This window comes from Myiozetetes cayanensis, unplaced genomic scaffold (genome assembly GCF_022539395.1).
Source record: "Myiozetetes cayanensis isolate MyiCay16 unplaced genomic scaffold, myiCay2020 scf2-11, whole genome shotgun sequence".
Taxonomy (NCBI): Eukaryota; Metazoa; Chordata; class Aves; order Passeriformes; family Tyrannidae; genus Myiozetetes; species Myiozetetes cayanensis.
In genome coordinates this window covers 3,334,477-4,373,233 of record NW_026087411.1, presented here as the reverse complement: position 1 = coordinate 4,373,233, position 1,038,757 = coordinate 3,334,477, and the positions used below count along the sequence as shown (strand labels likewise).

The 1,038,757-nt window shown below is 46.7% G+C and overlaps 42 protein-coding genes and 1 long non-coding RNA gene across 98 annotated transcripts; 27 read left to right on the top strand and 16 right to left on the bottom strand.

Annotated features, from left to right (window-relative positions):
* The first annotated feature begins 852 nt into the window (after nucleotides 1–852).
* On the top strand, nucleotides 853–3,969 carry GINS1 (GINS complex subunit 1). The gene is made up of 7 exons (XM_050315952.1): nucleotides 853–974; nucleotides 1,055–1,119; nucleotides 1,206–1,301; nucleotides 1,627–1,717; nucleotides 2,213–2,329; nucleotides 3,177–3,251; nucleotides 3,490–3,969. The coding sequence occupies exons 1-7, from the start codon at nucleotides 900–902 to the stop codon at nucleotides 3,556–3,558; spliced, it is 588 nt and encodes a 195-aa protein (XP_050171909.1). The 5' UTR covers nucleotides 853–899; the 3' UTR covers nucleotides 3,559–3,969.
* A 59-nt stretch (nucleotides 3,970–4,028) lies between these two features.
* Nucleotides 4,029–17,815, bottom strand: LOC126640300 (ninein-like protein). Of its 9 annotated transcripts, none has more exons than XM_050315943.1 (13): nucleotides 17,739–17,815; nucleotides 14,959–15,205; nucleotides 14,636–14,772; nucleotides 14,415–14,552; nucleotides 14,010–14,148; nucleotides 12,786–12,896; nucleotides 12,084–12,173; nucleotides 9,921–10,017; nucleotides 9,317–9,459; nucleotides 7,878–8,123; nucleotides 7,108–7,320; nucleotides 6,188–6,304; nucleotides 4,029–6,095 (listed from the first exon to the last, which is right to left on the bottom strand). In XM_050315943.1, exons 3-13 carry the CDS (start codon nucleotides 14,755–14,757, stop codon nucleotides 5,907–5,909), a joined length of 1,605 nt encoding a protein of 534 aa, XP_050171900.1. In that variant the 5' UTR covers nucleotides 14,758–14,772; nucleotides 14,959–15,205; nucleotides 17,739–17,815; the 3' UTR covers nucleotides 4,029–5,906. The 9 variants fall into 9 exon arrangements, 8 of the variants coding, with proteins under 8 accessions (XP_050171900.1, XP_050171905.1, XP_050171902.1 ...); XM_050315948.1 differs by having other exon boundaries at nucleotides 7,108–7,266; XM_050315945.1 differs by having other exon boundaries at nucleotides 12,786–12,893.
* A 92-nt stretch (nucleotides 17,816–17,907) lies between these two features.
* EIF4A3 (eukaryotic translation initiation factor 4A3) lies at nucleotides 17,908–24,905 on the top strand. The gene is made up of 12 exons (XM_050316712.1): nucleotides 17,908–18,120; nucleotides 18,335–18,407; nucleotides 19,194–19,260; nucleotides 20,237–20,299; nucleotides 20,763–20,895; nucleotides 21,626–21,706; nucleotides 22,006–22,147; nucleotides 22,949–23,087; nucleotides 23,548–23,663; nucleotides 24,176–24,283; nucleotides 24,369–24,496; nucleotides 24,714–24,905. Exons 1-12 carry the CDS (start codon nucleotides 17,958–17,960, stop codon nucleotides 24,728–24,730), a joined length of 1,230 nt encoding a protein of 409 aa, XP_050172669.1. The 5' UTR covers nucleotides 17,908–17,957; the 3' UTR covers nucleotides 24,731–24,905.
* Nucleotides 24,906–26,958: 2,053 nt separating this feature from the next.
* On the bottom strand, nucleotides 26,959–65,757 carry ATL2 (atlastin GTPase 2). Of its 5 annotated transcripts, XM_050316707.1 has the most exons (15): nucleotides 65,638–65,757; nucleotides 49,025–49,302; nucleotides 44,262–44,396; nucleotides 42,511–42,615; nucleotides 41,337–41,387; nucleotides 39,215–39,271; nucleotides 38,727–38,819; nucleotides 38,340–38,478; nucleotides 37,387–37,514; nucleotides 35,198–35,254; nucleotides 33,916–33,987; nucleotides 30,991–31,422; nucleotides 29,532–29,546; nucleotides 29,322–29,432; nucleotides 28,686–28,912 (listed from the first exon to the last, which is right to left on the bottom strand). In XM_050316707.1, the coding sequence occupies exons 1-14, from the start codon at nucleotides 65,696–65,698 to the stop codon at nucleotides 29,325–29,327; spliced, it is 1,731 nt and encodes a 576-aa protein (XP_050172664.1). In that variant the 5' UTR covers nucleotides 65,699–65,757; the 3' UTR covers nucleotides 28,686–28,912; nucleotides 29,322–29,324. The 5 variants fall into 5 exon arrangements, with proteins under 5 accessions (XP_050172663.1, XP_050172666.1, XP_050172665.1 ...); XM_050316706.1 differs by having other exon boundaries at nucleotides 26,959–29,432; XM_050316710.1 differs by lacking the exon at nucleotides 29,532–29,546.
* A 19,885-nt stretch (nucleotides 65,758–85,642) lies between these two features.
* Nucleotides 85,643–113,386, bottom strand: HNRNPLL (heterogeneous nuclear ribonucleoprotein L like). The gene is made up of 13 exons (XM_050316711.1): nucleotides 113,098–113,386; nucleotides 105,152–105,270; nucleotides 104,796–105,033; nucleotides 101,449–101,534; nucleotides 99,132–99,228; nucleotides 98,971–99,043; nucleotides 95,005–95,076; nucleotides 93,130–93,347; nucleotides 92,853–92,974; nucleotides 92,015–92,216; nucleotides 91,042–91,099; nucleotides 90,826–90,924; nucleotides 85,643–88,881 (listed from the first exon to the last, which is right to left on the bottom strand). Exons 1-13 carry the CDS (start codon nucleotides 113,296–113,298, stop codon nucleotides 88,826–88,828), a joined length of 1,641 nt encoding a protein of 546 aa, XP_050172668.1. The 5' UTR covers nucleotides 113,299–113,386; the 3' UTR covers nucleotides 85,643–88,825.
* A 394-nt stretch (nucleotides 113,387–113,780) lies between these two features.
* On the top strand, nucleotides 113,781–139,335 carry GALM (galactose mutarotase). 3 transcript variants are annotated; one of them, XM_050315817.1, is made up of 11 exons: nucleotides 113,781–113,988; nucleotides 118,046–118,220; nucleotides 118,478–118,673; nucleotides 119,271–119,345; nucleotides 127,700–127,854; nucleotides 130,665–130,871; nucleotides 132,960–133,041; nucleotides 134,642–134,783; nucleotides 134,879–135,053; nucleotides 135,549–135,660; nucleotides 138,877–139,335. In XM_050315817.1, exons 3-10 carry the CDS (start codon nucleotides 118,607–118,609, stop codon nucleotides 135,624–135,626), a joined length of 981 nt encoding a protein of 326 aa, XP_050171774.1. In that variant the 5' UTR covers nucleotides 113,781–113,988; nucleotides 118,046–118,220; nucleotides 118,478–118,606; the 3' UTR covers nucleotides 135,627–135,660; nucleotides 138,877–139,335. The 3 variants fall into 3 exon arrangements, with proteins under 3 accessions (XP_050171774.1, XP_050171775.1, XP_050171773.1); XM_050315818.1 differs by lacking the exon at nucleotides 118,478–118,673 and having other exon boundaries at nucleotides 113,791–113,988; XM_050315816.1 differs by lacking the exons at nucleotides 113,781–113,988; nucleotides 118,046–118,220; nucleotides 118,478–118,673; nucleotides 119,271–119,345 and adding an exon at nucleotides 126,801–127,242.
* SRSF7 (serine and arginine rich splicing factor 7) lies at nucleotides 138,601–144,848 on the bottom strand. The gene is made up of 9 exons (XM_050315819.1): nucleotides 144,767–144,848; nucleotides 144,273–144,453; nucleotides 143,970–144,146; nucleotides 143,008–143,082; nucleotides 142,816–142,917; nucleotides 142,423–142,476; nucleotides 140,479–140,523; nucleotides 139,839–139,874; nucleotides 138,601–138,914 (listed from the first exon to the last, which is right to left on the bottom strand). The coding sequence occupies exons 1-9, from the start codon at nucleotides 144,792–144,794 to the stop codon at nucleotides 138,860–138,862; spliced, it is 753 nt and encodes a 250-aa protein (XP_050171776.1). The 5' UTR covers nucleotides 144,795–144,848; the 3' UTR covers nucleotides 138,601–138,859.
* A 100-nt stretch (nucleotides 144,849–144,948) lies between these two features.
* On the top strand, nucleotides 144,949–149,272 carry GEMIN6 (gem nuclear organelle associated protein 6). Of its 6 annotated transcripts, XM_050315826.1 has the most exons (4): nucleotides 144,949–146,025; nucleotides 146,115–146,165; nucleotides 146,277–146,422; nucleotides 148,560–149,272. In XM_050315826.1, exons 3-4 carry the CDS (start codon nucleotides 146,295–146,297, stop codon nucleotides 148,933–148,935), a joined length of 504 nt encoding a protein of 167 aa, XP_050171783.1. In that variant the 5' UTR covers nucleotides 144,949–146,025; nucleotides 146,115–146,165; nucleotides 146,277–146,294; the 3' UTR covers nucleotides 148,936–149,272. The 6 variants fall into 6 exon arrangements, with proteins under 6 accessions (XP_050171783.1, XP_050171785.1, XP_050171784.1 ...); XM_050315828.1 differs by lacking the exon at nucleotides 146,115–146,165 and having other exon boundaries at nucleotides 144,949–145,383; XM_050315827.1 differs by lacking the exon at nucleotides 146,115–146,165 and having other exon boundaries at nucleotides 144,949–145,463.
* A 1,229-nt stretch (nucleotides 149,273–150,501) lies between these two features.
* On the top strand, nucleotides 150,502–156,810 carry LOC126640216 (serine/arginine-rich splicing factor 7-like). 2 transcript variants are annotated; one of them, XM_050315820.1, is made up of 9 exons: nucleotides 150,502–150,643; nucleotides 150,979–151,159; nucleotides 151,297–151,473; nucleotides 152,433–152,507; nucleotides 152,628–152,729; nucleotides 153,256–153,309; nucleotides 154,645–154,689; nucleotides 155,346–155,381; nucleotides 156,043–156,810. In XM_050315820.1, the coding sequence occupies exons 1-9, from the start codon at nucleotides 150,622–150,624 to the stop codon at nucleotides 156,065–156,067; spliced, it is 717 nt and encodes a 238-aa protein (XP_050171777.1). In that variant the 5' UTR covers nucleotides 150,502–150,621; the 3' UTR covers nucleotides 156,068–156,810. The 2 variants fall into 2 exon arrangements, with proteins under 2 accessions (XP_050171777.1, XP_050171778.1); XM_050315821.1 differs by lacking the exon at nucleotides 154,645–154,689.
* DHX57 (DExH-box helicase 57) lies at nucleotides 154,744–178,628 on the bottom strand. Its single transcript, XM_050315801.1, has 24 exons — nucleotides 178,577–178,628; nucleotides 177,141–177,376; nucleotides 176,271–176,423; nucleotides 175,828–175,992; nucleotides 174,317–175,125; nucleotides 172,736–172,941; nucleotides 172,480–172,601; nucleotides 172,027–172,222; nucleotides 171,159–171,283; nucleotides 169,921–170,054; nucleotides 168,640–168,694; nucleotides 167,688–167,890; nucleotides 166,535–166,651; nucleotides 166,062–166,158; nucleotides 164,636–164,809; nucleotides 163,865–164,065; nucleotides 162,805–163,081; nucleotides 162,149–162,244; nucleotides 161,965–162,048; nucleotides 161,714–161,851; nucleotides 161,190–161,264; nucleotides 160,646–160,780; nucleotides 159,572–159,772; nucleotides 154,744–159,472 (listed from the first exon to the last, which is right to left on the bottom strand). The coding sequence occupies exons 2-24, from the start codon at nucleotides 177,365–177,367 to the stop codon at nucleotides 159,329–159,331; spliced, it is 4,134 nt and encodes a 1,377-aa protein (XP_050171758.1). The 5' UTR covers nucleotides 177,368–177,376; nucleotides 178,577–178,628; the 3' UTR covers nucleotides 154,744–159,328.
* Nucleotides 178,629–184,227: 5,599 nt separating this feature from the next.
* Nucleotides 184,228–214,659, top strand: ARHGEF33 (Rho guanine nucleotide exchange factor 33). 6 transcript variants are annotated; one of them, XM_050315813.1, is made up of 16 exons: nucleotides 184,228–184,518; nucleotides 193,355–193,404; nucleotides 197,791–197,895; nucleotides 198,797–198,961; nucleotides 200,505–200,626; nucleotides 201,502–201,644; nucleotides 202,068–202,127; nucleotides 203,217–203,432; nucleotides 204,055–204,184; nucleotides 204,893–205,025; nucleotides 205,609–205,692; nucleotides 206,100–206,183; nucleotides 206,958–207,106; nucleotides 207,950–208,135; nucleotides 209,378–210,131; nucleotides 211,850–214,659. In XM_050315813.1, exons 3-16 carry the CDS (start codon nucleotides 197,869–197,871, stop codon nucleotides 211,985–211,987), a joined length of 2,391 nt encoding a protein of 796 aa, XP_050171770.1. In that variant the 5' UTR covers nucleotides 184,228–184,518; nucleotides 193,355–193,404; nucleotides 197,791–197,868; the 3' UTR covers nucleotides 211,988–214,659. The 6 variants fall into 6 exon arrangements, with proteins under 6 accessions (XP_050171770.1, XP_050171767.1, XP_050171772.1 ...); XM_050315810.1 differs by lacking the exon at nucleotides 197,791–197,895 and adding an exon at nucleotides 189,847–190,001; XM_050315811.1 differs by lacking the exon at nucleotides 197,791–197,895 and adding an exon at nucleotides 189,847–190,001 and having other exon boundaries at nucleotides 184,230–184,518; nucleotides 207,977–208,135.
* Nucleotides 214,660–219,749: 5,090 nt separating this feature from the next.
* Nucleotides 219,750–267,105, bottom strand: SOS1 (SOS Ras/Rac guanine nucleotide exchange factor 1). 3 transcript variants are annotated; one of them, XM_050315802.1, is made up of 22 exons: nucleotides 266,983–267,105; nucleotides 258,530–258,655; nucleotides 256,277–256,408; nucleotides 255,582–255,746; nucleotides 252,349–252,558; nucleotides 251,738–251,881; nucleotides 248,789–248,899; nucleotides 248,581–248,679; nucleotides 237,044–237,171; nucleotides 235,418–236,073; nucleotides 230,495–230,576; nucleotides 229,973–230,095; nucleotides 229,699–229,802; nucleotides 228,409–228,631; nucleotides 227,620–227,739; nucleotides 227,140–227,302; nucleotides 226,678–226,795; nucleotides 225,243–225,415; nucleotides 224,182–224,298; nucleotides 223,746–224,010; nucleotides 222,552–222,670; nucleotides 219,750–221,333 (listed from the first exon to the last, which is right to left on the bottom strand). In XM_050315802.1, the coding sequence occupies exons 1-22, from the start codon at nucleotides 267,067–267,069 to the stop codon at nucleotides 220,830–220,832; spliced, it is 3,969 nt and encodes a 1,322-aa protein (XP_050171759.1). In that variant the 5' UTR covers nucleotides 267,070–267,105; the 3' UTR covers nucleotides 219,750–220,829. The 3 variants fall into 3 exon arrangements, with proteins under 3 accessions (XP_050171759.1, XP_050171761.1, XP_050171760.1); XM_050315804.1 differs by lacking the exon at nucleotides 266,983–267,105 and adding an exon at nucleotides 263,866–263,886; XM_050315803.1 differs by lacking the exon at nucleotides 266,983–267,105 and adding an exon at nucleotides 263,110–263,142.
* Nucleotides 267,106–273,541: 6,436 nt separating this feature from the next.
* On the bottom strand, nucleotides 273,542–346,246 carry MAP4K3 (mitogen-activated protein kinase kinase kinase kinase 3). Of its 4 annotated transcripts, none has more exons than XM_050315805.1 (34): nucleotides 346,076–346,246; nucleotides 338,100–338,157; nucleotides 335,156–335,246; nucleotides 332,265–332,329; nucleotides 330,011–330,066; nucleotides 326,703–326,750; nucleotides 324,540–324,582; nucleotides 323,824–323,896; nucleotides 321,614–321,745; nucleotides 321,260–321,322; nucleotides 321,097–321,178; nucleotides 320,878–320,988; nucleotides 315,859–315,934; nucleotides 314,794–314,852; nucleotides 311,475–311,537; nucleotides 303,196–303,254; nucleotides 301,969–302,007; nucleotides 301,609–301,662; nucleotides 297,970–298,012; nucleotides 297,589–297,751; nucleotides 296,488–296,591; nucleotides 294,627–294,668; nucleotides 293,825–293,909; nucleotides 292,727–292,806; nucleotides 290,101–290,161; nucleotides 289,898–290,015; nucleotides 286,862–286,920; nucleotides 284,659–284,762; nucleotides 283,714–283,885; nucleotides 281,032–281,100; nucleotides 280,825–280,917; nucleotides 279,080–279,150; nucleotides 277,103–277,158; nucleotides 273,542–275,043 (listed from the first exon to the last, which is right to left on the bottom strand). In XM_050315805.1, the coding sequence occupies exons 1-34, from the start codon at nucleotides 346,187–346,189 to the stop codon at nucleotides 274,956–274,958; spliced, it is 2,694 nt and encodes an 897-aa protein (XP_050171762.1). In that variant the 5' UTR covers nucleotides 346,190–346,246; the 3' UTR covers nucleotides 273,542–274,955. The 4 variants fall into 4 exon arrangements, with proteins under 4 accessions (XP_050171762.1, XP_050171763.1, XP_050171764.1 ...); XM_050315806.1 differs by having other exon boundaries at nucleotides 289,898–290,009; XM_050315807.1 differs by lacking the exon at nucleotides 311,475–311,537 and having other exon boundaries at nucleotides 346,076–346,245.
* LOC126639560 (translation initiation factor IF-2-like) lies at nucleotides 346,188–361,587 on the top strand. Its single transcript, XM_050314463.1, has 3 exons — nucleotides 346,188–346,618; nucleotides 358,653–359,103; nucleotides 359,361–361,587. Exons 1-3 carry the CDS (start codon nucleotides 346,188–346,190, stop codon nucleotides 359,886–359,888), a joined length of 1,410 nt encoding a protein of 469 aa, XP_050170420.1. The 3' UTR covers nucleotides 359,889–361,587.
* A 2,532-nt stretch (nucleotides 361,588–364,119) lies between these two features.
* On the bottom strand, nucleotides 364,120–404,143 carry LOC126640087 (acetyl-coenzyme A synthetase 2-like, mitochondrial). 2 transcript variants are annotated; one of them, XM_050315597.1, is made up of 14 exons: nucleotides 402,912–404,143; nucleotides 394,994–395,090; nucleotides 386,898–387,097; nucleotides 385,294–385,469; nucleotides 382,651–382,803; nucleotides 380,853–381,000; nucleotides 380,416–380,553; nucleotides 379,709–379,801; nucleotides 375,824–375,936; nucleotides 374,756–374,882; nucleotides 372,950–373,077; nucleotides 371,399–371,462; nucleotides 370,716–370,834; nucleotides 364,120–368,954 (listed from the first exon to the last, which is right to left on the bottom strand). In XM_050315597.1, the coding sequence occupies exons 1-14, from the start codon at nucleotides 402,931–402,933 to the stop codon at nucleotides 368,781–368,783; spliced, it is 1,752 nt and encodes a 583-aa protein (XP_050171554.1). In that variant the 5' UTR covers nucleotides 402,934–404,143; the 3' UTR covers nucleotides 364,120–368,780. The 2 variants fall into 2 exon arrangements, with proteins under 2 accessions (XP_050171554.1, XP_050171553.1); XM_050315596.1 differs by lacking the exon at nucleotides 402,912–404,143 and adding an exon at nucleotides 398,247–398,541.
* A 917-nt stretch (nucleotides 404,144–405,060) lies between these two features.
* On the top strand, nucleotides 405,061–509,527 carry TTBK1 (tau tubulin kinase 1). Its single transcript, XM_050315218.1, has 15 exons — nucleotides 405,061–405,240; nucleotides 420,230–420,388; nucleotides 427,911–428,058; nucleotides 440,092–440,165; nucleotides 442,773–442,913; nucleotides 444,163–444,267; nucleotides 457,724–457,789; nucleotides 459,401–459,493; nucleotides 460,214–460,339; nucleotides 464,840–464,994; nucleotides 465,898–466,117; nucleotides 470,356–470,531; nucleotides 473,111–473,669; nucleotides 500,675–502,266; nucleotides 503,021–509,527. The coding sequence occupies exons 2-15, from the start codon at nucleotides 420,281–420,283 to the stop codon at nucleotides 503,445–503,447; spliced, it is 3,990 nt and encodes a 1,329-aa protein (XP_050171175.1). The 5' UTR covers nucleotides 405,061–405,240; nucleotides 420,230–420,280; the 3' UTR covers nucleotides 503,448–509,527.
* A 4,861-nt stretch (nucleotides 509,528–514,388) lies between these two features.
* Nucleotides 514,389–530,164, top strand: SLC22A7 (solute carrier family 22 member 7). Its single transcript, XM_050315225.1, has 10 exons — nucleotides 514,389–514,845; nucleotides 517,260–517,363; nucleotides 521,495–521,649; nucleotides 523,054–523,222; nucleotides 525,156–525,273; nucleotides 527,238–527,347; nucleotides 527,435–527,649; nucleotides 528,125–528,233; nucleotides 529,617–529,823; nucleotides 530,011–530,164. Exons 1-10 carry the CDS (start codon nucleotides 514,465–514,467, stop codon nucleotides 530,072–530,074), a joined length of 1,632 nt encoding a protein of 543 aa, XP_050171182.1. The 5' UTR covers nucleotides 514,389–514,464; the 3' UTR covers nucleotides 530,075–530,164.
* Nucleotides 530,165–530,829: 665 nt separating this feature from the next.
* Nucleotides 530,830–546,827, top strand: TTL (tubulin tyrosine ligase). Of its 2 annotated transcripts, none has more exons than XM_050315232.1 (7): nucleotides 530,830–531,212; nucleotides 535,303–535,381; nucleotides 537,083–537,315; nucleotides 539,617–539,752; nucleotides 539,841–540,110; nucleotides 541,065–541,208; nucleotides 542,942–546,827. In XM_050315232.1, exons 1-7 carry the CDS (start codon nucleotides 531,056–531,058, stop codon nucleotides 543,057–543,059), a joined length of 1,137 nt encoding a protein of 378 aa, XP_050171189.1. In that variant the 5' UTR covers nucleotides 530,830–531,055; the 3' UTR covers nucleotides 543,060–546,827. The 2 variants fall into 2 exon arrangements, 1 of the variants encoding a protein (XP_050171189.1); XR_007628903.1 differs by lacking the exon at nucleotides 542,942–546,827 and adding an exon at nucleotides 540,797–540,922 and having other exon boundaries at nucleotides 530,905–531,212; nucleotides 541,065–541,204.
* A 538-nt stretch (nucleotides 546,828–547,365) lies between these two features.
* POLR1B (RNA polymerase I subunit B) lies at nucleotides 547,366–563,668 on the top strand. The gene is made up of 15 exons (XM_050315219.1): nucleotides 547,366–547,506; nucleotides 547,584–547,751; nucleotides 548,546–548,692; nucleotides 549,539–549,671; nucleotides 550,718–550,854; nucleotides 551,607–551,830; nucleotides 553,422–553,593; nucleotides 555,167–555,338; nucleotides 556,131–556,412; nucleotides 556,967–557,100; nucleotides 557,528–557,698; nucleotides 558,321–558,477; nucleotides 559,812–560,008; nucleotides 560,410–560,663; nucleotides 562,789–563,668. Exons 1-15 carry the CDS (start codon nucleotides 547,375–547,377, stop codon nucleotides 563,666–563,668), a joined length of 3,360 nt encoding a protein of 1,119 aa, XP_050171176.1. The 5' UTR covers nucleotides 547,366–547,374.
* A 1,276-nt stretch (nucleotides 563,669–564,944) lies between these two features.
* PTCRA (pre T cell antigen receptor alpha) lies at nucleotides 564,945–567,150 on the top strand. Of its 2 annotated transcripts, XM_050315238.1 has the most exons (5): nucleotides 564,945–565,037; nucleotides 565,191–565,502; nucleotides 565,743–565,784; nucleotides 566,103–566,239; nucleotides 567,014–567,150. In XM_050315238.1, exons 1-4 carry the CDS (start codon nucleotides 564,986–564,988, stop codon nucleotides 566,210–566,212), a joined length of 516 nt encoding a protein of 171 aa, XP_050171195.1. In that variant the 5' UTR covers nucleotides 564,945–564,985; the 3' UTR covers nucleotides 566,213–566,239; nucleotides 567,014–567,150. The 2 variants fall into 2 exon arrangements, with proteins under 2 accessions (XP_050171195.1, XP_050171196.1); XM_050315239.1 differs by lacking the exon at nucleotides 565,743–565,784.
* On the top strand, nucleotides 566,665–570,291 carry CNPY3 (canopy FGF signaling regulator 3). 2 transcript variants are annotated; one of them, XM_050315235.1, is made up of 6 exons: nucleotides 566,665–566,801; nucleotides 568,484–568,607; nucleotides 568,729–568,825; nucleotides 569,262–569,384; nucleotides 569,564–569,681; nucleotides 569,801–570,291. In XM_050315235.1, exons 1-6 carry the CDS (start codon nucleotides 566,699–566,701, stop codon nucleotides 570,007–570,009), a joined length of 774 nt encoding a protein of 257 aa, XP_050171192.1. In that variant the 5' UTR covers nucleotides 566,665–566,698; the 3' UTR covers nucleotides 570,010–570,291. The 2 variants fall into 2 exon arrangements, with proteins under 2 accessions (XP_050171192.1, XP_050171193.1); XM_050315236.1 differs by lacking the exon at nucleotides 566,665–566,801 and adding an exon at nucleotides 567,182–567,356.
* A 238-nt stretch (nucleotides 570,292–570,529) lies between these two features.
* On the top strand, nucleotides 570,530–572,849 carry GNMT (glycine N-methyltransferase). The gene is made up of 6 exons (XM_050315234.1): nucleotides 570,530–570,813; nucleotides 570,975–571,102; nucleotides 571,443–571,556; nucleotides 572,064–572,206; nucleotides 572,331–572,452; nucleotides 572,545–572,849. The coding sequence occupies exons 1-6, from the start codon at nucleotides 570,608–570,610 to the stop codon at nucleotides 572,714–572,716; spliced, it is 885 nt and encodes a 294-aa protein (XP_050171191.1). The 5' UTR covers nucleotides 570,530–570,607; the 3' UTR covers nucleotides 572,717–572,849.
* Nucleotides 572,850–574,183: 1,334 nt separating this feature from the next.
* On the bottom strand, nucleotides 574,184–591,624 carry PEX6 (peroxisomal biogenesis factor 6). The gene is made up of 17 exons (XM_050315220.1): nucleotides 590,764–591,624; nucleotides 590,527–590,687; nucleotides 589,733–589,816; nucleotides 588,595–588,697; nucleotides 588,263–588,399; nucleotides 588,067–588,178; nucleotides 583,393–583,601; nucleotides 582,613–582,805; nucleotides 582,159–582,235; nucleotides 581,920–582,052; nucleotides 579,390–579,595; nucleotides 579,236–579,297; nucleotides 578,689–578,797; nucleotides 577,460–577,576; nucleotides 576,772–576,849; nucleotides 575,144–575,283; nucleotides 574,184–574,823 (listed from the first exon to the last, which is right to left on the bottom strand). Exons 1-17 carry the CDS (start codon nucleotides 591,622–591,624, stop codon nucleotides 574,687–574,689), a joined length of 2,919 nt encoding a protein of 972 aa, XP_050171177.1. The 3' UTR covers nucleotides 574,184–574,686.
* Nucleotides 591,625–594,820: 3,196 nt separating this feature from the next.
* On the bottom strand, nucleotides 594,821–598,901 carry VSX1 (visual system homeobox 1). The gene is made up of 5 exons (XM_050315233.1): nucleotides 598,532–598,901; nucleotides 598,101–598,179; nucleotides 597,741–597,864; nucleotides 596,642–596,822; nucleotides 594,821–596,029 (listed from the first exon to the last, which is right to left on the bottom strand). Exons 1-5 carry the CDS (start codon nucleotides 598,899–598,901, stop codon nucleotides 595,764–595,766), a joined length of 1,020 nt encoding a protein of 339 aa, XP_050171190.1. The 3' UTR covers nucleotides 594,821–595,763.
* A 27,903-nt stretch (nucleotides 598,902–626,804) lies between these two features.
* Nucleotides 626,805–640,377, top strand: ENTPD6 (ectonucleoside triphosphate diphosphohydrolase 6). 3 transcript variants are annotated; one of them, XM_050315227.1, is made up of 14 exons: nucleotides 626,805–626,860; nucleotides 628,114–628,430; nucleotides 629,791–629,867; nucleotides 630,286–630,429; nucleotides 631,103–631,178; nucleotides 632,446–632,481; nucleotides 633,650–633,738; nucleotides 635,075–635,154; nucleotides 636,050–636,114; nucleotides 636,412–636,534; nucleotides 637,021–637,161; nucleotides 638,023–638,079; nucleotides 639,084–639,199; nucleotides 639,451–640,377. In XM_050315227.1, exons 2-14 carry the CDS (start codon nucleotides 628,172–628,174, stop codon nucleotides 639,538–639,540), a joined length of 1,353 nt encoding a protein of 450 aa, XP_050171184.1. In that variant the 5' UTR covers nucleotides 626,805–626,860; nucleotides 628,114–628,171; the 3' UTR covers nucleotides 639,541–640,377. The 3 variants fall into 3 exon arrangements, with proteins under 3 accessions (XP_050171184.1, XP_050171183.1, XP_050171185.1); XM_050315226.1 differs by lacking the exon at nucleotides 626,805–626,860 and adding an exon at nucleotides 627,024–627,169; XM_050315228.1 differs by lacking the exon at nucleotides 626,805–626,860 and adding an exon at nucleotides 627,025–627,169 and having other exon boundaries at nucleotides 636,436–636,534.
* Nucleotides 640,378–641,005: 628 nt separating this feature from the next.
* Nucleotides 641,006–658,756, top strand: LOC126639893 (glycogen phosphorylase, brain form). The gene is made up of 20 exons (XM_050315221.1): nucleotides 641,006–641,351; nucleotides 643,507–643,608; nucleotides 645,131–645,209; nucleotides 646,045–646,148; nucleotides 647,431–647,562; nucleotides 649,937–650,048; nucleotides 651,104–651,186; nucleotides 652,059–652,202; nucleotides 652,523–652,615; nucleotides 652,726–652,872; nucleotides 652,995–653,158; nucleotides 653,457–653,571; nucleotides 654,281–654,382; nucleotides 654,518–654,665; nucleotides 655,263–655,321; nucleotides 656,027–656,168; nucleotides 656,472–656,679; nucleotides 657,061–657,195; nucleotides 657,361–657,427; nucleotides 657,682–658,756. Exons 1-20 carry the CDS (start codon nucleotides 641,109–641,111, stop codon nucleotides 657,832–657,834), a joined length of 2,532 nt encoding a protein of 843 aa, XP_050171178.1. The 5' UTR covers nucleotides 641,006–641,108; the 3' UTR covers nucleotides 657,835–658,756.
* Nucleotides 658,757–659,379: 623 nt separating this feature from the next.
* Nucleotides 659,380–697,668, bottom strand: ABHD12 (abhydrolase domain containing 12, lysophospholipase). 3 transcript variants are annotated; one of them, XM_050315229.1, is made up of 13 exons: nucleotides 697,452–697,668; nucleotides 677,306–677,430; nucleotides 674,275–674,380; nucleotides 672,014–672,133; nucleotides 669,357–669,387; nucleotides 667,115–667,160; nucleotides 665,690–665,819; nucleotides 664,146–664,183; nucleotides 663,880–663,959; nucleotides 662,988–663,070; nucleotides 662,199–662,277; nucleotides 661,798–661,925; nucleotides 659,380–661,317 (listed from the first exon to the last, which is right to left on the bottom strand). In XM_050315229.1, the coding sequence occupies exons 1-13, from the start codon at nucleotides 697,613–697,615 to the stop codon at nucleotides 661,278–661,280; spliced, it is 1,170 nt and encodes a 389-aa protein (XP_050171186.1). In that variant the 5' UTR covers nucleotides 697,616–697,668; the 3' UTR covers nucleotides 659,380–661,277. The 3 variants fall into 3 exon arrangements, with proteins under 3 accessions (XP_050171186.1, XP_050171188.1, XP_050171187.1); XM_050315231.1 differs by lacking the exon at nucleotides 697,452–697,668 and adding an exon at nucleotides 695,348–695,385; XM_050315230.1 differs by lacking the exon at nucleotides 697,452–697,668 and adding an exon at nucleotides 680,543–680,595.
* A 6,002-nt stretch (nucleotides 697,669–703,670) lies between these two features.
* PPP2R5D (protein phosphatase 2 regulatory subunit B'delta) lies at nucleotides 703,671–731,441 on the top strand. 2 transcript variants are annotated; one of them, XM_050315222.1, is made up of 16 exons: nucleotides 703,671–703,774; nucleotides 704,561–704,647; nucleotides 711,161–711,368; nucleotides 712,520–712,719; nucleotides 713,122–713,232; nucleotides 714,985–715,077; nucleotides 715,574–715,704; nucleotides 715,816–715,875; nucleotides 716,507–716,615; nucleotides 717,490–717,543; nucleotides 720,328–720,498; nucleotides 722,539–722,666; nucleotides 724,511–724,612; nucleotides 726,802–726,874; nucleotides 728,115–728,231; nucleotides 728,583–731,441. In XM_050315222.1, the coding sequence occupies exons 1-16, from the start codon at nucleotides 703,748–703,750 to the stop codon at nucleotides 728,718–728,720; spliced, it is 1,809 nt and encodes a 602-aa protein (XP_050171179.1). In that variant the 5' UTR covers nucleotides 703,671–703,747; the 3' UTR covers nucleotides 728,721–731,441. The 2 variants fall into 2 exon arrangements, with proteins under 2 accessions (XP_050171179.1, XP_050171180.1); XM_050315223.1 differs by lacking the exon at nucleotides 703,671–703,774 and adding an exon at nucleotides 704,108–704,126.
* Nucleotides 731,320–732,495, bottom strand: MEA1 (male-enhanced antigen 1). The gene is made up of 3 exons (XM_050315240.1): nucleotides 732,262–732,495; nucleotides 732,076–732,181; nucleotides 731,320–732,009 (listed from the first exon to the last, which is right to left on the bottom strand). Exons 1-3 carry the CDS (start codon nucleotides 732,478–732,480, stop codon nucleotides 731,846–731,848), a joined length of 489 nt encoding a protein of 162 aa, XP_050171197.1. The 5' UTR covers nucleotides 732,481–732,495; the 3' UTR covers nucleotides 731,320–731,845.
* A 153-nt stretch (nucleotides 732,496–732,648) lies between these two features.
* On the top strand, nucleotides 732,649–754,911 carry KLHDC3 (kelch domain containing 3). Of its 2 annotated transcripts, none has more exons than XM_050314715.1 (11): nucleotides 732,649–732,829; nucleotides 740,804–741,039; nucleotides 743,317–743,493; nucleotides 745,680–745,795; nucleotides 747,165–747,236; nucleotides 747,461–747,674; nucleotides 747,955–748,041; nucleotides 749,323–749,431; nucleotides 753,553–753,626; nucleotides 753,995–754,073; nucleotides 754,287–754,911. In XM_050314715.1, the coding sequence occupies exons 2-11, from the start codon at nucleotides 740,886–740,888 to the stop codon at nucleotides 754,351–754,353; spliced, it is 1,149 nt and encodes a 382-aa protein (XP_050170672.1). In that variant the 5' UTR covers nucleotides 732,649–732,829; nucleotides 740,804–740,885; the 3' UTR covers nucleotides 754,354–754,911. The 2 variants fall into 2 exon arrangements, with proteins under 2 accessions (XP_050170672.1, XP_050170671.1); XM_050314714.1 differs by lacking the exon at nucleotides 732,649–732,829 and adding an exon at nucleotides 733,049–733,212.
* Nucleotides 754,912–755,027: 116 nt separating this feature from the next.
* Nucleotides 755,028–760,183, top strand: NPAS4 (neuronal PAS domain protein 4). Its single transcript, XM_050314713.1, has 8 exons — nucleotides 755,028–756,943; nucleotides 757,492–757,658; nucleotides 757,756–757,892; nucleotides 758,067–758,172; nucleotides 758,318–758,564; nucleotides 758,838–758,947; nucleotides 759,328–759,469; nucleotides 759,540–760,183. The coding sequence occupies exons 1-8, from the start codon at nucleotides 756,843–756,845 to the stop codon at nucleotides 759,883–759,885; spliced, it is 1,356 nt and encodes a 451-aa protein (XP_050170670.1). The 5' UTR covers nucleotides 755,028–756,842; the 3' UTR covers nucleotides 759,886–760,183.
* A 54-nt stretch (nucleotides 760,184–760,237) lies between these two features.
* On the top strand, nucleotides 760,238–770,676 carry RRP36 (ribosomal RNA processing 36). The gene is made up of 7 exons (XM_050314424.1): nucleotides 760,238–760,466; nucleotides 764,438–764,576; nucleotides 767,567–767,633; nucleotides 768,437–768,541; nucleotides 768,674–768,748; nucleotides 768,845–768,962; nucleotides 769,201–770,676. The coding sequence occupies exons 1-7, from the start codon at nucleotides 760,238–760,240 to the stop codon at nucleotides 769,338–769,340; spliced, it is 873 nt and encodes a 290-aa protein (XP_050170381.1). The 3' UTR covers nucleotides 769,341–770,676.
* Nucleotides 770,677–771,488: 812 nt separating this feature from the next.
* Nucleotides 771,489–780,320, bottom strand: LOC126639664 (transmembrane protein 121-like). Of its 4 annotated transcripts, XM_050314716.1 has the most exons (3): nucleotides 780,072–780,320; nucleotides 777,964–778,117; nucleotides 771,489–773,020 (listed from the first exon to the last, which is right to left on the bottom strand). In XM_050314716.1, exons 1-3 carry the CDS (start codon nucleotides 780,106–780,108, stop codon nucleotides 772,087–772,089), a joined length of 1,125 nt encoding a protein of 374 aa, XP_050170673.1. In that variant the 5' UTR covers nucleotides 780,109–780,320; the 3' UTR covers nucleotides 771,489–772,086. The 4 variants fall into 4 exon arrangements, 3 of the variants coding, with proteins under 3 accessions (XP_050170673.1, XP_050170674.1, XP_050170675.1); XM_050314717.1 differs by lacking the exons at nucleotides 777,964–778,117; nucleotides 780,072–780,320 and adding an exon at nucleotides 774,702–774,799; XM_050314718.1 differs by lacking the exons at nucleotides 777,964–778,117; nucleotides 780,072–780,320 and adding an exon at nucleotides 774,702–774,761 and having other exon boundaries at nucleotides 771,489–773,371.
* A 497-nt stretch (nucleotides 780,321–780,817) lies between these two features.
* Nucleotides 780,818–838,314, top strand: LOC126639607 (phosphofurin acidic cluster sorting protein 1-like). 2 transcript variants are annotated; one of them, XM_050314594.1, is made up of 25 exons: nucleotides 780,818–781,011; nucleotides 818,318–818,405; nucleotides 823,412–823,501; nucleotides 823,850–823,975; nucleotides 824,167–824,329; nucleotides 824,481–824,572; nucleotides 826,652–826,732; nucleotides 827,535–827,594; nucleotides 828,241–828,392; nucleotides 831,855–831,948; nucleotides 832,266–832,337; nucleotides 832,630–832,751; nucleotides 832,875–833,007; nucleotides 833,132–833,236; nucleotides 834,569–834,675; nucleotides 834,983–835,137; nucleotides 835,231–835,341; nucleotides 835,428–835,530; nucleotides 835,893–835,925; nucleotides 836,286–836,328; nucleotides 836,431–836,473; nucleotides 836,574–836,715; nucleotides 836,867–837,090; nucleotides 837,281–837,394; nucleotides 837,492–838,314. In XM_050314594.1, the coding sequence occupies exons 1-25, from the start codon at nucleotides 780,818–780,820 to the stop codon at nucleotides 837,605–837,607; spliced, it is 2,763 nt and encodes a 920-aa protein (XP_050170551.1). In that variant the 3' UTR covers nucleotides 837,608–838,314. The 2 variants fall into 2 exon arrangements, with proteins under 2 accessions (XP_050170551.1, XP_050170552.1); XM_050314595.1 differs by lacking the exon at nucleotides 835,893–835,925 and having other exon boundaries at nucleotides 780,869–781,011.
* A 199-nt stretch (nucleotides 838,315–838,513) lies between these two features.
* LOC126639606 (cullin-9-like) lies at nucleotides 838,514–854,043 on the bottom strand. Of its 3 annotated transcripts, XM_050314593.1 has the most exons (30): nucleotides 854,009–854,043; nucleotides 852,591–853,199; nucleotides 850,160–850,314; nucleotides 849,275–849,793; nucleotides 848,999–849,134; nucleotides 848,619–848,809; nucleotides 847,761–848,136; nucleotides 847,360–847,561; nucleotides 846,844–847,051; nucleotides 846,548–846,741; nucleotides 846,193–846,410; nucleotides 845,816–846,047; nucleotides 845,430–845,535; nucleotides 844,891–845,118; nucleotides 844,636–844,726; nucleotides 844,382–844,553; nucleotides 844,088–844,193; nucleotides 843,633–843,728; nucleotides 843,370–843,545; nucleotides 842,726–842,859; nucleotides 842,470–842,646; nucleotides 842,113–842,228; nucleotides 841,461–841,643; nucleotides 840,946–841,106; nucleotides 840,463–840,673; nucleotides 840,203–840,368; nucleotides 839,906–840,051; nucleotides 839,606–839,723; nucleotides 838,968–839,164; nucleotides 838,514–838,887 (listed from the first exon to the last, which is right to left on the bottom strand). In XM_050314593.1, exons 2-30 carry the CDS (start codon nucleotides 853,183–853,185, stop codon nucleotides 838,603–838,605), a joined length of 5,895 nt encoding a protein of 1,964 aa, XP_050170550.1. In that variant the 5' UTR covers nucleotides 853,186–853,199; nucleotides 854,009–854,043; the 3' UTR covers nucleotides 838,514–838,602. The 3 variants fall into 3 exon arrangements, 2 of the variants coding, with proteins under 2 accessions (XP_050170550.1, XP_050170549.1); XM_050314592.1 differs by lacking the exon at nucleotides 854,009–854,043 and having other exon boundaries at nucleotides 852,591–853,651; XR_007628848.1 differs by lacking the exons at nucleotides 838,514–838,887; nucleotides 854,009–854,043 and having other exon boundaries at nucleotides 839,018–839,164; nucleotides 839,606–839,761; nucleotides 852,591–853,657.
* A 509-nt stretch (nucleotides 854,044–854,552) lies between these two features.
* Nucleotides 854,553–856,153, bottom strand: MRPL2 (mitochondrial ribosomal protein L2). The gene is made up of 6 exons (XM_050315456.1): nucleotides 855,901–856,153; nucleotides 855,674–855,815; nucleotides 855,476–855,591; nucleotides 855,276–855,386; nucleotides 854,887–854,960; nucleotides 854,553–854,797 (listed from the first exon to the last, which is right to left on the bottom strand). Exons 1-6 carry the CDS (start codon nucleotides 856,151–856,153, stop codon nucleotides 854,585–854,587), a joined length of 909 nt encoding a protein of 302 aa, XP_050171413.1. The 3' UTR covers nucleotides 854,553–854,584.
* Nucleotides 856,154–856,243: 90 nt separating this feature from the next.
* KLC4 (kinesin light chain 4) lies at nucleotides 856,244–881,600 on the top strand. Of its 6 annotated transcripts, none has more exons than XM_050314726.1 (16): nucleotides 856,244–856,367; nucleotides 866,337–866,603; nucleotides 866,798–867,028; nucleotides 867,401–867,479; nucleotides 867,568–867,793; nucleotides 868,087–868,174; nucleotides 868,483–868,584; nucleotides 868,887–869,060; nucleotides 869,220–869,319; nucleotides 869,846–869,898; nucleotides 872,522–872,589; nucleotides 872,672–872,780; nucleotides 873,562–873,711; nucleotides 880,380–880,504; nucleotides 880,619–880,676; nucleotides 881,115–881,600. In XM_050314726.1, the coding sequence occupies exons 2-16, from the start codon at nucleotides 866,355–866,357 to the stop codon at nucleotides 881,202–881,204; spliced, it is 1,902 nt and encodes a 633-aa protein (XP_050170683.1). In that variant the 5' UTR covers nucleotides 856,244–856,367; nucleotides 866,337–866,354; the 3' UTR covers nucleotides 881,205–881,600. The 6 variants fall into 6 exon arrangements, with proteins under 6 accessions (XP_050170683.1, XP_050170684.1, XP_050170682.1 ...); XM_050314727.1 differs by lacking the exon at nucleotides 856,244–856,367 and adding an exon at nucleotides 857,831–857,990; XM_050314725.1 differs by lacking the exon at nucleotides 856,244–856,367 and adding an exon at nucleotides 859,730–859,753 and having other exon boundaries at nucleotides 873,562–873,684.
* A 140-nt stretch (nucleotides 881,601–881,740) lies between these two features.
* LOC126639659 (heme-binding protein 1-like) lies at nucleotides 881,741–886,313 on the top strand. Its single transcript, XM_050314705.1, has 5 exons — nucleotides 881,741–881,909; nucleotides 882,026–882,111; nucleotides 884,671–884,812; nucleotides 884,946–885,129; nucleotides 885,294–886,313. The coding sequence occupies exons 1-5, from the start codon at nucleotides 881,762–881,764 to the stop codon at nucleotides 885,466–885,468; spliced, it is 735 nt and encodes a 244-aa protein (XP_050170662.1). The 5' UTR covers nucleotides 881,741–881,761; the 3' UTR covers nucleotides 885,469–886,313.
* A 2,160-nt stretch (nucleotides 886,314–888,473) lies between these two features.
* PTK7 (protein tyrosine kinase 7 (inactive)) lies at nucleotides 888,474–925,650 on the top strand. Its single transcript, XM_050314704.1, has 20 exons — nucleotides 888,474–888,555; nucleotides 912,037–912,330; nucleotides 912,874–912,976; nucleotides 913,507–913,697; nucleotides 914,360–914,507; nucleotides 915,482–915,612; nucleotides 915,877–916,143; nucleotides 916,362–916,495; nucleotides 916,892–917,027; nucleotides 917,153–917,272; nucleotides 917,433–917,582; nucleotides 917,860–918,010; nucleotides 918,363–918,490; nucleotides 918,788–918,991; nucleotides 922,876–923,031; nucleotides 923,214–923,446; nucleotides 924,007–924,087; nucleotides 924,168–924,319; nucleotides 924,397–924,575; nucleotides 924,796–925,650. Exons 1-20 carry the CDS (start codon nucleotides 888,510–888,512, stop codon nucleotides 924,954–924,956), a joined length of 3,165 nt encoding a protein of 1,054 aa, XP_050170661.1. The 5' UTR covers nucleotides 888,474–888,509; the 3' UTR covers nucleotides 924,957–925,650.
* A 5,511-nt stretch (nucleotides 925,651–931,161) lies between these two features.
* On the top strand, nucleotides 931,162–944,962 carry SRF (serum response factor). 2 transcript variants are annotated; one of them, XM_050315995.1, is made up of 8 exons: nucleotides 931,162–931,614; nucleotides 932,919–933,185; nucleotides 937,909–938,167; nucleotides 938,506–938,685; nucleotides 940,257–940,376; nucleotides 941,083–941,274; nucleotides 941,802–941,878; nucleotides 942,146–944,962. In XM_050315995.1, exons 1-8 carry the CDS (start codon nucleotides 931,177–931,179, stop codon nucleotides 942,239–942,241), a joined length of 1,629 nt encoding a protein of 542 aa, XP_050171952.1. In that variant the 5' UTR covers nucleotides 931,162–931,176; the 3' UTR covers nucleotides 942,242–944,962. The 2 variants fall into 2 exon arrangements, with proteins under 2 accessions (XP_050171952.1, XP_050171953.1); XM_050315996.1 differs by lacking the exon at nucleotides 938,506–938,685.
* A 3,209-nt stretch (nucleotides 944,963–948,171) lies between these two features.
* Nucleotides 948,172–974,725, top strand: LOC126639960 (cullin-9-like). 4 transcript variants are annotated; one of them, XM_050315333.1, is made up of 42 exons: nucleotides 948,178–948,575; nucleotides 948,959–949,017; nucleotides 949,337–949,945; nucleotides 950,751–950,905; nucleotides 951,272–951,805; nucleotides 955,032–955,170; nucleotides 956,174–956,364; nucleotides 956,847–957,222; nucleotides 957,421–957,622; nucleotides 957,931–958,138; nucleotides 958,241–958,434; nucleotides 958,573–958,790; nucleotides 958,936–959,167; nucleotides 959,457–959,562; nucleotides 959,874–960,101; nucleotides 960,267–960,357; nucleotides 960,440–960,611; nucleotides 960,800–960,905; nucleotides 961,256–961,351; nucleotides 961,439–961,614; nucleotides 962,125–962,258; nucleotides 962,338–962,514; nucleotides 962,748–962,863; nucleotides 963,333–963,515; nucleotides 963,870–964,030; nucleotides 964,325–964,535; nucleotides 964,630–964,795; nucleotides 964,947–965,092; nucleotides 965,275–965,392; nucleotides 965,823–966,019; nucleotides 966,100–966,359; nucleotides 966,438–966,801; nucleotides 967,096–967,236; nucleotides 969,525–969,689; nucleotides 969,777–969,940; nucleotides 970,756–970,849; nucleotides 971,053–971,127; nucleotides 971,607–971,717; nucleotides 972,636–972,753; nucleotides 973,091–973,224; nucleotides 973,439–973,530; nucleotides 973,798–974,725. In XM_050315333.1, the coding sequence occupies exons 1-42, from the start codon at nucleotides 948,508–948,510 to the stop codon at nucleotides 973,991–973,993; spliced, it is 7,683 nt and encodes a 2,560-aa protein (XP_050171290.1). In that variant the 5' UTR covers nucleotides 948,178–948,507; the 3' UTR covers nucleotides 973,994–974,725. The 4 variants fall into 4 exon arrangements, with proteins under 4 accessions (XP_050171292.1, XP_050171290.1, XP_050171289.1 ...); XM_050315332.1 differs by having other exon boundaries at nucleotides 959,871–960,101; XM_050315334.1 differs by lacking the exon at nucleotides 961,256–961,351 and having other exon boundaries at nucleotides 959,871–960,101.
* Nucleotides 974,726–977,970: 3,245 nt separating this feature from the next.
* APMAP (adipocyte plasma membrane associated protein) lies at nucleotides 977,971–992,107 on the top strand. The gene is made up of 9 exons (XM_050315102.1): nucleotides 977,971–978,128; nucleotides 981,844–981,960; nucleotides 983,360–983,475; nucleotides 985,341–985,433; nucleotides 987,338–987,454; nucleotides 988,773–988,947; nucleotides 989,395–989,529; nucleotides 989,912–990,104; nucleotides 991,274–992,107. The coding sequence occupies exons 1-9, from the start codon at nucleotides 978,037–978,039 to the stop codon at nucleotides 991,481–991,483; spliced, it is 1,248 nt and encodes a 415-aa protein (XP_050171059.1). The 5' UTR covers nucleotides 977,971–978,036; the 3' UTR covers nucleotides 991,484–992,107.
* A 9,262-nt stretch (nucleotides 992,108–1,001,369) lies between these two features.
* LOC126639848 (uncharacterized) lies at nucleotides 1,001,370–1,007,645 on the bottom strand. The gene is made up of 3 exons (XR_007628895.1): nucleotides 1,007,393–1,007,645; nucleotides 1,006,535–1,006,613; nucleotides 1,001,370–1,001,458 (listed from the first exon to the last, which is right to left on the bottom strand). It is a non-coding gene; the product is annotated as an uncharacterized LOC126639848 (long non-coding RNA).
* Nucleotides 1,007,646–1,038,757: the final 31,112 nt, after the last annotated feature.

Sequence of the window (1,038,757 nt, the reverse complement as noted above, 5' to 3'; positions counted from 1 at the left end):
GGCACAAGGACAAGGTGACCCAATACCCCCTGCAGCAGGGGTCACTAGTTCTGCTGTGTCACCCCCTCCTGTCCCCCACCAGACAGACAAAACTGGCTACAGCACAGCCAGGAAACAGGTCTGTTTGGGAAACAAACCCCCAGAAGTCCATCTCCAGCTTGCAGGTGACTGGAGCATTTCTGGACATTTTAACCCCATGCCTAAAATCCCAACTGAAACAGTTGTTGAGATCGTTAAAACACTCTTGCCAGAGGCAGAACACAGTCCCTGCTCAGTTGTGCAGGTGCCACATCATCCTAAACACAAGTAGCATAAATGTCTCAGACACACAAAGCACGCCAGGGTGTCTCAGTCCTTCTGTGAAGGCCCCACCGTCCTCTCCCCACTCGTCCAATTTTGACTGTAGTGGCACACCTGTGCTGCACAAAACACTGCTCAGTTTTTATGTCTGGTAACCATAAGAAACACATGGTTGGAGAAATAAATTACTGGAGCAGGATACGCCATGGCGCTGGATTAGTGAATCCCTTCAAGGGTTTTGAGTGTTAAAAAATTTCCTGTCCCATCCAGAAACGCACCCAATTTTTTTAAAATTTATTTATTTATTTTTTTTTTTACTTCTGGTATGTTTCAGGTTGAAGGACATTGCTGTCATAAGCACTGGGAAGGGCTGGGGTGGTGCGGGGAGGAGGTTGCCAGAGGCGGTCAGGCAGTGCCTTACCCACTCAGGGTCTCTCAGCGTGTCCCCGAGGGTTCCCGACAGCCGCACCGCTGTCGCCCAGGGGCGCCGAGACCGGCACAACTCAGCGCAGGCAACGCCGGTGGGCGGGAGCCGCCAAAGGCCACGCCCCCCAAGGCGGCCCCCATTGGGTGCGGTTCCCGCGGGTTTGCGGCGCGGGATGGCGGCGGAGCGGGTGATGGAGCTGGTGCGGGAGCTGCACCGCGCCGCCGGCGGGCACCTCCCGCCCTTCCGGGTGAGCAGGGACGGGCCGACCGGGAACGCCGGGAGCGGCAGGGGCCCCGCTCTCGCTGACTGTTGTGTCCCGTGTTGCAGACGGAGGGGCTGCGGCAGGCGCTGGAGGAGATGCGGGCGCTGTACGAGCGGAACCAGGCGGATGTGTGAGTGTTGGCGCGTCCCGCAGAGCTCGGGAGTTGCCCCGCGCTCCGACCTTATTCTCCTCATCTTCCTCTTCCTCGTCCTTCAGGTCCGAAGCAAAGTCGGGACGGACAGACCTAATTTTCCTCATCCGGTTCCGGCACTGCTGCTTGCTCCGGAACCAGCGCTGCCTCCTGGCCTACCTGTGAGTGCGGGGGGCGGCCGTCGGTGCCGCGGGGAATTGGTTCACCCCCACCGGCACAGGGCCCCCAGCGGCAGGGTGTTGGAACTCGGCCCGCGAGGTGTGGGGCTGGTTTTCCTTGTCTTCATTGGTGGTACCACCACATAGAGAAGGCCCTGCTTCCCTCTGCCCTTTAAGAGTTTTCATTATGAATAGGCCAAATATCACAGGTGGAATGACCCAAGTGTTTGCTCTCTGCTCTGAGGGCAGACTGGGCCATCACTGTTGCCCGGGGGTGTTGCCAGAACTCACCTCAGGGATGCTGGGTTTGCCGCGCTTCTTCCCCCAGGTACGACCGGCTGCTGCGGATCCGAGCGCTGAGGTGGGAGTACGGCAGCGTCCTGCCAAACACCATCCAGTTCCACATGTCAGCTGAGGAAGTGAGTCGGCCTTGTTTTAAACTCTTCCCCTTTTCCTACTTACTCCTCCTCTCCCCCCCACTATAAACACGATACATAACGTGCCTTTCTGTAAATACGTATTTGTTTATTCACTCTCTATGGGTACAACCACAAATGGACACTGAGCGTACGTTTTAATGCACTTTTAAGGATCAGGTGAGCTCCACTGGATCAGACTCACAGAGAGACCAAGAGAACTAGGTCCGTATGTGCTGCTCTCAAATGCCGTCTCTAGACCAATGTACAGAGCTGCTGACATTAGCAGCATCTGTCCTACACTGAATCCAGAGCGCACTGCCTCAGAGGTGGTTTTTCCTTTTAGAAGAGCTTGTATTCGTTCACCTTTGGCTGTCAGGAGCATGCTTGGGAACAGTGGTCTGGCAGCACAAATAAACTAGATCTCATTCATCAGGGACCTGTCTTTCAGCATTAGCTGTTTGGCTTTGACTGAGGGATCACCGTTACTGCCCACAGGTGGAGTGGTTCAATCGGTACAAAAAGTCTCTGGCTACGTACATGAGGTCAGTAGGAGGAGAGGAGGGGCTGGACCTTACACAGGACATAAAACCTCCTAAAAGCCTGTACATTGAAGTAAGTGCAAGATCTGTGTCTTCTGTCTGTGAACAAACATTTACCTGACCGTCTTTTTTAGAGAATTTTATCCCCATCCCAAGTCAGTTCACTGAGCAAAGCCTGTGAGAGCACCAAAGCTTCCACAGGCTTCTAGATTTTACTCTGCCACCGTTTTACTCCTACTGATGACACAATGTATGGTCAAAGATGGTATTTCTAGTCTGTAGGACATTTGTGATGGGTGAGTTATCCAGTGAGGTTTCTGCAGCTTTTGGAGAAACTTAACCAGCTCTCAGATCAACCAGAAACCATATTCCCATGTTAAGGACTGTTACCTAGGGGGTTTTCTTGAGGTTTTTTTTTTTTTTTAATGGAGTCTTATAGATGAGACTATAAATTGCTTTATACAATTCATACAACAAAGCAAGAGCATGTGAGAAATCACGTGCTGTCAGTAGCTGAAGTGCTTTGTTCTGATATCCTCTTCAAAAAAACACGTAGTGACAACAAACCTGCTCCTTAAGCAGTTTTATTGTTAAAACAGATTGGCGTTTTCTGGTACGTTTGTGGGGAGGGTCAGGTCACCAGACCCTATCTCTGTGCTTCTCTTCCTCAAGTCTCTGGAGAGACTGGGCTCTTGCTCCAGGCAGAGGCAGAAAGAGAACATCAGGTGGAGCCCACAGACCATGGGAACTGATCCATGGGATCAGTTCAGTTCTGCATTTCTAGGTCTGCTCTGTACTGAGACTCCCTCAGGCAGGAAGGAATGTGTCACAGTCCTGGGGCACGTGTTGCAAGCCAGCAGTGATGTCTGGTGTTTCTATGGGAGACGGGGTGATCTGAGAGTTGTGTTTCTGCTTCGCAGGTGCGGTGTTTAAAAGACCATGGAGAATTTGAGATTGATGACGGGACTACCATCCTCTTGAAGAAGAACAGCCAGGTACCCATGACAAGGGCATGGTCCATTCTCTTCCTTCCCTTTCACTCCCATGACATCCCCCTGCTTATCCCAGCTTTGCAGTATGTCACAATTCCTGCACATGACCCAGACTGCAGCTCTGCCTAGTCTGGTACCATGATGCAGTGGATATATAGCCCAACAAACAGAGCTGGCTGTGTGCAGCTGCTGCTGTGTGCAGCAACAAATTCAAGGAAAGTTTTCCTGTGTTTCTGTGCAGCACTTTTTACCCCGCTGGAAATGCGAGCAGTTAATCAGACAAGGAGTCCTGGAGCACATTCTGTCCTAAGTGTGGAGGACAGGAGGGACAGCTCTTGCTTGGTGGCCTGCCCACAGTGGGGACTGAACTGTAGTGTGTGCAGCACTTCAGACACCTTAGCATTTCTGCAGTGGCACCCTGCCACTCCTCCCAACAGCCTTTGGTGCCCTACCTGAAGATCAGCCCTGTATTATGCAAACGACATTGGCCACCTCTTTGGGAGGAAATGGTGCATTCTGGTAATGTAGTGATCCTGGGAATGGGGGGGTAGGAAGGGGGGAGCGGGACATTATCCAAGCCCCAGAGCTACAGCTAGCATTTGTGAATGCATTTTTGTTTAGAATAGTTCATTGTTCACATGGGAGTAAGACACCAGCTGGCTGGGCTCTGGAAGTCAGGAAAGCTCTGTGGTTGCAAAATAAAGAACTGCTTCAGCCTTCACTGTAGTGGTTTATAAGAGTTAATGTTGTGTTCATTAAGCACTCTGATCTGGCTCTCTAGTCAAACCTGTCCTGACCCTGCAGCATGATGGTTATTTAAGTGTCTCAGTGAAACTTCCTCCAAGTGTCAGAAAAGGCTGTGCAAGCTTCTTTCCAGGATTAGACACGAAGCCCTGTCTCCCATCAGAGACCTATATATGTTGTTTCTTGAGGTGCTGTGTGAATGAGCAGTGTGGGTTTCTCCCAAGCACTGGGCTTCCCCAAGCACTGGTCTGGCAAGGCCTAGGGGACTGTTTGGTGTAGGGGTGGGAAAGGGAGCTGAGGGTTTAAAGGATTTCAGTTAGCACAAAACCAGAACGAGGCTGAAGACTTGCTTTCCCTGTCTGGTTTTCCTAATGGAGCTGCTCACTCAGGAGAAGTGGCTGAGAGAACAGTTGCAAAAACATTAGCCCTGGCTAAGACTAGAGGTTTGCTTAGCCCCCATCTCTGACTGGAGCTGAAAAAGCAAGCAGTTGGGGAAGAATGCAGGAACAGGATAAATGCTTGGGGTGCTACTGCGTTGCTCTCCCACCCTCAGCCAAGCAATATCCCTGAGCCCCTCTGTGGGGCTGCCCTCCTTATAACAGCCCAGCTTCACCTTGTGGCCCCAAGGCAAAGAGGAGTGTCAGCTGTTGATGCATCAGGGCAAAAAAAGTACAGCTAAACCAAGGAGGCTCCTCAGTCACAGCCTCCAGTCATCTCCAAGCCCTGCCCCAGGGCCAGAAGTTCTGCTCTAGCAGGCTGAGGGGCAGCCTTAAACACAGTACCTGAGTTTCAGCTCACAGCCAATTTATCCCCTTTTGTTCCTGAACCAACAACAGCGTGAGCTATTTTTAAGCCCTCTTCTTTGTACTGACTTTGTCCAGCCTCTGCACTGGTGCCCTGAAATAGTCAGGCTTGTCTGGTCTCTCCTACACTTGTCTCCATAGCCCCCAAAATCCCAGGAGTCTTTTCACAGCGAGTGGCAACCACAGCCCCTATGTATATGTCCTCTGCTCTCGCCATTGCACCGGGGCAATGATGCACCTTCCATGCAGAGGGCAGAGCAATAAATTTGGTATTTGCTGATGTGAATACTTGGCCTTTTAGACAACTTACTTTGGCAGTAGTACTACCTGTCAGTTTGTAAAGGCCACCAAGGAAGGCAAGAGGACACAGTTCACTTACCATGTCTCCTGTCTCCTCCGAAGTGTGCTGAGTAGGGGTCATCAACACTCATCAAGCCCCAAGCCTTGGAGGCTCAAACTGAAAGAAGGCTCTACGCTCTGTCCCACTCACTGCAGAGGCAACAGTCTGGTTGGTTTTGGATCCTAGGCTCAGGCTTTGGGTGGACCAGTCTGCTAGAGCCCAAGAGGAGCTGTAGGGAATGAAAGTTCAGCAACAGCTGAGGAAGGTTACTGAAATACAGAGCAGACTGGAGATGGCAGGAAGTGCTGTAATATTACAAACATTTTAATGCCACCACAAAGCTTTCCTGATCACAGTGAGCCAGACACAGGAACATGCAAGCCCTTCTGCCCTGGCTTTCCAGCCATAACAGTGTGGCCTGAACATCAACCCTCCACAGAAAGGGAGCATCTGCATCACCACCAAACACTGCTGGAGTTTAAGAAAATCCTGTGGGATGGCTGCCCCGAGACAGATCTGACTTATAACAGCACACTCTACCACTGAGAAATGCGGCAAAGCTGGAGCTTTCAGTTGGAAAATTCAGCTATCCACAGGACAAACTTCTTTAAAGATCTGGGCTCTCTATTATCTTATTTTCTATGCAAGAACACCTTGACAAGACCAGAGAGGACAAGGCTGATTTCCCAACCCAGCCAAACCTCCCCTTCTGCACCTGACCAACCCCAGCCAGCCAGGACCAAGGGCAGGACTGCCACTGAAGGTGTCCCATCACCCACTCAGAGATGCTGGGGTGATTTTTCCGATAAGCTGCTTCAGAGCTGAGGCTTGCTCCTCCAACAGCTGGTTCTTCTCCTTCATGCTCTTCTGCTGCAGTTCAGCAGCCTGCAGGGCCACTGCAAACCCCCTGTTCTCCCCACGGAGGTCTTCGATCAACAGTTTGTTCCTGGAGAGTTGGGCCTACAGAAGAGACAGGAGGCTTCAGGTTCAGCATGCCACGCAGGGGTACCAGGCAGGTAGGAACACCCAGGACTAACCCCTCTTGCACTCACCTGGGCGTCTCTGAGCCGAGCTGCCCTCTCTGCCAGCACAGCCTCAGCGCTCCTCAGGCTGTGTTCCAGCCCCTCTGCCTGCTCCACAGCTGCCTGCAGCAGGTGCTCGTGTTCCACCTGCAGTGGGCAAGAAAGCCTGTGGTTGGGTTGTCCTAGCACTCCCCTGGCCTCTGGCAACCGTGGACTGTACATTTCCCCAGGGCCCTGTTCATAGACCTTCACACTCTCTGAAGGAGAGCAGGGTGGGATCAGGTGAGGTGCAGGATACAAAGAGCAGTGGGAAAGGTGTCTAGAGCAGTACAACCTTCCTCTAGGTCTGCACCTGACGAATTTTAAGATTTCCCAGCAGTGTTTTCTATAAAAACAAGCCAGTGGCCTCCCCTTTGCCAGGCATGTCCAGAAAAGCCCAGGGAGAGACAGAGTTTCCTTCAACGTAGTCTTTGTGTGTGCTCATTTTAATTCCTTAGGTTATAATTTGCTCTATCTTTGCCCTGTTTGTCACAAGACAAGCTCACACAAACCCAACACCTTGTTGCCCAGTGCCCCAGAGATAAACCCCCCACACACTCCGTGAATTCCACACAGAGGGCTCAAACTTTTTTTTCCCCCAGTCTGAGCCAAAAGAGTCTCTCCCTGGATAACTCCTGCTCCTCTAGGCACAAGGTAGATGCCTGGTCTGGGGTATGTGGATTTGAGTGGGGAGGGCTCATGTTTGAGTGCAGGGCAGTGACCGGTTTCATGAGGAATTAAAAGCTGCAGCTGAATTTGAAGGTAAGTGTATTTTCCATGTGGGTTCTTTACATATAGCATCTTCTACTCAAACCTCTGGTACCTTCAACCACAGCTGCCTTCCAGGCTGCCAGGACAGCAGTGTTCCCTTCACAGTACCCTTGACTGAGCTCCCATAATTACCTGCTTACCTGGGTCCTGACCAGCTGCCTGCGTGTTTGCTCAGCCTGCTGGTGGAGGCTTTCCTGGAGCTGCTGAGTCTTGCACTGTTCCTCTCTCAAGGTGGTTTGCAGCTGCTCAAACTGCTGCTTTGACACCATGTTGTTTATCTGGGCCTTGGCCTGCTGCAACTGCAGAGCGTGCTGGGTCTGGGCCAGGCTCAGGCTTGCTTTGGCTTCTAAAAGCTTTAACACAGACAGGTGGATAGCTGGTTACAGCTCTGAGCCAACAGTGGGACAGGCCCAGGGTGTGCTGCAGGTGATGGAGAGGTTAGGTAGCACCCTCAGCACCCTGCAGGACCATGGGAGTGGTGCTTAATGGGCAGCCTGCAAAGCAAGGCACTGAGAGCACCAAGAGCTGCAGGAGGATAAACGGAGACCCTTTTCTGAGCAGCAAGGAGCAGTAGTTGCTGGAGGACTCCTCTGGGAGGAAATCCCAGCACAAAGGGCCACAGTGGCAAGAGAAAGAGGGGGCTGCTCACCTGGGTTCTTGGATATATCCCAGGCAAGCTGGGATGTACCACATGTTCTGTACTACATGTCCTCTGCTTCCTGCCACCAGCAAAGAACAAACCTGGTACTGGGAAGCAGGTCTGGTCCCACTTTGCACTAGGGCTACCTAGGGGTGGCTGACATGGGTAAGCTGTACCTTGGAAAGCCAGTCCCTGAGCCTGTCCACAGGGTAGAATCACAGCAATCACAGGGACCACTCAGCAGCCTGCCATCAACTGAAAGACACCCACCTTCTCCTGCGAGGCCTTGAGCTGCTGTTGGAGCAGCTCCATCTCCATCCAACATGCTGCATGCTTCTGGTGGTGTTCCAGCCTTGCAGCCTCCTCTGTTCCTCGTGTCCACTCGGCTTCTGCAAGCCTCTGGCTCTGCAGTTGGACACTGCCAGGGCCACCACTGTGACCAGCCTTGTGCCCAGTGAGTTCACAGCCATGCACCTCGACATTTGGGTGGGAGATCTCCTCTTTGCTCTTCTTGCTCTGGAAAAGGTTGGAAAAAAAAAAAAAAAAAGAAATCATGCACACAGGCTTGGGGTGGGAACAGAGGCTGCTGGAGACACTTAATCTGTCCCACACTGCCCCCGCTGGGTTCCCACCCAGGGACACTGCTCCAGGGCCTTGTGGGCACTCAGGACAAGTGTCCTCATGTCCCAGCACATGTTCCTGAGAGCTCCCCTCTCCTCCACTAGCTCTAATTCAAGTTGATCTATTGGTCCCTCTCAAGAGGGGACACTCTTCAGGCAGTTCTGGTCCCTGCTGAACTTAAGGCAACAGTCTCAAACAGCAGCCTCTAACAGGCAAGGTACCTGTGGGTCCCATTTCTTTCCAGTAAACAGCACGGTTCTCCCCTTTCTCCTTGTTTACAAGGAACTCCAGAGAGCAGACGGGAGAGGCCAGGGCATCATCTGCCACTGCTCCTCACATCCTTCCTCCACTGCAGAGTGGTCCCTTGCTAAGATGTGGTGGTGGGTGGCTGCTGCTCCCCACAGCTGCCCTGTAAACACTAGGAACTCCAGGATTTGATGAGCACAAAGGCAGGACTGTGAAGCAGGCAGAGCATCTGTAAGCAGCTTTGTGCTCCTTGAACTGTTCTGTCACCTATGTGGCAGTTTAGAATTTACTCTTGCAGTGCTGCAACAGAAACCCTGCAAGCATCACTGACCTCTCAGTTCAGCAGCAAAAAGGGGAGTAAATGTGGAACCTGAGGCCTTTTACATGAGCACTCTAAAGCTGTCCAAAGAGGGCTGGGCTCACACTGCCATCTTAGGGCAAGTGGGTTAAAATGTGCTGCAAGCCCAGGGCAACAGGGCTCTGATACACCCCCTGCCCTCAGGAGGCACCTGGCTGCTTCTCCTCTTGGTCCTCTTGCTGGTTTTATTGTGATAGCAACATCGGGTAATCTCTGGTTCCCTACAGGACCCACACAAACATTTTGCAAGGTGACAGTGATTTCCACAAAGCCTTTGCCAGCCAATGAGGGCTCCCGATGCTCCTACCAGCTAAGACAGGCTGGAGAAGCACATGGAATAATCCCAGCCAAGTGCTGAGGTACCACATTGCTTCCCAGCCTTAACTCTCTCTCCAGCAACCCTCCTGGAGCAGATGCTTAATCAGTCATGGTGTACCAGTTGTGCTTACCAAGAAGTCAGGACAACTCCCTCCACCCCACTCACCTTGGTTTCCAGCTGCACCTTCAGGTCCTGCAGCTGCTCTTGGAGCTGCTCCACTGGGAGTGACATCTCTGTATGTGCAGAAGCAGGAACAAGAAGACTTGGAGAGGGGCTTTCTGGCAGAAAGGAGCCCTGTAAGGACAGGCCTACAAGACAGGACTGATAAGAACGGCTGCAGCTTCATCCAGTCAAGCCCATATAACCCCAAAAGATGGAGATTCCCCATCTATCTCACGGGTCCCAGGGCTGCATCACTCCAGAAGGTCTTATCTAATGCTCAACTTGTATCTCCCAAGCCACAGTTTGGTTGGCTACTCCTCTTTATTATACTGTGTTTCCCTAACATCCTCAACAGTGAAAATCTGCCTGTTCTCTCCTAGCTGCCTAGTCCACAGGTTACCATCACCAGCTCTTGAGTTGGGAAAGCCTCCTTCCCTCCTCCCCACCATCCAATTTCCCCTTCTCCCTTCCCATGGCTGCCCAGTACCAGAACCTGCAGCAGTACTTCAGGCACAAGCCACCCCACGCTCCCACGGAGAAGTCAATCCAGAGGGAACTTTGTTCCTGCTGAGAAGACAGAGAGGCACTGAACCCTGGGGCACGTTACCTCTTGCTGGCAGCCCTGTCTCAGCCCTGCTCTCCTGGAGCTGGAGACGCAGCCTTTGCAGCTCCCTCCGCAGCGCCCTGTTCTGGTCATACAGCACCTGAAAAGACCAAAGACTGGCCATGCTGTGGCTACAAAGCCCCCCAGGGTGTTGGAGCTGCCATCTGTACTCAGAGCCTCCTGCTCTCCGGCCCAGCACAAAGAGCAGAGGCCTCCCCCAGCCCCAGCACAGGGGGATTTTTCTTCCTTCCCAAGCAAAGGCAGACATGAGAGAATTTGGAAGCACCACAGAAGAAATGCAAGCCCAGATTACCATGACCACCACCAGAAGACACTGTAAAGCACAAAGCAACTGGCCCTGCATGCAAAAAGCACATGATTACCAGGGTTTTTTGCAGACACCTCAAAGGGCTGGGCCTCCTGAGGCCCTCCTGACCTAAACCACCATTGCTAACGTCCAACACGTAAGAAACACAGTGATCTCAGTACGGGCCCAGAGGTTTGTGTTTACATCTTCAAGATACCTCTGTGGGTAATCCAGGCTAGCCAACAAGCACTACTGTATGCACACAAAGCAACAGGAAAGCAAGTCCCACAGGCCTCTGGGAGGGAACATTTCCGGGATGCAGAAGGAATAAAGAGAAGTGAGGAGGTGCTGATCCCATGGGAAGCACAGCACGAGGCAGGTCCTGCTGGTCCCCTGGTGCCAGAGACACCCTGAGGCCAGCACATGAGTTTATCCCACCTCAGTGCCAACAGCAGCCTGCAGCAAGGAGCCCCATAGCTGAACACTGAGTTATGAACCGCCACACCAGTGCAATCAGTCAAGTCCATGTGGGTGTCTGGAGCTGGAAAACTGCTTGTTTCACCTCACACCCTCCATCCCATACTGGAAGCAACAGCAGCAGACCACTTTGAGTAGACATCAAATTACCTCCCACATGCTGCCACTCAGGAAGATGATGTGTTACAAGGGACTATGAACTACGACACTTCCAATTAAGAAATATTACTGAGAAGATGTAGACAAATGCAAACTCAGTTTGTTTCATCTCCATTCTAAATAGGAAGGGCAGGCGGCTGACAGCACTCAACAAGAGTGAAGGATAAACCCAAGTGGGTGCCTTCACAGGGGCAGATGAAGCCTGAAGGTCAAACCTTTCCATCCATCAGCATTCTTATGGACAACTCCAGGGCTGCTCAACAGGAAGAAAAATTGCGGCACCGAGCATATTCAACCCTCTGGTGCCACCTGGAGCAATGCTGGACTGCATCAGTGCTCCAGCGTGTTTGTCTTTAATTACAGATTCAAGAGGGGCTGTCTGAACTGCTGGAAGTGCACATTTCAGCCCTTGCTGGAGGGATGTGATAAGTCGCTGTCCCTACTCAGTGGTGTTCCCCAGCCACACACACCACTTGGGAACAAACAGGCAATGTAACAAGCACAGGATTTGGGAGCCAAAGCACAGAGCACTCAGCAACTCTCAACATGCAAGATACACAAGTCACTTAAAAATAAGAGAAGGGAAACAGAGGTTGTGCTCATCCCAGACAGCCCAAAGCTCTTGGAAGGAGCACATTACCCTGCAGGAAGTACAACATACAGAGCACCAATTCCTGGACCATACACACACATACCAGATACCTGGACTGGCTCACCTTGACTCTCTAGCAGAGTCCAGCAGCAAGTTTTTTAGAGGTTTGTAAAGTGGGGGCAAGGAGAAGGAAGGGAAAAACAAAAGGATAGAAGAATTTTGCTGTTAACATGCTTTCCAAATATGGAGAACAGCTTTCTCCTTGTGCTCAAGAAGAAATGCCAACAGAGCCCAGGGTGGTCTCTCCTTATCGACAGAGGTCCAGGGTTCCCAAACAAAATAGTCCATGGCTACAGTGGCAGACAGAGAGGAATTTACCATCCACCCCTACTCTCCCCTGCCAAAATCCCAGCAAGGGAAACAACCCATGGAGGGCTGCAGGAGTGAGGAGACAGGCTGCTTTACTGAGGGTACAGCTGTCTCTGGCCTCCTCTGAGCAAGACAAGAGGGATTCTCCTCTGCACCATGAACAGGGCTGCCTGCTTCCACTCCCCCAGGCCAAAGTGCCCAACAGATGTGCTGAGGAGAGCAGGACTTTCACAACAACTGCTGGAGAACTGCCCACACGTACCTGGCACTGCCGCTCGTACTCCAGGACAATCTCGGCGAAGCGTTCACTCTGGCTCAGGAACTCTGGGCTGTGGGGCTCCACCTGGCCCAGCTGCACAAGCACAGGGAAACACCTCTCATCAAGAAAGTTATCACCTCTCCAAATAAGAGAGCCGAAAGCTCTACTAAATCACTGAAGTCATGGTGCTACACCCACAGATTCAACAGAAGGGTTCGTACTGACACCTGTGGGATGAGCCAGATGCAGAAAGAGAAGGAAAAACATTTTTCTCCACATGCGAGAGACAACAACTACAGGCAGGCAACCTTTCCTGGCTAACAAGACCATAGACTCATTTCCTTCCCCGGTTTCATTTTACCAGGTGAGTTGTAGGAGTGGAAGATACCAAAACTAACCCTTTACTTCAATACTTGAGAAAAATTAAGCTTTTCTTTTTTTCTGGAAACCAAACTTCAAAGTTTTCACTTGAACACTGCAGATTTGTAAAATTTTCTAAAACTGCAAACTTTCTTCACCCTTTTTTTCCCCCAAGCTTCAAAAGGCCTAACTTAAAAGCCAACATTTCTTTTCTTTCCAGGTTGCCATCAATGTGCAGCAGAGATCACAGAGGAGAGACCATAACACCTGAGCCAAAATATGCAAGATCAATTTTTTGATGAGTTCTTGAAAAGCTTCTATTTAACTACAACAGAGAAAGGTTACCTTTTCCTTCACAATGTGGTTAAGTTCTTTCTGCAGCTCCAACACCAGTTCCTCAGAGGCTGACAGTTTCTCAGTCATCTCTCTGACCTTGTTTTGCAGCTCTGTGTTCTGCTGACAAAACAGAGATTTTGATGCAGTGGGTCCTGACATGGCAGGATGGGTTCATCAGACACAGGCCTTCATCAGGAAGCTGTGAAACAACCGGCAGCACGGCAAACACAGCAGAGCTTCCAGAAGACCCGGATTTGACAGCTCCTCGGTCCCGACAGGACAGGAGTCATTTTTCTCAGCAGCCAGAAGCGTGCCCAGATGTTATTCTACACCATCTCATGCCATTGCCAGGGGCAGCAGGAAGCTCTCATGGAGAAACGCCTTTCTTCCAGTGAGAAAACAAGAAAAGGAAAAATGGCTGCGGGTTGGGCTGGGCTCTTCGGTGAGCATTTTGCATATAAATCACACTCTCTCTGTACATTTTTGTTATTAGTATTGTTGCTGTTAGTGGTTTTTTTCTTATCTCATAGCTGTTTCCAGTAAATTGTTCTTATCTCAACCCACGATCTCTGCCTTTTGTGCCTCCAATTCTCCTCTAAAGCCACCCGAGGGACAGAAGATGGGGGAGAGGGAGTGAGCAGCAGTGTGGTTTGCAGAGTCTTGTGGGAGAACTAAATTGGGCAGTACCATTCCTAAACCACAACAGGACAGCACACTGCTGATACCACATGAGCTGGGGTTAGGCTCATCTCTCCAAAAGACAAGCATAGGAGTGGGTTTTGCAGACTAAGAGCTAGACAGCCCCACAGGCTCATCTCTACCTCTGCTTTACAAAACTATGGTTTCCATCACAGACAACAAAGACAGCAATTCCTGTGCTATCTCCAGCTGTACTTCTACACTGAACAGAACTGGGATGATCCCAGGCATGCAGACACCATCATCTCTGCTTTTGGCATGGTCCCTGGCACAATTATAGCCTTGGCCATTGAGTATCCAGGTGTTACCAAGGGCCAAACCACTCCCAACAAACAACATGGGGGTTTAATAATGTCACGGCAAGGGAACAAGCTCTGTATTTAATACAATAGTATGGATGTCACCGATGATTCTTCTGCATAAAATTCCTGTCCTTCCCAGCAAAAGCAATGCAAGCCATCCATATTTGTCACCACCTCTGCTTTGCCTCCTCTGAAGAAGTGAAGATGTTTCGCCCAGGCCAGTTTTACTTACCTTCATCACGTGGTTCAGTCTCCCTCGCAGACTGGCCTCTTTGCCCTGGAGGAACTGTGTATCAGCCTCCAGCTTTGCCTGGTGACTGACTGCTTGCTGCAAAAGCAGCTCTTTTGCTTCTATTTCTGCCTGAAAATCCCTGGGGGAAGAAAGCAACATGGTTGGGGCACCTGGAACTTGTTCTCAGATGGTCACGAGGTGCAGACACCCTCCCTCACCACGCACAAAGCAGGAGATGAGAACTCGGTTGGAAGGATGCTGAAACCATAGTGGGGGAAGGTCTTCAGGGATTTTTCTGCCACTAGCATGTTGACAAAACAAGTGGGAGATTTAACAGGGAGACTGGGATGGGAGGGAGAGGCTGTAGGCACATCTTCCCAGCCCCACCAAAAAGACCCTTCCTACTTGAGCTTGCTCTGGGTGTGCTTGAGAGCGACGTACTGCTCGTCCAGCTCCCTGCCAAGATGCAGGCAGCGTCTCTCCGCCTTCTCCAAGTCCAGCCTCGCCTTGTCCCTCTCCCTGGCAATCTTCCTCACCTGGGTCCTGCAGACAGGGAGAGCAGAGCATTAGGAGACACCTCACACACCCTAGAGAAGAGCCCTTCTCCCGGGGAGCAACACCCTCACCAGAGGCACCGCAGTTTGTATCCATAGGAGGTGCCAGCTGCATGCTGGAGCCCACTCCTGGGGACCATGAGCGTGCTGTCCAATGCTGCAGGCAGCTCTGCCAGGCTCACCTGCTCCTCCATGCTGCTACTCCACCTCTGCAAGCACAGCACAGACTGAAATCACTTCCTCTCCTAGGAGTTCCAGCAGGACTTCCGTCGTCACACCATCTGACCACCCTCCGGTCATTCAGAGATGCCCTCCCATCTCACAGATAAGCCTAGATCATATCCACCCCAAATTTTCCCCAGCCCCTCCCCAAGCCCTGCCAACCCGTCACGAACCTTGACTGCAAGCACTTCTTCCTTGGCTGCTTGCTGAAAGGCCTTGCCGCTCACTTCACCCACCACCAGCGATCAAGGCAGCACCAGAGACCTTGAGGATCTCCCCTTAGTTCTTCCAGGGCTCAGGTGACAGTGACAAGCTGAGGCTTGGCAAACCTGGTGCCTTTGCTGATGATGGAGGAGTGACGTGAGCCCACACAGCTTGGCCAGGAGGACACACCAATTCCCTGCACATCACCCTCTGACGCTGAGGAAAAAACAGCAGAGATAAGTCAGTGGGGAAAAACTTTGCAGAGAAACGCTGAAGCTTTCCACACCGAAAGGAAACTTCATAGGTCAAATCAGCATTGAAGAAACATTTTAGAAGCAAGCCCAAGCTGCCAGGAGGGAGATGTTCTGAGCTGCCCTTAAGGCAACTAAAATGAGAAGGTTTTGGTGAACGCTCAGAAGCCACAGAAAGACCAACATCGAAAGCTACAGAGTTTACAGTGACAACTGCAAGATGGGGACTTCCAGCCAACATTTTGTTTGACCCAGAAGCTAAAATTGCCTTGAGTTCAGCTTCAAAGGTAAATGAGATTCAGCCAAGCTGACCCAAAAAGTAGAAAGCTGACACAAAACTGATAACATCTCCAAAAGCACCAATTTTGTACCAGGTTTGAAAGAAGCCTTAAGTCAAAATCTTAAGTCAAAAGAACCTGAAACAACTCTTCTTTCTGTTTTGGAGCTGTTTTGCTCAAGATCCTGGATGGAGCTGTCCTGGCTGTCAGGGTAATCAGAGATTCACTTCCACCTTAGTGCATTAAAGCTGAATTACTTCGAAAGCATTTGCAAATGCCTTGCCAGTCCTTGGAATTGAAAGCACTAAGGAGAAAGAAATATTTTACATCAAACAAAAATGTGAATGAAGCTTTTTCCATGGACTAAAAGAGGACAATCTGTGTCACATGTGAGCTGCAGTGACATCAGCACTTCTGAAGTCAGTATTAGAACTGGGGTCATCTTTCCCCTCTGCTAGAATGTGCATCCCTCTCCCTCCCATAAAAAGATGAGGCTCAATAGCCCTCTGCTGTTCTGTGTAACCATCCCACACCACCTAAGCAGGGTTTGCTCCTACTCAGGCAGTTCCCAAGGGAGCCTTTCAGTCACCATGCAGTGGCTGAAGTCCACACTACACCTAAAAACTGACTGACAAGTGGAAAACTCTCCCCAAATCTCCACCTTCAGACGCCCAACTAATGCCTGTGAAATCACCCCCTTGTGAAAAGAAACACCTTGGCCTGAATTGTTCTCAGTAAAACCTATTCTTTAGCCTTTTATTTTTTGGGGGAAAATGGACAGAGAAGCCTTTCTAAGTGTGACGTCTGGACTTGTGTCTGGATTCCCTGCAGGACATTGTAAAACATCAAACACAAATTAACTGTCCTGTGTAGGGATGTGGCAATGACTTATTGTTCCCTATCCAAAGCCAATGGAAATCACCTCATGGAGCTGCTAATCAACCAGGATTCTTTTCACAAACTCACCCCATGGAGTGCTGAGTTTTGGCTACTTAAGAAACATTGATGTGCCACGGGAAATGTGGTTGTGTGGCTGAACAAGCCACACTGCAACTCCTCAAAGCTCTTCCACCTCCATACTTTTCCAGTTTAGTCAATAAATCTGTGAGTTCCCAAGAAACGAGCCCGAGAGAAACTCACCAGCTGCAGGAATCTGAAGCACCCAAACTGCTTCTTAAATCCCATCTCTTCTACAGTGCAAATGGAACACAGTTTAAAAACTCTCTTTGAGAAGGATAGTGCAGTATGCCCATATCCAAACCCTCTGCCCCTCGAAAGAACCCAGAGATCGGCTCTGTGAAAACTGGATCCCAGCTACTTGAGTAACATGGACAGAGCAGTGGAGAAGGCACTGGCTGAGGAAAGGCAGTGAGAAGCTCGGATCCTTCTCTGGCCTCTGTTGAGAACCTCTACATCTCATTCCATTGTCTTGTCCCACCTCAGGCTGTAAAATCAACCCTCTCTTGACACCCCTGGGCTGGCAGAGGCAGCGACACGAGGCTGCCAGCCAGCACATTTCTCCTTGCTCCAAGCAAACTGCCTGGGGTGTTCCTGGGGCTGGGCACTTGGCTTCCACACGGGCACGGCATGCTGGATATCCCAAGCACGGAGCTTCAGGGTGAGACACACACCACATGGGGAAACCAAATAGGGGTGACAACCCCTATTCCATCCCGCATTCCAAGGTGAAGAACACAAACAGCCTGTGCCCACCTTCCCGTCCAGTCCCCTGGATGCTTTTCCTGGGGCATATCAGGAAGAGAGCGGCCAGCAGGTCGAGGGAGGTGATCCCGCTCCTCTACTCGGCCCTGGTGAGGATCACCTGGAGAGCTGTGTCCAGTTCTGGGCTCCTCAGAACAAGAGACACTTTGCTCCTGGAGTGGGTCTAGCAGAGGGCAACAAAGAGGATTAGGGGACTGGAGAACCTCAGTTCTGAGGAAAGGCTGAGGGACCTGGGCCTGCCTAATCCAGAGAAGACTGAGAGGGGACCTCGTCAATGCACGGAAATATCTAGATGGCAGGCGTCAAGAGGATGGTACCAGAGTCCTTTCAGTGGTGCCCTGCAATGGGACGAGGAGCAATGGCCATAAACTAAAACACAAGAAGTTCCACCTGAACACAAGGAACAATTTGTTTACACTCGTGGCGGCGGAGCACTGAAACAGGCAGCCCAGGGAGGCCTGGGGAGTTTCCCCCTCTCTGGAGACATTCCAAACCCACCTGGAGGCGTTCCCGGGTCGTCCGCTCCAGAGCTCCCTTCCTTCCTTCCAGCCCTGGCGATCCCGTCCCTCCCTCAGGGCGCCCTCCCGCCCCGCGCACGCGCACGCGCACGGGCACGGGCCGCTCCCTCCCCTCTGCCCGCCCCCGCGCAGGCGCGCGGCGGCGGTGCGTGTGCGCGCGGCGGCGGTGCGTGTTGCGCGCGCGGGGCTCGGGGCGGCCATGGCGGGCTCGGCGGGCTCGGCGGGCTCGGCCAGGAAGCGCCTCATGAAGGAGGAGGACATGACCAAGGTGGAGTTCGAGACCAGCGAGGAGGTGGACGTGACGCCCACCTTCGACACCATGGGCCTGCGCGAGGACCTGCTGCGCGGCATCTACGCCTACGGTCAGGGCTGGCGGGGAGGGGAGAAGGGAGGAGGGGGAGGAGGGCGAGAAGAGGGAAGGGGGAAGGGAAAAGAGGGAATGGGGAATGGGGACCGGGAATGGCGGGGCCGCGGGCCGGGCGCGCCCGGATGTGGGCCGCGCGCCTGCGCCCTGCAGGGCCCGGGCCGTGCCGGTGTCCCGGGGACCCGGCCCTGACGGGCGCGCTTCCCCCGCAGGGTTCGAGAAGCCGTCGGCCATCCAGCAGCGAGCCATCAAGCAGATCATCAAGGGCAGGGACGTGATCGCCCAGTAAGTGGGGGGCCCCGGGGCGGCGGGAGCGGGTGCCCCGTGGGGGTTGTGGGCCCAGGGTCTGGGGAGTGAGCTGGTGGTGCTGGGGGCGCTGGAACGGATTGCCCAGAGAAGCTGTGAGTGCCTCATCCCTGGGAACGTGGAAGGCCAGGCTGGATGGGGCCCACAGAAACCTGGTCTGGTGTGTGGCGCCACGGCAGGGTTTGGAACGACGTGATTTTTAAGATCCCTTCCAACGCAAGCCATTGTGTGGTTTTGTGATGTGACGGGCAGTACGGGGTGAAACTGGCCATCGTGCACGTGGACTGTGATCCAACAGTTATTGATTTCAAAGCTGGTTAGGTTTAGTCACTGGAAAAAAAACAAAAGTGTGTTTTAGAGACAAAAAAGGATATGCATGCCACTCCAAAAAATCCTTTCTAGGTCACTAGTGAGAGTCTATTAGCCTTCAAAATTGTATTGACTTATCTGCTGTTTACTTGGAAAGAAAAAAAAAGTATATGTATGAGAGACTGCGGAAAGTCAAAATGCTGGTCTGATAAGGAGTGGGCATCCCAGAGCTGGGGACCCTGCAATGGAGTGTTCTGTCCCTGGTATTGCAGATCTCAAAGCTGCTCGACAGCAGGTCATGCTGTGATCACAACAAGCCTTTGTCAAATACAGTGTTGCCACTGTCGAGTTGTTTGCAGTGGAGGAGTGGCAAAGAGCCGAGGGATGGAATATGTCTAAGTTGCCTGTGTTGTCTGTCCAGATATCCAGAGTGTTCATCAAACATCTGTTTCTCAGGTCACAGTCAGGAACAGGGAAGACAGCAACATTCTCCATTTCTGTTCTGCAGTGCCTGGACATACAGGTAATTTTACAGTACATGCTAAAAATTATTTTTTCATAAATCAATAGTCTTTATCATAAAAACCTTTTTTTTTTTTTTTTTTGAGTAAATAAATGAAGCCTTACATTGAAATCTTCTAATTATGGGCAGTTAATCTCAGACAAAATTCTGATTCTACTCTGTAACAGTTTAACTGTTAAAACCAGTCTGGCAAAATAAATTCAGAGAAAGTCTTGTAATTACGAAGTTGGGTTTAACAGATTATTTCACCTATTAGAGGGCTAACTTAATCTCTCCCTAAGCAGAATTGTCTTCACACAGTCCTGTAGCATAATCAATCTGTCTGAACAGTTGCCACACGTTGCACAGAATCAAACCCAGATTTTTGACTGAGAAATGTGTGCTTTTGTTCTGGTTAGAGGTATCATGTCCGTGCAACAGTCTTTAAGTATTAACTTGAATGTGCAGACGCTATTGAATAAAACGATGGTTATCTGTGGGCTGGTTAAAGCTTGGATTGTAATTCATCTGTCACTGCCTGGGGACGTAAAAATGAAGGTTGCATGTTCTGAATGCAAAGATCAGCTTTTGCCTCGTTTCTGTAAAGTGCTCATAATATTTTTGAAAGTTGACACTTTAAAACGTTGTCTTGGAATCCTTGTGCAATGGAAGGTGTTTATCTGAACCAAATGTACAAAACTGAAGCGGTTTAAATTTGTTTCTATTTTGCAAGGAAAGTACACGCTTTTTTGGTGAGAAATGGGGTTGGAATGAAAAATTAGTTCTTAAAGAACTGCTTAAGTTCTTTCTTGTCAAAAGTAACTTAAAAGAGGCTAATGCTGCTAATTTCAAATAATGCTCTATTTGAAAGCTGCCCTCTGGGCATACTGGCCCTTAATTCAGCTGTGACATTTCAGAGTGCTGGGGGACCCATAATCTTTTGCGCTTGGCTCTGTGGCCTGTGATTAACTTCCGTGTCATCATTTGTTTTAATCAGGTTCGTGAGACCCAGGCACTGATCTTGGCACCCACTCGAGAGCTAGCTGTGCAGATTCAGAAGGTAAGAGCATTTAAATCCCTGTCTGTAAAGCACTGACAAGGCCTGGGGCCAGAGCTCTGGTGTTCCCCCAGCAGAGCTCAGAGCACAGCTTCCACTGTTTCTTTCTGTTCCTGAAAGATATAAGAAATTTTGATCTGAGCTGTTTTGCTCATCTGCATTATATCCATTACTGCTTGCATGACCATGTTGGTTGGCAGTTGTACACAGTCCTAACTGAATTTTTAAGGACAGCACTTCTAAAGCAGCTGTGATCCCTGGGGAACTGGGTTCCCAGTGTTTGAAGACCTGCTGTTGTTGAGGTTTGGGTAACAGACACACAGAAAATCCCTCCGACTCCTTGTGCTTACTTCTCTTTAAAAAACCCACATGGCTGTGGTTTGGCTGTGCAGACCTGCACCTCTTTACAAATGCAAACTTAAAAAGAGCTCAGGTAATTAAACCATTGCTTTGTATCATAACACAGGGGCTTCTTGCTCTGGGGGACTACATGAATGTCCAGTGTCACGCCTGCATTGGAGGGACCAACGTGGGGGAAGACATCCGAAAACTGGATTATGGGCAGCACGTTGTTGCTGGCACTCCAGGCCGTGTGTTTGGTGAGGAAATGTGGGAGGCTACATCACCTCCAGCTTCAGAGCTGAGCTGAGCCATAGGAACTTCCTTAGCTCACATGTGCTTTGATTTTAAATAGCGTGGAAATTACATTTATCGTGACATTGTTAATGTAGTATTATCATGAAACTGGAACAAGGTAACAGCTTGCTGTAGTAACACTTGGAAAAGGCTAGAGAGAAATCAGTGGGGAGGATGGTATCTTCATTTTCTCTTTTTATGTTTTGTTTTTCATTGTTGAAGTGTTTCTTTATATGGCGGCATAGGAAAAAAGAATATTTTTTAAGGAGACAATACTACAATCCCAGAAAATACTTCAGTATCTTCAAGGGGATAGGAGCCGGGTCTACTTGAATGCCAAAGTTAGTCCACATATTCTGTGTACTGGTGGTTGCTCCCTCTTTGTTAAGTCAGGTACGCTTGCAGCTGGTTTCATTGCATAAAGATTTTAAAATTTACTGTTCGTGGCAGTTACCACAGTGGCAGTGTTGGCCTTCAAGCTCACATCTCCCGGGTCTCTGAGAAGCAGACAGCCCTGGCTTACACAGGCACCTGTCACTGGGAGAACACAGAGCTAGTCCCCACAGGGGAAAAAAAAAAAAGGCAGGGGAAGAGCCTGTCTCTGCTGCACTAAAATGCCCTGACAGTGGCTGAGAGCAGTGTAGGCTCACCTGCTTTCAGAGCCTTTTCCCCTTACAAAGTGAAATCTTACAGATATGATTCGTCGTCGAAGTTTAAGAACTCGTGCCATCAAAATGCTGGTTTTGGATGAAGCAGATGAAATGCTTAATAAAGGTAAAACATTTGTCTTCCTTTTACTTGCCTTCTCTTCACCTCTTTGAGATTCCAGGGGGTCCCAGCTGACAGGCCCACTTATAAAAATTGCTTTTTCCAAAGTTAGATGATTATAGTTAATTGTAGGTTGTAATGAGTTAAACTACATAATGTGCCTTGTCTGATGATACTGATTAATGCATCAATGTTCATCTCATAGCATAGCCCCAGTACTGAATCCCAGATCAAATTGTGAAAGAGGAGAATATTTGGGAAGAAGATGTGCTAAACTATTCTGTGTGACTTGACTTGCACTGCAGGCTTTAAGGAGCAGATTTATGATGTGTACAGATACCTGCCTCCAGCTACACAGGTGGTTCTGATCAGTGCCACTTTGCCTCATGAAATTCTGGAAATGACCAACAAATTCATGACAGACCCCATTCGCATCTTGGTGAAACGGTGAGTTTCCTTGGAAAGAACAGGAATTCTTTGAGTTGGTGCAGCCCTGGGCATTTCACAGTATTGACTGATTTTAATATAGAGAGTCTCTCACCATTGCCTGAGTGTTTGCAGACATGCTCATGTCTTGTTTTCCAGCAGAGGTTGGCTTATCACTCTGATTTTATCCTTGTCCAGTTTTGTGTGCTGCTGCTCAGCCTGGCTTGCCCCTTTATCCTCCCCATGGATAGCAGTCTCTTCTTGTGGAAATCCATCTTTCACACTTACCCAATTCCTGTGCTCCCCCAGAGGATTTTTGTAGGCCCCCTTCATCAGTTTCCTGTTTTATAGCAGGCCACAAAAACGTTTAGCTGACTGATCCCAGATGTTCTTGGCATGGTTTACATCTGGTGGTGTCACAGGTCCAGCACTGGAACTCAGGAGGACTCAGAGGAGTAAGTGTAGGCAGCCTGACAGGAGGAGTCTCCCTGTTGCCTGACGTCTTCTACTGCCCCACTTAGTACATTCAAGCTTCTTGAGACTTCCTTCAGTCTCTGTTGTCAAGCACCTTGAATGTAGAACAATGAGAACAGGAATTCAAGCTGTATGTCTAGAGCAGAGCAGTTCTAGCTCTCTTGAATGGGTCACATTTAAGGTCCTTCTTAGAGCAGAGTTCTGCAAGGACTTCCTAGAACAACTCAGACCTGTGCATGGACCCAGGTACCCACAGCACACAGGGCAGAGGTGTGATCTGCGACGGAGCACATCCTTCTACCTGCTTTGCATGTATTCACCTACTTGTGGTGGTGTTCTTCCCTACAGTGATGAGTTGACCCTTGAAGGAATCAAGCAGTTTTTCGTGGCTGTGGAGAGGGAAGAATGGAAGTTTGACACCTTGTGTGACCTCTACGACACACTGACAATCACCCAGGCTGTCATCTTCTGTAACACCAAGAGAAAGGTACAGCAGCCATCAGAGGGGGACCGTGTTACATTCTGAGGGTGACTCAGACAATGCCGGATTAGTTAAGAGGTCTGGTTGTCTCCTCATTTGGAAATAATTCAGTGAGAGCACAGATTTGTCTTTGGGATGTGCCTAAATTAAACAACAGGGTTAGAGCTGATACAGCTGGCAGGAATTGCCTTTTTAGAGTAGGTAAGAACGTGCTTATTCTGATAGCTTGTAATTCCGGAAGCAAAACCACAGTTTCTGAATAAATGCTCTTCCTTTCAGGGTTTGTGGAGCCCTGTATCATACAGCGAGCTCTTTCTAAGGATTATTCATTTATGTTAGTTTAAGAATGCCTGTTGAAGTGTCTCTCAGTCCCTACCAGCAACATCTCTGCAAATATTCTCTGAGCACAACTTACGTGTTTGGCTGTCCTGAGCAGAGAGTTCACCTGGCTTGTTTGTGTTCACAGGTCGACTGGCTCACAGAGAAGATGAGAGAAGCCAACTTCACAGTTTCATCCATGCATGGGGACATGCCACAGAAGGAGAGAGAGTCCATCATGAAAGAGTTTAGATCTGGTGCAAGGTGAGTGCTTTAAACAGTATTGCTTTACAGCATTGCTACCTCAGGCCAGGGTTTCTTTAGTGTGTGAAGGGGAGACCCATACTACCTCTCCTCTCAGAAGGATTTGTTCAGCTCAGATTAGGAAGAGCTCTGATTTCCATTTATCCCCCTGTGGTGTTGTAGGGTGGGAGATTGCCACTGCAGGGATGCTCGTACTTCTAGGTGTAGAATTAGTCTGTTCTGTTTTGCTGAAGACATTGGGAGTCGCTGCATTTAAAATAAGGAAAAAATACTTGTGCTCTCTCCTGTATTTTAAGTTGTTGGGAGCATTATTCCTTCTGTGTTGGCACTGCCTTCACTGAAGTTTGGTGATAGGCCATGAGACATTTTTCCATGCAGCAAAAGCGTAGACACTGCTGGTGTGCTGTAAGCAGGGAGGAGCACAGAATAGCTTGCTGCTGGAGACAGGGTTCTCAGCTCTCACCCCCTTCTCAGTTGGGTGGAACAGTCTTAATTGTCCCTTTTCTTTGCAGCCGAGTCCTCATTTCAACAGATGTTTGGGCCAGAGGCCTGGATGTGCCCCAGGTGTCCCTGATCATTAACTACGACTTGCCCAACAACAGAGAACTCTACATACACAGGTACGTTCAGCCTTTGCAGGGGGAGCGTTTCTGGGTGACTCTTACCCAAGGTGGCTCCATTCCCTCTCTTCCTCTGCCTCTGCAGAATTGGCCGGTCAGGCAGGTATGGCCGGAAAGGTGTCGCCATCAACTTTGTGAAGAACGACGACATTCGCATCCTGCGGGACATCGAGCAGTACTACTCCACCCAGATAGACGAGATGCCCATGAATGGTGAGTGCAGCCAGCCCCCTGGCCAGGCTGTTACCCTGCTGCCTCTCAAAAGAAAGGCCAGATGCTTTGTTTTGCCATATGCTCTTTCCCGAGCCCACCCCATCTTGGCTTCCCCTGGGAAGAACCTGGGAGCAGCAGTAGGTGTGCTGTACTGCTGGGCTGTGGCTCTCAGCACACCCGGTGCATACTTTAATTCTTCCATTTTCTCTCGTTTCAGTTGCTGATCTTATCTGAAGGTCAACAGGAAGCTGTAGCATTTGGCACCCTCCATAATTCTGTTTTGGACCCACGTCCTTTTACCATATTCCTGGTCATATGTTCTTGAGTTGAGCTGCACTTGGGAACCTGTGTAAATATTGTCTTTACTCCCACCCATGATTTTCAATTAAAAAATGAAGTTTTACCATAACCTGTGCTTAATTACTTTAACCCAGAACAGTAATGGGCAGGGAGTTTTCAGATACTGCCATACTTGGCTGGCACAACCAGAAAACACATTGGACACTCCGCATATCAAGGTTCATAAAATACAGGGCTTCCTGTGTTCCACCCTTTCATTATTGTTGTGCCAGGCTACCTGACGTACTTTTTAGTTTCCGTAACTTTTAGGGATCAGCCATCTACGTGAAAAATCTGTGGTCTGGCCTGAGCCTGCTCTAGGAGAACTGAGCTACAAGATAACAACAGGAAATTTCTGGCTTTCTGGAGCCAGAAATCACTGCATTGATTGGTCCAGATGAGGGTTTCCCCTCCCAAGGTACTTGGGCAGATACTTCCTGAAGTGAGAGAACACATATTCCAGTGTTGTTGCCTCCTTGACCTCTTTTGGCTGCTGTAGCTTTTTACATCTTCCCAGTCATCTCATCTGTCTCTATGGCATTATGCTGTGCTTTGCTAGCTGTAGTATCTTCCATGTAGCTTTCCTTCCTGGCTGTGCTGTATCCCTTTTTTGAGGCAGGAGTTGGCCAGAGCTATACTGCAGCTGTGGGCTAAGTTACCATTTGCTGCTCTGTGCTTTTGCTGTTAAATTGGTCTTTTTGCTTGCTCAGGGAGGACAGAGGCAGCAAGGCTGAATACACCACAGAATTGGAACAGCTCTCAAAATTCCTTTCCTGAGTAGTAGCAGAATAGCCTGGGATAGAGAAAACAAGCATCTGTCACCTCCTTTATGCCCCCATGTATTCTGCTAGTGACGTTTCTTAGTTCCCTTGTACCCACTCTGGGCACGATCCTGATGCTTCTAACAGTACATAGGCAAAAGTTCAGAAATACTAATCTTATTTTACTAAGAACACCAATTGTAAGGGGTTGCCCAATGGAGGTGAGGCCACTACAGCTTCATGCCCCCGTGTGCAACCAGCAGCCGGGCTGAGCCAGCATTCCCACTGGGCACACCCAGCATGTGCTCCTGCCATTCATACCAGTCAAGGTTCAGCACTGGCACAACAGCACCAACACTGACATCCTGTCCCTCTCCAGCTGATCAGAATGAAGGTGTGGCAGTGGGAAATACATACACAGGCTCTGGATCCCTCCAGTTACTGGGCAAAGAGGCTCAGCTCGTCCAGTACCCAGCCTCTGGATCACTCCTCTGCTCCTGTGATTGGCACATGGAGATGGCCCAAAGCTGTGTTCCAGTTGCTGGCTCAGCCCACCCTTGCGCACAGCCCCTGTGAGCACCCTTCAGCAGCTGGTCTCCAGACACAAGTCTATCCGATAATTGGCCCTTGGAGCCTCTTGCCTCCCACCGAGGGAGGCTCACAAATACAAATGGATCCCAGTTAAACCCCAGACCCTCTAAGTTAGCCCAGACCTCCTCATCCCTCCAGGTGCCTCAGGAAAATAATATGTATCCAGCCTAGATTTAGAACTGCTTCAATACCTGACTCCCAGGCCCCTTGCTCTACTTGGTGGCTAAATCCAGCTCGCCATTCACAGAGCAACACACCACTGCACTCTTCTGTCGCTGGAACTCAGACCTCTGTGCACATGTGCGCATAGAACAGAGTCCCTTCTTCCAGGAGAGGATAAGAAATGGAGTTAACAGACAAGAACACGCCCCAGCAACCTGTTGCCACATGACCAGCCCGTTATCCCCTAAATCATCAATTTCCCACACTTGCTCAAAAGTCATCTTGACCCCTTCCTTTTCCCATCTTTGGTCCCTCCCACAAAAATTGGGGGCGGGGGGTTTGAATTCATCGTGCAACTTGTTAGCACAGGATTCATGAACTCTCCCCACACATATCCTCTGTTTCAGTTCTCTACTAGAAGGAAAAAGTGCAGATAAAGCCTTCCTGTTTATTGTCCATATTCTGTAAAGTTCTTTTGCAGGGCAGAGCAGTCTCAGATCAGAACAGCACCTTCCTGGAGAACACAAGCAGCAAGAGCAAGCACTGCCTTTCCAAGCCCCCTGTGTGACTCAATCATTTGACCAAGACAGTAATCACCAAAGCATTGGCTTGTTTGAATAACAGTATTTAATCTGTACAGTTTGAAAGAATCATAAAATGCAACATTCCTACCTCATCTTCAGCATCTTTCACCTGGAGCTGAGCCCTCATCTCCAGAGGGCAGGTAACCACCACTCCCCAGCAGTTCCTTGCAGTGCAAAAGTCACAGTGCAATTGCTTAAGTCCTAGACAGATGATTTCCCTCACTCGAGAGAGAGGAGACTGATGAAGCTCAAATGTTGATGAAAATTGTTACCATTCAGGAATGCAAAAAATCCCAACTATTGCACACAGCCATTTCCAGCTGAAACTACAGCAGTTACTTATTTAGCTGCCTTTACGCTCCACACAGTTGGTACTGATTTAGCCAAGAATGAAAATAAAGCCAGTAACAAGATTTCAGAGTGATACAGTTGTTGGAGGGCAGAATCTGACAAGCAACTCCTTAAGTCAAGCGTGCTTTAGAATAGCAGGAGGTTTTCCTGTGCAGGGAGGGGACATGATCTAGACAGGTGTCATCTTCCAGAGACAAGCATGAGAGAAACATCAGCTTCAATAGAAAGCTATGACGTACAATAGACAATTTGCTCATATAATTGTCAGGATAAGTATTTGACATAGTTTATGTTGTAGAATACATACTTGAACATCTTTTAAAAATAAGCACAGATTTCATTTCATATATACACAACTGATTTTAATCATGTACTGAAAATAAATTACAGGAAATAACTTTAAAATGCAACAGAAGACAAGAGTTTCACAACAAACATTCCCACTGATTTTCCCAAGGGGGTGAGAGATTGCAGTGCTCAAGGCAGGTAAATATCACAAATATATCAAAAAACTTCAAATTGTTGATGCATTCACACATTTACATGAGCCACAAACATTCCTTTACAGGAACTGCACTTAGCTACCACAGAACCAGGTTTTGCCATAAACTACAAAACTTTGATACAAAATTGTATTTATATATTTATATTTCATATACATGCCCTATCTGTGATTTCTTAAAAAATAAAAACTAAACACACTGTACAGACAATCCTAACTCATTGCTTGGTAGCTGTAGGCAACATTTTTGGATGGAATTTCTCCCCCAGTAGAATTAATGGCAATATTATATACATGAAGGCTAAACTGCAGAAAAAGACAGCTCAAGTTCCAATATGCACCTCCCTTGGGACCAGGTCTGCGAGTTCAAGGCAACACATGCTCTGCTCTGACCCACTGCCTCCCTTACACTCCAATCCTGCCATCAGCAGCGTGAGGAACCAACACATGCATCTGTGTAACACTGGTATAAAAGGCAATAAAGCAAGATATGTATTGTAATGTAGTGGGTGCTCTAAAGGCTCCACCGACTGGATACACAGAAACACTTGTAGAGGTGGCGAGGGGATGGTGCAGAGCTGGGTACATTTGGTGAGAGCACACCTTGTGTGGGTCTGATCATTACACTTCCCTGAAATCAGCTCCTGCAGAGGACAGACTCCCCCTGTAAGCCAGAGACTGCGAAGACTCAAAACACTGGGGGAAGATCCCCTCTTCCTCACCCCCAAACACACACATACACAGTTCACCGGGCCTATACGTAAAACTGACACCCTCCCTCCCACCCCCGGCGGCCTCCACGGCACCAGTTTGTCTGAGAAGCTGAGCACTGACAAACTTACTCTTCCCTGGTGATGGCAGCAATCTGTGAAGCCAATCACACTAAACTACTTCTACAGTTGATTGTAAACTTTGGTTTATTTTTATTTATTTTTTATTACTGAGTTCTCATGGTACAGCAAGCATGTCTAGGATGAGAGGGTAGAGTTGAAGAGGAGACGAACTGTCAGTCTGTCTTTAGTCTGGCATGGTGAGCCACCTGCTCGGTCAGGCCTGCTTTGATAGAGTTTTTTACAGACTGCCTCATATGATCCTCCATCAAATTATCACTCATGGGCTTCAACACCTGTGGAATGAGAAATGTGCAAAAGAAACAAGAAAATGAGGTAACCAAGGAAAAGAAAATACAAAACCATATAAAGAGATGAGACTTGAAATTATGAAAAAACTTAGAATGATGAAGTCTGACCCAAAGTGGCATGAACTGAAAGAGAAATGAGTTTTGCTGCTAGAGTAATGAGGTTAAAGCAGTCACATGCTAATGACACAAGTGATACCCCTCCTACATAGCAGTATTTCACTGAATTCAAACCACTTTACAGTTCCTAGAAGATGGATGTGCAATTCCATACCCCATATGCAGCATCAGTCTGGTATGGTTACAGCATTTATGCAGACCGGCCCAGACGGTCCAGCTTATTGTCCTATATGTGTAAGTGTGAACACTTCAGATACAGAAAGAAAGTTAAAAATACTGGCTAGTTTTTCTTCTTGTTATTGTTGGATGAGAGTCGCTGTCGCGGCACTGATGTAAGAGCACGACGAATCGTTCGGCGTCTAAGGACTTCAAAGAGTTTGGAAAACACCTAAAACACGAATTCAGCTGTTAGGAAAAACGGCTCTTAAAACACAGCAGAAAGTCAATCAAGTTCAGAAAAAAAACCTGATTGCCAGTAACTGCTCACCTTCCTGGGATTCCTCTGAAGCAAGGAGGGAAAGGAAAAGCAGAGATTCAGAAAAATCAACAGCAAGAACATGGTATCTAATCAGAGTGATTTAGACAGGACCTGCAGTACTTGGCATATTATTGGTGATGTGCACCTGTAACAGCAACACCAGCAAGCTCTTTTGGAGAACCCCCTTCCTCCAGACCACAAATAGCAAGCTCCTGCCAGCATAAGCCAAGTTTTCCCCCTTCCAGGGAAGGTAACAGTCAAATCAAGCCTTATGTGCTCTGGGTAACCTGCAGCAGCAGCTGCACTCAGCAAGTATTAGACGTAAAACTGACACCTTCCACTTTTCTTGAAGTGCTCTTCAGCCCCAAGCTCCAAAGCAAAGAGCTGAGTAGTACTGGAGAGCCTCAGTTTTAATCACTACTTACGGGTGTCACTCAAGGTTTAGTACCCTGATGCTCAGTTCCCTCCCACTACTGAAGATACACTTTTTCTGCTGCAGTGTAACTCACAGCCTTACAGGGAACCCACCAGGGTTGCTCAGATAGGTCTAGTGTACCACTAGACCAAGGATGAACCTTGAAAACAGGAATTTTACAACTGTAGAAGCATCTGTAGAGAGGGCTCTAGTTAGTTATTTGCTCATGCCTCATAGGACACACTCAAATGTCATCCCAGATAAGCTCAGTGAGGCCTTTATTTCTAGTAACAGCACCAAGGTGTTTCCCTTCTACTGGCACTGGACACAGCTAGTCGGAATGCTTCAAAAACTACTTGCAAGAGCTGGTCAGGAATTCTCTACATTGGCCTTAGTGGCCCAGCTGTGTCAACTGAATTCATGCAGCAAAATTTCAGTGCAGAACATTTTCTGCTCCAGCTTTGGTGCTCTTAGACTCACGCCTTTTCTTTCAGGAATTTGTCTGTGGAGCATTGCTTGCAATCAGCAGTTGCACCCACTGAAGTTGTCACAGACAACACAAATCTTCTTGAAGGAAGAAACCTGCTGTAGCCCCCTTGTAGCAGCTGCTGCAAGTCATCACCCAGCCACTTCTCTCCAAGGACTAGTCAGCCCTTCAGCATCACACCAGGTGAGGAGGGCAGTGTTTCGCCTTTCCCGTTTCTTGCACCATCTGAGATATTTCATCCACCACATCTATCGTTTACCTATACTTTTAAAAACAGAATTCCTTGCTCTGAAAAAGTAACAAGGAGGAGTCCCTCCACTCTACTGTCCAAGCACCTACTAAGGACTTTAAGTAACACTTCTTTTATAAGACCCTAACCTTGTTTAACGTTGTGTGTGGCATCTCCTCCTGAAGAGAGCAGTCACACTTCTGAGCAGAATTCCCTTTTGGCAGCACTACTATTCTCCATTAGGTCTAGACCAGCTTTTTACTCACAGCACTGAACAGAAACTGTTTGGTATGTCTGCTGAAGAAAGGAAGATTTTGCAATAAAAACAGATACCAACCTGTTCCCATATAGCTTCAGCAATCTGATCGATGGCTGTTCCAACTTCTCTGAATTCCCCAGAGTACTTAACGTACGCCCACGTACAAAACGATATAAGAGCCATCCCCAGCACGAGATTACACAGGGTAGCTATGGAGTTCATACCGAGGAACCCAGTCAGTCCTGAGACTATATACATGGCAAACATGACTGCAAATAGAGTGGCAGGGGTACGAGCAGCATAAAAGATGTTTTTGCCATCGTTGTGCTTCACAAAGTTTGCATAGATCTCATCGATTTCCACTTCGAGTTGTTCCTGGTAGCGCCGACAGAACTCCTCCCCTCCCATCTTCTTCACGGAGCGGAACTGCCTGATAGCAGTCTCTCTGAAATCCTGGTGCTTCCGCTCGAGGTCCGATGGGGCAATGTAAGGCTTATCTCCCCCACAGATCTGTTAGAGTAATCAGAGAATCACACCCTGAGTATCTTCTGCTGTACAGAAAGCAAACCTACCCCTCTCTCTGCTCTTCTCCCAAGTCAGCACCAGACTGCCCCCTGCAGCTCTCTTGGCTCTGTAAGCTCATGGCCTGTCTACTGAAGCAGCTAAAGGTACTTTGCACCTTGGCACAGCAGGAGCCTTACCTGTCCAACCACACAGAGCCATAGCACATGACTGAACTCATACTTTCCCTGTTCCAAGCCCAGAAGGATAGGACAACGGCCACATGCACATTCCTGCTATGAAAAAGTGAAATAAAGGAACACCAAGGGGCAGAGAAAACTTGAGGAAGGTTTAGGACTACTCTGAAGGCCACAAGCCATCTTTTTACTCCTGGTCACCCATCTCAGTGAGACGGTCAGTGCAGAACTTGGACAAACAGGTAGATTCTGGCCACTCAACAAGTGTGTTCCTGTTTATTGCTGCCACTTGCAGGCTCCACGGACTTAGCAGGGGATACAAATTAGCAAGAACTAGCTGCTGCCATCACTAGCCTATTCTTCCCTAGATTGTCCTCTCTGCTTGATTCTGATCAACTTGTGAGACTACATCTCTGCTGAGGGGACAAGACCAGGGACTCAAATGGATACCACGATGTGGACACCACCATCTTCTTTCCCTGAATCAGCATGGGTATGAAAATGGTTAGACTCCAAGGACTTCTACTCTGTTTACCCAGGCCATCAGACACACACATGGCAGATCAGCTCCAGCTCCTTCACACCCTCACAGTCAGACTGTGACTTTATATGGAAAGAATTACCAGTTCTTAGACAAACAACAGCCTTTCCTTTCCTGCCTCAAAGTACTGCTTGCCATCTCGTGTCCTGAGTGCAGCAACAACTTTAAGTTTCTCCTGCTGCTATCCTTTCAGCAGGATACACAAGATCACTTTCTCAGAGTACAGCATCCACTTTCTACCTCATAAGACAGATGCATGGCTTCACTGACAACCTCTTCCAAGGTGAACATCACTGCTGAGACCCTGACACCTCCACTCTGCCCTCTGCTCAAGTTTAACAACCACCTCTCTGATTTTTCCCATACTGAAGCCCACCACATCAAGGAAAATTCCCTGGAAAATGGCCACTAGTCTCATTCTTCAGAAGAGTCTTTTCACATTGCCCAGAGTGTGTTAAACACCATGAGCTGCTGAGGGATCAAGAGGGCACCACACAAATAACTGTCACTGTTTCCTTACACCGTGTGACTGCACCTGTTGTTCCTTACATTTCAGGCCATGAGGGGGATAGTATTTTCGTTATGCACACTCAGCAAAGGAGGGCTTTGCTTCATGAGGACAACTCAGAAGCTACAATAAGAACTACCTTTACATAATCAAGTCTTAAATCCAAAGAGTTCCCACTTCTGTTCTTAAAAATAGAAGTTTCGGAGTTGTGTCACATTAGGAACATCATATGAGACATCTGGATGAAAAATGATTCCAGACATTTGTGCATATCTCTATGGTGGTATAAAAATATACAGTACTGGGGAACATTACTATGGAAACAAAGTCTGTTTAAAAGAACATCTGTTCCTGTTTGTTCCCTGCTCCAAGTAAGAACCCTTACAACTACAGTTATCTCAACAACCATTGAGATTCAAGGCAGGAAGGCAGACTTGACATTTATTATAAACAACACAATTAGTATTTCAAGACACTTTCCAAAATGGAAACAAAAGGAGTCTCTCTAAACCAGAAGAACATTCTCAAAACTGCCTGCTAACAACTGGAATTGGCTTGTCTGCCACTAGCATTAGGTCTTACTCTAATTTCAAAATGGAAATCTACTTCGGCAATTAAGACCAAAATTAACCTAGTTAATGGGGAGCTATGTTTGTAGCATGTTATCACACCTACTGTTTTTTTTCTGGTTGTAGTTTCACAATAAGCATAGTCCTGTTAACCTTCATGAGACATGTAACTGTTTTCAGAACTTCCTATGATAAAACCTTGCATAACGCTACACTGAAGTATGAAATTCATCCAGTCATTCAGCTTAGAATGGTATAGTCACCATCTTCTGGAGAAGAAACAAGTAGGAAGTTACATTTACATGTTTTTCAAACTAATTCTTGTATTTCAAAGGGTTTTTTAAAACTTCAGAATCCTATTAATCCTTGCGTTTTACAGCTAATGAATGACCACAATTCAGAAGCGTGAGACTACAAAAGTACAATTCTACCATTGCGTAGCCCTGGCCCAACAAATATCTCCTCACCTGCTTGTCCACTTCATGTTACAGGATTTTAAGATGCCTGTCAAGAGCTGTAGAGGCAACTAAGAGGTGGTATTTCGCAAACACGCCCGTTCCCACACCTCCCCAGCACGAGAGATCTCACTCAGAGCAGAGTGCAGAAAACACACAAGCCCCAAGCTTCTCTCCCCAGTTAATGTGCTCACAACCAGAGTACAACACGAAAACCGTTGTGCCACCATACCTGTTCCATGCCTTTACTGTACAAGTCTTTCGCTCCTGCCACAGCAGCGAGATTGTTCGCCTCAGCCGTTGCCTGGAAAACATCGAGCACTGTGTCATCGCAGCATTACCAGGTATTTACAACACCTCCACAGCTTCTGATGGCCAGGAAAAGGCCACACTAAAATAAGTGAAGTTCAGCAACATACATCAAAACATATTACTGCCTAGGAGGATGTTTTCTTCAGCTTTCTAGCAGACCCGCAAAACCGACCCCAATTTGCTCGTACGGGTTTTTCATCATGAACAATCTCTTCTGAATGCTCTATTGTTAGTAAGGGTCACTAAACTGTTACATGTTAACCCTGATACATCACTGCCTGTGAGGAAAGATGGAAGGTGGTATTATTTCTGCATTATATAGGTACAGGTCTGGTGTCAACTGTAAATGTCGATTTTGTTAGAATTTTAGGTTTATTTTCAACCTGTGTCACGTCAGAGACAATTACTGCAGTTAATGTTGCAAGATGTTATCCTCTGTATGTCCCAGACCCATTTATGGCATGATAACTACAGAAAATAATAGCAGCCTTTGTTTCATTGTGATGAGTTTTCTGACCTCCCCAGAAAGTCTAAAGACTGTCTGTCTTTACCCAGAACAGTCAGGTCTCAGTGAAGTGACACAGGAAGCTTAAAAAAACCCAACAACCCAAGTCTTAGAAACACAAAATAGTTAAAACTGACCATAAAGACCATTCTTTGGTGAAGGCTCTTCATCCCAAACAATTCAAGGGTTCAAAACAGAGCCTTATACAATAATTTTGTTTTCAGATTGCTTTAAAGATGATTACATCTTCTTTGGACCAACTCAGAAAGGAAGCCTCAATGCAGTTATCCAATCTAACAAACCCTACACAGAGTGGTCCAACACTGTGAGACAGTGGCCATAGCTACGTTACTATAAAGCCTTCTCCACTTCATCAGCTGCATCTGATGCTAAATGCCCTCTGAATACAGCGTGAGAGATACCAACAAAACAGCAAGTTACAGGAATCTTGGGCTTAGAAACTAAAGCAACTAAAAACCCCAGCCAACCAGACAGACCCTGCTCCATTTGGCTGATGAAACAGAGGGAAAACACAAATGTGTACCCAAGCATTACAGTTCAGATGGCTTTCAAAGAACTTCAAGAACTACACCTGTGTGTGGGAGCTTCGGACCTGCAGCAGTCATGAACTTCGATTGCAAAGAACTTACAAAGTACAGATCATCTAATCAAATTATTTGAAAGAAAAATAAAATACCTGTAGCATAGATTTTGGATGAGGTAGCTCCTCTCCTTGATAGATTTTAATGTAAGCCTGACAGGGACAAAAAAAAAAAATATTTCTTTTTCTAAACATTTATTGTTAAGGAGAATGAGAAATAAGGGACGATATAGGAACAGAGCTCAGGTTATTTCTTTGTAATAATGCTAAATATTAAATTATGTAAAGTTCTTAGTAAGCGTAGCATTTTTTTCCCTTTTACTTTCCTGTGCACGAGACTGGGGCCCAGCAGGGTAGGAGAGCACTGTGAGGAGACATAACCACTGTCTCAAGAAGTGACAGGTTTGACAGCAGCTTTCTGCTCCCTCAAATACATAAGAAGCTCTTTGCTATGCAGGGAATCTTCATCCATAACAAAAGAGTGGAGACGACTATCTCACACAGCCTTTCTGGCAAGAGCTCTGCCCATCACTGGGAGGACCAATACTTACGCTCTACTGAAGTGTGGGAGGCAAAAAAGCAGATCAAAGCACTTAATTGCAGACAGAGCTGAGCTACCAAAATACTTCTGGAAGCTAAGCAGGCAGCCTAACCCTGTGCCCCACCCTACCCATCCTCAGATGTTCTTTCTTTTCCCAGGGTTTCAGAGGGCTGGAATGTCTACTCCAGTCCACAAGCTGGCCCACGGCACAGAGCTCTTGGGGAAAGGTAAGTGGGGCACAGCAGGCAGCAGTGTCCATTTCAGTGCTCAGGGCAAGCTGTAGAAGTTACACCAACAAGGCCACTTAGCCCCTCAGAGGCTGGGCCATTACTCTTCTTCATGCTACTATTGTTTTCCCCTTGGTTTGTCTAACAGCCTCTGGCCTGAGGATTTTTTGCTGTAAAGGAGGAGAGAACAAGGTTATCAGGGTCCCTGTGTACTCAGTGCTCGAGGTTGTAGAACAACCTACAAAAACATATAGAGTTATACAGGACTCCGTTCCCTTGACACCCTCCTTGCTTCTGTAGCTATTTCCTCCAAGTAAAAGCCCTACAGTTTCCAACTCACACTTCACAATCTCAGATTCAGATCCACAGTCCCGAGGGAGCAGCCCTCTTTAGTTACATAAGCATGGCATTTCTGCAGCACACCACAGGACTGCTCCCAGACTGGATACAGGATGTGAATCAGGTAGCTTTTCAACAGAGGTTTTACACTCAGTTTTTAGGATGCATCCTTTCTAAACTGCTGCTGAACGCACACTCCCTGCACTGCAATGATCAGGCCCTACTAAAGAGAAGAAATTGGAGCAAAAAGCAGCAAGAAGCCACGTAAATAGACAAATACTGAATTCCAGTGCTGATTTTACGCTTGTCAGAACAGCCACCATTTCTACATCCAATATCATGCCTTTCCTTTAAAAGAGTTGCTTCATTTAACACGTGAAGTTAAAAGAGTTCTGGCCTCAGATTCCTTCCTTGCATAGCTCGTTTCTTAGCATCAGCCTAACTGTTTTCCCTTGAACACGCATGCTCAAAAGTAGCAATGCAAAAGTCATGTCTTCGGGAGACAGTGGCACTCAATTCTTACCAAGCCAACTGTCTAAGTTACTCCAATTCAAAAAAGGCCACACACATCAGACCAATTCCTGGTGATGTACGGATTACATTATCACATTTCTGCTAGTGTCACCATGATACAAAAAAAGCTCAAGACTAACAGCTGTAAGTATCACACACAAGTATTTCAGAGCAGTGGTGCTGCACATGAAAGTGTCTATAAAGCACCCTCTTTGCATGTTAAAAATCCAGAGGGGAGTTATCTGAAATTATCACTGCATACCTAGCAGTTTAGGAGTTGGTTTTCTATCAGTAAAGCTACGTTGAGACCTACTTTATTATATATTAAAAAAAAAAAAGGCAAGCAAACAACATATCCAAACTACGATTTCAAAGTAGTAAAAAATATCTAATAAAGCTTGAAGTACTTCAGCCTATTTACAAAAAAAAAAAAAAAAAAAAAAGAAAAACAACCACAATTCTGCCAGTAGTAGCTTCCTAAAAGCTATTCTGTTGGAAAGGAGTGTGCCAGTTCTGGAAATTCAGAATAACGAAATGAAAATAAAAGTGAGTTGATCAGCAAGTGTCAGCCTAGATATCATATCTTCTCTGGGAACAACGTGGTCTAAAATTAGAATACTGTCTTTTAAGCTATTAACAGAAATAATTAGTATGAGTTTGCTTACCTTGAAGTATTCTACAAGATCTCTACAGGTCACCTTGGATCCACTAATCTCTTTTTCTACCAAGTTTTCAGGGGCAAGCAGTAATGGTACCAAATTCCGGAGTTCATTCTTAAATTCCTCATCTATATCTAGTAAAATTCAATCAATTTCAAGAAAAAAGTGGTTAGTTTTCAATCTTGTATTTCGTAAAGGAACATGATAACTCATGATCCTTCAAAATCCATAGTGTCACAACTCTCAGCTGCATTTTTAAGGTATTTAAAGGCTTAAATACGTGGTATAGCTTTAGTATGTTCACTTGCTCTTAATCTACCAATCTTAACTTCAGACAGAGAGCAAGCTTCCATTGTCCTTGTAATATTTAAAGGGCATTTCCCCAATTATGCCAACATCTTGTACAATAACGCCTCAGTACAGCAGTGGTTGGCACCCCACCATCACAACTCCTCTTATAGCCTTTACCGTTCTGATACGTTCCCTCTGTTGGGGGGACAAGCATCAGTTGGAGGAATCCTGACTGCCTCTCCTACTGTAGTAGCAGAATCCTACAGCTTTTATTTTAGCCATTCTAGAGCCCACCTATGGTTTAGCAAGTTCTTAGAGAAAGGCCTTTCAGGAAAGTAAAACCTTTAATTTTGCAAATTCTCCCCCCTGGAACCCTTAGTTATCTTTGGAATCTTTAATGACCTTGAAGTATGTCTCAAATTATCAGATTACAATCAACAGCTAGACACAAAGATATCCATTCCTTCTGCCTGCTTAACTGCTTGATCTTTAAACCTCTAAAAGGAACACACAGTGCATATTTCTAGGTTCTGTAGTTTCATCTTTTAGCCTTTAATACTTCCAAGCAGGTATTTCAATAGCCAACCATTGCAGTGTTTAACTTCCATCAGAAAAGAAAACAAACACAGTGATCTGAATCAAGAAACACAAAATGAAAAGCTTCCTACCATTCAATCTCCCATCAAAATTTGGATTTGTTGCAACTTTAAGACCAGGGTGGGGCAACAGGAAACACCCAAGATTACTGAAACAGGAGTGAATATGCTTCCTTACATTCTGTAGCTCTTCATGCTGGTTTTGCTTTACCTGAAGGGAAAAAAAAAGGCAGTAAGAACTGCTAGCAGATTTACAGTACTGCAATTAAGATTCAGTATCATCTTAAAAGCAGTTAAGAGCATAGAAGTGTAAGTTTTTATTCTCTGAACCTAATAACGTCAACTTTGCACACAAATGGAAACATCACAAATGCCTTTTATTAGCACAATGAGCCAGCTCTCATCATGCATCATTACCTTGACAGCAGGTTCAGACTAGACCTACTGGAGGCAACTCACCTGTAATCTTTTCTCTAGGAATTTTTTTCCTCCTTCCAAGCCATATGCATGTTCATAAGGATAACTCCAATCTCTAATTAAGAACATTAATGTCTGTAACAGGAAGAACAAGAACAGTGAATGGTTTGCATAATTTCTGAGGTCAAAAACTCTATCACACATGTAATTATTCTGTGTATTTGGCTGCTCTAAACATATTGTACATTACATATGTTACACAAATAAGGGATTTTGTATATTTGACTGCTCTAAATGAAGTAGCCTTGTAGTTCTGTGGTGCAAACTTGTTAAAAGCTATGTTCATGCAAAATCTGATCCTCTTCAGCATTTTTCCATTGTGTTTTTGCCAAACAACGTGGCAACAGTGAAGGAAAATCAGTCTTGCAAAGAACAGGCTAGCTTCAGCCCAACTAATTTATCTCCAGAAATTCTCCTGAGCTCATTTTCCACACATCCAACTGCTTAAGATCCATTTAACATAGAGTTACCTGAAACGGCTTTTGGTAAATTTCTTCCATAGCTAGTCTTCCATATTCTGTAAACAACTGAAAGAAAGAAGAGTGTCACATACAAAACACATTTTTCTATTGTAAAATATTATGTCACTAGAAAATAAAGCATTCACTCTTAAACCCTATTATAGATTGGGAATGGCAAATAAACCTCAATAATGAGTATATCAATCCTCAGTAAAATTCAGGTAGGAGACATGATTTCCACTGGCTTCACAGTGCCATTCCATAACTGCCAACACACTGCAGCTCTAAGTGGGTGGCTTGTGGGCTATTTTCAGAGGCAAGCTGGCTGCATCTTTCAGCAAGCCAGCTTCCAACACTTGTTTCCTAGGCTAGGGAGGTAAGCCTGTCTAACATTTGCCCCTTACTTCCCACAAAACATTTATTCCTGGAAATCCAAAGGAACTTGGCTAGAGCCAGTGTATCAGACATTCAAATACAAGCCACGTTCAGCAGCTTCTCAGATCTCTGCTTCAGCCCACAACCACAGCTGATAATTGTTCCTTCCCTCCAGTATAAAGGCAAGTGTCAGCTGTCTTCCTCTCACTGCTTTCACCATCTTTAATACCAGCAGCATTCTTCACTGGACTGAGCAGGCCAAACAACCCACAAGGACATGAATTATGGACTGTGCTGGCTGTTTCAGCAGAGCTGATCCATGCCAGCCTCCTTGGAGGTCCAGATGAAGGAAGCATACCAGAATTCTCTAGTACCAGGCAGCTGTTGTTCTGCTTTAAAACAAACTCCTGGAATATCTCAGATAAATTTCATGGCTCAAGGGATGGTTCCCCCCTGTGTTGATCACAAAAGCATCTGAGAACTTACAAGGCTAATTTAACACAAATCAACTTTCAAGCCCTTGTCCACCCTGAGCAAAAGCAGCTGTAAAGTGGTCAAGCACCCACATGAGACTCGCTTCTTTGACTCCAACTCCTTACCTCATTCACTTCCCTGCTACATGAAAAAGGCAGTCGGAGACTAACAGTAATTAGGATTATATAAATTGTTGTTACAACAGAAATTCAGAATTTCCTTCCCTCAGACCATGATTCCTAGCACAACTTCAAATGCATGGGTGTCCCCTACCCACTGCTTGTATTTATCAATCCTTCTTTTCTCTTCCTTCCCTCACATCTCACCCTCCTGTAAAGGGACTGCTCTATTCAGATTGCACTGAGGCTGTTAAAGGACCAAAGTCATGAGGAAAGCCCGACTTTCAAATAATTACCTATGGATTCTTTTGTTTGCAGTGCTTGGTTGGGTTTTTTAGGGCTGGGGGGGGGGTGTTGGCCCAGCGATACAACCTTGTTAACTGAGAACAGCACCACAAGATTATGTTTAGTTAGTGCTCTTCTACTTCCAGCACTGGCAGCCAGTTTTTTGTAGCACTGAAGACATACAGAAGAGTTTTAAACTGTGACAAGGTCACGGTCTTGGCATTTGTTAATACACAGGCTAGTCTTTAAAGCTACAGGTTTTAAGTTAAGGAGATAAGATTCTTGTACCACTCACATGAAGCCAGAGTTCAGTGGCCTTTGACCACAATGTTCCACAAGAGGATAAAAAGCATATGTAATGAGAGCAGCTCCTTCCTGCTTTTATTTCTTAGCAGAAATAAAACTCTGCAGAAATTTCACAGTTGAAAAACAAGAGATGACTTCTGGGTAGAAGACACTCCTTCTGCCCTGACCCAAGTTTCCACATTTCTTTAGAAACTGGTTACAAAATACCATCAGTTTTCCTATTTTAGGGAAAAGGGGAAGCATTGGAATTTTGTCATGAAGTACTTCCATAAATCATTTTCCTTTCTCATTCTTTTGGGAATTTCAAAACTTGGCAGTATAGGGAACGAACTTTGAAGAATTAGCCAGATTAGAAGCCTGTACTATTTTACCTCTGCATTGGCCCCACAGAAGCATCAAAGCATCAAAAAGTTGATGCAAACACTGTTTTTACAGACAGTACTACTTTTGGCTTCAGTGTTTTACATGAAGCAGCAAGAGCTCCCAAGTCAGTTACATGAGTAGTAACTCCTAGAACAATGCCAAGACTCTCAGTTCAGAAGCAGCTTAACGTAAGCTCAGCATATTCTTACCTGCAAATGTTGAAGGTCATCTTCCTGAATATTCTGAGACAAGTTATAAACCTGCAAGAGACAGTCAGAGAATTACAGTGTAACATGAAACCATTATTTAACATTCATACAGTTTCTTTTACGTGTCTTGAGTATTTTTGTCCCCCTCCAGGTACACAGAAAAGTCTAACTACCCCAAAGTCAGCAAGTAGAAAGGTGTCATAGAACACATCTCAAAAAAAGTCACCTCCTTATTCAAAGCACTAGCAACAAAACCACTGATGACCACCCTAATCCTTCTAGAACCATTTCTTTCCAAGGAAGTAAACCATAAAGGAAGCAAGCAAGAAGCTTCAATCAATCACCACACAGGTGTGAGACAAGAGAATTAAGAAGGCCTGTTAGCCATCCTCAAGTCCAAGTGCTCCAGGATTCAATGATCCAGCAGCTGTATCTCTGACACAGAAATAACCAGACAGTCGATTCACTAGGCTTTTTTGCTTTCAAATCTTCCCAGAGAAATTTGGTTTCATCCAGGGAGCTTCACGATTGTTTCAATAGCACAAATAATGAACAGCAATAAAGAAAAAGATGCATCAACAACCCAAAACTTATCCTAACCACAGGAACAAACCAACCAACCAAAAAATCCACAGGACAGAAGTAGTGTTCTACATACTCCTGTTCCTTTTATGTTAAGAGCATCTCTGAAGAAGGTCACCCCTCAAAAACCTGCTCGCTCTTGGCACATTTAAGGCATGAGCTCAAAAGTAGCTTTGAGCGTAACACAAGAGAATTGTCAGATTTTTAACTGATACTTTAACAGTAGAAGCTATTGTAAGTTTAGCTGATCACAGTGTAATGTCACCCCAAACTGTATCTAAAGTCTTAAAAAAGATTCTGTAACACATCTGTACAGAAGCAGTTGCTACTCTGACATCTTTTGAGGGGGAAGGGATTTCCCAGTTCTGTCAGCAATTTAACTCAGCTTGGCCTTGGATAACCTTGATTCCACTGAGAAACTTACGTAGTTTATGTACCACACTGAAAATAAGACAAAGAATGAAATTTTAAATCACAGTTGGAGGAAGATATGCAGGTGAACTTTCTAAGTGTGGCTTGAGAGACATCCTTTGCCTATTCAGGACAGACGATTCCTGTCGCTGCCATTATTTTCCAGCACAGATATTCTCACCTGGACAGAACTTGTCATGGTGCTCAGAGCAAAAACCGTTGCACAGTCTTTGATAGTGGATTGGCTATCAAAGGCACCTTGGGTATCCATGAGTAGTACAGCAACCTAGAGAGTTTTAAAGAACAGCAATAGTTAACCAAACCATTAACATTTTCACACTCCAGGCCACTGTGATAAATTCTATTTCAAGTAGAGCAAGCCTCTGCCCCTGCACCTACTTACTAAACCTCAGTCAGCTCCCTGCACACATGACACACATGCCTACAGCTGAGTAAGCAGCAGCCAGAGGGCCACGTCCTCAGTCTTAAGTCCCTGGCCTTGCCTAGTTACCTTCTCCTACCGAAATAGCCTCCCTTTGGCCCAGCGGGGCACAGTGCAGAGGAACTGACAGCTCTTATTCACTGGAACAACTTCACTCTCAGCTGCAAATCTATTATAGCTCATCAGAGCTAAGAGCGACATGTTTACTTTAAAAAAATACATAATCTTAAAATAATTATTTTCAGAAGAAAATAAGACAATTGATACTGACTGTCTGCTGGAAAGAAGTGAGTGGGAAAAAAAAGTAATCAGTCCAACTCCCATCTTTGGGATCTATTACAATTCCCTTCTTTCAGACAGAGATGACTGATAAGCATGAACAAGTGAGTGATTTGTTGCCAGAGCACAAGCAGATCCTCACAACATAACTGGTTTTTAGCCAGAGAAATGTTTGGTTAGCTGTGAAATTTGTTAAAACTCCCTGCACACCACTAAGCCACCGTTTTTAAGATCCATGTCCCATATTAATTGTGCATCAGATGTTTCCCCTGCAAATGCAAAGGGTAAGAAATTTAAATAACCTAGAACTGATAGTTGAGAACATGAACAGCTCCAAATCACCACCAGTACTATGAAGTATATAACATCAACATTTTGTTTCTGCATTAACATCTCCAACCAAACTCTGTAGTTAAATCGACTTAGGAGTTAAAAAAGACACATCAGCTTTGACTAGAATTGGGTTAGTGCCCATTTTCCCCACTGTTAGACTTAGTCCTTTTTTATAGACTACTTGTTAAAACTATATAGAAGGACCAGCCTCCAGACACTGAGGCTGTTTCCAGTGCTTACAGCATGTATAACATTTCAGTACAACACAGCTACGAGCTATAATGTATTTTCACCCCTCAAAAAACAGTGTTTGTTACAGAGCTGTCTTCATAACAGCATTTGTCTGTATGTGATATTTATAACCATTAAAGTTTTACAACATTCACAGGATAACCCACCCATGAGCCTGGATGGAGTAACTTTGCCAAAACAAAGTACACTCAGAATGACCCTATTGTTGAATTTTTCTCCTGGATTGTAATAATCAGTCTCCATCCTTTCACTGATCCTTACATTGATTCCAAATATGTTATGCAGCTACTCAATGCAAACGAAAGCAAACATCTTTGCACTGCCACCATGAAACCTATTACATAAATCTACTTAAATCACAGAATCATAAAGATGGTTTATGTTGGAAGGGACCTTTAAGATCATCTAGTTCCAGCCCCCTTGTCAGGGCAGGGACACCTTCTACTAGACCAGGTTGCTCAGAGCCCTGCTGAACTTGGCCAGAGACACTTCCCGGGATGGGCCATCCACAGTCTCTGTTTTGTTTTAAAAGAACCAAAAAAACCCCACATAACTAAATGAAAACAAAAACCCCACAACACCTTCGAGGAAGACCATGAGTAAATCAAGGTAAGTCAAGCACCTACCTTTGTTCCATTAGGTTTATCGATTACAAACACTTCACTCCAAATCTGAATGCCAGTGGTTTCCCGTTCACATCCACCTCTCCATGTAAATCCAGTCAATGGCTCAGTGTTTCCACCTATCCAGCAAGGAGAAGTCTACAAAACAAAAGGAAAAGCTTATGTAAAACCAAGGAGGAGATTTTTATTTATTTTTTTAACATGCTACATTTTAGCAGACTTCCACATTGTCCTTCCATTTTCCTCAGAGCCACTACAGTAGACAACACTACACAAAATATTAAAACACAAAGCTATTTTGCCGTGTTTCAAGGATCATCCACAAAGTGAGATTACTACATTTCAGTGGTTGCACAGCTTTTCAGTCACTGAAGAGTATATGTGCACAGTTTGAGTCTCAAGCACTCAGAGCTATGGAGAACAGCTCAGTTTCGTCCATCAATTCCACCTGGCACTCATGCTCTTCTCTCACAGTTGAGAAGAATCAACTCAAACACAGAAGAACGTATTTTAACTACAGGAAAACCTCTGCAAGGGACAGAACACCTGATCTTGACTTAATCCTATCCCTTCACCCTCACAAACAGCTGGCTAAGCATTTGAGTCCCTGAACTAACAAAAGCCAGTACAAGACTCCCAGTGTCATCCTACAGAAGTCACAGAGAACAGGCAAGGATCAGAAGATCTACAACCTACATTTGTCACAGTTACAAAATACTCTCCCCTAAGTGATTAGGATTCAAGAGAAAAGGTCAGATTAAGAGTTGGATACATGTCAATCAACCCATCCATACTAAAATTTTATTTGGACATTGCCCAATTTGTGAAATAGTCGAGTACAGTTGGCAGCTAACATTCCTGGCTGATGGAATTGTAATGAGGTTTTCAAGGACAGGCAACACGGAGCAGTGGCTCACACAGAAAAATCCAGCCATTATATGAGCAAGTTTAACCCAAAAAATGTAGTTAATGCACTGGGAGCACGAGCAGCACCCTGAGGAAGTTTCACTGTGATAGGTTTATATACACTGAAATCCTACACGAAAGAAGTGGCAGGCACACAACAGTTTAACTGATGAGGGAAGTTACAGAAAAACCTTTCTTTCAGAGGCTGGAACACAGCAAGCTGGCAGAACAGAAAGAAACATTTAATGAATTTGCCTCAAAGCGTCCAGAGTAGATTACTAGCCAGGAAAGTGTCCACTGAGAAGGTCAGGGTGGAAACTTCTCAATTCACTGGGCTATGGGCTCTCCCTAGCTGACTCTGCACTGGCAGTTTTCAGAAAACAGTTCAAGATATTTCTTCACATTTCAGAAAACAGCAGGAGTACCCAGGGGGTGTAAGGAATAAAAATACTTTAAACTAAGTGAAAGAGCCTATTTCTAAAAGGGGATGGAAAAACACCTGCACACTTTCCTCACGTCTAACAGTACGCACTCTCCCAAATGCTAATGGTGCACCACACAACTCTGCTATTTGGATCAAATGTGAGACAAGCAGATAAAAATTCAGAAAATGAACACAGGTATCCAAGTAAAGAGATACACAGGTCTTTATAGGTATGTTGTTTGGGGTTGAGGTTGGTTGGTTTTGTGATTTTTTTCCTTTTGTTTATTTTGACAAGACACTTCTACCAGAGAGAATAAGCAAAACCTGAACAGCTTTCCCCTGGAGTTCTTTTTTATCCCAGAAGATGCTCATGCTTCCATAGACCACTCTAGAAATCAAAGCTCCAGGCCTGTTTGTGCTTCAGTAGCCTCCAGGGCATGGTTTTGCAATGCTGAATCATATTTCACATGCACATGTCAGTGGACTGTGGTTTTTTACTTTTTCAAAAGAATCTGTTACGTTATTCAGCAATATGTTCCATTTTTCTTTTATATAAAGAGTAGTTCATCCCATTTTGGTCCAGACATTATCCTTGTTTGTAACAATTTAGACCAAAACTACACATATGGTTTGACAAGTCCCTCAATGAGCACTAGATATGACCTCATTTGATTTCATATGTGATCTGGACCACAGGAGACTTTGGTGTTTTAGCTGGCACAACTTCACCTGAAGTTGCTTCACCTTATGTATGATGTTCTTCAGCCTGCCTCTGACTGACCTTTGCATCAGTTTGAAGCACTCCTAGCTTGTTACCCCCATCTTTCCTTAGCAGAAACTCAGTACTCTAAGTCTCCATCCATCAAGTTGGCTTGAAAGACATTCAAGAGATGGGAAGAGGAATAAAAGGCCCCTAAAAGATAATTTCTCTAAATCTATTCCACACTAAGGAAAGGTTCAGTGCAGCTTTATTTGCATAGTGCATTGGTACACAGTGCACCTTGAAGATTAATTCAAGACAAGGTGACACTTTGTTAAAAAAACAAAAAAAAAAACACAAAAAACTTTAAAATCTAAACTTACAAGTGTTACTGCACCCAACTCTTAATAAGGCTTAAGATCACAGGATGCTTGCAGCAGCTTGCTGAACACACAACTGCTGCTGCTCCTTCCAAATGAGCAATCGTTACCCTAAGTACCAGTGCTTGAAATGAGATGTCCACCTCCCTGAAGTTAGTGAGCAACCTCAGCCATGCCCAAACCCTACCTCTGGCTTCAGCTGGCCCTAGAAGGATTTTTGGAATGGCAGCTTTTCACAAGACCTCCTGCCCTTGGTTTAAGGCAAGAAAACAAGACTCTGAAGTTTCTTGGCAAGTTTTTCATCATGCATGTTAATACCCACAGGGCAGGACACCCCAAAATTCCTTGATTAGCCTATGAACTGAATGCAACTGCTTTAGTATTCTGTGCAGGATCCAATATTTAGTTCACAGAAAATACAGACTTGTAATTGAGCCTAACTGAAGATGGAGGGATCAGACTAAGTAATATAAAACTATACCTCTCCTCCTGTGCTAAATTTTAATAAGCAGAGGATATCATTCGACTTCACACAACTCAAGAGTGCTCAAAAGAGGTGCTGCACTTATCCTCTCTCATCCCCAACTTCCATCAATCCGTTTGCAGTTCTGATGCTAGTCAAACTCTTTCCCTAACCCAGTTTATGTCATGGAGCTGGCAGGAAAACAGTTTGTCAAAGTGCAGTATCTTCTGATGCATCACTGAGTTGGACCAGCTCTGCTAAGGGCCTGCAAGCATTACAGCTTCAGAATGTAAATGCCTGGCCAGAAGCAGCACATGGAGAGCAAGACCTCTCTGCTTTTGTAAGAGAGAGTTGTTACAGTAGATGGCCAAGCTTGCCTTTACCTTCAGTTTAAGAGAAACAAATGGTATTTTGAAGGGCACCTACAGAAAACTGAGAAAAGTGACTGACAATAAAGGAAACTGAAGCACAATACACGAGGTTGAAACAGCATTTCAATCTGCTTTGGTTTATCAACTTTTGTTTTATTTCATAATCTGAAAGTTAAAGAGTATTTGCTTAAAGCCCAGCTCTCCTGTTTTTGAAAGGAATTAGCACTACCTCTACCCAGCCCAATATCTTGCTCAGACTGCTATAGCTAGGATTTTGGATTTTTCTTTTTTTGTAGGGGTTATTGGGTTTTGGGGTGTTTTTGGTTGGTGGTTTTCTTTTTGGGGGGGAGGGGTGTTGTGTTTTGTTTTTTTGTTCAGTTGGTTTTGTTTGGAACACAGATAGGACACAAGAAGGCTTATACACACACACACAAAAGGCCACCCCCTGAACAGCTGTATCAACTGAAACATTTTTCCTCCCTAGGTTAAAAGAGTACTAAGAAGTTGGGAGCACCAGCTTGCTACTCTGTATTCCTCCTACCATATCCTCAGGGTCTTTCTCAAACAGCTCTTGGTAAATCAGTGAGAGGAATTCAATAGCAGGCACTACTGGCACTGAGGGAAGGAAGTCTTCATCTGCCAACTATCAGCAGCTTCTTTGCAGTACTCCCATATTTCCTGTAACTGCAGGGTTCATCTTGTTTTCTCCTCAAGCCAGCTAGCACGAACTCCAAAGAACAGTGACCAAAAAAGGAATCAGTTCTGGGTTTTTTTAAGAGCTTCAAAGAGCAACAAAACACTGACTTGTCAATATTTACTCTGCAGACTAAAAGAAACACCACAACCTGTGACAGGCAGAAGTGTATGTTCACAGAAGACCCCACCCCACCTTCTCCATAGAAGCCAATGGTTCCAAGTATAGGAGTCAAAACACCATCCAAAAGCTACAGATTAAAAGAAAAAATTAAATTTTGGATCAGATATTCATTAATCAATAACTTAAAAGGATTTTAAAAGTTCCTGGATTGTGTTCAGAGACACGTTCCAAGCAGCAAACAGGAAACTTCCTCCTTTTTGCCATACATCAGATTTAAGCAGATTTAGTCCTCCAATAGCTCTCTGGTAAGACTTTTATTTTTGCAGTAATGGGTAAAGTGAGTGGTACGGTACGATTTCAGGAGATCAAGTCAAAGCAAGACTTCTCCAGGCCACCACATGGATGAGTCCTTCCCCAAAGATCAACTAGAAGGCCTCACATTCCCTCATTCAAGTTTTTCTCATGACTACTTACATCAGGATGCCCATTAAGTTCCCCTGACAACCATAAGAAAATGTATATTGAAAAACTGTCACTTAAATACACTTCTTGACAGTGCAGAAAGAGTAATAGGCTTCCCCACCCCCCCAAAATGAGTAAGAAAAATTTGACCTGCTATATTTGTGCCCAAGTTAACAAATACAAAGGTGAATGACTAAAATACCAAACTGCTTTTCTCCTGCAGGAAAATTCCAAATTACTCACCCTGTTATACATGTATCTAAGCATGAAGTCCAGTAGAAAAGATTTTCCTTTGCGGAAAGCTCCTGCTACAGACACAACTACTATGTTAAGATCTTTAATGTGTTCCTGAAGCAAGATTTTTTCCAATGCTGCTTCATCTAATTCAAAGTTATGGTCATCTTCGTGAGCAAGGACAATCTGTATGGGGCGCGGCTTATCCAATTCCACCTCGTCATCTGAGTCTGGCAGGGCATCTGAGTCAGGTAGAGCATCCTCCTCTTCTTCCTCATAATGCTTACCTGCAAATTGACACGTGAGAACACATTAGAAAGTCAGAGCTTAGGGCACTAAACATGGTATTTTTGTGGTTCTGGGAAGGTTTTGTTTGTTGGTTGGGTTTTGTTTGTTTATTTTTTTAAGTGAAGCCTTGAGCTGGGCTTTCTTTTCCAGTAGCTAAAGGGATGTTCCTGGGATTGCATGTGCACAGACAAAGAGATCCACAGTAGTTCCATGTCCATTTTCATCACCTTTGTGTATAGTCTACATTTCAGATCTTCGGCATTCTCTATGTTTTAAAAAATAACAAAAAACCCCTTGATTTTCAGCTTCAAAACTCCTTTTAAAGGCTTCTTAAGTATAATTTCTATTAAAAACCAACGGTCTTTTTATCTGAGAAAAAAATGAATAGTTTAAAATAAGCTCCCAAGAGGACCAAAAAAGGCCATTTTGATATCACCACCTTCTTATACTATTGTAAGGGAGCAGAGGGTGGGGGGAAATTAATGTTTTCTGTCAGTTTTGCTTGTCAATATGTCAGTTTTGCTTGCAAGACCACTGATCTAGTATGGAACTCCAGGATAACACACACCAGATGCCCACTCTCCTCTCTAATTCCAACACACGATACCTGTTTCAAGTCTCAATACAGGACAGACTTCAGAGTACCTATTCACTGTTTGCAAGAAGATAAACTCTTGAGCGTGTTCAAGGCCTAACACTCCTGGGATAAGAAAACCTAAAAACACTCGAAGTAGTTTCTGGCTTCATACTTTTCCTATGATACACTATTAAGCAAGACTGAGTAACTTTTTCAAACTCTTTCAAAAATAGTTGAGACTACTTTATACACAATTTCATAATGAGTATCCTTTCAGAATCAAATAGTAGCTGAAAGAACTGCAACTCAGATTAGATTTAAGTTACTAATGAATTACAAGGTTACACGGCCCTTCAGAGATACACTACAATAGTACCAATATCCTATTTTCCTGACTTCTACAATTCAGAAATTATTGAGTTAGAGGCTTAAAAGAAAACCAAACTGACCTATCCAAGATGAAACCTCCTCTCTTGTTCAAGCACCACAACATCGAAGTCTGCCCCACAGCAGAAATGAACTCTACCATTCCCGATTCCACTTTTCCTAAGAAGCATCTGAAAGTGGTTTTGTGCTTACAGAACTGCCTCCCACTCCAGACTTGCATTTTGCCACATTCTATTGGAACCCCACTGATCAGGGTAGTTACTTATCTGGAGTTATCACACAGGAATTTAAGTCCCCTGTCCCAGCCATGCTTGCATTTCCAAGCACTGCTCTAACAAAGACAAAGCAGCTGCCACCTCTCCAGTTACTCGATGCACTGAGTGCAGGTACAGCACATGGCCCGGGTGCTTCCTGAGGAAGAGCAGCCCGCAAGAAGTGTTCTCTTGCAGGATGTGTCCATGAGGCACCATGGAACATACCAGTTTCATTCACTTCTGAACCTGCCAGTACGCACAGGATCTGCCAAGTCACTCTTGCCAGACTTTGCATCCCAGATACTTGGATTGTAATTGATTATAATGATTATAACTGATTATACTAGCAGGCCTGACAACTAGAAGCAGTAACTTTTAAAAGAGAAGTTGTCAGCAGGATACCAAACTATACAAACTACATTGACACAACACTGGTTACCACTGTAGAGGAAAAATCTCTCACCTTTGGCCTAAAGCTTTTGTATTCCCAGATATTAAACAAGCCCTCTTTTTTGAAAGAGTTTAGAAAACAGGCTTTGCCCCATATAGGTAGGATCCTTTGTAGGCCAGAAAACTTGGGAGGATAGCCCAGGTATGAAGATAAGAAGATTTTGACAGTCAGAAAGAAAGCCTTCAGTGTCACAGCCTAGAAACATAAAGGGAATAATTCTATTGATAAAAGCATTAAAGTTAGATAGTTCCAAGAAGAGATGCCTGTGTTTTAGCAAACATATTCACACAATGTTTTGAAGCCTCTGCTTCTAACACACATCCCTGGCAACAAGTTTAACTTGTTTACTTAAAACAGCCTTGTATTCTTTTATTTAAATGCAGTGAGGTATTGGTTTTGTAAACTACGGCAGACTGCAAAATAGTTTGAAGCTACATCTGCAGCTTCTCTTCATTCACTTGGATCCTGACATTAACCATCTTGTCCTACCTGGAAGTCATCAAAACCCTGGCAAACCTCAAAGACCTCAAGCTGCAGCAGCATCCTTCTGCCACTGCAGAGCACAGCCACCCAATGCCCCTTCAGGCCAAGCAGCTTTCTGAACAAACAACTAGAATGGCCCTTTATCATTAGTTATTTATAAACAAGCAAATCCTCCCTATCACAAGTAGACAGCACTATCAAGAGCTTACACACAATATGCCCATTAAAAGCTCACAACATTTTCTTAACAGCTTTCTGTACCACTGAAGCTCATTAGCTCAGAAGGGACAGGAGAAAGGATTCATCTTAGACCGTATTCAACTCCTCTTAGATTTCACTTACCAGCAGAAATCGGAAAGTCAAGTCCAGACCATCAAGTTTGTTTGTTTGGGGTCAGGTTGGTTTGTTGTTTTTTTCTTTTACTAGCCCGCCTAATATATTTGGAAGTTCCCAACCTACCTAGAGAAAAGACCATCACTGCCATCAATCAAGCACTTCAGAGGGTGGAGAACTACAGTGTTGACAGCTGTGAAGGAAACTTGATCCATCCAGAAGAGCTGGTTTGGTAACTCTGGCAGAGAACACCCTTCCTTCCAAAATTTTGAACTAGTTAGCAATTACCAGGACAGATACTGCACAAGTTAAGCATGTGAACTATAGAACAAGTGCTACTGCCCATCCAGCAGCATAATCAGCATATGCTAACCTGTCAGGTGTTCCTGGCAGACCTCACAGCCTTTTGTGGTCCTTTATGCTGCCTTCTGGCTGCTCACCCTCTTATTCTGGCTAGTCACTGTCTCAGGTAGCACTGGAGTACTTAGAAAGCCTTTCTAGAAGGCTTCAGCATCCTGAGCAGAGAGATCATCTTCCAACTCCAAGAATTACTTTCAGTGCAGCCTCTGGAAACAATGGTCAGGACAAGAAGCCACACTTCACTGTCCAGTTTTCTGCAAAAGTATTGTAGTAAGTTGTCAAAGTAGTTCATAAAATAAAACATGCTGATAGCACTGCCAAGTCAGGCCAGGAGATAATGAAATTCAGAACACGAAGCCCTGTTCCTCAGTTCTGTCCCCTTCCTCGCCTGCCTCAGCACCAGGAACCAGTCAGACCATACTACTTAGAATTTAAGTTGATTTGTCCTAAAGCCCAGTTTAAGAATCAGAGACTACCCTAGGTTCTTGCAACAGTCCAGTCCCAGCAAATCAAGTATAAAACAGGTGAAGACTAACTGTAGAAGAGGTGCCATTCACAGAATGATCACTTCTAAACCAAAGCATTCATAGCCAAATGGACAGTAATTTGGACTTGCAAAGTCAGTGACAGCCTCCCTTTTATAGGTCTCCATGACAATACATTTCAGTACTGCTACAGAGGCAACCAAAAAACCAGACTTGTGTTCAGCTGGGGGTTTTGTTTGGTTTTTCTAGTACATATTAACACTTTGATAAGTCCAGTTCCACCCCAGTAACAGAGTTACCAACCCAGCACATCCACCCCAATACATTCACACTCAGAATGGTTGTTTCAGAGATGTGTTTCATGTTCACAACAGTCAGGCAATGATGCCTCCTGCCACAGTCCTAAAGACAGGCTGGTAGATTCACCCAGCTCAGTCACAGGGTTGGTCTCTATGCTGCTGGAGAAGTGCACAGAAGACCTGGACCTCAGGCTTTTAATACACACAGAAGAGTTTTCACCTGTCAAAGCATAGGGCACTAGAACCTGCAGCACTGTTGCAGGCATTTTTCTTTTTTCAAGATGTTCATCTGACCTTCTATACTACTGAACTGACAGACTCCAGACTATGGTCCTGCCTATCACTCTGTCTGGAGATGATGCAAAAACATCACCAACTGTACCTGCCCCTGGAGTCTGTCATCCTTTCAGGTCTATTACTATGCCTGTTCACTAATCATTCCCTACTTCATTTTGGCTTCTCCCAACCTGAATTATTCAAATGGAACCTGTGGGCTAACGCACAGTTCTGACTGGCACAATCACTTCCTAACCTAGGTCAAACAGGATAGGAGACACAAGCGAAGCAACACTGTACAGCAAGACACTGTAGCAGACAGATTTGAATGGAGGCAAATATTGCCAAGATACTACCATTCAGTTTCCCTATAAACTCCTCACTCCACTCAGCAACAACTACAGCAGGATACTGTTCACACAGATACCAGCTAAGTATCCAGAACAAGTACCATTTGTTGAAATACTAAGCCAGATTTTGAGAACAGTAACCTCTTGTGTAAGCAGACAGTATTTCAACTGAACAAACTCGACTAAATAACCCATTTCTTAAAGTATGAGGTAAAATGAAAAGCTAATTCCTGCTTCCTCTAAGTACACAGCCAGCAGCTGATGACCTACTTGTTCTGCAGTGTAAGAACACAAGAGTGAAAGCACTCAGCTACACCTGTGTGCTATGAAAATAAGAGACAGCCTGCTCTAAATGCAAATTCCTCCCTTTAAGCACATTAATTGAAATAAAGTACTAACATAGTTACCTTTGTGTTAATTTAACACAAATACAGCTTGAGCTCTTTAAACACATCATTCACATTCTTTCGTAAAGGAAAAAAAAGCACACACTAATTGCTAAACTCGGGTTTAGATACAGAATAGAATAGGGTTTTGATCAACAAGCACTGAATGACAACTAGTAACTGCTTCTCTGAGCAGTGGGTTGAACGCAAATGCAAAACAACATTAAAATAAATTTAAATCCCATTTGCTTTTTAGTGGCATAAGACTTGGATTATGAACAAAGTCTAAATAAGTCACTTTCATCAGTGTAGCTGTCTCTCATCAGTACTTCCTCTGCTCTACTACAAGGCCCTATTACAAGGAGTTTAGAGACTTCAAGTTGTACATCTTCTAGCTGGTAGCCTTAATGTATTGTTTGGACATAAACCTGCACTTTGCTACAGGTCCAACTTTAAATCAAGACTTCCAGTACTCCTGGATACTTCAGCTTTCAAAATCCCTGAACTCTTTTTCTTGGTGCTCTACAGAGAGAAAGGAGAGGAAGTGCTCAAATGTTTCTTGTTTTGGTGTAGTGAAAGAAGGAAAGCGTAGGCATGTGTGAACCGAGTTCCAGAGGACAGAAAAACAGCCAAACCTTCAAACCTTATTTGGACACATCTTCTGGGGGAAAAAAAATTAAAAAGAAGTCACTAGATTTAAGCCACAAAATTGTGCTCCCCTTTTTCCAGCAGTCCCACTCCATGCAATAAACTCACATGAAAGCTATGGGGCTGCCGCAGACCTTAATGCATCACCGCTTTCCTACTGCTGACTAGCAAATACTGCCAAGTAGCTCATTTTAAGGCCAGAAATAATTAAATGTTTTGAATATTTCAGCTATAAATAGCCCTGATGAGCTAAGTTCCGAAGACTTGTTTGGATATCCAATAAGACTGACAGAGGAGTAGGGGTGAAGGGGGGAAGACACATTTAACTCTCTCTGTTCCTTCAGGGCAAAGGGATGTTGAAGGGACAGATCGAGAACTGTTACATAAACCGTGAGCTGAAGCAAGAAGTACCTGGAGCTACAATTCTGCCAGGCAAGGGGAAAAAGAAGATACTCTGATGACCTAGATACCTACGAAGCACCATAACTAATCAAACAATAGGCCTGTCTACTCCTAAGTGCCTTAAACTGGTTCTCTGTTGAATGGTCTGCATGCATGCAGGAGCTCTCCCATATACAAAATACTGATAAGATGGCATTCTGCATTCTCCATTTATGGAGACACAAACACCAGAGAGAGACTGGTGTAGCAAAAAAAGTCAACCCTCAAATTCAGCTATTCTCAGCAAACAGCTACAAGAACGCCAATAAACAAAGAATAAGACACAAGCAGCACAATCTCTAACACAACCCAGTAAGTAAAATATATATATATATATAAAGGACGGCTTTTCAGAAAGCACATCATGAACTTGGTAAGAAAGATACTTCTCCATAGCTACAAGGAAAATCGTGAAAGGCAGGGATAGTGGCAAAGCATGCTTCTCATCCTTCTTCCACTCTGCCCAAAACCCAGAGCTATTAATAGCACACTCACTGAAGGACCTAACAGGATCTCTGTCCACAGTAAGGTTTACCAGTACTTTTCCAGCCCCCTCAGAGAATGCTGTATTAGAATACCACGGACAGATGAAAGCACTAAAAGGCCTCTTCCTCACCTTTTCTCCCCGTCTTATCCATTCCGAAGGTTCTTGAGGATGGGAATGAAAATACACGGGATCTGACAATGTCCTAGTTCAGCACTAACTCTGGAACTTGCACATGAAAGCTCCTTGTGAACACTGCAAGAGAATTAGATCCTTGCAGGCCACACACATTTAAACCAGCAAACTTCAGCTTGTATTTCAGAGTGATTTTGCTTAAGGTTGTTGCTCACCCAAGAAGTCCGTATTTTCTAATCAGTTTAGGTCATAACTACATTTTATGTACCTTGTATACATTCCTCATGTCAGCAGCCAATAATGTGAACGATGATCAGCTAACCTAAACCAACATTTTGAGTGAGAACAACAGGGAGAAAAGAATAAGGCGAGAGACGCCAACTGCAATTACCCCATGTTTGATCTTTAGATTGGCAGTCAGAACAGGTTTAGCCACCCAGATGTACCATTGCCACAGAGGAGCTGAGCAGAAAGCAAGGTGAGTTCTCCCTTTGGCTGTACAGGAAGGTATGCCAAAGGGCCAGGTTTCATCCTAATTTCCAGGATAAACAAGCTGTCAGTCAGGAACACCAACACATTTAAGGAAACATAGTAAGACAAAGAGTCTTCAACTTTTTTTTGATCAAACTATGCTTTCAACAAGCTGATATTAGCAATTGCGTGGCCAGCAGGGCCAGGGCAGTGATTGTCCACCTGTACTTAGCACTAGTGAGGCCATGTCTCAAATACTGAGTTCAGCTTTGAGCCACTCACTACAAGACACTGAGGTGCTGCAGTTGTCCAGAGAAGGACAAAGAAGCTGGTGAAGAATGTGGAGTACAACTCCAACCAGGAGCAGCTCAGGCAGCTGGGGGAGTTTAGCCTGGGGAAAAGGAGGCTCAGGGGAGACCTTACTGCTCTATACAACTTACTGCTCTATACAACTACCTGAAAGGATACTGTAGCCAGGCAGGGGTCAGCTTCTTCTCCCAGGTAAAAAGTGACAGGAGGAAAGAAAGGGCCCCAAATTGTATCAGTGAAGGTTTAGATTGGATATTAGGAAACATTTCTTCATGGAAAGGGTGGTCAAGCAGTGGAACAGGCTGGTTCAGGAAGTGGTATTCAAAAAACAAGTGGATGTGGCACTTAGGGACATGGTTGTAATGAACATGGCAGTGTTGTGCCAACAGTTGGACTCCATGATCTTAGAAGTCTTTTCCAACCTTAACGATTCTATGAAGTTTCTAACCAAAAAAGACCTTTTAGCCCAGCCTCCAGTCTACATTCAGCTTCCCACTTCCCTTTAAGTTCCTGCAGCTAAGAGAACCTTCCAGCCAGTTTTTCCAGTACTGAACTCCAGGATTCTGTTTTATTAGAAAGTTCTGCATTTCATTTCAAAGAATAAAGAGCAGTACAAGGAGAGTATAGGTTTATCTTATAAAACTGCCTTATCTAGATCACAGAGTTTACAAAACTGATATAATAACTACCTTCAGACACCTTCATGGAGAATTTCAATTTCTTCTCCTTCTCCCTTCTTAACTGTTCTTAACCTGGTAACATCACCAACACCCACCAGATGAAAGGGAAGTGTGACAGAGGAAACACAACCTGTGTCAACACAACTAACACCCAGATCAACAACGTGAATCAAAACAGGAAAAAAAGTTCCACACAAGGCACAATTCAAGAGAATTGAAACCAAAAAAAAACAAATCACATTTTGCATGTGTTCATTTTATCTCCACTGGAGGAAGAGATTTTTCTCACATAGCTACAACAAAAATAGTTTTTATCAGAGTTCCTGATGCTGAGCACGTAGAGGAGGAAGGCTGGATTTTCGTATCACTCTCCTGCAATTAACCCATAATAACTGATACAGTACCTAACTAATTCCATATCCTTCAGTGCCCTGCACCTACTACCACAACTCCTGAGACTGCCCGGCATCACTGCTGCTGCTACACGTAAATCCCTTGCTAAGGCAACAGCTCAAAGTACATTAATTCTGCCAACAGGGCAGTGCCAGTAACTGCGTCTTCTCCCTGTTGCCTCTTCAAGCCTGTTTCAACAGCACAGATGAGTCTTAACCACCCACTCACAAGGACTCTCCCACTCTTTCCCATTTCCAGCACCATGCTGCCTTTCCTGCTAATTTTGCCACATATCTAATGCTGCTTAGAGTCAAGTCAGCTAAACAAACCAAACCAGCAGAAAAAGCAATCCAATACAAACAGCTTCCTACAAACGGTATCACCTCTTAGATAAGAATCCAATGAGCACTGGAACTGAAGGCAAACAAAATGCAGAGCTATGCAGCTTCCTCTGCAGGGCACAGGGTCGATTCAGCTGGACTCTTGGAACAGTACAGGGCTGCTGCCCTCCCTGCTGGCACCACTGTCCCAGGTCCAGGCACCAACTTATCTTGAACACAAACTGATGTGCCGTGCACTCTACACCCTCTGAAAAAGCTGCACCAGCAGAATTGAGGGGGAGGCACAAACTGCTTGACTGGGCACTGGTGCCAAAAGAAAAGTTCAGCTCTGTGACTACAACCTAATTCAGATGGAAAGTTTCTCCAGACTCTCAAAACTCACAAGTACAGTTAAGAAGTGTGTTCATGTGGAAACTGACTTAGTGATATGTGATAACACTGCAAACATGGGTAGACAACTGGGCTGTAACTGGATCTGACCGTGTGTTGCCAAAGATTTGCCTCGATCTGAAAGTTCAGATTTAGGCTGGGCTAGCCAATACATTTGTTAACCTTCAATTAAGAACACAGTTTCCTTCCTTTCAAAATTGAGGTTAACACTAGTTTCAGTTTTGTCAGTATCCCAGGCTAGGACGTGTAACTGGTGGGAAGACCTTGAGCTCAGCATAGTCCTTTCTGGCAATAGAAGAGCATCCCCTTGATCGTATCTACCGAATACACTGTGCCTGCTATGAGCTGTGTCTACTAAAGAATAGATTAATTTTGATTTCAAAATCACCAGTTAAGTTCTCACAAGGACACTATAAAACCCCTACGCTTAGTAGCTCAGTTCCACGCAATAAGCACCTTTGCATGTTCAAAGCGCTCAAGATTTACCCACTTACTTAAGCATCTTTAACATCATTCATGACACTTGATACCAGGGAAACATCAGCCACTGCTAGCAAAACAAGCATTTTTGTATTTTAAACCACATTTTCCTGGGACAGGAAATGCCACTGTCATGTGTGCACTGGCCAGTCAAGCCTAGTGGTATAGAAGTGAGAGAAAAGGAGAGAGCAATCTCAGAGGTAAGACAAGCCACACTTAAAAAGAGTAAACACAGAAGGTAGCTGGTTACTGCTTCTCTTTACATCAAGTTCTCAAACTCGTCTAAATACATCTAGCCAATCTAACTGCTTTTCTACAAGCCAACACACCACACCATATGCTGAAACCACAAAGGGTTTAATATACATCTTTCACTTGGGTGGAGAAAGAAGATGGAAATACAACTCTACAAAGTATGTTTTAACACTCCACCCTAACCAACACTTCAGTCTCTGTAGATCATATTCAATGTCCTCATTCTGCACATCCGTGAAATCTTCCCTTACAACGTGTAGAGTAAACACTGAGGAGAAAAGTCCAGGATTAGAAGATGAACTGAAACAGAGATAGACAGCAGTGTGCTCCTCTTCGAAGCTCATAAAAGCTTAATCTAGTCCTAATGCACTACAGAAACAAGTCAACAACAGATTACACTAAAGAACAGCTTAGTTTGATATTTGATTAATGAAACAGTGATATGTCTGCAACTCAAAGTACTTAGATCAAGACTCTAAGAATAATATTCAGTCTTTCACAAGCCAACATCCAACCTCTTCAAAAGCACCAAATTTCAAGAGTCTTCTCAAACAAGCACGATTCGTCATAGCATCTGAAGGTTCCACAAATATTTAATCACACTGGATATCTAAATGTTGCAAGTATATTTTTTCTATTGAAAAAAAAAGCTTGAAAGCAGAACTTGCATTTCTTAATGATCCTACATTTTATTTTGAAAGTGGTTTTTTCCTTTTAAATCTCAGTCTAACACATGAAAAGTTTTCAGTACCTATTTATTTCTACAGTACTATTAGCTCAAGAAAATACTCCAGTTCTGTGTCCCAACCCTCAAAAGCATTACTTACTGCATTACTTACTGCCCTTTTCTAAACAATTTCTGTATTAACAAATCTGACACACCAGCACTTTGAAAGATTTCTTTTAAGAATTTTGTACTGCATTCCCTCCCTATCCTCATGACAAGCTTAAGACTTTGCTGTTTGAAAGATAAGTGATAACTGCCCTTGAGGGCAGTTTTAAGGCCATGTTTGGAATTACACTGCTGTCGTGATCAGAAATAGTTCTTCAGTATTAGATCAGGATTACAAAGTATTTAAGAAATTTAATTCTCTCAAAAGCAGGATGACTTCTTGTTTTAAGAAAGTGATTTGATTATATCAAGAACCTTAACTTAATTTTCTACAGCAGTCATTTTCTCTACTATTCTATGTTTAAGTAATACATTAAAGGGGGCAAAGCTTCTGTCTCCATGCCCAGCACTTCACATACTTGGAGCGACTGTTCCTGCCCTGAAATCAGTACTGTTATGATTTCCATATTAGGCAAAGGATTGACAAATTGTACCTTTTATTTCCCAGTTGTTTACAGTTCCCCGAGTAGATCACACCACACAGCCCAAGGTAAATAAAAAGGCACAAGTAAAAGCCAAAAGACCCTTTCTTTCATGCAGAAGAGGTGGAGCAGGAACTAAAACAGCACTGCAAGTTTGCAGGCAGTAGAATCACAGGATAGGGCTCTTAAAGAGACAGTTAAAATAACTGCACTTATTCTTCCACTCAGCAGTAACACCCCGTTTGAGAAGATAAGAGGTGAGAACAACTTTTCGAAGTGTGCCCAACATACAAAAAGCAGTCCTAACATGTCAGTACAAGCAGCTGACAGATGTTCTCCAACTAGTTTCTGTAATTTTCAATCCAAGTAAAAAAAAGCCACCTTGTTATCCTTAAAGCATTATAAAACATATTGCTCAAAAGACACTCCATATATTTTACTGAAACCAATAAGAACTTGTAAATTCATCATGTTTATCTCTAAGGTGACAGTGGGAAAACAAACATTATAATTTGACACTAACTACAGACTGGAACATGGTTCTGATCTAACTGGAGCAACAACTGCATAAAAGCAAATTAAGTTCTACTCTCAAACATCAATTCAGTAAAAATTACATTCTGCACTCCATGTCTATAATGTGTACGGCATCTTATTAGTTCACATCTTCAACATTTTGGCTTCTACTCCAGCCTTTTAAGAGAAACCTACCAGGACTTGCAGTAGCACACAAACCCCACCCTGCCATGCAAAAACTACCCATATATAGGGCTGAAATTGCAACCATCATTTGCTCATCATCTGCACTGAAAATAAAGCTGGAAATACATTTATCACAAGAAAGAAGAAAAACTATATGAGACACCTCCCCTCATAGTAAAGCATATAAGAATGACCCTCATACTATACACAGAGACAGCAACTAAACTGTAAACAAATTCCTTTCCCAAAGGGAGCTTTTTGTGCAGTCTGACAGTTTTGACAGTTCTCCTGCCTATTCCTCCACCACAGAGAAGAGCAGGGCCATTCTTCTAAAGGAAGCTGGTCTTTCATAAATCATTTCTTCAGAGGCCAAAATGGACTCTTTCACCTTAAATTTGATTTCCTACTAGTCCTGCTCATGAGTTCATCAAGAGAGCATCAAACAGGATGCCCAATATCCAGCTTACCTGCGTTCACTCAGGTAACTTTTGCTGGATTGCCTTGGATGTTACATGGTTCAGTAATGCCATCTTTGGTGGCAAATATTCTGCTTTAAGTTTTTCCAACCCTAAAGATAAGCCATCCACTGACCATTATAAAATAAGCATAGCTTTTTTTTTTCCTGTTTTTAATTACTGGAAGAAGACACTGATTTAGCTTCACAGATCACACTCAGCACAAAAACATACTATTCTCACACTAGAATGAGATATAAACTAGTATTGTTACTTGAAGGAGTAACATCCCCATGGAGTAGCTGCAACAGGTTCCAGACAAACTACGTAGATAACTTTGGGAGGTTCTTTACATGCTTACACATGCTATGGAGACAATTCACTAAGTGACTTTACCAGCTATGGCACTACAATGGGCATGTACACTCCATTCCAAATACAAAGGGGGCCAGCAAGGTCCTTGCTTTGCTGCAGAGCGAGAACTCCAGTTAAACACCAACTTGCCAAGCATTACCTTGTACTTCAGAACATCTCCTAGTAACTCATTTGAACACCTACAAAAACCAACGGGTGTTACCTTCAAGTCTTACAAGATACATTTAGTCAAATCAGAATTAGCAGTGGAGGAGGAAAGGCAGATACTTGAACTCCTCAGATTTCATTCCATGTTTCTTAAGAGGGCAGCAGTTCAAATTCTGAGTTTAAATATCTTCAACCTTTGGAGATGGAGGAAGGAACTTCAAAAATTCTTCCAACTTTTATAAACAAGTGTTTCAAAAAGCTTGGCAAGCACATAAAATCTTGGTTTCCTGGAAACAAACACTACATAAAATATATATTCAGAAGTAAACAGAAGTTAAAGGTCAGGCAAGTTAAGTGATCAATGCTCTCAGAACATCAGTTCCTATTGGGTATTAACTTGCTGCTGGAAATGCCTTGATTATAATCCTTGTCCTAACAGATGTCATTTATTTCTTATCAGTCATTTCTTTGCACCTAACTGAAACAGCAGACATCAATCTGAGTGATGTTTTCACATATTCAAACTTGTTTATTTGCTTGTTCTGGTTTTTCAGACACAAATCCCAAGCCCACAAACGTAGTTCATGTAAATCAACTCCCTACACAGCACTGTGACCTCAAAATCAGCTACAAGATGAGATAATATTCTTCATTATCAAGAGCAAGCTTCCAAGAACAAGCAAAGCTACTTCTGTCTTTCCTCCAGGATATCTTAAAAAGTCCACACTGCTGAAAATGCTTTAAAAAAGAAACCCAGACATTCTCTAGCAAGAGTAGTCTTAAGAACCATCATGTAATGGTTATACAATATATAAGTATTTCTGAAAATTTTCAGTTGTTTACAAATGACAAATATATCTTGACTATGCAGAAACTGAAAAAATATTTTTTGTGCCTTGCTCACCTTACATAGTTGAGGTTAAAGACAAAACCAAAACTACTAATAACTGGTGCAGTAAGTTTAAGAAGTTAATGCAGCATTTAGCAAAAAGTTGGAAAACTGCACTCCAAGCTGGCAGCTCACAGATCACATTGTGGGCACAGCATGCAGCAACAGTTTAAAAAAAAAACAAAAAACAAGGCACAATTCAGCCTGATTTTAAAGTTTAAAACTTCCCATTCAAAGACTGCCATGAATATCAAAAATCATCCCAGGGATGGGGCCTGTTCCTAACAGTACTGCAAGAACAAAAGTAACTTCAAACTAACTTATGTAAGGTGACGTGTAAGTGAAATTTGGCAGTTTTCCTTATGAATGTCCTTGCAAAGGAAACTTCCACGGACTGCGATAAGATGTACAACAGTCTACTGACAACAGGCACAAAGTTAAAACTAGGGTGGAGACCAACGCCACTGCAGTTCAGTACCAAAACAAAGACACAGAACTTAATTTACCTGCATTTCCATCTGCTTATTACACCTGGTTTTGAAGTTTAGGAAAAACTCAGAGTTGGACAGGATGTGACACTACCATCAGGAGATAAGTGCTCTTCTATTACACTGGAGGAAAATCCCCAGCCCTTCTCCCCTCCAACAGACTGCTTTATCCAGGCTACCAGCATGAGGTCTGTCCCTGTTATTATTAGGACAAGAAGAGAAAATAATCCCTCATCCATCACAGTAACTTGCTTCAGCCAGTGGAACTTTATTAGTGCAATCAGTAAGCAAACACTGATCACCGATATTTAACCAAACCACAGGGACTGCAGCTGGCAGAAGGTACCTAAGAAGTGTCAGGACTCCTTCAAGACCTGGCTCAAGCATTCCTGTCCATTCAACATTAACAAGAGTTGCCTGGCCTCCTAAACCAGGAGAGACTGTCACATTTAAAGGGATGCTTTTACAATAGTTCAAGTAAAACAGTTCTGTGCCCAAACTATTTCAGAAACATTTTTAAGTTGCAGGCAAGTGAACATGAAAAGGAAAGAACACAGCCTTCCTCAACCCCACTCACTGCTTTCAAAATCATTTCAGCTGAAAAAACAAAGAGCTATTGCTATTATTTGAGGAGGTGCTGTGACACCATTAGTGACTTCAGGGTAAGCTAGAACATAACAGCTGTTAAGCAACACTCAGTAATGGTACAGGAGGAGTTACAGGACTCTCCTGTTACATTTCTCTTCTTGTAACTATTCCAATCTACCACTCTGCTTTATTTCACCGTACAGAAGGCTGTTCTGCAGGCAAGCACAGATCATCCACAGCTGTACATGCACATCCGATCACCAAAGTTATTCCATGACTAAAGTACACAAGCAAAGTGTGCATGTTTCCACCGCTAATGATGACATAGCTAATTAAAGGCCATTTATTGCAGGTGTGCTGGCGCTCTTATGACCCTGAGAAAGTTATGCAATAACCTAATGTTTTAAGATTATTAAATAATCATAGTGGCAAAAACACAGAGAACCACCAAAGGAAACCAAGCAGTGCTGGGAGGGAGAGAAACCAGTACTTGAGCAGTAAAGCAGTATCATATCCTCAATTTCGATCTCTCGACTCTTTAAATTATTAAAATTGCAATGCTGCCAAACACAATCAAACTTCTCCACGTGCTCTGAAGCACTGCCTTTTCCTCCCTGTAAATCAAGCCAGGTAAGTTGTCACTCTGCATCTCCTAGTTTATAGTGTGGTTAGATTTCCCACTCTCTAGCTGGCTTGCAAATCAAGCAATTGAAATAGCAATAGTGGCATATGGCAACTGCTGGCTTTTGTTTAAACTGTGCCCAGTCCAACCGTTCTGCTTCCAAATTAAGTGAGAGTTACACAACAAATATGTTAAAATAGTTCGGCGTTCCAGTGCAGCGCTAAAAACCTCACATGATCCAACTCAGCGTTCAGAGCCAGTACAACCCTCACAAGTCCCAGGTGCCCCCTCTCACACAGCGTACGGCAGGGATACCGCTACCAACTCTCAGCTTTTAAACAGTTCAAGAGGAACAACGATACTTTTAAAAATAAAACACACTGCGCAGGCTCCAGCACGCCCGGGGCTAAAACACGGTGCCGAAGCCAGGTCCCATCGCTAGCAGAGGATAGATTACCAGCGAGAGCAGCGCTGACAGCGGAGCGCACCGGGTCCATGTGGGGGCCGGGCCGGCGCGGGTCAGTCTCCTCCTTCCCGGAGCTGCTCCCTCCTTCAGCGGACGCGGCTCCGGGAGAGCCGGGCTGCCTGGCTCTGCTCCCGACACTGTGCTAGGCAAGCACCCCACAGCCCGGCGGCCCCTCCGGGCCTCCCCCCCAACCCCGGCGCCTCACGGGGCCGAGGTGCACCCGGGCGGGCGGCCCGGCCACGCCGCGGCAGGGAATAAAGTCACCCACGGCGGACCCCGGGCCGCCCCCGCTTCTCCCGGCTTGGGCCGCCCTCCGCAGCGCGGGAGGCCCCGGCCGCAGCGCGGGGAGAGCGGGGTGACCCCGCCGGGGAGCGGCCGCGGGCCGGGCCGAGGGGCCGTCGCCGCGGCTCCCCCGCCTCGTACCCCTCGGGGGCAGGCGGCCGGCCCCGCCATTTTGAGGAGGGGGGAGGCACGGGGGGCCTCCCCCGGCGCCGCGCGGTGCCGCTGCCGCGCCCGCCCAGTCCCAGCGTCGGGCCGCGCCCCGGCCGCGCCGGGCCCCCGCCGGCACAGCCCCGCCACGGCCCGGCAGAGCCGCCGCCACAGCCCCGGGGCCGCGTTACCTGCCGGGTCGGGCCGGTGGCGGGCCGGGCCCGCGCGCCGCGCCGCGTCCCTCGCCGCCATCTTGTCCGGGTTTAAAATTAACTCCCCGTGACGTCAGAGCTCCGCCGCGAGACCTTTATCGCCCCGCCGGAGGCGCGCGCGGGGCGGGGCCTCGCGCCATCGGCCCGGGGGGTGGGGCCGGGCCGGAGCCCCCCGAGAGCTGAGGGGGAAACGCTGAGGGGGCGGCTGGGGCTGGGAGTGGGGCAGACAGACACACACACACACACACACAGAGGTTGAGCCCGGCCCGGCCCTCGGGTGGGTGCCTCCCCCACGGCGCCGCGCCGCGATGACTCGGAGCGGCGGGGCTGCGGAGCGTGTGGGGCACGGGGCGAGGAACCCCCACGAAACGTCTCCTCAGGGTGCGCGTCCCGCGGGCATCCCGCGCTCCGTCGGCCGCTGGCCCGGCACGGCTCGCTCCGAGCAGCCAGACCGTCACCGGTCTGTCCACCTGCGCTGCACCCTCACCCTGCCGGGTCCTCGCTTCCCTTTTGCCCCTCTGTTGGGCCATGGGGGCAGCCAGCAAGGGGGCCTTCACTCCTCCGGAGTTCTCGCTCACTGTGCCATTGCTGCTGCCCTGGGGCTGGCGACAAGCGGGAGGACGGCTCTGTATCAGAACAAGTCACACAAGTTCCCAAGGGACCAAATATTTCTGGGTTTTGCAAGAGTCTTGTTCCTCTAAACCCGAGCTGACCTTGCTGCGTCCTTTTAAGAGGCCAACTGTTAAAGCTTGCTGCCTTCACCGCACAAAGGTTTTCCAAGTCTGTGAAGGTTCCTGTTGCTAAAGGTCGTGTAAACCTTCATAAGCAAATTGATCGGTTTGATCTTGACACTTGTTACAACACCCTCTCCACTAAGTCATCGTTTGAAGCTTTGCAAAAACTCACCTCACCATGCTAATGCTGTCTGTAGAAACGACTTTTCTCAAAATCTTGAGCTATGCTAACTTACTTCATCCTGGAGGTGCAGCTTTTGAGTGACTGCAATCTAAAAAAGCAGAGTTTGGTTCTGCCTAAACAGCGGCAGAGGGAAAGCTCAAAAGAGATCTTCAGAGTAAAACTTAATTATCACAGCACCTGCAAGTGAGTTCCAAAACTTGCTTTCCACCCTTTACTACTGAAGTAGCACATAAGAAGTTTCCTAACATTGGGATCCACTACACTTGCTGCTGTGCTTACACTGGGCAGTCCTTGTGTCAGAAAGTTTAACACCTAAACACATTAAAAAGACATTAAAATGCCTAGAAGATGCTATAATCACACTACGTGAGAACTGCAGAAGGATACGATGATCAAACTATTATTATATATTCAGTTCTACCTCTGACACTTGGATTAATAAAATACGCGATTCTGTAAAATAATTTTATTATTCTAGATTTACATCAGCATAAATGGAAGCAGGATTCAAGCCCTTTTTGCAAAAGTGTTAGAATGAATACTACCAAAAAAAATGCCATTGTTCTTTTGCAGTTTGATAACCTCTACTTATTTGGTGAAAATGACTGTGCCCTTGCCTGTCCTTCTAACCTCATCCCAAATCAAGGAAAACCTTTCTTTCCATCAGAAAGAAGACGGAGCACACACGCTGCATGCAGAGATATACAGGCAATCAGGCAAAGTAAAATACATTGAAGTAAAACACACTGAAAGTTAGAAACATTGTTAGCTGACAGATTTAAGCTTCAGCAGCTCAATATAAAAACTAAAAAAACTGGGGGGGGGGGGGATAAAACCCACAATACTAAAGAAGTTTCCTAGTTCTGTTGTTGGTAAACAGACTTGTTTCTGATGGAGTCTGGAACAGTTTGCACAGAGAAGAGTTTGAAATAGTGCATATTCAGACAGATAGATTTCTGTTTCATGCAACAGGATTTGCTGCTCCCGTAATGTGAGAGCAGAAGTCAAGAACTTGGAGGTCAGAAAGCTCAACTTTAATTCAGTCCTCTTATGTTTGCAGGAAGGAAGGAGACATTTTCTGAGCTGAGGATTTTGCTATTAACGTGTCATCTTCCAATTGCAAACATCCCCATCTCCACCACACTCCCAGCTACGTGACACTTTCCTCTGAGCCAGGCTATGCAAGAGTTAGGACTGAAACTGCTTCAGTTAGCTGTGGATTTTGCCTGAAAGGAGCTTGGGAACAACTGTGCAAACCAGAGGCAGGCTGTGGTGGGAAGGGACCGCCAGAGCAGAAGGACATGTTTAACCCACAAGTGCAGGTTGGGCCAGTAGTCCACTCTGCCAGCAAAGGCACAGTTTTGTTCTACAGACAGCATCTTCTCCTGGATTTGGCCATACTGTTTTAAAAAGCTCTGCTGTCCCAAGCTTGTCCCAAACCCACTTTAGGCCAGTCAACACAACCAGTGCCATCTATACCCAAGGCAGAGGCTACTCAGCCACTCTGCTTGGAGAACTGTCTCCTCCTGTGGCTGAAGGGGAAACAGAGCCACCACAATGTTTCCTGGCCTTCAGACATCACAGCATGGCAGGGAACTGGCCAGTTCCTGACCCATGCAGGCAGAGGCACCCACTGGACACTGGACGAGGCCAGATCAGACTCAAGTTCTTTATGCCTTTCCATATAAAATGCTTCTCTATCCCTGTCAGCTAACCTGTGCAATGCAGTTGGATTTGTTTAAGGTGACTTGTATGATGACAAATTCTTAAGCCAAACACCCACCTGAAGCATGCTGAGCACCACTCCTGGGCTTGGGAACAGAGCCATGTTCCATCTTAAGGGGCTGAGGGTCCTGGGATGGGCTGGAGACATCTCCATGGGTGGTTCTGCACTTACCAGCCTCTTTCCTCATCTGCTTCAGGCTGTGGAGTCCAAACAAGGTGATTCTCAATCTTCCTTCTAGACTGCACAGGGCTGCAGGCAGTCAGGAGCTGAGGACAGACAGCTGTGAGATAAAGGTGGTTCTTCTGGCAGCCCCCACTACTCGCAGCAATAAGGCACCTCCAACCCTTTGGCTGCAGTCACCACCCAGGGCTTCCCAAGGAATAAGACTGGGAAGGCAAGGAGAAGTCAGCTCTGCAGTGATGGACCTGCCCAGCAGACACCACCGAAGGAACTGTGCCACTCAGACAAGTCTGAGATGTCCTAACAGTCTCCCACTGGGAAATGCATCTGGATCTCAGACTTGCTCCCAGAGGCAAACATGTGCCTCCCCCAGAGTTCTGAAAAGCCCTGTAAGGCACCTTGTCTTGCTTTTGACTGAAAAACCCTCAGGCTGCTACACCACAGCCCTACTACTCACGGACTTCGTCTACTCACAGCTTCCCACCTCTCCCAGCTGGAGAGCTCCTCCCCTGGGCACGGTGCCAGCAGGTGTCAGAAAACGTGCTGCTTTCCAAGCCCCTGCCCGGCGCCCTCTTCCCATCACCCATCCCTGTGCCCTGCCCACATGCAGAAACACAGTGCTCGGTCCTGCCCGGGCTGGTTGGTGTTTGTCTCACCTCATCTGCAAAGATCTCAGCCCCGTAAAGAGGCATTCTTGGTTGCCTCTGCGTTTTTTTTTTTGTTTGCCATTTCCCAAGGGCATCTCTCTCAGATTCAGGGGTGCCTTCATTTGTCATACAGGTGATCTAAAAGTTGCTGCGTGTCACTAGAGAGTGCTCAGCACGGCCCAAAGCTTGTATTTACCTGTGTGTGTTTGCACAACCTGGGGCTCACCCAAGCAAAGCCAAGGTGAGACACAGCATGGATTCAAGCCTGGTTCTTCTGCAGAGAGCTCCAAGAAAGCAGAGAGGCATTTGGGAGCAGAAAACAAGTTGGGAAGGAAGGGGGGAAAAAGCAATTTACTAAATCTCCTGAACGTGAAGCTGTCCCACATGCTCAGAGGAGATGCCTTTTCAGATGGCTGCAGGACACATGCTCAAGAGGGAGAACAGCCCCTCCCATATCACTAATTCATAGCAAGTCGAGTGGGAAACACTTCTCATTCTTCCCTGATGATGACTCAGGAGCTGCTCCTCTGGGGAGGAAGGCTGAACTGACATTGAATTTTAGCTGTGAGAGCAGCTCAGAGCAAGTTGCTAGGCACCAGCTGCAAGAATTGCCCGCAGGTGCTATCGCGGGAGGGGCTGGGCCGGTTCATTGGTCTCTCCCGGTGCAGCCGGAGTGCCAAATACCTTTGAAACGGGCATAATCCGTTCTCAGCCTGAAGGAGCTATTGCACAATCTTTGCAGGATTAAGGGTTTAAATCGAGGGACTGTGTCACAGCGGGCAGGCTCAGGAGCCACGCTTGCCTGCGTGGTACCTGTTAGGGGGGCTCTTTGGGGTGGTGGTACACAGCCTGCCCATGGAGGTTGCATTCTTGCAGATGCAAATGGGAGCTGTCTCCCCCACCCTGCCCTGTCTTCATCTTAACAGGGTGATTGAAGTCTTCAAATGTTTAAATGGCTAAGTGGTTTTCTTCGGCTCCTGGAAATGGAGTTCTGTAGCCAGCTGAGGCTTTCATGTGCAAGCGTTTGCTCAGGCAGACTCCTGTCACTTCAGTCTGTATAAACGCAGTGTGATTTCCATCTCAGTGTTATGCAAGAACACAAGATGAGGCTGCCTTTAAAGACTGGGCTTGATACTGACTCCTGTGAAATCTGCAGCACTGCTTAGAGTGCCAGTCCACCTGCAAGCCCCAGGGCTGCCCCACTGCAGAGGCAGCTCTGCCTACAGCCTCATTGCTTCCAGCCTCACCTGGAGGACAGGTCTGCTTAGCTACCTCCTGCCTGCTCTGCCCCTCTAAAAATGAGAAGCACCTCTTGGCTTTGGGTCCCCTGGGTGGCATTTCCCAATGACCCCATAGGCCACCAAGGCCACCACAGCAAAAGTGCTTTTCCACACCCCCAGACTTCAAGCTTCTTTGTCCTAGAAAAAGAGGAATTGCTTCAGCTGTCACTGTGACGCCCATCAAATATCTTGCAAAGATAATCACACCAGCCCCTGAAGTCGTGCAGCCTCCCTCCAAGGCACAGAGCTGTGTGTGTTTCTCTGTTACAAACAGCAAGGCTCAAGGAAGGAGAAGTCCCCAGTGGTGCCCATCTGATTAGTGACAGAGCTTCAGCCTGTACTACTAGTGCTTTTTCTGCATGGTGCAGCCTGCAGAAATCAGGTTACCAGAGACAATTTGGGATGAAAATTACTCCACCATCAGAGAGACCTCCGTGACAGCTCAGCTTTCTCGCTAGGAAAAATGCTGTGTAGAGATTTCATTCTTTATTGTAATAAAATAAGACTGATTCAGCTGTGCTGCAGGTATTTACTAAGAAACACTCCTATCAGCACTAGCTGTAGGTTTTAGAAGAGGATATCTGTCTTTGCAGCATAACTGATCTTTCATATCCCAGGCCACGTCCTCCCACATGAGGCAAAACCTCACCATGTGATACCGATTTGAGGGAAGTAGTGCAGCTTTAACACCCAGGGAGGGTATTTGGCATTGAGCCCTGTGCAGGCAGACCTGACTCCCGGTTGCATGTGGTGTTGAGTATGATTGCCCTGGCATACAAAGGGTGTTAATTACACAGCAGTGTTTATTTGCATCCTTTGCAGCTACATGACAGGCTTGCTGGGTGAGATTTACAGGTCCTTACAAGGAAGTAGGTGGTTTATTCCCAGAGTTTCACATGCTTTCTTCCTGTGCAAGTCCAGACTGGCTGCACAGAGATGAGTTGTGCTTAAAAGAGGGATTCTGCTGTGGGAATCTGACTTGCAACTCTCATTGTCCTTTTCTGGAAGACAAACCCCTCCACCACAGGGTCCTGTACATGCCATTGGATGAGGTTGCGTTAGCCCATCACTCTGTCAGGATAGGATGGGTTTGGAGGGAATTTGGCCACAACTCTCTGTGCCCAGTTCAGGAGGAGTTTTGGACTAGTACAGGCTGTCTCACCAACCGCTTGGGCACCTCAAAGACATGGTAGCTACCAACAGGTGCTGGTGTGAGCTCCAGTGACAGCAGCACCCAGAAAACAGGAAACCCAAGTGAGCTTCTCCCACCAGCACTGTGGGCTTATGAGAGGGTACCTGGGTCAGCACACCCTGAATTCAGGGCTGGGATTACTACTGTGCTCCAAACCAGGCCTGGATCTGGGTTATGATCCTTAACACACAGATGAAACTGTCTGGATCCAATCCTGCATATTGAAGCAAAGTCTGGATCTGAGTCTAGACATGAAGTGCCAGACCAGTTCTGCGGTCTCTGAGGTTCAGTCTGGCCTCTGGGCCAAGCTAAGGACACAAAGTAGAATGTGCCATTTTATGTGGCTGGAATAATGTATGAATTTAATTAGATTTAATCTACTCTCAGTAAAATCTAGAACATGTTGTCAGAAACTTGTATTTAATCTAATACATTCTCCAAGCCTTTTTGTTTGCGACTGAGCACGGAACTTGCAGCAAAGCTGTGGGCAAGTGCAATGAAATGAGAAGGCAAGCTGTAGCAGCACCCAAAGGATGGGGCTGAGGTCAGCATCTGGTCATCTTTGGACTTGTGTCAGTCCGATTCAAAGGCTCTCTTGCCCCACAACCTCTCTGTGTGACAGGGAAGAGAATTCCTTTGGGAAAGGCGTGTGAGGAATGTGAGGAAGGCATGGTCATGGGGACCGACTCAGTACCTGCTGGCCCCAGCCCTGCTCCCAGGCTTGCTCAAGAGGTAGCAGGGCTTGTGTTGATGGGCCCTCAGGAACTGCAGAGGGCTGTGCTGCTCAGCTGGCTCCAGGGAAGTTCAGCAACTGCAGATGATCCCCTTGCTGAGCTGAGAAATGCACTCCCATGGGCCAGGCAAGTACATCGGGATAAAGGCAGCCACTCCAGTGTCACCAAGGCGAAGTGTGTTGGAAAAAGCACAGTGCCAGGTTGCTGCTGTTGGGGGACTGCTAATGCAGAACATGTCTGGGTCCTGCAGGAAGACTGTGCAATGGATTCAGGTGCTGTCCTGTACATTCACTCCATGTCAGCTTGCTCTGTGCACCCGGTCAGCCACAAAAAGCACAGTACTGCACTTGCTGTGATCACATTTAGGTCATTTGACAAGGGACAGCTCCAGGGGCTAATCACAAGGAAAAACACAAAATTGTTTGGAAATATTAATCAGGGTGATATCATCTGTTTTGTTCATCTCAATTAATGTTAACTTGCAAGAAGGAGAGAAATAATGAGAGAAGGAGAGGGAGATGGCAGGCCTGGCTGTAGCAGAGGGCTGGAAGGTTAGCTCTCCAAACCAGAGGCAAATTCATTTGAGACCCAGGGATTAAGATACAATCATTTGATCTCAGATTAAACAGTGGATGACCACAACAAGGCTAGCTTAAAACATTTGGAAAGGTGTTAAGGAAAAACAAGAGCGATTAAATAACAAAATAGCTGCATTAAGCTAGAATGCCTCCCTGGATCACAGGGAGTGCTGAAGGGGCACCAAAAAGCCTGCTGGCAGGGACAGACAAGCATGTTCTGTGCCATGGCTCTGCAGTGTCTGGGGGCTAAGTGACAGACTGTATGGGTAGTACAGAAGGACAGCTTGTTGTCTGGGGCAGTTGAGATGTGCGTGTGTGCAAGTGATTAGACAGAGCCAGTCTCCTACCACAGGCCCACCAGTCCCATTCAGAGCTCTCTGGGGTCCCAGTTGTCCCAGAGCAGCCTCAGGGATGTCATAGGTAGAGCAGAAGGCGCTTTTCGAGCAGCATTTAGGAAGGAGAGGAGCACCAGGGCTGCCATGGGCTGTCACGCCAGATGAGAAATATTTGGGAGGTGCACAAGACACCTCACATCATTGCAGCTCCCCAGTAATCTCCCACTGGTGCTGGCCTCTGGCTGCTGGGCAATTATTGGCACAGCCCTGCTGCTTGTGGTACCCTGACCTCTGTGTGGGGAGATGCAGAGCAAAACTGAGAAGCCCAAAGCATCTTTTCTCCATCGCCACCATGCTGATGCCCTGCTCTGGCAGCATAGCATTCAGGGGGGCAAAACATGACTGAGGGGTAACTCAGGCTTCCTTAGTGCCATCCAGTCATCCCCCAGCATTTCTATTTCGCACTCACCCTTGGAGCTGAAAACAAAAGGAACTCTCCCTGCCCCACACTGGTTTGTTGCTCTTATTGAGCTGCTCTCCTCACCCTCAGAGGAGAACAGCTGCCTGCCAAAACCCCTTATTAGGAAGAAATTATCCAGCAGAAGTAGGCTAGCTAGCTGTGAAAGCATGCTCAAGGACAGGAACCCCAGGGCAGCAAGGCTCAGGCTCAGAGTGTTGTGTGGCTGCTTCCCAGCTTTGCTTTATGAGCTTTCCCTGCCAAGGTGGTTTCTTTTCCTGGACTTGGCCTGTATTTCCTAGGACAAATCATCCAGCTCCCTCGAGTGACTGCTTACTTGCAGCCAACGCACATCATCACTAGCCATTCCCTCACGCTCCCTGATGTCCTGCAGGTTCCCATTTTGGCTACTTTGTTTTGCCACACCGTTGAAATCATTAATACAGTGCTGTTAACTGGGTGTCAGTCCCAGATGGGCAGCGCAGCCTGAAATCAGTGCCCAGGGACTGTGGGACTGGCCCAATCCCTACATGCTGGTAGGCACTGCATGGGGGTCCACAGTTGTGCCCCAGCACTTGCTCCAGTGCAGGTTTATGAAATGCAGAGAGCAGTCAAGGGCTGGGGAACACAGGGCTATGTCGGGTGGATGCTGGATCTCCACCTTGCCCAGACCTGGTGGAGAACCAGCAACTCTGTGACAGAAACAGTACCCTGGCCACGCACTTCCAGTCACGACATCCCGCAGATAAACACCAGCCTTTCCTCATAGTGGCCAAAGCCACCTCCACGCTGCGACCATCAGGTTGTGCCCTTGCGAGACTAATGCCTCTGTCACTGAAAAGTACCTTGCAGTGAGGAACTCCAAGGCTGGGAAGGGTCTGAGCATGGGACTGCCCAAAAGCGTATTGCTGCTTTCCCTTCTTCTTCTTGTCCGGTGGGCAGTGATCCCACAAAGCACAGCCTGTTTTCCATGCAGCCCCACCACCAGCTGCAGTGGCCTGGCAGGCGCAGTGACCCTGAGTGATTATTTAACAGCAGATTGTATAACAGAGCTGGGCAGACATTACATTTCTGTCTCTGACCTCAGCCCTGGGAAATCTCCCACCCATAAAACTTCCAGTCTAACCTTTCAGACCTCAGAGAAGCAGCCTTGGGCATCTGACACGATCCTTCAGAGAGGAGTGACCAGTGGGGACCAAGTAGCTCTGAGCAGGAATGGGCTGCTCAGCACATCTCAGTCCCACAGAAGGGAGAAGAGGAGGGAGCCTAATGCCCCACAAGGAATCAGGTTTGGAGCCCAGACTCTGCTGAAATGCCCAGGACCTGCAAAGTCCCCCTGCTCCCTGGTATCCATCTAAATGAAGCACAACACTCCCCTCTTCCTGTCAGTGAGCTGTGCCAGCAAGATGAAGATGGATGAGCTGGCCTTGGGCAGGGCAAGCTAGCTCCAACAGCTCCCCTGGGTTCCAGCCACACTGCCTCTCGAATCTGGGAGCAGCTGAGCCCCCTGACCTACCCCAGAAGGGGTGGGCAGTGCCCAGGAGGCAGTGGAGAAGTGCCTGCTGCTCTGGAGAGCCCCACATAATCCAGGACTCAGGACACAGAAGCCTTGTGCTGGTGATGTCCCTAAACTGTGTTGCTCCCAGGAAGATGCTCCTTCATGTGGCTGAGGAGATGGTTCAGGGCAGCGGCCTGCAGCCCTCAGTGGTCAGAAGAATGTTGCAGTATTGCCAGGAGACAGGCATGGGCAGGCCTTGCTTATCACTGCTGGGCACTTGCCAGCTGGCTCAGACCCATCTCATTCAGAAATCCACCAAAACCAGGTTCTCCTGAAGGCTCATTTGAGCAGACACAACGAGCTTGTTTCTGAGTTTGACTTCAGCATGTCCTGCTTCCAAGCATTCCCTTTCAGCCCCTCCGGGATGAGCCTGGATCTGCTGGAAGCTGGACAGGACCAGCAGAGCCACCAGGCTGGTTGAAGTCAGGGAACGTTGCCCACAGGGAGAAGTGGAGACGGCTGGCTTGGTTAGCTGTGAAGGAGAGGAGACTGGGGCAGTTTAGCAGAAGTCTACAGTGACTTGGAGGGAAGCTACAGAGAGGATGGAGGCAGAGTCTTTCCAGTAGGTAAGACAATCTAACAGCCTGGCCAGCTAAGATGGAGTGTTGGGAAAAACTCCTTCCCAGGAAAGGTGGAGCAGCCCTGGGACATGTACCCAGAGAGGAGGGGTTTCCATCCTGTCAAGTTTTTCAGACTTAGGTGCTCTGATCCAGCTTTGGTAACAGTCCTGCTTTGAAGATTGGCTGAATCTGAGACCTCTCCAGGCCCCTCCTCACTGGGACTTTCACTGGGTGGCAAATCTATACCAAACTGAGCTGAAGTCAGTCTACTGCACTGAGCCACACATGCCAGCTTACATCAAACACTGCTCTTGCACAACTTACAAAGATGGACCTGCTTGGGGATGCAGCAGCCCACACATGATTTCACAGCAGCCTTAGGAGCACACCGTTTACCAACAGCCACAGCAAAAACAAGTCCAAAGGGCAAGATCAGAAAATCCAATATTTAAAATCTGTGACTCTTTCCACAGCTGGGCTGGGAAGCCAGCTGCTGCAATTTAAGTCTAACCATTAACCAGGGGGCTAAAGAGGTGTGATGCTCTCTGAAGAACAGGGCACAACATTACTGAGCCTGAGGTCTGTGTGTGCAGCACAGGGATGCTCCTGCAGTGCCCAGCAAGCAGTGCAGAGGGGTGCTGAGTCCGTAAGCTGCCACGACATCTGACCCCTCTGCACCCTGCAGCAGCAACCAGCTATCAGAGCTCACCCAAAACCCTGTCTTACCAATTTCTTTGGCAGGGAAGAAAAGAATAAAAAGTTGTGTGAATGTATTTTTAATAGGTTACATAAACAGTTAACTTCAAAGCTGCCTTATAAACATGTCAGTGCTTTCACTGAGAGGTGAGCCGGGCCTTTAATGCAGAAAGATTTTGGCTGTTTCAAAGGCAAACTGCCCTCCCCTTGGATGAGACCCATCTCATCTGGAAGCAGCAGCTTCTGCTTGCTAGGAGTATTTTGATTTTGCAAAGCTAGTCTACTTCATTTACAGGCAATGGAGAATTGGATTGGAGCTGTTCCTCGGACATGAAAAGCCTCCGGTGCATGCCTGGTGCTTTGCAGCACAAAGAAGGCTTGGACTGTACCCTGGTGTGCTGCTGGGGGCTGCTCAGCCTTCCTGGGGTGCAAGCTTGGGCTTTGATCAGCTTCTCAAAGAGCCACGCTAAGCAAGGACACAGTTTGAGTACAGTAACGCTACAGGAATGCACTTGCCGTGGCTGAAGCTGCCATGGCTATGCCTGGGTTCTCCTGCCAATGCCACAGCACCCAGTCGTGCCACTGGGGGCTGAAGTGCTGCTGCTGGCAGGGACAGCCCAGCCTGACCCCCCTCCCGAGTGATGCAAGAGGTGCCTTTGCACTTTGCCTCAGCAGCAAACCCGAGCTGGCAGCAAACGTGCCAGGTTGGCAGCTCAGGGTCAGGCTGCAGCGCAGGAGTGCGGGGAAAGGGGCTCACCGTATGGCAGGGTAGTTAACAGCTCTGGGCAAAGGGTCTGCCTGAGGAACCTGTGCAGGCAAGTGCTCCCTTATCACACATTCACGTGGGCTGTGTTTACCAGGCTGCTCCTCCAGCTGTCTGTGAGCTGGAATTTCTACCCTGCTCAAAGGGCAGGAGCTCACAGTTGCATTTTTCCATCTGATCACACTGATCCAGCAGCGCTTTAGCCCCAAAGGACAACTTGTCACACCGCATGGGAGGGGTGTTCACCAGGTCACAGGTATTTCAGGTGTCCTGGCGTGGAACAGGTTGAGACCCTGGGCCTCACCCAGGCCAGCAGGACATGGTGTTTGCTGGCTGACACAGCTGTGGGAATGGGAATGCTGGAAGCTGCCCCATGCTTTCAGTTTACTCCTGTCCCCAGCAGGGACAGCACAGCAAAGGGCCCAGAGCACTCAGGCAGCTTGTGCAAAACACAGCCAGGGGCTCTCGCAGATGAGAGACAGAGGGCTGCAAGAAATGCCAAACTGAGGTTGGTTCTTTTCCCCTCAAGAGTTACAAAATCGGTGGCTAAGTTTAAACACTAAAGAGACTGCGACCTCTGGCTCTAGGCTGACCCTTAGAAAACACGTACCCCAGCCTGAAAGAAGGGAGCTCAAACATAAGGAAAACCCAAAAAGAACAAATCCAGAAGGAAAGCAGAGCAGGAACAAGCCCAGCTGAGGCCAAGAAGAGAGGGCAAAGAACAGCTTTCCAACAGGCACTACACAGCTGCTGTACAACTGTGGCATCATTCCTGTTCTGAAACTCTGTTTAAAGCCAATTTTTGTTACATGTAGTGAGGATGGGAAACAAAAAGAAGGTGGAAAACTTTCAAAATTACCATCGTGGTTAATGTGGTTTCAAAACAACTCCTGTGCTTTGGGTATAAGTGATCTGTCTCCAAGTTTGAAGCTGGCCTCATTCTCTCCAGGAGTAAAGATAACACCAGGAAGTCCAGAGAACAGCCAGAGCTTGACAGCACATGGCTGGCAGGATCAAGCCTTTGCCAGGCTCCTGCTTTGGCCCAAGGTAGTCTCCACCACTGTTAATGCTTCTCCTTCACCTGTCTTCCTTCTGCAGCCCATCATTATGGGAAATGTGCCTACGGCCCTCCATTCCATTCCAGTCTCCCTTTTGAATCTCCCACTTCTGCCAATGTGTCAGTGGCAAAATGTCTCTCAAGATCGCCCTTTCCCCCGCTCCAGTCTCTGTATCTTTCCAACCAAGCTCTCATCTCCTGCTTTGGGCATGGTGCAAGAGGTGCCTGCCCTTCGTGACTATCTGAAAACAGGCTCCTCCTTGAAAAAAGCCACCAGACCTCATCAGGCAGGCAGAGCTCGCTACTCCCTGTGTGGGGGTGAGCTCCAGACAGAGCCCACAGGGCACGGCTCAGGAGCGGCACCATCCAACAGCCAGGCAGGAGCCGGGGAAGCAGGCATAGCTCCACCTCTGCCATTATTTCCCCGGTGCCCCCACCCCGTGAGAATTGGGACGAGCAGAGCCCGGAGAAAAACCAGGAGGAGGCAGAATGGGACCCAGTCCCACCTCCTCCAGGTAAACGTGCAGGTTTCCTCTATCCCTTTTGTGAGCCCTTTGAGGCAGGCAGATGTCTTGCCCCACGGGGGACCCTCATCTCTTCTGAGCTCCACCTGTGCCGCTGTGGCAGTCAGTTTCTCATGCCTCTCACTGCCTCACTGCATTTATTTAACTAATACTCCTCAGGGCTCCCCGGGCCATTTTAGTGGAAGCAATTACACTTGACTTGCAAGATCTGTTCTTCCTAAGCCAGGCTGCCATTTATCCATTATTATTGAAGTATCAAAGACATTTGCACATGTTTAGAAGCACATCAGGTCCCTCAAGGAAGAGGGATGAAATATCACCTCTTGCCTGGTAGATTAAATTGCTTACACAAGTGGAATTAAATCCAGGTTTCGGAGTTTTCCAGTGGGACTCTTTTGCAACGCTGCTCTTAGGAAAAGGGTTGCAGAGATGTCTTAGCTTGCTCCCCAGAGCTGGCAAGACTGCAGGAGAGATTCAGACATCAAGTTTTCCAGCTTGGATTCTTCTGGGTAACACAGAGAGGATTCCCAAGGCAAAGATGAGCTTCTGCACAAACAACTTTACACGCTGCCCTCTCCAAAACATAGTTGTGTTCAGCAATATATGTGCTTGCTGCCCTTTGCTCTGCCCCACACAGTCTCTCTCTTCACTCACACACATCTCAGCAAATTCTCCTGTACGAGCTGGAGCAGCCATTCTGGTAAATAAAAGAGTCCAAACTCAAGCACCTGAGAGCCCTGCATGTCTGGCTTTGCAGGTCCTTGCTGGTGATACAGTGCAGACGTTGCAAGACAGCACCCCATGACCTCAAACAGCCCACGAGCAGAAACCAAAAGCAGTGTCAAATCTACTTAAGAGAGTTTGAGTAAGATTTCACTGTCCCCAGTTCAGCAGCCCAACACACTCAGTCACTGGTGCTGAACTTAGATCCAAGGGCCTCAATTTCTTGCTGCCACCTGCTGTTCCCTGCCAGCAGGGCAGCCCTGCTCCCTGCCCTGCTCCCTGCCAGCACTGCCCCAAAGCCCCCAGCCTGGATCCAGGGAAGGAAACAGCAGGACACATTGTCCCCACTCCCCAGCCCCTGGCCCCTGTTAAGTACCAGACAGACCCAAAGCCTGGGTGCTAACAGAGAAACAAAAGTAGTGGCTTCTGTGTCCTACTTCTCCTGGTTACAAGCTCTTAAAGTACAGCTGCACCTATTTCCTACCTGGAAGGAGGAAGCCACTGATACCCAGCTGCCGCAAGCCAGGGCCGTTGGCTCCCACTGGCAAACCCACAGGTTGTTTTGTGGTTCTTCCATCTGCAGCCCAAGAGGGGCTCGAGTAGAAGCCGAGAAACATCCCAGGGGGACAAGCTAGGATGCAACTGGTGCAGTAAATAGCTCCAAGGACAAGTGGGAAAGGCCATGTCAGTCCCAGTGCACTGCAGCGTGAGCCAGGGTGAGACTGGCACAGAAGTGGCAGGAGCCAAAAGAGGCATTTCATTTGCAATTCCCTGAGCAGCAGAGGCCGAGGAGATGCAGCATGTGCACTGTTGGGAAGAAATGAGGAGCAGATAACACAGAAGGATCCATGTGGCCACAAGAGCAACTTGTGTTGCAATGCAGTCAGCAACTTTATTACTGGGCTAAACTTCCCCTTCTGATTTCCACAGGCACTAAGATGGCACTTGCTCATATTTGCTCTGTAGCTTTGTCTAGGAGAAAACTTTTTTTTTTACTTAGTTTTTTTACATCAGCAGTAGGATATTTTGTGACACTCAAAGAAGTTTAACTCAATTTGGTGTTTTAAGGGGATTTGCCAATGAGCACAGCACCCCACTCACATACAAGGCTCAACTGGCCTGTATTTGACTTCACTTGCTTCAGTCTGGAATTGTGCCCATGAGGAGGTTTAATGCAGTTTCACCAGTCCACTTTATAGCAGTGCTTTAATGTAATTCAGATTAACTCCATGCTACACCCTGTGCAGAAGAGGTCCTTATTTTACCCTAGTCTGATCTGTGGCTAAGCCAGCCTTGGCCAGGTGCAGGGCACTGGAGGATCACGCTGCAGGCAGACAGAGGCCTCCAATTCATTTGCCAGGCCTCAGAGGACGTTGGAGATGGGAAGTCATTCAGAGACAGAATCCAGATACACACGCAGGTGGACACTTACCAAGCACTGATCCTTGCAGGCTGACGTCATTGTTTAAGATTTGCCTGACAATCTCCAGGTCAAGCTGTCTTCATTTCACGTGAATTCCATCCAGTCACTGCCAAAGCTCAATCCCATGCCAAGCACTTGTGGATGCAAGGCTCTCCTTGCTCTAGCAGTATCCTTGCATATCCCTCCATGTGAACAAGACAACAGTGTCAGCCACTCACCTTGCAGCAAGTGACAGCCTTGGGGAACAGTGGCCCACCTTTGGGCCAGGACAGGCCCACAGGCCTCCTCCCTGCTAACTCAGCCCATCACAGGGACAGGGAAGGCAAGAGCTGCAGGCACAGAAGAAATAATAATTAAAAAAAAAAAAAAAATCTATGCCTGCTACTTTGAGACAGTAAGTTTCCTGCTTCAACTGACAGAAAAGTAAGTTGAGTGGGGGCATTTCAGATGATCAGGTGTCTGGTCCAGAGATGCAAATCAGGTAAAATCCTGCAGAAGCCAGACAACAGCAGAGCTACAGGTGCTTGGTCCTGAAGAGGACCCCACTCAAAGCCCCTGCCCATTCCTCCATGGCAGCCTTCTGTATTTCAGACAAACAGGACCAAGCCCAAAGCTATCTAAATGAAATCCATTTTACAACAATCAATCTACCAGACAGCTGTCTGTAAAATCTTGAAAGCCTGGCTCTGAAAGCTGCTCTGCTTTACAGACCAGCAGCTTTACAGACATTTGTGACTGTTCTGTGCTGGTTCCACAACCAGGAGCCAAAGGTGTGCTCATGTTTCCTTTGCTCCTTTGGTCAGCTCCCCATTAGCAGAGAAGATAAGAACAGTATCTCCCAGGTGAACACAGCGTCAGCCTCTCCACCCCCCACTCCTTTTATCAGATCTCATCAGTGAAACTCGGTCTGTACTTGGAAAGGACACAAAGCAAAAGGCAGTGGTTATCAGCTTGGCTTCTGTGTTGCACAGCCCTAGGTACAAAGCTGATTCAGGGTTACTGGCAGGGTGTTTTGCAAAAGGTAAACAGACTCCTGGCCAAGCTGCAGGACAGGTGTGGACAAGTTTCTGAGCTACCACTGAAAGTAGGAGCACTGGGCTGACTCCCACCCTCCCTGGCTCAGGAGTTAACCTCATGGCTGGCAGGCCTAAGCTCAAACCACCTACACGACTCAAACCAGGCACTTAAGTGGATGACACTGTTAGGAACACTGATCTTCGTGGTCTTCAATAGTAACCAGGCCAATGCGAGGTCCAGGCAGTCACACAGTGACTGGGGAAATAGGGAATATCAGCACTTCAGGAGGACTAAATTACAGAAGCAGCTTAAGTGCTTGCAAAATGGCTTAAGAGCAGCTTCACATGGAAAGTGACTGCAGCTTAAGCAATTTAAAGACTAGCCCCTCTCAAACATTGGTCAGCTATGAGCAGCTTAGCGGAGGTGGGTCTCTGCCAAGGGTGTCAGGATGGCAGCACGCCACGAGAAAGAAAACAAGCGTCCCCTTGGAACTGAAATCCTCACCCCACACACACAGCGCAGATGAGCACATGCCATCACGGTCTCTGAATTGCTCCGTCCTCCCCATGAAAGGAGGTTTATCCTTGGCCGGATGTTCTCAGGAAGGGTCTACAAAGCAGAGTTCCTGGAAAGCTGACTCTGCTTTCAGCACTAAGAAATGGAGGTTGCGCTGGCAGTCTCAGGGCAGGAGCTGCAGCTCTTTCCTTCCTGCCAGTCTCAAAGAGGAAGCTTTGCTTCTGTTGTCCCTGCATCCCTGAATATCCCTGCTTTATTTCTTAGGAAGTTTCAAAACGTGGAGAAGACAGACAGATGAATGAGCTTCATTTGGACGCTTGCTTTGGGAGATAAAAAGGAAAAAGCTCCCTTTCTTTTTTTGCAATGCCAGGGTCATCAAGGGTGTGGACACTGGAGGTAATGGTAGGGGCACACTGAAGCAGCGCTCAAGCACAGATGATGTGTTACTGCCTGTGATGAAGAACCAAGAAGAGCAGGGTTGCACCTGGCTGTGAACTTGGGGTCCGTATCCTTAGAGACACAGGGAAGTATTTCTCTTCATGGAGAGAAACGTGTCCTTTAGACTGCTTAGGGTAGGGTTGTTTTTATCACTATTAGATAAAAGCTGTAGCTGAAAAAAGGAAGACTAGAGAGCATTTTAGTCTTGAAATGCTTTGAAATGAGTCAGTAGCTCAGTCCTGGTCTGAAATCCTGTAGAGTTAGTTCTCATTGCTTCACGTTAAAAGGATACAAAAAGGAAGAGTTAGAGGCATATAAAGGATCCTTAAAAAGGCATATACAAGTCTTTGCCTATAGGGCAACAAAAAGATGAAAAATCTCCACAGAAGTCTTGGGTAAGAGGAACATATTTAAGTTTAACTAAAATATTCCAGTTTGAGCTCTACCTTCAGAACACAGGAGTTTGTTTTGGATTTAAAGTGCCACCTCAAGAAAAAAGGTCAGTAAAGTGGGATTCCCACCTTAATGTACTGAAGTTTTAGGTTACCATGGTTCAGACAGTAATCTTCAAAAAAAGATTACCCAGGTCACTGACTGACCAGACTATTTCTTAGACACTTCTAGAGCCTTTTGACAGGATGCTTATCTAAAGACCACTGACTGAATCTGATTTAGCAGTTACAGTGCTGTGGTTAACCGAAAATAGAAGCATAATCTATATTACATGCAAATCCCTGCATCCACACCATTAAGTTTAAAATGGCCAGAAGTTCACACTCAGATGATAGAGAAAGCATCAACTAATACAAATTGTGCTTCCCAAAACATCCAAAGTCTGTTGTATTAACAGCCCAAAAGGCAAACAAATATAGGAGAGAGTTTCAGAGCACAAACCAATTAATTTTATTAGTTGTTGGAAGAAAGATGTGACCACAAATGGAAAGAAAAGGTGGCAAGAGGAAAATAAACAGATAATCGCCTATATGAAATTGAGTAATTACATCCTGTGTTCTGCTGCAACTGCCAACCTCAGGCACCCCCCATGCTACAAGCCCATTTCAGTGTTTCCTTCTGAATACTGCTATACTGCCCCTGCCAGGACTAATTTGTTTTCCTGGATCCCAGATGCTTTGGAAAAGAGTGTTAATTATCTTGCCATAGCTGCTGGCTCCCTGGCACATTCCTGCAGGACTCGTTCCCTTGCATGAAGACCCACTCGGTCTGCAGCTGCTCCATGAACACCTGAAAAGTTAAATAAATCATGCCAGAAATTAAGACCATGCATCAGCAGCTGCAGCAGTCACAAGAGCACGGAATTAATGCATGGCTCTAGCCCAGGGAGCTGGCTGGGAAAGGCCAAGATAGGAAGGCTTGGCATAAGATAGATAACAAAGCCTTCTCAACATAAGAAAAGGAACTAAGGTTACTTCCTTTAGAGGGCCATGGTCAAAAGCACAGCACAAGTAATCTGGCTGCATTAGGTTCCTCCACATCCTGTGGGAATTACAATTCCTGGAGAAAGAAATCTTCTATTTTTAACAGGGAAAGAGTATTATGTATTAGGAGACTTAACAGCACACAAATATTTTGCTCTTTTAACTTGATAATACAGCTGGAAATGGAAGCTCTTCACCCTTTATCAAATCAGATACATTAGCAGTAGAACTTGGGGGGGGGCCTCATCATCCCAAACCCTGAACAGCTACTTGTTTCAGGTCATTTTTATCTCAGACTATGGTTTTAAGGAACCCAAATGGCATGCTAGAAACATCACATTATCACGGGAGCCCATCTGATCACCCCTCTCCACAAGTGTCAGTATTAATGGTGCAACGGGGAAGATACTGCCTTGCTACTCACTCAGCATCCATAAAGTTCAACAGGCAAGGAAAACAAATGGAAACCCCTTGTTTTATAGGTGAAGAATGACAGCACGTATTTCCCAACTCAAGAGTGCCCTGGTGAACACTATTAACATTTCTCACATCTCAGTCCACTGTCAGACCATTCTGTAGAGAAGCAAAGGTAGGCTGGGAAGAGCCGAGATAACCTTGAAACACATGGTCTTAACAATTAGGAACAAAAATGGCATCAAGACAGAAATGAAAGAAGTATAAAACACCTCAGGTGAGATCCTGTGTATCAGATCACATCATATGGCTACAGTTTAACACGCACCTCTCACCCCTGTCAGCCCCATAGTTTGGGAGAGAGAAATACAGGTCTCATGAACTGTGTGCTCACTCCTTGTTCCTCAGTGACTTCCTTCCAGCACCACTTGTTCCTTGCTTAGATAGAATTCTCCACTCACCCTTGAATTTCGCAACGAATCAGTCACACAGTGTACTTCTCTCTGCTGTCATCCTAACCAACGCACTGGTTAGACATAAAAATAGACATAAAATACACATGAAACCCTGGAATGGCTAAAAAACCCACCAGTAGCTACAGACGTGAGAATGCAAGGTATTTTTAAAGAAGGGCCCAAAAAAAAAAGCTGCTTAAACGCATCTTTGAAGTGAAAAAATAATTACTGAGCAAGCATGTTTCATGTTCCCAGACTTCCATGTATTATTTCACAGAAGATACTGAATGTCTCCTGCTAAGCCACCATCATATTCAAATGAGTTCAAGCACTGTTCACAAGAAAACACACAGCAGGAAAAGGAGCAAGTTGCATTTAATTACAACAAAAGGGGTTCAGCCAGTAACAAGCCAGCTCACCCCAAAGATTATCCCTTACTGAAAGACAGACACCACATTAAGTTGTATCATTCCTTTCATAAAGCAGGACACCCAAACACCTTCTTCATTGTTTCTTTTAAATCTTCTCTTGTATCACCTGGCAATACACTCTATCTTACTGTGGTGGTATAGAAAGTCAAAAAACAACTCTTCCCACTTTTTGCATATACGGAAAAATAAATATGAACAAGGATTAGAGCATCATGAGAGAAGAGGAGCAGATCTCCACCTCAGTATATCATTTACCTCCAATGAAAGGTGACTCATTAGAAAAACAAACAAAACTTCACAAACAAAGGAAACTCAAGAAACAAACAGTGGGACAGACATGAAGATGCTACAGTGTGAATGCCAGCTGCTTACAAGCAGGGAACGTGCATAGCAATGTTCACTGTTTTGCTTGTATGGCTTAAGCAAAAGAGACAGGAAAAAACTGCATTAAGAGACCTTAAAAGTTTAATTTTAATCTAACAAGTACAGTAATGTTGCTGCCAAATGAGACAAATTTCAATTCCCCTGGAGCAACTAACTCGCCAGCTGCCCCACTGTTTTGTCTCTACTCTAAAGAGCAAGATTAAACGTGAACACAGACGTTGCGTATGGAAGGAGACCACCCTCATTCCCTCCTGAGGACAAGCATCCATCCTTGCAGGCCCAAGAGAAGACAGTATTTCCTTTAAAGGCAAAACACCAACAAGGAATCTTTCCCGTTCTCATGAACACATGAATAAGATGATTCTTTTGTGGAGAAAGTAGCTTGCACAACTTTTCAGTCTCCTCTCTTTTCTGCCCCACATGGCACAGGCTACTCATTTTGCATATGGGACTTCCAGTTGCTATCAAGTCCTCTAAGACATACCTGGAACCATGCTTCATTTCATCTGGGAAGCCACAGGAAAGATGCCTTTCACCTGAACATTTTAGGCACTGAATGCTGTGATCCACTGAGGACACCAAAACATTAAAGTGCATTTCTCTTTTTTTTCCTTTTTTTTTTTTTTTTTATTAAACCTGAATGTTTTAAGGGTCACATCCCACATTGCAAACTGGACCAACAGAAAACATGCTGTTTTTAATGCTCAACTACAAACAACTTGACTTCTGAAACTCCATTAATACAAATAGCAATGCAAGTTAGGACAGAAGAAACACGTTTCCACAGAACATTCAAGTTATGGAAGAGCAATGAAAGCTTGGGAGAGACCTTTTACAGTTAAAACACTAAGCAGCACAGAGCATTTCAATGGTATCCAGCACTTCTGGGGCAAGTAGCAACATGTGGCACACAGGTGGAGGTGTCTGGAAGCAATTTCTGGGGGAAGAGCACTGAGGCTGAAAGAGTCTTAGCAGTGCCCCTAAAATGCAAGTCAGTTTACCACCTCCCAGACAGGAGGCTAAGTGTCCAAACTCTGTGCTAAAAGAGCTGCCAAAGAGCAGCTGTCCTTCAGTTCCCAGGTTGGACCTATTAGAAGCCTGATGTGAATACCTGAAATACTCATTACCTAAAGCATGACCAAAATGCAGAACAAAAATGAATCACTGTTGATGAGAAAACCTGAAGGGCATCTGACACGTTTTCCCTTGTACGATAAAGAGTATTTGCCTTGAAATTAAGAATGGGGAAAATCCAGTCTGTATTGAAAGATGTGCAATGCCCATAGCCTATAAACATGCTGCAACATAACCTGTCAAGGACAAGCACACTGCACAAACCATCTTGCCTAAAAGATGGATATAGATAAAACGTGTAAAGATAGAACAAAGAACTTGTATGATAAAGTATAAAATAGCTGGAAAAGTAACTTCCCTCTGACAACTAAGAGCAGAACTGAAATAGCCCTAAACACTTTTGCTACAAAGTCAGAAAAGGGAACAAACACAGAGCCTAGGACAACAGCTCCCAGGCTTCCCTGCTTGGATTCCCATTTCTGGGGGTTTAGCCCAAATAAGATACAACTCCAGTTCCAAAAGAGATGTTTCAAAGTACTGGGACAAAACAAATAATCTTCCCCAAAGTGAAAGATTTCTCACCTTGTTAATTTTACATCATGTTATTGTTGTCTGAATCCCACTGAGGTTACCTCAGTTTAAGACACAGCCTAGCCAATACTATTCACCCTATGAATTCTTCCAATGGCCATAACAGATATTTAAGATAAATCAGACAAAGGAAAACCTTGAATTAACTATCCAGGTATGAGAGAGTATGGTGGGGCTTGCTTTTTGTTTTAACTATTTCTGCCACCTTGGTTTCTTGCCACATACCCAACTTTTACCATTTATTATGTCATAAACACTGCTTTAAAAAAAGAGTCCAAAGGATATGTTAAACATCAAAGATTCAAGTTTAAATTATGGAAAATGAGGATGAACACATTGATACAGGCTTGTAACTTTAATTTTTAAAAGGCCCCTACGGTGGAACTAGCTATAGATGGCATCATGCTAATGCAAATGGAAAATAGTTTTAAAAAAAACCCAAAAAACCAAAGCGACTTTAAATAAGTATGAATCATACCATACACGTGTACACACTTGATAATTTTCTATGTTAGCTTTGTTTGAAATATAAACCAAGTCTATACTACTAAAAGTTCAGTATGTGCAACATTAACCCGATCAAAGCATTTTATAAATACAAGCGTTTTAGTATTGCAACATACTTCACTACTTAACATACTGAAAAACAAGTCCTACATTTAAAATTCTGATGTAATAGTTCTATCTGCCAATTAAGACTAAAAATGGAAAAATACTTGCTAAATCTTTAACATTTTGAAAATGCAAATATATTTCGATTTTGAAAAGAAACAGTCTTGGTTATACTACTGGTGCTTTTTAAGACATTTGAAGATACCACACTAACAAAATACAAACTTTGTAGTAAGCTTACAACATGTACTTCTCAGAGGCAAAAAGAAAAAAATCTGGTTGGTATTTATGAAGGAACATCCATTTATTATAAAACAAGATAAAAGATATTAGAATTAAGTTGAAACAAGGCAACATTAGAACAACCACTTTAGAGCTTTGTGAACGAAGTGTAGTTTTAAACTTGCAAATCGAGGTGAAGGTAGCTCTTAACATGCTGTCCTCTTCTCTATAAATGGGATGAAGTAGAGAAGCAAAGCTTCAAGGTATACGGGTTGGAGCCATCTGTGAGGAGACAACACAGAACAGACTGTGGGCATCTTGCGGAGCCCGGCTCTCCTGCTGATCAACATCACCTTCCAGAACCTGACAAGTTCACCAACCCTGTACATTTAAGACTCACACCTCCATGCCTACCCCCACCAGTGTCTCACAGACACCAGGTGACCTGTTAGTAGGTGTTACTGATACTCCACCAGCATTTTTAGACATAAAAACGAAGTGATGGATCTGGTTGCAAGGTAATGTAGATCGAACTCCTAATGCTGTACTATACACAAGAAAGAATTTATCATTATCACTGCCCCTCTTCCTGGCTGAACTATTTATAAAAGTAGTATTCAATGGGCAAAAGAGTTCAAAGACAAAAGACACAGATATTTAAGGAAGTCAAGACTTAAAATGAGGCAGTTCTATCAGAGCCAGAGTGGCACTGGACAGTATTTACATGTGTACGACTGCAAAAAGAACAGCAGGATGTCCAGCACACCCTTCAGGCCTCTCAATAAAGCAAAGCATAAAACAACCCCTCTCTATTTGAAAAAGCTGTCAAGATCCACAGATGGCAGCACACATCTGCCTCCAAGGTAGTGGAAGCTAAGCCCTTCTGGTTCAGCCATCTTACTACAGCAAGTCTAGACCAGCAGTTCTTGGTTTAAAACACTGCTTTTCCCTGTGATAGCTGTATCCTGGATTATGCATTAAAGTTTCCCTTTTTCATGTTGAAAGAGAAAGCTCTTTTGCTGTTACCACCTCTCCAAACTGAGGTAAAACCGAAATTGTGAACAGTATGTTTTCAATAATATCTTCAAAAATATTCTGCCCCAAAGTAATCTCAGTCCATTATTAAGATGGTGGACCAAAGATGTGGGAGAATAGGAAAGATTTAAACTGTAAATACTTCACAAGGAGACAAATTCATAATACTTTGGAGAAGGTAGTTTAAATGGCTGGATTCGAAGTTTTGTCTGTGAACATCTGGCAAAATTCCATTTAATCCAGTAAACGATCTTTAATTGTCCAGTGCAGACCTGGCCTACTGTGTACTTGTTCAGCTCTATTCTTACTAGTTGGAAGCTAAATTCAACTGGGCCTCACAATTTCTCGTTTCAAAGAGAACCCAGTACAGAAGCAGTAAATTCAGAGTAATAAGTGGAGTAATTTAAAGAATCTTCTGCCCAAGACATCAAAGATTTTTCTGTATTTACTGTGAAAGAATAATAGAATCATATAATGGTTTGGGTTGGAAGGGTCCTTAAAGATCATCTAGTTCCAGCCCTTGCCATGGGCAGGATGCCACACACTAGATTATGTTGCTCAGAGCCCCATCCAAGCTGGCCTTGAACACTGCCAGGGACAGAGCAACCACAACTTCTTTGGGCAACATGTTCAGTGCTTCACCACCCTCACAGTCAAGAGTATCTTCCTAACATCTAAACTCTAAATCTCTCCTCTTTTAGTTTAAAACCATTACCCCTTGTCCTATCACTGTTTGCCCATGTCAAAAGTCACTCTTTCTTTTTTTGTAGGCCCCCCCTTTAAGGTACTGAAAGGCCACAATAGGGGCACTCCGGAGCCTCCTCTTCCCCAGGCTGAACAATCCTAATTGTCTCAGTCCTTCCTCACAGGAGAGGTCATCCAGCCATCTAATCATCTTTGTGTCCCTCCTCTGGATTTGCTCCAACAGGAACTTTCTTATACTGAAGACTCCACAGCTGGGTGCAGCACTCCAGGTGGGGTCTCACCAGAGCAGAGCAGAGCAGAGGGGCAGAATCATCTCCCCTCAACCTGCTGGACATGCTGCTTTTGATGCAGCCCAGGGTGCCATCGGCTTTCTGGGCTGTGAGTGCTACATTGCTGGGTCATGTCTGGCTTTCCATCCACCAGAACCCCCAAGTCCTTCTCCACAGAAAAAACCTTCTAGCAGTAAGAACAGGAAAATTTACTTACTTGGGACTCTTATCTGGTAGTGATTAAGTACAGTGAGAGCTTCCACTGCATCTGTCTTACATTCCCATTCCAACAGACCAGACAATGTTTTGGCAGAAGCTGTCCAAATGAGAAATAAAAAAGGGAAATAGGGGATCAGTAACGTTTCCTGGCAGCATATGCTCTGATCAAAATTGGAATTCATAGAATTCCCCAAACAGGTCAAATTTTACTTACGTTTTGGATCAAACACTTTGTATTTAATAAAGCTGAGAACTTCATGATCCTCACATAACTGTCACAAAAATAAAATAATACATAAAAGTCCATTAAAAATGCACATTAGCAAAAATTTCAAGTTCCTAGAAGAGACACACAAAACCAAAAACACTCTTTAAAAGAGTTTACAAGAATTTATGGCAAATTATTATTTTAAAAATATTTAGATTATTCTTATTTAAATTATTCTTTAGAATACCATTCTTTAGTACACAAAACAAGGCTCCTATATCTGTGACATCACTACTACCTCAAAGAACATATTTAAATAGTAAGTTCCACTTTTTGACAGTCCTACTTCAATACAGTAGCTCAGAAGTTGTACACACAAGGACACCACTTGTGACCCAGAGTCAACTTTCACACAGAGTCGGGAAAAAAAATATTTTCATTGAACTGAAAAAGAACTCACTGAACTGTCAGCAATTTTACCACTGCCTCCAGCTAAGAGGCCCAGTATTGCATGTTTTAAGCATCCAGACTTCATTTAGGACTCAACTGTGCAAAGTGTTCCAGGTGCATGCTTCTCTCCATTCCAAAACATCCTAGGAGTCATTACAGCAACCATCTCAGGGAATCAGTAAATCTTTTGTGAACTGTAGTCCTAACTTTCATGTATTCGGCTTTGTGTGTCTCTTCCCTTTCCTCCACAAAAAAACCCCACATTAGCTCCTCAACTTTATTTCCAGGACTTTGTTTCTCACATTAAAAAAAAATAAATTAAATAAATAAATAAAATTGAAAGAGTTACTCCAGCATTGTGAAAATATCGCATCTTCTATAGAGAGGGACTACAGACGTATTTTAAAGAACAGATTCTCCTCCAGTGGCTATGCTATAACCACCCCAGTTATTTCTTTTTAAAAGCAGCACCATGTAAAGCTGGGACAGAGCCCAAAAGCACTGTATGCCAATCATTCCAACTGCCTACCTTTACAAATGTTTCTTCGGTCACACACAGGGGAACATTATAATAATGCAGAACACAGGAGGGTGGTTGGATGATGTTCTTAGATGCTTGGCCAGCACTGGTGAAACGATTGTTCTTACTCATTGCAAAATCCTTGTAACTGCTCGTGCCATCCTCCAGTTCAAATATCTGGCTTGGAACTACTGAATGCTGCTTGGAAACGCTGAAATTTAAGGATAGATAGAAATAGGTAAAGTTTTTTGAATAATTAAGACTACCATAATTGCAGATTATTGATCTAACCAGAACAGAGTTGACATTTCCTTGTAACAATCTGAAATACAGTAAGAACAAGATGGGTTGGATGTGACACCTTCCTTTAAAAAATGCAGAAAAGATGGATAAGACACATTAGAGAACACAGATTACTAATGGCCAATCCATGTAATACCAATATGCGTTATTAATGTAAATAAATAAAATTATAAATCGTAATAAATCAACCTCAGAATGGCTGAGGTTGGAAGACAATCTAGTTCCAACCCCCGTGCCATAGGCAGGGACACCTTCCACTAGACCAGGTTGCTCAAAGCCCCATCCAACCTGGCCTCGAACACTTCTAGGGATGGGGCATCCACAGCTGCTCCAGGCAACATTTGCCAGTGCCTCACGACTCCCACAGTAAAGAATTTCTTCCTAATATCTAATCTAAACCCACCCTCCTTCAGCTGAAAGCCTAAACAAACAGCTGCAAATTGGAAATCATAACTCCAACAATGACAAAAGATAATGAGATATTGTCTGAAATCTCATTCCATCTGCCCACTAGCAGACTATTAATCCAATAAAACATATTTACCAGACATTAAGTCTCTTTCCAAATAACTTGACGTTATTGAGATGTGTGACTGCTCTTTCTACAGCATACTCATCACCCATTTCCACCAGTGCTGTGCCTGGAATAGTCTTCATAAATTTCACCTGAGATAAATAAGGTAAAAAAAAATGACATCGCAACAAACAGCCCAACCAATAGTTTTATAAATTAGTAGGTAACATTTTTTACCATCTCAGACAGGCTTTTCCAAAGCATTTAAAAGTAGCAGTTTCCAAGTTTCTAATAAATGATGCCTTACCTTCTCAATGTTTCCATACAAGCAGAACAGGTTGAATACCCTTGAACAGTTCATCTTGAGCTGATGCAACCCACTAACCATGACAACCGACCCAGAAGGGTTTCCACCGTGCATGTAAGAAGAGGATGCCTGGGGCAATGGATAAGCAACAAGTTCTGGAGTGTCCCGAGATCCCATTCGGTACCGGCTTGGCAAGGGCAACAAAGGACCGTGTGATCCTAAGGAGATGAAAGTCCATGTTTTCATATTGTTTGAAATAAGTTTCACTACTTAATAGGGCATTAAAGCCCACACACATAATGCATATTTAAAGGAGAGGTAGAAGGTTACAGTAGTTGCCATTAATGCTTTTTCCCTTTTAAAGAAAACAAAACAAAGCGAAAACGATAACAATAACAAGAAAATCCCAAACCACCACACAAAGAAACCCTCTTCTATTCCATTCAGTGTTCCAAGTCTCTTCTTACACTACCAGGTAAGATATATGCAAGTGAAAACAGGTATTTCAGTAATTATAAAAATAGTATCTTTCCTGCGCTATACAAAATATTTGAACATAAACATATTGGAAGAAATATTTAAAATCAACCATCAGAAATATTCCCATGTCTACTTATAGAGCTACATGACACCAAGAAAGAATACTACAAAGCAGGGAAAACTAGCCAGAAGGAGTGAACTTTTAGCCAAAGATCAGGAGAGATGACACAGCTCTTTTTTCCAGAGACATGAGATTAAGTCAGAAGACTGCCTTCCTACAAAATGCTCATTTGGAAGAAACATGAATACTTAAACCCTCTACATTAAACCCCCTACACTGCAAAAGGAAGCAGTCTAATTTTTCACTACAGGTAAAGTGACAAGTTTCACTGAAGCAGGCAATTTCTTTTTTTTTTTTTTTTTAAATGATAAGACACTACTAGTAAGCAATACCTCTATTTGTAGAAAACATCAGAATTACAGACCAAGAGGAGTTTTTCTGAGACAAAAATAATGTGAAATTCACATAAGCTAAGTATAAAGGAACCTTTTATCCTTTTTTCCCCTAGCAAAAAGCAGTAATGACAGGGAGACGGTGGTATAGGAGGAGACAGACACATTACTTAAGGCAGAAGAATATATTAGAAGAATAAAAAAGAACATCAGTGAATCAAGGTGGAACTTGGAAAATCTGGAGATTTGAAGAACCTTTTAGAAAGAGTACATAGGATGTCAACCTACATTGTAAAATATCATAAATACCTTTGCAAAGAAAGAGGCAAGACATATCACATTGCATCTGACAGCTGAGAGAGAAAATAACTAGAAAAGTTTTTTCTAGGTGGGGACATTTGTTTCTCAGCCCTGAGGTCTTGGTCTAGCACGTGACAGACCTTCATCTACAAAGAGCACTGGTAACAACTGCAGCAGTAATTCCAGACCATCACTCCTGCACAGTAACACAGCTATACCTTTTGAGAATCAGGTGAATTAGAAGAAATGCAGCACCAACAATTCACAGCTTTGCATGCAAGAACGTCAAGAGCTGTGTTGCATCAAACCATCGATCAAGCTATGTTGCTGTTTTCTACAAGAAAACTGCTCTCCCAACACAGATGTCATTTTCTATCCACTGCTAGGCTGACAGTAACTGTAAGGAAACATTCTTCCAAGCAATAAATACGTAGAGCTGGATGCTCTCCATGAAAGGAAGAGGGAAGGCAATGAATGCACATGGATTTCAGTGAACCAACAGGTTTTCAGGACACAGGACCGACAGCACTGCAGGTGAACTGCTCATGCTGAAGGGATCCACATTCAAGCATTGACTGAATATTTAGAATTCCGCACAGCATGTAAAGAAATCATAACCACCTTTCATCTTCTGTTACTTACCATAACCATCATGTCTAAAGGATGATGGGTGCTCTCCCAAAATAGCTTGCCTCTGCCGGCCCTTCCCTCTGTCTAACATGTGGGAAGGGAAAGAAAACAGTTTAGTAATCACAAGTATGCACTTGACTTCTCCAGTTAAGACACAAAGCTTCCAGTTAAGAAGCAAAAAGGTAATCTGAGTCCTTGTTAATTTTATAAATGATTTCTCATTCACTGTATGTCTAAAAACACAAGCTGTAGCCCTGGGACACCAAAATTAAAAGACTGCCATCTGTATAACAAAATTGCACTTAAGTTGATTGGGGGCAGTGGCCAATGAGGAGATGCAGACATTTAAAGTTTATGGAAATACCCAATAGTTTTCCTAAACAGACACCACACATTAGTATAGCAAACACCATACAGCAGGATTTACCTATGTGTCTCTTAAAACAAATTTGAAATGCAGTACTTTTGAAAGACAGTACCTGAATCATAATATTAGCTTCAACAGCAACACATTTTCAAAGTGGGCTTCTTTCAAGAAGTTTCAGCATAAGCCAACAACAACCTGTATTACATGGTTTCATAATCAGTAAACAGAGAGCATTACATATGTGTACATATATATTTACAGAACACCTACTGATTTATGGGCGTACTGAAAGGATTGTACATTATGGCATTATCAGCGGCACATAACAGTTCAATTGAAGAAAAATATCACTGAATAATGCACTTAAACAGTCAATCCTTTAAGAAAACCCAGTTCTCTAGGACATAAAGTTAAGCAAGGGATCTACATTAATGGAGGAAAGCAATGCATCACAGCCAAAGCTGTATTTTCTAATCAGATCCATGCTGCACAACAAAGAAAATCTGAACTTCCAGACTTCTTTGTGGTAAGCAGCAATTGTTTTCATACAATTAAAAAAGCCGCGTTTAAAAGATGGGGCAAGACATTTATCAGTTTACAACAGTTCCCAGGAAATTTAAGTATGACTGCTGAAAATAGTAAATCCAGCCCAGTGCAGTTGGAGTTATTTCCCCCGAAAAACAGGAACTATTTGCATTATACAACAGTGGGAGATGAAAACATATGTGCCCTTTCTGCTCAGGATTTTGAGGAGGGGTTCCAAGTCAGATATTTACTTTGACAAAAAAGACTGAAGAGAGAACAGTGCTGAACACCTTCAAGTATACAGGAGAGAGATTACTGTTGTCAAGTTTTGCTTTTCCATTCCCTTTTCAGGGTAACACCTCTAGATCGTGGCTCTAGAAAGCAAATGGGCATCATATCAAGTATTTTGAGCATTTAAACTGTATTCAGTAATCATCTTCCAGAAAAATCAGTTTTGTAATTCCAGTTTGGGGAGCTAAATCCTTTGAAACTGCCCCCAGTAAAATCCCAGTAAAGGATCACGTTTTTCAAATAAAGAATTCCAAGAGAACAGTTTGACAAATATTTCCTCCTCTTAGTGTTGTAGTCCACTGCTCTCTCCTTGCCCTACACTTGTTCCTTCCTTGAACAAAGTCCCTTGATTGTGCCAGTACAAACAGTTGTGCAAACAAGCACAGAAACATAAGAACTGATTCTGTGTTAAAAACAATTCTGAAAGGAAAGGTTCTTTATAATCTTAAGTTTGGTTTTGTTGATTTTTGGGCTTGTTTTTAAATCAGGTTCTTGAGTCACCGACTGTGCTGGTATTACCACCAAAAGAAATGCTCCAACTTAGAGTTGAAACATTCTGGCTGAAGACAAGTAGAATACTAAGTCAGGTGTGGTTTTGGTTTAATCTAATGCAATGGGGGTTCATATCAGCAGGCACTTGTAAGGAATTTTACTTCAGTGGAGAAATATTATGTGCAAGTCTGTAATTTGTTATCATAAAGCACTAAGCCCAGTTATTAAAAAAAAAAAAAGTAATTAGCAAAATGCATTTCCTTTCTAACATTTGAGGAGGAGAAATGAAAATCTGAAAGGATTTATCAGCATGTTCTGTCCTCGGAATAAAATTCCTTTGGGTTAAGATCTTCCTGCAGTGAGAGCCCTACACATGAAGTTCAAAACTCAAACAATGATGTTGCAAGAGTAAGTTGAAGCACAGATACAAAAACACTCTCTGTCTCTCTCAATGAAAACTCCAACTCCTGAATTACTTTATGGGCAAAATTGCTCCAGATGCCTGCTTTCCCAAGTACATTTCAGTGTTTATTCAACAATTTGATAAGTGGATGTGAACCACAGTAAATGGAAAATCGTGCTATATACAATATATAATGATATATATAAGGCTGATTTTTTTCCTCTTATGTGTAGCAGGGTGATATATAGAGAATAGAGACAGTAACAAAAGGAAAACAAAAGACTAGAGTGAGAGTTCTTGAGAAAGAGCAAGCCATTCCTATCCTAAGTTTTTCATTTTCCACTGTTTGCTCTAGTTGAGGGAACCTTTAGTTCATACAGCCATACTTATCTGCAGCCCAATTACATAATGTCATTAGATGGACAGTCTTACAAGTCAGCCTCCAAACACTGCAATAACCGAAAGATATGAGGGTCAAATTAATCTTTCAAATTTTTCAGATTTTTTTCTTGCCCTTGAGTTTTGAGTTTCTTCAGAATCCCTTTATTTTTAACTCAAAAATTTGAGAAAGAAAACTTGAGTCCCAATACAAATAGTCATAATCTACAAGCTGCAGCCAATACTGTAGCTCCCTTGTTAACTTTTTACAAGAACTTCATTTTGAAAATCCAGGCCCTAAGTTTTTAGTTGTACAACAGTTTTACAAGCCCAGCGTCTCTGCAAAGTTACTCTGAAAGTGCATATCTCTTGAGACAGCAAAGCCCTGGTTCTCATAAAGCCTTTGGTAAGTAGATACTCTATCTTGGTCACATTATCTTCACTTTTCTAACTTTACATTGAACACATTATTGTACATAGATAACTGAACACTGCACTCAACAGTCACAGATTTTTGTTTTCTTTTTTAATAAACACTTTACAGGAGTCAGGCTACACAGCAGTTTGACTGTACATATATAATCATAGATTCCACTGACATGAGTTAAGCTCTGGTAATTTTTACAGCTGAGTACTTAAGAGACAGTCTGCCTGTACCAATTATGAATCTCCCTGCTTTATTACTTATGTATAGCTGAGGGGGGCTACTGATATTGCACTGCTCAATTCCAACTATCTACATATAAGAATTAAATCTCCCTACTACTAGACAATATTTACACTGTTAAGTTTGAATGCAACTCTCACATACAGCAAGTAATAAAAAGATTACATTGTCAGAGTGATAGCAACAAGAGTTTCTTAATTTTGGATGTTCTCAATTATTCAGTGGTAATAAGGGAAATAAGACCAGCATACATACAAGCTTGAACAGAATGGGTACAGTCTATCATGTTATTCATCCCATACAAATCTGAAGTACTGAAAATGTCCTCCTTTAAAAACTTGTGGTGGTGGTGCATGCAGTATGCAGACAAGGTGAACTGCAAGTCTGAGTTTTTTTCAGAGGGTTTGTTTGTTTGGGGTTTTTTTTTGCTGATGCCGATGTGGTGCATGATGAAGTGTAGAGTCAGCCTGCTGAAGTCCTCTATCCTTCTTAATGCCTTGTCCAACATAGGGGAAAAGAGTCCTTTCGAAGGAGAAGCAGTGTGCAAGTTTGTAGTTTATAAGGAATAGTCTGTGCCAGGTTTCCTCTCCTCCAAAGAGAGAGAGCTGCTTGGAGAAATGCAAGTCCTTGAGAACTGCGAAGGTGCTTGCAGGTGTGGGCTCCTTGTTGAACTAAGTGGCTCAAGCACACGGCAGTAGGGGGCACTAGGGCTCAGGGTTAATTCCCTGGCTGGTGACACAGCCTTCAGCAGCACTGCCCTGCTTTGGAATGACTATTGCCATACAGCCTGACCACGTGTGAAGGATTGTCATTAGTACAGTCAAACATCTACAGGGATAACGTATGAGAACCTACCTCGTCGGCCCAGATATGGCTTAGTGTAGTCCCAACTATCGTTGTCGTTTCTAATGACATTAAGTCGAGTTGGCTGTTCAAATAAAGTAAAAGCAAAAAAGGTTAAGTCTTGGCTATATGTATTTTTCTAGTAAAATTAAAAGAAAAGGTCCAAGCATTACCCTTGCATATTCAATTTTTAGTGTGCAGCATCCTGCATAGATATCTGCTCCATTGAGTGCAGCCTTCGCCTTCTGGGCACAAAACACTGATTCAAACATACACACCATGTTAAGGATTTTTTTTCCCTCAGGTGTCTCAATCACATCCCTTTTATCTGATATGGCTTTATTTTTGTAGCCTGCAGATATTTCACTTTTGTATACACTACAAGAATTCCACAGAGACTTATAAAAAATGACCAACAAGTACATTTGGGTTCAACTTATGTGAAGAGATGTGCTCAGCACACGATGAGACCATTCATAAAGTAGTAAATTCCTCAGTGGATTGTACGGATGCAAGCTTTGTTTATGCTCTGATCTTATGCCATTTAGAAGGGGATTCTGGTGCAGTTAGTAATTTTCATCAGAAGACAGGGAGAGTTACCAGCAAGTCTAGAGAATATTTGAAGGGAAAGTTCAAGCTGCATCATTTGGGAAGGAGTCAAGAGTTGTGGTGTGAGAAGGTGTGATTTAAGACAACGCTTCCCTTCTCACAGCATTGGTTAGAGACTTGTGGGCAGGGAGAACACGAACTCAGAGGAGTTACTTTACAGCAAAAAGAACTAAGGAAGTGCACATCCTTTTAGCTTGTTGGCCAAATAAAACCACCTAACTAAGAGAACTTTGAATGAACAAATCATCATTTTGCACCAAAAGAAATACAACAGGTAGATGCATGTACCAGGCTCCAACATATAAGTTATTTCATATGCTCTAAGTACTCCAAGATTAGTTCTGTGATTAGCAGAAAAATGTACCTGTGATGTGTGCATCACAAGCCCATGATCTCACACACTCTCAATAACATATGGTGTCAGAAAGCCTGAAATTTGCAGCAGAAGAGACCTTTTGCACCATGCTTTGATATCACTTAGTGATATTTTGGAAGTAGTCTGTAACAATAGCATATGCCTTGAGTTTTACTACATTCCTGCAGCCCAACTTCTTTCAAGGTGATGCAGGTTCACTGTGGAATTTAAAAGTGAGAAAAGTTAAGCTTCCCAGACCTACAAGAAAGTGACACTGGCAAGAACTGTGGGAGCACATTTGCAGAAGTACTGGGTACTGCAATTAGCATTTAACTCTTAGTAAATTTTTGAACTTTTCAGATAAGGCTTGTCTTGAAGCTCACTTTCCTCCTCCCCCCAACTGTTTACTTTTGTAATGCTCCTGCATTACTCACTTCATTTGTGAGTTTTCTTTCAACTGCTAGTTGCTTTTTATTTTTAATAAAAGGCATGTTACAGAATTTAATTCAAAGGATGTAAGTATGGCAGTTTCCAAGTGCGTGCAGGATCTTCCCCACAACTTCCCTAATCTTTCAAAAGACACAATAACCCCCGACTGTACAAGTCATCCAATCCAGACAACACCGCTTACCACAAACTTAACAAATTCAGTAAGTCAAATTACTATCTATTAGGATAAGTTTGTTTAAGTCTCCTACACAAATAGCAGTTAGTTTGCTTTTATGGAAGTCAGGGTAGCTTTGTCTGGGAAATCACCAATGCAGCCACTGTTTAAGTCCTGTTTTACATAAGGGACCCACTAATAATTGCCCAATTAGTAGCACCTGAAATCACAAAGGAATGCCTGAGATTCTGGTAAATTTTGTCCAGATAACAGCTCAAAAATGGTGAGTAATCAGCCTTTAGAAAGATGGCTGAGTTTTATAAGTGAAGGCACATAAAGTCATATCATACTCTAGACTTTGCGAAGCCAGTGACACACAACCCTGAACATTCAACTCAACCCATGTACAACTTAATGCCACAGAGTAAAGAGCAGCATAACAGAGCAGTGAACTTCTTCAACACATGATGAACAGGTAAAGGAGGCCTAAGTTGGTCTTGTGCTCTACTGAAGTCAGAACAGTAAGACAAGCAGTACACACTGGAACTAATTTAGAAGAGTTTGAAGTCAAACTGCATCTCTGCAATCCCTTACCCATTTGTTCAGTATCAACACAGGCAGAAGCCATGAAACTTTCATGTACAAGGGGTTGTCAAATCTATGACATATTTCGTGTCTGCAATTATTAGTCTTAGGGGCTATAAACATGGCTATTGACATTGCCAATTTCCCATAAAGATGACATGTGCGAGTGCTACTTTGTCTCACAGACATACAGAAATTAGAAATTACCACATCTTAAGACAGGAATTAAAAAATAATTTGGTCTCAAAATTACATGGTGTTTTTCTGACATTCTCACGTTAAACCCATCTGGAGTCAAGAACCTACAGGAAAAAAAGATTGCGCTCAAAAAGGATATTCAACCATGGCTTGTATTCCATTTCTCTTGAATATAACAATGCGCTGAACCTTTCCAACAGGGTTGCACACTGTGTACAAAACATCCTAAGGCAGAAGAAGAAAATATTTTAGTCAAATGTGAAATTCTAAACACTTTTGGTCCACAGAACAATGGCATTTAAATGCCAAAGAATAAAGAAAAGGCTTGTTAATTTTTCACTTCTTATTTTCCTCTATACAATTTTTACGTTCACGATTAGCATTTTTTATGGATTAACACAATACAGGCAATCAAATCTGAAAACCAAGAAAAAACTTCTATATGAAGTATTCATGCAAATATTAGTTTAAACAAGTATCTCCAACTGCATTAAGACCCAGTAATTGCATCCATGTCTCAAGCTCTGCTACCTTTGAAGCGTGCACTGCAGCAGGTCTACCAAAGCAAAGAGAAACAAAGTGACACTAGTTACAGCACATTTCATTTCATGAGACTCCAGGAGCTGAGCTCACGTTCATTTTCAGAGTAACCAGGGATAGTCCAAGATGTGAACTTAGGTAGCTTATCAAAAAGAGAATTTCAGTCGGTTTCACCTGAATCAAAGGCAGTTCAAGTGTCCAGGTGCTATGCTTCTTCACTTAAGGCAGAGAAAACTTCTGACAGGAAAGTGGATTCATGACTGGATTCACGCAAACCCATTGCTAACCCTCTGCTTTCAGCAGTATTTGTCTGTGTTACAAGGAACCAATAAAATTCAAGACCATCCTCAGTGCTGCAGGGGAACCAAACAGTAAGGGGTAAAGCTCGCCTTACTGCACATCAGGCCAGCCCAGGACGTGGTGCTGGGAGTAACTCAAACTACAGTCGATTACACATAACAAATCAGACATCATGGTACCAGAAACCAGTCTCCAGCATGAATCTGGCCAACAAAAATAAGTTTATTTTAGAGTGGTTATACACCCATACTCAGAATTCCCAGGACTCAGGCTTGAGAACCCAAACAAACAGGAACTGTGATTTCTGAAAACAATTCACCCATCAGACCATATTCAAACAGCTGAAAGCACATAAGCTTTACTGGACAGCCAGTTGCATAACTACATCTAGTAGGCAAAGACACTACACCTTGGTGAAGCGCTCTACCTGCAATCCATTTTTTCCTTCCTTTCTTTATATCTAAACCAAATACCTCTGAAATGCTCATTCCAGGATCTTGGTGTATATCCTCAGGTTTATTTGGCTGACATGAGGGAGAAGGGGGAAAGCAAGTAGGTCTAGTATTTATTATTATTATTATGTTTTGCAGAATAGAGGAGCAATTGGGAGGCACAGGGGCAGGGGGCGTGCTGGATTTCTTACAACCAAAACAAACACGGCCCACATAACCCACACAAACACAAGAAGAAACTAGAAAAAGAGTATGTATCACTGCTGACTGCAGCTGCAGTGGTGTAACTTCTGGCTCATATAAAGTACAAGCTTTAATATGTTATCTCTAAATGAAAACAAACCACCTCCAACACACACAACAAACCAAAAACATTGGCCATCTCAGGGGCCTTGCTCTAGACACTCTGCTGAGTATTTTGCATAGCTAAATGAAGCAAACAGAGGAGACTGTCAACCTCAAGATTTTTAGAAGATGGATAGACATTTTTTGGAAAGGATTCAAGCAGCCTGAACCCATAAACAATAGGATCTATGAGATCATTTATAGGTATATTTTCTATGCATGCTCTACAGCACAAACAGCTGCCCTCCATTTCCTCTTGTTTGGGAGAAAAGATTCCTAGAAACTTTCTAGCTCCAGGTGACATTAATCTTCAGGCATACGACTTTCTTTCACAATTTTGGCCCACTGGCCAAGTCCAAAATTTGTGTTTTTTCTTGTCACATTCTTAAGCTGTTACAGGTAGAGCTGCTCTTTCCCAGCTGCTGTGACTCTACTAGACTACACTGTCCTCAATGAGCTCTGATGCTTGCCCGTAATTCTGGAAATCTGCCTGTTTCTAGCACTCATTGGTATATGTTAAGCAAACAGCTGGTTGCAGTGGGAAGGAAGAGGTTGGGAGGCAGTGTTTGTTTTTAAAAAGGAGCTACTCTGCTCGAGGCTTCATCCTCAGAATGAATTTTCATGAAGTCTCCTAGCCCAGAACCACATTCCTGCTACCAGTGCCTTCAAGCATCTAAGTTCAACTCAGCTGCTTACACAAGCCAAATTTAAATCGCATGAATGAAACAGAGTTTCCAAAACTTGATCACAGTCACATGCAAAGAATACTTTAACTCAGTGGATTTGTTGACACAGCTCAGAGCAGGTTCGTTTTTAAACACTGAAAAACAACTCATACCTTGACATGCTTTTCTATAAAGAAAACGGGCAGAAGAAAATTCATCATCCACTAACGAATCAACAGGCAAAAACCTATTGATATTCACAAAACACTGAAGCACAAAGCACCATATGTAACTGACTACTTGAGGTAATTTCAAGAATACTAAGTTGCAATCAACAGCATAATATACAGCACATTAAACAAAACTTAATACTTGCATTAAGTTACATGGTTCCACACAACCCAAACACTTTGATTGATCCATACCACCCTATATACTTCCCTAAGTAATTCATGCTTGTATCATAGAACACAATTTTTAATTTTTTCCTGAAACATTTCTGTGCCATTCAACATGTACTATAAAATCTCTATGAAAAATATAAGCATTCAATGCATGATACAACATACATTCTTAAATATTAGCAAAAAAAAAAAATCTGTATCTTAAAAAATCCATGTATGTGTGCCATAAATAAGTGGCAATAAATTAGGATGCAACTGTATATATGGTATGACTTGAAATACTGAAAAGGAAAATGTATTGGCCCAAATAAAAATAGGAAGCTTCCATCAAACTAGAGTTGATCATCAATAGGTGAAGGTTTCAAGTTTCCACAAAGGAAACACTTAAGAAAGACTGCAATAAAATAACCCTTCCTACTGGAAAAATTACTTGCTCTTTAAACACACACTACTCAGAGCCTGAAGGCTAAAGAACAATCTTGACGTTGTGGCAACACATTTGGAAGTATTTCAGAAGTATGCAGCAACTTAAAACATTTCAAAATCCTGACCTCTGAAGTCTTCAAATGTATTGTGAAATATCTGTACAAGACCGAATCATCTCAAAAAACCTTCCCTTTAAAACATTCACGTTTACCTATGTGAAGATGGTATAAAGCTTTGGTGAAGTTAATTTCTGACTCAAATTAACAGATAATACACAATGAAAATAATATAACAGAGATTGTTGCTCTCTGCTTTGTATTATTTTATTAACATAAAATAAAAGAAGAAACATACCACTGTAATTGGGTAGAGAGGATTCTGAATTGACAACAAGAGAACTTTATTTCCTCCAGATGGGTCATCAGTGTTCCCTGGCCGAGTAATCCTCTTACTTGTGGAGTAGTTGAAGAAGGCCTGCTGCCCAGCAATATACACAGGTTCATCTGCTGCAAATGTTACACACTTCTTTGCACTTTCTACGTTTTCAAACTCCACCAGAGCCTGGCGTTTAAATGGCATCATCATGACATAGCTGGTGAGAGAAACGTCACAGTAAGTTTCCCCTCTGTGCTTACTCAAAACAACTCCCAAGCCCCGCGATGGTCACATATGACATGTTTTTTTCTAAACAAATCCTCACAAAGACATACCATATGGTTCCAAACTTTTCAAGAGCTTCCACGAGATCTGCTTCCACAACTGATTCACACAGCCCTCGGACATGGACGACGGGAGAAACAGAGACTTTGTGATGACTTCCCCCAGCATCCTAGCAATGAAATGACATTTTAAAATTCAACAAAGAACAAGAAATACGGTTATCATTAACTAAAATTAAATTTGGTAAACACCACACTAGGTCCAGAAGCAGCCATCTAAAAGCACAGTCTAAGCATGTGCTAAATAATTTAACTTTTCTTTCCAAACAGATTGCCAAGTTCCGTTGCTGAAGTCTACTTAAAATAAAAAGCTTTTCAGATTTAATTAATCTGTTAGCACACACAAGATTTTCCTAATATAAAAAAAAAGTAGCCTATTTAACACTGGTTGAATTGCAGAAGGTCTTACACCCTATTCATTAAGAGCACCCAAAAAAATTAGGACATGCCCAATAGCTAAAATATTTCGACACTCTTCCTGTCTGTTGCTGCCAGCATTTGTTTTAGATAGGTTGGGGGAATAAAAAAGCAAGAACAAACAAGGGCCATCAGTAAACTGAATGAAAATGGACTATTCTTCTAATGTATGTAGAACTGTGCTCCACAATGCAAGAAAATGCCATTTCTGGACTATACCTGAAAGAATTCTGAACACTCTTCTAATTCTGCACACTGTTCATACGTGTTTTTAAAGACTCACAATGCTCTCTCTTTTCACCCCAAGGTTGAATACCATTAACAGATCCAGACATTTTACATTAGCACACAGAATTCCCACCACGAACATTTTTCAGAGCTAGTGTGACTAGAGAATTTGGGCTGGAATCAGCTCATCTTTTCATGCAAAGCCTGAAGTAAAGGCTGGAATTTATCCTACATATTTTAAGACACAGAAGGTAAAAAAAAAAAAAAAAAAGAAAAGAAAAATTATGTACGCTAATAATGAGAGATAATAAAAAAAGATCAAAGATAATAAAGGGCACATTAAAATATACTGCAAATACCCAGCACTCAAATTTTGTATGCGTAACAGCAGTGTAAAGTTGATGTATTCAAATTAGCAACTACATCAGTGTGTTCAATCTAGCAGATCAAGTCTTGTTGATTTTTCACTTTCTCATAAACAGTAGTATAGCAGAGAGATTCTCATCTGTAGCACAAAGGAGCATTAAGCTCCAGTAATTAAGTAACCACAATGATTGCTACTACTGCAAGACATTCCTCTCTTCCCTGTCCATTTGAACAACAGATTCAAGGAAAGAAACACATTCCAGATAATTACAAACTGAGTAGTGTGTTTAACTCCTGTGTTCCATATGCAGTTCTCACTAACAAATTACACATTTGTTTCTCTCAGTCAAGGATTTGACCATTCTGTTTGAGCCAAGAGCCAGCACTTCAAACTTCCTCAGATGTCAGAACAATCTGCTGATAACTTTTTAAGCTTAGCTTACATTTTATTTGTTTGCAGTGTGAAAGCATTTTAAGTGGCAACACATTTCTTTGAATAAGAACTCTGACAATGCTGGTAAAACACCGCCAGTGATATCTGCATAAAATACTTTATATCCTGAATCAATCAGCTCAGGTCTACAGCAACAGCAGTGATCAAAGTAGTCATAAAAGGTTAATACTTTGAACTGCAAATGCTTAGACAACTGCATAAGGAACAGAACTACAGAGAGGTTTTATTTTCAGTTTATATATTCCTAACCCACATTCACACTTTTCAAAGCTGAAAGAAGCACCTAAGGAAAACCTTTAAAAGAAAATTAACAATTACCACTTTTTCCTGCAAAGCCTATTGCTCTAAGGTGTTAAGATAGCAGGTACCTTTATTTACAGTCTACAGAAAAATCCAAAGTTATTAAACTGATTATTCATTGCCCTGCATAACTGCTACTATATTAAGATCCCAGTCAGTGCTAGGGCTATGCATTTTCTGTTCGTTTTTTTTTAATAAATTCAAGAAAACTCACCCAATAATATTTCTATCTAATTAGATGATAAATATAAGCAATGATTTGCTCACTGAAGCAAAGACTCGCTAGAAAGAGGTACGAGCAGCTTAGTACTTGCTACTCAATACCTTACTGAAGGTTTTGTAAGGGATTTAGCAGGAATTAAAAGCTGCTGCTACTACAGTCACCTGCTCAGAAGCTCAAGAAGCATGGAATAGAAACAAACAAACAAAAAACTCCCAAACAACAACAATTCCCCCCCCCCCCAAAAAAAAAACCACAAACAAACACAAAACAGTGAAATCTTGCTATGAACTTAAGGACTTACCTATATAGCATTTCAGAACCTCATTTATACAGATAAAACCACTGAGGTGGCCAAATCAGAGCGTCTCTGCTTTACTTAAAATAGTTTCTAGCCAGCAGCAGCAAACAGCAGCACAAGAACTGAGCATAAGTCAGTCCTGGGCCAGGAAGCCTCAAACTAACATTCACAGAGCACACTGGCTGCTGAAAGACAGAAACACCTGCCACAAGGCATATGTTTGAGTGCAAAAAAGTCTCCACAAAGAGCAGACATACACGTTATTGCCAAACAGGTTTTGCAGCTACAGAGCGGCAGTATCAAGCAAATCTAAAATGATCCTTGATTTCCTCTAGAAGGAGAAATAAAACCACTAGACCACATGAAAAAATCAAACATGTCTGCAAAGTGTAAAGTGCATCTACAGCTGAGGTCAGAATGTACACAGCTCATCCAACTGCTGCTGTAATTGCTTCCCAGAGATGAAAAATACAGGATTTTGACCAAGATCTCACAGTCACTGTACCCTGAAAACTACACAAGCTGGCACACAGGCAAAGGTCACATCAAAGCATCTGCTCCCGTATAGACTAAAACGCCACCAGTATTTCTCTGCCTACAAAGGAGTCTTTCAGTCACTGAACTCCCACAGTGGCACAAAAGCCCCATGCAAAACTCGCCCATGACCCTTGCACTCCCCCAAATCCAGAAGAACAGAGTAGCTGATGTTGTTGCTGCACCATTTATATATATATATATATATATATACGTAGCTTAGAGGGCTTTGAATGCTCAATAACGATTTCTTGAAGATCATCAGCTGGACAGAAAATGGAATTATTTAAATAGATAACGGAAACAGACTTCCTTTCTGTGTGCTCAAGGCCAGCAACAAGGACAGAAAAGGTCTCCCTCAAGAAGGAAGCTAAGAGCATAAAAGTGCTTAACGTTGAAACAGAGCTGAGGCACGAAGGGAAGCACTGACATAACCAGGCAGATGAAGTACAGACAAGTGACTTCACAACGGTAAGACTGTAACTGAAGTAGCTTCAAAGAACGGTGGTGACATTTTAACATCCATTTTTTTGTGACCTACATATCTCTAGACAACATTTGAAATACATCAATGGTTTCTTGATAACTAATTATGATCTGCCATTCCAAAAAAGAAGAAAGTCATTGTGGGCTCTAGGATGATGTCTCTCTTGCTCACCAATTCTAGATTGGAATTTTTTCACCAACTGTTTGCACAAAAATGTGTCCTTTGTCCTTTCTCCAGACTCTTTCCAGTTAGTATACTCACGTAAGTCCTACTAATTTGTAGTATGTTTTCTTGAGCACCACCTCTTTACCTTTCCACTGCTTACCTCCTCCAGCTCTCTTTTTTTCCTTACTGCACAAGGATGGCACTCCTCTCTCATATTCTCTCCCCCAGGCACCTAAATATACTGTTATTTAATTTCTCACCATTCAGATTATCTTATTCACTCTCAACTCTTTTCCTCTCTCTGCATCCCTCTTAATTGCTCTGAAATTTCTTTTATAAATATGACAGAACTGGAGGCCTAGGGGGGAAGCCCTAAAAGGTTGCTCAGTAAGTATGTAAGTGCTCAAAACTTCATTAATGCCTAATTATGGACTGATCTGCATCCAACTACCTCGCAGAATGACACGGGTAGCTAAAATTATTGCACTGAAAAGGCAAAGAGGAGGTACACAACACAATTCCCGATAATCAGCACTGCCCACGGGGGGTGGTCTGATGACCCCATACTCTGGAAGGCTACCTGACAGTTTAGTTTCATTTTGGATGAGGAGTCTGGGTATCATTTCTCTTGTTTAATGCATACCTCTTCCTAACATTCTACCCTTTCAATGATTTCAACTGCTACAGAACAGAAGACCAGCTCTCTGCCAATTCTGAATTTGCCCTGAAGTGGTCAGGGATTCGGACTAGATGACTGATGCAAGTCCCTTCCAAATGAAATAGTCTATTATATTTTCTTCTCCGCTCAGCACAATCTGAACATCCTTAAAAACAAAAACAAACAAACAAAAACCCACCAAAACCAACCAAACAAAACCAAACAAAAACCAAACAACAACAACAACAAAAAAAAACAGAAACAAAAGCCAAGCAAACACCATCCTAAAACAAAACCCCACACAACACAGCGTCATCAGGAGATTCAACCTGAGATACTGGAAGAAGAACTAGCCTGAAAGCAATGCTTACTTTTTTTGAGAGAGATGACTACGGAGGGAAGATGATTTACACTTCCTCCAAAACCAGTTTCTAGGATGTACTTCATTTAAGAAATGGATACTTGAACAAGTCACCGGAAAATAGGTCAAGATCTGAATTCATTGCATCCAGCTGCTGTTACCACACTGCCTGTGACAGGCACCAAGCGACTGAGTTGCAAAGAGAGCTGCCTTCCACTTACCACCAAGAAAGAACACTGCCCAGGAAGTTTCAACAGAGCGGATGAGAAGCTGCACGTTTACGTCCCTATCTTACCTTGCGGTAGCTCATAATTATGTTTGTGCATTTAGACACCACATTTCACTTCCCCAGCTGTAGAAACAGGGATAATAGGTCTTCCCTACTTCACAGAAACGTTTAAGAACAGGTATGTCAGAGACGGCGACGGAGTGGATGCTACAGGTTGTATAAATAAAACATTCATCAATAAAACTGAAATTTCAGGGAAGGAGAGGGGATGGAGCTAAAAGGCCCCCTCAACTCCCTTAAATACAGCTCTCAGCCCACATTTTCCCAGTGTCCTGATGCTCTGCTACACTGCAATTCTGATTCCTCTGCCAAAGCCTCACTATCATTCAACACTGCCTCTATAAAGTAAGTCCTTCTTCCAAATCATATTCTCCCCCACCGAATATTCCTGCTCTTTCCCTGGTCAACATTCTGGTCTGTTCCTGGCTCTCCATGCTACTCAGCCTGGAGATGAGCCACGAAGAAGAGGGTACACATCTGGGTTATGAGAAGTGTCCACATGAAAGTCTTATTCAGCCAAAGGAAACAACCCCAGAACAGGAAACTGCCAAACAATACATATAGCCCAGGAAGGAGACCCCACCAACCCGCTTAGCAGGGTCCTACCACAAAAGAGCTTTTATACAACAGGTGCATATAATCCATATGAGTGTACAGTTCACTGATATTCCAGGGCATATGTCAGGGGAAAATTAAAAAAAAATAATCAAACAGTGAGGCTACCAGACTCCTACCACTCTTTTTACCCTGGTCATCCATTTTTCCATTTCTCCTCCTAGTTCCCCATTCTCTATAGTTCCTCCTACTTATTCTTTTTCTGCTCTCTTCTGAGCAATCCAGGATCCTTCCACTTCTTCCTTCCTCTCAGCCTACCTTCATCTTGTATATCTGAACCAGATACAACTTTTACAAGCTGAGAACATTTCCCTGCAGAAAAATTAATAACATACATCACAGAATAACTAAGTTTCCTGCACAGTTTTGTATCTATTAGAGAAAAAAAAAAAAAAAAGAAAATTCGTATTAACCTACTCTACTTAATAGATGCTGGCATTTTGCTATTAAATCCTTCACAAAAAAATTATGAACAAAAGCACTCAACCATTCATTTTTCACATATCCACTTGATGTTATAGCTTATTTTTAAAAAACCAGTTTGATCTCTACTATCAAGACAACTTCTGCCTCTCCAATAGTGAATCTGGGAACACAGCTTTGCTAATAAATCCTCAATGAGCATGTAACCTCCTTGAGGTACACTACAACTGACATAACGAGCTGCCTAAAAACTCTCACATTCCTGACCTGCTACACATTTGCTTCAGTTTCTTCCCTCACAAGACTCAGCACACACCATTCTTGAGAGCCTAAATGTAAAGTTACATACTCCATACTCTCATCACCTAAAGGGGCAGGGCAGCATTACTGCACTTTAACTCAGATAAACTGAGATACTGATACATCATGAAGACACTCCGAGCCAGAACCCAGAAAGAAGGAAAAAGAGAAAGGTAAGAACTACTTGATTTCATAAAGTAACGCAGAAAAGAGGAAAGGCAAGAGCAGAATCTTGTTGCTACTTGAAACACTCACTGCAGGATGTCCAGCTCTCCTACACAACAAAATTTCAAGATAGCTTAAGCAAGTACATGGATTTCATTCAGAACTGGCCTTTAAGACAGAGCACATTGCTAAGTCTTGACTGCAACAGAGATGATGCTGTGTCACAAGAAACTGGAGAATCAAAATAGTTCTTTCCAGAGATGTATTTTGTTGCAGTTTATCAGGGAACTTTTGTAATAATGTGCTAGTTTTGGCTGGGGCAAAGTTAATTTTCTCCACAGTAGTATGAGCTATATTTTGGATTTGTGCTGGAAACAGCGTCAATTAAATACAGACATGTTTTCCTTACAGCTGAGCAGTGCGCACTCCACAGAATCAAGGCTTTCTCTGCTTCTCCTACGGCTCCACCAGTGAGCACAGCCGAGAGAGGTGACCTCAGCTGACCTAAGGGATATCCCAGACTGTATGATATCATGCTCAGCATATAAAGTGAGGGAAGAAGAAGGAAGAGGGGACATTCTGAGTTTTCTCACTTGTACCTTTCTGATTCCATCCCCCATCAGACCAGGGGGGAGGGAGTAGAAGGCTGTGTGGTGCTTGGTTGTAGGCGAGGGTTAAACCACAACGACAAATTGAGCAGGTACCCTCTTCATCAAAAGATTTAACTGATGGAGAAATGGTAACAGCAAATGCTCTCTCTAACTTATCCCAGTGCTAAGCAAGTACACTTTAACAAACCATAAAACGAGTATTCTAAATGTCAAGGTTTGCTGTTAAACTGATGTTTTCTTGATCTAGTTTGTTCAAGTAAGAAACAGAAAGAGTCATCAAGAAGAAAAATGGTCACAATCAGATGGACAGTTAGTTCAGGAATCAAACAGCAGACACAGAAGTGTTGTTGCTCAAATTTATGGGTCGCGGACTATCTTGATACTTCAACGCATATTCATGAAGAAGAAAAGGTACGTCGCAAAAAACAACATACAGTGAACCAGCATGCTTATAGCAGCGCTCGTGGGGGAGGAAGAAAGTAGAAATACAAATTAATTTAAAACGGAGGCAATCGTTTATGATCAGCCTTATCACCGTAAGCTGACAGACACAAAGGTAAAGCGGAAAGATGAAAGGTACCCTCCGCCTCGGGTTTCAACACACCCCCCGGTGTTTCTATAGTTACGCTCAGCAACAGGGCAGGCACAAAATTTGCAAAGGCAGCCCAGCTGCCCACGGGAACACCGGCAATCCCTCAGCCTCAAACCCCAAATCCTTCACATCCATCCATCCATGCATCCATCCATCCATCCATCCACGCTCAGCCCCTTCACGCGGGCAGCTCCAGAGAGGAACAAGCGCACGTCTGCGGAGCCCCCCGCCATTCCCGGCCCGGAGCCCCTCCATATCCTGCTCGGCCGCGACCCCAGGAAGGCCTCGCGAAGCCCCCCGGCCCCCCTCGCGGGCAGGGCCCCCCCGCCGGGGCAGCAGCACCGGGGGCGGGCGCGGCCTCGCCCGCGGGAGGGGCGGGACGGGCCCCCTCCCCCCGCCCGCATCCTGAGGGGAGACGCCCCCCGCCCGCCGGCTCCGCGTCCCTCCTCACCCCGCCCGAGAAGCCGCCGCCGCCGCGCGGCGCGGGGGGCTTGTCCCGCCGGCCCTCGCTCTCCTCCGCGCCGCTGTACTCGATCTCGCCCTCCTCGGCGGCGGCGCTAGGCTTCAGCCGCTTGGCCTGGCTCTCGTAGGCGCCGTCCTCCTCCTCCTCCTCTTCCTCCTCGTACCGCTCCCCGGACGACGGAGACGACATGGCCGCGGGAGGGGAGGGAAGAAGGGAAGGGGCGGCGGGCGGTGAGGGAGACGCGGGAGCAGGGACAGAGCCGGCAGCAGCGCCGACCCCGAGCGATGCTCTGCGCCCCGGCCCCGCACACGGCCCGCCCCGCGCTGGGCCCCACCCCCCGCCCGCCACCGGTGCCGCGATTGGCTCCCAGCCGGGGAGGGAGCGAGCGCGCCGCGGCGATAGGCCAGCCGCGGTGTCCATCAGGAGTCAGCGCCGTGGCGATTGGTCAGGGAGCGCGCCCGTCAGCGCGGTGAGGCGGCCCCGGCCCCGCCTCCCGCGGAGCCTCAGGGTCGGGCGGGGGAAGGCGGCGGCAGCGGGGACGGGCTGAGGGGCTCCGAGCGCCTGCACAGCGCCCCCGGACCGGCGGCCCTTTCCTTTGCCCACCGCCGCCTCTTGCAGGCCCCGCCGCCTTCGTCTGCTTTCCGGAGCCGCCGAGCTGATTTGGCGGCGGGGGACGCGGGCCCCCGGCGCGGCCGGTGCGTCCCGGCTGCGAGGGGCACGGCAGCCGCGAGTTGGCAAGGTCACGGAGGCTTCGGGGAGCCGTGTGGCCGCTCCTGAGCACCCACAGCTGGCCCTCGGCCCCTGGCATGAAGTTCAGAGTGGGCCGATGGGGTCCGGTGTCCATCGGTGAGAAACAGCAGCGCACTTTGTGCGATCCCGGTGAGCATTAGACCTGCCCGCAGGGCTGTGTGCTGGCGAATGGTGGGTCTGCTCAGGTGCCTTCTTCAGGGCGATGTTGCCGGAGGAGCCTGGGAGCCCGTTCTCTGCCTGTGTGCCATCCAACCGTCCAGCAGCCCAGGCTGGAAGGGACCTGGTCCAACTTTTGTGGGAGGGAGCCTAGATGAGGTTATCTAGCACCCTGTCCAGTAACGGCGTGGAAACATCCTATGACAGGGACTCTACCGTCACATCCCTGGGTTCCAGTCACTGGTTGGTCTCGTTGTAAAAAAAATTCATTTTGTTCCTTGTCTTCTCCATGTGGTTCTTTGTGAAGAGAGATTGAGATATATTGAGGTATAGTGAGATTAGCCCCCTGCCTCCAAGCCTTCTCTCCTCCAGGAAGATGAGACCTAACTCCTTCAGTCTTTCCTCATAGGGCAGGTTGTCCTCACCACCCAGTTTAGTGCCATCAGTAAACTTGATGAAGGTGCTTTCAACCCCCGTCGTCCAAATCATTGTGAAGATGGACAGGATGGAGCCCAGTGTTAGTCCTGGGGGGAAGGGGCACTTGTGACAGGCTGCCAAACCGGGTTAAAAACATTAATCACCGTCCTCTGAGTGCAGCCTGTTAGCCAATTTTCTAATCGTCTTGCAGACCACCTATCCAATCTGCGTCTTGCCAGTTTGTTCAGCAGAAGACTTCCTTGTGAATGGAGGCATGGCGAGAAGACTCCCAGTGTTAAAATGGCTTACAGGACTTTCTAGCTGAATTAGTTTCTGCAGCTGTGGCTGCCAAACCAAGATGGATGTGGAGTGGAGCCTTGCTGGAAGTAGATCACTGGAGAATGGATATATGATTGCTTTTTCAGTTGAGCAGCCAAATAGGAGGGAGGGAAATGATTCAGAAGACAGCCAAAGTAAATGCTATTATTTTCTTCTTCTTTTGGGGTGTGTGTGGGGAAAATCCCAGAACCCCACACTTATCAAATAAAACGTTGTTCAATCTGAAATGGTACTTGTAGGCTTTGAAAGCTAGAAAAGAAAGCAGATAGTGTGTTGTTTACACATTTTCTGTTATCCTGAAATCCAGTAGTAAAGGCACTCCTCCAAGAAGTAGGAGGAGGTTCAGTTTCCCATTCTGCCTAGCATGATGTGAATCTCCATCTCTCAGTTAGCTCATCTAATCATCTTATCTGCAAGCACGTACACTTGATTTAACTGAACTTGCTGTGTTTCTCACCTTCTCATTTTGTCTTTGGTCTTTGTTTCCTAGTTTATGTTTTTCTTTCAGTATTTCTTATACTTGTACCTATTTTTTAACAAAGAACATTGCAACTTTGAGAGCATACAGTCCACAGGGCTGAAGCTGTGCTTACATCTGTTGTAAGTAGGTTGAAACAGTCAATGAGGAACATGCCATCTATGAACATAAAGCACTTCTTTCCAAATACACTACTGATACTTCTACTTACTTGCAAGATGAAGTTTCTAGTGAATTAGTTTTATGTGGTAGAGCTCTGGGATTTTAGCAGACATTTACAGACATAACATTGCAAAAAGTAACAGCCTGAGAAATCACAGGATGTACCAGAGTCAGAAAATGGCATTGAAATGCTGCAATAATTAGATTTTCTTTAGTAATTTCCTCCATGTACTTAGAAGTACTTTTCTGAAAATGGGGAAATGACACCAGACCCTGCCGTGTTCTCCATAAAGGTTTGGAACGAGATGGTGTTTAAGGTCTCTTCCAATCCAAAACCATCCTGTGTGATCCTGTGACATACTGTTTAACCAAATTCTTATTTACTGAGTGTTCCAAGAAACAGCAGAGTTTCAGGATGCTTCTGTGCAGCATATGGGTTCCAGTGCCACTGGGGAGCAGACCCTGCTTCGCTGACTTAGTACAGTGTTTAATTATTTCACTGTGGAGATGTTAAGATATTTTACATATTTAACTTGTGACACTGAGGCTTCCTCACTCACTACTGTGAGCATCCTTGGAGCAGTCCTTCCTTCTGCCTGTGCCTCGAGCATAGGAAAGGAGGGAGGGAATATGGAAATACGCCCCAATTATGTAAGTCTGTAACTGAGCACCTGACTCAGCAGACAGATTTCACTGTCAGACCTGCTGCTTTTCTATAAGCAAGAGAGAGAGAGAGAGAGAGAGAAGAAAGATGCTAATGCTACCTGAAAGAGTTCTTTTCATACAATTTTTATTACCTGGAGGTGATAAACAGAAGTCATGGTTTCAGTCCGCTACCCTCCAATAAGAACAGCAATTAGTGTTATTTGCTTACCACTGTGCAGTCGAGTATAACCACATAATTACAGAAAGAGCAGAACAATGACATGAGGAAAAATCCCCAAACCCTGCAGAAATTTAAATCGCATAATTACGCTCATAGTTTGGAATTACATGTTGTTACCAGTACAATTTTCACTCCTCTTCCTTTTGTGCCCTGCCTTTCTTACATCCTTTACTGTAATTTATATTACATGAGGCTATTAGCTCACTGTAGCGAGGAATGTGTCTTACAATGCTAAAGCATTACACTTGCAGGGTTTTTGTTCCTTCTTGGGAATTTAGTCTCAGCAGTTTAAGAAATGAGTGCTCTGACCACCGTCCTGTTGGAAGTTGCCTCTACCTCAGTTGCAGAGGGATGGTGAAAACTCCAATATACCTGGACAAAACAAACTGAGAATTTCTTCTCCGGTTTAATTATTTTATTATTTTCTTTCTAATTTATCCATGCTCTCCTCTGGGCTGGACAGCTCGTGCTTCTCCCTGCTGCTCTTTTCAATCCACCAGCAGCCTAGAGACCCCTGTGTCTGGGTACTCATTGTAAGGCTTCTGAAGCCAAAACTTGGTAGTACTAAGCATGTGATACACTAGTTGTTGTCAGCAGAAACCGTGACTGCTCAGCATATTTGACACTGGCCTGAATACCTAAATTGGTGTGTGCTTGTGTCGATAAACAGCTGTGGTAGAGGTCAGATCCACTGACCAGTAAGGACTTACATTGCCTTACATGGCAGAATCACCAAGCCTTGCACTATTGCCAGCACTTCCGAAAGGATCACAAATACCAGGATATTTATTGTTTCTTAAGGCATCAGACTCCAAATAACTCCAAGTTTTAATTCTCTAAGTAAACTTAGAGAAGTTTATCTCTGTCTATTGAGTACTTTTGAAAAAAAAAAAAAATTAATTCCTTTGATTGCACCTGAAGAGCATGATTTTTAAATGCTTCCATTCCAGGGGCAACCCAACTGTAGTCAATTCAAGTACACAATCCATAAAATCACAAAAGCAGATCTCGCGTTTTCTTTTGGATCACCTGACACAACGTTTTCAAATGGTTTTGTTCATTACCACCATGTTTCTGTCTATATACAGAGTCAGTGTGCATACAGATGCACACATACACAAGGAGCATAAAAGTGATGACACTGCTTTATTTCTCATCAGACAATGTAATATAGGCAAGTTACTTAAACCAGTTGCTTACCATCTGGTTTTAGCTCGTTTTCTTACTTGTGAGCTGGCAACCTCAGAACTGGTTTTTGGAACCGAGTGCAAGATAAAATTGCATTATCATTGAAATCAGGCCTTAAGTATTCCAAATGATCCCTTGAAAAGTGTATGGCCAGAACACACCTGGCCAAAATCTGTCTACATATCAGTCTTCTACCCCTGCAGCAGACTGCAGCAGCTGCTCACTCACATGGCAGTGATGCACTTTCCTGCAGCAGTGAAAAATACTCAGAAGAAAACAAGTCAGCTTTACCAGCGGAAGAGCTGAGGAGCTCTGGGCTCCCTGTCTGAGTGAGAGGAAAGCAAAAACTGAGCTACCTGGGCACAGCCTGCTCAGCACACCAAGTGAGGCTGAGGCCCCATGAGCAAATGAATCAATGGCTGTAAAATAAAAGTACTTATCACTAAAAGTTAGGCATGAGGGGACAAAATCAGCTTGCATTTGAAACTTTCATCTTGGCATTTTCCATTATGTATGTTTTTTACTTTGTGTGCTTTCTTCTTCTTCTTTGTTATATACAGAATGTGTGATTACCCCCTGTTAAAAGGATAAAAAGGCAGCCTGACAGGTCACCCTGTGGGATTTTTCAGACTTGAATACAGCAGAGATACACCAGCAGACAAGAGCCACTACACTTGTTTGCACCGGTTCAGCCTCAGCAAAGATAAAAGTCCCAATGTCACAGCTCTTCCCCAGGTATGGGGCCCCTATGTGGGTGATGGGGTTTTACCTATATGGTTTGTTTGGTTACCAGCATCGGGTGGACATTGTAACATATCTGTCTAGCCAGTACTTCCTCTCTGATTCAGATCACTTTTTTCTGCATAAATAGTAGACACCACTTGTTACGACACTGTAATAGCATTTTCACATCCCCATCCAGGGATGGCTTTGCTTCTTTGTGGCTGTAGCATTAAATCTGCAGTTCCAAAATTTCTTCCTTTTGCTGGCAGGTTGCTTGTTGGCATGTCCAGGAGACATGCTACACACATTGGCTGTGCCCTGTGCATAGTCAAGTGCTCTGAAAGAAACCCAGGCAACTTCCTTGTCCTGCCTGGCTCAGGAAATGTGGACACAGAATCATGAGGAGCGAGCAGGACATTGGGGTGTGTGGAGAGAAAAGAGGGCTGACCAACATGGCCTGCAAAGGTAAGAGACCCTGGCTTACCTGTCAGTGTAATGCTCCAATCCTGGGGCAGCCTGTCCTGCTGAGGAGGTCAAAAGCTTTCCTGTTCTGTGGACACAAATCATGCTCTTAGCCAGGTCTGACCTTTGCTTACAATCTGAACTGCCATCTGTGGGGAAAGTTGTATCCAGATATCAGGACTGTCCTCACTGTCTTAAAATAGCTGCTCCATTTTAAAAGCAGAGATCTTGGATGCATTTTCTTGTTCCTGAGTGTTGTATCCCCAAAGAAGGAATGGCTCACAATTCTGGATTTATATTAGGCAACAGTTCCTAGAAATGATCAGTGCTCAATCTGTGAAGCAGGGGCTGCTTCTCACAATCACCACTTGGTAAGCACCTATGAAGAAGAGCTACCAGAGCTACCAGAAAGGATATGATTTGCTAATATAGTAGTTTAATTGAAGTTCTATGGTTTGCATTTTGCTCTTTGATGGTGAAAACTTAACTGGAGCATAAGGTTCAGTATCTAAGTGAGAGAATATCTGAGAGCCAAGTGCTTTCCTATGAGTTATTATATTCTATTTCTAACCTTGATCTCCTTTGTCTCTTTCCATTCAGGATGGTGCAGCACCACTGGACTGCTTTGCTTGCTGTGGCAGGAACACAAACTGGTGATGGATTTTGATCTGACTGGTAAGAAAAAATGTCTACAGGGTGAGACTGGGTGCAGAACAGATGTTTCCCCCTCCTCGTGCGGGCAGAGGATGCTACAACCCCAGAGCAGAAACCAACCTCTTATGTATGTCTATGTCTTTGCTTGGGCTCCCAGAGTGGTTTAATGCACATTATACAGCACAAATACTTTGTAAGAACAAAGCAATTCTGCTTAGTAATGTCCTTGTGCTGTATGGGGTACATCAGGATTAGTTCTATTGATTATCATTAAAATGTTGCCTACTCTTATTTTCACCTATTCCAAGGAAGGTTCTGCTGGTTAAAGCCATAAAAACCATTTTGTACCATTTCACCTAGTTACCTGCAATGACCTTGATGTAAATCCCTTGTAATTTCCCTACAGCATTGCTTTTGCCACCTTCCTGGACTCCCCAAGCGTGACACTAGCACAGGGATTTTGACTACGACAAAGAGGGTGAGTTCACCAAGTGTTACTTCACAAGAAGGACAAACAAAATAAAACTAAATTAAATAATTCCCACTTCACTTTGCCCTATCCGACAGCATCTAAACCTGTGACAATGACATGGCTGCTGCTGGCAGCATAGATGACAACACCGTGTGGGGGTGGAGGAATCAGGCTCAGTCCATGCGTGGTAGGTATCTGTGTGCAGTCAGCCATCTCTTATGCAACTGCAATACTTATCACCACCTGAGCTACTCCATGACTATTCATTTGTCTGGCACAACCTCCCTGCCTGAGGAAATGCTGTTTATACAGATAAGGTCTATGGAGCATTTTTGCTACCCCTTTAGAGCTCCAGTGACTTGACTAGGAAGTTGCACTTGATGAAGCATGTCCTTAGGGTGCCACTGACACTCTTTATTCGGTGACACACTTCAGCCTTTCACACTCCACAGGAGTATTCATGCATTGTCCAGCTGTTGCCACACTTTTTGACAGTCTACCTATCATACAGTGATGTGAGATAAATCATTTTAATGACATGTGAGAGCAAACTTTGGAGATTTTTTCCTCTTATGATGTCTTTCTGGGAGAAGAGTTGCTGCTGAGAAGAAATCATTATTATGCCAGCAAGAATACTTAACTAACACAAACTATTTCTCCAGTAGAGAAAGGTTTTTGCAGCCTCCCCAAATTTTTAACATAGCTGCAGTTTTTGCTTTTAATATAACAAGGCTTCCTAAAGTGCAGGTTCTGAGTCATTGCAAATGTCAGATATAAAATAATGAATAACAAAATTGACTCCCAAATTAACACAAAGAAAAATCCATTGGTCCAGAAATACTCTCATTAATCATTCTTTAGACCAGTACTGCCAGTCTTAGAAATCAAAAGTCATGAATTACCCCTGCTCCCCACCTAAACCATGGCTTAAAATCCAAAGTCATATTTTTGTGGTTAAATCCATCCAAACTATTTTGTTCACCTTGTGGTAACTTGAGACTGTATCTCATCCTTGGATCATGTTTTTAATTATGATTTAAAGTCCCCATAACAACTGCAGATTTCCTGTTTAAGGAAAGCCAAGATTCTCCTACGTCCGACTCCACTGTGGTTAAAGAAACAAATTTTGTTACTCTGCTAAAACTGCAGGTGTTGGCCACCATGAATACAGCTGTTTCAAAGATAGATGATATTCTATGGAATCAAGTAATACATGGGACTGATTGTGAAATTTTATCTTCATATACCTTTGATTTACTTTTTTGGTTCTCAGAGTATCTTGACACATGAATACTTTTTTTTCCCCTTCTGCATTTAGGATTTTGTGTCTTAAATATTGTTTCTACTGCTGTGCTTCAGGGACAATTTTAGGTTTTTGGTATGCCACAATCCACCAGGACTAAAAATGCAGCCAAATTTTCTGATACAAAACCAGAAAACTTAGCCCAAGGGCTATGGCCTTAGGAAATTCCCAGATTAAAAAAAAAAAAAAACAACAACACAAAAAGAAACATCACAACAAGTTTAATACAGAACAGACACTTGACTGTCCCCATAGTTGAAGCCTGCACAGTGGGACAGTTGTGAGTTAAAGGTTTGGCTCTGTAATCATAAAAAGAAATTTAAAAATACAATGGAGAGCCATGAGTCCTTGAAATGAAGCACTTCCAGATTTCCTGTATCTTTTTTTTCAGGGATTTCCTTGACAAAGTCTATCATCCTGTCTTATCTGGGATTTCCATGATCTTTAAGGAATATCCTTAGAGATGCTACCGAAGTAATCTTGGCTACATCCACACTGTGAGAGGAAGAGGGCTTGGGAACACCAAAACCACGTCCTCTTGAATTCCAACCAGCCTGGTGTCACCTGAAGGCAGGGTACAACAAGCCTGTCTCAGGCTGGAGGGACAGGCAGGCAAGGCAGGCTGAGCCCCCCATGCCCAGCATCCATAGACTCTCTCTGCCTCTACGGGCTCTGTAGCATCAGAGCAGTCCTGGACTGCCACTTACTGCAACAACAGCATCACCCTTGGCTTTCCAGGGCTATCCCTCCATTAAAAAAGTCACCTAGCTGTAGTTGTACCAGTGTTGTTGTTGTTGCCTTGTATAGAAACGTGGGCAGGCCAAAGGGTGCTTTATCCAGCACTGCCTGGGGAGAATGGGGATGCTCATACAACTCCCTACTGCTTTAGCTCTGTTGGTAAAGCACTGTACTTCAGCAGCAAAGCTGTGTGGACACAAAACGTGTGTCTATGCTACCATGTAAATTGGGGAGTGGGGGAATGGATCTGCACATCTACATGTGTGAAGTAAGTTCTTATCACCTGCTGCCTGCAAGCCAAGCACATCCCCCTCACACACGAGGGCCTAGTTTTGCCCTGTGGTTTCCACAAACACCCTCCTTCTCTTCAACTCAGTTTGTTGTTGTTGCTCAAACAGGAACTGCTGTGCATTCACAGCCTTTAGAAGGTGATGCTCTAATCTCCCTTTGGCATCTCCCTGCCAGCTGCCAGTGCAGCCATGTATAAATCTGAGAGCAAATTTTCTAGGACAGCACCATGAGGCAAAATGCTTTCCCTATTTGTTTTCTCTGTCCTTTCATCCTATCTCCTCCCCTGCCCCAAACCCTTTTTTAATATCCTCCTCCCCTTTTGGTGTCCTCTGAGTGCAAAACCAAATTGATACTTGTTCTTGGTGCTGGGACCCTTATGTAGGTCAACCCCTGTGAGTCATGAGTGTGGTCTGCAGTCAACCTACAGCTGCTTCGTGATGCAGAAGGATAATCGGGCTTATAAGTTCTTGTGCCACTTGCCCTCGCCTTTCTTCTTCTACTTCCTTGGCAGATCCAGAAATGCCATGCCATGCCAGCCCGTCTGGCTGTGAGCTGCAGTTTTGTCAGTCCAGTAGCCCAAAGCAACTGACAGGCCTTCCTGTTTGGTGCCTCCTCCACGACAATGCAGAGCCCTCTCCAGAGATGTAGGTCCTTACAGTAGTTGCTTCACCAGTGAAAAAAAATATTGATTTAAGCAGAGCTGTCCTGCTTGTCGTGTTCCTGCTTGACTTGCTTAGGCATTTTTGAAACTCCTCTGAGCCCCGCACCCACTGTTCTGTAGGGTCCTCAGCACTGCAGATCAGTCTCAGCATGAGCCTCAGTCCCTCTCCTACCAGCTTTCAGTAACAGAAATGGAAAGCAAATCCGTGTCTTCGCCCCATCAGAAACCGCAGCTGCAAAGCTGTCCTACTGTTTCATAAGCTGCTTTTATTTTTGAACCTTTAGACCTGTAGCACATCCTCTACAAAGGTTAAATTCAAAATTAGCTGCACAAGCATAGAAAGGAAAGAGGAAAGTCTGTCTCTTGGCATACATTATAGTCCCCAGCCCCCTCCAAAACAAAATGGAACTGTCTCTGGTTCAAGGCAGCCTACACAACAGCGAGCTGCAGGAGCTGTAAGCTATTATTTTAGTTCCCAAGGAAAGTAATTACTATAGCAACCAACACATCTGAATGGCTCTTTGGCTGCTACCGAGATACAAACAACTTGCACACAAAGGCACATCAGAAACGTGCTATGTAAAACGTTCTCAGGGAGCTCTGCTTTTTGTAGAGCCTTATAAAACGTGCATAACAGGCTCATGAGAAATGACTGCCAGGATAACAGCAAGCAATTGTACCATGCCATGATCCCAAAATAACCTAATCAATGGCTCAGTATATTTACCCCTGAAGAGATGAAGCAAAAAAAAGTGCAGGCTCCATTTTAAGCCTGTGTGCCGGGAAGTACCCAGCTGAGCTAAAGATACATTCAATAAGCAGACAATAAAATGGTGGGGAAACATCTTCCCTTTTGTTCTGTGTACTGATGCAAACTCCCAGCAGGCTTCAAGTGCCAGCTCATCCCTTGGGCTTATACAGACTTTGTCAGAAAAAGGGATTTAATTACAGCCTTGTAATGCTGGAGGGTGTAAGAAGTGATGTCTGCGTTCTTTTCTGTGTCTGTGCAGCAATCAACCCCCACAGACCCCATCTCCAGCTGCCGTGCTGGGTACATCACTGTTGCTATTACTGAATAAGGAAGCTTCTTGAGCAACAGCAAATTGTAATCATTGGCCATTGCCTAAGTATTACAGCGTTTGGAGTGTCTCTGTCACCTTCAAATCAAAATTCCACTGGTGTAATAACAACTTGATAGTTTCTGGTACCTGCCTGCAAAGCAGCACCACTTCATGGTGCTGAGACAAACAGCTCAGATCACCTAAACAAGACATCTGGTCCAAGCAGCCTGGCCCAGGAGTACTGTCCGAAGTTTCCCCACAGGACATATACACACATGTCTCTTGTCTCAAGGATGGTGAGTAGCATTAACACCACACTCCTGCTCCACTGCACAAGGCAGCTCTGATGAAAATGGAGGTTATGGATCTGGGTAACTCAGAATGGAGTTAGATACTATAAGGGAACACAGTATGTCCCTTCCCAAATCTGAACTGCCTTTTAAAATTATCATTTAATCAGTGTCCTAAAGTCTTGCTCTGGGCCCAGAATAAACTGAAAATTACAGCTGGATTTAACATAAATACAAAATTAAGGAAGGAAATATAGTGATGTAATTTATTACAGAAGTGCCTTACAACCAAACAGAAAAAGGATCTTGGCATAGCAGGTTGTGCACAACCAAGTTTTGGTTGGCTGTAGCCTTTTAAACAAAGTCACTTTATTTTGGATTAAAGAAAAACATCTGAAAAAAGCACAGAAATAAAGTATTCCTACAAAAATAGCACAAACATATATAAAATCCAAGGACTTGTTTCTGTCTTGCAAAATGGTAGCTGCCCTGTAAGCACTAGGAATTTCCAAATTTCAGATCGCAGGAAAATAAATTCTCCGCTGTAATTTTTCTCATAAGTTTATTTTCTCATAGTAGTTGATGGTGCATTAAATAGCTCCCTCTCAAAAAAAAAAAACCCAAACCCAACAAAACAGTTCTTTATCACAGTGTGCCTTCTTACAAGCTCTTTGGTTGGGGAAAGACAGGACCACTCACTCACAGGGTGATTCCCCAGTTCACCTTTGCTACTAAACAGGAATACCTTGCCTGGTTTAGAGGAGCTGGGACCAGTGGGACCAGGCTTCTGGGCAGCACGTAACCTGCCTTCATGCCACACCTCTGCTATTCCTGCAGAGTCACTGGCTGCAATAGAGCAGATAAATCCTTGTTCCTCACAAACATTTTGTGGTTTGGGTCAGAAAAGGCTGCTGCAGTGCCTTTTCAGTGAGAGCAAGGGAAGATACAGAGTAGAGAGCTACTGCACTGCCCGGCTGCTCATGCCGAGCTGCATGGCAGAGAAGTGAAACCAAAGTCTCAGAGACGAACAGCAAGCTCTTCTGAACACTCACCAGCTGTGGAAGTGCCCTGTTGCCAATGCCAGGTGCGTCCAGGCCCAATGCTTCGGTTTTCTTCTGCAAAGAAAGAAGGGAAAAATGCAAGGAGCTTGCATTTGACCATCACTATAAGCAAATCTCAGTGCCACAGTGAATAAGGCCCAAAACAAACTCTTCCTTAAAAATAGAAATCCTCAAGATCATGAAACAGGACTCTTGAAATACCTTGCTCAGATTCTGAAGCTGGCATTGCTTTTTACTGTTTCGTGCAAGATTCAGGCTTGTGCAAGCTGGTTTCTTTTCTAGTTTATCTGCTAGCTTGAAAATTGAGTGGCTAGTTCATGAACAGATTTGTCTGTGGTATTGCTTTTGCACTTGAACAGCCTTAGATGTCACTGGGGCTTGAGTGGTCTTGCATCTGTGAAGGTAGGTGAGAAAATCAGGGTGTTCATGACTATTACATCAGACAAAGAGTTTGATCTAGACCTCTGCTGCAAATCAGAGAAGTAAATCAAAATGGCAACTCCTGTCATGTTAAAAAAACCCACAGGTTAATGAAATCCAGTCTTTGCAAAGCAGAAATGCTTCCTATGGCTGGAGAAGCATGTTAAGAGAGAGGTGTTGAGGGAGTCAAGGTGCTAAGGAGTGAGCTTCTGGGAACACTCTGCATGTGAAAACATGTATGGAAACACATGAATTAGTTATAAATGAGAAGTCATATAAATCCATCAGGAGCCTTCCTCACTCCAAGGTTTGTGCTGCTCCCTGTCATGTCTCAAATGGGAGGTGGTATAGGTGAGCAGTAAAAAGCATGTTTACTTGCAATGTTGTTTTTGGATGGAGAGCACAGGTTGTGAAGGTGCAGAAGGAAACACAGGAACAGGCATTTATGTTACACAGCAACTATGAGGCCATCACTAACAAAGAAGTGCAGGTTTCCAAACCATCTCTGCTCAGTCTCGGGTCGGAGGTTTTGTTTCTGTGTTGGCTTGGAATTTGTAGCTTGTCTTATCAAAAGATGATGGCTGTGTTGGAAATTAATATTTAGCAACCATTGGTTAATTGACTGAGGCTTTTTGGTGGCAGTTCTAGGAACTGTTGGTACTTTCAACAAGTTCTGAAAATGGGCCCTCATAGAAATACAACCATATCAAATTGTAGTGAGGTTGCAGTTGAGCCTTGCCAAGAGAGGTCAAAAATATGCACATGCATTAATTACGTGTTGCCTGGGTTTTCCCTGCAGACTGAAATTGCCTGCGAAGGCTGGAGACAGGCAGAGGTCAGTATTTCAACAGATGATGATTTTCAATGGAGTCTGTGTCAGAGCCACAACTTGGAGAATAACAACACCCTGGCCGGCGAGCCTGATTTACAGCTCCCTCAGCAGGCACTGCCTTGTGCCTCTTGCGGAGAGGCTACGTGGGGGGGAAGGACAAAGAGAGAAAACAGCATTTTGTGGAGTCACGCTTTTGCAAGGGCCATGAAAGTCGTGTCGGTGTGATGCCAGTGGGGGACAGGAGAGGGTAGCGGCGATGCTCTGTCCCCCGGACTTGCGAGCTGGCGGCTGCAGTGCCTGGCTTGGGAGCGCTCCCTGCTTTCCGCATCCTTCCCGCTCCCCTCGGCCACCTCCCTCCGCCCGGACCCGGCGCCTGCTGCCCTTCGGAGCCAGCCCAGGGTGCCCGGCTCTCCCTCCACCGGGCGCGGCGCGGCTCCTCCCCGCACCGGCAGGCGGCCGGGCCGGTGTGCTGGCCGCCCTTTGGAGCCTTGTGTGCGTCCGTCCCGGCCGCCATTGTTTCTTCCTCCTCACGGGCGTCCTTCCCGGGCAGGCTGCGGCTCCCTGGAAGGGTCGGTGCCGGCGCTTGGGGAGCGATGACCGCGGTGCGGAGAGAGGCGTTCGGGCGGATGCCCGCGGAGCAGGGAGGCGGAGAGGTGGAGAAGTTCGTCTTAGAGTCGGACAGCGTGAAAGTGGAGATCCTGTCCTTAGGGTGCATCATCACCGCTCTGGAGACTAAAGACAGGGATGGGAAGTTTTCAGATGTTGTCCTAGGATTTGACACTTTGGAAGGTGGGTCTAAAGCCGTTTCTTTAAAAAAAAGAACCCCCCCACAATCAGGCAATTTAACAATTTAACCAGCGTTTACAGCGTGATCTTCTTCTAAGGGTCCCCTCCAAATCACGGGCTGAACACATACACTTCCTGCTGCCTTTCGTGGCGGGATGTGGTGGATGTGGAACTGGGACACTGGTGGCTCCATCTTGCAATGTGCCCTTCTGTTGAGGCAGCTCTGAGTCACACCTTGACTGCAAGAGCCCTTTTCTGCAAATCTGCAAAGAATACAAGATCCCATCAAGCTATTTTAATCAGTGGTGAGCTGTGTGTCCTGTGAAACACTGGAACTGCAGTCATGTATTTAGTCCTGGAGGGAAACAGAGAGAGAGACCTCTGAGTCCATCAGCACACCTGGAGACCACCCGTCTTGTCCCAGTCCTTCTGTTTAACCGTGTGCTGTTTTTCTGGACAGGTTACACAAAGAAGCACCCCTTCTTCGGTGCTGTCGTTGGGAGAGTTGCCAACAGAATTGCCAAGGGGAGGTTCACCTTGGATGGGAAGGAGTATCAGCTGTTCCTCAACAATGGGCCCAACAGCCTGCACGGAGGAGCCAAGGGATTTGACAAGGTGAAAATCAGGCTGGCAGTCCTAGTGTCCTCCCAGCACACAGCCTGTGGGGTTGTGGCAAGAGGGTATGATGTCTTCCCTTCCAACCCTGTAATATTTTCTAGTGGTTATTGAGTTGAATCAGCTCAGAAAGTGCTGTGAGTGCAGGAATGGAGGGAAGTGAGACAGATCTTGTGAGTTGCTGGGTTGGCTTGTCTTTGCCTGAGTTTGCAGGGCTCGCTTGTATCTTCCTTGATGCTGTGCTGAGGGGTGCTGTGCTTCCTCTGTGTGACTGCAGCCTGAGGTCTCATGAGCCCAGTTCTGACAGGGTTGTCCTGGGCAAGGTGATGCTCCTGTGGAGCCTGGCTTGGGACACAAAGGTAAGGATCAACCTCAAGTGCAATGGAGGCTCCCCAGGTGCCAGCTGTACCACCCTGGAGTGTGTACTGTAGTTGTGCCAGTGCCCAGAGAGAGTGTCCTGGGGAACAGGGATCCACACAGGCTGATTTCCACTTGCAGTTTAAAGTCTGGTACCTGCCCATAGCTCCTCCCAGAGTCAGAAGGACCTGAGTTTGCAGAAACTGTCATTGCTGCTTGCTTGTAACAGCACTTCCAAGTAAGGGGAGAGCAGGGTGGTGCTGCAGGTTCAGTGCAGTCATTGCATGCACCCTTCCATGCCCCCTGGCTCTCACTCTGACTCAGCAGTGGGGAACTAGATCAGGCCTGAAATCCCAGGATCTAGGACCACTGTATCTCCTTCCCAGCCCTCCCCTGTGAACTCGTGAGTTAAAATAACCTTTCCCTGGCCCCAGGGCACTCAGCCTTTTTCATCTTCTCCCAAGAGCTGTTGCTGAAGTCAGATACTGTCCCTGCAGTACGGATGGTAAGAGCAACAGAGCATTACCTCTCTTGAAAGCCTTGCTGATAACCCAGCTTCACTGCAGAGCAGGCTCAGAAGTCTCTGCTTTCCTGGGCTTTGTCAGATCAAATGTATTTGTGACGAGCAGGTAGCGGATCCACCATTTCCCCAGAGGAACACATGTGAATGTGCTGGTGCAGCTGCTTTCCTGGGTTAATGTTTTATTTCATGAAAGGACATCCAGGCTGATGGGACAAAAGTCAGAGTGTCTATAAAAAAAAATCACTTCTAGGCAGTACAGTATGAGCTGGCATCAGCTTGGGATGAAGTGCTCCTCGGCAACCTCAGGAAAAAGGGAGTACCGGGGTGCCTTGGCTGTTGTACCCCAAAGAGGACAATTTGGTTTAAGGTTTCTTTATACACCCTGACTCCTGTGATCTGAAGCTGAAAATATGCACTCCTTTGCACCTGAGGCTTCCGAGCTGTCTTCTGCAGGTGGGGGATGTGGTGTCTTCCCCTTGGTTGCTGAAGGCACACCAGCTTGTTGGGGACAAGGCAGTGACATCCCCCAGCCAGAGCTGTGTGTCCTCTGGCCCACAGGGCACACGTGGGCACCTGCTCAAGACCTCCTCCAGCTAGGAAGTGATCACTGTTCAGAGATAATCCTAACACAAACAAGACACACCGGCATTTGACTGTGACTGTCTTGATCGTCTTGTCAGTGTTTCCTGATCTTGCAGATCTGAGTGCTGCAGTCAGCGCGTGGTCTGATGAGTGTCTTGCAGCTGTGCTTGCATGGCAGCAGTACGTGACCACACTGCTGGGAGACTTTAGAAAATAACCCTCTTAGCTTAAAAAAAATAATGATACCTGTATGCTTCCTGAACTTTAATAGCTTTTTCTTCGAAGAACTTAAATAGAAACTCATATTTGAAATCATAGCATCTGTAGAGCAGTGGGAGCTGCAGTTGACCTGCACTCTGTGCAGGAGGACCTGCTGTGCATGCTGGTATATTTGACATCCTCAGTTCCTATGTTTGGTGAAAATGCTGGCTTTTGACAGTGCCCCATGTTTGTGATTTCTGGGTAGGACATGAGAAAGGTCATCTCAAAAGCGTTATCTGGCCCCCATTCCTAAATCTGTCCTCTTTGATTAGACAGTAACTATTCCTTAGGTAGATGCAAAACTTCAGAGCCCAGACACCTCACCTCTTATCGCACATCGTGCTTAGCATGAGGCCAGGGTCAAACAGCCTGTGTGGGCATCTGTGTATGGTGAGCTGCCTTGGTTCACTTGCTGGCATGTTTGGCTTCAAGCAGAGCCCTGGTCTGTGGCAGGGGCAAGAATGGGAGAGGTGCCAGCTCTCTGGAGAGAGACCTGTGGATGTGTCTGGCAATACATCTGGTACTATTTAACCCAAGCCCAGCCCCTGAGCAGGAGCTCCCAGTGTGTACTTACATTGTCCTAGAAACCAGAGCGTAGTGAGCAGAGGGAAGGGTGGCAGCTCATTGAAGTGATGTTGTACATCAGCAGATCCATGGAAAGGGGAATAAGTCCAGCTGCAGGGCAAAAATCAAATGTGTGGACTGTCTTAGGCATGGAGTAATGCAGGCTGGAACAGACTACCATCAGACTGCCAAACTGCCTTGTTTATTTGGCTGCTCACTGGAAAACTTGTTCCCTGCTGCTGGTCCTGGCTGACCAAGAGCAGGCTGGTACTTGTGTTTTCTTCCTTTTTTCTTTTTTTTTTTCTTTAATGAGAAAAAAAAGTCCTTCATAGGGAGAAAAAGATTGATTGATTTTTTTTCCCCCCCTTCTAGGAGTAAGGGCAGGAAAGGTGAATGAAAAAGCCTTTGTTTCAGTGCAGCATCCCTTGAGTGCCTTCTGTCCCTGGGTTTAGCCCAGGCTGCGGCAGGAGAGAAGGATACCATGTTTCCCATCACTGTCCCACCAACATCATGCTCCTTGCAGGTTCTCTGGAGCCCCCAGGTACTCCCGGATGGCGTCCGCTTCTTCCGGCTCAGCCCCGACGGTGAGGAAGGGTATCCTGGAGACCTGAAAGTCTGGGTGACCTATACCCTTAGTGGCAGGCAGCTGGCCATCAACTATCGAGCCCAGACCAGCAAGACAACACCCATCAGCCTGACAAACCACGCATACTTCAACCTCGCAGGGCAGGTAAACGTGGGGAGATGAACTCTGTAGAGAGACACTGTGCAAGGGAAGAAAGCCTGGGAACCCATGGGATGATCCATGAGCTTCCCATGGGATCACTGGGACCAACATGCTGGCCTGGGGACACAGCATGTTTTTGGGGACACAGCAGTGGGGGTTGTCTCTATGCATTGTGGGCTGCATGCAAGGACAGGACAGAATTACACAGACCTCAGATGAGGACATGTTGTCTCAGCGGTTCTTGAATATTAGCTCTCCTTTTGTGTGTAACTGGGGAGCTTCAGTCTCTCCTTGTCCCTTGGGAAGATTACAGAAGAGGTACCCTGCTGTGCCCTAGTGCTGGGCTGACATTTCTTAGCTGTATTCTGTTGGCACTTCTGAGATGATGTGCTGAACCCTTGCATGGGTGTGTTCCAATCCGCTTAGATGCAGAGGGGAGCCAGGTTCTAAAACATTCTCATAAGTAAGATTAAGACACAAATGAGGCCAGATGATGGATCTCAAAACAACAATTCAACTTTATTTTGTAACACAAGAGAGCAGAGAGAAAGAAAGAAGATAAAAAAGTAGGAAGAGATAAGGGTAGCTGTTAAAAGCATAGGACAGGAGTTACCACCACCACCACGGAAGTCCTGCTGGCTTGCAAGCTAGTCAATCTCTGCTGGGTTTCTTCCCTGGTCACCTTGTATCCTCCGAGGAACCAGCAGGGTAACAGAGTGGCAACAGCAGCCCTCAAACAGACCCCCCAGCAGTCTCCAGGCACGGCCTTAAATACCCTCGCCGTGGTAGCCCCGGTTCGCCCATTGGTCACTTCACCAGTATCTGAGCGAAGGTCACCTGCTACCAAGATGGGCCCAGAGTGCCTGTTGGCTGGTTCCCCACTCTCAAGCAGCATCTGCCTGACCTGCCGTATTTGGGAGAGTAAGTCCTTCCCGCGTTTTTTGATTGTAACAACTTTTTATCTTTTTTTGCTCATCTGCCTGCCTCTGCTGGCTTGCTAGGTGCATCCTGGAGCTTTTGCAAGTAGCTCAGCTCCTGCAGCAGCCTGGGCTGTGGCATCAAGGCATTTTAACTCCATGCTCGAGACAATGGCGAAGCAGACTCCATCTTGTAATCAGACTCCATCTTGTAATCAGTCCACTACAGGGTGGTGCAATTGAGTTTGGAGCCTCTAGTGCCAGCACTGAAATACCCACGTCAAAATGGGGAGGAGAAACATCATGAAAAGAGGATGTGAGATAGCCAAGTTGCAGAGTAGCAAGGTTGCAGTAGCCTCGTGCAGAGGGCTCTCACGCCCTGTTCTGGGTCCTGTCAACCGAACAGGCAGTTAACTGCAGCAGTGTTTTAGTCTCACCCTGTTTTATAACTGAGGAGGAAAAGGATCTGAGAAATAAAATGTTGCTGGGCAGAGTAATAGGATAGTATAGTGCAGTCACGCTTGGATGTGAGACAAAGACACTTAAAAGTGTTAGTGAGAGACAAGCCAGCTCCTCTGTGCAGGAGCTCTGCTCAGGCTGCTGCTGATAATGACTGTGCAGTTGTTAGTGTACTCTCTGCTTGTACTGCCAGAGGTACAGTAATACCAACACCTCCAGTGTGCAGTTCAGGCATGTTCCAGAGGAACAAAAGACCTTTAGGCATGAAATTGCTCCTCAGATTAGATAGTGACCTGAAGGCTCAGCTTTGATCCTGCTTCCCTTCCAGCCCAGCAGGTTCCCTGCCAGCATTCTGGAGGCTGTGGAAGAGGAGGAGGAGCTCACCCCTGCTGCAATGCAGGAGATGAGCCAGGAGGGTTTCATTCCTCCCTGCGTGCTTCCTTCCCCCTTTGCTGGATAGTCAGTCTTCAGTGTGGTACTGCTTGGTGAGGTACAAGCCCTGTGGGATTTACAGTTCTTAGGGCCCATGAAGGCTTTAGCCTGTGCCAGTACCTTTGTCCTGTGCCCAGGGTAGGATGATGGCCAGGAAGTCCCACAGGCACTACCAGATCAGCTGTAGCACCACTGTGGATAGTAAGTTCCCATGTGAGCTTAGGGCTGCTTGAGCAGTGGAAGGGCTGCAGCAGGAATCCCAGCATTTCCCATCCTCCTGCAGGGCTCCCCGGATGTCTATGACCACGAGATCTCCATTGAAGCAGATTCCTACCTGCCTGTGGATGACACCAAGATCCCTACCGGTGGGTGGTGCGGCACGTGTGGCACATGGGGAGAGCGGTTTGTCGGAGGAGTATTTTGGTGTTGGGAGCAGCACTGCCCAGCAAGGGGGACACACCAGCACCAAGGGGATCCCAGGGGCCCTCATCCATGAGCACAGTCCCACTGCTCCTGAGTAGAGTGGGCAGAGCCAGGCCCTGATTACATCAACAGCCCCAGACCTGGAGGCCAGGTCTGCCTCAAGGGGTGCAGGCAGGAGGAGCAGGAAATGGGGCCAGAGGCATGTGTGATGTGAGACTGCAACATGGGTCCATACAGAAGACAAGCTACCTGGGACACCTGGAGGAGTAGATTCCCTGGTTCATGTGGCTTTTGCTCAGCTTGGCATGTCACGCCTGTGCACAAGCAGGGGAAAAGCTTAAGGCCATACCAAAACCACTGCCCTGTTTCTCCCTGCTTCTTTGGCCATAGAGATGTTTCACATCATAGTTGTAGCCAGCTTGCTACCCCTGCTTTTTGCAGTTCCCTCTTCTGTGTGTAGTCTTAGTCCTGCGGTGAAGACAAGGTTTATGCAAGTGTTAAAGACAGAGCCCTGGCAATGGCTGCTGTATTTTATGTAACTGAATCAGAATGGTTTCATTTTTTCCCAAGGTGTTTTTCCACCTCATGGCTGAATTGAGTAACTGTGTTCCTTTTAGACAGGATCAGGAGCCTCAGAAATGTGCTGCTGTCAAGTGCAGACTGATGCTTCCCTAGGTTTGCAGGGTACACTTGGTGCAGAGCCACAGCCAAGCTGGATGTGTGGCTGCAGTGAGCAGAGCACAGCTCATGGGGCCTGCAACAGGGCCATCCCCAATGCTGGCACCTGCCTGCTGACCTTTGGAAACTTCTCTCTTTAGAGAGGCGTAGAAAAAATGTGACTTTAGGAAAACATCCCTTCCCTTTGTCTTCCCCTTTCCTATGCCAAACCCATTGCCTTTGGGTTGGTGTGACTGTGTTTTGCACTGTGTTTAGTATGTCTTAGGGCTGTTCTTGCTTCACAGGACTTAATTCCCACAGCAGGCCTTAAAAAAGACAAGAGCAAATGCTGGGTTTGTGGTCTTTAACCATTTTCCTGAAACAATGCCCTGAGGCAGAAGGGGACCGGTCCCACTGGTCCCATATTCATCATCCCATAGGTGGACCACCTTCGTGGCCACCTCAGAGGTGTTTATTCAGAGATCTGGAAGGAATAATTACTTTGTACAGAGATAGTGTCTGTAGGTAAATATTATGCATACAAAACCATTAATATACAAGAAGTTTAGGGTTTATATTAGCTTGTACAGTTACAAATACAAACCTCCCATGTGTTTTCTTGCTCCTTATCTGTGCTTTATCCCTGCTAAGAACAGCAGCACCCCAGGGGCTGCCAGCTGTGCTGGGGGACAAGGTGAGTGATATCCCAGCCCAAGTCACAGTGGCCACGAGGGGAGCTTGCTTGAAGCAGGACACTGCACTGAGACAAGGATCAAACTCCTCAGCTAATCAAACCAATGGATCTCAATCCTGCCCAGGAACCAGCCCCACAGGGGTTTGCTGGTGTGTGGAGGAGTGGCTGACGCTGTTGTTCTCCTTGCTTAGGGGAGGTGGCCACCGTGCAGGGCACTGGATTTGATCTCCGGCAGCCTGTGGAGCTGGGAAAGCACTTGCAGAAGTTTCACCTGGATGGCTTTGACCACAACTTTTGTCTGCGGGAGGTGCAGTCTCCACACCTTGTAGCCAGGTAGGCTGGGACCTTGGCAAGGGGTCCTCAACCCCTGGAGCTGTGGGGTGCCTGTTCAGCCAGTCCCTTGGCATCTTCCACTGGCATTTCCCCAGGGTTCGCCACCCACCCACCGGCAGGACCATGGAGGTTCACACCACCCAGCCTGGCATCCAGTTTTACACCGGGAACAACCTTGATGGCTCCCTGAAGGGCAAAGGTGGCATCACATACCCCAAGCACTCGGCTTTCTGCCTGGAAACCCAGAACTGGCCCGACGCCGTCAACAAGGTGAACTGTCTGTTCCCCTCACAGGGGCTGCTTGGGTCCTGTGGCAGGGGACCATACCCTCACCACCCTCCATGTCTCTGGAGCATTAAATATATAAACAGAGTCTTGGAGAGGCTTTGTAGACACCAGAACAGAGGCAGGCACAGGTCACAGCGTACTGTGGCCTTAGAGAGGGATCAGTCAGCGCAGCAGGGACTAGCCCTGTGCAGCCCAGCTTCCCAAAGCATGGAGTCTAGAGCAGAAGACCCTACTGGGGCCTTGCCATGTCCTCATAAATCTGAATTATTCCTTATGGCCTGAATTCAACCAGTGGGAGGACTCGCCCACTCAGCCAGATGGCAAGTGACGGGGGGTTACACACTGCTGCTGGAAATGGCTGGGGGGAGCTGTAGGATGATGCCCTGGGAAGGCCAAAGGGATGCAGCCATGCTTTCATAACCCTTTGTGGTTCCACGGAATTCATTCAGTCACTGATGCGCTGCTGTCTCTCCCCAGCCCCACTTCCCCAATGTCCTGCTCCATCCAGGTGAGGAATACAACTCCACCACTTGGCTCGTGTTCAACACTGCTTGAGGAGAAGGACTGCTGACTCCTACCAGTGAGGGGGGTAAGTTCCTCCAGCAGCTTAGCCAGAAACCCTGCCAGGTGCTGAACAGAGCTCTCTCCAACTACCCTGGATGATGATCCCACTTGGGAGCATTTTATTTCCTCTTGTGGTTTTCACCTGTGGTTTCTACTGGCTTTGACTCCTGTCACCACCTCTGCTTCTATCTGTTCTGTGCAAAGCTCTCACACTCTGTCTAGTGTCACCCTGGGCACTAGGTTTTGTTTTGCAGTAAAAAATACACCTTGTTTAGGGATATGGCACGTCCCAGCTCCAACTACAGCAGGTATATTCTGTGATATTCATGTGGAGTATGTGGGAAGGCTGATGCAGTTGTGGTTGTTCATTACAACATCTGCTATTTCCAGCAAAGTGCTCTGGGCTGTGCTGGCTGCTGCTGTCTTTGCACAGCGCACAGTGCTTACGCAGAATAGCTTTGTGGCAGACGGTGTGCTGGGATTATCCCACCTGGCTGCCCTGGATCCTCTGGTTCAACTCCTATTTCAAAGCCAGCAAGAGCTGCACAAGAGCATAGTATGGAAGATGCCCTGGCTGCTGAAGTGAAGCAGGCACATCCATTTAGTCCTGAATATACAACTGCAGGAGGAAAACCATCATCTTAATGTTGTGTTTCCACATGAAATATGTAATCTCAAAACCCCTTCAACAGGGGCCTGTCTGATGAAAACCTCCACGTTTCTGAGGTTTCCTAAAAAATTAGCATAAGCCAGGGGATGGCTGTACCGTCATATTACGTAGCTGACAGCCCTCTTCCCAGGGAAACAGACAGTTCTTGGCCAGGCACCCACTTGGAGAGCAAAGCCCAGTAGCAGGGAATGCCAGATTGCAAACCAGGGGAAGCCCATTATGAGAGTGGAGTTTGCCCATCGCACCAGAGACCTTGGATACATGTCCCCTTGCCCCTGACCCAGGCTGTGTGGGGTGTGCACACCCTGCCCAGAGGCGCAGGGCCCAGGGTCACAGCAGTAGCCGTCACACAACACACCTCTCGGGGAATCTTCCAATTACTCACACTGTATGGAATTTATGGTGAAATCCTCCTAAACTCAGGTGAGAGCTGGAGCTGGATGATGATGAGCTAAGGGAGGCAGCATGACCACCCTCAATTTTGGACACTACAGCTGCACGGAAGCACAAGATGTCAGCTTTGTCACTGTTCCCTCTCTGCACCTTGAAGTGCTTGCTGTCCTTCGCAGTGGCCGTCCCTGCCAGCACAGCCCTGCCTCCTTGCTTGTTTTGCCGCTACACCTGGGTTTAGAGGAACCCCAACCCCCTACAGAAACCCTGGGCTCCTCGGCTCAGTCTTCCACGGTGTCTCTGGGTACTGAAAAACAGGTACCAGCATAGCTGTCGTGTCAGGCTGCAGGTTTATTGTGGAGCAGGTTTGCCGTAGGAGTACAGAAAAGAAAAGGTGATCAAATTCCAGAGTAGTGGCATATGTGTGCCTCTGAACAGGCACACCATAAACCAGGCAGGCAATGCACAACCAGTAAATATTCCAAACACGTACCACAGGCTTTGAGCATTTGGGCTGAATCACTGCAGGGTAATATTGGTGCCACCCCCTGCTCTCCCACTGCGACAACAACGGAATTTAACGGGTATTGTGAGAACGCTGATCAGGAACGCTGATCATCGCAACCGGCATAGGGAACACCAACGCCCATCGTGGGCAGCAGGGAGGATCCAGGCACAGGAAACACCATAGCAGCGAGGACCAGGCCACAAGGGCCAGATGATGCTGCAGCAGGTCAGTACACTCAGAATTTGGACTGTTGACTCACACTGGAAAAGCTCCAAGTTAACAGTAAACCTGGTTCTTGAAAACCACGGGTTACCCAAGGTGTGGCCCATCTTGTAACTTCGTTTCCATGTGAGCTGCTCTGCTGTCGTTTACACATTGGAATCAAACTGCCATAACAGATTTCATTAGAAGCCCAAACAGGCCTTGCTTTTCATTTCAGTGCTTATTTACTGCTGAAACTGGCCTTTATTTCTGCTAGATATCCCACCCTAGCAAGAAAAAAGTTTGCTTTTCTCCCCTCTGCCTACCAGTTTGTTTGTTCACAGTCTAACATTGTTTCCAGCCTTTTGCTGTGATCTGTGTCAACAAAGTGCCTTATCATACAATTCTTTTATACAGAATGAGGACAGAGTTTGACACACCTATACACAAATAATTAGTCCTGCAGGCTGTACATCTGCTGTAAGAAATTAGCATAATTCAACAAAACCATCTCCAGGATACGGAGGCTGCTTTAAAAACATACCAGTTTCTGTGAAGCAGATTAGAACTCCTGAGGTCAGTTGTGAGAATCTTAAAGGAGAAGAGTTCGAGTGAGCTGCAGAAAGACTGGTAACAGCTTTCTTTCACCTCTCAAACACATTTTCATAAGGTCCTTCAGAAAGTAGGTCAGAAGACCTTATGTCTTCCATCAAAAAAGGAAAAGCCGCCTTGAGATATTTTAAGAATTTTTCTTTATATTAATAGCCTAAGAAATAACTAATAAGTTATTAATGATTTCTATTGCCTTTAGAGGTTTCTGCAGATGTTATCTGCAGTTTATCCTTAAATTTTCAAGCATCTGGTATCACCAAACACCAGGGAATAAGCTTTGCAGAGTGAGCAAATCAGGGAAAAAAAGGAATGCCCACTAAATAATCATCAAGGAATGAAAAGGTCATATGCCAATTTTTATCCATCTGCGCAAACAGACGTGGATTTTAAATTCCATTTCAAAGAAGGCAGGAACCGATCCTTTCACCGAAGACCAGTCAACAACAGATGTGAAAGTGGCTGCCTTGAGAAGACACTGACCAGTGTTAGTCATTCCCATTTTAGACATTTTTCATCCACATTACATGGCACACAGCTAAAATTACCCACATGTTAACAGAAGCAGCAGGGTTACTACAGAGAGGTTTTAGTTAAAAATACACATTTTATTTCAATGTGCCAATAAAAAAGTCCCACATTTTCATATCACAGGAAGTTATTTCATACAATAAAAAGAGACCTGTGCTAGTCTATTGGTGTGACTAACTCAGAAGACCCAGATCATGCCAAATTTTAGTTGATATACTCTTCTATCTACATTCTTACATTTACAAAGACACCACAAAATCCCTTATAATAATGTAAGCAAAATAACTTTCTTCCTAAAAGATTAACTTCATAACTTTAATCCATTCTTTCAGGACTTGCACTTCTTTGCGGGCTTCCTGATGGTGAGTGGCTGAAAGGAAAAGAATCCACAATTAACATTTCAGCAGTCCTTTGGGATTCAAATACAGGAAAAAGCAACAGGAGGACACCTAGACTCTGGCACACTTTAAGCACTGTTTTTTAATAAGATAACCAATCAGTATGGACAACGGTAATAGGCTGATGATTTAGACTTAATACTTTTCTTTCGAATTTTTGCATTTCTTTCCTGTTATTTTTATAATACAATTTAAATGTGATTACTGTAAGGCTATCTAATTACTAATAGTGACCTTCAGAAAAGTAAGATACCTCTTCACTGTTCTGAAACAGCAGCTTGTCAAAAACTATTGTGATCATTCAGCATTTGTGAGCACATAGGCATGCCCTTGTAATTGTTTGACACTGAAGTTGTAAAAATGAACTATTAAAGAATTCAAATTAGGGAAAAAATGCTGCTGGTTTTGTCACTACACATAATGCATACACACAAGGAGAAAACTATTTACTGACATATTGGGATAGAACAAATAATCAGCAGTAAAAGTCACAGGCTTGGTCTTCCATTCCTGACTGCTCTGCCGGGTTACTCCACCTTCCCCAACCTCCATGTAGCTTTTAATGAGACTGAAAGCTGATTTCCACATTTATTCTGTGTTTTAAGCTTATCAGTCTTTATGCAATCACACTGTTAGTGAACTGAAAGGAACGGGGGAGCAAACAAAGACGAGATGTAACACTGCTACATAACCAGTACCCTAAGGAATTACTACCATGTGTACATATTACAATATAGAAAGCCACAACCACAACATTATTTCTGTCAAAGAGATCTCAGGAAAATACGTTTCCAGTATTTTCCTACAAGCAGCAGTTAAACTCCTCAGCAGAAATCAGTGCAGGTATTAAAATGCCAGCTCTAGAGTCTATGTTATTAATAGGGAGATCAACATACCTTCTCTTTGGAGATGGTGATCGGGACTTTGACCGACTGTCAAAACAGAACATCAGCAATGCAGCTTAAAGATCAAATACTTTTATATTCAAAACTTTTATATTTTAAAAAAGTGCGCATATCAGAAAGCAATGGAATTATTATGGGATCTAGTCAAAAGGTCTTTCCAACGGCAAAGTTTTCAAATCAACTTTTACTTTGACAGGGACTCTCTACTCATTTACCGTGGAGATTAATTTTAAGCAACAGTCTTCAGCAGAGAGAACAGAAAAACAAGGGGTAGGTAGTACTGAGGTGAGGCTTTGAGTAGAGAAACAGCATCACAGATTCCTGATATTTTATCAACAGCATTTACAAAGCTCAAACCCTTTTTCTTATGGATAGAAAAATGTAACAACTGAGCACAAACCCACAAAAAATTAGTAGTATGTTGGAAACTACAAAGAGTTAATGAAAACAAAGGGACAGCTCTGGGAAGCTGTCCCAGAGTTACAGAGGAAATTTTATAATCTGTCATATCACAGATTAGCTGGGGGCTCATGTTGGGAGATTTTTTTTCTAAAGGACCAGGCTCTGTTAATCATGCAAACCTAGCACTGAATTTGAGACACTACTGCAGGCTCTATCTGTGCATGCTCACCTCTTAGCCGGAGAGCCAGACTTTGATCTGCCATGAGACCTAGACCTACAACAAGAAGAAACAGTCAGCAGGGAAGCAGAGAGCACACATGTTCCCATGTTTGAGACACCAGGAGTCACACTCAGTGTATGAGAACTATCATGGTGAACACAAAGAATCCTGCAAGTTTCCAGGGCTTTGCCTGCTAAGTTTCAGAAGAAAGCTTTAAACATGGATGCTGCACATGTTGCTCTGTACTTTGGTGTCTGCCTGATGACCAGTGTTTGCTGATGCAGGTGGAAGGAATACATGGAACAACCCAAATCCTGACCAATACATAAATAAAAAAGCCATGTTCTAAACTTGCAAGTTTTATTAGGCTTGACCACTACAGTTAAAGTGGCTGCAGGTAGAACATTCCTCAAGAATCTTTCTCCTCTGTGAAGTTCAACTTATACGTGCACTTGCTTCAAATATTTTTGAAATGTCTGAACTTAATCCTTGTGAAAAAACTGTCCTAAATGTCAGTCTTTGAGATAAGACTGCTGCACCAGAAGAAACACTAATACTGCCTGAAAGCCTAACTGAAATTTTTAGATCCCCAAAGGAAGTGTTCTATATTCCACATCCAAGGCTTTCCACAACAACTTCCAGATGTATGTTGTGATGCTGTCAAACCAGCAAACATCATGTACTTGTTCAGTCTGTCCTCCTCAAGAATCCAGAGCCTTTCTCCGGGTGTGACACATTCCTTGGACTCTTCTGTAAAGAAACCATCTTTCAATTGCCTCATGTGAAGTGTGGCAGTGACTTCACTGGAGTTAAGCACCATTATTTTGCCACTTCTATATACTTTTATATCTGTAACTTCCTCTGCCTCAGTCACCTAATTTCTACTTACAATGAAAAGTGTCACACAATAGTCTAGAAATGTCACTAAAGGTATCTTTTACCCTGCAGAAAACCACCCTGGTAATGAGAAAGAGAAAACAATGGTGGTAAAATCAAGGTGGTTTTTTTCTTTGAGAATCTGCTGACTGTAGCTGTTTTCTGCTCATCACCAACAGGGAACACTGATGAGCCATGATTAAGTCATATTGAAACAACTGGTATTAAGATTCAACAGGTAGAAAAGTGTACTTCTCCCTTCAGCTAAAAGCTTCCCTTTATTTTTCTCTGTTTCTTCCCGGTTGACCATTATGTTACTTGTTTCAAAGAGTAGCCACCAAACCAGGACAGCAGGCACGGGGATGGGCTGGGGGCATAAGCAGCACCATCTCCAGAGCAGAACTTCCATTTACTCTTGTTCTCCTGACAGTCCATCCAGCACATCCAGGGTGTCAACCAGCGTGCTCCATGGAGCACCAGCTGCCTTTACTTACTATGAACTAGAATTTAAGAGAACAGATGACATCTTGTGTTCCTCTAAAATTCGATCATTACTCTTATGACGCATTTATTGGTACAGAGTAATTCTGATTGGTGTTTATCTCAAATTAAAGTGAGCTCCTGCAGACAGACACTTTGTTATTCAACAGAGCTGGAATTACATCTGCAGCACTCAGGGCACTACTAAGCCCTTCAGGACTTGCCTGGCTGCATACATTAATGCATTAATACACTACCAGAAGGGCACCCTGATTTCTCGCAAAAATAATAGGAAGAATCTACAGTCTTGTGTGTGCTACACAAAAAAAATAAACTTTTAAGATAAATGTTTGCTCTGTTAGCTGTTAATGCAACCTGATCAAACCAATACTTGTGATGACTACAGGGAACTGGATGTCAGTGCCATGCAAAACAATAAAAAGAGAAAGAACAATCTTCTGCATTGCTTAAAACTACAAACATCTAAGTTAGTGCAGAGAAAATGCAACTTTTTCTGAAAATGTTAACAGTTAGAGAGCCTAAACAGACTTCTAAGCAACTCTTACCAAGTATCAGCAGTCACAGAAGAGATCTTACCTGCTTCGGGGCCATGTAACAGATCTTGACCTAGACCTGGATCTTGATCTAGACCTGAAATAAAAAAATTAAGAAGAAAAATGAGTCAACTCAACCAGAAGTGACGACAATTACAGTACTACATAAATTAACGTCAGATCTTGAACTTAAAAGCTACACGATCATTACACATTTTGCACATAGAAATTCATTATGGGACATGCTGTTGTGTAAAGTCCCAAAACTCACTCGAATTACCACGCCAGTGAATTTAGCTAGGATTATCAGAAACTTTTTAAGAAGCTGACTTCTAGAGCTCAACACCTTTTGAAGTCTGCTATCCAAAACCTAATTAAATCAGAAAATTCCAACAAAAGTAAAGCAAACAGTATTTTAAAAATGTCTACTAATTACCTTGATCTCTTCAAAGAACCTGATCGGGACCGGCGGGGAGACACGGACCTAGACCTACGAGGAGAAACAGACCGGGATCTACGATAGGAAGCTGACCTGGACCTGCCAAAAAAATCAATTAAAGAGTTGTAGAAGTGCAGCTTTTTCTAACCGGAACGAGAAAACAGGAATAGAAGACAAACTGAAGCACACCTCCTACCACGGCTCCGACTGCGTGACCGAGAATACCTCCTTCCTCGGGACCTCGAGCGCGATCTAGACCGGGACCTGGGTTTAGGTTAGAGAAAACAGGTATCACCAAACAGCTGCAGCAACCAGTGCATGTGAGGCCCTGCTGAAGTCAAAACTCATTTCAGACAACTAAGGAACTAGCATCTGTCATTTGGAAAAGCTCTCTGGGCCTACTCGTCTTGAGCATTTTTACTACCTAGAAAAATGTTAAAAGCTGAATTACATTTGCAGAATTACATTAGAATAGAAAACACTGTAATGCGTATTTAAAATAAACCTTGCAAGTTTGCAGGTCGACCCTCTTTGGCCCAAGGTCTAGCAGATCTAGACGATCTAGAAGTATCTATAGCCGATCGCTGCATCTAGGTGTTCTCTTCAATCTAACGACGATCAAACTGACAGCCCAATGAGCCAGGGTGAGGCTTGATTGACGCAAGAAGATTTTTCTAGGTGGGAATGTGGTCAATCTGGTGTTCCTCTTTCTAAACCGGAGGGGGGCCCCAATTGAAAGCCAAATTTACTGTTACGGCGGTCACCGTCTCAAATTTTCTGCCCTTAAAGAATAAGGTGAAGCTACGTGTAGATGGCTCGAGGGGATCTGGCCTCTTATGCTGATCACCTCAAGGTCTAGGAGGATCTTAAGTGTCGGATTTGCAAGGCGCCTCAGCATGAAATCTTAAGGCTCGTGACATTCTGAATCAAGGCGACTGACTCAAACGAAGAAACCTGAAAGGTTTTGACCAGGTTGATTATTAAAATATTAACATTTGATAGAAATAGCAACAAATTGTAATATACACCTATACATTTATTCTAGCGTTAAAGTTTAAAGAAAACCGGTGTAACATTCTGTTCTTTGCTAACAAGAACTACACAAAAGCGAAACTGGCGAAGCAACGCGGCCGCCCCGGCCCCGCACGTACCTGCTCCTCCTGCGGCGGCTGTAGCGGTGACAGTCATAGGCATAGTGGCCTTTCTCACCACACTCGTAGCATCTGTCGTTGGGGTCAAAGGGGCGCCGGGCAGGGGGCCTGTCGTAACGGGAGCGCCGCGGCATTCCCGTGGACACTTCCACTCTCACCCTCGAGCCACATATCACCCTGCAACAAAGTCCGCGACGGCTCTAAGTTAAACGCTATAGTTTACCACACGACTACAAAAGCAGAAGAACCGGAGAAACTCTCTCTGGTCTTAAAAACCGGCAGGCGTCCGAAATGCACACGTACTTCCCGTCAAGTCCACGCACGGCATCTTCAGCGTCCCGGGGGTCCTCGAACTCCACAAAGGCGAACCCCGGCGGGTTCCTCGCGATCCACACGGTTCTCAGCGGGCCGTAGTAGCTGAAGGCTCTCTCCAGCTCGCCTTTGCCCGCGCCCGTGCCCAGGTTGCCCACGTACACCTTGGTCTCTGCGGGAGCGAAGCGATGTCAGCGCCCAAACCGGGCCCAGGCCCCGCCCCCCCGCCGCCATCTTGTCCGCGCGACCCGTTCCCGCCTTCGCCGCGAGCGCGGCGCGCGCGGCCGCGCCCCCTCCCCCCCCACGGCCGCTGACGCAAAATGGCGGCGGCGACAACGGCAGGAGCGGCCGCCTCGCCTTCCTCCCTTCCCCGCCAGCGCCCGCAGGCCGCTCCGCTCCCCGCGGTAATCGCCCCTTCCTCAGGCCCTCCTCTCCCTGCCCCCCGCGGATATCCCGGCCGCCCGCGGCGCCCCGGTCGCTCTCACCGCCTCCATAGCGGCCGTAACGCGACATCCCGACGGCTCCGCCGCCCGCGCGCACGCGCTACCGCATGCGCCTGCCTCCTGCCCCGCGCTCCCGCCCCCGCCCGGCGGCGACGACGCGCATGCGCGAGGGGCGGGGCGTGGGGGTAGAAGCTCCTGAGGGGGAATTGGAGCCCTGCGGGGAATTGCACCTTTCCTCGAGAAAGGAAGCACCGCAGCCTCCTGGTGCTGCTGCGCAGGATCGTCTGCCCAAGGGAAGTAAGGCTAGCAGACCTTTCGGTCCTGGCATCTCTTGTGTGGGAGCAGTCCTTGGATATATTCGGTATTGGAGGCGGTATCCAAATCAGGAGGCAGTGGCACCCGGGAACCGCGGCCTCTCCGAGCTGCTGCTGACCTTTCCGAACGGTCAGGGCAGCTTGGGAGCGCAGCGCAGCGCAGCAATCCCTGCAGAGCTGTTCCCACAGGAAAAGCGGGCTTTGTTCCGCAAATGGACTGTTTATGGCTCGATCCGCGCCGGGAGCTTCCAGTGGCAAGAGTCACTTGAGTTGGGACAGCCTCACCTCTCTGTGACCGTGATTGTCACGTCTGGCAACTGCTAAATTCCGGATGGGAGAGCTCTGGTAACTACACTGACAGTAGTGGAGAAAAAATGATCGGTAGGGATTAAACCTGAAGACTTTTGGAGTATTTTGCTCAAAAGGTATTTTGAACAAAACACTCTCCAGTCTCTGACCCAGAAGGGATCAGTTGAACAACTACAATGCATATATATATAGATAAAAACAAATTATGTTTCTTCTTCCCATTGTTTCTGTTTTAAAGGGGAGCTGCTTTCCCATTGTGTTGCTTGGTCTTAGAATGAAAACAGATTTGCTATCCCTGCTTTTCAGTAAACTATAACTGAAAGAAAGCAGTAGCTGAATACGGTGACACAAGCCATTCATAAATAATCCCTGTAGTACTGCAGAAGTTGAATTGAGACTTAAAAAAAAAAAAAGGAAATTATCTCAAGTCTGCAAAAATATGACTGTCTCATTTCATAGTACTGAAAACCCCCGGAGCGTGGCGGAGAGCGCTCGGCAGCGGCAGGGAGCGGGTCCCGCCCGGGTGCAGTTGCCAGGAGGCCTCGGCGGGGAGTGGGACGGGAACGCTTATCCATAGGCAGCAGAAGGGCTTGGACACAAGTGCTGTCCCAGTACACGAAGCAAAGGCGGTAAAATTTTACCCTCAAGGGACGGCGATCCCAAAGGTTTTGTAAGAGGGTAAGAGCAATAAATGGAATCTTTAAAGCGTCGTGTGAGGCTTTGCTGGTGTGCCTTTAAAAACAGGTGAACTGTGTGTGAAATTACAGAACTTCAGCTGTATGCAAAACACTTGTGTGAACGTCTGCTTTTAAAAAAAGGTACATTTTATTTAACACGAATCTTTATCCTGGAGGCAAACACAGTTCTGATGTGAAAAGCAAAGCAAAAGGCACTCACTGCGTCTTCTAATCGCTCTGTTTGTTTTCTAGGTTCTGGATGTAGGAAATATGAATGACTGGCAGAAGAAGAGCCCTCTAGACTGGGAAACGTATGTGAACAAATTGGTGAAAGTTGTTGCAATTGAGAAACATGAGTATGAAGGATGGGTTTTAACAGTTGATCCAGTTTCTGCCAGGTGAGTACCAAAGCTTTTATTTCTATAAAACTAATGGAAAACAAGGGGTTTTTTTGAAGGAGAAAAGATCCCAAAACTGAAGTAAACTCATTTGGAGCAAAAACTGCACACTAGGGCTGTGTGTCCTGGTTTTTTTAACTGGCAAGGCCTAAGAGAAAGCAACATTGTAGTTTATAAAAATAAATAATTTAATACAGTGGTACAGCAGGAGGGGTCAGCATGAGCTGGGTGCCTCTGGAGAGGGATCCAGAACAAAGAAGTCCTTGGGCTTTTATACCCTTACAGCCCGTGTGCCCATTGCTCACATGCTCCTCGTGCACTTTGCATGTGCTTCTTGATCCAGTGGTGGTTTCTGGTCTGGGGTCTTCAGATACCAGATTGGATTCTTTCTCTGTGTCCCTGCGGACAGGCCATTAACTATTCTTGTCGAGTTGCAGCTTCTGCTGATGGCTGCGGCCTCCTTATCGTCTGGTTTGTACTTCCTGTGCACCTCCTCACTGGTTGAGCATGGAAAACTAAAAAGCCCTTGATTCAGAGTGAGCTCTGCTTAGCAACAACCAAAACATCAGCGTGCTATCGACATTATTCTCATGCTAAATTCAAAACTCAGCACTGTACTGGCTTCTAGGAAAATTGCTAAAGAAATTAACTCTACACTGGCCAAATGCACACCTGCAAGTTGAAAGTTCACAGCTTGCAGCCTAAGGCCTCAGCAAATCCAGCTGCTTATGTTAAGCAAGTAAAGCTAAGGGAACAGCATACTAAATCACACAGTATTATAACTCTGACTAACTCTTATTTAAAGCTTACCTACGAAACTAAACAACTATAACCTCTCAACAATCCACATCTTTAGGACTGCTTTTAGTAATATACCCAGCCCTGCTTTACAAAGAGAGCAGGAATGCAGGAATGTTTTTAATACTTTAGGTGTTGAAATCCTTATCCTCCGTCCAGAGTTCTCACATCAGTGCCCTGTTTTCCCCATGGAGGTGTAGTGGCTTTGGTGTAGTGGCTTCTTTGGAGAGGAAGCAAGGAAAATCAACAGGGCATTGGACAGAAAGTGGTACCACAGGTCTCTGGTATCTCAGAAACAGGGTTTGAAAGGCAGAATGCACCAGGGATGGGCAATCTCTTTGCTGCCAGAGCTCTTTCATACCTTTTTAGTTGTGAGCTTGTCCCAGATGAGCATAAGATGAAGGCTAGAAACGAAAACATTCAGCTTCTGATGTATATCAGAAGAATTGGTTGTTGCTTCAACTCTGGAGTAGCTCTGATAGTCTTCTCTTGGAATTTCTTATCATTTTGGTAGGAAAGGTACATGCAGCAATGAGTGATTCTGGTGATGGTCCAGGCTGAAATCGAGGCATATTTCACTGTACACAGCCCAAAAAGTAATTACTTCCACGAAAGGTGATAACAACAGATTAGTGAAGTGCTGGAATCATCAAATTCTGGAATTTTGGTTCTCAAAAGAGGAAGACAGTTGTTTCATATATGAGGAATTGATCCTAGAAATCAACAAGCTGCCTTCCTACCTGCATTTTAGGACTTCTGGAGTGCAAGTGCCCTTGGGAAAAGATGAAGCTTCTACAACATGAGCCTGAACCTGCTGTAATGTGTCCTCTTGTAACACTCAAGCTATTATTTTCATTTAAGAAACTAGCAACAGTTATTAAAAAATATTCTGTAATGATCAATAAATATTAATAAGTTTTCATTAAAAGGTTCTAGTGGTGTTAGCTGTCACCATTGCCTTCAGTATTCAAAATGCTGAATGTATTGAAGGTATCACTGTTTTTGAAGACTTCAGGTTCTTCAGCAAGGTTGGGAAAGCTGCACAAAATTATTTAGATTCCGAGCCCTGATTTTAATGTATACTTTGCTTTTTAATATTCTGCTTGATAGTGTCTAGAGTAGCTTCAAATTCAAGACCACCAGTTGCCTGCAAAGCCCACATTTTTAGTACTTTAAGGGTACAGCAGCATTCTTTTCAAAGAAAAGTGCTGGGTACTGTCTATTGCCTAAGTACCTGGGTTAGGCTGATGCCAGTGAGCATCATTTCCAAGAATCTTCGCCTGTGTTTCTCAGTCCTCAGTTAAGAACAGGGACTTATACATCCTTCTTTCCTTGACAGCATTGTCCTTGCAGCATTCCTGGAGAGTGAAAAGGTGTCCATTTCAGTTGTCATGGGCCATGCTGTCCAAGAGGTTGAAATACTGAAAGAAGGGGACGGTGAAATGCAGCAACGCCTTTCTCGCATATTCGCGCCTAAGGAAAGCAAAGCCTACAGCCCAGAGGAACTGGAGAAGAGGAAGAATGACTTGAAGACTTGGCTGGAAACAAACCACATCCCCGTGGCGGAGCAAGGGGAGTCGGGCAGGACACTCTGTGTGGCGGGGGTGTTAACGATTGACCCCCCGTACGGCCCCGAGCAGTGCAGCAGCTCCAACGAGATCATCCTGTCCCGGGTTCAAGGGTTGGTACAGGGTTATCTGGAGAAACAACAGTGATGTCTGCTGTTTAAAGCAGGATTTGTCTTTAGGAATGGGTCTACCTGCTGTGTTTTAGGAACTGTGCTGGGTATCAGTATTCACTGTTTGCAAAAGTGCTGGTTTTAGATACTTTTGTCTGATTTTTTGGGTATGTAAATAAAGGGATAAAACAAACAGTATAAACCAAAAGCACAAGCATTTTTCGTGCACTATTTTTTACTAAAAGCGAACCGTTAGATAATGATGCTGTATTAAGCTGATTTATCACTTAATATATCAATTTTGTATTTTTGTAGCAGTATTGTGAAAGGTGATACACAATAAATTTTAAACTGTGTTTTCCTCTGCCTTTAAATTTGATTAATTATCTAGTGGTGTAGGCATGTTTATTTGAACTGCTTACCAGATTATTTTTTTCTTTTTTAGAAAGAGAATTGAGACACTCAGACTTCCAAACCAGATTTTAAAAAGTTAGTTCAGAAAGCTGTTTTGTTTTGTTTCGTTGTTGTAGTTGGTCAGTTGTTGCTTGTTTTCCTCACAACTGTTCTTGTTGTTAGAACATGAATTATAATGTTGTCCAAATTTGTAAAATTATTAGGGAAGGTTAGCAGGCAAATTGCAAGTTTTAAAACCATTTAAAAGCATTCCCTATCTATATTTGTTATATATCTATATATATCTATATTTATTATTCTACAGCAGCAGTGATTGGAAGACCAGTGTTCTGTAAAACGAGAATTTCTTGCAATTCAGTAAGTTCGTTTCTTAATGCTTTTTTTCTAGTTTATGGCAACACACAATGCAGGAATCGTTGTGTGATTCCTCCTGAGATTATTAATCCAGTGAGGAGCCTTTAGAGCCCTCATTTATCTCAGTGTATTTGTTTTGCCTTATTAGGAGCCAGCACCAAAACACATTGCTGTGCTCACATGCAGCTGAAAAGACCTTCATTAATAAAAGGCTCTCCTCATTCCTGCTAGGATTTATCTTAAAATTACTTTGAATCTGTCAGGTTTGTGTCAATTTCTTTAAAAATGTCTACTGCGCGTGCACTCTTGCGTGTGTCTCCCTGGAAAGCTGACACCCGAAAGCTGCCTGAGGGGATAAGCCTGAACTCTGCAGCACCCAAGGTGTGGTTGGGATGGATCTGATGTGTGAGCCAGTGTCGGGTCGAACTCCGCACAACAGGTTTGGAACAGTGTGGGAATGCCACGTTATTTGGGAATGCCTTGTTGCGAGGAAGGAAATGCCCCTGGCTCTGCGCCGAGGAATAAGGACTGTGGTCTCAGCACCTTTGCCCACAGCCTCAGCAGGGCCAGAAGCCCACCATGAGTCACGCACGAGGGGTGCGAGGTGGGAAAGGGGCTCCGGTCCCTCTGCTCCCTCTTGGCACGGCCAAGGCGGGAGCGCTCGCTGGGGTGTGGTGGGGGGCGAGCAGCCCGGGGCCGTGAGGGGCGGGCGTGAGGGGCGGCCATGGCTGAGGGAGTGACCGCGCCCACCCCTCCCGCGCGGGGGCGGCGGCGGCGCCTCCCTGCGGGACTCAACGCGCATGCGCGCGCCCAAACCTCTCCGCTGTCGCGAGACGAGGCGCGTGCCTGCACCTCCCCGCCCCTCCCCCCGGGCGGTGCGCAGGCGCAGCGGCCGCTCCCCTATATAAAAGGTCGCGCCCGAAGGAGCCGCGGCTGCGGTCGGGAAGCCGGGAGGATGTCGCGATACGGGCGTTACGGTACGGGCGGCAGGGAGGGTTAAGGGAGAGGGAGCGGGGGTTGGAAATCATGTGCGGGCTGCTACTGTTGCTGGGGGGGGGTACAAGAGCGGGGGATGGATCGGCGGCGTTCGCGCCGCGCTGAGGGGGGAATAAAGCACTGTAGTCGCCTCAGGCTGCCCCTGAGAGAGGCGGCGAGGAGGGGGACGCGGGGGCATCCGAGGGCCCTGTGGGGTCTGTCGGCGCGGGAGCGCTCTAAGATGGACGCGCAGTCAAAGATGGCGGCGGGGGAGGGGCGGCCGCGTGCCCGGCGCGGGCCTGACATGGCGCCCGTCCCTCTCTCCGCCCGCCCGCAGAGACCAAGGTGTACGTGGGCAACCTGGGCACGGGCGCGGGCAAAGGCGAGCTGGAGAGAGCCTTCAGCTACTACGGCCCGCTGAGAACCGTGTGGATCGCGAGGAACCCGCCGGGGTTCGCCTTTGTGGAGTTCGAGGACCCCCGGGACGCTGAAGATGCCGTGCTCGGCCTCGATGGGAAGTACGTACACGCCTAGAAGCGCCCGGACTGCCATGGCCGCAGTCTGTGATCCCCCTACCGCCCACCAGCCGCTGATTTCTCGTGCTCGTTTTACGAGCACGGTTATTCCTGTGGGTAACGCGCACTGTGTCTTGCAGGATAATATGTGGCTCGAGGGTGAGAGTGGAAGTGTCCACGGGAATGCCGCGGCGCTCCCGTTACGACAGGCCCCCTGCCCGGCGCCCCTTTGACCCCAACGACAGATGCTACGAGTGTGGTGAGAAAGGCCACTATGCCTATGACTGTCACCGCTACAGCCGCCGCAGGAGGAGCAGGTACGTGCGGGGCCGGGGCGGCCGCGTTGCTTCGCCAGTTTCGCTTTTGTGTAGTTCTTGTTAGCAAAGAACAGAATGTTACACCGGTTTTAACTCTTTAATGTTGTAAGTCAACAGGTGTATATCACGGTTTTATTTTTTTGCTAATACATATAAAATGTTAATATTTTAATAATCAACCTGGTCAAAACCTTTCAGGTTTCTTCGTTTGAGTCAGTCGCCTTGATTCAGAATGTCACGAGCCTTAAGATTTCATGCTGAGGCGCCTTGCAAATCCGACACTTAAGATCCTCCTAGACCTTGAGGTGATCAGCATAAGAGGCCAGATCCCCTCGAGCCATCTACACGTAGCTTCACCTTATTCTTTAAGGGCAGAAAATTTGAGACGGTGACCGCCGTAACAGTAAATTTGGCTTTCAATTGGGGCCCCCCTCCGGTTTAGAAAGAGGAACACCAGATTGACCACATTCCCACCTAGAAAAATCTTCTTGCGTCAATCAAGCCTCACCCTGGCTCATTGGGCTGTCAGTTTGATCGTCGTTAGATTGAAGAGAACACCTAGATGCAGCGATCGGCTATAGATACTTCTAGATCGTCTAGATCTGCTAGACCTTGGGCCAAAGAGGGTCGACCTGCAAACTTGCAAGGTTTATTTTAAATACGCATTACAGTGTTTTCTATTCTAATGTAATTCTGCAAATGTAATTCAGCTTTTAACATTTTTCTAGGTAGTAAAAATGCTCAAGACGAGTAGGCCCAGAGAGTTTTTCCAAATGACAGATGCTAGTGGTGTGTTTTTGTTGTTTTGTTTTGTTTCATTTGTTTTTTTGGTTTTGGTTTTTTTTTTTTATTGCTCTCTTTTTTAGTTGTCTGAAATGAGTTTTGACTTCAGCAGGGCCTCACATGCACTGGTTGCTGCAGCTGTTTGGTGATACCTGTTTTCTCTAACCTAAACCCAGGTCCCGGTCTAGATCGCGCTCGAGGTCCCGAGGAAGGAGGTATTCTCGGTCACGCAGTCGGAGCCGTGGTAGGAGGTAGGGTTCTAGCTGTTGTGTTTTCATTCTTTTTCTTACTCCTGCCTTTGCTCCTTCTTTCCCTTCTCTTTTGAAAAGTTCCTTGCAGTGATTTGGTTGGTTTTTCGCTTCGTTTTGTAGATCAAGGTCAGCTTCCTACCGTAGGTCCAGGTCAATCTCTCCTCGTAGATATAGATCATTTTCACCTCGCAGATCCCGGTCTGGCTCTCTAAGAAGATCAAGGTATGTGTTTTTTGTGCGTGGGTTTTTTTCCTTTTTTTTTAAAGGACGACATTGTCAAAGGGAGTGTAACTTGAAGTTGGAACGTTAAATCTTTGTGTATAATATGTATTTAATATAAACATTAAGTTTCTATTTTGCAATCCATGGTTTTTTAGGAACATTTATGGTGTTATATTTCTCAGAACTAGTCTGAATGCTTGCTTTATGTTAAAAGTCTAACCATATGATTTTGGAACTGCTGTTTCCAAGCTTTTTTTTGTTAATATTGTACCAAAGTTACAGCTTTGATCTACGGTGAAGGTTTCTTTGTTCAGCTTCAAGGATACAGGGTGTCATTGCTTAGTCACCTAGGACAGCGGGATTGGGTGGCAGTACTGACCTGATGTACTACGGCTTTGTAATAGTAAACGTTTCTTCTGCAAAGCCAACAGTCCCGCAAAATATTGTGTGACTTTTACAGTAACTGATCTCTATCCCAGCTGTATGAATCCTGCAGGATTAGAGCTTCCACTGCTTTTTTTCCTAGATCTCGGTCCAGGTCACGCTCACGGTCCCGATCTGTTGTGTGGCCTCGAAGCAGGTGAGATACTTGTTTTAGTTCACACTCACAGTAGTTCTGGTGTGTTGTTTGATTGTGGTTGTGTTTCGTTGCTTGTTTTTCTTCCTGAGGGAATTTGGCTGGCAGGAGTTAGAAGGCTGTGTAGCATAGCAATACTTAATTTGTGCCTTTTCACAGACTGAAGTAGTGATCAGTTTTCTTTTAATAAACAAGTTTGTTTTGGTTTGTGGCTGCTATATATAATCTGTGCGTACAGGGCCGTAAGAAAGCATATGTATGATTTGAGGTCTGTGGAGTGAATTTTTGAACAGTAGTTAATGTGGTAAAATGATGATGGTGGTGTGTTTTGCCTTGCTGTTACTTAGCAACGGAAGTCATGCTTGTGTTACAAAGTACCAGTTCTGGGTGGTTGTGTGTAACCCCATTCTCTTAATTGTGATCCAGTGAAAAAGTTACTGGTTATAATGGTGGGAACTGGGAAGGATGGTGGCTCAGCACAGTGACCAGGAAGGTTTCAAAGCAGCGGCACGTAACGTTTTGTTTACCTTAAACCAACAGTGCCCATACAGTATTTCTGTTAAGTTAATAGAACAGGTAAAGGTGAATCTTGATTACCCTTTAAAAACAGTTCTTAGCAGAAATAGAATAAAAATTGGTCAGGTCTGTTGAACTGAGTGTTTTTGATGTTGAGTGATAGCACGTGCCTGAATTCTGACACTCTAGGAAGACAAATATTTTTTCTAAGTAACAGCAAATATTTGAGTTAAGTAACGTGAGGAAAGTCTCACTGTTTGAGTAGATTTTAATTCACAAGATGAACTGGGAATAGTTGACACATCAGTAACCAGATACTGAAGAGAAACCTGAAATGTTTTCATTGGCAAAACTGATGAAAAATCTGTATTATAATAATTCAAATAAAATGGGCATTGGAACTTGACCTGAAGAATGCATCAGTTCTTCAGCACACTTTTACTTGTGGCTGATTTCACACTCTTAATGCGCTGCTACATTTTCTAAGATGAAACTTGAAATTATTATTCCCTTTATAGAAGGGATACTTACAGGTAGGAAGAAAGTCTGTGAGTCTGGTCTTCTGTTTCGTGGAAGTGGTAGCTGAAGCTTTGCTGGGGAGCTTCATGTGCTTGCACTCCTGTCTTCTGATAAGTGGGGTCTCTGCAATAAGAGCTAAAGGGTTCTCCTGAGCAGTCACAAGGAAAGCCTGGAGCACCAGAGCCTTCCTCCTCTCTGGTTCGTGATGCTATGTAATAAGAATTTGCTGTTGCTGTAGCTAACTTTCATTGTATATGCATGCCACTGGCTGCTTTGCTGAGCTTTATTTTTCTCCTGTTGTAGGTCTGAGTCTCATGGTAGATCTAAATCTGGCTTACCTGCTAAAAGGTGAGCGTTTAAATACAAGTAGCACTCAGTTGGTTTTTGCTTTGGTTGGTGGTTTGTGTTTTTTTGTTTTGTGTTTTTTTTCCTCATGGTTCAAAATCTGTTTGGAGCAATATTTCAGTTGCATGCGGAAGAGGGTTTTCTGTTGTGTTGTGGTTTTTTGTTGTTCTTTTAATAGCTGATTTCAAAAACGTTTTTCATATATTATTATAATGTATTTTTTAAATAGATGATTTTGTGGGACAGTAGGCAATTCAGAATGAGTGTGCTTACAGGTTTTTGTTTCACTCAACATTGTGACAAACATTGTATTTGTGACAGGATTTGGAGCATATCTTTTCCTACCTTTGTTCTCAACTGACTATTGTTCTCCCTCTTCCTAACTCGTCAATTCATTGTTCCTGCTTTGCAGGGTTACCGTGATGACTTTGTAGCTGGTTTGAAGCTCTTTTCCCAAGGGCTCCAGTTTTCAGCATTTTTCCTTTTCGCCTGCAGCTTCTTGCTTAAAGTAATTGGGTACACTTGCTGTTGGCAGTGTGAATGATGTCTTAATGCATTTAAAAAACACCAAACTGTTCTGGGTTTAAATGGTCAGAAGTGGTTACAGAGACTGTCTGAGTGTACAGTGGTAATTGTTTTGTCTGTTTGTTTTTTAACAGTCGCTCAAAGTCCAGATCTCCATCTCCAAAGAGAAGGTAGGAATATCTTGAAAACTTGAGTGCCAGATGGTTAAATAGCACTAAAGTTGGAGTGGTTCCTATGGAAGTTAACTTGGGCAAGGATAAAAGCTTAGTTTTTTTTACTTTTCTAAACGTGTGAACTATGCAAAATGAATTGTTACGGGCACTTCCTGCTGCTGGTAGTCAGGATGTCATGATAATAATTTTAAGGGAATCTACTTCAATGCAATGTTAAAGGACAACAGAAAGTGTGGGCAAATGAGAATCAAGTATCCCTAAGTTCTTGAGGAATTTAGAATCTGGGGAAGAAGTGAGTAATGCAAGGTGTGGAGCAAACCATGAAACACGTTGTAGGATTAAATTCCTGCTGGTGACTCCTGCTGGCTCAACTGCACAGCTGCCAAGTTGTGCAATGCACCACGAAGTAAGTTTTTCTGTGTAACCAGAGAAGTATGTGCTGGAGTTGAGATTTCTGAGCAGTCTCACCTGCAGCTGATCTCATAAGCTTAAAGCAGTTTTTTATACAAAAAATGCAAAATACAACACTTCCCTCGTTATTTGTGAACTGTAAATGAAAACAGAGCTGGGACAGAGCAGCAGAAGCCTGAGGTAGCATGGAAGGTTCTTGTTGGTTTTGCTGTAGGAGTGGTTTTTAATCTTTTTCGTTCTCTTTCAGTCACTCACCATCAGGAAGCCCTTGAAGGAATGAAAGTCCTGACAGAATGGATTCAAATTTCAGAAGTTTAAGAAAAAATTTATTTTGTTTACATTGTAAGGGATTTTGTGATGTAAGGGCTTAGTCCTAGAAGGCTGTTTCTGTTGACTAACAATTGGCATGAAAAATATATCTTTTAAAAAATCTTACTAGCAGACTAATACAAAACTCCTGTTATGTTCATGTTATGTGATCTGGAAATGTTGGGCTGGTTTTTTTTTTGGTTTTTTTTTTGGTTTTTTTTATTGTTGCATTGAAATAAACTGTGCATTTCTAACTAAGAAATAGACTGTGGTAACCCTGCTGTTTCTGTTCGTATGTGGCTGGGGAAGCGGGTCGGGGTGCCCGTGAGGTGAAAAGTAGAAGGCAGGAAGTGACAGTCACTTGTGAGTGGGGTGTGGTGCAGTGGCCGTGCTGCAGGTGTGTGCCTTCATCCCTGCCTGGCACCAGTTTAGAGTTACCAGTACGAGCTGTCATTCCTGCTGGTTGATCTGGATCCTTGTGGTATTTCTTGTACCACCTCAGAGCTCGGTGAAGCAGAAAACCTGTGTGGGGGTGTTAACATGCTGAGTAATTTGACTTACAGAAATGTCTGTGAAGAACATTAACAGATTGGAAAAACCAAGGAACGTGTGAATGCTGGTTGGTCTGTCCTGATGGTTGTCACCTGAAGGTATTTGAAATAGTTCTGGAATGTAAACTGTTGAAATAAATATTTTTAGAAATCTTTTTTTTATGTCCTGGTTATTCAAATAGTGCTGCTTCTTTGTGATACCTAAAGTGGCAGTTCTGATGCAGAAGGTAATGCATTTAGATCCTGTTTTTAGGGAATTTAAGGTTTTTCTTACAGTTGACATGTCATAAGCAGAACATGCAGGCCATGTTTAAGTAGCAGTATATTTGGGGAATCAAGAACTTGTGCTACACCTTTCTGACCTGCTCTGCCTGGTTACATTTTTGGCAGTGAAGGGGTATTCTGTCCTGATCAGGGGTTGCTTTAGGAAACCAGACTGTAGCTGCCTGAATATGGATAGTCCCCATCTGGCCAAGGATAGGTTACTGAGAGATTTAACAGAAGTATGCTAAACAAAGGCAGGATATTTTCTAATGTGATTTATCTTTGCATCTGATAATGGCTATTATCAGAGTAGTGAGGAAATCTGAGTGCCAGATAACTTTGCCTTGAAAGTCTTTTACTATGTTCTGCCCTATTGCTGTGTCTTGCCAGCGTGGGAGGAACAGTCAATCTTTGTGGCTTCTGTTTGGGCAGCAGTGCGTGGATACCCTGCTGTGCAGTGGAGCCCTGTGCATGGACACCCAGCCCCAGGGCTTTGGATGAACTTTAATCATTGTTGCTTTGTAAGCTGTCCACCAATTAGAAGAATGATAATGGGCCTCTATACATATGACTTAATAAATACTCTTCCTCTCTCTTACCCCTCCTCTCCCCCATGTCTGTACATTTCAGTGCACTGGGGCTTTGGGGGGAGGGTGACTTCCCTGCCCGATGATGCTACACTTACTACTTTGCTGCGGCCACAGTCATTATGCTGCAGTGTGCAGCATCAGTGGTGAAACTGCCCCATGCAATGGCGCTCTCAAAGGAGGTAGTAGCTTTTTTTTTCTCTATTTTTCCTCTCTGGACTGCTGAAGCAAAGCTGACTCCACCCCAAGCCTGTAGACTAAAACTCCTCTAATGGGAGGGGACACAGCTGGGACCGCTGACCCCAACTGCCCAATGGGATATTCCAGACCATATGGAATGTTCACCATATACAGCTGGGGGAAGGAGATGGCCAGAGTGACAGTGCTTGTCTTCCCAAGTCACTGTTGGGCGTGATCCTGCTGTGCTCCTGGAGCTGGTGGAACACCTGCCTGCCCGTAGGAGGTAGCGAATGCATTCCTTGTTTTGCTTTGCTTTTGTGTGCAGCTTTAGCTTTACCTCTTAAACTGTATCTCAGCCCATGAATTTTCTCGTATCTGCTTCACTCCCCTCTCCCACTGCCAGGTCATGGAGATGGGATGTGGAGGAGGGAGTGGCCCATTAGAATGCTTAGCTGGCTGAGGCTGAAGTGCAGCAGCAGCAGTTCAGCTGCAGAGGCCACTCTGCTGCACAGGGATGTTGGTCTTGGCATTGCTGTCATCTTCCTCCTGGGACGGGAGTGTCGGTGTGAAACTGCTTCTACAAACACTCAAGTCTGTTTTTTCAAAACATCAAACTATTCCCCAAACAATGTGCCTCCCTCAGCTCCTTCCTCGTCCCGAGGGTTACTGCTGGGTAGGGCTGGTGGTAGAGACTGCTCACTCTGGTTTTACTATTAGAGATGACAGCCCAGTCCTGGCACTTAAGGCACTTGCTATTATTTGCAGTTGCTAGAAGAACATTGAGCAGCTTGGCTGCAGCAATGCTAAGGGGAAGAAATAACAGTGCGTTATTACTGCAGCATTTTGCCACACTAGCAGTGTGAGTTTGGATAAAAGTTTCCAAAAGTGTGATGTTTTTCCAGCTGTGGAGGGTGGCAGGAGGACCACCACATACCAGAGCAGGTCAACAATTAGCAGTGTCATCCATCCAGTCCCTTCACAGTTGTTTTAGTTCTTCCCTGTGGAGGAGAGGCTGGAACAGCCTTTCAGGGAAAATGTCCACAGTCTCCTGCATTTTACCGTCACCAGAACAGCTTGCACTGATCCAACACTGCACTCCAACTGATCCACTGCAGTCTCTCATCAGAAGACACTGTCTAAATTTCAGAACTTCCTGATGTGAATCAAAAGGTGCTCATTTGTATGATGGCTTTGGGTTGAACCATAAGCAAATGAACCCTGGTCAGCCCAAACTGACTGCCTCAGTAAAGTCGTGGTCAAAATGTAGAAGTGAGTTTAAACCAATTTGGGAGTAGCTTATTATGTCATGTGTTGCCTCCAGACATTAAAAGAAACATAAAAAGCTGGATAGCAGGTATTTTTGTGACCAGAAAACACTACTGGGTACAGCGCCAGGAAAAGCCACTTTCTTACTTGGAGGTTTCTCCTCCTCCTGGGAGATTTGCTGTTTTCCCATTTCCCAGAGTGTACTGTAAGCCACCTTCCAACAAGCGAGCAAACAAAGAGGAAAATAAAAGAAAAAACCGTCAACAGTACAGTTGCCAACCTGTTCTTTCAGAGATTAAAGCCATGTTTTGGACCAACAAATAAGACACGGATGTTACTTGGCCTGTAACAGGCTTCAGAGAAGGCTGTTCTGATGTCACTGTGTGGTCACAAGCTTTACAATCATCCCGATGATCCGAGATCCACGGGGGCACATGCACAGATCCATGCTGGGATTCTTGATTTTATCCTGCAGCAGCTGGTCTAGTTCACAGCGCAGCTCTTTCACCAGCTCAGCCACCTGACACGGTAAAACACCGAGGGAAGTGCAAGGCTCAGGACATTCCAAACACCAGCGCAGCTCCGCAGCACTCCCAGGATTACCCTTTCTTTTCCTTACCTGGTGAGAAGCAGCCACGAACCGTATCCACCCGTCATCGAGGGAAATGACAAACTCCCCCTTCTGCAGCTGCATGTGCACCTGCCCGCCCCCGAGCAGCACCAGCGGGTACACGGACACCATGCTGCAGTCCCGGATGAACACGCGGCTCGTCTTGATCTTCTCGTGGTACACCAGGTAGGGGCTCTCAAAGTGCCTGGTCTGGAACACACACCACACCACAGCCCCGTTAAAGGGATGCATTTCTTCCTGCCTGCTCAGGTCCTGCCTCTCCTACAGCTGCAAAGAGCAACAAATGTGCCTATAATAATGCACCTGCACGACTAACAGGCTCTCTCTGACCCACAAGAGCTGCCAATAACTTCACCAGTTACCCCACGCTACTTGCAGCGAGCACATGAGAAATCAGCTAATTCACCAGTGTTTCCTCAAGGCCCCAAGTCCTCCACTTCATGCTAAGAACACTCGCGTGTGCATCTTTTATGCTCTTTCACAGCAAAAGTGACGAACAGTTCAAAGCCTTGACTGAAAACCCACTTTTTTTTGAACAAGTAACTTACATCCTGGAAAAGCAATGAATCAAACATGGAGACAGACTTCATGAGACAAATATTACCACATCATGGTAAAGAGAGAAGAGCTTTTATCTAAGTATTACTTATTAAGCTGAAAATTAAATTAACTTCAGAACTTGAGGACACAAAGAAACAAAACAGAGTATGTCCCTGAATTATTTAACAACAGATAATTAATACTGAGGAGAAGCCAGGGGAGCATTGCAGCTGAAACCTTTTTGTATTCAGCTTTGCAGATGCAGCTTTAGAAAACATGAACAGGGGTTTGCTGCATCCCTAGTTCCACTCCAGAGGCTGGAGTTTAACTGTGTGCCCAAGAAGACACTCTTAACTTAGGAACACACCATTATTTGCAATCCTAACACAGAACTGTTCAATCATTAAGATCTTTTATTTTAAACATCAATAGGGATCCTCACTGTAATCTTAAATACTCAAGCAAAGATGATTTCTTTTCTTAAGAAAAAGAGTATGCTTTCAAGAAAAAAAGAATCCTGACCTGATAATTCACAGATGAAGGATGAATGTGAACATAACCATCATTTTTGGTAACAAACTTCAGCTCTTCTGCTTTTGGTTGCATTTTGACTGCTCCTGTACTGGTCTTCTGGTATTTACCCTCTGGCTTTTTCACCTGTATGGTAAGAAAAAAAGTTATAAAAATCTGCTGCATCAGAAAGCCTTTTAACCCTATGTTTTAAATTTTTCAAAACCAGAAATTCTGTAGTAGTAACATGCCAAGTCACTACGCTCCAGGTGCTGTCCAACCCTGTTTGTTTGTGACCTCAGCCTTCTAAAAAGCTGTAATTTAAAGTAGCTTCTTAACATTTGCTGCTGTCTTCTGTGAGACACTACAGTCAGCCTGTAGGAACAGCAGGGGTCCCAAACAATCCAAACTGGGGCTCTGCTGCCTGCCTCTAACACTACAGGCAGCAAGCTTTGGCAACCAAAGCCAGGCTCAAGAATTACCACAATGAGCCCAGACTGAAAGCAGGCCATGTGGATATGAGAGCAGAAGGAAAAATGAAAAAGCATTCTCTTACCTGCACAACGTTGGGATACAGAGCAGCACACAACATAGCTGAGATCAGCTTGATGTTCTCTGCATTCGAATTTGCCTGTGAAATCAATGCATGCGTTAGGTATTCTGCAGTTCAGTGTATAAAGGTAAAACCCTGCTCCAGGAATGATTGAATTCCTGAAACTGGTTGACTTTTATAGCTGCACTGCTGTGCTCTATAGAGGAGCACAAGTAGTGACTTGTGACCTCAGCTCCTGAGGTCTCAGGCTAGACCTGGGCATTGTTCCCCCCACTATCAGTGGACCAAGCTGGCCACCACTAACCCGATGCAGTCAGTGCCATCTGGCTACAAACCAGCTTGCAGCCGAGAGAAAGCAAGCACAGCTTGTCCCAATGCACAGTAAGATTCTACAGCTACCAAACCTGTGTCACCCTCATCACCGTGTACCCCCAGGACATCTCTGGCCCCAGAGGTAGCGCTTTCTGACGACTGTCTACCTGAAAAAGTGCAGCATCCTTTTGGAGCACTGAAATGCTGTGCATTACCTCTTCTCCTGTGGCATCCAACACACCATCGCCTCCTTGGGACCACTTCTTCTCAATGTCCCTGGCTCTTAACCCCTCCTTCACAAACCCAATGTCAGAAAGCAGCTCTGCAAACTGCCGCTTCAGACTGGCAATTTCCTGCGAAGAGACAAAGGGTTGATATGTGGTGGCTGCCACACTGAGCAGGGAGTCACAAGAACTCTGCCAGTGTCTCAGCCGGTCCCTGTGAAAGGCCACGAACACTGGCTTACCTGAAGAACTCTTCCCGACAAGAAGTTCTCCCTGCAGTAGTTGTAGCTGGCTTGAGAGCCCTCTTTGATGCTTAAACGCCATCCCTAATTGAGACGATGAGAGGAAACCTTTAATAAAATATTTCCACTTGAATTTCAAACGTATCAGAAATCCCCAAGAGAGGCCCACTGAATTTTATCTCACCTTGTAGGCCTGGAGAAGAGCCAGGTAGTCGCTGTTTCCTACTGCAAACTCCAACTTCTTTTTGTTTGCTTCTTCCCTTTTATCCCATGGTGACACCTAGACAGGCAGTAACAGATTGTGTGTGTTCTTCCCCTCATCACTTAGACAAGCCACTCTAGCGCTACACGGCACATTATCTTTGCATTCTGACCCCTGAGCTGCTGTGAAAATACCAATTTTTCTCCATGGATAACAGGAAATATGAGGCATTCAAAAAGCCAAAGTGATAGTTAGCACACAAATTGAGATCCAGACTGAACTCTGCATTCACAGCTCAGACATGTCAGCTCCATCATTAATTATCATCATTTCCTAACTTATATTACCACTAATTTCCAATTTTAACACCAAATTTAGACAAAATTTCTGCACTTCCTAGTTAGAAATGAAAACTAATATTCAGTCTATTTCTACCGTACACTCACAATATAAATACCATTCCTGTTGACGCCTCATGGTTTTGAACTTCTGCTGGACTGTCTTAACAAGCACTGTATTAACACACAGACAACGCAGGCTAAAAAGAAGGGCTAAAATACTCACCTGTAATATGCTGCAAGTTACAACAGCATTTTGCTGCTGCACAGAAACACAGCACTTTGGTTAAGAATACTTACAAAAGGGGACTTAAAGGCCAGGCTGGCTGCGATCGTTAGCGCAGGATCCAGGCAGCGGAAGATGGTGCCAAACAGCATCAGCTTCCCAATCCTGACATCGACAGGCAGTGAAGCTAAGTGATATCCCAGAGGGGTGAGCTTTTCATCAGGAGTTAATGCTCCCAAGGCTTGCAGCCGCACCTTTGAGGCTTGCAGAGACTCGGTTCTAGGGGGCTCGATTAGTCGTGACAAGACAGAGTGAAGACTCTGTGCAGAAAACATCTCCAGGATCTTAATTCTTAGGGAGGGAGGGGGAAGTTGAAAAGAAAAAACAAAGAAAGAAAAAAAAGCAGCTTAGTTCCATACACAGGATAAAGAAGCAAGCTTTTGTAAGAACAAACCAAAAAAAAACCAAAAGAAAACATGCTTCTAAGCACATGCTCCCTAGAAGAGGGCCCATAACACATATTTGAAGTCAGGGAGCAATGTGGAATATGAGTCTGTAAGAACAGATTTCTATTTAGCATACTGAGGATTAAAATTAAGTTTTTACTGTTAAAATACCATCTGTGCTGTTTTGTTTCCTTTTAGTACTAAGGGGTGCACAGTGGGGATAGGGAGGCCTCTTCATTTAACATCTGCATGACGAAGGTGCTTGATGTAGATCGCAGCTTTACTGCACTGTGCTGCACAGAAACACTGCAAGAGTTTACAGCAGGAAGGCACAAACATCTCTGGTAGGTCTGGGGTACAGGAATGCAATTGTCTTCTCTTTGATGACAGATCTGAGATCTTATTTTTTCCTAGGATGAGGTGAGAGATAGGGAACTTGGAGAACAGGGAGAATTGGTGGAGGGTGCAATTAGAGTGGGGCTCTGGATGCAGAGGCAGTGTGACAGTAGGATCAAAGCAACCACTCAACAGAGGCTCAGGCCTCCAGAGCATGTTTCTGGGTTTCATGATGTCAGAAAACACTGAGGAACCAAAACACCTCGAAAATGACATGCCAAGTGCTCTCTGCAGTGAAGGAAGGACATTCTTCACACTGGCTTTTTCAAGAAATACAGGGACAACAGCTCACCTCAGACAGAGCTGCTCCAAGGGCACTCTTTGTATTTCTGGTAACTGTTGTTTTACAAGCTGATGGTTGTAGTGGTGGCTGCTGAAAAGATGAAAGCAGACGCCCGAGGCTACACGGCCTGCTCGCCCTTTCCTCTGCAGGGCATTGGCCTTAGACACAAATGTATCTTCCAGACTTTCCATTCCTTTGCCTGGGTCATATCTGCAGGAGAGCAAGAAACAGACTTTTAAATTCATAGAACCATAGAATGGTTTGGGTTGGAAGGGACCTTAAAGATTATCCAATTCCAGCCCCACCTACCCTGTGCAGGGACGCTTTCCACTAGATCAGGTTGCTCAGAGCCCTGTCCACCCTGGCCTTGAACACTTCCAGGAATGGGGCAGCCACAACATCTCTGGGAAACTTGTTCCTGTGCCTCTCTACAGAAAAGAATTTCTTCCTAATATCCAATCTAAACCTGCCCTCTTTCAATCTGAAGTCATTACTCCTTGTCCTAATACAACCTGCCCTTGTAAAAAGTGAGTATTTATGAGTGCAGAGTGAACAGGTTGGAGGTTAAGCAGGCAGATGCTGCCAACTTCTGTATGGATACAATTCCCACCCCTGCACTTGGATCTGAGTTTAGACTGGCTTTCTCCACCTTGTAGCAGCTTTCTGCAGACCAAGTTTCCTTCAAGTTTTTCCTAGCTCTTTGGAAAACTAAAGTATAGAGTTCAAGGCATGTAACAGTTTCCCAGCTCACAAAGCACCGAGGAATTTGGATTCCAGTACCTTTTCTCTTTCATTTTTCCAGAATCAATCACATAGACCACATCATCAATGGTGACAGATGTTTCTGCAATGTTTGTAGAGATGATGATTTTGGTAACCCCTGCAGGAGGCCTGAGGAACACAGATTGCTGTTCTTCACTAGACAGTGAAGAGTGAAGTGGATAAACAACACACCTGGAAGGACAATATGACAACATGGTCAGTGCCTCTGTCTCCAGCCTCTTCCCTCTTGGGAACAATCTGCCTGCACACACTATTGCCTCACTAGACACTGCCCACAACCATTCAAAGCAACATAAAACCACAAAACTTTCTGCCATAACACCTTTAAGATACAGAATCATAGAATAATTGAGGTTGGAAAAGACTCTTAAAATCACCCAATCATTAACCAACGCTGCCAAGTCCACCACTAAACCACGTCCCTCAGTGCCACATCTACACGGTTTTTAAATATATCTAGGGATGGTGAATGCCTGGATTGTTTGTTCCAATGTCTGACCACCCTTTCCATGAACAAATGTTCCAATCTAAACCTTCTCTGGTACAACTTGAAGCCATTTCCTCTGGTCCTGTCACTTGTCACCTGAGAGAAGAGGCCAACCCCCACCTGGCTACAACCTCCTTTCTGGAGAAATGGAGAGTGATTAAGGTCTCCCTTGAGCCTCCTTTTCTCCGGGCTCAGCACCCCCTCAGCTGCTCCTCATCAGAGTTATGCTCCAAACCCTTCACCAGTTCCATTGCTGTTCTCTGGACATGCTCCAGGACCTCAACGTCTTTCTTGTAGTGAGGGGCCCAAAACTGAAGCCAGGATTTGAGGTGAGGCCTCACTAGTGCTGATCACTGCACTGGTCCTGCTGGCCACGCTACTGAGGACACGTTTTCTATGGGAACGTGGAGTTTATTCTGAGACCTGTCACTTCTGTAGAGTTGAGCAAATATTCTGTCTCTTTTCAGGAGTCCAAAATCTGCCATTTTTAAGGCCAGACTGGAAGAAGTCAGTGCAGCTAACCTGGCCGTGGACATCTGTGTAGAAACTGTTTAGTCAAGGATATACAATTACTTCTCCATGTAACAAATTCTGAGGCCAAATAAAACCACAATTGAATGTATCTAAATAAACATTGTGAAACAGAACAAAGGCTGAGATGAAGTTTCAACAGCCCACTGGATCATAGAGAGCACAAAATGGAAAACACTCATCACTAGGCTCTCCAAGAACTTCAACAACTAACCTTCCTGAGCTGAGGAGGAAAAACAAAAGGAGCAAGCCAATAAGGTAGTAGAAAAGTAACTACCCTGACTGGAGTCAACTCACACACATTTAATAACCTTTATTTATCCCTGGATAAAGGCAGGCTTTGTGCAGGAAACGACTCTTTATTTACAGGTAAAAATTGATAGTTTTGGAGCTTTTCTGCCTTACCTCTTGCTGTGTCTGTTATTAAAGAGAGCATTAGACTGAAGCTGCTCATAAAGCATCTTGATTTCTGCTAGACCAGGCAAAAATATCAAAACAGCACCTATAAATGTAGATTAAAAAAAAAAAATAATCACTAAACAGAAAGGACAGTATGATATCTTATTAATGTGCAGAAGGTCCAAGTCAAAACTCCAGCTCTGTTTCAAAATTATTGTACAAAAAGAAGCACAAATTATTGTACAAAAAAAAGGTCTTAAAAGCCCCTCACAAAGGACTTTCCAAAGCAGACAATTCTCTCAGTTTCCCCATCTCAGCTATAGCAGGACCTTTGTTACTCAACTAGAAGTTTATTCTTTTTTCAACAATAGTCAGTAGTTACAGAAACTCTGCATACAAATCATTAGCTTTGGGCTGTCTGTAAGTGCACAGCTTCCAAGAATCTCCTTTTGTTTGTCTCCCAAGGACAGGGAAGTTACCTGGTGGGTATGAATGTCTGCCGGCAACTATCCATTCCAGCAAGGCTTCAATTAATTCCAGATTAACTTTGTCCAAGTCCATGAGAGACATTGTTTTCAACACTGCCTTGTTAACCCCTGGGGAAAAGGAAATAAAACAGCCAGTAAATCTCTCTCTTGTAGAAAACAAGATGCACTGAAGCAGTTTGGCTGCACAGCCAGGCACAGCTTAGTTTAAACAGCACCTGGCTTAGACCAGACAGAGGTAGCTCCATAGTGACTCAATGTGTCACGCTGTCCTTTCCATGCTTCCCTCTGTTTCAGCCCTTCATTTCCTTCCTCACACTTACTGGGGCTCAGACCTGTCCTGGGCACAGCCTAGACCAGGATTCATCTACTACCAGAATGACACAGACACATACCAGGGGTAAGAGGAGCCAAAGCACTCCATATGTCCACTTACAGGTAAGATACCTCCAGGACTACCTTCTCCAGCTCCCTCTTCTCCCTTCCAATGTTTCTTACCACCAAGTCAAAACAACACCCAAATTCCCTTACTCTCCTGAGACGGTAACCGTCTAGCAGGAATTTGAAGGTTTTAAGCAATGGCTCTCCCTCAGTACCCTTGTGGAGCTCAAGGTAAGGGTGTGCAGGGATAAACTCTTCAGGACTAAGCATGAGGAGGATTTTGATGATGGTAGAGTACACAGTTCATGGAAAGATCTGCCTCTCTAATTAAGTCATTCACAGGGTGACTGAATTTCTCAAAGAAGGCTTGGTGTGATGAAGTGACCTTGAAGTGGGCAGATGCACGCTGTGCTCTTAGTAAAGCTGCTTCAGCAAGAACAGATACAGAGGAGAAAGTGGAATTAACAAGGCATCTGAAAAGGGATGGAAAGAGACAGCGGCCGAAAATTGTCCATTTTCAGATGCTAAGAACTGGTTTCAACCAAGATGTTTGCTCTCATTTCAGAGAAATTTTAGTTTTTTAAAGTGGGAGGAAGTTTCTCATCTAAAACTTCACAAGTACCCAACTCTGAATTATATATATATATATAATATATACTAACATTATATATATATATATATTATATATATATATATATACACTAACATACCATGTTGTCTGGCAAATGTTATTGTGCCAATTTATTGAGTATAAGAAGGAGCTCACCTTTATATCGTGTAAGGAGCTGCTTCAGAGTTAATTTTTGGTCTGGGTCTGAATCTCTGACAACGGTGTCTGTGCCTTCCAGAAGGCCAGCACGTCTCAGGTCCTCCTCTACTTCTTCAAATGCAGTTCTTTTGTGTCTCGCATTCTGTTTGTTTTCTTGCTTTGCCTTCCGCCTGTAGGGACTACAGTCCTCTAAAACATATCTGGACAGCAGGAGAACATTTGGTGGTGTGGAAAGAAGCCTAACAGTCTCCTTCAAATAATTAACTACAGAGATAGGGTATCAAAAATATTTATTTATTAAGTCTGAGAGGAACTTTGTATAAGCAGGTTGCAAAATCATAGATAATATGAAGGTCAAGGTGTCCTTTTACATAGGGATGTTAGTCTACTAAAAGCTGTGATGTGAAAGATTAGGACTGCAAACTTAATTGTGACAGCTAGGTGGGCTTAGTTTTGTTTTTGATCAACAAAACAGCTGATCAATTTATCTGGAATATCTGAACTGCTGTGATTCTCCAGTAACTATAAAGGGTAAGAGGCATCTGCAACTCAAGTTGCAAGGTAGGGCTTACGAAAAGTAATTGTTTGGTATCCTACATTTTTCACCTTCAGTGCTTAAATCTACACTCAAATTTCTTTTGCTTGTCAACATCTAATCACCACTGAAACAAGTAGAGCACAAGCACCAACAAAGTACTCTTAGCAAAGCTCACCTTTCCTTGAGTACTAATGTGATATCTAATGCAGAAAGGCTTGTTTTTGCATGAGATCCTAGACCCCACTGCAGTACAAAAGGTATGGCTAAAAGCCAGAACTCTAAGACTGCAGGTGATGGGGGAGATTTGAGAGGATTTGCTTTTTAAATATCTGCACAGAACTACTCAGTCTCAAGATCAATAGCGTAACCTCAGAGGCCAAACACAGCTTGGAGAATGTATGAATTTCATACCTTGTCATTGCAATCACATCCTCCAGAAAAAATTGGTCCACAGGAAATGTTCGACCTGAAAGCAAACACAGGAATAAACCTATCTACATGCCACCCAATGTACAGAAAAGAGGAAAAAGACCAAAGATAATTATAATTTTATACAGGTTATTATGACATGCACTGGCTTCACAGCTCTCATCTACACTGCACCCCTTCAACACAATTTCTGATCAGGACAAACAGTAGGTGTCTTCCAAGCACGGTCTGGAGTTCTTATGGACATCAAAAGCAGCATGGCCAGCAGGACAAGGGAGGTGATTCTATCCCTCTGCTCTGCCCTCGTGAGACCCCACCTGGAGTGCTGCACCCAGCTCTGGGGTTCTCATCACAGGAACAACACTGCCCTGTTGGAGAGGGTCCAGAGGAGGCCATGAAGGGGACTAGAGGGATGCAACACCTCTTCTGTGAGGAAAGGCTGAGAGAATATGGATTGTTCATCCTGGAGAAAAGAAGCCTCCGAGGTGGCCTTTCAGTACCCAAAGGGAGCCCATAAGAGAGCTGGAGAGGGACTTTTGACAAGCTGTAATGGCTTTAAACTGTAAGAAAGTAGCTTTAGATTGGATATTAGGATGAAACTCTTGGTGAGATACTGGCAGAGGTTGCCCAGAGTAGCTCTGAGTGTCCCATCCCTGGAACTGTTCAAGGCCAGGTTGGATGGGGCTTGGAGCAACCTGGTCTAGTGAAAGGGTGTCCCTGCCCGTGGCAAGGGGATGAAGCCTTCCAAGTCTCTTCCCTTCCAAACAGCTCTAGGTTTCTGTGGTAACACACACAATGCACTTACACAGACAGAAGGGCTGATACACTTATGGGAATACATCCATGAGGCTACACATTCCTGTCTTGGTCCATGTAATAACTTAGCAATTTAAAAGGCACATTTAGCTAAATGTATACACATCCAGCTGGATCCTCTCACTGATCCTATTTTCACAAGGAGGCAGAAGAGTCTTCAGCTGTGGTGAAACTAGCCCAGGGACATGGTTCTTGTCTTTTGGGGAGGGAAATTCTGCTGGTATAAAGACAACACAAAAACATCTCAATTTCCAAGTCCTTTCTCTCCTAAATATCATCAGTCTTTCCTCCTAAGCCTTTGGAATCATATTTCTTGTGTACATCCTCATCTTGCCACTTTGCAAATTAGCCCCTTGTGCTTGAGCTGAGAAACATTTTGCAAGAAGAAATACTGAAAACAAATTTCTAAAACAATGAATGTGATAATAAAAGTCAATGGTTTTTCACCTGGTATGTTAATAATTGGACAGGAGTGAAAGTATTGAGAAAAAAGCTCTGCATTCAGGGTGGCACTCATGAGTATAATGCGCAGGTCTGGCCTCTGAACCATTATATCCTTCAAAACCAGCAGCAAGAAGTCACTGCAGAAAACAAGCAAAAAGACATATAAATTTCTTCAGTGTTAACTTGCAGATTGCCTGTTTTTCTCCCCATTCTGTCCACTTTCCTGGTGTTCTCAATAGCACAGCAATACAATCACAGAAGCATGAGCTTCTCAGAAGGGAAGGCAATCTCAATCTGATTCTCTTTGGTTGTCCCTCACTAGAGTGTCAGGATTACTTGGCAAACTCATTTAAGCAACAAAAAAACCTTATAAATTACTTACATTAATGGCAGTGCAACATTAGATAAGAACAGATGAGTCCTTTTTGCCCCTCTTTTTCACTGAAAGAGTTATTCAAACTTACCCACTCTTCTCTTACCCACTCACTGTATTCTTCCCCATATATTTATAGCTTTTGTGGCATTCCTGTAAGACTGGCTTAAAGTGACTTTAGATGACAAGGAAGAAGAATTCTTGAGAGACACAAGCTACAATATCATCTGATCTGCAGAATAACAGGTCACAGACAGAGCCTCCTGGAAGCCCACTGCACTGTAATGTTTCTCAAGCAAAATGTCAAAGAAAGGGTTCCTTGCCACTTAATCTACAGAGATACTGACAGACATTATCTTTTGCCTCTCACCAGCAGGTAAGTGGGGGAAATTGCAGGAGCCTAGAGCAGGATAGGACAAGACTATCTAGAACCAGTAAAATCCATAGACTGGAATAAAATGTGAGCACTTGTCACTGGCAGGTGCTCTGTTGAAGCCTACTTCAGGAGAAAAAAATTCCCCAAAGGGCATGGGAAGAATTATGGTATTTGATAAAAGCTGAAACAAGGGAAGTATAAGAAACAGACAGCTCTGGTTAAAGGGTCACTTAACCCTCTAGGCCCATCCAAAACGTCTTTTCAACACCATTGCAATGTAATAGCACACTGAAGGCATTTTGAGAGAAGCAATATGAGAGAGATGTGCTTTCTTGCAAGCTGTGCAACATAATTTCCTACTGCCCAAGCACAAGAACCTAAAACCAGACTCCTTCCACCATCCCACATTACAGCCACAGGATCAGTTACTTGCATTTAGTCACCTTTATGCTTCCTCTCTTTGTTTTGCTTATAGGATAAGAGATTATTTACCTTTCTTCTGTTCTTTCGTGAACTTCATCAACAATAACATGTGTGATTCCCTGCAAAGTCAGATCTCCTTCCAGCCTTCTCAACAGCACACCAGTAGTGCAGTACAAGAGTCTGGTAGCTGAGGACTTGAAGGGTAAGACAAAGCATTCAGTTGAATCTGGGCAAATCAACATAGTGCAAAAAGAATGTGAGTTGCTGTAAAGCATTTGGTTTCAGCTGAGTGCCAGGTTTGACAGAAAGGGAACAAGCAGCCCCTGCTGGAGATGAGCTGATGGATTTTAAGTTCTTGGCTGAAACTGAGAACACCTGCTTCTTACCAAGGGGCATTGCTAACTGTCAAAAAAATCTGAACCATTCTTCCTGTGGATATTGTTTTCTGATAAGCAATCAGATCTCTGGTCCTAGAAAGATCCAGTGAATCTCTTTTTTAGCATACTCCTTGGAAAAAGCAATCAGCTGCAATGCAGATAAAATTTCTTCCAAGACAGAAATTTAAATTCAACCACTCCTTCTGGGTGACTGTAGCTGTACCCTTGGGAGACAAGTGGAAATGACAACAGGCAGAAAAGAAGCCAGTAGCCTTCCTAAGGACAGCAGTATTGCTCGTGCTCTCAAACCCCATCACCTCTCTCAACAGAAAGCACAACCACAAGACATAGGACTGCACTCTCATTCTGCAAAGTGAACTGTGCAACTTGAGACAAAATAAAATACAGAATATGGTTGATGATATAGTGTAAAATACAAGTGATACAAACTTGCTTATCTCATTACATGGCAGGTATAGGGCAGAGATTCTGGACACTAGAGAAGCACAAAGCACATTTTAATAGAACTAAATGAAAAGTGGCAAGCAAAGCAGACATACCTTTACACTTTCTAGACGGATCTGATATCCAACAGTGAGTCCAATCCTTTCTGTTCTTTCTTTGGCTACACGTTCAGCCACAGAAATGGCAGAGATCCTGCGAGGCTGAGTGCAGATGATGTTTGCAACTCCGCCTGGAGATCCTTGCAACGAAGCATCCAAAATGAACTGAGGGATCTGAGTGGTTTTGCCACATCTGCACAACAGAATCAAGGATTAATTAAAAACCTCACAAATCGAACACCTTTATCCACGTATATTAAGATGACTGCATTCCACTTGACATTTGCTTTGCTTCACTAGTGTGATCCTTCACATGAAGTTCACCTAGGACTGCTGCCAGTGGTCACAGATGGGCCACCACCCTGCCCTTTCCAGGACATGGATATGTATTTCACATTCTTCTGGGTATGCTTTGATACATAAAGTCTCTGTGTGCAATCACACTCTTACCCTGTCATGCCACTCACAACAAGAACTTGGTGGCTCTTCAGCAAATCCAGAATGTTTTCTCTCTCTTGCCATGCAGGGAGCTTCTGTCTTTCATACAGCATGGACTGGAAGTGCCTAGAAGACTGATGCACAAAAACAGACAATAAGAACACCAATGGAGTGGAATAGAACCATTTAAAACAGCAGCTTATGCCTTAAATATTCATTTCTCTAAAGTCAGCAAGAAAAAAAAGACATTATGTTCTTCACATCGTACCTTTCTCTGCCGAAACCGCGCGCAGAGTTTGACATTTTCGTTATACAGAGACTTCGCCTGCACATCATACTTTTTGGAAAGCTTTTTCTTGAGGTTCACGTAACTCTCGTTCTCCACAACAACTTGTTCAGGCTCTTCCTCCTCCTCCTCCTCCTCCTCCTCTTCTGCCACTGCCTCCTCTTCTTGAGGCTCTGACACTGTTGAGGCTTGAGACAGAGAGTGTGCAGTTAAGTATTCTTATAACTAAGGAACAAGACCTCATCAGTAATGCAGAGAAGAGACACATATTCCATCAGCATTCTCAACAAAGAACCTCGGTACACTGGACCTGAGGGCCCGCAGGACTGTTTTTGACAAGGAGTTAGTTCAACACTACCAGCAAACCTCCCCTCACCTCATCAAACCACAACTTCTCCAGCCCCATCCCACCTGTCACTACCTCTGCATAAGCTGTGCAGTCAACACCATGGTCTGGATGGCCACACAGTGAACCAGAACGGTGCCTTCCTGAACGTTTTTCATGTGTCTCAGCTCACCTCTTCAATTCACCCCACAACCACTTCTATGGAGCACAAGACTTTGATGGCAGCACCAGCATAAAAGTCACTTCTAAAGTGACTTTTAAAGCAAGTACTTTTAAACCAAAGCTAAAACTGAACTAGGCACTTTGGTGCCCAGTGCCTATGAACCGAAGTGGGATTTGCTCAGACCATCAGCCAGCCCTAAAAATTTTAAGGTCGCATTTATCTAAACAAGTCATTTTATAGCACAAGGAAGATTTTATAACTAAAAAAATTATTTGGAATCTCTGATTTCAATTTCTGGAAGATAGCTGTCTTTCTGCAGAGCTGTTAAAGAAATGGAATAATTTGTTTTACTGTAACAAGAACATAAGCTGTCACTATTTAAGCGCTCTAAAATGTGACACAGTTGTTCTAGAAAACTCTGTTGAAGAAAGCTTGGCTTAGGTAAAACAGTTTTGGAATTGAGAGCTTGGAAATCACCTATGCCACAGAGTTGCTGTCACCCTGCCATAAGTGACAGCCTCAGCTCTCCCTCTGTGAAATCAACACAGTTGCTCTTGCACACATAAAAAGGGTCAATGCCTTGTGCGACGTTCTAGAACCACCTTCAACATTCACTTAGCCTTAAATCCACCTTTATAAAGTTAATTTTGAGGAGGCAATTTTAAGTAATTAAAAAAAAAGGTTTCTGAATTGATGACTAGCAGACGCACCAAAGTTCTGCAAACAACCTTCCCCCTTCCCTGTCAAGCCTCTGGTCCATTTTGGTGAGCTCACACCCTATCTCTCCATGCCCTTTCATGGACTGTGTGGGAATGGGCATCACACACTCTGCCAAAACAAACTCATTAGCTCTGTGCTCCTTTAACTCAGTTCTGGCCACCACAAAACCCCTCTGTTGTGGCTTGATTATGGAGGAGGCACAGACAGATCAAGGATCTGGCTCACTACGTGACATTAATGCTCTGCCTTGTCCTCTCTCTTTATTTTTTTTTTTCCTTTTAAAATCTTTCTGACTGTTCCTAGCCCAGAAACCACAGAAGGAGATTTGGTGTACCTTCAGAGAGCTGATTTGAACCAGGTGTACTCTCTGTCTGTAGCTTTACAGGAGGTGTTGCCAGCAGGGACACAGGAGGAACACTGTACTTGTGCTGAGTATTGCCAAGTAACTCACTTATTTCATGTTCATCTTCTAAGCAAGTCACTAAGGTATATACAACTGGTTCATGAGACTCTGCAGCTACCAAGGCCTTTCCAAAGAGGAATTCAGCAATGTGTAAACGACAAGCAAGAGGCAGATTCTCATCAGTGGAATAAAATGCCACAAGAGGTGCTTGAAGTGGATATTTGTTGTCTTCAGGAAATCTTACTTCAAGTTCATATATGGGACCATCATTATGCCTGAGATGAGCATCGTCTACAGAGTTCTTGGATGGTTTTAGTGGATGGTTTGGAGGGAATTCATGTGCAAATCTGCATTTTGAACCAAACCTGCAGCCTCCTTGGAGATAAAATTTACATATTTCCTTTGAAGTCTGTTTTGCTGTGTCCCTAGTACAACCACCCTTTTGCTTAGATTTGCTGAGTCTGTTTGCTAGGTACTCCAATTCCAAACTAAAAGTCCAAACGTGATTTTTAATTCTTTCGACAAATTTCTCTCCATAGATTGACCGGAGGGCAAAAGCTTCTTCTTGTCTCTGTTCTAAACATTCTTCTTGACTGGCTTCAGCAGCTGCTGCAGAAACCTGCATCTTCTCTCCATATCTTTCGGTAAAGCACTGCAATAGCAAATACTCCAACGATGCCCCAATATTACCATTGCAGGATCTCAGCACTGTCCTACAACGCTCACAGTCAAAACCATACCTGCACCAAAACAGAGACAACGTGGCAACGAGTGAGAAACTCTCATGAAGCAAAATAACCACACATCTGCTTGATTAGGCTTAAAGTAAGGAAGTATGTATGGCATGAGATACTATTACTACCATTAGGGGAAAAAACACACCAAAATATTCATGTTCTTTTAAATGACAGTGGCAGGCAGCAATTTGGTGTCTGTGAATGCCAGTCTGTGGTTTGTAAGATGGTAAATTAGTTTATGTAGCAACTGTCAGAATGTAGCACACAATAGCTACAGGACTAGATTTCCCCACTGAACTATATAAATTAAACCCTTCAGAAAAAGCTGCCACATACAAATACCCTCAAACAAAGCAAAAATACTCATGTCTGAGCAAAATGGATGAAGAACACTTACAAGGTTTCCCCCCTACCTGGGAAAAACATACATACAAAAGCAATGCTCCCTGAGCTTTCCTAGTATTTGTCTCGTTGCCTTGGAGAAAGAATTGAAAACGTCACTGAAAAAGGCTGGAATGATTATTTTCATAAAATCATTATGTTAAATTCACCCAGTTGAGGATTAAACTCGTAGGAGATACAAACTCACAGTTCTGCACATAGACCTCCTCAGAGTCAAGGGGAAGTCCAAGCCCTGAGGGTTTACAGTATTGAGACTAGTGATTTACCTCTTTGGGATACAAATTACTCACTAAAAAGCATCACCTGGAGAGTTTGTGCACAGCAAATGGAGACACTTCATTTTCTACAATTCTGTGCTCAGCTGGCTCAGCAGACAACCTTGGTATCACTTCAGAAAGTTCCTGTTCTGTTGACCAGCACTGTTCATCATCGAGGTAATCAGGTTCGTCATCATCTTCACCAGCTACACTGATAAAAAGAGTTATCAAATTAAAATGAAACAATATTATACTGTTGAGCAGACACAAAACTCTGTCTCTGCAGTTTTAAATCCTTCATTTAAATGGAAGATCTGGCTACCCCTTTCCCAGAGTTAATATTGTAGAAAAACAAAGAGGACTCAAAACCGTAGGATTTGAGATAAAATGAAAAGTTAAGGTAAAAAATACTGTTTTCATTTGTAACAGTACGCCTGTTAAAGATGCTCCTTTACAAGGGCTGGAATTAGTGCTTCCATTTAAACTAACTCTGATTCAGGAGCCAGCTCCTGCCCTTGAAGCTCTTGAAGAAGTTCTTTCACTCTTCTCTGATTCTCTGATGTCATGTGTATGGTCTGCAGAGGCATTCTTGCTTCGGGTCTCTGTTTTATTTGCCCTCCTCTTCTGGCAGGGGCACTTGATCTAAAAATTAAAATAGGACACAACCATGAGTTATTTGCCTGGCCCAAATGATTCTGACTGAACTGGGATGTGTTAGGGCCCAACCCTGTACTTCAAAACAGGAAAACCAAAATAAGACAAGTCCACCACCTAAGGATTATTCACCCAGGTTCACTCTTACATGATCAGGATTTGTGTGTCTGTATCTGCACACACACACACATACATTTTGTAACCTATGTCAAATCCAAAGTGATTTACTAAATACTTTGCTAGGTAAAGCTGTTCTCAGACTACAGTACAACATATTTCTGACATGTTTCTAAGACAGATTGGTCAGAACACATACAGGATACCAAACTAATTCCAAACTGCTTATTTTCTATGGCACAGCTTCTGCTTTATATACATGACAATGAACATCCTGTGTTTATTAGTGTTTTCTGACCAAAAGTGTTCTGAAATTATGACTGAAGAAGAAAATCAGAGGTTCTAATCTTTAAAAAGTAAATCACTTTCCTAGCTACAAAATTTATAAGGTGCTAATCAAAAAAAGACATGTAAAAAGTGCTTCATACTGAAACAACTTCATCACCCTTTCCCTCTTCTCTATATTCAAAGATGTCCAAAACCACCCCCAAATGTCTGTGTATCCCAACATCCAAAAAAAGTATCCCAAACAATCCTGAAGTACCCCAGACATCTATTTGCCAATCCTCCCCAAATTATAAGAAATACCTGGATTCTAGCCTTGGTTCCTCAAAGAGACAAAAATCATCTCCATCGTCCCAAATTTTGGCTGAACATTTCCTATTCCCACCGAGCTGAGGCTTGTTTGAACGGCCACTGCTGCCTCCTCCTCTTCCGCTGCCTCCTCCTCTTCCACTGCCTCCTCTTCCTCCTCCTCCTCTCCCTCTTCCTCCTCCTCTGTTGGGCTTTCCTCTTTTCCTTCCTGCCGAACTCATGTTCTCTTGCTGAAGAAGGTGAAAAAATAGCTCTTATTTATGAGGTTTATGAATCACATTGCATATGTCTAAGCACTCATTATTTGTTACATGTCTATGTGATAAGAGAAGGCACTCTCCCAAACCACAGTGAATGATTTGTATGTGGGTGTCTGTATGCATCTGGAGCAAGCAACACTATTCTAGAACATTGTTTAGTAAGTTCTGTGGCTTCAGAAAAAAAAAAAAGTAATATTCCTTACGGCTATTCAGCCAAAACCTGCAGGTTTGACAAAACTGGCTTCACACTCTCTGGATGAGCCTACCAGCAGTGCTGCCTAGCCTGGGGGCTCCAGTTTGGCCACTCTGATGGAGTTTTCTTGGACACTGAAGCCCACAGGAAAAACCTTCAGGGGAATTTTCACGGAAGAAAGCAGCCTCTGCGCTGTCAGTTTTCAACTCAGGAGTTTGCGGGGTTGAGAGTAAAAGGTGGGAAGGGGGGCTAACGCCAAAGATACAATGTTTTTTATGTTAACTCACATCAAACTCCTGACCTATCTGCTTCTGCAGAGAGCTGCCCAGACTGCTGAGCGCTCAGTGAAGGGAAGTGACTGGGGGACTTGTCTTGGATGGCAGAACACCTCCTCTTCTCACAGCAGGATCTTCCCCAGCGCTCACACAAGCCCATTAGCACTGAGCAGCTGTCAGGGACAGAGTGGCCCATCATTATGCTCCAACTGCTAATGGAAAGCTATTGCAGGGCAGGTGAGCAGCCGTGGGCAGCCTGTCAGGAGCTCATCACCGGGATCTTTCCACTGGCACCTCCACAGTCAGGACAAGACCGGCCAGGCACGGCCCAAACGAGGGCTTGGAGGAGCGGCAGCGGTCTCGGGCTTAGAAAGCAGCCAGCTCCCCCTTTTGTGGCCGCTCTCCTCACTGGAGCTCAGCCGGGGCCGGGCAGGAGTTTACAGAGCCGAGCCCGCCCGGAGCAGCCCGCGGTGAATGAGGGAGGCGAGGAGGGTGAGCACGGCAGGCGCCCCCGGGGCCGCTGTCACACGGGGTCTGTGTCCCTCTCCCTCTCTCTCCCCAAGACCCATCCCCTGCCCACTCACCCACTCACCCACCCACACGCCTCCTCTCAGCCTCTCTCGCAGACCCGCCGCACACCCCCTTCCTCTCCACCCCCGCTCCCCGCGGCTCCCTCCGGGGGCTCCCCCGCCCCGTTCTCACCTCCCCGCCCGGCACCGGCACCGGCACCGGCCCCGCAGCGATCCCTGACCCGGATCCGCCGCCTTTCCCTTCCGGGCCGCGGCCGCCCCCGCCGCGCTCCTCCCCGTGGGCAGGGCCGAGGGCTGCCCGGGAAAGAAGGAGCGCTCCAGCTCAGCAGTGGGAATTTCGTGCGCTTTGTTGCCTTAGGAGAGCGCGGAGAAAAAAAAAAAACCCTCCAGGCCAATTTAGTATATAAGACAAAAGAGAGGAGGTCCTTTAATCTCAGGCCTGAGGCCCAGGGAGTACACACGACGTGCGCCCACCCACGACGGCGGTTCTGTGGTTTTGTAGTAAGGTCCGCCCAGTCCCAGATTTATCCACCTCCGGTTCTGCCCCGTTCTGCCCCTCCGGGAATTGGGTCTGGGGTTGTGTGGGACCCCTTCTTCCTCATCTTCATCTTCTCCACAGCACACACAGTCCTTGGAGTTCCTCCAAAGGTCTGGGCTTGAGGGTCGCTTGTGTCTGTGTAATATCTTCTGATCCAGGCTTTTCTACAATTCTGCCTTGAAGGCTATAAATGCACTAACGGAATTTAGAGGGATTGATATGAAATGGGGTAACAGGGTTGGATATGTGTAAACATTATGCTACAGGGTAAGGGATATAATACAGCTACATTAAAATCTACAGTTATTACTTAGAAAATCTACAAAAGTTAAAAAATCCGAAAAGCTCTGAGGCATCAGTTTGAATATATATATGTATATATATGTGTGTGTATATATATATATGTATGCTTGAATTTTGGCCAGCAGCTGTATCAGTGACACTGGCTGTTTGTTTCTCAACAGACTGTAGTGGTTTTTTAAAGTATCTTTCGTATTCCCAAAAAAGACAAATATGGCAGTTGAAAATCTTGGCAGGCGCTCGCTGCACCAACCCACAAGTCCTATCAGGAGTGGCTGAGGGAGCTGCGGGTGTTCAGCCTGGAGAAAAGGAGGCTCAGGGGAGACCTCATCACTCTCTAAGGCTCCCTTGAAAGGAGGTTGTAGCCAGCTGGGGCTTGGTCTATTTTCCCTGGTAACAAGTGACAGGACAAGAGAAAAGGGCCTTAAGCTGAGGTTGGGAGGCCCCTCTGCAGATTCCCGACACACACAGGGTCACCCATGATAGCTGCTCTGCGGCACATCCCGTCGGGTCTTGAGTAATAACTCCATGGAAGGAGACTCCACAACTCCTCCAGGCAACCTCTACCAAGCTGGAGTTAAAAGCAAAAATCCTACTAGAAAAAAAAAAATAAAAATTCCACACTGGTTTAGTTGTATAAGAACCACCACACCCCGCAACCCAGACACACAGCAGCTGCCATGAGGTTGTTTCCTCAGGTGCTTGTTCCATGGGTCCATCTCTGGGAGCCTGTCCACAGGAGATGGAGAGTCACGTCTGAGAGAAACAGCTCTGTGCAACACAAGAAATGCATTGCATGATCTGCTGGGGTTTTGCCTCTCGGATGCTGTCTGTCTTGAAGTGAAAAATACTTGTCTTCCACCATTCTCATTTTCTACTCATTTTTGCAGGGGAACTGCGAAAGAACAACTGAGTGTGTGCTCAACGCCTCACAACGGGGCCAATGCATCTATGTATGTTAGCTGCTGGAAAAACGACAAGGCAGTTTTACGTATTCCTTCATTTTAAGCTTCCTCTGTATTTGGAATATCACCATATCCACCCTTAAAAAGGCACAGAAAGGAAAGTCATAACCCAAAAAAGATCAGATGAATGCTGCAGGCTCTTTTTCCACCTGGGCATCTTGTCACAGCCCGGTCTGAAGACTTGACATATCTGTAGTCTTCAGGTGTCCTCCAGCCTCCCGAGGCTCCTGCAAACACACCAATAAATGCTGGGAGGCAGGTCCCAGTGAAACACCTGTGCATTGTGGTGTTGGTGGTGCCCAACACATACACTCACTGTGAAAGCCCTGCCTGAATGTGCTGTGCACACAGAGTGGGCTCTCCTGCATGTGTACATCCACCACACACATATCCCACAAGGAAGTGGGAGCTCTGGTCATTGACAGGTACACTGTTGTGTGGCTGCCCTTGGTTGCTGAGTTCCCCAGGAATTAATGAGGAAGAATAGGAAAATTGTCTATTTTGTTGACACTGTAGAGGAAACAGCCCTTGAAACGATACAAATAGTGGTCTGTGACTTTATGGGATCTAGTCTGGCTTTTTTTTTCAGTCTCTGCAACAGTGAGAATTAAGATTATGGCACAGAAGTGCTTCATAGCACAGATTCAAATCCCCAGGCATTGCTTAGTGGCCTAGGCTGTCAAATGAAAGGCTTGCTCTGCCTTGATCCACAGAAAGAAATTCTGAAAAATTTAATTAACCCCTCAGGCTGTCAGGGTAAAGGAGTTATATCCAGTTCCATGCTGCATAGATTGTTAGGATGCCATGAGACTACCAGCAGAGGAGGGGTTTATTGGACACCATGGCCAGCCCAAAACTTCTAAGCTCTTACCTAAATTCCTTGTAAAAGCAGGAACGGATATATCTGCCATAATCACTTTCTCCTACTTTATCATATCTGAGTGTGATAGCAGACTCCAAGGCAGCAGTGGGAAAGGAAATTGTAATAAAAGGAAATAATAATGTAAGCATAATTATTAACCATTGTCTTCATCTCTCAAATGCAGATTAATGGTGCTGGAAGGCTAGAACATCCTTCTGGAGTAGTTTATGAAGGGGAATTCAGACATGTTTCACGGGGCTGGAACCTGCAAATTTCCACATGGAGCAAAGTACCTTGGACTGTTCAATGAAAACGTTTGAAATGGAAGAGTTGTGTAAACTTTTCTATTAGTTTTGATTTTATAAGCTGTATTGTCCAAATAAAATTCACCCCACACGGGAGCAGTTTTCTTTTGCTACCAGTGAAACTTGCAGTGGGTACCTGAGATTGCTTATCCCAGTTGTGTCCATTTCGTGAGTCCAAAGTATGTATTTCATTCCCAGTCACAAGTTTTCAAGTTGGCTATTTCACCCACCCCCTTTTCATTACCAGGTCTCTGGGCTCAGGCAGAGTTCAAAGAAATAGAATAGTTCAGACCTCTTTCAGAGCCGTAGTTTCAAGCTATTTGCATTGTCTGCTTGTTAAATTTGCTAGGTTTAAGTTTAATTTTTCTTTAAGTACTTCCCCCAATCCAGTACCTGAAATAAATCTAAAATGTGTATTTGTTAATATTTGGCCTTTCCTCAATTAAAAAAAACCAACAAAGCTCTGTCTTACCCTACTGACAAAAAATAATAGTCACAATAGTTTGATGGTTTGATGACTAATTCTATTTTTAAGTTGTCAAACTCTAAATGAAATATGTGTTATAGAATGTACCTGGATACAAAACAGAAACTTGTATGGCAAACTCTAATGTTTGGGGGAAAAAATTATTTCAATACTTTAGAACATACTGAGTTAATTTATAGCTCTATTAAAATGGCATAGATTTTTACAGATCATACAATAACTGGCTGCATACATCAGCCATACATCAAAGTCAGGACAAACTTAATAGGACTTAATATAAACTTAATCCCTGTTAACTTCAAATCATGACTGTTTTTTTCCTTCAGAGGATGCATGCTGAGAGGATGTTAGTATACATCCAGTTTTGCAAAGAAGGGAATATGTTCCTTGGATGAATAACCAGCATGCTTTGTAGGTCAAAACTTTTACAGGCTACAATGTTGGAGAAAGTTAAGTCAGGTACTTACACTACACTGGGAAGCTTCTGATTCCTGGCCACATCAGCTACCAGAGCTGATTGCATTCTCAACGGGCTGGACTTCTGTCAATACAGTATGGAAGGTGAAGGAGAATTTTAAGATGAAAATGGAGTGGAGTGGCACATTTCATGGCTCGGCAGCAGTGGGACTGAAGCAGAAGCTGAAAATGCAGCTGTTTGGTACAAACAGTAACATGGGTTAAAGGCAACTCTCTGGGCTCAACAGCTGTGACCAGTTTTCAACAGGCATTGATTTGTTCATGTTTTAATTAAAACTGAACTCTGAGCATGCATGCTAATAGCAGATAAAATTATTTTCTTTTCAGACCGATCAACTGAAGTCTCTTAAGTCTTTAAAGAAATGAAGTTGGGTAGGGTGAATTCATAAGTGCAGCAGTTGGTGACTAGAATTTCCCCCTGGAAAGTCTTAAGCAATCTAAATAGAAAAATCAATTTGTGTTTTTGTTTGCATTTGGTCATCAAAGTCTCTACACTATGAATTTAAACACTTTGCTTTATAAAAGAGAAAAAGCCGCTTTCTAGTTAAAAAAACCAAAACAAAACACAACATACCAGTGCTGTCAGGAAAAAATGCGTTGAGTCTTTGCTTGCCAGACTTTTAATGGAATTTTAGTAAATACCACTCACCTCCATTTGAAGACACAATGTACAAATGCTGTTCCTTCAGATGTGCCTTTAAATACTCAGCTAATTTTGCTAGGATTCAGAAACATCTTGGGCCCTGTGGTTTATTAGCAAAATGAAAAACCAGCACATTATCAGCAAACAGACGTACTGGGCCATATGAAACAGAGCAACTCATGGATCACTTGGCAATATAATGCCTTACAGCCCTTCTTCTTAAACTGCCTGCAAGAAAATCCGTATTTGAAATGTTTTGTTCATAGATTCAGCTAAATGTTCTTATTTATTAAAAAACAAACCCTTCCTAGCTTGAACTGTTTGTTGGATTCATGGGTATTCGTGACCCAACAAAAATGCACTTTCCAGCAAATTCCTTCAGAATGATAATTTTATTTTGTTCAATTTTGTTGTGTTTTGCTTCTGAAATAGCCAGCTCCCAAAAAAGAAATACTGTGTCCTCTGTCCCTAGTCCTTGACTTCAGAGGTAGCAGCATCTTCCACAGAGCTTCTGTTAATTTAGGAGCTTGTCCTTTCAGCTCATTTGCTAGGGCTCCACATTTTTATCTGTGCTGCACAGCAATTATACTGATTTAGTCTGTGCAGTTTTTTACATTTCAGGTTTTCTGCCTGAAGGGTATCTTTGAAGTAGATCTTCGTCTTTCAGGGAGAAATTACTTTGCCCTTTGTTACTGTGCCTCCTCCTGTAAGCCTCCATGTTCTTACCCTTCAGAGCAGCTCACTGGACTGGCTCAAACATTTCCTTGACACGTTTCCCTGACACTTGGCCTTGGATTACTCGTATTCTCCACGTGCTTTCTTGATGCCCTTTGGAGCAAAAAGCCCTCCAGTAAAGGGCTGATCCTCCTAAGTGAAGAAATGGAGCAGGTGTGTGGAGGGCTGTTGCTCCCCACCCTCCAAGACCTTATTTATTTTTACTCAAAGAAAATTTGTCATGATTTAACAAGAAGCAGAAAATACTCAAGTGCTGGTGATTGCTGCTCCCCTGGCCTCGCTATTTTGGCAGACTTGCTCTTGGCCCCTGAGCCCTCTTGGCCCTGCCATTCCTGGTAAGAGACAGGGTGTCAGAGAAAATAGGGAGGAGCTGGTCCCGTTTCCCTGTCCCTGTCAACTGGAAGTTGTCTTGTTTGGGTGCCACAGGAGGTACTTAAGATCCCCTGAGCTTGGCAAAGTAGCACAGACCACATCAGCACCGGGCTCTCACCACACGGCCCCCTCTGCCGTCACTTCACAGGGCTTCTCACCCTCCCTCCGCAGCAGTGTGCAATTCTAATTAAAAAGGAAGAAAATCTGTATCATCTTCCTCCGAGTGCACAGTCCTGATTTTTGCATGGGCATGCGAGGATGTGACCTGAAGATTATATAATTAGAAGGCTTTTGTTATGCTTGCGTTTCAAATCAGTGATTAGCATGTGACAGTCCCATCCTGGGAGCCACCATTGCTCTCCTGTCTTTCACAGTGCTAATTCCCAACTCTAGCAACTGCCGGTGCTGCAGGATCTTCAGCTAGCCTGGGGTAAGTTTAAAATGTACTTGGAATGGGATGAAGAGTGGGATTAATTATACCATTTTTCATATTACTGGAAAAAGCTAGAGTTGTAACTATTTGATATCGTGTGAGCAGCACATAAAGTACTTAAAGTATTTAAAGTACTTTGCATCTTCAATGCCCACAGTTATTTTCAGCTGATTTCTTCTAAAACTCTGTAGGGAGATGGAGCTCCTTAGCGTGCAGGAACAGTTCTGTTAGGCTGCATTTATAGTGAAGTCCCTAAAATGTCAGTTAAAAAGACCTTTTTTTGCTCTCAGCCATCTAAGAGCTAAATTGAAGTATCGTGCTGAATTGAAGTATTTGAATGACAACTGCATTAGAGTTAGTTGGAGACAAAATGCAAGAGTGATGAGAGGAAATAACAGATTTTTTTGTTCTCTTTAGAGGACGGGGGGGTTGCTCTCCAAGTGGGATATTTAAAACAGCAGCAATTTCAGCCAGCAGGACTTAAGACAGTTACCAGGAAGATCCCAAACATTTATTTAGGAAAACCACGGATTCTTAACAACTGCAGTAGCAAAAGTGCACACGGATTCCTCTGCACTGTTGCCCATGTCATGATTTCATGAGAAGCAGAATGACACAAAAAGCCAAATAGTAGCTGTTGTCCACCAAGGCTAGGCTTTACTGAACTTTGCCTGTTTGCATGCTGATGCTTGGTGTTGTCTCTCTGTCTTTTTAATACGTGATCCTCCACACAGCTGATTGTTTCCATGCCGGGGGGAGCACTGGAAGGGTGAGCATAAACGCAGTGCGGGCTGCAGGACCTGCCTCCCCTCTCTCCACCACACACAGCTTTGTGCAAAAAACCCACCCCTGTGTTGCCTCAGCAGCACCTCGCTCCAGCCTTGTCACTCCAGCCTTCACCCCCCTCCATGCCTGGGGGATAGCTAAAGAAGGCAACTCACTGGGACCCCCCCATCCCTCCATCCACACCTTCTCCCCTGGGGGCAGTGGGTGCTGGCTCAGGCTCTGTTAGTGCTCACTGGTTGCCTGCTCTGCTTAGCAGGAGGGGCTGCAGCACCAGCTGCCTGTGCAAGGCACCAGGGCAGGATTCTTTGCTGGTCACCAGTGGCCCAGCATGGCAGCCACCAACAGCAGAGGTGGCACTCAGCTTTGGTTCTTAGGCTCAGCAGATTTGGCTGCTGGAGGGAAGATAAAAACAAAAGGGGAAAAATACATTCTTTTGCCACGGTGGAGGAACGTGGTGGCTTTAACATCTTGAAACTGTTCTCTGGGCTTTGTTCCAAAGATGTTATTCTGGCTCGATAGAAGCTGCAAGAATGTAAATGAGTTTTAATGCTCAACTCTAAAAAAACAAGCACATCTTTGCCACTTCTTGTCCCTAAAGCAGGGGGCCATGGGCTTGAATTGCAGGCCAAAACAGTCTGCTGATGGCTCCATGTGACTGGGTATTGAGCCTGTCCAGTGGGGAGCTTGCAGAGGAACAATAACATCTCCTTGTTGATGAGGGAACCACCCTTGTGGTGGGCTGGCATACCAGGCAAACTTTGGATTTGCCATGGGTGGAGGTCTGGTAGTGGTTTAGGAAAGCAGCTTCATTGGAGGGCTTGTACTTGCTGCTGATGTGCACATGCATTCATGTATGTACACATAGGAAGGGATTAATGGTGTGGGGCTTGCTTAGTACTGAGACAAAAAGATGGAGGGGGAAATCCTCTCCAGCTTTTAACTGCCTCAAGGGGGCTGTAAAGCAGATGGAGTCCAGACTCCTCCCAGAGGTGCACAGTGAAAGGCAATGGGCACAAGCTACAGCTAAGGGAAACCCAAACTAGATGTAAAGAAAAGTAGTATTCCTCGGAGTACTGGAAGGCCTAGAGCGACTGTGAAGACTCTAGCTGAAGAAATATCCAGCTGGATAGAGTTCTGAGGAACCTGATGCAGTTTGACATTAGTCTTGATTCGAGTAGGAAGTTGAACTAGAGCCACACAAGGCTCACCTGGACTCTGCTGTGAGCCTAAGACTTGTCCAGTGCCAGCAGAGGCAGGATTTGACCAAGCAGCCCACATCCAGGATCTTAGGACCAACAGTCAACCCTATTTTCCAAGCCCTTTTTGCACCCTTTAGGCAAAAGCCAGACACTGTTCAGCCAGCTTAGGCTGACTGAAACCCTGGTCAGTGGTGAGGACAGTGTTAATAGCTTCCCCACCCAGCAGTTTGGGGGAACAGAGGACAAGCATTCACTTCAGAACGTGGAGAGGTTCACATCCTGTTTGTGTTAGAGATGAGGAAGGACTGATTAGTTTTGCTTTTTACATTAAGCAATTCAGAACAACCAGGCAGAAAGAGGCAATATATACATATTCACAGAGTCCAGCAGTGAGCCCTGAATGCTGGAAAATAGACAATGTAATGCCATTACTTAATGTAATAAAGAACTAAGGGGTGATTCTGGAAATTGCAGGCTGCAGGTAGAGGACACACAAAGACAGTTACTCTGGTAAAACAGGTAAGATTTTCTGGACCCACTTAACCAAGGTCAACCTACTTTGCAGTGCAGTCATATAGCAGAGCTCCTGGTATGCCTGGAGCAGGAGGGGATGGCGGCATCCCCGGTGTCCCAGTTTCAAAGCCTCACTCCTGAGCTCCACAGAGGACACAGACTGTGCTTAAACATTGTCCTTGTCTGTAAAAGTGTAATGTGGGAACTCCTGAGCTAAGCCTTCATGCTGTACAGGTGTTGTTTTGAGTTCCCTCTATAAGGAAAAACTTACTTCTGATACCAGGAACCCCCAGAGTTTTAACAACCAAAGGGCTACACCAGCCCTGTGTGTAGCCCTGAGTTGAAAGTGTATGAGAACAGAACATAAGGAATTGGGCAATGACACAAACTCATATGAAGATTCTTCTACAAGTATTACTTCTCTCTTATTTAAAATCATAAAATCCTTACGACAGGCTGTGCAGTTAGTGTATTTCACGGTATATTAATACAACTAATTTCATACTAATAGATGTTTGCTTATTATTTTTGTTATTATTAATTATGAATAGTTATCAATTATATACTTATATTGCTATAACTGGCATGGTAAAATATTAATAGCAGAATGGGTAAAAAGTGCTAAAAAAAAAATAAAATTAATGAATTTCCAGCAAAAAGCTGTTTTCATTATTTTCAGTGAAACCAGAGGAAGTTCATGTGTCTTTCATATCTGTTTTGTCTTTCCTATTTGTTCCTTTTCTCCCAACATTGCAAAAACAATTCTGAATTTTGAAACCAGTTCTCTGTTAAACACACTAGTCCCAGTCCAACAGCTCAATAACAAGAGCCTCAGCCTCATGGCACTGACTAGTTTAAATTGGGAGCAAAGTTTTAACAACTTTGCTACTCAACAAGCTGCTACCGAAGTTGAATTTAAAAGTAAGTTTCACTTGGAGACACAAACTTAACAAAACTACTGGAGAGGAGGTTTAACTACTTCAAAAATGACTCAATTTTTATGTGTTTTGGAAGCAAACAACATTCTTGCCATTCTCTGCAATACCTATCAGAAAAAGAAATAATTTTTTTTTTCTGCTGGAGAAGGCTGGAGCACAGGAGCATAGAGAGGCTGAGCGAGTTGTGTTTGTCCAGCTTGGGGAAGGGAAGGCTGAGGGAGTTCTACAGCCACCTGCAGCTACTTAAGAGGGGTTGTAGTCCAGACAGTCAGGCTCTTCTCACTGACACCATGAAGGATAAATGGCCAGAGGCACAAGCTCCAACCAAAGAAAGCTTGATTGGCCGTAAGAAAAAATAGTCTTCCTCATGGGAGCAGTGCAGCCCTGGGAAAGGCCCAGAAAGGCTGAGAATCCTCTAGCCTGGGACATACTCAGATCTTGACTAGACGTGGCCCTGAGCAATCTGGTCTAGCTTTGGCATTAGCCCACATCAAAGGTCCCTCCACCTTTGCTCGGTTTTTCCACCTGCCTCACCAAAAGATCCTCTGTCCTAAGATGTCAGCAAGTGATCTCATAAGCAGCTCTCTTAAAAATAAATTTATCCTTTCACTAACCCTCAATCTTAAGAAGATGCTCAACCCCAAATCCCTCCAGCCACTGGACTGGAAGCCTTTCAGTCCACATCATACCCTCAGCAAGAGGCCGGATGGGCGCCTGTCACCACGCTCCTCCCCTGGGAATTCCACACTCAAAAGCTCTCAGGTTGAAAGTGTGGGACCTCCAAGGTGCACTGCTGACTGCTCCAGAAGCAGCTACTTCTGCCCTGATTTCCTATAGCCACCTAGGGTTCTTGCATATTTTGCATGTCTCCCATCTATTGAATGCTATGTGCCTTTCTCTGCGCCTACTTCCCTGAAAACATCACCCCAGACTTCTCTGAATCACCACAGTCCTCTTGGCAGAGCTGAGTCAGCAGAGCTCTGTGCCAAAATTACACTGGCCACTCCAGTCGCATTAGCAAAGCTAATGATGACTCACATCAGCCTCCGGCATATCTGTGTCCAACAGGAATGGAGGTAGGAGGTTATTCTAGACTCCTAAATCTAGTTTTCTAGTAAGGCTGGACAGAAGTAGACTTGAATTAAATCCTGGGGAGGGGAAGTGTGGATGTGGGGTAGGGCCCATGCTGATAAGAGCTGGTGCAATCCATTTTTCTGTGTCTCTGCCCGTGCCATTAATCAGGCATCATCTTAAGACTGTTCTCAACGTCCTAACCCCAATACCAGCCTGATGAGGTGCTTTGCCAAGGGACTGGCTTAGGCACAGCAACATGCTCTGTTGTCCCTGGTTTCTGGAGAGGCTGCATGTCTCCACTTTGTGCTGCCTTGCAGCACTCCTGTGTCTCCAAGTCAGAGAAGACAACGAACAGAGAGAGCAGGCATGGCAGTACAAGTGCTGGCAGAATTGTGTAGAAGCATTCTGAAGGCAATATCTGTGACCCAAACACAGGTCTGAAGGACATTTTGGGTGATTAGTTGCATAGGAAAACGTTGGTTCTTTGATGCAGAGCACTCATGCAAGTTGTTCATGTGCTGTTCAAACTACATCATATTTTGATTCAGTGTTCGTACAAGAAGTATCTTGCTGGGCAAATAGTCTCTGTGGGATTACATAGTACCTCTTAGTCACCTGTTCATGTAAGCACAAGTGGCCCTGGGCTGGGAGGGAAGTGTTTGTACCAGTGCCCACTCTGTCTTTGTGGAGGCACTGTGAACGCAAACAGTCCTTTAGGATGCTTCATTCCCTTTCAAATCCCTCCTCCTTCCTCTGTTTTCTGAACTTCGAGCATCTTTGCTCAATAAACCCTTTTTGCATCTTTCTGCACTCAGGGTTCAGATCAGCTGACCCCCCGCAGGGCTCATATGTGGGCAGCTCTAAGCCATGGGATGTTCCCAGTGACCAGCCAGAGCCCTCCAGAGTGAGGACAGGAGTCCCTGCGAGGACGCACACCCTAGAGCAGCCATGGACTCAAACAAACACGAAGGTAAACCACCCTCTTATTTCACTTATGATAGTATGAAAGACAGTGAGGAAGAAATGTGCTTTCATATGACCTGTCTGCTGGCCCCCACCCAGCCCCCTGAGAGCACCTCTTAACTATGGCAGCTGTGCACAAATGTTCACTACTTTTAGTTCCATAGAAATACCTAGGGGTTTAAGTTTTTATCTCTTATTTTAGAACTACCTCTCTCCCCCCTCTGGAAAATAATCCTGTGGCATATGTAACGTCCAAAGTGGGAAGTCATTCCTTTTCTTGCCTCGGACCCCAGCTCTGCCTTAGGATGTACAAAGCTGTGTCATACACGAGGGCACTGTGATGAGGATCTGCTTCTCTTCCCCACGTGCTTTGTAGCAAGGTGTTCTTGTTTGTGTTAGTGCCATAACCCAGACATCTGCACCAGTCCCAGTCTTGCAAGCACCAAGATGTATCCAGGCCACGTTGCTTGCATGCAACCAGTCCTTGCTACAGTCAGCAGCACTTCTAGAAAGCCTGCAAAGCTCAGGGGTTTCAAATCCAGGGTTTTAGTGGTTATCAACTTCTTTCAGAGGAATGTGGGGCTGGAGGTATTTGCTTGCCACCCCGAACCCTTTGCACTGTGCTCTGCCTTGCCACCTCAGAAGTACTGTGTCCATATGCTGAGGGACTCTTGAAACTATGAGCAGTGGGAGCAGCTTTAGGAGTACCCACAAGTGTCAGCTCAGGAGAGAGGCTGGACCATCTCTTTCCCTCTTCAAAGATGTTGGTGGTGCCAATATTCATGGCATGGGTAACAGAAAAGTTAATTTCTCTATTATTATTGTTCTAATTGGATTAAATTAGGTCTGTGTACCTAGGCCCCTACACTACAACAGGCTGAAAAGGAAATTAACTCAGGGATTTTTCCCAATTAATTGGTATGCCCAACATCATGCAGATGTTTACTGCAGAAATTGGGAGATAACCCCAAAGCCCCTTGCTTCCCACAGTGCAACTGTGAGGAGCCTCCTCTGCTCCAGCTCTTAGCTGTGACTTTATAGAAATGATCTGGGTTTTGACTGGGTACATGCAGAGAGTGCTCATGGCAAAGGTGGGAGGTAAAGTCACAGCTAGGAGTGACCTTCTCCCCATTTCTGGTCTTGCTCAGGAGCAGTTCCTCGCTTTGAGTATATCCAAGAACATTACAGACTCATCCATAACCAAATGAAAAATCCCTATAGACTTCTGCAGGGGTCTGGCCCTCTGTGTTCTACATCAGATTGAAAGATGCCCAAGGAAAATGTGAGGAGAGACCAAGGCTCTTCCTTGCTGTGATACGCCTCTACCTGACGCCTCTAGCCCTTCACAAAGCTCAGCGTTCAATACACCCACCATTGTGTAAAAGCAGCATCTCCCTGTCCTCCCAGCATCTGGTTTGTAATGTACTATTAATTCAGAGACATGTCCTCTTGCTCTTTTTGAGTCAGTCCTCATCATCCCACAGTAAGAGTCCAGCGGTAACATATACATAAGAACAGGCAAGGGCCTCAGTTTTCATGCTTGAGGAGAATCACAGTACACACCACTGCCTTCTCAATCCTCAGCTCCAGCCATCATGAGAAAGCTTCAGGCCAAAAGTTGGTTTCTAGTTCTCGGGGTTAGCAGAGAAAATCGGGGAAAAAAAAGACCCAGAAGGGCCAAAGCTGAAAACGAAAACAACCTGTCATTTAAAACCTGAAATGTGGGACTTGGTGTAGGCTGGTTGATGAGTTCTGACCCCAAACAGTTGGCAGTTTGGAGTCATAGTTATTTCTGCCAGTCAGCCCCCTGTCCCTTGTTTTCCCCAGGAGGAAACATGGGAGAATATTGCCCAGAGGGTCAGTGTCTGACCCAGCTACCCAACCCCACAGCAAGAGAGCTCCTCGCACAGGCAGGAAGTGGCACATGGACAGAGAAGAGCCTGTGGCCTCTCTTCCTCTCCCTTCTGCAAGTCACTGAGGAATTTGCTCAAGTTCCTCCGAATCAGGACAAATTCTAGAGACCAGAACAGGGCCAATTCATAGGTGCCCTTGGTGGTAACCCATATTCCACCTCAGGGGTAAAGAAATCAGAATGTAGCTATGCCTTGTATAGCTCTGACTTCCAGGCTCCAGCTTTCCCCTGGCTGGCTGTGTAGAGTCCTCCCTGCACACTTTTCCAGCCTCTGCAGGACTGAATTTCTGTGGTCTTAAAGGCCCAGGTGGGTGAGACACCGAGCACCTGCAGCCAGCATAGAAAGCGAGAGCTTGGCTCCCCATGGGCATGGGGTTAATGGTCATGTCTGTGACTGACAGCTGAGACAGGTGAAGCAAATTCTTGGAAGCAAGAGAAAACCACCTCATGAAGTGGCATTGCCAAGGAGAGGTGATCTAGACCAGGAACTGAGTGGCGTTGTGTTTTCTGGGAGTGAGGGCCAGCCTGGGACCCTGATGTAGGGAATAACATGGGAACTAATGGCCACTGGACTGCAATTCCCTCAAAGTGCAGTGGCAGCACAACCAGCAGTAAATTGGATAACCAAAGGTTTCTGCACAGAAGAGACAATATTAGAAGAGGTAACAAGAAACAGACATTTTGGTTTCAACCAAGATGGTTGGACTGGATGACCTTTAAAAGGACCCTTTCGACTCAAACAATTCTATGGTGCTATGTTTAATGCCTAGAGATAATGTCTCTGCAGTCTCCAAAATACTTCAGCAAAATAGATATAATCTCCTCCATGAGTTAAGTCTGTTTCAGAAATGTTAAGTCTGTCTCCATTGTACAAGATCAGGTGAGATTACAATGTCACAAAACCCCGGGAATGAGGAAAAGGTGTATTTTTTTGATGTTAGAAGAGGCATGATTACTGCTTGGAATGCATTGTGACAAAATATAACTTAGGGCTTAAAAGATACAGATCAGGTCAGCCTTTTGTGGAGAGAATGGAAATATGTACAAATATAGTAGAGGATAAAATTTGCTATTTCAGAAGAGAAACATATCAGTAATGCTTTAGGACAAAAAACCTGTTACTTAAGGCTGGTACACAGAACTAAACTTCACAGGGAGCACTTTAGTCCTAATTGCACATACAGACTTTCTCCCTTCTCTGCACGGATCAGCTTTGGCCAGACAGGACAGCAAGTAAGGTGAATTTAATGTCTGATTTAGGTGAGTTATTCCTGTTTTATAATTGCAGCTTATTTTACAAACGATATGGTGTTCAGATCTCCTAAAGTGAGACTTGAGTCCTTTAAAACTGATTTGTTCCTCAAGAGGGACTTCAAACCCTCTGTTCCAGTTATTTATAGCAACCATTATAAGTCATTTTAATTGACTAAAGTTCTTTATTCCCACAGGAGGGACTGAAAGTGTGCCTGTGAGTACTCCTGCAACACAGATTTCCCAGGTAAAGATGAGCAAAATGCCCTAAATAATTCCATGAGTTTAAAGAGTTACTAATATATAAACAGTAGTTAAAAAGCTAAATTAAGTGGAAGGAAAAAATATAGGCACTTACGAGGAACATGGCAACCCAAATGTGCGCGCTGCATGAGTAGATATCACACATGTCACATCTTGGGCCACACCTTAAAAGACCCTTCAGTAAAATTTCTCTGCTCACAACCCGTTGTTTTATACAGGTGATTTGTGAGCTCAGCTAATTAACCAGCTGGCATCATTAGCACCAATTAGAGAATGTCAATTCACTGTACTGGAGGGAGATTTCATGGCTGAGCTTTGATGAGCTTTCAGCAAACCTGACGAAGTGTCCTAGGAGCAAGGATCTATTGATTGACATGGGGCAGGGATGTCTTCTGCAGAAGGGGACCAAGTCTTCTGTGGGGCTTTGGGTTATCCTGGCAGCCTCACAGTGCCAGCCAGAGTGTTGAGTCTTTCTGCATGTCTTTGTCTGGCTTCCCAGCCAGGAGATTGGAAACCCTGTCTTGGAGTCCACATTGGCTCAGGGTGATCAGGTCCTCCAGAGTTTTTGGGTTGGCATTCTTGCTGCAATGAGACACTATTATGATGCAATATAATGAGATATATATATATATGATATATATGATGATGCAATACTGTTGTCTGCACCACAGCCCAGGGAGTGTCCTTCCTGTAAGATGCAGTTTCTGTGTTTCCACATGAAATGTTTCCTATGCATTTCCAGTCTGCAGGAAATGCAACAGAGTTTTAAGCAGCACTTTGATCCCTGGTCTGGTTCGATATGGAACTGAAATATGAAAGAGGAAACACATCCCTGAACTGAAAATCCAGGCTGTTTGAGACCTCCCTTGTCACCACTGCAACACTAATGCCTGTAACTGCTTGTAAGTGCACTATGGCAAGTGGAGAAGACACTGCTTTCCATGAACCAGTGCTTCTCTCATCTCATCCTCTTTTCCCATGCAGGCAGCTCCAAGCAGGAGCTGTGACTGGGTTGCTGAAGGGCCCAGCACAGTGGATCCAGCATGCATGTGGAATGGTGTGCTGGAAACATCATGCATACATGTTGATTTCCAGCTGACATATGGGAATCATGATCAGAATTCATGATGAATCCTGAAATGAAAGTTACCAGCTAATTCTTCCCTTCTGCTTTAGCAAAGGCCCTGTGGACAATGGGCAGATGTGGAACAAGAGCTGATAAGTGCTTGCAGTCACCTTCAAGCACCTCCATCTTTCTGTTCTGTCCTTACTGCTTACTGTCCTTCTGCTGCTCTGCCTATATTCCCACCATCCTTGCCTAGGAACATAAATACTGGATATGCTCCTAGGGCTGGTTCATTACCACTGTAAACCACTGCAGCTCTGCTGCTTTCCTGCTATGAGACGTTGCAAGCCTTCCTAATGCTTGGCTAGAGAAGTGCTGCCCTTAAACACAGGAGTCAGCAGCTGTTCTAGGAATTGGTTGTTCCCTGGTAAAAGCATGCATCATACAAGTCAGAAAAATCACATCCAGGGTTTATGGGAAACGTTGGATTTTGTGCCAGATTTGTTTCAAGGAGTGTCCTCAGGCAGCCCTCTTGAGTGACACAATGTGTATTTACTTCTTCAGATCAGCCCAAGAAGATGTGCGAAGGGATGGACAGTAGATAAGCTGGGGGAAATAACAGAGAGTACTCCTTCATGACCACAGAAGGGTTTGCCCTTTTCAAGGATATATTTATAATAGCAGAATTATCCCTGTACAGCATTTCTTTATCATGAGTCTGTTTTCTACTGGTTTTGAGAGGCTTCAGCTCAAGGTCCCTGACAGCAGGCCCTTTTTCTAGTGTAAGGACTTCAGGCAGCTGCCAAGGTTGGCAGATGCAAATAGCCATCCCTTTGGAGACAGAGTCCTGGACAGCCTGGTTAGCACTGGGGGAGATCTGTGGGGACACAGCTACTCATGAAGGCAAGGGTTCCCTCTCATCCTCTCAGTGGCAGCCAGGGCAGTGAACCAGAGCAGAACTCACCGAGGCTCTGCTGCCTTCTTTCCATGCCAGTCCTTCCTTCCATAAGCCATCCCCATCTCCTGGGCTGCCTCAAAGTCTGAGCACAGTTTTAGGTTGCAAGGACGGTCAACTACCTTTTGCAAGTGTCTCAAATTGCTGGCACTCACCAAGAGAGAAGGGAGGAGGCTCTGCATCCCTGCTGCCTTTGGTCCTGGAAGCAGCATCAGTCCTGTCCACCCTTTGTGAACAGTACAGCACGTGAGACAAAGGCAGAGGCTCAGCAAAGGAGATTTCACAGCCACTTTATATATATAAATTTTATAACATCTCACTGCATTGCTTTGTGAGGTTTGAGGGTTGCACTCCAAAGGCAGACAGGAGCTGAAATGTGTATCTGGTACTACATTATTTAGATGCCTAAAGCCTTTTTTTGAGAAGTTCTTGGGTGGTTTCTAAGGAGTTCCTATGCAGATTCATTTATCCTCTAGGCATTAGTTAATTCAACATAAGTTGTTAAGGTGTGTTCCATAAATTTCACAACTTAAGTGTTAAGGTGGGTATTTATTGCCATGAATAGGTGAGCCAGGGAAACAGTTAAACTGTTGCTGTATTACAAAATCTGTCTTTTTTGCTATGTGTTGCACTTAAAAACTTTAGAAACACAGAATTGTTTTGACTTTCCAGAGAGTCACAAACCTGTGAAATATCTTCCTGGTCCTGTAGGCATAATCACTTGGGCAAGACATAAGCGTGAGCTGATACTTCAGTGGCTGCCATCTGTTGTAACAGCTTCTGGGATTTTAAGGATGGCTTTCTACAGCTTGTTTTCAGAAATGAACTCAAAACTAAAATCCACAGCTACAGTGAGCTTGGCAAGAGTTCAAAGATAACATGCTGTTCATACACCACTCCATTTTGGATCAACCCTGCATCCAACGCCACAAGACTGTTTGTGTTTCCCGTCTGTGCTCTGAGCAGGGAGTTCTCAGGGTTTCAGCACTTCATGTTCAGTCATACAAGGCCTGGGGCTGATTGGTGTTGTTGGCTGCATTCACTCATCAAGTGGCAACAAAAGGAATGCATTTCAGTGTCTGAAAGAGCCACTGCAAGCTGCATAGGGCTGAGAAAGGATATATTGGGCAGGACAGACCCAGGCTGGGGTCTGGAGCACTGAGAAGGATGCACAAAGAAACTAAACTAGCGTTGTGACTGCAAAAAGCAGAGATTGGCCAACAGTGAATCCCAAACTAACAGCTGTCTTAGGAGCAGAGGATATTTTGTCCAGCCTCTAGTCCAAATCTTTCATCTTGTTGGCTGAACTCTGATTTCACAGAGCGTTTTGGTGCACATGGACACCAAAGTCTCTGCAGTGGTCTAGTTTTGCTGACTTTTGCTGATGCCTTGCAGTTTTTTACTCTGAAACCTCTAGATCAGCAGTGAATGCCATCCCTATACCCTTCTGAAAGGAAATTTACCTCCTTTCTGGAAGTATCTGAGGAAGAGATGGCAAGGCTTGTCAGCAGAAACATTTTCTTTGGAGCTTATTCTCCCCAGATATTGTTATCTCCAGGGCCAGCTCCAGGAGTGGTCCATTGGATAGCAAGACTTGAGGCTGTGACATCTCCATCCTGAAGGAGATCTCCAAAATGGATAGCATAGGATAGAATGGAATAGCATATTTCAGCTGGAAGGGGCAGATCTGACAAATCAGCCCTTTTCAGTTGGAGGACAACTGAAGGCAAGGCAGATAGATGTGCCTTGGCCATGTCAGCTCAGGGTGGAAGTGCATCGAGCACCTGTGAGCAGGGGATGGGAATATTAACATTTTGCACAGTTGCAGTACTTTATAACCATCCCCCTCCCTGCTTTTCCAGTCATGTATGTTATTAGGATGTCTGATGATGCCATGACCATCTGTACTGAGACATTAGGAGCTGTATGGTCACTGCCTGCCCTAGTAGCCATGGCCCCAAGCAGCCCCTCTAATGCTTCAGGCTACAGTCACAGGTCATAGGGTGTCAGTGTGGCCAGGAGGGGTGGGGGAAGGGGTTGAACCAAGCGGTCTGGAGCTCCAGCTGCCTTGGGGAGTCAGGGTTGTCAGCCTGAGGAGGGAAGATTTCCTCAGCCTCCTTCTCCCCTCTGCCCTGTTCTGGCTCCTCTCAGTCCTGTTCCTTCTACCCAGGCAGCTCTGGAAACATGTGTCCAGCCAGATCAGACTGGGAACTGTGGGGTAAGCGATGGGGTAGAAATGGGGATGTCAGGTAGACATCCTCTGTAAAGACACTGCCAGTCTTGATCAGAGGAGGATGGTGCATGCCATTGCCCCGAGGTATCGGAAGCCATCTCTGCTCCATTTACAGGACTCAAGCGCCTGAGTTCCCCGGGGTGGCTGTCCGCTTACCACCAGTGCTCCAGTTTTGGACTCAGTTTATAACCAGATGTTAGGCCGAATTTCTGTTGTAAAGGTAAAAACTACTGGCACCGAAGCGCCTTGGGCCGCGACCTCGCTGTGGGCTTTGTGCAGGCAGAGCGAGCGCCTCTCTCACAGCAGTGGGGGCAGAGTTCAGGGTCATCAGCCCGAGCTGCTCCCATGGAGGGTGTCCCCGCTTAGCCCTCTGCAACCTGCCTTCCTCCCCTCACTGCCCACCTCCACACCTGCCTTGTGTGCTTGCTACGCCAGCCTGGCTTGCCCTGCTCCATCTCCTGCTTCACCCAGCTATCAACTGGCTGTCTCCAGCTTAGGTGGTGAGCTCTTTCAGCAGTGCTAGGACCTGTAGGGACAGAAAACAGGGAGAGCGGGCACAGCATCACTGTGTGCCAGGGGAAAACCTCCCATTCCCTCCCCGGCACGAGTTAAAGCTGCTTCCTTCCATGGAAAGGGCCTGCTGACAACGGACAGAGCTTCTCCACAGCCCATGGAGAGCAAGGGGTTAGACCTGTCTGGGGAAAGGTACCAGCCCCACAAGCATGTGGGGGAGGAGGACTTGCTCAAAAACAGCCACATTCTTGATTTCTCAGCTGCTTTGGAGACTAATAATCTGGCTCCTGTTATTGCAAACCTTCTTGGCATGTTTCAGGCTCTCCTTCTATAGCATGACAGGCTGCAAACCACCAGGAAGCCTGAAAAAAACTCTTAAAGCCTAAAACAGGCACATTCATTGCCCAATACAAACACCTCTTCCTCTGTACTGAGGCTGCAGCAGGGCCCAAACCTCCCCCCATGTTTCCCAGCCATGACAGGAGGAGGAGAAAGAGGACAGCACCTTACAGGATGGGTTACACTCTGAGCCACAGGTGACCCTTGGGGACACAACCACCTGCATGTGGGAGGAGGGACTGAACCCACGGTGTTTGTGGTTGCTCTAGTTGCAGGCATTAGCCTCTGAGCTGAAGGCGGGTTTCACAGAAGCAATGCAGGAGCTGTCACGAATCCAGCATGGCGAGTACGCCCTGGAAGAGAAGGTCAAGAGCTGCCGCTGTGCCATGGAAGAGAAAGTGGCTGAGATGAAGAATTCCCTCAACACGTTCAAGGTAGGAGTGTGACCTGTGGGCAGGCCGCACGTGAGTCACGTTAGCTTGTGTGGCACAGGGAAGCATTCCCCTGCCTCCATCGACACTTCCTGCTTGCAAAGAAAATGAGCAGGCAATTGTCCCCTGACAGCTCCAACCTAAAAGTAGCCTGTTTAGCCTTCTTCATTGACTGTGAGGCAGTGCTGTGAGTTACCTGGGCATGAGCAACCCTTGCTCCGGGCTGCACATGCAGTGGCCATATGGCCTGCCCACAGGCTGCCCTGCACCTCTCCCTGGGGCAGGTCTGCATTTCCTGCAGGAACCAATGCCATGGGGAGCAGTGAATCAACACAAAACCCTAAAGCCTTTTGAAGCTGCATTCCCCACATGGCTGGGAGGAAGTGCTGCCTAGTTTGATCTGGCCCAAGAGGATAAAGACAAAGGACTGGAGAGAGAGCCTAGCAAGAAGGCTTGATGTACACTTTAAACCAGCCAGCGTCTCCATGCAGAGACTGGATGATTGCGTGTGAGGAGGCAGGCAGAGGAACTCTTATTGTTTTTACTGCAAATTTTCCCCATGGGGTTCTGCTGAGTCAGTCAATACCTTGTGAAGTTAAAGAGGGCTGCTTACTGGAAAAGTCCATTACTGACCCTGTGACAGGGAGACAGAAGGCACCAGGCAAAAGGAGCCCTTGGTGCCAGGTGAGAAAGGGAGATAACAAGAAGCGTAAGGACTCATGGGAGAGGTCTCAGAGCAACCAAAGGCAGAGCTATCCAGGACATAGGGGAAAAGGGCATTTAAGATCCAGATACAAGGAATTATGCAAGAAACAGGAGGGGCAAAGGCTGCTCTCCCTCTGCCTCATGCCCATGTTGACTTTTCAAATGCTGAGCTCCCAGTGAAGCCACCTTCGCGCTTGGGGAAAATACTTTGGTTTGCAAGAAGCTCTTGAGTCTCTCTCCTTCATCCTACTGCTCACATTCATGAAACCTGCAGGAACTTCACACATCAGAGCTCTACATCTAAGTAAAGGTTGGTTGAAACTGCTTGAGGGAGGACGTGCTGACAGGGAGGTTACAAAGGGCCTCATTTCCTTAGGAAACCAGGTTAAAAATGCAGATCCAAGGCCTGACTGGCAAAAGCTTATATATATGAGTGCTCACACTGGGATCTGAACCAAGTGCAACATGTGAATAGCCATGCTGGCAAACTGCAGAGGGAAGTGTCCTTCCTAAGGTCCACCTCCAAATGCCAGTAAAAGGCAGGAGTCCTCCCCGTGCTTTCAGCTGGTGGTGGATGAAGCCCTAAGTGTCCATCTCCCACCAGTGCCTTAACCATGTGACATCACACTGGCCTGGGTGAGCTGCCTGTAGAATTAAGGATTGCCATGCTGTGCATGGCATGTGTGACACACACTGGACTTCCAAAGGAAGAGTGTCTAATCACACAGCCACTCTCCCAGCACCCTGAAGCATCCTTAGTGCACACCAGCCAGCAATCAAAGCTGTGCTACGTAAGACTGATGGGCACCCTGGGAATGCTGTGTTTTCGCCTGTTTCTCAGGAGGAACTCAGCGATGCCAAGTCAATGATTGAAGAAATCAGTGCCAAGCAGGAGGAAATGCAACAGAAAATTGAGCAGCTGCAGCAAGAAAAGCGGCGGGAATCACGGAAAATGAAAGCTAAGTAAGAGCCCAAAGTCCATTCTGAACATGCTAATTACCATTTTGTTAATTTCTGTATAGCTTAATTTCTTAATATTTTCCTGGCTGAACATGTGTATCAACCCTGATTATGAACAGAAATGCTAGCCTTCAGTTCACCCCAGGCTTTAGACACCTACCCCACGGAGCAAACACAGCAGAAAAATGCTAACACCTCACTGGGATTCCAACAACACAATAGCCCTGTCAGGGAAAGCAGGGCCCTGTGAAACACACAGACATGCTAAAGGCATGTTTGGGCAGGAATACTGTTGAAAGTCAGAAACCTCCAGCATCAGGAGGTATTACTAAGTCACCCCCACCCAGACAATAGCACTGCAGTTTCCCCTTCCGAGCTTGCAGGATTCAGTGGGCTCTTGATGGTTGCACTCGTGATCTGCTTTTCTGTCACCGGCGTTTTCTCCTCTGAGCAGTCACGCAGAAGCATGTTTGCACACCGCTGGGCCACACTGCTGCTGTGATAGAGCAGATAAGTTGTCCAGCTTGGCCCTAATTAGCCTCCTGAAAACAGAGTTTTGATCATGAGTCCATACAGCTGCCTTGATGCAAACGCTTTGCAAATCTAGGCTAGCCCCTTAGCTAATTAAGCTATTTAATTAGATGAAATATGCTCTGCAGAAGAACAGATTTGAAATAACCTTCTCCTATAGCCCGTGGAAGTTATTTCCGGAATATTGTTCATGAACTGCCAATTCCATCAAAGCCAACTCCTTTCCTGGTCTCTGCTAGAGCTGTCCTACTTCTAACTCTGTGCTTGTACTTACACTAATGTTTGCCACAACTGTAGCATAGCACCTGTAGCATTCATACTTCCTGTCTTGTTCTTTATTTGTACAGAAGAGCACAGAAGGATGATCATGGGTCGCAGACAGTACCAACACCTCTCCAGGGCAGCCCATTTCGATCCATTAACCTCCCAGAACCTGTGCTGATTAATGAAGATTTTACAAGTCTTTTACACAATGTGACTTATGAAAAAGGTAAGAAATAGAACAGGCAAATGCAGTGCCTTTCTCAGGAAAAAAAAAAATTCAGAAAAAGATCACTAAGAATTCCTCAGGTGCCAGCAGCACGAAAAGAGAGGTGCTCCCCTCAGCAGCACTGCTCTTGGATCTGTGCACACACCTCAGCCCAGTGTCTCAGGATAGCAGTCTTGGTGCTGGCCTGGATTCAGGAGATGTTGCTTTGTGAACACTCTCAAAAGCTTTTGCTTGCCTCCTCCAAGGAAAGGGATATGCAGACTGGATCTTTGTTCCTATAGTGCATGTGGCACAGAAACAGAATCAAATAGTTTCTGTAGCAAAACTGTGAAAGAGTGGAGGATTTAGCCATACTGACAGGGCTTAGCAGGAGGAAGCCTGCTCTACAGCTGTCTTATTAAATTTACCTTTGTTCTTCAACAGTGTCTGACACCAGGATCATGCCAATGGGAGAAGGAGGTGTGAAAGTCATAGCAGGTCCAGGTACGAAAATATTAAACTGTCAAAAAAGAGCAGGACAGTGATTCAATTAGAGTGCTTGCTTTACTGCACTGAAGAAAGGCTTTCAGGGAACACATTTCACAGGGATGCCACATACCTCCATTTTCATACTTGCAGCTGAGATTTGAGGACAAACCTGTGTCCCTGAAGTGTCCAACACCTCACGGTCAATGCCAAGGATTGGTACTTGTCAGGGAAAGCCTCTCTGCTGTTCGTTTCTCAGATTCTAAGTGCCTTTGCAGAAAGCAAGAATTGAGGCTTACTGATGTAAGAAAGAATAATGGGAGCACCATTTTGCCACTTGGCAAGAGACGGTCTTGCAGTGACTACACCTCGGTAGAACTGAATAGAGGAGTTCTCCTGAAAAAATAAAAATTGGTCAGAAGTTAAGAGAAGGGTATATAGTAAGTGGACACTATGGATCCTGGCCAGCCAAAGGACACATGAGAACAACCATTAGATGTTTGCACTGTACAGTAGCAGCACTCACTGTTCTGGATGGCTCTTTTGCTTAAATCCACTTTATAAAGAAGAGATAACAAAAGCTACAGAAAATGGTTCATTGCAACCCAAATTCAAAATATTTGCATTAGAGCAATTCCAACTCAATGGTTCAAATGCACCTGCACTCTTCCCTCCCTTCTCTGTGATTCAGTAACCTCAGACTATCAGTCCTACTGCTGTTGTGTAGCTACACCACACTAACAAAAATGTTAAGAGCTATGACAGTTTACACACATTGAGAATGGGATTTAAATCCAAATTATAACAATACGTTCTACAATACCTGCCAATGAGGGTTATATTATCAAGTCCTGAAGTATACCAATATATGTCTAATTTTGGACCTTATTTGTCCTGAAAATAAATGCTGGAAGAGCACGAACCTTATTCTGCCAAAGTGCCACCAACTGCACTTCCTTTGTAAATTAACACTACAAGGCCACAGCCCCTGTGAAGCACAAAGAATGCTTCAAACTCTCCTTCTAGTACTTCCACAGGTTAGCTGCCGGCTGTAGCACGATCTGTCTACTGACATGCCAAGGTCCATCCCCCTGTTTGTCATTGCAGGAGCAGCCCTAGAGACAGATGACAGCCTCAAGCCTTCCTTGGCAACAGAGGGGCAGTCAAAAATGCATCTGCCATCAACAGTATGGAAGCAGCCCAAGGACACCAAGGACTGGGGAGATGAATATATTTCCAAAGAGCAACCAGAGAGAGGGAAAGACATGGGCCAAAGCAGATACAGCTCAGCAGACAACATAATATGTGAACCCTCTTTGGCTGGTAAGGAGTAGAAAACTGGCTAGAGGGGCTCAAAGCTGTATCCATGTCTGATGTGAGCTGGCTGGTAACCAGCATCTATGGAGGGAGATACATAGGTCAGTTTATCCTTCTAAGGAGGAATGTCTCAGGGCCTCACACTCCAAGACCTCTGGCCTTTGAATTTGTTGATCTGTGTGACTGAGAGAATCACTCTGTACCCAGGACAGCCATTCTCCTTTCCAAGATCTAGAGTACTGATGGTATTGTGGCAGCGTAGTTGTTTAAGTGGGTGAAAAAAACAACTTCTCATTCTACGGGAAATTGGAGGGGAAACCCTGATATGAGTTGTTTTGCCTTTGATTGCTTGTTTTGTTATTCTTAGAAAAATTTGGTATTCATAGGGGGAAACACATTTGATTTGGAGCTTTCTTAGCATGACTCGTGGCTCTAGTCGTTTCTGGGGCATGCTGGAGCATCAGGCTGGAATTTTACATTTTGGGGAAAGAAGACACACAAAGACAAGGCATTGATATCACTTTTAAAGAGTTTCTCCTCTCATGATTCAACATCACCAGTCTAACATGAAGCTGTCCCTGAGGTCTGTATTTCCTTATTTATAAACTTAACCATTATCTTCTGGAAGCCAAAAGGCAGAACATCGCTTTGGAGCTGCTGGAATCAGAAAGGAAGTATGTCATCAACCTTTCCCTAATCCTGAAGATCAAGGCCACATTGCAAGGGCCAGATGTGAAAAGAAGCACCAAAGAGAGAAGGTATTTGATTTAGCGTGCTCTCTGTCTTTTGGGGAGTTTTGTTCAGTCATATATTCAGTCAAATATTCTTTCTGCATCATCCTCTCACACATTTTTCTTTCATCCACACAGATATCTTTGAACCCTTAGTTTATTTCTAGTTGAAAATTGGAGACATTGGAAGGTTTTTGCAGTGACTAAAGACTTTCCTACCTTGCATTTTGTCCACCATCTTCATTCTGATTCTGGATGAAAGCAACATGAAATGGCAGAAATGCAGTAGCACATTTTTACCAACTCTGCATCAATGGATTGTCTTGTTAAAGGGCCTGACAAATGAGACAACACAACACAGCTGGGGAAGTCTCAGTGGGATGGCTCAGGTCCTGCTTCATTAGCCACAGCAGCACTGCCTTGGGCTTTTTAGTTCTGGTCAACTACTGAATGCACTGGAAAGTCAGTTTAGGAAGCCTTCAAAACACTGTGTTAATAACCAGCTGGAAAGGGTACTTGCATGTACATAGCAGCCAAAACAGGACCTCCTGATGCAGCCAGGACTCCAACAAAAGTAGTTAATAATACCTGTGCTATAGTAGCAATGATATGTGTAGTTAATAATACATGTGCAAGACTGTGCTGACCAAGCGTGAATGGTTCACTTCAGCAGTACAGGTTTGTTAGGGCTGAGTTTTTGCTCTGTGTAACCAGTCTGAAATCCTCTCCCTTCAGTTTTTTTCCCAACTCTCTGCGGTTCCTGGTCCAGCAGCACGTGGATTTACTTCACGCTCTGCAGGAGCGAGTCCTGAGCTGGCCACGACAAGGGATCCTAGGAGACATCTTCCTGAAGTTAACAAATGATGAGGTATGTTAAAGACCTCTCTGTTAAAGACAGCTCTATAATCAGTGCATGAGACCTAGGCTCGGTTGCAGGAGCCACACATGAGCCTTGACAGCTTGAATGTCTGTATTCCCACTAAGAGTGTGAAAAGGGAGTATTTCTGATACTCCCCTTCCCCAATACACTTTGCTCAGAGTTACTACAAGCAGGTGGGCAGGCCTCTTACGCTGCATGGTTTGTTGTACCTGCTCTCAGGGTGAAGGTCTGCCCTGGTGAGCAGTGGGGCCTCTCCACTAAGGATGTGTAAAAACTTATCTGATGTTTTATACATTTTTAAGAGTCTTAAATAAGAAAAGCTTCCTGCTGCCCAGCCTCTCCACCTGCTGTAAAGCTTTACATACTGTGCTCAGCAGCTGAACTCATTTTTTAAAATGGCCTTTTGTGAGAAGTTCTGAGCCCTGAAAGAGTCACACAATTAGCAGCTCTGCTGCACTGATGACCTTCCAGGAGTGACGGTGGGGAATCAACAGTTTCTCGTTGTGGCTGGCTCTATGACCAGAAATCTCTCTGAAGTTTTTTTTATTCTTTCCTCTTTGTCTTCTGTAAGAATAATTTTCTGGACTACTACGTTGCTTACCTGAGGGACCTGCCAGAATGCATCTCTCTGATCCACGTGGTGATCCTGAAGGAGGTAAACTTCCTGCCTACTTCAAAGACATGTAATGGCAACATGCAAGCCTGGATCTCTTATGCTGTTCAGTTCATTTGGGCCTCAGCTAAGAACTTCATTCTGAACAACAGTGTGTACCTGGGGATTCACTGAAACTTAGCTAATGCCCTTTAAACATACACCCCTGCTTAATTATGCTGAGAGTCCCTCATAGATAATCTCCAACCTAAACAATGTCATCCTAGTATTTCTGGTGGAAGGAGTTGCAGCTGTCCCTTCCATAAGCAAGATGAAGATGTGTCTGTCACACACAACTGCCGCTTGACTCGTGTGCTCCTGTGAACTCTTAAACTACTTACAGCACAACTACTCACTAAACCACAGAACCATGGGTGGGAAAGACTCTTAAGTTACTTTCTCTCTTTCAGGTAGAAGAAGAAATCAAGTCTGACCTCTACATTCTGTTCTTCCATATAGTCCAGCGAATCCCTGAATACCTTATTCATCTACAGGTAGGGCCCCAGGATGGCAACTGTCTTGAACTCTTATCACAGCAGGTGACTTTTAATTCAGAGCTGGTATTTGAGCCAGTACAGGTACAGGGCTTCTGGCAAACCCAGTGGGCCCTTTGGAAAAAAAAAAAAAAAAAAAAAGTTGAAAGGGAAAGGCAGCTAGAAATAGCTTAATTTTCATAATTTTCATCTGAAGCTTGCTTATTTTTGCCAGTTTCTCCATTTGACCAGACAGAACAAGCCTTTGTCCCCTGCGAAGGCAAAAAGTCTGCTGCCTGCTGCTCTGGGAGAATGGGAGGACAGAGATGGGACACATCTCCTGTGAGGTCCAACCTAACAGCTATGGTCTTTGCTGAGTGCTCCACATGCCCGTTAGCTGAGAGACTGAGAGGGCTCCTAGAGCCCAACAATCTTTCCTACAGAGGGATGGCTGATAAAAAGAGTTCTGGTTCACAGAATTGTACTGAAACATTTCAGGCAAGGCCAATGACACAGAAAGCAAGCCCCATAAAGCCCAGACACTGGTTTATTTATCCAAAGCTAAGCTCAACCAGTGCATCACCCACACATTCCATTTGGTTACTTGTGCATTTGCACTGGAGTAGTCGGAGGCAGGCCCCCTCCAAGTCCCTCAGAAACTGATGCTGCCTAGAAAAGCTCCCAAAGAGCGGTGCCATGTGCACTCCAGAGCACTAATCCATGGTTCCAGTAGCACCCTCTACCCAGAAAAGGTTAGGACACCCTCCAAACAGCCTGCTCTCCTCTGTGCCTCAGAATGTCCTGAAGTTCACGGAGCAAGAGCATCCTGACTATTACCTGCTGCTGGTGTGCGTGCAGCGCCTCCGGGTTTTCATCTCACACTACAGTCTCCTCTTCCAATGCAATGAAGACCTGCTGATACAGAAGAGGAAAAAGCTGAAGAAGTAAGCACAACATCAGCTTATACTCCCTATCACCAGGGAAGGGAGGTGCAGGGGAATCCAGGCAGCAGGGGGTTTAGGCCCAGGCAAGATCAACAGGCACATTGCTCTGTTGAAATAAAACAAATCCTTTGTGTAGGAGTGCTGGAGAAGGACTGCTGTTGGCCTTTGGCCTCCAAACTGATTTGGGGTGGGCCCTTTTGTCTAACTCTGAGAGAGAAAGGAAAACCACTTTTAAATCCTTCTAAACATAGCAGCCATGTGTGTCATGGGATCAGCTGATTCCTTAAGCTGATGTCAAAGTCACTCTCCAGCGGAAAAACACACAGATATTTAGCTGCTTTGGCAGTTTGAGGTCCTGGTGAAGGTGAATGTTTTCCTCATGGGCTAAGGCTCCAAAAGAATAGGGTTATCTTATTTTACTGGGGGAAGAGGTAGGAGAAACAAAAGCCTCCCATAACCTGTTTGAGATGAACTATGATGTATGATCTATGAATGTAGATTCTCAAGTTGCAGTTTAGAACAATTCTTTGTAATCAAGACTTTTTACTCAAAGTCTTTGCTCCTTGTGATGATTTACCTGGGGGTAGGACAAGATCAAACTTCAAGGGAAGCTTCCAAATATGAAGGGTGGTAAAGGGCTGGAGCAGACTGCTGGGGAGGGACTGCTATCAGAAGAGGCATTAAGAACAGGACAGAAAGCAGGAGGCCCTGCTGACTGGAACAGACTAGGTGGAACAAGTTTTCCTTGGGGTGGGAAGAGGTGAACAGGAATATTAAGGTCCCTCCCAGTCCTGTTTTCTGTGATTCTACACGCTCGTGCTCATTCCCTGCCTTATTTCTTAGCCTGACGATGGATTTCTCCTCCCTCAGGTCATCCCTGGTGAAGCTGTACAAAGGTCTCACCTCCCAGTGTACGAGCCAGGAGGTTTCTCCAACACCCAGTGCAGCATCAATGCGGGACAGTGGGATCCACACTGAAGAGACAATACAGTCATTCCCACCAGCACCTTCCTCTGGCACAACAACCCCGTAAGCCTGTTGTTCTAGTAGGTGACTTTCAAAGTAGGCTGAAAAAACTCTCCTCACCCATACCATGCAGTGACACCAGGCAGTTACAGGCTGCTGTTTTCAAAACAACTCCCTGTACATAGACAGAGGGATGAAAGGCTGGCTCCTTCCTGCTATCCCCTACCATGTGGCTTACAAGCAGGAAATATTTCAGAGCTCTACACTTTTCCTAGCTGCCTTAAGAGCTACCTGCCAAACAGGGAGGATATGAATTTGTGTAGGCCTGAGAGTGGTGTGCCTAGTAACACTGTGCACTATTCACTGTCAGCATTACAAGAGCTAGGAAACATGCTGAAGGTCTCAGAGTAAGGGAAAAAAAACTTTTCCACACAACACATAATTGAATGATGGGACTCACTATCACAAGATACAAGTATAATAGGGGTTTAAAAAGACATCAGACTAATTCAAGACAGACACAGCTACTGGTAGGACCTGGCAATCTTCACAGAACCACAAAATATTCTGAGTTGGAAGGGACCCACACAGATCCTCGAGTCCAACTCCTGGCCCTGCACTGGACAGCCCCAAGAGTCACACCATGTGCCTGAGAGCATTGTTCAAATGCTTCTTGCACTCAGACAGGCTTGGTGCTGTGACCACCTCCCTGGGTACAGTGCCCAACCACACTCCAGGTGAAAAACCTTTTCCCAATATCCAACCTAAACCTCCCTAATACCTCATCCAACAGAGCACTCTGCTGATGTACCTGGAACACAAGGAGGATAGCAGACCTCCAAGCACTCCTGACACACTTCTGGGTACAGAGTCACCCTACCCAGGAGAGAAATCCTGTCCACCTGAAAAGACCACCAGACCACAGGAAAGTAAGGCACAGCCCCTACATTACAGAAAGAGCAGGAAAATAAAATCCAAAATGCAGATGAACAGGAGAGAGATGGAGCAGTTGGCTTCTCATCTCAGTTTCTATTCATTTCATGCTGTAGAGTACAAAAGTCAGCCAAAGCTACTGGATAAACAGTTCTGTCTCCGCAAGTTTGCTCCTCCTAACCAGCCAGGCAATTTCTGTAAGTGACAGCTCTGTTACTGTTCTCCAAGATAGGAAAATACCTTTGGGCCATAAATCAACACAACAGGGCTGGGGGAGTGTAGTGGGGGCGGAGAGGGCTTGTTGTGCTGTCTTTGTCATCCTTTAGTATTCCACTTCCGTCTGTTTTTTTGTTTTGTTTCTTAATTTTTAAGGCATTTGATGCCCCAGATGAAGAAACCCCAGCCAACTGTGATTGAGAACATCCAGGCTGTAAAGCCCCCTGACTGGGAGATAGAAAGTAGAAAACATGAGAGGCCAGAGAACATCCTTGCATCCTCTCAGCTGACAGAGCAGGAACTCAAGGCTTTGACAGCCCCCTTACAATCCATCCCTGAAATGGAGTATGAAGCACCGCCGGCTGATGCGGTGGGAAACACTGAGAGAGCCATCAGGACCTCTGTGGAGCTGCTGCAGGATGCGAGGAACTTTGCACCAAGCTACGAAGAGTTTGACTACCCTGGGGAGGTTTTCACCATGCCAGGCCCCTATGAAGAAGACACCTTTCAAAACCTCGCTCTCTTTGAGAATTGCTCTCCAGCCTCTTCCGAGTCCAGCTTAGATATTTGCTTCCTTAGGCCCGTTAACTTCACCTCAGAACCAGAGAGGACAGACCATGCCTTACAGCCATTGCCTAAGAGCTGCACTCCCGTGAGCAGCAGTACTTACAAGCGTGAGATGTTCCACAGCAAAGGCAAGCAGCTGAGCAGGTCTCTGAAGGAGCTGCCGAGGAGCGCTGAGGGTGTGAGCACCAGACTCTACAGCACACGGAGCAGCAGTGGAAGCCGTCTGCAGCAGAAGCAGGAGAGGAATGTTCAGCCTCACATGATCTCAGCTTCATCTCGAAGCTCCCAAAGGAGCTACTTCCCCCCACAGAGAGGAGCGGGTGAAAAGCCGAGCTTTTTGGAAGTAAGGAGGCTAAAATAGGAGGAGGAAAAAAAAAATGGCACATGGTGGTGCAGCAGCAGCAGCAGCAGCAGGAGAAAGATCTGAGATACAGTTAGACTAGAACACGCCAAAATAGCTTTCAAGTCCACACATTCAAAGTCCTCACCTGCATGTACATGCCCAAGGGAGGGACAAGACAGCTCCTTTTCAAACAAGTCTTCCCCGGGGACAAGCAGGGGTTAAAGGTGCACAGCTGGCTGAGTGACAGCTACAACACCCTTGAGACCAGGTAGCCTCTTGTGTGTCTCCACCTGTCAGTGAGCTTCGCCCCCCACAAGTGAATGTTCTGATCAGGTCACGAAGTATGCACAAAACTTTTTGAGATCAGTGCTATGGGTGGCACCCAGTTAAACAGGTGCCTTTCCACCTGCTGTGAGGAGTGCTGGGTAAGTGCTGGGTAAGTCATGCCGGTGTAAACCAGCATGGTTTACCAGCATGACTTGGCCAAACTCAACCCATTTAACACCAGCAAGGATCTGGTCCACAGGTTTTGTTTCACCTGCATTTGTTGCATGGATTGTAGAGCCATGCCAAAGTCTGTGTGAGAACAGTCAGAACGCAGCAACCGTGTCCTTCAGAGAGAACATGGCAAGCAGCACTCTAACCATTCAGGAACACCAGGTCTTGCAGGAACAACGTTTCTGCAGTCTGCAGTGACAGTCCAAAGTCAGCTTTGAGCTGTTACACTCAAGGAAGTAGATGCCTTTCGCTTCCTGGGGAAGAGGCCAAGGGTGCACAGCTAGTTCTGTCACTGTCGTGTGGAGAAACACCCTCCTGTTAAAATTAGGCAAGATACAGATGAGGTTGTAGATGCAGATAATGATGGGAGGTAGGTTTCAACAGCCTGACTGAAAAGGCAGCAAGGAAACATCAAAATAAAAGGAAAAACTCCCAAATTACTTAATGAGTAAAGGAGGTGAACAGAGGACACAAGGCAGATGCAATAAGCCAAGGGGACACAGGCCCCACAGAAACACGAGCCTGTGAACTCTTTGGCACTCACCTGCACAGAGCTTTAGCCCACCGAAGGGTGCAGATGTGGAGCTTGTCCAGAACTGCAGGACATGTTCTCCCTCACAGAGTAAAGGAGGTCACCATGGCAGTGGTGGGCAGAATTGGAGAAAAGGGTCTTGTCTAGAGTCTTGCTGAGAGGAGCTTGGCACTCTCCTGAAAGAGGGAGAGATCTTTTAGAAGCACATTTACCAGAAGCTTTGTGTGCTAATGAAGCTCTCTGCCCCACAGATATAAAACCATGCAGCAGCACAGCCAACAGAAGTCTTTTACACCATATCACAGCTTAAGAAGCCTGAAGCCTCCCTGCCCTAGGGGAGAAAGGAGAGGGTGGGAAGTTCTTCCAACTGCCCAGGCTGGCTTCCTCCTTCACTGGCTAAAGGAGATACTAAGCTCTCCCTAAACAAAAAGCTTAGAAAGAAAGGCTCCAGTTCCCTCGAACAGAGCTTAATCTTCTACTCCTCTGGCACTGCCTCAGCCTCAGAGCCAGCAACAAGCTCTCTGCAGAGGTACTAGCATTCCTGAGGCCCAAGTGACCTGTTGTTTCCCAGCCTTGCCAGCACCTCCTCACTCACCAGGTCCCTCCTAGCACAGAGAGAGAGAGAAAGAGAGAAGGGAACAAGAATGTGAGGTTGCAAATGCTGGTTAAATTGTCTTTTCCCTTTTAGGAGCTCCATGCAGAAGACAACACCAGGTTCTGCCAGAAGGATGACAATGAGCAAACATCCTTCAGCGACCACAACCCACGGCACGAGCCCAAAGGGGGTTTCCGGAGCTCCTTCCGCAAGCTCTTCAAAAAGAAATAAGCAGCCCCGAGAAAGGCAGGCCACAGCCTAAGCACAGCAGTGCTTCCCCAGGTCCCCGAGGGTGGAGACAGACAGCAAGGCCCCAAGATTCCCCTGACTAACACAGAGGGTGGAGGGGTGGGGGAGAGGAGACTGTCACTACTGCCTTACAAACGCATCCTGCTCTTCCTAGCACAGGGCAGGGCCAGGCTTTGGGTTGCAGTGGAGCTCAACCAGCATGTCCAAACAGCACAGGAACTTGCTAGCTTTCATCCCTGCCTGACTTAACTTCCCTCAGTTTTGGAAAGCTTTGGCTGAATCCCACTATCTTCTCTCCTCCCCCTCATCCCCCAAAACTGCTTGATTTGCCATACATCTTTGCTCTTCCAAACTCACGTCAGGTCTTATTTGGGCTTACCCACAACAGAAGGGTTACCTTTGTAGCCCTGGCATCCTGGCCAGAAGTCTAAAATTCCCTTCTTTCCTCTACTTTCCCCAAAAAATGCACCATCAAAGATGTCTTCCAGGAGGCCAGCTCGCATTACCTGGGTGGTTTGAGAAGGTCTAAGAAGCATCAGCTAAAGCACTTGAGTATTGTACAGCTTAATCAGCAACATCCTTTCTTTTGGACTTGAATCATTCCCCAAAATCCTCCGTCACCTTTTATGTGGCACCGTGTTTACTGAATTGCCTCCTGCTGTATGAATCTCTGCTCCTGCTGTCAGAATTGCCCGTGTCTCCAGGCAGGTGATGCAAGCTGAGTCCAGGGACTGCCACAAGAGACAAAGACACCTCCACCTTTTTCCCACTGTGGATCAATGCAGACACTGAGAGTCAACCAGTGTCCTGGCTCCTGGTCTGTAACACACCTGAAATACACTTTGCTACTAATTATTTGGCCTGACACCGCCTTACAAGCCCAATCACGTGCAGCTTTGGAATGGTTCTTCCAGGTAAAAATTGAGGCACTAGGGCAGAAAAACCAATGGTGCACCACGTTCGAAGTCACAGGCTCTTCTTGTGCAAGGACAGAACAATAAGCATGCCACACACATGCCACCCTCCTCGCATTTGGACATGAAAAACCCTCCATAACTTTGATCTCTGCAGAAGACTGTAGCTTTTGTATGGGAACACAGCCCTCTGATGCAACACCCATGTCACACCACAGCAGCAAAGGCAGCACTGGTGCAGTGGTGTTACCAGTGGAGTACCACTGGTGAACTGTGGTGTTACCTGAAGCTGGGGCATTCTGAGGGCACTTTCAAGAGGAAACGTGGTTTTATCTCGTTTTGACAACCTTGGGACACTGGTTTTGTCTTATTAAAGGACAGCTTCACCTTAAGAGGTTGTGAACTGTCTCTGTGAGGCCAACAGCAAAGTCTTGGGGGAAATACGCAAGGCTGTGAGATTAGGGGCTTGAGACTCCTGGCATCAGCACAAGGGTGACTGAATTTGGTGCCAAGAGAAGAGCACCCATCATGCTGCATGGCTCTCCTGGCAGTGGCAACAGCACAGGCTCGGATGCAGTGGCTAATACGCAGCGCAGACGCAGGGTCTAGACGCAGGTCCCACAGTGTCAACTGACCTGCATTTACCATCTGCTTTTCCTCTTCTGGTGGAAGCAAAGAGGTGTGTTTGAAAAGGGCTATTCACCTAAGACAGACAAAATCCATCCTTTACTGCAATCATAGTTTTCCCAACATTTCAAGAATGTGACCAAGAAAAACCCTGCAGATTAAAATGTTTTAGCTGGTGCCTGTCTCATAAATTTTAATGAAACCAAAATTCAGTTCTCCTCCACATGAAGAGGAAAGAAGCATCATACTTTCCTTCCCTAGCTTTAGGAAACTACTCTGGGAAGACCATTTTTTAATTTAAGGCTTCTAAGGGCAAAACCCCTCACCCTTCCACTCTTTCCCTCTCCCTCACATCCTCACTAAATTACAATTCCCTAGCCCTTCCCAGTCAGGACTGCTCCATGCTGACCAGCCACTGAATCACAAAGACAATTCCTAGGACCTGACAGCTTTCAGTCAGACTGTGCAGGTCCAGGATATAAATACGTAAAAAGAGCCAGATACTTCTAACTGAGCATCAGCAAAGCCTGTTTGCTCTGCGAAAGAATCAGCCATAGACAGAACTATTTGTTTGTCCACGGAACCAGAGTTGTACAATTATGGACAAGTGTCCACTCTACTGCACTGATGCTGTCAAGGGCTCTGATCCTTGGTTTCTTTGGTCTCATATATGTAATGACACTTCTGTCCTTCACAGAACAAACCTGGTTTTCACACTTGCCAGGCAGATGCCAGGACAGAAACAGGACAAAGGAAAAAACCTACCTGCTACCATCTCCCGGGTGAGGAAATCCTTCCAAAGTGGCAGACCCTTGCTTGTAAAATGCATGTGGATTTTAGCTTCTGTTTTAGTGATTTAAGGCACAGTCAAAATGGATGGTTTTTTCTTTCTGATTCTGTATGAGTGCTTACTTCCAGGCCTATATTTATCATTTGTGATGTCCTTGTACCTGCTCAGAATCTGCAAATGTAAATAATATGAATGAATGATGCTCACAACCACACACAAACACACCACCTCTTGCAGGATCTATTCCAAATTCACCTTTAGTGGTACATGTGTGCTCTGGATTATTTTTCTTCCTGTGCCAAATAAATGTTGCTTTTAATTAACACTGTTGTTTCTTGCCCTGAATCAGCCAGAAGGCTGCATCCATTAAAAGAAACACTTGTTTCTCAAGTCCCTTTCTGAGGTAACATTACTTACAAAATCCTGTACTCCTACACACGTAATCATACAAGAAGACTGTTTCCTACACGTGGTTCTAAGACTCTTCTCCAGAACTCAGCTGAGTCACTCTCTAGGCTTCTGGTCAAGATCCTGTTGTTGGTGGAGCTGACTGTGACATTTCTTCATCTCCTTACTCCATCTCCTTTACTCCCTCCTGCTGCTTCTGTTGCAGACACATGAATTTTCACAAAAACATCCTGTAAGTCTCCTCCAGTGCCACACACACCAACCTAACTATCCAACTCTTTAAGAGATCTTAGTATCTTCCTGTATATTGCAAACATCTGTCACAGACCAAGTTTTTTTAAAAAAAAAAATTAATTCCAGTTCTGACTATTAATACTATCTTACTTTTGTCACATTCTCAGCAGGGCCAAAACAATGACACCACAAACAGGGACAACTCAGCCCAAATGCTTACACCTCCCCGTGCCACACAGCACCTGCAGCATTCCTCCTGCTGCTCTGTAGCTCTCTGGAGTGTTTTGTCCTCCAGCAGAGGTTTGACTGTACAGTCAAAAGCAGTTTTACCCCTGTGAAAAATCTCTTGGGGTCTTTGCTCCTCTCATATCAGCAGGCTGCTGGGGAACTGCCAGTGCCTTGGACAGTCCTGACAGGTTTCACCTCAGTACAAGTCATGTGCATGTACAAGTACAAATATTCCTTGGTAAGGGCTACAACCACAACAGATTCCAAGGAATCCGGATGTTTTTTCCAAATTCCACATGAAGCTGTCAGGGCTCAGGTCTAAACAGAGGAGAAGCTGGAGCATGCATTGTACTGTCTTTGGCCACTGTTTGGTTTTGTGGGGTGGATTAGATGGAGGAAGTTTCTGTTCTACTTGTGAATGATTTTCATTTATTCACTCTGTTCTTTGAAAGTAGATGTTTCACATGTGGCCAGATACAAGATATTAAACATGATGTCCCTTTATTTGCTGTGACCTGATTCAACAAGGAGATGAGATGTAGGCTCTTACAGGAAATCACCTCCCTAAAAAATTCATACAGTAAAAGTCAAGAGACAGTATTTACCCATAGGGTGCAAATCCTCTGACACAGGTAAAGTTGTTAACAGAAAGCCACTGAGCTGGAGGAACACCTACAATGAATAACCCTGGGGTAGAGAACAACACAGAAGATGCTATTTTATGTCTCCTGCTGTATGTACACATTCCTTACTTGTCTTCGACTTCATATGGCCCCTCTGCTTACAAACTGCCACATTTTTTTAGCATTTTACCATCCTGAGCAAAACCTACCCCTGTAGCAGACTCACAACTGTCTTTACTGGGTACTTAAAGCACCCAGTATTTAAGCCTAAGGAAGCCAGTCTCAGACTACAAGGACTGTCGGTGTGTTTTACATAATCTTAAGTGTACACTTCTGGGATACACAGATCATCAGATACACCAGATTATCACTTCTTTTTCTCTCTTTTTTTCTTTTATTTATTCGGGCTTTTTCTTTTTTTTTTTTTTTTTTTTTAATAACTGGCTGACAAAACTTTTAACATTTACTCATTTTGGTAAGTAACCGCGGCATCAGATGAAGGCAAATGGAACAAACTTATTGAAACCTAAGACTTGTTCTTCTCAGAAACAAAAAAAGGCTCTTTACTTTGTTCCCCTTATAATGCACTATTTTCCACTGAATGCAAAAGGCAAATTTGCTCAGAGCTGACAGAAAAATGCATTTAAGGGTGGTTTGGTTTTTTTAATGGAAAACAAGGAATGGAATTTACAAAGTTAAAATCACTTTTCATACCTCTGTTGGGCCACAGGTTTCTCTCCTGAAGAAAGGCTTCACCTATGCCTCATCCAGGTTTAGAAATGACAATTCAACAATTTTTTTCCATGAAGCACAATAATCTACTACTTTCAACAGTGGTACCTCCAGTGATATTAACAAGCTTGAATCAGGCCAATTAAACAGAAAATCTAATTTAAAATACACCCAAGAGAAAAATCATTAAATATCCCACAATGTACATCTAAAAGTTGAAGGATCTAAATCCAGTGTATTAGCACGCTCTTACTGAGACAGACCTCTCTCTCCCAGATTTAAGAGAGGCATATGAGAGAAACAGGTCCACACTGGAAATGGCTTCTTGAAGACAGAGCACTCAAATGCTTCCATGGCATCAACCCTGAAGCAGGATAATGTTCTCCATTAGCAGACAGTTATAGACAAATTCAGTGCTGAATGCCATGACTACAGCATGTACCTTGGGGTCAACAAGGCAGCACAACAGCTGACCTTCCATTAGAGCACACTGAACAGAAGCAAATGCATGGCACTTGCAAAATCACCACAGAATCACAACAGGTTGGGTTGGAAGGGACCTTTAAAGGCCATCTAGTCCAAACCCCTTGCCATGAGCAGGGACACCTTCAGCTAGAGCTGGCTGCTCAGAGCCCTGTCCATTCTGACCTTGAATGTTGCCTGAGATGGGGCATCCACCACCTCTCTGGGCAGCCTGTGCCAGTGGTTCACCACACTCATTGTAAAAACCTCCTTCCTTATATTTTGTCTGAATCTACCTTCTTTTAGTTTAAAACCATTACTCTCTGCCCTACTGCAAGAGGCCCTATTAAAAAGTTTGTCCCCATCTTTCTTAAAAGCCCCCTTTAAATACTGAAAGATCACAATAAGGTCTCCCCAGTGCCTTCTCCAGACTGAACAACCTCAGCTCTCTCAGCCTTTCCTCACAGGAGAGGTGTTCCAGCCCTCTCATCAATTTAGTGTCCCTCCTCTGGACCTGCTACAGGGGTCGATATCCTTCCTGTGCTGAGGACCCCAGAGATGGATGCAGTGCTCCAGGTGGGGTATCATCAGAGCGGAGCAGAGGGGTAGAATCATCTCCTCAACCTGCTGCCCACGCTGCTTTGGATACAGCCAGGATACCTTTGGCTTTCTGGGCTGTGACTGCACATTGCCAGGTCATGCTGAGCATCTTGACAACCAACACTCCCAAGTCCTTCTCCCCAGGGCTGATTTCAATCTCTTCCATCTCCCACTGTACTGAAACCAGTGGTTACCCCAGTCCAGGTGAAGGACTTGCACCTGGAATCCTAGAACTTCCAAATTCCTATAGGGCTTTTCTAAGCTAAGACACAACCATAACACTCTGAAAGGCAATGAACAAACCCCAGGTTATGCTCCACTGTTGCACTAGACTACATATAACATAGAAACCTGGAGGTCAAACAGCACAAATTTTTAAGTTCCATACCTATAAAGTTCTGCTGACCATTATAACCCTGGCTACAGAGTTTGCAATTGTTGAGGCTGAGTTTTGGCCATGTATCAGCCCTCTAGGGTAATACAGCAACGCTCCTAGCCTCCACACAAGCATGTTTCATTGTCCAGGCCATACGAGATCATTCCAGGCCACACCAGATCATCCAGGGTCATTTTACCAAGGAGACAAGATAGCATCATTAAATGATTTAATTTTCTATGTGAAAAGTGTTGTCACTAATGCAACTACAGTCCGAATAAGAAGTCATTCCAGACTAGAGATTATTAACACAAAGCTGTCATTACATAAACCAGTGGCTTAGCAGTTGTACTCAAAACTCCTGTTCTAAATGCAACAGGTTTGATTCCCACCCTGCACCCTGTTTTTCCTGTTTGCAGCTGAATCAAACACCATGGTTTGTGCACTGTAGGACTGACCCACTCTGCCGAGATCCAACCAATGCTTACGTTAGGCTCTTGCCATTATCACCTCTTGTCCGAGAATCTCACCAGTAAAAGTCCTTTTATCCTCAACCACAAATATGAAACAGCATTCCCCATTTCACAAAGGAAAACAGAGATCTACTGGCATTTAAGAAATCTGATTAGCAGGACCCACGTGAGGTCTAACTGAGCAACCTAACCAATGGGTCATTCCTTCAGCCTGGTCTGCCTTGGCTGCACAAGAGCAGCCAAGAATGCGCCAAAGAAAAAATACAGATCAGAAAGTCTAAATTTAAGGAGTTTTCCTGATAATCTACTGATGAGCTAATAATTTAGATAATGTTGACAACAGTACGTTTATCATGGTGTTTATATCCAAAGAACTGATAACCTAAACTACACCTCCCGTGGCTGGAGAGTTTGACTAAGCTCCCATATAATGTTCTCCTCTGAAGCTAAGGTTTTGAGATTTTTGCTTTTTCTTCTTTTGCCAGAGAAAAAGTTTCAAAACAACATTGGTGGAGACACCAAAGAAAGAATACAACTGACAGTTTTGAGATTTGATTACGGTAAAAACTGTCATTCTTGTCGAAATCAGAGTGCTTTCTGAAATGTTATGACCACACTAAAGGATCAAAGAGCCCTCATCAATGGCACTGCTGAAAACATTAAAAAAGGTGATTTCCATCATCATTCAATTAATACCACCTTTAACTGACACAGCTTTCCAGGACAATGAAATTTGTTTTTCTTCCAAATAGGAAATGTGAGAGAATTTTACTTTGTCCCATGAGTCATATTAACTGAAGAGGAGATACTTTATGCTTCACATACTTACTGTAGAGGAGATTATGGAGCTTCTTTTCTTCAATAACTGTCATCCATTACTGTTCCAGTACTGTCTGGAGTTGAAGAGCAGCACATATGTTTATGGATAATCCATGCCAGAATGCTTAAAACATACATGTTCTGTCATGTGTATATTGGACAGAGAAAGCTACTGCAAAGATTATTATAAGTTTGATTTTTTTCTAATATGTGTCATACAGGAGGTGTGTGAGACATTTCATAAGGTATAATAATTCTGTTTGGGAGTAACCCAGTTTCTCAAACATTACTTAATTATTATTTAGTAACATGCCAAAACCAACCTCTCTTTGGACTTATTACTAAAATACACACATTGAACTAGAAAAAATATGTACCACAACAAGGGCTTTTATCTGCTTCAGTGCTTAACTGAAAAACTAAGTTGAGCATTTGTCCATGTAATAATTTAACGTATGTCAGCCAAACATATCTTTATTTCAATTAAATTAAAAACAATCTGCAAGTATATTTATGCAACATTCACTATATACACACGATTTATGCAACTGCAAGGCAATTCTATGTATGCTGATTAATCTATTGTTAGTAAAACATGACAACAGCTATGGAAGTTGACAAGTGACTGTTTTCATGGCATGACTGAAAAAGAATAGCTACTAGCCATGAAATGGATTATCAGTAAACCTTAAAAAGAACATGACATAAGCTAGCAGAGATTAACAGTCTTCTAAATGTAGTAGTATATTTGCTTCAGATGATAGTGCTGCTTTTAAAAAAAAGTTTGCTGCCACCTTAATGATGTAAGACTTTCATCTGCTCTATCTAAAGAAAGCAATAATTAGACATTATGCTTCCTGGCAAAAATTTATTTTTGAACTGGCACCACAGTATTTCAGAAAATAATAATAAAGTACCTCTTTGGTGAAGCCTAGGTACCCCCTACTACTCGTTGTAACAACTTGTAAACAGAACCGCAATACAGTGCTTTGCCTTAATTCTAGCTCGGTTAGGTACCACAGATCTTCCTCACAGTCCTTCTCACAACTTTAGGAAGGTATTTTAAAGCAGGGAGTAAGTAAAGCAAAGGAAAATTAAGAAGGATATAAAGTTCCCTGTTTGAGATTTAAAAAAAGTGCATAATGTTTTCATTCCAAAAACTGTGCCACTGTATGGTACTGATGGATACAAGACTGTTTTCCTTCCTGTACTGGACATTATTGATCATTACACAAACACAGTCTCTGCTCATTGGCCAAAGAAGTCTCTCAAGCCTGTTTTCTGGTACAATCAGTTGTCCAATTACTTTTAGAACAATGTCCTGCATACTTAAACAAGAACAGCAAGTTAACCAGGTTTTCCACTAGAAAGTCTGATTTTGCAATTCCATTCCTGTACACCACATTTCCAACGTATTGGAGAGTTTTTAGTGTTTGGCATACACATCCCAACTCCTTGACACCACCAGGTTCAGTGCATCCATTGCCAGCAACAGACATTAGCACCAGGAAAACGCAACTCCCAGCGCGAGGGATAGTTCAGGAGGAGTGGGCATTCTCCAGCAATGGTGGTCCATCCCGATGCATTGATGGGTGTGTGTGCTCCCTTTTGTAAGTTTTTGGAGGAAGCTTTGGGATATGTTGAGAAGTGCTTTGTCGTGGAGGAACAGGTGGTCCAGCAACAGAAGGGAGGTCCACGTCCTGTGGTATCAAAGGTGGTGATGGAAGATGCCTCCGTGCTACATGTGGAGAAGGTGTCTGAGGGGGAGGGGAAGTAAACGGAGACGGACTGTTTGGGAAAAAGGTGTTACCGAGTTCGCTTTTTCTCCCCAGTGGTGGAGGCTGGAGGTGTAGTGGTGAGCTAGAGAAAACATCTGGAGTTCGCACAGGTTCTCGTGGCGGTAACTCAGGAGGGTTTACAGTGGTAACACAAGAGTCAGAGATGCAGGTCCGATCAGGCACTGAGTACCTTGGTGAATACACTTTAGAGGTTGGTTGCCTAGGAGGGATTGCTGGTGGGTTGTCCAGGTTTGCAGAAGTAATCTGAGATACACAAACATTTCATTCAATAAAATTCCAGAGTGGCAGCAAAGAACAGGACCCTGCTGTGACACAGAAGCAGAGCTCCCACACTGTGGATTGCTCTTAGCAAGGGCGCATCAATACATGAGTTAACAGCCAAGGATGGAAGGAATGAAGATGCACAGAGAGGGACAAAAGCAAGGCAAAGAATGGTCAAAGCAACAATTTCCATGCTAATTCCATGTCTGCTTGCTGGGGAGGTGTGGGTATCTTCCATCACCTCTCCAGCAACACGCACTTGGGGCTGGTAAACACACCAGATATTTCTTCAAGAAAATGAGGAAAGGGGAGAAGCTGATAATGCTGAAGAGGGAAAGAATAAACTATGCTAAGAAGATGGAATTAAGTAGTCAGAATTATGGAAGTAAACAGTTCCCAAGCTGCAGACCACAGAGATAGAGTAACTGGTCCTCAACAACCCTACCAACTTTGAGAGGAACATGATGTGTTAAATTCTGCTGACTGACTGCACAGTCACCTGTTGCCTGAAAACTTGCTGAAGAGCTACATACAAGCCCTCTTCAAAGACATACGTGTTCTGAAATAATTTTGAGTGAGATTTTCAAATCTGTAGTCACGAACTAGCTCACACTGAAATCAGGAGAAATTTGACACTGCAACAAAGTCTGGATCAGATCCCAACTGCCAGACAAATGCAAAAGCAAAATGTAGCAATGGCTTAAGGAGGCAGGCAGCCAGGATGGGTAAATAAGAAGGGAGAGCAAGGCACTTGAGCACCACAGCATCAGGGTCAAATATTCTGAAGAAACTTTTCAGAGGACTGAGTTGTGTACAACACTTTCCATTATTACTGTTTTTATCGGTTCTTTACCCCAATTCATACATCCTAAAATGATACTCTGGAACAATTATCGCAGATGGAAACAGATGGAAACATCTGCCTGAAGCCTTAAGTTCTCACAGGCAATGTAAGGGCCTGAGAATAGCACATCAGCAGATGAGACATTTCTAACCCTAAATTTAGGTCCCATCTGTTTTCATCTGTTTGGGATCAAGAAATAATGAGGCAGAGCTGTGAAGGCTTGAAATACATGGCTGCTTATTCTTTCACATACAGTTCTTCAAAAACAAATGTAAAAACAACCTTTAAGAGTTACTTCCTATCACACCCTGCCCTCTGCTCCCAGAACACAAATAACCTTTTTTCTCCGTACTTACTTTTGATGGGGAGGATTCAGCTGGGGCAGATTCTGGTCTTCTTCGTGGAGGAACTGGAGGAGGGACAGGAGCATCATCCGAATTTTTGGTAAAGTTTATGGACGACACAGAAGCAGATCCTAGTGGACATTAAAAAAAATGTTGACAGTGATGAACTTTTGTTTGACTCAATATATTTTCTTTATTACTGCCAATAAAGGTGTCATAAATAATAGAGCATTTGCTCATAGAAAGCATCACCAATCAAGGTGGTGTTAAATAGACAACGAAACAAGCCTTTAACTTGCAGCTTCCAGGCAAACTGCTTTTGTGAGCTGCAAACATCTCTGTGGCCATCAGTTCCTGAACGTTCTTAAGTAATCCTCGAGACCAAAACCACACCACACAAACTTGTTCTTATACCACAACAGCACTAAAACAACATCCTGAACCTGCAGTCAATGAGCCAACCCAACAACAAAGAAACTCTTCTAAAGAGGTATTCCAGAGAGCCGGCTTGGAACTCAACAATGCCATTGCTCCGCTAAGCAACTTCTGCTTTTAGCAAGTCATTTCACCTCCTTGTGGCAACCAGCTGACCTTTGAAAGTCCTCATACATGAAAGGAGGCTATGTCCGTTATTAATTACTGGGAGTACACCACAACATATGAGCTTCCTTGTATGTCGGTGGAGACAGAAGAAAAACAGGTGTGGATAGGTCCTGATGGATTTAAAGCAAGGAAATAACTTATTTTTAAGTTCTGCAAGAAAACCACCCATGTACACTGAAACCAATTTGGAATGGCAGACAGCAGACTAAGGCACCCACAAAACATTCATTTTTTACTCTCACTGATCACCATCAGATACTCACCAAATATATCCAACCCATATATATTTGGTAGCAAATCCCACAAGTTTGTTTGAGACATATTATAGGCACTAGAGATATACCTCTGCCTTCTGTTTTGATAGTTCCTCCAAAGCCTTGTAATAGTCTCTATCTAACACACCTAATTCTCTTCAGTTTCTCTCTTAATAATAAAAACTTACTAAAGAAAAAAGGGATAAAAACCACTGACAGTTCTTGCTGCTGCAAGGAGACAAAAGCAACTACTTCTACAATCGCTTTAGAAGACTAAACATGGTTTCACCTGTCTAAGGTCACAAAATCTAACAGGTACATTCTTGGTGGACTGTCTATTAGCACCTACTTGTATGAAAGGGACTCGAAGGATCGGAGTCAAACACACTGCAGGCGTCTGTGGTGCTTGAAGTGGCAGAAGCAGGGGGAGGGGTCAGAGGTGTTCGGGGAGAGTTTGGTGCAGATGCTGTAGCTTCAGTCTCGCTCTCTGGGATGCGGCTGTAACTAATTTTCCTTGGCTCCTGTTGCAGGGGTGTAGGATGTCTCATGGTACCTGGCCTTGGATTAGAAGGACGAACACCTGGGGACTTGAGAGGATAGCTGTATTTTTTGGGCTGAAACGATAAAAAAAAAAAGATAGCATCAAACAAAATCAAAAGGCCGCGAGATCACCTAAATGTAGCTTTGTATTTATGAAGTCATAGATCTAAAATGACTTCTGTTACCTATGAAAGACAATTGTAAGCACTTTTTGAAAAAAAATTTTACAAAAATCGAATACTAACAAATCTTGGAGGAGGCTTGACATTTCTTGGCTCTATCTCTAGTGACTTGTTGAACAGATAATCTGTAAATTCCGTCTCCATGCTGCTTCCCATTGGATTCAGGTTTTCGAAAAATCTCTGAAATACAAGAAGGTAGAAAACCTGTCAGCTAAACTGCTTCTTAGTACTGCTTGTTTCTACTAATCCCAGCTGCTCAGGAGAAGAGAGAAAATGCTGGAGTCAGAAGGAACAGCAGACTTACAAGTTATTAAATCTATTTGTTGCCAGCCCTTTGCTGGGCATTGCGACTGCTGTCCTTGGCCTGAAAACCAGCTGTGCAACTACCCTAAATACTTTCTGCAGTGCAAAATCAGACCAAGTTAGCTCAAACACCTTCAGAAGAAGCTGCATGTAGCCTGTCATCACACTGATGCAGGGAAGACTGCTCTCATGATGCAGTCAAAGCCTGAGGAGAACAAATAACAGAAGGAAATCTTGCAGAATCTCTTAAGATAGCCTGTCCTATGACTCTCTGAAAAGTATGTAGCTCAAAAGATAGTTAAAAAAAAAAAAAAAGGAAGAAAGGAAAGCAAACAGAGAGGATGAGGCCTAGAGGAAACCTCAGACCAAGGAGAACAAGCACCAGGAGAAATAAAAATGTGAGTATCACCACCATCAATGCATGATGCAAATACAGTGCTATCAGGTAAATCTGGAAACATAAAGGCAGTGTAACACAGGAGGAAAAGACAACTGGGATCACTGGCTAAATAATTTTAACTGAGTAAAGGACAGTGAGAATCCATTAGTTTCAGTTCCTGTTTAACACTGATCAATAAGATCTACCAATGTCCCAGTAGCTGAGAAAAAAATGAAACAAATCCCACCAAACTGCAAGCACTGAGCTTTCTGCCCTTTCTTACGGTGAGACCCAAGAGAAGTTTTATGATAGGCCTTCTGCTCATCTCTGATTCAGTCAGCTTGAATCTCTGTGAATTCAGTCTATCCCTAGGGTCTGACAGGTGACAGAATCATCACAAAAGTAGCTCAGTGCATGGACTCAAGGAAATCGTGCTACTTACCCTGATGTCAAATTCCACTCTTAAACAATATGGCTGGTTCTGGTACTGCTGTATCTCTCCTGTTATTTCAGCTACCTTTCTTCTCTTGCTGAAGTTTATAAGTTCTTTCCCGTGTCGCTTCAGAAATTCAGGATTGCCTTCTTCTGTTTTCAAAATGTTAGTTAAGTAAATCCCTAAAGAGCACACAGAAGAGGTTCTCAATAAGTACAAAACAAGGAGAAAGTCACGACTGGAATACAAAGAATTCTTATAGAATTTAAATAGTGCACTCTAATTATTTCAAAAACTTTGTTGTTAGTGTCAATAAGAGAATCCCACCTCATTTTCAAATAAGGGCAACAATTTAAATATTTTAACGTGCCTTTTCCAAAAAGTTGCTTTTTTTTCATTAAAGTCCCAAAGTCTATGCATCTTTCTATTGTTAAAGAAGCTGACACAACTGAACACTACTAGCACTTTGCACTAAAAGGGTACACTGAACACAAGTGCTCTCGATGGCTCTACTCCACTAGACACCCCAACTAAACTCCAAAAAAGTATTTTCAGGTTTTATCCTGGCTTCACAATTGTACCAAATCATTTGAAGATTTGAAAGAAAAAAGTGCTCTCAACTCCACAGATAATGTATCTGGAACTGTAATTATGATTCTTCCAAGTATAACCTGACAGAACTAACTGAAGGTATTCACATCTGATCCTGCTAACCTCTGAGGCAGGGCAGAAGGTTTCTCAGTTGATCTTATCTTTCTCTGTAGAGCTCTGGAGTATATCTTTCCCCAATTGGTAAAAGGCCACAAAAGCCATCAACACTTTTTTTCTTTCAGGTTTTGGCCTGAAGCTTATGTTGGACAAGTGCAATGTCCAGACTTGGAACTGACCTGCAGCAAATATTTAAGTAACTTGATCAAGAACACAAATGCCATGTGCTTAACATCACAATTTGCTAAATGTCAGCAATCTACTTCAAAGAGGAACTGCTATATCTGATGATAAAGAGGAGGCTTTCTTCCAAAACTATGCTTTTACAGACATAAGACTTTTTAGTAGAAACGAGACTCTAGTTTTATTTCCTGAAGCTCTGGATGGCGGTCCTTCTTTCTCTACTAGTTAATGGCAATAATATTTCTAATGCAACTGCCATCTATTTAAGGCATTTCTGGTCGTTTCAAACCGAATTCAAAGTAAGGATGAGTAAATATGTAAATAAGATATTGCAGACATAGTTATTTTTACTGCAGATAACATCTGCAACTAATAGTCACTTCAATTTTTCTTTCCAATATATGCAATTAATGTCTGGGCACCTGAAATTCCAACCCACCTGTCCTGTTAAAACTGACTTCTCACTATTGTTCATACTCTGTTTAGTACATTAGCTCAATACTTTCCAAATGTTTATGCATGATAATAGCTCATTCAAACCAAACATACTTACCAAAAAAAGGCACACAAGGAGGATTAATGGACCTGAGTTTTGCCAAGTATTTCTTATAATGATCCTCACTCAGCTCATAAGCTTCTTCTAAAATCTTCTTCTGGCGACTTGGAATTTGCTTAAACAAGAGATTAAAAACAGGTTGTTTGGAAAGGCAGGGTAGAGGTGTAGCCCAGCAACAACACCGAGACTAATGGTCTCCCACAGATACTTAAATCAGAGACCATGAGGCCAGCGCCCCACCATCCTGAGAAGCCTCTCTTAAGCAAGGATGGATTTCTTGCTTCTGAAACCAAGAAAAAAACCCCCCTCTGTTACACCCTGACTGATTAATTTCTTGGGGGATTTACTTTCCTTGCTCCTTCTTTGAAGTATGTGCTAACTGAAAAGACAGGCCTTCAGTGTAGCTAAGGTACCCTGCATTACACTTCCATACCAAAAATGGAAAACATTTCACTGTACCTCGAATGTGTGATCCAACCTATACACTGCTGCAGAGTTCATGGCACTGACAATCTCCAGGACACCATTGAAGTTGTTCAGCTCTTGAAAAACTTGCAGGATCTCAATTATCCGGCTCACTACAATCACTCTTTCCTCTAGGTTTTCTGTTTCTACAATGCATCTAAATAGACAAGAACATTTGATTTTGTACTAAAGCATTGATGGGTTTTCCAAAATCAAGTATTAAGTCATAACACAAACAAATATGAGTTTATCAAATTAATAGAGACAGTTCTGAACATGTTCAGAGGTTTGAAAATATTCTAAGAATAAAAAGCTGAGACCATTATGTTAAAATTCTCGCAGGGACCAGTTTTAGCATCAAAACACAGCATCAAAACAGGAATTCTCCCCAAACAGGATTTTTCAAAGTATCCTTGTGAATGGACTGTAAATGTCCAGATATGAAGTAGGTGTAGATTCAGGAAAGTCACTTACTTTTCAAACCACAAAGTGAGGTTAGTTGTATGCCTTATCATTTTGAGAAGGTTGGGAGAATTAATTTCTTTATCTTCCTTTGTCCACACACTTCCAACAAGTTCTGATGGTTGCACAGCTCTAGAAAAGGAGACGCATTATCAAAAAATGTAAAATTAAAATAATTAAAAGCAGGAAAGAAGACATTATTTTCCCAAGCCTTCCTTATTTTCACTGAATTAGGAATTCACATTTAGAAATAAATTTTAAAGGTATCACTTCTCTTTTATAATGTTAGGCTCCCCTCATGACTAAATGACTGATATTTCTACACTTCTTTTTCAGACTATATTTCTTAATCTATGTGACTCCCAACCACCTCTGTACATCTAAATGAAGAATGAGCCTCTATCTCATTCACCATAATAAAATGTGAGCTTCCAGTGCCTAAACAACCTCCCACAGACAGCTGATGAGATATGACATAGTCCATAATCTGCTTCAGAAACTAAGATATGAAAAACCCTGATATAATAATTGTTCAGTACTTCTCAAAGGTTGATCTACTCAAAAAATATGAAGAGAAAGCTGGAGCACAATACAATTAACATAGTCACATGTACTGCATGTTCACTTGGGGAGGATAAAATAAACACTCTATTTCAGAGGGTTTTTTTCTGCAAATATAGTAATTAATACACAGCACTGGTAGAGTCCCTTGACCTACCGTGGGGCTTCACCCCCAGAAACAATTTCCCGTCGAAGAACATTTTGATTCGTGTCGTGTGTTTTTCAGTGGAGGAAAGTTACCTGTAAAAATCTGACTCAAGTAAAGTGAGCTGCCGAGCAATTTCTATGGGATGCAGAGTGAGCAAGTCAAAAGTCTCGGTGTGTCCTGGTTTGCTTATGTGCCATTCAATTGCTGGGGGTGGGCTCTCAAAAGTGATGTTGTGGCTCGGCCCGATGGCTTGCGCCTGCTTTTTCCGGTTGATTATCTTTGTGATCGATTCAACCCATTTCTTCATGGCTTTGCCTGGCACACAGAGAAAATTACTATTTAGCTACTCTCAATACTGTTTTTCCTAAGAGTCAGTAAAATTCAGAGATCTTTGGATTTAAACCCAAGACTGCTAAATTAAAGCAACCGTATATTCTTTAGAAGTCGAGTTCTCACACAAGTCTGAAAGTATTCAAAGATTTAAAAAATTCCTCAACAGCCAATGCTGAACACGAGTTTGCCAAGCACAAATCAGAACACCCAAACTAGGCTCCTGCTCTGATTTAGATGCTTTCCTTTCTTTTCTGAGATTACAGGAACTAACCTTGTTTCACCCAAAATGCACTTCTGCAAACACCCTGAACTTTACACTTCAGGCAAGAGTGCAGGTCCAAAACCACAGAAAATCAAAACAACAAACAGGGAGAAGCTTAGCCCTGTACTGTATTTACCGTCAAAGTTCAGAATAAAATCAAAAAGCCAAATCTTTTTAACTCTACACTGTAAGAATTTCATGTACAAGTCCATTGAAAATTTATCAGTAGCCCCCACTAAACTAGCTGGCTCATTCTCCCCTCTTTTTAACTGCTTAATAACCATTAAATACTTCTCTGACTGCTGCTGTATCTGTCTTGGTTTTACCTAAAATGAAACAAGAAAAATCTGTACAATCACAACTGCAAAGTGTCCTATAGTTCTTATATGCATTGTGAAATAGCTGGAAACCCTTGTTTCAAAGAAATAAGTCATTTCCACCATCAAACTTTTATAAATATTACCCCTGTGTAAAGTTTAAGATGACAATCAAACCAATCAATTCTGTCCTGATCATTACTCAGTTCTTATTACTTTGCATTATTTCAGTCCCTTTACAACAAAACCAGTGTTTATTTACATAAATAACAATCATTATTCTGAACAGGGGCCAGATTTTGAATAATAGTGGAGGGGAGAATGATGAAAGTTTATTTTATGCTGTTTCTGAAGTATTTAATAAGCAGTTCTGTTTTTATCTGCTCAGTGAAAGGAAACATTACTCCATTCCATACTTTTAGAAAGGGATGCTTTACGATAAATGCCAGCATTTAAGAAACTGTAAGTACCTCTTACTGTTCCAATGAATTCCTCCAAACGTTTCAGAAGATCAGCATCTCGTTCAAAGTCATAGAAGTGGTGTTCTACCCAGTGTCGACACACATTTAACACCCTGCAAAAGTAAAGAGTAAGTAAACACTCTACAATCCAGCCTGCCTTCCCCATCAAAGCATTTACGAGAAAGGCTGCTGGTACGACCGCGACCCAGTGCATCCAAAAGACGGTACTCCAGCAGACTTAAAGGAATTCGGTTTGGCTCCCAAGGATGAGATCAACGCTCACCGTAGCTGCACAGGTTGAATGTACTCCTTCCTAAATCTTTTCAGCTCTGCACTGAGAGGCTGGTCTCCGTTCTCCATCGCAATGCGGTCGGCTTCTGTTGGCTCAGGCTCTGGGATTTCAAACCTAGCACAGAAGATGGGTGTGAGCACTCGGCTCCTATGACACTGATCTCGGTCACAGCATGCAGGAATTAAAGGCAGCTTGAAATTCAGATGATTTCCACACGTCAGAATCTTTTGTCTTTGTAAGTACGTAGGAAAATTTGCTAAATTCAATACCAGTACACATTTCAAAGACAAACCCGTGGGATGCTGAAGTTACTGGAGCTACCTGAACAATAATATAAACTGGATATAAACTTGCACATTTTACTGGCAATCCTTGAATTTGACAATTTTTTAAAAAGCGTTGGAAGTGAATCAAAACCAACTGGAATGCCAGAATCTTACAAACTCCAAGTAAAAAAATATAAAAGTAATAATTTTTCACTTCATAAGAACAGTATTTTTAACAGTGTCATACCTTTCTATTAGCAAACTCAGCAACTCTTGAGGTCTACAGAAGGATCTATATGTTGTGAGAAAAGTCCGAACAAAGTTGGGATCTAAGACAAAGAATAATTTTACACTCATGTCAGCAATTACCTGATTTTTTTCCTTTAAAATAACTGTAACTATCCTTTAAAATTAAGGATGCCGCCCTATCAATTTACAGAGAAGATGATGTAAACTTAAATGGCTTTGGTAACAATTCAGAACCTCTTAAAATAGCAGTTTTAAGCAGAATTTAAACCCATGGTTTTCCCTGTTGAAAATTCAGAACAGTGACTTTCCCCCCCCCTTCAATTTTTAAAAGACAGGATTCTTTTCCAATTACTTCAAAAATAATAAAGAGACGATTTTATTTATGAGCCATCTAGTCAACAACTTCAATTTTGACAATGATTTGGACAAGATATCTGAAACAACACAGCAAGTAACTCTGCATTGGGTAGAAATGGCCTCTTCTAGAGGAGAATGTTTTCCCTGAACTGGCACAGCTGGTCATGGTTAAGGCAGACCAGACATTTTTTCAGCTAACTTGAGAGCAATACTTTGAGCTTATATTTCACTTCAAGAAAATGACCCACTTTCATCTAAATTGACTAATTACTTATCAGTTCATTTAAAATATGAAAATGTTTTTTTAAAAACAAGCAATTATTCAAAACAGAAAACCAAAGTGTCTCCCACAATTACAAGAGCAAAATCATTTGTTTTCAAGTATGAGGGAATGCAGTGACAGCACACTGGCACTGCACAGTGCTAACTCGAAACAAGGTTAACACCTATCACTGAACAAAATTAATGAGCGGATTGCAGTGGCTTTGCATATTAAATCCATAATCAGGTTTTAAAACCTAACTCCAACTGGTAATTGTTCTAACACAGAGTGGCTGAAGAGGAGCACACAGGACTTGAAGCAGGAGTTTCAATAGGCTTTAACATAGGAAAAAAAGCTGGCTTTATTCGACCTAATGCTGTATTAGATTTGTTTCTTGGAATATGGGTTTTAAGAGCTGTTTTAAAATACTCCTTAACTTTTTACCAGCATCTTGTCAATCTGAATGAACATTCTACTCTTACCAGGTCCTACTAAGTTCTTCATTTAACCAACAGTTTACTGTGATGTGTTGTACAGGTTAACTGTGTATCGTGTAACACAGCATCTCCTTGCATATTTGTTATATGATAATTCCCATTTTGTAAACAATTGGCTATTCTTTACCCATCTCCTTCATTACTCCATTTTCCAAATCATAACCCCTTCTCCCATCACTCTTAGAAACTGTACCGTCCAAAATTATTTTCAAAGGTAAAACCTCAATACTTTTTGCACAGAAAATGTCATCTGTGTCCCCATCATCCTCACTGCGAAAATACACCATTTTTGTTGTATTAATGAAGTAGAGCAACTCATGCTGTTGCAGCTTGCATTCTGTACATAGCATCTACCCTAAAAAGATTTTGTCTACATGAAAAAGAAAGCCTCCACAGCAATTAACATTTTCAGATCACTGCAAGCTCTGAGTCATAGCTATTGTTATTTACAGGTAGGGTCAGCAAACAAATCCACAATACGTATTGAATTTTAAACGAAGTAGATCAGAAAATCAAACCTAACCTTGTTATCTCACTAGCAAAGACTGTAACTCAAAATAGTGTACAATATACGAGCAAGTGTTAAAAAAAAGTACAGACAACACTAGTTAGCCAGGATGTCTGTTCATGTGATAATTCTCTCTTCAATGCAGCCAATTTGAAAGCTAAAAAAGAACAATAACTTGTTCTACAAGGATTTATAAATAATCTCCCTTGAATTCCTTAAGAAAGGAAACGGACACTATGATGACGCACAAGCACTCTTAACATATCAAAGGTTTAAAAATAGACGAGCACTGCCCTATAGGTAAAAAAAAAATTGCCATGACTTTAAAATCCTGGTACCACCTAACCCAGCTGCTCTTAAACAAAAATCAGGCAAGAGGAGATAACGAATGCAGAAATATATTAAAACAAGTAAACCCCACCACAATATGCAAATAAGAGTCAGAACCTGAATTTCTAATTGAAAGGCAGTTTCTCTCCTATAAAAATATATGGAAAGTTGCTTTTGCAGAGGAGATTTCTCCCTGTTTTGCTGCTCCACCACAGGATAGTTTGGATAGTCTGCTGCACCTTGTGGCCAGGTGGCCATCAGGGCTGTCTCCCCATCTGAGCTCTTGCAGAGGGTTGGATCCTTCCCAGCCCCAGCAGCGTTGTTCCCTTAGAGCTGCCCCTGTTCCACAGCCTAACAGAGAAATATTCTGGCTGATAACGTGGTTTGTGCATTTCCAGGGGGGGCGAGGGAAGAGAAATAAAAGCTCCAACACCCATATCTACAAATGAGATGCATCGTGTGGATCTTCACAGATGGCAAAAAAGTTGAGACCTGATTTGGCTGCTGGTTGAACACAGTCCATGTACCTTCTCAACAATCAACGCACTAAACTGCTCTTCAGCTACCTGCAACAAATTCATACCACCTCTGCAACTACATCTATAATTAGTCCTTAGACCACTTGACCTATAAAGAAAAACGTAAAGAAAAGTCACAGCTATGGTAAATACTGTCTTGAAACTGTCAGATCAAGGGCTGACACAACCAGTCACGCAGTATTTGAAAAAAGTTGCCTCAGAAAGGTAAAGGCTTGCTATTCTGGCATAAGAATACAGAGTCAATAAAATCTTTTAAGATTACCATCACACAAACACAATCCTACATGGGGCAAGAAAAGCATTTCTCCAGTCTGTAGCTGTTTGGTTACATATCACCAGAGCATTCATCTTCCCACGTCTCCAAGCAAACAAGAAGACTTGAGCTCGGCTGATACATGTATGAAAGAGCTAAAGTGTTACTATGGAAAGTTGTTGTCCTACTCCCTGCATCTCAAAAGATGCAACAAAACACTGAATGATTTATACTGAAAATGGACCTTGCTTCCTGTCCAACAGAGCATTTTTGGCTGAGTCATTATATCTCTTATTTATTTGTACCCATTTATTTGTTTTTCCTCACAGATAACTAACTATAAAGCAGAAGGTATAGAGGATAAGAGTGTTGAGAAATGATGTGCAATCCAGCATCATGTCCATGTAAGCTGCACTAAGATCTTTAAGGCTACAAAGACAGGCTAAATACATTACAAGACAACCACTTTTATCCTTTTGGTCAAAGTCTTTCAGCCTATCTCACAATACTCATGTTCTCAGTGTTCTCATGCAATAGTTTGGTCAATGCCACCCATACCTACAACACTAGGCTTCAAGCAACCCTACTTAAAGCTCTGTTAAATAGAGATTGTCACAAGCAGGGATTTAAATGACACTGGACAAAATGGATCTAATCAACGGATCTGAATTCTTGATGTTCTATGTGCTTAGAAAGGCCAGAGAAAAAGATGCAGGTGCAAAAAACCCCATACAAGAGACATATTTCAACAAGCTACACACATCACAAAAAGAGGCCTTCCTGTTTTATGGAACTGAAGGATGTAGCCTGTGGCTCCCTGGACAGATACAGTGCCTGAAGAGCCCTGTCAGCTACAGCACTGAAGTCCCAGCACGTCTGAAAAAGGCAATTTTCAATGGTGCACAAGTTAACCAAAGCAAAGCAAATGTTCATAAGGGCACTAATGAAGGACTGTTTTTGCTAATTCTTTGGCAAAGACAATGCTAGCTTTAAAAAAAGAAAAAAAACCTGTTTCCTTTCTCTAAGACTGAATTGTTTGATTTTAACTTCCAAAACCATAAAATTATGTAATAAATCATGCCTATAAAATCTGAAGCCAAAGAGCTGGAAGTTTATAAAGTTAAGAAAATGAAGACAGGCACAAGACTGCTCTGATAAAAACTGCCAGCACAATATTGCATTTGGCTTTCTAGTAAATGTAAGAAAAATTCAAGGAACTGAGAAGAAGAGCAATAAAAGCAGTGGAGTAAAGAGAAGCAATTACAAGTATTTAAAAAAGTAAATGAGTACTAAACTACACAAATTATATCCTGTTTATAATTATATGGTTTTATATAATATATGTATTATATTCTTTCAAACAAATATTCCTGGTTTATGAAGGGTACCTAGGACTGAGCTGCAGAAGAACACTCTATGATAATCAGAGTGTAAAGAGCAAAAAGAAAGAAAAAAAAGAAACCGTTGAATATGAAAAGCACTAAAAACAAGATGTGTGAAGTTTTAGAATAACTGACATACAGATAGAATCAAAAAAATAACAAAAAAAAAACCCAAATCCCAAATGCAAGCCCATGCTTAGCAGCACAGCTTATGAAAATCCTGGGATGTTATCAAGAAAACCTCCACACACTGAGGTTAGCCTGGATGATCACATAAATGTCTTTAATGTGTCTTCAACACAAACAGGAACCCTAAGCCTAAAGTCCTTACATCAAATCCTCACTGAAGTTCTGATTAAGACAAAATCCTGAAGGCAAATTATGCAAGCGGCTGCTTTCTATCAAGCTGATATTGGTCTTTCCATTACACGCCAGCATGGACATAGGTAACAGATGACAGAGGACAACCCTTAACTGAAAACACTGGGCCCATAATTTCTCCTGCAATGCTGGCACTTCATGTGCCACCAAGCTTTGGAAGTCTCCAGGGAAGGCAATTCTTGTAGCCTTGCATATCCCGCTACTTTCAGCCAAACAGGATTCCCATTCCTAATAACTACAGCAGGGAATACTTAAGAGGTCAAAACCCCAAGAGCACACTAGAGTATGTGCACTGCAAAGCACACTCACTTTCCACTCACTCTCTCTATTTTGTTGCGTGTATTTAACACAGGAAGGGAAGCATAAACGAGTCACCACCTTGAGTTCTGGCTACGTAAACCACGTGCCTCACCTGCATACATGTGGTAAGTCAGCCTCTCGATGAGCTTCACAACAGTTCCTGCCTTGATGATGGGGATTCCAGATTTGGGCTGCATGTTTTCTTCAAACACAATATTCTCTTCAGAGTCAGGTTCTGCAAATCTATAAAGCTCAGGATTTGGAAATCTCATCTGCTCCTCTTTTTCTTCCTGCAACATTGTTACATCCAACATCCTTTCCAGCGTGCTTCTATATTGCAAAGATATCAATGCTGCCATCCAGTTGTTTTTCTCTTCAGCTGATTTAGCAGCAAAAATAACACTGTTCTCATCTTTTAAGATGATTTCAAAAGCATGTCTGTACTCATTAGTGTCATCTTTATCATTGATTTGTACCTTTCGCATGAAGAACTTTTCCTTTAGTCGATATTCTGCATTGCTAGCACCAGGAAGTCTTGGCTGGCCGTGATTTGACTTACAGCAAATCATCAAGCCATCAAATAGAAATATGTGTCTCTCGTGCTTTGCTCCTACACGTGTGAGTGTTCCTTCCATGATGAACTCGTTACAGCATTGTCCAATGTCTTTACCCTCCCAACCATCAATATTTTTCTGGATTTCATTCATTTTCTTAATTGCTAGCTGTTTCCCCTTCATCTGCTGAGTATAGAACCGGCATGCAGATTCACTTCAGTGAAGGATGGGAGAAAGGCAGCCTATTAGTATACATGTATTTGAAAACAACCACCCCTAACAGCAAAAACACCAAATCATCATTCTGAGTAGTGTGAATTCTACTGAGAATTCAATTTCAGCACTCAATATTGGCATTACTGTAAGCCTCGACTAATGTTACTGTTAAGTATCTCATCTGATAAATTCTCTACTTATCTTCAGCAATAAATATTTTACCTTAACACAGGCAACCAGATGCAGGCAAGCTGTCAGTGCTTCTTAGCCTAACAAACCACTCACTTTCACAACCGACAAAACAATTTTAGATTGCATTAATTTGAAATTATGCTCATTCGGAAAAAATAAGCTGTTAAATGCATTCATGTCCAAGCCTAAAGATTACCCTTTGCAGCACAAAACTCGTCTGGCAAAGAAAATATTGAAACAATTTTAAGAGCAAAAGCAAAGTTTAACATGTTTAAATAATTACACAAACATTAGCATTAAAAGCAACAGCAGGTAGCATAATCCAAGAATTTGCTACAACAGTGTAACTAAGTACTAGCTCGCTATGCATCTATTTCTATAATCCAGTGATAATTGTAACTAACATTGCACAAAAAACTCTGCAGATTAAGCAGTTTCAAATTCAAGAACATTGCCTTCTAATGACACAGAAAGGTACTTCTACAATGTTTTTAGGTGGATATTTATTATCTGAGCATAATTAACCCACAAATGCCATAACTTTCTACTTACCAGTGAATTCTCAGAACGTCTCAACTACCAGTTTGCAAGGACACATAGAAATTAGAACTGTTTTCAAACAATAACAAATTATCTTGGCTTTGATGTCACTTCCTCTGAAAAAGCAGGCTTGTCACAAACTATTTTGTTCATTGTTTACTAAAAGAGGAAACTGGGAGCCCTGGACTTATAGCAAAGCATTAAGAGCAGAAAGCAGGAAAACCGGAAACGTTTACCTAAGCCTTCGTTTTGCAAGGCTTTTGGAGCATATCCGTTCCATACTGCTTTGAAGATTGAGTAGGGCAGTTATTGCTTGCTTTAAGCACTCTTTATCCTCTTCATCCTCACTTTTTTCTTCCAATTGCTGTGAACATTGAAAGTAAAAGACAGAGAGTGTTACAAGCATTTTGGAATGTGCAAATCCGGAAGTTTGACCCAGGAAGAAGAAATCTAACCATCTGCTGATTTTGCATGTTCCTGCTTGTTATTAAAGTTAATGAAATAACCAAGTGCTTTACTGACACAGGTGAGAGACTGCTAAGAACTTAATGTCAGTAAAAGGAGAGCAGCAGTCACTAAGGTCCCCCAGACACAAGACACACAAACAGGCATTATTTATCTCAAAGTAGTTTGATTTACCTTACATCTCCTTAAAGGAACCCATTAGAGATGTTAGATCTTAAGAGTAGTAAGTGATGAAGGAGATTGCCCTATGCACCATCTATAGCACAAATCAGTGGGATGTCTGTATGTTTTTAACACATATAAACCCTTCTGCAACAGACAACCTGGACCCAAAGCTGAGCAAAACTCCTTCATCACATTTATAAACAGAAGGTTACAAGGGCTCTCATCTCACTAGTAACAGTCTAATCAATAATTCAGGTTGAAGGGGACCTTGGAGATTACCTTATCCAACCTTCAGCTCAACTGCAGAGCCAAGACACATCAGATTGCCCAGAGCCATAGCCAGTTTTGAATTCTCCTGACATAGCCTTGTGTGTAGTGAACAGGTAGGTGCTATTGTTTCCCTCAGCTTGATGGCTACACACTCGCTGATCAGCAATACAGGCCTTTTTTTGCTGGAAGAGTGTTCATGTGGCTTCTGCACAGCTTATTCACCAGGAATAAGATTTTTTTCATGCAAAAAAGTAAAGGGGAAAAACAACCACCAGAGGGAGGGTGGGGAGAAGTAACCTTTCCTCCTCCATGGAGGGGCTGCTCGGCTGTTCATGGCCAGCTTGTAAAATCAGGGTGCCTAAGTCCCTACTGAGTACAAGCTACATTAATGCCTTCATATATTAACAACATACCTTAAAGGGCAAAAAATATAATAAAATTCTAAACTTAAATGGTAGGAGAGCAGTTAATACTAATATTTCATCCGTAACTATTGTTATGACGAGTAAGTTTTATAAAACAAGATCTGCCATGTTTAAGATTGATTAAGATTTTCATCTTAAATCTTCATTTAAGCATTAAAATGTTTCACATTATCGTTAGTGAAAGAATTGGTGACTGCAGCTCTGGCTTAGACATAAAAATGAAATAACATTTACAGGATTATTAAGAGACAAGCATTTTAGACTATTACACATCAAGATCTGGCTCTACTGAAAAGATTTTTGACAGAGGTGGTAGAAATGAAGCAACACAGCCAGCATAGACCAGAATAAGACACTCTTAGAAACAGTACAATCATGATGTTTGCTTTCAGTGTGAAATAGAAGTATTGTCCTCCAAAATCCAACTGAATATAACATATTCATGTGTTTGACATTTGAATGGGTCAGAGAACAGCATTACATTTTTCCCCAGCCAGAATTAATCATTCAATGCAACAGCTGTCAATGCCAAAGACTACTTTGTGTTTTCAGCCATAAGGATCACCACAAAGTTTACTCTAGGCAGCTTTATTTCCTGTAGTGCAATCTGTCACACTCTCAACCTAAGCAGCATTAGGTATGATTGCCTACTCCTGTAACAGTAGCTCACTATTTCAGCTCACTGAAATAGAGCTGACAGTGCATTACAAGAAGCATTACTTCCCAAAAGGTCTCAGAGAGAATACATCACTCTAAGAAGGAACAGACTGCCCTCGCCATATTCCTCTACCCTCTAGATTTAGAAGAGGTATTATCTTTCCTTTGCTTCAGTTTTGCAGATCACCTAGGTTTCGAGAGGATTTCAGACAAATGAGGCAGGTGCAGCACCGCTGGCAGAAGTTCTGAAAGCAAGCTGAGAAAAACCTGTAACTGTCTCTAAGATTCTGCATCTTTCCTACACAAGAGTTCCAAGAAAGCTCTTTGCCTTGTGCGCTGCCTTTCACAAACTTCCATCAAAAGAGTCTGGCTGGATTTCCTATAATTTCTGGGTTGCTACCCTTCAGCAATGGATGAGATTGTTTTAGCCTAGCCTCCTTGAAAGCAAGCCTTATTAGGTCCTACGGTATTCTGTACATTCTCTTCAGAAACAAACCGGTACAGATTAACACTCATCACTGCAAAGCATTCTGCTCCTCTATGTTGCTTATAAAATGCTTTTTACAGTCATCTCCCTCCAGTTGCAGAAGTGTTGGTATTCATCACAGAATCGTCTGTGTCCTAAAACAAAACACATATTTGTATACAACGAGGGAGAGAAAGCAGTTAACATTTCCCCATTGGGATCCATTGGGAGTAATGATAAATGGCATTTACCATTTCCAAGGGTGACCAGAGACTAAATCAGAGTCCAGTGAGTGCAATTATGCTCCAGGTTTAACACTTACAGAGCAGTGTGTAGAGGGATGTGTCTTCTCATATGTAAGACCAACATAAATGGCAAACCAGACAGTGCTGTGAACTCCTACAAAGACACTTCTCTGGACACAGAAGTTTGGAAGTTTATGTGCCAGTGTGGTACTGTATCATTACCAATAACAGACTCAGTCAGAACTGAGCTTAAATTACAGCAACGTTTTCATCTTACGCTGCCCCCAGACAGTTCGAAAGAGGTGGTTACGGAATGTGAAGTGGCATCACTGCAAAGCATCTGCAAATCCCACTGATCCTTCCACAGCTATGCAGTGCCCCCTAATGAACGAACCACGGGAATGCTAAGTAAGTGGGGGTGGTTGCTTTTGGGGTGGTTTTTTGTGCGTGTTTTTTTACATAAAGTGCACTGTGAAGAATACTGTAATATATTACGTGAAGGAAGTGCAGATTTCTGATTATCAGTAGTATTACAGATATTGTGCGTCTTAATAACCTTATGAGAAAATATTGGCTTATAGCTCATGTGATTCACAATACTACAGGTACAGTATCCTGATCATTCAAGGAAAACAAACTTGGAATACAGACTGCTAGGGAAGTCTCTAATAAAAAAAAAAAACACAAAACAAAAAACAAACTACATCCTAGGCTACACGTTTTGAAGAAATATCAAGAACTGGAAGACAAGATATTTTGTTGTACCTGTTGCATAACACAAGGATTAGACATTTATAAACCCTGGAAATTTCAAACAGATAGAAAAGAAATCCTTCTCATGCAGTGCTAAATTAGACTTTGGTAGTCATTCTTTAGTATCATCAGGGAAGCATCTATCTAGAAATACAATGATAGAAAACACATATGAGAACATGCAATTATAACCACACTAGCAGGCATCACGATGGATGTAAATTCTTGTACTTTATGGCTTTTATCACATTCTAGACTTCTGTCTTCCTAGAAGATTATTCTAAATCTAACCACTAACATTTGTGAACTGCAAGATCCCCAATTCACCTCGAGGTAAAATCAAAAATCAGCTTCACTACACAGAAGAAAGAGTTGAATACGGGAGGCAGGGAAATCACAGCTGTGTCTGCTTAAGGTTAACTCAAGATTATCTGGTTGTAGATACTGTCCCTCACAACATTAACTCAAGAAGTTTAGTGCACAGTGGCCCAACGTTACAAGAGGAAGCTCCACACTCAGTACTCAGAACAATGAGCTCAAATTAGTGCTGCTTCAGAGGAAACTCTTCAAAACCCACTATGTAACTTCTCCAGAGATCCTGAAGCCCACAGCCCACAAAACACCTGCACAGCTGGCAAATCGAGCCTGGCCTGCAGCATGGCCTATCTGCTCCCTAGGGAAATGCCACATAGGTAAACCATATATTTACGTGGGAACCCGAAGTGCAATGACACCAGCTACTCCAGCTTTTGTTCCAACGCCTCACCATTTTCTGCAACATGTTTCTGAAAATGGGGTACCTACCAAAAGGCAATCCTGAAACAGGCTATTTTACAATTGAGAATAAAAACAAACAGGGTTTCTCCTCTGACAGAAGCAGGCAGGTCTGCTGGCACTTTGCCACAAAACAATCCTGGATTGTTTTCTCTGTAGCACTGAGATACCCAAGAGCACTCTCTGACTTTTTGTAATTTCTACAAGTAATAAAAAACTCAACCCAAAGCAGCAGTATATTGAGGGAAAAAAAGTGTTCTCTTATCTAGAAACTTTAATTTTCAGAAAGCATCAGCAAATCATCTGGAACAGCAAATGGGGACATCTGCAGGTACCACTATAAACTTCTGGAAAATGCTAGCAATCTAAAAGGCACCTCACACTTGAACCTTGAAGGAAACTTCATGTGCCCTATTTCTGAACATGCATAAACAGCTTTAATGCATTGAAATTTGAAAAGTCATTTTGTTTGCATGTAAAACTGAGACAATCTTGACCACAGTGCAGCAAAAATATTCATACAGTTATCTAACTGTTTATTTAGATTTATATTACAGTAGGAGTGTTAGTTGCATTGAGTGGAACGGAACTTAACATATTATTGAAGTAATGATAAAAGCTTTTTCTCCACTCAAAGTTTAACTATGCCTTCTCAGTTTAATTTTAAAAAGTTACATAAAATTGCATCATCTTACATACACATGTCAAATATCAAAACCCAGATATCAAATAATTAGTTACAAAAAGCCTTCAGCACTCTCTTGGAAGTACATCTTAAAGGACACAGGAGCTAAAAATGCCCTCATCTTTTATTTCACATTAAGTTTTAACTCACAATATAAAATACGATCAGCCCATTGGGAAGCATATTGGAGAAGTAAAGCATTAAACCAGAGAAAAATAAGAAGCATTTTAACTTTAAGTACAAGATTACACGGTTCTTTTACATCTTTACTATGTGACTTACAATAGATCTTAAATATATGTTGAAAATTTAACTACGTCAAATGTCATCTGAGTCCAAAAAAGTAAAAAAATTTGGGTTAAGGAAACACGAATTTAAGGAACTGCTATTTTGATTACTCAATGTGAACATTATTTGGGGAGGGGTGTGTGTATGAAATTAAAATACATCTGTTTCAGAATTAAATTACACTACTCTGAAGACTAAGTGCCATTTTTCAAATCAGGATGGAAAACTGAGGAAAAGTCAGGAAGACCCATTCAGAAATACATACTACACAAGTCTGTCAGCTGATGTTTCACCAATTCAACAGTTCAAAGTTTACTTTAACAGGTTTCCTTTGTGGCCAATTTCCCCCTAGCATTCCTATAAATGGGTATAGCCTGTCAGGAGACCATACTCCAGATGAGGTTTGCTCAAGAGCTACTGCACCCTGCAGTATTTCATCTGGTGTCTGCTCAGCAAGAGGAAGTGCAATTTTGCTCTCAGCTTCTGCAACTGGGAAGGGATTTATGTTTGTGACCAGTGTTAGCTCACACAATGAACATCTCCTTCATCAAGGAAGGGAGAGAAGAAAAACAAAGCCTTTTTTTCAAATACATTCTTTGACGTATGGAAAACCCATGTGCTCTGCATTCTTCAGAAATATGGGGATTTTTTTTTTTTTTGCATATGCTGATGTCTCTTCCATGGCAGAATCATTACCTTTCTGCAACAAATGTACAAGTTCACACAGATCCTTCCAGAGCCTTCATGCTCTGAAACTCTTCTTTCTTACTGTCACTTTGGTTTGTCTCATCATTATTAGCAGACCTGCAGAATATATTAGAAATTTAAAACTCATAATTAAATTCGTAACATTTAGTTAGATCAGTATTTGAAATATCACAAAATATTTACCTATGTGCTTCCACACTTGTAATTGAGGTCTTCCATTTTCTTTCCCAAAATTTTCCATAGTAAAGACAATGTAATTTGAAAACATCTTCCCTTTCTCTTTTGTAACTTCAAAGTGGATTAAAATCCACCTTTTCTGCTTCGACACAATTCAAGTCTGATCTTTGCCAGACAAGGTTGCAAGTGAAACTGGATGACACCTCTATGTTTGGATAGAAATACATGATTTTTTGAACAGAACTGTATGAATTTTTGAATACTACATAAGGTGAATTCACAATTTCAAAGATCATTCTGGGAAGCAATAGCAGGACCCTGTTGATTTTAAGAGGAACTCTGGTGATTAATTAAAAAACAGCAAGTGAAACGAAGGAAGACAAGCAGAAACCCATCTGTAGACTTGGTCTACAGAAAGCACAAAGGGAACTTGTTGCTTTACTCGTGTTTGTTATTTCGTACACATTTCCATCAGTTTCCACTGAGAGAAAACATAAATCTCCACTGCTATAAGAGCAAACAGAGAAAGCATGCTGGCAGTGAGATTAAATCCACAGCTCCACATCCAGAAGTATTTCCACTGAAGAAATCAAACATACAAAAGTCTCAACCATAGCACTACCTCTCTCCAAGGATCTGTCTTTTGTATAGAATGTGGCAGGAGAAGAGGACAGGGAAATCCACTGCTGTTACTGAAAGATTATACAGCAATACAAGTGTATCAGGGACTGTATCACGACTGCCACAGTCACAAAAACTAGGAGTTGAAAATCCCAGCTTCTTAACATTCAATCCTTGATGGATTGTGTCAGAACTTTTAATTCGTGGGGAAAAAAAAAGAATAAAATTTGTCCAAGTTCCTGTAATGCCCATCTATTTTCATGACAGCTTGGCCTTGGGTGTTCAACATAAACTGCTGCCATGTAAGCAAGCTAAAGAGCTATCTACCATCAACAGCAGTCACTGAAAACTGGGAACAGATCACCAGCCCCAGCAAACACTCAGTTACAACACAGCTCTTCTAACTCCCACTGTACCATGGACACTTTGCCATGCAGGTATTTCTAGAAAACTGACTGGAAAACGGGACTTTGGAACCCTAGAGTTAAACACATGAGTGAAGCTGTAAGTTGGAATTCAGTCAGTGCTTCATTTGACTTACCACAGACAGCACCATCCAGATTAAGAAGTCTGGCCCTGTGATACCCTACTCCCTGCTTCAAGGGACCAAAGTACAGATTTTGTTGGTCTGGCAGCAGATTGACAGTAACACACCCCAAGTGTCACTGAGGACTGTAAGCAAAGTCAGGAGGAATTTTTTTACCTTCTATTAGATTTTATCCAGCTTTTGCAGAAAGGCAACTTTAGAGGAATAATTGGAAAAAATTTTCCCTGAAGTAGTTTTTCTCATTAGAAAATTTCCTAGCAAGAGACATCTGCATCTCAAAAACCCAAATACATCCTTGTATAAGTAAAAGGAGCTATAAAGTAAAACATACAGCCCCATTACAACTCCATAACAAATGACATAAATCCCTGACAATGAGGTGATACACATGTGCATACATTTATCTGACACAAACACACAGGAAATACATCAACAACTGCCAGAGTTAGAAAGAAAATTAAAGAGCTACATCAGAGAGACCAATTAGTTAGACTAACATTAACCACGTTTCTGGGAAAAGTGTGCACATGTGCCCCCCCACGTGACAAAGTTTTATTTTCCCCTATCAACTTCCCCTGTGGCTTACAAACACAGAACTGACTTAAAAGAAGAAACCCACTAGAATTTAAAGCAGAAAAGAAATACAAATATTGTCAATGAACGCTGACCTCATCTCCCTGGCTGTACCACCTCCAACTTCTACCATAAGACACAACTTCTGAACCTTTACTACATTGCCATTGTAATAAAAGTCTTCTTAGTTTAACCATATGAAGAAGTTTCTTAAATTTTTCACCTACTGTCATACTCCAGGAAATCTCTTCTTAAGACTTCAGACCAAATTTTACACCACACCAGCTTCTTCTCCCAGGAAACACCCAAATACTCCTTGTAGTCCTTATCACACGCTAGCAACAGTCTGGTCAAGCTACACTTCATCCAACAGACAGTCCTCCATCTGTCACAGAGACCTAGAACTGCACGTTACCTCCACTGGATATGATACATCATCCACATCTGCAGTTACACATATAAATTATGTAAAAAACCAGTAATACTTCTGATTTTTATTTACTTTCAAACCTGTACTGTGCATACAAGTTACTGTGTTTGGAAATAAGCACTGAATCCAAAGTGACTTCAGAAAGTAAAATCTTTTGCTGACACTAAGTGAAGACTTGTCTTAAATAATTCACAGCTAGTTCAAATCTGTGATTTTTTGGTTTTAATAGTAATTGAAGGATTCTTTAAGAATTGTTTAAAGCAAGAGAACCATTAATCTCAGTCCCTGTACTAAAGGCAAGCAATTCAGACAGCATTTTGGGACAATGATCTATAATTGCAGATATTGTAAAAGCTTTGCAGACTGCCAAAGTTCAACTAATGACGACTGGGTGATTCTCCACCCTGGGCTGGGTTACACCACTTACAGACGTGACTGCAAACCAAATTCATTACATTTGTTACACCCTGGAACATGACACTGGCTCAGACAAGGCTGAGAATGAAAGTGAAGTCAAAACCCAAAATAGTTTGGGATGTGTTGCCCAACACCACCACACACAGCAAGAAAATTAAGGAATCCAACTAAAGATACCCTAGTTCTAAACTACTAACGTTTTACCACCTTGGGCCTTCTTCAGCAACATGCAACAATTTTAATACCATCAGTAGAAAGACTGGCAAGTTATTTTTCATCTAAGAACACAGTTTGGAAAAAAATCCATACCCACACTAGATTCTGGTGTGAAATGAAAGCATCCCAAGATTTTTAGATCAACATAGGTAGAATTCCAACTAAAGAATAGTATCAAAGAGACAATAGGTTACCAATTCATGAGGCATGGGAGTCAAGGTTGCATTTGGTTTAAAAAACCTCAACTTTTGAAGCTCTCCTGTTTCTAAGAACATACTGTTTTATCTAAGCAAAGTTTATATATGTTTTGCAGCATTCCTACTTGGAAAACAAAGAATTTTAAAGTAATCTTCTATTTATCCAATGAAATGAAAGAATATCATACATACATACATACAAATTTACAGCATTCAAAACAGTGCCAAATTCAATTTAAAGGTACTGTAAACTTCTTTCTTCAATTACTCAAGGTCATAAATAACTGCACTGTTTGTACCACCCTACCTTTCACTTAAGAGTCCACACTTCTATTCGCAGAATTCTATGATTTTATGATTCTGAAAAGTCCATTCATATTATCTGAAAATTTAGAGAAAAGTGCAGCCTCAAATGAAACTGCTAGTTTTTTCATTTTCACATAGTTAGTTTACTATATAAAACTCTGAGGACTTTTCATGTTGGTTGAAGGAAAATACAGCCCTTAGTCCTATGCTAACTTTCCAACAAGGCAGCTTTAGCTAAAACCAGAATATTTATTTGTGCATTCCTGGTGCACTGCCCAACTTCAGGAGGGCTTCAGTGACAGCCATTTAGATAACCATTAGTGAAAAGAAGTTTACTTTTTTTTTTAAATTTGCATAGTTAGAAGGTAACTGAAATGCATTTTAGATACTTTGAAGCATGTAACATTCCACAACACAACTCAAAGAAAAATGCTAACCTCTTTAAGTATATCTATATTCAAGAGAAATAAAATGGTTTTTTTCTACACACTACTTTGTCAACATTTCGTGTCTTCATACCAAGAGATTCATTTTCATAGCATTTTAACTTGATTATTCATAGATATGGCTACAGTCACTAAATCAGGTATCTTGCCATACCAGAGAATTCAACACAACCTTGCATCAGTGAAACTGTCTTGATGATATGGCTACATAATTGCACCAATACCCTTCTGTAGCAGGTAACCTTCTCTTCCATCAGGTGATTTTTAAGTATAATCAAGCTGGAATCTGCTTAAAGGTTCCAAATACACGGAAGAAAACGTTATTGCTAGCAGAGACTACTTGAGGGGGGGGATTCATATGCTGAATGCTTATTGACAGCTGAAGATAATGTCATGAGAGGTAATATCTTTCTCTCCGTGTGCGTCCATTATCCATCACTGCCTCTGACGCGTGTCGGTCGCTCACAGACCACAGCGACAGATGTCTCACTAAAATGTGAGATGAGCAACATGGTGGGAAGAGAACCTGGAAAGTCATCACATACAGAATAAAATCCAGCCCAACAATATCAGACTGACACAGAGTGGAGGGGGTGAATGCGAAAAGACAAGGATTTTACATAAGGCACAGGTCACGGGTCGCAAAGACTGATCACCTTCTGGAGGTGGCCTTAGCTGAGACTCCAGTTTGCCCTAACAAAGGCGAACACAAGCTGCTCCCCGTTACATAAGCACGCATGCTCTCTTTCCCCTCTTAAAACTGGCAATGGAAGAAGCAACACAGGATACCTGTGTGTCAGATGACATTGATCCTTCATGTTTTATCTACAAATTGCAGACAAGCTGTATCATACCTCCCTTCCAACGGATTAAGGAAAATGCTTTATGTTCTAAAGATGTCTGAAAAGTCAGACCAAACCCATGAACTAAACACACAGATCAGGCATACATCCCAAATTTTTTCAAAAAGCATGCTATACAAGATGAGCTATGTGCCAAAGCTGTATATGTAGATCTAAATCAGTAAAAATGGTGTTAAAACTATAGACACTTAGACTCAAAGAGGACCTAAGTACTGGGTTGTTCAAAGACAACCAAACAAACATTCAAGGAAACAGATACAGATTTCTTCAGAACAGGTAGAGATTTCTTTTTTTTTTTTTTTTTTTTTTTTAACTTCTGATCCAAATTTCCCTATGTATTTGTTCAGAACACTGTGTGCCTTATGAGTTTCCATCAAGTTCAAATGAAGATTCTGCTTGAAAGTTTTCCTCAGAATGCTCTACACTCCTTAAAGTTCATCATTCAACATTGACAAATGCCCCAGAAAAACAATCTGTAGCTACTTGCTTTACAAATATATGCTCCTGTTGCCTTATCGATGGGAGTCTCATTACAAAAACCCCAAGTAGTACATATATCAAACCAAGCCTTCCCTTTGAAGAAAAGATATCAGCTTTACAAGCCCGTGGGATGTCACTGCAAGAACACTGAAGCTTTTATTAAAACAAAAGGAAGTCTGAAGGGAACTCTTTGCTGTGATCTTAACTTTACAAAGTAACAGCTTGAGAAAGCCTTGGACATCTTCTATAATACAGCCATTTGCCATTCTCTCTTAACACTGTTGCAACTATCATTCCAAGAATATGAGTATCTAGATCTCTATTGCTTTGTAAATTAATAGTAGCTCTTGATTCCTTGACAGAAATCACTAGCTGCTGTAAAATTCCATGGAATTACAAGCTGATATTCAGTTCATTATAGCACGCACCTGCAGAGCACATAACCTGCTTTTCTTTCAACACAGCGGTTTTATTACTGACATTCTAGCAAAAGATTTTACCCCTAACTGAGCATGCAAAGCTCTGGTACCTAACACTGAGAATTATCAAAAAAACCAAAACACAAAACCAAACACATCAGATTGACACAACATTCTTACTTTTAGCAGTTCAAAATAATGGAGACAGTGGTAAACAGGGGCAAGGAGCAGCCGGGGTAGAACATACTGGACAGCTTCTTTAAAGCCTTCACCTATTGACTAGAAACAAAATAAGTTTCAGTCTTAAAATAATAAATGTATTGAAGCAACAATGCAACGTAATTAAAATAGTAATATCAATAATACGTCTTACTTAAAGGCAAGTTACCTGTAAATAAAATGCTGCTCCTGGCTTTGATAGTTGACTTAGAAAATGATCATGAAACCCAGGTCGCAAAATATCTTGTGCATACGATTCATATGGATCAAATGCTAGTTCCTAAGAAGAAATACAGAATAATTTTACAATCGTGGAATCAGAAAATGGTTTGGGTTGGAAGGGACGTTAAAGATCATGTAGTTCCAACCCCCCGCCATTGGCAGGAAAACCATCAGTTTACAAAACTGATGTAAAAGCTAAACTCCCATATTTCTTAAAGAAGATACATATGCTACAGAGACTTTTCCAAAACACCCATAGAGAAGAACAAACTTTTACATGCACAGACTCACGGAGTAAATCAGTCTAAAAGAGATCTCTGGAAGTCAACTGGTCCAATTCCCGGTTCAAAGCAGGGCCTACCTCAGGGCCAAAGATAAATCCACCATCAAAGCTAGCTGAGGATTCTCAGGGTCTCATTCACTAGAGTTCTGATCAACTCCAAGTAGAGAGGCATCAAAACCTCTCTGGGCAGCCTACTCCAATGTTTAATTGTGCGAGTTGCAGATTTCTTCCCCTCCAGTATCTCATCAGGATTCATCTTTTTACCATTTGTGTGCTCTCTCACTCATCTCACAGCTCTCAACTGTGAAGCCTCAGTAAGAGTCTGCCTCTATTGTCCTCACACCTTCCCTTCGCCTAACTGAAAACAATAGTAAGATCTCCTTCAGACTTCTCAAGAATAAATAAACCCAGCAATCTCAACTCTTTTTGGGCATCACGGGCTTCAGCTCCTTAACCATCATGGCAACCTTCATGTATAAGCACATCTTGTACCAGAGAGCCCAAAAGTGGACACACTATTCCAGATGTGGTCTCAAGTCCTACACAGAAATGTTCCCTCAACATGCCAGCTACACATTCCCTATAGAACTCAGTAGGTAAGGAGCCTTCACAGACAATTCCTGAGGATATCCCAGCCCTATCACACAGTACTGCTCCTCAGCCAGGCAGCTGAAAACAACACACGGGGTTGTTTGGTCCCAAGTGCACAATTTCATTTTGTCTTCACTCAGCTCTATGAGGTCCCCATAGGTCCATTTCTCCAGCCTGTCAGGTCCCCTAAGAAGTACCCCTGTCCTCCTGCGTGTCTCCCCACAATTTGGCATCACCTATCAACTAGACGAGGCAAACCTCCTCCCACAACAAGAATCAGACATTAAACAGTATCAAACCTTGAGGAATGCCACTAACCATGGGCCTCCAGGTGGCCTCTTGTACCGCTGGTAACAGTCCTTCAAAAGCCTGACAGTTCAGCCAACTTCCCACACGCTCTATAATTGAACTAGGTAGGCTGCATCTCGCCCTGCTGACTATAAGGATACTATGACAGACTGTGCTGAAGGCCTTGTTTAAGTTCAGATAGGAGATATTAACTGCTCTTCCTCCATCCATGGAGACAGCCATCTCTTTGAAAGTAGTCAAAGTGGTCAGGTACACTTTGTCCTTTGGAAATCTGTGCTGGCTGCTGCCAGCCATCTTCTAGTCCTTCGCATGGCTGGGTGCGAGTTCCAAAAAGATTTGCTAATCCTCCGAGGGACTGAAGAAAGACTGACCAGCCTCTAGTTTACAGGAACCTCCTCAACAGTGTTTTTGAGATTGGGCATAACACTATCTCCAAAACTCACTTGAGGCCATTTCCTCTTCTCCTATCACTTGCTACCTGGGAGAGGAGACCAACACCCACTTTTTCACAACCTCCTTTCAGGTATCTGTAAAGAGTGATAAGGTCCCCCCAGCCTCCTTCTATCCGGGTTAAACAACCCCAGCTCCCTCAGCTGCTCCGCACAGGACACATTCTCTGGACACTCCACCAGCTTTGTTCCTCTTCTTTGGACACACTCCAGCACCTCCGGATCTTTCTTGTAGTGAGGAGCCCAAGTTCCACTAAACAAGGAACTGTGCATGTCCTTGCCTCCTACCAGACCAACCCTCTTTTCTCAGAGACTGCGAATGCATATTCCATGTGTTCTGAACACACTGCCTCTCTCCCAAGAAAGCTAGAGCCTGTGATAAAGAGATGACTCCTACTTGTTCAGAAAAGGGTTGTGCCACTTGTCAATTGGGCAGACTTTGCAGGAGAAGCTTGACCACACCGTGTCCTTTGGTAGCATTCTCTGATTCTGATCCTTAAGCATTCATCCAGCTCATTTATTCCATACCAGAGCTCCACATACTTGAGCTGATATTTTGTTAGGCCTGCTGGCCTCATCCCCTCCCATCCCTGTCCTTCCTGAGCACCCATTTTCATTCATTCATGCCCTCCATCACAGCAGTCCTTCCTGCCATGTCACTCATTACAGTCACACCACAGCTCTGCAATTGTGCACAGACTTCCAGATCCTCTTGTCTGCGCATGAGCACGAGCACCCTGGGGAAACAGACACTTCAGAGGAGCCTTTGGCCATCCCACCTCCTCAGGAGGAAGGTGCAAGAACCTTTGTTGCCATGCTTTCTGTTAAGCTCGTCCTCTTCTCAACTCTTCAATCTGCAAGCTTTGGTCTCCATCCACTAATGAGCCCAGTTCAAAAACCTTCCTCACCAGCTTAGTAAGCCTGTTGGCAAAGCAGCCCTTTGTCTTTCCACAGCAATCTTGATCTACAGATGATTTACAGGACACTTCCATTTCTGTCAAAGTCTAGTCACAGGTTTTCTGTTCAATTTTTTCCACCTGTGCTCTTGAAAGTTTAAACAGTCACTCTAAAAGCTGAGGTTTAGAGACTAAAGAGGTAAGAGCACTCAAAATGGCCAGTTCCTTCATTATCGTGGGGCTGGAAGAAGAGACCTCAAACTCAACAAAGGCAGCTAGAACAGACATGCACTTTACATCTAATTGCAAGTATTAAAATACATATGAATAGCAAAAAAACCCCAAACCAAGTAAGTGCTTTTTCTTACCTCTGCCATGTCTTCAAAACAGCTGCCTACTAGTGGGTGAGGACTACCTTCATCTGTCATTTCAACAGTGTCTTCTATATGACCCAGTAACTTCACACTAAGTTCATGAATGTCTGATATACGACTAAATATATTTTCCACATCCTGCAAAAAGCAACAGAACAAGACAAAAATCAAATGTGCAAGGCTACTCTGTTATAATGTGGAAGTCGAAGAACTTTCCTAAACAGAACAAGATTCTACAATTACTTTTATAACATACCTTTTCTACAATTTATATAAGACGATTAAATGTATTTTTAAAATAATGAATATCTATAAATATGTAAAAATTTACAGTTCTTCAAATGTGGCAAAGAACAGTGAAAAATCTTAAAATTACAAGCCTGTAAGTGAATATAGCAAATTGAGAGGTTTCTTCCACAGTCCTACAAAACCCATACTTCCCCACAAGCGCTCTTTTATTATTTCCATTTCAGAACTCAAGACAAATGCTTTCTCTACTACCGATATGTTAAACTGGACAACAGTTGAATTTCAGAAGTATTCATCTACATTTATAGATATTATAGTAGGTGCTTTTTTTTGTTTGTGGTTTGCACAGTACTTACATGAGATGAAAATAGTTTGGAGTTGGAGGCATATGGCTCTCTAAAAACTCTGATAATGAGGTTTAGTTCCCTTATGTATTGTCGAACTTCTGCCATAAATGACTTCACTAGGTCATAATAGGTTTGCTCCCCTGAGGTGGAGGGTTCTTCATCAGATAAAGTTAGTGCACTTAAATCTTCTACATCTTGATGGAACATATCCATTAATACCTAGGTAGCAAAGAGAGGGAAATCCACGAAGTCAGAACCTCTTTTCAAGATTGACCAGTACATTACCAATGAAGAAAACCTATTATTCCCGTGAAATCAGACTGATCAGCAGTAAGACTTATGTATTATCACTCTGCAATCAGTTGAGCACTACAGAAGCAATATCCATTGCCGTGAATTTGCAAGTCATTATGTGCAGTGGTAATCTCTGAAGATTCCCAGTTATTTAGACCAATCCAGGCATCTCTCCAAGAACGTGGTCCTAAAATCAATTACAATTTTGAAAGGTCTGTGAAGTACACAAAGACAATTAGCATTCAGCTGTATTGTATTACTCTGAATCGGCCATGCACAATCTAAGTTTCTGAAGATGCTATACTATCTGAAGTCAAAAGGTGTGTACATTTTGGCTTTGCAGTTTTAGCTTTAACAGGAAGTCACACGTGATCATGCTCAGAATCCTGTGATCTCCCCACAAAGAACACTGGCCTGTTCACAGACTGTACATGGCCCAGTTTCTGTCCTTATCTGCTGAGTTCTCTTGTTATAATGAACCCTTGAGGAAGGGCACCCACTTCACAAAGCAGTCACATTGCAGAACTACATAGACAAAAGGACCTCTAAAAACTCTGACTACCAGAGGTCCCAATTCATAACAAGTAAGGCTTACCAAACACAAGCAAATAATAATTTAAACTTCTCAACAAAAGTGGATCACTGAACACTTCTTCCAAATGTGGTGTCTCAGTCAGGAGTCATTACAATGACACAGCAAGTGGCAAGCAGATATCACACTCTGGGTTGTTTTCATTACACTCATTGTAATCTTAGAATATCTTAAGGATAAAATAAGTAAGTTGACTGCAAATTAGTAAAAGGCATCCTTATTTGAAGTATCTTTAGCAGAGAGAAAACCTAAAGAGGGTCCACAAGCAACCCACAATGATGTAGCAAATAACAAGAAGCCAGCCTAAGATACAGTTCAGCATAAAAGATGACTTCATCCTGGGATAGACAGATGGGACAGTATTTATGAACAAATCTGCTGCCCAGCGCTACACTCTTTCCAAGAAGTCATGAAATTTATCAATGTATGTGAACTTTAAAATAAATGAGAACTTCATTTACTGCTTGCCAGTCTCCATTCCAAACAGATGGAGGTGAAGCCATGGCAACCTGTGCCTTTACTGACACGACTGATGTCAGTCACTGAAAAACTGAGGAAAAGAGTCAAGGATCAAAGCTGTAAATACTCCTCGGGAGAGCCACAGGAGGGAATGCTAACACATTAAACATGAACTAGAGCTTTTAAAGTGGAAGAAAACAGAATGGAAAAGTGTTTTTTCAAAATAATTGTAAAACTGGAGATCAAGAATTAAAGTTCTGAATGAGCCACAATGACATTTAGCCTGGTATTTACAGTAAAAGTCATCTTCCTTAAGAAATGTTATTTAACTAATTAGTACTATCAACAATTTTTTTAACATCAAGCATGTTACAGGCACTTCTCCAGAGGACGTCAGTTAACCAAGCTGTTGATCACCAGTCTCAGACCAATGAACTATTGTGCAAGAGAATACCTGGGGATCTGTAAGTTCAAGAGATGGTCTGGCAGGTTCATCAAACTTGAATACTGGAAGAAACACGTACCTAGGAGAAGTCATTCTTCACTCGTGTCTTGTACTAACACTCCTCAAAAATATACAGGTCTAGCGAGGAGGGAAATGGACACACAGCAAGGTTCTTTCTCCTAGTGAGTCAAAGTCCCTGATACACACCCTGGTCTTAAGCTTCTCTGAAAGCAGAACAATGGACATTTTGCACTGAGACTGACTTCTGAAGCTCTAAGAACAGAAGGTGGCTCATATTTCAAAGTCAGTTAATGTACATGGAACTCAGGTTAAAAAGAGACTCCTAATTCTGGAGAATGGGACATCACAGCATTACTACTGTAGGAAATTACATGGAACAATGCAGGTATTCAAGGAGGCCCTAACATTTCCAGATTTATTCCACGGATGCAGTTCTAGCACACAGCTGGGAGATTCCAAGCTGTATTCACAAGATGATGTCTGACTATTATGAAATCCATAGAAACAATTTAAAGTAACTACATCCCAGATATTAAACTCTGAGCAATCAGAAGCCCAAGCATACAGCAGAAGAAAACTGGCTTGCATTTTAACAGAGTTTGGATTTTTTGCATTCAAGACATAATTTTCCAGATGGATGGATGGCATAAAAGCAAGTGTAAAAGTGCTTGAGGAAAAGATGGCAAACAGGGCCAAGAAACTGTTCCAGTTGTTTTCTTTCAAAAGATAAAATCAAGCAAAAGACATCACTGGTATGACCATAATATACTATAAAGTTTCTCAATGCAACTCAAGGAAAACACCTTAACAGCACCTTTCACTGGGTTATTCTGCTCAGGCACTAAACCAACAGGCAGGCTTTGGAGCCTTTCAAAAGTTTATTCTGAGTACATATCAAAGTTCCTACAGTGTAATATAACTGAAGTTCCTAAATCATATTTGTTACAGCTCCTCTGCTCACCACCTTTCCTGTGATACCAAGAAGCATGCAGAGACAGCACTTGATCCTGTCAGCATTCTGTGACCAATATGCAAACATGTACCTTCAAACACTGCCCCCAGCAGACCTGCCCCAGAGCAAGAGTGACCAAGATTACTGATTGAGAAGCATTTGACTCTTTAACACCTCACCAGGTATCCTAAGAGAAAGTAAAGAAAGGTGAAGTAGGAAGAAGAAGAAGAAAAAAAAAAAAGGCATTCATTGAAGCAGAGATAATCTCAACCAAAGACATTAACACAGACCAACACAAAACCACTGAAAAGAGGTGATAAATTGGAAAATCCCCTGACTTCAGCAAGAACCATATTTTATGGCACTAATTTCTTCTTCCAAAGGTACAACATTTCACCTACTCACTAAGGAACAGACATTGTCCTGTCAAAATTCAACTACAACTTTCTGTTAACATGACAAATGAGGGTTAGGCTTACCTTATCAGCACACATTGCTACTTTAATATCTTGTTTTGTAATCTCATAATGTCTTATATTCCGCACGTAATTCCCAACCAACTTTAAGATGTCTGCAGAAATGTATTCTAATACTGCTACTATGTAAACAGACACTTGATGGTCAATTTTGTAGCCTAGAACTTCCTGAAAGAGGAGAAAAAAAAAAAAAAAAGCATTCCACTGTTACACCATTTGATGAAACAGACACCACAGGTTACAACTAAAACCTACTCACTAAAGATACACCACACATCCACAGCCTATTTTAAGAATAGAAACACAGTAGTCTGTAGGCCTAGAGAAGAAACAGTGTCATTGTAGATGCTGCTCTACTAGTTGTGGAAGTGTCAACAGCCAACTGACTGTCACAAAAATGTCATTTAAACATTAGGGCTATTTCCACAAGTTTCTTGAGTGTTTTCTTAGTCATGCGAAATGAACAATCAAACTTATAGCAAATGAGTTCTTGGCTTTGTCCAAAAGAGAATTAACTGGGTTTTAACTGAGAAATAAATATTTTCCATTAACATCACTGGAACAACTTAAAACCATGTAAAAACCACAAATATTTTTAATCCTTTTCGTCTACGTTTCAGGCAGCATACAGACATTACACGAAACAAAGGTGTCAACTTCTAATTGCATCCTAAAAACAAGGTTATATCACTGCTTACCTTTAACAAGGGATGGATTTTTTCTACTGGAAGAGATAATGGGTTTCTTCGTTTCCTCTTCTCAATAGCAGACTGGGCATCAGCTATTGCCCACTTATCAATAGGATGGGGAAAACTTTTTTGAACACGATCCTTAAAAAAAAAAAACCAACAGCATGACTAAATGGTAAATGCACTATCTGAATGAGCTCAGCAATATTACTACATTCTCAAATCACTTTCCATTACTTAAAGGAATGGTTGCTAATGTTTGCATTTTAACTATAAAAGCTTACAAAACATGTGTAAATTTTATCATTTTGGAAAAGGTTTCTCGCTACATTCATAAGGCTGCATCAGAATATCATTATCAGAGGATTATCTAGCGCTCAAAATTTAAGAAATGCCAGAATTAAGCTGCCACTGAAGGCACAGTTTGCTCCCCTTGTGCACGTTTCTGTTTTGCCTTTACTGATCAGTACATGGTCCATCCTGTATACATGCAAACTGCTCTGATGGTGACAATGAACATAACAGGAAAACAAAATATACAACAGCACCCACTTATTCTAAAACAGTTTCAGTCTACAGGTGGACCATACATGCCCCATTCTTTTACCCCTTCCTGTCCTCAGTCAGTGCCTGAGGACACCCACATTCTCCCATGCATTGAACAACTCTCCTGCTGGAACTCACACACAGGTCTCTGAGGGCTCAAAAGCTTCACTGTTTTTGGTGGCCCTGGTATTCAGATGCCAGATATTTATTTTCTCAGACAACGTCACATTTTATTTTTCAGACCACAGTTCCCACTGACTGTTTCAGTTGCAAGTGCTCACTTACGTAAATATGGCTCCTGTTTGAGCAACCATGAAATGAGGAAGATGAAGTTAATGACCACTTACAAAGAGCTTGGTACAGGACAAAGTACACAAACAAGACTTTCTGACAAAAAATGTGACAGAATAAAATTCTATAAAGGTGACACCCAACTTTCCAAAGTGCAGGGGTTTTCTTTTTCTCCCCTCATAACACTTTGGCAAAAGGAAAGTATAGGTCCTCCCCCTACCAAAAAAAAAAAAAAAAAGTCTCATTTACTAAGTGAATACCAATTCACACCCCTAACACAGTCCAGCCTGCTGACTGAACAATGAAGGTGTTCCAGGGGAAACAAAGCATGTGTTTGACCATATAATTAAAGACAGCATTGCTGTGCATAAACACAAACGGGGTAAACAGTGGTTGCTTGATCACGTCTAATCCTTGCACTTCTCCTATCTTCACAGCCCTAAGATTCATAATAGAACACTTTGCATCAAGTTTTTTGTTAGCGTTGTTTAAAACAGCATTAAACAATCTTCCACAGACCTCTTGTCTTGTCTCTTTGCTGCCAGAACAGAATGATGTAGCAAAACAGGTCAGCCACAATAGGGGACACTGGAACACCATTAGAGGTGTCAGTGTTCAAAGGACAAGAGGAAGGACGAAATTTGTGACTCTTGAGGACAGTTACACCTTTAAGGATTTTTTGTTTGCAAGGGGTTTTTTTGCCATCAGTCCATTTTCTTCAGAACATGAGGAAGTCACTTGGCACAGGCCCTGGAAGCAATTACTGGAAACCAACAGACACACAGCACGCAGAGCTGTAGCCTGGCACCAAAGTCTTCAAATCATGGTTAAGCAGAAAGAGCTACCAAGATATCCTGGTCTTAGAAGCTTCAGTGATTTGTTCCCCAGACAGAAAAACTCAGAAGAAGCTCTCCTCTTTTCTGAGCAACAGAGGCTGTAGATCTTTGAAAATGCAATTGTAAGAGAACAGGTCTCTATGCAGAGGAAAGAAGTGTTCTTAAACTCATTCTGAAAAAGTATCTGAGCTATTTTTCTTCAAATTTCTAGGGCAGCAGGGGGTATATCAGCCCAAATTGCCATGCTGAGAAAGCAGCACAGAGTCTCAGAGTAAGCAGCTGTAGTTTGCATAGAGTATCAGTGGGGAAAAAAGGTCTTTTGAAAGGAACCAGTCAGCTTTATATACAAAATTTACACTTATTTATTAAACACTAATACAGCTCAGAGATAGTTTTACTGTGCATTGAATAACAAATTCAATTAATAGGAAAATCAGCTATTAGGGAACTCAGCAGGCTTTATGCAGAAGGTTCTGCTACATCAAGATGCATACTTATTGCTTTCCTTTTGCATTGTGAAATGATTAATATAGTACCTTTCACGTAACAGTTCAAATTATTACAGATTTGTAATAAGTGTTCTCTGTACCTCTACATCCAGAAAACTTCTTGGTTGAGCTTGACACAACATATTTAACAACTGAAGAATTAACTCCTCCACATACTGCAACGCATCTTCAGTAGAGGAAAGTTTAGGATGGACTTGCACCTGAACCTATAGGAAATAGAAGAATTCAAGCTTTGAGTTTTGCTCTTGCCCCAAACCACATGCTTTACTTGCAAAAAAAAGATGACAAAACCCGAGCCAAACAACTCAGAACAATCCAACCCAAAATGCAGCTCTATTAAGTCCCACCAGACAAACACGAGTGAAACATTCTCCGGCCCCCGACAGAAATACAAATCTCAAATGTTGTATGTACTCGAATCACTGTAAAAGATGTTTAATGTCAAGGAAACAGCTAACTAATACCCATGCTTACCAGTGCAACTAGGAAAACTTTTAAAGCCCTTCCATATATTTATCCCTCTCCACTAGCTCTTAAACAGCCGTTTTTACAAGACACTCTAGAGGTGGCGTTTCTCTCTTTAAAAGTCATTTTTGTCACACAATTTAACTTCTGAAACAAGCCTCCAGTATACTTTTCCCTTGCACTTCTGTAGTTCACAAAATAGCACAGTTTTAACGAGACTGAATTTCAGGTACATGAAGCTCAGTGCTTCAGAGCTTAAACAGAACAGGCAGTTTAATCTCAACCCTACACCGATGGCAAATATTATGCCAGAGCAAGCTGACTGCGAACTTTCGCAATGCATCTTTCAAACCCCAATTTCATCATTTTACTGTTCCACTGCACACAATTCAAAATGCCTCCAGTTCTCTCAATCACTAACAAAAGAGCCTGAATCACTCTGAACCAAAACCCAATAATCTGTCTCATACAAATGTTAAGCCCATGTCTATATTCAAATAATGGTGCCATAATGATTTAATTTCACACCTGAGTTTTAATTCCTGCTTGCAGTTGTAGCAAGAACTAAATGTTCTGAAGTTCAAACACACAACAGCCTCAAATAGAAATCCACCTGCCTGCTAAGGCACTCATTAGTCTGAAAACTTCATGTCTGGGCATAGCCCTGGTGCTCACTTAACTGCTGTTGAGATTCAAAATACGCTAGATCACGCATTTGGCTTCTTGCAGATTGCATGCTCTTATTCAGCAGGTCTTAAAAAACATCTCCAGAAGTTACTGCTTTTTTAACTTAAAAGCACTCTGGCAAAAATAGAACAGAAGAACTTCTCTCCATTTGACTAGCTAACACAACTATTTTGATTATGCCAACAGTTTCACTTTTCCTAAGAACTTCACCATGCAGCTCCAGAGTGTGTTTGTGGAGGTACATGAATAACAGCATGCTGAGCAGTCCCAAACATTATTTACAATTCAAACACTGACATCTGAAATGCTGTACCAGCTTGGAACATCTCAACACCAGAAATTACAGACTTGCAAAAGCAATCTCTTAAAAAGCAGAGCTGATCTGAGCTGTCTGGAAGATTCTGCCTTTAATGTGTTTTTTTTTTTTCTCTAAAGCAGAACTGAAGAAATTTGTATTAGTCTCCCTACATTAGACTCTAGCACTTTGTATTTCAAGAAGTGTTAAATTACCAAGTCAATTCACCAGTAAGAACACAGAGCATGATAAACTGGAGTGATGAAGAGCAGGTCTATTTTCTCATTTGCTCAGAAAACCGATCATACATTTAAATAGCCTCATCACAAGTCTTTCAGTCTGTAACACAGAGTCTATAGGAATAAGAACAAACAAATAAAAATACCACATGAGGCCATAACCTGAAACGTTATGCACAGTCAGCCAAAACAGAGGCAACGATAACCTACTCCTAGTTCGGGAAATAAACATTTCAAACATTTTCCCTAAGCATTTATGTTTGGGGGCAGCTACATGACTCTTCTCAAAGGCCACTGTCTTCTGGCACTAACAAGCCCTACTTTAATAAAACATCCACCTCAGCAGAAGAAAACATTACAAGTTGTCACTGGCCTGCCAGCATAGCTTATCTATGGTAGGTAGATAGTAAATAAACTTCAATGCTATGTGACATTTAGTATCACTTAGGGTTCAAAGTCATACAAGTGCACAAAGAAACCAACTAGACTAACATGGAAAATTACAGGATAGTTTGGTGCACAATTATCACAGAAACGTGTAATTTCAGTATCTGCACTACTGTAGTACCCAAAGGCTCAGACTGAGAATGAAACAAGTGTTATTTGAGGGTACTCAGTGTAAGTCCCAAGAAGTCCATTAACTAAGAGATGATGCAAGACCGGGTAAGATGCAAGATTTAGTAAGAGGAGACAAGAAATGGGAACATCTGTTAGCATACACCATCACGTGACTAGTTAAAAAAAAAAAAAAAAAAGATCAAATTACCAGGGGCTTTCCATCTTTCTCATAAAGTCATCTCAGATTTTAAATTAAAAACTCTGGGCCACCCTGCCTTATCACCCTTGAAAAGGGGGAGCATGGCTTGAATCCCACCAGATCCTTCAGTCCTATGTTAGGAATACACACGATAAAAACAGACTAACAACTTCTGAAGTGTGATGTTTAGATCAGATTCTTATCCAAACATTTAACCTCTCCCTTAAATAATGACAGAACCCATCCCTTCCCTCCTACACACACACCAAAATGTCTATCTTATGATAATGGAAATTACTAAAAAAAACACTTTAAGAACTTTTAAAAACAGCTTCAATTCTTCAGAATACGCTGACAAATTCTAATGGGCAAATACAATCTACACCAGGTACAAATCCCTGCCACCATGGCTGTTTTCACTCAACTCAGTGCGCTCACTTTTTCGAATGCCACCTTTCTCAATCTTTCCTAATTCTCAAAAGAGAGATGACCAGGATTCTCTTTATTTAAAGTTAAACAGAGCCAGAATTTCTTGAACAGTTTTCCAGAATCTGTTCAAGAATATAAGCAAAGAAGAACAGTTTAATGAAAATCCTGAAGGAAAATCCTATTATATGACCACTTGGCTTTTTTTTCCCCTGCTTTTTTTTTTTGTCCTCTTCCTCTAAAATCAACGAAAGCAAAGAATTTCTATCAGGAATGGCAAGAGCTTAAAAATTAAGCAACCATAGATCTAAACTGGCAGAAAAAGTCAAACCAGTGAAAAAGCCTCATGGGAGGCAGGAGGAACCTAGACCAAACTGAGTAAAGGACTGCAGATCAAACAGCTTCAGGTTATACAGAGGTTGGGTCTCCCACAGGTCCAACACAGCTCCAAGGCTGGTCACAAGAAGAGTCAAATCCCAGTCTAGACTGACACTCAGCAGCTCGTTCTGCATTAGAAAGAGGTGGCTGATAACAGATAAGAAAGGTAGACACAGAGAATTTAACAGTCCAATTGATAATAAACCACACGCCCTTAGCAACCGTTTTCAGTCATCTCTTCCTCAGTGGCCGTGAGAAAAAGCCTAACTTAGGTTGCTTGTAAACTGAAAAATTTCAATTCGGGATGAAAAAGACTCTCCAAAGACTTCTTAAAGCAACTTCACACGTTACACAAACACCAGCTCAATGCTCCTAAATCATCATTACCAATCAACACAATCAGTTCTCAGTTGTTGTGCTAAACACCAGACAAATCCTATGTGTGAAAGGCTGTGGAGAGAACAACACCGAACTGAGTCCCATCGGGAGCAGCAGAAGCTTCAGCACCTTCGGGAAAGGGCAAGGAGAAATAATTCTAAAGCCAAGTAACAAACTGAAATAAAAATTAAGTATCTACCGATGGCTAGAGGTCATTTTTTCATAACTGGGCAAGACTACCCATCTACTGGCAAGAAATCACAGTATAAACCAAGAAACAACTCCTGCTAAAGAGCAGCTGTGCTTCACTGCTGAGCACACTGCCAGGCTGCCCTGGTGGCAGCTGAAGTGCTTGTAGAAAAAGTGTCTAAAAGGAAAAAAGCATCAGATTTACCATATCGTATTGACAGTAAAATGGAAGAAGCTGTACATGAGATGACAAGCCAAGCCATCTTCCAAAGCATTATCAGAGAGGATAAAAGTTTACTGATTTTAAGTATTTTTCTAAGCTGTTCAATTAATGGGTTATTAGTAGAAAAGACCTGGCAACAGAGGAAGTTATTCTGGTGAGGAGGGAAGAATTTTCATCAATTCAGTACCTTCAAAAGTCTTCACTAGTGCTGCAACACTTATTTTTACTTGACATATCTTTTGTTTATTCTCCCTCAATGACTAAAATACTACTGACAAGCAACTGCTTATCGCTAAAACACTTCAGGAGGAAGTATTTTACGTACCCTTTGCCTGGATGAGTGCTCTTGTAGCGAAGCACTCCTTAAAAAGGTTTTTTCTTCTATTCTTATGCATCTCTTCTGATATTTGGTAACCCTGAGTATGTTTTGCTACCTTGATCAACTAAAAATCCAGTAAATTAAATCAAATACAAACATCTTGGATGCAGACTTCAGCAACAACTCAGAGGATGCAAGAATTGAATTTCTACTAACATTTCTGAAGGCAGCAGTATTACACTGCACCACTGAACATGTGCAAAAAAACATACAGTAAAGACTTGAACTGTAGCAAGGTCTTAACTTTATCCTCCACAGCCATCAGAAGAGATCAGAAATTACGAATGCTCTACATCTTCCAAGAAGCAACGCTTAGAATAAGAAGTGTCATCTTGAGTGGCAAGTGACAACTGGTTTGGCATCAATTTGAAGGGCTAGATAATTACATGTCAGGTAGAAATATCTTTGTCAGCGAGAGCTTCCTGAGAGCTCCGTAGTCACTGAAGCAGCTTTTCTCATGTCTTTTGCTCCGTGAAAGGCACAGACAACTGACTAGATGATACATGGAGTACCTGGGAGAATGCTGGTCTGGAACAGTTCCCTTAACTGAGGAAGCACATCCCCTTCAGTTGTCAAGCCACATCAGTCCATTTTGACCACAACAAATTCCAACAGGACCCCTTGTTAATTGCTCAACTGATTCAAAACAACTTGAGGTACGTAAACAGCAGAACATCCAAACGGTGACGGCGTTCTTTTGTTTTTCTCCATCATCACATGGCTAATGGTATCAGCAAAGATGACGTGCTTTCTACTGCAGAAATCAACGTGTGAGGGAAGAAGCACATCAGACACGTGCAGAGAAATTCTGACTCCATAAACAAGTTACACAAACAAGATGAAGCCATGAGGAATGGTGTACAGGAAAAACTATCCAAAAGGTCCTGCCAGAATGAAGTGTATAAATTCACTAGCAAAGGAACGCCAGTGTTGGAAGAGGCATCACTTTGCAGGTGTCCCTTCTGAGTCTGTTTTCCGAAGCGTATTAAAAGCTGTGTACCTCCATCTCCAGGCACCTGAGAGCTTTGGTCTTTCACATGTCTTGAATCCTTCATCTTCAGCCCAGCATCAGACCTTCTATCCATCTTTGCAACTACAGTTTCAGACACCTGTTGTTCTTCTTTCTTCCTTTTCTTGTACCTCATCTCATCATCATCATGATTACCATCTTCCACCAGCAAACAAAGATCTCTACAACACTCCTCTTCTGCAGCTTCAAAATAACAGTGACCAGGCAGAGAAGCATCTCAGTTGACATCATTTTCTTCCTAATTGAGTGCACTGGAGTCTATCTTGACAGCATCTGAAGAAGAATCAGAAGAAAAGGAATTACATTACGATCGCAATGGTACAAGAGCTGCTTTTTGCAAGTGCAGCTGTTCAGTGCAAAGACAGCTCTATTGTTAAGGCTCATGTCTAATGAAACACAAGGCATGGTCTCCTAAGAATTGTTTGATGTGAGAAAAGATTTATTCTTACTATATATTCTTGGGTTTGTTCCTTGATAAAAAAATAGAATCAAAATAACTAACTGGGAAAAAGAAAGCTATTTGGAATGATTCAACAAGACCTGTTTTTTTAAGAAAGTGATCCTGAGGCTGTATTTTGAGCTCTGCATTAGGAGCCAGCTCACAGTACAAAAGGGCAACGGCATTTTAATGATTCAGTCCATGTGTGGCAGCTTTCCCCAAGAAATGCAAACACTCCATCCTGTATATATAGTTTTACAACATTAACTTAAATGCCATTCTCCTCATTGCAGCTAATAATTCAATGTAGGTCTTCCCAAACCATTAACTCTAATTTTCAGCTATGCAGGAAATCATCACGACCCTGCCTGTACATCGGCCTGGTTTCAGGTGGAGTTCAGAAAGCAGCTTGCTGTCACTACCCGAGAAGGAGTGTCAGCATCTGGTCAGCTGAGGGGAGAAGCAAAGGACAGGTTCTCCTCTGGTAACAAATGGATGTACGTGAGCTCCAGATAACCTGACTCCTACCGGGACAGCAGGCTCTGGCAATTCAGCAGTCAAAGTCACAAGGCACCAGTTTCCCTGCAGGACAGTTGTGCCCTTTGACCTCCCTGGCATCCACTGCCACCCCCTCTACTTTACTAGTCCCACACAGCGACCTGCAGGCAGAGCTCAGGGCTTTGGTGAACAACACAAGGGGTCAGTGACTGCAACACTGCAGTGCTGCACCTGTCTCATGAACGACCAGAGATGACTGTCAAAGCACCGTGACGTTCACGGCTTTACCTGCCACAGGTTCACTACTTTATGGGGTCTTTATCAGTGCAAAACGCCCTAGCTAGAACTATTCGTACCTATATAAGTTAGGAAAATACATAATTTGGTTTCTGCGTTAATGAAGAAGCCACTAAGACAATAATCTAACATTTTTCATTTCCCATTTAGTTTTTTTGTGACTCAAGTATTTGTCTCTTCAGTAAGGCTGGTGACAGTGTGGGCAGATTCTTTACTTCTACCTTTACAGAAACAGCAGTAGTAAGCAGCAGAAGACTGTGTTTCTGGAGCACAGAGTTCAACAGCCCAAGAGGAGATAAGAAACAGGTGGTGATCTCATTGAGAGCTGAGGTCAAAAGAGTTAACACCCGCCAGACAGTTACAAGTTTCAGCATGAAGCTTTCAGAACTCTCTCTGACTGACTGACTGACTGATTCCTGCCACCCCTCTACCCACAATAAGAAACAGAGCAGAGGACAACAAAACCAAGACAACTATACCTTGCAGGGCCAGTATGTTGTCCTTAGTGTCTTGTCATCGCTGGTCTTCTCCACTGAGCTCAGATTCCAGAATTCCTTTTCCCAGTGCGGAATTTATCAAACTCCTTCTAAGAAGCATCTTTAATGCAGGGTGACTTCATGAGCGGCTTGTCCATTGGGAAGAAATCCCGCTCTTCAGATGTCACAAGCAATTCCAAAGTCCCGACGCCTGCTCGCTTCGAACGCTCACTCCGTGTCCTCCAGCAGTGAGCACTGAGCCTCATTCCAAATCTGACAGACATCTGCTACACCATGGAATGAACCATCCTCCGAAGGGAAGAGCTCGCTCTCTCGGGTAGCTCCGGTTTCCAAGCAGCCTTCAGCTGGATGGCTGTCCAGGTGCTTACAAGCACCACAGGCAGCAGTGAGCTGCATGGTTACTGCAGAAGTTTCGAGGGAGCGACTATCCATCAGGGGTAAGGCATTAACAGTACATGCTACAGATGAGACAAGCAAAAAGGACTTCCAAGAACTGGACAAAAACCACACAGTGCTGAAGACCTCAAAGAGCACGCCCAGAAAAGGGAGGCAATGCATCGCAAGAGGAAATTAGGAAGAAATACTGAATGTGTATGACTGCAACACTTGAGACTTCTCAACTAGCCCAAGGAGCGAGTCTTTTACGCAAAAGTTGCAGTTAATCACTGTAACTAGACAGACTCAGAAAGCGTTGCTGTGCACAACTGAGCCATGTCAGGTTCTGCAATCTGAAGCCAGTTCAAGCAACAGTGTCAAAAAACTTCTGTTTCTTAAGTCTTCTACTTTCTAGACTCAGGCTGCAAAAGTGGAAGAGGAGCCCTCACCATTTTTTCCTCTCTTCCCAATAAATTCTTTCCACACCACAGGCAAAAGCTTCGCCATCCTGAGGGAGCAAGACTTGCTAGTTTGTCCTAATGAAGCCTTCTCAGCAAAAAGGTATTTAAACTAAGAGAAGCCTAACTAAAAGCCATTAGACACGAACGCTAATTAACTAAAATTCTCTCCGGAGTAGCTCATAACAACCCCCCCCACACACGCTCCAGCCGTGTCACTAAGGGAGACCAGCACAAACCCGCAGCAGCAGTGCTCGCTTCCCTCTGGGCGCAGGGGGCCCGGGTTCGGGTGTCCTTCGGCCAGCTTTTATCTACACGGCCCCGTGTGTCAGAGCATCGCCCCGGCGCGGCCGCCGGGCCCCTGGGCGGCGGGGCACCCACCGAGCACCGCCTGCCCCGCGGGACGGCCCCGACCCACCCCGGCAGCCCCGGGGACGCTTCGGGAGCGCGGGGAGCCCAGGGCGGCCCCGCGCCGAGCCCGCGGCCGGGCCCCGGGGAGGGGGAGCCCCCGGCCGGCCCTCACCTTCTTGAGGGCGGGCACCAGCAGCCCCCGCCACTTGGGCGCGTTCTCCTCGCTGAAGAAGTCGTAGAGCAGCGGCTGCGCCTGCATGGTGCCGCGGGGCGCGGGCCGGGCGGGCGGCGGGCGGGCCGGGGCGCTCAGCGCGGCCCCTCCGCCGGCGGGGGCGGCGGGCCCGCAGCGAGGGGGGCGGCGCGTGCCGCATTCCCCGCCCGGGGCGCGCGAGGGCGCGGGGGCGCGCGGCGGGGCGGAGGGCGCGCGCGGCCGCGAGGGCGGGGTCGGAGCGCGAGCGCCGCCGCCTCCCCCGGTCCCGTCCTCGCCCGCTCTGGCGGCCGCCGCGGGCGCATGCGCGGAGCGGTGACTCCCTGCCGCCCCCCCCCCCCCCCGGCCCTGCGCCTGCGCGTCCGCCACGCGCGGCCGCGGCCTTCCTCGCGGAAGTGGCGGCCGGGGGGGCGGCCCCTGGCGGCGGGAGGGCGGCACGACAGCCCGGCATCCCGGGGACCCGGCGGGACAGCCTGCGGGACAGCCCGGCATCCCGGGGATCCTGCGGGACACCTGCATCCCGGGGATCCTGCGGGACACCTGCGGGACAGCCCGGCATCCCGGGGATCCTGCGGGACAGCCCGGCATCCCGGGGACCCGGCGGGACACTCGGGGGACAGCCCGGCATCCCGGGACCCTGCGGGACAGCCCGGCATCCTGGGACCCTGCGGGACACCCGGGGGACAGCCCGGCATCCCGGGGATCCTGCGGGACACCCGGGGGACAGCCCGGCATCCCGGGGACCCTGCGGGACAGCCCGGCATCCCGGGGACCCGGCGGGACAGCCCGGCATCCCGGGGATCCTGCGGGACAGCCCGGCATCCCGGGGATCCTGCGGGACAGCCCGGGGGACAGCCCGGCATCCCGGGGATCCTGCGGGACACCCGGGGGACAGCCCGGCATCCCGGGGATCCTGCGGGACACCCGGCGGGACACGGGGACCGGGACACGGGGAGAGGCGCTGCCCGGGACAGCCGTCTGGCTGCCCGGAGCCGGAGGCAGCGGGGCGGTGTCGCTGCTCCCTGGAGAACTCTTGTCACTTCCCTGCTTACAAACACGGTCGTCTGGCACGGGGGCCATGCGGGATCAGAGATAAGGAAAGGCCCCATTGGATCGAGCAGCACGAGGTCGGCCTGGAGGCCTACAGGTGAGCTTGGTTCACAGAGACACAGAACGTGCCAAGTTGGAAGGGACCCACGAGTATCATCAGGTGCAGCCCTTAGCCCTGCACGGGACATCCCCGGGACACGCGGTGTTCCTTGGGAACGTTGTGCAAACACTTCCTGAACTCTGCCGGCCTCGGTGTCTGGCCACTTCCCTGGGGAGCCTGTTCCAGTGCCCAGCCGCTCTCTGTGTGAAGAACGTTTTCCTAAAATACCCAACCTAAACCTCCCCTGACACAACTTCGAGCCAGTTGGTTCTTGGGTCCTGTCACTGGTTCTTGAAAAAGAAGCCAGAAGAAGCAAGGCTGGAATACAAATGAAGCCCAGTGGTTTAAACAGGACAAAGGCTCGTGGCGGGTCTGGGAGGGCACTGGGAGGAGGAAGATGCTGGAAATGAAAAGTAGGGTCGTTTTGCTCTGCTTTGCAAGGCATCAGGGAGAGCTCGGGGACTGGAGGAGGAAAGAGTGAGCTGCTGGTAGGGAGCATGGAGGGGGAGATGGATGTATGGAAACCTTCGCTAGGAACTGGAAGGAAGGTTTGCGACCAGTTTCCCAGGTAGGAGGGCAGGAAAGTACCAGCACAGATTGCAGAGGCAGAGACTGCTGAGTCTCCCTTCGTCTCCAGGGCTGGTCACAAAGATTCCTGTCAGGAATGGCATGCATGTTGTGAGGCTCACTTAGAATTGGTGTTTGAGAAGTGCTCTGAGGACCGCAGATGTTCTTGAGACCCAGCAGCACATCAGCAGGTCGTGGGTGGAGCCTCTGAGAAGGAACTCTCTGCACTGTGCAGCTCCACCCTGGGTGCGTTTCCTCCAAACAGATACTGCTGTCTGGAGCAGTCAAACTTCTGCTTTGGAACAAGGATGAGAGACTGGAATTTTCACGTCTCAGAGCTATTTGCTTGGTCTAGCAGCCTGCCTGCACATTTAGGGACACCATCACAGCATCTTACAGACTGTCCACTCACTGCCTCGTGATGGAAAATCAGCCCGTTGAAGTTAAAATCTTCATCTGCTCCCGAGTATGTGCAACACCGAGTGTAAAACTGCACCAACGCTCTGCTCTCCAGCTCCTCCCTTTGGAGACGAAGGTGCCAGGGCTCCTGAACACCAGTGAATGTTGTACAGCATCTCTGTCCTTCAAACAGAGCAGCATTGGGTGACACGGGATTGCAGGCGCCGTGTTCTGTTTGTTCAGTCATCTGATGAGGCCACAGCACAGTCCAGGGAGGGACTGCCAGGAGCTGAGGGTGCACTCCTGTATTCAGCCTAGGGGACACTGCAAGGAGTAGCTGCCTGTCAGAGAAACACAAGGGGGACTTGAATTTGAAAGTGTTGGATTTAAATTAGCTCCAAAGGGCAAATGAAGGAAGCACGGGGAATAAACAAGAGGAATTAGAGATGTGCACACGCCTGCAGGGCTGTGATCTCATGGGCATCCTGGAGATGTGGTGGGATGGCTCCTATGACTGCAGTGTTGAAAGGACACAGGATCTTGAGGAAGGACAGGCAGGGGGCATCGGGGAGGGCGTTGCCCTCTGTGTCAGTGACCAGCAGGAGTGCCTGGAGCTCTGCCTGCGGATGAATGAGGAGCTGACCGTGGGGTTAAGGGTCAGGATTAAAGAGAGAGCAGGGACAGGTGATGTTAAAGTGGGGATCTGCTACAGACCACCCAACCAGGAACACTGAAAGGATGAAACTGCCCACAGGCAGGAGGGGCCACACGTTCACAGTTCCTGGTCCTCAAGGGGGATTTCAATCACCCTGACATGTGTTGGAGGGACAACACAGCAGGGCAAAAGCAATCCAGGAGGTTCCTGAAATGCATTGACAGTAACTTCCTTCTCCAAGTGATAGAGGAGCCCAGGAGGAGAAGTGCTGTGCTGGACCTTGTGCTCACCACCAAGGAGGGGCTGGTGGGGAATGTGAAGCTCAAAGGGAGCCTTGGCTGCAGGGACCATGAAGTGTTGGAGTTCAAGATCCTTAAGGCAGTGAGGAGGGCACACAGTACATTGCTGCCCTGGCCTTCAGGAGGACAGACTTTGGCCCCTTCTGGGATCTGGTTGGTAGAGTACAGTGGGATAAAACTCTGAAGGGAAGAAGGGCCCAAGAAAGCTGGTTGATATTCGAGGATCACCTGCTCCAAGCTCAGGAGTGATGCATCCCAACAGAGAGGAAGTTGGCCAAAAATGGCAGGAGGCCTGTATGGATGAACAAGGAGCTCCTGGACAAGCTCAAACACTAAAAGGAAAGCTACAGAAGGTGGAAGCAGGGGCAGGAAGCTTGGGAAGAATACAGAGAGGTTGTCCAAGCAGCCAAGGATCAAGTTAAAGGACCTAAAGCCCTGGCAGAATTAAATGTGGCCAGGGACATCAAGGACAACAAGAAAAGCTGCTGTAGGTACGTTGGTGATAAAAGGAAGACAAGGAAAAATAAGGACCCTCTCCGGAGGGAAAGGGAGACCTGGTCACCCGAGACATGGAGATGGCTGAGGTACTCGATGACTTTTTTGCCTCTGTCTTCACCAGCAAGTGCTGCAGCCACACTACCTGAGTTGCAGAAGGCAAAGGCAGGGATTGGGAGAATGAAGAATCACCCACTGTAGGAGAGGGTCAGGTTCAAGGCCATCTAAGGCAGCTGAAGGTGCACAGTCCGTGGGACCTGATGAGATGCATCCATGGGTCCTGGGGGAACTGGTGGATGAAGTGGCAAAACCACCAGCTATCATTTGAGAAATTGTAGCATTCTGGTGAAATGTCCTGAACCCGAAAAGGGGAAACATAACCCCATTTTTAAAAAGGAAGAAAAGAAAGATCCAGGGAAATACAGGCCGGTCAGTCTCACCTCTGTTCTTGGCAAGATCATGGAGCAAGTCCTTCTGGAAACTCTGCTAAGGCACAAGAGAAATGAGGTGATTGGTGACAGCCAACATGGCTTCACTAAGGGCAAATCTTGCCTGACAGATTTGGTTGGAGAATGGATTGAGAGCAGCCCTGAGGAGGACTAAGGAGTCCTGGTGGATGAGAAGCTCAACATGGCCCAGCAATGTGCACCTGCAGCCCAGAGGGCCAACCACACCCTGGGCTGCATCAAAGGCAGTGTGGCCAGCAGGTCTAGGGAGGGGATTCTGCCACTCTGCTCTGCCCTGGTAAGACCTGACCTGCAGTGCTGCATCGAGCTATGGGGCTCCCAACATAAGAAGGACATGGACCTGTTGGAGCGAGTCCAGAGGAGGGCCATAAAGATGATGAAAGGGCTGGAGCACCTCTACATAGTACAAAGATGGGGGTTGCTCAGCCTGGAAAAGAGAAGTCTTTGGGGAGACCTTCTATCAGCATTCCAGTACTTGCAGGGGGCCTGCAAAAGAGTTGGAGATGGGCTTTTGACAAGGGTACGTAGTGATAGGACGAGGGGAATGGCTTTAAACAGAGAGAGGAGAGATTTAGGTTAGGTATTATGAAGAAATACTTTACTGTGAAGATAGTGAGGCACTGGAGCAGGATGCCCAGAGAAATTGTGGATGCCTCATCCCTGGAAGTATTTAAGGCCAGGTTGGATGGGATTTTGAGCAACGTGGTCTAGCAGAAGATGTCCCTGCACATGGTAGGAGGGTTGGAACTGGATGGTCTTTAAGGTTCCTTCCAACCCAAACCATTCAGTGATTCTATGAAAATCTGCACCCAAGGAGGGAAGAAGACCTCTAGCAACAGGAATGCAGCTGTAGGAGATGATGCTGAGCAGACAGCACACCCAGCATTGCTGTCCACAGTGAGGACTTGAGAGTGCACCAGGGGTCTAGTGTCTCCCTCTCCAGACACATTTCCACAGCTTCTACACCCCTCAATAGATAACACAGGCCTGAAACATTATTCCCTATAACCAGTATTTTAGGTCAAGCTGGAATGTTTCCTTGAAGGGAAACAAGAGGTTTTGGCCCGTTCCTGTTTTTACCAGCTGTTTTCCCTACCTTTCCACATGCAATCCTTCAAAAACCAGCAGGGCTATTGCTAAAGCTGAACCCTGTGAGGTGCAAGAAATCACAGGATCAACTAGGTTGCTTTGTTCCCTGTAAGAATGCTTAGTGTGGATGGAGGCCCAAGCTCAGCCCCTGCCCTAATCAGACTTTGCTGCCAGGCTGGCAAGTGCCCTATCACACTGTCTCATTTACCACAAGACACCCTGCCTGCTCCCAGGCAGCACAGAGGGGGTGGGAGGAGAGAAAGGGAAGTCACACGGGCTGTTAGAGGAGCTGTGTGAACCACCTGTAGGCAAAGGCCTTGCTCTAATCTCATGGAGCTTGTGATGGGATTTGCTGGCACCGGCTGTGCTCCCATCCATCAGCCACACACCCATCCCAGCTCCAGGCCAGGGTGGGGGTGGTGTGAGCTCCCACCAAGCACAGCTCAAGAAAAGTTCCAGTTCAAGGTAACTGCAGGTCTAGCAAAGGAGACCTTTTGATTTACCAGATGCCCAGGCTCCTGGGCTCAGCTGAGGGCAGCTGTCAGCAGAGCAGTCAAGCATCTTGAGAGGGGGAAAGGCAGTTTTGTGGCACAAACCCCAAATCCTGCAACAGGACAATTCCTCAAAAAAGCAGGAACCCTTCACTTCTTATCTCTAAGGCTGGAGAGCAGCATGGGAACAGCAAAGCTGTCCTGAGTACATCAACAGATTGGGAACACGCCTGTCCTAGCACAATGCTCTCCTTCTTCCCCCATGTCACCACCCTCTTCTCTTTATTTTTAGCTCTTCCAGTTGCATCCCAGCATGCATGCTTGTACCAAAAGTGCTCAACTGGAATAAAAACCAATAGCCCTTAGCTTCTGGTGCCTATAATTCAGCAATGGCCTGAGAAACTTGGTCCCAGCTGCTGCAGAACCCTCACAGGAGGAAGCACGTTTACAGCACCATTAGCTATACTGTGCTTTGTGAGTGAGGAACAACCCACAGGAGGCAGGATGGAAATCCCCCCCAGGGGTTTCACAAGGGTGCTGTGAAACGCACACAACTTCTTGCCTTTTCTGAGAATTCGGCTTCTCAGCAGTGGGACTGGCGCTGCCTCCTCTCCCGCAGGCTGAGCTGTGTCTCAGTACAAGGAACAGCTGAGATGGGGCCAGCAGAGGCAGCGACCTTGAGGCCCACGGGCAGAAAAAAACCCTGCTGGAAGAAAAAAAGTAAAACCAGTTTTGCAATCAATGGAGGTGAAACAGCAGGCAATGGAGGGAAGAAACCAAGCAAACTGGAATTTGGAAAGACCTAACTCAAATACATACATCCACTGCCTAAAGGGCTGACCCTTCAGTGCCAGCCAAAATTGAGTAGAAATCCAGCAATCTGACTGTTCATACATTCAGAAATGCCCAGCTTTGGTGTTTGGCACAACCATTTAATAGCAGAATTCAAAACTCAATGTTCCATTTTAGTCTTACGTGGAAAATCAGTGCAGGTGATAATCTAATTGTACAACAACATGTTAAAAAAATTTATTTTACATTATATACATTAGGGAACATATTTCAAAGCATTACCAATCACAACGATAACGCAGGCCATAAATCACTTTTAATTTAGTTTGGTTTTAGTGTATATTATCACAATAAAATATAAAGAACATATACAAAAAAAAGGACTCAAATGTGTGCATTTTGCTTAAAACTTGGCATTTACACACTCCACTGGAAAATAGCAATCAAAAATACTTCTGATCAAAACTAAGTTCCCGTGATGCGTAGTAACCATTGTATTGTTTGAATGAGGTAGTAACTAAATTATTTTGGCCATGTGTTAACATCCTAAAATCAAGAAAAGTGTGAAAATGGTTATAAGGCCAAAAAAAAGTCAAAATGGCAACATCTTTGAGCCATTTCCACAATGTGGAATGTTGCTCCTTTTCATCGTGATATGAAACTATTTAGCAAGACGAACAATAATACTAATTTTTATCATTGTATACACTAATAATTCAAACACCTATTGCAGAATTACAGCCAGGTACCACTAGTCTGGGACTGACACCCATCCATACGGTATTGTTTTCAAGCATAGAGAAGTAATCATAAGGAAAGTTTTAATTAAATATAAAAATACAGGTGTTTAACTGGTTTGTTTCACAAAGAAAACTACCCGAGTAAACGAAAAAAAGGAACTTTGAAGCCCGAGTCATATCCACAAAGTCACAGCTTACCTTTGTGACTAAATACATCACATCTTAATATATTGTGCAAACATGAACACCAGTGTGTTGTATCGAAATTAAAACAAGATTGTAATCTGATTACAGCCTTGGTTACAATTTCTAAAAGTTAATATTTATTTGTATTAGTAAATTACATATAATAAAATACAATAGTGTTGCTAAATGTACTATACTTGTTGCTAGCATCCCACTTTATAATAAACACATGAGACGTCCTTATAATAGTACCCCGATTTAATTTTTGCATCCTCAGTGACTTTTACATCTGTACAGGTAAGACACTTGTACTAAACAGGAGGACCTCTATCTACAGAAAGTCAGTGTAGGGCTTCAGCAAGAAGTTTCACTGAAAAATACTGCATATGTACAAAGATTACATAACAGTAAATTAAGCACTTCTGTGGTATTATAATGCTTCTGTGTCCATACCACAAACAATTCTCGTCTTCCTCTCATGCCACAATAAATTATAAAGTAACTGAAGTGGGGTTACTGCAGCTTTTGTGCAATTCCAGCCAGTCACGAGTGCTGCTGCAGCAGGAGTGTTCTCTTGTCACAGTGAGCTGCCTGCCACGTGCTGTTCTCAGTAACTGTTCTCATGCCCTGCCAGGATGTACAAATTGCTGTTGGCTGTGGGGTTGTCCGTCGGTCTGCTCTCCAGCACCACGACCCTAAAACGACAATTAAAAAGCCATAATGTCAAGTAAGCCTTCGTTTAAAAACAACCCTGGATGTAACTGTAAACATTCTTTACCAAGATCCAGCTGACTGGTTGTCATTTCCCTTTCCCTGGATGCCTCTGGTCCAAAAGCCACTCAAACCAAGCTCACGGTCGTGTATAGAGCAAGGTCTTCAAAAATCTCCCACAGCCTCTCTGGGCTCCTGCTGCACTGCTGAACCACCACAATGTTTTCCCCTCTTTTATCCAGCTGGAATTTCCCTTGCTGGAACATATCCCTGTGGCCTCTCATCTTTTCAGTGAGGGCTTCTGAAGAGGGTCCATCACTCCCCTACTTCCCAGGTTTGTGCTTTCCTGGAGCTTTGCAAAGCGAATCCATTAATCAGGCTCCAGTTCTGAAGGTTGTTAGTCTGCCCTTTGCCACTGGAATGGCAGATGACTGAGGATGACACTTCTGAGAGCATTTCTAGTCTTTTCCTGAGTCTATGAAACTTCCTCCAGCTCTGAAAGTCCCAGAGACAAAAATTTGCAGGCCTTGAGAAGCCTCAAGGAAAAGATCTCTCTTATTCTTTTTCTTGGCACCCACTTTCGGCCATCACTGTAGGCAGGAGACTGGGTTAGCTGGACCTACACTACAACTGCGAAGACCATAAGGGATGTCCTAGATCAGACCTTTCTCTTCAAAGAAGAGAAAGTAGCAGTCACAATTTTGCTTCACAAACTGCTAGAGATTTTTTTCATCAGGCATGAACTGCTAAAATTGCTAAATGGACCATAAAGTTCATCATTGCATTCTCCTCCACAAACACCCTGAAATGAAGGAAGAGTGGGGGAAACTCAGATCCATCTACTGTGCACTCACACAGGAAAGTTTGCTTGCTTCAAAACTATAGTTCAGAAAATCTCCCCTCTGCTCAATGTGCATGAGGCAATTCCCTGTTCACCAGAAGAAAGCAACATGCAAGCTTTTGTTAGACTGACATCAGGTTTTTGGCTTCTCAGAACCCCAGTTCCTACGAACTGCCTAGGAAATGACATGTTACTGGAAAAAGGTTTCACAGCTCAAGCACAAAACAGAAGAGAGCTGTAAGGGAAAGGGTATATGAAGAAATTGGAATTAATGTCTATTGCAGTGCAAACTCTTTAAACATTGTCTCAGACTTGACAGACTATTAGAGCAAGCCAGAAATAGATGGGACCATATTTGGGGAAGAGGACATTATTTTCACAAAGCAATTTTTTGCAACGTCACTCTAAGATGACACTTGAGTTTACTGTGAGCAGCGTTAAGACAGAGACAATTCTCAAAAGAAAAATTAAAGCCTATCTTTTCACTTGTGAATTCATTACTGGTGAAACTGTCACATCAGCATGCACTCCCCAGAAGACAAAACAGCTGCTGTTTCCGTGGCTGTTACAGAAGTACAAAGTTCGAAAACAGGACAGAGAAAGTTGAGGAAGTCGGTGACACTCCTAAAACAGCAGTTACTGACTCAGCAAGCTGCTATCTGATGGGTCACACAGACATGGTGTTAGTGTCCTGCAAGGCAGACACCAAAGAACAGCTACACTAGGAGTTACCAAGAGCTCTTACAAAACCTCAGCTGTCATGCTGGGAGAAAACCAGGTAGATTTCCTTTCTGGAGGTGAAAGTGAGATATTTAAATTTTTAAGTATTTTTTTGCATTTTTGTCTCCAGAAGCAGATCTTGATGAGCAACTGCAGCAGAACATCTGAAAATAAAGATTTCACCAAATTAAACAGAAGAATTACAGTGCAAAAAGGAAGCTCCTGGAGATTGCGACTGCAGCCAAGTAAGAGCTTCTTGCATGGCTGAGTACTTCTGGAAGCCCACAGACACTTTTAGAAGACTTTTTTTTACTTATTGAAGAACGAGCAGTAAGCTCAAAGGACTGGAAGGTAGACACGTACACAAAGGAATGTCTAAGATGGCTAAAAAAGAATTTGCAAGAAGCAAGGAAAAAGAACTTTTACAAGGTAGGAGAACACATTCTTTTATTTTAGTATGCCATGTTTACTTATTTTCTTACCTGTCCGATCCCAGAAGCCTGAATATCCTCGTATTATCAGAAATTTCTTGTGTGATCTAGACAATAAAAATAAGTATTTACATGTTAAGTGCATAAGTGGTTTTGTTTTGTTTTAAAATCAGCCTACAGGAAAATACTGACTGTGACTTATTTTACCAACTGACTGCTGATTTAAATCCGATAGAGAATTTAATGCAACTGTCATTATTAAATGAAATACAAGTTTTCTGTAATTCCTCCCACAACAGCAGGGCTCAGCACAGTACTTGAACTACCAGTGCAATTCTCTTAACAGCCATGACTGAAATAGGTACCTGTAGGGTGCAATTTGTCTCACTCTAGAGCGGATATCAAAAAATGGGTCGGGTAAATCACGCATAAAACATATTCTTCTGAAATTTTGAATTACAGTAATAATGCACTATTCTGAAACATATTCTGAAAATCTTAGCAGAGAAATGTAAACAATTTGTGGTACTTAAGCCCATTGTGACATTTCAGACTAGAGCCACAGAGCTTTGTTTTCTGTGGGTGAATTGTACTTGTGTAATACATCTTTATGATCACATGAATATCAAAGCACCCAAAAAACCATAATGCTATTCAATAAAGTCAACCAAAGCCCACTGCATGCTCCAAAGGATATCAAGTCACATTGTGAACAGGCAGTGCTGTTTACAAAGCTCCTTTTCTACACAGCCAAATTTCACATTCTTGAGGAAAGCAGAGATTCTTCTCTCCTTCCCGGATCCTAGTAATGTTAGCCGACCTAGTGAATGCACTTTCAGCACAGAGAACTTGCAAGAGCATTTTAATTCACAACAATGAAGTTCTGCACTTTGCTAAGAAAACTACTTCCTGCTTTCTGTGGGGCTGAGCCTGCGCAATCTTTGCCCAAATTTTGAGTGTCTTGTCTCAGAATTCACACAGCTCTCCTGTTTCATTCTTCCCACTCAATGAAACCATTGTGTAAGGAAATAACTTTGCGAGCAGCTCAAATTGTCCCCAATTAGACCAACTGTATTATATTAGGGAATCTGAACTAACGGTGTCTTCAAAGAAAAAAAAATGCTGCAAAGTTAGGCCAGTCAGGTTTTTGTCCTGTGTAACCTCTTCCTACATACTACATAGTATAAAATTCCCCAAAAGTAACAAATACGGTCACGACCTGAGCCTGGCAGTGAAGGCTTTTCATATCACAGATGAAAACTGGTTTATTTTTTTCAATGGCTGTGGCTAGTAGGACAGGATAGATAAGGAATTCAAAAAATTCAAACAACCAAATTAAAAGACTTAACTAAAATCCTACAAAACACAGCATTTTCACTAACAGATACACAAGGTTTGCATCAAGGAAAACAAAAAGATTTGGGAAGGTACTTATAATGGTTTAACTCTGTATAAAAATCACATTAAATTGGCTAAAAAAGGGACTATTTTAGAAGAAAAATAATCCATGCTTAGGTCAATCTGAGAGTCTTCTCTTAAAAACGGAAAAATACTTCTTGTGAAACCTGGCCACTAAAATCTTCGAAGTATTTGTAAGGCAAGAGAACATGGAAGAGACTAAAATACATCAGGCAACTCCTGTGATGCTGTGACAAAAAGCTAAAGCTTAGCAGTGGAACTACTGGCAAAGCCCAAATTTTGGTATCCATATGTGAGAGGCCAAGGGACTGACAGTGGTCTTCAAAGCAATTTAAGGTGAAGATCAATGGTCCCAAGAATTAGGTTTGGGTATTTTCTATGGCATCCTGACCTGGTTTTTGTTTCCGCTTTGCATGTTAGATGTGATGTGGCTCTTGCACAGCTCCACTAATACTAATGAAAAAAGCTTAGAATGAGACTCCAGCTTCTAGGTCTAACCTAGGAAGTTACTGAGATGTTTTTACTCTTTTTCAGACTACAGCATTATGCATTTATCCTCTGCTTGGTTTACGTAAGAGGCCAGAATTTGAAGGAAGATGCAGCACTCACCTCATTCGATCTAAAACTCCTTCCTTGCATGCCGTGTTTCCAGAATGCCAATACACTGTCTTGTAGACAGACTGGTAACAAAGAACACTGGAATCAGTTTTGAGGCATAACGTCAACTCGTGCTTTTAAGGCCAAAAGCATGACTGCAATTTTGAAATCTGTAAATTTATGTTTTATTGCATCACATTCATACACACAGACTGCAGAACATCTCACAGGAATCACTGAACCTGCTTCAAAAGTAGCTGCATTTATAAACTATTTGTTTAGTGAGGAGGGTTTCAAAGTATTTCTACCTAACCAGAAAATGTTCTAGATGTGAAATCCTAAATGTGTCTTTTCCTCTTCTCTGTGGGACATTATGTTTGAAGGGCCTGAAACTTTAAAGCTTCTCCTCAGAAATAAAGTCCCTCCAACTCCTTACTATTTTAGCTCCCATTGTTCCTTCTCTCCTGGTGCTACCCTCCATCTGTGCACACATCCCCCCTCAACTCTTTCAAAAGCATGTGATGCAATCTAGGTATGTAACCACTGGAGAATTGCCAAAATAACTTATTCTTTCTGTTTCACAAATTTAATCCATTCAGATTCTTTCCAAGGAAACAAAATTTATGTAACCTATGACATATAATTTAGTCTTTGAGCTACTTTATAAAAATGGACTGCACAAACACACGTGCAAAATGAGTTAGGCATGAGTGATTCACAGAGTTTATGCAGGTTGTATTAAGGTATTCCTTTAGAGGCTGAAGGTCTCCATCATACTCTCAAGATATTTAGCTTAATCAGGATTATTACTCCATTCAAAGTGCTCCTAGGAAAACACATTAATAGCATGCTGAACCTTTCACTGGGCCTTCTCACACAAAGTGAACTGAGATAGTGTTTCAAATGCCAAAGGCTAGACGGTTAGCATACCTAATTATTTACTGTAACATTAAGCAAATTAATCACAGAACATCTTGAGTTGGAAGGGACCCATAATGATCACTGGGTCCAACTCCCTGCTCCTCACAGAACTACCTAAAACTAAACCATACGACTAAGAGTATTGTCCAGATGCTCCTTGAACTCTGACAAGCTTAGTGTTGCGATCACTTCTCTGGGAAGCCCATTCTAATGACTGATCACCCTCTGAGTGAAATGCCTTTTCCTAATATCCAATCTGAACTCCCCCATGTGCAGTTTCATGTAATTTCCATGTGTCTTATTGCTGGTCACCAGAGAGGCGAGACCAGCACCTCCCCCTCCACTGCCCCCCCCGAGGAAGCTGCGATGTGATCACCCCTCAGCTGTCTCTCTAGGCTGAACAAACCAAGTGACCTCAGGCTCTCCTCTTGTCTTCAAAACCTGTCACCATCTGGGTCACCCTCCTTTGGACACACTCTAATAGTATGACATCATTTTTATATTGCGGACTTGAGGCGAGGCTGCACCAGCACAGAGCAGAGCGGGACAATCACCTCCCTTGACCAGATAGTGATGCTGAGCCTGATGCACCCCAGGACATGGCTGGCCCTTGGCTGACTCATCTTCAGATCGCCATCAATCCAAACCCTCAGATCTCTTTCCACAGGGCTGGCTGCTCTCCAGCCTCTCATCTGCCAATTTTTACACACAACCAGGATTACCTCATCCCAGGTGTGGAATCTACCGCTTACTCTTGTTAAATTTCACACAGTTGGTGATTGCCCAGCTCTATAGTCTACATGGATATCCAAAACTAATAATGAATTCCGACTTACCTATTGATTCAATCTGAAAGTCAAAGGTGAGTTCTGATGACAGTTTGCGGCTGGATTTTAACCTGCCTTGCAGATTCACTATTTTTATGCAGCCTAGACAATAAATAAGGATATGTTAACCAAGAATTATCTGCAATATATGACCTAATTTAAAGACAGTATGCATGTACATGCATATTTATATATTTAGCTGATACTAAAACTTACAATCCAAACACACCAAAATGGTATCTCTCTCCAGCTGTGTTACATGTACAACACTCGTCTCTGTAGTGTCTATAAAAAAATGACAGTGTTAGTTCATAACATAAATTAGCATGAAATTTGAAATGCAAGTTCTAGAGATTGAGACGATTAGATGGGTTGGTGTTTTTATCTACTTAAAATCTTCATCTTACCAGTGACATTTCTCTTCTCTTAGGCATGTCCACTTATCTAACATGTTGACTGTGACAGGAAAACTGAAGCTAAAATATGGAACTAAGTATGGATTTAATCAAGCCTTTTCTGAGCCATGTCACACAAGCAAATTCACATGTACATTGTTCTCCATTCTCTGTTGGTGTAATTTAATACTGCTGTTACAAGAAAGGGCAGATATATATGATAGTGTGACTACACAGTGCTGTTTCATTGCACTTTTCTTCTGTTTATTTCTAAATCCTGCTACACTTACATATTACTACTTAATTCTTGCTGCTATTTGCAGACTTTCCATGCCCAGATCTTCCAAAAATAGTGGATTATTTTCTTATCAAAACTCTTAAAGTAAGGGTTATTTTCTTCTTTTCTGGGTTACAGCTGCAGCAGTCTCCATCACAGCCAACAGGGATTTGATCCACAAGTGGATATTTTAACTCAAAAGAGAAGTGTGGTTTTGGTCCATTTGTTTGTTAACATTAAAATTACACATAAAGCAGCTCTTATTAATTCAACATTACTGCCAGTGATTCTGTAGGCATCTTTCACATAGAAAAGAGAAACTCAGTAAATCCATTAGAGGCAAGAAATTACAGTATGTTACCCAAAATACAAAAGCAGCTCTCAGTTAAATTATAAAATACATGGTTCTGCTGAGAAGCAAAAAGCTCCTCAACAATGGCAGAAATGTGCTCATGAGATGGTCCCTCCACCTCTTTTTTCCTGTTTTTCTTGGAAGGTATACCAAAGGCAGATGCAGCCACAATGAAAGCGTGCAACAGAAAGACTGGAGGATAAATCTTTGCAACCACAAGTGCACTATGGAAACATGCACTGCACTGGCTGAAGGATGTCAGGGAGAAACCCCCCAGCAAGTCTCTGCCAGCTAATTCTTTTAAAATATCTTGATCAGACATTTACAAAATAATGTCAAATGATAAAAACTACTGTTCGATGGAAACTATTTGAGACCATGTAACAGGTTGCACAGAGGTGTGGATGCCCCATCCCTGGTATTGCTCGAGGCCAGGTTGAATGGATCTCTGAGCAACCTGGTCTAGTGGAAGGTGTCTCTGCCCACAGCAGGGGGGGTTGGAAGTAGATGATCTTTAAGGTCCCTTCCAACCCAAATGTTTCTGTGATTCTGTGCAGTACACACTTTACTCATTCAGAAAAAAAAAAGAAATCTGTTTGATTGCATTATCACTCTTCTGCCAGCAGGGGACAGAAATAAACCAACTCAACAAAAGGATTTAAACTGGAGTCACAGAAATAGGAGTAAACAAGAACAAACAACGTGAGAATACACAAGTGATTCAAGGAGATTAATAAAGAGGGTTTGGAAGGCACAATGCAATGCTAAATTTTCCACATTAAAAAAAAATGGGAAGGGATTAGTATTCCTCTATTTATGCACTGATGCAGACAATATTGAGAGAGAAATGACAACAGGACATTTCTCTTCAACATGTTACTTTTATGGACTCTAGTATAAAGTCACACAGCTACACGAGTGACTGAAAATAAAATGCACTGTCTGAAGTCGTTAAGTGCCTTAACTGGCCATCCACTGCTCGCTTTGGTTTTCCGTAACTATGCCTTAAACTGTGTCAAAAGCTGATGCTCTTTTCAGCAGCAGGAAAGTCAGTGAGTATCTTCCTGGTAAAAACTGCTGTTCTTACCAAATTCTGCAGTACACACTCAGCTGGACTCATACCTGTGTATGCCAGCACAGGGCCGTGTATAAATTCCTCATGAATAGACAGGGGATCTATGCCTGGTAAAAACAAAGCTTCTAAACCTGCAGGCTATGACTAGGGCTGGTTCACTACTGCATCGAGGTTTAAGGGACAACCTTGCAACTCTACAAAGGTAATTCTTAGCATACTTCTTTAAGAGAATTTCTGCTGTTGCTCAGACAGTGGCCTCCTCACTCATGGTGCCCAGACTGGTGACGGGGCAGACAGTTGGTTTCCTGCTACCAGTTGTCATAATCCCTTTTGTTTTCCATAAACACCAGAAGAATGCTCTATCTCAGCAGGAGGCTGATAACACTGCTCCTAACCACAGTGGCATACTATAAGACAGCCAAACTACACCTTACAGAGATACTGAAAGAAATTGCTCCGAACGCAATTCTGCTAAAATCTATTAAATGAAGTCATGGTGCCAGGGTAAAGCACAGAACAGCACAGTGGGTAATAAAGTACAGTGTAATTTATGGAAATGCAAGAAACCATAACTCTATCCTCTGCTATATCAAAAATCTCAAGAAATCCAATCAGTTTAACAAGTAGAAACGTCAAAAAAGTGCATGTACAAGCAGGTACAACCAGATACTCCTTCAAACAGAGAACTTACAATGATCACTTAACCTTAATAATTTAACCATTTGCTTCCTCAGAGTGATTCAGTTATAACAAGAAGAGCAAAGAACATTTCTGAATGCAATTACAACAGCACACAAACCTGTTTCTGTAAACCACGAAGAGGTAGAATTTGGGTTGACAGTCTCAAACTTCACCACCTGGTTGAAGTCTCTTCCTCTACTGACACCAACACAAACTAAAGGGAATTCCTGCTCGGGGACTACCAGCATTTCAAACAATCTCAGTGGACAAGGTACAGGAAAATCTATGTGCTAGATTTAGAAACAAAAAAATAGATATTAGAAGGAAAACAAATGTTGTCTGAGTTGCTACTAGATATTTAAATTGCATAGTAGATTTTATGCCATACATTTTGTAACATTTATGTTTACTTTTTCAGATAACAGGAGTTGATAAATATAAAAAGCCTGAGTTAAGAAGTTTAGAGCATCTCATGGCAATTCAGTTAAAATAAGACAGCATGTCTTTCATCATGAATGCCCTATGCAGCTACCCACAGATGAAAACAGTGCTCATCACTGTTCTCCCTGGCTATTAAACCTCTAAGCCTTCTTTTCCAGGCTGATCAAGTTATAGCAACTGCCCTTCCACAAACATGAGTCCACCCTGGCTCCGTCTCTTCAGGTGGTGTCAGATGGGGAGATAACAAGCACTTCTGGGCACCTCCAGTGTCACAAAACATAGAATAAGTGGCCAACTTCTCTCTGGTACGGGAGCAAGACCACTGTTAAGCAGTTTTATCACTTCACTGCCATGACTCAGTCTGTCACCCAGAGGTTTCTATTGTGAAACTAAAGGGCAGTGTTCATGGAGAGAAGGGCTCGGTTCTCTAACTGAATTACACCATAAAAACATGAACATTCTTGTAAGTATTTTGAGTTAGTTAATACAACACATTTAAATAGCTATTTAAAATATAATTTAATAGAAAATAATAAATCAAGAAATGGCTAATACTTGTGTTCTTAACAAGTCACCTTAACAAGATAAAAAGAACTGAACACGAGAGTAACTGTACTTTTACCTTGATTAACATAAATTTTTGCATTGGTTCGACCCACTCTAACAAAACAATGCTAGACTGTAGTGCTCCACAAAGGTACTTGTGGCCTGTATAGGGATTCCTCACTGTCAAAAAAGGATACAGAATATTAGTGTATTAAGCACATACAAGTTATAAACAATTTCCAACCATGTTACAAAAAAATAGTTGACTGTATATACGTTTGAAGTGTCTTGGCTCTACTATGCTGGTTTGCCCAAACTATCTCAAAATCATCATGAGCAGCTGTTAAAGAATGGTTTTTTTTCCTGACACAGACAGTTATTCAGCAGGCAGTGAACAACCACTGTCACTTGAGAACAGCTGAGCTGCTGTTCAAGCACCATCACAGCAAGTACTGAAAACCCAGGAGCTCTACATTTCTGATGAACACTTCTAGATCATCAGGAAATTCAGCTGAAACTGAAGAACAACAGAAAAGCAGAAGTGTTGCTCTTCAATTGTTTATCAGAACTCAAAAACGGGTAGAGAACAAAGTTGCAAAATCAGGCACTGTGAAATTTGAAGTTTCTCAACTTCAATTCTACAATCTTGACAAAATTTCACTCCTTAAGCACTACCAATATATCCTTTAGGACAAACAAGTGTTATTTTGCACTTCGTACAAACACATCTAAAGACCAAATTTTACTGTGCAGCAAACTGTAGGTCATCAGGCACTTAGCAACACAGTTTAGATAACATGTCAAATATGCTCATGCTACCTTACTGACACAGAAACTCATCAGCAATCCCTCGGCACCTTAAACATCAGCGCTTAATTTCATTAATCCAATTTCTCACTCAACGTTAAGTCAGACTAACTGCAAACTGCATCAAATAATGCTTGGTGTGACTCTTAGTAAGGCTGAACTCAGCACCAGAAACCACTAGACATGCAATTACCAACACTTATAAGGTGCAGAAAGAAGACCAGACGTGCTTGTCTTTATCTGCCTCCTGTGACGTTCCTGCTTCCCCAAGGCCCAAAGCAGACTTATGCTGCCAGCAGGAATGGAGGCTCAGGTTGCACCAAGTAAGCTGTGCGGAGGGGAATCTGTTGTTTCTCCCTTTGGACATGCCTTTTGCAGCCACCCTTGTTGCCTTCACAAATTATCACTTGTACCTCCTCGTGCAAGAAGGGCTCCAGGCTTATCAGGTTAATCCATCTCTGAATGTCAAGACTCCCCTCATACTGTCAAGTACTACAGCACCCTTGTTAAACTCTGTGCCTGACAGGACAGAAGTCACAGGATCACAGAGCAGCACACCACTAGGTTTCTCATTTTATAAACAGAAACGTGGAAACATATGGACTTCCAAATTAATTTTTATGTCAGAAAGTAAGCATTCACACGTACTCTGATCCCTGTCAATCCACCCCTTTGGGTGTTCCCTTCAGCATCCAATAACACTCACAGCTTGACTTTGATACTTCAATTAGAGCTCGGGTTGGACATACACCCAAACATATCACTATGTACATATCACTAACACCCCACCATACCCTAGAGATAAGAAGAGATATTATCAGGATAAATTACATGCTCGCTTTCCACTAAGTCTCTGAAAACATCCTGGACTCCTCACACCAAACATTTGATTACGGAATACCAGGTAGAACATTTCCGGGACACAAGAGCTCATCTACAGTTACCTTTCCTGGGGTTTTTTCTTTGTTTGTTTGTTTTTTAAATCTATCTTCCCCCTTAACACAGTGCAGCTTTGAAACTTCAGTAGCTGGCACATTACCGAACACATTATAAATGCTTCAGAGACAACACTGTCCTCAAAGAATTGAAAATACTCCTCGCTTTTTATCATCCAATATTGGTTAACTGGAACTTGTGCTAGGAAGTCACACAGCTTAATCCTGATGACAACTTCTTTAAGTTGCTCCATCCATGGAGATTAGGTTCTTCCTGAGGACTGGTTTAAGTTTTGATGCCATTCTGCTTCTCTGCATTTCTTGCAAATTGTTTTTAAATATTAAGAGTGAAATGGGAAAGTTTTAATTGCTTAAACACAAGGACTAACCTGAATGAGCTCACTGTCTGCAAATGCATAGTTTCATAACAATGACAAAAGTCTCTTCTCCCTTCACATCCTAAACCTGACACAGTCATCTTAATACTGCCACCATTTGTATTGCTTCTTCATACTTATTCTCCAGACCTTTACTTACCAACACAACACTTTTGACACCATTTAGTGTCAGGAATTTTTGTAGATACTGCAAACTTCCTACAAGAGATAAACACAAAATTACTGATCAACTAAAACAATCGAGTGAATTTGCTTTTTAAACAGTTGCTGATGGAAAAATATTTGCCTCACTAAAAACCCGAAAATATATGTTTATATATTTCTTCTCAGAGTAATATGCCTGGAACATACATGGTGATCCCTCTGTCAGTATGATGTGCAGTTATGCAGCACTAGGAATGCAGTTAAATGGATTATGTGTAATGCATTATGAATGCAGAGGAATGGAGAGGAATACGGACCTCGCTGCCATCAAGTGCCATTTACCACTATCTCTTGCTATTTAATTACATGTATTTATACACCTGCCTGGATAGTCTGTTGGTTCTGCCATGATGATTATTCTTTGTAATGCTGTAACTTATTGTAATCTTGTGCTGGATACTCCACAAAGTCCACCCTTGTCTTGTCTTTGAACTACAGTGTCTTAGGACATGTGGACTGTGGGGTGTGGGAAATTATGCTGTACTGGATAGTTTGCTGGGACACAATCCTTGCAAACCAATATTTAAATATTTAAATTTTTAATTTAAATATTTAAATTTCAAAGGCAGCACAGCATTGCATTTTGAGAGGAGGTACGAAAGGGGGACTAGAAGGCAGTTCTGCAAGATCTTTTCTGATGTGCAGGGGACACTCTCTGAGAAATCATGAAAACATTTGGAAATTTATCAGATAAGCCAGGAAAGTTTTTATTTGTTGGTAGTGGGAATCAGAGTTTCTACACAGTCTGTATTGAGACTGGTCATAGTAGTCTTGACAATAAAAATAACTAATTTGATGCTGTGGAAAAGATGGGAATAAGTGGATTGATAAACAGAGGTTGCACTCAAAGTTATGAATTGGGAAAATAGTTGTGTAGCATTTCAAATGGAGCTGTCCAGAAGTGACTGATAACGCAGCAGGTCTCAGCAGCATGAAAACTGAGTACTAGTCACAAATTTTGCTGGGAACAAGTCATGAAGGATTTGAAAGGAACTGCTCAAGAACACTCCAGGGAAAGAAGTTGGAATGGAGACTTAGCACGGGCATATTTTCTGCTACTGAATGTTTGCCTACCAATTATGTAAGTTGAGCTTAGACCATTTTGCAAATGAACATACAAGCCTCACAAATTACTTCAAGTTCTATTTTGTCTTGCAATTTCTCTACCGAAAACTTTGCTTTTAACATATGTACATTTTTCATGCAGCACTCATCATCACAGTATCCAGGAACTTGTTTAAGAATACACTTTATTGGGGGTCTGGTAGGAAAAAAAAAAAAGTTTTTCAGACCTACTTCAGATGTAGGTCTTCTGCCTGGTTAAATGTTACTACACCTCACAAGAATTAAAACAGCAAAACAAATTATCTAAGTTAATATCTCCTGCCTTTGAATGACTGGCTTGGCACTTGCACATTCAGGTTGTGTTGCATTTTTCTTGGGAAGTAACATGACTGGACAAGAAGTGTTCTGAACCCTCTGCAACTCAGGTGAGGTGTCATTCCAGGCTGAATGTAGGATGAAAGTTTTCCTAGCATGATCCTTATGACAATTACAGTTATTAGTCCACTGCTGATTCAGTTCTCAAACCACAGTCACCCAGCCAAAAGTCAAATTTAGAAGAGAGAGGTGCAGAACAGTGGTGCAGGTACATAGAAGACAACAACTCAAAGCACAAATAATCTCTTAGTTATTTTTAATTTACCCTCTAGGAGGAACACAATTTTCAGACAGGCATTGCACCATTACATCTGCAGATAACAAGAAGCCTTCCATGAATCCAAGAATTAAGTGTTAATAGGTTGTTAACAGAACCAAAGGCAGCAGTGAATCAAGTTTTCTATAATACAATTTCATAACAAAAATCCTATTACATTAGAAAAAACAGTGTCTCACTATGCACTTTAAGAACCAAAGATTTTTCTGCAATCTAGATTAGTGCTACCAACTCCTCCTCTTGGGATCTGAATGGACTACCAAGGCTTGCTTGGCAGTGTCCTGGTTCCAGCCAGGACAGGTTCAGTTTTGGCAGTAGCCAGGAGGGGCATGCCTAGGACACAGAGGTTATTCTATACCACCTCAGTTCATTACTGGGGGCAGGGGAAAGGGAGTCTCTTCCAGGGAAAAAAAGATGCCTTCTGGGTATTGTTTCCGTGTTGCTCTTTCTTGTACCCTCTGTCATTAATATTGTTGCTGTTCTTATCTCACTGTCATTTCCAGTAAATTGTTCTTGTCTCAATCCATGATCTTTACCTTCTGTACCTCCAATTCTCCTCTCTATCCCACTGCAGGGGAGGAGGAGGGAGCACTAAATTGGAGAATACCACTCCTAAACTGACAGGCAGTCAGCACGGTACCCAGTTTCTGGAATTTTGCATGCACTTGTTAGTAAATAAAGTTGGAGAGGATGGGACTGCATGCACAACATACTGTAGGTACCTAGAGGCAAAGGTATCTTCTACACTGACCCGTGAAAAACGACCAGCCAATGATGGATGTTAAATCTGTGCTCCAGTTCTACTCTTCCCAGCTTTCAAAATAACCCGTGAGCCCATTCCCTCTGCATTACACATCCTCACACTTTTTAAAATGGAATCAAAAGATATTGCCTAGAGTACCTAATGTAAGACCATCATTTCTACATGACTGAAATATCACAGGTTAATATCACAATATTGACCACAGATTTTGTTTAGCACCAAGAGCAAGCAGGATTTACCATACTAGACTATACCTGAAAAGAGCTATGCCCAGAAACAAGAGGCTACGTGACAAGAAGGTAAGATGTACCAAAAGCCTAATAAAAGTATATTCACATCTTGTTTTCTGTAAACGTAGGGGTTAACCCTCTGATTAACGAGTGCAACTTGTAAAACAGAGCTCTACATTATTTGATATTCCCAGAGTTTCACTAGCATATCCTGAACTCTCACAATTAAGGTATTCTGATATATCCTGTGAGGGTACTTACCTGGGAAGTATTCGGTCAGGGAGTTTGTGTGCTGGAATAGCAACAGGTAACTTTTGCATTTGCCTTGCATAATCAAAGAGTCCTGGTAGATTATGGGAATAAAGCTGAGAAGCTTTACCTGGAAATTAGAAAACAAACCACACTTCAAATACAAAACCAAATGTTTACCAGCACTACCGTTCAGAGGTAGCACAGTAACTTACCAGATATTGATAACAAACAGTTGTTCATGACATATAACCACGTACACCTTCGAGGAAATAGCTGATGAAAGGAAGGAAAAACAAAGAAGTAGTATACAATTTGATATATACAAGATATTCATCAATTCATCTGCATAGATGACAGGACAAAACTAATACTGACTTGCTTTTTGCAGCAGAAATTAGCTTAAGCCGAGTAATGTTTACCTGGATTCCAGAGTTAATTCAGAGTAAATCTTAGGCACACATGCAATATTTAACATATGCATTAACATTTAGACAATTACCACATTTTATACTCATGTCTTCAAGTACACTATAGTTACTCCACAAGATGTCAATATAAAGATCAATCAATCCTTTTTCAAAAACTTTAAAAACCACATTTTCTCCTTCAAAGAAGAAAAGTTTAACAACATAAACTTCAGTAAGTAAAGCATGGTCAACAAACCACGGCCATTCTAAAGCCTGTGACAGTCCAAACCTCTTGAAACAATTAAAACCGGCACTTTGCAGGGACTACTCTCCACCTGCATGATTACACATTTCACTGCAGTGATCAACAGATGCAACAAGCGGTCAAGGCAGAACTGTTACTTGTTAATTCCCACAATGACTAAAAAGATGAGGATGAAAGTAACAAGGCATCCCTTAAAAAAACTTAAACAAAACCAAACCACAACTACTTTCTTTCCCCTCTCACCTAACTTCTGGAATTTATTGGCACAAGATGTCATGGAGGTAGAAAGTATTAACAGCCTAAACAAGGTATTAGACATGCTTATGTTCAGCAGGTCCAAAAATGGACACAAAAAGCAAACAGGCAGGGATCTTCCAACATCTCTGATTCAATGACTGTAGTAGAGTCTGAGGAGAACAGACAGCAGACAGTGACCAAATTCATGGGCATTTCCACTGCCACTTTAGAAAATAGACTATTGGGCTAGACAGACCACTCAGGAGGACAATTCTTTTGCTCTTAAAAAAACCCCAAAACACTGAAGAAAACAAGAAACCAACTCCCCCTCAATAAAAATTCATACCTTGAAGGTATTCTAACTCCAGGAAACATATATATATTGTATATATATAAAATATTATTTGTCCACTGGTGAAGTTTAATGTTGTGAAAAATAATCAAGGATACTACTTTTACTTTTATACTGAGTTGTATCAGACTCAGAGTAAACAATGACATAAAACACAAAATTTGGAAATGCTATTAAGGCCCTATTGACTGTTATCATAAATAATGATGTGATAAATGGTTAGCACAGAGGGTGCACTTTTATTCCTGAAGTCTTCTCATAATCTGAACACACTGTAGGAACCACCTGCAGTAATAATCTAGCAGCCTGCTTGTATCAAAATTTAATGTGCAAGTTTGATTGACCTTCTGTAGGTGCACAGAATATTGTGATTTAGTAGGTCTGGATCTGAGGATTAAAGAACAGCAGTTCTTCAAATTAGCAGGTTAATTGACTGTTCACTCCATTCCTCTTGTTCCACACGAGTGGCTGTTTTAGCAAGCATCTCTTCTTGTCTCTAAGTGCTCATTCAAACACTTCCCTGAAAGCTCACTAGACCACACACTACATGGTTTTCATTACACCTGTTCTCCTTCCTTGCCAGTTAAAAACCAAACCAAAACCAAACCCCAAAAAGAGCAATGACAAAAACCAAACAAATCTTCCCTTGGTTTATACCTAGCCTACAAGTACTATTGCATTAGTGATATTTCTCAGGGTGGGTTTTACAACTGTAGTGCAGCAGCAGAGACGTTCCTGAGCTAAGTTTAAATTAGGTAACTCAAGCACCAGTATGAATATGGGTTACATGGAGCTCAGTTCAAGCTAGCTAGGCCTCCCTCTCGACAAACAGACATATCTACAACGTCTGGACCCTGGAAGATGAACAAACACCAGTGCCTCCAGCTTACAGTATGAAGGCTGTCCTTGCAAAATCCTCCATCTTGATAGCAGATGCATAGCTCCCTAAGTTAGGGAGAAGGTAGGAAAGAAAACAAGTCTCTTAGAGAGTAACAAAAGAGCTGGAGAAGACACCATACAGAAAAGCCTGCAATTGGCATTTTCCCCCTCCCCAGTATCCCTTCAAAAAAATTACTTTTTATAAGACTCTGCAGAGACAGAGCTTTAGGTGGAATTCAGTAAGCTGAGTCTCACCAGAAAAGCTGCTTTTAAGACCAAAAGAATGGAATCTAGTGTATAAAGGAGCTCCTTGCTTCCCTGTAGCTGAAACACAATGTTTGTTGCAAAAATTCTATACTGTACCAAAGCTTTAAGGAAAATAGAAACTTTCAACCAAAATATATCAGGGATATTTCTTACTATTTACCTAATCATTTAACTGCAGATCAATGCACTATGGTGAAGTTCAAAACACTGACAGGTGAAGATCTCCTACTTGAACATGGTTCAGCCTACAAAACACTTAAACATGACTGAAAAGTATCCTCAATAGCAAACATTTAAGATAGTTCTCAGTGTAACTAGTGCCTAGATAAAAGTAGTAAAAACTATTTTTACAAGGATTATACAACGTTAATCTGAGTGGTTTGGAAAAAGGGATGTATTTTTTTTTCAACAATATCAAACCAGAAATATACCTGCTCCATTGATGTTTCATGAAGTTCATTGAGGTTCAGAGTGTAAATACCTTCTTCTGCACCAAATATCAAGTACTGATCTGCAAACACAAACAAAAAAAAGCTAGAAATCCTGATGTCAGGGAGGTGTATATGCAGCTCTTTATCAAAAAAGGACTTAATTACACACATTGAAACGAATCAAACTATAATAGTTATAGTATTTGAAAACATGGAAAATTAATCCTGTTAAGGAAGCTGGGGTTGTTGTTGAGATATAAGGGAATATCGTCTTTTTTCTTTATGACTAACAATTGAAATGAAAAAAAGCTATTCAACCACAAGCAAGAATTCATGTGGATAATTTCCACATATCCTACTTAGACATTTCCATATATTATGTGAAATATTCATTGCCTTCTTTTGGAGTACTTCTACAGCAGTATCGACTGGAACATTTTCTCAGTACTTTGTGGGTGCCTCACTTGAACATAATCCAAGCTCTGGATTGCATTAGGCACGCAACAGGACAGACATCTCATCCTGAGATGATGTCAACTGCAAAAGACTGACTTCCATAATTTCAGTTTCCAAAAAAGCCTACATGTTTTCTTGCTGACTAGCTCAGTCAGCATGTCTGTACAGCTTATATGCAGAAGGTGTAACTGTAGACAAAGCAAGTACAATGTTACCAATTATCTCTTTCATCAGGCTAGATAATAAAGCACTAGACTGTATGCAAAAATAAACAGTGGCAGAATCCTGTAGGACCAGAAAAATCTAGAGAAAAAAACCCTCCAAAGTGAACAATAAAAGAAATAAATCTCAACTAGGACCTCCAAAAGTCAGATTTTTTAAAAAATAAATTAGGATTGGCATCCTTTGGACTAAAATGTTAAGAAGAGACTTTAACTTTGATATTTAATTTATTCTTTTTAATCACAGCAAAGATCTGCACCAAATATACCTTCATTAAAAGAACATCATAGCTTCAGACAGTGTAATTAAAGAACACTTGTTTATATGAATATCTATTTTAAAAGCAATAGTCTTGCTCATCTAGGCACTCTTGAAATCCAAGGAGAGGACAAAAAGGCTAAAATACTTATCATATAATACCTCTTGTATCTGGATTTATCCATGAAGTTGCACAATGAATTTTTAATGGACAGCCATTGAAAACCTTTGAAAAGCAAGCACCCATCTGTAGAAGTGAAAACAATTAAATATCGAAAAATTAAAACATTACAGTTCCAGTAGGATTATTTTTACTTCAAGTAGTAACAACAGGTTAAGAGTTGCCATGTGGGAAATAACCTCATCCATAAAACAGAGCACAACTACATAAATACACTGCCCAGTACACATGGAGGAGAGTGGTGAAGGCAGAAACAAATGGTCAAGGAAGGGAAAGACTGGCTCTTCTGATCACAGTGCTGGTTAAAAGCACAGTGACAAGCTTACACAGATATTACAATAAAATTCTAGTTTGCTTTATTCTTCAAAGGTGCACATGGGTATCTGCAACACTTACTTCCAGCCCTAAGGCATCTATGAATCCTATCTTCAGAAGTTTTGAATCCTAAGAGCTGCATAGCATAAACTTGGAGCTATCTGCAGTTCCTGGGAGAGATCAGCTCCTCACATCACTACGTACCTAAGTACTAGTGTGACATTAGTCATATAACTATCACTCACTTTTTTAAAGAAGCAAGTAAACAAAAAACCTTCCAAATTCACTGCAATGGCACAAAATTAAGGGAGATTTCTAAAATACCATACAGTGGCTTAGCATTTCTAAATGATATTGGATTTTGTAATTAAAAAAACTACAAACATTCAAAAAATGTAGTCTGCCAGTTTAGTAAGAAAACACATCCTGCTTCCCACATGCATTGAGATATGACTCAGCAATACTCACGTGTACTTTAGGCGTGGGAGGAAGGCCATTACTAATTGGTTTCTAGAAAATAAAATTTAAAAGTATGTTTACACTCACATGCACACTAAGCGTGAACATGTATATTCTCTCCCCATGTGACAGCATAACAAACACAGAAGTAAAAAATTTTTTTAGAATGCTGTCAAAAAGTACTGGATAAATAATTAAGCATAATTACATTTATAAAAATGTAAATATAACTACATTTATATAAATAAAAAGCCGATACTTACAGCTACATAAGAAATAGATACAAACGCTCCTTGCAGATTTTTAAGACAACAGAGTTGTGTTATGTATTTCTACACTACACTAATGGAACACACTGAGCACCTACTGAGAAATTCCACTGTGCCCGATGCCATAGGTACTAGACCTGAAAACCTTGGCTGAGCTTTGGCTACAGTCCCATTTGTAAGCACAAGGTCAGACTACAGACCCCCCTTCCAACTGACACTTCCGTAATTCTGTACGAGTTTGCCGACCATGTGTCTCTAATAACCACACACCACAAACTACCAGTATCGTTTTCTTTCATTAAAATCTTCACTATGATTCCCTAATATCTCCTCATGGAATGTCTGCATAACCTTATGCAGTATTTTCACATTGTGATGGTACCTGTAGGAATACCACATCCAGTACTAAATATTGCAGCAATTGCTCAATTGTTCAATATTACAGCATTAAATTTTACCAATCAGCACTATATGCATTTTCCTGTATCAGTATCAATTTCTCCTAGCAAAAACATGCTTCTCAAGAAATGTATTTTACAGGTAACATGGCAAACCTCAAACACACAATTTCAAATGCTGAGTTCAAAGCCGTTCAGGTAATCCTACGTTCTAAAGTACTGCCAGTATTACTGGCATTTCCTTAAAACAAAACAAAACAAAACAAAGACCTAGACAACATTTCTGGTCTACTTCCTCTTCATTTCTCACAAGAAAAGTGACATTTCCAGCCTCACCTTTAGAAGAAGCCCCCAAAGAGGGCAGTTTCATGTTACATTTAATCTATTCTAACTACGGATGTCCCACTCTCTCATCTCACATTCCCACTTTTGCTTTTGCACCATGGAGTGACCACTTTGGAAGCCATTTTTTGACTTGATGGAAAATCTCACTTGAAAAAGGAGAAAGGCATGCAGGAAAGGGACCCTTTCCTCAGCTCACAGCTGGTTCAGGTTACCCATGGTGTAAGACTGCATTCTCTCCATGAGCACAACTTCATATGAGTACACGTAGTTCAAGTCTGATCCTAAACTCAAGCTGCTAAACCCTGAAACCTGGAGCTGCAGAGGCCAGCAGGCAAATGGCTTGCCTATCCAGACTTCAATCTACATTTTCATCACCTTTTTCCCCTTAAATACCAAAAAGCCTTCATGCCTACACCTAGGATAAGATGAGGGCTCATTGGGGAACAACCCTAATTCAGCTCCTTTCCCCAGGGCCAGCCAAATCTCCCAGCACGTTGTCAGGAGCAGCATATTCCACACCCTCACTTCCTTGTTTGCTTTAATAGTCACTGCTCAGTACAATGCATCACAGCTCTCTCACAGGGTCTCGCTCTTATTACACTTCTGAGGTCTGCAAAGGAGCAAGTAAATCGTATATATCTGTGATAATGTTAGTTTCTAAGGAAATTTAAACACCAACCCAAAATTCAGCTGAAGACTTTATCACAACTAGACAATCTAAGGAACTGTGCTTTGATTCCAAGTAAACAAGATGCCATCCAGCATAATTTTAATACTAAAGAGCATGGTTGCTCCTTTTTCTTGTACATGTAAAACAGTCAGTCAAGGCAACTTTAAAAGAACACCTTAAATACCTACCAGTATTTCCTTCTTTTCTTTCCTTAAAAAATTAGTGTCTCTAGCTTCATTCGGTGGCGATTCCTCTCTTTCACCGTTTAATTGTACAGAAGTGACTCCATTACCTAGAAGAATTAATTTTTAAAAATGTGCTCTTCTACCTTCACCTCAAAGAGCAATCTAGCCTAAGAACAATTTTAAAAGGCCAACATTTCCATTTAAGTCAGAACATGTACTACATACAGTACAGTACAAAACACCCTAATTTATTTCTGAAGCATGCGTGTTTTTCCATGTGCACATATAACCGTCTATCGAGCCACATTCAACCTCAGTCCATGACTTCTGGTAATTAATACAACTCCAGTGGGGGCATAGAAAGTGATGCAGTCACAGTTATGAGGAAAAATGTATTGAACATACCCAAAGAAAAACTTGCCAATAGCTAACACTTCAATTACTGATTCCTTACAAACAGCCCTGAAGCATTTCTGAGCACTAGATGTTTAAGCACTAGAGTCAAATCTTTAACACGACAACTGCAGTACTGAGTATGAAGCAAGGAAAAGCTGGCAAGGTATCAATTAGAAGTCAGACATTAAGCTTGCTTAAGAGAAGCCAATTCAAGACAATTCTCAAAGCACTGGACTAACAAAAGCATAAAATGAACAGCCTGAGCAGACAGTAAACAAACACAATTACCTCCTATACTACCCAACCCAGTTCATTACATATAAAAGCAAACTTTGAAGGCAGAATTCTGTTCTTGACATGTCAAATGACAACAGTTGACACACTGAACCTGAAACCTACACACATACTTTATTTAACAACCCTGATACTCTACATTATAGCCTGTTGCTTAGGAAAGCAATCGTGTCACCAATGGCATCAGCAGGAATCACGTCAGTGACTTTGGTAGAAGGTACATTTGCCCTTCTTAAGAGGTAAAACATGCTTTCTTCATGCATTTTGGCTTTCATGCGCTTTCTGTTACTTGCCCACCATAGAAAAATTACCTCAGTATGTTCTAATGTGTGCACAGGGTGAGAATGCAGAAATAAAAATCACGTTAGATTATTTAAGAAATACTTGTATACTTCTTGGGGTCATTCTTATTACCTAAAGGATTAGATTTCTGGGGAGGTAGTCGAGGAGGTGGTGGTCTGGGTGGAACGTGAGATGTAGATTTTGCTGGACTCTCCGATGTTGGGCATCTCTTGATTGTCCCTTGATTTTCGTTTTCAGAAGAATAAGTTTCTTGGGGGATAAAGATGGATTTAGGCTGAAAGAGACATTTATTATTACTACTAATAAAAACACGAAGAAAGATTCAAAAGCATCCATGCTACTTCTCAAGGAGTAAAAAACCCCATATGCAATATTTGGATCCTGAAACTTTCACAAGTGAAGAGTTATCAATATAGTAATCTAAATATTCAGCATTTATTTATTTATTTAAAGTGTCCTTTTCTTTTGGGCAATAAAATCCCCCTCACTTACCTTTGGTGGTAAAGGAGGTGGCACTTTAGGTTTCATAGTAGCACTATAAAGAGAAGAAACAAAACAGATTGCTACCCTCCTTGAACCTTGTCTTGCAGTCTGCAGGACGATACAGGGTTTTATAAATGCTATACAAATAAGCCCCATTAACTTGTCAACAGCACCATTATACCCAAATAATGCATCACAAATACTTCCAAACATTTTGTTATACCACAGATACTATATGAAAACAAGTGTCACAGATGCCCCCTAGAGAGCAGAGTGTCACGAACTGATTTGCTGAAGACGCACATATTGTATAGACCAAAGTAGGGAGATAAACAGCAGGCCTGGTATTTACTCTGTTGAGAGGAAAAAGATTTAGGGTATCAGTGAGCTTTTCTAAAGGGTCACCTGTAGGTATGCATGGCAAAGGGGACTTACAACAAAACTGATGAATACCACCCCCTGAAAAATTTATACTGATGACTTAAAACAGTCTGAAAGTAAAATTCCTCTGCAGTGGACAGCTACCCTAGTGGCTAGGTTCTTTGTTTTTGTTTTTTCCATGAGCTTCTTTTTTCACAGAAGTCTTGGGAAAGGCAACTTTTTAACACAAGAACAATTCAACGGGTTGGCTCAAGAGTACAAGATATCAGCAGAAAACAAGAAAGTTGAAGCATGAGGATCCTTCTTCCTCTCCCGGTTCTGTAGCTTAAAAAATATGTTGCATTAAAAAAACAAAATAATCAACTATGTCCCTAAACTTTGTATGTTTTTAAAAGCTCTTATACTGTCTTATTTCCTAATATTTTTGGAACTGAAAATTATTTCCCTTAAATAAAGTAGGAGTACAGCTGTGAAAACTTGACATTCTTGCACAATATTTTCCTTATTTTTAAATAATGTTTCAAAGTTTTGGAAAAATACCCAAGTAGTAAGATATCTGTTTGTATGTTTACAGGTCAACAACTTGTCTGCTTTGCTTCGTTCTTTTCAGGAGTTTCTGTCCTGGTATCTTATCTGTTGCTTATATTTCAGAGAAGCTTGAAGGGGACTTCTGACTTCAGCTGCTGTGGTGGTAGAAATTATCTCCACCATGAGACCAAGTTTAAGTCCTAAGTCACGTGTGTCCAAGTTCCATTTATATTTTCTTTCATATTCTTCCTCTGCATTTCAGACAGCCATTACAATGTTACTGGGCAGCCAAGCAAACAGAAAAGCCAACAATTTGGCATAAAAGTGAGAGATGTTTGCACAAAGGACCAGGTGTCCTTGTTTCAACAATAAGGTTTAGGTGCAGTTTGTCACTGCTGATCATGGAGGGCAGCGTCCCAATAATTTCTGCTTTCCCAGTTTCCATAACCAGGAAATTCAAGCATCAGCAGCCTTGCTGTGCATGAGAGAAAAAGAAAGACCAAAAGAAACAAAATTATTAAATGAAGAGAGATAACTTTATATTGTTCTGTGAAGCATGTGGATTCCCTGTTGCTGCAAATCGCCCAGTTTCATTCAGCGGAATCTGTTTGGATTGGAAGGTCTACAGTGGCCTCATTGTTTTTGTTCTGGATCTGAATGGAGAAGTGACTGATGTCACATGTGCTCTTCAAGCACAACACCATCTCACAGAATACAGATCAAACAAAAGCCTTGAATCTTCAGTGGGTTCCACAGGAAGGTATCTGTGATCAAGTTGATAAACCAACAATTGCTGCAGAGCTTTGGGCTCAAGCAGAAACCAAGATAAGGGCACAGATGCAGAATCTGTCTGATCCAAGGCTGATGCATTCAAGCTTTTACTCCTGTGCTTACCCATGGTCAGGCCCTCTCTGTAGGGTAAGAGTAGCTGGGAAGAAATATGTGAAGAAACAAAAAACACTAGGACTTTTTTTGGAAGACTACTGGTGACTACCCTTAGGGTCAGATGAATTGGAACCTCTCCAGAAGCTATCAGGTTCTTCATTGCTTAATGTAAAAAAAAAAAAAAAATAAAAAAAAATCCACAGAAAGATGACAGAGACATAAGCACCTAAAGTCAATGCTGTTTGAAAGTTCTGATGGAGCTCAGGTAATAAACAAGAGTTTTGAAGCACTGGACAGTGCTAGCATTTCAAGACAGAAAGGATCAAAAAGGTCCAAGCCCTGGAACATTACTGAGGCCGATGATGCTGACTGCAAACCAAGTAATAAGTGAAGGGGGAAAAACGTGCTAAACAAAAACGAACAGACACAAAGCTGTGCACAAAAAACCCACCCAGATATTAGTATGGATGGAGTAACCAAGCTGAGCTGACTCACAGCAGCATGGCTATCCAGAGCACCTTCACTTGAAGCCATCAGACTGACGCTGGCAGGATGGAGCTACAGGGGACTGTTACAGCCTGCACTGAAGGAAGCCTGAGTTGCCATGGGCAAGGTCTATCCAGTTATGAGCAAAGCAGGTTCTCAGCTTCACTCAAATGCTGCAGAGCAAATCATGAGTAGCATCATCAACTTCTTCCTCTCAAAGACAAGACACAAGAGCTTCCTATTACTGATGAATTATGTAATCAACCAGGCCTTTAAAAAACTGCCTAATGATGAAATATGAAGAATTTCTTCAGGAACCAGCATGGGAATAAAGCCTACTAAAAACCAACTAATTTTTTTTCTGTATAAATATTACTTGTGTCAAACAGCAAATATACTTGTGTTTTGAAAAACTGATTATCAAACAATGCAAATTTAATGTACTCATCACCGGACATCAGACACTATCAGTACCTTTACCCATATTGAAGGGGGCTGTCCCACATGCTCAGTATGTGATAAAAAACACTGTTTTTGTTATAAAAGAAGAGTAGTAAAATAACTCAAGGTAAAAAAAAAAGAGACTGTAATTTGGTTCTCTGTAAGAGAGAGATGCCAGCGATAGATAACACATGTTTTAAAGGTTCCTGGTATGAAGCAACAGCTTTCAAAATTATCCATTAACAGAAAGCAAACAAATTCCATCTCTATGCCACCTTTATTTTTGGTCTTTAGATCAGATTCATTTAGGAATGTAAATCTACACACACTGGTTGTGCTTTTTAAATTGTTTCAGCTCTCATCTATAAATCAAATAGAGCCCAAGAATAGTTATACCACTGGAATTTAATATGAGCGTAATTAATTTAACACATGCCCTTTGCAGTCCCATCTGACTCGCTCACCACAAACAGAGCGAGGTTTTCTATTCCAAAAATCAAGCACCCATACAAGCACCCTCCTAGCTGAGAACACGGACAGAACAAACTCAAACTAGAGAAGACTTATGGAAACATTTTACATACTTTTCATGAGCCTTACACAGTTATTGGTTCTAAAGAAAACACCAGGACTCAGGTTGAATTACTGGCTCAACATAATGATGCCAAGATTTTGTTCAATAATAGAAGGTAAAAGGACAACTTGTATCAAACAAGACTCCCCACTCCCCCAGTTTATAGGAAGTTTATCAACAGAATAAGAAAACTTCTGGTGATGTAATCTAGGAACAACATTAAATGCTTATCTTTAAAAATGTCACAGAATAAAGAATCCTGAGTTATTATAGAACATGATTCAACTTATTTTTTTTCAAATGCTCCCTTATTCGAGGATCTAATTCTATTTATTTTTAAAAGAAGGACTTACTGTTTAGAATCATCATCTGCATCATCATCATCTTCTAAATGTGCCACATGCCCCCTAAGAAGATGAGAATAAAGTATTACAGTTGCATGAGTTGTATTAAAATTACCTTGACTGCTGTGAAAATTTCTGAGTTCAAAGGCTACTACCTCTTGTACAGAATTTTACTGTCTTTTTTTAATTATTATTATTATTCTTTAGAGCAATGCTGCAATCCAGACAACTAAGCCTCTCTCATAACCTCTCAGCAAGTACAGGGACAAACAAGAACTAGTTGTGACAGACAAAGAAAAAAAATCAATGCACAAATTACTTTTGAAACACACAAGAGAGGAAAACAAACAAACAAAAGAATAGAATTACCGCTGATGCAGTTCTTCTTCAACTGATTTTAAGAGACTCCTTCAGCATTAAATAAGAATAAGAACATAGTTTTAATTGTGGTACACAAACACAATTATCAGAAGCCAGAACAAAAGCTCTTATGAGTCTATCAATAAATAATCCAAAGCATGTTATTTCAGTGGCTTTCAGAACATCCATCAAGCATCCATGTACAAATGAACACAGCTGCAATTTTTGTTTCATTTATTTTTACACAACATGCTTTCACACGTGTCTATTAATGTATTGCTATTAAGTGCAGTGGTCTTTTTTCCTTGTACTGTAAACCACTCTCCTTGCACTGCAACACTTAGCTTGATCCAATTGAAAACAAATCCCCACTCTCCAAGAAAATTGTAATCTTAAAAAAAAAATAAATTAATCAGACTCCCAAGGATTAAACTACTATTGGAATAAACTCATTCTTCCCCAGTTAAATTTGGTAACATTCTGAACTTCATTTTTCTGTCTTTGAAAAGATAAACAGGGAAGAATCACAGGCAGAACACAGCAATAAGAAACAACAGGATTTTGGAAGATACCAGTATTCATATTTTCCTCAATTAAAGACTGTGCAAAAATATCATTTTCTATATTTAGATATTCTGCATTTTTAACATGATTTAATTTGAAAATCAAAGCTAGGCATCCTGATTCTGACATGCATAAATGAAATTAAGAAATTGGGTGGAAAGGAAAAATTACACTGAAAATTATTTAATATGATTAATATATCACGATTATCAAATGTACAAACGTAAAGCTGAAGGACTTGCTAAGAAAGGTAAGTTTTATTTTTTAAAGCATTTATAACTGCATGTTCCCAGTGCCCTACAAGATGAAGAAGGCATAAAAGCAATGTCAAAGAAGAGCACTGGTAGTTCCCAGGTGGGGTAAAATTGTGGTCTGTGGGACCTATCACGCAGAACATTTTGTTAACAAGCTGACCAAGAGAACAGCTCTTAAAAGGAATCTTAACCACCACAGAGACAACACAGCCTCAAATACTGAAACATGCTGCAATTCTATATCATTAGAGTTACTACTATTGTAGAAATAAATGGTGATTTTGGAGTTGTAATTGATAGAAACAAGCTTGACTTTATTTTACTGTGTTTCAGCTAATGTGTTAAACACATATTTGTGATTTTTATATTAAAATAGTCTTGAATTAATTAAAGACAGAAAATGCTGTTGCTTACTCACTTATTTGCACCCAAGAAGTAGCCGCACTGAGGACCATGACCATATTCTAGCTGTAGATCCTAAAAATGTAAGAGAACGAATCTTTAAGATGAACGGGTGAGCATCAAGCACACACCCTGAGTCATGCTGCTGTTATCCCCTCTGCCACACCTGAGGTACCAAATGAGCTTATTTCTCTGGCTTTCCTGACCCCTAACACCACTCTCAGGCCCACTGCACTCAAAAATCTCCTCTCTGCAAGGTTGCTGCATCTCCAACTCCTTTTAAAACTCTGAACTTAGCCTCTTCCTTGCAGACACAGAGATCCTTTGCTAACATAAAGTCAGTTGCAGAAAAGTAAATAAAATAACAACAAAAATAACACAAAAATGGAAAAGAAACATCAAAAAAAGTACTAAGGACTTTGTGATCTACCAGACCCTGTAGAGAACCCTGCTACCCCTCACTGGCACACTGCAGTAGTAATTTCAGATGGGGAGTAGTTCTGGTAGGGAGCCTAAAATTCCTTTAGCACACAGGGACATCAAAAAAATAAGCAAAAAGGACAAGAAATGTTCTTATAGCTCTGGTTATAACAATATGTGTATGCTTTAAGAACACCTTTTGTATTTAAAAGAAAAATACAGTATTAATGAAGTCAAACACTCCAGCAATCATGGAGTATAGGCTACAAAGAAAAAGATGTGGCAATAGGCTTCCAACACTGTCATTAAGTAAACACTATAATGGCATACAAATTTAATGCATTGAGGGAATACAGGGATTCCACTGAAACATGATCAAACCTGCACCTGCCAGGAGGATACTGCTGTAATTACAGGGTGTTTTTTCTCTTCAGGTGGATCACAACAGGAAAAACCTGAGCATAAATTTGCTCCCAAGATACTGAGTGTATTCACCGGGAGAAACAAATTACTGCTCACCTAAATTAGTGATAAATACAGCTACACTGTTCCTTCCCAGAAAACATTTTAAAGCTCTCCCAACATCTTCTGTTGAACTGCAACTCATATCAAAATACGCCATCCCTCATCACGATGCCCACATATTCAAGCTTTAAGAGCAGTAAATTCAGATTAGATGGGGCTGATCTCTCAAAAGGGCATTTTTAAAAATCAGAGGAAAAGTCTCACACTAGATTTTCCAGTGTTCCAAGCTGATGAAGCAGAAACCACCACAGCCCTCAGTTCCAGGCTGAAGGGCAACCACTTTAATACAAAGCTATGGACATTGTTTTCTGCTTGGCAAGGAGTTTCAGCTTGTTTACTGCACTCTCAATACTGCTCTGTAAAGCTAAGTAGCAGTTTCCACATGGATGTGTCTACCACAGCTGTCAGTAGCATTTGACTGCTGCAGTAACTTTACATATTTTCCCCAAACAAGTGAGATATTGTGGGGAAAACACTATGTAAATGATGTAAAAGAATGTACAGATCAGAAGGTTGAATAAAAATTGCAAAGGCACGCCTGATGCTGGCATTTCCTGAACCATGGAGAGACTGACTTTTCAATCTCCTTATCAATTTTATTACACTTCTTTGTTCTAGAATTAAATGATCTCCCAAACCCATCAAACTCCCTCCACTTCTATGGATCTGACTCAGAAGGGTCACCCAACTTTCCCTCTAGACATCTGTCAGGGGATCTAGGAAGACAGGCCTCACAAGTGGCCATGCCAACGGGGAGGAGGGTGTCAGGCCTCAGTCATGGGTATCTTTGATCCCTTCTGCTATCTTTATCTTCCTTCTCCACAGTTTGATCATCCTCCTATGCCTCGATTTTGATTCCTCCCGCTCCTTGCTCCAAACAAGTTCAGCAAGTCTCCTTCCCTCAACAAAGGCCATCCTAGACCCTCCACAGTTTCAGTCTCTTCATCATGCCCAATCTCTGTCTCCTGATACCCAGGTAATTCCCTTTTGCTGCTCTTCACCACCAGCTGACGGACTACAATCCACCACAAAGAAACAGATTTAACTTCCTTTACTTGGAGTATTTCTACTATTTCTTTGCAATCTCAAACCCTTCCCTCTGTAAATGCAGGTATTTTGAGGATTTGGGCTTTAGAGCAGGAAATAACAAGACTGGAAACATAAGACATCCCCAGACTCACAAGCAAGGAGGTTAAACAGGTTGTGTGAGCCTGTGTGAGAGGATGGCAGAACAAAGACTGGGAAGCTGTTGAGAAAAATAACCCCAGATCAGTATAATGAAATCTGAGATTTTTCACTTTGAAGAGACAAGCCTTCAATGTTGCAAAGTCGCATTATTCGAAGCGAGAAACAAACATGTTATGCTGGACAGAGCCAAAATATCTGTCCACTTTAATTTACACACTGTGCGAGGTATGGCTATGAATACCCTGTACAGCAATGACAGGAAAATTAATAAAAGAAAATAAATAAACCCACCTAAAACATAAGGAGCCTTCCTCTGTCACCAGACTTCTTAAGCATAACCAGAATTTTCTTTATCAAAAATGACATCTGCCAGAATTACTTATGTTTCAATGCTTTTAAAGGGCAAAAGCTTTGTTTTGATTCAGTTCACTGTTGTGTAAGATTTATTTGACTATGATTTTAATTGGATATGTAGAATTTTCCAGAGACCTTTAAATATTGCTGGCTTTCACTCCAACTTTGGGGTGAAATACACCATTGCTAGGGAAACTCCTTCTTTGCACTCTTGACAGATAAATACTGAGAGCTAGAAAGCTTTTAAAAAGTTAAATAAATTTTTCTTCTACTTTCCATTTCAAATATATCCATTAAGTTACAATTTTATAAACTTTCTAGCTACATATTTGATATGAAAACATTGATAAATGCTGCATGTATCCTGCAAAGCCTCCAGTGAGCTGTTACACTTAATCACCCAATATAACTGGAGTTTTTTAAAGCCACACATAAAGATATGAAATCTTATCAGTTGTGGATTCCCACTGGGAAAAACAGATTGGAATTAATTCCTAAATCACCAAGTCCAACTCTTCAGTGAATGGCCCTATGAGGATCAAACCCAAAGCCTTTGTGTTATCAGCACCAGGCTCTAACCAGCTGAGCTAATCTCAGGGTCTCATCTGTGTGCAAGACTAATTGTGCTATTCACTGGCAGTAATTGCTTTGGAAAAAAAGGTAACACAGGGAATTATTACTAGTTCTTCTCAATAGCTTAAGTAACACTAAAGGAAGCTGTCAGGTAGAAACACAAATCAGGTAAATTACATGTGCAAAGTAATCAATGACTAAAAACAGCATACGGATTTCCTCAAAGCAAAGATAAAGCAAAGGGCATTCTATGAAACAAATTCCCCAGGAGTGCTCAAATCTGCAAAATCTTAAATTTTAAAAACTTGCTATATTTTCTGCAGAATTTCATGGTAAGTTTGTTAATGCACCTTTAACAGTTATGTTCCTACTTTGTTCTGTAGGGCTGAGCTGTACTGGAAATCTATTTTTAGGTGTTCAGGCCTTCATAAACAAAACTGAATGTATACAGCCATCCAGCAATTCACAGTTACTTCCTACATTTGCTATTCTTGAAATCCAGTGAGAAACAAGACCATTTGAAGTGACAAAATTAAGACTTTAAATCTACAAAATGCTGGGGAAGTGACTCCGAATTTCAAAGAATACAAATCACCTTCTGACTACTAACATATCAAATGAGAAAGCACATACACATCCCTTTCTCAGTAAAATGATTAAGAAATTCCTATCACGTTGCTTCATCAAAGAGGAAGTTAATTTTTAAAAGAGCCTAACATTACCTAATGCATATGCTGTATTTTTAATGCCTTTATTTCAATAAAAAGTGCATTTCTTTGGGTTTCTTAACACCTCAGAAACAGCAGGTCGTATGTATATTTTTTTAAACATACTAAATATAATTCTTTCCTGGTTACTGACGGAGGTTTTACTGGGCATTACTGCTACACAATCCCTGTTCCCCTCTTCCCTCATATTTCAGTTCTCTATGCATCTGTGTCTGTGAATGTCCCCTTGACACAAACAACACTGTTTCATACCCATGGAATGGACCATCATTATCTTAACTCGCTGTGGTAACTCCTTCATGCAACAGGCACTTGCACACAGCATTTTTAAGCTGCCTCCTAGCAAAAAAATTGAGCATCTCATTTTCTCAATTACTTTTGCCAAGGCAGAAAATACCCAACACATACAGGGAAGGAAAAGAAAGAGCAAGAACCACTGGTACTTTTCTCCCCATTTCCACTTATTTTCTTCTGATCCTAAGGACCACATGCCATTTCATTACCTAAAGCCAAACAAAATATGAAGAGTCTCTTTAAAATTCCACACTGATAGCTGCAATATGTTTTTACAGCTACATTAGCTAACTAGGATAGGAGTTTTCATGGCTTGTAGTAAAGAAAAAACAAATGTATGCATGTGTGAGGAGAAAAATTACTTAAATTGAAGAAAAATTCTTCTGGGCAATGTTCTCTATTATCTATGTCAATCTCTTTAACTCAATTTTTTCCTACTAATGTTTTAGTTTTTCTGCCACAAGTAACTAAAAAACAGAGAATAGTTATGCTGAAACATTGCATTCCTAAAAGTGTTATCAAAAACTATCACAAATTATTAAACCTAGAGTATATTTAAAAGCCAAAAGAAAACAAAACCTAACCACGACCTAGTTATTTAAATAGGACCAAAAGTATTAATGTGTCCAGCAAGTACAGCAATTCAGACTGTATGGGAGCTGCAAACCTCTTACTGAATTCATTGCTAAAGAAGTGCAGAATGAATGTTATGTTTGTAACAACTGAAAACAACTGTAGGTTGGAACCTGAGACATCAAATTCAAGTTTTGTTCAGCTCCTGTGTCACTTTCTAAAACAGTAGAACTCAGCTGCGTGTTTTGGTAGTAGAATTTTCACTGTGTGTTGTATACTCCAAGCTAAATTAAATATTTAATTTTTCCTATAATAGAAAGAAAAATATAAGTCACTGTCTACAGTGTTACAAATCTGTTAGGATGATGATGCAGACTAGGGCCAGGTGCTGAGGTAGTTGCCCAACGTTATTAAGAAACCACTCTCCAAAATAAAAAAGAGTGGGCTGCTCATTAGAGTAACTTCAACAAGCTGGAGGAGGAGGCAACAAAACATCTGGTGTTTAACACAGGCAACTGAAAAGGAATTAGAACAGATCCACCACAGACACAAGAAGAGGCTGAGGATAAGCTGGCTAGCAGCAGGAAGGGCAACTCTGGACTGAAAAGCATTTGGTAGTTCCAGCAGCCAAGGAGAGAACTACACATCAGCAGCACACACTTGTGGTGTATGTGGCCAACCACAGCAAAGCCAGAGAGCCCAAAGTAATCTCTGAATGGAGCTTGGAAGCTGCCCCTATTTTAAGCAGGAGTAAGCTAGAGATCACCAGGGGTTCCTTCCCTCCTCATCCTTTTTTTGGGATTCTCTGATGGTTTTTCTAAATTAACAAGATATGCAGCTCAGTCTACTGCATATGAACCAGAATTATTTTTCAGCTCACTACGAGTAGGAAGAAAAAGATTTTGCCACAGTATTTCACTGCAGACCAGGATAACCCAAATGAAAATATTTTCATTTGGTCAACGTGACCTCATTTGCTTCTCAGAAATGGGCTTTTGGGACCAGAGGCCAAATTCCCCTCGACAGACTCCAACAATGGTAAGGACAACGTGTCACCTCCAAGAAGTAAAGGCAATTGCCTGTACAGCAACAGATCTGCAGAAGCTGGGTTTAAAAGTCCTTACTCCCAGCTTCTCTCTACCCCCTGCACCTCCCTCCAGCATACTGACCCAGCCACCAGCAATGCCACCCAGGGAATCCAATGGGCAACTCATCTCGTGAAAAAAATAACCGGAAAGAAGTTGCATTTTTCCTCAGGATGGCAACTTCTAAAAATCTGCATAATTATAGCAAAAAAACATTTCAAATCACAGAAATGCGGTCCTACTACGCCAACTCATGTAGATTCCTGAGACTGCCACTGTGGTGGCTGCTGCAGGACAAGACAAACAACAGCCATACATTTAGTTAGCCACTGGATTTTCTGATACTTTTCCCAGGATCAATAGCATAAAAAACTTAAAAAAATGCCCTAGAATAAAGGAGTACATATTTTTAGAGATGACTGAATTTAAACCATTTCCTGAGCTCACTGCAAATGCAATGCTCAGCTCTCCTACTTAATTTAAGCCTGTATCCAAACAACTGCTTTTAAAACATCCAGAAAACAGTGAAAAGGTCTACCTTATGCAAAGTCTAATGTGCACATAAGGCAAAGATGACAAAACAGGAACATGAAGAACTCTGAATGACAGGAAGCAGCATGTGCAAGAATATCTCAAATGATGGAAGGTACCCAAGTAACTTCTAGAAACTTGTTATCTAGTTGCAGAAAAATGAAAAAATACCTATCCTGAAAGACAAAAGAGCCTTGTACCTAGAGCAAAATAGTCTGTTATACAGTTAACTATGAATCAAAAGGGTATATTTGTAGTAAGTCAAAGAGAAGTACTATCTTGTCCTTTCTGATTGCAATTTGCATTAAGGGATCCTGGGGTTTGGACATGGAATTTTCCCTGCAAACAAGACCTTTACTGAATTTCTCCATTCTTCTGGCAAGATCCATGTTATTATTTCAGAACTGCACGGGGGAAGAAGGGAAAGAAGAAAAAGAGGGGAATGATTTTTAAGGGTAACCACATCATAGGCACCAAATGTGGGGGAAGTAGAGAGATAGAAAGAGAATGTCTGATTAGTGTGCCCTGGTCCACAACAGAAGAATGAACCAACTGGTACTTATTTCTTCTAAGGATTAGGTCTCACTGGAAGAATCTCACAAATAGGAGATGCATTTACCACCAACTCAGAATTCTCCTCTTTGATTCACAATGAACACAGGAGGTGTGACAAAAGCAGTGAAACATAAAGTGCTGTAGAATTACTTTAAACACCCTCTCGTGATTGTGACAACAACAGTACTTTGTAAGTTTCATCATGGTTGTAATTTTTAAGAGTATTCTGAACAGCATGGGGTAAAAAGAGGGTGGGAAACGACAGTGCAGCTAGGAGAGACGTTCTCATTCAGCTCTTAGACCCCCAGATACCAGATTAGCAAGATATGCAACAACACCAAGTGACCTTAAACAAATTTTAAAAAGTGTTAAACCAGAAAGAGGAAACCAGAAGCAAACCAAACCGAAAAACCAAAACCACACTTCCAAAACCAGAGGAACTGCACAGGATGGAGGTGTTCCCACCAGGTAGAGAAATCTAAGCTACTGATCTCAAAACAGTTTGTGAAACATTCTTACAATGAAGCAACACAGACATTTCCTTTTAAGAAAGGGGCAGACAGTCTAAGCTTTCAGTAACTACATTTTTGGCAGATTTAAGTTCCACCAAGCCAACTGATGTCAAAACAAACAAACAAAAAAATGCAAGGATAAAAACAACACATAAAAAAGACATTCCTAAACACCCCAGTTTTCCATCTTCCTCTCAGTGCACTTATCTTAAACATTCACATATCTCAGAAAGTTAGCAGAGTAATGCTCTTCATTTAACACAGAATGTTTCTTTCTTTTTTTCAACAGACTATGAAGACATTCGAGACTTAAATGCATTACTCATCTAACTACACAAAGAGTAGAGAAGTAAGAAAACTCACTTCCTAGAGTAATTACTGCAATGCCAACAACCAAATATTTTAGCAGTGCAGTAGGAGAAAATTCAGAAAATGTATCAGACTATAAATCAATGCCAAATGCCATTGAAAACAGCTATGATCACACTTTCTGTTATTTCTATTAAGTGTACATTCATTCTTGTAACATAATTACCATCTGGAGAATTCAGAGACTTAAACTTATATAACTTTAGTCTTTTATGAGACCATTTAAAGGAACTACCAGACCAAAATACAAAGAGTATGTTTCTTCTGTTTTCAATCACCTTCCAAAAAATTAACCAGTTTGCATAGTATGGTAGTTAAAGAAACTAGAATGAATGTAAAATACTGAGTCCCTTCTATAAAAGTGATTCAACTAAACACGAATACATAGAAAAACAAACACTGTGAATGCTGCACATACTAAGTTAAGAATTTCTTTCTACATTATACACATATAGACTAATTCTTATATTGAATGGTTTTTAAACAGATGAAAACACCAGTACAACAACAGGACAAAACATGAGTTTTGAAAGAGGAAAATAAGGACAAAACTAACACTGACAAAGAAAGGCATAAGATGAAAAATACCAGGTTAGATCTTGCAGTGTAGTATACTTCTTCTGAATTGTCCAAAAAATCGCTACTGTCAGGCTGTTCATTAGATAGAGAGCAAGAAACTCAAATTATTTATATTGTGACTGAAAACCAGGTATACATAAATGTAAATTTTCTTGCTAAAAAAAAAAAAAAAAAAAAAGAAAAAGAGATATTGTTAGTTGAAATTCAAACCATGTTAAGACAGTTCTTGGGATGGGGGTAAAACATAGCTAAGGATACGGTCACATTACCAAACACTACTGAATCACACCAAAACGATGAATTATTTATTGTTCAGCACCTGAGCTGTGGTAATGTGTGACAAACTGTCCCAGAAAGAGGCAAGTATGGCCAGTTCAGAATCTCAGTGCACCACTGACAATAACTCCTCATGCTGCAGTGGTCCAGTCCTTTGTGCACTCGTACCCACAAGTAACTGAGTGTTTAAGTGAGACAGAAGCTTTAGTGAGACAGAAGCAAAAGCATCAGAAGTGCTTTAATGAAAATGGATCCACACCGTTATTGCTGGAGGAAGAGACAGGCATCTCTTGCTCCCACTTCCATTTCAAAGACTTTCACTCCCAAAGTGTGTAGATTGTTACAAACTTCTCCCACAGACTGGTTCGTGCTGAGGCTCTTTGCTAAAGCATCCATTTTTTGGACAGGCCTCTCGTTTGCAATTGATATGCCAATTTAAATTGTCCACTAGTTCTATAGCTAATCTATACTTGTATGCTTATTTTTTGGTCTCTGGACCCAAAATCATTATTTTTAAAATGATAGTTCTGTTTTATCTGGAAAGAACATATCAGGTCTGCATGTTTCATATTCTGATATAAGCCATGGAAGAGTTAATTTTCCTCTTCAGAAAGATCCAAACAGTTATAGATAGGGAGATGAGACAAGTTCTTTGGACAGGTTTCAAATATGCAATGTCTGACCAGAACAGACAATATTAAGATACTTTCTTATCAACAGAATTAATTTGGATTGTTCATGCTCCTCCTCTGAGAAGCAAGAGCTTCTGAGATTCCAAAGTGCAAAGGTCCTGATTGCTAACACACAATGTAGGAAAAGGCTCAATTCCTCCCTTTCAACAACAGCCAAAAAAGTGCTCTGAAGAACTGCTTTAATCCCTGCAGAAAATCTCCCTCCACAGTTTAGCAACTCAGGTTCCTAAGGTGCAATAAAAACACCACTGCCCCATGGAGTTGTCCACCAACTGTTTTATAGTCAGTGACCGATAAAAAGAAAGAAATGGGAAAAGTATTTTCAAAACTTCAGCTGCTCCACTAACATATTTTTGCAATTGATTCTATGTATGTATAGGTGTGCTGTTAACAAGCAAAAGCATTATAATTTGAACTATATGTTGCTACCAATTGTATTTTCTTTACAATCCAGACCATGCAACAGGGAAGCAAAGACAGGATAACTTGGAATTAGTTCAAAAATAATTTTGAGTTAACTGGTAAGTTTATGGTAGAAACACTGACTGCATTATATTTAATAAAATATAATAAAAAAATATAAAAAAATAATAAAAAGCCTTACATAACCAGGGCTCCTAAATGATGCTGTTATGCAGTTATGTCAAGGTCTAAGTAACACATCTGAAATACTTGTTTAAATCCTGCATGTGATTTGGTAAGCTACTCTCCTCCGTTTCGAACAGGCACCAGAAACTGCAGGCTCCCTGTCCAGCCATTTCTGAGGATGAGTGTGGTGGTTTTAATCTAGGCCTTCCTTGGTTACCAGTTCGTAACCAAGGAAGAGGCAGTGTTCTCAGTATTCCATACGATTTTTACGTAAATCAGGGTATAAACAAGAAGGGAGGAGAGGTCTTCACTCTCTTCTCTTCTGGTGAGGTTTGGGAACAGTGGGTCCCTGCGTTGGTCTCGCTTATCTAAGGCTGAGGCCTGCAGTGACTGCTGGCCTGCCATGTGGGGGTTTGGAGAGTGCTGGCTGTGTCTGCCAATCCTACTTTTCTAAGGGACGTGGTGAGATTTGTTTTACTAGTTATTTTACTAGTTCTCGGGTTTGATTGCGTATATCTGCTCGGCGTCCCTTTTTTTGTCTCCTTTTGTCCCTTTTCCCCTTTCCCTATCCCTTCAGGGGGTGTTTGGATTCCTTTTTGCTGCGTACAGAGCATCTTAACTGTAATATACATCAAATATATATTTTCTATATAACTAGCTTGATTTTTGGCTTCTTCAATGTGCATAGTTTTTTTCCTTTGCCCTGGGGGAAGAAGGAAGGGGGAAGGGGCGGGGGCTGCTACTGGGGGTTTGGGCATTTGGCAGGGAGCCAAGTCCAAAACCATCACAACGAGCAAGATTATATACACAACCTCAGACACCCAGAGCCAGCTGACCCACTACCAAAGGGCAAAGCACTGGGGAGGAGATTTTAGTACAACTACAGAGCACCACAAGGAAATCTGCGTCAGAAATCTGACTCACATGTGGTTTGTAGACCACAGAAGTACATTCCTAGCTACACACCATTCCCAAAACCAACTCAGGGAAAACCAGTGTCCCTCCCACTTAGGTACTAAGGCAACTTTTTCACCTTAACATCTGCTTTAGAAAAACGAAGAGAACACAAAATCCTGCAGTGAGGAAGCAGGCTTTTTATCTTTTTATCCAGGAACATGCAGAAGCTGCCCAAAGTGCACAAAATGTGAAAAGCAACAGTCTCCACAGAAGAATCTTCTGTAATCGTGTGTGTGAGACAGCACAGACACCTTTTCCCTCACAGCCTGAGATGTCACACCCCTTGTATCGATGGGTCCATATGAAGACACTGGTAATCCACCTTTACAGAATACCTCCACTGCCAGACTCAGCATGGCTCAGGTGTGATGCAGGGCCACAGAAGGATTGTTCACATGGGAAATTCTTTTAAAATGCACCATATCTCTGCCCTAATTCTACTCCATTCTACTACTTCCACAGTCAATACAAGAACAACGGAGAGCAAAAGTTGAGTATGCACAGTAATTCTACAATTAAAAAAAAAAATCCATAAATAAATGGAATTATATCCTCAGCAATGAGGTATAAAGGATAGAGGAAACCTACAAGACACAAAGTGCTGCTGCTTAGCACATACATCACATCCAGCAGAGCCTACAAGCAAGGAGTTTTGCTGCATATAGTGTAATAGCATCAAAGAAACATTATGTTACGATTTGTCAGTAAAATCACTAACAAGTTTAGTAGTGTTAAGGAAGCACCATACACATCTCCTGCACAGATATTTGCAGGGGATAATGTGCAGAGCATAGCACATGCTGCTTGTTACTCACAAATTCATGATGTGGCTCTGTCTCTTTCCTCAAAGGTGGATCAAACTTTACTTGACCAACTAAAGAGGAAAACAGGAAAACAAGAATTTAAGTTCGACTGTGGTTACACAAAATTTAGCTCCCAAGGCTAACAAAAAAAGAAAAATTGTTTAATGAGTGTATCATATCTCCACTGATGGAAACTTCTGACACATGGACATACCCAATTTGTGCCTGCTAGAAACTAATGGGCACAGAAAGTACTCTTATCACAAAGGCAGCACAATCACCATTTGCGTCACCTACTCATTAAGGGGAACAGGAAAACCATTTAGCAAAGAGGGCAGCGAAGGATCTTCCTTAGAGGCGCCATACAGCTGTAATTTATAGAAAAAGCATATCCATGGTGTGAATTCACTACTGAATCTGTTCTACTGGGAGACTCACTAGCACTAAAGAGTGTTGAATGAAGTTTGGAGCAAACTAATCACATTTCCTAGGACACCAGTTTGGCAGAACCTCTTTAACACTTCTCCCATTACCTTCAGCTTAAGAAAAGACAGCTAAAGCTCTAAGTATTGCTCTGATTTAATTCAAACAAAGAATTACTGCAATCTGGGGGATGAAGTCTGTTTTTAAAAGCCAGTGATCAACCTCCTCCCTTCCTGATCTCTATGTGACTGTTTCAATTCAAAAGCGAAAGTAAGATAATTAAGGAAAGAAAAATATTCCTTTGCCATTCTGTTACTCAGCTGAATCTGGCATTGCCCTGAATATCCTTGCTGGAGTGGCATACAAAGCTATATCAATCAGCTCTCAGAAGAGCTCAGGTTGTGTCCTGTTCAATTAAGATGAAGCAACAGTGAGCCTTGCAGAAGTGCTGACGAAGGGTGTAGCCAAATATTTTACACCATTTCTTTTGCATAGTCATCTAGAATCTATACATTTAAGTGAAAAAGCATGTTTTTATTTTCCTATACATCATTAAAAAAGTTTCTGTGTATATCAGATACCCAAAATACCAGCTGAAATAGTATCAATGATTATTTTAAGAGTACTTCATATTGTCATATCACACGTGCTTACAGTTTATTTCAGAGCGCGTCTTTTCTTCTCTTCCATTTCTACTTGTTGAATGAATTCTGTGAGGCACTAGAAGAGGCTAGAAGTGAAAAATAAAATATTTCAGTACCAAAATATGCTCATTTGAAAGCCAGTATTGTGTGACAGTTTTTAGCAGGTTTCTTTAGCCTAATATCAAAAAGGGAAAGAAAGAAATAAAGTGAAAGCTAAATATAAAGACTGCATGCAATTTTTTATACTTAAGGTTAGAATTATTTAGAGACATTTCAACTGCTGACTGTCTTCAAGATAAAGGTTTTTAGAACATCAGATTTGAGCAAATATAACGTTGGCCAGTATTTGTTCATACAGCATTTCCTTTTTTCACAATTCAGCTTAAGGTAGTGGTAGTTTTCAAAAGAAGCAGCAAGACTAAATCTGACTCACTGGCAGAATTTCATTCCGTTAGATACTCCAATCATTATCCTAAACTAAACTGATTCCTAAAAAGTCATCAATTAGGTTGTTTAAGTAATGAGAAATTTGTCTGAGATTTTCAAAGCTGAGTAGAAAGGTATTTCTGGTACTCTCGTGCTGTGTGCTAAGAGTGATAGCGTAATTTCTACGTACTCACCTTCATATTTATATTCCATTTCTATTTTTTCCCCTGAATTTTCATTTACTTCTCTAGAGGATGAAGTATTCTGAACTTTTAAGACTTGGCTTTTTTTTTTTTGCCCCTTAGATTTTCTCTCTGCTTTCTACAAGCACAACTGTAGGTTCTCTTGGAAACTATAATTTAAGGTTTCTTAACAAGAGTACAAGATCAGTTGACAACTGTATTGTCCTGGTTTTTGGCCAGGACCCAGGCGTTATTCTACACCACCTCATGTCATTTCCAAGGGTAGAGGGAAAGAGCTCTCTGGTTTCCAGTCGAAAGACACGGCAGCACTGTCTGCTATTGTTCATTGTTTGGGGGTCCACAGAGAACATTCTTGTATGTGAATCACCCTCTCTTTCTACACTTCTGTTATTAATATTGTTGCTGCTGCTGTTTGTTTTCTTATCTCATTGCTGTTTCCAGTAAATTTTTCTTATCTCAACTCGTAATCTTCAACTTTTGTGCCTCTAATTCTCAACTCCATCCCAAGGGAGCAGCAAGGGGGAGCAAGTAAGTGGCATGTGGTTTGGGAGAGTGCCAGTGGGGGGCAGTGAATTGGGAAGTACCGTTCCTAAACCACAACATGTATACAAATCAGGCCCAAAATTAGCAACACAAATCCTAACATTACGCTTTCATACGTCCTTTGAAATGAAATCTTACTTTTTAGAAAAAAGTTATTTTTCCATGATGTTAGCCCAAGCAATCTCTGAAAAGCACATGTTCGCTCTGTTTCTGTGTTGAGTATGTGGCAGCAAAACACTTTTTTAATTAAAGCAGTCTGCTGCTATGATGTTCTGGTATGTTAGCTTTGATTTTATATACAATAATTATATTCTTCACAGGGCAACTTCTGACTACAAGGTGCTGACAGTTACAAAACTTCAACTGCTGTACCATCACAGAGAGTCATGAACAGCTCAGCAACTCTGTTTACCCCTCAAATACTACCACAAAACTTCATCCAATTCCATCACACACTACTACTTTCCTTCCCATTAGGATCCAATACATATGTACATGGTGTTTCACCTCCCATTTATGTTCACTATGCCCTTCTTTGAAACAGGAAAGACTTGCAGATTGTGGGTATGTATTTTCTCCCACATTTCATCAGTAGTTTTTTGTTTCTCACAACTTATGTCAACCTTCTCCTTCTAAAGTTCCATTTTGTTTATTGTGCGTTGCTTGGGGCTTAAAAATTGGTTTGCTATAGGTCAGAGTGCATTTCGAGGTTTCATCTAAGTGCTGAAAGGTTGCTTATTTATAATCTTTTATTAAGAGGCACCACTCAGTTGTCTATGTGTGTGCGTCTGTAATGCCAGCAGAAACTGTAGGGGAGCTGGGAGGTATTTTTGCCTTTGCAGCGATATTTTGAGCCTTGCATCCTGACACAGGTGTCTGTGTTGCACAACAGACCCTGCCCTCATGCCACCTTCTCCAGACCAGAGAATTACGTGAAGGAGTCAAATCTTCATCTCTCAGTCACGAGGACTAAGTCCTCAAGTCACCTTGAAATACATACACTGACAACAAGCTGATACGAACACCTGACATCTGAGCTGTGCAAGAGGACAAGGGAACGTAGGTTAACTTCCTGACACAAATGCCTTTTGGGCACCATTTCCATTGTGGTACAGATCTCAAAAGCAATCTTATCCCCAAAACTTAGACTGTACTAAGCATAAGGCACGAGCGAGCACTTTCCTCTTTGCAATCTTTTTGGCTAATATCATATCCATCATGAGAATCACTGTCACAGAAATGTCATGAACAGGCAGTTGTCAACATCTCCAAAGGTTTATTCTTAAGGGAGAGAAAGCAGAGTCACAACTGGAAATCATGTCTACGACTAAAAGGGAAACTAACTGAAGACCTCCCAGGGGTAGGGAATATCAGTTTCAGGTATTGTTGCCAAATAAATAACAACTGTATGAACAAAAGAACCTTTCTGATTAAACCAAATGATGGCATGGTTTTTGTTTTGTTTTTACATATTAAATATTTCACCTCTGAGTTTAGAATGATTTAAAGATGTAGTATGGCACTCCTCAGAGGTGGCAAATTCACATCTTAATTTCTACTTCACCAACACAACTCTGCAGACTATCCAAGCAGCAACAGATCGTATCCCCATAAAAGCAGCAAAGGCCAACTGAAGAGCTCTCAGTACAGGGTGCAGCAGACTTGACTTCAAAGACCACCATCAGACAGAAGAGCTCTCGAGTCTCCAAAAATGAAAAACAATTCACACCCCCCAAAAAAAATCAGGACACTAACACCACCACCCCAAAAAATGCAGAACTCTACAACTGGGGAGTAGGTCTAAGGCTCAAGATTCTCACCAGTGTTTTCGTACTGTGTTACATTTCACCTTGTTTTGTCACTTCTTTTTATTTTTGACGGATGCATTCAGGGGATTGCCACAAGTACAAGACTGGTCAATCCCTAAATTCATAGGAACATCTCCAGCTGCCTCTGTGATCAGGTAAGTTTTGGAGCAAGTTCAATTTTGTATAAAAGGAGAACATACACTTCTTATTCCATTCATTTTATTACAGGAAAGACCACAGTGCCAAAAACTGCCTTTGCCTGCGGCAAGGTTCTTTATCTGAAACACAAAACTTGCTCAAGGGGCGTTAGATAATTCATTACCACCTGCTTTATTCACAGAGGTGGGTCCCAGACTTACTTAATACAAAGTAAAATGTTTTCCTAAGTGTCATATCAATCTCACTTTGCAAGTGCCTTAAATGCCTTCGTGAAAAATTATGCATCAACAAGGCAGGGGAGAAATGCCTCTTACATCTAAGTAGTCCATTCAATGAAAATGGTCCAGCAGCACAGGTAACAATGCCTGAAGCTCACAGGAGGGCTCAAGGCCACGTGATGAACAATGACGGAGAAGTATCAGTATGCATAGCACAAAGCCCACAAATGCAGCAGGAAACCATCAGCAGTGTAAGATAAACAACAAATGAACTTGTATCTGAAAAATGCATCGCTAAAGACACACCAGTGGCATGCTCGCCCTCCGTACTGTCAGCCAGTCCAGCTTCTTTTAAGTGATGAAATTAGGTATTTTCTCTGATCATTGCTGGGAGGTTGTTTTCTCTTTGTTTTCTCCCAGACGAGGCATAGCTTTTGCTCCTGATACCACACTCCATTATGGGATAATTGATAAGTAATATACTAGACAACAGAAGAACCTTCTTACAGCTAAGTCACAAGGCACATAAAAGTGTGAACACTATTTGTAACCTACAAGTAACTATCAATAAAATGTGCACTGAAGGGACTCATTACAGGAAGAGTAATGCTACTATGTGTATTTGCTTTTAAAAGTATTAACCATTATTCAATCATCATGCTTTCCTCTCCTCCCCTCTCATTTAGAAAATATGCATTGCACTCAACAACGCAAAAAATTATCTATTTCACTTTGGCTTCTTTCCACATTTTTTTATTTCAGTTTCTAAGATAGACTAAGTGCATGTCAACTTGTCTTTGCTGTTCCAGAAAGTAAAAGTTACTTAACTTGTAAAATCTGAAAATTAATCTATTAAAGTAGTTGCTTCTTTCAAGCTTCTTTTCCTTTGAAGGCATTTTTAGACTAGTTTACCAATTAAAAAACCAAAAGTATGCAATTACTGAATCAATGGCATTTGTGTCGAAAGGATTACATTTTTTCTTCCAAAAAAAGGTCACCAGTTAGGGAACAGTAAACATTTGGAAAGTATTCACTAACATCCAGCGAAGTACAAGACAAGATGAAGTAAGAGAATATCTGTTTTCTCTTACTTAATAAACACTTCAGTCCTGCACTGTTTATCATCTTACATAAGCAGGCTACTTTTTTCCAGCTGTTAAAGCAGAAAATCAGAAACTTTGCCTTTGACAAAACCACAAGTGAAATCAAATTTCAGAGCATTCTAAGATCAAAAAATACCATCTGCAAAAAACACACATCAAACCACTTGACAAAAACAAGTACAGGATCATACTTTCCCCTACGCAGGTATAAAATTATTTTTATTAAAATGCTTTCTTTGCAGATGAATGGAAAGATAACTTCACAAAGAAACAGTAGAACACAGGACAAAGCTCAGGACTGGAGAAGCAGACCACATTTACTGTTGCAGAATTGTCGAAGAGCAACAATAAACAAAATTTTAAAGTAGTTACACCTCTTCAAGCCCCTCTTCCCCAAGTATAATGACTTGTGGTAAGTGCCTGTACATGTGACACAGCAACACAACCAAAAGCAATCTTTGAGACTATCCCCAGATAACTATACATTCTGGGGTTCAATAAATCATAATAATTAGTTTTGTTGGCAAACAAAAACTTAATCTGGTTGTATGATTAAAACATATTCCTACCTCAGGATCATCATCGTCAAAATCATGGTAAGTGGAATGATCTGGATTATTCATTTTATCCAAAAGTTCAATGGCAAGACTTCGATTTAATGGCTGGGTAACAAAGGGATGCTGAAAGACAGAAGGAAGTATACAGATTAAAATTCCAGCCACTCATATTAAGCATATTTTAATTTTATAACTTAAAAAAAAAAAAAAATCCCATACATAAATTTATACCTGTAACAACTTTTCAGCTGTGGGTCTTTTTTTAGGATTTTTCGTAAGTGCCATTTTCACAAAATGATGGAAACTATTGGACCTGTAAAATGAAGTGCTAAACATTAAAATCAGTTGCTCAGGAAAGTACATAAATTATCTACCAAAACAGAAAAGCAATTACCATTTCATTTTGTCCTTTAATTTAGGAGGCTGGAAGTTGCTTTTTGTCATTAGAAAAAGCGCTCTGAAAAAGAAAACAACAGTATTTCTGTGGTTACATTGCAATACATATATGAGATGAATTATTAAATACGTTATTTAGTTGGCAGTAAGAAGTCCCATCAGTTTAAGAGATGCAATCAGGACAACATTACTCATTTATGCACCAAAAACAGTTGTTAGAATTTCTATCCTGTTCATTTAGAACACTTATAGCCCAAGACCCTTGCAGCACACCCTAACACCACAAACCCCCTCATCAAATGGATTATTTAATAAGCTGTCTTTACTCACCAAAATATAACCCCTTACTAACCTCATTGGATGCAGGTCAAACATTGGAGGCTGAAGTTCAGCAAGCTCTATAGCAGTTATTCCAACTGCCCACAGGTCACAGAGCTGGTTATAGCCACCTTTTCTTTCTACTGCAGCAACTTCTGGTGCCATCCTAAAGGACAGAAGATTTTTAGGTAAACTTCTCACCACAAATCAAACATTCCTCTGTACAGAGAAGTTTAGTACTCTCTTCCCTAAAGCTCTCAATCTCTAAGTTCACTGCATATACATGAGTGCACATATACAGATACACCTAAGTGTGTGTGTGTGAAAACGTAATGCATACCTAAAGTTTTCCTCAATCATCTTCAAGTAACTAATGGGCAGTTTCTAAAATGGTCATTTAGGAGTAAGTGGATGAAATCAATCTGTCTCAGACTTTTTGCAGGCACACAACAAAACACTACTCAACAATCAAAGAGGTTGAAGTATAATTATTCAACTACAATAATATCAAAATAATATCCAAATTCACACATGGCCCCAGGAAGTGATCAACTGGCTTTGAAGAGAAGAATTCCAACAACAGAAAAAGTAATAAAGTGTCAGCTTTCTTGTATCCTGAATGCACTTGCTGTCACCTCTGTACATAGCACTCCCCAGTTTGTAAAGTCTGTCTCAGGTCAGGTGACCTCATTTAAGTTAAAGTGGTTTCACATTCTGAGGTGGCAAAAATCAACAAACGTAACCAGCACATAAATAGGAATACCTAAAGGAAATGATTCACTAGGCATTGTCACACCTCTTGAAGAGCCAATGTGAATTACGAATCTGATTGTCCTCCATAGTTCTATCAGGTGGCTAACACGTTAGCATTTTTTTTACCTTTGAACTTTATCAGTCCAGATCACCCGAAAAGTAGCAGTAAATCTGGAGACATAACTCAATACATGTATGACAGATGACTGTCAACTCAGCAAATGCTCCAGTAAATCAGCAAGCAGCATCTCAAATGATGCATTATTCAATTACAGGCATCCTGTGGTCACAGCACCAAGCCTGAGAGTTCAAGAAGTGTTTGGACAATGCTCTCAGGCACACGGTGTGACTCTTGAGAATGCCCTGTGCAGACATAAGTGCTGGACTCAATGATCCTTGTGGGTCCCTTCCCACTCAGTATATTCTGCATTTCTGTGGATCCTTTATCTGTAGATCTGAAAACATCAGCAGGTATGGTGGCAGGACTTATTTCAAGTTTGTATAGCTAAACTGTATTTAGATAAATTTCATCCAAAGTCCATTAAAGATATCAATCACTCTACATCAAAAAGTAGGGAGTTACCAAGGTAGAGAGGGAACATGGGTTAAACATGGCAAACAGGAGAGTTACTAACACTAAAGACTGCACAGCAGCTTATCTGTCCTGACACCTCTAATGATCACTAAAACTTTTATTCTGTTTGCAGCTGAATTTTCTTCTCCACAACCTCAAAAATTTTGCTTCACTTGTGCTCTCAAATCTCATTATGTACATTTTTTGTCTTGTACCTACTATGCTGTCGGACTACAGAATTTTTAATGTCTGTCTGGGAAATGCACAAAAGTGCTGTTTTACAGTGAAGAATGTGTCTCATTTACTTCAATGTGAAAGGGAACAACCACTTCCAGCGTGAAGAAGATAAAATGAAAGGCTGAACTTCAGGTAAGATAAATTATATACACTAGTTTAATGTGGGAAGACTAAAGATGCAGTACAGATAAACAGAAATGTGCCAAAGAATTCGATCAGTTTAAGCAAATAAGGGGGAAAAATGGCTTGGAGGAATAGTTCAAAAGTGGTAAAAGAATCTGTGGATCTGTGCTGACAACCAAATGAAACTCATTATCAACTGAAAAGCTGCAGAAAAGCTGTATCTAGGTTGGAGGGAAAGAAACATAAAACAACAGAATGGAAAATCAGGGAAAAAATATTGAAGATCAAAGTTTAAAAACAGAAACCGTGGATAGTGTTTTAAGTTTTACTAAATTAAGATAAATTAGTCAGTGATGAGGGCAGTACACAGCCTTTCAATTTTTCAGAGCATGAAAGCATTTTCTCTGATACTCAGCTAATTCAGGATTTAGCATTAGTAACACAGAAAGTCTGACACAGCCTTTAGTGATAAGTCTACCCAGGAAGTGTCAGAGCATGCTTTTTTCAACACTACTATATATGTTACTGTTATATTAATGGCCAAGTAAAACAGTTACCAATACGGGGTGCCAATGAATGATTTCCTTTTGGCAATTGTAGCTGTTATCTGTGCAGATACTCCAAAATCAGCTATTAAAAAAAGGTAAAAACAAAGTGACAATTAGCAACTGATTTGATATAATTAATTGACAGTGAACACAAGTTCGGCTTCCCCCCAAGAGGTTATTAAGTATACTGGAAATATTTAACAAAAAATAAATAACAAAAGCAAATAATGGAAACTTGGTGTACCTCAGATACCATCAGTCATCTCCCCTCAGTCACTTGCCAAACATGCACATGAACATGTCCCTCACCCACACAAGGAAGAACAGGCTAACACAAAAGACCTAACAGTTACATGAAGTGTTTTAACATGATAAAATACATATTTTGTGTTATTCAAGAGGTTCTTTCAGATAACCTTTCAAGGTACACTTCACATTTAAGTACTCTTAAATGGGACGTTTTATTTAAACGTTATAAACCCCTGTGATTTGAATTTTACCTCCCCCTTACAGTATCAGAAGTTCTTTTGCATCACTGTTCCAAAACAACTCACATTAACCCTCAGATGCTGACTGCATGGTATAGTTAGATATTACCAGCAAGATAAAAAAATTCTGATATTCGCTAATTCCTTACACGAACCATCACTTCATTAAACAAAATAGAGCATACTGCTTCCTAAAGCACATAAAAATATTAATAGCACTAATTTGTATTTACTCACCTAATTTTACATGTCCATTATCCGTCAAAAGAATGTTTGCTCCCTTCAAAAAGAAGTAAGTATACTTGAATTAAAACATGCAGGTTCCTCCAATACCGTATTACAAAAATTTATGTGAGATCTTATGGCAAACTAGGGCCAAAGACAAAGCAAGGACTGTGTTCAATGACTCTGCAGTATTACAAGGAAGTGTTTGTGAAATTAGCAAGTTACCATTCTGTTATATAAAAAAGACCCCTTGGATATACAAGGCTTTTCACTACTTTTCCATTTAGCCTATGGTACTACAGAGTTGTGTATCGTGCACAAAACCTCTCTCAAAAGACAAGAGTATGATGATTTGCCTGTCCTGATTAATTCTTACTTTTTTTGCTATTTACAGTGACTGAAAGGAAATGGGAACTCTAAAGGTCAAAGCGGAAACAATTTTATTTTCTTTTCATAAGTAGGAGCTGGTTTTGTCTTGTTAGAGAGCCATGCTTATTATAATTATAGCCTTAAGGACCTGCCTCAATATTCAAGTGCTTGGCAATCCTTAAGTGCTTTCCATCCTTGTGCAACAGAGATTCTGTTTAGTGCTAGATTTGGAGAGTTCATTTTTGTGGAGTGTCTGTACCGCTCACTTCAGTTCAATAACCAAAATTATCCCAAAGTGGAGGTTTGTATCACAAAATCACAAGACAGAAGGACTAAGAACAAACCAAATCTGAAGACTGAAACAGGTACAAGTTGAGTTGAGTGAAGGCTAGAGCTGGCTAAACACAGCTCCAAATGTCAGCACTGCCCATCAACTAGATGGAAAGGCAGCAGAGTCGAGCCTCCAAAACATGTTTTTACAGATTATGGTTTTTTACAGTGAAGGAAAAGTCAGGCCTGCAGTGAAACGCAACTAACTTGGCACATGTTGCACAAGTACAGTTAATGAGCCTTATAGATGGAGCTTGGTAAACAGTGTGACAGCCCAGTTTACATGCTCTTGACCTTGTTAACCTTTCAAGACCAACAGAACAGGTACTCTAAATATGTAACTTAGTTACTGAGGGAAGCAAACACAATTCAACAGTCAGGCAATCTGCAGAGGAAGATAGTACTTTTCCATGCTCACGAGAACAGCCTTTCAGAAAGAAAAGCTCTCTAACCATTTGTTATCAGCACAGTTCTGCTTAGAAAAGTATCTGTGCACTGTATACTTACAAGTATAATTTTTCATTCTATAAAGTATAATGGAAAATATTTAATTTTGGTGTTCAAAGTAATCTTTCATTCAGAAATTATTTTTAATGATTGCTCAAACCCCAAATACTCTCTTCTGCAGCCAAAGAGAACAGTGGAATCAAGCTGCATGACAGCAATCTCAGCTGAAGCTGCAATGTACATTGCATTCCTCGTCTGGAAAAAAACCAACCAAACCCAACAAAACCAACAGTGTGCAACAACACAAAGGAACATGATAATTTAATGTCAGATTTCCAGGAGGAAGCTTGCCAGGTTTAAGTTGCAGTCTGAGCAAGGAAGGGTTTGGAAAGACTAGGCAGTAAAACTCCTGGAACAAAAAGTCAACAGGCAGCACCAGAAGGAAACTATAAAAGAGTGTAAAAGTCTGAACAAGCTGCTTTTGATAGAGCTTTGCTGAGGTGAAGATTTAAATAAGTCAGTGCTAATAGCCTGATTTGCAGCACCTTCTCTATTTTTAGCATGCGAGGGAGGGGACAGAAGCAGCCTCCAAGAACCACGCGTAACAGCAGCCACTGCCCTGCAATCTGCTCACCAAGAAAAGAAGCAAGAAGCCAAAGCAACAGCTCTGCTCACTGGATGGTTCAAAAACAAGGGTATGCTGAGCTTCTTGGAAAAGCTATGGGAAAGAGCAAACCCTTCTTTTGCACAGAGCACACTCTTACAGCCACCTAAACATACTGCTCTGGACACCAGCTGATGTCTAAAGTTTACAGCACTGGTCTAAACAAGCAGTAAGTGTGGCTCCAATGAAAAGAACAAACTGTTTCCATGCATGTATTTTAAAGAAAGGTTTTTTCCCTCCCTCCCTTGGGAAAAAACCCCTACATATTCAAAAGTATATACAAAATTGATACATAACAGTAAAGACCACTGGAGGTGATGAAGCCTATTTTAAAAGCACAAAAATTCCTTTCAGGTTTTACTTACCTTTATATCTCTGTGCATTTTTCCTTTACTGTGAAGGTAATACAGTCCCTGCATAAAATATTTAGATAATAATTTAGTCCAACATTTTTCATTTTATACACATTTCTCACTTTATTACCAGATATATTTAGGATCCAATTCAATCTTCTAGATGACTCACTGACTGAAGAACATTTTTATATTTCAGTCTATCCTGCTGTAAATCTGCAAATTCAAAATATGTAGTAGCATATCTAAATATTTTAACTATATAGATATTAGTTATTTACCTAGCATCTAAAATACAGCATAGTTGGAAATAATACCAGTCACCACATCTGCTGGAAGAAGAGTATTCCCCAACCAAGTTTTCCTCTGGATGTGGTAACTGTCACCTTTTCAGACCAAGCCAATTACTGTTAAATTGCCTAACAGTCTTCTATTGAGCAGTCAGATCACAAGATAACTGAGGAAGTTCTCTCCTATCCCATTACACACTTCAATCAAACCTGGAAACATGCCAGCAGGCAGTGCTTTGGGTTTAATACTGGAGTTCAACTCTTATCTCATGGATTTCTGCAGAAGCATTAGGCTGTCTTTCTGGGTCTCAGTGACAGTACCAAAACATTTTAAGACTCAACACAAGTTAGAAACTAAGTTTAAATTCTGGAAAAATTCTACAAAACTGAATCCCCGCATGACAAATCATAGACCATGTCACTTTTGACACTCCCGGCTTATCTCTAAAATTCTCTTCCAGGGGTAAATCGACACAAACATCTTCCTTGCTCTGTGACCTCCATAAGGCTCTGAGTTCACAAGAGATCTCGATATAGAGATAGAAATTTTTTTGCCAGATCATGCAAGACACCATGGAGTTGATTGCAAAAATAAATTAGGACTTTTCAATTATTAGCTTTTTTATAGGCGGTATGAGGAAACACATGACTTGTTCCTGGAGATTTCAAGTGAACAGCATTGAACAGATAGATAGACAAGAGTACCCCTGAAGACACAGTTTTTGGGGAAATTTTTGACAGTTCATGAAAAGTTCTGTGCGATGTAGCTGATGTGCTAATCAGTTATGAAATTCAATTCCTTAAACTAAAGAAGCAAAAAGCTCCACTCGCAGATGCTTTAACCTGTTTCTCTGGGGGACATGACTAGCAGTACCCAGTTGGTCCAATAGTTTTTTAGAGTTCTCACTGCAGGCATGCATGCAGACCCAAAAACTACACTTGATTTGCTTTTTGCACAAAGTGTAACTAATCAAATCATCTACCAGACCATTGCAACAATTAGCATTAGCTAGGAAAGTCCCATGTACACTCCTTAAATCTCTGGAGGCTACTGGAAGTCCATCAACTTTTACTACTGCCTCGAAAGAATTTGCGGTCACTGTTTTCAAAACTGAATGCCTGGAAACAGGTACTTTAAAGGTCATATTTAAAAATACTTGTATTTTCAAAACCAATCTCACTGATTCCAACCAAAACTGATAGTGAGTGTTTTTTGAAAATGGATGATTCAAAGGGCTTCTAAATGCGAAGACTGCACAGTAATTTTAGGCATCCAAGTGAAACTCTGGATTCATAGAAACTGGTGGCAAAATTAATGTTGGACAAATTACTTTTATTTTATAGGAAAAGTGATGTTGCATTGTAAGCTACAACAGGATATCAGAAACTATATACATTATATCTGGTCAAAGTACTAGAAGCATGTACTTACAGGTAAATTAAAATACAAAAAAATTAGTCCAGAAATAACACTTTAAAAAATAGAGACTTGCTATTTTGTGTGTTTCTCACACACAATTTATACCTATTAATCAAGATATCTTCCCACACAGTAAATGATTCCTTAAATTCCATTCTAGACTACTGAAACACTCCTCCATATGCTGAGAAGACTACAGGTTTGATTGATGGACTATCTGGTGGATAAGGAATTGGCTAGATGATTGTATCCGGAGAGTCAACAGCATAATGTCAAGATGCAGATGAGTGACAAGTGGTGTCCCTTGGGAGTCGTTACTAGACTGTTGAATATTCTCCCCCTTTACTCTGATCTGGTAAGACCCCACCTGGAATGCTGCATCCAGCTCTGGAGTCCTCACCATGGGAAAGACACGGACCTGTGAGAGAGTCCAGAGGAGGGCCATGAAAATGATCAGAGGTCTGGAGCACCTGTCCTGTGAGGAAAGGCTGAAAGACTCAGGGTTGATGAGTCTGGAAAAGGTTCCAGAGAGACCTTATATTGTGGTCTTTCATTTCCTTAGAAGAAAGATGGGGATAAACTTTTTATTAGGGCCTCCTGGAATAAGACAGAGAGTAATGCTTTCGAACTAAAAAACAGTAGAATCAGAGGAAGAATTCTTTTATAATGAGGGTGGTGAACCACTGAAACAGATTGTACAGAGAGGGAGTAGATGCCCCATCCCTGGAAACATTCAAGATAAGGTTGGATGGGGCTCTGAGCAACCTGATCTAGTTGAAGATGTCCCTGCTCATTGCAGAGGGGTCTTTAAAGGTCCCTTCCAAACCAAATCATTCTACAACTCTATAAGAACAAAAGGGTTTAAAGGTTCAAAAACCTTCACACTCCCAGATGCCTTCACTGTAAGGAGAAAAAAGACACATCCTGTAAGTCAGCAATCTCTAGTACAGGATAGGGAGATGGTAAATGGCAACCAAGGGAGATGGCCCAGGAACAGAACTATCTTGAAAGAGTATTTGAGAGAGGCAGCAGCTCTCAGCTGATGGCATTCAACAGGTTTGCATTCACTAGAAGTCAAGAACTACTCTCTCATGTGGAAGCAAGACATCCACCAAAAAAGCACTTCCTGATTAAGTTTTACAGGTGTACTGAACCTGTAATTTAGGAAAGAAAAATGAAAGCTAGCATACCCACGGGGAGAGGCTGGTGACTTTAACTTGAACATCTCAAGTACGTAGGTAATTTTTTTCTTATTAGCACAGATTAACTATTAGATATGCAAACTGAGTGCTTAAATTTTCCTTCAAACTTACAATAACTAATTTATATTGCAAATATGGATTAAGAAAATATGCTGCTTCCCCCCTTTTTAAAACAAACATAAAATTAACAGCAGAAGGATGACAAGAATTTTATTCAATTGATCCAGGCAACTTGAGATTATGCAATTATACAAGTTTCTAGGCTATAATATGGGACCTCCTCAAAAGTCTGAGCAAAATGCTATGTCATCCAATTACCCTGTTTCCGTGGCATGGCACGTTACCTGAAGCTTTCACTTTTCGCCGTTAATACTTTTACAATAAAAGTCAAAAACAAGAACACGCTACCTGTAGTGTTTCTCTGCTAACATAGGCAATTTGCTGTTCTGACAGTGGTCCAGTCACTGAAATGAAAGGGAAAAAGAAAAAAAAACCTCAAAATTAGGTAAGATACTGCCCATTCCAAATTCATACCTCAATTACTTCCATTCACAGTGATAGGATCTTACACTGCAAATCTCTAAGTAAATGTCATTAGTTTTTACTGCAGACCAACCATCCCAAAGACCACCAAACACCTTTTAAACTCAAAAACGTCCACTCTCATTGGAACAGGAAGTACTAATTCCTTCCATATATAAATCTCATCATAATTAAGAGGAAAAAGAAACAGAAGGAATGATTTAAGCACAACTCTTTCCCCTGCAGAAACCCATTGTGTGCTTCTGAGAAAGGCTGGACTTCCAACTCAGTGACTCAGATCTGCAGCAAACTTTGTTCAGTTCCCTTTGAGCCCTGAGTAGTTCTTTGTACCGTTTGTGACCTGTTCTCTCCTTCTGTCCTTCCCACTGCCACACTTCCTGCTCCCTCCAGCTTCTCAACCCTTTTCTGAAATGAGCTATCAGCACTGCTGCTCCTGGGCCTGCCACACCAAGCACCTTCTCAAACTCTCCCTGTGAGCAGGTTCAGCAGTTTCCCAAGGGAAGGAGGAGTCATCCTCTCCCTCCAGGGTCCGACTTCACTCAAGTTTCTTAAAGGAAAACAAATTCTCAAGAAATACGCAAACCAAACGGTGAACAGCAAGATAATAATGGTCTGTTTGCCCCTAGTCACTGGACTTTGATCCTGAAAGTAAAGGGGTTTAAGATCAGGAAACGGTCCCCACTGTAAGCTTCTCACATTTTGCAGAGAAAACAAACAGAGAAGTTGGATGGAGTCTCTCAAAGGCCACTGAAGTAATAAGGAGTTAAGAATGAATCTGGATTAAAGAATCTAACCTCTAAGTTTCTACAAAACCATAACATTAGTATCGTGCAACATATATCTTCAAAACAAGTCTTAATCCAACTTCCCTTTTCTGAATGAGAAGCTCCAAATCCACACAAAACTATATATATTGGCACCCAGAGCATGTATATCTAGGCATCTGTGTTATTTTGAGAAATTAAATTCTGGTTACCTTAAATGACATAAGATTACAGAGGCCTACAGTTCATTTGGAATAAGTCCTTAGAACACAATAAAGATCAGAAAAGAGCCTTCCATTCTAACTACCAGCAGAGAAGCCAGAAATCAGCTGCAAGGGAAACCACTCCTGTATGACATCTGTTCAGGCACTTATGTGGCATGAGCTCATTTCCTACTCTACAGGTGTTCCACATAACAAAGCCTATTAAACACGACACTTTTCCCAAAATTAGCAAAGATGTAAAGGCTCAACAAGGCCACATTCAAATGATTATGCCATGAGCATGGTGTGAACTTGTGAAATTGTGCTTGTTTTAGTTGTACCCAAGTTATACGTAAAAAGCTCTTAGAGCACAAGAGAAGATTCTCAAGTTAAATCTTCACAATTCCCCTCTGAAAAACATCACCTGGGAACCACAAAGCCACTACTCACAGCATACTCCTTTCCTATGTAAATCTTAATTCCCTCAAAACTGATTGTCTCTTGAAAACTGGCAATCAATTTACTAATCCTCCCATTATCAAACAGATTCACACACAGCCCTTGTTTCTTTAACCATTCACTGCAGCCAAGCCTAAAGCAAATATACAGGCCATCTTTGCTTTTCACATGTCACAAAGCCAGCATAAAATAAATGGTAATAAAAAAAACCTTAGTGGAACTACTGCTGTACAAACATACAGATGATCACTGTTTACAAAGGACATGAGCATCCATGGTAATCAGTCCACTTACCTAGGTTTCTGTAGGCAGTGGTATAGATTATACTAAAACAAAGTTCAAAAGCTCAGAAACAAAATGGTTATGAAGACAGCACATCAAGACATCAATTTTATTTTTACAGTGTACTATTGTCTAATTTTACAGTCTTTAAAAAGTAGTGATGGGTATATGAGCTACTGAAGGACAGAAATACTGTCAGAAATGATGCTACAAAAAACCCCACCATAGCTGTAATTTTGTTTATGAAAACCAAGCCTAACCAATTAAGTAAAAACATAACCTAAAACTGACCTTCAAGGACTTATTATGGATACTATTCTTAGGATTCCTCCTCTTTAATTCCAAAACACTGTAATCATTTAAATTTTGGAAAATAAGATTTACTTATTTAAGGAATTAGTCTTGACATACCATGGTAAATATCCTGCAGAGAGCCACCTCCACAAAACTCCATGCAAATCCATAGCTTGTCTCGTCTAAAAAGTGAATAAAACCATTCATTAGTCAGATCTGAGAACAACACCTGTAAAGGAAAAGTCAGAGGACTATAACATTGTAAAGCACAACATAACAAGCTCCGTATTACAAAAAGCACAAGTCAAACGAGTATGATTTGATCTTTATGTTATACTTCACTGTCCAAACAGCAACTAATAAAATATCCAAAAATATTCTACTTTAATGAAGTAACAAAAACAGTATTAGTGAAACATTCACACTAATTTTTTGTTGAAATACTCTTTTCTGAGAGTAGAAAGGAAAACAGATAGGGGTTCTTATTTCTTCCTCATTTTCACTTCTCCACTTTTTTCAGAGCATAGGAGTTAACAAGAAACAAATGCAAAGCAAAACGCCCTAGGGGTATCTTTCAACTTCATCCACAACAAATTAAGTGAAAATAATGCTTTAGTCAGTGCTAGGCAGAGTGGAGTCCATGCTGTGGGTAAGTGCCTGCTCAGATGAAGTCTTTTCCTTCAAAAATACCTTTGGGTCAGAGGGAAGTTATTTAGTTGTTCTTCCCTTACTAAGGGTATCAATTCAGTTTGAGTCACTATACCTGCACAAAAGGTGCTTTCCAAGAACAGACAATGAACTGAAGGATTCAAAGGTCTCTTCTATTGTGACCAGTAGTTCTATTTTCACTTAGTAATTTTCACTGGTAACACGTGTGGTCACAAAACGGCATTTTGGAAAGCAGAAAATCTGGGACTCGGCTAGTCATTCCTGGCCATCAAAATACTCAGAGGGGAAAAAAAATCACATAAAACCACCTTAGAGTAGTTTGTAACACAGGACAACCAAAGGAATGGCTGATGGTTGTTCTGCAGCTTCCTTAAGAACCCTGGTCTTGAGTTTCTTGCATTCATAAGGCTCTGCTAGAACAGCTGAGACATTTGTGGAAGTGTTTTGCAAAGTAATGATGTAAAGTGCTGGGCTTATCTCCTGCAAATTGCAAGAATTTCTCACCAGCAGATAACAGCTAGAATAGCTGCTGTTCCAAGGAAGAACTGTCTTGGACGTCCACAGTTTACATGGCCCTCAAAGTTACACCCCAACTGCTTCCTCTGGGAGTGAGAAAGGTACTGTTCAAACATTACAGAAGATTTAAGCAACAGAATTCCCTTGGCTGTTAAGTCCATACATTTCTAGGGATTAATTAAAGCATTGCCTGAAATCATATTAAGTCTTTCCACTGAAATAACTGATGAAAGTCAGACACAAAAGCGATGTGACTACCTGTGAAAGAAAGCAGAATTAGCGGGGAACATGAGTGAGGAAGAAGCACTGAAGAAACAGACACCTCCAAGTCCCTCATTTGTTTCCCACAATGATGCAGGAACTCAAACAGGGATCCTTTTGGGGGCACTGAGTTCATGAAAGCCACTCTTTCCCATGTGGCTGCATCCTGTTTGATGCCAACAGCAGCAGCAGTGTGGAAGTGGGAAGAAGCCAGAACAATCTCAGCAGCCTTGGGACAGCAGCAGAGCACCCACAAAATAAGAGACATGAAGCAGATAAGTGCAGTAAATTCACACTTTTGCTTACTGGGCATTAACCTCCCAGTGTGCAAAAGCCCTACAGAAAAGAAAAAAAAAGAATATAAGAGGATCAGAAGAGACGACTTCATCTCTAATTCACTATCTAGCCTTTTATTACTGTGCCTAAGCACTCTGGGACAGGTGAGGATCCATGTAACATCCAACACTAACACTGTACACAGTTGTCTGTTTCTGCAGAGCATATGGCAAGAGCAGCAAACAAAACAGACAGGACCAACAGTACTGCTCAGCGTCTGCAACTTAACACCCAGGCTAACAAGAACACAGAAATCCGACTGCCTGAGAAATCCTGACGTAAACAGAAGAAATCCATGGGGAACGATAGGCTGGCAAGTGGCAAGTAAAGGATGAAGGTACTTTTCTATTGTTCTTAGCATTGAAATATGCTTGGAAAAAAACAAAAGGTCAGACACAAAAAGGTCTCTAAGACAGTGATGCAATTGCCCAGACAAAAGAGAAGCACTCTACCAATGAAAGAGGAGGGAACCAAGCAGGAGAATAAGAGAGTGACAAAACACACAGTGTAGTTACCAAAATTTAATTCTGGGTCTACAAATGTGTATTTTGGTATTCTGAGACAAGAGGGAAACTTTTTTGGTTTTTTCCTTAGGAAAAAACACCCTCCCCCCGAATACAGCACCAGGAGAAGAGGCACCATTTCAGTACAAAAATTGTAAAGAAAGTTGAATGCAATCATAACATTTTTTCACAACCTATTTTCACATGACATTTTAGAAACCCATCAGAAACAGTTTTTCGTTAGTTATACTAAGCAATCCATTCCTACTGTAACTAGTTAAAAGAAGCAGTTGCAAGAGAACTGGATATATTTGTCAATGTTTCTACAATGCAAATAATTTCACCTCCCGAAACAAACATAAATAAACCATCACATTCTGGTCAGAAGTTCATGTGTTAGACAAACAAGACATTCTACTGAAAAAGACTTAAAAGATACTATATACACTTCATACTTGTCATACTTATTAATTTTCCACTTACATATTATAGGTGTCAACTAATTTGCAAGAAAACATGACTACGTGTTCACTGAATGATTTTGCTAAGAGAAAAATTATTTATAGACACTGTAATAAACAGATTTTAAGGTAAATGAAAAAAAATATAAAATTGGATAACACTTATTTGGCAAATTGTGTTTTGCCTAAGTCACCTTTTAGACCTGTCCTTTACAAGGGGAGAGGCACACATTTTTAAGTGAGCAAAAGAAACAAACTGTACCTGAGATAGCTGCCAAAATAAGCAACAATGTTCGGATGTTTACAGTCTTTCATCATAATGATTTCCTGCTGCACAACAGCAAAATCCTCTCCTGAAAAGCAGAAGGACGAGTATTTTCATTGGCCTCGGTTATACTTACATCTTAACTCAATTTTCAGCACATGTTTATAAAACAAACATTCTGAGTAATTAAGACCAATTATCTGCAAGTTTCACAGATCTATAAATTAGCTGTAAATCAGTATTTACTAGTAAGGGCTTAGCAATAAGTAACGATATTCTCCTGGGACAGATGGACCTCATGTCTGCTGACACCTGTTATAATATTGGTCATAGCTCTTTCTAAAGTCCTTATTCTCCCTGAGACCCCTCTGTGTGCATCTGCATATGCCCTGCCAATAGCCCGGGTTCTTAAAAACACAACAAGACTTTGCTATTTTTGGCCACATGCCCAATACCCATTAGCTCATCTTCCTGAGCAAAAAAAAAACCCAGTCCCTAGTTAGACTGCTGCTGCAACTTTTCAGCAGACTCAGCAAGAATGTAAATTTACGGCCTGTGCGTAACTTCAGCTTAACGTCCAGATAAAACACTGACATAGGTGTGGCATTTACCTGAGTCTCACTGTTCGGTACCATGGTTCTCCTGGTCTTTCTATAAAAGGTTCTTACTGGATGTGTACACTGAGAAAATCATGTATGAAACTGAAAACACAACTGAGATGTTTTTATTTTGGTAGTGTTATTTCATATGTAAGTTAAAGAAGGCAGAAAACCCCATAAAAAGTAAGAGAATGATAGTAACAGAATATTTGAAAGCCTTCTTAACTTTTTATTGTTTTAAATAAATACGCCTCATGTGCTCTTTGTAGTTCAGTCTCTTACACTGGGACTCCTCTGAAATTTCTTTAGCCATAAGGGTAAACTAGAGCTAGTCTGGTATGTTATTTTGAAATAAGTTCTTCTCAAGTTTCTTTAGTTAGACAAACATAGTACACAAAAACCAATTAATTTTTATGAGCCTCAAGGCCTTTACTGGTGAAACAAGCCTGAAGGCCTAAAATAACCATTTAACTCCATGAAGAACTTGAGACGCTTAAGTTGAAAAAACAGGAACATTCAAAGTCTGTCACAATTCTCTTTTTAGCACTCTGCTGTAGTGCCCCTGAGCATAACTTAAACTGGAAACCAAAGTGATTGCCTAAAAACCTGAACAGACACTAAGCTCCTATGTGTCACAGTCCAAAAATCAATTCTCAAATATGACTGTTAATAAATTTCAAAAGAAAAACAATAAATTCCAACAGAACTGGCCAGGCTTTACCTAAGAAAATATGTTTTAAGCTCCTCCCAGTAAATTAACATACTGATGGACCTATCAACTGGGTTATTTATAACCAGAAAGGTGATGTTCCTTTGTATTTTATTTAACTGATAGCACATTGCAAATCACAAGCTGAAAGTTAACATCTATCTGTGTGTATTGCTGGTGGCTTGCTGTATCCTAGCTAGACTTTTAAAGACACAGACACTACAGAACACAGAAATTATTCTCCCGTACAGACAGGTATCCCTGTGAAAGGACACGATTCCCCCAGTATTTGATCAGTGTTCACAATGCATTCAAAATGAAAGTAGCATAAAGCCTTCACACTCTCTCCCAGTCTGCAAAACTTCCAAAGAAAGCCAGTGCCACGGTCCTAGAATGTGGTCACTGCCTGCCTGAATTCTCACCCAAGGCTCCATCACAACTGGAAGTGACAACTACAGAGAGAAACCAAGCTTAGTGAGCAAAGAGAGGGCAGCTAAAGCACATTCTCTGCACACCACCCAGGTGTCTAAAGGCTGCCAAAAATATTTAACTGCAAGGTTCCAGTTGTTCACCCCCTCACCACAGCACGACGGAAAGTTACCCCTGCTGCAGCACATCCCTGGGCTCTGCCCACAGCTCAGGGAACGCACACAGCATGATTCTCGTGCTCGGCTTAGCTGGATTGATAACCCATGTCATGCAAAGCCAAGGACTCCAGCAACTGGGAACTGACATAAAAAAAACCAAAAAGAACTAGACAAGAGCATCTGAGAGCACACTTTCAGTTTGAGTAAAAGAAGTGTGATGAATATACACTTTTTGAACCATCTAGTAACAAACAAACTGTCCGTATTGAATTTTTAAATGTGCAAGCACTGCAAAAACAACATTTCTAATCAATTCCAGAATTTTAAGAAAAAGGAAAAAACCTGTACCTTCTTTCCCTTCTTGCCTACATACACCTTAAGGATCAAAACAGGTAATTAAAATATCACACACAATATTAAATCTGAAAATGGAACACCAAAAGTTAGAAGCTGAACAAAAAGTCTGGATTACTGTCCTCCTGTTCAGCAAGCCTGTTATTAATAGAACAGCACTTCCAGGCTGAGACTGATCAGTAGGGCACACGTACTTTGTGAAATCACAACAGAGGCAGAGTGCAAGCACAAATCTAGCAGACAGTGAAGTCTTAATCATAGTCTGTCTCCAAATTTCAGGAAATGTACTCAACTCCCAGATACTCATGTTCAGCTATTATTTCACCCTTCTTTTTATTTTTCTTCCTCTACTCTTTTTCCTGGCGAGTCCTTTTCTGCCTTGCTGTCTTCCTCATTTCTTTTGTTCTAGAGGTTTTTGTATCACATGGATTAAAAGCTTATTACTGAAGACAAAAAACCCACAACTCTCACTGAAATTTCAATCAGTTCTCATTTCACTGTTCTTCAATTACATTTTTCCTCTCACATCTTGCTTGTCACGACTGCTATTTTTTAGAACAATGTATTCCTACAGCAAAAGGCAACAATTATCCCTTCTTTCAGTAAGTGGACTAGATTGATTTTGTATGATTGTTATCTTAAGTACAAAAATATTTAGATTTTGTGGTGTATTTCAATTAAGAAACACTTACCTGGTTCTAGTTTTATTACTTTAATTGCTGCTAGCTCCCCCGTGTTGACATTTCGAGCCTATAAAAACAACAAAAAAAAAGGGAATATTTAGAGCACAGAACACAGCAACCAGCTCTGCATTCTCAACTTGATGTTCTCTGACAACATGTAGTCAAAGAGCAGCTGAGAAACACAAGGGTTGAACAAAGAAACCACTTGTTGGGGAACACTAGACAATTAATTTGTACTGAGAGCTGAAGCTTTAGTCTGCTCAGGAAACTACAGAGCCACACAACACTCCTAAATTATGCAAGTCCTTGACCATGCTGTGCTTCCATATTAAAATCCACAAACAAACCAGCCGCTGAGAGACTGACTGGAAAGCAGGTCTGACACTCACAGGTCTCACAGAGGACAACTGAGGCTCAGGGGACATCAAGGGCTGTGCCCTGCAGTGTGTGACCTCTTCCAAGACTCCCACGAGAGCAGTGAAACACTTCCTGAGGATTTCACTACATGCCCCTTGGTCCTTACTCTCTGCCAGCAACAGTATCTTCCCCTTGCTGCAAGGCTGCAAAAAGGCAAGCCAGCAACTAAGGAGTTAGGAAGCATTCCCTGGATACAAAGCAGCTCTGAGGCCAACTGCAGTAGCAATGACTCAGGAGCTTCACTGCATTTTGTACGGGGCTCTGTCCTGCTAAGGCCTCCCTTCAACCGAGCAACCAAGGAAGTTATATTTTTAAAAAGCCATTAAGAAGCAACATAAATTATCTGCAGGCTGAGGGTCAGTGATAGATTCTGAGACCAGTGAAAATACTGCAAAAGTCAAAGAGTAGTCCCAACCTGATTGACTGTGAAAAAACAGTTAAAAAATAAATTTTGTCTGGTAGCCTTCCCTGTAAGTCGTTATTTGCCCACCCCACCGATGGCAGCAATGTCTCCATTCATCATTGGTGGAAAAAAGATATTAAGAAAAGGAGTTCCTTTTATCTGTACCAGAAAATCAAGACAACACATGAGGAAGTGGCACCACTAAAGCATGAGCTAGAATTTTTACTCCTCATTTCTTTTCCGAACACATAGCATGAAACAAACACACGGGCAAAATGTTCAGTATTTTTTAACCTCCAAGATAAACAATAAAATTACAGAAACTTTAACAAAGACCTGTGATCATCAGAGTGCCTGTTAATACACACTCACTTCAGGGCAACTTGTACTATTAAGATAATCAATGAGATACGACTGTAGTGGGTACAAGTGGAGAGATCCTGAAGTTCCACATCCTGCACACAGCTGTAACCTGCAAGTCAGGATGGAAAAATTTCACAGGCCTCAGAGACACTGCTAGTAAATTTTTAACAATACTGTGTCCAACTGTCAGGAATTTGTTTCTGTGACTATGGTTCCATAGGCCACTATGTTCTGTGGCAACAAAAGCAAGGTAGAAGGTGAGTATGAGCTAGCGACAATTTCAATTTAAGTTTGATTAAAGCATATAAGATACTCATCACAAGTTGTTGTGGTGGTGCCCAAAAGAAACTATCGCTACTAGACAGGCAAATCTATAGATACATAAGAAGCAGGACATGTAGAATGCCAGCCAAAGAAACAGTCCAAGCAGCTGGCAGCCTTGCCAAACCTGCACTCCCCAACACCTCAGGGCTGATTCAGTCCCCTCCCATTGCAAAGGGAGTTCATCTTCAATGTCATGTTTTCAAAAACTGTTCAAACTGTTGTCAGGGAAGAACAATTGTTGTGTCTTTTCACCTTTAGATTAGGCATTTCTTCCTTTCTTCAGCATCAGCAGCAATGGGACTCTCTGGCCAGCTGGCGATTGGTTGGACTAGTATCTGCCTGAGCTTATGAAAGCCAAAAAGGAGGAACAAAACCCGATTTAATGCAGGTCACCAATACCAGGCTACCCACTGCTTAAGGGCGTAGATTAAGAAGACAGGACTCCAAGTCAAGAATCTGATTAAGTTATAATTTTGCGTCCTGTTCCATTTGGGTTATCAGCACTGAAGGTGTTGTCAAGAGTAGGAATATGAATTACCTTTGTTAATCTGAGTATATAAAAATATTATGCTAATTGTAGTCACAAAAGGGTTCCTTGCAAAGACTAAGAATGAGAACGAGGTGCCCCTGACAGGTTTTACTAGATCTCAAATACCTTTGAAATCATCAGTTGTGAAACAATTACTCATCTGAGCTCACACTAATGAGTGACTGAGAATGACTGGAGTACGTACGGTTTCTAACACCTGTTGGAGCTGGCTCCAACTCTGAATTTGGGGGTGCTTGCATACATATCACGCAGCACCTCAGGGTGTGGAAGACACTGCCTTGGGTTTTTATGTAAGAAAAATCACACCAATCGTTTACGGGGTTTGAGACTGGAGAATCAGTAAGTACTAGGCAGGTGAAGAACAATTTCAAACAAGTACTTTTGAGCCTACAAAATGCAACTAAAATTTTGAAGAGGCTCACGTAAGAAAACCCATATTCATTTTTTGTTTCCACTTGCATTGTAAGTCCTCTAACTCCCAGCCTTTGTGATATTGAGGTTTACAGCATCCATCCCTGTTTCCAGAAGCAGGATCCTTCAACCACTTCCTTCAAATACAGATTTCACTATCTCAATGGGAATGCATTAGGTTTTCTAGAGGCAAAGATTAGCCCACAATGCCTGCATCTACATGCAGGTACTTTATTAAATGTGTAGTGCATTTATATACAATGTATGCTCTAGAAAATGATAGAGGAATCCTAATTTTATCAACAGCAAAAAAGAATGATACTCTTCCAGAGATCTAGATTGCCATCTGGGGAGAAGTTTCAAAAATTCCACCAACTGCTAAGTCAACTGAAGAGGCACTGCATAATTAAACAGGAAACAATTACAAGCGTCTCTGTAACAACAGCAGGATGACAGATAAAAATGTTATGTAAAAAAACTACCACCAACTAGAAATAAAACCTAAAAAAAGTGCCAGGTTTTATTGTTACTCTACTTGCAAAAATTAATTAACAAAAATGCTTCAGAATTGTAAAGACCTTACTACTCTGCAATAGAGAACTGAAGAGCAATGGAGTGAGGCAGTACTGATGTGCTCTAGTTGGGAAACACCAGTCAAGCAAAAGATGTGCAAATGGTGTGTGCCTGAGAAGGACAGGATTTAGCACTGCCCCTAATATAGTCCAGTTCATAAGAAGAAGAGATCTGTGCAGCTGAACCAGTAGAGATGTAAAATCCGAGGAGATAAATCTCTTGACAAGTTTATATTTGTCCTTCAAAGGGAAACTAATAATACAAAGCATATAATGCTGCAACAAAAACTAAGCCAAAAAGCAAAGACAGCAACAACAAGGGCTTTTGGTTTTGACCACTTCCTGTGTGAACTGTTGAACAAAATGATTTCTAAACAAGTTACTACTTCATGGGATAACTGGTTCCAGGGTACAAACAGGCTTCCTGAGCCTGATTAGCTCTGCTCTTCAGGAAAACACACCCAAGCAACTCCCCAGCCCTCTTGCTTCCAGCCCTACAGTCCTTCTCTTCAGCCTCTCTCAAACCCTCAGAACTCCCCTACCTAAAAACAGTTCGCTTCCAACATTCTGGTAGAAAGTGCGATACCACAACCCAATAGAGTGATAATTTTAGAAAGCAATGCTTTGATAAATTTGATGTTAAACAAAAGGATCTGAAACTAGGAAAAACAAAAATCTCTGTGCAAGGCACAGACTACTGGTTAAGGAAACCCCAGTCCCACAAACTAGGCCTTGTAGTACTTAATCAGTGCAGTAAAAATGGGACGGCAGAACACCCACCTCCCTCTCTACCTAACAAGTTTCAAAAGCCAATTAACGCTGAATAGACAGAGCCTTCCAAACAGATATTTATTCCTAACAAAATCATAAAAAGCTTCAAAAGTTGTAATGTCAAATCAGGAAGAAAGGAAGACTAAAATGCCTATCAAAAAGAAGACAACTGAAAGGCACGGTTTCAATATTTCAGAAGCAGCAAACTGCAGAAGAATCGCCCTTGGATCACTCCAGGAAAGAGGACCACAGGTATACACGTGGAGAGAAGAGATTTGTGTGCAGGACACTGCAAAATGGAAGTTCATCAGGTTTCAGGTTCATCTGACCTGAACATGTTCTCTTCCAGCAACACACAGAAGCTCTGTCAGCAACCAGACACTCCAAAACACGGATGGCAGCAGAAAGCAGTAACAGTCACCAGGTGTTCCCCACGACATACCCACAGAATCCTAAATTTTCATTGTGAAGCAGTTGAGCTGGTGAATACATGACTTCCCTCACCAAAACAAACTTCCCTGCCAAAGGGCTGGGAAACAGAAAAATCAGGCTTTTCTTTTTTTAAAAAATAAGACCTCAAGCAAAGTGCACCCCACCAAGTTCTGTGTCTTCATTTGTTACCTGGCTGAAGCCAGGTAACATTAATGTTAACATTAAAATTAATGCCAAAAAGAACTGAAATAAGTCATAACCCTTGCAGGAACAACAATCTCACTAATTATCACAGCTGTTTGAATTTCAATAAAGGGGAAAGTAAAAGAAAGGTCTTTTTAGTAGGGTGCTGAAAATCATTGGAAGGGTCCACCTACACAAGATGAATGATCTCTGAGATGGCAAATAAAGTTCAACCTTTATTAAACCAAAGCAGTATCTTTTTTTTCAAGATATGCTGTGATATAAATTTACCACACGAACAAAAGCAATGGACCTACAGTCACCTCAGAATATACTTCCAAACTATGTGCAATTGTTACCAAAACCAAAGGTATTGGAATGGGGACAAACAGGAAACATCATAATATGGTGTCTGTCACAAAACCCTGTGCAGTCCTTGTAACCCAAACTTTAAAAGAATGTCATACCTTACAGAGAGCTATGGAGAGCCTGAAACTAAGGATGGTTAGAATGGCAATTTTAATTTAAGAGACATAAAAGTCTTCTTAAATTAGAGAAGGATAAATGCAGAACAAACAAAATTAAGCAGCTACTTCAATCAAGTCTAGGAATATTTCCTGCAACTGAGCAGGACTGGACAGTATCCCTGTTTTACAACCAATAAATCACAACTATTCTTTCACACTTTGGTGACCACCTTTAACAATAAAATTCTTTGCAACAGTGAAATACAGAAGCACAAAAGACAGAAATGACCTGCACAACAACATAATTAAAGGGATACATGAAGAACTAAGCAATTCAGATAAAACTTCACCTCCCATGACAAATTTGCACCGGTGCTAGTTAGAAGACATACATACTGTTGACTATGAATATAGCTAGTGATGAATCCATTATCATTTGCTCCAAAGCTCTCTGAAAGCTGAACTTCGGTGGAAGTGCAGATAATTGCAAAAATATTGGCTTGAGCCAAAAATCCCACACTGGCCTGTGAGTGTAAGAGCAGGACTCATGGCAGCAAGACTGTATCCATCTGACCCGTCTCCTCCTTCCCTTCCAATCTCTGTAGCTCAGTCCACACCACCAGCTCTTATGTCAAATTCAATAAGCTTCAGAATAGAGGCTCTGCTTCCCTTCTTTTTAATAATTTATTTTTTTTAAACAAAACAAACATTGAAACCATGTCCTGTTACAGCTCAGTTTGACTAAACCGGAGTAAGGGAAGCAGATGCCAGCCTGGTCTGCATTCAGTTCCTCAGTGCTTTGCCGGGAAAGCAGGTTACAGAAGAGGCAGCATTTAGCAAGACTGTCAGCTTATTAAGGCAATAATCCCTACCTGCTAACAGCAGAAACATTTCCCTCTCCCTGCTAAGGGGGGAAAACCACAAATTACAGCCTGAAGATACCCGAGCACGTGAAGTGCTTGGAACCACTGCCGAATTCCCACCACTGATGAGCTCCATCATCTCAGGGCTGATTTCAACTTCACGCAATTATTTCATCAACCACAAAGTTCACCTACAGGTGACAGGATGAGGGCAAATGAAAGAGGCTTTACAAAACACGAAATGTAAGATAAAGCCTAAGTAAGTTCACATGTGGATGACAGTTCAGACTATATTACTACTTCTTTGCCACATTAAAAGTAGCCAGCTTTCATTGTTATTTTTGGGTACTTTCATGCCCCACCTTGAAGACACCTTGAGCAAGACCTCGCCTCAAAATGAAACAGGCAATAATCCACACAGGAAAAAAGCAACTCTCATTTTCCCTACACTGCCCACAACCTAATCAGAAAGCACTTACCTCCCATCTAGAAGAAATAATTATAATAGCAACCCAGTGTATCCTAGTCCTGTTATATCACCAATCTCAGCTGTCACAGGCAGACTGCAAACATTAACAAATCCACTCTGAGGGGAGGAGAGAACTTCTGTGCCTCAAAGGAAAAAGAGTCACAAGCAGTGCCAAACACTGGCCACTCACAGAGCACCAAATTGAAGGATACTGCAGTGTAAGTATGGTAACCATCGAGAAAACGTCACAAATCCAATTTAACCTAACAGGTTTCAGATACACATCCAGACACATATTTCATATGTAAGTGTATTCCAGACTATGGTTAGAGGTAACGTCCTTAAAATTAAACCATAAAGACTGGGTTAATTCATATCCATCAAAATCACATACAGAGCACTGAAAAAATCTGATTGATAAAGTATCACAGAGTCAATGTCCCAGTTAAAAACTGCACAGTAAGAGACACACACACACAGAGGCACAAAACAAAAACCCCGAGCACAAGGCAAGTAGGCTTGGACAAGTAAAACATCAGCACAGCACACAAACAAACACACACACCAAGAAAGCTGGCAAGGTGGGGCATGCAACACAAACCCCCTTTCAATTAAACAATTAATAAAGCAGAGTGTTAGCTGACTAACAGCACAGTAACAAGAGGATTTAGGTCTGAAACTTCCACAACATTTAAGCGAGATGAGATTAAACAAAATCACCCCAACCCAAGCAAGGCTTCATTCTAGGCACGTTCACTTGGAGTGAAAGGCAGCACCAGCACCAGTTCTGTGGACCTCAAATTGTGGAATGGCTCTACATGTTTCCCTACAGTCCTGCCTACCAGCACAAGTTCCCTTAGACACATTTGCACACCCAGTGATGACAAAAACAGGCCAGAAGATGCTTGGAAAGCACACGGTTCAAGCAATGCTTCCACCAGGCTGCACACGACAAACTTCAGTTCTTCCCTCTGCTCCAAGACCAATCAGGAGCAGATAACAACCACGGTCATCCTACCCCAGGGAGAGACTGTCACATCCCAACAGGCAAGGGTTCAACTCGATCCACAAATAAGAACCTACACTACAAAGCAGGGAAAAACGTCAAAGGATATTATAAAGACCCCCAAAACCCAAATTTGTGTTCAGCTGCTTTTGCCTTAGCTCTGATTTTCCTACATTTGCTCAAGTTACAACAGAACCCTGAAAGACTGACCCTGACCACACCAGTCTGCCCTCACGTTTCGCACCAACACAAGCACAACAAGCCGGTATCCCACCCAAGACAGCGGCGGGAGCAGCAGCCGGGGCAGAGAGAGCCCTGTTCGCCTTCAGGCACACGACTTCAAGGGGCATTTGGGGCTGGAACCGAGCGAGCAAGCTTCCCACTCCCCTACAGCCCCCGGCCCGCTCTGGAAGGGACCAGACCCCCAAGCTCCGCCCGAGCCCGCAGCAGCAGCAGCGGCCGGGGCCGGCACACGGGAGCAGTGGCCAGGGCGGCTGCGGGGCGGCTCCAGGAACAGCGCCAGTCCCGCACACAGCCGCATCTGCCCGGCTGGGACGGGCCGGGGGGCAGACCCCGCCGGAGGGGGGCGGCCTCCATGCCCTGGGGAGGGCCCGGGCGGGGAGGGCCAGGCCCCCCTCCCCCGCCCAGATTTTAGAGGAGGCCGGCCAGGCTGCGTGACAGCGGAACCCGCCGCAGCGGGGACAGAGTGGGACAGAGGCGAAGCCCCCGCCGGGCCGCGGCGCTGCGCCCGCACCTTGTAGACGTCGCCGTAGGTGCCGCTGCCGATGCGCTGGATGAGCTCGAAGTCCTCCTGAGGGTTGCGCCGGGACAGGTCGCACACCCTCCCGCCGCCGCCGCCGCCGCTCATGGTGCCGGCGGACGCCCCGCTGTCCGCGCCCCGGCGGGTCGGGGTCGGGGTCGGGGTCGGGGTCGGGGCCGGGGCCGGGGCCGGGGCCGGGAGGAGGCGCGGAGCGAACGCGGCGGCACCGAGCGCTCAGCGCCCCCCCGCCCGCCACGGCAACATGGCGCCCGCCGCCCTCCGCGCACGCGCGGCACAGCGCCCGCCCCCTCCCCACCCTCTGTCCCGGAGACGCCTGCGCGCCGCGAGCGGGGCCGGGGCAGCAGGGTCGCGGGTTCGGGACCCGCCGGCGCTGAGCCCGTCCCGAGGAGCCGGCTCCCCCCCAGCCGCGGCCCGTGTGCCGAGCCCGCCGGCTCCCCGTGCACCACGGACCGACCCTGGCCCCCTGGCCCTGCGGTCCGTCCCCCGGCTCTCCAAGCGTGGGGAGCCGCTTGGGAAGTAAGATACGACACGCAGGTGTTCCCCCGAAATGCCAGGCGCTGTGAGAGTCGCAGAAAAATTGGTTTCCAAAGTCGAGAACACCGGACTTTAAAAGAACATTAATCCTTTCCAAGCGCTGTGCCTGAGGGAAGATGCGCCCCCTGTTCTTCCCAGGGCATGTATAGAGTGTGCCTCCTCTCTCCTCTTACACTAATGCTGCCAGGGTAAAGACTTTCCATCCCATCTTGCATGCAGGTTTCCAGCACGGGGGAGGCCTGTGGGTTCCTGCTCCCTCCCTGTCTGTGCTCCCCACCCCACTCTGTGCAGGGAACAAGCACCAGGCAGCTGTTGGAACCCTTCTCCCCAGATGTGCAGCCCCTGAAGTTGTGTGGTGAGCGGGTCCTGGAGCACTTCTTGGGCTCTGTGCCAGTGAACCAGGCAGAGCTTTTCCCACCACACTTCTTCTGCCAGTTACTTATGGGTGAAACAAACAGAGTGGGGTGAGGGAGGAGCTTTGGACACAAAAATGCACTATCTGCTTGCTGCCCCTTCCTGCCTTGCCAAAGATGTTGGTGTGGCATCTTTCCTCTCTGCTGAGAAGGTGCACTGGGAGAGGGGGCTGGGCATGGCCCCATTTCGATGCGTGATTACCAGAGCAGAAAAGGAGTTGAGGAGCTTGAGCTCTGGCAGGGGGATGCCTGTGAAATTGCATCTTGTCGGTCAGTGTGTTTGTCCCTCCAGCCGCCCTGGGCCGTGCATTCCTGTCCTTGGCTTTGTTTTTATGACCTTTGCTCTCACAAGCAAAATGGTCTCAAACCTGCCAGATTGAGATTGAGATTCAGGTGTCAGTAATTTTTCCTGTCACGTGATTGGGGCTTTTGGGGCACACTGCGCTGCTTTCTGCTGCAGAAGCACCAGGACAAGCAACAGGCATAGATTAGCTGGACAGAGCTGCTACAGATGCTCCAAGAGCCAATCCAGGGGGACTGGGCTCTGTGACAAGTTTAGGAGTAGCAGCAGCTCTGAGGGAGTTGCAGAAGGAAATGCCAGAGAATTAGAGCTGTCCGGAAAGGCTAACAGACATCCTGCTGGGGAGGGCCGATAACCTTGTCACCCTCCTGCTCTTGCCTCTTCGTTTCTCTCTCATTAGAGGGGAACTGGGTTATAGTTTTTCCCATATTATGTTCTTGCCAAGTTCTGCTTTGGTAGAAATGGTTATGAATGAAGCAAGCAGGATTATTTTATCCCTTAGATCTTGCTTTCTATCCATGGCAGCTGCCCACTCTTCCTCTGCTCTTCTAAAAACACCCTGGGAACGTCTGTGTCCCTTCTCTTTGGTAAGGAGAAACAGATGGAGCTGAGAGATGTGCCTTCCACTACCTTCAGAAACAGGTCAGATCAAATTAGTGTCAAGCATAATTTGCTTTCCCAAAGCCTTGGGAAGACTTCTCTTGCTTTCTTTTTTTCCTCCTATTCCTTAGCTGTGGCTATGGTAGGACGGTCAAGCCATATGCTGCAGAGGGGCAGACTGGGCTCCTCTTCAACACTGCTCAGGAAGGTCAAATTAATTCAATAAAACTGCATTTGGGTGTTAAACAGTATTGTGATAGTTCAGTCAATGCCAATTACTTTAAGAGTTCTGGATCATGAGCCCCAGCTGCGGTCAGTGGCACCCCACAGGCACAAAAAAGTATCCTGCTGAGGCTGGATGCCTTGTTTCCAGCTGTGCTCATGACATCCTGTTGCTGGGGCTCCTGCTGCTGCTACTTAGATCCAAAATGCTGCTTTGTTCTCTACAACCCTAAATCCTGGCCACTGCTTGAAGTGGGAGGTCTGGCTCTTCAGCCACCATGTGTTGGCAGACTGCACCTGGCTCCAGGTGACACCAATGCAATTTGTCACAGTTGGAGACCTCTTCCAATGTCTCTGTCATCTTTCCGTGCCAGACTAAAGGGCAAGGTGCTCCATGTGCCAGTGCTGTGGAGAGAAGGTGGCCTGTCCATTTCACTTACGGCCCTGGAGCTGCTGTGAGAGGGAAGGTGTCCTTACAGGGGCCTCTTTGAGCCATGTGGGATCACACATGGAGGCAGGCAAGTTCTTTCTGGAATGCTGAAGGCTGCCTTGGTCAAGGTAAGGGCTGCAATTTTGCCAGTCCCAGGGCAGGTTGGTTATGCCCCAAAAGAAGTGTATGAAGGAAAGTATAAATTTAGAGGGCCCAGTTGGCTCCAGATGTGGGAGGTTCACATACACAAGCCCCATACTGGTATACTCCTGTTGCAATCACTCCTGATATCCAGAGGGAAGAGCTAAGCCTCACACTTTCAGGGGTGACTCTAGGACTGTAATAAAGCAACAGTACAGCTGGACATTTTTCCCCTCCCCTCAAACACGAGGCTTTTAGGTAGTACTTCACAGAAAAAAAGAAAATGAAACTTTCTAGCGTGATGTCAACAGTCTGAAGACTTGGCTTCTTCTATGCTCTCTTTCTCTTTTAACAGTTCCCCAGAGCAGCTGTCTGTTCTCCAGCCCCTCCTGACCTCAGACAGCACCTCCTGGGTACCACTTCCTTGCAGCATCTCATGTCTGCTCCCGTCCGCTCTGGAACACCATTTGTTGTTTGCTTCCCATTCAGCTGAGCAAGCTCAGCTCCACCTTCCAAAACACCCAATACCCTTGCTCAAGGAGGGACAACCGTGCAGGATGAGACCCTTTGCACTGTATGCCTGGTTTATTTGTAAGCAGCTGCACAGCCTTTTAAAAGCCTTTTCGAGGAGCCACCTCTGTGGTGTCACACTGAAGAGCAAGGTGCCAGCAGTGACAGCCCATGCTGGCATTTGCTCTGCAGAGAACACGGAAGGCAAAAATGGCTTTTTTTAGCTAACTGGTGCCCCAGGGCAGCAATGGCTGCAGGGGCAAGGGAGGGCACATCTCCGTGGCATTTGCCAGATGGTGGCCCTTTGGGGATGCCAGTTGGCGGTCCAGCATGTGGCAACTGGAATCCAGCCAGATCCCTGCACCACTTCTTCCTTTCATTGTTAACCCCACCCCCCTCTTGCAAAAATAAAGCCTGTGTGCGGCCCAGCCTGACTCCTGCATCCTTCCCTCTCTGCTGCAAGTTCCAGGTTTCAGCCAGCACTGCCACTGACCAGCACAGGCTGCATGAGGGAAGTTAGCAATAGCCAGTTCCCAGCAGATGGAATTCCTGCCCATGATTTTGCATTAGACAGAGTATTGTTTCTCCTGCTTCAGCACAGGCCTTTTCTAGGAAGGATTTTCTTCCAGGAGAAGCATGAGTATAGCATGAGAGGAAACACACAGATGGTCTTTGCCCAGCAGCCCAGCAGCAAGCATTTCCCTGTTTCTACATCTCTGTGGAAATACTCATGTGTCTTTCAGAGGGAAGCAGTATCCTTTTGGAAGGGGCAAAGGGGAAGAAATCAGGTTCCCGTGTAATAGAGAATGTTTTATGAGTGTTGCTGGCCATTGATGCATTCTTCCAGTTCTCATGTCCTGGGCAGATGGTAGAAGGATGGGGACCATGGGGGCAGGTGACAGGGACTATCTGCAGGGGGTAATTCCTAGCACTGGGAGGGAAGACTGGTGCTGGGTTTGGTTACATGGTGTGGGAGCACCTCTTCCTCTCCTTCTGGTGTTGCTCAGAGATGCACTGCTGTAAAGTACCAGTTTTCCCAGGCAGTACACTTGCACAACCATCCCTTCAACCTGATGAAGATGATGATCCACCAGGATGAATGGTGTCTGCTTCTGTCTCAGTTTAATGAGACTGAAATGTTCGCTAAGGGGAATGAGTTATGAGGAAGACCAAGCTCCTCCCTTTAATAAAGGGGTGTTACCTTTTTCTTTCTCCGTACTTCCTCAGTTGGAGCCTCTTAATTTTGGATTTACACTTGCTTAGAGGGGGGAACTTGGTCTTCCTCATAACTCATCCTCCTTAGCAAAACACTTCAGTTTCATTAAACTGAGACAGTCAGATACAGAGCATTGTGAGCATAAGACTGAGAAGAGAAGGGAAATGTGAGAGGAAGGTTGGTTGAAGGACAAAGGTATGCGAGAAGAAAGAGGGGGAGGTGGGAGTCAAGGGCAGTGGAACACAAGAGTATTGCCTTAAAGCAATAACCATCAATTAAAAGACAGCAGGAAAAATCAGTGCTAAATTAGGCTAAGAAGCACAACCATACCAAGCAGACTAAAACCCAGAAAGATCAATTAATTGATCTGGGAACAATCAAGATGGCAGGAAGTAATGGTAGGAGAAACCAGAATCAGCACTAAGCACAGCTTTGTGGCCAGCCTTCCCCATGCTTCTGTGCTTCATTTTGCCACTGAGCACAGAGCAGTGTTTTTCAGCAAACAGTAAGTCCTGCTGGAGTTTATGTGCTTGTCCTGCCATACATAGACCAACACAGAAGTACTCCCTCCAGATAGTTCATACATCTAATACAACACCAAGAGTTTTACCTTGTTCTACCTTGGGTGGTGACACTAAACTGGGAGGGGGGCTACCCTAAGGAATGGCAGAGCTTCTGTAGTTAGGGGCCTCTGAGGAAAGGGAGCTGGGTTTGGGTAGTCTGGTGAAAAGGAGGCAGAGGGGGCATCTACCAGGAGCCTGTGACTGCGGGGAAAGCAGTGACAGACATGATTAAAAAACTCCTGCAGCACCAGGCAATGCAGTGAGGGACGACACAACCACAGATTGCAGCTTGAGGGGCTCACATATGAGGAAAGTTTCTCCCCCAGGAAGGTGATGTCCCCTGGGACACGTACCCAGAGAAGCAAGGATCTCCATCCTTGATGGTTTCTTGCACAGTGCTCCTAATTCCCGGCAACAGAGATCTTCTGTGTTTGTATATGAGAGCCCCAGTGGACGTGATGTAGCATTGGCAATAGGTCTGCTCCAACAGGGAGGCTGGGGGTCACCACAAGCCCCTTCCCACAGGCATGACAGCTACATTGGAAAGAGACCGCACTATTGTATAATGTTATGGAAGGTTCACCATTAGTTCTCAACAATTTCATGTTTTGGTCTCTTGAAATACAATTAGCCTTAAGATTAAAGTCTCTTCCCTTACCCAATCAAAGCACCTTGCCAGAATCAAGCAAATAAAAAAAAAAAAAAAAGCCAAACAAAAGAAAGAAACAAAACCCCCAAACAGCCCAAACCCTGAACACACTACTAACTGTATTTCCATACTAATCACAGCAGAGGAACACAATGCACGAGTCCATCTGAGCTTGCCAAGTTGCAGATGCTTGTCCAAAATAGCATCTGAAAGAAATCTGCAGTCATTTTCTATAAAAATACTTCACTGTCAACAGCAATGGGAAAGCCTTGAATTAGACTACCCTACCTCTTAGCCCACAAATACTTTTTGTATAGACTAAAAGAACTGCTAAGAGCTCTCTCTTTTTGGTAGAATTTTTCCATGTGTTTCTTTGCAGGTAGACATGATCCAAAACTGTTCATCCACTGGGCAAGTTTTTCTGTCTTCCAGTTGTGCCCTTGGAGTAACATTACCAAGTGAGGAAATAACATTATTTTCGCTAGAAATAAGTCTCTTCGCCTGAAAAAGCTAAAACACATGCAAATGCTGCAAAGAATTAACACAGAAAATAGTTTATTTTTCACCCCAGGAGATCTCATTAATGACATTTCAGACTCTTCAGAAATAAGCTTTAAAGTAATGCTGCGAGGCACATGGAAAAAAATACATCCAGATCTCAGAAAGAGATGGAAACTTCTTCAGACAAAATATGCTTCTAAAAATATTGCTGAAGGTGAAAATCCATTCACATTGAATACTACCACATTTGTTTTTGCAGTTAGAAACATAGAATCATTTAGGTTGGAAGGGAGCTATAAGATCATCCAGCCCAGCCATTAACCTAACACTGCCAAGTCCACACTGAAATACATCTATACATCTTTTAAAAACCTCCAGGCATGGTGACTCAATGACTTCCCTGGGCTGCTTGTTTCAGTGCTTGACAAGCCTTTTGATGAAGTCTTTGTCTCCCAAAGAAACTCCTCTCAATACCAACAGGCTTTGACTAAACAAGGATTTGAGAACTTTTGTCTCAACTCGTGTCTTGCCATTACAATATTTGACAATAAAAAGATCTGAAACACCAATAGGCATCTTCCACCTCTCCTAAAAAATAGGGAGAGAAAAGCAGTACCTTATGACATCCAAAGAAAATGAGGTGAGCTAACAAATGGTACAGGATTTGTTCTGATCAGCAGGGTTCCACTGGATCACTGCCATACTGCTTTTCAAGTGTATCAGGATTTAAGTTCGCTTCAGCACAGTGCAAGAAAGCCACCAATTCCCAGCAGAGATCTTCCTACATTTATATATGAAAGCATCCATCTTTTCACAGATGCCATCTGGCACCAGAGGCTCAAAATGTGTCTGTCTGCCTCTGAGAGACGATTCTTCAATGCCATTCTCCAAGGAGGAAGAATTCCCCCCAACATTCAGGGCTTTTGCAGTGGAAGTTTCACCTGTGCCATCAGAAATGGCATTAGGAGAGTGATTTTCAGCACACTTGGTAATGCCATCTGTGCACTGAGGGAGACCTTGGCTCAGCAACAATACAGTAGTCCCTCCAACACGAATAGTCTGGCAACTGCACAAAAAAAATAAAGGTAAGGTGTTCATCCTGCTTGGCATTCATTTTTCTGTGCAGAACTCAACACCGCTGACACTTCAGATGCCAGTTGCAATTAATAAAGCACCTAAACATTTCAAGCATCATGGCTCAACTCAGTAACCTGTATCTCCAAATGTAATTTAAATTCTCTAACTTCATAACTTCCTAAATGGGATAACTGGGCCCTAACCTAATTCCCAAACATTTCTAACCTTCAGGAGTTCTTTTCAACGGGTTAGCAAAGAATATGGATCCAGTTTTTTCTCTCTTGGTGTTCTTCCAAGTATCAAAGGCAGTATCACCTTCAAACTCCATTTTTGGTTTGCATGAACCTCCCACCAGTCTGCAAAGAAACAGATTCCTAGGGCAGAAAGAACTTCTCAGGTTGAAAAGGCAATTTTGAAGCTAGCTAGTTTCCTTCAGAAACTTTAAAAGGTCTGTCCTTTCCCTGTTTCACTGATCTTTAACGGCTTTCAAACTCAGGAAAGAGAGGAAAATTAACCATTGTTTGTAATCCATTTTTTTCCAGGAAAGAGAGGAAAATTAACCACTGTTTGCAATCCATTTTTCTTGGTATATGCCTGTTCAAGGACAGACGTGTTGGTCACATAATCCGTCCAGTGGATGTTTAGGATTGTACGGAGGCAGCACTGATGGAAGCGTTCTAAGAGACGCAAGTGGTGCCGGTAAGTGACCCATGATTCGGATCCATATAAAAGAGTAGATAGTACAATGGCTCTGTAAATGCTGATCTTTGTACTTTAAGGAAACATCTAAAAAACATCTAAAAGCAGACCAACATATGCTAACAGAAAGGAAAATCCATACCACCATTTTCTGCTCTGAGATCCTTCCCACCAAGGGAGGCTGGTGAAAGCTTGGTGGTGAATCTGAAAGGAAGGTCTATGATTTTAGACAAGTAGACCTTAACCGGGAAAGTTTATTGCTTTATTTGCCTGGCCATGCTTTAAGCTTCTCTAGGTCTTCCTCTCCTCTCCTCTTTCTCCTTTCTGTCACTACCATGCCTTGTAAAGAACATTTTGACTGTGGCCCACACAACAAGCTCATTCTTTGTCAGCTTGTGCTATCATCAGCACTTCCACAGCTTACAAGACAAGCCAAAACAACCTCTAAGGGACAAGTAAAGGACTCAAACTTCTGATCACTGACAGAGACACCAACTATTTGTCTCATATTAGAAAAGCTTGACATCAAAGCAACTTCCATTATCCTAGAAGCCAAGGCCAATCACACCTTTCAAGTAAGAAATAAAGCTACTATATTGTTATTAATAAGAAATATATTTCTTACCATTCCTGTAAAAAATAAATATTGCAAGGTAACAAAAAACTATGTATACTTCATCTTCCATATACAGGGGAAAACACCCAGCTTTTGTCTGTCATGAATTTCCTGTAGGACTAATTTTGACTCAGGCTTTGAGTTCCAGAATAAGGTCATAAAATTATTAACTTCTGCCCAGAGTAGCTCATGAACTAAGGCAAACAGATTCCCTCTCCCAGGAAAAATGCACTGTCATTTAAAATACTCCTACTCCAACATAGCAACAATTCAACACTGAGCTTTATGAGCTCATTGGGCACATTTGAGTTATAAGCAACATTTTATCTGGATTTCCCTTGGCTTTGTTCTCATTAGACAGGAAAAAACCTCTCACGTGCCATGTACTCTTTGTGATGTTCACAAGTTTGCCATTAAGGCCTAAGATGAACTGAAAGCCTCCCTCAAGACAGTCTTAGATTAATTAAACCCCAAGAAAGATAAGACACAAACTGGGATTCCATACCCCACTATGCCTAGCCCTAAATCTAACCACTTCACCAAAGTATCTCACTGAGAACTACAAGTACGAACTCTTAAAACTGTAAGTTTGGGTGCCCCAAACTCACAGGGAGGAGCCTATTCTCAAATTCCTAACCCCTAATCCACCCAACCATCCCTCACCAAGACAGACTCTACACTGCCATCACCAGCTCACTCTTCTTAGACCATAATGGTGAAAATAAGAGCCTCCACTTAGTACAGACAGTAGAAAAACCTTTGCCACAGAAGAGTTTTGTGTCATTAGGGAGAGGTGAAACAGTAAGGAAAACCCCAAGCAATAAAGAGCAAAGATAAAACACCTGTACCTCTTGCATCATGATTAACAACAAAGTAAAATGACTTTAATCTTGCATCTCGAAACCTCAAAGAGCTATTTACAAGCAGCTATCCCTGAGTGAACTCATCTCTATCGCAAAAGAATGGAATGAGCAGGTGAAAAGCAGATCAGTCTGGGTGATAGATGGTCAGTCACCTGTGAAATAAATCTAAGTTCTCCCTTAATTTTCCTCCACAGACATTCAATCTAGCCCCCATGTAACTCAAGTTACACACACCTGTAACTCCCTGTCAGGCCAGCAGCCGGGAGATAGGAATGTGCTCAGGAAGTTTTTGAAAACAAATGTTGAACTGCATGCACATCTCTAAGAAGAAAAGGCAAACACCAGTGTGTGAAGAGCTGTTTTTTCCCCCCTCACCCTGCCCTGGTTAGCATTAGACACAGGATTCCTATCTGCACTGTTTTTCAGCTGGTGTTTTAAAATGTACTGGAGGAGAATGGGACAGTTTAATTCCTCAGCCTGTATACTAGGAGATGCTACTGCTGTCCCAGTTTAATCTGTTGCCTCACAAGGTTGTTAAAATATTATTCGGAGCCCTTGTCTTTCAGCAATTAATAACTTCAGCTTATTTACATGCTGAGTTATATGTGAATTTGATTTTGAAGTAACTGGTTTTAAGGCAAACAAGCCTATGAACTAAAAGAAAGGTTTTGCTTAAAATTAAGCAGTGCTTTTATTTTTTTCCAATTTATGGTGGTGTCTGATAAAAAAAATAACTGATTTATTAAGTACAGGTGCAAGTTTGCTGAAGTTTCTTTTGTATCGGTCGTTGTGGGTGGAGTGTTACAAGCTCATGTATGGTGCTTCTATTAACTTGCCTGGGAATTTCAAGGAAAAGAGGTCTCTCCATTTCTTCCTTCTCTTCTGCTTCTCTTTATGCAAAAGTTGACAGATCCACCCTCAGCCTGAGACATGTTTGTTCTTTGCTCTACAGCTCCTTTGCTCTTATGTCCAGCGAGATGGGCAAGACTAATGCATTACTTCTTTTTTGTGCCTGCATTCTGGGACTGGATGATTTTAACTGTAAAAATACAGAATTAACACTTCATTTGCCTATATTTTATAGCATTTCCCCCCAAAGCTTCTATTAGAAGTCACTACCTAACACAAATTTAGTGTAATCATGGGATACAACCAATGGGGTACTGCACAGGAAATAAATGTTGTGTTAATTTGACCTAATGTGAACAAGACTCTAGTGGAAATGGGATACATGATTAAGTAACAGTAGCGATAATTTTGCTTACGGAAAGTTATTTACCACGGATAATAAAAATGTTTCCTTAAAGTACATTTGCCATAGCTCACAAAAACCTTTTCAGAAGCACACTCTTTGCCTCTTGTGGAGTGAAAGCTGTTTGGGGTGTAAAACCTCTCCAGTGTGTGGACAGAGAACATACTGCACTGTCTGTACATAACTCTTTTCTGCTGGGGAAGCTCCCTAATATTAGAAGGAAATACTTTGAGAGTGCTTTTACGTTTCTAATATTTCAGAAAAATCTTAACCAGTGTTTTTTTAGGTCTGAAAAGCTTTTTAAAAAAGCTTCTGTTATTTTGTATACAAAAATGTAAGCAATAACAATTATGAGAAAAATATGTCATGCCCCATCATGGGAATGGGAATACCTTTTGAAGGAAAAATGGAAGTTGCCAAACTGGATTGGTCCTCCAGCTGCCTTTTTTTTTTTGGGACGATATGAGTAGTTGTCATATTCCCATTATGTCACCATACCATCCATCTTTCTCATCAGGACACCATCCACTGATGTAGCCAAATGTTTCAGGTAATTTTCCTTTTGTACCTTGAGGGAGTTTGTTCCTCTGCATCTGCATAGGGAAAGACACAGCCCCTTTGTGGTCACAGGCAGAGTGTCCTTTCCACTTTTGCATATCAAATTGCAGATGCTCGGTGGAGCAGGTTCTTTACAGGCTGATGGTTACTGCATACTGTTGGCTCTACGTGCTCACAAGGAACAGCTCACCTCGCTGTTGGAAAAGCACATTTTTCCACTGCAACCATTTCTTGCTTTGCTTGCCCTCTCCATAAAGGATTGCAAGAGGGCAATGGTTCAGGGAGCCCATGTACTCTTCAGTTCCTTCCTCGCCCTCAGCTGAAGAAAGGAAACCCATGCAGCTTTAAAAAGGCACTGAAAGAGAGTAGGTTTACATTAGGTATTAGGGAAAAAGTTCTTTACAGTGACAAGTGGTGAGGCACTGGAAAAGGCTGCCCAGAGAACTTGTGGATGCCTCGTCCCTGGAAGTGTTCAAGGCCGAGGTGAATAGAGCTCTGAGCAACTTGGTTTAGTGAAAGGTGTCCCTGCCTGTGGCAGGGGGATTGGAACTAGATAATCTTTAAGGTCCCTTCCAACCCAAACCATTCCGTGATTCCACGATTCCATAACGGCAGTTGCTCACTGTGGAAGGCATGGGGCGCTGCTGGGCCGTGGGACCGCTGAGAAGGGAAAGGAGGAGGGACTTGAGCGCAATCACTACGAGGAGAGGCTGAGGGAGCTGGGGTTGTTTAGTCCGGAGAAGAGGAGGCTCAGGGGTGACCTCATCACTCCCTACAACTCCCTGAGAGGAGGTTGTAACCAGGTGGGGGTCGGTCTCTTCTCCCAGGCAATCAGCAGTAGGACAAGAGGGCACGGGCTTAAGTTCTGCCAGGGGAGGTTTAGGTTGGATATTAGGAAGAAATTCTTTACAGAGAGGGTAATCAGTCATTAGAATGGGCTGCCCAGGGAAGTGGTGGATTCTCCGTCCCTGGAGGTTTTTTAAGATGAGATTGGATGTGGCACTTAGTGCTATAGTCTAGTAACCGCGGCGGTAGTGGATCAAAGGTTGGACTTGATCTCAGAGGTCCATTCTAACCCGGCTGATTCTATTATTCTGTGAACGGCCGCGCGCTCCGGCGGCTACGCAGCAGCAGCAGCAGCGACTCTCCCGATCGGTTTTCCACTCGTGCTCGATCTTCCACTCGCTTTCCCTCTCGTTCTCGCACTCTCTCCCATCCCATCCTCTCCTTTCCTCTTCTCTTCAATCCCCTCCGCTCCCCTCCCTCTCTCCGCCTTTCCCTCCCTCTCCTGGCCCGGCTCATCCCGCCGCCCGTACCCGGCCCGCCGCGCTCTCGCCTCCGCCGGGTTCTCGCCCTCCCGGCTGTGGCGCTGCTGGGCGGGCCGCTCCGCCCGGGGCTGGTGCAGCACCACCGTCTTTTGGCTCCGCCTGGCCTGGGTCCTGGCCCGGCCCCGGCTGCGGCTCCTCCCAGAGTCCTCCCGCGGCCCCGCCCCGGTCGGTCCGGCCAGCCCCGCTGCGGCCGCCTCCTTTGCTCGGCAGCTCGGCCGCCGGCCCCGAACCGCCTGTGCGCAGTGCAGCAGATCGGGAAGCAGAGTCCGGGGAGGTTGGGGGCCCCGGGAGAGCCCGGTGTCGCCCGCACGGCCGGAGAAGCATCCCTGGAGCAGCTTTACGGGAGGGGCCGCTGCAGGGAGCGGCGGCTGCGGCAGCGTTTACTCGGGGACGCCTCGCTGTCGGCGCCCCGGCAAGAGGCGGGACGGGTCGGAGGAGGGCAGCGGGCGGCGAGCTCAGCCTGGCGCTCCTTGGCTTGCAGGTGCCCATCAAACGCGTGTCTCGGGATCGCATCTGGGAGTGGGTCAGGTTGGTGAGTGAGCGGGGCCAGAGGGAGAAGCCAGGGCGTGCCAGGCAGGGATGCAGCGAGGCCCGGGAGGGTGGAGGCCGAGACGCTGCTGGGGGAGCGGGCGGGGGATCATCTGGAGCCGCGCAGTAGTCCGAGCCGGGGAATGTCCAGCAGCGGTGGAGCCGGGCAGGAGGCCAGGGGGGCATTGTCTGGGCGGGGGATAGCGGACCCCGGCGAGGTATTAGCCTTGCTGACTGTATTGTGGTCCCCTCCGCAGCCCGAGGGCGCCTCTGTGCCCCTGGAGCTGGTGATGCTCTTCAGGATGTCCTCCGGTGGCTTCCGCGGCATCGTGCAGCTCCTGGACTGGTTCGAGCTCCCCGACAGCTTCGCGCTGGTGATGGAGCGCCCGGAGCGCTCTCAGGACCTCTGGGAATTCGGGGACGAGCAGGAGTTCCTGACGGAGGAGGTGGTGCGGGGACTGTTCCCCCAGGTGCTGGCGGCTGTGCGGCACTGCACCAGCCGCGGCGTCCTGCACCGCAACATCAAGGGCAAGAACATCATCCCAGACGTGGCCACCGGCGAGGCGAAGCTGATCGACTTCGGTTGCGCCACGTTCCTAAAGGACATGATCTACACTGGGTGGGCAGGCGAGGCCAATGCAGGGGCAGCAGATAAAGGCACTCACATGTGGGTGTTTTCCATGCATGTATATTGTGGTCAGGCCTTCCTGGGGCCCCCACTGCCCTCTTCCAGCACTGGGGGCCTTCTCTTAAAACCCAAAGTTTGGAAAGAAGTTGGGTGCTGACAAGAAGGCAGCAGGTCACATTAGTGCAAGCCCTGCATTCCCAGGGATGTCTGGGTGAGGGTCTGGGAGTGGGCAGCATCCACCTGATGAGCACCTGATGTCCCGTAGGAACATGAGAGTACAGCCCAACAGAATGGATCCTCTTGCACTGCTGTCGTGGCCATTCAGCAACAATCTGGTCCCTGGGCATCCTGCTCCATGAGGTGGTCTGTGGGGACCTTCCTTTCTATGATGATGAGGACATTGTCCGGGGCCAGCTTTTCTTCCCATCCACGTGTCTCATGGCATTAAGAAGCCAAGAAAAGCAGTCTGTTTCCCTGAGACCGTAGCAGAGTAAGGAGCACAGCTGATGAGATGCTTCCGTTGGTGCTGGGGGAAATTGAGGAAGTGGCTGAACGCTCTCCATCGTATTTGAGAAGTCTTGGCAGTCTGGTGAAGTTCCCACAGACTGGAAAAGGGGAAACATCCTGCCTGCACCTTAATGGCATTGTGGTCCTCCTACAAACTGGGGCACAACTGTGGTGTCCTGGAACATGATACCAAGCTGGAGAACAACACCCTGGGATATGGGCACTGGTGGGGCAAAGCTGATTGCCTTTGGTTGCAGCGCCTTCCTTGAGGACATAACTCTGAACCCAGATGAAAAAAGATGAGTCCACACCCGGTGGGGGCTGAGGGGATGCTCCCGGTCTGAGGCATTGAGGGCTCAGCCTGGCTGGGCACCAGAGGTTCCCTGCTTTGCTGGGGTTGAAGAGGGTGGGATAAATTTTTCAGCTGGCTGGCAAGTAGCTTTTTGGTGGGGGAGAGGGTGGATGTTATGAAATGGGAACCAAGCCGGCTCCTGGCCTTGCTGACAGCCTGCGCCAGCCACCCTGGCCCGGGCTGGGGAAACCAGCCCGACAAAAACATGGCAGGGGGTCAGAGGACAGAGTTCTGCACCCATGTGGTGGTCGTTTTTGTTTGCAGGCCCTTTATGAAGGGCTGGGGCTGGGAAAGTTGGGGGCGTTTCCCTGCCTGTGGGGAGGTTTATTCCTTGCGTGGAAGTAGTCAAACCTTCCCCAGGCCTGTGATACAATGATAAGATTTTACGTTAGTCTCGTTTCCAGGTTTTGGTTTTAATTTACTTTCATGCAATTGTTATTTGTCTTTTTAAAGAAAAATCTACCATGTGCCTGGACCAGACTGGGAAGTGCTGGGACTGCGACGTGGATTCACTGCCAGTGCTACCCTGGCCGTGACCCTTCAAGACAGACAAGGACATCATCTGGGATCAGCTTTTCTTTCAGCAATGGGTCTTTTGAGGTGGGTACCCAGCTTTATGGCATGGGTGGCAGAACGGGTTTTGGAAGATGGCAGCAGGCACACAAGCATTCTTCTCTTGCAGAATCAGCTGAGGAGGTTGATCTCCCCTGGTAAGCTGGAGAAGGTAGGTGGCACATGTCCTGCCATCCTGCTCTCCTCCAAAACAGAGAAGGGACTGGGAGGCTTGGGCTCTGAGCACACCCAGTGGCATGGCCTGGGACTGTGGATGGTGGGACAGGGTGGACAGGAGCCTTCTCCCACTGTCTGTGGGGTTCTGGTTTCTCTCCACAGTGGCCCAGCACCTCATCACATTGAAACAGCATCATCGGCCTGCAAATTTTGGGGGGCAGGGGATGTTTATTTGATGTCAAAAATAAATATTTTTTTTTGGTACTCAGAGTGTTTCATCCTTTTCCAAGCTTTTGGTCCCCTGGGTAATCTTTTTGCATCCTTATTCACCTGCTTTCTTGCCGTTGGGAGGGGTTTAAGCAACCCGAAAAATTAAACAACAGCTCCTGTTTGAAACTGCAGCAGCCACTTGAGTGACCGGGAACTGCCATCCAGGCACTTGTGCATTTAAGAGGCGAGTGGCTTGGAGGGATGGAGTTCTTGCCCCACTGCTAAAGCTGCGAGGAAATCAGAAGCAGCAAAATGCCATTTCAGCTCAAGCCTTGCCCAAATTGTTTCATCTTCCCCCCCCCCCCCAAAGAATGGGCAGGCAGAGCTGGGCTCCTGCAAGGTTTGAGTACTTTGTGCTCCCTGGCTCCCTGTGCTTCCTGATTGGAATATGGCTAGTGAAGGAGGGAAGGGAATCTTGGAAGATAGGAGAGTCTCTTCTCCCCTCCCCTTTCTCTCCTCAAGAGCCCCTCTGAAAGGTACCTGCCAACACTGGGTTTACATCTGACCCCTTCCCACTCATGCCTTCAGTGGTGGGGATGGATTTTGTGGAACAGGATCTGGCTGGGCCTGGTGCTGGGGGAGCCAGCTCAACGAAAACAAACACCTGTGCAGGGTAGCAGAGAGGGAGATTGGTGCCAATTCCTCAAGCTTTCCTTCAAAACTACTTTTTACTATTTTTACTATTTCAGCACTTTCTGTGGGTCCCTTTGGGTGAGTAACTGTCACAAACCCTCTTCCTCAAAGCCTTCAGGTGCTACCAAAGCAGAACTTTTTCATGTTCTTTTCTCCTTGTGATTTTATAATCCTGTCAAGACTCTGAAAGCAAACTGATGCTGCAGGCAAAAGGTGGACACTGGAGTCATACAGCAATTTCAGTACGTGTTTGTACCTGCTGATCGCAGCCTTCGGGTGAGCACAGCGAGGCCAAGCCCTGGCGCCCTCGAGATGGCGCCAGGAAACCGCCAGGGCGGGAAAGGGAGTGATGGGAGGGAAAGGGTGGATTTCCCTGGAGCTGCGGGAAAAAATGGTCTCCGGGGCGACGTGAGGGCAGAGAGCCACTGGGGGTCTCTGGGATGCGAGTGGCAAATCCCTTGCTGGCTCCCGGAGCTGGTTTCAGGGCAGTGAGCTGGCAGAGGTGCTGGGCTCTGCTGTGGGAGCTCGTCCTCTGCTCCTGTGAGCCCATTGTACGAAATTAACCCAGATGCGAGTGTGACACCCATGCCCCTATCTCTGTCAGCCTTCAGGCTCTCAGAACATTACCTTTATTCCTCTCTTGGCCTTCTGGGTAACAACGTGCTGAGATATTTTTTTTTGTCTTCTTTGGCTTGCCCCAGAGCAGCAGTGTTACAGAAAGGACCCTGGCTGTCAATGCCGAGATCAGATCCACAGCTTTGTTAACTCTGCAAAAAACACTGTTAGCAAGAGCAGCTCAACAGACAAGGGCTGGCTGGAAGAAGGGACTGCCCCTGCTGTGCACTGCCAAGGAACGGGAAAGGCTATTTGGCATCTCGCCTAGTAACAAAATATGTGGGTGTTCCATGGAGAGGGTCTGTGGCCAGCAAAGGGAGGCATGGCCTTTTCTCTCTGGTTAGGTTGAATTCAGGCAAAAGGCCCAGCAGCTGCAAGAGAGCTTAGCAGCACAGTTCCCTTAAGACATCTGCTTTCCTGAACAACTAGCTTACCCCAGAACCTTCTTACTACTATTCCACCTCTTCCAACTCTGCCATGGGGCCACTCTCATTCCTGGGAGTGTAGAAGTCTGAGGCACAGAAAAGTAAAATGACATCCCCAAAGTCCTATAGGTAGGAAAAGAAATTTAATTGAGTCTTCTGCATGCCAGGTGCAGTATAAGCAGTAAAAAGCATTGGGTCTCTACTTTCCCAGCCTCAAGATAGCGAAAAGCCAAAGTAAGCTTTGTCACTGGAAACATAGGGAGTCCAACAGCTATAGAGAAATAGAAGCAAGATTAAGAATGATCTGCCACAGCAGATTTTATTACCAATGTTTGTAGGCTACTAATTTTTTCACAGCTGTGACTATTTCCACCACAAAAAGGTGGTTATGTCCCCAAATTCTTCTATCCAGGACAAAACAGGGCTGGGCTCATTGCCATGAAAAATATGCTTCACCTCTAGACTCAGCCAGAAGACAATTCTCTGTCCAGAATTGTTTGTTTTCAATGTGAAAAAGGGTCATCTCTTCCTGCTTAGAAACAGAAACTTGTTGCTGAAATAAATTTCTGTGGCTTTAACTGGCTAAAGAGACAGCCCTTGTATATAATTGTGTTAGGCCGGAAATGGCTTGTTTTTACCAGTAAATTCTCAGTAAATAAATCAGGGTAGCTGCAGTATCGAGACACAAAGTGAGGAGATGGATACCTTGCTTTTCTGTCTAGACCTTTCTGTGACTTGCCAGAGGGTTGCAAGAGCTAAGAGTGGCATTGGAACCTTTGCAGAAGCAGCTGCTGGAGGTAGCAGGAGAAGTGGGTAATGCAGTGTCTGTCCCTGCATTACAGCTGAAGTGTTATCTATGTGGTATGCACAGAGTGAAACACAGTCTTCCTCACTTCTTAGCGGACCAGACACCCTGCAGAGGATGTGTTCCTGGCACTTACAAATGATACGTGCCACCTGGAAAGAAATTTTTTCTCATGTGCTGTACTCTGGAACAGCTGTGCACTTTCCACACAAAGCTGTTTCTCATGTTCCCCACATGCATCCTGTTTTTACTCCTTTTCACTTGTGCAAGGTGTGCACAAAGCAAGGAGATTAGTAGTTGAACTATCCATATCAGCTAATGTTAATTTATTGTTCCCAATAATTGTTCTCTGTTTGGATCACACAGGAAAAAGTGTAGAGCAGTAGGACCTCAGAATTTACATGAAACATGCAGCTTACTGACACTGAAATGCTAGTTCTTCAACTTTGACTTGTTTTGCAGGGGCAGTTTTCTGGTATTAACTCATTTCCTGTGAGCAACTGTTTAGAGAAAAGGAGCAAAGCAAATCAGCAATTTGGATCACAAGATGATTCACCCTGATCATCAAACTCCTTTGCCTTTCTCTGAAAGTTCAGAGAACTGAGAAAGTCACAGACTCCTTAGGTAATGGAGGGCCCAACACCTATGATGCAAAGCCAATCCATCACATGTATTTCCTTCAATGAAAATACGAATCCAGAGATCACTGAAGAAACTAGTTTTGGTCAAGGACAACAAATATATTTCAAGCATGATTACAAGTAAACAAAATCCAATTACAGACTTAACATTAGACTGGGGAAACAAAAGCAAGCCCATTTGCCCTTTGCAACAAACTACAGCTGGTAAAGTTGACTCTGGATCACTTTTGATCAAGCTGCAAAGGCAATCTGACAAATAACCCATACATCACTCATGGCCACATAAAGGTTTCAGCAAGAATTCAACAACTCTGCTTTTCTAAATGAAGCAATTGCCCCCCAGTTTGTCCCACAATCCCACAGATATCCGTCTCCTTCACTGATTGGTGAAGATCAGCTCTTAAGACTTGTAGGCCTGGGGTCCTTCACTAGCTGTCTCCTTCCGAGCATTTCAAGCACTGAGGAAACCAGTGCTAGTTCTGTGGGCTGAATCCCTCCCTGAATCACAAGCCTGAGAAGGGGGCGTGAGACTGTGGCATGCAAAGTAGAAAGCACTGTCAGCACACAGTGTGCTGTTGTTTGTGAAAGTGCAAAGCTCAACTCAGGCATGCAGTGAAAAGGAAACTGCCACATTTAGCAGAGGTCATGAGTAAAAAGAAGAAATGGGAACTCCTCTGGATGGAAAATTTAATCTCTGGAAAGAAAATTTAAAATTTAAATTTTAATTTAAGCTTTCTGTGAGTAGCCTACTCAGTGAAGCCCAGTATCCTCCTTTTCATAAGTGCTAGTTCCAAGCCCTCCCTAGTTCTGTTTCTACCAGGCTCAGGGTGCTCTTATATGAGCTGAGCATGGGCTGTTAGCTCCGAGAGCCAACACTGGTTCACTTGCAGAAGTGCAGTTTTACCAGACTGAGGCTGCCCAGCACAAGCTGTGTCCACTGCAGAACACCATACTGGGCAGCACAACTGCACCATGCGCTCTCTTTGAATACCCTGAGGGGGCCTCTGAGCAGATGGACATCCCAAGCACCACATCTGAGCTGTGGAAATGAGGCTTGGATGGAAAGGAACTCAAAGATCATCTAGTTACAATCTCCCTGCCATTGACCAAAACACCTTTCACTAGACCAGACTGCTTCAAGACCCATCCAGCTTGCCCTTCAACACTTTAAAGGATGGGGCATCTACAGCTCCCCACTGGCACCATAGCTACGTATTTATCTGGGTTCTGCAGCTGCCTGGTCAGACTGTAACCTCCCTGGCAGACATGGTCCCCAAGTCCTGGCAAGGTGGATGCAGGTGAGGGAGTGTGCCTATCTCGTTTTCCCTCAGCAGAGGAATTGGATGACAAATGTCTCAATGCACCAAAGCACAGTGCTCCTCACACACCTAGTGCTTGTAAAACAGTTCAGGTGAATTAAAACATGTGTCTCTCACCACTGGGTCACACTTTAGCATGGAAATTGCAGGTCAACAAGGCAAGAAAATTCTATGTCCATAATATATGGAACGCTTTCTTGACTAAGTGTAATCTTGTTCAAAAGTATTTTTTCTTCCTTCACACTGTATTTCAGACTGCATGGAGACAACTTGTTTAAACAAGGGAGTCTACCTTTTCTGTCAAAAACATTAACTTTTGTCTGCTTCCTACTTGAAAATCCCACTTAATGAAGTGGGTTGTGTTTTTTGTTTTCATTTGCAATGGCAATAAAGTAGTGTCTGTCTCCTATCCTGTCAACTCTATTCAAACCGTCTGATCTTCCACTTCCCAGAAAGTCCACAGGGTGTCTACTTACCTTACATAAAATCATTGCAGTCAGAAGGATGGGATATTTAACAAAGCATAGTATTCCCTACTGTACTACCCAGTCCCTAGAGACATTTAAAATATGTATATTTTTTACAGCAAATTCAGCTAGTGTCCTTGAAGGAACTCTGGGATCTAAGACAACACACCCATGTCTGCTGGCCAAAAAACCTGACCACTCCTTTCCCAGTCCCACCTGCCTTTCCTGCTTCCAGTTAGGAGCACAAATTGTCTTTCCAGTACGGACTCCCACTGGAAGCAGCAGTGTTGCTCATATTAAATTCAGGAATAAGTCACCCTTGTAAAACTAGGGCAAAAATTGGCAATTCTGCCAGTGCTCAGGGGGTTGGCAGGCTAAAACAAAGAGCTCTGTGAAACTAAGCAGACTGTCATCTGAGAAAGACAGGCAGAACTGCAAGGTTTGATGGAGTGGCCACAGCCACAGCACTGAAATGGTGGTTAGCAGCCTCTTGGCTTAGGGAGATTAAGATGGAGAAGTTCTGCCGGAGCCCTTGTGGCGCACACTCCCAGGATCAGCACTGTGCATGCTATGCTGGTGTACACCTTGAGCTTTTGCATCAGGGAGAGGGAAGGGAGCCTCTGCCATGCCTCTCTGATACACTCTTGGTCCCTCCAATCACCATGAACCCATCAGCCCGTTTAAGCCTAATTTAGGAGTGGCAGAAATACCAAACACATTCGGCACCTACAGGTTTTTCCATGACCTTCAGTGGCGTAGTAGAGGACTGAAGATCTACCAGCAAGTTCTTCTGAACAGCCCAAAGATGGAGTGCTTCAACTGAAATGTGTTCATGATAAAACAAGTCCAGAAATAAAACACTGACTTTATTAGCTGCAATTCTGAAAGCATATGAAAGACAAAGGCTTTCCTTCCATGCTATTCTGAGGCTGCCAGTCTGGAATGCTAGTATTGCTTTCCAAAAGGCATCTAGGAGGCACTTTTATTTTGTGGACTGTGCAGTTTGTGGGTACCCACATGGCACTTAACTCTTTGGAAAATCAGCATGGCAGTATGTAGAAGAGGCAGACATGGTAGGGCCCACTTGAAACAGTAAGAATTGTCATAACTTCCGACAGGAGAATGAACCTACCTCAGCCTGTCTTAGTTGGAGCAAAGAAGATTACAAGCCGTTTTGGAGTGGGCTAAAATAACTATTTCTTGATCAGAAATCACAAAGCCTGGCAAACCACAATGAACTCTCCAGCACAACTCCTTCAGCTTCAAACTTCTCCTGAGCGCTTCGGGATTTCATTTCCCAATGCTTCTCTCACATATAGAAAACAAACAGCACCCCTTTTCATAGCAACTTCAAGAAACAAAGACATTTGCACAAATCACAGACTGGAAACAAAGATCTACCATTTGCAGACCACCACTCCTAATATGCAGAAGTGAACCACAATGGACAACACTGAGACATCATTACCGAGGAGGAAGAGGACACTTATTTTATAAGCTTGGTTGGCGATCTCGATTTCTCAAGGTAGAATAAAAACATGTGGGACCAAGTCTCTCCCACGTAACTGGCATTAAGGACATGTCAGAAGTCCAGTAGTAGGCTTTGCAAGGGCAAGTGCTCGTGCTGGGTTTACCTAGGTGCAACATGAAGGGCCACAGGCTCACCATCTCTGGCAAATCCCAGGAAACATGGTGGTAGGAACAAATCCATATGAGGAAAGGCAAAGGAGGTATTAGAATAACTGGGTAAAGTCAAGGAAGAATTACCAGACTAGCCACATCCTTCTCATTTCCCTAATAATGCATATGAAACATCTTCTAGAATATGCTGCACCTCTGAAAAGCTACTGCAGTTGCAGTGAAATACAGCTGCCTGGACTCAGATATCCAAGCTGAAGGAAAAATTGAAGAACTGTACTCCAGGTCTTCTTTTAAAACAGCAAGAAGTACTGTATAAAAAAACATTTCCCTGTACAGTAACATTAAAATGAGAAACATTAACATCTGCATCTTTCTTCAGCTAGTATTAAATTTCATCATAGCTAATTGAAACCACCAGTGGCTGCTCTACAACAGCCCTAAAAGCAATGAAAAGGAGCTCACTGACTGTGTGAAAGTGCAGATTGGTCCTAGCCCTGTGCACCTCAAAGTATGTTGTGGAGTGGAAAATCTTGTTCCCTTAGAAGGAAACAGGTTTTAAAAAAACACAAAGAGAGAACTATGTCATTTGCCTGGTTGTTTGAGACCTTTCACATTTTTGAAGGAGACAGATTCCAGGGATGCCTGTTATGAGGAACTTTTCTCCTTGTATTTCTGGTAAGCATCCAATATCTCCTTAACAACACTTGGATCATCAAGTGTGGTGACATCTCCCATGTTGTTTGATTGTTCAGTGACTACTTTCCTCAGCAGCCTTCTCATGATCTTCCCTGATCGGGTTTTAGGGAGACGTTTCACCATCTGCAAAGAAGGAACACACACTTGTAATAGAACCTAAGTCCTGTTGGAAACCACAAGGAAATCTGGCTGAACTGTCCTAAGCATGGCACACTATTTCATGGCCACAGCTCCTCTGAGGCTCCTGGGAAAGAGACCACTGATCGCACTAGTTTATGTCCAAGGAAAGGAGTGTAACTAGCATCAATTCCTCATGCTATAAATTTATTTTAAGTGGACTTTGTTCCCCATTGCCAGGTATGTCCAGGCTGGATGCTGCAGGACACACAGCTCTTTTGGGAATCAGGTCCTGAATAAGCTGTTAACTACTGAAATCTAATTGCACGTGAAAACTCAGGCACTAATGGTGACACAGATCCCAATGCCTTACCAGAGCACACAGACATATGTATTCCCCTTTACAGGGCAGGAATATAAAGTACACAATTCTGCACACCAGCTACTCAGCGGATAACTCCTGTCTGCTGATGTTTTTCTCTGCCTGGTTATATCTGTCAGCCTACCCACCTTCCTTCATAATCAGAACAATGTTAAATGCCTTGGCTGTGCCTCGTGCAAAGGACTTAATAGCAGATTCAAAGGCTTTAGCATAAACCTTAATAAGAGCATAAACTCTTCTGGTGAAGAGTTTTCAGACACTGAACAGAGACACTAGCAGGTCTCACATTTTACTACATGATCAGACCAGTAGGCCACAAAACTCTAAAGCAAGGTAAGAGTTACAGGACTTCTCTGCAGGACTACTCCTAGACACAGGGAAACAGAGGTGTTTCCTTGCAAACCTGCAAGTTCTGGAAGCTTCTTCAATCCAGTGAGGGTACCTTGGGCTGTACCCAATGAGCCACCCTTGCCTGCTCCTGTTGTTTTCTTTCCTGTGCCTTGGTGTCCACCTTACAAGCAAGTGGCTAAAGCAGAACCCCTCAAAGAAGTGGTGTCACTGCCTCCAAGCAGAATGAAAAGGATGCAGGCAGGCCTTGGGAGACAACTAAGGGGCAGCTTTCTGAACTCTCTGCTACTACACAAAGGGAGCTGCTGAAAGATGAGGAGGTTTGAAAAGGAGCCTGGAGCTTATCAGTGCTTCCACTGCCAGGCTGAACAGCTTCCTGTTATCCAACAGAAAACAGCCAGTGCTTTGAGACCTGAGGTTGATGCTAATTATCAGTGCAAACTAGCTGGGCAGTGGGAAGTGTCACTGCCTCTCAGTGACACTGAAGGCTGTGGCGTTTGATTCAGTTTTGTCTGATCCATTGCACAGGGCCACAGAGAGCAGTGCTGCATTGCTTCAGCTGAGGGAAAGAGCTGTACAGAGCAGCAACACTGCTGCACCTTAACAGGGACATCAAGCACATACTGAGACACATGGCAGCCCTGGAGTTTCCCTCTGCAAGAGCTCCTGCCAAGCACAGTGCTCTCAACACTCTCTGTGCATACCATTTAAGGGGTTGTTCAGCACTCAAGGAGCAGCCTCAGGGAAGCTCTAACACACACTCTGTGACAGCCCCACTGAGAAGCTGCTCTCAGGCTGGAGCAGCTGTAAAATCCCAGCCACCTCTGGGTCACTGCCAATACTCGGGCATGGAGAAAGGAGCACACAGGCAGACCACTGCATCTGCCCTCCCCTTCCTAGGATCCCTCCAGCTAGTTCTGTTTTCCTGCTTCTTTGTCCTACCAGAGAATGACAACAGTGGCACTGCAGGCAGGAAGGTGAGGCTTGCTCAGTGTGACCATTCCCGTTCCTGGTACCAGTTTCAGTCTCCCACTCACCAGAATGTGGTCAGGCACAGCATATTTTGCTATCTTGGAAGCCACCATGGTTTTGAGCTCTTCTTTGACACGGTCTGCGTGAGCTGCCTGCTCCTTTAGCACTACAAAAGCAAAGGCACCTGGAAGACAAATAAGCAGAAGTCACAAACCTCACATTAGATACTGGCTGACAAGACCAGAGATACTCACTTGAATGCCAAGGCAGGTTTCAAATCATTCCTATGCACAATGTAGGGACTGACAAGAAAACCACAGATCCTGTTTACAAAAGCGAGTCAGAACCCAGCCCTCAAATGATGGCCCAGCCTTTTCTTGGCATCTGTGGATCAGACTGATCTTAGTGACAACAAGAAGTCAACAAAAGTATCATTGTGATCAAGAGCTGGCCAACACAAATCAGCTATTTCCCATTCTGTTCAAAGGACATCTCTAAGCACAATCTAAAAGGAAGCTCTACCATATACATAAACACTATGTGCTCAAACAGTTTACAGAATAACATCTGCACCCAGTTTAGGAAATGTAGCTATTTTCGAGGCTGTCTTTGCCCCTTGGGGCTGAAATACGAGTCAGGCTAAGGATGACTGCCCTCCCAGTCCCCAAGCATCTCCTAACATACACTTAGGTTAGAATTTAAGGGAAGTGTATGTAGATGTCATGTCAGGACACAGCTTTTCACATACCTTCTCCTTTGATCTTATGTGGATACCCAATCACAGCTGTCTCAGGGACCTCAGGGTGATCAGCCTTCACAAAAAGTGAAAAAAAAAAAATACACAGATCATAAAGTCCTACAGAGTTTGCTCCAGTAGCTGTAAGAATAAAACATCTTGCCATATCTTGCTCTCTCCTTGACAGATCCTGCTGAAAGCACAACAGGAAAACTGGATGCTGACTCACTATTGCATAGTCGGCTAGTGGCTATGGCCACGTATCAGGGAGTAGCCCTGTACTAGCCCAGCTTTTATACACACAATTAAGTACTCTTACATTCACTGCTAAGGCCACTGCACATCAAACTGCATTTGCAACAGCTGGAAATCTGCTTTCTCCTTCTTTGGGCATGACTATGGTCCCAGGTGGTGACTGGCCACAGCTGAATCACCAAGCAAAACCAGTTCCTGCAACGCTCAGTCCTACAGGAAACTGTGACCAGCAGAGCAAAATTGAAGCTGCCAGCATCACAGTCCACATTTTACTGGTGTTTATAAGTCCATCAGAAGGCAGAAATCAGACGTCTTCATCTTCTCAGAAGAGAGAAGGTTGCTTTGCAATTGCATTTTTATTATTATGCTACACTACAATGATTTCGTCTGTTGCACTTCAGAGTTTAAGTTTACATTCTTCTACAGTAAGATGACAATTTGGGTGCACAGACCAGAAGAAATCACATATCTGAATCTCACATCAAAGAAGGGATTATCTTAAATTAAAGTATGAAAGAAAACATCATACAACAATCTAAGCATATAAATATATTTGCATATACACAAGCATACACATCCATGGATTGTGAGAGGAACTGGATCCTATAGCTGTGATCAGAAACCCACACAGACAAAAGAATTACTTTTGGAGTAGGAGAAAGTAGAATCCTGTGTTCCATGCAAACACAGCTCAGGTTTATCAGATGTTACATTTAGGTGACATTTGCAGGCAACGCACATAATACAGAAATAAATATTCAGGTCAAGTTTTAAAGATAAATGCTCCGAGGACTTTTTGTTTTCCATTCTCTAAGCTAATATTATTTTCTCTCAAAATGACAGGTAAGTTTTGCAGCTGATATAAATCAAGGTTGCTTTATGTTTAACACTTCCGAATTCTCAGGCATATTCAGCTAATTTGGATGAGCAAGAACCACAGGTTTGGGAAGGAGAGGTCAGATGTTAGCAGAGGAGAAGGAACAAATGGGAGAGAGATTTATGGAGGGTCCACCAGCATCCAAAACAACAACTGCAACAGTACAAGATCACTGAGAGGAAACACAGCCCTGACAGTTCAACTGCAGGGACTGCTCACAGTGTGACTCCTCTCTCACTTGCTCATTTGTTGTCCCCTAAATAAAAGGGAGCTGTTTCCTCTTGCACATTTGCTATACATTGTGCATCAGGCTGTGGGTATGCAGGGGCAGGGGTTTGAAGGCAAGAGACCCTTCACAAAGCTGCTTTGAAAGGGTCACTGTACCCCACAGATACGCCCTGCCGAGGGACCTCTACCTGCTCGGAACTTACCATTGCATCTTCTATCTCTGCTGTCCCCAGCCTGTGCCCACTGATGTTAATGACATCATCCATGCGCCCTGTTATCTGGTAATAGCCTTGCTTGGTCCTGTAAGCACCATCCCCTGTGAAGTAGTAACCTACAGCAAAGACACAAATGTGGTCAGCAGCAGGAAGTGTGCCAGCCTATTGTTTTGGGCTCTGGTGCAGAACAGACTTTGCCAGGATGGCAAGTAGGGCAGATTGGACTGGGCAGCTCACAGGCCCTGCTAAGTTTACAGCTGCGTGACCTGCCTCACAGCATTTCCCACTTCCCTCTGCCATCCCTGACCTTTGTCTGCTCTACCTGGGCTGTGCTGGCTCCTATAAGCACCTGAACAGCACCAAGACAGTGGAGCTCAGATCTCTGCCAAGATGGACAAAATCACTGTAGGCAATCAGCAGCAACAAGTGGCTGATAGTAAAACCAAGTCCAGCAACACAACACAGTGATGCACAGTTGGATTTACAAACCAAGGGAGGCTCTCTGATCTCCCTGGGATTTATATGCCTACAGCTGCACAGCAACTGTGTGCTCAGGCCTGGTGCATATAGCACTAAGTTAAAATCACTTCTAATGCCATTTGCCATCGTGCCACGAGTTATTTGTCAAACTCAGGTCTGCTGCTAGCTGTACTTCAGGACTCATAGAAAACTACAGCTGCTCAGCTGAAAGGGAGCAGTTCTATTAGGTTTTGTACATGGAAACACTGCCAGTTTTTTTAATCACTTACACTGGGATGGATGAAAAGCCATTTTCCCTCCCGGCTAACAAAGATTCAGATTCCAGATAACAGTCCCTCTCCAGCATATAAACGCAGAATAAACACTGTTATCAGATTAGCTAAAAATAAACACCAAACCCATGCCACAATAAACATGGTGTTCAGAGAGGCCAAAACATTTGATGGAAACTGAAAAAGACCCAGCATTTCCTGGAAACTCCAGTGTCACTGAGGACACATCTGGATTGTGTCGGCTTTTCATCAAAGCTGTGTCTGCATCTGAATTGTTCCAGTGACACATCTGAGCAGCAGCAAGTTAGCTAGTGCTGTGAAATCTGAAGGTGATTCTTGCCAGGACATGTTATTGGCCAATTCGTGGATTTTCAGTCATGTCATCTGCCCTTCTAGATCAATTAAACAACTAAACAATTAAACATCTAAATATCAACAAGACATCAGATGCAAATATGAGATGCAAATATGTACTGAGCAATAAGGGACTATGGGATCCTTCAATTTCTTGTACCAAGTTCCCATTCTTATTATCCAACCCATTTTGTACAATTTTCAGGATTGCCTCTCTAGTTATTGCCTACCCCATAGCTTTCAAATCCCTTTCAGTTGTTCTCCTGAGTGAAGACAATGGTCTTTCTTGTTCAATCTCCTAAAAAAAGGATTCCCTGCCACTTCTAGTTACTTCAGATTCAACTTGACCACATTTCAAAAATGCAGCCTGTGACAGCAGGTGTGAGATTGTGATGCAAGAGGTACTTTCCCGTTAAATATGCTGATTTCCAAGTGGGACACAAAGCTCCAAAGAAAAGTCCTTGGGCTTTAAAGCTTGGGCATTAAAGTTTTCTAAAAAATACATGCCCTTTTGACAGCTAGAAAGGTCAACACTACCTAAAACCATCAGTGCATGCTTGCAATATGTGACACATATCCCAACCCACCATGATCTGGATAGTACAGAAATATGAGAAAGTACTGCTGAAAATATTCACAGTGCTTACACTGCAGTGCAAACTGCCTTCTCCCTTGGCACTTTCCTTACCTGGGTAGGCTCTGAAATAGACTTCAACAAATCGCTGGTGATCTCCATAGATTGTTCTTGCCATGCCAGGCCACGGCTGGGCAATGCAGAGCGCACCGGACACATCATTGCCCTCTATAACCTTTCCCTGCAGGTTCAAGCACAGGAGGGATGATCAGGTGAACAAAATAGGAACAGCAAGGGCTTCTGTGTCATTGATCTGGCAAGAGTCACCCTGTTGCTCACTGCAGACTGCCAGTGGAAGGCCAGAGATGGAGAAAATGAATCCACTCATGGAGCTATTATGCATTGCACTGTCTGTATCATGCCTTCCTCACCCCTTGAGGCCAGCAGCACAACAGAGAAGACTAAAAGAAAAGTCAGTCTTGTGATTCTCCACAGGGCAACTCCAGCAAAGATGTGCCAAGCAGCCAGAGGATGCCTGGGATGAGGCTAGCAGAGAAATACCTGGACCTCTGCCTTCCACTTTCACTTTTCGTAATTGCCACGTTCCCTTACCAAACTCTCTGGAAGAAAATACATGCTTTACTGTTTAACAGAGTGCTGGAGTACAGATGGGGATCATCCACACAGCTTCACAGACTAGCACCAGTTTTCTCACAGACATGCCTAGTTGCAGGGCCTCATGCCTTGCATTTCCTTTGGAAAACTCCACTGGTCCTGCTGGCTGTTCCAGTCTTGCCATGTCACTGGATGTTGCATGCACTGCTCCAACTGTTCAGCTCTGTGGTTCCCAGGAGCTGTGAGTCTTCTGACTTCTCTCATAAATGGAGGCAGCAGCTCTTAACTGGAAGTAGTGCAAGACCATAATAGTGGTGCTGAAAACGTAAAGAACTCTTCTAGACATCTGCTGATATCTTGCAATGCCCAGCTGCCAAAGCTGTATGAACAAATCTGTATGGGCAAATCTGTATGATCATACGTACATATAAATTGCTCATCTATTCTACCATTTTAATGGAGAAACAAGCATCCTTCTGGATCCTGTTCCTTTGCCATCTGAGAGGTGATTAAGGCAGAAACACATACCAGCTTCTTTTTTGGGCACCCAGCACAGCTTCAACTCACATTCTCATCCATCAGCACAGGCACAATCCCAAAGAAAGGTCTCATAGCCATAGCTGGAACAATCTCAGCTTTCTCCTCTGAAGGTCGTGGGGCAATGCAGATGCCACCAGTTTCTGGAAGACCAATGATATACAAATGAACCAAATACAGATAGTCCATCCAATGCTGGATGAAAGCAAACTCTAGCTCTTCTTAGGTCAAGATGGAAGCCACTTTGAAAGAAAAAGCCACCTGGAAGGAATTATGCAACACCAAGAAGCACAGCAATCTGAAAGCAGCACAATCCTGGAGTGGGCTGTAACTCACCCAGCCCCATTTCCTGCACCAGAATTGATTTTACAAGAAAAACATAAGCATGGCAGGGGATTTATCTCCCACTGGTATTTCTGCCGCTGTGTAAGGTTAGCATGAAATGCATTTCAGGAATCTGAATTACTATTATTACAGAGTAGGAGATTAACCCATCCCTTACACGCAAGTTGAGCTTATCTTCTAGTCAAAATTGAACCTTTCAATCATCCTCTTTTATTCCTGCTGGGATGAACATTAAATCAGATTCCAACTTTAATGAGATCTTTTCTATTCTAAAACTAATTCAGAAACACAAGAGAGAAACAAAACCACAGAAGGTTTTTAAAAACACAACTCAATAAATAAAGGTCTGTTCTGCCACATGCCTAGTGCATTCCTCTACCAGCTTTGCTGAGGTTGTGAAAATTGAAACTAGGGGTTGGAAAGGCTGAATTTGACCCCAAACTTGGATCCAGCTGCCCTGATGTAGCTATGAGGAAGGTTCTCTGAGGGTCTCTAAACTTTAGACATGCAGCAAATAGTTTCACACATGGCTTACACATAGAATTATTCCCCATTTCACTGATAGGCATGCATCCACTTCATGTTTCTGTTTATTTTGAAAAGAGGCACTTGAATTTTTTCAGGAAAAAGCACGGCAGACACCTACTGTTCTCTGTTTGCACAGATAAAATCTGCATCAGAACAGGGACCCTGATTAAACTGAAGGTTGCTCTTCCTAAGCCAGTACTGATCTCGACTACAACACTGCGAGCTATGCTTCAGCATGGGGTTTGCCATATCCTACACATCCTGCAGCCAGCTGCACGTGAGGCAGTAAAGTCACGTTCCAAAGGGAGCTGTAAGGTAGCAAGGGTGCTTTAAAAATTATTTGCAAGGTGAAGACTTATTTTAAATTGCTGCAAAAGTACCAGTTTTAGCCACTGACATATGACAGCTCTCAAGACTTCTAGGCTCTACCCTGCTCTTATGAAGCCTGTCCTTCAGAGGCAGAGCTGGTAGAGAAATGCCGTGTGTCCACATTACCTGTGCCCACGCTGTGAACATAGTGCCAATCCACCTGGACTTTAGGCAAGGCCAGCAGAGTCTGAGCAGGGGATGGGGTGCATTCAAACAGACCATTGATAAATCCCACCTGGCAGCAGAGTGGAGCATGTGCTATCTGCCACCACAGATAGACTGAACTGACTACTCTGGGGTTTCAGAACCACCAACCCAGTCTAAATTGCTGTAAGATCATGCCAACAACAAAAGCTTTGAGGGCCTCTTCAGAGATGTCTTTCAAAACCAGCTTTTGTTCATGGCTGTACTTTTTTGTAAAACCAGTGACAAAACTGACAATACCTACTGTCTCTTCTGCACTGTAAAGAACTACACCTAAAACTCAAACACAGCTCTGATTCTGTTTTATTACTGTCAATCACAACACAGCACTAACATCTTAACAATAAGAGCCATAGAAATTATTCATCTGTCTCATCTGCACACACCACAATATTTAAATTGCTTCTCATAACTGCTATCTCACTCATTTGCTCATTCAAAGACTTTCAAGTGGATTCTTAAATCACCATTTGCTGATCTGTAGGCCTTCCAGGCTTTATTGGCTGGCAACAGGTTGCTGCTTCAGAGAACAGCATAGAGTAGAAGACACTGCATAGAGCAGCACAATTAACACGATACATCAACGTTGTATCTGATAGGTGACACTGTGGGACCACAACCAGAACCCATCAAACTGTTCCTATGATCTCTTTCCACACTCCTTTTAACTTCAAATGGCATATATAATCTTTCCAAGATTAATTTGGCTTCCTTTTTATTAAAAGTATCAACTGTGGAGAACGATTGATTCTACTTTCCAACAAAATCGATTTCATGAATATTCATCATTATATTATGCTTCCAGGAGCTGGTAAATGCTTACCTGAAAAACTATGCCTGGTTCAAGGTAAGAACAAGCACTCTGCACTAAGAGACTGTCCAGTGAATATTTTTTAACCTCTCATCTGATAGTTGTTGCTCCAAAACCCCAGGAGAAACAGAGTTTATTCCAAGATCTACTACATGCTCCACTTAACAAACTAACCAAAGAATGTTATGGTAAAAATGGATTCTTCTCAACTACATCAATGTACAGTAATCAACTGCTTCTCTGTGGTGTTTTCTTTCAGAGCAGTGATGAGGAAAGCACATGATGAGGAAAGACCTAGCCAATCATCTTTCCTTCTGCTGAGCATCTAGGGACCCAGTTGATTTAAGAGATCATCAATTGAAGTATACAGTAGTTAACACTGCGGCTCTGAATTCTGAGGTGGTTTTATTTCAAAACTGAAAATAAAAAAGAGGCTGCAAGTTTGTCTGGATTAAATGGAAGTTGGTTATGTGCCAGAAGAAAATTCACCACACTGAGACAGGGAGCCTGCTAGCAGGAATAAAGATGAAATCAGGAGCAGCTTGACTGGAAAGGGAATGAATATTCTGCTCAATGGCAGATTCAGAGTAGGGATGACTATTTTGCAGCAGAGGCAGAATGCCAGCAGCTGTGCTGCTGTCTCCATGGCAAACTGGATCTCACAATTTGAGAAGGACATATTGCAAGACACCTTTAGCAATGCCTGAATGCTGGTGCCCAGAAAAGACTGGGTACTGAGGAAGGAGCTGGGAAGGAGCAGCAGGACTCTGGCAAGTGGAGGGCCCCACCAGGCAACACAAACCAAGCTGGAGTACAGCACATGGCCTCTCTCCTCAGCTGGCCAGGGAGACCAGGAGGCAGAGACCAGCTCTGCTCCAACTGGGCTGGGATCTGTGACAGCCAGTCACTCTGTCCAGCAGGCTGTAAACAGAAAACAAGCCTTAACTGATGCACACAGCTGGGTCAAGCATGTTACCAAAACAGAAGCATATCCTTTTTGAGGCATCAAAGGTTCAGGGCCAAAACAACTACACCATACCAATTCACTACCTGGAGAGGGTGCTCCCCAGCAGCCCTGCTGGGTGACAGCCACCATGCTCTAGCCACCTGATGGGCAGCCAGCAAACATCCACTCCTTTCAATCTGCCTGAGTAGTTCCATAAGGCTCCTTTGACTACACAGCTCAGTTTTCTATCCTTGTCTGACCATTCCCAGGAAGGAAAACAAAGCACACCTAAGTGCAGATATGGTGTTTTAAATGCCTTTGCATGACAAGACCATAACAAGCTCAGTACAGTCGGATAAATAATTGAAAATGAGTTTTGCAATTCAAGCTGACTACTGCCAACTTTCCCCAGAAATTCAATCTCTGCCTCATGTCTCTAGCACCAATTGATATTTTCCAGCATTCAAAATATCAAGGAACATTTAGAGGGGAAAGAAAACCACAGCCTCAACATTGCTATTGCTTTTCTAAGTTGTTACATTGCTCTTATGTGCTGAAACTCCCCAACGACTATCAAAAGCTGATCAAAATGCCGGAAGGGGTTTTTTTTTTTGACAGACTTGTTGGATCACATTGAAATGTATTAATCCTTCTCTAACCACCAGCAACCTGTCAGTGATGAGGGTGCCCGCTCCCCAAGGATGCCTTTTACCTGTCTGCCACCACGTGTCCACGAGGGTGCAGCGCCCTTCTCCCACCACCTGGTAGAACCACTGCCAAGCCTCCTTGTTGATGGGCTCTCCCACTAGACCAAAACAAGAAAGTGGCCTGAGACTCAGGAAGTTGCAGGCAGTTAATTTTCCCTCTTGGTGCACAACGAGCTGAATGCATGATCTCCAAGCAGAATGCTTACACCATTTTTGCTGGGATGCATAAAGGACTGCAATGCACTCATGTAACTGAGAACTTTTTCCAGGAAGACCAAGAGGCAAGCAATGAATATCACTTAAAGTAACTAATCAATGTAGGTCATGTTTAGGAACCTCTCGAATCGTAAAAGAAATAATGCAGGAAAATGCTGCTGGGGCCAGCTATGTCAGTAAAATTCAAAGGGATTTACCATTGGATACATCATTTACCATTGGATACATCCAATTTACCATTGGATACATCATTTTAGTGAAGAATGTGATCCTGCAAAATAAGCTAGGAAACAGGCAATCACAGAGATTCAATGGTCCCAAATTTAGTTTGCTGCTTCTTCTGCTGAGAAAATATTTGAAAAGCCAGACACAGAGCCTGCTTTATCATCTTTTTTTTAACCATATCCCATGTGATCAGCTGAACTTCTCTGGCCCCTTTACTTCACCAGCTAGAACCTCTTGTCTTTTTCAGATGAAGATTCCTGATGTCCCCTACCTGAACCCAAAGTCTTCAAGGAAGATCTGTCATACTTCTTCACCCACTCTTCTCCATAATTCAGCAGTAAGCGTATAGCCGTAGGTGCTGCATAAAACTGATTAATTTTCAACCTTTGTACCACTTCCCAGTAACGACCTGCAAAATCACAAACAGGCTTTTTATCCATCTAGCACTGATATACAGCTATAAATGCTCAGCTGAAAGGATAACAGGCAAACATGAAGCTGTGACTACTGTGAGTACAGAGCAAAAGCAATAACAACCTCCCCTCCCCCGCCCTGCCAGATGCACAGATGTTCCTGAGTGTTGTAGACACGTGTTCCAAAGAAATGGAGCTTACCTCTCCTGAGAGGGCAGGTCACACTGGATAGGTTTCTAAACTTCTTTTGTCACATGGCCACGTCTAGCCAAACCTTTTCCCACCACTTCCTCACCTGGGTCAGGGTACAGTGGAGTGCTTTCAAAGAGGACAGAGGTGGCTCCATTGCAGAGTGGTCCATACACAACATAGCTATGTCCTGTGATCCAGCCAATGTCAGCCACACAGCCAAAAACATCGCCTTGCTGGTAGTCAAATACATACTGCAAAGAGAAATGTAAGGCCAGCTGACTTCCTGTCGGTAAGTGCAAAGGGCTTAAAGGTAAGGAAGGTGCTGGACTGGACATCCAAATGGGAGAATGGGAGTGCACAGGGCAAGTGGAGCCAAGCCTGCAGGACACTGCAGCACAAAGACCAATCCACAGCGAGGAAGCAAGGCAGAGGGACCAGTACCAGGACTTATTGGCTCCTGTCTACTTTTGCAAAAATACAGGGAACATGGCTGTACCAACTGGATCAGCTGGAACAACAAAGTTATAACCAAAGCCCAGAGCCCTGGATACTTAAGCTTGCCTAATCCAGGCAGTGCCCATTGGAGAGCTGACTCTGAGTCTCAGGGAAATGCAGACCTCAGGGTCTCAGACTCCTCACCAATATCAACAGATTTCCATGAGAGCTGGAGGAATTGACAGGTGCCCATAAAACATCTTCTGAGAAATACTCTTAGCTTCTCAGCTTCTCTATATCAGAGCATTGCTTTCCAGATGCTACCCTCTCCCAGCTCATCAAACTCAAGATAAATATCTTGAAGATCTCATTATCTCGTCTTGGTTATGGAAAACGCTTCCCACTGTAAATCTAACTAACACCTGTACCATAAGGTGAAGAGATCCTGACTCATATGGCAAAGTCAGCTTTATGGATTAGAAATAAAAGAAAAACCCATGAGTGTGTGACAAGAGTGTCACATGTGAGTGTGCAAAGGGATCACACAGGTCAGCTGATCCCTCTACCTAGGATAGCCAATTCTCAACTTACTTTTTAAGTGCCTTTTCCTCTCAGGCACTCTGCGGGTGGAGAAAATGCACCAGGGTGCAGGATCTGTCTTCTGGACTAAGAAAGAGATGCCTTGGAGAATACGCTGTCACTTAGAAAGCTGATGTAACAAATGCCCTTCATATGCAGAGAAGTCTGACACTTGAACATTTAAATCTTCTAAAAATTCAACTGTGTCAGCCCAAAGAAAGAAAAACCTCCACCTGAACTGCTGTGATTACAAACAGGGCGATACCACTAAAGCCAGTTGAAGATTTTTCACTAGAGTCTTCTCTTTTCCTCATTTCACTGTTACCCTTTCATATGCAGAGCTCAGACCAGAAGCTTCAAGAAGTGCCTTGACTCTTTTCTTTTTCAGGAGAAAGGAGGTTAAAACATTTTGCCTAGATCACCCAGTAAAGCAGTGCAGAGGTGCAATCACTGGAGTAGACATGCAATTTTTGTTCTTCAGACAAATGCTATGCAAAGAGGTTGTTTTAGGAAATAAAAAAGGCTAGCACCCCACTGCAATATACTACAGTAATATCCACATTACCAATGCCAGTAAGATACTCTCCAGGATCTCCTCAGCTGCAATTTCTGGGAAGCCAAAGCTGGCACATTTTAAATGCAAAAGCAGCACTGCCATTTCCTTCCTTTCATAACTACTCTAAGGTTCAGGTTTGCATAATATCCTATTCCCCAGGAACAAATCCTGAAGATTAATCACACAGTTTCAGATATTTTTCAGCTTGTTTACACCCAATAAGCCAACTGGGCAGCAAACAGAGAATACAGCACTCCTCACCAATCCAAGTCTCTCTCGTTGGCACAGTTGGAAGGTAAGGAAGTTTTTCCAGAGGATGCATCTGAGTTACCTTGTGCGTGAGAGTGGCGTACAGCAGGTATCCAGCCTGGGTGTGAACGATTCCTTTGGGTTTCCCAGTGCTGCCTGAGGTATACAGCATGAAAAGCATGTCTTCACTGTCCATGCTCTCTGGTGTGCATACGGAAGCTGCCTTGGTCATCTCCTGAGGTAGTAATGACAGAAAGATTTAGCTCTATGGAGCCAACCATTACTCCCTCTGTAAGAATGTTTCCACCAGTACCTCTGCTAGGTACAGAAGTCAAGAAGAACTTGGCCAGATAAAATAGTGCTTCAGGAAAAAAATAGTGTGTCATAGCTGCTTACATTCCAAACCTTTGCAAGCTGCTGGTAGAAAACCAAAGTGTGACTGGACACATGAATCACACTTGACAGCAGCAGCAAGGCTGACTGGGTACCATCTAGGACCTTTCTTTTCCTTTGAAAACTGCAGTGCTACAGTTAAACTGTGCATGCATTTCCCTTCCCTGGCCCCAGCAGTGGATGACTGTCCTGTCCCATTTGATCCTCAAATTCTAATTTCTTCTACTCAGGAGGAGAGTGCTTTACTCTCCTGCCTCTGTCACTCTCTTCATACCCCCTATCTGGCCAGGCTGGCTGAGATCCTCTCCTTACCCCTACAGTCAGAATCACAGGAGGGAAGGATGCAATGTCCTACTAGGTCAGAGCAAACTTTTGGTCCAGCTTGTGTGCTCAGTTCAGCAGAGAAAGGGGAATTAATGTGCTTTGAAAGAGGTGCTTGTGGTCACCAGATGTTTTAGCAGCAGAAGGCTTGTCTACCCAGGCTGTAGATTTTTCAGGATGAGATTGAACATTTTTCTTATCCATGTACAAACTTGCAATAATCAGCGTGTGTTACAAATGCTCAACATATGGCTGTAAAAAAACCACAGCTGGCTTGTGTCTCTTGAGCCCTGTACTGTACTAGATGAATGATTCCTGCAAGGGTTATTAGGTGGCTCCTTGCAGAAATTTCTAGGTACTGCCTTTTTATGAGTATCCACTGTAAACATACTGTATTTACAAGTGGATACTACTATCAGCAGGTCCAGTCTGACAAACAAAGCTTAATAAAATATAGCTGACAGTCTGGTGTTACTCTTAGCCTGCCTCTGAGTTACCCAGTCTGACAAAACAAGTTTAATAAAATGTAGCTCGTAGTCTGGTGTAATTCTTAGCCTCCGAGTTACAGCACTGCTGCTCATCTCAGGTGTTTATTGTGACATTTCAGCACTGCCAATTCGGGCTGACTTGCCAGTTTTTGAAACAAAGATGGAGTCCTCATATGCTCCATTATAACATGAGCTTAAATTTTGCAGTAGGGCATTGCACAAGAGCTGGAAAGAACAAGTGCTGTAAAGATCAGTAACGACAGAGTTAACAGCATTAACTGTTTCATTCTTGCTTTGTTTCAGACCCTGACAATGTACTGAGCTCAGCTCCTGGATCATTAAAGCACCTCAGGCTGTTGGCAGACTAAGGAAAATCAAAAGGCCCTTTGTGGAGTAGGTAGTAAGACAATTTCTGAATAAAACCTGCCTTCTCTGTTTAACTTACAGAAGTAGTTACTCCTATCTCATGTGACCAGCACAGACCCTCAAGCAATTATCTTGCCTGCAGATGGATGATTTCCAGGCATTATTAGAATGAATAGTTTGCGTTAACTGCTGCTGGAAAACTGGTAAAACTACTTCTGCTAAAAACATAAAAGTAACAGCTGCTTTCTTTGCCAGGAAGCACAGGTTCTAAATACTCCCAAGCCACCACTGTCCTCCCATTGTGGAGCAACACTGTTCACAGGCTGTATTTAGCCTCTCTAGGAACTTGATTATTTCTGTACTGCCTTTCAACAGTGCACATGCAAACCATAAGAGAGTGTCTGAACACAGTATAATAACAACAGCAACAATGGTCTCAGTGCCCTCTGAGCCTCAGGAAACATTCATTCCTTAAATCTCAGCACTGTCTGCAAGACTACTAAAATGGAGCAGCATAACCCCTGCCCGTGTTGAGATAAACCAGATGTGGACTGAGCTGCTTTGACTCACAATCCTAACAGACTGTAAATACAGGCAATCCATTTGAGAATGAAGATCCAGATGATAAAAGGAGCAGAACTCCAGTCCAAAAGGCACAGATGGAGAGAAAGATTATCCTAGCCAACATTTAGACCTAAAAGAAGTTATTCGGAGCACCAGTGAGCGTCTGTGGCAGCACAGGAAGAGCACCACACACTGAAAACCTGCTCCAGAGGCAGCATAAAGGCCAGACATCACTGTCAGGCCTGGTACAGCTACACTGGAGTGCCAAGCTGCTTCATAGGCTTTCAAGCTCAGCACACACAGCTCAAGGAAACTGTCATGCAGACTGCCTCGTCTTTCCTGGCTGCCAATTCCTAGTGTAGCCTACAGCAGATCAAAGACCAGAGCCAAACACCACAGTGTGCATGATCCACACCTTCAGGAAGTCTCTTACATGTGTTCTGAACAGCCTTGCATCAGGTTTCTCAGAGATGCCTGAGGTAGCTGGTCCCTACATTTATTAGTTCACCATATTTCTCTTCCCAGGCATAGTAAACATCATGTACTTCAAGAAACATCAGGAATACAGGCAAGGTTTACCAACAACAACATACCTCTTCAAGGGGAATATCACAGTCACCCATCTGGACTTTGTTATCTGTTCTCTGAGCCACAAAGACATGTTTGATGCTTGGACAGTTCTTCACAGCTTCATCCACGGTCATCTTCAGCTCTATGATTCGGCCTCCCCTGACTCCCTGGTTGTAGGTGATAACTGCTTTGCATCCAGCTTAGAAGAAAAAGAATTAGCAGACATACCAGCCTGCCTTCCAGGCTAGTGTGCACACCCTACTTTCATTACTTTGGGGGATGATGTATAGGACAGCATGTGTGTCAAATACTTAGAACCACTATCAATCAAAACCGGTCAGTGTCACTGACGAAAAAACTTTAAAACATGAGACACACAGAGATTAGGGGTAGCTGGAACCTCCAGAGGTTATCTAGTCCATCTCCCCCACCCCAAGGCAAGGTCCACTCCAGCTAAACCACTTCTGACAACTATCTGTTCAGTCTTCCTAAAATGCTCCAATGGCATCTATTCTACCCTCTCCCCACCAGTCTACTCCAGTGCCTATCATGAATACGAGAAGGTCTTTCCCAACATCTACCCTAAGTATCACTCAATGTAATTTAAATCCTCAGTTCCTGCCTAGCAAAGCTGACATGCAGAACAGCTTCCTCCCAGTTACCTGTGTTACAGTGAATGATACTGCTTTAGGCTGACAGCTCTCACACTGAAACCAGGGCAACACTTCCTATGATCTGTGTGAACAAGCACCTTTGCCCCTGTCTCTGAGGCTCCATGTAAGCATCCATTACAAACTGACATGGACACCACAAAGTTCAGCAGCCTCTTGAAGGTGTCACCCTGCTCTGAGATACCTGCAGCCTTCTGAAACTTTTCTGTACTACCTGGAAGCCACAGCACACAGCAGCAATCTGGCAGAACACTTCAAACTGCACCACTCAACATTATTACAGAGCTGTGGTGGCAGAGAAATGGCTGTTTAGTCCATCATCTCCACACAAGTGGCCAAAAATGAGGGATAACTAAAACATGTATTTGCTTTCTATAGATTAACTCCACTAAAAGGAGGAAAAAACCATGAAAATTTCTGTAAGACTTTTTCCCTCACACTAGCCATAAAGTAAGTGATGTGACTGCTACGGGACATGAGCCACTTACTATTTAGCTCTTCTGTCAGTACTTTTAGCATTACTTTTTAACTAATCACACAAGTGCTGTGGGCTGAGAACAGCTCTGTCTGCTGGTACAAGGGCTCACAGAGCAGACGCAGGCTGCCAACACTTCCAGTACCATACATAAATCACAGGATTACCACTGAGAATGCACAATTAGTACTGTGCAAGAGTATCAAAGAAATCACTGCAATTACACTGCAAAAGAACAAATCAGGCCCCATCCCTAAGCTCTGGTTTTCCTTCCAGCTTCATTGCTGGCTGGCAGTAACCCAGTGCACACTGAACGTTAAGCAATTTATAAAGTTTTTTAAGGCCAGAGGATATTGCATCTCTCCCTAAGGAAAAGGCTGTTCAATGCACTCTGCAGAGGAGAGTATACTCAACAGAGAACTGGAGTATGTCTTGGACCACTGTCCCAGAGGAGTTTGTTCCCCAGTCTGCATCTACTTACAGTCCATGATTCTCCCAGCTAAGGACTCTGCGCTGAATCCGGCGAAAACCACATTGTGAACGGCACCAATTCTGGCACAAGCCAGCATGGATGCCACTGACAAGGGAGACACGGGCATATAGATGGCCACCCTGTCCCCTTTCTGTATCCCGTATTTCTTCAGGGTGTTGGCAAGGCGGCAAGTCAGATCCAGAAGTTCCCTGCAGGCACAGAAGCAACACTGTCATATGATCACACAACCTGTTTTACACGGGGGGAACAAAGAAAAGATGAACTTTTCTTTGTGCATGAGCGAGGTATCACATCACCTCTGGACCTCATCTCGGCAGTACTGGGCACATTAGCTTTTGCATTTTAAAGAACAGTAGCCTGGGGCATGGTGAGAGTCAGACTGCTCCTGCCATTTCGGAGAGGAGAAAAAAGGGGAGGGAGCGGTGCTGGCTGCAGAAGGATGAGTGAGACAGAGCCGCAGGCGCTGCCTGGAGCTGCCAGGCTGTGATGTGGGTAGAGCAGCCAGCAAGGGGCTGTCCTGCTGCCTCCGGAAGTCAGTGTCCATTTCGGTCATCCTTGATACATGAGGCTCAGTCAGAAGCTACTGGGAACAAATGTGGGATAAACACAAGGTGAAATGCAAGTGTTGTCTAAAGCCTCCCAGAACTTTTTGAGTTGGACAACTAATGGAAGTGCTCCGCAACTAGAAGATTCTCTTTAAATTGCAAGGGTAAACTTTTGCATGCATAAGGAAGAAAAGGAGAAGTCCCCAAAACACCAGTGTGAAGGGCAGCTTTTACATGATTTTCATCAAAGCTGGATCATCTGCAGCCCAACTTCCTCTGTTGTCACTTCACCCTGCCATGCTGCAGAGCACAACAGCCTCGCAGAATAGCAGTACTGCTCCGAACAAAATTGCAGCCACTCTTGCACAGAGAAACTTGGGAACACTGAGAACAGGAACAAAGGCTCTTTTCATGCGGCTCGCCATTGCAACAAGCTGTCTTAATAGCAAAAACATTCCTCTAAGGAATGAAAAGGCAGTGGGCAAAGGCTTGCACATACACTTATTCTGCACAGGGGATAAGACGACTGCAGGTACACCTGGGTCCAAGATGCTGTCGTACTGAACAGCTGTGTATGCCTCCAGTGGAAAGGCTTCGGGAACAAGAGCTACTGTACCAGGTGAGGAGTGGTCTCATGCCAAAGGAGGTGACCCTAGGAGGGGTGGCAGGACGCTCCTTCTGTGCCAACCATCAGCTCAGAGGAGGAGACTGGCAGAGTCTGCCTGAAATGAAAATTGTCCTCTGTGTTCACAAACTCCCTAAGCCCAGAGGAGAGAGATATCTTCTACTCCCTAGGAAACTCATCTTCAACCTATCACCTGTGAACCCTCAGAGGTTGTAAGCTATGCCACCAGGGACTCCCATAACTGTTAACAAAGACATTAATTTTGGTGGTTTGCATTCCATAATAAGCTGTAAAGCATAAATCCTTATCTTATGTGCCCTCTTCTCACAGAACTGACCATAGCTGTGAAAAAACAAAGAAACAAAATCAATATTCAGCTGGTGGCTAAGCTGCAAATAAAATGAAAAGCTGTTTCTTGTTCATCAAAAATTGTTTTGTTTCTTTTTTTAAACCACTGCAAGTTGGAAATAGGGAAAGCTCTGCTTTGGAAATGTCATATCAAAACTTGGCATCTTACTTCAGTAGGATAAAACTCCATTTTCACTGAGAGGGCACAAAGAAACACAGTCACTGAGAAAGCATGAAGACAGATCCAGTGATGGCTGGAGGGACACCACTTCCCTCCCATCTTTCAGAAGACAAGGAAAATGAGCCTCAAATCCAAGGCACAGCACCTCATATTATTTATTTTAATACTATTCCTGTAGGATCAAGTAAACAGTCCATTTCTGGACAGGCACTCAGAGAAGTGGCCAGACATGCTCAAGTGCCTGTTCTCTGGCAGTAGCTGGCAACAGCTGCCACTGCTGCCAGACCACAATCCCGCAGAAAGCAGGCATGGAGTGGCTGCACCCCAGACTGAATTTCCCCCTAATCCCTTACAGTTAGAGATCAGCCTAAACTCTAAAGCGCAACATTCAATCACCACTTTCCAATGCCCTCATGACCATGCATGTTCCTACTGTCTACATAACTGCACAGTCTGTTAGATTTATTATTTTGCTTACTTTTACTGAGTTCATGAACTGAGCAACTCTGTGCAATAATGATTTCCCACCCCATGTTTGGTTTGGTGCCTCGTCCTGAAAGGTCACATTTTCTGGTCTGGAATTTATCTGATGCTGCATTAGAGAAAAATGTCTATGTGGATAAATAATAAAGAGCCCAAACAAAACTAAGCTGCTCAACTGCAGAGCGCAGGAAGTGAAACAAGCTCCAGACATGCAATTGTGAGAAAGTAAAATAAAAACTACTTATCTGCACTGGAAAAGGCTCGAGTGCTTTCAGAGCTGCAGCCTCTTTCTCCTGAGCAGAAATGCCAGAGTATCTCTGGTTACGATGTGTTTTCTGAGCAACTCCATGACTCACTTGCTTATTGAAGACTCAGTGACCATGATGGCAAAAGCTCTCATTGTTTTTTATGATTAACTCCAATTTAAGATCGGCATAATGAGAGTGCATGAGCAAGTTAATAAACAATACAGAGCAGTCTTTACCCACGGATCTATTCACTTTGCCTTTTTTGTACTCTGAAATGCCAAGATAGAAAGGCCTTGAAGGTCCCTTGGCGGTGCAGCACATGGGGGAAGAGGCACAAAGGCAAAGGGGTGATGCCAAGAACTCCAACAAAAAAATCCACTAGTCCCTGAGCATCAGGTGTGTCTTCTGGCTCCTGCAGCAGCAACTCAGGCTTCCTCTCCAGTTCAGGAAAGAGAGTTAGCAGAAATGCTGTGTCAGGAATCCTTCCCTTGACTCCTTCATTCCTACAAACTCACTTTGCTATCTAAAGGCAGGCAATTAGTATAGGTCATCATACTAACACGTTGCCAGTTCTTAACCCAGACATGTCTTGGGAAGGAACGAGCACCCTGCAGAGTTGCTGCCCCACAGAACAGTGTAGCATCTGAGACAACTGCCCACCCTTCCTGCTGACATCCTGAACCCAAGGCAAGGGAAACCCCTTGCAACCTTTTTCAGGTGAGAAAGTGAAAAATCCATGAACTGCCTTGAACAGGCAAAGCTGAAAGCCTGGGCAAGATTTACTTGCAACTTATGAAACCAATACTGGAAAGACAGAAAAGAGTTTGCTGTCAATAGTTACATAACAACATGGCTTCCAACTGCAGTATTCACTGTGATCTCTAATACAAGTGCAACTATTTCAGCTCAGGCTGAGGAATCCATTGGCTTTTTAAAGGCATTGCTGTCGTGTGGCTCATGAAGATGTCCAACTGTTTCTGTCCTGCCTACCTAAGACCCTAATTTCTGGCCCTTCAGTTTTCCTTTCCCTACTTTTATTTTGCATTTTGAACATTCCCTTTGGTCACAATATTTACTGCACCAGAGTGAACTCCTTTTTAAATTAAAGCTCTTCTGTTGAGACCCACCTTGCAACCCTTTTGAAAAATACGTTAGCTAATGCATACTGCTGTCCACACAGCTCTCATTGACAACACAGAGTCACAGAATTAAATGGGTTTGAAGAGACCTCTGAGATCATCAAGTCCAACCCTCGATCCAACCCCACTGTGATTACCAGATCATGGCACTCAGTGCCACATCCAGCCTCATCTTAAAAACTTCCAGGGATGGTGAATCCACCACCTCTCTGGGCAGGCCATTCCAATGCCTGATCACTCTCTCTGTAAAGAACTTCTTTCTAATATCCAACCTAAACCTCCCCTGGCAGAGCTTCAGCCCGTGCCCTCTTGTCCTACTGCTGATTGCCTGGGAGAAGAGACTGACCCCCATCTGGCTACAACCTCCTTTCAGGGAGTTGTAGAGAGTGATGAGGTCTCCCCTGAGCCTCCTCTTCTCCAGACTAAACAACCCCAACTCCCTCAGCCTCTCCTTACAGGACTTGTGCTGAAGTCCCTTCACCAGCCTTGTTGTTCTTCTCTGGACCTGCTCCAGCACCTCAATGTCTTTCCTGAACTGAGGGGCCCAGAACTGGACACAGCACTCCAGGTGTGGCCTCACCAGTGCTGAGTTCAGAGGAAGGATCACTTCCCTGCTCCTGCTGGCCACACTGTTCCTGATCCAGGCCAGGATGCCATTGGCCTTCTTGGCCACCTGGGCACACTGCTGGCTCATGTTCAGCCTCCTGTCAATCAGCACCCCAGATCCCTTTCCACCTGGCTGCTCTCCAGCCACTCTGTGCCCAGCCTGTAGCGCTGCAGGGGTTGTTGTGGCCAAAGTGCAGGACCCTGCACTTGGCCTTGTTGAACCTCATCCCGTTGGAGTCAGCCCAACTCTCCAGCCTATCCAGGTCCCTCTGTAGAGCCCTCCTGCCCTCCAGCACGTCGACACTCCCTCCCAGCTTGGTGTCATCTGCAAATTTGCTAATGGTGGACTCAATCCCCCCATCTAAATCATCAATAAAGATGTTAAACAGAACTGGGCCCAGCACTGATCCCTGGGGGACACCACTGGTGACCGGCCACCAGCTGGATGCAGCCCCAGCACTCACCAGCACTCTCTGGGCCCGGCCCTCCAGCCAGTTCTTAACCTGGCACAGAGTGCCCCTGTCCAAGCCGTGGGATTTTGCAATGCTAACATACAATGGCTCACAGGTGCATAAACTGTAGAGACCTAGGTAAATCAGGGAACACCACAGAGAATAAATAACCTCATGTCAGACAGGTCTGTCACAACTTTAGCTTCTGTCTTTAATATTCCCACTTGTTGAACCGTAGGAGGCTGAATGCAACAGCTCCAGCCACCAACTCTGCCTGCTTATAGAAGGCACAGCGCTCTTTAAAACCCAGGCTCAGCAACACGCTGGGGAATTCCTCTGCAAGGTTTCAAAGCCCCTGGGCCCTGACAATATCCACTTTATAAAAATGAAACCCAGAAGGAGGAAAAAGCAAGAGGGGCCAGGGAATTTTTTTTTCCCTGAAAGGCTGAGTTGCATCAGCTAGAGAGACAGGACAAAACTCTGCAGTGAAAAAGACCATCACAACTGAGCTTGTAAGGGCACCACTCATCTATTCATGCTAAAATGAAATGTTTCACCTACGGCTTTGTGTACTTTTGCCAATCAGGAGATGTTTGGATTCTTCTCCCAGCACAAAGTACTTGAACTCTGCTGCACAAGTACAACCCACCTTGCTGACAAGTGTGCACAGGGATGTAGGCTGGTTCATGGCATAGCCCAGCAGCTCTTTGCCCACTGCAAATGAGGCAGTTAGTGGGGCAGCAGAGGCAAATGGAGACTCTTATTTCTTCCAAAGATGAACAAGCTGGGACAGCACTTTCCAGTGCAGCTGTGTTTCTTGCCAATGCACAGAGGAGATCCCACTGATGGGGGGTTTCCCCTTCCTCAGGGAGGAGAGAGCCTGTTTCAGTCCTTTTCCTGTATAGCCACCTTCTTCCTTGGCAGGCTGTGATGGGAACAGGGCCAGCACTCAGACGTTTTCTTGCCCCTGACAACTCCCCAGAAAATGGAGAGCACCCACTGAAGCAGCTGCATCTTTCCTTGTTCACACAGGGCTTATCTATAAGGAGAAGCAGCTCAAAGCAGGAGGCTTTGCAAAGTAGATAATGTAAAAAAAATGGTGCCTTGCACTCCTCTGCACGTAAGCCCTGGACAGCACTCTCCCAACTGAGGTTCCATGACCTTACTTAAAGCTGGTCCATAAGCAGTGCCCAAATTAAAGGCTTTAGCTTCCTAGAGTGCTACTGTAACACTGCTATCCCATTAAAAGCACATTCAGATCCTAAGGAAAAGAGTCTACCTCCTCTGCCACAAACAGATGTCCAGCATCCCTCTCATTCCCTCTTTACACTGAGGCCGGTGTGCAGAGACCACCCTGCTACAGAAGCCTCACAGAGGGACTACTCCACCAGCATCTCAGCTTCTGGGCCATCTCTTTCTCTCATATGCTTTCCCTTACAAAATGCTCAAATAAAGCACAACTGCAAAAAGTTTCCAACTAAGCTCAGCATCAAAAGGAGGTAAGTCGCAGCTGCACCATTTAAAACCTGCAACAATGCAGCTCAACAGTCACAGAAAATGCAAAAATTTTTTATTCTTTTCTTGTGTACATACCCATACAGTATCACTGTTCTCAACAATGCTATTCCTGGCTTAATGAGATAAGCAGAGAACCAAGTGACCTGTTTTATCACGTGGTAGGACCAAAGTCTCTTGAGAAACCCGAATGCAGTCACATCTCACCCAGAGTATCAGGCAGAAACAGGAACATGGCTCTCAAATACAGGAAGAAGTTTGAAAACAGAGGTTGTCAACTTGTCTTTCACTTGGATGTTCTTCTCTCTGGTACTAGTTACTGCACCTTTGTAAGATGCACAAGGAGGGGTTTAGACATGGGTTACTTGTCTTCATGTTTTCAGGCTGAAAATATACTTTCTTCCAAATGCATTTTATCATGGCCATGACAAAATCCAGTTCTGTTGCTGTTAAGAAAGGGCTTTCTATATCTCCAGAGATCCCAAGAAGATGGTTTGAGTGTCTGGAGCAGCTCAGCCCATTTCAAGTAGCACAGCCCAAGGGAAAGGCTAGAGTTGAATTGAAGGAGACTGTGCTATCTGTTGAGCTGGCCTCCTTATCTGAGCACAGTTTTCACCTCTGAACTACTCCCAGTTTTCATGCCTGAAGCCTAAGGAGAAAGGTAAAAGTACACACACCTAGGAGAAAAGCGTATCATACATAAACAATTAAAGGGAAAAACCTTTGGTCCTTTTTTAACCATCAGAATGGCAAAAGCAAGACTCAAAACATTTAGCAGTGCAGCTTTTTATCAGGTAGTGTTTATTTCTGTTGCATGGAGCATTAACCTGTCATAATTATTTGTACAGCCACTCCTTCCTGCTGACTAGCTTCTTCACTCCAATGAATTATGCTTTCAGGTGCTTTAATAAATTCTGGAGGTGAACCAAACCATCAGAACCTTTTCAGACTCAAGGACCCCTAGGAGTCCCAACAAGCTCCAGAAAACATTCTTTAAAAGTCTGATTCCAGGACTTTCTACATCTCCTTTGCTTTCTGAACCAGCACATCAAACATCTGGCTCCCTGAGATTCAACAGATCAAACATTTGGCTCCTTAAAACATGCACTGACAAACATACATTCTGGGAAATCTTTAATTCTCAGTAGAGAGACAGATGATGTAAAAGGCATCTTTGCAGGCAGGACTGTCTCCTAAATGAGGGTACATAGCAAGGAGAAGAGAAATATGCTTGAAAACTGCCATATTCTAACAAACCCTACAATCCATAGCAGCAATTACAAGTCAGTGTCATGCAGAGCAGCCTCAAGGCTGCTCTAAACTGCACTACAGATGGAGAAGAGAAATGTAGGGAGCTTAAAATCCCCTCGAGCCAGGGCTCAGTATCATGCTCTTGACCATCAACACAAGATGTCTGCACCAAGACATCTGCTGCTGTGCTGAAACCAAAGGCTGCTCACAGAAATTTTCCCATGAACACCTCTAACAAGCAAAAAGAAAACTGGCCTTTTTTTTTAAGCAAGAATTAAAAAAAAACCCAAGCCTTTCTCTTCTAAAAGCCCCCACACAGAGAAAGAGGGAATCTACAGGATGGCCTGATCAGCATCATAACCAGATGATGCCAGATCTCAATCTGAAATTTTCAGTAGCTGCCACTAACTTACATCCACTGGTACCTCTGACCCCATACTATGTACAGGTGTCTAAAATCAGGGAACCCTCCCCACGAAGAACCCAAAGGAAGAATATAATTTCTCAGTAGCAACACAGCTTCGTTTTTCAGGAGCTATTTCATCACGATACAACAACTTAGCCACAACACTACGGTCCCATATCCTGTGTGCTGGGAGTACCTTGGAAGAAAGCAGAGTTTCACAGAGGTCCCATTTCCCGCTCCCCCACGCTACCAGGCGTTATAAAGCATCTTGAGAAGGTGTCATACCTGTAAGTGACGTGCACTGCAGTGCCAGGCTCATCTCTCTCCCAAATCAAAGCCACTCTGTTTGGAGACTTTTCAACGTGTTGATCCAAGCAATTTACTGTAAAAAAACCCAAAGGTTTAAACAAAGCCTAATCACGTGCAAGGTGCTCTGTATTAATTTGGTCAAGAGTAACAGCAAGTTAGTGCAAGAAGAAACGTCAGTTGTTATGTCAGCGGGCACACAGTCATGTAAAACAGATAGCATTTGCAGCTCTAGTAAAGCTGTACAACAAGTACCACACTTACTTGGCACAGCTGCCTTAGAGATGGCATCCCCATGAGAGGCCATCACTGATTCAGCTCAGCTTAGCTCCACTGGCTACGCTTAAGCCAGCCCAAATGTTTCCCCTGCTCACAACAGCACAAAGCCAAGACACACTTTTGATGTTTGTGCCCCCAGAGCAGTATTTCACTACACAAATATGACAGACTGTCTTCCCCAGCTTGCACGTTTAGCACTGCACCATTTGGATTTTCTAACAAACCTCGCGTGAAACATTTTTTCCAGGGTATAAGAGAAGAGCTGAATCGCAACTAAATGAAAATATCTAAAACTGGAGGATCTAGGCCAAACTCAGAGTACATGCATCTACAAATTACCAGACACTTGGGAAAGATTAACGCGTCTCAAGCCACGTACTACATCTACTAAAACCTGAAGATATAAAATTACCTTTTAAAGGCACATCTCTCCCCCTCAACAGCTTGAGGTAGGGGACTTAGGGAGAGCACTCAACCTGAAGAAATTTAGAGAATCCACACAAGAAATCCGCCTGCATGTCCAGTAGCAAGTTGCCTGATGGTTAGAGAGCATCCTTGTAAAGTATTAATTCCAAGCCTATACGACACTTGCTAATTGCATTGTAATCTTTCAAAGGCAAGTTACTTTATTTCAATAGACAACTACTAAATAGAAGTCAGGGACACTGCCACATAACTCGGAGAAAACCCTTTTAAAAATTGCTCAGTTTCAGACCATATTTCCTGGAAATATTAATACTGGTCGGAAAGGATTTCATTTTTCCAGATAAATTAAGTGCCACTAAAGCTGTGTACTGCAGCAAGGGAGTCAGCTTCAGCTTTTCTGCGATCACACCACCACGTGGAGGGTAGGAATGAGCCCATAAAGGTGCACAGAGAAAGAAATCTCTCAGAATTCAACACATTTCATTACAAGTTCAAGTGTCAATCTCAAAAATTTGCAAAAGCATTCTTCTGACATCTAAAATCTTTTATTTTTAATGTAAAATCCTGCAGCAATACAATAAAAAGGAAATAAAGCCATTTCTTAAACCACCCTAAGACAAGAGGACAAAAGCTCTAACGGGGAATGCTTTAAGCAGTTACACACTGGTTTCCTCTACTCCCCATCCGTAGCTAATTGGATCTGCTGTGGCTTAGTCCACAACACACTGCAACTTCTCCCTCCAAGCTCCTTGCAGCAACACCCTCACATATTGCACCATGCTACGGTAAATCACGTTAAGGGGTATTCATTGCCCAAGCAGCATTTCTTACTCATGAGCAGCCACACAGGCCTTCAGAGGGAATTTCTGCTGCAGAAATTCCCAGCTGAGCCAAGTGAGAGCTTTAGCTCTGTGCTCAGTAAGAACCAGCAGGTGAACCAGAGCCAAATGCTATTATTTCCTTCCTGATCTTAGGCTTACAAGAGCCTTTGCTCATTTTACAAAATAGAATTTAGTGGCCTTCCCCTTGCTACTATATCCTAGTGGTTTCTCCGTATGTTGCTTCCTTGGCAACACTCAGAAACAATTCCTTTCAGTAAGACGTGCTTCCAAGAATGTGTTCTGGCTGGAAACGCAGTAGTTTGCCAGATTATTCTCCTGCCCAGGAGTTACAGTGCAATAAATCCAGAAGCACTGAAGCTCACAGGTCCCCCAAATCCTATCGCAAGGTCCCTCGAGAAAAGTATCAGAGGACTGTGCTGGGAGGTGGGCACACAAGATATTCTAGGGACCTGAACTATTGCCATGTTCCTGTACCCAGTGTTCAAACTGAGATGAAGGGAGCCTCCTAACAGAAAAACAGTCACTTGGCTGTGCCCGAGTACCATCTTCATCATGCTTGAAAAGAAAACCAGGAATAGCAAACCTGCTTAAGTCTGTGCATCTGTTTTGAAGGTCTATGATTTCTTTCTACGTATGCAAAGAAAACTACATGGCATTTAGTTCTTCATCTCTACTGAAGAACCAGACCCAAGGCATGATCTATAATCTGCACTTCAGAGATCTGACATGGGATCCAGGAGAGGGTGTTGATCTCACTCCACAGAGGAAAGAAAAAGATCCCTGAAAGTCTGTGCTCAGATAGGATCTTTCTTTCAAGATGAATTAATGAAAACAAAAGCCTGCCTAAAATCCTCTGACTGCTGGGTGCCAGCAGTAGGGCTATACACACATCTCCATAAACTTGGGATCCACTGCTGGGAATCATCTCCTGGGAGCAGATGCTCCCATATGTTTTCTGGAAGACCTGAGGAGGGTTTCATCTTTTACTGTGAACAAAAGGTGGCCAGAGACGTCTCACAGTTACTGCACTACTGAACCGGTAGTGCTGATTCAGGCACTCTCACAGGAACGGGAAATGAAGGTCAGAAGCGAAGATCCCTGTTAAAAAGATTTCACCACTGAGTTGTACCCTAGATGGGACTGGGGCTCATTCCCACTGGGCATGGCCACGTCACAGAAGAGACTTCAAGGCAGATATAGCCAGGATGAAACTCGAGGGCAGTGAGGTCAGCCATGGAGAATTTTACTCGTGCTTCACGCTAAGTGGTGAACTTGGAGGAAAAGAACAAGGTACTCGTTCAAAAGAGAAAAAACCTTGCTGCTTCCTCCTCAAAAGACTGGGATTCGCACCGTTCGCCACCTGTGGATCATCTTAAGCCACCACGGGAAGCCGAAGGCGGCACAGCCGAAGCTGGGGCATCTCTGCCGGCACGGCAACGGGGGTGCGGCCGGATCTCCGCAGACCGGAGAGCAAGAGGCTTAGCCGGGTTTAATCCCGGCTTCGGATTTTCTCCCCGCTTCCAACATTTTGCAACTCCCTGCTGGTTTCCTCCCAGTGCCGCCCAACCGAATTCCTCGTTTCCCCCAACAGAGCGGCGCTGGCGAAACCCGGCCCTCGGGACGGCTCCCGGGCAGCCCGACGGCGGCAGCGGGCGGTGCCGCGGGGCGCGGGGGGGACGCCTTACCCGAGACGTTGAGGCGGCCCCCGAGGAACCAGCGGGCTGTGCCGGCGGGCGGGCCGGGCTGGCAGGCCGTGTGGAAAGGGCTGTCCCAGCGCAGCCACCCCCGCGCCACGTCCCCCCAAAACCCGGCGGGGTCGCGGGCTGCCTGCTCCTGCCAGGCCCGGTACCCTCCGGGTGGCAGCGCACCGGGGGCTCCCGCCTCGCTGCAGCGGCGCCGGGCCGACACCGGGACCCGTCCCAGAGGGTGCGGGGGGCTGAGGGCACGCAGCGCCCGCGCTCGGGCGGCCGCCAGCGCCATGGGCTCAGCCCTGCGCCGTCGTCGGGGCCGCGCCGCGCCCGGCCCGGAACAGCCCCGGCCCGCCGGGAGGGGCGCGAGACCGCCTGAGGGGAGGGGCTGCCCCGGCCGGGCGGCCCCGGGAGCGCCGCACTCGGGACACCCCGCACAGCCCGGAGCACCGCACAGCCCGGAGCACCTCACCCCCGGGAGCACCTCACCCCCGGGGACACCCCGCACTCGGGACACCCCACACTGCCGGGAGCACCGCACCCCCGGGGACACCCCGCACTCGGGACACCCCGCACAGCCCGGAGCACCGCACCCCCGGGAGTACCTCACCCCCGGGGACACCCCCCACCCGGGGATACCCCGCACAGCCTGGAGCACCGCACCCCCGGGAGTACCTCACCCCCGGGGACACCCCGCGCTCGGGACACCCCGCACAGCCCGGAGCACCTCACCCCCGGGGACACCCCCCACCCGGGGATACCCCGCACCCGGGACACCCCGCACAGCCCGGAGCACCGCACCCCCGGGGACACCCCCCACCCGGGGATACCCCGCACAGCCCGGAGCACCGCACAGCCCGGAGCACCGCACCCCCGGGGATACCCCGCACTCGGGGATACCCCGCACAGCCCGGAGCACCGCACCCCCGGGGACACCCCGCACTCGGGACACCCCGCACAGCCCGGAGCACCGCACCCCCGGGGACACCCCGCACCCGGGGATACCCCGCACTGCCGGGAGCACCTCGGACACCCCGCACCCGGGGACACCCTGTAGGCATATGGGCCCTCATACACCACCAAACCCTCTAAGGGGTGTCAAACCCTCTAAGTGGGTACACGTTCACTTTTTGCTTGGTAGCCCTGCGAGCACCGTCGTTACCACAACGTGGAGCTCATAGTTTTGGTTATCGCTCCTTCCTCCATATTAGCCTAAGGACCAGGTTTAACCCGTACTTCGTGATATAAACCCTCAACAATGAGTAGCGAGGTCTTAGAGCAGGTAACACAAAGCTTGTTCTCTCTGCATAGCAGAAACATGCCCTTTGCTGGCATGAAGAAGCTAATTCTCTTAGGCAGTTTTGGTCCAGCCTCCCAGCACGGAGTTTGAAAACTCCTATTAGAGGGGCAAGGTGTGGGCATCCTTTAGAAGTGCCAAACCTCCTGAGCACCAACTCTACTCACTCCCAGAGTCTGGGTAGACAAAACACGTCATCTTCAAGATTAAAAACCTGAAATTACTCTTTATGCCATGAAGCTTTTTCTGGCAGTGGTAGCGACAAATAGTGTTTTCTATGACTTTTTTTCTCTCCCTGTTCTAGAAATATCACCAGATACTTTATCAGTTAAATAATACAGATTTTACCAGGATTTGGTTTTCTGGCACTTCTACACTTTCCATCTGTGTTTTATACGTAACAAACAAGAATAAATACACTCTTCCTGGTAAAGCTGGCATTAGTGCATTGCTGCTGTAGTTCGATATACCTTCCTTGTGTTTTGAATACCAGTTTGGCTTCGCACAAGTCTTAAGTTCCAAGCAGCAGCACGTGTGCCACCTGGTGCCAGACAGGAGCGTGGAGAGCACTTCAGCTTTCACTTGGTTTGCCTAAGGATTACTCAAAAGTTTTCTGTCAAAAACAACCTACCGGCAAATTCCACTCCTTTCAGGATTTCAGAGGAAAGCTTTACACAAAACAAGCAAACGAGTTGTCGAAAAAATAAAGCATGAATTTAAATTCTTTGGCCTTAAACTCAATCTGCTTCATTTGCAGACCTTGAAATTCTCTGAGAATGGTGCCCTTCTCTGGTTTTCTTCCACATAAGGCTGATTTTCCTTTTCCACTACCAAGTTTTATTTTACTCATGATTCATTGTAAATCCCCCACCCTCAAATTTTGACTTTTTCCTCAAAGAAGGCCATGGCCAGCAGCAACACAAATCCAGCCTGGAGGCCACCTGATCACTCTGTTCAACTGGGTTGCTGAGCAGAACAAGCACAACCCCAAAACTCCTTTCTTGCCTCCAAAAGAGCTGAGGAGAAGGGAAAAGTCCTTGAGATTTTGCAGTGCCTACTTATCCTAGCTATGGCATTCCGGCAGTGAAGGCTGGTATCAGGCTGTTGACTTGTTGAGAACAAAGGAGTGTTACAGCAGTTCTCATTCTTAAGTTTGTAACTTGAGCATGCCAGGAAAGGCTGGTGCTGGATAAAACACAGGCTATAGAATTGCTTCCTGCATTCATTGTGTCTACATTCTTAGGGTCCTCCTGGCATTACGGAGTCCAAACAGCAACAGTGGTGGTACCAGCTCTGGAGAAGTCCAGTTACTGTTATCTGAAAATGCCACCTCTCTGTAGCAGCTCCCAAAGGCTTATGGCTGCCAAGGCAGAAGTCATTCCCTGCTGCAGCCAAGTCCCCTGGCACAATCTCCGAGACCAGCCAGGCAACCCCACTGCCTTGTAAAACATTTTAGCAGGAAACAGGGTCCATGACTGCTACTTGGTAATCACTGTTATGGTCCTAACTGTTCTTTCCAATGGTCTTCCCACATGGTGTGCACACAGTTGATACCTGACTCCACAAAGAAAGTCAGGGTCAGGCAAAAACACCACTATAGAGCTAGGTATACAGAGGTTTGTGTTAGAAATTCTCCCAAGTCACAATTAACCAAGATTTCAATAAAATCTTTTGATCATTTTTTTAGCTACATTTGTGCCTGCAGATGAAATAAGACATGTTGCCAGGTGGCTGTTCCAGCAGGTTTCTGAACCCATTCAGCTCTATCTGCATAAGAGCAGATTGAGAGGGAGGAAAACCAGGGATGAAATAAAGCTAAAATGCAGTTGTTTCACTTTAACTCGGTGGCACAGATCAGCATCGACCTTGGGTCCAAAACAACAGGAACTACAGCAGGTTTGAAGGAGCAGAGTACTTGAGCTAGTCTGGGGTCTTTGCCAGATCTGCTCACATCTGTTTCTAACATTATTGCATCATCTAGAAAACATCTAACTCATGAGATTGAGCACTGTTTCCCTCACACTGGCTTCAAGGCTTGCATTTGCTGTACACAGTATAAACAACATTTAAAAGTGTAAAAAAAGTAATTAACAAAAATGCCTTTCTTCCCCAAGAATGTTTCAAGATGCATGATATAAATTCATGATGGGGCTGGTGGAGACCCAGTGCCCAGCTGAGCACAGAGGCAGATGCAGCACGTGGTGCCTCCCAGGACCAAGGTGCAGAACCAGCCCTGCACCAAGAAGCAGGAGAGTGCAAGTACCTGCTGTGCAAGGTCTGTCTGCAGTGCATGGCACAGGGTATGGCTGCCACAAACAGTGGTGCTGCATGGTGCAGGAGCACCCACAGTGTTGGTCATAGAGGTGTCTGGTGCCACTCCAGGCTGTCTGTCCAGAGTCCACAGACATCATTTCATGTTTGACAACAAAGAATTGATGCCTCAGTGGCACTTCTTAGAGTCCAATACCTAGAGCAGTGTTGGCTTCCCTTTCCTCTGGAGACTCCTTGCCACCACTGGGACGATATGGTGGTCAGTAGCAAGAGATCACTGCTTTTCCTGGGTATGCTTCCCTGCTAATGCTCATAGTCTCCATTGTACCTGTCATTTGTCTGGTCAGGCCATCAGCTGTCCCATCTGCAGAGTCTTCTGCTCAAGTCTGGATTTCAAACCAAGAGGATTCAGTTGCTTATACTGAACTTCCTCAACCCTGATCTTCCCTCCCCATTGGCTCCTGAACCAGAAGTCTGCACTGGTTTTGCTATTTGCTTTGTTCCAAAAAGTCCTTGTTGATGAATCTCCACATTACATTGACTTCCTCTTGGACAGTACTTGGGGCTGCCCAACCTGAGGGTGGACTGAAGGCTCCAGCATCAAACCCTTCCATCCCTTCTAGCTTGGTACTGATGTTCTGAGCTCAGTGCTTACATACATCAGAGACCCTCTCATGGGCTGTTGCCTAGTGGAAATAACTAAAGAGGTTAGGAAACCTCCAGTTATCACTTGACCTCCACTTCAGCTCATAAACTGGCATTGCCTTCTCCTTTCAATTAAGATCAGAGACACAGGTTGCAACATAAATGTGATTGAAAGAAAAACCACTTTCCAAGGAGAGGAGTGGAGGGACACAGGTAGTGTAGAGTGAAGTCTCTTCAACCCTCTTCCAAAACAGGCCTGGACAAGTCCCTGTCCTAATTATGTAGTTAGCTCTGCCACCAAGGCAAGGCTTTCCCCAGCTGGGCTGCAGTGGTGGCAGAAAGGTTCAACCAAAAGCTCAAGTCACAGGCAAGTTTGTGGTGATGAGAAAGATGTGAAATCAAGCCAAGTAGTCAATTAGTGGATCGGGTAGCCTGGCTCAGACACTTACCAGTGATTCCTAGACAGGCCATAATGACAAGACAGTTTCAAGGTCAATCCAGGACGTCTATCCACAGGTCCAGATCCATGGGCAGGTACAGCTATGGCTGAGCTGGAGATCAGTACAGCATTTCTCAAGCAGGGACTGAAGACTAAAGAGAAATGGAGCTCATGGGTAGGGTGTGGGCAGAGCTCTTAGTGAGGCTGGTAAGGGCCATTAAGGGCTATTAGTGCACTCGGGACCATGATAGTCTCTTTCAATCCAACTCTGCTGCTGGGTCTGTTCTTGGTGCTCCACCACCACAGAGATCTGAAGGGCAACCAAGAGGCATGTTAAGATGGCCTTTTGGGGGAGGACAGCTCCTGTGCCTTCTTTTGTTTTGCCTGCTTCCCTTGCTTCTCAGCCCCAGGAACATATGCCAGTGCTTGGGAATACAAGTGATGGGGTCTTGACTTGCAGCACAGAGAGCTCACATAGCAACTGCCAATCATCTCTCAATCACACACCTGGAATGACAAGCACCTGGACATGAGGGTGCAGCTGCCTGTGAAGGGTTGTGTTACACCCTGGGACCTGCTGGATGAGCTGCTACAGGGCTGGAGATTCCCTGGTCTCTGCAGAATGCTTCCACTAAGCAAGCCCTCAATCCAAGAGGCCCAGGGCCACCTCCAGCCAGTGCAGGAACATCGCGGGGGCCTGGAAGCCCCGTTCTCCCTGGTCTGAGTGGCTGGGGTTGGCCACGGTTGTGGTGGATCTGCCTTTACACAAGCACGCCCACGGCTATGTCAATCTTCACAACATATCCCCTCGGTTACCACCCTGGCCACAAGGGACTGCTTTGGTGGGGGGAAGAGTCCTGGTTAGGAGATAGGTCCCACAAGGTATCAGGGAGCACTGCAGCCCTGTGGAAGCTGGTGTGACATCTCACGCGTGAGATCAGATGGGAACTTCCATCTGCGGATCAACATCAGGTTGGGTCACTCTGGTAGGGACAGGGAAAAGAACACTAGTGTGTTGCAAGTCTTCAGGGAGAGTCTAGGAGCAGTATCCCTTGCTGTCTGTTTTGTGCACGGGCCGTGCACATCCACAGTTTGGGGCATAGGTATGATGGACCTCATACTGGGAATGCAGGTGATTTGCCACACACATAAGGCTTGAAATGGAACAGGAAAGCACAGCCACGCGCACGGCACAGCATATGCTTCAAGTACACCATGAGTGGCAGCGAGCTGGAGCATGGAGAATGGCACATCTCCCGAGCAGGGGGCACCTCTGGAGCTGTGCATCTCAAGGTGGGGGAACAGAGACAGGCACACTGCTCGGCTGCATGCAGGGAGAGGCTCACTTGTGTGAGCCGTTCCTCTGTGTGGTGAAGTTTTGTAGCGCTGCTGCTGTACCCAGCTGTGAGCTGTTGGACCTGTTCCCAGACCTGGTAGGACAAGGTCTGGCCCAGTGCAGATGGAGAACAGTGCTGATCCTGATGGTGCAGTGTCCGGGCCAATGCTGGTAGTGCTGGTCCTGATCCCAGTACTGTGTCCAGCCCAGACCATGGTGGTGTTGCTATTTGTGGTGCACTGTAGTGCAACCAGTCCCTTGCTGGCCCTGGCCCCAGAGCACTGGGGTAAAAAGCTGCAGACCAGCAATGCTATGGCTGACCCCACCAGTCTCAGTGCAATGCAGCCCAGCTCCAGGGAGATATGCTGACTCTGGCCTTGGTCCCAAAAGTGCAGTCAACCGGCTCTGTGCAGATAGTGCCAGTGCTGATCCCAGTCCCCAGGCAATGCAGTGTCCAGGGGCACGCTGGTGATGCCAGTGCTGATCCCAGCAGTGCAGAGACGAGCACCAGTCTTCGCCCTGGCAGGGCCCGTGACCTCGCCGGCGGTGCCGGTGCAGTTCCTGATTCTAGGGCGGGGCAGCGCCGAGCAGGTCCCGTTCCCGGTCCCAGGGCTGGGCACGGCCCCGTACCACACCGGTGCGCTGCCCAGCACCCGGTGTCCCGGCGCGCTGCAATGCCCAGCCCCTTGTGCTGCCAGCGCGGTGCCCGACGCCGGCTGCCGGAGGTGGCGGGGCGGGCCCGGGGCGGGCCCGGCCGGGCGGGGGCGGCCCGCGGGTGATGTCAGGCTGATGCTGTCGGTGCGGCGCGCGGTGCATTGTGGGCGAATCCCGCCGCCCGCCGCGGCTCCGAGGGGGAGGATGCGCCCGGGGCCGGCCCGTCCCACAGCCGCAGCCGCAGCGCACCGGGCCGGCGGCACCGCGCCCGACGAGCCGCACTGAGGGGCGCGGGGCATGGGCTGCCTGCGCAGGCCGCAGCGGAAGGCGCCGGCGGCGGCGGGGCCAGGTGAGCCGGGCCGAGCCGGGCCGCAGCAGGCACGGGCGGGGGGAGGAGGGAGGGAGGGCCCGTCCCGCCGGCGGCCGGAGCAGCGGGGCCGAGACCGCACCGGGCCGGGCAGCGCCGCGGCTGCGCGCGGGGCACTGTGTGAGATGTAGTTCATCGCCCCACCCGGCGTCTCTGGCGAAGGGAGAGGGTCCGGCATGCGGGACTCGCGTTCCCAGCGTGCCCGCGGGGCGGGGCGGGCCAGAAGCGGAGTGACGGGCTGGTGCCGCCAATGAGAAGGCGGGCAGGGCGGGGCGAACCATCTGTCGAGAGGGGCGGTGTGCCGGCAGCTGCAGTGCAGGGGCGGACGCGGCCACTTCCTCGGCGGGGGGAGGCGGGATGGCCCGAGGTGAGGGCAGGGCGGGGTCCGGGGCGGTGGCCGCCCCTCACCGCTGTCTCTCAGCGCCGCCACTCACCGCTGCCCTTCACCGCTGCCCTTCACCTCTGCCCCTCACCGCCTCCCCTCACCGCCGCCCGCTGCCCGGCCCGGGGGTCCCGCGCTACCCGGGGGTCCCGCGGTGCGGGCGGGCCGTGCCCTCGCTGCGCCGTGCGGGGCCGGAGCGGGGGCACCTGAGAGGCTCTGCCGGGGGGAGCGGCCCCGCCGGGTGGTGCCGGGCGGGGGCCGAGTAGCGAGGGCACCCGCGGCCTTGTGCCGGGCCGGGCTCCGGGGAAACCCACGGGGGGTGTCAGCCACCTCGGGGGGGCAGGTGCCGCCCGAGGCTTTGCACGGCGTCCTTCCCGGGGCCACAGCGTGCCCGCTCAGCTGCATGTGGAAAGCCAGACCGTTCCGTAGAGGTCTCTGGGGAGGGAGCGTTTCCATCGCGTTACGCTGGGATAACTCCCTGGTGCTCGGGGTTGAGGCAGGAAGGATGAGTTTCTCCTCTGTCGCGGGGTGGGACGTGATGCTCTTCTGTGTGGTCTCCGTGTCTGCTGCAGCCTTGGGGCTCGAAGGCTCCTGCCATTGTGTCCTCGCTGCTCGTGGCACCCAAGCTGGCATCGCTGAATGTGTCCTGAGGCATTCTGCTTTCCCTGCATTCTGGCAGAGAAGGTATCCGGTAACCTGGGTCGGACCCACTGAGAACTCTCAAGATGAACACCATGACCTTGAAGTGCATCTTGTATTTAACAGGAAACCAGAATGCTGTATGAAGTGATGGAGTGACATTGCTGCTCCGACAGTGCTGCTGAGCTATTTGCATGCCAAGTTCAAAGCCCACTGTGATTCCTGGGGGGTAGCAACTTCAAAACCTGTTGGTATCATGTTTCTGAACATTCCAAACCAGCTCTGTATTAATACCTTTTTTCTATATTTTTGAATTTCCTTAGGCTTGCAAGGAGGGAGTACAGATGATTTGATTGATAGAAGGAAAAGCTTTCTAATTTTACCATTTCATGTGGATTTCTTTACATTCCTTTTACTGTCACTGAAAATGCTGCCTTTCAGGAACAAACTTCTCACTGAGTCACAACAGAGATTTTGAGCCCGAGGCCTTTTTATGAGTGAAATTTAACCTCATGTTGTGTGTGCAGCAGGATGTGCTAATGCTCCCACAGCATTAATGCTTGTAGGTGCTGTGCCTGTAGAGGTGCTCTGACTACAGAGTGTCAGGACTGTCTCACTGCAAGTTACTCACCACATTTCAGTGTGTCCCCTTCCTTTGAGACCCTCTCTCGGTATAAGAGAGGTAGAACACGAACGATGTGTTAATGTTTTGGCTTTTTTTCCTTTGTGTGCCAGTGATCATTCAGCTCATAAGAACCATCCTCATGCTGACGTGTGTGGGATAAGAAACTTTGGAGATGCAGTGCTTATGAATGGTGTACGTGTTTCCACTGCTGTTACTTTTGGGTTCTGTGTGCTTTTGTATGCTTTATGATAATCTCATTCCTTAAGGAATAGGCAAAATTCCTCTTCTCTGACTGGCAAAGAAAACCACTGAAATTCCCTTGTAGGACACTTTTATCAGGTATCAGTCTTGAGGACACCTGCCTAGCCTTTTTTTCTTGGAATAGTCGTCAAGAGGAAAGTCAGATCCCCATCAATACTCTCGGTCCTCCAGAAAGAAGTGTCTGTGGTGTTAAGAAATCTATTTCATCTGCCCCCAGGGTTGATGCTATAAAGTGGTGCTAGTGGCCCATGTGTGGATTTCCTTCCTCTTCCCTCTCCACCCCAACCCTAATGTTAATTAGTGAAGGCAGCACAGAGCTCTTCTCCAACGGAAGCAATTGTTACATGTGCAGGGTCCAGAAAAACACTTTGGGAATGGCTCTTTGTCCTGGGGAGCTCCTAGATGGGATTTGTTTTCCTGAGCTCCACAGCGACCTCTCGGTAACATCGATTCACTCTGAAAACAGAGCAGGGCACAGAAGTAGGGCCGAATAGGGCAATAAGGGCTTATAAAGTCCTCAAGGGCTTTCTAAACAGTTCCCTTGTTTTTAAGGGTGTATTGGCTTTCTTGGTATCTTCTACTTTGAATGCTGGAAGGCACAGCCCCATATTTTCTGGAGGGATTGTCGAAGCATTTGCTAAAAGGCTGGTTTAGCTCTGCTAGTTTACTGAACAAGATACAGAATGGACATGACTCCTGTCAAAAATAACCAAAAAAGTGGGTATTCCTCTGAAACTTTATGAAATCCCCTTACATGTCATTGTGGGACACTGTTCAATTGGAATAAATGTTAAGATTGCTTTGGGAGGGAGGGATAAGGAAGGCCAGCTATGAGGCCTCTCTCCCTAGGGCAGAAAAAGAATGGGACAATCTGTTGGATATTTGTTGAAGCACTAAGGAGGAGAGGTGGGAGGTGAGGGAAATGATGTGATTTTTACACCGTGTGTCTGAACCCAAATTGAGATTCCCTTGCCTGTAGCAGTCTCCTCAGCCACAAACTGGATAGTGTTGTTCAGGCCAACTCTTGGTCTTCTCTGCAACAGTGCCGACATACAGGCTGTGTATCACATTGTTGAGACCCATGACAGTTATCCCAGAAAATATGGAAAATAATATATCAATAATAATGTGACTTGGAACTCAATGTGTCAATTGTTTTTTTCACATAAACTTTTCTGGTTTTTTGGAGACCAGCAGATACAGCAATAGAGTTGATGGGGAAAAATAAAACTGCTACAGTAGCTTTTTTCATCAGATTTACAATCCCTTAATCCCTTTTGGTCTTACCCAGTTCTGCGCTGTTTTCCATTAGGCCTTCTCCACTACTCGAGCTGCATACACAGGAAAGGATCTTTTCTGTAGCTGAGAAGGAAGATGTTGACAGCGTGATGGACTGTAGATCTAATCAAATAAGATGTGTTTGGAAACCCTTTCCTTTTGGTGTCAGGCTGTGTCATCTTTTATTGGGTGAACAATATGAAAGGAACAAACTGTGGATCATGGGCTGACTCAAGCCGGATGGGTACAACGGGGAGCAGAGAGAATGCCTGTGGGTGCAGCTTTCCTCTTTGAAGAACTGGGGCATCCCAGCCTTATGAAAGAGATCTTATGACAGATGGAAGTGGACTCCTCAGTGTCTGTGCAACAGTGGATGTTCTGAGGCTCACGGTCAGCCCAGAGGCTCTCTGTGTTGAAAGGTTTGGTGGCCTACCAGTTGAGTCTGAAAAGACTGCAGAAGGATAAGGAGACTTTGATGTCTAGTGAAAAGGTTTTGATTATAGGATCATAAATTCAACTGCTGAGGCCAAACTCTGGATTGCTCCAGTCCTTTCCCTACCAGTGACCAAGAGATGATGCTTAAGGAAAGACATGTACAACATGTTTGCCCTACTTACGCCCTTCTTGGTGTTGCAGTCTGCAGTTTTTCAGCCTTTTTGTTTGCTGGCCTGAATAATTTTCTATATACACAAGCTGTGTCATTTCACTGGTAACAGCACTCTCTTGGGAAACCTAGCTCTGCATTCTTATGTGTTTTCCTCTCTTTTAGCTAGTTACTAGTTCTAGAGAAACTTTATTTTAATCACGGGACATCTTAATTTTCAAGGCCTTTGGTCTCATACCACACCTGTCCAGAAACATTGTTATTAGTGAGATGGATGTATCTGTGTGCTCACTGAGTCTTCCTGAAAGCACCCAGCCTATTCTAACAGGTTTGTAAATCAGGACTTCTCCCCTCTGCCAGCCACTTAGTTTACTTTTTAATTTTCAGTTTTCTAAACGTATCTGTTGTGGAAGAGTCTGATTTTCCAGATCCTCTGCAGAGCTCTTTAAACTAAACAGCAAGCAAAAATCCTTGGCATCTTCTTTCTTATCTTTCCTCTAATCAATCTTTCTTATCTGTTCATTGCAGACAGGATTTTAAGATTGCCTAACCAGGAACCTGAAGTTGTGGATCCAGGATCAGTGTCTGTTTTTAAGATTTATGGGGGAAGGAATGTAGGTGATGTGGTGTAACAGTGCTATCATTGATTCTCCACCTTCATTCATTAGCATCTAAAATGCGACTTTCGGTGTTGCTGTTGCTGTTTTTCTGCTTTTAGTAAAATTTGCAGTACCTAAAGCATGCCTTCTTAAAGGTGCCCCACCTTGGTCTGAAAAGAGCAAGAGATCTGGAATTCATCATCTCCCTTATTCTAGGTCCTGTCCTTAAAGAAAACACTCATGAAAAGCTAATTTGCAGTTGTCAGGCTGCAGCTTCTGGCAGAAGATGAGCTAGAATGGCAGAGCCCTTCTGTATCTTAAATTTTCATCATAGGGAGATACTTCTACACTACATTCCCTGGCTTTTCGGTGTTTCTTTTGGCTAAGATACGTTCATTTTAAAGAGTTACGTTTTCAGGTGGCTGGAAGGCACCTTTCAACCTTTTCTGTGTTCCAGAATTTTTAGTGACCATGAGACATGGATGCTGGCCCTTTATCGGACTACTGTCTCTCAGTAGTAGGCAAGGACAAAATTGCCTCCCTTTTTTTTGTTTTTCTCTCTGCAGCAATGCCCTGCTCTGTATGCATGACCTGTATGACTTATTCATAGATGTCTGAACATGAGTTTGGTTGTATTAAGAAGCTTTTTGTTGAAGATGCACTTTTTCTTTCTGCTGTTTTCCATGTCCATAAAGAATCAGGAGTGGTTGCTTCTCAAGCAGAGATGAGGTTTATTAAGCTAACAGGACAAAAAAAGAAAATGTAAAAGGTGGAAATGCAAAGGGCAGGTAGTCAAGTGGTTTCTCACTCTTGTGACAATTGATCTGAGGGAAATGACAAGACATTTGGGTTTTAGGGCTCAGGGCTAAGTGACATGTGTAGGTCCTGCAGCATATTTTCAAATCTGGTGGCAGCTCAGAAGCTGGTATTTCCAGTGTGCTTGTTGCTTCTTTTGCAGAACAGATTGTCTTTAGCCTTGCTGCCTATTTTTCTGTTTGGGATTAAATTATATACGTTTTTGCCCCCTCCAAACATCCCAGGCTGGACTTGAACCAGTAATTGTTCTGTCTGTGGAGTATTTATTATTAGAAGCATCCAGCAGTAGCCAACTTACTCTGGCAAGCTGAGGACAGAAGGCGTAATCACTCATTGCAGGTTGAGCTAGGTTTGAAAAATTATTATGACCATTGGCCAACTCATGTACAAAATTTAGTTTTCCATTACTTTATTACAGCTATGAGTAGAAAATTATTTTCACATTGAAATATGGCATCAGGTTTATTATGTTTTTTCAAAGAAACAAATTTTGAGCCTATGTGCGTATGTAAAAACCTGGCATAACACCATCAAATTAAGTATCAAAGTACAAATATGGTTTATTACAATGGATCTGTCCTGAAGAACATATTTTAAAGGTTGGTTGTTTGTTTTGGTGGCTTTTGTTTGTTTGTTTTTGTTGGGGGTTTTGGGAGGTTTTTAGGGTGGTTTTTGTTTGCTTATTTGCTTTGTGGGGTTTTGTTGCTTTTTAGGGTTTTTTTCCCATGACACAACAAGCTGGCGTAAAATCTAACTGGAATGAGAGAACATATACCTAGGTCATAGAACTGCTTAACTCAACAGATAAGAAAACTCATGGAGGGAAAGTGATTATTTGCATCTTCTGGGAGAGTGTAAGCAGATACTGACTGTTGTGAACTGGGTGGCATCATTGACACACATGGAAATGGCCTATATAGAGGCAGTCCAGACCAGCCTGTAAAACTCTCCCATAATCTTAGTAACGACCCTTCTCCTTGGAAACTGAATCACACAGTGGTGAAGAAAGAAATTGCATATACAAGAGTTTTTCTAGGATGTTCTGGCATAGAGAGAAGCAGGTGCAGGCCATTATCTGTCTTGATATTATTGTTCTTTTTCTCAATATTGTCTTTCAATATTAACTATAAAGGAAACAGCAGATTGTCAAATAACAATGAAATTTGAACTTGCCATCGAAAACCAAGTTTTATGCCTCTGGGGACTTTTGTCTTTGAGAGAAAAAAGCTCAGGAAATCATTGTGTGTGGTTGAGAATGCACTGGGATTTCCCGAGGGTAGAAGAAAAAACGAACCAGCTGTGATGGTATCACCTTTGGGCAAGTCATCAGTGTTGAGGAACACACCTAGTGCAGGCATTTTGTTACGTAGCTGCAGTGTGAGCTGCAGGTTGTACCTGGGGAGAGGGGAAATGATGGGAGCCCCCGGCAAGGGGCCATGGATTGGCACCAACCCTCTGCCTGACAAAGGGCACGGGGACTTTGCTGTGCTGGCCAGGGGGTGGCTGCTCACCCAGAGACTGACTCTGCAGGAGCCAGTGAACAGCAAGAGACTAAATATCACCACTGAAACAGATGCACAGACTGTGACGGTACAATATCCCAGGGATTCCTTTGTTGGAGGTCCTTCCTCAGAGGCACCAGCTTGAGCTGTTGTGGCATCATTTTCAAAGGAAAATAAGTTAACATCTGTATGGACTCTTGGTATGCCTTTGGACTACCAAAAGCAAGAGTCTTATGGAAAGAAGGGGATTTTTTACATCAGCAGGGGAAGAGAGTATGTAATGGAGAGCAAATATGCAATTTGCTAGAATTGCAGTTACCTACAGAAATTGCTGTAATGCAATGCCCAGCCCACACCAGAGGCACTACAGGAGTCAGTAGAAATTGCCCTCGCTGGTGCAGCTGCAAAGGCTGCAACCAGGCAGCCTCTGGGACAATGTGCTGTTGTGGCTCTGGGAGCGACCAGAGGGAATGGACAAATTTGACAGACTGCAGGACTGTGTGTGAGCAGGACTGCTAAACTGAAAAAAAGAGACAATGGGAAAAATTGGAAGCAGCCCAAAATGATGATGGAATAGGGACAATTGGGTGAAAATGATTCTGCCAAAAAAATATTTAATAACTGTAGCTAGGGGGTTTCATGATAAAGCCCATGGAGGGACAGAGGCAATAGCTAACCAAATACAAAGGGTGTGGGTGGCTCCAGGAAAATATGCAGCATCATAAAAAGAGTCACAAACTCTCTTTGAAAGGCATTAGCTGTGCCAGGAACTTACATCTCAGTGAAGTCCAGCTTACTGGAGAGATGTGAACGCTTGACACAATATGTTTTATATATGCAGAAAGGGTTCGAACAGCAGAGTAAGTATGGTCGGTGGCATCAAACCACACCACCTGAAACACAGGTACATGATATACAGCCTGAAGGTGAAGTGTTAATTAAGGCATTCTCTTAGAATTAGAACCTAAATGGGAAGAGCCATGTACTGTTTTACTGTGTTCCTAGTCTGCTCTTAAAGATGTAGGTAAGGAAAATTGAGTACACCATTTTCACATCAAATGAGTAGTCACGATCAACCAGTCGATAAATGACTGATATCTGAGAATCCTTCATGATTTTCTATTGGGAATAATTTAAGTATTTGTGCATGGGAATCTATAACCTTGTACTCTGCCCTTAGGCAATTTTGTCAGTTTTAATTCTGTTAAGTTTGTTACTTGTAATAACAAGTAGAAAGGCAGTGGTTAAATGCCTCAAAAGTTTTTTCTTTTTCCTTTTACTGTATTAGTAGATATGCTTAAAAGAAAGGGAGGACTGTTGAGGAACACAACAAAGCAAGTAGCTGGTGTGCAGCTTCAGTGTGAGATCAGATTGTGCCCAGGATGGGGGTAAATGCCTGGAACCCCAGGCAAGAGGCCACAAATTGGTGTCGACCCTTTGCCAAACAAAGGGCATGGGGACCTGCAGCGCTGGGTGGCTGGTTCGTCTAGAAACTCTAGAACCCAGATAAGACATGACAAGACCCCAGACCAAAGATCACCGTTGACCAAGAGGGCATGAAGAACACAAGAGAAACACAGCCTGTAAGGGTACAAAAGCTCAGTGGTGCAAGTGGCCAGAGTGGCTCCTGAGTGCTCAGACAGGAAAGTTTCCTTAGCCAGCTGTCTGCAAACTAAAAAAGGGTGAGACTGAAGACCAGAGAATGAAACTGTAGAAATGCAAGCGGCAGAGGAAGGTTGAACCTGCTCCCCTGACCATGCTCCAACCAGGGGGAAGAGTTCCTTACAAAAATGGGAAAATGGTTACAGAAGGGCTGTAGAGGGATGTTTTAAGTGACTAACAGTTGGCATGATTTGTCATGTTTTTGTCAATCCCAGGAAATCTCTTCTGTGTAATAACAAACAGTCTCTGCTGTGATCAGCACTGGGCTTGAAAACTGAAAAAATTTTGTCCCATTTAGTCTTATTTAGTCTGATATGACATATCAGTGCAGCAAGTGGCAGTTGCCCCACTTGTGCTAGTTTTTATTATTGAAGTGCTTGGTAATATGAAGTCTATATGGCAAATCTATAACATGAATTTTCCCAGCAAAAAACCCTGTCTTCCAGAATTTGAATCAAATTACCAATCTCTAATCAGAAACTTACTGTTATGTCTCTAAACTCTGAATAGCTTTTGGACAAGTTTATTTAGTCCTTTTTAATTATGGTGACTGCATCTATCATAAAATGTTTTGAATGGGTACAATAAACACCGTTTTCTTTAGAATGGAGGTTTAAAATGATTGATTTCAGGCTGTGGGCTTTTTGATAACCTAATATAAAAAGTTATAATGAGACCATTGAGCAACAGGTGTTATCAGTTTGCTGTGTGCCTGAGTTTTTTCAAGAAAAATACTGTTCTCCAAGAAAGGTTGCTGTTGACCTCAGCTATGAAAAGTGATTTGAAATGGCCATTTTCTTGATGAAAGATGAGTGACAGGCTCCTCACGAAAGCACCCTTTAGAGAGAAGGGAGCGGATTAACCTCTGTTTAGTTTTTACTTTTATTCAGATACATTTGTTTTGGCTACCAGCAGACTAATCAAGCTTTGCAAGTAGTGATCTATATAGATTTTGCAGGTACATATACTTAAGCTGCAGTTAAATGTTTATTGTAAGCAAACCATAATATTTGCCTGTTAAATTAGTGGAAGTTAAATTGATTATGATATTGAAGGATTTCCTCATGTTGCATTTAAAGTTCTGCTTGTTTCAAGACTTGGAGCAACTCCGTGAAAGATATTGGTGAAAGGTAATAGCCTTTCCTCTCAAATTTTCCTTCCTCCCATTGTTTTACCTTTACTGCTGAGATGTATTTGGAGACGATTAGGATCGCTTAAACTGCTGGTAGTGTAGGCGTGCTTATCTGGTGTGCATTCCTAATGATTTGTTGTCATAATTAGCTGTGCTGTTTCTCCCTGTAGATAGGTGGGTTTGGCACAGAAATTACTGGTGTGTCTGACTGCTCTGTAATGTGTGTAAATACAGTCTCTGGCAGTATGTTATTGTGTGTTTGGGGGGTTGTTTTCCTCAGGTCCTGTGCTGTTACTTTCACTGTGCAGGCAATAATACATTCAGCTGGCTGTGCAACTGGCTAGTCATAATAATGCTGTCAAGGCACATCTGTTATCATATTTAATATACTTTATGTATCTTCTGTTCAGTGCAGCCTCATGTTAGCACAGAATCTGGACCTGTCTGTCTTGATTGCAGCTTTTTTTGGTTTTTTTTTTTTGTTTGTTTGGTTTTCCTACATCACTCCTTAATGGTCATAAACCTTTCAAAGATGAAAAACAGTCCCAGCATCTTGCAACAAAACACCTTCAGGTGTTTTGTTTTTTACAGAAATGAAATGCTGTTAATAGCAAGCCCAGAATTTCTAAGTCTGATTGCCCTTGCATACCTATGAGAAGAGTATGTCCCAGAGGAGACTTTAAGGTGCAGCTGCCAGGAGTTGAACCTGCTCTCTGAGCAGGGTCTGCTACAGCAGGGGCAGGCAATGAAGGAAGATATGTGTCTTCAAGAAACAATTCAGAATCTTATAAGTTTTTCTTGTCAGACCTACCCTGACAGCGTATGAGTTGTTTTTCATTGCTGTTTCAAGTTCAGCAGGAGATATGGTGTATTCCAGGGCTGAGGGGCTGTTAGTCCAGTGCACCTAATTTTTTTTAATCAACTTCTTTCCTGTACTGTCATATGCATTCCTACCCTAATGGCAGAATGCTAGTGCATGGTACAGCTTATTTATACAAAGATTTAAGGGGTTTTGTTGTTTGCTTCAATGTGAGTGATTTCATATTTACAGTTGGTATTGTGTGTTGGAGCAGATGACGTTGGAAAAACAGTGAGGGACCCTGAGTGCGTGCAGTTAATGCTGCCATCAACTAAGCCCCAGTGCTGCTGAGCAGTGGCTCTTGGAAACTCCAGTGGTTTTTTTTTCCTTACTTCCAAGCACTCTCAATCCTACTTGTTATGTTCTCATCTTATTCACCACCCCATCTGTTTTGCTTTGGCTTAATGCCAGTAAAGTTCACGTTGGGAACAGCTAAATTATGCTTAAATTCTATTTACAACTATTTTTCATTTGTTTCTTCCATGCAGGTATCGGACAGGGAGATTGATCTGATTTCTAGGCTGCAGTTACTGGGGTTACTTCTTTTGCTTTTGCAGTTATCCAGTTTGTCTCACCCAAAAAAGCTGTAGTTTTCATCAACTTCCTTTAACACCATTGGGATCTGCTCTTAACGTGGATCATGCTCCTGAGGTGGTTACAGTGGGTCATGGGTTACAGAAGTCTTAATAAACTTGTTCTGATTGTTCACATTTGTAGATTTCTGGAGGTAAGGATGTGTCCTGAAATAAAGTGACATATTGTAATTCCTCCACAGTGAGATTAATTCGCTCAAGATTATCCGGGATCCTTAGTAAGATGGTGAGAGACAGACTTGCATAGCTTTGTTCTGCTGTTTAATAACCACCTCACATCTGATGAGTTTTCAACTTGATGTTTGTGTGAGTTTGGCTGTATTTTGAGCACTCCTGCCACAGTATACTGAGACTGAAGTAAGCTAACATAGGAAAGATCTCGTGTATTCATTAGGAATTTCCACAGGGCATGCTTGTTATTTCTAAGTTTAGTTTTAAGAGTGCTGTAATTCTGTGAAGTTAGGAAATATTTTTTGCAATAAAGCTGTTTAAAATTTTACTTGCATGAAAGAAAAGCTTGCGAGATAGGCAATCTGGTTATGTATATTTACTTTTTGGTCTCTGACCTCCTGGAAGGGATGAAGGAGACATATGTGTTATATATACACTCCTGCTGAAAGTACCTCATCAAAAGACAAGTGTGGCCCTTCTGAGTCATACCACGGGTCCATCTAAGGCTGGTATCCTGACCTAAGTTGGTCAAGAATGGATATCTAAGAGGATAAGAGCAGGGAAAGCATATAAAGTGACTACTCAGAATGCTCTTACAACCTTCAGTGAATTGGTGAACATGGTTTCTCGGATTTCTTTATTGTAAAGGCCAAGACTAAGTTTATAAAACTATGAAGATTCTCCCTTGTTGGCTCAAAGAGAGAGCAGTATGCAAGAGCTGATTTCACACTTCTTCATGCTGAGGTTGGCCAAGAGACAGGATTTGGTCCTGCTGTTGTCACTGTTTCTTTCTCACAGCTGCTTTCATTTCTGCTTCACTTGCTGTTTCTAGGAAGGCAGTTTTACAGTGTCTTAAGGTTGCTCAACTCTCTCACATGTCTTCCTGGGACAGAAATGCAAAAATTTCATGACATCCTGTACTTTTGCTATGGGAAAAGGCAATCTGAAAGTACTTGTTTTCACAGTCACTATATTTTAAATTACGTCTCTTTACATTCAATGGTTGACACATTTTAAAGGCAAGAAGAGTGGTGCAGATATGTCAAAGTTCATATGCTTGGTCACCATTTGAATCAGGAAGAGCTTTGCTGAATTTGGAGAGATATCCTTCCATCTCTCCTCTAGTTCCCTGTAACACCACTTAATATTTAACATGTAAAAATGGTGCTCTCTGCCACATATTGGGGAAGACAGGTAGTGCCTTATCATTCCCCCACTGACCATCCCTTGCCACTTCTCTTCTGTTAGCAAATTTATCTCTAGCATAGAGCTGACTACAGGCTTTGATGCCAGTCAAACAATATTTACACTATACTTTATTGATTTGAAAGGCATTACAATAATGCGTAAATTAAAAGCATAATTTAAATATGCTGATGGTTTCTGCACAAGGCTGACTTCATCCCTTCTTTTGCCCTTTCTTTGTAATGCTTCTGGTTAATGTGTTATACCTTGCTATGGATGTAGGTTAATGCTTCAGTGGTGCTCTAGTAAACCCTTTGCCTGTAGGTCCGGGCGTGTTTCTGCAGTGTTAGTACTGCCTCAGGAATAAGTTTTGATTCATGCTGCTTTGTGCTGCTACTGTGATGTAAAACAGCTTGAAATTCGTCTTGGGCTGTAATTAAATTAGCATTTTGTTTGGCTGTATCGCTCTGGCTGTACCGGAGCACATCTGCAAACTTAGTTCTGTAATTCCACATTGCCAAATGGCTGCTGTTCATGGTACTGCCTGGGAGAATTTTGTTCTGTTTCAAACCCAGTGAAGATACATGTTATTCCTTGAAATAACAAACATGTTATCTTTGTTCACATACATTAAAACATTGATAAAGGAAAGTGGAATAGTGCACCAGGGAAAGCAGTTGTACCTTGCCTAGCTTTGAGTGCTCATGGACTTTCATGCTCTGTCTCTCCTCTAAAATTATTCCTCGGGATTGCTTTCCACCACAAGTCACTAGACTGAAATTTGATTATGCACATACATCCCTAAAGTGATCTGAAGAGACCTTCAAGATTAGGGAGGGGATACTTTCCTCTGTACCTTTGTGTTAATGTTGGGAGTTTTTATGTTTTTGCAATGTTGAAAGTTTGGGGCAGTCTATAATTAAATGACTTTTCTTTAAATACCGGAAGAAAAGCCAGCCTTAGAAGAGATTTCTGCAGGGGTTCTTTCTTCTGTGTATCCTGCAGTGATGTGTAGGAAGGTTGGGCGCACAGTGTATACAGAGTACACTGGGAGCTTAGGGAAGACCGGTTCAGATGTTCTGGTGAACATAAAGGAGCCTGGGAATGGCATTTGACTTGGTCATTAGGAAGAAGCACAAATGTCATGCTACCAAGCACAGCGTGTATTTTCTCTTTCCAGTTTCTTATTTCAGTACCTGGTGACTGAAAGGGCAGCTGCCCCACACAGACGCAGGGACTCTTTCACTGAGAATTGGGAACATTTTGCAGTACCTTTCTTCTGAATCTCTTTAATATTCAGATTTTTCTTATGTCTCTTCTAGAATTTTGATTATCCTTCAGCAGATGTTGGATTTCGTGAATGTTTCTCAGCAGCCTTCTTACTGAGTTAGTCTGCTGCTATTTTTTTCCATGTAGCTATCTTCTGTATCTAGAATGAAATCTTCTTTTGTGAAGATTTGTATAAGATCTCTTTGAGATCTTTTGTTCATGTTTTGTTTGATCGTTTTTTATGTCTTGCACTTTTGACATACTTCTGTCTGTGCTTCCTTTTGCATACTACATGCTGGTCACTTTCTAGCTTTCCCTCTGAGCCTTTCTGTTGTAGGGAATGAGTTCTTTTCTCTACTTGAGCTCATAATTAACTGGTGACTTTTTCCTTTTTTTTTGTGCCCAAAGAAGTATAATGGTTGAATGGCCAGCTCTAGTATTTTTTTTTAAATTTGGTATTTATGTTGTTAATCTAATTTAAGTCTGCAACCAAAGTGCTATGGTAACACTCATTTTTAGGAAGGAAGATATTTCCTGTTTTGAGGGAAGGACAACAGAATTGCCAAGATCCATGCTTAGTAAAAGATCCCACCTATTTCTAAAGCCAGTAAAATATCTTAGGAAGATCTTTTATTAGTCCTTTTTAAATTAATTTTCTTCCAGGAAAGCAGAGTTAATGTGTTTCAGAAAGTCATTTTTGTAGAAAATACATAACATAAAAACTTAAAATTAATTTCAGCATAGGCTTTCTGGAGCTCTGTATAAAAGCAGGAAAAAAGGGCACGAGGCAGAAGAGAAACACCGTAGGCACAAGTTATTTCTCTGTATTTTAATTTGATCATCTGATATAATATGGCTTCAGCCTTTTCTGACACTCCCCATCTTCTATGCTTGGCTGTTCATTACAGTGATGTGTCTGTACTCCTGGTTCTGTAAAGGCCTTCTACCCTATTCAGATGCTTTTAGGCTTATTGAATGCAATACCTGGCAAACCTCTCTGATTTGTGTTGGATGTCATCCACTGAAAATACAAACTGCGTAGGTAGCAGCTGCTCTGCTAAAGCAAGACCTTTTTGCCTGGTAACTATAACAGCCCTTGCAGCATTTGGTTCTCTATGTGCTGTTGACTGTCGGGCCCAGGAGCACTGTCCTGCTGCAGGGTGTAGCTGATAACTGTCACCCTTTTTGTTTGTGCTGCTGACTTGAAAGCATGGTTGTGTCTGTCAGGTTGGGCATGGAGTGAGCTCAGGTGTTTGCAAGGTGAGTTTGTTTTCTTTCCTAAGAGACTGGTTCTCTTTTAGTCACACGCAAAACCTGTGGAAATATAGCATGTACTTATATTGTGACCTCTAATCGTTTTGTCATTTTTTCCCCCTGCCCCTTTTTTTCCCCAGATAAATGGCTCATTTAAATTGGGAGCTACTGAAATACTCTCTGGCTGGCAAATGCAGTGCCTAGCAGCAGTCATCAAGGACGAACCAAACATGAGTGGTGGAGGGGAACAGGTCGACATTCTTCCGGCCAACTACGTGGTCAAAGATCGTTGGAAAGTGGTGAGTAGCTCCAGTTTTGTGCTTCCTTAACGGCTCAAACAGACCTCCTCCTCCTGTAGTAGTGCAATAACTTGTCTATTTAATCCTGGCCTCTGGCAAGCAACGGTGGAGTGGTATGGTTTGACATGTTAGCAAGATACTGCAAGAAGGTTGATTATCACTCTAGTGGTTTTTAGAGTGTCTGGTATTTTCAGAAGACTAAACCTGCCGAGGATTTTTAGGTAGGATTGAAGTGTTGAAGCAGGCTGAATAATTTTTTAGCGAGAAACTTAGATTTTGAGTTACTGTGCCAAAGAATACTGCAGACAAGTTTATAAATAAATCGCATTACAATAAAATAATGTAAATCCAAATGTGTAGGGTTGGAATGTCAGCTACTTCAATAGTCAGAAATTCCATAGTTAACTAGCTGGTACAACATCTGTGTAAATTTATTAAGATACTTTTTAAAATTATATAATTGTTATGAGTTTTATTTCTTCATGGGACAACCATCTCATCTGTTGTGCGAGCTGGATGGGCTTGGCTTTTAAGATGGTGAAAAAAAATTTAAATCCCATGTGTGCCATTGTCTCCATTTTTAACTTGGAATACCAGCACTGTCTGAATCCCTAATCTCATAGCAGAAGCCTTGCTAGTTTGAAGTACAAGTGATTTGTAGTAGTAGCACTAAGTTGTTCTCTGTGCTGACTCGCTGTGGTACAGTGGCCCTGCGAGTTTTGCAGTGGAATGTGAAGCACAGAGAACTAAAAAAATTCTGGACCCTGAATTCACTTCAGTTCCAGGCTGTGGATAAAATATTTTCACCAGCCTACATCAGACAATACATTATCCTTTCATTAGACTTGACCTGGACAGTTCAGCCTTGCTCTGTTCTTGTTGCTCTCTCATTTCCTGCCTCTCTTCACTTTGCTTCCTGCTTTCTCCACAGCCTTTGCTTTTTTGTCTGGCCTATCCCTTAACAGCCTATTTATATTCAAGCAATTCAAACTGCTCTTCATTGTCCTTGCTTCTTGAGAGGGAATGGAGAATCTCAGTTTTCTCTGTCATTAGACACCAAAACGGAGACAACCTCCATTCGCACCCCAAAGCTTTCTGGCACAGCTGAAGGAAAGTCTTGCTGTACTCTTGAAGCTCTGGTCTGGAGCACATATACTTGTTTTAGAAGAATGATAAATGTGCAGGTGAACTGACATACAGAACTTGAAACATGCTCTGTGCTTACCAACATCTCAGACAATACAGGTTGCAGCTTTTGTCTGTCCCTCCCTGCACAAATGGAAATTTCCCCAGAGACTACAATTTGGTCAGATTGGTTCACGCTCTTTGCAAAGCTGAATTTAGACACTCTCCTGATGCCTTTGCTTTAAGTGCATGCTGGCAAACACACATTCTTCCTCAACATGAGGAAGAACTTCTTTACACTGAGGAGGGCAGAGCACTGAACAGGCTGCCCAGGGAGGTTGGGGAGTCTCCCTCTGTAGACACCTTCCAAACCCACCTGGACACCTTCCTGTGTAACCTGCTTTAAGTGACACTGCCGTGGCAGGGGGGTTGGACTAGGTGATCTCCAGAGGTCTCTTCCAACCCTAATGATTCTGTGATTCTGTGTTTTCCTTTACTCTAGCTAGCTTTGGTTTGTGCCATTCCCTATTCATCAAACTTCGAGTTTCTCCTTCATAGACAGGAGTGCTAAAACTTCTGTAAATGACGGGAGTGTTTTCGTAGCACGGTCTAAACAAAGTAACTTTGTTTTTGGAAACAGCAGAACTCTTAAAGGCACCAAAAGCTACAAGTAAAGTCTAAAATATGCTGTTATTCTCACAGGGGAATATTTAAAACTAATTTTAAAGTTGGTAGAGGCCCTAAATGTGGGGTTCAGTGGTTCACTGTTGCATGAATCTGTGACTGGGGACATCTAGAAGGTCTACCCACTAATTCTGCCTTAGAAAATACAAAAATGTGCAACTGTATTGTCAACAACAACTACCTCAAACTAGAGGAATAGCCTTTTATATTTGATAATGTTGGCTCACAGTAGCCTTCAATACTGCAGTGAGGTCATTGCCCCACTTCAAGGCTCTGAGAAATGGCATGCCTTGCTAAAGGCTGTAAATAGCGATGAGAAATTCTTATTCCCGCCTCTGAGTAGAAGTGGGAATTTGGCCTTGTGCTAGCTGAGTTGAGCACTGTCAGCCTTCATTGAACAGTCATTCCTCCCCACCAAAGAAGTGCAAGATGCACAGTCTTTCCTTTTAGGCAGGCCTTCTGTGCTGTCCCCTTGCTGTGCTTGATGTTGGTCAGAACCACAAGCTGTGTGGGGCTCGGAGTAATCTGGAAAAACTATGAAAATACCTCTTTTGGCCCAAGGATAGGGACAGCATGGGATCAAGTGACAGAGGAAAAACGGACTGCACCTTAAAGTGAGCATCCCACATTACAGCTGTAACATTGCATCACAGACCTTTCTGAGTCTAACCCATAGTGTGCAAGCTGCATGGTCCAAACTTTGCTGTGGGCGATGGATCCTGCTCAAGCAGGTGTGTGGCATATTTATGTGGTGCTGGGGTGCAGCTGCCAGAAGGTCTTTTGTATAATTTGTCCTCCCATTGTCATTGTCTCTGACTGGGCATCTGCTTGAACCTCGTAGCTCTCAGTGCTGATATACCTCCAGTATTGAGCCAATTTCTAATTTTAGATTGGTGTAATGTATTCGTTGAATTCCTTTCCTTCTCTCTTTTTATATGCTGGTTGACAAAGCTTTGACAAATGAAGATGTTAATTCTCTGCAGTTGGCCTCTTGGTTGTTCATTTTCCTGTCACTTGAAGTCAGTAAAATTTGGCTGTCTGACAGCAGTAATATTTTTGTTCTTATTTATGAGAAAAGACATGGACAGGCAGGGCTTATGGTTTTTATCAAAACTTTTGGACTTAGAAGGGGTGTTCTTTTGAGTCATCATTCATTACTTGCAGGTATTTTTGATGCTTTCACTGGATGAAATTTAGAGAGTACTGGGACCACATGACTTTTACTGAGTCCCCAGAGGGTGACTTGATCCACATGTGCTCTGAATGATGTAAACAGCTTTGTTGAGGGGAGGGGAACAAAGACCAACATAACTTGTGCTTGCTTTGAACTAGGGATAAATGTGGATGCCTTAAAGCTGAATTGATGTCTCTCTTTGTTTCACCTAAATGCTTTTTATTGGGGATTCACAAATGAGAGTTATTAGTGAGACAGAGTTGGCAGCTCCTGCACTGAGCTTTGAATGTAAGTGTTGACTCATGTACATGTTCTTTTGCTAGGTGCAATCCATGCTTTGTTTTCTTTCAGGTTTCTGAGGTTCTTGAACTGAAGCTCTTCTGTCTAGCTTGGAAACCTTGCTGGAAGGCCCACACTACTGTAAACTCTTTACCTTGTCTGTCTCACAAGGGCCATTTATGATTCCAAGACTGAACCTGGGACAAGGAAGGTTCTTTTTCAGTCTTGGGGCCTGTTTTGGTCTTACTCTGAATTGCTTTAAGTGGGCTTTGAGAGGTTTTCAGGTGATTTAGAATGTGGCTGATTGGCTTCTTGGTTGCCTACTCAGTTCATGGTGCAATTGCATGCTTGTTATACATGAGTTCGTTTCCCTTGAGATCAGATCCAGTCCTTTTGAGCAAGCTGAGTGGACTCATGAGAGTCTGATGAATGTAGGTCAACTCAACTCGTCCTCACCTGTTAAGTCAGATGAGGCCTTCTAGCCATTTTCGAATCAAGGAGCCCATTGAGTTGGGCTACAGGAGTTGTAGGCTTGACTATGCAAGCACTCCTAAAAGGCAGTCACTGTTTGACCTTGTCAAACATTTGAAGCCTGTGGATGACAACCTTGACCCTGGCTGAGTTCACTGTAGATTGCTGGCATTTTGTTTGATCCTTTGCTTTGAATTCAGAGCACAGAGTCTTGTTCCTTGACCCTGCCACCGATCCTGAGACTGAACCACTGCTGCCTTGGTTATCCTGGGAAGGTCTGGTCTTTATATAATATCTTTGGAAGGCAGACTTTGTTTAGAGCAGTAGTGTCATATATGCTTCTGGAATAAAAGATTAAATTTGTAATTCAAAGCTATTTTTTGTTGGGGTTGTGTGTTGCCTTGGTTTTTTGAACTGTCTCTCTGAGAATACTGATTTCTGCTTAGTGAGAAGGCTGTCTGTTGTTTTTGTTGTTGGATTTTTATAGGCTCTGGAGGATTGTGCTACTAGAGGCTTTTTCAGGATAAATCCAAAATAATTCACAATATTTAAAGGAGACTTCAAAGACAGCCATCTGTGTCCTGCGTAACTACTGGTAGTCTGTGTGCAAGTCCAAACCTGTGTTTGATCAGATGAACTGTTCACTTGACCCCACAGCCTGTAATGGAAACCTGGCCACTCGACTCATGCACAGGGGCTTGTGCATTTAGGTAGAATGAATCCTGCTGGTTTTGTCAGCCTGTATCCCAGTCTTAACAGTAAATGGGCTGGTGGAAGGTAGGAAACAGGATGAGAATAGAATATTTCTGGGGCTTAGCATAGATTGATGACTCATGTTTACAACTCAGGTCATTCTAGGTAGATGTTTCATTCTCTTTCTTGACTGTGTGTTTGCAGTTTCATTATTGGTTTTGGGTTTTTTGAGTGGTATATGCCCATCTCTTCTCTGTGTCCAGCAGAAGGCTGTGCTGTGTTCACCTTAGGCAGTGAACTCCCACAGAATACCCAAGCAAGGAGGAAATGCATGTGTCATAAGCCCCTGCCCTCAGCCAAGACCGTGAGTTGCAATAGCTTCCTCTGCAACAAAGAAAAGGAAATGGCTGCTGATGGCCTCTGGGTGTTGCTGAAAAATCAAGGAGGATGGCAATGCTGGTAATGTTGAATAGAACCATCTAGTGTGCTGGGAAAAGTATGCCGGAGAATAATTTCCATGAGAGGGTAAGAAAGGATGCGAGGAAGCAAAGGCAGCTTTGACAGCATTCCATTGGCTGGAACGTGTGTATAAAATCAGTTTTCTGATTCAGCAGAAGCTCCGATCTTGATCTCGTGTCATATTGCATTTGTTTCTCTATAGACTTTTCTGTTTCTTCCAATTTGGCTGTTTTCCCAGGTGTGCAGTCTCAATACTGTACTTTTCTTCTTGAACCTGCTTCTATGATGCACGCGTTCTTTTGCTTTTTCTAAGGTAGTAGTCCTAGTCTGTCCTTAGTTTTTCCAGGCTCCTGATCATTCTTTTACTCCTGAAATCAATGACTTCTAACTCAGTGAGAGCCTCTAGCAGCAAGGTGTTCAATATTTTCATTTTATGTGACTAGACCTTCCTACAGATCCTAATAGTGTCACTGTCGTAGTCATATTACTGTGTTGTTCCATTTATTCTAATACTTTTACATTTTGACAACTGTGTTGGACATCAGAACTGTTCCTTTTAGGGCCAATGAATGGAAAAGGATCATTATGTTTGTCTGTGCTGACTCAGCAGTTTTTCTTCCCAGATCCATTTCTTGGGTTAAGTACCCACTGAGGTGCTTAGGTAGCCTTTATTTCTTCTCCATCCCAGCTATGCTGGGCTATATTTATTACTGTTGACTTTTGCTTGTTATGTTACCCATGTTCCAACAGAGAGTTTTTTAGTCTTCCTCAAAGTCCTTCCAGATCCCAACTAAACTTTTTGCCTTCTGTACCTTTTCACTGTCCCTTTCGCTTTCTCTTTTGTGTCATTAATACATCAGGCAACAGAAGATCTTGTATACTGAATCCTGAGGTATTAGCTGGCATGTTGTTGCTGTGCCAAATGTAGCATTGTTTTGATAGAAAGATTTTTAATAGCCAGCTTACTTAGTGTGAATTTCCAAGTAGAAGTAGGGCTGCACTGTAATTATTTATGAATAATATGTGGTGACCTAGTTATTGGGCTGTTTACTGTATGAATGTGCCTGTTTAGCCCAGTGGAAGGTTGTGAGGAAAAATGTCAAAAAGAAGAATGTCTCTGGATAGCAGCTTTTGTAGGGTTTTCAAGAAATAGCCTCAGAGACAATAGTCAGGCTCTTAATATGGAAAATACTTCCTTCTTCATGTGGAACTGTTTTTCTTGACCTGCGAGCCAGAAAAGCAAATGATTTTGGGTCACCTTAGAAGGAAAAAAAAATCCTGCCCTTGGTAGGCAGGGCCCTTTGTCCAGCAAACTGCAGATGCACAGGACAGGCCTTCTGTGGTGCAGAAGACACTAATATATCATCTAAACCTCATTAAACACTGCGTAAGATCCATGTTTGACTGTGTGACTGAAACGTCTTTTTCTCTTGGAGTGTTATTGCTGCTGTTGGAAAGAAGCAGCGCTCAGGGCTTCCAGAGCAGTTGCTAACCCAGAGGGAACACAAAATGCTGAAGGGAAGGGCTGCAGCTAGGTTCAGTGAACAAGGGCTAAGCAGATCAAGGGATCCCTGATCTATCTTTGCTGTAACCTTGAATTTCTTCCTGGACAGCACAGTGTGCTTTAAATATATCCAAGAGAAACAAATATAAAATAATTTTCCTGGCATAGACATTGACACTTGCAACACATTAGGAGTCTGTCTTATACATGCTCATATATAAATATATGCACATATGCTGTCAAGTCTCAGCAGAAGGAGGATCAAGGAATCACCTTCCAGGAAAGGCAGAGGATCCCGACTTGCTCTCTTGAGTGGGAGGCTACTCTAGAACAGGCAGATGATCTGTCTCTAGTAGGTACATATCAAATATGCTGAAACTTAGACTTCTTTAGCTTTGAGTTTATGTCAGCTGAAGTAGTGAAATCCTGTTGTGAAACAGTCTTTAATTTTGCTCAGAGATACAAAAAACATGATTTTGTTGGGCTTCAAACTAAAAAAAAAAAAAAAATTGAGCAAGAGAATGAGAAACAATGAAGCTGCATGGGTGGCTTGTGTGCAACTGTTTTGAAATAATGCAGTTTACAGTTCTCTGAAATGTGACAATGAAGCAACTTCACTAGCAGAGCAGGTCAAGCATCTTGTAAAATATTTCTGTGGATGTTTTGTTCTGTGTTTAAAATCCTTTGAATGAGATGTAAACTTAACTTATTTCTTAGTTCCAACTACTGTGGTTATATTTTACTGCAGAAATGTATTTGTTGTGAAGGAATGACAGTTTTTATCTACCATGGTCTGAATAGTGGTTCTGCTACCTCCTTGAAGTGTCTTTCCTTGAATTTTGGCAGGAACATTACAGAGATAATAGGCATTACCATTTGCTTTTAAATGTATCACATGTCATTACTTGCTAGGCTTGTTCTTTGTTGTTATAGCAAAGAATTTATACATAGCACAGTCAAGTGGGTAGCTGGACTTTTGCCTAGCTATGCAGTTAAGGGATTCAGCCACAGCACAGATTGGGAACTGAGCTTGTTCTCTCTACACAGTTAAGAAGCTGGTGCCTGGCTTTGTGGGAGCCAATTTTATGTTCTCTGTCATGTACATTGTACTGAACATCTTTGTACTTTTCTAGTTGAAGAAGATTGGTGGTGGTGGCTTTGGGGAGATCTATGAGGCGATGGATTTGCTGACCCGTGAGAATGTGGCCTTGAAGGTTGAATCAGCCCAGCAGCCCAAGCAAGTTCTCAAGATGGAAGTGGCTGTCCTGAAAAAGCTGCAAGGTAAGGCAGAAAGGCCTTTGGAAGCGCTAAGTCACTGTGCATGTTAACAGCTGGAATCCAAAGTTGCAAATGGTTTTTATAATTTTCTCTTCAGCTTTCATCTATATGTAGTGCTATGTTAAGTCATTCGGCTCAGAATGTTATTACATTCTGCAGCTCCAGTAAGTTCCAACAACAGGGACTACTTTTGTCTGCCAGGCTGTGAGAACAATTAGTAGACTTAAAGTGAGTTAGCGGTACACTGGTCTCTGCAATCTAGTGATACTGATTAGAAAATAAGAAATAGAGGAAGCAGCATCTGACTAAGAAATGAGGTTAGCTGATTGCCTCACAGAGGACCAGGAACACTGTAAGCATGATGGAGTCTCCAAGTAAAACGGTTGACTATTAGATGAGTGCAAAAACTGGATAACACAAAGTATAGGGAAACTGACAATTAGCTAATTTTTCATTACCTTGCTGTTCTGAAGGCAAAGTGTAAAGTGATGTGTCTGTTCTTAATTTTCCCTAACACAGCTTTATATTGGTTTGGATGTGGAAGTCAGCCTTGGGATCATCAATTTCTATGGCTGAACCTGGCAAAGCTTTTAAGCAGATTTCAAACTGACTGGGAAGCAGCAAAATGGGAGCCTTCCTTGGCTCATATCCAGCCCTGCTGCCATTGAAGATACTACACTGAAGAGGGACTTGCTTTATATCAGGGTGCTGTTTTCTGTTTGGTGATATGAAACTATAATAAATAGGGCTAGAAGTTCAAAGTTGCTTTGCTGATCTTTGAAGTCTAGGGTGAAAGAAAGCAGACAGTATCCCAAAGGCTTTTGCAATCGTGATGAGATACATTTTAACACCAAAGGGTGCAAGGGAGTTGTCTTGCTGCAGTTGTTCCTGGCTGAAGGAACAGTAAAGGAAGGGGTCTTCTATGAAAAGCTGAACATCTATGGGAGGATGTAAACAAGGAATTTCCAAATCTGCCTTTGAGGGACTGAGAGCTGCTGTTTGCTGAAGTGCATTGTGCATGGCTTTGCTTGTTAAGGCAAGGCCAGCTACTGACAGGAAGAGTTCCTGTGTTCTGGTATAATATGCTTTTGAAGGGATGTTGCTTTTTGCAGGATTCCTGCTTGGGCTGAGGAATCCCCTTCTGTTGAAGCAGTGAGTAGGACCCTTATCATTAAGGCTCGTGCTTCAGAGCTAGTGTTGTGGCCTTATGTTTGTGTCTCTACCTCTTCTCTTGTACAAAACCTCCAGAGATATGATTGAATTAGAGGGTGAGACTGTTGTGGGTCTTGTGAGACGGGTTACTCAATATTTTTGACAGATTGCCTCTAGGTAAAAGTCACTGAATTATTTTTGAAGGTCAAATAGTTTTCCACGTTTCAGGTCTTCTAAGAAGAGAACTGATAGGCCTCTTTTGAATATACTGTGTTGTGATAGATGCAGCTGAGCTGTGTAAAGGAGAAATCAACCCAGGTCGTTAGAGGAATCTTGCTATTGAGATGTGAAAGGCCTGGATACACAAGTTCCCAGAGAACAGCAAAGCAGGTGTTTGAGATCTGAAAACAGTGGGCTGAGGGCAAGCCAAGGCAGTGATTGAGATTTTTTAATTTGGTTATGCACTTGGAATTTTCTGAATTGACTTCAGGGTATGACTGTGTAGAATGTTGGATATTACAGTGCCAAGAGACAATGCTATCACGCTGGCTAGTGCCAATATGTGTTATATCCAGGGCAGAGAATGCTTGAAATGTGTGACCTGAGATCACCATGTCAGGACTAGCATCAGAAAATGTGCAAGGCATTGACTAATACATGTGTACTGCCATCAGTGTTTATTTCTGGGAAATAGTTGAGAATACCAAATGCTTGAAAAAACGCCCACATTTGTACACACCATGATGCTGTAATTGGGAAGAGGGAGTGGTGGTGTGTAGAATTAGGACAAGTCCCCTGGCAACGCAGTTAGTAAATATTAAGGGACAGAAAAGACCAAAGAAGCAGATTTGGCTATGCATCAGCTATCCTGCATTTAAGAATGACACATTACTTCAACCATAGTTTTACAAATCAAGCTGTTCTGTGAAGAATTTAGCTTTTTTTGGGTTCAAGGTTAATCCCCAAATGCTTTACAGAAATAAATGATAAAGTTAAAATAAGAAATTGGGTTGAGAGCATTGGGAATCGTCTATTGTGTATGTTTTCACAGTGAGTGTTGCAAAGAGGTGACTAACATTTCAGAAAGGGAAATGCTGCCTTTATCCTAAAATTGGTGGATGGAGGAAGTTGGTGGTGTTACCATAGGTGATACAGTCAATTCATGGGTTTCTAGTTGAAAAGCAAGGGAACAGTGTTGTCTAAAATTCCTCTGTATTTTTCTGGTAGAACTCAACATTGCAGTCCCTCTTAAATAGTACCCCGTTGTTTTCTCTTTAGGTGTCACAGCAACCTTAAAAGACTAATGAGCTGCTGCTCTTTTCAGAGCTTGTAATCAGAGTCTAGCAAGTTGCTAGAGCTTGGCAGAGCTTGGGATAGAGAAGACTGGCCATTAGCCCATACTGCAGACGTACCTCAGGACCTGGTTTGGGTACAGCCTGACCTCTTAGTGCAGTGTTCCTGATCAGTGTGGACTGCAGGCTGTTGTCAACAGTTAGGCTTTCTGGGGCACTTTGTGGAATAGCCACATAAGGAACACAGCTGCAGGTAGGCCCCTGCACTAGCAGTCCACACAGAACAGCTGGGGAACTAAGCAGATAATGACTCCTCGAGAGAACCTCTATTCCTTCGAACAAACACTGTGTGTGGTTTTCTGCTCTGAGGGTGGTCAAATGCCAGCACAGGTTACCTAGAAGGATGGTTGTGTCTCTGTCCTTGGAGATATTGAAAACTCAGCTGCATGTGGCCCTGGACAACATACTCTAGCTATCTCTGCTGGGACAAGGGGGTGGGCTAGACCATCTCAAGAGGTGACTTCCAAAACAAATGATTCTGAGATACTTGTGCTTGGCCATGTGAGATCACACGTGGTCATGTCAGTATCTCTTAACTGCTCTGTAGCGTCATTCTGTTCTGCTCATACTTGATTTGATTTTTCTAGCTGTATATTGCTTTTTCTTTCTGTGTTTAGATATTATATGTTTCCCAAAGGCAAAATTCCTTCTGACTTGCATTGTTAATTGCAAGGATCACAGATCATCTTCTGGCCAAAATTCCGAATCTATTTACTGTCTTGAGTGTGGGATACATCAACAATAGTGCCCTTTTACACTTAGGGTAAAACACGATTGAGAAGTCAGCTTAGAAAGTTTCTTGCTCAAGCAGCTGATGAGCTGAAGCCCTCGCTTGTCCTGTTGTGCCTTTACCCAAGAAGCTTTTAGCCAAATTTTTGTCTTTTTCATGCATTCCATCGACTGCGTTAGTCAAAATCAAAACTTTTTGGTCCCACACAGTTGCTATAGAATATTTCCTTGTTCAGGCTGGACTTGCAGGGCTCAGGGCATTCCGTCTGGTGCTACTCTATCTGGCCTTTTTATTTTCATCCTTGTCAAGCACTGTTTGGCTTACTGATGTCCTCACTACAACACAAGCAGGTGGGATCACCCATGATGCCAGGCCCCTTCCATGAAAACAAGTCTTTCTTTCCAAATCCTCGCCACGTGGTGGCATTAAAGCAACTACAGCTTATGAACTTGGACCTCTCTTTTGCTTGAGATCGCACCATGTGTTTACCCACTGCCTGCTGTAGGTGAAGTCCTCTGCTGTTTATCAACACCAGCCTGAGCAACCCTTTTGGCCTAACTACAGGAGTTGCTTGTCACTGCTGTCAGGCATGATTATCTTTGGCTTATCTGTCCCTTCCATGGATGGAATATGCAGGACTAAGTTTGCCTGGAGGATCAGAAAATTTTCCTTCCTTGAAGAAGGCTGCTCTGCAGCTCCTAGCTACCTGGTGTCATGAAGAGTCCAAGGAACCACCTTAGAGAATAGACTTTTGCAGTCATAGGTTCTTATATACATGCAAGTATGGAAATTATAGGAAAAACAAATGGTGGACAGCACTAAGGAATGTGTACATGTAGTTGGTAAGTATAGGGATAATAAAGTAAAAACAGGAAAAAGGATAACAATGAAAGATATGGGGGATTTTACACTATAAACTTCATGTATTTGGGGAATTTTGCTTTGGGTTAGTTTTAATCTGCCCCCCTGTCTGAGGCACCATTTGTTGGTTTGCTTTAGGATTTGGGGACTATTTGGTGTGCACCTGAAATGGAACTTCTGGGCCTGTTTGCTCAGAAAACCTTACATGACCCAAAGCCACTCTTCGAACACTGACACACGGTGGTTGTGATGATTGAAGGCAGTATGGGGATTTGCTGTAAAACCTCATTGCTTTTATAAACTAGGACTTTGAGGTTCCTGTTCTTTGGAATCATGAGGAGAAAGAATGGGATGATTTCCTATGATTGAACACATGGAAGGAAGAGTACTGTGACTTCTAGATGAGCAGATGTTTTTCCATCCCTTCAATGCTTTGCTGACCCTTTGAAATACTGATTTATTCTATTTCCTTTGAAATAGAAGTGGACAGAAACCTGCCTGCTCTCTCTGTGACTTTTCCCCACCCTGGGTTTGCTGTGGAGCAATATTCAGCTGGCCAAGGAGCGTTCGTGGAGTACCATCTGGACTCAGTTTCCCATCTAGGACATCTATGAGGTTAATCAAAATGCCACATCTCTGTTAGAACAGCCCTGGCATAGTTTGGAGGTGCTTGGCTTGGGCTGTCTCAGTCTGCTTTTCTAACAGCAGCCTTAACTGCAAAAATTGTAAACCAGTATCCCTGATTAAATCCAGTGGGCTGCTGCAGAGAGGGGCATGAGGAAACTATCTTACATGCCAAACCAGGTATTGTGTCCTCTCTAGGTGCTCACCTCAGGCTGTGTGAGGCTCAGAAGCAGATGCTTTGAATTCAAAAATATTTTCCCTGTCCTTACCTACTTCTTGATAGGTCTCTCTGGCAGCACTCTGGGGGCTTGTAAGACCAGGACAGTGCAGCACTCTGTATGCCTTCTGGTCCACAGGCTCTCCCAAATATGGATGTAGGCACAGCACTTGGTTTCCTATGCTATGATTCTCTCTGAAGAAGCCTGGCAGATTGTAATTTAAAATGGCCCAATTATTCTGGTGCTGGACACTGTTTTCAGTTCATCTGCAGTGGCATTGTTGCCCTGGTGTGAGGCTACAAGGCCCCATAAACTTGCTTTTGACCTCGCTCAGCAGCCAGATATTGCTGAGCTCTCTTCAGTGTGTTGTTTTCTTTGTAAATGCCTTCTTTTCAGTATAACCAATCTCACTGCGTAGGGCTCTGATTATTTTTATCCTGCAGTGCAGAGATCTTCTGCATATTGAGTAGCTGTGCAAGATGCAGCCTGGTCACAGGCATTGTAGCTTTTGAGTACCTGATTTTATTACAGCAGATAGTGAAACAAGTCTGTGTTGCTTGTTCCCTCTTTATTGCCAGGGGTTGGACAGGGAAGAGTTTCCTAGCAAAATAATGGAAGAAAAAGGATCTTGCTTGTTTTTTCTTATTTGCCGGTCCTAGGTTTTTTTCTTTCTTTTTGCATATGTGAGAGTTTTGTGTTAAAGTGGTGCCTTTAACCCTCTGATATTCAGTTTCTATTACTTTTGCAGATATGGTTTATGTGTTTCTACAGTATTTTGCTATATTGATGTATCCAAGATATCTGTAAAGACTACAGAGCAGAATAAATTATCCCTAGCAGGCTTTTAGGCTATCACGGGGTGGCAGATTCAGAGACTTGATGTAGCTTGAGCCTCTTTACCCAGCACTCCATTTTTCCATGAGGAAAGAGTGTTTGAATAACTTGTGGCATTTGGGCCACGTGTTATTCCACATCAACCATGGTATCGTGGGATGGGGGAAGGTCATGGGATGGATGAAAAAGGATTTAAAACACACCTTTTTGGGGGTTGTGTTGAATTCTTGCTCCTGCACTGTTGTCCCTTTACCTTGTGGAATCTATTATCAGTTACTCTTCTTAAGTTGTTAGTGACCTTGGGAAACAACTGGAGGAAATTATGCCATGCAAAGTCAGACAGTTTTACCTTTTACTGTTTGATTGGAAGATGATGACCAGCCTTTTAGGTTTTGTGTCCATTAGTTAATTCACCTATTACAGAAGCGCTAGCAAAGTTAACCCAATTGATGAAATCCTAGCTGATTACTATTGAATAATGTAGTTATTTAAGCCTCACTTCCAGCATAGAATTTGTTTTCTTTCATGTTAAAAACTCCTTTGTCCAGCTGAGTTGACAATTCCCTGAAGTCAGCTAGTTTGTCTGGCCAGAGATGAAACTTGCTAACCCCAAAGGAGAAGAACTGCATGACAAGCTACAGACACCATTTCCAAGTAAAGTTAGAAGATTACGAAAGTAACTCACATTTCATTTTCTAGTCCTGCTGGATCCTTTTCTTTACAGTATTTGTACAGAAGTGGATTCAATATCCCCACAATATCTGTGATAAGCTGGCACTGACGTTGACAGGCAAATAAAGAGAATAGCTGTCAAATGTATCTTATAATGTAGAGAACTGAGAAACAACTGCAGCTTTCCAAATGCCAGTGAGAGCAATTGTATAGCTACAAGTCCACAGCTATATAATAGTGACCCCAGCAGTGCCAACTGCTCGAGCGAGTTATGTCACTAAGCACTTGGGCTTTTTCTAGGCAGTCATCTGTGGGCTTGAGCTGCTGGATTGCTGTGCCATGGTGGTTATTTTTTGCCAAAAATTTTTACATTGGTTTTTATACTTCATGCGTTACCTGAGTAAAACAAAACTTGACTGATGATTCTGGAATTAAGCTGCATTTATGATTAGAGAGGTCAGAGGTTGCTGTGGATGTGAGAGGCGGGCCTTAAAGAAAAGTGAGTGTGACACAAATAGATCCAGAGGAAAATTTAGGCTTGCAGGAGGACCTCTGGTCTTTGGTACAACCTCCTGCTCCAAGCAGAAAAGAAATAGATCTGGTTGCTCTGGGCTTTTTCTGGTGAAGTTTTGGATAATCTCCAAAGATGGAGATCCTACAGGCTCTCTGGGTCCCTATTCCAGGGTTTGACCATCCTCATGGGGGAAAAAGAAATCATACCTAGTGGGAACTTCCATGTTGGAGTTCGTGTCCAGTGCTGCTCTGTGTGCCTCTGTCCTGGGTTAACCTCACCTGGAACTAAGTACCCCAGGGATGTTTGCTCACCACTCCCCTGCTCCAGTGGGATGGGGAGGAGAAGTGGAAAAACGTAAAACCCATGGGGTGACATGGGAGCAGTTTACTAATTGAAATAATAGCAATAATAGTAGTAGTGGAAAGGGAGATAACAAAAAGAAAAAGAGGAATAAACCCCAAGAAAAACAAGTGCCTTCCTAAAGGCTGAAAAAAACCCAATGCTCTTGATACTTTACGTTAATGTTACATTCTCCTTTCCCTGCCACTGTCCTGGTGGGCACTGCTGAATTCCTGCTGTTATGTCAGTGTTGGTCTTGTGCAGGAGAAAATGCAAGAATTGGTAAGGTAACAGTAGTAAGAGTAACAATTGTACTGAGATTTGTGATAATCCCTACCAGTAGAAGTTACTTTAGTGTTTTGGGTGGACTGTTAGGAATGAGGCAGCTAATCAATGGAGAAGAATTGCAAAATTTTAGCATAAAATAAAAAGATTAAATTTTTTAACTCCTTTGTGGAGAAGAGCAGTTACTGGTTTGCTGCAGGTGAAAACACAGGAAGTATGGAGTCTGTAACAAAAAAAAAAATTCAAATTGCAGATAATATCACATATTTCTTTCCCAGTATTTATTTTATTAGTTTCATTTCTATATTGAAAATACATGAAGAATATTTAAGAACTTAAAAGAGTAGAAGATTGGAATGAATATTGGTGTCCAGCAGTTTAAAATTGACCCATGTGAAAAAATAGACTCAAAAAAGGATCATAATTTAGTTTTCTTAAGTTCTGTTTAATGAAAATTTTTCATGTAATGAAAATTTTAAAGTATTAAAATGGGGCTTTTAATCATATCTCTACAAGGTGATGACTATCTGTCCTACGGTGGAAGGGATTTCCAAATACTTGAAGTTATTTTTATACATGAGAACATAATTACTGACTGTAATTTTTAAGTTTCATCAGAACAAGGATGGTGAAGACCATTGAACTATTTGTAATTCTTAGCCAATATTATGTGAGAGATTATTATGTTCATTGTAGTTAAAAGACAGCTGTAGAAAGAATATTTTCCTATGGCTGAACATTAAAATTTTGCCTTAACTAAATGCTTGTGAAACAAAACGCTCTGAAACTTTTCTCAGGTGAGCATCAGGCTGACTTATTCCTCCAGTGTTAGTTAACAGGACAAAGCTCTTTATGATCTATTGCTCTGTCCTTTACTTTGTTGGAAGATATTTGTATGGTTTAAGAAATAAACAAATACAGATATAGGACATATTTTCTATGGTATAACTTCTGATCCTCTGTAATATCAGGGTGACTGTTGAGCAGAACAGTCTAGCAAAGGAGCGAGTGTCACGTAGCAGTTAGTGCAGTAAAATAGTTGTGAGGCTTCCCATACTAAGCATACCTTGAGAAAACTTTTTTTTTCCCCTTTTCTTACTTTTCTGGGTTAAAATGTGCTTTGATGCTCTCTGTGCTATTATCTCCATGCTTGAGGAGGGCATGCATGAGAAGAGGGAGCTATTTCCTGCTGCCTTAAAGGGAATTATGACAGTTCCATCATCCTGGCTGCACAGGGGGTTATTAACACGATTGTTCTTGTGTGCTTCAGTGTTCTGATCAGCCTCAGGACTGATCTGCAGGAATCCTTAAGTCACACCTGACTGTCAGCCTCCATCTGCTACTTCAACATGGCAGGAACTGTTCCAAGAGAGCAAACAGTTGTAATCTGCTGCCTCCTTTAGATGAAAGATGGGTAAAAGCTTCCAGAACTCAAAGGGTTTGATGCTGCAAGCATTTATCCCATCTATATGACCAGCTGGCTGTGTATGCACTACTTCTAAATATGGCCTGCTTTCTCTACACTTGGTTATACTCTTTTTACTTCATGCAGAAATTGGCACAGTTTTCCCTCACCCCCTTTCTTCTTTTTTTCCTGGTGTTGCTTGTGTTTCAGAATAGTGCATGGGAGAGCTGTTCCAGAGAGAGTCTAAATTCCCAAGACCAACAAGTCAGGTCTGAGTCCATTTTAGGCTGGAAAGGAGGATTCAGTATAAAATCAAGTCAGTTTGGCATGCAGGTCATCCAGAACTGTCAGTCATCATTTTCAAAAATTATAGAAAGTGGAAACATATTGCCATCCTAAACATGCAAGCAATTCTCAAAGATAATAAACTAAAAACTTAAATATTTTTCTTTTGGTAAAATTGCTTGAGCCAGAAAACAATAGTGTGATGGAGGAAACTGATTAAAAAACCACAAAACAAAACCACAAAAAACCAAAACCAAAAGGTCTCAGAAATACACTTGAAATCACAAGAGGAAGTATCAAATTAGCAAGGATGTGTTTTGAGTCATATCATTGGACACTATCATTCCTGTTTTGCTGAAATTAGTGATTTACATGGCCGGGTTCTACCTGTCAGAGGGTTGGTTTTTAATGTTGTCTGTAGTTTTACAGCAATAAAAAGCACAAAGTGTCCTGCCTATCAGTGCTCTGCAATCGTCTAAAACAATAAATAGTAAAAAATTACTATTTTACAGTTTTTTACCACAGAATACCTTGCACTGTAACTAGAAACAGTCATTGTTTTGGCTGTTGCCTCAGTATCATCTCCTGGTGCTCTGAAAGGCAAACAAAGCCAAGCGGGACTCACAGTGTCTGTAAGTAAGCCAGGCTGGTCTCTTGCAAAGCTGAGAATCATGTCTGGGTTGAGCGTGGGCTTGCACTGACCTGCCCATCTTGTCTGAAACCTGTGTAGATGGCCAGTTTGCTGAAGCACAGAACTCACATGAGCTCCTAAAGAAACATAACTGGTTCTTTCTGAGGTTATTCAGATATGTTGACTTTGTAGCCACAAATCTGGCTTTGAGGGTCCCTTCACGTCAGCAAGCAGCGTATTGGGACCCATGGCAGGAAGATGTGTGGGATAGTTGAGTCTTGGTAATGCCCAGGGCAGGACGTGCTGTTTCCACACAGTGTCTCAAGGAGTTCCCTCAGAAAACCAAAAACCTGTTTGTCAAAATGAACACTGAATTCACAGTGAAGTTGCCAACAACAGGAAACCAGTGGCACCCAGTAGCCACAGGCACACACAGGGCATGGGCTCGTTATGTGAGAAACGAGGATCAGGGAAGAGCATGCAGACTGCCCTGACAGGTACTGAAGAGGGTACTCTCCTAATCTGTGAATATCTTTTCCTGAAATATGGTGGTTTGTGACATTCCTTGGTGGTTTCAGCATGGTCATGCACATTCAGTCCTGAAACTGGATAATGTCCATGCCAGAGACATGAAGGCTCTGCAAACACCTAACCTTCCTGTTCATCTAACCAGACGTTGGTGGATATTAGGATTGGTTGATTTGTTTGTTTTAAACCCGTTCTTCTGAAAGGATTAAGGAGTAGTTGAGATCTCTGTCCCTCCAATTCTGGTTGCTGGCAGCTCTGTTATCTCCTTGTGGTAGGAGAGAGAGTGAGTATTCCGTTGTGGGATGCTGGTGGGCCCCGGGGGGGCAGGATCTTGATGCTCTTACTAGGAGTCCTGGGATGAAGCTCCACATTCCCCAGCTGTATCTATTGGTCTGGTCAAAGCTCTGATCCTCCAGTGAGAAAGCTGCTTCTTTGTCTTCTGCTGCCCTCCACATCCCTATTCTGTCATATCTTGCTGTCCCCAGCGGTTCCCGATGCCCCAGACCTATGGTGCAATGACAGCAATAGCAGGACCCTGAGGGTGTTTACAGGCAGTGCAGTTACTGATTACTGTATGTGTTCACGTTTTTCCTTTTTTTATTTAAAATTGCAAAGTATCAAACCATAAGCTTTGGTTTAAAAATCACCGTTGCTCAAGTGCTACAGAGACATATAGGGCAAAGCTATTGAGTGATTCTCATCCCCTTCCCTGCTTAGAAACCCCCCCAGGAACCAAGCATTCACCAAAGATGTGCATCAACCTTTGCTCTGTTATCAGTAGTCTGTTTCTAGGGGAACACATGCCTCATACTTCCCCTTCTGATAATCCAGAGAGCAAACCATCACAAATCCATTCCAGGTCAGGGTCTAAAACCACAGCCTCTGCTCCCCCACTGAGGACTAGCTTAGTATTGCTGGGTAGCTGATTTAGTTTGATTTTGCCTGAATAGGTGTAGTGTGCACTTCTAACACCGTGCCAGAACTTGACACAGAATTGCTTATATTATTTCCTTCTGTTGTTATGGAATTGCTTGAATGTTTCAGTGGAATTTTTCCATAGGTATCTTTCTTTTCCAAATGTCTCTGACTATTAAAATCAGGGTTTGTCCACGTTGAAGTGACATTAGATTAGCTGTTTCAGGGTGAGTGGTGCTAACAGGCAGGTGTAGTGGTGGTACAAGTCAGCATTTACTGAGTAAAGCTGAGCTGTGCTGCCAGTGAACCTGTGAGGCCATGTGGTCATGTGTGTTACCCACGCTTCAGTTCAGGGATAGTGGCAGCTGTGGTGTTGTTGCTTACATGTGCTGGTGGTACAAACTGCAGTTTGTCACACTCTCACTTGTGGCCTTTGTCAGTTTGAGGATTTGAGGAACCCTGACACTGATTTCCACTCATGGCCATGTCACAGGCAGCTTTCTTGTTGAATGTCAGTATTCTACTTAGCTATGAGAGTGGGAAGGAGAAACATAATCACTGTGTTCTGCAAGACTCCTTATGTGATACCACTTTATGGTTACCAGACCTGGGTCAGAAACCATTTTTCTAAAAATCATGGTCACAGGGTTGTTGTCTTAGTTCCATTCTGTATGTTTCTGTTTCTTTTCAGGGAAGGATCATGTTTGCAGATTTATTGGCTGTGGAAGAAATGAAAAATTCAATTATGTGGTCATGCAGCTTCAGGTGAGTTCTGCTCTTCACCTCTCCCTTCTGTCCCATAGAGATGGCATCACAGCGAAGGATTTGCAGTGAGAGAATAAGGCCAGACACCGATCTAAAGACTTTGTTGTACACAGAAAAAGGGTGGGGGACAAGGAGAAGGGGTGGTGTTGCTGTCACATCTGTTGGGATGGCTCCAGTTGTCAAGATGCACTAAAATATTTCATAGCTCTGCTATTCTATTTGAGATGGCTTTCTGTCAGCTTTCTGGGAAAAGCACTCCATTCAGAATGCTTCCAGGAGCAATCCAGAGTATTGTGCAGCAGTGACAGCTGTTTGAAATATTTCCTGCTGAGCACTGTGAGGCAGCATTCAAAACCCGTGTCTTGTATCAGAGCGCGGAGTGCAGTGAGAGCCAGTGGTGTCACACGAGCAGCAGTTTCTCTATGAAAGGCTGTGATCTCTGTTTCCCCTGTCTCTCCCAAGATCAGCAGTAGCTTGGCTTTTGCTGTGGAAGTGTTTACTCCTGCTTGAACACTGCTGATATTAAGTCAGTATGGGTGAATACTTGGGTAGCTACCACATGGTGACTCTACTGCTAGACAGTAGAGGAAGTAAAATGGATACCAGCAGACCCAGTACTTCTTTAAAATAAACTTCTAAATTTTTTTGAAGTATAGTTCAAAATATAGTTTTATAGCAAGGCATATAAAACATATAAAACCAGTAAATTCCTGGTGCTTGGGTTTTTCTTTTATGCACCATTGGCATCCCAACTGCTGTTATTGTTAAACAATCCTGGCTATTATTACTGCTGCAGTGTGAGTGTGAATATGCTTCTTGAAAGGGCTAATCTGGAGCTCATGGAAGAACAAGGTTTCTAAGCCCCCACTCCTGTCCTTAACAAGCACGATAAAACAAGCACGATACCTTTGCAAAAAACTTCTCTTCATGGATTCTTTTACTTCCTAACCCATTCTTTTGGTATGTAACTGAGCAAGTAGAGTAGGCAGACCTAAAAATAATTTCATTATTTGCAAATGAAGACGTTGATACATAAAGCATTAGCTAGTTTTGCACTATCACCCTTCAGGCTAAAATTCTTCTTCAGCTTCAAGGCCTGCTGAGACCTGGTTTGTTGTGTGTCCCTCTGACTGCTGTGTACTGCAGTTCTCCCTTTCTTTTCAGTCACTGTGACTGAGGCTCCCACTCTAAACTTTGCAATTCTCTGGACTGCTCTGTTTCTTAGCCAGCCTGATGGTGTTTATTTGGAAAATAATGCTCATCTTCTGTGTTTTCCTGGTAGTTGTTTTGGATATTCACATGCCTTGGGTTGTTTCTAGAGAGGAGATGTCTAAGACCATCTCGCAAAACCAGCTGGGGAAAATTTTAATGTGCAGCTCTGAAAAAATCTGCCTTGCTTTCCATGTTACCATTGATTAAGAGAGCTGGTGTCCAAGGAACAGCTTTACAGTGGACAGAAGGATCTGCTGTCAATTCAATAACCTGAATGTTTCAGGATAGCAATGACAAAACTCTGCTGGCTCTAGTAAACTGTCACAGAAATTTAAGAAGTTAAGCACTAGAGAAGTGACTTACTCTTATTTTGTTCATGTTAAGGATCGAACCTGGGCCAGCTGCTGGGCCTTGGTTGTACCTATTAGCTGATCTGTGTCAGGTGTGGTTGTTCAAGGGTCCAGAGCCCATGGATTAAACCACTTTGAGAGACTAGAGCTTCAAGAGCCAATTGCAGTTGGCACCTTAATGTCTCTAAATAACTTGAAAACTGGAAATGGATGGATGAATAGATGGTGTTTCACTGCTTTGAAGAGCAATGTATGTTTTCTCATCAAATGTTTGGAATATTTTATATATTTTCTGTTGGGAATTTTGTTTGAATTCATCTGTTATCACTAGAACACTGGGATTTTTCTTGCATTTACTCTGTCCTTTTTTCCTTTTTTTTTCTCTTTTGCTGAATTGTCTTCATTTCCATGCATAGCTGGTAGCCTCTTTGTTTTTCCCTAGAAATTTATTTAAGTGGAGGTAAATGAACAATTTCTTTTAATAAGTATAAAGCCACTGGAAAAATCCTCCTCTCCTGATTTTGGGTATGACTTTCTTGATAAGACAACTTTCCCCATTGTGGTGTTGCCACAACAATGCTGGCTTGAGCTTGCACCAGACAGTGCGTGCTAGGGAGTTTCTGATGAAACTGCTTCTGCAAGCTGTAATAGACAGTGGCTTCATGCCTTGCTTATTGAATTTGTACTGCTTTAATCTTTAGAAGGAAGGCTGTTCCTAAATCAGCTTCTGCATAGTCTGAGTTTAACAGTAAGGAAATGCTGGTCTCATACAGTCTGAGGCACTGCTGGTCCATGCCAAGCCTATTTCACAAATAATACTTCAGATGACTTCTCAAGATAACAGTCTGGTATCTACTTATCAGCAAATACATCAATTAAAAGATAAAATGAAGTACTGGAAGATCTTATACAAGAAATAAAGCAGATGTAAGGTGAGCACCTGACTGAGTAGCATGTCTGCTTTTTGGGGTTGCATGTTAGCACTTGAAGCTGTGAAATCCTGTGCTTTCATGGAATGGTTTAAGTGTTTTATTGATTATTTCAGGGCCGAAATCTTGCAGATCTCAGAAGGAGTCAGCCTCGAGGGACTTTCACGCTGAGCACAACGCTGCGATTAGGCAAACAGATTCTAGAATCAATAGAAGCCATTCACTCTGTGGGATTCCTGCATCGTGACATCAAGCCTGTATGTAGTTTTGGAAATTTTCCCTTTGGTTGTATGTCTATCTGTTCTGCTTGAGTCAATAAAGACAGTCCGAACATGGGCAGATCTCAGCAGATACATTTAGGTCTCCTTGCACACTGCCACTGACACATTTGCTGTTTTCTATAAGTACAAAATAGTAATACAGTATTGTGCTTCCTTTAAGTGCATAGCAAACTAGCTTGTATCGGCAGAGACTGCTCCATGGTGGTTGTCAGTCATACTTGTACCAGTCACTATCCCATGATGAAGCAGTTTAGTTCTGAACACTCATTTGGACCAATTATTACTGTTAAAGGAGTTCAGAAAGGAAGATTTGCTCTGTGACCCATCACTTGAATAAGTGCTGTTTCATGCATTTGACATAGCTAAATCATCCTCTTAATCCTTTCTGAGCAGTTGCCAAAAAGTTGGAGCACAGTTTCTGGTGTCAGAGAACACACTCACAGTGTCGGTCATCTGCCTAAGTGAAGGACAGTAATTCCAAGTCTCTTTGTAGAAGCCAATCTTTTCCCTACAGCTCTTCACTACTTGACCTCAACAGTTGTTGCTACACCAAACCCAAGACTGCCTTCCTTCCAGCAGACTCATTTGCTCCTTTTAAAATCAGCTGCTTTTAAATAAATGATCAAATTCAGCTGAAAGTCAGTCACTGATGTGATTGGCCACAAATCCTTTAACAGCCATCCGTTATGGCAGAGAATAGAACTTTAAGATCGAGGTCAAAACCAGGAGCTGCTCCATATGCTTGTTATTGGTTTATTTACTAAGAAGCAAATCCAGTGGTTTTTAGATGCCCGAATGTTCAGATAGATTCAGGCAATGCAATACAGTGGATGGGGATTCTGGGAGTTAGGGCAGAATAATGCATGCTAGCAGCTGAACCTTGAACAGAAGCATTTGTCTACAGTAACTCCATCCTGTTATGCAAGTGATGGAGCTCTCACTGCAGAGCTAGTGGTGTTAAGTGTAGCTCTTTCTCAGAACAGCTGAAATTTAGCAAAGCTAATGTGAATTTTAGTTATTTTGAGACTCCACAGACTCTTATCTGCAAAGTGAACTTCTTGATTCTCTAATCCATGATTTTGAAGATGCATCTTAAAATGAATCTCTTTGACTTGTTTTCATCAGGGGCATGTGGAGCTGTATGACAAAGTTTTGTTAACCAATTGCCAATCTTACCCAAGTTGCTGGCATTAATTTGATTTTTTTTCTTTCCTTCTTTGTCTAGTCCAATTTTGCCATGGGCCGCTTACCTTCAACGTACAGGAAGTGCTACATGTTAGACTTTGGTCTGGCCCGTCAGTATACCAACACCACTGGGGAAGTCCGGCCAGTAAGTAAATTTCAAGGAATTTTTTTCCATTTCTGCAACTGATTAGGCATGGAAAGGTTTTGTGGTTCTATTTGTTTTGTGGTTGTCATGTTTGGTCATTATAGTGGACTGCATTTTCTACAAGGTGAGAAGCAGCAGGTGACTTAGCTGAGTTGAGGGTATAAGTAGGGATGCCTGCTTTTGTCTCAAGAGGGATATGGCTTTTATTTGTTTTCTTTTATTTCCTTTAGGATGATCAGGTTTTCCACAGGTTGCAATACTTACTGAGTAAAATATGAACTGACAAAGGGAGTGAGCCCAGTGCTGGCCATGTAACTTATGTAGCCCCAGGGGACTGGTCTAGTCCAGTTCTCTGTGGTCTGGGGAAACAGGTTGGTGTATTCTTAAATCTTTTTATAAAATAAGTGCTAGAAATTAAAGGCTGACCTGATCTCTGAGGCTGAGCTTACTGTAAGTTGCAACCTGTGTGCTGTCCTCACCCTTGCCTGGTTTTGGTTTGGTATATATTGCCCCTGTCCAGATTTCCTACCAGGAGTATTTCAGTGTGCCTGCTTGGAGTGGAGGTAAGGGCAGGGAGCATAATTTGCACCACGTAACATGGGTGTTATCTTTAGTCCTTTTACCAGCACTGTGTCATCTGATGTCACTCATAAGAATATGTAAAGCTTCAAGACGGTCTAGGTATCTGTCAGAGAATTCCTGGGTTTCAGAACACAGTGCAGGCAGAGAGAGCTCATACAATCTCTCTGTTTATCATCCTAGGCTTATACCTTTTGGTCTGCACACCTTTTCCATCTGCAAGATAATTGTTGTTCTGGGAAATGTTGACAATATGCGAGCTAAATACAGAGGCTCTGTAGTGCAGGGGATGATTGGGAGTGGAAAGAAAGCAAAGGAGCATATTTAGTGTCTTTAGTAGATGAACATATCTGAGGGATTTTTTTTCTATTTTTTTATATGTCTTTTCAGTTGGACCTTGCAAGTGTTTACGTTTTACCTGTAGATGGGAGCAGCTCTAAGGGTTGTGCCTGCATCTTATCCTTAAAAAGACACACATTATGTACTACTGGTCTTCCATGTCAGTGCTGTTTAGTTTGGGGATAACCCTTCTTCATATTGCCCTTTACAAGATGTAGCCCCACTCCTTTCATTTTTCTGCAGTCAGGATTCAAGCCCATTATGTATTAAAACTGGTATTTGGTTTTCTGCAAAATTTCGTAATTGCTTAAGTGAAGCAGCTATGGTTTATGTCTGTATTTCAAGTCCATTGTTGGAACACTGTTCTTTCTTTGCAATTAAAGAAACTAATTTTTCCAGATGTATCTTCTTTTGAATCCTCTATTTTTTTTTCCTCTCTCTCTCTAATTTAAAATTACTTCACTTTTATTTTCCTCCCAGGTCCTGTTTTTGGAAACAGCTCTACATCCAGCTTTGGCATTTTCCAGGGCAAAAGATTCTTTAGCTGTGTCTTGCAACCTGTGTCCTGCTTGGGTTGATGTGGGTGAGGGGGACTTTGCCAGAATGCAGGACTTGGAGAAGGTTGTTTGTAATTCTGGTCAGTTTGGTGGTTGTTGCTTGCTGGCCACAGATGGGTCTCATAGAAGGATGAATGACATATAATCTTTTCCTAAAAAAATACATGCAATCTCCAGAGTGTTGGGGGTGTGCTCTGCTGAAAGGGGTAAAATGTCTCAGTTTGTTTGGGATATAGGAGGATCTTATGGGGTAAAGTCTCATATATCTAATGTGCGTATTCGCCTATGCCACACTTCAGGAGGGGAGGCTTTTTGACAGAAATGATACAATAAAACCCACATAAATACTCACTTCAATGCCATTTAACATTATCAAATAGTCACCAGGCTGTTCAGTCCTTTTGTGTCCCTGCTGCCTGATACCACTGTTAGTCCCACTTATCAGACCAAGACATTTGTCTGCAGAAGCATATTGTGATTGCTGCCCAAGTAATGCAGTGAGGACTAGGAAGGAGATGGAGGTGATTAGGAGGGTATGAAGGCAAGTGAAATGAGAATTTTTGGTGGGGTTTTTGTGTTTGTTTGTTTGGATTTTTTTAATAAGAACTTTATAAATTATATCACCAAAGAGATTATTTTGATCCAGTGAGGCAGATTCTTCTTTCTCTGTTCTCTTTCTGTTCCTTTATCCATGAAAAATACAATTTCCAGAGTTATAACATGATCATTTATAACACGAGCCCAGTTTTTTGGGAATTTAGTCCTGAAATAGGTGAGGGAAGGGGCTCACTTTCTTATTTTCTAGAAGCATGTCTCAACTTTGCTTTCAGTCGTATTCAATTATTAACAAGACATTTTCTACTCAAGTAGGTTCTATGCAGTTTCTTACAGTTTCAGAAGCATTGTCATACTTTATGAATAGTACCATAAAAAGTATTAGCTGTTTTCATAGCCTCAATCTTACTTATCACCTTTTCAGAAAGACACTGAATGACTTTCTAGTAATGCAGATAATGAGCCAGGCCTTTAGAGTGCTGTGCATTTCTTGTTTGAGTTTAGGGATTTTTTTAACTTACGTCTTGCCTTACAATTTTTAGTCACTTTTCTATTTTGAAAATGCCTTTGATTTTGAAAAAGGAAAAAGACAGTGATTCTGTGGAGCAAAAACCTCTAGAAATCTGTGCTGGCACTGGTTTCCTATATTCATTTTAGGTGCAATTATCTGATGCCAGACAGCATTAATTCTTTTTTTTTAAATGTAAAGGCAAAAGGCTGTTTAATAGTCAGATAGCATAGTCTGTCCCTAAAAAAGTCTCATTCTGATTTTCTAGAGATTGATTAAAACTTTCTACTCTGCATGATCTTCATTGAGCATTAGTTTCTCTATGCTCAGCTGTTACCACTCTGGCTTCCCAGGCCTTCTTTTAAGAGCTATCAAAGTAGCTTTTACGTGGACAGCTGTTATTCTACTGATCTTCTGACAAGTTCTGTTGTCCTATTGCATCGTGCACTACAATGGTATGGATTTGTGCGTTTGTACTTATTATTATTATTATTACATAGGACAGCTACTTGACAGCTCAGCGCTTGTGAAGTTATGGGCCACTTGGTGAAATTAAATCCAAGTTTATTCTGAATCTGAATTTATCCTGTGCTTCTAGGGAAACAAAACTGATCTACCTTATGTGGGATGCTAATATTAGCACAAATGCTGCTCCTTGGAGAAAAGCTATTGTCGCACAGATTTGCTTTCATGGGAACGGCCTCAGCCTCTACCACTTGCCCATTGCCAGATGTTGCAAAGTCTCCTGGATAAGTCTGTAGAAACTTACATTTCTCTATAAAGACAGAAGATGGTTGGGGCCAGAAGGTATGTAAGGAAGCATCAGCAACATTTTTCCCCTCTGTTAGCAATCAGGGAAGCTCAGCTGTTCTCAACAGTCTCCTTAGTTGATGTTTTGCTGTGGGTTGTAGAAGTCAGGCTTTGATAGTTCCTCCTTTGGACACACAGAGCAGATGTGCATCACTCATGTGGCCATTTGGTGCCCACTGTGTTCTGGGAGCTGCTTGGGGTCTGGCTGAAGGCTGTTACTTTGGCTGCCATCAGCTTTTCTGGCATTTGGATCAGAGTCAACATGCCGGCTAGCAAAGGGGACTCTGGCTATTATGAAAAATGGGACAGATTGCTAATGCAAAAAAAACCACCCTTAATCTTTCCAGTGGGTTCTGTTTTCAAACACTTGCAAGGACAGATAAATGAAGGAGAAGACAGGCAGCTTGCCAAAACTGCTAGAGGAGACGCTGATTTCTTTACTGTTCCTCCTTTGCCCTCCAAGCCCCATTCTATCCTGTTTAGAAGGTGGCAAATTCTGATTAAGATCTATCATTTGTATTCAGCAGGGTCTGTTTGACCTGAAATTTTCCATTTTTTAAGGGAGCACTGTCAGTGATAAATTCACACAATATTCCTGGTCCATTAAACTTAGTAACATCTTTTGGTGTTCAAGACTTGTATATTTTCTGACAAAAGACAGTAGAAAAATTACTTAGTCACAATAAACAGGGCCATGTCCAGGGCTGTGAGTCTCCTGACGTCGCTTTTCTAGGGAATATGTATTAATTTTGAGCACAACTGTAATGCTTCAATGAGAGGGATTCCAATATGCCTGCTCCCATTCTGCCTGTGGCTTAAATACATGGTGTTTGTGGTATTCTGCTGTCAAATAAGAATGCAGGAACTCCTGTAGGAGAGGAAGTTTTTGAACCTGAGACTTCCAAACTTTGGGTGAGTGATCTAATGCTGGAGAGAGGAATCGCACACAGATTCACAGAACAGATAAAGTTGGAAGAAACCACAGTGGGTCATCTGCTTAGACAGGGTCATCCTAGAGCACATAACATAGGATTGCATCCAGATGGTTCTTGAATATCTCCAATGAGGAAGACTCCACAACCTCTCTGGACAATCTGTTCCAGCATTTGGTCCACCTGCACAGTAAGGAAGCTCTTCCTCACATTCAGCTGGAATTTCAGGTGCACCAGTTTCTTCCCTTTGCCTCTTGTCCTTGCTTGGCATCACCAAGAAGAGCCTGGCTCCATCCTTTTGGCACCCTCCCTTCAGATACTGATACCTTTTAAAAATTAGTATTGCACAAGCACATTGCACAAAGCATCTGCCCAACCACATGTATCCTACCTGTAGGATATCCAGAATTGTTCTTCTTTAGGACTGGAGGCAGGTTACCAGAGATGAATAGAGCCAGGGATGCAATTGTTACAGTCCATATGGAATAGGATGATGAAAACTACACAACCTTTTTTAATGCCTTTATACAAATCTATTGATGATGTGTAAGATACCACCCATCCAGTTTCAAAGGAGATACTGCAAGATCTAATCAGTATTTAGAAGACAGTAATGACAAACTCTTGTGAAGAGAGATTGAAAAGATTGTGTTTATATCATGCACAAGAAGATGAATGAAAGGAATTTTATAAAAGTCTGTAAAATACTAGTTAATAACTTAATACTAGTTAATAGCTTATGGATGCAGGGGATACTCTTCTGAGAAACAAGTCTCATTTTCTCTTCCTGATTTCTTCCCATTCCCTTACTCCTCTCTGCCCATAAAGTCCATTTTGTGGAGAATCCCAAGACCTTCCGTAACAAATTTGATACCACAGGATGCAGAGATCTCTTTCTAGGGTTTTAACTATTACTTCCCCTGGATGCAACCTTCTGCCATGATTCAGGTAGAGACATGAGCAATCTTACTCATTCTGATGTGCTGGTTGTATGACCCACCTTTGCCATGAAAGCAGTGTAAGCAGTCAGTGTCGATGCACATCTTAGGACAACAGAACGAAGCAACTGGGGAGTGAATTGAAAAACTGTGGGTTTTTTTAGATTTTCAGAAGTGTCTTCTATAGAAAGCACACAAGTTAAATTTTTCATCTTGCATTAATTTTTATAGCAGAGAGCTGGACTAGCAGAATGTCTTTGATATGGAGAGCTAAGGCTGAGAAGAAAGTTTGAACTCGAAGGGGGAAATAAACATAAACCTTGTTATGCAAATGATGAACAACATATGCTTATATAATGGAGATGTTCTGAGTCATGAAGGTCTTCTGGGCTAATGTAGGTCAGGTTTTGGACAATTCCTTGATCATTACTAGTCTTTGCTTGGGTCTTCTAGTTTTGTCACTAACATGCAGTACAGAAAGTATTACACCTTTACTCTGACTGTAACCTGCCTTCAGAAATGTATTCCCTGTGGCTCCACATATATTAATTGAAAAGGTTCAAGGCTTTAGCAGCTTGGTGTTAATTATTTGATAACAGAGGAGAGGCTATTTTTTTCCATGAAGTCTCTCTCCCGTTGCAGGATACGGCACTGGAATGTTCTGCTCAGCAAGCACTTTATTTTAGCTTAGTCAGCTGCAGCTGATTAGATCTCCATCTCCTCGTGGCTCAGACTGCACTGCAGTAGTTTTCAGTGCCTAGCTGAAGAGGCTGTACATGTGCGAGGGCGGCTCCGTGAGTCAGTGGGCAGAGAGAAGATGTTGTAGGCAGGACAGTGTTCTAAACAGCCTGTTCAGAAGAGCATGAGGGAGGCTGCAGAAATGTGTCGGCTAATTGACAAAAAGGGTATTTATTTTCCAAATGTCTGTGCATAGTGTTTAAAATAAACTTCACTGCAGGGAGCAAGGTATTAAAAGAGGAGATTATGGTATGTTTTTCTACTAGGTGGTTTTCCCCCCACTGGAAAATTAGCTATAAAATAAGACAAAGGATAGTAACTTCTACATCCTGATACCCCAAATAATTAAACATAGAAGCCCAGTAGTTTTATACTTACTTTGTACTTGAAATATATGTAAATCAGTAGTATTATGTAGGAGATGAACATTTTGCAGTAGAATAACAGATTTATGGAGCTGTAGTACTATATTATCTTAGGAGGGGATATAATTTTTGTCTCAAATTTTGTGTTATAAAAAGGTAGTGACAGGAAAGGCTGAAAGTACAGCGTAGTCACATTTGTTCACACAGAGATGAAAAGGAAGAAGAATGGACCTCAGTCTTAAAAAATATTGCACATTTAACATATTATAAAATTGCAGTTTCTGTGGGAATGGGTTAGTTATAAAAAGATCAACATGAAAGTTTTGTTAAGGTTCTCGTTATTTTCATTGTTGGACTAGCAAATTTGAACTTGAGAAGGGAGATCATGTTCTGGTTTAAAACATCACAGCTACAGAAAGCAAATGCAGTTGAAATTAGATGTATGAAAAGCAGACTAGCTGATGGATTTGAATATCATTTAGCATGCAGGGATTCCTGTATCTCATTACAACTAGCTACTTCTCTGCTTTCCTCTCCTGGAAGCCCTGGTTCAGCAAGGGTGACCTCAGATCATCTACCTGAGGTTGTTGTTGTTTTTATTTTACATAGTGATCTCTAGTTAGAGCTCTTGTGCTAAAGAGGTGAGGAAAAAGGAAGGACAACTTGGACTCAAATCCTATATATGCCTACTGGGGACTGAGATCCCATTTTCCATTTCTGAGTGCCTTTACTGCCAAGCTTTGGGGGGGATACATTTCGTCTGAATGTGTCATTCCTTCTGGCTGATGCTATTCCACATGAAATTCTGATTATTCTTCCCAATGGAGAACAGAGAGAGGAACTTAAAACTATTACTGTGGCTGGTGGTGGGAAAACAGGGGCTTTGCTCACTGGCCAAGGGAATGTTGAGTTGGATTGCAGGTCAAGTCTCCTCTCCATCAGATAAATGCATTTACTGCCAGGTCATACACTTGCTCTCTCTTGGTAATAATTATTCAGTTATTCTGGGCAAAAGATATCCTTTCTAACCTGTATGTTCTTAAACTTGCACCTCAAAGCACCCTGTGGCTTGGGGATGAGGGTGTACTTTGGAAGGAGGGAGGTGTGATTTTTGTGTCTGTTGAAGGGATGGGGAGATTTGAAATTTCAGTCTGCTGCATGTCAGTGATTGCCACAACTGTCTTTTGTCTTCTTCATTTTGATAGAAAAGGAATGTCATCTCCATCTGACTCCAGGAAAGCATTACAAGCTGTAAATCCCAAATGAGATGTGACTAACACTCTACAATGGTCTCCAAAAATATTTCCATTTCAGCAGTTCCCCTGTTCTGTTACAGCACATGAAAAACTTATCTTTCTTACTTAGCTGAGCACTCCCTGTGCTTTCTGTGGAGATATTCTGTGCTACTTCTTCCCCTATGGGACCTTGCGTGTAAGAAAGAAGTGCAGTTCTGAGGCCACAATTCTCTTGTTAAAAATCATGATAACTGAATAATAGGATTACAACTGAAATAAGCTTTTGATTGGGGAAAAAAAAAAAAGAAAAAAGAAAAAAAGCTCATTCTTAGCCCTGTTTCTAATGTGATAAAGGCATTCTTATCTTCAGCACAAATTCAGGTGCAGGAATTGCATGATGAGTGATTGGTGCTTGCTATTTAGAAAGACAAAATTATCTTTGTCTTTAGTGATGTTAAAATCCATTGGAAATTTTTAACTCTACTAAAGCAAAGTAGGAACTATGGCATTTTAACTCATCTCTTTAGGGTCTTTTGCTTTGGAAAGAATAGTAGGAGAGTTAAATAGCTTTCTCAAAACTAAATTTCATGCAAAACTTATGGAATTGTTAGAGTTTGCACATTTTTAGGAAAGAGGAATAGTAAGACTCAAATAGGAAAGTCCATTGTGTGGATTGCTTTTGATTAGTTGATTTTTGTTGGAATACGTATCTCTCAGCTGAGGTCTTTCCTCAGTTCACTGAATTGAGTTTTAAGGTTATATAATATATTATAATATTAGCTCTTGCCTCTGATCAGGATGGCCCTCAGATTTCCATACTGTGCCATTCTCAGATAGAGCTACGGCTCACGTGACCTGAAAGCAGCACTGACTTTCATCCTGCTCTCTCTCAAACCCCCATTCTGCATCCCCCCACAGACAGCGGAGACCCTGCTGTTTCTAGGTGGAGCACTGCAGAAGTCATCAGGGAAGGGGAACATGCCTGAACGTGGCAGCTGTGAAGCCTGTAAAGTTGACAAACCAGTGATTGATTGATGGATATTGATGGTGAGAAAGCAAGGTGGCGGTTGCAGCAAAAAAACCAATACCTTGAGTGAGAACCCATGACAATTCAAATGGGGAACGGGACATTGCTGGTCATTTTTAGAAACCCATGCACTAAGGGTAGAACGTGCTCTGGATGAAAAGGGCAAGAGATGAGAAAGAGCAAATCCCCTTGCTGGTTTTTAGATCCATTTGTCTGGGGGAGGAAGGGAGGTGTGTACATCACATAATTTTAGAAAGGAAAATGACGGTAGAGCCGTACAGCTGACATGATAAGGCCATGTGCATTTCTGCTCTCACCTTTGTTTTGACGCTATTAGGTGTGATATTTGAGCAGGGGGAAGGTAGTCTCTAGAGGGACCCCTCTCACCACTTACAGAGCACTCACAAACCACACAGGCTCAGCCAATGCTTCGTGTCTAAATTCAGCTAAATACAGTGTGGGCCAACAGCCCGGGGAAGGGTGCTGGGAGATGGCAGGAGCTAAACAAGACACAGGTTTCTGTTGGGGTACGATATTGAATTGGTTTTTAATTCATTTCTGTTTAATTTTTTTCCCTCATTTTGTTGTTTTTTATCATGTTTTTCTTTGGGTTTCTCTCTGTTTTACAGTTCTTTTGGGCTCTTCTTTTGAGGCTGTGTTTGATGCGTTGGCTTCCCATCCGCTGCTCGTAACCATCTCTGCTATGAGTTGTGAGTGAGCCATCACCATGCTTCTGGGTTTTCATTTTGTTTTATGCTTTTGTTATATATGGAAGTCCAAATTACACCTGGTTTTCTTTTTTTCCTCATGATATGTTTGTTTTTCAGCAGGATCGTGACAGCTACCTAAATGTGATGCAAAGGCCTAGAACAATTGGGATTCTCTCTGAGGGGCTGACAGATATTTGGGTGGTGCCAGAGACTGTGATTTTGTCACTTCTGTGATTTCAGAGGCAAGGGAAGGGGAATTCTCTCATCTTACATTTCTGAGTCCAGCTTCCTCTATTAATTTCTGACTCCCCATTGGCATAAAATATGTTTGCTATTATTAATGATTCTATGAAGTGATGCTGTTTAGATCAGCAAATCAAAAACACATATAAGAAGTGCAGATTATGTTCCCAACAGAAGAGGTGGAGATGCGTGTCCCTGAATTTCCCCCATGAACCTAACTGAAGAAGCAGATTCCTAGAAGTCACAGAGATTCTTCCTTTTCATTCAGTTAAAGCTTTCTTTTCCTGCTTATCACAACCTTTCCAACAAGTCATTTCAATCCAAGTTATATCTCCAAATGCTTTCCATGATCTGCGCCATTTCCTCTCTCCCCTTACCACCTTCTTGTCGATCTGTGCTAACTTTCTTTTCATATTCTTACTGCTGAAAATCCTTTTCCTGGTTCCAGGAGAGATGAGTCGATCCTAGATGACAGCAGGCCTGCCAGGGGCAAAGATGGTGGATCTCATGAGTTGTTTGCACAGGCTTCCAGAAAGTAGGGGAAGAACCAGTGGTCATGTTCCGTGAGAGTACCGCAGTCTTAAGAAACAGTAGACTGGCATACAAATACAAGATTTTGGGAAGGAAGCTGGAAATGGACACTCAAAATGTCAGACCAGTGAAGCAAAAGAAAAAATCTAATCTCTATGAATGAACACAGTATAAGGAGCCAGGATTCAGATTAATGAGGACATACAAGTACTCCTCAAATAAAGGGAGTGTACTGGAAAGACAGACTTCATGTGAGTCACAAGGGAGACACTGTTGGCACTCGAAATACAAACGATCATGAGTATTTGACCTGGAGAATGATGAAAAGCTGATGGGTGGAAAATGGCACAGCTTGTAACAGTGGAACACTTCATATAGGATTTTGTTACCTAGTTCTGTCTTTGTCTGTGAGGTAATCTACATTGCTAAGGCAGCGAAAGGAACACAGAGTATAGTTTTTGCTCTGTGGTAGTGATCCAACATATTCTCCCAAGCTAAAACTCATTTTAAATCAAGCTTCTAATGTAATATACTTCATATCTGTGACATCTCTCCAACAGCGCTGTGTAATAAAGTATTTCAGCTTTGTGGTAGACACAGTATGAATGTGAGAAGAGATACACTTTATAACATTTTTGATAGTAATACTGATGTGCAAAAAATAAATAAGTCATGCATAGTTGAAAATTGTATTTCAACTTGCTAGCTTATTATATATTCATCATTTTTGGGATTCAAATCCGTTGGGTTTTATAGGATGCCGTGGTCTGAACCTCCTAACTAACAATTTCCATTCTGTGTCAAATGTGGATTGGTCTGGACAACAAGGATGTTTTATCCAGGCTCTTTTCCACCGCTGGACAATGCAGTGGTGGGATGAAATTTATTAACTGGAAGAAATGAAGTGTAGAAAGAAATCATCTGGAAAATTAATGTTGGTGAATTCAGAACAAAAGTCAATGACAATTGGGTATACAGCATGTGCTAAAAGAAATGCTCAGGCAGGAGCTGTTTGTTTGGATGAAAAACAAGGTATCTCCACAGCCTGGGAAATATTTGATTTAAGTGATTAGAGACACGGTCAAAAGGCATGGCTAATTGCCTTATGACTGGCAGAGCAGTCAAATATGGTTAAAAGAGGTGCAGCCTTTATGAGAAAAAGATGCTGTTACACGGTTAGCATCTACCTGTTTTGTTCAAAGGACTCTAAATTGTCAAAGCAATTGCAAAGTCTTGCTTAGTTGCAGTACCCTTTCCTGAGGTACCGCATGAAAGAGGACTAGAGAGAGAGCCCTTGGGGTTCAGCAGCAGGACTGGCTGGGGGAGCAGCCTGTCATGTTGGCTGTGGGACAGGTGCACAGTTGAAAGATGGCTGGGCTTTTGCTTTGCTTCTGAAAGAGGAGGGAAATAACATTTGGAAACTGCCTAGCATTGGTTTCAGAACAGATCTAATTAAAGACTACAAAGATAGCCCGTCTGCCAGAAATAAAAAGTATTGATCTAAAGTGATTTTCAGAGACATTGCCAACCATACTGAAACCAGCACACGTGCTGTTTGGTTCAGTGCATGCACAGTTGATAACTGAAGACATTGAAGTCAGGAAAGAACATGAAAGACAAACTTCCATGGACTGCAAACATTGAATAATATTTTTTGTGAAAACATTATGGATTACGTGTTAGAATTGTTCCCAATACACTCTTATGTCTCATGAAAAGTATCAAAGCACCCTATCTTCCAGTCATAGTAGAAAATAGGAATGTCCTCTTGCTTTTGAGTATGTGGAGAAAATTTATGGTGACAGCTGGTTCAACAAATGTATTCCAGTGGCCAGTATTCTGCTTTTCGGGAACTCACATCAGTGAATTCACTGGAATTCTGAAAATATTTTGCAGTTATTTGTCAGTGGAAATCCTAAATTGCATGCTCTGAGAGAAATGAGGAACACCAATATAATATCTGCTGCTAAGTAAGTATGTTATAGCTCAGGCTGGAGTACTGCAAGATTAAATGCTGCCTTAAGTGCATGGAATGTGCATGGAGGTTCTCCTTGTGGAGTATTTGATTAGCATAAAGGAGCTGTAAGATAGACTTGCAGCTTTTTTGCTTGGAGTCACTGTAACTTAAGAGCTGCATTGTACACCATACAGGTGTACATGTTCATGGCACGGTGTCGATGAACTTGCTTAACAAAAGTTTGAAGTTTTACTCTTTCTGAGAATGTTGAAATTCAGAGCAACTTCCCTGTACCCAAAAGGAAGCAATTGAATTGTATGTATTTAAAGTGGCAGAAGGGTGCCCTGGAACAAAAGTACAGAGTTTTAGATGTAGTTTTGAAAACATGGGCACAGCTTAAAGAACAAACCTGAATCAACTGACCTAGGTGGGACAAGTTACTTAATTAGACTAGTTATTAATGTGCTCAATTTTCTGCTAGAATGGGATCTTCATTATGAGTATGTTTAGTTTTTTGCCCAAGCTTAGCCTTAAGATGGAAGAAATGTGGACCTGAACCTGGTTTTGCCACAAGAATTTTGAGAGCACTCTGTTAACTCTCATTAGCTCTGGTGCTTCTAGTTCAACTGAAAGGATTTGGTGGGTGTCATTGTTTAAATGCAAGTTTTTCAGACAGTAGCATCTTCATTAAGTGAGCTCACATGGATAATGTTCTTGTGGAGGCAGCAGTGGAAAGAGTTGGAAGAGTTGCTCAGCCCCCAAAAGAGAGAAAGCCTCCAGGTTGGAGGAACAGTCACTGGAGTGCCATTCCACAGCCACTGTATTGAGCCTTCACTTTCCAAATACAGGAAAAGGAGAATCAGAGAAAGAGAAAATAAATATTCATGATCTAAAATACACTGTCAAGAATCTGAAAAAAAGTAAGAACTCTGGAAGTCAGAGGTTCTTAATTTGAAGTCTTACAGAAGATGTTGACAAGCCTTGTCAGCAAATGTGTATGGTCATCTGCCTTGTAGTAGGTGATCCCTGTTCTCATCCTGACCAGGCTGTTTTCAGGCTTTGCTTAGCTCATGTTATTCATGACTCAGTAGTTTTGTACTTGCTTTTCTTTGCTAGCTTTTTCCTTGACCTGGAGTTAAAAAAGGAAAATATGATCCTGGATAATGTTCTTATCTCTATGCCTAGACTATTCCTGTTCTAACATATCACTGTAACCACCTTGCCTTCTCTGTAAAATAATCTTTTCTAGAAACACAGAATTGGAGTCTGCTGTCTGTTTAGCTGGCTGCTAGAGCACAAGAAGGCAGTAAGAGCTTTGTATCTCTTGGGTACATATGAAATAACAGTATAGACAAGAAGTTCCCAGGAGTTAGCTGCGCAGGGGATTTAGTCATCTGCTCTGTCTCTGAGATTTTCTCTTGTCTCCCTTCAGCCCCGCAACGTTGCTGGTTTTCGAGGAACGGTCCGCTATGCCTCTGTGAATGCACACAAAAACAGAGTGAGTATTCTTGGGTTATAAGGAGTTGAGAGTAAGATTATTTCCCCTCAGAAACCTGTTTTCACGAGCAGGGGAGTAAGAGGCATGAGTTTTGGTTTGTTATCTACAGAAGTTAGTATATCAGATGATTTCTGTTAGATGGTAAAGGTTATAAAATCAAAATTATGATTCAGTTATTGGATCCTCTCTGGTTGGCAGCCTTAATAATTGTAATTATTGCATTATCAGGCACTTCTCAAGGGCAACCTTCCCCCCCTCAAAAACATACTTAAGGGGAGATCTGGGTAAGTGCCAGGCTGCTTGATGCTAGTTTCTAGCAGAATTTGGCTGGGAATTACCAAGTGCCAAGTCCCCAAATCCATTCTTCACCTGTAATTTTTAATATTAACGTTGTGCTGTCTGGTGAAGAGCCACCCAGTGAGGGCTAGGTTATTTTTCCTTGAAAAGAACCATTATTTACATAGTGTCTGGCCTGTTTCATTCTAAACACTTCTGGAAGTCTCATTCTTCTTAAAACACTCCTACGTCCTATTTCAGTAATGTTCCTTTGCAGACTGTAAACATTAAGTTTGGACAATGCTCTCAGGTCCGTGGTGTGATTCTTGGGGTGTCCTGTGCAAGGCCAGGTCTCTTCCAACTCACCATATTATATCATTCTATGATTCGAAGTTATGCTAAGTGCTCGCCAGATGGAAACTATCAACCCCTCCTGCATTACCTCCAGGTTTCTGGCTTTCCTTGTGATGAGTCTGTAGAATGACCTGTGACATGTAAGGAAGTGTCAGGTTCTTTTAGGGAAAGAAGTTATTGTCTGCAAAAGGTGGGAAGTGTGATGTGGGGAGGGCAGTTGAATGCCATCATGAATTCTCTGCTTCCCAGGAGGCACTGAGAAACCTGAGGTGTAATTTTTGGAAGAGCTGAATAGTGCCAGCTATAGCTGATATCAGCTGAATGTATATTTAGACACAAAAATTGCTGTATAATGCAGGCTATTCTGAGAAATCATGTTCTAGACATTGGATGTTGAGCACCAAAAATGAATTCGTATGCTTTAGCAATTTCAGCCTTAACCTCCACGTTCCAATTTCCCATTCACTAGCCCAGGAGGAGAGTGGTATGTGGAAGTGTTACAAATCTGTAAATTGTGGTGCATGATTGAGTGTTCTGCAAAAGCCCTTGAGCAAACATTATCTTGTGAAAAGAGTGTGAGTTATATTAAGGGTTAGAAACAATAATAAAAATATGTCTGACACAAATTTTTGGATTTTTTTCTTAATCTAGGTTATTCCACATCCCATTAATAAATATTTCACTCCTGTGGAATACTCAGTGAGGGACAGTCCTATGGAAAACTTGTACTTTCTCCCTTTGCTAATATATTCACAGAAATGGAAACAAATGAGGTTATTCAGGTGACTGTACTGGCGTTGCCAAGTTGAATAAAAGCTTAGGTTTGTGTCTTTAGTCTTTAATTTGTCTTCTTTAGTCATTGAATGGGAAGTATGACTTCTCTTCCTGCCTTTTAAATGAGGTGGCTCATCTGGAAAGCACACCTGGACTACTGAGCAGCATGGAACTTTGCTCCTCAGTCTTAGTCTCTCTTTTCTCCAGGAGATGGGTAGACACGATGACCTGTGGTCCCTCTTTTACATGTTGGTGGAGTTTGCGGTTGGTCAGCTTCCATGGCGAAAGATCAAAGATAAGGTAGGAAACCTACTGTCTGTGCTTAAGAGAGCGGGCTGCATAATAATTTTAATTATTATGACTCTCTATTATACCTCCTGTAACTCTGTGCAGCTTTTTTCTAAAGTAAAGCCAGAATCTTCTTTTCATCAGATCTTGCTGCAAGATGCTAACCTGCTTTTCTGATGCACAGGGTGGTCTTATCTTATTGGGAGTAATTAGACTTTATTTTAATGCACATTGTTAATCATATTTGATCAAGTGATTCTTACTTTGTTCTTGCAAAGCAAAAAATAAAATGAAAAGACTGAGCTGTCCTTCTGACAAATGAAAAGAGCCTTTAGAAAGGCAGGAGGATAATGCTTTGCTGTGTCAAACAAACCAAATGGGATTTGAAATCAAAAAGCTAGAAAGAATAAAGCTAGCTGTTCATGATGTCTTGGAAATACTTTTTGCTAGGGAATAAAATCCCTGGAAAGAAGTAGATTGCCTGTGCAGAAGGCTCTGCTAAAGGGACCCTGGGGAGTGTTTCTATATTGGGATTCCCCTTTGACTTCTGCCTGCAGCAATCAACCTTCTTGTGCTTGGGACTGCAAACAGGAGAAGTGTGTAGACACTGTGCTGGAAGAGGCTGTGTTCCAGGAATAAGACTAGGTGATATTCCAGGAGAGATAAGTCTGTATAAATGTGATGCAATAGAAGAGATTCTTGGCTCTGAGATTTATTTTTTTTTTTCCCCAGGAGCAAGTTGGCATGATAAAAGAAAAGTATGAGCACCGAATGCTGCTAAAACACATGCCTTCAGAGTTCCACCTTTTTCTGGATCACATTGCAAGCCTAGACTACTTCACCAAGCCAGACTATCAGGTGGGAACCTTTCTTTGCTACCAGGATGATGCATGGCACTGTGGACTGGCATTTGGATTTTTTAAAGATTTCCATGCATGTGTTTATATCTGGCTGAGGAATACCTTTCCTAGGACCAGGAAAAAAAGGCTGGACTGTGCAGTTCTCCAAAATCTCTAAAGTTTTTTCATCTCCTTCCACCTCCCTGTCCTCCACACCAAAAAACTCTTCCCAAACAACACAGTACTTCTGGCTTTAATTAAAACACAAATATTTTGAGGTACTCCAAATGTGACAGAATTCTAGCACAGCTTGCCAAGATCTGCAAAGAGCCTATACCAGCAGCTCAACTGTGCCCACCAACCCCTTTGTTTTCCTGCAGACTCGTATGGGCCTTAGCCATTATTATCTCTTTCTTTAATATTCATCTAACATATGGATTTTCCTCCCATTCAGTGTTTGTTATCAGCATGTATATGATCAGTTTTGGTACTCAACTAACACAAAATAACTGGAGCAACTTGATTCTGTGTCACTTTTTTTTATCACTGTGGTTTTCTCTGTACATTAAGATAGAGTGATGGAAACAACATTTTATTAGCAAATATGTGCCTGCTCCTGTTGATAGTGCATCAAATGAGTGAGAAAGTGGTAGGAGGGTGTTCCAGCAAACTCTCTCCAGCAGTGCCTTTATGTTTTAGCCATGTACGTATTGTAGCATAGCAACACGCATTTTTAAGAAATTAAAAAGAAAAAAAGGAAAATACTTTCCAGATAGTGCAGCGGAAAAATAACATTTGCCACTAGGATGAAGAGCTGTAGAGGGATGGAGGTGGACTGAGAAGATGCAGAGGGAGATGGATTTGTTTGACCTGGAAAAGAAAAGTCAAAGAGGGGATCTGATTGCTGTCTTTTGCTGCCTCAAGGACAGTTGTGGGGAGAATAGAGGCAGCAAGGGAAGTTGTGACTAAGTTTAGGAGGGAAAAAATCAGAATGTGGGTTCTTAAATATGAAACAGGTACTTATAGAAGCTGTGGAATTTTCATTCTTGGGGATTTCCAAAGATTGACTGCATGAGGAATCTGATCTGCATTTTCAGTAGCTCTGGTTTGAGCAGGTGGTTGGATTAGAGGTTTCAGCATCTCCTTTTGAACGTACATCCTCCTATACTCTATTCCAGTTTAAAATAATTGTGTTGTAATGGTACTGAAAAACCATCCTTGAGATGGAAATGGAGGGAGATGTTTCCGGACAGTTTTAGGGCAGTACAAATCACAAACAGCTCTTTCACAGTAGGGGATTTGACTGAAGCTGTGAATTGCCTCTTTGCCTTCAGTTTCCTGCAGTTGCAACTTGGGCAAGAAGCTTCCAAAAGGGAACTCTCCACAAAAGTCTGACATCTGCAGCTTGCCACCTAAAGTGATTCTTCTGGCTTGACTTGGAGACCTATTCCAGACAGCAAATTCTCCAAAGAGCTCAGTTCCAGAGATGTCTCTATGTTGATTTATCTAGATGTATTACTGTGAAAGACTTTTTAATCTTTCACAAGGAGGCAATTCACAGCTTCAGTCAAATACCCTAAAGGGGGCCTGTAAGAAAGATGGGGACAGATGTTTTAGCAGGACCTGTTTCAATAAGACAAGGGATAATGGTTTTAAACTGAAAAGGGGTAGATATAAACTAGATCTGAAGAAGAAATTCTTCACTATGAGGATAATGAAACACTGGGACAGGTAGAGGTTGTAGATGACCCATCTCTGGAAACATTTGAAGACAGGCTGGATGGGGCTCTGAGCAGCCTGGTCTAGTTGAAGATGTCCCAGTCTGTGGTAGGGGGCTTGGACTAGATGACCTTTAAAGGTCCCTCCCAACCCAGACCATTCTATGATTCTAACTTATCCACTCTCTGTCTGTATTCATGTAAACCTTTAAGCATCCACCATGTGACAGGGAGGCACCACAGCTTAAGTTCTTGCTATGAGAAAAACTGCTTTCTTCTCTCTGTTCTACACTTGCCACCTGCAAGTCTGATTTGATGCCCCTTACATCTTGGTCATGACTGTGAACTGATGCCTAGCTTCTTTCTCACTCTCAGCCACAGAATCCTGAGGACTGGGACTGTTATGTGCAGTTGTAAAGTTTTGACCTTTCATCAGAAGTATAAAGGTTTCAAAGAAAGCTGAGAGGACTCAGTAAGTCCATGGAGTAAGTTGAGAATAATGGCAGATTAGACACTAGTATCCTTCAGCCTGGGAAAAAAGACCCTACAGAGAATACAGTAGAAGGCTGTAAAATCCCTAATGGCCTGCGAAGTCAAATGCAAGCGTTACAGAATAAGTTATAGAAGAAAGTACCAAAAGTTGTTTTAAATGAGTGGGTCCTTGATGGCATGGAGGAACGCTAAAAATAAGACAGCTGAACTTCTAATTTTAGCATGTGGTTTCTTACTTCAGACTGCTTCAGTATCAAAGGAATGGAAGGTGGCAGAAGCAGTACCAATTTTTAAATAGCTTCAGAAGATCCCAGTCCCTGACACTGATGTGTCCATCACAGAGAATCAGAAGCTGTGATAAGACTGGGATTAGTGGACATATGATCTGATGATCTAGTGAGGATGATCTAATGAACAGAAGCCTAGTGAACAGTAGGGCTTTTATAAGGGCATCTGTCTACAGATGTGTGGAGTTCTTGCAAGGCATCTTTGAGGATTTGGGGATATTAATTTTGAAAAGACATTTGAAAGTAGCAGTCAAAGCATTGCCAAACTAGCAGTCGGAAAAAATCCTAAGAATAATTAGAGTAGCATTAGAGGGTAAACAGAAAATATCCTTGTGTTACTATGTAGATTTGTGTGAAGCATACTCTTAAATACTCTCTGCAGTTCCATTCCTGCATATCAAAAAGGATATCTTCAAATCAGAGAAGTTGTAGGAACGAGGAACAAGGAGGCTCAAGATAGCTTCAGATATGGAAGGACTGATAAGATAGGACAGTACACTTTGAAAAAAAAAAATACTGACATGTACATAACATTTTTAAAATCAAAGGCAGAATGGCAAGAAGTGAATGGAAAATTATTGTATTCTACTTCTTCTGATATGAAAATAAGAAACTGTCAAATGAAATCATCAGGACGCGGGTTGGAATGAGTAAGGAAGGTGGTTCACATAATTGATGTGTTCTTTGCCAGAAGGTAGGTATAGTCTGAAAGCTTATGCATTCAATAAGTAATTAGGCAAATTAATGCCCATTTCCATCTGAGTGAGAGGGGAAATTGTTGTGACAGGAGGCTAACAAGCAGAAACACAATCCTATCATATTTATCTGTCTCACCAGTAAAATCCCTTTCAAGACAAAGACGCTGGTACCACTACCATGTCATGTTCACACTGGAGAGGCGGTACATGTGCCTTGGTCTGACCAACAGTCTGCTGTGGAAATTCTTTTGATCAAATGTTGTGTCACTACAGGAGTGGAGCACCTGGTTCTAGGGTTCTAGGTCACAAAAAGGAGGAAAAAGATGGCTCATCTGAAAACTGCAAATAGACATTTTACTGCAGTTTGGTGGAAGGTAGTAGGAAGTGGCAGGCTGTCTTGTCCTTCTGATCATGCTGATAAACAGAACTGGAATATAAATACAAATAAGGATGTTTGTTCGTGGTACTTTGTATTCATAACTTAGTGCTCATTCTATATCATAAACCAAATGTATTTGCCACCACACTCTCTCTCCCTATAGACTTTAGGCTGAATCCTAAGTCAGTTCTGCATTATTTAGCTGAATAATTTTATTAGAAATATAGGACCTCACATACAGCTCTGTTGGCCTATAGCATCCACTTTTCCTTTGACAGCAGAACATCAGATTTCTCTGGGTAATGCACTGGTGCATGGAACACTATTGATAGTAGTTTCATTCTCTCTTAAAGAATATCAGTTCTTAGACAGCAACAAGCATAAAGAAAATCAGCATGAGCATATATACCTGCCACCTTATAAAGAAGATTGTGTCATCTCTTTTACAGTTTTATTTTCTTACGCAGCCAAATGTGTCAGGCCACTTTGTGCATAAGCATAACATAGGGCTCCTGACCAAGCATTTGAGCCAGGCACTGCACCGAATCTGCATCCTAGGACTGCATTTTCCTGTTGTGTTTATTTCTTCTGGCAGTCCTTGAACTACGTGTCGAATGTACTATTCTGCACGTCTCATCTACAGGAAGGTTGAGCTGAAGTTACGGATTTAGATTTGGAGTAACAAGGCAACTGCAAGATTTCATCAAATCAGTGCCAAAATGTTGCGTTTCTTTTATAGTTTTGAAGAAATTTCACTTACTGAGCCAAAACCAGTCTAAGAAACAATCACTGCTATTTTATAACATTAGCTTTCATTTCTTAGTATCCTTTTTAGGCAAATTGAAGATTATAAACTGCACTTGGTCTTTGTGTGCATACTTCAGATTTTTGATGAGAGCCACCCTCAGCTACTTAACATAAATTGTTCTTGTAAATCTATTCCAGCTAATCATGTCCGTTTTTGAGAACAGCATGAAAGAAAGAGGCATCACTGAAAATGAAGCCTTTGACTGGGAGAAGGCTGGTACAGATGTTTTGTTGTCCACTAGCACCTCAACTCCACCACAGCAAAATACCAGGCAAACAGCAGCCATGTTTGGGTGAGTGTTGCAGTTGTGTCACTCAGACTACAGTGAACAAGCTCAGTGATAAGTTTGTTTTGAAAGATTTCAAGATGTTACGATCCTGGGAAGCTGGGGCCTCATGACAGCCACCACTTGATTTGACTTATATATATATATTAACATACGTCTGAGGTGGTGGGAACCCAGTTTCGGATCCTCGTTGTCTTGAAAACGCATTTTCTACTGGGGATGAGTGTGTGGGTTGGAGTCACATTAAGGGATGTCTGGAGATCTCTGAGCAGGATAAATGGAGCTTGTATATTGTGCATATTATATGGTGTACATGCCTGGAGCTTCTGGGAGAGCACCTGCTTTGAGGCCACTGGTGCCTTGCTGTGGGGTGTGTTTGTGATTGACAGTGAGCTGAGTACGGCTGAGTGCATGCACTGCTCACACCTCTGATGCAGCTCCTCAGCATTTACAGCGTGTTTCATCTGCTGGTGCAAAGGTACAGAGATTGCAAACTAAAAATGATAAGGCTTGGTTCACTGGTCTGTCTTGGTGCTTTTGAGGGGGCTGACATTGGGGAATAACAATAATCCCTAGTAGTATTACAGAAGATAAAAGCTATGAGGCCTATTAAGCCTCATTTGCTTGTGCAAAGGGGGAAGTTTCTTCTAAGCCCAATACTGTGTGATGGGCACTTTGAAGAAGCTTTCAGCCTGTGTATCAAGGGTCCCAAGATGCTTGCCACTGATACAACCCACTATCTTTGTGACTTTACGTTAGATGTCCTGATTCAGGCTGTCATATCTGGGATAAAGCTGGACTGCCTGTTTTTCAACCTGATCATTAAAAGCTGTGGAATTCCTGTGGGGCAGTGTGATAGGCCTCCTTCTTTATATACCGATAATTTGTGTTATCTTGTCTCTTCCATAGGGTGGTTAATGTCACTCCAGTACCTGGGGACTTGCTTCGTGAGAACACTGAGGATGTCCTACAGGGTGAACATCTGAGTGATCAAGAGAATGCTCCTCCCATCCTGTCAGGCCGGCCAGTGGAAGGTCTTGGTCAGGCTCCAAACACCGCTTTCAATGAGGGTGAAGTTTGGGAAGAGACAGATGTGAATCGCAACAAACTCAGGATCAGCATCAGCAAAGTAAAGAACATTCCCTGATCTCCTGTGGCTGTTGGATTTAGGGCAATGGTCAGAGCCACTGATATAACATGCTATGTTACAGTGCAGACCAAAAAACATCGAGGAGTTTCCTTGTGGAAAGAGAAAATTACAGACAATTTTTTCACAGAGTAAAAGCCATTGGGATTAATTTGGATCTTTATGCATGTGACATTTTGGGGGCCACTAATGCTAAAGTGAATCTTTCTTACAATCACATCATTATCTAGGATTTTGATACTTCAAGCAAGGAAATTCTAGTCCTTGCATAGCTGATACAATATCTGAAATGCCTCAAACTTGGAAATTATAAGCCAAAATTTTATTGTTTCCCAACCTCTTGTGTAAATACATTTAATCAGAGATGTCTTCGTAAACTGTATTTTTCTGTATCTTGAATCATCACTAATTTATGTCTTTCTTTTTTTTAACTTTCCTTTCTAAGGGTAGGACAATCTATAAGGAGCATCTAATGATGGTTTCACCCCTGTGAAGAGTGAGAGAAACCATCACTTAATATTCTCATATTTCTGCATTCTAAAATCATATTACGCTTTTTAGCTTGCATGAAGTGTATACTTCAGTTGATTTTCCTCATAATCTCTAAGATGTTTCTCAGTCCTTTCATGTAAACCTTACTTAATTTCTTGGAGGCATCCCCGCTGAATGATGATACTATAGTAAATGTTAAGTATAAGAATCTACCTGTTAGTTTATTTATTAGATCAGGTTACATATTGTGAATAAGTTAGTATTTGTGGCAGGACATCAGATACATGTATAATCTGTTAGCAGAGAAATGTTCATCAGTCTTAAAATGTTGTCAGGGCATATTGGATTCATGTCACAAACCTGTCTTTAGTGGACATTTGTGGACTAGCATGTTAAATTTATCAGTCTTCTGGGTCTGACCAGAATTCACTTCAGTCTCTGCTAGTAAAAATATTCCTTATTTTAGCCATGTAGATATCTTCACTATCCTTAGTCTTATTAGAAAAAACGTGCATGGACAAGAAATAATCTTATCTAACTTGCTTAAAATTCTCCAGTGCAAATAATTCAGATCAACGTGTTTTACGTATGGAATAGTAGCAGCAGCATCTCCCAACACTGGGAATTATGAACCAACTTCAAATCACTTCTTCATCTCTCACTGGTAACGGTGTGTGCCTTCCCAGAAGTTTTTATTTGAAGGCACATGAAATAAGAAAAACCTGGTAGAGAGGAACAGTTCTGTTCACACAACATACAGAAAAATCATGGTAACTTCTGTGTGCTTTTCTGTTCCTTTTAACCACCAGGTGCCTTGATGCTTTCAGTCAGACTGAGATATGCACGGAGGAGTCCTAAATGTCCTTTCTGTGTGCTAGTTCTATGTCATGTCTTAGGTACCCGGTGCTGTCATTCACAAGCCTTGTCATAACAGCAGCTAGAGGCAGGAGAGGTTTCTGTAAGATCCACAGCGTAACCAGGTGACTCTCCCACCAGGGAATATGCTATTTGTTGTCAGGTTACTGGCAAAGGAGCTTCCAGACTTAGTCAGCGTGGCAATGAGCACTTCAGTTCTGACAAGTCTGTACTACGCTGCAGTCTATGCGGTAGACCTCAGGGCATCATGCTCTCCAGAGCTGAAGTCCTTTCTCCCCGTGGGGGTTGTTATCTTTAATGTGACTTTTGCCTGTCCTTTTGCTTTGCCAGACCTATTATCTTTACTCTGAGTGTTCTCTGAGAGAGAATAATATTTTATTTAAGTAACAGTCACCATATGAAGCAAAAAAGGATGCTGCAGATTTGATACCTAAGGGCACAGCTTCACCTCTGCTTGTAATCTGAGGCATGCCTTGTGTCTTTCAGAACCACAAGGGCAGCTGGTGTATTAAACACCCTTCTGCTATTCACAGTGTCCCCATCCTTCATCTTTCAGTCTTGTAGCACTAAAAGTAATTGGCTCTCCTTGTCTTGCTCTTTGCATTTAGGTGATGAGTGGATCTTGCCACGTTTTTTCTTCCTAATAATTCTCTAAGGTCATCCTTATTTCTTTGTTCACACAATTCTGATCTCCTTCTGTCCCACTTCTCCCATTTCTGTGCTAAGGACAGGGCTTACTGTCAGTGTTCTCCACACCATCCCCCAGTTCTCTGCTCTTGGATCTTACCAAGTTGCCTTCTACCCGACAGTTACATCAGCACTTTTCTCGTTTCACAAATGCATTTGACCTTCCTTTGTCACTAACCTTCTCCTGCCCATGAATGAATTACAGATTAAATCATTATCATCTGTTCTGCTTTTCCTCTTATGCCTGAAAGTTCTCCTCCACTATTCCTAGCTGCAAAGGCTCTTTAGTTATGCATTCCAAACCCAGCCTGAGTGGTTTAGGTCTGTTAATTTATGGACACTGAATTGCATGCACAAAGGCAAGTATCTTAATCAGCAGCATTTAACTGAGAAGCTGCTTATATTCAGAGTCTCTAGCATTAATAAGTGAATGTAGGGCATGCAGCAGAGAAGCTCCCTTTTCTGCTGCTAAATTAAAGAAAAAAAAATCAAATTCACTAAGGCCATATGAAAAAGAAATATATACCGATATGAGGAAATATGTACATGTCCATGAGCATGTTCAGGTCTGTGCATGACCTTGGGTCTGTGGAAAGCTCTTATAGATGTTGTGGTTGAATGTATGTCCTGGAGGACTTTGTTTAGAGTACCATGATTTAAACAAACAAACAAAGAAACAAAACACAAAAAAAAACCTCCAAACTACCCTGGTAATCAGGAGATGGCTTAGTCATATCAAGTTCATCAGATGTAAAAGTTTGTATGTTGCAGTTTTATGACCTGATAGATGCAGATTAACCAAGATGGCCACAACTCACAGCTCAAGTATGAAGGATAGATTTATTCCATCATTGCAGAGACATACATACACTGCTAAGTCCAAACTTAGCAGGGTCAAAAGCACCAGCCCATTCTGGGCTTTGCCTTGCGTATTAAAGGCCTTTTCTTTCATCAGACAGAAAACAACCCAAAGAAACACAATATGTGAAAATTCTCACACTGAAAAAATATTCTTAGCATTACAGAATCATCTAGGTTGGATAAGAAATCACTGAGTCCAACCTATGACCTAACACCACCTTGTCAACTAGACCATGGGACTGGGCACCACATCCAGGCTTTTCTTAAGCATTTCCAGGAATGGTGACTCCATTACCTCCCTGGGCAGCCCATTCCACTGCCCAGTCACTCCTTCTGTGAAGAACTTCTTCTAATATCCAACCTAAGCCTCCCCTGGTGCAGCTTAAGACTGTGTCCTATTGTCCTATTGCTGGTTGCCTGGGGGAAGAGACCGACGCCCACCTGGCTACAACCTCCTTTCAGACAGTTGTAGAGAGTGATGAGATCTCCCTTGAGCCTCCTCCTCTCCAGACTAAACAACTCCAGCTCCCTTAGCTACTTCTCATAGGACTTGTTCTCCAGACCCTTCACCACCCTCACCATGGACGCCACCTGTCCATGCCCTTCTTTGGACATGCTCCTGCACTTCAATGTCCTTCCTGAATTGAGGGGTTCAGAACTGGATACAGCACTAGAGGTCTGGCCTCACCAGTGCCAAGTACAGGGGAAGAATCCCTTCACTAGTCCTGTTTGCCACACTGTTCCTAATATAGGTCAGGATGCCATTGACTTTCTTGGGCACCTGGGCACACTGCTGGCTGTTCAGTGAGTACCCCCATGTTCCTTTCTGCCTTCCTAGCTGCAGAGTTATCTTGAGCAGAAACAACTAAAAATAGTGCTATTTCCTAGCCAAATCTTCCATTTTCAACCCCTTCCTCCCTACACAGTATAATGTGTGGACTCTGCATAGATGAACATTGACAAACAAGGGCTCTTAGACATCTTGGATAAGCAGTTAGAGTTTGTGTATGCAGTAGGTTAACCAATGGCAATTCCTTTGGATCAACTATTCAGGGTAATTGAAATGCAAAGGCTACCTTGTAAAGATGTTCAAATATTTGAATTGATTTAAAATCTGTACCTTATTTTAATACTAGATAATTCCCAGGGCATAGGGACCTTTGCATTCGGTCAGAAATTGCTTGTGTAGATTGTGGAAAGGCAGCTGAAACTGTGTCCTGGAAGAAAGCACTGAGCAACAGTGACGGACGGGAAGTCAGTGTTCTTGGCCAGATTTTGAAGTTCTTTGTGTTTACCCACTGCAGACTCAGTGCATGGTGGAAGAGGAGCAGAGAAACGGTGTCTACCCCAGTTCCCCTGTCCGAGTGCCTCCGGAGTCCCCCACCGCACAAGTACGCTCCCTCAGATACCGCCGTGTGAACAGCCCGGAGTCAGAACGCCTCTCCACTGCTGATGGCAAAGGGGAGCCACATGAAAGAAGGTTTGTTCACCCTCTGTAACCTCCTACTGTTTCTGGCAGCGTCTTGATTACTGACCATTGAGGCCAACCTAATCATTAGATCAGCAAGGGCTGGAAGTTCATTTCTGGGTGGAGGAATTCATGGGCCTTATAATCTTTCTGATGAGATGTAAATTCATGTCTCTTAATAAGGAGAGTTAGTGGGAGTGATTCCCATCCTGTCCCTGGATGGGAAGAACTCCACGGATGGAAGGAGGGATGTTTTTCAAAGGAAAGGCAAAGCATCAGATCAGAGATAAAGTAACAGTCAGAAAACTTTTGGCAGGCCTGAGGTGGGAGGGAAGGATGAATCTTCTAATTAGGATACTTACACGTAGGGGTGCATGTATTCTGGGAGCTGGCTAGCAGATCCTTATCTGGTGGGCTTCATTATTTTATTGGTTTTCCTTATTTTTCATCATTAGAAATAGTAGTATTCACGTTTCAGCATACAGCATTGTGCTTGTTTGCATGTGAAAAGTACACTTTGCATCTTGATTTTCAGGGTATTAGGAATACCTTCTCTCAGATCCACAGCAAAGCAACAAATAAAAAAATGCAAGAATAATAAAAAATAATGAAAAGAAACTTTTTAAACTATTGTGTGCTGGAGAGAACACATTACAAAACATAAGCCCTTGGTGCTGGTAATGCCCTTCACATCTGTTTTCTGCTTCTAATTGAAATTCAGGGCATGAGCTGTGGTTGCAGGATGTAGTGGTGAAATGGCCCCTCTAAATGAGGTAGAGGAGAGACAGGCCTTCTTCTCAGAGAAAATCTGACAGACTTCAGCCGAGAAGAACAGTCACAAGGAGACAGTAGCTGGACATGAAATAGGATGTAAAAGAACTAGAGAGAGGAAGTGTATTAGGTAGTGTTTTATTCTGAGTGGCTGCGGTAATCTAGTGCTTTTCTGTAGTTTAGAAAAGACTGTTTGTGTTGCTATTAATAATTTAAGGTTTGAATAACTTGCTACCTGTTTGTTTTCTTCTTACTCAGAAGAAAGACTCTTTAAAATAGGAAGGGAAACAGGGCATTATAAACAGTCAGCAACACTAGTCCTGTATATTCACTGAATGCTTCTAACTCCTTCCTTTCTTTCTTCCATTATTCCTTGTCTACTCAGCATCATGCTAAATGCATCCCTTTCTTTTGTCTTCTTTCTTCAGCTTCTGGTTTTAAAATCAGTATCTTTTTTCATCTTCCAAGTAACCTGCACCAAGCATGGTGCAAATACAATCCCATTCTGCCCCATGATGTCTCTTTATTCTGTTTTCATCCTTTCGCAACACAGATTTGATTCCCAGCACTGGCAAATTCTTTTGGCTTTCTGGAGTAAATTATTCTTCTCAAGTTGTCTCTCCTCTGCTGAGGAATGGATGAAGACACTGGCTAAATTCGGAGTTTTGTTTTATTTTTTCAGCAACAGCTCTTTAAAATTCAGTTCTTCACATACACAGTATAGGCCATTTTTCATTCTTAGTTTGCATACTTAAGTGGTCCTTCTCCACAACAATATATTTTTAAGACTACAACAAGTACAGCCTTGCTTCTTTCAGATCCATCACATGGCTTTTGCTGAGATCTTTGTTTTTGCTCACAACTTCTATCTACATCAACCTTTGGTTCACCTACTTCTCTACTTCCCTTTCCTTCATCAAAAATTGGAAGGCTTTCCCCAGTCTGCAAGGCTCTGCAAGAATCTGCAAGGCTCCTGGGTGATCCTTGTTGAAATCAGTTTGTAAAACACACTGCAGATGTCCAAAAATCTGGGCAGCAGACACTTTGGCTTTGTGCAGCAAGCTGCTTGCCTCTGAGATAGGTGGAAAAGCAAAGAAAGAGGCAGATGCAGGTCAAATGAGAAACGTGGATCATAACACTGTGGAGCAGAAAGACAGAAGTGCCACTGACTTCTCCAGCTGAGATGCTGTCAGAACTATTGAAACACAAGGAGCTTCCAAAGCCTTTCTGAAAGGTATTTCTGCATGGCTGCAGAAGCTGGTGCTATTTAGACTGTGAGCCACCGAATATTATACTACCCTTTGTAAACGGATACTTGCCATATTTACTTTGTGCTTCTTCAGAATATTTTGGGGTTATCTGTGTGTGATGGGATGAAAGATTCTTGCTGTCTTCAAAGAACTTGTGTGGCCACCTTAGAGGCCTCAGTGGCCACCACACAGAGAGCACAGTGAAGCTGGTTATAGGACCCCAGAAGAGACACTAGTTAGTCAGACAGTAGATTTAGGGGTGTTTTGGTTTGATTTTTTTTCACAAGCCAGTAAAACTTAGCGAAGGGGAAAGATGTTTGTGGGGAAAAATGGCTTTGATTCTGTCTAGGAGGAAAAGAGATGCTGAATTGGTTGTTATACTGAAGCACTTTATGGGAACATCTTTATGCCATTGTAGGTTCTAAAGAAATATTTTTGCTTAAGGCTGTCTTTCTGAAGCGTACCAAGAAATGAGCGAGAAGGACTACACAGGTTTTCTCTTATCTGTCTTATTTCTGTCTTTGACCACAAACCTGATGTATTTTTAATGGCTTCATGCTCTGTCTTTAGATCTCGAATGGATATACCTGGCTCTCCATCACGGCTTGTGTGCTCCTCCCAGCCAGCCCAGATGCTGTCCATCGATACTGGCCAGGCTGACCGGCAGGCAAGTGGTAGGATGGATGTGTCTGCTTCGGTGGAACACGAAGCCCTCAGCAACGCTTTCCGCTCAGTGCCGCTTGCAGAAGAGGAGGACTTTGATAGCAAGGAGTGGGTTATCATTGATAAGGAGACAGAACTGAAGGACTTTCACCCAGGTGCTGAGCCAAGCACCTCTGGTACCACGGATGAGGAGCCTGAGGAACTAAGGCCTATTGAGGATGGTGAAGAGAGAAGGCGCTTGGGGGCAGATGCTGCAGTCAGGCCGAAGACGCATGATGGGCGAAGTCGGGGTATGCAACCTGTGACTGAGGAGGACAGTTCCCACAGACATGAAGGACCTTCTCAAACAGTATCTGACAGTAGACATGAACAGCAGACAGGAAGTCCAGCCCACTCCCCCTTACATTCAGCACCAGCTCTCCGACAAAGGAGACGAGAATCTGAACCTACTGGTCCTCAGAGACAGGTAAGGTCCCTGGGTCTGTACCTTGTTGCCTAGCATAGCATCATCTTAGGAAATCTCAGCTGTGCTGGAGAAGTCTTTGATTCTAAGCATGACTGCTCTTGTGAAACTCTTCTGACAGTGCTTGCAAATGTTGTGAACACCTTAGAAGTGCTCCCTATAGCTAGTGACATAGTCCCCTTCTAAGGACACACTGTTATTGAGATCTTTCAGCCACTTCGGCACAGGAACAAGAGGAGAGCGCAGTTGTGATTGTGGGTGTCTTTAGTCAGTTCTCTTATGCTTTCCCACAGTGTTTTGTTAATAACTAGTTAGTTGTATGGAAATGTTGCTAGCAAATCTTCTCCACATAGTTTCTCAGTGGCAACAGCAGTGTATGGCAAGAAAATGCCTTCTAATCTAATTACATATCAGCACTGCACAGGCCTGCAGCAATGCAAATCATAAAATAGCTCCCTGGAATTAAACTTTATTTTAAATACCTACTATAAAGCTCAGAGTAACCAGCACACTTATCAGCCTTACTTCAGTGAGAGGCATTGTTGTCACCATGTATTTAGTCACAGAAATGTTCTTTACCTACTGTGTTTTTTACAGATAGTTGAAGAGGGTTTTTTTTCTTTCAGTTTTGCTTTTTTCCTGTGGCCTTCTAATGCTATAAAGAAGTTCAGTTTTTGGTGGGAGGTAATTTATTAGGTTACCTGGAAAAATATGATACACTCTTAGGCTCAGAGTTCCTCTGTCATATCTAATCTTCCTTTCTCAGAAGAAGGCTGTCCCAGAGCACTCAGTGCAAGAGACAATCAAATTGTTCTCCTCAGAGCTTTTGGTATTTGTATGTTAATGAGGATCTCTCATGCACGTGGGATCCATATGCACAGCAAAGAGCAGGCGAGTTTTGGGTAATGTACACAGTTATACCCTGTTATGACAGGCATTTGTGCAGTCTGCTTGTTCCTCTCTGGAAGATGGTAACTCCATTTCCCTTTCCCTCTTGAGCTTTTTCTACAAGGGAGTGTTCACTGGACTGAAGCATGTTAAAAGAACATCCTTTCGTTCAGGTGTTTCCCATTTTCTTCTCCTCTTTAGATCCTTGAGAGGTATAAGGAGAAAAGGACTGTTAGTTTTGGCAGCAGAATGTGAATGATACAAGAATCTACGTAAAAGGAATCAAAGCAAATCCTTGCCTGCCAGGCAAGGTGTTGCTTGCTAAGGTGTATCAGGCTGCAGCACCTACAGGAAGGTTAGAAATGCTGACAGCAGACACCAGGGGGACTGTCCTGCTGAGCATGGAATAGAAGCAGAACATGCTTCTCTTGGAGACTGCATCCAGTTGCAAGGTTCCTAGGTGGAGATGTTTGCTGTATAAAACCAATGTGTTGAATGCCCCAGATATCTGGAGGTTACATGAGGCAAGATCGGCAGAGTTGGAAGGGTCTGTGTCTCAGTTTTCTCTGTGTGTACACTTACTGGGTTGGTCAGTGCAGGATCTGCAAAAATCCTGCAATGAACATAGTAAGAGCCAGCTGATAAGAATCAGCTGTAAAAAACATCAGGGACGCTTCAGTGACATATTTATTGTGACAAAGAAGGCCAGAGATGCCTTCTTGGCCATAGCATGTACACCCCTGTGTGAAATGACTGGGGGAGTTGGGTATGATGTGCTGCTTATCACTGCACAGTGATACTTAACAAGCAGGCAAGAAAGGTAAATCAGTGGGCCTGTGGGTGATTACTGCTAATATATTAGACAGGCTTTGTTCTCTTTGTTCTCCAGCTGACTGGATTTTTCTGTTCCTATGCTCTGAAATACCCTCTATTTACTCCTTGGCCTAGCTTTGTGCATACAGACCAACACTGGACTTCTTTGGCTGACTGGGATTTAGTTTTCTTCCTTTGATGTCTGGATCCTTCAGTTGCCTCTATGCACACAGCTTTGAAGTGTTATTCATATTTTTTCCATTTGATGTCACAAAACCAACTACAAACTCTCAAAGGAAAAATGACTTGGTGCCTAAAGGAAATCAGAAGCCTGTTCTCCTTAGGTATAGCGAATAAGGAGGGACACTAACAAGAAGTTGACCAAGGATTTAACTAGTGAAGATACTGATGGCCTTGTTAGCAATGACACATTTCCTGTAGCTCAGGCTTGGGTTTCCCTGGATTTGATTGAAATTAGGCTCTGTTTGTGTATGTGTGTGTGCATGTTAGTAAATCTTCCTTATCTTTGAACATGAAGTGAGCTTTTAGGATAGGTAAAAATTTCACTAAATGCAGAACTACTGTGATTGAAGTCATAGGCTTTGTTGTACCAATTTGTGACCTCTATTTTGGTGTCCCAAAAACTGTTGATCATCCACTGGTGTCAATACTGAGTCAACTAACTGAGAGCAACTGGGTTATCCCTGTTCTAATATTTTTTCTGTTTCTCCATTACCTGGCTCCAATATATGAGCCATTACTGGCAGAAAGTCAGTGACTTCTGGATTGTCATAGAATCACAACACGCCTGAGATTGGAAGGGACCTCTAGAGATCACCTAGTCCCACCCTGTGCTCCAAGATGGATCACCTAGAGCAGATTGCTCAGGGCAGTGTCCAGTCAGAATATCTCTGAGGATGGAAACTCCACAACATCTCTGGGCAACCTGTTCCAGTGTTCAGTCACTGTTACGATAAAAAACTTTTTCTTCTGTTTAAGTGAAATTTCCTGTATTTCAATTTATGTCCATTTCTTCTTGTTCTTTCACTGGACACCATTAAGAAGAGTGTGGATCTATCTTCTTTTTCCCATCAGGTATTTATAAATGTTGATGAGAACACCCTGAGCCTTCTCTTCTCCAGAATAAAAACTCCCAGGTCTCACAGCCTTTCCTCAGGTGAAAGGTCTCACAGTCCCTTTGTCATCTTTGTGACTCTTCTCTGGACTATCTCCAGTATGTCCATGTTTCTCTTACACTGGGCACCTCAGAACTGGAATACAGCACTCCAGGTGTGAGTAGAGGGGAAGGACCATGTCACCCAGCCTGCTGGCATCATTCCTAATGCATCCTGGGAGGCTTTGGGGCCTTTCTGCCACAAAGGCACCTTGCTGGCTTGTGTCCAGCTTAGAGGCCACCAGGACCTCCAGGTACGTCTCTGTCAAACTCCTTTCCAAACAGGTGGCTCTCAGTACATTCTGTTCCTCCTCACATGCAGGACTTTGCAATTCCCTTTGTTGAACTTTGTGATTTTGCCCATTTCACCAGCCTATCCAGGCACCTCTGAGTGTCAGCACAACCCTCAGATGTGTCAGCCCCTCCTCCCAGTATTGTATCACCTGTGAATCTGTACCTGTTGAAGGTACACTCTGTCCCATCATCCAGGTCATTAATGAAGTTGTTTAACAGTGATGGCTGCCTTATCAGCCCGTGGTTACACCACTAGTGACTGGCCTCCAGCTGGACTTTTTTTTCTCTAAACACTTTGAGACCAGGAGCTCAGCTAGTTTTCAGTCCAAGTCACTCTCTACTTATCTAGCCTATATTTCATCATTTTGTCTGTGTGAGAGGTGGTGCTGTCCTCGTGAAACTCTGTGGGAGTAAGAGGGAGCACAATATGATGAGATGCTGCTGCGACGAAAGTCAAGTACAGAGGAGGCTCAGAATAGCCTGGGGGAATTTCTGACCCAAATATTCTCACGTCTTAGATACCTCCCAGTTTCAGATAACAAGAAGATGGCTGCAGTGGAGCATAGATCTCATGGAAAGTCCTGGTACAGAGGAAGACTCATTGCTCCTTGCTTATTTTAATTCCTATTGAGCTGCGTTTGGTGCTTGTTGCAGATGATGTGATTCTTTGACATTCAACTCCTCCAGCTTCCCTTCAGGAGAAGAGGAGCTTGTCAGCTGATGGAGAAGGATGAATGTAGAGTTGGCTTCTTAGACTCTTTAGATTCAGGGTCCCTGTCCATCCGTGTGTTAGGAATAAAGGATCAGCAAAAGGGTGATAGTAGAAGTAATGTTCACCTCTACCCTTTATCTATCTGTCTAATCTATCTATCTATCTATCTGTCTGTCTATCTATCTATCTACAGATAATAGCAATCAAAACCTTAAGCTCAGCAGAAATTCCTAATTACATTTTATATCTGTAAAATATATTGAGCTCTATCAACATCACATTTTTCTGGGATTACACATGTGAGGTGTCATCCTGCTCCTGTCCAAACAGAGCAGAATAGGCCTGTTGAAAGGTGATCCAGCCTGATTACTGCAAGGGCACAGAAGGGAGCAGCACTTTCAGCACTGACTGTGTAGCTTCAGCATTAGAGCATCAATGAGAAAAAGTGGCATGTCTGTAACCTCAGCTTCAGCCCAGAGGCAACAAAACCCAAGTGCACCTGCTCCTTCATGGCCTGGGCAAGGTCCTTGGTCCTGTGCTGTAAAGGAAGTCTATCTGGGTAGCTGGTAGCTTTTGACCTGAGAAATCTTTACCATGTTGGCATGATGTCTACCCTGGAAATCATACAGTATGATGAACCCAAACATGGAGCAAAAACTAAGAATAAAAATTCCAGGATGCTTAGTTGTGCAGCTTGCAAACAGTACACCCAGGGCTAAATTTCTACGCCATCTATGCAAAAAGAGATAGTTGTCTTTATGTGAAATTAATGCTGCTGTCTATATTTTGTCTATCTCAAGTACCCTGTATGACAACGTTCCGTTATTATTATCTGAGACTGATCTATGCAGTGACATGAAGTACATTTAGGACTGGGAATAATTGCTTTTCACATTTAATGCCCACCATGAACTGAGTGGCTCTCAGGTGCTTATGAAAATATCTGTCTCAAAGCACTGCAAAGATACTGGAAGGTGACAGGAAAGAGATGAGGCTGGATGACATTCAGCTCTTTTCCTAGTGCAAGGTCAGCATCTCCAGTAAGGTACAGAGAGCAGTTTTGTCTTTAAGAAAATACAATATTGCATTTTCACATTTCCCAATTAGATTTTGAAACCTGTGGAGACTTCCTAAAAAGAAATGCAGCACAAGGAAGGGAATGGATTTGAAAGGAAAAATGGGATTCTGAAAAAATGGTCAGGTTTTGGAAACTGAGGTTGCTGACCCCTGTGAAAGTGCTAGTTTCATAACAGAGGTAGAGAGAAGAGGAAGGGCTTAGCATTCTCAAGGTGAAGAAGCTGAACTCGTTCCCATAATGCCTCTCTCTTCCACTCAGTGTGTAAAAGGAAGATAGGGACTGCAATCTCAACCTGACACAAGTTTTCTGTCCTCTGTGCGTGTACTTCCTCCCTCTCCTGGCTATCCTGGGATCGCAGAAGCAGAAAAGGGACCTAAGAGTGCATCTTCTCATGTCCTCCCATGGCTCTATGTTTGAAATTTCTCACTGAAAGGAGAACTATACTTTTCCTGCCTTTCCAGCTGCTGTCTGTGCTCTGCTTACCAGAACTGGAAGCATTAACACTCCCCCTGCAGGTACTTAATAAAATCAGGAGGTCAGCAGTGTTAAGTGTGAGAAAAGTGTACTAACAGCCCTCAAAGTTGCATTTGCAAATCCCTGGAGCGAGTTTTAATGAGACTCATTGAGAGAGCCCCTGAGAGTCCCTCACTTTTAAATACACATAATCATTTTAGCACCAGGTGTTTCACCTTTTCTCGTACACATGGTTTCCAAACGTGTTCAGAGTTTGAGTGTTGCAGCTATGCAAAGTGTATGAATAGCCTAGTGACATGCCAAGATGAACAGAGGGGTGAGGCATGTGGCCCGAAGAGCCAGAGGAGGGGACTGACGTAGCAGAGCCTGACACTGCTGGTGTCGCTCATGTCCGTGTGTGGCTGGGGAGAGCATGGCAGGCCCCCTGTAATGGCAGGCTTCTATGGTGCCCATAGCATCCCTGGGAGTTGATAGACACAGAGCAGTAAGTCAGGCCCTGTGTAGAGCAAAAGCATTTTTCATCCACCGGCGAAGATGTCCGCAGCATGCGCATCACAAACCAGGGGCGAGTCAAGTCTTTGCCTGACACCTTTTCCTCCACTCTTCTTGGTCTTTTTCAGTTGGAGGAGGACAGGCCTTCTCAGCACTCCCTCCCGAGGTACAGCCCCCTGAGAAGACTGGCGTCCTCCGTTTTCTCCTCCTCAACCCTGGAGACAGAACACTACCCTCACGTTGGTGGCACTTTCATACAGCGCAGCCGTTCGGCGGAGAGCAGCCCCGTGCGCATGCCCCACCGCAGGCACATGCCCCTCACGGCAGGAAACCACAGACTCATGCCTTCCGTCCTCCGCATTTCCAGGTCCCAGCTCCAGCAGGTGTGGGCCCGCTTCACACACAAAACATAGCCTGTTCAGGGAAGCAGCAGCCTCCATAATGCAATAATAGATCCCACCTGCCCACAATGTGTCACCACTTAATGCAATATTGAATCCCAGACAACACTGGCCTAAGGTACTGTAACTTCCAAAGCCCCTGCAACCAGACCCCACAGAGACTGAAAAACATCTGCCTTTCTAAACCTCCCAGCAGCCTGGGCGAGGGGCGGCAGCGAGGCCGAAGATGAGAACGCAGATGGTGAACGTGTGATGTGTGAAAGAGGTGAATGCCAGGGCTCATCTGAAACACTCGCTCACGGGTCCTGCAGCCTCGGGGTAGAAAGTGCAGGGCTGCCTCACTGAACACATGCAATCAAGCAACAAACATTGTCGAATTATGACTGAACTGGAGAGACCGTTACCTTCCTTGGCAAATCGGTTCAAGCATCTTTGTTGGTATCTTACACTGGGCTCAATCTGTAAGCAGTTTTACTCCATCTAGATATAGGTAGACTCCTACTGAAAGCTCGCCTGAGGCAGGACCTCAGGTTTGTCCCTCTTGTGGAGTTACGATCATGTATCTCTTTGTTGTTTTGGCTTTGGAAATCCCCTTGTTTTTGTTTACATTTGGTTTACATAAGGTCACCACACGCTTCTGTCTCTCTGGCTTTGCCTCTGTTACACAGCAGTGGAACTGTGTGTCTGCTCTCCACTCCTAAGCTGCTCTAAATTTTCCTGCCTTCCCCCAGAGGCGTTGACTGTCAAGAGTTGGTTAGCAAGGATTTTCTTACTGAACCAGCTGTATATTACGCTGTTTCTAAATTCCAGAAATTTTAGGCGCCTGCGGCTTTTCAGTGGCAGAGCAGTCCTGCTTCTTGGCCTTCCTTGGAAATGCCCGTGGTAACAGATCTCACTTGAGAAATAAAGTGGCCTCAGCTCTTGGTATACTGAGCCCCTGGAGTCCTTGCCTAAAACTGACTTGAATCTCAGAGGAAAAGGGAGATCAAAGTTAATTTAAATTGTCATAAATATCCTTATTTCCTGTACTTGTAGGAATATATTGCCCTTCTTAGTGGAGCTGCAGTGTAAAACGCCAGATTGTATGAAGACCTTCTGTAATGAAGTGATTGTAGTAACTGTCTTCTATTGGCACAAGCCTTTGGTCCAATCTTCTGGGAAAAGAGGCAGTATGGATGTTAGGGCTGAAGAAGAAGGGGTCACTGATAGTGCTCAGGGCTTTAGGAAAGTGCAAGTTAACACACCCTGTTTGAGAAGATTCAGCACAGTTATGACCAGTCTCTTCCCACAGTCATTCTTGATTCAGTGACATCAGTTTCTTTTGATTTGCCCCAAGACCACGTGTGAACAGGACAATTTGCTGCTCAACCAAAGTTCTTATCTGCATTTTGTTCATCAGTTTTATTTTTAAAAAAGGGACTGGGCATTGCCAGAAATACTTCAGCTGAATTAACCAGTAGCCTAATCCTATTTGACAGTTCTCTTGTCGAGCATAGATACCAGAAAGAGCAAGGCTTTGCTCTTCTCAAAGTAAGATGAAAAAGGATGATTTCCTTAAGCAGATTCTTCTCTGATGTTATTTTTTTCCATTTCCAGTACAGAGTTGAATAGAACAACAGATTCCAGAGGAAATGGAATTTGTGAAAGAAGTAAACTCAGTAACTCTTAATAATTTTTGTTCATAGCCTCAAAAACACACATGTTCAGTTTTCAAGGTCAATTTTAGGAATGTAAATTACTCTTGTTCTATTTTTAAAGAAAAACCAAAAAATTTTTAGTATTACCAGTGAGAGAAGGGAACAAACAGGAAAACTGAGTGTTTATAAAATCTAACCCTTTTGTTCAGACAACAACAATGACTAGCTCCATCCGTAAAATTCAAAGGTCAGTAATCTACCTAATGCTACTCATGGTTATATAAAGAACTGCTCTTCTAAGTTCAAAAGTCTGATTGATAAAAATGGTTTATTTATATAGACTTCAAATAAGACTTTCTTCCAGTTAAAATTATTAATAAATTGAAAGCCAACTAACCAAACAAAATATGTTTATATGTTGCTATCTCTTACAAGAGGGGCTGTTCTCCTGCCCTTAGCTCAGCACTATTCCACACCTTTAGTGGCTGTCAAGAAGAAAAGAGAAATCACTGAGGAGAAGGTTTGTAGTGACAGAAGGTGGGTGGTTTGATAAAATACTACTGACAGGCTGGCTCTGCAGAAGGATCTGGATTGCTTGATAAATTGCTTGCATTCAAAGTAATGATTGCATTCACCTAGGGGCAAGGTCATGTTTTGAGTACAAAGAGAGAAACCGCCCTGGGAGGTGCTGTCTCCCAGAATGAGGTGGAAGTTAGGTGCAGTAATTGGCTGCATCTAAGTTCTCATTATGCTGCTACAACAAAAAAGAATAAATACATTTTTCTTTTATGTATCAGCAGGAAAATGAAGATGTGAGCAGAGGGAGATCTTTTGTAGTGATGGGATCACTACTAGACATCATATTCAAGTCTTCTGTGTAAATTTTTGTAAACGAAAAACCTAAAAGAGGAGAAGTGATACAAGAATATTTGGTTCTGTAAAACCTGCCTTGTAGAATGAGCTGGAAGAAATGCAGTCTGTCATTAAAGACAAAACAAAAAAGTGACATGATTGCTGTTAGGTCTACCTCTGCCTGAAGAGAGCAAGACAGGTTTTAATCTGCCAGGCAAAGATATTGGTCTAAGTGCTGGAAGGTAAAGTAGCAAAGGTAAAACTAGAAGCTCATTTTAAAGACATAGGTGTGTAGTAACCATTGAAATACATTATTAAAAGACACTGAATTCTTTGCTATTCAGACTCTGTAAAGTGGGATATTGGTTTCTAAACCAGTCCTGTTAAACTGTCAGATTTGGGCTCTATACCACAGTAACTGGACATGTTGCTGTTGCCTGTTTTTTATGGGAAGTATTATTTCATGATCAGTATGTCTTTTCCAATTTAATTCTGAACCAACTAATTGATGATAATGGCTGGAATCCTGATGTTAAAGTAGTATACTAAGAGTATTAAAAATAGCAAGTTTGCAAATTTTTTTAACATCTTCATTCTAGTGCTGTAATAATTACTATGGAGTCCACACATTGCTGAGGAACAGTTGGCAAATTAATGTGAAAATATCTCTTTTTTATATATATGGAAATGTAATAAATTAATATTGAAACTAGTTGCAGTGCAATTCTAAAAACACTTTTGTAGATTACATTTATATTGCATTTATTTACTGCGTTTCATTTACAATGACTGCAATTATAAATGTAAATATGTCCAAAATCGGTTGGCAAAAAACCCACATCTAGAAAGCTCAAAGGAAATGTCAAGCAGTCATTTTGCATTGGGGGCTGCACTTTCATGGTCAAGTTAGGGGAACAGAACTGTCAGTTCTCCGAGAGATCCCCCCCCTACCCTTTCAGCCCTTTCTGTTGTGCCAGTGCCAGTGTTTGTGTGGCTGCATAGACCTGCATAGGGAAAAGGACAGTTGTTTTCAGGTTTTGTTCCTCTCCTGCTTTAGTTCCCTGTCCATTTGCACAACAGCAAGCCAAGGTCAGCAGGGAGGAAAAAAACCCCAATTGATAGAAGACTGTTGGCATGAAAAGTGATCATGGGGTAAAGGCTGAAAAATTAGTTGCCCTAGTTGTTTGTCCTCTTATGTTTGATAGGGGTTTTTTTAAAATTCTTCAGCTGGGATAAGCCAGTGTAAATCAATACTAGTAAAATAAAATTCCCTTTCAGCGTCAGATTCTTAGAGAAATTGCATTCATCAGAAGGGTCCAAGAACAGTATTTGCATCGTGAGAGATATTCTTCTTTTTACTTCCCATTGTACGTAGCACTTGTTCTCCTCAGAATCCAAATTCGAAATGAGCATTTGCCACTCCATCCAGAGATCATGAGCATCAGGACAGGTAGCTGTGGCTAGGATCTCATGATCTGCTTAAGCAAGCAAATGTTCATCACTTGCAGGTACATACAAAAGCCATGTTTTTATATCTTGACCTCTTGGCTCCTTTCACTTTCTTTCTATGCAGAATGGGAGATGTTTCCAATTTATTACCCTCTCCCCAGCCCTCTGCTGTCAAATGCTTGGGTTAAGCAGCATGAATTGGGTAAATCACTTTCAGTGGAGGTTTTAGTGGGAGGGGGTTGACTGAAAATGAGTTACACTGACACAGGTAGACCCACGTTGACAAAGTCCCTGGTGTGAGCCTGACTTTGCCATTCCCATACCTTTCTACTAGTGCTGAGGGGCAGGCATGTGAGTTATGGTGCATCATCTCTACCACTGTTTAAAGTATCTTCTGCTACAGTTATGACAGAAGTAAGATAGAAATGCCCCGTAAAACAGCCATATGGGTGATATAATCCCATCCTTACGCTACCTCTTCATGATGAAGTTGCTCTTGTTCTTCCACTCTTTGTATTGTGTATCTGAACCTGGACATTGTGGTGGTCAAGGCTGCTGCAGGACTGTTGTTCTGAAAGGGACAAACTTATTCAAAAGTTGTATTTGTTGAGCTAAGTATCTTTGTGGCTCCTAGAGAGGTCCAACCTGGATGATGCTTTCCTTGCTTCATGACAGATGTTGACTCCAAGACTTTTCTTTCAGCTCTTTTCCTGTAAATTATGTGGTGATTCTTCAAGGAATCATATCAGCCCAGAAACATATCAGCCCACCTCTCTGATCTGGTGTCCAAACGAATTTTGAGGAGCGTAAAGGAAGCTGCTCTATCTGCCTTTCAGTTACTAAGTACTCAGCTGGGTGCACCTTCTCCTTTCTGGTGCTGGGAGGCAGCAGGCACCACCTGAGCTATGAGGGATGTTGGCAGCTGACACCTCCCCTGCCCAGGATGACGAAACTTTACTTGCACAGTTGGCCTCTGGGTTGGACTGGGATAAGGCAGCCTATCTCCTCTAGGATCTCATGCATTGCTCTGTAACCAGAGAAACTGCTGGGCAGCTGCCACCCAGCCTATGTTTAATCTGAATCTGAATGCAAGAACAACAGCAGTCAGCTGTAGCCCCAAGCTTCTGGTGGACTTCACATACAACACAATGATGAGGCAGAACCCCCTCATCTTCACCTTTCTGCTGAAAAGCTCTGTTGGATCTAGTTGCCTCTTTGTTCCCCTTTGCCCATCTCAACTCTTCCCCATATGACAGTCCTTTTACTCCACCCTGGTTGCCTGTGTCCCACTCCACACATTCACCCGACCCATGGTTTACCTCCATTGTCACTAATGGAATTTCATACCTCACCTTCTCATGGCATCCTTGGGTACCTGCGCTACCTCCTGCCTTTGCCATTCCCAAGAATCTGCAAAGCATTGCTCCTGCACCAGTTTCCTATGCATTCCGTAGCTCACAGTGCACCATACAGTCCCTATATCACTTTGATCAGCCAAGAGGCCTTCCCTCCCCCTGATTTCCTTGGAGGAAATTGGGAAAAAAAAAAAAAGGGCACATTTTGGCACTTGGAGAAGTCTCAGCTCTACATGGAATCTGTGTGAGGATTGCTTTGTTTAAAGGCAGCTTGATTTCAAAGATGCTAATGGAAGATACCTTCCATTTTCAGGACAGCTTCACAAGTTTCAAATCCTGGAATCCTTAGTACCTAGGAAACTCCCCCCAATTATTGTCTGCATCAGCAGCTAAATTTAGACAGCTGGCAATGCTCTTTCCCTTAAGACACAAGTACCGTCTCTATTTGCAAACCATGTAAATAGTTGGTTAAACACCATTTCTATCATTGTGAGCATGTCTCTAAGTTCCATTTAAATCGGTGCCTGATCTCTGTGAGTGAGAAAATGTCTTGACTCCCAAGTTCTTCCAAATGGATGTTTTCTAAGCTGGCAAAATTGACTGTCCCCATTTTCCAGCCTGGGAGTTGGGGGAGTGCGGAGAATCCAAATAGAAATAGAGTATTTAAAAACAGCCAGGACAGGGCAATTATAAGTGCAACAGAGCTGACACTTTTTTCATTAACTGTAAATTTCAACACACTGGTGTTTTCTCATGTTGCCTATCTTAATCTGGAGGTATCACGGAACAGTGGATTGTTTTCTTGAGGATTGGTGTTCTTCACTTTGCCACTTATAATGACTGTTCTTCCCTTTTCAAACGTGTGCCACTGCCATTAGGCCACCAAAGTATCCTGTTGTTTTAAACAAGCTCCTTGTTCCTTCTACAATTCCATTTGGCACCTAGCTCTCCCCAGCTGCTTCTGTGGCAGTCAGACCCAAGTGTTATACAAGAAGGCGGTGTGCCTTTAAAAACCAGTCAACAATCTTTTTTCCTTTGTGATACGTTTTTTTAGATAGAGGACCTCTGGAAAGAGGCCTATCATTTCAAACTAATCAGCCATAATAAGCGAAGGTGCTTCCCTAGCCTGCTCACAGGGCAAAGAGGTTGACTGGCACTTTAATAGTTGGGCTGTTTCTTTTCCAAAGGGTGCTCTAAAGCCAGTGAACTTTCTCTTCTAACTCACCTAGGCTGTGAGCACTTTGAGATGAGAAATAAAACAAGTGTCATTCACGACATTTCTCTGCTCCGTGCTTCAAACATTTCTTCCAAAGATTTCGCTTTGGAGTGTTTAACTACCTCATCTGTCTTTTGTTTCAGTAGCATCGCCAAGCTTTGGTACCATCTTTATCACTGGCTACACTGCCCCAAAGTGTGCAACCTCTTCTGAGAGTCTCAGTGATTTGTTTTGTACTTCTACAGTCAGATGGGAAACCAGAGCAAACACCTCAATTTAGCCTTTCCAGAGTTTGTTCAGAAACAACACAGTCGTGGTATTCCTACCTTCCTATGGCCTCTTAACCCAAAAGATCACCAAGTGCTTTATTTTTCCCGTGAGTCACTTCTCTGCTGTTTGACATGCAGGATTTCTGGAAGAAGCCAGAAGCAAATAAAGCCTTTTCAGAACATGTCAGGATGAAGCCAGACATGAGAGTTTGATTGCACAGAGGGAATTTCAGGAGGTAGAATATTTTTTCATGATCTGTAAGTTGTCAGAACGGTGGGTGGGACCTATATACCAAATACAACGAATATCATTGAGATGTTTCTTTGACTGCAAATCACCAGGAACTTCACTTGCTCTCTTGTGTAAAAATGCACTATTTGAATCTGGTGCTGTGATCCTTTGTAAATAAATTTAGGCAAGAAAAGATAACCATTGCTAGTTTAGTCCTCTGTTGTAAAATAGCTTAACAATAGGATGCACTATGAGACTGAAGATTGGAAAGCATGGAAAGATATGTTCAGTCCTTTTCCTGTTTTCTAACATGCTTCCTTCTCACACCTCCATCAATCCTCCATGATGTGTATATGTGGAACTTTTAAGTGCTTGACAGTGGCACTCAAGATTATTCTTGAAAATCTGAGATTTTCTACTGCTTCTCTGGAGGGATTGGTGACAGATACCAACCATGTTTGTCCAGTGGATGTAGCATCTCTTCCTTAGGCTACATGGAGTCCCTGTGGTATCCAGTCACATTTGTATTGCAGCCACATAATACTGCGACAATGACCTAATTTATTTTTATTGTGATCTGCTGGGTTAGATGAATGACACATCTCATTAATGCTTGTCATTAGAGATTTATTCATGACTATCAGAACTTTACCTGGAGCTGAGACCGTTTTACCACTTTCACGTTGAATAAGGGCTCTTTTATCCCAATCTATTCAAAAGAGAAGCTTTTATTTTTGTTTTTCCTTTTATTGTTTCTCTTTGGTGACAAATGGAAAAGAACAATTTAGAGACAGCTCTCGTATATTTGTCTAGCTCTGCTTCGCAGTAACAGGTGGGCTGCAAGAGGCTAGCTGGAAAAAAATAAAATTGCGTTTCCTAGCAGACAAGGTCTGAAACTTTTAAAATTATGGATTATTTGCAAATCCCTAACATCCTATTAGTGTTTATTGTGAATAAAGTACCCCAGATATTTCTCACCTGGAGAACATGGGGTACCCTTCTCCTTGAGCTGCTTCCCCTGTAGTTGCCAGCCCTCCCCACAGTGACTGGAGGAGGTGACAATTTCTGGAGAGGCTGACCAAAGTAAGCCAGATGTGCTTCCTGATTTCACTATTGTCCCCAGGATGGTGTTGTGTTGCTTTTTGCTGGATCTTCCATTTCTGACTGTGTGTATGTTTATATGTGTGCATGACCTGCACGTGGAGGGTGAATGGCCACGTGTGGTCCTGCCTTACAGAAGTGTTTCTGTGCCAGTAAATGGGCCACTTTGCACACACCCAAATGCTCAAAAGGCAGTTGCAAAGAACAAATCTCAACCAGTTACAGAAAGTATCCTTATGATGTCTGGTTCAGGTGGCACACCTGGCCTCCTTTGCATGTTTCAGGTCTGATTTCAGCAACCTGGATGTTCTATTAATTCAGTGTGTTGTGACACATACACATCTCTCTTTTTGCTGTCAACTGGTGGCAGAGTATTCTGGCAATAAGAACAGTGCTACCACTTGGGACATAATTTATAGTATGCAAACACCTATTTTGGGTAATATCAAAACATTAAATAAAATATGTAAAGGCTGATCATTGCAGTACCACCTTCCTTTTCGTTGCATTTTTATACCACATGTTCTGTGTTTGGGTCGCTATAACACACAAACCCGCATTGGCAGTTCCATGGGACAGCGCAAAGATTAATTTCTGGGAAATGTTTCTAAGTATTATTTGCTATATTGCAACTTCTTTGTATCACACCTGCCGTTGAAAAAATGATGCTATGATGAATGTACATTTTGAACAAGCTGCTAACTGTGTAACCTGGGGATTGGAAGCAATCCTCATTTTACATTCACTTGCATGTCTTATAGTGTTTGAAAGGAAAATGGCTTTATGTTTGGAGGTTTTATTTTTTCATATGCAAAGTGTTTCAAGTGAGTTACCTCATCTAGTGCACTTGCCTCGTAAGAATCCCCAGGGCTTCCTCCGACAACTCCAACAAAATTCTCAGTTTAATTATGAGTGCAATGAATTATTTGGCAACATGGCAAATTTCCTCTGAAAAAGTCAGATGAGGATTTCCGTGGGACTCTTGCCCCTTCAGCTTGGTCCTTCCTAAAAAAACCCTGCCAGATCAGGTTCTTATTCAGAAACTGCTAATTTCTGGTTATTTTTATGACTAAGGAAGATGTTTATCTTTCAGAATATTCTTCTTCTTTCTTGCTGCTATTAAGTTGCCTTTTCAATTAGGGACTAGAACAATTTTTGGATTATCGTTTCCTTCCACTTTGCTCACCTTTTCCCGTGTCTCTTATGAGTGGTAAAAATCAGGTGGCCCCTGTGTCTGCTCAGACAGGGAGTTCTGTGTTGGCACTTGCTGGAGACACTGGTGGGTGCAGAGGGGGGAAGCTGAGTGGCAGGCATACCACTTTTACAGTGCTTTTGCTTCCATCCAAGACGCTAGGAAAACTGGCACAAACCTAACATACGAAAGCACAAACAGGGAGGAGAACACTTATCCAGCACAGGAATGGACTGTCCTGTTCACCTTGGTAAAAAGAATGAAGAAAAAGGCCGTGGAGCATTTGATGGTAAGATGCTGGAAAGAAGAACATCTTTGACGTTTATGGTGCTGATTCTTGGAACACGGAGATCCTGCAAGCAAGCATGGCAGCTCTAAGACTCCTGCTACTTTTACCTGATCTGATGCTGGTTTGAAGAAAGAGCTGCTTCAGAAACTCAGATTCTAGGTTTTTTCCACTCACTGTTGTCAATCCTGCCAGATGTCCCAGTCCCAATCAAGCTTAGTCTGTGTTGGCAGAGGATAATGTCACTTCCAGGATATGCTAAGGTCCTGATAGTATCCAAATAAAACTGTTACAGGGAAGACCGGACTACAGCTCTTGCTGTCTGCGTGCCATCTGCATCTCTCAGGACTAAGGCCTCTTCCCATTCCCAATGGAACAATTAACATTGCGTTGGGAACTTGATTTCTGCTTCTCAGACTTTCCAGCTCCCATGAAGAATCTCAGGGACCAGCATATCCTTCTTTTGCATTACCTTGTGTCACATGTTAGACTTCTGTTGCTGCTAAGCAGGAGAATCCAAACCATGTTTAACCAACTGCTACTCAAGTAGGAGGTGAATGTGGGTTTCTGTGGTTTTTGCTACTGAGAGGAGGCAAAAGTCGTAGGTAACCTGTTGTGCTTCCTGGTTTGCTTGAGAAACTTCATCTGCCGAGGCTTGAGTTAGCTTGAAGCAGCGGATCTCAGTACGGTCCCCTTCAACTGTGTCTCCAGCATTAAGAGGCACAGCAGAAGGGATTTGTCAAGTTGCCAGAAGTCCTCACAGTTTGCTAGGGACAGAAGGTTTGCAGAAGCCGTGGAAGTTTGTCTCAGGGGGAAGGCAGCAGGGAGGTGGAGGGGACGCAGCCTGCTGTAGCTTTAAAGCGGTACTGCGTAGGGATCCACTTAGAAGGATGCAGTTGACTAAAGGGATCCGACGCTTGTTTTGCTTGAGTCTTTTTATTCTTCCGGTATCTAATCCCTTTAGAGCCTAAGGTCAACCCCTTTTTGTACTGCAATAACACTGTAATATATGCTTGCACTAATTCTTCTGGTACACCAAGCATGCAAGGCAAATTTAAAGCTTTTTTTCAGAAGAAAAAGACTGTATTATTGTGTATATAGAAATACTGAGAGAGAATTTGAATTCTGTCTCCTGTATAAAAGCATGCATTGATTACCTGTATGTAGATCATGCTGTAAATGCTGCAGAGTACTGTAAAATCCTACACTTGAAATCACAATGAACAGGCAATGTCATCAAAAACAAACGAAACAGAAGCTGTGCAATGGTTTTCGTGCCTTTTTTAAATCCATGTATGTTAATCCAGACAATCGGAAAAAAAAGAAAAAAAAACAAACAAAAAAACAAACAAACAAAAAAAAGCTTGTATACTACTAAAACCTTATTAAAGAATCAAAGGCAGCACCTTGTTGATGGCTGTTTCTTTGTTTACTTGTTGACTTTCTTTGGTGATGGCTGCATTTTTTTGTTTCCTTTCTTGCTTTGTTTTTCTATTCCCTTTCCTTCCCAGCTCTGGGAAGGTGTCCCCTGCTTGTCCTTGGGTACACTGGAGCACTAGGCAGGGAGATGAAGGAGATCTGGTAGAACTGTGAGAGTTTTGTTATTTTTAATGAATGTGATCACTAAAAACATGCTTTTAAGTTTAAACTTAAAACTGCTGTTAAGACAGATCTGGGAATTGAAACAGAATTCCGTGACTGTTAGGGATGTGTTTCATGTACTTTGAGAAGGCCACAGTATGAGTTCAATTGACATAAATTTAGGCTAGTACCAATTTCTCTGACTTGAATCCATATCACAGCCACAGATTACAACTAGCCCCAACTTATGTAAGTTTTTAGAGCTCTAGCTTGACGGTTACCACCATCCAACTGGGTAAACTTAAGCTAGTACCATGCAATGCCTACAAACACAGCAGAGCCTGTTTATCATGTTTCTCTTGGTTTCTTACACTGGACATCTTCTCCTGGCAGGCAGCATGGTGTGCACGGGGTGGGTGGATAGCTGTCACCCATCAGACATTTGACAAACTGTTTCAGAACATCTGAACTTACAGCCCCTCCACTCCCCAAAACCCCAGGGAGATGGATGCAAAATTGTGGCTGACCTGCAAGTAACGTGCTCCTGCCTGGGCTGCTCAGTGCATCCAGCCACGCTTACCTTTCATCATGACTTCTATTTGAAAGCTGCCTCTCCTGTAGAGCGGCATATGGTTCAACCTCATTTGCTTTTGACCTGTCAGGGATCAGGCTAGAAGAGGAAATACAGCAACAGACCCTGTCTGCTTTGGTGTGAAAGGCATAGTTGCTAAATCAAGTGTTTTTGTGAACCTGGCTGGAGAGGGAGGCTGAAGGCAATAGGTGCATGCAAAGGCTCTGGTACCTGTGGAAAGGGTGGTGGAAACTTTCCCCATGCAGAAGAATCACAAGACCCCAGCTCCTCAAAGGCAGAGAGAAGTTTGTGCAGGCAGGTGATGGTCTGGGAGGAAGAGATAGGATTAGGTTGTGGTCTCTGACTTGGGTTCTACAGTGTGCGAGTCCCTTTCTCCTCCTGGGAATTGTATGGAGGGTCAGACAGGATTCTTCTGAGTTTGGTTCAGCAAGGTCCAAAGCCTGTCTTCTCCATGCTTCAAAATGTGTTTTGGTTTTCCCCTGTGAGGCTGCTGGTATGTGGCAGATGTGTGCATCTGTCAAGAGGAAGGGTGCAGTGATGCCGTGTCTGAGACATGGTTTAGAGCATGGTCTGAAACAGTAGATAGAAGTGCAGCATTCCCTGGATTTATGTTAGGTATATATTGTGATGTTTTTTCCTGTACCTGGTTAATTTTTGCTTACAAGAGATGGGACAGAAAAAAATCCCAAATTCTATAGTATAATATATGCACTGTTGCCTTTGCCCCAAATCAGTGCAGAGCTACTCGGGAGAGCAGGCTTTTCTGGAGGACATTGAGCCCACTCTGTACCGTGTGTGTTGCATTAAGCATATAGAAATTTGACAAAAAAGTAAACCCCCTTTGTGTTCCAGCTGGTCCTCAGAGATCAGAGTGGCTGGGTGTGGCTGGGCTTCATTTCTGACTGTTACCAATTCAGCACCATGACTCAACAAGAACTTCCACGAGCACAGATTCACAAATAGTGTGGTGTTGACACAGTAGGTCTGATAGTGTTCAGTAAGAACTTGATCACAAGTTCACAGATAACCACAGATTCACACGAAACCCAGTTTACCAACACTGTATGTCTGGCCAAGTTCAATAAGAACTTTCATAAGAACTTCAGATTCCTGTAGTGTAGTTCATTGCAGCAACAGGAAAGCACGTTCAATATTGCAGGTTATAGGTGCGTTTACTACAGAGCGTGAATATGTGTCATGACTGAAGTTATAGTGACAGAGATGTGAGAGTGATATATAAATGTATTTTACTGGGTCTTCTCCAACACAGTTGGAGGCACAAAGCTCACCTAAATGCATCCCTTCACGGGAGGAGGAGAGACACAGTCTGTCAACCAAGCAAGCAGAGGTGCTTTCCCTGCTCTTCTTTTTCCTTCTTTTGCTTTTCTTTGCCCTGAAACCCCTCTTCTTCTATACAATAATTTTGGCCCTTCCCAAAGGAGTGGAACAATCACACATCATAGGTGGGATTTTTGGCAACTGTCATCAAACGTGTAAGGCATGTCCTCCTCCACCCGTTGAAGCGGCAGTAAGGGCTGCCTGACCTTTGCCAGAGCATCTTTGAACACATCCTACACTCCTCAAGGGACCAGATTTGTAACACAACTTGTTATGGACAGTGGAGAGGGAGTGAGGCTGATGGCTGGTGTAGAGGTGCAAATGCTTTCCTGTCCCTCACTGGAACAACGTTGGGCCATGAGGCCACCATTTCATCACAGAAAACATGCAGTTGCTTGGCCTTGCTCGAGTCAGGTGCAAGGTCAGCTGGCTCACATTTTGTCAGCCAGCATCATCAATTTGTCACTGACTTAAACCGACACTGACCATTTATCCCATCATTGCATCACTGTGGTCATAGTCGTGCAAACAATACCTATAATATTATCTCACACTGAGGCACATCCTGGGCTGTGTATTTCTCTTTCTTGATCAGAGATCAAGATCATCATAAGTTCATCACAGATCATCAGAAGTTCATTTAACTTCATATAATTTACTTTTGGGCTATCTCTCCAGGGCGATTCCTTGTCCTCCTCTTCCACACTTTTCGTTTCCATCCACACAGATTATATGCATACCTAGCAGATAACCCGGGTTATTGTTGATCACTTATATGATAATAATACACAAAATACAATAAGTGCAACAAAGAATGATAACAAAGATTGTGATAAGCTTTGTAGCCAGTCAGTAAACAAAAATCCTAACCCACCAAGAAGCCTGTGTAACCATTTGTTTTCCATACTACTTCTAAGATCTCTACTTGCTTTTGCATACTTCATATGATCTAGTTGGTCATACAGATCTTTAGTTACATTTGGTATGTGAATGCAGCAGGTGTCATTAGATAGACTCAAATATCCACACACTCCATTTTCAGGAAATAGTAAAAGTCTGACATTAGTCTGTTTTGCACAGCAATTTTTGATGTTGCCTGTAATTGTATCTTTACTTCCTTCAGTCCTACACGAGTTGCATTAGTCAGTGCTTTGACTTGTCCAGTAAGATTATATAACATCATTCAATCTTGGAATGCCATCAGCTGGAGCGTGAAAACAGATTCCAGAACCCACCCCACCACAAGTCCAGTTGCTGCATGTTGCCATTGGTCTCCTGATTCCCTTTTGATGCATCCCCGCAGCTGTTGAAAGAGGCTGCTTCCTCTAAAGGGAACAATGTGTTAATAGTCTCAGCACATGCTGGCATCCCCTTCCCTCTATTAGTAAGTCAGCTGACCATGTTCCATCATTGCTAACCCACATGGTATGCCCCATGGAGGGCATGCTTGGTCCTGAACAAATTATGTCAGACCTGGTATCACTGTTAGTCAAAAAAGATCAAGTATCGCTGAGAGGGGTGGTACAGTTCCAACAAACACAACCTAATCTGAGAGCTCAGGCTACGAGGCCCAATCTCTGAATTTCAGTTTTGTTGGAGTTTCAGTTATAAACTTTCCAATTATGATATTTGAGGCTGTTCAAGTGAGGAAGATTAAAATTTGTGTACCTTTATCAACCTGTATGGGAACATCTGGTAATCCAATTGTTCCTTCCCAATTAATGCATCAGTTGGTAGGTCACATATAATACCAGACAGCACAGTGTGGCACTGCCCACACCCTTGGAATATGCTTTCCTCATGGTGTATTAGTACACGTGTCCTGGGGAGGAGGATAAATCATATAAATTGTTTTACTATTAGTCCCACTATTAGCTTAGTGATGTTGCAATTTCTTATAGTTATATTATTGTTGGTCCACTTTAAAATATATTTTCCTTCCTCAGTTCCTCAAGTTAGATTTCTGTGTTTTTTCCACACAATCTCCCAAGTTTTGGTCAAATCCATAGTTAATATTTCCCAAGGTACTGGTGAGTTGGCAGACTGAGGATGCATGCAGTGATTTGACTAACATTGTGTGTTTATCCAAAAGCTTGGATTAACTGCAGCATAAGATTGGAAGCAAAGCCTGAACTTCCATCTAAGTAAGAATAACAGTATTTTATCTACATTATAGTTGGAATTTTTGTTTCCAAATTTATCATGAAATCAAGAAGTATATGTGCTATGACCAAAAACTTGTAGGCACTCTGACTGTATATATGACAGTTCTTCACTCTACATGCAGTTCATCCAGATACAATTCCCCTATTAAGACAAAAAGTGGACAAATGCTCAGTCTTGTTGCAGGCCAGAAAGGTTAGGTTAAATTCAGGGTATAATCCACCTGGTAATAATCCCATATGTTTTTTCTGAACTATCTCTTGCTTCCCAGGCATAAGGATTTTTCAGGGTTGTTCATACCACTGATGCTGTCCCAGTTTGAGGCTGATACAGGCTGGTCAGCATAGAAGCCAGTAGGTTGTTCCCCCAGCTTTCTTTCTGCATCAAAGCAGAGCCACAGGAGGCCTTAATTTTCAGACAACCATTTCCACTCCATGTATTATATAACTGATAGTCATTAGACAGTCACAGATGCCATCCAGGCTCACGGGTTTTAAAAAATCACTTAACTAACCCATTGGAGCATTCAGCAAGACCATTAGCCTGGGGATATTATGGAATGCAAAATACCCACTGGGTTCCTTCCTCTTTGGACCAATCTTGAAATACCATGGCTGTGAAATGTAAGCCTTTGCCACTCTGAATTTCCCCTGGTAGGGGAACTGTGCTGAACCATGCTTTCATAATTCCATTGATACCCCCCAGAGAGGTAAACCACTGTAGGTTTCTGAGCAGTGCCTGCAGGTGACCCTGTACCCTTATGAACTACATCTAGGAGGTGGGAAGGTCCCCTCATAATCACACTCCATCCTCTTTTTATCTGTTCCACCTTTTTCACCACTTGCACCAGGGACAGCAAACCCTTTTCAAGATCAGAGTGCCTCATTTTAGTACCATTGAAAGAGTGGGAGCCTAACTCCAGTGGTGTCTCCAGCTCTTCTGGCCCCTTTTGCCTCAGATTTCCTGGAGAGCCATGCTCACTGAATCCCCATTCTGTGTGAATAAGGTCGGTTGGATGTAGGGGACTGAGCTGTTGGAACAACCTCAGTTCTTTTATTAACAATTCTAATGCATTCTCGTGCTGTTCACAGAATCACAGAATATGCCAAGTTCGAAGGAAAACAAGGATCATTGTGTCCAATCCTTAGCCCTGCACAGTACCATCCCCAAGAGTGTGCCTGAGAGTATCTTCTTGTACTCTGTTGGGCTTGGTACTGTGACCACTTCCCTGGGGAGCCTCTTCCAGCACCCAACCACCCTCTGGGTGAAGAAGCTTTTTCTAATATCCAACCTAAACCTCTCCTGACACAACTTCAGCCCATTTCCTCGGGTCCTGTCATTGGTCACCACAGAGAAGAGATCAATGCCTGCCCCTCCTCTTCTTCTGACAAGGAAGTTGTAACTGCAATGAGGTCTCCCCTCAGTCTCCTTTTCTCCAGGCTAACAGAACAAGTGACCTCAGGTGCTCCTCCTATGGTTTCCACTCAAGGCCCTTCACCATCTTCATTGCCCTCCTTTGGGCACTCTCTCATAGCTTAATATCTTTCTTATATTGCAGTGGCCAAAACTGCACACCATATTCCAAGTGAGGCCCCAGTGCAGAGCAGAGTGGGACAATCACCTCCCTTGGCCAGCTGGTGATGCTTTGCCTGATGCCCCCCCGGACATGGTTGGCCCTCCTGGCTGCCAGGACACTGCTGACTCATGTCCAACTTGCTGTCAACCAGGACCCCCAGGTCCCTTTCCACAGCCTCTCGTTCCACAGTCTGTATGTACATCTGGGGTTGCCCCATCCCAAGTGAAAAATCTGGCACTTGCTGTAGTTGAACTTCATATGGTTGGTAATTACACATTTGCCCAGGTCTCTCTGCAGGGCCTCCCTGCCTTCAAGGGAGTCAACAGCTCCTCCCAGTTTTGTGTCATCTGCAGACTTGCATAGTGCTCCTTCCAGTCCTGCATCCAAGTAATTTATGAAGATGTTGAGGAGCACAGGGCCCAAGAGGGATCCCTGTGGAACCCCACTAGTGACAGATCACCAGTCTGATGTCACCCCAGTCACTATTACTCTCTGTGCTCGGCCCATGAGCCAATTGCTCACCCACCACATGATGTGTTTATCCAGCTGTGGGCTGGACATTTTGTCCAGAAGGATCCTGTGAGAGACAGGATCAAAAGCTTTACTGAAATCCGAAAAGATTCTGTCCGCTGGCTTCAACTAGGTGGGTTACCTTGTCATGGAAGGAAATCAGGTTTGATAAGCAGAACTTTCCTCTCATGAGGCTGTGCTGGCTGTGACCAGTGACTGCATTGTCTTTCAGGTGTTTTTTCTTCTCCATAACTTTACGAGGCACTGAAGTGAGACTGACAGGTCTGTAGTTTCCTTCTCGTCCTTCTTGAAAATTAGTACAATGTCTGCCAGCTTCCAGTCATCAGAGACCTCCAGAGATTCCTTATACATTTTTTATTCTACAATTTTAAGATACAGACTAAGCCTCTCCACTCCCGCTCTTCTGACATCTTCCCTCAGTTCTCCCCATCAGAAGAGCATAGCAGAAAAGTTCTTCTCTGGCCTTTAGGGAATAGTCCTAGAGCAGTTGAGTGTGCTTTACTGCAAAAGACACATAATAACTCTGAAGACAGGGACCAAGTGTCTCTAGTGAGGTGTTCAAACTGAGAACACCTTGTTCAGCAGAGTGACCGCTTGCAGCAGGCTGCTGATCACGTTAACTTAACAGTGAAGACAGTGTCAGACTTTGATGCCATAGGACAGTCTCCCTTCTTAACAGCTTCAAGTGATGATAGTAGTGAAGATAAGAAAGTGTGTGTTACAATAATACTTGACCCAAGAGCTGGTTCAACAAAGTTTCTTTTAGTTGGATATTTATGCTCTTTGGACTTTCTCCATGGTGCATTTAGAGTGGCAAAGCAGTCACTGTCTCAGGCTCCCTTAAGGAATTCCTTCTGGCAATTTTGGGGTACTGCATGCAACAGGTGAAGCAGTCCAAGTCTCCCAAAGGTAGGTAGAAGCCAAGCAGTCACTATTGTGCTTAGGGTGCAGTGTCCATGCAGGGAAAATAGAAAATACAAGGAGAAATTGAAATGACAGATAGAAAGGCAGTCCATTTGCTAAATACTGCAAGGAATTTGTAGAAGTGGAAGTACATGGAGGTTAGAAAGGTATCTACAGCAAAGTAATAGCAAAGGGACGCCAGAGAACAAGAAATAAAGAGCCATTATTTTTTCTTACAGCAACATCCTGCTGTCCAGCTCCATGTCATATTTTATTGCTTAATGCAATCTCATCTCAGAAAAGCTTCTAATGTCTTGCAAGGGAAAGAGCTACTGAGGAAAGAAGGGCTGCTGGAGACAGAGCTGGTGGTGGGACAAGACTGCAGGGCACAGAAACCATATCTCTGGCCAATATAGGATGTGCATTGCAGGACTGCATTCCGTTCACCTTGACCACAAAGCAGATGAGATGACACAAGCTAAGGGCTGGGAGGAGATTTGCAAGTCTAGGTAGGAGCATATTTCAATATGAAGAGAGAAAGCAGCAATCATCCATCTGCCTCATCAAAACAGCATCTAGAAAATGGGATGACAAAGAGCAGCAGAGGAAGTGTTGTTGGGGTTGTGAAACTCATTCCAGTGGGAGGCTTAGCACAAGGCAAGGTCAGGTCAGGTCCCAGTCCCACTGGGGGAGTATGTCTGTTTGTTCAGGATCTATTTCTTGGGAAAATCACACCCAGCCAATAGACAGAATCCAATCTTAGGCTATTTAATGGGCTAATTTCCAAGAAATGGCTGAGGGAAGAAGCCAAGTGGGTAATTTCCTTTGCAAAGGGTGGTAAGTGCCTCTTACCAGTCCAAGTTCCACATCTGTCACCCTGGTACAAAAGGTAGAGTAGTCAGTGAAAGGCCAAATTAGGCTAATTAGGCTTCAGCTTTAATGAAAGAAGAGAAGCAGTTTTGGACTCCAGAGATATTGCCAAAATCAGCCTGTACTTTAATTTATAAGATATAAAAAGAAATATTAACTGGATAACAACTTAACACTGTGCAGAACATCTATTTGAAATGTTCCTGTTGCGCATGAGCATAAAAATGTCACATTTTTCAGGCATAATAGTAGGGAGTTTCTCAGCACAGAATAACATGCAGATTTTCAGCACAATTTAAATGTGCCATTGGACTGAAAAGCCACAGGGGGCATTGTCTTCCCCCTGGAGACAAAAAGATCTGTTCCCATAGCCAGGTGAACGTGGGAGCTGTTGGCAGCTCTGAAGTTCACATAGTTAAGTGGGTCCTTGTTTAGGCTTCTGTATCCTAAATATCCTCTGACGCTGTCAAATGCCACTTGAAAACACAGATGTTTGGAGTCCTTCTGTTCGTGATTAAATCTTTTCAAGGGTAACATGTAATGCATTATTGACTAGTCGAGTTTATGGAGAGCTTACAGTTTTCCAGCCCTAATAGAAGCATAATGTAAATTATTTTTTTAAATCCATTCTGCGGAGTGGTGCCGATGTGATTTTCATTTACAACCAATTGTTAATTAGGCCAAGCTTCAGTAAGCATTTCCTATTTATTTTGTCCTTTGGTTCTGTTTAGTCAAGCGTGTGCATGTGTGTGTGAGCTGCTGTTTTTCTGTAGTATCATTTGCAGTCACTTCACAGCCTGTTCCTGGCACCTTACAGGCAGTCTCTCTGCCATGGACTGGACAAACACTGCCCCCACCACCTGTCCTGTCCACCCTTCGCTTCTCATGGCTGGACACGCCAGAGTCTGATAATGACACTTTATGTGCCAGCTTTCTTGACTCGCTGATGATTTTAGTGAGCACAGAAGCCTGTAGAAGACAGAAGGAAGAGTTGCTGGAAGGATGTAGGAGCAGAAGGGGGGATGGATAGTGCAGTGGAACACAAGGGTTACTGCCCCAGGGACGATGGTGGATGGCAGTGGAAAGCGATAAGGAAATTTTTCTAGCCCAGAGGTGCCTCTTGAGTTCACTATGGCCTTGGGCATAAAAGAGAGTTGCTGAGTGTTCCAGTGAAGAAGAATATGTAAATATGTAAATACTGAAATAAATGTAGAAATATCGAAGAAGATTGGGAAATGTAAAAAAATCCTGAGAATTGCTTGAAAACAGTTCTTTTGGGTCCAGGTTAAAGACCACTAACAAATGGCCTTCTCTGGCACATTTTTTTGCCCTCATTGGTAAGTATCTGTGAATCTCTGCTTTTTAAGGTTTGTAGGAATGAAATGATGGAGTGACCACTGCTCAGGCATGTATTTTGGAAGAATGATGGACTGGATACTTTCCACAGATTCTTCCCATTGCTGTTTATCCTGATGTCTTCTGTGTCAATGCTGTGTCTGAATACTAACTAACTCTTTTGTCACCTCTGTCTTCTTGCAGGCATATATGCTGAAGTCGTTTGAAATGAATGGCCTGCCCAAGGTGGTCCCTTTAAGTTTGCCTTATCAAGACTTCAGAAAAGATATGTCAGACTACTGGGAAAAGCCTAAGGTATCCCAGCGGATAAAGAAAGTTGATTTTTCAAATATTGTCTTGACTGCTCCTTGCAAACCTCTGGAACCTTACCTGGAAATAAATGGAAAAGAGGAGGAGGAAGAAGATGAGGAAGACTACGAGGAGGAGGAGGAGGAGGAAGATGAAGGGGAGGAGGGAAGCAATGAGATTGACATGCACAGTGGTTCCAGCAGTGACCTGAGTCAGAAAAGCACAGAGCACAGCCAGGAGTGTGCACCATCCACACTCCTGGCTGATGACCAGAAGGGATCGAAGGGTCGAGCATCCACTGCTGATGGGGACGTGGAGCTGGAGGAAGGCTCAAAAACACTAGTGCTGTTTTCACCAGGTGATCTGAAAAAGTCTCCTGTGGCCACAGACTTAGCTCCAGAGGTTGATCTGGGCACTCTTGCTGCACTGACGCCTCAGAGCGAGCGGCCTCAGCCTATGGGTAGCCAACTGGATGTGTCTGAGCCAGGGACCCTGTCCTCAGTCCTTAAATCTGAACCAAAGCCTCCCGTGGCAGTGGCTACAGCTTCCTCCCCCTTTACCAAAGTTGAGCGCACATTCGTTCACATTGCTGAAAAGACCCACCTAAACGTCATGTCTTCCAGCAGCCAGCTGATGCGGCACGAGGAGTACTGCCCGCCGGGACAGTTTGAGGAAGTAATTATTGAAGAAGAGCTGGAGGACAACCTGGTGCTGGTAGAGAACGGAAGCATACATTCGGGGCTGGAAGGGGCAGAGACTGAGAGCTGCGCACTTTCAGCTAATCCCATCGAAACCACCTCAGAGACTGTGGGGGAGCAGCTGGCCCTTCCCAATGGCATAGCAAAGCCTCCTGAGGACAAGCAGAAGCTCTCCAGCAAAGCGGTGCTCTCACTGGATTTGGAAGAGCCTGGCAAGGTGGTTACAAGGGAGACTGGCCTTGAGAAGTCAGCATCAGCGGCAGGACACCTCAAGCGAGAAGAGACCCTCCGTGACACACCACAGCAGGGCCCCAGGAGACTGCTGGGCTCCAGGTATAGAAGTCGGATACCCGTTTTGTTCTCCGAGGAGGACACCGGCTCAGATCTTTCGACTTCACTCTCAGCCAAAGAAAGGCTTTATAAGAGGGCAAAGCAACCTGACTTGGCCCGCCTGGTGATGGAGAAGAGACAGAACCGCCTCATCCGGCTGGCCTCTGGGGCCTCCTCCTCAGCCTCCTCCAGCGACGAGAGGCGGAGAGCCTCAGAAACCCTGTCAGCCACGGGGTCTGAGGAGGACACCCATGACTCTGATGATTCCATCCCAAGGAAGGGAGGGAAGAAGTCTGCGCTCCTGGGGAAAGAAGAGAGATCCATAAGCACAAAGAGCAGAATTCCTCGTCCCATCACGCCAGTGAAGACACCACTGGAGGCAGCAAGGTCGGAGATCTCCGTGGCTGTGGCAATTGCAGGGCTGTGCAACTCCCCACAGGATGCAGCCGCTGTCTGCAGGTAAGACCAAAACGGTGAGAAATGCAAAGTGTTGGGCTTTTTGAGGAGACACAGCCGTGGTTCCGCTCACCTCCCATGACTTCACCCTTCACTCAGCTTGAATACATGGTCCATCCTTGTTTCCTAATGTCATTTTAGCTCAGCAGTGTGTGAAATTTTCACCTGTCCTTTTTTCTTTGAAGCCTCTTGTCACTTGCCCTGGCTTTCCTTCCACAAGCTCTTTCACTTGACCTGATCCTGCTAATAGCAGATGCCTCCAGTGTTGAGCTCTAACTTCTGCAGCATGCTAAGCCATGAATCTGCAAGGATCTGGCCTGGCTATTGCTATTAGAGGTGGCAAGGGTGACAAGGCTGCCAGTTGTGATTACCTCAGTTGGTTTATCTTACATCACAGTTACCGTCAGAAGCCAACTGGTGCAATCCGTTGCCCACAATCCCAGGTTGTATCTCCTGACTTGGAAGAGGTTGCTGCATCCAGCAGAAGAGTCCCAGATACATACTGTCAGTCAAGCCATGCCTGTGTGTTGATCCAGAGGGTGCTGGAGGATCAGGGCAAACACTTACAAGTTAACTGCATCGAGAGTTACAGGATGGTGTTCAAATCAGGGCTCCATCTGGTACGTGGCTAGTTCCTGTCGTCCTAGTGCTGGAGACTCCTTGTACTTGCCCAGCAAGATTCAATGTCAATCCTACTAGGACCCCAGTGCCCCTTGCCGAAACTCCCCTTCATCTTCCCTCTTTTCTTCCCATGCAGGCTTCAGACACAGAGACCAGCTGGAAGCGTCCCAAGCGAGTGCCGAACAACGCAGGTACAAAGCCGGATTCCTTCTTCACCAAGTTCTACTTCTCTTCCTCCACGGAGCAGCTCACGGAGGTCCAGCGGTGCATCCCCTCGGAGCCCTGTCCTTCCTTCAAGGAACCCCAGTACTTCCCCCAGAAGCCAGCTGCCATCCCGGAGGGAAAGTCCTTCTCCCTGCCGACAGCATAAGCCAGGGACTGCTCCTCAGCGAGTTCCTCCTTCCCCCCGACCTCAGCCCTCAGCTCAGGCTCAGGGGCCAACAGGAGATTCCCTGCCATCTCCTGGCACGGCCAAAAAACGACAAAGAGGAAAAACCCAGACTCAGAGTCCAGCAACCAAAGGAAAGCAGGTGTCCCTGGAAAGTAAGGCAGCTGCCAGATAATGATCTTCTTCTGCGAGCCCAACACGCTGGGTAACTTCTGCATATAGTATACACTTGAGATGCTGCAGCACAGCCTTCCATGCTGGACCCACGAGTGTATAGCGGTAGCTGTACTTCAATGCTTCACTCACACTCTCACCCCACACCGCAATCAGCTCCCACGGGCCTGACAGCCTCTGAGCCACGGAGCCTTCTTCGAGGGAGACATCCAGCCCGCAGCTCACGCTTGCTAGTGCACAGCACCAAACAGTGACCCCAGGCAGCCTGCCCAGTGCCTGGCCCTCCTCCCTCCCCAGGGATTCCCCTCTCTCTGTTAGCAATACCAGTCTCCAACACCGCCCCCAGCTGTGGAAAGAGGAGCAGAGGAGATGAGAGCAAGGCCTGCTAAAGAGGAAGGCTCCTGTCCTTCAGGCAGCTCCCTCCTTTCTCCCTGCTGGGAAAACACCAGCCTTGGCTGCTGCCATCTGCCTGAATGTTGGCTCACCTCCTGCCACCTCTGTTAGCAGGGGATTGCCACCAGCTTAGCCAAGAGGGAGGGATGTGTCCTTGTGTGCTGAGAGAAGCAGCAAGGTGGAGGGGGCTCTTCTTTCCAGAGATCCCTCTACAGGTGGGCATTGGGAGACAGGCAGTTCTTGCTGGATGCTCCTGCCTGCTCCAGTATGTCCCATAGGATGCCGTCTGGCACTGCTGCTCAGCTGACACTGCTGCTGTTTCAGCAGACACCTGTGTGGTGGGCACTCAGGTGCAAGTAGGAGTGTATTGGCAGTTTGCTGGGAAATCAAGAGGTCTTGCTAATTAATGTAGAAGGGAGCACACTGCAGCCACTTCTGTCTCAAATACCAAACCGTGATCTGTGGACACCACATCTCCCAACAAGGGTGGTCCCTCTGGCCCTGAGTGTGGTTGGTGCCACAGACCTGTAGTGCACCAAACACAGCTCCAAAGTGAGGATGCGAATAGTCACTGGATGCCTTTAGCTTTGGTGCCCCTTGCACCTAAATTTCTTGTGTTTTATTGTCACGCTCTTGGTGTTTGTAAATTTTGGCACCGTAGTTGAAAGTTCCCTTACGTGGCAGGGTGGGAAATTATTGTCCTGTAGTATACCCAAAAGATGCTGCTTTGCGAGGAGAGGTTTGCTGGCACGCTGTGGATACCCTGTGCATTTCTATCTAAGAGTATGGTGGGTTGAGTGGCAGAGGTCAGGTTTCTGTCTTTTTCTTGGTGCTCAACTCTGCCACATGTTGCGTCAGAACTAACAGTGTGAACATAAAAGCAAGGACTGTGCTCTTCAGTTAGTATTTTCAGAGCAGAAGCTTAGTGCTCAGCTAGAACTAAATCATCCAACTTTTTGACCCCCAGACTAATTAGGAAGGCCTGAAAATAAAAGTGAGGAGGACCTGGCCGCATTCGAAGAGATCTTGAAGTAGACTAAATTTTCCCCACACCTCACAGGATAAAATAGTCCAAATCCAAATACTTTGGGCTTCACACCATTGTCGTGCCTAAAAGAGGCTTTGCATGAGGCAGAAGAGAAACACAACTGCTCTGTACACCTGTTCTTGCAGCTGTAACTACCTGCAAATATTTACTATTTGCAGACAACAAAGCTTGACGAAAGGAATCTGGACAGTAATAACCTTGATTCATTTGAACATGAATGCAAGCAGTCACACTAATGGCTATTGAGTCTAAGAAGTCCTGAAGTTGTTCATGTCTACAGGATATTCCAGGAACTGTCCTGGAAAGGAGCATAAGAGCTGTGATAGGGTATCTAGGAGAAAAGGGTGCTCCTTGGATGCCCAGGCAGGGAAATGTCTAGAAACAGGAGGCAGAAATTGCCTCTTTATATGGCAGTCTCAGTGTTGCCAATGCTAAGAATTTATTTCACCAAGTTCAAAGTGTTTTCCAATTATGTGGTTCACCCTAGTCAGGTAAACAGCCAAGTTTCCACTCTAAAAATATGCCCTCATCTTTGCAGAGCAGCACTGGGGACTCAGAGGGGCTCAGTTCATCAGTCAGGTTCACCATTTGGTCACAGAACAAGAGAAGGAGAGGACAGAGAGTGTGACCACTTCCAGTGGCACCATAATATCATGTGAGTTTCAAGTGTGGGTCAGAATAGAACCTAAATACATCCTGCAGGTTTAGAAACTAGAAAACAGAATAAACACAAACACAGATTCTTCCCAGAAACATAAATCATAGTGGGACTCCTATTAATTTATCGGAGGGCTATTAATTTTAATGTGTTCAGATGGTAAGACTTTGTCATGAAGCCTTTACCAGATCTCCATCCAGGTCTTAGATGCACATGCCAAAAATGACACCGTAAGAGCTTGGAAAGAGGACTGCAGGACTATTAACAGGGTTAGCAAACCTGCCTCATCATGGGAAGCCAATAAAGCACAATCAAAGTATTTGTTCAAGGGAAAGTTTAAAGGAGAGTTTTTGGTGGCCCACCTATACCAGTCAGGAAGAAAGCTCCAGGGCAGAGATAAGGCCAGGTTGGACAGGGACCTGAGTAGCCTGCTCTTGTGGAAGGTGCCTCTGCCTATGAGAGTGAGGTTGGAAGCAGTGATTTTACGGTCTTTTCCAACCCAAACCATTCTAGGGTTCTATGATCTTCCATCTGGCACATGAAAGAGGGAATAGCTGAGAACAGCAGAGGAAGAAATCAGGCAAGCTTTTAGTTGTGAAGCAATCCTCCAGTGACATCTTTTACAGGAATGTGGGGACTTTTTCTTACTAAAAGGTTTCTAAGAAACTGAGCTTTATTCTAAGAGGTCGTTCTACCATGACCCAGCCACAAGCAGCAGGCAAGACGCTGGTGACACCAAGGTAGCATCTCTTTGTGGTGCAGTAGACTCCTGGTCCTGGGCAAACTCTGTCAAGCCTCGAGGACACATGGGGCTTCTCAAATACTGCTGTTGGTGTGTGGCTGTGTTCTTGCTGCACTGCAGAGGAGAGAAGATTGAAAAGAAGACAGAGCTGACCAGAGCAGAGGAAATGTCTAGGAAGAATAAAACAAACATGTGTGGGGTCAGGGAAAGAGAAGCAGGTTTCCCAGAACTTTCCCCTATTTGTGGGGATTTGTAGGAACAGCCTCACAGTCCATGGTTCCCCGTCAGTGTGTTTGCCTCAGGGCTTGTCCTGGCCAGCTGCAGGTAATTGTGCCTGTGTGTTTTGAGGGAACTCCTGGGACAAGCCACCACTGTGCCTACATCTGTGTATGCGTTGGCATGGGCAGCAGGAACAGACAGGTCTGGTTCAGAGGAGCTTTATGGGGTCCTGTGTGTGTTGGGAGTGTAAGTGTCTTTGGGACTGCCTGGTGTCATGCTGAGTCCTCACTTTGCGGGAGTTTTATCTGCCAGCCGAGAGAAGGTGGCACGCTGGCTGGTAAAAAGAGTCAGTGGCTGCTGTCTGGTCAGGAGCTGATTGCAAAGAAACAGGGATACTGGGGGGATGTGCCAAGTGGCAAATCTGAGTTCTCAGCGCTAAGCCAGTGTGACAACCGATTATGTGAGCAGAAGAAGAAAAAGGACCAATGCCACCACTCAGACTAATACTGTGGAGAGGCTCAAGCACACGGATGGATGGAGCTGCTTAACTGATTTGTCTGGTTGGCAACATAAAAACGCTTCTGCTTGCCTTCGGGCAAAAGGGGTTTTGGTAACAGATGTCTCAGTTGTGCTTGGAATCTGTGAGAGGCAGGAGACTTTCTAAATAAAGAATATTATAATATATATGTTATTATAACAATATAATATAACTAGTGACCATTTATATATAGCGGCTAAAGGTTAAAAAGGATCCTGCTATTTTCAAAGAAGTCTTCTGGTACTGTGACTTCCAACGTGTGCGGGACTGACTGCTGAGTGCAGTGAATGTGGGTGGAGGAACAGGGTACCACCCTACCAAAGTGGGGGTGAGGCTCCACTTGCCTGAGCACGAACTAGGGCCAAAACCCCCCAGCTTGGGCGGTTGGCAGCTGTCATACGTGCCATGTGACCTGTACCAGCTCCCGGACTGACATACATCTCTGCGGGGCATGGATCAGGATCTGGAGTGTCACTGCTGCCCTTGACTAACACAAGCATTGAGAGTTGGATGGTGAAATGTTTCAACTGAATGCAAGCTGTATTGGTGCAAAAGAATCTTTCACGTTTCTCCTTTCCAACACAGAGGTGTTTTCTCAGTGTAGATCCTGCTCCAGCAGCAGCTCAAATGGTCCCTTAGTGCACCTCTTTCTTCTCTGTATAGTTTACTGACCCATGGCATGATCCCACCACTATTCTACATGTGTAGACACCGATACTCACCTAAGGCCTTGCCCTACACATCAATCACCTGCAGTTAAATTAATCTTGTGAACACGGTGAAAGTCCCATTGTGGACGTGAGGAGTCTGGTATCAAATGAGTTTCTTCTGGCTTAACTGAAACATGGCGGTGCTCCAGCAGTGCTGGGCTGGTTTGACAAAGCACCCAGGGAACCACCTGGGAGTTAGAACCTTTGGTTCTACTTGTTTTCCAGCTGCTCCTACAGCTCCACAAGAGGGAGAGAGCTTGGGCTCCTGTTCAGGCCCTTTCCTCTTTGGGTGCCTGCTTGTAACTGGGTTCGCTCTGTGCTGGCTCCCGAGGTCCTCTGCAGAACCCCGAATGGTTGTTGTGCTCTTTGTTAGCCTGTTGCTGCACTCCAAGGGGCTGGGACTGCACTGACAGCGACAGCAGAGCCAACTAACCTTAAGACTTCCCTGTGAGCTTTGGCGCTGGTATCTTTGCGAGGCCAGAGAATATCTATTGTTGCCAGCCTGAGGTGAGCTGTGATCTCGAGTACAGCCAAAATCCCACAAAATGACACCATCACTCTCCTGTCCCTTCATTCCTCTAGCAAATTTTGTCTTCAAAGTCATTGTATACTCCCTGAAGGTCAACCCTCTCTGCTTGGGGGATTGAAGCCCTCTTGGATTCTGCAGAGCTTGAGGCAGACTTGGCCACCAACCCATGCAGCATGCCCTGCACCATGCAGGCCAGTGCTCTTGGTCATAAGGAGGAACATCCCTTTCATTTCTGGAGCTGCAAATGTCTGGAAAGCAGGTTTAAATCCCTCTGTGCTGGAAGGAGGAAGGGGGCTACCAAAGCAAATGCAGAACTGGGTTCCTAGCAGGGACCGAGATAATAACTCCTCCTGCTCTTAGCTCCTAAACCAGAGAGGCCTGCAGGTGTGAGACCTCTGCTTTGGTGAGGGGACTGCTGGGCTGGTATCAGCGTGGGGCTTGTCAGTTGCTGCTCTGCCTCTGGCCTTGCTCATATTGCCCCTGCCCGGAGCACAAGAAGGTCTGACACGGGGTCACTGGAGGAGGCAGGGGCTAATATTTACTCAGCACGTGGGTAAATGAGGCCAAGCTGCACGGCGTGGGCTCTGGGACTATTGCCTGCAGAGGCAGGGGGTGGGGGGATGAGCTCTGCAGGACATGGAGGTTTAGTGGACGAGTCCAGGCTCAACGGTGCGTGTGAAAAACCGGTGTCAGCGACACTACCGTGCTCTGGGACCTGGGCTGCTTCTTCTCCAGACAGGAATTGGAGTTGCAAACACAGATAATTTTATATATCTCCTTTTAACACGATAGCATGTGATTCTACACTAGACATTGTATCTGGCGCACCGATGTTTTCCTTCGCCTCTGGCACACTCTGGAGACAGGACTTCTGCTCCTTGGTACTGCCTGCCTGGAAATGTGACTGGGTCCCAAGGCTAAATCTCTCTACATATCTTCATTGCATTCTTTAGGAAAGCAGCTGGAGAATGTTTACACTCTGCAAACAGAATGTAGGACTCCGACTGAGGAACCACAATCCGGTTCAACTGCATGGCAAATTTCTTGGCCATAAAATCTGGCATGCATCACAGAGGCCCTGTCTGTGTACAGATCCACCTGGCATTTGTCATAATTTCAGATCACATCTTAAAGAAAAATAAATGATGATGCCATTTCTTGTTCATACCAGACACAGTTGTCATTAGATTTGTTATTAAAAGGGGATTCTCGATCATGCCATTAAAAGCCTGTCTACCTTTTCATTGGTGTCTTCTCCCATTTATTGGTGTTGCCACATGTGAAGCAGAAATACCACCTGAATTGCTGCCAGGGGACCTTGTCTATAGTTGTGCTTGGCTTTCATTCCAGCTGTGTGGCAGCTCTGCCCCCTGTTCCTTCTCTGAAACCTCCTGCAGAGTTGTGCCCAGGTTGTCATAAAATCTCCTCACAAGGTATGTTCTTCTTTTCCTGTATCATGTCATCTCCACTGGCTGTGAGTAACCCCAAAACATGGGCTGGCAAGGACCAGAGCATTCCACTCTTTCTCTGTGGTCACTGATGCAGCTCCTACCTCATGCATGTAAACAGACCTGCAAGAGCTCTGAACGGTGTGATTTTCTAGCAGCCTTTCCCCGTGTCACAGTGGGAATAGTGGCTCTCTCTTCTCTTGGGGCTTGTGATTCATGCAAGCAGGCAAGGTCAGAGGAACAGCTTGGAGGAATGCACCAGAGGGGCCTGTTGCTATTCGTGCAAGACATGTTCCTGCAGCGTGAATCTTGTTCACAACCACGCGTCAGGCAGCAGGCTCAGCCATCCAGTTCCAAAACAGCACCTGTCAGAGAGCAAAGCCTGCTTTTTTAACAAAATCAAACTGAAATAAAAATTTAAAAAGTGGAATTTGTGGAGATGTTTGCAGGACCCACATCTAGCTGGTCCATGCAGTCCAACTGGGATCTGCCTGGGGGATCTGCACTGAATTCCAGAACTGGCCAGGGACAGTGTTTCACATGACTAGTCTCTTGCTCTTCCATTTTGTATGGTTTTCCCAGTTTGAGCACCACTGGGATCGTAACAATATCTCCCTGACCCTGTCTGTGCTGAGACCAACCAGCTGGGGCTGCAGTTGAAACTGCACATTAATATGCAGGAAGCGGAGCAGAAGCAAACCAGTAACTTGGCATGGTTTGACTTTTAATACTCTCTGACAATCTGACATGTCAGCTGAGGACAACAGCTCTTACAACAGTCCTTGAACTGTGTGCAATTTGCCTCATGTCTATTGTGTGCAGACCACACATGTAGTACAGTTTCTTACCTAGTTTTGGGAAGGGGTAGTTGAAGAGGGAACACAGAAGCTATGAAGGATTTGTTTTCATAAATTTTTAAGTTCAGACCCTTTCACCACTCAGGCACCTTTGTTTGGCGCAGTGCAGGCAGGGTGAGATACAGCTTACAAGCAGGCAGCTCTCCTTTGGGGCCTGGCACAGGCAGGACAGGGCTCAAACCCACTACTTGGCTAAAGATTCATAAACTCACAGCCACCTCGCAGGCACACAGCAGGTACACGATCTGCTGGCAGGTGGGTATCAGTGTCCATGGTTCCCTGAAACAGGCTCATTCTCTTGTTGCTCAGTTTCCATCTCATTTTCTCTGCTTCTTTTTTTTTTTTTTCTCCTGAGGATTTTGTCTGTGAATCTTCGTGCTCCTCAGTGTCATCATCTCAACAATGTTACCTTTGCCTGTGCAAAAAAAATTTCAGTTGTGAGTGAAATACCTATCTTAAACATTTGAGTTTATGGTTAAATACCTTAACTACCATCATGGTCTAACACACAATGTAAGTGCTTTTCCTGAGATTTCAGATTATAAAAAACCTGGAGGGTAAGAATATATATAATCTGTCCCAGTCAATGTGATTTTTTGGAAGTTGGCTTTGTTCGGTAAGTATGGTACCTTATTTTTTTTTTTTTTACATTGACCATAGCTAATCATTCACAACAATTGACTAAGCATCCAAAAAAACACTGATCCACAGTCATGCACTGAGCTGCAGAGTTCACAGGTGAGATCTGTCAAAATGGAAGTGGCTGATACCCTTTCACACTAAGGTAAGATCAGCACTCACATTTATGATGGACAAGAAAACGAGCTTTGGCCAGGACCAGTTTACTTGCAAAATAATTTTCATTTGTTTGTGCAGTCAAGTAAAATGCCTGCACACCAGGCTGCTGCAAGTGATGGAAAGCAGAGGAATCTGCTAATGGAGCACCAAGTCAGAATGGCATGAAGTCACTTTCTTCTAACCCAAAACAAAGATCTTCAGGAACCCCAGGACCTCTCTGTTGGCTGCACCTTTGCTTTCTCCAACTGAGCTACAGAATCTGGTGCACACACATCCTGCCAGGCTCATTTGGACACTGCTGCAGCACAGTGCACCTTAGACTGACACTGCAGGCATCCTCTGCTGACTTTGCCAGCTTTGTAGGATCTTCCTGTCTAAACTGCCTTGGTAAATAACAGAAAAAATAGAGACTCCCCGTGTGTGTCACATCATCTTCCTGCAGGGCCTGCACTCAGCTGCAGTTAGAAGGGGTCATTTCTGCCCTCTGACAGCAAATCTAGCTCAGTGGCTCTGATGGCCACATATGTTCATGGCATAACTTGGAGGGAAGGGAGGACTTTGGGATCTGCATCTTTCCTATAGGAGAAAATTATCATTTAAGGACCAATCTGCAAGAACTGATCAGATCTGCAGGTACTCTGCAGCAGTTGATACAGCTGTGGAGTGGCTCCAAATGCTTAAGGAGCAAATCAGCTCCTTCTCTCACCATCAAGGCTATTACAGCTCCATAGAAGGCGTTAGGAAATTACTGCTGAAAACAGAAAAGCTAAATTAGTCACCTAATAATTTAATAATCTACCCTCTCAATAAGTAGTTGGCATCCTGAAAAGGAGAAGAAAGAACTATTGCAAATGAATACAGACGTGAAGCAAAAAGTAAATTTCTTTTTCCAGCAATATACTCCAAAGCAGCAGCAGAAGAGTCTGCCCACTCTCTCTGCTGCCACGCACGTTCAAGCTGTTTGAGTCAGGTCCTGCATCTACTTAGCCAAGTGGCATAGTCAGTCACAGCATTTGCACACAGGTTGGTGATTAACTCAAGCTGGTGACTGGTTACATGAGCACATTTTGATTAGAGAAATAAAGGAATGTACATTTTTAAGCAGTTGCATTATGAACAGAAGAGCCCCAGGAGCTGCAGAGCAATGATCCATATCCTCGTTTCTGATGGAGAGGCCAGAGCTGCTTTGCAGTTTAAATACACAGCAGGATATCAATGAGAGCTTCTGTTCCTTGCTCTTAAAAGACCAGTGGTGAAGAAAAATAATTTTTCCTTTAGTTCAACTTCAGGTTAAATTGTAACCCTGGAGTCACTGTCAGGTGTCCCTGTTTCACTCCTGTGGTCTCCCTTCATGCTTGTCCCAGGGTGAGCATGAAAATGGTTCATAGCAGAGACTGGGGCAGGACATTATTTAAGCATGGGTGACCAGGAATGCTCCTGAGAAGAGGAAAGATCACCTAAGGCCACAGCATGGTGGCCTTTCCCTTGTGAGCATGACCATCCACAGCAGGAGCCCTAAGAAAAGCTTTTCTAGATCTCTTCATCTCTACTTACTGCTCTCCAGCCGCTTCTTCCCAGCCCTTTGCTGCAGGGCAGGGGCAGTGCAGACTGGCCCCTCTCGGCAGTGCCTGGCAGCCAGCACCACTTGCACTTTCCCTGTGCCAGTCTCTTGATGTGCCTGCATCCCAACACAAATGTCCCTGCTTTCCAGGTGGATGGCCAAACTGGAGCTGCTTTAAAGCAGAGCATGTCCCGGGGCTTGGAGAAAGGGTTAGCGGATGAGGGACAGTGCAGACTATGAGGAGAGAGGTACAGAGTGTGGAACTGCAGTGGGAGATAACCTATAGCAAGCTCTCAACAACACCACTGTTGCTGCTTCTTCACCTGCACCCTGCAAAGGGGTTGTAGCCTTTAGAGGGTTCTGCCCCTGCTTGCTGTATGATGCACTGCACCCTTAACCACCGTCTGGGATGGGTTATCCCCAGCAGCTGGCCCATGGGTCCACTGGGTGGGGTGAGGATGTTAAGGGACTTATTGGAAAGGGTCCTGCAGAGACCCCCAGGAGAGTAAGGGTAGAGCCCCTTCTCTCACTGCTGCTTTGCATTTAACTGCCCTAATCTCACCGCCAGGCCCATGCAGTGGGGACAGCAGTGCCTGTGGCCCCGTCAGGGGCCGCACGTTCACTCCTTTGGCTGTCACATGGATCCTCAGAGCACACTGGCACAGAGCTGGACCCTGCAGGAGGATGTCACAGCCCCCAACATGGCAAGTGCAGCCTCTCTGCATACTCATCGATTCCTTGCCTGTGTCCTGGGGAAACACCTCTCCAGGTGGAGAAAAGGACTTCGTAGGGAAACATTTTAATTTTTTCCATTCTTTGGAGGACACTGCTGAGCAGGTAGCCTTCACCTACAGCTCTCCCTTTTACCATAAAGGGCTCACACCCCTGTTCGCATCCATCCAGAGACTCATCTCTCTGCCAGGTGCCTTCTCAAGCCTCTCCACACTCCCTGCTCCAGATGTCATGACCTGGCACAAACCTTGACTCGCGCTAAAGCACACTTAGCTGATGCTCAGCAACCAGGCTCGGTGCCCCTGGGTGTCCCAGCACAGTGAGTCACCCCTGATCTTCTGAAGGCCTCTTTTATGGTCCAGTGGGTCTGGCTGGTTATCAGCTCACAGTAGGCAGCGTTTGTTGCAGTGCCTGGGATGCTGCATGGTACATTCACACAGAAATGAGAGCACTCTCACAGCACTCTTCCCACAGCCTCCCTTCCTCACGTAAATGTCCCTCTCAAAAACCACGGCAGGAAGAAAGGACTTCAAAAAGAGAAGGGTCTTGTGCTGAATTAGTTTGAAATGGACCTGTTGTGTGCACACAGGATAATTTCTTTGGCTATACCCCAAATGGGGAGTTTCACTGTGACTTTTGACACCTTCCAGCAAGGTCTCAAAGTCCGATGAAGTGGTGGCATGAAAAGCCGTGGAAAGTTGAGCTCCAAGAACAAAGGCTGCCTTTCAAGCCCTCGTTGCTTCTCCTTGGTACACAGCTGCTTTGAGTAAGAAAACTCCACAGGAATGATGAAATTCGAGGATCTCTTGCGTGAAACTGGGGGCTTTGGCAGATTCCAGATTTTGATTTTGGTTGTCCTTTGCCTCCCAAGAATCAACCTGCCCATGCATTTTCTGCTGCACAATTTTATTGCTGCTACCCCCTCTCATCACTGTGCAATTCCACACCAGGAGGCATTTGTGAATCTCACCACGGAGGAAGTTCTACTCATCAGTATCCCCCGGGAGTCTGACGGCACCTTCAGCTCTTGTGAGATGTTCTCACAGCCTCAGTTTCACCTGCTGCTCAACTCTTCTCTGCAATCAGAAAACAAATCCATCATCCAGCGCTGCCAGCATGGATGGGTCTATGACCACTCGCAGTTGACCTCCACCATCTCCACCCAGGTAATGCCTGGCCTGTGATGCACCCAAAACTGAAATTAGATCAGGGCTTTGAGGAGCAAATGGACGGGTGTTTGCTGGGTGCACAATATCGTCAGGGAATCTGTGCATTGTAACCAGTGGGTGTGAACTGTTTGGAGAATATGTCCTGGGAGGAGGAAGCTCTCTGAAGATCAGAGAAGACAACATTTATTATTATTATTAGTTTGTGAACATCTCATCTTGCTTAGGTTAGTGCCAGTGCTTCTTGTTATCCTAATTTCTCCAGGCAATTGAGAGATTCAGGAGTGGCACAGGGGGAAGACACAGATATAGGATTTTCTCTGTGTGGACCTCATGGCATTGCACAGGATTGTACTCTGTCAGGGTTTCATAAGAGCCCATTACTTCCTTTCTTGGTTTTCCAAACACTTTTTAACTTCTATTCCTCTGGTAACCCCTCCTCACTGATCTTCACCTTCCTCCTCCACAAGGCTGTGCTGCCTGTTTTCTCTTACCACCAATACCTCTTGCTGACAAATCAGATGTGCTCTCCAAGGGTCTCCCAGTGAAATGCAGCATGCTGGCCAGCCATAACCTTGAGCTTGCCCAAGGTCCCTGCCCATCAAATAGTCACCACTCACCTTCTGAAACACTTTTCCAGGTCTAACAATGATACCTCTGAGTGTTAATGCTATACTTTCCTTGAAAAATGGCCCAAATCACAGTGGTCTTAGGGAGGGGAACAATCTGGTCAGGCAAAAGAGGCACGGTTGTGTTGGAACAACACAAGATAGTGCTGAGCATCTCAGTGAGAGCAGGGAAAAGCGTAAGCCTAGGGCTGGTGCCTCCTCCCCACTACCCAACCACTCCTGCTCTCATCAGGCACGCAGGTGAGGGTCAGATGTGCACCAGGTCTGTACCGCATTTCTGCAGTGCTTCAGGGAGAGAGACGTAAAGCAGTCATGGGGGAAAGGCAGAAGGAGGTGCTCTGCAGCACTGAGCCTTGTGATGCTGCTCCCATTGTGCAGTGGGCTCAGGACCTGTTCAAGGGGCCAGGGCTTTCTCTGGACTCTGTGCTTCTGTAGCAGGAAAGGTTGCTCAACATCTCGCTGGCCTTGTCAGAGAGGCTTCGAGTCCGGGTTGATGATTAAATTAAGTTTTGCACATACAGGAAACTAACTCTGCATCTTGGCCATAGCATTCTGTAATGATTAGTGACATATGAAACTCCAAGAAAGTAAAATTATGTTCATTAATTTAATTAGGATGAATGTCTAAACGCCCTTCTCAGTGAGAAATCAACAAGCTAACGTTAAGAGCAATTATTTGTTCTCACTTCCCCTCTGCCCTCCTTCTCCCTGCACAGAAAACTTCAAAGGAAACTGGTCAGATCAACAGAAAGTGGGTTATCAACACAACATTCCCTAACGCGGGCTGAGGCATGTGTTACAGCACCCTGCACTGGGGGCACCCTGCAAATACCCATCTCACCAGGGCAGTCTCAAGGACATGATGGAGGGATCTGGGGGAGACATGGACCTGGGCAAGTATTGCAGGGATCAGGAAAAGAAAAAAGGGAAACTCTCCATGCATGGTACCCAGGAAAGTTTTCTGATACCAGCTCTCTCCTGGCATACATTAAGCACAGCATCACCAGCTGGTCAAAAGACATGATTTTCCTGCTCCATTCTGCACTGGTGCAGCCTCACCCTTAGTCCTGTGTGCAGCTTTGGGCACCACAACATAAAAAAAATATTAAGCTACTAGAGAGCATCCAAAGGAGGGCCAAGATAATAGTGAAGCGTCTGGAGGAGAGGGAGAAAGCCATTTATGAGGAGCAGATGATATCACTTGGTTTGTTCAGCCCACAGAAGAGGAGGCTTATGGGACACCTTAATTGTGGTCTTCAACATCCTCACGAGGCGAAGCGAAGGGGCAGGTACTGATCTCTGCACTTTTGCTGTCAGTGATAGGGCTCAAGGAAATGGCACGAAACTGAGTCAGGGGAGGTTTAGGTTGGGTATCAGGAAAAAGTTTTCACCCAGAGGATTGTTGGGCACTGGAACAAGCTCCTCAGGGAAGTTCTCACTGCACCGAGACTGTCTGAGTTCAAGAAGTGTTTAGAAATGCTCTCAGACCCATGGTTTGATTCTTGGAGTGTCCTGTGGAGGGCCAGGAACTGTGATTCTATGAAGTGTTCACAGGGAGGCTGTCATAGTGAGCACAGATAACTGTGACTTTTGTAAGATTCAGCTTTACATTTTTCAGGACTCCAGCTCTGTCCTGTGTGCGGTTTAGTGCAGGATTCTACCCCTCAATCAGATTTGGCGGATATAAATTGCAAGACATGATGGCTGACCACTGCAGTGAAGGGGTGTGAAAAGGCAACAGAGACCGAACTGGGCACTCAGTGTCATTTTCACCTTGTGTTTCAGTGGGACCTCGTGTGTGAGCACCGTGGACTGAACCAGGCAACAGCAACCTTCTTCTTCATCGGTGTTACGATGGGGGCCGTGGTATTTGGATACCTTTCCGACAGGTTTGACCCCTTTCAGGCTGTTCCTCCAGGGCCTCAGTTTCATGACAAGAATTTCACAGACCTGTGACCTGCAGCTGGCAATCAGAGGGGCAGAGAATGGAGAAAAGAGAATTGTAAAGGAGAATCCAGCCTCTCACTTGAAAATGGGATTCAAGTCGCACTACGAAGCAATGCAGGGGTAAATAATTAATGGATCAGTGAGTTAGCAGTCCACCAGAGAAGCAGCTCTGGCCCTGGTTAGGACTCCCTTGCACTGCTGACTGCAGTCAGCTTTGCTGCAGAAACAGTAAAAAAAAAACAAACAAACAAAAAATCTAGTATGCAAGACCATATTCAGGAAAAATTCCTCTCTTAAAAGAGGAAAGATGGTTGAAACAAAGCTCAACAAAAAGGGTTAACTCTTGCAAGTTATAGGCAAATTGGCTAATGACAGCCAAGTGAGGGGATGAGAACAAATGCATGCCATAGCTCAAAAGAAGAGTCTCCAGCAAGGAAGAGCTGATTCTCTCATTACTAAAGAATCAGGAGAAAGGAGATTCTTATAAACAAAGAGGTATTCCTCAAGGAAGAGCTGAAGCAATGAGGAAAACAGGAACAAATCTGCTCTCTCTGGTTAAATGTTGGAATGTGACAATGTAAACCTGAAAGAAAATCTGAGTAATAAGCTAGAAAAAGCATCAATTAAGAAATTCAATATTTTTGCAAACAGCAGAACGAGAAAACCCACCTGAGGATACGTAGACCAGGCACACAGTTGGGTTATGCTATTCACCGTACGCTAGTCATGATTTAATAACTGGGTTTCCTGTGCAGGAAACTCCTTCCCTCTTTCCTTCTTCTGGAAGCAAGCACGCATTAGCGTGCAGCAAGTTACAAAACTACTGCAGAGGGGAACCAGCTCCACAGTATGAAGGGCCCTGAGGCTTTAGTGCTCAAGAGGGAATTTTAAAGCCCATATCTTTGCACATGAGTATATGTGTATCCTGCTACAAGGATCCAAACCACTTAGTTGATCTAGACTGAGTGTCTTGGCTTTATATCTACAATAATTTTATAGCACAGTTGGAGGAAGAGAAATTCAGAATCAAGAAAAGGAGCAGGACAAAATAATGCAGAAGAAAAGGCCTCAGCACAAAATGAAAAATAATTTCTTTTACAAATGGATTGTGAGGGGAAAGAGCCAGTAGAAGACAAGGGCATAAAAGGAGCATCTGGAAATAAAAAGACTGTAGTGTGAGCGATAAATGAGTCTGTGCTCACAGTGGGAGAACGTGCAGGGGCAGGTGTTGGAGTTGGAGCTTTGAAATAGACTGACAGGAGAAGACGGAGATAAATTATGGGAGCAAGGAGTGGTTACCCTGGAGCCTTACAGCACCTTTGGGATGGAAAAACTAGGAGAGCTGGCATTGTGTGGCCTCCACAGCAGAGGGCTGGGATGGTATCACATTTCAAATCTGTTTTAAACTGGTCTCCAAATAATATTTCAGGAACTACATGCCAAGCAGCCTGACATCTGCCTGTACCAGGCAAATTGGCAGAAACTGCTCTGAAAGATTGAGCTGGTGCCCCATGGGACACACTAGTGAAGAATCAGTTGGGTTTTTTGAAAACATCCATGCCTTACAAATGTATTGGATTTCTTTGCTTGCACTGACAGGCATATCAGCAGAGAAGACACCACCTACATGGATGGTATCAAGAATTCTCCTTACCAAAGGCTTCTTAGAAAATTGAGCTACCCTAGGATAAGAAGGAACGTCTCTGCATGACTAAATAATTGATTAAAAGTCAGGAAGGAGAAAGGAGATGTAAGTGACAAGGGAGGGACCTGTTCTTGGATTTGTGTGCTTTTCAGCACATTTTTAAATAATCTGGAAAGAGAGCAAGTGGGGAGGTGATGCTGAGCGGTAGAGACGAGATCTGAGCGGGGAGAATTGCAGAAGGAGCTAAAGGACTCTGTGACTGGATAGGAGACTCAGAAAACAAAATTTCAGGGCAGATCAACCTAAAATAGAGAAAAAAAATTAACTTCTCATTTAAAGTGGAAGCTCTGAGCTGACCCTAGCTACTCAGTAGGAAGACTTTGGTGTTATGACAAACACCTGAGCTGCATTGCAAGGCTTACAACACCTGTCATGTAGTCAATGTAATTGCAGTGTGGGGGCAGCACACCCAGTGAATTTGGCAGATCTGTCAAATGGCAGAAGACATGCCCCACATCTTCCCTATTAGCTCTTTTAAGTTGACTCCCCATTAGCAACCTTTCTTTTCTGCCATAGCGATGAGATCTTACTCCTTTGTGCTAACAGTGAGGCAGAGATTTCATCTGTTGTTCCCCAGGGTGAAAACCGTCTGTCCTGGCATTTTGCTACAGTTCAGGTTTGTTTTTTTCCTAAGCCTTGACAGATATTTGAATTTGAGAACAACTCTACTGACAAATGTTGCCCTGGTAAACCCTTCAACAACCTTCACTGTGAACATATAGATGCAAAACCACGTGTTGTTTCTGTTATCATCTGCTCTTTTCTGAAGACTCCTTTGGTACCTTGTCCTTGTATTGAATTGGCTCTGTGATGCCTTGACAGAATTCCATATTGTTGGTTTTTTTATGAAAATGGCTTTTTTATTAATTTTATGCTTGTGCAGTCTGCTCCTTTTATTGTATTTTCTACAAGAGGTTGTGCTCTCCTGCCACTCTCTTTGAAGACAATTTTAACAGCATTATTTCTAGTAGCCTCCCTGTATCCTGCAGCTCAATCCTGCCAGCTCTCCTCTGGTTTTCCTAGCAGGTGGTGTGCATTTTTTGAGAGAGTCTAGTAATGTGTCATTAAACAGCTGTCTTGAGTCTTGTGGGAAATCTCATGGTTTTACATTGTTCTTGCTATATTTTCAAGAAAAATAATTCGAAAAATGTGTCTTCCTTAGGCAGTTATCTCTTGGAAACTGGATCCAGCTCTGGTGTGTTTCTGGGGGTATCCTCTTCTGACCCAGGGGTATTGCGATGTCTTTTGCAAACTGTCTGTGCTTAAATTTCAAAGCACATCCAGTAAACTTCCCGTGCCCAAGACAGAAGTTGTTTTTTTAGCAGTAGGTTAATTACTCATCTGCTGAACTAAGTAATTTATGATTGTTTTTAGGAATGTGACTGTGGCATTATGTCCCAGTACACCACTTTTTCCCCAGAAGCCATTGTTCCTGCCACCATCCGTCTCAGGTGGCCACTAAGAGAGCCCTAATGCCAGGATCAGAGCAGGATTTCAATCCTTATAAACTGAACATTCCTTATTGACAGGCTTAATCTACTATTCTGGCTTGAACCTAAGCTTTCTTAACATGCTGTGCTGATGTATCTCAAAAGACTGACATGTGCTCCATTTTGATTAGTTTGTGTAGAAATACATGCAGAAATATTTCTCTATGTGTGTGTCTGTGCATACACACGTGCATTTGTGTGTATTTGATATTCTGTATTCCTCCACACTCTCCATACAGGACTCTGGATGTGGTGTAAGATACTAGGACTTCCAAAATCCTCAGGGGGACAACCTCCTCACAGACCCCCTAGGATATCAGGGCTATTTGCACACGTGGGCTGACAATTGGATTCCTTTGTTTTCCTTCCGAGAAGCAGGTCCAAAATGTCATGACTCTCTCTCCTCCTTGAGAGTGGTGGCAGAGGCTGGTCCTGAGTGAGCCATGGGAGAAGGAGATGCTGAGCCAGTCATGGAGATAGTAATTGGAGTGAGCAGGGTGTGCCAGCAGCAGGGGATTTTGAGCTGACATCGCTGCTTTTGATGATGTTGTTGACCAGGGGAGCCTGATTTGTTGTTCTGAGCAGTGTTGCTCTTTCCACTGGAGAGGCCCATGCCCGATGCTCATGGGGCAGTCTGGCCCTCTGAATGGGAGGACAGCACTCTTGCATGGGCTATATCCAGAGCCATTTCCTCTTCTCCAGGATGTTGCCTCTTGCACTCTTCACAGAGCAGGCAACATTTTAACTTTCTCCTAAATTTTAACTTTCTCCTAAAACACCTGGTTTAACTTTCTCCTAAAATGCCTGGTTTATCCGCTTCAAACCACACTCCTGTGACAGGTTTCCAGCCATTGTAAGCAACTCTGTGCTTGTGGCAGGTTCGGACGGAAAACCATGCTCCTGCTGTCGCTCGTGTGCTCCGTTGTCTTTGGGATGCTGAGCGCCGCCTCGGTGTCCTACAGCATGCTGGCCATCACACGGACCCTCACCGGGGTGGCCCTGAGTGGCGTCTCCCTGATTGTCCTGCCTTTGGGTAAGCAGTGGGGGGGTTTTGTGGGTGTCTGGCTGTACAGGGGGACTCCTGACAGGCGGTGGGTAGGAAGGGACTTGTCTACCAGACAGGACAGAGTTAGAAGGAACAGAAGTCTGGAAACTGCGTGTGCAATTTTATTACAGGCAGCCAAAAGAACATCATTCTCGGAAGAATCCAGGAATTACAATTTTTTTGTTTGTCTAATTAATACTTTAACAGTCTAGTCAAAATAGAACCGCTCCTGTTGCACAAACACTTGCAACCCGTGCTACCCAATTCCTGTTAAGCATCATCAGTAGTACAATAAAAGTTGTAGACCCAAGTATCTGCCCTTTTCCTTTGATACAGTTCTCACCCTTCAAGTGCACACTGTTAAGACAATTCAGCAGCATTGCCCTGTCCTCAGCATGAGAAGGATGGTGTGTCATTTAGAGGGTGTTTCTACTTCTCTAGTCTTGAGTTTCCGAACAGCTTTCCTAAGTTCCCAATCTTTGTATTTTACAAAGAGAAGAACCACACAAACACACACACACAAAATCATACAGAGCTAGGCAAAACTGAAGCTGAAGAATTTAGACCATTATGTAATAAAAACAAGCTCCAAACTTCAGGGTACCCAACAGACCACTGGATGATTTTATAGATACAGTTGGGACATATTGGGCAAGAGTCTAAGTACCCAAGAGCAAATTATAGATGCAGCAAAAATTTCCAAGATTTTTGCAGATTCAGAAAAAATCAAGCTAAAATGGCTTCAATACTAGAAAAGTCCACATAAGACCTGACAAGGATTGCTATATCTTTTATTATTATAAAAGTTGATGCCTGCAAGACAAAGTAGACCTTAGGAGAGACATTTCTGATTGTTAAGGGTTGTAGCAAGATGTCCAGATCTCTGGAGGGAAAATGGTTTTTTTAGTTCACACACACAAATGAAGAGATCACCATCTGGCTTTACATGTGCATTAGTATTCACACTGGGTAGATTCCACGTGAGTGACAATTCATCTCAATATATTTCTTCAATCTGAAATAATGAGTGGGCAGAGAAATGGGAAACAATGCAAGCAAGACAGTTAGGAGGGAAAAAAAATCTTTTTGACAAAGAAGACCATTTGAATGCTATTGAATGGGATTTTTAAAAAGTGGTTTTAACACTGTTTCTAAATATATAACCAGTGTTTCTTTTTTAAAAAAGTTTTATTTTAGTTGCTTACAGCTTTACAAGAGGTTATAGAATTGTAGATGAATATTTTAAATGTTCCAAATATTGGCCAAACAGTGAAACCTTGTCAAGGAGAAGACGTGGGATGTTGCAAGGCTTTGCACTTGTTACAAAGCCCTGCAGACCTCTTCCTGGAGAACTCCTGCATGTTCCATCTGAACGCTGCCTCTCTCTTGCAGCGATGGAGTGGGTGGACATAGAGCACCGCACCTTCACCGGGATCCTGACTAGCATCTTCTGGAGCGTTGGGAACATGCTGCTGGCCATGGTAGCCTACTTGGTGCGGGAATGGCACTGGCTGTTAGTGGCCGTAACAGGACCTTGTCTTCTGAGCATCGTCTGCCTGTGGTGAGTGAAGTGACAGGGTGGCTGGTGGGGATGGGAGCAGGCTGTGATTTGCCTCCTCTGCTCTGTGAGCGTGGCAAACATCAGAACGCTGATCCTGGGATTCACTCCAGCAACTTCAAGAGGAGCAGGACTCATCTGTGTCCTGCACTCGGATTGCCCACACGTGGCAGCTTTTGACAACAGCAGAGCCTGAGTTTCATCTCTCCAGCAAGGCCAGGACCAAAGGTCACATCACAGCGTTGGGGACAAGGAGGAGGCAGGACTGGGGCTGAGGCTGGGCATTTGGATGACAGGCTGCAGCACAAGGGAGCAGGATTTGGTGCTGCAAGCTCTGTCATACGTGTTAGAGTAAAGAAAAGATATCTCAATAAAGGGAGGCAGGACCAGATCCCTGGCTTTAATCCTTAGTAAACTCAAGATAACTAGTTTATCCATCCTCTGTCCCCACCTCACTGGGAAGGATACATTTGGCACCAATGTTTCCATGATATCCAATGACACCTTCAGGCCAGGTCAGGTTCATTTACCTCTGTACTTCCCATGGCTTTTCGCAGCTGTGTAACCATTCTGATGGGCCAAATATACTTACTTTCTGTGGCCTGTTTCCCTCCTGTAGCATTATTTAAGAAATATATGACATGTCCTAAGGCTTAAAATGGGAGATGGTTCATTTAATAGAAGAAATTTTGATTTTTTTTTTCATGTAGTAACACAAATTAGAATACAGAGTTCATTCACTGACAGTGTGATTGTCACGTGAAGTGAATTGGATCAACTTAGCTGACAATCCGAAACAAACCTTTGAATAAGCAGCTCCATTTCCTGATTGGAAAAAAAGGTTTGTGCTCAAATAAGCAAGCAGGTATTCCCACAACTGCCCTACTGAAAGCATTCAGCAACGGGGGACGTGTCTCCTTCAACTTAGGGTGGTTGTTTGGTTCCTTCTGGACAATGGCCCAGTGCTAGATCATACTGCAGAAATCACAGATGTGTCCCTCAGGGGGATGGGGAGCTCTAGCTGGAAACCATGCAGAATAAGTTCTGATTGTTAGACTCATGGATCCAAAAATTATGTGCATAATCATCGAACAAAAAGAGCGATATCCAAATCCTAAAGTACCTTTCAGCTGCTATCAAGGATGCTTCTGAAGACTATGGTTTGCTAGCTTACTGTGTCTGTCCACCAGCATGAAGCAGTAGATTAAACAGTTGCACAGATCTAGTACAAAAATCTCAAATAATCCTTACTAGAAATGGAATATAAACTGGTGCTGTTTTTATTCAATGGCTAAAGAAAGATGTACTGTTTCACCGGCTTTCTGGCAAAGAGTAACATCTGATCTTTCACTGATCAAGTCCAACACAACTAAAATATGTGTTCTGCCGTCTTTTTGAGTTCGAGTTGTTTTGCCTGCTTTCTAGACAACCAGCCAAAAAAACCTGAGTCCTTGGAAGTGCTGAAATCCACAGATACATTTGGACCCACCCTTTCCATAACAGCTGTTTGGTTCTTTTCTCTTACTGTATCTTTTATGGAGATTAGTTCTCCAACAAACTATACTGTAGTCTGATCAAAATTCAAGCACCCAAAAGGCCAGTGATTAGCAGATAATTAAAACTCCCTGAAGTATGGGATTAAAATCTAATTTAGCACTCTGTAGATACTATTGGCAGAATGTCAGAACTCAGTGGAGACATTAGACAACCAAAATACGTAATATTACACCCCAGGGACAGTAGGGATCAGCACAAAATGCCATCTTTCCTTCTTTATATTTCCCAAGGTGCACTGTGCTCCTCTAGGGGTAGAAGAGCATATAGGTGCAAAAAGGGTGTCCTGTTACTCTTATTCTCATGCACCATAGTTGCTATTTTTGGCTGAGGTTGAAGCCTCGTAAACATGAAGGAACTCTGTCTTCTCTCCTTGCATCAGGTGGGTCCCAGAGTCTGCCCGGTGGCTCATAGCCAAAGGCAAAATGAAGCAAGCTCACAGGCATCTGCTTAGATGTGCAAGAATGAACAGAAGGAAAGATTTTGCTGTCTCACCAGAGGTAAGAAACTGAAGATCCAGACACATGCTCTTCCTTTCTCACGTCTTTTTACTTCCATTTGATACCTGAAGCAATGTTCAGTCTGCAGTGTTCTGTGGGGCACTGTGGTGCACAGGATGCCATGCTCCTTTTTACTCTAGAAAGCACCTACATTCACTCCTAAAGATAAGCAGCAGCCCAGCTCCCATAAGACCAGAAATCCCCTTCATTAGGTGGAGTGTCTTTCCACTCATTATTGCCACGACGAGAAGCCTCAGTGGACTGGACACTGGACTAAATACACAGTAAGAGAAAAGTGCAGCCTGAGAAAATAAGGCAGAGGTATCACTCCCATAACAGACAGGAGACTGTGCAGTTGCACAAGGAACTCATCCAACTTAGTGTTTGCTTTCTTGGTCACTGTAGTATTTGCCAAGTGTTGGTACAGTGCTGGAAGAAAGCAAACACATTAATAACACGTGGGTAGCATATTTTCTCTCATATTGCACTTGAGATACTCCATGTAGTATGATTCAAAAATGCAAAAGCTAGTCCACCTTAGGCCGTATTTAGTGTATGTATGAAACTGGAAACTGTCAGCAACAGTGCCCCAGTGATGAGTGTGGGTGTAAAGAACATTCAGCATAATCAAATTTTTCCCCTGGCTAAAACTTTGCTTTCAAGTCAGTCATGGTTCTGCCAGCACTCTTAAAGGGATGTGGCAAGGGTGAGGCACTGGGCTAAGTACACATGCATCCACTGGTTTGAATCCATTTTTGCCTGGCCCCAGAGGTGTAAAGAATGAAGTTTCTCAGCTAGATGTCTGAACAAATGAAGAGGAAGGGGAACACTAACAAATGGACAGCATTTAATTTTTAAAAAGCAGTTTCTTAATATCTTTCAAAGAGGTGACTAGCCCTTTTGATTTATGACAGAAAAATGGTGTGGCCTATGCAGCTCTGCAGCTGGGATTAAGTATTTAAGCAAAAGCTTTGGCTGAGGCTTTGCTTTCTCTGAAGAAGATATTGATTTGGGAGTACATATAACTACTTAGCAGACTCTCTTCTCAAGGTTTCCTAAGTTTCATAACCTAATCAATTTTAACTGTCCTACCCTGCATTTGCCGATGATTTTTGGACATGGTGAAGTGAGGCTGAGAGGAATTCTCTCCCGGTAGTTGGTATCCACATCATTACTGTCTGAAGCCTCCTTTAAACTGCAATCTAATGACCAGCCGGCAGGGGCTGACCAAATGCGAATGCGGTTGCTTCCTCTGGAGTAAAACGACTTCATCATTCCCGCTGGAGATCTCCATTAAATACACAGTGAAACCAGGGCAACTAGCTTGGGTATAGCTGCGTTGCAGACCTGTGGTTTGTGTGAATCTCAACCAGTGAGCAGAACTTACTAACTCTGCTGGTACTTACCCCTCAATCAATTGCCAAAAGCCTTTGTGAATAAGCACTCTCTTCTTCCTCATGGGCAGGGTTCGCTCCTCTCTGCTTGACTTTTTTTATGTATGTATTTACATAAACAGATGTATAAATAATTACGCTTTATTTAAAGTGTTATAAATGCACTCCGAAAACACAGCATGCAGCTCACTGTTAGCTGCTGCCTGAGACCTCATAAAACAGCAGGCAGCCACATGGTGAATAGTGTGGGACTGACCAACACTGACCTTGCTAACACCATGATCTGCCATTTCTCTGCAACCCTTTCTGCCACGTGGGGTATGTGTGTAAGAGGGAAGAAGGGGCCATGAGAAGAAAAACAGGTCTAAAACAGTGGGCAATCTGTGAAGTTGTAGGAAGACATGCCTCTGACAACGTATGCTCACAGAATTGTTCTGCTATGGGAATGCATGGTAAATCCAAGGCGGAGCTGAAGCTGGGAAGGGTAAAGTTCCCAGCCTGTCTAGGGTTTCATGTCTGGATCCTAAAAATACAGCAGCTGAACTATTTCCTTCATTCCATCTCTCTCAGGCCCTGACAAGGATGGTAACAGACAAAAATCCAGGAGGGAGTTACTTCTACATCAGCTTGTTCAGGACACCAGTCCTGCGGAAGATCTCTCTGTGTTCTGGGGTTGTGTGGTAAGCAGTACCACTTCACATGGGGGATTCATCCTGCATTTCCCCAGAGGGATTTCCCTAAGTCCCATCTCTATACACTCCTTGCAGGTTTGGTGTTTCCTTCTCTTATTATGGCATGAGCCTGAACCTGACCGGCTTTGGGCTCAACATCTACCTCTCCCAGTTTGTGTTTGGTGTCATCGAGATTCCAGCCAAGATGATCATGTACGTGCTGGTGAACCGAGTTGGACGGCGGCAGAGTCAGGCATGGACACTCATCCTGACCGGACTATGCATAGGAGCCAACGTTGTCATTCCCAAATGTGAGATGCTCTTCTGCTATTCGCAGTACTCGCTAAAGGGGAGGTTTCCACTCTGTGTAGTGCTAGAGAAGGAAAACTACAGATCATGTTCACAGGCAATTCTGTATAGTAAAGTCCTCCACCTAAGGGGTGTCTATGAGACAAGGTCACTAATATGGGCTAGCCCTAATATCTGGTGGCAACGGATGGTTCCCATCTGTGAAGGGCCCAGCAAGGTGAAACGCCTATCTTAATTATAGATGTTGTACAATGGGAAATGTCAGGACCTACCCTTTCATCATTTCAGCTACCATTTGGGCCAACAACAAACTGACAGATCCAACCTTTGGAGACAGCAGCTCCAGGGCTATGAAACTCCCTGTTTTGTCTGTGGGAGCATTGAACCTTCTCCCTGGTTATACATGAGGCCACAGGAAGCTTCTTCCGAGAGGCAGCCCTTTGACCGCTGTGACGTATGCCTTTTCTTTCCCCCTAGCCTTCACCTCCTTGCGTTCTGTAGTAGCCATTATGGGCAAAGGCTTCTCAGAAGCTGCGTTCACAACTGTCTTCTTGTACACCTCTGAGCTCTACCCTACCATACTGAGGTAAGAGATGCCACTCCCCTGAATGCACACCCAGAGCCCCAGGTGGGGCGTTCAACATCAGCACAGCAGGATGTGCTGTTGGCCAGACTGGTCCCTTGCCTCTGGAAATAGCAGGTTCTAGGGATTACACATACTCACAAAAAAGGGGCAGAAAGCCACCCTTTCTTGTTATGTGGGTTATGTGTGGTTGGGTTATGTCTGGTCAGTTTATATTGACAGGGAGACGAATGGAGAGGTGAGGAGCTTTCTGTGTGGTGAAGATTTTTGAACTCTATAAGGCATCTGTGCTCAGTAAAGTCTTACTTCCCTGTGATAATCTGTCAGCAACTCTTAAAAGACCTTGAAAATAACTTGAAAAATCAAGTTTTATAATGGACACATACTACCCCATGTTTGAGAGTCTTTTGGACATCAGATGATATTAAAGCATGGATTAACTAGCCTTCCAGGAGGAAAAAAAGAATTTACTTGAAATACCTGGGTAACTAACAAAAAACCCAGATTTACTGTCTGCATAGTTTGGGATATAGCTGGACTAGTGGAAGGAACCACCTCACTGCTTTGTGAAAGTCTGAAAAAACCCTCATGAATCACAGCAGGCCTTGTAACTTATCTCACCTCTGTCCCTTCATGCCCAGAGTACCTTCTATGCCATTTGGTCCTTTAGCTTTCAGTAGTCTGTTGCATGTGGCAATTGATGCATATTTAAAGCAAACTTGTAACACTGATCTGCTACTTTTCATCTCAGATTGGTTTGTAGTTTTCATGCTCAAAGACCTTGACAGAGACAAAATTGTTGGTTCCTTCTGCAGTACTTGTTCTGTATATGCACAAACAGACCCTGGGATCCTTGTTATCAGTGTGAAACGCCACCCATCCCCTCAAAATTAAGTCTTATTTTTGGTCTCTGCACCAAGTTCTCCTGGGCTCATCACTACAACAGGACCAAATGTGCTCACAGTTACCTCTAGTGTATGCCACCTGCCTAAAAGTACCCGGGAAAAGCTGGAACTTGGGTTTGCTCTCAGCAGGTCAGAGGACTTACTATTAGAAAATGCTCTCAGGGTTTTAGACATTTAAAGTGGAAATAACTTTAGAGCAGATATTTTTAGTGGGGAACCGCAGCTTCATTCTCATAATAGATATAAATATTTCTCACAGCAGCTACAGTTGTTCTCTGGGAAATACTATGATTGTAGGAAGATATGAAGAAAGAAGGAAAAAACCCTAGGAAAAAACTGGCAGAGGAAAAACCTGGGGCAAAAAAAAGCCTCAGTACTTAAAGAAAAATGTAGGGGAAGAGGCAGAATTCTGCACTTTTTCCCAAGATCTGATGTGATAGAAGTACCCCCCTCTTTCTCGTGGTGGTCTGCACCTTTCCAGGCAGAATGGGATGGGGTACACCTCCTTCGTGGCACGCCTCGGCGGGGCTTTGGCCCCACTGGTGTTCCTGCTGGACCAAGTGTGGAGGTCTCTGCCAGAGGTGACGTACTGCAGTGTAGCGGTGTGCAGCGGCGCAGTGGCCTTTCTGCTCCCGGAGACGCTCAACGTGTGCCTGCCTGAGGGTATTGAGGACGTCGAGAAGGCACAGTGAGTCAGCTCCCTCCTGCCCCGCACATGGAGTTCGCTGAGACACAGGGGACGTAACCCCCTCTGTTGCCTGCAATTCCCTTTGTCTTTGAGTGGCAGCAGATGAAGGGACAGCCCGGTGGTGACTGGGTTGTCAGGCTTCCTGCTTTTCTGTCCATCAGCCCAAACATGCGTTTTTCTCTTCCAGAGTTAAAGTGCCGCCAGAAATCAGTGCTCCCGAGGGCATGCCGCTACAGTCTCCGCTGAAGTGAGGGACTCCATGGGACAGCCACCGTGTAGGACTGCACAACTGGCCCTTTCTTCACTTGCTATCTCTTCAGCAGCAGTTTATCACTCTGGTTTATCAAGACCCTTCTCGAATTGGACACAGTACGAGATGCAGTCTGATGAACCCTGAGCGAACAGCCCCTTCCCTCCACTTCCCAGCTGTGCCCGTTTGCAGGGCTCAGGGCTGTGCCTGCCAGACCTTGCAGAGCCCTCTCCAGCTCCAGCCTCTGTCATTCCTGATTTTCCCCTTCACCCCGAATTTCATGGGCACGCTGTCGCCTCCCGCCTGTCTGGGTGCTGCTGGAGGGCTGCCTGTTCTCTGCGTGCTGGCTGATCCCCGGCTCGCAGAGGAGGTCCATACCCGTGGGGTGGTCACGGCAGCCCGTGTGTGCGGTCAGGGCCAGCCCAGACCCGGCAGTGACTCCGGCTGCTGAGACCAAGGCTGGAGTCGCACCAGCCTTGCAAGGCTGTGGTGTCACAGGGCAACCACCACCCGCCAGTGCCCGCGCCTGCAGCACCGCCTGGAGCTGGGCTGCAGCCCCGGCACACCACAGCTGGGAGTCCGAGCCCAGTGGCAGGGACCCACTAGTGGGGGAGCAGCCGCGACGGGCCCTGAGCACCAGCGGGCAGCACTGCTGGCAGGGGGCGACAGGAGCGATCGAGGCACAGCGGGAAGCGGCGAGGCCGGGCAAGGTGCCCGAGGCCCCAGCACCGCCCCCACCGGCATCACGGGGCAGGGAGGAGCCGGGGCCGGAGCAGGGGGCGGTTCTGGTTCCGGGTCAGTCCCCGCCCAGGCAGGCTCCTCGGGCGGTGCTCGGGGGTGGCGGTCCCGGCCATGCGGAGCCGGGCCGGGCGGCGGCGGCCGCGCAGGGCCCTGCCTGGGCTGCGGCGGGGCCCCGTGAGCCGCCGGGGGTAGGGCGGGGTGCTCCCCTTCCCTCTCCCCCCCCACCCCCCCGCCCGTCGCCATGTACACCTTCGTGGTGCGGGACGAGGGCAGCAGCGTGTACGCCGAGGTGAGCCGGCTGCTGCTGGCCAGCGGGCAGTGGCGGCGCCTCCGCAGGGACAACCCCCGCTTCAACCTGATGCTGGGCGAGAGGAACCGGCTCCCCTTCGGCAGGCTGGGTAAGGGTACCCCCCCCCACGGCGGCCGCCCCCGCCGGCAGCAGGGCCCGGCCTCCCCCTGTCCCCCTGCAGCCCGGGGGCTGCCGCTGTCCCCTCCCCTTCCCGGTGATCCAGCGCCGCAGGGCGGGGTCCTCGCCGCAGCCTCCGCTGCGGGCACGGGCAGGGCGCTCCCCGGCAGAGCCCCGCGGTTCGGGAGGTGGTGCCCCCGGCCCCTGTCACCATCCTGTCGCCTTGACCGCGTACGGGGCTCCCTGTCACCGGGGCTGTCTGTCACCGGGGCTCCCTGTCACCGGGGCTCCCTGTCACAGGGGCTCCTGTCACCGGGGCTCCTGTCACCGGGGCTCCTGTCACCGGGGCTCCTGTCACCGGGGCTCGGCCGCCGCCCTGGCCTCCGTCGCCCAAACAAAGGGCGGGCACCGAAGGGTCTCCGTGCAGCCACCTCCCGACCCCCGGCAGGGCTCTCTGTGGGCTCTGCTGGCGCCAGCCAGGACTCGAAGGATCCCCCTCCCAAACTCCCCGGGAATGGTTTCACCGGTGCCCCCCAGAACACTCCCTGCCCAGCTTGAAGGCTGTGCTGTGGCGAAGCGGGGTTGTGGGGGGGGGTGTTCAGGGAGATCACCCGGGGCCCCCCCATCTGGCATTTGACAGATATTAGGGTCCCAGCCCCCCCGGGTGGAGCCCTGCTTCCCAGACTGCCCTCCTTGTCCTGCAGCAACGTCCTTGGCAGCGTTTGCACCATTGTAGGGGGCTTCAGGCACACAGCGTGGGTTTGTGGGGGCTGCGGTGGTGCCAGTGGCATTCCCCTGCCTGGTGCTGGGCAGGAAGATTGCAGTGCTGAGCTTACGTGTTATGGGGTGTTTCTGGTGTTTGGGACAGGTGGGGAAACAGGTCTAAACCAGGCACACTCAAACCCTCACCCCAGAGTCGAGGCTGGTGGGGATGTGCCTCTGCAGGGCTTGGTGGGAGTGACAGCACTAGTCCCTGGATGCCTGGAGCAGCATGTGGGTAATTCCAGAGGCTCTTTGCATTGTAGAGCCCCACCCCCCTCTGGCCCACCACCTTTTCCCCTGCTACTTGACCCCCACTGTCACACTTGCCAACATGCTGGGCCCTGGGAGCTGCCCTATGCAAGTTTGTCCCATGGCAGACAGGGCTGTCAGCACAGCCACCCTGGCCCTTCGCTCCACTGGATGGTGTGGAGCCCAGAGGCAGGGAGGGGAAGTGCTATGGACTGCCCACAAGCAGGGATAGCCAAGCCAGGCACTGGCAGTGTTGCAGGGTGTGGTGGGAAGCAGGGATGCACTGTCATCTTGGCCCTGTTTTTTTTCTTCCTGGGGTGATTTTGCAGCACTGCTTCTGGCTGCAGTAATGTCAAAACAGGAGGAACCCCCTCACTCCAGCAGCTCTGGGGCAGGACAGCTTTGCAGCCCCTTTTCTTGCAGTAGAGACCCAGCTCTGATTGGTCTCCCAGATTTGCAAGTCACCAGCTCCAGCACCTCTTCCCTTGTCTCCTCATGCATTTGTGAGTGGAAAGTCCCCATCACACAGCAATGCCATCTGGTCACCTTCCAGCATTGGGGTGTCTGCAGCAGTCAGGGAAACACTGAGAGGCTTAAGCAGTGAGGCTGCTCACACGTGCTGACAGCAGGCACAGCGAGCAGACCTGTGCTTTAAACGTGCCCAGCACGGAGAGCCTGCGAGCATCAGGCCTCACTGCAGAACGAGTACCATTCTGTGATGTGAGTGGGCACGCACAGCACATCAAACCATGGTGGGCTTGTGGCCATCTCTTACGAACCCTTTCCATCCTCCAGAAGTTTCCTGGGTGATGGAAGGACCTCAGCGAGCCCCTCAGCTTGTGTTGCCATAGGATACCCAAAAACTCAAACCATTTCTCAGAACTAAGACACATCTATAACCTGTGGAGAGGCACCGTGCTTTGGCACTGGCTTCTTTAAACCATCCTGCTATAGCAGGAACTGGTTGCCTGAAATCAATACATTCAGAGCAAAAATAACATGGTTATTTTGGTACATCTTACAGAAAACTGTATCTTCTCTGGTTCATCGTCCTAAAGCTGTCTTCCTGAGCAACTCTTGCATCAAAGCTGGTTTGGTTTTCCTAAGGGCTCTACTCATTGGAAGCAGAGTTAATTCAGGGAACTGTAGGGATTTACATTACTCAGGGGCTAAGCTGGGTCACTGGGAGAGGGGTAGAAGGGGGGACTCTCATCATGCACCACTGCTGCTATCCAGCTGCAGGGTCCTCTGTTGCTCTCACTGATGACTTAATTCTTGGGGGATTGTGCTCTTAATCTGTGAGTGTCTGCATCAAGCAAAAAAGCAGTTTGTGCTAAGTGGAGGGAAAGGAGGAAGAGGCTGCAGAGGCCTCATGTAGCAGAGGATGCTGGACTGTGCCCTGCTGGCCATGGGGGGATCACCAGTTTGATCAGTGCCTTGGCAGCTTTTTATTCCTGCTAAATGCATGGTGCAGACCTCGCAACACGCCCAAGAACATTTCCCCTCCTGCCTCATGGTCTCTCTTTGTGGCCACCCAGACGCTACATTGCAGCCCACTGTTCCATGGCGATGCTCAGGAAGGCAGTGAGGATGTCTGTCCCCAGGATAAACTGGAAACAAAAGAAACTATGGGGATTTTTTACTATTTTCTTTCAGTAAATTAGTACCTGACCGTACTGGTACTTCAGACACGTTGAAGTGTCTGAAGTTACGGATCTTTTCTGCAGGATGATTCTCAGCTGTCTTGTATTTAAAGATTTGTGAATAAAAAAGTGACCAAGGTCAGGGACGTGACTTTGGGGTTGAAAATAGATATTCACGCTCTGTGATCTTGCAGCTGCCTGGTTGTGTTTACTCCAGGCCTTTTTTCCCAGGCGAACACCAAGGAGAATAACTAAAACTCTGAATCCTTTTTCAAGGTTACAATCCACTCCCACATGCCTTTTTTTTTGGGAAAGAGGGTGCTGGTGGAAGTAACTCTGATGCTTGGGGGATCCCCCTGGTCCAAGGTCATTTCAAACCAGAGCAGTTTTCCATTGTGTTTTTCCCTATTGATGCACTTGTCGCTGTCGCTGGTGACCCGGGTATTGCCCTAGGCATCACTCGCCTCTTGCACATCATCTGTGTTCATTTGCACTGGTTGTGTGGGAGAGGCTGTGTAGTGTTACCCGTCAGATACTCGCTGCCATCGTGTCCTTCCCAGAGAGCTTCCAGCTGAGCACAAGTGTTTGTGTAGTGTGAGCAGGTGAAAGAAGGCAGGCTGTGGTGAGGAGTCCAGTATTGGTAAGGAAGTGCCCATCTGTTTGGCACTCTGTGGTATCTGTGTGGTATTGGTGAGGCAAAAGCTGGATACAGGGACCAGTTTGGGACTTTTCAGTGCAAGAAAGGCTTAAGACACCCTGGAGTGACTCTAGCAGGGGCCACTGGGATAGTTAAGGGGACACAGGATGGCAGCCAAGCACTGGGACAAGGATTTACAGAAGCAGTATGATCTTCTTCCTTAGAGATACTCAAACTTTGACTGAACAAGAAGTTAGAGCAGAGACTCCCAGAAGTTTCTTCCCACCTCAGCTATCCAACAGGTCTTGCTGCTAGAGGGAAGGAAGATTCCAAATCTTTAAATGTTTCCCAGTGTTTTGTGATACCAGGTCCAAGAGGGACAAAGAGGCCTTTGGCTAAGATGTGATCTTTGTATCGTGATGTGCTTCCCTGCATCCTCCATCTGCATTTAACAGTAACTGAAATCTTAGTTTTCAAAAGCTGCCACCAGCAAATGGAGAACATTTTTGGGTGGTGCTGCCAGTTCGCAATGTGGATTAGGAAATAATTATTTTCCTTTGCAAAATGGATGTGTCAGATTAAAACAAATGGGTAAATGCACGGGGTTTTGCAACTAAAAGAAGGAAACCACAGGAGCCAGTACCAGCTTACAACCTGTTTCTATAATGCAGGGCAAGGAAACAACCTCGTTCCCCCACCTCCATAGTGCACAGGTTCTTTTGCACCAAGCAGTTGTTTTCCCTTTATTAACTGAGAAGTTTGTCTGACCTCTTTTTTTTTCCATTTCTTAGGCCATGAACCTGGACTTGTGCAGCTGGTGAATTACTACAGGGGAGCAGACAAGCTGTGCCGCAAAGCATCTCTGGTGAAGTAAGAAATTCACTGACATGTTACATGGACTTGACAGTTTTTCTTCTAACCCTTGTTGAGTGTTGGACCTGTTTGGGGGGTATTTCACAGAACAGCTGCCCTGGGAGTGTTCTGCCATGTGCTGTCTTCATACTCCTGTGCTGGTCTTTAGAGCTATCTGTGTACACAAAGGCGTCTTTGTAACTTCAGGGGAAATGCCATTTCCACTGTGTTGTATCTGCTTGAAACCATAGACTGTATTGAATCAGATTAGAGCCAAATCAAAAGAAAAAGAAGCCCAAACATATCTGCTCTTTTTCCTTGTAGACATTTAATTAAAACCTACTGCTTTTATTCTCTGTTTCATGCAGAGATGAGACAGTAATATGCTTTTAGCTAATCAGATTTGTTGGTCAAACAAGTGCTCGGAGACATTTCCAGGAAGAGCTCTGGGAGTTATTTCTGCATGACCTGCCATGCCAGGGTCTCCTGGGGAAACATGGATGAGCTTTCATTGTAGATAACCCTCGTCCCTATGCAAACTCTGCAGCCGTTAGGGCATCTTCATGTCAGAGCTCTTGGTCTCCTTCAGGGTTTGATTCCACATGAGAGTTTGTGCTGCCTCTCACTGCTGCAGTCCTGCAGACTGCGTGCTGATCCAAGGCCTCTCCTTCCCCTGAAAAGAACCTGTTTCCAATTGCTTCTTTGGCAGTGGTAATGGCGTTTGTCAGAAACTGGAAGAGTATTTTTAAACAAGCACCCAGGGCGCTTATGAGCTGGATTTCTCTTTGGCCTACTGTCTAGAGGCAGTGCTGAAAGCAGCTGCACACCTGTTTGTATCACCTGGAGCTTGGCTGAGCTTTCTAACTTCACAAATCAATGATGCATCAAGGTACTTATGAATCCAAAGACAAATGACATTCCTCAGGCTCCCAGGGTGTCACTGACTGACTACCATTTCAACAGGAAAGCACAAATGCACAAAGACAGTCAGCATGTCATGAGCTCTGCTTTTGGCCTCAAGCAAAGCACAAAACGTTCCAAAAGGCAGGCAGCTCCCTTGACAGTGAAAGAAAACAGGCCTGGGCTCTGCTAACAGGAGTTCACTGGCATCTCCAGCCATTACTGGTAGGAGGGGTGTGCCAGAGAGATTGGAGACTGTGTGGTGCAAGGGGGATCCCAGATACCTGGGGATGTGAAACATGCAGCCATGTCCTTGCTTTCAGTGGTCTTCATCCACAGCTGGGACACCTGGTGAGATGTCAGTATGAATGAGACCAAGGACTAAGCACCAGCACAGAGAACATTACTGCTCTGGCCTCCCTTTTGCCAGTTGTGATCACTGCGTCCTTCCTGCCCTGATCCGTGTTAGCAAACACACCTCCTCAATTCCCTTGTGCAGAGATGATGCAGGGAATGCACCACAAGCCCTATTTACATGGAAACTTCTCAGCTGTTAGTTTTGTGGGTATCAAAATGTTTCATGAAAGCCTGCAGGTTCTGAATCAAAGAGTTAGTGCTTGGCTGTGAGTTGGGGTTGCTATAGTATCTTTAGGAAAACCATAATTTCAAGGGTCTAAGGAAAATACGATAATTTAGGACAGACTATCTGTAAACTGCTATTCCTCATCGAGCAAAAAACCCAGTTGATGGTTTTGTTCTTATTAAATCACCCCATGCGGGTGGGAACACTCTGGAGATTAACAGTCTTTCTTCACCCAGGCTAATCAAGACAAGCCCTGAGCTATCAGAGTCCTGCACATGGTTCCCTGAGTCATATGTGATTTACCCAACAAACTTGAAGACTCCCGTGGCTCCGGCACAGAATGGAATTCACCATCTCATAAACAACACAAGGACAGATGAGCGGGAAGTCTTCTTGGCAGCTTACAACAGGCGGCAGGAAGGCAAAGAAGGCAACGTGTGGATTGCCAAGTCCTCAGCTGGTGCCAAAGGTTCATTCTGCAGCATCACGAGTTATTTCTTGTTATTCCTTACTCTTTACATGATCCATAGAGTCCCGGGGTTTGGCTGAGCCAAGCTGATATCCAGTCTGTCTATGATGGGCTTCACTTACTAACCCTATGCCAGTCAAACCAGCACAGGGCTCTCCTTTATCTACTTGGTGGCATGGGGCTCCTGTCAAGCATTGTAATGTGCACATGCTACCCAGAACATGCATGGCAGTGAAAGGGTCTCCATATTTCTACACATGCGCCTCAAAGGATGGGAAAGTGCTGCAAGGAGAAGGCAGTAGGTGAGGAAAATGGGGAGAGCAGGAGGTAAGGGGGAGCAGAACAGGGTATGGAGAGGAGATCAGCGGGCAGGACAGCAGCCATCAAGGGCCAGGAGTGCAGCTCCCTGTTCTGCAGCTACGCCTGGCTTCACCTGGGTGGAAATCTTGCTTGTCTTTCAACCAGACTCAGATGTCTGGTGTCAGTGGCCTACCCATGGTCACACTGAGAGACTGAGCAGCCATGAGCTCAGTACACTGAAATTGCACCCAAGCCTCAGGGGAAGGTACCAGAGCAAAGACAAGCAATGCAGTGTCTGTATGTCCCTTTAGTTTGAATAGGGCAGTAGATACCCAAGTGATCATGTGTCCTTCCTTGTTCCAGGGTCATTACGTCACTCGCTCTACAGAAATAATGAGCTATGAGGTAGCTGGACACAGCTGTAGATGCAATGCTTTGAAAACTATGTGCTGTCTGTTACTTATAGTGTTATCATGGGCACGTTATTAGAATGGCTTCATTGAAAAACTTACCTTGCCATGTGTGCAGCAGAGCCCAGTCTGGCCTTTTCAAAGGGAACAAGCTCAGGTGTATTACTCATACTTGCAGAGTCATTTTTGATCCAGTCTCGCAAAAAGAGAATGTGAAAGCCAGAGGTGGCCTCCTTTGCTGGTCTGCTCTCTTGGCTGTTACCAAGAAGTATCAGAAGAGTATGCTTATTTTCATCAGGAACGAAGGGGAGATAAGTCCTTTTGTTATGCCAGTGATGGAAAATGTTTCTGCGTGGTAAACTGTCTGACAAAAAATCAATCTGGGTAATTGAAAAGGCCATTGCTGTGGTCTGCTGCAGGGGAAGTTTATATTCTCCACATACTTGATGTTCAAGTGTGATCCCATCTTTTCTGCACTAAAGCAGAGTAGCTTTTTGTATTCATCAGTGTGCTGCTGCAAATTAAAGTGGAAGGCAGACCCTCATGTTAATCTTTTAGAGGAAAGTTTTAAGTGTCTGGGGATTAGTTCTGATGAAGAAGAAAGCTTGTTGACATTGATTATCAAGACAGATAGAGCTCAGGCACAGCCCCTGGCTTGGGACAGGTCTAGTGGAAGCTTCATCATTTATCAGTAACCGGAAAATTAAAGGTTTTGGATGCCCTGACTTAAAAGTTGAGATGTTTCAAGTGTGGCTAGAGGTTTAGGTCTTTTCTTTGAGAGAAGGAACAGCTGCCCCACATAAGCTGCTTTGCTGCCTCACTGGATTGCTGACTAGGTGCACAGTTAAGCTAACCCCTCCTTGATTTGCCATCTGTCCAGTGCAGAATGGATGCCTGATGATCTTCCCACTGCAGGGGCTTTACTGGCTTACAGGGATGTTGTTTCCCTTCTTCCTCCAGTGCACAATTGAAGTTGTGCCAGTAGGAGTTTCTGCCTGACTCTGCTGTGATCAGGGGACTAAAAAATCTTGCCCTCTGCATAAAGCATGGGTGAGAAAGATACTTTGGTGACAGGACTTCCTTTCAGTGGAGGATGCTGGGGTGAATGGGAGGTCAGTAGGGCTGAGAAGCTGTGACTCAGGTATGCAGAGCATGGAGCATTGAGAGTACTTGCAGGGCTGTGTTGACAGTGACCTTCAGAAGTTATAGCTAGGAGCATTTTCCCATTGGACTGTCCTGTCAGTCCCTGCCTGTGCTCCAAACCTTTATTATACCTTCAGTGCCCCCTTGAAGTGTGGGAGTTTTTGCACAGTATTTCCTCCAAAACACTCAGCACAAAATTAAGACTAAGTCATTTGGTTTAGTCCAAAAAGTCCAAACTAAACATCTGAAGAATGGGCATAGTGCCAGAGAAGTATTAGATAACTTTAGCTGAGCTGACTTCTCCCTCATGCCACCGCGCCATCTATAGGTTCTTGCATGTTGCATGGCTTTTTGGGCAAATGAGCCATGGTCCACTTGGGGCCTGAGAAAGCTCCAGCAAAGGTAGAATGGTCCTCTACCTAATTTTGTCTTCATCTTTCTGTGCCAGGAGAAGGGATCCTGATTTCTTCAGAGGCTACAGAGCTTCTGGACTTCATCGATGAGCAGGGACAAGTGCATGTGATTCAGAAATACCTGGAGAATCCTCTCCTTTTAGAGCCAGGGCATCGCAAGTTTGACATCAGGTAACTTCTGCTTTTGTAATACCAGCGTTCTTTTCATGCTGTTTCTTTTTGAGACACTGAGACTGGGGTTTGTTCTCTTGTCCCTCAGGAGCTGGGTTCTCGTGGATCATCAATATAATATCTACCTCTACAGAGAGGGTGTCCTGCGGACCTCTTCCGAACCATATAACAGTGCTAATTTCCAGGACAAAACCTGCCACTTGACCAATCACTGCATTCAGAAGGAATATTCCAAAAACTATGGGCGATATGAGGAAGGGAATGAAATGTTCTTTGAGGAGTTCAACCAGTATCTGATGGATGCCCTGAACACAACGCTTGAGGATGGCATCTTACTGCAAATCAAACACATAATAAGGTAGTCAACTGCCTGCTGCATAGGAAAACGTAACCCTTCAGTGACAGGGAATGTGTACAGACAGCTGGGAGAGCAGACAGACCAAGAAAGGAAGAGTTTCAATTGCTTAAATTTAAGATAAGGCCATAAATACCCCAATGTCATTGCTCAATGAAAAGGCACCTCAGTAGGTGCTGTTTCCTTAGCGGTAAGTGTCAGTATGTCTGCATTTTGCCAACTGTGGCTGGAGAAGGATGGGAAGGGAAGGGAAGGGAAGGGAAGACAGCAGGTCAAAAGACAGGGCTAGGAGAGGTTGAGATTATAAAAGGTATGAGGGGCAAGAGAGGAAATGAAGCTGGAGTCGAGTCTGTGGGGTTTTGATGCTTCCCCCACCACCAGCAAGCAGCAGCACATGGCATTGGCCTTGGTCATCATACTCAGTCCACAGAGCCAGCTCCCTACTAGGCACAGAAAGTGCCTACAGAGATATCAGAGATCACAGTGCTTTAGAGAATCCAGGTCTTGACAAAGCAATCCTTAATGAAGGAATTTACTTTGCAAGTACCCCATTGCTGTTGATTGCACCGAAAGGACATGACAGAATCTTTGAGGGACTTGGAGGCAAATGAGTGTCCAGTGGCAGTTCCTTAGGGACCTGCTGCAGCCCTTTGTGGCTCCAGGCTCTAATTGCACACCATGTTTTTCAGTTTGCGTGATGCAGTACTGAGGGAGGATGCTGCTCTCCAGCTCTTTAGGAGTTAATTCAGGGGTGTTCCCATGTGTATTTTCATGGTTGGAGGACCTCACTTGCAGGGACCTGGTAACCATGGCAGGTATGGTATATAGCTTGTAACTTGGGGCACTTTCAGGGCAAACCCTTTCACCTGACTGTGTTATGCATATGCCCTCGGAAGCTGCAGTGCAACAGGTGTCCACAGGGCTCTTAATGCTGAGTTTCTGTTTTTCCCTTCACAGAAGCTGCCTTATGTGTATAGAGCCTGCAATCAGCACGAAGCATCTTCACTACCAGAGCTTCCAGCTCTTTGGTTTTGACTTCATGGTGGATGAGGAGCTGAAGGTCTGGCTAATAGAAGTCAATGGGGCCCCAGCGTGTGCTCAGTGAGTAATCAGTTCCTATAATACTCTTGTGATGCCACCATTCACATGAGTCACCCAAAACTTGGCTATGTCCCAATTCTAGGTGAAAAAGGTGGAAGAAAGAGAATTAAAAGGGAGTTTTTCAGGCTAACCCACATTGGATACTGCTCTAAGTGCTGTCAGTTTGGGTTCATTGCTCCTGTCTCTGTGTTTGGTATCCTCCGGCTTCTTTCCTGTTTGAGATGGGGCACTAATCTCAGTTTTTGAACAAATGGGTTTGAATATAACTTGGGTCATTTTTATTACTATTGGGCTGAAGTTATGTTGCAGATTTAATGCTTTGGGGGTCAGATTGTTTCTCAGTCTCCCTTGTGGAGCCACTGAACACGTAATAAATGTGTAGCATCAAGGATGGCGGCTGGAAGTGAGTGACTAAATTTGCAGGCACAGGACCCCAGAGCACACAGTGGATGCTGCAGACATTGGGTCAAAGCTTCCACTAGCTACAGGGAGGCTGGGACAGCCAAATAGCCCTGGCCATGAGCATCTTTGCATAAGCACAGTGGGAAGTGCTCTATTATGTGATTGAGACAACTGCAGGAGACTAGAAATCTTTGCTAAATGAGCACCTGTATCATATAAAACCCTGGCAAAACAGAACAGGCTGTACATCAGTACACTAGAATTTGATCAGATTAGATGTAGATTAGAATAAATTAGATTAGATCACCACTAACAGTAAACAAAAAGTACTGGTCAAATTTACCAGGCAGCCTGTTCAGCAGCCTTTTCAGGGATAGGGCTTGGGAAGCCTTCTTTGTCCAGAATGCCCTGTGCACCTTGGTGCAATACTGCCTTGCACCTCCTTGTGTTGCTGTATGGGTAGAATTTGGCTGTTGCTGGGTGGATTTGGATTGCAGCAGTGCCCTGTTTGTTTTTTGCCTCTCTGGGCACTTGGAAGATACTGAAAGCAGCTGAGGTAGGTTTTGGCTGAAAAAACATCTTGCTGTCATGTAGCCCCAAAGGCATGGAGTAAAGGAAAGACAGCCTTGGTACTAAATATGTTCCATATGCCAGCATGCTGAGGGAGGTTACACACGTATTGCCTTCAGCAGAAAATTAATCTGTTGTTAACTCATCTCAAACACCTTGTCTCTCTTCTCCCTAATCCTGCTCTGGATAAGCTGTGCTGTGGTAAAACACATCCCACGCTTCTGGGGGTCCTGTGAAGCTTCTGTACCTGGTCACAAGTTGATGTGAACAACTTCACCCTGGCACGGCATTTCATCAAACCATGAATGCATCAGAGCAGTCTCTCTGGGGCACATCCCCATGTGAATGGGGTCTGGTGTAGTAAATCAGGACTCCCTGAGTTGGAAGGCTGGTACAGGGGGTACTGAGATGTCTGCTCCCAAACATCTTGTGGTGGCTCAAGTCTGGGGTCTGAGGATGTGGAGACTCTGCTCGGTAGCCTGTCCTGACAGTAAACATAGATAACGGGATTTGTGGTCCTATCTGGCAGGGAACAATATTAGGAATAGGATCACCATTGAAAAAGAAGATGGTTGCTGGTGTAAGCAGGAAGGAGATGGAAGAGATGCTGCCCTCCTCCTGTTTGCCACCCTGCTACTCCTTGTAATGGGAGCAGGATCTTGTAGATCCTGCCAGGAAAATGCATGTCTGTATACAAATTGCTTGGGGGTCTGCTGGTTTGTCCTGCCTGGGTATCTGATTTTGTCTCTCTCATCTCTTAGGAAGCTGTATGCAGAGCTCTGCCAAGGAATTGTGGACGTAGCCATCTCTAGTGTTTTCCCCCTCAATGACACTGGGCAGAAGATGAGCCAGTCATCATCGATCTTCATCAAGCTGTGATGACATCAGGACTGCCACTGATGTGAACAGGGAGAGACTGCGTCCCTGGGGTCAGCACATTTCGGTGGCCTATCTCAGTAATATGCCAAAAAGTGATAGAGACAGGCTTCTTATTTTCTTGGAAACCACAGGGAAAAACAACAAACAGGCATCCACTCAAAGCTGTGATTAGCCAGAGCTGCTCAGATAACTCTGCCTGCATTCACCAAAATCCACTTTAGAAACAGCTTCTGTAACTTTGATATCTGAAACAAATCTCTCTGGGAGAACAACAAAATAACCTTAAAATGAAACTCCGACAGGGATACTGTATATGCTCTATTAGTTCCTCCTTTTCTATAGAGATATCATTGGGTTTTTTAAGGGAACTGAGCAAAGAGAACGATGAAGTTGTCCTCCTGCTGTGTTTGTTCCTTCCTCACCTATTGCATCATTAGTGCCTTAGCTCCACTCCAAATAGGTGACTCCTTTCCTTTGTTCCTGCTCTGTTACATAGAAAGGAGCAAGCTCTCTTGCATTGCAGGGTGCCTAAAACCAGGAACAACAAGAATTCTGTTTCCTTAGGTCATTTTCCAAGCTGGTTGGCTGAACACCTAGGCAATGGCTGGCAAAAGGGCGCTGAACTGCAGGCAGTGAATTAACGCAAGGAAGGAAGGCAATTTTGTTTATTTATAGCTATCCCTTTTCCTACTGAGATTTGAATCAGTGTCTGTCCCAGTCTGATGCAGTTGAATTCTGTTTAAAAAAGGTAGAGAGACCCCCTGAGAACTCACTTGCAGCCTGTAGGATTTCTAACATCACTTTTGTGCTGAGTTTTCAAATACCAGAAACCTGATCTCAGTTTCTTCTGAGACATTGTGGTGAATTTAAGTTCTTCTCTCAGCTTTCACCTTCATGATTTACTTGAGGCTTGAACCTGAAACCTTTCAACCCAAGTGATTTTTATCCTGTTTGATCCAGCCAATTTTATTCTCCTCCATTTGACAAATATTGTGATCTTCTGCCATGAACACAGTCCACAACTTGGTCTCAGCTAGGGGGAAAGTGGGTGAGGTTTTGTAGACCAGGAGAAAGATTCCTGTTTGCCACACAACTGGGAAAGCAAGTGTTCTGGGGGGAAGGGGAGTTTAAATTCCTTGAGGTCTCTAAATTTCAGAGCTAACGTCTGCTTTGAGTATAACCTAAATCCCTGGCATATTGCCCACCCTGTGAAATGTATCTGAATTTTCAGTGTGAGCCCACCAGATCCCTCTTAAGACAGAGCTCTTTGCAGAGCACGGTGGCACTTGTAGCAGCAGCAAGCCTTGGTGGGGTTGTTGGGAGCTGTGTTTTGCTGCCTCTGGCAGGGAGAGATGGTTGGCACTGAAATCACCTGGTTCCTGCTGCCCAAAACACACAAACAAGAAGAGACTGTGGAGGTTACAAGCTGCCTGTATATAATGGGAAGTGAATTGAGCAATGGGATTTCTTGCCTTCCTCAGAAGATCCTAGTGTTTTGGTGTACTCATCTCGTGCCTGCAGACGATCCTGGCACCTTTCTGTAGGCAGGACTGAAGCATCCGGGCCTCCCTGGAGAGATGCGTTTTGATCGTGCTGTCACAGGATGACCATTCATTGCAACACACCCTGAATCTACAAGTGGCACTGTTTGACACAGGGCCACTCAAATCCAGGAGGGAACGGAGTGCTCAGCAAAACCCTGTGGAAGCATCGCAGAGAGGGCACATCCCGAAGGACCGCACAAGCACCTCTGAAGTTGTCAGCACCCTGAAGCTACACGGATCTGCATCTGCGGAGTGTGTGGTGGATGCAGAGTGCACTGGTGCACGCAGGGAAGTGACAGGGAGCAGGACCTGTGTGAAAAGGGGGCTGCAGCGTGGTTCCCTTGCACTGCAGGTGCTGGCAGGTGGCTTCACTTCTAGTGAGGTGCTGAATGCCAGGTCTGGTCTTTGGATGTGGGCCTCGTGGATGTTCAGAAGGTGGACCATGAATGAATGCACTGGTTCATGAGATGGGAAGTGCTGGGTGATAAAGTGGGGAGAGGGGTATGGGGGAAGGAGTGGTTGAGGTTTTTAACCTTATGATAGCACATAGGTGTAAAAATTTCACCGCAGTCCAGGTAAAACATAGCGGTAACATGCCAAGGTAAAATGTAGTCTGTTAAGGGTTGTTAATCAACTTGCAAAGTTCACCATGTCTCCATTGACATTTTCATGTTAGCTTATGTGAACTTAAGAATTACACCTTCTTGCCCAGCAAAGGGAAGATCTCACAGCAATTGCTCTCATCGAGGATGTGCCTGAGGTGACAGCGGGGCTCTAGGGCAGATGAGCAGAGTGTGAAGTTTGAACAGAAAATTCTCCCCATCACAATGAACCAGAAATGCTTGTTTTCTGGGGTGCTAGACCCATCCTTTTCCCCTAAAAAGGGAAGGGGAGCTTAAGTAATGATGATGAATCACTCCCTTACTGCACAGTAACATGAGGTTCTCGGCTATGTAGCAGGATAAGAGAGAGAAAGCTGTGGCCCCCACTGGAGCAGCTGCTACCACCAGCAGGAGCAATGACTAGGGATCTTCTGCCTAATTCCAAGGCCTTTCTTTCCCCCTTTTTCATCCCGGATTGATGGTGGCAGATTAACAGCTGGCCATTTTTGCTGTTCATTTGAAAGTGGGGCTTCAGCTTGGCAGTAGAGTCATGACTACAGGCAGTGCAGTTATTCATACCCTGCCTTTTAAGCTGGGCATGGGGGAGGTAGTGATTCAGGAGACTTCAATCCTCTGCTGAATTTTTCAGCAATAAGCAACAGCCTCTCGAGGAAAATGTGTGTATTTTCCACCTTTCTCTCAGTGCTCCCCAAAGTAAAGCACAGAATGTAAATTATAAAGGATAGAGAGCACAACGCCTAAGGTTTTGCCCAAAATACTAGCTACAAGGTGGAGTAGAGGATGTGTGTGTGGCTGAGGCCTGAACATTGCAGCCAAGGGTGCACCTTGCAAGTGATACTCACAAGCCCCTGTGAGACTTTTGTTTGTTTCTTTTTTTAGGAATATACAACAATAAATGTTTTCTAGCTTATTTCAGCTAAAAGGTCAATAGAAAAGGTCTTACTCTCTTTCCTGAGCTTTCACCCAGGATGGTGCTGGGTTCCTAGAAGACATTTACCATATTGCAGAATGTCTCTAGTCCTAGTTGTATCCCTTCATGTCATCCATGAAGGATTTCTGGCTGTGTTTTCCAGCAGGGTCTGGGTCTCTCTGGACTCTGGGTTTCAGATAACTCTGATGTGGCTTGTTGCATATAAGTTAGTCATGGTTATCATGCAACAGCTGTTGTGTTTCTGCTGAAATCTGATGGCTGGCCATAGTCCACAGAGAACGCTGGACAAGTCTAAGAAAGGCTAAAAAGCTGCTTTCATCTAGGTGGCTGTGGCCGGTGCCCTTCAGGACTGCTTGTATGTCCCTGCTCCCAGCATTTGTTGTTCTCCACGCGCAGCTCTCCCTCAGGAGAGCAATGCTGTGCCATGTGTAGGTCCATAATCATATCCATTGACAGTGTCTGCTGTGGCAGCCCTGGGGAAACCCTGTTGTTGAGAGGATGGTGGGGTACATTGGGCGCTGCCAAGCTGGCCGCCTGCCAGGCTCTGGATCCTGTCCCCAGCTGCTCTCACGTCAGCATGTGCGTGTGAGGCTGGCAAGTGCCTGAGTTAGTAGATCTCCAGTGACTATCCACATCTCTCCTAAACCATCATTAAAACATGCAAACCCCACAGGCTGCCGTGTTTCCTTGGGGGCAGCGGGTCCCTGGAGAGTCATGCCCTGTGGGTGCATGTGGTTGTTTCCCGGGAGATGGCCCACCCCTCATCTCGGGGTGACAAAAGGTGAGACAGCAGTGCGGCATGACAGAGCTGGCCTCACCTGCAGGTCTGTCCCAGCACGGGTGGGAGCTGCGGGGGTGGTTGGGGTGTGCGGAGGGGGCAGACAGCCATGGGGGTGACGGGGTGTCAGAGCTTTCGTGCCCCGGGGCGCGCGCGTCTGGGCGGCGGGGGGACACGAATGCAGGTGGCTGGCGAGCGGGTACCGGGAGCGCCTGCTGGGGCGGGGAGCGTGGCTGCTGGAGAGCCAGGTGGGGTGGCTGAGGGCGGGCTCGGGCACAGGGACATTCCCGGGATAGCGCCGCTGGATCGGACGCGCGCCGCCCGGGAAGCGGAGCTGGCGGGGCGGGGCCCGCGCGCCTGTGCGCACGCGCGCTGCGGGCAGGGGGCGGCGCGATCCCCGCACGAGGCGGCTCGAGGCGGGGGGTCCCGTGAGGCGGCGATGGCGGGACCCGCGCAGGACCCGCACCGGCTGCGGCCGCGGGGGCGCGGCAGGGCTCGGCGCGACCTCACCGCGGCCCACATCGAGTCCTTCAACTACGCCGTCAGCGAGGGCGTGTACCGCGCCGTGCAGGTTCGTGGGGCGGCGGGGGGGGCGGCTGGTCCGCGCCCTCCCCTGCCCCCCGCCGCGCTGACCCGGTGCCGTTGCAGGACGTGCCCCCGGTGGAGTTCGCGCTGAAGGACAGCCGGGTGTCGCTGACGCTGGTCGGGGTGTCCATCGCACCCCCCGCCGTGCCGGCCGGGACGGTCTGCCTGGAGAGGAGGGTGTACCCCGCCGAGTGCCGCGGGCTCCGCAGCACCTACCGCGGCAGGATCACCGTGAGTGCCCGCGCCCCACCGCCCGCTCGCCCCGCACACGCGGGTCCTGGTCCCAGCCCCGCCCCGCCCTGCACACCCGTGTCCCGGTCCCGCCCGCGCGTCCGGCACACGCGGGGAGCGCAGCCGGCCGAGCACGCGTGTCCCCGTCCGGCGGGGCGGCCTCACGCCCCTGAAGGCGGAGCTGGCCGAGCCTTGCGCTGTAGTTCAAGGCCCCTTCCCTGTTCACTGGTCTCAGGGGGGTTTCAGAGAGCGCTGCCCCCCGCGTGGGGTCCGGGGTGTTGATGCTATGTGGGGGTGTTGTTGTGCGGGCTCACCACACAAACTTGCACGCGCGCAAAGCTTGTCGGGGTCCTGGCCCCACTGCCCTTAGCCCACGTCACTTTAGCCAAGTTCTCCACGATGTTGTCAAATTTACCTTGCAAGCAGCCTGTCAGTTCGGAAGTCCTTGGATGGAGACCCGTGTCATCCCAGAATGATCGTCCATGATGCTGTGTTGAAGGGTCTGAAAGGCAAAGTAGACAATACCAACTTTGTTCACTCACCTAGCAGCTTCTTTACCTATCTCTAGACTTGTATGATTTTCTTCTGTAAACCCATGATGACTGTTTTCCAGAGTGTAATCTTTATACATGTATCTACTAGTTCTGCTTTTTATTATTACTACCATTTTACAGTGATAGAAGTCTGTTCAACTGTGGTAGAAACCTGTGGTTATATGAAATATACAGTTAATATAGCAGAAAATATTAAAAGGGCAACCTTATTTGCTTACTGTTCACGTTGTGTCGTTTTAGGCTGACATCAGCTGGTCAGTAAACGGCATGCCACAAGGGACTATCAAACAGCCCTTAGGGTATATTCCAATCATGGTGAAGTCCAAATTGTGCAACCTCTACAGTCTTTCTCCACAAGAGCTCATGCAGCACCATGAGGAGGAAGAGGTAATGGGGATTTTGTGGATCAGGAGAATCTGTATTTCATCTGAGCAGTTTGTCAGGCCAACTTCTCTTTACAGGGCTTTAGCATTTATATTTTGTTTCAGGTTTGACTTGGTGTTTTCTCTGTAGGAACCTTGATTATGGTGGTTCCATGAGGCAGCTTGTAAAATCTGCAGTCATGACTGTCGTTGAATACAGGGATCTGTGCTATGCTGATACCTCTCAACTGCTACCCAGCAACTGAGGGTGCTGTGATGGGGCCTCTGTGAGGAAGGCCCTCTCCAACAAGATTTGGAGAACAGGCATTGAAAGAGGCATTTGCATTCCCAGTTGTCTTCTGCAGCTTTTTCCTCGTCTCCCCAGTAGCATGTCAGCTGTCCGTAATTATTAGTGCTCCATTTTGCACTCACAAAAGGAGTGATCAAAGTACCAAAAAAAAAAATCAGAAAAATAAGCTTGTAGGAGACCAGGTAGAGATGTTTTCCTCTGAAAATCCCTCTGGTTTATAAACTCAACATGAGAACTTCAGAACGTTTGTTTTAAAAAGTTAATGTTAGCCCTTCAGAGATGTTCAGTTGACCACAAAGGTTTTTGCGATGTTTTTCTTCCTCTAAATTGTGTAACATGCATCCCTTTCCTTGCACTCTGTGCTACATTTAGACTCCATAAGTCACTAGTAAGGAGTGCAGCCTTTCCAGAAGCAGTGCTGAGACATGTCTTGCTATGTGTTTCCTAGTTAAAACATGAAATGTTTGTTTTTACGGTATAATACAGGCATTTTTTTCTTTTACTTAAAATACCAGTTCTGAGTTTCTAAGGACATTAAAATATTTTTTCCTCTCCTGCCAGGAAATGGGAGGCTACTTTATAATAAATGGCTTAGAAAAAGTTATTAGGATGCTGATTATGCCCAGGCGAAATTTCCCTCTTGCAATGACAAGACACAAATGGAAAAACAGAGGCCCTGGTTTCACAGAATATGGTAAGCTGAACAGTTTCCTGCAGCATCCTGGTAATAAGTACTTGAGGACAAACAAGAGTCACCATCTGTAGCTGAATTTTGGTAGTTTGTTTTGTTGTAGCTCTTATATAATGTTTATATTTTTACTACACATAAAAGTAAGGGGCAAACAGTACAAGCACGAGGCAGGTGCTTGCCCTGTGGGAGCTGTTTGAGCTGCCTGTGCAGAGTGAGGAGATTATGTTCCAGGGCTTGCAGTGTGTGTCACCTTTTGTTACATGGAAGGTGCAGCTAAAACCCTGTCTTCAGTACAAGTCAGTGTAAACCACTGAACTTGTTTCATTGATTTTGTCTATCCGTATTTTGGGATGGCACATTTAATTTACATGAAGCAGAGTAAGTAGGTTCTTGGCTGTCGCCTACCTTTGGTATGTATACTCAGCAAAACCAATTTAAAATTAAGTTTAGAATTAAGGCAGAAAATTTTAGATATGATTTTAAACTTGGGTGTTACCAGCTGCTGATTTGACTGGACCATGGTGTTTGAACATACATTGTAGTTCCACGCTTGTTTGTTTCAAGGCAGTGCTAGATTAAATGGTCCTTTTTGGTTTATTTTTCTTTGTCCTGCAGTGAGTGGCATGGGACAGGACCAGGAAACGCTGCTTCAGCACTGCCACCCAAGCACAGAGATGTGAAAACTTGACCCAGAGTGCGATAAGGAAGAGTACTTGTGTGTTGCTTTATATTACAGCCAAAGGTTACAGACAGAATAGTTGAGGCTTGGGTCTTTCTTTTCTTTAAAAACTTCGTGCATCTTCCAAGCCTCTGAGCAAGTGTGCTGACTGTTCTGAAACATCTCCCTGCTCTGCTGAGAACTGAATTGAGCTGGTGTGTTTATTTGAAATGTCACACTGATGCTGGAGTGATCTACCTTGTGTAGATCTACTTTGTCTCAGCCATCAAGTACCAAAGTTTCCCTCATGAATTGTCTCACACCTGCTCAGACACGTTACAGTGATGCAGCCAGTTTTGTGCAGCTCACGTTGGCCTTGTTATTTTTGCAGGAGTAGTGATGCACTGTGTTAAGGATGAGCACACTGCAATAAATATGAACCTTCACTACTTGGAAAACGGCTGTGTCATGATGAATTTCATTTTTCAGAAAGAGTTGTTCTTCCTCCCCTTGGGATTTGCTCTGAAGGTAAGCACTGAATGCTTGTGCTTTCTATATTGAATAAATACAGAAGTTCTGCAAAGCATTTTTATTTTAAGTAATGAGAAGAAGCTAATTCCATTTTAAGTATTTTCAGTCCTCCTTCATGTTCTGATTGGAGAACAGCAGTCCAGACTGAGTCTATGTCTGTAATGTAACAGTACTTAAAGATGAGGCACATTTGTCAGTAAATACAGAAGTCGTTGGTGAAACAGCTTATTTACTTAACCCTAATATCTAAGAACAAGTAGGAAACCATTATAAAAACAAGAATGTTGGATTTAAATGTGAGCTTTAGTATGTGAATGAGGTCCTGAAACTTAAGTGGATTTGTTCTAACAGCCTTCATTAAAAGGCTAAATTGCCTTTTGGTTTGCATGAGAATAAATAGTGGCTTTAGGCAAAGGTGAGTTAAAGTCATGTTTCTAAGTGAGCTTATTCTGTAAAGATATTACCTAAACAAGAGAGGACCTTTAATTTGGAGTGTGCAAGTTTGGAGGTTTTACTTTTTTTCCTTAAATAACCACTCCTTGTATTGGGAGTACTTGTGATCATTATCAGGGTATGAATATCCCCTGCATTACGCTCTAAGCACCTCAGCTCCACAGCATTTTTCAGTTTGCATTGTGGAAGGGCATTTCCAGAGGACTGAAACCCTAAATTATGGGGTGCCTTAGTTCTTCATCTATATTCTATAGACAGATGCTGTGACCTTATTTTTCTGATCTTCTGTCTTTCAGGCATTAGTTAATTTTCCAGACTACCAGATTTTTGAAGAGCTGGTCAAAGGAAAGGAAGGTGACACTTTTTACGTGAACTGCGTTACTGAGATGATGAGAGCGGTGATGGATGCGGGATGTTTGACACAGCAAAATGTCCTTGAGTACCTGGGAAAGAGCTTCAGAATAAAACTCAACCTTCCTGAGTGGTACAGCAATGAACAGGCTGCAGATTTCATTTTGAGGTGTGTATGTATGCATGTAGGAGTGTGTGAGGCAGTGTCATTGTATTGAATTTATAGGCAGACGTAAGAGTGCTCTGCCATGTTACATCACCCTTTATTTTGGTTTTTCACATGCATTTATAACAATAACCAGTGGCCAGTTTTTGATGGGATTCCAAGATATTAGGATGGATCTGTATTTGTTGTGTTCAGAATTATGTATTTTAGTGGACTGGCATAAGTATTCCCAAAATGGTTTTAGGAGAGGGTGTTGTTATTTAGGCGTAAGTGATGAAAAACATAAAGATTGAGGAAGAGAAGGTAAAAACTAGGTCTGTGACTGCTTGAGGCTCCGTATATTGAACAGAAATACTGCAGATTGTTACCAGTTTCGCCCAATCACTCTCAAATATGAATAATTTTTATCTTTTAAAATGGTATAAAATAGATGCTTTAAAATCTTGCTTCTTCCATGAGATAAGTTAGAAAGCAATGGAAGAATTGTCTTTGAGACTCTCACTGTGACAAGTGTTCAACTAAGTATTTTTCTGGTAAAGTAGATGTTTGCTCTTTGTGAGTGTTTTTAGCACACGAAAAGGATCATTTGGGATGCCCAAGTCCTTGAGTACTTCTAAAAAAGTAAATATTCTAGTGGGTGATTTGTTTGGGTTTTGGTTTTTTCCTGTGAGAGGTTTTTTTTTCTCTGATATGGTCTGTACATCTTATTTGCCTCAGCTGAGGAGATGGAAGAGGAGGAATAGTGAAACCATTAATTGGGTTGTACCCTATGTGTAATAAGACAGAACTGTAACTCACCTGGGTAGAACCTGCCTTCAGAGTTTTGTCTTGCTTTGCAGTGAAGTTGTGAAGGCTTTGCTCAAGGGCAATTTCAATCAGAAGTGAAAAGCCAAAAAAAGAATCTTAACAAGTGCTGATGGAAGGCTGTTGCACTTGTGTTTTGGAGAGCAAGTGATCTCAAGTGTCTTGGAAAGCATTTGACCTGCTTTATTGGGAATTAGGTGTGGATCTCCTTTTTTTATTTGTGCTAGAGTGTTACTCAGCCCCCACGTGTGGGGTTGATAGCAGTGGAGATTTGGACTTTCTGTGGCAGGACACTGATAGTGTTAACAGAAATAATTAGTAGTTTACTACTAGTTTCCAGCTCAGGTTTGGGGTGGGGTGCATGATGTGGATGTTCGTGTGTGTATGATTGGTGTCATAGCTACTGTAAAACAACACAAACCTCATCTGTTGGATGGCCCCACATCAAAGAGCTCTTAACATAAAGTGGGTGCTTATAAGGATATCTAACATGAGAGCTTGTAAAATCAATCCTTCACAAGGTTCAGCTTCTTTTAAGGTATATCCTTGACAAAATTAGACCCTTAAAAGGACAAGTTGATAATTTTTCTGCTCAGTTTCTGGGTTATTATTATTATTATTATTATTATCATTAATTGGAATTTTCATTTCACAAAGGGCAAATGCAGAAGCTTGTGCCTTGTTGGCTTTTTATCCAAAAAACTTAGTTTGTGATTATTTAGGAGAAACTTGAAGAACAGCTAGCACGAAGAGATGGTGTTAGTTGTCCTCCTTCTTTCTCTTCCTTCAGCAAGTGTATCTGCATCCACCTGACAAACAGAACTGAAAAGTTCTACCTGCTCTGTATGATGACCCGGAAGCTGTATGCTTTTGCCAAAGGGGAATGCATGGAGGATAATCCAGACAGTCTCATGAATCAAGAGGTGCTTACCCCAGGACAGCTTTTCCTTATGTTCTTAAAGGTAAGGTCTTAAGGCATTTAAGCCTGTGAATGTAGTGGCCATCCAGTCCAGACCCCACAGTGATCATGGGGTCAGGAGAAGTGCAGGAGCCAGGCTGAAGAGCAGGGAGACTGGATATGGTGTGAAGGATGAGACAGTTCTGGATGTATTGTTATCAGGCAGCGTAGATGAGGAAGGCTTGGCTGTCTCAGTATAGGGTACTAAATATGCTGAAGAAAATCCTGTACAAAACCTGTAGTAAAGAGCTTCATAGCATTCCAGGGCAAATGAAAGTGCCCTATACAGGGTCTGAGGAAGGAGGAATAGCAATCCTTCTGGTGTTTCAAGAGTGTTTTGAAACAGCATTCTTATGTTGTATCTGTTGATGCGGGAGTGGTTAAGATCTACCCTGTAGCATTGCTGCTTTTCCACACGGCAAATTTGCAAGAAAATAACCAGCCACTGCCTCTCCCACCTTTCAAAGTGGTGATTCGTGATGTTATCATTGCTCTCACATCTTTAAATTCTTTTATGGATCAGAAAGTTGATAGCATGCTTCTGACTTACACCATTAACTTATTCCTATACAATTACTATACATACTTATTCCAATTCAATATGAATTCAGAGTATTTCTAGGGATACTTCACTTCAGGATGCAGTGAGGAAATTAGTCCTATTCAGAAGCTTGATAATCCCATAAAGTTCATTGTGTAATACTAGTTCTCATCCCCAACTAAAGATACTTCAGTGAGTTATTAGATATCTGTACTAATCTTTCTTCTCCCCTTTAGCCCAAATTTTCTGTAGCATTGTTTTGTTGAAAGACTGTTAAAACCTCTCTACTACTTGAGCGGTTTGAAAGTGAGTTTGGGGAAGCATTTTAGTGCTATATGGAACAACCACCAGGAACTAGAAAAAGTTGCTTTCTTGCCTGGCCCCATCAGATCAGCAGGAGAGTGAGTTAACAGCCCCTTTTTTGAATTCAGAGATCCTAAGTAGTCCAAGTTATACCATGTACAGTGTATACAGTGGCTTTCACTAAGAATTCAAAGCACTGATGGGTGTCTCATGTATTTTTCCCGATTTCTTTGCTATCTACAATCACAGCAGTGATTAAATTACGGATAAAATAGAAATACAGTCCACTATCTCTCATTGTCTCAGCAACATTTAAATATCCTATTCCCATGGCTTTTGAGTTTGAGTATCTAAAGATTATTTTGCTTTGTCACTGTATTTAGCAAAGTTATTATTGTGGTCAGATTACATGTACAGTTTCTGCTTCAGATTTTTTTTGTGCTTTATGGAGTTGTGTTATTGTGCTGCATTTGCCAGACTCATCACCAGTCTGGATGGAAGTGATTACTAAGCTGTTGGGTGGGTGTTTTCCTTGCAGTTCTGTGTTGACATGATACCATCAGCGTTTTAATGAAGTCAGTGTGGGAAATAAGGCTGGAAAACTGTCGGTTCCTTAAAAGTTGTCCATTCTGATTTCAGAGGACTTCTGTAGCATGTGCAGTTGAGGATCAAGTTCTAATATGAGCCTTTATTTTCCTGTTTTAAATTTAAATCTCTCCCTTTTAAACTACAGGAGAGGCTTGAAACCTGGTTGCAATCTGTTAAGTTTGTTTTGGAGAAAAGAGCGGAAAAGGCAGATATCAGCCTAAACACAGACAGCTTGGTGAAGGCATTCAGCCTGGCACCAGACTTCGCCAAGCCATTTGAATATCTTCTTGCAACTGGCAATCTGCGATCTAAAACCGGTAACATGCAGGCTTGGGAAGCCTTTTTTCTTTTTTCCTATTTGACAGAATGAGGAACAACATAAAACTGAGCTCTTAACTGCTTGTAGGCAGACACTGCATCTGAATTAGTGGAAGGGGTTTGAGGAAAGATACAGTTGAGGAAAAAGTAGGATTTCTCCACAGGCATAGGCATTGTGCATGGTATAAAAAGAGGTTAGTTATTAAAGCAAAGACTCTATCCGGATAAATAGTTGAAACTAAATTTAGCATTGTCCAATACAGGAACTGTATTTTGATTTGTTTTCCCAAAGGTTATGTCTTCTAACTTAGAAGGTGCAATGTAAGACAAAGAAGGGACGTTTGTTAACCAGAACTGCCCTATTAGTCATGTGAGTTTAAATGGAAAGAAACTGCTTCATTAGTATATTTCAAATTTATCTGATGCTTCCCTAAAGTGTCTAGTATGACAAGGTTGTACTGTTGTAATAGAGTGCCACTAGAAAATGGTATTAGATTAAAAGGCTGCAGAATTTTGGTAAAATGTACCAAATGCAAATTCCTGGTCGCTTCACTGGGAATTACTTTATGTGTTTGTGAAAGGAACTGGATTTTAAGCAATAGCGTGGAATTTAAAGTCTTTAGGTCTCTTATGGGTCACTGAGTTGCACGTGCACGTGTGCCTCTTGGTAGGATCCACAGTGAGCATCTTTAGGGCTTGTCAGTGAAAAATAAGAAACTGCCTTATAATATCATATTGCATTTGTTAAAGCTGGATGACATCCTGACATGTATCTCAACTTTGTTCCCAAGGCCTGGGCATGTTACAGGACAGTGGTCTCTGTGTGGTGGGGGACAAGCTGAATTTCATCCGCTACCTTTCCCACTTCCGCTGCATACACAGAGGGGCAGCGTTTGCCCAGATGAGAACTACAACTGTGCGCAAGCTGCTGCCCGAATCCTGGGGGTTCCTGTGCCCTGTGGACACCCCAGATGGAGAACCCTGTGGTCTGATGAACCACATGACAGCTGTGTGTGAAATAGTGACAGAGATGGTGCCCGTGGCAGACATTCCACGTTTGTTATGTTCCTTAGGTATGTTGTACTGGCTTGATCGTTTAAAGAAGCAGTCTTACTTTTTATCTCACTGCCCTGCAAACCTGTATCTGGGAAAGGTTCTCCACATAGCATCACAGTACACTGTTAAGAAGGTGAAATCAAACTGAACCTGTACTTACCATGCTTCTGCTTAGTGGTAGCCCTGTCAGCCTTTTGGAGAGTGTAAAGTTCAACATAAATGTCTCTAAACTGTGCTGTAGAGCGAAGATCTTCATTGAAGCACAAGGAATTGCACACTACAAGGTCTAAGAAACTGGACTAAGCAGTAGCTTTGTAATGCTGCTGGTGACTTGAATTGAACTGCAGCACACTTGTGATTGCCACAATAGTGGGAATCCTTATTTCAGTCAGAAAAATGGAGAGGGGAATGGCATTCTTAGCTGTGAATGTTTTGTATTTTCCAATAAATACTCTTTGTCCTGAATTTTTTCTCAGCTTTTTTGGCACGGATTGAGACTTGGTGCTGAAATAACTTCTGTGTTTTGTTTGCTCTTTTGGCTGTTCCTTCTATCAACCTCCCCTTCTCACAGGTGTCACCCCCATTGATGAAACTCCAAGCAAGCCTTATGCAGAGTGCTACAGAGTTGTGTTGGATGGCTCTGTGGTGGGCTGGGTAGAGGGGGACTTGGCTCCTGAGATTGCAGAAACCCTCCGCCGTTTCAAGGTTGTTCTTGCTTTAAATGTTTCTTAGATAAACATCCTCGATATGCAGTGATCAAAAATAGATCCATTTGGAACTTTTTAGTCTTGCATGTATTTATTTGTTTTTATTAACCTGACACAATAAGTTATATTTGGCTGTATATTAATATTGGGACGGGCTATTCTATTTTCCTTTTCTATATCCATATGTTTCATCTGTTGGTTTATGAAGTCATAATTTTTAAAACAAAGCATTTTTCTTGGAAAAAAAAGATAGACATATTCTGTCCTTTTCTTGGTAGAGATTTTTTTTGAAGTATTTTTAATATTTTTTTCTTGTTTTTTATTAGTGGCTACACCTGTGATTGACATTTTATTGTGTAACGTGTTGAATGCAGTTTAACTAAGTCAGTGTTGGTTTGTTTCCAAATTGGTATTTCTTTGCACAGATAACACAAGAGAAAAGATTTCCTGGACGGGCAGAAGTGGTCCTTATCCCAGTGACAGGAAAACCCAGTCTGTATCCTGGATTGTTCATTTTTACTACCCCTTGCCGGATGGTGCGGCCTGTCAGAAACCTGTTCTATGGAAAGAACGAATGGATTGGTACTCTGGAACAGGTCAGGTTTGCATATTTCCATGTTACAGAGCTTTCTGGCATCAAAAATGGGTTTGGAAAATATTTGCAAAAGGAGCTGAGGATGGGGCATAAGGAGCTTGTGTTGAAGGGCTGGAATAGGTGGCAAAAGGGTTTTTCTCACCTCCTGCTAATTGGTTTTTGTTAAATGTCTTAGATGGACTGTAGAGATCTTTTTGAGATCTTGCAATCTGCTATCAGTATTGACTTTGTGAAGCTTTAGAGGTGAAGGGTTGCTGTCTTGTGTGTACTGTGTCACCTTGTGTTACATTGCATTCTCCAAATTGCCATGGACAGCCACACAGGGGATTGCTGGGAAGCTTGCCCATTTGGAACAACTAGTATGGGAGACAGAAAGGAGGACAAGTTACTGCAGTTTTGTATTTCCAGTCTTTCTTTCCTTGCATCTGGTTGTGTGATTGGTGATCAGCAGTTTAATAGCTGTCTCATTTTTCTTGCCTGCTAATACACTAAGGTGCAGATGACAACCTAAAAATGACAGCTAAAAATGAAATGGATAAAAAGCCACTGGAGATAGCTTTGTTTTGCTTCCTTCCCTTTAAAAGAAGGAAGTGAACAAGCATTGTCCAATTCAATGGTTGCAGATCTTCATGAATGTGGCCTCGCAGGAGTCAGAGGTGGTGCCTGGAGTGACCACTCATCAGGAACTCTTCCCTCACAGCATTTTGAGCGTGGTGGCCAACCTCATTCCCTTCTCCGATCACAACCAAAGTCCACGAAACATGTACCAGTGCCAGATGGGTAAGTGCTGTTGTACGCATTGCCACAAGTCCCTGGGCAAGGAAGAGGGTGGAAAAAACCCTCTCACATGTCTATTTCAGTGTGCCTTCCCACGTACCTAAATAACAGCTCTTCCCAGACATTTTTTCAGCATTAAGGTTGATGAACAGCCATTTTTTTCATAGCAAAGCAAATGAAGGTCGTCATCTTAGTTGCCTTCCAGTCTGTAGTCCTAAGTTGTTGCACTCATATTGCCTTCCTTAAGCCTTTAGTAAGTTTTGTGTCGTTTTTCTTAAACTATTAGTTGAGTTTGTTCTTAGACTATTTTTCTTAAACGTTTTCTTTGATGTTGTTGATTGTGTGGAGAAGCGAAGAGCGCTGCAGCAGCTGTTTGGTGATGTGTCTGACAGCTGTGCTGCCAACAGTCCTCCCGTCCCCACAGCTGATGGGTGACCTGCTTCTGACTGGTACCTGCAGTAGGTGCTCTGCAGTACTTAGGGTGAGGTTTCCTTGTTGTGACACCACAGCTGTTGAGAGGACATTTGCTGGGCATCTGTTGCAAGGGAGTAACACAGCACTGTGGCAACAGAGTGAGGTTTTTCTGAAAACTACTTGACAAAGACTTAAATGAATTTAATTGGTTGTCTGAAGGAAGTTGGGGTAGGGTATGTAGTGGAGTTTCAATCAGCTGATTTGCAAGAGGCTTATTAAAAAATAAGGCTAAGAGGAAGTGTGTTGGTAGGGAGTTGAGGAGAGCAGGTCTCATTTACCTCATTAACACTTCTAGTATATTGAATTTCTAACAGTATTATCAGAAAGATGTCCTTAAAACAGGACCACTTTCTCATACTTTCCTGAAAGTACCAATGTGTGACTACGTTTAAAACTCTTTCCTCACTGGTATATTTATACTGCAGGAGCAAATGCTTTTTGGCCTGGAAATATGTAACATGTGCCTCACTATGGGAAACCCCGGGGAGAAGATACAGACACACCCCTCAAAAAAACAAACCAAAACAAACACAAACAAAAAAATATCCCCAGCTAAGCAAACCCAAAACCACCACACCAACCATAATGGGGATTTGAAACTGCAAAAAAGAAAACAAAATTAAAAATAGGCCTTATAAAATGATATGAAAGGAAGTGGGTATTGTGGTTCATAGAAAATTTATAGCTGGGCTTTGGGCAGTTACTAAATTCCAAGGGGTTGAAGATTGATAATCCCTCTGAAGTTTAAGTATTTCCACCTTTTTTCCTAACAAGATACATGGAGGATGAAACGTACATTAATTTTGAATTGATCTTGAATAAATACAAGTTTCTTTCCTCCTTCTTTCCTCCCTTCCTTCTAGGAAAGCAAACCATGGGGTTTCCAGTTTATAACTACAAGGATCGCTCGGATAACAAGCTGTACCACCTTCACACCCCCCAGAGCCCTCTGGTGCGGCCCAGCATGTATGACTATTACGGTATGGACAGCTACCCAGTCGGCACCAACTCAATCGTAGCTGTCATCTCCTACAGCGGCTATGACATGGAAGATGCAATGGTAAGCTACCAAAAGGAAAAATCCTGCTGTTCTGTGAAAGAATTTGATGGGGGGGAACTGGGAAGAAGGATGGTAATCTAGCTGAGAAGACCTTGCTTTCTGTTTTTGGTAGCCCTCACACTTTTTGGGCAGATTCAGGAGCACACTGGTTAAGTGTTGTTACAGCAGGTAATGCTGGAGGTACTGGGATTAGAGCAGAGCTCCCTTGTGCAAGGCAGTGGGCTTCCAGCATTGAAAAATACTGGGGTTACTGGAGGCTTAAGCCTTTTAGAGCGGTGACTTGCTGGGAGGCTTTGTTTAGGAATTCAGTGTTCCGTAATGATCTGATGCTTACCTTATAAATGCTTTCTTTTTTGAAGTTACTAGCAAGTCTTTAACAAGCCTTTGTTTCTTCTCTTTAGATTGTGAATAAATCTTCCTGGCAGAGAGGGTTTGCTTTTGGAAGTGTTATCAAGATGGAGAGCATTGACCTTTCCCTTAAAGCCAGCAGGGCAGGCGATAATTTAGTATTTGGCATCAGGCCTGGTGATCCAAACGTTATGGAGAAGCTGGATGCTGATGGACTGCCTTTTGTTGGGTCTATTCTACAGCCTGGAGACCCATTCTACAGCTTCATGAACCTCAACACAGGGGAGACCTTTACAGTGTACTATCCGTAAGTACGGCTCGTCTGTCCTGGCTCTGCTCACCAGATGATGAGAGCAGTTGCCCCTTTTCTTCCAGGTGTTCCCTTTTCTCCTGGTGTCCATGTCTTGACAGAGACCATGAAGTTTGTGCTGTAGGCACCTCCTACGCACGTATCACATCTGTTCTCTAAGCCAATATGCGCTGCAGAGCTGACTTGTCCCGAGAGGAGTATCTGAGGCGGGTAAAAGGAAAGCGCTTGCAGAAGTGTTTTGCTGTCTCCCAAGGATCGCTCCTCTGCCCACGCCACCTACTTGCTTTTCGTCAATTGTATAAGATGTTCTGTCTAGAAAAACCCAAAGGAACACCAAACAAAAAAAAACAAAATGAAGTGCCTAATCCCAGAGGCTTGCTAGAAAACCTTGCAAGAAAGTTGTTATAGGATTAGGAGTACAAAGAGCATTTTTATTAACATTGCAGATTCTGCAGAATATTAAAATATGTCAACTACACTCCTCCCTCCCCCTGGAATATTTTGGGGATAAATTTTGTAAGGTTTTTGAACTTCAGTTGAAAGAAAGAAACATCCTGGGGCTTTCATTAAGATCCTTTTAATTCTTTCCAGAAAGGAAAGCAAAAACACTGACAAAACCTAATGTTTTTAAATGCATCCTGCACTCTCAATTGTCTGTACAACTTCAGGCCGTCCATGTGTCCCTCTATAGCACTGACAGAGTGGGGATAGTGCTGTGTAATTACTCACATTGTGAAGGCAAATTAGTTTGAGAAGCACTTGGGTAACAGAGTAACTGGCATTACTGGGAAGGCCATTGTTTATTACTCTGTAACAGATGCTGCCCTGGCTGCGCTGGGGAGTCTGCTGTGGACTCACAGAATTAGTCAATCTGGTCGTAGAGCAGGACTAGGAGACTCGGCACATTATCATGTGGAGGTGTGTAAGCTCAGCCTTGTCCTGTTCTCCTACCCCACGGTGCAGCTCCCCAGCACTCTCATGCTAGCCTGGCCTTAGTTCAGATTCCTTATCCAGAGAGCTCTGAAACATTCAGCTTTTGTTCATTCTCAGTCCCGATGAGGTAATTATTCAGGTTTCTACAGAGAGATGAGGTTCCCAGCTTTCAGTCTTGGCTCCTGCTCCCAATTTGCCCCAATGGCTTAGAGCCCTTAAGGGGGAGTTCCCTTTACTGTCCTAAGTGCCTCTTATGCTGCTAGACCATAGGAGTGGGCTTGGGAGGACAGAACCTTTGACTTCAAAAGTTTGAACAAGCTTGGAAGAGGCTAATTGTGCTGATTTTGGCTGGGGTAGAGTTAATTTTCTTCACAGTGGCTAGTATGGGGCTGTGTTTTGGAAACTTGCAGCACAGTTTTCTTTTCTTTTTTTTTTTTTTTTGGTGATATCCTGTCCTGGTTGCATGTGGACACAACAAAATAATATCTTTGAAACAGGAACTAAACTTGGGTACAGGCCTTCCACAAACACATTAGGACTTCAGAGGAGAAAATTAGTCTTGTCTTATATTGGGACAAAATATATTCTTTAGCTGTTGTCTCCAAAATAAGTGGAGAGTTCGGGCTGAAAGCTCTATAACAACAATTAAGCCTGCAGCAGACACCTAGCACGTGGAATATGAGGTTGAGGGTTCATCTGGAGAAGGAACACACCCCTGAACAAGGCACTTATTGGCAAAGCTCACACTTTGCCTTCCCTTTCTGATCTGAACTTTTGTCTCTGCTAAAGAACTGAACCCAGTTCTTTATTTTGGTCTCCCGTCAATATGGTGTCGGTTTATTGGGAGTAGGGAGAGGGACTGGTGCCTTAACACAAAGGAAATGACACTGGTTTCTCAGATACAAAGTGTGATACAGATGAACCAGATTTAAATGATCTTTATTTCAAATCATGGGTGGCATGCTGACCTGAAAGTTGTAGCTGAATGGGATTTGTCCAAATTCTTACACGGTCTGATTACCTTTGCCACTGAATAGTACTTTGAAGAATGGTCGTGTTTCCCAGCTATCCCAAGGCATTTTATAAGAACTATAAAGTGGTTTAGGTTTTTTGCTTAATTTTCCTTTCCTAGCTAAAAATCATTGACATGCCTGACACTTTCGCTGTGATTGTTTTTCCACCTACACAGGAATAAGGAAGTTGGCATTGTAGACAACGTCAGATTATGCAGTAATGACCGTGGCACTGGGAAATTCAAGAAGGCTTGCATCACTGTGAGGGTTCCCCGAAATCCAACTGTTGGAGACAAATTTGCCAGCCGCCACGGACAGAAAGGCATCCTGAGCCAGCTCTGGCCAGTTGAGGATATGCCATTCACAGAGAATGGGATGGTTCCAGACATCCTCTTCAACCCTCATGGCTTTCCCTCCCGTATGACCATTGGAATGTTGATTGAGAGCATGGCGGGGAAGTCGGCAGCACTGCATGGTGTCTCCTATGATGCCACTCCCTTCACCTTCACAGAGAAGAAGTCTGCCTTGAAATACTTCGGTGAGACTTTAGTGAGCGCAGGTTATAACTTCTTTGGGACAGAAAAGATGTACAGCGGCATCAGCGGCCTGGAGCTGGAGGCAGAGATCTTTGTGGGAGTGGTGTACTATCAGCGCCTGCGCCACATGGTCTCGGACAAGTTCCAGGTGAGAACGACAGGGCCCCGAGATGCTGTCACCAACCAGCCCGTCAAGGGGAGGAACGTGGAAGGTGGGATTCGCTTTGGTGAGATGGAGCGGGATGCTCTGCTGGCTCATGGCACATCGTTCCTGCTGCAAGACCGCCTGTTCAACTGCTCCGATGGCTCCATAGCCTACGTGTGCACAAGCTGTGGCAGCATGACATCTCCTGTGCTGGAGAAACTGCCCAACTCCTCTGTGGCAAGCAGCAGGAGGTACTCCTGCTCAGTCTGCAGTGAGGTGGACTCCATTGAGGTTGTCCCTGTGCCCCATGTCTTCCGTTACTTTGTGGCGGAGCTGGCAGCCATGAACATAAAAACAAAGCTCAAGGTGGAATAGCTTTGTCCCCAGCACAGCAGTGCTGCTGCTTGGAGGAGGTATGTGTCATCCTGCCCTTGCCCCTGAGAGTTTCAAGTGTTTAGTCAATTCTCAGGTTCTTCAAAGTTTTGCAAGTTTAATTTGATGATTGTATTGAGATGGGGTGGTCGCCAAGCTGTATGCAGAGGAAACATGGCTCTGTTGAAGTTAATTTGCATTTCCTAAAGGCTCACTAGCTACCAAAAAGTGGTATATGGAAATCAAGCGATATTGCTGCTCCCACTAGGCTCCTGGGTTGAGAGTGGCGGGGTATCTTTGTTCTTGAGTGCTGGCTGAAGCTGCAGAGAGGAAGAGGTCATAAAACAGCATGAAGTGGATGCTGAAAATGACAAAAAAAAAGATATATTTTTGTTTTTTGAAGAAAAATCTTTCAAAAACCTATGCCTTAACAATGTCTATGTGTTAAAGTGATTGGACATGTTTTGTTTTGCTTTATTGTCATACATGTGCCTTAACCCATGGGGAAGAAGGCACTAAGTTCTGCTGCATGAAGCCACAGCCTTGACCACAAGTAACCATGGTTGCCCTGTCAGTCTTCTCCTGGGAGTGTTTGGTGTGGCCAAGCCCAGCATCTATCTTGGTGTAGCACCACCGTGCTGGGGTTGGGTGTTTTTTTTTTGTTTGTTTGATTGCTTGTCTCTGGCTAAAGAAGAAGAAAGCAGAGGCCTTTCCAACCTGGCTCCAACCCTGACTTGCGCTCCTGCAGCGTGGGCACCGTGGTGTGGGAGCTCATCGTGCCCCCCTCAGTGCACTGCCCGGCTCCAGCCAGCCCTGTCCCACGCACCCTTCACTCTCCTCCGCCCCCCCGGCCGCCGCGGGGCAGAGCTGTTGAGTTCTTTGGTACATTTCTACATCACCTGCCGTCAGCGCCGCGCTGGGGTCGGGGGAGTGCTCAGGGCCCGGCGGGGCCAGGGCGGCGCTCCCAGGGCTTGGCGGGCGGCGGCAGGCGGGAGGCGGTGGGGGTGTCCCCCGTGGGCGAGGCACGGGGGCGCCGCACGCCCGGCGGCTCCCTCCCGCTCCGCACCATCCGCAGCACCTCGGCCAAGGAGGCGGCGGGCGGCGGCTCCGGGGCCGGGGCCGGGACCGGGACCCGCTCCATGGCGTGGTCGGGAAGGAGCGGCGGGGCGGGGCGGGCCGTACCACCGGCGGGTGGGGGGGGAAGGGCGGTACTACAGCGGCGGGGGAGCCAGCCCCGATCCCGCAGCCCTGGCGGGGGGAGGCGCAGCGGGTGCCGCCACTGGGGGCTGAGCCCTCGGCAGCCCCACGGCCCGAGCCGCCATGGAGGTGCCCCGGGTGCTGCTGGCTGCCGCTCTGCTCCCGCTGCTGCCCCGTGAGTACCCAGCAAGTAGCCCCAGCACAGCCCCGGGGCTGACAGGCCGGATGCCATCCAGCCTGTGTGTGAAGAATGAGCACCACGGGGTTGGCGGCCGTGCTGGGTGGGATGTGTGAGGGGTGCAGTGCTCCTAAACCCTGTCTCCCCCAGTTGGCAGGGCAGCTGTGCCGCTGCCCACCCTGGCCCCACCGCTGAGCATGGTGGTGGCCGGGCAGCGCCGGCAGCTGGTGGTCTGTGTGGTGAGCGACCTGGCCCCCAGCTCCGGCCATGCTGTCTGGATCTCCAGCGGGAATGGCAGTGTCCTGCCGTCCTTTGCCTACGGGGCCTCTCAGGAGGATGGTGGCACCGTCTGCTCTGTCTCCCTCCTTTCCAACGACCCCTTGGCCGAGGGAGAGCTCGCCTGCCACGTCGGGGCCAACAGGACCTCCCCATCCCACAGCTCCAGCCCCATCCGCATCACGGGTATGACCCTGCTGCCAACCCTCCTGCCTGCCTTGCCCATTGCTGCCCAACCTGGTGGGTGCCCTGGTGGCCCCCAAGGAGAGGGTGGCAGGGTCTCTGGGAGCAGGGAGCAGGTGTGAGGCCCTGTGGGCCAACGTTGCTGCCTTGATTGGCAGGCACAGGAAGGGGTTTGTGGCCAGCCCTGCCGCACACCTGGTGTTGGGCTGCCAGCGTTTCCCCAGCTGCTCTTTCATCCCACAGGCAACGAGGAGGTGGCAGAGCTGTGTCCTTGCAGCACAGCCGGTGAGTCTCCAGCCCTCCTGTGGTGGGAATGTCAGTTACCAGGGAGAAAACCCTGCTGAGCTCCTGCCAGGGGCTTGACTGCGACTGGGGGCTGGTTTGGGATGGCTTTTCTCAGAGTGTCAAGGGATTTGGTGGTAAGAATGGGGAAGGTGGGTCAGAGCCAGCCTGCCCTCAGGGACAGCATGAGTGTGACATGAGGTGACTCTGGGACATATAAAGCTCCCAAATCCCCCAGAACCTGGACCTATGGCAGGACTAGAGAGGATGTGGGGGCAGCGGGGTTTCTGTGGCAGGCGTCACCCCACCCTTCCATTGCAGTGCTCCCGGACCATGCCTTGGCAGCTCTGCTCACGGCTGTTCGGGTGGTGCTGCTGAAGGTCGTGCTCTCAGATGCCCTCCTCACCTCCATCCTCCTCGCCCAGAGCTGAGGGCTTGGCAGATGCCCACCCTGAGGGGTAAGTCCCCTAGTTTCGGCCTAGGGGTGTGAAAGGCACCCAAAATACTCTGGAGACTGGAGACGGAACCCCCAAATGCAGGAGGGAGGGAGAGACCCAGTGTCGTTTGGGGGGGGTGCAGGGTGGGAATCCTTTACTGGGGAGACAAGAGAGAGGGGCTGCCATGTTCCTGTGGGTGGCAGGGCCCCGGAATTATCCGGAGGACGGGAAGGGACCCCAGGGTGCCCCGGTGGGAAGGTTCCCAGAATTCCCGGGCAGGGAGGGGCCGGGGGGGGGCGGCCGTTCGCACCGGGGCCACGTGGGCGCTCGGCGGGACCGCCCGGCGGGGCGCGCGCCGCCGGGATTGGCGGGCAGGGATTGGTCGCGAGGGCCACGCGCGCCGCCGGGATTGGCCGGCGCGGCTCGGTCGCCATGGTTACCGGGCGGGGCGCGGCGGGAGCGCGCCCCGGAAGCGGAGCCATGGCGGCGGCGGCGGGGGCAGCGCTGCTGGTGATGCTGATGGCGGCGGCGCTGGCGAGGGGCGACGACTCGGACTGGGTGCGGCTGCCCAGCAAGTGCGAGGGTAAGCGGGGCCGCGGGGAGCCGGGGGGATCGGCCGTCGCCCGCTGTCTGCTCGGGCCGGGGGTGCGGGGCTGCGCCACTGAGGGCTGCCCCTCTGCCCGCCTCCTGCCCGCGGGCACCGGTGTCCCCGGTTCGTAGCTGGGTCTGCTCGTCTCTGCTGCTTACAGTTCGTCCCCGCGATGCTTCCTTCCTTAGCAGTTCCTTGGTTCACAGGCAATCCGGGGCAGGTTTTGACGGACATTTGCTGTTTGCTGCGGCTTCCTCTGCCTTTGCTGTGCAGGGACATGTGGAGCTGGACAGCAAAGAGAAAATAAAGAAATATGGACCTCTTTACAAAGCTTTCTCCGGGGAAGCAGCTCTGGAGACACTGATGTCTGAGCTCTGCCGTGACATCTGCATCCTCAGAGAAGCATCAGAGCGAGCACTGACCACACTCTGCTCCTCTTCCTGCCCAGGCTTGGAACCTGTGTCAGCGTGCAGCAATAGCTGCGGGCAGCACCTGGATAACTGGACCCAGCAGTGAGCATGCCTGGCATGTGTGGGCACAGTGCAGCAGGTATGCTGTGGAAAGGGACATCTTCAAGGCCTGAGTCCAGAGGGGCTGCAGGAAGGAACGCTCATCTCCCCTGAGAAATGGCTGCAGATACCTCCAGCCCCTGGTGCCAGCAGAGAAAAGATTGTGCAGGAGGTGCACACAGGGCTTCTCAATACATGCATGGGAGCTCTGGAGAAGCCACCTTGTTCTCCTCCTGCCTGTGGCACGACCCTCTGCTCACATCATTGCCCAGGACAAAACACAATGTCTCACTGCTGCCACCAGACTGCTCCTGCTGGGGCTTGGCCCTTCTCCTAAAGTGGGGCTTGAAGAAGAGGTGCTCCTGACGAACAGGAGCCCACAGCAGAGGATAAAACTTTATCCAGCCTCCTGCAACCCTAGTTTTGGGGAAGCAAGGGCCACACCATGCCTGGCTTCCATCCGTCTGACAGAGTGCCTGCTTTTGACCCCTCCACATTTCCAGTTGTAAACGCCTGAGATATTTCTCCTGCTCCTTTTTTCTATAGCTCTGTTGAACTCTTTTTACAGAAGAAATAAAGCTCATTTTTTAGTTTTATAAACAAAACCCTGCACTGTGTCCTAAAGCTGTTGGTGCTGTGCTCTCTCTGCAGCAGTGTTGCTGGAGCTCATGGCCTCTGTGGCAGTGGCACAGTCCATAGCTACACCTTGTCCACTGGGCCCTGCCAGCTGCTTGGTCCCCAGCACAGTCCCCAGAGCACTGAGGGGACCATTACCAGGTGGGATGTTCTGTGGTCACGAGGAGAAACTGTGACCCATGCTGGGACATGTGTTGCAAAAGATCCTGTCCTCTTCCAAGAGGAAGAGAGCAGCTTGTGTCGCGGAGGTAGAAGCTTCAGGGGGAAACCTGCAGGCAGAACTGGTCCTGCCTGACTTCCCAGCTGTGCTGTAGCGGCTTACACTGAAGCTTTGCTTTGGGTGTTCCTGCTTCAGGAGTTGTCCAGTGGAAGCAGTCAAGCCATTCCTGGTTATTTCTTTGAACGGCCAAGGTGCGTTTGGCGTGCCTGGCTCCTGGCGCTAGTTCCTGCTGCTGTCCCAGCTGCTCTGTCCCACTGCCCACGTTCAGAACAGTGACACCCCCTAACTTGCCTGTGCTCTCCTCCCTGCAGTGTGCAAGTACGTGGCTGTGGAGCTGAAATCCGCTTTTGAGGAGACTGGCAAGACCAAGGAGGTGATTGACACCAAGTACGGCTTCCTGGACGGGAAGGGCTCTGCCGTCAAGTACACGCAGTCGTAAGTGGGAGTGGGACGGGGGTCTCCTGCTGCTGTCGCTGCCTGTGGTCTGCAGAGCTGGGGGCTTTGGGAGGCCGTTCCTGGGGGGCCATGCTAAGCCTGAGCCCTTATCTTCATGCAGGGACATACGGTTAATCGAGGTGACGGAGAACATCTGCAAGCGGCTGTTGGATTACAACCTGCACAAAGAGAGGAGCGGCAGTAACAGATTCGCGAAGGTGAGGGTTGTCCTCCGGTTCCCTGCTCCCAAATGTCCCTTGTCCATCCCACACTGCCAAGGTGACAAACCACGTTCATTCTTCCCATCCTCTGGATCCCCTGCCAGTGCCCGGCATGAGAGGCCCTGCTGCCCTCCAAGTCAGGTATGGGGTGCTGTCCTTGGTGGCGGTGGGCAGGCTTCTGCCCTCGCCTGTGGGGATGGAACCAGAGGCTGTCTTCCTGTTGGTTTTGGAACCATGTTTGCAGAACTATGTTTGTTTGGACTTGTTGCCACTTGAACTCCCTCCTGGTAATGCTGATGCCCCAGGGGCCTGACTTTCTCTGGCTTGCACATTCCTGCATTGCTGGGCAGGGTTGTATGGCCTGATACTGGGAGGGGAGAGCGGGAGCCTGGCAGGAGGAGCACCACCTGACCAGGCAGCGCTGCTCCTTCAGGGCATGTCGGAGACGTTCGAGACCCTGCACAACCTGGTGCACAAGGGCGTCAAGGTGGTGATGGACATCCCCTACGAGCTGTGGAACGAGACCTCCGCTGAGGTGGCTGACCTCAAAAAGCAGGTACCCAGACCAATGGGATTGGCCCTCAGTAGATTCTGTGACCTGGTGGGCCAGAGTAGAAGGGGAGAGAGAGTCTGGGGGTGTGCTGCTGGAAGCGGGGTGTTGGCAGGACCTGCTGCCCTGGCCCTGGTCCTGCTGCACCAGCACGTGTCTGGAGCTGGGCTCTCCTCTCTGCCTAGTGCGACGTGCTGGTGGAGGAGTATGAAGATGTGATCGAGGACTGGTACAGGCATCACCAGATGGAGGATCTCTCCCAGTTTCTCTGCGCCAACCATGTGCTAAAAGGAAAGGACACAAGTAAGTCCTGGCTGCTGCCAGGGGCTGTGCAGGAGTGCTAGGAAGGGCAGGGGAGCCTTGTCAGGGCACAGGGAACCCTGCCTCTCCCTCAGAGCCCACTCTGCCCCTCTCTTCCTCAGGCTGCCTGGCAGAGAAGTGGACTGGCAAGAAGGGTGACTTGGCAAGCGTGGGAGAGAAGCAGAGCAAAAAAAAGAGTGGGAAGAAGAAGAAAAAGGACCAGAAGGATGAGAGCGTGGGAGCTGCCAGCCTCCTGGACACAGGGGAGGCCTTGGAGGAGGGCGTCCAGGAGAAGGCTCCGCTCACCCACAGCCCAGCTGATGAGTTGTAGACACTCAGCCCCAGCCGCCGGGGCCGCCCACTCCGGGGTTTCAACCTGCTGTGCCTGTGGGTACCAAAGGAAGAGAGGGACTTGTAACCCGGGGGAGACCAGTGCACCCGGCTCTGCCTTGTCGGCCTGGGTGCCATCCTGATATTAGGTGTCACGGAGCCGCGGACTCAGCCCTGTTGTGCCTCCCTGCCGGGGGCTCCAGCTCCGGGAGGCCGCGAGTGCTGCCCCGGCGCCGGCTCTTCGCACCCAGCCGAGACTGTAAATAAAGACGTTTTCCCCGGAGCCGCCGCTGCCGGCCCTGCTTGGCCCGCGGTGCCGGGGCGGGCGCGGCGGGGCCCGCGGGGCGAAGGTCGGGGCCGCGGCGGGCGCGAGGCGGGCGGTGATTGGCAGGGCCGGGGGCGGGGATTGGCGGGCGAGGCGCGGATTGGCGGGGCTGCGGTGTAAGGGGCGTGGCTCGGGAGAGGCGCGGTCGGAGCGGCCATTGGCGGGCGGGCGGGGGCGGACACGCCGGCGATTGGCGGGCGGGCCGGGGCTGGGTCTCGCGGGGCCGTGAGGGCCGTGTCGGCGGCTGTGTCGGTGTCGGTGTGGGCTCGGCGGGATGGTGGACAGCGTGTACCGGACCCGGTCGCTGGGGGTGGCGGCGGAGGGGCTGCCAGACCAGTACGCGGACGGGCAGGCGGCCCGCGTGTGGCAGCTGTACATCGGGGACACGCGGAGCCGCACGGCCGAATACCGCAGCTGGCTCCTGGCGCTGCTCCGCCAGCACCGCTGCCGCTCCGTCCTCGACGTGGCCTGCGGCACCGGGTGAGGCACCGAGCCCCGCGCACGCCTGCTCTGCCAGGTGTCCCTTCCTGCTGCCCGGGGTTGCCCGGGGCCTCGCTGCCCTCGGCCATCCCCAGTGTCCCCCTCCCTTGAAGCCCCCCACTGCCCCCTCAGCTCGGTCCCGCTGACAGCCGTGTCCCCAGGGTGGACTCCATCATGCTGCTCGAGGAGGGCTTCCAGGTGACCAGCGTCGACGCCAGCGACAAGATGCTCAAGTACGCGCTGAAGGAGCGCTGGGAGCGGCGCAAAGAGGAACCCTTCGACCGATGGGGTGCGGGGGCTGTGGGGACTGGGAGGGGCGTGGGGACGCTGACACACCCACCCCGGTGCAGGGGACTCTGCCCTATGCCCCTCTCGTGTACTGTCTCTGGCCCCTCGCAGTGCTGAGGCCCCTCATCTAGGGTGGCCTTGTTGCAGGGACAGGCAGGGACCTGCTGGTGCCAGCTGCTCGGGAAACCCAAGCCATGGTTCTTGCCTGCCTGGCTGCTAGCCACAGGCTAGATCCAGCACCTGCAGGGACCAGGGAAGGGCTAGGTGGTGCTGGGATGGGGTCTTGCAGGTGGGGGAGGCTGTTGGGTGTCCCTGCCCTCATACATTTCCCTGTGCTGCAGTCATTGAGGAGGCCAACTGGCTCACACTGGAGAGGGACCTGGAGAAGCCTGGAGATGGATTTGATGCAGTCATCTGCCTTGGCAACTCCTTTGCACACTTGCCTGACTTCAAAGGTGAGTTGGAGGCAGGGGAGGGGAGGGGGAGTACCTATGTACGTGCGCACACCGTCTCCTGTAGGCTGAGAATGTGCCCTAACTCCTTCCGTTAGCGGGACAGGGGATTACATGCAGTGGAGCTGCTGTGTCATGGTGCATCTCCAGGGAAGCTGAAAATGTGCCCCAGTTTGTGACATGAGTGGGCCCGTTGGGTTCCATGGTGGCAGTGGAGGAGGTGTGTGCATTTATGCCTCAGCTCTGGTAAGGCTGGAGGCACAACCAGACTCGTGCCACAAGTGGGGTGGTGGGTTCCCCATCTGGTGTGCTCTACCCCTGCGTGGCTGAGAATGTGCCTGAGCTGATGCCATGGGTGGAGCTGTGGGTTCTCCAACCTGAGACTGGGGTGGGGGGGTGGAAATGGTAGGGGAAGGGGTATATGTGTGTGTCTACATGGGTAAAATGGGGCCTTATGGGCTGTGCCATGGGGTACAGCCAGTGACTGAGACACCACTATTTCCTCCCCAGGGGACCAGAGTGACCACAAGCTGGCCCTGAGGAACATTGCCAGCATGGTGCGGCCCGGGGGTGTCCTGGTCATTGACCACCGCAACTATGATCACATCCTGGCCACGGGCTGTGCACCGCCTGGCAAAAACATCTACTACAAGGTGGGTGGCTGGCAGACCCTGCCCCATCCCAATCCCCTCTGCCCCAGCCCCACGGCCCCAGGTGGGGCAGGCAGCAGGGCTGTGCCCAGGCTGGGGGCTACTGAGCCCTCCTGTGGTCTCCCAGAGTGACTTGACCAAGGACATCACCACCTCAGTGCTGCTGGTAAACAACAAGGCACACATGGTGACCCTGGACTACACGGTGCAGGTCCCCCCCACTGAGGTGGGGGCAGACCCGGAGCTGAGGTGAGAGGGGCTGCAGAGGTGGCTACCGGCAGGGGGGTGGCTGGCCCTGTGCCCCACTGTCCCTAGGCCTCACCAGCATTGCCTCCTTGCAGCAAGTTTCGGCTCTCATACTACCCACACCGGCTGGAGGCCTTCACAGCTCTGCTGAAAGGTGCCTTCCAGGGGAAGTGCCAGCACAGTGTCTTGGGCGACTTCCAGCCCTACACGCCGGGACAGGCCCATGTGCCCTGCTACTTCATCCACGTCGTGAAGAAGACAGGCTGAGGGGGCCATGGAGATGGGACTGGTGGCTGAGAGCTGCGAGCAGCTCTGGGGACGAGCAGGGGGTGGGGACGTTGCTGAGAGATGCCTGGGAGATGCCTCTCTTTAATCAAGAACACTTGTGAGAGCTACTGGAGATCATGGTCCGTGTGTCCCTGTATGGGCAGGGTATGGGGCAAGGGGGACAGCCACAGCCTGTGGGGAAGGAGGTGCTCAGCCTGGGGGAAGCATGGGGTGGGTGCAGGTACAGTTTCACCTCCAAGCCCCTAGCTGCAGGTGCTAGACATGCCTGTGGTATGGGCTTTGGAGACAAGGGTGAGCTGGCTCCCAGGTGGTTACACATCCCTGCTGAGCCCACTGTAGCACTGCTCACAGGAGTGTGCTGCAGCAACCTGTTTTCTCCCCTGCACCTCTCAGCCAGGTGCTGACTCCTTGACAGCCCTCAGCCCCATCCTAGGGATACCCACGCCCCCCCCCAGGGTTCCCACATTGGAGCCTCCATCAGTGCTTTTGCTGTGGCTGCAGCTCCCTCCTTTTCACCCTGGGGAAGATGTGGTGCTCAGATCCAGTAGCACAGTGCAGTGTGGTCAGGGAGAGCTCTGCCCAAACATGCTAAGCTGCCAGAGCTGGAGCAACCGGGCTCCAGGCACGCACCATCTGCAGCTTCACATGTGGAACGCCAGAAGCTGCTAGGGGGCCAGTCCTTCCCGGAGGAGCTCAGTGGGGAGCAGGCCCTCACAGCCACACCCCCTAGCCCAGGGATCCAGCTGCCAGCAGGCTCAGTGCCGACAGCAGCGGGGCAAAGCTCGGCCCCAGCAACCCCTCGAGCTGGGGCACACGTGGGCCCTTGGCTGGGCGTGGGGCTGCCCCGGGGCTGCAGAGACTGAGCAGTGGCAGCTGCTGGCCAGCTGGGGGCCAGAGCTCAAAGGCCATTTGTTTGGCACCCTTGGTAAAGGCTGGGAAACCGGGCACACACGTTGCTGCCAGCAGCTGCTGTGAGGCTGCAGATGGAGGTGAGATAGGACTTGCAGGGGGGTCTGGGCCAACTGGTGCTCAGCACAAGTTAGTGCAGACAAGGCAGCTCCAGGCTGCTCCAGCCAAGGTTTGAGTATTTCCAAGGCTGAAGACCTCACTCTGTGACAAGTTTTCCTCTTATCCACTGGGAATTTCATTGCTGCCACTTGACCCCCTTGCCTCATGTCCTGTCACCCAGCACCTCCAGGAAGCACTGGGCTCCCTCTGCAAAGGGAGCTCAGCTTCCAGCAAAGCAGGCCCCATTCCCTCAGGCTCTCCTCATCCACCATGAGCTCCAGCCATTCTAGTGGGATGACAGTGGTCCCAGCCTGGCTCGCAGATGTGCTCCCCAATCTACCTGCAGGACAATGATTTCCCTGCAACACTCAGCCCACCCCGGGGCTTGCAGGGACCTTCCTGAGCCTTCAGCCAACATCAGCAAGCAACAACTTGAGGTCAGGCAGTGAATACCTAGTGCTGTACTTTATTGAGACTACATTAAGTTCAGGCCAGCTGGAGCAGCAGCATCCTGCTGCTCTCCACCCAGCAGCCCTCACTGGGGAGGGGCTGACACCCCAACAAGCAGCTGCCTCCAGTCCTGCGCTTTGCTGTCAAACTGGATGCAGTTTGAGGCTTGCTCACCTACCAGTGCCCTGTCACCCATGGAGACACTCCTACGTTGCCCACAACCATGGGATACAGCTTCCTCCCCAGGAGGAAGTCATCCATGCTCCCAGCAGCTACCATGTGCTGCGCCAGATGAGAGGGACCTTACAGAACCTGCCACCCTCCTGGCTGAGTAGCGCAGCATTTCCATCAGGCTTTGGCTCAGGAAACTGCACAGCCACTATTTCCACCCAAGCTCGAAAGAAGGGGGCCCAGGAGACATCAGAGAAGAGCATGTGGGTGCCTTTTTGGGCCCGTTCTCATCACTCCTCTAGTCCCAGCTTTGCTGAGCATTAGCAGGCTGCAAACTTCTGCTGGATGAGTCTGTACCTGAGCAGCTCCTGCTCAGAGACTGATGGCTGCAACCTCACAGCAGCCTGCAGAAAGTCTTCCATGGTCAGGATCAGAGCAGAGCTCTCAGTATCCAGCCCTGCACGAGAGAAAGAACAGGAAAGGGCTGAGAGGCAAATGCAGGGGCGTCTGGCAAGATCCAACAGCCCCACTCTCCAGCCACCAGAGACTGCAACGAAAACCTGTCTCACTCCTTCCCCCTGAGGCCAACCACTGGAGATGAAGATGACCACATCTGTCGAAACTGCCTGCCAGCCAGAAACCCAGAGCCCAGCACTGTAGTTCCAAAGCTGACGAGAGTCTTCTCACACAGCCCAGTTACCAGCAGTGGTAACTCTCCTCTCTGCCCCTTAGCTGGGCTGCTCCAACACGTGCAGCAAGTAAGGGCAGGGCTCCTACCTTCCTCAATCCATTCCACCTTGCGTTTGACAGCGCACATCATGGCGTCGGAGCACAGCGCATAGATGTCTGCTCCTGTCAGCTGAGCTGGGCATTTTTCTAGGATGGTGGTGAGATTCACAGAAGGATCCAGTTTAAACCTGTCAAGAGAGAAAAATGCAGGTGTAAAAGCCACATTAAAAGCAGACCAGGAAAGCTGTGACAGCCAGTGTGACTGGGCATGAAGAATCAGAGTACTCATGTTCAGCTGCTTCCGGACTGTGCTTTGCATGCTCAAAAAAAAAAATATTTAAAAAAATCAAAGTTTATTGCTTTTTTTCAACACAGTCACCTCTTTTGAAACTTTCCTGCAGAAAGGTCCTCTCTCCAGAACCAAAGGCAACTTTGAATCACAGCATCACACTACAGCATGGTCTGTCTGAGTTGGAAGGGACCTTAAAGATCATCTGGTTCCAAAACCCCTGTCATGGGCAGAGACACCTTCCACTACATGATGTTGCTCCAAGCCCCATCCACCCTGTCTTTGAGCACTTCCAAAGATGAGGCATCCACAATTTGTCTGGGCCTCTCTGGTTGCGGGTACCTGTTAGGAAGCACAAAGGATGTACGGAGCAGTCCTGGAGCCATGGTGCAGGATGAACTCTCTACAACACCATCTGTTTATGCACTTAGTGCTTGACTTCTCACTTAGATAAATTAAGTGCTCTGCATGCCTGGGAACAGCCTACAGCCAGGGCTGCGTAAGAACATGTTTAATTACAGACAGCACAAACCACTGTAACCCCAAACCACCCCATCAGAGCCGTGCTGCAGACAGCGAGCCTCCTTCAGCATGACCAGCACACTGATGGGTGGCATGGCTGCCAAGACACACGGTGTGACAAGCTGCTCACCGCCAGCCCACGCTCTTGCCTCTCCCACTAACTTATTGTCACAGGCAGCAGCAGTCACAGCTACCCATGACAGCCACCCATGAGAGAGTCCCTGCAGAGGCAGAGTCACAGCCACTCACCAAGCTGTGGTGGGTGATACCTCTGTACTTGAATGCAGGCCTTACCTCTTCTCCCTTAAGAGATGCTCTCAAGAGCTCAGAGCAGCTGGGGAAGCAGCCAAACCCTGCTGCTCAACAAGATCCCACACAACCAGAGACTGGAAAGACACACAGAGCACATGCTGAACACCCCTGAGCATCACAGGAAGAGAGGCAGTGTGATGAATGGAGCTGCCTTCACCCTTGGATCTGCAAACAGCAGGGGAATTCCTGGATACAGGATACAAACAGGAGCTTCCTGCCATGCAGTTGCACTGCATTCTCATGGCACTGTTCGGATTTGGCTGAGCTCCTCAAGAAGAGCATATGGGAACAGTGGCTGGAAAACTCTACTAACCACTCCACTTGGACAGCCAGGCTGAGCTGCTCCCATCTTCTCGGAAAACCAGTCCTAATTCTGCTTCTGGAAGTTGCTCTATTCTCTTCCCCTACCTGCTGGTTGTGGGTCAGTGACTGCAAGTGCTGCCCAGGGCTCTGACATGAAGCCAAGCTGAAGCACACTAAGCATCAACTCCAGGAAGGCTGTGACCCATTGGAGGGTTGTGGAAGATTGCTGGGAGAGCCCAGGGTCACTCACTTCCTGGTGATGGCACTCAGCACCTGCAGCTGAGACTCATGGTCTTCGTTTATGCCCACATAGACCAGCTTGTCAAACCTGTCAGACAAGAGAGGACAGTCAAGAACAGGCCGAGGCAAACCTGCCACTTATGCTCAGCCCTGTGCACCAGGAACTGAAGGGTGGCCCTGAGACAGCTCTTTTTGCTGCCAAGTTCATGAATAAGCCTGGAGAGCAGCAGTCAATGTGCTGGAGGGCAGGGCTTCTCTCCAGAAGGATGGGGGCAGGCTGGAGAAATGGGCTGACAGGAACCACATAGGGTTCAACAACAGCTGATACAAAGTTTGCCCCAGGATGGGCAAGACAAAGGCTTGAAGACCACGTGGGGGGCAATTCTGCAGAACAGGCCAAGGGGGCCAATTCCTCCACCAGTTTGGTGCCACAGCAGGTCCCTTATTGTCTTGCTGTGCTGTTAGGACAGTAAAACAGAGTCGTGGGGAGAACAAGCTGTGGTATCTTGTGCTGCTGCTACAGCCACAGGCACTGGCCTCCTCTTGGCTTCCTATCTCCCTTGTAAGCCAGGGCCAGGGACCTTTAGGAACGATCTGTGGGGAAGCAGCATGGTGGGGACACAGTCCATCCAGCTCATCACTGCCTGAAGAGCTCTGGGGAACTACCCTGGAGCAAGGCTGGGTAGAACGTGACATACCTGCCTGGCCGGAGCAGAGCTGGGTCCAGGAGGTCAGGCCTGTTTGTGGCTCCAATGACAAACACGTCTCTGGTGGAGTGAAGGCCATCAAGCTCTGCCAGGAGCTGTGAGACAACTCTGCAGGGAGCAAGACAGGATGCTCACAACTAGGACTTGGCAAGTCACTCACTGTCTCCCTCAGCCACCAAGGCAAAGAGGAAGAAGCAAGGCCACTGGCAGGTCCATTTCTTGGACTTCATCTACTATTTCTCTTCCCTAAAAAGCCCTGACAAAGCCATCCAGAATTCTCTGATAGCACATCCAGCCAGTGCGTGGGTTCATTGCATACTGAGTCCAAACCCTGGTACCCACACAGTCTTTCAGGTCTGTGCTCAGCTCTGAACCCTTTCAGGGTGGCCACATGAGCTTATACTTGCTATCTAACGTTGGCAACACAGACCAAACACAGGCAGGCATGTATGGTTGTGGCTGAAGTTTCCCACTCATATGTGCTGGCCAGTTCTAGCTCTCCTTGCAATGTGGTACTGCCCAGCAAGTCCAGCTGCCCAGCAGTCCATGCCAGGGACACGTTGGCAGGCCAGCCATGCAAACACAGCATTCCAGTGCTGCACAGGCCTCCTGGCAGTGGGATATCTCCACCAGGTTCTGGGATCAATGAGCACTATACCCAGTCCATTCCAGAGCCAGTCGGATGTGTGTGTGAAGCTGGATGCCAGGAGCATATGATGTCACTGGAAAATTCTGCAGAACCCCTCATGGACAAAGAGAAAGACCAGATGGGGACTACCAGCTCACCAGAAGTGGTTTGGGGGAAATAACCCTGTTTCTGGGTATCTCTAAGCTGTATATACTTTGCTTCTACCAGAAGCAGCTGAAAGGTTTTCCACCACATGGAAACAGGAGTTAATAGGAGGAGAGCACAGCGGGGTGTGAAGGATGACTGTGGAGAGACCAAAGGGAGCACCTGGCAGCCACAGAAGCAGATGGAGGAGACTGTCTTAACCAAATGTTTGCACAACAAGATTGGGCAACTGGGAACCTAAGGCAATGCAAACAGCAGTACTAATGTTCAGAGAGAGGAGAAAGGCCGTGCTCCCTTAAGGGAGCTGGGAGAGGAAAAAGCAGAGAAAGAGATATGGGATGGACTCTGCCTCGCAGGGCAATCTTAGGCATCCCCTGCAGCTGAGGCAGGTATGCTGCTCTCCCAAGGACACATGATGCTCACTTACCTGTCCATGACACCCCCTGAATCTCCACTTCGCCCACGACTGGGGGCCAGGGAATCCAGTTCATCAAAGAAGATAATGCAGGGAGCAGCTGCCCTGGCTCTGGCAAACACTGGAAGGAGACAGCACAAAAGGTGAAAAAGACGTGGAGGAGCAGTCAACAGCAATAAGACCTGCTACCCTCCCAGCAGGGAAGAGTTGTGGGTGGAAACCTGATGCCCACTCTATCACCACCAACAACTGCTTCTGCCTGAGTGGCTCAGGGGGACAGGCAGCACCCAGCAGGATGGGCCCTGAGGCTCAGCTGTGTCTCTGAGGGGTTTCTGTCCCATTGGGAACACCAGGGACAAGAGCAACAGGAGCAGAGAGCAGGAGGGCAAACAGCAGCGAGGCAGGGAATGGACTGGGTGTAGGAGACAGCTGGGTAGATGCCCTTGCTGAGAGCTGTGGGTGGGAGCCGAGAAAAGGGGTTTAAGCACTACCTCCTTCCCTCCAGCAGTACAGAAAAGCCCAGCCTTCCCACATGCAGAAGCAGGATGCAGATCCTTACCATTGCGCACATTCTCTTCGCTTTGCCCAACATACATGTTGATGAGCTCTGGCCCTTTCACGCTGCGGGGCAGAGAAGAGGGAGCCACTTAGAGGATGCCCATCCCCTACCAGGAAAAGTCAGCCCCATTGTGTGACCCACTCCCGCTCTTCACCTAAGGAACGTCATGGCACACGTTGTTGCCACAGCTTTTGCCAGCAAGGTCTTCCCTGTCCCTGGAGGCCCATACAGCAGCAGACCAGAGCGGCACAGACCCAGTGACAGCAGCTCTGGGTGCTCCAGGGGCAACTGGATAGTGTCCAGTATCTCCTTCTTCACCTCTTGCAGCCCACCAACATCCTGCCAGGACACCGAGGGGATCTGCCAAGAGAGGGAGAATCTCTGTTAGCACCTCTTCCTCAGCCCCAAGCATGCCTGGGCAGCTCTTGCTCCAGCATCCAGCATCCACATTTCCCCCCTTCCGAGCTTTGCAATAGGGAAAACAAACTGGCACACATGCCCAGCCATGCTGCACTCGCAGCGTGCGCCTCATCTCCAATCCTCCATCACACCTCATATCATCCGTCAGCAAAAATACCCTAGGGAAAGTATCTGGCAGGGTTGCCTGCAGCTTTGTGGAGGACAGTCCTGCTGCAGACAGCCCTTGGGATGCATGAGGGAAGGTAAAAATTAAGAAAGAACAAAAAATTTAAAAAAAAAAAAAGAAACCTGGATCTAGCAATTATGAGCTACTTATGTTCAGGGCATCTTGACTGCCAAGGCAACGAGACTGTGCAAGGGTTTCACACCTTCCAGAGCAGCAGAATCTGGGCTGCCAGGACCTCTGTGATGTAAATGAGGATGTGAGAGACAGACATCCTGGAGGACAGTGTACAAAACACTCGCTGCTTTGGAAAGGGGGGATGCAAGAGCAAAGTCCGTGTATGCTTACCAGAAATAGATGGGGATGGGGTCAGCTGCAGACACGCAAGGGTCATGGCAAATAGAAGAAAGACAGCAAACCTGAGACGGGTGAGTCATGCCACTTTGGTTATTTTGTGCTGAGCAAAACAATCCTGGAGGATACTGCTGCTCTGCTCATGGCTTTAGAAATGGCTGGAATGCCCCAGTCTGCATGACATCATCCTGAGAGTCAGAGCTGCTCTCCTGGGAACACGCAGAGAAAGCAAAGCCCCAGAACACCTCCCACCAGCTGCTGGCTGGGTGGGGAACAGGTGCCAGCACAAATGGGGAGTTTAAAAATAAGCTAGGGCAAAATTCTGTCCCCCTCAGCCAATTTTGAATTCCTTCCTTTGCCACTTGAGATTATGTTGTCTCATGCTATTTCTCTAGCTATCTAGGAAATCCACCAGAAAAATTAGGTCAAACAAAACAAAGATTTCCAGAAAAAAAAAACCTTTTAAAGCAAAAGGTCACAGGCACTCCTTCTGCAGTGCCAATGAATGAAGAGCTGTCCTGTCCTCTGCATTCTTGCTTATACTGCCTCGCTAGAAAGAGCTCTAAAGACATCAGCACAGGAGCTGGAAAACTGCAGCAAGGTTGTTTTCAAGGGAGCACATTTTAAGTCTAGGACACATTGTAGACACTGCTAGCACCTGGAGGTTTAGATCAGTGTCCTCTAGAAGGCTCAAGCTTTAACTGCAAACAAATGTGTGAATAACCAGGAAATGCAAGCAGGGAACTGAAGGCAATGTATGTTGAGAGTATCCAGGTCTGCTAATGGGCTTTCTGAACTGCAACCAATTATGAAGAAATCAATAAAGGATTGTAAAATACAAACAAAATTAGCTCTCATTCACACAGCTCACTGCTGTGTGAATGATGTTTATTTGTCTTACAGTGAACTTGGCAAACACCTCAAACCAGAGCTCACTTCAGTTTCTAGTAAATTTATACATTAATTAAGTGCTGGAGTAGCTCCTGAATGATGACATCAGCAAGGTGTTTTCTTGTTAGGGCAGACTGCAAGTGGGCAGTTGAGGAAGGTGTCAGAATAACTGCTCCAAGGCCAAGGTTTCCTTGTCCTGTGCAGAGCTCAGTTTGCTGCACCCATGGGTGTGGAAAAGAGGTTCTGATCACTCTGCTTGGTCCTAATACCACATTACCCAGCAAAAACAGTCACCCCAAATGCTGTTTCCCTGGGTGCCAAGCTGCCAGAATTGGATCACATCCCTCCTGAGAAGCTGACTCAGCTGGTTTTCTCAGACTCTTCATGTTGCTTTACCTGAAAAACCCCCAAACTCTTCAAACTGCTTGGCTGTCAGAAAAGCCCATTCCAGCCAAAGCAACATCCAAGGCCAGGGATCAAATTTAAGGCTTTTCACACATGTGGAGAAACTCCCTCACCAGCCTCTGTTCCCAGAAGCCAGGTGGCTGGGGAGGCCTCAGCGAGGCAGCCAGCCTGCAGCTGACTTTGCCTCTTGAAAGGCTGAGCTGCACAGCTAGAACTCCTACGGCACCAGCCAACTGAGTGGGCTGCAATCAGTATGGCAAGGGCTTCCCTGCCAAATTCAAAGCCAAGAGCCAAAAGCACTAGTGTGGGAAAGCCCACAGGGGACTGTTTCCCATTCAAAGCTGGGGAAATACATGGAAGGACAGAGCAGCAAGCAATATGCCAGCACACAGCCATCCTGAGCCAACAGCTTCTGCAGAACCAACCCATTTCCTGTGCCCCAGCATCCTACCTTCGGGGCTCCCACTGCCTGTGAATGAGTGTCATGCAGCTGGTCCAGCGCAACACTAAAATCCTCCTCAAGCACCGGGAACCCAGCAGTGCAAAAATCTCTCTCCACTTCTTCACTCAGTCCACCTGGAAAACTGAGAAGAGAAAAGGGAAGGACTCGGGCTCTGCCCCACTCCTGGCATTATTTGGCTGGTTGCAGCCCCTGCCCTCCCCCACCTCCTGCCCTCTTGTCTGTGCTACCTCAAGGCTTGGATGCGGGTACAAGCAGCTCGGCTGCTGTGGGACAACAGGGCACAGAAATCTCCCAGCACAAAGCCCTGTGAATGTGGAAACAAAGAGCATCAGTTCAGCCCCTGACCACAGCTCCATCTAGGCCATAAAAGGTGTATGGGGAAAAATTCCTTGCAGAGATGTTCTCTGAACCTCTGTGCCCTGGTTAAAGTCTCTAGCTTCTTTTCTTCCTATTAGCTCTGTCTTGTAGTAGAGCTGAACATCAGACAGCACCTTTGCAAATGGAGTGGAGTCCTTAGGCTCTAGAAATCTGCACTTAAAGCTGATGTCTGAGGACCAGGGTTAACCACTGAAAAAGCTGACTGGGCTGTGGGAATTAGCCCCTTTCTCCAAGGCCAGTGGGGAAGATTGGCTCAGCACACCCAGCCTGCCCATCTCCACATGCTGCTGTGGTTTTACTCACGGCAGTCCTGCGGGCCAGCTTGGATAGGCTCACTTCTTTGCCCAGAGACAGACTAGCAGTCAGCATGCTCAGCATCAACCTCCTCTGCTCTTCTGAAGGGGCTTCAATTTTCACCTCGTGAAGGAAAGCAGTCTGCAAGTCTGTAGGAACATCCTGGGGCTTGCAGGTTGTGCCAATCACCAGGACAGGATGGCTGTTGAGAAAAGGGGGACAGTGTATGGTCTCAGCTCTGTGGGAGCTTCCCTCTTACATTGCTATTGCATATGCCAACTCACTCTCCAATGGCTAGGCCTTTTTCCAAGAAATACACACAGACTGGCTGAAGTGTCTTGCAGCCACTCTCCTCCAGCTTGCCCTCAAACTGCTTTGTGAGCTTTGTCTCCAAGTCAAGGCCCTTCAAGTGACATCTTGTTTCTTCACCTGATGTCTGCCACCCTGCTACTTGTCATCAGCCTCGACACTCTCCTGGAATCCAGCTCCCTGCTGGGGTCCCTGAGACCCTTGGCACGTCTCACAGCAAACATACACGGTTTGCTCATCTGAACAACTCAGGAACCAGCTTCAGACAACAAAGCTTCCTGACTGCCTCTGCCATTAAGCTGGAAAAACAAGGGACCTCTGAAGTAAACAAAACAAGTCTGGGAGAGACTCCACTGGATTAAAAATAAAACAGGACGCGTTAGCAATCAGTTACCTTGATGTAACAGTGACTGCTGCCCTAGGAATGGCAGAAGCAAACAACTACCTCAGATGCCCACAGCAAACATGCAGGCTCCGTACCTCAGTGCTGGGTCTCTGTCCAGGAGCAGCTGCCTCAGAGTAGCAATGACCCTGGCATCCTCTCTCAGCCCGTCTCGGTCTCTGCCAAGCACCTCGATGTCTTTCAGCAGGAGCACACACGGACGGTACTGCTGGGCCTGGGTGAAGGCCATCTGTACTTTCTCTTCTGTGGCTGCACTGGTATCACTGCACAAACTAACGCAATCCACCTGTGAGACAGACCACACAACACAGCATGCACAAGTTGCAACATGGACAGCTGGAGGACCAAGGACAATGTTCAGTGCCACAAAGCCTTCCATGGGCAATTCACAGGTCAAAGGAGATGTAAGTGGATATTTCCCAGAGGGACATTCAGGTCATGTTGAAAATAGACATATTTAGGAGACTGCAAGAGGTGGGGTGGACAGAAGGGTCTTATCTGAAAAAGGTGAGGCAAAGGGACCAGAGAAATCAATACAGTGGATGTCACGGCTCAGCAACCTAAGCTGGAAGGTATGGGAGAGCTGTGGAAGACACGGAGAACAAGGTGTCTTGGAGGAACAGTGCAAAGAGCAGAGAAGGAGACTCAGGAAACTGTTCAATACGTGCTGCACAGGCTCAAAGTGCAAGAGGAAGGTAGTAGGTGAGGGTGTGTGTCAGGGGGAAATTATAGGTGGCTAGAAGCCCAGACGCTGTTTACAAAGCAAACACTTGGTGAAGTCATGCAAGGGGAGGGGTGACTGGTGAGCCTTGAACAGCAGCCTGAACACTGCTGGAAACAGGCAGTGCTGCCTCCTGGTGCTCCAAGGTTGTGCAGGGAGAGCCAAACCATCTCTGGGATTCCCTGAGCCTCATCCTCAGAATGCTCAGGATGCTTGGAGCAGGGAGAACAGCTCAAGAGCAGACATAAAGGGTAAGGACAGGGACACAGAGCAGAGGAACTCCTGTGCTCCACATACTATAGAAAAAACCCAGGAGTTAGGGTTGTGGCAGGCCTCATGGCAGCAGTATCTGTATGCAAGTACAGAAAGGCAGAGAGAAAGGACAAAAAACTGTTATCAACAAGTGGTAGAGATTAGAGTGGGGAAGAATTACTGTGTCCTGGTAGGACAGCAGACAGAACAGTCAGAGAAAGGGAAGAGCAGACAGAATGGTAGCATAAGCATTGCAGTCAGTGAGAAAGGGAGGGGAGAGCATAAAAGCTGGGATAGGAGAATAAAATGGACAGCAAATACCTCTAGCTTCAATAGTGTGTTAGTCTTTTAAAGCAGCACACATGCCAAAACCAGAGTTGTTGCCTTGCACACATATCCCACTAGAAACTGAGGCCATTCTGACAGGACAGGGCAGTGACAAAGTGCTCCCAAACACATCCTAAACATGGATCTGAAGGTACTATGAGATCTCTGCAATCTTGTACTGGATTCCCAGAGCTATGGCACATCTACAGAAAAGTCAGAGCTCAGCACCAATAAGAATCATGTCCAGATGAGCAGCATAGCAGCAGGCCAAGGCTGTATCCACCTCTTCCATGGACCAACTGTTACAGCTTTACTTGGATAGAAAAGAACAGGAAAAGAGTAATGTCAACTTAACAGGACCTAACTTCTATATAGAAGAAAACTCAAAAATTCAAAGTGCTTAGCTTGTTTTCTATGAGTTTACTCTAAAAATACCCACCAAGGAAAGGAGCAAGCCTACAATTTCCTTCCACAAAAAAATGAATCTTCCAACTCCATTCTTTCCACCTTTCCTCCTCTTCCATATCATTTCAGAAATCTCCTAGAAAAGTCACCATGGGACTTCCAATCCTCTTACTTTTGCAAAAGTAACTCTACAGATTCAAGGAAATTAAAGCACTTGTGAGTCTGGGAATACCCAGACTGTCAGAGTGAACAAAAGAGGCGTGCAGAAGGAAAATAGCATTTTTTAACACATCTTGGTTCCCAGAACTTCCAGTGCTGGACAGATACAGGTGCTAGACTTCATTTTGGTCATGGAGCTTTCCCAGTACAGCCACAGATGTAAGGATATGGGAAGGGCTGTACTGGTTCAGACCAAGAGTCCACTGAGCCCACTATTTTGTCTCCAAGCATCACCACATGGGTCTGCTTAAGAACAAGATCACATATAATCCTCTCCCCTAAGTACTCTTCCAGGCACCTACCATTCCCACCAAAAGGGATTTTTCCAGCCAGATGTGGTTTTGTAACAGTAGATTTCTCCTCCAATTACTCTTACCTACACAAAGAACTATCTCCTTCAGCTTAACTGTTCCCACTAACTTCATCTGACAGCCCCAGGCCTCAGGCTAGCACAGAGAAAAGTGAACACTTTCCACTCTCCGCTGACTACTCAAGATCTTGTAAAAAACCTCTTTCAAAAAGATCTTGTAAAAACCTCTATCTCCCTAAATTCTTTATTTTTCAAGCTGAAGGTTTATTCAGCTTTTCACCACACAGAAATTGGTGTAGATCCCTGATCTTGTGCAGTGTCTTTCTCTGAATTTTTCCAGTTCAGTTTTATGCTTTTGTGAGTGGGGACATCAGAACTGTGCACAATACTCAAGCTGTGGCAAGACGCAGATCTGCACAGCAACAGCACCTACTCTTGAGTTTGTTTCCCAAAATGTGGTATGATTTTTGACATATATGGAGAGAAGAGCACAAGTTTTCATTAAGCCATTGACACAAACCCAAATTCTTGATATTGAGAGTCAGCTTGAAATATATAATTTTCCATATAAAACCAACTACAGGGAATTTTACCTGCCACTTCACTGCTCACTCACTTTGTCTCTTCAAAGTTCTCGTCTAATCCAAGGACATTCTATCTCCCTTTTCTCTTAGCTTTAATAACTTGTTAATAACTTAGTTATCAACAAACCATCACATCACTGTTCACCTCCTTTCCCGGGTTATTTCTGACCTCTCAGTGCAGATGCCTGCAGAGCTCTGCTTCCGATTGTGAACACTCACCAAATACTCCCATCCCACTCCCAACCTTTAACAGCACTTTATCCACGTCAGGACCTTCACTCAGATCCCCCCACTCCTCAATTTCCCAAAGAGCATTTTCAAAACCTAGATAGACTGTGTTAGTCAAGTTACCTTCCCCACATGCTTGGTAGTACCTTCAACTTTCTGAAGGTTTACAGGACAGGACTTCTTGTTGCAAAAACTATATATATTCTTCACAAGTAGTGAAGTCATCTCAGAGTATGCTAATGTGATCCTTTAATCTAACCAGCTGCAGGTTTGTGCCCCTTGAAGAACGCCTTGTTTTCAGCAACTGCCCTTTCCCTGCTGTTCATGTTTTGTCTTCCATTCATTTTTCTCAGGGCCATCTCAATACAATCTATGCAGTGGCCCTGTGCTGTGGCACAGTGTCCCTCATGTACCTCCACAGCAGACACAACATTCATGGAATCATAGAATTAACTGGGTTGGAAGAGACCTCCAAGATCATCAACTCCAACCCTCGATCCAACCCCACTGTGATTACCAGATCATGGCACTCAGTGCCACATCCAGCCTCGTCTTAAAAACTTCCAGGGACAGTGAATCCACCACCTCTCTGGGCAGGCCATTCCAATGCCTGATCACTCTCTCTGTAAAGAACTTCTTTCTAATATCCAACCTAAACCTCCCCTGGCAGAGCTTCAGCCCGTGCCCTCTTGTCCTACTGCTGATTGCCGGGGAGAAGAGACTGACTCCCACCTGGCTACAACCTCCTTTCAAGGAGTTGTAGAGAGTGATGAGGTCACCCCTGAGCCTCCTCTTCTCCGGACTAAACAACCCCAGCTCCCTCAGCCTCTCCTCATAGGACTTGTGCTCAAGTCCCTTCATCAGCCTCGTTGTTCTTCCCTTGTCTCATTCTTTCTTTCTAAAGAATCCCCATTTTGATGCCATTCCCCTTTCAGAAGCCAAGCATTACTATGGAAAATTTGGGGTCTTTTTTGGTCTTGGCAGAGGTGGGGGGAGAGTGGTCAGTGTGAACACAGTTACAGGGCAGCTCTTGTACAGGCTGAGAGATTTTGAACCAGGTCTGGCACACGTGCTGACAGGAAACCAAGGGCTGCTTTTACCAATGGCTGCTTTTCTTTTCTAGCTTTCCCACCCAGATAAAAAAGATCGCAGCATCATCTGTGCCTGACTTTCTAACATGCATTTTGCCCAATCTATGCAGGAACAATTGAAAACAAACACCCAATGCCACTGCAATTCCTGCTCTCATCACACCTCTAATTCAATTCCAATTCTCCAATCTCAGTATATTTTAGTTCCTGCCACTCGTTAGGGTACAATTTCAACTCAATGCCCTGTCAAATGACAGGACATCAGTCCACTGAAACACAACTGCGTGTGGCAGTACTTGTAAAGTACATCAGCCTGACAGCAATAATAGCAACAGTCAGTGAAGAAAGGCACAAATGCATGCCCTGGACAAAGAAATCTCTACTGATTCCAGAGCACTGCAGGGTACGCTCCAGAGGAAACATCTCTTCGTGCTTCTGCTTGAGCTGCTAAGCTCAGCATACTCAGACTCCTTTTGTCTGCGTGTATGCATGAAAGCAGCTCCTGGGTAGGCTCGTGTCACGGCTGCAGCGTGTTGGCATGTCTGACTTAAAGAACATTTCCATAATTCTTTGTATGTTGTAAATCCACCCATCAGCAGGCCACAAAGATGTACCTTGAAGATGTGGAGGTTGAGGCAGCTACATGCAGCTCTGACAGCCATCAGTTTCCCGCTGCCGCTTGGCCCCGAGAGGAGAACGCTGGTGACGCTGCTCAGAGCACTGACCCTGTAACAGACAGGGAGTTTTCCCAGTGACCAGGGAGCAGAGTCCCACCTCTTCTGGGGCTCATTAGAAGGAATTCTAACTCACCGACTGTTTAGGTGAGGACGAAGAGCATCACAGAGCTGCTTCACAACATCAGAAAGTCCAGCAGGAGACAAACTGCTCCAAAACTCGTGGCTGTTATAGGCTGGGGCAGATGGGACAGCGCTGTTTGTTGAGCCCACCTGTGAGAAAGGAAAAATAGCACTCTGTGGAACATCACCCAAGTAAAGACAGGTTACCAATTGACAAAGTCTGTCCTGAAATGCCATTTTTCAATGGCTGGAGACACAAGCCTCCACAGGTACATTCATCATCCATAGTGCAGTGTCAGCCTCATATCTCCTGTACACCCTCTCTGCTCTCTATTGATGTCTTACCAGATAAAGAGAAGTGTTCTGGGTGTCCACCAGGTAACCCTCAGACTGCTCACCTTCCACCATACCTAAAATCTTCTTCACTTTGAAATAAAGCTCTGGCCACCTAAGGGAAAAAACAAGCAGTCTAAATTGCTGAGTGAAGATCTTGAAGGCAGGAACAGCACAGTTGTTAAGAAGCAGACAGCTGAAAAGAACAGGTAAGCAGAGATACTCTGCCCTTCTCACAGAACCTTACGGATCCTGCTGGGATACGGCCAGACAGACCAACAGTACTGTCAACAATTACAGCTTCTGCTAGTGGCTTCAGTGCACAAGTACAGCTGTACTAACCTCATTTCATCTACCTAAGAGCTCGAGATATTCACTTTTCTGCCATGATTTTCTTCATCACAACTCCAGATTCATCTGCAGCTTATAAAACCCTACAGCTTATGAAAGTCTTCTCTGCAGGCCGCAGTCTAGGACTCACCCAAATGCCACGAGAGGCTTACAAGCATCCTGCCCTGGACTGGAGTAGCACTGCAAACTGTCTCTGGTGCATCCTGCTCGAATGGTCCAAGGCAATTCCTTGCACTGCACGCCTCAGTTACCTGTGCTAGTTCCCTCAGGGACACAGCTGAAGCACTTACATTAACATTGGCCAAATGTCACTTTGAGCACCTCTACTCTGATACAAAGACAACCTTCTCCCATTTAGCACAGAACCATTTCAAAGCCACATGAGCAAAACCAATAAAGGCAGAATTGGTGACAGACAGTTATTCCAACATGAACTCTAAGGACTTATATTCACATTTTGATGTTTGCCCAGCTTCCACTTTGCTTTCTTTATGTGGCACTGACTGTCCTCAGGCCACCCCTTCCTCTTCATCCTTTATCCCATCAGTTTCTCTACCTCTTTTTCTCCTTTCTTCCCTTCATGACTATTAGAGTGAGCTAACAGAGGCTTCCCTCTTAGCTGCAGCCCTCCATAGTCCAACAAACCACTTCCCTCTTCCCTGTAAACTAAGGCACAGATAAACACTAAACTCCAGGGACAGATCAGAATGGAATAAACTATCTCAAGAGAGTCAGTAGTGGAAAAGTATCTTTGCTCTTCTGGTACCATGTAGTAGAGCCACAGTTTGTTGACACCTACCTTAGGAACTTGTCTGCATTTGCTTCTATAAATTCAGCATTTCCAAATGTTGGAACACACAGGATGTCTCCCTCCTGGGCCAGCCTACAAAAAAAAACACTGTTTCACTGGTGAAAGAGAGTAAATCCTTCTGGTTGTGTGTCTTTCCTGCCCTGTATCACATATGTTTTTACAGAAAAGAATGCACCAGTTCATACCTACTTATTCCTTGCCTGTAAATAAAGCTACGAATAGCCACTGAAAGATTTGGCATGCACCAGGTGAGAGCAGGCATACCCAGATTACTAAGGGGAGCCTTCTGGGAATGCTATAGATGAACATCCGTAGAGTGTCTCATCCAGACAAAACATCCTCCTTATGCATGGAACAGCTGGGTATAATTCCAACAGAGAGCCTTGACAGGCAAACGAAAGATGCTCATGTGCAGAAGAGAATACGGCAACATATCCAGTTTCCTGACTACTCAACTTCATTCAAAGCTGAGAACCGAGATTACAAACGTGGCCCAGAATGGAGGTTTGTGGGCAGCACTTGCAAGCCCTTGGCACTGGACAGCAGATCATGAGAAGGATACTTGAAGATGACTTCCTAAGGACAGGACAAGAGGTGTTGCATGCAAGTGGAACACACTCTTGAGAAGGTAATTCAAGGTGATATTCTAAAACTACACAGCACCTGCACTGAGGATGCTGATGATGCACATCATCAGTGTGTGTCAGATCTGAGTGTCACAAACAAACAGCAAGAGTGTATCTCATGAGTACAGACACGTGTGTCTGCCCCACACAGCTCACCGGGGCGTTTCGAAGTGCCTGTAGAGCACGCGGTTATAGCCTCCCTGGGTGCAGTAGGCCGGCGAGCAGATGATCTCTAGGTGCAGCTCTTTGGCGAAAGGGGGCACGGAAAGCACAGACCGGCTGCCCTTCCCATCTGCCGCGCCGCTCCTTTCATACCTCTGCAGAGGGGATGGGGCGCAGCATAAGCCCCCGCTGCCGCCGGCCCGCTGCCCGGGGTGCCCGGCCCCGGCTCACCTGCAGGCGGAGGTGGGCGGCAGCAGCGGGGTCGCAGCCCAGGTTGAAGGCCAGGGCGGGGTGCAGCAGCGCGGCACCGTCGGCCAGGCAGCGGCGGGCGGCCCGCGGGTACTCCCAGGGCGGCGGCCGGGCCAGCAGCGCCGCCAGATGCTCACGGGCCGCCCCCTCGGCGCCCACCCGCACCCACTCGCCCTGGAACAGCCCCAGCGCCAGCAGCCCGCGCCGGCTCACCCACACCTCGGCCCCGCCGCCGCCGCCCGCCCCGCCGGGCACGGCCCGCAGCCTCGGGCCGGCGGCGGCGGCGGTGACGAAGCGGGACACGAGGGGCGGCGCGGCGGGGGCCCGGCCGCGGGCGGTGCCCGGCGGGGCGGGCGGCGGCGGCGGGGGAGCGAGGGCGGTGCGCGTCCCGCTGCCCAGCAACCCCTGGAGCGCCGGGCGCGCCTCCACCACCAGCGGGCCCGGCCCCGGGCCCGGCCCCGGCAGCGCCTCGCCCCGCCGCGCCAGCACCGCGCCGCCCGCCGGCCGCCCCGCCCGCCCCGTCGCCCCCAGCAGCACCCAGGCGAGCGCCGGCGGCGCCGCACGGGCCACGGCCACCCGCCGGCCCGGCGCCAGCCCCAGCCGCCGCAGCAGCGCCCCGCGCAGCCACAGCTCCGCGCCGCGCCGCCCGCCCGCCTCCAGCGCCACGGCGCTCAGCAGCACGGGCTGCGCCCCGCCGCGCCCCGCCGGCCGCACCGCCAGCACCAGCGAACCGCCCCGCCCGCGCAGCGCCGCGCACAGCGCCGGCGGCGCCAGCAGCAGCGCCGTGGCCGGGGCCAGCTCGGCCGGCGGCGCGTCCAGCGGCCGCAGCACCGCCACCGCCATCGCGCCGCGGGCACGGAGCCGGGGACGGGCCGGGGAGGAGCTCCGGGACCGCCCGCCCCGCCGAGGCCACAGAGCGGCGGCGCAGAGCGGCCCCGGCGGCTGGGGCAGTGCAGCGCGCCCGAGCGGCTGCGCTCCTGCACCTTCTCCGAGCCGCGCCGGCGGCAGCGACACCCCGTGACGCCGGCCCCGTCCTCCCCAGGCTCCAGCAGGTCTGCAGCCACAGGCTGCGAGAGGTGGGAAAAAGCGGGAATGGGGGCCAAAAAGGCGGGCGAGGCTTTTGCTGCTCCGCCACTCCCCGCTCCCGTGAGTCTCATAGCAACAGAGTGTGGAGTCGGAGGGAATTGGCACTCAGGGCAGAGCAGGGTGCCTCGCCAGTGCGAACCTCGTGAGATGTTGTGGGCTGAATACGTGCCTTTGGCTTAGAAGAATGCACTTGTATTGGTGCTAGTGCTGAACTAATCTTGGAAATCACAGACATAGAATATCCTGAGTTGGAAGGGATGCATCAAGATCATCAAAGTCCAACTTCTTCCCGTGCACAGGACAACCCCAGTAATTGCAGAGAACGCCTGAGAGCATTGTCCAAACACTTGAACTCTCTCAGGCTTGGTACTGTGACCACTTCCCTGGGAAACCTGTTTCAGCACCCAGTTACCCTCTGGGTGAGAAACCTTTTCCTAATATCCAACCTAAACCTCCCCTGACACGCTTCACAACCATTCCCTCGGGTCCTGTCACTGGTCACCACAGAGAAAAGATCAGTGCCTGCCCCCTACTTTCCCTTGTTAGGAAACTGTAGACTGCTGTGAGGTCTCTCCTCACTCTCCTCATCTTCAGGCTGAACAGACCAAGTGACCTTAGCCTTCCTCTTATGGCTTCCTCTCTAGAACTTTCAACAACTTCGTGGCCCTCCTTTGGGTGCTCTCCAAGAGTTTTAATATCTTTCCTGTGTTGTGGTGACCAAAACTGATTACAGCCCTCGAGGTGAGGCCGCACCAGTGCAGAGTAGAACAGGACAATCACCTCCTTTGACCAGCTGGTGATGCTGTGCCTGATACACCGCAGAACACAGCTGGCCTGTATCTGGAGAAAGTCAGAGCCTCTGATCAGTGCCTGTGCCCTCAGCCAGAACCCAGCTTGCTCTGGGTAAGACGCTGCTCGTTATACAATGTGTCTGCTGGTGATACAAAACGTGAGTATAGAAACACAAACCCTGTAGGATTCTTTAATTGTGCATCCAGACACCCCATGTGTGCCGCCTCGCAGCTAGACAGGGGCCTGTGGGAATAAGGGGAAGAAGTGAGGCTTTCAGTTGCCTCTAGGGCTCCAGCCCGCCTTTCCCCGTTCCATCGCCCCTCTCCACACGAGGGAGCGCTTACAAAACGATCGTGCTCGCTCCCTAAACTCCCTGAAAATCCAGCCAGCGACTTGAGAGGATCGGCAAAAACAAAATGCCAGTTAGAAATGAATGCTTCTAGGAAATGGCACCGTGAAGATGCTTCCACAAAGGTAGCCCTGCAGCCTTCTCTCTTCTGGACCCATCAAGGAGACACCTTCTTGCAACCCCTAGACGTGCGTGCCTGACAGTCAGCTTCCGAGCCAAGAGATGCCAAATAGTAGCATTTTATTTCTTTTACCCTTTCTTCGTCCCTTCTTCCGTGATTGGTTTGGCAGATCCTGTAAGTCCCTGGCTAGTTTGTGTACTGAAAAAATCTGCATGTGCCAGGGCAGGTGGCAGGCCAGATGAACTGAGGTGAAGCTGTAGCAGCTCTGGCTTCTGGCTTTGAATTTACTGATTCCTCTTGCCTGAGCCACATGGAAAGGATCTCCCACCTGAACAAGCCCAGCACTTGTGGCTGAGGGATGCCCAGGGCCCCTCACAGCGGGATGCTCGTGGCAGCCAGGCCCTGATGTGGTCACCAAGACAGCTCCTGGGTCTCATATAGGCAACTCCACTGCAGCAGTGGAGATGTGTGCAAGTGGCAGCCACTGCCTTAAATCAGGGTTTCTTCTGTTGCACTGTCATGACTGGGCCAGGCCTGAACCAGCACTGACAAGAGCCGTGGCTGGGTTTGGCTGCCACTAACCCCAGGATGGATCAAATCTGAAGTAACAACAAGAATGTGCTGCCCTACTCCTGTTGCAACTCCAACCACAATGACATATGGAGCACTTCCCTGCTAGGTTTAGCACAGGCAGCTAAGAGGCAAACGACTACCTACTCCAAGGATTGTCCCGAGGATTGCCTTGCCACCAGGAACTGAGCTTGGGCAGTCACTGTCATCTATCCACCAGCATGTGCACTCCCCCCAAGTTACTTCCCAGCACATGAAAAAGTGCCTTGGGCCAGTAGCTCTCCCCTTGGCTCCTCCTTCATAGCATGTGGTGTGGTGAGAGCTGGGAGCCTACGAGGCACTACCAGGAGAGTTGTCTGCCCCCCGCACAGGGCTGGAACTGTAGTGTCTCCCCTTGTAGCAGTTGTGGCGGTGACATGCTTGCTCTCACAGCACTGCACTGGACCCAGCACAAGGCAAAGAGCCAGGCCATCTGCATGCAGGCAGAGGAAAAAAAAGAAAAAAAAAAAAAGAGATTGCAAGCATCCAGTGCCAGCATGGCACAGCCCAAATAAAAGGTTTGCAGATGCTGCTAAGGCAGGATTAGGCCTCCAATGTGTTAAGTCTCGGCTCTCGGTGAGCCTAATTGCTGCTGCAATAAGCCCTGGCTGGTCCTTTCCTGAACTCTGCTCCCCACAGCCCCCCCAGCAAACATTTTTTTTCACTGCAAAGCAAAAGCCTGTGTTTGCCGTGAATACGTTACCCCTGGTAAAGTCTGGATAAGCAGCGGAGGTGAAAGGTGGGAGATCTGCACATGCCACTTCTTGCTTGGCTCTTCCCAGCAATTGTCCCTCCACTCTCCCTCTGTGCAGCACAGTTTGTGTGCGGGGAGCCAGGCCCAGCAGCAGAGGCAGGAACAGGTGACAGCATCATTACATGGCCACACACCCTGAGCTGTATTAGGAAACTTTCCAAATTGGAATTACTCAGATTTTAATAAAACCTTTTGATAATTTTCCGTTATGTTTTGGCTGGCAGATGAAACTGGAGGTGTTCCAGGAGAGCTGTCACGGAGTGTGCACGGGCCAGTTGAGCAACTGCCACAAGACGTGTCAAAGGAAGGTATAAATTGCAATGCAGAGTATGAAAACCAAAGATACACCACAATTTTATTTATGGATGTGTAATAAATAAATGGTAGACAACACAGGAAGAGCCACATTCAAAAATCCAGATCACTAAAGTGCTTTTAGACACAATATAGGGCGACCAAGAAACAGCTCTGACATTAACATTTTTTACAGACAATTACAAAATATCTTCTTCTGACAATTCACACAATTGTTTAATTGCTCTGGGGTACCATGGCTTGTTTTCAAAAAGGTTTGTTCTATTATGCATAGTGTTGCAGGTAACATTCAAGAGTGTACAAAATCATTGCATAAACAAAAATGTCTTTACCCCCTTCTCCCAAATATGAGTTAAGGAAGCTACACAGTGTAAATCCAGTGATAAGGCTGCATTGGCAGGCCAGATCCTCAGCAAATATAAACCTGAGTGTTTATACATCCTCAGGTTACACTGGCTTGAGGATGAACCCTACAGTGTTTAAAAACCCTGCTTATCCTCGAGGTGGAAGAATTGCATGTTCAACGTGGAAGGGCTTGCACATGGGCGCTGTGCTTGGAGAAGACACCTGTAAACTCCTGCACCATCTTTGCACCTGCGTGTTGGAGGAGGGAGCGACTCCCATTGCGTTGCTCCTCTTTGTGCTCCTGGCTAGCTGGGGAAGTGGTCACAGCCCAGAAGGAAAGGGTTGCTCTTCCCCAGCAGCAGTCATGCTGACCACAGTGTGGTCCCATTTTTGCACTGCCGGGACACTTCTCCCACCCTCCACCCTGGCTCTGCTGAGAAGCGAACAGCTTGAAAGTGAGGGGACAGGGGGATGTGTGTGCTCAGTTTTAAAATGCCCTGAATTCAGATAGAAGTTCCATTATTTAAGAAAAAATATATATATCAATAAATGAATAAATATTATCTCACTAGGACCCTGTGAAGTCTGGCCTCCTCCAGGGCAGCCCAAGCTCAGTGGTCCCTGTCGTTCTGCTCTGGGGGGGGTGTCCCGTTGATGCACTGCCTCAGTACACCCCTCTTCTCATGCTTGGCTGTCCTGGAGAGGTCGATGGCTGTGTCCTCTGAGTCTTTTGCAGGGCCAAGCTTGTCGGAGCCCCTCTGGGAACTGGCCTGCTTCTCTTTGAGTTCCTCCTCCTCCTGCTCCGTTCGCCAGCCATCTGCCAGCTTCTCTTGGCTCTCTGCCTTCCTGCTTACCTCCATGGATTTTTTGTGCATGCCTTGCAGAGGGGAGAGAGCAAAGCAAGGGTGCTGGTTGCTTATTTCTGCCTGGGACTGCTCATCATCACCTCCTGCACTCCTGCTGCTTCCTTCAGTTCTCACTTGCATTCTAAGGAAAACTCTCTCTAGCTACTAGCCTTTCCTGACCCAGAGCCCTGCCACCTGCTCTCTGCAGACCGAGAGAACAGCTTGTGGCAAAATTAGTCCGTACCTCCCTCTGCAGTACAAGGAAAGGGGTGGTGTAATGGCTCATCCCTGTTCTTGACTGTGTATGAGCAGAAGGTAGCTCTAAGGTAGCATTAACGTTATCTTCAGCTTGGGGGGGGAAGGATGACTTCTTAGACACCTTGCAACTCCCACACTGCCTGCTAGCACTACGAAGTGATGCCCAGCCACGTGCAGGTACTTGTCTGACACAGCACTAAAAGGTTTTCCTAGCTGCTCTTTGCACGGAGGTAGTGGAAAACCCAGGACACTTGGCAGCCTGCGTACAGCTTAGGATCAAGACCCTATTCTTTTCTGGGAAAAGGCAAGGACAGCCATATGAAAGAAGAAGGGCTGTTCACTCTGCAGCTGCACCCTGACCCCCTCAGCCCCAAGGTCCCACTCACCCAGCAGCCACGGGGCGCAGGATCCCACCAGCCCGCTCTTGGCAGAGTTGATGATGGACTCAGGCAGAGGGATGGAATGCCTCACCATGGCCCCGTAGAGGCCGTACTCGGCCATCACGCTGCTCCGGCCCCAGCACTTCTCCCGCTTCCGCCACTTGGCTCTTCGGTTCTGAAACCAAACCTTCAGGGGTAATAGCCAGGAGAGCACGGAGGGGTGGGATTGGGGAGGAGACAGTTCCCGTGGCAGGGTGTCCAGGGCCCATTGGGCACGGGGGATTGTGCACCCAGGGCAAAAGGGCAGCCGTGGAGGTGCATGGAGGGGGTTGGGTGTGACCGCAGGGTGCGGACACGCAGGCGGCACCGGCAGGGCAGCCAGGGTGGTGTATGGGGAGGGATGGGTGTGAGGGAGGGCACACACGTGGGTGTCAGAGAGGGGAGGAAGGGGGGAGAGGGAGCACATGTTAACATGAAGCTGATCGTGGCACAGGAGGGTGATTCCAGCCAAAGTCACCCTACACTACTCCTACCCGCAGGGGCTCTCTGCCTCATCCACAGAACACCAACCTCGTCAGGAAAAGGACTCCATAATGTAGTGACCAGTGATGACAGAGGGTGCTCAGATCCCTCTCCATACCCCTTTCCTGTGTTTGAAGGCTTGAGGGGTGCAGATATAACTGAACTGCTGCCCAGACTACCATCCTGTTCTTAAGCCAACGAGCTGCTCCAGAGTGGAGCAGGATCAGGCCCTAAAATGCCATATGTCCCTCAAAGGGACAAGCTAGTGAGCAAGTTAGTGGGACACAGCTTGGCCCAGCAGCTCCTGAATTGCTCTCAGCTCCTGCCTGAGTGGAAGAACAGAGCCAAGTTGCCAGCAGTGAGCAGCTGCTGGGGCCAGCTCAGTCTCCTGGTTCTGTATGTCCATTTGGAGGCTGTTCAATGCCAGGGGGCGGAAGCTGAGCTGCCCCCCCAGGCGCCCTGCAGCATTTCATTGCCACCGCATTCCTACCACCTGCACTCACTGCCACGGAGCAGAAGAGACAGCCAGGCACTGACAGCCCGCAGACTCCACGGGACAGAGAGGACCATCGCTGCCACCTACCTGTATCCTGTCCTCCGGCAACTCTGTCTTCATGGCCAGCATCTCCCGGGCATAGACGTCAGGGTAGTGCGCTTCATTGAAAGCCTTTTCCAGCTCCTCCAGCTGGTGAGCTGTGAACACCGTCCTGCCGAGGGGAGAGAGCATCCTGTGACACAGTCCAGACGCAAGCAGCGGGGTTGCCAGCCCCCCCCCAACGCTACGGTTTTCCTCCAGAAAATCCTCCCCGCACCTCTGCTGCAGCCCTCCTTTTTCCTCCCTTGGGGATACCCACCGCCCCAGCATGAGGATCAGAGGAACAGCGGGAGGATGGCAGCAGCGAGGAGGAGGTGAGAACAGGACAGCCGAGCTCCCGGGCTCTACCTGTGCCGGCGTTTCTTCCTCTTGATCTGGGAGGTGGACATCTTCATGTCGCTGGCGTCCCCAGACAGGCTGTCCTCATCTGGCAGCAGCATGCGGGAGGGGAAGAGTCACGTTCCCGTCGAGAGCGGAGGGACCAAACCCAGCTCCCCAAACACGGTTCCAGACGCCCGCAGGGAGCGGGCCCGGGGCAGGGAGGAGTCCCCTCCCACAGCCGAGACCGGGGCGCCACACCGGTGATGCCATCCCGGGGCAGGGGGTGGGAGCCCATCCTTGCCAGAGGGCCGGGACGAGGAGCACGGGAGCCGATCGCGGACCCGCGGGAGGATGCTGGCTGCGGCCGCAGTGCAAGGCAGCCCCGGCAGCGGCTCCGGACGGGGGTCCCCTTGCGCGCCTGAGCGGCCACCCCCGACCCCGACCCTGCTCCCGCTCACCGGAGATGTTCTCCTTGTGGCGGCGGGCGGCAGGAGGCGGCCCGGGGGGCGGGCGGGGGCCGCGGGCGGGCAGAAGCGGCAGAGGGGCGGGCAGCAGGCACGGGGCGCCCGGCCCCCCCAGGCCACACAGCAGCCCCAGCCCCAGCCCCAGCGCCCCGCCGCCCTCGTAGCCACCGGCGGTGGCAGCGGGAGTGGGCCCGGGGGGCGGCTGCAGCTCGGCTTCCAGCCCCAGCAGGTCGGTGATGGCGAAGCCCTTGGACCGCAGCCCTGCTCCTCCCGGCCGCGCCGCCGCCCCGGGTGTCACCGGTACGGGCACCGCCACCGGCCCCGCCGCCGCGCGTCCCCCCGACGGCTCCGCTCGGCCCGGCATCGCCGCCGCCGCCGCCGCCCCCTAGCCCGGTCCGGAGCGGGCACGGCTGCCCGTCGCCCTTTTTATCGTCCCGCCGCCGGCCCCGGCTCCAATCACACCACGGGCCGGCGGGGGGGCGCTCCCAATCCCCGGATTAGCGGCCGCTGCCCCTCCCCGCCCGCACGGGCCCCGCGCCCCTCCCTCGACCCCCCGTATTCCCCTCCTGCCGTCCACTCCCTCCGCTCCCCTCGGCCCCCGCCCCTTGGTCCTCACCATCCCCTTGCCGAGTCCCCTGCGGTCCCGTTCAGTCCCTCCCCGGGACGCCCCTCAGGGCCTGTCGAGCGTCGTCCTGGTCACCCATAAATCCCCTTCACATTCCCATGGGTTCCTTCCCCCGGTCTTCTTCCAGGGACCCCCTCTTATGTCCCTATGTCCCCATATCCCATCTTCCACGGCTCAGCACTGCTGTCCTCAGTACCCCCACCCCACGCCATGACCCACTTCCCAGATGGGACATTCCACCGGGCTCAACACCCCAAAGACGGGAATGAGAAGAGCCAGGGGTTATGGGGCAGGACCCTCCACGACCCCAGGTGCCTTGTCACCAGGGCCAGGGCCACCTCGAGGTGCCTGGCCTCTGTGCTCCCTTTTGCTCCCAGATTCTTGCACCTGGGCTGCAATTTTTTTTTCCCCCTTCCCTTCATCTGTTGATGGAAATGATTTACAACCGGCTTACACGGGCTGCCTGATCCAGGCCTTCGTTGGATGGTCAGATTAACCGAGGGTCCTTCTGATAAAGATAATTACGAGGGGACTCCGCATTAACTTTGCATTATTAAAGAAAGACCCAAATCTCCCCTCGCAAGCTGTTCCTGGGATTAGTAGAACAATAACTTTCATTTAGGATAATTGCCATGGCCGGTGCTGGGGGCTGGCGGGGGGGACCCTCTGGACCATCATGCTTGGCACCAAAGAAAGGCAAATGTGTACGGGGAATGGGAGGTGTGGGGTGGTCACACTTCCAAACTCACCAGTTGGGGGTCCCCATGTGCTCAGGATGCTCGGGGCAGCGCCACCCAGGGCTGCCCCCTGCCCAGGCACAGAGCACCCTGGGGTCCCCTTGGGCACCTTCACTTCTCCAGAGTGGTTTTGCTTTAGTTTTGCTGGAATAGGAGACTTTCACTGCTAGGCAGGGAGGATCTGCCGCAGTAATTAGAAGCCATAATCCGGCCACCACCCACAACAAATTTCCTGTTCGAGCAGATATTAGTGGTTAAAACCCTAATTTTTCATGTTGTCCCAGAATCAGCTTGATTTCAGCAGTTTACATTGAGGCTGAGCTGTTGGGAGAGATGATGAAGCCTTAAATATGCATATGGCCTAGGCATTTGGAAAGTTTGGGGATAAAGCACGTATAATTGCTCCTAATCAGTTTATGAAACATAAAAGCTCAAACCCAAGAGAAAGCCGATAGATGCTGAGATGGAAATAGCGATTAAATCTCCCCGCGCTGGCGAGGTGGCCTGGATATGGCGCTGCTGCCTGGGGCGGAGGGTGACCAGGGCTGTGCCCCGGGGGATGGTGATGCACCAGCTCCTGGGACAGGGCTGTGGGATGGGGTGGGGGGACACGCCTGCTGCCATTACTGGCTCCCCCAGCCACGGTGAAGAGGGGCATCTCCACCGGTCCTTTGGACAATAAATCAGTTAAACGATATCTTGATATATGCTCATCAGATAGGATTAGCTGGGATTAGACTAATCAGTAAATGTTTCTCTGCTCATTATTTTCCAGGGAAGATTTTCAGCTGATTCTCCGACGCCGAAAGATTATTAATCGCTTAAAGAGCAGAACATCAAACATCGTCCCTTGCTCTAATTTCCCTGGGGTTTGCCTGTGGGCAGGGTGCCTGTGCCAGCCGGCCTGACAGCCCGAGGGCTCTCCAGCACCCAGAATCTCCACGGGCCTCTACCAGAGCAGCCCAAGGCCACAGCACCCACCCCTGATGCAGTCTCATGTCCCAGGGGTGTGTGGTACCTGCAGCTGATGCTGCACCCCCATCCCCTGCTCTCTGATCCCTGCTGCACCCTGCAGTACCAGGCACACAGAGAGGAGAGACAGTCCCTGAACAATCCCCTCCTCCCTGTGGCCACTCCACCACCACGTCAGACACCTGCTATGACCTGTATCACCTTAGGGGATGGGTGTCACAAATGATGGGACAGGTGCCTGAATCTGCCCCCCTCAGAAGGAGGAACAAGCCTTGCAAGTCCTTGCAACATTCTGGCAGACCCTCCTCAGCTGAGGATGGCTCCTGAGCCAGCGGCTGGTGGGTTTTTATGAGTCCCTGTCTTTGCAGGGATATGAAGCTCAGGGAAAGCCCCAGAAGGATGTGGCGCTGCAACCACCTGCTGTAGCGATGAGGAGGGGGTAGCAAGGAAAAGGTATTGAAGGGCCTGGTTTAGGGGATTAGTAATGGGATAAGACAGCTTTCACCTCCCTGGTTTAGATATGAATCAGGTCAATAATAAAGGACCATCTGACAGTTTCAGGCAGCTTGGGGTGGAAGAGGCTCCCATGCTCCAGGCTGGATGGAGAACCCATCTTCAAAAGCCCAGCTCTTGCTGCACACTTGTCCATTGGACCTGCACCAGTAGTCACAGCCTGGTGCTTCCTGTCAGCTCCATACCACACACCTGCATCAGCTCCTGGCAGACCAGCACGGGAGCAGGTTGGAGCCTAACCCCCAGGGATGATGTTGGAGCCACTGCCCTTGGGTGCCCGCTGTGCAGGGCAAGCTCAGCCAGCCTGCTGGTGGCCATGACGGACCTTGCAGGGGTGTAGGGTGGCCCAGAAGTGGAGCACAGCAGGCTAAGAAGCCAGCTAATGGCAACAGAGGCAATTTGGCAGGGGTGGGAGCCTTGATAAGTGTGAACAGAAGGGAAAGGCTTTTATTCCACCTCCTGTGTGTCCTGCTGGGTACGTTGGGATGATGTGAAAGTGTTGCCTCTGACACATGGGTGAAAAGGAACTGAGAAACACTGAGAAACAGCCCATAGTTAGGGGAGAAGGCAGCAAAGATAGCAGCAAAGATAGGTGTCTTGCAGCCAGTCATGTCTGTAACCTCTGAGTTACAGGTGAGCTTCCTCCTTGAAATGCGGGCAACGAGACTTTCCTCAGGGTGCTGCCAGGGCTGAGTGGTGGACTGTGTGTGCACTTCTGGCCAGTTAGGAGCAGACACACGGAATTGCCAATTATCCTCCATTCTGGAGTGATGCAGATTTGCAGGGCAGGCAGCACAAACAGGCTAAATGAATGAGGAAACCTGTGCTCGCTGCACTGCTGGGCTGTGAGAACTGCTTCATTTCTAGCTCGATTTAATGTGGGTGAAGCAAAAGGTTTGCAGGGTGAGCGCAGCCACAGCTGGCCATTCACACCACCTGCTTAGTTCTGTAGCATCGCCAGCCAAGCTTACTGCAAGTGTGTTTTCAGCCCTAATTTGGCACGGGGGATCCCTTTCCATGTCCCACTCTGCATGCCCCAGAGACAACCCTACTAATTCCTCCGCACAGATTTCTGTCTTAAGGCATTTGCCTTTGATTAAAACCAGAAGAGCAGTCACAGTTTAAGTGGAGTTTAAGAGCAAACCCTGTGCCAATGCACAGGGCGCTCACATCTGGAGTGTTGCAGATTTAATCAAACTGCTGGGAAGTGCCGCACGCAGACAGCTGTCACAGCAGCCTGGAGCCCATCTCCTAATTAATTCCTGACCAGCATGGGGCAAACAAGTGGCCATCAAGGTGCTACAACCTCGACTGAAGGTATGACAGGTGGTTGGTGAGCAAGGACAGCTCACCCCATGTATCTCCAGGAGCTACAGGTAATGTAGCCCACGGAAAGCCTTGTTCCTGCTCCTAGGGAGGAGACTACCACTTGTCCCAGAGGCATAAACCCTTCTGTATGTATGGGAACAGGAGTGACAGAGTGTTCAGGAAGAAACCAGGACAGAGCAGGCACAACAGCTGTAGCTCTGATTTCTGGCTGGTCCTTCAGCTGGTACTTTTTGCTTTCACTCCTCTTGCTTCCTCCACACTTGTTGCTTTCTAGTACCATTTACCTGCCCATCTCACAGCCCCGTGGGCAACCCCCTCTTGCCCTATACAGGATGTGTGAGCTGGGACACAGCCCTCCCTGGAGATGCTCTTCCTGGTGGTACCAAGGGCCGTGCACCTGCCATGGGTCTTGGGCAAACTCTGTTTGCTTCCACAACCTTACACAAAATCTGGGCAGTGGCAAAACAGGTCAGGTCCAGACTCGGTTCTCCTTGGTGCTCATTCACAGCTCATTAAAGCTAATTGAAATGACTACCAAAGCTGAGTCTATATGGGTGCTTGGAATCTCTGGGCACAAGGCACAGCTAGGCTGGGAATATCCAACTGTGAGGAGCCCCAAACTAGCTGATGGACTGTCCACTCCAATTAGCCCCACAAAGGAGCTATTATTCCTCTGCACTATGCTTGTCTGATTACTTTATCTTATTATTTTTTGATCATTCCTCCAAAATGTGCTAATTAAACAGAAATCATCAAGTCAATTACTGAAACACTCATTAAAGCAGAAAAGAAAAGAAAATATCAGCAGAAGAAAAACGTCCGGGAGGCTCCCAAGCACACACAATAGCTGCCACATTCATTAAATCAGCATCTCCCAAAAGAGGCGTAGACATTGTCCCACTCTGCTCCGTGCCCTGGAAATGAAACTTCCCAAATGATGGAGTCAGATTTCCTTTCCTTTCCTTTCCTTTCCTTTCCTTTCCTTTCCTTTCCTTTCCTTTCCTTTCCTTTCCTTTCCTTTCCTTTCCTTTCCTTTCCTTTCCTTTCCTTTCCTTTCCTTTCCTTTCCTTTCCTTTCCTTTCCTTTCCTTTCCTTTCCTTTCCTTTCCTTTCCTTTCCTTTCCTTCCCTTCCCTTCCCTTCCCTTCCCTTCCCTTCCCTTCCCTTCCCTTCCCTTCCCTTCCTTCCCTTCCTTCCTTCCCTTCCCTTCCTTCCCTTCCCTTCCCTTCCCTTCCCTTCCCTTCCCTTCCCTTCCCTTCCCTTCCCTTCCCTTCCCTGTGCTTTAGCCTGGAGGGCGTCAGCAGTGATGGGTGTCTGCCCTGTGCACTCTGTGGAATGGGCAGAGGGAAAGGAAGGGACTTGCCCATGTCCAGGCAACAGGACAGGGACAGAGCAGGGAGACAAATCTTGCTGGATCTTAGTGTAGGTAACTTATCAAGGTGCCATAAGCATTGCTGCTTGTCTGCACTCACTCTGGATGTAACATCGGTAAAATATGCCAGTCTCTGGCGGATACACCTTTTGCTTCCATAGGAAAGCCGGTCTCCTGATATGGGTGGTCCTCAGATACCCAGTGATGTGGTGGGGAATAGAAGCCTCCCAGAACAAATGATTCCCTTCCCACCTCCTTGCCCTGGCCTGCAGCAAGCTGGAAGCAAGACACAGGAAAATACAGGAAAATGCATAAAACAGTGATTTCAATGTTTTTAATATACCTCCATTGAGAATAAAGAAAGAGGGTTTACAGTTAACTCTGACCCCAGAGTGGCAGAGTGTCCAGCTCAGCTCTGAGTGAAGGTGTTGCCCAGCCTTTGTGTTTCCAAACCAGTTCAGCCATGCCTAATCGTCGGCACTATGCTATGAGACCTAACAGAAGTACTTCTTCTTTAATTAATTTCCAGGTTTGCTCTCTGAGTGCTGTGCCATATGGTATTGATTTTTCAGCTTGGTATGACAGCACTTGCCATGAAAGAAACTAACCTAATTAAAGTGAAGGACACCACACACAAAGGCGGCTACTCTCACTCTTCCCTTTAATACCGCTTTCTAGATCAGCTCTCCTGAAGCGCTGAAATGTGGCCCCTCTGCTTGCAGGTGAATTCAAAGATTTGGGCTGTGCAAAGAGGTCCAGCACTGGCCTGATACCCTGGGCATTCCCAGATATCTCCACTCTGCAGCTGAGCAGAGAGATTTTGAAGCATGGCTTCCCAACGTGAAGCAACGTCTCCATTTCTTTTCAGACAGAGCAGATAATTCATTAGTGAATTTCAGTCTCCTCTTTCTCCCCCATTAATGACTGGACTCCTAGGAGACATAAATTAGGGTCTTCTAGCTGAAGACTGACATTGGGCTATGTCACAGATCCCTTCCGACATCATACAAGCAAATGACCCTTTACTAAAGCTATCTTGTCCCAAACAGATGACCTAAAGGACCTCCCCTCCCTTCTTCTCCTCTCCCCTTGCCTCCCCTCTCCTCCTTCATTGGAAGCACCTAGTTGTAAAACTTGTAAGATTTTCGTGTGGGACTAATTTTTCCTGTAATAAAGGACAGATTTTAGCACAAAGGACTTTCCGGCTTTTCTACCAGCTCTTGGGCTTTGCTCTGACATGATTCTTCCAAGGAATAGTCAAGGTGGGCCCTGATGGCAAAAGGGAATATATTGTCCAAAATTAACAGATTGAATGTTGCTCACAATGAACAGTTGTTTAAGCACCTCAGATATGATTTATATTATTGGTACTGTCACACTCTGGGAAAAAAAAGATAAGGAAAAATATTAAGAGGAAGAAATAAACTTCTCTTTTGTGGGATTATTGTCTGCAGTCTTCCCTTCTGTGTTGAGTTTTTGCTGGATTTTGAAGGTGGAATAAGGTATTTTCTTCCTATTTGGAAATGGCAGTGAAGGGCCTTATTTCCTGTTGCTCAGTACCTAGAAAGGTTCCAGTTTTTCTAGGGAAAAGAGTCCCGGTCATCAGTTTCGTTCAGCATTCCCTCTGCTCACATTCCTGTGCAGCTCCTGCAGTGCTCTGCCAGTCAAAAGCCCTCCAAGGACTCCTGAGAGGTGATCATGTGGCAGTGGCAGCAGAAACCCTGGGGAATACTCTTTCTGCTGCTGTCATCCTGCCCAGCCCAGGGCGGGAAACCTCTGTTCCAGCCCCATTTTGGGGGCCATCCCAGCACCACAATTGTCTGGAGCACACACAAGCAGGTTACCTGCATCTCCACTCCTAGCTGGGAGTCCACGATCCGTCCTTCCCTCTCCTTTTAAGTGACCCCCACCTTGTTCATTTAGCTCACAAGGGGAGGTGTAACAAAGAGCCCCATGGCCCCGCACGGTGGCTGAGTGTTCATTTGTTCGGCAAACAGACGGCCCGGCTGGGGGAAGCCCTGTGAATACCAGTGAGCTGTGTGGCAGGCTGCGGGGCAGCCATCCCCAGGGGCAACCTGAGAAAAGAGGCAATTAGCCCGCCCCTCACCAGCACAGCAGGAGCGGTTCAAGGGGAAAGAAAAGCTGAGCCCTGGCGGTAATGATATTTTTCCACATGGCTAAATGCATTGATCTGTGACAAACAATACCAGGCTGTGCCACTGGCCATGGTGCAGAGGAGGAGGGACAGGAGAGCTTCCCCACACAAGATGTTCGAGGCAGAAGTTTCCCAGATTCTCTGCAAGAAGCTGAACATGTGTAGAGGATGAGTCCCCAGGGATGTGTCTCCAGCCCCTTCTGAAACCACAGGCCAGTCTTGCCCAAGGACAGGCTTCCCAGCGGGTGCCAGGAGCTTCTCCTTAAAGGCAAGTGCAATGCAGGTGAGCCTCATCCACGATCCTATCCTGCATCTTCAGAATGTCCCGCAGAACAGACAGGTAGGGTACAGAGCACTCAAGCAAAGCTTCATAACAGAGCTACCCCGGGGAAACTACCTATTCATGAAGGACAAACCAGTGACAATTAAATCTACTCCCGTCCCTGCTGACCTAACTCATCATGTTAGTTGCCTTTACCCATTCCCTGCTGGGCTATGACGGTGGATTGATCCATGCTTATAGAGCACCTGAGGCAAGACAGCGTTTGTGTAACACTCTAAATAATGCCTGAGTTGGGGCATGTCTCCCAGGGCAATTCCACTAGGAAAAGCCCAAGCCATAAAACATAAACCCTGGCAGACTTGGACCTCTGCTTTGCTTGGAGCAGTTCCTCCCTACTTCCCTGCTTCTGAAAACAGCTGGGTGACCACGTATAAATACCACTACTCAGAGAGAAGCGGTGGGATGTCCCAGGCACATGATATACCCTTATGGACTGGGCATCGTGAGTGTTTGAGAAGAAACACAGGAGTGTATTATTAGTGTCTTGTCATCAAGTGGACAAAGTGGTTTAGGAGAGCACAGGGCAAGGCACACATCCTGTCCGAAGAGCTTAACTTCTAAGCTTTAATCAGAAGAATTAGGGCTTTGCTTTGCCTCAAATTTAATCAGAAAGAATAGTGGAGATGGTCGCGTCATTTCGTAGGAGGGTGCTATCTGCCTGGGGCATTCCCTCCTGCCTCACTCCGGCCAGGCAGCACCGCCGGCTCACCAGGATCTGGCTGCTGGTGACAGGCACTGTCCCAGGGGCCACAGCTACCCTCTGAGTGCCTCAGGCAGGATGAAAGCCTTGGCTCTAGGGGTGCTGACCAGGCTAGTCTTGCCCTCCTGTTGGAGGTACAGCTCTAGGTGGGCCCTCGTGGGGCTGGCCGAGGTCTCAGTTACCTGAATACATGTGAATGCATCTGATGGCAGCTCCAGCAGGACTCCTACATCTCTGCTCGCTCAGCACTCTCCTCTGGGCTGGAGCCACCAGGGAACAGCCCTCAATGGTTGTTGCATTGCCAGCTGGACTGTAGCCTGGGACCTGGTTTAGCCCAGCTTCCACCAGCGCGTGCAGTAGCCTGGCTGTGCCGTGGGTGTAGCACAATCGAATCTCCCAGCAGCGACAGTGAGTATAAAGGAAGGAGACTGGTTCCATTTCTGGTGGACCTCCCCACTCGTGACACAGTGGTTGCAAATCCCTTGGCAGGCCAGGACCTATGCGTACACAGGGAAAGGTCCTAGGGCTAAATCCAGGACAGCATCGCTCTATTCCCCCAACTCAGCACCTGCCTCACTCACCACATCATCATGGGATCACTTTTCCATCCTTTTTAACTGCAAGATAGCACTTTTGATTGACATTTCACCTGGCAAGCTCAAAAAGACCCAGATCAGCACCAAACTACAACTGGTTAAAGTAAACTACACTGTCCTTCTGATGAGAGCTATAATGGTCAGAAGGCTTTGGTCACTCAGCTTTTTCCACCCTCTTTTTTTGACACTCTCTTCTGTTCTCTTTTGCTGAGAAGCAAACACATCCGTCATTGCAAAGCCGGACTCCAGCTGCCCTGGGCACTGTGCCACCCCTCCACTCTCCTTTCTGGCCAGAGCAAATTCCTGACCACAGCAGCAGGCAAATATCAGGCACACATAATAGATGTAACCCTCATCCTAGCTCCTCTCATTCCTTGCTGCATTTCCAGCTCACAGAAGTGGCTTGGATCTTCCTGAGCAAAATCTAATCAGGTCTTTGTAAAAAAAAGAAAGAAAAAAAAAAAAAAGAGAGGGAAAGAAAAGCCCTGTCTATATTTTTAAATAATACCAAAAATCTGTAAGTATGTGGTTGGCCTGTTTGTTCTTACTGCCTGGGATCAGCCTGATTATTCAGGGATTCATTTTTATTTCTGAGTTTTATTTTTTTCTCATTCAACAGCTGCACATTAATAAAAACTCCATTTATTGAAGGATTTGGCTGGGATTGCTATAATAAAATAGAAGGATTTGTGCTGGGCACTAAAAGAACTCTCTGCAAAAAGTAGTGTTTTTCCAGTGATTAGGAGCACCAGAACATATTGTTTTGCTGTGTAGCACCGTCACTGCCAAGGGTGGTGACAGATGTCTTGTGTTAATGTTGAATGATTAAATGCCATTTCTGAAGCCACTCCCTATCTGTGTAGCACAGGGCTACTTCACCCACACAATCTGCCTTCAATCTGTTCCCTTGCCGAGAGCATCCCGCCTTGCTGACTGTCAAGAAGCCCCCCACCACAACCCAGGTCTCACACTGTGCCGCAGGGCTGGCCTACGTCCAGCCAGTGTCCAGACATCAGCCTTTCACTCACCCTGTCAGGAACACAGACCATCACTGCAGCTCAGAGATGGAGAATGCAGCCAGTGGAAACAGAGACGAGGTCCTGGGCTTCTCATCCTGCCATGGTGTTCCTCATCCACACTGATAGTGAGGGTGGGTTTGGTGGGAAACATGAGGCCAGCCCAAGTTGTCACTACTTCTAGCTCTAGCCACTGCTCTGCTGAAAGAGGCGATATGTTCCTTCACATTTGCCTCTTCTCTATCTACAGGCCACTGCTTGTGTCAGCAGAGACCTCCTTAATTTCATTTTTGACCACTGCCTCTGAGCAAGGCAAAGAGCATCCCACCTGTGGGTGACTATGTCCAGCTACACCAGAACCTCCACATATCCTCTAGCACTGGCTTACTTGCTTTCCAGTGTCCTCAATCATGTCCTCAACACATCTTCTTTTATTGCTTTACTCTCACAAACCACTACAGCCCACAAACTGCACCCCACTCTGCCCAAAATCAGGTAGGTAAGTCAACTCTGGGAAAAAAAGGAGCCTCTGCCCAGGAGGAGACAATGGGCAGACCGGCAGTGAGGTGGAAACGGTGGCCCATTGCCGTCCACATGAAATTTAACAAATAGCAATGTTCCTCTTCTAAAAGCCTACTCTGGCCTCAGCAAACACACAGAGATACCCTGAGAGAAGCAAGCACACACACACACACACACACACACACACAGAGATCCTTGATCAGAACATCTGTATCCTCAGGAAGTATATTGTCTTCGCAAAACCATTATCTGTTTGGCATCTGTTGCAATGACCTACTCAAGAAACAAGTCATGCACACCACTTCCAACCCATGTGCACACATGCAGCATCTGAGTCCCAATACTCAGCTCAAAGGACAAATAAGGTTGTTTCCCCAAATAGAGCTGATGTGGCAGGGGGAAGGGGGGAGCCAGCTGAGGAAAATCTGAGTGCTCACATGCATTCACACATGTTGCTACAAGTCCTGTCGAGAAGCAAACATGGTAGGGGGCACTTTGGCAAGCTGAGAGGTGAATAAAGATGTTACAGAGGGGGATGACCCTGTAGGAAGACAAGGCAAGCCATGGTGATGTTGTTGTACATGCTCATGCTACCCACAAACAGCGCTCTTTTGCCCTCCTCTGTTACCTCTGTTCACCTGTCTCCATGCATCATGTGGATTTGGGGGTGATGTTCCCCTGCTTTTCCCAGGACCAAGTGACATCATCCCCCAGGCTGCAGTGACCTGGCTGCACACGGCAGCTTTTCTGCAAAGCGTGAGGAAGCAGGAGGGCAAGGTGGTGCCAAACTGCAAAAGGCCTAAATTGACTTATTTCTACCACCTCTCCTTTAAAAAAATATGAAACCCTGCTGTCACTCGCTAATCCATCAGCCTGACAGGTCAAGTAAAAGCAGGTTGCCCACTCGCTTTCACTTCTCCCCAACTTAATCTCTGTGCTAAATTACAAGTTGATAATGGGTTCCCATTAATTATTGATTTTCCAGATAATACTTGTTAAAGTAGAATTAACGCTATTGTTTCTGAACAAATACTGCCCAAATACTGTGTTTAGCGGGCTTGTAATCAGCTTTACCCACTTCTCCTCTAATCTGATTGAAACAGATTTCCTACCAAATCTTTTTTATCATTTCGTTGATATTAAAAGGTCCCATATTTATGCCTGCCCAAAAGTTTAATTTAAGTTACTGCAATTGATCATCATTATGTGTTCATGCTGAAATAGCAGAGTACTTTAATTTACACTGGGAACGAAGAAGCAGAGAGAAACACCAAGGAAGTACTTTCTGTGGCATTCAGTGAGTGATGTTAGGCATTGTACATTTTAGCTTATTTTTCCAAGCCCTATATTATGATTCTGTTCACCATAATGCCTTTTGACCTGCTGCATTTACTCCATCATAATTATCCTTTAATACTCTTATAAATGAACTTTTAGCTTATCTTCTGTTAATTCTCAGAACAAGCAAAGCACACACGTAACAAACAAAGCCATCTAAATAAAGTGTTTAACCCTTGTGGTGGCTTTCCCTGATAATTCAAATGTGGGCTGTGCATTTAAGAGGTAGGTGGCTTAATTACACTTCCTTTCATGAGGTACAGAATGTGTGATGGCATTTCAGCCCCTCTTCAAGCCAAGCATTGTTGAATAATTTTCTGAAAAGAAAAAGCAATGATTTTAAAGCAAATCAAAACTAGCTGTAAAGAGTACCGCAGATCAGTCTGGGATTTCTCCAGTGCTGGGCAGCCATCCAAGCTGAATGGCACACAGGACCTGAGATGAGCTAGTTAGAAAGGGAAGGTGGAGGCAACTTGTATCAACATAAACAATCCACAGTACTAAACACTATAACATCTTCCACCTTGCTCCTTCTCCGCAGCCATGCTCAAGCCACAACGGGAAATGGGTATGCACCACCTTGTTCCATTTATTCTGTTACAGAGTTTGGCACCTAATCACATCTCAGCAATGGTCTCAGTGAGGGTTTTTATAAATACAAACATTTCAGCAATACAATATCAGGGGAGCACAAGACCAACACTAGTTTGCAGCTGTAGCTGAGTTCAGGTGAGACCCTGCAGACTGGACTGGAGACATCATCTACCAGCAGAGTCCTCCTTGTCTTTCATAAACCAGGAGAGATGAGAGCCTCCGAAACTCCCAGCACTCTGGACACCTTCCACTGACTAGGCATGTCAGACTCTGTCAGACTCTCACACACTCCTCTGCAGATGGCAAAACTGCAATCAGTCTCTGCTGTGACCTGATTTCCCTGATCCACCTTGCGACGAGTGCAAGAGCGATGGTGCTGGTCAGCACCTGCCTCTGGAGGTGGAGAACAGGTGCCTGGACACCCACCACCCACAGAGCCGGGCTGGCCACGCACTTCTGCATGTCCCAGATGGGGACAATACCAGTAAGGCATCTGTGGTACAATGAGGGGTCACCTTGACAGGAGATGTCTGTTGTTGCTAGCAATGCAATCACAGCTCCTCTTGCTGTGGTTACTCTCGTCTCCGTGCTGCAGTTGTTTATTATTAGCACGACAAGCAAAGCAAGAGAAGGTCTCTTTCCTGGAGAGTTTGCTAAACCTGGGCATATAAGGGCAGAGAAATGAAGCATTACTTTCCCCAAAGGAGCTGAGACACAGAGGTGAAAGACCAGATCCAATACAGGCTTTAGCAGCTTGAGGCTCAGACTTTAGGTGTCCACATGTAACCCAGCAAACCTTAAATATCTTTTAAGCAGCTGGTCAGTGGTCAGCTCATGCTGTACATTTTCCTAGAACACATGGCAATGAGGTCCTGAAGGCAGAGGAAGGAACGGAGATGTGTGGATCCTTCAACCACCATAGTCCTAAAATGACTCCACATGCAGCAGGGATTTCTGCTTCAGCATTTCCTTCCCCACGCACATCCTGCATCTGCCTGTTCTGAAGATAAACTGCTTTAGTTTTCCACAGTTCATCAGAGAGTATCTCACCTGACTAATTCAGAGGACAAATCATTAGAAAATTCTTAAGATCCTTTTTCATAGACTTGGTAAACTCTTCAGCTTGCCGAGGAACTCAGATTTTCACGGAAATTTGGTGATATTCAGTGAAAAGCTACTAGCATGCATAATGAGAAAATACCTAATTCTTCCAAAGAGGGTTTTATGCCCATAAGTGCATCTACAATAACCTGCAAGGGTTAGATTATAGCTAGTAATGTCACGCAGACCTCTAGAGGAGATTAACTCAGGAGTTTTGTTATTAAAGGTGTACTATTCATGAGCCTAGCTCCACTGCAGTGATAGACAGTAAACAGTACTAAAACACATTAACAGCTCTCAGTGGCTCTAAGAGACAACTTCTCCCCACTGGTGCATATTCCAATAAAAAAAATCTTGATAAATGACAAATTAAACAGCCATCCTGTTTGGTCCCCGTCCCATCTTATTTGCTCTCTAATATTATTTGCCCTCACAAAATCCTGTTACAGTCTTTTCCCCGGTTTTAACAGCAAGATGATAATTCTTTCCAAGTCACGGGGCTGGATCCTCAGCTGCTGTGGACTGACCCAGCTTTGTCAGCTAATGGGACTACATTGACTTACATCAGCTGAGAACCTATTTGCTCCCCTGCTTCATGTGGAATGGACTCAAAAAGATTATCATTTAGCTTTAAGACTATCATGTTTTTATTGTAAAGAAATCACTCTAAAAGCATTTTTCCCCATCCAGTTTTTAAGAATCCAATCCTCTGCTATAGCTTAAGGACAAACAATTTCACTACTACCACCAGCAGAGCCAAGGCCAACTTGAGAAAATTTTATTTATTTCCTGATAACATACTCCATATTCCACTGAATCGCTTATGAAATGTACTCCTGTTTAATACCAAAGTGTTAATGGTACAGAGTAAAACCGCAAGCTGGTTTGAAATGCAGAGATTTTGAAGGAAAAGATATGAAATCACATAATGCAGCTCCATAATCATTTGACAATAAATGATCCTTTTATCCGATTATTATTTCAGTTGCACGTCTTTAATAAAATGTAGCAGTTACCCATTCCCCAAAGCATTTGGACCACAGTTGTGATCAAAGAGCAGTGGTCTGTAGCAGGAAAGCTGTGTCCTGGTCCTTTTCTACCCCATACACAGCCTGGGCTCCTCAAATCTTAGGACTAACAATGGGATGAGATCTACGATCACACGCGTAACTGCTTTAAACTGTAGTAGCTCAAGGAAATCATCACACCAGTGGCTACCAACTAGCAGGCAGGAATGGGCAAGGACTGATACTGAAATATAAAGACAGCACTGAAATGGACTGTGACTAACAGAGTCAAAGTAAGAAGGAAGTCCCTGCATTTACCAAGAGCAGGTATCTCCTGTTCATTAGCTGGCTTTCCTACAACATGCTGATGGTTAAGCTGAGTTCAGTATAATTTTATTTTAGCCAATAAAATTCTGCAGTTTCAAACACGGAGAGAAGCCGTGGTCACATCTTTTGGTGAAAGCTGCAGGTTACTAACCAGCTCCTTACCTTTCCAAGGAGGAAAAGTAGATGACTCAGTGTGTAAAGAATTTGAGAGAGCTAACACAGCATCAGAGAAGTCCTGCTTTTTATGGTTTCAGAAAAGACAAATGATCCCTCTCCATTAGATTGTAAGTTGGCTCAAAGAATGCTGATAAAATAATACTACAATTACATTACAGCTAAAACAATACTGCAGCTACTAATACTACAGGAATTTTATTCCATTCTGGTTTAAATAGAAATGAGTGTTATACAACATTGGCTGTGCCCATATTGACCAGTTTTCAATCTATTTGACTGCTAAATCCTCCAATCAACACCAGCCTTTTCTCAGCCCAGTGGAATTTAATCACCGAGCTGCAAAGAAACATTAAACTCAGTAACTGAGTTTTCCTCACATTTGCAAATGATTAATACATGAACACTAAATAGCATAGGGTCAGGTCAGATGTGTAAGCAAATTGAAGCACCTGTAGAAATACATTATTGCTTTCAAAAATGCTACAGACTTTTGTCTGCATCTTTGTGGAAAAGATGATGACTGATTCTTTGGGAAGATACCTAAAATAGCTGAAGAAAAGGTTGAATAAAATGCCATGGCTGGAACACATTCTTTCTCAGAAGCAAGATGAATTTGGATAAAAAAGAAGGGACGTATTTTTAACCACAGATTCCCTAAAGTTATTTACAGCAGCCAAAAAAATGGACTGTTCTTAACTGTGCCAACTATGAACCTGGCTGTTCGTACATGGTGTCATGTGTACATGAGGCATGGTGATGTTATTTACCCTCAGAAAAGACATTATCAGAAACTAGGGCATAAAGATATGAGGCAGAGAGAGATTTTTTCTCTTTTTTTTTTTTCCTGTTGTATGTGGCCACTGGCAACTAACTGACAGAGAGAGGTAGAACGGGATTTGCCATAGGTAACTCACCTAATAAGTGTGCAAGAAAATACATGCTGAATTTCTGGAGGAGAAGGTTAGGAAAGACACAACTTTTGCCCTCACAATTTCTGTAACTGGAGAAGTCCTTGCATTTTGCCCTCTAAATAGTCTAGTGGGAAAAAAAAAATAGTTCTGCAAAAGCAGCACAGGAGTCATACTGCCTTGGTCATCTCTTGCTGGCCTCACTCAGCAAGATACTGTCTGTTTGGGAAAACACCAAGTAACCTGGAATGCCTTGCTGCTGACTACAGACTAGTTACATCGACCCATGACATGACTTCACACGTGTCCCACTCCACCCAATTGCCACTGAAAGCTGCAAACACAGCAGGCTCGCAGAACCTGAGAAAATCAGATACCACATATCTGCACAGGAATGCCTGTGGGTTGCTTATGTCTTTTTCTTGTAATAAACAGGCAATGATGAGTGCAGCAATGTTAACTGAGCAGAGTGATGTGTCAGAGAACAAGCCACCAGAGCCAGGCTGGACAGGAACAAAGTGGCTGACACAGCGCAAATGCACAAACATTAATGAAAGTCATCTGCTATGTAAAATAATTCAAGAGGAAATTCTTGTTAAAAAGTATTTTTCAAAGTCTTTATAGTTGTTGAAGATATTTGCAGAGCGTTACGTTTTCTTTCTTCATCCTGATCAACTACTTGAAGTTAAAGAAATAGGTGCAATAGAGCATCTACCACAGCAGCCTCTGAGATTTCCCAGAAGAAAAGCAGTTGTCCATGTAAAACATTCACATCACCTGACCATAACTTGCTTTTCTATATTCAAGGTGAGGCCCCAGTGCAGAGCAGAGTGGGACAATCACCTCCCTTGACCAGCTGGTGATGCTTTGCTTGATGCCTCCTGGGACATGGTTGGCCCTCCTGGCTGCCAGGGCACTGCTGACTCATGTCCAACTTGCTGTCAACCAGGACCCCCAGGTCCCTTTCCAAGGCACTGCTTTCCAGCCTCTCATTCCCCAGTCTGTACCTACATCCCGGGTTGCCCCATGCCAGGTGCAGAATCCAACACTTCCCCTTGCTGAACTTCATATGGTTGGTGATTGCCCAGTCCTCTAATTTGCCCAGGTCTCTCTGCAGGGCCTCCCTGCCCTCAAGGGAGTCAACAGCTCCTCCCAGTTTTGTGTCATCTGCAGACTTGCATAGTGCTCCTTCCAGTCCTGCATCCAAATAATTTATGAAGATGTTGAGGAGCACAGGACCCAAGAGGGATCCTTGTGGAACCCCAGTAGTGACAGATCACCAGTCTGATGTCACCCCAGTCACTATTACTCTCTGTGCTCAACCCATGAGCCAATTGCTCACCCACCACATGATGTGTTTATCCAGCTGTGGGCTGGACATTTTGTCCAGAAGGATCCTGTGAGAGACAGGATCAAAAGCTTTACTGAAATCCGAAAAGATTCTGTCCGCTGGCTTCAACTAGGTGGGTTACCTTGTCATGGAAGGAAATCAGGTCTGATAAGCAGAACTTTCCTCTCGTGAGGCTGTGCTGGCTGTGACCAGTGACTGCATTGTCTTTCAGGTGTTTTTTCTTCTCCATAACTTTACGAGGCACTGAAGTGAGACTGACAGGCCTGTAGTTTCCGGGGTCCTCCTTTTCACCCTTCTTGAAAATCAGGACAATGTCTGCCAGCTTCCAGTCAGCTGGGACCTCTCTGGATTTTCAAGGCCACTCAAAAATCAGATCCCACACAATTTCATGGTTGACTGGGAGTTGATCATTCTTGCAGTCATGGTCTGCCAGCTCAGGGCACTGAGACCCCTTTAGTCTGTCATCCTTACTGAAGACAGAGGTAAAGAAAGCGTTAAACACCTCTGCCTTATCTCTGTTCCTGTTTGTGAGGTGACCATCCCCACCCTGTAACAGGCTGATGATATTTCTATACTGCCTATTGCCCTCAATATATTTGCAAAAAAACTTTTGTTGTTCCCTACATTTCTGGCCAGCTTCAACTCCAGCTGAGCTTTGGCTGCATGAATTTTCTCCCTACAGTGACAAACAGCATCTCTGTCTTCTTCCCATGTCACTTGACCTTGCTTCCATCTGGTATACACCTTCCTTTTTTTGCCTTATTTCCAAGAGAAGATCCCTGCTCAAGCCAAGCTGGCCTTCTGCCTCGCCTGCTTGACTTCAGACATTTGGGAATTGCCTGTTCCTGTGCCTTTAGGAGGTCATGTTCAAAAAGTGACCAGCACTGAGGGACCATAGCTTCTGCAGAAACATTTTTCCAGGGGACCTTACTTACTAGTTCCCTGAGGAGCCTGAATTCTGTTCTCCTCATGTCTGGAGTTGAGGCTTTGCTGGCACTTTCCCAGCTGTTGACAGAGATTTTAAACTTGATCACTTTTTGGTCAATGTGGCCAAGGCAGCTGCCAATCTCCACTTTGCTCAAGAGATCTGTTGATCAAGGAGGGCACCTTTCCAAGTTGGCTCCCTCAGGACCTGTTCCACGAAGTTGTCATCCAGGTTCTTTAGGAATCTTCTGGCCCAGGTTGTACCAGCTGTGTGGTGCTCCCAGTTCATTTCTGTCAAATTCAAGTCCCTCATAAGGACAAGGGCAGTTGACTAAATGTCTCTTAGTTCCTCAGAGAATAATTTGTTGGCATCATTGTCCTGGCTGGGAGGTCTGTAGCAGACTCCCATGATGACATTTGTTTGCCCCTTGGTTCTCACCCAGAGCCTCTCAACTGTGCCACTGCCAGCTGTGAGCTCCACACATTGTAACCCTTCTATTACATACAGAGACACCCCTCTTGTGCCCTGCCTGTCCCTTCTGAAGAGCCTGTAACAGGGCACTCCAGTCACAGGACTCATCCCACCAGCTTTCACTTATGTCAGTGATGTCAAATCTCTGGGACTGGACCAAGGCTTGGAGCTCCTCTTGTTTGTTCCTCATGCTGCGGGAATTAATGTAGAACCATTTCAGGTGTGGTACATTGTAGCCAAAACCCCTTGAGGCAGACTGAGGGATCCCATTAGTGCTGGTTTTCTCAAGTTTTGGCACGCCATCCCATCCTCATCACTGGCGAGCCTGGTTTTGTCCCTTCCCCCCTTCCAAGCTAGTTTAAAGCTCTGTCAACGAGCCCTGCTAGCTCATGTTCTAGAACTCTTTTCCCCTCTGAGATAGGTGCATCCTGTCAGGTGTCAGTAGGCCAGGTGTTGAGTAGATCATCCCATGGTTAAAATAAAAACAACCAATAGTGGGTAGTAGTCCAAGGGTTTTACTAGACAGGAGATTTTCCAGTAATAATGTCCCTTATCTGAGCCCCTGGGAGACAGCAGACTTCCCTGTGAGTTGGGTCCAGTCTGCATGTTGGGCCTCCATTCCACTTTGAAGGGAATCTTCTATTACAACTATCCTTCTTTTCCCCTTAACAGAGGAGATGTTGCTATGGGGCACAAGTGGTGTTGTTTTAGGAGGCCCCACTATCGGAGAAGTACCTCTACCCACTTCATCACTTGTCTGGCCTTCTAGTTCCAGAGCCTCATACCTGTTGTAGAAGGTACCAGTCGTAGCTGCCAGATTTTGAGAAGAAGGAGGAACCTTCCTCCTGGTACGTGCAGTGACCCACTTCCAGCCTTCATTTTTAACAGACCTTGAGCAACAGTCCTTTGACCACAGGGTTCTGAATCCACCTGCTTCTCCACTACCAGAGGTTTGAGACTCTCAAAAGTCTTGAGACTGTAGCATCTCTGAAAATAATCAGTCCCTCTCTCGCTCATTCTCCCCAGACACTATGAAACCTATTCACTTCTTCCTGTAGCTTCTTCACTTGGCAGCGACACAGATCCTCAACCATGGCACACCTTATCTATATTCTCCTTCTGCTGGCTAGGTAGCAGTGATCTGCACTTTGGGTTCTTGAACTGGAGAACTAAAGGTGGTGTGAATGCTGAGGACTGTCCATTCAGTTAGCTTCTTCCCTTCCAACATGACCCTCCACCAGCTTCAGCAAATTCAGATCAGAATAAAACTAACGTCATTAAATCAGTCAGGCTCCAGTATTTCTTTGGCTGCTAAAATCCCAACATAAGATTTCTCCAGAAATGAAAGAGCAGTTCAGTTACAGGATTGGGGTCACATCTCCAAGCACAGAGCATGTGCACCAGGAATGGCCGCACAAGACGACAGCTGTCATATATTTTCTTTCACAGCTCATGCCACCATTACACTAGCATCAACCCAGAGAATTAGAAACACATGGAGGCAACATCCCTGGGAATAATCTTTTCCTCCATCCCCTGTCCTCTTCGAGGAAGGGGCTCAAACTTCCTGCTTTTGGGGAGAAAGGTGTTTGCCCAAATTACCTTTTTTATTCATGGGCCTTCCTTAACAGTAATTATAAGAAAAACAGATCCTGTGGGAGCAATGTAACTAATTCACGCGTGGATGTGCAAATGGGCAATTTGCAAACTAATTGCCCCCGCACAATATACTGTGCAGACAGGTTGTCCAAACACTGGCTCTGCCTACTTTTTGTAGTGGCGGCTGCCTGGTAAGAGGCGGTTGAAATGCTTTCTGGACAGACAATGGGCTTGCTCAAGTGTGCAACTATTTTGGAGGGAAGCTATCCCGCCCACCCTGGGTGGTGAAGGTTTGTTCTGCCTGCGTCCAGCTGCCGTGTTGTGCCAGCAAAATACAGGGGCCATGTGCGGGACAAAACAGTTTTGCCTTATTGCCTCTGCCGGCTCAGGAGGACGCAGAGACTGTCAGCAGCATATGGGCCTCAGGGGATTTCAGCCATTTAACAAACATTATATGCTCCATAACAAAACAACAATATTTCAGTACTTAGATCAACCAAATAACTAAATTAAATTCCCTAGACGGTGAGGACTGGTATGCTAATTGGCTTGCCTTGTGGATTTTTCTATGCAGCTCCCCAAGAAACAGATTGGCCCATTTTTCAGGCAACTGATTGTTAATTGGAGAAATGAATAGCAGGCTGGAGGGGCCGATCACTTCACTTGGTAAATTCAAACCCCCGTTATTCATGAGGACAAGCCAGAGGTGACGTGGTTTTCATGGGAGGTGGGTAAACGGCTGGTGCCAGGTCACCTCCTTTCTTTCTCTTTACTCCAGGAACACAAGGGAAAATACAGCACCTGATTCCCCCATCCCTCTGGGATGCTGTGCTCTTCAAACAGCTGAATTGCCCTCAAGTAGGGCTTCCCCCCGCTGACTGCAGAAGGTATGTTTATTGAGCAGACTTCTGCCAATCTCCTGCTCTGGCTCCATGGTCCCTAACACAACCAACCTCTACTGGCTCTGGGAAAGTCCTCAGTTTTGCTATGCTTTGCTCCTCTGGTAGCTCTGATAGGCCAGACAGAAGGACTTGAAAAATTTCAGAAATAGGTCCCTTTAGGGCATTTCAGCTACTATTCTACAACTGACAAAATTTTCAGTTTGTTAGTTGAAACAAAAAATAGCTTTTGTAAATTCACAGAGATACGCAACCAAAATATTTTACCTTGTTAAAACATCGCCCTTCCAGACAACCACGGTTATACATTCTACTAAAAAGCAGTAATTGTTTGGGTTACTTATCTCCAAAAAATGAACAGTTTCTGTTTCTTGTTGAGCATGAAGGTGGCTCAAACAAACACACAGGTGCCTAACGTCAAAAGTCTTCCTCTGAAAACCTCACAGCATTATTTTTCTGCATCACAATATCAAAGCAGCTGAGCTCATCAGAGAGACTAAGATTACATTTTGCTAGAGGAGAGTTATTTTCATAAATTATGTTAGACAGATAGGTGACCATATTTATTGAGAAAAAAAAATGTGGCACAATAGACTGCACTTTATATTCAAAAGCAATTAATGGTTTTTGGTGTCTGCATTTCTGGGTGCCCAGGGTGGGTGCTTTAAAAGGCCCAGTCTTCAAAGAGCAGGGAGACTGGTGTTGGAAAAAAGTCTTCAACTGCCACAGGTTGAAGCACAGAGATTTTTAACGTTTGCTTCTCTGAGCTGATCATAAGTATTCATCCATGCATTTCTGCATTCACCCTGGCACATGAGTGCTTTATAAGTAACAGTGAGTTTAGCACTGGAGCACTAGAAAATACATTCATTTATAAGAACTAAACCGCTGAAAATTAGTTTGCTTCTTCAAGGAGGCTTAGAAATACTGGAAAACAGTCATGAAGGTCCTGAAGCATAAATGAATGAAGGCTAACAACAGGCTACCACTAATATTTATTTGCCAGTAGTTGGTTCAAGGCGTGAAAAAACTGAGAATACTTCTTTTCTTTCCACCATGCATGCACGATGATTATTTCAATCAAAAAACTTTAGGTACCTCCTAACGAATGAGAAGTACATAGCTTTTTAGAGCAGGTTTGGTTTTGGTATGTTCCTCTGCAGCTTCTGAGATAAATACAAGAATGGCACCTGTTATTTACATTCCCCTCTGTAAACGAAAATGTCATAGACTGAAACCCACAGAGCTTTGCCTCAGACCACTGTGGCTTCAGCTCCTGTTGCTCAGTGTAAGAAGGCTGTACTGCCTCAGACAGCACTGTCACATTGAAAAGGGGCTTGAAGTAGTTTTTGCTCTTTAATCAGACCCAGTCACATTTTTGTACAATGAAGAAACAGGTGCTAGTAACTCTAGAAGCTGTATTTAATTTTATAATTGGACATCTTGGGTTACACACATAGCGGGGAGTTGGCAGCCAGCTGTATTTCCCTATTCCCATTTCTGCAGGTATCAAGCAAAAGAATATTATCAATATTAAGAAAAGACAGACACCGCAAGTTTTCTGTTCTTCGTAATAACTTTAAATTGCTTCTGACATCCTTTATATGATAGTCACTGTAAATATCATAAGACTCACACAGAAAATCCATTATGAAACTAAACAGTGTGAAAACAAGTAATCATGTGAAGAGGCAAATCATTGCCCAAATCGCACAACTACTTTCTGCAGTCATAGTCTAACTAGCAGCTGAATATTAAGAGCATTTTTCAGGGGTCAGTACTACCTAGGTCTTCCTTAATGACCCGAAAGACAGGATGCAATGTACTCTGGCCCAAGCTGGAGGGCAGTGCTGCTTTCCAGAGGGACCTGCACAGTCTGGAGAGGTGGGCTGACAGGGGCCTCATGGGCCCAGCAAAGGCACATGCTAAGTCCTGCCCCAGGACAGCTCCATGGAAAAGCCCCTGGGGGCCAAACTGACCAGGATCAGCAGCATCCTCTTGCAGTAAAGAAGGCCAACCATGCCCTGGGCTGTGTTAGTGAAAGGAAAGCCAGCAGGAGAGGGAAGAGTCCCTACCTCTCCATTCAACACTTGTTTGTTCAACCTGGAGACAGGGAGGCAAGGAGGAGAACTTGTTGCTATCTGCGTCTACCTGAAGAAGAGAAGATGGAGACTGGCTTTTTCCAGAGATTCCACTGACAGCACAAGAAGTGGTGGACACAGACTGGAACACAGCAACTTCCTACTAGGTATCGTGTAACACATTTCACCTTCAGTCCTGGGACAGGGCCCCAGGAGTCTCCATCCTCAGAGATGCTAAACACTCAGCTGGACAACACTTTGAGAGATTCAATTAAACTTCAAATTTGGCCCTGGTTTGAGCATGGGAACCTCAAGAGGTCAGTTTGAAGCTAAATTGTCCTAGGTTTCGAATATCATGCTCAAAAAGGTTTTTTACATCAGAGCACTTTTACCAAAAGCTGGTTTTTTGAACCTTAATGCCATACATCAGACAGTAATAGCTTTTAAAAGCTCTATAGAAGAGGTTGGGATTGATCTTCTGCAGAGGAAGCAGAATGATAATATTAGAAATTACTTTCTTCTCCCTCAGAATATTCACACTTGACTCCACAATTATGACAAAAGCCTGTTAAAGGCATGGGCAGTCTATTCCACCAGGCAAATCTCTGCCACTTGACAACTACTTTACCAAACAAATAATATACATATTTGAACAAACACTGCCCACAAACGTCCTGGTAAAATACGTAATTCTGACTGCCTTGAAATGCATCCCTAACATGAAACACAAGGAACAATTTCTGAAACTGCAAACAGTTAAAAATGGTAGCAATTTGTTTCCACTTTACTCATCCTCCCCACCTGTTTTTTTCTCCAAAACAAGCTTCTTGGAAGAATTACGGATAATATTCAACACAGTGCTACGTGGCAGCTCACAGATGGATACATTTCTAATGAATTTGGAGAAGTTAACAACACAATGATAGCAGACATGAAAAAAAAAATCTGACGAATTCTCCTTAATTAGATTACACTCTGCACATCCTTCTATACGAATGAGGACATAGCAGTGGAAACCGCCCGACAGCATTGCTAATACAACTGAGAGGGTCTGTAGCACGGGACATCTGTTCTAAAGTCTTGATCCAAATCTGCCCCTAGAGGCAAATCAGCCAGGCTTTGGACATCAGTCGAAAACATTAAAAGCAAAATTCATACTTGCTGGAAGCGGGTGCAGCTCCATTAAACTCATCACATTTCAGCGGCACCCGGGATTTCAAATTTCCAACAGTCTGCAAGTGTGGCACAAGTGCAAGGAGAAATAAAACCTTTCATTATAGAATGCTCAAACATCAGCAAGGTGTACTGATGCTGTTTGCCAGCCAGAAAGGTCTCAATAACGTGATTAAAGTGCAAAGCACACTCAGCCCCTACTCGCTGCCCTACAAACCAAGGGCTTGCAAATTTTGCTGTGTTTTCTCCCTCATTCTTAATTTTCTTGCATACAGACATGCTGGAGGATACATCCCCTTGAAGAAGAGTAATAAAACCAATTTTACTTTTTTTCCTGAAAGCAGAATCAATTCATGTTTTATTCCAATAATCCATGGTACATGCCAAATATGGAGAAGGCAGAGGGGGACAGTCGGGCAATGATCCTCCCATACATCATTTCAGACAACAGGCACACACCTCAGTATAGATAAATAACTGCTAAGCCATCCCCATTCATGCTTCTAATTAGTGCAATCTATTTAACAAACAGACACATAATATAGGTCAATTATGTAGGTCATGATAAATTTGTGAAGAAGTTCAGCCTGTAGGGCACCAAAAAGACCACGTTGAGGCAGCATTTCCAAAGTTACAGTTCATTTCTGCACAAGGCTTGTGAGCAGCAGTGAGGAACCAGCACAGACCTGCTCAGTTTTTCTGGTTTGTCCTACTACAGCCACTAACAAAACCACCAGTGACATCCTCTGGGAGACATCCTCTATGATGATACAAGGACAGAACTGCCCCTCCAAAGTTATTGAACCTGTTACTACTGACCAAAATCGCCAGAAACATAAATGTCTCAAAGGTGTTTAATTTCTATGAGTTTGTCAAAAACTGGTGAGGGGAGACGGAGAAATATTTTATTTATGCGTCCTCCATAGGAAAGGAAATGGCAGCTCAGTATCTCTCTAGTATGCTTGACTGTGGCCCTAGGCACAGATGCAGCTCCAGAGAAGCCACAGTACATGCCAAGTCGTGCCTTGCTAGAAATTTTGGGAAGGAATGACCAAGAACCAAAGTGGAGGGCATCAGAGAGCAGCAGGTGCCATGTGGGGTTTCAGAAAAGTGACAGGACTGGAAGACATACCTATCCTGCTGAGGGATATAGGGAGGATCTGGTGATAGATCACCACAGCAAACACTACAGGGGCGTGATTTGCAACAAGGAAACAAAGTTAATGTTCAGGGTCCAATGACCATCACACTTTTCTACTAAAGGTCAGCACAAATATAATTTGGTCTTTGACATGAAGGGAGCAAATGGATCTTGGATGGAAATCTAAGCTATAGGTTTAGTTGCTGTTACTTTTCCTTAGTATTTCCAAATATTTTTCTTCTTCGGGCAATCCCAACTCAGTTTGCTGTTGGACAGGACTACTGGCTTCCTATTCTGCTGTTAGCAAAGGAACTCCAAAATCGTCCAGTGAAACATCTCAGGGAGTTACCTGAGGTATTCTTCGTACCTTAAACATGTGATATTATTAACAGCATTACTAGTTAAGTGGCTGGGGAGCGTCTAGGACCCAGGACACAGCTGGGAACCGAGATGCAGAGCAACAGCAGTTGGAAGGCTGGTGTGTGAGCACCCGTGTGCCAGCTTCAGTGGCACCAGCCACAAGCTGGGAACAGATTCCTCACCCCTTTGAATTTCACAGACCTGCACTGCTGCCTGGAAGAACCAGTCCCCAGACAGGCCAGGGCTGGGAGCACCAAGGCATATGTTTATGAACATATATGCAAGATATTTCAACTAAGAGAAATAAATACTGTACTATTTTGTCCTGTCCCTGGGGAAATGGTGTTCCTGGCAAAATACTGCTCTCTGCTGGCCTGACCTGCTTTTCCACAAGGGCCTCACTTCCTGACATCACCTGTCTTCCCTAGTGAAAAGGGCAAAGACCACCTTGTTTTGCTGACTTAGCAACTGGTGACAGAAGCATCTTTAATTTAGTATTGAAAAACATTACATTGCTAAGGAAAACAATACTGATCACCTAAATCTTTTGCCTTGAAGAGACCTTTTCCAATGCGTTATCACTCCTTCAGTGAAGATACTTTTCCTAATCCAAGCTGAACCTCACCTAGTACAACTTGAGGCCATTTCCCCTTGTCCTATCACCTGTTGCCTGGGATAAGAGGCTGAACCACACCTCACCACAATCTCCTTTCATGTAGTTGTAGGGTCTCACTCACAAACTGCCTCTACACACTCTTCCAGATGGGCTGGAGCAGAAAGCTGCTGCTGCAGGGATAAGTTGAACTGGTGGAAGACAAAATGATTTAGACGGCAAAAGAGCCATTAAGGAAGCTACTCAAGCAGGAAAACCATTAAAGGAACATGATGTATGGGGAAAGGCATGGAGCAGCTACCTGAGGGCCTCCTTTGCTCACATCTACCCACATTTCCCACATCAGAGCTGGCCCAAACTTGCAGGCCAAGAGCTCCTGGCAGGCTTTCACCAGGGCACAGAGGATGCCTGGCAGCCGTGCCAGCCATCTCCTGGTGGCATTATCCCTGGACCATGGGGACTCTCCCGCTGCTCACACAGGTCCTGCTCTGCCCCACCTCCCCTCAGCCTGGGGACTGCTCCTCTTGTCCACAAAAAATGGATTCCTTACCCAGTGTGCAACAAGGCAATGATGAGACACTCGAGAGAGACACTGGTTATTTATGTCATAGTTGTGCACGTTGGGATGCTCGGTGGTATTCCACAAATCAAGGACACCCTTCCACAGTTTACATGCCATTCTTTATTCACAGAAATTCAGTGTGAGCAGCCTCCCAAGTACAGCTCCTCTATTAGGATTAGTAATTATCATACAATATATGTAATCCCACCTAACTTCTACACATACTCAGGGGAAGGGTCTTTGCCAGGGCAGGACCTTTTTCACCTGTAGGCATGATTTTTAGTACTATAATGAAGATAGTTGAGCTACAGGATACGTGGACCCAGAGTCTTTTGCCGAGTTGACAATATATACATCAACATCTTCATTCACTTTGCCCTTAGTTTATTAGCTCCAGGGTGTCCTTGACTGAGGGATGCTAACTACAGCATATATACAGCAGTTTCTTGATTTGCATCATGCTTTAGAGCTCGCGTCTGGATGCGCATCATCCTTAAGAGCTTGTTAATTGCTGTCTGTTACACTGATTAAGTCTCCTTTCTTGCTAACGAGGCTTGAAAACACACAAAGATCAAACATCAAATAACACCCCGGCTTAAGGTAATTTTTGACACGTTCCACATTTTTCCAACACTGCTCCCGTTCCGCTCCTCCTTTAAGCACATTTATCAGGGAACGCCCAAGCCCCGGGGGTCTCCTCGCTGCCGAACCGGCCTCCCCTCACGGAGCGGGGCCCACCCCGCGCCTGCGCGCTGGGAGCGGGGCGGCCCGGAGGCCGGGCAGCGGCGGCGCCATGGCGGGGGCGGCCTGAGCGGGGGGTGAGTGAGGGAGGGAGGGACGGACGGAGGGAAGGAGGGAGGGCGGCGGGCCGTCCGTGTGAGCGGGGGTCTCCCGCGGGCCGTGCCCGGATCCCGGCGCCTCCAGGCCTCCCCCTCGTCGCTGCAGTCTCCCCTTCCTGCGGTGGGGCTCGTATCTCTTCCAAGACACGGGACCCCTGCGGCTTTTGCTCCTTCCTGTGGCGTTTAGCTCTCGTCTAGCTGCGGTTGAGGCCTCTCTGGCACCAGAAGGGTTGGAGCGATCATCCCGTAGACCTGCAGCGATTGCCACCTGCATGTCCCTGCCTGCTGGTAGAACCCAGAAAGATTTTTTTTTTTTTTTTTTTTTTTTGCAATGCCGTCTTCCTGATTTCAGTGTCATGACAGCCTTTCCCTTACCCTGATCTATTCTTCACGTGTGTTTGTGCCTGTGGTTCAGATTTTCTCCATTTTTATGAAGTTTTGTCTTACCTGCTTTTGGCAGTATGCTTGTAATCACCTTGATTTTAAATTCCTCCCCTTCACACCTTCTGTAGGCCTCCTGAATTCGTATCACCGACAGATGACATGTGTGTCAAAACCTTGTTTAACTCAGCTTGGTCGATTGGTTTGTTGTCTCTTCATTACTCTTTAAAAAAAAAGGAAAAATAATATGTAATTTTGCTTCCCATAAATCATCACTGACTGTTTTTTAATCATCTGGATGGTGTCATGTGAGTGCTTTTAGATTTTTTGCATTGTGCTTTGCTGTGTTTTCTTTCCTGGTATTGGAGATGGGGGGAGAGGGAACTCAAATTTCCTCTTGCATTTTAAAAAATTGTCCTTGTCCAATCTTCTGGGACTCTTTCACCATCCAGGAACTTACAAAGATAAGTGCCAGAGAAGCTGAGGGATCTTTGTCCTCGGACTTCTTCAAGATGAGTTGGATAACATGGAGGGGCCCCATAGCTGCCCATGCTGTGAGCAGGAGATTGGATTGGAGACCTCTTGAGGTCCCTTCCTACATCACTTACTGTATTTAGCTTCTCTGAACTCTCCTTACTCTGTGCCTCTAAGGCCTTTGTGGCAATGGGGGAAAAGAAGGTTTATGCTGCTCCGTGCCTCGAAGTTAGCTGTAGATCTCAATGACATGCTGAAGGAGGATGTGTTCCTTTGGATCATCTGGGAGCGTTCAGTGTTGTAGGCATCACACTCTTAGATCCATTCCTCAGGTTTAGAGAATAAAACAGACTTTTTCTCTCTTCTGTTGGATGTAGAATGATGTGGGAACCACCTGTTCTGTGTGATAAAGGGAAGACACAAAACACCTGATAGATGGAAGCCATGAAGATGTCAAAGCGGTTCTTTGCTTTTGGGATTTTGGCATGCATAGCTATTTATGTTGCATACATAAAATGGCGCTTGGATTCCAAACCACTCCTGGGAGCAACAGAAGGGATTGCTGAAAGCAGGGGAGATAAACTGAACCACCGGGCAGTGACCGCAGATCTCTCAGTCTTTTATGGAATTATGTTTGACGCAGGAAGCACAGGAACTCGCATCCATATATTTAAATTTACACAGCAGCCAAGAGGTATGTCCTGCTCATTGCATGATGGATTAAATCTTCCATAATGTTATGGAGCACATTATTGATGATTCTTTTCTAGGAATTACTTGAACAAACATGCTTCAGCTCTTTCTAGAGAGTCAATGGGAAGTATATTGTGATTCAGGCACATATATTTGGATGAAATTATGAAACATTCAACAAGAAGAAAATGCTGTAATGTCAGAATGTGAACTAAATAGCAGCTGTACTTTTAGAGTCATGGCTTGAAGAAGGGCAGTTTTTCATCACAGTGGTGAAAGAGAAGATTATAAATTCAAACTGCCTTATTTCCCCAAATTTTCACCATGAGGTTGTTGGCTGTCTCCAGTTCCTGGTAGTCAGCTACTTCTCTCTGCAGTGTCTGATTTAGTGCATCCTTGGCTTCAGTGTTGGATTTAAACTGTAAAACAAAACAAAAATTGCAAATTGTTTGATTAAAATTGTGTATTGCATCTGGACAGAAACTACTGAGAAACGAGACAGAAGTGTACAAAAAATCCCCAGTTTTCCTCTGGAGCACTAGGCTTCATTTGTTTACCTGTTGTCAGCTGCTATTTATAAAAGTCTTAAAGATTAGAGAACTTGTGTGGATGCTGTTAGTAGGTGACCTGAAGATTTTCAGGGTTAGCAGCGTGTATGGTGTGGTTGACCTCTGGGGAGCACAGTAGGTTTGCACAGTGGGCTGTTGTAAGGCTTAGCTAACAAAGGTGTTAAACAATAGTCCAGTGATTTCCTTCTTTTAATGTATTCCCAAGTCTTCACTGCTTCCTTGCCTGCTTTTCTTCTATGTTTCAGAATATATTGCAGCAAACTTTATAGAGTGTAGTTGGGTACAGGAGGACGATGTGTTGGGCTGGTGTTGTCTGGATTGCAGGTGAATATAGTGCTGCAGGTTTGCAACCTGTTTAAATCTGGCTCCCTCTGCTGTTACTGAAAATAGTGGAAAAGCTTCCACTAGGGTTTGCTGGAACCACGTTTAGTCAGAACAGAGCATGCTGAAATTTGGAGTCCTTGTTACAGGTGCAGTTTGAAAAGCTGCACATGGCAGGTGTGAGGCCTCAAAGACAAGTTGCACCCGTTGTCTGATACGTGTGAAGAACATGAGCATCGCGGACACCAGCACCTGAAAACCAGTCATGACTTTAAAAATGGTTTTCTCATAATCTAATTCCATAGCAAGGGCTGTATTTAAAGGTCAGGTGGCTATTGAAAGTTCATTAGACAGAGGCTTCAACCGACTTCTATTAGCACGTAGTAATGTAATTTGTTAAATGATTTTTTTTGTGTGTGTATGCAAAATTATTTGTACTGTTACTTATTTTGGAATACTGCTTTTGAACAGAAACTCCCAAATTAACCCATGAGACGTTTAAAGCACTGAAACCAGGTCTATCTGCATATGCTGATGATGTCGAAAAGGTAATTTAAGTGACTTCTCTTTGTCTCCCTTACCTTCAAGATCACAGGAATTTAGGCACTCCCTGAGCCAGATTTACACCCAGCTCATAGTGTTTTATTGGCTCCAAAAGCCTTTGTTTTCCAAAAATTTGTCATACTGCCTTTTGAGCCCTTTGTAGCTAAAACATTGAGTGGCAGAAAGTTCTATGTCACTGTTTGAAAAAGAGACTCTTTCAGGTTTTGACCTGTAGCTCGATAATCTGTTATATCCACTGGGACTTATGCTGTAGGAGATAGTGAGTCCTACACCTTCTCCTGGCCCCTTGTGCTTTTAATTTGTCTCTGTTTGACATTTACAGTGAACTGAGCCTCTGATCACCCTTTTTCCCTTTCAAAAGAGTTTTTAAGACGCCTTTTCTTGTTCTTTCTCTGCTCACAGAGTGCCCAGGGAATAGAAGAGCTCCTGGAGCTGGCAAAGAAGGAAGTTCCTATGGAGCTATGGAAGTTTACTCCTCTGGTCCTGAAAGCCACAGCTGGCCTACGGTTGCTGCCAGGAGAGAAAGCTCAAAAGTTGCTGGACAAGGTACTATTTCTTGTCTTTCCATTTGCTTGCCAGAAATTTTATAGCAAACTGTGATCCTTTCTGTGTAATGTGCGTATTTTTTGTGTATATTAATCAATTCCAATTGTTTAGCCCGAAAAACAGTAAAAGCCACCTGATCTCAAATGCACTTGGGGGAAAAGCTGTGTGAATGCAAGCAAGAGGAATGATGGCAGCTCCAAGTAAACTGGGAGATGACAGATAACATAACAAAGGCAGTGAGATCCTACTAACAGTAACTACAGGCCTGTTCTTACTGATCGTGTTTGGTGGTGGGCTTGACCAGGATGGTACTATTATTTTGAGAAAAGCTCTCTGCTGTTTGGTTGGCCACATTGTCATCCTGCTGCTGCTGCGAGGTCACTCCTTTATATTGATTGAAAATAATGTAAATTGTATTTATAGGCATGTAAAATGCATTTAATATTTTAAAATATTACAAAAATAAAACATGTTCTAGACCTTTGAGCTGCAGGAAAAGTTTATTAAGTATGCACTGAGTGTACTCTTTCTCTAAGCAATAATTGGAAGGAAGAAGTGGGGGGTGGTTGAAACCAAAGTCTCTGCTGCCTGTAGTGTAGAACTGGAGTTTTAGAAAACTTGATTTCCAGCTGAAAAAATATTTCTGTGACTGTAGCTTTTATTTGAACTGCAGGTGAAGGAGATATTTCAGGCCTCCCCCTTCTTTGTGAGGGACGACTGTGTGTCAATAATGAATGGAACTGATGAAGGTAGGCTATCTTGTGGAGACTCCTCCTGCAATCCTGGAGGTTCCTGCTGCACTGTGACAAGTCCTCTACTCACTGTAGTGGGAACCCAGAAGCAGTGGGCTTGACAGAGTTTTTATGCTGCCACAGGCAGTGCCTGCCAAAGAGGTCTTGTGCTACATTTTCCCATTTGAAGTCCTGAGCTCTATCCTGATCTTGAAAGCTCTGAGTGTTGGGCAGTTCCTGTAGGATCACCAGGAAACCACTGTGCAGTCAGCACTTCCAGAAAAGTTTCTGAATATCTGCTTGTTGAGATGGTCTTCAACAACTAGGTTTGTGCACTCTGCTTGTGACAATGCTTAGCGGAGCTTTCTGGGAGTATTTGGTCATAATGTTAATTAAAGCTGATCTAATGAGGGGGATTGTGAGTTCGATCTGAAAAAAATATTATATAGAGAAAAAAATATTTGCTGAAGTAAGTTGATGTTCATCAAAAAGTGCTGAGGACAGAACATCTAAATTCTATGTAACTGAGTGCTGAAATGTGTTTTAAATCTGCTTAGAAACCAAACTTTAAAATAGGTGAAGCTGTTTATGAATTTCTTTTTTTGCTACATAATGGTAAGAAAGACATTGTAATTCTTCTTGTTTTGTCTTAAAATCATTAGTAATAGTGACAGCCTTGGTTCAGCCAAGGGTTGAAATGGGCCATTCTCCCTAGAATGCTTTGAGTTTTAACCACATGAACAAATATATGAATTTGTTAACATAAGGCCCACTAATTCACCTAATTTATGGAGAAACAGTTTATAAAAAAAAAGAGGACAGAAATGGCATAGCTCGTAAAATTGCTTATAGGAAAACCGGAAAAATTAGACCACTGAAAGATAAAAATTCTTAGTATTCAAAAGGAAAGTTGAGTGCATGATATCAAACAAAATCCTACAAGTAGAAAAAACTACAAGTGTTCTTCTAGAAGATAAACAATGTGAGTCTCAGTCGTCTTACTGTCTTTTAACTGGGAACTGAAGCCTTTGTAGCTCATTGCCTAACTTTTTGACCTGTGAAATACAGAGTTCTCCAGGCATTTCATACATGGGCCTTCTCTCACAAATATCACAAGAGCTCTGATAGAGAAGGTAATTCTCTTTGTTCAAGGCGTCTTACCTTGGTATTGGGCAGCCACTGACAGTTCTGGAAATGTAATGTACTTGTTACTGCTGTGAGATAAAATGAAATAAATGAAATGGTATGATTTAACAGTGCATCTTCTGAACCTTTTCCTCATTAGGTATTTCAGCCTGGATCACAATAAACTTTTTAACAGGTATGTGTACGTGAGCATGTGCATAAAGATACGATGAATGCTGTGAAATTCATGCTGTTTTCTGCCCCTCTGTGGGATTTGCTCATTCATTGGGGTGGAATGGGGGAAAGAAGATTCTGTGAATAAGTCAGCAGTTATTTTGGCCTGGCCTATTTAAGTCATTAGGATTTTGGCCTTTTACTTGACAGAGTGAGGAGTTTAATCTTTTTCTGTAGATGTTTAATGTAGCTTTTCTTTCAACTCCCTGTAGGGTACCAGAGCATTTTATTCCTTTTTGAGCCTGCTGTGACTCTGGCTAAATATTTTAGGTGAATGCTCTAGATGTGCTTGGCAGCTGCATGGAGTAAAAGAAAATGCTATGCTACTTCCTTACAGATTTATAATGTAGAAATGCCACAAGTGTTTACGCTGCTGAGTGAGAAAAGGGCAGCTGAAGAGTAGAGAAAAAACTCAGCTGAAGACCTCTCTGACAATGTGTAATGCAGTCTGCCATCCAAGTGCTCTGTTCAGCACACACAGTGTGTGGAGCAGTGTGCTCTGAAGCTTTTTATGCCCACAGGAAATATCAGGAAGATTAGTGATCTTCAAACATCAGCTATCATGAGGTATACTGAGGTACTTGGCACAAACTGTCCTTGTCGAGAAGGTGCATTTGAGGGATCTAACTGAGAAGAACTAGATTTAGGTGAGAGGAGAGGTTTTGGCTGGCAGCAGGAAGAATTCCAAGAGAGCTGAGTCTGTTAGGACAGCTCTTTTCAGTATGTCATCCCTTTGGCCATAGGAAACTGCAAAATGCTGCTAAGGGATCAGGGAGAGGTGGCCAAGAAAACCACATTCCTCTGTGTTACAAAGTGGTTACCAGAGTAGGGTTTGTAAAAGGTCCTTGCATCCACTGAGAAATGTTTAGGAATGCAGTAACCAAAGCTGCTGTAATTAGGACATGAACAACCACCAGAGAAATAAGAGAAACTCTGTCACTTTTAAGATTTTCAGGTCTGATAAAGCCAAAATCAGTGCCCAGTAGGTAACAGTATAATTTAGTTCTGTCTGGAAGCTGACAGATGGAGTTAGATTATTCTCTTTCTTTACCACTGTACTTTTGGTTTTGTTCCTAGCCAGTTTCTCACAGTGCCCACCTTGGATTTCTCTGTTCTGCCACACATTTCAGGTAGACTAGATGATCCGCAGAAGAGAAGTGTAGGGATGCTGGATTTGGGTGGTGGATCAACACAGATCACCTTCCTTCCGCGCAATGAGGTAACGTGAGCATGCGCACGGTTGGGAAATGCTGGTGCAGAAATCAGTAACTGCTCAGATTTCTTTCCCTTGGAAACAGAGCAAGAGTTTGTCAGTGTGACATGAAGGCGCACTTGTGACAGAAAACCTCAGGTCACTTGGTCACATCTGCCTTCTTATAGTCAGAGAGGCGTCACAGCTCTTTGTCCATCCTCGTAGTCCAGCTCCGTGGGTTGGTGGTGCATGTGCTGAGTGCCAGGGCTGCTTTATCTTGTGGAAAATACCTTGTTCACCTGAGTGTCCTAATCCTTGACTCTCAGTTTGTGCAGCTTACAACTAAGAACTCAAAAAGCAATGCTGTTAATGAATTCAAGTCCAAGATTTGGCCTACAATGGGTTTTAGGAACGCAGTAGGATGTCTTCTCGACCCTGGTTTTTAATTTTCCTGGGTTCACTCAGCTGCAAATTAATGCTTTCTAAGGAGCAACTGCTGTTATGCAGTAAAAAATATACTCTGATGTCATTTCAGCTTCCTGGTGTGGCATTTTTATAGGTGTTCTGTGAGCTGGAAGCCCTGTGGGTGTGGAATTGTAAGGCCGTGGCCTGAGCAGAGATAGCGTTCTTAGTAAAGCTGCACAAAAGCAGAGGGATGGGATGCTGTGTCCAGCTTGGGATGATCAAGATGTGCTTTGTTACAGTAGAATGACAAGGGATGTGAAGGGTCCGGGATGTGGAAATTCTGGACATAGAGATTGTGTTAAGATATGAGCAGCATGAACAGCATTGTGGCCTGAGCTTTGCTCCCCACAAACGTGCTAGTGCCAGTGCACTTGGGGAATATGTTGCAAAGTGTGTTAGATAATTATCCTTTCGTTTCTTCAGACTACAGGCTGGTCCTCACTCTGTTCCTTGGCAAGCACAGTAAAGTGCTTTTCCTCCGGCTTGTGCAAGTTCACAGATTAATTCCACTCAAGTAGGAGGTTAATGTATGCCTCGCTTTTGTATTAGTTTGCTCACAGTTTTCTGTGGTAGGGATCACGTGAAGAGGCAGTTGCTGTAACCTCTTGACAAAAGCAGTTAAGAGCTGGAATAAGGATTCCTTTTAATGAAAGTAATTCTTTTACACAGCATTTTGGTGTAACCAGTGTAGAGACGGTCATGTGAAGACACTACTAGCTCCAGGTTTTGTGGTTGTCTTGCATATCAGCAGTCAGTTTGAAATACTTGCAAATTTGTAATTTCTCTCTAAATCATGCTAGGATCGTTTCACGTTTTTCCTGACTTTTGAAGGATTACTTTGTTGATGTTTGCTGCTGGATGGCAGAAATCTGTCAGTGACATCTTTTTGTCCCTCCAGGGATCTCTCCAGACATCACCAGCTGGCCACACAACTTCATTTCACATGTTTAACCACACCTACAAGCTGTATTCATACAGGTTAGTTGTGGGAAGGAGAGCACACTGTACCAGTCAAAGCTTTCTGTGAAGCCAGTGAGACCTAGGTGTTTTTCTGAACTGGGATCCTTGCCAGCGAGTACTGGGAAGAAGTGGAGACACTTGAGCCATGTGATTGTGGTAGATTAACCTTGGCTGCCCACCATGTGCCCACCAAGCCACTCTATCGCTCCCATTCCGTTAATAGGACAAGGGGAAGAAAATAGGACCAAAAACTCATGGGTGAAAATACGTACAGGGAGGCCACTTACCGGTTGCTGTCGTGGGCAAAAGAGACTTGACTTCGAGAATTTAATTTAATTTATTGCCAATTAAACAGTAAGATAATGAGAAATAAGATTAAAATCAAAAACAATTTTCCTCCACCTCTCCCTCCTTCCCAGGCTCAGCTTCACTCCCAACTCTTTTACCTCTTCACCACTGAGTGGCACAGGAGAATGAAAAATGGGGATTGGAGTCAGTTCATAGCACTTTGTATCTGTCATTCCTTCCTCCTTGTTGTCTTCCCTTGCTCCCTGTATTTTGGGCAGAGACAAGCAATGTCTTCCCACCTGTGTTTGCTGTGGGGTATGTTTGGCCTCAGAAAGAGTCAGTTCTGTATGCTAGTGGCTGGGGTGCCTTTGGGATACAATTGCCAGTTCTTCAAGAGCCAGATTACAGCTGCCAGCTATTGCCTGAGCTTTTCAGAGAGCAATTATCATTCTGGGTGAGAGTAATCTGAGAGCAGGTTGTCACACTGTTCCTCTTATGTGCATGAGCTGCTCACTCGAGCCACTTTGCTATGACTGTTTGGAGGAGACCGGCATGTCCCAGCCAGGTTGTCAGTGGAGTATCAGAGGAATGATGTTTGTTCACAGAGGCTTTTATCCCTTTGCAGTTACCTGGGACTTGGGCTGATGTCAGCAAGGCTTGCCATTTTGGGCGGAGTGGAGGGAAAACCCTGTAAGTTATGGGCAGTCCTCAAGTCTTGGCTCTGAGCACAGGGTGGTGGTGGGGGAGGATTTGTATGACCCCTTCCCTCGGGGCTCAAGGTTCCCAAGTGGCATGTGGACTGCTGTCACTATGGCTGGGAGCATTTGAGACAAATACAGGAGGTGACATTGCTAGATCCCAGGAGACTTGGATTCTTGCCAGCCCTGGGTGGGAGGTGGGCGTGGGACATCTGAGCCGTGACTGGACCGTGGAGGTGCCTTGCTGGGGGTGAGGGTTCTGAATTTAACTCTTCGTCTTTTTGTTTAGTGTGGCTTTGTTTTACTTCTGCAGCAGAAGAGGAGGAGTTGATCAGCCCTTGTTTACCACCTGGCTTCAAATCTGAATGGCAACATACTGAGATAGTGTACAAAATTAAAGGACAGAAGGCAGGTATAGTGATTTATCACTCTTCCTATCTAGGCCAGATGCGATTAGCAGAGTAAATCAAACTCTTCAGCCTCTTGCAAAGACACCAGACTCTGTTTACTCTTCTCTCTGGCTCCTCTTGCCGTGCTGTTAAAGAGATCATGCAGCTCTTTCCTGTTGTGCCGTGAGGTGTCTGCCCAGTCAGTAAAGCTGCTAGTAGTGATGCAGATGGACTTCAGCAGTCCTTGAACAGGTCTTTCAAAATCCTTCTTTCTCTAATGATGTTGTCCATCTCTTATCTATCACATACTTAGTCCCAGCCTGAGGATGGTAGGTGTTTGCCTCTGGAAGGAGAAGCATAATAAGCACAAGAAGATCTTATGGAGTGCTATTTTGCAAAAAGGAGCCTGTTTCTTGGCAGATACTAAGTAAATTTTATGTATATATAACTCTCTGTATATATATATATATATATAAAAAAATACTGGAAGGTTTTTTGCCTTCTTTTAGGTGAGCCTCTCTATGAGTCTTGTTCTAATAAAGTGGCAAAGATGCTCTACAAAAAAGTGCATAAAGCTGAGGAAGTGAAGGACTTGGATTTTTACACTTTCTCCTACTACTATGACCGTGCAGCAGAGGCTGGTCTCATAGGTATGTCTGCTCCTGGTTTTGTTTCATTTTAAATGACAAGTTATGGAATAAATGGTAACACTTGCAGACATCATGATGCTTTGCTGAGCTGTCATGGAACTTAGTCTATTGTTACACTGCTGTGCAGCATTGATTTTGACTGGATATTAATTTCTGTAGAAAGGGACTGGGGCTGTGAAATAGGATCTGCAATGTTTGGCGATAGTTTTTAAACAAACCGTTTGCATTTCAGAAGAGGTTTTGTTGTCTTATTACAATCCAAAATAGAAAAAACTTCATAATGGTAAACAAAATTCTCAGTCAGTAAAGCAGTAAAAATAAATTTCAGCTGTGTGTTTTGCTCCACTGACCTTTTTAGATGGAATGAAGATTTTCAGATATTGAAAATGCATCACATCACATTTATTGAAAATGCATCACATCTCTTTTCCAGTGGTATGCTGGTGTACAGAAGGCTGTCACGTTCTGTGGTAGAAAGCAGATTATGACACCTCAAGTTAGTTTGGACAAACATACCCCCCTCCTTGGCCAGTTTCTTTTTACAAATAATTTCAGATTTAATGTGTTGCAGAGCACCCTGCCCTGTCCAATAACTGTGTTCAGGGCAGCATAGACATGGGGATCAAGTGAGAGTCTGTAAACTTTGTTTCTTTAGGAAACGAGGCTAAAGGTTCTTCATAAGCAAAGGCTTTTCAGTCTGTAGTCAGAATCTTTTAAAGGTTCTTTTACCTTTAAAACCAGTCTGAATTTTGACGTTGGTTTCAGTGGCTCAAGATTTGATTTTGAAACAACTTTTATGACTTGAATCTATAGTTGCCTTTATATGAAGACTGTAAAAGAACAGGGTTTTTTTCCTTTTAGATAAAGAGAAAGGAGGAAGCTTAACTGTCAGTGACTTTGAAATTGCAGCTAAATATGGTGAGTAAAATGTAATCAAACACTTACTAGTTATTGTGTGTAAATTCATTCCCAGGTGGCAAATGTGTGACATTCTAAGAAGCCCCATGTTTTTAAGGAAATATTGAGTACCTCTACATAGCATCTCACGAACACTTCTGCTTTTTTCTGAAAATCTCAACCATTTTTATATTAACTTTTGCTTTTGCAGCCGATATGACACATATTATAATACATATATTTCAAAACTCTTTCAAGAATTACAAGTAAATAATTACTTGACAATTAGCAATTGTTCTGAAATCATGCTTTCAAGATAGTTGTGGCTTTAATCATCTTGTTAGCATAACCTGTTCTAATCCGGTTTAATTTTCTTTTTGTTCATTTGCTTGATTGTTGGTCAGAAAAGGAGGAAAACCGGTTCATAGCTTTTCACTTCATCAGCTGCAGAGAGAACTGCCTACACAGATTTACTAATGTAAACATTCTTTTCTTAATACCACAAACTCAGGCTTTAATCAAACTGTCATGGGGTTTTGTGGTAAACTTTATGTATGACTGAACAAGTGCTGTTCTGACTTTTGGAATACCATTTGTGTAATTCATCCTGAGAAAGGTTTTATTTTGGTTTTGTCATTTCTTTTTCTTTTATTTTGTTTTGGATTTTTTTAATTTGGTTTTGTCAACATTTGTTGAGTGCTGGTGCTCAAGGAAGGTAACACACCTGAGGTTGCTTATATATTTGAAGCCTTGAATTAGAAGAAGTTGGAGGCTCTTTTCCTGGAGAGATACAAGAAATTCTGCTATCTTAGGGGATTGGCAGAATGCCTGGATCTTCCTTCCAAAGCTTATGTGCTTCTGCTGATGTGTGTATGTCGTTTCAACCCCATTGTGACAGGTTCCATCACTGCACAGCTCAACTGACAAGAGGTGCTTTATGGATTCCTTTGAGATTTTTCAAAGTTGGGCTGTTGGTACACCTGAGCCCGCAGTGTGCATTCAGACACCGTGTTTTTTCTCCTTAGTTTGTAAGACCATGGAAATCAGCCCTGGAAGCAGCAGCCCTTTTCTCTGCATGGACCTCACGTACATCACCTTCCTCCTGCAAGAGCTGGGCTTCCCGAAGAGCCAAACCTTTAAGGTGATGCACAAAATGGATTGCTGGGAGAAGTGGGCAGGAGGGTGCCAAGGCAGGAGTCATCATGCTGGTAGCTCAGTTCTTGATTTGCCTTCTTGCTACAGCATGTGCTCTGTGGTTGTGGGTGGAGCGGCACTCTCCCCGCAATGGTATCACCATCTGGTTGTCATAACCTTCAGCACTGTGTTCACCTTGCATGCTTCAGATTTTCCCAAAGAATTGTGTTTTAACTTTCTTGCTTATTTTTTTTCCAGCTTGCCCGGAAAATTGACGATGTTGAAACAAGCTGGGCATTGGGAGCCACTTTCCATTACATCGACTCACTCAATAGACTGCAGTACTAAAGCTCCTAGAAGGTGACTTTTGGGAATCTCCATTTTTTGGAAACCCAACATGGGAGAACCTGTTGAAGAACATGCTTTTGGCTTCTGCAGTCATTTGGAAGGTCACCATGAAACAGGTTCCTTTCCTCCAACCACCTGCCAAGTCCTCTCCTTCACTAGCTCTTTTTTACAGTGCAGAGTGTAGTGTGTAAGAAATAAGCCTTCATTTGACAGCATCTTGCGTAAGCTTGATGTAAAACTTGATCGTTATGGAAGGAAAACCAGGGCTCTGCAGGACATCTATGATCTCTATGAGAAAAACACACCTTTTTGGAATATGCCTGTACTGTGAGCTTGCAGTATGCTGAAGTTGCTGTAGGAAACGGTCACTCCACAAGGAACGCTTTACAGTCCTGATTTCAGGGTGATTTTTCATGTTTGTCAGCAGTTTTCAGTGATGATTTTTATGTTACTGCTCGTGTTTGAAGGTGAACTTACATGTATGTGCAAAAATGGTGCATTTACACAGATGTTGACAGGCAGCAACTTTGAAATGCAGCGTGGAAGCTGCAGCTCTTGTTTTCCACGTGGTGAAAGGGGAAAGCTTGGGAGCACTCTAGAAACTGGATATGGACTTGGAGGCATGAGCCTGTGAGCCCTGTAGCGTTAAAATGTTGATTCCCTGCCTTTGGGAGGTGGGTGGTGGAAGACAACATCAGATTTGCTGGATCTAGATGAGCAAGGCCTGGGAACTGGGTACAGGGGTAATGATGGATTTGACAGTTCTGGAGTCAGTCGGAGTAACATCAATGAACAAGGCGCAGTCACAAAAATAAACCCTGAGCACGGTTTGTTGGACATTGCAGACTTTTGTGCCTTGGCAGGGTTGATGCAGGGCCTGGGGTGAGTGCATTTGTGTGATGTTTCAGGTGCCACTTCTTCTGTGATAAATGAATGTGTTGTGGTTGCACTGAGCCGCGGCAGGGTAGCTGCAGTGCAGTGCTCCCAGTGCGCGGGCAGGGGCAGCAGGAGCTGGAGGGGACGTGCTGCGCTGTTTGTAACCTAATTGTGGAATTGTGATGTATTTGTATGAGTGTATAGAGAAGACTCGAGTGGTCTTTTGGTGGTGCAAAAGAGCTCAGCTTCCCCGAGAGCCAACAGTGCCTGCCCGGACTCGTGGGCTCACGGCAGCAGTACGTGGTGTCCTGGAGGCACGCTGCGTGCATGGCTGCGGGCTCTGCAGCTGAGCGTACCGGGGACCCCTGAACCCCGCCGTTCCGACAGTAAACTCACAAAATGAAAACGTGGAATGGTGGTGGTGGGTGGCTTTGCCAGAGCCCACCCAGTCCCCCTATGCCATCCCTGTCCCCACGCACCATCCCAGCCCCCTACGCCACCCCAGTCCCAACTCGCCATCCCAGTCCCCATCAGCCCGCCCCCGGGTCGCAGCCCGCCCCGGCAGCGGCCCCGCCTCGTCGCGGGCGGTGGAGGCGCAGGCGCGGCTGCCCCGGAGCTGCCCCGGCCCCGGCTGCGGCAGAGGCAGCGGCAGAGGCAGCGGCAGGAGCAGCTGCGGCGGCGGAGCCGGCGGGATGGCGGCGCCGCTGAGCGACGGGGACCGTCGGAAGCAGATCAGCGTGCGGGGCATCGCGGGGCTGGGGGACGTGGCGGAGGTGCGCAAGAGCTTCAACCGCCACCTCCACTTCACCCTCGTCAAGGACCGCAACGTCGCCACCCCCCGCGACTACTACTTCGCGCTGGCCCACACGGTGCGCGACCACCTGGTGGGTCGCTGGATCCGCACCCAGCAGCACTACTACGAGCGGGACCCCAAGGTGAGCCCCGGGGGGACGAGGGACTGGGGCGCGGCGGCTGTGCCTTCTTCGAGGGTGTCTCTGTGCCCCCTGACGGGTGTCACTGCAGGCATGACCCATGGGCGTTCCCACAACCTTGTCCCTTGTGTGCACCTGGCTGTGGCCCCTTGTGCATCACCGTGACCGTGGCCCCTTGCATTGGCCGTGCCCCTCGTGCATCCTGCCACGGCTTCTTCCCCGTGGGCATCGTCACACCTGTATCACTCGCACTTTGCTGTGGCTGTGTCCCCATGGGCATTGCCGTGGCCATGTCCCTTGAATGCACTTCACAGTGGCTGTGTCCCCGTGAGCCTCTCCTCAGCCGTGTCCCTCTCACACATCTTGCCATGGATGTCACCGTGGCCACGTCCCTCATGCAGTTTGCCATAACTGTGTCCCCACAAACTCTTTTGCAGCCCTGTCTCAATGAACCTCGTTGCAGCATTGTTCCCCCTCAAAAACCCCCAGAACTGTGACCTCTGCACCTTGTCACAGCCATGTCCCCTGTGATCCCACTCTGGGCATGTCCTTCCATGGACCTTGTTGGTGCTAAGTCTTGTGCACACTTCATCGCAGCCACGTCCTGCACTGGCACTGCCACGGTGGTGTCCCCTATGGGCATCATCACCTCCATGTCTCAGCACATGCCTCAGCACAGCCTTGTCCTGACTTCACTCCTGCAGAATACGCAGGCAGCTTGGCTTTGAGACTGGAGAGGAGTTTCTTGCCTTGTGAAAGCCAGACAAGCTCTCCCAGGTAACCGAACCCTGGGGTTTCTCCCCACTTGTCAAGTCAGGACAGCAATGCTAGAGGAGCTGGGGATTGCAGGACATTTAAATTGAGACCCAACCCAGCATTTGACTGGAGAGCCACAGAGAGCAGGTACTAGGAAAGGCACATACAGTGTGCAGGCAGCCACCTCCCTGAGTCAGCTCATTTCCCAAGATTATGAATATTGCCTTGACACAAGAAGCAAAGTGCACTTTCACAACGGAATTGCTGCACATATACTGGGAGTTACACTGGTGCATGGGGCTCTCCCTTTTATCCTTACACAAATGCACCCTGATCTGTATGGTTGCACCAACAGAAGGGCTTGTACAGATCCCATAAAGGCTCGGAGGACCTTGGAGCAAGTTTTCTTACTGTCTCCCACACTTAGATTTTCACTAGGAATGTGTTTCTGTGGCAGACTGAAAGAGGCAGAGCATTTGTGCAATTATGCAATGTTTTTGGTTTTTATGATGAGCCCCAGGGAATAGACAGACCCTTTCAGACTCCCAGCAGAGGTGGCAGAGTGGGTAATCCTGCTGTTTAGCGGGGAAAGATCCAAGCTACAGTGAAAGAGATTCAAGTGAAAGCACGATTTAAAGTCAGGTTATTGCTCTATTAAAAATTCCTGTTTATTTATAAAAATATCCACAGCAATAAATCTGAGTGAGGGCAAAAGGTTGCACAGCCTGTTTCTCATCCCACAAACAGGCTTTCGTTAGCATTCGTGGCACAGACACGGCTCCTCTCAAACTTGGAAGGTCACAGCGGAGCAGCCTGTCGTGCACGGTTGTGCCAGGAACCCTGCCACCCCTGGGACAGTTTATTTGTTCAACAGAGTGAAATGTGTGAAAATCAGCGTGGGGAGAACAGGAAGACCCATGCGATGGGAGTGCTGGAAAATTGCTAGCAGGAAGGTGCTGGTCCTGGGCCCAGCCGGCCTGCTCTGGGCAGGGGTCTCACTCTGGCTTTTGGGAGGCTCTGGATCAGCTACAGCCTAGCCTGGGAAAACTTTAAAAGCCCAGCGTAAACATCACCTCAGCTGAGCTGACAGTGTATAAATACACTATTCAGCATCCTAGATAATTCTTACCCTGAGTTAATTAGGGAAACACTTAACAGGCAGCAAGATTTTTCTATAGAAGGCTGTTGGCAGGGAGATGCGTGGCGGAGGCTTGGCCGGCATCCCGTGCGAGATTCTTCTGACAAACAACTGTGGTGCGTGGTGTTCAGGAGCAGGCGCCAAGAGCCAGTCTGGGAAGACATCCCTACTCTGGAAAATATTTGGGTCTGCTCTTGGTTTTAAGCAACTTTGGTGAAAGCAAAGCGCTGTGCTGTGTATTAATGACTTGCTTTGCCTCTCTAGCGCATTTACTACCTGTCCCTGGAGTTCTATATGGGTCGCACTCTGCAGAACACCATGGTGAATTTGGGCCTGCAGAATGCTTGTGATGAAGCCATTTACCAGGTAAAGTCTCGGGGGTACCAGGGTCCCCCTGAGGTACTGGCTAACTTTTTCCACAGAGTATCTTTATTTCTCAGGACTTTACCCTAAAGTTGTGTTCTTTTGACTGTACAAAACAAGGCTTGGCTCTCTCTTAGTGTTTTTTGTTCCCTGGAGGAGACAGTGGGGAGACCCTTGGTTGCCTTGGAGTTAGAGTAGGATTTTTTCAAACCACTGTTTTCCTGTAGTGAATGGGAAAATCCAGAAGTGTATACAGAAAACAACACCTAGTATCCAAAATGATTAGGGAGTCACAGGCTGAAAAGAGCTTTCCATTAGCATGAGACATGATGGCTTACTACAGGAGATGTAGACTAATAGGAGAAACTGAGCCAGAAGAGGAAACTGGAGCACTGAAACACCAAATTACATTTCATGCATACATGTACACAAGGCACAGCAGCAGCATTACCAGAGAGAAGTTAATCATTGGGAAGGGAGAAAGGGGGGAAATTGTTTACTTGAAGTAAAATGTGATCAGATGACTTCCAATTGATAAAAAATGCAGCTGGGTATCACCAAGGCAATCACAAATGTGAGGCCATCGTTACTTACATCTTTACTTGCAGCCATCTCTCAGCAACTCGGTGATGTTTTTTGGCAGAATGTGAGTTTTTTGGTTTTCTCACCCCAAGGCTTTATTTCTCCCTGCCTCTTCCTCCTGGCCCCAGGTGTGTTGGGAGGTGTCCAGCATGACTCTGTCACTGAGAGAATTTGCCTCATTTTTTGTGTCCCCATCACCAGGTTCATGAGGCTTTCCCATCTTGTGGTTGCAGACCACTGAAGTCTGGGAAAACAGTTTGGGGAGCAGCCATGGTGTTGGCTTAAACAGCTGGCTGTCCCCCCTGGCACCAAGGCGAGATAGTGCTGCCCCCCAGGAGGCAGCATCTCTTGACTCCTTCAGAGTCCTTGCTGCTGGCACATTTAGCTCCATCCGGCAGTGGCCCCCAGGCCAGAGAACAGACAGTGGATGCAGGCAACCACTTCCAGCACCCAAGGAGCTCGACTGTAGGCTGGCCAGGATATGGGAAGCATGGAGAGTAACTGCTGCCAGCCTGGTCATGCCCTTTCTCAAGGACTTGATGGGTGCAAGCAGAGGGATGACCTGCCCTGCTGGACGTGGTCCCTTGCACACCAACTTGACCATTCACCATCCTGTCTCCGGTGGCGAGTTTGGTTGAAGGGCCTCCTGGCACGGGGGGCTGTCAGGAGATGAGTGTTTTGTTTGAAGTCTCTAAGGAAACCTAGTTCGTAGGAATGGGGTGTTTGATGATGGGCTAAACTGTTTTCCAATTAACTGGTCTGCCCAAGGACCAGGGGCCTTTGATCTGCTTTGTGGGGAGTGGTAGGGATGGAGGGAAAACCCTGTGGGTTTTAATTTCCCACAGTGTAGTTGGGTTTGGGATCTGTGTTTGGCCTCCTTGGAGAGCAGCTCGGGACATGGGGTTTGGGTGGTGACATGTTCTGCTGTGGTTCTTTCCAATAGCTGGGTTTGGACTTGGAGGAGCTGGAAGAAATTGAAGAAGATGCTGGGCTGGGAAATGGAGGCCTGGGCCGCCTGGCAGGTAATACAGGGAGAGGGGAATTCCCTTCTTTTGCAGAGTGCACGGGGACCAAGGGTGGTGTGGCTGGAAGCTGTCACACCCTTGTCACTGCCTTCTGCCCCACAGGCCTTCAGCAGTATTGTACCTTCATGCCTGCTCCTGGCTGGCCAGAAACAAGCCCTCTCCACAGTGAGAGCATCCAGGAGATGTAGGTGTGTGTTCTGCAGTGCAGAAGGCAGGGCTGTGGCTGAAAGAGGCTGTTGGAGCCTTTCTCCTCACCTCCATGTGAAATCTCTCACTTCTCAGAGGCACTCAGCAGCTATCACAGAGACAGATTGTTGGCTGCTATTTTAGTCTGCCTGTCCCACGGGACGGCTGGAGATGAGAGCTCCCCAATGTAGAATAAATGATGGGGCTGATCTTTACCAGAGCTGCCAGGACTGAGGGCTGGAAGGGTTTCCTTTGAAAGCAAGGATAGTTAAGTAGCTGGTGATGCAGCAGGTTGGGATCAGAAGCCCTGCTTTACTGGGCAGGCAGTCTTACAGCAAGGCATTAGCACCTCAGGCAAGTTTAGAAGAGCTCTCACTGCAGTGAGGTTGGATTTAGTGTTTTGGTGACCTCTCCTTGTCACCAACAGTTTGGGGGGGTTCATGGTGGCTTGGCAGGATATACATAGGGACCTGCTGCAGTCATTCTCCTTCTGTCCCTTCTGCACATAGATTTCCTCTGACTAATAAACATTTCCAGCAGCACTGGTTGTGGCAGCCCCTCACCTTCATGCACAGCATGCTGTAGCAAGTGCAACAAGAGAGGAATGAGGTTTTCCTTGCAGCATGACCCTGCTCTGCTCTTCCAGCCTGTTTCCTGGACTCCATGGCCACGCTGGGCCTGGCAGCGTACGGATACGGCATCCGCTACGAGTTCGGTATCTTCAATCAGAAGATTGTCGACGGTTGGCAGGTACATTGGCAAACTCAGGTCAGCTCTTCTCCCTCTGTTTCATGCTGCCGTGGCCACCTCTGCCCATGGACAAGGCCTGGCCACACAAAATGCCCTGCAGTGCCTTGAGCTGCTCCTAAACTGGGCATATGAGTCTGTCACCGGGCAAGATCGTGTGGAAGTTGAGCCGTGGGGCATGGCTGAGACCAGAGGTCTCCCTGCCTGGGGCTCCATGACACAGCTACAACAATCCCAGAGCCCCATCCAGCCTGGCAGTGAGTGGGCAAGGAGTCAGACTAAGGATGGAGATGTGCCTAAATACCTGATGCAGGTGTTTGGTGAAGGATGGATTTGAACATGATGGAACATGGGCAAGTGCCTGTGCTGCTGCTCCTGTCCTGTGGGTTCCCTGGGTCACTGGCAGCAGGGTCTCAAATAGGGACTTTCCTGTAGCATTAGTGATCATAGTATTTTCAAGTGAAAATAGCTAAAAAAGTGCCCCAGCTGGCAGTTTTCCTTAGTGTATGTCTGGAATTGGTTTCCATGAGGAGACATGCCTTGCCTTTGAGCATAAAGTACCTTTCTCCCTCTAAAATACTAAGAGGCTTGAAGGTTGTTTCTTCCTCCTTCTCCACAAAAAAGCTGCAGTGCTAGGCCCTATAAATGGTGAAAGCGGGGAAAAAAGCTTCCGCTGTATTTGACTTCATGTTACTTAAAAAAGAACAGGGGTGGTGGCATGTTGGATTGTGGCTCAGAGCTGCCCTTCCCTCCCTCCCTCCTCCCCTTCCTGGCAGAGAAATGCCTGGAGGCACAAAGCATCCCTCCAAGTGCCTCAGCCCCTCTGGTTCCTGGATAACATCAACCTTGGTGGCTCTGATGGGTTCCCTTTGACTACATTGCCACTGTTATGAGCTGAGAGGAAAAACCCTCCCTGTTACAAGACCTAGATTACAGAGGGTGACTTGTGGTCAGGAACAGCACCAGTGGGTGCCACATCCCAAGTGCAACAGTCAAACTGGATGTAAAGGCATGGAGACAGACTGAGTGCAGTGCTCTGTGCAGTTTGGATAGCTTAAACCTGAACAGTGCTGCAAAGCCCATAGAGGCTGATTTATTTATACCAGCTGGGATGCAGCCATCTAAGTTTTGGAAAGCCCAGCTGTCCTCTAGAGGCCTCTGCATATCCATTTTTAAAGTAAGCTTACTCAAGCTTTGTTTTTAAACTGGTCTGCCTTTGGAGAGCCTTATTTAGCCTTCACTTGTAGACACAAGCCATCCATTGAACCCCATTTGCCTCTTGTAGGTGGAGGAGGCGGATGACTGGCTACGCTATGGCAATCCCTGGGAGAAAGCTCGCCCAGAGTACATGCTCCCTGTGCACTTCTACGGCCGTGTGGATCACACTCCTGAGGGTGTGAAGTGGATCGACACCCAGGTACCGCCATCATCTGTGTCAGTGCTGGGCTGGAGGAGACCAGGCAAGGGTAGGGAGGAGGGGGAGCATCTAACCCCAGGCTGCCTGAGGGGTTCAGGCTTTGCTTCTCTCCCAGATTGGCAAAACTCTCTCTGCTACCCTTGCAATTATGAAAGAGATGCTGTAGCCTACAGAATTTGAGGGGAGAAAAAATTGTTGATTTGTTGCAGCAGGAATTGAGAAAGAGGGATGATACTCAACAACTTCACATCAGCTGGGGTCTCCTTCTGTACAGATCTCCAGGGTGAAATCCCACAGTCTTGAATGGATTTATGTTGGAGGACAAGTAGGAGAAGCCTGGCAGCTCTGCTAGGTTCCTTCTGCACTGCTCCTGGCCACTGCTCACTCACACTCAGTGGCTTTGCAGGTGGTTCTAGTGCTGCTGCTGTGGGTGGGCAATACCGTGGGTGTTGAACTCCTGTGATCAGAGCGAGTTCCTCTTTCCCAGACAAGCCCAGCTCCCCGGAGGCCTTGTTTTGTGGCACTGTGGAGCACAAATGCTCTCTTTCTGCCTCCCACAGTTGAGGAAGTAGTACTGTACTTCAGGAGCACATGCTTGCTGCCAGCACATGCATTCCCATCTTGCAGCTGAGGAAAGCAAGCTATGAAGAGGCACAGGTCTATTAGGAGGATCAAAGATGCTTCAGCCTCTCCTGTGTAAGCACTGCCCAGGACGGCGGAAGGAAGGCTGATTAATTTCTCTGGTATTCAGGGATATGACCTAGCCTTGTTCCCATGATGTTCAGCAGTCTCTCAGCCTGATGAGCCAGCTTGGTTCATCTGAGGAGCTCACAGTCACAGAGCCCAGCCGTTCTCTTCAGTGCCAAGAGCTAAAGCTCAGTTTCAGAGCCACCTGGGCCTGCTCAGAGGAGAAATAAACCAGGTCTTTTTCCAGGGCTCTGGTTGTCCAAGGCTGTGCAGGCCACTCCCAGGACAAACAGTGCACGGGTTCAACACCACAACCCTGTGAGTATCTTGGAGGCACTGTGCCAGAGCTCTCTGGTCCCCAAGTCCAGCAGGCATCCACTAGGGGACCGAGTGCCATTGCATTTCAACATGCCTCTCTTCTGATCCTAAGGGTTGTCCAGGGTTTCAGGGTTCCCAAACACTGCTTCCTACAAGGAGGTGAATTGTCAGATAGTGCTGTTAAGGGAACAAGCTGTAAAGGCTCGAAAAACCCAGAGACGCAGTCTCCAAATATAGCATTGCTGAGTTCATGTGATGTGTGCCCCAGTCTCTGGGCAGGCTCTCTGCCTACTTCTGTGTTCAGAGCTGGTAATAGCAGCTTGAGCTCTTGCTGATTCTCCCCAGAGGAGAGGTGTTGCTGATGCCAGCACAAAGAGGCTGTTCAGGACCAACATACTGAGTTTTCCCTGCTCTCTGAAGGCATCTTCTCCAGTTCTCTGCTGCTTCTCACATCTTTGCTTGGGGACAGCCTCTCCCTGCCTTGCCACTGTGCCAATATAGACCGATTTGTTTAGGAGGATGCTGGCTCTCTTTGCCAGTGTCAGAGAGGAGGCCCAGGCTTCGTGCTGCAGGGTCAGGGCCTTGCTCTGCAAGTACCACTCAGTTCTGCTGGCATAAGCCCTTGGCCTCTTTGTTCCAGGCTGAGTTCAGGGTGCCTCGCCTTGTTGGCAGCAGGTCTGGATGCACACAGGCGTTGGCACATCAGTGTGCTTGTAGACACACCCATGCCTTGCTTAGTTAGTGTAATCTGAGCTGGAAGGCCCAGTGTTACTCCCTGTAGCCACGTGTACAGGATCTTGAGGCTTAAGCATCATCTGTAAACTGCACAAATAGTTTCACACTCAGGTTCAGTTCAGGTGCTGGAGATCTCAGTGGATTTATCCAGGCATGTTCAACAAGCCCTGAATATTGGGTGAATCACTCTGGGAATGATGCTGCAGTGGAAGGGTTTAGTCTTGGCAGGTTGCAGAAAGCTAATGGGCAGGATTCAGGCTGTGGAATTTATCCCATGTGGAAACACAAAAGTCCCAACTGCCCTGGCTCTACCCCAGCACAGACAGAATCACAGTGGGCAGCTGAGGATTCTTGCTCTGATCAATAACTAAAATATACCCCAGTTGGTGTAGGAAGGTCAGCAGGTTGCTTGAAACTCTTGCATTTCATTGATGGGTTTATAACTCCAGTTGGTACCCATAATAGCAGGGAAGTCTGTGAAGCTCAGCAGGAATGTTTTAGTGAGGTGAGGTTCTTACCACAGCCAGTCTGTGTCTGTGTCCTCTGGATTCTTCGTGCAGAGGTTTCAGCCACTTTCCTGCCTGCTCTGAGGCCACTGTGCTGCTAACCAGAGGGGTATACCGTCCTTTTGCAGGTTGTCCTTGCTATGCCTTATGACACACCGGTGCCAGGATACAAGAACAACACTGTGAACACCATGAGGCTGTGGTCTGCGAAGGCACCCAATGACTTCAACCTCCAGGAGTGTAAGTACTGTCCCTCCACGGCCTCTCTTCTGGCCAGGCTGGGACACAGTTGTTTCTGTGTGCATGGCTCCTACCCATCTGGCCTGCTTTATCCATATCTCCTAGCTGCCTCCAAAACAGAGCACTGTGTGCACATCCATGGATCACACTGTCCCCAACTACTTCCAGAGCCCTCGTGTACCAGGACACCCATCCTTTCTCCTTTCTCCTCTCATCTCCATCACACCTACCATGCTCTCACAACCTGCCCTATGCCTTCCCCCAGTGACAGTCCATCGGCCACTGTATTCCCTGCATCACCAAATGAGCTGCAAACTTTCTCTGGAGGATTGTTTTCTGTGCAGTATCATCCTTTAGTGCTGATGAAAAAGAGCAGCACAGACCACCTTACTTTTGGTTTGCTTTAGGTGCATTTTCCAGGCTTTAATTGCCTGGAAAATCTGCTGCAGAGCAGATACAGGGCAACTAACACACCCAATGTCAGTGCTAGTCTGTTACAGCAGGGGAAGGTTTTAGATTAGACTGATTTGATTTATTCTTCCATACTGGCAAGTGCAGAGATGTGTGTATCCAAGCAGCTTTGCCAGGAGGACTTGTGTGGAGAATGTGGGGTAACAGCTCCTGAGTCTCCTCAGTTCTTGAGTGGCAGTTGTGAGCTGGGTTTTGATGAGCCTTTTGTACCCTTTAGGAGCTGAGTGTATTGTGGTGTTTATGCTTCTTTGCCCACCCCCATTTCTTCTTAGTTCTTAAGCAAGATGGCTGTGACCATCAGTTCCTTGTTTTGTCTTCTCTGGCTGCTGTCTGTCCTCAGTTTCTGTCTGTCCTTCCTGATCTCTGTGTCTTGAGAAGCACATGGAGATGTGCCTTTCTCTTGTCCCATCACTCTGGTGCCCTTCACACATGTGCATTCCCATCATATTCCATTAATCCCAGCCCGAATAGTCATGTTACAAAATCTCTCTATGAGAGAAGAAGGAAAAGCGTGGTGTCAGGGACCTACCTGCCTGAATCTCTACAGCTGCTGGAGTGCTGTGTGTATTTCTCTCTTGCTGCAGTCAATATGGGTGACTACATCGAGGCAGTATTGGACAGAAACCTGGCAGAAAACATATCCAGAGTCCTGTACCCAAATGATAATGTGAGTGACTCTCTTGCCTCTCTTCCCTGTTGCTCAGAATCGTCTTTCCTGCAGGTTCCTTGCATCTCCTTGTTTGCAAGCACTGGAAGGTCATGGCCAGCTGGTGTTTATTGTTTTGGTTTAATACAATACAGGTTGCCCCTGTAATTCCCAGTGAACACACAGTGCTCTGCAGGCTCCAGAGGGTCTCTGCTGACTGATGGCAGCTAAGAGTCTGGCCCAGATTGTGTAGCTGCTCTGTTCCCTGCTGCAAGGGGAAGACATATTACTCCTTCAACTTGAAGGCCTATGCCAATTTACATAGGGGAGACTCGTTCCATCCCCAGTTCAAGGGATTTCTCACTGTAGGGGCTGTCCCAGGCCAAGCACTCACTGGACACTAGGTCCAAAAGGGAAAAACCCTCACTATCTAGTCATGGATTAGCATCTGTGCTGGAACGGTGCTGCACTTTACCCTGCACTCTTTCATTTGTGCTGGTGCTTTAAAATAGACCAGCATAGTGCGTGTGAGAGGCAGCTGGTGTGTCCAGAGACATACTCCTAGTTCCTGGCTATTGCAGGGAGCCCAAAATCCTTTATCCAAAAGCCCTGCAAAGGATCTTTCAGCAAGGGAGGGAGCTGCGCTGGCTCTGTGGGAGTAGCATGGATGTGGCAGGCTTGGATGCTCTCTCTGGAGGCAACTGTTCGAAATGCCTGCAGCTGCTGTGCCCAGCAGAGACATATGAGGAACATCCACATTTGCCCTGATGATGTGCTGAACTTGTGAGGCCTGTTGGGCAGCCCACTGGGGCGGGAGGGAGCACCTCCAGGGGTTTGGCAGCCAAGTAGCAGCTGCAGCACTAATGGCTGTGGTTTCCCTCCCCCCTTCGCAGTTCTTTGAAGGCAAGGAGCTGCGGCTGAAGCAGGAGTACTTTGTGGTGGCTGCCACCCTCCAGGACATCATCCGACGCTTTAAGTCCTCCAAGTTTGGGTGTCGAGACCCTGTGAGAACATGCTTTGAAACCTTCCCAGACAAGGTGAGTCTGTGCTCAGAGGGTCGGGGGACATTTCAGCTAGACCTATCATGAGGGAGAGCAGGACACTCAGGACCAAGTGTATACAAACACCCTGGCAATTGGGTTGTAAAACAGATGAACTCCGGGCCTGTTTTCCCGGGGGAAATGTGCAATTTGGAGCAAAACTTGAGAAGTTGGAGTAGCTCCCTTACTGAGAGCTCTGTCTGTTTCTGGGATGTGTGTGTCACAAGAAGAGACTTGGGGCTGACCCTCACCCCAGCTCTATGCACTGTCCCAGTCCTGTCACTGCCAGAACTGAGACCAGCAAGTCTGTGTTGCAGGTGGCTATTCAGCTAAATGACACCCACCCTGCCTTGTCCATACCAGAGCTCATGCGGATCCTGGTGGATGTGGAGAAAGTGGACTGGGACAAGGTAAGCAGAGCTGAGAGGTCTGTGGCGAACCTTTCAGGGGGAAGAGGAGGGGATTTGCTTTCCCCTCCTGACCCGGACATGTGCATGTTAACCTGCTGTTTGTAACACAGGCCTGGGAAATCACCAAACGGACCTGTGCCTACACCAACCACACCGTGCTGCCTGAAGCCCTGGAGCGCTGGCCGGTCTCCATGTTTGAAAAGCTGCTGCCACGTCACCTGGAGATCATTTATGCCCTCAACCAAATGCATCTCGATGTAAGGGACGTGGCTGGTCACAGCCTGTGGGAACTCAGGGGGTCTTGGTCTGTCCGTCTTTAGGTCGGGAATGCTCCTAGGTCCTGTGGCTGTGTCGCTAACGTCCCTTTTCCTGCCCGCAGCGTGTGGCAGCTCTTTACCCGGGGGACATTGACCGTCTCCGGAGGATGTCGGTGATCGAGGAAGGAGACTGCAAACGGATTAACATGGCGCACCTCTGTGTGATTGGCTCCCATGCAGTCAATGGCGTGGCCCGCATCCACTCTGACATCGTGAAGAACTCGGTGTGAGTTGGGGGACACGCAAGGCATGCACCCTCTCCACTCTCGGGGTTTTGCCTGTAAGCTGTGGAGGGCTAGGTCTGCTTTGGCTGCCTTGCTGGATGTGGCAGGCTGGGGAGACTCTCCCTTTGGAGCTGGTGAAACTCTTGGCAGTACAGCTGAGGAAGAGGGTGAGAGGCAGCAGAGTTCACACCTGTAACAGGGAGATTGACAGAGTCTGCCCTGAGTCAGGAGCACACACAGTGGGGGCCCAGCTGAAGCTTTGGGTGGTGGTGGGTGTTTCAGAGCTCCCTGATGTTCCAGATTCAAGGATTTCTATGAGCTGGAGCCAGAGAAGTTTCAGAACAAGACTAATGGGATCACACCGAGGCGCTGGCTGCTGTTGTGCAACCCAGGACTGGCTGACATTATTGCTGAGGTGAGTCGTGAGTATGTGAAGTGAGAGGCTGAGCCTGATCCATTGATCACCTCTTCTTGTGGTCTGATCAGACCCAAGGCTGACACGTGGCAGGTGTGCGTGGGGACAGCCTGGGAGGTGCACACCTGCGGTACGTGTAGGTGTGAGGTTGGCTGGGCTTTAAAATTGATGGTGAAGAGTTGGCCAAAAAAAGCTGCAGAAATTTGGATCTGGTCCCTGCCCTTGCAGTGACTACGCACCATCAGGGTGTCAGCTGAAGTGTGCAGCTTCATAGGCGCAAAGGAGCTCCCTTGGAGCTCCAGCCCCAGTTCTGTTCTCTCTGTTTCCAGGCCCTTTAGCACAGGTTTTTGCTTCACCCTGCGACACGCATGGCTGAACATCATCCTGTAATTAAATGTATGTTTGTGTCCTGCCCATAAGTTTCTCCAGCTTCCAGGAGGCCCTGTTACATGTGCATTAATCCTCACTCCTCCCACTAAAGCTCCTTGAGAGAGGGAGGCTTGTTTGAGTTTTTGCAAGTGCCCTGTTTCCATTGGGCTCCCTGAGACACAGAGAAGTAACCTCACCATAAAACTTTGCCCCTTTTCCTGGCCACACTGCGTCTTCCAGTTCCCAGTGGGACTGTGTCATCTCTGTTGGGGAAGTGCAGTTGTGGACTGGGTGAATTGCTTCATGGGTAGGACATTCCTCCCTTGGTTTGTTCTTTTAGAAAATCGGGGAAGGCTTTATCACAGATCTGAGCCAGCTGAAGAAGCTACTGGATTTCATCAATAATGAGGCTTTTATCAGGGATGTGGCGAAAGTCAAACAGGTAATGTGCACTGGAGGTGAGGTGGGCGCCAAGAAGGCTAAAGGCACCACGCTCCCAGGAACATCCCAGCAGCAAATACTCACTTCTGATGCAAGCCCTGAGAACCCATGCCTATTCGTCATATTTTTTTGCCAGGAGAACAAGCTGAAGTTTGCAGCCTACTTGGAGGAGCAGTACAAGGTGAAGATCAACCCTTCGTCCATGTTTGATGTTCAGGTCAAGCGAATCCATGAGTACAAGCGGCAACTCCTGAACTGCCTGCACGCTATCACCCTCTACAACCGTAAGTCCTGCCTGGGCTGGTACATAAGGAGCATTCCCCAACCTCTCACTGCCAGGGTCCCCATGTAAAACTATGGCAGCTGGTGGCCACGGACTCCTGCACCTAGCTCTGCCCTCCTGTCATGAAGGGCTTCTCTCCAGGAGGGAATACAAAATGTCTGAAAGGTCATACAGAGCTCTGAGGAAAAGTTCACAGCCCGTGTTTCCAGCCCAGCGGGTGCCCAGGTAACCTCCACACCTGTTCTGCAGGTGTTGAGACTGACCTGATGCAAGTTAAAGCCCCACTTCCCAGTGTACACTTTGGGACCCTGCCCATTCCCTAAGGGAGGCAAGTCATTTGAGCTCTGCATTGTGCTGGTTTGAGTAGTTCTTCAAAGACTCTGCAGCCAATTTTCACCCACCACAACCCCAGCAGACGTCTGGTTGGCTTCAGGGTCCTGCAAGTTTGATGGGTCCTCGTGACATGGGCTGAGATCCCAGCCCACCTCTGATGCATACAGTAAACTTTAGTTGTGAGGATTTTTTAATTTCTTTTTTTAAGATCAAAATTGAGCTTTCAAATTTGAAAAATTTTGAAGAAAGGTCCCTGCTCTTTCAGGCATCAGAAGTAATCCATCCAAATCCTGTGTGCCCAGGACTATTATGATTGGAGGAAAGGTAAATGCGTTCCAGACTCGGTGCATGCATGGCTCAGTGAGGGTGTGGGGAAGGTACTGTCCCCTTTCTGTGGCTTGGCTGGGCCTGCTGTAGGGCTCATCAGGGAACACCTCCACGAGCTAACTGGATTGAGCAAGGGCCCCATCACTGTTCCCCTGTGCCTCAGGAATTCCCCTCCTATGAAGGTGTTTTTGCTAAATCATGGCTGGGAGAATTAGGATTTTTCAGTTTGGAGAAGGCTCTGGGGAGACCTTATTGCAGTGCTTCAGTACTTGAAGGGGGCCTTTTAAGAAAGAGGGAGACAAACGTTTTAGCAGGGCCTGTTGCAGTAGGATGAGGGATAGTGGTTTTAAACTGAAGAGGGGTCAGTTTACATGAGATCTAAGGCGTATATTTTTTACAATGAATGTGGTGAAGCACTAGAGCAGGTTGCCCAGAGGTGGCAGATGCTCCATCCCTGGAAACATTCAAGGTCAGGTTGGAGGAGGCTCTCAGCAACCTGGTCTAGTTGAAGATGTCCCTGCTTATTGCAGGGGGGGTTGGACTAGATGGCCTTTAAAAGTCCCTTCCAGCCCAAACCATTCTATGGTTCTCTGTGAACGGCAGAGGTCAGGCCCAGACTCTCCCTGCAGTGAGGACCCATGCTGGTTATCTCTCATGCTCCCCTTTATAAGCCTTCACCATTTCTGGGCTGCTCTTCTTCAGGCAGCTCCTGGCTACCATATGGCCAAGATGATCATCAAACTCATCACATCCATTGGCGATGTCATCAACAACGATCCTTATGTGGGGGACAAGCTCAAGGTCATCTTCTTGGAGAATTACCGGGTATCCTTGGCTGAGAAGGGTAAGTCTGGTCTTGTGTAAGCATACGTCAGGAGATGGGCATGTCCCAGCTAAGCTGTTGTGGCAGGACAGGAGGCTGCCCCTCGGGAAGGGCCTGAGACTTCCACAAAAAACAGGAAGCCAGCTTCATGGAGGAGTGACAGCAACTGCATTGGGCTGTGGTAAAGCTGAGCCTGGCCCCAGAGTCATGCTGTTTGGGCTGAGGTTGAGGTCAGAAGGGCCACTAGCAGATGCCCAGGCTTGTCCTGGTTGTGGGGAGCCACATGTACCAAGGATTAACCCCTGCCTCTCTTGCACCCGGCAGTGATCCCAGCAGCGGATCTCTCCCAGCAGATCTCCACAGCCGGCACAGAGGCCTCAGGTACTGGCAACATGAAATTCATGGTGAACGGGGCCCTCACCATTGGGACTATGGACGGGGCCAACGTGGAGATGGCTGAGGAGGCAGGCGAAGAAAACCTCTTCATATTTGGCATGCGGGTGGAGGATGTGGAGGCCCTGGATCGTAAAGGGTTGGTACATGCCAGGGCTTTTCAGATACAGGTCCCAACTCGGGCAGAGAGAGCCATGTTCTCTGGGAGGGACACCTTCCTCCCTGGGCAGCTCTGGAGCAGGAAAATACAGGGGCTGGAGGCAGCCTCTGCCTTGGGCTGGGCCATGGATGGTCCATCAGGGATACAGCTTGCCCAGAGCACCGTGGCTGTGAATGGGACATAAGTCTGAGCAAAAAGTGTTTCAGGCACTGCTACTGGTCTAGGAGCCACTAGCAGGGTGCTCTGATGGACATACCCAGGAACAAGTCCCCTCACTTAGGAGCCAAGTCAGGCCCTGCTCTGTGAGTGCTGGGCCCCATGAAGAGCATTAGTCCCTAGAGCCTGTCTCTGCTGGCACAGGTACAACGCCCGGGAGTACTATGAGCGCCTGCCAGAGCTGCGACAGGCCATCGACCAGATCAGCAGCGGCTTCTTCTCCCCTCGAGACCCTGGTTGCTTCAGGGATGTCGTGAACATGCTCATGCACCACGACAGGTGAGTGCTGGGAAGCATTACTTTGGTGGGCTGCACTCAGCCTGCTTTGGCCTCCTTCCCACCAGCCTGGGTCCTCCTGCACGGGGGCTGAGCCCTGCCTGCCCACAGGAAGATGTCTGTCCTTCCCAAAGGCAAAGCCCAGCCCTACTCTGCTTTGGGTTTCAGGTTTAAGGTGTTTGCAGACTATGAGGCCTACATTAAATGCCAAGGCCAAGTGGACCAGCTGTTCATGGTAAGACATGCCGGCTACTGAGTGGGAGGGATGGGGTCTTTGGCCAGGGCAGTAGAGTGGGGAGACTGGGGGGAGCCCTTCTCCCAGGCACCACAGTGTGTGGGCATGGGGCAGGGCAAGGTAGGTTTTGCTGCTCTGGTAGCCCCACACCATGGCGTTGAAACCAGTCAGGTGTGCGTAGCCAGCGCCCTGCGACGCTGCGAGCAGGGATAGAGCTGGGTGAGGGACTGACTGCCGACCTCGCCTCTCCTCAGGATCCCCGCGAGTGGACTAAGAAAGTCATCAGGAACATTGCGTGTTCGGGCAAGTTCTCCAGTGACAGGACCATCACGGAGTACGCCCGTGAAATCTGGGGTGTGGAGCCATCTGCCACAAAAATCCCCCCCCCCAACCTCCCCCGAGATTGATGCAAGCACCGAGGGAAGGAAGGAGGAATAGGCTCCCAGCCCAGGAGGCCTCACCTGCATTTCACCCCCAGTCAGATGGGCTCAGCTCTGCAGAACCAAGGCCTTTCCCTCAGGGGGCAGATGGGTGCTCTGAGGAGGAGCCCTGACTGAGGAACAACAGCTGGGGGACAAGAGAAAGGACCTTGTGTTTGCACCCCTGTATCCAGCCTGCATGTGCTGCATAGTGCTTCTAGTGAGATGACCACGGATAAGACTTCCAAGCTGTGCTCCATGCTTAACAAGGGCTTTCTAACTAAACCCTCCCCTTGGCCCCTGCATACGAGGGCCTGGCCTCCTTGACCCTGCCCCACAAGCAGGATTAGCCAACACAGAGCCTGTCTTGCATCCTCCTCTGGGGGTCTGCCAGGCCCAAAACTAGGGGAGGGAGAGGCCACTCTTGCCTCCCTGGCCAACCCCTTCCCCAGTAACATCTACAGAAGATGGGGCTGGCTGTTAAAGCAGTTGGGCCCAGGGCAGTCACCAATGTCAAACACTGTGCTGCAAGGAGAGCCTGGGATCAGCAACTTCCTTGCCACAGAGCTTACCGTAGTTTCCTACCACACCTCTTTGTTAACTAAAGGCCCAGCAACCAAGCCACTCCAAGGATTTCTAGCCTCTGTGTCTGCTTAGAGGGCTGCCAGAGTCACCACTGCCAGGTGGGTGGCTGAGCTTTCTGGTTCTTTTGCTCTCCAGGTACAGCTGTGGGCTGGGTGCTACCCATGGGGTGAACATGGATCACATCTCTGTCATTCCTGCACAGCAGAGTCATGCTGTTCCACGTGCCCCTCCCACTGCTGGGGTCAGAGTTTAACACCCATAGTGCAGCATAGTGCACCAGTACTCCCCTGTGTGACACCAGATCATTAAAACAACCTGAACACCTGCTGGTTTGACTTTGGACTGACTTGTGACTACTCCCCACCTCCACGTTCAGGTTGCACTAAGTTCAAGCCATGACTCCTGAACTGATGCTGTCCTTCCCCAACTGTGGCTTCATGGGATGTGGTCCTGTGCAGCTGACGGCGTGCTGGGGTGCTGGCACCATCGTGGGGGCAACGTGCCTGTGGTCAGTCTTGGCAGTGCTCAGGGTGTGCAGGAGGAAGTTGATGTGAGTGGCTGCACTAGGCTAACTCCAGCCAAAGCTATCTACTGGTACCATGGGCATGCGGACTATGTGCACCGGGATGGGGGTTGCTGTGTCGGGTTTACCCTGCAAATGGCACACAGGGCTCCTGTAATAGAAATCTCACAGGCAGCTCCCATTTCCCCCATTTCCTGTGGAGAAGCAGAGCCTCAGCTGCAGACAGACTACAAGCACAGACCCTCTGGGGTCCAGGAGAGCCATTCCCCCCAGTGCTGGCAACAGCCACAAAGATTTGCCCAGTCCCGGCTGCAAGCTCACTTCCCACACACAACCCTACTGCAGCCTTGCCACACCCCTGACAACGCTGACCTGTTCAACCAGGGAAGAAGTACCCAAAAACTGCCAGATAAAACTGCTAAAGCTGAAGTGATCAGCAGTCAATGCCTTTATTAAAACTACACCACTTTTAGATAAACATTTCAGTTTAAATTTCCAAGCATATCACTGGCCTACTAACAGGAATGACACTGTTGGAATCACCCATGCCAGCAGTTCTCGTGCTGGACTCCCAGCTCTGTCCCACAGGGGGAAGGCGGCCAGCCAGGCCCCAGCTCAGGCTGCGCTTTGCCCCAAGCCAGCTGCCAGCAGCAGCACTAACTGGAATGTGTGTGTTACTCTCCAGAGCCAGGTAATTGTTTCTCTTCTGTCAGGGCAATAAATTATGTTTGATGCACTTGTAGTTAAGTGGCACAGCTAGCTTATGAGTATCACGGGTCAGAAACCTCTGGGACAACCACGCTAATGGCAGAATAATCTTGGTACAAGAACGAGCTAGTGTCTCTTGCAACTAGTATGAGCCTGCAGATATAACTGGGATGCATGCTGAGCAGTTTATACTATGCTGTACACCCCTGAAGAGACCCTTGAGGCAGCACAATTCACTCTGAGCACTAATGACTAAACCTACAGCACCTGGTACTGTCTGTATAGAGTGATGGGGGGCAGGGCCAGATCCCAGTGAGTCAGTGTATGACCCTCTCCTATCTCAGTGCAGAGCTCTTCAGTGGCATAAACCAGCCCCTGTTCTCACCCCAAGCAGGGCAAGGACATCCCCAAAACCTCTCCCTGTGAGAAAGGCTCATTTCCACTTCTGTCTCCTGGATAATGTGCTTTGGCCGTGGCTGTCAAAGGGGCTGAGACGTGCTACTGGGAGTGCACAGAAGGGAGGGGGAGGGAGCGATGGGGAGCAACACCCCAGATTTGTTTTTGCATCAAGAACTACATACCACTGCCTGCTTTTAACTACAGTGGGACAGCATTGTAACCAGGAACCAGAAAACTTGACCTGAGGAATTAAAAAGTAGTTGAGCAGGAAAAAAAAACACCCTTGCCCTTCCCACCAGAAAAGGAAGTACGTGGCTGTCTGGGTGTGTACGGGGGAAATGGAAGATATCCATTCCCACAGCCTGGGCACACACTGTTCATGGAATCTCACGCTTTCTGGCTTAAACACCCAAGTTTGCAATTTATATACATATGTCATTTCAATCCTAACAGGAAGTGCATGTGAAGAAGGGGAGGAGGCCCACAGAGCATAGCGGGGATGGGAGTAGAAATGACATTCAGAAGGAAAAGGGTATAGGAAAGATAAAAGGGCACTAACCTTTCCGATTAAATAGATGTTTCAAATGGAAGAACAAAAAAAAAGCCTTTCATTTTATTTTCAAATGTGTTCAATTACCCCAACACTTGCAGCACATTGTGACTGAAGAGCTAAATAAAAATACCTTTCACTACCTGGATCTTCCACATATTTGTAATTATAGTCACTTACCAAAAAGGAAAGGCAAAACATTTTCTAGAAAGAGAACACCTCAAACCCAAGCAGGACAACTGTGGTATGGAGACATGGCAAAAGCCATTCACCTACAAATGAATCTCTACATGATCCAAAACCAGCAGCAATGTTTAAAAGTGAAACATCCTTGGTCATGACAGTGTCCTAGGAACATCTGTCCTCAGTGGTACCACATTGGAATGGCCAGACTTTGCTGTGTTGACGTTTTTCATGATTTGGTACTGGCTCCTGGGTTGTTATCACCCCTCCATCCATGTCAAGAAAAGAAGCCAACAACGTCTTCTGCCATCACAGGTGCTGGAGTTGCCAAGGGTACACATCAGGACCAGAGTGGAAATCCCTGACCTTCTCTAATGCCAGGGATGGAAGAATGGCAGACTGACCCACAGGGAGCAGGGAAAAAAAGGAGAGAGAGAAAGGAAGAAAGAAAGGAAAATCTCTGTGCTGACAAGCAGCCATTCTTCAGTGATGATGCTCATGTTCAGATTTTCCCAGGAATTCCCTAGGAAAGAAAACGACACAGCAGTGACACTCGGCTCTCCTACACTGCTGCATGTTACACCCTCCTGCAGGTCTTCCCATTCCCCTGGCAAATACTGTGGCTCAAGCATTTGCAGCTTGAGCTGCACAGGGGACAGCACTGAGCTTTGCTCTCATGCCCATCAGTGGTTCCCACTAAAAGAGCCAACCTGAAGGAACTGCTCTGCAAACAGCTTTTCCAGAGCATCCAACTTTCAGCAGAGATGTGCCACGGAGAAGTGTTCTCAGATTCCTGTGGCTCCCCTTCCCAAAATCTGCTTTGCAAGGAGGTGGAGAGCGCTGACTCTGTCCTAAGCCAGCCCAAATATCTCACCCACTCTGGAGGCCAAAGGGTCTCCAGCTGCCCAGTATACAGCTCTCTTACTCATGGGTGCACGTCACGGTAAGCCCCAAGCCCCAGCCCCCCTGAGGCAGAGGTGACCCCGGCGAGCCGGGCCGTTACCGCAGTATTCGAGGTAGCTCTGGACTCCTGTAGATGTACTTGTGCCGGTAGCCAAGGTCTGTGTGGAACGGAACAAACTGCACCTTGTAGTCTCGGAAACTCCGTGATGTTGCAGCAATGTTGTAAAGCTGAATGCAAGGGGAGGCAGGTGAGGGACGTGTGTGACTCCAAACCCGCATCCCTCTCAGGGTTGGGTTACGGGCCCTGGCTTGAGCGGCTTTGATAGCTCTGGCTTCATTTCACTATTGGTTTGCCACCTCCAACAGCACAGAATCTGCACTCCCTTTGGGCTATGTGTTTCTACATACACCTTTCTATTGCTAACTTTTTGCCTGGTTGGGATGTCATTCTATCCATACCCGTTCCTCCCACCAGATCAGTTTGCAGAGCTACACGTGTACCTTTTTTCCCAGATGAAATGGTACCACTGGATCATCCTCAGCGTGAAGGATAAGCAGCGAACAGGAAATGTATTTCACACTGTAAAACAGACAACAATGTCACAAAGGCTTAGAGCAATCCCATCGTTCTCTAACAGTAACGTGCATTTTTAAGAAAACTGTCGTGACAAACATGTCCTGTGGGTTATTAAGTGCAATTCAAAACACTTATCTGGGCACCATTCATTTGATCTGTAGAAAATTTACTAATGAAAGGCAACCTCATAAAAACTATTTGCTGCTTATACCAGAGAAAAGTGGCTCACCACACTGTAAAGTATAATCCCCACCAAGGTCTTTTTTCGTTTCACTACTGGAAATTCACAAATGCTCAGACTCTTCAATCAAAGACTCAGTGAAAAGAGATAATGTGATTACAGGCAAGGTGGTTATGCAAATGGACAGTGAAGAAATCTTCCCAAACCTTTCAGGTTCCAATGCTACTGTTTAATGTGTAACATACACTTGAAAAGTATAAAACACATGAACCAAATCTGCATATTCCCGAGTAATCTCTGTGGCCTCTACTGCATCTGTCCTTATTAAGAACAATTAAAAAAGAAAGAACTCCACAGTGCAAAATTGTGCTGCTCTCAGGGCTGTGAGAGTAACTGAAATCACTTCAGCAAGTGTAATGCTGCAACACTTCAGAAAAAAAAAAAAAAAAAGCCAGTCTGATGTCTGTCCTACTTGATGCTTCCCATGGCTTATTGCAGCTACAGCTGACACCCCAGAAAAGAGGGAACTCACTTCTCATCGTTTGCAAATTTAATTCCACTTGTCGTGATGGGGTCAAGGAAGAACCAGTCAAACCCAGGGAAGTATCTGTATATCTGAGAGGAAAAATGTGCATTAGTGGCAGGCCCCAGCAGGACAGTTATACAAACAGCAGTAACAGGCAGTAACAGGGCAGAACATTGCCATCCTGGTAACATCCCTTGGCTGCTGACTGCACTCTCTGCAGTGAGATGGCCTATGTTTCCACCAGCATTATTTTTCCTCCACTGTTTCAGGCTCATCTTACCAGCCTGCTCAGGAGCAGGCACTTCAGGTGTTTGCATGGTCAAGGTCTCTAGGAATCATGCAGGACTGTTGGCAACACTCTTCCTGGAAGAGCTTTAGCCCAGGGCACCTCAGCCAGCCTGGTTGCATCTCACACCTGGAGTGGGTGTCTGCTCAGTTCACTCCCACGCTGGATGGAAGACGTGGCCACATTAGAGTGAACTCAACAGAGAAACCGCACAAGTGCAAAGGGTCCACATGGTAGAGGCCAAGAGAAGCCCACCCCTGTCACTGCTTTGCTCACACCCACAGAACAGCCTCCTGCAACAGAGAAGCTACAACACAAAAAGAATGGGCTGACCACTGCTAAGAGCAGAGTCTGTCTTAACCCGCCCTACATTTACTGCCCTTTCTGATCCGTTTGTTTTCTTTCAGCAGGCTCCACACGTGGCCCTGGTACTGCTTAACGTACTAGTGTTCCCAGGAGTTGTCTTAAGTGTCACTCTTTACCCCGATGTTTATAGGTATCACTATTGTCCCACAAGCCATGCAGTTAGCTCAGCTACAGCACTTCTGACGGTTAATTTCTAAGCATACAATTAATTACATGCCACTAGTGTGAAAGTCACTGTGTACTTGCCACAGAAAAGGGGTGACTTCGTGCCTCCTCCCGTATGTTGGTGAATGGAGATTCCAGTATCAGGGCGTCCGGGGGCGTTTCTGAAAAGCCGAAGGCAATGTGCTGAAATGTAGGGGTGCAGATAGCCAACAAGGTCAGGGTCTGCCTTATGAGAGCAGCTGCCACACCACAGTGCACCAAGGACAGCTTTGTCACAACCCCAAACGTATCTGGGACGCCAGCAGCGCCTGTGCCGGGTGGGAGGAGCATCCAGGCACCACACTTACCTCTCTCGCAAAGGCGCCTCACTAGGTTTGTTGCGACCCTGGAAAGGAGAACGAGCATTTAATTGGTACAGGCCCTCTGAAAGCATCAGTGCCAAAGGTAAAAGTCAACTGTCATAACATCGACCCTTAACACTATCCAAGGTCTGGTCAGCCAGCCCACAGTGGCTTGGGTTCCCACCAGCCTCCCATACCCAACTGTCCCAAATGACATCAGGTGCCTGCCATTTCAGTAAGTGAACGAGTCCAAGGAAGCAGCACATCACGCAGCCACACTTGGACGGACCTCCTTTCAGGTGGCTCTCAGGCTTCCAGCATATCCATGGCTATGTGACACAGCCTCTTACTCCCAGACCACAATTGCTGAGCAAAAAAAAGAGGGGAATGCAGGGATATGGGCAGAGGGGTGTTGTGTTTCAGGCAGCTGGAGTGCAGGGGCCTAGGGCTACACTGCAAGGAGAGTTTCCATAGCTAGGTCTCCCCTATGCATCACCCTAGATGGGACAGGGATATTTCTAAAGTTGCTGAATCCTCCAAGCACAGCACATTTCACAAACCTTAAACTCCAGACTGGCTGTGGTCACCAGGGAACTCAGCTGGGAACCACAGTCCCAGGATGCTCTGATTGCAGTGCATTGGGAAATGCCACAAGCATGCTCTGACCCAGAAAGGGATCCTGGACTGGGCAAAAATATTTAGAGGAAGAGCCAGAGGAAAAGCCTTTGCCTTCCCTCGAACAAAGCAGGATATTTAGTGTCACAGCAATGAAGACGCGCTATCCTGAATTACCTCCCTGTCCCACCAACGCATTTGTTGCACAGCAAGGCAAGCTGTTGTGGGCTTACAGTTATATCGACACAGAGCTCAACTCAGAGGTAACTCTCGTGTTTGCCCTCTGCTCCTCTGCAAATCAATGAAGTAAGAGCATGTGCTGCTGGCTGAACACAACTCACCTCCAGACAGCAAGGGAAAGGGAGGAAGCAGGAAAGGGAAGTTAAAAACATGACGGCAAAGGTACTTGACACTCTGAACTTCCGTGTGCCAGGCACGACCACAAAAATGTGACAGGTGGCCAGCAGTGTAGTCGCGCAGGCATCTGCACAAGTATTGATTACATACAGCATGTTTACCAGGACAGGAAGAAAACCTTTTGTAAGGACAAGTCACATGCATATGTGGCTGACCTGAGACACTCTTTCAGAGTACCAGAGAAGTCTGATGTTCTGCTCTGAAGGACATACAGACACAGGTCCACTACAGGAGGAGATCAGCACAGTCCTACTTTATCTCTTTCTGCATTCTATTATTCTAAGTGTCTTTTCCAGTGTGACCCTCTGGGCAACGAAGGTTCAAGATCAATTGCTGCACAGTCATCCACTGCAGCCCTTCTCACTCTGTAGAGTGCAAAGGGGAAGCTACCCTGCAGAAATTATGCCACAGATGCCAAGCCAAGCCATCCTGGGGATTGCAGCAAACAGCACCTCACCCAAGGTCAGTGTTTAATGTTTTTCAGAAGCTGCTCAGTTCCACTGAGATTAGATGCTTACCCTGTGCCCAGGGAGTGTCCCCATATATAGACAGGGTTGTCTCCACTTCGTGCTTTTATCCAGTCAAAGACATGAAGGGCGTCGTAGGTCATTCCCCTCTCTGACGGGCTGCCTATTGAATCACCCCAGCCTGAAACATAAATAGTCCTTTTAAGAATCACAAACTGGTCAGCAAAGCTCTTTCCCTGCAGCCCATCTGAGACTGCAAAGGGACTTGGGGCATGGGCAGTTTCTGTTCATTTCACTGTGCACCTCTACAGTTTGAAGCTGAAAGCCCTAATTGATCTGTAGTCATTTAATCAAGGTGACTGCTGGCTGCCAAGCAGTTTTTGTGGATTTAATCAACAACAAAACCAGGGAGGACTGGATCCCAAACATTGCTACAACTGTGTGTTGCACATACCCATCTGCAACAGTCGGGCTCACTAACCTCCCCTGCTTTTGTATGCATGTAACCAATTTGTAAGTGGAGTCTGTAACAGCATAGGAATTGGATGCCTAGGGCCAAAGACTAAGCACGTCTCACAAAGCTGTTGCGACATCAGTTTGTCTGTGCTGTTCGGTCAGGTCAGTGCCTTCGAGCAATTTTCCACCCTCCTGACTGTTTTGGCTCTATCGCTATTGCAGCACATCCACACACTGTAGGCTGAGCAGCCAGCATCCCTCATCCCTTCTGATACCCAACAAGCAGCCAGAGAAGCAGCTGCCAGCAGGACTGAAAAACAGGGCAAGCTCCTACAAATAAACCTCTCCCAGATGTCTTCTTGATAAAAATGCAGTGGATTAATTTCTTTCCTCTATCTCCAGTGGCATTACACTGCAGCCATTACACTAAGAAGGTAAAAAAAGAGCAGCAGATGCCTGACTGCTGGTGGCAGAGTTGCAAAACAGTCATGGCTTTTGCTGAGTATGTTACCAATTGTTAGCAAATCATTTCCTCTCTTATCTCACCCATTAGCTTTTAAAAGGAAGTCAGTGCAAGTTCAGTTCCCTGTGTGACTTTATGACAGTCAACTAGATCGTATCCAATGGAATACACCTAGGCAAGCATATTTTTATATTCCACATGTGCACCTGGAGGGTGACTTTAACTGGATGCCGTAACAGCCTATGTGCCTGGCTCACCCTCTTTTCCTTAGCTCCCTAATCAACAAGCCCTGTGCATGAGGACAGACAGGAGCCAGAGTCCACTGAACTGGACATTGGAAAGCAGTGCTACACAAAAAGGCACTGGAAAGAAATTTTGGGAAATTCTTTGGATACCCATGAGGGGAAAAAAAGAAGCAATAACCACATCTAACTAGCTGGCAGCCAGTTTTACAAAAGAACAGTTTCCCTGGGAAAAAAAAAAAAAAAGACTGAACTCTGTTGATTGTACAGAAAGAAACATCTAAAGCTCTTTCATAATAAAAGAAGTCCACGTACCTCGGTAGTCAAACGTCACCACATGGTACCCGAGGGAGCTGAGAACCTGGAGGGCAGAGAAACACGCAGAAACTCGTCACAGAGACTTTCACACCAGCCATGCTCTTGCGTCAGGCCAACATTATTGACATGTCAACTTACAGCTTTTCAGTGTAGCAGGCACAAAGCTTTCCAAACACTAATCATCTCAGCCCACTGGTTTTACTCCGTGTGTTTCCTGGACCTCATATCAGGCTTCCTAAGATGTTGATTCTCCCTTAAACAGCTTTGCCCTTAAGATCTGCAAATATCCTACTGTTTCCCCTACAAAGACTGTTGTGTTTTCCAGTGAAACAGTACAACTGCTTCAATTATATTACTCAAATTGGTATAAATGTACGTATATGGAAGCCTATTTCAGAAGGTTTAAATATATAGATCCAAAACTTGCAATTGCTCTCTTATGAATAGGTAATCCTAACAAAATCTGTTAAAAGCAAGTAAAAGTACTCAATGTTAGATCAACTTACTTGGATAAAGTGCCTTGGAAAAAACAATGTTAGCATTCCAAGCTACCATTGCTTGATATGAACCTAACAGCTCTGTGGCAGATTAAAAAAAAAAAAATCAACAAAAAGTCACAAAAGGATTTAAATGCTGTTGGCTCTTGTGGTCTGTGTATGATACATGATTTAAAAAAGCAATCTTAGTATTATGCTATACTCTAAAGAGGAAATAAGTAAATATAAACCCAACATTTTATTTCTGATGTAACTGAAATTTTAACAGCCTGAACGATTACTGTTACAAGTTCAGGTCTCATTAGTACAGGGGGAAAAAGGAGGAAGATAAGACAATGTAGAAAAGAGGGGTGTTCAGAGAAGTTGGTAGCTCAATTCCCTTGCTGAGAGGACTAAGATGGTGATGGTTTCTCCCTCTTCCCTGATGTATCCATCCAGGGCTAATTCTCATATATTTTGGACATGCACTGGATGTTTCTCTCTCGTCAATATTAGAAGCACCAACAAAAATGACAGCATCCCTGTTTCATTCTGCTGGAACAAACACAAATTTGGAGTTTCTGGAGTTCCAGTAAGCCCATGTGTGTGTTCACATGTGAGTAACTGACTGAAAAAGACAAACTAAGCAACTTCTCTGGATGTTTTCAGAAGCAAAGAAACCAGACTCAGGAACAGAAACCTTGTGTTTTGGTAAACTGTGTTCTCCATATGTGTACACACAGAAACACACTGAGTATTATGAACACGCTGCTACTCCTGTCCCTCAAAATCAGAAACAATTCCTCTGCCTATCTTGGCCAGCACAAAATGCACCACAGCATAGGCTGGCTCCCTGAAAAATGACCAAATACATCACTCTATGTGGCACTCCCCTCAACCAATTTTCTGCAAATCAGCTCATCCTTTTTTCTTAAAGGAAGTATCACCTGCCTCCTTGGGCTTGCCAAACAGTATTTTCTAACCAATCTGAATGTAAAAAAAACTTCGCAGCAGGGGATCCTGTATTGCATTGCAATAAAACTTCATGAGTGCCACCACTGACACAAATTATAAAGAGAAGAAAATGGTAGCTAAATCCCCAGGAAAAACATAGACTTAGACCCCTCTGAAATGAGTTAGCAAAAAGAATTATGGCTCTCTTAGAAACACAATATGAGGCCAAGAAATTGTGAGAATTTCAGCCAAAAGAGACTTTAATAAAATACATTACCCCAAAAGTCACTAGACAAAACACTTAAAGCAACTGGGGCTGTTGTTCTCACATAACAGATCATAGTGCTACATATGGGAAATTCATTAGATTTTGTACAAAACCTTCTGCACTTAAGATGGCACCACTCATACAAATGAACTGTGCCATAAGGAAGTGGGAAAACCAGACTGAATACTCTTAAATGGTATCTTAAATTAGTGCATTAATCAATCAAACTGTGGCTGTAATTAAACAAAACTTTTGATTTTTCCAATAAACTATGTTGGGAAAGTATTCCTGGCAAAGAACCCGGTTAGCTCAGTTGGAACTGGCCGTTAACATCAGCAAATAGAAGACTTTTCAAGTATCTTTGAACATGGGGAAGCGTGCTCACAGTTTACCTTTTCCCATACAGCCTTCCTATTTAAAGGAGACTAAGAGCCCCAAGGTCTGTGCCTGTTGGTAGTGGGCTGTTATGAGCAGTCTTCTCAATTATGTCCACATCTGATGTGTTAATGCAACTGTTTGGACAGCACACGCAGCCACTTACCTTGTAAAGCTCCACACGGTGATCCCCTCCTCTGGCAAGAGTGATTCATAAAGAGGAGGAAAAAAAAAAAAGAGAAAAACAAAACAAACAACTGCATGTGAGCATTTAAGTTTCCAGAAAGGTATTTTCCCACTTGCCTCAGGCAATTTAAGACAAATATGCCAAAAACAAGAAATGCCATAACTGCTTTGTCACAGGTTTCAAGGAGACAGCAAGGCCTTGCTGAGCTACGCAGGACATAATTGTGAAGTCAACTTCTCCCTGTAAATCCTGCCTCACAGCAGGTAAAGATGAACTTTTCCACCCAGTCTCCTATCCACCTTTTCCAAAGACTGTAATACATCCAAAAGAGCCTGTCCCTGTTGGCTTTGCAGACCCTGAGCTCTTTCCACCAGTGCTGCCACAGCCAGTAGCCCCTGGTCTCCAAGGTGTGATGCTGGCAGCAAGACCTCATGACATTAACCCAAGCAGCTGGTCCTTGGATTTTCTCACCTGGTTCCAACCACAGGGAAAGAAGGCACATGTGCAGAAGACTGATCAGAGAAAAACAGAGCTGAATATTGTAAATAAGTCCAGGAAAAGAATCTGCTTAATGTTTGGGGGGTTTAGATATACAAATTGAAATCTAGACAGTCAAACAGAAAGGAGTGTGAATGTGCCATTACAAACTTTAAAATATATGCACAAAATGACATGGCTATTCCACATTCAAACTTCAGTCTAGTATTGATGTAAATTTACTCTTGCACTCATATGAAAGCTATAAAACGTTCACATTACGACTGTTTTGGTCAGTGCAGCCTCTAAATCAAAAAGCCAAATCTCCAGACCTCCCTCTATGAACACATTCACTTTCCAGCCAAAAAACTGTCAGCTCCAACTGTACTACAAAATACCTAAGGCAGTCAAAACACTCAGGGCAAAATGCAAGGGGTTGCTTGTAAGTCATTTTGAATAATACAAGCCTGAAGAAGATGACCCACTTGCTTGAAAAGTCACTTTTGACATGCACACACTGGTGCCTTTTCATGCTTTCCTCAAAGTGTAACAGAGGAATTTTTTCTAAGGGGATCAAGTAAACACAACATTTTTGCCACAGTCCCAGATCACTCAGGTGAACTAGAAAGCCAAGGTAGTGCCTTTTACTTATGGTTAATGCAGCCTGCACCAGTCAAGCAGCCCTTGGACAAGCGACAGCATGTGCAGCACAGAAACATACAGCAATATATATTAAATCTGAAATAGCAGCACCAATGCACCTCCAGCTTCCCCAGTACACAGAATAAAGCGAAGCATGAAATAAGTTACTGATTCACAGCTCAGTACTTTATCTCAGCAGCACTTGGGGGAGCCAAGAAGTAAATCTAATCAATACACTCATAACAGAGATACTGGTCCCAAATTGCCACCATTAAGCTGCAGAATAGCTTCCATTTAGTATCATTTGCTACACCCAATAAAGGCAAAAAACCAAGTTCAGCAGTATTTGAAAAATAATGCTACAATTTGATTAAACCTTGCAATGCATGGCTAAAACAGAGTTTCTTTACATCATGGAACTTGTTTTTTCTGAACGTTTCTGCTCTTGCAGAATGTTTCAAAAAAACAGGCACTGGCACTCAAAACTCAGAAGGTGGTTGATACTTTTTTGTAAAATGCGTATTTGTAAGGAAAAAGACGATGCTCTAATAAACAAACAAAAGCTCTGTAACACATGGAGATGTGCCAGCAAGAACACAATTCTGAGAAATATCCAAGAAGCTTCACACTGCACTTACATTTTCTAGCATCCAACAACAAAGTATAGAAAACTATCTTACTACGTTAGCTGATACACAGTCAACTATAAAATTACAAATTTTAGAAATGTTCCTGCTCCAGACAAATGTCCTGTACGTATGCAATAATGAAACAAGATCACCACATGACCATCCTCTTTCCTTCTGATTTTCCTTCCTCAGAATATGTTCACTACTAAAATAAACTCAAAAAAGGAAGTGGAATGTTTATGTAATGTTTGTAAGTAACATATACAGAAGCACTAATACTATCCCATGTCTCAATTCAGAAACTACTATACCGAAAAGTACTTCTCACTACCTGATCTATAAAGTGTCACAACCTCCTGGCTTCTAGCAGAGGGTACAAGGTAAATTACAATATCAGATATTTCTGATAACTGCAATAAATCTGTTCCCATATTCAATAAATGTTCTGTGAAATGATCCCTCCCCATAAGTACCTTCTTTTAAAAGGAGAAACACCAAACTGATTTTAGATTTTATTTTGGTTTTCATCACAGAATAGTTTGGGCTGGAAGGGGCCTTTAACCCAAACCTCCTGCAACAAGCAGGGACATCTTCAACTAGATCAGTTTGCTCAGAGCCCCATCCAGCCCGACTTTAAAAGTTTCCAGGGATGGGACATCTTCCACCTCTCTGGGCAACCTGTTCCAGTGTTTCACCACTCTCATTGTAAATATTGTTCCTTATATCTAATCTACATTGACCGTCTTTTAGTTTAAACCCACTACCCCTTGTCCTATGGCTACAGGCCCTAAGAAGGTTTTCTCCATCTTTCTCCATGTGCTGAAGCTGTGGCAAACCAGGAAAAAAAAACACATCATGAAACAAAGCCGTCACTGTTTGGTGCCTCACCTTGTTCCCGCATTGCCGTGCAAGTAGAGGATTACAGGATGGTTGGAGCCCAAAGCCTCTTCAAACCACAACTGGTCCTTCCCTCGAGCATTCTTCCATAAGGCTGCAGGGACTGTGTGCCTGTGTAGAGAAGGAAAGTTTACATTGTCTGCTGCTACTCAACATTCAAGTGTCTGCCCCTTGAATTTTGAGTTTTTCTGATTAACTCATTAACTCAGGATTACACACCTCATACACACTTTTCATAAAATTGTCATGATTAGCTGACAAATGGCCAAATTTAAAAGGCAGTGGCTATGGTTTATTTCTATATTTTCACCTCTATCACCACTGCCTTCAAAACTCGGGTCTGTGCAAGGCATCAAACTTCACAGGCAACCCTAAAGCACAATTACTGAACTTCCTGCTGCTCTGGAGAAATCTCAATTCCTTGGCTTTTATGGCATTTAATTACTTCATTTAACATACTTATACACCATAAACAAGATTCACTGCTAGGTCAGCAGATGTTCAGAATAATCAAAGTCATCTGGGTTTGGAAAGAGTAAGAGGCATATCTGACTCCATAGCCAATCTGAGGAAAAGGAAGAGCTCACGGTCTGATGAGAAGATCACGTGTTTTGTTTTCAGACACAAGGTTCTTGAAGGTATAACATTTTACCTGCAAAAGCTACAATGTAGAAGAGCCAGGAATTTTTAACTCACAGCAGTTGTTCTTTAGATAATGTATGTAGCTGGGTAGCCTGCTAGAAAGGATTCAACACTGGTGGAATGAAAGAGGAATGATGGACTAAACAGAAGGTAGGCATTTAAATGAGATAATTACTCTAGAATACAAACATTAAAAGCAAGTACATGCCCCAAACCATCTCAGTTGTTGAGAAGGGGGCTAGCTTACAGCAATCAGAAGTAACTTAAGTACTCACATGCCTTTCTCCTTGAAAGACAGAGAAGCTTCCACCTATCACATAATCCTTCCAGATAAAAAGCTCAGAGACAAACTAACACAGGGGGAAAACAATGTAAAAAGTCTACTTGCATGCATGCAGTCAGCAGACATTGAGCCTCAATAACTGTGGGACTCACAAATTCTCCAATTGTTCTGCCCCAAGACTCTTGCAAGCTTATGAACAAATCAGGCTAAGGACTTTGTTTCAGAAGTATACCAAACACAAGACCTACACTGGCATTAAAAAGCAAGGTTCCAAACTCTTCTGAAAACCTCTCCTAAACATCAAGACAAATGACAAACTCTGAATTGCCACCTCAAGCTGGAAGTTCTGTTTCAGTAAAGATAAACAGTATGCTTGTAAGAGAAAAAACCTGCTAATCTCAAGACTGCAATACAAACTTATTTAACAGCTTAACAGGTGGGATTTTAATTGTCCAGGTGAAGAATGAAACCACTATTTATCAGCCTACCCTGGAAAGACTGAAGTATTCAAGTTCCTAACTATGCCTTTCATCAAAATTTACTTTTAGGAAAGGAACTGTCTTGATGTAGTAGGATATCAGTATCCCATTCAAAAGGTCACACCCTGTGAAGAGAAAATCTCTACTGCATGAGAGGACACAGTTACACACATGACTGAAAACTCCAAATCCTACAGTCTTACAGATTACACATCGATCTGTATTAAAGAACATCACCTTTCCTCCATAACTGAGATGATCCTGGGTAGTAAGGAGCTAAAATGAATTGTCCTTGCCTGGGACCAGAAAATCATCTGTGAGACAGGAATGACAAGTGAACTCCAACACTGCCACTTGTTTTGTCAAGAGAGTAAACTGTGTGTTCTGCTCTCACCCACTCTACAAATTTTACATATGTTTTATACACAGAATATTCTTCCTCCTACTCTGAACACTTTGATCCTCTTTTTCTATCTTCCCCCACATCTATTTTGCAAAACAAAATATGAACAGCAGTTGAATGACAAAACGTCTAACTCCTTGTGTCTTGCCTCATATGGAGGCACAATATTTGTAGTGATGCAGACCTGTAACCTTTATGATTCCAAATTATGAAGTTTCTCTGAATGCACAAGTTGTCTGACTGTAATTCATGCATTACTGATCCGAGTTCACATGAGCTCCAGACATGTGCATACTTTTCAACATGAACTCAGTCACTTGGCAGATGAAAGTACAAACATCCACAAAGGAGAGCATGCACAGCAAAAAGACTGGATAGGCAACACTGAGAACAAAAAGAAGGATAAAGATGCAAGGCACATACTTCACAGAACAGGCTTCCTTACCAGACTCCGATGGTTACATCCTCCTCTGGCTGCAGGTAATAATTACATGTATGGTTTAAACCTTGATCCTGTGGTCTCTTCAAGTCAATGAAATATGGGACCCTCACTGAAATGATTAAAAAAAAAAAAAAAGGATATTAAACCTTTTAATTTTGATTTTTACCTTTATTTTCTTAACCAAGACACTGGAGAGTTTTACAAACTGGTCCTCGGTGCTGGGAAGAGCTTATTCTTTTTGTGTAAAAGGATTCACTGGCTACAGCTGTGATTAAGACATAAATAGCAAAGAAAGCAAGGTAAGAAGACACAAGCAACCATCAAAAAAACAAGGAGCAGGCTAAAATTAAGAGAAGGTGGGACAGACAGACAAAGCTTCCTCTGATACATATTTAATCATCCCTGTCCAATCTGCTTTATAAGCCTCCACTGCATGAATGGGGTGGGTTAGCTCATTTGGCAAACTTATGATTCATTTTTTCCCCATACAATTAAGTTACACTGCAGCAGTAGCAGGAAGTCTGTCTCCTTGAAACTTACAAAAGCTTTTATGCTTTTGACACAAAAAGCAGCACTGATAATGGTGACAGTCAAATCTCACTTCACTAACCATCTAAAAAAAATCATTTAACTTTACACAAACATGAAAACCGAAGCAGAAGACAGCTGATGACAAATCTGGACCCTCAGACTGCGAATCTATACCTATGCAAGTCTGTTTGCTCTTATGCAAAAGCAAGGGGAAGAGTCCCAGACAAACAATGCATGCCACCAGAGACCTGTTGGGTGACTGTGCTGTCATCACAGAACTCAATGACACTCTCACAAGGGCAGTGGATGCTCCAAGGAGGATGGTTAAGTTCTGTGGTTGAAGTCTGGACAGGCACACAAGTCACTTCTAGCAGTGCTCTGGGAAAATTATTCAACTACTCTGTGCCTGGATTTTCCCATTTGCTAAATCTCTCATGACTTTCTTGCCAGATTTTGTATGACGAAGACATGAACAGGAACATACCAATATTAGTCATGGGAGCCAGGGAAGTATCTACCTCAAAGTAAGAGAAAAATATAGAGGGACAGGCAATTTTTATGTATGGCACTTATCAATGGCATAGTCCATCTATTCTACACACAAACAGATCAGAGTCCTATGTCCCATGAAGATTTAGCACATCAAGGATGTTTTTAGTTGCAGAGGTATTTGGCATCAGTCACAACATATCAAATTACAAAAATCACACGATTTATTAATCATACTGATACACTAAATCTGATCTAGTCTGTATTTACGCTTGTAGAAATCTCAGTTTTTGGAAGACCTCTAGGAGACAGCTTGAGATCTCTACCCACATAGCCACGTATCTCACAACCTAGTGTTGAGGAAACTTTCCCTGTCTGACCATTCGGGACCACTCTGGTAATCACATTTCCACCACCCCAAACTTTCACTATTGGGACCAAAGCCCACAGTGGGCAGCTCCAGTGAACCCACAGGCGCCCTGTTTGACTCTCACCTCACTGCCAGATGAATCTCCCTCACCACCTCAGCCCCAGGTTTCTTGTAGCAGAACCATATCTGGTTCCTCAAAGTAATTTAACTGTGGTGCAGTGACACCGTAACAGCTTGAGCTGGTGCATTCAGCAGTGACACTCAAAAAAGGAATCCTCAGGATACTGTACCTTCACAGTCTGTACACCTGCTCCAGTGGTGGTATTTGGTCTGGGGTCTTCTCATGCATTGGCTCCTGCAGAGTCTCTTGGTGACCAGCTGGCATCACAGGTCCCTGTGCCCTTTGTCAGGCAAAGGGTCAACACCAGGTCATGGCCACTTGCTGGGGACTCCTGACATTTTTCCCCCCACTAAGGGCACAACCAGCTACCTGACTAGGTGTGTTCCTCCACAATGGAACAAATCCAGACATTGGTTTGTTGCTAACAGTGGGGGCACAGCTATCAATTCATCTTTAGTACCTCAACAAACAAATGGAAGCACTTTTTGCTGAAGCCCTTTACTACTGTTTCAGAAGCAAATCCCAAACTACATAGAAGGAAGAGAAAAAAAAGATGGTTGAAGAGTAGTGATTTTATACTCAAAAGATTAAAATATGACAGGCCAAACCCTACACCACTCCTCTGAAGGAGAAACATCACTCTACAATGCAGAAGAATTATGCCATGTATGTCAATGTATTTCTAATGCATGTGTTAGAATGCACTTCCTATTAAGGCAAATAGTTTTTCACGGGAGTATTGATACAACTAAAAGCAACAGGACCAACACTGCACTAGTACTTGCACTAATACCACTGCTGGAAAGAGTTACAGGACAATTATTTCAGTCACTTGGGAATGAATAGAGGCTCTGCAAGAACAAATTAAAATCATCACTGAAACCTGCATTATTCAGGTTACCTAGCTGTCAGTTCTGATCATCAAGGCACAAGAGCTGGCCCACACAGGTGCACACTTCACAGCAACCATGATCTAAGGGGTTAGAATGTACAAAGCATGCAATCAAAATGACACAAATTATACAAAAACAATGTATCTACAGTTAGTCCTTCTAGCTATTACAGTCAAAGGAAGATATTTTTCAAAACTCTGTTACAAAACATAACTCAGGCTTAAAGATAGATTTAGGTTGCTAGGTAGTATCTCTCATACAACAACGTTCCATCACTTTCCACCTTGTGGATGCTCAGGCCTCTTGGGGGTGACCTGGGAACTGAGCCAGCTCACCAGACCCACTATACCACTAATTTAACCAAATACAAAGGCTAAACAGACATAAGGAAAACACTCCATCTGACTGCATCAACAGGCCTCTTCTGTTTCAACCAGAATATTCTCCTAAAATGCTTCCAGGTGAAGACTCACTGCCCGGAAAACAATTCACTGGATTTAATTCCATTTGCTTGCTGTCTATTCGTGCAACTTTGTTGAACGCTTCAGAAACACTGAAGGCAGACAAACGGAAGACAAAGACACTTCTCCCCTTCTCTTCTCACCCACCCCAGCAGACTGAGTCACTTACCAAAGTTTAGGAAGACCAGCTTTGCCTGAATAGCAGGGCAAAGTTTTACTAGAAATGGGATGGCTATGTACACTCCCAGCAACCAGATTATTAACTTCCGCAATCGAAACCATAATCCGTATCGCCTGCATAAAAGAAAAAAAAAAAAAAGAGAGAGAGAGAGAAAGACAGGCCTGAATACAGTAGGAATTTTACAGAGTAATTTTGACAATTATCTGTGTGCTTGGTGTATTTGAAAATCTGGTCATTTACTCTTTAAATGAAACCTAATTTTAAACCGTTTATGTAGCCTCATTTGTTTGAGAAAAGCAGAAGTAACCAAACTACCAGCTGATATCAGCTTAGAAAAAGGGAATAGAAACTCAGTACTGGTTATATTTTAAAGGACTCTGTAACAAGAGCTTTTTTTTTCCCTGCTCTTTTAACAGATTTCAGGATCTCTAGAAAATGCATAACACATGACTGTCTCCAAAAAGTAGCCTGATTGTGCTTCCCATTTAAATCACTATCAGCAAGATTTTGTTCAGTTCAGTTGTCACAGATTTTAAGGAACTATGTGCAATGAGACTGATAAAACTACACATGATTTCATCTATGGACTAGAGTAGACATTCTGCCTTGTTTAGCTAAAAGGGTTTGTACCTCTCAAAGCCCTGAAAAGCAAACCTTTCTAAGTTATAGAACATAATAAATTTCATAATCCACAGCATTATTATCTATGAGTCCAGAAATAAATTCAGAACAATTGCCCAAAACTTTATTTAACCTTGAGTAGTCTAACTGGGAAAAATAAGCTACAAAAAAACCCAAAACCTCAAACAAACAAACAAACACAAATCCAAAAAGCAACATCAAAAAAGAAAAACAATCAAACAAAAAACCAAACAAATTAAGTATCACACAGCAGCTAGTCAAGCAATGTATCTCCAAATGCACTTTATTGCCTCAGAATAACTACCAAATACAGACTCAAACATCTATAAATGCACATATATCTACATAAAGGTATACTTGTAATGATCTAGTTGACTGGCATTTCATGTGCAGAAACAGAGAGGCTCTCAACTACCCCTGCGATGAAGAACTAAAATTGATGTAAAGCCTTCAGGCAACATAATTGCTTTTGCTTTTCAGCAGACAGTCTTGAGCAAGAACGATATCCTATGCAGTGAGCAACCAGTTCTCAGTATTGGGAACTGCTGGCAGACAAACTTGCTCCACGCTAGTGCTAAGAGGGTTTGGATGCTGTTAGCTTGGTGAAACTGCCAAACAGAGAGCCTAAAGACCTCATTTTTAAACATTTTTACAGGAACTGTGAGCCTACAGACAGAACTGGAATGGAAATAGTTTAACACACCACCATTTTCAAAATCTCAATAGCTTTTGTAGTCCTAGGCTAAAGCCAAGACTCTCAGGAACAGTTTTCCAGCACAGCAAAAAAGAAGACATTCCAATCTCCCCCACGCAGATAAGTTTTTGGCATGATTGCTAGGGTACTCACAGGGAATAGGCTATCCTCTTATTCATCCAAAATCTGCCTCCATCACACTATCTGCCTACAAACAGGGGCTTTAGAAGAAAGTTAGTGAGTGCCAAACCCTCAGACTGGCCTACCTCTGCCCTGTGGAGAGCAGCAAATAGAGGAGGCAATGGCAGAGGTCCCAAGTACAGAGCAGTGAGTAACAAGCAACATAACAAGTCTGCCTACGGCTGTGGTCTTTAGAAGGGGCCCAGCAGACGTAGTCGAGCCAGGGTCTGCAGAGCAATCCACCATGGAATGAGGTAAGGTCAGCTAAACACAAATGTGAACCTCAAAACTTTGGGGAAAAAAGACACAGCATTTTGTTTGGGCTAACCACAGCTGACCATAGCTCTCTGCTCTCAGATTTCCACAACCACCCCAACATTAGCCCCTACCACTCATTCCCATAGCTGGAACAGGTTTGTGGAAGAGCTAGGGTGGAGACATCACCAAAGGGTAGCTGACATTTAGCTGCTGAGCAGCTGGAAGCCAACTTAGCTATCTTCAACAAGAAAAGTGTGTCTTTTTGTTAAAACTTTTTTTCTCATTCGGCTAGTCGGTCAGAATCAGCACAACCTTGCCATTTCCCTTCAGCTCACACCTGAGGTAGCTGTCATCACCACCTTCCCACTAAGAACATAATACAGGTAAGCAGCCAGGCAGGAATGGGGCTTTCCAGCAAGTTTTCCTGCCTGGGGCCTAGATCCTGCTGCAGCCAAACAGCTCTCCTGGGGGACTTTTCCATATGCCAGGATTTCAGTTCTACAGAATAAAAACTCCACGTGCTTAGAAAGATACCAGAGCCAGGTCTAAACTCCTCCAGGCACAACCAGAGCACATCAAAACAGAGGCTCTTCAGACATCTGGGTTGCAAAGTACTTCACATGATCCAGCCACAAGTCAGAACCAGGAACAGAAAACACTAAAGACGGCATTGTGAAAGTAATGTGTCAGAGTCCAGGAATGAGTCCAGTTTCTCTTTTTTGGAGACTGAACCTAGACATCTCTTTCTTTGCTCTCATGCTCCATGCCAAATGCTAATCGGTAACGTGATATTTGCACCTCATCTCCAGGGAGATTTCTACTTAAAATGTAACCAGGGCAAAGCTTCTATCCATCAGACAGGTTCTTTTCTCCTGATAAATCCAAGACAATGTGCTGAAAGTACAGACATTATAAAATTATCAGGTAAGTCTTCAGTGAGTAATTTAGATAAATTAAATTGCTCTTGCTTGGTAGGAAAGCTATTTGAGGAAACAAATGTCCTGCAAAAGAAGCTTTTGGTGTGCTCAGGTAAAAGCAGCAGCAACATACCAGGAAACCAAGCCAGCCTTAGTTGGGAAATACAAGTAAGTTAGAAAATAAGCAGCTGCAAACTGAAGATATTTTATAATATCAGAAATGGATATAAAAATATCTAAATAAAACCAAAGCAACAAAAAACTTCACACAACACAGAACACCCAATCCCAAGTCACCCCAAAATAAAACAAAATCCCCTGACATCACATTTTCCTCCTTTCATTTACCAAAGGCTTTTGCCCAACTTCTGGGTTCTGTCCAAACACAGGCAAAATCTGAAGTAGTTTTTGCTTCACACAGATTTCTGAAGTGGACATGAAAAAACACATTCTCTCTCTAGACATACTTAAATCTGATGGAAGTCCTTGCTCCAAGTGTGACGTCAGAAACAGAAAATTTTTCTGTTAACTTACACCTGGATGAAAGTCCTACATTCTCCCAGAGAAAGCATATTTTGCACTTGGGCCCAGTAGGAGTATCTGGCTGGCAATGAGGAGCTGGGAGTCCTTTCATGGTCATTTCCCCTGAGTGTGTTATCTTTGCTCTATCGGCACTAAGGGAACCGCAGGTACAAACATCCTTTGCCTCACCATGGGAAACAACCCACAAACGAACATTCGAGTACTGCACCACAGGGATTTCTATCGTCCAGAATCACAGTCCATCTGCAAAAAGCAACAGAGTCAAGCAAATTTACTATGGGCATCTTTCGAACCACAATGCTGGTGTTCCCCCCTCCTCTCCAGCAAACTCTGGAGGTTTCATGAAAAGTGTCCAACCACCACACTGCTGTGGTACACTCTGCATCCAGATTCAGATTAAAATAATTTCCCCTGCAGAACATCTAAATCATTTCCACATAAGAAGTACACGAGAAGACTTTCCATCAGCATCTCCTTATCAGCTGTACTACAAGGGTGAAAGGGCAGGCCAAGGGTGAAACAAGAGCTGCAGTTGAGCGAGAACAAAATTTATGAGAAACATAAAATTTATGAGAAACATAAAAAAAACCAGATACATTGCACTTGCAGTCCCAAAAGGATCTATAGACAAATGCACATAAGCGCTCATGTGATCCACATGGGGCAATAGTAAAACAAAATGCCCACAGACACCAGCGTATGAAATTATGTTAGTTCAGCAAATGCTGTCACTCCAGCTTGCTCTGGTGACCCCATCAGCTGTTCAAACTGCAAACTGGCAATGCTCTCCTGGCAGGAATTCAGAGCACGGGATGTGGAAAGCCAAGACCATTTTCATTCTCGGTCAAGCAAGGTGCCTCCTGATTATCAGGTGACAAAAGTCACTTTTAAAGCAGGAGAGGAAAAAGTAAAATGGTATGAACAATGGCATAACAAGAACACATCCCACCACTTATCTAACAGAATACATTAGGAAAAAACCAAATAAAATCAATACATTTGTACCCTCAGACAAAGATCAAGAGCGTAACAATCAGGAGGCAGATAAAGACACAAACAAAACGAGGGTCAAAGGAAATTTAAAGGGCTGGGACGATTTTTTTTAGGGGTAAACAGAGTTGAACCCAAAACAACCTATTCTACAACCTGGAAACTGCAACTGAGCCCCAAGGCACACAGGGGCATGCAGAAACAGTACAGCAGCCATGCAAAGGGCAGGACAGCCCACACATCGAGTCCCTGGCAAGCCCTTCAGCCTTCTTTGCTAGCTTTGTTTTTAAACAAGAGATGGTTTCTAGCCCAGGTAGGATCTTGAAGAGCACTCATCTTCCCTTCCTGTAGAAAGCCTGTACAATAGTGTTGCACAGGGCTCCTGCTTCTTGCAGGTCCTGAAGGGTGAAAGGATCCCCCAGTCTTTCTTTTTTTCTCCACACAGGCTACCTGAGCCACCCAATCCAATTAATCTTTTATTTTATTTCACTTGTTCCCTGGACAAAGGATAAAAACCTATCAGCCTTCCAACTGTGTGAATGCACAGAGGCAGCCTCTGAGCTACTGAATGGGAGTTCATAGGCAGTGTGTCTCCTTCCCATTCAGAACTGTTACCAGCAGCTTTTGGACAGTTTGTGCAGTGCCACCCAACAATGTACTTTTCCACTACAAGATTAATATGGGTTCTTTACTCTTCTGGTTTGCTGTAAAACCTGCTTTATGTACAGTTAAATGCAAATTGAAAAGATGGTAATGTCCAAGGCTTTGCCCCCTCCTGGTTTCTGTGCACAGTGAACAAAGCTGCATGGGCAAACAGGCAATCGCCTGATTCATTTTGGGCTATTTCAGGCACTTCTATACAGAATTCTCCTCAATGAAAAAATCGGCAGCCAAGCCTTAATTCTGCTTCACTGGAAGTACTGCATAGAGAAGGAAGGTTGAATTACAGAAAATGCATCCAATCCTGAAAACAGATCTTGATCCATGAAAACCAGCAGGAACAATAGTATCTGCCAGAACTCTCAGCACCTGAGCAGTTGATCCCTCCCTTTGGCACTAAGATCCCTTTAATAGGATGAGTTCACTACAAAAAAAACGCAAAGAAAAAAACCAAAGCCCCCAAACTCATCTTGCTATTCTAAAAAAAAAAAAAAAAAGTCATAAATCACAATCCTTGGAAACAAGACACAAATGTAAAGGCATTGCTCTTTTTATTTTCCTAAATTTGTTTCATAAAACTACTAAAACATCATGTACAAAAACTGCATGGTAATCTGCATCCTCAGAGACGTTTTGTTTCACACTTCCTAAAACCTTTCGCTCTTGGAAAGATCTGGAAAATAAGAAAATTAGCTCTACCAGATTCCTTTGCCATCTCTTACACAAAGCTCTTTAAAATATTGAATCTTTGCTCTTTCTGCAGAAATATTCTAGTCTCTCTCTCAAAAGCTAAACTGCAGTATAGTATTGTGCTGGGCTTGGCTGGGGTAGAGTTCATTTTTTCCATAATAGCTAGTATGGGGCTATATTCTGGATTTTTGCTGGAAACAGTGTTGACAGGGATGCTTCAGTAACTGCTGAGCTTGCACTGCCTCAAGGCCTTTTCTACCCAACCAGAAAGGAGGCCAGGGATGCACAAGAAGCTGGGAGGGGACACAGATGGAACAGCTGACCCCAACTGACTAAAGGGATATTCCATACCAGATATTCCAGACCAAAAAATGAAGATACTACATATCACAGAGCCATGCAGAACATACTTTTAGAAGGATAGAGGACTTCACGATTTTTTTCAGGCACACAGCAGCAGAATAAATTGTTACTGACACACTCCACGTCTGTGAAAGACACAATTTGCTTTTTGTTGTTTCAAAAGGCAATCTGATCTTTCAGCTATTGGGATGAGGCAGGAAAGTTTGGGTATCTTATTTGTTCTTTGACAGTTTCTAAAATTCAAGTAGAAATCCATCTGCACATAAACCCAAGCATTAACAGTTGTTAGATCTGTTATCAGGAAGTATCAGTCAAATAATATAAATTTCTATTCTATGCCATCAAATGTACAAAAGACACAATAGCCAAATTCACACCTGATCCTACAGCATTCATCAGTGTAGCATCCAAAACATCACTCAATTTAAAAGAAGGATTTGAAATCAGGGACTATTTTAATCATGTCATAGATACATGAACAGTAAAGAGGCTACAAGAGACCCCCCAAGAAGTCACCCAGTCCATTATCCTCATCCTAAAAATGACACACTGCCTTAAACAGATGTCTGCCCAATTCCTCCCACAAACACCTGGCAAACTGCAACAGCCCATGCTTCATAAACATCCCTCTGGTGTTGCAGAGCTGAATTAGACGGGTTAAAGTTCACCAGGTTCATGCAACAAATCAGACTAGCTGACTTCTCACTGAAAAGCGATTTTTTTCCAGAAAAAAATAAAGAAGGCTACCAGAATATTTCAAAAGCTGAATAACAATTTGCCTACTAGGCACAAACAGAAAAAGCTACCCAAATCTCAAAATCTGGCTAAGCTACTAAATGTTCCTATTTACATTCCAGCAAGAAAGTGGGAGAGAAAGGTGAATAAAACACTAAGCACACCTTCTTAAATATTGGTCTTAAAAAACTAAGATGAAGGAAGACATTCAAGCCTCCACCAGCAGAGACTCAATCCAGGAAAAGCTACTCCCCTTCATAACGCTCAGCATCCTACTTACTGTACCTACTTTGACTACATCCAGAAGCAAAGAGTTGGGACGTTCTACTTTTTTAAATAAAAGACAAATTAATAGGAATAATGGGCTTAATAAGGCAGGGGAAAGGCAACAAATTTGAAGTCTATGGGTTTTCATTTAAAAAAGAAGACAGAAAGGAAAGGCAAGCTAAGTTTTTTGATAATGTTTTCAAATATGCAAGCTCTACCTTCAGGTTTCTCAGAATACATGACAGCTTATTTTTTAAACAGACACAACACTAACTGATGGAAGTGAAAGTGTCCCAACAGAGGCAAAAGCTCAAAACCCAGAAAGGACAGTATGTCAATACACCCAGGAAACCTTTTGAATTTCCTGCCAAACAGTTCTAACCACAGAAAAACAGTGCCAGCTACTGAAATGTATTCTTCTTTGCTAGTATTATAGTACGTATACAGTATTCTCTGATTAGGATGCTGTATTTCTAAAGCACTGCAGAAAGCTATCATAAGTACTAGGTTATTTTTCTGTTCATAGCGGTATCCACAGGAAGACCATGAAAGATTCATACACAGCTCCAGAGAAGTGCTGAATGTCAGCAAGCAGAACCACAACATTTTGTCTATAGGCTAATCAGCTTTTTCAGCATCTCATCCCTTATTTTCTGTTGAAAATGTCCTATGTAATATCAATCAAACCCCTACTGATGCTGCCTTCAGTTAGGTTTACTGGACTTCTATCATCTTTTAAAAATCCCCCCCATGTCACTTGCGGTCAGAGAAACAATCACCTCAGTTCACTTGACAAGCTCTACATGGGCAAACTATGCAGTTTATCCCACTTTCCATTCACTTTCACGTCTATGCAGCCTGAAGCTGGCAACCAGTGAATGTGGCCACAAAAGGATGGCCACATCCTAGAAAAGACACGATCCTGTATCTGCATCGTAACAGATACACGCAAATACACGGTAGAATTAGGTTTCAAACAGCTCAGTTTGTGGAGATGGCTTAGCAGCTGTGGTAGAAAAGCCTGTCCAAAGAAGGAGCCTCCAGGACCTTTTCTTCTGGCTGTGGCGTCGGCTTATAGAGATTGTACAACCACTGCCTTAGACACATTCCTCTTCAGCAATGTCCTTTCCCTCCCTTTTTGCAAACTGTCTATTCCCAACATCCTTCCTGAGGCTTCATTTTAGCCCCAAAACACACTGTTGCCTACAAAACATCTCCTTTTGGCTGGGGTAAGAGCTGCAGGCAGTATTGTTCCAACTGTCTGAATATAGATGAGGTTTGAAACTTTAAGCTTCCAAATTCCCCCACAATCTACCACTTCATTACCTAGTTGCTCTCTTACAGCCCAGACTCTCAGAGACTGCTTCTCTGCCTCCTTCTGATTAATATCAAGGGATTAACCATTAACTTAAAACAATAAACAGCAAGAAGGAAGCCATCTAGCCAGTCATTTGCAAGAACTCAGATCTGACTCCAAGAGATGCAACTGCAAAGTAAAGGAAGGCAACTCAATTAATCGAGTTTTTCAGGAGACGCCATCAAGCTCCAGCTTTTGAGATCTTCATAACCACATTTCAGATTGCAGAAGAGGATAAGATCTTGGGTAGGACCTGCAAGAATCAAGACTGTGGGGCATCAAGTGGGGGAAATGTGGCATCAGCATTCAGGGTAAGTGGAAGGCACTGCAGATCAGTCAGTCAATAGCAATGAAATGCCAGTGAAGTTCATGCCAAGGCTCGGAGAACAGCAGGGGAGGGGGGGAGAAATTAAGCCCATAAAGTGAGGGAAAGGCAAGTCAGTGTACAGCATTAATGAGTAGAAATAATGGAGCAGCCTGCAGGTAATATATGGGCCCTTGTCAGCAAAATGCTGCAAAAAGCAGAGCAAAATGAAACAAGGTAGGGAAAGCCTCACACAAGCATTTACACATCCCACATGACAGGGACATGGGACATCTTTATCCCCCATCAAGCACCCCATACCTTCCTAAGGCTTGGGCTCTCCTTTACAGAACCATCAACTAAGCTGACTACCTACTAAAGGGCAGTGATAAAGTCATTTGTCTGATTAAGTAACTGTAAGCATTGGCAATTCCTTTGAAAGACAGGAGCTTAGACACCAGTCTTGATAATTTACGTTCCAATTGCATGAAATCTACATATGTGTCATAGACCAGGAGATAAGAACAGGCTGAACATTTGGCAACACAGCATGGATTTATTTAAAATGTACACTTGCAGCATGGTCAAAGTAGCAATTATAGCTACTTCTCAATGCTTGGGTAAAATGGTATTAGCATTAGTGTGAATTGTGTGTGGCAAGATTAACCTGAAAGCTACATTTTAAAAAGAAAGGAGCAGATGCTACCGTTATTTTAAGTAAGTAGCAAACAATGACTAATTAAACCCTAGGCAATTGAACAATTGACTTTTGGGACAGAAGGGCAGGCTTGGGGATTAGGGTTTTAAGGTTAACTTTTCTTGAATGCATCTTCTGCAGACAGCCGCTTAGTTTGTGCCAGAACCCTTCCAGTATGAACTGCTTGTTTAAATTCTATGAAAATACTTTCTCCAGCAATACTGCTGACACTAATCAAATCTGAAGTCACCCACACTAGATTTTAGTCGAGCTTGGCACTGAGATACTACTGTGGTGCAAGTACACTCCCTCCACAGCGTTTACCAAATTTTTAAGTTTTCCACTCATTTCACAGCTGACAGCTGGTTTATATTAGAGGCACAGCCCTCTCACTACTCCATGAGCCAGGGAATGCAAAGCTGTCTGCAAACGAAAGAGATAAAACCACAACATAAACACCAAAAGACTGAAACAGCACCAGACGTGCAAAACAAAGGCTTCAGACCAGACAAGTCTGATTTTTATCCAAGCGATACAGCTCATTTCTTTCTACTACACTTGCCTTCATGAGGAAGAGTATGAAGCTGCACAAGCAAAGGTTCAAGAGCAGAACTAGTCCAGACATGTAATACTCCACCACAGTTCCTAACTCACATTTAAAGTCAAGTCACTTGCCTGATGAATGCATACCATAATTGAGGCATCACACAATATGGCAGAGCCAGTTCCCTTACCACCACTCACAACTTAAGTGTGTTAACCCTGCAGCAACAACGAGAATCCAGAGTCAGCCTTTGTTCTCATGGATACACGTGTACGAACAGGTCTGTGTTTCCAAGCTGCACAACTTTGTGAACACAAGATCTTTTCACACCAACAGATTTTTGTGAGACAGCCACCACCCACACAGCTTCAGAATTATCAATACTAGCAGGCTCTGTGGCTCTGGCTTTCATCTAAACCATCTGACTCATTTGTGTATTGTGGACCTTTTTCCTTTTAAACGTATGAAAATGTCCATACTATACTTTCCAGCTGAGAAAGCTCTACTTTTGCTGGCAGAGATCAGAAGCCATTCCTTCTCGGAAGCCCGAAGAAAAAGAACGCTCTTGTGTTAGCAGCGATACTGCCACCTTTTAGATTCAGAACACATCGTTAGCAATACATTTGGATTACAATAGACCAACAGTTCCCTGTTAGAAGCATACAAGCAAACAAGAACATTAAACAATGCCAAAACATTACATATGCTGACTGTCAGCTCAGCACAGTTACAGTGCCCCCTGTAATTATGACCCGTTTAAAAAGGGAGGCTTAACAAACAGAGCATGGCCATAAAGCAACAGCCGTGGTTAAAGAACAGATGTCTGAAGGGATACAAAACCGCTGTCAGCCTCTGACATACCTTGAGCACGGGTTATTTCACATACAGTCAGGCAGATTAATCTGTTTCTGCTTTCATCTGTGATTTATTCAGGGATTCCAGCTTTACCTATGCTCAGGACCTTTATTTTGCTCAGGAAAGAATTCCAAAATAACAAAGGCTTAAAAAATTAATTACAATTAGAACCAAAGCCTTTGCTAATACTACAAAACCTTGAAGCGCCAAGCCTGAAAAACACATACTCCAAAAAGGTGAAAAGCAGGTGTTGGAGTTTTTAGTTAATTGCAGGGAAACAAAACATTTTGCAGGACTGTACATCAGACTATCACAAAGTCTGACATAAAATGAAGTCCCTACTCTGTCAGTCAAAAGGGGAAGATAATCCTTTACAAGGGACAGCACAAAGCTATCGGACACTGAAAGAAAAGGTTGGTCATTGCATTTCTGCTGGATTTGCAAGAACAAGAGAATGGGCTATTTCCAATGATTGTGTCCAATTCAGAGTTTTCATATTCAGCAATATAAAACCGGCATTGTCAGCTTTATTCTTGCTTCCTCAAGCTGCTCTGAAACAAATCAAAACTTTACACAAAGTGAGATGGGACTGCTTTAAGGGAGAAAACAGTGACAGGCCTCCCTCCCTGAGGATGCCAAGAAAGTCTTAAAATCTACTCAATTCTTAAGCACCTTAAACATACTTTCCTCCAGGAGCAAGAATGCTGCAACCTGGAGGCCCTGATTCCAAAGCTCCAGTTACATCATCCCCATTTGTGTAGGCTCCTCTGTCTCAGAAAAGTCACCCCAGGGGAAGCTTTACTGCCAGGGGAAGGGAAACCAGGCTCTAGATAGGGGTAAATGCATTTTCTGTTCTCTGAACTTGCACAATCCCACTGAAGAGTACCCTTCCAAGAGGGTATTTTTTCAGTAATGCTGAAAGGACTTCACCTGAAGTCCTTTGTTCTGCACACCTTTAGTAGCAAGGGAGATGAGTTTCCACAAAATCTCATTTCCCTTATTATTCAGCACTAATCTCTTCTGCAAGAGGAATTAACAACCATTTTAAGTGGGTACATATTTGATTTCAGCATAACTATTTGTGTTCAGAAGAACACCACTCTCTCTTCCCAAGCATGATATGAGGCAAAAATTCCAGACATAAGAGACGTCAAAAGAACAATTCTATATTCTGTTATCTCTGTTTAAGGCCATGCAGCATCCATCCAGACATGGGAGTTATTAAAAAAAAAATAATAATTTGAACTGGTCAGTCAACTGGTAGGGAAGATTTTTCTTATTATTTTTAAAATAAAATCCAGAAGGATTGAACTACTTACACTAGTCAATCCAACATGCCCTCCGCTAGCTATTTTCCAGATTCAGAAGAAACTTTGATGCCGAGGTTTTCCTCTTTTGATACCCAAAATTCTCTTTCCTGTGTTTTGATAGATTCTTTTGAACAAAGAGAGGGCAGCTATGGGACTTACCTCAAATATTTTCAAGTGTTTGTGTTTCAGAAGTGAATTTTCTAATCTAACAATCTTTTCTATAGATCTACTACTCAGTAAGAGTTACAATGTTGAAATAAATCTGGGTTAAATAAACACTTTGATTTCGAAAGTAAACAGTCATGATTCCTGTTAGCTCAGTGAATGATCAAGGCACTTTAATAGAGTCTAAAATTAGGAGATTTTGCTCGCAAGTTCAAACTGCCTTCAATAAGAACGAGGTTGATTTCCGAAGCTAAGTGTTGCACTGTTTCACCAATACTTAACTGCTTTGAGGGAGAGAGATGCATACCAGAAAAACAAAAGTGCACAGCCTAGATGGCAGCCTTACTGCTTGGATAGGGGACACTCCTTGACACATGACAGCTTGCAGAGGTGACTTACCTAGAACAGCTTCAACCTTTGCCACCATTTCTGTCCCACAGTTACAAACCCCCAACCTCTCCTCTGCCATCCTGCCTCATGTCCAGCTACATTTAACCTGTGTCCTGGCGACCTTTTCACTATTTGACCAGCTGCCTCAGACTGATGGCTGCCCTATTCATCAGCCCTCATCAACCCTCTCCTCCTCCCAGTTTTACCAACAGTAACTGTCTCATCCTTGGGATGGTTAATATACAAAACTATACACCTTTGAAACCAAGCATCAATCCCATGATAACTCCCCAGTTGTTTCTCTCTCCATTGAGCCAATTTTCAAAAGCGATAGCATGCTCTCCATTAGCAACACAAGCCCTTTCAACAGAATAAACTACAGTATAAAGTCAAGTGCTTTGGAGAAACAATTTTACCAGTGATACTTTCATCAACTAGGATGTAATCTTGACAAACCTGTCACGTTTTACACTGTCCTTCCACAGGACAGATCTACTTTCATTAGTGTATAAATTTAGCTGCTAAATCTTCTTCCACTGAATTTCAAATTAATACATACAATTTAAATTGCACAGACTCCACCTCAGGCTAATGGCTTTAAAGTCTCCTAGGTTTCCTGTTACCCTTTTAATACAGTAGAAGTACTTTCTTTTAATCTCCTTCTGGTACTGATTCAGTCACAGCTACATTAACATACGGCTCTCATATTACAGCCTTAGTGAATCTTCCTTGCTTGCAGTCAACTCACTCCTGATGTCAGAAGCTGGTCACTACTGTAACACCAACAACATGACACAGTGAGTTTCCAAAATGAAGATTTTTGTAGGGGAATTGCTGTAGAAGCCTATTTGCTAATTTCACATCCTGGCACGATTACCAAAATAATCTGACCTGCCCTTTAGGTCTGGGAAGATTAAGTAACTTAGCTGTAGCCTCCTAAGCAGGTTCCTTTCAAAGGAATCGAGACTCAGCAGGCAGTACTCTTCATCTACAAGGTAAGTCCTGCTTGGGTATATCAGGCCTCTTGCACATACTGCAAAAGTGGATTCTGGAGAGAACATGATGCCACTATCATTAGTTTTAATGAAAACACCACAACGTTGTTTTCACCAGAAAGAAACACATACACATTCCATCCTGGAGAAAACCCACACACTCACTGTGATGACGCGTGACTGCATTTGCAGAGAACTAGATTCCTGGCTCAGCAACAGCACGTCATTTACAGCATAAAAGGAGGTGGCCATTTAAGCAGGAAGGACAGAAAAGAATGTGGCAACACTGAGAAGACCCTCATCTCCACAGACATCTTCACTCCAGATGTTACCAGGAAGTCCCATTGGTCTCAGGAGTTACCCAGAACCACTTGCATGTTGGGAAGTTTAGGTATACTCAAACAAGCAGAAACAAGCAGAGGTCTGCAACTCATACAGCTTCTAAGTAGAAAAGGAGTTTATAGAATTACAAAGTAGTAGCAGTCAGTAACACCACACAGTTATTATTAATTCAGGCATACGCCATCAAAGCAGAGAAACTGAACCCAGGGGCAAGCACGATGTCAGAAATACGGCACCACAACGAAATCAGGAGTTCAAGGAGACCAACTCAAAACTAGAGGGTAAACTCTCTTCAGCCTCATCAAGCCTGCTTGAGCAGAGTTCTCCATGAGAAATATAAGGACTTGGGAAAACTACTCAGAGACTAGAAGACATATCGTAGATAGATGCAGCAGAAAAAATGCTGTGCCCTATTACAGAAAATCTGGAGAGGCTCATGGAAACATTGGATCTAAGGAAAGAAATTTTAGATCATACAAACAGGCCTGCAGGAGGATGCTAGGAGTTTCAAGAGATGCTTAAGAGAATAAACCATGCCTGTTTAACACAAACCCTAACCCCCAAAGTCAGTGATGAAAATGTTAAAAAAAGAGATAGGTTTTAACAGTAACTCACTGAGGCACAGAACTGCTACATGTCAACATGGTGGCTTCACAAATCTGTAAATCCTAAAAAAAATAATCCAAAATAAAGAAAAACTAATAATACTCCACATTGCAGGGAGTATTACTATTTTTGCTGAATGAATTATATGCCTTTAAGAAAGAGTGGGGAGAAGATGGGCATAAGGAAAGAGAATTAGAGAATTATAATGTCTGCAAAAGCTGAACAAACTTGGAAGTTGATGCAGAGAATGAACACCTAATGCCCCAAACTGATAACTTGGGAGCAACTCAGAGGCACTTGCTTACCCATAAGCTGCCAAAATGACTGACAACACACAAGACAAACCAGGATGCACAGCTACTGAAATACCATTTGAATAAATAAGAAAAAAAAAAAAAGGTAGATCGATACATGTGGAAGTAATTACACAACCCCATTTTGGCATATATGAGCAAAATATTATTGTGCATCTTCTTCAAGAGAACTGTAACAAAAAAACCCACAAAACAAAAATCAAACCAAACCAAAACCTCACCACTCTATACACTAAAGAAAAAAATCCCCACACAGAGCAAGCTGCTTTTACATATATTACACACAGGAGATGTGATTCAACCTGTACTTACTATGAAAGAAAGCACAGTCAAAGTTGACTGGAACCCATTTCACAGCTCCTTTGTGAACTCTGCTCAAGAACAACTATCCAGAATCACTGAAATAGCTGCAGTTACCCAGCAGGAATGTGGAACTGGTGAAAAAGCTGATGACTTATTAAATGCCTCTATACAAGTAGCACCTTCCTCCTTGGAGAGCACTAACAAGTAACTGGTTCAACCAGAAGACAGCAATCAAAAGAGACAATAGCACAAAACTCACCAAAAAAAAAAAAAAAAATCTTAAGAAATATATTGATGAAAATTTGCAGGAGATCAATTAAAATATTTGTCATCTCTGCTACAATGACCAGACTGGAATAATCATAAAAGACCATGCAAATGCTTCTAAACAAAGTAACATCAGGAAAAAGGAGGCTAGGCCTGGACATATAAGGCAGGGAGACACAAGGACACATAACAGATGGTTGAGTTCTCTGTCAAAGAAAAGATACCGCTGGTTAAAGCCTAAGAGACATGGGAAATCACGAAGCACTTTGGTTGTTGGGGCAGGATGGCACCAAGGGTCACCACACATTGCCCTTGACATGCCTGGGCACAACTCAGTATTCCAGTAAAATTCAGCTGTATCAGAGGGAAAGACACAAGCATGCTGCTGCAGCTTCTTGTCTTCAGCACCTCCCTGTATTTTCATAAAATACCCAGAAAACAGTAAAAGCAACCTTCTGCCTTTCAAGAGAGAGCACACAACAAACAAGAACAAGGGTGACGGTGGTGTAACTGAAACTGCACCAAATTGTAATGTCAGTCAAAAATTATCTAGCTTGTGGGATACACTGGCTGGACAGCCAGCAGAAGGGTCCCAGAAACACATCTTGCAGGGGCCTGGGCCAGTAACATGAGGTCTCCAAAAGCAAAGGTAGCAGGGATAACTGAAGACAGCATGAGGGACAACAGGCTTCTCCAGCAAGGTAGAAGACAGAAATATCAAGGACCATAGCTCACACACGTGAGATTTGCAGCACTCTAGTTCTTCACAGCACGGAGAAATAAGTTTTAACACCTGTAGCAAGCATATATAGGAGAATAGGGAATGGCAAAATTCATACTTCAGATCTATAGTTTGACTATTGACTGGGATTAATGAGGACCAGATAAGGACTAGGTCACAGAAATGAAGGGTAACATGCATGTGACCATTTATCACCAGGATCAGGGTTCAGCAGAAATGAGACAGAAGAATTTGCTTTGGTATCAATGCCAATACTAAGCTCAGTTATTTCCATTATTCTCTGTGCTTCCACATAAAAGTTCCCTTTATCTACAGCTGCTCAAACACATTTCCCCAGATCATTACAGCCACCAACCACAAAAATGAGTCACAGCAAGTACCCAAAACACAATGCTACCTTAATAACCATCCAGCACTTAAACACTGTCACCTGGAAAATGCCTCATAACAAAGATATTAGAGGAATGCCATCCACATAAAACACACACAGCAGGAACAGTGGGCACTGCCTAGTGCTTCTTTAGTACTGCATTGTTGCATTTAAAAATTTCACATACAACACCTCCTTTAAAAAAAAAAAATATCATTCACAGACTTTTAAAGGAGCTAGTGGTAAAGCGCTCAGGTAACCCTCATATTAGATTTTACTGCTATCTATGGAAGAAAAATGGAAATACCTATATTTTTTCCTTTTGCTTTTGTAAACCACTTTAAAAAAGCCACACTGGCTACAGTATGCACTAGCCAAAGCCACATAAATGTTATTTATCAGATACCCATCTCTGTTACACTTAGAAGCGCAGGCGCACAGACTTTCTGTTACAGAGTCGTTGCCAGTCACAACGCACAGCCACCTCTTCAGAATGAGTTTCAGCTCCTGGATGAATGAGCACATTGTGATGGTACGGCTGAACTGAAACTGAGGGGCAAACACAGCGCTGGTAAAATTCAAAAATACTGCTGCAAGAACGAGCTGCTGCTGCTGCTGCTGGTAAACCAACGGTGTATTCTATAAACATCAGTTATGTTTACAGTTAACGGTGCTATTCGGCCTTTGTTGAGGAGCTGGATGTGAACGGGAAGAGCCATACTGGGAAAGTGCAGACGCTAGCTCTGCTGCTGCTCCACAGCCCTGGTCACTGCTGCAGTTACAGACACAGTTGCCTCTGCAGCCCCCTGTGCTCCCAACTCAGGGGATCTGCCACATGACCAGCCCTTGGCTGCAGAACTACACAGCCACTCCACGCTACTGTGGGGTTGGTTTGCTTTTCTAACCAATGGCTTGTATCACTTACAAATAAAAGATGGAAACACACATGCTGAAGCCAAACATACATGCTGTTTCCCCAAGTCTGGAGAGACTAAAGAACAGCAGTATGAAATGCAGACAGCCCCAATTCCCCTTTAACACAGAATTCACAGCCACCAGAAGTGTTGATTTTAACTATTTCACCAAGGAGAATGCTGCTAAGAATAGTCTGCTGTTGTACAAATCCCAGTTTCAGATATTATGCCACCTCCACCATCCTCACAGCAGTTTTCACCTCCTTACAGCTCCTGCAAGCTGGGGAGTAAAACTGATGTAACACATTGAAAGCAACAACAATCAAACACTACTTTTATATCCAGCGGTATAAGGAACGCTGCAATAACAGCATGACTTTGCATATTAAAATACAAGGAGCCAGATGGTCATACAGCAACTTGTTGGCCACATAAGTGACCACAGCCAGGGCAGCCCTCAAGGGAGGTCCCACTGTATTCATACTCTCCTCATGTTCTTCCTTAAACACTCACTGCATGCAGTCTGCTGCCAAAGGTGGGATACAGAGCTAGAAAGCTGTCTGACCTGACTCAGGGTGGTTGTTCTGGACAAGAACCTTCTCTCTGGGCATCATACCTTCTTCTGCCTGGACCTCCCATTCCTACATGGTCAGATTCACAGTCCAGCAGCGCATTTATCACCCTGTAGAAAACATAACTGGAAGGTATGGGCAGACATAGACACCTTGTCTGCAAAACACTGTCTGAAGGCTCACAAGGTGAGGAAGTCAAAGAAGGCCACTGAAAGTCAGAAAGAAAGGCAGACAACACAGGCCAGCATGAAAAAAAAATGTGGAAAAGCCAAAGGAGAAGCAAGTTTCAAACAAATAAGGTTTTCCTACAATGTCACAAGTTTGAGAAACACTTCTGTGTGGAATACAGTACCTGACCCAGAAAGAATTAAAAAAAAAAGGCCAAACCCCATGAAAACCCATGTAAGGACTTCAGGAATTTCTGAAACAGGCATCAAAGGCTGAGTGTGGAATAAAATGAGGACAACTTGCCTGTCGACCACTTCCAAACGTCTAAATGGAGAAGTAAATACAAGCCACTTTTTCACAGACAGCATGCGCTTTCCCTGCTTTAAGCTTGGCCTTCACAATTCAGCTGTGCTGTGTCTGGTGCCCACAAAGCACCTGCCCGTTAGACCAAGCTGACAGCCTGCACTATGTTCTCTTAGGGCTTGCTCAACGCTCATTACTGACAGAGCATTTCCACTTGAGCAAAAAGTATTTGAATGCCATTCTGAAGAAGTTAGCAAGCCATCACTTGATTGCCACTGGTCTAGAAATCACCCATTTGGACAGATGGAATAGATATGCTGAAATTTTAAATGTTATAAAAGCAGAGCGCTGACAGTCTGATCCACTGCACAGTCATGAAAACTGAGATCAACCCAGCACCATTTTCAATTACCAAAAGCTTGTCTTAACATGAGCAGAGCACTGACAGCATCCCAAAGGCTTACCTCCAGGGCATAAAATTGAATAGCTATCACCCAATAAAACGAAATCACATTTTAAAGCTTCTGACTTTGAACACAACAAATATCCATGTCACAAACAGAAAAGAGTTCTTTTCAAGTGTTAATTTTGTCTGTGAGAACAGAAAATTTCTCAGAAAATTTAACAGAAAAATATCCACAATGCCTTCTTTTCTAGAAATCCAGCCCTAAGTGCCTTTATTTTTTTAAATCAGGCTGCTGTATTGCTGAAGCACAGCAATTTGGCTCCAGCTACCCAAACCACACAGTTATTTTGATCATTATATTCTTCACACTTTCGAAATACAAAGAACAGCACTATACTTGTCTTCAGCACCTCCCTGTATTTTCTACATTCACATACAATTATATTGCAGGTGAAAGTAAAAGGTTGTGTCTTTTCTTCACGAGCCCTCTGCAACTGTGAGTCCATCTTCATGGTGTACTGCAATCCCCCAAAATCTTTCACGATGAAGGCTCCAGGTGATAAGCACCTTCTACTGATACAAAATTTTTAGAGAGGTGCACAAACATTTTCCCAGTATAAATATGTACAAAACGTTTAAAACGTTAACACAGCTATCAAAAAGCCACTCTTTTCAACGGAGTCACCCATGTAAGCTTTTCCTACTGACCTCTAAATCCGATACGTTCCTAGGAAAGAGATCACTTTGACAGCCACCACCTTCTTCCAAAAACACGGACATCCTACCTGCAGGGCCCTGCTGTTCCACATACGTTCTCTGATGGAGAGGATTTCAGCGCTAGCCATTTTTTCACGAAAAACGCCTGCCTGTACCGAAGGGGGCCCGATGAAGCAGCGCTCAGGTATGAACACCCAAACCCTTTTCATTCTTTGCTGGCCAGGGCTGGGTCCGCAGGTCCCGCTGCCGCCCCACTCTCTGATCAGTTCTTAGCACCGAGAACTGGAAGGCATCGGGGGCCGACACCTGCTCACCTGGCACACGACAGCCAGGGAGGGCGGACCGAGGCGGGGGACACCCTGATCGCCCATGTACCTGTCCGCCGGGTAGGGCTCCTCGGCCGGGGGGGGTGGAGGGCAGTCGCCCTTCCCCTCTCTTCGTAAAACACGCCCCCGCTCCCCGGCAGGTTGCCGGTGCGCCCGCGGGCAGCGGGCAGACGGTGACGCGGGGATAACAAAGCCCGGCGGAGGGACCGCAGAGGCGGCGGCGCTCACCTGCCCAGCGGTCGCTTCATGCCCTCGGCGGCGGCGGCGGCGGCAGGCAGGCGCAGGCTGTGCCTTAGGCTGCAGCCCTTGTCGAGGGGCCCGGGCACAGCAGCAGCGGCGGCGGCGGCAGCGCGCTCATGCTCTACCGTGACCGACTCGTTGCGTTTCCTCATGCCGGGGCGGGGGCGAAGCCGGCGCGGCGAACACGGCGGCAGCGGAGCGGGGCCGCGCACTCCGCCGCGCGCCCAGCCTGGCCCTGCGGCCACGCCCCGCGCCCCGCCCCGCCGGCGGCCCCGCCAATCCCCGCCTCCGGCCGCGCCCCGAGCCACGCCCCGCGGGCGGCCCCGCCAATCCCCGCCTCCGGCGCGGGCTCGCCCGCCCGCACCGCGGAGCGACCGTGGCGCCATCTCTACTGAGGGCAAAAGCGCCGGCCGCCATTTCGCTGTCGGCCGGGGCGGGGCCCCGCGGCCCCTGAGGCCACTCGGGGCGGGGCGGCACCGCCTGTACCGGGAGCTTGAGTCCGCCGGTGAAAGGTGCCCCCACGGGCCTGGAGGGACTGTGAGACCCTGCCCGGGGCTCGGGGTCAAGCGGCAGTACACACCTGGACACGGAGAAACGGCACGGCTTGACTCAAGGATGCCCGGAGAGGCAGAGGGAGCCGTAGCGCCCGTTGTTAAGAGTCGGCAGTGGGAACAGGAACGAAGCTCCGTGATGGCACAGATAATCATAGCCTTGGTCCCTGAACTGTCAGAGATCATCGCCTTACGCTGTTTTGCCTTCCCAAACTTTCGGTGAAGCGGAAGGCAGCAGTGTCAAACTTGCAGGTGTGATTTCCAACTCCCATTTGCTCTGTAGCTTCCGGAGTGGAAAGGAGGGCTATCATAACACTTTGGAAGGCATGTCCTTGTCTGCCTGCAGAGACAAACAGGCAAGGCAAGGAATTTACAGAGCTTCTCTAGCAGTGTGGGTGTTGCAAATTGTGGGATACGTAAAAATTTCGTTAAGAAAGGATGTTCTTTGATGTTTGATATTTGTATACTTTCAAGCCTAATCAGCAAGAAAGGAGATTTAATCCATGAAACACATAGGCAGCTAACAAGTATGCTCCAGGGTGTTAGAAAAACAAATTAACTGCCTTATTAAAGTTTAGGGCTTGACATGCTTCAACAACCTCAGACCTAAAGGGGGTTAACAAAGCTTTGGGAAAAGGATGCCCACTGATAATGGACACAGAATTTATAAGCCATCAAGACACCTGCTAGAACTCCCAAGATAAGGAAGAAACTAATAAAGCCAACTCAGCAATTGCGCTGGAATCAACTCCAACTGGGTAAAAGGTAATTCCGTCGGGGGAGAGCATGACCACTGACTTGGAGACCACTGAGACCACTGACCAAGAAACCCACCGACCTAAAAGAAGAGAAAGACTGAGCATGCAGACTAGTCAGCATGAGAAGCAAGAGAATCATTAACCAATAGAAGATTGAATACTAATTAATAAGAGAACTATGTAACTTGTAGCCAATGAACACTTCCTTTGTTTGCCCAAACGTGTAATAGTTGGTGTGCTTGATTTGTGGAATACCACCAAGTACCCAGGCTTGCACAATTCTGAAATAAATAATCAATGTCTCTCTCGAGTGCATAATTATTGGCTTGTTGCACACCAGGTAACAAATCCAATTTTCATGGACAACATGGGGATCCTGCACTTGTAGAATCATGGAATGGCTTGGGGTTGCAAGAGACCTTAAAGATCATTCAGTTCCAACCCTGCTGCCATGGGCAGGGTCACCTTCCACAAGACCGGGTTACTCAAATCACCATCCAGTCTGGCCTTGAACACTTCCAGGGATGGGGCATCCACAGCTGCCCTGGGCAACCTGTGGCAGTGCCTTGCCACCCTCATAGTAAAGAATTGCTTCCTAACATCCTAAACCTGCCCTCTTTCAGTTTAAAGCCATTCACCCTTGTCTTAGCAGTATTCGCCCTTGTAAAAATTCACTCAAAATCAGTCGTGGAAAATAAAAATAAAACATCCCTCTCAGTATCAGCACTAGCTGGTGGCTGAGTTATCTCTGCCTTTGGGGTTAGAGATGGGACAGCAGTGCTCTGCAGAAAGGAACCATGCTCATGTGTTCTGTCTCCCACTGCCACTGCTGCTGCTGAGTTGGCCCCTTGTTTGGGGGATACCTTCTGTGTTCCTGTGAACTGAAATAGTGAAGTAGTTTCTGGAAAATGGCTCTTTGGACAAGTGATCTCAGCTGTCTTGCACCCATTTCCCCTGACTTGTTGCTGAATGATCCCGTACCTGACGAAACACTGAGATTCCAGAGAAATACATGAATTAATTAATCCCAAGAGCAAAAACAAGGCACTAGACCAAAAGAGAGGAGGCAATTGTTAAAATATCAGCCTCAACTATCTCAACAGTTATGGATAGCTAGCAGAAAGTACTGTGTAATGAGCTGATGTGTGCTTTGTCCTGTTTCTAGAAGCTTTTTCTAACATTTGGGTTATTTTAGAGATTTTCTCTTGACCAGATCACAGTTGCTAAAATTTTCAGCCAGGCTTTTGGAAGAACTGTTTGTACTGTTGCGTGCTTTGAACAGCAAAGGAGAGTGTCCTTGTCCCTCTGATTTTCTTTCATTTTCTACATCTCATTGGGATGACTGAATTCTGTAGCTGGGGATTTGTTAGGAGCTTTGCCTGGTAACAACACGTCATGAGTGGTGGTCACTCCAAAAGCAGGCTCTGCAAAGGCTATATGGGGCTGCTTGGGAGTGTCAGTGTAGTCCTGTGAGGAACCTCCAGATTCCTGGGGCCTGGCAGCTCCTGCAGTCACAGAGAGGTTTTGAATGGAGAGATATCCCCAGATGGGAAGGCTGCTTTGTGGGTTGGAGGGTGATGCCACCATGGATTTGGGGAGGTCTCTCGCAGGGGCTTTCTGTGGGAGTGTCGCCAGGGCAACAGGAGCTGAGAGAAGGTTCAAGGGTTTTATTAGCAGCCCCCTGAAGTTGAGAGGGCCTCAAAACTGCACATGGGTGCTTGGCAGCCTAGATGCCCAAGGGCAAGTGCTCTGGGAGCAGGAACCAAGAGACCCAGTGGATCTGGAGCAGCTCAGCAGCTGAGAGGTGCTGGTGGGAGAGGACACAGAGAGCAAGGTGGGGCCTGGGGAAAACCCACCATCTGGGACACCCCTACACACCCTCCCCCCGCTGCCCCTGGTGCCCCAGCTGACCTCAAAACCCCCTAGTTTCTCTAATGCCCCCATAACCCCTGCAGTGCCCTCCAGTTCTTCCCTGACAATCTCCCAATGCCCTCTGACACCCTTCCCATGGCCCTCAAAGCTCTCTATGTCCCTAGCTCTCCCTCAGTGCTTCCTAAGTGCCCCCCAAAAGCCCATTCCCCTGACCTCCATCATTTGCTCTCCTCCTCCCAATGCCCTCAGTGCTCCCCAATGCCTCTCCGATGCCTCCTGCCCTGGCTGCTCCCAGCCCCCTTACCCCTTGCCCCAGTGTGGGGTAAGGGCTACCTTTGAGGGAAGACAGGAGACCCTGCACCTGGGTCTGGTGCAGGAAGTGCCGCCAGTTGGTGGCATCACAACATATGTAGTGCTGGAGCAGGGCGCAGAGGATGACTTTAGCACTCCATGTGTTTTCCAGGAAGAGGTCACGGGGCTTCTCCTGCAGCACCTCAGGACAGGCATAAGCATAGGATTGGCAGAAGGTCTGGCTCAGCACTGCCTTGGTGGGCAGCTTTGGATGTGTAGAGGTCCCAAGGGATTCTCCCCGGACATCCCGCAGGACCACCCTTCTGAAAAATCTGGAGACCTTCATGTCACCCTCACTGTCCAGGAGAATGTTTTTCAGGTTTAAGTCCCTGCAGAGGAGAGGCAGCATGTGCTGTGGGCAGGCAGGGGCACATGGCAGGTGTGCAGCAGGGAAGGTCAGGGGCTGAGGAAGGAGCTGTTGGGAAGGTGAGGGGCCAGGGGCTCCCCTAGGAAGAGGAGAGCTCGGACTGGGAGATGTGGAGCAAGCAGAGGTGTGGAGGGAGAGTAAGTAAGGATGCAGTGCAACAGTCAGAGATGTAGAGACGAAGAGAGGTTTCTAGGAAGCCCTTCAGTACCTGGGCTGGGGAACACGATCCGCTAAGCACCCTCTCCGGGATGTGCCCGGAAGGGGCCGGCTCCATGCTTTAGTTCAGCGCGATGAGGCACTTGTGGCACAAGCCCCTCGGGACCCGTGGACGCAGGGGCTTGGCATGGGACAGTCCTGCCCCCCACTGGCTTCCCTTTGCCTTGCACCCCCTGCCCCTTTTTCCATCACTGTTTCCCTAATCCCTGGCAACTCCCCACAGAGTGGGGCTGCCATCCACCTGGAGCTTCCAATAGCTCTCTGCCGCTCTGAATCCCTGCCCACTGCCTCCCAACCATTAGAACTCAAAAAAGCCCCTGACCCACTGAGCCATCTAGTAGCACTGCTGCCCATGATGCTCCCCAAAGGGTGTTTCCACTTCCCCCCTTAGCCCCAGGGGCTTAACCCCTGAAGCCCCAGGGTCCATCCAATGCCCCCCTTGCTCTTAGGCAAGCTTGGAAAACTACAGTTTTCCAGGGATCAGGAGATTAGGCTCAAACACCAGCCACTTGACACTGGAACAAAGTCAGTGGCCAAATACCAGTTTGGTGAAGCTGAGCTCCTCCAGGACCAAGGAATGCCAATCCAGAATTCCATGTGACAGCTGATGAGAGGGAATGGTCATAGCCATGAACTCTTCAAGCAAGTGGCTTTTACCTGCTCACACTGGTACACCTTCCTGCTCACAAACAGATACTTGTGCTGGTGCTCTGGCCAGGGTCATTTGAGCATGACACAGGAGGGGAACAACAACAACAAAGACCTTGCTCTGTTCCTGGGGGAACCCGTTGAGTGCCAATGGCTGTCAAGTCAATGAAGATGATAAGCATGCTAATAATAAAGTGATGGACTCATACTTTCACAACAGTCTTAGGGAATTTTTTTCCCCACCTGCCATGCCAAGTTTGTTCACCTGATGACTGAAAAGACTGTGCTCCTGCTGAAGCACCACTGACATTGCCCAGTCCCCCACTTCTCTCCCCACCGATGTGCCACATTCCATGAGATACTGACCACTTGCTTGCCTAAAGCGAATGGGAGCTCTTGCACCACTTGCAACAGGCCAGCAGCCACTTTAAGGACAATAAGGACTGACCTTAGACCCTCTAGACATCATTACCCCTAATTAGGTGGCCCTTTTCAAGCAGGTCCTGTTCCGTTCATGTCCATGAACTCAAGGACAGCTTGTTACCAGCTGGTTGCTTTTCCCCAAGTTGAACATCACCTTGAGGGACAACTGTGCAGGCTGCTGGAGGCCATCCTCCTACTGTAAGGATGCAGGACCACCTGCCAATGAGGTGTTCAAGCTGCCCCATGTGAGTAGGGAAGTGACCTGGGACCCATGTCCCAGGAACAGCCTTCTCCATTATCAGCAGGGGCAAAGCTCTGGATGTGCTGGGCCTGGCAGTGCTTACACACACACATTTCCACCCATCCTTGGATCCACCCATCCATCCACCAGCTTCACTGACCCGATTATATCCCCCGGCAGCCTCCCCAAAGCTGTGCCTCGGAGTGCCAACAAGCACGCAGAGGTGGGGTGCAGCCCTGGAGCCAGCACAGGACGTTGGGCTTCCTCCTCCCCGAGCGATGGAGAGCTGAGCAGGACGCCGCAGGAGGAGGAGCCCTGGTCCCTTTCCCCCGCTCTGCGGGGACCACCTGCACGCAGTGGGGATCTGGGAGCCCCGGGCGGCAGCCCGACGTCTCCCCGCCGTGGCCGAGCGCCGACAACATCCCGTGGGGATCTGCTGCTGTAGTCGCTCCCGCAGGGCTTGGACCTCTCTGTGTCCCCCGGCGAGCCGAGCCGAGCCGAGCCGAGCCGAGCCGAGCCGAGCCGAGCCGAGCCGAGCCGAGCCGAGCCGAGCCGAGCCGAGCCCGGCCCAGCCCAAACCGCGTCCTGGCGCGGCGGGCGGGGCTGCCCCGGAAGAGCCGTTCGCGCGCGGCCCCGCCCCGACCCGCTCCGCCTGAGGGGCGTGCCCGGCGCCCACACGCCGTGTGGCCAATGAGAAAATTCGGCCGCCCTGCGTCATCGGCTCGCGGCGGCGGCGGAGGCTGTTGCTAGGCAGGCCGGCGCGGCTGGCCCAATGGGAGCGGGGCGCTGCGGCCGGGCCCGGGCGCAGGCGGCGGCGGCGGCGGCGGGCGCGGAGCGGCCGGGGCGCAGCGCTCACCATGCCCTACAAGCTGAAGAAGGAGAAGGTGCGGCCTCGGGGCGGCGACGGCGCCGGGGGAGCCCCCGCGCGCGGCGCGGCGACCGGCCACTCGCTCCCGCCGCCCTCCCGCCGCGGCCTTCCCTCAGCGCGGCCCTCGGGCGGGGGCGCGCGCGGGGCTGCGGCCGGCAGGGGGCGGGGGCGCGCGCCCGCGGCGGGCGGGGCGGGTGGCGCAGGAGGGCGGCGGGGCGCGCGCCGGGCCGGGAGAGCGAGAACGGCAGGGAAGACGGGAGGGGCGGCCGCCGGTGCCGCCGCCCGTGCCCCCACCACGAGCCCGCCCCGCCCCGCCCCGCCCCGCCCCGCGCGCTCCAGGGGCCGCGGGGATGCTCCCGGTCGGGGAGGTACGACCGCACCCGCGTCCCGGCCCCGCCGGCGGGGTGAGGGCCCGTGATCCGCCTCTCCCGCTCTGGGTGCCCTGACACCTTGTGTCTTCGATGGGGCCGAGCCCCGGTGAAGGGCTGGCCCTGTCTGGGTGGGCGCGGGGCCCTGTCACCCGCAGGTGCCCGGCCGGGGTCAGCCTGCGGTGACCGGGACGGGGCGTGCCAGCAGCGCTCCTGGGCTTGGGTCCGTGGCCTCCGCTCCCGGTCCGCTTCCAGAGGAGCCCTTCAGGGTTCCTTTCCCAGCGGAAGAGGGCTGGGAGTGAATGCCTGAAACGAGGCGTACTGCGGGGGTGGAGGTGGGGTGGTCTGTGACAGTGCACGCTTGAACTCTGCAGAGAGATGCTAAAACTCTGAACAAGGTGAAATTTTCTCTGAATGTGTTCTCATCCTTTCAGGAGTCTCCAAAGTCTACCAAAAGCACCACAAAGCCTGGCAGCAGCAGCAGTAGCGGGAAGGATGGTGGGGCAGAGAATTCAGAAGAGGTAAGGCTTTCACCTTCAGTACAGCAGTGTGCATGTACAACTCATCTTTGGGGAGGAATACATCTTTCATTCTATCTACTTCAAGCTGTTCTTCCAGATAACACGTCACCAGGATCTTAAGAAATCAGAGAAGATGGTAGTTAGTTCCCCTTGAAAGTTGACCCAAAGGGAACAATGACTATGGAAGAGACAGGATGAGTCTCATACCCTAAAGACCTGGAAAAAGAGATTTGGCATGAAGCTGATGGCGAGCGCTGCTCGCAGAGCTGGGCAGGGCATGGCAAAGTTGGCTGCAGAAACAGACAAGCCACGGTTATCAAGGAGGAGGAAGCCTGGCAGATGGGAGCAGCTGCTGTGCTCCTGTCAGAGCAAAGCGCAGTAAACTGTTGTCACTTCATGTCGGAGTGGGAGAGTACTGAGAAGCAATAGAAAAGGAGCTGTTCTTCTGAGGCATTTTCTGGAGGAGTGAGATTAGGAAGTTATGGATAGGAACACTTGAAAGGATAAGTTGCTACAGATTAAATGATTCTCCTTTGGTATAACAGCCATGTTGCTGAGCACAGCGTTCCTCACAAGAAGGCAGTCTGTATTCCTAGATGTGCAGAGTCTCTTTCATTCTCAGTTTTGATGTTGCCAAGCTAGATGTGTTAGAATGGCCTCAGCAGAATATGATGTTATGATAAGCTGTGCTTAGAATCAGTAGAAATTTGTGTATACTGGAACTTTTCTGGTAGCCTTGAGTTTGTCTGGCACTCAGTGCAGTTGTGGAATTTGAGGACTGGCTCAGGAAAGTATTGTACGCATTTCTAAGGAAGCATGTGTATATGTGTGGTTTGGTTTTTTTTGTAATACTGCAGTTTGGCAAACAAGCTGTGCCACTTCTGTATCTGTAGAAACCTGTGTGCTCGAGTCTTCTCTGGAACACGGTGTGTTTGTAATTTAGAGGACTGGGAATAGGAGACATGTAAGGCTAATGAAGACTAGAAAAAAAATGTGTAGTTCAGTGGCATGGTTGTCGTCAAAATAATGTGATTTTAGAGTCCCCTTCAAAGCATAGATCTGTGTTACAGAGTCTCACTGTTAGCCACTCAGTTTCAGGGTCTAAGCTGTGCTCATGCCTGACCTACTGTGTGGCCAGCAAGGAATCAGAATGTGACTTTGTTTGCCTTGGAGCAGGTAGCGCAGTTTTGTAGATCCTTTCCTCTGCCCATTTTATTTGTGTATACAGCTGAAAACAGCTTGCTGGGAGAGATGCCTGAAGACTCCAAAGAATTGAAAGAACTCCTGCGTTGGCATCATGGGGTCAAACTTACCTTTTATTTTTTTGGCACTCTCTGTTGTGTTCACAACTCTAGAAAGAGGAAGGAAAACCTGGGTCTTTGCAATGCAAAGGTAATGGATAGCCATGAAAGCAGAGCACTCTGATGTGCCCATCCAAATCAGTGGTGGACTGTGGCACTGCTCTCCTGGTTACAAATGTTGCAGTAAGAAGAGAAGAATGTCACAGGCTACAAGCTTCCTTCTGTGACCTGAAATGGCATGTAATGTCTGCCTGGCTGCAGAAGAAACTTAGAAGTGATGCGTCTAACCTCCCCTCCCACAAAACATACCCAGCCACTTCCTCATACTCCAGACATAATCCAACCCTTCTTTAAGATGGAAAGCTGGGTTTCCTTTGATCATAAGAACAGAGAGCAGAGCAGAAAGGAGACACCTCTGCAGTGTGCAGGACCACAGGTCTCTTCTCCCTTTCCCTGTTGGTTCTGCAATGAAGTTTGTTCTCTCTTGGTGCTTTCCTCTCTGTCTCTGGACTGCTTTGCTGCAGAATGGAAGAGTGCTCTTTGCTTGATATGAAGAAATGTATACCACTTTGAATGCGATTTTCTTGCTCTTCAGGAAGCACAGAAAGGTATTTTGACTTTCACGCTGGGGGACTGTGAGGAATTAGGTAACCTGCTGGGAGCAAGACTCCTTCCTTGTGTCAGAAGCAGGAGGTGGTTTGACTTGTGAAATGCTGAGAGTGATATTGTCTAGTGGGGTTGATGGCCTGAGCCCAGCCTGGATACCTCTGCTGCCACTGGGAGAGTTTCATGCCCTGTGAATTCATCCATAGAGTTATGGTTGATTGGTTGCCTTTTCTAGGATGAAAATTGTGTGCAGCAAAGAGATTTTTCCTTTTTCTTTGTACCTCAATAGGTGCTTAATGGGTTTGCGGTGGGGGAGCAGCATTTGGGCAGCTCTCTTCCTGTACGTGCTTTCCTTTCTCACACCATGGAGCAGGGGAGGACTCAATCTTAATTTATCCCGGTACCAGAAAGTTGTGACTTGTTTTGGAGGCAAGTTGTCTGGCTGGTGGAATGAGTAAAGCTTGTTGAAGAGCAGCTCTGATTTGGCAGATATGAGCAAATACAGTGGATGAGGAGCTCCTATGGGGATCTCTATGGAGGGGGATGAAGAGGGTAGGAGTCAGTCCGTAAACCCCTAAGCACAGTGCTTTGTTCTCTGCTGCGAAGGAGCTTTTAGTGGAGCTGATCTGGAAGGGCAGAAATGTTCAAAAGCAGAGGCATCCCCACAAGGGAAGGCAAGCGTTTTAGTTCCCTTTTAAGTACAGGGTTAGATGCTCATCTTGGGTTGAAGCTATCTGATGTGAAGAGCAAGCAGAGCTTTGCCAGTCCCCGGCTTTGGTGGGGGCAATTTGCTTGGGGAGAGACAAGGAGTAAAACACAAGAGCAAGGAGTGGGAAATGAAAGGTTTGTTTAGTTCATTCCCTCTGGAACATGATGTATATTTGAATGCAGAGAATTTTTGCATAGCTGTTTAAAGAGGAAAAAATAATGTCAGAGACCAAGGCAGTATTGGATGAGAGGATGAGAAAGAGTTACTCCTGCTGGCCAGAAAGACTGGGAGAGGCAGCTGGGTGGGGAAGAGAGTTAATGACCTGGAAGTGGGAGCAAGGGATTTAGCAGCAGTAAAGAGAGGGCAGCTTAGAGTCTCACTGATGAGATTTGCAGCTCTGGGAGAGGTACTCCTTTTCACTGATCTGCTGTATTTTCATGTTTTGCAGATATCTCCATGTTACTTGTTACTGCAGTACCTGGAGTTTGTTATTCAGAGACAGGCATTACGGTGTGTTGATGTTATTTCTGAGGCAGAGAGCCTGATTTTAATAGGAAAGCTGTGTAACAGCAGACGAAGAGAGCAGGTACTGACTTGAAGGATGGGAAGGAAAGAGTCATCACAGGAGGAGGAGCTGAGAGCAGATCTGGGCTGAGAAGCTTAGCGAGCAGGGGATGCTCAAGGGACCAGTGAGGCAGAAGGGCTTTCCGAGTGGCTATGCACCCAGCTGCAGTAGGAGTGCCTGCAGAGGTGAGGTCATGCATGGGTGGGGGAGCAGAGGAAAAGCTGCACAGCTCAGGGTGGCTGGGGGAAGAGGATGTCTGTCCCTGGGAGCCTGGGGTGAAGAGCAAGCTCAGCGCCTGGGGCTCATTGGCTTGTGCAGACAAGTTCCTAGCAAGAAGGAGAGATGGCGAGAATCAGTGGGGAGGAAGTGCTATGGAGCCAGGGAGCCTGTACTTGGGGGAGTTGGGGCTGGCCTGTCGTGTTGGTACAAGTAGCTGCTCCACCACAGTGGGAAAGGTGGGGCTGCCACACCACACTTGGGTGAACAACTTTATGCTGTTCTCTGGTCACTTCAGCATATGCAGTGTAACAGCTGCTGTGAAACAGTGTTCTCCCAGGCTGTTGGCTTTGCTGTGGTGGTGTGAGCCCTGCCTGTCAGGAGGGGTTGAGCCTGACAGGTACTTGTGTGCCTGCAACCACATAGCAGTTAGCTGCTGTTGGTGTGGGGGAAATAGTCTGTGAGGTTGATACCTGTGCATGAAGAGAAAAGCTTTCAGGTTCAGCAGCCTGCTGTGTTTTCGGGGATGGAAACTTCAAAGATGAAAGTGTTAGGAAAATGAAAATAAGCTGCTTATGATTCATGTGACCAAGGTAGGAGGTGTTGAAGGCAGCAGGACAGCAAGCCTGCCACAGGAAGCACCTCCTGAAAGCAGGTATTCAACTTGATATCAGCAAGTTCCTATAGAAGCAATCCATCCTAAACCCTCTGAGCATTGCAGCGTAGGAGTATATTTGACCTTCCCAATCATTAGGTTTTCTCTATCAATCTTGTGCACATGAATGACACACCTGAAGCTGTGTTTTGTCTCTCTTCATACAAGCTGCTGAAGACTGTAGACTACTGAATACTAGTGACAAGGGCTTTTCTAGCCCCCTGATCCAGCCTGTTCACATGCAGTGCACGTGCCATGCTCAGAACATTTGCCTGTGGCGTTTCTGGGTGGGTGAGGAGTGTAGAGGCATGTCTTGTCAGCTAGGAGGGCCCATGTGTCTTCCTTCCTTCAGTGTTACCTGTGAGGCCACCATTGCATCTTCTATTTCTCTCTGTATGATCTTTTCTCTGTGATGGCTCAGCATTTGGGTTTTGCCCTTCTTCCCTGTGGAAGGAGAGTGATGTAGAGTAGAGGTCTAGCCTTCCCAAAGGCATCTGGACAACATCTGAGTGGCTCACCAAATATTCAGAGTGAGGAATAAACTTTTAAGTCTGGGAAGGTTGCCAGCAAGGATTTGTGCTGATGTAATTGAGGCGAGAACACTGTTTAGGATAAGTTACCTCCAGTTCGTAGTCTGGGCCTGCTTTGTTTGGCAGACACTGCTGTTTTCATCAGAAAGCAAGAGCTCATCTTGCTCCCTCCTCTCGTTATTGGGCAGTGCTGCTCCATGAAAGGAATCAGATCGAATGTAAACTGAAGAGAGTTCAAATCTTGTTGTCCCCTCCACTTTGGCTTGGAGCTGATCTTGAAACAGAACCACTCAAGATTTCCTTCAAACAAAGCCAGACCGGAACCAAAATATTTCTGATTTCTCTTTAAAAAGTGATGGGTTGACAAAACAATTGGTGTTTTGTGTTGGGCACTGTTTTCCACAGGGAGTCTTTGCACTTGCTCTTCAGATCCAGATCTGTAGAGCAGCGTCTCCTTGTAGACAGCTTTCCCTCTTCTTACCTTGCTGCCTTCCCACATGCTGCAGGTGCAGTAGCTCTTGCTCTTGCACTGTAATGCTGTGCTGCACCACTTTGGAAACCAGATCAGGAAAAGGACTGTGCAGAGTAAGCTGCAGCTCAGCTGCTCCTCACAGGAAAAGACTGGCCATACCTCATCTGGAGAGTGGTGAGTTCAGGTTAGCTTCTGCACTGCTGACGCACTCCCTCAGAGTAGTGCTGGTCAGTGTTCTGGGGAGGTGTGCGTATGCACTGCTGTGCTCCATGTGGCTGCTGGGAGTTTATGGAGGAAGAAGGGGGTGATGCCCAAGGATTTCACCCACCTCTGCTCCCCATCCATTATGCTATCCCTGTTGTATCCTAAACAGGTTCATCCTGCAGATCCTTGGCTCCATGTACCAGCAGTGCAGTAGGCTGGGTGCTGTCTCCAGCTGAACCCTCTGCTATAGGCCTGCTGACAAGATGTTGCCCTCTCCTCTCTTAAGTTTTCCACAGGTTGGGTTAGTGTGAAATTAAAGGGTCAGTTATTGAGTCATTACGACCCAAGTGGGACTTGAACCAGCAGAGCTTCAGCAAGGTTAGAATAGAGCTGAACTGAGCAAACACTGGCTTCAGTTTCTGGTCATATGCTAAAAATGAGAAAGTACCTCTGTAAGTGCAGTTTAGCAAGCATGAAGTGGGAGAGGAAAGTGCAGGCAAAGAGTTAGTGTGGCTAAAAGGGGTGATGTGATAAAAACACAAGTTCAGACAGCAGTGAGGTGGAGACAGCTTGAGAGGATGGAGCAGCCAGGGTGGGTTGGGAGAGCCCACAGCCTGGGACGTAAGGTTGTGTATGCATGTACAGTCCACGCAGTTTGTAGACTTGGTGCTCCTGGTCTATGGATGCAGCAATAATTTTAGTGGTCTTCACCATTGCTTTTCCAGGGCCATTGTGTCTGCTCTGTACTACACACTGCTTTGCTTTTTCCCAGTTTTTTTCTTTTTGCTTTTTCCCTGCACAAGGACAAAGAAGCAAATTGCTAGTTTTCTAAACTTGCTTGCTGTGTATTGTACAGAGTGATGTAACTGGAGATAGCAGCACCCTGAGATTTCTGTTTGAACCACAGGAAGTTTTTATTTCTGCTTTTTTCTTCTGTCAACAAACTTCCGTAACTTGTTGAAAGATGTGACTTTGCTTTCCGCATCCATAGCACTTGCTGTGCCAAGAGGCTACAGTGTCTTTGTGCTACCTCGCAGATATGAGTAAAACTGATGTTTACTTTGCAGGTATGCTGCAGATGCAACCAAAAGGTCTAGAGCTGGCAGGAACGGGTGAGATGCACTTAACTGCAAGCACAACAGTGAAAAACCTGCCCAGTTTCTTCAGTCTAAGAAGATGCTGATGGTGTCTAATTGCTTTTGAGGTCTGTAGGTTAAAGGCTTCTGAGTTGTTTTACTCTTTTGTCTCTCATTAGGCCCAGCAGCCTCAGCAGCAGCCGCAGCAACCACAGCAGCAGCCAACATCAAATAAGCGGCCCAGTAACAGCACTCCCCCACCAACCCAGCTGAATAAAATCAAGTACTCAGGGGGACCCCAGATTGTGAAAAAGGAGCGCCGGCACAGCTCTTCCCGCTTCAATCTGAGCAAAAACCGGGAACTGCAAAAACTGCCGGCCCTTAAAGGTAAAGAAGCTGTGGGGTGGGAGTGACCTGCATGACAAGCTGTGCCTTCTTCAGGCAGAGTGTGATGGTGTAAGGGCTCTTCCTGAAGCAACCCTGACGGTGTCTGGCTAGTCTAGTGGGCAGTGCAGCAGAGATATTCTGGGAAAGGTGCTTGGCTTGTCAGCAGGTAGAGAACTGATGTATGGCCTAAAAAAATCACAGGATTCTCAATGCAAACTTCAGTACTTACCTTTCCATTTGAACTGTTTAAACCCTCGTGATTGTATGTACTGAGGGCTGCTTCAGATTCTTCAGCAGGTTATGCAGGAAGGGGTGAAGTGCAGAGACCTTGGTGCAGACTACCCTTGGTTCCTACAGCCACCTGTTCCTGGAGGAGGACTAGGCCTCCTCCTCATTCTGTTTCCCATGCAAATTGTAGTAGTGCTATTGAAGCTCTCCACATTAGGGCAATTACTAGGTATTAACACTTAGTCTACATAATGTTGCAATGAAACATGATTTAAGTGTGGACAAGAAGAAAGTGTTTTCAGCAGTTGCTCAGCCAGACCCATTGCTGATGTGGCTCACAAACACAGGCAGCCCTTTTAGGAAGGGCAGCTTCCTTGCAGCTCAGTAGCATTCTGCAAGCAAGAGGTAAGTTTGTGTCATTGGCCAAGGCAGTGCATAGTTTCCAGTTGTATGGAATGAAAAAAGAGAATCTGTTAATATTGAACCCCTGCCACTCTGGCCTCTCTCTTCTGCACTGCACTCTGGGTGGAAGGTTAGGCTACAGTGTGCACTGTCCAGCTCCCCTTGTGTCTGTGTGGTTCAGGGCACGGGTGTCACTGGTCTGTGATGGGAACTAGTTGAGTTTCTTTTCCAGAGTACCCTGTACAGGGAAGAGATCAATGCTTATCAGATTAGAAACTGCTACTGTGTTTGAAATCCCCTCATGGGATAGTTGCTTCAGAGGCCTTGCAATCCCTCTGCCTCCACTGTTCCATGTCCTTAGCAAGGGCAACACTGCCTCTTCATCTTCCCCACCAACAAGTTCAAAGAGGATGTGACAGGGGAGGGGGAAACCACAGGGAGCAAACCACGTTGATATCTGGGGAAACCAGGAAGATGTTCTACGTATCTTCAAGGACAGATGTCCCTGCTTTCTCTGACAGATGCTCCTCCACACGAACGAGAAGAGCTTTTCATCCAGAAGCTGCGGCAGTGCTGTGTGCTTTTTGACTTCATCTCTGACCCCCTCAGTGACTTGAAATTCAAGGAGGTGAAGAGAGCAGGCCTCAATGAGATGGTGGAGTACATCACACACAACCGTGATGTCGTCACTGAGGCTATCTATCCTGAAGCTGTTATCATGGTAGGGCATGAGGCCGGTATGTGCTTGTGTGCCAGAGAAATAGGGACTGTTCAGATGTGTGGGGAGGAGGAGGGGATAGGGATTTATCAGAATGTGACACCAGTCCTACCTATTTGTTACTATCTGCCTGCCTCCAGAAAGAGAAGGGGGAGCATGGGGGATGTCCTGGTGACAGTGCCTGCTGTAGGGAGACATGGAAGCTCTTGTCTTAGGCACAGACTGCACTTGTGGAGTTCCTATGCAGACTGTAACCCTACAACCTGCAGGAAGGGATTGGTTTGTGGGTACAGGATTGTGTTTGTGGTAAACCACAATATGTTGCTCTGCAGTGAAAGATTTGCTATGTGGAGGACCATCATGAGGTGTGGGGATGTCATTCACGCACCTTTTCACTCACCTTAGTTTTCAGTGAACCTCTTCCGGACACTCCCACCATCGTCCAATCCCACAGGAGCAGAGTTTGACCCTGAGGAAGATGAGCCTACATTAGAGGCTGCCTGGCCACACCTTCAGGTGAGGAGGAGGGGGAAATACAGATCTGGTGAATTTATCTCCAGGAAGTCAAGAGTCCATGTAGAGCTGGAGCCTGCTAGTCCTGCCACTGGCTGCTTCACCAGCCTGCAAGGGTTCCTGGGGAAGGACCAGGCCTGCCACCCAGGGGTCAGAGGTGGCTCTGAGGCAGTACAGACAGCAAGGGTGTCTTGGGAACTGGCGGAAGGCTGTGTGCAACATTCACCTGCAGATGCCGGTAGTCCCTCATGGCCCTGAGATAGGCTGGGAGTGAACACTTTGCTAGGAGTGAGGGAGTTGTGGTGTATTGCCTATGTAAGAAGCAGTTCTCAGCAGTGTTAATGTCCCTTACAAAGACCTGAGAGTCCACATCCTTTGGGCTTCAGCAGCATTGGAAACAGCACTCCTGTCTGCTTCAGTTCTCCTCACCTTGCCCAGCTACCTGGGAGGTACATGGAAGAAAAGGGCTGTTTGGTGCCAAAGCAAAGCCTGTGCTGCTACCTGCTAATGTGCCTCCTGTAGGCTGGATGTAATTCAGCTGCATTTACTGTGAGCAAATGTTTGACAAGAAAAGATAGGGAGCTGGACGGTGAGGAAGAGGGGAAGGGAGCCAAGGACCTTTTCATTAGGCTGTGTTCCCTGGGAAACAGACTTTAAGGCAAACTAGGTTATGAAAGTGACAGTGAGTGTGGTTTAGCAAAGCTCAGCAGTGGAAGTCAGAAGGTAAGCCCAGGCACTTGCACAGGGATGTGTTGACAAGCGAAGGCAGAACATGAGCCAGGTACTGCAGAATGAAGCAGAAAATACAGAGAAGAAATAAGATGCAGATCTGCAGCAGCGGTTAATCACTTCTTACTGCTGCAGTTGACACTAGGGATGGGAATGTTAATAGAAATAGCATGTCCTCATCATGTGCAATGGATGCTAGGAAGCATTTGTTTCTCAAAATTGAGCCAGCAGCAGCTGGCATGGATTTGTGGCAACTGAGTGCTGAGCTTGTTGATCATCACCTCTGTTTTTTCTGTGCTGCTGTCCTTCGCCTGCTGTGCATGCATGGCCCTATAATTCCTTCAACTCCAGAGTCAGACCTTTGGAATGCATCACTGTTGTTTGGCCTAGTGGCCCCTCAGAAGCACTAGGCAGGGTCAGCCCTGGAATGGACTCATCCCTCTAAGAGGACAGAGAGGCCAGAATTTCAGCACTGACCACCTCCTTAAAGCAAGCTGCTCTTTGTTGTCCAAGTGGGACACAGCATGCAGCTCACATGGCTTAGTGGGGCCAAGCCAACCTGGAGTCAGTCCCCAGGAGGCAGAGGACATGGCATGTTTTCCTGGAGTCTGTTTCATTTCTCTGCTTTTCTGTTCTTCCTTGGCATGTCTCAAGGACTTCCAATGAAGCCTCAGCCTTTACCATCTCTGAAGGTTTCTGTTCTCTGTAGAGATGTGTGCTGAAGATGTGAGAAGAGTTTCCTAGGCCTAGTGTCTTAATCTGAGTAGGTGGATGTTGTCTATGGGTGGACCTGAAGTGATGAGATCTCATGACTGGGCAGTTATGTGTCACCAGACCCCTGCCCATTAGAGCAAGGGCAACCGAGTTGATCCCACTGAGTGGGGAAACACTGGGTTTTGTGCTCCTGTTCAGGCTTTCCAGCCTTTCCCTGAATCCTTAAGGAGAAGGAAAACATTTAAAATCTGAAGTAAACACTGGTGAGAGGACAGAGGGATTTTTAACTGATCTCTCCTTCTCCCTCCATAGCTGGTGTATGAGTTCTTCCTCCGGTTCCTGGAATCACCTGACTTCCAACCAAATGTAGCCAAGAAATACATTGACCAGAAGTTTGTACTGTCTGTAAGTAATCATTTCCCCTGCCACTGTGCACCACCTTTATGAAGGACATGCAGCAGATTTGGGTCAAGGTTTTACATAAACAGTCTAGCTTTGACAGCAGGTGCTTGATGATGTGACTTTTCTTTATTCCCTCATCTTGAATGAGCAGACAGAGTTTTCTGCACAGGGCAAAACTGTGTGCGAGCTGTAGTCACTCATAACTTGTTGTGCAGGTGGAGAGGAGTGCGGGAGCCTTACAGGGGAAATCTGGAGACAAGCAGCTTTGTAGAAAGTGTGGGCCATCACTGTGTTCCTGAAGATGAAAGAAGTGATGATGGTTCCAGCTTGTGATTAGGAGGCTGCATGTTTCAGGGAAATGACCACTGTGCTCAAGGTGCTGGGGGCATCAACCATCTGAAAGTACCACTTTTGCTGAGTGTGAGCAGTGCCCAGCATTGCTGGTAGCTTTGCCCAGACAGGCAGTATGCAGATACTGACTGAATTTCTCTCCCCACAGCTTCTGGATCTCTTTGACAGTGAAGACCCCAGAGAACGAGACTTCCTAAAGACTATTCTGCACAGGATCTATGGGAAGTTCCTGGGTCTGCGAGCATACGTGAGGAGGCAGATCAATAATATATTTTACAGGTGAGGTGTTTCTTAGTACCACTTAGAGTCCCTGTCTCCAGCATTTTTCCTTCCTTTTGTTTATCAAACTATATCCAGCATTTGGCAATGACCTCTCATCCTCCTCTTTAGGTTCATCTATGAAACAGAGCACCACAATGGGATTGCAGAGCTACTGGAGATCCTAGGAAGGTAAGGCCACTTTTCGAAATCCCAGAGGGCCCATAGTGAGCTGGCAGTGCCTTCCTTCAGCAGTCCTTGCAGGAGGCTCCTCTTCCAGACAATCTCAGTCTGATGGAGCACACAGTGAAAGTACTCTCCAGCCTGCTGCTAAGTGCAGTGATAGCCTTCTCCTCCCCAGATTTTTTTCCTGTTCATCTGAGTTTGAGGCTTCAGCAGGCAGTAAAAGAGAACAGTTCCTCTGAGAAGCCTTAGCAGTGGGCAGCCTTCACCATGGCTTAACTGCCCTTCTGTTTGCAGCCCTCTTGTGCTGCCATCCTGTTCTGTAAAGCGCAAGGCTCAGGTGCTGATCTGCCTCTGTGCTGGCCTTCCCCAGAGGTTCTGCCTAACTGTGTGTGGGCTCAGCCTGGCACAGGAAGGAGCAGAGCCCCAGCCCCATCAGAGGTGTTTCCCTGTGGTGCCGGCCAAGGACACACTCTTGCTGAGCACGGTGTGCAGGCTGGGCTACAGTGACCACACTTTTTGTGGGTGCTTCTCAAGGGACTAATGAGAGCTAGGGTAAGTCTTTGAAATGAGAGATACTGTATTTCTGCTGGGTTATAACGTATTATATTATGTTAACAAGACTCTTGTTTCTTCTCAGCATAATCAATGGGTTTGCTTTACCTCTGAAGGAAGAGCACAAGATGTTCCTCATCAGAGTCTTGTTACCACTGCACAAAGTAAAGTCTCTCAGTGTCTACCATCCACAGGTGAGAAGTGCTTCAAGCTCCCAGGGCAGATTGGCATTATTGCAAAAGCTTAGAGTTATTATAAGATATCTATATATATAGATATATAGATATTAGCTTATAAGCTCATTTTTTATAGCTATTCACCAGGCCACATTACTGCATTGTACCAAGTTCTTGCTGTGAGATGTTTTGGGCTCTGCGCTAGTCCCTTACTGCAGTGATTGTCCCATCCTTGTGGTGCCTGGGCCTGTGCCATTGGCTGATAGGCATTGGCATTTCCTGCTGACTTAATGCTGTGGCCTGCTTTGTCTTTCTGTGCTGGAAGCTTGTGAAATACTTGGGCCCTGCTGGAACCAGAGAGGTAGAATCCCCAGCTGTGCATGTGGTGTGTCAGCTGTTAGTCACTGCTGAGATATGTGGAGAAATTGGTGTGTTGGTCTGCTAGACTGGTAAAATGAATAATTTCTTCAAACTTTGAGAACATAATAGAAGAATATAGAAGATCAGAACTTGGGCTAGGAAGTCAAGAAGTATGAGTACTAAATACTCATACTAAGTAGTGATGTCTGTTCTCCCAGCCCTGTTTTTATGGGGCAGGGCTTTGTGACAGTCAGGTTTGTTCTTCCCTATGTGTCCAGCTGTGCTTGCATCTGAATCTATTGGCTGTGGCTGCTCTAGGTGGCTCAAGTTTTATCCTTTATGTTGCATGAATATCTGGAGCTTGGGCCCTGCCTGCTTGAGCTTAAAGCCTTTGCTTGCCATCAGAAAACTGGATTTGTTTAGAGCTGCAACGGAATGGCCATGGTGTTATTTCCAGCCTAGGGGGGATGGTGGCACTTTATTCTCAGGCGCACTTGAGGAGGCTCTAATCTTGCCATGTTTTTTCCTACAGTTGGCATACTGTGTTGTACAGTTCTTGGAGAAAGACAGCAGTTTGACAGAACCAGTGAGTAACCTTGTTTAACTTCTGTGTGACAGTCAAGCCCCCAAAAGCTTCACAGCTTCCTTAGAGTACCCTTTTTTTAGCCCTTGCTGTAAAGAGGCTGGGGGTCAGTGAGTGGTATTGTTTACTGTGTTTGCCTGGTTCCCTGTGGGCAGGGGATGCAATACTCATGTGCAAGTCTTTAGTATTCTCTCCTGAAAGCTTCATGAAGGTGGGCTATAGTCTTTGATGCTTATCGTGCTTCAGATCTTGGTGTAGCAGAAGGAACACTATACCAAGCTGTTCTTTCAGTGTAGAGCTTTCAGCTAGTGACAGATGCTGCAGAGACAAAACACATGACCATCTGATGACACCAGTGGGAGCTTATGGGGGCCATGAAATAGTAGAGACCCGTCCAGACTGTTGGAGTTGGTTGCAAAACTGTGGAGGTGAGGTTAGGAACCTGGGACACAAAGATCTACTTAGGCAAGTCACTGTTCCTTCATGAAAGTATTCTCCTTCCAGCTTTAGCGTGAGTTTGCTACCTTCATAGTGTTAAGTCACATTGTAGACACATTTGCCTTCAGGATGTAGTGCTGGGAAACAGCAGGTTCTAAAATGTGTGAGCAGTGGAGACCTCCCATATTCTAGTTACTGGCTGCACAGACCTACAGTGCTAACCAGGCTATATGCCAGCTTGGCAGAGGGTGCAAGAAGAAGACAAGTGTTCCTCCACCCACTTCAGGCCAGGAAATGTCTTCTACAGAGCTGAGCTTCACAGATTCAAAACAGCAGATGGGCAAAGAACACGTACTTGTGTCACTGTAGCAGGGAGCACCAGAAGTGTGAGCGTTTTAATGAGTAGTGCTGGCTGAGGTCGTTCTGTTCTCTGGCTTAAATGTGTGCGTTCATGGTGAGCCTGACTGCTTGATAGAAGTTGGTCAGCTGTTGTCAGCTTTCTGGCTCCACAGCTCTGACATCAACAGTGCTGAAGCAGACCTCCTAGCTTTTCCTTTAATCGTGGGTCCTCCATTTCCTGTGTTCCCAAAAACGTGCTCTAAAACAAACTGTGTAAAGTAGCTTCCTGACCATGATGAGTACTTCCTGTGGCTGACATCCAGTCCAACAGTCTCCTGCCAATGCACCTCTTAGGATGAGGGAGAAGAGAGAAATAGAAATCTGTCAATATTTCCAGGATTCATTTTGCAGCTTATTCAAATAGTAAAGCTCCATAGCTCATCACTGGTTCCTGAGTAGCGGGTTAGTGGCCCTTGGCTCACTTGGCTTACAGGTCTGGTTTGGTGCTTATGGAAAGCAGTGGGATGACCCAATTTCATTACCTTCTGTGAGCATTGCATTGTGTCTCAACCAGATGTACCAAGGCCAAGTTGCCGTAGGTTGTGTCCTGTTAAAGCATCTTGCTTGTGAAGGTTTTGAATAGACCCCTGAGATGACTGGGGTTATTGAAGTCTGGAAGAATTACAGGGCTTGTGCATCAGCAAGAGTCTGAATGCACTAGGAGATGTTACCAGCAGTGCTGAAAGGAGGCCAGATTACTCACTGGGTCCACGCTCACCTCAAGTGGGCCTCCCAGAAGCTTGCTCAGCAAGGCTTGACATGGCAGCTCTTGTGTTAACAGCAGTCTGAAAGACTGCCAGGTGAGCAAGGCCTTAGATGTGCTCAGTAATAGCAAAGACGAAATCAACACATCTCGCACCGCCTTAGCTGTAGGAGAAATTACTTCTGAGTCACTGAAGCTAACTCTTGCCTGAATGGCAGACATGAGTAATGACAAACACTGAGTGTAACAAACTGCTGGCTTCTCAAGCCTTGTGTTGGCAGAAACATAATGCTTAGATGTCTCCAATCTTGCTGTTGCATTGCCCACTACTCTTCCTCTGCTGCTGTGAACTTCTCAAGTGCTGGCTTCAGGATCAGGTAGCTGATGTACACAGGTTTGAAAGAGAACTAACTCCTACTGCCAGCTGTGTGTGACTCTAGTGTCCACAGAGTTAGCATTTTTTCTTCCTACACGGTGAGAGTCTGCAGGATTTTGAATCCTGCCTGTGACAGTGTCTAGAAGCAGATGGGTAGGACAGGAAGCAGTATTAAAAATAAATAAGTAAAATCTAGTAAGATATAGCCCTGGTCTAGTATATTCTTCTCATGTCTTGTAAGCAATAGTTTACTTAGCCAGAAGTATTGTCATATTGCATTGTCGTATTTCATTATAACCATTAGTTATAAACTCCATAAAGTTGTCTGCTACATTCTCAAGTCTTTTTGGACTTTGAGTCTCCACAAAGTTTTGCAAGAATGAGTTCCAGAATCCGGTTACTTTTGTGGGAATTAGTACTTCCTTTCCTTGTCCCAAACCTGTCCATTGCATTATTTATTCGTTGCTCATCAGTATTCAAAGTCTGTGGTGTTTTGAATAATGACTCTTCAGAGACCTTCTCTGTAGCATTTGCCATGTTATTAGTTGGTCTTCCGTGGTTACTCTGCACTGTCTGCCAGCTGCTGCCTAATCCAGATTCAGCCTTCTGTGTTAAGCTGTTTTTGGGGAAAAAAAGTGGTTCTAAGTTTTGTGCTTGTAGTACAGAATTGTAGCAGCCTAGGCAGAGCTGCTGTCATGAATGTAACTGGTCAGAGTTTGGGCTTTTGTGTTCTTTCTTCCCCAGTAACCCACCCTGACTTCTTGAAAAAGTCTGTTGTGTTACTTCTTCCCCTCTGCTGTTGTGACCAGATCCTTAAAAATTTATGTTAACTTTCATCTTCTAACACTATCTCTGTACCCTCCCCACTCAGGTGATTGTGGGCTTGCTGAAGTTCTGGCCGAAAACTCACAGTCCCAAGGAAGTGATGTTTTTAAATGAGCTGGAGGAGATCCTGGACGTGATTGAGCCGTCAGAGTTTGTGAAAGTTATGGAGCCCTTGTTCAGGCAGTTGGCCAAGTGTGTCTCCAGCCCACACTTCCAGGTGGGTTGCAGCTCAGGGAGGGGATAGAACACTGACTTTTAAGCCACTTGGCATGTGAGGGTGACACCACATCTTTTGGTCTTGTGTTTGTGGATCAGTGGCACATGGAGGTGTGACCTGGGTGCGTATTGGAGTGATGTGGTGGGAAGCAGTGAGAATCTTCACCACAACCACAGAGCAAGCTCATCCAAAGAGAAAACAAAGCCTATCAGTGGAGCCCCTCCTGTTGCTCTGTGCTGTTCAGCACTGTGTATTGCAGCAGGCTGGAGCTGGAGCACAGGTGCTCTGCCACCTCCTATTTTGGCTAGTGAAGACAGGAGATCCATCCAGTGTCCCCCTGTTGCAGTAAAACCAAGCATCCTGCAGCATTGGAGGGAGGCCAGCCAAAGAGACTGTACAGAGAAGGTACTTTGTTTTATTGTGGCATAGGTGGTAAAGCTTGAGGTATACTAAAAAAGTGCTGGAGTCTGCTTTTTCCTTGTTCTCACTGAAGGGGAACTGGCTACAGTGTCTGGCTGAAACAATCTCTGTGGATAGTAGTCCTAAGGTTTAAAATGTACAGGGTGGTAGGACCTGATAGTAGCTCCTAGCAGGTGTTTTTGGCTCAGTATTTTAGATTGCCATGAAGAGTGCCCAGGAAAAAGATAACTTGCTGGTTGACCCAGGTATAGATGGGGTGTTAAAGAAATAGTGACATAGGCATCTCCCAAATGAACGTGACTGTATAGTGAGGCAGACTGGCTTCAATCTGTTTTTTGGTATAGAGAGGTACAAAGTCATGTGTTTACAAGCCAAAAATAAAATCAGTCTAAGTCACATGTGTATGTAAAAGATAATTTCCTGTAAAGGACTAGGGGAGCATGATGGAAACCAGCTGGGCATGGATTACTGGTGTGGTGATGGGAACCGAAGGACTAATGTGACCTTTGGGCACGGAGGGAGCTACCAAAGGGAACTAAGGAAATTGAGTAAAGTCGGATAAAGGCTGGAGGAGAGACATCTGTACTTGATAGCAGCCACCATCTGCTGCCAAACTCTTTGAAAAACAAGACTGAAAAACCTGGAGAAGGTGCAAACACTTTACAGCCTAAGAAAATTTACCCCAAAGGTGTCCCATACAGTCAGGCTGAACAGTCTCTGTGTCTGCAGCTTGTCTGAGAGCAAAATTAGGAACTGACTTTTTGGTGAGTCTGAATACTTCGGTGGAGTAAGTTTTCTCTGAGTGGGTTGTCTGTTAATCTAGCAGACAAAAGCTTAACGAGATCTGGAAAACCAAACGCCAGGTAAGTGAACACGAGGTGAGTTCCCCTTAGTTTACTCTTGTAGAACGGTATGTTAAAGGGCACATAGTGAGTTCTCCATCTGAAATACAGAACTGAGTCTGGATGTCTCTCTTCCTAGGTTTTTTAAGCCATTCTGAAGTTAGCTCTAAATGCAAAAATTAGTTTGCATTGCCCAGATTTGTGGCAAATATGAAGAATTGTGGTTGAGTCTGTCGCTGGGTGGAAAGTTGTTAGACTTGTTTGTCTTGTTAGAGCAGGATGGCTGCCCCAAGATTTTCCGTATTTTCACCCTTACTAAATCAGGGGGTTGAACTGTGGGACTGGTGACTTAAACATGCTTCAAAGCCCTGAGAGGCTCTGTTGTGGGAAAAGCCAGGAAAGAGTGGAACTTTACAGAAGACACTTTGAGGAAATGAAGGAGGTTTGGTGCTAGTCTGAACTGGGACCTGGAGCAGATGACACTACTGTTCTCAAGTGTTGTATAAATGGTGTTGGGATCATCAGTATATCGACAGTAGGCTTGTCTATTCAAGAACATTATGTTTTTCCCAGGAAAGTGAGAAGTGTCTGACAGAGGCTCAGGCAAAGAGGGCTGGGAAGCAGGGACGAGTGGCCTTGTAGAAGTTTATGAAGGTCAGCCCTGCTGCCTGTACTGTGGGGAAGCATGTGGGCTCCTCAGCTGGGTGGTGGCTTTACTGTGTACCACAGGTGTTACTGGAAGGAGCCTTTCCAAGGATGGCTTTCTCTCCCCCTGCAGGTGGCAGAGCGAGCACTGTACTATTGGAACAACGAATATATCATGAGCCTGATCAGCGATAACGCAGCCAAAATTCTCCCAATCATGTTTCCAGCACTCTACAAGAACTCCAAGAGTCACTGGAACAAGTAGGTCTTCCCACATGCCCTGGCACTTACTGTGCGTGCCGGATTGCTTGGCTCACTGGCAGCCTTGGGGCATGCTGCTGCAGTACAACACTGCATGGCGCTCAGTGGCACCGGGTGCTGAGCAGGGGGGTTGTTAGTAATATCAGCATGGGAAAGGGCCACAGCAGACCACTGAGGCCTGCTTCTCCAAGGGTTGAGGCACCTGCAATTACCAGCCTTGGAGGCCATCGAGTCATAGTTTTTGATACCTGCTTGTCAGTAATGTTGCCACTCTTTCCCGAGGTGTGCTATAGGTTTTCCGCTAACTTCTGCCTGCTTTTTAGCTAATACCCCTCCCATATGTTCTCTGTGAGCTCCTTGGCTGATGCAGTGCTTGACTCCTGGAGTACAGGAAGAACAGAGGAAGCAAAACTAACTGGGCAGCTGTCTATGTCAAATATTGCCCCCTGTGTTTAATTCCTAGACACTACTCTGTTTAATGTTCTTTTATTGACTTCTTTTCTACTGACTTCTCCTTCATTAGATTCCTTACCTGGTTAATTCAAGTTTAGCTAATTTAATCTAACACACTTCCTTTTAATGAATCAGCTAAAAATTCTTGGTCCACAGCTGAGATCCTAAAGTCTTTCAGCAAAAACCACAAGAAGACTGAAAACAAATACCATCTTCTTCTATTCTAGAGGGTGGAAAAAACCAAAATAATTAATTTTAGGGAGGCTGGGCAAGTCCAGAGCTCAGCAGCATACTGTGGTTGGCAAAGTTGTGAGGTAGAGCTTGTTTGCAGAGAGCTCCCCACTAATCTGCTCTCCATTCTATCAGGAACCATGGACTGGAACCACCAGTCAAGGTGCTCTAAAGCCTGGAACAGGCACAGATGTGCAGACACGACCACACACAAACAACCAGAGACTCCAACAGGCACACCCATGTGCTGATAGGCACACACATGCACACGTACATGTGATGTGAGTGCACATGTGCATGCAGACAGATAGACACTCTCTCATTCAGTCTTACTGCCCCTCCTGATCAAAGTTCAGAAAAGGACTTTATGTTCTTGTCTGAAACCCTTCACCAGTTCTGTGTCCTTGCAGCAGTCAAGATTCATGATTCTGCTCTTCCTGTCTTTTCTTCTTGTCTGCTTCTCAGTGGTATGGCAGAAGAAGTCCTGAAAGTGTTTTCCTCTTACTTCTCCTTGTCTTTGTTTTAGCACTAGCTAAAACAGGGCAGGTTGAGTACCTCAGGTGCCCGTCTTCCTTCCCATAGTTCATTTACTTGGTCCAGCATGGTTGCATCTCCCTTATTCCGTTTGTAGAGCTGGTGGAGGCACAGAGCTCAATCTTCTGAGTCTCATCTTTTACCTCTGGGTCAGGCCTTTCAGAGACAGCTTCAACACTTGTTTTTATTCCCCAGGAGAGTCTTTGTCCTGTAGGGAGCTCACACCGAGTGCAACCTATCCATAAATCGCTGGCACAAAGTCGACTTTTCTTCTGTGGTATTCTTTGTGCTAGTTCCCATCTCTGCAGGGCTGCTGCCTGTGTTTTGGGCAGCTCAGTGACAAAGCTCATGACCAAATACTGGGCAGCCCAAAAAAGAAATTTTGTATATGTGAGGTGAACTGCGTGAGGCACTAAAGCCCCTTGAGAACAGCCCTGAACAGGCTCCTTCCTTTCCCACTTTTTACTACAAGAAATGACCACAGGAATGCATATTTTTGCACTCATTATTCTGATCATGGTAGAGCAGACCTACCCCTGTTAACCTCTTGTCTGTACTGCTGGTGCTAACTCAGGGCTCAGAACCTGCCCACTATGGCTTGTTCTCCTTTCCTCATTTCTTTGCAGAACAATCCACGGGCTGATCTACAATGCACTGAAGCTCTTCATGGAGATGAACCAAAAGCTTTTTGATGACTGCACGCAGCAATATAAGGCAGAGAAGCAGAAGTGAGTAACAGGTTTTTGCCAAGTTACTTGAGCTCATCCTGAAGTTTCTTTGGGGTACAGTAACAGATGGTAGATGCCAGTTGGCAGAGGGGAATGGAAAGGTGGTACAAGTAATTTTGTAAAAAAAGTAGGATTCCTCAGCAGTAACTATGAGTAGGGATGAGAAGAGATAAAATGTGTGCCCTGATAGAAATTCTTTCAGTCCTGCTGAACCAGGTAGCTTAGAAAAGAGTGACAGAGTCATAAGGAAATACATTGCAATGCAGAGGATACTCAGCTTTGCAGAGATGATTATGCTCTGCATATTATATGAGCTGGAAATATTTACCAGCTCATAAATGTTGTAGTGATACCAGTGGAATCCTACTGCTTTAAAAAACTCTAAAGAATTTTGCTGCAGTGGGCATAATGCATCTTTCATACCACGCGATGCTTTCAATTTTCCAGTGATAAAGATGGAATAATTCCTGCAATTTCAAAGAGCAGATGGTGGAGATAAAATCTGAGCTCAGCAATTACCTGTGCCATTGTGATGTAAAGAGGAAAGACCTCCATGTTTTCTGCTTCCTTGTGCTGGTTTTGGTGCCTGTGTGGCTTGCCTTGGTGAGCTGAGTCAGTCCAGTAAGCTAGAAGGAAACTTCATTGTTTTTTTTTCTCAAGGGTCTTTTTCTGACTCAGTGACAGAAAATACTGCTTCTCATTCCTGAATGAGCCAAGGCTGGTGCTGGGCTAATCCTTGCTGGGAGTGGGTAGTTCTGGGGTACATTCCATTGTTTTGTGGAATAGTAGTAAATAATGAAGTTAATTTTTGAATCAGAGCTTTGGATGGGTAACCTGCTTATGGAGAAACATTTTAGTTAACATCTAAAATGGGAGCAAGTGAGATTTCTTTTTTCCCATTTGAGGGCGTTGTGAAGCCCACAAATATCTGCATATATATTTTCAGTCAGTGACAGCACATTTCCTACAAGACCTACTAGGTGTTTCCATTAGGAGCTTTTTCTCCCTGTTTGGCTTCTACCCATGCTGACCTGCTGAGAGTGACTGTTCTCTGTCCTGGTGTGTGGCTGATGGAGGATTGTTCTGGAAAAGCTCAACAAAGCAGTTCAGAGCTGGTCCAATAAATGGATGGGTAGAGCTGCACTGTTTTCTGCTCATGTTAAGATGATTTTTTTTGTTTGTTTGTTTGTCTAGTGTGCCCCTGTGCCTAATTAAGCTTCAGAAAACCTTGTGTTGGGTTTTTATCAAGGATATACTTTTGCAGTTCTGGATAACCAAAACTGGTAAAACGTCAATTGAAAACTTGGTGTGCAGGATGTGAAAATGTCTTTCAGCAGCAAAATTCGAGATTTTACTGCATGATACAATTCCTCAGCTAAGTTGGATTTCCCTGGCACAGGGACCCAGCTAAGGAGGCCTTACTGGGTGAGAACAAGAAGGCTCAACTCTGTGTTGATGTGATGTTATTGAAGAGTAAAAGAACTTCCTTAGCATGGATAGACAGGGCACTAGAGAGACCTGTAGCTGGGATGAAAACTGGATAGTTAAAATTGGAAATAAAGCTGTGATTTTAGTGCAGATGTTTAAAATGTAGAAGAGAATAAGAGGTGGTGGATGCTCACCTCTGTTTGCTGGGAACATTCACTGCCCTGGGATTTATAAGTGGCCCTGCTGAACAGTCCCTTAAAATGTGTGCCCAGGTCTGTACCAAGATCACAGGCTGTGCCTGGGCGGTTGGGGCAACTCTGTGGTGTGTTATGGCTAGAGAAAGAGGTAACAGTGGACAGTGGAACTCCAGCTCTATTGGAAATGTCATTTTGTCCCTCTTCATCTGTGGGGCGCCAGGAAAATGTGTCTTAGGAATCCAGACTAGTGTCATTGCTTTACCCCAGAAACCAGACACTCTGGTCCACTCCTGCAGCACAAAGCCAGGGAAAAAGTACCTGTGCAGCCCACTGTTGCCACCATGTGCTCTGAGGTGAGTGAGGAGTGTGCTTGCCTACCTTCTGCTAGTTGCAGTGTGTCCCCTCTTCTTGCCTCATGTCACCTGTAGGGTCTCTGAAGGACAGGGCAGCTCTTCCCCTCTCCCCCCCACCTCTTGCTTTTGTCATCCAGTGAGTGAAAGCTGCACTTTCTCCAGGAGTTCACACCTGATGCCTCTCTCTCTCTCTCTCTCTCTCTCTCTGCAGGGGAAGGTTCAGGATGAAGGAACGAGAAGAAATGTGGCAGAAAATAGAGGAGCTGGCCCGGCTGAACCCTCAGGTGGGTGACAGCTGGGCAATCACCAACCATATAAAGTTCAAGGAAAAGTGCCGGATTCTGCACCTGGGATGGGGCAACCTGAGGTGTAGGTAAAGACTGGGGAATGAGAGGCTGGAAAGAAGTGCCACTGAAAGGGACCTGGGGGTCCTGGTTGACAGCAAGTTGGACATGAGTCAGCAGTGTCCTGGCAGCCAGGAGGGCCAACCATGTCTTGGGCGGCATCAAGCAAAGCATCACCAGCTGGCCAAGGGAGGTGATTGTCCCACTCTGCTCTGCACTGGGGCCTCACTTGGAATATGGTGTGCAGTTTTGGTCACTGCAATATAAGAAAGATATTAAGCTATGAGAGAGTGTCCAAAGGAGGGCAATGAAGATGGTGAAGGGCCTTGATTGGAAGCCATAGGAGGAGCACCTGAGGTCACTTGTTCTGTTCAGCCTGGAGAAAAGGAGACTGAGGGGAGACCTCATTGCAGTTACAACTTCCTCATAAGGGGAAGAGGAGGGGTAGACAGTGATCTCTCCTCTGTGGTGACCAGTGACAGAACCTAAAGGAATGGCCTGAAGCTGTGTCAGTGGAGGTTTAGGTTGGATATTAGGAAAAGGTGTTTCACCCAGAGGGTGGTTGGGTAGCTGGAAGAGGCTCCCCAGGGAAGTGGTCACAGCACTAAGCCTGGCAGAGTTCAAGAAGCATTTGGACAGTGCTCTCAGGCACATGGTGTGACTCTTCAGGATGGTCCTGTGCAGGGCAAAGGATTGGACTCGATGATCCTTGCGGTTCCCTTCCAACTCAGCATATTCTGTGACAACAGGACCTAGGATGAATGAGACAAGAATGTGCTGGGGGTCTTAACCTGCTTCTTCAGCCCATGAGAGCAGGCTTTAGCACCCAATCCCAGTCCTGTGCACACTGCTGCAGCAGTGGTCTGTCCTCCCAAAACTCAGTGTCTTGGTAATGTTGACAGTCAGCCTGGACTTATGTAGCACTGACCTCTAAGTAATGCACATACATGTTATGGGCTGTGCTCTCAGCTGCAGCTGTGCATGCAGTGTGCCGTGACTCAGAGGGCACCAGTAGGAATGGGTAGGAGAGGATGCTCCTTTCCTATCTGTGTACCTACTACTACTTTTGTGGGGGCCAGAGAGGGCAGCTAGAAGTGTGCTATTCTGTGTTAGGATGCTGGGGGAGAAAGCCTGGTGTTGTATGGAGTGGTGACTCTCCAGTTATCTGTGTTGTCTGCAGTACCCCATGTATTATGCACCTCTACCCTTGCCTTCTGTGTGCTGTATGGAAACAGAGACCCCGACTGCAGAGGATATACAGCTACTGAAGAAAACAGTGGAGACGGAGGCTGTGCAGGTGCGTAAGTGACTAGAGTCCTTCCACAACTGCTCTCAGTCCAGGGTCCAGCAGCCAGAACTGGCTCTTTCCGAGTGTTCTGAGGGTAAATGACCCTGCTCTCATCCCTGATCATTAAAAGATCAGCCTGTAGTCTGAAGAGTAGAGTTTACCTAATCTTCCCTCTAACCTTCCCACTCTGGAAAAAGTGCGAGTGGGACTTTTCTCTGTCCTTTTAGTCTGGGTTTGGCTCTCAGCCTGTTCCGCAGCAGGCTGCAGTGTCACCCAGCATATTCTAGAGTGGTTGGAGTCAGAGGCTGAAGGGGTGAAGGGCTTTGCTACTGATCCCTGACTCCTTCGGTTTGTCTGTAGATGCTGAAAGACATTAAGAAGGACAAAGTTTTGCTGCGCCGGAAATCTGAGCTTCCCCAGGACGTCTACACTATAAAGGCCCTGGAGGCCCACAAGAGAGCAGAAGAGTTTCTCACCTCAAGCCAGGAGGCTCTCTGACGGGCTCAGGGGCTGGCCCGGGAAGCTCTGCCCCATCCCTTTCCTCCAGGGGTCATGGAAATGCACTCGGTTCTCATGTATAAGTAAGGAATGAACATGGTGAGCTGTGCCTGTCCTCCACTCCATCTGCATACCTCCAGGCTAGATCTGGTTTTACGTTATAACTTGTATCTTACCACTGTCATGTCCTCCTGCTTTTTCACCTTGGCTGTGCATGCATGAAGGGAGCCTGCCTGACCTCTGATCGTATCAGTCCAGGCAGGACTCACTTCATTGCGAGCTGCCACCTGTTCTTACTCTCTCTGGAAAGCAGAGCCTTGCTCAGGCTCTACGTTGGCCAGAGAAAACCACACGTGGCTCAGCATGCTGCTCCAAGCCCCAAGTACCCATCTGTGCCGTGCCTGCCCCCATGCTGCCTGTGCCGCTGAGCCCTGTGGTGCTCAGAGGTCAGGCTGAGCTCGAGGCAGGAGCAGAGCTTGTGGAGGCTTTGCTGCCTTGGGGTGCAGCTCCACAGCTGAAGGGTCTTACTTGCAGCAGAGAAGATGTTTGCTTCCACCTTTCTTTTTTTCCAAGCCTCTTGTTTTGTTCCTCTGTCAGTGGAGTGGGGGGTTCAGTGCTTTGTCACCCCCAGTAAAGCTGGGTGCAAGCACTACGTACTTTTGCCCTCCCTTTCGAGCATCCTTAGAAGCTCTCTTGTGGGAAAGTGATTCCTTCAGCTATTTGTGTTGGTCTGTGCTGACTCATCTACATCCCGGTGTCTCGGGTTAATTGTGGGCCCAGAATTAACTTCCTGCTTTGTAACAGGTGTCAGCCACTGAATTCTGCTTTCTTCTTCTACCTGCTCAATTAAAATACTCCTGAAGCTCTCCCTTTGTCTCTGTATCCCACCTTTAGCTCTGCAGTGGCCAGGGTTTCTAGAAAGCTTGTGCTGCTACAGTCCTTTCTGCAAGCTAGGGGAAGCAATGGATACACCTTATGGGGCGTGGCTGAGTCTGGGTGCTTAGTCTCCTGGTTGTGACCAATGGCCAAGTGTTACTGCTGAATTGCTTCCGTGGGTGCTCTGACCAAAGTTCACCTTGCCCTGTTACTTTGGCACCCACTGAGGCCCTTGAGCTGAGGCCCTTGTTAGTTATTACTGGTGCATCAGGGACTCTGCTAAATTAGCATTTAGAGCACACTTGCTGATAGCCCAGGGGCTTGCACAGCACTTGGGTGCTACTGTGATCCAGCTTCCACTCCTGTGTTTTGTGGTGCAGATTCAGTGCCAGGCCAAAGTGCCACCTCAGAGGCTGGCTTGTGATAGAAAAGGGAGTCCTCCTTGCTTCCTACATGCTGCACCTGCTTTCTTGACACATAAGCTTAAGTGGATTTGCAGTAGTGCAGGGAGCTTACGGCATTGGTGCTAGCCTGACACTGCTTTGCAGCATCGTGGAATGTTGTAGAAGGTTCTGGTGTATCTGCTTGTCCTCATTAGTAAACCATTCCCAGGTCAGAGGTTCATCCTCTCTAATCTTTCTGCTGGTGTGCAGCACATCTTTTCCCCCAACCCCAACCAGGCTGTTTTTACCTCTGTATCCTGCATCCCTGCCCTGTGTAGGTCTCTCTTGGCTCAGCCCTCACGAGGAACGCCACCATCTCTTCGGAGCAGTCAGTGAGCGCGTGTGTGAGATCCCCCCCAGTCACGCAGGACCCCACCTCCCCTCCACAACAGGCCAGTTCATCAGGAGACTTTAGAAACACCTCAGGGAGGTTATTGCTTACACTGAACATTACTCCAAGCTTATGATCAGCTGCCAATCGATTACCTCACACCTGGCACAGCGTGTAGACATGCACCAGGTGATGCCGGATGGTGCACTGGAGTGGCACAGTGGAGATGAGGACTGCTGGGCTCAGGCTGGGCGGGATGCTTCTTCCTTTCAGTGCAGGCTTTCCAACTGGCTCTTAGCATTGTACTATAAGCCAACACCTCATTTTTAGATTGCTAAGGCGTGGTGTGCCCTCACTCAAGCCTGCTTGCTGCTGGGCAGCCTTTCCCTGCTGCAGGCTGCTCTGTCTGTGGAAGGAACAGAGACTTGTGGTGTGCAGAGGCTGATGCTGTCCTACAGATGATCTGTCTCTGTTGGCATCCCCTGAGCCTGGCCAGAGGAATGCTGCTGGAGTTGTGCCACGTGCAGGGGCAGGACTCTAACACATCATGTCTACGTGCTGTACAGCTTTGATGTTCCCATAGCTTTGTGTGTCTTGTTCTGGGTCAGGGAACTTAGGCTTAGTACTTTCACCCTTTGTTTGCTGCCTATTCATTCCAGTGTCCTGGACACCTCAGAAGGGGACCATGTGAGAAAGGGAGGAGTGTGCTCACCCTCTCACCACATGAATTGCTCATGGGCAGATCTGCATCTGCCAAACTACAGCTGCCCCTTGCTCAATACTTGGTTTCTAGCATTAGTGCTGCTCATTTCTGCCTACGCCTTCCCCATGTCAGCCAAATGGACAGAACTGGAGCTGCCTCTTCCACTTCACCTGGCTCCCTCCTCCCAAGGGAACAAGCAAAACTACTGCATTCACCCCCTGGACACAAGTATTAAGCTGCTTACAGTTCATATGTACATATGGTGTACTTTATTTTCAGTAGAGCATTACATAGTATGAAAGTGTTGGATTTTGTACAGATGTCCCTGTATGTACAGAACTAAATAAAACCAATCTCTTGGAATGACACAGCCGGCTCTGCCTCTGATATTCCAACACAGCCCTTGTCCTGGGAGGAGGGGCCCAAGCCTGGAGAGGGACTTCTCAGGTAGTCAGGACAGGGACAAGTCCAGTGTTTGTCCTGAGGGAATCTGGGGAAAGCCAGCTAAGTCCCCTCGCCCCACATGCACACAAGTATAGAAACCAGTCGGGCTCCTCAGAGGCTGAGGAAGCCAACCCAAGGACATCACATTGACTTATGCACCAGCCAGAACCAGGAAAGAGGAGTGGGGAGGTAAATCAGACAATGTCAGTGGGAGAAACAGGAAGGTCGATAACTGGCAAGTCCTGTCAGCACCTGGCCTGGAGGCACCGGGTGCCTGCAGGGTGGAGGAAGGGCTGGGGTTTGCAGCCTCCGTGCTGCAGCTCAGCTCTCACTTCCACTCGGGCCGGGGACCGCCGAGGCTCTGCCGGGCCTGCAGTGTACGCTGCACCACGTCCTTCCACTGCTCCTCCGAGATCTGGCTGGCCCAGGCGGGGACGCCCAGGGTAGGCAGCTTCACGCTGGCCATCGTCCTCTTCACCAGCTCCACATGCTCTGGGAACAGAGAGGGAGTGAGACCGCGGCGGAACGCCGAGAGGGCCCTGCCGGAGACGCCGTTACCTGCATCCATGGGGATGGAGCTGCGGCTGCTCTGAGCCGCGGCGCCTTCCGCCTCCTCCTCCTCCTCGCTGTCCGTCGGTGGGTCGGGCAGGTGCAGCCTCAGCATCTGCGGAGAAAAGCGGGCAGCGGGGGTCGGGACCACGGGTGCCCCCCAACCCCGTCGCGGCGGGAGGCGCTGGGCGATACCTGCAGCCGCTCCTGCAGGCCGGGCCCCGTCTCGCCGGGGCCCTGCTCCGGTTCCTGGCTCAGCGGCTGGTACAAGTACCCGCCGCCTTCCTCCTCCTCCTCCTCCTCCTCCTCCTCCTCCTCGTCGCCGCTCCAGCCCGCCGCGCCGTCCGGGCCCTCGGGCAGCCCGGGCTCCCGGGGACACACGCGCTCCGGGCCCATGCTCAGCGCCACGGCCATGCACAGGGCGCGCCACCGCCCGGAACCGCCGCGGCCGCCGCCGCGGGGCACTGTGGGAGCTGTAGTCCCGGCGCTTGCCCCGGGCGGGGCGGGCCGTGCCGCGGGCTCGCGCCGCCGGTGCCTTCGGGCGCCGCAATCTCGGCCCGGGACGGGGCTGGAGCAGCGCGAGGGAGCCGCCCCCGAGCGGGGCAGGGGGCCGGTACTCTCGGGAGGGCCTCTCGGGGCCGCGCCGCCCCGGCGGGGGAGGGCGCCCGCTGTCCCGGGCGGGGCCGCGCCGCACTACAAGTCCCAGGGACCGGCGGGCGTGGCCGTCGGAGCGGGGCTACCGCGGCGCCTTGTACGGGTACAGGTACGGGGCTGGGGCTGAGCGGCACCGGCGGCGGGGGGAGCCGGTGGGGCCGTGCGGGAGTTGGGGGCGGGTGAGGCCGGGAGGCGCCGCCAAGCCCCTCTGTGAGGGCCGAGGGCGCGGGGCCGCCGCCCTGCCCGGGTCCCCTCGGCCGGGCCCGCGGGCGGTGCGTGGGGGCGCGGGGCGGCCCCGAGGGGCTCGGGCGGGCGGGGACGGCCAACGGTGCTGGAGCGTATCCAGGGAAGGGCAGCGGAGCTGCTGAGCCGGCTAGAGAGTGAGTCTTGCGAGGAGCGGCTGAGGGAGCTTGGGGCGTTCAGCCTGGAGAAAAGGAGGCTCGGGGAGACCTTCTCAACCCGTACAACTCCCCGAAAGGAGGCTGTAACCAGGTGAGGGACGATCTCTTCTCCCAGGTAACAAGTGACGGGTCAAGAGGAAATGGCTCCAAGCTGCACCAAAGAAGGCTTAGATTGGATATTAAAAAAAAAAAAAATCTTAATTAGAAGGTGGTCAAGCATTGGAATAGGCTACCCGGGGACGTCGTTGAATCACCGTCTCTCGGCTTGTTCAAAAACCATGTAGATGTGGCACTTTCAGGACATGGCTTACTGGTGGGCTTGGCAAGTGTTGGCTTAATGGCTGTACTCAGTGATCTTGGCGGTTTTGTCCAACCTTAAAGGATTCTGTGACTCTATCCGTCCCTCTGCTCCCCTGGCATGTCAGGGAGGCTGCCCTTCTGCTTCCTGCCCTGGCGTGACCTCCTGCCATGCCTTCTCTCTCCATCCCTATGGGCTCATGTGGTTTCAGCCTGTTTACGCTCTCACTCGGTCTCGGCCGTGTTGGCAGGTGTGTGCCTGGTCCTCCCCGGCCCCATGCACCAGGCAAAGGGAAGGCTGGCACCTGTGAGCCCGCCACGTGTGTGTCCAAGCCCAGCAGAACACTGCCTGGGCATCTGTGGGCGGAACAGCAGGTGCAGAGGAGGAAACGAGTGCAGCCCTGCATAAGGCAAAAAAACACCGCGCTACCTGTTAGCTCAGCTTTCCTCAGCCTGCTCCTTCCCGAGGGCTGCGCTCGGCGTGGCAGAAACAGCTTGACAGGCTGAGACAAATTCCTGGGGGAGAGGGGTTCAAGCAATATCTCTGGTGTTTAGGCACGCTCCATAGAGAAGCAATGGTGGGTTTTGGGAGGCAAGGTGGAGAAGAGAAGTCAGCTCAGTAGGTGCAGCCTACCTGAGCTTTGGCCAAAAGTAAGTCAGCAGTGGGCAAAATATTTGGTCAGAAATAAGGAGGTGGTGAGGCTATTTGCAGGGAGGGACACTGGAATAAATTTCTGCCTGAGCAGCATGATCTGGGATTCCCGTGGCTAACATGAGCCTCCAGATCAGACTCGGTTAACGAGCTCAGGGGCTGTTCTAGCACCGTCTAGTTTACTGGTGCTGGAATTGCACTGTGACTGTCCAAGCTGCTGAATGTGCAAGCTTGCAGTTTCACACTGCCTTAGCATAAATAGTCAAAGCATCAGATAAATGTCAAGCACGAGTGAAGAAAGCGGGTTGTTCCCGTGCTATCTCTAACAGTATGTTGGATGTGCTTGAAATAGAACTGTCTATATGGACTGCTGTGAGCTGGCTGGGCTATTTTAAGTGTTACTAAACCTTGTGGCTGGTGGTGTCTTTTGGGAGACGGGACTGAGGCAGCCACACGGTAGGATTTGCTCTCTGGAGTGGCTTTGCAGGGTCAGTATGCTGCTCTGCTTGGGGTGCTGCTGTAATTCTGGGGGTACAGGATGAGTCCTTGAAAATCCACACCACCTTCTGCTGGGTTTCTCCCCCTTGCTATGGGAATTGACAGCAGCAAGGCTAATCTGAGTAGCTTTTAGAAATGGCTCTAGGTTTCTTTCTGTGTGCAAAGAAGTAGATCCATGCATATATGGTTTTGTTCTAAAATTATCACCTGGCTACTGTCTGTGGAGATGCTCAGTAGCTTTTTATCTTGAATGAAGTGTTTTCGTAGCAGATTGTAGGGATTGAAAATACAAAGTCTAAAGCCAATAGAATAAACAGGTGAGAAATCTGACTAAAAACTGGATTTTTTTTTTTTTTTTTTTTTTTTTTGTTAGATATTGTTTGTTTGTTTGGGGTTTTTTCCTATCTATGCCACTGTGCTCAAGTCACCACAACAGTTTTGAAGATAGTGAGAAATTACTGAGTGATTTTTCTGGTGATCTCAGGTTCTGGTGTGCCGTTCTGGTAGGCTCTTGTGAGGTGTAAGCTGGAGCAGTTGGGATGAAGGTTGTTTCAGTCATTAAGTGTATCTTCAGATACCAGCAAAGCCAGAGATTTAGGAATGTTGTCTATAGGTACTGTATTCAAAGGATGCAGGGCTGCCTTAAATCTGATTTTTCTCTTGCTTAGCAGTGAAGTGCTCCAGGTGAATTGCTGTGCTCCCTGTGCGGGAAGTCAGCACTGACAAGGAACAAGTGAGATGCCAAAGGACATCCATAGCCATTTTTTTGCTAAGAACTTCTGAGCTTCTACTTGTGCTCAGGTGCCAGCCTGACTGCAGCAACAGAGCTAATCTGAGGTTACCCCATGGCTGTTGTTGCACCACTTACTCTGGAAGTGTGTACGTGGGCTTGTGGTGCTGTGCACAGTCAGTCAAGGGCTCCAGGCATTTCTGTGGGACCAAAGCAGGTTATTTAGAGCGCTTTTTAATTTTAGCCTCCATGTGCTTTGTGGCAGAAGAACAACTCGTTGCTGGGCTCACTTAATTTCCATCATCAGGTACTTCAACAGTAGGTGAAGTGTATCCTGATTTTTTAGAAATGCTCTTCTTCCTGGCAGTTAATGACAGGACCTACCAGGGTTTCAAAATTTCTCTGCATTCTCTGTGCTTGACTCTATCTCTGGATAGGTTACAGCAGACCAGGGAAATGAGGAGCTGTGGAAATTGCATGATTGTTGCATGTATGACTGCAAAATCAAAGTAAGAGTTTTTAGAGAGGTGAAGTGAGGAGCTGATGTGCATCAGTGGAAGCAAGCAGTGGCTTGAACAGAAGCACCTGTGCCCTTCTGCAAAGGAGACCCTGAGTGTCTGTGTACGTTGCTTTTTCCAGTTGAGACTTGGGGAGCAGAGGCAATTGGAGCTGTCTCACCTAAGGTGAGCAAGTGTGTGTTGAGCTAGCAGAGCCTGTGGGAGTGCACTTTCCTGGGTTTTGTTTCACCTAGAAAATGAAAATTCTCTCACTGTATAAGAAACATGTGCTTGTTTTGATGGATCTTTTTGGTCTCTGTTTATGGTCATAGTTCCTGGGGGTGTTAGGGTGTGATTCCACCTGGTCGTGCTGAATCAGTCAAAGGAGATGCCTCATGCCTTCAACCAGCTTCTACTATGGGCAAAGATGAAGTGTGGTGGCTGCCCTAAAAGAGGTGCAGCTCTGAGGAGGAAAGAAGTGGCTCAGCAGGACTGAGAAAAGGGACATACGCTTAGCTCAGCGTCTGCACAAATCCATGTAGAAGGCAATCCTCCTCTTTCAATGCTGAATTCTGTGATTTAAATGATTCAGGCTTAATTCTTCTGTGGTGAGAAAGCCCTTCCTCTGATCCATGATGCATGTTAGTGTCGCTAACTGTGCCTTTGCTTTGTGGTGCAGTTTGAAAAAGCACTTGGTTTGCCTGAGGTGGGCCCGAACAAGCTCAAGAAGCGGGCCCTGGGGAACCTCATGAGGTTCAACAAGGCCAAGGGCAAGATGCTAAACCAGGGCAACCCCTGGTACTAGTACAGGCTGTGGGGTGAAGGAATTGAAAGCAGCTCTGAGAAGGACTTAGCAGAACTGTTGGATGGAAAGCCGGACATGACCCAGCAATGTGCACTCACAGCCCAGAAAGCCGATGGCACCCTGGGCTGCATCAAAAGCAGCATGTCCAGCAGGTTGAGGGGAGATGATTCTGCCCCTCTGCTCTGCTCTGGTGAGACCCCACCTGGAGTGCTGCACCCAGCTGTGGAGTCTTCAGTATAAGAAAGTACCTGTTGGAGCAGGTCCAGAGGAGGGCTGGGAAAATGATGAGAGGGCTGGAGCACCTCTCCCGTGAGGAAACACTGAGAGAGCTGGGGTTGTTCATCCTGGAGGAGAGAAGGCTCAAAGGTGACCTTTATGGTGGCCTTTCAGTAACTAAAAGGGGCTTATAGGAAAGCTGGAGAGGGACTTTTCACAAGGGCATGTAGTGATAGAAAAAGGAGGAATGGCTTTAAACTGAAAGAGGGCTTTAGATTAGATGTTAGGAAGAAATTCTGTACTGTGAGGGTGGTGAGGCACTGGAACAGGTTGCCCAAACAAGTTGTGAATGCCCTGACCCTGGAAGTGTTCAAGGCCAGGTTGGATAGGGCTCTGAGCAATCTGGTCTAGTGGAAGATATCCCTGCCCGTGGCAGTGGGGTTGGAACTGGATGATCTTTAGGGTCTCTTCCAACGCAAACCATTCTGTGATTCTGTGTGCTGCCTCCTGCAACCGGTGCTCTCCCAATTCTCTAATAAAATTTGCCACTGTCTTACCAATATTTCTGTGTTTTGCAGCCTACATCCCTGTTATTGGTGTCCTAGATGAGAAATCACCGGATGTACTTTGCATAATCTAATGTTATACAAATGGGGGAAGTCAGTTTTGCTGTTTTCCTCTTTCCCTGGCTGTGTCCTATGTGATCTTTAAAGAAATCTAATGCACAGCTTAATGTCAAGTGTATTAGTACCTCCTATTAAGAAGTCTTCATAGGAATGAGGTTGAAAAGTGGTGTGTTTATGTCATCACTTATATCCTATAAATTATCATTGGAAATCAAAACTTGAAATGGAACTTAACAGTGTGCATGGCTGTAGGACAGAAAACTTTTTCTCAAAATATGTGTTTAACTCATATTTGCAGACAGTGCTCAGAGGGGACTAGCAGGAGGAAAACTGGCTTTGGGACAGAAGACTGGTCTAACGAAACAATTCCAAAAAAGGCAGGATAGGAGAGTCTGGAGCTGGGTGCAGAAAGCAAGGGTAGGAGTGTGGGAGGGCATCCTCAGAAGACAGGGCTGTGCAGAGAGGAGGTGGGGGGAGGACCTGTGCGTGGTTGGAAAGGGGTGAACAACAGTTTCAGGGTAGTGTGGCTCGTGGCAGAAGAGGAAGATGGGAGTCTGGATTGATATTTTTATTACAGTGTAGAGGAGAGCAGTTGGGTTTGGAAAAACCGTGGCAGCTTGTTAAATCCTGTGTTTTCCCATGCCTTTTAATACATCGCTGTAAAGATCGCTTCGCACTTGTGGTCATTCTCTTTTCATGAAGTGTTCAAGTGAGTGTTTGCATGCTGTGGCTCTGAGGAGGTGCTGCAGGAGGCTGTGCTGGCAGAGCTCTGTGTTTGCTCTGAAGGGTATCCCCAGCCTAAGCCAAGGCAAAGCACAACCGACTTCAACCCCATTGCCCTTGCCACCCCCTGGACCTGCCTGTCACCTGGGAAGGGCTTATCTTGGGAAAAACGTTCTCAGTAGTTGTAGGAAACAATGTTTCAACATTATTGCTATAACCTCAGCATCTTTCCTGCAGTGCCACAGGCCGGGCCTGGAGCTGTTTCTCAGTGGCCCATCTTGGGATGTGCTGCCTTCTGATCTGAGTGACGAAACTATTGGGGCAGGGTAGCTGGCTCCTGTGGCAGTGACAGGACCAGCATCCTGCTCTGGCAGCAGTGAGCTCCTTTCACCTGGCTTGAGTGAATTCCCAAGGGCGAGGAAGAGTTTTCTCAGCCCTTCTGACAAAAAAGGCAGGGGGCTTGGTATGATGTGTGCCTGCCATGCCAGGCAGCTGTGCTTCTCCACACAAGGAACCAAGCAGAGAACTTAGAAGTAAGATTCATCTTCTTGGTCCTCCTGGATCAGGCTCAGTCTGAAGGGCGTTGAAAACACTGATGCTGGTGATAAAGTCCACTTAAGCTCCTTTACAGAATCACTTAACCAAGAAGAGATTTTGAGGAAAACATTGGTTAGATTTTTCAGGAATAACTTTTGATTGAGGCAGAAAACAGATTTAGAAATGCGAGGCCTTCAAAAAAAGCTTGAAAGGTTACTTTGGTGGGCTCCATGGAAACTTGTCTATTCTGTAGCTTTGCAGAGGGCTTGTACAAGTGTGCTGCCTGGCTTAAAAAAAGGTAGTAACTTGAGAAATAAAACCCAAACCTGCTAGATCTGAAATCGAAGCATGGCTTGTAGGAGACAAGGGCTGTTCTGGGCCCTTCTGGAGCACCTCTGCTGGAGAAAAGCTTGATGTGACTTCCTAGGTTATTAACTGCAATTTAGGTTAGGGTAGGTGCTGCAGGAGGAAGTGGGTTTGCAGGAGGGACTCCGGGGTCTGCACTCATCTGTTACAGGAAGGCTTCAGGATGCTCTCTGTTGGGCTTTGCACATGTCCTTTTGTTGTAAAATTTTCAGGTACAGAACATGCTCTGGTTGCCAGTCTCTATTTTGAAAACAATTTGACAAAGAAATAACTTTAAAAAGAAGCTACTCAATTTTTTATGAGATCTGGGAGTTCTGGAATGAGGTGACTGATTACTGGATGATTTTGAACTGTCTGTAGAATGAGTGGATGAAGCTGGAAGCCTGAGCTCTGTCTGCCCCATGCCAGGAGCTCCCTGTTGATGGCATCTCTGACTCTTTATATGGGTGTGGATAAAATGGGAGCGTGTGGGTGGGCCAGGCACTGTGGTGGTCAGGCTATTGATGGGCCTGGTTGTGAGCAGCGGTTACACTTGACTGAAGGGCTGGGGGCATTGCCCCCTCTTCTTGCCCTCCAGTTACTTCAGAAACTTGAAAGAGGAGGAAAGTTCTCCTTGTGAAAACTCACTACTTTCCAAAAAGAAAAGGGACAGAGTGTAGCAATTTTATGTATGTGTAGGAATTTAGTCCTTGTTCAGAAGCATCCCCAGATTTCTTTGGATTCTACAAATGCAAAAACTGGGTGTGGGGTGAGAGTGTGCTGACTGCATCTTTCAATAACCTAGAACCAAGAAATAAAAAAAAGACAATTTTTTTAATGCTGTTTGAAACACTGACATATCTTCTATTGGCTGTTTTTCAGTTGGGAGAAAACTGTTAAAAATCAAACTGCCCTGCTTTTTCAGAAGCACCCAGGTGGAACTCTGCTCTAGATTCCAAGATCTAAAGGAGAATCTCTGCAAGAATGAACTGTGGTGACTTCTCTAAGATATGATCTAAGCCATCTGTTTGAGGAATGAAGCATATCAGTTGTTTAACAGAGATATGATGTTAGAGAATTTTCATAGTTATGCCTCGACTTGCTGTGGGAGAAAAAGGCCTTTTCTGAGCATTAACAAAGAGCTTTCCACCTAGATTAGGGGGCTTCTGCTCTCTCGTGTCTAATTAGATTGGACCGTAGGACTCAAGTCAGCGAGGCCAAATGTTGGTGTTGTTGCCCACCCCCATAATGGGAAGTTGGTTGCTTTATGTGGGGGTGATTCTTTGAAGGTTTTTTGTTGGATGTTTTGTTTTAATATTTTCCCCTGTTGTTTCTCACAGCTGATCCAAAGAGCATGCTCTCTTCTCTCTGGCTTTGTTCCTTTCACCTTCACAGCTGGCTCTTGCTGTGTGTTTTCATTCATGCAGACAAATGGTTCTGATGTGTACGTGATGTGTGCGTGACCAGGGCGCGGCCAGGCGCGCCGCACTTGGCTGCCTTCGCCAAAGGTGTTTGGCTTGGGTTGCCTCTACAGCCGCCCTGAGGGTTTTTTGTATGTGAGGGCATCTCTGCCTGCTCTTCTGAGCCTTGCTCAGTTATGATACCTGCCCTGTATCCTGTTCCCAAGGTGAGAGTAAAACTATCTCCAGTTGGGATGCAGGTGAATGAGGATACAGCAATGTAACCTTTGTACTGGATTCAAGAAAGACAGGAAGACTTGCGAGACGGATCACGTTATTTTAGCATTCTCTCTCAGAGCCAGGTGACATCGTGGTGGCCCAGGAAGCATGTGGCTGTGGCACTGGGGGCCCTGAAGACCATTTGGCTTGCAGGGAGGAATGCTACGGTGGGCAGTGCACTTGGAAGGTGGGCCACGGAGGGTGAACCACGCAGCCGTGGCTGTCGGACACAAGGTCTATTCCTTTGGCGGATATTGTTCTGGAGAAGACTATGAGACCCTGCGGCAGATTGACGTCCACGTTTTTAATGCAGGTAAATGCGTCCTTGTGGTGTGCAAAGGAGTTAGCTTGCTGGGCTTATTATTAGTTTTTCTTGCCTGGCGCTGCCTAACTGTAATATGCTGTCTGACTGTAACTTCCAAAAAAATTATCAGAGTAGATGGGAGCCTCTTTCCTTGTGCAGCCTTGTATTTTCAACTTCAGGGGCAGGGCACAGATGTGTTGTAGTTCAGCAGACTGCTGGGGTAAGGACGCATTAGAAGTAGCCACATAGCCACTTTTTGTCATTGTGCTCTGTGAATGCTATCTTAGCCAGGTGCAAAGAGGTGATATGTAGCTGGTACAGGTTCCCCCTCCAGGTCCATGCTCAGCTGCCCGTAGTGTGGAAGGAGTAGAGTGGGAGCCAGTGCACTCAGTTAAGATTCCAGGTTTAGGCTCCTGAGCTGTTTCCCTGTGAGGGCACGTGACAACTGCTGCCAACATGATGGAGTCCATAGGGGCGTGTGGCTGGGATGGAGACCTTCCCGTTTTGGAAGCAGCTATCATGCAGATTCACAACATAGCTTAGAAAAGCATCTGGAACTAGAGCTGTTTGTGTAGGGTAGCCAGTACCTGTCATGAGGCTGAGTTGGAGTCATGGCTGTGCTGGCAGAGGCTGTATTTGTTGATTCAGTGCTTTTTGAACTGAAAAGGTTACCAAGTTGGTCCATGAAATCTTTCCCTGTAATTAGGCAGGTGGTTAAAAAACTGCAGGGGTTCTTGGATGGATCTGGCTAAACAGAGCCAAGAACAGAGAACCAATGACCAGTTTTGCAGACTGAACAGGATGCTGAATGCTCTGCTAACACCCATGTGGCATGTAGATAAAGGTAGTTTACCTGTAAGATGCAATGAATTCACTTCTTTAAGACTGTGTACAGCAGGGATAAAGGCATTGGTTACACAGAGCTGCCAAGGTGACCTGCTCACAGTGTAGAGGGAAGTGTAGCTCAGGATCCTGTAAACAAAAACATTCTTCTCTGTCCAGAGAGACTGCTCTCTCACACTCAACACAGCTGAATGTTGCATCTTGTAGAACGTGCCAGTAGAGCACCATTCTTATGGGGAAGCATAATTACTGTGCCCAAAGGAATGCTCTTGCATTGGCTTCCCTTCTTACCACTCCCAAATATTAAAGTGTCCTGATGCTGCAGCCACCACGTGGGAGGTGGCAGTGGCTCCCAAGCCCTTGCTCAGTTAGCATTGACAGGTTTCAGTGCTAAAGCCAAAATACCAGATCTTGAATAATCTCTTTCAGTCTTCCGAAGATGAAGACTATGTTGTAGATAGGGAGCATCCGGTCTAGCTTGACTTTAGCATTGGCTGTGCTTCCTCTGTGCCCTTTCTGCCTGTGTGGTAAATGCTTACCTTTTAAGAGGGCTGACCTTTTCCCTTTCCCTGTATTAGTATTTCAGATGAACTGTAGTTTTCTGCTATATTTTATGTTAGCTCCACATAGAAAACAAACCTAGAGGCTGTTACATGAGATAGAATGTTTGGTGCTCTTATGTAATGGCCATGTAACACTTGCTGTTATTCCTGCACTGTCATTAAGCCCTGTAAATACCTGTTCAGCAGTAGCCAGAGCAGTCAACACGACACACAGGCTGCCAGGAAGGAGAACCTGTAATCACAAGGAACTCCTATTTAATAACACAAGGTTACTAGGGAGAACTTGGGTATAGATAGGCAAGAAGGTAGAATATAGTATGATAGGAGACAGACAGCCATCTCATCTATAGCTTGAGAAACAAAACAAAAGCAAACAAACCCTGTTCCTGCAAAGCTGCTGTTTTGCTTTACTTAAACTGAGCTTCTGCAAGTCCAAGTGGTGCCTTCAGGTAAGTTCCCTTGCATGTTACTACAGTGAATTATTCCTGTGCTGCTCATTCTTCCAGCTTTGAGTCTCCTCAACAACGTCACTAGCTTGGAGCATTGTCTGCATTCATTGTCATCTCTGCACTTTTTCCTTTCCCTATTTTTCTGTGTGTGCTGTGTATCTTCACTCACAGTCTAGGATGAGCCAGAGCCTTTTCAGTGAATTGCTGCAGAACAGAGCCCATCTCTATACAGACTCCTCTGCTCCTCCAGAGGACCTCCTTCTGTATTTCCTAATTAGCTACTACTTAGGGTCAGACACAGCTTTCTCTTGTTTACTTGACTGCTTCTGCACCTTGTCATGGGGGAAAAAAGCTCCATGCAGGATGGGTTGTGACCTGTGAGCAATGTAGCAGGCTTAGCATTTGACATGGGCTCAAACTTGTGTTTTCAGTGTCTCTACGCTGGATCAAGTTGCCTCCAGTGTGGACAAACAGCCGAGACCACGTGAGGGAGGTGCCCTACATGAGGTATGGGCACTCAGCAGTGCTCATCGATGACACCGTCTACATATGGGGTGGTCGCAACGACACAGAAGGAGCCTGCAATGTGCTCTATGCTTTTGATGTCAGTAAGTTTCAGCTTCTCACTCTTCATTGTCTTAACTGTTCTTGATCAGACCTTCTCTCTGCCACACCACACTGCTCCTCAGCTTGTTTTCCTGTCCCTCAGTGACAGTTTGGGGGAAATGGTGTCACAGGCTGTTTCAGCAGATTTAGAAGGGGAGCAGCGTGGCCATTGTGTCTGCATACTTGAATCTTTGTAAAAGCCTTTGAACAGAGGTTACTGATCTTGTCTAATAGTCAAAATGGTTTTAATTTTCCTATCACCTTTGTGTGCACTTCTGAGAGTAACTACGACTGAAACGTTCTCTCTGTGTGATTTATTATTCCTTAACTGTGGCAAAGGTTACAGCAAGAAGCAGCTAGAGCTCTTGAGGATTGCAGTTCCTCTCCAGTGTGGTCCTTCTTTGTGAAAGCATGAAGGAGAGTAAGGAATAAAGCACAGGAGTAGTTGAGGGACAGAATAGCAAAATAAGGGAAGGCATGACTCAAGTTAGAGAAACCTGAAAAATAAACTCCTTGAACCTTCTGGTTGGCTTCTCCGTAGTGTTGCTGGAGCATCTTTGAAGAAAAGGCACCATCAGAAACTGGGTGAACACAAGTATCAGGAAAGGAAGAGAGTATATCTGGATTCTGGAGGCAAGTCCATCTAAACAGTGACCAGTAACTGTCTTCCTGGACTTGGAAGGAAACCGCTTGCTCTGGTGCTTGGTCATGGGCTCTCTTCTTTACTAGGAAATATCTTAGAGCTTGGGGCACAGGGTTTCCTTCTTCTCCTGACTCATGCAGCTCAGAAGCCATCAGCAAACCTCTGCCTACACAGAGGCATTGTAGTGGGAGCTGCCTGGTCTCCCTGCCAACTCCTGCACTTTAGCATTATGTGAAAATTAACAGGCCAGACTTCAGTCCTAGTCCAAACCCTCTGCAGCTGTCTGTACACACTGAGCCCTGCCGTTCCTGGAAAGCAAGACTGGCAGTCACAGTGCCATGTCTGCAGTGTAAGTTCCACTGAAAAGTTGTATCAGGCTGGATAAAGTCCTGTTTGAGTGCAGTTTTGTCCCTCAGGTGCTCAGCACAAGTTGAGGTCTTTTCCATCTCTAATTTGACATATTGCACTTGGATGAGCTGTTGCTGTTATCGTATAACTGGGCTTGGAAGCGGCTCCATGAAGGAAAGGAACTTGATAGCCACTGGACCTTTCTCAGTAGAGGCTGCCCAGGGGTTCTGTTGACCTTGCAAGACCGTATGTGTAGTTCCAAATGGAGTATAGGTGGATAGCTGTGTCTGCAGGCCAAGTTCAGAGAAGTTATCCTCATGAAGAATGTTGCTTTGGATTCAGTGTTATGACTTCCTGAAATAAGCACTGCTTTTGACAGCTCACAGCAGTTAGGGAGGGTGGGAGGAATGTCTCCTGCTGCCTTGAGGCTTATCTGTGTCTCTCAGGGCTCTTGGAGCAGGTGCCTGTTTGCGCTTGGCAGTGAGTCGCTGGCTTAGCTCCAAATTGCCCTGGCATGGAGAACAGCTCCGGGTGGATTTAAAGTCATGCCCTAAATCGAGCCAACCCTTGGAGTATGCAGGCTAAAGGACTGAATCTGGTCGGTGTAGGCTGACAAGGAGCACTGTGAAGGGTGGAAAGTGAGGAAGTCTCCCCTTGAAGAGGGGATGAGAATGTAACAAGTGGAGCAGACAAGATAGGGAGAGCTGCACTGCAGAGGTAGGGATGTGCACGGCAATTTGTGGCTAACTGCCTGCATTTGAGAGCTATTTTTCTTGAGTCAGTTAGTCAGCATCTCCATGCCATGAGGGCAGTTGAGCCACTTAGCATTATTGCTTCATTGTAATTGAAACTGTAAATGCAGAGCTGGTAAGTGACTCACAAGTATGCTTTGCGAGAGATTCAGTAGAAATAATGGTGCTCAAGTATGCTGTACTACTCACACTTAAAATGCGAGCTCTTTACCAGCTCTGGCAGTCAGTGGCCATGCCCAGAGGCTGAGGCCTCTGTCACTGTGCCCCTCTGTGGAGACTCAGGCAGGTAGCCTTGCCTGAAGAAGCTTGCAGCCTCTCTAGCAGAGCAGGTGCTTTGTGAGAAAGAGAGAAGGATCTCTGTCTTAGAAATTAAGAGCAGTAGTAAAGAACTATCCCATCCCAACACCTGCTGTGTGTTTTTTCTCAGCCTCTTGTTTTGTTTCAGACACGCACAAGTGGTTTACGCCAAAGGTGTCTGGAATGGTCCCAGGAGCAAGAGATGGGCACTCAGCTTGTGTCCTGGCAAAGAGCATGTTTATCTTTGGAGGCTATGAACAGCTGGTGAGTAGTCTCTGTAACTGTTAATTGGTGAGCCCTTGGGAAAAGAGGGTGTTGATACCCAGGACACTGGTAGAGGCAGGATATGGGGGCGTATTTGTATTCATAGTCGCTTTCATCTTGTAACTTAGCAAAGTCATGGCATTAATACCCAGGTTATGCTCATTGTTTTGTGGAGAAGATGGTTAGAAAAGCAAGCCTAAAAAAAAGGTGATTCTTTTTTCCCCCATAACACGTATTTACCATAAAGAGGTAACAATATAAATATTTTTTTATATCGTTTTTTCTGGCTCATTTCTCAGATAAATTTTGATAGATAAATACACATAATTTTTAATAAATATATACTGATGTACATTTATTTCAATTTTTCTGGCTGAAAAATGAGACAGAAAAATAACTTTCCAGTGTCTGGGGTGTTGCTGTGAGGTTTTGTCCTAGTCTGCTGCATGTTCCCTGTAGTCCGTACCTGCTCTGACATCTTGTTGATCTCCTCCAGCAAACACCTGGTTGCCCTCCCATTAAACATACCCTGAGTCAGTCATCCTGCAGTAGCTGTTAGTGTGTCTAATGATCTTTTGAGCAAATCCTTATCTTCTGATCTTAAGAAATGGGAAAATATCATTTCAGCCTATCACCAGGCTCCAGAGAAGCTGTGCAAAGTCACATCTGCTTATCTGGAAGTAAGCTGGGGCTCTGTTACAGCAGTCTCTGGGTTATTCACCCTTTACTGAGGACAATGGCATACCAAATCCATGATCTTGATTACAGCAGCAGGAGCAGTTCAAATGCAGTTTGTTTTTAACTAAGACCAAATAAGCATCTGACTGTCTTGCTGCTCTCTCCCCTCCCTGGAAGAGCAGGAGTCCACACTGTTTGTGTGAGTGCAATCTCTTCCAGGCAGCTAGCTGCAGATGGGTCTTATGGGACCTCAGAACCCAGAGTATATTTGTTCCTGTATGTTTAGCTTCCCAGAAGTAATCTTAGCTTCTGCCTCTCATTGGGTGGCCTTACCAGAGCCAATTTGCCTGTCCTGTTAGTGCCTTTTTCTTCTGTTGCTTACATGGAGAGGAGGCAGGTTTCTGCTGTGAATGTATTGTGTGCAGGACAGTCTTTGGGGGAGGAACTGATCACCAAATAAATGGGAAAGCTGCAGGAAGAGACGGGACAACTTTGAGAATAAATGGGCTTTGCCTTCCTCTTGTTAAGTGATAAGTATACTGCCTGACATTTTGGAGCAAGTACTTTGTTTCTTAGGAGGTACTGACTTCAAAGACAATGTCCCAGGTCTGTAGGACAGCATCCTTCCTGGGGCCAGATGTGATCAGACTTCTCAGTCCCTTTGTGACCAGGCTGCTCTGCTGTCTTTCAGGCTGACTGCTTTTCAAACGATATCCATAAATTGGACACCACAAATATGATGTGGACTTTAATCTCTGCCAAGGTCAGTGTCTGCTTTTCACTGTGGTTTGTGGAGGAAGTCTTGCATCTGCTATTCTCTGGGGTAGCTGCCCACACTTGTCTCACAGCCTCTGTCTGATGTGGCAGGGATCTGCAGGATGGGAATTCTCCAGGAGAAGGCAGCCACCCAACTTCCCCATCAAGATGTGTCATATCCCTGAGTAATCTGCATTCTTTCTCTTGTTCTGTTTTACTCTGTCCCTTCAGGGTACTCCAGCTCGCTGGAGAGACTTCCATTCAGCTACAATCATTGGAACAAAGATGTACGTATTTGGTGGCAGAGCTGATCGTTTTGGGCCATTTCACTCCAACAATGAGATCTACTGTAACCGCATCAAAGTATTTGATACAGAAACAAACTCCTGGCTGGACTCCCCTCCCACTCCCGTGCTGCCTGAAGGCCGGCGGAGCCATTCAGCATGTGAGTGTGGGTCTGCTGAGGGTGGAGGATGGTGAAAGGAAATTTCTACCTGCCTCAGAAGGACTGTCTGGTCTGTTGGGTGGAGATGTGGGTTAGCAAGGGGTGCACAAAGCCCAGTTTCTGTAGAAGGCTGCTGCCCCCTGAAAAGCCGTGCACATAACCCTGCACGTGAAAGTGGTGTAAGCGAAGGTGAACAACCCAGCACCACTTTGCTTTGTGTTTGATGTTGGGCCAGAGACCTGCTGAGTGACATGCTGATGCCTATGCTTATTCCCTACAGTCAGCTACAACGGGGAGCTATATGTATTTGGTGGCTACAATGCACGCCTGAACAGGCACTTCCACGACCTCTGGAAATTCAATCCAGGTATTCATGCTTTTAACTTGTTGCAGTGATAGTGCTCCAGGCCCTTAGGCGTGTGAGTGCTCAGAGGAGCTTACTCTCCAAAGAGTACTGCTTGAGGGTCTCTTCTGATACCACTGATGGGAACTGGCTACTGTGCTTGGGACCCCTGTTCCTCCTCAGGGTGTTTTCAAATCTCAGTTGGAAAGTTAAAGAAAGACTTTATTGCTGAAAGACACCGTTCATTGGAAAACTTCATCTTATTCTTAAATGTGCAGAAGAATTGGCAGAAGAGAAAATAGGACAAAGCAGTGGGGTTAGAGGAGGGAGAGAGTTGGGGAAACCATTCAACTTGAGCTCCAGGATCATCATACCACACTCTCTTGGTACCAGGTCAAACTGTACTGCAGAAGGGGTGTTCTTCAGCTGGTACCCTGAATATCAGTCAACTGTGAGCTATTTTGGGGTCCTCAGGCACTTTTTGCAGTCCCTACTGATTTTGTTTGCTAATTGCTTTGCATAGTAAAGTTAACTGAGAGCAGGCAACCTGCTGCTCCCCAAACTGATCAGTGAGCTAGTGTCAGAGCTCCTGAAGGCTTCAGTGCTGCGTTAGTCAACCCCCAGCATCCTTGCCACAGAAAGCAGCAAAGGCAAAGGCTGCTGTCTCCACATGATTCGGTTCTCCACTCCCTCCTCCATCAGCCGAGCTGTCCCAGCAGCCTACCCTCTGCCCAGACGCTCAGTGATCGCAGGCTGCCGGCAGATGGAGCTCGTTCCTGGATGTCCCTCCGGATCCGGACCGCAGCAGGGTGCTGGGGAAGGGAGGCTGCCTATCTGCTGCTGCATCTCACCCCTGTGCAGCTCCCTGTGACGTCTGACCCGCTGCTGTGGCAGCCCGTGGGTCCTGGCGCTCAGGCTTTGTGACTGAAAGGCCTCGATGGGGCTTTGAGCAACCTTATCTAGTGTGAGGTGTCCCTGCCCATGGCAGGGGAGTTGTAATGAGATGATCTTTAAGGTCCTTTTCAACCCAGACCATTCTATGACATGACCTGAGAGTACTGTCTCAGCAGGCAGAACTTCAGGACTGTGTCTGGCATTTAAATGACACTTCAGTAACAACCTCATAGAAGTGCATCTTTTTGCCACTGGTGAAGAGGTCAAGGGGAAAAGGTGGCTACTGGCTAGTTGCTGTGTGTGGAGAAGTAGGCCTCTGGTTTTGCTGTGATGTTTAAATCCATAACCTGCTCATACATGGGCTTGGTCAGGCTCTCATGACAAGGTGGTGCACTCTTTTCTTCCGATTAGTTTCTCTTTCTTGGAGGAAGATTGAACCCAAGGGGAAAGGCCCATGTCCTCGACGCCGGCAGTGCTGCTGCAGAGTGGGGGACAAAATCATTCTGTTTGGAGGCACCAGGTGAGTTGTGTGGCGAGGCTGTGCGAGAGGCTTTGCCATTTCCTTCAGCACAGTGTCCCTCCACGCTCTGCCCCATGCAGAGTCAGATGGACTTCAGAGTTACATGGCAACTGTCCATTATCTGACAAGTGAAAGCAATCATGTACATCAGGGCTCCTCTGGAAAAAAGCCATGGAGGAGACTGAAGGTGTCATGTAGCTTGTAAAGCACCCGATGACAAGCCATCTGGTACGTGCAGAGACAGAAGTGTGTAACGTGCTGTTCCAGAGGGGTTGTGCAGTCACGCTTTCTGTGAAAAAGGTAGTGGGGATGAGGGAGGAGGTCCTGCCATCAGAAGGACACGTCTTAGCCTGGTATGCTGTAGCAGACCTCATGCTGATTATCCTTGCCTATGTGGTGCCCTGATTCGCCCACCAGAGTTTCTTTCTTCCACTGGCAAGTGTGGGTTCTGCTAAGCTCCAGTGGGATGTTGGCTCAGCTGGGAGCTATTTGAGGAGCCTATACACATGACAAGACAACGTTCCTTCTTGTGCCATTGTTCCTTAGCAACACTTCCATTCACAAGAGGAACCTGGTGTTATGAATTTAGCTGTCAAACACTGGGAGTGATACTGCCAGGGTGCAAGACAGCTGGATGTAGCCAAGAGCCTTAGCAGCTGCTAAAAGAAAGGAAGTGGCCCATCACCAGGACACACTCTATGCTCTCTAGAATGACAAATTGCAGCTCCAGAGCACAGGCCTGTTTCCCAGTATCCACCTTGCAGAGGCAGTTTAAGTGCTTTCAACCCTCTGCATGGTTTGGAAACCTTTAGAGCTTTCTCTGGGATTCTGGCAGCAGCTTTTTGAGAATGGTTCTGAAGATTGGGGCAGAGAACCAGGCAGAGCAGGTTCTGCTGGTGGCCTGACCATACCAGTGTGTGATAGGGTGAAGGGCCTTCAGTTTCCAGGAGTGCTGGAGATGTGTGCTTAGTTGTAGGATGTCCAAGTGGCTGTGAGGGAGTGCTTAGTACAGGTGAGGTATGCAGAGGTGCTGAGTTTATCCAGTGTCTTCAAGTGATACTGGTCCTGCTTGGTACAGCAGAAGGCTTGGTAGGGCTTTACGGTAGTTTTGGATGGACCCAGATGCTGCAGTGTATGTAGACTTGTGTTACAGCAGCAGCTGATGTTAAGCCTTGGCACTCCTAGGAAATGCAAGCAAACCACAGAAAATTTGACACCAGCTTTTTGGACTTTGGTCCACCCTTGCCAGGCAATTCAGCAGTGCCTTTTCTTCTCCATTGAATCACTTCAGAATTGAACTTGTTTCTTAATTCAGGCTCAACACCAATACAGGCATGTTCATCAGCACTAGTGAGGGGTACGAAGAGCTGCAGGCAGCCAGGGATGCAGCCTGCTTGAACTGGAGGGAGGGTCTTGCAAGCTTGGGAAGTGGGAGATGGGGGTGGGGACCGTGCTGGCTTCCTGTAACAGTTATCAGGTGTATTCTGAAGCTGCCTGGCAAGATAAGAAGTTTTCCAGGAAGTCATTGTAATGGAGAACTCCCAGTGGTCTGCCTCCTGACCTGTGCTCCTCTGGCTGGGAAGGGGGAGGGGGATCACACAGTGCAGGAGATCCATCAGGATTCCTTAGAGGATGAGCCGGCAGGCTCAGCTTTCTAGGTGTCAGTGCTGGGGGTTGGGCAGGCAAAACTCCTTTGTGTCCTGCCTGCTCTTAAAAGGATTCACATGTCCTGTAGACTGTTGAAGAGGCAATCTGCAGGTTGCCTGCTCCTATGGCATCCAAATGCTTTGCTTCTTTTGTAGTCCTGCCCAGAGCCTCATCTTTTTGTCCCAGCTGTGATCTCTCGCTGTGGCCAGGAGCAATCCATCACTTGTGTCCTGTTTAAGTGACCAGGAAGCTCAGTGTTCCCGTTAGCTGTGGCACAGTTGTGGCCCTGGTCTGGTTTCCTCCCAAACCCACCAGCACTTTGGCATGCAGAGACCATCCACAAGGGAGAAGGAATGCTATAAAGCAGAGTTTTGCTGAACAGATGAAACAGCTGGACAGATGAGAGATGCCAATCCAGATTTGGCTTGAGACTGTGTTTTCCCTGACAAAGCTTAGAAATGCCTGGCTCTGGTGAGGGAGTAGGGGCTCTTGCTGAGTGCTTTAGTGCAGGGCACGTTTTTTTGCAGCTGGAACAAACTGTTTGGCTGGGAACTGGCTGACAAAGGCATGCCCTGCACCCTGGGAGTTGATGACTCCTGGTCTTGAACTCCAGGCTTGCCTTCTGGTGATTAAAACCACAGATGTGGTGCCTGCTGGCTTTCCTTTGATAGATAAGGGATGGTCTAGGGTTTCCTGTGACGTGGATGTGAGATTAGATTGTGATGTAGTAAGCACACAGGGGTGGAATTAAAGGGGCTCTTGCCTGTATCCGGGCAGATGGGTCCCATCAGCAACAGGTCCTCTCAGACAGCAGGGAGCTGTGTGCTGCAGTTTGGCCTGGGGTTATGGGAACCTGGGGAGGCAGGTACTGCCTCATGTCCTTTGAGAAGTGAAGTTTAGTGGGTCACAGATAGGTGGGGAAACAGATGGCACTGGGGCAAGAAGTCACTGCATGAGGTCATTCCTAGCTAAGCAGTGAGGGGCACCCTAAATTGGTCCACTGCAAACCAAAGCAGGACTTAAATGACCTTTCTTTTCTTTCAAATTCTCCAAACAACCATCAGCCAAGGGAATGCTTTCCCCTGGTCCAGGCACTCCTGTTCCAGCACAGTCAGTCTCTCTGTGCTACGGGATGTCCAGTTTTTTCTCAGGTGCTTTGGCTATTCCATCAAGACCACAGAAGCAGGAAACTATAAGTGAGACTGTCTGTTCCCTAGAAATGTCTGAAGTCAGAGTTCCTCATTAGCATTCCAGGACCAGCATCAGATGAGAGTATCAGCAAATTGGAATTGGTTTAAAATGACTGCTGCACTGCTCAGTGCTCAGTTACAGACTTCTGAAATGCAGGTAACCCTGCTGGGTCTCCAACTTCTCTCTCCTGCCTCATTAGGGATACCAGCACAGCTTTTTGGTCTTTGTAGTTTGCCATTGTGTGGTGTCAGATTCTTCCTAGATCAAATGCCTGTCCCATGTGATGTTTTCCCAAATCCTTGTGCTCCCCGTTGCTTCCCATGCCTTCCCTTGGCTGTGAGGCGAAGCTGGCCGGAGGTCTCTAAAAAGCACAGTGTGGGCTGTGTCATGCTGCCCCATGTGGTGTTTGGGACCAGGTGGGGATGAGCTGATCCTGCCTGCTTGGGAAGTTTGATCTGTATGTGTGTCCTAACATGTTACTAAGGCAGCCTTCCATGATACAGCATAGGTGAGAAGCTGGTTAGTCTCCAGCACTGAACTGATTCTCCAGGTGATGCCAGCCTGTCTGGCCCTGGCAGCTGTGGAGCAGCCCATGGGGCTTGTTTATCTCCTAAGGAGCAGGACAGATGCTTGTGCAAGCATGCATGCCTGCCTTCAGGAGCTGCTGTGACATCCTTCTCCAGCCTGCTCAGAGTCATTCTCAGCCTTGTCCTGGGGATCTGCTTTGTCTCTCTGAGTGGAGCTCTTTGGAGGGTTGGATCCACTGAAATTGCTGAGCAAATAAAGCCTTGAAATGCTTCAGTTATGGAGGCAGCCGTGAGGCTGGGTGCCACATTTCCAGGGAAAGCCCCAGGGTTGCTCACGTGTTGGAGGGCAGTTTGGGAGGTACCTGGAGGAGAGTGAAACCAGTTAGAGGTTGGTCAGTGTACAAGAAGGGAAAAGAATTGTCCCCTGCAGGGTGGGACCTGTGTTTGGAGGTGCAGCAAAGTAACAGAGGCAGGTGAGGTGAGGTTCACAGCTGGAATCATTATGGTCATCTTTGACAAGGAGGTGGGTCCCCCATCCCCCGCTTGCAGGGAGGTGGTGTGTGTTTCTGCTCCCTGGCTGTGTGTAGCTCTGCCTGCTCTGCGAGGAACTGTGAAAGTGATGACTTGGAGTGCTGCTGGGAGCATCAGAGGGGCAGGAGGGATGAGACTTGCTCAGCCGTTGGGGAGCCCAAGGGACTGTAACTGGTGTAAAAAAAATGTTGGCACTGATTGACACACTGTGCTTGGTTTCTGCAGCCCATCTCCAGAGGAGGGAATGGGTGATGAATTCGACCTGATGGATCACTCAGATCTCTACATCCTCGACTTCAGTACGTGAGCACGCCCTGCCCAGTCTGCACCTCTTGCCACAAAGTGCCCTGTGAGCAGGCCCTGCTGTGAAGCACCATACTGTGCCCTGCATGTATCCCAGAGCCAAACAGCTGTCTCTGACAAGTGTACATGGATTAAAGGCAGACCAGCCAGAGGTGCAGCTGTGTTACATGCACTCCTGCACACAGACTTCTTGTGGCAGCGTAGAAAACTGCTCTAGACAGCCCTTGGTTTGCATTCTGCCTTGTCCCTGAGAGCAATGGCCAGGGTGCTCTGCCCTGTTTCCTGTAGCATTGATTGCATGATGCTGGCCCCCCCCAGGGTGTCCAGATGAGGACTGCTGTGGCTGACTGTGCTCTTCCCACAGGTCCCAGTCTAAAGACGCTGTGTAAGCTAGCAGTGATTCAGTACAGCCTGGACCAGTCCTGCCTTCCCCATGACATCAGGTATGGTGTGCCTTGCTGGGAGGTCACTTTGTGGGTGATCCCTGTCCTCAGGGTGCTCCAGCCCTGGCTGAGGTCTGCCAGGGGCCTTCCTTGTGCGGCTTTGGGGCAGGCTGGGTTGGAGATTACAGCTGAGGCTGACGTGAAGCAAAGCTGCTCCAGCCCTGGGCACTGTGTCTATGCTTTCTCTTAGTGTGTCCCTTTGGTGTGTTACAGATGGGAGCTCTCGGCCATGACAACAAACAGCACCATCAGTCGCCCCATCGTCTCCAACCAGGGCTGACGCCGACTTGTCCCTCTACCACCCTGCCCTCGCCCCTCCACACGTTGACCTCTTGCTCCACTGCCTGCATGAATTTTTAACCCTTTCAAGCAAGGAAGGTGTGAGCTCAGTTTGTCTTGCCCTAGCCAGGCCTCCCTCTGCCCTCATCATGCTTTGGGCAGCACGAGCGTACAGGCAGAGCTGGCCACTGGGGAAAAAAAACTGGCTGGCCCCAGCAGCACAGCTGTGACCCCTCTCCTTGCTGATGGCTCCAGCATCTTCCTTCCCTTTGCCTGTGGAACTGCAGCTGTGCTGTATGGTCCCCGGCCACTTTCCAAGGACCTGAATCAACTCTTACCACCAGCCCTGGCCTTGGGGTTGACCTCAGGCTATGAACTGTTCCTGCATTGCCTCAAGAGAGCAGGAACCTCTACACCTGCTCCTGCCAGTGCTGACCAACTTCCTGGCACTGGATGGCAGGCCCCAAAGTCGGGGCTTGGGCCCAGCTGGACTCTCTGCCCAGATCCCATTGTAAAACAGCAATCGGGGGCAGTTTTATAAATTCTGAGGCAGACACGGTTTCTGCTGCTATGTGTGTCCTAGCAGGTGAACTGGGGGAAGAGGGTGTGAGAGAGGAGACTGGACCAGGTGCTTTTCCCCAAAGCTGCAGGCCACTCATGGCTTGTGGCAGCAGCAGGCTGTGGCTGGTGTGAGCCCTGGCTGGAGTGGCAGAAAGGAAGGTGGGCCCTCCACAGCAGCACTGCCCTGGTGTACCTGCCTCCTGCCCAGGGCTGTGCTGCCTTGCCAAGAGGACAGGGAGGAAAGTGGTGTGTGTCTCCTGGGCTGTGCTGCCTCAGAAAGGTGATACCCTATAGCTTCCTGCTTCAAGGCTGAAGATGGAGTGGTGTCTGGGACAGTCCTCCCGGGTGGCACAGAGCACTGTGCTCAAGCCCCTTTCTGTGGATGTGGGTTGTCTTATGTGAAGAGGAGCTCCCATGGCAACTGTAGTGAGGCTAAATGCAGGGACAGCATTAGCCTAGGGAAGCACTCGGGGTGTTTCCTGGGATGTTTTCCAGGGCAGCTGAGATGACTGCAGCTGCATGCCAGGAATGGGTGGCAGAGGGCCCAGGCTGTCTGCCCTGCCCAGAAGGCTGGCACATAACCAGGGTCAAGTGCTGCTCATCCAGCACCACAAGGTTGTCTGGGTGCCTGGGCTTCTTGACCTGCAGGGGTGGCCAATGCGGGCACCATGGAGCAGTCTGGAGTGGCACGAGAGTGGTGAAAAACCCTCTGGCAGGAGAACAGAAGGCACTTCAATTGTGACAAGAGCTTGTTCTTCACGCACTGGCGGCACCTCACCGTGGTGGGTGATTAGCATCAGTGGCAGGGCTGGGGCCTGGAGGGAGACAGGTGTGGTGACAGTTCTCAGAGAGAACAGCCCCGGCCTCAGCTCCTCCTTTGTGGTCCTTGGCACCTGCAGGTTACTTGTGAGGGCTGGGTGGACATCTACCCTCTGTTGTCCAGCAGCTCTAACTCCTCAAATCAACTGCCTCAGCCACAGGCTCTCTCTCAAGCTGTGAAATGAAATAGTGGGGGTTTTGCCATGGCATTCCCTGCCCCCCCAGCATGAAGCTTGCAGGATGCCAGGCACCAGGAAACACCCACAGACCACACACACTCCCTAGGCTGGGTAGTGTGGTGCTGAGCAGAGGTTCCCCAATATGCTCTCAATTCTGTCCATGAATGGCTGTCACTGGGACTTCTCTGGGAAGAATCACAATCTCTACACCATCAAGTGGAGACAACAGGCCCTAGAAATGCTCAGCACCCCATGTCAGTTGCTTCTAGGAAGGCAAACCTTTGGTGGGGTAAAGGCCTCTCTAGGAAGAAAAGAATGGGGTCACCAACACCCCAATCTCCTTCAAGGGTTCTCTTGGGTTCAGGGGTGCTGTGGCCCTGAGTCCCTCTGCCACGACCCTGCTGCAGGCCTGAGCATGGGAATTTCTCATCATCTTGGTCCAGATGTCTTCAGTGCATTTTCTTGGCTTATCAGCTCGTTCTCGAAGCGCTCAGCTCACTTACAAATGATGCTGGAGAGCAGCTGCCAGGCAGACAGGTTAGATACAGAACCTTCTGCTGGGTTGGCAGCAGCTATGGGCTAGGAGCTGGGCAGATGTGTGCCATGCAGGGGGATCCCTGCTGTCTTTGTCACTGCCCCCTCCTGAGTGGCAGGTTTGCTTTAAAGACCCTGGCTTCCTTTTATTACTTCCCCTCTTAGATTGCAGCCAGCTGCAAGGCTATTTTTAGCAGCCCACCTTCTAAAAATAGCCCTGAGCTGTTTGGAGTTGCGTCACAAGAGGTAACTCTCTCCACGAGTGGCTTGGCCTCTGCACTCCAGGAGGATACAAAAGGAGGCCGGGAGCAGAGGGGTCAGCAGGTTCAGCCGCAGCCAGAGGAGAAGGAGGCAGCGGTTCAGGCCTGCCAGCTTCAGGCATCCCAGCACCAGCGGTATGACCATCTTCTGCAGCCACTGCCACCAGCCCCTGCAGGCAGAGATGAGCTGCCTGCCCAGGAGGGGCAAGCAGGCGCCCAGGGCCTCGAGGCCATTCAGGTGAGCTCCTCCCCACCTCCCACTTTCAGGGCTGTGATGGCCTCCGAGAGAGCCCTGGATCAGCTGGCGTAGGTCCTGATGGCCCTTGCGAGAGGCTCACACCAGCCTGAGACAGTGGGGCTGGCGCATGGGGAGGAGATGCAGGAGCTGGCGAGGCAGAGGAATTTTAGGTCGTTCCAGAGGGAAGGCATATCTGGTGGACTGGGGTGCACGTTCTGGCACTGGATGCAATTTCCATCCTTGTGGGGTTTGGTGGGGAGGTTGTGTCACGTGGTCGTTGTCGAACCTGGTCCGCAGCAGGAGAGGCACCAGCCACACCAGCAGCATGTCCCCCTGGGTAGCCTCGAGCACCTCTGCCTGCACCCACTGCACCAAAACAGCAGCTCAACCGAAACTCAAGGTTTGCTGTCCTAGAGGCAGCAGCTGGCATGAGTGCTGAGCATCTCCACTCTATATCCTTGGGCTCACAATTCTCCCCATAGCAACAGGCAGGGAATGCTGTCCCTTTCCCTCCCTGGACACACCTCCCCAGATGGCTGGCTTTGCAGGTCAACCAAGAGTGCCTCCAAGGCTCGCCGGGACCAGATCAACGCGGAGCTGCAGGCATTGCGTTCCCTGCTGCCCATCTCCATGCGGGAGAAGGAGCGGCTCTCCTACCTCCACACCATGGCCCTGGTGTGCCTCCGGCTGCGGGGGGCTCAGCTGTTCCCTCCAGGTACCCATGGCACTGCTGTACCCCATACTATCTTACATCTGTGTGGGGCATTGCTCCTGTTCCATCAAGACAGCATTTCACCCTGATCCCCATGCAGGCTCAGCTCCTCCTGCGGGACCAGCCCTCGGCACAGAGCTACTCTCGCTGCTCCCAGGGTTTCTGCTTGTGCTCTTGGCCAGTGGAAAGCTGGTCTACATCTCGGAGAACGTGGCTCAAGTGCTGGGCCTTTCCGTGGTAAGGCTTGCTCACTAGGCATTTGCAGTCACTGTCCTGGTGCCTTTATTGTGTGCACAGCACGCTGCCCGAGCAGATGCTGGGCTGTGGCTCCCGTGGTCTGTGTGCCCATGGTGCCAGCCAAGGCTCACCAAAACAGGAACAGTCCTTGAGGGAAGCCCCCTCCTTTGTCAGGTGGAGCTGCTCGCCCAAGGTGACACGGTCTTTGACATCCTGGATGGGCAAGCATGTGAGGATGTGTACAAGAAGCTCCTCCTCGCCCAGGAGGAGCCTGGCAGGGGTAAGAGAGGCGTCAGCTGGCATCTTGCAGATGTTGCTACCTTGCTCTGGCCCTCAGTGGCTGTGATCAGAGATCCAGGGCCAGCCCTGCTGGGAGCAGAGCAGGGGAGTCCCTGACCCACTCAGAATCGTTTGTTTCCCTGCAGAAGTCACTTTTGTCAGTGAGATGTGCACGTCCAAGGCCTTCCGGCTGAAGCACGGGGGGAATCGGGTCGTAACAGTGTGTGGACGCTTTGTGGCCCTGAGCTGGCCACCCTCCCCCTCCACCACAGCCTTCCTGGCACTCTGCACACCGGTCATGCAGTCGCCTGCAGATGGCGAAGTTGGTTCCCAGGATGACATATTCCAGAGCACCCACATCCTAGACATGACGTTTATTGATGTCACGGAGAGGTGAGGTGTTCCTGCTTGCACCAGAGCCCCAGTTGTACATCTCGGGCAGCAAGAATCATTTCCCTTCACCAAGCCTTTGTATGGGATGCAGGCTAGATACTGTGTGAGCACCGAGACTCTCACAGACACTATCCCAGCCCTTTTCTCTCCTTTACAACTTGTTTCTGTACCTCTGTTGTTTTGCTCTCCCCTCCATCATGCAGCAGCTGCTCCTTGCTGACAGGGTGCGGACCCTGTATGGCACTCAGTCCCCACTCCCCTTGCCTCCCCCAGTGTCACCTACCACCTTGGCTACCGCAAGGAGGAGCTGGTCGGTCAGTCCTGGTACAGCCTCCTGCACCCTGAGGATGTTGATCTGGCAGCTGCTCAGCACAGGGCCGTGGGTGAGTGTTGGGCCCGGGAACGCGTGTACGGTCCTCTGGCTACATAGTCTGACTATGCCTGAAACATATCTATCCAGGACAGCAGACACAAATCGAACTCAGTCCTGCCCACTGAGACTCCCTGCTCCCAAAGGATGAGGCAGGGAATTGGTCACACCCTGTCACAAGCTTGAGTGCACAGAAGAGGGACCAGCCCCCTTGAGCTCCAGCTCTTTCGGGGGGCAGGACTTCTACGGGCCTGGCTCCTCTCTGCGTGGCTTCTGTGGCGCTGGGGCCAGAGCAGGGACCGCCCGCAGACCTCATCGGGCAGCCTGGGGGGTGTCCAGGCGGGCTGCCGCCGGCTCGGGCCGCCGCCTAACGCAGTCGCTTCTTGCCCGCAGCGCTCCGGGCCGGCGCCGGGCCCGCCTCGGGGGCCGCGGTGCTACGGGTGCTGCGCCGGGACCGCGCCTGGGCCTGGCTGCGAGTGTGGGCGAGGCGGGACGGCGGGGGCCGCTGCATCTCCTGCACCTGCACCTGCCTCAGGTGAGGGGGGCTCCGGGGGGTGGCGGGGGCCGCTGCTTCACCTGCCGCCCCTGACCGCCTGTCCCCGCAGGGAGGAGGAGGCGGCCCACCTGCGCTCCCGGCAGCCCCGCACCGCCGCCCCGGCGGGCTCGGAGCTCGGCCGCCTGGCCGCGCAGCTCCGCGCCCTGGCCGACAGCCTCTCGCCGCCCGCCGCTGCCCCCCCGCCCGCGCCACGGCCCCCGCCCCTTCCCGAGGAAGGCGATGCCGATGCCTGTCTAGGGAACTCTCTACTGGACCCTTCCCACTTCCTCCCCTCTCCTTTTAACTGGGGAGCGGTGAGAAAATTGGATGCAACGTTCCAAGCGTGCCCTCACAGAGACACTGACATCCCTTGGTGTGCTGACTGTACCTCTCCTAACGCAGGCTACTGTGTGTAAGCCCATCTCCATTCAGAGAGTTTCTGCTCAGAGCTTCAGCTGACGCAGCTGAAGGCGATGGCACATGCTCATTTTACACAGCTGGTGCTCGTGTTATAAACTTTGGCCAGGCCGTGGTACAATCCAGCATCGAGATGACTCAGTTCGGCAGCGCAGAGGGATCTCGATCGCGCACTTTACCATTTACTGGCGAATCAGCTGGGTATCACCAGAGCGCATACGTGACCCGTTCCTCGCAAAGGAACGATTTTTTTTTTTCGCTTAAAAAGGACGCCAATAAACCCTCTCCCCCACGTGACTCTCTGGCGTGCCCTGGTTCCGCTTCCGGGAGCGGGGTCCGCGGCTGAGGGCGATGCGGCCGCGCCGGGACCGGGCGGGACGGGGACGGGGATGGGAACGGGGACGGGGACGGGAACGGGGACGGGGACGAGTCGCCGCCGCTGCCACGGAGGGTGAGGAAGAGGCGGCCGCGGAGCAGCCACTCGGGAGGCTGGAAGCGGTGGAGGGCGATGGCGACAGCGAGGACGGCGGGAGCGTGTCGGGGGCCGAGGAGGCGGAGGCGGCGGGGCCCGGCGGGAGAGGTGAGGGGGGTTCTCGGCGGCAGCGCCCCCGGTACGGGCGGCGCCCTCGGCGTGTATCGGGGGGTCGCGGCCACTCGCTCAATGGGAAACGAGTCGGCAAATGGCTCGGTCACCTTTCGTGTTCCAAGTCCTTCATCCCTCCCTCACCCGCTCGGGATCACAGCAGGGTGCGCGCTGGAGATGCGTGAGAGGTCCCTGGAACATAAACCACTTCCCCGTAGTCGCCTTCCCCGTGTGTGGAATCACAGAACGGTAGAGTGGCTTGGGTTGGAAGGAACCCTAAAGATCCAGTTCCTGCCCCCATGCTGTGGGCAGGGACAGCTTCTACTGTGGAAAATCTCACACATCTCAAGGGCAATTGCTCTGTGCAAATTCAGGCGCGGAGGAGCTCCAGAGGGCCTCGCCAGGACAGGTGGAGTGGGAGAACCGAGCGGTGCGTGGCTGAGGCTCAGGGTGTGCAGGTGGTGGTTCTCATCCACAGTAATGAGCACAGTGTGGTTTCCTCGTCTCAGAATGATCCAGACGAGAATGAAAAGTACAGCAAAGGCCTTTGGACAAAACTGAGGGGATGGACACTGGTGTCAAACATGCTGCGTGACGCAGGTGTGAGGAGTCACTGGTTGTCTTGTGAAAGGGGTCACCGTGTTGTGTGTGAGCGGGGCCATGGGGGAGGCACATCTCCTCTAAAGGTGGGCTTTTGGGACTGGCAGGGTGCCCCACCATCTGCTGTAGGTGTTTTGTTTTCCTCTGGTGAGGACATAGTGACCTTTAGCAAAGCTCGGAGAGAGGATCATGGACAGGCACCCTTTGCTTTCCATAGCTGGATGTGAATGGGAACAGCAGTTTTACTTTTGCCATCTGTCGGGGCGCTCTGTAGTCTTGCTTCTGGAGCAGAAGGAGTTATATTTGAGTCCAGCACTGATTTTGTCTCAGCAGGGAACAACTGGGCAGATATCAGCCATTTTTTAGGCCATCTGTTCTCACATCCTGGACGCTCTGGAGTGCTCAGCAGGTCAAATAGCCCTGTACAGGTTCAGCTGAGAAAGGCATAAGGTGTCCATGTGTCACAGGAGTCTGTGGGAGGATAGGAAACACGAGGAGGCTGTGCTCCTGAGCAGGAAATGTCCCTGTTATCAGTAGGTAACAGTAGCTTATCAAGAGGTGCAAACCAGAGGAAATAATCCACAAAATACTGGATGAAGGGAAAAAATGGCAGGAGGGAAAAAATGAAAATGGACTACAGAGACAGAACAGAAGAGGTAAGTTATATTCTAGGGAGAAAGTGAATGAAAGTGAAAAAATGGGGAAATTAGGGTCTCAAGAAAGAATGCAAGAAACAAGGGAAATAAGCTAATCCTGTCTTTTTAACTGGGGCCTTTTCACACGCACAGTTGCCAAATCTGCTGCCCAGCAGTGAACATCTCCTAGGACCATTCACTTCTACCCAAAAGCATGCTTTTTGTGTCCTGTGATGTTTTTATGAATGTGAGTGGCTAATTCAATCTCCTACAAATGGGGTGTATTTCATGGACTGATACTACCGTGCAGAAATCATCCCCATTAGGTTTAGGGTAGTCAAGTCTGGTCACCTGTACCAGTATTGAAATATTTTGTCAGTGAAAGTTCTGTATGCCTTTGCTTTCTCTGATTTGTACCAAATCTTTTTTCTAATCCTTTGCATCTCTTTACATGGTGTCTATCTCGGTTTTAGTGGCATCATGTAAACCTTTGCTATTTAAACAGTATTGTTTTGGAATTGCAGCCAAATGGAGTGTTGTTGTGCAAGTGATGGCATCTTGCCTGTCTTCATCCACTGTTAAGAGTATCTTCCACATCATTATTCCTTTCCTTTAGAGCTTTCTTTGCCCTTTTCATTGTCCTTGTTCAGAATCTTTCATTTGTGCGCCTGGTGATGCTCTGAGTATCAAATATTGCCATATGTAGAGATTAATTGCTTTGTCCTCCAGTAACTCGTATAATTAGCACAGATTTTTCCAAAATTTGAGCAGTGTAGTGGCAGATCCTCTTGTCCATGAATTTGTTGGGTTTCTTATGTCCCTGTGAACCCCAATAGCAAGACTAATGTAAATTGCTGAGCTGCGTGGTACTCTGCTCATGCCTGAGTGCAGGCAAAGCTGTTGGTCTGAAGGGGATGTCACATTCTGGGCAGGCAGTAAGTGACTGTACACGAGTGACAAGGGAAAAGGTGGAGATCAGAAAGGGTGATGGTGCTGTTATCGATAAGAAGGCAGGGGCAAGAGTGTCCAAGCAAGAGAGGATGTCAGATTGCAGTAAGGTAAGGGGGAAGGGTGTTTTGGGGAAGTAGTGTGATGAAATCATGCTGTATTCACATTTCTTTTGTCCCTTGTGTAGCAGACTGGAGGTGCGGTGTTCCTTTAGCCTACTTCAGGGGACTAATGAGCGTTGACAGAGCCAGAGTTCATGAGCATTTGGAACAAGCAAAAAGAAAACATTTCCTGAGGCAACACGTGGCTGTGCCCATTGTGTTTTCTGGATGATGAGAGTAGTTTCTGAAACAGAAGGTCTTAGTTATTGCCAGGATGAGAGTAACTGGGATAATAAGTCCACGTTCTGAGCCAATGTGACTGATCTCATGTCACTTCCTGAATTTGGCAAGGCACACAGAAACCTCGCTCGTGGGCAGCGTTTTGTGTTTGCGTGGCAAGGATTTGGTAGAGTGGGCTACAAGGCTGGCTTCTGTGAGAGAATACTACAGGTTCCTCACATGTCCCATTAGCTCAGCTGTGGCCAGGGGCTTTTATCAGCAAAAGCGGTAGCACCTCTGTGGTAACATCTAAGGAGGGGAAAAGCCCTGCTGCAGATCAGCAGCTGGTAGAAAGGAGTGAGAATATGTGAGAGAAACAGTCCTGCAGACACCAAAATCAGTGAAGAAGGAGAGGGAGGAGGTGCTTCAGGTGGGTGGGCAGAGAGAGCCCTGCAGCCTGTGGTGCAGCCTACGGTGCTGTGCCCCTGCAGTCCACGGAGGACCCCACACTGAAGCGGGTGGAGGTGCCCCCATGAAAAGCTGGAGCAGGTTTGCTGGCAGGACTTGTGGCCCTGTGGGGGACCCATGCTGGAGCAGCCTGTTCCTGAGGGACTGCACCCTGTGGGAAGGGATCCACATTGGAGCAGTTCGTGAAGAACTGCGTCCCAATCTGTTTGTTTTGCCCGTGTGATGGCAATTGGTGAGTGATCTCTCCTGGCCTTTATGTCAACCCGTGAACGTTTTGCTGTATTTTGTCTTCCCTGTCTAGCAGAGGAGAGGAGTGATAGAACAGCTTGGTGGGCACCTGGCACCCAGCCAAGGCCAATGTATCACAGGCAGGATGTGATTGTTCCTGCTGGACCACAGTTGGGGTGTTCTGTGACAAACACATCAGTATCACAGAGGCTTAGAAAGGCCATGTGCCTGTCACTGCTCAGAGGTGTTGAGCAGGCAAACACCACCCAAGTCAGTTTGCCAAGGCTTTCCCTCTTAGAAGGGAGCAAGTACAAACCCTGTCTTGCCCCTAGGAGAGGAACAGAATGAGCATATCCCAGTGCTGACTTAAAAAAATGTTTCAGTTGTTAGTTCTGAACACCCAGACGTGTAAATCCAGAAAGCATCATTGATAATATTTTTACACTCTGTTATAAGAAGTGCTAAAGGTTACTAACACTGAGGGATATTAAAGAAACATAGCAACAGGCAATTGAGTGGAGAGAGAAGCAAAGACACATTGGGGTGAGGGGGAGACTATTCCAGTCGTAAAGACTGAAGTAATTAATGAGAGAGGAATCAAAGGCTGAGAAACGGAGAGGCTTCTTTTTGCCATGCAGTTGTGTAGGGATGATACCACTGTGCTTGTGTTACTGTCTCGGGCTCTGAGACATCCCTGTTGGTGCAATTTGGAAGTGAGAAGTGCCTTGAGAAGCTGTTCAGTTTAGGTGTGTCCTGTGCTCTCTTCCAGATCAGTCTGACATGTCTTTTGAGGAACTACTGCAGATGCAGAGTGATGCAAGAACAAGAGTGTGCAAACAGATGACCAGTGGAAAGAAAACTTCAAAACCTACCAAAGCTATGCTGAAGCAGCAACAAGGCAAAAAGGGGTAAAGAGGCATTTTTGTGATCAGAAAAATGTGCGTGTATGCCCTCTGCCTCCAGAAACTACAGTGGGAACTCCTCACAGTGTGGTGTTGCCTTGGAGCTGGCATAGATCTCCTTTAATGTACTAGACAATAATGCCTGTTACTATAGTGTTTCATTTGGGAATAGTTTGGTGCTGTTTTCAGAGCTCTTAATATCCTGTCCTGTTCAAATCCCCAGCAGCCACCTGGTTTTGATAGTTAAATTGGCACTCAAAGCCTTTGTGCCCTCTGTGTTAAAGCACTTGTAACCTTCAGCATGGTGTGCCTTTCAAGCTGTATGATAATGTCCACTGTGACCTGAAATAGTTACCCTGCTGGTTTCTAAACCCCTTCCAGTTTATCAGCATCTTCTGCCTTGCTCCCACTGGCTGGATTTACAGTCACAGCCAATTGTTCTGGAATTTCATTCATCCTGCTGTTGTCTCATCTGTGGCTTGCTTGTGTTCACTTTCTTTTTTTCCCCTCTCTACAGAGGGAGAACATCACAAACTTTTTCCTGTATTTGGCACAACAAAAACTATCAGATCTTTTTACAGTTCTCCACAGACCCCAACTAGTAACAGCAATACTCTTACTCTTTATTTGCAGTATTTAGCTAGTTTTCAGTCCTCAGAGTTGCATTCAAGTGATTTGATCTGTTACACTGGCGCTCCCTAATTTGTTTCTGAATCTCTGCTTAATACATGTTTCTCCTGCCATAAACAGTTGATTAGAATAATGTTTCTGCTTTTCCTTTTACCCAAGGCTCTGGGGGATTTTGTGCAGTGCAGCATCTTCACACAGTGTCTCTAATTTCTGCCACACAGTTTGCATAATTCTGCTTTTATTTAATTCCCCTAATCCTTTAAGCGATGTATTGCTTTTAAATCCCACCTGGTGTTTCTCTTGTGTTTTTGTTATGGGAGTGAGCTTCTTAAAGAAAGGACTTCAAGGAAATCCCCTGGCACTGAGCTGGCATTGGCACTGCTGTATCACGCTGACTCGGGAGCCTTGTACAGGGGTGTAGCCACATCAGCGGACATGAAAATACACTGAACACCGCCCTAAGAGGGGTTTGAAAACTTACACCTGGGTGGTTATGTTCCTGCCCCGGTGTTATTTGTGGCTGACTGTGGGTGCAATGCCCACGCTGTGGATGCTCTCAGCAGGTTTTTCATGTTTCTGATAATAATAATAATAATAATATAATGGCCAGTCTTCGCGAGCGAAGATCCGGGGAAGGTCTTTACACCTTCCAGCCTGCGCATTGGATTTTTTAGGTGAGACACAGTGTGCGCGGAACTGAGCCCACCCTTTAATCCTAAGGTTCATCTGCCGGGGCCAAGCGAGCTTGGACGGTGGCAGCGAAGTCCTCAGGACGTAGGTGGGTTGCCTTTTAAGGGCTAACAAGCTCCACCTGCCCGGGAGTGTCCCTGACCGGGAACTGAACCCAGGCCTCGGCGGTGACCAATCTGGTAGCCTTCTGTGATGGCACGACTGGCTGGGTGTCTGAGCGGAGAGCAGTGGATGTTGTCTATCTTGACTTCAGCAAGACTTTTGACACTGTCTTCCCTGACATCCTCATAGACAAGCTCAGGAAGTGTGGATTAGATGAATGGATGGTGAGGTGGATTGAGAACCAGCTGAAAGGCAAGAGCTCAGAGAGTCGTGATCAGAGATGCAATGGACTAGTAGGATTCCTGTCACTAGTGGTGTCCCTGGAGGTCAGTGCTGGGTCCAGCGTTGTTCAACTTATTCGTCAGTGACCTGGATGAAGGGGCAGAGTGTCCCTTGGCAAGCTTGCTGACAACACAAAGCTAGGAGGAGTGGCTGGAACACCAGAGGGCTGTGCTGCCATTCTGCGAGAACTGGACGGGCTGGGGAGTTGGACAGAGAAGAACAGCCTAAAGTTCAACAAAGACAAGTGCAAAGTCCTGCACCTGGGCAGGAATATGCCCAAGCACCAGTAGATGCTGGAGGCCATCCGGCTGGAACGCCACTCTGTGGAGAAGGACCTGGGGGTCCTGGTGGACAACAAGATGTCCATGAGCCAGCAGTGCCCTTGTGGCCAAGAAGGCCAATGGGATCCTGGAGTGCATTAGGAAGAACCTTGCCAGCAGGTCAAAGGAGGTGATCCTGCCCCTCTGCTCAGCCCTGGTCAGGCCACATCAGGAGTGCTGTGTCCAGTTCTGGTCTCCTCAGGACAGGGGAGACAACAGAGCTACTGGGATGGGTCCAGCAGAGGGCAAAAAAATGACTGGAGCATCCTTCTTTTGAGGACAGATGGAGGGAGCTGGGCCTGTTCATCCTAGAGAAGAGACGACTGAGAGGGAACCTTATCAGTGCTTACAAATGTGTTAAGGGCAGGGGTCAAGGGGACAGGGCTAGGCTCTTCAGTGGTGCCCAGCGACAGGACAAGGGGCAACAGGCACAGAGTGAAACAGAGGGAGTTCCATGTGACTATGCGGGAAAACTTCTTTACTGTGAGAGTGACTGAGCACTGGAACAGGCTACCCAGTGAGGTTGTGGAGTCTCCTTCTCTGGAGGTATTCAAAATCCACCTGGATGCGATCCTGTGCAACCTTCTCTAGGTTAACCTGCTTTGCAGAGTGGTGGTCTCTGGGTGATCACCAGAGGTCTCTTCCACCCCTAGCCATTCTGTGACTATGAGAGAAGTAATCGAGTACAGCATATTTACTGATGCAGGTGGTGGGGTTTCACTTGATGCAGTGGGGCTGTTACAAGTTCTGTGTAGGGTTGTTTTAACCACACATTTATACATTTGGTTGCCTTAGCCTTCTGTGGCTCTTGACTGAGTCACCTCTTTGCTCTCTGCAGGTATGGGGAGGATTGAGTTGGGGGACTCTGTGGTGCAGTAATGTTCTTCTGAGGGTTTGACTAACCTCTCAACATGTTAGCCTGGGCCTCATTCTGACATCTGCTCCTCTTAAATACATTTCTCTCCTTTTCAGACCATTAGAGATGTCTGCCAAGAAGCCTGTGCCTTTTCTGCGGCAAGTCGTCTCTGTTAGAAAGAAGGTGGGTGCTCCCCCTCCCCAGTTCAGGAACTGACTTCCTGCAGCAATGCTGACAGGGCACACACATGGTAATTGGGCTTCTGCAGATGGCACAGGCATCTCCGTTCTGGAGAACAGGGCTGGACTACTGGTGAGTGCAGACAGTGATAGTGTTTCCCTGGGGAGAGGATGGGATGGGTGCAGGAGCAGCTGCAGGTTAACTTCAGTGCCCAGGTGTTTCTAGAAGATATAATGACTTCCACCAGTGACAATTTTATTGCAAGCCATGGTCATTGTTCAGAACTAATCCCAGGAGTTCAAATGTCCATCTACATTCTAATCTGAATGTAACTTTGACTTGTTATTGCTGGATCATCTGGATATGTTAATTTCTGCAGTTAGAGATCTCTTTTTGTCTCTCCCTTTTTGTATGACCTGACCTAGTTAATCTGTGAAAATCTAGATAGGTTCGAGTTCCCAAATCCATCACCTTGACAACACACATTCAGCCTGCTCTTCGTCTAGGAGTTGCAAGTGTTTGGAGGTAGCAGTCCTGCTCCTGTTCCTTGAATTGGATACTCCTGGGTGTAGACTTGCACGTGGAAATGTCTGTTGCTTGGTAGACTGGATGCAGGCATGACTTTGTGAGGACCTGCCACCTTAATCATCCCACTTGGTCTTTGCCAACTGCAGATGTTTCAGTGGTGGGTGTGTAATATTGCTGGTGATAAAAATAGCAAGGTCTGATTCGTGAAAGGAGAGCAAGCTGGCTATTAACAGGGTAATCCTGGCTACAGCTCTTGCCTTTACCTTCCTTGCCCTCAGGTCCACAGAGACCCTCGATTTGATGACTTGTCTGGAGAGTATAAGCCTGAAATATTTATGAAGACGTACAGCTTCCTGGACAGCATCAAGAAGCAGGAGAAGGAGGTGATGCTCTATGCCTGTCCTTGCCTGGAAGAACCTTGCTTGGCAGAGGCTACTTCTTCAAAGGCTTTTCACCTTTGTAAAGGTGGAAATGACAGTCAGGCAGTCATGCAGCTTTCTGCTCTCTTCTTCTAGATGGTTCAGAAGCAGCTGAAGAAATGCCGGAACACGGAGCAGAAGGAAAAACTTCAGCAGCTTCTGAACCGTATGGTGAGTTCAGCACAGCATCTCTGTGAGGCATTGGAAGAGAGGATGTGTGACCTGAGGTCTGCCTCAGCGCTGACACAGGCCATCTTTTTTGTACAGACACAGCAAGAACAGGCACAGAAAAAACAGCAGAAGCTGAGGGAGAGAGAGCTGTCTTTGAAGAGACAACAGAGGGAATTGGCCAAGCAGGGAAAGAAACCCTTTTTCCTAAAGAAATGTAAGTATTCAGTGTGAGCATGCTGCAGGAAGACCTAGAGGGAGTACTGCTGACAGGAATTCAAGCACTGGAAGTGAGGTGTCCGTACTATTCCCCAGAGCCATGGAGGGATTGTTCTAGTACTGTTACTCAAGGGGCAAGCTAAGCCTGGGAGCCAGGGAGGGAGAGGTGAGGATGGGCTGGTCTGTCGAGGTGTTTTGGGCTTCTGTTTAAAACTTTGCGTCCCTCTCCTCTACAGCTGAGAAGCGGAAATTGGAGCTAGCTGAGAAGTATGGAGAGCTGAAGAGGAGTGGAAAGCTGGAGAGCTTCCTGAACAAGAAGAGGAAGAGAAATGCCATCAAAGACAAGCGCCGTCTGCCCTCACAGAAGAACTTGTGACGTTGGACAGACGTGCTGTTGTCTGGAACTGGGACTCATTCTGCCTTGGCCAGGCCTGGAAGATGGATATCCTTTTTCCCAGTATCTGCCTTCCACTGCACAGTGATGCTGTAAGGCAGCAGAGCAGAGGCTGAACTGAAGGAAATAGTGAGTTTTTTGTAGCTGAAATATCCTCTTAGCTTGTGGTTTAGATCATGGGTGGTGACAAGTGTGTCGTGCGGATGCTTATGGTGTTGACAGCTGTTTTTGTCCTTGCACCTGCTCATTTTTAACTCTAGCAAGGACTCACTAACTCTTGCAAGGGCTGAGTAAAGGGAAGAGGATCACACTGCTCTGCCTGGGCTGTACCTAGTGATGCAGACCCAGGTGAGGCTGGCCTTCCTCTCATGGGGTATGCTGCTGACTGCTCAGCTACTGCTATTCATTATCTCTCCTTCAGAGCAGCTTGGCTTCTCTCCTTGGCTTCTCAAGGTTGTCTCCACAGGGCTGTTAGTGCTTCTGGGAAACTGATCCCGTATAAAATAAAATACTGGTTTTCCTTTATTCCCAGTGTGGTTGCTGTTACAGTCAGAAGTGTTTGAACTTAGGGGAACCAGCTCTCATGTTTCTCCTTGCTCTGGTTGCCCCGTCTGCTGTGGTTGTGCTGATAAGGAGGTGACTTGGATGATCCCTGTCTGACAGGTCAGAGTGGGTGCTGCGAGAGTGCCTTGGCTCTGCAGGGCAGGGCATTGCCTGGGCACAGCCGTGCTGTGTGTGGGTGGGCCAGAGTTGTGTGGGCACAGGCCTTGATATAAGCAAAACATGCAACAATGAGCAGCTCAGTGGGCCTGAGGCTGTCGCTAAAGCACCTGCCTCCACTGCAGTTCCCGTGGGTGATGCTGTGGTGACAGGTCTTAATGGGACTGGGGGAAAGGCAGTAGAAATGGGATGTGCCAGCTTGGCTAGAGATCTGCTGCCACAGCCTTGCTGAGGGGCCATGTGGCATTCCTCAAGCATTTCTGAGTACGTGTCCCCATGCCCTGGTGCTCATAGGTCCCGTACAGGAGGTGGCAAGTCTGGTGGACTCCCAGAGTGGTCCTCCTTTCTCCTCCTGCCCCTCTGGAGCCAAAGGGCATCTTCCTGCTGAGGCCTGTGCATCTTACTGTGTTATGGTTACAAAGCAAAGGGGTGGAGCTTTAGTGTTGAATATTTGATATACCCGCGTCACAGTGAGCGGGCGTGGTTTCCACCATAAACACGCCGAGCCAGTGGAAGTTCGGGTGGTCCTACGTCCGGAAGCTGCCTCTGTATTGTTATTTGTTTTACCTCAGTAAAATTGTGACTAACGTTTTTTTAACCTCTCGCAGCCTTGTTTTGTTTTCCCCCTCCACCATTGCAAGGGGTGGCTTGAGCAGTCTTAACGTCTTTTCTCCCCGCTGAGGTTTTAAAACCAGACAGCCTGCAAGGAGAGCATCCTCGCTGGGATGTCACCTGCCTCTGCTCTGCGCGTTAGTAGTGAGGAGTGAGCCTGCTGGCCTCTGTAGGTGCAGCTCCTGGGCCCAGCACCCCGCAGCAGGGAAAGTCCTGTGTCATTGCCCAACTCAGCCATTGGTGAGGTGTCACTGGGTATTTGAGCGGGCAGCAGCATGGCAACACCAGCTCCAAGAGGAGATGCTTCCACCATCTCCACGGAGCCTCCTATTGCCAGGGAGCTGCTCTTTCCTGTAGCCTCCCAGCCTCAAGCAGCTCGGTCATTTTCCTTGTTTCTGAAGTGATTTGGGTAATGTGTCCCTGCCAGACCTGCACTGGTGTCCCTCCAGGTGGAGTGTGGGGACTTGCTGTGGGTGTCCCTGAGCATGACTGGTAGCAGTGGATGTAACTGCATCTGGTTGCACATGCAGTGGTGACTGACAAAGCTGCCACACCTACCCCACCAGTGACACCCTCAGAGCCCACCTGACTCTCACCAGGACCCGCCTCTCCCAAATGCGGCCGAGGAGGAATGGCTTCAGACCCAGGTATCTGGGACGCTCTCCCCAGGCCTAGGTGGTCACTGAGGGAGCCTCTCCACATGCTCTGCAGCTGGACTTACAGGCATGCAAGGAACATGCACCCACAGGAGCGGTGGAGGATCTGCCTGCTGGCAGGGACACACACATGAGAAGGCTGCAGGGTTCAGGTCTTTTATTGCAAAGAGGGTGATACAAAAAAGGACAGTCACCCCTCTCTGGGTCCCCCAGGCCTGCAGCTGACTGAGAGGGGTGACAGCAGGGGAAGGCCCAGGCCTTGCTGCCTGTGCATGGGGACCTTGGCTTACTCAGCAGGGATCAGGTTGCTACCAAGGACCACACCAGCGCCAGGGCCAACCACAACAGCAAAGCAGGTGACCTGCTGTGTCCCTGTGTGGTACCCTGCCTGGCCAGAGGGCAGTGCTGTATGGGGAGCACTGGTGGGGGAGCCTGGCACAAGATAGGGCTGCCTGGCCCCAGCCAGACACAACACCTGGCAGGCAACCCTGGCCTCCTCCTCTGCTCTGCTGCCTGTTTCACTTGGTGTGGTGCTGTGGTCTCAAACTGCTCTGCAGCCTTATGGAGGCCATTACAGGGGGCCCTCGCCATGCAACCCTCGGGGCCCTGAGCAGCTTTGCCCAGGGAGGGAGGGAGCAGGGCCGTTGCCCTCTGTCCAGGCGGGGAGCTCAGCAGCCTGCCTCTGGTTTGTAGGTACAGCCAGGCATGGTGGTGCCCAGGCTGCAGCTCCTGCTGGCTTGTCACGTGTTGTCCCGGGCCAGCTCCTCAGGGCAGGCAGGCTGGTCCCGGGACTTGCGCAGCCCCGTGGGCAGTTGGGCTGGGTCACTGTGCTGTAGGTCTGGCCCCGGGGGCGTGTGGTGCTGGTGCCGCTGGTACTGCACAAACATACAGACCTTCATCCCAATGGCTAGCATGTTTTTGCCCATGAAGATGCTGGAGACCCGGGCGTCCCTGAAGAAGACCATATTGCTGCCTCGGATGAAGATGGTGGTGATGTTTACGGTGAGCATGCTCAGCATGGGGTACAGCATCATCCGGTGCGGCACGATACCAATGCCCTGCATGCTGATCTCACACAGGGACACGCATGGGAGGACCAGCAGCAAGATGTAGCAGTAGAAGAACATGATGCCCTCGGCCCAGAGCGGCAGCCCCTTCTTCTGAGGCTCCCACAGGTTGGCCTGGATGTCCAGCACATCCAGCATGTCCACAATGACCCAGAAGAGGCGGTTGCGGAGATCCTCCTTCTTCTTGAACGTTCTGACATACTCCATATGCTCTGTGGCCACCAACAACACGTAGAGGGCTGGGATGCAGATGGAGAGCAGCAAGGTCAATGCTTTGCGGGCTATGAGATCCAAGCTTTTCCGGTCAGCTTTATAATTCTGGTACACAAAGTAGACTTTGATCTCCAGAACGAAGACATACAGGAACCAGAGGATCATGGCATAGCCCCGCTTAGCTGTCTTTACCTCTGCCCCGACCCAGATGGCCACATAGCGGAGGACCAGCAGGAAGCACAAGTCACCCACTGCCACCATGACACAGATGCCCAACTTCCTGGAGCCCTGGCTCTGCTCCACCAAGTAGGCATCCATGAGGACAAGGCTGGTCATGATGAGCACAGTGGAGAGGCACACGTGGGGCTTGCTGACAGGCGGTGGGGGAACCATCCTGCACAGAGGAACAGGCAGGGTTGTTAGGGAGTTGCTGAGATTTCCTATCCTCACCCTTGGGCCCCCTTCTGCTGCCCTCTCCTCAACAGCTGTGGATGGCTGAAAGAAGGGAGGGGGCTGTGTTCATAGATTTCAACCATCCTACGTGCCTGGTTTGTTCCAAACCTGCAGACTTCTAGCCAAAGTGCTCCCGAGACTCCTGACCACGGCATCCTGGTGGCACGTGATGTCTGAAGCCCAGTTCCTAGGCTGCACATACTGGGACAGGCTGGACACTTGGAACACTTCAAGCACTTGGGATGCCACTGCTTCTTCTGGTAGCTCATCACACGGCTAGTCTCTGCCTGACCTGAAAGGTATGTGCCTTATTTTCCATGGGACTTTCTGTCCGGGGACACTGGTTATATTTTTTCCCCAAGGCACTTAAGACCACAACTATGCATTTAACCCAAGCAAGCCCTTAACTGCTATGATCCAGGACTGTTCTTTTTATTCTCCTTATTCTCATGCACAGCACCAGATGAAGGATTATTTTTAGCCTAGCTGTCCTGTGGGGTGGGAGGGAAGAAATGAGCCTAATATTCAGATTCCTTCAGGTTCATGGTCCCCAAGAGCTTTGCCTAGAGCTGTTTGCCTATTCCCACCCTGCCCCAACACCATAAACTGAAAGCAAGAAAAAGCAGCACCAGCCCACAGCTCCAGGACACAAGGAGCTCTGCAACAGGCCCTCAATTTTGGCAGGATGCTCAGCTTTCCTGGGCTGGGGCAGAGCAAAGCACCCTCCCCAAAAGGACCCTGCCTGCCTTGGACTGTCACCAGGACTGTCAGACTCCCTCCCCCTGACCAAGCACAGCTGCAGGCAGCTGCTGTCAGAGGCAGAGAGGGAGGACAGAGTCGGGGCCTCGCCAGGCACAACTCAGCAGCTGCTCTGGAGGGGAGCCAGCCCCCCGGATGAAACGGAGGATGAAACTGGGCTGATGACTGTGTGGCACAGTGCTGCACGATGGCTGCCCACACAGAGCCCGCCTCAGCCACACCTGGGCCATGCAAGGGCACTGGGACACCGTCCTGGTCATCCAGTGGGCAGTGTGTGGGTGGCACTTGACCATGGAGCAAGCGCTTGAGAGCAGGATGGAGACTGCACAGTTAATGGTCACCTCTGCACACGGATGCTCCTGGTACTGAAACTGATGGCACAGGGCCCTGGGCATAAGCTACCTGGACTCCTGCTTTCTGGCTGAGGAAGCAGGTGTCCGGCGCAGTCGGGCATCCCTGGGCCCAGCAGCATCCTCTCATGTTGTGGGAGGCAGCCAAGCCTGAACCTGCCAGACACGGGTGCCTCTCAGGGAGAAGAGATCAGAGGCCGGTGGGCTAGGGGGGAGCTCATGGATGTGGCACATCTGGAGCGCAGTACACGGCTGGGGCTCACCCGCCTGTCACTCCACGGCCTTGCCGAGCCCCCGGAGACACTTGGGGTACCCCAAAGCCCGGCTCTGCACGGCCCCACTGCACGGACGCCCACCCCGGGGCCCGAGTGGGGCCGCCCCGCCGGGCCGTGTCCCCTCGGGGTGCCTGAGCGCCCCCGGCCCCGCCTGTCCAGAGCCCCCTGCCCACGGGGGCGGGCGCTGCCCACCGGCCGCGGGGGCCCGGCCCGCAGGCTCCCCCGGGGTCCCGCTTACCTCGGGCGGCTCCCCGGGGCGCAGGGCGGCGGCGAAGGCGGCCCCGGGCCCGGCGCGGCATCGCCCGGCGCGGCCCGGCGGCGTTGGCTCTGCGGCGACGGCGCTTGGCCCCTCCCGGTGGGCGGCGGGCGGGGACTGCGGCGGCCCCCGCCTCACCGGCCGGCCCGGCGCCGCCCGCCGCCCCTCCTGCTCCGGGACCCCTCTGCCCGCCGCCCCCGGGGCCCCTCGGCGGGGCTCCCTCCTGATCCTTTGCCCTCTCCACCAGCTCCCGCCCTGGGGCCACGTCCGGCACCCCCGCCCTTCTCCAGCCAACCTCCCGCCCCACGGCCTCCTCCTGCCCCGGCCTGACACGGAGCCCTCGCAGCCGCGGCCCAGCAGGAAAACCTGTGGCGCGCAGGGAAGCCTGGGCTGACAAGGGTCATGCCTGCCCTCCAGGAGGGACTGGGGCCGGGACCCCTCCTTGCTGGGGCCTCACTGGTGGAGGAAGCAGGGGAACCCACACACCTCCGTGACCTGGCACCCCGCCTTGCTGGGCTGCAGGGTCGTGGGAGCTCCAGCTCCTCAGGGCTCTGGTACAGCTGGGCTTGGCACAGCCAGGTGCTTGTGTGCAGATAAACCAAGCCAGGGAAGGCGAAAGGTTTCCCTTACCCTGGCGGACATACCTCTCTACAAATGCTCTTCTATCAGCCTTAAGCAGTTTATTGCATTTAACACCGAACTTGCTTCTAAGTGATTATGGTCTTAGCTACACAGGGAAGGTTTTGCAGTGTATTTCTGGCTTTAAAGTGCTCATTGTAAATATATGTATTTTTGGAAGATGGGGAGGCTCTTGGATCTCTGGAGATGGGCTAAGAACAAAACCAGGCATAGACCTCAGACCGAGGACAAGTGCAAGTGACAGAGTGTCAGGGGAAATGCAGCTCACCTTGCATCAGTTCCTGACAGGGTAGCCACAGGTTCCTGTTGTATCTGATGCCCTGGGGCATCTCGGGTGGCACCAAGAACATATGAATCCCATCTACAGTGTCCATGGCAAATGGAGACACTGGACCAGCATCAAGGCTTAGCTCATGTGTCCTATGTTGAGTGTGGACTAGCTGATGCAGGCAGGTGGAGGGCCTGTGTGAAGGGAGCAGAGCTCTGGGTTACAGAGGTGCAACAAGGTAAAGGGTTTGGCTGTGGGATCATTCTCCTAGCACCAGAATAAACAGCGATCCCCAGGAGGGCTGAAAGAGCAGGGAAACAAAGCAGCCTAAACAACGTGCCTCCAAAAATGAAACCTTGCAACTCTGCCTCAGTGGAGAGCACTGTGAGGCACAAGAATGCAAGCCGACGCCGAAAAAAAATAGTTCTTTCCTAATGGATGCAGAAGCACCAGTTCTCACTTGCTATCAGAGCAATCTCTTGCAGGCTGCAAGGGGTCTCTGTCCACGGAGTGCCCAGGGAGTCAGACACCACAGAGGTACCTATACGACAGAGGTAGGAGAGAGGTGCTGGAGGTAACTACCAAGCAGTGGGGCTAAAGATAAGATGATTCATCTGTGAGCTGGAATCATAAAACCCCTGAATCTTCACTAGAGACTAGGACGGGAGGTGACAACATTTGCGTGGGAAGCAGTGAAGAACTGCTTTAACGAGGCACATAAAAATAAGGAGCCAGAGCAAGAGCAGATACTTGTGCTTCTCTAAAACATGATGCTGGAACCAAGGTGCCAGAGTTCATATGTGGAAGCAGCTGTATCAGAGACAAAACTGAAGGAAACCAAAGAGGGTACACCAGGGTTCCCAGGCACATAGCTGCTCCCTGGCTGCTGCTGGCTCCAGACCTGTCTGGAAAAGCATCTTCAGCTTAGGCCTGTGCTGCCTGTGACACCTGCACCCCACTGTTGTCACTGAAGAGTCCCTCTAGGGCAGTGACAGCAATGCACTCTAAGGCTGATGGGAGAGAGACAGAGAAATCCATCAGAAATCCAACCTTCAGTCTGGTTAACATCCTCAAAGGGGAACTGCAGGAAGCAGAGGAAGTTTGTCAGCAAGGAATAGCAAGCAATGACTGCAGTGGGGAAAGGCTGGCAGTGACCTGGGGACCATGCTAAAAGCTTCAACCGCTCCAAAAGAGGCTTGTGGCCCCCAGAATCTGGCCACAGAGTTCAAGAGGTGGCTGGAATTGGTGGGCATCCTTTAGGAAGGCAATTAAAAAAATCTCCAAACAAGTGGGGAACAGCTTCTGAGTAAGCTGATCACAGGGTGCTAAGAGGTGTTTTAACATCACAGAAAAAGGCTAATGTGAGCAAGGTGTTGGAAGGTGACATCAGAGTGGAGAAGAAAGAAACTGGGCATGACAAGTAGGAAAAAGGAATTAATATAGAGTCAGTTCAGGGAAGTATTTGTCAAAAATACAGAATGGAGGGAATATCCAGAACAGTAGGCACTCCACTTTTGCCCTGACTCAGTGAGTGTGTGTGTGTGTAGAAAGGTTCTGAGTTTGTTTTGTTTTCGGCCAGGTCATCTGGCTGCTTCTGGTCCCTCCTCCACTCCCGTACTTTTGCCCATCGACAAGGTGGGGGGAGTCTTGGCCGGTCTGTGTCAAGCTGTCATGGTTTTAGCTATAAGAGTACCTTTTGTGTTCAAAGCCATGTTTTCTCCCTCATCACCACAACCTGCAGGCACCTGCTGCCAGCAGCCCCAGCCCAGAGCGGTGGGATAGTTGTGCCATTCTCAGGTACCAGGCCCAGCACAGGCTCCTTCTGCTGTGCCCTGGGCAATGCAGAGCTGAGAGGGGCTCACCCCGTGGTGCTGGGGGTGCTCCGGTGTCTCAGTTTAATGAGACTGAAGTGTTTTGCTAAGGAGGATGAGTTATGAGGAAGACCAAGCTCCTCCCTCCAAGTAATTGTAAATCCGAAATTAAGTCTCCAGCTGAGGAAGTATGGAGAAAGAAAAGAAAACAGCCCTCATTGTGTATTGGCAGAACAACAAAAGAACACAAAAACATCTAAATAATTCTGCAGCCAAAGTTCCCTACAAAAAAAACCCCACAAACTGTTCAGTACTTTCCGCCTTTTGGTGCAATTCTAACCACGATCGGGAGGTGCTGTTGGATCACTGGAGGAGCAGAGCCTGCAGTTGCTCTGTGTTGGCTGGCAAAGGCTGCTGCTGGGCTCTGGCGGTCGCGGTGTGGCGGCCCCGGGAGAAGCAGAAATGGAGATCTCCCCCCGCACTGAGAAGGGGAAGGGGGAAAAAGGGGATCTTCCTACAGACTCACGCTGTCAGCGGCTGGTTCCGACCAGGACTCCCCCCAAAGGTTCCTTCACAGAAGGTCCAAGCCTCTCCGATGAAATCTGAACAAATCCGGGCTGGGGGCAGGACAGGGCGCAGGAGAACGGAGGTGAACCGGGGCCAGAAGCAGCCAGATGACCCTGCCGAAAAACAAAACAAACCCCGGAATCACTCCACACACATCCCCTCCCTGAGTCAGGGCAAAAGTGGAGTGACCTGCCATTTCCCGAGGAGAAAAAAAAAACCCACCACCTCCCCCCCCCCAATCTTCTGAGGGCTGTCAACCTGGAATGTGGGCTGTCGGCCAATTCTTTTGTGTGTGTGTGAATCACCCTAGCCAAACCACCCTCCCCTGTTCAACATCTTTCTTTCACAATGATGCAGGGGAAAGAAAAATTCCCTGCTTGTTTTTTTCGGAAAAGTAAACCTATGACAGAGTGCATCCTTGAAAACCTGGAGCACTCAATGTTATTAAAGTACCACACAAAAAGCCAGAAATGGTGACTGAAACTGGAAAGAAAACGGATGAAATCAAACACCTGGGTAAGGACTGCAATGGGTTTTCTAGGGATGAATCAAGCCCCCAGATCTAGGAAGGTTCTCTGGAGCAGTCAGCTGCTTTTGGCGAAAGGCCATGGTGATACCTATTTGAGCCAGCTGGGGTCTAACTAGACGGGTGATAATGCTGAGATAAGACCAATGACCATTTCGTGATTCTCTCCTGCTGCAAAAACAAGGTTTCCACACTCATTGGCAGAATGCTATGAAGGTGCAGCTCATTCTTGATCCAGTTGGACTTCCACAAAGGCCTCTGCTAAGATCTCTTAGCAAATGTTCTTAGAGAACCACGGCTATCAAGGATGAAAGCAAAGGTCCTCTAGTACATTAATGACTTGGTTAAAGGACAGAAAATGCACCGAAGCAGGAATCAAGCTGTTTTGTAAGCAAGTCAGGAGGTCTGAGCAACTGCTGGGATCCGTGCCATTCATCAAATGCAGAAATAGGCTCGGAAGGTGGGCAGGGAGCAAGAAGTAAGAGTTTGATGATGGTTCAAATTATTCATCTAGTCAAACTGAGAGCTGATGTGAATACCAGCATGCTACCAAGAAACGTGAAGCTCAACAGCAGAGGAAATGTAGAACTGACAAACACAGTAAAAAGAAGAGGTCCAAAAGACAGGCTACAAACTAGACATCAGTATTCAGGGAAGTGTCCCTGAAATGTTTACTGAGAACATTCTGAAAACATCAGTGCTGTACTCAAGATCCAGGGTAGAAACCAGGAATGTCTTAGGCTGATTTGCAAGTTTGTGCCTCTGTCACTTCCCAAATTCTAATTCCTCCACTGGCATGAGCCACATTTTACAGTCTGCCAGGAGTAACTGCATCCACAGAAGACTCTGTCACTGCTAGGTGAATTGAGCCTGGCCATTTCTTTCAGATAGTTTTCAATGAAGAGCACTGCAACTCTCGGTTCATCTCTGCCTCCTATCAGGAGTCCTCGACCAGCACCACCCTCCTCTGATGATTTAATTTCTGATTTCTCTGACATTCTGATGTTCCTTTCCAATTTTTTTGAGGCAGCGCCATTTCAGACAGATCGTCTGCTAAGGCCCTGATGGAGGGGAGGTCCAGGAGGGGAACCTTCATGCTTTCTGCTAGAACAGAACCACAGCAATGCACCTGCCCAGCTGCTGTACCACAGGCTTGCCCTCAGCCCTGTCCCTGCAAACTGTGCTGGCCCTAAGGATGCTCTGCCTTGCAGCCATGCTACACTACAACCTGTGATGCTTCCTCAGAGTTGTTGAAGCTCTGGGCATGGTCCCCAGATCACAAATGGCCTTTGCTCATCACAGCCACCACTTGCAGTTTCTGGCTGACTAGGTTCCTCCTTTAGCTGCGTTTCCCCTGGAGAGATGTTCATTGTGATTGAAGTGGATTTCTCTGGCTCTCCCTGCAGCCTGTTCCCTTAGAGTTCCCAGGGGTTTCGAGGAAACAATCACTTGAAGCTCTCAGTTTCCTTTCAGCTACAACCCACCATGTCCGCGGGTCTATCTGCCCCGTTGCTCCTCAGGCCCGCCCGCTAGCTGCTTACCCCGCGGAGGGCACCCCCCTTCCCCGCGGCATTCCATGGGCTCGCCATCCCCGCAGGGACCTCCAGTGGGATGTCCCCACCACCGCTCCTGGCACAGCAGCTTACGCACGGCCGAGGCTCTGAGCCGGCCCCGGGGATCGCCCGCCGTGGTGGGACGGAAGGGGTCACGGATGGACGGACGGAAGGATGCACGGATGGACGGATGGATGGACGGAAGGATGGATGGACGGATGGACGGATGGATGGATGGATGGACGGACGGATGGACGGAAGGATGGACGGACGGACGGATGGATGGATGGATGGATGGATGGATACGCGAACGAGCCCCGGGCCGCACCGCGCGCGCCCGGCCGCGCCCCTGCGCGCGCTCCTGCGTGGCGGGGTCGGCGCCGTTCGTGGGGGGAGCGACGCCGCGCGCTCCCCCCGCCCCGCCGGGGCCCCGGCGCCGCTCCCATTGGCCGGCCCCGCCCCGCCGGCCCCTCCGATTGGGTGCCCGGCCGCTCGGCGCCCGCCTCCCTCCCCGGGGGCTCCGATTGGCCGCTCGCCACCTGCCCCGGTCCCCGCCCTTGCTCCCCGCTCCGGTTGGCTCGTGCCCGAGCCCCGGCTGCGCTCTGATTGGCCACGGGCCGCGAGCGAGCGAGCGAGCGGGCGCGCGCGCTCGCGCGCCGGGGCGGAGGCCGGCGCTGAGGCGAGGGGCTCGCGCCGCCCCCCAGCGCCAGCGCCAGCGGCGGCGGCGGGGAGGGATGGCGGCCATGGCGGCGGCGGCGGCGGCGGCGACGGGCGGCGCGCTCGGGTCGGGCCCCGCCGCGGGGCCTCCGGTGGCGGCCGGCGGGGCGGCGGCCGCGATGGCGGTGGCTGGCCCCGGACCGGTGCCGGTGCCCATGAACCTCTTCGCCACGTGGGAGATCGACCGCTCGGCGCCGAGCTGCGTGCCCAGGTGAGCCAGCCCCGCCCCTCCGCGCCGCGGGGGCTGCGGCGAGCCCGGGCACGGCCGGGGCCGGCGAGGAGGCGGCCCCCGCAGCATCCCTGCCCCGCCGGGCCGCGCCCCCTCGGCGGCGGGGAGGGCCGGCCCCGGGCAAGGGCTGATGCGCGGCGAGCCCCGGCCGCCGTGCCCCCGCCGTGCTGCCCGCGGGAGCAGCCCTGGGACCGGCGGGGCAGGGTGGGACAGCACCGGACCACGGCCGCGTTGCCTCCATGTTGCAGCCTCTGGCGACTGTGCCGCGATGGCCACGGATCCCTGAACGGGGTGTGTCTTCGTGGCCGCGCTGCTTTGGGAAGCTGCCTCTTTGCTCCCGAAGTGAACAGGTTGGCCTTACAGCGGGATCCCTGAAGCCAGGCAGTGGCCACCAGGCATCCCTGAGCCTGTGGGGCTACCTGTGTCACCTGCGCTCCAGACTATAGGGAACAGCAAGAAGGATTCATTGTGCTGCCAGCTGAACTCAGAAGTTATATCTTTGGCAGAGCTGGGAGACAAGCTGTGGTGTAGATGTCATCGCTGACACTGTGGTTAAGGGTATAGTCCAGGCGAGATGTGCCTGTAAACACCTGTCTTGGAGCCAGGAGGTGCCTGATGTATTAACGAGCTGGGTGTCTTTTGGCCCACTCATCAAACACTGATCAGAGGGTCTTCTCATGAGAGCTATGGGGCAGATTCAGGAAGTCAGTGGGTGAGAAGAAGTGGCGTGTGATCGGTCTGAAAGTTGTTTGAAGAACTGGTTTTTGGCCAGTGAATCCTGCATCTTTTCGCAAGGACAGTTTCCATTAGCATTGTGTAGCTGCTTGTTCTAATGCACGAACTTCTTTGTGTGCTGATAGCTAGAGGGGCAGCCATCTGACACAGCAGCTTGCAGGAAACGTCTGTAAAATTAATCTGAAATTTATTCTCTGAAATATCTTCAAATGCAACATTTGCTAAGATGGGAAGAAGCTAATGGAAGCTGATTCTTCCTTCAGAGGCCATGGCTCTAATATGGTGTGCTGCCATGTCCTTAGAGTCAACAGGTCTGGAGAAGTCCTGGCCACAGTCCACAGTGACCAGTCTGGGACTGGTGCCTCTCTGTTTTCCAGTCTTCAGCTAGCCCAAGCTTTCCTTAGTGAATGGGTCACAGATGGGCAGGTAGTTGTGGTCACCGAAACTAAAGTGAGGTCAAGCCCCAAACTTGGTTTAATGGTGTGTCTGTGCACTGTGCTTGCTTACTGTTTGTCCGTGTTCTTCCTCTACTGATGTGCTTGTGTAATGTTTTAGTCTTGACGTTAGGTTCTTCAAGGCAGAAGCTCTGTTGGACTGTCTCAGTGCCCAGCAGAGGTGGTCTCTGGTCTTACTGTGCTTTGAGGGTGGTAGTGGTGGCAAAATAATATCAATTCAAGGGCAATCATGCTTTTCCCTTGGGCTTCTATGTTTCTTATCCGTGGGTAGTCTCAATTTTTACATTCTTATGCATATCTTGGGAAAGGAGAACTTTGCACTGGTTTTAATGCTATAGAACTTGACTTTTTCTGAACTCTCTATTGCAAGTTTTGGCTGTCCCTGTGCTCCTTCTTAGGTGTTTCATTTTCTGCAGATGGAGCTCTGGCTGCTGCAGAAGTGAGACTAGGCTGGACCAACTTTTGTGGGGTTGCTCTGTGCTTGGCTGTTAATGCAGGACAGTTCAGAGGTTGTGTCCAGGGCTTCAGGATACCAGAGACAGTCTGGGCCAGTAAAAACAGTGAAGTATAAGCCCCAATGCATGGGGCAGTTCAGTAGTATGACTGTAAGACATCTGATATCTTGGCTTTCTGAGATCAACCATTGCCCATAACGGAAGTTTTTTCCTGCTGAATCAGGAATATGCCCCTGAACTGAACTAAGTCCACATTTATTTTTGCAAATGGCCTCAAGAATGAAAGTATCATCCCTTCTGCAGGGTCTTTCTCATTTCAAGCCCAAGTTGAGAGAGATCTGTGACCTATTAATGACCTTCCTATGAACTGACTGAGCATAGCCTAGATACAGATGCCTTTGGCTCAAGTGGCTTTCAGGGAAGGCAGAGTTGAATTTTCTGGGCAGTGGGCTATTATGCAGAGGCAGAAGGAAGTAAACACCTGGAAACCAAACAAAATGCACTTTACATCTTCAGTTACCCCACATTGGGGCAGGGATTATTGGCTTCCCATCACAATGCCTTTTGAGGAAAGCAAGCCTGATTAGTTCAGACTGCAGGGTGTGAAGCATGCTTTGGTTAAAATAGTCAATCAATTAGCCTTAACTGCCATTCATAATTATCTTAGCGGAAGTCTTCTTAGCGGAAGTCTTCATAGCGGTGTTCTGAGGTTGGAGTGTCTTTATTGTGATGCCTTGCAAATAAATAAGGTATTACCTTAAGGTAATACTTTAAGGGTATTAAGGTAGTAGCAGGTTTTCACTGTATGGAGACTGCAAGAAATGAACTAGAGGTTTGCCAAAATAAAATGTCCATCTGCATCAAGGTAATGTCTTAACTGTGTTTTCATTGTTTTGTGTGTTGATCAGGCAGTATGTTTTGAAAAAATGTGTGAAAGGATTTAAGCCAACATGCTTGAGGTCTTGTTAGTTCCACAGTGGTATTTTCAACCTCTTATAATGGACTGCTCTTTTTTTTTTTTCTTTTTCTTTTAACATCTGAGCATCCATAAATGTAAGTTCTTAATTCGGAAACAAGATAAGATTATGTCATTGCGTTCACCTCTTCCGTGACACAGCTGTTGTGTTCAGTGTTATGTGGATGTTGTTTCAGTGATAAATAGCTGTATTTCTAGGGAGAGGTGAGAGATAAGAGTTGTATTTTGGCTACTGCGTCAGTATTGTTGAGCTCAAGCTGCAAAGGCAGATTCTACCTGTACAGATTATGCCATGAATGGCGCTGCAAGGATTCAAATACTTTCCATTTCGTCCACGGTACCTCATATCTCAGTACAATGCATGAGCAAACAAACATTCCAAGTCTTGCTGCCACCCACACGTTGTGCTTGAACACATTGTCTCCTGCTTATGATAGTTAGAAAAGCATCGACTGAGGGAAATGCATGTGGTTTGGGCTCACTCTATGAGATCTTGTATGTGTACAGGATATTAAATTTCAGAGGATGCTCTGAATTCTCTATCATTAAAACTGGGCAAACTTGGGTTTTGGAAAGTTAAAGCCTAAAAGGCCTCTTGAAATGAGAGCAGTTGTTGCAAGTACTACTGGAAATATCCCAAAAGTGCCAGCTAGGGTGATCCTTTGAAGTGCCATGAGGTCAGTGTTCTCGTCTCTGCAACCCTGTTTTCCTGTTTGGGCAGACCGTGTCCATTACCTGACAACTCACAGAGAGTAGGTTAAGATTTCATTTGTGCAGATGGTTGCATGCTTTTCTTTGCCTGAGGTCCAGAAATCCTTACAGTGACAGTACGGGCCATACAGTGTGGAGGACCATGCTCCCCCCTGGCACAGCTACATGGGGCTGCATCTTGCAGCCTCACAAAGGGGAAGCTGTGGGCTCAGGGCTCTGTTTACTCTCAGCAGAGAGTATTGCCTGTCTTTTTTATAACCCCTAAGAGTTTCCTTTTCTGAAGCTGGTTTGGCAAACCAGCTTCAGAAATGATGAAGAGCCTCTGAACTGGGTATTCCTTTAAGAAACACTTATTCCAGCTGGAATAACATATATTTATCTTCCTGAGATGTTCTTGAGTGGTTTCCTGGGTAAATCAGACATTTTCATGGTAAACTTCCAACCTCAGCAAAATCTGTTCTGTTTGGATAAGCTACAGAGTTGCACCTCTGGGAAAGTTAAACGATTCCAGATTGTTCCTTCGAAAGATACTATGATACTGTGACAAACCAGAGTAGCTTCAGACCCAGAGTGCTTGGGAGAGGCCACAGTTTCTTGTAAGGAAACAGTCTCTTATAATTGATGATATATGCCATGTTTGAATTATGATTTCCTTCTAGTCCTATGTAGAAAACAAAATGTTCTAAACAGCCATCAGATTGCTTATTATTCTTACTATCATGGGCTTGGCTTACAGGCCTGCAGCCATAATAAGTCTGATGTGTTGTCCACTATCTGTTGCTCTCTGTGGCAGCAGAGCACATTTGGGATTTCTTCTCTGGCAGTGTTATGTTTCCCTTCTGAGTATGCAGTAATTGAGTGGCTGTCTGTTACTCCTTTCTGCTCATTAGCAGAACTCAGGACAAATGTCCACTGCCAGTATGATTGATGGGGGGTGTGCTCCTTTCAGGATGTTAACAGTGGCTTCCCTGAGGGCTTAATTTTATTTGAAGTACCTGTCATTCTGCCTCCTAGCCTTGCTTTCCAGTGTTTCATTCATTAACTAGGCTGCATTACTTCAGTTGTCTGATGGCTTATCAAAAATCTTGCATTGTTCTAGTTGTGCTAGTACACCATGAGTGCATTCTGCTTCCTCTGGCATACTCAGTTACTTGTGACTGATCGCTGGCAGCCATGTAGGATGTGTATAGTGCAGCCTCCTCTGGGATCGAGATTCCCTGACCTTTCTTCTGTCAAAAGAATAAATTGCTGAGAAGATCTGTTCTTTGATGAAATCCATGCCGATGCTTTTGTGTAATTGTTTGCAATCTGAAATTATTCTGGACTGAAAGTATGTCTCCAGTCAACTCCAGTCAACAGGTTATTTCCAAAAGAGAGTCAGAGGTGAGAAACAAACTGCATTTTATAGCATGCCAGATGAGCATAGGGACAAGGTTATTTCCCAAACACCTTGTGTTATTATCTGTGGTTTCAGCGTCCCAGCTTATGGAGAAGCTGTGCTTCTGTTTTGGATTGTTTTGAGCTTTTTTTAACTACATCAAAGTTGGTGAATACTGTTTTGGGAAACAAGAAGTGAGAGTGTCTTACTCCTCTGTGTGGGATGTGGCAGCAGGAACCTGTGCCTGCCTTCAGTGAAGCAGACAGCTTAAGTGATACTGCTTTTGTAGTTAGAAGTCTCTTAGATAAATGAGGCTTTGGTTGGATACTTCAGTATACTCATTGCAGTGGACTGGGAGGAGAGATGCAATGTGTTCAGGCACCTGAAATATTGTATGGGGTTACAGAGACCACTCCCTGCTCTGCAGTGTGATTCAGCCTCTGTGCACACAACCCAAAATTACACTGGCATTTTATGCTGGCCTGTAGCAATGCCCTCTCCTTTGTAATGCTGTCCACTGCCATCTCTCATACTTTCTGTTGCTCTGTATGTATCAAGCGGTCTAATTCAGTGAGTGATTCTGTTTAGTAAATAAAAACAGTTGTCCTTTGGCTGCTATTCTAGTTTTTCTAGGTTCTCCTTATTTTCCTACTCATGCTGATTTTTAAACTTCCACTGTAGAGCCTTCTTATTGTGTTTCTTATTCTTCAGAGCAAGCATATCTTAGGTAGCATGGGACCCAAAGCCACTGCATGCGAGACCATCTCCATGCCCAGCTATGTATTTCAACTGTTTTTCTGCATAGATGATAACTAAATTCTCATCAGTATAGGCGGTTCAGGATGATAGCAGGACTCATGGCTTTAGTTTCACTTTCCAAAACAGAAAACAATTAGGTGTTTTACTGTTGCAATGGTAACAGGGCTAGAGTAAGAGTAACTCCCTGGAAAAGGGTTCTGCTCCTCTTTTCCTGTTCTTTAATACCTTTTCTATACCAAGGGGGAAGAGCCTGTTCAATGCCTCTCATTGATTCTTCTGCTCTTTCATTTTTCAGTAATAGTTCAAGTGGTGTCTCTGAATTCATATTATTTAGATGTGTTGTTTAGATTTACATTATTTATATATATTTATTTTTATATTTTATACTTTTGTATTTGTTTATCATTTTTCCCCATGTTCCTTCAGCTGTCTTCTAGTAGTGTGTTTATTTTCTGCCTGATCAATACATTCACTTCTTTCTCATTGCTCCTTTACCTCCAAAGCCCTGCAGATGCCTGTGGATATTTTTGGCACTGTTCTCATGTTTTTTTCCGTGCTTCTGTCTTGACTTGCATACCTGTAAATGAGCAATCTTTCATTCTGAATCTTAATTTTTCCGTTTTCAAAGTAGTTTGTGATGACCACATCTTGTTCTTTTATAGTTTTTATTTTTCAGCTGAACTATGTTCCTGAAGCGCTTGACTTGTTTTTTAATGGCTTTTAGATTTTTTTCACTGTTAATGAGTGTCAACTTTTTTCTTCTCTTAGACTTTTCTGAACTTGCTTGTATGTGCACCCTGAAATACAGTCACATAAGTTGACATTTCTTTCAGTCTTCTCATACCTTGTCCTCAAGGCTGCTTGTTCCAAGTATTCCTTCCTTTCTTGTGTGCTCCTTTGTCAGAAGCAGACTCTGGATGTCCCATTTGGATTTCACAGCATGCTGTGTGTATGAATAATTTGTTAAATTTTTCCTTGAAGTTTGTCAAGCCCCTTGACGTTTCAAGCTTTTTTCCTGCTTACTGTGCTCCCTAATCTCCAGTCAGACAAAAGGACAACATTCCCATTACTCTGCATTTACACTGTGTTCATCTCATCTGTGTATTGCTGAAATGTTCATACGTATTTGGAGGTACTTTTATCTGTTGCCATACTGATTTGTGGAAGTGTGGACAAGTCACCCTTGTTTCAGGATCCTGCTCCACCCACAAGGATCTGAGCAGAGAACTGCATTGTATGGGCACTGTTATTAACATCTTATATTGCAAGGGGATGAAAAGCCTGTGCACAAATTTGCCAGCTTTGGTTAGAATCATCCTTTTGAGTGAAGAGTCTTAATTGTGCAACTCTTTAGAATGAAACTTTTTTTTTAAAATTTAATGGTTTTCTTACATTTATGAAGAAGCCTCAAAAATGGATGCCTGTGCTGGTTTGACACTATCTCTTTCATGGGCCTGTATCACTGGTACTGTGTCACTTTAGTCCCTCCCCTGTACACTCTTCCCAGATGTCACATACCATGGTACCATGTTTTTGAGGCTGCAGGGATTCAGATCTAAGGTGCTTGCCAGCTTAAGATAATAGCAGAGGAAGTAGATGGGATGACAGCGTCCTGTGTCCATACTACTTCAAAAGTAGCAAGCTGTAATAAACATAAACTCTGTGTTCACCATTAGTAGGAAAATTGTTGGACAGTGCTTTATCGAAGCTGTTGTGTCTGTGCTTTTTGTCAGTGTGTGTGGAGATCTTTACCAGGACAGTCTGGACAATAGAAGAAGTTGGTGTATATCAGTGACCTAACTTTGACTTCATTTCACTGCCTTTCCCGGCTTGGCTACATTAGCACATCTCCAGCAGATTTGGAGATGTATCCCAGTAAGCTCTGCCAGGTGATGGGTGTGAGAATGTAGTCTGTCCTGCATCCCCATTAGCATTTTCACACTTGGTTCAAAGGTCCTTGTCACTGTGTCTTAAGCACTTGTGCTTTCCTTTCTGCAGACAAGGATGCAAGTGGTGTTTTTGTAATCACCGTTTTGTGGTGGTTAATTCATTAACACATTTTATTGTAGCCTGGAGACACAGTGAGCGAGCTGTTTAGCAACAGGTATCGTGGCAGACCGCTGGTGCTGTGGCTCCGTGGGGGTGTGGTGCATTTGCACCTTCCTGTGCCATTGACTGCTGCTCTCAGCGAAACTGGCACTGCAGCATCTTTTGTTAAAGCAGGCTTGGATCTGGGGACAGCTGGTGCAGCAATTCCACTGCACATGGAGATGAAAATTTCAAAATCTGTTACATTTGTGAAAAAAAGTTCTGTGACATTAGCCATACTGTTGCTGATGCCTAATTTCAGCATGGCTGAAGTGAGAACGTTCAGTGTGCTGCTGCAGACTTCCACTTCTTTTCTGTCTGCCCTTAGGTGGCTTTTGGGTAGATCCCAAGTGAACAGCTGGAGGTTTTAACACAGTGATCTTAAGTAAAGCAATGGCCAGATAAAGATGGGATATTTCCCAAGTAATGTACCCTTTCTTTACCTAGGAAAAACGATTCTAATAATTCACTGCAGCATGTTACCACTGACCCGTGGATTGGTTAGTAAGCTCTTTCTAATGTTTCTAGGCAGGCTGTTATGCATCAGCAATGAATTTGGTCACATGCTCTTTGTTAAACAAGTAACTTGTTTGAAAACAGAGCAGAAAGATGACCTTGCAGTTTAGACGCTGAAGTGAGGCTTGGATTCAGATCCAGGGTCTGAAATTGCTTGCTCCTCTTCTATTTCAAATAACCCTTACTCTCCGTGAAGCCATAGCTATGACTCATATTCCTGTTCTCCCTGCTTTTTTTCCATGCATGTTTCCCTGCTGCAGTGTTCCATTTTCCTTGAATGTGCTAGGGCGACTGTGCAGTTGTAAAGGGACAACTGGAGAGACACCACCTGAGAGCGATCCCCAGCAGAGTTTTCCTTGCTGTCCCATCTGCCAGTTGGGAATCCCCTGGGAATTGGTGGAGTCTGGAATAAGGTTTGGAGAGCAGTATGACAAAATTATTTGGACTTTCTGCTGAGGTTTTAAGAGCTCTTTCTGCTGAGAAAAGACATTGCTCCTGGTAGAGGCAATTAATATCTGCATAGCTTGCAGTGGAACACGAGAGCGGGCTGATCATTGTGTGACTGGGTAGCATGCTGTGCATGCTGGGACAGGCTGTTTGGGCAGATCCTAATGCTTCCTCAGGAGATGCTTCTTGACAATGGGCTTATTATCTGGAATTCAGCTTGTGTGACAGGAGGTGCCAGGAGTCTCAGGGCAGAGTCTCATGTCCTGTTGTGGAAGGTGCTATGTGGTGTGCTACAATGAAACGGTGCCTGTTGTGTGGGGGTTTTACTCCTGTTTTGAATAAAAGATAGGTGAGGGGGAAGCAGAGGTGAAGCAATTCATACAACAGTCAAAATGTGGCAGAGACAGATTAAATCTTGCCTCTCTGCCTGGATCTTCAACCTAAATTGCTTCCTACCAACAGCAATGAAGTCTCTTTGCAGCAGGACCCAAGATTTGTAGTTGTGTCACTGCAACTCTCCCGAGCACATGGTGGGGCAACAGTTGTTTGGTGTGGTTTGTCCTCAATTGCTTTTCCTTTTTGTTTTTTGTTACCCCTTCCCAAATGTTTGAGTATTGTGAGCAACACAGCCAGTGAGTTGTAGCTTTACACAGGAAACTGCTAAGAAAGTACACAATGTTTGTCCAGCTCTCTCAACTTCTGATCCACTTGCCCTGTTTTGTACAGGCTTGTCAAGGGCAACTTCCTCAAAGAACCAGGAAGGTCTCATTTGATGGAGAACTTGGCTGCCTTCCAATCCCATCTTTGGTGGCTGAGGTACTTGGGTGGGCTGTGGCAGTAACTCTCAACCATCCTCAAGGTTTGTTGTCTTTTTCTAGTGGGGTGGTACTGAGAATCAGGAGGGGGAAGGGAGGAGAGAAGACAGCCTGGGAAGAGCCAATACAAGTGCAGGAATGAGGGTGGGAGAGAACAGTGCATTTTCAGGCTATGCTGTTTCAGCTGTGATCTTTCCAGTGGTGCATGTATGTGGGTGTGTGACGTGAAAGGATGCTGAGTTAGGAGATTGGTTTGAAGGGGTCTGTTTCATTCATTGTTTGTGCAGCAAGGTGCACTTGCTCCCTGCATAGGTAAATGTGCCTTTAAACCAAGGAGTAGGAAGCAAAATTAGCAACCCTAAACACCCTTCTTAAGCAACTGGAGGAGGAAAGGTTTAATAGCCGCCCACCTGCCTTGTAACTTCTGCCTACTTAAAGCCTAGCCAAGAGGAGGGAAAGGAAATCTCTTAACCTGATTATTGTTTGTGACTACAGTAAGCAATCCAATTACAGCCATACTTTAATCCTGACACTGTTGGACCCCACTTGGAAGAGAGAAGTCTTGGTTTTGTACCTCTGCAGACAGGGGTGTGGTGTCTGTAAAGGAACTCATTGAACCTCCCTGTGCATTAGCTGAAGAAACTGTGATGAGGCTCCACAGTGGGCACCTGGAATTTGTCCAAGGAGCATGAGAACAGCTGGCCCCAAAATTTGCATCCTGTCTATTTCTGTAGGTAAGGAAAGACTTCCTTCAAAGATCTAAGTGTCTTTTGGAGACCGTTTAGCGGATCCTGATAGTTTTGTGCTCTTGAGAAGAGGAATCTTGAAAAACATTTTCCAAAGATCACCTCTACCTCTTCAGCCATGGTTATTTCTCCTCTGTTTCTCAGCTAGCAGAGCTGTGAGATATGGAAGAAACTGGGCTGTAAACTGTGGCAGCTTGTGCCTGTGACAGGGGAATGGTGTTCTTTGGGCAAGATGCAGAAAAGCAACATGGTTGGTGATGGGCTGCAGAAGTGGTCATCTCAGCTAAACACTGCTGTGAACAGAAGGCAGAACAGTTATTGGCCCCCAGAAGTTCTTATATTCTCTTCTGAGAAATGATGAGGCACTTGTGTGCAGTCCTGACCGTAGCAGCAAACACTTCTGTTGACATGAATATGAATAGGTTTCAGGTCCCAAGTGACAAAAGATTAATAACTCTGCTTAATTACAGCCTATTTTTTTCTAATACTATGAGAGTAAATGACTTTTCAAGGAGAGCTGACTGTGAGATGTACACGATGTCGGAACTCTCTTTGGGAAGAAGGCAAAACTAAATCCGGGCAGAATTTGTGTGAGAGAAGCTCCACGGTCTCTGCTTTCAGAGTACATGTGATTTCAAGCCAAACAAACTTTCTGTTGAGGTTAGAAGTGTTCAGTGTTGAACTATTACAGGGTGGTTACAGCCTCAACTGTCCAGGTCTACAGAACATCTTCTTGTGATAGCACAGCACTCTGAGATTGTGAAAACCAAGTGTAGGGTTATGTGTTGTTTTACACTAATTTAACACTAATTATATTTTATTGTATAAGTAAAGCATGTGAAGTTTCAGAATTCAGTTCCTGTTATCCAGAACAAATATTTGCTGCTGATAGCTCTGAAAAGGATCCCTGAGTGGATAGTCCTGATCCCTTGTCGACAGTGCAGGTGAATTCATATCTGATATGGTTCTCTCTGTCTAAGCAGTAGGACAGAGAGCAACATGGGGGGATTTCTCAGAAGCAGCAGGTAGAACAACAAATGCTAGAGAAACAGGAATCTTGCAGAAAGAAGGAAGGAAGAAAGAAAAAAAAAGAGGAAAGAAAAGAGAAGAAGCAAGAAAGAAAAGAGATTTTTTTGGTGCCAATATGGAGATTTTTAGAAGTACCTTTTGAGTGTCCTGGCTCTTTTTTCTTGACCAGCTATGGGAAATCAAGCTGTTGAAGGGGAAGTAACTTGTTTCTTTCTGGAGCTGAGAGAGATAATCTCAGGCTGCCTGAAAGGAGACTTTTGAACAACTTCTTCTTCCCTTATTTTCCAGTAGGAAATCTCCCCACAAAATATGTCCTGTAGAGCATCTGTTGCTCTTTGGGCATGTCACTAAAACATGTGCATGTGCACACCCTCCCTGCTGTACCCCTGAAAGACAAAAACTGGACCTCATCGAAAAGTTATCTCCCTTGTCAAGGACACTTTGGAAATACACGTACTGCAAAAGGCCTTTGAATTTGAGCTGTGGTGATGTGACTGTTAGTCCTGCCTGCTTCTCCCTGTACCTGTGAACTCTTTTTGGAGTGCCAGTCTGTGTGCAACCTGTAGGATGCTCATTGGGTTGCAGTTGGCAATTGCTGCCTCTGAATGATACCTGGTGATGAGGGGTGGTGATGGAGAGTATTTGAAATGCTACCCTTGGAGCATGTGCCTGTGCAGAATATTTGGCTCCACTAGCACGCTTGTCCTGGACATTACACCTGCACTGCTTGTCATCCTCCCTTCTCCTGGGACAGAAGTGCTCCACCTTTTAGAAGAGCAATAAATCCATTTAAAGCAAACAGGTTGCAGGCTGGTATTGTCCATGTCTTTGGTGCAGGTCTAGGGGAGGGGGCAAAAATGGAGGAGAGTTTCTGTTCTTCTATCCTATTGACCCCGAGGACACTTTGCAGCTGTGTCACTAACTGTATAATTGTATCACAGCTGTCAGCACAGTAGGAACACAAGCCTGTGCTATTTGCTTATGATCTCTTTGGTTCCCACAGTTCTCAAGATTTTCAGTATTTCCTACAACATCTTGATTATATAAAGGACAAGTGAGTCGGGGTGAAAGCCAGCCATGTTTTGCACTTACTAATTTTCTTCCCGTTATATTTTCAGATTTTGTATTACCTTTAGATTTCCTATATTTCAGCTATTATACAAATACTTTGAAGGACTAATCCTTAATGTTTGGGATTAGATAAAAGCGTTGTTGAGGGGAAGGAGTCTGTTTTATGCCTGGTGACCTTGTTCTTGTGCATGGACAAACTGAACAAACTGCTCATGGAGTAGGTCTGCTAATGACAGATGGTTTGGGGTGGCAACTGCTATTGATCTGGTAGTAAAATGACCAGGACAATGAAAAAAGATAGCAGAGAGATTTTTTGAGCTTAGGAATTTGTACAAGGTTGTGTATGACTAATTCAAAAGAGCTTTTCAGTCTTGTACTGTGTTGCACTTTAAGCTGTGAATGTGCAGCCACTGCCAATCTAGAATCTCTCAGACTTTGTTTTTTGCATGCTGTCTTAAGATTTACAGCCTGAAACACAAGGATTTATTGCTTATGCTCAGTGTCGCCACACTCTTTCACTATCATTAAATTGCCTCAGTGGAAGCCAAACTTGGAGCAAATTCACCTAAACTGAATGCTTCCTTTCCTCTGATTTACACTTGCTGTTCTTTGAGGAGCATTTGAAGAACCTTTTAAGCTCTTGTACAGTATGTATGCAGGTACACAACAAATAGGACCTACTAGATGAAATGGGTGAGATGCTCCTAAAGCATATGCTTTAGAATCAGATCTGTCTCTGTGCTGTGAATTACTGGGGCTACATCCAGTGACAAAACTGGGTATAAAATCCTGCTCCTAACTGCAGGCAGCTTCTGAGGCCACAGCTCCAGGCTGTAACAAGCGTGTTGAGTGTTAGGTTGTTCTTCAGGCACCTACTTTATTACAGAACTGAGAAAACTGAGCTGTGAGGTGTATGGTTGAATTTTCCCTCCTGTCCTTAGAGATGAATTTCAAGCTGTTTCTCAATGGCTTTTGGCAGACTTCCAGTCTCTTGCTGCCTTACTAAATCACCTGTAGTGTGATCCATTTAGTAACACACGAGAATTACAGCAAGCATAAGGTGGTATGACTGCAGCGTGTGAAATACTCTGTTGTGCCCTGGGAGTGCAGATGGAAAGCCTGCCTGGACCTGGTATTCAGGGTTACTGGTTAGTATGAATTTGAGTGTAAATCCAGCATTAATTCCCAGTAGCTGACATCTCTTGCAGGGAATAAGTTGGCAGTTGTTTTCTCTTCTTTTCTCTTCTCTTCTCACCAATACAAAGGCGAATGGAGTAACATGGCATGGATGCTGAGAAGCTGCCCCTTTGTAGAAGAGCATTGTGTTTTTGGGACTCCTCAGAGGTAGCAGCAACTCTGCTGGAGGGCAAAAAGAGTGTTTGATGAAAATCCAAACTTGGCTGCTGGAAGGATGCTGTGTTTTTGATTTCATCCATGGTTGCTGACTTCCATCTTCTCTTATATGGATCTGGGTGGGGTTAGTCAGCATGTTTTTGGTAGGGAGGAGACAATCTGCCAGCTTTCCAGTCTTTTCTAAGGCAGTTTGTCAGTTGGTGGGTCAGGGGAGAGAAATGCCAACTTTACAGACAGTGGGACTGCTGGGGATGGACACCCCTCGCCTTTACTCCTTCTTGCTAAGAAACATCTTCCAGTATACCTTCCCTCCCTCCTTTTTTCCAGAGGAGATGGGAAGGGGCATGCAGACTATCAGTGAAGTATCTACTAGACATATTATCTCCCACTGTTTACTTTTAGAGAAAACAATGGGCTGGGTAATTATAAATTTTATTTATTAGAAAAGAAAACAAGCAAGTTTTCTCAAGTGGAGTCCCATCATCACTCTTTATTGTGAAGGTGGTGAGGCACTGGAACAGGCTGCCCATAGAAATTGTGAATGCCCCATTCCTCGAAGTGTTCAAGGCCAGGTTGGATGGGGATTTGAGCAATCTGGTCTAGTGGAAGGTATCCCTATGACCATGGCAAGGGGGTCAGAGCTAGATGATCTTTAGGGTCCCTTCCAACCCAAGCCAGTTTATGATTCTATGATAATTGTCCCCATTTCTGAAGAACATCTTGTTCCTGGCTACCTGTCAGAGACTTACAGACCAGGAGTTTACGGTTGGGAAAGGAAGCTTTCTCCTACTTAATACTTTGTTATGGGAAAGAAAAATGGTTTCTAGGCAACAACTTGAGGAGCCATCTCTGGATCCAGGCAAAGCTGTGCAGGATGGGAATCAGAGCTCTCCAAAAAGTTGTTGTTTTACTCTTAAGTGTAAGGACTTTGGTGCTGTTTAATGCAACAATGACTTTGAAGGTGTTGAATTTCAACTTTGCAGATGTTGAATTCAGATCCTGTAGATGAATATTGAACACTGTGTTGCTAGAGGAATTACTCCTAGAATCAGGTTGGTGTTTTGTCTGTCTGTTACAAGGAATCCAATGTCTGAGGTGCTTTTTCAGCTGTGTAACCTTTTATTATTCTCAGAATATTCTGAATTCGAAGGAACCCACAAGAATCATCAAGTCCAACTCGTAAGGGAATGGCCCCTACAGGGATTGAACCTGTGACCTTGGTGTTAACAGCACCAAGCTCCGGCCAACTGAGCTAATCTCAGGTGACTGAAAGAATGTCCTCAAGCTGAGAGATTTGAGAATCAGCTGGGAGACTTAGGATCTCTTGCTTCACACTCAAAGAGAAAGCAGATTCTGCCTCTGTCTGCTACAAAATCCAGGCCAAAGTCCTTGCTTGAATCCCAGTTCTAGAAGCCAACAGTTGCCACCTCTACGGCAGTGACAGATTTCAGGGGGATTGTCCCTCTTAGCTTTCCCAAGAAAAGCCAGTGTGTCATTGCATTCCTACATCCAGACACATGTGCAACACAGGCACAGGTAATTTCCTTCAGCCCCTTCTGCAGTTGCATCCCAGCCTGGTTTGGCCCTCAGTAGTAGCTGCTGCACATCTGCCCTGACTGAACTCATGCAGCTTTGGCAAGGCTTCAGCAACAGCATGCAGCAAAACTTTGCCAGACCCACAGAGCTGTCTCCTGGCAGGTCAGCAGTCAGATCTGCAAATGAAGTGGCAGGTTTTGGGCACTGCTTGTCTGGTTGTGGTGCAAGTTGGAGTCAGGCTGTTAATAAGATAAAACTCTCTCCATGTATGACTGAACTTCTCACACAGCAAGTTCCCCAAGTAAGCTCCAAGCTGGGGGAAGAGAGTCTTGTCATGGGGAACCACATACTCCCATCCTTTCAAGAGCCCTTGCTCAGTACTGCAGCAGGGTGACAGGTAGCTGAAGTGCACAGCCACAGCTGTGAAAGGAGATGGCCGTCATTGCCTTCCTTCAGGACTGAGCTTCTCCCTGTGCAGCTTAAGATCCACCTCTTCCATGCTCTCTATGCAGTGTGCCAGCTTCTCCTCCAGTCCATCTCCCTCCCTCTTGACATACTTCACAAAAAGGGTGATAAATTTTCAGAGATGGCTTGACACCAGCCCAAGTTTTGTTACTCACTGATAAAAGATGGACCATTGCTCTGTGGGTTTTTGGTGTGTTGCCATTTTCTGTTTGCCTGAGCAAATTATGTTGTTTGTGTATGCTCTGCAGGAGCTCAGGCCAGACAGACTGACTCTGAAGACTTATGGCCCTTCTAATCTTAAAAAATATGAAACCCCACCCCAATGGAAAGTCTTACATGATGATCTTTAGAGGGTTACCTGTTAATTCTTGACACTGAATGGTTTTCTCATGAGTATCTTTTCAAATGATGTGTCATCTTTCATGTGCTGCACTGCAAGTGGCTGGCATGCATGACCCAAAATTATTGTGTGAGCTCTCAGCACAGCACAGCCGGCATTGTCAATAGAAATCTGTGGAGCAGGTTGCAGGATTTGACACAGGACAAAATAGATGAAAAAAACCTACTCAGAGCCAGCAATACTGCCTTCATGAAGCTGCTTTAGAACAAGAAAGGTGAGAGGCACCCCAAAGTGACTAATTGCTGCTGTCTTAACTAGAAGCCTCCCTGAGCTGCTGGGGTGCTGAGTATAGTTGGCATTACAAGTGCTTCCTGTGGGTGATTCATGCTTTGATTGGGTTATTTCAAAAGAAGGTGGGAGAGCTTTATTCCTTTCTCAGGCCCAGTTCCAAATCCACTGTACCTACATGCAGCATGGCACCTGGGATGGTACAAATTGGCAGTCCCAGCCTTGCAGCTTGGCACTGGTTCCAGCACATGCCTGGTTATGTGGCAAGCTATCTCAGTGCTGGCCTGGAAGGAAAGTTGCTCATTATTTTTCGGGTTTGTTCTTCGCTGGATTAACAGGTTGAGTCAGTTCGTCATGTACTCAAACACACAGTGGTGGTGGGGAATCACAGGGAGTGGAGAATAAGGCATTGGCTTCTGGTGGTGGGGTTCACCAGCTTCTCTGCCTGTACCCTCTGAAAGGGATGTCAGTGTTCCCAAAGAACTGGGGTGGTATTTGATTTCTGGGAGCATCTTTTAGAAGAGGGCCTGAAAATCAGTCTGGCAGTGAGCTGCCTGGACTCCTGAGGGCATTCTGGGGGAAGCTGGTTGTGGGCAGTCATGTCACCCCAGATATCTGCCTGCCTAGTGCTGCCCTTTGCACCCTCTCCAGTGGGCTCAACCTGCAGCATAAGGTCCACAAAACGGAGCTGTGCTGTTTTGTCTGCAGGAAGGGGCGGGGGAGAGGGCAGCAGTATGAGGAAAAGGTCTTTCTGATTTAGCCCTAGTGTAAACAGATTAAACCCTCCTCTTTATTTTTTCACAAATGTGGTTTTTTCCCTTTGATTCACATGGATAGGTAGTCCTCTTTACATTTTGTTTTGTGCTGGGTTCAATTAACAGTGATTGGCATGGATAACTGAGTAGAATAAGGTATTTCTCACTGAGTGCCAGTTCTAATGTTATGAGGTGTTCTATTCCCTGGCACCTTTTCCAGGTGACTCCTTGAAAAAAATTCTCTGCAGAGATGGAAATGTGTCTCTAACTGTAAGAAAGGCTCTTCCAGAAGCACCAAAGCACAGTGAAGTTGCTCTGAAGCACAGGGATTCCCCAGGACATTGCTGTAGTGTTGTGTAAGAAATCATCCTTTCTCGTTACGTTTGAAGCTGTTACAGAATTTCCTGTGCACAGAGGTGCTTTAAGCTCAAATTGCCGTGGTGTACCTGGGGCTTCAAGCAAACATGATTCAGCAGGTGAGTGGCAGGGATATTCACAGGGCTTTGAAATCTTGTGCTTGGAGGCAGTTCAATTAGGAGTGCAGCTCTCAGGGGTGTGTGCTGGACACATTATCAAAAACGCTCAGATAGCAGCTTTATCAGAAGCAGTGCAAACTCAAGAAACAAGTGCCAGAGGCAGCTAAGAAGTACCCCACCCCCCAGGCTTTGTTCTACGACTGAAGTCTTTCCTTGAAGCCTTTCTTTTTACAGAGGCAAAATTGACCTTGAGTCTGAAACCCAGTGCTTTAGTGTCTGTGAGTAGCTCGTCTTAGAGCAGATAATAGCAGCTTGTGGGAGACTGCCCCAGCCTGCCTTTTGAGGAGTAAGCAGCGTTACTCTGAAGACATGGGGTGCTGGTTCATACCCAGGGTGTGTCCACAGAGCCTGTTCACGGAGACCCAGAGACAGGTAGTGTGTGCTTTATGTAGCTAGCAAACCTGGAAACAGCGATGGCTGTAACTGATGCAGGAGCTTCTCGTAGTCACGTGCCTGATCTCTGTTCTAAGAGTTTGGTTTGGTTGTCACCTGTATTTTCTGGATTTTTTTCTTTGTATTTCATAGCTATTCACATTGTTGGGTTAAATCTCTTTTCTTGTAAGGAAGAGTTAAGCCACAGATCTTATGTTTTCTTTGTCAATGAAATGTGTGCACGCCTTGGATTTATTATGTTTCACCTGTGTTCAGTTGCAGAGTTTTGGCATTCCACAGCATCACCAAAAGTGAGGCTGGGCTTACTGTCAAATTGGGATACTCCAGAGGGAGGCAAAAGTCACACTAACAAAAATGCAAGTGGTGGATGAGTCTCTTGTTTCAGGTTATCTCTACAATTGTTGGAATAATTTGTTCTTTCTACATGGTGGTTACAGGCAGTCAGAGGTGGGTGACAGGAGAAATTGCATCAAGCCTACTAACTCTTGCTAGTGCTGCGAGCCAGAGGGGTGGCAGTATTGTCTGACTGAGGCTTAAACCAGGTGTTTAATATCGGGTACTTGAGTTCAGGATTTGAGAGATGACATAAATAAGACAGGGAAAATGCCCTGTTTTATTTCTGTTTTGTAATTTTGGGAAATGCGGGAAGACCGCTGTGCTCTGAATTATTGTCAGCCCTTATAAAGTAGTTCTGAGGATTACTCACTCCAGTAGGTCTAGTTTTATGTTTTTAATGCCTGTTGTGCTGAAGCAGCTCAGGCTACTTTTTAACAGAGAAAAATCTGTTTATGTTGCACGTCACACCTGTGCTGCTCTGAAGCTCTCCTGTGTAGGCTTCACAGATCTCCAGTGTGTCATTCTCTCAAATGGAAAAACTTGGGCAATCAGTCATAGTGGCAGTTCAACAATCTGCTTTATAATACCTTCACAGCTTGGCTTTGCTGAATGCCAGGCCTGCATCGGATGTGCCAGCTGCTCTGGTGTCCCTTGGACATCTTCCATTCATAAGACTGAGCTGGGTTGATCTTACTTAGACTTGCAATCCTCTTGCCAGACAGCAGGATGACTGTCTGTCATCCAGGTGCTTGAAGGGCTTTGCTGTCAGAGTTTTTGGAGTATAGTGGTCTCTGGTGACATGTATTTGCAGAGTTGCTGTGGCAACCTGCATAGGTTCCCTCAAGCCCCTGCCTGGTCTCTGGTTTCCCAGTACTCTTTGTTGTTCATCCTGCTTGGGAGAGGGGGAGTGGGGGCTGGGCCTTGGGACACTTTGCCTACTGGACAAGCTAAGCAGGCTCTGAAAGGGTGAGGGCAGAGAGCACCATCTTCCCAGAGAGCATGCAGAGCTGCAGCACAGTGCCTGCTTTCCTTCCCTCCATCTGGACAGATAAGTGAGAGCTGCTGCCTCTCTGCATCCTCCCTGTTACCTCTGCTTCCTTATTCCTGCCACAGTTAAAGTAGTTGTAGTTTAAAAGTAGTTCAAGTTGTTGTGTCCTGGCCCTATTGCATTTAGGTCAAACTGATTTGAAAACTCTGTGCTGTTTTCATTTTAGGTGAAAAAATATTCATAACTTAAGCAAAAACATGACTCTTAAAACAGTACTTGCTGCAAGGGACCTCATTCCTCTGAAGTTTGTTTGAGTGGAACATAGGTCAAACAGGGCCTTGGGCCCTTTGAAGGCAGAGTTTTTCAAACTTCCAAGGTAACTTAGGACCTCATGCTTCTTAGCTGAGGTCCTCCCTGGAACATGTAGCCTGTGCAGAACTGTCCCCTTCACTCTTGTGAGCTCAGCATGCAACTCTGTTGGCTCCAGATACTTGCAATTTTTCTTCTGAAGCTCCACGCCTTCTCATGAGGATGCCTACAAGGTCCTGGGTGGATATCTCTTTGACTGTGGCAATGTGAATCACCAGGGAAAAAGTGAAACTTCCCATTTTATTTGTCAGCTTTTTAAAAGATAAGCAGGTGATTAATTAAATGGTAGATGCAGCTGTAATACAGTGAAGTTAAGGATTGAAGAGGGATAAAATATATTTTTTTTCTTTTAAATCAATTTTTAAACACACCTTATTATTATTCATCATGAATTATATGCATCTTGATTGAAATTTTCTCATCTTCTCTTCAGGATCTGACCATCCCACCCATCCCAGCATAATAGTCTTGTTTTCATGTTTCTTGTGAGTTGCCCAGCACTACTGTGTACTTAGTGTTCAAACATGCAGTGTTCATCAAAAACTGTTCCTTTTTTTTATTTTTCAGTCCAACAGGTTCTGCATAACCAGTGTATAAAGCATATAGTTTTCTCTTATATATATGATGTTTAGCAGCAATTGTGGAGAGAAACCTAAGCTTAGTGAAATGCTACTTGGGAGTTCCAAGACAGCAAGAGTTGCTTATACTTTGGGCTTTATATGCTCTTGGGTCAAGATCGTAAGAGTTTAGAGTTCAGGGTTCTGGACTGTGGACAGCAGAAGTTTCAGCTTCTCTTGGTGGCTTAGGAAAGCTGGAGGCATGAAGGTGTTTGGACCTAACCTGTTTCCTCCCCATCACACTTCTCAGTGATGTACATCAAGAGCTGGAAGGTGTAAAACTCATTCCACGTCTTGGCTAATCAGGAGGATGTAATGCCTGCTGGACGCACAGGGTTACCTAGCAGATGAAGGTGATAGAGCTCAGTGTTGGTCATAGACATTGCAAAGTCTTTCTGCAGCTTCTGAGGGTTCAATAGCCTCGAATTAATAGTGGCATGTTGATCTTTTTCTAGCAGAAGGTTGATCTCAGCATCCTTACTCTCAGCTATGTTTTTTGTGCCAGATCACCTTTGCATGGGTTAAGTGTGCTGGTAAATGGTGCTTTTTTATAATACAGGTATTTTTCTGAGACTGGATGGTTGCCAATGAACATGCATGTCTGAGAATTTTGTGGCACGTGGTCACTGCAGTCATTGTTCCCTTTATATTTTTCAAGTCACACAGTTCACTTAAAGTAACTTTTGGCTTAGCTTTACACGGCCTTGAGCCTGAGATGTTCTGGGTATTGTATATCTGTGATAAAAATAAGAGAAATATGTAATTAGGACTGGGCTTCTTGCAGAGCCAGTAGTGATCTCAGAACCACAGAAGCGTCATGTTCGTGGATGAAGGTGCCTTGAAATGCTCCAGGACATTATGAACATGGAGCCTGGATGCTGCTCAGGCCATACATGAGTAGAGAAGAGATGTTTACTGAATGGCAGTACAAGTTCTGATCTTCAGTCTGGGCACAATACTGTACACGTTAGTGTGTCTGTAGAAGTAACTCACTGTGTAAAGAGGGAGTGTGGTAGGGGAGCTCTGGCACATTTGAGTTGGGTTTGCAGCCCACCTTGTGTCTCCTGGGTATATCACAAACATACATAAGTGGCCATTCTCAAATTCCTGTGGAGTTGATGGGAAATGTAGTAGACCAAGGGACTGGGAGTGATTCTGAGGGCACAGATTTACTTTTTCTTGTTTCTGCTTTTGCTCTTTGAGAGTCATCCTAAATATTTTTATTCCATCTCATTCCAGTCTGCCTCTTACTTGCCAAGGCTGGTTGGCTTAGTCACCAGGGCTTTGGTAACTAGGACAACAAGATTGAGCAGGCAAAGGTAGAAATAATGGCAATAACTTTCTCAATTCTTCCTGAAATTGTCTTGTATGAATGAATATCATGCGTGTGGGTGACTTGTGTCAGCAATCTGTTCACCCCTTCTGCCTGGCACATCCTAAAATCCTACTGGCAGCACCACATTAACTGTGCTGTGGCTGTGCCCTCCTGCAACTGGAAATAAGACTCTCAGGGACATGTGAATGTTGCTGACCACCTCTTTCCTACAGCATGGCAGCCTGTGCTGGAGCTGGAGCAGAGTGCAAGAGACACTTAAGGCCAGCGCTTGGGGCGAACACTTTAGTGATCACTGGGTTGGAGGCGAATTCTGAGTGGGAGGAATTGGTCATGGTGAATACTGGGATGGTGAAACTGGCTTACAGTGCTGGAAGCAACTGGTACCTGCCATGAATTCAGTCTTCCATAGATGCTGTCCCCTCCTGGAATAGTTATCTACTTGTTGGTTTGTTTACTCACTGTCGAACAGAGGAGGGTCTGGGAGATTGTAATTGGTGTCCTGTCTCTTATTCCTCAGGATACTCTTTGCACTGTTGATACAGTTTGAGGTCAGCTTTTGATGCAGTTTTGCTTTGCTTTGAGAGCAGGCTGTTTCTATCTCACCAGGTAAACCCAAACTGACTTGAGACAGTGAAATTGTATTTTCCACTCTGCCTTTGAAACACGTTGCTCTTGTAAGCTCCCATGGAGCTGCATCTTGCTGCACCAGTGCCCTGTGTCTGCCCTTTCTGCAGTAAGACCAGTGCTGTGTTCTGTCCTCTGGAAAGCTCCCAGCTCCATGAATTTGTGATAGCAAATCACTTGCTTAGTATTCCTCACTGCTCTGTGCATTGTTTTCCTCATCCCTGGTTGTTTTCTCGTAGCTGAACATGATAGGAAGCCACGGTGAGCACAGTCAAGGGATCCCCTGGAAGCACAGGCCTGTTCTTTGTAGGCACCCAGTGCAAGCTTAATAGGCTCTTTTGAACAATCTTGACAAAATCAGCACCTGTCCCCAGTAAGTCTAAACCTCCAGACAAACACAGGATAAGGATTTCAGCAGCATTTGGAGGAAGAATCATAGCCTATTAGGCCTCTGTGAACACAGACTGTTGAAGTGGCAGGTGAAAACATGTGCAGGGTAAGAAAGGTTAATGACTGTGGAAAGTTGCCACTGGTGTGTATTTGCAAACATCAGTTCATGCTTCAGTAACAAATCCTGTTGCTTGCAGAGAACAGAACAGTCTAGACTAATGTATTGCTGCAAAAGAAATTCACTGTCTTTGGTTTAGGTTTCATTTAAATTTTGAGCTACATGCTCAGAGTTTGTTACTTTTTACACTGGAATGCAATAGCCAAACCTCAGTGTGTATGCCGGCCTTCCTTCTAATTCCCCAGCCATGGTTCTGTAGGTCAGACACCCATGACCAAGACTCCCTTCTACTGTGTCACAGGGCAAATTTGTGGTCAACTGGTAGTGCATGGAGAAGTGCTGGAGAACTGTGTCTTCAGAAGCAGCAGGCTTTTGGCAGCATGCCTGTCTTTTGCTCAGCCACAAAAGGGGGAATAGTTTGGGCTGCTTTCCTCACCTGGTAAGGATTAAAACAAATTCCATAGCCAGCTGTGGTTAGTCAAAACAGCAAGAAACCTCTTTCTGATGTCTCAGTCGGCTGTGATCATGTTTGCCTTTGATCTGGGACAGATGGTCTCTGAGGAGGAACTTAGGGGTTTGTGTGGCCATGGCCTGGCTCAGGAAAATGTTATCTCGTGCTAGTGAGACTTTCCTCAGAGAGGTCCTCAACCAAACAAGGGAGGCAGTGGAGAGTTTGTGCTAATGTGATGGGAACAGTGTGGGCCTGATTTGCCAGGGGAGTGCGTGTGTATAGCAGGGCACAGAAAATCATAGATCACAGATGTCAGCTGTAGGATAACTTTGAGCTATTTGAGCTATGCACTAGTCATGGGGTCCAGTGAATGGCTGAACCCTCCCCAAGATATCCACGCAACCTAATGAAAAGCTTAAGTTAAAGGTCCAAGTCTTAAGATGATAACTTCTGATTTGACAAACAGCACCTAGACTAGGGCTGCCTAGGATGGTTTTGCTGTGGATGTAGTGTTCCAGTTTGAGCAAGGAGCCCTATGACTAATTTTAAGAATAGTGACTCCTGAATTGGATAATATGTGGTGGGTTTTTTTCAGTTCTGTAGTCTTAATTATTGCTTTTATTTCTAACTGCTCATCCTTTGGATGCAGACCCTGAAAGTCTTCTACAGACCCAGAAGCATGTTGAGAACCTTGACAGTGTTCTTGAGCTTCAGATGGTATCTGGACTTGTAGCTGTTGAGTGCTGTGAGAGTCCAGTGGTTATATGCTGCTGACCTCCTGTGAAAGCAATTAGTTGCCAACAGCAGAGTGCTAGACTGAAGGGGGGGGTCTGTGGGTGCCCTTTTAGTACTTTGCCCTGGTTGTGACTCTCCAGGGAGAAAGCAGCCCTGGGGAGAGATATCCTACCATCCCTGTTGCCAAGGAAACAGTGGCTGCATCCCACAGCTGCTGAAGACTTTTTATTCTAGAGTAAAATATGAATTTCCAGACTGCAGATGCGTCAAGCTTCTTGGGCATGAGCATGCTGATCTGTTTGGTTGTGCCTGACCTCTTGGCTAAGTTGCAGGCAGATTTCAGATGTGAATTTTCTGATGCGTTAGATCTCTGTCCAGCAACTTTTTAAATATTCTGAGGATGCTGAGATTTCAGGCTGTCTACAGTATCATAGAATCATTGAATATCTTGAGTTAGAAGAGACCCACAAGGATCATGGAGTCCACCTCCTGGCCCTGCACAGGAGGACCCCAAGAATCACACCATGTGCCTTGAGAGCATTGTCCGTAAACTTCTTGAACTCTGGCAGGCTTGGTGCCATGACCTCTTCCCTGGGAAGGCTGTTCCAGTGCCCAGCTACTCTCCAGGTGAAGAACCTTTTCCTAATATCCAGCCTAAACCTCACCTGACACAGTTTCATGCCATTCCCTTAGGTCCTGTCACTGGTCACCAGAGTATTTTGAGAGGACATTTGAAACAGGTCTTGGAAGTTCATCTCTTTCTGCTGAGCTCAGCTGACTGTCTCTACTCTGCCTACCCTTTTTCCAAGAGCCCATTCATCAACTGTGCATGTTGTGTGTGTCTTGAATCCAAGAGCTGAATAGTCATTTGGAGCAGGTTCTCCTTAGGACATCTTCTGGTTGTTCTGAGCCGTTCTCTGATCTGTGAGTCCTTCACTAAGATCACCTCCCAGGGTGAATCTGCAGGCTGTTCTTGCTCAGATACCACTTAAGGACCTGTCTATGAAAGAAAAACAGACTGTGCAGTCATGAGTTTTCAGAGGGCCAGTTAAAGTTGTCCAACAACATTATATTTATATATATATATATGTATTTGTATCTGAGTGCTGCAGCAGTGGCACTTTGGCTTCCTCCTGCTGTGACCCTGTGCTCATCCAGCTGTCCTGCAAAGGGTGGTGTGCTGTGCCAGTCTCTTTGCACATCAGCAACTGCATGTGCCTGTGGGACCTTGGGAGGCATTCTTGGAGGAATGGAGGAGAGGATGTCTGGTGTAGCTGTGCACGTTTTGGGGAAGCTCTCTGCAGAAGAGTCTCTCTGTTAGTGTTACTTCCTCCCAGATTTCTGGGAACTGTCCAAGTTCTGGCAACCTGGCGGGCTTGAGTAGCTCTCCCTTGCACAGTTAATTCTCCCATTAGGAGTGTTTTGAGCCTGCTCCTAGTGGGTCTCCTTCCTCTTACCTGACAGGTCTTTAAAAATGTGTCCTGCTACAGGACTCCCGTCAGATGGATGTTCTTCGTGTGGGAGGAGCATTTTCCACTGCACCCAAATCTGTCTTCTCTCAGCAGTGGCACATCCCAGGCCAGCCTGCAGTGGGAGTTGGCCTTCCTTCCCATATCCATCTTGTTCTCATGGCTGCATGTCGTACTGGAGATAGAGTGGTGACTGGCAAAGGGCTCGGACTGGCAAAGAGCGGAGCTCGCCTGTGGTCATGCTTGCATTTGCATGGGCTGTGTTTATGCATCACTACACGAAGCAGCAGCTTGCAGGATGTATTTGCATGAGCTTGCCACAGCAGGAAGTGAAGTGTGGACATTGATGGGGGGGGCTTAGCCTGTGCCACTGCCTGGAGCAGTGACTTGCAGCCTGCAGAAGACGTTGGGAAGTATGGCATGGCAGTTCTTGTGTGTCTGAGGCTTTGCTACGTTAGAGATGAGGTTTTTAACAGCCTTCTGGACTTATAGGGTAGGGACTAATGAGTTTTGGAGGACAGCAGTGTATCCTGTTGTCCACTTGGACTGTTTGACCATGATACAGTAGAACAAAAATGTTTTCCTTTTAAGAATGGCAGTACCTAAGTACATCTGACTCTGTTCATAAGGCTTGATGGAGGAAAAACCTTTTAAACTGAACAAGGATGATTTCTTCATGAAGAGTATTCACTTTTGACTAGAGAGTGATCACATCAACTTGTGCCTTGTGGCAGTGCTGGAGTTACTTCTGAGAAGCAAATTGTCCCACAGCTAAGACATGCCTTGTCCGTATGGGTCACGTGCTTTGGCTGCTGCAGTGTGAAGGGTGGCAGGTTGTGTATATTCTTGATGAGGGCAAGAGTAAGTGTAGTGCAGTCCAATTTAACTGACCTGTACATGTTTCTCTAATTACGTGCTGATTTTAAGTAAGGGTTATTCTTGTAAAACGATATTTCAATCTGCCAATGCAATTTAGTGCATGTTAAAAATCCTAAACCAATGCAGGCTTTGCGGGCTGTTGGGCTGGACATCCCTGGCTCTGCCACTGCTGGCCCTGCTACTGGCTTGTGATTGTGAGGCTAGGTGCTCTGAGCATGTCAGATAGTCTGTGCAGCTTCCAGGATTCTGGATAGTTGCTGAATCTCGAGCTGTTGTGGACTGGTGTCTCTCCTCACCTCAACCTCTGTGCCTTCATCTTCCCTATCTCATCTGGGCTGATCCTGCCACTTACGATAAGGAGCAGTGGTGACGATCTGTAGAATCTCTGATTGATCTTTTATACATGTGGGAGAACTATAATTCCTTGCATCCAAGGAATTGTGCTAACAAAAGATCCTGTGCTTTTGTACCTGGCCTTCCCTGGAGAACAGCTTCCTCTACCTCTTCTCTGTATGGGATTATCCCAAGTTAGACATTCTCTTTTGAACTGGCAGCCTATTTATAGCTGCAAGCAGTGTTTCTGTTAAGGAACTGCCAGATATATCTGTACTAGGTTTTTACTTTAAGTGGTACACTTTTGGTATATTCAGATCCTGGGCCTTTAGTTAAGTTTTCTCCTCTGATGTTGTTGTCCCTTGACTTTTGTCCTCTTAGAAATTGTAATTGGCTCGAATTTCAGTCCCTTGCAGTCTTATTTCCTGCCCTTACTAACCACTGCTAGATAGTCTGATTCAAAGCTGTCCCCTCATGACTGTTTTTAAAATTTTTCAGTATTATTCTGGGCTGGAACTAGCTTTTATTTCTTTTATAGGCTTCTTTTACAGTTTGATCAGTGAACCAAAAAAGCCACATTTTGTCCCTTCTGCTTCAGTTGGCTGGTGCAGAGCTTCCTGTGGGCCAGTCCCAAGGTATGTGCACTGGCAAATGTTTTTCTAAAAGGCTACATAGAAGAGCTGGGGACGACTCATTTCAGAAATACTTAACAGCCTCCTGTATAAAATTCAGAGTACTTAGAGAGAAAACAAGGGCAATGCATCTGAACATATAGACCAGCATATGCCACTATAATGGGCATAAAGGAACACCTCCATTGCACCAAGTGGTTTTGTGTGCACCTATTGTGCAGGAAATCCTTTCTCTTCAGCCACAGATTCCCATGGGTTGGTGGGAAGGGATTGTATGTTAAACCACCTGTCCCTCTGTTTCCTGAATTCTTCAATGGGCCCTCTGGTGCTTTAGTGAGCACTACATAACTGTGCTTTAAAGAGACAAAGTGGTTGGTAGGGTGTTGAACTTTTAATGTATGTTAAAAGTTCAAATTTTCTTCGCCAGGGTGTCTTTGGATGCCTGCCTGTGCCCAGTGTGGCTGTAGTACAGGCTGTGGTGAGGAGTCACACCAAGTTATTTATGGACCCTTTTGCTAGACGAAATGTCTGCCATGATAGCTCCTGGCTCTGCTTGCAGCTTGCTGAGATGGTGGGTGGGCACAGTGATCCTTGGAAAGAATGTCCTGTTCCACTGGGGCAGTGGCCAGAAGTGAGCAGTTGCATGAAGTGCATGGAGTATCATCTGCTTAGTCCCTGGGCTGCTTGCTGGGACCCCCAGGGCCCTGCCAGCCTGCGAGTACGTGACACTGCTGAGCTCAAGGTGCAGCACCTTGGAGAGCAGGGACAGTCTGCTGGACAGCCTGGCAACCTGCTGGTTGAGTGCCAGTGAGCAGGAATGACTTAGGATAGCAGCTGCCTGCATGTTTCACCTGGAGAGGGCCCCAAGGAGAAAATGCCTCTGCTGTGGCCCACTGGAGCTCAGGCTACTCCCTGGACGCAGCTCCTCTATTTTTGCACGTGTAGCTGGTTCACGATTTTCGATGCCTGCTCTCAGGGAGCCTGATATTACAGGCATAGTGGACCTGGACACAAACCACTATTCTATTGCTGGGATTTTCTGGTAAATACCATGGTACCCCTGAGCTAGGGAATTTGGTGTGAGCCATAGCAACATGTACAGCCTTCTCACTTCCGCTCCACCTGCATGGGTTGTGTGGCATCTCTGCCTCAAAAAAGCATGCATGGTTGGGTAGAAACAGCCCAGAAGTTATGGATTGCAGTGGTGTGACAAGATGGATGTCTCTGTTATTTTTGAAGCTGACTGATGAGGAGAAGCAATGCACACTGGAGTGTTTGCAGGCACTTCTATGCTAAAAGGAGAGCTGCTCTGTAATGCCAGGTAAGCTGCAGCTCCTCGATGTGGGATGTGAGATAGCTCTGGTATGTCTGTGACAGCGATAGGTTGGAGCAGCCAATGGTGTCTTTCTAGGCAGATCTCAGGGTTTCCACTCCTCTCCCCCGATCTTGTTTTGGACATTGAATACAGAGTGATTGCTCTTCCATGGTTTTAACAACTGTCCATTTGTAGCTTCCCCACTTTTCAGACAAGGATCTGTTGTGTGTGGTCCACACAGTGGCCTCACTGGTCTGGATCAGTAGGTTAAGAGACCTGTGCATCAAAGAGGTTATAAACCTATTGGGAAACAACTCTGCTGGGCAGAGCTCTATGTTGAATTCTCTCTGGAGAGAAGAGACTTGCTAGAAAGGAGGAGTAGGAATAGCCCTGCCAATGCTGACAGGTTGTAGTGGTCTGTTTCATATTGCCCAGGTTCTGCACTGGCTGCATACACAGGCAGTGCTCATCCAGTTTGGTAGTTTGTGGTGCTAGGTAGGCCTGGCATCACAGTAGGAGCTGCTCTTTCCTCCCACAGTGGGACTAGCTGCATTAGAAGGAATGTCCTGAGATCAAGGGAAGGATGTGCGTAATTTGCTCTCCAGGGTGGCACACACAACATGTGGGATCTCTCAGTCCACAGCAGGGCTGATTGGGAGAAAGCAGTCAGGAGGTGGCATTTAGGTTATGTATTGACTTTGGCAGTCTTTTTGTCTGCTGTGTACGGTGTCCCAGTCCACAACACATACAGCTAATAGGGCCAGAGTGGTCTGCTTCTTTTTGAGGCTGCCTATATTACTGAGTCTGAAACTGTGGAGCTGTCTGTAGCTGTGGAGCCTGCAAAAGACAGTTTGCTTAAAGAAATCTGCCCCAGAACAGGAAGCATTTTATAATACAGGCTTATCTTTGACTTGGCCTCTGCTATTGTGTTTGAAGTGGTCTGAGAAAGCAGCATTTGGCTTTTTCAGAAGTGATTTGCTTGCAGAGACACTGGCATATACTTGCCTATGTGACAAGGCACATGCAAACACCAGAGGATGGCTCAGCAGCCTCGAGAAGGAGAGCACATGTGCCCTGGAGCAGTTGGCTGCAGACCTGACCAGAAGGAACCCCAGGGAGCTTTGCTGTTTCATGAGTGTCACTGCTGTCTGTGCTTAGTGAGGATACTGGAGAACAGGGAATACTCGTGTATGGCCAAGCATTTGTGTGAGAGCTGTTTTTTCATTGCAGCCAGGCCTCTTCTGTCCTGGTTTGGGATGCCATGGTGTCTGTGTCAGTGCCCTCCTGCTTGGAACAGTCCCCACTTCCTCACTATGCCATGGGCAGCAAACAAGCAGAGGGATCTCGGTGTTAGCTCTTGTCCTGAGCAGCCATTCTTTCATTAGAAATGCAATGTTATGAGTAGTTCAGATCTTTTTCAGTGTGCACTGCTGGCATGGTAACATTTTGGCAGCACAAAAGCAGCTGAAAGCCTGTAGTACACATAGCTTCTTGGAAAGAAAAGTGCTCTGCTCCCTGAGCACAAGCACTGCTGCTGGTCTGTCTGTCTCTCTCCTCATGTGTATAGGGCTGGTGTACGCTCAGTAATGCATATTGGCTGATCTCTTTTAAAAAGGATGTTTCAAAAGCATAACCTGTTGAAACTTTCCTGTGAAGGAAACAGTGGCTGGTCCAGGAACAGTTTTGGCTACAGTTTGACTACAGACGTCAGATACCAGTTTTGAAACCCCTGAGGAACAGGATGATTTCGTACATGCTATTAGGTATTTAGAAAGATTTTCATATTCACCTAAATAAATCCAACAAATCTCTTCTGTAATGCTGAGTGAATCTTATGTCTTCCAGACAAAATCAGTGAATCCATTACCTGACTGCGCTTTCATCTCTCACACCTGACTGCTTTCACACTGACATCAAGCAGCTCTGGTGGCTGTTGCTGGTGATCACTAGTAGCTACTGCTACTGGGTGAAACACATACACAGTCTGCTGATGTTCTTGTCCTTTATCTGAGCCCCCTTATCTCATTGGTGCACCTGACCCAGCCTGGAATGCCTGTTACGCCTTGTTGTGACTGTTGTATCTGGTGTGTGACCGGCTCTTGTCCTGTGCATCTGTTGGGAGTGGCTGTGTGCTGTCTCAGTGGTATTGCAATACTGTGAAATATGTATCTGAGCACACAGCAGTCCTAAGAGCAGGCGGTTCCTGGGAGGCCTCTGGGTGGCAGTCAGAGCTCCTGGGCAGACCTGTGTGTGGTCCCTACAGTGGGAAAGACGCTACAGAATGCTTAATAGAGCAGCCGGGTGCAGCAAGCTCAAGGGCAAGTTGCTGACCAAACCAGAATCATCTGCCCAGAGAATAAAGAGTTAGGCACCCTTCCAAGGGCTGATTGGAGCAGTCATGCCCCATAAATGTGCATACACAGTGATGTTTCATGCAGTTAAGAATGAACTGCCCAGTCAGATGATAACAGCATTGATTGTTTGGGCTTTCTCTTCCATGAGGCTAAAAGTTAAAAAAGAGGTACTCCAATTCAATGCAGTGTTGAGGTCCCATTTAATATGCTGCACTGTCAGGGCCTGCACTGGCCTCTTTTTGGTCTATCTTGAATGGCCATCCCAGGGGCACATGCTAAGCAGGACACAAGGCTGTGAGGAAGACTCTGGGCAGCTGCAAGCAGCCAGCAGTGAAGACAGGGAAAGATGGATGTATCTGCTTTCAGGACATTGTTTTCTTCCCTTTGCCTCCCTTTTTTCTTGACTGAGGATGGCACCTTGCTCTCTGTAGTGTGTACCCTAGTGACATTGTAATTCTTTGCCCTTCCCAGCATGCCTTTGCCTGTCTTGCTCCCATGTAGTGCAGCCAAGTTGTTGCTGTGAGGAGAAGGAACCCCTTCTCAGCACAGGCTTTACGTTCCTTTGCTGTTACAAGCCTCAGAGACAAAAGGAAGAAGAGTGTCAGCTGGTCCTCTGGGATGCCTGAGCATTGGCTCGGGTTTTGTCTGTCTAGAGGCACTTGAAAGGAGATGGAATGATGGAGAGGAGGAATAGTCACGTGGGAAAACACACTGGATTTCGTGAGGCAGGCAGAACCATAAGCTGTGAAATGCTTTACAGGAAATAAAGGGATGTAACAACCTGAGGAGTTTTTGTCTTCATGCTTTAGGATTTCCTTTGTGAAGATCACTTGGTAATTGGGATAAGTCAAACCTACTGCAATTTTCAGTAATAGAACTCTGCTCTGGATCCAGCAGCAGGGCAGACATGTGCTATTGATAGCAAGCTGCTGTCAGCCAGGATGCAGAGGAGCCAAAATGCCTCTCTTATGGCAAGGAGAGGATTTCTGGTCAGCACCAGGGCTGTTGTGCTGCACACCACCTTGCATAGCTTGGCCAAAGGACCTGATACACCGCAGGTGTTTGGTGACTCCGGCAAGAGTGTGCAAGAAAGCCCTGACTATTCTGTCTCTCTTTCCCTTGGGAAGGCTCTCAAAGCAGGATGATGTTGGCTTTCATCCCAGTATGTCTATAATTGGCCCACCTACCTGTCCTGATGCTCAAGCTGCAGAGCCTGATGAACCTGCTGCTGTCCCAGTTCATTGCTCCTGTTTGCTGGCAACAGGGACTTGGTTTCTGAAAGTGGAGTAGGTCTCTCCTCCCCTCTGCGTACATCAGTGGTGTCTCATGCATAGATACCACTGTGGCTCAGGGAGTACCTTGACTTCAGAAAGCTGTGGCACGTTCCGGGTGGTATCTCGCCAGCCTCACCCTGTTGATGTGCTCTTCCCTTGACACCTTCCCTTGGCCACTATCAGAGGTGAGCTGTAGGGCTGGACACTCCTCTGATCAGAGGGAGTTAAACTGCTTTTACAAGCTGCTCCTTAAGACCAGCCAGTCTGCAGGGTGTCCCCATGCCTGGGATGTCTGGTCCTGGCTGGCTGCATTCTGTCCTCTAACGGGAACATTTGCTGGGAATAGCCCCTGCTCCAGCAGGGGTGCAGGACTGTCGGGAGCATCCCGTACCTTTACCTTGTGAGCCCCACAGAAGATCTGGCAGCTCTCCAGAAGCCCAGTCTCAGAGTTTGATATCACCTTGAAAGGGAAACCTGAGTTGTCAAAGTCAGGAAAACTATTGAAGAGCTACTAAATTGCCTCTGTTGAAGGCTTGGTCCATGGCTGTTCATCTAATAAGGATTGTAGTGTTGACAAAGATGTGCACAGGGCCAGTGCTGGGAAAGGTGGATCTGTTCTAACATTTATAGGTGGCAAAGGAGCTACAGGAAAACCCAAGGAACCTGGCTGCTGCCACTTGATAAAATCAGTTGAAATGTCCAGGGAAACAGTCCTCTCCAGAGAATGACCTACTGCTCACCAGTGGTCAGTAAGCCAAGCCCTGAACAGTGCCAGGATGCCAGCAGAAAAAATTTACCACCTCCTGTACTGTGCACAGATGTATTTTCATCCTGTTTTCCTTTGCTTTCTGTGAGCCTTAGGAACTGTACCTCTGGTTTGTATTCCCCTGATGTTGGGGGCTTTAGAGATACGTGGCATTCACTGAATCATTGGCCTTGAAAATGCAACAGTAAAGCTATCGAGGAATACACCTAGTTCAGGTAGCTGGGTGTGCAGCTGCAGTGTGAGCTGCAGGTTTGTGCCCTGGACGGCAGGAGATGGCTTGGAGCCCCAGGAAAGAAGCCACGAACTCGCACTGACCTGTTGCCTGACAAAGGACACTGCCATCTGTGGCGCTGTGTGGCTGGTTCACCCAGAGACTCTGTAGAACCCAAATAAATAAGCAGAAGACCCCAGACCAAATATCACCGTTGGATCAAGAGGCATGTGTAAGAGGCATGAAGAGCATGTGAGTAACAGGCTAAAAAGAGGGTAAAAAAGCCCGAAGATTCCTTTGACCCTGCAGGCATCAGCTCAAGCTGTTTATTACATTTAATCACTGCACTGTGATTAAATGAGTGTGGGAGGCAGTCAGGGCATCCGTGGGTCCAATGGAGCCACCCCCTGTGAAGGGGCTTCTGTCCCAGAAGTGAAAGTCTGGAGTGGTGGGAGTGTGACACCCAGAGTGGTCCTTGATGGACCACTCAGACAGGAAAGTTTCCTTAAAAAACTTAGCCATTGTGTGTGTGTCCTCTGAGAGCAGCAGCAGTCGCCTCTTGGCATTTGTAAACAGCAGCTGGAGGCAGTGCTTTGCTGCTGGCACTGAACGTCTCAAAATGTATGTGTTACAGGAGCTTTGCTTTTCAAAATGAACTCACAGGCCACTTGGTGAAAGTGTTATGAGTGTTTCAATCAGACTTCAGAGCAAAAGCTCCAAATTTGTCATTTAACTAGAGAGGAAGGAAACAGCTGAGACACTGCAACCTGGAGCAGGAAAGAAAAGCAAAAGAAAGTATGACTTAAGTGTCTGAAAACATATTCTAGAAAACATCATCTCTGAGGTTTTAAGGAATTGTTAACTCACTGAGTTCCTGCGTTTGCTCCTTTCTCTTTTTTTTTTTCCCCTTCTTGCCCCTCATGTTCTTATTTTGATGTAATTGCTTGCGGTTCAGAATCCCAACTTTGAAAGTCAGTGCTTGCTTAGCTAAGGTGCATCCAGGCATTGTGTGTCTGTCTGTGTATGTGTCGGTGCACACACACATGTGCTCCTTAGCCGGGCGTGCTGCTGGGATGAGTGTGTGTTCATATGTGCATGTGTGTTCCTTTTTGTTACCGTCATCTAAGCTGGGGGTGGTGGCAGTGCTGGGTGTGTGAATGTGCAGACATACTGCTGCTTGTTACCTCCTCAGGCATCCCTGGAGGGATGTGTGCTCCTGCTGGATACCAGGCTGAATAAAGAGGTAGGGTGGAACAAGTGAAAAGTAGGAGGTGCTTTCTTTGGTTGCATGTTTGAAAAGCCATGATCAGGAAAGAGGATTTTTGGCTGACTGACCATCCAAGCTAGTGATGGAAAGAAGGCAGCATTTTTAAAGATAATACCAGGAAAAAATGAGTACTCCTCACCAGTAAACAACCAGTAGTGGAGTGTAGGAGTACTGGAGGTCCAAGAGGTTGTCAGACTGTCCTGTTGGAGCTCATTTTACTTGTTGATGCCAGTCACTGTTGCTATCAGAATGTTAGTCGTGTTTGCCACAGCTGGATATAGAGGAAGTCCTTACAGTAGTTCTACAGGTCACGAACAGTTGCTAGTTATTGTGATTAATTATAGGAGCAAGTAAATCCAGATTTATAGTTTGTCTAGCAAAAAGTTAGTCACTTGGGGGTATCACACACTGATCAGTTCTGGGCAAAACCATGGGGTAGTTGCCATGGGATTTGGCTGAAGTATTCAGAGCAGCATACCCTTCTGATCACTGTAGATCGATCCTGTCCCGTAGAGATATGCAGAAATTAGTGTGAGACCCACTACTGCCCAGTACTGCCACTGAACACCCAGCAGTGACACAAATCTGGGTGATGCAGGGATTGGTTAAATAACAGATCAAAAGAGGATCATCGGGGACAGCCAAGTTGCTAAGGGAGCATCCTTTTAAAAATTGTGTGCTCTTGTGCTGCAAATAAGTACATTTAGACTCCAGAACATGCCTGTTAATCCCTGTCGGAAGGGTAATGGTATTTTAGAAAGCACTGTTTTGAGAAGGGTTGGAGTTGTGGGGTTGGATCTTTGAGTGCTGCAGGGGAAGAAGAGCAGAGGGTGGAAGGGGGTAACCACCTTCCTGCGTGTGGTATGAGAAGGACCCAGTGCAGAGAACAGCGTCTCTCACTATGTAAAAGAGAGCTTTAAAGCTGGAGGGGGATAGAAGCTTTCAGAGAGAGAAGAAAGAAGCTTTAGAGTGCCTTGTCAGAGATGAAAGAACTGCCCAAGTGGGTAAAGCTGATCGGTGTGCACTTATTCTTCCCTGAGAAAAAATACCAGGTACTGACAGAACTCCTGAGTACCTCAGAGAAGAGTATGAAGAGCTAATGAATGGATTAGTTTGGATAAGGAGTGTGTTTTTACAACGAGAACAACTACCAGGTAGAGATCCTTTTAATATCCTCAAATTAAGACTGGATATCCGTATGGAAGTTTTAATCTTTTGGGGATAACATTTCCGTGCAGGTAACTAGATCAGTGCTGTAAGGAAAATTTGAGTAGATGTTCTATCCTTGTCTTACACGTTCAAGCCCCATTTCTCTTTGTGCCTTGTCTAGGGACTAAGGACAGTCAAAGCTTGCACTGGTTAGTGATGGTGTTAGCTAAACTTAGCCTCTTTGCAAGCTTTCCTTTAGTACATCTGGTGTAGTTGCTGTACTCCATCTTTCTGGTGAGCTCTTAGTCCCCCTTAGGCCCCCTCCAGCCCAAAAGGTATCCTCTTTGTCTTTGGCCTTGTTCCCTTCAGCTCACTCCTAACTTTGCCTAAGTATTTCTGGGGAGGAAGAAACCTGCCCCAGATGATAAGGTTTCTCCCTTCCTACAAGCAGAAGCTCAGAGGGGGAGGGTGGACAGAGATGGGATCACTTATTGTAGTGCTGGGGTGCACAGGGTACAAGGGCTTAGGGATCTGTAGCCCTGGGTTTTGGCTGGAGGAATGCAGGCCATTGAGACAAACAAGTGTACAAGAGCTTGTCTGCACTCCCAGCTTCCTGAATTCTGGTCTCTACCATGCCCTGCTACCCAAATATAAAGGACAGAGCAGCAGGGTTGCAGTCACAGTCCAGAAAATCTTCTGCACAAGCCAAAATTATTTTAGAAGGTAGGGCAGGGCTATGGTAGGAAGTGAGTGCTTGCTGAGTCCTAAACCTGTCCTGCAGTTTGGCTGTCTATCCTTCCCTTTTCACTGTCATTCCGCCTCTGGGCTGTTCTACACTGTTCCTGTACATTAGCAGAGTAAAACCAGGGTTTTTTCCTTTAAAAATAAAAGCAGGAAAGAATAGATTTGACCCTTCAGAGAGCACAGTGTGTCAGACAGAAAGGTATTTGGTAGCAGCCAAATCTGTTCTCCATGAAGGATGGCCTGAATCTCAGGTCCAGCGTACTGATATCCACAAAAGTCCTGGGTGCCAGTGTCTGCAGCTGTGGAGTGTGGAGCACAGGGGCTGACTTGTGAAACATGAGAGTGCTGGTGTTGCTGGTAAAGACGAGCCTGGCCTGTGCTCCCTGACACAGAGTTCCTTACAAGTGCTGTCTGTGGGAGTTCTGCTGCAGGCTCCTGGGCAGGAGATCGGGGTGGCTGGCTGTCTCACAGCTAATTCTCACTGTCTAATTCTTTGAGCTGTCTCACTGACTAATTCTTTGAGCAGCAAAAGTCGCTCTTCTCACTTAGCCTCAGGCTCCTTCCTAGCTTTTTCCTGCAAGTGCCACTTACCATGCTGAGTCCCCAGGTTTTTGTGGTTGTCAGGGTGGCTGCTGTATGAAGCTTCCTGTGGGGCTGCTTCCCGAGTCAGCTTTGTGTGGTACCGTGCAAGAGAAGAGCATGGGAACATTTGCCTTAACTAAGTCCAGGATAAGAGTGGATTTAAGTGCTTTGATTTATAAATAAACAGCATTGTGGCCAAGGTAGATTTAAGCAGAGCTGGCAACAGCCCTGCTTGGGAAGGGATCTCTTTACCATATGGCCTGCTGTTGGACTTCCTGTCTCCCACTAATCCCTTAAGCCTGCTTTAGCTCTGTTAATTTCTCTTCTTTCGTTTTTTCCCCAATGGTCTGTCTCAGTGGTGCCTGACTGCTGGTGTTCCTCGGCCAAGCTTGTGCCTGCGAGTGGGCCAAGCATCCAGGCTGCCTTCTGAGCACCGGGTACCATGTGGCAGGGCCCCAGGGATGGTGGTGCCTGAATGTGTCCCATTCTCTCTGTCTTACAGGCTCTGCAGTCTGCGCCTGAAGAAACTCACGGTGCTGAAAGAGCTGGATAAAGAGCTGAGCTCTGTGCTTATCGCTGTGAAGATTCAGGTAGGCTCCTCTCCGTGTTGCTGCCTGATGGCAGCAGGCCAAGCCTGTCCTTTTGCTCTCTGTGAAGTGCTGGTCTGCATGTCCCTTGCCTTGTGCCAACCAACCCCTTCTGTCTCTGTTAGCACCCTTGGGGAGATTTTGGCTCTCAGGCCGGTGGGACAGCAGCAAACTGCGTGGTGTTGGTTTATATTAGGGATGAATTTGGTTAGGCACTGGGACAGAATGTGCCATGCCTTCCTGCCTGCCTCAGCCAAGGCCCTCCTCTCAAGCTGCTGTTCAGACTTTGGCTTCCCACTGTTCTCAGCCCTTTAGACAGGGTCAGTACTGAGTGGTTTCTGGCAGTGCCCTCCATCCAGATCACTCCCTGGGGAGTGAAGGGTGGGAAGGGTGCTAGGGATCAGCATCACCTCTGTGCATAACTTCTGCTGACATTTGTACCATGCGTGATCTCACAGTCACCTCTACTGTCCCTTCCCTTTCTCTGTGCTAGGCCTGGTGCCTCTGTTCTGAACCAGGCAGAGTGGAGGGGAGAGGATCTTTTCACCAAGGGGACAGGGAATTTGCCATTATCTTGGTATGTGCAATCCCCCCACCCTCTCTGCAGCTGGTAGTGAAGAGATAGGTTCTTATGAGGGCAGGCCTTTCCACCTGCCAAAGCACAGCACAGAAGCAAGATACATCTGAGTGTGTGTTCTCACCACAGCCCCTCTGACCCAGCTACGGCGCTGGTGTCCTTCCTTCGTTCTTGTCAGGTGGCAGGAAAGCTGCTGATCCCATTGAAAGCACCATGAGGCAGAAGCTCAGCAGCTTTGTGCTCCCACAGAGCTCTTTGTGCCGCACACATTAGGATCTAAATCCTGGATTAATGCTGGAAGATGCAGTATTAGTGGAGCTCTGGGAGCTGGAGTTTGTCTTCATGGCAGATCTGATTCACTTGCACAGAAGAAACTGAAAGCAAAATACGTGAAACGTGGGGCCTGGAGTGAGGACAGCAGGAGGGTACTGTGATTTACGCGTTATTGGTCAGTGTCCCACTTTGCTGGCCTTTCCATCGCTGTGTGTATGATGTCATCCGGGAGAGCTGAAAGCACTGGGACCCCTAAGACCTGCGCCCCTTTGGTGCAGGCAAGGAAACAACCTGGGCAGCAGAAAGGGCCTGGCCCCTGGAAATGTGGAAGCAATCAAGGCTGGGCCACAAGTGGCAGCTTGACAGGAACTGGGGGGCTGGGATCCAGATAGGAGCTGTGGGTCCCTCCTGGCTGGGAAGGCTAGGTTGGTCTCACTTCTCTCCTGCATTGTTGGCCCAAGCTGTGTGTGTTTCATGGGAGTGGGGAACTTTGGGTTTCTGTGCAGCACCCCTTATGCCTGGACTGATATGCTCTGAGTGTGTAGGTCCTCAACTACCCCCTCTCATGCACTGCAAATGTGAGACTGTGGAATAGGCTGCACAGTGGGACTCCAGCTCTTTCAAACAGATCACCCCCATCCCTGCTACAGGCCAATCTTGCACCCTGATGGCAAAAGAAATTAATATGCCTCAGCAGTTTGAAGCCACAGAGGCTCTTCACTGCAGTGCTTCTTTTCCTGCCATGGAATAGAGACTGCATTCAGAGACTTGATTTAAACATGGTCACCTCTTCTCTGTGTGTCTGCATAGCTATGACTGTGTGCTGGTGTAGGCTCCCTGCAAAGTTGAAGAAGAATGAAAGGAGAATGCTTTTGCCTACATTACCCTGTGGCTTAACATTCATTGTGGGAGTGGGATGGATCTGTGTGCCTCCTCAGGCTGACCAGCCACCTTGGCAGGGTTTGGGACTGCTGGAAGGCAGATGGAGGCTGTAGGCAGCTTCTACACAGCCTGCCTACAGTGTGGCCTCAGATGGATCCATCCCTTCTGCTCCTCTCCTAGGTAACAGATGAGTCACACTAGTAAGAAGCTGTTTGAAAGCTGCCCAGTGAGCACTGCCGTTTCCATCTTTTGGATGGAAACAGCTGATGCATGTATAGAGGACCTGCAAATTCTCAAGGGGGCAGCTGGGGACTAGAGGAAATGAGAGATATATTTTCTCTCATTTCAGTAGCAACTCTGTTGGATTCAGAAAGTTGCATGTTGGGAATTTGCTGCTCTGAAGGGTAGATTCATGGAAACGAAGCTCTGAACCTGCCTGAATGGTGCTGACACCAAGAAAGCAGCCCCAGTGCTGGAGGCAGTCTGCTCAAAAAATGTATGTGACCCAAAGGACAGTGTAAGCCTGTCTAGAATACCTGATCTCCTCCTCATAGTGATCATGCCCTTCTGGTCTTAAAAGATAGCTTCCAATGGTGCCATGTGCTGTTGCCTGCTCCTTCCTCTGAAAATACCACTGCCAAAGGACTAAGGGTGCTTTCTATGTCTACAGGACTTACTCATTTCCTACAGGTTATTTCAATATATAATGTTCAGTGACCTTGAGTGAGAACTGAACTGTGTGAAAAACGGGATTTAGTCTCGTATCGCTTGAGTGATCTTTAAACCTTTATCCCTTGTTATTTGTTTTAACAGACTGGAGATGTCATAGAGCATTTCCTTCTGTGTGGTGTTCAGCATGGCATTAAGATATTTGGATGTGCCTGGCTCAGCTCCATAAAGGTGCAGATACCTGTCTTGGTATCATAACTGATTATGTCATGAAGGGAAACAGGGTGTTCCCTCTCAACAGGGAGACTGTCGAGTCTGTAGTTCAGAAATACCCTATCTTGAGCCAGGAATAGAGAAAACAATCAAAGGAAGAAGAAAGCAAACCCCAGCACTCACAGAACTTTCAGCTCCTGTGACAGGTGCTGTGAATGCAGATCCTCCTGCAGCTGCTTGCAGGATACAGCTGGTGACTCAGGTTCAAACCTTGGTACTGCTGTAGAGGGATGGTATTGGCAGTCACCACATAGCAGACCAGAGTGTGTGCTGCAAAATAGGCCAGGCTAAGAAGTTCATTTGCCTCTGCCAGGCCTGCCTGCTGCTCCAGCCCTGCTTCCTGCAGGAACTTGGATTTTTTGCTCTTTCTTGCTATGCAGAGTTTTCTGTTTATATCTCACTTACACTTTTTTTGTATTCTCTTTGCAATCACTTGTTTTTCACTCTTGCCTGAGTAATTCCAGCTACACCCTAAATATGCCAATAATATTAATGGGCTTTTCTCTTTCAAAATGCACCTTTAGCTTGAATTCTGATTGTAGCCTGTGGTTAGTGCTTTACTGTCTCCAATACTGTGTTAGTTCTCTCTCCTTTTCCAAGTGTGGTATGCTCTTCTAGCTTCAACTGTGTTATAAACCAGACCAATCAGGACAGATTTATACCTGAAACTGGGAATTGTACCTCACAAACCAGACCTAGACATCATGTGCCTGTCTATAGTAGTGAAAGCTCCTGTATATTTTCAGTTTTTAGATAGTGAAGGTCTGTGGCCATGACCTCTCCCTATTGCTTTTCACTTCCTTGACACTCTTTGTCAGCTGTGATTTTCATTGTAACAGTCTGATAGAAGGTTTTCCTTTAGTACTCATGGGGATACTCCACTGTTGTGCTGAGAAATTTGTCTTGCCTGACATTACTCAAATTGCAGAACAGCTGAGCTACATCAGGTGCTCAGTGCAGTGTCCAGTAGAGGTTTTAATATCTCAAGGGATGGAGAATCCTCAGTATTTCTGTGTTCTTATGCTTGCATTGTGATAGTGAAACAGCCTTTGTCCCAGTCCTTGCAACACCACATGGATGTGCACTGGTATTTCACTGAAGGACTGGATTCATCTAGGATTGAGGCTGGATGTGTAACTTCCATAGTGGTAAGTGACAGTAAGGCACAGGACAGCAATGTTTATGAAACCTGCACTCGCTGGACACACCACCCAGGGTATCCTCACCTTTCCTTTGCATACCTCTTTACCCCCAAAATAGTATCTTCAAGAGTAATTGCACTAGCATTTATGTTTTGATGAAAGAATGAATCTTTGGTGGATAATCTCTCCATCAAACAGCAAATGGTCACTGTTATTGTGACTACCTGTCATCCGTTATCAAAGGAGAGTTCAGGAAGGAAGAGTCAGTGCATTTTTGGCCAGGAAAGCTCACAGATGGTGAAGGGGATGAGCTCCACTTCCTCTCTTCAGTTTTGGGAAGACCTTTCACAGGAAAGCCTTGGTCCAGGCGTGGACTCTGGGAATAGCGTTACGGACAGCTTTTGGGAGGGTCTGCAAGTTGTGCCACCCTGCAGTCAAGAGAGCCTGCTGCATGCAGACAGCATTTTTCATCCTGCAAGTCATTCAGTGTCTTCATCAGAAACCAAGACATAGAGATAGTAAAGATAGGACAGAAGTAAAGGGAAGAGTTGGAGTGGGTACATAGTTAGAGTGCCTCTCTTACTGTCATTCTGGGGAAAAAACATATCTATATGTGGAGGGATAAGGACTGCTGCCTGAGGAAAAGACTAGGAGTTTTCTAAGACACAAGCTGAGAGCAAGCAGAGGGACCCCTGTTCTCCTGGAACATCCTGACTTGGTCCCAGAAGAGACATTCTACCAGCTGTGCTTAGACAGGGATCTGTCTGCACTGGGTCTGTCTACTGCAGGGCAGAGATGTCTCCAGGTCCTGTCCCTTTCCTGGCGAGGCAGAATGTTGGGACCCTTTCCTTCCCTCTGCATGGCTCCCTCTGGCTCTAGTAGTGTTCCCTGCACAGTGTTAGACTTGCACTCCGCATGCAAAGAGCCAGATTAAGCAAAACAGACTTGTGAAGAGCAAGTGTTCCCTGGCAGGTAGGCAAGGAGAAGGGTCTCTGGCAGCTCAGGAGAAACTGCAGGCTTTTGCAAAGCATTGGTAGATGTGTGTAAGGTGTCTCTCTGAGGTGGAACAGAACAGAGTCATGGCACTCTCTTCTCTCCTTACGGACTGTGAATGCCGTTGACTTGTGTGTGTGGTGCAGTGGGGTCTGTGGTTGAGCTTAGCTTACAGTGTGTGTCTGCCAATCTCATTGTAGGGTTCAAAGCGAGTCCTGAGATCAAATGAATACGTCCTCCCACCTGGAGGCCTGATGGAGACCGAGCTGGAGCTGACCTTCTCACTGCAGGTACCTGGTGTTGCTTGGTCCCCTGGGCTTCCTTACCTGGCACTTTTCGGCAAGCACAACCCTGGGACCAAGTGTGAAAGGCGTAGTCTCCTGGGGAGGGACCTCCTGTGATTGCCTATGCTCAGACCATAGCAGCACGGATTCGTGCTGCAGGCCAGCTGCTCCATTGCCCCAGGGGTTGTTTTGCTGGGCGTCGGGATTTGGAGGATGATGGAATGGTGCAGGTGGCCTTTGAGGGGCACCTCAAAGCTCAGCAGGTCAGATCCTGCTGTACGCCAGCACTGAGGAAGAGTTTTCTACCTGTGTATCATGCTGAACCCTGCCCTCATGCTGCCATTTCTTCCCCAGTACCCACATTTCCTCAAGAGAGATGGCAACAAACTACAGATCATGCTGCAGCGGAGGAAGAGATACAAGAACCGCACAATCCTGGGCTACAAGACTCTTGCAGTGGGCATCATTAACATGGCCGAGGTACAAGGAGCTGGGAACAGAGGGGAGCCTCACACGGCCTTCCCTGTGCCAGCACTGGGCACAGAGCTGGGCGGGTGGACAGGCCCTCATTGCTATGAGTGCTCTGGCTTGTTGGTGGGTTATAATGTAGAGGAGGTGGGCTGCCACCTGCCATTGTGTCATCCTGTCAAGGAGCTTGTCTGTCTGTCTAGGTGATGCAGCACCCGACGGATGGAGGGCAACTTCTGGGCCTCCACAGCAACATGAAGGATGTGAACGTCCGAGTGGCTGAAATCAGCATCTACTCATTGTCTAGTCAGCCCATTGACCATGAGGACGGGAGCGTCCCCTCAGGTCCTAAAATCAAAGCTTCAGGTGTGTTATCGCTCAGACCTGAAGGCGAGTGCTTGGGACAGGACGTGGGTAACTGAGTGTGTACCCCAGTGCCTGCCAGCAGTACCAGTCATTTTGCTGGAACCACGACAGGCATCGTGCTTAGCGGGGCATTTGCACCGTCTGCTTTCAGATCGTTCCCCAGACATTGATAACTACTCCGAAGAAGAGGATGACAGCTTCTCCTCAGAGCAGGAAGCCAGCGATGATGCCGTGCAGGGCCAGGTAAGGGAGGCCTGGCAAGATGGCTTATGTCCTTGTCCTGTTTCTGGGGCCAAGAGTCAGGGGGTTGAAGGTCTTGATCACCCTGAGCCCTCTCATCTCCCTCGTAAAACATTTGGCATGGTTTCAGAGGGCAGCGAGCCATAATACCTGACAGCAGAAAGGACTGTGGGTTGCTATCAAGTCCGTGGTGAGGCAAGGGACTTTGGAGAGCCATAGGTCTCACCCATCTGTCTTTGGAGGTGTCTGATCTGCAGCAGAAAACCACTGCTGAGCCCCCTCTGTCTGGCACCATGATTTTCTTCTGTCTCCCTGTGATAACAGGCCAGAGGCTGCTCGCTCTCTGCGAGAGTACAGAGATTTTAGGAAGAAGTACTGTCTAGGCCTGAAAATGGTCAGAGGTGGCTTGACTCATCCCAGTGCTGTGATGAGCTGTGTCAAGGTGTTTGCTGTCCTTCTGTTGTGACTGCCTGTGTTTGGGGCCATAGAAAGACTTGTGGTAGCATGCTGATCAAGCACAGGGATGAACTGCTGTTCAGGGTTGTTATGGCCCACCCCTGAAGGCAGGCATAACTGAGGGTCTTGTTGATAGATCCCTTGGGGCAGATTAGAGTGAAGTGACACGAAATGGTGTTTTTATATGGCAGGTTTATTTCAGAACACTTTGGTGGGAATGGAAAGGAGATATGTAGCCATTTTGGTTATTATTATCTATAGTAATATAACAATATAAAAGTATAAAGGTATCACTTAAGAAAATATATAAGGAAAAGAAAGGAAGGAAGGATGAGAGTAGATGGTGAAGAGGAAAGATATCACCACCTGTGGATCCAGTGATGAGACTTGATTGTTGCTTGGTCAAAGTGATGGTCACAGTCTTGATCTGTCAGGGGTGGGGGAAGCCCCCAAAAAAGTAGAGTTCAGTGGGTTAATCTATGCTCAGGTTTAGGTGGAAATGCCCAGGTACCCTGATTGGGGTGGGGGAGGTGGCACAGTTTTACACTGATTGCAACACTGTGGATCTGTTGCAACACTGTGGATCAGTCTTCTGGTGGAAGGCCTCAGGAATGAGTCTGTGGGCTTTGGGGTACTTCGGTTTATGATACCTTCTAAGACATGACAGCAGCCTCTCACATCAGTGTAGTTAAGCTAGTTACGCCTCATCAGAAGGGATGAATACCTTCAGGCCTACCTGTGAATGTCCTGATACCTTCCTGGGGTCTGGTATGGGGGACTTTGGGATTTTACAACTGATCCGGTTGTGTAAGGGGGGACATTGGCATTATCCCACCTATCAGGGTCTGCTTCTTAGCAACCTCTTCCCTTATCTGGCTCAAAATCCAGTTTGTTGCTTAGGGAAGCTTGGTTTGTCATGGTCATCCTCTGGCGATGGGTGCTCCACCCCTCTGCTCCTGAGCTGTTCTTATGCAGATCAGAAGTTTCTCCACCACACATCCAAAAACCCTCTTCCTCCCCTTTAGGTGCAAACCTGGTCTGGCAAAGCACATTGCTGCTTTTGGAAATGGCTGATTGTTTGAGTCATTAATGATTAACATTTCAGTCTCTCACAAGGGTCCTCCGGACTGGTCCCATTGTGCTGGGTTAAGGCATCAGGGTCCCATGTCCCTGGGAGTTGTGCGTTTTGTTAAGGCTGACCCCTGGAAAAAATGTTTTTTTTGTGGTTTTTTGTGTGCTGCACCCTCTGAGCTAACTCTGGAGAGGGGAGAGCAGGAGAACAAGACATGGTTCATAGGTAAGGCTGATGAGTGCAGAGAGCAGAGTTTTAGGTTGCAACAAGGACTGTTGCAGAAAGCTGCTGTCTCTCCTCCTAATCTTGCTGGTACATTTATCTCTGGAGGGGCCTGGGGGCACGGGTACTGGGAAAGAAGGTCTTATGGGATATGGTGCTAAGGAGGGAGAAGGACCTCCATGGAGAGAGGTAGTGGAAGTGAGAAGCAAGACTCTGGGAACAGGGTGGACCAGAGCTTTTCAAAGTGGAGGGCGAGTGTGGGGCAGGAGAACTAGGAGGTGCTGCTCCCTGAACTCAGTTGCTCTGATGTGTTGTGACTTTTTTAACTGCAGGATCTGTTTGATGAAGAGGATGACTTGAGGAAAACCAAGAAGGCTAGGAGGAAAATGATCCGAACCACATCAATGACCAGAGTAACATCACCATTTACAATGTGATCAAAGGGATGGAAGGGATTCACTTTGTCCTCTCCCTGAAGGCAGTGAGGGGCATTGGGGAGGGGGAATGATGGCCCTGGTGCAGAGCAGGGGAGAGCCACGTTGGCTCTGAGAAGAAGGAGCAAACCTCTTGCTGTTAATAAAAGCTAGCTAGCTTGTTGCTCAGAGCTGTACCTCAAGTCATGATCTGTACTGTGTTTAGCCTGGCTTCATATCAGTGATGATCTGTATGCAACACAGTTTTGACTTGCTGCTGTGACATGGTCTCTTTCCTTTCCTGAGGAAGGAAAGGTAGGCACAAAGAAAGGAGAACCATTAGCAGCTCCTCTGCCTGTCTGCAGAAGGGAGGAGTGCTCTGCCAGCCCCTTGCTCTCCAAGCTTCTTCTCATCCCTGTTGACTTCGGCCCTGCAGGTCCCTGACCACCTTTTTCCTGAGTTTGTTCCCCATCTTTTCTTGCTTGAAGGCAGTATTCCTCAACCAGATGGTCTGGGGAGAAAGGAGATTTAAATGGAGTGCTATTCCAGCCTGTAGCAGAAAAAGTATGAACCCTTTCATCCCCCCTCATGCCCAGACAGTGACTTCTTGTGGAGTAAAGAATTAGTCCAAATCCTACAGCAGATTTAAAGAGCGAGAGAAATCATAGCTGACCTTGGATCTGTGGACCAAGGAAGGAGCTGACAGCATGTTAGAGAAAGTAACTGTGGCCAGTATGTTAGTCATCTTGGAAAGTGGTTTGATAGTTTTGCTGATCTTTTCTCTTACCTTCTTTTGTTTTAGCAACCAAACTTCAAGCAGAAATTTGTGGCTTTGCTGAAGAGGTTTAAAGTGACAGAAGAGGTAAGAAGCAAGAAGGCTGCCCCACCTGGCAATGTCTCTGGCAGATGTGTAGATGTCAGAGTGCTGGTTCCCACTCACTGGGAGCACAAGGCATGAGCTGTAACTGCTCAGGGATGTGCCAAAGGTGGTGTGAGACATGGCACAGACTGGGCTTTGGCTTTTCCAAAGCCTTCTGCCTCAAGAACATTGGTCTCAGCCTTGTGCTCAAATCAAGAAGCACCTTCCTACTTGTAAGAGGTGTCCCAGGAAGAATGATTCTGTCACACACTGGCTCTGAACCAGGAGCTGGCATTGCGGGGCCAATACTCTCCATGACTGAGAGCAGGCTAACATCAGCCTGGGGGTAGCTTGCCTTGGCTGAGAGTCTGCACTAAGTGTGCAACACAGTCAGTGAAGGTTCTTCCAGATGTCTTAACTGCCAGTGTGATGGATGTCTGAGACTCCTCTGGCTGTTATGCTTATGGCACCCTCTTTTGGCCTAATGGCAATGTCGCTGGATTCTTCCACAGCCTGCGTTCCACCTGGCTCCCTCAGGTGGGAACGGTGCCATGGTGTGCCTTGTGACTGTCAGGCAGCTTCTATGTGCCTGTTCTGGGATGCAGGTAACTCTGTATCTCTTCAGTGTCCTCTGGGTTTGGTCCCACAGGTCCTGGACTCTGACCCTGTAGACCAGACCCAGGAGGTGGAGGAAGACCTGGGCTTGCTCTATGACAGCCTGGAAGAGTGCAACAACAGTGACAGCGGCCCAGAGATTGAGGACAATGAGAGTGTGCACAGCACACCCAAGCCCACCCTGAGGTAAGAGTTGAAGGGAGTCCCTGGCCAACAGCAGTCTATTGGATCTGAAGAAATACCCTCCGACACTTTTCTGTTGCTTGGGCTAATGCAGGCTTTGTCTCATCTCCACTCCTATTGCCATATTCTGTTGACACCTCTAGCTCCTCACTTGCATATCCTGTTTAACAAACTCAAAACTGCCCATTAAATCTGTCTTCCTTCACACTTAGTCTCAATTTTCTACCAGCCCAGCATCTGACACTTACTGATCTGGAAAAGTACCTACTTGATCTAAGCCCCGGCTGCTCCCAGCTTTCGTATCTTTCTGCCAACAGTCCTGGTGTTTTCCGGGCTCTCCACACTGAAGCATGCCTGTCTTTTGAGCACTTAGTGACTGCCCGGGCCAGTCTTTGTGTCCCTGTGAGATGTGCATGCTGTGTTCCCAAACTTTGTGGAAACGTGACTAGCAACCATCAGCAATGTTCCTCACCTCATTCCCCAGGCGCTGGTGACTTGACTTGCTCTGCCAAGTACTGCTGGCTTGGTACAGTGGTCTCCAGTGGACCATGCAGTGAAACCAAACTTTGTTTCCCTGGAATCTGCGTTCACCTGGCTCTTCTGCTTTTGTGCTGTCTTTTAGTGAAAAAGTCGCCTTTTAGTGTCTTTCTACTTGACTGCCTCATAGTGCATTGGGTCTCTTCTAGCCAAGCTGAGCTCACTTCACACTGATGTTTCTATAGTTTTTATATATAGAATCATAGAATCATAAAATGGCCTGGGTTGGAAGGAACCTTAAAAATCATCTAGTTCCAACCTCCCTGCCATGTAAATATATATATATTATATATATATATATAGTATTTAAATATAATTTGACTTAGTTGGTATCCCCACTGAAGGTACTTAGCAGGAGTAGCAGACTTGGTTTGCTGCAGGCAAACTGTTTGAAATTAAATCTGCTGGATTCTGGAACCCATGGGGCACTGGGGAAAAAACAGGAACATGACAGAAGTAATGTTTTTCACAAACCCACAAGCCATTGTGAAGGAGACACCAAACACATGTATAAGGAGCTGCTTAGATGATCTGCTTGACTCCAAAAGGAGTTTCACGTGGTCTTTCGTCAAAGGAAACAAAGGTGTTGTGGGAGAAGAAGGAAGATGGTCAGATAACAGTTTATGTATATGAACTATGTGAAACTGTAAGAAAAGTCTGTTGAGTATATTTAAATGTAAGACCCCCAAGCTGGTTCTGCTAGTGTCTACTTGCAACATCTGGTCACTGGGACAGCATCCCAGAGTGAGCACTGGTTTGTGCTGGTACCTGCTGTTACTGTCTTTCTGGGCTGTTTGGTGCTGTCTCTGGAAGGACAGCCTATTGGGCTTTGACCTGTTCTTCAGCTTGTTCACAAATTGTCCCTGGCTTGGTTTGGTCTCTAGTGCCTCGGTTTGTGGCAGTGCTGAGTGTGTATCCCTTGAATTCACATTACTGTGTCTGTACTTTTTCTAAGGAGATGTGGAAGCTGACTGCCAAGGTGTTTAGTGTACACTTCATGGTTCCTGTGGTTCCTGCATAGCCTTCTCAGCTGGTGAGACCTTCCAGCCCAGCCTATAAATTCGAGGTGTGATCCTGATGTTGGATTTACTGTCATAGGCAGCCTTGCTAGACACTGTGAAGGTCTCTGTGGAGCAAGGGCATTAAGGTAGTCCTTAATGGTGAGCAGTTGCCAGTGCTCTGGATTTGGCCAGTGGTGTTGGGAGCTGATAGCCATCCTTTTGATCAGCCAGGGAGACTATGCAGCTATAGGCTGCTCCTGCACTGGGGCAAAACTGGAGCTGGAACTGAGGCTGTTGGGTAAGTCCTCAACAGTCAAACCAACTGAATAAAGATCAAAGGTAAAAGAACAAATGTCTCCATAGATGACTGGGAAAACGAATGGGGGAGAAGGGGAATAAATGTGCTGAAAATGGAAGGAGGCTGTGCAGAAGGGATGGAAGAGAGAAGAAATATTTTATTAATAGGAGACATAATTTATCCCAGTGTGACCTGGGGAAAATGTCCTGTCAGGGCACAATTCTGACTGTAAATCTGGAGCTTTGGTATACAAACATGTCGTGAGCAACTGGTCACTGAGCCAGTGGGGGGAAAATCAAGCCTTAACTTGTCCCAACCAGTGTATAAACACTGCTGCTGAAGAGCTGCTCTGTGGTGGGAACCATCATGTATTTACAGAGATGGAATGTCCTTTTAGTAGCAGTAAAACCTGACAAACACTGTCGTGCCTGGCAGTACAGTGTGCTCTATACAGAGGAGGAAGCGTGTTAAAAGGCAAGTAAAATGCGGAGGTATCCTGCAGAAAGCTGCAGATATATCCAGATGAGGAAAGTAGAAAACAACAGAAAGAAGCTCTGATAGAGTCCTAACAGAAGAACTTCTCTATGCCTCTGTGGCCCATCCGTGGAAACCTGCAACCTGATATCCCATCTGTGCACTAGGCAAATCAGGAGAAAAATTTCCTGGGAGTTAATGAGCACATACACACAGCTTAGAGGGAATCTAGCTCAGGTCTCCTGCAGGAAAGTCACACGTTGCAGATGGACTATGGTTGCTGTAAGGGTCCTGGGAAAACTGGCAAGTGAGATTTGGCGATAGAGCCTGCTTGTTTCCTAAAGACTGGTCTTTGAGCAGCCTACAGGATGTGGAGAGTGTCCTTGGCAAATAAATAATGTATGGAAAAAGGGTAAGCAAAGGTGGAAGCTCACACTATAGCAGCAAAGACTGTCCTGGCTGCCCCAAGAGAGTTCCTCTGTTGACCATAGTAATGTGGAAATGGGACCTTGGAATTGCACTCTGCAGCTCTATCAAAAGGTCATCTCAGAAACTAAAAACAGGCAGATTTAAGTACTGTGCTGAGGTGTGGTTCTGTGTGCAATACTGTGATCTTCAGAGCCTTGGGAAAGGGGAAAGCAGAAAGAGAAGTTGGAAGATGGGGTTAGAAATGTACTACAGCAGCAGGCAGAGGCAAGGAGCCATTCCTGGAAATGGGGAAGCAGAAGGGAAAGTAGCAGAAATCTGTGGGAGCTGTGATGGTGCAGAAGAGGCAGAGAGGTTCAACAGCATCTTGGAGTTGTAGTGTTATAGAGACCATACACCAGTGAGATGGTGGCAGTTCCTCACCTGCACTGCAGGGGTAGGGGATCACTTGAGGGAGAAAGCACTGTTGGCTGGGAGACAGGGATGCTTCCTTCAGCTCATCAGGGTCGCAGGTGGCACTGCTGGCAGGTCTGTTCCTAGGCTGTGAGTTGCCCAGACACTTGGATGTCTGGCCCTGTGTCCCACTGGGGGCCTCTTCACAGTGCTCTGCTTGGGACAGGCCGGTGGGGGTGTGCTGGGATCATGGTGACTTTGTTCCTCTCTTATTCCTGCCTTTTTCTCTCCCATCTGTCTGTCTGTCTGTCCGTTCGTCTGTCTGTTTCTCTGCAGGCGTTTCTTTGAGGGAGTCTCTCATTCTGGTTCCCAGACTGAGATCGGCAGTCTGCACAGCCAGAAAGGGCAGGATCAAGAGTCGGGCAGCCCTGTGAGTTACACCACCACCATCACCACCACCTCTTGCCCCCTTCCCTCCCCAGCCAGCTCAGCACCCCCACAGTGCCTGCACTCTGAGACCACAGCTCCTGGCAGCACCTGCCTGGGGCTGCTCCTTTCCTTCTTTCCTCCTCTTTTTCCCAGCTTAGGCAGACAGGTAGCGATGGGGGGCATCCTCTGGGGCTGGTCCCAGGGGGATGCCAGGCTCCCCTGTGGGAGCATGTGTTCTGTGAGGCCAGGTATGGGTCACTGGCAGCTTCCCTGCTTGGCATGTTTAATCCTGCTCTGACCCCACTCCCTGTCCCCTAGGGCGAGGCAGACAAGCGGAAGCCAGGAGCACAGCGGCCACAGGAAGAACCAGGAGTGGAGGTCCCTGCAGTGGTGAGTCCAGGCTGTGAGATGTGGAGTTCTCTCAGGCCCCACCTTGTTTTCTGGAGTACCAGGGTGCCCACCAGCCTGGGAGCAGGGCTGGGAAGACAAATAGATTGTACTGGAGAGCAGCAAGAGTGGAGGGAATGTTAGGGTCTGCAGGAGATGCAGCCCAATCCTCTCGAGGCCCTGCAGCTTTGGCTCTCTAGGCCTGTCTTGGATGATGGGCATCCATGGGTGCAGGGCTGTTCCCTGCAGGAGAAGGGAGAGCATTGTGTGTGAAGTGACTGTGTGTGGCCCTCAGGAGCTGGCTGCAGAGGAGCCATGTCCACGGCTGGCCCCCACAGAGGCTGCCACAAGGGAGGGCAGCATGGATAGACTGGGCCCTGGGACCAAAGCTGAGCTCCCCAGTGCCGTGTCTCCCAGGTAAGGCAGGTCTGTGCCTCATGCTGGAGCTGTGTGGGCCCACGCTGGCTCCCTGGAGTGAGCGGGAATTGGTGGAGATGAGATTTCATCAACAGTTTTGCCTCTCCTGCTTCTCACTCACAGCAAGGCAGAGAGCAAGCAGTTGTGGCGTCCCCGCAGTACCTCTGTGAAGGACCGGCAGAGCTCAAAGGGACAGGGTGGCCGAGCCAGCAGCCTGGACAGTGAGAGCTCTCCAGACTCGTGGCACAGCACCCAGGTGAGGCACTGGGAACGATCTCACCTGGAGGCTTCTCATTTGAGGGCTCTGCCAGGTCTTCAGCCATGGGCAGAGTGTCCAAGGCGGACGACTGGGGTTAACCTTCATGGTGATGCTGTCATAGGTGCCCCGAAAGTCTGTTTATGATCAGCTCAACCAGATCCTGGTCTCAGATGAGCAGCTCCCCGAGAGCATTGTGCTGGTGAATGTCGCTGAGTGGCAGGGGCAGGTGAGTAGGCGTGATGGGAGCTGGATGCATAGGGGCAGCTGTAAGCAGGGTCCTCAAGGATTCTCCCAACCATGGCAGGGTATCCTAGGGAAAACGGCACCAGCCGTGTCCTCCTCTCCCCCAGTGTGGCCCTTCCTTCAGGGAGACAATGCATTTACACAGTGCTGAGCCACATACAGAAGAGTCTCGTGTCTCCTCCATCACGTGCTACACAGCAGCACAGTCCCAGAAAGGCTGGGTAGTGGACTGTTATCTTGGGCCCTCACTGCTTGGTCCTGGCACCCAGGAACCCCCCAGGTCAGAGCTTTGCTGGATACCCTGGCAAAAGGCTCCCTTCCTCTACGGGCACCAGGCCCTGGGAAGCAGCTGAGGTGTTTCCCACTGAGAGATGGAAGAACATTGCCTGCCATTCCCAGGGAGCATTAACTGCATTATCAGAGCTGGGATCTCCGGGCAGGGGTGCATGTGAGGCTTCCCTGCCTCATGCCAGCTGTGTCCATGTGAGGTTGGGCCCAGCCCCTGATGAGCACCTTCCTCCCCTGTACCTGGAGGAGTTGACCACTAAAGGTGAGCAGAGACATGTACATGTGTGCAACCATGCAAACAAACAGTTAGACAGAACACCTCTGACACCCCTTTGGGATTCTGCAGCCACCTTTGACATCCAGAAACAGTGCTTGAAAATTTTATGGCAGAAGGAGGGACTTCACAGTAAGTGTGGTGAAGTCTTGACTCAGGCTGTGCATTCTTGACATATTCCTGCTCTAGCACTTGTCCTGGATAGGAAAAAAGGATCAGTGCCCACTTCCAGACTCTGTCGATATCTTCTAAGCCCCCTTGTCTAGCACGACTGCCTGTTTTACCACTGTTAACATGCATGCAGACAAAGAGACACAGAAGGATTTTGGAGTGCCACAGTGTGAGAGAGCAAGAGGAGGGAATGAGCAGAGGTGGACTGAGCCTATAGCTGGGCCCTGCTGTGGGATGGCAGAATTTAAATCAGAAGGTCTCTGGACCAAACCACTTATCTCAAGGAGCACAGCCTGGTTCTTGGGACAGTTTTGTCCTTGCCATGGCAAGGGCGGTGACTGCTGTGCTCAAAGGTGAGAGCAGAGGGCTGGGACAGGCGGCCTCCAGAGCAGAGCTGGGAGGAGCAGGGATGCTCAGGCATGCAGGCATGAGTGACCTGATGGTTTCAGCCTACCCACAGGTGTGGATGGGGGTCCTGGCTCTATCCCAGAGGGCAGGGGGGGCCAAGGCAGGCATGTGCTAGTGCTGGCCAGCACAGCCATGCCCCCAGGGTGCCTTAACCTGAGCTCTCTGCATTGGCAGTACGTGAGTGAGCAGCTCCAGGCGCACAAGCAGTTGGTCGTATCAACCTGCTCCGTGGCAGACATCCAGGCGGCCTTCAACACCACTGTGTCCCGCATCCAGCGATAGTGAGTATGACTTGGGCTCAGCCTGATGGCACCATATGAACTCAGAGAAGGGCTGAGTATGGCCTTGGCTCCCCAGGGATCATTAGGACCCTTTGGAGTTGTGAACATTACTGTAAAAACAAGTGTAGACCTGGGGAAAGTGAGGGATCCCAGTATCCCAGTGCTGCTTTTGCCCCTGGCAGTGCACAGCAAGCTGGAAATTCTCAGCGATGGGTTTCTGTCAGCTGGCCTGGCAGGGCATATCCCCTGGCCCACCTGCTGAGCTACTGCACATCCCTCATGGTCTCCTTTTCTCTCCCTTTGGCAGCTGTAACTGTAACTCTCATATGCCTCCCCCGGTGAAGGTGGTGGTGGCAGGGGACCAGAGCTACCTGAGTGTTGTCCTCCGTTTCTTTGTGGAGCAGCTGGCCAGCAAGACACCCGACTGGCTCAACTACCTTCGCTTCCTTCTTGTGCCGCTGGGTGAGAGTCCCTGTGAGCCTGGTCCCAGGGCTGTCCTCTCCTACCTCCCCAGACTCCCCTGCCTGGAGCCAACGCTGCCCTTCTTACCCACAGGCTCTCATCCTCTGGCCAAGTACCTGGCCTCGGTGGATAACAAATACAGCACTCTCTTCCTGGACACAGCATGGCGGGAGCTGTTCAGCAGGGCTGAGCCACCCACCGCAGGTGAGGAGCAGGGCAGGGTGCCATCAGCAGTGCCCTGATGGGAGCCCAGCTGCCACTGAGGCCCTCATGGCTCTTTGTGCCCACAGACACTGTGGACATTGCAGGCCGTGTTGCCCAGTTCATCGCTGGAGCCAGCCTCTCTCACCAGCTTCCCATCTCTGAGGCCATGCTGACATACAAGCAGAAGAGGTGAGCGTGGCCCCAGGGCACTTGGCCTCCCTCATGTGGCCCCAGTCTGGGCTGTGCTCAGGACAGGGATGTGGGGCACGGGACAAGTGAGTGAGGCTCTGCATTCCACTGACAAGCAGCGTGGCGCTGAGGGGAGCTGGGTTTCCATAGGTGAGAGGCCTGCAGCACCATTCCCTGCCACCTCCCGGTGTGCTTGGCCCCTCCAGCAGCTGTTGCTGTGACAGACCCCTGGTGGGGACCAGCTGCCAGGGCTGGGCTGGGCTGGGCGGGGGCTGCAAGCTGGTACTGTGCTGCCCGGGGGTTGACGCTCGTGTTCCAGCTGCACTCTCACCTCTCCCTTCTCTTGGTTTCTGGCACTCAAGGAAGAGAAGTCTCTATTTTGATTTTTATATCAGGTATTGGCTTGTGCTTGCTGTGCCGCTGCCTGGCCCCCCCCACCTTCCCCCATGTGCGTCCATCCCTCTTGCTGTGCAGAGGAGCCGTGACCCCAAAAGTGGGGCAGGGCTGCCCTCCCGCATGCAAGCCCTTTCCCAGCCCTGGAGGGGACAACTCCTTGCCTCCTTGTGTAGTGTGCCCTGTGCTGCCATGTTGGGGACAGGGGGTCCCACGGGAGGGAGGGTAGAGGAGACTGACCCTGTGGCTGTGAGCCAGCATTGACCCCTGCCAGTGCAGGGGTGCCTGGGCACTAGGCTAGTCACATGGCACTCGGTGCTCAGCACACCCAGAACCCTGACCAGCCTCTCTTCCTTCTCTAGCCCCGACGAGGACTCCTGCCAGAAGTTTGTCCCCTTTGTGGGGGTGAGTGTTTTGAGGGGCCAGCAGGCCACTGGGGCTGAGGAGAGAGGGGCAGCACATAGCCCTGCTGGTGCTGGCTGTCCTCTGACTCATCTGTCCTTGCAGGTGGTGAAGGTGGGCCTGGTAGAGCAGTCTTTCAGTGCCTCTGGTGAGTCCTTGTGAGCCCACAGTCTCCAGCTCTCTTCTCCACTGTGGGAGGCCCTTGTTGGGGTCCCCCAGCCCCCACAACCCATACTCTTCCTCCCCAGTGGACTCAGATGATGCCACAGTCTGTACCCCCTCCCTGCTGAGCTCAGCACCAGCCACCAGTGGAGCATCTCCCTATGGCAAGGAGACCGTGAGCACTCCGCCACCCTCCCCGTCCGTCAGCAGCGGCCTCTCGGGGGCTGGGTAAGAAGGCAAGGCGCGCTCAGCCTGAGGCAGCAGGGGCTGGGATAGGAGCGTTGTTGGTGCTCCCAGGGCAGGCTGCAGCTGGGCAACTGGGAAGGAGAGGAGCACGGGTAGCACCTGTGTGCTGCATGGTGCTGCCAATCTTGCCCAGGTCTCTGAGCCCCGGTGTGGAGGTGATGGGCCTGCAGGTGGACTACTGGACAACACAAGGGCTGGACAGGAAGAAGGAGGGTGACAAGCGGGAGACGGGTATCAAGAACACGCTCAAGAGCAACTTCCGCTCACTCCAGGTCAGCCGCATCCCTGGCACAGGGGAACTGGTGCCCCCCAGCACCATGGCCATGACTGTGGTCACCAAGGAGAAAAACAAGAAAGGTAACCAAGCCCACTCTGGGTGCTCTCTGACTGTGGGGACACAGTCCTTTGCAAAAAGGGCAGGAGGGAGAATAGGGCTGAGAGCTGGCCTAGCAGGGGCCAGTCAATGAGCCAGCCCTGGGGCAAGGGCTCCCACCTAGTGCCAGGTGGGGACATCCTAACATTGGTCTTGTCTGGCCTTGGCCCCCAGTGATGTTCCTGAGCAAGAAACCTAAAGAAAAGGACTTGGAACCCAAAAGCCAAGTCATCGAAGGGATCACGCGCCTCATCTGCACAGCCAAGCACCAGAACACCATGCTGCGAGGTGAGGGGAGGTATAAGCCTCTTGGGGCTGTCGGGCAGACCAAGCAGCACAGGCTGGCTGTGGCAGGGTTGTGCCTCACTGCACCCTCTCTTCTCAGTCTCTATAGATGGGGTGGAGTGGAACGATGTGAAGTTTTTCCAGCTGGCAGCACAGTGGCCAACACACGTGAAGTACCTCCCTGTGGGTATCTTTGGCTACTCGAAGAGTGTGTGAGACATGGGGGCATCCTGGAATGGAGCTGCAGTGGGTTGCAAGAGGAGACAGAGAGATGGACATGCTCTTGTCCCCACCTTCTGTGGCCAGTCTCTGCCTACTCTATGGAGGGGGGATACCACAACCCCACCCTGTGGGCCAAGACCCGTGAAGGTGAGGCCAGTGAGACCGGGTCCAAGCACCCTCCAACACCAGCCAGGGCACCATGCCATCTGCCTCCCATGACCTCCTACAGCAGCCTGGGACAAGGGTTGGCACCAGCCAGCAGGGCCCCAGGAAGGGCTCTGGGCCTCGCTCTCCACAGATGCACCTGCCAGGCCACCCCTGCAGCCAGCCAGGGCCCCAGCTGGGCTGGGCCTGGGCAGGTTCCCCAGTGCTGCTCCATGCAGGGGGCAGGTGCTGAGCAGGGCCCGCCACCCCTGTACCGCCCCTTGCCAGCCCCACTGCCAGCCTCATGCTGCTGTGCCTGGCCATGCCCTCCGCAGCAGAGCCTCAGCAACTTTTCCAGTCCCCCTGCAGCCCTGCTGCTGAGGCTGTCCTCTTCATCTCCCCATCCCTTCCCAACCAGCCCTACCCTAGGGTGCTGCCAGCTGGAGGTGTGGCATGAGGGCACTTGGGTTTTTTTTTTACAAGATTCTATTTTTTTTAAATTTATTGTACGGTTACTTTTCAGGATTAATTTTAATAAATTAATGCTGGTACCATTATGGCAGGGTGGGTGTGTGTGTCCCCATGTCTGAGGGCATGACCGAGCACAGCTTGGGGAGAACAAATGTGGGGAGGGTGCAGCTACTACCCCCACTCCAGCAAGCATAGCAATCAGGGCTGCCTGAGCACAGCAATGTGGCTTCACCACACTCCCAGCCATGAGCCAGCTGAGCTCTCTGAGAGACTATGAACCAGGACTGGATGGCACTTGGCTCATTTATTTAAATAGAACTCACAAGGAAGAAACAGACTGGACCCAGCCTAAATCCTCCCAACCAGGTCCTCATCTACCTGAATGTGGAAAAAGTCTTTCTCTTTTCGGCAGAGGCCAGGCTAGATGCCATCTTGATCTCTACAGTCTGGAAGGCAATCTGTGGCTGGACTTGGGAAGTGGGGGGTGTTGTGGGTTCAGCAGAGATGTATTCCAAGACATGAGGCCTCCCCTCCTGGCGCCGGAGATAGCCCTGGTTCAACAGGTGCAGGACGCAGGACAGCACGTCCACGCTGTGGCAGCAGAAGCTCAGGAACTGCACACCTGGCCCCAACCTGCCCTTCTGACAGGCATCAATCACCTACGGCAGCAAGGGAGCCCCACGCTGCAGTGCGCCACAGCACCCACGCAGCCCCTCTCTGCCCCCCGGGACCTCCGTACCCTGAACACCAGGTTGTCGACGTGGAGCTGCTTCTCCACCTTGAGGATGCGGGTTATGAGGCAGCAGAGGACGTTCCTCTTCCTTTCCAGGGCGCTCACCTCAGCCCTCTCTGTCCGCAGGTACCTCTGCTGGGGCAGCAGCCTCAGGTGGCGGCCAGAGGCCTGGGCCAGGGCTCCCTGGTTCAGCCGCAGTGCACCTGGAGCCAGCACCCAACCCAGGGTCAGCCAAGCCTCCAGCTGAGCCCTGAAGGAGCCCCAGGACACATGTATGGCTGCTGGACCTAACCTGGGCCTCCCCCACTGCCCACACAGTTGGCCACCACAGCCCCGTCCCCTACACGTTGCCCCAAGCAACAACCACGCGCACAACCCCTGTCCCGGTCCCCAACCCCGCACACAGACCCGAGACACAACCACCCACACTGACCCCATGCATGGCCACAAGCCCAAACCCCACACACCACTCCCACCTACACCTGGTCCCAGGCCCCAACCTGACACACAGACCCGCACCCCCAGAACCACCAGACAGACCTGCCCCAGCCCACTCGCTGTACAAGTTCACGCAGCCCTAACCCCAGCACCTACTCGGGGCTCAGAGCAGCACCTCCCCAGGGGTGCCCCAGCCCCACATTCACCTCCCAGCGTGCAGCTCTGCACCAGGACGCCCTGGCCGTGGGTCAGCGGTGTCAGCGCATGGTGCACCAGGTCAGCAGGGAGCCCTGTGGCCTGCAGCAGGGCCTCCACAGCCACCTCCTGCAGCAGGGCAGGGGAGGTGAATGGCTGGCCAAGACCTGCTGGCCACAGGCCCAGTTAAACAAGGGTGTCCTGTGCCCCAAACAGTGCTGGAGACCCCACCGGAATGGAAGGGAGGACACAGCCCGGCCACACTCTGGCATCCGCTGCCTCCCTCCCCCCACTGTGGCCCCAGCTCCTACCTCGGTGCTGTTGAAGCACAGCAGGATGTACATCTGTAGTGTGGACACATGGAGGACACAGTCTCCAAACTGCAGCTCAGCGTGGCCCAGCCACGTCCACTGCAATCGCTGGGGCTTCGTGCACTCCCAGCCCAGCTGGCTCTGGCCTGCCAGGGACAGCGTCAGCACCAGGGCCAGGGACCAGCCCCGACAGGCACTCCCAGCTCACCCCACGCAGCGCCACTTCTGGCTGAGCTGCTGGGAGGGTCTGAGCCCCGGAGAGACCCGCACACACCCCCACTGCCACTCTGCACTCACTCTGCTGGCAGAAGTCGGCAAACTCATCCAGGGGGGAGCTCAGCGTTGCCGAGAAAAACCTGCCAGGGTTATCCATGTAACAGAGTGGGGAAACAGGCCAGCAGCGTGGGGACAGGGCCAGCACCTTCACCTCCGGCACATCCGCCACCGAGGCTGTCTCCAGCACCTGGGCACGGGGACATGAGGGTGGCTCAGGACAGGCTCCAAGATCCCCATGAGGAATGCCGGTGATCTCCAGCCTGCCCACCCCACCCCTTCACCTCATCCAGGCCCGTGTCCAGCTCCAGCAGCCGCTTATCCTGCTCCTGCAGCTGGAAGAGGTGGAACTGCCGCTGGAGCTCCTCTGACTCAGCCAAGTTGCTCAGCATCTCTTGGGGAAAGCGGCTGGGGAAGCACAGCCCAATCTGCTCCACGATGCCTCCTTCCAGCCAAGACGGCCCTTGCGTCAGGAGCCGGTCCCCCAGGTAGTGCCTGCCACAGCCGCCGGAATCAGGTCAGGGGGGGCCCCAGCCCTGTGGTCATCAGCCCCCCACCAGGAGACAAACACAGCCCTGGCCTCACCCCACGCCACACAGGCCCAGCAGCCACAGGGAATGTGCCTCTGCAGCACCCCTGGGTCCTCCACACACCAGAGCCAGGAAAAGCAAAGTGGGAGTACCACTGCCACACTGGGCCAGGCTCCCCCACCGTGCCACACCACCCTGCACCAGGCCCCTGGTCCCATGGAGACACAGCACCCTCACCTGTAGAAGTGCTCAAAGGTGTGGGCAAGCTCCAGGCCACTGAAGACGACAAAGGGCTCCAAGAACCGCTGCAGCTGCTCCAGCGGCCCTGTGCTGCCCTGCGCTGCCCTGCGGAGCTCCTGGATCTGCACATCGAGGTAGCGGGCAAACTGCTCACTCACCTGGGAGGAACAGGGCTGGCTGTGGAGGGGACTCACAGGATGGCCACAGTGCAGGGCTGGGGGAATGTCCCTTGGGGGAGCAGCTGGGAAACTCTGGCACTCCCAGGCAGGGGCCGAGGGTGCCCAGGCACCAGTCCAAGGCACGAGTGTGCCAGGGCCAGGCCCACACCGTGATGGGCGCCACACACCCACAGCTGGGGACCGTCTCGGGCTGCCACAGGACAGGGCTCTGTGGCTCGGTGGGGATGAGCACACCACCCACCCAGAGCTCGCCCCAAGGCCGTGGGCCAGGGCAGCTCCCCAGCCCGTGCCTGCCCGGGGCCACAACACCAGAGCCACACTCCCTGGACTCACGTGCAGGGCAGTCAGGAAGGAGAGCTGCAGCAAAGCCCCCGCAAAGCCCTGGCCCAGGGCCAGCATGAAGGCCGCCTGCTGCCCAAAGAGCTCCTCCGTGGCACCACGCAGGCGCTGGTACAGCCTGCAGTATTGCTCTGCAAGGTCTGGTACCTGCCCTGCTGCCTCCAGGAACTGCTGCACCTGTGGGACACAGAGCAAGAGAGGTGACCCCACAGCGGGACGTGCCCGTGGGAATGTCTGCAGCCCCAGCCTTGCTCTGCCAACACTGACTGCCCGGGTCCCAGCCAGGGGCCAACTCGGGCCCCTGTTGCTGCTGCAGGCTGCTGAGAGCTTATGGAGAGGGCTGAACAGGCTCTGTGAGGGAATGACAGAGGCACAGCAGCAGCCCTGCAGGAAATCAGGGGTCTGACACTGTACCTTTCTCTTGGCCTGGCAGCATCCGCCTGGGTGCAGGGCCTGGCTGACACCTGAGCCGTGCCAGGGTGGCAAGTGTAGGAGAGCTGTCCCCACATCTCTCTGGGCTCTGTGGAGGCCTAGTACAGCCCTGTGCCCTCCCCACACTCCCAGGGCACTGCCAGGCCTCACTCCCTGCTCCACCCACCCGGTATGGATCCCACACGCTCCTCCCGGCCAGCTCTCCAAGCTCTACCTGCTGCTGCACCACGCCACGCCAGCACTGCGAGATTCCCCACAAGCCGCTCGACTTCTCCACCACTGCCTTCGCAGCCCTGGCCGGCACCTCCTTGTTCTTCCCTGCCTTCTCACCTGCCAAGGGTTGACCCCGGATCAGCGTGGCTCTGTGGGCAGGTCCCACACCCTGACCGACCACAGCAGGGCAGAGGGGACGCTGGGCAGGCATGGCCACTGCCGGGCCATGACCACAAGCCTTTCCTGGTTCAGGAGCCTCCTGTGCCACAGGGCCCTCCCCAGACGAGCCCCACGGCCACAGCCTGACATCCTGGACCACCGTCAGCCCAGCCCCACGGGAGGGCAGTGCCTCACTCACCAGCTGCTCTTGTCTCCTCTGGCTCTGGGCCACCAGGGTCCACGTGCACCAGGAGCTGGGTCAGGCGCCGCACACGGGAACCAAAGGCAGCCCTGTGTCCCCTGGCACGGCGGGGCGGCTCCACGCTCTCCAGGTACTCCCTCAGCAGCCAGGCCAAGGGACTGATGCCATCGGGGCCTGCGAGGTCAACCAGACTCAGAGTCAGCTGCCTCTGCCTGGGGCACAGCACGGATGGGCCCCGGAGAGCACAGGGTACCTGGGCTAGTGATGCTCTGCACCAAGGGGTTCACCAGGGCCTCCCAGCACGTCCTGCCCAACGCCCGGGCTGCCTCGTCATCAGGAAGGAAGCGGTCAGCGAAGCCCTGCTCGTGCTGCAGCGCCCGGTTCAGTCTGCAACAGCGACCGGGCAGCACACGGTGCCAATGGCTGGGAGAACTCCCGTGGGAGAGCAGAGCACCGCGGTTGCTTCTTGCTCTGCCCCTTGCCAGCTATGACGGCTCATGGCCCCACTCGCCCCCAGCAGCCAGGGCCCCCTGCTGCCCCTGGGACCTGCCCACAATGGCCCTCGGGCCAAGCTGGGGTTGTGCAGTGCCTGTGGCCACGAGATCTTGCTGTGCCCGGCTGACCTCTGCCATGTCAGGATGTGCCAGCTCCTGTGGGGGACCAGCACCCTTCTCTGGTGGGTTAAGTGAGCCCACACACCCAGCTTAAACCTGGGGCACCCCAGGTGGCCCTGGCCCTCTGGGAGCACTGGAGGCCAGGAAGGAGCGAGGACTCCTCCCTGTCCAGGCAGGACACCCAGCTGCTCCCTTCCTAGCCCTGCAGTCCCCTCACGAGCTGCAAGCAACACCCCCTGGGGCCCTGGGACACCTGTGACAGCACGGCCAGGAGACACCTCACCTGCCAAAGAGTTGCAGCAGTTGCCCCCGGTCCCGGCAGATCTCCTGGCACCAGGCGTGAGCCCGAGCAGTGCAGGAGAGGAACGTCCGCCGGCACAGCTGCTCCTTGAAGACAGGCCACAAAGTGGGCTTGGGACCCAGCACCTCAATGCCACGCACACGTGTGTCAATGCCACCCTATGGAAGAGCATGACCCTCAGTTCCTCAGGCACAGCCCTGATAGCCCACACTGCCAGCTCGCTGGTCTGGCCCCTGCTCCCCTACCTGCTGGCACCGCTTCACCCGGATCTGGATGATGGGCCAGAAGCGGGTCATGTTCTCCAGCAGGATCACTCTGCTGTCTGAAGGCAGGATGGTAACCTGCAGGCAGTGAGCCCTCAGCATGCCAGGCAGCCACACCCTGCCATGGCCAACCCCCGTTTTAGTCACAGCCTCTGTACTCCCCCTGCATCTCCTCTGTATCCCAGCAGCCCCAGCACAGCCTCGGGGCTTCTCCCACCAGGGCTCTGCTCCTGGCTCACAGCCACAGCACACCAGCCTGCTGCAGCCTGGCTGCAAGGCTGACTGTGCCCACCTCCCAGCACCCACAGGAGCCTACAGGCCACACAAGGCTCCTGCACGCCCCCACCTCCCCATAAGCACCCCCCAGGGCCTCACACCAGGGCCAGACCTCCACAGGGTACAGCAAGGACCAGCCTGCCACTCCCACAGGGACTCACTGTGTTGAGCTCCGTTCTGATGGTGGCAGGGCTGTCCCCACCCAGCACCACGACACGGGATGGCATATAACTGGAGTCCTCACTGGCCACCAGCATGCTCATCTCCCTGCAGCACAGCAAACACAGGGATGCCCAGCAGTTCCCACCTCCCAGCCCTGGCCCTCAGCTGTGCCACATACTGCTGCCCATGTCCTGCTACCCCCAGGACAGGGACCACCCTGGCAGGGCTTGCACAGATCCCCAGAGCCCTCTCCTCCACATACAGCCCTCTCAGCCTTCCTGGCCCAGCCCCACCTGATCACCACACCACACTGCATGTGCACAGTGATGAAGTGCGAGCCAGTGCTGCCATTTGACTCCCAGTATGTCTTGGGGTTCCTGTCTGTGAGCCTGCTGGCCTGGTGTGGGTTGGAGGAGACCTGCACCTTGTCCCAACACTTCTCTTCCTTCACCTCCAGGCTGGAGCCTGTGCAGAGAGAACACAAAGCCTCCAGCCACCAAGCCAGCACGTGCCAGCACAGGGCTCAGTTCCCACTCCCAGCACTCACCTCGGCACAGGTTTTGCAGGAAGACATCAAAGAAGGGGATGTTGATGGGCTGGTGGCTCCGGCGGTGCTCCTCAATCTGTCCCAGGACCAGCTACAGGATGAGGTGAGGCTCTTACAGGGGGCCCCCCGTCCTCCTCCCCTCACCCACCCAGGGCTGCGGCCGGCAGAGAGCAGAAGGCTGTCCCTCAGTGCTGGGGACAGCCTGATGGCCCCAAGAGCCAGAACCCCAGCACAGCTGGGCCTCCCCAGGCCCACCTGGATGCAGCCAGCCAAGATGCTGGTCGTCAGCTTCTTGTAGAGGCTGGAGTACTTCTCACAGTCCGTCACCAGGTTGAGCAGCGCTGGTGCCAGCGACGGAGCCACGCTGTGCTTTTCCAGGGCTTTGGACAGAGCCTCGTGGGTGCCCACGTGGCACATCACCACCACGCAGTCCTTGCTGGCAGTGGCCAGGCAGTGCAGGAAGCCAACGACCTCCTGCAGCACCTGCTGACCCACAGCCCTGAGCAGCCGGGGCAGTGCCAAGAACTCCCCTGACCCCCCCGGCTGTGGGTGCTGCAGCTCCATCCCCCCACCCCGACCGCACCAGTGCCCACCAGAGTCTGGCCAGGCACAGCGCTGGGCACGTGGCCATCAGGACACGGACACGGCCAGGACAGCTGCCCCCCACCTCTCCCAGCACGTTCAGACACAATAAGGCCAGGCTGGGACCTGCTTCGACAACGCTGGGCCCGGCCGATGCACGGCACAGCCAGCACAGCCGCCCTTGCCTGCCGGGAGTCCCAGGGCCCCCTCACCTCCCAGCTGCTGCTGTGGGCGCTCAGGGAGGACACACAGGGCTCCACACACTCGTGCCAGGGCAGCACATCCTCCTGATAACTGTCCAGGAACTTGTTCAGGATCCTGAGCGACGGAGGACCGAAGTGCCAGAGGCAGCCAGGCATGTCCTGTGCTGCCCCTGCATGTCCCCACCAGCACCCAAACACATACTGCTCTCTCCCCACATGACTCTGTACCCAGGACAACCCAATCACCACCTGCTTATGTGCTGGGGTGCTCCTGCCCCTGCCCCTGGTGAAGAACACCCCACCAGGACCCACAAACACGTGCCGTGTCTCCCCAACGTCACCATCAGCACTCACACACCTGCTGTGGGGGCCCCACCAAATCCTCCTGCACTCACCTGAGGATGCTCAGGCTCACAGCCTTCTCCGCCCCCAGCAGCTCCAAGCTGCGCAGCAGCAGCCTGAAGCAGCTGTGGTCCTGCAGCAGCTGGGCCACCTGCCCAGAGGGGACAGGGCCTTCCCCGCAGAGCTGCCGCTCCAGGGCCACCACCACCTCCTTGCACAAGGCGCCATCCTCCAGGCTGCCCAGAAGCATCCGCACGCCCTTCAGGTCCAGCGGGGCCTCTCTGCCTGCCACGACAAGGGCACGTGGGCCCAGCCCAGGCACTGGCTTGAGAGGCAGCGGCCCCTTGGGGTGCTCTGCCCTGGCAGGCGAGGCAGCCCTGCCTGCAGCAACCACGGAGCCCTGGCACGGGGAGGGTGGGCAGCGCGGTACCTGCTGCCTCCAGGCCCAGGGGCAGCCGGTGCTCTGCCAGGCGGTTGATGGCGCGCAGGGCCAGCACTGCGTGAGGGCAGCCGCTGCTCTGCCCGTCCCTCCAGCAGCTCTGCAGCACCGCGGGGAGGTCGCAGCTCGCCAGCTGCTCCGCCAGGCCCTGGTGCCCATCCATCAGCATGTTCACCACCAGCAAGCCGTTCTGCACTCCTGAGGAGCCCCTGCAGGGACAAAGCCACGCGGGTGCTCTCCTCCCCTCGGCACAGAGCCTCCCCTGAACCCACCTGCCCGCCATGCCCATTCCTCCCCACTGCAGAGGGTCCCCCAGCCCCAGCTGCTGTCCGCACTCTGCCCCTACCCTGGGACCCTCTGCATGGCGCTCAGGGCAGCAGGGATGGTACTCAGCAGACTGGCAGAGCCCTCGCTGGAGGCAGAGCCGATGCTGGCAAAGATCTCCCGCATCATCTGCGTGTCGGCGTGGTTCCAGGGCGAGGACTTCCCACCGGCACCTCCTGGCTCACCGTCTGCAGCTCCCACCAGCACCTTCAGGGCCTGTGAGGTCAGAAGCGGTCCACAGGGCAGCGGGCATCTCCACCACACCCGGGTGAGCCTGCACACTGCCTGCCCACACACAGCACGCCCTGTGCCACTCACCGCCAGGCCAGCCTGCTGCACCAGGGCGGAGGAGCTGTGCTGCTGCATGCAGGCCAGCACGGCCCGCACGCCGCCCTCCGTGGCAAACGGCACACGCCACTCGCGCTGCGCCATCAGCACGGCCAGCAGCCGCAGCGTCACCGCCACCAGCGCCTTCTCTGCCACCTCAGTGCTCAGCAGCTCCACTGCCACCTGCACCAGCTTCTCCCTGCTCGGGAAAGGATACCTCAGCAGGAGCCTCCTGGTGCTGCCGCTGGCACGCCAGCACCTTGGGCCCTGCCAGCCACCTCCTCTCTGCTCACACAGCTCTGCCACAGCTGGGTCAGCCCAAGGAATGAGCCTGCCTGGGACACAGGGACACAAAATTCACTCTTCTCTTGCCAAGTATGCAGGGACATGCTGGCCTTCACACTCCCACTGCCACCTCCTGTACTCCCAGCTCCAGTACTGTCCCCCACCGTGCCAACACAGCCCTCCCCAGGCAGCAGGAGGGGTGTGCAGCACCCCACAGCTCACCCAGCGCTCCCGGTCCCCAGCCTGCCCTGGGCTGTGCCAACTTGCTGCTCGGACTCAGGCTCCTCCTCCAGGATCTTCAAGATTTGCTTGAGCCCAGCTAAGCGCAGCCCTACGGCTGAGCTGCTGCTCTGGATCACGTCCACCGTGGCTGCAATCTCGGCCACCGAGCCGCTCCCGCTCACCCCTTTGGGGCTGCCCAACACTGGCCGGAGGGAAGGAGGCATCAGGGCAGCAATAACACCCCCAGCAGCTCCCAGGGTGCCATGCACCCACAAAACCAGCACCCACAGGCCCCCCACCAGCTGCCTGGCCCCCCTACCCTGCCCACAACCTTCCTCTCTTGAGGCAACGGTGCCACCTCCGGCACCGCGCGTGTGCCCCAGCACGTAGCAGGACATTACCTTTGATCTGCTCCTCCGTCACCTCTGGGAAGAACAGCCCTTCCCTCCCAAAGAGCTCGCTGAACAGCTGGGAATCGGACTTGGCCGCCACACTGGGGGCTTGGGGCGGCACTGTGGCTGCAGAAAGGTCTTCCTTTGCTGACTTGACCATCGTAGCTTCACGGCCAATGCTCCTGCAGCCACTGCCCTCTGAGGACACTGCCGTGCTCCCCCCACCATCCTGCTCAGCCCCCCTAACGAGGAAGTATCTGGCATAGACGCGGGAGCCACGCAGGTCACGCAGAGTGCTGCCCTGGCACCGCTTCTCCAGGACCTGCAGCACCTTCTGGGCCAGCTCCACAGGCACCGACAGCCGGATCAGGGCTTCTTCATCCACCTCCAACAGCCAGACCAACGGGCTCAAGTTAATCTTGGACTCGCCACAGACCTCATGCCCTTTGTGACAGCCAGTGGCAGAACTGATGGAAAGGCTGCACCATTGGGGGTCCCCGGGGCCATTTCCCTGTGCCACCCTGGCTGTCCCCAAACCAACTGCCACCAGCTCAGACCTCCCACCTGCACTCACCACCCAACTGCAACTGGCAGAATGACCCCATGGCCCTGCCTCACCTACCCAAACCTCACTGCACAGTCACTCTTCCAGTCGTGAGAGACTGCGTTTCCTCTCATCTCCCCTCACAGCTTTGCTGGGACGAGATCCCTGTGGTTTTGCCATCCCCACTCACCCTCCCATTTCTGCCCCGTTCAGGCTATCCCTGTATAGCTCATGTTTGCCATCTCCTCTGGTCCTGGTCCTCTCCCTAATGTTCTCCCTTGCTCTCTCCCTCCCGTTTCCCCACTGCAGGCACTGGCCCATACCTGCTCTCCCTGGTCCTGCTGGATGAGAAAGGCGATCTCCTTCTGCTCCTGTGCTTCCAGCTTCTTCACGAAGAAGAGCAGCTCCCACCACTCGGCACGGCTCAGGGCCTCTGCAGCCTTGGTCGGTGGCTGCCCCAGGTAAGGCAGGGAGTACAGACCTCCCAGGGGCTTGCACAAAAATGGTTGTGCAACTGCAGGAGAGCAGAGCAAGGAAGGGCACTGTCAGCTCTGCCAATTCCCCCGTCCTCTGTTGTACACTCCACATTCCCCAAGGAAAGAGCTCATGTGGACTGTGTTCACTGTACCACAGCCTGCTGGGGGAAAGGGAAGGGAAGTGGGAGATGGGGAACATTCTGTAAGGAGACTGATAGGCTGCTCACCTGCTCTCAGTCTGTGTCTTTGTGTCAGGGTGTTCACCTTCTCTTGGCCCTCGAGCTCCTTTTGCTCTGAAGGGCCAATCATCTCAACCATGTGCCAGTGCACCCAGTATGTACAGCCCAGGGCTTGCCAGTACACCTGAGGAGGAAAGCCCAGCAGAGGCCCAGCTGAGGGAAGGTGAGCCCAACCCCACTGTCCCCACAGAAGGCTGCACAACAGCCTGTAGCCAACAGAGCAGACAGGCCCCTGGGCAGCCCCTGCCCCCCAGGAGAGGGTACCTGCACGGGCGGCATGCCGTCATTGCTGCGGCGGAATTCACCCTCGTCACCCGCGCTGACCTGCTCGTAGTCCTCCAGCATGCGCACTCGCATGCCAGGCACGAGGTTCCCCTGCACGTACTCCACGTAGCTGCTGCGGCTTGGGAATGCCGAGCGTGTCTTGAATGGGATGGGCTCTTTCAGTGGAGAAATAGGGGCTGCTTCAGCAGCAGTGCTGGCTGGGGTTTTGTGCTGGAAGATGGAGCGGGTGGTGCGAGGCCGGAGCTCCCTTCGGGGCGGCAGCTCTGGCTTGTGGCTGTGGTTCCAGCCCATCACGTGCACCAGGTCCGAGATGAGGTTTGCCATGGCCATGCTGAACTCAAACTCCTGCTTCACACGGCTCCTCTCCTCAGGGAGCAGCCTGGGCACAGCGCAGCCCTGCTGCTCCTCTCCCTGCTCCACACCACTGCTCAGCTTGTCCAGGAGAGAAGTGACACACAGGTAGCGCTTCACCAGGACAAACAGCAGCTTCCCAGGGATCTGCAACAAGCACAGCTGTCAGGCTCAGCCTGCAGAGCACCTCCAGCTCCCAGCGCTCTCCGAGCCACCAGCTCATCCACAGTCAGGATCCCAGGAGAGCTCCGGACCAGCCGGCAGCAGCAGAGACGTCTCAGCCCACCCTCGTCTCCCTGCTCACAGAAAGGCTCTCCGTGTGCCTCTCCTCCACCTCCAGCCTCACACCAGGCCCACATTCTGTGCCAGCTCTCCCAATAGCCAGTCCTGCTCAGCCGCCCAACTCCAACTACCTTCTTGTCCCAAACAAGGACACCAGCCCTGGCCCTCCACTCCCACCACTCCTGGCCCCTTAAGCCTCACAGGCCCAGGGCTGGCAGGGCCTGCCACTACCTGTGGAAGGTGAATCCCCTCAAAGGACATGCCCTGCTCTTCAGAGGATGTTATCTCAGCAAACAGCTCCAGCAAGGTGCACCGACTGTCAAAGTCCATGTGCTGCTCAATGCCATCCTGTTGGCTCAGGGACAGCAGGACATAGGCCCGGCTCTCTGCAACAGCAACAAAAACTCTTCAGGCCCCACGGAGACAACCCTCACCCCACCCTCCCTGCAAGAGACAGATTCACAGGCAAGGAACAGCTTTGCTGCTCCCTGGCACCTGAACCACGTTCTGTCCTTTCATCTGGAGTGGCAACATTTTGCTCCACAATGTATTTTTTCTACCCCTAAAGCTGCCAAGATTCACCCTAAGCAGCAACCCAAATAACTGACTCCACATCAGGGTCCCAGGGAAGAAAAGAAGTTTTAACCTGAATCAGCCCCTCATCTGCCCCACTACAGAGCTGCACAAACTCAGACACTAGGACAGGGAAAGCCAGATCTCTTGTGGGATACACCACAGCCAGCAACCTTCCAGGTGCACCCAAGCCTCATCAGGCACTTCCAAGCCATGGTAGCTCCTCTTAAATGAGAAAACTGGGTGAGGATCAGCCTCTACCCTCCAGGCTTCTGCCAAGCCCCTTGGCGCCAGTCTTCATTGCAAGGGTATGCGGAAGGAGACTGTCCGTTCCTCTAAGTGTATCTAGTCAAGGACCTTTTCACTGCAAAAAGTGAAAGTAAGAAGAAAGCCATAAATGATAACAAAAAGAATCACAATCATGAGTGACAAATGCTATTGGAGGCAGTGAGGAGAAACAAATCTGGTCAGTCACAATAATTAGTAAGGACATTTGGAGTTTAAGAATGATTATTTTTCAGTAAGATTATCTGACTAATTGGAATTGGCAAGGAAGACAAAAGAGGGTGCACAGAAAGGCATATAAAAGGCACCAGTCATGTTTAAACCATGGCCAGCCAGTGCACTTGTTTGACAGCCCTGTACCTCATTGACACAGTTTGTCCTACTTTTTTACGTCCTCTTATTAAATCTTTTCTAACTCTCTCTACCCCATGTCTGTGTGTACTGCAAGGACTGTGTGCCAGCTACTGGTGAGACCTCTGTGAACTGCATTTGGTAGTAGGAACTGGAGCCTAACTGGGGGCGTGGGAATCCTGTGGAGTTAGCAAGTTGACAGACTGACAGTTGGGGATGCCATTGCCCTCTGAATCTGGGGAGGGTCTCATGGATTTGAGCCTGGAACCAGCTACTGGGAAAACTGGTGTACAGTGGACTCAGTACAAGCTACTCAAGTCTGATCAAGGTTTAGGTGTCCCTGGCCTGAGGTGCCACCTACTGGGGCAAGTGCAAGGGTCTCAGTGACTGGAACAGGGAGGGTCCTCGGCCATCATTCACTGGGGACTGAACAGCGTGTCCCAAAAAACAGCGACTGGAAGGGAGGCAGTGAGGAGGTTAGCACCAGCAGCTGAAGCAGGACTGCAGTGCCTGGTGCCAGAGGGAAAGGGCGAGTGTCTGTATTTTCCCCAATTCTGCTTGGCATGGAGTGTGCATTTAATTTGTTAGCAAAACTTCACTCTGGATTAGCTGGCAAGTAGGAGTTCCTGGGTCCAGACCAAGGTATGAGGCAGGTGGTGGTCTGTGCTGGAAGTCCCAAGGGACTTGTGAATGTGGAGTGTGGGAGGAACAAGTGTCTGAAGGCTATGTGTTTGTCAGCAAGCATTGGGCTTGACAAACTGATGAGCAGGGGGACTCCTGAGGCTGGTAGGTGGGCTTGGATCCAGGTACAGGTGCAGGACAGACAGAGGGGCCGTGCTAGGACCCAAAGGATCCATGAATGTGTGTGTAATTGTGAACCTGGAAAGTGCAGTGTGTGCTGGCAGGAGCAACCTGTCTCGGCTGGACGAAGAACAGGAGCGGACGTGGCTGTCTGTGCTTGTGTTTATGTGAGTCCTGTGAGTGGGTGCTGTTCAAGACAGCACCACTGTCTGTGCCCAGCCATGTCAGTGTCCTGCATGTGTCTGTGCTCTGGGATGGGCTTTGCCACTGGTTGAACCTGCAAACAGGAAAGTGGCAGCTGCATCCCTCAGGCTGAGGAACCCCAGACTCCCCAGGCTGGGCTCTAGTGGCAGAGCAGGAGAAGTGCTGGAAATGCTGGATGAGACAGCCACCTCTAATATTCTTTAACACTCCTAACAATTAATTAGCATCCCAGCTCAGAAATCTGTCAGGGGAAAGAGTTTTTAACTCTTACAGCACTCCAGACAACTACAACTGAGGAAGTCCAGAAGATCCAGACTAGTTCTTCCCCTTTTGCCAACAAGCCCCAAGACATGCTGCTTCCCAGGCATCTCACCCCTACAAAAGGACCGGCACCCCTCAGCTGCCCAGCAGCCCCTCCACAGTGGAACTGAGCAGCAGCAGCCCCCACCTGCATCGTGCGAAGCCAGGGCCCGCAGCATCTTGCCGGCACCGTGGCGGATCTGCTTCTCCCTGTGGCACAGCATCTTCATCAGCACGTCCAGGGCTCCCGTCTCCCTGAAGGCACCCACCAGAGAGCCGATGCTGGCGTAGGCGCTCAGCACGTGCACGGTGCTCAGGATGGAGCACTCGGGCGTCCCGGCCTCGGCCACCTGCCGCGTGGCTCGCTGCACCAGGCTCCTGACGTCGGCCTTCATCTCCAGCAGCGAGGCTTCATCCAGCGGCACATCTGCAGCCGACGGGCTGGGCGCCTTCTCCTCTTTCACCCACCGCCCTTCCAGCCTCCTCTTGCCCAGCAGTGCTGGGCAGCTGGCACAGACCTCTTCTGCAGACATCCACATCGAGATGTTCTCTGGCTTGGTCTCTGCAGAGGAGGCACTGCCGCCTCCCACTGCTCTCTCTTCCAAGCTAATCACACTCCACTGGATCAGGTATTCAGGCTGGCCATCGTGGCCTCGCCGCTGCTGGAGCAGCTTCTCCGGGCAGGCCTGCAGTTTGGGTCCCAGCTGCACAAGGAGGTTGCCACCGTGCTTCTCATTCACCATGGCAGCAGATGTGCCTGCAGAGACAGAGGGGAAGCAGGAGCTGGGGAGATGTGCCTGAGGCACGCTATGGCTAGAGATCTGTGATCTAGTGCTGGTGACATGGCAACCAATAAAACGTGCTTTTGTACTGGCTGTACACATGGTCAGCATTACAAATTCCTAATACTGCAAGTCTAGTGAAGTATGAGATGTAGCTTGCTTTCTCCTTGGAAAACTAACTGTGCATGTGTAGAAACAAGACAACAGGGCAGAACACAGTAATTTTTGGACTGCCAAATGGGCTGTGGGCATGGCAGGAACACGGACAGCAGTGCCCAGGAACGGCAGGTTTCCCCAGGAAGTTCAGCTGCAACGCTTTGCCTGTGTGCTGATGGAGCTCCCCGAGCCAGCTGGAACACACATGCTGGACCCAGGGGCCAGTGCAAGTCTGTACTGCGGGGCTCCGCTGCACATCACCCAGTCGGGACTGGGCACACAGTGCAGGGACTGGCCTGTGCCCGGGTCACACACGCCAAAGGTGGGCGGCACGGCGCTACCATCACCGGGAAGCGCTCGCACGGGTAGGCCGCGCCAGCGGCTGCAACAAAGCTCCTTCCAGGCGCGGGCTACACGAGAGCTCGCCGGGCACCGAGCAGCGTCCAGCTCGGCCCGTTCCGGCCGCCGCATCCCCTCCCCGGCCAGGCGGGGGCCGCTACCGAGGCCTCCCCGAGAGGGCTCGGGACAGCGCCGCTCGGGGCGCTCGCCGGCCGTGCCGTGCCCAGCCCGCCGCGCTCCCTCCCTCCCTGCTCCGCGGGGCCGGGCCGGGCCGGGGCGGCCCCGTTACCTCCGGCACCGCTCCCGCGCCGCTCCGGCCCGCGGGCGCCTGCGCGGGGCCCGCACCGAGCGCGGCTGCGCGGGGCGGGCGGCACCGGGAGCGCGGAGCGGGCGGGGGCGGGACACGGCAGGGTCGGGGCAGCGCCGGGGCTGCCTGAGGGGCGGGGGGCACGGCCCGGCACTCGGAGGGCAGCGGGACAGGGGAGGTGGCGAGGGAAGGGGGCGGCAGCGGCCGGCGCAGGGCGCAGTGCGGGGTTAGCGCGGCTGGAAGGCGCTGAGGGGTCTGTGCTTCCCAGCTGCGCAGCAGGTCACTCTCGCTGGAAGTGCCTTCCTGCCCCTTCGCCTTCACTGCTCCACAGGCTGAAGGTGGGGGAAGAGCCCTGTTGTCCGATAGCTAGGTTTGGCACGATTGTGCCCACTGACCCCACCGAGTCACTCACCCACCTCAAACTCAAGCCAAGGCAATCCGCAAACCCACACTTCTCTCTCCTGGCAACCCCACTACCAGAACCCAAAGGCCCTGTGCATAAAAGGCATCAGTAATGCGATAGCAGTTTCATGAAGGATGTTTTATTGGCCCCTGGCATCACTCCACTGCTCTGACCCGTGGCAGGTTGACATAGCTCTTCATGGGTGGGAGAGGCCTGATCTTGCGCCCGGCCCAGCCACCCTTGCGGTGCCACAGGCCTGTGTGTGGGCGCTTGCCCAGCCAGCGGTTCCGGCCTGCCTTCCCAATCACCCGCTTGTTGTGATCCACATTGGACACGCGGCCCACCGTGGCCACGCAGGTCTCCAGCACCTGGGGGACAGAGAAGAGCTGCAGCCCTCCCTGGGGATACACAGTTGCATGCCCAGGCAGTCAAGCCAGGGGCAGCACGGCTCCTTTACCTGCATATGCCTTTTGGAGGGCAGCTGCACGATGGCTGTCCCGTTCACTTTCCTCAGCAGCACCCCACAAGTCCCTGCAGCAGGCAAGAGAGGAGGCAGCTGCCTTGAGCAGCAGGTCAAAGTATCCCACCCTGTTGCAAGCACATGCCCATGCTGGGAACTCCCCAAAGCCCCTGCCACTGCACTTCATGCGGCACTTCTTGCTAAAGAGAGGGCCTTGGGAAATCAACAGGGCAGAGCTGTCCCCACCTCTCTGAGGGCTGTTTTGCACTCTTAACGGCGGAGATGAAAGCAACTCCCTGTCACTGGCCACCCACAGCAGTGCGCCCATGCCCTCTTCTTCATCTGTGCAAAACCAAACCACTACAAACAGTGCAGGGCCTCCTCACCAGCTGCCCGAATGTACTGTGCTCCCTTCCCAGGGTGGCTCTCCAGGTTGCAGATCAGCGTGCCGACAGGCAGAGCCCCCAGCGGGTACGCATCCCCTTCGTTGGCAGACACTGGAAGACAGAAGCTGACAAGTTGGGCAAGGAGCAGCTGACGAGCCCTTGGCAAGGCCGGTGCAGCTGCCCCTGGCCCTGGCCTGCACCTGCCATCCTGCCAATGTGAGAGGAGTTCTTGATGATGTCCCCCGGCTGCATGTTCTCCGTGGCAACGATCCAGCGCTTGCGGTTGCCGCCGGCCACCAGGGCGATGTCAGCCGACCTGTACGGGGAGCCGGCGGAGGCTGAGCAGGGGGTCACCACTGGCACGGCAGCCCCAGGCCGAGCCCGCACCCCGCACTCGCCTGCAAGGGTCGTATCGGACCTTGATGACCTTCTCGCTGAAGGGCTCCTGCGGGGCCCCCTCCTCGTAGCGCAGCCGGTGGAAGTCGATCATGCGGTACCGCCGCTTGTGTCCCCCGCCGATCCCCCGCACGCGGATGCGACCTGCGGGACACGGCAGCGGCTGCAGGCGGACCCCGCACCGCACCGCCGGCCCCGGAGGCTCGCCCGTTCCCGCCCGCCCGCCCACCTGTGTGATCGCGACCGCCCGTCTTCTTCATGCCCACGGGCCGCACGGTGTATTTGACCCGGCACTTCCACAGCGGGTCGGTGGTGCAGCGCGGCGCCGAGCCGCCCAACCCGCGGCAGACGGCCGCCACCGGCCCCGGCAGCCAGGGCAGGGGCGCAGGCGGCAGCGCCAGGGGCCAGGCGCGGCGCGGGGCGGCCGAGAGCAGGAGCGCCCCGAAGGCGCGGCACAGCCCCGTGGCCGCCATGGCAGCCATGGCCGAGCGCGGGGGCCGCCGGGCGGGGCGGCACGAAGGGGGGGGAGCCGCCGGTAGGGGGCGCGGGTGGCGCAGAGGCCATTTTGGATTTAAAGGGGCTGCGCCGCCGGGACGGCGGGCGGTGCTGGGTGCGAGTTTCGCTCCGCCCCCGCCGGGACCGGGGCCGCGACCGCGACCGCGACCGGGGCCGCCATCGAGGTGTCGCGCCGAGCAGGTGGGGCGGGCGGGGTCACGGGCCTCGGTTCGCGGCCCCGGGAGGGGGGAGGATGAGCGGGGCTCGACGGCGCAGGCCTTTCCCGGGGCGGCGTCCCCGCCGCGGGGAGCCGGGAAGGTCCTTGTGTTGGGGCCGGGGCCGGCGGGGCTTGGGGATTGCGGCGCGCCCTGTCCGCCGGGACAGCGGGAGGAGCGAGGGCAGCGCTAGGGCTGGGGCCGCCGTGCCGGGTCCTGCGGGCCGCGGTAACGCCGCGGGTCTGCGGCGTGAAGGGCGCCGGCCCTGCGGACTTTGGAGCCGGGGAGGTGCGGCCCGCGGGATCGGCCCCCCCCTGCTCGGGCAGCGCCAGGTCCGCAGGCTCGGGGGTCGCGGCCCCGCCGCGGGCAGGGCCGGGGCCGCTGGCGGAGGCCAGGAGCTCCCGAGGGAGGAGCACAGTGTGTCTGTGACGACGGTGGGTCAGCCCGAAGTCCCAGCCATAGCTGTTTCCAGGGTGCTGTGGGCACAGACTGCGGGATTCACTGCTCTATAATTAGTCTGTGCCTTCACTGCCTGGAACGGCTTTCACTGTAAGACAAATAACGTATGTAATGTATGTCTGCATTCCTGCTTTGTAACTTGTGTGACTTTTAACTGTGCCATTGCTGTGTGTACCCCATAGCAAGCCAGGTTTGCCCTCTGGAATTAGGGAAGGGAGAACAGCTTTAGAGAAGAAATGTATGTTGTGAGATGAGGCAAGAGACAATCTGCGTGTCAACATGGCTGGGCTGTCGCCTGGGACACCTGAAGCCCTTCCCCCTCGGGGGAATCGGTGGGAAGGGACAGGAACACCAGTGAAGCTCTGCACTGGGACAGGCAGATGTAGGTAACTGAGGACAGCATAAGGCTCACAAAACATCGTAGGGAGCACCGTGACAGTTGCGTGTTACTGTGGATGGGGTCACTGTAGCAACTACCTAAACTGGAGGCTGTGTCGTTGTCCCCTTTCTGTGTAAAGCACGTAGAGACTGAACAAGTGCTTTCAGCACTGCCTGGTCTAGCTCCACCCTGTGCAGTGTGCACACAGTAGGGCTCCAGCCATCCCATATCTCCTGTATCTGGCCATCGCTGTGGGCACAGCAATAGCAACCACACAGCTGGACGGTTCTCTGCAGCTGCACCAGCTCGGTTTCAGGGGCTGGGATGGGGTCAGCAGTGGGACGAAGGCGAGGGTGATACAAAACAGGATGTAGAACCCGTTCGCCACAGGATTGGAGGGTGGGATTGGAACAAAGCTTTGGCGGTCTGAGGAGGAGCTCGATAGATCTCCTTGGGCAGAGTTTGGCGGCATCTCGGGGGCTCGGCCCTGCTCCTTGGTGCTCCGGTCGATCCCTGAGGAGGGAGCCGTGGGCTTGGCGCGCGTGGCGCTTTCTGCGCTCCCAGGAGAGCGTCCGACCGTCCTGTTCCCGGAGCCTGTCCGCATCCCTCCCCTCCCCCTGCCGCAGTGTGGTTGGCTGCCGAGCGCAGGGTGCCTGCGCCGCTGCTCGCTCCGAGGGCAGCGCGGCAGAGGGAGCCGCGGAGCGCCGCGGCCATCGCTCCTTCGCCTCCTCCAGGGGACCCGGCGCTGGACAAGCCGCTGCAGGCAGCCAGGTAACCTCTCCTCTGCGGCACGGGGCGGGAGACATTCCCATCCGGTGACTGAGGTGGGCAGGGTGCCCAGCCACCCTGGAACAAAGGACCGCTTTGATGCGCAATTTCGGGCAGAGCCGATGACAACTTTTTTTTTTTTTTTTTTTTTTTTCCTCGCGAAGCTTGCACTTAGCCAGGTGGACACAGAATTTCTCTGTGGCTGTTCTGAGGGTTGAAGGGGTTTCTCTGGCTTGCTTGTTCCAAGCATACGCAGCGGGCGTGACTCCTGCCAGACAAAGCCGGAGAAACGATGACGGAGGCAGGTCATACAGCAGTGGCTCTCAAAGAGCCTTGTTTCCCCCCCAAACCTTCCTCCCATCAATTAACTGCTTCCTAAGCTGTTCCGAAGTGGAGGTGCGCCCTACCAAAAGTGCTGGGCTGGGGGAGGGGGGGGCAATCGCTGGTAAGCTTCTGGGAAGCAGAGGATGCGTCTGGGAGGAGGTGTCTGAAGAAGAGCTGAGGGATGGTGTTGCAGTAGAACGCTCTGACCAGGCAGCCGGGAGAAACCTGCACAATGGTGGGAGGCAGCAGCACGTTTCCAGAAACCACAGGCTTCCCTGTGTGACTTGCACAGGGACATCTGGAATTCTATTGCGGTTCCATGCTCCCTAGTGACCTTGGTCTCCTCTCTGCCGTGCCACCTTGGAGATGTGGAAAGCACCCGCCCCTGCCTCTGCGTGTGGGGAAAGAGGGTGGTGTTCAGCACACACAGGTCAAAGATCTAGCCAGCTCAGACACAGGGTAAATAAACATGGCTGCGCTTTGCTGTAATTGGCAGAAGGAGCAGGAAGCATGTGTTCTTTCATCTGCTGTTTTGGAGGAATGTCCAGGTTGGAACAACAATATTAACCCCAGATTCCAAAATGGCTCTTGGGGCACAAAGGACACATGGCCAGATTCTGACCTTGGCAGAGTTTCTGGATAAAGGCTTAATTTGCTGGGAAAGAGCCACAAAGAACTCCAACTAGACAGGGGAGCCAGAGGTAAAACGGATCCTTTGCTTGTTATGCAGGTAGAGGTTTGTCTCTGTGAATTTGGCTGCCTCGTTATGGTTTACAAAACCTGTTTGCTTCTGGAAATAATAGCACAGTGTTGCAGCCTGCAGTCAGCTGGTGTTTGTGGCTGCCCCAGGTACACCATGGGAGGGAGTGTTTGCACTCCACAGCCCTTCAGGGCACGCACGGTGGCTTCAGGGCTCTTGCTGGTTCTATCTGCATCCTGGCCATCTCCTGTACTCCTCAGGCACATCCAGTGCATAACATTCGCATTAGACAGATGCCTGCAGAGGCACTGGCTCCTGGGAATTATTCTGCCTGCTTTAATACCACTTCATGCTGTCAGGGCAAGGTAATGGCTCTCACTCTGTTTTTTATAGAGTGAGACTCCCAATCAGATTCTGAAACTGGCTTTATTCCAACTGCTTAGCTCTTAGCTCTCTGTCTCCACTAGCCTGGAAACACATTTTGATGGTGTTCTACTGTAGTCCCAGGCACAGCAGATGCAGAATGGATTTGGTAAGCCGCTGCAGACATAAGCAAGAATTTAAAAACAAGGTCTTATCAGCTGATCTGGAGGTGCCAGCACAAGCTTGCTGGTGGGGGTGGTGAAGACCGCTGTTCTCATTCCAATGGCCTGCTGGAAGGTGCATGTTTCCCCAGCCAGCTGACGTCATAAGCAGTATGAAGTGCCGTACAGAGCAAAATGGCTTTCTGCTAATGGCACAGGTTGGTGCTGTTTGTTTTATTTGTTTGTTTTTGCTATGGGTGGTTGTTTTGTTGTGGGTTTGTTGTTTGTTTTTTTTTTACCTCTTATTGCTTCCAATATCTGTATTCTTTAATGGTAATGAATGAAGGGGAGTAAGACCTTCCTGGCCTTGAAAGGAATGAGTGATCTGATACAAAGCCAACAAGACCACTTGCTCTGTCTTACTCAGAGTACATACACATACTGGAATTGGAACATGCTTTGATAACACAGAAATTGCTTGCTCTGGTCAATCAAAACAAACCCTAGTACCTTTTTGTCTTGTCATTTCCAGCTGAAGGCTGGAAAGAGGAGGGGAGTTCTTTCTGTCAGCGGTTCTGAACCTGACTCACTGTGGCCAAGTCCTTGTAAAGCCACTTTAGCACCACCTTGCCCTAGGTTTCAGGAGGGTTATGTGGCAGCGTGTTTTCTGTTAGAGATCGTGGGTTGGTAGGGAGCTGAAGCTTCTGGGACAGAGAGGAGTGTTTGGTACTGAAGGGAAAGAGCATGAAGGGAGCCTCCTGTCTCCTTGCAGGAGAGACCTTCCACTTGAGCTGCAAATCTGGTTCCTTAGTGCTAGTCCTCTGGGCCTCTTGCAGCCTGCTGGTTAGCACAGACATTCCCAACACAAACCTTACTAGTATCTAGAAAAAAACCCCCAGAGTTTCACAATCAGTTAGAGCTGGCATGTGTCAGCTGCTGCTAAAAGAAGCAATCCTGGCCTTGATCCCTCTCCAGGGGATAGGGAGGGCTGTGCTGTTTCCAGTAGCACAGTCAACTTGTACTGAGTTACACCACTCTAAGGACTGTGGAAGCTGCTTGGGTGAAGCCTTTCTGGTCTTGGAGATTGGCTTCAAAACCATGTGTGGAGGGTGCCTGGATGCCAAGAAGAGTCCTGGTTTTGGGACATAGGAGAATGTGAGTGAGAGAGCTCGTTGCCTCCACTGCCTACTCTGTTGCTGGAGGTAGATTGCATTGCTTCTCTTGCTTTGGAGAAGGGTCCCTGTGGGACCCTGCTGAAAGAAGGCATGCACTGCATTTCCTGTCTCTAGGCCTTGGATCAATTTCTAGTGCTGTGCCTCACTCCTTTGTCCTGAAAAGGTGTTCAGTAAAAGCAAATGCATTGAGTTTATCTAAGGAATTCATTGGAAAATGTATTGGGAAAGAACTTTGGATGGCAAATGAAGCTCTAGGTGCCCCCTTTTTCGGTAATAGGGTGGTGAAACTTACGAGCCAGAAACAAATAGTGACAGAGAATGTCATGCACATTGGAGTTTGAGTGACGTCTTTTGACTTTGGGATTACAGCTCAGAGATTTGTTGGGTATGAACTCCCAGGGTGCTGACCCCTCGCTGATCTTCTCTTTGCGTGTTCTTAGTGGCTCTAGGGGAGCGTACAGGCATTTCTGGCAGTGGTAACAAGCGTCACAGAGCACTCTTGCTGCTCTGTGCCTCACATGAACCTCAGCATTTCTTCTTTTACTCGTATTGGAGCAGCTCTGGAAATGCCAACTGTTGGATGTGCAGCTCAGCAGCATCAGTTTGTCATCCCTTTTCTATGGATCTGTTACAGGTGGCCTGGGGTGGTGACCCTGAGCACAGTGGCTCTTCTAGCAGTGGTGTGGCAGTGTGCAGGTTTCCTAGCAGTGTCAATGTGTCCTGGCTGTGCAGTGGAAGCCTCAGAGGCTCTGTGCAGCTGACTAATCTCCTACAGCCTCTATTTGCTTTCTGACACTATGGTATCAAAACAAGGAGAAAGCTTGTGCTCATGACATGGCCTCTGTGATGGTTGCAGCTTTGGCACTCTGATTGCTTTTTATTGCTTTTATTTTATTTTTCAGCATCCAAAGTATTAGGTCTAGGTTTTGTTGCAGTGTTGAAGACTCAGCTGTCTTATTTGCGAACTCACTTCTAGCTTCATTGGAGGTCAACCAGTCTTTCCAGAGACCCTTTGTTGTTCAGCAGTAATGAGCTGGCAGAGATCCAACAGAGAGAAAACCAAAACACCCCACTCACCAACCCTCCCTGCTTTTGTCAAGTAATTTTTCTTCCCAAATATATAACCTTGCTGTTTTACCAGGTAGCATAAGCGTGTCTCACAGCATGAGACTGGGATAACTATGGTAAAGTAAGACTAAGCCCTCTGCTCCTATTTCTAAATGCTACCATTGCTATCTATCTCCCAGATGTGGTCAGTCATTCTGGCTGTGGGTCAGACTTACTCTTCCATCGGAAGCCTTTTTTCCAGAACCCAGCTGTTTTCCTGCAACTACCATATCCCTAGATCACCATCTCCTGCAGAAGAATTTCCTGCTAAAAATCTGTGCCCACTTCTGTACAGAAAGTACTGGCAGGCCTTCTGCAATTTGAACGAAGCTGCAGTTATTGTCTTGACACTATTTCTTGTTCGACTTGGGATGGTACCCTCCATTTCACTTAGGTCCAGGGACATGCAGAGAGGCTGTGAACTGAATTTGTTGAGGTGTGCTTAGACCTGAAATCTCTGTCCTGCTGTATTTGACTCCTGATTTCCCTGGTGCCTTTTTTTTTTTTCCCACTCTCCATAGTCTTCTAGTATTAGGCATCATATCCTGAGCTTTAAGATTCATTTGGACCCATTCAATCTGACGTACTTGTAACTGTTGTGGGTTAAAGATAAAAGCAGTGAAGCTTCCAGCTCTTTCCTCTTAAAGCTCTTGCATGTGGGAACAGTTTTCAGAGGCAGAAAAATGAGCTGCTGAAATTGCATCAGCAATTTCAGTGATTTCCTGGTTATGCACTTGAATACAGGAGGAAGGTTGCTGCCTGGCAGGATGTGCTTGCTGGTGGATTCCTGGCTGATTGCTGCAGTTACCACCAATATTCCTTCCCTGTCTTTCCAGCAGCACTCCTCCAAGTGGGAGCAGAAGAGGGGAGATGAGGTGGGTGTTGTTGGAAAGCCAGGCTATTCTAGCAGCTCACAGTAAATAGGGAAGACCTGCCAACTAGAGCGGAAACGTGCGGGTGGAGACCTGGGCTGTGACACCTGCAGAGCCATGAGGAATGCAGCAGAATAAGCTAGGAACTGGGCAGTCCATTCCCAAGGAGCTGTTTGGAGAAGCATTCTTTCTTCCTATTCCAGTTTAAGCTCACCCTGCAAAAGGCAGGTGATGATGTCTCCCCTCCTCTCTTCAGGAGTGTTTTTTGTCTGGAAAAAGGACACTCAGTGCCCTTTGCTGAATGTAAAGGAGTAGGAAGAGTGTATATGCAGCAACCTCAGCCTGCCTGACCTTGACATTGGCTGCCATAGAGCATGTTTCCCCTTTGGAGGGCTGAGCACCAAGTGTAGACCTGTCAGCACTGGAGAGAACTAGAAAATAAGACTCTGGGGGGGGAAAATTGTTGCTTTGGAAGGATAATAAGTCAGCTCCCGCTAGTGTTTGTTGGTTTTCTTTGCTGTGCAAGGGGCAGCAGCATTTGAGTGACTTCTCTGCAGTCTCACGTTTCTTTTCTTGTTGAGCAGCTGCATGTTGTCCCTAGGTCTGTCCAGTCTGAACGATCCCCTGTCCGCCACTGAACACTGGAAACGTGTTGGTACCTAGCAGAGCTGTGCTTCTAGGATGTCATCCTAGGCCAAGGTTGTGTACAAATGTTTGCACAGCCAGTGAGAGAAGAGCCTGTTTTGGTATGTCTTGAAGGATCTGAGGATGTAGTTGCAGGGTAGGATGAGTCTGATGTGCTGTGGGTCAGGATGTTTTGACTGTTTTTGCTTTTTATGCTGTAACATTGTAACATGTTCCTCCTCCCAAGGCATATGTATTGTACTTTCTAAAGATGGCAGCAAGATGGACATAAGTGTTGCTGCCCTGAAAACTCAGCATTTCACAGCTGACCCCAGTACCCATAGGGACTGCCTAGCTGTGTCATCTTTACAACAGAGTTCTAGTTTTGTGGTGTGTTGGGTATGAGGCCATTCCTGGGTATCTTGTGTCCCAAGCATTGCCTGTGTTCCACTGAACTCCCACTTACCTGTTTCTAAGTCTGAGGCTGTGTTTCCTTATGAGTTGAAAGGAGTGATCGAGCCGTTTAACCCTTTGGCAGAACCCTTGGGTTCTGTGGAAGCAGGTAAGTGCCTGCTGAGCCTTCCTGGGAAGCTGTCTGGATCTATTTCAGAGCAGGACAACAGTACTTGGCCAGATGAGGCAGCACTAGTGTCCTTTGGGCTACCAGTGTCTTTCTTTCAGGCTGGGAATTGTTGTACATTTGCTCCTGAGTTGTGCTCACCTGCAGAAGTCTGCCTTAGGAAAGGCTTCCTTTATCGCTTTAGCACTTGATCGCACAGATGTGTTATAAAGGTGGGAAAAAGAATAACCAGGGTAGTTGTCAACTGGTCTGCTTAACTGCTGGTTTCTGGAAAATCAGTTTGGAAGATAGGATATGAGTGGCAGCCAACTCTCAACAGACCTATTTTTCCTTTCAAAACAGTGATCTGTGCCCTCCATCTTAACGGAAGTGAGGTTTCTCATGCTATCCTTATCATACAGTCTTCTCTAAAGTAAACTGGCACAAGTTGCAGTCCAGATGAGATCATTTTGGTGTAAAATGCCCAATGCACAGGGTTAACTGCATATGAAGCATGGCAGATATCCAAAAGTGAAGGATACAGTGAAGTCTGACTCATGGTTGGTGCTGATGCTGGGTCATGAAGTGAATGTCATGTTGGCAAGTGTGACTCTGGGGTAGATGGGGCAGGACAACTCAGTTTTTGTTCAGAGATGTGAACAGGAACGCAGTCTTCAAGAGATATGAAATGCCTCTGCCTGATGAGGTTCAGTAAGGTCTCCACTGTGTGTTGAGGGTTTGTTCCCCTTTCTGAGGGATGAATTTGTATCACTGAAACAGAAACTAAAGAAGAGTTGAGAGGAGAGTTCAGGCCTATAAAATAACTCAAGAAAGAGTGAGGATAAAGAGGAGGAAATTAGTGGATATAATGAGATGTGCTTACTTGAAACGGCTGTCCCAGTGCTGGTCATCATCTTCGCTTTCAGTGCTGCAATGAGGGAGAAACTGGGCCACTCAAATTGCTCAGGGTTGACTCTCTGGTAGCTGGACTGTGGGATTGCCCTGAGCCTTCCTGGGCAGACTGCACAGGTGAGGAGAAAAGGAGCCCTGCCAGAAAGGGGAGTTCTGCTCTCTCTGTTCCTATACTTGAGGCAGAATTTCTGTTCTCTCACTAAACTAGGCATAAGACAGCTGCCTAACAAAGAGCTCAAACCATGCAGAGGTGTCTCCTGCAGGAGGGCAAGGGCAAGTCCATTGGCAGCAATTTCCTCACCACCTCCTGCATAGCTCCTGGGCAGTTTGCCAGCTTCTTGGCAGCAGGGCCCTGGGCACTCAGGTTGCAGAGCCCTCTGCCAGCTCCAGATGGCAAGGAAATGCTGGTGGGCAGGTGCTGCCTGTGCAGGGCATCGCAGGAGGCTTGTTTTGGAGTGACCCATAGTGATGTGGGTGGTGTCTTTATTACTGACTAATGTGAGAAGGCTGCTGGGGTGGCCCAGCTGGAGAGGGAGGTTGGGACTGGGTTAGATGACTGAATCATGGAACAGCCAGGATACTGTCAACCAGCTATAAGGGGCCTTGCCTGCCTCTTGTGCCTTGCACCCTCTGGCCTGTTGTGTTTCCCTAGCTCCTGGACTTTCTATGGAGGGATCTTGCAGCCACGATAATCTTGTGGGTTGTAGTGGTTGGTGTCCCTGTGCCAAGGCAGTAGCTTGGTATTCTCCCATTGGATATCTAGGGGGAGGACAGGGAAGGAGTACAGAGTCCTTATGCCTTCCTGAGGAGTCCTTGGGCTGGCAGCAGGGCACATGAAGATGGAAAAGCTCTTAGTGTTTCAAGCTGACGCCCACACAAGGGTTATGCTAGCGTGACTGTAGCAGTTGGTGTATGTGAGCTTCCCCACACTGTGTGAGTCAGTCCTGCTGGTGGTGTTGCATCCCTTATTACCACAGTGGCCGTTCTGTGCTGGGGCTGTGATCATCAGGATGTGCTCTTCTGGTCAGGCAATATTTTGGCACAGTAATGCCACTGCTGCCTCCTTATCTATGAGATGTTCTTCCAGGAGATTTTCCATGAGGAAGCAGAAAGCTTTGAGCTGGCATCCCTCCACTTTCTGTTCCCTTTCCTCTGCAGTCAGAAGAGGTGTTGAGCTCTGACAGCCTCTCTGCATCAGTGGTCTGTGGGCAGGAGTGGTACGGATTGCAGCCACAAATCTCTGCTCTTAAATGGAGGCTAAATTAGCTCTCCTCCTGCTGGGCATGTGCGAGTGTTGGAGGTCAGCACTGATTTTTGTCTCCTCTCCTTGCGTGCCACTGCATTGGTTGCCAGCATGCCATGCCACATAAGCAGGGGGCATGTGCCATGACAGCTGCCTGCTGCCAAAGGGAGAGGGTAAGATAAAGGGCTTAGAGTAGGCAACCAGTTAAACACTATCTCTGACTGCTTGAAGGAGGTTATGATACTTGTGTCTGGTTGTGGCACTCTGAAAGAGCACTGGGGCACTCAGGTTTCGTCTTCTTCTCTGTAGGGCTGCAGGACTAGGACTATGTCTACCATGGTGTACCCAAGGGAGGAGAAACTGGACAAGCTGAGCCAAGAGGAGATCATTTCCAACACCAAGCTGGTGATGCAAGGGCTGGAAGCACTCAAGAATGAACACAACTCCATTTTGCACAGCTTGCTGGAGACCATTAAGTGCCTGAAGAAAGATGAAGAAGCCAATCTCGTGCATGAGAAGTCCAACCTGCTCCGCAAGTCAGTGGAAATGATTGAACTGGGGCTTGGAGAAGCTCAGGTGAGGTGGTGGGGGATCTCCTGTGTGTTAGCCAGGACTGACAGGGGAAGATAGGCATGTGGCCATTTCCCATAAGCCTCAGGGACAGGAAAGGGCTAAGTGTAGAAGGCCAGCATGACCCTGGGGTGGACCCTAAGCATGCATGTGAGGGAGGCACAGGATTGTGGTTGTGACTGACTGAGACTCTTAACCAGGTGATGATGGCGTTGTCCAACCATCTGAATGCTGTGGAGTCAGAGAAGCAGAAGCTTCGTGCTCAGGTGCGTAGACTGTGCCAGGAGAACCAGTGGCTGCGCGATGAGCTTGCCAACACCCAGCAGAAGCTGCAGCGTAGTGAACAAACTGTGGCTCAACTGGAGGAGGAGAAGAAACACCTCGAGTTCATGAATCAGCTGAAGAAGTATGATGAGGACGTCTCGCCTTCGGTATGCCCTAGTCCTTTTGAGCAGCTGCTTTTTGTGCGTCTAGAAGGTTGGACCAGCAGTACTGCCTGGGTGTAATCCAGGCATTGCCTTGGATTTTGTCCCTTCCCAGCTACCATGCACAGCAATGCCTGTAACTAAAGGGGGCCTGCATGGGGCACTGTCTCTGGGAGAAAGTGGAGTAGCATGGATGCTGGTGCTGGGGGAATCTGGCTTTTATCCATTTTGTTTTGGGGGAATATGGTGGCAGAGACAACAGGGGAAGTTGAGTGTGTTGGTGGGCTGCAGAAGGGTGGAGAGTTTGGCAACTGACTTAGCCCAGGCTGCTGTTGTCTCCTCTGAGAACCAACAGTATTGTGATTCTCATCCTCTCAGGAGGAGAAGGAGGGTGACTCCACCAAGGACTCCCTGGATGATCTGTTCCCGAATGAGGAGGAGGAGCATGGTCCCGGATGTAAGTGTTTGCTCACGCATGGTTACTGCCTGTCTCTGTTCAAGCCTGCTGTGCCAACTGTGCCATGTTTATTTCTCTATGTCCATAGTGCCCCACCAGCACAGCAGTGCCGTGGCAGCTGCCCAGCAGGGAGGTTATGAGATTCCTGCACGCTTGCGCACCCTCCACAACCTTGTTATCCAGTATGCCTCCCAGGGGCGCTATGAGGTGGCTGTGCCGCTCTGCAAGCAGGCGCTGGAGGATCTGGAGAAGACATCAGGCCACGATCACCCTGATGTGGCTACCATGCTCAACATTCTAGCATTAGTGTACAGGTGAGCGTGGTGGGGAGGGCAGGACTGGGCCAAGACAGGTTTCTGCATCTCCTATTTACCTCTACAGCATATCCTGGTGAGCACATCCTTTCAAAAAGGTTTTGGCATGGGTGAGGTATTTGGTTTGCCAGACTCCCGGGTATAGCTAGGGACTGGCTAAAGTAGGTAGGAATGGAGAAGTGGAAGGGTTGTGAGGGCTGGATCTGCATGGAAGGAGGACTGTTGTTTGTAGCTCTGCCTGCTACGGGCTGTGTTGTCCAAATCCCAAGTAACTGGTTGACTTTGCACTGCAGGGATCAGAATAAATACAAAGAGGCAGCACACCTTTTGAATGATGCTCTTTCCATCCGTGAGAAGACTCTAGGCAAAGACCACCCAGCTGTGAGTATCTCCCTCCTCTTTCAGTCCCTTCCTTCACCTTTGGGTGCTGCTGGGGCACTGTTCTCGCAGTGTTTTACTACTTCAGTATTTCCTGCTGTCTGGTTGAGTACAGCCTGTCAGGAGTTGGCTTCTCTTGGATCCTGCCATGTAGGCAGGGAAGCCTTCTGTCTCTGGACCTCCTTATCTTCAGAAGCAGCAGTACTGCAGGCATGGAGGAAATGGGACAGTCACTGTTACTGCTGCTTGCACCCCTTGTTTGATCCCACTGGAAGTTGCTTTGTTTCACAGAGAAGCTTATGTCTCTGTAGGTGGCAGCAACTTTGAACAATCTGGCTGTTCTCTATGGCAAGAGAGGGAAGTACAAGGAAGCAGAGCCACTGTGTAAGCGAGCCCTGGAGATCCGTGAGAAGGTACTAGTCTCCCACACTTTTACCTTTCAGGTCTCTCTTGGGGCTTTCTCCCATTACCTCAATGCACATCGAAGATCCAGGGCCTACCTAGTCTCTTTAACTGCTGTTTCTGCCACCACTTTTCCTGTCCAGTGCTTGCAGCCCTAGAGAGGCCTGCCAGGAGGTGGAAGCTGGAATTTCTCCTCTTCACCTCCCTAGTCCTTAGCTTTTGTCTGACATAGGCATGTGCTGGAGGGACGAGCACCTACTAATTCCAGGAGTCCGCTGCAGTCTTTTTGGCTTCTTTTCTTTTGTTCCCCCAGGTTCTAGGCAAAGACCATCCTGATGTGGCCAAGCAGCTGAACAACCTAGCCCTGTTGTGCCAGAACCAGGGAAAGTATGATGAAGTGGAGTACTATTACTGCCGGGCCCTGGAGATCTACGAGAGCTGCCTGGGTCCTGATGACCCCAATGTGGCCAAGACCAAGAACAACCTGGTGAGACCCTGGGGAGAGGCTGTGTGTGGTTAGGGAGGGGTGCCATGGGAAAGGTGAGCATTGACTTGTGCTTAGAAGATGCAGAGAAATAGATTACCTCTGCCCCCTCTTGCAGCTGTGTTTCCCAGTGGGGCTGGAGCTGTTTTATTTTGGTTGCAGGCTTCCTGTTACCTGAAGCAAGGAAAATACAAAGATGCAGAGGTGCTGTATAAGGAGATCCTTACCCGTGCTCACGTGAAGGAGTTTGGCTCTGTGGATGGTTTGTACAGCAGAAGCCACTGGGGCTGGGGAAGGGTCTCCTGGCTCTCAGCCTAAACTGAGCTGGTTCTGGTGTCACCCTGAATGAGGGATGGGATGACTTGCGGGGCCCCTGCTTTGGGCAACCCTTGAGATGCTGCCATTCTAGTTATGGCAGTAGCATTAAGCTGTTCCTCCTCTTCTCTCAAAAGTCTCAACCCAGTCTTTACTGGGTTGGGAATACTTGTGGTTAAAAGGGAGAATAGCAAATAGCACAGTCATTCCCAGACACAGGCTGAAGTTTCTCCTGTGCACTTAGCACATGTCCTTCCCCATGAAAGGACTTGTTCTTTCCTTCCCCTGTCCTGCTCTTGCAGTGTTGGTTTCCTTTCTTGGGCCTCTGGCCCAGGGACCAAGAGTATCTGGAAACCTTGTCATTTACCTCTGAGGAGCTGCTGCCTCTGGGGACAGAATGCTGGGTTGTGCAAGGAGGCAGAGCAACAGGATGAGGTGGTGAGTGGACCTGTTCTGCATTCTTCCCCACACAGATGAACACAAGCCAATCTGGATGCATGCAGAGGAGAGAGAGGAGATGAGCAAGGTGAGTGATTGCAGGAGGTTTGATCCTCTCTTATCACAGCCACATGCTCCTTCCTGGAGGAGCTGCAGTCTAAAAGCTGCCATGGCCCAAGGTGTCTGGAGAGGGGGAATGTGGCATGGCTGCTCTCTGGGACGACAGGGAGGGAAGGCCCATCAGAGAGCATGAGGCTTTTACTGAGGCTGTTGAGCTTCTCAGCCATGGCTGCATGCTATCTCTTTTTGCTTTAGTGATTCCTCTTGGGCATGCAGGTGATGAAAGATGGTGGATGGCAGAGGGTTGTGCTGCAAGGCCTTGGCACTCTGTTCCAAAGAGCTGCCAGTACCCAGAGCATAACTGGCTTCTGAAGCAGCCCTATAGGCTTGCCTAGGGAAAAATGGAGGTCAAGAAGAAACTGCTGTAGGAAATAGAGCCAAACCTGAAAAAGATCTCTGAACAGGGTGGGCCTTTAAAGAGGATAGAAATGGATTGTGCTTGCCTTGAACTAGGCTGGAAGGCAAAGCTGCTGTTGCTCTGTGGTCAGACAATAAATTCAGCAAAGTTCTGTCTCTGCTTTTGCCAAGTCTAAAACTTTGTCTGCTTTTTGACAGGTGGGTGAAGCAGCAGAGTGAAGGGCTCTAGTCTAGTCCTCTAGCTACAGTGGGAGCAGTCTTCATATTCCTTTGCCCCCAGAGCAGCTCTCAGTCTTGAATGGCTCAGGCAGCAGGCTGGCAGGCTTGACTTAGTGACTAATCAGTCCCATCCTGTGAGTCCTGAGAGCAGAGCAGTAGGAGGTTCTTCCCACCAGCATCCTGTGTCTTCCTGTTGAAGTGCTCTGTGCCATTCCCAGTGCAGGGCAGTGCTCAGCTTTTCACTGCTCCAGTTGCTGCACTATGAAGGGTCTGCTGCAAAGAATCTGTACTTGCTGCAGCACCATCCTGGAGAAATCCAAGTTGGAGTAGAGATCAGGCTCCCCTTGCTCCCCCTCTAGGATTGAGGCTATTCTGATGGTATCTTTGGAGAATTAAGAGGTGAAAAGTAGATAGCTGTAGTATGGAACTACGCTCCAGATAATGCAAGCTTTGCCACAGGGCAAGACAGCAGGCTCAGGGACCCACAGATGGAGTGAGGTTCGTTTTACATCTGAGTCTGAGGCAAGGGCTGAGCCTCTTGCTCTGCCCCTGGGGCTCCTGTCCTTAGGGCAGTTGTGCCTGTGCTCCATGGCACACCATGGTTGGCATTCCTGTTTCAAGCAGCAGTAATCACAGATATGCTTGTACTGCTGACCCAGGAGATGGGGCTGCAGTGCTCTGCCTTGTGCTGTTTCCATATCTTCTACTAAAATGCATGAAATCCCACTTGCAGAGCTTCACTACTTTTTTCCCTTACCCCTCTTTCCTGTCAGCAGAGGGAGGCCAGCTCATGACAACAGCAGGGCCTTGGGCACAGCTGGCAGCCTGGGCTTTATCTGCTCTAGAGGATTTGACACCTTTCCTGTCAGGTTTGGACACCCATTAGGGCTGCCTCAAGCTTCAGAGGTGTATTGAGTCCTGAACTCTTCTGTCCCTGGTGCCTGCCCAGGCCGTGTAGGCTCTGGTGCAAAGAAAACCACATGTGCCTAGGGTTCAGGTAGACTCTGGCATGTGGGATAAAGTTGAGAGGTGCTGTGGGACTGAGTAAGAAAAACGGTTCCCAGTGCAGACAGTTTCTTCTGGGCTAGAACCCTTTCCAGAGGGGAAACTCCTATGGAGCAGTGGCTCCCTGAACCTGCTTGGTGAGAGCAGCCTGGGCTGAGGGCTGAACTGGGTGCTTCCTGCCCAGTCCATGTGTCCTGTGGGTGCAGAGCTGGGGTGTGGCACTCCCCCAGGTGCTTGCCACTACACTAGGGTGTACAGCATATGGACAAGCAGCCCTGCTCCTGCAGCAGTGACAGATTCCTGCTTGCAGGTGCCATGGTCCCTACTGGCCCAGGGCAATGCTGGCAAGCAGCTACTGCTCTGCAGTGTGGGTTGTCCAGATCTTCCTCCTTGAGTGTCGAGTTCTGCCTCCTCTCCTGTTGCTCTGGCCAGCTGCCCCTTTGCACCTGGCTATGACAGGGCCAGCCAGCCACCTCTGAGGTGCAAAGGCTGGGCATGGAGAGGAGACAACTAACTGGGCTGAGCTGCTGTGGGCAGGCCTGACCTCGTAGGCAGAAGGGTGGGATGGGGCTGGCTGATTTCTTTGCTAGTCATGTCTGAGGGGCTTAATGCCCATGCAGCCTGGCATGCCTTTGGGGTTTTGTTGGGGTTTTTTGTCTTCCTTTTGCATGTTGGTTGGGGTGTTATGCCCTCCAGAATGCCATGAGAATAGGCTGTGTTGTTCTTGCTGCCTTTGGTACCATGGAAGGGGGTAAGGAGATGGGATATAATGCTCCTTCCTGGTACTGGGCTGTCACTTTTGCTTGTGGCCAAAATGTGTTGTGGCAAATGGGCTTTTAACTTTCCCTCCAGGAACCTGCTGGGCTTCGTCACTGCCTTTGCATGTTGTGTTTCCAAAGGTTGGGCTGGTGTGGGGGTGCAGCCTGGGCCTGACCCTGGCATCTAGTGGGAGAGCATAGGCCAGAGGAGGGCAGCAGGTGTGGGACTAACAGCTCTGATCTCTCCTGCAGAGCAAGCACAGAGACAGTGCTCCCTATGCTGAGTATGGTGGCTGGTACAAGGCCTGTAAGGTTAGCAGGTAAGAGGTGGTCTGTGGGCAGCTGTGGACTCTGAAGGGAGTGGCTCCAGGGCTCCCACTCACCTTCCATGTGTTACTACAGCCCGACTGTGAACACCACTCTGAGGAACCTGGGTGCACTGTACCGGCGCCAGGGCAAGCTGGAGGCAGCGGAGACCTTGGAGGAGTGTGCAGTTCGCTCTCGGCGACAGGTAACCCCAGACAGACCTTCCCTGGTGGAGGGGGCATTGCAGGACTTGGGGTGGCAGGTTATGGCACTGTGTTTGGTTTGGGGTGTGGTGAGGGATTCTCCTGGGCCTTGCAGTCTCTTATGTTCTTGGTTACATTCCCGTGGCACCAGAACACCTTGGTGATTGGGATTGCTTTTGTGCAGAGGTAGACATGTGTGTACACATGTGGGGTTGTATGCAGGGATGGAGTAGATGTCAATGTGTGTATGTGTGGGGAAGAAGGCATGGCTCGTTGCAGTGCAGCTGAGTTAAGACAGATTACTGGGCTTTAGTCAGCTACTGAGAACTGCACTCACTGGGATGTTTTCTACAGAGTAATGTTTTTGTCCAGAGGACATACCTGGAATTTCTTAGAGTACCTCTCTCCCTAAACTCCTGTCAATCCTCAAATAATAAAGCAGGAGCTATAAGCACCTAGCACAAAGACCGAAGGACAGGAGAATACTTCACACTCCAAAATGTGAAGAAAAAAAGCTGTCGGCTTTGGGGTAGCAAGTCCTTGTTCCCCAGGGTGATTTATGGCTTTGTGGGGACTCACGGAGCTGGGAATCCAAATAGAGACTGCTAAGTGCAGGAAACAGCATTTGGCTGCATCTTGCTTGTGCTGGAATGTTTTGGCTGTGGTGGGGCAATGGCCAAGAAGAGGGAATGGAACTAAGCACAGTGATGCAGGGCAGATCTCTAGAGGGAAGGAACACAGAAGGGCCAAACATTATTCTTCCTTTTCCTTTTCTACTTGCAGGGCATTGACCCGATCAACCAGACGAAGGTGGTGGAGATCCTAAAGGAGGGTGATGGCACAGAGAGACGTCGGAGCCTGGGAGGCAGCGTCAAGTACGAGAATGCCACAGACGGTAGCGAGGAAGTGAGTATGGGCGTGGAATGGAGCGGGGTAAGTACAAGACACCATCAAGAATGGCCTCAGCCGGCTGCCAGAGAGAAGGGACAACCTGGCTGAGGGCTGTCCCCGCGTGGCCTGTCGTGGCATCCTTGTCTGCCTCCATTCGTTCCCTGCACATTTCCTTCCCCTCTTTCTTGGCATGAGCCAACCAGCCTGCAAAGGTGCGTGTCTGGGTCTGGCTTCAGGTGTACAGGCCAGGTATTCCCAACTAAGGGCTCCTGCTTCAGAGGAGCTGCCGGGCCCTGGAAATGCACAGCATGAGCTGGTCCTGGTCTGCCCTTTAATCTTAGGCTTGCAACCTTATTAACATCTCTCCCTGCTGCTCCCCTCTTGAGGCCCTGGCTGAGAGCACTGGCCCCATCTCAAGCTCACACAGCCTCTGAGAGCCATTCGGCTGTCTGTCCTGCGCTGCGCCACAGACAGTGCTGAGCCCGGGGAGGGTTGTGTGCGTGTGATGTGCTTGGTGTGTCTGTGAGTGAGTGACTGCAGGGCACAGGAATAGTCTGCAGCCAGTGTCTTTGCTGTCCCCGTCTCCTGGTCTCATGCCCTCAGCTGGCTCTGGCCAAGCAGAGGTGATAAAAGGCAGGTCTTTGTGGGATGCCAGGATGAGCTGACTAATGGTGGAAAGAGACTGGTGTTAGCTGGGGCACAGACAGGCCAACCTGAGGCTGTCTAGGTTTGCTCTGAGGCTGAGGGGCACTTTGGTTACTAGCACTGAGCTGGGAGAAAGGTAGTGATCCAGGTCTGGAATTGGCACCTTTTGTCTCCTGCAAGGAGGAGGATGGAGAAGAGGTGACAAGTGAGCATGGTGCTGGTGGGTGCGTGGCTTGAGGGTTGCTAGAGCTGTTAACACTTACTGTTCCTTCTGCAAACTCTAGCTGAGAGTGTAGTGTAGCTGGGTACCCAGGGGTTGCTGCAGCCTGGAAAAGACAAGATGCTGAGTGCACAGAGTCCTTCGCTGCCCCCTCACATCTGCTGTCACTAACCCTTCCCTACCTGGCTCTGCTCTATCCTCACCTGCATCAGCTCCCTCCCTTCCTCCTTTTTCTTTCCTATTGCCATGACAGCCCTTCAACACCCGAAGCCTGCTGGCTCTCTTGATTGTGGATTGTACACAGGAGGTGGCTGAAGGGGATCTGGAGAACAGACCTTTGAGAGGACCCAGCAGCCTCTGCCAGATGCACGGCTTCCTCTGTCCCAGCTCTTGGCATAAGGAGTAAAGAGGGTTTTAGCCCTGGCAAGGCACTGACCTTGGGCCCTTGCACTCCTTATTAGTAATGGGGCTAGACAAGCACAGAGGGAGGGCTGAAGGTTTGGATTAGAATTGCCTGGTCCCTATGCTGGCTGGTGAATCTTTGCAGTTCCTCCTGGTTGTAGTTGGTGTTGAGTCATCTCTTTGCACTGGTGATGGTCTGGGAAGACCTTCCTGACAGTCTCTGAGGTGATCGTTTCAAGACAAGTAGGCAATGCCACCCTTTCCCACAGCCTGTCCTAGACAAGGGGAATAGTTCCTGCTCATATGACCCTTCCACAAGGGTCTTCACAGAGCTTCCCTGACCCAGCCAGCTGTAGATAGAGGATTTGAGGGCCTAGGTGGCACAGCTGCTGCCATATGATGCCTTTTCCAGCCTGCTGCACACATAACCAGTCTCCTCTCCCAAGCCAGCGGCCCTGCACTGTGCTGCAGCTCAGCCCAAAAGAAGACTGTGGCAGCTCCTGCTGCTCCTGTCTGTCACAGCCTGTTCTCTCTGTTGGTCCAGAGACCTCACATGAGCTGCCTTAAAGCTGTCTCTGCTGCCCTCCCTTAGCTGTCATGGGCTGCAGGTAGGGCCATGGGAGCCCCCAGGGTGCCAGGAACCTCTGAGCCTATGGGCAGCTCTGGAAGCACCCCAGGGCGTGGACCAACTGCTTGCTTCCCGGGCAGTTGGGCTGTGAGAGCCAGCATCTGGGACGTGAGTGCAGGGATGGCACCAGCTCAGTGGTGCAGTGGCCTTGGCAGGTACCCCATGCCCAAGGCCCAGGAGCAAGGACCCCCCACAGCAGGAGGCCCAGGCTGTTCCTGCCAGCACGCTAAACACGTTGGCGAAGAAGTGAGCCTGCAGTTTGTCTCACAAGAATCTCTCCCTGCTCAGACGTGGCCCGTTGTCTCTGCATGCAGCCTGGGCCCTGCCCCACCTGTTCCCTAGGTGACCTACAACCTCACAGCCTTGTAAATTGTGTCTTTCTCCTCTCTGTGCACTAGGCTTAAATGCCTCCCGAGACTCCCTCTTTCCCCTCCACTGCAGTCACCTGGATGTTTGTGTTGTATCTTCTGACTTTTCCTCCGCACCATCCCTCCTTCCTCGGCGAGAACTCCACGCCAGTCCCCCAGCCCTCCCAGCGCGCGAGGGCACCGCGATGCCTGCAGAGGAGTGCCTGGCCACGTGGCCCAGCTCCAGTCCTGTGGCCAGCAAGAGCAGGAAGAATCTGCGAGGAGCTGCCCGCTCCCCTTGGCCAGGGTGACGGGCCACCGTCCCCTTGCATGCCCCCACCCCCAGCCTGCCCCTGTACATCCCTGGGGACCAGGCCTGCAGGGAGGGGATTGTCTTCACTCCAGGCATGGTGACTCCACCGTCATTAGACGTCCTCAACCCTCCTAGCTTATTCCTTCCATCTCTACAGAGGCACGAAGATGGGTGGCTGTTATGGGACAGCAAGGCCTGGCCTAGGCAGGGCTGTCATGTGCCCACTTGCTTTCTTCCCTGTAGGCTTAGCTGATGTTAGTGCTCTGTAGCAAACCTGCGCTGGTCCCTGGTGAGCTGGGCTCTTCCTGCAGCACAGGGCAGTCCCTATCTTGCTACCTTCCTCCCTGCTGAGCTCAGCAACCCAGGGGCAGTATGTGGGTCTCTCTACAGGGCACAGGAGTATAGGATGGCCCACAGAGCTACTGGACATCAAAGACAAGGTGTGGGGGTGACAGCCAAGGGCCGTGCATGGAACAGGGACCTGCCAGCACAAGCATGTTGAGCTGCAGCCTCCTGACTGGATGCTGTATCCAAGTTCCTCACCTGATGGCATTAAGGGGTGAATCAGCTCCCCATTGCTATGGGGTTCCTAGGTGTGGCTGGTGGGAGAAGCAGGGCTGAAGTTGTTTGCTGTTTCTTGGAGGCAGAGGAAGGGTAGGAGGAAAGAACTTTTCTGCAAGGGGTCAGACCCCAGGCCATTAGAAGTGGCTCAGATGGGGAATGGACTGGTTTGGAGCAGAACGGTTGGGAGAAAAAGGAGATGCAGAGAAGGATGTGAGGAAGGGAGGAGCTGGGGCAGGGGATGCTCTGAGCATGTGGGAGCGGATGGGATGGCTGGAGAGAGGTTGCCATAGGGGAAGGGAAGGGGCTGTATTGCTCACAGGTCCCTAGGGCTGACTGCAGTCTGTCTGTCCCTAGCCAAGTGGGTGGAAAATCTGTAACCCAGTTACCTGCTAGGCACACAGTACTGACCCTGAGGGTCTGTGGGGGTGGCTCAGTGCCTCTGATTGGTACTTCAGGCCTTCACAGGGTCTGGTGCTGCTGGTCACTACTGGGAAAGGAAATGTTTCCTAGAGCCAGACTACCACTGTTCTGAGTCTCACACCCTTGGGTTTACACAATCATCCTGCCTCCTGTGGGAAGTGAACCTCTCTGGCCCTCCTACCTGGGAAGAAAGCTAAGGAGGCTGCAGCCAGCAGGATAGAGCCCAGAGGCCAGCGCAGGACTCTCCCTTATTTTTTTAGCTAGATTGTTTCTCTCATGCTAGTCTTCTGGCAGGTTATGATGCTAAATGTGCCTGTGTCTGTCTGGGCCTGGCTTTCCTGTGGTGGTGCAGAGGCCTTGGGGTACATGCATGCTGCTCCTCTGGGAGTTTATGCTTGCTGAAAGGAAGCTTGTCCTCTGGACCATGGGCTGTGGAGTCCAAGGCCAAGTGCTCCAGGGCTGTGCCTTTCCTGCCTCTCCTAGTGCTGCTCCATGCTCCTGGAGAGTTGTGAGTCCCCAGGGCAGGGTGCATTTGGACCTCGGGGCCACCTGACCCTGTGCTTTGCCATGTCCTGGACCTGGTGCTGTAACAACCATACCTCTAATTAAAGGTAGACAGACCCAAATTGCTGCCCTGTGCTTCTTTCCATGCTCTGTAGGCCAGCGTCGGTCAGTCTTGGGGTGGTGGGTGCAAATGCTGCTGCAGCAGGTGTGGGGATGCTTGGTGTCTGTCTGTGTGTGTTCAGGGGCATGTGCTGTCCTCAGGGCACCTCTCTTAGGCTGAGAATTGGAGATGAAGGACCCAGCTCCACTGTGCTTCTCCCTGTCCTCCAGTCTGGGGTTGCTGCTAACCTCAGTTCTCAGGTTACCCATGTGTGGCAAGGCTGCCCTGGGGGATCTAAGCTTCCCCAAGAAGCGTTTCTGTTTAGCCAAAGAAATACCCCATTGTGTCTCGCAGTTCTGAGTGAGCTCCACATGCTGCCAAATCCTGCCTAAGTCTGCTGCTTCTGTGTGTTAGGCAGGGTAGGAGCATGCAGGGCAGTGCAGCTCAGTGGTGGAGCTGCTGCTTTTTCTTTGAATGCTCTCATCCTGGTGGGTGCAATGGGGTGGGGTCTCTGCGGCAAACCAAACCCCATAAATGTTCTGGGTTAAAAATAACCCTGCAGAAAAGGGAGTGGGGATAGAAGAGAGGCTATTTTTAACCCAGCATGCAGCAGCATTTGGTTCTGGTGTTGGTCTGCAGTCAGTCTGCATCACTGCAGCTGGGAAAATGTGGCTCCATCCTCTCCAGCCCTGACACAAGAGCATACTTCCTGGCCAGATCCTGCTGCCCTTGTACTATGGTCCTGCTCCCGTGCCCAAGCTCTGTGCCCTCTTCCACCACTGGTTTGTGTGCCCTGGGAAAAGAACAGTGTCTGGCATGGCAGGAAGAGTTGTAACCAGTGCAAATCTGGTGGGGAGGCAAAAAACACCCTACTCCATCTTTGCTAATGCCACACACTTGATGTCCATCTCCTCCAAAACCTGCCCAGGATGCTTTATGGAGGAGTGAATTGTTTACTACTTTTGGTGATCTGCATTTCTGCTGAGTGAGTCCCTTGCAGCAGCAACACATGGCTCCCAACTTGGAAACCCCTCATTCCAATGAGAAAGTGCACTTAGCTTATCCAAGAAGGGATGAAATGAATACCATGAGAAAGGGTTGCTGGTAAGAAAAATCCTGGTCAGCTGTTAGAAAGGAGTCTAGAGCTGAATCAGCTTTGGTTAATCAGGGCAGAGATGTGCTGGAAAAGGCTTCCCTAGGACCACAACCTGTAGTGGTCAGCACAAGGGGCTGACTGGCCTCTAAGGCAGAGACCCTGCTTACCTGCAGAACTGCATGGATAGTCCTGGGGTAATTAATTGCTGCTAGTCTGAGCCACAATACATTTTGGTCATTCAGAGGGACTCCCCCACATCCTAAAGAGCAAAGGGCTTTTGCCATCACCTTATCTCAGTTTTTACTGCCCGTGTGTGCCGCTCGTGTGTGCCAGGGGCCATTGGAATCGGGAGGAGGGAAGAGTGCTGTTACCAGGCCATCAGAGCAAAAGTAATTCCACATCAGCAGCCGTGCCATAACCTTATGTAACAAGCAGGCTGGGCCACAAAGGAAGAGCTTGGTGCCGTAATGACACAGTGGTATGATGTGTCATTCAGGCAACCTGTGTCTCGCATGCATGTGGTGCAGGAGGTGGGCTTGAGCCTGCCAAGGGCTGAAAGTGCCTTTCTGAGTAGTGGGGACTTCTGGAGGCACATGGGAGGAAACAGGCTGGGGAACAAGATTTCTGGCTGGTTTTGGTCTTCAGAACAAGCAGGCAGACATAAATAAAGCCCTGCGAAGTTCCACCCCTGGGGCAGCTAGTGTGGCTGGACACAGCTAAAGGTGGGGGGCATAGGAGTCTTGGCAACACAGCAGCCATGTGTCCCCAGTGGAGCTGCCTGAATTGCTCAGGAGGCTCAAAGCTAATTGTCTTGGGGCTGTTAGAGGTGGGAGAAGGTTGTGTGTGCTTGTAGAATGTGCTTATCTGATGTGAGTGAGCCTGCAGGACTAGGGTGTGCATCGGGATGAGTGCTGGATGGAGAGGAGGACTGGTAATGATGTGGTAAAGAAGGGCAAGGGGTGGGAGAGCATAGTCTCCAGCCAGCAGCAGGTGAGGAGAGAGTCCTGGCCTGAACAAAAGTATCCCTAAGCTTGGAACTCTCATCAGGGCTTGTTGCTCCTCTGGGCAGTGGTACCTCCTTGACAGCTGCTGCCTGAGCTGTTGCAGGTGATGAAGCTATGTCATGTTTGAGCAGGGATGTGGGGATGCCCGTGCCATTTGTGCTGGTGTCCTGGGGCAAGTCAGCAGCCTGTCTGGGTGTTGGGCTTGCATCAGGTAGGCTCATCAGTTTGGATGAGCCAGGCAATGGTAGAAGGGGGTCCCTGACTCCATGGTCATCATGTCACGTGAAGGACCAAGGTGAGGGGGCAACCATGTAGTCAGCACTAAGCCTGCTTTGGGCCAGGGCTAAATCCTCAGTTGCAGGCAGACAAGAGGATGTTTGGAGCCAATTCCAGCCACTCATCAGCAGCATGCCAGAGCCTTATCAGTGCCACTCAGCCATCATCCTGGCTTGTGTCTCTGTGTCCAGGATGGCAGTGGCACTCTGCAGCGCAGCAGCTCCCTGGGGAAAATCCGAGATGTGATACGGAGGAGCAGTGAGATGTTGGTCAAGAAACTGCAGGGCAATGGTCCCCTGGAGCCCAGGAACACCAGGTAGGTAACAAGGATCAGGCTGGGTACAGGGCAGGTGGGGGCCCTGCCAACTTGTGGGTCTGGATTCGATCAGACACAGCGTGGTCAAACCTGCTCTCCTCTGCTTTCTTGTAGCATGAAACGAGCTGCATCATTAAATTACTTGCACAAGTCTAGCGATGCTTCATTCGAGGTAAGCACAGGGTGGGTGGAGGGGCTGGTACAGGAGTGGGCATTGGGGTAGGGCCTTGTGGCCTATGTCACAGCTGGTCAGGGGCATAAGAGTGGGCCACAGGGGCAGTGCCTGAGACCTCCCAGTGTGTTCACTGTGAGGCTGTGCGGTGTTGGAGCCACTCTGCCTAGGCCGGTGCTCCCACGGCACCCCTGGGCAGCTGCAGACCTCTTCCAAGGTCATAGATCCAAACCTGAAGGTCTTGCCTCCAAGTACCCACCTCCCTGCCTGCTCAGCAACCCCTCCAGCCACAGAATGAGAGCAGAGGCAGCACCTAATGAGTCTGACAGCAGCACCAGGGCATCTCTGGCTTGTGAGGCAAGGGGTGCTGGAGTTGGGGTAGCAACTTTGGGGCGTGGGGGTGGACTGCAAATACCTCACCGGCACTATTTTTTCTAGGGCACCCAAGGCCTCCGTGCGGAGAGCAGAGGCCTCAGCGCCAGCAGCATGGACCTGTCCTCCCACAGCTCCTTGCTCTCCTCCAACTGATTCTGGCTGTCCTGCTGCTGGGCACCCTGGCTTCCCGCTGCAGGGGCAGCACCCGGCACCTCCCCACACCACCTGCTCTGTTTTCCCCATCACCGGCTCTCGTGCCACCGTCTGCCTGCCCAGCCCGGCCTCCCCCGGGAGTCCCTAGCTACTAGTTTGGGCACCGCAGCCCGCCCGCATGCTCCTCTGCCGCACATTGGGCTCAGCAGCCCCGATGGCGGCTCGCTCGGTACCGGTCGCACACGCTCGCCAGGTAGAATTGCCAGCCCGGGGAGGGAGGGCGGGCTATCCCTCGGCCGGGGCAGTGGCAGGAGTGTCCCGTGCCCCCGGACGCCGGTCCCCCGCCGGGTGATCGTTGTACTTTATTTTATTAAATAAAACCGAACCTAGAAGCGACCGCGGCTCGGCCTGAGGGGGGGTGAGAGGGGCGGGGAGCGGGCGCCGCCTGGCGGGGGGACAGCGGCGACGGTGGGCGCTCGGTCCGCCGGCGCGCCAGGGGGCGCTGCCGCCGCGGCGTGCGGGGCGGTGCCGCTGGCGGGCCGTTCCCGGCGGACGCGATGGCGCGGATCACGCTGGAGGACCTGGAGGGGCTGGGCGAGGAGCCCGAGGACGGCGGCGACAGCGAGGACGACCAGGAGGAGCAGGGCCGGCTGTTCGCGCACTGGGAGGCCGTGGCCAGCACGCACCGAGTGAGCCTGCCCCGAGGTGAGCGCCGGGCCGCGGGGGTGGCGCGGGCCCGCCGGGGCTGACGGCACGGACCGGGACTCGTCCTGCGCTGCGGCCGGGGCGAGCCTCGTCTCTCCTGTTGCTTTGCCTTGCAGACATGGCAGGCCCGATCGCCCAGATGGCCCGGCACAGCCAGGCTCGCGAGCCTGTGCCGTACGTGTCCCTCTCGCAGCACGGGAAGGTGAGGCCGGACCCTCCCCGCACACCCGGGTGTTCGCCCGTGGTGAGGCAGGCTCCGGTGCCGCTGCCGGCCCGGGGAGCAGGAAGAGCCTCTCCCTGGCGGGGGAGGTGGCCCTGTATCACAGGCGCGCACCAGCCTCACAAGAGGTTCCCGCAGAAGCATCCCAGGATGGCACCTCTGGATCGGTGCAGTATTCTGGTGTTCCTGTATCTCCTCCTCTGTAGAGTAATGGCAGTGCTCAACTTCCCGGCCTTTATTTCAAAATTGGACTAGTCCTGCTGCTTTTTCTGGTCTTCTGACTTCCAGCTGTCTCCTTTACCAACCTGTCCTCTGCTGGGGTGGGCACATCCAAGAGAGCGAATTTTCATCTCCGAGTCTGCTCCCTGCCTTGCTCAAAACTCCTCACTGCATAGCTCAAAGTCCTGCTGGCTTTGTGTTTGTGCTGGTTATGTGGCTGCTGGTGGAGCTGGAGCTGTCAGCTGCCACAAGATAAATATGGTTCTGTGGGGAACGCAGGGCCTCTGGCCCTCGTCGTCAGACCTGAGCATGTGTTGTTAGTTGTCACAGCTGCCGATCCAAACACGGTATCTTCGGCCTGAAAATCTCGTCTCCATGCTGGTCAAGTTGCACGCTTCCTCTCATCTCTTGCACATAAGGGTGCTTCTGAGCTTTGAGAAACAACTGCTTGTAAGACTGGTTCCTGTGTCTCTGCAGGCCTGGTTCGGCTTGCTACCCAAGACATCTGTCAGTTGTCCTCTATATGAGGAGAGGTTAACCAATTTTTTCTGGGCTGAGGTCCAGCACTCCCTGTAAAACATGTCTGAGCATGTGGGTTGTGCAGCTCTGAACTGGGGCTTCACCACACTCCCTCTTTCCCTGTTCTTCTGGTCCCAGGGACTTAATCTGGCCTCTTCTCCACCTTCATTGATCCCAGGGCAGGAATGGGGCCCCAGGACTTTGTGGGAACTGATTTTTTTGTTGCCTGAAGATCTTCTGTGCCTGGGGAGAATTCTTGGAGTTTGAGGTTGGATGAGAAGAGCCACTTCCTGGCATTAATGCTGAGGGGACTTTGGAGCTGGGCTCTTAGGGACACATTTCCCAGGTTCAGGCAGGTCATTAGTATTTGTTGCTTCTCCTGAGCTATCAGTGCTACAAGCCCTCTCAGAGGCAAGTGAATTTCTATGCCACCTACAGTGCTGTGCTCTGTTGGTACTCAGTCAAATTCCCCAGCTCACATTGCAGGGACCTGTTGCTACTGGATCTGTGTGAAGCACCTTCAATATTTCTTTTGGCCAAGTCTTGTCTGGAGTGGTGGTGCTTAATATAAGAGTCAGGCTGTGGCATACCCTGCTGTTGTGACTTGCTGGGTTGATGGGTTTATTTGCAGATGATCTGGCAGATGAGAGTTGCAAACAGTGTAGAGGGACTGGTGGTTTTCTTGCTTGGAAAATACTTTTGCTCTGCTCTGCTTTGCTTGGTGGGACAGTAGCTGGCATGGCCACAGCTAAAAGGGTGAATGCTGGCTGGCCTGCAGTGTTTTGGGGCACTCTTACTGGCATCTGACTGATGCACACCAGTAGGCCAGATGCCTTTCTTCTGCCTTTGGTTTGGCTCTCAGAGGCCTGATGTGGGTGGAGGCACAGGGAGGCTGCATTCACTGTTGAGTCTGGTCACAGCTTCCTGGCTCAATCACTGCCAGCACAGCTGTGGAAGCAAGAAGTTTGAGAAGATACGCTGAGCTCTGTGGAACACTTTAATCTGGCTGAAGAACAGGAGAACAGCAGGAAGATAGGTGCAACTTCCCAGCATCTCTTTATGTGTTACCTGTGATCACAGACGTGCCATGAGCTGAACTATGAGCATATCCAGCTGCAATTTTCCCACTCCTCTTGCCTCGCTTCTGTGTTGGCTTTGTCCAGAAGACTGGACATTCTGTCTTGGAAACAGAGATTCTAACCCATCCCACGAAGTTGTCCTCTCTGCACCAGCTGGGTTCATGTCTCTTCTCCTTCCTATCACTTCTTGGTATGGGGGAAGGATCTGAGAGGAGCTTTGTTCCAGTCTTCACAGCTCTTCTGGATGCTAGAGCGCTTCTGCCAGATTTTCCCCTCTACTAGGTGGGAGTCTTTTTGCTTGTTATCTTCTGTGCATACAGTGTTCCAAGGAAAAGGCACTGTACCTGAGAATAACGTCAGCCTTACTGGAGGCCTTTGGGTGCCTGGAATCAGGAACATCCTTGTGAGTAGGCAGGACAGAGGATGCACTGCATTCCTTGTGCATGCCAGGAGCCTCCAGACCCCCTTGCGCCCTGTCCTTTGTCTGTGCCTTTCCTTTTGCTGACTTTTGCCCGGTGCTCTTAAGTATCCTTGTCTGAAGTATGCGTGATGCCAGCTCTCCTTGCCTTCTTTGTCCTTCTCTGCCAGCTGATTAGCAGAGGGGCTTGTTTCGGCAGGGTTGTGTCTCCCCGCTTCTTGCCTGTCAGTGTTGGTTTTCCACCCAAGTACTGCAGTGTTGTCAGCGCGCTTAACTCTGACTTGGCTTCTCTGTGGCCTGTTTCAGTGCGAGGAAGCAGCCTATGAGGAGCGGCAGTACCCAGCTGGGAAGTGGGCGTGTGTCACCAAGGGGGAGCCCATGTATGAGCAGAGCATCTCCATGAGCTTCATGAAGCTCATGCGCTACATCTGCAAAGAGAACTCTGTAGGTGTGTGCAGGCAGCGGCTGGAGGGGCTGGCAGGCTGCACAGAGGGAGGGCTTTGCCACTGTCCCATCTGAAGTGGGGAGAAGGGCTGCCACTTCTGACCCACCTGTCTCACTGTCTTCCTGCCTCCTTCTAGGTTGCTATCTGGGCATGACAGTCCCAGTGCTCAATGAAATCCACCTGACCAAAGATGAGACCGAGCTGGAGCGTGAGGTCGTAACTGCTTATTATCTCCCAGCAGAGTTCCAGCAAAACCCTCCTGTTCCCATGGACCCTGAAATCCACATCACTGAGAGGGCACCGCTCCGGGTTATAACCAGGTGACCTCAGCACCAGAGGTGTTTTCTCAGCTCAGCAGAGATGTACAAACTCCCTGCATGGCTGCTGTGGTTCCTTGGGCAGAGGGATGGGAGCCCTGGTTGTGGGAAGGGTGAATGTGCTGGCTCTGTTACTTACATTGCTTACGTTGCTTCCTTCGCTGCAGGGTTTTCTATGGGATGACCACTGAAGAGACAATTCTGCGGGAGATCAGTCTCTTCTGGGAGCTCTTGGGCTCCACAGACACTGTGCTCCGGGAAACCTACATTGTGGCTTCTTATGAAAATCCCAGCATCCCTCAGCGCCGCAATGAGATCTGGTTCATCTGCCGAGCAGAGTGAGTCCCCTCTGTGACCACAAACCGTCCCGTGACTGGACCTGGTGCAGATGGCAGTTCTGACCCAAAGCAGATGGAGCACGTCCTGACAAAATGACAGACCAAGAGACTGTGGGGTGGGTTTGCAGCCTGCCCTGCAAGGGTCCTGCCAGGAGACATCCTGCCTGGTCTGCACTTCACCTGCCCCACAGGGGCCAGCTGAGGCTGGAGCTGGCACCAGGGACAATCTCTGCAGCAAGCTCCTGGTGGGAAGCGTGCGGTGGGGGCTCGTTAAGGTAGTGACCATGGGGGCTTGTGCAATGTGCTAGCCTGACCTGTGCTCCTCTCAGCTCTGAGCTGGGCTTGCAGAGCTGTGCCAGGCATGCTAGTGGGGCTTGTGATTGGCAGAATCACAAGCTGATGGTGTCTAGAAGGCAAATGAATGTGTATAAGGTGTGGGGCTCTATATGGCCTCTGGCCTGCTTCCTGTGAGAATGGCTTCCTATCCCGAACAGAGTCACTGAAACGCTGCTACAGGGACAGTGGGGTTTGAAGGGGGAAAGGGCTTGAATTCAGGTGCAAATCCTCAATGTTTCCTGCTGGGGTGGCTCTCTTTGGACTGTTGGATGCCTCCCTGGCTGTCACTCAACAGTCGTCAGCCAGGACTGGGGCGTTGGCAGCCTTTGTCCATCTGTTGTGGGTGCTCTTTTGCAGACCTGCTGCAAGCTGAGAGGGACAGGTCCTGACAGCAGCAGCTGTGGCACCACTGTGTGTTGTGCATTGATCAGTAAGTTTCACATCCGTGAACACCGTCATGCTTTCCTGGGGGAAGCTGGCAATGCCAACAGTAAATAAACCCAGCTCAAACCACTGCAGCTACAGATCACTGATGATGGGGATGTGGGGTGCGTGCGTTGGCTTGGGAAGAGGCTTGCTGTCTCCCTCCTGAAGATGCTCCAGGCTGCAAAGCTGTGGCTAATTAGAAGGGCTCTAATGTTTGCCTGGGTTATGACCATGTGTTAAGCCAAGCACAGCCTCTGCACTGCTGCACATGCTGCTTTTGTTGCTGCAAACAACTGTGGGCACACTCCCCTGCAGGTAAGGTGGTTTTCTGTTGGGTGGGGTCTGCTCTAGCCTCATTTTTCTCCATGCAAAAGTTGGGTCCTTTGGCTGTACTGCATGTGGGCTCCTGATCTTTGGGAATGAGAATTCTAATGTGACTGCACCTCATGCTGGTTGGCTGCAGAAACATGTACTTCTGCAGGGCTGTGTTTAACTGGCTTGGTGTTAAGGGGCTTGTGACTGCTTCTGACCCAGTTCCCAAGGCGTTTCCTCCTGCTGTGACTGAATGTGTGCTGTGTGCCTCACTGCCTGCTGCTGCTGCTGAAACTCTGGCTCTGGCCCTTTGGCCTTACGTTGCAGCTGGAGGGTAGAAATGGGGGGAAGGCCAGGGCCAACTCTGTGGTCTCACTTCCCTTTGCAGAACAGGTGGCTTCTGACACTCCTTTCTTTAGTCAGGTGCTGTTCACTGGCCTCTCCAGGCTGGCTTGCCTTCTGGCAGCAGGGAGTCTGGCTGCCTAGCTGGTGGCTGTGGGGAGAGTGGGGCTGAGCATGTTACACCCTTCTGTGCAAGGGAGCAAGGAAGCTTCAGGCAGAGTCTAGGCAAGCACAGCAAGGGCAGACAGTGGTTTCCTGGGTATCTTGTGGTGCAGTTCTTGTTCCTAGGGCACTAAAGGCAATAGGGACTGGGGAGATGAAGTGACAGCCTGCAGCTCTGGGGCTGATGTGGTAAATGTTCCTCAGACAAGTCATGATACCTGGGTCAGCAGTGCTGAACTCACTTTCCCTCCTGGAAAAAAGCCGCAATTCCCTTATGTGAGGCTAGGTCAGGTGGCTCAGTATCAGTAGGAGAGAAAGTGCCAGTGTGTATGGGAGAGAGACACTTTCTCTTACTACACATTAGCTGCTTTGCTTGTCCTGAGCTTGCAGATTGAAATAAAACTTCCTTTCTAGACCTTGTTGAATAGGGTACCACTTCCTCTGAGGCTTCTCGGTCCCCAACCACAACCAGAACAGCTTTTGGTGGCAGGAGGTGATGGCTTCCCTACAAGAGGGGACTGGTCTGTGGTTACCGGCAAAGTTTCGCGGCTGCATGCCCTGTGGGAGGAGCTCCGTGGTCTCCCAGGAGGTGGTAATGGAGGCTTCTGGTGCAGCACCAGGGTGGCACTGCTGGGCAGGGCAGCAGCACTCTCCAATCGTGTGCCACAGGTTTTGCTGAGTAAAGGCTTCAGCATCCTCTGTGGTGGATCCAGCAGTGCTCACGGGGATGCTGTGTGCCTGATGGTGAGTCTTCCACGCAGGACTAAAAGCAGTTAAGTATTTTGGAGGCTCAACAAACCGGCTGGAAAGCTGGTGTTCAGAGCTACAGCTGCCCAAGCCCGTGTTGCAGGACTGCAGCACATTCTTACCGGGGGCACTGGGTCGGGCAGAGAGGCCTGCAGCCTGAGCCCTGCAGATGGCCAGACCGGCTAATGCCTCGGCTCGGGCCCCGCAGAGGAGCAGCAAGGGGCAGGCAGTGCCTTTCTTGTGCGTGAGGCTGTGTCCCGCCCTCTGCCCCTAGCAGGGTGTGAAGCCCCTGGCTCCCTGCCGCCCCAGCGCCTTCACAGGGTCTCTCAGCGGTACAGACCGGAGCTCCTGCCATCAATTTAACAGCCCGACTACGAGGAGCCGCTGGGCAGGAAGGGAGCTCTGTCTCCTCCTGGCTGCTCCGGGCACGCCGTGTCCGGCAGGAGCGGTGCTCACGCCGCGCAGAGGCTCCCGGCGCGGCCCTTACGGTGCCGGGGAGGCTCGGCGGGGACGGCGCCTGCGAGCCTCTCGCATGGGGCACGGCGATGGCAGCACGGGGCGGTCTGAGCCCGGCGCCGCCCGCGGGACTCCGCTCCTCCCGACCCCACCCGGTTTCCGGTGGCTGCCCCTCCCCCGGAACCCCTCCTGGCGGCGGGCGGGGCGGCGGCGGCGGCATGGCTGGGGGCGGGCGGGCGCGCTGACCGGCGAGGGCTGCGGAGGATGGCGGCGGTGCGGGCGCTGCTGGTGCTGCTGCTGCTGGTGCTGGGTGAGTGCGGGCCGGGACAGCCGCCGCAGCCTTCCCCGCCCCGGGAATGCGGGCCCCGGCGGCCGGGTGGGGGCGGAGGGGCTTCGTGCCCCCTCTCGCGTCCGTAGCTGGGCCGCGGTGGGGCCGGCGGGGGGGCCTTGCGGCTGCCGCCGCCTCCGAGGCTGAAGGAGGTGCGGCCGTCCCCGGGGCCGAGCCTCCGGTGGTCCGTGCCCCCTCGGGCTGGGGAGGGGGGCTGCGTGGGGCCCTGTGTGTTCCATCCCGGGGGCGGCCGCGCCCCCGCCCCGCGCAGCCCCGGGAGCCGCCGGGGCGCCTCGCCCGGCTCTCCTTCCCCGGCGTGCGCCGGCTCGCCCTGCCCGCCCGCTCCTAGGGGGGAGCGTCGTGCCTAAATCCACAGGGATGCAAATGCGCCAGACATTTGCCGCCTGGGAGATGGCGAGCGGGCGTTCCCGGAGCAGCCGCGCTCTGGGGAGGACTCCCGGAGACCCCTCTAGCGAGGCTTGGCCCCGACCCGCGCCCCTTCGGACTCCGCGGGGAAAGCTGAGTCTGGGAAGGCTGTTTGCGTGCAGTGGTGGGTGGTTTTCCTATGAAATGTGCTCAGATCAAAACTCGGAGAACAAACAGCGGGCACGCGAGGGGGTTCCACCCGTGGAGATTGACCTCCCGGCTGCTGGAGGGGTTTTGTCCCTTGCTGAGCGCATCTGGATGAGCCCTCTTCCCCGCCCCCCGTGCCACCCTCCTTGCCGTGTAGGGTGTGAGCCAGCGTCCCTGCCCTGTCCTAGCTCTGCGGCCCGTTGGTTTTCCTGGCTGCTGCCTTTCACATTGTCCAACTCCAGCCACAAAGCCCAGGCCCACCTTCCCTCGCTCTGCTTCATGGTGTTTCTCCCCATTGGCCTCTTAGCACCGATTCCCTTGTCTAAGGAGCCCAAGGTCTTGGCTGTGGCATGAGAGCCGCAGGGGCTGTGAACTGGTTTCCAGCCTGGCTTTGAAAGGTCCCACGGCTGCCCCATAACAGACCACTTTGTTTTCTTTGCTTGGGAGCCCTGCAGGTGGGGAGGGTCCTGCGTGCTGCTTGTAGCCATTTGCAGTCCCTGCTGTCTCACTGTGCACAGTTGTGGAGATTACTTTCCAGTTTCTGCTGCAAAATCAAGAGCAATCTTAGTTTAGCACCTGGGTAGGATACTATCTCTGAGGGAAAGATATCTATAGCGCTTCTGCCCTTCCATATCTGGAGGTGTGGCTGAGCCGTGCTGCCAGGCGGTAAGTATTGTCCAATTTACAGCTGATAAGCACGAAAAGCAACGCTTACTTAGCTGATTAGCACCGTGATTGCACCGCGCCTTGGCAGCCTCCTGGGAAGGCTGTTTCTGGCGGGGGAGTGCGTGCTTAGCTTGGGCCCTGGTTTGAAGCCACAGGGCCCTGTGAACCTGCCACGGCATTCAGCTAGCTGCCAGCAGGCCACTACATCCCACAGCTGGTATGTGCAGACCAGCCTGTGAGGGCTGTCTGCTGCCTTTCCTACCAGCGCACTCCACTCTACGGTTGCTGGAGTTTCTGTGCAACTCCAAGCATGTACACTCCTCCTGTTGTTTCTCTTGCTGAGCAGGATCATGTCCTACAACACTGGGAGGAACACACTGCTGTTGGGCTCACAGTCACAGAAAAATCTCAGATGGCGAAACATAATGTTTGACATCTAGGTTTTTACGGGCTAGTGGTAAGTTTTATGGGCTGCAGGGCACTGTCTTCCTTTGCCTGTAGATGCTGTTTGGAAAGAGCACTGGGCAAAGACCTGTGAGGCCTGGAGGCCCATGCAGATCCTTTGCAGAAGTGCTTTTTTCCTTTTCAGAAGTGCTCGGTGCCTGGACTGCTGGTCCTTGTTCCTCCATTTCCGTTGTTCAGTGAAGCTGTGATCTTTCTGGCAGTGGCACTGCAGCATGCCAGATGTGTGCTGACTTCTGCTGGAACATCTGGTTGAAATGCTAGCAGAGGAAATATTTGCTGAGTCAACTTTTCTTTGAAGTGAAAAAAACCCCAAAAGGTTGATTTTGTTCTGGAAATGCTTCCACGTCCTGGTGGTGAGCTCTATGTTTCTGTATGGCAGTACTTTTCTCATGTTTGCTAGCAAACCCGGTCTTAAAGAAGAAAATTTCTGAAGATGGGAATGATCTGATCCCTCTTAGGACTTGACTGTGTTCAGATGGGGCTCTAGGCAGGCTGGAACCCCGATGTGGCTTCAAAGGCACAGCAGCTCCATAGTCGTGGCCATAGGCACTTCTTTGTCTGCCCAGTGGGGTCCTGAACCACGGTGAGCTGGCACTGATCAGAGGGTTGTCATGTTCTGCATCCTTTAAAGATGTTCTCTGAGCTCTTAATTGATCTGGAATGAAGCCGTCTTCTAAAGGCAGATGGGCAGACTTTTAAACTGCATCGAGCACCCTGTATTTAGTTGCGTGCTGGGTGATGAACACTTGCCGGCTGAGAATATGTTTCCTCTCAGTCTGCTGAATACCTCTTGCTCAAAGGAGGCAAGTGGATGGCAGCTCGTCTCTGCTAGATGTTTGGCCAAGGCCTGGTCCATGTTGCATCAGTGTATGTGTCCTAGGAGGGTAGGGTGGACTTTTTCTAAAGGCCATGGAGCTCAAGGGGAATGGAGGAAAGAAGGTAGGAAAGAAAAGAGTCTGGCTTTGGGGCAGTGGACAAGAATGCAAGGACCAGTTTGGCTGTAAGCGATGAGGCACTTCAAAAAGATTTGAAGGCTGTGAGGCCTGGTTACAGGTATTTGCTAGGGGATCTTTACATGAATATTTTTCTTGCCTTCTTTTCAATTCATCTGCTATTTAAGTTGCGAAGATCAAAGCTGTATTCCAGCAAGCTCACGTGGACTTAAGTAAATAGCTGGACCTAGTACACCTCTTTCCAGTGAATAAACACTCTTTCCTCTCTGAACATTTTCAAGCATACCTCTCAGGCCTGGAATGCAAAATATTTCACATTAGCAGTGGGTGTTTCCACTACTTTCGATATTTGGGAACTTGGAACAAATGCTTATTTAGCAGCGGACAAACTTAGTTACAAACGTACCCTTTGTGAAGGCAGTCGCTGCTGCGGTGTTTGCAGGGAAATTCCCCTGAGGCTGGGGGACATGCGATTGTTTGTCCAGACCACAAGGAGCAGTTCTAGTTCTCCTAATGTGGTCTCCCGGGCTGGGACAGGCAGCTCTTTGGAAGCATGGAGGGCAGCGAGACCAACAAGATGCTTGGCAGATGCACAGGAACATTCTTCTTGGTGAGGTTGCACAGGGTGTTAACTTTGGGTTTTGGTGGGGTTTGCAAAGGCTGTGAACCAACACAGTGGATTTTGCTATGTAAGTGAAAGAGGCAGGCCCACAGGTGAACACCTTTGGCATGGCAATACCTCCTGGAGAAGGCTGATAGTGCCTGATGTGGGAGAAAGACAACTGTAGTGTTTTTTACCTTTATAAGAAATCAACTGTGTCTTGAGGAAGAGGGGCAGGAGAGATGAAGAAATGATGATTTGACAACTGACCGAAAGAAAGACCAACAAAGTGGTTCTTGGGCCTCAGGGTACATTTCAGCGTGGCAGAGGTGCCAGGGTGGGTGGCCTGATTCCATGTCAGGCTTCTTGCTTGGAAGATGTTGGGAGGTGTCACCTGAGAGCTACTTGTAAGTGCTTTTTAGTCTGCTAGAAGAGCAGATGTTGTATTGCACAGTGGGGTTAAAAGGTAGTGTACCTTATGTACTGGCTTGCCTGAAATAAGCAATCCCACTACTGGACATGGAAGGATTTGTTTTCTGAGAGAGACTTTATAGGAAGGAGGTAGGGATGCTGCAGATTTTCAGGTTTTTCATATGGCTGCTGCTCTAGCAGCAGCCACTCCTTGGGCTTTGCCGTAGTTTGGAGGCTCTGCCTGTGGTTCATGTCTTGTTCCTCGTGTTCTTGTGAGCTTTCAGCAGTCCAGAAATGTGTATCTCTTGCATTTTTAGGGAGGCTGTTCAGAGGGAGTTGCAAGTAAGAGGGGGACCCTGGGATCTTTTAGAAACCTGTTTGCTTGCTTCCTAATGCCAAAGCTATTGAACTGCAGCACAAGGAAGGAACACATTGATTTTGGAGGATGTGGCCAGTTCAGAGTCCTGTACTTCTACCTCCTTCATCCTACCAGACCCTGTCAGGATCTGCTGTGCTGGTTGTGTTGATGAGCTGTCAGCTCTGTCCTTTTCCCTGCCTGTCACTGTGAGATCTGATCCAGAGGCTGCTTTTCTGCACTGTGAGGGAACAGTGTCCAGTCACCTCTCTAGTCATACAGGGCCAGCAAATCCACCTTTGCACTGCAATGGGAACTGTTGCTGTTTGGTTTAGAGGACAGCTGGTGTCCCTAAAAAAGTACCAGACTGAAGGATCATCATTCTGGAGAAGACCATCTCATATTCCTGTGCTTTCTGAATATATATACATATATATATATATATCACTTGGCAGGCAGTAGAAGGCAAAAGAGCTTGTAAGGTATATTGTTATACGAGTGTAGGTTGGTTTGCAAACTAGACCAGAATCCAGCTTTGCAGGAGGCACATGAGTCTCAAGAAGTGAAGTACTGGAAGAATAGGTGTCTGGGGTTTCTTCTGGAAATGGGCAAATGCTGGTTGTAGTCTTGTGGGCTCTTAAGGATGGAGGCACGTTCAGTGTTTTAAGCAGCTGCAGCTCTCCATGTCCAGCCTGTGGATCTGGGTGCTGCTTAAATAGAGGTTGAATAGGTTTGTCCAGTATTTCCTCTTGCCTCTGCTTTGGTGCATTGCAGCATGGTGAGGATGAACCCATGCCACCCTGTCAAGACAAGGACTCCATTTCTGGTTATTCCTTTGTTCCAGGGCAACACTTGGCAGCAAGCACTGCTCTGTGTTTACCTGTGTCTCCTTTTAATCTGTGCAGCCCTTGCCGAGTAGCTGTGGAAGATCTTCAAGCCAAACACAAGTGGTCTTTGTTTCAAAGCAACAATTTGTGTTGGCAGCCTGGTCTGCAGCGCATGTGCTTTTCATTTACTGCTGCTCCAGCTCCATTTCTCACTCTTGCCAGCTCTTTTTTAAACTTAATACAAAAATGTTTTTCCTGAGCTTAGAAGGTTGAGCCGTACAGTACTTCTAGTCTTAATTTACGCCCTGACATTTTCAGGGAACTGGTCTGTTCTGTGACCAGACAGAGACTGCTTCCCTCTGCTCTGAGAAGTAACTAACACATTCTGTCTGATCAACAAAGATAGAGGCAAGGGGGCACTTCAGAGTGGTTTACAAGTTTCTAAAAGCCTGTTCTGTGTGCCTGGGATGAGGAGTTCTGGTGTGCCTGCCCAGCTCTGACCACTCCCGAGCTTGCTTGTCTTAGAGTAGTTCGGGAAAGTTGATGGGTAGATGCTTTTGTTGATACTCTTTGCAGACTGTTAATGCCTGAGGCTGCTCCTTTTATTTGATTAGCTTTCAAAAATCCATCTTCTATTCTCTGATTTTGCCCCTCTGCAATTGTTCTGCAAGGGCTTCTTGTGAAAATGTATTCTAATCCTTAAACTTATAGGTGACATCCAGGCAAAGGCCTATGTTGTTACTTAAAACATTTTTGTTGGTAGTGAACAGATGACTGCTGAGGTGTTCAGGTGCCCCAGAGAGCGGAATGAAAGCTAGCCAGGTCCAACTGCAAAATTCAGGACGGAACAGTGCAATGAGGAGTACTCATGAAGTCCTGTCCCCTTGCACAGCAGGTCCACAGACTGTGTGTCTGGAGAGGAGGCATGACTGTTTTTAAACTGCTGATTCCTTATGTGAGATGGTGCTTGCCAGTGGGATACCAGTGGTCTGTCTTCTTGTCAAATGAAACTCTGATTTGAATGGAGCAGGCAGGAAGTTCAGTGTTTGTGGGTTGTGTGTGTGCACAGGGCCCCTGAGTGTGCATGAATTGAATCAACCGCTGTCAGGTGGCCTGGACCTCTGTGAGGTTGGGATGTCTTGGGTTGATGCTTGTATTGTGCAGGATGATGAATGAAGAAAACTGATAGGAGTAGATTTCTGTCTGGAAAGTGGCGTGACACATTTAATTTCAGGGCATGAACCTTCCCTCTCAGGAAGGCAAGATGTTGCATACTGGGAGAAAGTGATGACACAGGATTGCTGTGTGTTCTGGGAGCTGGTGCAGAAAGGGGCTAGGGCTTAAGTGAGTGAGGATTACAAGTCTACGTGTATTTCAGCCCCTGTTTGACCTATGTTGAGTTCTTAGGTGACTTCTCTCCAGGAAGACAGCAGTATCCATGAGTGCTGTGCACTCAGACCTCAGTGCTAGTGGCAGGTGTTTGTTTCCAGAGCAGCTCTAAGGTGACAGGCTTTATAACTTTTCCTCTCCTGTGATGCTGTTGTGAAATGAGGTTTGTCCCAGCATCAGGATTTTACACCCTGAAGAGCAGAGAAGAAAGACAGTGCCCTACTGCAGTCAATTTGGGCACACTGGCAAGTTGGCTCTGTCCTCCATCCCCCTAGAAAGCCAGACGAGTCTCTCCCCAGAGCCATGGCATGTGAAGGCCAAGTACCATTGTGGCTGCAGAGGGGTGGCTTATGTGCCTCTGGACAGCCCTGCAGGGGGTTGGTTGTCCTTGCTGTCCAGCGATGTTGGCATAAGATAGGCACAGTATTGCTTAAGACCAGCTAAGAATGCTCTCCTCACTACAGTTGCTCATTGGCTTCTTTAAGAGCACAAAGGAAGCCATTGATTCAAACCGTGCAGTGGCTCTCCAAATGGTTAAAGGCAGGACAAGCTGTGGCTTGCAAGTTCCTTTATTGCTCTCTGTGCCTCGTGCTTTGGTGTGTGTCCTGGCTCTGCTGGGCCAGCCCATCGCTCACGTGGCACGGATTGGTGGGTGCTCCATGGTGCTGCCTCTGTTGGAGTCACTGGCAGTGCCTGGGAAGCTTTCATGGGAGAAAAGGTTATGGCTTTTGTCTTTCCCAGCAAAGACAGGACCAGAGAAGATAAAAACAGCTGGTCTTATAGGGTGCCACACAGGGCAGTGCATCCAGTGCTCCTTACCTGTTCATGGGAGCATAGATGGGTCTGTGCTGCTGAGGACGAGTCATTTAGTTGCCTCTGCCAAGAGGCCAACACTGTGAGTCTCCTTCAGCAGTTGCAGGAATTCTGCAATTTGTCTTGGACCAAAGAAAATAGCCCCTTGTGAGTTACTTGATGTTCTTTGTTCCTATCCATCTGTACTGCCTGCTGTAAATGCTGTGAGCCTGGGACACATCTGGGCACCTGGCAGGTGCTATGGGAGTGGCCAGTTCCTGGGCTGAGCTGCCTCCTGTAGCAGTGAGATGGCAGTGAGATCTTGTTTTGTGATCACTCTTTCCTCCAGCTAGGTTTGAACAGTTCTATATCCACCATATTCCAAGCAAAAACTGAGCTCCAAAGGCAACACGTTGTTTTTTTTTTTTCTCTGCTGAGTTCACTCCTGATGTCTCTCCCTGATGTTTTGTGTGTGTGCTCGCAGCCTTCAGAAGTGTAAGTGGAAGAGCTGCTTGCTGGGCCCTCACCAGCATTGACCCTCCTGCCCTGGTCCTGCCTCTGTCTTGCTGCCTCGTTCTGGCCCAAGTGCAGAGTTGTTCCTTTTCCAGCTGTGCCTCCTGTCTCCCCTTCTTCCTGATTCCTCTTCTGTATCCAGACCCACCATGGCATGCCAAGTCCCCTTCTCAGACTTTGCTGTTGCTTGGTTTCTCTCCAATGCCTGCCTCTGGGCACTGCTGTTCTGACAGGTGTGGCTGTGGCTTCCTCATCCCATCTTGAGATCACCTTTGTCTCCTTGAGCCAGGCCCCCGGTTTGCTATGGCTGGTGAGAAATCAGAGCAGAGCTGGTGCAGGGCTACTGCGATGTTCAGGTGGATCTTGGAAATCACAAGTCTTTTTTGAGAAGAATTTTCCTCTTAGCTGAAGAAATGTCTCAAAGCCATGTGGCCTGAAGGAGAAACCATTAATCTGAATGGTTAACATTTTGGCAAGGAAAAAACAAGACCGTCATACTGGGCATCGCTCAGCATCACATTTTGTTTCTGTGGCCTTTCTGGGATTTGGCCCTGCTTCTCGCTGGCTGAGGATCCATTCCTGCAGACAAAGGCCTGTCATGGATTTGATGGAGCAATCCATTTTACCTGGGTTGCTGAGTGATCAGCCATAGTGATAGGCACCTGCAGACATTTCAGCACATCTTCTTGCTTTCCAGGACCTGTTGGGTGTCTGTTACCACTGCTTGTGTGCTACCTTAGCATTTGATTGCTTAGGATGTCCAGGTACTCTTCATACTGGTAGGTTAGTGGCTGTCCAGTAAGAATTACTTGCTCTCCAGATATATTGGAATTAGCTTTTTTGCTGCAATGGAGGAAAGCACTTGTTTTTCAAGGAGATCTGGTTAGCATGAATTTCTGTCTCAGTGAGTCTGTTATAGCCAAGCTTTTCTTTGATTTGACACTGGGGCTTTGCATTAGCTCTATTTAGTGCAAGTGTTCTGCCTAGTTATTGATTTGTAAAATATTCCAGAAAGTGTCCTGCTTGCATATTCTTCTCACTCAGTGACTTTTTTCCATTTTTAGCTGAGATAATGTAGCAATGTCTCATAGAGAAGCTACCTTTTAATTAATATTGCATGAGGAGAGGAAATATTAGCTTCTCTCTCCTTTCCCATACTTGTGGCTTTTAATATAGATTCATAAATGACTTCAATGAAAATAAACAAGGAGCTTGTTCTTCTCTGTGCCCTCTTGGCTTTCAGAGGTGATACTGCAGGTTCAGCCTCCCTGGTGATGTTTCTCCCAGCAAGAAAAGTTCTGGACCACAGCGCTTCCCTGCACAACTGTAAATGATGATTGTGAAATGAGGCTGATCTTCAGCTTTCCGGCAATGAAAAGAGGAGGATTTAGGAGAAATCTGCAGACCTGTAGGACATAGTGGGAGACAGACAGGGGGAGTTGTGGATGATATTTTGTAGCCAGGTAGCGGTCAGTGCCACACAGATGAAAAATGGATGTGCAGTGCACAGCAGGCAGTATTTGTGAATTAGTATTCCTGAAATGCTTGTGAGGGTTGAAGTCATACAAACTCAGTGAGAAACCCTGGGCAAGCAGTCCATCCTCTTCAAGCTTCAGAGGCAGCCAGGGGTCAAAATCCAACAGTACAGAGCCCATATAAATAGGAGAGACACCAATGCAGCCAATGGAGTGGGGCCTATTTCAGGTGTCTCCTCAGTGCCTTTTTGTAGCAATTTTTAGTTTGCAGCACCGTGGTGGCTGCTAGGAAAAGCTCGAGTGAATTTGTTGTGAATGCCTCTCCTGGGAGCTTCTTCCCTTCCTGTGGGAGGGGAGCAAACAGGTTAAACCTTCAGTAAACCAGGTGGCAAACCAGGATGCTCCAGAGACCCGCTCACCTCCAGTGGGACCCACAACGCAGCTGTGCTCCGTGGGGAGTGCAGCAGCAGGATTACTCCTGATCTGCTGTTGTATGTGGCATTTCCCAACCTCTGCCTTCTCCTTGCTCCTAGGAAGGCAGAGTGGCTGAGAGCATGCTTGTGGGTGGGCTATGCAGAGACAGAAGCATGAAGGGGTACACGTCCCTGGAGCAGTTGCCAGCGCGTGGATGTCATTTTCAAGACTATAGCACTGGATGAACCATTTCTCCCATGAGCTGTAAGCTGTCTGGAGAGCTTGGCCAGCTGGATCTGCCTGGCTTCATGGCAAATCCATCTGAGTCTCTGCAGGCAGATAACTAAGGGAAACTTAGCTGTAAATATACTGCCATGACCTGGAGAGAGATTTAAAATATTTATCCTAGAGCAGAGCTTGGGATATAAATAAGCTCCCTGTCTGTTTCCCTGCACGCAAGGCTCAGAAGTGCAGCTGTCCCTTTGTCCCAGCTCTGGGAGTCCTCTTTGGGACTGGCAAGTTGCTCACGGGTGTCCATATGGATAGTGTAAACATGTAGCTGACAGCAAAATGGAGAGGGTATTTGCACTAGTGTGGATGTGAGTTCTTGACTGCACTTTCTGTCCTCTTGTTGCCCCTTCCCCCCGCAGCTGCTGCCCCTGCACTCAGGGTGTTTGTGGAGTTTGTTGGTGAGCTATGTCTTAGGGTCTGGCCAGGTAGGGTTGTAACCCTCCCCCTTGGTCCCCTGAGCAAGCAAGATCTGCAAGACATCCAAAGTGTATCCTAAGGCCAGCACCAGCACAGTTTTGGGTGGTGCTGGGAAGGTTTTAATCCTTTCAGTGGGTTTGGTGGCAGCAGGCAAAGCAGCAGCTCACTCAAGCACTTTCAGTGCCAAATATGCTTCATTCTCCAACAGTCCAGGGAGAGCAAATAGGCCTTGCTGGCAGGAGTGCATTGTGCCCAGTCCAGCCTTGGCTCAGGTGAGTAGGCACCTTGTTGTGCGGAGAGAACCTGGCTCTGAGCAGCAGCTTTGTCTTTTCCTATGGTGTATTGATGAAGCAACTGGCTTGGCTTGCAGGCCCCATGTGCATGCTGCTTCTCTTTGCACTGCTTCCCTTGCCCTGGCCTCTTCCCACCCCCACCCTTTTGTCTCTGCAGCCTGAGTTTCCATTCTCTGGAGTGGCTGGCTGGGGCTCCTGTTTGCTGAAGGGAAGTGCCAGACAGTTTTATGGAACTTCTTCTGGTTTTTCCCGTCATCTGGAACAGTGTTTCAGCTGGAAAAAGAAAAGCATGAAGCCCTGGCCAGAAGCTCCATCCACACACACAGTGCTGTTGTGGGGGAATCCCTCTTGGCTGGGCTTGGGAGGGCAGGAACAACGTCAGCCTTTGGCCCTCAGCCCAAGGGAAGGGATGTGAAGATGGATCAGCAAGCATTTGTATGATACCTGGAGGTGCTGGCCCCAGCTACCACGGGACGAGCTCTGAGCCACACAGACCTTGTGGGTGCAGCAATGCAGCCTCATTGCCACAGGGCCTCACCTTGCCTCCAGCTCAGGAATGCTGAGCCAGCTCTGTTGCAGCTCTTTCCTACTAGCAGGACCTGCCTGGCTGTTCAATACTGCCAGGCTCTCCTCTACCATCAGAGGCATTTTGCTTGGTGAAGTCTTTTGCATTCTCACATACCCCATTGTGGCAGAAGCGTCATTGTTCAAGGCCACTGCACAGGAAGCATGCGGTTCATCCTGGCTCCACTTGGCATCTGTCTACCATGTTTCCTGTAGCGAGAGAAAAGTGCAAATGCCTTTGCTGTGCTGGCCAGGGAGCTTAGCCTTCGGATCACTGTGTCTCCAGCCTGCCACATGCTGCCAGAAGTCATCATCTACTATTTATGAGGAAGCCAGAGAATTGCTCAAAGGCTCAGAGCGAGCCTGGGAGAGTCAGCTGGCCAGACTGGTGGGTGCAGCAAGCCTGCAGTGGTGCCGAGTCGCCCTTGAAACTTTTGTGTTTCTCACTGGGGCTTGGCAATGCAGCTGGCGATGTCTGCTTGAGAGCCTTTGGTTGATGCACCATTAAAGATGGTTTCATTGAGCCAACAGGATTCCCGTCTCCTGCACTGGGCTTGTGGCCTTCCTGTCTCACTTATTGCTCTGTTTCTGTTTATCTGCTATGAAGGTGTTATCCTGGCCTTCCTGGGAGTCCTGTGGCCACCGCTGCCTGTGCTGCTCAGCAAGCAGGCACGGGCTCACTTGCCTGACCAAAGCAAGCTTCCTTCTCCATAAGCCAGGAGCCAAGAGGTGCAGACAGCTGCCAGCATGCAGTTGTGCTCCGAGTGTTTGGGCAGGAGAAGTGGTGGACTGGCTGCCAACTCTGCCCTGTTCTTCTCCCAGCTGCGTGACTGCGGCACTGCACTCGTGGCTTGGGCTGGTTCTCTGGGCTGGGGGCTCGGGAGGGGTACCTGGGCTTTTCTTAGGGGCCTGAGACCACACAGTGGCCTCAGTGGCCCAGCAGAATGGCATCCTTTTGCTGTGTCCAGATGCGTCTCCATGGGGAGATGCCAATGCTTCCTCTTGCAGTGCTTGCCAGGAGCCTGGGCGGTAGCCCTGTTGCTTGGAGCGGTGTCAACCTGCTCCCAGGGCAGACAGGGAGCTCCTGCAGTGCCAAGGCCAGTTGTTCTGGTTCAGCAGCCCCAGCTGTTTCAGGGAGCCAAGGAGCTTGGCTACCATGGGGACTCCCCTCTCTTGCTCCAGCTTTTTCCTGTTTGAGCAAGGTGCTGAGATGTTGGGAGAGACTGTAGGGCAAGGTGCAGCTCAGCCCAGACACATCCTTCACAAAGACCACAAGTGAATCCTGCAGCCTTGGAGACAAACTGCGCAGCATGGCGTCAACCCTGCCAGCTTGGTTAAGCTTGCAGTGGAGTATTGGTTGGCAGCAGCCCTGCTGTGCTTGGGAACGAGTAGGAACCTCCCGAAATATTCCTATCGCTCTGTGGCTGCAGAGTAGAACCGTTGTTTGCTGTTCTTGCTCCTTGCCAAATCAACAGCTGGGTCTTGCCCCAGACCTTGCTCCCCACTACAGCCCTGTTCCTGACCGCAGATGGTATCATCATGTGCTGTTGCTTTGGGGTGGCTGCTGCCTGGCTTTGAGCACACAGGGAGGCAGGGTCTCTGCTCACTTCTGGTAAGGGTGAAGGCAGGGAGCTATGAAAGTTAAGGGCTGCAGAGTTCCTATGGCATAGTTAGGAAACACGGTTTGGGATAGTCTTGGAAGAAAGAAGCCTGAGGGATGTGTGGCTGAGGAGGGGGCTGGAATTCACAGGGTCTGGGCTGAGGAAGTAGAATGGGCAATGTAAGGAACAGAGGCAGGGAAGCCTCAAACTAGTTTGAACTGAGTGGGTGAGTGAGGTCAGTGCCAGGGTCTGTCTGTGCTGCAAGTGCTAGCAGCCATCTAGAGGAGTCTGCAGCTGTTTACCTGGGCTCGCTGTCCTTATGCTGAGCTTTTTTCTCAGTTATACTGTTTTTTTCTCCTGCAGCAGGTGTGTGAGCAGGACCTGCCTGCTTTGGGACTGGAGCTGTGTGTGGTAGCAAGCTCTTCCCATGGCCCAGCTGTACGCTAAAGTGAGCTCCGCCTTAGTGTCTGCTTCAGCAATTGATTTACGGTGTTCAAACCCCAGTGGCTTTGTTCTGGTTGCTTGTGATAATTGCTCAGAAGCTGGGCTTGGCCATTCCCATGTATGGGATCCTGGCCCTGGAGGGGCAGGGATCCCCCACAGCTTGCAGCTTCTTTGAACAGTTCTGGGGAGACTAGTAGGAATTGCACTAAGTGGTTGCAGCTTTTTTTCCTTTTCCTTTCCCCCTTCCCTCCCCCAGCTCTAAAGCTAGGTTTGAAGGGCAGAATTGGCTTCTTAATGTTTGCTTGCTTGTGCTCCACATGGAAAGCAGTGGAGAGAAGTGCTGTGGGCCACACAAAGTGAGCTCAGACTGCAGTCCTGCAGCAGAGCAGTTGTCACTTGTTGGTAGGCCAGCAGCCAAGTTGTTTCCAAACAAAGGCTTACATGTGCCATAAGTCATAAGGACTCTTGGTGGGGTCCATGAGGGTGTCTGGGTCCGGGGCAGATCTTGAACTGGCACACAGGAATGGAGCTGAGGAAAGAATGGACCAGCCTGCAGTTTCCATTTGGGACCCAAGCAAAACTGTGGCCGTCCATGGAGGAAGTGGGAAGAATAGGAGGCATGGCCTGTGATAACTGGTATGAAGTGGTGGTGTGCAGGCATCGTGTCTCCTGCAAACATGGAGCGAAAGGGAGAGGTTTGGTGGTCATCTGAGCAGACCCACGCTCACAGCACAACTCTTGGATCCAGATGCATGGTACAACTGTTGGAGCATAGAGATGATGTTTTCCCAATTTTATCATCATCTTGATCTACTCCTGGAGTTCCTAGGTGCTAGTCCAGTTCCTCCTGGCTCATGAAGCCAAGTCACTCTAGCAGAGCATTTCTTGGAAGTGCTGCTTTGAACCCACGATTGTTTTCCTGGGTGCGGTGAGTTTTTGTTTTTACTTTTAACTGGAAATGGGAAACAACGTACATTTAAAAGGCTTATATGATGGGTACCCAAAGACCTTCCAGACACTGGGCTTGATCAGACCAAGTCTGCAGTGTTCAGAGCTCCTTGCCTGAATGAAACCGTTTCCATCTGGCCTGTTGGGAGAGAGTGGTTTATTGCAACTCTGTCCATATGAGAGGCTTTCTCAACTGGAAGCTCTTGCAGAAAGGAACATGCTGGTTGGAAATCATTTGGAGGTGCTAATATCACTGGCTATTTGGCTTGGCTGCTGTTTCCACGGTATCTGCTGAGCAGTGGAATAAGCTGTGTGTGGAGCAGGCGTGCCCCGAGCAGCTGCTTTGTGTGGCTGTAGGGACCAGCCCACAGGGCGGGGGATTTTCTTGTGTTATTAAGCATTCATGATTTCTCTTGCCTGCTTCTACAGCTTCAGCTGGTGCAAATGAGCCTCCTGGCTCTGTGTTTGTGACCAGGAAGGGAGGAAAAGCTGACCCATGTGTTATTCCCAGTTCTGGCATGCCAAAAATCTGCTTTTATAGGAGCATGTTCATAATGAACTGTGCCAGGAAACACATGGCTTGCTGGAGCCATGAATGGGAGGTCTGTATGGGGCCCTGTGCTCACTGAGAGCCTTGCGGGGACAAAGAGCAGATGCTGGCGTGCATTACTTGCTCTATAGCAGTCTTTGTCCTGTGGGCCCCAGTGGACGGGGAGGAGGAGATGGGATCAAGATTTTAAGTGCTTGGCTGGTCCGGTGGCGGCAGAGAGGGCAGGACAAGAGGCTGGGTGAGTGGTTTTTGCTGTGTGCTGCTCTTTGGGACTCCCTTGGTCCAGAGCGGAGGCTGGGTAGGAAGGAGCTCAAGCACTGCAGGCAGGCGAAGAAGTGCTGCCGACAGCTTAGGGTGATGATTGTGGATGGGGATGAGAGAGAACAGGAGAGATGCGTGAAACCTATTGGGCCCTAGGTGTCCTATGGACAGTGTGACTGTTCGTCCTGTGCTTGGCTGCAGCAGGAAGAAAAGACTGTGAGGTGAGAGTTACAGTCCTGAGGTTAACAACTCTTCAGTGTCTGGAATGTTGCTCTCCTCTGGGAGCTGCTGTCAAGCCTGCATGAGCTGAGCTGCTGGTGAGAAATGCACAGCCAGCACCTGAGGAGTTAAACCTGCCTGCAGGCAGTGGAGCCTTGTTCTGACAGGGGGCTTGGTGAGTCCTCTGGACCAGCAAGCTCAGGATGCTCCAGCTCAGTGATTTCATTGCCCAGCCTTTGGAAGCAAGCCAGGGCTTTGAACCCAGAGTCTGCTGCTCTTTGATCCAAGAGTGACTAAAAGCAAAGCCTAAGTACTGGAGCCATTCCTGAGAACTTGGCAACCGAAGGAATTGCTGCCTGCAGACAGTGATGTTTAATAAATTACTCCTGAAGAAAAGACCTGTTTGATAACACTCTCGGGGAGCGTGTTATTGAAACCTGTGAGAGTCCTGGACTGCAAACCCTAATACCATCCCTGCTGTGCCTTTTGTAGCCTTGGGATGGAGCATGGGTCATGGTCTTTTCTGAAAATATGCCTTTGACACTGGAGTTCTGCTGTGGCCCAATGTCTTCCTCAGAGAACATGGTGATAAATTAGTCTGTTTGGGCCTATCTGTGCCCACCCCATGTTGAGCCTCTTTAGGACATGGGACCTGAGTGTGAGCTTCTCAGTCTCTTCTCTCTTCCTTCAAGGTCTGCCTTTCTTGTGGCCATTAGCTCTGCCCCTGAGCTTGCAGAGAGCCAGGTGATTTTTGAAACTGTGATATTCTGGTTTGTTGGTTTTGCTCAGGTTTATGAGCAGCTAAACATGCTGCTGAGGGATGCAATGACAGCTTCAGAGCCTGTGTCTTCCTTGCCTTGTTACAGGTTTATGGAGCTGGGAGCAAGTGCTGCAGTGCAATATGAGTCCAGAGTGCGTTAGGTCATCCAAATCTTCCATTTCCCTTAATGGTTGCTCATGAAAGAGGAATAGCCTGTATTGCTGCTGGATGAATTGCAGAGGCTTTGTTTCTTCAGTGGTCTGAGCAATGGCAGTGGCAGAAACATAGAGGTCACTGTGGATATGGTGGGGTGGTGATGCATTGGCAGCGGACTCCTAGGTGATTGAAAGCTGCCACCCTGCTTTGCTGTGGTTTGTTAATTATCTGACACATCCAGAGTTGGTAGCTCGGTTAAAAAGTGGTGAAAGTACCTCTTAATCTTGGTCTTTCAGTCTTAGGCTGAAGAGCTGCAGCCTGGGGATGGAATTTGGGCTACTCCTGCTGTCTGCCTCAAGTTAGTGATGAGGACTATGGCATCTCTGACCAGGTTACTCTCCTTTCTCCCAGCTGTATCCCTGGCCTCCTTTCTGCAGCCACATGCATTGCTGCAAGGTACCCAGGGCCTTCCTTAAGTGAGCAGCTGTACACTCTTTGCTCCTTGGGTGTTGCAAAGGGCTCTGCAGGTTTGGGGAGCCAGGGGGAGCAGGCCCCCTGCCTGTGTGCTGCAGCAGTGCCTTCCTGTGGATCATGGCATCCTTGCTAACTGTTAATGAAAACGGGCAGGGAACAAATGTTCAGCAGTGTGTCACCAAACTCTCCGTCTTGTTTTGTGCTGAGTTGGTGGTGTGAATACATTCAGCTCCCACCTCAGGTCTGAGACTGGCATGCTCATTGTGCAGTCCTGTGAAGAGCTGACTCCACAGTGGAGCTGGGACAGCTGTGAGCTCCCTTGCTCTGGCATGGGGGCATGTGACATCCACTCTACTTCGAGAGGCCAGACAAATGCTGACCAGCCGTGTTGTCTACCAGAACAACTCCTTAGGGAAGCTGGTTGTGCCAGTTTTTGCAGCTGGCTCCTTCCGTTACATCCTGGTACTTGTGGGTCTTTGTTTCCTGTAAGACAAGTATCCCCCTCCACAGCTGGGGCAGCTCTGAGACCTCCTGCTGGCAAGGGAGAAGAGAAGGAGGGTGGAGGGTTCCCCTCAGGGGAGGAAGGATGGATGCAGTTTAGGTGTTCTGGGCTTTGCTGTCCTGGGTGCTGCAGACGAATTGCAGATCCTCTGATCTGCTATCCCACATGCAGAGCATTAAAGGAACTGGCTTGCACATCTGGCTGAGCTGACATAGGATGAATTTTGCTGAAGTGCTCCTGGAAGCAAGTAACGCCCCTGGGGCCTGGCTGGAGAGTAAGGCTGGGCTACAAGTTGCAGAAGCCCCACAGTGCCGGGCTTGCTTGCCAAACCAGAAAACCTTAAACTCGCACAAAGCACTCTCCCAAATCCCATTCCCATGCTTTTAGTTCCTTGTTTGGTTGGAAACAGCTTTGAGATTACTCATATCCTGTGGTGTCTCCAGAGACTGGTAATCTCTTGGGTACCAAGTGAAATGAATCCTTTCATTTTCCCTTTCTGTCCTCTGTTCAGAGCTCTTTTAGTTTGGTGAGGAGGAGGTGCCCAGGAAGGAGCTGGGCCCAGCGCATACCTGCGGATGGGTGGCTTGGGATTGATGAGGGCGTGGATCTCCCATGGGGCTGGGGATGTGGAGCATTGCATTGTGCTTCCAGCTGCCAGCTGACTTGCCTGTTGCTTCCCCAGCCGTGGCTGTAGGTGAGGGGGATGGCTGTGGACTCAGCAGGAATCTGAGGCTGTGCAGCAGCTGAGGGCTTTGTGGTTGAGGCTGCATTCCCAAGCGATGTCGTCAGGCAAGGAGACAGTGATTTTTGGATTGTTTCAAGATGTAGGTGACTTGGCCTTTCAGGCAGGGCAGGAGATGTGCTGCCTGGTCTCCTCAGCTCAGACAGTTGCTCTGCAGTATCCAGATGGCGTTGGACTACTGGAGTGTCCCCAGGTGAGTGCTCATGTGGGACTGGCACTCTGATGCGTTAAAGCAGTGGATGGAAAACCCAGCTCAGGTCAAGGCCTGGCTTGTAATGTTGCCCCATGCCCTTGCAGCCTGTAAGATGACCATGAAGGTTTGGGCTTAGTGCCATGGCTGGAACTCACCAGGCAGCATTCCTGGTGATCTCAGGCTTCTTGCAGAAGGTGGCGTTGGTGCTGTTACTGCCAGGCCTGTCCAGGTTGTGCCAGGACCATAGACCCTCTTGTTGGCTGCAGCCCTAAATATAGCCTTAGAGAGGGCTGATTTTCCAAGGGTGAGTACTGCTATTCCACACATTTTTGGCTGTATCTCTGTGCTTACAGAGACCAGCACCCTGTGAAGGTCAGCTGTCCATGAGGTTGGAACCTGTTGCCCAGCTATCTCCGTGGCACAGAGTGGGAGGACAATGTCCATCCTGAGAAGTGAGCATTGAGACATAGGGCTGGGCAGTTTGCTACCACCTCCTTCCCCCCAGAGCCCTACAATGTTTCTGTGTTTGGGATGTACCAAACCTGGTGCTTCCCAGGTGGAAACAGGGATGTGAAATCCTCCAAAATTTCAGCTCCAGTTTCCCTGTGCTAGCCCCCAGCTCTGCCACAGGTCCCTCAGATCCTTATTACTTTTTTGGTTCATTTTCTTATAGCTCTGACTGATGAAACGAGCAACATTGGAATATCTCTCTCTTCTAGCTCTGGAGAGTGGTCCCAAACCAAAGACATTCCCAGTCTCTGCGAAGTCTGCTGCCAGATCACTGCATTAATGCTGTGGCAGCCTTTGAGTGGGTTGCCTACCATGGGGCTGGGTCTCCTTTGCCAGATGTGTGGAGAGCCCTTTGCTTCCTGGTAGTCCTGTAGGATTGAAAACTTACTCTGTAGAGCTTCAGACAGCAGTGACTAACTTCACAGAGTTGCTCACAAGTCTGTCCTGAATACGGCTCTGATGATTTAATTTGTCACCCTGAAATGCTCTGCACGTGCTCAGGCTGGAATCTGGCAATGGCTGAGTCTGGGCTGAGTCATACCAAGACCAAGAAGGGAATTGAGATACACTTGGGTAGAAATTGAGCCTGGCAATGCAGATGTTAGTGTGAGTGTTTTTCCTGGTATTTGCCTCCTTAAATAAATTAAATTAGTTTTGAGCAGGGGATACCTCTGCAGGAAGAGAATGCTGTGTTCCTGCATTCAGATCTTTGCCATAAGTATGATCTCAGAGCCAGGACGTGATCTGAGCTGCTCATTTCTCTGCCCATGTGTGTCCTACCAGTGCATGTCCCCTCCAGATGATTTGCTCTGTATGTGTGGGAATGATACCTTCAGGACCTGTAGAGGTACTAGTTCAGCTTCCCTAGTCTATTCACTTAACCTTTATCTATCGCTTCAACAGGAGGGGTTTGCATTTCAGTTAAATATCCTTTGGGTAACACACTGCTGCGTGTTTTCAAGTGTGCTGCATTTCAACAGTATTTGTCTAATCTGGCTGAAGCTTTCCTGAAAAGCTTTTCTGTAGCCACAGTTGAGATGATTTTAGGCCAGAAACATGTGCAGAGGGTTTCTTTTTCTCCCAGCCAGGGGTGGCTTGTGTCACATGCAGGTGTTTTGCCAGAGCACACGTTTAGGGCTGCTGCTTGGCTTTGGCCAAGGATTGTGGCTGGCCCAGCTGTGTTGCTGGGAGAGCTCCGCACTGGCTCAATCTTGCTAAGCTGACTTGGTGTTGCTGGGTAGTTTTTGAGGTGGCTCTCACTAAGGGGATAGAAAGAAATCATTTTGCTTCTTTCAGCAGCTTGCAGCAATGCGCCCCAGCCCAGATGAGCTCATGAAACCACAGCAGAAACATGCTGTTGGGAAGGTGTCCAGTCAGACTGAGCTGGGGTCTCCTTTGCTCTCCATCAGTGCTGCAAGAGTTCTCTCTCATGTGCCAGCTGGGGCAGCTTTTACAGCCACCAGTGGCTGAGCTGTGCACAGCCCTGACTACCCCACAGTGAAGATGGGAGGTCCTCCACCTGGTGAGTAGAATAAGCAGAGTAATTTTCTTCTTTATTTGTCACAGGTGGAGATTGTTGACTTTATACAGGTTTTACCCAAACTGTGGGATAATGGCATCCCACACAGTAGCCCTCTCCTTGAACAGCTTTCTTGAGCCTCTTTCACAAAGGCCCAGGTGAGCTGCAGGGGGGATGCCTGAACCCTGCTCACTGCAGCCTTTTCCTGGGCCAGGGCTGCACAGCTCTTGTGGGCAGTGCAGCACTTCTCATCTCCGAACAGTGGGCCCTGATGCTCTCGAAAAGCTGTGTCCAGCTCTCGGCTTCTGATGTCTTCCATCCAAAACATCTGGACTACATCTAGCTACTAGTAGTCTTTCCTTGCAGTCCAAACCTGATATATGATTGGAACACTGGTTTTCCAACACGTGTAGCCAGTTCATTCGTGGCATCTTAGATGTTACTGTCAAAACAAAATACAAGTTTATGGCTCTTGCTGCACTTCAGCACTAATTTATCCCAATTTGCCTTGACACTGTGCTCGTTAGATGTTCATCACAGGGATCTTGCTAGAGCTGAAATGTTTGTGTCCATTTCCCCAGCATGGAAAACAAGGACATAAATAGTTTCTCCTGTTTCACCAGGGAGCTGGATCCCAGTGTTTCCTGACACCTGGTAAAAATCCCTGCTTCCCATATGGGACTTGTGCCCCTGCCTGGACATGGGGCATGTTGAGGCAGCAGAGTGCACGTGATGAGGCAGCTAAAACTCTCAGCTGATCAGCGCTGAGGAAAATGCAATTGTGCAGTCAGTGATGGGGTAAAAGCAGTTCTTCTGCTCTTTAGTCTTATATTGGTAATGCCGATAATTTAATGCTAGAAACACTATAATTTAAAATACCATATCTTAATACCCTAATGGCATATACCTTTAGAGAGCAGGACCTCATCACAAACTCCAGCACTAGCATGACCAGTAGGCTGAGACCCCAAGAGGAGAACAAATCCATTTACTTCATGAGCTCTCTTAGTGCACCCTGCCACCTTACACATGCTTTGTACCGTACAGATATGGTTTGGTGGTCATATGCCTGGTGCCCTGAGGTATATCTGTGAAAAAAGACAGGCCTGTCTTCTCTAGATTCAGACTTGAGTGGATTTGACTGTTCTGTTCCCCTTTCATCCTGTCTGTCTCTTCAAGCAGCCTGTTCTGGCGTGAGCTCAGCTCCTGATGCACTGGAGCTGTTGGACCATTGAGCACATGGCTGTGTTTGTGTGAGGTTGGGTGGTTACTGCCCTGCTGAGTGCTCTTGATGAGACAGATCTGATGTGCAGAGAACCAACGTGTGTACTTGTGCAAGAACTCAGGTTCCCACATGTTGTGTCACCTTGGGACATGTGTTCATCTTGTGGTGTTCATGAGGCAAGTGTCACAGACACTTGGAACAGATAGTTCCTACCTTTAGGGGAGGTGCATGGTAGCTGGCGATGGAAACTTCGCTGGACATGCTGACTTTAGAGAACAGCATGTTGATAAGGACTTGGCTCCATATGAGACCCAGAAGATGGGACTCGGATCACTGTCTGCAGCTCTGCCATTCAGGCCACAGGGATCAGTCTGTGGCTACTCCTTTAATTCTGTGAGTACAGCTGGCAAGTGATGTCCACCTAGGAACCGTGGGCCTTAACCTGGATGAGGACAGTCCCTTGAGGATGTTGCCTGCACACCAAAGTCAGTGGCTCAGTTGAATGCTGAAGGTAGAAAGCCAGGCTGCAAAGAGGTCGATATCCTAGACCCTGCAGTATGTTGTTGTACACTTCTGTTCCTATGACCTCCCAGTTCCTTGCTGCCTCTGTCCCAGTGGCTTCTTTGGGGTGACTGAAAATTAGAATTGTACCCACAGTCGCACTTTGCAAAGGCGGCAGGCAGGGAAGACCTCTGGGTTCTGGATTACTGTTTCCTCTGCCCCAGTGTCTTTGGGAATAGGCTTTTTTCATGATGGGAGGACTTTGTTGCTCTCTGCGTGGACTATGGGAAGAAGGTTTTAGCAGATACAGGCTGAGGTGCCCCTGCTCCTGTCTAATGTGTTTGGAGCTGGGAGATTGGCGATGCATCCTGGGATGCAGCAGCATTGGATGAGCACCTGTGTCTATACCTTGCTGTTGCTGTGAGTGGGAGAGCTCAGGCTAGCCATGCAGGAAATGTGTGACTGGCACTGGGATGCCAGTGAGTGGCTTCACTTGGCATTGGCACTACCTAACAGTCTCCAAAGGCTTTCCAGCATGGGAAGGGCTCTTAAGGCTTTCTGGAATATCATGATCTTCAAAGTGTCTCTTTTGGCATAGGATCCCTTACCCTTAGCTCTGGGTGACTGAGGTGTCCTGTCAAATTGTCTCCCTTTACCAGGCTTGTATACATATGCCAGGCAGGAGGATGTGGCTGAGTGTCTTAAGCGAAACTACCTTTCAGCTGGACTAGGATCCTGTTCATGTAACTTGTCCATGCAGCCATGTTTTTCTTGCAGCACTAGGAGCATGCTGTTTTAACCACTTTCTTGCTTGTCTTCGTTCTGAGATTCTTGAAATCTGCCTGACTTCACCCCTTTCCCTGCAGAGCATGCTGCTGGGAACAGGGTCCAACAGCCATCAGCTGGTGCTGAGTTGCCCTTTGTCTGCTTTCCTTGCTGTGACCAGCTGGTAACTGTAGCAGAGGGCTGGCTGTGGGCAGGAGCAGCCAGCTTTGGGAGTGTGCTAGCTTACCTCAGCAGCCGTGTCCAGGCAGTGCCTAGGCAAGCACTGGCTGCTCTGTCCCCGGGACCCTGAGCTCTTGGGTAGGCTTTAGTGTGTCAAGGAGGATGCTTCCAGCCCTTCATTCAGGCTGCCATCAGACCCTGAGGTCAACTATTGGATTTCTTGTTTCCACTTCAACTTGCAAGTGGGCTGACTCACCGGCATAAGTTTGGGGTGTCACTGCTGCATCCTCTTGAGCTGTGCTCCAGCAGCTTCTGTGTTTATTCACGTAGACAATCCCTGTTCCAGACGAGTGTTTTTCTGGATAATTTCTGAGGATGTGTAGGTGAGACGGAGATGTAATACCAAGGAGAGAAACTCTGAGGAAAGCCTAGAAAACAGTCTGTGCGTGGCTGAGACTTAGGACACATCCCAGGAAACCAGGACAAGAAGAGGTCAAAGAAACATCTGAACTGCCCAGGAAGCTGCTTGCTGTCCAGTGTTTTGGTGACTGACTTCCCAGCTGCAAGACGTTTCTCTGTTGAGGCCGAAAGTGTAACTAACACTCAGTAGTGGGTCATGAGAGCTCTCTCTTAACTCCCCTGGCCCCAAGGAGCAGAGAGCTCTCCTCTGTGGCAAGCCCAGGCAGCCCTGTTCCAGCGATGGCTGGAGAGACAGGCTTAAAGCAACTGTGCTACAATCTGAGCATAGGTCTGTTAAACTCTGAATTGATTTTGACAGATGTGCTTTGGGATATGTTTCTCTTAACACAGTGGTTTTGACTCTCAAGGAGACCCTTGAGAACAGTACATGCTTACCTGATCCCTTCTCCTCCTCCCCCTTGCTCTGAACATGCCCCCCTTTTTCTGTCTTGCAGCTGTGGGGACTCAGGCAACAATCCTTTTCACCAAAGAGCCATACTCCCAGGATGCCCTGCATGGCCGCAGTGCCATCCTCCGCTGCGAGGTGAAAGAGCCAGCGGACGTGGAGTTTGAGTGGCTGCAGAATGGGCTTCCTGTTCAGGACACAGAGCAGCGCTTCAAGGAAGGCAGCAACCTTCAGTTTGCTGCTGTCGATCGGCACCGGGATGTTGGGGTCTTCCAGTGTCTAGTGAGAAACGTGCTCACTGGGGAGGAGGCCCGCACAGCCAATGCATCTTTCAATATCAAGTGTGAGTGTGGGGTGAAAGCAGCAGCCTGATGCTGCCCACTGTGGATAGGGAAAAGCACTCTGGGGAAGGACTGAGGCTGGAAACAGCTTTACCACTCTTGTTTTCTAATGCTTGTGGGGGTAGGGGTGAGACAGGGGTTGGACAGCTTGGACTGTGCAAGTAGGATTCCTCTCCAGCTAACATGTCCATCATGCCCTCTAAACTTCTTGTGTCTTCTGGTGTATCCAAGGATGTCAGAGATGCTTTCTCGTGCTGTCATTCCCATTTGTATGTATGAAAGAGACGTTAGTGCAGCAAGTGCGTCCTGGGCACTGCAGATCCTTTCAGAACTCCTCTTATCCCTCAGAGAACAGCTGCACAGAGCAAAGTGGGGCCTTTGCAGTGTGGGTGTCCTTTACTCTGTGCTGGCTTGAGGGCTTATGTAGATCTAAGCATGCCTGTGTCCTTACTGCCTGCTCTGGTTGTTTGTGAGTCACCAATAACCATTACCTGGGCTCATTAGGTTTGGAGAGCCAGCTGTGTTGATATTCTTTGATCCTACAGGGATTGAGACAGGCAGTGTGGTGCTGAAGCAGCCGGCCAGCATAACTGAGATCCAGCCCTCCTCTACAGTGGTGCTGCGGTGTCACATCGATGGCCACCCGCGGTAAGGGTTGCCTCCCGAGGAGTGGACCCTGCCACGGGTCCCCCTGCACCTTGGCTGCGTGCTCTTCCCCTATTTCTCTCTCCTTCTCTCTTTCTCTCTCTCTCTCTCTCTCTCTCTCTCCCCCCCAACCCTTTCTCTCTCTCCTCCTCCCTCACCTCCCCTCCTCTCTCCTACAAGAATTCAGTAGAGTCTAGGGAAGGCGAAAGGCAGGATTGAGCCTGTGGCTGCACACCGTGGGAGAAGGCAAACGGCTTCCTCAGAGCCGCGTAGCAAGGAGCACAGTAAGAATGGGCTGTCACAGTTCAGTCGCTGAGCTGCTTGGTGTGCTGCAGTCACTCTCCGTTGCTTTCCAGTCGTGTCCCATCCACTTGGCTGCATGTCTCATGGCTTTGTGTCTGTGTCAGGGCCAGCAGCGGGGATGGAGAACCAGGGAAAGGGGCCATCTCTGGGCTGTCTCCTCGGCGCACCTGCTCTCTGGGGAGGCCTGACGGTGCCATGCACCTGGTCACCTTCTTGTCCCTGTCTTGCAGCCCCACGTGGCAGTGGTTTCGGGATGGTAACCCCCTCCCCGATGGCCGCAGCACCTATTCTGTCAGCAACAAGGAGCGGACGCTGACCCTGCAGAGTGCCAGCCCTGATGACAACGGGCTCTACTACTGCTGCGCCCGCAGTGCCGTTGGCTTCATCTGCAGCCAGAACAACTTCACGCTGAATGTCATCGGTGAGTTGTGTCCCAGCTGTTTAGGGCTGGAGGCTCGACTGTTTCGCTTCCCTGCTAACAGCCTCCCCTCTCCCGCAGGACCAGGAGCCAGGCTGCAGGGGAAGTGTCAGACTAGTGTGACTTTCTCTGTGCAAAGCCTCTGTCCAGAGACAGACCTGGAAAATCCTGGCCAGATTTGAACCCTGCCCTATCTACAGGTGTTAATTTGCCATTGTATTTTTCTGGAGCAGGTTTATGCTGTTGTCTCTGGTAGTGGAGCGCCAGGTTTGGACCCTGGCGTCTGTAGGTGCTGCTGGTTTTGCTAATATTAGTGCCACGTATGTGCCCTGTTGGCCTTTCGAAGCAAGACCCAAGGAGGGTAGGAAGTGTTGACCTTAGAGAGAGGTATTTGGAACTGGACAAGGAAATCTGCAGTCCAGTGACAACTTCGATCTGTTTGCTAAGAGCCAGGGTGCTCAGGGCCTTGCTGGAAGCAGAAGGGGTTTTCCCTAGAGCAGCTACCACATGCAGTCCTGGTCTCTGATTCCATAATTCCAACCCTGCTGGCATGTCGATCTCCTTTGGGCTTGCAGGGTGCATCCACCTCTTCTTTGAGCTTCCCCCAGAGCACTGGTGAGGGGACACAGGCCATTTTCACCCTCCTGTGGTCTCTGCCATTGCAGATGAGAGCTTTCCTCAGGCGGTGATCGTCCCACAGGACCTCATTGTGACCAAGAACGAAGAGGCCATGTTTGACTGCCAGTTTACAGCTGTGCCCCCTCCTACGCAAGAATGGCTCTTTGAAGACAACCCCATCATCAACAGATCCAAGTAATAGGGACCTCAGTGATGTGGGCAGGGCTGGGAGGAGAGGGGCACTGTGTTCCAGAAGCGACAGAAAGAGGCCAAACCCTGTCTGTGCATGAAGGCAAGCATGCAGCGTCAGGCTGGCCATGGGGATTGGTTTCTTAGCTTTACTGGCTTGGGTTTAGTAGGGGCTTGGTCCTTGTACATGGCCTTTATCTGCAAAGGACTCTGTGCAGTTTATCCTCAAACGAGTCCACGGGGCTGTCGGTTCTAGATGCCCCTGAATGATGGCCCCTACAGTTGGGTCTGTTTCCCAGCCCCAGATGTCTGTGTGGTGATTTCTTGGAACCAAGGACAGCTCAAGCTCCAGTCACTGACTTGGGACAATTCACAGTCAGGGATGTGTCCCAGTACCAGATGCCCACAAATGGTGATCCCCAAATGTGGGGGACACCTCCCAGCCCCCAACATCTGCACAGCAATCACTGGGTGCATGGGTCCCTTGTGCTGCCAGATACAAGTGCATGGTGATCCCCAAAGCCAGGAATGTTTCTGAGCCCCAGACACCTAGTCAGTATGCAGAGGTGGGAACGGTGATCCTGGAGCCTGGACTGTCTCTCAGCCAAACTCTGCAAGGCAAGCAGTGCTATCCGGGTGCCCGATGCCCTTGGCCTGGCAGCTCCCAGGTGCCACCTTGTGCCCCCTGCCCCGTCTCCTGGCTGTTCCTTCTCTTGAAACTGGCCCAGTTTAATGATGTATCTTTTGATGGGAGCCGGCTCTTCACCAGGAAAAAGACTTCTGTGAGCTCATTTCCTCCATGCAGAATGTGTCCCACCATCTCCTTGTGTATGTGTGCTGCTCCCCCACACTGGGAAGCTTTGGCTTGGCGCAGTCTCCCTCTTGGTTTCACGGGCTCGTGTGGGACATTGCAGGGCTGTAGCTCTGGCCCATGCCCTACAGAGATGCCCGCTGAGCCCTTCCTCTCCCCACGTGCCCAGGACCACCGTGTTCACCAACGGTTCCCTGCTGATCACCCAGGTGAGGGCTCGCAGCACCGGTGTCTATAAGTGTGTTGGCCACGGGCAGAGGGGGAAACCTCTTGTACTGAAGGCGACTCTGCGGCTAGCAGGTGAGATCCTGGGGCTGGTGGCAGGGTGGGCAGTGGGTCCCAGAGTTCCAGTGTCACTCTGGAGCTGTGTGATGATGGGTCAGTACGTGGAAAACTGCTTGGCTTATCTGTGAAATGGTTCATCCTTGCTACCTGGATGAGGGGGGCAAACATAGCTTGTGCACTCTCTCCCTCCAGTGATGCTTCCCATTTGAATGATGATGCTGGTGGGTTGGTTACATGTTCCTGCCCTGTTTGAGCTCTGCTGTCTATTGCTCCTCTCAGAGATCGAAGAAATGGCACCCTTCTCCCCGAAGGTGTTGACGGCGCACCAGGGACATCGCGTGTCCTGCCCTGCCCCGCGAGGCGTACCCACCCCCCAGGTCTGGTGGGAGAGGAACCAGGAACGAATTCCCACTGCTGGCAGGGTGTACCAAGAGGCAGAGCAGCTTGTTTTTACCAGTATCACTGAGATGGATGCAGGGATCTACACGTGCCATGCTGCCAACAAGGCTGGAGAGAAAAAACAGGAGCTGAGCATCACTGTGGCTAGTAGGCAACTTTCTGAGAAGGGCGGGAGCAGAAAAGGGGCTGGATGGGGGTTAGGGTGAACTGGGGCAGCGTGGTGCATCACCTCTCTGATACAGACAGACACCTCTCTCGTGGTTGTGCTGCTGGGCCCCCTGTCTGGCTGCACACTACCTGTCTGCACTGATGCTGGTCAGGGGAATAGTGAGTGGCCCTGTGTAACCCCTTGCCTTCGTGCCCAGCGGTACCCAAGTGGGTGGAGATGCCCAAGGACAGCCAGCTGGAGGAGAGCAAGCCGGGATACCTGCACTGCCTCAGCAAGGCCTCCCTGAAACCCACCGTCACGTGGTACCGCAACGGTGTCTCCATTTCTGAGGTGAGGTGATGGGGCAAACCCCTGTTGCTTATGGGCACTTCTGCTGGCCACCTGCTCTGCTGCTGCTGTTTTTCACCTTGTTCCTAGGCCCAGCATCCCCTGTCACCCCCACTTTGGCCATGTTCCTGGCACTATCTTCATCCTACTGATGTATTGATACACAGCTGGCTGTCTCTTGCCATTTGGCTACCAGTCAGCTGTGTGCTTTTGGGGCAGCGACAAGAAAAAGATCACTGCAGCTTGTCTCAGTTCTCCATGTGGGTCTCAACAGGGATGTGTCTATCTGAGGCGTGATGTGGGCATGGGGAGTGTCAGAAGTGCCACAAGCAAGGGCTGAGCCCAGGGCTGGTGACAGCGTCATTTCTGCCCCTCTCCTTCCTTCCTCCCTCTGGGCAGGACTCGCGGTTCGAGATTTCCGAGAATGGGACGCTGCGCATCAACAACGTGGAGGTGTATGATGGGACCATGTACAAGTGCGTGAGCAGCACACCGGCAGGCAGCATCGAGGGGTATGCACGAGTGCACGTGCTAGGTATGCTGATAGTCACCCCCTTGTGGGGACCTCTTTTGCCTGGCAGGGTGCAGGTGTGATACCCTGTGGCTCCAGTGCCTCCTGTGGCTGTGAGGGGTGTAAAACAGCACATCTGTCTGTTGCAGAGAAGCTGAAGTTCACCCCACCGCCCCAGCCACTGCAGTGCATGGAGTTTGATAAAGAGGTTACAGTGTCCTGTTCAGCCACTGGCCGGGAGAAACCCACCATCCAGTGGACTAAAACAGGTAAGGGAGACTTGGATGCGATACGTCTGTTCCTGACCTGGGGCCCCAGGAACTTTGTCCCACCTCCAGTGTGGGACTGGTGCTGTGGCTGCCTGGGAAGCTGCCATGTGGCACAGTGCTTCATGCGTGACTGTTGCGTCCATCCTCTCGTGTCCTGCAGATGGGAGCAGCCTGCCATCCCATGTCAGCCACAATGCTGGCATCTTGTCCTTCCACAAGGTGAGCAGGAGCGACTCAGGGAACTACACGTGCATCGCCTCTAACAGGCCACAGGGCGAGATCCGTGCCACCGTGCAGCTCGTGGTAGCAGGTGAGGGCTCTGCAGCAGGAAGGTGGGTTTCCTGCTGAGCTGGCCTTGCAGTGGGTTTGCCTGGGTGGCACCCAACTGGCATGCCCCTGCAGAGAAAGCAATGTCTGGCCTGACCCCAAGCTGTGCCCCGTGGCACTCAGGTGTCTGTTTAGTCAGTGCTTTGCGTGCAGCCTGAGAGGGCATGTGCCACTGTGCCAGTGCTGGCCCTGCGCCCTTGCGGGAGCTCAGCACCATTCCCAGGAACTGACAGCATTCCTGTTGGTCTCTCTGCCTTCAGTTTATGTCACCTTCAAGCTAGAGCCAGAGCCCACGACAGTGTACCAGGGGCACACAGCCATGTTCCAGTGCCAGGCAGAGGGGGACCCCATACCGCACATCCAGTGGAAAGGGAAGGACAAGATTTTGGATCCTGGCAAGCTCCTGCCCAGGTATACAGCCTCCATTCCAAGCTGAAATGTGGTGCAGCCTGGCATTCCCTGTGCCTACTCAGTATGTGAGTGTCAGCAGTGCAATCTTGGGTTCCTAGCTTGGTGGGCACATAGTTGTCTCCATGTGCCAGGACCTGGACTTCCGTGGCCCCAGGGTTACTGTTTCAGGCACAGCCTGTCGAACTGTGATTGAGCTGCAGTCATTTGTTCTTGAGCATTGCACAGCCTGAGATGAAGATGGTTGCACTAGGGACATGGGGCTGAGGCATTCTGGAGAGATGGGACTTCAGGTGCCCGAAGCCTGCCTCTGCCCTCTGGTGTTTGCAAAGAGCTCTGTTTGTGTGATTGGCAGGATTCAGATCATGCCCAATGGCTCCCTGGTGATTTACGACGTCACCACTGAGGACTCTGGAAAATACACCTGTATTGCTGGCAACAGCTGCAACATCAAGCACCGAGAGGCCTTCCTGTATGTTGTAGGTAAGTGCCCAGTGTTGGCACGTGGCCTCCTGGGATCCCTGGCAATTCTAGGCCTTGCTTCTGGCCCTGTATGCGGGTGCTGCATGTCAGGTCGTGCTTGCCAGGTAGTCACAGCATCATCCCCATTGGGATGCAGCACAGTGTGCTGTGGGATGTGCCCGGTGTGCTGTGGGTGGATGAGGGGGTGGCCACAGCAGCAGGTGGGAGGTGGGGCTTTTCTCATTCCTACAGCACATTCCTGTAGGATTTGGGAGATCCCTCCACACCTTCATCTGGTTGGTGCTCTCTGCCTCACAGATAAGCCAGCAGCGGAAGAGGATGAGGGACTTGGCAGCCACACACCCTACAAGATGATCCAGACCATTGGGCTCTCAGTGGGGGCAGCTGTTGCCTATATTATTATTGTGCTGGGGCTGATGTTCTACTGTAAGAAGCGGAGAAAAGCCAAGAGGCTGAAGAAGCACCCAGAGGGCGAGGAGCCTGAAATGGAGTGTCTGAATGGTGAGGCTGATACCCCTGAGGGTGGGGGCTTCACTGCCAACCTGAGGGTGGGGATTTCACTGCTGGCCCCCTATGCCTGTGCTGGAGGGGCAGGGAGTTCCCAGGGAACGGGACGATCCCTTACTCTTGGTCTCTTGCTCTTGGTTCTGTCTATGGTTGGTGGCAGAGACCTACTACCAGGTGAGAAACAGGAAAGTCAGTGTGAAACCTGCATCCCAGCCCGACATTGTGGCCATCTCTTTCTGATGAGTTATGTTTTGCTCCTGCATCCCAGCACCTGTACATGGCATCATACACACCAAGGGAGGGAAGGATCCCTATTGCAATGTAATGAAATAGAAGTACTCTGCTGGCCTCTTCAAATCACAGTTCAGCAGCTCACGGTGCTGGAGGGAAGACGTTTCACTGAGCTCACCCTGTTATCTCTGAAACCCTTACAAGCTTTGAGCATCTACAGTATTCTCCAGTAAGGACTCCTGGAGCATAACAGGTTATCTAAAAATTTTCTCTTTGCTTTTCAAACTTGTCACTTACCAGCTTTGCACTGGAACACACAACTCTTTTGTATGTCTGGTTGTTCCTGCGTGTGCCTTTTCTGGTTGTGCTGTCACCATCCTGAGATGGGGAGCCCCAGACAGGATTTGGTGTGTCCACCTTGCCGAGTGACACAGCTGTGCTGTGTCCTCTTCTCAGCTGTGCCCCTGGCTTCAGTTCCCTGTTGACCGAGCTGCTGACTCCACCGCTGTGGATAGGACATTGCTTTCCTCGGGCCTCATGTTGCATCTTTGGCTGCACCTCCCAGTGCTCAGTGTCACTGCAGCTGGCCACAGCTGGCCTGTGTCTTTGCTGCTAGCTGCACTGGCAGCTTTTACAAACAGCTGACGGCAGCACCCTGTCCATGTTGGCAACAAGTTGTACTGCCGTGATTCCTACCTTCTGTATGTCCATTGGAGGATGTTTCCTCATGTTCTGTGGCAGCTGAGCCGTTCTTTAACAGCTGTTTCCATGAGACCCTGCAAATAGACTAAACTGGGTTCCCATTGTGCATGAGCTACAGGACTCCTTCAAGGAACCCAAGAGATCTCGGGGCATCGTTTTCACTTCCAAAAGTTGTTTCAGCTTTCTCCTGACAATGTGGTTGTCCTTGCATTGCTGATACTAGTGAGGACTTGTAAGTGGTAGGGCGCAGTTGAGTTTGCTGTCCTTAATCCCCTGGATCTCCCAATACCTCCCCATAAGTGCAGATGTTCTCCCTCCCAGTTCTCTAGCACACAACCGTGACCTGATCACATGCGAGTTGCTTTGAGGGCCTGGCAAAACATAACTGCTGGATTTGTCTCCTGGTTTTCCTCTTGCATTGGTACTTTGAACAGGCCAAACCTCCAGAAGAGAAGTCTGGCTGTGGGGAGCTCCCTGGGAGTAGGGATGCAGGAGCATCTCTGCAGCTTTGTGCTCTGCTACTGTCACCACTGTGAACTCTTTCTGTGGACAAGTAGCAGGCAGCTCATCTGTGCCAGCAGGTGCTGGCCAACGTCTTCTTCCTGGGAAAGGATTTTTTTTTAAAATCTTTTTGAGGTGGTCTTGGATTTTTATCTTGGCACCTCTTTATTATATTTTTATTCTGCCAGAGTTTGCCTCTCCTTATTGCCTTTGTCTGTAACCAGTTTAGGTGTCAGAGAGATGCATCCTCACTGCTAGAAGCAGACCCAGGTGCCCAGATGTCTACACTCCTCACCATAGCTTGTCTGGAGAAGTGGTTTGTGTTTGCTCTCAGCTCCAGTGGAGTTACCCATTCACCATGGTCTTTAAAGATGCCTCTTTTTGACGTGGTCCCTCTTTAGCTAGGTAACCAGAAGTATCTCAGTATCTACCTCAGTAATTACAAGTATTCCCTGGTTGACTACCAGCTGACTTTTCCAGTGCCCTCAGAATCCGGAAAGATTTGACCTTCCTATGGATTTCCTATGGCTCAGTGCACTTCTAACCAGTCACTTACCTTCCAAGGTCATGTCCTTGTTGTGCCACATCCTCTATAACAAGGGTGCTTGCTTTTAGTATCCCTCTGTCTGACTGTGCTGCCTTTTTTTTTTTTTTTTTTTTTTGTGAATACAGACATAGCATCTGGGGAGGCTGATGGCTGTGGGGACTTATTTCTGAGGTGGCACATGCTAATGTGTCTAGGGCAGCATGGCATTGTCTCTTTCTTCAGGTGTTGTAGGCAGGTGGGCAAAGTAGTCCATTTCTTTACACTTGGTTTGCCTCTGGACTGCTGGATACATAAATTAAATTCCTGTTATTTTTTGCCATCCCCCTGCTATTAACTGCCTTGTCCAAGCTCTGTAAAACAATCTGTTCTCAAAAGCATCTGTTCTTGCTGCCTGCTGGTGCTGTCTCTCAGTGGCAGCACACTCACTCTACAACCTTCAGGATTTTCTTGGCAAGGTTGCAGTGGTCTTCTTGTGTTATCTTCTTGGCTTGAAGCTTGTAGTCTTAAGACACGATCAGTCATGAATACAGACAGCACAGGGTCAAACAGTCCTGCTGATAACTAGTGTAAAAACAGGGAGAATGTAAGTAGATCAAACTTCGATTTATAGGGTAGGTGGTGTTTTTTCACTATTGTCTTCTGCAAATCTTACTCCAGCATACGAGAGTGTACAACTGTCAGTAGCCATGGCTCTTAACATAACTCAGTGTTCACGGCTGCAGTCCTACCTGTGACAAAGCCATGGTCCTTGTCATGGGGGCCAGACCCCAGGATGTGCTAGTACCTCTCTAGTACACCTGAATTGTAAGCATGCATGTACACACTCTGCTATACAATAACCTGTGATGGAAATTACAGGCAGTGGGATTCCTGTTGGAATTAATTTTGTGTTGGGTTAAGTCTTAATTTTGTGATTTCCTTTTGCACGACTAAGTGTTTGCCTAATGCTTGTTCCAGGACTAGCTGAAATGCAGCATGCACAGTACTACAGAGTGATGTTGAAAGTGTGTCAGCCACCTTAGTTCAGTGCTGTACCTTCCTTTACATTCCAACTCCTGCCTTCAGCTTATGGAAAGTACCATTACTAAAGCACCAGGTCTGATCCAAACAGTAAATGCATTTAAAATCAAGGTTTCCTATCTATGCAGTTGTTCCTCTACAAGCTGCCTAAAATGCAGGGTTCTCTACTTTCTTAAGGCAATAATGTTTTGTCCTGTTCTCTGGCTTCTATTTATGCTAAGGAAATTTCTAGTGGAGTTCCTGTGCAGAAAATTTGCTGGGGTTGATTGCAAGAACAGTGCTTCCCAGCTCTGCTTTAACAAAGCCAGGTAAAGTCCAGGCTGATCTGGTCTTAGAGGTTCAAGATTTTCAAGGACATGAGTATTGCTGGCTTGCTGGGAAGTGAGTAAGGAGCAGGGACATCAAGACTGCAGCAGTTAATGCCAGATAGACTTGAGATGCTCTTTGGCATCAAGAGACTGTGGTTATAGTGAGCAGGGTTCGCTCTGCTCCCTCTCTGCCCCACGCATCCCATCCTGTGCTGTTGTTCTGCAGAGTTTTGTCAGTGGTAGTTTGGATGTAGCCACTGCTTTGGAATGACTGAGTGGCATGGGATGGACAAGGCCAGATGGGGCTGGCTGGTTCTGGGACCAAAGCCATTGCTCAGCATCTGATTTCAAGGGTGGCTGCAGGGCCAGAGATGAGGCCGGAACTGAGCCCTAGAGGGAACAACTGCACGGAGGCCACTCTGTTGCCTGGGACTAGACATCAAGCTGAGGTGCTTGGAGCCAGTTGTGAGTGCCTGGAGTATCAGAGCCTCAGAAGAGGCTAAGCCCCAAGTATAACATTCTCTGCACAGCCCGGGGGGATGCTGAAGCCGTTTGTGCTTCCCTCACAGGCGGTGCCTTGCTGCAGAATGGGCAGATGACAGCAGAGATTCAGGAAGAAGTGGCCTTGACCAACCTGGGCAGCAGCTCTGGGGCCAGCAAGCGGCACAGTGCTACTGACAAGATGCACTTTCCACGTTCCAACCTGCAGACGATCACGACCCTGGGTATGCTGGGCTACCCTGGCCCTGACCCCACTCCAGCAGGAAACCTGTGACTGAAACCCCAGCTGTCCTAGCCATGAAATGGGACGTGCTGGGATACCGAGGGCCCTGCAGCCACTGGGCTGTCAAATACACATGCTGTCCTAACACACTCTCTCTTCCCATGTGCTTCTCTGCACTTTCAGGCAGGGGGGAGTTTGGTGAAGTGTTCCTGGCCAAGGCCAAAGGTGCAGAAGATGGCGAGGGTGAAGTGCTGGTCCTGGTGAAGAGCCTGCAGACAAGGGATGAGCAGCTGCAGCTGGACTTCCGTCGAGAGGCAGAGATGTTTGGCAAGCTGAACCACTCCAACGTGGTGCGGCTGCTGGGGCTGTGCCGCGAGGCAGAGCCACACTACATGGTCCTGGAGTATGTGGACTTGGTAAGGGCCCTCCCTACCAGCAGTGCCTGCAGTGGAGCAGGGGGATGACAACAGTGCGCATGGGGCTTGCAAGTGTGACAACAGGGTGGCAGCACAGGGCAGGCAAGGTGTAGGGATACCAGGCTGAGCTTACTGCTGTTCCCAGCCTGTGGAGGAGTCTCCAGGGGAATGAAGTTCTCCTGCAAGACCTGGAGATGACTTTGTTCTTTATGTCCTTCTGATTCCTGTTTTATGTCTTGGACTCAGCTGTGTAAGCTAAGTTGCAGGAGTCCATGCTGCAGAATGGCTGTGAATGCTAAGGGCTATAGGGAGTCTGGACTTTGTAGGAGAGAAATCAATCTGTGGCATGAAAAGCCTCCTGGAGACTTCAGGTCTGTTTGCCCTGATTGTAGCCAGTTGAGGCCCAGAAGCAAGATAACCTGGCTTGCCCTGCAAGGCAAGAAGCATGGATCTGGAGATGAGGATCTGTAGGTCTGCCAAATCCAGGCACTGCAATCCTCTCTCTGATGAGACTGGCGACATGTAGAGGTGCTGTGTCTTCATTGCTGTCTGTCTCCCAGGGGGACCTGAAGCAGTTCCTGAGGATCTCCAAGAGCAAAGATGAGTCTCTGAAGCCACAGCCTCTCACTACCAAACATAAGGTGACAGTGCAGCTTTTGAAATGCTGTGGGGTTGGGAACCTGAAGGAAGACAGCCAGTGCTGACATCTCTCTGGGGTCAGGTGTCTCTCTGCACACAGGTGGCCCTGGGCATGGAGCATCTCTCCAACGGCAGGTTTGTGCACCGGGACTTGGCAGCCAGGAACTGCCTGGTCAGTGCCCAGCGGCAGGTCAAGGTCTCATCCCTGAGCCTCAGCAAGGATGTGTACAACAGGTCAGGTGGGAACCTGAGAGGGGAATGAATGGGGGTGGAATGGCACCAGTCTCATTGCCTGCCTGTGCTGCCCACAGTGAGTACTACCACTTCCGCCAGGCCTGGATCCCGCTGCGCTGGATGCCACCTGAAGCTGTGCTGGAAGATGAGTTCTCCACTAAGTCAGATGTGTGGTCTTTTGGGGTGCTCATGTGGGAGGTCTTCACGCATGGCGAGATGCCCTACACTCCACTGGCAGATGATGAGGTCTTAGCAGGTATGTGGAGTGCCTTGTGCTGTCTCTGGAATTGTAGCCTAATTCCTTTTCGTGTGGTAAAGGTGGCCAGGCAAGCTGTGTGATGTCCCTCCTCTTGACATGGTGCTGGTCTGTCTGAGGAGGCTGTCCCAGCCTGCACGGAGAATTGCTGCCCTCCTTGCACCCCACAGAGAGGATCACACCCCTTCCCTATGCCCTTTGAACTTTTCTTTCATGCCAGGTCTGCAGTCAGGAAAGATGAAGCTCCCGCACCCCGAGGGCTGCCCTTCCCGCCTGGCCAAGCTGATGCAGCGCTGCTGGGCCCCCAGCCCTAAGGATCGGCCCTCCTTCAGTGAGCTCGCCACCACCCTTGGGGACAGCTCAGCTGACAGCAAAGCCTGAGCATCTGGCCCTTGCTGGTGAAGGACGTGGCGGGGTGGAAGGGGGTCTCTATGTGCCTGGGAAGCCCCTGGCACTCCTGCAGCCCCTCGCTGAGCCTGACCCCGATGCGCCAGCAAGCAGCTCAGCGCCAGCAGCTGCTGGACTCAAAGCACAAGCCAGTGTACCCCAGCCCCAACCCCTTCCTCCACAGGTCCCAAAAGACAGCCCTTGCTGCCTCCTGCTCTCCGCCTGCTCAGCCTGGTGCCCTTAGGCTGCTGGTGTGGATGGAGCGCAGCTCCCCCTCATCCACTGAGAGCTGGGGTGTCCCTGCTCGCCACGTCCATACCTGCCAGCCTGGCCCAGCCTCTCTCTCCGTCCATCTGTGCTAGGCATGCCTGACTTCCCCACACCCCCATGGGTACAGGCCAGCCAACAGGAGCACAAAGTGCCTGGCATATGAAGGAGCACACTACCTTTCCCAGTTACCCTGTGCCTTTTTTTGTATTATGACTCTGGGCAGAGCCCCCTCTCTCCTTCTCCCTCTTCCAGAGCGCTGACTCCTCCCTACCATAGTATTTCTGTTACTGGAATGCAGCCTAGAATGGGTTAGTTTGTTTGCTTGAGTGGAGGGTATTGCAGCCAAGAAGGGTTGGGTTTTGTTGGGTTTTTATGTGCTGCTCTCAATAAAGAAGGCGCTTTTTTTTTTGGTGTTTTTTTTTTTTTTTTGTCTTTGTAAGGTGCTGCTGTCGGATAGCTGTTTTCTTCCACATGGCTCCTGGGAAGGGTTGGGGGCCAGTTCTTCAGGCATCTGTCTCCTGTGTTTAGCCCTTTAGCCCCCTTCTCAGATGAATTTGAGCTTTGTGTTCCCTGAGGGAGCACTTTGCCTCAGCACTTACTGTCTCTCTGGGCAGTCGTGGGTTGCTCTCCAACAGGAAGAGGTGTCTCAAGAGGTGTTCTCAAACTCCAAGCAAACATCCATTTATGGACACGTTGACAGTCTCCCCCCAGTTCAGGTAGTAATAAGATTTGTGCACGTAACTCTGTGGCCTGTGGCAGCTTTGCAGCCAGCACTGGCTTGTGTTTTTGCACAGCTGCCACTTGCGGGACAGAGAAGCTAGTAGGGCCAGGCCTGTTTGGGGATACTGGGGGAAATCCTGCTGTCTCATGTGGTCTGCATCCCTCTCCTCTCTGCTAATGGCCCAGGACAATGGTAGGGTTCTGGCAGTCTCTTCTTGGGAAAGGGAAGTTGGGCAGACAATGTACAAGAAGTCCCAGCCCCCCCCAAGTCCCTTGGAGACACAGTGAGATGCAGGGTTTGACCAAGATGCAGACCAACGGTTTCACTTGCTGCACAGCTCTGTGTTGGGGGGTTATGGAGACAGATCTGAGCTTTTCCAGGAAGCCTGCTGAGGCTGAACTGGAGGTGATGGGCATAAGCTGCAACAGGGACTTTCATATTGGGTATTGGGGAAAATGCTTCCCCTCGAGGGTAATAAAGGTCTGAGTCCCAGAGAAGCTACAGCATCTCCATCTCATCGTCAGAGATGCTCAACCCTGGACCAGGTAAGTCCTGAACAATCCAGTCCAGTTGGCTCTGCTTTAATCAGGTATGGATCAGAAATGTCCAGGATCCCCTTCCCACCTCTGCTACCCAGAGAAGCTGTGGAGATGCTGGAGGGTGAAAAGGGCTCATTTCTTGAAATGTGCTAGCTGACTCTGAGCTGAAGTTTGGTCCAGGAAATGGCTTGCTCGGAAGCTGTGCAAGCAAGTTTGTTGGCCATAGAACAGTTACCAAAAGTGTTTTTGTCCCTTTTCCAACACTTGTGTGTTACAGCTGGGATCTATGGAGTCTCCCCAAGCCAAGGCCTCTTGGCAAGCTGAGATTGGCAGTGGCTGGGGTGTTGGGCCCCTCTTTAGAGGGAGACAGCAGGGTCTAGTTCACTGGACCTGGTGCTCCTGGTGGACTTGGCTGCAGGTTACTGCCACTCTGAACCCTTGCTGTCTCCATGACCAGATGGCCTGGCCACAGTGTGGGACTGGTGGCACTACTAGGAGGAGCTGTTAAAGGCTGTGTCAGGATGTGCCTTGCCTTCTCCCCCTTGCAGCTGCATGTCTGTCTTGTCACCTCCCCCCCAGTCCTCTCCAATCCTTTTGAGGCATGTGAGTGTTGCAGCACTGCTGCATGTGTGCTCTCTACCTTGCAAGTGACCTCTCACATCTGTTGTTTGATGTTCTTTTGTTCCATTTCTCCCATCCATCCTTTTCCTGTGGACTTTCCTGTCTGCTGTCCTTTGTTTCAGGCAGGACCACTGCACCCTTTGGGCTGATTCCTGCAGCCAAGCCACTTGCAGTGGCCTAGCCAAGCGGAATCTCAGTGATACCATAACTAGAGAACAGAGATGCCAAGGATTTCTTGGGTAACATCCTTGTTCTGCCAGCTCCATTCATGTAGCTATCTTGTGTACTGGGAGGGAACACCATGGCTGCAGTGAGCTGTTCAGTGAGCAGTGTCAGGGCTGGGTTATCTTCTTTATCCCAACACATCCTGTAGACTCGAGTACCTGTTTGCTGTGCAGTCAAGACCTGTTGACTAGAGGGAAACACCCAAATGGAAAATCACCAAAACTAGGACAAACTCCAGACCCAAACAGTGCAGAATGATGGGGGTTGGGATTGTGTATTTTTGGAAGTGATGTCATGAAAGTATTCTGTATCCTTGGGGATGGGACAGATGTTGGCCAAACTAATTGGAAACAGCAAGCTGAGCAAATACAGTCCTAGCCAAAGCCCCTACAGGAGAACGAGAGGACCGGGGCAGTTGACAGAGGTGCGATCCAATTGCTTCAGCCCAACTTGAAGGAACACCTTGAAGAACACGTGTGATATCCAGGGCCAGGAAAAGTAGTATGGTTCTATCAGAGCAAAGGTCCACCTAGTGGGCCACTGACTGTGGTCAAAATTGAACATTTACGGAACAGTGTAAGAGAAGAGCAAGCAGGTGTACGTTAGTCCCAACTGACAATTCCCTAAAGCGTAAAGACCTCCAAACCAGGCATTTCTAGCAGTCCTTGATGTTTTTTCTTGCTAGAAAGTTACGTGGTTTCCCATTGCACATATGTATACTTTGAGCACCCCTGATCAGGGAATGCACAGATCTGCTGTGTGGCTTCTTGCTTTACTCCAGTTTCATTTCCTGCCCTATGGGGAAACTAATGGGCCTTAACTGTCCTAAGCAGCCTCACTTGGGACTTCCCCATGCTCTTGAGCTGCATTTAAGCTCAAGCCTGGGCCTTCAGGTTTGTTTTGAGCAACCTTGAGGTGTTCCTGGTTTTGTCTTTCCTCTAGCCCTGTCTTTTAGGCACATAGGCCTTATAATCGAGGTCTGACTTGGCTCTATCTCATGACCATGTGGATACTGGACTTGGTTCATTGCTTGCTCTGTGGATGGACCCTGATACAAACACGTGTCTTGGTTCTGCTCAGGTACTATGGGGCCTGTTCCTGAGGGCCTGGGTGTCACCCTTAGATGGTGGCTAGTCACCCCTCTTGCACCCCTCTGCTGACCAAAAAAAAGCACATTAAGAAAGGCCCTAACCTAGTTTTACATGTGCAGCAGTACCTCCATTCTAGTTGTTACTGCTCATAGAAAAGATCTGTCTGTTAAAAAAAAAAAGAGCAGCTGAAGTATCAGTAGTAGGAAGGTCGGGAATAGGATGGAAAACATCAAACTGCAGAAACCAGTGAAGAGGATGTTTAATAGTTTCCCAGTTGGAATATGGATGAAGAGCTGGAAAAAGATGAAGAAAGGTTTGTTGCAGGGGCCCAGAGGAGGACAGAATAGGCAGCAAGGAGGGCTGGGGTGATGCTTTGGGCATCTGGCAGCAGGGCCCATGCTAGAGTGGAGCTGTTAGGCAGCTTGTCCGGAAGGAACCTTGTGAGTAATCAGGTTAAGAGGCTTTTATGGCACAGTGTCAAGTGCTGTGCCTGAAGCTGTGTAAGAAGAGAAATGGGAATTTTATGACTGGGGGGGGTTGTAAATGAGAATAGCCCTGAAAATAAAAGATGGGACTGTCAAGTGGCTGAAAATCTGTTTTAAGCTGCTTTCATTGTCACTGCCTGCTGGTTTGGTGAGGGAGGGCCTTGCTGATAATTTGTGTCCAGTGACAGTGGCCTGGGGACACAGCTTGGCTTTACAGTGTGCATCTGACTGCCCTGGGTGAGAGATCGACATCCCTGGAGGCTGAGGCAGGCTGAAGCTCTGGTTCCATTCAGAGCATAAGCAGGACAAGTGTCTTGGAAAACATCCCCAAGATGAGGCTAGGGAGGGAAGAGATGGCACCAGAAGGGATGAGCCAGCCCAGAATGAGCCAGCTCTCACTTCTTGCCTGTGTGGACCCTCCTACAGCTTGGGGAGCAAAAGGCCTCCACATGGCCCTGCCATCAGAAGGCCCAGGAAGAAGAAGGGAGTGTGTAGCCATCTCATGAGCAAGAGAAAACCAAATCCTGGTAATCTGCAGTGGTTGTACAGTTGCGCTAGGCAGGCAGACCGACCTGGCTCTGGCTGTCAGATCTACGTGTTTATTGTTCCAAGTCTAACTGATGTCTTCAGCCATGCAGAGGGTCTTGCTGGCCCTTTCTCAGCCTGGCATGACATGGCAGGGCCTCGGTCTCACCTGTGCTAGGTGTAGTTTGTGCTCAGCTTGAAGGGAAGGTGGCCAGGGCATGTGGTGGAGGCATGTGAGTTCCAGCAGCCCTGCTGGGAGCTAAAAATGGCATGTGTGCTCACTGGAGGAGCATGGCTGGCAGGGAGGAGGGGGAGGTGGTGGTGGCAGGGAGGGGGTGTTTGATTTTGCAGTTACTCCCTTGCTCTGTAAGAGGTTGGCCCTGGGCTGTGGGAGACAGCTGTGAAGACTGGTGGCAAGCGTGCATGTCCTCTGAGTGATGAGGCAGATATGGAAAAGGCTTGTGCGAGTTGCAGAACCTTCTGTGGGGTGCCCAGGAGACAAGATGGGTCTTATTGCAGGGCTGGTGCTGTCACAGTTGAGGTCTTCCCCTGGGGTGCAGTTCCTGTTCCCTGTAGGACAGGGTGTGGGAGAGCCCTTTCCTCAGCAAAGGATGTTGTTACTCTGTCCCTCACAGCTTTGAGCTCTGGGGCTGTGGTCTCCCCTACAGCTTTGCTAACTCACATGCAGCCTGCGTTGCACACAGTTGTCCTGGCTATGTGAGCTGTCCCTCCTGTGGAGGTCCTGGGTCACACCTGGGCAGAGGACGCGACCTGTGCCACCTGCTAGGAGCGCTCTGATCTGCAGAGCGGGGCTGGGTATGGGCTGCCATCTGTGCTGGGGCCTGCCCAGCCATCTTCCCAGGTGTACAAGGTGGTCCTACCTGTGGATGGATGGCTGTCATACAGAACCCCATCCTCACCTCCTGTGGATTTGAAGGCAGCTGTGGCCCATCCTGATAAATGCAGACCCTTTCTCTTCGGACTAGTAATCAACCTGTGCTTGGGCAATGCGTATTTTGGAGATATCTACTCAGTTCTGTGTCCTGCGCACCCTTGAGCATCCGCGTGCCCCACAGATCCTCCCCCTGCCTCTGCAGCCACCGGAGAGAGACAAGGGGGACAGACGGACCTTGCAGGGTCTGAAAGCCGCCGCGAGCAACAGCTAGTGGCATTACTTACAGGCAGGCAGGGCGGTGCAGAGCCCCTCCTGGCTAGGTCCTGAGGATGGCGAGGTAGGTCTTTGAGCCACGTGGTGTGTCCCCTACGAGGACCCGAGTGCCTGGAGCTGGCGTAGGAATGGGGGGCGAGGGGAGGACTGGCAGCGCTGGCGTCCACGTCCTCGCTCCCCCGTCCCGCCCCAGCCCAGCCGAGCCCGACCCAGCCCGTCCCTGCCCCGCCCGGGCGGCCCGCGCGGTCCCTTTAACGCTCCCTGCGTGTCTCAACCCGGGGGTGACGCCAGCGCGGCCCGGGCCGTATGCAAATCAAACGCCAGCCGCCGGCCAATGGGCGCCGGCGCTCGGCGGCCGCGAGCCAATGGGACGGCGCCTCCCGGCGGGGCGCCGGCTCGCCCCATATAAGGAGCGCCCTGGCCATAAAAGGCAACATTGTATCGCTTTATATGGGGGCGGCGCGGCGCGGCGGGGGCGGCGGCGGAGCGGGGCCGTGAGCGCGGAGCGCGGCGGGGCCATGGCGGGGCCGGCCTGACCCGGCCCGACCCGACCCGCGCTCGCCGCCGCGATGTTGCCGAGCCAGGCCGGGGCCGGGAACGGCGCGGCCGCCGCGCTGGCCCGCGGCTCCGGGCTGGGCCGGTCGCCGGTGCCGCGCGGGGCGAACGGCGGCGGGGCGGCGGCGGGGGCGCCCGGGGGCCGCCTGGAGCGGGAGGCGCTGTACAGCGGCAGCGAGGGCGACTCGGAGTCGGCCGAGGAGGAGGAGCTGGGCGGCGAGCGGCGCGGCGTGAAGCGTGGCCTGGCCGAGGCGGCGGCGGCGGCGGCGGGGCCCGCGGCGGGAGCGGCGGCGGCGGCCGCCTACAGCGGCGGCGGCGGCGGCGGGGCCGTGAGCGGCGCCAAGCCCGGGAAGAAGACCCGGGGCCGGGTGAAGATCAAGATGGAGTTCATCGACAACAAGCTGCGGCGCTACACCACCTTCAGCAAGAGGAAGACCGGCATCATGAAGAAGGTGCGGCCTCGCGACTCCGGCCGGCGCGGGGGGTCGGCCCGGCTCGGCCCGGCCGGGGGTGTGGGCCGCCTCCCACCTGTCAGTGGGACTCTGGTCCGAGCGCGGAGCGGGCCGTGCCCGGAAACGCTGGCGGCTTCCCGGTGCCGCGGCCCGGCACCAGCCCCTTCCGGGGGGCTGCGCGGGAGCCTCTGGCGGGGAGCTGGGCGGCTGGGAGCGGGAACCCCCGCTGCCGGGGGATGTCGGTGTGCCCGGCGGTCCACAGACGTCTGCTATGCCCGGGGAAACCCGTCCCGGTGCAGCGTCCACCTCCGGGCCGCAGCTGACCCGGGCTGCTCCACTCCGTTAGCCATCGCCGGGTGTTCGGTGGCACAGCTGGGCTGCCCTGCCCCGCCAAGGGGCCCGGCAGGGCTGGCTCCTCGGGCCGCGGAAGGAACTAACGCCACGTCTCGGCCGGTCCAGAGTGCACTCCGTGGTTCCTGGTGTGCAAAGACAGATTGTGGGAATTTGCGGGCGGTTGGAAGCAGCTGGCTCGCCTGCATCCCTGGTGGTGCTCATAGCATCTTCTGAACAATTAGGCAGCACTGCACCCCAGCTGAGCTGGGCATCAGTCACCCTGGGAAGGTGGGAATGGGTATGGGGTTCTGCTGGGCACATCCTGGGTGTATGGGATGTAGAATTAGGCTATCCTGTCTGTGGAAGCTTGTGTGAGACCACTTAATGTACAGTGATGGCATATGAAGAGTGTACTTCCTAGTCTACAGGTATTCACCTGGGGGATGGTGGTACAGTGGCGCTTGGGTGCAACTGTGCTCAGGACTGTGAACCCTGAGAAAGGAATCTGGGTCCTAGTCTGGATGTGGTGTCAGTAAGGGCAACAAGATAGCAGAGACATGGGCCCAGTAGTATCCTCTCACAGAAGTCAGGGAGAAAAGTATCCATATGTATCTGGAAAGGCGAGTGGGATTTCCTGAATGGAGAAATTTCATAATCCTTATGTTCTCAGCTCACTCTGCTGAGGGGACCACTCTACCTACCGTCTCTTGGCAGGCAGTATCACCTAAGGGCATGCTAAAGGAGGTGGGGACACAGCATGAGGCAGTTCAACCTGTACAGAACCAATCTTGGGTTGGTTTTAGAGGCCACAGCTCCTCAGGCGTGACAGGGAGCCCGAGCTGGTGTGAGGAAAAGGAAAGTCGTACTGGGAGCGCAGGGACACGCAGTGACTCTTATTCTGCTCTATGTGTTGTCCCTGTCACCTCTTCTGACTTCCCTGACTCCCTCTTCTTCCCTTGTGCTGCTGGCAGGCCTACGAGCTCTCCACGCTGACTGGCACTCAAGTCCTGCTGTTGGTGGCCAGTGAGACAGGCCACGTGTACACGTTTGCCACACGGAAACTGCAGCCCATGATCACCAGTGAGACAGGAAAGGCGCTGATCCAAACATGCCTCAATTCCCCGGACTCACCCCCACGCTCAGACCCCACCACTGACCAGCGCATGAGTGCCACGGGCTTTGAGGAGACGGACCTCACCTACCAGGTGTCTGAGTCGGACAGCAGTGGGGAGACCAAGGTAATGTTCGTGGGCACCCAGGGAGGAGGCATGGCCTGTGCCAGGAGCCCTGATCATCCCTAGACCTCTTTAAATAGCAGCTTAGGGAGCTGGGGATGGATCCCCTTTTGCTGCAACTGTGTCGAGCTTGTGCCGTGTCCTCTCAGGGCTGGCTCCTTGGCTGACAACAGTGGTGATTTGAACAGGGAGGGAAGTGGGTGGCAGGTGTCCTGGTCCTGGTCTTTGCAGCATGGCTCCCCACTGGCTCAGCCCACCCCCCTGGCCAGCTTTCAGTGCTGTTATCTCTCCCTAGGCGTCTCCATGCTCTCGCACTCATTGATAAAAATTTGATTCTGCCTCCATGGCCTTATAAGGCCTGGTTTCCCTCGCCAGAGTCCCTGGCAGGGCCCCTCACATTCCTTATAAGCTGCAGCTGTCTCTTGCTTTGGTGCTGTTTTGGAAGGGGGCAGGGAGGACACGGGGAATGGAAACATTTGGCTGGACAGACCATTTCTGCTCCCTGCCTGTTGTCCTTGCAGACGCTGGCCATTGCCCGCCTGTGTTACTTGTGGCCTTCTGCCCAGGGTGGCCTGCCCATGGATGCAGAGTCAGGCAGTGGTGCTTTTCTGCTGGAAGGGCTCTGTCTTGTCCCTGCATTCCCTGGGGCTCTGCATTTCCTTTGCAGGCTGGTGCTCAGGTCCGCAGGTATTTGGAGGTGGGAGGCAGGAAACTTTGTGGTGCAAGGCTGGGTGACATGCTGAATTTGAAATGGAGCCACAGCTTCCCAGGTCTGTGTGCAGTGTCCTTGGGTGCTGTGAGTTAGAGCAGTCCTGTATCTGTGCCTGTGGCATGGGTAGTAGGCTTGCTGCAAAAATATCCTTCCAGGTGAACTGTGGCCTTGCTCTAGGAGCTCTCCAACCATCTACGTACAAGCCATAGCAACATCCTTGCCATGCAGTAGCCACTAAACAGTAAGCAGACAGAACCTTGAGATGTCTGTGGAATAATCACAAAGGTGGGGAGTGCAGCCCTGACATGTGCCCAGCATGTTGCCTGGGGCTTCAGGGGTGTTCAGCTGCCTGTTTTTATGCCATGACAGGACAACAGTTCTGGTCACAGTGCTGCTGGGCGCTCAGCAGCCACTATTCTTCCAGGTCCACTTCCCCACATGTGTGCAGTGCTGCACCAAGCACAAGCTTATTGCTGCTGAGCCCTGAGAAACATCAGCAGTCCCAGAGATCCCTGGAGACAGAGTAGCTGTGGTGGGCCAAAGTGTTCTTGGCTGGAGACTCTGTGCTGGAGCCCAGAAGAGTCTTTGGGAAGGCTTCCTTTTGATGGGACCCCAACACCAGTCCTGGCTATCCCCATCTGGAATGACTTTCCTGAGTGCCTCTGATTCTCAATGTGAGCTGTGTCAGCCCTTTCCAGTAGGCAGAGGAGTCTGCTATCACCAGCAATCTCTCCCTTGTGCAGCCTGTATTTGTAAGGACTCGTGTCTCTTGGGCTTCTCCTGGATGAAAAAACAAGTCCTATGAGCATTTTGTAATGAGACAAATTGCTTGTACCTGGAGTAATTTGGATGTGCAGGAAGCACTGTGCACGGCAGGTGACCCGTCCCTAGCATGGGACTTGTCCACATCATATCCCTTTAGATTCTTCCTGAAAGTACTGCTAATTAGCCCCAAGTGAACTGTTCTCTTGGGGTGCACTTACTCTGCAGAGATCTTCTTAACACAACTTCTCTTTTCCCACTTTCTGATGCAACCCTGCAAGCTCCCTCCCAGTGGTAATGCTTAGTGTGGGATGCTTTGTGGCCACAGCCAGCATTTGATGTGAGGCTGAAGGAGCCATATGGCCCTGTCTTCTGCTTGACATTCTGACTAAACCCACCCTGGCCTGCTGAGAGTTCTTGTCAAGGCAAGCCCTGGGACTGGGTTTAGTCCTACCTTGACCTTCGCCAGTCCTGCTGTGCTTTCTGCAGGTCTGGAAGTCTGCTTGGTGCTCTGGCAGAGATCAGACAGGTACCTCACTGGAGGAGGTGGCAGGAGATTCTGAGCCTGGACAATCAGGTCCAGCCATGTAGGATGCTCTGAGAGGCTCCCTGGCCTCCCTGTGTGAACTCTGCTTTCCAGATCTCTGTGTGGACAAAACCTGTTTGTGTTCAGCTGCTGCAGCAGAGTGGGAAGACAATGCAGCCAGGCTGTTACCTGCAGTCAGCAACCTGCTGGTATTCCTCTGTGCTACAGCCAGCAGCAACTATGAGATCCTTCTGTGCCAGACCCAAACTCTCTGCCATGATGCTGAGCTGGACCACAGTTGGGATTGGGGCACGCTGTATCCTCATGATGATGATACTGTTGCGCACTGACCCGCGCAACTTTTGCAGGCCCCAAAGAGAACGGTCTGTGTACAGTCTCTTGGGTGTGGTTATGTGATCCACTCGTGCTGTAAAGTGGTGATGTGGGTCTGGGCAGACACCTGCTGCACCTCTCTGCTGTGTGCTGGTCCCCACACACTGCTCTCCAAACTGACGTTTGCACTGAGCTGTGATGGGGAATGGATGTGCAGCTGGGAGTTTGGGGAGTTCTTGGTGTTTGCTTCAAGGCTTGTCTATAGCCCCTTGGGTAACCTCTGCTGAAGGTGATCCATGGCTTGGCTCCTGTCGAAGGCTGGCCTCGTGTGTAGTCTAGGCTTTGCAGGGTGCTGGGGAAAGCCAAGGTGCCCAGGGTCACCGAGGCAACCCAGACAGTCATGGGGACATGGCAGTGGGTGTCCAATCCCAAAGTCTCTCCCAGCTCTCTTTCTGTATTGGGAGCTATCGATGCAGCCCAAGACAAATACAATAAAGATGGGAGGAATCTGAGTCTCCCTGTGTCAGAACAGGGAGTGCAGAGATGGGGTGTGCATGGTTCAAGCCTACTGGCAACAGCTCTCCAAGCACCTTTGCTGCTCTCGTCATACAGAGGTTTGCCCTTGTGCTTCTAGGGAGCCCCAGGAATCCCCTTGAGTAGAGTGCTGTGAACTTTTTGGGGTGTCTCCTCAAGCCCTGAGAGTATGGAGTGCTCTGGCTGCCTGGGGACTGTCTCAGGGGTTTACTGCTTTAGAGCTATAGCTGGGGATGTGGAACCCTGGCTTTTCCAACTGGGAACAGGACCTGTCCTGCCCCACTCTGCTCTGGCTCTTCGGTGGGCTCGGGAGAGCTCTGCCCTGTCACCCACATGAGGAGGGCACCCACGGCCTCCTGTGTCCCATGTGGAACAGCAGGAGTTTGTGGTTGAGCTAATGGAAAGTGCTTCTGCTGGGCTCTGCTCTGTTGTCACGTGCCTCTTCTAATTTGGACTTCAGGCACTGAGGTGCCAAGGGTGTTGCTCTCCTCCCTCCCCAGGCCCTGGGGCACGGCTGAGTGCCTGGGATTGGATCCCCCTGTCCAAAATGGGCTGCCTTCCCTTTTTTAGCTGTTCGTTGAGCTGTGAATTCCTTGTTCCTGGCAGCCTGACAAGCTGGGAACAAGGCTTAGCACGTGGGAGAGCTGGGCCCACCAGCCTGCAGTGGGAGGGGTGGGAGTGTGGCAGCCTTAACTCTTCCCAGGCGCACTGGCAGCTGTGGCAGGACATGGAGATGGCAGATCCCTCGTGGCTTGTGACATGGTCTCCTGTGAAGCAATGCATTTTTAGTGTGCTCTTGGCCAGATGAGCAGGGCAGGAGAGGAGCCATGGGGACCCTGGGTATTTGAAAGCTGATTTGGTGGACAGAGGCATGTTGTGTGAAATATGACTGTTAGAGATGGCAGGGCTTGGTTGGGTTCTGCAGATCCAAGCCACATCCAGCCACATGCTTTATGGCTGTGGAAACTAGCGTGTTATATGGCTCTGCAGCCTGGCACACACATTCCTCCCTTGTTCCCAGACCTGGCAGGCCAGTGTCTGAGGCTAGTGTTGGCCTAGCACAGGGCCCTTTCCCTGGTGCTCAGCTTCTCTGGCGATGCTGTCGTCAGGCTTAGAGCTCTGATGCTCCTAGCAGGACTCTGCTGTGTGCTGGCTGTAGCTGACACGTGGGGTCCTTTGGAAGCATTTGCCTTGTGCCTGTTTCCTGCTAGTGGATTTGCAAATAGGTTCTTCCTACTGCCTTTGCTCCAGGAGATTTGTGGAGGCATTCCCCAGCACCTGCCAAAGCTGCTGTCAGGTCTGGGTCTCCCTGGTGTCCACAGGTTTGCCCTTGCTGACCTCTCCCCTGCTCCTTTCAGTGTACAGCTGCCTTTAAAGAGCCAGTTCTCGGCTTGTTCTCGGTTGTGTGTTTCCTGCCTCAAGGGAAGTGCTGTGTGTTCCTGACAGGTGGCGGTGTATGCCTTTACAGCTGTCCCTACAAGGGCTGCTTTTGCCTGTTCTGTGCCAAAAAGAGGCTATTCTCCTATTAGATGTTCTGGGGACTCCTGGGGAGGGGAAGGGTTGCTTTGTCCCCTGATGCATTGCAGGGAAGGCTCTCAGGGGATCTGTGTGGCCCTGGGCTTGTATCCAAGGTTTACGCTGAGTACTCTCTAGCTCTCCTCACGCTGCATTATTGGGCACAGTCTCCTCATGTTTGTAGAAGCAACTCTTCTCTGCTGCCCTAGCTCTCCTCCATGCGCTGGCAGCAGGCTATGAGGGTATGGTTTGGCAAGGGGGATGCAACCTACAGAGCCTGGTTTGGTGTCATGGGCAGATGTCTCATGGGCTGGTCTGAGTTTTCACCATCTCTCCTTTTGTAGGATGCACTGAAACCCGCGTTCACCGTCACCAACCTACCGGGAACAACGTCCATCCAGACAGCCCCCACCACCTCAACCTCCATGCAGGTCAGCAGTGGCCCATCGTTCCCCATCACTAATTACCTGGCACCAGTGTCTGCCAGCATCAGCCCCAATGCCGTCACCAGTGCCAACGGGACAGTGCTGAAGACTACTGGAGCCAGTGCAGTGACGTCTGGGGGCCTCATGCCAATACCCACTGGCTTCACCCTCATGTCAGGTCAGTGCCTTTGGGGGCTGAGGGCTTCATCTGTCCATCTCTGCGCCTGGAATATGTTGCTGTTCTCTCCAGGGAAGAGGAGGTCTAGTGGCAGAAGGGAAGCAGAGTGGGTTGTTGCTGTAAGGTGAACCTGACTGAGATTCCTTGTGCAAACCCATCCAGGCCAGTGGCTGGAGGAGGCTCATGTACTGACTGTTTCCTTAGAGTGCTGCTAGCTGGCCCTGCTGCTGGGAGGTGGCAGGGAGCTGAGCTGGGACCCCAGGGCAGCACCGAGAAGCCTGGAGGGAGTGAAAAGAGCTGGTGGTGACAAAGCCTTTCTTTCTCCCTCCTTTCGGCAGGTGCTTCCCTTTCTCCGGGGACCCCTACCATTCCTCTCACTCAGTTACAGCCGCACTCTCTGGCTCTTTCCAGCCAGCAGGGCCAGGTGGTCACAGGTACAGCTGGACAGCTGCAGCAGGCACAACAGACAGTCTTCCGCTTCCCTGCCAGAGCTGGAGGGCAGATCGTGTCGCTGGCAGGTCAGCACTCGCTTCTCCTCCGCTTGCTAGAGGTGGGGGGATGGAGGTGTCTGTGGGCGTCCTGGTCCTGGCCACACAGCTAACCACCGATTGAGGTGGGAGCACAGAGGAGGCAGAGCACCAGGGTGCCTTTGTTGTAGCTTCAGGGGAGAGATGGGAAGACAGGGCAGAAAATGCTTATGGTAGGCAGGAGCGGCATCCTGAGGGATACAGACCAAGGGAAGGAGTGGATTTTCAGCCTCCTGCCCCAGGGTTTGGCCTGTGGCTAGGAAACACAGAGGAGACAGGTCTCCAGGGCAGCTGTGCTGAGGCTAAACTATGCTGCTAGAATTGATGGAAGGATACTGCAGAGGCTCAGGTGCCCAGTGGCTGCTTACTGAGTAGCAGCTGCCCTTGCTTTTGTGTTGGGATCTGCAGTCAGTCACTGAACCACAGTGGTTAGGGGAGACACAGAGCAGAGGAGTGGTGCTGCTGTGCTGCCTTGTGTACATTGTCTTTTGTAGGAATTTCTTCTTGTGCTGAGTCAAGGCTCCCCAGCTGTGGTGCTGTGGCTGGACATGCTCTTGGCTGGAGTTTCAGAGCAGGGCTAGGCTCTCCTTTGTGGGGCAGCCATCGTCTGAGGACCAGCACTGACAGTATTTCTTGTGTCCTACCTGTTTGCCCAAGTCAATGAGTCTGATAGCCTGGGTACTTTCCTGGAATGCTTAAGGCTGCTATGGGCCCTGGCAGACAGCATGATCCCATGCAGGGGGACTGGATATCCCTTGTGATCTTGGAGGAACTAAGAGAATAACTGATGTATGTCTCTGTGGGGAGATGCCCAGTCTGACCAAGGTGGACAGTGATTCCTGCCCCCTGATATCCCTTGCTCTTCCCTCTGGAGACAGGACCTCAGCCTTAGGGAGCTTTCTGTGCTAAGCTCTGTTTCTGGAACTGATTGCTTTGCAGTGAGTGGTCTGGGCCAGAGACTGTGTGGTTGTGCCCCTGCACCTCTAGGATGCAACACCTTGAGGCCATGTGTTCTGTAATGCCTGTGTAGGGAACTGTGCTGTCCTTGAGGTCACAAGCTCTGAGACAGCAGTGCCCTGTGGAGGATGGAGCTGATCTCCAGACTGTGAAGGCAGCAGAGCCCAGCTCGTTTGGACATTTGGGCTATTGCAGTTCTGCTTTGTGCAGCAAGATGATCCTTGCAGAGCTGGTTGAGCACTGGAGAGGCATATTCTGGGCCCTCTCCCAGCATCTTCTGTGCTGTGTCTTGGTGGAGCCAGGAACGATGAGGAGGGCGCCAGATGTTCCTGAATCATGCCTGGGAGTTTGGCAAAAGCTGTTGTGGCCTGCTCTTTGCTCTCCGGAGCTCTGTGGGCCAGCTAGCTTCTTCTTGGCCCATGTGCCAGGAAAGAACAGGTTTTGGTTTCTGCCCCATGCTGCTTTTGTCTAGCCTTCCCCAGTGCAGTGCAGAGTCATGCCGTGGAACTGTATGCAGCCAGTGAAGGACTGGAGGGCTTTCACGTGGTCCAGAGTGCCTGTATCCCTGTGGAGCCGCCGGCTCATGGGTTCCTCTTTCTCCCCAGGTGGTACCATGGCTCAGCAGGTCCCAGTCCAAGCAATCCAGGTGCACCAGGCACCGCAGCAAACGTCTCCCTCTAGTGACAGCAGCACTGACCTTACCCAGACCTCTTCCAGCGGAACAGGTAACCACCTTCTGTCTGCTTTCCTAACTATTGCTGATAACAACCCACACCAACAGACCTCATGCCTGCTCCCTTTCCAGTTTCCTTCCTCAGACCAACTCTATCCCAACCTTTCTGACAGTTTCCCAGGTGTATTGATCCCTGTTGCCAGCTCCTGTGCTGCTCTGTATCTAGGTAGATGCTGCTGTGCCTAGGGCACCTTCCAAGGGATTTCAGAGCTTCTCCAGATGTATCATTAACCCTTACAACATGGAGCTAGGAACGGGTTACCCAGTTCTCATATGGTTTCATAGTGAGCTAGCATTGCCTCTAGTACAAGGCATTGGCTCACATCTGCTTGAGATTTTTACTACCTATGCAGAGGACATCTCTTTGTTGGCAAAATCTGAGTTCAAGTGCCTGGATGCAGGCTGAATCTACTTCAACAGCTTTATTAAAGCTTCATGAGGGAACTTGAGATACAAGTTGAATTTAGTCCTGGGTTGTTTAACTCCTGTGCTTTTCTGCCCCTTCATCCTCATGAAAGGAGAGGTTGGAGCTCTTCTGCTTGATCTGTGGGACTTTCCCCCAAGAGCTTGGGAGACGAGACGGGTATCTCCATGTGCCGTGCCTCGGCACAGCATGGCTGAGAGAGGGGTGCTGAGCGGGCATGTGAGTGTGGCAGGCCTCTTTCATGTGGCTCACATGTAGTCTGTCCTGGTGCCAGTGACACTCCCAGCGACCATCATGACGTCGTCTGTGCCAACCACTGTGGGTGGCCACATGATGTACCCCAGCCCGCACGCGGTGATGTACGCGCCCACGTCTGGCCTTGCGGATGGTGGACTTGCAGTCCTCAACGCTTTCCCACAGGCGCCCTCAGCAATGCAGGTGTCCCACGGCCAGGTCCAGGATCAGGGTAAGACAGCTGTCTGGGTCAGCGCTCCCTTAAAGCGCACCCACACCCTGATTTTTCTCCTCTTGCACGTATTTATACTGTGTGTTAATTTCCAAGAATTTTCTTCTCAGCAGTCCTGGTGGCTGTACAAAGGCCTGGCAAGGGTGATGCTTGATGTGCACTTCTAGATCTTGCCGTTCTCTTGTGCAAAGGATTGCTTGAGCTCTTGCTGGGTGAAAAGGGTGAGGGATTCTGGGATGGGTGGCATGTGGGGCAACCAGCAGAGGGAGCGAGGAGACTGGAGAGGTCGTGTGGTTGCATGAGGGAGCTAAACAGCATGAAGCCATGTGGTCAAGACTTGGATTGAGGACTTGTGCCTGCTTCTCCAAGCGTCTGGAAAACTAGTGCATGTGGCTTTCTTCTGGAATGCCTCCATGTATGCAGATTGGCAGCTTTGTCCTTGTGAAGCCCCATGGAGCTCAGAGAATGGATCCAAGTGGGGAGCACTGTTTAAGGGACAGTGTCATTTGTGCTTCTCTCTGTGGCAGGTGGTGTCCCCCAAGTGTTCCTGACAGCCCCATCAGGCACTGTTCAGATCCCAGTCTCAGCTGTCCAGCTTCACCAGGTAGGCACAGAGTAGTACTTGCAGGTGTCCAGGGGGTATTCTTGCTCTGCTCCTGCCTGCACATCCTTTGTGTACCTGGGTAGACCTGGCTGGGTAGGGTTGGTCCTCAAGGTCTGATTAAGCTGTCAGTGACACCCACCTTTGGGTGACGCAGTTTTGTCCTCTATGGACAGGTGCCCCGGAGGGACAGTGCCCCCGCTGGCTGCTGGCACACGCAGTGTCAGGGTGTGCTGTCCCCCAGTGGGTCCTCTTCCCTTTTCTCTCTAGATGGCTGTCATCGGGCAGCAGAGCAGCAGTGGCAGCAGCCTGACGGAGCTGCAGGTGGTCAACTTGGACACCTCACACAGCGCCAAGAGTGACTGAGAGGCCTCTGCTGCTGGCCTTTTGCACCTGGCTGGTCGTGCCAGTGTCGGGGCTGGTGGCAACGCCTTCTCGTACAGACTGCACCAGTTATTTATTGTTGCCTTTTCACGTTTCCTTCATCCACACATGCACACACACACACGCACTCGCCCACCCCCACGCACACAGGCATGCACGTGGGGCTGCAGGACCCACCTGGGGTGGGGCGGTGCTGGGGCCATGCAGGGCTTGGGGCATTTGGATGCTGCAATAGCTGTGCTTGTCTCGTGCCAGCCAAAGAAATTTGTCTCTCGAGGGGAGGATTGCTCTGCACTGTAAATAAATACTGCGGGCCATTCCCAGCTGAAGGCTCTGGCTCCTTCTGGGCGCTCCGAGTCACCTTGCCCATGAGTGGTTTACTCTGCGTGGGGCTCAGCTCAGTCCCAGAGCCGTCACGCAGGCGCAGCTCAGAGCAGAGTTGGGTTGAGGCTGTGCTGCTGGCCTCAGCAATGTGCCTTTGTGGGGGTGACAGGTCCTGGCTGCAGCAACTCACCTGGGCTCTGGACAGGAGAGAGGGGCCAGTTTGCATGTGCATCTCTGGGCCTGTGCACCCTCCTTCTGGAGGGCAGGGCACAGCTGATCGCACGTGGCCTTGTACTCCTTGTATGCACTACAGTGAGCCTTCTGCCCTTAGTGCCTCCTCACTGGGCTGCCTGGCAGATTTTCAGCCTGATTTGCCCAGCCCTAGCGGCTGCCCTTGCACAGCTGAGGTGGTCTGTAGATGTCCAGGAACACAATGATGCCCTGGAGAGCTCCTCGGGGGCTCTGTGCTCTGCTCAGCCCCACACTCTCAGCCCTCACACTGCTTGTGGACTCCATACACCCAGGGAAACGTGGCTGGGTCTTTCTTACATCCCCCTGCAGCTCCAGCTGGCGTGTTCTAAATTTCTGTGTCTGATGCAAGGTGGAGAAACAACTCAAATGTCAAAGGGAAGAGCCCATGGGGCATTGAGCTGCTGGGCAGGTGGCAGGCTCTTCCTCTGAGCACCGGGGTGATCTGCAGGCCATCCTGGGCTGTGGAGGAACAGCTGTGATGCCTGTACAGGCTCAGCAAGGCTGGTGGAGAAGGGCTGGAGCATGCTTGGTCCTGCATGGGAGTTGCTGTGAATGGCTCTGCTACCTAGCCCTATCCCTGGAGGGAGAGTGAGAGAAGCTGCTGAATCCTTAGGGGAAGAAGCAGTTACTGTAACTTTTTTTTTTTTTAAGTTAAAGACAAAAGAAGCCTTGGAGGAAAAAAAAAAAAAAAGAAAATTACTTTATTTTTCTAAGTGTTAAACTCAGTATTTATGTAATTCTTTAAGGAATAAAAGTTTGGCTCCTGTACAGTTTTAATGGGGTTTGTACCAGGGGGACGGGAGAGGGGTGGGTGGGTGGGCATGGAGGCAGGAAAGGGGCCTTGCTTTTGAGTTTGTATTGTAACCTTGGACAAGTTCCCTCAACATTAGCGTTTAAGCCACACTCTCCATCCACCAGCATGTGCCAGGGATCAAGCTCAACTGAGTGGGATGCTTGTTTCCCACTTATCTGTACTGAGGACCCATAATTCTGGGCTCAATGGGCAGAAGGCAAGCGAAGCAGTGGCTAGTTTCTAGAAGTGGGAAACCCAGTCCTCAGGAGCAGGGGATTTGTAGCGTGTGTGGGAGCCAGAGCTGTACTGGGTTTTCTGATGATCACCCTGTTCACTTCTGGTCCAGGGACCTGCAGTTGTTCTGTCACTGCTCTTGGTATGGAGCAGTGCTGCCTGTGACTGCCTAAGGGATACAGGCATCCCCACTCTTCCCTGGGTGTGGTGAGTGACCAGCAGTGGCTAATCCCTGTTCTCCCTGCTTGCTGTGCAGGTAGCATCTCCTGAACCCCTAGCTGAAGATCTGGGCTGTAGATCCCCCTCTACAGCCCTTCTGCAGTGCACAGATGTGGACAGGTCCCCTCCAAGCTCCCTGTACAAAGAATTCCCAGAAGGGTCTTTCAGCCCTTGGTCTGTTAACAGCCTGGGAAAGGCTTGTGGAGAGTTGGTGAGAGTGACATTGCATGCTGCCTCCCCTTAGTATCCTTGCTCTAAGAGTGATGCATACACTGCAGCTCAGAGCATGTGGGAGTGCTATGTCCCTTTGCTAGGTATATGAAAGCTGCTCAGTAATGCTTCTAAAGCAGTCTGGGTACCTAGGAGTTCATCCAGGGAGAAGTGTAGGTTTGGGGTTTGTGTTGTCCTTTGTCCCAGCACGTCACTGTGGCCTGGCTTTGCTCTGCTTTGCTTGTGCTAGCACTATGGAGCAGAGCTGTTGGGCCAGAATGGCAGGAGAGCCCCTGCTGCTACAGGGTGTCTGACTGCATCCCCTCCCTGGCTCCCCAAAGGCAACTGCTGGTTAAACGCTAATGGTGTATTTTATTTAAGTGCAGACTTGTAAGAACACTTGTGTATCAGGGATGAAATGGCATTTATTGTGTGGTGACATTTTTAGTTAATTTTACTGGTTTGAGGGGTGTGTGCGCGCGCGTGCGTGTGTGTGTGTGTGTGTGTGTGTACGCATAAGTGTGTTTGGGATTATTTTTTTTTTCCCCTCCAGTTTCCAGGGTTGTGTTTCTGGAAGGATGTGGAAGTAATCACAGTACTATGTACAGAGCTTTCTTTTGTATTAAAAAAAAAAAATTACTCTTTCAATAAATGTTATCATTTTGTGCACAGATTTGGAATCTCGACCGTGCTTTGCGGGAGGGGATGACACGCATGGGGATCAAAGGCACATTCCTGCATCTCTTTGTTTACTCTCAAGGATGGGGGTCTATCTGAGTGTGATGTGGCAAAGAGGGGCTCTTTACAAAAGTCTCCATCCCTACTGCCTCCTGCACAGGCGAGACCTGACCAGCTGGACTTCTGCTCTGGGAGTTCCAGACCAGGACCAGAGGGGGTCTGTGGCTTACAGCAGGGCTGTGAGGGCTGTCCTTTCTGCAGGCTCTGGAACAGTGTTGCTGGGGAGCAGGGCATGGTGTCAGTCAAGAGAAGTAAAAACCAGGAATGAGAAGGAATGGGGAGTTTCGAAAAAGAATTGTTCTAAATCATGGGTGTTAATTGGGAGGAGCAGGGGGACTGTTGAATTCCCTGCAGAAAACTGCTAAGAGAAGATATGGCAATATTCAAAATTCAAACTGGAGAGACAGGAGGCCGGGTCAAAGGCAAATGCCTAAAAGCCAGGTCAAGGTCACATGGGGACTCAGTAAAGTGTGTAAAGCTGTGAATGAAACCAAAAGGAAAGGGGCTCATTACAATCCTCAGGGCTGCTGGGGCAACAGGCTGCCAGCTAAAAATGCTGCTACGTAGCTTCAGATCCTGGAGCAGATACCAGGAGAGTGCGAGGAGAGCTTAGCACTGATAAAAGTCTGTGCAGTGGGGGCACAGCACTATTCCTCAGAGTGCCATTTGGAGAAAATATGTCAGTGCAGCAGGAGAGAAGATTGCACAAGAAGTGCTTAGAAGCAAAACACAGGTGAAATGGCTCTGTCCCCATGAGGAGGTGAGGTGCTTCACTCTCTACAGATTACACCACAGCCAGCCCCATGTGCATCATGCTTACAACAGGTGTGTCTCGTGGTTCAGCACATAAACCCCCTATCAGCAAAAGCAATCCCATGTCGCTTGTGCACAGCGGGCCGTCTGTGACATATGGAGCAAGACACCACAGATGTAATCTTTATTTTTAGGATAAATGACCTACTAAGCATAGAATCAAGACCATTGGAGCCAAGACATAAGCAGGCCACGTGAACACCACAGAAAACCTCTCAGTGTCACAAACAAGATGCCTTGGTAGTGAATGGGGAAGGAAAATGACGTGTTAATTGAGAAGACAGAGATTTCAAGAGCATCCATGGGATTTTGGAAAGAGAGCATCAACAGCATCAGCAGAGGTTACATGCACTAATGGTGAAAATCAAGAGTCTGGCTTGGAAACATGAACATTTACAGTCCACCATTGCTTTAGAGGATGATCTCCACAAACTGATGCAGCACTGCACTGTTTTATGCAGCCTATAGTTAATTGCAATTATATTGTTTGGATTAATTGCTGATTGCTATTGTAAAACATGGAAATTATCTGATCAGTTGCATTAGTAGTGAGGGTAGAAATTAACTTGGGCACATACACGAAGTTGCTCCAGCATCAAATAAGAAAGTAGAGTCTCATCCATTTAGCTGATTTTAATGTTTGTTTATAATTCAAAACAAATGTTAGCCACAATCCAGGTTTCTGATGACGGCTGTGAGGCCTGCCAAGGAAGGGAAACATGGATAAAGGATAAGAATTTAAATTTTATAGCATGGGCATTTCACATCAGTGTAACACCAAAGGTCAAAAGGAACTGGAAATAGGGCAAACTTGTGTGCAACAGGCTTCAGTTGTCTCTCTAGCAACACTGAGAACAGCAGTCTCAGAGCCCCAAACCTGCCAAGAGCCAGCGCTGCTGTCACTGAAGCCAAACAGTGGATGGAGGGAGGGTGGGTACAGGGCTGGAACCACCCCAGGGCCATGGGCCTGATGTTGCTTAATTTTTGATTAATGGTTATTATTACATTATTATTTGCAATAATAATGTCAGTGCTGACATGACATGCTTTTAGCCTACCTACAACCCATCCTGCTGCAGCCCTTGATGAAGGCGATTAATCACCAGGGAAATTGCACCAACACACAGTGCAACACATGTTATCAAAAAGCCTCTTGAGCTCTGCCAAGTGCACTCTTCAGCTCCCACCTCCATTTCTTCTCATTTCTAGTATCAGCCAGGAGAACCAGAAGATACTCTGATCTTCTGTGTTTTTCCGCCTCTCAGCACTGGCAGGGAGGGACGGCAGCCCTGTGACCCGTGGCCACAGACAGGCCCCTGCACTCCAGCTCCAGCTGCAGCTTGCATCCCCTCGCCCCAGAGGGACCCGGGAAGGGGAGCCAGCAGTGCCCTTGTGGCCAGGAAGGGCAGTAGTATCCCGAGGAGCATTAGGAAAAGCACTGCCAGCAGATCGAGAGAGGTGATCCCGCTCCTCTGCTCGGCCCTGGTGAGGATCACCTGGAGAGCTGTGTCCAGTTCTGGGCTCCTCAGAACAAGAGACACTTTGCTCCTGGAGTGGGTCCAGCAGAGGGCAACAAAGAGGATTAGGGGACTGGAGCATCTCCCTTATGAGGACAGGCTGAGGGAGCTGGGCCTGTTCAGCCTCGAGAAGAGACGACTGAGAGGGGACCCCACCAATGCCCATCAGTATCTGAAGGGAGGGCACCAAAAGGATGGAGCCAAGCTCTGCCCGGTGGTGCCGAGCAATAGGCCAAGAGGCAGCAGGGAGAAACTGATGCACGGGAAGTTCCACCTGAACACGAGGAAGAACTTCCTTACCGTGCAGTGACCGGGCACGGGAACGGACTTTCCAGAGGGGCCGTGGAGTCTCCCTCACTAGAGATATCCAAGCAACTGTCTGGTCACAACCCTGAGCGCCGTGCTGTGGGATGACCCTGCCTGAGCAGGGAGGCTTGGAACAGATGACCCGCTGTGGTCCCTTCCCGCTCGACCCCTCCCGTGATTGCGAGCGCGGAGGGCGAAGTCCTCAACACTCCTTGTCCCTCGCCGCCTCCCGTAGCGCGGACCCGGAAGCGCGGCGGGCGGCGCTGCTGCTTCCGGTCGCTGCCGGTGGCGGCGTGGCCGCTGCGGCGGAGGAGGCTCCGAGTGCCGGTGCAGGGAGAGCCGGGCCCGCCGCGGCGGAGGAGGCTCCGAGTGCCGGTGCAGGGAGAGCCGGGCCCGCCGCGGCGGAGGAGGCTCCGAGTGCCGGTGCAGGGAGAGCCGGGCCCGCTGCGGCGGAGGAGGCTCCGAGTGCCGGTGCAGGGAGAGCCGGCCCGCTGCGGCGGAGGGCTCGAGTGCCGGTGCAGGGAGAGCCGGGCCCGCCGCGGCGGAGGAGGCCCCGAGTGCCGGTGCAGGGAGAGCCGGGCCGGGCCGGGCGGCACCTCCGGCGGGGCAGGCGCCTGAGGGGCCCCTTCCTTTTCCCCGCTCCGGGGGTCGGTCGGCCCCCCGCGCACCGGGACCGGGCTGTGCCGTGCCCTTCCCGGCCTCGCTGCGGCTCCGGCGGCGGCGCAGCGGTGAGCGAGGGGCCCGGGCTGCGGGGCGCGGCTCGCCGGGGTGTCCGGAGCGGCCGAGGCCGGGCAGAGCTGGGCCGGGCCGGGCCGGGCTGGGCTGCTGAACGCCGTGCCCTGATGCCCGGTGGACTCGGTATCACGGCTCTGACGCGGAGTGCGGCGCCTGTGTCACAGCAGTCTGCCAGGTGGGCTGTGTGTGGGTTGTCGTGGCCTCCGGCGCGCGTTCATTCATCACACGTGGTGCAGCAATCCTTCGGGTGCCCTAAGCCCGAATTCTCCCCTGCCTAGCTAGCTACAAGTCCATTTGGGCCCCTTCTTCCGGGCTCTGCTCGAAAGAGGGTTTTTTTTCATGCTAAATGGCATGATGTGGGAATGGGGTGAAGTTACCAAACTTCACAGAGACTTCTGTTTTACTCCGATTTTAATTTTTTGTGAACCTTTTAGCATGGTTTTTGTTCTGTGCGTGTGCACCATCCAAGCTCATTTAAGGAAAACAATTGTTTGGTTTATCGTATGGCAGCTAAACATTTACGAAGCACAGGACAATAACTTAGTCTTGTTATTGCAGAGACTGCAAGAAGATTCCTATCTGGCTTGCTGCAAATTCCAAGGAAGACACAATTGAAGGTAGGTGGGAGTTCTTCTTATAAGAGAGACCATTTTGCCTTGTTTGAGTTTTTCTTTGAGGAGAACCTCTGCCTGTCTGTGCCAGTAATGCTGGGACCAGCTTTTGTATATGAAAGATGGTATTATTTTGTTGGAAGGCAAATGTGAGCCTTTGCAAAATGGGTTTTCCTTCAGAGCTTTATCCTGGGTGTAGGCTCTCAGAATCAAAAGCTGTACCTCAACCAGTTCTACTGTCGGGCAACTGAGGTGCTCTCTTGCATTTTCCCTAGATGCAGCTCAAAAATAAAAGCTTGATTCTGCTTCCCCTCTGTCTCTGCAGGCACATCTGCTGCCATGGTGAATGAGAAGCACGGTGGCAACCTCCTTGTGCAGCTGGGACCCAAACTGCAGGCCTGCCCGGAGAAGCTGCTCCAGCAGCGGCGAGGCCACGATGGCCAGCCTGAATACCTGATCCAGTGGAGTGTGATTAGCTTGGAAGAGAGAGCAGTGGGAGGCGGCAGTGCCTCCTCTGCAGAGACCAAGCCAGAGAACATCTCGATGTGGATGTCTGCAGAAGAGGTCTGTGCCAGCTGCCCAGCACTGCTGGGCAAGAGGAGGCTGGAAGGGCGGTGGGTGAAAGAGGAGAAGGCGCCCAGCCCGTCGGCTGCAGATGTGCCGCTGGATGAAGCCTCGCTGCTGGAGATGAAGGCCGATGTCAGGAGCCTGGTGCAGCGAGCCACGCGGCAGGTGGCCGAGGCCGGGACGCCCGAGTGCTCCATCCTGAGCACCGTGCACGTGCTGAGCGCCTACGCCAGCATCGGCTCTCTGGTGGGTGCCTTCAGGGAGACGGGAGCCCTGGACGTGCTGATGAAGATGCTGTGCCACAGGGAGAAGCAGATCCGCCACGGTGCCGGCAAGATGCTGCGGGCCCTGGCTTCGCACGATGCAGGTGGGGGCTGCTGCTGCTCAGTTCCACTGTGGAGGGGCTGCTGGGCAGCTGAGGGGTGCCGGTCCTTTTGTAGGGGTGAGATGCCTGGGAAGCAGCATGTCTTGGGGCTTGTTGGCAAAAGGGGAAGAATTAGTCTGGATCTTCTGGACTTCCTCAGTTGTAGTTGTCTGGAGTGCTGTAAGAGTTAAAAACTCTTTCCCCTGACAGATTTCTGAGCTGAGATGCTGATTCACTGTTAGAAGGACTTATGCCAAGGGGATTGGCAGAGTATTGGGGTTGCTCTGCTGCATGCTGTCAGTTGGAAAGGCTCTGGCCTGTTCTTGGCAGGGAGCCTTTCCTCAGGCCCTGGGTTCTCACCTAGAGGCTGGTTCTCACCCAGTTTTCTCATTTAAGAGGAGCTGCCATGACTTGGAAGTGCCTGATGAGGCTTGGGTGCACCTGGAAGGTTGCTGGCTGTGGTGTATCCCACAAGAGATCTGGCTTTCCCTGTCCTAGTGTCTGAGTTCGTGCAGCTCTGTAGTGGGGCAGATGAGGGGCTGATTCAGGTTAAAACTTCTTTTCTTCCCTGGGACCCTGATGTGGAGTCAGTTATTTGGGTTGCTGCTTAGGGTGAATCTTGGCAGCTTTAGGGGTAGAAAAAATACATTGTGGAGCAAAATGTTGCCACTCCAGATGAAAGGACAGATCGTGGTTCAGGTGCCAGGGAGCAGCAAAGCTGTTCCTTGCCTGTGAATCTGTCTCTTGCAGGGAGGGTGGGGTGAGGGTTGTCTCCATGGGGCCTGAAGAGTTTTTGTTGCTGTTGCAGAGAGCCGGGCCTATGTCCTGCTGTCCCTGAGCCAACAGGATGGCATTGAGCAGCACATGGACTTTGACAGTCGGTGCACCTTGCTGGAGCTGTTTGCTGAGATAACATCCTCTGAAGAGCAGGGCATGTCCTTTGAGGGGATTCACCTTCCACAGGTAGTGGCAGGCCCTGCCAGGCCTGGGCCTGTGGGGCTTAAGGGGCCAGGAGTGGTGGGAGTGGAGGGCCAGGGCTGGTGTCCTTGTTTGGGACAAGAAGGTAGTTGGAGTTGGGCGGCTGAGCAGGACTGGCTATTGGGAGAGCTGGCACAGAATGTGGGCCTGGTGTGAGGCTGGAGGTGGAGGAGAGGCACACGGAGAGCCTTTCTGTGAGCAGGGAGACAAGGGTGGGCTGAGACGTCTCTGCTGCTGCCGGCTGGTCCGGAGCTCTCCTGGGATCCTGACTGTGGATGAGCTGGTGGCTCGGAGAGCGCTGGGAGCTGGAGGTGCTCTGCAGGCTGAGTCTGACAGCTGTGCTTGTTGCAGATCCCTGGGAAGCTGCTGTTTGTCCTGGTGAAGCGCTACCTGTGTGTCACTTCTCTCCTGGACAAGCTGAGCAGTGGTGTGGAGCAGGGAGAGGAGCAGCAGGGCTGCGCTGTGCCCAGGCTGCTCCCTGAGGAGAGGAGCCGTGTGAAGCAGGAGTTTGAGTTCAGCATGGCCATGGCAAACCTCATCTCGGACCTGGTGCACGTGATGGGCTGGAACCACAGCCACAGGCCAGAGCTGCCGCCCCGAAGGGAGCTCCGGCCTCGCACCACCCGCTCCATCTTCCAGCACAAAACCCCAGCCTACTCTGCTGTCCAAATGCCTGTGCTCAGTTCAAACCATGGTGCCCACAAAAAGCAGAGCCGTACCTTCCTGACCCCATCAGACTTCGCAGACAGCAGTGACTACGTGGAGTACTTACAGGCAAACCTGGTGCCTGGCATGAGGGTGCGCTTGCTGGAGGACTGTGGTGACATTAGAGCTGGGGAGGAAGGCGAGTTTCTTCAGAGCACCAACGGCATGCACACAGTACAGGTATGTCACGGGCGAACATATTCCGGCTGGAGTGGCAGAGGGGAGTGATCGGAGTGACTGATGATTTCTAATCATGTCTTTATGTGCAGAAAGTTGAACAATAGGTGTATCGTAATACGTATCACTGTCTACGTCTGTCCTAGCAAAAAGCTCACCTTTCAGAGCTGGTGGTGTGGGTTGTGAGGAAAGCTAGTGTGGTTTAGTATAGGTTGTGCTGCTAAGATTTCTTGGTCTCTGAAATAGGTAGCTATATCCTGCATCCTGGGAGCAGTCCCTAGCCCTGGTTTGATCTTGAGAATGGTTTAGGCATAGGCTAACTGACACAAATGAGTAGCACAGCAAAAGGTACTTGAAGAATTTAAGCCTTAATGATGTGAGTGACAGTGTTTATGGCACATTGTTGTTCTCAGTGGGTTGAACGCAGCATACATAGTTGATGCTTTTGATCTGTGAGTATGTGTTGGGATCTGTTTCCCTTTGAAAATGCCCTTTAGGTGAGTAGACCTCAACTGAGAATTTATGTTGAAAAGAGCTGCGTATTTGCTAAGTTTGTGCCACAAATCAGGAAAAGGCTTCCATATTTTAAGGGGGAGCAATCACAGAGCAGGTTGGGTTGAAAGGAACCTTTCAAGGCCATCTAGTCCAGCCCCCTGCAATAAGCAGGGACATCTTCATCTAGACCAGATTGCTGAGAGCCCCATCCAAGTTGACCTCGAATGTTTCCAGGGATGGGGCATCTACAACTTTTCTGAGCAACCTGTTCCGGTGTTTCATGACCCTTATTGTAAAGAACTTCTTTAGGCCCAATCTAAATCTCCCCTCTTTCAGTTTAAAACCATTGTGCCTTGTCCTATTGCAACAGGCATTACTAAAGAGTCTCTCCTCAACTTCCTTACAAGCCCCCTTTAAGTACCGAAAGGCCACTAAAAGGTTTCCCTGGAGCCTTCTTTTCTCCATGTTGGACAACCCCAGCTCTCTCAGTGTTTCCTCATAGGAGAGGTGTTCCATCCCTCTTATCATTTTCATGGCCCTCCTCTGGACCTGCTCCCACAGATCCATGCCTTATACTGAGGACTCCAGACCTGGATGCAGTACTCCAGGTGGGGTCTCATCAGAGGAGAGTAGAGAAGCAGAGTTGCCTTCCTCGGTCTGCTGGACATGCTGCTTTTGATGCAGCCCAGGGTGCCATTGGCTTTCTGGGCTGTGAGTGCACATTGCTGGGTCATGTCCGGCTTTTCATCCAACAGTTCTGCTAAGTCCTTTATAGGGCTGCTTTTAATCCCTTCGTCCTCCAGCCTTGATGGTACCAGGGTTTGTCCCAACCCATGTGCAGGCCCTTGCACTTGGCCCTGTTGACCCTCATGAAGTTCCTCTGGGCTGACTTCTGGAGTTCATCCAGGTCCCTCTGGATGCCATCCCTTCCCTCAGGCCTGTCTACTGCACTGCTCAGCTTGGTGTTGTCAGCAAACTTTCTGAAAGTGCACTTGATTGATGAAGATCTCCATCTGGACATTGAGCTGTTGACCTGTGGATATGACCATTCAACAAATTCCTCATCTATTGAATCCAGATCTCTCCAGTTTAAAGTGAAGGATGTTGTGGGATCCATGTCAAAGGCCTTACACAAGTCCAGAGAGGTGACAGTGGTAGCTCTTCCCTTGTCTACTTACACAGTCACTCCCTCATAGAGAACCACTAGGTTGGCCAGGCAAGACCTGCCCTTGGTAAAGCCTTGCTGGTTGTCTTGAATCACCTCCCAGTGTTCCATGGACCTCAGTGAAAGACTTTTCTGGTTTTGGACCTTGCATAGGTGATGTTTCATTTGGGGTCCCCTCAACTAAATAACTGCTTTGCACCACTTTTCTATTATAATCCAGTCCATAAAGATAAATTGCAAAGGTAATGTATTTCCTACTGATTCTCTCTTTGTCCTTATGCTTCTTGATTTGTGTGTTTTCCTGAAATTGTGGTTTCTATTTCTTATAAACATTTACTTTCTTTTAATGTAACTGGGCACATGGAAAGAGCACCAAGCTCCTTTCACATTTCTCTCCTGTTGCCTGTGACATAAATTTCAAAGGGTTTTTAATTCCATGTTCAGCTGAAGTGGACTGTTAACTTCAATTCCCTTTGCTGTATTGGTCCCTTGGGTTCCCTCTCCTGTCTAATTTTCTATTTAGTTAGGTTGAATGAACTCGCAGTTGCTCCATCCAGACTTATTTTCAGTATGTTATCTGTAAGGCTCACACTATTGACAAAACCAGATCTGAATGGCACCTGGGACCAGTCCATCATGAGTACCTCTTACCTCCTCCCGTCTTTCCTTTGTTTCTCTGTTTTCTGTTGCTTTCTTTGCCTTCCAAAGAAAGAGTTTCATTTTTGTGTCTGGTCCTGCAACCATATCTTCGGTACGTAACTAGTTTAGGTTAGGGATTCATTGAAGACTATTTGGTGTTGTGTGTAGTTTAACTCAACTTCCTTCTGTATAGTACTTTCCTAAAGTCTTTTACCATCTTATCTCTTTGGCTTTCCAGTAGCATTGGTGTAACTCCAAAAGAGCTCAGTGGGACAGGCAAACCATATGTTTTTCTGCTGGTTTTTAAAGCTACTCACATGTTACACTTGCTGTTGCTGAGTTCTCCTCCTGCTCAGAGGGGTAAATGTAAAAACTATGGTATGGGAAGCCATAAAAAAATCCTTCTGATTTTTGAAGGGCAACTTGAACAAAGCAGAGGAAAAAAGTGCTGTATTTCAGACATGCTTGTCTTGAGCCCAAAACCTGTTTGAGAGGGTTGGTGAATGACCAAGGTATAAAAGTACCTTGAGACACTTTATATACAGCTCATCTGCGTCAAGGTGATGTTGGTTACATTTCCCCTTTGTATGCTTTTCCCAAGGAACCTGCTGCTTGACACTTTTGGACCAGGCATGATTAACTGGATGCGCTCATGTCACTGCTGCTGTGCTAAATGAGATCTGTAGTGTGTAGGTAGAATTGGTGGTTTTTTAAAAATAAAGATCTGGGTGTAACCAGGGCAACAAGTTAGTAAAGATGGTGTGCCTCAAAACTAGACAATGTGTGTGCTGAAATCTGTATGTGAATTGCGTGGTCTTCTGCTTGAACAGTGCTTGCTGTCTCCATGCACTGGCAAAATGAGAGGACAAATGTAGCATGAGGATTGAATGAGTGAAGAGATCTGATCATTTAGATCTGTTTCACCCACAGGTTTTATGGCAGTCAACAGGTCGGACCTACTGGATGCGTTGGCACATATTGGAGATTATTGGCTTTGGAGACCAGTGGGAAGATCCTGCTGCTCAGGAAAAGGAATATAGTCCAATAAAGAGCTTTAATCTAGACACAGGTGAGATTATGTGCTGGGTGTGTATATCATCTCTTTCTTTCTGCTGTGGGATGTTTTTGAGCGATGGTCTTTATATGGTCAAGCACATAGCAAGTAGCAGGTTGGGTTTAGAAAGCACAATTAGTTTTTATGACCATGTAGAGCTAGTTAAGTAATTACATGGCTTATGGTTGCATGGAGTATTTTTGAACCCTAGACTTCTGTCAAGATATAATAAAAGTAATGGTATAAAAAGCATAAAATTTAATTTAAATTACAACTGTCAAAACTGTGTGTTTGAATTAATTGAACAAATTGCCAAAACACAAATGTAGAATTTCTCTGAGATGAAGCTGCTTTAGGGGCACTCAGATCCCCTTAAATAAGTGATGACGATTTCTAAAAGCGTTAACATAGCAACAATTTGTTTAATTTCATACCGTTAAGCTTTGGACAAGCTGAGTATTAAAGCACTGTTTTCATAGGACATCTGCAGCATCTTATTAGAATCCTTTGGCATTACCCTTGTACTGGGAGAAGATAAAAGGGAGAATCCAAACTTTAGATACCTCTTTCTTGTTCATCATGTGACATGACTCTGGCCAGGGAAACCCATTAAAGTAACTCTTTTATCATAACCATGATTCTCTTGGACATCTTTTGTGTAGAGTGGTTTGGATTTAACTGTTGCAAGAGACAGAATGTAGATGAGATCAGCAGCTAATTACTCACTTTGAAAATACTCATATTGCCAATTGAAAAGACGGCTTTTTTAATGGCTTCTACCTCCTGTAAATAGACTTAACCTCATGTCAGTTAAGTGTTAAAACAAACTTGGTTAGACTAAGCCTTTCCTCAGTCTTTCTGATTTTGGGAGAAGCATGAGCTCTTGTTTCACTTCTGTACATACCTCTTTCCAGTCATCATATCCCACATAGAAATTTAATTGAAATGTGGGGTGTGCAGCAGAGGACGGGGAATTGGCAGAGCTGACAGTGCCCTTCCTTGCTCTGCTCTCCTGCAGTTGCACAACCATTTTTGTGCAAGCCCCTGGGAGGTCTGTACTCCCTGCCTTACCTGGGGCAGCCACCGACCAAGGCTGCAGAGGCCCTGAGCCGTGCCGAGTGGTGGGAGCTGCTCTTCTTCGTGAAGAAGCTGGAAGCACAGGAGCAGAAGGAGATCGCCTTTCTCATCCAGGAGGACCAGGGAGAGCAGGTATGGGCCAGTGCCTGCAGTGGGGAAACGGGAGGGAGAGAGCAAGGGAGAACATTAGGGAGAGGACCAGGACCAGAGGAGATGGCAAACATGAGCTATGCAGGGATAGCCTGAACGGGGCAGAAATGGGAGGGTGAGTGGGGATGGCAAAACCACAGGGATCTCGTCCCAGCAAAGCTGTGAGGGGAGATGAGAGGAAACGCAGTCTCTCGTGACTGGAAGAGTGACTGTCCAGTGAGGTTTGGGTAGGTGAGGCAGGGCCATGGGGTCATTCTGCCAGTTGCAGTTGGGTGGTGAGTGCAGGTGGGAGGTCTGAGCTGGTGGCAGTTGGTTTGGGGACAGCCAGGGTGGCACAGGGAAATGGCCCCGGGGACCCCCAATGGTGCAGCCTTTCCATCAGTTCTGCCACTGGCTGTCACAAAGGGCATGAGGTCTGTGGCGAGTCCAAGATTAACTTGAGCCCGTTGGTCTGGCTGTTGGAGGTGGATGAAGAAGCCCTGATCCGGCTGTCGGTGCCTGTGGAGCTGGCCCAGAAGGTGCTGCAGGTCTTGGAGAAGCGGTGCCAGGGCAGCACTCTGCGTGACCTGCGTGGCTCCCGCGTCTATGCCAGATACTTCCTCGTTAGGGGGGCTGAGCAGGATGGTGGGGGGAGCACGGCAGTGTCCTCAGAGGGCAGTGGCTGCAGGAGCACTGGCCGTGAAGCTACGATGGTCAAGTCAGCAAAGGAAGACCTTTCTGCAGCCACAGTGCCGCCCCAAGCCCCCAGTGTGGCGGCCAAGTCCGATTCCCAGCTGTTCAGCGAGCTCTTTGGGAGGGAAGGGCTGTTCTTCCCAGAGGTGACGGAGGAGCAGATCAAAGGTAATGTCCTGCTACGTGCTGGGGCACACGCGCGGTGCCGGAGGTGGCACCGTTGCCTCAAGAGAGGAAGGTTGTGGGCAGGGTAGGGGGGCCAGGCAGCTGGTGGGGGGCCTGTGGGTGCTGGTTTTGTGGGTGCATGGCACCCTGGGAGCTGCTGGGGTGTTATTGCTGCCCTGATGCCTCCTTCCCTCCGGCCAGTGTTGGGCAGCCCCAAAGGGGTGAGCGGGAGCGGCTCGGTGGCCGAGATTGCAGCCACGGTGGACGTGATCCAGAGCAGCAGCTCAGCCGTAGGGCTGCGCTTAGCTGGGCTCAAGCAAATCTTGAAGATCCTGGAGGAGGAGCCTGAGTCTGAGCAGCAAGTTGGCCCAGCCCAGGGCAGGCTGGGGACCGGGAGCGCTGGGTGAGCTGTGGGGTGCTGCACACCCCTCCTGCTGCCTGGGGAGGGCTGTGTTGGCACGGTGGGGGACAGTACTGGAGCTGGGAGTACAGGAGGTGGCAGTGGGAGTGTGAAGGCCAGCATGTCCCTGCGTGCTTGGCAAGAGAAGAGTGAATTTTGTGTCCCTGTGTCCCAGGCAGGCTCATTCCTTGGGCTGACCCAGCTGTGGCAGAGCCGTGTGGGCAGAGAGGAGGTGGCTGGCAGGGCCCAAGGTGCTGGCGTGCCAGCGGCAGCACCAGGAGGCTCCTCCTGAGGTATCCTTTCCTGAGCAGGGAGAAGCTGGTGCAGGTGGCAGTGGAGCTGCTGAGCACTGAGGTGGCAGAGAAGGCGCTGGTGGCGGTGACGCTGCGGCTGCTGGCCGTGCTGATGGCGCAGCGCGAGTGGCGTGTGCCGTTTGCCACGGAGGGCGGCGTGCGGGCCGTGCTGGCCTGCATGCAGCAGCACAGCTCCTCCGCCCTGGTGCAGCAGGCTGGCCTGGCGGTGAGTGGCACAGGGCATGCTGTGTGTGGGCAGGCAGTGTGCAGGCTCACCCGGGTGTGGTGGAGATGCCCGCTGCCCTGTGGACCACTTCTGACCTCACAGGCCCTGAAGGTGCTGGTGGGAGCTGCAGACGGTGAGCCAGGAGGTGGCGGTGGGAAGTCCTCGCCCTGGAACCACGCCGACACGCAGATGATGCGGGAGATCTTTGCCAGCATCGGCTCTGCCTCCAGCGAGGGCTCTGCCAGTCTGCTGAGTACCATCCCTGCTGCCCTGAGCGCCATGCAGAGGGTCCCAGGGTAGGGGCAGAGTGCGGACAGCAGCTGGGGCTGGGGGGACCCTCTGCAGTGGGGAGGAATGGGCATGGCGGGCAGGTGGGTTCAGGGGAGGCTCTGTGCCTAGGGCAGGAGAGCACCCGCGTGGCTTTGTCCCTGCAGGGGCTCCTCAGGAGTGCAGAACGGCTTGCTGGTGGTGAACATGCTGATGGATGGGCACCGGGGCCTGGCGGAGCAGCTGGCGAGCTGCGACCTCCCCGCGGTGCTGCAGAGCTGCTGGAGGGACGGGCAGAGCAGCGGCTGCCCTCACGCAGTGCTGGCCCTGCGCGCCATCAACCGCCTGGCAGAGCACCGGCTGCCCCTGGGCCTGGAGGCAGCAGGTACCGTGCTGCCCGCCCTCCCCGTGCCAGGGCTCCGTGGTTGCTGCAGGCAGGGCTGCCTCGCCTGCCAGGGCAGAGCACCCCAAGGGGCCGCTGCCTCTCAAGCCAGTGCCTGGGCTGGGCCCACGTGCCCTTGTCGTGGCAGGCAGAGAGGCCCCGCTGGACCTGAAGGGCGTGCGGATGCTTCTGGGCAGCCTGGAGGATGGCGCCTTGTGCAAGGAGGTGGTGGTGGCCCTGGAGCGGCAGCTCTGCGGGGAAGGCCCTGTCCCCTCTGGGCAGGTGGCCCAGCTGCTGCAGGACCACAGCTGCTTCAGGCTGCTGCTGCGCAGCTTGGAGCTGCTGGGGGCGGAGAAGGCTGTGAGCCTGAGCATCCTCAGGTGAGTGCAGGAGGATTTGGTGGGGGTCTGGGGCCCCCACAGCAGGTGTGTGAGTGCTGATGGTGACGTTGGGAAGACACGGCACGTGTTTGTGGGTCCTGGTGGGGGTGTTCTTCACCAGGGGCAGGGGCAGGAGCACCCCAGCACATAAGCAGGTGGTGATTGGGTTGTCCTGGGTACAGAGTCATGTGGGGAGAGAGCAGTATGTGTTTGGGTGCTGGTGGGGACATGCAGGGGCAGCACAGGACACGCCTGGCTGCCTCTGGCACTTCGGTCCTCCGTCGCTCAGGATCCTGAACAAGTTCCTGGACAGTTATCAGGAGGATGTGCTGCCCTGGCACGAGTGTGTGGAGCCCTGTGTGTCCTCCCTGAGCGCCCACAGCAGCAGCTGGGAGGTGAGGGGGCCCCGGGACTCCCGGCAGGCAAGGGCGGCTGTGCTGGCTGTGCCGTGCATCGGCCGGGCCCAGCGTTGTTGAAGCAGGTCCCAGCCTGGCCTTATTGTGTCTGAACGTGCTGGGAGAGGTGGGGGGCAGCTGTCCTGGCTGTGTCCGTGTCCTGATGGCCACGTGCCCAGCGCTGTGCCTGGCCAGACTCTGGTGGGCACTGGTGCGGTCGGGGTGGGGGGATGGAGCTGCAGCACCCACAGCCGGGGGGGTCAGGGGAGTTCTTGGCCCTGCCCCGGCTGCTCAGGGCTGTGGGTCAGCAGGTGCTGCAGGAGGTCGTTGGCTTCCTGCACCGCCTGGCCACTGCCAGCAAGGACTGTGTGGTGGTGATGTGCCACGTGGGCACCCACGAGGCTCTGTCCAAAGCCCTGGAAAAGCACAGCGTGGCTCCGTCGCTGGCACCAGCCCTGCTCAACCTGGTGACGGACTGTGAGAAGTACTCCAGCCTCTACAAGAAGCTGACGACCAGCATCTTGGCTGGCTGCATCCAGGTGGGCCTGGGGAGGCCCAGCTGTGCTGGGGTTCTGGCTCTTGGGGCCATCAGGCTGTCCCCAGCACTGAGGGACAGCCTTCTGCTCTCTGCCGGCCGCAGCCCTGCGGTGGGTGAGGGGAGGAGGACGGGGGGCCCCCTGTAAGAGCCTCACCTCATCCTGTAGCTGGTCCTGGGACAGATTGAGGAGCACCGCCGGAGCCACCAGCCCATCAACATCCCCTTCTTTGATGTCTTCCTGCAAAACCTGTGCCGAGGTGAGTGCTGGGAGTGGGAACTGAGCCCTGTGCTGGCACATGCTGGCTTGGTGGCTGGAGGCTTTGTGTTCTCTCTGCACAGGCTCCAGCCTGGAGGTGAAGGAAGAGAAGTGTTGGGAGAAGGTGCAGGTCTCCTCCAACCCGCACCAGGCCAGCAGGCTCACAGACAGGAACCCCAAGACATACTGGGAGTCAAATGGCAGCACTGGCTCGCACTTCATCACTGTGCACATGCAGTGTGGTGTGGTGATCAGGTGGGGCTGGACCAGGAAGGCTGAGAGGGCTGTATGTGGAGGAGAGGGCTCTGGGGATCTGTGCAAGCCCTGCCAGGGTGGTCCCTGTCCTGGGGGTAGCAGGACGTGGACAGCAGTATGTGGCACAGCTGAGGGCCAGGGCTGGGAGGTGAGAACTGCTGGGCATCCCCGTGTTTGCTGTGCTGCAGGGAGATGAGCATGCTGGTGGCCAGTGAGGACTCCAGTTATATGCCATCCCGTGTCGTGGTGCTGGGTGGGGACAGCCCTGCCACCATCAGAACGGAGCTCAACACAGTGAGTCCCTATGGGAGTGGCAGGCTGGTCCTTGCTGTACCCTGTGGAGGTCTGGCCCTGGTGTGAGGCCCTGGGGGGTGCTTATGGGGAGGTGGGGGCGTGCAGGAGCCTTGTGTGGCCTGTAGGCTCCTGTGGGTGCTGGGAGGTGGGCACAGTCAGCCTTGCAGCCAGGCTGCAGCAGGCTGGTGTGCTGTGGCTGTGAGCCAGGAGCGGAGCCCTGGTGGGAGAAGCCCCGAGGCTGTGCTGGGATACAGAGGAGATGCAGGGGGAGTACAGAGGCTGTGACTAAAACGGGGGTTGGCCACTGGAGGGTGTGGCTGCCTGGCATGCTGAGGGCTCCCTGCCTGCAGGTTACCATCCTGCCTTCAGACAGCAGAGTGATCCTGCTGGAGAACGTGACCCGCTTCTGGCCCATCATCCAGATCCGGGTGAAGCGGTGCCAGCAGGTAGGGGAGCAGGGGCCAGACCAGCGAGCTGGCAGTGTGGGGTATCAGGGCTGTGCCTGAGGAACTGAGGGTCATGCTCTTCCATAGGGTGGCATTGACACACGTGTGCGTGGCATTGAGGTGCTGGGTCCCAAGCCCACTTTGTGGCCTGTCTTCAAGGAGCAGCTGTGCCGGCGGACGTTCCTCTCCTGCACTGCTCGGGCTCACGCCTGGTGCCAGGAGATCTGCCGGGACCGGGGGCAACTGCTGCAACTCTTTGGCAGGTGAGGTGTCTCCTGGCCGTGCTGTCACAGGTGTCCCAGGACCCCAGGGGGTGTTGCTTGCAGCTCGCGAGGGGAGTGCAGGGCTAGGAAGGGAGCAGCTGGGTGTCCTGCCTGGACAGGGAGGAGTCCTCGCTCCTTCCTGGCCTCCAGTGCTCCCAGAGGGCCAGGGCCACCTGGGGTGCCCCAGGTTTAAGCTGGGTGTGTGGGCTCACTTAACCCACCAGAGAAGGGTGCTGGTCCCCCGCAGGAGCTGGCATGTCCTGACATGGCAGAGGTCGGCCGGGCACAGCAAGATCTCGTGGCCACAGGCACTGCACAACCCCAGCTTGGCCCGAGGGCCATTGTGGGCAGGTCCCAGGGGCAGCAGGGGGCCCTGGCTGCTGGGGGCGAGTGGGGCCATGAGCCGTCATAGCTGGCAAGGGGCAGAGCAAGAAGCAACCACGGTGCTCTGCTCTCCCACGGGAGTTCTCCCAGCCATTGGCACCGTGTGCTGCCCGGTCGCTGTTGCAGACTGAACCGGGCGCTGCAGCACGAGCAGGGCTTCGCTGACCGCTTCCTTCCTGATGACGAGGCAGCCCGGGCGTTGGGCAGGACGTGCTGGGAGGCCCTGGTGAACCCCTTGGTGCAGAGCATCACTAGCCCAGGTACCCTGTGCTCTCCGGGGCCCATCCGTGCTGTGCCCCAGGCAGAGGCAGCTGACTCTGAGTCTGGTTGACCTCGCAGGCCCCGATGGCATCAGTCCCTTGGCCTGGCTGCTGAGGGAGTACCTGGAGAGCGTGGAGCCGCCCCGCCGTGCCAGGGGACACAGGGCTGCCTTTGGTTCCCGTGTGCGGCGCCTGACCCAGCTCCTGGTGCACGTGGACCCTGGTGGCCCAGAGCCAGAGGAGACAAGAGCAGCTGGTGAGTGAGGCACTGCCCTCCCGTGGGGCTGGGCTGACGGTGGTCCAGGATGTCAGGCTGTGGCCGTGGGGCTCGTCTGGGGAGGGCACAGGAGGCTCCTGAACCAGGAAAGGCTTGTGGTCATGGCCCGGCAGTGGCCATGCCTGCCCAGCGTCCCCTCTGCCCTGCTGTGGTCGGTCAGGGTGTGGGACCTGCCCACAGAGCCACGCTGATCCGGGGTCAACCCTTGGCAGGTGAGAAGGCAGGGAAGAACAAGGAGGTGCCGGCCAGGGCTGCGAAGGCAGCGGTGGAGAAGTCGAGCGGCTTGCGGGGAATCTCACAGTGCTGGCGTGGCGTGGTGCAGCAGCAGGTAGAGCTTGGAGAGCTGGCCGGGAGGAGTGTGTGGGATCCATACCGGGTGGGTGGAGCAGGGAGTGAGGCCTGGCAGTGCCCTGGGAGTGTGGGGAGGGCACAGGGCTGTACTAGGCCTCCACAGAGCCCAGAGAGTTGTGGGGACAGCTCTCCTGCGCTTGCCACCCTGGCACGGCTCAGGTGTCAGCCAGGCCCTGCACCCAGGCGGATGCTGCCAGGCCAAGAGAAAGGTACAGTGTCAGACCCCTGATTTCCTGCAGGGCTGCTGCTGTGCCTCTGTCATTCCCTCACAGAGCCTGTTCAGCCCTCTCCATAAGCTCTCAGCAGCCTGCAGCAGCAACAGGGGCCCGAGTTGGCCCCTGGCTGGGACCCGGGCAGTCAGTGTTGGCAGAGCAAGGCTGGGGCTGCAGACATTCCCACGGGCACATCCCGCTGTGGGGTCACCTCTCTTGCTCTGTGTCCCACAGGTGCAGCAGTTCCTGGAGGCAGCAGGGCAGGTACCAGACCTTGCAGAGCAATACTGCAGGCTGTACCAGCGCCTGCGTGGTGCCACGGAGGAGCTCTTTGGGCAGCAGGCGGCCTTCATGCTGGCCCTGGGCCAGGGCTTTGCGGGGGCTTTGCTGCAGCTCTCCTTCCTGACTGCCCTGCATGTGAGTCCAGGGAGTGTGGCTCTGGTGTTGTGGCCCCGGGCAGGCACGGGCTGGGGAGCTGCCCTGGCCCACGGCCTTGGGGCGAGCTCTGGGTGGGTGGTGTGCTCATCCCCACCGAGCCACAGAGCCCTGTCCTGTGGCAGCCCGAGACGGTCCCCAGCTGTGGGGGTGTGGCGCCCATCACGGTGTGGGCCTGGCCCTGGCACACTCATGCCTTGGACTGGTGCCTGGGCACCCTCGGCCCCTGCCTGGGAGTGCCAGAGTTTCCCAGCTGCTCCCCCAAGGGACAATCCCCCAGCCCTGCACTGTGGCCACCCTGTGAGTCCCCTCCACAGCCAGCCCTGTTCCTCCCAGGTGAGTGAGCAGTTTGCCCGCTACCTCGATGTGCAGATCCAGGAGCTGCGCAGGGCAGCGCAGGGCAGCACAGGGCCACTGGAGCAGCTGCAGCGGTTCTTGGAGCCCTTTGTCGTCTTCAGTGGCCTGGAGCTTGCCCACACCTTTGAGCACTTCTACAGGTGAGGGTGCTGTGTCTCCATGGGACCAGGGGCCTGGTGCAGGGTGGTGTGGCATGGTGGGGGAGCCTGGCCCAGTGTGGCAGTGGTACTCCCACTTTGCTTTTCCTGGCTCTGGTGTGTGGAGGACCCAGGGGTGCTGCAGAGGCACATTCCCAGCACACACATTCCTGGAATGCGTGTGCTGCTGGGCCTGTGCGGCATGGGGTGAGGCCAGGGCTGTGTTTGTCTCCTAGTGGGGGGCTGATGACCACAGGGCTGGGGCCCCCCCTGACCTGATGCCGGCGGCTGTGGCAGGCACTACCTGGGGGACCGGCTCCTGACGCAAGGGCCGTCTTGGCTGGAAGGAGGCATCGTGGAGCAGATTGGGCTGTGCTTCCCCAGCCGCTTTCCCCAAGAGATGCTGAGCAACTTGGCTGAGTCAGAGGAGCTCCAGCGGCAGTTCCACCTCTTCCAGCTGCAGGAGCAGGATAAGCGGCTGCTGGAGCTGGACACGGGCCTGGATGAGGTGAAGGGGTGGGGTGGGCAGGCTGGAGATCTCCGGCATTCCTCATGGGGATCTTGGAGCCTGTCCTGAGCCACCCTCATGTCCCCGTGCCCAGGTGCTGGAGACAGCCTCGGTGGCGGATGTGCCGGAGGTGAAGGTGCTGGCCCTGTCCCCACGCTGCTGGCCTGTTTCCCCACTCTGTTACATGGATAACCCTGGCAGGTTTTTCTCGGCAACGCTGAGCTCCCCCCTGGATGAGTTTGCCGACTTCTGCCAGCAGAGTGAGTGCAGAGTGGCAGTGGGGGTGTGTGCGGGTCTCTCCGGGGCCCAGACCCTCCCAGCAGCTCAGCCACAAGTGGCGGTGTGTGGGGTGAGCTGGGAGTGCCTGTCGGGGCTGGTCCCTGGCCCTGGTGCTGACGCTGTCCCTGGCAGGCCAGAGCCAGCTGGGCTGGGAGTGCACGAAGCCCCAGCGATTGCAGTGGACGTGGCTGGGCCACGCTGAGCTGCAGTTTGGAGACTGTGTCCTCCATGTGTCCACACTACAGATGTACATCCTGCTGTGCTTCAACAGCACCGAGGTAGGAGCTGGGGCCACAGTGGGGGGAGGGAGGCAGCGGATGCCGGAGCGTGGCCGGGCTGTGTCCTCCCTTCCATTCCGGTGGGGTCTCCAGCACTGTTTGGGGCACAGGACACCCTTGTTTAACTGGGCCTGTGGCCAGCAGGTCTTGGCCAGCCATTCACCTCCCCTGCCCTGCTGCAGGAGGTGGCTGTGGAGGCCCTGCTGCAGGCCACAGGGCTCCCTGCTGACCTGGTGCACCATGCGCTGACACCGCTGACCCACGGCCAGGGCGTCCTGGTGCAGAGCTGCACGCCGGGAGGTGAATGTGGGGCTGGGGCACCCCTGGGGAGGGGCTGCTCTGAGCCCCGAGTAGGTGCTGGGGTCAGGGCTGCGTGAACTTGTACAGCGAGTGGGCTGGGGCAGGTCTGTCTGGTGGTTCTGGGGGTGCGGGTCTGTGTGTCAGGTTGGGGCCTGGGACCAGGTGTGGGTGGGAGTGGTGTGTGGGGTTTGGGCTTGTGGCCATGCATGGGGTCAGTGTGGGTGGTTGTGTCTCGGGTCTGTGTGCGGGGTTGGGGACCGGGACAGGGGTTGTGCGCGTGGTTGTTGCTTGGGGCAAGGTGTGGGGGACGGGGCTGTGGTGGCCAACTGTGTGGGCAGTGGGGGAGGCCCAGGTTAGGTCCAGCAGCCATACGTGTGTCCTGGGGCTCAGCTGGAGGCTTGGCTGACCCTGGGTTGGGTGCTGGCTCCAGGTGCACTGCGGCTGAACCAGGGAGCCCTGGCCCAGGCCTCTGGCCGCCACCTGAGGCTGCTGCCCCAGCAGAGGTACCTGCGGACAGAGAGGGCTGAGGTGAGCGCCCTGGAAAGGAAGAGGAACGTCCTCTGCTGCCTCATAACCCGCATCCTCAAGGTGGAGAAGCAGCTCCACGTCGACAACCTGGTGTTCAGGGTACGGAGGTCCCGGGGGGCAGAGAGGGGCTGCGTGGGTGCTGTGGCGCACTGCAGCGTGGGGCTCCCTTGCTGCCGTAGGTGATTGATGCCTGTCAGAAGGGCAGGTTGGGGCCAGGTGTGCAGTTCCTGAGCTTCTGCTGCCACAGCGTGGACGTGCTGTCCTGCGTCCTGCACCTGTTGAACCAGGGCTATCTCCGGCGCCAGGAGGGGAGGCCTCATGTCTTGGAATACATCTCTGCTGAACCCACAACACCTCGTGGGGGCCAGGCACAGATGACTTTCCAGTGCAGGCCACCACAGGCAGCTCCAGATGAGGACAGCACAGACAGCCTGCATCGGTAGGGATGCACGTCACCAGGTGTGGAGGGGTGTGCATCTCCACCTTGTATGAACATGACACATTTTTCCACATTCAGGTTGAATCCTGGCATAGACAGGGCGGAAGAGTACCTTATGGCAATGCTGCAGGTGCCAATGGGGCACACGCTTAGTCCAGAGGAGGCAAAGCTGCTCATGAACCAGACAGTACAGCAGGTCCAGGATACTCTGAGCATATCGGATGATGTTGCTCGACACCTCCTCATGCACTGCAGGTGGAATGTGGATTTCCTGATCCAGTGCTATGTGGAGAACCGTGACGCTCTGCTCATCTCCTCGGGGCTGCAAGTGCAGGATGTGCAGCCTCCTCCGAGCCCTGGAACCCACTGCCCAGTCTGTGTGAACCAGCTGTGTCCCACTGAGAAGCCACCGACCCTCTGCTGCATGCACTACTGCTGCAAGGTGAAAGTTCTGGGGTCTTTGATTCCTGTGATTTGCTGGGGAATTGCTGCTGTCTACTTGGAGCAGCTGTTCTGAAGGTGTTATCAGAGGATTTTCAGAGCTCATACATTTTCTTTTCTCAGCTCTCTTTTTTGTTGTGATCCTTCAGCTCCTGATTTGTCCATTCCCATTTTTGTGCTTTTGAGTACTTACCCATGGGTTTATGGGGTTTTGTGCACCCTCTGCTGGGTGGGGAAGGCATCCAAAGTCACACGACCCTGTTTAGGTCTCATCTCTCCTTTTCTGCCTTCGCAGCCCTGTTGGAGTGAGTATCTCACAACTCGCATTGAACAGAACATGATTGTCAACTGCACCTGTCCCATATCCGAGTGCTGTGCACAGCCAACCACAGCCTTCATTTACTCCATCGTGTCCTCTGAGGAGATCATAGCAAAGGTGAAGTAGGAGAGGTGGTTGCTTTGTATTTAAGCTCGGTTTCATTTTGGTCAGCACTATCAGATAATCTTGCCGCTGCTTTTCCCCTTCCTGTTACTAATTCTGGCACTGTGACAATTGAGGCCAACCAGATTTCTGCCCAGTGGTGTCTCTTGCCTCTGATTATGATCAATATCAGCTATTCAAGAAAGCATAATGTCAACAAAAAGAGCACAGTGGTATTTTCTCTAAACATGTCTCCAAAAAATAACATTTCAGGTGCATCATTAGTTCAGGACCAGGTGAGAGCTGTGGTAGCAGCTCATGATAAGTATCCTCTACTGGTGTAGTGGAAGCAATTGTAAAATCCAGGACAAAGGAAAATGTGAGCAGTTTCATTTTCTTGCTGCATCAGTGACCCCTATGTCCTTTCTCTTCCATCAGTCTCTGGCTTTGAGCACCTCAGGTTTTTGTGAAGATGACAGAAATTACCACATCAAACTTAATCTTCACTAAGTCTGTGTGGGTCTACACACACCTCTAAACCAGGCTTCCTGAGCTCTGCTTACTTTAGGCCTCGGTCAGTAGTGGACAGCAGCAACTGCTGCTAAGGCAGAAGCTGCTTTTTCTTTCTGTTCTTTTAGTTTTTAGTTATGAGAGCTGAATGCCCTCCCCACCTAATGGCAGAGCTGTGGCTGTCACATGACAGACTATTTCTTTTAATTGCTGGACAGAACAGTCTTGTCTGTTTTCCACTGATCTGTTGTTTGACAGGTCTCCACTTCCTTTCATTCTTCAGAAATATTCTCTTCTTCCAATTTCTTACTGTCATTATGATCCTGTATGAACAGTCAAAAGGAGAAATGAACAGTAGTCATGAAGGCTTCTCTATCTTACAATTTTACTTTTAGCTTGCAAACTGGCAACCAAAATGGACAAGGCTACGGAAAAGCATTGGTTTAGATGTATCTTTTTTTTTGGTTTGGTTTTTTTTTTTATAAGAAGTGCATATATCTGGATAGTTAGTCCTTACTGCCTTTACAAATCCCTTAGTCACACCTGTCTGAGAGCAGGATTTAGTAGCCTGTTGCTGTGACTGTTTTATAAAAAGAAATAATTACTGAACATAAATTGCAACTAATTTTAACAAGTTGCTCTGATGCTCTCACTGAAGTGTTATATTTTCCTTTGCTTGGTAAGTGGTATGGCTGGAGTGTTGGTGTCTCGTGCAGAGACAGTCATAGAATAATTTCGATTGCAATAATCATTGGAAATCTCTGGTCCAACCCCGTTTTCAAAATAACTAGATTATTGCGTGAAGATCTAATGCTGAGGTTAAAACATACTCCTCCAAGTTCAACAAAAGGAAATGCCCAGTCCTAGTCCTGGTGTAGTATAACCCAATGCAACACCATGTGCTGGGGGTCAACCATCTGGAAAACACCTCTGCAGGAGTAAGAAAAAGGGTTACGGTGGACAACAAGATGAACATAAGTCAGCATTGTTCCCTCGTGGCTAAGAAGGTCCACTAGTGCTTTAGGTTGATGTCAGAAGAGCAGTGACAGCAGGCTGAGGAAGGTGATCCTGTACCCAGTGCTGGTGAGACAACATCTGGAGTACTGTGACCCTTTCTGGGCTCACCAGGACAAGGGAGACGTGGACATACTGGGGAGAATCCGGCAAAAGGCCACAAAGATGAATAAGGTTTTGGAACACCTCTTGAAGGAGCTGAGAGAGGTGGGTTGGTTTGGCATGGAGAAGAAGAGGCTCAGGAGTGGATCTTATCAACATGTGTAAATTCACAAATGAGATTAAGGAGCCGGATTCTTCTTCATGATGTCCAGTGAAAGGATAAGAGGCAGTGGGCACTAAGTTACATACAAGGATTTCCATTTAAGTGTAAGAATACTGTTTGTTGGGTTGTTGAGGTTTTTTTAATAGTAAGGGTAATGAAATGTTGGACCAAGTTGGGCAGAGAGGTTTGTAGTCTCTATCCTTGGGTATATTCAAAACCCAACTGGACATGGTCTCGAGCAATCCTACTTTGAGCTGGAGGGGTTGGACTAGTTTTTATTTCCAGAAATGCCTTCCAACCTCCACAATTCTGTGAAATGAAACAGCCTCCAGATATGACACGTGGGGATGGGAAAATTTGTGTACACAAAGGGAATGAAAGAATAAACTGAGTGCTCTTTTGTTGTGAGCTGTTGTTTAGTGAGATGTATAGCCCAGAGGCTCCAGACCCTGGTTGTAAGGCCTGACCATGCAGCTTCTCTGCCTTAAATCTCCTTCCTGGCTTCTTATTACAGTATGAAAAAGCCCTCCTCAGACGCTATGTTGAGTGTTGCTCCAACCTGACATGGTGCACCAACCCTCAGGGCTGTGATCAGATCCTCCTAAAGGATGGACTCGGTTATGGAGCAGCCTGTTCCAAGTGCTCCTGGATATCCTGCTTCAACTGCAGCTTCCCAGAGGTGAGGCTGAGCTGAATCATGAGTAACACTATCTTAGGTTTGGCATGCACCATTCTGCTTCTGTGCGATTGACTGTCTCCCTTTCAGGCCCATTATCCTGCCAGCTGCAGCCACATGTCTCAGTGGGTGGATGATGATGGATACTATGAAGGAATGACAAGTGAAGCCCAAAGCAAACATCTGGCTAAGCTCATTTCGAAGCACTGCCCAAACTGCCAGGCTCAGATAGAGAAAAATGAGGGTTGCCTGCAGTGAGTACACATAATTGTTATAATAGGTCTGCTTTACAGTTTTAGAAGAATGAGTGATTGCTTTTAATTCCTAGAAAAGCAAAATGTTCCCCAGCATTCAGAGTTAAATCCGTTGATGGCTCTGATAGAATCAGAACTGATTTTGCAGTACCTTTTCATAGTGCTCGTCTGCTCTCAGAAGCCACTATAGCCATATAGAAGTAAAGGTTAGGGGAGTGGATAGCTCAGCACCATTTTTTCTTTCATGCTGACCTATTCCTGTACCATAGAGCAATTTTCTTTTGACTGTTTTGAATCAGCTTGGATCTCTGGCAGCTTTTTACATGATAGGAGGAATTACCTCCAGCTTTGAAGTTAGGGCTTAGGAGTTGCCATTTGTTTCTCTCTTGCACTGACACAGTCCTTAATGCCCAGCTGTGATTTGTCCCCACATGTAGTGTGTGGCCCTAGGGCTGTGCAGTGCCTTTCTGCACTGTGTGGAGTGCTGCATTAAGTGAGGGAAGGGTGAGGTGCTCATGTGGATCTTGTTTCAAACTGTGGAATGCTTAGTCACTCTTTGAGTACTTGATAAGCTACTGTGAGATCATACTGCCAGTTTACTCATCTCATTTTTTGAGACATTGACTGCTTTTAAGTGACATCTGCTTCTAGCAAAGGCTTTAAAAAATATATGCAGGGAAATGCATAGTACTGGGTGAATGGGAGTGAGTGTGTGCCACACCCCAGTGCTGTGATGTAGGAGAGCACTGGAAGGAACTGTCTGCAAGTGGCTGTTAGGTCTGAGTGATTTCTGTTGTTCTTCTCCTACCATTCAGTATGACATGTGCCAAGTGTAGTCATGGCTTCTGTTGGCGTTGCCTCAAGCCCTGGAGACCAAATCATAAGGATTATTACAACTGCTCTGCCATGGTGAGTGGTTTGCTGTATCCCTGTCGTTCATGCCTGTGTTCAGAAGCTTCTCAGAGAGAGGGTGAGGATCTCCACTTGGGGCCTTTATTCTGGACTTTTGTGCTTGCCAGTAATACTAACAGCATTGTCAAAGTCTCCAGTACAGCAGGCAGCCCTGGTACTTCAGAGAAATTGCTACAGGTTACTTTCACCTTTCCTTTCAGGTGAGTAAAGCAGCTTGGCAGGAGAAGCGTTTTCAGGATTACAATGAGAGATGCACCTTTCATCATCACGCAAGGGTAAGGCCCCCTTCTTTTGCAGATGCTGACGTTGCCTTAGCCCTGGGGATCAGGACAGCTTCTGTTGTGTCTCAGCATCTTCTATGCTGAGAAGCAGGCTTCAGGTCCAGGTCGGGATGCCTGACCATTTCACCCTTACTCTGACATGAGGGGTAGTCCTTGGCCTGCTTCCTCCTAACAAGTCTGTTGTGGAACCTGAGCACCTGACTTGTGGCGTTCACAGGCTCAAAGTGATGCAGTAATTGGAAGCAATGGTGACTGAAGGCAGAATTCTGCCTACAGCTGAGGTGCTGTAAAAGGTTAAAGTGATGGCACAGCTACAGAGATGTCATAGATGGATGCTGTGCTGCTGTCTGCATCTTCTGGGATGGCACTTCAGGATGCTTAGCAAATACCTGCGTGGAAGGTGCCGTTTTTTCAATCTTAAAGAGTTTGACACTGACATTGACTTTTTTTTTCTCCTCCTTTGGTTATTGCAGGAATTTGCCGTGAGTCTGAGGAACAGTATTTCTTCCATCAGAGAGATGCCAAAAATTAGGAACTTGACCTTTGTTCTTGATGCCTGCAAAGTGCTAGAACAGGCACGGAAGGTAAAGCTGGATAACAGTCTTGCTGAGGTTTAGACCTAAGATATTTTGGAAGCCTGAGTTACTGCATGCCCTGATAGCCACATTAAAAAGGATTTGCAGTGCAGCCACTGGAAGTGTGCAGTAAACTTGTGACAGCTTAGGCCTGTAATGCCTGCTATCCCCTGAAACATAGCCAGGAGGTGGGAATTGTCTAGTGATATTGACTTTGCATATACACCTTGTTTTTGCATTCAGGCTTGATTTTGAGAGAGGCATGTGGAACAAGTGTGCCTGACCCTATATTGTCTTTTCAGTATGGTAGCCCCTGTGTTTTCCAGGATACATAGCACTGTTGCTTGTTGCTGCTGTTGAATTTTCTGGTCCATTTCTTTAAATGGCAACAGTGACCTTGCTTCCTGCTGGGTGCCTGGATTGCTTTAGGGGTATTTCATTCATAATAGGAGTTTGACACTTGTTGAAACCCCTCTGTCGTGGGCTCTTGGTGCCCTATAGTACCATGCCTGCTTCCCTTTGTGCTCCATTCCCTCAGTTCATTGCCACTTGAGTTCAGCCTGGGCTGCCCAGCCCAGGTTGTGTATGCTGCTGGTTTTGACTCTTTGCCTGCTGGTCAGTGGCACTTGTTATGCATTTACAGTCTGTGTTCTTGTGATGGTTTGCAGGGGGAACAATCAGTTCTTTCAGACTTCAGTATAAAATAATTGCACATTCATTTCCAATCCTGTGAGTAGCTCTAGGTAGCCTGGCACTGCTGTCACTTGGCATAATGGGTCACTGGGCTATGGCCATACACCAGAAGTGTTGCCAGGCTTCTTTTAGCCGCTGATAATAATGAGGTCTGGAAGGGTTTGATGCTGCTCACTTCTTGCCCATTCTGAAACTGGACGAGGGTGCTTAACAGCATGATCTGTACTGTTTCAGGTGCTGGCTTACTCCTGTGTGTACAGCTACTATAACCAGGACACTGAGAGCATGGATATTGTGGAACAGCAGGCTGAGAGCCTAGAGCTGCTCACTAATACTCTGCAGATCCTTCTGGGTAAGTCCTGCAGCCTCTTTAAAGTAGCAACTAGTGTTCCAAACTGTATGGTTCAAAGAGCAGCAGCCCTGTAGTGGGACAATAGCATACACACCAGCACCTAGCTGGCCTCTCGCTTCTCCCATCCCATTTTTGCCTTCTTGATGTAATTTCTGGGAAGTCCACTGGTGCAATTTGGCTGCCGATGGAGGCTGATGGAGTAAAGAGCAACATGTTCCATTCTGCAACGTGCCATGTGTGCACAGGAGATCTACGTAGCTGTGGCTGGCTTCATAATCAGAGCCAAAGACTTGGTCTATGCTTAAGAGTGTGTGGTGCAACATGACTTTAATTGCAGAGGAAACCCTGCTGCAGTACCAGGACCTGGCCTCATCTCTTCAGCTTCTGAAAGCAGAGCATTTCAGTGCTGGTTTGGAGTTGGTACGCCAGATCAAGGAGCGTCTCTTTGCAATTCTCTGGCACTCCACACAGGTGAAGTTCACGTGCCTTGATAGTGGCTTGTCTTGCTCTGGTCTAGTTTGACTGTGGGCAAGCCAACGGGCTTGATCAGCTGAGGGGTTAGACTCTAAGGGTTGTGTGTGTGTAGGGAAAGGGTTTGCAGCACAAAATACACCCCAAATTGCATATTCTCTCTCTCTCTCTCTTTTTCTCTCTCTCTCTTCTGGTTGTTATTTCGTGCTAGCAGGACTTCCATGTTGGGCTCCAGACTTCAGGAGATCCCGGTCAGAGAAAGCTGAAACTCGCAAATTTGCCTGCTTCAGCCCTTGCCTTTCCAGGGTGAGTTTTCTTAGCTGGATAAAAAGGAAAGGTGGGTAAGTGCAGACAAAAAGCAGGTGAGCAGAGTTTTCTCCTGTGCTCACTGACATACAAAAGAGTGAATGACAGATACTAATTACTTGCATCCTCTTCTGTGGTTTGAGGTAACAGTTTAAGTGACAGTGGTGTAGGGAAACCAGCAAAACCTCTGTAGTAGGGTGTTGTGGGGTTGGGTTGTGGTTGCTGCTCACAGCTGGGGCTCTGCTCTGATGCTCTCCTTCTCAACAGGCAAAACCGTACCATGTTGTGTGACTCCCCCAACACAGATGAAGGTGGCAAAGAGGTTGAAGATGAGGAGTATGATCCACAGTGGCAGGAAGACTATGATGATGATGATGATGATGACCTTGATGAAGACAACTTTATGATTGATAATGAATCAGATTGTGATTCCTACTTTGATGATGATGATAGCTATGACTAGAAGTGGTCTATCACCCAGCCTGCCAGCTTGGATCTCTGCCTCTACTCTGTCTCAAGCAGTTTGTGTTAGTGTTTTTCTTCAAAGGCAGGGAGGAGCTCTCAGGTGGAACAAAGCATTTCCTCTGGGAGGCTAACTGCTCAGTGACTCTTCTTTAATGTGCTGAAACATTTCTCTGGGCGGTTGGTCTGTGTTACTGTGGCCACCTCTCTCAGAAAGATATCTCCTTGCCTTTTTTCCTTGTCTCCAGTTCTGCCAATAGGTATTTAGTTGAGTTACAAAGTCACAGTCCACCGGCAAAGTGAGGCCTACTTGCCACCTGTTAAAGGGCTTGCTCGTTGTCCTTGGATGTGCTCTCCCCAAGGACTGGGCACAGGTGAGTGTGGCATGTATCCTGGCATGGCACTGTTTAGAAGTGGCCAGTGTCTAGAAATCCTGTAGGGTGACGCATTTACACTCAGGTCAAAGCCTCCCATCTGGAGCTGGTGGGATTCCCTCCAGAGCCACAGATGGATTGTAGTTCAGTTCCTCTGGTTGAGAGGACCAGCATTTTTGCTGTTGGAGTTTTCTTCTCTGCTGTGAGTGACACAAGTTTGCAGGACTGTTTAAATGTATAAACATATATTATATATATATATATGCAGAGATTGTTCAGATAATACTTTATCTTTGCAAAAAAAGAGAAAACCCTGAGGAACAAGGGTTGAAAAAAGTTCTGTTTAAAGAAAGAAACACTTTTCCTCTAGCACAAGCCTTCTTGTTGTCTGTGGGGAACATGGGTTGGGAGGGAGAGTAGGATATCCTCAAGTGAGGATCGTGACCTTGATGTGCTCATCCCAGGAGTTATTTATGAAATTGGTGTGGGTTTGGGATCCTCACCCAGGCCACACAGTCTGCCCTATAAAGTGGCTTTTCCTTCATGGCAGTTCAGGGAACAAAAGGATGTATGGGGAGGGATAGAAAAGAGCGTGGCAGACCGGACCACACAGGTTGTTTGGGCTGGTGTTTCTGGGAGCAAGTGCAAGACAGACTGCCTGTGTGTTGATGGTAACATCTGGTGCCCAGCAGAAGGCAGATGTGGAACTGCTGTGGGGGCTTGAGGGGTGATTCGGAGGTTTGTGGGATTGTTTTGGAGACAAGGGCTCTTAAGCCTTGGGTATCATCTGGGAGGGCTGTGGGGCTCTTATGGGATGCTGAGCAGGGACCAAGTGCCAGGACAGACTGGGAAAGAGGACTGATTTTTCCACTCCCCTCTACCCCCTTGCTCCTAGTCCTGCAGAGTCTGTCATGGTGGAAGTTCCAACTCTGCTGCCCATATGTGGATTCCCTGTGAGCTCTTTGGGCTCTCTTCCCAGAGGTGCTGAGGGGGAGAGATGTGATGGGGATGCCCCGACAGCCTCATCTTCCCCAGTGTGACCACTTGTTTCTTGCAGGAACAACCTGAATTTCCCCAGTTGTTGGGGGGACAGAGCAGAACATCCTAGATGCTCAAGTTGCTTAATGTGGAGATTCATGCCTTGAGTTCTTAATTCACTGTTTTCTGGATGCCTACTTAAACCCCAAAAAGTCAGGAGGACTGTGAGTCTCTGCTCTCATGGACAATATTTGTACTGAAAAATCAAGATCAAACCTTGCCATTCTGCTCTGCAGGAGGTTTCTGTCCATTTGCCTGTTTATTAATCACAAAATGACATATTTCTCATCCAGGCTTAGCAATGGGGTCTGTGCATCTGGGTAAAGTTGGTTGATTTTTTTTGGGCGGATAACCTTATGCAGCATGATTGCCAAGTTCTCTTTTATTTCCTACCTGCTATCCCTTCTACCTCCATTACTTTTGTTGAGCATCCATTTCCCCAGATTATGACAACCTGTAAACAAAATTTATTTACTATCAAATGACTTTGCATATAATGTGCAAAGATAGGTACAATATTTACAAATGTGCTACATCCCTACTTTCTTGTTTCATTCCTTTCTTCTTTTACATTCCTCCTTTCCTTCCTCTTCCCCTTCCTCTCCCCCTTCCTCTCCATCCTCACTGCATGTCTGTCCTTCCTCCCCTCTGTTCTTCCTTTCATCCATCCTTCTGTCTGTCCTTCCTTATGTTCATTCTTTATTACTTTCTACTTTCTACTTCCTCCTTTCACTATTGACCTCACTTTATTTACTCAGAGACTTAAATTCCCCTTTTTCCTGCCTTTTTGGCTTTCTGCTTTCCTCTATTCCTCCTTGTCCACTTCTCCACCTTCTTGACTTCTTAATTATTATCTTCCTTTCCGAGTGAAAAGCAAGCAGGGCAGCAAGGAAGATCACAACCATGGACTTCAGCAGAACAAACTTATCCTCTTCAGGGACCTTCTTGGAAGAGTCCCAAAGTAATGGGCCTTGCAGGGAAGAAAGGTTACCCTAGTTAAAAGGATAGGAGGTAGAGTTCAGCACTATGTGGGGTGACCAAATGGTGTGTTCTACACCCTTTGTGTCATGTCCCAGCCAGATCCTGTTCCACAAAATCCATCCCCACCACTGATGGCATGAGTGGGAAGGGGTCAGATGTAAACCCAGTGTTGGCAGGTACCTTTCAGAGGGGCTCTTGAGGAGAGAAAGGGGAGGGGAGAAGAGACTCTCCTGTCTCCCAAGATTCCCTTCCCTCCTTCACTAGCCACATTCCAATCAGGAAGCACAGGGAGCCAGGGAGCACAAAGTACTCAGACTGGGACCTTGCAGGAGTCCAGTTCTGCCTGCCCATTCTAGATGTGGGGGAAGGGGAAGAATTTGGGCAGGGCTTGAGGTGAAATGGCATTTGGTTGCTTCTGCTTTCCTCACAGCTTTTGCAGTGGGGCAAGAACTCCATCCCTCCAAGCCACTCACCTTTTGAAAGCCCATCCATCCAAACTGTGTGGCTGGCAGTTCAGGGTCACTGAAGTGGCTGCTGCAGTTTCAAACAGGAGCTCTCGTTTCATTTTTCGGGTTGCTTAACCCCCTCCCAGTGGCAATAAAGCAGGTAACTAAGGACGCAAAAAGATTACCCTGGAGAAAGAATCTTGGATAAGGATGAAAGAACACTCAATTACAAAAAAAAAAAAAAAAAAAAGAAGATTTATTTTTTGACAACAAATAAACACCCCTCCACCCCCCCTCTCCCAGATTTGCAGTTTTCTGAAATGGGGAACTTGTTCAGGTTTCTTTTTCTGCCAGAGACAGAGGAGTGGTTATATCACAGAATTATGGAATCACTGAATGTACTGGTGGGAAAGGACCTTAAAGATCACATTCTTTCAACTCCCTGCTGTGGGCAGGACCAACTTTCACTATACCAGCTTGTTCAGAGCTCCATCCAGACTGGCCTTGAATACTTTCATGGATAGGGCACCCACAGCTTCTCTGTGCAACCTTTTCCAGTGCTGCACCACCCCCTGTAAATGGTGGTGAGGCAGTAAAGTATTTCTTTCTAATACCTAAAGCAAATCTATTCTCTCTCAGTTCGAATCCATTTCCCCTTGTCCTTTTGCTGCATGTTCCTATAAAAAGTCCCTCTCTAGCTTTCTCGTAGGCTCCTTCAGGTACTGGAAGGCCATAGTTAGGTCACCCCTAAGCTGCCTCTTTTCCAGGCTGAGCAAACACGTTTCATGCCTTGCACGTGCCAAAAATTATTTCCTCGGACAAGAAAGTTTGGGATTTTTTGGTCGTTTGGGTGCATTATCTCACGCGTAGTGTTACTCTTATTCACTGAGCCTCGATTACAGACCTTTTTTAGGATGACTTTTTGACATCTACGTGAGCTTTTTTAACGCAGGACAGACTTGTGCAGAACAGCGCTTCCAATCACCTTTTCTTTGTAAGGACGGACCGGGGCGTGGCCTGGCCTTTGTGGGGCGTGGCCCGGAGTGGCGGGGGCGTGGCCTGGGGTTTGGGGGCGTGGCCTGGGGTTTGGGGGCGTGGCCTGGCGTTTTGTGGGGCGTGGCCTGGGGTTTGGGGGCGTGGCCCGGAGCCGCGGGGGCGGCGCTGCGGTTCCGGTGCTCGGTGGCGGCGGCGGCGGCAGCACCGGGATGAATGAGGCGGAGGGGCTGCGGCAGCGGCGGCTGCCCCGCCCGCAGGTCATCACTGACGACAGCCCCGCGCAGGAGGCCAAGGAGGGCAGGTGTGTCCGTGCGCGGTGCCGCCCGGCCGGGGCGGGCGGAGGGCCTGCCGTGACGCTGCGGCTGTGGGGCCGCGGGTGGGCCCGGCCCCAGGAGTACCTGCCTGAGTTGGTGTGCTGGGAGCAGGCGGGCTGGGTCAGAGTGCGCAGGGAGGCGCTGGGAAGGGCTGGCTGGCTGCCCCGCGCCTGTCTGTGCGGGTTGAGGCCGCGTTTCCTTGCTCGGCTGGAGGCACGGGTTGTGCCGGGTACCTGCGGGTGCCGTCAGCACCTCGGCTCTCCTCGGTGCTCCTGCTTCTGCTCGAGGTGGCTGACGGTGGGGAGGGGTTGGGACAGCGCCTTCCTACCTGCTCTACCGAGCTGCAGGAAGAGTTTTTAACTAAATAATAAAAAAAAAAAAAAAAGTTTTAATTTGTGGCTGTTTTCTTGGTCTTTCTATTTTTTTTTTTCAATTGTAGATCTGTTTATCATTTGCCAGTCAAGAGATAACAGTTATCCCATTGTGCCTTCCGCAGGTTTATTGTGTGTCTATCTTGGCAGTAGTTTAACCACAATTCTACAAGCGTCTGAGGCAGAGTGGCATTATAAACAATCTCTTCGTTTGTGGCTAAGTTAAAAAAGATTCCATTTACAATCTTCTGTTTAGGAATTTTATAAATAAAATAGCTTCACTGTAAATAAAGGTAGAGCTGCCATAAGAGAGTGGTAGTGTTTGTTTTGCCTTTCATTGACTAAGGTAGTTGATGACTTTTAATACTTTTGTTCACCATCTTTTATGTCTCTGCTTCTTTGAGGACTTTGCAGATTGTTATATCTGCCCTTCAGAGTCATCAGAATGAAAGACTGTCTGATGGCTTGCACATATAGCCCCTTTTTTTGAAGAAGAACATAAGCATCTCTGAGCTTGGGACTGCTCCTCCTGGCTTCGCCCTCTTTTGGTAACTGCTCAAATCAGTTGAATTTCTAGGGCTCCATCAATGATCCAGAATATTCACAGTTCTCATGTTCTCATGTCCTGCATGAAAACAGTGGAGGAAATTGTAGGACCTACCCTTTTTCTGTCTGTGTGAGAGCCATGGCAGAAAGTCTTGCTTTTCCCTCCAGCCCAGCAGTTCTTCTGCCAAGAGGATGAGGCAGCCTGGGCTCCTGGCTAGGATGACCCATGGTATTGTCTTGCTGTAGCCTGCTGTGTGTCTTCAAGAGCTGGTTTAATGGCTTCTGTTCGTAGTGACAACTAAATTGCTGTTATTATAGCTGGAGTCCTGGTAAATTGCCTTATTGAGATTTGTGGCTGCAGGCCATGTAGGATTAATTATCAGAGACATAATTAACAAAGGATTTCTATTTCGCTTATCACTGTTGGTGACCCTTTCCTTCAGTGATTCTTTCCAGTGACTTATTATTCTATGTAGTGTACTTTGGTAAGGATTCTGAGCAGCTGACTTTTTTTTCGTTTTTTTTTTAATTTTCCGGGTTTTACTTGAATTTTTGTGGTTTCAGCAGTGTCTAAACTAGGTCTTGCAATTTGCAGGCTTGAAGTGTGAGTTTGCTTGTCACCTTATTCTTCCTGACTTTTTCCTTTATTGTTAGGTCCTTGCAAATTTGAATGAGGATGAGAAATATGACTTTTACTGAAATCATGCCTTCAGGAGCTTAAAAAGCTGTGGTAGATGAGTTCCCAATTAAGTTGACCGTGGTAGATGAGTTCCCATTCGTCTTTATCTGCTTCCTTTTGTGTGAGCTGTTCTCATGTGCCACGAAGATGCTCAGGTTTCTGCTGACAGTATTTTTACTACTAGAATGTTGAGCCTTTATCTTTTTGAAGGACGGTGGAAAGACAAGGTCAACAAGCCGAAGTCTTTGTGTAAGCTTGGGGATTGCCTTGTGTCTTTACCCCATGCTCTTGGATTCCAAATCCAAGGGGAGACAGGGAGGCTGTTCTTCCTTGAGACATCTACCGTTAAAGCAGGAAGTGCTGAATCATTCCAATTGATTGTAAGGGCAGTCTGGCTCTTGAGAAATATGAAGAGGTCAGTGCAGGCAAAAAAGCTTATTTGAAGCAGTTTCCCAGCCTGGTCCAGCTCAGATGGAGACAGGCTTAGTGCTGTAACACTGCTAAAGTTCAGGATGGAAATGCTGCACTCCTGAGAGCAAGAACTAAAATTTATTTTTAATGTATTCCAGAGCAGGAATACTCGCACATGCCGATGGAAAGGAATTAGGCTCAGGTGGTGAGTACCTTAGGGGCACTGAGAAAACTTTAATGACCAACAGCATCAGTGCTAACAGCACTTCTCGAAACAGCCTCAACTATCTGTCGTGGCAGGCTGTCAGCATCCTTGTGGCGGTCACCTCTCACAGCCTGGTGGTTTGTGTGGTGGCTTGTGACAGCCTGCTGAGTGGTGTGCAGGGCTGGGGAAACCGGGGCAGGACTTCATCTGAACTGCCTACATCTGCTGCCAGGAGAGAGGGGCTGACAGCAGTTTGCCATCAGGAAAAAGATGTGATGAATTATGAATGTCTGAATTTCTATACATTGTGCATGCAAACACTGACTAAATCCATGCCTAGTTTGGACCTCGCTATTCTAGCCAGTAATGCCAAAGGTTACCCTGATGCTGATATCACTACTATAAGAACATGTCCTTAGCTCCCCAGTTGTGATATTTGTGCTCTGGGCAGTAGTTCATATTTCCAACTGTCTGGATAATTGGCTAATGAAGGACAAAACAATGGAAGTGGTTCAGGAATTAGTGCAGAACCATCAGGCGCTGTCTTCATTTCACTGATACTGCAAGGAGACTGACTGGTTGGGCCAGTGAATTGTTCAGAACAGCTAAAATTATGGGAGCTGCTTTACTAGTTCAAGGCTAGGATTTGTTGAACTTGGCTCTGTGCTTTCCTCTGTGAATGCCTGATTGATTTCTCTGAACTTTTTGAGAACTGTGGTGGTTTAAAACCTGCTGGGAATTAAACTCCAAATAAGCTGCTCCCCTTCCCCCTGACCTCTGGTGAGAGAGGGACAAAGGCAGAAACTGTGGATTGAGATAACAATTTACTGAAAACAGACAGCAGTGGGATGAGAAATGAACAGCAACAATATTAATAACAAAAGTATACAAAAGAGAGGATGATTTGCATGCAGAAAAGTGCTCGTGGTTATTCCCAAGACAAGGATGAGAGAGTGGATGTTTCTGCAGTTAGTACCCCATAGCCTCCCGAGACAAAGACAAGATGGCAGATGCTCTTTGCATTTGTGTTGTGTGCTTTGATGGGTAAATAGAAGACACTTAATTTATTTTGTGTGCTTGGCTTTGAGTTCCAAACCAGTGTTCATTAAGTTGAGCAACCATTCATTTAACTTCCTCTATGTTTGTTGTTTTAGTAGAATTTTTCATTCAAATTTTGTGCTGGGACGGAAACCATTGCTAAAACCGAAGATCAAGTCTAAAAAACCCCAGCCAAACAACTTCACTTACCCTGTTTCTTGTTGTTTGCTTTTTGCTGGGTTTTGTTTGTTTGTTTATTTTGGGAGGGGCTTGTTTGGTTTTGTTTGGTTTTTATTGTATTCAAATTGCACCTTGACAGTCAGGGTGGGTGGTTGGGCAAAAGTGTTTCTGTTTCCTCTTCTGAAGAACGTAGGCTGCTGCAGAATTTTTGAGGACTGTTGTACCTGTAAACAGCTTAACCTGTTAATCCTATTTCCTGTCTGGTTTGGTAGTACTTACAGCAGCAAGGTGTTCCGTGTTACCTTCTTGACCTTGGCTGCGTCTCTGGCTGTGCCGCTGCTTGGGGTAACTGTTCTACTGGATTGTCCTATAGATCCTCAGCCTATAAGGTAAACTCTTACTTTGTTTTGAAATAAATGTTCCCGAAGCATAACTTCTCCTGTGTGTGCTGTTGTTTTGTTTCAACAAACAGGAGTTAATAGCATAGAGTGGTTCTAACTGGATTAAGAAATTGGGGAGTGATTGTGGTGTTATCCATACCCAGGCTGTTTCTGAGCCGTTTGTGTAGCTGTGTGTCACTACTGATCATCAAATGAGCTGAATTACTGTCTTTGATAATCAATCTGGAAAATTTTCTGCTGTCTAAGCTGTCAGTGGAGCTTGTGATTACTCATGTGCACTCTTGCCTTCTGTGAGACAAGAACTGCAGTTTCACTAAGGACAGATGACTGTTGCAGTTTCAGTTGACTTTTTTCTTTCAGTCGCTGAAACTTTAGAAATTGTAATGATCTTCACCACATGAGCAGTAGATTTGCAATGTGGTTGGTGACAAATAGGTCCTGGATCTATGAACGTGGGTAAATTTTGAAGTCAGACCTTGTCTTTTTAAGATTCTCTGGGTGGAAGACATTTGCTTATGGTCATATAAAGAGTTATTAAAAGAAAAAAAAATTGAAAAATTATTTCAAAACTTGGCCTAGGTATCTTTAGCATACTCTTGTGAAAGAACAACTTGAAATCCTTAACTCATGGAGTCTGAGAGGCTTGTGTGTGAGCTTTTAAGAACCTAAGGGGCTGAAACATATTCAAGTTCAGTTAAGGCTGGTTTTGAAGTCTGATATTTTAGTTAGAGCTGTGTAGGCATCTTACTGCTTCCCATCTCTGTATCTCTGTAGTTGGAATCCTAGTTGGCTTGAACCTAACTGTTTATGTAAAGGACTTGCAAGATTGGACCTGATTTTGTCATTTTGAGATTTGAGTTCAGTACCCAAGTTGGTCCTTCTCTGAGTGCCTGCATTCAAGTCATAAACAAGAACATATATTTCAATATAGTATGAAAGCATGTGTGTCCTAGTGCTCAAGCTACTGGAACACTTCCCCCCCCCCAGTGCTAATTAGTAATTAACTTTTTTTTTCTCTGTAATGAAAGTGCTGTTACAAACAACTCATTCAGGTGAGAAAACTGCTATTCTTTTGTGTTGTGGCAAGGCAGAAATCCTTTGCTTTTGTGTATGATAGGTGAACTGTTGGACTTGAAGATGTATAGATTTCTTAGGAACACATAACTGCAACTTTTCTGATGAGCAGAGCCAGGAAATTGTGATCCTTGATGAAACAAGAGTCAATATTTCAGCTCGTTAGCTGTGGCTGGTTTTGAAATATGCTTTCTGTAAAGCACAGGTCAGGGTTGCAGGAGTTGGCAAACTAGGAAAAAAACGATCCAGTACGTTGCTCAAGAACGTTTGCGTTTTGTGCAAAGGATCACGAGGTCTGTATTCTGTTTTGTAGTTTGAAGGAGCCTCCCCTCCTGACGGGTGCACTGGAACCCAACACCAAGCTACGAAAAGCTGAGCGGTTATGGGAAAACCAACTGTATGGACCAGAGTCCATTGTCAATGTCGGGGGTAAGCACTGACAAAGTAAGCTTTTCAAGAAGGGTCTTTAAATGCTGTTCCACTGATAAGAGTTTGTTCAGCAGTATACCTCTTAGGTAACAAACTCTGTAAGTTATTTTGGATGCGCAGGTTTTTGTAAAAGTAATTGTGTTAGGCAGCAAAACCTGTCTGCTGTGTACTGCTTTTCTCCTCTTTCATGAGGATAAAATACATATTGTTGCCAGATTAAAAATCCCTGTCCTCAACTGAAAACATCAGCAATGTAGTCAGGGGCTACTTATGTTTGGAGGAAGTGGTCCCATTTTTCGTTTGACTAGCTCTTAACTGGGAATTAGTATTTACCTGCTCTTTTAATGGTCATTGCCACTGAGAGAGCTGAGTCTTGTGGTGTTCATATTTGCTTTTATGACAGAAAATCCCTCAAATTGGTAAATGGCATATTTACATTTTAGTGATGTTGCACAGTATCATATCCCATATATTCACAGTTCTTTCATATTCCATATTCATAACTCTTAAAGCTTGAATCCTTCCTCTTCTTTTGAATTGCAAGAAATCTAACCAACACCAGTGCCATCCTGTACTTCTCTGTCACAGAATGTGTGTTATCCCCAAATCACAAACCCATGCCACCTCTGAGCACTTTCTTAATGAGTTGTCTAGACTTCTAATGGTGTGACCCTCTTAGCAGAACCTAGCATTGGGCAGGGGTTCTTTCCTGTGCTTTCTGAAGGAGGGGCAAGCCTAGAAACTCCGCTTTACACGAGTCCTTTTTCTCTGAAAGGCAGTGGAAGTTGCAAGCAAAGCCTTTACTGAAAGATCCTTCAGATACAAGAGGTGCTCAGTAATCATATAATCTTTTTTCCTTCTGCTTTATCGTCTAATAAATTAGTAAAATATTTTTAAGAAATTATTTTGCCCAGTAAGAAACTACTGTAAATTTCTTCTTCAGATTACACTTTTTTACCTGTCTCTGTTTACAATGTGCTAAAGGGATTACCTGAAGCTGTTGATTTTTTTATGTTGCCTGGTTTTGTCAATCTCATTGGAAACTCTTTAAGGAAATCTTCCTGCAAGGGACTATGACCTATGGATGAAATAATCAACCTGACTGAGAATAAGTTTTCTGTGAATAAATGTTGGAGTCTTCTTATTCCCTTTTAAAAGTGTAATTAGCAAACCTAAAACATCAGTTAAATTAGAGATGGAAAAGTTCAGACAATGTGCTCTACTAATCTAACGGTGTTTCATTTAGTTTGACTGTATGGAAAAGTTTGTGTGGTTTGTATTCAGTTAATGTCTTATGCTATCACACAGTTTGGCATGAATACAGTAATTTGGCAGTGCTCTTGATTTGTGTGGTTGTTCAATTGCCATAGTTCTTGTAGTTCATCTTCAGAACTCATACAATATGAGCATTGGCAGGTGTGCAGCAGCCAATGTGGACTGTATCCGAAAGAGAGGTTTTATCTGGTCAGTCGCTCATTGAAGAGTGCTAAGATAAATGCAGTGTCTGACCACATTTTGTGATGATGTAGAAATTTACCCAGAGGGATCAGTCCAACGACTGGCCATTAAGTTATGTCCACCTTTAACTAAGAACTTAGACCATTTGTGGGTAAAAAGCTTCATATCCTATACACATAACTCCTAAGGTTGAACTCTCTCCTCTTCTTCTTGAGTTGGAAGAAATCTAACCAAATGCTCTTATTTGCCTTCATTTTTTCCCCTTCCCTTTTTTTTTCCTTTTGCAATGACTCAAGGAGCCTGTCACTTCACTGTTATCTTAGACATGAATTCTACTTCATGCTAGTAGAAGGATCATGTAGAAGGATGTTTGGTGATCAAGCTGATCACACCAGTTGTTTTTGCAGATGTGCTGTTTACTGGGACAGCTGATGGGAAGATTATCAAAATTGAAGATGGGGAAATACAAACAATATCCAGAATTGGCCACGGTCCTTGTGGTGAGTGACAGCTCCTGAACATACTGTATCTGAAAATGTCTGGGCCAAGGGTATGTGTTGATTAAACTGTGTTCAATCTGGATTGCTCATGCAAGTGCTTATCTTCCTGTATAGAAATTTGTAATAGAAATATTAATATATTTGTATGAATGAAGTATGAGTGGAGATATGTGCATTGGAAGGAAGACAAAACAGAGGACCAAAAGAATTGGAATGGGTACTCTTAGACAACAAAGCATAGAGTTTCCAGCTGTAAAATTTAGTAATGCAGGGGGTTTTGTGTCATGACTACAAGGCCTGTACTCTTGTAAGGCTGTGATATGGAGGACTTGTTGGTAGAAGATCCTGCATCTTAATATCAGGAGGAAGATGAGGCTGAAGTGCATCACAAACAACATTCCCTTTCCTCTTAGTCCATCTAGAAAAAACATCTATCTCAATTAAAAAATGGGCAGCAACCTGGCCTAATATTTGTGGAAGCTGAAGTTAGCATGATTCTGAGGTGAAGGGCCACCCCATAAAAACTGAGGAGTCCTAAATAAGTGTGAGTGAATGAACTCTCAGATAATGTGTGAGTGGGAAAGATCAGCTTATTTTCAGAATTTGGCCTTGCATTTGGTTGTACCTATTTCCCTTCCTCTGTTTATGAGTACAGTGGGGAATAGTGGCTGCACTTGCTTTAGCAGAGGTCTTGCCTGGGTCATGATGTTTTTGTTTTCTCACCGCTAAATTGGAGTTATTTCTTGTTGAGTTGTACACTTCTTTCTGAATGACTTATTTGCTTCATTTAATGAAGTTTCTGGAACTGGGTGAGAAAAACTGGCAGTGACTTGTTTATTAACAGAACCGTTTCTATGAGAAAGTTAATGCTGGCCATCTCAGTAGTGCCTGAGCAGTCTGAGAAGCCTGGCTGGTGTTTGCTGGACTGTGGGTAGTTTTGTTTGCAGTAGTGTTGTAGAAACTTACCTGAGGTTCTGCAGCTCTGTGCTGGTTGACAGAAGTTAGGAACTGTTGCTAACTCCACAAACCTGCAGTAAAACTGATTCTTTCTGAGACTAAGCATTTCATTAAATTCAGTTTCCTGATGTTTAGCTCTATTTGAGGCTGCTGTTAGCTAGCTACTAGCCTAGCAGATTATATGATTCTCTCTAGACTGGTGAAGACATGGCATAGGGATATCTGTTTCACTCACACCTAGAAAAGTAGGAATCTTTTCTTAAATGACTGTATGTGCCATATGCATACCATAGAGATTTTTAAGCTACAGGTTGACCCAGGTGCCCGCTGAGCTGCTCTACCATTCCCCTTCTCAGCAGGATGGGGGAAGAAAGTAAGATAGAAAAAAAACCCTCCTAGGTTGACAGTTTACTGAAACAAAAGCAAAGGTCACATTTGCAAGCAAGGGAAAAAAAACCCAAAACTCTCAAATGTTTCATTGTCCACTTCCCATCAGCAAACGATGTCTGACTGCTTCCTGGGAAGCAGGGCTTCGGCACATGTAGATTGCTTTGGAAGACAAATGTTGTAAATAATGGACGCCTCCCCTTCCTACTCCTTTCTCTTAGCTTTTTTGTATGATCTAATACCACATGGTATGGAAAATCCCATTGGTCAGTTTGGGTCAGCTGTCCTGGTTGTGTTCCCTCCCAAGATCTTGCCCAGTCCCAGCCTACTGGGAAAACACTGGAGAGAGCATTAATGCTGTGCCAGCACTGCTCAGCAGTAGCCAAAACACTGGTCTGTTATGGACACCTTTCTAGCTGCCAAAGCAAAGCCTAGGACTGTGGGGGCTACTGTGGGGAAAATGAACTCCATCTTATCCAGATCCAATACACTTATGTAGGTGGTCTGATTGCCTTCTATTTGTTTCTGTTTGGAAAACCATTTTAAAACTGTTTCCTAAGGAACCCGCGAAGATGAACCAACATGTGGAAGACCACTTGGCATCAGAGTTGGGCCAAATAACACTCTTTTTGTGGCAGATGCTTATTATGGACTCTATGAAGTTGATCCTGATACAGGTATGACTTTTCTGCTCAGAAGTTCCCTTTCACTGACAAATCTGGGCTTCATTTGCAGCTTTGCCAGACACTGCAGGCCAGGAAACAATGCCTGTCTTCTTTGTAAAGTGATTTGGAGCTTTCTGGATGAAATGAGTCGTGCAAGAACTTGATATTTATTTTCCTGTAGCAGTCACTTCCTCTCTGTATCTGTCTGTCTGGGTCAGAGTTACTAGTGACTTATCTTCTGGTGTTACATATTTTTGGTTGTCAAACTTGCTACCTCAGAACCCATGAATAAAGCTCTGTGTAGCTGTTTCAGTTTTCATAAAAGGAAAGAGAAAAGATTGTTGTCACATAAACATTTTGTTCTTTTTGCTGTACTTCTGTTTCTTTCTTGATCTTGCTTTGGTAGTGAAAAGCTTGTGACCTCTCTGTAACCCAAATCTACACAAAGTGAAGAAAGATATATTTTGGTGCAGCTGAAGATCACGTGGCTTGTTCCTGCTGAAAAAGGCACTGTTGCATCGTGCCTTTCATTGTGTCCCTGAGGCAGATCTCAGGGAGCTCTTTAGGAGCTGTGCTGTCAGAAAGTGATCGTTGGTTTTGTGTAGGGTTGATTTTTTTTCTGTCAGTTTACCTCTATGCATTGACTCAGGTGGGGAAAGGAAGGCTGGCCAAATGCTGGGTGACGTGTGATACAAGGATTCAGACTGTGTTGTCCTCGGACTGTGTGATCAAGGTCTCCCATCTGCTTGGCAGACAGCTGTCAGAATAGCTCAGTCATGACAAAAACAAGCATCGAAACAAACCCAAAGCCTTTGCCCGAGGATGACTTCATTAGATTTTGATTGAGTTTTAAGAGATTTGACCTTAATAATTGGCCTGTGTGGCTGTATAATAACAGTGTGGCAGAGCAGTTCAGTGAACCTGTTGATGTTTTAATGCCTAGAAAGTATTGCTCTTTGTTCCTACAGGTTTATGGGGAAAGAGGGAGTAGTGATTGGCTTGCATGCATCCTTGTCTGCACCGTGCTTGCCTGCAAGTTGGGACCTGAGTTTGTACTTCGTTTCATATGAGCTTCAAAATGTGAAAATTTTGGCACTGATTATCAATAGATAACATCATCTACTGTTTCAGTGTTTCTGGAGAGTATTCTCTGCTGGTCCCTTATGTTCAGTTGTTCCATTACAGGCCAAAACCTTATTGTTTAACAAAGAAGCAGGAATTGACAAAAAGTGAGCTAAATTTCATGTTAGTATTTACTCGTTTCTAGAGCAGGACATACAAAAGCTTGTCGTGTGAGTCTTTTTTTTTTGTTTGTTTCTTTTATAACCAGGTGAAACGAAAGTGCTTGTGTCAACCCAAAAAGTAATTGAAGGTCAGAAGTTGTCGTTTGTAAATGATCTTACGGTGACCCAAGATGGGAGGAAAATTTACTTCACTGACTCCAGCAGCAAATGGCAAAGACGAGACTACTTGTTCTTGATCATGGAAGGCACAGATGATGGGCGGCAAGTATCTCTTCCCTGAGGCATTTAATTTACTGTAAGCCCAGCTGTAGGAATGGACTTCACCGCTTCCTTGGCCTTCAAATTTCTTCTCCTTATAAATGACCTGTGCAAACACTGCACTGCCCAGGAGAGCGTGAGAGAATGTATGAATGTTGCTAATGAGACCTGCAGCAAAATAAATGAGATTCTTCTTTTTCCTTCAAGAGGACTTGCAAGGAACACGTGTTTTAAAAGTGAAGGTGTTAGCATTACCTTCCTCTCAGATCCTTCACAAATGCTGCCAGTCTCAAGTGGCTCATTATTTCTTCTGTATTCATAAACAAATGCTTCCTGGCTTTTCTGCCTTTTTAACTGAAGTGAAGTGCATGTGAGAAAAGATGGAATGCCTGGAGAATGAAACAGAGATGAATAAATATTCATCTTCACTCAAAAATGCTTTCTTTTTAGCCTCCTTGAATATGACACAGTAACAAAAGAAGTGAAAGTCTTAATGGTGGGGCTGAGGTTTCCCAATGGTGTGCAGCTCTCTCCTGCAGAAGACTTTGTCCTGGTGCAGGAGACAACCATGGCTAGAATCAGGAGGTGAGTATGACTTTGCTGAATTTATTACAAATCTCTGCTTAGAGATTTGTTTTAAATAAATGAGTGGAATGACAAAAGAAACCCTACACTTTATTTATGCCTAGTTATAAGTGACAGAGAAGGTGACCTTCCTCAATACTTGATTTTTTTATTTTGTTGTAAACATCTGGCGTGCATAATCTTTCCATTGTGGGCTCCTTATGCATAGTGGAGTAAGCTGACTTTTTTTTCTGGTGAGAAGGATGTGGCTGTGCTGTGTTTCCTGGAACCAAAATAATGAAAAAGAAAATACTGTTTTTAGAAATGAATTGTTTTGGGACTTTTATTTATTATTTAGACTGCTTCAGTTAAGATGTCCTAATCTACTGTCTATAACTTTCAGGTATTATGTGTCTGGGCTGATGAAAGGTGGAGCAGATATGTTTGTTGAGAACATGCCTGGTCTTCCAGATAATATCAGGTTAAGCAGCTCTGGAGGATATTGGGTAGCTATGTCAGCTGTCCGGCACAATCCTGGATTTTCTTTGTTGGATTTCTTGGCTGAAAAACCATGGATTAAAAAGATGATATTTAAGGTAAAAAAAAAAAAAATTTAAAAAGAATTTTTTAAAAGAATCACCCTTAGTACAGGAATGGAAGTGCTAAATATTTGTTTGTGTTTCTTCCTCTTCACAGGGAAGACTTAAAAAAAATGTTGTACTTAAAACTGTTGTTGCTGTCCCCAGGTAGAACAGTCCTTTATATTCATAGGTAGTAAAACAAAATATTCTGAGTTGGAAGGGACCTGCAAGGGTCATCTAGTCCAGCTCTTAAGTGAATGGCCTCGTGTGGGGATCAAACCTATGACCTTGGCATTATTAGCACCATGCTCTAACTAGCTGAGCTAACCTGCATTCTGTAAAACTAAGATTTACTTCTCTGAGTAGCGGGTAAACATCTCTTAAGTTGTCTTCCATCTTGATCTCAGGAAAGAAAAGGGACTATCTCTGCTCTAGGCATGCAGCAACACCGGATCTACGTTTGGATATGTGAAGACTTCAACTTTGTACCTGAAGTGCCTAAACTACTTATTGTCTGAGGAGTGTTTGGGAAGCTTGACCTGTTCTAATGACTACCCTAGGCATCCTGGGAGACAGTGTGTATGTTATGATGGTGTTGGGTGACGTTTTGTTGTGATTCAGAATGCCTTTTGTTGTGTCACACCCTCCTTTAGAAGGAGGATGAGCAAGAATAAGGGCTGTCTGATGCTAAAGAAACGACATGGTGCTTTTTGAAACAACACGAAGACATAAAATTACTTCTGTCCTTGAAAAAGTAAAAATCAACAAGCAGTGTTTAGGATGGAAGCGCCATTTCAGCTAAACAAGCTCTACATTGTGTCCCTGTCTCTCCTGGTGCAGTGCAGGAGCCCTAACAAAAAGTGATGCTATCGGCAGCAGAGCATGGTGGTTGCTTGGCATCAGCTGCACCAGAACAAGCTGATGTCTCCTGCGTGGGCAACCTTTCAGCCTGTGTTTGGAGTAGAGTAAGCTTCTGCTGGTTGTTTTGTTTCTTTTCAAGTTGCTTTTTCACTATTAACACATTAACCCTGTGTAATAGTGTTTACTTAAATCGTGTGCTTATGTTCTTAGCTGCTTCTTCCGAGGAGTGTGGAATGGTCTTTGCCTGTATAAATGGCTGAGATACAATTGTGGAGAACAAAATATTTTGTTAATTTCTTTTTTTTCTTTTCTTTTTCTTTTAGTTGCTGAGTCAGGAAACCGTGACAAATTTTGTGCCCAAATATAGCCTTGTTGTTGAACTTACTGAGACAGGATCCTACAGAAGAAGCTTTCATGATCCCAATGGAGTGACGGTAGCTTATGTTAGCGAGGCACATGAACACAATGGATATCTTTACCTAGGTTCCTTCCGGTCTCCGTATATTTGCAGAATTAATCTTCAGCACGTTTAACTGTCCATCCATGATGAAGTCCCACTGTCCTGTAATATTCCAGAGGTACAAAGGAAGCAAGTGCTTGAGGCAGTTTGTGACCGAGGACAAAAGGTGACAGACAGTCTGTTAACGTACAGTATCACTGTTGACAGCTTGCTGTACCTGTTCTCTTCCTTGGTTTGACTGCTCATGCTTTGGAGTTGGTGTGCACAATTGTTAATATCTGAGGAGTATGGTGGGGCACTTTCATTCAGTTACTTGTTCCTCAAAGAACCTCCACTGCCTTTCCATGCCGAGCCCTGTTTGGAATCATCTTAAACAGACATCATCATGTTGCCTTTAATGCAACTGTATGTCTTCTTACACTGGAAGGATTTGTGATGTATGGAATTTAATTATGTATTATTTGAATTGAAGATGATGGCTTGCATGTGTTTATTTCTGTTTTAGAACCTGCTGTTTAGGATTACAGTATATATATTCTGATGTCATATCATGGTGCTCTGGTAGAGGCAGCAACATCCAGAAATCAACAACATGCCTAGAAATTTAGTTATACAGTTGGGTTTTTTCAATTCCAACCTGTGTAAGTAACATTAGACACTACAATTAGCTGTTAATCAGAATCAAATTTCATCGTTACCTGTGGACTCCTGTGTTTCTTTATAGCATTGTGATCAGATGATGAATGAAAGTTGCATTTTCTATGTTATTTAGTTAGTTAGTTAGTTCCAGCAGGTTTAAAAAGGGTCATGTGAAGTATTTCTTCCATGTTTATCAGGTTCTGTAAGTCTGCTGTTGATTATATATGTGATCATTCCTGAGAGACATGTGAGAGAAGAGGGTCAGCTGCAGGAATCCTCTTCAACATGATTTTTATGGAGAAATGGTAAAGATTTTTGGGAAGACTGGTGTCCAAAGATGAATGTGGACTCAAAGAGCCCCTGTAAAATCTAGTAATGGTGGATAAGGAAGATTTTGGGATGCAATAGTAGCTCATGGATGCTTTTTGGTCATTCCAGAGGGAATGATATACTTCCTCTGTTAACAGATACTCTGCTTGGTAAATCCAGAGAATGCTTTTCTGTCGACTGCTGCAAAGGAAAACCTGTGCTATATTTTGTGGCTGGAGAGGCTGGCAGCACAAAGGAATTCCAGCCACCTCAGACAGTAAGTCTTCAGAGGCTCAACTTAAATGGCTCTGTGCAAATGCACACAGCACAGGGAATAAGCAAGAGTTAAAGATGTGCACATGCCTGCCTGTGATCTCATTGGCATCACAGAAATGAGGTGGGATGGCTCCTATGACTGCAGTGTTGAAAGGACACAGGATCCTGAGGAAGGACAGGCAGGGGGCATCGGGGAGGGCGTTGCCCTCTGTGTCAGTGACCAGCAGGAGTGCCTGGAGCTCTGCCTGCGGATGGATGAGGAGCTGACCATGGGGTTAAGGGTCAGGATTAAAGAGAGAGCAGGGACAGGTGATGTTAAAGTGGGGGTCTGCTACAGACCACCCAACCAGGAACACTGAAAGGATGAAACTGCCCACAGACAGGAGGGGCCACACGTTCACAGTTCCTGGTCCTCAAGGGGGATTTCAATCACCCTGGCATGTGTTGGAGGGACAACACAGCAGGGCAAAAGCAATCCAGGAGGTTCCTGAAATGCATTGACAGTAACTTCCTTCTCCAAGTGATAGAGGAGCCAAGGAGGAGAAGTGCTGTGCTGGACCTTGTGCTCACCACCCAGGAGGGGCTGGTGGGGAATGTGAAGCTCAAAGGGAGCCTTGGCTGCAGGGACCATGAAGTGTTGGAGTTCAAGATCCTTAAGGCAGTGAGGAGGGCACACAGTACATTGCTGCCCTGGCCTTCAGGAGGGCAGACTTTGGCCCCTTCTGGGATCTGGTTGGTAGAGTACAGTGGTAGAGTTGGTAGAGTAAAACTCTGAAGGGAAGAAGGGCCCAAGGAAGCTGGTTGATATTCGAGGATCACCTGCTCCAAGCTCAGGAGTGATGCATCCCAACAGAGAGAAAGTTGGGCAGAAATGCCAGGAGGATGAACAAGGAGCTCCTGGACAAACTCAAACAAAAAGTGGAAGCCTACAGAGGGTGGAAGCAGGGGCAGGGAGCCTGGGAGGAACACAGAGAGATTGTGTGAATAGCCAGGATCAGGATAGGAAAGCCAGAGAAAGCCTGAGAGAATTTAACCTGGGCAACAACATCAAGGGCAACAAGAAAAGCTTCCCTATGAATGTTGATGATAAAAGGAAGATGAAGAATAATGTGAGCCCTCACCAGAAGGAAAGGGATGACCTCTTTACTGGAACATGGCAAAGGCTGAGATACTCAACAACTTTTTTGCTTCTGTCTTCACCAGCAAGTGCTGCAGCCACACTGCCCAAGTTGCAGAAGGCAAAGGCAGGGACTGGGAGAATGAACCAGTCCACTATAGGAGAAGATCAGGTTCAAGACCATCTAAGGAGCATGAAGGTGCACAGGACCTGCTGAAACGCATGAGGGAGCTGCTGGATGAAGTGACTAAGTCACTATCATATTTGAGAAGTTTGTCAGTCTGGTTAAGTTCCCACCATCTAGAAAAGGGGGAAAATAACACCTATTTAAAAAAAAAAAGGGAAAAAATGAAGACCTAAGGCACTACAGGCCAGTCAGTCTCACCTCTGTGCCTGGCAGGATCATGGAGCACAGAGAGACTGGAACATGTTGCCCAGAGAAGTTGTCTTGAATCCTGGAAGGGGCTTTGAGCAGCCTGTTATAAAGGAAGGTGTCCCTGATCTCTGAGGTCCCTTCCAACACCGTGCATACTATGATTTTAAATAAGAGGGTTTGCATCTTGGAGAACTAAAGGGATTTCCTCAGCAGTTTTGTGACTTAGTGCATTGATTTGTACTTTGGAATTGAAGCTTTTGTTGCTCTCTCCTTTTCTGCCACTGGGAGACAGTCAAACATAAACTTACATTATTGCTCAATTTCCTCATCTTTGAAAAGGAAATAATTGAGACTTGCTATATATATAATGCAAAGCACCACAGAAGGGGAAGATGATAAAAATGTCATCTACTTTCACTGACCTTCTGTGTTTCTCTCTATTAACGGAGGGCTATGCAAATGAAAATTATTCTTTCTTGTCAGTGCTTCTGTTGCCTTGTTCTATGTTGATTCCAGGCTGCAGCAGTCCTGTGGCCAGTAGCTGATGGTTGCTGGCTCAGGCTGACTTGTTCCTGTACAGGCCAGGAGCTGCAAACCCTATTGCTTGATGTGGTGGTTACTCGATTTGGGAGGGTGTTCAGTAAGATGCAAAAGAAGCTTAATAGTTGAGTTGCTGCAGGCTCTGACCTTTGGTGCAGCTGAACCCTCTCTTAACACTTTGTGGACAGAGATGGAGTGGTAACTTTGAAAGGCTGGAGAGGTGTGACTGCTACGGGCATGGGCAGACATAGCTGTGGGAACTCTGAAGAAGGGCTGAGAATGGGACATGCTTGCAGTGTCTCTATTTGGGAAAACCCAGCCCAGGGCAGGCTGTTTCAGCATCAGCTGATTAACACTGCTCTGCCATCCCTTGGAACTATTTGTCCTATTCTGGAGGGATATGAAAGTTGAACTCGATGGAATCTTAAATTTGGGTTGAAAAAACAAGTCTACTGTGGTGATTCTTTGATGCTGATTCTTTGGTACCCGAAGGGCAAGCACAGCTTTACCTTTGAGATGTAGTTATCTCTAGTGATTCTTTTGCCAAAGTATCCAGTTGAGAAACTTTTCCTGACTTTTGCAGTGAAGTAGACCTCCACTGTTTTGACATGCCAAATGTGATGGCTTTTGTGTGACTAATTCCCTTTTAAGACATTTGCTTTCCCCCTTCATAACTTTGGGGAAACTAAGTTGTAGTGCTGTTGATGCTCAAGAGGGTAAGACATATGAAGAAATTGCCTCTTGGGAGTTTTTAGTTCAGATTCTTTTTCTTCTCTTCTAACCCCTCGTTCCTTCCTGGCTACCACTGAAGATTAACTTGGAACACTGTGGTCGTTTTAGTGCTCTTTGAGCTTTGGAACAAGTACAGCAGACCCAGAGATCATCAAATAACTTGCTTTTCTAGGGGAAGGGGAAAATAGAATGCCAAACATGAATGGTATTTAACAGAGTGTGGCTTTGTCTGGTGTGACTTTTTTGAGTGTTCTAGTCCAAGCTGTCAAACTGGGACCAGGTGTATCTCAGGGGCAGGTGCAAGAAGACTAGAAATGTTTATGGCAGAACTGAAGCCCAGAAGCAACTCCTCCTAGCTAATGCCCTTATTCACTGGGGCTGTTACCTTCTGAGCTCTTCTTTTAATCTTGTGATAGCAGAGAGGGTTGTTCTGCCAGGTGCCACAGTCAGGAGAGAAGACTGGGCACCACCAACATGTTGGAGCTGTCTGCACAAGAGTCTTCCAAGGGGGATCAATTTGCCTATAAAATCCAGCAAGTCAGTGGTGAAAGCTAATGCTGGGGCATGGAAGAAGCTCAGCTAATGCCTTGGGTACTTGGGTTCTTTGTTGTCCCTGACGTCTCATGGTCACTACTTTTCCATTGTGGCTGGTGGTGGGGGTTCATTGCTGGCCAGACCTCTCCAGCTGTGAAAAGTGGGCCTCTAACCACAGCTGCATTTGAAATAACTGCAGACAGACACCTCTTTGCACTGAGAGCAGGGATGTGAATTCTGGGAGTAGGGATCAGAGGCAAGCAAGAATTTGTGCCCATGAAAGTCTTTGTAGTTTCTGATGTCTAGCCCTACCTGTTGTTCATCCACCTTGGGCAGTAGAAATTTTTCATTGTTCTTGTCTGTGCTTCACTGAAAAGCAGCTGAATAACTGTCAGTCTAAATGAGTTTGTCTAAAGGTTAAGCGTTTGGACAAAGTGTGGTTTTCAGTTAAATTTCTCAGAATGAATAAAGCCTGATTGTCGAACCTGTACAAATAGAGAGTGTTGGTTGGGTACAAGTCCAGTCAGTCAGCAGTACCCTTAAAAAAAAACATAAAGACTGCTGAAGTCTGTAAAACCCCAAATATAAACTGTGGTAGGTGGCATAATTCTAAGCAACAAGCTTTGCACAGTGATAGGCTGCTTAACCAGCCCTTTGGCATTTCATTTATTGTAAGAACCTTAACACTTAGTTTTATCTGAAGCTTTGTCCACATAAATAAGCTGTGTTTGACCCTGCATGTCAGAGGTCAACCTGAAGCAGATTAGGGTGGTGGTATATGAACCACTAAGGTCTAGGAGAAAGCCAGCATTGCTTGATGCTTTCTGGTGAGAGAGATGCCTGACCCAAGAGGGCTGATGCTTCCATGGCCACTAAAATGGAAAGGAGGCCAATTAGTGTTGTGATGACTACAATGTTGGTGGGGGACCAGAGTGGAACTGCAGAACCAAGTAGAGATATCACTGTGTGGTTTAAGGACAAGTATCTGAATGCAGGGTCTGCATACCTCCAGTCCAAGGAGACCTAAAGTCTGCAGAGGCTGAAAGGAGGTGCCTTTCCTGAGAACAGATGATGTTGGCTCCCATTCCTGCTGCTGTGCTGGATCCTGATAATGCAGAAATGGGTGATCTGTCGTAAAACCCAGATGAAACAGGTTGGCTGACACACAGGTCTCTGATTATTCAGCATAAGGGGTTCTTAAGGACAATATTTTTCTAGAAACTCAGGGTTTTCTAATACCTGACAGTTCCTCAAATGCAATTCTTCCAGAGTAAAAGAGCAACGCTAAAATGCCTGTGGGATAAATAAACTGGCATAATCTCCTCTTGGTGCTTCTGTGGAGACTATTTTTACAGGCTCCTTTCACTTCCACAGAGGCATGAGTCAGTGGCATGTTGGTTTCAGATGCACGTGTGCATACCTGCCTTGTGCAAGGAGAAAGCCCAAACAAGTCAGGCTTGGAAAAAAAACAGCCAGTCTTCTTGATGATATCAGTGCAGGAACATGACACCTTTGCAGCTCTGAGACTGTTCTCTAGTGTGAACACATGGCCTTACTGCAAGCAGCAAGATGTATCCAAAGATCTTATCAGAGCGAGATTGTTTTTTGGTGGCAGAAGAAAGGGACTAAAGAAGAAGAAAGTCCCCTAAAAAGGGAGGAAACCCTGTCTGCATAACTCCCAGAGGAACGTGAGGCTGCTTCCTGTGTCTTACCCGACCTTCTTTTGGGACATCCTATGCGATATGAAATAATATTGCTCTATCTCCTGAAGGGCTTGGAGGAATTTTTGCTTTAGCGTAAAGCCCTGCAGTAAAACAACCTAAGGCAAGGAACTGAGCTGGAGTACTCCACAGCTGTGCATTCTAAAGATACATTTTGTTTTGCCTTGGTGGTGGAACAGATGTTCCTGCAGTGCACAAGTATCGAGAAGATTGTGCTGAAACTATTTAAAATGTTACTCCACAGCTAACTGCCCTGTCTCTTTTCTGTAGCAAACTTCTCCTTTAGTAGAGCTGCTGAAAGATAACTCATGTATGCCCCTGAGGCTTTTATGCAAAAGTTGGTTTCTCATTGTAAACAGCTGATGAAAGTGATTGCAAAGCCTTGGCATAAATCCCATTCCTTTAAATCTGTGTCTGCTTTGTGTCAATGACCTTTGCAGGTGAGATGATGACCTTTGCAGGTGAGATAGTGACCTCTAGGTCTGTCTGTTCAGTGACCACGAAAGAGATTTAATGATGCTGACACTTGGGCCTTCTTATCTAGCTGCAAATAAGCACATAAGGCAGCTAGTTTTTGCTAATTTGTTTGAGGTAGGGATTGACAAAATTTCAGTAAGTGATTGTAACTAGCTATATACAAGACTTTTTCTTTGTAGCCAGCAGCAGTCATGTCTCCTTATCTAGCTGCTGCCAGTTAAACCTCGTCTTGGTTCTGTGCACTGCATGTGTGACTCCCCCAGCTGTAAGTGGGTTCTGAAAGTCAGTCAGGTTGTGAAATGGGGTGTACCTGCTATAGGCAGGACTTCCAAGTCCTTGATGTAGAGCTACTAATGTGAAGAGAATGCAAAGTGGAAGTCTGTCAATCAGCAGACTGGTTGCGGGCAGTTTGTTTCCTATACAACTTCAAAAATGGAAGTATGAGAGGAAGTATTTCCATGGCAAAGCTTTTGAGCAAATGCATATCTCCCTTTGAGGATCACTGGACACTGTGAAACTCTGGTGAAACTCAGGCTAGCTTGGTTTGAGTAGCACTGTGGGCATGGAGGTCTCCTCAGTGTGCAGCCAGTCCTTCCATGTGGCAGACCGTGTGGGATCTCGTCTTCACATGCAGTTAAGTATCCCCATAAGTAGATGAGCCAGGAAACTGTGTCTTTCTGCATAATGGAGAGAGATTTGAGGCTGAAGTAAGCCACTCCTTCAGCTTGTTTGTACCAGTCCTGCATGAAGCCATACTTTGTACCAGTCCTGCATGAAGCCATACTTCAGAAGCACTAGCTTTGGTTGTTCGCAAGCTCCTAATGTCACTGCTGGGATTTTTCCTTTTTTTTCTCCAACATCTAGGGCAAGAATGAGTTTTCCTTTTCACCTTATGCCCTAAATATTTAGTGAAAATATTTTTATTTAATTGCCACTGTAACCTGGAATAGATGTCAGAGCCTTGGCAAGCTCTGCAAGGGTGTGAATGCCTTGGAGTGAATTGGTGAACAGCTAACCTTGGTGTAAATTCTAGCAAAGATGCAGAGGGCAGAGACATTGGCTTTTTGATTGCTGCATGTCATTGTGATTAAATGGTATTTAGTTCTAGTTCTTTAGGTCAGTGCTAGCAGGGTCCTCCTCATAATTTCCCAAATCCTTCCTCCTCAGCTCCCAGCTCTGCCCGTGCTGTCTGGCTGTGCCCACACCCTGCCCAGGGCCAGCGGGCAGAACATTTAATATCCTCTCTCTCGAGCAAACAAGAAAGGCAACACCTGCCCCCCTCAGCAGAGGGGCTGCTCGGGGAACCTGTCCCAAAAAAGGGCTCTGGCTGGACCCAGCTGCACAGAACTAAGGACTAAACAATCCCCCCTCCCCGTGGCAAAATGGGCTGCGGGAGAAATTGGGCCCATTTTCTCCTCTCCTTCCTGGGAGGAGATTACACTGATTTGAAAGACCCTTTTGACCAATGCAGCAGGACTGTAATCAGAAAAGTGCTCTCATTAACACCTCTGACAGAAGAGAAAGAGGGGGGGTCTTTTGTCACAGAAATAACAGGATAAATACTCTGTTAACAAATAGAAATCACAGCCCTGCAGACTGGGCTGCCAGCGTGTAAGCTGCATTCTGAGAACTCAGTGATGGGCTAAATTGGGGACAAAAAGCTTAAAGAAAATTTTTTTAGCTATTAATATAACATTTAGGACTAAAACCCAACCAGAACTGCCTCTGTGAACAGCCACGGTGGTCAAACTACTTCTTTTAGTGTAGTTTGTGGGGTTGGGTTTATTTTTGTTTGGTTGTTTTTTAATTGAGAAAAACATCAACTGTGAATTGTTTGGTTGATTTTCCTAAGGCAGAGAAGGAAGAACTGGGTTATAGTTTTGGACAGAGAAATCACAGAAACAGAATCATAAACCAGTTTGGGTTGGAAGGGACCTTAAAAGTCATCTACTTCCAATGCCCCGAATTTTCCTCCAAGTGAATGGAAAATCTCAGAAACCACAAAGGAAATACAAGGATGCCAAGGCCTATTAACCATAATTAAAATATTTCTCCCTTTATTTTTTTAGAATTGGCAGATGGGGGCATTTACACCTTTGGAATGAAGGCGGGGGGAGAAATTTTGAACAGGTACAGAGCTCCTTCCTGTGAGGAAGAGTTGTGCCTTACCCCCAAAAGCGGGGAGCAGCTCCTTTAAAAGGAACTTCCCTCATCCTCCGTCTCCAGCTGCTCCAGCTGCCACTCAGGAGAAGGGACAGCGACGCTGAGGGTTCAAAGTGGGAGCTCTTAGTTTTGGGGCTGATTAAATTAATTACTCGCACTGAAGAGGTGCAGGAACCTCCGGGTGCTACACATGCTCAGTGGGTTTTGCCCCTTTGCTGTCCCAATAGCCCACTCTGAAAAATATTCCCATTTTTCCACTGGTGCCACCACTGCAGGAAGTTCCCTGGTGCTGGTGAGTGCCAAGGGCTGGGCAGAGCCACCCGAACCAGCCGGTCACTGAGAGACTGCCACCAGGGACTGAGCCATCAGCGCAATTCCTACTGCTGCTTCCCGGTGGAATCACACGGAAAAGAAGGGAAAAAAACACACAGAACAAACCAAAACCAAACCGCAAAACGAAGCCAAAAAAAAAAAAAAAAAGGAAATCGATCCAGGAGATCAAACAGCTATTTCCAGCCCCACAGTAAAATTCTCTGTTAAGTTGTATTAAAAAAAATATTTAAGCCTTTGTGACAAGATTGGAACAGCAAAGGGATTGAAACAACAATCACCGGTGCGTGGAGATGTTTTTGGCCGAGTCCGGTGGAGTTCTGCTTTCTCCCCAGGTTCTAAACCTCGGGCACTCGGGGGATCAGGAGCAGAGAGGATGACAGGTTTAACTCTTGCAGCACAAGCGGTGTCACCACAACGTGACACCGATCAGGCTGAAACCCGATCCCAGGGTGACCCTCGTCCCTCAGAGTGTGAGTCCCGCTACTACCGCACACCCCGACTCCAGGCACCGTGACAGCTCGTTTCCTGCAGCTATATCTGCCAAAAAAGCCTGGCGGGAGAAGAGGCTCCTGGGTTATTTATAGGCAAAACAGCTGTTTTCTGCATTCCATGATCGAGGCTGAGGTCCCGCTCCGAGTCCTGAGGCAGCCTGAGTGTGGAGTTACCTTGTGGGGAAGCAAACCATGGAGCTGCTTCCCAAAGCAGTGTGAATGGTGCCTTTCCCGGTGGATGAGACGAGACACCTCCTTTGGAGCAGCTCTGCTGGTGACTCAAGGAAACCACCGGCAAGGCGATCGCTTCTGATGGTGCTGGCAGCCCGGCCTGGAACATCTGAGAAAACAAAATCAAGTTCTCACAGCTGCTTTCCTCTCAGTTCCCCTCCCGAAATGCTCATTGAATAAATATACAACAGGCAAAAGGAAATAATGGCCTCCAGTCAAATCTACCTGTTCGCATGGAGGAGATGAAGATCTGCTCCTCACCTGCACGCTGAAATAACTCTGCTCAAACCACCCAGATGAGGGAACTGGCTACTACTGCTTTCACCTGCTCTGTTTTTGGGTGCACATCCTGCTGTGCATCTGCAGTATAAAGCATTATGTCCTTTTATTAGTTAACACTGGGTGCATTAATGTGCATTACCACAAACAGGCACAAAACCCCCACATTGCTACAAATCAAACTCCCCCCTCGTGCATAAACACAAGATCCACGAGTGCTGAGCCCTTTTTTTTTTCCCCATTCTCTACATCTGCTCTCAAGCAATAACCTTCACTGCAGCTACAACTTTTCCAGCTCTAAATATTTATTCTCATATGGGTTTCGCACTCTTAAATCATAGCACCGAAATACCCTGCACTTCAACCCTCTTACGTTTTTATTATCCTTTTAGAGGAGCTCTGTATCGTTTATTGAGATTTGTTATTGCTTTTCTCTCCAAAAAGCCACTTCATTTAATGTAGCTACCACTTCCTTCATTTTTTTTATATATATATATATATATATTTATATATAAATGGGGTGGGTGCCTGTGTGTCCTGACATCATTGTGAGCATTTTTGCCAGGCAGGAACCTGTAATTTTGCCAGTCTCACGCTGGGGGAGAAATCAATGACACGTTCCAGATTGGTTTGCCTCTATATGCACACAGATAATGTCAAACATAAGCAATTCCTTTTCCCAGGAATTCCAGCCTGGTTCCCCAGAAGTCAACATAAATCAAGAAAAGGCTCAGAGATCAAGACAGAACAAGACTTCCTGCTGCTTACACAGTTTCAGAACCAATCTCCACAGCCATGAATAATCCCAAATGAGCTGTCAGGCACAACACACTTCCCAAAACAGACCATTTACACACACACATGCACACACACACACAGTAGGTGAGAGAATGTGAAAGGCTGGTAAATTAGACTCTCCAAATATATTTGGGAATACTCACCAGCCCAGTTAAATCTGCTCTGGAGCTTAGAGGGGCACAAAAACTCACACCAAGCACTAAACACTCGCACACACTCAGGTATCGTAACATCAATTAAAATGCCCAGCTTAATTAAAAAAGGCAGGTTTAAGCCCAGACAAGTCCTGCAGTGCATTGCTGCTGAATTATTAAAAAAGATTGGGGGGGGGAGGGAGGAATTATGAAGTTGTAACTCTTTTTTTTTCCTCCCCTTCTTTGCCCCAAACACCCTCAGCGTAACCACACACGGAGCGTCCAAACAGGAGCTTTGTGGGGCTTTTCCTCCTCTTTGTTTCCCCTGCTTTCTCGAAAGCTGTAACAGCTCCTTGGCTCTTTTTTCCTGCAGGGCTGCCAAGCTTCTATAAACGGCCTCCAAACCTGGCAGCAGAGCCACGAGTCTGGTCGCAATTCCCTGCAAAACCCCTGCTTTGCCAGCTATTTTTGCAGGCACTTCTTTCAAAGCTTGCACCACCGAGGGTGTTTTCCTCCGCTTTAACCATCCCATCTTAGGGATGAATTCTCCCTGCAGCGGTTCCAGCTCCCCCTCAGGTGATTCACACGTCAAAGAGCCTTCAGGAGAGTTCAAAAAGTCAGCGCCCTGCATACAAAATCCATGCTGATTTATTCCCTTCTCTTATCTCCCTCCTTTCCCTGTCCCTCAGTGATGTAACAGGCCAAGTTCAGGGTGCTTCCCTAATGCTGTTCACTTCCCCTTCCAGAGGGAGCATTCCCTGTGTCCATTTAGCAAGATGGCTTTTGAAAATAGGAACACAAAATCCGGTGCTGAGTTTGGGATAGTTACAGGAGGTACAGCAGGTGCAAATATTCCCTGACACGGCATTTTCTGGTGATACAACAAAGGAAAACTTCACTTGCAAAGGACTTTTCAGGGTAATTTTCACCCCAGTGTTTCCCAGACATGGCAACCAAAACATCTTTCACCCTGTAAGTACTAGAAAGTGTTTCAAAAAGCCAAATTGCACCAGGCTGAGCTTCCTGAAGAGGGGCAGGAAGGTGCCTGTGTCTCCTTAATTACACCTTGTCCCCAAACTTCCTCCTTTCATCTTCTTCTTGCTGTCACAGAATTCCCAGTTGAAGACACAAAAGTTAAAGACAGCAGAAGTTCAATATGTGGCAATAAATTCAGAAAAAAACAAACAAACAAAACCAACCCACACCTCGATTTAATATGTAATTTACTGAAATTTGGAGTTGGGACCAGACCCAGCCTCACATGCAGACACAGGCCTGTACTTTGGTGACGATTCCAAAAATCAGCTCATGGGGTTTACACTCAAAAAATATCATGGAATAACTTTTCTGGGTGAGAAACGTGTTACGGTTTAACTTGGATTTTTTCCCCTTCTTGCCTGATGCTGAATGCATCAGAGCTATTTGGAGGCCAGCTTTTCATTTCCTGGCACGGTAATTTTGGTGTATTACTGAACTCAACACATTACCGTGGTAGTTGGCTGATCCTGCTTGACCCCATTTCAAAGCCAGCCAGAGTCAGTCCAAATATTTATCTGCTTTGCAGTGCCTTTCACACCTCCACTGGATTTTTCTGTTCAGTGGCAGACCGTGGGGAAATGTTTCTTCCACCCAGGCTTCTGACAGAAGATGGGGCTGCAGCCCCTCCTCTTTTAATGAAAAGAGGATCCCATTTTATATTTCATTGCAGGTGCCCAAGCTGGGAACTCTGACGGGATTTCTGGCACATCCATTATCTTTGATCAGATACCTGACTGACAGCTCTCCACACCATTCCCCTCCCTCAGACAGCAAACATTTCCAACTTTGCTGCAAGTAAGAGGGAATTGCTGAACAAAGCAAGCTGGGAAAGGGAAAAGGATTGGCTGCTGAAGTGTGGAAGGTTTTGACCATGAAACAATAAAGGTGACTTTCAAATAACAAATCAGCATTCGGAATATATTATAAATGTTATAAGAGACTAAAGGAATAAAAAACCCACTTTTTCAACAGTCAGCAATGAATGCAAGTCATCCACACAGCTTTCCCTCCTAAATTCTCCCTCCAGTTTTATTTTAAAAACCTCGGAACACCTTCTTGTTTCAACATTTTAGGAATGGGAATTAGGAATCTACCAGAGCACAATAAAGCCCCAAATGGAAGTGGAGCTCAGCTCCATTTATTTTATGTCAGATACAAGAACCCTGAAAGCCAACAACTGAGAAGCAAGTTCTGGAAAGGAAGACAATGCCTATTTGTAAACAATTATTAAACACAGCCTAATTATGTAATTGTTTCCACAGCTCTCAGGAATGCAATCTGTCTTCCCAGACCTTTTCCCTCACACTGTAACAAGCACTAAGAAGTTCTCAGTGTCCTCTTTCAAGCGAACCAAACTGCACCAAAATGCTCTCAAACTCGTTTTTAACGACAGAACAATTCAGGCTCAGTGATCTTCTACTTCCTTGTGATTAAACTATTCTGCTGAACTACCCAGACCTCGAGGAGTTTGGGAGATGCTGCTTGTCACTAATCCTGACACACAAGGCAAAGAGCCAAAGCTGCCTCCTCCGGGCTCCAGAAGGTCAAACAAGAATAAATGGGATAAATGGAGCCAAGGATCAGCCCTGAAATTTGGAAGTGGATGATGTTAATCATACTAGAGCAACCACAAAACCCCCTTCCCACTGCATGTCTTCACCTTTCCTCCCAAAATCTCCCGATTAAGGCACTGGACGCTGCTGCCACTCCCAGCGCTGCAGAATCCTGGATCCCAAATCGTTGGATACTTTAGCAGGGCTGCCCTGCTTGGTGTTGGCAGCAGTGCCTGCAGTGATCAGACACTTCTCACCCTCCCTCATTCCCTTATTTGACTTGGCTGGCCCCAGCTGAGATGTGGGGCATCACAGCTTGTCTAACCCAGCCCTCACTCTCTCACACACATCCCCAGTTTTGAGAGAACTCACAATTATTACTGTTTTCCTCTACAGAATAAGAATATAACATGCCTGTTATGGAAATGACCTATTAAGCATTAATTAATACACAGGCAGTAATCAGCAGATTGATGTTTTCTCCACCTAACACATTAAGAATATTTTTTTTTTGGCTAGGCAGAGAGGAATCTTCCGTGTTTAAAAATAGCACAAAAAGAAAAATACTCTGATTCCTCAGCACCAAGGGCTTAAGGCTGTTTACAAGTGATTGATAAAGCCCAACAACCCAGCAGGGCACCTTTCTGTTATTTCCCAAGCACTTAAAACCAAAACTCCTTCAGAAGCAGCTTTTTTTTTTTTTTTTTTTTTTTAGTGCATTCTTCTCACCCAGCTTTTACAGTCCCGTTGTCATCACTGGTCCCAGACACTTGGAGAGCAGGGACACGGATGCAAAAAAGACCAACCATGTAAATTTAGGGGTTCAAAGTGAGGAGATCCCTCTGAAATTTTGGCTGCTCACAGGGCTGTTTAGTATCTTTTGTGGGGGATTTTCAAGACTTACTCTGTTCCCCTATTCCATAGTCCTTTCTACACCATAAACACTCAAAATAACAACTGACAGCATAAAATATTTCCCCAAACAGGTGTTATTTATTCAAAATTCCTTCAAACACTATCCAGGTGCAACTCTCCACTTTAAACTTTCCACTGCACTAATTGGTGTAAATCTCCAAATTCTGATCTTTTAACAGTTCCATTTCAAAGTCTCCTCCTCCCAAGTGTTGCTTTCACACTGGTAGACAAACATCCATATTTAAATTATATCGTAACAAATACGTATTTCCAACACCATCCCTGTTGCCCTTGAAGAAAAAAGTGGGACAGGAGTTCCTGTAGCTGCAGGAAGAGCTGGAGGAGGTGCAACTAAAACTCGTCCTAACCCACCCAATTCCTGCTTCAGTTGTAGCAGGGACTGCTGCAAGTGTTTGGAGAAGGGAAAATCACACAGCCTGAGTAAAATCGCTGTGCAGGGGTACTCACCAAGGAACAGAGCAGAACAGATCTCCTCAAGTAAGGACAGCAGATAATTCAAAATACACCCCCCCGGCTGGAACAGGCACTGCCAACAGAAACAGGACAAGGAAGGTGAGGATGAGTGAACAGGCAGGCTCTGGAAACACTAAAGCACTACAAAGGGAAAGAGCAGACAAGGCAGGGCACGGGTTTTGTTCACAGTTTGGGTTTCTGCAGTGACCTCGGCTGCTGGGGGGTTTAGCTGCAGTAGCAAAATAAAAACAAAACAGGAAATTCCACGGTTGTCAGAATCAAAAATTGGACAGAAAAGGAAATGACATAAAATCGAATCATTTTGGCAGAAATTCAAGTAGAAAAATCGAGTCCAGCTGACGTTTTCATGATTTCCTTTTAAAATTCTCTTTGAGAGATTTTCCTTATTGTTATTTTATTTCAACAGTTTGTTGGGAGAACATCTTGCATTTACATATTTTGGCGTAACAGCCAGGCTTTTTATCACTTCAAGCAGTTGCTGATATTGTGATAGCAGTTCTGTTTCACTATTTGGTAACTTAAAAACTTCAAAATCTCAGTGAACTCCATCCACACCGAACCAGTGACAACATCCACCCACCCGAATTAACCCGAAATCATTTTATTTTATGGTCATGCTGATTATAATAAGCCAGCAAAGGCACTGAGAAACATCAAAGTGAAAGTAATCATCTCTGAATAATGAGGCCTCCCCCAGCTGTTGATGTTTCCTTGGGGACAGGGCAGGTGAAAGCCTCCTTTGGTTGCATTTTTTTGTGTGCACTAAGAGCACTCAGTGACTTCAAAGAGGAGCAGCAGGACCTCAAACAGGGAGCTCGGAAGGATCAATACCTGTGGAAAGCAGCGTGGGTGGATTTCAGTGTGCCAGGCAACGATGCTGCAGATCGTTTGATGGCTGGTAAGAGAAAAGCTGACCAGGAAAATGTCCCGAGTTCCTCCTTGGTGTGGAACTTACTCGGTGCTTGAAGCACAAGCCTGAAGAACACGAGGAACATCTGCCTTGATTTCCACGTCTTGACACATCACAGGGTCGGCTTCACATAAAATACAGCAAAAACTGCCGTTCGGTGGGAGTTTTACAGCACATTTTGTGAGTGTTAGGGTTATCTGCAGTTAAAATATGAGATGTAGTTAAAGAGGGGGAAAAAACCCAAGTAAGCAGGAACGTGAAGGTTCGTGCCTGCAGGAGCTCTGGTGTTCACCTGCCAGCTCCAGCTGTGCCCAGCAATCGCACACACTGCCCTCACAGCCCGGCCCCATTGTCGGGGGGGTGGCTTGTGTTTAGTCTGCTGTGTTTTAAAATAACAACAAAAGAGACCTCTGCGTTATCAGAACTCACGCCAAGCCACCGTAAAGAATTGTGATGGCTCCTTCATTCACGCAGAGGCTTTAATCTGCAACAGTGACCTTCCCCCAGCCTGCGTGTGTTCCCTCTTTGTGACTGACAGCGAATAAAAAAGCCAGGATAACCCATATTGGCGACAGACTTCGAGATCCAGGAATATCAGGTACAATTGCAAAGCATCTGGAACAGACTTCCCACGCTCCCAGTAACGCAGGATTCTTGGCAAAAATATTTTTCCTATAAAATAAGTCCCCATGTTTGTGCCCACCACTGGACTCACTGCTAAAATTATTCTTTTAACGAGGTATCATTTTATTTACTGTGTTGGTGGTAGCTTCTCAGGGGTTTAGATTCTTACTAGTTTCCAATTGCATAAATAAATCAGCACCAAAGGAACTGCGGCTTTAATATGAACCCTCAATATTTTCAGCCCAATAACAATAAAACCCCTCACAGATTTGGTAATATTTACCAAGACTTACCATCTCTGGCCACACTGCAATTCATCAAAACCCTGTGATTAATCATCCTGATGGAGATGAATCTGGCAAAGGTGTGAGCTGTCAGACACACCCACAGACACCCGAGAGGGAAGTTCTGCTGCTGTTTTCTTTATTTCTGTAAACAACCTTTAAATTCAAGTGTTTAACTCGTTGCTAAACACCTGTAAATGTAAGATGCTGCAAAGACTGAGCAAATTGTAAATCAGAGCCTTCAGTTCTCCTCATCAGCAATGAGCTGTCTTGTTTAAGTAACGGGAAACATAAAAGGTCACGTCCTAAAAAACCTGTCAGAAGTTTAAATTAAATAAACATGATCTCTACAGCGAATAAATCATCATTCTAAACATAACCCAGGCTCACATTTATCACAGACAGATTTCGGGGTTTTTTTCCCTGCCAAATAATTTATTTTGGTGCTCAGAAACTCCAAATGCCGTGAAATAAAGGCAGGGAGTCTCCCTGCATGACAAAAAGAGCAGGACTGCAGAGTGCTACTCAAATTACAAATGCAGCGTGTGCTTCCTCCTCAGGATCCTGGAGACACGAGGGAAGTAAACACCGAATTACTGAGCTGAAAGGGAGACAAGTTCTAACAGCCTCCACCTCTGCAGTTAAAGAGGGAGAGTCAATGGTATAAAGCACTTTAAAACAGCCCCCCAGTTCTGAATTGCAGCATTAAAGTTTAGTACACTCCACTATGTATTAACATACCTTTTTTTTTTTTTTTTTTTTTGCAAGCAGAATAAATAAAATCTCTGGTTAGCTTTTTTTTTTTTTCATGGAATTTCTTGTGTCAATATGTCCCTTTAAATGGTGTTCAACTGAGAGGTATTAGAAATGGGAAATATTAAACCATTTGGATGCAGTTGTGGTCACAGTTAAGAAGTGCTGAAGTTGGAGACAACACACTGTGTTCCCTGTGTGTAATGATCACAAACATGCACCGCTGGGTGGGACTGCTCATAATGCTTTTGTTGTGCTTTGTCCTTGGCTGTTCGGGGCAGAAAAACACTCTAATGTTCTGTGCCATCAGTCATCTCAGAGGTGACCTATCTGCTACAACAAGAAGACTCCAGCCATGCAAAAAACCAGCACTAGGAAAACAACCTGGAGTGAAACGACAGCTCGTGTTGTAAAATATGTTTACAAACAACATCTGCTCCAGTTCTCAACGTGAAAAGGAAAATTCTCATTAGGTTTGCTGGCCAAACTTTCAGAATCTCAGAGAAAGTAAACCCTTAAGCAGTTAATACAGTCATATCTATGCATAATGGACACCTCATGCCATCAGTGTTTTTTGCCCCTCCAATGAACTTGATTCCCTTGTGTCTTTTCCCCTGTTTTTTTAAAAAGAATTACAATAGAAGGATTTAGAGGTGATGTGCACATAAATTCACTTTCTCTCACCATGGACTGGTGTGTAAATGAAGAGCTAACAAGAAACTCCATCTATTTTGTCAGAAATTACAGCACTTGGGGACTGTGAGTTAAGGTTTGTTTGAACTCACGTGGTAGTTGGTGACATCCAAAAACACTGGTTTTTTTCCTCCTCCTGGCTGAGATGCAACCAATTGTGTCACAACTGTGCTGCAGTCCCAGCCAAGCAAGAGACCAAAATAAATGAACTGCAGCATAACGTGAAGCAAGCAGCAACATTTAAAGCTGGGTGGCAGAACCTTAGAACAGATAATTTACCGGAACGGGAGGATCCAAGAGTACCAAGTACATCCATCCCCCAAGAAATCCATGGACTCACACAACCAGGCCCCACATCCCACATGCTCCAAGAGCATTCCCAGAAGCACAGCTCCAGCCCTGTGTGCTGCCACAGCTCATCCCAAGCAGCAGGATGCTACTTGTCCTCCTCACTGCTGCAGGAAAGGTGCTTCTCTGAACACTTTTTAAAGCAAGAGAGGAGCCAGAAGTTCCTCAGGATTGTGGATTCCCCTCCACTTCCCAGCCCTATCCCAGTGTCAGCACTGACAGCTGCTTTCTGAGCACTGAGTGCAACATTATCACACCCAGCACTCAGCAAGAACAAACCTTCTCCCAGGGTTTGGAGCCCCCCAGGCCTAAGGGGGAAGATGTTCAGAATTTTATTGTGCTCTGCTTCTTCCTCTGTTAAGCAACAGGCCCCAACCTCCCAGCCATTTCCCCTGAAGGGTGAATTCAGCAGCATGTCTTCTTTTCTGTTAAGGTTTAACACACTCAGATCCCAGGTCCAACATAAGCAGATTTCCCATCAGTCAGCACTTTCCACAGCAAATTTGGTAAGACGTTTCCCTCGTGCTAAAAACCATGAAATCCTTTTTTTTTCCCCAGGTATTTCCAGTAATATCCACAACATGCCAGGCAGTTTCCAACCCCTCTGCTCTTGCCTGGAGAAGTTCACGGGGCAGGCAATAAAAGGCCATGGGAGAGGCACACCCACACCAGGGGCCTGGACAAGAAACATGCCCCCAAAAGTCTGGCTGGATCCTGTGGAATTCTTTCCTGCTGCATGGAGTGTTATCCCTGTTGGATCCCACGTTCCTGCACAGATTCTCACCTCTCCGAGATGCTGAAATAAGCTGGGACACTTCTGTTGTGACTGACCTTTACGAAGATGATGTTTCAGTCATTGTGAGTCAGGTCCATCACCTTCCATAACTCCACTAAAAATGTTCTTCACCGTGTCCTACTGTCCAGACAAAGAAATTAAAGGGGACAAAACAGGTTAATCAAAAAATGCCACATAATGTGAAGAAGGGAGTACTCACACAAGTCATTTCAGGATGGAGTTAATGTAGTTTTGATCTCCCCTCCCCAATATTATTTATGTTTGGGCTGCAGTGGGACCCAAGTTAAAATGTCACTTGTCTAAGGTACAAACCCGAATTCTTTCCTTAAACCAGTTGAAAAAATATTACTTGAAGTTTGTAAAGTCAACCAATCTTTCACAGAAAAATAGAATTGTCATTCAGACACCAACCCTCCCTCTCCAACAGCACAGGGGAGTTTATGCAGGGACTGAGACTGAGCTGCAGAGTCTTGACACAATTCCTTCATCTCCACAGTTCCTAAAGAAAGAAGGGGGGAAATTTCCCCACAAAAACATTCTGGCTGCACTTTGGAGATGATGTGAAATGTTTATCCAAATGAAATAGAACCTCTGAGCCTTTAGAAAGAGGTTCCTTGCTAGGGGAGTATTAATAATGCTGAAACAGAAGCTCAAAAAGCTTAACAGGTAAATTATATGGATTTAATCTGTATTCCTCTTTCAGAATTATGTCAGGATTGCACCCCAGGAGCAAAGGGGACATCTGTGACAACCCCAGAAGCTCCAGTTTTCTAAAAACCAACCACCAACAATTCCAGGGTAAAATGCTGATGGATTTTTTTTTTCACCTGCTTGGATGAAAGTGCTGGACCCCAAAGTGACATCATCAGAAACTGGCAGGCATTTTAGGTCAATAGTAACAACTTGTTACAAGGAAATTCCTTGTTTAAGAGTCAAAATGCATCATCTGACCCCGCCAGGGTAGAGCCAAGACTTTGCTGCCTGAGAGGGAAAGTCACCTTGAAGTGTAACACAATTCCCAGCCCGCTCCAGGTCCAGAAGAAATCCATTTACAGCTAAGAACTATATAAATATCACACGCAGGAGAACGCCAGGACAGTAATGTGAGAAGGTGGGAAAGGAAAATGGGCTGTGAGGAGAAGGGGAATAAGGAAATCCAGCTCAGGGGTTCTTTGTTTAGGTGAGAGAGAGGTTGGGAGTGATGCCTGATGTGGGGCACTGTGCTCTGAGATGCTCCTCACAGGGCAGGGCAGACACTGCAGCACTGCCTGAAATTAAAGAAATAAAGAAAGATTTTCTTGCTTTTGCTACTTTGGGATTTCAAATGAAAACTGGAGCTAAGAAAAGGTTTAACAAATTTATTCTTAAATAAGGGACTTAGCAGAGAAAATTAGAAATGGTGGTATAAACAAGACCAGAAGATTTTCTTCAGTAATTAGATATTTACCTGGATGATTCCAGGTAATTCGGGATTCTTCAGTGCAGTGAACTAAAGTAAAGTTTTAAAATTACCAAAAGGAATTATCCAGTTGGAGGAAAATTCCTGCAGCCTCCTTCCGTAATGTCCCAGTTTGCAGTCAATTCTGTGGCCCTGCAAGCCCTTGGAAATGAAGACTTGAACTTGGCTGTTGGAAAATCACGGAACGAAATCCAGTATTTATTTAAAAATAAATCTGCCTAGACTGACTTTACTCACACTTAAATACTCACAAGCACCGAGTTTTCCTTACCAGAACATTTTATAGCTCCTGTTCAGTTCTCCATTTTCCTGGTTCCTTATATTTGGATTAGTTCCTCCTCTTCATTTGAATGGAATCACACATCTGGCACTCTCTAGGCATTAACATACCTTTCCTCTTAACCCTTGTTCTGCTGTTTCCTCTGGAGCCACCAAAAACACTTCTTTTTTAATAGAACTCTACTTAATTTTAATAATAAGAAAAAAAAAAAAGACAACCCTCCATGTCAAATTTCAGAAATAATTGTAGCTGCAAACAATTAGAAATTGGGCTATAAAAATAAAACAACCAGCAAATAAATTCTTAATGTATTTGTGACGTGATCACAAAAGACACCAAATTGTTATTTGTTGGGTAAAAAAAATCTTATTTACTAAATGTTTGTATCTTAGAAGAATTTCAGACATGGGACACTGTTCAAAGAAAGAAAAAGCATTAATAGTATCCACCAAGGCTGAGCTCTGTTTTTCCAAGTGTTCCAATGACCACCAATTGGGCAAACCAAGAGATCCTAAATTACTTATTAGGAGAAAAAAAGTCAAATTTGTTCAAAAAAATGCACTTCTGCAGAGAAACCACTTGAGCAAAACTACAGATACAGTGTCTGGAATCTGCATAAAAACGTTCAGCTCGTTTGCTCAGCCCAGATCTTTGTTTTGGCGAAAAGAAATTAATTTTACGTGAGGAATAAATCCAGAACAGCTCTTAAATCAACAGCAGAGCCAACGCTCCTCCCCAGTAAGGACACCTGCCGTGCAGATTAGTCCCAGCAGGAATGTTTTATTGATCACAGCCTGTCATATGACAGCCCCTCTGCTATTTATGTACAATTAGCATCAGGTTCCATCCCCGGCTTTTGCCACTTTGGATTTCACTTTGCTGGGGTCTGACTGCACACGAAGGCTTCTTCTGCACTTGCATCCCTTGGTGGGAGAGCTGTTTTCTCCTGGAACTGCTGGGTTATATTTTCAAGGAGGGCCTAAAAATGCTGCAGTTCATAAGTGTTTTCAAAAAGCCAATATCACCAGGCCCGGGTTTAATCACACGTCAGGCACGGGCACAGCCATGAGCTGGCATTAAAGGCTTTCTGTGGGTTTTTCACCCCCAAACCAAGGCAATGCTTTGCAGTGGTAAATTCACCTGTGCTCCAGCAGCTCAGGACAGCTCACCCTGGCACAGGCAGCAGTGATCTCAGCACACAGTGACGTGGCTGGGCCGGGCAGCTCTCGGTGCAGGGCCCACCCCTGGCTGGGAAAGCACTTTCTCCTGGGATGTCTCGTCACTCAGTGCCCGGGAGCTGCACTACCACAGCTCCAGCCCCGTGGAGGAGGACAGAGAGGGGGCAGTGAAGCCCCACAGGTGGCAGTTTAGATGTGAGAAACAACATTTCATGGTGTACTTTAACAAAAACAACAACAACAACAAAAAAATACCAAAACCAAACCAAAATGCACATCAGTCCTGCAGGATTGTATTTTGGTTCGGCCACTTTAGAGTTTGTGAAACATCAAACTCCACATGGGGGGATCAAACACTGCAATTCACAGCAAAGTTCCAACTGGCACCAGTTACAGAGGAGACAGAGCCCAGGCTTTGCTCCCTCACAGTGCCATGGAGAGTTAACCAGGACGCTTTTAATCACTCTCTCTGCCACAGGGATTCTGGAAATGTTGGGTTCATCAATGCAGAACTTGCCTGACCTTCCTCTTTTTCCTCCACTGTCCCACAGGCTCCGCACTGCAAAGTTTGGGGGTGTTTAGAACACCCAGCACTGCCAAGACCACCACCAAACCACGTCCCTAAGACCATTTCCACATCACTGGGATGAAATTCCTAAAGAATTAAGGAACATATAGGTAAGGAAGAGAATAAACCTGAGATGTGAACACAGAGGGAAGAAATCTGTGTTGGTTCTACGAGCTTCCTGGCTCCAAGTACACATAAACAACTGTTTGTTTAAAAACAGCTAAAGTTGAGATATTCATTTTAGGGTTAAATGGGGAAAAAAGAAAGCTACGAGCCCCTGACATAGTAAAAAGTAAGAAAATAGAGAACTTCGTGTCTTCTTGGGGTGAAGGTGCAGTTTAAAAGACTGAAAGTCTTCCCCCCAAATGCAAATAGTCTTTTACTTTACTGTAATTTTTTAATCTGTTACCCTAAGCAAGATTTCCCCCCCAAGACCACTGGCTTTACTGCAGAGATAAATTCAGACCAATTTTTACAGTTTCCAGCTGAGCCTGCTGGCAAATCCCTTGTGCCTCTCCCAAGGAGGTCACAGAGCACTCCTAATCAGCACCAGTGTGCCATTCTTCCCATCTGTGCCCCCTTACTGGCCAGGAATGGGTTTTAAGGAAAAATCCAGAGCCAAAACAAAGTGTTGGGAAGTGCAGTGAGTCATGATAGTGCTGAGCTGACCTTCTGCAGTCCCAAGGAATGCTAAACAAACCCCTGCAGGTCACTGTCAGCCTCACACTGCCCCGTTCCATGGACACAGGGAGGATCCAAGGCACTCTGAGAGCAGCCTGTGCTAATATTGGCTCCTGGAGCCCATTGGAAGGGGTGCCAGAGGTCACCAACCATCTCTGGCAGCATGTGGGGAGTGTGGCTGGAGCTGGGAAAGCAACACTCCTGTGCCTGCTGCTTATTTCTTGTCTTGAAGGCAGCTTGAGCTGTTTAAGCTTTAAGAAAAAGCCTTTGCCTTCTCAGAGTTTGCCCAAGGAGTTCTGAAGAGCGACAAAAGATCCTCCTCCTGCTCACCTTTATTGATGGAGCATTAATTCAGCATCACGTTTCAGGATCTGTCCAGAGTCAGTTCACGCTGCAGAAAATCGGTGGTGATGCCACCAAATGCAGCCAGAAGTGAGAACTGGGTTTTCAAACTGAAGGATAATTTGTCTGTACGGCCAACAAAAGAGAGCAAGGAGATCTTCCTCTTTGCATTCGAGCCATCTGGCTGCTGAATAAAAGTTATCTTTCCACATGAGGGAACTGGATGGCCTGTTAGGGGACAGGATTCACACACAGCGAGGAAGTTTTTGTGGTAGAATTTGTGCCTGAAATTTTGTTGCCCCTCAGGTTTCTCAGAGAGGACACCTCCCTGCAAACACACTGAGATGTCACAATGAAATAACAAATCAGTCTTCATGGAAAAGGGTATAACGAGATATTTAAGTACATGGGGACAGGGATTCAGCTCAGAATGTTGCTTTTCTCTGTTGGAGCTGGATTGCTGTCCAGAGGTTCTCTTGCTCCCTCTACCACGAGGCTGGGAGCCATTGACATCAGCCTGCTAGAGAGGTGTTGCTGTGTAAACAGCAGATCAGAAGCACGGTATCCAGGCACTGAAACAATGCTTGCAGTTACTGTGTAAGGCTGTCATGACTGACTCAAGCAATTCTTTCCTAGATTTAAAGTTAACTCTCACGAAGCAGGGGTGTGCAAAATAGTAACAAAAGCAGCTCTTAAATACCACTTTCCAGTAGTTTGCAAGATAAATTTGTGAGGCATATTGCTAAAATCTTATCTGCACAGTTTAGTTTTAATGCCTGCTATCAGCTTGTTCTGACCAGTATTGTAAATCACAGTGATAACCTGAACTGCTTGCTTGTCTTCTGCATTGTCTCTGCTGCAGTGTCAGAGTTTAGTCATCGCTTCGTGATGCACTTGCCATGCACTTCAAACCACACTGGGTGCCCTGTATTTTAAAATCACCCTGACCTGACAACGTGCCCTGTCTGACCAGCTTTGAATTGCTCCAGCTCTGATCTTTCCTGATAGGAGTTTCTTGAAAGATGCAGCTATTCCAGCCACCAGAAAACGTGTGAATGTTATCGGGTGTATCTAAGCAGAACAGCCAAGCCACTTTCAGCTCCAGGACAGGACAGATTCGTGCTGGGTCAGGTCTCACTGCCTTCCCAAGACCAGCAAATCCCTGATCGCTTCCCTGTCTCATCACTGCCTTTGGAAACTGCCAGGGATTCACGGTTGGCAGAAAGGACTGGGAAGGTGGATTGAGTCTGTACACTTGCTAAAGATCTGCACGAATCATCACAAAGTGTGCCAAAAGGAAAAGCCATATTTACCAGGAATTAATTTAACATAATTTGCTGGAGGGTCTTTGGTATCGACTGTGGCAAAGGCTGCATTTCATGAACATTTTGAGATTGTTTCTGAAGAGAGCAAAGACAGAATAAGAAAAAAAGAGAAAAAAAATGGGAATAACGATACTGATACCTTATCATACTAATGATATCTTAGTAATTTAAGATACACGCTTCTCATGCCAAGAAAAACAATGTCACAGTATTCTTGTCACCTGTTAAAATGAGAGTTCAGAGGCACTGCTGAAACATGAGCAAACCAGTCAGTTTACAGCAAGGGAAACTCCATCCTTGGCAAATAACCAGACCCAAAACAGGCTGCATGACCCTCAGCCCCAGCTACAGTTGTAACATGCATTTCACAACGTTTTCTTCCTGCACTTCCTTTTCTTTTGGAGGTTCACACCAGCTGACGAAACTTCTTTGTGTCTGTAGCACGTTCATTCACAGGGCATTGGGTTAGCAATGGGTTAGCACAAGCAAATATTGTTGCATGGCTGCCTACGTGTGCCCTGACACAACAGATAGGGAAGGGACTAAAAGCTGAAGTCAGTTCTTATAAAAGCCCACCCTATTTCTGTCCATCACTTCTCTCATTCTGAGTCACGCTTGCTGCCGTTTTCCTGCAGAATTATCGTGCTGGTTTTCAGTGAACAAACACCGGTAAAACACTTGCAGTCCCTGGCACCATAAATAGCAGGTTTAGATTAGGGGGATTAGAGCAAATTTCCTTTATTGAAAGGACGTGATAGATCACCCTGAGCTCTTTCCCTCCCCTCAGATGAGAACAGCACTTTCAGGAGCGCTCAGCCTTTTCCACAGGGGATCTCCCGGGCAGGTATCGCGTTTCCAAGGGAGCAGGGCAGTTCCTGCAGGATCAGGGATTTACAGCCCGGCTCAGGGCTGGAACTTTCCACTGCCCAGCCGGCTCCTCGTGTGCCCCGGGCAGGGCTGACCTTTCCTCACACAGCCCCTCACTCTGGGCACATTCCAGAGCCCTCCACGAGGGGAAAACCGGGAGACAGGGAGGAGGAAAGCTGATGAGACAAAGAGTAAGTGGCAGAAATTAAAATCAGGAGGTGTTTTGCTACATGACCCTGCTCCAGTTTCTAGTGAAGTTCGTGTTGCATTAAGTACAAAGCAAAGAGAATCAGGCCCTGAGCCAGTCATTCTGTCACCAGCAAAGAGCACACTGAGAACAGGCTTCTTCTCAAATCTCTCACCTGACAGACCTGAAAGTGAGTTTGCAAATTAGGGCCCTAAACACAGAGCCCTCTGCTGAGAAGAGCAGCAATGTCTTACCTCCACACAGTTTCTTTTGTTTAATGACCCCCTGTGTGTGTTTAAAGGCAACTTAAGAAGGAAGGATACACATATTTGTCCCTTTCCTACCCTGAAACCTTCTCTTTTGACAGGTGAAAATCCCAGCTCCTGCTCCCTGTGCTGTGAGAGCCCCAGGGATGGCACACAGCCTCTGCCTGGCCCTGAGTGTGCTGTGCAGAGGGCTGTGCTCTCATCCACATCAAGGGAATCAGATGTCTGCCTCCAACAAAAGCTCCCTCCTTTGTCATCCTTCACCTCTCCTCCCCTCACCTTCTGAGGTAACAAAGCCTTCCTCAGAAAGGCTGGACTAAGCTCCTTTAGGCTCCCAGAGCAAGGTTATAAAGCCCAGGAGCAGGGAGCAGCCTGACTCCCAGTGTGCTGGGCTCTAAATGCCTCAGCTGTGTTCCCAGACACAAAACATAATCCTGAGATGAATTCCATTTGATTTTAGTGACAGCAGGGAATGTTTTACTCACGGGGAACAGCACCAGACTCCCTGCAATCCGAGGCTCCACCTTCCTTTCTCTTCAGAGCTCCCTTAGGATGAACAACACCTGCGAAGCCCAGAGTCATGTGTGTGGTGGAACCACTGCAACCAGAACAACTTTCCTAGTTGTTAATGATCCACAATAACGATCCTCTATTTTACTGGTGCTCCAAGGCCCTGCAGCCTCAGGAGGTCTGGCACTCACAGCTCATTCTGTTCTCAGGGCATATTTTCACCACTGATAAGAATTTCTATGATTAATTCTTCCCCCCAGTATTATCCAACCATCTCTCCTCCCAAAGGAGATCTAATTTATCTTTTAACCTCATGACTAAATGATAGAAGGCATTAAAAGTCATTCCAATTGGCTCTTCATATCCTCCTGCAGTATCTCAGCTGGTCTCCATGCTGGTCTCCTTCCTGATGCCTCCCAAGGCAAAATCAACTGTGTGCTGACTGATCTAGGTCAGGAATTGGGGGTTATTTCTTTTCTTGTCTCAGCAAGATGAAAGCCTGTGACGTGCCACAAATCCTTCTGTGGGTGTTTTTATGGCAACAGTGGACCCTGGGACCCTGCTGTTGGAATTAAGGACAACCTGCCAGATCCTGTCACAAAGCAGAGACAGGCACCACTTTTATACCCCTTTGCTTAAAAAAAACCCAAAAAACAAAAAAAGGAAGATATCCACCAGAATTTCCCTCAAAAGGAAGCTTTTATCCATGCTGTATGAAGGAACCTTAAAGATATCAGTACACATGGCACATGGAACCCCTGTGGGAGTTTCACCAGATCATCCACAGCCATTCTCTCCCGATTTCAAGTGGTTGCAGACCAAGTGTATTAAAGAAGGTAAAGTTTGCTTCAAACCTGAGCAGCGTTTTCCAGCTTTCCCAGAGTTAAAAGTGTTCTTTTCTTCCAGAAATACACAGTAGGTTAGATTTAGATTCCTGCCACAACACTTCCCAGTGAATCTTACCCAAATGCACAGTCTTTTACATATAACAAAAAATGCAGGAATATTAAGAAAGTGATTAAAAAGAGGATAAGAAGGAATGCAGAAGTCAGGAGCTGCTTTTGGTTTCAACAACGAACAAGCAAGATGTGGCAGAGTCCTGTGGGAAATATATTTCCAGCCTTGCTCCTGGCTGGAGCTGAGCACATGGAGCTGCAGCAGTCTTGCCCATCTCAGGCTGTCAGATACAACTTGATATCTTTTTCCCCAACAATAATATTAAAAAAAATCCAAAACAAACCCTCTTAGCAAATTCCAGCAGACTTTGAAGGGAAAATAAATAAAGAAAAATTAAGATTTATAACACAGGAACGAGGATGTTGGAACCCAACTGACTTCAAACAAATTACATGGACAATTATATGCTTCACTTGCATGAGTCAGTGCTCTGATCACACTGGCTGTAATGTTGCAATAATTAACTACTTTCCCCCCATGAAAATTCATGTTAACTGTGCTCTTACTGCAGTTCGTTTTCCCAGGCATCACAATCAGTCACAAAAAAAAAGCGAAGATGAATGTTTTGGGCATCCACCTGCAAAAGAAGAAAAAAAAAATTGAAAAATTAAAAAGTTGAATATTTTAACACCTTTTTGTATCATTGCATTTGATCCACCTTTTATACTCGGATAAAATCCTGCCCTTCTGAAAGCAACACAAGTTTTACTTAAATTGACGTTTATGCTTTGGAAAGCAATCCAAAATCAACTTGATTTTTGTACCTGTGTTTGTAGCAGATAACATATATGAATACAGACATATGCATTTAGATAATTCCAAATTAACTAAAAAACTTGAATATCCTGGCCAGCCAGCTTTTCAAAGTATATACAATTACATCACCAACTACATGTATCAAAACCACGTTATTAGCTACTTATAAAGTATTTTTAACCAACAAATCTAAAAACCCTTTGCAAAGGAGGTAAAACACCTCTCTTATGGACGGGGTTAGCTGTGTTTTAGCAGAAGTTGACCCAGAGAATCCACATTTCCAGGCCAGGTGCCTCTCCTGGAAATGAATGTGGACATTCATGGAAACACCATGTGGAAATGAATCCTTGGGTAGAAGAGCAAGTGAAGTGTGTGGACCCCCTGAACATGACACTGAAGCACAACCTTCTAATGTTTAAAGGGTTTGTTTGTGTTTGTTTTTTTTTTGGCAGTATCTACAATCAGAATGCACACAAGATGTGTTAAACACACCAGTGATAACAGGGATGATCCTGAGACAGCCAAGGATCAAATGTGACATCTGAGCCCTATAAAAAACCCCAGAAAAGACAATGGCCTATTCTGAGGCTGTAGGATACAAAGAGGTCTCAGCTAAAAGGCCTTCTGTAAGCCTGGCTTAGGCTGGAGTTCCCCAGAGCAGCAGCTTTATTAGTCCAGGCTTAACAACGGGTCAAACACAGCAGAGAAAACCCATAGGGCAGAACGAGGAGGCTTTTTTATACTCTATTAAAAGTGATAATGACACAGATTTGTAATTATGAATTATTAGAGAAAGGGATGACTCCCTGTAACATGTCCAGACAAACCATGTTCACACTCACAGCAGTGTCTACAGCTTGACTTGGCTCAATTCTGGTGAAACATGACTGACCTACCTGTTATAAAGAGTTTCCAGGCTCTATAAAAAAAGGGGATGAAGAAGTTGTAGGGCACGTTTGGGAGGGCAGGGGTGGGAAAAAGGGTTAATGTACATCTTGGCAGTTTCAATTAGCACATGTTTAACGCTACTTAGCACTTAATGCAAAGAAGATGTAAGAACGCAAAACGTTCTTGTTGTTTACAGGGAGTTTCCCTCTTTTACCACGCTGTCGCTTCAGTTAAAGTCACAATTCGGGCTCTGAGCCGAAACGCAGCTCCCGCCGACACCAGTAGATGGCACAAAGCATTTATTTCACTCTATTCATCACCGTATTTATTGTAATGCCACAGAAGCCGAGAATCAGCCCTTCTCTCCAGAACAGCATTGTAATGCATCCCTCTAACGTAAGAATCTGAAGATTTTATAACTTTAAATTAATTTTTAGGGTTTTTTCTAAGCCCACTTAAAATACATTTAGCACTGCACAAAAATTCTATTATACACATGCAGATACATTACATACCTGCACCAGGTAAAAGTGACTACAGATGATGATGAGAAATGTCAGGAATCGACCACAACAGTTGTTAAAACTTCTTGTGCCTTAGAAAGCAAAAATAAATAAATTAAAAGGGTGGAAATAACACAAACCAGGCTCAACTCACAATGAGGCGGAAAATAGCCCTAAATATTTGCCTAAAGCCAAAAGAAAAAATAGAACCTAATAGCCTATAATCAATCATACAAAATCATCTTTGAAATCCACATCATTTATAAAGAGCAAGAAAAATAGACACTGAAATAGTTTTTATTATTTCAAAAAACCACAAACATACTAATTCCTGAAACAGTTGCTTGCTTTGCTGTCACAAACACGTTGGAAAGCCTTAGTTCCTGGAAAGAAAAGAGAACAAAAAGAGAATTACACTGAAAGACAGGGCTGGGGAAGCATCTCCTGCTCTGTAAAGCACAACATTTGCTCTTGTACAACTTGGACAGAATTCTTGGAATATTACAGGCAGAAGGCTCAGGCTACCTGACTCCACGTTTTAAAGTTGCAAATATAACCTACAGCTCCATAATTATAGGATTTAACGATACTTAATTTTATATTTTCAAAGAAACGTGATGACATCATGCCACTTTACAGGGTAAACCACTTAGCTTTATAGCTGCTATTCACTGCCCAAGCACACATTAAAAGCTATGCAATCATTTGGTAAATTATGCTCATATCTGCTGGTCAAATCACAGCTTAATAACATGAGAAAAAACTGTAAATAATGCCAAGATGCACGGTTTAATTATTTTAATAGCAAGCAATTTATCAAGTAATGATGAAAAATAAAGAAGCAGCCCGGGTCTAATGAGCTGCAATAGACAAGCAAGAATGTTTTTCTGCACTAAGCCAGGACTAAAACGTTCCTGGCATCTTGATTTTTTTTTTCCTCCAATCCAGGACAACTGCAGGCAGGGAAAGCTCCAGGCAGTGCCTGTCCCTCCCTGCCACCCCTCATTAGACCCAGGGATCAGGCAGGTTGATCTGCAGGGAAAAGTTGGCTTTGGACAGATTTGTTTCCTGCCAAACCAATCCACATTGTGCCACATGGAACGCAAGGGGGTGACAGGGAAGGTGCAGCCAGCAGTGCAAGAACTGCTTTTCCACACCAAACCCAACTCATTAAAATTTGGGACAATTGAGCCTGGGACACTTGACAAGGCAATATTTTGATGGCAGCATTAACAATTTCCCAGCTGAAGGCTGAAGTAACAGACACTTGCTCAGCGCTGCAAGGAAACCACATCAGCATAACCAAGTGACTGAATGAAATTTAGTGTCACGTTCCCAAAGCAATGTTGTGAAAATGTCACTTTGCAGGATAAACACCCCGGTTTCACTGCAGGGATGGACAGCTGGGCTGTTTGCCTTAATTCCTGAACAGCTCAGATAGTCACATGTATCTAGAGGAAGGTGTCCTTGCCCATGGCAGGGGGTTGGAACTGGATGAGCTTTAAGGCCACTTCCAACCCAAACCACACCGGGACTCGATGTCTGAGAGTGACAAGTGGAAACATTTCTCCTGTGACTGTTGCTCTTCTTTGCTGCTGTGCAAGCCTAGAGAGTGTAGTGGTGGAAATACCACAGATACAGCCCTTATACACAAAATGTTTACCTTCTTGTCACCCTCTCTCTGTGTGTCATCCGAAAACTCAAACCAGAGGAGGAACAGACTCTTTGACTGTGATTGAGGGGCTGGTTTGCTGAGGAAGGCAAGGAAAGCAGCCCTTCATAATGCTGATCATCCCACAAAGGGCTGAGGAGGGAATCAGAGGCACCAGAAAGTTAAGAAGCAGCCAAGGAAAATGCCTGCCTGTCTCCAGGACATGTGAATTCCCTGCTGAGTCTCTCCACCTGCCCCTCACAATGCCCCTGTAACACACTGCTAATAAAATGAGCAAGGATTTGTTTGGAGGAACCCACCTCAGTTGGATTGGAATGGAGGAGAGAATGATCACAGACAAAGCTCAGTTGGCAGTGCTGAAAGAAAGCAGCAGTCCCAGGGATGAGTCCCAACTAACACGGAACAACACAGACAGTCCCTCACGGTGGGACCAGCAACAGGCACTGCACCTGCCCTTGGGATGAGAGAAAGGAGTTTCCAGGCTCAGCAATCTGTCACTGCTCCACTCCAGAGCAGGACACTCACCCAGGGCTGGGGGTTTGCTCCCATCAAGGCATCCTGTCAGAGGGGATTTCCTGCTGGGGACACAAAGCAGAGCACAAACCCAAACTGGCAAACCAGATCACTTCAGGGGTCAGGGAAGACAAGTTGGGCACTTCTCTGATGGCTGTACCAAGAGAGTATCTTTGTCTCCCACGACATGGATAATCTTGTCACAGCTACTGAAAGAAATTCTGCCCTAAAAGCAGCAGTGGAGAGCTGCCTTCCAGCTCTGGCAGTGTGCCAGCGACAGCTCAGGTGTGACACAGCTCCTCCTGCTGTGACCAGATTACTTCCTGGCTAATCTGATCTCCCTCCAATTTCTGGGACAAGAAGATTCAGTGGATTTCTCTTTAAGCCCTTAGAATATATAGGAATGCCTTTGCTAAGCCTACACTGTGATTATAAGCCCGAATTTAGAGGACAGACCTGGAATTTCAGGGAGCAGGATCCTAACACTGCTGACAGAGTAGCTGTAAAACATCGGTGAACAAACACTAAACTTGTACTTCAAAGAGCAGTTTGCAATTTTCCATCAGTAGAAATCTAAGGGCAGATTTGTGGTAGGATGCAAATGGGTAAAGGTTTGTTCAGAGCTCGAATCCCATTTTCTCTAAAGGAGGAGGAAGATGCTGGATCAGAAACAGGCCAGCAAGAGCTCAGCAGGAGAGAGGAGCAGGATTAACAAGTGAAATTGCTGTTTGACAATGAGTGTTGCTGAGATGGAGAGCACAAAGTACTGGCTGACACAAATAATGATGATTAGACTCACAAGTGTTTTAGATACAAGATGATGGAGGTGATGATTTGTTCCAGCTCAATAAAATATCCAGTAAAATATCTTTGTTATTGGCTATTTCCTTACAGACAGCCCACTCCAGGATGCACAAATGCTGTATTTTGATTTGTATTTGATATATCAAGATTTGGTGGGAAGTTTTCTTCCAGTACAAGCAACATCACTACCATCCTTCCAAAACTTCAGGAAAAACCTCTGTATTAACAAATGAAATAGGGACTGTATTACACTGGTTAGTTAAGGGGGAAAAAAAGCTATTCTAGGTCTCTGAGAAAACCTTAGGGGTTCCTACTCCCACAGAAATAAGAGGTGTATTGAATCTGCAGATTGGTCAGCAGCAAGTTCCAAAACTTTACCAAGATCCTCAAAATTGTATTTTCTGAAGGCACAAAAAACACAGCAATTATTGTTGCTGAAAGTGGCTTCCCTGGGTCACACACTCATTCAAAGAGTGATTACAAACTAGAGGGGTTTGTCTCCAGTCAAGGAAGGCAAACAAATGCCATACTTAAGTATTTTAGCAGCTCTTGCCACAGAGGATTTATTGTCTCCAAACAATGGAAATAAACGCAAAATAACTGAGTTGATAAATGCTGGCTACAACCTCCAGAGAGGGAAAAAAAACCCACCCCAAAACCAGAATCAAACCTGTTTGTTTGGAGCCCGGGACACACTGATTCTGAATGCCCTCAAATACCATCTCACCTGCAGTGACAGTGGCCTGTTTTCTGACACATTTGGCTTCACAGTTTCAGGTCAAAAACATTTATTCTGCAAACTTGAGCAAGTCCAAGTCCACGGATTCCTCAAGTCTCACTTGGTGTGGATGTTGTGAGATTTCTTTCCTACATTATTTTCTGACTTGGTAAATTTTTTGGGGGATATCACCTGTCTTTGGCCCTCTCTGGGTGCTCTGTGCCTTCAAATAACAGGTTCTTAAACTTGTGGTACCTTCAATCACAGTAAAAAATTACAAATACAAATTATAGCTCAGAGGTAGAAACACTCTTCTTTTCCTCTTGTGGGTAGCTATTGCAAAGCTACAATTAACCTCAATTAACAGGAAGGGTAAACTTTATACAAAGAATATGCTGTTCAGGTGTTCTTAATGAGAGCAGCACTTGGCACTGTTTCATCTGTCTGGAACAGGGAGCTCTGCTGGGGTGAAAATTAAAGTGGCTAAAGTTTAATCCAAGTGCAAAGTGGGTTTTTTTCCCCCCTACACCAAGAGCGATTCTGGTAACCTATAGGATTGATGGTTTTTTTTGTCAGTTCCAGCAATGTCACTAATGATGAAACATTGGGGGAAATTACTAAATCCTGTACCCCCCTTCATGGTTTCTACTGTATTAAGGTTTACATTTTCAACTTCTCATCTTGCCCTCACATCCCTTGGGATATATTTTATCCTACTGGCTTTCTCAGTGCTGTCACAGTTGTAGAACTGTGCAAAAAACCCAGCCCTCCATCTCCCACATAGACCAGCAATCTGTACCTGTGGTTTAATCTTTATCCATCAACCAGACTGCTAATTATTTACATGTACTAATGAGTTTTTAAATAGTGTTGCCCAAAGTGGAATATACTGGACAAAAGCACTGTTAAAAAAAAAAAAAATAATTACCTCCCTTGAAGTGAAAGGGGTTCGACTTCTGAATTTTAGATTTTTTTTTTTTCTTAATTGAAAACTTCCCTGTGCACCTGAAATTACTTTGTTTGCATGTAATTTGGCTTTTTAGCTGCATACTCTCAAGGGGAGTTATATTGCCTTATATTTCAGACACACGATAAATGTGAAGGAGGGAGAGCAAGCAGCTCTACACCTGATCAGAGGACTGCTGGTTTGGGAATGTCCTCACCTCAACAGGTCTGAGTAAGAGTCTAGGTAAAGGAAGAGTCTGAACAAGATAAAAAGCTTCAAAGCCAAGAGGATACATTTCACTGTCTTATTTTCCCCAGAATTTTTTATATTCCCAAGTTCTGGGAACATACAGTTTAAGTCATTATAAACATGTACTGCTCCCCCTTTCCACTTAAATCCTATTTACACACTGGAAAATAAGTTTTCTGCAGCCACAGTGATCCATATCCAGGGTAAAACTAATCACTTCTGTCAGGTGAGATTTCACTGCTGGCTTAAAGTGCGTGTGAAACTCTGGCCTCATTAATCAGCAAATTTTACCTAATTACCAGAAGCCACAAGGGATGATCCCGCTCCTGGAACGTCTCTCAGCTCCCATTCCCAAACTTGCAGGGCTGTGTTCTCCCCTTCCATCAGCTTGTGACCCAAATACCAGCACACACGAACGAATTCCCAGCACCCTCGAGTCCCAGTTTGTCCCTGCAGGGGTCCCTGGCTCAGAAATTCCTGCTCTGCACGGAGAAAAGTTCTGAAGAGAAGTTGCTCACCTGATGTGGCAGCCTTGGCCTCACGTGCACCTCATTCCTGCTGGTGTCAGGAGGCAGAGGAAGATGCAGGATCAGCATGGGAAGATGCAAACAGATCCGGGCCCCTCTTGTAACGCTGCTCCCTGATCTCCCCACAGCGTCAGCCTGGGAGGGGTCTTTGCTCCCCACTAGGAAAAGCTGTTCCATTTGGGATTTCAGAACACAAACCCATTTGATTGCAGCTAAACTGGATGGCTTGGCTTGTGTTCCTGTGACAAGCCATTAATCCACATCACACAGGACAAGCATCCCTCCAGGAGAGAGGAAAAGCTTTGCTTCTGGAATACTTGGGGAACAACACAGGGCTGTTACAAGCTCTTATCACTCACCCAGCACAGTGGGGCTGACAATGGCACATTTTCTTCCAGAACAATCTGCTGTATCCATTTCCACCTCCACCCCCCTTCCCAAGAACACAACTGAACTGTTCTGAGAGGTTATAGATCAGACAACTTATTTCAAAGAGATGAAGCATTTTACTCTTTCTTATCTGTTTCACTGAGAAACTCTCCATGCTTTCCTTGGAGTTCCCTTCTGTGTGTAGTCCAGACTGTCATCACGGATTTGACAACTCTTTTTTATTACACAACTTTAAAAAACAGTCTCAGAGAATTTGGTTACTAGAAAAAAATTCTAGCTTTGAATTAGATAGGACAATGTGTGGCTTTTAAAAAGCAAACCATGAATGCCTCTATTGTTGGTTTGCTTTCAAAGTTGATTTCTCAGTCTAGAAAAAACAAAAGCCAATAAACATATTTTAGATTGTGCCAAACAGTAATATCCACAGGAAGATTTCCTTTTCCTGCAGAAGTAGTGGAACATGGAAAAACACATTTGGCCTTAAACTGTTGTTCTAAATGATAATCAAGTACAATCCCAAGCCAACAGTAGGTAAAATTTGTGGTCACCGATTCACCAACCTATTAAAATAACAAAACTGGAAATCCTTCCAGTCACTTACAGCTAAACATTTTGCATTATTTTTGTCATTCCTTTCTCCTCCAGGCAGGACACATCTCCCACTGCTCTGAGGAGTCAGGTGTAATGAACACTTGTCAAGCCATTTTGTTGTATTTTGGCCACGATACCAGAGTATTTACAGAAGTGTCCTCTCTGTGCCTCTCAGCTTACACGACATTTTGTATTAAACACAAGGTTGCTTTAGATGTGGTTTCTGCTAAGCACCTTCACATTAAACTATTTTTGGTGCTATTTTAACTGCCTCCACAATGCAACCTCCTGGACTACTCCTCTGTACTGCTTTTGAGTTGGAAAGGACAGAAAAAAACTTGTCAGTGGTAAGTGTTAAATGGAAGAGATTCCTGCTAATGGATTATTGATCCTATCTGAGTATCACACACAGAAAGACTTTCTCCCCTTGTACAAGAACATCACAAATATTAGCATTACATGCTAATTATTTCCATGAGGGAAAGGATCAAGCAGAGGTTACATCTCCACTGTAAGAGGAGGTGGCATCTGTTTTTTCAGCCACAGGTTTTATGGGCTATTTCATCAAACTCAGAGAACCCCTCTACAAAAGACATCAGTGTAACAGTTTCCATTACTCTGCCAGAACCACAAGCTTGTTCTGTTGAAATACTTCACAAAGCGATTTTCTACCTCCCTGCAAGTGGCAATTTTAAACAAAGCAAGAGTGAAGGACTTGGCAGATGAAAAGTGCAATTTTATTTCATGTACATTGTCCCAGAAACCTTTTGTTCAGTTCTGTGGGCTCTGTGCTGACAGGCCTCTGAAAACTAAGATTCAGAACCCAAAGTCCTTTTCCATCTACAATCTAGGATGGATTAGATAGATCTGGGTTTAAGGCTAATTGCTGTTAGGTGACAATCATACCATATTTCCTTCCTACAGCCAGAGTAAAAAATACCAGTATTTCAGTTTGCCTTTATAAAAAGTCACTTTTCAGAAACAACTGGTCAAAAAGAGCCACCTTCACATCAAATCCTGGCAGGGGAAAGATCACCAAACCAGAGAGCCTGTGAACACACAGAGCTCTCAGCCAAGTTTGTACTGAGGTTCCAATGGTTAAAGGCACTCCAGGTTTGCATGTGCACAACTGTCACACTGTGCTAATCCAGGCTCCCCCTCTGCTCCACACAGCTCCCTGGAACACTCACAGGAGAGCACATGCTCCTAATTACCAATTTGCTCTGTGCAGGCAGCTCTCAAGACCTGCACTTCCCAAATGACTGAAATCCAACTCCACAGGAAGGAAGCACAGGCAGCCATCTCTCCTGCAGCCCTGGAAGGAAGGATGGACTCACCAAAGGCCTCTCCATCACCACCTACAAGTTGGCCTCCTCCACCTTTTCCTGCACCTTGCACATTTTGGGAAGTAACTGGGGGTGTTTTGACACAATCCTTTCTTGCAGGGAGAAGGGAAGTTCACTTTTTGAGAGGGAAGGTGTTGCTGACATCCCCCCTGCAAGCGTGGTGAGCTCTGTCACACGAGGAATGTGTGGCAGCCTCTGTTGCAGTGCTGTTGGTTTTCAGTTTCTCCTCCCATCCTGCCTTCAAAATTGCTTCTTGGTACCTGGACACACAGAACCAGAGCCTGCAGGGATGCTTCCTTAAAATGAAACTCTCCAAAGGATTCTAAGGATAGAAATACTTTTTTTTAGTCCTAATTTTCCCTTCAGAGTGGAAAAGACCAGCCACAAAGGAACATGATCAAAGACTAAGTTTAGTCACAGGTGTGACAGAAGAGAGAGCAGCACTTGAAAAATGCAGCTTGCCAAAGGCTGAACATTAATTTATGGACTGAAAAAGAGAAATGAGGAAAAAGAGAAGCAAAGCTTAAACAGGGAAAAAAAAAATCTAAAATCAAGGAGTTCACTGTGAAAATATGAAAAAAATATAAATATGTAAGAATCCTAATGAATTGGATCAAGATTGCTTACATATTAATGATTTACATTCAGAAAGCCACAAGCTCTTCTTCAAGAATCTTGGGAAGAATGTGAGAGCTTTTCCTTCAGCACAGATTATTAGCCCAGAAGTGAAAGCTGTAGTTTCCTACAAACTGTTCCCTAAAATCACCTCTCCAAGAAAAACCTAAAGAGCAGGTTGGTTTTACTCCTTTCCTTCTTCTACTCCTTTCTTTTTCCAACATGAAAAAAAAAAAATAATAGCTTGCTCATTTTGGAAAGTAACAAAAGAGACTTGTTCTGGAATTATAGTTGTGTTCATCACTTAGGAATACATTTTAACTGCCTGTGATCCACAATCCCACCTACCGAAGGATGCAAGAGATTGTCATTCCAGAAGGGGTGTGTATATAAAGTGAGCGTCACCAACCTTACAACCAAGACATAACTATTATCTTTGCCATATCTACTCCTAAATTCCACTCTGGAGTTGGTTTACTTTATTCAAGAGAAAAGATTATTCATTCAAAAGATCGGGTAATAACCTGAAAAATAATAACATAAAATACATTATCACAATTAAGCATTAGCATTTTAAAGAAAAAGTGGACCTAAGTGACAGACAACTGCCCAGAGACAACTGCTGGGTTTAAAACTGTGTCCAGTTTACTGGGGAGAACCAACAGTCTGTGCCAATGGCATTTAGGGCACTGAACACTACAGATTATTTCATCTCAGATTCCTGAACCACCTTTACAGTTTGGTTCTTATTTTAATACCTACCTTTCCTAAGAAAAGACCTGAAGCTGCTTTAAAGTGGCAATGGGTCAGACCAAAAAATAAGGCAGGTAAGTCAAAAAACCCAACCCAACCAAACCCCAACACTTTCAGAACCAGGGAACATCTCAAAGGTGACCAGATCTGGTTCAACAGAAGGGTCACAGCTCTGGGTTTGCCTCCCTGCAAGATTTTATTAACATGGCTTTGTATTACCCTGTGTGAGCAGAACAGCTCTTCTGGGGGACACAGCAACTCACACCAGCTTTCCAACAGCCACAGAACAGGGGGCACAGCTGCAGATTCTACAATTGCTTCACAGAGATTAGGCCTGTTGGAGTTTGGGGAAAGTTCATTACAGTTTAGTAGTTCTTAAAGAACAACTTATTTGAGACTTACCATATAGCTACATAATGCAAAAGGAATAGTTGTATCCAGCTGTGCTCACTTGTTTACATACAAAGTCCTATTTTAAAGATTTTTTCACTAAAAATGTTTTAAACTTACTTATTTGAAGGACTTGACTAGTGGAAGGAGGAATTTTCTTACCTTTCCCTTTGCCCTCTGACTTCCTTTGGCATCAGCACAATTCACACAAATATGGGAAGAAAATGTGGCTGTTAGAAGAATTGCATCAGTGAGACAGCACAAAGATTACACCTTAAAAAGGCTGCAGATGGAGAATTTGTCCCCTGTAATATACTGTGGTTTTTCCCAATGTTTTGCTTGGTTCATTCTGAGGCTCTTTTTCATGGATTTGGACACACTGTGAAAAGTTATTTTACAGTTTTGAGTGTAATGTCTAATCCTTATTTAGAGTTTTAATTATCTAAAATACTCACCAGTGGTGTTTACAGTTCACTGCTTGAGGAAGTTCATTGCTGATTATCCCCTCAGCCATGTTTCACACATTTCACACCTTTGCTCTCCCAGGTGTTAATTCCCCATCATCTCCAAAGTCGTGCCCATCTGTTTACAACGCTCTGACAAGGATAGACCCAGCCTTAGCTACAATGTTCTAGGAGTGCTCTCAAAATTACTTTAGGCCACACCCCTGCTGCTGTTGAAGCATCTGCCCACAGATAGTCCCTAATTATATTGTCCTTTCCTTTGCCCTGTCACAAGCAAAGGCAAATCTAATTTGCTCTCCACTTTCTCCCTCAGCTTTTACTATTTTCCAAGTTTTCCCTTGTACTGAACTTTTCTTTTTTTTTTTTCTTTCCCAAGGACACCAGTTTATATTTCTCCTCTGCACTCAGCTACATTCAATTTCCTGCTTCCGAGATTTTTAGATTATGTTGCATTATTTCTACTTGTGTTTGTAACACCTGAGTTATGATCATCTGCAAATGCTGTTAATATTCTTCTTACAGCCTCTCTGAGATCACTGATCTGGGACATTCATCAAAACAGACCAGTCCCTTTCTCCCACACAAGAATAAATAAAGCTAAATGCAAAATGAGTTTGGCCAAAGAGACAGTGGAGTGAGACAAAAGTAATTAAAGAATAAAAGAGGTACGTTAGAAACTCTCCAAAAGAAAAAAAAAAAATCCCAAACAAAACCCAACTAAGAACAACAGCGGATGCTCCATGAGAAGAGGGATGCTCAGGCAGGATTAGTTCTGCCATTTCTACAATGACATGAAGTAAGAGTGGAAGGACAGAGCAAATTCTCTGCATTCCTTTCATTAGCCAAACATATTTCCTGGTCCTGTCACGTCAATAATCCCAGAACTAAGTTGACAGCTGTGTGAGAAAGTGCAAACTGCAAGGCATCTTTCCCTGCTCCCTGAAGGAAGCTGTGGCCGTGGTGAAGGAACGACTCTGGGAAGGGACTGTTTGGGAAAAGGGCCTTTGCTGAGGAACGAGGTGGAGGCTGGAGCTGTTTACAACGACACTCCTGACAGTAACAGATTGGTTTAGTTGTGTGTTGCCCAGACATCCTTGGAAATTTACAGCTGGCAATTTCCTCGGAATGTCTCATTCCTTTCACTTCAGCCTCACTCGACACCTGCCTTCTCCTCTCCTTCGCCTTATTTCCCCAGCTCTGTTTTTCTCCCTTCCCTGGTCTTTCCATTTACTAGTCCTACTTTAAGTCAAGGAATTCTGACACTAACTGGATGTTTTTCTCTAACTTGTCAGACTCCTCCTGCTGTCTGAACCTCAGCTTTCCCCGAGGCACAACTCCTAATGCCAGTACAGCACCCGAGAAAATCCCACTGCTGCTGAAAAACCTCAGGAGACCACACTGACCACAGCTAAAGGACATGATCTGCTAAACTGCCTCCACTGCGTTTTCCATCTCTTTCCTGTACTGATGGACCTAAAAGCAGGCCTGGTGTTCCAGATGCAGCAGAGAGAAATAATCACTTCACTTGATCTCCTGGTTATGCTCCTTTTGATCCAGCCCAGTGTGCAGCTGGCTTTTATCACTCCCAGGCCACAGTGCTGACCTGAAACCCAAGCAAATTTTTCTATTGATGGCAGCAAGGCCTAAATGCCAGAGTGAACATCTAATAAAGGAGCCAACAGCCAGGGCACAGTGGCAACAAAACAGCAAGAATGAGCTTACAACAACTACTGACAGCGTGTGTGGGAGAGGAGTTGGGATGCAGATACGCTCACCCTGTTCAAACAGCTGCTTTTTGCTGCTTTCTGAACCAGCCTTTACCTGGCTCCTCACAGAACACACCAGAAGGGGGGATTTGCTCATCCCACACCATGTCCAACCTCATAGGGAGGCTATTTCTAAAAAATAAAAACATAAAAAAGTTATTTGGGATAAGCAGAGCCAGTGCTGTGGATGAGCCAGGGACTCTCTCTACTCAAACACAGGATTTAGCTCACTAACAAAGCTAAGCCCTGTTGTGTTTTTTATAAATTGTAATTTATTAAAACCACATTTCATGCTGAGGCACCACCACCACCTGATGAAAACGTGAGAAGCTGCATCTGCTCCCCAAATAGTTAACCCTCAGTTTAACAAACTCATTTCAAGGATTTAAACATTTTTTTGTGTGAAACACCCACACGAAAGGAAAACAGAAGTGAACCTTCAAAACAAGCAGAAGTTAAAAAAAGAATTCTGAGTTTTTGTTTTTTTTCCTATCAGTTTGTTTTGAACACCAGGACCAAGAACATCAAAACACACATAGGAACTGTTTATTCTGAGTGCTGGAGTTACAGCCCTGGTTTGACCACCACCAGCTTGCTGTGTCTATCCATCCTTTTGGAATCACTTTCACATTCAATCCCATCAACTCCAGTGCTGCCTTCAACTACAGTTACACTGCAAAACCTACACATTTGTAAATTCTTAGACAATCAACCCACCACAGCAAGATAAACAAGGTGAATTAAATACAGCACTCTGAAACAGATGGTGCAAGATGCAGTTACTTTTGTGTATGATGAAAAAAATAAAGAGCTTTCACATTTCAGCTCTTTAAGGGCCTTATTCATGTTTTTTTCAAAGAAATTTAACTGAGGAATTAATTACAGTAATACACTGAGCCAGTATTACATCACACAGCACCTACTTTGGCATCACATGGTCTTGCATCCTCTCAGCTTCTACACAAAACATAAATATGCATTGGGATAAAAGATTTCTCCAATTGTCCCAGAAAAAGTAAAGAAACCATATAACACACCCCTCCAAAATGAAGACCGAGGAACTGGAACCCCCACAGCACTTGCAGAGTTTGCAAAGCCATCAGAGCAGTGTAAGTATGTGCAATTATGTTTATTTATTCAAGTATGGTATGATTTTCATGGTACTGGAAATCTTTTGAGGGTCGCTACAGAAGCCTGACTTGAAACTGTTACACTCCACAGAAGGTATGGATTAAAGAAAATCAGATGGAAAAGAAAATCCATGTTTTGAGCACAATCCAGCATTTTCATGGCCAAACACACGCTATCTGTAAGGTCAGAAAGCTGACAAAGGCTTCAAAAACATACCACTAAATTTCCTTTTTGTGACTTATTAGCAACAGCAAAGTAAGTGTCTGCTAAGACACGAACTTCACACCAGTGGTAATTTAGCCAGGATCTTTATTTCTATCAGTTGAGATTTTCTTCATGTCCTACAGTCATTATTAGGGAAGGCAACTATCCTGAGGCCAATTTTCCTATATAAAAAGAGCTCAGTGTTGCAATGATGATAAATATCCTCCTTTTTGGGGGCTGTGAGCTCAAAAAGCAGCCTCTGCTAAAGAAACAAGTGAGAAAAATAACCTTCTGGGAGGGCACCACTCTTCAGTTCAACTCTGAATACTGCACATACTTTGCAATGTCATAATTCCACATTATTGTAGAGCTCTAACTTAGCTCTTTTCACACAATGGAACAAGCTCCCAGAATAAATACATATATTTATTTATATATATATATATACATACACACCTGTTGATGGACTCCTGGTTGAATGCGATAACTTCCACTTAAACCTACCAACACCTGAAACTCTTCTGGAGAAGCTGATTCATTTTTAAAGAAGCACAAAGCTTTATTTAAAGGTAAACTTTAAAGAATTGCCAGCAGTACTCCCAACATTATCTACATCTAGAATGTAATGAAAATTAGATAAGCTGCAGAAAAGTTTGGTCCGATGAGGTTACGAAATGCTCTGATAAAACTTCAACATTCATACAGAAAAACCTGAAAATAAGCTTTATTAAGCCAGTGCTGGAATTATCCTTAGAAAATAAATATTGAAATGCTTTTACCAACTAAAAAAAAAAAAAAAAAAAAAAGAGTTTTAGGATAATAAAAGTAGAAAAATAAGGAAGATGTACCAGCTTGAACCATTAGCAATCCTGATGTTACTGAACACTATGTTGACATTCACAGCTTCTAAAATGATCCCAAAGCACATTTTCAGATGATTTTTTTTTCTCCTTTCCAAAATTCTGGCTTCTAAATCCCAACCATGCAATGGCAGAGCATTTCTTCTTATACTCACTCCATTTAGTTCTGCCACAAACCTTGAACCAAGCCATGGAGAACTTTCCCCAGCTTTTTGAAGCCTCCAGGTGAAACACAAAAAGTAATTGAGAGGCTTCTACTTCACCAGAGAAGTATCAGGGCAGACCTCTTAAAATCAAAACTGATAAATTATATACTGAGATTATATATCCAAATATATTTTTATATATATATATATATATATATAGGAGCACAGATCCCACTTTTTCACAGAGTAAGAATGTAGTTTGGCAAACAGTACAAGTATCAAAAAAATTAATCTCTGTGTACCACACTGAATAGTCTACAGGACTGCTAAGGACAACTTAAACCTTTCCTAAAGGTCAGTACTTCTTCCGTTTGGAAAAAAAACCACCAAAACAAAAAACCCCAAACAAACAAAACCCCAAAAAACCACAACAAACCAACCAAACAAAAAAGAAAACAAATAAAACCCCACCAAACTAAAAAAACTCATCAAATAAATCACCCCCCAAAAATCCACCAGAGCAAACCCCAAGTCTTGTCCTGTTTGCTCAGTTTTTTCCAGTTCAGGACAACGTGAAATGATTTTGTGAGCAGAAGTCAGCACTTCTGAAAGGACAGACTTCTTTGTAGCTGAACACACACCACAAAGCACTTTTTCCCCTCCTTTTCAACTGTGCAAAAGTGCTTAAGCATTTAGTTTCCCTCCCATGCTCCCAGCCACGGCACAGGTGAGCAGCACCTCACAGAGCTCTGGTTTTCTTTGCAGACCCCCAACAGGACACTCCACAAAATTATCTCTTCTGTAACATGTTTCACTGACAGTGCAACCCCACCCCAAGAACATAATCAAGGGGGAAGTTTTGCTTCAGACTGAGTGATGGAAACCATAAAATTGTTCCTAGAAGGGCATTTAAATACTTCATAATAGCATCCGCCTCGTAGAATTGAATCATAAGTTTCTACAGCTATTGTTTTTTCGAAAGAGGAGATAAGGTTCTCAAGAAATGCAGAAGTACGTAGAGAGCACTGATAAGAGCTTTTGCACATTTGTCCATGGGGTAAACAGCCTTGCCTGAGCCACCCCTTGGGAACGCAGCTGTGAGAGGCTGAGGGACACGAGGAAGCTGGATACCCCATGGATAGAGGCGCTGCAGGGGACACAGGACACTTGCAGTGTGCACAGGCCTGGGTGGAGGGCACAGAACTGCCTGGGGAAGGGGTAGCAGGCACCCAGCCCTCGGTGGTGCCTCTCCTGCTCACAGGGCACTCCTCAAGTGAGGTACTAAACTCTACTCTATCCCCTCCCAGAAAGGGAGACCTGCAAGTAATGCCCCCCATTGCCACAGAGGCATCAATCCCATCCCCTCACTGCACTCCCGTGGAAACTGCACCTCAGCACTAGCGGGATGGGGCTCAAACCCCTTCCCCTCACGGACCAGAACCCCCAAACCCCTTCCCCTCACGGACCAGAGCCCCCAAACCCCTTCCCCTCACGGACCAGAGCCCCCAAACCCCTTCCCCTCACGGACCAGAGCCCCCAAACCCCTTCCCCTCACGGACCAGAGCCCCCAAACCCCTTCCCCTCACGGACCACAACCCCCCAAACCCCTTCCCCTCACGGACCAGAGCCCCCAAACCCCTTCCCCTCATGGACCAGTCCCCCTCAAACTCCTTCACTTTCTAGAGTAGGGCCTCCAAACTTTTTTTCCTCACAGACGAGACCTGCCAGGCTCCTTGACCAACTGCCCCAAACTCCTTTCCCTCATGGAGCAGCCCCACATGAACCCCTTTCCCTCAGGGACCGCAGCACTTGAACCACTTTCACTCACATAACAGTGACCCCAAACCCTCTTTTTCCCCTCAGTGACCAGTGGACTGAACCCTTTCCCCTCATGTTCGACAGCCCCAAACCCGCTTCCCTCATGGAGCAAACCCCACAAACCTCCTTCCCTCAGGCACCAGCGCCCCTCAAACGAGAGGGCCAAAGCCCTGAACCCCTTCCCCTCAGAGACCAGTCCCCCTCAAACCCCTTCCCTTTCCAGAGTAGGGCCCCCAAGCCCTTTTTCCTCTCACAGATGAGACCCACCAGGCTCCTTGACCAGCTCCCAAAACCCCCTTCCCTCATGGAGTGACCACAAATCCTTTTTTCCCCCCTCAGTGACCAGTGGACCAAACCCCTCATATACCAAAGCCCTTTCCCTCATGGAGCAGACACCACGAACCCCTTCCCCTCATAGAGCAGTGCTCACAAACCCTTTTTTCCCCTCAGTGACCAGTGGACTGAACCCATTCCCCTCATGTACCACAGCTCCAAACCCCTTTCCCTCACGGAGCAAACCCCACGAGCCTCCTTCCCTCAGGGACCAGTACCCCTCAAAACAGACGGTCACAGCCCCCAAACCCTTCGCTTCAGGGACTAGTACCCCCGAATCCCTTCCTTTCGCGGAGCAGTGCCCCCAAACCCCTTTTTTCCCCTCGGTGCCCGGCGTCCCGAGCCCTCTCCCCTCACGCCGCCCTTCCCGCCCCGTCCCCCGAGGCGCGCGCCCGGGGCCGCCCAACGGCCGCCGCCTTTCCCGCCGCGGCCGCCGAAGCCGCGCTGCGGCGCGCGCGTCACGCCGCCGCCGCCGCCGCCCGCCGCGGGCCAATGGGAGCGCGGCGCCGCCTGCGCCCGCGCTTTGCGAACCGGGAGGCGGGGCCCCCGCCGCCCGTGAGTGACAGCCGGGCTCGGCCAATCAGAGGGCAGCGCTCCCCCCCCGCCTCAGCGCTGCTGGGGAGGGGGCGGGTCCCCTCCGCTCGGCCCCCCCGCCCCTCCGCGGCGCGCGGCGGATTGACAGCGGCGCGGGCCAATGGGCGCGGCGGCCGCCTGCGCGGCGGCACCTCCCGGGGCCAATGGGAGCGGGCGCTGGGCGGGGCCCCCGAGGTTTCCAAACGCTCCGC

Coding starts and splice junctions, on each gene's coding strand:
- TTBK1 (XM_050315218.1), top strand. CDS start 420,281: ATGCAGTGCCTAGCAGCAGTCATCAAGGACGAACCAAACATGAGTGGT. Junction 420,389..427,910: donor TCAAAGATCGTTGGAAAGTG/GTGAGTAGCTCC, acceptor GTACTTTTCTAG/TTGAAGAAGATTGGTGGTGG. Junction 473,670..500,674: donor CTACTGGTCCTCAGAGACAG/GTAAGGTCCCTG, acceptor GTCTTCTTGCAG/GCATATATGCTGAAGTCGTT.
- POLR1B (XM_050315219.1), top strand. CDS start 547,375: ATGGCGGGACCCGCGCAGGACCCGCACCGGCTGCGGCCGCGGGGGCGC. Junction 548,693..549,538: donor AGCACCATGAGGAGGAAGAG/GTAATGGGGATT, acceptor CTCTCCTGCCAG/GAAATGGGAGGCTACTTTAT. Junction 560,664..562,788: donor ACCTTTACAGTGTACTATCC/GTAAGTACGGCT, acceptor CCACCTACACAG/GAATAAGGAAGTTGGCATTG.
- LOC126640087 (XM_050315596.1), bottom strand. CDS start 398,541: ATGGCGCTGGCGGCCGCCCGAGCGCGGGCGCTGCGTGCCCTCAGCCCC. Junction 371,463..372,949: donor CAGAGATAGAAGATGCAATG/GTAAGTTCCGAG, acceptor CTTTTTGTGAAG/GCTGATCACCCTGAGGTCCC. Junction 370,835..371,398: donor ACATAAGATCAAAGGAGAAG/GTATGTGAAAAG, acceptor TTTGTCTTCCAG/GTGCCTTTGCTTTTGTAGTG.
- EIF4A3 (XM_050316712.1), top strand. CDS start 17,958: ATGGCGGGCTCGGCGGGCTCGGCGGGCTCGGCCAGGAAGCGCCTCATG. Junction 18,121..18,334: donor GCGCGGCATCTACGCCTACG/GTCAGGGCTGGC, acceptor CTTCCCCCGCAG/GGTTCGAGAAGCCGTCGGCC. Junction 18,408..19,193: donor GGCAGGGACGTGATCGCCCA/GTAAGTGGGGGG, acceptor TCTGTTTCTCAG/GTCACAGTCAGGAACAGGGA.
- KLHDC3 (XM_050314715.1), top strand. CDS start 740,886: ATGCTACGGTGGGCAGTGCACTTGGAAGGTGGGCCACGGAGGGTGAAC. Junction 743,494..745,679: donor GCTCTATGCTTTTGATGTCA/GTAAGTTTCAGC, acceptor GTTTTGTTTCAG/ACACGCACAAGTGGTTTACG. Junction 747,237..747,460: donor GGACTTTAATCTCTGCCAAG/GTCAGTGTCTGC, acceptor CTGTCCCTTCAG/GGTACTCCAGCTCGCTGGAG.
- GINS1 (XM_050315952.1), top strand. CDS start 900: ATGGCGGCGGAGCGGGTGATGGAGCTGGTGCGGGAGCTGCACCGCGCC. Junction 1,302..1,626: donor CGCTGCCTCCTGGCCTACCT/GTGAGTGCGGGG, acceptor TTCTTCCCCCAG/GTACGACCGGCTGCTGCGGA. Junction 3,252..3,489: donor TCTTGAAGAAGAACAGCCAG/GTACCCATGACA, acceptor GTTTCTGTGCAG/CACTTTTTACCCCGCTGGAA.
- VSX1 (XM_050315233.1), bottom strand. CDS start 598,901: ATGCCGGGCCGAGCGGAGCCGTCGGGGGGACGCGCGGCGGCGGGGCCG. Junction 597,865..598,100: donor AGGAAGAAACGCCGGCACAG/GTAGAGCCCGGG, acceptor TCCCCTCGGCAG/GACGGTGTTCACAGCTCACC. Junction 596,823..597,740: donor TGCCGGAGGACAGGATACAG/GTAGGTGGCAGC, acceptor TTACCCCTGAAG/GTTTGGTTTCAGAACCGAAG.
- GALM (XM_050315816.1), top strand. CDS start 127,047: ATGACCGCGGTGCGGAGAGAGGCGTTCGGGCGGATGCCCGCGGAGCAG. Junction 127,243..127,699: donor AGGATTTGACACTTTGGAAG/GTGGGTCTAAAG, acceptor TTTTCTGGACAG/GTTACACAAAGAAGCACCCC. Junction 133,042..134,641: donor TGACACCAAGATCCCTACCG/GTGGGTGGTGCG, acceptor CTCCTTGCTTAG/GGGAGGTGGCCACCGTGCAG.
- KLC4 (XM_050314724.1), top strand. Junction 869,061..869,219: donor CCAAGACCAAGAACAACCTG/GTGAGACCCTGG, acceptor TTTTGGTTGCAG/GCTTCCTGTTACCTGAAGCA. Junction 880,505..880,618: donor CTGGAGCCCAGGAACACCAG/GTAGGTAACAAG, acceptor GCTTTCTTGTAG/CATGAAACGAGCTGCATCAT.
- MAP4K3 (XM_050315805.1), bottom strand. CDS start 346,189: ATGAGCGGCGGCGGCGGCGGCGGGAGGGTGTGCGACCTGTCCCGGCGC. Junction 284,763..286,861: donor GTGTCAAAAGTGTTGTGTTG/GTAAGTAAAGGT, acceptor CTTTTTTGACAG/TGAGGAATCCCTATACAGGC. Junction 281,101..283,713: donor TTCGTGGTTTACAGAAACAG/GTTTGTGTGCTG, acceptor ATTTTTTTATAG/ACACTACAGAGACGAGTGTT.
- LOC126639659 (XM_050314705.1), top strand. CDS start 881,762: ATGGCGCGGATCACGCTGGAGGACCTGGAGGGGCTGGGCGAGGAGCCC. Junction 881,910..882,025: donor CCGAGTGAGCCTGCCCCGAG/GTGAGCGCCGGG, acceptor TTTGCCTTGCAG/ACATGGCAGGCCCGATCGCC. Junction 885,130..885,293: donor CCGCTCCGGGTTATAACCAG/GTGACCTCAGCA, acceptor CCTTCGCTGCAG/GGTTTTCTATGGGATGACCA.
- MRPL2 (XM_050315456.1), bottom strand. CDS start 856,153: ATGGCTGCCATGGCGGCCACGGGGCTGTGCCGCGCCTTCGGGGCGCTC. Junction 854,961..855,275: donor ACAGTACATTCGGGCAGCTG/GTGAGGAGGCCC, acceptor TGCCTGCTGCAG/GGACTTGTGGGGTGCTGCTG. Junction 854,798..854,886: donor CCTCCAAAAGGCATATGCAG/GTAAAGGAGCCG, acceptor TCTGTCCCCCAG/GTGCTGGAGACCTGCGTGGC.
- PTK7 (XM_050314704.1), top strand. CDS start 888,510: ATGGCGGCGGTGCGGGCGCTGCTGGTGCTGCTGCTGCTGGTGCTGG. Junction 917,028..917,152: donor TGCACGAGTGCACGTGCTAG/GTATGCTGATAG, acceptor TGTCTGTTGCAG/AGAAGCTGAAGTTCACCCCA. Junction 924,320..924,396: donor AGCAAGGATGTGTACAACAG/GTCAGGTGGGAA, acceptor TGCTGCCCACAG/TGAGTACTACCACTTCCGCC.
- ARHGEF33 (XM_050315810.1), top strand. CDS start 189,980: ATGGACTCAAACAAACACGAAG. Junction 193,405..198,796: donor CTGCAACACAGATTTCCCAG/GTAAAGATGAGC, acceptor TGGTTGCTCTAG/TTGCAGGCATTAGCCTCTGA. Junction 206,184..206,957: donor AATACCTTATTCATCTACAG/GTAGGGCCCCAG, acceptor TCTGTGCCTCAG/AATGTCCTGAAGTTCACGGA.
- LOC126639664 (XM_050314716.1), bottom strand. CDS start 780,108: ATGGAATGCCGCGGGGAAGGGGGGTGCCCTCCGCGGG. Junction 778,118..780,071: donor AGGGGGGTGCCCTCCGCGGG/GTAAGCAGCTAG, acceptor GTTTTTCGGCAG/GGTCATCTGGCTGCTTCTGG. Junction 773,021..777,963: donor CGGAACCAGCCGCTGACAGC/GTGAGTCTGTAG, acceptor TCCTCTGTGCAG/GATGGTTCCCCCACCGCCTG.
- LOC126639560 (XM_050314463.1), top strand. CDS start 346,188: ATGGTGCCGGCGGACGCCCCGCTGTCCGCGCCCCGGCGGGTCGGGGTC. Junction 346,619..358,652: donor CGTGGGGAGCCGCTTGGGAA/GTAAGATACGAC, acceptor GGGCTGGTGCAG/CACCACCGTCTTTTGGCTCC. Junction 359,104..359,360: donor CGCATCTGGGAGTGGGTCAG/GTTGGTGAGTGA, acceptor TCCCCTCCGCAG/CCCGAGGGCGCCTCTGTGCC.
- GEMIN6 (XM_050315828.1), top strand. CDS start 146,295: ATGAATGACTGGCAGAAGAAGAGCCCTCTAGACTGGGAAACGTATGTG. Junction 146,423..148,559: donor GTTGATCCAGTTTCTGCCAG/GTGAGTACCAAA, acceptor TTTCCTTGACAG/CATTGTCCTTGCAGCATTCC.
- ATL2 (XM_050316706.1), bottom strand. CDS start 65,698: ATGGCGGCGAGGGACGCGGCGCGGCGCGCGGGCCCGGCCCGCCACCGG. Junction 38,479..38,726: donor TCCTAGAGAAAAGATTACAG/GTGAGTTGCCTC, acceptor TTTTCCCTTCAG/GTAAAGCAAAACCAGCATGA. Junction 37,515..38,339: donor TTTTGATGGGAGATTGAATG/GTAGGAAGCTTT, acceptor GAATTTTACTAG/ATATAGATGAGGAATTTAAG.
- APMAP (XM_050315102.1), top strand. CDS start 978,037: ATGAATGAGGCGGAGGGGCTGCGGCAGCGGCGGCTGCCCCGCCCGCAG. Junction 987,455..988,772: donor TGAAGTTGATCCTGATACAG/GTATGACTTTTC, acceptor TTTTATAACCAG/GTGAAACGAAAGTGCTTGTG. Junction 988,948..989,394: donor GAAGGCACAGATGATGGGCG/GCAAGTATCTCT, acceptor CTTTCTTTTTAG/CCTCCTTGAATATGACACAG.
- HNRNPLL (XM_050316711.1), bottom strand. CDS start 113,298: ATGTCGTCTCCGTCGTCCGGGGAGCGGTACGAGGAGGAAGAGGAGGAG. Junction 99,044..99,131: donor TAAAAATTGAATATGCAAGG/GTAATGCTTGGA, acceptor TTATTTGAACAG/CCAACTCGACTTAATGTCAT. Junction 95,077..98,970: donor GCCATATCTGGGCCGACGAG/GTAGGTTCTCAT, acceptor CCCACATGTTAG/ACAGAGGGAAGGGCCGGCAG.
- SLC22A7 (XM_050315225.1), top strand. CDS start 514,465: ATGATGAAATTCGAGGATCTCTTGCGTGAAACTGGGGGCTTTGGCAGA. Junction 523,223..525,155: donor CTGAGCATCGTCTGCCTGTG/GTGAGTGAAGTG, acceptor TCCTTGCATCAG/GTGGGTCCCAGAGTCTGCCC. Junction 525,274..527,237: donor ATTTTGCTGTCTCACCAGAG/GTAAGAAACTGA, acceptor CATCTCTCTCAG/GCCCTGACAAGGATGGTAAC.
- ENTPD6 (XM_050315227.1), top strand. CDS start 628,172: ATGGAAGCCATGAAGATGTCAAAGCGGTTCTTTGCTTTTGGGATTTTG. Junction 636,535..637,020: donor AATTAAAGGACAGAAGGCAG/GTATAGTGATTT, acceptor GCCTTCTTTTAG/GTGAGCCTCTCTATGAGTCT. Junction 637,162..638,022: donor AGCAGAGGCTGGTCTCATAG/GTATGTCTGCTC, acceptor TTTTCCTTTTAG/ATAAAGAGAAAGGAGGAAGC.
- LOC126639606 (XM_050314592.1), bottom strand. CDS start 853,335: ATGCTGACCATGTGTACAGCCAGTACAAAAGCACGTTTTATTGGTTGC. Junction 847,562..847,760: donor GACGGAGGAGCAGATCAAAG/GTAATGTCCTGC, acceptor CCCTCCGGCCAG/TGTTGGGCAGCCCCAAAGGG. Junction 846,048..846,192: donor CCTGGGCCTGGAGGCAGCAG/GTACCGCGCTGC, acceptor TTGTCGTGGCAG/GCAGAGAGGCCCCGCTGGAC.
- LOC126639960 (XM_050315332.1), top strand. CDS start 948,508: ATGCCCGGTGGACTCGGTATCACGGCTCTGACGCGGAGTGCGGCGCCT. Junction 960,612..960,799: donor CAGTGTGGTGTGGTGATCAG/GTGGGGCTGGAC, acceptor GCTGTGCTGCAG/GGAGATGAGCATGCTGGTGG. Junction 965,093..965,274: donor TGTGCTTCAACAGCACCGAG/GTAGGAGCTGGG, acceptor GCCCTGCTGCAG/GAGGTGGCTGTGGAGGCCCT.
- SOS1 (XM_050315802.1), bottom strand. CDS start 267,069: ATGCAGGCGCAGCCGCTGCTCTACGACTTCTTCAGCGAGGAGAACGCG. Junction 258,656..266,982: donor TGGTGCCCGCCCTCAAGAAG/GTGAGGGCCGGC, acceptor TATTTCCTATAG/GTTCAGGTGCAAGTCCATCC. Junction 237,172..248,580: donor ATTATTTTGAACTGCTAAAA/GTAAGAATGTTG, acceptor CAATGTTCACAG/CAATTGGAAGAAAAAAGTGA.
- LOC126640216 (XM_050315820.1), top strand. CDS start 150,622: ATGTCGCGATACGGGCGTTACG. Junction 152,508..152,627: donor AGTCGGAGCCGTGGTAGGAG/GTAGGGTTCTAG, acceptor TTCGTTTTGTAG/ATCAAGGTCAGCTTCCTACC. Junction 152,730..153,255: donor GGCTCTCTAAGAAGATCAAG/GTATGTGTTTTT, acceptor TTTTTTTCCTAG/ATCTCGGTCCAGGTCACGCT.
- GNMT (XM_050315234.1), top strand. CDS start 570,608: ATGGTGGACAGCGTGTACCGGACCCGGTCGCTGGGGGTGGCGGCGGAG. Junction 570,814..570,974: donor GACGTGGCCTGCGGCACCGG/GTGAGGCACCGA, acceptor CCGTGTCCCCAG/GGTGGACTCCATCATGCTGC. Junction 572,207..572,330: donor GCAAAAACATCTACTACAAG/GTGGGTGGCTGG, acceptor GTGGTCTCCCAG/AGTGACTTGACCAAGGACAT.
- PTCRA (XM_050315238.1), top strand. CDS start 564,986: ATGGAGGTGCCCCGGGTGCTGCTGGCTGCCGCTCTGCTCCCGCTGCTG. Junction 565,038..565,190: donor TCTGCTCCCGCTGCTGCCCC/GTGAGTACCCAG, acceptor TGTCTCCCCCAG/TTGGCAGGGCAGCTGTGCCG. Junction 565,503..565,742: donor CAGCCCCATCCGCATCACGG/GTATGACCCTGC, acceptor TTCATCCCACAG/GCAACGAGGAGGTGGCAGAG.
- LOC126639893 (XM_050315221.1), top strand. CDS start 641,109: ATGGCGGCGCCGCTGAGCGACGGGGACCGTCGGAAGCAGATCAGCGTG. Junction 652,616..652,725: donor AGAAAGTGGACTGGGACAAG/GTAAGCAGAGCT, acceptor TTTGTAACACAG/GCCTGGGAAATCACCAAACG. Junction 654,383..654,517: donor ATGTGGCGAAAGTCAAACAG/GTAATGTGCACT, acceptor TTTTTTTGCCAG/GAGAACAAGCTGAAGTTTGC.
- LOC126639607 (XM_050314594.1), top strand. CDS start 780,818: ATGGCGGCCATGGCGGCGGCGGCGGCGGCGGCGACGGGCGGCGCGCTC. Junction 827,595..828,240: donor GGTTTAAAGTGACAGAAGAG/GTAAGAAGCAAG, acceptor TTGGTCCCACAG/GTCCTGGACTCTGACCCTGT. Junction 836,716..836,866: donor AGCGGCCTCTCGGGGGCTGG/GTAAGAAGGCAA, acceptor AATCTTGCCCAG/GTCTCTGAGCCCCGGTGTGG.
- PEX6 (XM_050315220.1), bottom strand. CDS start 591,624: ATGGCGGTGGCGGTGCTGCGGCCGCTGGACGCGCCGCCGGCCGAGCTG. Junction 583,602..588,066: donor TCAACCTCCACATCTTCAAG/GTACATCTTTGT, acceptor TCTGTCTCACAG/GTGGATTGCGTTAGTTTGTG. Junction 574,824..575,143: donor GGTGGAATGGATTGAGGAAG/GTAGGAGCCCTG, acceptor TCTCTCGTGCAG/GGCTGGATACTGAGAGCTCT.
- SRF (XM_050315995.1), top strand. CDS start 931,177: ATGTTGCCGAGCCAGGCCGGGGCCGGGAACGGCGCGGCCGCCGCGCTG. Junction 938,686..940,256: donor GCAGATCGTGTCGCTGGCAG/GTCAGCACTCGC, acceptor CTTTCTCCCCAG/GTGGTACCATGGCTCAGCAG. Junction 941,879..942,145: donor CAGCTGTCCAGCTTCACCAG/GTAGGCACAGAG, acceptor TTTTCTCTCTAG/ATGGCTGTCATCGGGCAGCA.
- LOC126640300 (XM_050315943.1), bottom strand. CDS start 14,757: ATGGAGGAGCAGGTGAGCCTGGCAGAGCTGCCTGCAGCATTGGACAGC. Junction 14,149..14,414: donor CACACCCAGAGCAAGCTCAA/GTAGGAAGGGTC, acceptor TTCTTCCCCCAG/GGATTTTCAGGCAGAAATAG. Junction 8,124..9,316: donor AGGTGCAGCTGGAAACCAAG/GTGAGTGGGGTG, acceptor AACCTTTTCCAG/AGCAAGAAGAGCAAAGAGGA.
- TTL (XM_050315232.1), top strand. CDS start 531,056: ATGTACACCTTCGTGGTGCGGGACGAGGGCAGCAGCGTGTACGCCGAG. Junction 535,382..537,082: donor CGCAAAGCATCTCTGGTGAA/GTAAGAAATTCA, acceptor TTCTTCACCCAG/GCTAATCAAGACAAGCCCTG. Junction 539,753..539,840: donor CATCGCAAGTTTGACATCAG/GTAACTTCTGCT, acceptor CTTGTCCCTCAG/GAGCTGGGTTCTCGTGGATC.
- DHX57 (XM_050315801.1), bottom strand. CDS start 177,367: ATGAGTTCGGCAGGAAGGAAAAGAGGAAAGCCCAACAGAGGAGGAGGA. Junction 162,049..162,148: donor CTCTTCTCCAGGCCTACAAG/GTGAGATAAAAT, acceptor CGTCTCAATTAG/GGATGGCGTTTAAGCATCAA. Junction 160,781..161,189: donor TGTATCCCAACGTTGTGCAG/GTAAGAGAATGC, acceptor CTTACCATACAG/GTGAAAAAGCCAGAGGGTAA.
- RRP36 (XM_050314424.1), top strand. CDS start 760,238: ATGCGGCCGCGCCGGGACCGGGCGGGACGGGGACGGGGATGGGAACGG. Junction 760,467..764,437: donor GGCGGGGCCCGGCGGGAGAG/GTGAGGGGGGTT, acceptor GCTCTCTTCCAG/ATCAGTCTGACATGTCTTTT. Junction 768,963..769,200: donor ACCCTTTTTCCTAAAGAAAT/GTAAGTATTCAG, acceptor TCTCCTCTACAG/CTGAGAAGCGGAAATTGGAG.
- NPAS4 (XM_050314713.1), top strand. CDS start 756,843: ATGACCATCTTCTGCAGCCACTGCCACCAGCCCCTGCAGGCAGAGATG. Junction 758,948..759,327: donor TGCTCAGCACAGGGCCGTGG/GTGAGTGTTGGG, acceptor TCTTGCCCGCAG/CGCTCCGGGCCGGCGCCGGG. Junction 759,470..759,539: donor TGCACCTGCACCTGCCTCAG/GTGAGGGGGGCT, acceptor CTGTCCCCGCAG/GGAGGAGGAGGCGGCCCACC.
- PPP2R5D (XM_050315222.1), top strand. CDS start 703,748: ATGCCCTACAAGCTGAAGAAGGAGAAG. Junction 713,233..714,984: donor CTGCCTGGCCACACCTTCAG/GTGAGGAGGAGG, acceptor CTCCCTCCATAG/CTGGTGTATGAGTTCTTCCT. Junction 722,667..724,510: donor TCCAAGAGTCACTGGAACAA/GTAGGTCTTCCC, acceptor ATTTCTTTGCAG/AACAATCCACGGGCTGATCT.
- SRSF7 (XM_050315819.1), bottom strand. CDS start 144,794: ATGTCGCGTTACGGCCGCTATGGAGGCG. Junction 144,454..144,766: donor TTACGGCCGCTATGGAGGCG/GTGAGAGCGACC, acceptor TCGCTCCCGCAG/AGACCAAGGTGTACGTGGGC. Junction 143,083..143,969: donor AGCCGCCGCAGGAGGAGCAG/GTACGTGCGGGG, acceptor ACCTAAACCCAG/GTCCCGGTCTAGATCGCGCT.
- CNPY3 (XM_050315235.1), top strand. CDS start 566,699: ATGGCGGCGGCGGCGGGGGCAGCGCTGCTGGTGATGCTGATGGCGGCG. Junction 566,802..568,483: donor GCTGCCCAGCAAGTGCGAGG/GTAAGCGGGGCC, acceptor TCCTCCCTGCAG/TGTGCAAGTACGTGGCTGTG. Junction 568,608..568,728: donor GCCGTCAAGTACACGCAGTC/GTAAGTGGGAGT, acceptor ATCTTCATGCAG/GGACATACGGTTAATCGAGG.
- ABHD12 (XM_050315229.1), bottom strand. CDS start 697,615: ATGAGGAAACGCAACGAGTCGGTCACGGTAGAGCATGAGCGCGCTGCC. Junction 677,431..697,451: donor ATGAAGCGACCGCTGGGCAG/GTGAGCGCCGCC, acceptor TCTTTTATGCAG/GCGATACGGATTATGGTTTC. Junction 663,071..663,879: donor GAAGTCACCCCTTTTCTGTG/GCAAGTACACAG, acceptor TTTTCCTCTCAG/ATATACAGATACTTCCCTGG.
- MEA1 (XM_050315240.1), bottom strand. CDS start 732,480: ATGGCCGTGGCGCTGAGCATGGGCCCGGAGCGCGTGTGTCCCCGGGAG. Junction 732,182..732,261: donor GCCTGCAGGAGCGGCTGCAG/GTATCGCCCAGC, acceptor TTTTCTCCGCAG/ATGCTGAGGCTGCACCTGCC. Junction 732,010..732,075: donor CTCCATCCCCATGGATGCAG/GTAACGGCGTCT, acceptor CTCTGTTCCCAG/AGCATGTGGAGCTGGTGAAG.